The 918128-nt window shown below is 41.2% G+C and overlaps 6 protein-coding genes across 32 annotated transcripts; 4 read left to right on the top strand and 2 right to left on the bottom strand.

Moving 5' to 3' along the window:
• The first annotated feature begins 4133 nt into the window (after positions 1-4133).
• On the top strand, positions 4134-120951 carry SMARCAD1 (SWI/SNF-related, matrix-associated actin-dependent regulator of chromatin, subfamily a, containing DEAD/H box 1). 2 transcript variants are annotated; one of them, XM_040064983.2, is made up of 25 exons: positions 4134-4320; positions 80699-80790; positions 82794-82984; positions 89334-89505; positions 91368-91545; positions 94641-94701; positions 99182-99270; positions 101163-101252; positions 101880-101964; positions 103448-103839; positions 108314-108516; positions 109719-109809; positions 111018-111117; positions 112590-112649; positions 112855-112930; positions 113369-113504; positions 114533-114670; positions 114982-115077; positions 115504-115621; positions 115878-115999; positions 117123-117311; positions 118193-118311; positions 119185-119367; positions 119988-120097; positions 120403-120951. In XM_040064983.2, exons 2-25 carry the CDS (start codon positions 80783-80785, stop codon positions 120462-120464), a joined length of 3069 nt encoding a protein of 1022 aa, XP_039920917.1. In that variant the 5' UTR covers positions 4134-4320; positions 80699-80782; the 3' UTR covers positions 120465-120951. The 2 variants fall into 2 exon arrangements, with proteins under 2 accessions (XP_039920917.1, XP_039920918.1); XM_040064984.1 differs by lacking the exons at positions 4134-4320; positions 80699-80790 and adding an exon at positions 82426-82544 and having other exon boundaries at positions 120403-120950.
• Positions 120952-122832: 1881 nt separating this feature from the next.
• HPGDS (hematopoietic prostaglandin D synthase) lies at positions 122833-152805 on the bottom strand. 2 transcript variants are annotated; one of them, XM_040064843.1, is made up of 6 exons: positions 152673-152805; positions 139994-140134; positions 129543-129635; positions 127439-127548; positions 123844-123942; positions 122833-123188 (listed from the first exon to the last, which is right to left on the bottom strand). In XM_040064843.1, the coding sequence occupies exons 2-6, from the start codon at positions 140124-140126 to the stop codon at positions 123024-123026; spliced, it is 600 nt and encodes a 199-aa protein (XP_039920777.1). In that variant the 5' UTR covers positions 140127-140134; positions 152673-152805; the 3' UTR covers positions 122833-123023. The 2 variants fall into 2 exon arrangements, with proteins under 2 accessions (XP_039920777.1, XP_039920779.1); XM_040064845.1 differs by having other exon boundaries at positions 139994-140137; positions 152673-152793.
• Positions 152806-180713: 27908 nt separating this feature from the next.
• Positions 180714-215618, top strand: LOC120753041 (melanopsin-like). Of its 2 annotated transcripts, XM_040064931.1 has the most exons (11): positions 181944-181966; positions 194058-194138; positions 196151-196293; positions 198036-198169; positions 199654-199857; positions 200288-200459; positions 202269-202424; positions 203489-203596; positions 208950-209124; positions 211726-211875; positions 215232-215618. In XM_040064931.1, exons 2-11 carry the CDS (start codon positions 194103-194105, stop codon positions 215616-215618), a joined length of 1665 nt encoding a protein of 554 aa, XP_039920865.1. In that variant the 5' UTR covers positions 181944-181966; positions 194058-194102. The 2 variants fall into 2 exon arrangements, with proteins under 2 accessions (XP_058276716.1, XP_039920865.1); XM_058420733.1 differs by lacking the exons at positions 181944-181966; positions 194058-194138 and adding an exon at positions 180714-180806.
• A 30851-nt stretch (positions 215619-246469) lies between these two features.
• On the top strand, positions 246470-370442 carry PDLIM5 (PDZ and LIM domain 5). 10 transcript variants are annotated; one of them, XM_058420728.1, is made up of 14 exons: positions 246470-246595; positions 249468-249603; positions 288153-288304; positions 314453-314495; positions 315759-316153; positions 320741-320758; positions 321056-321228; positions 322272-322308; positions 341748-341911; positions 353611-353785; positions 360802-360982; positions 362006-362126; positions 366277-366392; positions 367022-370442. In XM_058420728.1, exons 2-14 carry the CDS (start codon positions 249508-249510, stop codon positions 367109-367111), a joined length of 1761 nt encoding a protein of 586 aa, XP_058276711.1. In that variant the 5' UTR covers positions 246470-246595; positions 249468-249507; the 3' UTR covers positions 367112-370442. The 10 variants fall into 10 exon arrangements, with proteins under 10 accessions (XP_058276711.1, XP_039920419.1, XP_039920428.1 ...); XM_040064493.2 differs by lacking the exon at positions 315759-316153 and adding an exon at positions 318773-318789 and having other exon boundaries at positions 246471-246595; XM_040064490.2 differs by having other exon boundaries at positions 246471-246595; positions 316047-316153.
• A 23518-nt stretch (positions 370443-393960) lies between these two features.
• On the top strand, positions 393961-632650 carry BMPR1B (bone morphogenetic protein receptor type 1B). 14 transcript variants are annotated; one of them, XM_040065499.2, is made up of 16 exons: positions 393961-394019; positions 394149-394254; positions 450702-450772; positions 492736-492797; positions 535272-535403; positions 578893-579032; positions 606360-606516; positions 614218-614320; positions 615287-615389; positions 621402-621498; positions 622335-622473; positions 626777-626969; positions 627417-627714; positions 629991-630166; positions 631408-631538; positions 632241-632650. In XM_040065499.2, exons 6-16 carry the CDS (start codon positions 579014-579016, stop codon positions 632364-632366), a joined length of 1542 nt encoding a protein of 513 aa, XP_039921433.1. In that variant the 5' UTR covers positions 393961-394019; positions 394149-394254; positions 450702-450772; positions 492736-492797; positions 535272-535403; positions 578893-579013; the 3' UTR covers positions 632367-632650. The 14 variants fall into 14 exon arrangements, with proteins under 14 accessions (XP_039921433.1, XP_058276719.1, XP_039921437.1 ...); XM_040065504.2 differs by lacking the exons at positions 393961-394019; positions 394149-394254 and adding exons at positions 404912-404982; positions 419749-419961; XM_040065505.2 differs by lacking the exons at positions 393961-394019; positions 394149-394254 and adding exons at positions 414079-414156; positions 419749-419961.
• Positions 632651-639373: 6723 nt separating this feature from the next.
• On the bottom strand, positions 639374-887846 carry UNC5C (unc-5 netrin receptor C). Of its 2 annotated transcripts, XM_040065349.2 has the most exons (17): positions 887681-887832; positions 730310-730531; positions 712662-712805; positions 699327-699430; positions 688176-688356; positions 685963-686130; positions 684591-684755; positions 671330-671386; positions 669679-669870; positions 668131-668475; positions 665164-665251; positions 655628-655796; positions 653549-653782; positions 648410-648559; positions 648018-648182; positions 644178-644356; positions 639374-643984 (listed from the first exon to the last, which is right to left on the bottom strand). In XM_040065349.2, exons 1-17 carry the CDS (start codon positions 887802-887804, stop codon positions 643819-643821), a joined length of 2853 nt encoding a protein of 950 aa, XP_039921283.1. In that variant the 5' UTR covers positions 887805-887832; the 3' UTR covers positions 639374-643818. The 2 variants fall into 2 exon arrangements, with proteins under 2 accessions (XP_039921283.1, XP_039921284.1); XM_040065350.2 differs by lacking the exon at positions 671330-671386 and having other exon boundaries at positions 887681-887846.
• Positions 887847-918128: the final 30282 nt, after the last annotated feature.

Below are 918128 nucleotides of genomic sequence, written 5' to 3'. Positions count from 1 at the left end.
CCTCCTCCTCGGCGGCCCCCCACCCCAGCCGAGCACAACAGCCAGCATTCAAGCCCCCTTCCCTCCCTCCCCTCGCACAACAGCAGCGCAGTGGCAGCCACGCCACCTCCCAGCAACCAGCAGCACGCGAGGGCACCGTCGGGGCACCTGAAAGAGTCAAAGCCAAAGAAAGGGAGACAAAGGAGAAGAAAAAGATACGCAGGAACGGCCCAGCGTGTCTGCTCCGACAGCGCGGAGAGGCAGGCGCCCACAGAGGGATGGGCGAGCCCACGCGGAGGCCGGCACGCACGGGCGTGCACACGCGTGGCCGCACGCACACACGTGCGCTCGCTCGCAGGTGTCCGAGCTGCTGCAGCGCCCACGGAGACGCGCGGGAATCCCCCTGCTCCGTGCGGGAGCGGAGGGAAGCTCCCCGGCAGCTTTGCTCCCCACAGCCCCGTGCCCTCGGGGAACATCTCCCGGCTTGTGTTCCTCCGTGTGCCCGACTCCCGCGGTCCCACCCCTGGCACTGCCACCCACGGGCACCGATGCCGGTACGCGGCAGGAGCCGACCTCGTGTCTGGTCTCCCACCGCCGCATGTGCCCGCGACGCGCCTGTCCGGGAGAGAAAAATCAGGGGAAAGTGGCAAGGGATCGGCTTGTGCGTGGGTGAGGCGGGGACCCTGCCGGCCCCGCGTGGGGAGCATCCTCTCCGCGGGCAAGCCACGCTGGAGCCAGAAGCTGCCGGCGCGCTCTGGGGGACGAGGGGACAAGTTTTCCGACCCTGGCCAAGTCATTGCTACGCTCGGGGCTGTGTGTCCGCCGGGGTCGGGGCTGGGGCGCACGACCGGCTGCCCTCCCGAAGCTGGGTTGGGGCCTCGGAAAGCCACATGCTCCTGTACGATGGGTGCGCTGCCACTGCCGCCGCTGGCCATTTCCAGGCTGCCCGGAGCGGGGCAGACAGAAAGGCCTCTTGTGAAGTGCTATCGAATGGCTCGGGATGCCTTCGGGAGCCCAGCCAAGGCGTGTCAAAGGCGGTTTGAGCGGTGAAGCATTTAAACGCTACAATGGGTGACTTTCTGGCGTGTGCTTTTCTCCTTCCCTTGCTTAGGCCCGGGAGGGGGGAGCAGGCCTTTTTACTGAGCTCCTCCGGGGGTGGATGCGACACCCCAGCCCCCCAGCCCGGTGCCGCCGCCGGGCTCTTCCCCGCGGGGCGCCAGCGGCGGAGCGGCCGCCTCTGCCCCGCCGGGCAGCGGGAAGAGCTCAGGTCTTCTGCTGCTCCGCGCAGCTTGTCGCTCCAGCTCGGTTTAACCGAGCCTGCTCGGGGTGGGGAGCTGCCGGCCCGTCGCACCCGCTGCAGCGCGGAGTGCAGCTGGGACTTGAGATGGGAGCTTGTGCAGCGCGGGGAGAGGCTCTCAATAGCGCCGGACTTGGGGCTGAGAAAGCAAATCCCCTCCGTTTCTGAGGAGATTTCCTTTCTGTATTTCATCCCGGGTTTTCCCCCGGTTTTGTTTTTGTTGTCGTTGGTTTTGTTTGGGTTTTTGGGGGGTGGGGGGGTTTTTTGTTTGTTTTTTTCTTCCCCCTCTTCCCCTGCGGTCCCCTCTCTGATCTCTCTCCCGGTGTCTTGCGGCGGCCACCCCTTTTCCCCTGCTGGACTCCGAGGCGCGCTGCCGCCGCCGGGGTGCCCCGGAGAGGCGGGCGGCGGCGCGCACCCGCGGCGGGCGAGCGGGGCTGCAGCACTTTTGTGGGGCGGTTAATCAATGGCACATCAGCGAGACAGCGCATCAGCCCATCTGCTTGATATATATTCAGAAGGGCTCCAGCCCTTTTGAAGTCTAATTTCTTCCCCGGGAGAACGCGCCGGATAATTTACCATCATTTCCCAGGCAGGGCGGCCGGCGGGTTAACCCTTTCCCCAAGCGCCGCCGCCGCGGGTTTTCCTCCCGAGCGAGCAGCTTTGAATGCCTCAGCGCCTCGCCACAAACTCGTAAAAGTGCCTCTTTAATGGTACGTGACTCGCTGAAACAGGACACCCGGCCCACCGGCGCGGTAACCCCCGCTCCGGCTTTTCAGATTGGTGTTTGAAAGACCTGCTCGGAACAAGCAAATCCCTCGACCCTACCGGGTCAGCTCGTATCATTTCAGCTCCAACCACCCACTGATATTCTGTGTTTCGACATCTTTGGCCTAAGGGTTTGGGTTTTTTTTTTTTTTGTTGTTCCCATCTGATGCTCAGAAACGCAGTTTTATCCAGAGGCAGGAGCCAGGACGGGGACAGAACAGCGCATCGTGTACGGGCTGCGGTGCAACACCGCTGCAAAATCCTCTGGCTCCGAGGGTGGCGGAGCCCGGCAGGTGCGGGGGGACGGACCCCGCGTCGCCCCCCAGCCTGCGGGACCGCGGCACGCGTGGGGGACGCGCGGGCAGCGTGGGACCCGTCACCGCTGCTGGGGCGGGACACGCCGGGAGGCGGCCCGTCCCTCTATCCCGTCCGGGGCCGGTGAGCCGAGGGGGTTTGCCGGGCCGCATCCAGCGCCCCAGCACATCTGTAAAGCCTTTGACAGGGTTCCCCACATGCCAGCGAAGCTTTTCGGAGTTCCGTCCCCGGCTAGGGGAAAGCGTTTGACTCTGCAAGTTTCTGAGCTTTTATTTGTTTTCTCTGCTCCCTTCCTCCCGCGAGGGCTCTGCCAAGACGGGAGATGCCCGTCCGGCTGACGTGCACTGACTGAACTCTGGTTCAGGGGACGGCTGGAATAAGCCGAGACCGTTGAGCGGCGGCACCTGCTTCCCATAAACCCCGAAAGCAAACCCCGGGGACCGGCCGGAGCCGCCGCAGTGCCCTCAGTCCCCACCTGCACCTCGCTTATCTACAGTCAACAGTTTTATCCTGCCCCAGAAAGGTTCCTGCTCGCTCCCGGCTCCGGGGCAGCATCCGCGACCAGCAGCTCCACCCCGGTCCCCCGCCGCTCCCCCGGCAGTCGGCGGACACCGGCCCCTCCTTTCCCCCCAGCTGGGGCCGCCCCTACTTCTCCTGGGAGCAGTGCGAGGAGATCAGCTTTTTCATTTATTTATTCGTTTATTAAATCCACCAGCCCAACTTCTGAAAGAGCTGTGCACGACAATGTCTCCGGCAACGTCTCTCCTCTGAAGTCTGCTTCAAAAAATGAGGAGTGTGGTGCATTTATTTATTGGGTTGTTTTGGAGTTTTTTAACAGAGAAAAAATAGTTCTTCTGCCTAAACATTTTGTGGCTGGAGAAGCTGGGAGAAGCCTTGCTGCTGGTTTCTACTGGAGCAGGAAAGGGCTGTACACAGGGCCAGAGCAAAGCGGGGAGGCAGGGGAAGCAAGGAACCCTGTCAGAGAGGGCAGTGGGCTCCTACCTATTCCATTTTGGAAAGCAATGGAAAGGGGCTGAGTACTTCCATACAGCTTGTCTGCTTTGGATTTCAGTTGCTGTGGGCAAAACTATCACTTTAGTGTTTGCTTTGTATTGGCCACAGATGATATTATTTTATTTTTCTCGTTCCAGCTCTAGTGCTGAACTTAGGGCCAGCGTTACATGAAGGTCCCCCAAAATGCCGACTGTCAACAAGCTGTGAGGATTTGTGGTGGCACTGTACAACCGTCCTACAGAAATGGTACAGCTGAGAGCTTGGCCAAGGCTCATATAGGAAGTACTCATAGTTCTCAGTCCCTGATCTTCTCCTCTGGCCTAGGGGGAAATTATCCTGTCTGCGTAGAAGTACTGAGGCCCAGAAATGTTAAATGACTTGCTACGGACAACAGGAGCCCATGGCCAAAAGTGAGGATGTGGGATGTGTGATGGATGTGTGCCACTGCTTTCTAACACAACACAACATGCTATTCCAGTTGCTTCCAAAGTATTTTCAGTTGCAAGGCTTTGCTCTAAGCAAAGGATGCCCAGCCAGGGGCTGGCTTTACACCTCCAGACATGTTTCACCGTGGTTTTTGATAGGGCCATCCTTTCCTGATGCCCCATGAAGCAGGTGCAGAGCAGTTTGTGTTGCCCAAGCTGTGGCTTGTTATCTAGGGTGGGTCAAGGGGAAGGGAGAGGTGCAATTTTCTGAAATAGGATAAAGCTGAGTGATATTTTGGGGAGGATGGTGATTGGCTGCAGGCTTCTGCAAGCAAGATGGTTCTCCTGGTTCATGGGTTGTACCCTTGTTTAAGCTTGAGTCTGCATGGTTTGTTCCTGCTGGAGCTTCCCCACTGGGATGGGTGAGACCATGGCTCTGAGGTAGTGTTCCAGGGTGTGTGAGACTCTAAGGCACAGTCTGATGTGCAGAACATGCAGTACCTACCAGCCTCAGTCTCCTCTCAGGTAGGAAGAATATATTTTCTTGTTCTTTTTTTTTCTGAAATTATCAGTGCTGCAATGTTTGTAGTGAAGATATGATGAATACAGCCTGAATTGCATTGTTATGTTTCATTGCTTACCAGAATGTTTTGCAAAAATACTCTCACAGCAAATTTTTGTGTGGTTCATCTCTGGTCATGGAAAGATTTCTGGATTAAATCGGTTATGCTCCTATTACTTGGCTACCAAGGCACTCAAGTAACCCTCTTCCCTGCTCTACTGTTTGGTGGCTTCCTCTTTGCATTGCAGAACATCCTGAAAGCTTTTTCTTTAAAAGGGCTTGAAAAGTGGAAGGCTGGTTCTGTGAGGATGGCAGCTAGGGAAGTGATGCTCTGAATTGCTGTTGGATTCCTAGGGTTTTCCTGTTGGGAAAGAGAGTGAAAGCTTGGGAGAATTGCTGGCTGTTTTTTTGGGGTTAGAAAGTAAGGGGGTTGTTTCACTTGGACTCTGCTGTTGCCTGTGATTGCTGACCCCATCCCTGACACCCTCAGGGGAACTGCAGTGAGTATTCAAAGGTGAAGGAGTGAGACGCCTTTTGAGAAAAGGCAGTTCTACTTGATATCCTTAGCTAATTCTGCAAAGGCTACAAGCTATCTTTGCAATGAAACAGCTTTTCAGCTGGGCTCTTCTAGGGGCTGTGAAGACTCTGTGCTATGGTTTTACTGGAAGTTTCTCAACCTTGGGCTGCCCCACCAGGGGCTGGGGCATGGTCCAGTGTAGCTGAAGCAGCTGCGAGGTTATTGCAGTGTGCTGGAAGTTCCTTGTACTGCTATGCACCTGCCTGGGGCTGCTATGGTGCTTGGTGACACCTCCATGACAGGCATTCCCTGTGATTCCAGCTCTTCTGGGGCATGAGCTTGTGGTGTCAGCTCCAGAGCACAACCTGCCTCAGGCACTCCAGTGCTGAAGGGTCCCTGTCTGTCTGTGCATGGGTGTTCAACTATAGAGGTGCGTGTAAGGGACATAAACCTTTGTGTATCTCAGGCTAAATGAGAATTTACCAAGCAATTCATAACTTTTCCGCTTTCCCACACCCTGCAGAAATGACATCTGGAAAGGGTATTTCTATATTTGATTTTTCCTTTTGTTTTTCTAAGTAACTGAGTAGCGTAAATAGAAGAGCATCTTCCAACAGAAAACAGTGGGTCTAAACTTACCTTAGAGATCCTATGGTCATAATTTCAAGTACTTTTAAACCAGGAACAAGGAAAACAGAAAAAAAAAAAATCTATATATAAAAAATTCCCTAGAATAGAAATAAGAGAAATGAAAAATGAGCATTCAAAGCCAGGTTTTTGGTCCTCCTGCTGTGTATTCCAAGGTTTTCAGCTGTTTCTGTGGCAGTTGGGTGCTTAGCAGAGAAGAAAAAATCAGACTCTTATTGGAATACTAAAGTGATATCTATGGGTGCATTTGGCAGTTGTACTTATTATCCTTGGACACCCTGACAATATTTGTGGAGCTGGTGTAGGGAGCTGACCTGCAGATTCCTGAAATAGCTGCTGGTGCAGGACCAGGGCTGCCCCAGGGGTCAGCAGGCCAAACAGAATAAGGCTCTCCAAAGTCTGCAGGAAACACTGGGGACAAATAAGTTGGTGTCTTCTTTTGGCAGACCCTGAATTTGTTTATTCAAATAAAAACCCAACAGATTATCAAAGAAAAGAGCCTTATTTTTTCCCCTTCATGAACTGATCTATTTTGGTGGATCTTCTTGATTTTTCCATACCTCACATCTGAGAAATGTAAAAACATCAAGCTTTAAGATGTTAATTCTACCTTTGCAGCTTTTTGAAAAATTGTTGAAAGTGCAGTGTCAGCAGATTTCAACTTTTCTCTTGCCTGGAAAAAAGTTAAGAATATATTCTTTTTTTTTTTTTTTTTTCTCTTTCATTTCTATCAAACAAAATCAAACCACTGCTTGCCAGCCTTTCCTGTTTGTCCTGATACCCAGTCTGTAGATATCACTCTTGCTGCTATCACATGAAATTCATTCTCTGTGAATGGCTCTAGATCAGTGACTGGTCTGTGGTGGAGCCCAGGGCATTTTCTTTAGGAGTCTCTGCAACTGCTGGAGGACTGGGCCATCAGCCTTTGGAAAGTATGGATTTCATGAGGGACAAAGTTCCCTACTGGTTTATTTTTTTTTCCCTCATATTTTATAATTCTGCCTAGAGGGAAAAAAAAAAAAAAAAAAAAGGCCAGCAAAATCAGTGCATTCAAACAGTTTCTGTGATTATACTACGGTACTAACATTGATACATTAGATAAGCTAAAAATAAATTCATGTAATAGAAAATATAGCATTAGAAGTTTGCCTAATTTCTGCTATTTTCATCTAACTATTCCCTTTGACAGTTCTTGCGTTGCACTTTTTGTTTTCCCCTTCATGCATTTCGAGGTTTGGAAAAAAAAAAAAAAAAGGCTGAATTAGTCTATGAGTTCTAATACCCCCACTGGAAGAGAATATCCTAAAGTTCCCATCAAATGTTTCTGGAAATTACTACTTTAAAAGGGATGTGTATATATATATATATTTTAAATACAATGGGTAAGGGTTTTGAGTGGCAGTTTAATGTTAACCTTTTAGAACATAGTACTGGATAGGAGAGAAGTGTGACAGATTTCCATCAGCACAACCCTTCTCTGCATTCAGGAAGGTCTCACCTCTTTAGAGAGGTACTGTGGTATGAAGTGAAATGTGATCTAAGTTGGATGATGGAAACAGTTTAAGTAAAAGAATAGACCACAGGAAAACTGACCAGAGGTTTCCCAAATGGAAAAGATGAGAGGAACAACAAAGCCAGGAGATAGTTAATTACCATATTGTGTATTTATTTGGAGCTATATTCACGCACAGAACTGGACAGGTTGCTTGGGAGAAACAGCTTCTCTCTTTGTCTTTGGAAAGACCAGGAAATCTGATGAGACATCAAAAGAAACGTGAGAGCATTGCTTAAATCTGCCTGCGCTGGCCATTACACACATTTCATGGTTGTGGGGTAAATGATGAAGAGGAGATGTGCTAACAGCAAATGTCATGACCTGCTTTGCAGGGGCTGTCCCTCTGAATACATACAGGCCCCCTTGTGCAGGAATCCTTCCTGTCTGATCCGGCAATAGCTGGCAAACCATGGAATCACAGGATGGTTTGGGTGGGAAGGCACCTTAGAGATCCTCTGGCTCCAGCTCCCCTCACACAGGCAGGGATACCAATGCTCCTTTGGTGGGCAGATCCTAATGCTTGTTTTCACACTGTCCCTCCGTGCTCAGCACTGGTGAGGCCCCACCTGGAGGGCTGTGTCCAGTTCTGGGCCCCTCACCACGAGGAGGACATTGAGATGCTGGAGCGTGTCCTCTGGAGAAGGGCAACGGAGCTGGGGAAGGGTCTGGAGAGTAATTCTGTGGTTACTGCCAGCAGCTGCTGTTCTGACTTGCATAACAATATTTTAGGGTTTTTGAAACTGAGAACACAGCTCTTGTGGGGTACTTTTGTGGTGTCACAGGTTTTACGGGTAAACCTTGTCTTTTAACATGTGCAGTGGAGTTCTGTCAGCTTGCGCTTATGTGAACAAGTATTTGTGCGTGTGAAAAGAAGAAAATAATTATTAAAAAAGGTATATCTAAAGAAGAAATTTACCTTCCTCACCCCCTCTTTTCCATTACTTGAGGTAGCTTTTCAGCAGGCATGACCACAAATGGTTTGCTGGTTATTACCCCAGAAGCAATGACACATTTCTGTCATCCTGGCCCCAATGTGTATTTTTGTACAACCATACCACCGTAAATACTTTTGCCTTAAGAAACAATGAACCTTGCCTTAAGAAACAGTGAACCTCGAGTAATATGTTACATTCCAGAGCATGGATATGCTTTTTCCAAGAGCACAGCTGTTGTGAAGCCCTCTCAGTACTCAGCTGGCCCCCAGCACAGCATGGAGGACCACAGAGTTGGGAGTGTAGATATTCAATATTCAATTCAATACTGTCCCCAAGACCACTTGATTTAGAACACTATTTTTAATTTTTCATGGAAAGTTCAGTGTTTCTATAAAACTCTTATTTAGCCACAATATCATATTCAGCCAGTTATATTTTTCAGGGCATTTTATAAGCATCACAAACTCCACACTATGCTGAAGAGAGGGAGCAACTTTATCAAATGTTCTGACAGCATTAGAAATGTGTTCTTGATATTCAAACACCAACAAATGAATTCACATCATTAATTAGGGAGATTATCAGGAAATATTAAAAAAAGGTCCATTGAAACTCTACCTAAGATAGATAGTATCCCAGATATTATCTAGATAATAATAGAAATACTATCTCATTATCCAGCTAAATACATTCAGATTTTTTTTATTCTATGAAGGATGTAAATAAATGTAATGAAATAATACCCACAGCAATGCACTTGTTGTCAAGTGTGTACACTAAGCACAAGTTTATGATAACTGAATGTAACAGTTTTTCTTTTGAAATTTAATTCCTTTTTCTTTACTGAAGTTGGGCCTTTAGCTCAAATTAGCGAGTTGGAATATTTTCTAAGTTTCTTCTCTCCTCTCAAACACTTAACATGGAGTCTCATCCTTCTCCCTGCATGTACTGCAGTGTCTCCAAATTCAGATTTCCCTGTAGCATCACATTATCTGGGGGAAAAAATAGGTGTTACTGATAACCATCCTTCAGGAGTAATGGGCAAAATCTGTAATAGGCAGTTCCTGTGCTGAGTATATTGTATACCTGAAAGGAAAAGCCATCAGGGTTCGTATTTCCCTTTCTGCAGGTAGAGCAGTTTGCCTAAAACAAAACGTATTTTGCCACAAAGCTTTTGCGTTGTACATAGAAGGACGGTGGGTTTTTTGGTTTTGTTTTTTTAAATAGCCTTTGAAGTTACCTGTGAGCTGCTGCCTCGATTAATTTAAAATTTTAAGCTTACGCGCCCTGCAATAAACGCTTTTATTAACTTTTTATTGCAACCGAACTTCGCGGCTCGGCGCTCGGAGGCAGGTGTTCCGAAGGATGCCCTGAATCAACACGGGGAAGCCCAACCTAAGCCAGACGCCGCCATAAAACCGCGTGAGGCGGAGCCCATAAAGCCGCGTCTGAGCCGCTCCCGGCTCCGGGGCCCTGCCTGGATCTCCTGCTCGGAGGATGTGGCCCTCCGGGGCTGGCGCTTCCCGGACCCGGGAGCGCCGCGCCGGCTGCTCCGCTGCGGGCGGGCGGCGGGCTCTGTCCATGGTACCTGCGGCCTCCCGGGCGGCTCCCGGCTCTGCCGGGGACCTCGGGGACTAGCGGTCGCTTTCCTTCTTTTTTTTTATTTCAGTTTTTCTCTTTTATTTTATTTTTTTTTTCCCTCGTACTATTTTTTTTTTTTTCGTTTTTCCACTCTACTCCTCTTCCCCCCTCCTTCGTTTAGTCCCTTCCTGGCAATACAGACTCCTTAAAAAAACAAAAAAACCCACCAAAACCGGCCCAATCAGACACCTCAGCGCAAACCTTTTCACCCTGTCCTGTTTAATGTGGCGTGGTTTTTCTAACACATCGTCCTTAGCTAAAAGTCTTCAGTGGTGTATGAAGCGTAGAAGCTTGGCTTGTTACACAGGTGACGCAGTGGTAATTTCTTCTGGGCTCTACAGATTTTTGTACTAGCATAAGGGAAAACGGGCAATATTGTTCCAGTCTGCATTTCAGTTTATGAGGTTTAATATGAAAAAGAAATATTGAAAAATTGTCTCAGAATGATATGTAAGTAGTTCTTGCAAAAGCTGTGCTAAGGATCAATCTCTAGTCATACAGCTATAGAACCATTAAGTTTGGAAAAGGCCTCTAAGGTCACCAAGTTCAGCTGTCAACCCAACACCACCACCATGTTCACCACTAAACCACGCTCTCAAGTGTTACAGCCACATATTTTTTTAGCACTTCTGGGGTGGTGACTCCACCACATCCCTGTGCAGTCTATTGACTTGGCAGCTCTTTGTGTAAATTTTTCCTTAATATCAAATCTAAACTTCCCCTGATGTAACTTGAGGTCATTTCCACTCATCACTGCCCTCAGTGTTGCTGCAGCTTCCTTTCAGTAGAGAGCAATAAGATCTCCCCCATCTCTCTCCTGTTCTCCTGACTAAACACCCCCAGCTCCCTCATATGACTTAACTCAGACCCTTCCCCAGGTCTGTTGCCCTTCCCTGGACACCTTCCAGCCCCTCAAAGTCTTTCTTGTGGTGAAAAGCCCAGAACTGTCTGACATGAACCAGCAGCTCTCTGCTGTAAGCTGACATCAGCTAGGGGACATTGGCAGGTGACACAAGTTGGGGCACAGATGTCTCCAGTGTCTCCCTCTCTGGCATGACAGTGTAGCCTGTTGCACTAACAGAGGTAAGCTGTGGCATTATTTCCTCTCTTCCTCCTTTCTTTAAAAGGATCTTATTCCTGTCAGTATGAAAAAAAGGATGCATTTGGCTGATGCAAAGTAATTTTTTCTTTTTTGGGGGGGGAATATCACCCATAATTTTTGCACAATCTGATCCTTCTTTAAACTTCTCAACATTAGAGAACTTGGTATTTTAAAAACTTATTTATTAGCTTAGTTTATCACAAGGAAGCAATCTCTCTCTGGAGCTCACAGTCTGTGGGCCTTCTCTGTGTTTGCACAGCCCAATTGGATTTATACAGGCAGGAGCCTCTCCCTGAATTGCCTCTGTGCAGGGAGAATCCCAGTAGTATGTGATTGGCAGGGAAAGATCCGTTTCCTTCTGAGATGGCTCTACCCCCAGGATGTTCATTTGTCCTCTGCTGCAGCAGGGCCTCCATCCCAGAGAGGCAAGAACCAAACAGGATGAAAGTCTTCACAGGCCAAATGTGCTTTCTGTAGGGGGAGGAAAAAATAAAAAGTGGGACAGAAACATGGAGGTTTATCACTGATGGGAATAGACAAACCCAGCTCCTGCATCCCTATAATCCATCTGAATTTGCAATTATATTCCAAAGCAGCGTGTTGATAAAGTTAGGTTGTTTTGCATAAGAGTTTAGTTTTGATAAAATGATCAAAATACTTTTAGCATGAAAAAAATCCCAACCAAAACAAACAGAAAACTAAGCAAAAATCCCCAAACAAAACCCAGCAGTACGGCATTTGAAAGCAGGTGTTTCATTTCTATGAAAGAAAAAATGGCAGAAGTGTGAGTCTTGAATCCACAGTGAAACAAGAACATTTTATTCTTCTAAGAACTGTAGTTCAAATTGTCTTCTCTTCCCTCAAACCACTACAGGAATTGGAAGTTGTGGGAGGATTCTTGTTTATTCTTCCCTGCTTTGCTCAGGCATGGCTCAAAAGGGAATCTGAGTATATTTTTTTTTTTTCATTGTTTGTATTATGATAAGATCCTCAGTGAGCAGGTGAGTGCTGGAACGACAAGGGTGTAGCTCTTTATTACTGTAAGTCATCTTTATGCTCATAAATAAGCCTTTAGAATTGGGCGAGATTGCTCAACTGTGCGAGAGTGTACAGGATGTGCCCATAAAGCAAACTAAGACAGGTCATCCAATGTAATTTAAACAAGGATCCTTTGCATGAAGCAAAACCCCTTGTTGTTGATGTTATAAGGCAGCATTAAAACACTCTCGGCGTGTTCTGTGTTGGTGCTTGATGTTTTGCTGTGCGATTCCAGCTTTGGTGGTTTCAAATGGACATCTTTAGGGCCTGGAATGCCCCTCTCACACAAACACAGCTGGAGGTCTACGGGTGTCTCGTTTAGGAGTCTGTGATCACTCGGATGAGGGTGGTAAGCCCTGGCTTTGAACGTCTGGCCGTCATTTGTGCTCTCCATGTATTAATGTATCCCGAGGCAGTTAGAGCGGGCGAAACCAACGGGATTGGTGCCTCTGGGTTCTCTTTCACACCCCACAAAAGCCTGCTTGCGGTGTGTTTTGACAGAACCTTGTAAAAGTTAATCTTTGCCATTTATGCTTTGAAAACTGGGTGATCTTCTAAGTCGTAAAACACAGGACGAAATAGATCCCTTGCCAGATACTTACTTAAATATCAGGGTACTTATTTCCAGGAGCACTTCTGTTGTTCAGGTCATGTGGAACAGATCCCTGCTTAAAAAAAATAAGAAAAAAATCCCCTCCTTCCGTTACAAATGTATTTAATTCCCATTTCTGTAGAAGACCCAACTGCTACATGGCCAGCACAGCAATTTCTTCTGTCATGGGAACTGCCCACTGAGAGGGTTGCTACTCCAACTCTGTGTGAAACTCCTACCAGAGGGCCCCAAAACAATGGTGTATGTGGTGGGTGTCTGCCCGCTGCTACGCAGCCAGAAGAGCTGTTTCAAAAGCATCCTACATGACTGAATACCTATTCACTTAGCAGCTGGAGGTGCAGGAGGGCAGGCAGAACTTGGCATGTGGTACTGAGCCCAGCCCATTCCTCGGCCCATTTTGAAAATTCAGGTAGCTGCGTGTGTGTGTGTGTGCAGTTTTCCAGTCTGAAAAGCTGCAGTAAGTAGTTCCTAGGAAAAGGTTTTAAATTTGATAACTGGAGAGCAATTTCACGTGGTATTGAGAGGTTTGAAAGGTTTAGTCCTTCTTGTACCAGGAGAGTACCAGGAGTGTAAAGTCAATGAAGCAGCTCAATATTTTTCCACCGTGGTGGGTTTGCATTCAGATTCTTTTGCATTTTGGCTCTAATTTTATCTAGGCTGGGGTTTTCTTGGAGTGAGTTCTGTTCCCTTTCAAAATGATGAAAACAAGGCTTTCTGAGTGGGCAATAAAAGCTGAGTACGCACTACAGGGCGTGTGCTCGACTGCCTTAACAATGTCTCTTGGCCAGGTGGCATAAAGCCATGTGAGCACAGCATAAATGTGTCTTGTTGCATTGCAGTGCTACTATAAAGTGTATTTTATGGCTGGAATAAAACACACAAGAAGAATTTCCTTTTGAACCTTTGTGCATAATTTTTGTCACAAAAAGAGAAGATAAAAATTACTTAATTTCTTGCTAGGTTCCTTTCATTTCTCAGATAATTTGGCAGTAGTGTGACTACAAAAAAAAAAAAAGCCTCAAACCCTGCATGAAACACGTAGGTGGATATAATTTTTCAAAATGTCTTCATATATTTCTTGTCTTGTTAGTAGAAATTATTTAACAGCTGAATCTAAGCATCCTTTGATAAAAGCCTCCCTTGAGGATTAGAGTATTAGATTTCTTGAAGGTGTTTTGTAAGTATTTAGTTTTTTAATGCTAAGAATATAAATGTTTAGCTCTTGGCTTTAAGTGGAGATTAAGGAACCATGTGTTTTCTTAGTACAAGGTCTTCCTACAGAAATATTTTGATTCCTTTATAAGTTAAGAAGTGTTTTACTCTTTAAGATATAGCCATGGTGATACCATAACTCCTTTCTTCTTCCCCAGTGCTTATCTCTCTCCTGATTCTCCATGCTTTTCTTGAGCATCTGGACTAGACCAGAGAAGCAGTGCTTGGACTAGACTGGAATAGTGCTTCTTATTCTGAAATCCTTCTAAAATCTTCCTTTCCTGTCCTTCATTTCAGGTAGCAGTTTCGTAGTTACCTCATTCCAACTATCTTTTGCATCCTCACATCTCATCCTAAGTTTTCATGTGTCCCTTGATGCCTTCCATGCAAAAATGTTCAGACTCTCTTCATCTGTTGTACACCTATGTCATCTTTTATTGACCCCTTTCATTTACCTGTGACTGCAGGAAGCTTTCTACCTTCTTCCTGCTCTTTCCTTTTCAACATTCCCACCAAATTGCTTTAAACTTTGCTTGTATTTCACAGCACTTGTCATCCTAAAACTGAAAGTCCTATTATGTGTTTGGCCTTAGTATCCTGCTGAGCTACGTTTGGAATTAACATCTTTGGTTTGGATGTGGAAGATCCGATTCAGAGCTGCTCTTCTGAGCATTGTGATACTGTCAGGAATGAGCCAACATCTCCTGGCTCTTAGCTGAACATCCTACCACTGCATGCTGGTTTCTGAAAGCCGAAATTGTCAGAAGTGGATGTTCCCTCCTAATGAGACACCAGCAATGGTACTTTGGCTGGTGATACCCTGAACATAGTGCCAATTGTTCATGTCCCACTGACTGCTCTCTTACGTTCTATCCTGCCCTGATAACCTCTTCAAGTGCCTCTCTGTCTAATATCTAATTTTAAGCAAGTAAAATTTTCAGAATTTTCTAATTAAAAAACTTGGTGAGAAAAAAATGTAGCTTTGCAGAGTGTTTTGCAAAATGTTCTGCAGAAAACCTCTCAGATTCAAGTAATGTTTCTTGAGATGTAGGTAGGTTTTCTCTCTGTCAGAAGTTCTGAGACTTGAAGGTCCTCTGCCCTTCAGAATTCAGCTGTGAGAAACAGAGACTCAGACCTTCCAGTGTGAATGGCTCTGGGGGATGCCACTAATTCCAGGATCATCATTACCCTGGGGGAGTGAAAGGCCCTGAAATCCTCTAGGGATGGGGTCTGCGGTTCTTGGATTTTCTTGAGGGAGCCTGAATGAAAAGTGGTTTGAAGCAGTGGCAGTGTCTGGTCCCAGCACGATGTGCCCTGAGCCTGTGACTTCACAGGCAGCTGCTGTCAGAAACTCATTTCTCACATTGCTCAGGCATCCTGCAAAATAGATTTCATTTCAGAAATCTGGAGGTGGCATGTTGAAAACCATGTCCCTCTCTGAATTCCCAGTGAATGTATGCTGGAACCAAATCAAGTCTCAAAGCAATGGTCTTCCAGCCAGCTTGACTAATTTCCGTCTCTCAAAAGGCAGAGGATTTACCACCAACTTGATAAAAGTGCTGCTAATGCCCAGAAATCTGATTCTGCCCTCTGCTGAAGCCATCGCAGATGATCGGGCCCCAAATTAGTTGGAATCAATTAATTGGAATCCTTTTTTATTTGTTAGCAGGCGTCAATTTGGCTTTCCCATGAAAAGCTGTAAATTCTAAATTACCAGTTTTAGCATTCATGTGCATTTTAATAATTCTTAGCTTTGTTTTTTGCATTTAATTAAGTTTATCATCACGTTCTTTTTGTCAGTAAGTTTACAGTAAGTGATGCGTTTTATTATATACACGTTAACATCTTTAACATGCTTTGTAGTTGTTTGCAGGAAATGTATCATTGGGAGAACTGTAAAGGTGTGTTGTCTTCACTTTTTGACCCACCAACAAAACGAATTATGTTTTTCTCTTCTGGTTCATAAATTCTCAGCTGAATGTGGGAAAAATATGAAGCTCACTAGCACACCTCTGTAACAAAAGCCCCCTTCAGCAGCTTTAAACTAGACTGGTGTGCACTCATTGCTAGCACAGGTATCTCAGTGCTCCTGGTTACAAGGTTTGGCTGCCTCTGACAAAAGAAATACATGCAACTTCATCTTGAAAAGAAAAAACAGATGCCAAATATTTGAGTTTCATGACATGCCTAGTCCAGATCACGTGAATTCTTTTTTTATTCTTATTTATTTTAGTTTATTGTTCACCGGTAATTTGGACAGCTTCAGCTTCCTTGTGCAGGTGTTGAGGGACACATCTGGGCCAGCTGAGCACGTGCAGCACGATGCCCACGTGTGCCTCTAGCAAAATGCTGCTAGAGCAAAAGTAATGGAAGCAAGAAAACAGTCAGGTCTCAGTTTAGATGCTGAGCTGGAAAATCAAATTAAAAATGAGTCTTCAGAAGTCAGGGCCATCACAGGAAAGTCCAGTGGAGCATCCCCTGACCCAGCTTTTGTCGCTGTGCAGGGAAGCGGAAGCTCACCCCCGCATGGAGGGCTGTGTGTGCCCATGAGATGGCTCTGCTTCATAGGCTTTGTGAGTCGTCACTCGCTGCTTGGGGCAAAGATCACGTTTTGACGTTTGTGCGTTGACTGACAAAATATGATAATACAAGTGATAAGTGGACGTGAGCGTTTTGCTGAGCCATGAGAGCTGGAGAATTCAAGTGGCATTGGCGGGTGCTGGGCAGATGCACTGAGGGACAGGGTGATGTAGGCTGGTGCTGGGAAATGGGAGAAGTGCTTCAGAAGGTGGGCAAGGAGTTTGCTGTGATTTTCTTGCTGCTCTAGAAGGGCTGTGAGTTTTTGATTTACTTCACGAAATAAGTCTAGATATATTTCATTTTGCTGTATAACGAATGCTACAAAAATGACCGACAAGTAGGTAAGTATTGTGGCTCAGGTTAATGTGAACTTTCACCTTGTTACACTTTTATTTGCTCCCATTTCTCTTCTTCAAACATGTAAGTGATACCAAGTTCTGTAAACCAAGCTGCTGGAATAAACTAGAAAATGGCATAGGCGAAATAGGGTGGGAGGGATTTGGCTGCAGGTTATCAACCATTAATTATTCATTTGGTAAACAATGAGGGTGAGTAAAAGCAGCCAGGGCAGGTAGGGAGGCAATTGTTATAAGATAACAGAGATAGGGGAAAATAAGGAAAAAATCCTTAGCAAACAAAACTGGATGTTATTCATAACTGTCACAAGCCCTCCTATACCATAAAAGAAAACACCAGTGAATTATTAATCGCCTCCATTAACGTAATTGTGCCAGTGTTTGACGACTGAGTAGGATCTGACGGATATGACTTGAAAAGACAGTTTTACAAAATATCAGTAGAAAAGGTATAACTTAGCAAAATAATTGAAAGCATTTTTTTAACTCAGACTTGAGTAAAAACATGTCACAAACCACAAAAGAGGAGGTTAAGACAAAACACGCTTAGTATTTTTCTTTTCTTCTTTCTAATGTCTGAGCTTGACAAAAGGAGGAAGTAGTGAGCTGAAAGAGAGATGTGGCCATATGAGTTTGTATTTCTTGCATTTTCCCTCCAGTGTGTCTGAGATTACTAACATGTTGTCAGTAGCTTGTGTACACTGCAGTCTTTTGTGGCATCCTATCAGTGAGTACTCATGCAGAAATTATTATGTTGGAGTTTTCTTGAAAAGCAGGAATGGGAAAAGCAAGGAACACTAGAAATAACATCGTATCTGCACAATCTACTCTTAGCCTAAAACCTCTAATCTAAACTCTCCAAGTTTATTAACTGAGTTAATATAACTGAGCATGCAGTTATACCTTAATCCAAGTGCTCTTTAATAAAAGCAAAGGTCTGGTTTTGCAGGGGAGGTTAATTGCTATAAACACCATGGAGCAACACTTATTGCCTGTATGCCCTACAAGTGAGGTGCTTTCCAGGAATCTGCTTTCTCGTGCACAACTCAGCCATTAGGGAGATTACATTTGGGGTGTCTTTTAGGGCTGCTGTTGCAGGTGGTGCCCAGCCTTGGCTGAGGCAGCTCCAAGGGCTGTCCAGCCTGGCTGTGCTGCTGCCTGCCTGGAAAAGGCAGGGGAGCTCTCCGGCTCCAGCCCCAGCTGGGTTCCCACATTTGCTTCCCAGGAGAAAGGTTTAGGGGAAGGGAGGCAATACTGCTTACCCTGCTGTGAAGTTGGGGTACGCTGCATGCAGCATGCTCAGGTCCCCTGTTTTATATAGTTATGGAAATCCACTGATTGCTGTGTGCCCAGCAATCCTCTTTCCTCTGAATTCTGTTTCCTCCAGGCATCATGCAGCTGCAAACACTTTTTCCTGGGTCCCTCCTGTCTGACAGGTCAGCCTCTGCAAGGAACTAGTGTGAAAAGAATGGTGGAAGTGTCCCTTCCACCCTGGCTCCCACCATCCCACAGAGAATACTCAGCATCTCTCCTGACAGCAAATGGGAGGTTTTCAGAGCAGCCAGCACATAACATGCCTTGAATGACTTACCTTGTTCTCCCAGAAGGGCTTGGCTTTGTGGGCTGCAAGTACACACTGCTGGGTCATATCCAGCCTCTCATCCAGCAGCACCCCCAAGTCCTTCTGGGCAGGGCTGCTCTTGAGCTGTTCATCCCTCATTTGGGGTTGCTCTGACCCAGGTGCAGCACCCTGATCTTGGTCTTGTTAAACCTCATGATATTCCCAGGCACCCACTTCTTGAGCTAGACCAGGTCCCTCGGGATGGCATCCCATCCTTCAAGTGTGGCAACTGTGCCACACAGCTTGGGGTCATCTTGGAATCAGCTGAGGGTGCACTGGACCCCTTTGTCTCTGTCATTAATGAAGATATTAAATAACACTTGTCCCAGTATGGACTCCTAAGAGGCACCACTTATCCCTGACGTCCATCAGGGTCCTGAGCCACTGACCACTACCCTTGGGATGGAACTGTCCAAGCAATTTCTTATCCATCTAACAATCCACTCATTAACCCCATCACTCTCCAATTTAGTGAAGGATGTTGTGGGGGACCCTGTCAAAGGCTTTACCGAAGTCTAGATAAATGGCATCTGCAGCCCTTCCCTTGTCTGTGGATGCGGTCGCCCCATGTAGGACATCTGTAGGGTTGGTCAGGCAAGACTTGCCCTTGGTGAAGCTGTGCTGGCTGTCCCAAATCACCTCCCTGTTCTCCGTGTGCCTCAACATACTCGTAGGAGGGTGTCTTCCGTGATATCCCCAGCACAGAGGTGAGGCTGACAGGGTGGGAGTTCCCAGACTCTCTCTTTCTATCCTGTTTTAGGATGGGTACAATGCTTCCCTTTTCCCAGTTACCAGTGATTTCACCTGACTTTCCTAGTATCATGTCAGGACTTTTCAGGTATCATGAGGAGAGTGGCCTAGCAAGTGCATCAGCCAATTCCCTCTGGGCTCTGGGATGCATCCCATCGAGTCCCACACGTGTATGTGCATTCAGGTTCCTCAAGTGGTCATGAACCTGGTCTTTATGTACATGGGGAGAGACTTTGCTCCTCACATCCCCATCCTGCTGTCCATCCACTCAAGAGGTGTGGGAAGAGAAGTTGGCACTGAAGACAGCCAAAAAACCTTGTTGAGTATCTCAGCCTTTCCCTCATACCTCGTTACCAATTTTCCAGCATTGTTTATCGGGGGATTAAGCCTTCCTTGACTTTCCTTTTCTGGTGAAATCTGGTTATGTCCCTACACAGCCTCTCTGGTTGATCCACATCACTCTTATTCGTGCTTTTCCACACAAATCCTCAAGTACAGAGTATGGAGGTAAGAAGCAAAGGTCCTGGGGGTTGACGTGGCAAGCAGTTGGCTGAAAGGGGAAGACTGCTCCCCACCTCCCTGAGCCCAGTCTCTTAAAGAGCCATGTGCTGTGTTTTTATTGCTTTCATGGCCCATCTCTGGGGTTTGGGGTGTTGGAAAACAGGGACAAGCTTGCAGAGTGGCCCTTAGTAACTGCTGGGAGTGTGTGTCCCCTCACACCTGTGGGACAAAACATACAGAGGAAGGTTGGGCCAAATGACAAGGCTGATTTCTGCCAGGCTATTCTGCTTTCCACTGTTTTGCTTGATCTCTGAAAGCAAATAACACCTTTAATAGGCACCAAATTTACCTCTGAAATTAATTACAAATTAAGTGGCATGCTATGGCATTTATGCCATGCATAAATGGCATTTAATGTGAGACAACAGCGATTTAACTATTGGGAAAGGCACAAATTACTTCCACACCCCAACGTTTTTAGCAGCTTAGCAGTTTTCAGTGTCCGCTTCTCCTATGTGTGTCTATAAATCAACTTCCTGTGTTCTTTTATTGCTCCTTAATTTTCACACCATATTAATTTTACTGCCAAAATTAAAGGTGGAGAGAGGACTGAGTTTAATGTTTCTTTTTGCATCTGTATCCCCGGACAAGTTTGTTACAGGCACGTTTTTCTACCTCTCAGCGGTGGTAGCTCAGTGCTAGCAAAAAGGGAGGGTGGATAATGTGACACGCATTTTACTTTCAGCAAGCTTGTTATACCAGCTCTGAATTTTTCATGAAGGCTTCAGTAACCTGTAGCCGAAGCTCGGGGGGTTTCCACCACAAAGAGGTGGATCGGCTTAGCTCTCACTTCCCATCTGGCACAGGGTGACAGGGACAGTCGGGGGCTGAAGGAAACCTGAAGAAGAAAAAAGTTCATGTGGGACATCCATTGTGATGCATGAAAAGCTAAACATGTGCCTCTTGTAGGGACGCAGCTTTGAAACACTTACTTATCTCTGGCTTCAGATTATATTTAGTCAGGGTGTTTTACTTCAGTCACCAGCACAGCTGTCCTGTCTGTAAATAATACTACAGATAGATTCCCTCAAACCTTTATTTTGCCAAGGCTGCACTTTCAACATCTCTCGACAGCTTGTGCCACAAATTCGGTGCCGGCTCCCTAGCTAAAGTGAGGTTTGAGTCAGTGACACAAAAGAATTGCTTGTCCATTTATTGGCATGGTTTTTTTAAAAATAATAGAAAGCAAAACCTAACCTAATGGAAGTGATTTTTAAAAAAAATTTCATTTTTTTAGTTAAAAGCAACCCCAAAGGGGTCTATTTAGATATAAAGTTCTGTCTATAAACACCGAGGAGAAAAAAACCCCAAACCTCTGCAGTTCTGCAGTATTCTAGCTGTTGAGTTCTGCAGTATTCTAGCTGTTGGCTCCCAGAAGCAATATAACTCCCATGTGTATGGGAGCTGAGCTGGTGCACCCCTCTGAAGGGCATTCTGCACTCAGTTATGTGCAAAAAACCAAATCATATATGAAATATTTTATAAAAAATATTAAAGGTGACGAGACAAATATTTCAGAAGTTACAGGGTGTCAGATTAACTTTTGTAATGAAAACACATTTCCTAAGATTTTACTGTTTTTAAAAGCTTGAGGGTTTTTTTGTGGTTTTTTTTGTTGTTGTTTTTGTTTGGTTTTGGGGGTTTTTTGTTTTGTTTTTGGTGTTTTTTTTTTGTTTTGTTTTTTGGTTTTTTTCCCTTTTGAATTGCATGACCACAGAGTGCAATTCTTCTGCACAAGATGCTATTACTGGTTCATTGGTAACTGCTGTTGTACTGACCTACTGAATGCATGGTTTCAATTTATGTTTTACTCTGTACACAAAACAGTTATTTATGTGTGTGTTTGTTTTGTTGGGGTTTTTTCCCTACATTGCTTGCCTTTTTTTTTTCTTTTTCTTTTTTTCCCCCCCTCTATCTCAAGTGCTTTCCAGATACTAGTTTAGCTCCAAGACTACCCTTTGGGATAAGGCAGTGGGATGTGTGTGTAGTTGGGTTTTTTTGAGAGGTGGAGGCAGGAAGAGAAGTAATGAGGTATGAAAGTCTGGACCAATTTGGGGTGTTTAGTTCAAGGTGTATTTATCCTCCTTTAGCAGGTACATAAGGTATCTACCACTACTTCAGCTCCAGCTGTTGCCACTGAGCTTTTCAGGAGCAGGATTTTCCAGGAGGGAGAGAAATGGCTTCTCAACTTGTGAAGAATTTGGACATGTTCCTTGCCTATGAGTGTTAGGCCCAGATTTAACAGGGGATGCATTGTTCATATTCTAGGAAGAAAATCATGTGATGCCTAATACTAAAACAGACACTAGGTAAAATCCTTGTCATTTTTTCATTTATAACACAAGGAGAAATGTCTCCCCAAAGACCTTAAATAGGTTGTTTTTTGTTAGTTTCAGACACGCAGTGTCATAGAAGATACTTTCACTTTCTTAGTGGAAATAGTTTGCGTCACATTGGGTTTAATTTCTGTTTGTGTTTTTGAGAGAGGAATAGCAAGTATATTGACCAGCCCTTCTGTTGGTCAGCGTCATGTGGTGTTGTGCAGAAACCTCTGGCAGAAATGTGGGTAAGACCTTCGGTCCGACACGGGACAGCCTCGCCTGTGGGAGATGGTGGGCAGCCAGACCCGTCCTAGGAAGCCTCTGCCCTTCCCTTCCAGGGTTTGGGTTTGGTTACACAGAGAGCTGCTCTCCTGCAGGTCTGTTTCTCACTGCGTGGTGGGAGAGCAGATTCCTGGGGAGCCTCTCTGAGCTGGGAGAGCAAGGGCAGCTCCAGGCACACCAGGGAGCCAGTGGCAGGATATTCCTGCAAGGGGGAGACAGCCGTGCTTCCAACACGCTTACGGTGTGAGTGTGTACACACCAACAAGGTGTTACTGAATATCAGGGGCAAACAACCCCCTGCCAGATAACAGACCCTAGTAAAATTATCAGTCGATCCTCAGATGTCAAGGCACGGGCTTCCCAAGAAAAGCCTTACCTGGCAGATAAAATGTGTTTGCACTCAGATTGCGAGCTGCTTGTTGTGGCTGTTTAGGTGGCAGGTTTAAGATAGGTGCTTAACGTGGAAACCCAAAGCTGCTAGAGGGAAAGGGTCTTTTTGCCCCAAATAGATTTTCTACCTGCCTCACACTGTCTCCTCTTTCTCTTCCATTTGCCAAATTGTACTGTCAAAGCCACCGCTAGGATTACACTCATTTCATGTAACTGGAAGCTTTTTTGAGCATTTGTGAAATGCCCTTTTAATTTTTTTTCCTCTTCTCTAGTAAGATGCTTCTGTCTGTATTTGATCATGGGAAATAACACAGCAGACACCACAGAAAACCCCAAAACAACCACAATTTTAAAGTTCAACCCAAAACCAGAAAGCCCAGACTTAAAAATCCCCAGAGTTAATTTTTTTTTTTCTTTTTTTTCTGAGCTGCATTTGTCAGTAAGATATTAAATAATCAGTGTCAGGTTCAGCTTTTGTCTCCAGGGGTCAGTGGATGTAACCTGCTCCCCGTAAATTCACAGTTTATGAGGCAGCAGTGATCTCTGCACAAGTGGGAGATGACTTTTGAACTCACGCAGCTTCAGACAGGAGGAACATTACACTTTATGAGCATGTTTAGGGGCTGTTAAGGCTGTTCAGAGGCTGAAAAGTCTTCCCTCATAAATAATGGAGCTGGCTTAAGGGGGATGACTCTGTTTATCTTTAGACAAACAAACCCGCCTTGCAAACACACCCCCTGTATCTTCTCCTTCTGGAGAAAAATAACAAGTGCAGTCGTAAATGTTATTTCCTTTGCTCTTTTCTTCAGGGAATTCATACAGCACTGGTGAGGAGAATGATAGCAATCTATACTAATGTTTTTCCTTTCCATGTTGCTCTGTAGTCCTAAATGAGAAATAACCCATAAAGGGGAAAGGAAATGCAAAGTACCTGAGATCAGAGTTTGCAGCTTATCCATGCTGACTGCGTGTGTTTCCTCCTGTAAGACCTGGGAGATTTCCTTTCCCCAAGGGCTGTGGGGGGCTGGTATGCACAGAGGATGCCCTGTGCTAAACTGCTTCTCTTGACTTTTTCCCAATCCTGCACAGACCCAGGCAGCCTAAGACACCTCTTGCAAAAAAGGCAAAGGATGGGGTTCTTGTTGTTCTGGAGGAGAAGACAGCTTGGGTCAGTAGAATCAGTGCTGTTTTTCCCTTGCCATTCTACCAAAGCAGCTCACCTGTCTTGTCTGCTCTGGTTTTTACCTGTATTTCATCTCCTGTTCAAGACTCTCAGAGCATGGGAAAGGTTATATCAGGTTAGAGGAAAGCAGGAAAAGCAGACTCACCTCTTTTGTCTCCTTTCAAATGCAGAGAGGAGCAGAAGAGTGAAGATTGTGCATTTATTTTGCTCTATTTGGGGGTTGAGGAAGAAGGTTGCAATATGTCCCTTGACATTTTCTGTGTAAGGGTGACTGCTGCAGGAAAAGAGAGTCAAAAATCTGAGCCCAGTTCTCACTGACTATACGGCATCCTCTCTTCCCAATTCCTTGAGTTGGTGCCTGAGCCTCTCTCAGGAGCGGGCTCTGAGCGACCAAGTGCAACATCATTTAAACCCACATGTGTGCTATGTGTTAGCTCTCTGAACAGCTGCTTTTTTCACTCTGAGCTTTCTTCCCTAATTATTTACAGACAGCCATGTTCATACTTAGGGGTGTTTTGGACTCTTTCTGTTAAAGCAAGCTGAGCTTTGAGTCCTGTTGTGTGCATTTGCTAACTGGAAAATTCAATGACACAAAAATTAAGTTTTCCCCTCAGCTCAAAACCAGCAGCTGAGTACAGCGTGAAGGAGTTCAAATGGTATTACTACAAGTACCCACCACCACCAAAGCCAGCTGAACAGGCAGCCTTACATAACCATAGTTAAGTTACTCTTTCTCTACACTGTTGTTAGCAGTCATATACATATTTAATGGGTTTTCATTATATCCTATAAATGCTGGCACTAGAATACTTTACCCAGGGCATTCTCTGAGTAAAAGAAAGGAGAAAATGATGGATGCATTTAGCACATGCGCCCACAACTTCATGATAAAAGCCAGCATTTCCCCATACAACACCTGTTGTTGTAGCTGGGTTAATTACTTTTCATTGTAATCAACTGCCTGAAATATTTATCACGGTGCCTGTAATTTCCCAAATCTGAAAGCAACACCCATAAAACCAACACAACTTTGACTCTAATATTTCAGGTATGGCATTTAGTGGGTTCAGCTTTGTTGTTGTTGTTGGGGTTTTTTGTTTATTTGTTTTGTTTGGATTCCTTGTAGGGTATAGTTCTTAATTCTCATCTTCCATTAATTCAAAACTTTCTGTTTAGTAAAAGTGAATCTTCTCTGATGTTACATCAAAATAGTGCTTCTTACATTAGTCTATCTACAGCATTACTGAATGTATAATAGCATAAAGCTCCTTTCTTTCTCAATTACATTGTCAGTCCCCTCCCTGTTCACTGTCTTCTCCTAAATTACAGGATCCATAAACCATACAGACCTGTGGTGTGTTCCTGATGAATAATGTAGACTCTGTTTTGTCTGAGATATGAGGTTTGTGGGTTTTGGGTTTTTGGTGTGGTTTTTTTTTTTTTTGGAAGAGGTTTGAGAAGGGGAAGAGGTGTGACTGGAGGAGCCCTGTGGCTAAGCTCTTGGGGGAGGTATGTGAAAACCTGTCCTGCAAGCCACCTGGCTGTATCTGCTTCTGTTCCTGCTGTAGGTGATGGAACAAGGTTTTTGTTGCCTTGCACAGAAGCAGGAATGGGTCTGGTAACGTCAAAGAGCAGCTAGTACTTTTCAACTTTTACTACTTCATACAGCAAAAGCTAAAGTAACATAACAATCATTGTCCCCAAATTGAGTTTCTTAGCAGTTTCAAAAAGCCATCTCAAAGTGTGTGTTGAATCAAAACTTGAGAGAATACCCAGTCATTGTACTCCAGACTTTGAGCAAGGGCAGCGATGTCCTCGCACTCAGCAAGTTCTGCAGTGCAGGGAGGTGGATGGTTTAACTTCAGCCTTCCCCTAAATGTAAATCCTTTATTCTTTGGAGACCCCAAGGACATTCATTCTTTCTATATAAAGCTGAGGACTGTTGTCATTGCCCTATACTCAGAAGTCACATTAACACAGAAATAACCAGCTACCTTTGCAAAGCTGGCAGAATTGGGAGCAAAGCAAGCCAGCAAGATTCTCCTATCCAAAGCTTTCCCTTTCCGTGGCTTGGAAGCATGGGTTGCAGTTAGAGCTAAGGGAGTATGTGTGAGAGAGACAAGGCAAGAACAGAAGGGGAAGCTACACTGTGGCCTCTCGGGAGATAATCCACTTCCTAACCCCAGTGCACCTGGAGGAAATCCTCAGCGCTTCAAAGGAAGCTGTGAGGTTAAATGGTCTTGGCACACGTAAATGATATTGATGTGAGTGGCTGATGGGGCACTTTAATAGGTGCTACTGCATCATTCAGTGTCTGACACGTTGGGTGTTTTCCTCCATAGTGTGTCTTTTGAGAATTATTCTCCTTGGAATCCTGCTGGGCAGCGTGTGAGTTAAACTGAGCCGTGCTGAAAACCGCCCACAGGCGCCAGCAGCAAGGCGTTCTGCTCACCTCTGATGCTTAGTGCTCTGCTCCAAAGCTCTTTCAGAGCACTAAATGGCAGCAATAGGCTTCTCTCTTCTGCTGCATTCGCCTGTGTGTGGTGCATGGGAGAGGGCAGGATCTTCTGGCTGGGCAGGAGTTGGGTGAGTTTTGGGGAACTGTGATGTAAACAGATTCTGCTGCACAGACCCTTGTCCTTCTGCACTTGTACAAGGCTTTGCTTCTCTGGAGCTTCTAAAGGAAGATGATAAGCCTGAATGATTGCTGGCTAGTTATCTCAAGCTTTTCTAGTTAGAATGAGCACATGAATGGTCTAGACGGAAACAGATAAGCTTTTTTGATGCCCTTCTGGCAGCAGAATGAACAAAATGGCACAAAATGTATCCTATTTGGAAGCTGATGGATGATCTGCTCTAACAAGAATATCCTCTCTAATTTATCCTGGTGAAGGAATCTTCCTGCCCCCCACCCTCTTACAGTAATTTCTAGTTTTCCTATTTGATAAAAGGTAGGAGTGGCAGAGTCCTTTGCAAGTCATACTCCAAGGAAGTACTCTAGTAATTGAGATAATTTTCAACCAAAATGAGTAGTCTTTTCAATACCTGATTGGATAAATAACCTGGTCTGATCTCCTAGCTGACCCTGATCTGGGTAGGAGGCTGGATTAGACACCTTTTGCTCTCCCTTTCAACCCAAATTACCCTGTGACCTGAAGTCACGGCGTTTGTAACCACACACTCAGCTGTTGGTGGTAAAAATGCAATGCGAAACAATGGTGTTAGCTCCTTACTATCACTTTTGTGATAACGTGTGTGACCTCACCGTGTGTGAGGTCTCCTACAGAGTCACTGCACCAAGCTGGTGGGAGCTGCAGTGGCTCCCAGATGACTCTGATTTTTGTCACTGACTCAACTGGTTTAGAAATCAGCTATTTTTTAATCTATGTTTTACTGCTTATTTCACTTCCTCCCACCCGCCCCTCCCCAAACTGGTAGCTGCTGAAAGTCATGTGCTGAAAATCTCTCAATTTAAATATCATCCCCCTTAGGGAAGGGGGGTGGAAAAAGCTCTACCAAATCATCTGCAGCTTTCTTGCAGGTTTTCTGTTTCCCCTACTTTTCAGGTGTAGCCTCAGATGCTTACAACTCTCCAGCTTGCTTGTTTGCTTTGGCAAAATTAGTCTGTGTGGCTATTAATTGTATTTTTTCAAGTCTAGCTCTCAGGTTAGAGGGAAGTGTGGTTGGTTGGCTGTTCAAGGCTTTAAACTCTAGGCAATTTAAAGAGGGAGTCGTGGCAGATGAGCTGTCCATCAACGAGATTGTTATTCGCAGGTCTAATGTCATATCCATGTATAACAAGATAGTGATTGACAGGAAAGTTTGTTTTGGAAGGAGCAAAGGTCAAGGTTTTGCTGACAGCTTAACAATGGAAATATTGCATCACCAGGGTATTTTATGGAGGGATACATACATCTACATAAATGTAACATATGATGGTGGAACACTGGTGCAAGATGAAGCTCTGAGCTAGGATGAAGTTTTAGAACACTCATAAAAAATAAGTTACTATCTGTGCTTTATCCATCCATCTTTTTGAGGAATGAACTCCAAGTATCTGTGGGCATGGCTAGTGCAATGAATTTGACCCACGTCATATGGAAGAGACTTCACTGCAGAGCGCTGTGGTTGAGTGGGCAAGATGTTAATTGACTTTGTCAGTGACATCCTTGGGGGACCTTGAACAAATGATTGCACCTGTGCATCACTTTCCCCTCCATTTAAAGGGGAGAAACCGTTTTGTCTGTCTTGAGTTTTAGGTATGAAAACTCCCTAGCCCCTCTTGGCTGTAAAAGAATTAGTTTAAAACCCCTGAAAGATACATAAAAGAGAACAATGGAAAAGACAGACATTCAGAATATTGGTCCTTCTGGAAGACCTTTCCCAATTAGTATCTTAGGGATTTTTTTTTCCCTTTGCACTTCTTTTTTGAATTTCTCTGCTGTATTTCTTTGGGTGAGCTCACTTCCTCTTGTCCCAGCCTGATTGTCAAATAACCATCCTTTCTTGACTTTACCGAAGAAAATTGTTTTTGCATTTAATGTACATTAAACTAAAGACTAAGAGAGTTTTTATTGCTGTCATGGTTGAGATTTGAGCTATTTTTTTTCTGCTTTCTCCTGTTCCACAGTATCCAAGACTCCCTTTCCCCAGTCTCTGCTCCAAAATAGGATTTTTTTTTTTTTTTTTTACTTTCTCCTTCTGCATTGCAACCTGTCAGTAGTGATCTTCAGTAGTGCCCGTGCCGTAAACCCGACAAGGCCCAACCAAATAAACGGCCAAAAATAAAAAAATCAAAGCAGCTCCCCAAAGACCTTCCTCAAACACGCAGCCTAAGTGTTTAGTTAACATTTGAATTAGGCACTGAAGGTTAACAAATTCAGGCCCTGCTGGAAGAAGCAGGTCACTGGGAGCTGTGGCTGAGATCTCTCCCTGCTGCCCTGTCCCTTTGTTCACATGAGGAGCTCACAAAAAAGTCCTCTCCTCCGCATCAGGCTTCTCTTCCTGGCTTCTCCACCATGGCTACCCATGCACTTCAACCACCCAGATCCTTACTCTGCCCCAGTGATGAGGGTCCTTTTCCATGGTGCACGGTAATCCTTGTCTTCTCCCATACCTGGGAAACGCCAGACCCTGGGCTAACCACATTTCCTTGTGCCATAAAACAGCTGGAGAAGGCAGGAAACCATGCCTCTATAAAAGACAAACAGTGATAATGCAATGAAGTAGCTTCCAGGTGGTATTACTCAAAGTAATTAATTACTTGAATAATGGATTAATTTGAATTTTTAAAACCTTAACCTCAGTACCAATAATTTTTTTAAACCTAAAAAACCAAAATTCATCTAATTAGGTTAAAATTAAAAAAAATATTACATTGCTAGCAGGAATGACAATTTTTGCACTGAGTAATTCAGCATTGTAAGACATTAATTTTCTACTAGCAGCTCTTTATTTCTCACTGTACTTGCAAGTACTAGCACTTCTGTGTAAGCAGAAAAAAGAAGAAAAAAAGCAGACAAGATGTACCTTCCATGCCTGATAGGTAATGATGAAATAAAGCTGGGCACAACTGTTATTCCCCTCCTCTTAGTGAGAAATGCTAATGATTTAGGGGTTTTAAAGTCTCATGTCTTCATTAATACTTCCCATAATATTTTATTTTATGGAATTCTGTGAAATTAAAATCTAAACCCACAAGGTCTGCACAACATCCTGCTCCACCGTAGTGGCTGGGGTACTTCAGCACTTCGGGTTCCTGTTGGGAATTCCCCTAGTGATGGAGCTGCCCCATCCCAAGCGTGCTGACCTGCAAATGCCGCCCAGTGAGGGCAGAAGGCTGCTTATGGGCTTTTGTGAGAGCAGCCCTCTCTCTGCAGAAATGCACTTGAGGAAGGAGAAGCAACACAAAACCTACCTCCACGTGAGGAATGAGGGTTCGCATTGGAATTCTTAGCAAGTGCACCTCCCAGGAGGCTCTGCTTGGCTCAGTAAGGCTTCCTTTAGCACCCTGAGCAACCAAACAGCATCTACCACGTACAGTTCTTCCATCTCCAAACAAGGTATTTTGTTTGGATTTTTTAAACCATATAAATAAGTAGTGGTTGGAATCTTATCTAATTTCATCTTTTTATGGGTGAACAAGGGGAAAACAATGCCAGTAAGGTTCCTTTCCAGCTGATTCACCCAAACTGACCTTTGAGATGACTGCATTTACCCACTGTAATTTCATGTTCTCCTCCGCCTGACTTCATAGGGCAACAGCACTACCTGTCTGAGGGGGAATATGGTCTTTGCATGCTGCTGTTCAGGGCACACTTGAGGACACAGAGAGATCCTAGTGACCAGCTCGTTCCCAAACCCCCTCTGGCACAGAGCTGTCACAGGTGCACTGTGTGGCCGTCCAGGTACCGGGCAGTGATGTCACATTCCAGCAGATTGCCAGCTTCCAGCACAACCCTCACAACCCTATGGCCCACAGGATTTGCCTGTTGGGTTGGCAAGTCTGCAACTGGTTGTCTTTCCAGCAGTCTATATTTTAGGCAGTGTTTGTTGATTCATGTGTCCAGCTCTGACTCTTAATCCAAGAGGGCACTTGCTGTGGGAGTCTGTTTTGAAAGCAGACATCCAGCAACTCTCAGGTGTGACAGTGGTCAGCAGAGGGATTGTCCTGCAGCTTCCTTCAGGTGTCTCAGTGCATGCTGGAGCACAAATGCTTCCCTTTGCTTGCTTTTCCATGTCCTGGCTCTGTTTTTATGACCGAGCTGCCAAGGCGGGCTGCAGAGCAGGCAGGTGCGTGATGCTGGGTGCAGGCATTGTCAATCAGGTTTTGAGCAACAAAACTCTCTTGTTTTAAAGATGTTTTCCTTAAACCCTGTAGAATTTGGTTTGTTTTGTTCTTTTGTTTGGGTTTTTGCCTTTTTTTTTTTAATGTTGTTCTACTCCAGTGCAGTACAGTCCTTTGTATAAGTGCTGATATCTTCCTACAACTATTCTTTATTCCCCTCCCCCTGTAAGAGCAGGAAAAGCTGGGCCAGTGCCGTTGTTAGGCTGCCCAGCTGCACCGGGGCTAGGGCAGCCCCACATCTGTCGTGTGCCAGGGGGATGCGCTGCCAGAAACCGGAGCTCAGCTCTCTGCCAAGAGGAGCAGGGCCAGCGCGCCGTGAGCCCGGGCGATTCTGTGAGCTCACACAGGCAGAGAAAGCTGACAGGCAGTTCTAATCCACTCTGCTGGTACCCGTGGATGACAGAGCATCAGTGCAGGAAGGGGGGAAAAAAAACCCCAAAACCCTAATAATTGACGTCACACACCGCACGGCAGGGTTGGTTCCTGAGAAAATGACAGGGAAGGGCTCAGATCCACCTGAGCATGTGCCTGTCAGCTCAGTGGTAGCAAATGTTGCTTGTATTTTATATTTATCTCCCCTCTGCAGAAGGAGGTGATATGCCCTGAAATGGAGATTATTACAGATAAACTGTACGAAGACACAAAATCCACACCAGGGGAGTAATATAAACATGTTTGGTGTGGGTTCTCTTTAATTTTGTCACAAAGGAGCAGGCATGAGCTTCACATCTATGTTTCTTAAGTGTTAATATGGGATTCACTTCCAGGAACTTCCTTGGATTAAGTTTGTTAGGCAATACTACATCAGCACTACGCTGGTGTCACTGCAGACATTTTTTGGTGACAAGCGAGGGGATGCAGTGGAAGGAATACAAAGGTCAAATGTAAGTGCTCTGGCTGAGTGACTGCCACTTACTATGTGTCTGCATTATCTCGGGCACTGTGGGCCCTGACCCAGCTGGCTTCAGCTATTAAACCATAATATTTAATAAAAATCACTGTAATCTGAGGTTTGCTGTGGCAGTGCCCACTGCCTGCTGGCACAAGCTTTGAAGGAGCGCAAGGGAAGGCTTTCTATCAAACACACTCGCACCCAAGTTCAAATTTACCATTTTTATCTTCAAAGCCCAACCCAAAGTAGGGAAGGGACTGCCTCACGCCTGGGAGATCATGACCTCCCATGACAGCTACATGCTTCCAAAACAATGGATCTGTCAGCCACAACAGAGAGACTTGGAAGTGTGGGAGACAAAGATCTCTAGGCAACTTGGCCCACGATTATGGAATGCCTGGAGGAGATCAAAACCACCACAAAACTTGCCACCTTCAAATCAAATTTAAAGACCATGGCTTTTTATTTGTGCTTCCCCCCAGTACACCATCCCCTCAGAGAAAAGAAGAAAGTCGGTGTAAAAACACGTGCTTGTAGGGGTGGGGAGGCAGGAGGTAAGATGGAAATGTGGATCTCTTTAGCTGTTTTCTTGCACAGGAGGTGCTTGGGGTCAGTGAGGAAGAGTCTGATGTAAATATGCGGACACCTGAGCATAGCTGGAGACGTTGTTGGAACTTATTACAGTGATACTTAGAGATGTCTGCTTCACAACGTTCATTACAGAGCCCTGTATCCAGATCCTTGTGAAATTTCCTTAGGGGACAGACACTAAGTGTAAGTTGAGACTGAAAATGGACCCAGTCCTGAAATACGTGCCTGGAAAAAGCTGACAACCAAGAGAATACCCCTAAGTCAGTTTAAGCCTCTGCTCCTAAGGGTGTATGTGGTTAAATAGGAACAGGCATGGGCCTTGCATCTACATTTCTGAATGCTTCCCAGGAGGCCCACTCTCATGGACACTTGACATTTCTCCTACATAAATTAAATTGAAGTGATGTCTATGCAATTTAGGATTAGAGGCTCCTCCCAGTGCTTCTCAATAGAAGTGCTGGCATTTTGTTGATATTAGTAAGCATTTCTAATAAGATATAGTGGGAAGAGCAACATTTTGTATGCAAGAAATAACATTATATGTATTGATGTTCGAGGAAATTAATTGTGGTGTTTTGGTTTTTTTTCCCTTTGTAGTAGAAGAATAAATAGAAAATTGTGATATACTTCAGCAACTGAATATCTTACTGGTCTGCCCAGTCCTTGATTTCCTATACAATTTTTTAATATTTAAAATGTGTATCCTTCTTCAACATATTTTGAGCAATGTATCTATGTTTCATAGGCCTTATTTATTTGGTGTTTTTTGACATTACCTGGAGACTCTATTTTGCTTGTATATTTAATGTATTCAGAAAATAGGTCCTGAGAGCCATCAGAACTATTTCATCCTATTATTTTTGTTTGCACCTTTTGATTAAACATTGTATTCACAGTATCATAGAATGGAATTATAGGATTGTTTAGTCTTGAAAAGATCGTTGAGATCACAAATGTAAACACAGTAAACAGATAGAGGTAGCTTATTGTTTTACTATGAACTACCTATTTACACTCATAGCAAGAATTAGTCATGTATATAACATCTGAGAGTGCACGTTTTATGCCAAACATCAACAGCTACCATGGCCATTTTCCTGTGGCAGCAGCAGTAGGAAGATCTTTGGTCACAGTCCTTTGCTTGACAGTGTATCTGTTATTTTGCTCTGAGCCCCGACCCCTTTAGTAGCCCTTTTCCCAAAAACTTGGCAGATGCATGAAAGTAGCTGGGGGATGAGCTGAAGCCTGAGAATGCAGAGACATTTTGTAGGCGGGTAAAGGAAAATACGGGCATCTCTTTGAATAAGAGACATTGACTGAAGATGGGTGTTCTGTACGTGAGATTAGGAGGAGGGTGTTGCAGATTCATAGTGAGAAAGGAGAGGAAAAGAAATCACCTTGTCTAGAGATCGATGGATCCCTCCCCTGGACCATCAATATCCACCTCCTGACTGTGCCAGCAGACTTGCTCTGGCCCCTTCTCCAGAGCTGCTGAGATGCCTTGAGTCATCCAGCGTGACCTGTGCCACCAGCTGCTCACTTCTCCGAGTAAAAGCATCCTCTCGTGTCTGCGCAGCTGTTTGTTCGCTCGTAGGAAATAAAGGCTGCTCAGGACTGAGTATTAACTAAAGTATTCAACTATACAGAGCCACAGATGCATCAAGGGAACAGCCTCATTCGCCTACAGATTTGCGTGTTCTTGGAGGTCCTTTAAGACACTACTAGCTAGCAGGAGTTTCATCCAGTTAAACGCTTCTTCAGGTCTATGCCATCAGGAACAATCTTTTCTACTGCAAAGTGTACTAACAGCACTGTGTACAATTGCACACAATTCACCGTTGCAAACAATTCAGTTTCAGAGGACTTGGTAGTAAATGCACGCGATGCACTGCAGAATGGGAGTAGCATTTCCCACAGCTGTGGGGCTTGAATTTCCAGCAAGACCATCATGCTTGAGGACACGGGAGGCAGAGGTGACTTAGTACATATTACTTCTACACTGACCCATGGGGATATCCCTTTCTGTCTTTCTGATAATTTTTTTTTCCCTTTGTCTTAGACTGCAGCTAAATTAGTATTTTTCTCAAAAAGAATTCTTAGGTACTGATAAAACTGATTTATTTTTTTTTTTAATAGCTGTGAATAGAAAATAATAGTGAATGTATGTCACAGAGGTGAACATACACTGTTCACAATTGCCACCAGCCACCACACTTATTTACCCTGCTCTCACCAGCAGTCTGCGGGGTGCTTTGCTCAACTGCAGACAAATCTCTGGATTTTCAGCCATTTAGAGGGAGCTAAACCACAAAAATCTGTTTTTAGTCACTGCTTTACATGACAGACCTCTTTAATCAAGGGCTTAACTGTGTGCAGATATCAAGCCTGAGAAACCTTTGCCTATAGAAAGACACCAGATTTTTTCCAACCTGCTCCTGATCTTTTGTATTCCTGTGGGTGATTCTGGATTGAGTTCACCAGCTGGGCTTTAATCGTTCTGTATCTGAATGATGGCATTTCTCTGTATGGTGGTGGCAGAAGCAGGTCTCCCTCTCCATACCAACAGCAATTCTTCCCTGTTAATCCCCTCCATGTGGCTAATCCCGCTCCAGGTGTAGGTGGTGGCCAGGCACCAGAGCTGGTGGACCCCTGGCAGATTGGCAGATTCTTTTTGCTCCTTTGCCTGTTTTGGCTGCACGGTGTTTTCTTCTTCCAGAGGAAACTAAATTCCTGCCAGGTCTGGAATGCCTACTTTGCATGATGACAGCCTTCTTTCCTTTTTATCTCTGAAGAGTCCCAGAGCAAGGGAATTGTTTGGATGTACAAAGCATTTCTTTTACAGGAGAGAAATGCTTTTGCTTGTAGGCTGTGATGCAGTTCAGCTTTCTGCAGTATTAGTTTCCACTCCTTTTGTTTTTCACTGTCAGCAAGTGTTACTGTGTATACTGCACCACATTTTCCTGTCTGTGACTAAGGATTTCTGTATTGGCCAAGGATGGAAATAATAGTAGAAAAAGGTCTTGGTGGCCGTGGGACTTGTCCTTTTGAAAAAGCCCACTCCCATGGCAACAAGGCCTATTAGAAGGTAGCAGTCTTGTCACCACAACTTTAAGTCCTAATAATTCAACCAAAAAGATAAAACGAAATGTGGCAACTTTATCTTGCTCAATCTCTTGCATAAAGTCATTTCTCAGAAACTTGATCAGTGGGAGAGACAACAAGTATTTAAAGGGGAGAGGCTTTGAGAGGGGAAAAACCCATTCACATCCGAGTTTTGAAAGATGAGTGAAAGATGGAAGAAAACATGATATTACAGCAATCTTTTTGCTTCTCTTGCAAAGCGAACAATTGACCCAAAGTTTAGGATTTTGAGATTTTTATGATTAATAGACCAGCTGGAGATTTGAAATTTACCTTCTATGTGAAATAACATTTGCCTTATGAAATAATTATTGATTGCAAACACTTCTGCCAACAAAGAAAGAAAGAAAATAGGAAAAAACAAATAGAAAAACTTTTGATAAAAGCAGTTACATCTTCTTCACAGATAATTTTTAAACGTGGTCTGTACTTAAAATCTACATTGGTCCTTACACACCAGCAACAGGATTTCCTGTGTCTGTTACCTGTCCTGGCTTCAGAATAATTGCATGAATGTAATCAACAGTGTGTGTTGGCTTTAGGAGCTGAGGAAAAATTTACCTATTAATTATAAGTGGCTCTTCCCTAAATTTTTATATGTAGTAAAGAAATGCCAGTTTCTGCCCCCGTCACAGTGACAGCTCCGGGTGTTACCATGGTTCAAGGTGGTTTGAGCTGAATGAAAGTCGGGATGGGGCGCTGCTTCCATGAAAGATATACTGGAGTTTCATTTTTGATGTGAAGCCCATCACAGGCTGCCTATAAAGTTGTTGGGAGTCAAGTGTGTGGGGTTGAACTCAGGGTATTTTGGGAATGAGGGTGGGACTTGCTTGTCCTGGAGAAGGTGGGGAAGAAACTGGCCACAGTGCCAGCAGGGACTCATCTGTGAGAGGCTGGCAGAGCCACTGTTTCACCAGAGCAGGCTGCTGTCCAGTTTAAACTGCTATAGATGGGAGGGCTGCAGGTCTTGTAGGCTGCTCGGTGTGCTGCAGTCACCCTGCAGAGCACAAAACAGGCTCGTGAGGCAGGAGCTGGGAAGCCAGGCAGAATAAGCCACACAGAGGAGTGGAATGGCAAGCACCGAGGCAGAGGTGCTTCACAAGGCTCTGTGCTTTCCTCCCCAAAGCAGCAGTAATGAAGCTCTGCTCTCGGCGCAGTCTGTAGCCCACACACTCTCTCTTTTGTGGTTTGGTTGATAAACCAAGGGACAAACCTGAGTGGTAATCCCGTGGGAGGGCTGTGCCTAATCTTTCAAAATGGCTGGGAGGTGCACATGAGCTCAAAGTGGGCTGGGGTGTCTTTTTCACTGTCTTAGAAAGGGAAAGAAATTGTGATCACTTAGGTAAATGAATTCTAACTTGTGTGCCTGATATGGAAAAGAATGTAGCAGGTAATAGAAATAATCATAAAGCCAAAAAGTTTTCCTTTTTTCTCTGAAGCTCTCCTTTTTGGTACTGGGCACATCCTTGCATGAGGCCAAGTTACTCTGGGACTGGATCTCCTTTCAGAGATAAGGGCAGAGTAATTTGTTTCCCTTTGATGGGAACATGGGTTAAAACATTCTTTGCCAGTACTAAGGTCTTTCTTTGTTCTTTTGTTGGTATAATCAGAAAAAGGACTAAAAGACCTTTTAGTCAATAATAAGAAACTGCCAGCTTCTGAAGTTCAATTTCTTTTCCCCTCTGAGGGGGTAATATCATGACACTATTTTGTGTTTTAATGGGCACAAATATCAGTGCCCTCGTGCAATGTGAGCCTAGGTTAAATCCTTTCCTAAATGAGCAGGTAACTTCAAACTTGGCTGTCCTAGTAATATGGATAAACTTCTACTTTCACTAGTTATTTCTGATCATTTATTCTGGATATTAATTATTGTATACCAAACTTCCACAAACCTGTTAATATCTGATTTTTGGTAAATTTGTGTCAGAGTACCGGATTTGATGTCCGCAACCGTTTATTCTAATGACTCGGGTGAAAACCTCTTAGTAGTCCTTGTGAGAAAATTCAGATTAACTTTTGCACTGGGGAATGGATTGCTTTAGCCCTAAGCAATATTGATGCTAGTATGACTTTAGAGGTTGTCTCCCTGAGTCAGGCTGCCGTGTGGGCCTGCAGAGGAACTTCTAACACTTTTTGATATGTGGTGTAGGGCTGGTTTTTTTTTTTTTCCTTTTTTGTACTTTGCTTTGCTGCTGTCAGTGTGTAGTGAACTGCTCCTTTGCATTGAAAGTCTTGTATGGTAAGGTTAAAAATGTGTTCGCTAGTGCAAAAAAGGAGGAAGATAAATAAGGGGCACGTGACTCCTGCTTCTGGTGGATTCTCTTTGAGCTGGTTTGGTAAAAGTTGAACTACCATATTTGGGCATGAGCTCGAAAGAACACCTAGTTTGAGTAGCTGTATATATTTCAGTGAATAAAAAAACTAAACTAATTTAGAGAAAATTTGTAGTAGTTTAAAAAGTTATTTGAAATAATGAAATTGAACTTGTAAAGGTGTAGGGTTGTTTTAAGAGACAGCTAAGGGAATGATGGAAAGACATGGCATCCTTGTTTTCTAGTCACTTCTAGCATCAAAAATTCTTTGTGCCTGGACTACATCTTTCCAGTCATAGGGTTTTCCCTAGAGAGTTTACCGTGTTTTTGTAATGTCATTTATCGTAGCAGAGCAGTGCAAGAGTTACCGTGTGTGAAAAGGAAAGCAGGTTTAGCAAGTCCAAGGCTTTTGTTGTTTTCCTGCCTTGCGCAGGGATGTAGAAAACAAAAGGACAACTGCTGTGCTTATTACAGTAAGGTAGGGCTGGTACCTGGTGAAATGATGCAGGTGGGGAAGAGCATTCTGGCCACCTCCTGCCCTTCCGTATGCCCCCCAGCCCCAGGGATAGTGCTGCTGTGTGTGCCCACCTCGTGTGTACAGTGTCCCACGGCACAATCCATGCGGCACCCTGTGGATGTCCCACCAGACATACACCCACGTGTGTCTGCTTGGGAAATCTCAGAAAGCCATAGCTCTCGGGACAGGAAAGAAAACCAAGATGTGAAGTGGAGTAACGAGAGCTCCTCCTGGCTGGGGCTCTTTTGTAAAACGACATATAAATCTGCATTGGAACTTTTGTGTAGTATTGAGTAGAGGTGGGGAACATGCTGACTCGCCGAAGGCTGTGCTATTTATAAACAGATAAGGAATCAGGGGTTTAGAAGGCTAGAAAAGTAGGGTTTTGCCACTCATAGCTATACAAGTAAAGGATTTTAGTGCGGATCTTTAAGTCAGTTGGGCAGCAGACGTGAACCAGACTCCTTCATCACAGCACTGCATGTCACCTTCCACCAAGTCCTCTGCTACTCCCTTATACATTATTCTTTTGTAGGCTTTGTTGTTGTTTTTCCAAACTCAACAGGAGATCACACAAATACAAACGCCCATGCACAAGGTATGACTTGAGTTACCGTCGCACCCTGGAGAGTAATACCCCTTGCTGGTTTTACATGTCCCTTCTCTGTGAGGATTTCCACGTGATGCTGCTGAAACAGAGCGACCAGGAGGCAGGAACAATGTCCCTCTATACGCTGCTGGGCCCGCATTGTTCCGCGCAGAGCCCGCTGATGAACGTGAGATGGCAAAGTCATCGTCATTAGGAGGAATTTAATAGCGAATCAAAGTTCGAGGGGAGAATAGGCTGATCTCAGCTTCAGCCTCCCTTGGGTCCTGCTGAAAGATTAGAGGGAAAGAGTAGGGCCTTGCTAAGTTGAATGTATCAGATTGTTTTTCAGCAATAGTTACGCCTGTTGTAAACCCATGAGAAACACCCAGTTTAACTCTTTGGAAAAAAGTGTCCCATGAAGTCTGGGGGAGAGGGAAAGGTCAAGTTTGATTTTATTTCTCTGCTGTTCATTGCAGAGAGAATAATTTCATGGTTCAGAAATTCTAGTTTGTATAAATCAGGCTATGATCTTCCTTAAGAGGTGACATCTCTACACTTCAGTGCGTGTAAGGGACCCAAAGGAGCCAGGCTCCAGGAAGACTGAGTACAGTTTTCCTTGTTTTCAGTGTGCTTTTTCCATTCCAAATGCTTTACCACTGGAAGATTTTGTTTAAATTCTTCATCAGTTTTCCACATCACTTCTCAAAGTGCTGTAGGTGGGGTGTCTGAGAGCTGTCACCACAGGGCAGAGAAGGAGTTAAAGCAGAGTGTGAGGAGGGGGAGTGACCCCAGGAAAATTCCCCTCCCAGCACCTGTACCTCAGGATCAGACAAAGCTAACAATGAGAAAGCAAAATGCGTTAGGTGATCTTCCTCCTGTGGTGCCTGAAATGTCACTGGGCACTGGCTCCTCGCCTCCTATTTCCAGCTTCCTTTCAGTCGAGGCTCTCAGTTAAAAGACAGATGATGGCACCTCTTTGTATCAGAGCCTGGTGATCAGCTGGGTTGTCCCAGAAGTTTTATTCTCTTGTTAATGCCTTGGGATGTGTTATGTAGCAGCGATAAAATCGCTACAAAGAAAGCTAAACATCAGCCAGAGAGATCTCCACATAGATAGAGATGTTTAAAAAAAAAAAAAGTCAACAAAATAGGCAAAACTGGACTTGGGGCCCCTTTTTCTCCTGGCCTGCCCAGGAGCTGACATCCCTGGGCTGTGCTGGGGGCTGTCTCCAAGCCTTCTTAGGGGGAAGCAGAAGCTCTTGAAGAACATTTTTGTTTGGGTTTTTTTTTCCTGGCAAGTGTGTTGTTTTTTGGTCAGGAAATAGACAGGATTAGAATACATTTGGGGTTTTGTGGATGCTTATCTTGGTTGAGTCTCTTTAGGCTGTTAGGTGCCAGTGCTTTGCAGTGTTGCTCTGTGTCGAGCAATGTTGATTTCTATTTTTTTTATTTGATACCAGGCATTTCTCTCAGTTCACATTATTGCAGAACCTAGAATTTTTGAGAATAGCCTTGAAACTTCTGCTTTCAAACATTATCTCCAAATGTCTAGCGATCTCGCTCTCCCTTAATCCTCCCTTCCAAGACATCTTACCTTCTGTTTTGTGACCAGAGGAAAGTCACCAAATGAGAAACTACAGCTTCAAGATTGTGCCTTTGCATTTAAATCCCTTGTTCTTGCTGGCAGAGAATTCCAGTATTTGAAATGGACAAGTTGCTGGTCTGAGTGAGGACAGTGTCCCCTTCTGTAGCACCAGTGGTCCACAGTGCCAAACCAGACAACCTCACTGCATTCAGCCTGGGACTTCCCTGCTCACTGGCTTCTCCATTTCCTGATGCCTGTAATTCTCCACTCCCCTACGAGTCTTTCCAGCAAGTCCAAAATCTCATTTTTTCAGCTCAGCATGTTAAAAAGCCAACCAACCAAACAAAAACCCAACAGAAACAATCAACAACTTTTTGTTTAAGCTTTTGTTCAAAATATTTTGAGGGTCTCGATGAAATTCAGCTTAGTTCACCCCAAGGTCTTTGGTACACTGCAGGTACACCTGCTGGCCCAGCCAGCACTGCTGGTACTGCATGGAGCATCTGCCTCAATGTCGGAGTGGATTTTAGCCCAAAATGTCTTCTAAAAACGGTTGCAGATCGTGTTCTCTGAGTCAAAGCCACAATCTCACAAAGGACCTTTAACTTAGAGAGTCAAAGCACACTCACCTGGGAAAAGGTTTTGAGCCAAGCATTTTAGAATAAGAGACCCAGGATACAAAGGGCGCCACAAAAAATTGCAACATTAGTAGGCAGAAAACTGTAGCGAACCATCCTGTCCAGAGAGGCATGACTTTGAATGCTGATCAAGGCTATTTTGTCTTGCTGACCGCTTGTAGTTTGGAGAGGTAGACTCATGGGAGTCTTACTAAACCACTGACTCACCATGACTGACCCCAGTGTATCGGCCTCTCACACTATGTGATTCTGAGCCAGCAAGCTTGAGTTTACTGATGTGTTTCAGGCTAATTAAGATTGGTTTTCTTTAGCATTTCTAATGAAATCCTACCTCCCCAGAAGTATGTGTGAGCACAAAAAGAGAGACCCCAAATGAAAACCGAAATGAAACAAGATGAGCTACACAATAGTGACAAACTATTTTCTTGCTTTGCTTTATTAACCAGTATAAATGTAGTGTGTCTCTCTTAAATAGCCCTAGGCAGCACAGGTTTTTTTGTGTGGGGGGTGGTTTGTTTGTTTGTTGGTTTGGTTTTGGGGTTTTTTTTTTTTTTTTTTTTTTTTTTTTTTTGTTTTTTTTTTGTGTTTTTTTTTTTTTTTTTTTGGGTTTTTTTGCTAATACAATGATGAGAAAAAAGAATGCTCCTTTTTTCCCTCAGAAGAAACAGTCTCTGCAGTTTGAGTGGTTTTCCAAATTGAATCCAAGCATTGAAAAGCAGTCAAATCATTTAGGGAGACATAAAGGTTTGGGGACAGTTGATGTTTAAATAAAATCTTCTGTAAGATGTTTATTTCTGGTATGCTACTTGACAACGCAAAATGAAAATATTCCATACAAAAATACAGTGATTCTCTGACAAAATTTTAAATCCCCATCCTACATGCACTGTCATTACCAAATATTTGAAAATTAAGCGAGAGGAAGTTTGAAGTTGATTGCCTCCTTTAAGAAATGTGATCTGCCTCCAGCATTTTTCTTGGTTTTATTTAAACCTCTGTGAGGAAATTGGGCAGCAGGAAGCCCTCGTCTCCCAAGCCATGTGATGAATGAGAGCAAGCATAGGGATATAGTGCCTTTGGAGTGGGATTGTCACACACACCTTCTCTAATGCAATTGCAAAAACTGCTACAGAAGTGGTCTTGGGGCTACTCTACTTGCCCCAGACAGTTCTTGGCAGTCTGAGACAGGAGCTGGGGAGTTGTTCTTGCTGGCTGCATGCGTGCAACCTGGGAAGACACTCAAGACCTGGGCCAGAGACTTGTGCTCTCAGAGATATTTTGTACTCGTGGCATCAGAGAGGAAAGGCTTCCTCCTCACCTGTATTGTGTGACCTGACATCAAGCTCGCAAAATTTGACTCACCCATTTAGGAAAGGTTCTCATAAAAAAGCAAGATGGGCAGACATAAAAGTAAGCAAACTTTCCACTGCGTGTGTGTTTGTGTATGCATTTGCATGTGTAGAAGCAGTATAGAAAAACACAGCTATATATTGTATAGGGTACTGATGGGTGATTACCTGGATTAGTGATTGCTGATGATTAGTATACTGATTACCAGGTTTTGTGGTGTGAAGCTGGTCTCCATAGCTATAGTAGCATTACAAGGAGTTAGGCTGGTGGCATTACATGTATATTATGTATTTTTAAAGCAAGAGCTGCCATGAAATACTTGGTATCAGAACTAGAAGCTTTTTTTTTCCTACACTGTTAGGGTTACTACTTATAGGATTCCAGGACTCACATGTGATCTCTCTTGCCTTCTCTGTCCCTTAAGTATGTTGTAAATTGAGATGGGGGAATAACTGCGGTCCCATCACGGCATTTGAGTTCTCAGTTCATGAAAAGTGCACTAGACATTGCCAGTAAATATTGTCCCTTAGAGTTTCAGAACAGAGAATAGAAATCTAAAAGAGTAAAAATGAAAATTTGTCCCGCTTGTTGCAGTGAAACCAGAGAGTTATAAAGGACCTCTGAACAATATTGAGTTTGGGGTAGCACAATCACATCACAAAAGATTTACCTTCACTCTGCAAACTCAATAGAGGGCAATAACAATCTATTACAAGCAGAGCACTACAACGTCAAAGGAATATTTAAAAGAACTAGACAGAACCTTTAAATCACAAAAATTGAGTTAGGTTGTCCCAGAGGAAACACCCTGGGGACAATTCCTAGCAGGATTTTCAAGAGGTGTTGTTCAATTACCAAAAGTTGCATCCGATGTGTATCTTAAACATAACCAGTAATCTGTCTGCTTCAAAAAACCTAGGGGACAGCAAGCAAAAGGCACCAGTCCTAAAGGAAAGATCAGAGTGGCAAAATGATAACAATTGCCATGTATATGCATGTCCACGTGTCCCCTAGCTCCAAATGAGGGATTCTGTTGTACAGCCTCCATCTGCACCAGCTGTGGAAGTAAGACATGAGATATCTATTACAGACACTGTTCCCTAAGTGGGCAAGTCAGCCTGCACAAGAAAGAGGTGGCATGCATGCCACATGTCCCTGGAAGTGTAATTACAGCAGTGACAAAACCAGCAGGTACAGAGAAGCATGGAGACAAGAAACATACCAGCACAATTCCAGCAGATGCTCCTTTTTCAGTTGCTCTTTACACTCGCCATACCTAAGGATTTACAAAACAGTTATAACTTGGTAAACTGTGGAAAGAAACTGTCATTGGTGTTGCATCAAGTATCCTTTTTTTCTGAAACATAACTTCCTAGATCCTCCTCTAGCTGCCTGCTCTGCACAGTGCAGCAGCTCATGGCTGCAGCTAAAGAGGCATTTCTGGCATTGCAGAGGGATGGAGTCATCTGAGTAGCAAGAGAAGCTGATCCTGGCTGTAGTGGCAGGGTTGGCCTCACGGATGATATAGGACATCGCAGGAGTCTTCTCAGGGCAGCCACAGCTGCCTGTGCCCTCCGAGGGCCAACATAGGGACAGCATGGAATGACCCAGGGCGGGATGATGAACCTGGCTCACAGTGTCCCTGGAGCAGTAATTCTTTCAGAAAAATCCCTCGGATCTTCTCTTCTGGGGTCTAAACCCCAGCTAATAACTAAGCCACTGACTATGCCCTTTAGAATCATTTGCTGTTAAGGTGGTGTTCCTCTATTACCCACTAAGTTCCTTTGGTGCATAAATGCAGATCCTGCTGCAGCCCTTGACCGAGGGCATAGATTAGGTTTTATTTAGCCTGCAAGGCAGTCATGCCACCACTCTTTACACTAGTTGCATACCACTTTTTCAATCAGTAATTATGAGAAATGAGACAAAGTTTATGCCTGTGACCCTCTTTTTCCAGATGCTGCAAGATGAGCACAAATGAGTGTGATCATAATATTGGTAAAACAGAAACCAGTAATGAATAAACTGTTAGTCTGCTGATGAGAAAACACTGTTATCAAGGAGACGGTAACCTCCATTACCTCCATATGGACAACTGCCAGATTAATTAGATGCTGATATTCTGCAAACATTCAGCAAAGAAAATCAAATTCAAGAAGGTGAGCGCAACAAAACAACCTTCTCCACCTGTGTCTCCCCAATACCTCTGCCCTAAGGTGTAACAGAGTATGTATAGAGCCATTAAGGAGGTAAAATAGAAATTACTGTGCACCCACAACTCAGGAGAATTTGATTCCAATTAATGGAAGGGGCAGTTTGGTACTTAAGGAAACTGCCTTCAAATCAAAGGTAATTCAGAGCAGGTCACAGGATTGGGTTAACTGCAAAAAGCCTCTTGCTTAAATCCCCAGGTGATACCTGACACACCCAAGCATTAACTTTTTAGATGGGAGTACAGAAGATAAGCTCAGAGTCACACAGTAGTCTCTTTGCATTTGGCCCAAGAGCCAGGCTTAAAAATACAAACAGGCTGTCCTGCACAGAGCGTGAAATACTTAGATGTCAGAATAGTATTGTTAGGGCTCTATCTGTATGCATAGCAACTATCGTGTGTGCAGCAGAGAACAGAGCTGCCTTCGTGAAGGCAGGCAGGAATAAAGACCCCATATCTGTTTTAACCAGTCCCAGGTGGATTTGGAAAAAAAAGAATCTTTAGAATTAAAATGTTATTGACCCCACTGACACGTGTATTATGTCTTTCAAGTCCAACAGTAAATATACAAAATGTTTATGTAAATATATATCTGTTTAGTGAAAGTATGAGTCACCAGAAGAAGCATTCCCTTAATAGTTGCTGAAAAACTTTGCCTTTTCAGGAGGGCATTGAGAGAGTTTTATTCACTTCCACTTTTTTCCATGCTCTTCAAAGGGACCATTGTAGGGCATTGGGCCACAAAATCCCGTGTCTTTACACGGTAATGCATAGGAGAGGGGTGGGCAGTGCAAGAAGTCGAGTTGTTCCCAGATGTCTGTGACAGAGCCAGGCACTGCTGTAATACATATGTTTAGGCACTACAACAAGTGTTTTCTGTCCTGAAAATAGCCTGGGTGCACCAGGAAAGGCCGCCTGTGATGCATATTCGTGTCTCCTGACCCGGGTGCTTTGGGTAAACAGAGATGGGTCTCTGCCTGTGCCCTGTCTCATGAGGCTGCAGGGATTTGTTGTATACAGTAACATAGGGAGTACCCATCAGGGAGGGGCAAAATTAGCTTGTAATTACCTCCCTGAGCTGGGCGCTGTTGTGCACGCTGACAGCGCTTGTGCACACATTCAGCCTGAAGCAGAAGCGGGGCGGATTTGTAGGTCGGTGGTCAAATTCCCTATTGCAGCAAATCAGTGTCTTCCCCTCTGTGAACTGGCTTCTGGAGCATGCCTCTCCCTAGATGGTCACTTCCATTTGTGAGACCATGTGAAGGCAAGAGGGATTCCAGGAACAGGCCCTGGAGAAAGCTTGGTGTATTTAAGGGAATGTATTTAAAGGAACATCAAGTGGAAAGGGAGACAACACTGATGGTTGCATTTATTTTGTTGTCATGCATGGAAATTTCCTTAAAAGGATCTGGGGGAAATAAAAAAAAAGAGCTATTCATTCAGAAGTGTAGTTCCATTAAATTCCTGAATGGAATGAGTTTGGTACTTACCTATTTATGGGAAGGCATCTGCTGTTAGATGGGGAGGAACAAAGAGAACTGCTTCAGCAGCAAGAAGGGAACATGGGAGTAGTCACAACGAAGTGCTATTAGAGAAGTCCGGAGCATGTCTGGCAGCACTCCCTCCCTAAGAGGTCTGGAACCTTCTGGAAAGTGACTCAGGAAAGATATGTACCAGCAGATGTGAAGGGATAGGTGATCTTGTTCAGAAAGAACTGTGGTCAAGACTAGGAACAAAAGTGAGAGAAATTACTTTAGGTGGACAAGGTCTACTCTAGTCTCTCTGTTCCTTCTTACCTTCAGCCTTGAGCTCTGTAGTGTTTAAAGCCAAGGATGTCTCTCCAGGAGATGTCCTGAGGATAGCCATAACTCTCAGGGAAGAAGTTAAAGTGTTTGATAGCTGATTTTGTAAATACAGGATTGGTTTGTGTGAAATGTCTGGGGGACTTATTCCAGTTCTGTGGTTTTGTTTTTCCTATTTGCATCTTTTCAATAATAAGTTATTGGGTAGAAGCAAGACAGCGAATCTGGATCCACTGAAAAACTGAAAACAGAAGAACTTAGTCTTTTTGTCTTCTAAGAATGCAATTTGTAAGTGCTGCAAAAAGATTGTGCAATCTATCTGTCTTCTGTTCTTGAAGCATTATTTCTGTGGACTCAGCTGCAGTTGGTCAGACCAGTATAACCAAGAACTGACAGGGAGAAGAACTAATGAGCTTTGTACTCCATCCTGAATCAAGGATACAGGGAAATGGTGAGGATTTACCAGTCCCCCAAAAGGAGCTGGCACCAAGTGGATTGACATAGGACAGTCCTAGGCTGCTGAGAAAGAAAGAAAGGAGAGGGGTATGACCACGGTGGCCAGTCACAATGTATTGGTCAGAAGAGAAATATCTCCCCTTCCACTTCCTAAATCTGTCTGTAGCTTCTGGCATCAGTAATTCTGAAGCACAACCTTTTTGTCCTCTAGAAGTAGGCTCCTTTCGAAACGACATGAAGTCAGAGACCCAACTGCAAGTAGGCTATTGAAGGGCAGTGTTTCTCCACCAATATCAAAAGAGTCCCTTCTTATCATGACTGTTGGCAGGAACTGCCTTCCCCTGGAAAATAAAGGGCATGTTAAAAATCCCTCCAGACCTTAGAGTGCAGTAGGTGGGGTAGGTCTTCCCCATCTATAAATTCTCATAGTGCTTTCGTTTTCACTTCTGTGATGCTAATAGTTTCCCTCTCTAATTTCTCAGATAATTAGCTTATCTCTTCCCTGCAGGTTGGGGGAATAAAAACATAGCTCCTGCTAGAGTTCTCTGATGTTTGGGCAGACATCTTGAGAACACAGATCAAACTGATAGTAGGCTATTTTATAGGGCCTTAAAAGCCACTAAGAAACTAGTAAGGCCCATTAGACTTTCTGTCATGCATATGATGAGAAAAATATACCAGCATAAAATTCACTTTATTGTCCTGCCACGACAGCAGCAGCTATTGTGCTGGGAAGCTTTTTGGACGGTAGCTCTACCTTAGTGTTTCTGCTCTGCTGGCTGGTGAGGTTTCGGGGACGGCATCCAAACAGAGAGGCTTTGTGATAGGCTATCAGTGACCCGTGAGCAGTATAACACACAACCCGCTGGTTTGACATGAAGGAGAAGCTCAACAAAAGCAGAGCGACCTCTTTCAGTTTCCCGTTTCAAGCCTTAACGTTGGCTTCCTTGCACAAAGATTGGCTCGAGGAGCTGGTACCACGATATATCCCAGTCTCTTTTCAACGTGAGCAGAGTCTGTCTGGTCTTCCTTAGGGGCATTGCTTAGGGCCTTTGCACATTCCTCTCTGATACCTTTCAATAGACAGGAGAAAACACTGCACTTTGACAGGGGTCCATATTCACTTTGTCTTGCAAATATTTCACATCGACTGAACTAGAAATTAATGGCAAATCACACTTTCTGTCTAAAGCACTATTTTACAATCTATAAGGAAAACAAACAGTTACTTGGTTTTTGTCTTCAATAAATTGCTAAACTATTATTTGCCTTTTAAGAATAACTGCTCTGCACTTGCAATTCATGTACTAGAGAACCTGGGACTCCTTATGGAGTGTCACAATCTGTGCCTGCAAGATGAATTCTCACAGATGTCTCCCAATGCTCCCTGTAAAAGGGGCTGCTGTTACCTAGGTCCAGCTGTGACACTACGGTGAGAAATTCAGAAGTCAGCATGGAGTTAGCTGCACCAGGTTTTGCCAGAGTGAAAAAACCTTCAGTTAGCCCTTCTCTTACTCCCCTAAATAAAGAGTGTGTCCTTAGAACTCTCTAGCCAAGCAAAACACTTGGGGATGCTAGATTCAACACATATATCTCTAAGGCGTGCTCAGAAAAACCTGATGGCACAGCCAGCGACTGGCAACTGCTTCTTATCCTTAATTGCTAATCTTCCCAATACATTTCCAGATTGTTGTGCAATTTCTCCCGCCCCTTCTCCTGCATTTACACCATTGTGGCAGAGGAGGCTTATATGAAGCTCCTTACAGAGCTATTTTGGTTTATTCCAGATGCTGTCTGAAGGTGATAGCCAATAGGTGATGTGTTTTTTTCCCCTTGCAACCTTGAGATGTTACCTTAGCCCTGCTCAGATCTTACCAGCCTGGTAACCTAGGACTCAGTCCGGCTTTCTGTGTGCGGCAATGTGAGCCACACTCAAATATACACTTCCATTATGTCTCTGAAATACACTTTAATGTGCTTTTTATTCGGTATCACTAATAGTGTTTCTGTATTGAGAGTGTTTTCTGCACTTAGTGAAGAATTCACAGCTTGATTGCATATATGAGCAAAGTGGGATATGCTTTTAGGAAGTTATTTTACAATTAATTTTGCGTAAGTTTGTGTTTAAAGATACTGGTTGTTTTGCTCCATGACAAACTGTTGGTTTGTTCTGTTTGAGCTTGGAAATAGAACAAGACCATATTTCTAGTAAAACTTACTGAAATTTGGGCTGCTACTCTTTAAAGGCAAATAAGTCCTATATGTACTTTGCTAGTCATCAGAGGCCAATTCATAGCAGTAGTCTTCAAGAGCATCTCTGAAAGATATTACTGTTTCAAATGACTGCCAACTCCCCCTGTTCTCAGACTAAACCACAGAAAACCACCAGCCCTTACTCACTGTTTTATTACTGTAGTTTTTATTTACAAATGCTAGCTCTGCATTGGTATTTTCCCCTAAAATCCAATAACAAAACCAGGGAAAAAAAGGAAAAAGGAACAGCACTCAGACTTCTCTGTTCAAAGCTGGATAATAAAGCTATCTGCTTGTCAGCCAGCAAGTGTCTGTGGGACAGATGTGGGAGTGTGTATCCTCTGTAGCCACTGCTCCCCAGCCCATTCTGTTTGTGAGACAGAGCTATGCATAATCCTGGGAATCCAGGTCCTTCTGGGTTCTGTCTGAGAGTTGCTGTTGCCTTCACATTCACTGCTTGTTTTCTTTCCAGTGTGCTTGGCTTGGTCAAACTGTTACCTGTGCACTGGCATTTTTCTCACTTGAGCAGAGATGAGTTCTGTAAGCGATGAAGCCAGCTCATAACAGAAACAAAACCGCTCTGACTTGGGTGATCAATCACACGAGTTAATCTACGCTTAAAAGCTGAGCTTCAGCTCTTGACTATACACTGGCCACAGTCTCTGACTTTAATTTACATTTCTTAGTTATAGAAATAGGAAACTTAACTTTGAAAATATTCTTGTTATTTCTTACACTGCTCCTGGGGTTTTAAGAGGTGCCCTTATTTATTTTACACACATGGGGTTTCTGATCTCTACAACATTGTTTTACTGTAAATTCTTAACAGTCCCCAATCAGTGTTTCAAGCAAATCAATAAAACACATAAACAGTCAAGGCAGAAGGTAAACCTGGTATCAAAAAATCCTAGTTTGTGTGCAAGCAATTTGAGGTAAATAGTTTTTGTTTCGATCAGAATTGTGTATTACTCTTAGTCCGTTTCAAATGTTGCTTTATTGTAATTTGCAATATTTCTGGTGGATTTTTTTTTTCCCAACACCCTGCAACTTTCCTTATGATTTAAAAGCAAACTTTTCTTTTTGATTCGAGCTGCTGGTAGAAGGCTCTGTCTCAGGGTGAGAATTAATGCCGACTGGCCCATCCCCTGCCAGGCTGCGCTGACTCCCTCCGCCGTCCCTGCAACCTCTCCCATGCTGCTAAGGTCCATGTCAGACAGGGCCCCCTGACATGTTCCCCTTTCAGTCACTGCTTTCTTCTGAGAGCTGTCACCACCCCCTGGAAAGCACATCCTCAGTGTAGACACAAGGCTCCTACCAGCCCCGGCGGCAGGCTGGAGATGTGAAAGTAAAATTTATGTCTGGTGGGACTTGGGTTGTGTTGGGTGTGTTCGAGTTTGGGGTTACTGCAGAGCAGGCTGTGCTTGCACTGAGTATGGGAATGGATCCTGCCTGAGGCACAAACTGCCAGCAGCGAGTCCTTCCTCCCCACACTGAGGCTGGGGCTCACAGAGTGATGTTTAAAAAGCCTTAAAAATAGGTTTTCCTGAATGCCAAGAGAGGCAGGATTGTCACCTGCAGTTATCCCATTTAATTGCTTTGCCTCAGTCTGTTATCAATGGCAAATGTGTTAAGATATTCCTTTTAAAGTTGTTACAAGGAATATTGAGTGTTAGCAGTCACGGCTGGGAAAAGCAGGAGGTCCTGGAGGGAGATCACACACACACACACACAGATATATATATATATATATATATATATGCATTTCTGTCCTTTGGCGTACAGTAATCTTTCATTGTTGTTTGTTACAAGTCACATAATCATATATATATATACATGAGTTTCTATCCCTTGGCATACGCTTTCCTTAACTGCTGTTGTTGGGCCCTTCTGTTGGTTTGTTTTTCTGTTTTGGGTTTTTTTTGTATGTTCTGACTATGGTCTTACCGCTGAAATTTCATGAGTACTGGGCACAGGTGCCCAGACACTGACAGTGGGGGGCTGCAGGGGCTCCACCTCCTGTGAGGTGAGGCCAGAGGCCGACCCATACGGGACACAGGTATTGCCAGACAGCTCAAATGGACCTACTGCAGGGAACAGCTGTGCTTCTGGGAAAATGTATTTAAGAAAGGGCAAAATGAGGAAAAAACAGCATAAGAAGCAGCTCTGATAGTTCTGGTACCTGGTCACTAGGTGTTAGCCATGACAATACTGTTTGCAAGTTATAGCAGTGCTGCAAAAAAATCGAAGTTCAGCAAGGTCCCTACAGAAGCAGAGTGAAAACAATTCCTCAGGTTGAGAAACTGTGACCTGTGATTTTATTTCTTCCTCACCTTGACCAGCTGGGTAGCTTTCTCATCCCGTTTTTTCTCCCTGAACTTTCCTCCAGACAGAGTGTAATGGCTTTATTTTTAAGATTGAACAACCTTTTCCAGTTGCTGTCATGGGAGTCTATTTAATTTCAAGCCTCACCACATGCTGTAAATGCAGGACTGCTGCCAATAAGCATGGAAGAACCTTGAATGAACTGAATGTGTCTTAACTTTATTAGAGTAATTCATATTTGGACCCTTTCCCTGCCCACACACCTCTCTGCCCACGTTTCCATTTCCTTGCCAAGTCATGTAAAGCTCTGATCTTTTTTCCCCACTAAATTTTCGGACTCCAAACAGAAAGCAATATAGAAGTTGTACCATTAGCCTGCATCATTCCTTCTCACCCTTTGACACTACAACTGAGTTTAGCCAAGTTAGACTTGGTGCAGAAGCTTTAATTTCCAGAACAAGGAGCCTTGCTTGTTTCCCTGTGAAATACTCTCTTTGTCAGCATCCACTTTTCCCACTGTGCCTTCCAGTGTCAACTCTCTGGCCATGATTCAAATCAATTCTTGCAAACATTTGTATGTGAGGTGAGCTTTGAGATTCCTATCGCTCTGGACCGAAGGTAACTTCATTATTTTGTCGGTGCATTTTTATTCTTGAACAAGAGGTGCAGCTGCTGTAGTTTCCCAAAGTGCCAATAAGATAGGATGCAGATGTGATGGATTCATACTTATCCACTAGAATTTAAGGAAAATTGTCTTGTATGGCAGGTTAATTCCAGTTTCAACCAACTACGTCAAATCCTACTGTGATAAAAATGGGTCAATTCTATGAACTTCCCCCCCCCCCCCCCCCCTTAATTTCAGTTTGGGCCCTGTGAGCCTACAGATTTAGTGATGCTTATAAAATGCATTTTCCTAAATTATTTTACTAGTAATAGGATCTCTTCTGAGAAGCAAAATAATGTACAAGTTTCAGTGAGCTGAGCTAAACACTGGTGAAAAATTTGGGTGGAGTTTGCCTTCTCTTTCTTGACCTGTGTGAAAATCACTAACTGATTTTTGTAGCTGTGAACAGTAAATCCTATTGATTTTTTTTCCTCTTTCTTGAGAAAACAAAGTTTCGATTTCCACTTGGTTCTAGTTCTCCCTCTAAGCTATACTCCTTAATTAGCCCTCTAGAAAACTGTCCTGTAGAGTTTTTCCTGCTGCCATTTGCATATCCGTTAATCTCAATACAAAAGTACTCCTACTCACACCCATGTGCTACCTCAGTGCCTCACATCTACTGGCATTTGGTCCAAAATGCCTCTCTGAATCTGATTCCTATCTCTGCACTGGGTTTTGTGCATGCTGAACTCTCTCCTGAGCGTATCTCCTGTACCTGCCACTGATGGAGTGTCACTGTCGGCCAAGGCAGGTCAGGGAGTGACCGCTCCTCCAACCTGTGCAGCTTGGCTCTGTCAGCCAAGTATCTTCTGTTTGCTGAATCACGTCCTTGTATTAAGAAGGCAGAAAAATGCAAAGCTCCAATTTATGTGGAGAGCATTTCCTCTGCCTCTGCACAGTGATGGCAGTGGTCGCACAGGGATCTCGAAGCACTTGAGCCGTGCAAATCACGCAGTGCCCATTCGTAACAGGGAGTATTAATTTTGTTAGCGTCTTGCTAAAAGGGTAAGTGGGATAAAATGTCATATTCAGGTCTGTGCTCCTTCTGTCTCAGGTACCAGATTTTGTCTAGTCAAAACCTAGAATTAAATTTCACATAGCTTAAAAAGAAAAATAAAAAAAACCTGCAGGTGGAAAATGCTGTCTGTGAAAGCAGGAACACATCCTCCAACTGGATGGCAAAGATCAACTGCTTAAAGTACTCTTAAGGTGAAAGTCATGAACTGTGGCTGTACTTACTGGTTATTGCACTAAACTGATTTTGAAGCACACTTCCTATGTTGTAATTCTGATGGATCAATTTCCTACACGAAATGCATAATTTTAATACAGTGTAGAACAAATTTGTTCATGTTTGAGGATACCAATTGTAAAGAGGCTTAAAGATTTCTGTTGTCTCTATCACCTGGCTGCTAAATATGACTAAGTGACATACTGAAAACAAGACTGACTGTAAATTTAACAATGCAGCATAAGGAATAGCTTTTGAAGACTGTTTAGTGTTAAAGAATAGGGTTTTTTTGCAGTCCAGAATGAGAGACATGAGAGACTGTCTCACAATACCAGCTCATAGTTATTTTTTTTTTTTATTTTTTTTTTTTTTTATTTTTTTTATTTTTTTTATTTTTTTTTTTTTTTTTTTTTTTTTACTACAAACAGGATATGGACATGTACATTTTAAAAACCAGGCATCTTTAGGGTAGGAATCAATCTGCTGGCAGGTAGAAATCCATACCCAAAACTGAGGAGGATTTCCTTAACTGAGAAAACAACTTAGCACAATAAAACCATCACAGGCAATGTATTTATTGGAAGAACAAAGACCATCATTTGACACAAAGGAAAGGGTCAAGGGGGAGAAGAGTGTGAGAAATGCTGCTCTTGAACAGTGAATTTCTTTCTGAAGCACTGTCCCAGGATATATCAGTTTTGTGCTTAAGATCTCAGTCTTATTTAGCTTTACAATTCTTGTTGAAATTCTAACAACAGAGCTGAATTGAGGCAGAGGGTATGATCTGCTTCAGGTTTCCTCAACTATTTCTCAAACTTGTGGTGCCTAATGCAGCTGTGGAAGGTGCATCTCACTGTGGCTTCAGAACTAGGGACAGAAATATGGCCTAAGAGTTTAAATCTACCGACATGTTCTTGGCTTAATGTGTAAGAGTTCTTTCTTCTGTTATGAGATCAGAAACTTTTAGACACAAAACAATCTGGCAACACCAGGAAGTGACACCAGTTGGGAGGTCATTCCCTACCAAATATGATGTTATCTCAAGGCAGCCAAGAGTCCTTAAGTGCACCCTGGTGCACTTAAGTGGCTGCTGTGGAGAGAAGCGCATTTTATGATAAAGAGCAGATTCTTATTTCTGTTACTGCCAAGAAAGTCCCACCGTTGACACTTTTGGCAGTGTTGTCCAAACACGCTCCGTGGCACAAACTGGTATAGAAACAATTGAGTCCTGCCTTGGACTCACACATTCCACATTGAGACCTTTCTTAAAGACTTATGGAAAACAGCTCTGTTTTAAAACATCTCTGACTACTTTAAACAGCCTGAGGGGAAAGGAGTTTTTCCCCCACAATGACAAAAGTTTATCAATTCTTTTGAGGAACAGGAGATTTTTTCCACTTCCCATGCACACAGCCTGGTAAGCACCAGCATGGATACCAGATACTGCTCTTTCAGCCTAGTTTTTAACTGTTGTTACTAATTAAACCCTTGTGATGTTGAAGGGTTAAACCCTTCATGCAGTTTTAAATCTATCATTTTCTCCCCCAAGGGTTTTAGCACAGGCATTCTTGGGAAATACCTGCCAGTCGCTATTTTTCAGGCTTTTGCAAATCAATACTATTTTTCTTCCTGGTTCCCCAAATAAACCGTTTGTTCCATGTTCATTCCTTGAATTGCAGTCAATTATACCAGATCAGGCACTTCTAACAGCTTCACTTTTTTTGGAATAATGGACTTTTTCTAGCTTTTTCTAGACTTTTCTGCCCTTTTTCTAAGGGTAGGAACAGGAAACTTTGTTGAAAGAGAAAATTAGGTGGGTTTTGAGATAACACTGAATCTCCTTTCACAACAGAGTTTCTGCCTGGAGTACTTCTTCACCTTCTTACCCTTCCCTCGTTCTTCCTTTAAGACCCTATCACAACATTTCAAAATTTTTCCCTCAGCATTTTTAGTTATGTTTAAAAGTAATCTTTAGCACCAGCAGCTTTTCACAACTTACAGACCCACGTGACGTGCTAGTTTTGACAATTGTTGTAATACGGCCCGGAGGAAATCTGTTTGGCTCATTCATTTAGACTACCCTATTCCACATATTGGAAGTCTCCTATTTCTTTGTGCTTCAAAGTTTTGAAATGGGGTTTGGTTACTGTTTCCTGATAGTCAGCTGTTTCCAGGGTAAAGAACTAATAAGAGTATTGCAGATTTTCTTGCACTCAACTCTGAAGGAGAGATGGATTAGGCAATGGCCACAACATAACAAAGCTTGTAATTTGATAACTGGAAGTAAAATCCAAAAAAGGAACAAAGGTACAGGAGGCTGAGGAAGTCCTGTTCTTAAAATGTAGGTGTTCAAGGAGTGGCTTCTGAACGAGGAATGACGGAGCAGGCTTAGACTTTTCAGCTCTCAACAGAGGGGATATAGTGGGAGGGGAGTAGAGATCAACAAAGCAAGGAGCAGCGTGGAGAGAATGGACAGGGATGTGCTGTTTGTTGTTCCATCTAACATAAAATCTAGGGTGCTCAGATCACGGAAAAACCAGGGTAAAAATGAGTGCAGGGAGATTTTCTTCACCCCATCTTGAAGCAGGTGTGTGGATCTCCTTGGTAAAGGATGTTGTGCATTTTAAAAAGTTTGCATGGGTCCAAGAGGAGAATGAAGAAATTTTCAAAAGACAGTTCCATTGTGGATTAGCAAATAAGACAAACCACATCACTCTCAAGAAATCTGAGCTGACAGTAGCCTGAGACAGTAGCTGGGAGGATCCTTTACTTTGCCCTTTTCTCAGTCAGACACCTGCTTCTGGCCACTGCCAGAGACATGGCCTGAAGGGCTCTTGGACTGAATCAGCACAGCCTTTTCTGTGCTCCTCAATCTGACCTGATATTGCTCACTGTGAGACTCCGCTGATTGTTCATACTTTGCTTTGAACCATGATAGAGGACTTCTTCTCTTTAGACCGTGGCTGAAGCAGGATTCCTATTCCACCCACTGAGTGCCAGTGAAAGACAGAGGCCTCTCTGACCCCCTTCAGGGGCACAGGCTCTCAGGGAAAGCTTGCTATTTTCATCCTCTATACTCACCCAATATGGCACAAGTATTAGCAAATAGCAAATGCCTCAGTATAGATTACTGCAGCATAACTGATCAACAAATATTTTACTTATGTGAAATGCCCTAAAAGAGGGAATGATTTTATTTGCCACCCAGATAAATTTCCAAGAGGCACGCAATGTTGAGTCTCAGAAAATTGCCTTCTTCATAAAAGGCAGAGCTGACAGATGCAGGTTCTGTGGCTTTAAATTACAAAACCTTGTAAAGACACACACATATATATATATATATATAAAAGAGAATGCAATGCTCTAAACCAAAAGCAAATAAAAATTCAATGGGCCTTCATATACTGCTTTTTGCACTCAGAAAGCAAGGTTTAATAAAATTCTTTAATTTTATGGCAGAAGACATGTCAAGTGCAGTTTACATTTCTCAGCCAATAATCATATTTTCTTGCAAGGGTCTGATACATTTATTTTTTAGAGACAGACACAACAAATAATAAGGGGTTTTTATTTGAGAAGAGAAACAAGCATTTTTATCAAGATGAAAGGGGTATAATAAATTTATGAGACCTCACATACAGCTATAATATAATAAATTAGGAGGATTAATGGAATTGTGGGCTACAGTAACCCTCACTAGTAGAATGCCTATTTTATGGAGCTTGATAATATAGTTTATCATTGACTCCATGGGAATTCCCACAATATATTAGCTGTGGTGTAACAATAAAGCACACACAGTAAGAGGCATGTCTCTTTTGACACACATTCTCTTCCCACACTTATTTTACCAGGGAAACAACTCCGGTGCAGTTTAATTAAACTGCAGTGCAATGAATTAGTCCAGGTCTTAGCCCCCTGACAGTGAGGAGCCTGGCATTACCACAGGGGGCTGTCCCCCCATGACACCAGAGACTGCAGAAAACCTGGGAAAAAAAGGGTAGGGTCTCTCAAGTGACACTGTCACTGTGCAAGGCCTTAGCTGTCAATCACAGGATCGGCAGAAAAAAACCTCAGACCCCTTCACATTCAACTTTATCCGCCTATGTTTGTTCACTTTTATCTGGCCTTTAGGAGGAGATCAGAAGGTGACGTGGAGAGGCGCTTAAAGACCTCCCCATTTATGAAGAAAGGTGGACTTTGGTGGTAGATAAAACCCTCCTGTCAGTGGATATTTAGCTGACAGGGCTTTTTTAGTTATCTCTGCGATTTCTTACAGTTTTCAGGAACAGGAAGGAATCAAAATCACTATTCTAGAGAAAAGCATTTTTTTTGTAATGGCTGGTGGCACAGCCCGGTGTCAAAATCTGAATCCAAGTGAGAGTGCTTAGGTTCCACAAGCAGACAGGAATCACAGTGCTTGCAGCCCACGGGATTCCTTGGTACTACACAGGCCACTGAACCGCCTGACTTTGGATGCAATTCTTTGAAAGAGATTATAGCTTCCTGGAAAATAAAAATTCACTCTGTATTTAGCCATCAGCGGGAACACAAAGGTGATGATAGCTTTTGGGAACTGCATGACTGGTCAGCTGCTGTCCCATTTTAAAAAAGGACGTCTGATTTTGTGGATGAGTTTACCAAAGTTGCCCTCATTATGTGACACCACAGGATGGTGTAATGGCCTGAGTTAAATCAACCGAAAACCAATCTGTCACCAAATTTCTGTTCCCCTGGAGGTGCTCCAGGGTGCAATGAAATCACTTTAGCTTGAAAACCAAAAGATCTTCGGTCTCCCAATAAGCCGTATTTTCTACTCCTTTAATAGATACTTTATATCTTGTATCTCTCACTAGTACATTGAAACAATCATAAGGCAACGTACTCTTCAAAGAAAAGAAGTTGATAACGATTTTTAAACAAAAAAAAAATTGAATTGTATAATTCTCATGATCTTGGAGGGGCATTTAATACAGACAGTGGTATTTCCCTTGAGCCAAATGCTGGAATGTATAGAAAGGTAATTCCCAATAAAACAGCAAAACGGTCGTCCATTATTTATAGATATGCTTGTATGGAACCTTTTATTAATTCATGAGAATATTTAGGAGTAGAAAGCCGGAATTTAATCTTTTAAAAATGCATTTTTGGTTGAGAGCACCTTGCTGGACTTAGCTTAACACTTTCTTTGAACACGCACACCACACCACAGAGAAATTCATTAGACAATGGCAATTAGATCTCTAATCATTTGGCACTGCTGGAATTGCTGCACTCTATTTAAATGCCAGACATGGTACCTTAGTGATTGGTTCATCCTGTCGCCACATTTCCATCGGCTACCGAGCCTGAGAAATGACAGTCACGTTAGATATCATGTAAAGCATCTGACCTTGCTCTCCCAGCACTTGATCTTTGCACTTCAGGCAGACATTTGTCATTGTCCTGCAGAGACAGGACTCAGGTGGTTCAGATTCACCACTGGTTTTCATGTTGTAAAGGCATTATAGCATTCCCTTAACTTTATCCTTCTGTCACAGGAGGAACAGAAATATGATTTTGTTGCCACCTGGCCAGGTAAATTTACTTAGTGGCGAGAGAGAGAAGGAGGTTCATGTGGGTCAAAAGAGTGGAAACTAGAGATGTTGAGTCTTGGAGGGCATACTCTTCAACTCAGACAAATTCCCAGTGCTTGTAACTGCTTTGCTGGTAGATTCAAAGACTTTTATTAATCAATATTCACTGCTTTGTTCTTTTAATGACACAGGGAATGCAGAGGTCAGAGATTTTCAAGTGGCATAAACATAGCAGATAACAGCCGCCGTAGCTGCCACACAATGGTCCCTCCGCTTCAAAAGAAAGAGAAAATCCCATCTGTAACTGGTAAACTTTGCATTGCAGCTCTTTCCATATTGAACATAACTGCTGTGATTGCAGTTATCCTCTCAGATATACACATGGGAATTCAGGAGGACTTCAGGCCCCGTGAAGAGTTTGATTCCCTGTGCTATTTGCCAAAAGGACCCAATAGAAAGCTCCTTTTTTATTGTGTTTGTGAGGAAGCTGGTTAGGACACTCTCAGATATTGGAGTTCTGACTTGTGGGTCTCTCTGTGTGGCAGAGGTGGGTTAAGGGTCTGAAAGTTGCAGTTAATGCCCATCTCTGTGGACAAGCTGACGGGCTGTCTAAAATGGTAGGGTAAGTTTGCAGCTAATTTCAGACTGCAAGTTTGAGGCAAACCTCTTAACACTTGAAAGCATAAATCCACAACTCAAATAGCTTTTAAAAATAAGGTCTGCAGGATTGTGTTGATTTCTATTAGGCATGGTAGTTTTTAGAGGGACTCACTGTGATTGTTCTTCAATCCTTGCTACTCAAAAGTGATTACTTTCACAGGTGGACAAGGAAAATGGCATTTACAGATATTAACTTGTCTGATTACTCACTCTTATTTTAATGTTTTCCATTGCCTCATTTTGCCTCAGTAGTTAAGCAAATTTGGCTGTGATTACAGAAAAATGCAGATAGATATAAAAGAATGCAAAGTTGCTGGGAACGTACTGCATAAATTAGACTGTACACAGTTTGTTTCTAATCCCTATTTGTACCCGTCTTTCATTTTTTAAAAATACTTATGTACTAATTACTAAGGTTACTGATCAGGAACTTGGTAGTGTTTAGTGGAAAATCCTAAGTCTTTATTGTTAGGTTTTACTTAACTATTTGGGGAGAGATAGGAGGCTTCTTCCATGGAATTCAGTCTCTCCACCTCCCACACTGGTGACACTTCACCACCACAGTTTGGGTTAAAACCAAGCTGCAGCTCCCTTATTGCTGCTACCAAGTTAAAAGGAGTAAGAAATTTTTTTCTTACACTGAGCTGAGTAAAAGAAGGGTAAAAAACCAACCCACAGCCGAGCTACAAAAAGGACAGGTTTGATCAAAGAGTTGTTAGGAAAGACAGTTTGATGCCAGACTTTTCTAACCACAACATTTCTTGCCTCTGTGGACCTGTTGATGGAATGACTGGTTCTAGCACGAGTTACCCAGTGCCAAACGTGCAGGTGACAGTCAAGGTCAGTGACGTGACCGCGGTGTCCAAGGCAAAGGGGACTTTTGTGGCTCACTCATCCTGTTGATGGAAGGAGCACCATGTTCTGTGGAAAACCCTCCTTCCCAGACCAATTCTGACTAGACCTAGTTTCTTCTTTAAAAACTTGACTGACGCTTTTCTCTAGTTTGAAATTGTACATTAAATACACTGGCACGTCTGGTCATGTAGCTTTCATTTATACAGTATTATTTTAGCAACACCGTGGTAGAGTAAACCTAGAATTTTACATGAAAGGGTCAAACCATCTGTCTTTTATGCTGCAGCTTCCATAATGATGCAACTTAAACCAGAAAAATCCATAAATTCCAGGGCAACAAAGGAATATTTTTCTCTCATTACATTTTGTGTGGACGAAATCTCGCTGTGCCTGAGTACCCTAAGGAATGGCTGAAACTCACAGCTTTGTGGCTTCTCTTCTCAATCGCTGCTTTCCTGGCTAGCAGGTGTTTTAAGAGGACACGTAAATAAATCTATTTGCAGCAAGTTTGTTAGCTGTGCTTATATAATTTTTAATGCCCGAGGACTTTGCGCAGCTGCAGTTGAGTTAGAAGGCCCCGTTGATTCCCTGTACCTGGGTCTGAGACTAAACGTAGTTGCTGCCCAGTAGCTGGGCCTCCTGCGGAGGATCTTGACATCAAAGAGACAAACTAGCTAAGTCATAATTAGCCCCAAGCTTGTTTGGTGTAAATTGTAAACAATATATCAAGTTGACTAATTGTAATGAGTCTGAGTAGCAGACACCGAGCCTTGGGGATTGGCGCGCCGCATTAGCTCGGGGTACGGCACCGTAGAGGGGAGCGGAGTGCGGTGGGCGCGCCGCGGATCCCGGCACTTGAACCCGGCGCTGCAAGGGGACATCCATCCATCACTGTCGGCCACGGGCAGGATCAGGTGCCCCGGCTTCTCCGGGTGTGCACGCACAGAGCCGCTCGGCCGCGGGATTTCTCACATTAATCTCCGCGGTTTGGGACGCTCCTTCTGAGGTAAAAAGGTTGAGAGCCACTAGACGGATCGTCAGGAAAGTCACAGGCTCTGCGTTCACCGTTTTGGGTGATCCAAGCTGTTGTTTGAAACAAGTAACTTTGGCAAGGAAAAAACTGAGCCCTTTCTTTCCTATTCTGCTTTAAAATGTTCTGGCACCCAATTACTGAAGCAGCCAATCTGTGGGAGGCTCACTAAATATTTATTATTTACTGGGAAGAATTGCCCTGTCATGGCACAAAAGCACTAAGATGGGTTGGAGAGATTCAATGCATTTTAACAAGAAACAAAACTCCTTGGAGTAGTAATTTTACCTGACACAGATTCTCTGTACTCCCCACCACCCCTGTTTTTCAAAGCTGCAAGTTCAAAGGCTGTGATAGGCAGAATAGGCCACACTGTTTGTGCTCTATCACACTATCAACACAATACAGGAATAGATCAAAGATTCCTAAAGGGTCAAGTTGTGGTTTTTTAGCTCATAGGAATACAGGAAAAACATGTATATTGTTGTGTGGTTTTGTATTTTCTTCATAAAGGAAGAAAAATTAATGTACTTGCAAACCAGCAAGCTATTAGAGGAAAAAAAAAAAAAATCCTTATGGTTTTTGGTGAGTTTTTAACAGCTCACATTTTTTTAGAAAGATATTTTTCTCTATTTATCCTCACTAAGAGAATTTTTCCCTGTTCCTCAATGAAATTTTCATTAGCAAGTATATTAGGAATGAAAAAAGGAAAATATTTTTGGAAACAAAGAGTGTATGAACATTTGATGCTGAACTATGGTTTGTGGAAGCAATTTAAGAAAACTGCAAAAACTGTTTCAGAATTCAACTGACATATGCACTGGGGCATAAAATATCTGTGTGAAAGAACTAAGGAAGGGTTCTGTCATGAATCAGTCTCAGCTCTGCCCTCTTACTTCATTGGAAAGTGCAAATGCTATTTCTGGCTTCCAGTAGCAGTGGAAATAGCTCTTTGTTGCCCTCCATGCAGGCACCAATCCTGAACAGGTCATCTTGAGATGCAATTCTGAGTAGACTTTCTCCCAAGGCCAGAAAGAAGCACACATGGAATACTTTCTTAGTCTCAAAGCAAAAAAAAAAAAAAGAGATGCTGTGCTCAGTCTCAAAAGAGGATCCGTCATGAAAAGGATAGACTCTTCCCTTTAAGGTACATTTAGTACAAGGTCAAGGAAGGTTGTTGGTTGCAGCCAGCTGCCTGGGGAAAAGTACGTGTGAGAGTCTTAGTTTGGCTACTCTCCTGAAGGACAGTGGTGTTTGTATCTGGCAAGATGGGATTTGTGAATTACTGTGCTTGTAGCATCTGTTCAAACTGCATAAAGCAGAATTTCAACTGTATAAATTATCCTTAGCCTGTAAAACCCCTTCCAATCACTCTACATTGTAAATACCTCTTCTCCCCTTTGACCCTTCATTAGTCTGATGTTGTTAACTGTTCGTAACTCATTCAGGTGTTCCTGGATTTCTCACAGATTCTTTTAATTCAGACACTGCAGCTAAAAATTCCTCGTATCACAGTGGCAAGCTTGGGGCTTTGGCACTTGATGAGATGGAGGAAGCTGCACCTCCCATAAGCTCTGGAATGACTGGCTTGTGAAGTGAGCAGAGTTTGCAGGCCAGCCCGCAAACACCAGGAAAACAAAACAGAACCAGTGTGTCTCCAGCTGACACTGTCTGTGTCCCTCAGTCTGTGAAATAAAAAAACAGTTTCTCCCAAGTGAGACTCACTGTCCCCTGGAATCTGAAACCCAACTGTGCCAGCTTGGCTGGTTTATTTTATTGGAATGGGAAGAACAGTGAGTCTTTGTCATAATGACAAAGGTAGAATATTTGCTTGTCACCAAATCCTGCCCAAGAAGAGAGCTCCACACACGTCACGCTGTACATTTCAGTTTGTGACAACAATAATATCCCAGCGCCCCAGGAGAGCTAGTCCCCATTTTAAAGGGATATGTGATATTAAACAGGGACGCGCCCAGCACCAGGTCAGAAGGACATCGGATACGTAGCTCGTGCCCCAGGCTTAACATGGTTCCGACACTCAGTAATATACACAACATTCTGGTTTGCAGGAACAGGTCTTAGAATTATCAACTACATTTGGTGTGCCACAGGATGATAAATAACCTTATCACCCCTGTGCTGAGCTGATGAACGATCAGCCGGGCTCTGCTGGGCACGCGCAAGTTGGTGCACTTTGGAATCGGCGTTTAATACCCGCGCTACGGAACCTGCTGTTTGACAACAGGGCGTGCTCCCCCGAGGCCAACCCCTGCAAGAGATGCGTAAAGCACTTAAGAAGATTGTTATTCCAAAGGGCCGTATCAGCTTACCCCTTTTTATTACATTGCTCCCCCCCTCCCCGGAGAGCTATCACAGGGATCCAGAAAGTCGAGCAATAAAAAGCCACACCTTCATTAAGACCACATAGCCTCACTTCGCGACTGCATCTTCTTTAGTTAGTACCTAAGTAGCGCCTTTAGTCACCTCAGAAAGGGAGTCAGGGGGTTTCCCTGTGGTCAATGCAGGAAGCTGAAGGAAAAGCTTCCCATTTTGGCCAACTGCTACTTTAATTGTACCCAGATAAAATTTCATTATAGAGTTTGTATATAAGATACCCATGGCCCAGCTATCTTACTGTATCTGTGTGGTTTTTTGCAACAGGTTTGGAGGAACTAGCATTTGAAGCAAAAAAAAAAAAAAGTTAATTTGTGGCCCATTAACCACATGATCTGAAATCTGTATTGTACATAACATGGTTTTATCCTGTGGCACAGCACAATCCCTTGGCTCTTGTTGTCTGTCTTGATTCAAAAGGATCTTCCTGTTTGTTTGGGGCATTTTATTATCCACTGATAATGTTATTTAGCGACACAACTCTTCTACCAAATCTTGAGATGATCAGTCATCCCTCATTTTAAATGGCTTTACCGGTGATGTGACTATTTTAAATTCTGTTACAGTCCTGTGGAAGTGGTCACTGTGGGTACATCTCATTTGCTTCTACCTCTTAGGGGCTCACATTTGCCAGTTTCAGTACTTGTGGTATTTTATCTAAAACATTTTGTGCCTCTCTTGTGAAAATGCAGGGAGTCAAGCTGATATACTTGGGACTGAATACTTAGACATGCACAAATTCTAGAGCTTAAATATGTGCACACTGATGTTCATTTCAGTCTTGGACCCATTCAAGACTTTGAAGCTACAAGTTGTGATAATACAACAATCAGTGAAGCAATTTTAAGAGTCAAGTGAAGATAAGTGGGCCACGTGCACTATTTCTTGTAATCACAGGAAATAGGATGCACATCAAACCAAAGTTTAGACATCCTCCTATAGCAGAATGAATCCCACTTTCTATACTTACAAAGTAAGTTAAACATTTTTGCAGCTGTATTCTTTAAACATCCCTTAAAATTTGTATTTACTTGGGAAGTACACATGTACAGCACTGCAGTAGGATCTCCCTGTGGAACCAGAGGGAAGACTCAGGATGGCAGCATCATTTATTCCCTACATGCACAAAGGAAGTTTAACTCTGTGGTAATTTTTGCATTAATGCTAAGATCCTAACCTGGCTTTCAAGACGAGCAGGAAGAATGAAAATTCCTGACATTTCCCTTTTGGTCCACTACTAATTTTTAGAAAAAAGTGATTATGATAGCTTTCTTGCTTCCTATTAATAATCGCTGTCGGATTCCCAGACAAAATACAAACTGAAATGCTAACATTTGAATTTTTGTCTCTGCGTTGAGCACAACATTTTGTCATAATCTGCTTTTCTACTCTCTCTTACAGTAATTTTGTTCTTTTCCTGGTCAGCTGCTTGCCTGGTCTTGGTGCTATATCCTTCAATTTAAAATGACATCTAAGCCTATCAGTGTGTCTTATCCTCAGCAGACATGACTGCAGGGGAAAAAACGTTTTTAGGACAAATTTATTCTCAGATGTATAGTTGTGCAAATTGGGGAGCAATTAGTGATCATCAGGCAGGTAAGAGTGGTGCTTTGGCCGTGAGTGACGTGATCTGTCCAGGCACGAGAGAATAGTGTTTTTCTGATGAAATATTCTTGTGATTATGCGATTTCCTCATAGCACCTCTGTGGTGTGAGAGGTGGTGCTCACACCTTGCTGGCTGTTGGTGCACGCTCCTGCTGTCATCCCTTCCTTGGAAGACTCTTGTTCCTCTCAACTTCTGTGATATCTTCTCCCAAAGTAGTTCCTGCAGTTTCTGTAGGGAAAAAACTTTTTATCATTTGGGTTCATCTAAGACCCTACAGACTAGGAGGAGTTATCACATCTAGGGGTCCCAGTTTGTAGATTTGCCACATGGTTGGGTAAGAAATGTTTTGTCAATAGCAATTTTCTTTGAACCCAGCCTTTACTTATTACAGGTGAAAATGCTAATAAAAATATTTCTTTAAAGAATAGTGACTAGCTGTTATATTTCCAGGTGTTCATAAAGTATACAGATGAAGGAAAACACAATATCTGCTTGGATTGAGACTGAATGTGAAATGATTATTTTTTTTCCCAGGTCTCAGTCAGCTCAGAAAACTAAGCTGACTTCCCTTACACACCCCCAAGCTCTCAGTGAAACCCTGGTGCAGAACAGAGGCTGGAAGCTTGTGGCCAGTTTTGGAGGCATAATAATTTTAAACCAACTATCTCAGCCCCTTATTTACTGATCTGTTTAATGTGCTACCTACTAGTCAGGTATTTGCTACTGCTGTGCTTAAGAGAAAGATCTGGCACTCCTTTGAGTCAATTAAATTTGGTTGTCACTGTTTTGGAGATGCAAAAGTTGTTTTGACAAAGCAGGTGCCATCTCTTCCCCCTGACTGATAGAGTTAACAAGTCTGATGTGGCAAGGGGTAAAACTTGGTTTTCATTACTTGCTTCGTATTGTTTCATATCGTAACATAGAGCTCATTATTAGGCCTTAACTAGCCCAGACATGACTTTCTGGTGTCAGCAGGCTTGGAGTGCAGCCTTTTTTCTGGCTTTGTCATATCAGTGATACAACCTGTAAAGCAAAGCTTTTGAAGCAGCAGTAAGAGGGGTAGCCTGGTTTTGGTGAGGGGAGGTTGAAGGAAAATTAAAAGTAAAACCGGAAAAAACCCTAACCCAGATTGGTAGTCCGATGAATGTTTTAAAACATAGATCAAAATCTGAATCTGTGTTCATACAACAGGACCAAACTTAGGATTAAAATGTACGTGAACCTCAACCAAACACTTGTACCCAGGGCTGGGCAATCATCACCAAGAGCGTCTGGGTAATGAGCAAAGAGGAACAGGGAATTCATGCAAGCTGAATTCATTCCTCTCTTCATCCTTGAAGGTAGTCTTGGGCAGCTTTGCCATTTTTATGTGGCATCTCCTAGATGGAAGCATGTGCTCTGCAGCAGACACCCACGGGGAGCCCGAGACGTCCAACCTTCATGCGTGCGTTAAATTAGGGAAGAGCTGGAACTGCTGCACACACGCTGGGTCATCAGCCTGTGCATGTGTAAAAGCCACTGGTGTGAAATTTGCATTCAGAGCAAGAGGCTCGCGCTGAGTGGGGCAGCCTGTAAAGACCTAGACAAAGGGCCAGAGTCTCTGCATCCCACCTGGAGAAAAACTCCAAGTGGAGACAGCAAGGGTCTCTGGGAAACATGGGCAGTCCTGCTGCTGCTACTGTTGGGGCAAGAATTTCTGTGATCCCATAGTGACAGACTGCTCCTAAAAAGGCGCTGTTTTGTTGGGGTTTTTTTCAAAATGAAAAAATGAAGTGTCCAGTTCTACCATTAGATTGTAGCTGGTGTGCTGCAGCTTCAGGGACAGAGGCTGAGGATACTCATGGCCTGGATCAAACTATGGAGCTTGATTCTTCAGCTGGGATGCAGAATGCACTGGCTCAAACAAGTTTTTTTGGATTTCCTCCCCCCCGCCCCCCCCCAATACAGAATGGATTTCATGGTGTAAAAATAAAAGTATGTAGTCTTTGCTGCATGCTTAGTCGACATACAACTCTTTAACGTTAAATTACCTAAACAAAATAAAATCAAGCTGGGTGCTTGCTCTGTCCTGAACAAAGCAAAGAAAGGGCAAGAGAGATTATTTTCTTCCTCTTTCACATGAACAAACCGTAATTATGAGAAACATTCAGGCAGCAAAATCATAAATAGCATATATGACTCTTCAATAACTTAGAAAAATAAACAAAGGTGGCTGACATCCTGTTCCTTTATGATGAACTCTATCGTAGAAGATAGTGGCTTTTTTTTTTTTTTTTCCAGTTTTCATTCCAATCATTTAATGAGATATAGTTTGTAAGAATGTGGTGTGCACATTCTTACAATGGTTTGTTTTTTGGTTTGCATGTGGAAATTGTGAAATGTGTTCACTCACTTACCCGTATTCCTTTATGAGTATGTGTGTGAGAGAAGGCGCACCTTACTGGGGACACTTTCAAATTCGTGGCTCTGATGCTCTGAGAAAGTATTAGTAGGCTTTGGTATTTACTATGTTGGACAAAGAGAGATAAGTACCATTAAGCTACAAAAAAAAAGTAAGATAAAGTATTAAAGCATCACAGACCTGGTAATTTTCTGATTGCAGGGACTCTCCAAAGAAGTATAAATTGAGGGAAAGATTTTTCTATCAAATGTGCTTAACTGTATAGGCACCAGCTTTTCCTGTGGCACGTTTACCTGCTGTGAAACTTTTTATCTTCAAATTAACAGCAAAAAATCCTTCTGTACTTTTTCTTTCCCAATTAAAAAAAAAAAAAGGCAAATATTTTTCAAGGACTGTGTTTTAAAATATCTGCTTCAAATCAGTACTCAAAAATATTTAGTCAGTTTCAACTTTGTCACTACGGGCTTTTACTGCAGATTAAGCAAATTTCCTGGACTAGTAAATATTAATTAATAAAAGACATATTTTCACAGCTTTGTCAACAAAGCACAAAAAGAATTAATGAAATTTACCAAATGAAAATGCAAAGAATTTGTGCATTTAACTACTCTAGCTTGATTCTAAGCTCTCCTTTCTAAATATATGTTAGGTCATGTTTCCCAAATGTATTCAGCCATGTGATATGTAGTACCAGCTCATTCATATCAGATGAAGTGTGACTGGAAATAAAGCTGGATCTTTTTAAGAGGACACAGTCCTTTGCTCCATATTTCCAAACCAAAATAGCCAAGTTCATTGTATTTTTTGCTACATTTCATCACTGCTCTTCTTCCTTCTAAGTGAAGACTAATGTAAAGACAATCACTAAAGAAGCAGCAATCATAATACCCTATACTAACTAAATTCACACTTACGGCTACCCACAGGAGAAATACATGACAGATCCATTGTTCTGTATTAGCAGGATATTGTCCCAGTATATGAACACATGCAAACTTTGAAGGCTTTGAATATTTAAGGCAAGACACTAGTGGCTCATCCCAGTGGGAACCACAGAAAAGGGGAACCTGATTAAATTTAATGTCATTGTCACTTTTTTTTCCATTGCTAAGAATTATATAGGTAGCCATAGCTACCACACTGTTCAGACACCATGACCACAATATTCTCCCTCAGAGGTTGGCGTCAAGGGCTGAATTATTCACTCCAAGAATGCGATTCATTACTAGATGTGATTCTCCCCGATTAAAAGATTTGTCAGTACATAAAATACATGTACATATTCTAGCAGCTTATTTTAAAATCGCTGTTATGCCCTTGCTAACCTCAAAAGACACCAATTTTTTATTGGTATAACTTAAGTCTGGAGCACATCTGCCCCACTGAGAAAGCTCTGAAGTGACTGCAGCTTTTTACTGTTTACTGTACAACAAATTATGAAGTTGAAAACTAAGGCAGGAGTATGTAGGAGGCTACTTACAGACAATGCAATTAGAATAAGGATTTTTTTTAAGCTAGTTTCTTAGAAACATTTGACTGCTTGAACTGTCCCCTTATCTATTGTTTATCCTGTCAGATGAAACCTCAAATAAATATTCTGCTTAACTGTGGAAAGCACATAACTCTGTTTCTCCACTGCTGTTCCTGTTGCTAACTCCCAACTTCCCTGGTCTTGCTTCACAGTGCTATTCCTAAGTTGGATAGACTAATTAGACTCATTTCCATCCCAAATAACTTCTGTGAGCATGCCTCATTTACCACTCACTGAGTTACATGAATAAAGAAATGTCTCTATCTGTGAGGATCTGCCCAGTGTAAAATGGCTGGTTCCTCTAGCATGGGTAAGGAATAACATTTTCTCCTGTATGTGATACTAGCACAGCACAGTTCATAATTTTTCCTTTATGCTCACAAGGAAAATCGAGCTCTTAAATAAATCCCCAGCTCATGGTGCCGGCAAAGTTTAACACCACAGCAATCCTTCCGCATGTGTCAATTGCTCTGACCGAAACCCAAAGTTTTGCGGAGTTTAGGGATGCCAGAGTGCTGAGCATGAGATGTGCAGGAGTAGTAACATTTATGCAACTTGATCTCAGTGGGGAAGCCGATGGCAGGCAAAGTGGCAGAGCGCCCTATTCTATTCCCCTAATTGTTTCCAGCAAGTAGTGTAGGGCAGGATTATCAGCAGGAGCTGGTAGGTGAGCAGAGATCTGCTTCACCCTGTGGTTTTCTCAAAGCCCTTGGTCTCTGCTCAGTCTGTAGGAGCTGCACAGGATGCTTACTGCAGATCCTGCTACATAGCTGCACAGGGCCCACAGAGGCAAAACCTGAGAGCAGAGAGAATAAACATGGATGCTGAATACTGAATGCTTATAAACCAGTCCATTTGCCAAAGCTGATTTTAATGAAGGAGCCAAAAAAAATTTTTTTTTTTAAATGAAACTGTGTTAGTTGCAGAGAGGTGAATATGTTATGCATTTATTATCATTTTCCAGTAGTGGTTTTTAAAATTAATTGCTCTGTTATGGTTTCCAGAAAGATTTCATATCCATTAGCCTATTTTGAATGCAAGAAAGGGGTTTCTGAATATTGCTAGTCATTTTTGAGTAGTGAATATTCTAAGTTAACAATAAGTAATTTAACTAATGCAGCTTCTAACTTGGCAGAGGTCTTTAATTAAATCAGGTATTCTCTCCTGCAATCAACTCTTTAAAACTAAGGTGCCTACTCAAGGCAGACAATCACTGATCTGAGCTAAGATGTCAGCAATTGTGTGGCCAGCAGGACAAGGGAAGGAGGAATCATCCCCCTGAACTAAGCACTGGTGATGCTGCACCTCAAATCCTGTGCTCAGTCCTGGGCCCTTCACTAGATTGAAGTGCTGGAGCCTGTCCAGACAAGGGCAATGGAGCTGGGGAAGGGTCTGGAGCACAAGTGTAGTGAGGAGTGGCTGAGGGAGCTGCGTTGTTTGGGGGTGACTGAGGGAGCTAGAGAAAAAGAAACTCAGGGGCGACCTCATCACTTTCTACAACTGCCTGAGAGAAGGCTGGAGCCAGGCTGGGTTTGATCTCTTGTCCGAAATAACAAGCAATAGGACAAGAGGAAATGGCCTCAGCTTGAACCAGGGGAGGCTTAGATTGGATATTAGGAAAAACAAACAAAAAACAAAACAAAAAAAAACTCTAACAGAAAGGTCTGTGAACAATAGGAATAGGCTGCCCACATAATAGAAAGTGTTGAAGTCACCATCCCTGGAGCTCTTTAAAAGACATGCAGATGTGGCACCTGTGGGCATGGTTTAGTGGTGGATATGGCAGTGCTGGGTTAATGGTTGGACTCAACACTCTTAGAAGTCTTTTCCAACCTAAATGACTCCGTGATTCTAAAGATGAACTAGAATTTATTAGGACCATCCCATTTACTAAGACCACAAGCACCACACCGCTTTGGTGTCTTCAGAAACTGGAACCAGTGGGACTTCCAACAGCCCTGCCATTTTCTTAGAGGTAACCCAAATCCCAACAGAAAAGCCTGAATTTGTGCCAGCATGTGGGGGCAGCACTGCCAGCAGCTGTTGACCTCCTGGAGGAGCAAGCGGTCCTGCTGCTGCTCTGGCTGGTCCATCACGAGTGATGGAGCGTGCCCTGCCCCAGGTACTGATGGAGAGCTACTGGCCCACCATCCCCCTCTCCCCCCATACACAGGGATGCTTGCACTCTGGAAGCCTCCCTCAACTACAGAAGTAAGATAATCAGAAAGTAAATATTGCCCCAATGTAGTTTTAAGTCAATATTTTGAGCTGCTGCCTGGCCTATTTGATGACAGCCAGAGGTTAGAGGTCACCTACCTGTTGATGATGGCAGCAGGAGCAGCACAGGAGGCAGCCAGCATTCTTCCTTGCCACTGTTCAGCTAGGTTTGTTTGCAGATTGAGTATGTCAATCACAGAACTCATCCCATTCTTTTCACCGGGAGCTTTCTGCTTGTGCAAAAAGGAGGGACTCAGAAAATGCCCAATTCTTCTTAGTGACAACTCCTATTTTAGTCCTTCTCGAAAACCTTCTGCCCCCCTTGAAAATTTGTGAGGGTTAACAGTGATAAACCAGGAGGAAGCCTGAGCAGGATCGGGATTTGGTGCTAAACATTAAAGCCTCTTGCCCCCAGCACTGGAGAGAAGGGGACCTCGGAGGCCATCGGGATGGAGCGCGTGGGAAGCCGGAGCCAGCGCTCTGCTCCGCAAAGGAAGCCTGGCATCTAGTGGACACTAGCTGTCGCATCACTTCTGCCTTTTTGGTTAGTAGGGCTGAAGGCTACCTATACACCACCCAAAAGCTCGTCCTGACCTTAGTTCGTGTGCCTGACCGCAAGCTGTAGTCAGCTTTTGTCCTAACTGTGGTTAAAAATTCATGGCTACTCTCAGTTCTGGTCAGCTGCCACTTAAAAAGTCGATCTCTATTATAAACAGCTCCTTTGTGGAATTTGCTGTTGTGACATAAATGCTATTTTCTGTGCATTTTTCCACCACAATGAATGTAAATGTGTGGGAAAAAAAAAATTAAATATATGTGAGGGAACCATGCTGAATCATGCTCAGAAGGAGAGATGCAAGATACAATATCCATAAAAGTAACTACATGAAGGACTTGCATTATCATTTAATCTCAAATATATATTTTATTAGTTGTTCCAACAAGATGCAACACCCCCTTAAACTTCTTTCCTTACATTCTGAAGGTAACTTGAATGCACATTACTCTCCTTGAGTACCAAGTCAACATTAAATGCATTATTTTTCTTTTTCTTTACTTTTCTGTTCTTATTCAGAGTTTATACTAGTTTATACTAGGCCAAGGGGTGAGTATATGTCATCCTGCTTGAAACAGATTTGTTTCTTTCACTTAGGGCAGTATTTTTCTGTGCTTATGCTAAGTCGTGTCTTGCTATGCAATCAGTCCTATTAGAAATAATATGATTATCTTTAAAATAAGGTACCATGCAGCATTAACAGGAGAGAACCCAATCCATATAATAACTATTTTACATTTGTTAATTAAGTAAAATCGTATTACGTTATGGCGTTCACAATAGTTTAGGAAAAAAACCTTAAAATTAATCATTTTCTCATAAATAATTCAGTAAGACAACTGATGGACCTAAATCCCTGAAGAAGCCTTAGTAAGCAAAAAAAGTTGCATCCTTAAGTTGATTCTGAGCAGTTTATAAATGTCGGTGGCAGTTTTCTCCCCCTGGTGGCCAGGAGAATGAGCTTGCTTTGGCTCCTAAATCAGCAACATCCCTGTTACTGCTCTCCCTCCTCACCAGCCTGACGAGGAGATTTCTGCCCAAAATGAAAATCGGTAGTGAGCCATTATTTAGCACACAAGTCATTCTTTGCCATTGGTAGGAGTGGCGAGAGAATTCTTCAGAGTGGTACTCAAGACATCAATGGAGCGGTAATTGAACTCATGACATGTAGATGATGGAGCTGCTTTGCTCTGGTTTAAAAAAAAAAAAAAAAAATCTGTGAAAATTAGATTGTTTAACCAAATAGTCCCAGAAAGGACAGAGGCCTAAGAATATGTATTTTATTATTCTTCATCTTTTAAAAGGAGAGAATGTATTTTAAAATCATTGGTTTGTAAAGCTCAGACAGAGGAGGCAAAAATGTTAACGGCTTCAAGAGTATCTGAAAACTGAGCTGTCAGCACACCAGAAAGAAAGGCACCACAGTACTTGCTAGGGAATACTTAGTAAATAGCTTATGCTGTGCAGGCAATATATATTGTGTTTATTTGTGCTTAATGTGCCATGCCAGTTGAGAGGCTCATTGGTTTTCATCCCAAATGGTTTATTCTATTTTAATTGAAAATATCAACAAAGCCTTAAAACGTGAAGCAAATCTTCAGAAATCCTTATTAACCATTCCCCTTGCCCTGCTCTTCAAAAAGAAGCAAACATAATCAGTGGGAAATTGAAAAAACTGAAGAGATTAATTTTGTGTGATGCCAAGCTCCTCTTCTGCTGGCTCTCACAGTGAAATAAGGGACCTTTTAAAAACGTGATGTATGGGAACAAACCAGAGATAAGACGGTATTTATATGGGGACATTTCCATCGGTTGGTAACTGCTTTGGACTGCTTGTCACCTTGATTTCCCTGCCTCTGAGGCCAGAGATGCATTGGCTGGGTGATCTCTGGGCTCTGCCCTTGGCTTTGCTGGGATTGCAGGAGGAGGAGGACAATGGTCCATTTCCATGCTGGCCACAGTTGTCAGTCTGTCTGTCTTTTTGATGTTCACCACAAAGTGTGGCTGGCAGCAGGGATAGCAGAACTCCTGCCCCAGCCCTTGGCAGACCAGTGGATCCCTGAGCTCAGCAACGGCTGCAGTCACTGCCAGAGGCTGGGACGTGTGTCCATGCAGCCATGGCCTGTCTTGCCTTTTGTCCCTGAGCTACAGATGGGCAGAAGCAGCACGTAGCTAAAGGCAGTGGCATCTATGTCTAGAACCTGCAGGTTGGTTCATCATAGCTTGAGATCCAGTCCTCCATTCAGCATTTCTCTTCCTTCTTTTTGTTCTTACCTTAAAAGAAGGAGCTGTGAATTTGGGGGGGGGAGGGTGGTTGGAGGGGGGGATTGGTTATTACAACCCCAATAATCTCATTACAACCCATATTGTAAATAGACTCAAACAGAAAAATGTTTTTTCTCATTTGACATACATACGTATTGACCAAAGAAAACTGCAATGTGTTAAAATCAACTGCATAGGCTTGCTCATGTGATATTTCCATCCCACACAGTAAAAATTAATTAAAGGGGTTAACTAAGGAAAGCTTCCATCTGCATGGCTTTCTGAGTTGTCCCACATTGTTCTTGTTAAACCTGGGTGCTTTAAGAAGACAGATTAGGGAGCTGGGAAAAGCAGGCTAAGGAAACAGAGAAAGAGAGATAAATAATAATTTTTAAAATGTAGTTGGAAGAGGCAGGAGATCATCCAGCTCTTTCTCTGCCTGAAGGCAGGATCAACTATAACTATGTCAGCTTTGACAGATGTTTGCCTGACTGGTTCTTGAAAGTTTCTAATGATGACGAATTCACGATCTCACCAGATGTTATACTCCAGTGTTTAATTATCTCTATTGGTTTGAAAGAATTTCTTAAGCTTAATTCAATCTCTACGTGTTCTGTTTCTCATGAAAATAGGGGACAGATGTTTGTCTACATCTTGCAATGTTTTTATGTGTACCTGCAGACATGTTCTCCTTGGTATTCTCTGCTTTATATTCAGCATATCCCATTTATTAAACTTTTCCTTAAAGGCCATGATCTCAAGAAATGAGAATAAATAGAGCTTGTTTCTGAACTATCTCCAATTCAGCCACAATCAAACAAGCTGCATATCCCAAACTGGACATAGTGCTCTTGCCTTACTGGGCATAACAGTCCTGCTCAAAGAAAACAGCGGTCATGGGGATGTATAGTTTTAGTACAACCAAACATGGCATTTCCATTCTTCATTGTGGTATGACCCATTATCATTCCAAGTTCCGCTTCTCCAGAAGTATGGTTATGTAGGCTATTTTTTTTTTCCTAAAATACATTTATCTATATTTATGCCACTCTTTATTTTTTTTCCTTTTTGATCCTGTATGAAGCAGTGATTTTTGCTGTTGAGTGAACATGCAATTATTTTCTAACAACTTCTCTAATTTGCAAGATCACTTTGAATTTTAATCTTAATTTCAGTGCAGGATTTCCAGCATGCTTACAGTCCTGTCTCAGTTTGGTGTAATCTGCATTGGCGTCCTGTGATCTGGATTGTAAATACAAGGATTGGACAAAAACCACAGGAATAGCCCCCCATATGATAAATTCTTCTATACTGGCCACTCACTGTTGGGCCAATAATCAGTTCTGGAGTTTGATCTAGATTGTGTCTCTATGGCTGATGGGAATACCATAGGATACCCCAAGTCATGGTTCAGTCATAATGACACGCTGCCAAAAGCCTTACTGAAGTCAACACAGATAACATTTGCTGTTTTCTCTGTATTCATGAACCTTTCTGCTCTGCTTTAAAATGAGCTGAATCAGCTTGATATTGCACATTTTCATAAACCCATGCTGGCTGGTGCTCCCTAGGTGTGTGTGTGTGGGGCAAGGGCGTGGGTGTGCATTAAGTGATTACAGCTTCTTGGCATTTTATTGGCATAGCAGTTCTCTCCCATTAAAAGTGTTTCAAGCTTGGTTGTGTCACAGCCCTGAAAGTTATATTTCACTTTACAGTAAATGTAAAATCTCACTACAGAAGTAGGATGGGAAATTGTCATCCCTTCCCCAAATGTGTGAAGCTTTTACTGTGTGCAAATAGTTAAATGCAGCCTAGTAACAGTAATCCTTTCTTGCACATCTTATAATAATATGACAGTGTTAAATTAAATAGCAGTTAAAAAAATGTCATGTAAATACCAGCTCACCTGTGTGATCTAAGTCCCAAAGATTTAAAGATAGCTTATTAGTGAGATTTTCAATTTGGAAATGAGAAGTTAAAAACATTTCTCTAATATCACGATATGTTTTTTAAAATGAGGCTTATTTTCCTTGAATGCAAAATAAAATTAAGCAAAGTGTATTGGTTTCGACTACAGAAACAGAAGTGAAAGAAGGAACACTGATCCTAGGAGTGGAAGTGGACCTGTACTTAATCTTTTTCTGTGTGCATTTGCAAAAACCAGCTCTAAATATCAAGATTCGAAGTAACAAATTATAGTAGCCTATAAAGAAACCCAAAGAAAGTATGAAAACAGCTCAAAGGATGATTTGAGTTTTCCCTCTTAGAAAAATAACTGGTCTATGTATTTTTAGGATCAGATGATTTTTTTAACCAGTGCACAAATGGATTTGTTTAGCACTCTGTTTGTAGTAAAATAAGGGTTTATCATTTTAAAAGCATGAATTAAACAAAAAGTAGTATAAAATAACACATACATGTATGTAATGAAAAATCATATATGCCTTGCTCCAGTTCCTTTGAGACTGAGAACAGTACATGACAGAACTCTGCTACTGCGTATGCAGTAATAACATGCTAAATGTTATTTGTTTAAGGTCAAATTCTGTTCTTGAAAGATACTCTTTCAGAAGTCCGGTTCAGCCCTTCTCTCTCAAGAGTAGCTGGGGAAAATAGCTGGATCAGGTTTTATAAATACAATTTGAAACAAACAAACAAACAAAACCCTGGTGCAAATATGTATTTGCTCCTGTGTATTTATTTATGCAAGCCACAGGACATTGTTTTGGTGAATGATAGGGACAGTTATATGAATGCTGGGCCAAAGAACTTGAATTTCCTCTTCATTTTCACTCTGTCGGCTTCTGTCTTATGTGACATGAAAAATGCGACACTATAGAAGAGTTACAGCAGCATAGCCTGATAGAACCTGCAAGCCAAAAAGTAAGTATGGAAGCACACACTGGAAATGTTTTTGTTTCAAGTAATTCAGGAGAACTAAAATACCTTTTGGCCTGCACTTTTGAGGTTATGCTCCCCTCAAAATGTTTCCTTGAAGCAAAAAAGTGATCTGTCTGTGATTTGCAAATAATATGGGAGGTCTCAGCTGCAGGTGACAAACCAAAATCCTTGATAATGATGCATGTTTATACAGTTCTGACACTTCTTTTTGTTCCAAAGGTCATATATTCAGCATTTCAGGCAAAACTGATTCTAATGAAGCTGTGTTTTTTCAAGTGTTTTTAACTCCTTATGTATTAAATAAACAGCAGCTACTGCTTTCCTTTCTAGAATAATTTTCTGACTCAATATAGATTCTAAGTGCTCAGGATTTGTTGAATGTCATCAAATCAGGGGTGTTGAGGGATGACATATTGGGCAGTAGGTGATGATCCACTTGCTATCATGAATGGATTAAAGGATCTAAAGATAGCCTGCAGTCCTGTGGTGAACTCTGCTGTGGAAGCAGAATGAAATGGGAAACTCCATGATGGTCCCAATGACACTGGTGTTCCAGCCTTAGGCAGATTTATCCACAGTTCAGCCAGTGCCTGCAAGTAATGTTCACCTGAAAGTTAAAACAAAAAACCCCAGCAGAAGTATTGGGGATGCATGGTTTCAGACAACTCACAGCCTTTTGAGAGCTAGCCAGACCTTTGATTGCAGTTGGCTTCATTTCTGAGAGAGCATTTGCCCAAATGAATTAAATGGGCAGCAAGCACAATGTCTGAAATGCTGCACTCAAATGTTTATCTCTTTTGTTTCTTAATCAAATATACATAAACTCAAAAAAAGAGCAACTAACTACTTCAGAGAAATAGAGAAAAATCAACTAAAATGGGTTTACTTTTTAACAAGTTATATATATATATATAAACTGAATCAGCTTGTATCTTTATATATATATATATAAAGAGACATATATACACCATAAGCTCAAAATTGAAATAACAGTACTGCAAATAAATTACCTCAAATAACCTCAGGTGAGGGGGGGAAAAAAAAAAGTAGAGATGTTCTAGAATGGTTCATGTTACTAGAAAACGTGAACCACAAATTCATGTGAGACAGTTTTAAAGTATCTTCATTAAAAAAAAAAAAAAAGGATACTTACATAAAGTAATACTAATATAAAACATGTCATACTATAAAACCAGTCTTATTCTCTTATTCCTTCCCAAAGAGTGGGATTTTTTAATTGTTTGCTGAGTAGGGGAGGAAAAAAAAAAAACCCACCACCTGTCTATGCAATGGAAAGCAAAAAGGAAAAAAAACCCTTGGATAAGAGAAAAGAGACAGTTTTAACCTGAGGCCTTACTCTGCCATCACTGTGCAGCTCACACAAGAAAATAGTTTGAATCTTCATATATTTAGGTATGGTGAGGTTGCTACAGCAACATCATGTGCTACATACAACTCTAGTTGCATTTTCAGAGGCGGCTGAATTTGTTTTAACATTTTAATAGATTTTAAAATTTTTATTTATTCTTTTTAAATTATTATTATTATTTAGGATCAGGTACAAACCCAGTGACATTTGACAACTGGTCTTGTTGTTCACACTTTATAGAAAAGCAGAAACACTTTCCACCAATCCTATACAATATTTGGCTGCAAGCCCTAACAGAAGTACTCCAGGGATTTTACACTACAGCACAACTTCGGTGGGTTCTCATGAGGCAGCTGAGGTAGACCTTCCCCTGACACAAAGGTGCTCAGAGTGGTAGGGCACAAAAAGAGCATGAATCTAAGGAACAACAGTTGCAACAACAGAGACTTGTAGAGGAATATAGGAATGGCTGTAGACACCTTGTGTCTTGGCTGATTATTTACTGGTGAACAACAATTTCACTGCCTTGCCAATTTGTAAAATGTAACACAGAGCGTGACTCTTTGTATTTCACCAGGTTTTAACTCCTATTATCAAACTCCTAAAACTGAATTTCCTCCTACCAAGGACAATGCAAACCCAATTTGGATCAATTTCAAAATGAGTAATTTTAAACTGATGGGTTTTTTCTCTTGGTTCTTTCGGTGTTCAAGCCACTATTATATATCACTGATCCACAAGCCTTCATAAAGTTCTCTGAAGGCCTACATACCATCTGGTATGTTCCTCTATCACTAGCATAGCAACAAAAGTGTGTCTTAAATAAAAATAAGTCAAATGCAACAGCTCTAATGTTGCATGTAAAGCAATTCTGTATATAAATAGATTCTTTTCAAATTTCTGCTGCCATTCTTAAAAAACCCTAAAATCTCACAAACCAGCCTTCAAAACAATAGCAGACAGCAATCTGTCAGTTTTCCAGTAAGCACGAGCTGTCTAACCAGTGTCATTATCACCTCAAAAAAGACATTTTGCCTGCCTTGCTTGCCAGGAATACACAATAGCTTGTTAACAATACTAATACCTACCAATTACTCAGTCTTTCCAAGTTCAAAGCACTGTAAAAACTGAAGTAATCTGCTGCAGCATTTTCTAGGTTCATGCTAATTCCTGTTAATGAAATGCTTTTAAAATCTGACATGTTCTGGAGTGTTCTATTTAATCCCCTTCGTTTTCACAGTTTTCTTATCTTGAACTTGCTTTTTCTCTCAAATTCTGGAATTTATGGTTTTTTTCTTATTAATTTTTCCCCAAGACTGCCTTTCCTGACTGCCTTGTTCAGTCACAAACACAGGCTGACCAGAGTGTATGCTCCCCTTTACACTTTCTCCAGTTTCATCTTTCTTTCTCAACTTTTCAAACTTGTTCAGCTGTGCAGCCTCACAGCCCATTTGTCTGCACATTTAACAGCACTGCTTGACTGTGTCCTCCGAGTCAGTTAAACAACTTGACATCAATTGACTCCACATTCATCACATGCACAGTCTGTCATCCTTTCCTCACGGAAAAAGTGGTCAAAGTCTTGCCAGAGTCCTTAACCTTTAGATGCTCAATGTGTTGCAATAAGTCAGTGTGAGGCAAGCACATCAGAGGTGCTAACAGAATAACTAATGCCTTGCAGAGAAGCTCAGGAAATTTGCCATGGTTATCAGGTCCCAAGAAGGGGCCCAATTCCCTGAGCTAAAGTACAAGTGTCCTCACTTTTTCCTCCTCTAACCCACACCCAGCTTTACTTCTGATGTAACTACAGGATTCTTTATTCCCATTTTTTGGGGGTAACTTGCCTTTTAAGTGGGTGGAATTTCAAGTTGGTATGAGTCTATGCTTGTGCTGACAGGCAAAGCTCTCTTTTCACACTGACCTGCACTTTGCATGAAAGCCCTTGATCTCTTGCCTTTTTATATGTCAATAGTGAGTTTAGCCCAGGCACTCCTTCTCCAGAACAATTTAGTCTTCCTCAGGGGATAACCTCAGATGATCTCTGAACTGCGCTGTTCAGACTCCAGCCAGTCTGCAAATCCACCTGTGCCTTGGCATCCACCTCTGGGGGCGAAATCTCTCTTCTGTTCCTTTTACACTGCCACTTATTTGTATTTGGGATTAGCAGAACGCCGTTTCCAACAAATTATTCAAATTGTAGATTAATATTTGATGTGAAGGCAAGACATGGTCACTGAAGTTTGATTTCCTCTGAATCTTTTTGCTTCTCAGGTGTTTGGCTACTGCAATTTAAAAGTCAAATAACTTTAGGGGTGAAGGAACATCCTGTGAGCCCAGAACTACAGAGCTGGAACAATGGATGGGTAAGTGGCTTATTTTTCTGGGGTTTTTTTTGTAAATTAGCATAATCTCTCCAGAATGTTTTTCTTAGCTGCTGCACCTGGCTCTCCACTATAATGCTTATTTATTTCTGCCAGGCCTTGAAGCACTTTAAATCACAGCTGGCTGGTATGCGAAAGGGCACATATGTAAAGGTAGTTTCGGTACCTCTTTGCCACTGCAACATTTAAGGCCACCATTTCAGCCCTTGGCAAGGTTCTCTGTGCAATACCAGGTAACCTCAGGTGCCTTTGCACACCCGGCTGCACGTGCTCTGCGACCACGCACCCACTGAAACCCAGCATGGCAGCAGGCCCTGACCCAAGACAGCAAAAGGAGGTGTTCTCCCACCTATTCTGCCAAAGGAATACAATGCTGGAGATATGTTGAGGAACATAAGCTGAAAACTGCCCTAAATCCACAGCTTTAGGTGGGATACCTGGACAAGCTTGAGAAGTGGGTCTATGGGAATCTCATGAAGTTTGACAAGGCCAAGTGCAACGTGCTACACCTGGGTCAGGGAAACCCCCAGGATCAATACAGGCTGGGGAATGAACAGATTGAGAGCAGCCCTGCTGAGAAGGACTTTGGGAGTGTGCTGGATGGAGGGGCTGGACATGATCTGGCAATGGGCACTGACTGCCCAGAAAGCCAGTTGTGTGCTGGGCTGCATCCAAAGCCGTGTGGGCAGCAGGGAAGGGAGGGGATTCTGCCCCTCTGCTCTGCTCTGGTGGGACCCCACCTGCAGAGCTGCATCAGCTCTGGGGGTCCAGCACAGGACAGACATGGATGAGCCTGATGGATCGGGTCCAGAGGAGGCTCACCAAGATGACCAGAGGGATGGAGCACCTTTCCTGTGAGAGAAGGCTGAAAGAATTGGGACTGTTTGGTGTGGAAGAGAAGATTTTGGGGTGACCTAGCTGTGGCCTTGTAGTACCTGAAGGGAGCCTACAAGAAAGATGGAGAGAGACTTACAAAGAGCATGTAGGTGGACAGGGCAAGGGAGAATGGCTCCAAACTTAAAGAGATGAGGTTCATATTAGATATTCAGAAGAAATTCTTTACTGTTTGAGTGGTGAGACAGGTTGCCCAGAGGAGTCCTGAATGCCCCATCCTGGGAAGCGTTCAAGGTTGGATGGGTTTTGAGCAGCCATATCTAGTAGAAGGTGTCTTTGCCCATGGCATGGGTGTTGGAACTAGGTGTCTTTAAGGACCCTTCCAACCCAAACTATTCCTCGATTGTATGACCCCGTATTTTAGCGTTCCAAATCTCCTACTGATGGCCTTTTCTCGTGGTTCTCGACCCAAACCTTTCAACTTGGAAGTGGGGAGCGAGGTGTGAACACGCGACGATTTAGAATCAAACCCGTCACTCGTGCGGTGCCTGGAGTCGGGACCCGCAAATGTGCGTGAACCCCAAGTCCCCCAAGCCCACAGGGAACCCGCACCCCCAGCGCACCCCCTGCCCCTGAGGGCAGCGCCTCCCGCCGCTCTCGAGGGAAAAGGCGCGAAAGCGCACGCGCCCGCGCGCTCCGGCTGGGCGACGCGATTGGCGGGCAGGGCCGTGACGTCATCACCGCGCGCCGGCAGCCTCGCGCACCGCTCCTGAGGGGAGCGAGTCCCGTTCCCGCTGCCCGGGCCTCATCCCGCCCTCCCGCCGGCCCGTACTCCTGTGCCGGGGGCCGGCCCGGCTCCTGCCGGCCGCCGCCGCTCCCTCCCGCCGCCCACTGTGTGACAGGTGCGTGTGGGGTCCGCCCTGGGGGCGTCGACCGCCGTGAGATGAGGAGGGGGGCCAGGGGAGCGCGAGGAAGAGGGGGAGTGGGTGGAAAGGCGGATGGATGGGCAGGCAGGAGCCTTCCAGCTGCCTGACAGCGTCCCCGGCCTCGCGTTTCTGTGGGAGCGCCGGCCGGTCCCTTCGCGCCAGCGTTTTCCTATCTGTATTAGACGGGCCCTGCCGGCTCTCTCCTCTTCCTGGCTTTTCCCACAGAAAGGGTAAGAATATGAGCCTCTACAATTTGGACCGGTTCCGCTTCGAGAGGAAGGGGAAGGGCGCGGAGCAGGAGTCACCGTCCCGGCCGGCGGCACCTGCCGCTGCTGCCGCTGGAGGGGATGAGGAGGAAGGTACGGATGACAGCAAGAGGCCGGACACTCCGGCTTCGGACGAGACAGAGAGAACCGGTGAGTCAGGTGTTTTGCGTGCCTTATAAGGGCAGTGTGAGTACTTAATTTCTAGAAATAAAGTAATTGTCTTTTGGTTTGGTGTTCATCGTTTTGGGTTTTCTCCCCTTTGCTCGTTTTACAAATGTGTTTTTCTGTGCACACGTTTCATGACAGTTTCCACAAAAGTATCCTCGTTTGTAGCAGAGTGTGTTCTAATTGAACCTGTGCATTTACAGACGAGTTGGTGACCTTCTGAAATGTTTTTATTTCAATTGATTAAATAAGCGTCAGATGTTGAAAGTATGTTATGTTTTCGTATTTATGAACTTTGTTGATGCTTATTTTAGTGGAAATAGGAAGAAATAGCTTTTATTTGTCTGATAGATGCAACACTATAGACTTAACTTTTTGAGTAGAGTCCCTGGCTAATGCATTGTGGAGCATCACAGATGGAATTGAAAAGAGAACAGTTTCTTTTCACTTGGGCCTGGTTTTGTAAAGAGCTGAGAGAATCTGGTACTCATTCTCAGAAGCTGTGACTGTGTTAATGGTTTTGTCGTACTGTTTGTTCTCTTTTGGGGCAGAAGCTTGGAGTTTTCATGGAAATGTCAAAAACTTGATTGTGTTGTGGTGTGTTGATTTCCTTTGGCTGAGACAGTAGGGATGTGCTGCAATGACTGAAATTGCTGTTGGCTGTGTAATCACATTCGTCAGTAGGTTTTTCCTGTTACTGAGGGAGTAAGATGTGAAGAACAGATGGTATCTCTTGCTGATCATTTGGTACTTCTCACACGCTATATAACTTCTGGTACAGGTGTCGAGTTACAGGTGTTACTGGAGAGATCAGACAGACTTTGACTATGTATTTATTCAGAAATGAAACAACAGTGTCTGTTGATGTTGTTTAACCACATGACTTTCTCTTGGTGCAAGGCAGTTTTTTACAGTACTGTATCTACGTGACAGCAGAGAACCTTTGGTGCACAAGGAAGAGTTCCTATTTTAAAGCTGAACCAAGTCAGAATTACAGGAGGTAGATATTTGAGCTTCCCTAAATTTTGGTTTAGTGCAGGCTGACCGTTTTTAACTGATTGGAGTGCTCTTGTGTTTACATTAGAAAACATTAAGCAGCAATCTGTGTTAAAAATAAAATACATAAAGCATGTAAGTTGCCAGTCTGGAATTGAGTAACCTATCCACTTGGAAAGAATGTTTTGGTGACAGGGAGAACTTTACAGGAGAAGCAAGGAGCTGTTAATTCTGGTTTCTGCCCGTGTGTCTTTGTAATGCTTGCATGGAAAGATGGGTACTCTGAAGAAGTGCACTTTGGAACAGGTGTTCCCTTCCTGCTTGTGGTCAATCATTGTCTTGTGCTGCGGAGGAATTACTGAGCGCACTGTGAATGTAGATGTGCAGTGATGGATGGTGTTGCTTGTTTTGTGGCTTATTGTTTTGGGGATTTATTTTATTTTAATGTTACATTTCTTTCTTTAGTCTGTCCGTGGGCTTTTTCAGTGTAAGCATGTGACTATACCGTAACTGCTAACAAATTTTAGCGCTTGTTTTTCGAAATGCTGGTTTCCCTTGACTTAAATTCTGCAGGGGTAGGTCTGCAGAGAAGGAATGTGATACCCAATTTAGAGGCATGAGTTTAGGTGCAGGGTAATAAAAAGAAAGGTGAAGGCCAGCCTAAAAAAATGTAACACAAGGCTAAGTAGTTTTGAGGAAAACTATTGGGAGATGGTGGTAACTAACAGTGAGACAGGGTGGAGTGCAAGAGCAGGTAAAACTACAGCAGGTGTCTGACTGAAGTAAGCATCCGTGGACACAGATGCTGGTGTAGAACTGGGGCACTAATTAACATTTGAAATTGAGCTGTGATTAGTAGTGCTCTGCATATGCATAACGCTTCATCTTTCACAGATGTTGTGTGTTTAAAAAGGATTGAGTGGTTTAGTGACTTTTTCTCCCGCTTATTTGCGCTTCAGCATTATGTAACCTGTTTAAAGAACTGATAACCTTTTAAGAAATGAAATCACATTTTCTGCATCTACAGAAACTGACAAAAAGTGAAACACTCAGATTTTGTCTGCCTGATATGAGGCACTTAAGTGTAATAGAGAAGACTAGATTTGATTAGCAGATGCCTGTCCTCCTGGTTTCCTAGTTACTGTCAGGAAGACAGAATTTTTCTTGGTTTGAGTCAAATAAAACAATCAGGGGTTTTTTTGTTCTTATTATTGCTGAACAGTCATGGAGAAGTCCCAAAGATGAGTTTTTGGCACTGTGTGCTCTCTGCTGCTAACTGCACCAGCAAGCCAGACTGTGGAGTTGTTCTGTACAAGAAGCCGGTTACACCAAGTTCACAAAAACAACTTGCCCTAATGCTCAGTGAATCATGTGAGGACAGCAATTACTCAGATGTCTTCTGAAGACAAGCAAAGTGATTAACAAAATACTGGTACAAGAAGTTGGGGAACGAAGAGGAGAGTGATCTTTATTTTGCTTATACAAACGAAAATGCTATTAAATAGCTAACGACTTGGGTTTTGTTCTGTTTCCTTTGGTATCGTGCAACCAGAGTGTATACCTAAAAAGAATTTTAAAAGGTGACTTTTTAAAAAATAGTTCAGCATAATTTCCAGGAGATTTCTTCAGATTTCCGTTTTATCAAGTGCGCTGAAGTACGTATCTAACAAAGTATAGTCTTGTCTAAATGTCATCCATCTGCAAAAAATGTAGTCAGATGCTGTCTCTTGTGTCTTGAGCCACCATTATCTTTTTTAGCTATTTCTTTAGTTTTTTTTCCCTAGAACAAACTAATGTTGGTAGGCTGTTCTGTACCCTGTTTATGTCTGTAGGTCGTGCTTCTTGTTCCTTTGTGTTGAACGTGCTTCCCTTATGCTTTTAATAACCAATTTGTGGTGTGTTGGCCGCAAGAATTGGTCATCTTTGTGCACTTGTCTGTGTTCAAAATTAGACAGACATGTTGTGACTTTGCGGGCAGGTAGGGAATAATTCTGAACTGCATTTACTGAGAGATAGAAACGAATTCTGGGGACAGTTACTAAACTATATACGGTAGATGTCTCTAAAAAGAGTCGGAAAAATACCCTGGAGTGGCTTACTACAGTTTTTCATGCAAATTAGTATTATTTACTGAATAGTTCTGTATCAATCTCTTAAGGAAAACAGTAAAGCATCATAATTTTCCCTTTGATGTCTTAATCTTCGTTTAGATGTACTTATCTAAATAGCTCGATGTACTAAGATAATGAGAATATTCTACGGAGTTGTAGAAATGGAGCAGAACTGTACCAGAACTGCACAAATTAGAATAATTGCCAACATGAATTTCAAAATGAGAATTATATTCAGGTCTCAAAAAGCATGCTTACAAAGCTTCCAAAAAGAATTGGAATAAAAGTTGTAAGAGATTGAACTAACCCTGTTATTGATGGCTGATTTTGTTTTGTGCTGTTTGAATACCTATCCTGAACGATTACACTTTGAGATTATAATGCTCAGAGCTCACTTGCAGAAGGACGGCTCTTTTTTTTGTTATGTCGTCATTTTCTTTAGAATCTGAGGAGGTCCTGTCTTTTGCTTATGTCTCAATTCATAGAGTGTAATTCTTCTTAGAGCATTTATGGAAAAAAGTGATGACTGCAGTACTTAGTGAAGTTTTCTGAGGGTTCATGAGAAGATATGTTGTAGTAATCATCATTTTAAAATGGCTGCTTTAAGAAGCACTTTAGAGTAATACTGACATTTAGGATTATTTTATCCAATGGAAAAACTTTCCTTTGAAAAGATAACACTTACTAGCTTGTAGACTTGAGCAGCATGTGCTTGATACTGCTTTCCAAAACTTGGAAGTGACTTTCTGTTTGACAGTGATTGTTGGACAATGTTAGTAAATGTGGTAAGCTTCTTAAGTATTGCCTCAGTTTTTGCTTTGCTTTTACCTCTAGTTTTCACTTGGGAGAGGAGAAGCTGACTTTCTCAGAGTGTGGTGTATGGTTTGTATAGGAGGAGGTTGTGTTCAGAATTACAGGGTAGTGTATTCTCTTTTTATGATAGCAAAAATAGGTTGTTGTTGGGTTTTGGCTTTGATGTTAATGTGTGCATGTAGGGATACTTATGAGTGCTCCTCTTTTTGGCCTCAGAGTCAAATACTGGTTTTAGGATTGCAGGCATTCCTTAATAGTTCTTTTGAATTGCCTGTAATCAGAAAATTCTTCCTCCAACGATTATATGTTGTGGCAATAACTTTGATCTGTTACGACTCTAGAAGGTTACAGTTGGCTCTAAATATGAGGACTCCTTACTACAGGTGTGATTTCTGCTTACCCCACTTAGCAGGGTACTCTGTTCAGTGGAAGAGGTGGAGGAAGGAGAGAAGACTGGGCTTTTTTTGGCAGGGGAGGATGCTTTTTTTTCCCAATATAACTCAGTATTTTATAAGTATGGGGGTTAGGAGCTGTTATGAAGACTGGACAGTAATTGCTAAATTAAATAAAAATAAAATGAGAAACCACTAAGTGAAACAGTAAATACTCTTTATTTAAATATAAGCCTTGCCTAAGGTTTATACTGTAAAGAATAAAATTACTTTTAAAACCATCATATATTTGTAACATTTCCTCGTGTTTTGTTTTAAAATTCAGTAAGGATGCCTCTTAGCAAAGTTGTCATGAGTACGTGTCAACTCTGTGTCACGCTGCTTTCAAGGGGAATATGTTTGGAATTTAGTCTAGCCTACAAGGCAAGGATCCGTGAAAACTGCCTTGATCTCTTCTGTTAATTCAGTATAGATGTGAAATTCTCATGTTTCTTACAGACCTGTTTTGATATTGAATCACATTATTTTAATGTGTTTTGTATTTCTATCCTATTATGATGGCCCTTGCCCTGATAACCCAACTTCATAATGTTCCCAAAGGTCTTTTTTGCTTCTCTCCTGTGTTCATCTAAAAACTTCATCAGTTTTCAGATGAAACAACTACATCAGGGGCAACACATCTCCTTCCTAAGTTGGACAGATAGAAGAAGGTACTGCTCCAGAAGCTTCCACTGCCAACATGCTAGTCTTGGATGCAGGGAGGTCTCTCTTGGAACAGTGTCCTGTTGCTTCAGAACTAATAATTTTTAGGCATTCCTAAATTTGCATGTGTATGGGCTTTTCAAAATAAGATTCATTTGCTAAGTGAGACTTTTGCCTCTTCTAAAAATCATTACCATAATCCTATGTTGTGTTTTGAAAGTGATTGAAAAGATTTAGATTTTAATAAGTCAGGTAGAATTAGATCTTTTATCACAGATGAAGGAACTAAATGCCGTGTAGCTCCTTTCTGCATTTGACTATCAGATGAATTTATTCTAGCTTCATCTGTGTTTGCTAGTAAATCATCTTTGCAAGCTGCTCTGGGAAACCTTGTGTGACTGTGGGACCTGTAGCTGCAAAGGGGTCTTGGTCCCAGCTCAGGGGCTGCCAGAGTGGCTCCTGGATGGTTGGACAGAAAACTTCTTTTACAACCTGAAGTCTCAAGTCTTTGATGATTGCTCTTTTGTACTGTCATTGAACCCTTGTTGATGTTTCTTCATAGACACTGAGTTAAATTCACCTCCATCCCTTTAGCCACTCCATTTTAAGTTGTTAAGCTCCATTTTAAAGTTGTTTTCTGTTCTCTTCTTTTTCTATATTGTACTCATTAACATTTGGTACCATCTTTTTTTTTTTTTTTTTTTTAGTTTCTTGGGTGCTTTTTCCTTTCAAAGCCTATGCAGCTTCCTGTGTCAGCAAATAGCTTGTACTTCTAGGATTTATCTTTTTTTTTCCCGTTCATTCAGTGCTGCCACAGTGAGTTATTTGAAATTTATTTTCCACAAGATTTCTTTCATACAGAAAATGCTCTCTGCAGCTGTCATGTGCTCTGCTCTGTGCAGCAAATTGTCTCTCTTCATAGAGAAAAGAGAGAAATATGCCTGTGTTTCTGTCCATGTTCTGATCACCCTGGAAGTAGTTCAGAGGACTTTCCTCATTATTCATTTATCTAAAAATAAGTGTTTGTTTGTTTATTTATTTCTAAGTAGTTACTAACCTAAAAACACGTGTTCTCTTAAACTTGTGGTATAAAAAATGTTTGCTTGATGGAAGGGGGCTGAAGATCTTCCAGGTAAGTTCCCACTTCAAGGAGTGCAGCTTACGAGAATTTTCTACGCGTGAGAATGTGAGTTGTGTTTAACTGTTGTGTCTCTGAAAGAAATCACAGCCACCTAAGTGCTGTGCTCTAAGTACAAATAAATACTTGAAGTCGTAAGTCATTGTCTCCTCTTTTTTCTCCTGTTGGAATGGTTTGCACAGAGTATTCCACTGTCCCAGAAACTCCTGAAGCCCAGAGAACAATGAAAGAGTCTTATTTCAAGCGCCATCGAGGGGTGCAGTTCTTTGATGTGTCTGACAGCGAGGATGAGGAGCCAGGAACCGTCGGTGCTGCCAAAGAAACACAGGCTCTGAGGGGAGAGGCGGCCGTAATGTACGCTTTGAGCCAGCTTTCTGCTTTCTCTCGCGTCTCTGCACCCTTGTGGGGTGTTCCAAGCTGAAACACTGAATTGAAAATCAGAGCCTAGGTTGAGTTTTGGTTTACTCCTTTGGGATTCAGCTGCTCCTAACTAAGCTTCACTGGTTTTCCAGGGAAGAGGCTAAAACATTTTCTCAGAGGAGTTCTGTGATATTGAAACATTTGGTGTTGGTTTATTTATGCATTTGTGCCTTTGCACTTCTGAGATACTTTTAGAGCAACTTGAAAACTTAACCACAAAACACTTGCTTTACTAATTTTAAACTGTTGGAGTCGTTTTTTGGGGGTTTTTTTGTATATGCAACTGTATTCAACAGGGAAGCATATAGAGCTGCATAGTATGAGTCCCAAGGTAAACTTAAGTATTAGTTGCATGGTGTGTTTCCTATGCATAGTAAAAACTATTTCATTCCTAAGTGATTTGGAAATTTATATTTTTGAATGTGCTGGGAGGGAAGAGTCACTGTGCAGGAGTCACGTGTGTGTGTGTGCTAAGAAGGCAGCGTTGAGAGAGCAGGTGAGACAAGATGTAGATAGATATCTGCAGGCATTTGGAATAGTTTAAAGGAACCCCTGCTAGTTATATGTCTGTGGTAATTTTGCCCTCTAGATGTTCTTGTGCTAAGTAAAACAAGATGCCTTAACCTGCTTTTTGATAGTCTAGTTGAATTAATGGGAAGAAAACTTTTGTGGGAATTTCAGCCTTAACAGGTGTAGTCACTCATCAGGTTTTCAGTCCTGGACAGAGCGTGGAGTTACTGGGTGTTTACAGCAGAAGTGAAATAATGCATTTTCCTGCTGCTGTTACCTGAAATTCTGATGTTTTGTTGTTTGGTTTGTTTTTTTTAGTGTTTCCCCCCCACAAAATTTCAACTTAAGGCAGCTACTTGAAAAGGAGAAAAAAAAAATTAGCACTTACAAGTGAGCTCCTGCTTCTGTCTGTGATTTAAGCTGTAGATTGTGCAAGGAGACAGAGGTCGCCAGCTGGTTGCATGCATCAAATTGGCTGGTGTGCAGTGCTGTGTAAATGTAGTTACTCTGCTTCAAGGATCAATCCCACCTGGAAGCAGTTCAAGCGGTTTTGTACCATGTGGAGCTGATGCTGATAAGGCACGCAGGACGCAACTTGCAGGGCCACTGCTTGCTATTCCTATACAGTGTTGTGATTGGTGGGAATGAGAGGTGCACAGCAAGGTGTCTCCTGGTGGGATTGATGAACACGAGGCTGCATCCTCTTGTACTCCTCAGTATTCCCTTGTAGCCACCTGGTGCCTCAGCGCCCAACATTTTGTCCCGGTGTGCTGGCCCGGGCGCTGATTGATGTGTACAGAACCCACGGAGCTCTGTCTCACAAGTGGCTGTTCTGGTCGAGCTGGCAAACAAATGGAGAGTGTGGCAGGAGTTAGCTGGGATCTGTCCAGACTTAGGAGCTCTGGCTTGTGCTGAATTATGGCTTTGCATAGAATCAGTCAATTCAATGTCTGTATTGTGGATTTTAGTGCATGTTACCTAGTTTGGGGGGGTTGTGGGGTTTTTTTGGGTAAGGTACAGAACAGAAAGCGCAAAGTTTAGAGTAGAAAACGCATCTTTCCTAAAGAAAGCAATGCACAAGTTTTGCTACCAGAGAGTCACTGTCTGGACTCTGTTGGAAAAAAGCAGAATCTAACACATACAGGTTGATTCAGTGTTACTGAATGCATCTAAATGCATTTTGTGCGATCCTGGTGGGTTTCATTTACGGTAATGTTCTGGTAGAGAAAAACATTCATAAGCAAAAATAAATGTGAATTCTTTTTTTCTTCCTCCATATGTTGTAGCTCTGAACCATCTGATGATGATGACCAGCCTGAAGAGGAAATGCCCCAGCTGGCACTTGTGAATGGTGGGAAGCAGCAGCCAGCTGTGAAGAAGGATGTAGAGGAAGATACCAGAGACTCTAAACTGCAAACAATGAAGGAACGTTTTCCCCAAAGAAGTGACCAAGAATTATTGAAAGTAATAATGCTCAGTTCTTTAATTTATTTGCTGATGATTTTATAGGCAGTTTTTCTAAGCTTCTGACTTCATCGCAGGGTACAGTTTTGTGGTGAGTTAATGCTGTCTAGATGCTAGGTGTCCACTAAAGCTGCTGACTTCATCGCAGGGTACAGTTTTGTGGTGAGTTAATGCTGTCTAGATGCTAGGTGTCCACTAAAGCTGCTCTGTCACTCTGTTTCTCAGCTGGACAGGGAAGAGAATAGAATGAAACACTCATGGATCATGATAAAGACATGGAGAGATTGCTTACCAGTTACTGTCATGGGTGAAACAGACTTGACTTGTGGATCAGATCTCATTTATTACCAGTCAGATCAGAGTAGGGCAATTAGAAATCAACCCAAATCTTAAAACACCTTCCACCCCCACCCCTATTTCAGGACCTCACTGTATTTGTAATTTTCTCTGTCTCTTTCCCCCCTACACCTGGCTGCCTGAGAATGGGATGTGGGGACTGCAGTCAGTTCATCAGCCCTCCTCAGTAGGAAGACTCCTCACACCCTTCCCTTGTTCCAGAGTTGGATCCCTTTACATGGCGTGCAGTCCTTTAGGAGCAAGCTGCTCCATTGTGGGTCCCTTCTACAGGGTCACCCATCCTGCCAGCAAACCTGCTTGGGCCCTTCTCTGTATGGGTCCTACCAGGAGCTTGCTTTCAGGGGGCTTCCACACTGTCACAGCCTCCTTTGGGCGTGCATCTGCTCTGCTGTGCTGCTCTCCACGGGCTGCAGGTTAGTCTTTGCTCCACCCTGCACCTCCATGGGCTGCAGGGACACAGCTGCCTCACCATGGGCTTCACCACTGGCTGCAGGGGAATCTCTGCTCCAGTGGCTGGAGCACCTCCAGCCCCACCTTCACTGATCCTGGTGTCTGAAGGGCTGTTTTTTCTCTCGTGAATTCTCCTTCCTCTCTCCTGCTGTGGGTTTGTTGTTCTTCCCCATTTCCCTACCTCCCTTCCTTCTTAACTGCTGCTGCCACTGTCACTGATGGACTTGGCCTTGGCCAGGAGCAGGGCTGTCTTGGAGCTGACTGGCACTGGGCTCTCCTGGATGTGAGGGAGGCTTCTGGTGGCTTCTCACAGAAGCCACTTGTGTAGCACCTGCCACTGTCAAACCTGGCCATGCAAACACAATGCAGCTCTTAACTGTTGTTTTGTTAATAGCAAATGGGTGAAAGTAACATTTTTGGGGAAGTACAGCTGTGTAACATGGGAGCTTGGATATCTATAACAATGAATGTATAGACACGCTCTTCAAATAACCACCTCTAGGTAGGTTCAACAACAGTGAACTCCAGTGTATGGAAAATTTTTCAAGTATTTCTTGTTCTGACATTTACGCTTAATTATGGCTCAGTTGATAACTGTTGGTAACTGCTGCTGTTGGAATGAGCTAACTGGTGAAACACAGAACGAGTGAAATCACTTCCATCTTCCAGTAGGTGAAACACTGTGCAAGCTTGCATTTATGATATGTAACATGCAAAGACTTCAGTACTTCCACTGAGGCAAAGGGGTTTGAACTAACTGTAATGTGTTCTGATTATGCTGATAAGTGAACATGAGAACTCTTGGCCATTGTCTGGTGTACACCACAAATCTACAGGTAACTCCTTGCAAGTGAGATATGGTAGCTCATTACAGTGAAATACCTTTGGTACAGTACAAGGTGGTTTTAGCAAGGTTACTTTTCGGTGCTACTATGTAACTAGGTTTTCACTAACTTTAATTTATAAGGCTGAATGCGTTTGAATTAATCTGTAAAGATTCCTGGTTGTTTAAATGGCATTGAAGAAATAAAGACATTTTACTGGTGCTCCTTGCTGGGTGTTTTGTTTCCCCGTGGATCATGCGTAGGCTCCCTTTATTTTGGGAAGAACAAAAGGGTTACAAGTAGCAATTTTTGAATTTTTCTCCTGAACACTGTAATTAAAATTGTTGTGTATGTCCAGAATGTATCTTTTTCAGTTTTTGGCTGCACAGAATTTACTTGATTCAAAGACTGATAAAAGTTCATTGTAGCTTAGTGACTTGCTAGAGATGCTGTGTGGTGTGTCTAACTGCTGCTTTGTGACTTAGCTATGGAGCAGCGTGTGAGGCTGATGGGTGTGTGTTTTTAGGAGAATGCAAGATAGCTCCTCTGTCAGCAGAACTTTGTAGAAAGTGGAGACTGTGCAGATTTTTTTCCACAGTTACATAGCTGCAACATTTTTGAAGGAGGGCAGAGGAATATCAGGCAAATCTGTTCCTTCATGAAGGATCTGGAGCAGGCTGTCCTGACCAACTTGACACAACTAATGAAGGTTATTAAGGAAAAAAATCATTATCCTTTTGAAAAGGAATTTGTGCCATTGTAGCAAAATTGTAAGATGCTGTTTCCAAATGTGGAGTGATACTTGGGAATCAGGATTCCTCATAACTTCATTTTTTGTGTGTTTTTTTTTCATATTTGTAACATTTAGGGCATTTGCTTTTGTTGCTGTTACCTCACTTGAAGAAAGCCTTCTAAAAGTCTCAACATGCAGTTTGTAAAACAGATCTATGTTGAGATTACATGTGCATGGAGAAATGATCTAGGACTGCAAGGATGTGTTGCTAAACCTTGAGGCACGTTATACATTTCATGCACTTGGAGGAAATGGACCAGTGCATCACAGTAGTATTCAGACACTTTTTGAGTTATAAATTAGGGGGTTTTATCTTGTTTTGTGATAGTAGCATTAAACAGTCTCTGAAAAAAAAAGCTTCTAAGTAAATCTGCAAGATATATTTGTGAAGTAGGGAAGAAATCGATAATAAATGACATTGTATTCAAGAAGTTTCCAGTATGTGTTTTAAAGTGTTTCCAAATGCAGCTTATGATCAGTGTAGCTAATTTGATACCTCTTGGTTTTGCTCCTGGATTTTATAATACATGTATATTTGGCGGGGGGGGGGGGGGGGGGGGGGGGGTGGTGGTTATAGTGTTTTTCAGTCACAGGTGATCCAGCATTGTCTTCCTCTGTTCACCTGGATTAAATTTCTCCACTTAGCAGTTGCCTTTTTTTTTGTTTTGCAGCTGATAGAATCAGCATGCACAGGGGATGAAGCAGTCGCTGCTGGTTTGAAGCTCAATAAAGGTATGTTTAACAAAAAAAAACCCAAAGAAATAAATCCAAACTTTAGAAGCTGTAGCTGATTCAATGAAATTGGTTGGGAGGCATTTAAAAAGTGGTAAAGCTTCTGCTAAAAGTTACACTATTGTTTGTTTATTGTAATAACACAAAACCCAATTTAGAGGCTTTGCAAGGAGAAAGATGGAAAGAGGATGTGGACCAAAATTCTGTAAATAGAACCAAAAAGGGGAAATTGTTCTGTGAAGCTCAGGATTGCTTTGCTTGTGGGTTCTTAAGTGATTCTGTTCTTGCTGGTTCCTTCTTTGTTCAGAACTTGAAGCAAATAGTGAGGGGTTAGCAGAAGTAATTGTAAATGTTCTAGGTGAGCAGTCTGGTATGGAAAAAAATATACTGGGTATGTAGCAGTAAGTAGATATTGTTTGTATCAAGGCCTAGCAGTTTTTTGTTCAGTTTGTTTTCAAGACCTGCTTGTAATTCTGAATTAGAACTGTTAGTCTTAAACATTAGACAGATCCCCCTGGTTCTCTAGCAAAACATAACCCAAACCATCCTTTTGAACCCTGAGAGCTTATTTTGGGGTGTCTGCTCTGCATCTCAGTTTATGCAGCCTCATACTGTTACCAAAACAAAGAAACAAAACAAAAAAACCCCAACTTATTTTGTGGGAGTGTGTTGTAAGTGTTAGATGCGTAAAAGGGTCATAATTCTTGGGCTTAAGGTTTGTTTCTTTACATCACCCAAGTCCAGGGTTAAGTCTTGTCATATATTTTTGATTTGTTGGAGTTGGTCAGGGAAGAGTGGAATGCTGATATTATGGAAAGCAGATCAACCATCTGTTTACAGTTCAGTTGTCCAAGGTTTTCCTGAGGGATCTTCGTAAAAATGATGGGAAAAGCTATTTATGATCACTCTTGATTATTTAGTTGTTCTGAGTAGTTCATGCATCTTTTCATGCAGGATCCTATGGATTTGGAGCAATATGTCTAGGATGAAGCGTATGCTGAGGGAGAACTGTTTTACTTCTGTTTTTAAAGTACAAAATGTTTTTGCTTATTTAATTCCCCCTGTTGTACTTATTGTGTTTTCATATAAAAGTGCTAAGGTTTTTAACAACATCCAAGAGGCTTTAAGAACATTCAGGCTAATTTGAGTGAAGGAATGTTTTTGTGTTGTTTGATGGTTTGGGTTTTTTTAACCAACCAAACCATTTTGAGTTTATCACTGTGTGCATGGTCAGATTCTGTAGATGGAAATTCTTGGATACTGGCAATAGGAAACAAGGCTGGCGTGTTTTGAGAAATACACCGAGTGCTGCTGTTCCTGGAAGACTGATTACTTTTCAAGGCTTTTGATAAATATTAATCCAATTTAAGCTACTGTATGTCCTTTAACTTTGTTGCAGTTCACGGTGCTTGAACTAAATCACTTTGATTTCTGGTATGTAGGCCCTGCCTTTTGGCCATTTTTATGTTCATTTAAGAATGTTGTTTCGCATCCTTTTAATATGAGCCACAGAAACGTCTTCTTGGCAGCAAAATTCTCACTAATCACAGCTGTTGTAGAAAATATTTAGTTAGGAGTAAGCATGCCTGACAGTGATGGTATAAATCACCTCATTTTGGACACATTTCTTAAAAATGGAGACATTACTGAACATCTGCTTTAACTGTGTCAATTTCAGGAATGCTTTACTTGTTATGAAATGATGACTGTGTGAGAGGTCAAGGCAAAGTTTTGCAAAGCACGGCTTTGTGAAAAAGTGTGACTGTGATATCCTTGAATTTTTCTGTCCTTTCAAAATGACAAAAAAATTGTATTTGTAGCTTGAATTCAGTGGTTGTATAGAGCTAAAACAAGAAACATTGCAGATTTTTTAAAGGCATAGAGATTAGATGTGACACATTGAAAATATGTGTCTAAGATGTGAAGCTGTAGTAATACCTGTTTCTTGTGGTTTGTTTGTGGTGTTGTTTTCTGTACGTCTTGAAAGCCACAAAAGTGGTGGGCATGCTTCTGAGCCGAAGCCTCGTGTAAATCTGTCTGGTATTCACTGCTTTTTGAGCAGTCAGAAATTACTGTTTTCTTTTATCAGGATGAGGGAAGTCACAGTAATAAAAGGGGTTGTTTTTGTTAGAGGTAGGAGTAAGTAATAGGGAAAATAATTACAGATGCTCCTCTAAAGTCTGAGATCTTGGAGCTGCTTTTCTCATTGCACATTAGTTATAAAATTTATGGGGAGAACAAGGATTCCTCTGGAATGGCTGGTGTGCCCTGCCTGCTCTCCAAGAATGATTCCTATCTAACAGTAAGAGTTTATTCATCCCTTCAGCTGTATACTCCCTTTAGCACAGGAAGGAAAAATTAAGTGTACTTTACAAAGTGGATGTCTTAAAAAAATTGGGATTTTGTCATTTGCAAATGTGGTGGGTTTCCAAAGACCACAGGTTGATTTTTAAGTAATTCTGTGTTTCTAGGTTCCTGAGACAATAGTTTTCCAGATCCTTTGTTTCAGTTCAATTGCCTCTAAAATTGCTCATGATGGGGCTTCCCTTCAAAGGCTGTTAAGTAGTCATCCCATGACCTAAAAGCAGGAAAATCTCTGAAATACTATTATATCCAGCCAGTGTATTTTTTTTTAGGGCAAAGAATTTTGCAGGGTCACTGTTAACATTCCGAATTATCTATCCTGAATACAATGTTAATTGAGCTTAAGAAATAAGCACAAGGCCTCCAATGACTTACATTGCTTGACCCAGCAGCAGCCTGGCTGCTCCTAGTTTAGATGTCAAGACAACGACACATTTCTCAGACTTAAGCTAGCAGCAGGCATTTTCCTGGCAATATTGTTTAAATTAGGTCTTGGGCAGAAAGGTCAAGGTCTGAATGCTGAAGGAGAACCTCCACTGACTTGTTCTCTGGGTGCTTTGATCTGTACCTCTTGTATTTATTGTGGCCTTCCAGTACAAGAAAGATGAAGGAGGACTATTTACAAGAGCATGTAGTGACAGAAAAAGGGAGAATGGCTTCAAATTGAGAGGGTAGGTTTAGACAGAAATCAGGAAGAAATTCTTTACTGTGAGGGTGGGAGGCACTGGACCGGGTTGTGGATGTTCCATCTTTGGCAGTGTTCAAGGCCGGGCTGGATGTGGCTCTGAGCAACCTGATCCTAGTGGAAGGTGTCCTTGACTACAGCAGTGGGTTGGAACCAAGTGATCTCTAATGTCCCTTCCAACCCAAATGATTCTATGATATTTTTACCTAAATATATATGAATACGTAGACTTTGACAAAAAATCTTAACAATATTTTCTGGTATTTCTTACTAGGTCCTTAATTTAAGGAAGAGTTGCTAGTACTTAACTTTCCTTTGGGATGTTTTACTAATTTTTTTTTCAATATTAATATGCCACTTCTCTGGTGTCAGAGTGAATGACTGTAGTAGAAAATTTATTTGGAGGTATTTCCACACAAAGTGTCTTCTTGTACAAAGATTTGGCTACTTAATGGTCCAGAGTTAAAACTATTTTGATCATCCAGACAGACTTCTGGATGGGAAAGTAAATGTGCTTTTTGTGTGTGGGATGAGGGTGTTATTCACTGGTCTCCCAGGGCAGGCTGGGAGATGCTGGTATTAGATACCAAAGCTCTGCAGGCACTTACTGTTCCAGAGAAGTTTTAACTTCCAGCACTATGCAAGTACTATTTCAAATCATGGACTAGGAATTTTCACAATAATTTGTTCTGATAATGCTGCTTTGAGCCAAGCTGGTGTGCAGAAATACTGGTAACATGTTCTTGCCTTCATGAGCTGTGCACAGCAGTGGTCTGGAAGTGCACCTGGCTGGGCAGGCCTTAATGCTAAGATGATAATCTCTTGATAATCACCAGGGCCCAAAGATAGTAAGGAAGTTATGGCTCATGTGGCCTATTTGTAACTGATAAGGTTATCACAGACTTCATATGCATAGTTTTCTTTGAGACATCTGGATTTAATGCTGAAAAGCATTTGGTAACTGCTCTGGTGTGCACCTGAGCCAGAAATCAGTCATCAGCACTTCCAGATTGGCACTGATGTACATATTCCAACACACAGCTGGGCTTCAGCCTGGAAGAAGTACCGGCTTGAATAAAACCAGACACAGATACACCTTTGTGCAACCTGGGTGTAATAACATCTGGCAATTATTAAAAGAAGAATAAAATGCTATTCCAGTTGTTATATATGAGAGGTAATTACCTGATTAATTACCAGACTGCTGAAGATAACTGAGAGATAAATAAACATGTACCTTCAAGCAGCTGCTTTGCTTCAAATCTCAGTGTATCTGTGGTGTGTAGTAGGAAACTGTTAGGGAGACTGGTAAACATTGTGCAGGTAACGAGTAGCTACTGCATTGCTGTAGTCATTAAAACATCCTACTTGTTTGGTGTCAATTTAATGAAAGGAATTAATACTTCTTTTCCATCTCAATTCTTTTTGAAGCTGCCTCTGGTAAAAGGAAACAAAGAGATTCTCCCACCAACTGCAAAACTAAAACTGAGCGAGTTGCAAAAAAGTCAAAAGCTAGTTACGTAAGTACTGTGCTTTTCTCTCTGTGCATTGTAAAATGAATGGAATTACCTCACTTGGTCAGTTACAGTGGTGTGTTTTATCAGAAAATTAAATCAAATCAGATCTTGCCATCTGGATGAGTTTTTTTGTACTTTTTTGTTGTTGGCATTGTGAATGGAATTGCCTACTTTGTTCTTTAGTGCTTGTGGATTTGTATCACAGCAGCCAGTTCACTGCTTTGGTGGAAGTAGTTGATGGCAGGTAGCAGTGTGTGAGGCTCTGAGTACCATTCCGGTTTTGTGAACATCAGTGGGAATTACAGGCTCTGGATCACTTTTTCTCCACAGGTCATTCCTTGTATTTCCTCATGCACATGAAGTTAATGTCTTTGGCTATATCTACTGCTATTCTTTTTTATAGATGTTGCTTATATGTTTGAAGCTATGACTTAGGGAAATCTTTAAAAATAATGAATAGGTTACATTTAAAGGAATGAGTACTTTGACCTCTGCTAATAAATGAAAACTATCTCATGATCCTGGTGCATTCAGGCTGGTATTTGGCAGATTTGCACTGTCATGAGGCCATCTCCCAGGCATCCCGGTAGACATTCTTGAAATCCACTTACGTAGAGAAAGGGAATATTACATAAATACATAAAATGGAGGCTGGATGGAGAGTGACTGTGTTGAAATTTAGGCTAATATTTTCCTCAGACAGAACCAAATGAAGAAAACGCAGTTTTTTATTAAAGCAACTCCTTTGTAGTTCCTTCTTCCTGAAAGAGAGACATGAACTGGGTTTGTTCCTCCTCACCAAGACCCTGGGTTTGGTCATGAAAGGAGACTTTAGTTAATTATTAACCAGCCAGCCTAGAAAACAATGCTCCACTGGACCTGGTTTTATAACCAGAAATCAGCTTGATTTCTGTTCTTAACAGTTTCATTACAGTTTAAGGGAGCAGGATTGAAAGAAAACAAACATGGAATATGGGGGTTTATGACTCATTATAGAGACCTATAGTGAGAACTTGCAGGGGTTTTTTCTTAGTCTTGCTTTTCCTTGTGGTTCCTATGACCAGAGCATACTTGGGCAGCTCTTCTGTGGACTGTAGCTGCTCTCTTAGTGACACCGTAGACTCACTGAGGAAGGAAAAAATGTTCTCTTATCAGAGTGCCTCTGGGTGATGTAGTTTGTGCTCCTTCAGCAATGTGAATGTTGATCTACCCTAGTGGTATTTCAGCTGCAGACAAGTAGTTCTGTAACCACTTTGCGTTCAAAGCTCTAGGAAGGAACTTGTGTAGTTCTTCACAAATCAGAGCACCTTGTGGCCCCTGGAAGTTTTGGCACTTGCTAACTTCCATTCTGCGGCTGCTAGTAGCTGTTAGTGAAGCTATTGTTGAAAAGTTTTACCAGTTTTTGATGTGACTCCATGATGCTGTGACATAATATTTGTGGATTTTTTTACCAAAGATCTTAATAAAACCACACCATTTGACATGTTTATAGGCTGTAGTGGGTTAAACACCGCATGCTTAATAAGCTCATCTGATCACCAACCCTGTCATCTTCTGCCTTAAATACCATCCAGATTTGCTAATAATTTTTGATTTTAAAGCAAAATAAACTAGACAGTTCTAAATTATTTATATATGGGTATATAACTTTGCCCTGTGTATGCTTATCAAGTAAAGAGTGAGTTTTTCATGACTGAAGACATTTTCTGTTTGTGAAAGTTTTGGTCTTTCTTTGATCATTGACTATGTATGAGGAATCAATTCAGCTTGAATTTGTCTTAAGTGCTTTTGTCATTTAGAGTAGCTCTTTAGGGATAAGCAATACTGATAAGGTTTTCTTCTGTTTCTGTAGTTGTAATTAATATTAAACCTAATAGGTACCTTTTTTAACACAGCTGGATGATTCAGAACCCAAAAGACGATGGGAGAGGCAAGAGATGCTTGTGAAGAAGTTGCAAGGTACATTTCCTGGATTGGATAAGGAGGTGAGCTGATGTCTCGCTATGGCACATCAGGTTTTGAGTTCTTAAGAAAACTGCAGCTGTTGATAGTCCATATGAAACAGTTCTTACGCTGGCAGCACTTACGGGAAGAGCCCAGGGTTCCGAAGGTGTTTTCTGTTCCTGCTTTTAGGATGTAGCTTGTCCTGAACTTAGAACTGTGGGATTTGGTTAGAATTACATGGAACTTCTCTTCTACATATCTGGCCCTATGACAAGCCTGGCATAGTCAAATTTGATGACTTATTGTAAAAATGCAGGGGAAAATGATCTTTCCCTCTCTCACTCTTCTCCCCAGACTGCTAAATATATTTTGCACTTTGTATTACTTTAGTACCTGGTGGTCCTCAGCAGCTGCTTGAGCCTTTTCAGCACTGTGCTTGAAGTTGTTGGAAGCAAAGCTTGTTCATGTGTATTCTTACACTTTTGAAAAGTGGAGTGCAGCTCTGCCTAAACTGAGCGTACAAAGAAACTGAAGTGTTTTCTTGTTTTGGTTTATTTTTATTTTGAATCATCTGAATTACAGGGGTTTTCTTTGCCTGATGTTATTAGGCTCAGAAATTTAGCTTGTGCTTATCTCACTGCAATAGAAAATGTCTTATTTTTCACTAGGAGCTTAGAGAGGTACTTGAGGAGCATAACTGGGTGTTTCATGATGCACTGGAGGCCCTGAAAATATTTGCAGACAACGAGGAAGGTAAAGACAGATTTATAATTCATTTTATACTAAACCAGACTTGTGATGCCAATAGTTTTGAATGTCCAGCAGTGACAGTCCTGACAGCACCATGCCTAGAAACTTGCGCTTATACGTTAAATTGGTATTACAGGGAGGGGAAAAAAAGGAATCTCAATTTTTTTTCTGTATTTTTATTTTTGCTGTCTAACTAGGGATAAAGATGCTTGCCCAGCTAATAACAGATAGGCAAAAAAAAGTTGTAATTACCTATGGGTGTCTCTTAAAATATATTTTGGTACATGTCAAAGCTAATACCTGCTCCCTTCCTGCTTGTTTAAAAGTTTAGTTTTTTAACTACACTATTTGTAAATTACTGGTTTCTAAACCAGTAATTGCAAGTAACTGCATAGGTAACAAGTGATATATGCTATTTTGTCCTTTTAAAGTGTATTCTAGGAGAGAAACTTATTAGAAACTTACAGGCCTTGAATTATGCAACCCATCTGTAAATACCAGAACTTTAGACATGGCAGGGAGTAACCCAGTGATTCCAAGTAAATCTGCAAGTTATAACTTAAGTCCTATTTAATGAGTTGATTACTTTTCAGTGTGCTGCACAGCTGTCAGATATGTACATGTTTTGCTATATCAGCTATTTAAGTGTTCTTGGGATAGTGTTCTTAATTGGATTCTTTACAAGTGGAGAGAGCTATCAGTGCTCAGGAAGTTGTGTCCTTACTGCTGCTTCAGAGAAGGCATGTGTCAGGATTGGACTCAGTCAGCAGCAAGCTGGGATTGGGCAGAAGAAAAACTTCTGCACTTCAAGTGCTCTCTTGCAATGAAGGAATCAAAACCCTAGAAGGCACTTCTGAAAATTTCTTGCTTGTGTTGTGTTAAATAACTTCTGTCTTATTTTAAGGCAGCTGAGTTATTTTGGTTGGAGATGACCTCATTCTTTGAACTTTTTTAACAAGTGCATGTTTTCATTGTCCCACCCCGAATACTTCGCTACAATGCATTACAATGGAAAAAATACTTAATTTTCTTGGTGAAAGAAGGCTTGTTTTCTCAGGTCAGCAGAATTAATATCTCTGCAGTCAGGTGCATGGGACAAGTATCTCATCTTAAGAATACATCAGAGTTCTTAACTCTTTGCTCTTACCTCAGAGCTTCTGCAGCTCACAAATATTACATTATGTTGATCATCTCTATTTTAAGATACTTAAAACCTTCTGCTATTTGAGCATTATACAAATGAGCTTTGATTATCTTATGCTCACAGTTGGAGCTATTTACATATTTTATCCAGATTTTTTTTTCTGTTCTCTTAGTAACACCTGCTGTTGAGTTCTTGTGTATTAAATACTAGAACTGTGATAGATCTATAGGTTTTATTAAATACTAGAACTGTGACAGATCTATAGGTTTTATTTTGGAAGAACAACTTGTGTTTTCATCAGCCCCATACACTGACTTGTTGCCTTCTGCATTGCATGCATAGATATGGAATTTCCTCCCAAAAGGAAAGTTGCTGACTGGACTGAAGCCTCCACTGAGAGCCAGAGACAGGAGAGTAAAGATACGGCAAAGCAGAATGCTTCTCAGAAAGAGCAGAATGGCTTTCAGAAAAAGGACAAAAGCAAAAGGAGCATTTGGAGCGCTGAAAGAGAAACAGAACACATGGAGGATGAGTCTGCTTCCGAAGATGGCGGAAGCTCCCTGGATGAGGACTACAGCAGTGGTGACGAAGTGATGGAGGATGGCTACAAAGCAAAAATCCTCAGCTTCCTGCAGGATGCTTCCCTGAGTGAACTGACTCTGATTCCCCAGTGCTCTCAGAAAAAGGCTCAGAAGATAATAGCGCTCCGGCCCTTTAACAGCTGGGAGGCTCTGGTAGGTCTGCATTCTTCCTTTCCTATCCCCAGCCTGCCTAGAGTCAAGGTGGCTTCAGCCTAGGGAGGCTTAGATGGGTGGCCTTATCCTCATTAAGCTAAAATGCTATGTTCCTCCTAAGCCAATAGCATTTCAAATAGTGTCATATGACCTGATTTTGAATGAATTAAGGGGTGATTTTTCTGGAAAACTCAAGCTGATTGGCTGACATTACTGTCACTCACGCTGTAGCACAGAAAGTTGGTTGATTTCACTGCAGAAGGAGAAATTAGAGCTTTCACTGTGGGAAGGAGGTGTTTGCTAGCCTGTTCCGAGCTCTTGTAGCTGAAAACCCATGCAGGAGGGAAGAAGAATGTGGCAGGACCTTTACTGCAAGGCACTTGTGTAGCAGCAGCTTCCAGGGTTGCTCCATGATTGAAGAAGCCAGCATGGATCTTTTCAGTTTCAGACAAGAAATGGTCGTTCTTTTTTTTTTTTTTTTTTTCCCCTTCTTTTGTGCATTTATTATACTGCAGCTTAGTGTCTAGCATGGTTTTGCTAGCTAAGCAATGCAGCCATTTGTAGTGGAGTGAGCTGCTATGTTTTTTATTAATGAAAGGTAAAGCATCAGAAGGCTAAGCCACAATCCACCAGGAAAGGGAAAACGGTATCTGTAGGTAAGTGCATTATCTACTGTCGCTTCGTTGTTACTTTCAGATGTTTGCCATGGCTTGTTTGTACACTTCACATTTCATACAGATTCGGTTAAATGCAAGTCCTCAGACCTGCTAAGAGCAATGTCCTGGTCAGAAATTTGAAGTGCATTACAGCAGATTGTCTTGATTTAATTTATTAGTACTTTGGATTTTAAAGCAATAACTGTGCACAGGCCTTTTTACAGAGGAATTCCTGTTTTTTCATCAGTGTGCATTCTGAACCCCCTCACTGATATATGCAAGAACTTCTTCAATATGTATGAAACAATAACACCTACTATTCAGTGCGTGAAATATAGTACCAGAAAACACTAAGGGATACGAAACAGAATTTTAAGGAAAACAAAATTATTTTTGTATGTTGTGTTGTAAGGGGAGGGGGGATACAAGAAGACGATACTTGAAAAAAATACAAGGTATGCTGCAAAAGAAATCCGTTTTGCCCCAAGCCTTTGGCTTCTCACAGAACATCTGTCATACAGCTATTACTTTCTAAACTTGTTGGATTTTGTCTGAGCTTAATTCTTTGCAGAAGTATTTGCTACAGGGCTCTTCTTTTCTCTGTGTAAAATATTTTACAGTGAAAAAAAAAGCTGCATGGGCCTGTTTGCGTTCAAAATCTGTCTTTCATGAGGATTGCTGCTGTCAGCAGCCACATGTTTATGTAGTATTGTGAATACTTGCCCAGAGTAGAAGTGGCTTGCAGGAGATTTTAGCAGATGTTTTGTATCAGTGTGGATTTAATTGTTTATAAAGATCCAGTAGCTCAGTAACCCAGTGTTTTTCCTACCAGTTAATAAGGGTGGTCAGAATATTGGAAAGAGCTGATTTAGTTAGAGTATTAAAGAAATCGGCCTAATTTTAAGTTCTCCATTTACTGTAATGGTGTCTTGTGTAACACAATGTGAAGTACTACAAGTTGTTGCCACGTGTTCATTATTAGAATTGAGGAAGATATTAAGACTCACAGTTTGAGATTTAAACTAAAGCCTACTTATTTGTAAAGAATGTTTTATTCCAGGAAAAGATAAATGAGAATGCCTTTTTTTTTTTTTTTCTGGATGGCTTTTTTAAGTTGGATTAAGCTATTTTGTTTCCAAGAGGATTTAAATTAATTTTATAAGCTCATAAGGTTAATAAGAGTACTTGGAAATACTTACTCTTTGAATTAAATATTTCAAGTGTTTAACTTGATCTAGTAATGCTTCAAACACAGAAAAACATTTAATAGACATGGTTCTCAAAATAAATGGAGAGAGCTGAAATTGCCCTCGCTCCCAAAGATTAATTCATTCGGTAGTTTAGAAATGCCTACCCTGTAGGTCAAGTACATTTTCCAGGAGCATAGTTTTATCCAGTCTTTAGTGCTGGACATGACTGGCTGGGAGAGCCTTCTCTTAAACATCAACTTGTATAAAGTGTACCCAGGTATGTCCTTGAGGCTTTAGGTGTCTGTCTCCTTGGAGAAGTGAACAAGGTCTGCAAGGACTGCTGGCCTCTCTCCAGAATATGTTGTCTGCACAGGGAAAGTGGTAGGTAACAAAAGAAATTGGGATGTGTTTTCTGAAAACACCTCTCTCAGTGATCATCATATTCAAAACCAAAAATTGCACAGATGCTTTGGAAGGGTGCACCCAGGTGCAAAGCCCAAGCATGGAGCTGAGGCCTAAGAAGGTGTGATGGGCAAATGGGAGATAATGAGGAGCAGCTCTGCACAGCTGGGAATGAGGGATTAGAATACAAGGGGAGCAGATCCGTAGTAGGCAAACTAAGGGATGGTCAGCAGGAAGCGTGGCTGTGAGAGCTACACGGAGAGGCAGGGACAAGCTCCAACTGCTAAAGCCCAACTTCTGGCCTGGCACAGGACCGTGTTTGTTACATACAAACTGCCGAATTCCAGAACCACCTTGCACCAAAACCAGCTGAAAGGAAGCAGCAAATGCATCAGGTTAGCAATGGGAAACTGCTTACAGTGGAACCTGGTGTTTGTTGATCGAGGCTGAGGCTGACTTTCACCCTTAGGCATTAAAGGGAAAGCCTTCATCATCTTGCAAGTGGTGTGAAGTAAGCCCAGACATAGTGTGCTGGTGTGCCAATTCCTAGTGTGCTGGGAGAGCTCACGGGTTCAGTTTCCATGATGGTCTTGCATTTTTGGGCTTCATTTGAAAAAAGCTGAACTTGGAAGTATATCAGAACCTCTAGAAAGCGAAGGCCACCTGTGGATCTGCTTTATGTTCTGAGCAGGGTAACACCCTGTGTTTCATATGCAAATCAGTGGCTAAAGTATTTCTTGTTGCAACTTGGACGTGGTTGTTAATGTGCTGACATGAAACAATACAATTTCTGTCAATAACAGATGGCTCAATTCTCCACACCTTTATTTATGGATTACGGAATTTCCATTCATGCCAACCAAAGCTTTAGTCATCAAAACAAATGTCGAAATTTTGTAGGCACCTATTAAAAACTGTGCTGTTTTTTATTTCTAAATAGAGATGTCTGTTCAGAAAACTTTGTTACAGGTGTTGACATGTGCAACTTAGCCTGGTCCAACCTATGAGTGTTGGTAAACTTTCTGGGGTTTGTTTAAAATGGAAAAAAACAAAAACATACCCCCAAACTGTAATTGCCTCACTCCATTTATGCTTGAAGTCTTTTTCTAATGAAAGCTACTTTTTAAATTCTATTTTAATTTAACCTGGTTAAACTCTTCACCTTAACAAAACTTGCTGTTACTCTGCAATGTGGCAATGTTGGCGAGTTACTTAACACATAATAGCTGGATCATACAACTCCTTTTTTATGGAAGGAATTCTTGGAGGATATATGCATATGAAATCTTGTGCTAAATTTTAACAGATCCCTAGTCTAAAATTCAGAAAAATCTATGTGAAAACTACTTCTGTTTTAATACAAGAATGATGAATCCAAAATACCTTGTATTTTTCAATTCTTTAAATCTATTAATGAACAAAAAAGTTGCCTGTTCTTTACAGTGAAATATACATAACTACTTGAGAAAATACTAATATGACCCCAGTTACTGCAGAAACGTATTTAATGATAGATTTTACACTTTCTGCATGGAATTTAGGAGAAATCAATGTGCCTGAAGGGCCTATTTTGCTACAACTTCAGGTTGCTTGTCTCTGACATGTAACATACTCATAATGTGATGAAGATCTGAAATTTAAGAGGAAGGAAATATGCAGTAGCTAGTGTGGACTTGAGGAAGCAAGTGGTGGAAGTAAGGCTTCCTTGTACTGGCAGACCTTGGTGACCCCTGGCACAGTGCCCAAATCCAGTTTGACTTACCTTCATGGCAGAGTTAGAACTGTAACCAAGTAATGTTGGGCCCCAGACACATCCATGACAAAGGGCATCTTAATGAAAATCAGTGGGGTTTTTTTCCCCTCCTTTTGGGGTTTTGTTCTGTTAGTGGGCCTGGCTTTCCAAGCTGGCTTTGCCCTGTATGTTGCCTCAGTTTCAAGCACTTGTATTTTGCATTAGAAAGTCTTCAGAGAATTTGTATCTCTTAAGGTTTCAAGTTTCATAATGTGAGGAGCTGCAGTGATGACCTTCAGTGCGGGTTCACAGTTTGCAGTGGGCCAAGTGTAAGGAGTATTTGGAGTTTTGAGAGAAGATTGGGATGCTGTTGTTGTCTCCTACTTGAGTTACTGCCTGCTGCAGCTGTGGATTTTCACTGCAGCTGCTATTACCAGTGTTCATAGACAATGATGATGATGATTGTTGTTGTTGTTATTGTTATTATTTTGCAGTTCACAAAAATGACGAAGACTTCTGGTTTGTCAGAAGATATAGTGTGGAACTGCAAGATACTGCTGAAGGAGAGGGATGTGGTTCTAAAGCTCATGAATAAATGTGAAGACATTTCCAATAAACTGACAAAGCAGGTAACCAGGATTACTAAAGATGGAGAATGTGGATGGAACATAGAGCAACCCTCCATTCTGAATCGCAGGTATGTCTCAATTTTATGATTTAGAAGGGTGTTGGACAATAAGGTGTACTTGAAGACTGGGATTTTCAGAACTGTAGTCTCTGAAAGTAGAGTAGCAGATTTTTGATACTTAGGAGCTCTCAGTGAGCTAGATAGTGATGTGCAGCAGTTGAGAGAATCTAACAGATTTTTTAAGTGTATCAGAAAAGCAGGATAAGAGCATAAAAAAATAAAACTTTTATTTCCTCCAATTTCTGTGGAATTTAACAGCCAACCTTAAACAATAGAATCATGAGTTGTCCATTTACCAAGCAAATGTGCTTCTATAATGGGGGACAGATTTCAGATAGGATTCAGTCTCAGAAATGCTGAGTTGGAACAAATATGAGCAAACTGGGCAGGTTTATCAGCTGGATGAAAGACCTTGGTCAGGAAGTTCAGATGTACTAAGTAATCTAAAACTCTGTCTCCAGTCGGCATGGCAGCAGGGATGTGTTGTGGGGAAGGATTTCTTTCAGAGGTAAATTGGTAAGGATCTCCAAATGGATATTAGGAGGAATGGAAATGGATATGGTGAAGGGCATTATCTTAACACTTAGGAAATGTAGGGGTGCAGTGGGAATGGCCAAAGTAGCAGCTTGAATTCCAATTGGATGCTGTTACAAGTAAATAGCAAAAGGATTCTCAGCTGTGTGAAAATAAAACCTGGGAGGAAGGAAGAAGTCTTTGAAGGAAGAATGTGAATGGCGCTTCTTCTTTGGAAAAGGTGCTGAACTGGGTCACTTGCTGTCAGTGTGTTTTGTGGGTTGTGTGTTTGGGTTTTTCTTTGGTGTTGACACACACAGTAATTGTTTGTGAGTAAAATTAGGGATGCCGCTGCAAAATGCCATTTAATTCATTGTGTATTTTAAAAATGAGTGGTTCTGTAGCTGCTTTTATCTGGTTGTATATCACTGATTGTAGAAGAGGAATATTTCTTGTGTTCTATTCACTGACTGACTCACTTTGACCATTTTAGATCTGTGAAAATGCGGATAAGCAACTCAGTTTGTGTACAGGTGACTGATTTAGAAAGCTTGTGTTTTTCACTGCCCAAAGAGGTCTGGAGTGCATTAAAATAAAGGCAGTGTTAAACCTGCCAGTTTGTGATTACACTAAGTGTAAAGCTGTGCTTCCTGGAGAAACAAATGAAAGGTGGTAATAAGCTTGATTGTTTTTTACAGTTTGAAACTAAAGCCATATCAGAAGATTGGTTTGAACTGGTTAGCACTGCTGTATAAGCACAGATTGAATGGCATCTTGGCTGACGAAATGGTAAGTGTGAAACTGCTTATTTAGGAATCGTTAAAACTTTGTAAGAAAGGCTTTATTAAATCCTTGCCTAGAAACCTCAAGCAGATTATAAGTAATCTTAAATTGCATACAGTTCTCCAAGATCTTAGAAGCTGCTGAACTCCTTTCCGTTTGAAAATCAAAGGTAGCCTAAGATTCACGGACACTGACAATTACAAATCACATGGTGTCTCCCAATGCAGCAGAACTGGTTTCTGCCACAACAGGTTATTTTCAAACCATTGACTTTAACAGCTCCTTGCACAAAAATATAATTCATTCTACTTGTCCCACATTTCATGTAGTGAGCTCCTATTTTCTCCATTTCTTCATCGGTTTCAAAACAGGCAGATGACAATACAGGAAAAACCAAGTGGGTAGAAACCTTCTCTGCTTCTCCACAAGCAGCATTTCCACCATCTCTTGTCATGACACTCCCCACCAATGATGAGCTGAGACGGAGAAGCTTATGGGTTTGAGGTTTAGTTAAATGCTGACACCACCCATAGTTGTACAACAGAAAAAAACTTACGCATGCAGCTGCTGCATTCTTGGTCTGTTGTTTTTAATCCTGGCTGCTGTTCATCTTTTGATGGACCATGAATGAAGGCACTGCTTTGCCTTGCTATGACTTAGGCAGTGTTTCTCAACTTCTGTATGTTTCCTGTTAGTAAGAACGTGTGTGTTTTGTGGTAGGTACAACTACATGCAAATTTTAAATTTGTGATGCAGAAAACAGGAAAAGTGAGTGTTGGTGGAAATGTAGGCTTGTCTTAAATCCGATTCCCATATTAAATTCCACTTCAGAAATATCTGCAATACCCTTTGTAGTACTGGCTCAAATGGAAATAAACATTTCGTTTCCAAGTAATCATTTTTCTGCGCCATTGGTTCAGGAAGGTACATTTTTGGATATTATTTGAGGAATGAACTTGAACTAAAATGAAAAACTTCATAAATTGAAGAGATGAATCTTTGTTCAAGTATTGAGCTGAAATGATAATGAAGTTTGACTGAGGTTGTACTTAAGAAGGAATTGACTTCTGTAAAATTGGTTAAACAGAACAAATTTTCTAATCAGATTTCTAATCTTTACTGGGCCATCACTACACTGTAATTGTCTTATGAGTTCAAAACACTTATGTCCCACAGATTGTAAATTTTGTTTAAATGGATTTCTTTTCTCTTAGGGCTTAGGAAAAACAATTCAAGCTATTGCATTTCTGGCTTACCTCTACCAAGAGGGCAATAAAGGTCCCCATTTGATAGTTGTGCCAGCTTCAACGTTAGGTAAGTTACAAGCTTCAAAAATGTTTTTGTTAGGAAAAAAGCAAACAATCATGGACATACTGTAAAGCAAAGATAATTAACGAAAGAAAATTTGGGTTTCTTACAGTGGTACTCAACTCTTTAAGTAATTTGAATTGGAATGTAGACCATACTGCAGGCATGCTTGTTCTGAATTAATTAGACTTAGCATGGAACTTTTTTAGATGATTTGTCTGCTTCAAAAAAAAATTAAGCTGCTTGTTACAATCTGGACTTGTGTTGCAAAGTAGTTTTTTTACTTATTGAATATTGGCTGAACTTCCTAGTCTTCAGGCTGTGCTTAGGGTTAGGTTTCATGACATTTTAAACATTCTCTATCTTTTTTCCTCTTTACTGCACAGCATCTGTCAAAGCAGATGAAAATCCTAAAATGATGAGGCTGTCTTTTATTTGTGTGTCCTGATTGTTTTATGGCCTCATTTGAAATTGGAAAGAGTATGGTGGAATCAAATGTCAGCAAAGCTGATGCAGTTGAGCAGAAAATGGGTCTTGATGGAGTTAAATTTGGATTTGTTGAATGACAGGGGGAAGTAACAAGTTGAATTTAGAAAGTAAATGCTGCATTTAATATAAAATACTTGTTTGGGCTTCAAAAATTTCTCTTGACGCATCAGTAAAGTTTCCAGTTGTTCAACTTAAGTTTGAAATTGTCGTTTTTAGCATGCTTTCAAATTCCATTGGAACCCACTTTTTAAAGCAACCCTTAATAATGCATATATTTCTTAAAACCTGAGGTGTTTGTAGACATGTGAATGAAGGTGCTTTTGTGAAGTCACTCCTAGAGTGAGAGTTGTAGAGGCGGGTCGGCAGTGCCTGGGCAGTGCAGTCTGCTGGCAGCTTTCCTGACATTTTTCCAGGGGTCTGGGTCCAATCCCTTCCCAAGTGGCATTTAGCAGAGCCCCCCTTCTGCTGTGGTTTGGGGTCAGTACTTGTGTTGGCTGTTAAGCAGCTTCCCCTTGGGCACAGCGCTGTTGCCTGTGGCCACTGTGCTGCTGCACACCTGGAGCTGCACAGCTGTGATGTCAGGCCTCTGCCTGCTCCCAGAGGCGCTGTCTCTCCTGGTGACATACTTCTGCAGGCTAGTACTGACAGATGAAGCGATTTGCTTTCTGGGGATTTAACTGTCTAGGGAAGAAACCGAGCTGCAAAGTTACACATTGTGTTTATTTCACACAGTGGTTACAGACCATGCAGGGCCTGTTCCTGCAGGAGTTTAAAGTGCAAGCTGGTTGAATTACTAAAAGCCCAGTTGGGGTTGGTTCAGTTTCTTACACATCAGTCTTACAGTTTTAAGACAGAATGTTTCTTAACCTTCAGGAGAATTTAAAGGGATTTGCATTAAAATCAGATGTTTGGTTTGATGCTGAGGTGTGAAACAGTAAGACATAATAAAGTATAAATGATTTGGATTTTGTTTTCATGTTGCCTTACAGATAACTGGATAAGAGAAGTTCATCTGTGGTGTCCTGAACTGAACGTCCTCTTTTACTATGGTGAGGAATCTAGTTAAGAAATTAATCCAAAGAGTACAGTTGCTTGCATGGCCAGTGTAAGAAAAGATGAATCGCTCATGGCAGTGTTGTTTTAAGACAGTTGTTTAAGGCACGGATTTGTCAATGAGTGATTTCTCTGCAGTGTCTTTAATTGTTACATGTATATAAATATATATAATTGTACTCATGTCGTTTCCTTCTTTAGGATCCCAAGAAGATAGGAAACATCTCAGGGTGGACATTCATAATAAAGTCATTGATTTCAATGTGATTGTGACTACGTAAGTACAGTTAAAACACTACAGACAGGGAGCTTTAGTGAGGTCCTGCTGACCTCTAGTGGTACAAGAAACCGGAGAATTATAGGAGTTGGGTTTCGGATAATGTTAACTATACCTTTATGATTGTGTTGGAGATACTGTGTCATAGGTGCTTTAGATGTATGTCTGTCAGCATGTGTATTACAGATAATATTACAATTGTAATAGACTTCAGGAGATTTTTAGGAAGTGTTACTGAGAGCATTGGCTCATCAAGTAAACTGAAATAATTTGCCAGTAACAAACTGTATTGTGGTTGGTTACTTCCAGGCAGTTTTACTGCCCCTCATGTACTTCCTGCATAACTCTTAATAATATTAGAGAATTTGATTTGATTGTGATAACAGTACATTCATTTTCAGAGGGAGACTAAGTGCAAGTGATATTTGTCTCTGACAGATACAACTCTGCAATCAGCAGCTCAGATGATCGAGGACTGTTCCGCAGGCTGAAGCTTAACTATGCAATTTTTGATGAAGGTCATATGCTCAAGAACATGAGCTCTATCCGCTACCAGCACCTCATGACAATTAATGTAAGAGGTTTAGTTATTGCTGAGTTAGAGGGGACAGCTCCTGTCTTTTCTGTCTTGTAGTTACAAGCAGGGGGGAAATGGAATATTAACTGTAAAGTTCAGATACACTTAACTTGAGATACTACAATATGCAAGTGGATTTAAGTGTTGGTGTGGTCTCAGGAGTGGATCCTGCACTATGATCTCTTTCAGGGACATAAGCTCCCAAAGAAACGTAATAAATTTGCTGTACAATCGTTACAGTGATGGTAGTGCTTGAGTTTCAGTATTAAGCAAATTCCCGGTTATATCCCATAGTAGTAATGATTTAAAAGATGCTATTCTGATTACTTGTGCTGAAACCTTGTAGTATTTAAGGACCTGCTCTGATACGGCTATGTAAGAAGAGCCAGCTTGAAAATATTTTTTTCTTGTTGTTTGCAGCCTGAGGAAGCAGAGTTTTGAAAAGTATTTGAGCTCAGCTCTTTCTTTGAATATCATGATCTAGCACTGGAGTATTTGTACAATAATAATAAACTTAAGATCACTTCCTACAACTTATTTTTCAAAATCATGTTTTCATCAATAGCCTTTTTAAAAAGCTGATCTTTAAGCAATAAAGCTTTCTTGTACTTGCAGTTCAAAACTTGTGCTTTAGTACTGTATGACATTAGAGAACTTGATATGGGAGCAACAGTGAACACAGTCATCAGGAGGAAGAAAAAATACCCCAAACAACAAAAAAACCCCAACAACAACAGCCAAAACAGAGCCCAAACAGAACAATCAAGAAGAAGCTTAATAGATCCAGGAATGGTTTTTTAATTGTCTTAAATTGGTGCCCAGTTCCCCACAGATCTGTAAACGGTTTTGTTGACTTAACAAGGAAATTAGTCCAGGATATTCCAAATATATAATAAGTTTAAATAGTTATAATTTAAACCAAGCTAATTTTCTCACTTACCCATACTGTGGATTTTTTTGCCAAAAATATTTTTTAACCTGTGTGACAAATGTTTCTCATTGCTCTTTCCACTTTGGACAAACAGGCCAAGAATCGCTTGCTGCTAACGGGGACTCCGGTTCAAAATAATCTGTTGGAATTGATGTCCCTCTTGAATTTTGTCATGCCCCATATGTTCAGCAGCAGCACCAGTGAAATTCGAAGGATGTTCTCTTCAAAAACAGTGAGTACCATGAATTCTCTTCTTGAAAATAACTTTTCTCTTTTTGCTATAAGAGTGCTGTTGCTGCATAACTTCTGTTTTATTGGTATCTTATGGAAACAGGTGATGTGATTATGAAAATCTAGAAAATGAAACAATTGAGTAAACTTTTTAAATTAAAATATCCTGTAACAGGGTGTCTTTGAATACTAATGGTCAGGTCAAGTGTGTCTGTTTTGGCTGGGTTTTTCATCAAGTTAGAGAAGTTAAGGTGGTGGTGTTACAGTTGAAAGCTTCAGACTGTAATTGAATTCTTTCAATGTTTTCCTTAGAAGAGTGCTGAAGAACAAAGCGTATATGAGAAGGAGAGAATTGCACATGCAAAGCAGATAATAAAACCATTCATCTTGAGAAGAGTAAAAGATGAGGTAACACTTTATCTTTAAAAATGATGGGTTTGTGTTATTAAAAAACCTGATAATCTCTGAGACGAGCGCTATAATATGAGGCCAAAATTGCTTACTGATCTTAAAGAAAGTTAATGGGCGCTTGTGGACTTCAGTGGTCTGAAGAGGGTAACACTGATTAGCAGGGGAGTAGATCCCAGGTATTGCATATAATATTATTTCATGCAATTCTGGAGTGTGCAGGCCGTGTTACTTGGTGGGGAGGTTGATGTATAATCCGGGTCGAGACCTGAGTTGAGTTGTTGCCCAAGTTAGTGAAGTTACAAGCAGTGAAAGAAGCTGGGATAAGGAGAATGCACAGAGTATCATAACAGCTATAAGACAGTGCAGAATTACTGATGGTTCACAACACTACAGGTTTTATCTGGTATTGTTTTGTTTTGTCAGGTCCTTAAACAGCTACCTCCCAAAAAAGATCTCGTTGAACTGTGTGCTATGTCTGAGAAACAGGAACAATTCTACTTGGCTCTCTTAAACAAGCTCAAGAAAACTATTGACAGTAATGGTATGTAAGGGCCTCGTTTCCTTTTGATGGATTTTTTTTTCATGCTGAGACATATGTTGAATGTGACTCTGGTCTTCACTTTGTAGAAATGTCTAGCGCTCATAAATTGTCTGTATCCCTTCTTTGAATATTTTTGAAGTTCAGTACTAGGTGAATTTTCAAACTGAGTTCTTGCAAACCAAGCTCTGCTGAGGGATAAAGGTGTTTCAGGTAGTTATTTTCGGTAGCGGTACCAAGATGCCTTCTTTGTTTGCAGAGAAAAGCTCCGATATGGGAAACGCAATGATGCAACTTAGAAAAATGGCCAATCACCCTCTTTTGCATCGTCAGTATTACACAAATGACAAGCTCAGGACGATGTCCACCCTTATGCTCAAGGTAAGGGGATGAGATTCAGAGGCAGTCCTTCATTTTTCAGAATTTCTAAGGCAAACTTGTTTGTTTTGTTGTCAGACTTCTGGTCAAAAATGTCTATGCCAAACTTAATTCATTGTTGCTGCTTTTTATTTCTCTGCATCTGTCCAGTGAGCTAATTAAGCTCTATAGGTATTTAACACTGATTTTTTTATCATTAGAATGGAGAGAACAGTTGTGGGTCTGCAGTCATCTCTTTTTCATAAGCTCCCCCTTAGCACCTCTTCCCCCCACCCCAGAATTAATTTAAAGCCCCAAAGTATTTATGGAAAAAAATCTTAGGTGGGCATTTGAGTTCAGTAGCTTTCTGAATAGCAAGAACTGAGTAGTTTAGGACTAAAATAGGGAAGGCATAAGTATTGATCTGTTAAGGATTTTTTTTTTTTTTAAATTTTATGAGGTTAATGCCTGATGAGCTTGGGGAAAATAGTCGTTTATTTCTAAAATTTAAGCAAAAAAGAAAAACTCTCAGTGTGCGGCAGGTGCTCTAAAATTGGAGTTGGCTTTGAATATTCTTCAGCTTTTTTTTAAAGTGAAACCAGACAAGAGTGGGAGGAAGCTAGAAGTGACCCATTGGTTTATGAAGGATTTTTGTCCCTTTTTATTCCTATACCATTGTACTCTCCAGATGGGGCTTTTTTTTTCCTCTTTTGTCCAGGCGTGATGTCCCTCTACCCACCCTACATCTTGGGCTGGGCTTTCCATGTCTTCTACCATCTATCCAAGGGTTGGACCTCCATTTTAGGGAATGTGTCTTCAGGGGAAGAGGTCTGATAAAGGGGTAAAATGTTGTAGGGCTTGATGGGAAGTAGGTAATTGCTGTGAAGGTTGAGCATTTCCTTTTTAAGTTTTTGGCAGTACGCACGCTTGTAAGAGCTAAACTGTGAAGTAACTATCCTCTCTTACAAACCTGAAGTGGAGAGTTCATCTTTTGTTGCTTGCATGAGCCTTGCTCTAGCATTTGTCCATGTCTAGGTGTGTTATCTTTTTTCTTTCAGAGATCATGGATGTTCCTGTGTGGTGGTTTTGCTTTCAGTTCTCTGGTGAGATTGTGTATTGCATTATTTCCCTTAATTTTTCCTAATAGGAACCCACACATTGTGATGCTAACCCTGACCTAATCTTTGAAGATATGACAGTAATGACAGATTTTGAACTGCATGCGCTTTGTAAGCAATATTCTCACATCAATAACTTCAAGTTGGACATGGATCAGATCCTGGATTCTGGAAAGTTTAGAGAGCTGGAACACATTCTCTCCGACCTTAAAGAGAAGGTATTGCAGATGGCTGAAGTTTTTCCCTGTCTACAGAGTGGCTCTAAATAAGTGGTTAAATTAATATCTGCCAGCTCTGTATGCAACCCAGTTGCTTTGCTGCAGAGTTTTATAATGTAATTCAGTGCATGTGCAGAATTGCAAAGCAACACTTACAGCTTTTAATGTGCAGTCCTGAGTATGCACATCACTTTAGAGACAGCTGAAATAAATTTTCCCAGTTTTCCAAGTTTCAGAGTGTTCATCCGAAGTTAGCTACCCTGTTAATATATGGGCTCTTGCATAATTTTGACAACTCATGGACTTGGACTTTCTCTTGGCGATTGAATAAGACTGTATTACATTCGAGTAATCGTGTGTGTTAAAGGAAAAAGGAAAAGTAAAAAGAGGTCCTTGGTTGAAGTCCTGCCCTGAGATTCAAACAGGTTTATTTTGCATGTGCCATAATGCTCCAGAGCATCCTGAATTTGGGTGCTGTGGATCTTAACTGTTTCACACAAAATAGGGCTACTCTTTGTATTATGTGAAATATTTAAATTTAAGTTCTGAATGAAAGTATTTTGATGTTTATGGATGAAGTAATCTGTCGTTTATGCATTTGGAATGTGATTTGTCTGAGCCACCAAAATACAAAGTTAAATTAAAATAATTAAATAAAATAATTAAAATATTAATGCAATGACAGACAGTGAGTTAATGCAGCAGAACTACTGGATATGGAATCTTCACTGAAAGTCAATCCTGACTTGGTGATTTTCAGCTTAGTATTTTATTTCAGAAAACAGGGATTCTGTGAAAGTAAAATATTTGCATCAGTAAAGAATTTTTGTAGTTCATAGTTGACATGTTTCAAAATTTTTGCTTTGCTTTGTCCTTTCCAGGGTGACAGAGTTGTGTTGTTTAGCCAGTTCACTATGATGTTAGACATCTTGGAAGTTTTCCTAAAACACTGGCAACATAGATATATTAGGCTGGATGGAAAAACACAGATTTCTGAGAGGTATGTGACTCTTGCTAAAAATGGGAGGGAGAAAGTGAATGTGTTGGAGAGGGAGAGGTGACTTCAGACGCTTACCTTTGTTTTCCAGTGTGCAGAAGTCTCTGCTCACTGGGCACTGATGATAGAAGGCGTTTAATGTTGAATTTCAGATCACCTTAGTAAGGGTGAGGTTGAAAGATGAGGTTTAGGTGGTGGGGTTACAGTCTTAGCTGTGGAAATGAAAAATGTTCAGCAGTTCCTGGTGTGTTTGGTTTGTGTATCAGCATGTAATAACACCTGTAGCTATTCCTTGGAGGTAGACTGTATCTCTTTTACAGTAGGCAGATACACCCCTTTGTTTCTCTAGGACAAACCATTCTGTCTGTCCCTGCAGCTGAAAATGTAATGCTTTTCTTGTGTTTGAGCTGAGCTGATTTTCTGTCTCAAGAATTTTTGAAGATTTTTTTTAGATGCGCTTTCCTTCATTTCAAAAAATTGTCATTCTTGCTGCGGTGTTGCTTCCCGTGTCAAGGGCTGTTCCTGCCCTTGCTTGTGCAGTTAGTACAGAAGATTGTCATGAAATGAAGTTCATCCCCTGCCTTCCGTGTTCCTCCGAGTATTTGTGTTCTGTGATGATCAAAAATCTTTTTCTAAGCCTGTTTTCACTCTTTGCTATCCATCTGTCACTCAGTGTGTTTCTCTGGTCACTGCAGAGGACTGTTGGTATCCTTTTTCCTGCTGCATAACGTCTGTACTTTGGAGCTGCTGTGTGGTGCCACTGTCCTCTCTTCCAAAAGATCATCCCAACTTCTGTGTTCAGCTCCGGAGCCAGTGTGGAGTGTTTTCCAAGGCCTGATGTCCAAGGCCTGATGCATGGTGTCTTGTGTTCTGCAGGATACATCTGATAGATGAGTTCAATACAGATATGGGTATATTTGTGTTCCTTCTGTCTACCAAAGCCGGTGGCTTGGGCATTAATCTGACCTCGGCCAATGTTGTTATCCTTCACGACATTGACTGCAACCCTTACAACGATAAGCAGGCAGAAGACCGGTGCCACAGAGTAGGTCAGACACGGTAAGACTTATTTTAATTACAGCGCTTGGGTTTTCTTGGAGGCAAGCTCTCAAAAGGAGGCTAAAAGGACAGTATTTATGGTGTGGGAGCTAGGAACTATGATTGTCTTAGTCCGTGTTGCTGGCAGAACAAACCTTTATTTACACTCTCCTCCTTTTCCTAGTTCATTATAACTCTCAAATTGTGTATAATTCACAAATTTCTGGTGCTAGTAACTGATCCAAGGTAGATCTGAAGTTTTTGGGACTGTCTGGACAAGCTGTTTGTTCTCTTCAGGAGACTTCAAAGTTTTTAAGCACCACCCTATTATAATGAGTGAAACCATAGAATGTGTGTAATTTCAACAGTATTTAACGCTAAAATGGAATATGGGGCAGTTTGACTTGTTTATATTAATGGAGATGTTTTTGATTGTCCAGACATTTGCGGTGGCTGGGAGTGCAGGAGAAAGCATGTTTTCTGGCACAGTTGTTCCAGAGAAAAATCTAGAACCTCTTTATCCTCTCATACATTTCCTCATCTTTGGTTTAAACCCCAGCCAGCTGAGCCGAGGCATAGCATCCTTCCCTTTTTCATTTATCCAAACTATGAAATTGGATTTTTTTTCTTGTGGTTTTCAGAGAAGTACAAGTCATAAAGCTCATCAGTAAGGGGACTATTGAAGAAACCATGCTCAAAATCAGCCAACAGAAATTGAAGTTAGAACAAGATATGACTGCAGCAGAATCAGGTAGGTGTCTTGCACATAATGAGGTCCACTTAAGTAAACGAAAGCTGCAATATGTTACACTGAAAAAAGAAGGTTCTTGATGCAGACAAGCCTTTTGTTGTTTGGGGTTTTTTTGTGTTAAGCTAGAAAGATGTATTTTTGCTGGTTGTTCTTTGATTTGACAGGAGGCACCCTCTGAGTCTGACCCAGAAATCAGTGACCAAATCCTACAAGCAGAGGATTTTTTAACTGTTTTGGGCACGTAGGCTTTTATCTATTTATGTGAAATATTTTAAGCTGTACTAATGCTTGTCTTTATTCCTCAGGAGAAGAAGGAACCATTCCAGCAGATATAGCCACGCTATTGAAAGCTTCTTTGGGTCTCTAAAATGTAAATATGTTAACAAAATTCAAGGAAGAAAGGTGATGGTGTACCCCAAGGACTCTTACTGTTGACCAGTTTTATGAACGTTTATAACTTTTTGTAGTTTCTTTGTTGTATTTCTCATGGTATTGAAAATTTTTAACACCAATAGCATTCTTTTGATGCTTAAAAGCATAAATGGCCCGAATGTGCCAACCTCAGATGCTGAATAAAGGTTTTACAGATCACTTTTGAAAATGGGGACCTAAGTAGTAATTGTTTTAACAAATCTGCTGCTGCTTGAAATTTGTCAGTATTTTTGTAATTATTTCTACCTCCAAATATATATATATATATATAAAAACTGTCTGTTTCACTGGATTCTGCGTGTAGATTTTTTTATATGTGCCTTATTTGACAATGCTCAAGTCTGTTTCTGCTTGTTTTGGTTCATTTGATGTTCCATACTGGTTTTGTATCAACTTGTTCCAATAAAATTCCATAGATTGACAAAGTGTTTTTGTGCTTGCGGTGATCTGGGGCAGGTGAGGGGATGATTATGTGCATGTTACAAATCAATTAGGCAGCTCTCAAACCAGCTGAAATGTTCCATTTGAACTGGCTTGGCTTTGTTCAGCAGTAGTTGATTACCAGTCTGTCATTATACTCTAATTACGGTGGTGTGAGGGTATTGATTATAAAAACAGAACTTCTGCCAAATGGTTTGGTCAAGTCTGTGAGTATTCTGGTCAATATGATTTCTGCAAATTCAAAATGGGTGGGAAATGGAAGATTTTCCAAAACTTGTTGTCCAAGCATGGACTAAACTGCTTGGCTTTTCCTAAAAGTATTCTGTGGCTATGCTGTCTGTTCCAAAATGCACAACTGAAATAAGGTGAAGATGTACTGTATTGTTTGAGAAGGAATATGGACAAGAAACAGTTTTCTGTGCTTCTTTGATTCCCCTGATTCTGTTGAACTAAATAGGGGGATTTAAGAGAGATCCACAGGTGTGTAATGCTACAGCTAATTAGGTTGTGTGTTTCTGTGGAGCTGGTGCTAACCCATTCTACCTGCGTGTTCTCACCTGCTTGGTTCACATGTGGGTTGAAACAAGATCCCTGCCCTTCAGGGTGGGTTGTGTAGTGTTCTGGATGTGTATGGGATCAGTTAATGAAGTCTGGAGGGGCAGTGGTTACCCCTGGGGTCAGTATCGCTCTTTGGGTGCTGTGAAGCTCATCTGTGTTTCCATCTTCCTTGTAATTGTTTCTACTCTTTCTTGGCTGCAATCAAGAGATTGCAGGGTCGCCGTCCTTGGAGATAACCAGAAACTATCTGGATGCAATCCTGGGCAGCTCGCTCAAAGTGGCCCTGTGTGAGCAGGGGCTTGGACCAGATAACCTCCGGAAGTCCCTTAACTATTACATGGTTCTGTTTTTCTGATTGGGAAAGACGTACAGAGGGGAAAAAAACCACAAAGGCGCTCTCTGAAGTCAGTTGCTGAAGAAGAGAGTTTTGGGAGCTAAAGAAGGCAAAGTGTGTGAAGAGACAGAGCAAAGCACGCAAGGAGTTGTAAAGCAGGTGAAGATAGGAATGAGTTAAAGTTGTTTCTTTCTGTTCTGACAGTATCTGACTTGTCTCTTAGGGGTTGTTTGGTGTCGCTCATGATTCAATGAAATTAAACTTGTGGTTGGAGGGGAAAATAAACATGAAGGGAAATACTCTCCCAGCAGTGGCAATTTCCAGATGAGAGTTGGTGCCCAAGTTTGTTGTGGTTTATCTGCTTACACCACACAATGGAGACCTCTCACAAGCACTTGTCTGCCCTTGAGTTTATGTAAACCACTTTTCATCCACAGCCATCCACACTGGCAGGATTTTCACCTGCCTTTTCTCCAGTCCTGGAAGAGCAAACCCTTCATTTGTTCTAAACCTGGTTGCCACCACTGACCCCCAGGTTGTGTCCTACTTACTGGCATAGATACTGAGCTGTTGAATGTTTTTGCAGCTGTTGTGTTTATGGAGAACTAGTTCGGGCAGCAGCTCAGCTGTGAAGCTGCTTTTTGGCTTGTTTTGAAGCTTTTTTTTTTGTTTGTTTATTTCAGGGGCATGGCATAAATCTTCAAGCTTCTCAAGTGCTTTTTTTCAGGCCCTTGAATTGTATTGACTAAATGGGCCTTTTTTTTTTTTTTTTTTTTTTTTTTTTGCATAGCGTCCCACACATTTGCCCTCTCCATTTAACTTGCTTTCCTCCAGGTTGAAATACACAAAACGTTGAGATTGCACCTCTGGGAAGATGCATTCCCCTTTTATCCCTTTGAGAGTGCACAAAACATTAATTGGTTTGATCAAGCACTGTGTTTGTAGAGGGGGAATGTGATTGAAACCACACTTCTGTGAATCAGTATTTATTACTCTACTAAATCAGTGTTTTAGATTCTCTTGCAAGTGGATATGAGTGGTGGATTTTGATTTGATACAGCGTAGTCATCTGAAGTTAATTTAAATGATTCAGAAGTTAATAACTTAGGATGCTTGTCATACTGAAAACTAAAGAAGCCTTTGTTTTTCTGAGCAGCTGATCTACATTACACTCTTCGGCCTTTTCTGGATCCAGGCTGCAATGGCTGGAAGTGCTTGCACTCTGTCCCTCAGAGCCAAAAGCCTGGGGTATTTGTCTGCCAGGTCGGGTTTACAGGACAGAAGTGTCGTACTGCACACATCCCAGTAGAAATCAGCCCACGTTACCTAGTGGAGATGGGACAGAAAGCAGTAAATTTTAGTAGGTAATCTCAAAACCCAGGATTAGTAATATTCTCAAAAACCTGTGAATTTATCTGTTTAAAGTTTTCATTTTGGGGTTTGGGGTTTTTTAAAGCCCTTTTATACAGGGCTAGTAGTTAGGTTGCAATGCAAGGCTTGACTTCAGTAAATACTGGTTACAATAAAGTCTTGGCTACAAATATTAGTTATGCTGCAATATTAGTCTTTCCTGCTGAAGCTGTGCTGCAGAAAACACTTTGGGGTAAAAAGGGTACTATGTTTTTATAGCAGTTTTTATCGTATTGCCTTATAAATAAGTCAGTGATGATAAAGAGGGTTCTGTGTAGTCATGAATTGGTGTTCACAAGTGTAAAGGCATTTAAAATGTTTTGTGTCAATATACTTATGAACTTAGAAAATGCAGATCCTAGTCCTGGTTTGCCTCACTTTTCTAATATTGTGGAAACCAATTTTCCCTTTGCAATAGAGTGACCAGTTGTGTATTGGTAAGAACAAAGTGCTAAAAGTGTGGGGAGAGTTGCTTCGTGGCCTGACATGAAACCCAGAAATTCAGCAGTAGTCTGTTACTTAATTTTTCTGGCAACCTGATGGCAATGGGAGAAACAAAAATGATACTTACAGAGTTCCCTACGAGCCACTTCTTATCCCCTAAGAAAGTATCCAAATCTTTCAGTAGCTCAGGTGCTTTGTTGGTGAGGATATCATCAAATGCTTTTTTCTGGTGGAAGAATGAAACACAGAGATGCACAGCAGTCAGCAAAACTGAATTTTTGTGGTTTTATGATTTATGAAAAAGAAAATGAAATATGAAAAAGACTAGGAACAGGTACCAAAACATGGCATTAATTGCTGAGCTGTGACTTAAGGCCACTTCCTCCCTTAATGAACGCCTGAGTGCTCCTTGATGGTGACGTGATGTCTGTAGTGATGCTGCTCCCCTTCCTGTGCTGACAGAGAGAGCACCCAGCCATGGCAAGACAGGAGCTCAGCCACAGATGTCTCATAGCAGTTTTTGGGGGACTCCTTTGAGTATTATCTTTTCTAGGATGCAGAGTCTCAGATTTCCAGAATCTCTTGCGTTCCATCTTTTCATGCTGTCAGTCAGATGCTGGTCAGTTATCCTTGCTTATCAGCAAAGATATGTGGATATGAGATGTGGACTTGGCTTTTGAGCTTTTGATGGGGTTGATTTATCTTTGAATTTTAATGGTCATGTTAATTTTGCTTTTTTGTCTCCACAGCAGTAAGATTTGAGGTGGCTAAAACGTGGTTTTTAAATCATGATCAAAAGGTTCAGGCCTTTGTGATTGTATGTTAATGGCTGAAGCATGAGGTTATGGTGGTGGTTCTATACTAGCTGTTCCCCATCACAGAAAGTCTTAAGGCTGCTTTTAAAAGGGCTGTTTCCTATGGCAAGGAAAACTGCTTCAGATTATCTCTTCCTACCTGCATGGAAACAAAATTAAGACTGCAGGCTCTTGTGATCATCTGGTTAACCCATGTAGCAGTTAACTCTAATTGGCCTAATTTTGGAGGAACACACTCAGGCTTGGGTGAATAAGCATTGGTGTACAGGAATGGAATTATTTCTACAGCTTTAACTGAGGTTATTGTGGGGGGGAAAAAAAAAAAAAAAATTAGAAGAGGCAGAAACCTAAATACAGGCTGAAATCAAATCAGTGTTTCTACAGACATGATGGAAGATTTGACGTAATTTTCTGTGTCGTTAAGAGCTTAGTAACTGAGTGAGATGACTGCAAATATCACCCAGGAGTTTGTAGTCCAGAAATCTCATATCTGTGCCCTGGGTTGTAGTATTTCCTTTCTTTTAGGTAAGTGATCGCCTCCCCACCGTTTTACTCTGCAAAGAAAAATCCCAAACTATTGTGTGATCATGAGGGTAACAACCTTCCCCAAGTACAGGAGTGTGCAACCAAGTTGTGAAGCTGGTGGAGACAACCAGGATCCCTCTTGTGGAGCGGCACAACCTGCTCGTCTCCGCCCTGGAGCTCTGCAGCGGTGGGTGCAAAGCTGTTGCAATGCCAGCTGTGTTTTGGGGAATGTGGGGTCAAGGGGGAGTCTGTTCCTCACATTGAGGGAACTTCCACAGGTGGCTTCCAGCTCTGCTCCCCTGCTTTGCTTTGCTTTCTCTTTGCCGTTGCCCAGATGGCATAACACACCTCTCACCATCCCCGGGGTGTGTGTTCCTGTGGGCCCTGGTCAGGCCTGGGGAGGTGTTTTGGCTTTAGTGTGTGTGACTGACTTAAATCTGGCCTGGTAAGAACAGATTGTGAGATTGCCACTGCGACCACAAGGTGGTGACTGCGGACCCGGGAGGAGAGAGGGCGTATAGGAGAAGGGAATCCAGGTCACCTCACCCCTGAAAAGTAACAGCTGTGTTAATTACCCAATACAGCCTCACCCCTGATGAGTAACAGCTGTATCCCATCAGGATGAGTGAGATAAAAGAGGGGGTTAGTTAGTAAGGAGAGGATCATCGTGCAGGAGGAACCTTGAGGAGCATGAAGGAGAAAATCGTGAAGCAGGATCCTGGGGAGAGAGAATCATTGGGAGGTCAGTCTGGGTCTGCAGCTAGAGCTGTTGTGGGAACCTGCAGTCACAGTCTAGCCAAGTAAAAGCCTCCCGTCAGAGTCTGCAAAATGACACACGTAGTCACAGTTTAGGAGGAAATAATCAGCAGTCAGAGGCTGCAAGGGAAACTTACAGCAGGAGCTTGCTGCAGCCAGAGTCAGTGCATGGTTGGAGTCAAGACGATTAAGCAGTAAAGAGGAATAAACCAGGACCCTTTTTATGCTGTGTTTAACAAGACGTCTGTGCCTCGGCTCATTTTAACCCTCCAATAAGAGGGCTGCTGTGACAAGGGAGGACAATGTTGGGAAAGCGAGATTCCTGACCATCCTTGGCACCAGCACATAACTTAAGCTTGAATACGTGCAGATGGGCACATAGGAGTTGGCTGTCAGCTCTTCCTGTTTAAATTAAACACTGCTGACACAATCTGGGTCCTTTTTTGGAGAAGTGCTTGGGTGCGAGCTGAGTCGCATGCAGCACAAACAGGAGCTTCCCCATGGAGGGGCAGTAGTGTTGCCTCTGCACCAACACATCAGCAGGAGTGTGGCTCTTCTGAAATGATTAAAACTCATGGGTCAACTTACCCTCCTCAAACTAGGAAACTTCAGGAAATCACGAGGAAGTGTAAGTAATTCACACTTTTAAGTAGTACACTGCCAAATTTCAGATTTTCCTCTGTAAGATTTCAGAGCACTTTCACATTGTTCCTTTATTTGTTATGGGTTTGGAGAGCACCATTTTTTACTCTGTGGTGTCTGTGATGATACCCCAAATAATCTGAAATGTTGCCTTTGAATAAATGGAAGGTGGCTGCACTGGCAGTTTATGGTGAGAGCTGTTATACCTCCGCTTCCCTAAGAGGGTCAGGTCATCTGCTTGGGTCAGAGCTGTGCAGAGCCTTTGTAAGGCTGGAGCGAACTCATCCATTGCCTTCTTCTCACAGCAACTGATCTGTGCGCTTCTTTTGGCATCCTGGTGAGAAGCACTGCCCGATGCCAAAAGAAAACCCCAAATGCTGTAGGACAGCCCGTGACTGTGTGTTCAAGTAGCCATGACAGGATAGCCTGGTGTCAGAAGCACTACAGAGGACCAAGGTGGGCTGTGCTACCTGCCCTGATTGGCAGTGCTGTCCTGCACCGCTCCGGTGACTGACAAGCAGTTGTCCTTGGCAGGATGTTATTGAACACTGAAATTTAACACCTAGAAGAAATCAAAATGCAGAAATGCTTAAGGTTGGGATGGGGTTCTTTATCTTATTGAGTTAGCAGAAAGATTTGAGCACAGGCTCCTTTCAACAAGAGAGAGGAATTCTGCAGCACCAGCTGGGGTGAAAGTGTCCTGTCTTTGCTCTTCTGCAGAGCAGTTTGCTGTAGGCACATCCTTGGTTCAAGCTGAATTAGTGAGGGGCAGCTCATGGCAGCCTCAGAGTTTCTATCAAGGGTGAAAACAGGTGAAGGAGGGGGTGGGATCGGCATCAAGGAAGAAGCAGAGAGCTCCACCAGCTCAGCTTTGCTGAGCTGATGGTCCCAGTGGCTGACACCCATCTGTGTTTCCAGAGCAGATGCTCAGATACAGGATCATAGCTTACATGCTATCTTTGTTTAATTTAGTGATTGACTTACTCTCACATCCTGGTTTTTCTCTGCCCAAGGGAACAGTGTCATGAAATCATCGATGGTGTCCACAATGGCATCAGCTAAAGCCTGTTCCACGGGTGTCTGGCCTGCCAGACCTGTGGGAAGCAAGCATATGAAGGGAAATTAGAGACAGCATCAGCAGGAATTTTTGATACCCTAAAGGTAAACTCTGTTAATATTTTCATAAAAGTACATGTTCTCCAGGTCTTTTGATGCTAACAATGTGGATTTGACTCCTTGCATCAAGATGCAATCTTATCTACCTTTCCTTTTTTCTTCTTCTGGCCTTGTACAGCCATCCAAGGTAGTAAGTTGTTGTATCCGTTACCTGAGTCCACAGCCTGAACTTTGTTTCTTTATCCTCTCTGCTTTCCACCACATGTTCAGTGAGGGTCAGCACAAATTTCTTTCCTTTAATCTTTGTGCATCCCAGTTTTCAATGTCGTTTTCCATGTCATGGTCTTTCCATTTTGCTCAACACGTTCTCCAAAAGTGCACGTATGGAAGTCAGCTTCTCTTTCCCTATATCCTGCCCACTCAGCCCCATTCAGAATATTTTTATGACATTCCACTTACTATTTAATCTTTCTTTGTAATCAGGGACCTCAGCCAAACATTGTCTTGCTTACAAATCTGCTTTTCTCCCCTGTAGTTCTTTGGTTTTCCTGCAGTTCTCTTAATGCCTCTACCTTTCCTCCCTAGCTGTCACTTCACAGGCCTGTGTTTATGCTTTCACCTCTGTGCAGGTTCAGATCACAAACTGCATGCCCTACCTCTGTCAGGTCGTCTCCCTTACTGAAACTTTGTGTTTTTGAAGGTGAGGGCTGTGCCCCTCCTCTTGGGCCTCAAGTTCCATGATCCTTCAGCTATGAGCTGTTGGTGTTGGGCACCTAAAAATGCCATTTTTTGATTTAAAGGACTAGTGACGTGTATGCAGGCTTGATGGCAGAACTCTAGCAAGTTTTCACTACGAAGTTGAAAAGATATTTTTCTCATCCCATGCATGCTCTTTTTTCCTGCTGTAGCTGACAGCATGACAAATTCTGGGAAGAGCACAGCATGGTCTGAGTGTGCTCCCCATCCCAAGTCTTTGTTGCTGGTGCAATTCAATTGAAAAAAGTCCAAACTTCAGACTGCAAAAGAATCATGGCACCAGATCAACCTCCCAACAGGAGCCAGGGAGGGAGGAATCTTGGGTGGAAGGCAGACTTTCCCTCTGTTTTCCATCACTGAGTTGGCTTTCCTCATTCTCCTCTCCTGCACAGAGTAGATTGTATCAAAGCTGGAGGAAATGGGAAGGAACAGAGTATTGCAGACACAGTTGAAAATGTGTTGCATTAGTGCCTTGAAGAATAACGCTGTGAACCTCTGCTTCCTTCCTCAGTTAGAAAATGGGAGATATTTTGAAAGGCAGGCTCCATCCGTTTGCTCACAGTGTAAAAAAGTAGGATTGCACTTGCTTCCCAGCCCCCTCTTCAGTTTACTGATGTCCAGCTTGCCATGGGCACATCTGCCTTCAGCCAGACCAATTTTGCAGATGGTGTTGAATGACAGCTCGTTGACCTAAAGCAAAGCCTGGCCACTCTCTTTGATTACTTGCATTACTAAGTCTCATATAATTTTATCTATCTGGTTGTGAACTTCCACAGCACATAAGTATTTAAAGATGCGAGTGATGTCAACATCTCCTCTAATCTCCCTGCTAGCCCAGAATTGTTGCCTAAATCTGCTTCAGAGTTCTCCTGCTGTGATAATCTCTAATGCTTTCAAAACCTCCTCCTCCTGGTCATTTCTCTGGTTAGCCTGGAAGCTCAAAGTTGAGCTTTAGGGGAAACTGTGCTGGCAGCCTTAGGGAAACCACAGGTATGACTTTCTGTCATGCAGGCACAGGTGGATAAAGTGTACTGGCTGGGGAAGTCAGCCCAAACCTCAGGCACTGGTTTCATTTTTTGCCATGCTGGTGTTGACTTCTGTGTGGTTAGGCTTCCGAAGCTGTTGGTTTGTTTCTGTTTTTACTGTGGATGTATTTTTACCTGAGCATTAAATGTGTGCTGAGCAAAGAGAAAGAAAATAGTCAAAGATCTATTACCTGCTTCTCTGGCAAGGTATCTTGCTATCGCCAGGCTCTGGTGGATGATAACTCCATCTACTTCCAGAACAGGGAGTTTGCCGAATGGGATAGCTTGGAGGAGAAAGTAAAAAAAGAAAAAACAACCAAAAGTTAAATCACAGCCGTTAACAGTGGGAGTCTGTGACAGATGTAGCTCTACCACTTAGAGGGTATGCAATGTTATAGCACTTAACAATTTCACACTGTTTCTGTGGAGAAATGCATGGACAAAAAGTAAGAAAAGCAAGGGTAAGGATGTAATCAGATGGCACTGCATGAAGGCAACTACAGCACAGAAACCAGGCACTGAATTTCCTATTTCCTGGCATCATGCTGTAGAGGCCGAATGTGTTCCTATACATCCAGAATTTTTTGTATAGAGAAACTTTTCAGGGGAATATTAGTTTTTCCTTCTCTCCCCTGCTCTTTTCCTCTCCAGGAAAGTGACTGCCAAGGTTAAGTACAGTACTACTGAAGATTTCATAGTGAACAATTCAGTTGGGCATGAAGCAAGAAATTGGGCAAAGATGGCAAGATATTTTTCATTTATGGTTGTTTTTAATCTTGAAACTGTGATTTAGAGAAGCATCTACATTTCAGAAATTATGTCATGGCAAGCCATTTCACTTGACAGTCATCACTGAGACAGTCTTTCACACTGAACTACAAATGCTAAAAAGATATTCAAATTTACCTGATGTGGCTTGCATTAAAAAAAATATGTATCAATTTAAAAAAAAAAATAAAAATAAAAAAAATCAGTTATGAGGAAGGAGCCTCCAGTCTTTAAATGTAGGGAAAGACAAACTAAGCAGGTGTTGTGGATATTTGTAAGGTAGTTTGAGCTAAGAACTCAGTCTTATTTTCCAGTTATTAATTTTGTAGTTACATGGAAACTTGGACTGCTGTTTTGCTGTGTTTTGGAGAAGCTGCTTGCATTATATGAAATGGAACTGGAGCCTTGTAGCTTAATCTGGGGAAAACAGTCATTTTTAGGGGAGTGAGAATCTGCTTGTGCGAACCTGGTGCTGTTCACTGAGGGAACTGTAAATCTGTGCATTTCCAAGGATGCTGTTTCCAAGTACATGATTGCAAGTGCTGATCACAGCTAAATGATTTGCATCCAATTTTCATCTGCATTACACTTTATATAATTAAGATTTATATCCATTTGAAGACAATCTTGTGATGTAAAAAGGAAAAGTGAGAACATTGGCCAATGGAAGCATGCAAAGTGCTTTCAAACCCAGGAGAACTGTCTTTACAGGGCAGCTGGAATGACACCTCTATTCCATGAGGATTTTTAGTTCTTACTGAAAAGGGGGCAATAATGAAACCTTATGTATTCATAACTGTTTAGCAAGGCAGCTTCATAAATGATGAACACTGCTCTGTGGTTTAGCGTGTAGTATGTGAATCACATTAAGTACTGGGTCCTAGATGTTAAATCTCAACCTGCAACATGAATTTTGCAGTTGCACAGGACATCCAGGACTCCTCTGTGCATTACACTTTATGTAATTAAGATTTATATCCAGTACACAGTACTCATGATACCTTTTTTTTTTTTTCCCCCTTACGTTCAGCACACTGGGAGAATTCATTATGTATTTGAATAGCAGGAGCAAGTGAATTCAATGAGCATTAGCTGCTTCACCCCAGGGAGAAGAAAGTGGGCTCTGCTGGTTGTTACTGAGGCAATAATAGACTTGTTGCACAGAAGACTTTGTTTATTATCCAGAGAGCAACAAGGTCCTGGCAAGTCCTTGTTCTGTTTCATTGAGGATCACTGAGAAGTGACAAGTTGTATCCCCTGAATGTTTAACAAGAAAACTCTCTGGTTATGAAAATGAGAAGAGCTTTGGTTCTGTGCTCTGGGTCGTTGGTGCAGAGGGCCCTGAGCATCACTGCCCCAAACCAGCAGAGATGTGTAACTATGTTTGCTCATGTAAAGGACATCTCTCAGGCCAGCAGGGGTAGAGGGGATGAGAGCAGGTGTGACTGCAGGATGTGCCACTGTGATCAGCCTGCAGCAAGCTCCACGTCCCCCCACACCACACAGGGATGTACAACAATGCCCGACAACAGGAAGCAGCCAGAGCAGGGGTAACAGCTCACCCCATGAAGGAGTTAAGCAGCCTCTTTTGGAGGCCCCAGTAGAAATGCCACGGAGTGATGTAGCTCTGGCAGGGTCAATGTGACTAAGCCGCTGTGTAGCAATAGCTGTCAAAACACACTGTCACTCACTGCTCAGGTTGGGAAACTGTGAGACTGGGATTGCTTCATCTAGGAACCCACAGATATTTTTTGCTGCTTTGTTTACATACAGGGGAAGATAATAAATCACAGCTTTGACTGATGTTTCACTTCATGGGTAGCTACAAGAAAAATTAAAGCCAGTTTGTTATTATGGATGCTTTTTTAGTTGTGGGTGGTTTTTTGTTTGTTTGTTTTGTTTCTGTTTTAAAGAAACCCTTGATCACAAGTAAAGGAGGGAAGCGTTTTTCTGAACAGTTAAGGAACGTGGATTATGGTGTCAAGGTCAGCTGACTGGCAGAGTGGTAGTCAGCTCTCATGCTCTGTTTCTCAGAAATCTGATAATTTCTGAATTCAAGGAAATTGCTATTCATTCCTTGAAAACATGAGTAATGTCTACAAAGGTCGTCCTCCTCAGTGCTGAGTTACTTTCTTGAAGACCTGGTTATTCTTTTCTGAAAATATGCAATTGAAAATGCATATTGAAAACTGAAAATATGCAAAGACAGCTTTGTTTTGTGTACATACAATTGCATGATTCTTAAGACCATTATAAAACTATTACAGGAGAGCAGAACTTTATTTTGTTTTCCCATAATGTCTAAAAGGATTTATGCTTTCATTTATAATGAGACTTGGGGTTTGTTAAGAGTCAGAAAATCTGTTGCTGAACCATGGACTCTTTAAAGGATTACAGATGGCAAATGTAGATGCTAGATGTTCCTTCCTTTCTTGTGTATTCAAAATGCTCTTTAATTTTTTTTCTTTTCAAGAACAAGGAAAAAATTGGAATTTAAGGTATTCCAGTTGACAGAGTGCATGCATTCAATTATACACTGATTTTGTTGATTATTGAGTAAATAAGCTATAAATGAGTGCAATTTTAAGAGGTTTGAAGAAAGTACACGTGTGCTGTGCAGCTAATTTTAAAAATCTGTTATTTCTTCTTGTGTGCAGGGCAGGCTATTCTTGAGCACCGGCAAGTAGAGCAGATATTCAGGCTGCTTTACAGTGGAAGAAAATAACAAAGACTAGTCAAGGGGCAGAAAATATTTATAATACATCTCCTCCCTGTCTGAGGATAAGGTATAATGGCTTACAAAGTTGTGTTTTCAGTCTGGAAAAATTTAGGAAAAAATAATCTTTCCCTTTGAAATGTTATTGTCTAAAATTCATGTAATGACCAAATTTTTTTGGAACCTGCTGCAAAGTATATTTTTGCTTTTATAATTTAGAATAAGAATTTTCTCAGAAGATTTTTTTTTTTTTAATATATTGAAGTTTGGCTGTTATAGGGAGGAATGCATTTTCTGTGAAACTTTGAGTCTTCCTTCTCCAGCTGGAGAAGAAGATGGATTTTTGTCACACAGCTCATCCTAAGGCAGGATGTGAGGAGCCTTCATACTGGATGGACACCATTTAATTGCTAGAGGTAAGGTTGGGCTTTGACAAATTGCCTCGATATGACCTCTAGAAACTTTGCTAGCTGCAGAAACCACACCTAGGCCATATTCTCAGGGGTTCCAAACTACAAGAGAAACCCATCTGCACATGGATTTAAGTAGTCTTACCCTTGGACTCATGACTATGGGCTTCTGTGGATTGCTTTGACCTCCTGCAGTGCTTTTGGTCCAGTTCTGCTCATTGTCATGTTCGAGGAGATGCTCAAATGCCCCGTGTGTATAAGCATGGTACTAAACCTGCTGAAGTTTTCTCAGTTTTGGTCAAAGGCATGGTTTGTGTGACTCTAGATGAGCAGGCAGGCTCCTACTTTAGATGAGCAAGTGAAAAGCTGCATGTGAGAGAGATGTTTGGGTAGAATCAAGGTTATGGGGGCAAGGCAAGAAACACCATCCATTGGGGAGCCATTAAGCCGAAGTAGTGCAGACTGGAAGGATGTGTGTGTCACTTTGCTGGCTTTTCTCTCACCCTCGTTGTTTTGGGGGCTGCTTTGTACTTAACGTCAGTTGAAACCCTTGTGTATCCATACAGATGTGCTTTCCTTGTGTTTTTTCCAAGCAAGGTTGTCTTACAATGTTTCCAACTCCCACTTGAGCAAATACATTTTGAGAAGGAAGAGCAGAAAAATCTATTGCTGTCATCATGCAAACAGCGTCATTTCTCAGGCATGCACAAAGTATTACCTCTCCCATTTATTTCCCGCTTGCTTTGCCGCTCATCTGAAGTACAAAGCGCTGTGAATGCTTGTGTTCCAAATTTAGATTGAAAGAGGAAAAGGCTTTTTAAAAAGCTTCCTTTTTGAATAACTAAACCCATAGTCTTCTTTAAATTGAACTTTTATCAGCAGGTTCTTGCTTTTCATGTTATGTTGGTTATTTACTGGCTTTTTGTATCACATGCTGGAATGAAATCAGCAGTCTACACTTCATGAAGAAAACCTTGACAGAGGACAAGTCCTCAGACTGATCTGCATCTGATCTATTCCCATTTTAGGGAGATCTGTAGTGTTTAGGAAATGGATTAATTCCTTTTCATACTGCTTTAATTTTGGTTGGCTTTTGTGACAAGAACGGTGGTGTTTGTACAGTTTCTGTTGGATGCAGAAATTATGTGTGTTAAAAGCTTGTTAAAAATGATGTTAAAAGTGTGTTAGGGGAAATGATGTGTGTTCAAAGCAAGCACATCCCTTTAATTAATTTTCACCCCATCAAGCCCCTAAGAGCTGTGATGATTGCTGGCATCCTGCTGTGCCTGTCGGTTCTCACTGGTGTTCTGGCCTTCCCTTTGAACACAAGCTCCTCACTCATCCTCCTGGCCATGACCTAGGGGAGGGTGCTTCTGTGGGACTGTTCCTCTGTGAGGGACAGGGAGGGGAAACACAACAGAGCTGAGCACAGTTTTGTCCTAGGCTGGTCAGCTGCTGTCCTGTGCTTCTCACAGCTCTTCTCCCCTATGCAGATACAGTTCTTAACTTCCTCCTCACCTCTTTCTTCCATTCTCACTGATCTTAACTTCTCCATTATTCTTCTCCTCACTTCTGTTCCATCCTTCCAACATGTTCCCCCATTTTCCCTGAGCTGGCCTGCTCATGACTCATCCTGCCCATGTTGTAATTTTCTATGGCTCTGATGCAATGCAGCCTGTATTTAAATGCGTGATCGTTGCTCAAAAGCTGAATAATTAATCATTTGGTAATTAGGCTTAGATTGGGTCCATAATAAGGCAGCAGTTTTAGTCAAATGTGGGGGGAAATAAATGTCACAGACCTGTTTCTTACAACAGTATCTGTGTCAAAATGAGTTCTCCTTTGCCTTGAAAACTTTTCCTATCCATTCATATTTAAATTGGATCATGAGAAACAAGTGAATACTTTGCATCTTCTAATAAGAACTATATTATCGCAGAGGGGCTGCTTGGGAAATGGTAGGTCCAGAGCTGGAGGTACCTAGAACCTGAATCTTTGAGAAAGGGATGGTGAGGAGGATGCTGTGATTTAATCTCAGCCCAGGTTCGGTTTTATTACAACACATATTCTCTTTGGAAGTCCTTGTCAAGCCCTACTTTTTACCCAGAGATAGCTATGTACACATTTTGGTAGAGTCTCATAGCAAAAAGTCACTCAGGAAGCAGGGCAACTGAACCCCTGAGGAATTTTTGTCTGCTGACAGGTGCTTCTCAAGACTCATTTGTTATCTTGGGAGTATTTTCAGAGCCATTAGTCTGTCAGGTTTCCTAAGGACCTTTCAAGCACCATTCTACACATCCTAAACTGTTTTGGGGATGTTTATGGCCATCAGTGCAGGGGAAGCATCCTTTGCTATAATGGTAATGTCTGTTATTGCCATTGCTTCAAATTGCTTGAAGGAGACACAGATCAAAAGCTGTTGCTGTCTGCCAGCCGAATATGGGCGGTGGTGGTAACTTAGTTCATCATTACAGTGGATTTTCTGCTGTATTATGACTTCTGTCAGTGCAATGATGCTTTTTGTGAGGAGCCCATTGTGTGGGAGTACAGATCTTGCACGAGCCAATTGTAGATGTTGGATAGATTGTCCTTTAAATGGGGCATGGTCAAGTCAGAGTGAATTCAAAGAGAAGTGTAAAGTGTGAGTTCCTTTACTCGTTAAAATAATTATTGACTTACATATAGTGAAGCATTATAGAAAGCTGCTGCTTGATATTTGTCGGATTTTTAAAATTCTGTGCTAAAGCAGAACGATGCTAATACTTATACAGTGGCTTCTTTAAATGTGTTTATATTCTAAATTGCAGTCCTTGCCCAAAATCATCAACTAAAAAATTTGCCAAAGATGATCTGATTAGCATCAGAAGGGAAAAAATAAATGTTGAGTTACAGAAATTTTAATTTCAGTGCATATAAGCCAAATAACAGAAGTTCTCATGTTCTAATAAGCCATCCTTTCATATACAACAAAAGCACCATTAGGTGTAAATAAAATCAAGTGGGACAGTATTTCCAGGAGGTAGAACTTACTTGCCTGAAGGTATGTTAGGATTGCAGCTTATTGGTGGCAGCCACATGAAAAGTGCCAAAAAATTCAACAAACCTCACCAGACTCTCCAGCTCAGGTCAAAAATTAAACTTGCCACAGCTGCCAGTCTACTTTCTAAATGGGCTTTTTGCACATTGATCTTTATGCACAGATTTTCCATTTTCCCATCATTTTTACAAAACTAAGTCTTTTCTTCAGAATAATGACATTAATTCCTGGTTTATATGGTATGAAGATTTGGATGACTTGGTATTTGTTGCAAAACCTTATTTCAATTTTGAGAAAAGAGCTGAAGCAAACCTGTCCTCTCAGATCTCATTCAGAGACTCGACTCCTTGTGCTCTTAAATAAACTGAAATTCTTCAATTTCTTCCTTGTTAACTCAAGAAACATGAAGTGTTCTCTTGTCCAAAATTCTTCCCCAAGTATTTTTTTGTTTGTTTATCTTGCTTCATCATACTTGAAGGTTTTAAAAAGAGAGACATCACGTTGTAGCTACAGACTGCAGTCAAAACTGGTTCCAGATATTTCATAGGAAAGTGGGTAAAGGCAAGCATGATATATGCAAGTGTGCATAGCAATTTGCCTGGTATGTCTCAATCCCACCTCAATATATAATTATGTAATTAGTTCAATTAATTGGACCAATTTTACTGATTTTTGAGGACTACAAAATAAGCTGCATGCTAAATTGTATTACTTTAACTGCTGTTACATCAAATGCAGCTGTAATTCCCTTTATCATTGCTAAACACCACCCTTTGGTTTTCACCAGGATGAGACTGATCAGAATCTGCTACTTTATTTTTCTTCTTTCTAAGGTAGACCCAGTTCAGGAAAAACAGGAGGCAAAACACTCCTTTATATAAAGGATCTGAATAAGGATACAAATGAGAGTTGTGCAGAAGAATTCTCAGCGGAGTGAGCTATGCTTTTGTATATGCAGTGGGTTGGATGGATCTCCTCATTTCACACTTACTTTTGAACACAGCAGCGGTTTAACTTTTTGGGTAAGAATCCTGTTACCTTTTGCCTGGTGCCTTTTCCTCCTCAAACTGTGTCTCTCTGGAGGGAGCTGAGGCACATTTTGAAAACACGGGATAGCGGAGAATGCAGGGCTTGTTTTCCATAGGGCAAATGCTGTATGCAACACTTAGAGTGTGAAGGCACACAAAGCCTGTACAAACCTACTCCCTCTCAATTTCTTGTGTTGAGTCACAGCCTGCAAACTCAGGGTTTAGGTGCCCTAGGGCAGATTGGGGCACTGGCTATTGGTCTTGTGGAACAGTTAAGGCTGTTTCTTCCAAAGCCTTGTTGCTACCTTTGATTCAATGTTTTTCCAAATGATTTGCCTAGGGGGGAACATTTTGTCTGGAAATACTGTGAGTAACCAGGAGAAATGCCTCACAAAGGAGGAGAAGGTAGTCATCAGGTGAGCTCCAGACAACTTCTTTAAGCGGCATTACATTTTTATGCATGCAAGAAACCTTTATTTTTAATTAGCAAACCTCTTAATTGTTGTCAGTAATGTGCATGTCAGTGGTGGCAGATGCCACCATTGTTTTGGTGCTAGAGCTAGGGTTCAGGGAGATTTGAAGAGCAAAGGTTTAGCCTGCTGCCATAAGATGTAACAGCACTTTCAGGTACACACTCAACTATTTCTGTGTATATTTTCCTGGTCAATTAGCAGGCTCTATTCCCGTTCTCCATCTACTGACTGGGTGTCTACAGATGCCTGAAATTCAAAGAACTCTTAGACCAGCGCAAATTTTGCACAGATGACTTCACAAATCTTAGAGGAGCAGCTCCCACATTTTACTAAACTTCTTATCTGCTGTGGAATTTCATCTAGGGCTGAGTTATAGAGGCTGCTATGAAAGGCCGTTATGCAGAGAAAATGAAATGCAGTAATTAACCCTCGGTTAGCCTGCCAGCAAACTTTCCAGAGCACAGAAAGAGAAACAAGTGTCCCAAGGTTAAAGACTTAGCGGGCATTTGTTAATACAGCAGTGTTACAAAGTGTGTAGCTTAGGATTTCTGGGGTGCCCCTGCTCCCAGTGTTTCTGTGGCGCCTCTGCTCCCAGTGTTTCTGTGGCAAGGGTGCTGCAGCTGCATATTTCACTGCAGTGAACAAGTCCTGTACACATAAAGCTCCACTGGGACGTTTGTGGAGTGAGCACTGAAGAAAAGCATAGGAAGAACTTGCATTGTCTCTTACACTGCTCAGACATTGGGATCATCAACAATATTCAAAGAGTGATGCAATGTTTTTACCTTGTCTGACAAATCTGCTCTTAGAACATCTTGTCCTAGACTATGAATGCCTCTGCACCCTTTAAGTGATTAATTATGCTTTGTCTTTCTAATTTGTCTTACTTAATCAGTATAGAAACTCCACATAAAAATATACTTTGCTTATACTCTCAACTTTGTTTCTGGACAAAAGTGAGTGTGCACATGTGTGTAATTAAGTGTGAAAAGCCTGTGCAGAGCTTACCACAGGTCATCTGAATTCTTAATCTCGCCTTTAGTTTCTACCCTGCTTCCCTGAGAACTGCAGAGAAAGAGAAATAAGCTAGACCACATGGTCAACTGGCTTAAGCTCTTATAAGGAAAAGGTTTCCAAAGTCAGTCAACCCTAGCTGGAAATATCCCTGTTCCACTGCTTCTTATTCTCTCTGTGGATTTTTGCCAGTGTTTTCTAGGCTCAAGCACCACTGAAGGCTTCAATTGCCACCTGGATTACAGCTGTGTTTGAGTGTTTATCACTCTAGTCACTGCAAACAGGAAAGAACAAACCTACAAAATTTGCACCCTAGAAAAATTCGGTAGCTTGCTGGCTGGGCTAATTAAATGGTGTGAAAGCTTATCAAGAAACATTGCTTCATTAGTAGAAGTCACCTTGTGGATCAGTTGCGTCTCTTCCCCAAACTAAAGGCATTATTCTTCATTCTGGATGTGAAAAGTCATAGCCCATGTAGCCATATACAAGTCTAATCTATGAAATGAAGGCATTGATTTCATACTCTGAGTCTTCAAACTCAAGATCTATTTCATATGAACTAAGGCTAATTTAAAGAACAGAGATAATGAACACCTTTAAAAGCTGAAAAGAGATTATTTAAACTAAAAGACATGAAATGAATGGGGTACAATAGCCTGAAGGGTTGGTGGGGCTTGCTCTTAGGAACATTTTTTTTCTAGTAACTCTTTTGATACTTTTCATTTTTTTCTTTGCTATATCAACTGACTTTGTTTTCTCATCAATTTTCCACTCTGAAAACCTTTCAGGTTGCAAAGAAGCGTCCTTCATTGCCCTTCTCTCCAATTTGGCTTTCTAAACCCAGGGTGAAGGCTGAGGTCTGGTCTTTGAGATCAAATTATCCAGAGAAGCTGAGATCAGCGTTCATTTGGTTATATTTAGGTACACAAAAGCTGTACTGAACTGATAAGGAGTGAAAGCCCAGCTGGATGAACCAGGATAAGGCATTTCACATTGTCTGAATGTTTGGATGAAGTCTCCTGAGAGAACACCAATGACATTTTGGCTGTCTCAACTTAAAACTCTCATAGGCTTAACTAAAGCCAGAAATTAAGCGTATTTCTACTCATGGAACATACAGATAGCTCTTAAATTGCTTTTCTTTCTGCCAGCATTTCGAGCCGAGCTTTGGCTATAAGAACCAAAGTGCTACTCACTTGGCTTGATTTTGGGCCAGTCTGCTGCTTCTATCCTGTGGTCTTCGTACTTCTTGCCCGAATAGGCAAAGAGGTAGCGGCTGATCTCTGCTCGTCCCCGCAGGTTGAAGTAGGAGAGCTTGTACTGCGGCATGCTGGGCCCTGCTGGGAGGGGGGACAGAGCTGCTTTAGAGAAAGTGAACTCCTCTTTTTACAAAACCACTCTGTGTGCTCGCTTTTGACAGGCGTGCTTGTACAACGCAAAGGAAATATTACACCAAGCTGTTGCACTTTGCAGTCGTTGCTTTGCTCACACCTTTTTGTTCTGCATTTGTCAGCCACAGCAGACATAAATGTGGGCAAAGAGAGCTGAACCTGCATTTCCTCCTTTTGTGTGTCTCTAGAAAGCTGGCTTGATTTTTTTTTTTTTTTTTTTCCCCAGAAGTATCAGGAACTTGCAGCTTTCACTTATTCCTCTTGTTATTCCAAACTCAAGCCATTTTTTATAAAGTGGTTTAGGGTTTTGGTTGTGGTGTTGTTGTTGTGGGGTTTGTTTTGTTTTGTTTTGTTTTGTTTTGTTTTTTCTCCAGAGTGAAAAATCTAAGATTGTATTCTGTACCAGAAGATAGTTGTTATCTTGAGCAGTAATTTTGTTCAGGCCTGCCCTGCTCAGCCCCTACTGCTTAATGAAGACCTTCATCCAAGATCAAATCATGAGAATTACCAAACTCTTGTGATTTTTGTGGGGTTTTTTGGGTGTTTTTTGTTTGTTTGTTTTGTTTTGTGTTTGTTTGGTTGGTTTTTTGCAGCAGTTATCACCCTAGTTGTGTAAGGATTTGCCCAAAATTATTTTAGAGGAAAAATTTACCATGGAAATCAGGCTACAGTGTTGTTTTGAGAAAATCATCATTGAATTTTCTGTTTTTGTACAGAAGTCAAAAGAACACTTGAAATTATTTTTTTAAGTTTTCATGTGGTTTAGTTTCTCCCCTTCAGTTAGGAGTCACGTTACAGGAAGGCTCAATTTGTTTCCCAGGGTAACAGGCAACAAAAGAAAGTATTTGAGAGTCTGATTGTATAGCAAGGATGGTACAGGAAAGGTAAACAGATAAGGTTGCTTTGAACCAAAGGTAAGCGTTTACACATAGCACTTTCATAAGAGAGCTCAGCAGAGATTGGAATGTGCTGGTGAAAGGATAGCGAAACAACCATCTGCTTCTTCACCCAAAGCAAAACCCGTTCTCATTTTTGCCTCGAAGCAGACTTTGCATTTACCATTCTTTTATATGCATCACATTCAGAGTGTTTGTAGGAAAGCCTCGAACACAGATCATCTCTCTTAGGACTGAAAGGGAACTCTTTTTCTCTTTTTTTAACGAGTAAGTGCTACCACATATGGAACAACCCTCTGGTAAGTCATCTTGCCTTGAAACCCTGTGCTTGAGGAGATACATCATAATCAGCTTTCACTTTGGATGGAGAAGATCTTCATTTAGAAACAGAAAAGCTCACACTGAAAAGAGCAAACTGCTTTTTCCACTTGTTCCTCTAAACTCAAAACATGTACCTTCTGTCTTCAGAGTAGCAAAAGCAAAAAGAAAACCCAAAACAAAAAAGCCATAGCAAATGAGCACATTAGGGGCTGCTTAATTAATTGTGGAAAGTATCTGCTGCCCTAAAGCACACAGCAGGCTCGGAAGTGAATTATTAGCGAATGGAAATTCACATTATTAGTGAATGGAGACTTTTCATGTCAGATGGCCTAGCAGAGAAGCAGGAGCAGAGGTGGAAAGAGTTACCAGCAGAGATATCTACAAGTGTTACAGAGACTCCATTACAATGATTACATCAAGTGTATTCCTTTGCACCGCATAAAGGAGAGAGGCTCCAGGTGAAATTAGTTGCATCAGGATGCGATTAGTTTTTTTCGATGTGTTAATTACTGGAAAACATGTTTTCTGCTGCTTAGCAAATGCAGCTCACAGATTACAGGTGCAACCACTTCTTTCTCTAAAGAGAGAAATGTTGACAATCCCAGCTTCTTCAAGTATGTTTTAGGTAAGTGGCAGAGGTTGGCTACTCCATTTTCAAATTTTGTACCCAGATCTATTACTTGGTATGCTCTGTGGCAGTATGATGAAACTATATAGTACTATATACTATGAATTTGGGTTATGTGTCTAGAAAATTAATGTAAGAAGAGGGAATGAGATTGCAGCAGGATTTTCCTCTCTGTTCCTCCTGTTTCTCATTTGGTGTGGTCGTTAGAGAACTAGGAATGGCATTTTTAAAAGAGCATGTATTATCTGAGATTCATGTCAGTGATTCAGGAGCCAAGGGGAAAAAAACCCCAGACCTTGAGTCTGTATTTTCAGTCCTTCAGAGACAAGCAAATGCTACTGGTTTAGTCTGATTTACTGATTTAGTGTCTATTTTGCTTCTTTAAGAATGTCCATAGAATTTTTTTCTATAAATATCTGCAGCAGTCCCAGTGCCCTGGGCTTGCTATACCACTCACACATGGCTCCTTTTTCCTGGCTGCCTCTAGCCCATTTAGCTCTATGTTAACCAATAGTTGCTGGCAGCTGGAAGACATTTAAAACCGTAAGAACAGTAGATTCTTAAGGTGCAGTCGTGAGGGAGTAGACATCTACATGGAGAGATGGCTGAGGCTTAAACATTCCAGTAGGTGGGCGTGTTGGAAGAGCCTAATTCATACAGTGGGAGCACTCTGTACACAAAGACGTGTCCGGTCAAGAGTAGTGAAGTGATGTAAAGAATTGGGAATTTTGGCTGATGATCAGCAAGTCTCTCTGCCCGTTGTAGTAGACAGTGGAATATTTTGGTCTGTCAAGGAAGCAGCGGAAACTATTGTTTGAGTTGTCTAAAGCAAAGCTAAACAAATTTCTAATGAGCACACCATAAGGAGTAATCAAGTATTTGTAGTGATGCTGCACTTTTAAGCTTATGATTTTTTTTCCCATCCATGAACAACAACAAAAAAAACCCCAAAACCAACTCCACGAGGAGTTTACCAAAAATACTTGACATTTTAAAAGCCTTTATAGGTTTACTGTAAGCATGCTTTAGTAAATGTTTGTAGGTTTTGTTTTTTATTTATATTTACTGTGAAATGTCAGGAGTAGTGCTTCCTAAACAATGGCAGATAAGTTTCTAAATGAAAGAAATGGTTGTGTTCAGAATAGCCTTTTGCCAAACATACAAAGTAAGCTGTTAGGGTTTTGTTTTTTTTTTTCCTTGTCCTTCTTTCCCTCATATCCCCAGTGTGTTTTATAAATAAGAGGATCATGAGGAACAAATTAAAACCATTTAAATCATCCAGAATTCCTGAATTATTGAAAAATGTAATTTCTAAGGGAAAAAGATCTATTTGGTGTTTTTGAGTTGGTTTTTGGGATTACGATGTCGGGGAGAATGTGGAGAGCAGGAAAATCTTTAAAATTATTTAAAGTTATTTCTCTCTCTCTCTCTCTTTTTTTTTTTTTTTTTTTTTTTTTTTTTTTTTTTTTTTTTTTTTTAGGTTAATCATGGCTTAAAAATACTGAAAGATGGTGGTGGTGGGTGGATCTCAGTGTCCAGACTTGCAGGTATTTAGCCACCTTCTTACTGCTATTGAATCTGTTCAGGTGAGTTCATTGCAGAGCCAGGTGTGCATAAAAGCAGGAGGGGATGATTTGCCTTTCGCCAATACACTTGCCATCTAAGCAGTGTTTTTTCCAATTTCTATTCTGTTTAATACAGTGCTGCGACAGCCCTGTACACCTGCCCTGTCCTACACTGACAGCACTTCTGGGAGGAAAGCTCATGTCTTTACAAACATAGGTGAAGGTATGGGTGTTAACATCTTTGATTTTAATGTCTCTACAAACTCTGGGCAGCAGGTTGGTTGCAGAGCCCAGACAGCTCGGCTCCTGAAACAGACAATGGTCTGCACAGGCCTGAGCTTCTGAACTTTGGGGTAAAGTAGTAGGTTCAAGGGCAGATATGGGGTAGGCAGTTTGGGAAGGCTGTGCCTTTCTAGTACCTCAGCCGATGGGGAAAGGAAGAGGGCAGTATGCGGCCAGGAAGTTTAGGACAAAAGGCGGCTCCACCCTCCAAAACCTCGAGAGAGAAAACCCCACGGGTGTGTGCCCCAGTGGACTCCCTCCCTTTATTCATTTATTTGAATAAAGTTGCAGGGCTCTTCTGTCTACTTGTTGGATGTAAACCTCTGGTATTTGTGGATTTTCCTGATGCTTCAGCCTCAGTTTTGTTGCATACAGCTATCAAAGCCATGAACTCAACAGCTTTAAATTCACTACTAAATTAGCTTTAATACTTTAAAGTTGTTGACCCGCTTAGCTGATTTTCCAGCTTTCCTCTGTGACTTTCTGAAAGCCAGCTTAACTGGCTTTAACATACCTTTAAACAGAGGATTAAGGGGTCTCATGATTAAATTCAACTTGGAGCCACTCAGTGACAAAATCAAACAGGAAATCTGAGAGAATGTCAAATATGTGTAAAGCTGGCATCCACCTTTATACTCATGAGTCAAAAAATCATGGTGGAGTTACAAGTGTCTAAAAAATTTATTATGGTTTTCAAAGTGTCTAAAAGCTTTATTACAGATTTCAAAGTGTCTAAAATTTTGTTACAGATTTCATATTTTAAACTTTGTGGCTTTATGGAGGTATTTCCTGATGAACTTGGGATGCTTTTATTCCAGTTGAAGCACGACTGAGCAATAAATTTGAAAACTTCAAGCAAGATTAGAGTTAGAAAACAGTGCCCAGGAAGGAACCAGCATTTTCTGGGAACTGAAATACTGAGTTTCAGATAGCAGTAGTACAGAAGAGAAAAAAGCACTGGGAGATTGGACATTGCTCAGGCTGATTTTCATGTGTGTACCCAGAGCATGCAGCCTCTGCTAGCCAGTGTTTGGTCCTGCATGCCCAGCCTCAGCAAAATTAAGCACCAAAACTTTGCTGGGGCTCTCTAGAGGAATAGTGTTTCATCTCTCTTTTGGAAAATCCAGCCCTCAGGATGATGCAAGAAAACATTCTTTAGGTTGGTAATAGGCACCGAAACCCGGATGCATGTGAGGCGTCAATTAACTTCTATTTATGCCTCAGCGGAGACCGCCACCATTTTAGGGTCTTTAAGAGGACAACGCCTTCAGAAAATGGCAGGAAGCTCTGGCACGGGGGGACTTCGCCTGGCAGTATGCCTGGACATTGTCCAGCTATTATGCTCTAAATCCATTTTCTGACACGGGGTGGAAAATTACCGTAGAGCTTTAACGTGTGCAGTGTGCAGGAGGCAGCCGGGACGCGTGAGGGGTGTGGAGACTGCCGCCATTTTAGGGTCTGTAAGCGGACAAGGCCTTTGGAAAATGGCGGGAAGCCGTGGATGTGGGGAGACTTCGCCTGGCTGTCAATCAGGGGAGAGAAACTTCTGCTGGGCTGCAGGTGGTGAAATTCCTGCTGCCCAGGAAAAATTCTCCCTGCCGAGGCAGCGCTGGATGGGACTATGGAGGAGCCTTAGCACATGAACAGAGTTACCTGCGCCATGAGCAGGGCCGGCTGTCTCAATTTCTAGGGGGAGGGAGGCTCACCTAGAGGTTCGGCTCGTTCTGCCCCTGCTCGGCCCTGCAGTCTACCCTGCCTCTGTTCCCTTTCGATCCACCAGTAGGAACACATCTTTCTTTTTTGATAAAGAGTTCTCTCATATAATAGTTCACACTTTTGTGCTTTATTGATGCTGAGAAATCTGTTAAAAAAAATCCCTCTGCTATTCTTTTGCAGTGGGACGTGACACTGGCAGATACTCAGTGTGTGAATTCAGAGAAAATATTTTAAAATAAGGCAGCAGATAATTACATTTTCCTGTATAAGGTTATTTGTATTTGAGATGACAGCAGAGAGCTGTCCCTGGGTTGAGGGTGAAGAGGGAGAAAAACCAGCTAAGCTGAGCTATGTGTTCACATGCATCCAAAGTCTGACAGAGGGCTTGTGATGCAAAGTCCCCTTGAACTGTACCTTGTGCTGCAAGAAATTGTTTTCTTCCTTAAGTTTTCATCCTTGTTAGAGGATGTAAAAAAATCCAGCTGTTCCCTCCAGGAAGCAAGACCAGTAGGGTTGAGGTAAGGTTCATCTGGGTGTTTCTAAAAATACGGACTTGAATTGTGTGCTTGGAAAAGATGATGCATTGCACTGTATTCATATTTATTCAACATGAGGGTTCTTCATTAATTTAGGAGTCGCTTATGGAAAACAGCACAATTAGTGCCTGACACAATGCTGCCCTGGCCATGGGCCTGCCATAACAGGGGAAACAGGAGGTCTTTATCTGCTAGCTGTCATTGTCCTCCCTTGAATTGCAACCAGAGCATGACAATGATTCAGGAGTGATGATTCAGTCAATATTTTATTGTAAGATTAAGCTTTTATAACAATTCAGGGTGCTTGAGTTGTTGGAGCTGATTATATATTCCATTTTCATTATTTTACAGGATGAAGGTATAACAACAAATCAGCTTCCACTCACATAAGCCTACAGGTATCTCGCTGCCAAGAAGAATCTTGCTTTGACGTTCAAATTGAAGTTTGTGTCCTCTCTAAGTACTATCCTATCCAAAGTCCAAAGGTGAGAAGCTTTGTGGATTTTTTTTTTTTTTTCCCCTACTGCTGTTTCCAAAGCATTTTCTGTTTCTTTATGAAATTTTTCTGCAAAGTTAACCTGAAAATCAAATAAGTTTTGAAACAGATACAAACCAACCTGATTTGGGTATCCTACGGGGTGGATGGGGCACTGCAATTTTTCCCAATTCTTATATTTACTCCTGTATTTCTGCCACGTGTGCAGTTTGAAGTCTTAAAATTAGTGTCAGCCGAATGTTTTCCACTAACGGTAACATTGGCATTTCAGAGGGAAGACTCTTCATTGTCTTCCTTTCTCCCAGTGACAGGACCAAGTTGTGCTAATGTCAGCTAGGATACTCAATTTAGAAAAGGAAAGGAGAGAAGCTGTCTGGGTCTCTATAGACAGACAAAAGAATCTTTGCACATTAAAGAAGAAATCTTTGTTAGGCTGTCATCTCAGGAGTGACCTGGCTTCTCCAAGTATGAAGCATGGATTTTTGGTTCTGTTCCTTAGGGGCTGGGGAGGGTTGTGTTACTTATGAAGTACAAAGAAAAATATTTAACCAGGAAAGAGACTTAGTCTGTATTGTTTCACCTGAGGAACATTAAGAATAGTAAGTTCAATTTTGCCCATCTTTACTTATTGTCCTCATATATGTGAATTTCTCATCCCTGTGACTGGAGAGCTGAGCATTAAAGCAGCTTTCTCCCTCCTCAGTTTTAAAATTACACTTTAGCTGTCCAAGTGAGTATTTCTGTCTTTATTTGTTTAAATTTTTACATTTCAGAGGAAGAAACCAGAGAGACAAGACTCAAATAGTTACTGTAAATGGCCAGTAAAGCAAAGCTTCCACAGCTGTAATTTTATAAACTGCACAAGGTAGGAAAGATAAAAAAAGTCCATGTACAGTATTTCTTTCTTTTTTATTTAACCAGCATAACAGTCAGTTTTGAGGAAAGGCATAATAGTTTACATTTTCCTGTTTGAGCAGTGCTGAGAAGACAGAAACCATCTGAGAAGCAGCCTTGCTCTGTCTGCTGGTGTGGTGCTGCTCTCCTCCTCATTACTGATCAAATTGGTTGTTGCAGGAATGCCTTCAACTTTTTTTCCTTGGGTGAAAAAATATTAGTGATTTAAGAGACACTTTCAGCCTTTGAAAACCAAGAACAGATTTGATGGTTTGTTTTTTTGTGTTGTTTGTTTGTTTTCTGCCAAAATATGCTTTTCTGAATTCTTTTTTTAACAAAGAAAATAAGAAGTTTTCTGCCCATCTTTTGGGGAAGGATTAAGGTAATATTGGCAGATTGATGGAAGACTGCAAGTCTTCCAATGGAAGATTTCCATAGCAGTCTGTGTTTTAACAGAAAATAAAATTTAAAACTCCAAGTAATTCTATTTCCTGTCAGCTTTCAGTCTGACATAAGCTCTCTTTCCGAAAATTGTTGGTCTCTTTTCCTACTCCGGTCCAGTTATAGAAAATAAATATTTGAATTTGATCTCTTATATTTCTAAGCCAGATAGCAATCCAGACTTTGGAGAGAAGAGAGAAAAAAATCTGTGCACCCTTTTCTGTTTGATACAAAAATCATCGGAAGTAAATGTTTATGGAATTTTATGTAATGTTGGATTTTGAAATAACAAATTCCAAATATAATGGATACTTCTTAGCATGATTTTCAAGGTTAGATACCTGGATCACTTAGAGCATAATATAGATTTAAAGTGGTTTTTTAGGAGGATTTTGCATGTGCATGCGCCTGGTGTGCTGCTTATTTGTAACCAGTGGGGGATATCAGCATCTGAAAATGAGAAAATATTTTAAAGTATTACTGTGAGAGTATTGAGTGGTACCAATGGTTGTAAGTATTTTAAGTGACCTGATGAGTAGAACTCTACTGCCTGAACAATACCTGATCTGTCAAAAAGTGGGCATAAAAAAAAAGGAGCTGTAGGAGGCCTGAAAGCAATTATCTCTCTGAGGAAGCTCCAGGCTTGTTTTGTTGACGTGTAAAATCAAAACTCAAAAAAAACCTTGAAGAACACAGGAGAAAAACTTTTTTTTTTCTTTTTTTTTTCTTTTTTTTTTTTTTTTTCTTTTTAATAGCCACAATGTATCAGTGAAAGAGGAAGATAAGAAAGATATGAAAGGGGTTTTTTTTAAAGTGGGAGTCCAGTGTGAGTGGGCAGTGAATGGGTGCCCACTGTCAAGACTTGCTGAAGGAGAATGCCAGACCCCACTGGGTTTCCTGGAGCTGAGCTTGGGATTGGCCCTCAGATATCAAACTGATCATAATTAATTCAGATATCTGAAGTTCACCCTGTTTGTCTGAACTGAAGTGAATGATGGAGCTCTCATGTGTCAGCAGGATTAAGGAGGTAGGGAAGTGGTGATGGACAGGGCTTTGCCCAGCCCACTCAGCAGTGTGTCCACAGTCTGCCTGGCTTGCCACACCCTCCCCTTTAGGGACTGAGCATCTGTGGTGACTGCTGTCTGTCTGATCCTCAAGCTTTGGATTTGTATCTATGTGGTCCCAGTTTTGTGTAGATAACTACTGAAATCGGTTTGTGCAGCCTCTTTTAGATTAACAATTGCACACCCAAGACCACAAAAACCACAAAATACTGGTAAATGCAATTGCAAGAGATCTTGGGAAAGATGCAAAGGAGTGGTTAGGATAATTTCTCAGGAAAAAACCACTTAAGTGGTTTTTATTTCCACATCGGATGTTTTAAGAATTCGCAGAAGCACTTTGTGGTAGAACAAAAGCCTAGATAATCTTAATGTTTGCCAACCCCATGTCATTTCTGTAAAAATCATGCCTTGCATCTCTGCACTCTTCAGATGAATCAGCGTGACCTCATAATATTCCTACAAAGCTCAGAGCTCAGTTGTGAGTGGTGTTGCTCTGTATTGTTTAGTTGGCTCCCCAAAGCCAGCTGCCTTTGCCAGGAAATCATGTCTATTTTCTGACCTCTCAAGCTTGTCCAGAACAGTAATTTGTATAACAACCGTCTTGCCACCTAATGTCTTTCCTTGGAGGTGAAAAAGTGGTCTTGTTTTCCTGTCCCAGCCATGTGTGGGTGTGAATGTGTGTATATGCGCACGGGGGAGTACAGGCACCAAATTCTTCCCCCTGCTTGTCTAAATTACTTTGCTCTTGACCTGTAGCATGCTGTAAATCTACTGTATAATTTGCCAAAAATACCCCAAAATTATAGGCATGAAAGAATTAGATAAGCTTTTAAGCACTGTGTGTAACCCCTGTAGCAGGTAGAGATTTGACTGGGAAAGGTTTTATTCACTTTGCAGAGTTCTCCAGTACCACCCATTACGTGTCCTGGTCACAAATTCCTGGTGTCCTCCTGCTCTGCCCTGCTGTACCTGGCACAGACCACTGTGACCGGCAGGCACCAGTACAGTGGTGTGGGGCACAGATCTCAAGTATTTTCAGATATTTTGAAATTACTTTCCTAGCCAGTGCCTGAGGAGACTCAGAACCTTGCTAGGGTTCTTCAGACATCGCCAGTCCCCTTGAGAGGACCAGCGGTTCCAAGTGTGGACCTAGAGCTCTGAGCAGCACACAGCTAGGAGCCTGGGGACCACCTAGATCTGGCCATAAGTGAGAAATATGCAGGAGTCTTGAGTTACAGCCACGAACTGCTCAGTGTGTAGAACCCTAACCTGTGTGTTCCTACAGTTAAGTAGAAAGCAGTTTGTGAGAGGCGGTTTGCAGCCGGTTTCTCATGGAAACCCTGGCTAGTCTGGTTCTGGGGCAGTCCCAATAGCTGCGTGCCTGGCGCTGAAAAATGGTCCTTTGGCTGAGACATAGTTACACATCACACATTCTTTTTCGTCACACCTCAACTAAACTAAGCTTGTGAGACAGCTTAAACCTTGGTTTGCTTTCCTTTGCATTTGCCACAAATACAAAACACTTTGCCTGGTATCACTGATCGTCTTTGTTTTCTCTCTTCTTCCATTCATGTTCATTCTTTACTAAGTCATTCCAGCAGTATTTTTAGTTATTTCTAAAGCCATTTCAGTTTTTCTCAGTTCATTGTTGTAGCCTGTTTTATGGGAGTTTTAGCAGATTACCTCGAGAACAGACAAGGTTCTTCAAAGTGCTGGCACTTTGAAATGTATATGTGGGATTTGGCTGATTTTTCTTTTTTTTTTTTTTCCCCTGTTCTTTTTCCTCATACTTTTTGGACTAACTGTCAAAAGGGTTAAAAAAAAAAAAAATCACCTTTTTGAGATTTGCAGCCTATATAGTAAGTCTCTAGCAGGTGTGAATAAGCATAGCTTTCTGCAGCAGGGCATGCCCCCTGCTAGCCCAACGCCAGCCACGTCAGTGGCTCCTGGGCTGTGTAATTACTTTCTGGTGAGATTTCGATCCAAGATGTTTTGAAAATAAGCACCAACTTTGACTGCTTCTGCTTTCCAGCTGCTCAGGAGAAGGTTGTGTGGGACAGACAGGAATGAGAAATGTCATCAGCAAACCCTTAGAGCAGCAGATCATGTTGGGCAGTGGCGCAGGAGCGTGCTGCGCTGGCTAACATGCTTGCTCGTGCATGAACCCAGAACTCTTTTAAGAATTACTTTGTGTGTATTTTCAGCTTAAAATTTGGAGAGCTTCTGTCTTATTTCTATACAAATAGATTTGACTGTCCCTGGGCATGTGTGTGTCTGCAGCAGGGAGTAATTTACACAATGTGGGCATTTTTAGGGAGAGGTGGATTCTATTTTGGATTAAATAAAACAGAAGATGGAACAAAAGTAAACTTTAAAAAGACCTCTGTGTCTTTTTTTTCTTTACAAGCATTGCAAGTTTTGAGTATAAAAGTACTAGTGTTTACAAACAGTTGTAATGAATACAGAAGCCCAGGAAAGATACTTTATAGCTACGGTTTGTTTGCTTGGATTGTCTGAAATGAACAGGGAACGAGAGACGGCTTTTAACAGAGGAAACGTGTGTGGGAGGATTATGTATATAGGAAAATGACAGCAGTTAGAATAAAAACAAAAAGTCCTCAATGGCTGTTTAGAGTATCATTTTGAAATTAAAAAAAAAAAAAAAACCCTAAAAAAAAAAAAAACAAAAAAAAAAAAAAAAAAAAAAAAACACCAAACAAACAAAAAAACCCCCACAAAACAAAAAACCAAACAAAAAAACTTTCAACTTTAAGGAGAAAAATGGAGTGAGTGGAAGCAGATGCAGGAGGTTTTTTCTCTATAGAATGACAGTGGGAATTAGAACCAGAGTATATTAATCCATCGGTTTAGAACACAGGAATTTAAAAAAAAAAAATTAGCAGAACAGTGCACAAAAATGACCTAAAATAATTGATTTGTGCTGCTTAAAATTAATCTAATTTCTCTGACATTAACCTAGATTAAGCTTGATTATGTAAGTGAAGGCATTTTAGCCAGCCTTCACATCTAAAGGAATGTGGGTTTGAAATGGATTTTCACTTACTGAGGACTCCCTGCGCAATGCCCAGAGCCTCCTCACCCCGATTTCTTTGCTGATGAGGTTGTCCTTTCTTTGGCAAGTACCCTGACACATAACCTGATTATCAAAGGAGCTCAGCACTGACTGACCAGCGAAAGGCACTGCTGAGGAACAGGGGCTTGCTTCTGCAACAGGCTGGTGATCTGCCTGTTTGCCTCTTGAAAAGCAGCTTGCAATTTTGAGTAAAGTCTTGTTTTAGCCATGCGTGTGATTGTGTAAATGCCCCAAGTGCAGCCGGCACAGTTTAAGGGTGCCTGTAAGTAGCAAAGAAGATGCACAGATGGAGTACTTGAGTTACACTTATAGCCACCGCATGGAGCTCCTCTCTGCCGGTAGCACCTCTCTGAGGGTCAGGCGGAATAAACCGAACAAATCTCGAAATTAAATACTCTCAGGACTCGCTCTACACGCAGCATAATTTGACGGATTAACCTCCCGCACAGCCACTGTAGCGGTAGCCTAGGGAGGGCAGAGTAGGATCAGGAGAAGCAAGGGGAAAGAGAGGAGCCAGGCTGCGGCGGTAGCAAAGCAGAAGCCGAACTCACTCCGGTGCGGTGATACGCGGTCCCTTCCTCGGTGCTCGGGAGTCCCTCTGAGTGCCGACCCCGAAAAGGCTGCCGAGCTCCGGCACGGGTTGTTAATATGCAAACCGCTCCCTCCCCATGACCGCCTGCATGACTCTCCTCCTCCCCCGTCTCGCACACACACCGTATCCGCATCACGCCTGATAACAAGCGAGTTTGCCGACTTGGGGCTAGCAGAGCATGCGGACTGCTGGAATTTCTTGGCTTGCGTTCAAAGCAAATTTAAAGTGATAAAGTGCCATTTGAATCTGTATCATAATAATAAAGACAGGTGCTGAGGAGTTGAGTCAGATGATCGATGTTTTTTCTAAATGCAGAATGTGTGGAACAAGCCAGGTAATGTCTTTCGTAGATTATTTCTAGCTAATGTGAAGTCCACAATATTTGATCTAGTTATAGAGCAATGCCTCAAATATCTGCAAATGGAGAGTCAGATATAAAACCAACAAAAACACCCCCAAACCCTCCACCACCAGTACCAAAAAAACCCCAGCTCCTAAGCTTTTTACATAAAGAACCAAGTGTGATTTAAGTTGGTGGTTTTGGTGGGAGGGTTTTCTTGCTATCAGTGAAGAAGGATTCGTGCAAACCATGTCCGTGAGTAATGCATATTAGTAGTTATGGCTGTCATGTTGCTGCTTCTCATCTGTAGTGGATGTTGTGCTTTTCTGTTTGCTTTTTACTTTCTCCTTTTCATTGTACTTCAGCCTTAGTAAAGTCCATTTGATGCTGCTCTGTTTTGCATGGGACCAGAATGCAACAAAATTGGAGCAAAGTTTTCTGATGCTGTAGTCTGAGGTGTACCACACAAATCTGCTCTGAGGCTTTCTTCACTTTGCATCAACAAACAATTGTGTGTGTGTTCCCTGCAGGTGCAGGGAGTGATGCTAAACAGAGCACTCTCTCCTGGCATGAGGAGGTGATGAATTGCATTCTTAACCATTTGCTGCAGGTCAGCTCATCTTCATGTAACCCGTTTTTCCCTGATGTCAAACAGCAGAGTTTTCACGAACCAACAGCTTTTACAGCTAAGAGAAAAGTTATGAAAAGAAGCCCAAAATGCCTTCTAATTGGGACTGATGTAGACTGAGCCATGAGCCAGATTGCTGAGGCTTACCTTGGTGGTGGCACTTCCATGCTTTTAGTTTTGCCTTGGCTGCAGATTTATGCTTTAATATTCCTTCTCTCCAGAATGTCACCTTGGAGGCGGTGGTTTCAAGTGTGTCCCAAAAAGTAAATTTTATATGCTCTAATACCATATTTCATCCATTTTTAATTGTTGACTTTTGATAAAGTAGCCTTTACAGGGTAAAACAGTTCCTTACAGTTGCAGAGAAGAGGTTTGAGATTTTTTTCTCATTTCATTAGCAGAAAACTGAAGGAATGTTTATGGTTGTAATACAAATGGAATTTGAATCAAACTTATTTTATGAACATTTGCAAATTTTAAGCAACTAGACCTATTTTTTTTAAAATTTGGAGCAGAGAGTGGAACACAGCAGCATATTGTGGGATCTGGTTCTCAACCTCCTCAAAGGGAAGCAGCAGGTATTATTTTCCAGGAAATGTTTTCAACACACAGGAGTTTACCCCTACCCTGGCAAGGTTACCAGTAAAAATACACGGTAAAGCATTAGTAAGCACACTGGCAATCTAACCTTTGCTTTCTCTGTGAGCCCATTAATGAGTTAAATCTGCACCTTCGCTCCAAGAGTTCCACTCATTGAGTTGGTATGAAATACAAGTACTCCTTTGTGCTACAATCATACCTTCAGTTACTGACAAGGTGCTGAAACCCCCCTTTTTCCCTTTGCTGTAGGAAATCTTTAATGTAGATCTGGGAGAAAAGATTTCCAACCTGTGACAGGAGTGTGCTGGGACCAAAATTTTCACTTCCTCTATTGAACAGGTAACTCAGTCCCTGTCCAGTGGGAGTGGCACTCAGGCCAAGCATCACGGGCAGGCATTATTCTGTCCCCTCAGTGCTGCTCTGAGCACCTCAGGGTCTGGCAGGAGTGTGGGTATGCAAACAGTGGGATTTGCAGGGACTACGCTCAGGAGAACCTATTACTCAAGCTGAGTACAGCTATTTACGTGATCAGGAAGCAGGCTCCCCTAAAGAAAAAGTAATTCTTCCTTTCTGCCAGATTTGGCTCAATGCATGGGAATTATCAAAAAAATTCCTCTGCTTTCAAAAATGGGAAGTGATTTGTGCATACAGTTTCAAAATAATGAAGTTAGTAATGCACTGACCTGATCTAACCTTGGTTTCATTTGCTGATGATTTCTTACAGATTAAGCTCCCCCTTTCTGTTGCCCTTTTGGCCTGCAACTGCTGGTGATGGCATGAAAAACTGGCTGAACTGCTTGATGAAACAGTCAGGCTAGGACTGTGCATCCATCTGTTACAGGAGGCTCTTTGCCTAAAACATCTTTCACCTCTGCCCAGCTTCTGAAAGCTTCAGGGATGGGAGAGCAAACTAGCCAAGATTGTGATGTGTTAAATAAAGCATGCATAAAACCTGGGTGCAGAGACTTGGATACATGTCCAGCACCTTTCTCGGGAATGGCAGCAGGGGCACTTTAATGGCAGGAGCTGCAGTCAGGTGTCTCAGGACTCTGCAGTTGACCTCTTGTCCATTTGCATTTTGGTCATGGAGCAATGTCCAGGTTTCTCATGGTCAGCTGAGCCCCGTGGACAACTCTGCAGGCATATACCTGGCAACTGTGTGGAGTCACAAGTCAGTGAATGGATGTTTTCTGTGTGTTTTATACAGGGAAGTGAGGACATTAAGTCAATGACGCATTTCCTTTCTTGGTCAGCATGGGAGCTCTCCTCGTGGTTTGAAAGCCCTAGATAAATGCAGAGGAACTCACATGGATTAAATTTAAATCCAAGATTTAGTTCAGCAGATGTCCCTTTCAGGGCATTCACAGGCCATTAGAGGATCAGTCACTGCAGGCAGATCTCCTGCCCCGTGACCTAAGAGTTGAGGGATCACTCTGCCTATTGACTTGTGGTCAGACCTTCCCCACTACTTCTGTCCCAGCTGCTGCCCCACCTTGTGCCTGGGAACTGATAGTTAAGCAGAAAGTTTGCATCTGATGAAGTTGCCTGTGTTCTGTTGCAGGTCTCTGTGGTGAGGTATCTTGCTTACTGCATGTGCCAGGAGAAACAGCCACGATTCCTGACATCTCGCTTTGGGAACAGTAAGAGGCCAGCTCCCCAGAGCTGAAATGGGAGTAAGTACATCACCACAGTGCAGCTTTTTCCCTGCTGGGAAGGAAATTCCAACCAGTTTTTATGGTGAGTCGACTTTTCCACTTCACACAATGTGGCCATCTTATCAAGACTAGTAACCTGCAGTTAGTGCTACTTGTGTGTTCAAGAGAATAAATCCACTCAAGTGAGGAGTTTCACTGTAAACTTAGATATAGTCATCGCGTTCACTTCCTTAGTAATTTCCTCACCTACCTCTACCTTATTTGTTTGTTTTTAAATTACAGTACTACGCTGCTATTAGAGGCTTGAGCAAAGTAACATTTAAGGTATAAGATTCAGGAAATGAATAATTACAAGTGTCATCATTTTTAAGCCACTTAAGGAGGGATCTTAGACCTGCAAAATACTAGACCTGCAAATGCAGCAAAGGCACTTGGACTTTTGTGTTTATGCATAATAGAGCTCAGCAATTTGCCTTCTCTTTTGGCAAGCAGTAAATTCAACTAGAAAAGTACACCTTCAGAAAGACCTAATGTTGGACTTCTGCAGCTTAAGTTTACAAATATTTTTAACTGAAGAAATGCTGTGGGAAATATTGAAAATACCAGTTGTTGTGGGTTTTTTTGTTGCATTTTGGTTTGGGGTTTTTTGGGTTGTGGTGGGTGTTTTTTTTGTTGTTTGTTTGTTTGTTTATGTTGTTGGTTTGGTGGTTTTTTGTTTTTTTTTTGTTTGTTTGTTTTTTGTTTTTGGTTTTTTTTAAGTTGATACTTCTAAAGTTTATTGGGAATAAATGTTTCTGTTGCCTTTTTTTTTTTTTTCTAATTTGAAATATAACAAAAAGGTTAGTGTCGCCATCCTTGTCAATATGAGCATGTTTCTACACATGCAGCTTGCTCTGCTCATGCATATTATTCCATTACATTTTTTATGATATTTTGTTAAAAATATATAGAAGACTCACAAACGCATTTATAAGAAACTATCCATTCCTAATCAAGTATCCTTCCAGTGTTACTGTAGCTCTAGTAAAAGGCCATGCTTAATGATCAATGAGATCATTATACAAGCAATAATGAGATTTGCTTTGGAAGCAGAGCAGCTTAGAGAAGCAATCAACTACAGACAAGCCTGCAATTTGGGGGGTTTAACTTCAGCTGATAACTTTTTTTTTCCCCTCTGCTCCTGGCAGCAGGGAACTTTTGTGTGTACAGTAAAAAGCACCAGGTGGAAGATTCATCTTCAAGTTACTTTGTGGAGACCCATAAGGAGCAGTCTGTTAGACACAGTTCTTCATGTCCAGGAATGGTCTTCTCAGCTCTATTCGTAAGTAGGAATGTTCACAGCTACAGGTGTTTTTTTATATGAAGGACCCTGATCCAAAGTCCAGTGAAGCTGGCATAAGGTCTTGTGGGCTCTCATCTCAGGCCATGTTTTTGCCATTGAGAATGGGGGCAGGATCATAATGGCTCATTTAGTTGGAGCATTTGGAATTACCTTTTCTAGTGAGTTTGTCTCAGCATTTCATGTAAGTAATGCTCAGTTCTGAGCTACCTGGCAGACAATTTGCTTCATCTTAGCACTTCTATTTGTAAGAAACTGGCCAAGGTTTAAAACCCAGTTACCCTATAGAATGCATTTTTCCTAGTAGCTTTGCTGCCTTAGCAGAGGATTAATGATGATCTTCCCAGCTCATAGTTATGTGCATACATGACAATTAAGTAAAAATTCTTGATAACTAGCCAGAGGGTTCATCTATTCAGAAGATGCAGTTCAGCACAGAGACACTGAATTGAGCTCCTTGGTATGTCAGCTGATGGCTGATCCCTACCCATTTGAGGTCTCTATACTGAAGCTTTGTTTCCCATTACATCCTGCAGAAACTTGCCATGGAAGTGAAAAACCGCATGGCCAAGTCAGAGCTGATCAGCTGCTTTTCCACTTTCAATTAATGTTTTGTTATCTTTGTTTGAAAGGGAAGAAAAAGTTAAGAAATAAATAACTGTACAAGTTGCAGAAGATAAGAGCTTTGTTCCTCATGTTCGTGTGGTCAGAGTATTGATGAAAGCTGGAGATGTTGTCTGCTCACACTGGATAGATAAATCATGAGGTTTCACCCCCTTATGGCCCCTTGCAATTGTATCACGTTGCATGAACAACTATGTTAAGGAATCAGATGTGCTTTATGAGCAGGAGAATAATCTGTGATTCACAGAAGTAGGTCAATGCAATTAGTGAAATGTTAAGACTCGTAATGTAATGTAACATGTGCTGTCTGCCTGATTCCATCCACATCAGTTTCGGCAGGGATAACATCAGACAAATGTGTTACTTAACGAGCAAATAAAAGCTTTTAAAGGGAAGCCTTCTCAAAAGGATAAAGCTCCTTCATCCCATGCACAAGTACTGGATGGTCCCACTAGGAAGCCCCCAAGGAGCCCTGAGCAGGCACAGGACCTGTTTACAGATATTCACTTAGAGGGATGAGGAAGGAGAAATCATTCACTTCAACATTTTGAAATTTGAGACTTCTTAAAAAGAAACCAATCTCTTAATGCCATCCTTTGATTCCACAAAACAAATCATTAGAGATCACAATTGCTTTCAAGGAAACTAAAGTGGATTAAAAAGAATGTGTTTTTAACACTTGGTTGGGTTTGGGTGTTTTTGGCTGATTGGTTTGGTTTTGTTTGTGATTTTTTTTTGTTTCAATTATTCTGGGGAGAATTTTTTCGGGGGTTTTATTGGGTTGTTGTTTTTTTTCTTTTCTGAATTATTGCTATAGGAGAAGTCTTCTGTTCCCAGAATATGTGAGGCTGATCTGTTAAAGTGAGTGAGACAAAAGGATCAATGTCTAACCCTTAATGTTGTTGCCCCATGGGTTCAGCGATGGCTTTCCAGCACCAGCTTCTCTAATCACAATGGAAACCAGCACTGGCAAATCCAACATAAATTCATTAAGGAAATGCTTGTATTTTTATCCAGATGACAGAACTTAACCAGTGTCACAGCCAGCCCATCTCTTGGTATGATGAAAGAGGTTAGAGGAAGTATAATATATATTAAAAAAAAACCTATTGAAAATACCAGATGACAAATTAACTTGTCTAGCTAAAACACTGGATTCTTTTGATTAAGGAGAAATTTTCAGGAAGAATTATCACCAATGGACTGAGGTAGTTCTTGGAGCTTATTACAGAGACAAGAAGAAGAATGGGTAAGTCTTTGTGCACCAGAAACAAATTTGAACTCAAAAACCAGGGAAGCTGGAGTGTGGAAGTCATTACAAGATTAACAGAATAGAAAATTGCCTTGAATTTATGAGCAAGAAAATGATTTACTTGTTCTTTGGTTCTTAAGGAGAAAGGGCCTCTGCATGTTCTGTTTCTAAAAATAAAAATAATCTCACATTTGGATTGCTAGCTGTTTTTCCTCCTCCCTAAATGAAACAATAGTTTGAGGTGCTTAAGCGGAAATTACTCAGGTGTTTTTTGTCTGAATTTCTACTAGCTATGGAAAAAGTCAACTAGGTAGGTAAGAGCGGTTTGGTCTCCTCTGTTCTTTGCTCCTTTCACCTCCCCTCTGGTGGTTTCTGAAGCTCTTACACAAGTGCAGCTCCACCCCCATGCTGTCAGATGATGTGACTGTGCCGTGCATGAGCCACACACAGCATAAGGTGACACTTCTGTCTAGCTGGGGCTCTCAGGGACTTCAGCTGACGTGTGCTGCCCTGCCCCATGGTGCAGTCTTGGAACTGACAGTATAATCCGTGGCCTCAGCCTTTCCTTCACCTTCTTTTCTGGGAGGGATGCTCTGTTCAGACCTCCAGGCATGTCTTTAAGGGTGCTTGCTTCCAGTGGCTTGAAGCTCAGGGTGCAATCCCTAGGTAACTGTGTGGTAGGCAGATGCACACTTAGTTTGCCCATCGAAAACAAAGAAGTATAGAGCTAGGGGCAGAGACCTGGAGGCCATTTCTAAAGCTATTTATAAATATTTCACTTTTTTATCTTTGTCTCCTTCTCTCTAGTAGATGCAGGCCCAGAGAACAAAGCAGTGTCTTTTGTTTAGTGGTTTAAAGTGCAGTGGAATGGGAAGGGACCTAGCATTCGGTTGATCTTAGATAGATGTAAAATATTAAAATAATTTAAAATTAACAGCAACCAGGCACAATTAAAATGAGAATCATCTGGGAGAAGTTCTTCAGGGAGAGCAACAGGGATTGCCTTTGGCTTCAGACTCTCCTCTTGCAGCACTGGAGAACGGAGGGTTGTTTGCCCTTTTCCTTTTTCTCAGGTGCCAAAGCACCTGAAATAGCCATGGCAACATGTTCTGGAAGGGTGATCTGGATCAAAATGCAGTTCCCAGCAGCAGCTGTGCTCCATGTTCCAACTCTGATAACCAGACAATATGAAAGAGCAGAGCAAAACGGCACTGTCTCTTCACATTTCTTCTGCAGAGACAAAATGGAAAACAACCCTGTCTTTTCTAGTAACATGCTCATTTTAGCTTTGGGGAGATATTTGAAGGTGTTAAGTGCCTGATACATTGGGTAGACAAGATGTGTCCATCAGCAGCAAGTAACCAGAGGTATTTACTCATAATGGTACAGTTTCCAAAGTGACAAGAGATAGCACCGAGCAGTGTCACAGCTGGAGGACGTCTCTTCAGGGTAAAATGAACTAATATAAAACCAGCTGAATCTGTTTTTCACTAGTGCAAAATTATTCATTAACTCTGGTGATTTGAAATTTAATTCATATGAAGACCAGAGTTTACTCTGCCAGGATTCCTGGATTTGGCTTCTTTTCTCCTCAGCATAAGAGAAAATAATGTGAAATGCCTCAAGTTTTCCAGAGATGGGACTCTCAAGGTCAACATCAGTACTTTTATTGCCTCATCAAGGGAAGTCCAAAATGATCAAGATTCCTGTCTGGTGAGGTGTTCCTAGGAGGTTTCTGGTTTTGAGTTCTTGGTACCCTGTCAATCATGATATTGTGAAAATGTTTATTTCTGCCCACCCTTCTCTTTCTAATGTTTTTTTCAGGAGATACAGATGGCATAACAGTCTCTGAGAGAGATCAAGACTTTCAAACAGTCACTGTTCCTTCAGTTATTTGTTCCTGTCCTTTTCTGCAGATTTTCAGGGATTAAAATTAGTAGAGAGCCTCCAGCTTTTGACAGATGCTGTCATATAACTGACTTCATCTATCTAGCAAGTGCTGACTGTGACACTGTAAAGGGTCTACACATATTTTGTCATTAAATTTATAGAATTTTTGTTGTTGATTTCAAAATACAGAATATCTTAGTGACAAACTGCAGTGGTATTTGCAGAGCAGTTCCCTCTTCTTGTTTGCTGTAAGTAGCATTGAATGACTTAGAGGATGAGAGAAGTACAATAGCACTTCAACAGAAAAGTTTCTGGGTTTGGGTGCAAGTGCTTTGCTAGCAGAAGGAAAAAAAAATTGGAAGTGCACTGAGTAAAAAGACCAAGTTCTGTCCTATTGTAGGCTTTGATATTTTTGTCAATGTCTAATGTAGAAGGGTAAAAAAAAATTTTGGATGTTGAAGTAAACATCCAAAACTTGTTTTGAACATATTTTGGACTATTCTATCTTTCCTCATAAAATTGTTGGAAGACATAAGTTGCTTGAACTACAAGTTTTTTGATATTTATCCAAAATATCTGCTGTAATCTTAAGGCTTTTGCAACACTATCTTTATCAGTAAGTGGGTTTTTTTAGCAAACAGATTGATTTTTTCTAAGAGTTTTAAGTGCCTGTGTTAAGTTGTCCTTTTCTCCATGATGGTGTTTTATGTTACTGTTTCTATAACTAAGATTATTTCTTACCTTGCAAATTGTTGTGATCTTGTGACCAATGATATTTTACTATGATAGTGATATTTTACTGCTGGCACGTCGTTTGTTATACTATTCTATGCCAAGCATCAAGACTGTGAGTGCACAGCAGCCCATGAGCAAAGGAGAGTTCCCCCCAGTCTCTATGTGTTAGATAATTGCTACACTTCTGCAGTGTTACCCTGGTTTTTCTGAGTTTTTTATTAGCCTTTTGATTTTCATAAATGGAGTCAGATCTTTTAGTTACTGTAGAATATTAGAGCAGTTTTTCTACCTTTCCCACAGAAGTAATATAAACAAACCCTTTGTTTTTCATTCTTTGTCCTTTGTTTGCATATTTCTAACCTGAAAACAATTGTAACTGACAATTCGTCTGGCCACTGAGGCTGAGGGGTGGAAACCCCAAAAAGCCAATCTTCTGCTAGACCCACAAATGTATAAAAGTAAAAGAATAAACAAAGGGGTCTCTTCTCTCCACCCTTTCAGCTGGAAGCTGGATCAGAAGAACCTCTGCAGAAATCTCTTGTCTTCGTGTGATTTCTTTGTGTTTCACGGTGACACTGCAGGGGTGAAATGAGAAAGTGATAAGAGATAAGCTGAGACAAGATAAGGTATCCATAGGTTTTCTGTTCTGTTGTGGAGCTTTTCTGGGAATCACGGTGAAACGATTCACTTGTCCAGACAATGCTCCCTTTTGTTTCCAGTGATTCAGAGGGCACCGGAAGAGAGGAGTTGTCAAGAGGAGCTGGCTGCGTGGCTGGGGTGGGGTTGAATATCAGATGTAGGTCTGCATCAGCCTGGTTTTGTACCTAAAGATAAAGCAGAGGTATTGGTCCAACCCAAAATATTACACTGTCGGTCTAACAGACTGCCTGCAGGCAGCTTTCTCACCTTTTTACCAATCTCATGACCTGTATGAATGAGTGATCAGGGAGTTTTTGCTCACCCAAGTAATCTCTTGAATTTGTTAGAAGCTACCCGAGCCATACTTGGGTAACTTTCACTAAACTTACTAACTTTTCACTTTTTAAACTCTGCTTGTGTACAGGCTTCCAGTAATACATTGCTTTTTTTTCCTCTAAAGAAATAGCGAAATCACTGTAGCATTCTGACTTTTTTTTTTTTTTAACCACAATATTAAAGAAATGAAAGTAGCTTTGTGTTCTTGATATATCATACCTTGCAAATTTTTGCAAAGGTGATGATTTAGTAGCTGAAGTAGAGGAAGTAGCTGAAATTAAAGATATAAATTAATTTCAGAAATTTGCTATAAAAGCAAGAGGAACTCTGTTGTCTGCCTACACGTTGTATGGTTGATCTCTTACCGTAATCAAGCATTATTCTGATTACAAAGGAGATGAGAAGAGCTCACAGATTATGAAATCCAGCTAGTGAGGTAAGGGTCCTTCTTTTCAGAGTTGTCTGTGGAGGCTTCTATCCGAAGTAGAAACTGAAAAATGACATTTCTCTTTCCAACCTGAGATGGATCCAATTACCTTCTGATAAAAAGGCCTTCAAGGACCCTACTTGAGACACTGCGCAGTGCTCTGGAGTAGAAGTACAGTAAGAGTTCACCTGAAAGTAGCTGTATGCGCATGTTCATGTTTGAAAGCAAGGTAAAATTTTGTCACCTTCAGAAAATCATTTGTTAGTTTAGTTACTCAGTGGCTCAGGAATGCATTTATTTGCATTCTTAGGGGGAAAAATAAAGGTAACAAATTTTAGTACACATTCTCAAAGTGTAGCACAGTTTATACTTTTTCACAAGATTGATTTTGCGTAGATCCTTCTACTCCTAAGCAGGGAACTGAACTGAAAGCAATCACAGGCAATGCAAGGATTATCTCTTCTGGCACAGCTAGTTACTGGAAAGAGGATTTGCCCTTTGTATGACTTCGGATGCAAATATTTCAGCTGACCACTAAAGCAGATGACATGTTTGTTCCATTGCTGAAGCTATCTCCAACTAGAGGGTAATCATTTGGAACTATTTGGAGTTACTTGTAGCCCAATAAATCTACAGACCACCCAAAAATTATGTTATTTGTGCAGGAACGTAGCAGTAATAAAATGACTTGATAGTGTTGCTGCTGCAGATTAGTGTTGATGGTAGTTTAGGTTGGAAAGGATCTCTTGAGATCCACTAGTCAAGCAACTCCACTTAAGCAGGGCAGCTCAGGGCTATGTCCAGTTGGGTTTTAATAGCTCCACGACCTGTTTCTGTCTTTTACCACCTTCTCAGTTTAAATGGTGTATCCTTGATGGAATACAGAAAATGGAACTTCATACGCCTCACTGTATATTCACTGTTTCTTCTCCAGGCTGAACACCTCTTTCATCCACATATGACAGATGTTCCAGTCCCTTAGATGCCTTTGTGACCTTGGGCTGGTCCCACTCCAGTAAGTCCACATCTTTCTCATGCTGGGTTGCCCAGAATTGTGACTGGAGCTGGCAAAGGTACTGGAAGCAAGAATCTTAAATGGTTTGTGGGCTTGTGCTGTTCTCTGGGCAAAGTTGAAATACCTAAGTAAATTACGCAAATGTAGGACTTATTCCAGGAAGGTGTTGTACAATGTCCCTTTCTGAATCTTTGATATGAGCTCTCAGCACTCAGCATAAGACTGTCGAATACTACACAACAGCAATGTGGAAACAATATGGCCTTTTCATGATTAAGTTAGACTTAAACCCACTTATTCCTACATTACATCCTTGCAGTGCCAAATGGTGATGTTAATTTTTCATAAATTGAGTAAAGAAGACAGTTCATCGATGTTAAAATCACTGACATTATGACTCATAGCTTTTTTTTCCTCCTCTTCCCTATTGGGGCACTGAAAGTGCCAAAGTCCTGAAAGTGGCCTTTTTTCTTGGTTTGAAATTGGTGACTCTCCTCCCAGTCACAGGATGGGAGAGTTATTTAGTGAGTCGTGAATCACTCTTTGATTCCAAAATAGTGAGGGCAGGAGCCTGGGAACAAAGTTTCACATTGTTATGGGTGATACACATGACAAAATGTGATTCTCAGCTTTATGAGCGCTGTATATATTCAGCCTGATGACAGTTCATGAAAGTGGTGTTGTAAGTAGATCTACCAGAAGAAATATTTTAACTTATTTCCAGAGACAAGTATTGATCAAGCAAAGAGAACAAAGAGTGCTGCATAAGTAATCCAGCTATGTTAGCGAATATACCTCAGAGAAATACTGGAAATTGATATTTTTAAAAATTTCTTCTAGTAGCACCTAGATTAAAAAAAAATAATAAAAAAGAAGCTTAGCAAATCCCTCCTAACTCAATGGAAACTATCAGCAATTAGGTGAGTCCAAGTGTTTACTTATCCTCATTCCAGAAGATTAATTTTCATCTTGCAGAAGCTAAGGACTTGCCAAATTGGCTTGTCTAGCCTCGGGTGTTCAGAATAAGACCAGTTCTTTAAGACTGTGTTTTCCAGTGGTTCCCAGCTGGCATTTACGACACTGTTCCTGCCTCCCACTACTGACAAACCACTCCTACGTGGTAGGTAGGGCTCTAGTCAACATGCCAAACATACCAGAACAGAGGCTGGATGTGAGCTGGTGTCCCTTGAAGGCGGGCTGGCAGCACTCAGGCGCTGCAGTGTGTACCTCACACTGACAGGGACGTATCTGCTGCGAGATGTTTTCCTCCGTGTGACCTCAGCTTACACGCTTGGGGTTTTCAGTGGTCTGACAGGTTGGATTAAGGCAATTTCTCTCAGGTTAGCAATGCAGGTAAACGAAGCTTCTGGGACCTTGAGAGAGCACTGGAGAACAGGGTAGTAGAGAAGAAACTACAAGAAATGTAGTGTTTATGTCAGGATCACTTTCATTTTATGTCACGAATGGATAGAAATGAGACCCTGGCCAACAGACACAGACTTATCAGGGACGATGTGAAACACTGTGGACTTCAGCTGCTTCTGTGTAAAAGGCAGAGGAATACCTAAAATATAAGATACTGCAAGCTGATTTGAGATTAATATTTCTGCCTTGAATACTTGTGTTCTGGGTAAATATTACTTGGCTTGTTGAAAGCCAGCCAGTCATCTGTTGCTCCAGCCATTTCCTTGATTGGCAGGAGCGTACTTGCCAGACTGGAGTCAGGTCCTTGGGGCTGGTCAGATTGAGTGGCAGGAGGTGTCCTGCCTGACAAAGGCGGTGGGATGCCTTTGTGAGTGCCCAAGTGTGGTTGGATGTGCTCTGTACGCAGACAGGGCTTTAAGACTCAAAAAACCAGTTTGTGTTTAGAAATCATTCCACAATCAAAAGCTGCCATTGTATCAAGTAAATAAGATAGTAATGTAAGAGGAGATCCAAATCTATTCTGAACTAAAAAGGGGGAAAGTAATTTTGTAGACAGCAAGCTATTTCATTCTGCCTCTTTTAAGTCCTGTTGAATGTTCTTTGAAAGAATTAGTGGTGGCTAGTGTCAAAAGAGGATACTGTGTTCTGGGTGAAGCTCAGCTCTGACTGCAACTTCTACAGCTTAGATATGAATGAAGAATGGTTTCAAAAGAGCTGCAAGACAGGCTTCTGTCAGTTATTGACACCTCAAAAGTAGGGCAAGGTTAATGTCATTGTGCCACTTCCAAAGAATATCTGTAAATCACAGAAGAGAACGTGACAGTTTATCAAGGAATAAGTGTAAGGAATATCGGATAAAACTATACATAATTAAATCCAAGATAAAAAATCAAATATTTGTTATAGGGGCACTTAATCAGGAAGTCTAAGGCAAACTACTCTTTGGAATATGTCCATGGCAACTGGGACAAACATTCTATATAAATGTAAAGCAGAAAAGCAGTTTTCCAGTCCACATCTCTTGCGAATACTCTCTGCAGGGGGAGAGATATATGCATTTTTTTGTAGGGTTGAATCTTAACAACTTCCTTCTCTCATTGCTAATGTTAGAATCCCATTTGTCTGAAACGAATGTTTCTAATTATATATTCATGGAGCTGCATTTCAAACTTAAATGCATCATGGCTAAGTGCTTTACTGAATCTAGATGTACATGAAAATCTTGATAGAATAAACTAAAAATAACTTCCTTAAAAATCAACTTCATTAGGAAACTCATGCTTGAGTGAATGATTCCATTTTCCATAAACATCCACTCACATTTACGAGTTGCTTGGGAAATTAAGTCATTGTAGCACAGCCACAAAAGAGTCTCATCGTGGCCTAACTTTTCCACACGTCCGGCATGTTGTAATGTCTGTACTCGTTAATTTGATGTTTCATGCTTAGTTTCAGTTTCCAAAATAGCTCACTGCACTGAAGATGCTTCTGCTTCCAGCTCTGAGGAGACTGAGCTCTTGTGCTGGGAAGTGCTTGTGCACTGGTAAAAGGTGGTGCTGAAGATGGGCTTGTGGATGGCGCTTGTCTCCTTGTCACAGGTTGTGAAGGCCCTGTGAAAGCAGGGCTTTTAGGCACTCAGGAAAGGCCCCCTGGCCAGTACAATTGATCACACTGCTTTGGATGGTCTGGTGAACTCACTCATGGCATCGGTTTGCATGTGCTCCATCTCTTAAAAATAATGCTGTTTTCCATTCTTTACTGTGTGTGGCTAATACAAAATATCCTGAGCACCTGCTACCTTTTGAATATCAACACAATATATTCCATAAGAAGAACATAAAATGACTAGGCAATGAAACACTTAATTGATCTTATAATGAAGCACGAAATCAAATAGACTTTGAGATAGAGTTGAGAGAAGCTGATGTCTGATCTGATTAAGATCAATGTTATTTTCTGCTTGTTAGAGCCCAGGGGCCACTGGTGCAGTCATTTGGTCTTAGCTTGGCGGTCATAGAACAGTTTGACAGGTTTGACTTAGTGGTATATGAGCGACAGCTCAGTCTTAGGAGGGTCATCAGTGCAACAGGGATGTGGTGGTTTTGTGGCCAGATCTATACAACGGGGAGGAAAATGGGACCACAGATAATTTGATGGGTTCTGTACCTTTTGATCACATGAGTTTTTGCTGAGCTGGAATAGGAATTCATTCTCCTTCTATGATTAAACCAACAAGCATACTTTGCAGAAATGTTAGGCATGAGTAGAATAACGAATTTTTGGGGGTTCAGTCATTAATGTGAACAGCAGGCCCAAAGGAATTCAAGATGTTCAGCTGCTTTTGCTCTGTGGTGTGGCTTGGTTTTGTTTTCTCCATGGTGCTTTCCATGCAATCACCAGCCTGGGAAAGATGAATTTAAGAGGACAAGACTTCTCTGCCAGGGGGGTGATTTGCATCCACCTGGCTCCCCATAGACTTATGCTTGCACAATCAGGATATAGGTGATAAATGTCTTTAAAAGACTTCTTTGATTTGTAGATCCGAAGGGACATCTCAGCTCCAGGAAACTGCAGTTGTATCATTGAGTAGTGGCCTGGGTAAGGAAATGTTCTTTACCTTAAAGTGTAAGCAGAAAATGTTAGTAGAAGAATTTCTAGGAGAATAATAATTACGCTCACCTGATGCATAGTACAGAAATCTCTCAGATTGAAGGGGACTATTGCGAGAGCTAAGCAGGATTTGGAATTTACCCCTGTACAAGGAAGTTGGGTGTTTGCATGCAGAGCATTGCTGATATAAAATCCTTATGTTTCAAGGGACAAATTCTCCTGGGGACCAAAGTTCTTAAAAATAAGGAAATTACCAGTGTAGAAGTATTTTCAATGTCAACAAGATATTTTCATACTTCAAAATTTGTAAAATGCACATGACTTGAATTACTGGAAAGGACTTTTTAACTTCTCTACTCACCTGGATTTTCCCATTTTCAGTGCCTTGGAGGGGCAGCCAAGGGAAAAAGCACTCTTTCAGAAAAAAAAAAAAAATCTTATAGCTATTCTTCCCTTACCAAATAATTTTCTAATGAATCACCTTCTTTTCTGTGGCTCCCACACATGAAGTGGTTCAGGCAGAGAAATATTTGTGATGTCATCCCTGGATGAGAATGGGAGTTGGTATATACCCTCTGGGTCAGAGGGAAAAGAAATTAAGTCATTTCAGACTGCTCAGGAAAATGGATTACACCAATTTCTGTACAAGCCAACCTAAAATAAAATTGGGTGGTGTTTTTTTTTTGTGTTTGTGGGTGTTTTTTTTTTTTGTTTTTTTTGTTTTTTTTTTTTTTTTTTAATATTCTAGTTTAATACAGTAAATTTCCCATAAAAAACTGTGCTTTCCTGGAAAATAAACAGCTCCTGGTTAGTTCTGTGTGATACATTGAAGAGGTATTCAGTCCTTTGCTGAGTTCTTGATTTTAGCAAAACTTTGAATGTTGATTATATTAATACATTTCTGCAATATCACACTGATTTTTTTTTTTTTTTTCATTGCATTGCTAACAAAGGTATAACCAAGAAGCAGAATAAAATGTTTTAAATTTTTAGCCACGATAGGAAATGTGAAAAAGAGCAACAGATTCAGTCAAGGAAATACCTGTGAGTACATTCTGGAACACCACTTGAGGGAGTCCTTAAGTGGGCAAGTCAAAGTGAAAAACTTTTCACACAAGCAAATATGGCCGCAAGAATGAATTAATTTAAATACTTTCTAGCATGTTAATACATGTATGGACACATTAAACTTATAGTGATCCTATCCTTGATTTACCAGCAGTGTTTTGATGTGAGGCTGGATGGCATTTTGGCACAGGGGGACAAGAATGTGGCACTGACACTGGGATGTGAACTACTGCAGGAGCCCTTCTGCTAAGGGAGGATATCTGTTAGCTAGCTAAGTATCGTTTCTGAAGGGTGGACCATTGGGTGAATAAAGTGTCAATTCTCTTGTGAAATGTCCCTCTGGAATAGTGGCACTATTTTAGGACCAAAATGTGGCAGATACTTTACTATGGTAGAAACCAGTGCTCCATAACTCATTGTCTCTTTGCTTTTCACAGGTCTATCAAATTTCATCAGTTCTCCATAGCCCAGTGAAATCATCACAGTTCCATTTTATTCAGCTAAGTCTATTCCTGTGTTGAGCTATGGGTGAGTACAAAGCAGTAGAGAGTGTAACACCACCTTATGAATGTAAAACCATTCCTGCTAGACCTTACAAACAAACAGCTCTAGCTTTGTCAGCATTTTCCTTGTTCTTTATACTAAGCAAGAATCCTGAGGGTTTGAAGCATCATGTAAATCTGTTAGCTAATACGGGCTATCATGTTTTGAGAAATCTGCCTTTTACTATAGTAGTAATATCCTAAAGTTTAACCAATTTTTTTGTTTAGTTAACATTAAAATTTTATGTATGGATACTTCTTCGGTTTAATCAAACTTACTTTAATTCTGCAAAAGGTAGAAAATAAATCTACATGGTAAACTTAGAGATTCCATAAACTTATGGAAAGTATTTGTCTCTTTTAGGAAATACTTTGCTTCCTATAAAATGTGAAGGACCTGCACTGGCTAGCATGCTCACCCTCAGAAATTCTGCTTCTCTCTGAGATCTACCAAAGGTCCTTTTCTCCAGACCAGTGAAGGTTTAGTAAAGTCTTTTTTAATTTCAGTTAACCTTAACCAAGAAATTTTTCTCAGTATAAGCATCCAAACCCCATTGTTTTGGAGACTAAATCTAAATCTCAGGCTAAGTTTCCAGTGTACATATTTCTCATACCGTAGAGCCAAAAGTTTTTTCAAAGATATTTTTGGAACAACATTTTAAAAAATAAAATTAGGAGTTTGCTGACATCTTTGTTGTTAAGGGTGCAGAGTTACCTCTTTTAAACAAAATTAATTATGAATCATTACATTTTCTTAATCAAAAACCAGTTCTACGTATTCAGAGTTTTGCCTGTAGTAAATCTTTTAATAAGACTGTAAACTGTAAAACCAGAGCAGTGGCTGTAATTGTTGCACCACAAACGAAAGGATAAAAGATGCCTTCAACTCGTCTTCTTTGATTTTATTTCCTCTTTTCAATTCTGCCTGAGATGCATCTTCCCTACATGATGAGGTGTATGACATTACTCAGAATTACCATGTCCAGAAAAATATGGTATCAATTCAACCTTATGTTTTCTGTCCAGAGGTGACCACTTAAATTAGGTGGCTGTAGAGAAACTATGGGATCAGATAAGAGGTTACAAAATTCTCAGGAAAAAGCAGGAGGCTTTCCAGGTAACATAAAGTCAGTGGTGATCAGGAAGCAGGGAAACAGAAATGCCAGAAAGTGGATATAGAAATCATTATATAAGCCAGATCTGTTAAGACTAATAATTAGTGTTACCAGTAAGTTATGCAGTTATCATCAGATCACAAGGAAATAGTGACAGCAAATTTAACAAGATGCTTATGCAGTTAATCCTTTGGTTGATGTTTTGTTTATAAAGTGCTACAATGGTAATGAACATGTCGTGCCTCCAGTGAGGCCTCTTAAGTGAAATGAAAGCAAGTCAGTACACGGCTAAAATTGAGGCTGCACGGTTTTGCCTGGTGCCACCCTGTGCATCATGCCATGTTCCCATTATACCAAATCAGGATCAGAGAGGTCTGAAGCAAGAGGCACTTAAAGAAGCAAGTAAAGGAAGAAGATAGAGCCTTAGCTGCAGAGGGCAGACTTTGGCCTCTTCAGGATGCTGATTCATGTGCTCAGATGACCAAGAAAGCCGATGGCATCCTGGCATGCATCAGGAGCTGTGTGGCCAGCAGGACCAGGGAAGTGATTCCTCCCGTGTTGTCAGTCCTGGTGAGGTCTCAAATCCTGTGTCCAGTTCAGGGTATCTCAGTTCAGGAAGAACATGGAGGTGCTGGAGCATGTCCCAGGAATGGCAATAAAGCTGGTGAAGGGTCTGGAGCACAAGTCCTGTGAGGAGTGGCTGAGGGAGCTGGGGGTGTTTAGCCTGGAGAGGAGGAGGCTCAAAGGTGTCTCCTTCACTCTGTACAGCTCCCTGAAAGGAGGGTGTAGGCAGGTGGTGATTGGTCTCTTCTCCTAGGGATCAGTGACAGGACAAGAGGACACAGTCTTCAGCTGTGACAGAGGAGGTTTAGGTGAGATACAAAGAAAAAAAATTCCTAACAGAAAGGGTGATTAAACATTGGAATGAGCTACCCAGGGAGACAGAGGGGTCACCATCCCTGGAAGTGTTTAAGGAATGACTGGATGTGGCACTAAGTGCCATGTTTTAATTGACTAAGTGGTGTTTGTTGGATTTGATAATCTCAAAGGTTTTTGTCCAGTCTAATTGATTCTGTGACTCGAAGCTCTGTGTTGGGCAGACATTTGAAAAGTAAGCAGAGTGAAGGATATAAAACAAGAAGGGCCCATTCTCTCCAAGTAAAGGGCAATTCCTGGTGATTTGTGCCCCAAAGTAACTCTCCTTAGAAAATACAATAAAGGTGGTTTTTTAATGCATGTGTGAAGATCAGTGTTATGAATCAACTTCTGTTCTCACTATCTAACACAAATAGATAAACCGAATGGAAGCTTGTGATATAACTGTAGAAATTGCTTCCATGACTTAAGAAAAGTGATTTGTTACTCAGGACCAAAGGCTGAAAGAGAAACTGACAGGAGGAATAATAAAACTGTATTTGTATCAACAGCTTTCATTGAAAAGCAACTTAATATTTCTCCTGTGTATTACACCAAATCTGAATTTGACATTATCCAGGTTTACAAGTTGGAGATGGACAAAGTGACTTATGGATTTAATTTTTTAATTTAATAGTAACAAAACAACTATGGTAAATCTTGTCATTTGAGCACAGGAATTTTTCCCTCCTTGACTTCTAAAGCTACACTGTGCCTGTGGTGCTGAATGAGGTCTGTCATCTGTTTCCTCAGCATTAGCTGCTGCTTCCTGGCAGAGCTTCAACACTGAACTCAAGGGTGTAGCTGGACAAGTACTGCAATTCTAAACATACCTGAAAGCTCACAAACCTAACCCTCTGTCTGACAGATTCTGCTATAGTCTGCTTTTATTCCTCTGAAGCAAATTGGATTGCTTGTAGTATTCCAGTTATAAAAGTGAATGGTCCCAGTCATTCCTTGAACGGCAATATGCCGTTCTGACTCACGGAGCTGGCAAGAGAGGATGGATGGTCTAGCTAGTTGAGGTTTTTTCCATCTCTGAATTTTTGGTTTCTCGTTGTTCTACTCCTTGGTTTTCATCTATAAATTAGTTGGATAAAAGCATAGCTGTTGCTGAAGTGTTTAAACTTCAAAGTCATGCGTCTTCTTGCCAGAGTGTAGCTGGCAACATTAGTTGCCAGTTCCTACTACAGAGTGTAGTAGGAACATTAGTTCCTATTCTTTGTGTCATTTGGGAAAAAGGTGGGGAGAATGCTTGGGACCATTGGGAAAAGCTTAACAAGAATAAGGAAACTCAAGAATTTATTTAATACCATTTATCTGTTGTAATATTCAGCTATATTTCATGAGTTTAACTGTAGCAAAGCTTACTTTACAATCTAACACTCTTTTACACTTCTGAAAGAGCAAAGAAAGGCTTTTTTTCTGTAGGCCAGCCTTCTGAGTTGAGCTGTTGGATGGAGAGTTCAAAATTGCAACTGCCAGAATAAATGATCAGTAATGGTACAGTTAACTTCAGCAATGAGGACTGTTCCCTATATTAGAAAATATTTTGAAACTGAAATTAATTTTTATCAAAGTTTGTGCATATGTGCACATACATGCAGACACTCCCAGAAATTGTGTGTGTGATCTGACCTGTCTATAGTTCTAATGCAAGTTCTAAAATTTTCTTCAGTATTTCTAAGTAAAATTGTGGTTAAAAAAGAAAATAAACAACAAAAGCCCCACCCTCCCGCCCCCAATTTAAAAAGTTTAGAAGAAACACAAAACCTCTTTCAGTCATACATGAAATGGTCCCTTAAATCGTCTTATGTAGTTTACTACATCCCCTGACAAAAATTTCCTTTTACCTTGCTGTTTTAATATCTTATTCTGTCTGATTCTCTCTCTGCCCTGCAGTTTTGAGCTTTGGGGAAAAGTATCCACTCCTGAAAGTCCCTAGAGCAGATAGCTGTTTTTACATTCTGTCTGTCCCTTATTCACTATATGTTTGGGGAAAAAAACATAATTTCAAAGCTTTCTTTGGTAATGAATTCTATACCAAGCAAAACTTTGTCTCCTTTTCAGGAAACGCATACATTTGTGTCATGGTTTCTGTGAGAAATGAGGGAAAGAAGCTCCTTGTGGGAGTACCTGTTGCAAAGGGAAGGAGGACACCAGGTGGTCGAAGAAGCCCAGACTCCTGAGTCCCACTCCAGCTTCTTTCGTGGTGCTCTTCAAGTGTCCTCATTTGTATGCCCTGATCTCAGTCAAATGGGTTTTGTCTGAAATGTTTCATTTTAGTGGAGTGCTGGATTTTTTTAATAATATTTGTTTTGCTGAAGAATGTAAGTGCATCCTGATGACTTCCGTACCAGATGGGAGAGGGATTACGGGAACTTGTGTGGCATTAGACCAAGAAAGCTGAGAAATTATCTGTCTGAAAGAGAGGGAATTTTAGACCAGAGAATGTTGGGTGAAGGGAAGAACAGGGTTTTTACTAATGGGTTTTTTGTTCTTTCTTCTCAAGAAAAACCCGGTGATTCTAAGTATGAAATCTTTCCCTGAGGTATGGCTTCCAAACAGTGTTTCCTTTTTTTTTTTTTTCCTGGAACAGAATTGAAATTTTTGAAGATAAAAAGTCAGAGAAGATCCCATTTGAAAGAAAGAATTTGGGTTTATTTTCCTTTACTGTTAGCAGCTGCATTTGAAAACGAGACTCAGATTCACATGTCAGATTGACATCCAGATGGTCTTAGTGATGATTTCTTTTTCTAGCAGAGATGAAATTCAAGTTTCTTCTCACCTCAGAACGCATGTACTATTATGCATCTAATTTGGTTACTGGAACACTATTGCTTCTGTTTTCTGAGGTGAGAATCAACAATTGTTTTTCTGTTTGTCACTGAGTCTCCAGGACATTTAAGTCAAGACTCAAGCTGAATTTTTAAACAAGTTTGTAGTTTAAATTTCATTCTTTCTTCAGCCAGTGTTTTAGGGCAATCTTATCTAAGAGCAATTCAAACCATAGGGTTATTTGGCCTGAAATGGCTGAAGAAATTGTGGGGCCTTTTGCATCACAGTACCTCCTGAGACCTTCTGAAACACTGCCATGTCATACCCATCATTTCAGTGGAACCTGGATTTTAATTCCCCTGGTTTAGGAGGTGGCTGGTGGGAATGGTTCACACTGAAGGTTCCTACAGGCCTGGAACAGGTGTCTGATCCAGAAAGGCTGAGGGCAGACCTGAGCTTGGAAAGGTCACACCACACGTGCTCCTCTCGCCCTGCTCTGCAAAGTGCCATGGTTGGAACAGGGCAGAGCATCACCTGGGGTGCACACAGAGCCCCTGTCACTGTGTCAGCAGGGACCATCAGGGCCGTGTTAGGGGCTGTGCTGGAGGCCCTGGAGCCAGCACTTAACAGGGCACAGCACTTTCTGCTAAGTGTTCAGGGCAGTAACATGGCTATTGCCTAATGTGTATTCCTTCTGGATTGTAACAGTTGTCCCTCTGACTCTTCAAGGACGTGTGGGTCATAGCTGCTTTACATCCAAGTATACTCTTCCATCCTCTGTCATACAGGAACTGAAGACCTATAAGGGCTTCCTTGTTTTGATGTCTCTTTTTAGAAGAGTGTCTGAAATAGGGACCCAGTACCAAATTTGGGATTCTTTTTTTTAAACCTCATTACCTGTCTAAGCATTGATAGGGCTCTGATTCATTCTGCTGCCAGGATGAAATTCTCCAGGCTGGCTTTTTACACGAAAGGATTTTGTTTTAAGCATTTAAAGTGTGAAAATGTTTCTGTTTATAGAAATAAGTCACCTTTGATCAGAAATGGAAAACTTCAATATAAAAGATAACAAAACCACAACAATAAAATCTGTGTGACTGTCACTGCCATGACTTTGACAGCAAAAGTTGTGACTTTTAGGGTTTTTCCATAAGCTGTTGGACAAAACTCTGTATTTGAATGAGGCCAGAGAAAAACTTGTGAGTTAATAAAAAATCTGACTATCTTCTGTGTGGAAAACACTGTTATCATGAAAAGTGTCTTTAAACTGAGCGTTGAAAGTGAAAGATTTATTGTGAGTAAGTTTACAGTATTGGTGTAGCAAAAGGTTGATCTGTGATTCCTGTTCCAGGACAGGTCCATTTCCATTCCGGTTCAAACAGCCTTTCCAGAGGTACATAGCAGTGCTAAGAGTGGTAACTAAGGGCCCAGATTCCTGTCCCTGGGGTGAGTGTCTCCCCAGAGCATTATGAAGTTGAATTCCTCCCTCAGGTCATTTGACAGTTTCATTTCTTGCCCTGCCATTTTGTGTCTCCAGCAGAGATAACATTTCTTGGCTGTGGCTTGATCCTCAGATGCTCCCTCTCCTTGGTAGGCAGGACCTTCAAAGGCCATGAAGATTATAAGCCATGGCTAAAAATCCTTTGCTGTATACCTGAGAAAATGAATGTCTTCAACTGAGAAATGAGGCTGGATGTGGATCTTGACTGGGTTGTTCTTTCCGTGGGAAGGACCCTGGGTAAGGGTGAGCATGGGATGAGAAGTTGTGTCTGAGTCCTGGTAACTCATTGCTGATGGTGAAATCAGGGAATAGGAGGGATATCAGCCTCTGTGAGGGAAGGGGCCTGGAGAAGGGGATAGGAATTATGCTGAAGCCCCTGTTCGTGCAGAGACCGCCACCTCAGGGACCTCCAGCTTCTCACTCTCAAGAATGAAAGCAAGCAAAACTTCTCTAGGCTTGGCAGAGGTGAAGGAGAAAGAAAATACATATGCCAAATTAACCATTGCCATTGGCATGTGCTCTGTTAGTAGGGGAGGAGAAGTAGAGTCAAGCTCATGCAGATTTACATTTTCGCTATGTAAAGTGAGCGATCTTGCATAAGATGTGTCCTAGGCACGCATTGCTGGGTCTTCTTTGTCCCTCAAGAGCAAACTAACAGAGGGATTTGCATCCTAATCCTGCAATTAAATCTATCTTGATGTTAACTGACTGCATCCCTATCCTAAAGCTTTGATTATACTGTAGAAGTTTAGTATTTAAAAAACTGATGATGACTAACCCTACCTGAGGATCACTTGACCAAGGAACCTCTTGAGAGTTTTTCTAAGCCCTAAAGTTTCTACAGTTTCATTCACACTCATCTGGCCTGACCCCTGCTAACACTTTTTTTTTCCTTCGCAATTAAGATATTTCAGCTGCCATGTGAAATATGTGAGACTTTTTAGACTTGTCAGAAGCTCAGCGGGATGGCATTGAGTGTTTGCACAGCAGCTTATAACAGTCCCAAGAATAATTCCTGGATCAGCCTTGTGGCTATTTTTAAACCAGTGAAAAATATGGACTGCTCAATAAATCCATTTTGCTCATTGGCATATGATTCTTTTCCCACCTTTCACTTCACTGTTGGTTATTCAACAGCTCAGAACACGTTTCCAAACATGCCTCTCTTTCATCCCAAAATGAGCATGTGCCTGTGGATTACCCATCAGACTTTGACAGTCTTTTGGTCAACAACGCATCTGGAAAGGGATTTCAATGTTATTTCTTTTCTTTTGAAAGTTAGAATGTGCCAGTTCAGTAGCCATGTGTTTAGCTTCCATTGAATTTTCTTCTTTCTTCCAGTTTTTGAGTTTTTTGATTATAGTTTTTTAATAAACATGCTGTACTCACCTTGTTTTTTACTCTTCAATGATCCTAGCCCCAGTAGCCGTAAGTGTATCATCAGTAGCCATTATTAGACAGAAATAGGACTAAGACCCCTGATGTGACTGTGAGGCAAGGGGAGTGTGAAACTTGCTCCCATCCCACTGAATCTGAAGCCTGGAGGAGGTTTTCAGTGCAATTCTGCTCCCTTTGCTATTATAGATCATCTGTAACTGAATTTAGCCTGCTTTGCTAACCATAGTGTCCAGAGACTTCCAAGGAGCTGGTCAGGCTGTTGTCAGACCCATGTGCCTTAGAAAGCAGCATATGAGAACAGTCTGGTGTGTGTGAAACACCTTTGACACGTTGTGTGTTTCTAGAAATACAGCTGCAATGAAAGAAAGACGACCTTGGTGAAGGCTTAGATCAAAGCTGTTTAAATCAATTAAAAGGTGGTTGGTTTAGATTACATATAAGAAGGAAGACTTTTGCAACTGGAACATGTTGCCCAAGGAGGTGATGAATCACCTGGAAACATTCAAGGAGCTCTGATCTAGTTGAAGGTGCTAATTGTGCAGGGGTTAGACTAAATGACCTCTAAAGGTCCCTTTAAACTTAAACTATCCTATGAGTCTGCATTTCTCAGTGTGTAGCATTCCTTGGTTGACCACCGGGTCTGTATTTGTGCCTGGATGTTTACAGTCAATCTCTGCTCTCGCTCTGTCTGGTGAATGTAACACTCAAGTGTTGCAAGGAGGGGGACTGTGGCATGTGAAGGCACCTCATGCTAGGCGGGTGCCCAGAGGAGCTGGGTCATGAGAAAGCCTGCCCTCGGCATGGCAGCTCTGCAAATTCAGTGATAAAGTCATCATCACCAGTGGTAACTGGAGAAATACTAGTAGACTTCTTCTAACCACTGATTAATCCAGGATTAAGCACTGGTTCCAGCTGTTGACAGTTTTCCTCTCCCTGTGGCTTTGCTGAGATGTGGTGTTTGTCACAATAGATCTAACCTGTTAAACAGAAACTGCTTTTTGCTCCAGCAGGGATGCCTTTAGTGACACATTAAATGATTCCAGTGTACGGAGAACAATGTCCTTCAATTTGTTCAATTTGCCAACTGCTTTGGGAGCCTGTGGGATGAAAGGTGGCATAGAAATGTAAAGTACTATTATTCCTCCTAAATCACTCTACTCCATTTTCCTAAGAAAACCCCCAACCAGCCACATATACTTCTTTCCTGCATTTTGTTCAATGTTTGGTTAGTTCCTTTAGATCTGCACACAGAACTGCTACCACTTAGTGCCTGGATCCTGACTGTGTCCCAGGCATTTATCTGACCTTTCTTAGGCAGTTATTTCCCTTACCTGTTTCTCCAGTTACTTGACCAATCTGTTTTATGTGACTAATTTTAAGACACTGATTTTCAGTGCTTTTATTTAAACATACAGTGAGTTTAAGCATGCAGGTGCACATCATAAAGCTCAGTGAGCCCATACACTTTGGCTGTGCTCACTCGATTGGTTTGCTGTATTTTCCCATGTCCTAGGGTTAATTACAAACAGCTGAAATAGAAAGGCCTAAGGAAGAACTAATCTTGATATGAGAGCAGGAAAGAGAGGTGTGGGATAGGAATTCAGTAATCCTCTAGCTGGAGGTTTCACTGTACCTAAACACTGTCACTCATGGAGCCAGCTTAAATTGTCAGTCAAGGACCTGTCAGTCTAAACAAGTCTGAAGCATGAAGAAGTTTGCTTTGGTTGGCATTTAACTTTTCCCTTGGCATCCAATTCTTAGCCTTTAATCAGAATATCTCACAGAAGACAGAGTTCAGTTTGATCCAGCTATGTGAAGTTTCAGCTCCGGCTTGCAGATGTGGGAGTGAACAGCATGAGCAAAGAAAGCAGTTCCTCAGAAAGGACATCTGAGCAATTTTTCAGGTTTCAGGAGCAGCATTTCCAGTATTTTACTTCCTTCTGTAAGGAAAAGAAAAAGGGAACCCCCCTGTGCCTGTTAGAGGGCAGATAATTTCTTGTGTGCTCTCTGCTGCCTTACAGAAATGTAAACCATGCTGGAGATAAAAACATTATTAGCCAACAAATTATAAATCAGCAGGTTCTAAAACTATCACTAATTTATAGAGTAGCTCCAATATTGTGTGTAGATTTTCCTCTGGAAGGCAATAGTTATGGAAAAAGTTGTAACCAAAAAATGTAACTGTAACAATAGCTAATGTATTTATCATTTGGTGGATTTGAACTTGGAGTATATACAGTAATGGAAAGTACTGAGGTTCCCTCCCAAACAGATCTACAGCCAGCAGATCACAGAGATCAGGTCAGCAGATCAACCTAAAAGGTGAAAGCATCAAGATGCCAACGTAATACTGACTGAAAGACAGCAGCTAACAGCTGAGCATCTTCAGAGCAGGGAAGCAGAACCTGACAGATCAAATGAGTGAATGAAAATAAGGTGGTTCAGCAGGGAATGAAACCCAAGGATGAAGTAATAATGACCAACAAACAGTACTGGTGTCTAAATTATGTATGACAATGATAACCATAATTTCAGTTTTATATTACAATGCATAACACCATATTGTGTTCTCACCAAATAGGTGGGTTTTTTTCTGTTCTGGCTGACTGTTCACTATATTCTAACATATTCATCGTGTCTTTGGGCTATTAAATGCCGAAGTAAACTTTGTTTTGAAATCTAGGCTTCCAGTCTAGAAGTTTCAGTGGTATTCTGCAGCATTTGCAGATCATCCACGTGGTATATGTTCACCATTCTTGTAAGTTTTACATCTGTAGTTCAGTTTCTACTATCTTAAAATCATCAGTTAAAAGGGTTAATCTGTGGGCAGAAATAGTTTTAAGATTCTCCTGAGGAGCTGTGACCATTGTCATGTCCTAGATGGAGGGGGCATGTAAGTTCCTTGAACTTTGTTTAAAGTAGTTTCTACCTCCTTTCTCTACTACGTTGAACTCCTTCTTCTCCAAACAAAACTCATTCTCACACATCCTTTTCATTCACACTTTTAAAAAAGGGAACACTGATACCAAATATGTGGAAAATACTAATGCATTGAAAATAAAAATGATATAGGAATATAAATCTAACTACTTTTCTGATTATGTTTTTTTTTTTTGTTTTTTGGGGTTTTTTTAAGGTCAGAGTGCAAGTGAGAGGCTCTTCAAGAGCATGCCTGCCATCATATCCCTGCCCTTTTTATCATGTTCCAGTGCCTCTGAAATGCTCAGCTTTACAACCATGCCACCAACAAGTTGCTGTGAGGTAAGAAATTCCTGTGATCCATTCACTGCTGCTCACTGAACTTTCTGTGGCTATTCAAGCACCTCTGTGACAGGAAATGCTGGAATGTTAAGGCATATTCTGCAAATGAAGTTTTGGTAGCTGCAGGTTGGGTTGCTGGGAAGCGGATCTGTTTTATACCCCGTTTCTCAACAGCCCTGCAAGAAACCCAGCGATGGCTTAGGCATGTTTGCTGCTCACTTGTGCAGCAGGGCAGAGCCACGCTAATCTGGCCAAGGGGCCTCGTGAGGATGGAGCATGGGGTGTGCAAGGGGAAAGCTAGAGCCAGGTTGGGCCAGCCAGTAGAGGCTGGGGGGAGAGGGGCGGCAGGGGTGCCCAGCTGCTGTTTCCAGCTATGTAAAGTGGGATTCTGGGGAAGGCAGAACCAGGCTCCTTCCAACATAAGCATAAGAGGCCAGGGGCAGGAGTTGCCCCAAGAGAAATCCCAGACAGCGCCCTCCATCCTAGGCTGCCCACTTGGGACTGCAGGGTAGCAGACACAGCCTTGGGTACCGACTCTCAAAGGATGCCCAGCCTCGGGGGCCGACTCCCAGAGGGTGCCCAGCCTCGGGGGCCGACTCCCAAAGGGTGCCCAGCCTCGGGGGCCGACTCCCAGAGGGTGCCCAGCCTCAGGTGCCCACTCCCAGAAGGTGCCCAGCCTCGGGGGTGGCGCCCACGAGGGCTCGGGGTGCTGCCAGGGTGGGCAGCAGAGACCGCCAGCTGGGCTGCCCTGGAAACCAGCTCCCCTGGGTGTCCATCCTTTTTAGAAATATATATATATGTACGTATGTATTATTTCTTAAATGGTGAGGTATTTGGGTGTGGATAGTGCTTGTTTATTTCTTAAATGGTGAGGTATTTGGGTGTGGATAGCGCTTGTTTATTTGTTTGTCTCAAGCCGTTTTTTGCACTTGTGAGAGCGGTGGTGTGGCCAGGGAGGCGACTGACGGGTCGCGGCTTGCTGGGGCCACGCTGTGCTTCGATCGCTGCCGGAGCTGGCAGCCCGGCAGCCCAGGAGGGCTTGCGAGAGGCTCTTTAAAGCCTGGGATTTCCAGCGCTCCTCAGGATGAGTCGCGGCTCGGCAGCCCTGCACAGAGCAGATGCGCGCAGGGGAGGGAAATGCTTTCGGCTGAACTCAAAAAGTACGTGCTAGGAAGAAGGCTTCAGGAAGTGGGAGATGGGCAGGGAGGAGGGAAGGGAGTGTTTCTCTTCTGCATTGTTTTCTAAGGAATATTTTAAATGAATTGCTTCTCCTCTAGAAGGAAAATGCAGCTGGAGTTGTTTTAATGTGAATTTTGATATTTATTTTCTCTGTGTGTGTGTGTATCTGACCTAACTCTCTCTAGAGCGAAATTTATTTCCATTGTGCTGTTTTGTTTAGATTTTTAGGATTGATTTGGGGTTTTGGCTGATGGGAGAACTGGTTGTGCAAGGGGTTGATGTAGCAGGAGGTTGCTCAAGATGGTATTTGTTGCATCATCAAGACCTGATTGATTAAACCTTATTTTGATTTCCATAATAGCAGGAACATTTTTATGAGAAAGGAAATATAAATGAAGTCCTAAAGCAGATTTCAGAGCTGTTATCCTTTTGTGGAGCTGATTAATAGAATGTAAAGTGACCTAAATGGAGTGCAGCAGAAAGGCTTGTCAATAGTTTATACATTAAGCTAGGATTATTTGAACACATTCATAATGAAAAGAGGATTTTCTTGTGCATTATAAATTAGTTATGATGATTTGAGGGAGAAGACTGAGATAGGTCAGCAAGCTAAACATAAAGAATTTGTGTACTTCTGTCCTCATACAGCCCCATCCCTGTATACCCTGAACTTATATCATTACAATTTTTTGTAGAGATTTTAGGATAGAAGATTTACTGCTAAATCTTTGCTAACTTGTGCAGACATAGTTTTATTAGCCAGCCCAGACCTGGCATTCAAAGAAGTCTACCACGAATATCTGTTTCTAATCTGAACAGTAGAAGAGAAAAGGTTATGAGAATGCTGTGGGAGAAACTCCAACCTGGGAGGGAAACTAGAATTTGTTTCATTTCAACAGGTCCTGGAATAAGTGAGACAAAAAGTTGGAGCAAGCTTTTTATAAAGTCCTTTTAAGTAATAAATAGTGAAAGTGAAAAGGAATTTGAGCATGTAACTCATAACTCCAAATTATTTACCAGTATTGTGTCCTGGCACTGCTAAAGGTCTTAATTTTCAGTTTGCCTTTTAAATTCCATCTTTACCACAGTGACCCTTTTTGCTGTTAAATTTTCTCTAAAGTTTCTGAGGAAATCCAAGTTTTGTTCCCTGTCGTTATGTACTCACCAAATTTTCAACCAGTTTACATCCTGTATTGCTTTTTCTTGCCACAAACTTAGCTGTGCAAAATCATGTGTATATGCAACCAAATTGATCGAGGGATCTGAACTTGAAATTTGGTTGACTTTGGCTGCCTTTGGAGGTTGCAAATCATCCCACCCAATGTTGTGTCCTGTGTTTCCAATGCCCTGAGGTACCAGCCTGGAGAGAGAGGGTGGCTGCTGAAGATGATCCACATAGTCCAGCAGTCCCTGGCTAAGCAATTGGGAAGCAGGACTCAGTGCACAAACAGGACCCAGAGTAGAGATGTGTGTCTGCACATTGTTGCAGGTAGTTAAGTGAGGCTGGTCACACTCCTAAACCCCCAGGGCATGACAAAGCAGTGATACTGCAAGAAGATGATTCAGCCTTTGGTGTCAATGTACCCGAGAATTTTTTGAAGTTTTGCAAACTTAATAGAAGATTGGAGTTGCAAGACATTGCAGCTGCAATACAAGTCAAACTCTCTCAGTCCTGAAAAGCAGGAAATCTTAGTGTATAGGTGCAAAGGAATATAAGTAGCTACTCATAATGCAACTGAGAGGAAGCACCAGGCTGACTTGCATAGATTGATTGCATGCTGCTAGACAGTCTTTATGAATTCTGTGATGACAACAGCCACCCTAGGAAATGTTTAAATAAACCGATATTGTTCAGACTTCACATGCAGCTTTGGTAGGCACTGGGACTTGAAAGCATGCTCAGCAGGTCAGCAGTCAGAAATGCCTGGTACAGATGGTGGTCAGCAGCTGAACGTGCGATGTGGCATATGTAGAATGCAGGGCATGGTTCATGGATGCAGTCCAGCTGGATCACTCCTCGGGCCTGGGCCAGCCTGCTGCAATGAGGTCTGAAGTTACCAGCTGATCTTGCTGAGACCAGACCAGGGAATGGTATCAGCAGCTTTGTTTGACAGCATTTGCAAAGTTCAAACATACCCTAAGCAGAAAGCCCAAGAACTAGGGAGATGGGCTGCTCTGATTCTTGCTGATCCCTCTGGACTGGCTGCCATCAGCAGAGCTGTGCTACCAGTGAAATGACTGACTAGGTGAAACCAAGACCTTGCTGGCTGCGTGGTGAAATGGGCAACATTTAAATTGCTCCAGCTAATTTAGACCTACTAAAGCAACAGGAAAGAGCTCACTTTGTGCTTTGCGAAGTTAGCAATGCGTAAAGAAGGACTTGCTCTCAAGTGAGAAGGAAACTTCTTTGGGTTTGAATTAAAAAAAGGACAAAGTACTTTCATTTAACTTTCTGCAACAATAATGTAGTGCTCAATAACTTACTTGCCTTTTGCTGAGAAAGAAAAATGTGCATAGTTCCTTATATACCTGATATCTTTTGCTGCAGCTTCTTTACTGAAACTCATGCAAGTACTCAAATGATGTAATTGACTTGACTCTGAGAGGGAAAGGGTCAGCATGGCTTAGAAACATGCAGCATTGTTGTCACCGTGCACCCGCTGGCACGAGCATTCCCTCCCTCCATGGTGCTGTGGAGACCATTGCACCTCAGCTGAGTGACAGCAAATGAAGGTGACTTCAGGAGCACCAGGGAGACTCAGTGGATCAGTGCTGGCACTTTGGAAAACTCCAGTGGCACCGCTGGAGCTAGGTGCCAGTCAGTTACTCCTCAAGCAGCTGGTGAGGGAAGGCAGCGCAGCTCAAATGCTGGAGGGCTGCAAGATATGCAGTGTTTGCCCTCCCTCCTCCTCAGCAGAGGAGGTAGCAGTCTGATGGTGTCCTGGGTAATCTTCAAAAAACTTAAATAACCCATTTGTAACAGAATCATTTTTCATTTAGAATAAATGGGTGTCAAAATGCTTTGCTCTCAATTACTAGCTCAGTGTTTGATCCAACAAAACTAACAGCAGTAAATTTCTGCTGAAGTTCAATGCAATTTTACAACTAATAGTAACTATTTGTATTCAGTGGGCTTTTACTCATGGAGAAAATGCGAATATCTCTCTTACCCCCACAGCTGTTGTGAGCAAATTGCTCCTTCAGCCATTTTTCCTTTGAGAGATGCTCTTTAATACTATGCCTTTTCAGAGTTGGGTGGACAGAGGAAGGTCCAGTGTCTCAAATCAAGTCTGGACAAGACTTGAGGTAGACACAGTGCTCTGTTAGACATCTGTTTGTTTTTGAGATTCTCTGGTGCATATTACATTGCTGGCATTTTTATATGCTTTTTAACATAATCTTTTAAACATAAAAGTTCTTTTCTTCAAATGGCCCTTTTCTTCTTAACTAAGAAAAGGATGCTGCCTTGTGCTGAGATTTTCTCTTCTGGTAGTTGATCCTGATTCCAACCTGATGTTGCAGAGGCAATGTAGGAGACACTTTAAATCGACCCCATATCCAGATATTATCATGAAAGTGAGAGGAAGACGTCGTTTCCTAACGTAGATGTGCTAAAATTTTTGTTAGTTTTTGTAGAGTCTAGATAAGTGGCCTGTAAAATTAAAAAAAGGGACTGCATTGAAATAACTGCATCATCCCTATTTTCAGTGAGTTACACAGTGGAGAGGGAAAGGGTGAAGGTTCCTTCATTGCTGTATCAAAATTGTCTCGATGCTTCTCCAAAGTAAGGGCACTTTCATTAAGATACTGTTTCTCCTCCCGGGATAATCACTGTCATGAGATAATTCTCTGAGAGATACAGACATTACTTATACTATACACATTTATTTCTGCCAAATGTGTCAATTTATGCTTTGTTGGTTTAGTGCTTTAGAAGTCTAAAAGTCTTTTGATTGCTGTAATTTCTCTCTAATTATGCTCATATTGCAAATTTTTATTAGTTTGCAAGTGTTGCTTCAATCTTTGAAATGTCTTCAGCGCTGCAGTAAATTTCTATTTGTAAATGGAGCAGCCAGTTTCACTTGCTCATTTGGAGACATTGGTCTCTCTTCCTTTAGCAATGCTAAATCCACAAGAAATGTAAGTTCTTCAACCTCCATGGCACTAGAAAAGCAATGATCTCCTTCCTGAATGAGTTTGTTTTACTCTTGTTTTAGAGAGTTAAGTTGTGCCCCTGCCAAAAGGTTTCATTTGGCAGTAAAGACTTGCCTTTTGCTGCAGAGATGTGTCTTCTTGAACGTATTTCACCCAGTAACTTCTTTTTCTTCCCAGTCATCTTGGTTATCTCCATTACCTGCAGTGGCTAGGTGCCTTATGCTGAATGTCTAATGAGAATCTGTCAGACTAAAATGCGTTAGGCCATTGAACTTAGCATTGTATCAGTGGTCCAGTTAGATTCTCTAAAAGTAATCATAAAGTACTTCAAAGGTAGATTTTTGTGATGCTTAGGCACCTAACAGTGCAGATAAACACCAGGGAGTAGTTTCAGCACCACAGGAAAACAGTAGGTGTTTTGCCAGCAGTCCAATCAATAGGTGTGAAGTGCCTAAGACCTCTGGAAATCATCCTTTTAATGTGGGATTTAAAGCCACTGTAGGAAAAAGAATTGCAAATTAAGTGGAGCACTTAACTGCAGCCTTCCCACACAAGAAATATGGTCTCTGCAGAGATTATCAGTTGAAAGTATCTAAAGTCTCGGGGTGTAAAATAGCACTTAGGTTCACTTGACTTTTTATGTCTTCAGTTTCCTGTGAAAGTAACAGAAGGTAGGTAGGAAGATTTTCAGTTTACTGAGACAGAATATGTGTCCTCAAGCAATTGAAATCATATTTCATTTCACTCATGGGGAATGAATATATTTCATATTCACTATATTTCATTTAACCCTTATTTATTAACTGTGTGTCCTGGAGGTTTTATTGCTGGCATTATGTAATATTTTATGTTGGAAGGGTGGCTGTCAAGTCCTACCACCTGCTCCAAGCAGGGCTCACTTCAACATTTTGACATTCTTTATGTTCATTTCCTGTGCACCTCTGGGAAATGTCTGGCTCTGCGTTCTGCACACCCCACCCTCCATGCATAGAGGAACATTAAATAGAAGCAAGCAGATATAATATGGAATAATCCTCAGTTTAGAGTGATCAGACAATTCTTTGGTCTAAACAGAAACTGAATGCTACAGTGTTTGTACTAATATCACAAATGTGCTTGAAGTTAGCAGCTTGAGAGTGTTCATTTGCTCTACTTCCCCTGTTCTTCCTCTTAAAAGCATTTGTTGCCAGACTCTGCCAGGTGTGAGACACAGGAGAGGGTGGGGCTCTGATCTGACTACTTTTAGCAGTTTTCATGTTCCCAAATGTACATGATAGAATGACACAAAGATCATCAAGAAGTTGGGTTGCCCTCCACCCTCACCCGTGTAAACCATGACCAAAATTTCTTTTTGAAATATGGAAATTACTGTAGTTGATGAAGAATGTCTCTGGTTTCAGGCCTTCAGCTAAGAATATTTCCTGCAGAAGAAAAAGTGAGTTTTTTACAGATAGTGGAAAGTAGGGAGGGAAATATTCAGTTCTTTATGCCTAGATAGTAAAAATTGTAAAAAATCTTCATTGTAATGTAGGTAAAGAAGTGTAATCCTACTATTATTATTATTTGTACTTTCTTCATAGATGACAGAAGAAGTCTAGAGCAGAGAATCCAGCAGGAACCAAATAAGCACAGTGGTGAAAATTATTAGCTGTTTATATTTTTAAAACTAGCATTAGAAACACTATATGGAATTAGTAAAAGTTATTAACATCTTGCCTTAGCTGATTTATTGGGATATGCTTTCATTTTCTAATCAACCCTTTGAAAAGCCAATGTCAGCTGATGGGATTTTTTTTCCCATGGTCCTTAAAAATAAGCACAGTATTTCATGGGATCTATTTCAACTGCAGGGTACTTTTCTCAAGAGCAGTTCCCACACACAGATCTTGCAGTAGTAGTGGAGTGGGTCTCCCCAAGAAGCTGAACAGTGGAATGAAAAGACTACTAACATCTAGACAAGGCCAGAGGTGGCTGGTGAAGGATGTGTTTTCAGCTATCAAGAGTAAGGAAGATTTTTTTTTTTTAATTAAAATATAAAAGTTCAGCTGTCCAGAAGCCAGAGCACATGTTAAAACCTCAGAGCAGAGCTCAGGAATCACTGGCGGAGGTCAGAATTTCAGTGTGTTGCCAACAGCTGTGGACAGGCAGACGTTTCTCCGTGTATTTCTGTTAAATCCAGTAATGTGAGCATCACGTGGGAGCTGAGCTCATGCTGCTGGGGCTGATGGAGTGGGAGAGGGCTTGTTCCAGGCAGACCGTGGGTGCCGTGGCATTGCCTTGGCAGCAGCCAGCAGTGGCAGCTGATGAAATGGCTTTTGACACATGGAGGCCAGGCTGGAGCAGGAGCATCCTGGCATGAGACATCTGTGGCTGATGAAATGGGAACAGCCATCCTCTGGTAGCCTGGGATGAGTGAAAGAGAGCAGGATGAGCTACAGGAGCTCAAAGGAGGCAGAGGAGGGAGAGCAGCTCAGGTGGAGAGCCCAAGTTATCCCCAAGGGGTTACAGAGCCAAGTCAGTTCAAAACACTCTCACCACTGGGTGGCAAACATACAAAAATGAGATTTCTTTTTTAGGTGAATTTGGTGTGATTATTAAAGAAATCCAATTACCAGCAGGATGCTCAGAAGGAGAAAAATAACATATTAAAGTATGCTGCAAAATAGGATGAAAAAAAATTCATTGTAGCTTCTCCCTGATGACTGCTAAATTTCTTATATTGAAGGACTTCACCAGCGTATCATGTCCCGACCACCCCATGTTTTTAACTAACGTGCTCCGAGGCTCTAAAATATATACATCCTGAGATTCCTGCCTACTGCTTTGTTGTTGCACTGTGCTAGCAGTCATCTGTTCCCTCATGGCCAAACAAATATGCACTGAACTGTGATAGTCCAGCTAATTTGGATGCAGTGTCAGCATTGATTAGATTTGTACGCTGTGCTGCTTGTCCGAGCGTGCACAGCTTGGTTGTGATTTGAGGTGCATTTGGACACAGCATCAGATAATTTTGACATCATCTATGGCCAAGGGGACAATATGGTGAGTGTCTCAGGGGTCACATTTGGGAACTGTCTGCGATGGCATGCAATCCTGTGAGAGGTGATAGGGGAAGGATGGACAGAGCCCCAACTCAATTGAGTGTTAGCAGCTTCTGGTAGTAGATAGAAATATGTTTGTTCTTCAAAAATTTGTAAGTCACGGTAGAATTTGGTTCTTTTGGGTTTCAGACTAGAACTGGATACATTTAAATACATAAAAAAAATTCTGTTGAGGAAAATGTTGTGAAGACCTTACTAATGTTACCTGTCTGGGTTATACAAGTACACTAATACTGGAACAGAAATGTTCCTGGGAAACAATGCCTTTGGTACCTTGGTTTAAAATTTTCAGGTCTTGAAATTAAAGTCCATTGCCTCAGGGTTTGATTCTAGTGGCATGGGTTCAGGAAAGGAAACCAAGCGCTAATTATTTGCTACATCTTCCCCCCAAAGCAAGGCTGGGCTCTGCAGGCACGCTCCATAGAAAAACTTGTAGAGCATTGGGTAATCCCTCACACTTGCTAATCCCTGACCAAGCCATGCAAAGAGCACTCAAGCTGGAACACAAATTTGTTTTTCAGCTGGGCTGATATTTGGGGTTGGAATTTTTTTTTTTTCCTTTTGTGCTCTGGCAAACAAATCTGTCTTTTATCTCTGATTTCAGCAGCATAGCTGAAGATGTACATAGAAAGCAGTGTCTCTGTGCTTTCCAGAAAAGGCTTTACATTTTAAAGTTCTTTTAGTCAGTCTCCAGAGGGATGAAAATATGCCCTTTGAGAGCTTTGTAACTAGCAGACAGATATTAAGACTTAAATTCTTTTGAGTTTCATTTTTTGCTACTGATTGCTATGGTATTATATTAAAATTGCCAAGCATAGATTTAATATAATATCATTAATTTAGAAAACATCTGAATTATTAATATCTATTGTATATACTGACTCATAAGGCTGGATCTGTAAAAATCTGAGTATGTCTACTTTAAGTATTTATCTGATTTATTCTTGTATTGAGAACTTGATGAGATTTTGATGGTTTTCTCTTTGGAGTTTTTTTGGGGGGGGGTGTTTGAGGTTTTTTTCTGCCATCCCCAGCCATGCCTCATTAGATTGCCTCCAAGAAGTTTAAGCACAGATATTAAGGGCCTGAAAGAAAGCACCTCATCAAAGCAGAGCCTGTGGTAAACATGATATCTTAAGGATCATAATGAGTCCTGAAATCCAGTGCCTTTTTTCAACTGGCCAGAAGCCCAGAGGCAAATTGCTGGAATGGAATCTACCAGATATGTACTTTATTGTAGGAAAAAATTCTCAAGGTTTTCCCAAAAATTTATGATGACAGTCTGGGTGAACACTTGCCTTAGTCTGGGGCAGATGCCTGGCTTTGCTACCTGTCCTGTGATGCACAGGCAGTTTCTGTTCTTCTTAGTCACTTTTGGATGGACTGCATGGAAGTCACATGCATTGAAGTCCATTTGCTAAACCAATTTTCATTTTGATTAAATACATGCTGTGAATGTGTGTTTGAGTGCCCCTGGCTTTGGCACGTGAACTGACTGGAACAAGTGTGGATGAGGACTGTCACCCAGAGGCTGATAAGGAAAGCAGCTTCTCCACATGTGGATGATCACGGTCTGACTTGACTTTCTGGGGGCCAAATTAATCTGACCTTACTGTGTGGTGTTGGAGCACAGTACTGTCAGCCAGAACAAGCAAAGTTGTTGTCTTGGGACTTTTTTAAAAGCCTCAAGATAGTAACAATATTTTCTAAAAATCTTCATTTTAAATATGTCATCTTTTGTAAAATATCTGAGGATCACTAGTTCTGCTATAGTCTCTGCACAGCAATCACCTTCTGTTTGCTACTTCGAGAGTTCCTACGTACAAGATATTTCATTAAGCCCCGAATTTTGTTGTAATTTCAAACCAGATGGTGTTTTATACTGAAATTACCTGGATTATATGGACTGTCAGTGAAATTATAAGGAATTTGGCAAGGAATTTGGTCTGCTAACCGGTACACTCAGATTTCTTCCATCTGCGCTAACATGAATTGTTTAGTATTTTTCTTTATTTTTCTTTATTTTCTTTATTTTTCTTTAAAATTTTGTCTATACCATTTTCTTTAAAATGGTATAGACAAGATTTTGAACAGCAAATCAAATTCTGTGTTGTGAATCCATGGAGCAGTTCAACACAGGGAGGCTGCTATGTTGTTAATTTATTCCCTTGTTAGTGCACATTAATCCCCCATGTAAGCAAGCCCTTCTTTAAGCTCATTTCAGTGGAAATCATTTCCACAAGATGAGCTTGCACCCATGAGCAAAACCAGAGGGTAAATAAAGCTTTGGATAATCTTGTATCCACCTAATGCCAATCATACAACCATTTCAGTCCGTTATTTTCTACCCCTACCCATTGAAGGAGACCTGCCCTTGCCCTCCTTTTTAAACATTGTTTTTCCTTCTTCATTAATTAATTAACATTGTCTTCTTTATAAATCTTAACATCTGAAAAGCAGATATAGATGGCTCTAATTATTTAGCCATCATTTTGTCACTAAAAATCAAATTACAAAAGCTTTCCTAGAATGACTTTTCTCATCTGTTTCATGTTTTTTATCTTTATTTTGGGGGAAATGTGGGAGAAAGTTTATTTTGATATATGGTGCCTGCTTCCTTTGCCAGACAGTTGAAGGACAACTGTTAATTGTTTACCCTCCATTTGCCTGCAGATCTGTTAGCTACCCTGTCAGGAAAGCCCTCCAAGCAGCCACAGAGGTGGCAGTGTTTTGATGTTGTAGTCACTTCATATTATAAGGGTAAGGCCACATCATAATCTGTGTGAGTTGTCAGGTCCTCCAACAGCTCACAGAGTCAAAATGCAAATGTTTGTAGCATTAATTCAGAAGGAGTCAAACAGAGTGAGCACAGGGTTGGCAAGCATGCCAGAAGCTGGCCCTGCTGCAATTACTGCATCTTCATGGGCTGCTTGTTTATATTTGGATTTTTGACCGAAACAATCAGGTCATTCTGGATGGTGCCTTTGAAACATTCACTCAGGAAATGGATTTGTCTTCAGCAGAGTGCTCAGGATTCTGTCCCAGAGCCAAAATATAGAGGGAAGCAAAGCAAGTCTGGGTGAAAAATGGACCAGTGAATTCATTTCAAGTAAGCACTTGAAAACTTGGTTCACCCATTAAATATTCAATGTATTCATTGCATAAAATATAATGCCTTCCTTGATTATCATTATGTTAAATCGCATCCTTAAAGAGAAGGAGCAAGACTGAAGCTTATACAGAACAGACTTTTCACTCTATATCACATGGCTGTGATGATGCTGAGCACCCGTAAATACAGTTGAGACAGGTGTGTTGAATCCAGGTCACCTGGACATCACTGTAGCAGTGTGAAACAGCTCTTTAAATTTTTTTAAGTTATCTCAGTTGCATTCTCAAAAGGTCTAATTTTGCACTTAATAAAATAAGAGTGATCAGGCTAAAGTATAAAGTCAAAGTGTTGCAGGGTACATCTCGGTGACACACGATGGATACGAAATCTGTGCTTTACTAAGTCTAAAAGGCAGGACCCTCCCCACAGTACAAACTAATGTTTTGCTGATTCATGGCAGCTGTCATTGACCATTTGATACATAATTTTGGTGCTAAGAGAGGCTATTATAGACATAACACAATAAGACTCATCAGTGAATGCAACCTGCTGTACATAGCTGGTGCCCTGCTTACCAAGTTATCTGGTAAGATTTGTGATAGTTATTTGAGTTTTCTTGGGTTATAAACACTCACAGTAACCTGGAATATCCTCCTATAATTTAATTTTATTCTTACTAATTGTGGGAAACTAAAAGTAGAAAAAGGAAACGCATGGAGTAGTAACAGCTTGAGAGAAGATCTGCAAAAACTAGCTTCTCCTTAAAGCTCATCACTAAGCTTGTAACTTCTTTTTAATATTTCTGGCCCTCATGTTTTTATGGTAAAATATTTACTTTGCAAGTATTTAGCTTGTTAATTAAATCTGCTAAAAGGCTAACTTCTCAGAATTGACACTGTGGGAAAAGAGAAAAAGCCTAAATATAATGACTATCCTAAAATCTTGATGGTGGTGCTACCTGTCTCCAGCTAGATGTTATGCCGTATGGAGGATGGGTCTGTATTTAAAAAGCAACATTTGTTTACCAGAGTAGATTTTAAATTCTCAACCTTAAGAATATTTGAATGTTTAAATTTAAAACTTTTCTATTGTGAAAATATGCCAAATCGGTGAGATAAATTATGTGAGTAAAATGAGGTATATATTCTCCTTGATTATCCTGCAGCTCTTTGTACTGGTTTAGCCTGTTTTATTTAGAAATTTTCCGCTAATTTCATGAAATTATTTTTTATCCAAGTTGAGGCTTTCTATTGAAATATATCTACAGACATACACACACACACAGATATGCATATTTTTCTTCTCAGATTCAGATGACAGTGTTATAAATGGCTTTTGGTCTTTGTCAGCTTGCCACATTTCTTACAGTTTGGATGCCTGCCACATCCTGCTCTCTCAGGGTAACACCAGCAGAGGGAATGAGTAGCTTTCCATTCAGGTCTGAAAGTTATCTGACTGCTATTACCGTCGGAGCAGAAGTGGCCATGGTATTTCTTGGACTCCCCTGGAGGCAAGATCCAAAATCTGTGTAATCTAAACATCCCTCACTCTAGCTTCTCATTGAGATTGAAGGCTCTGTGTAATCCCTGGTATTTATTGCCTTCCAGATTCTACTCTGTAAGCATCAATAGTTTATATTTCATCCAGTGTTGCCAGCAAACTGTAAGCTGAGTTTACAAATGTGTCATGTGAGATATTTTTCAGCTTTTGACACAGCTCACCAGCCGCAAATGAGTAAACGAGGCCAAAATGTCCAAGTCAGCTTCTCTTCAGCAGAGAGATAAGGTGAGACACCTTTGGGTGTGAAATTCGTAGTCCATTTCTCAAATGAATTTCTGCAGCACTGAATTCCCATATGTTGAAGTAAAGCATAAATCATAGACAAGTACTACTTGCCCTGAATTACATTTATATAATAGCCCTCTATATAATAAATCTCTAGGTAGAGGCAAATCCTTGGCATGTCTAACAGACAAGCCAAGTTCAGCTTCTTTGGTATGCGTTGCCAGAAATGTGGCAGGGTTATAATTCAGTGCACACACACTGCTAAGATTATTGGATTTGAGAGAGGAGGAGAGGCTTTACCACACTTAACTTGCATGGCCAGGCAGCACTGCTCTGAGAGCACAGTGCTGGCTCTGCCTATGCCACCAAACAGTCATGACTGCTTTCTTTGCTGGGCCACCTCACCGTGTTCTGCCTGCTCTTACATAATCTCTCACACCTTTCTCAAGGGTAAATGCTACACATGGTGACATTTTTTTATTGCTGCCTAAGCACTGGAAATAACAGTCACGGCCCCCTGGTGCAACCAGCACCAGCAAATGCCCTCTTCCATTTCTCCCTACTGTTACAGCAATGTGATCTCTGTATGGTGAAGTGCCGTATTGGCAGTAGCCATCCTCTCAAGGGTAGAGTCTTTCAGATGACTTGAGAAGGCTTGAAAGCATCTTCCTGCTTTGAAGCCATAACTTTTGTACTTTTTACTACATCACTTCAGTCCAGGGAGCTTTTGCTGTCAGTATTTCTACCCCAGACCCGCTGCTGTGTGAGTACTCAGGGTGTGTAATGCACGTCACCATGCCCTCCCTATTGCCAAATGCAACCTCCCCAGGGCATGCCCCAGGAGGGTCACAGAGCTGGGGGGATAATGTCCACAGCTAGGACTGTTATACAGGGAGGGAGCTCTACTGTGTGCACTTCACAGATGAGTGAGGAATATAAGGCAGAAAAGAGAACCAGCAGTATGGGAGATTAGGAGGTAGCAATGGGAAAGAAAGGATTTACTCATTATTTTAAAAATGGCTGCTTAAATACTACAAGTGGTTATCATCACATAGTTATCATATCAACCTGTTCTGTCACCCAGCTTCTCTCTCATAGGCCAAAATGAGCCTTATCACACATTCCACACATTGCTGAGCTGTGCAGTGGAGAAAGGGGGTGAAGTGAAGCAGGTGCCCAGCTGTGGCAAGGTGCCACACCTTTGACTCAGCTCTTCAGGTCTGATTACAAGTGTGAGACTTAGCTGCTTGTGACTTGGTGAATAAGAATCTCCACAGAACAATTTGGCCTCTTCTCATTGCTAATGCTAATGTGAGCTGAGTGGATTGGCTGTAGGCTGCCTTTCTGCTGAATGTAGCCAGTGACAAATCTGAATTTGATTAAAAAAAAAAAAAAAAATACAGAGGGAGCCTATTCATGAATGTGCTGAAGATACAGGGCAGTGGAAGAGGTTTCAAGACTATTTAACCTATGTTTTCTTACACAGGCAGTGTTAGTGCTGCTGTTATACCTCTCTTCTCCTCTCTTTTTCTTGCGGCATTCCCAGGTTTTGTAGCACTGAGTTAGTGGATGGTGAACCTGGAGAGACCTAGGGGATTGAATGTTTGCAAGTATGGGATTTGATATTATTGCTCCTAATAAAACCAAACTGTGACAGGTTATTTCTTGCTGTCAGTCTGTGTTGTCAGCCAGCGCTGTGCCCCAAAGTGTACCAGTTACCCAGAACAAAATTTATACTCTTGTTTCTTTGCCTTTTTCACATCATCATCAAAACTTCCTTAGTTGTCTTTTCCAGTCTGCTTTCTCTGTTGCTCTTTTCTTAAGATCAAGTCTGTCAAAATTATGAAAGTTATGTGAGGGAAACTTGATTACAGGGAACGTGAAAAGAACTCAGAAGTGTATATTTGATTTGTACAAGCTGTAGAAGTGAATTCCAACAGCCTGAGCCTGTGTCCCACAGACTAAGGGTCCCAAATGGGCTAAGCTTTCCTTTTCTTCTGTTTTCCACTCAGGGTTTGAATATGAGTACCCAGCCACACTCTGTGACCAAGGCAGAGATCCCTAGCCATGTTCTTTACACCGTAGGAACGTGTGTGCTCATTATTGGCTCCATTGGCATCATCGGAAACCTCCTAGTCCTCTACGCATTTTACAGGTACAGAAATTTCTTTTGTGGTTGATCTGAGTGGCCTTGAGTTTCACCTGTGCCCATGTGCAGATTTCTGCTTTGCTTTCCACTTGGATTAAACCTAATTGGAACAAATGTGGGGGGAAAGAGAGGAGAAGGCAACCCTACACACTTGGAAACACACCCATGTGCACCATTGACAACCTCAGCGTAAATTCCAGATGGTTTAAAGAAATAAAATGAGAAAATAATACCTTGTTCTACAAACAAATTCTAATTGAAAGTTTAAAGAATGGTTTAGTATTTCTAATGATAGGAATCACCGTCTCTCAGCTGCAGACTTCTTCACTTACCCTGCAGCATTTGCAGAAATACTTGACAAACAGTGACACGCTTCCCAGGAGCCCAGTGGTCCTGAAAGGACTAAGAAGGCAATCTGCTACATGAAGTGAGCTCATGCCACCAGTGTATTTCCTGCTTCAGGCAGATCATAGGATTTCTGTCAGTTTGTGTGCTCCCTGGGCAGAGCAATAGGCACCCAAAGCTATTGCAGCTAGACTATGCAAAAATCTCATGGAAAAAGAAACATCTGCCCTTTGTCCCACGCTATGATGATGGATTTCAAAATCATCCTCATTCACTACTTGCTGTCATTATGCATGGTGATGTAGTGGGGCCTTACGGTGCTAGAGACACCAGTGGAGTTATGAACCAAACATTAGTTTCCTATACTTAAATGTTTAAGACAAATAAATTAGTTATTTTGAATGACTGGCTTCTCATATGATTTAGAGGAATTGAATTCCCTGCAACGGTAGATACCTTCATGATTTTTTAAAATGCATCACAAGCTCTGTATTTGTCTTGAAATGTGTGTGGTTTAGCTGGTGCAATAAAAGCATTAAATTGTCAGAGTAGGAAAATCTGCACTGGCAGAGTAGCACCTGAGAATGTATGAATTCTGCACGCTCTCTTACCCTGTTTTTGCAGGCAGTTAAGAGACCCAAGAATTTGTTGAAATTGCAGCAGCACTGAGATGGCTTTCTCACATTCTTTTTCAGCATTTTTTTTATCAGCACGCGGAAAGAAATTTATGTTAGCTGCAAATATTGGTATTGCAAAGCACATCAGAAAAGATTCAGTGTTTTCCTTGGATAAGCTTTGCTTGCAGACCTCTGCTTTCACGCTGCTTGTTGTGGTGTTTGATGTTGCCTGTTCATCTGCAACTGAGAGGTTTCATTCTCTTATGAGATGTATATAAGCAAAAGCACTTTCTCCGAATCTCTGTGTGTGCTCTGCTCGTGCTGTAGCACTTTGCAAAGAGTCATTTAGTTGGTGGCCTGTCAACCACTTGAGACCGACTGTGTCAATACAACACCTCAGGTCAGCAGTTTTAAAAATATCGCCAGAAGCAGGTCCTTTGGCTCTGTAACTTTCTTCAGATCTTCATCATGTGCAGTGCTAGGCACAATCAATATTACAGCACTCCTAGGGAACTGCTCTTGTGAACAAATCCAAATTTATCAAGACAGCTGAAATTCTCCTTAGCTTGAAGAGGAAACAATCCATTTTATGGCTCCTGCTCTTTTCAATAGTTTTGAAATGACTACAGCTGTAGGTTCAGTAATTGACTGATGATTAGCAATTGATTCACTGCAAGTAACCATCGATTCCAACCTGGACAATATTTGTTTATGCTAGTGAACAAAGTTCTAAAGTTAACTTTCCACTTTGTCTTTTTAAAACTTTGTATTTCTCATGTTTTTAAGCAACAAGAAGCTGAGGACTCCCCAAAACTACTTTATAATGAATTTAGCTGTGAGTGACTTCCTGATGTCGGCTTCTCAGGCACCCATGTGCTTTGTCAACAGCTTGCACAGAGAATGGATACTTGGAGACATAGGTACTTTTCAACACTAATTCACGCCTTGCCAGCTTTACGCTGCCTGCAGCCTGTTTCAGCCACAACAGCCTTGGCTTGAGCCACGGTTAGAGCAGCACAAATCTCCTGAGTCACAGCCCCAGACATTGTCAGTCAGCGTGATGTCACACATTTTGTATTACAGCTGTGATTCTTTTATATTACATATTTTGGAAAGGAAGGAGTCAACATCCACAAGTAATCATGTTACCCTTTAGCTTATAAAGGAGGTGTTATGGCTGAAAATAGGCAGAAAAGTTTTAGTAAATTGTAAATAGTTCTTCTGTTTTGAGGGCTAGTTACTACTTTTATTTAGAAATGTATGTTGATATCCACTGGCATGCTTCTAGGAATCTCATATTTAATTGAGAGGTTTAAATATCAATAGTCGTTTGAGGACTTGGCAAATTCAAGCTCCTTTTATTCCAACTGCAAGAAAGAAAAGGTGATCCATGCTGAAATAATAGCTGAAACGTGGGTATAGCAAGAAGCTCAGAAGGCTCAATGCTGTTTGGTGCTCCTCATCATATCATGGATGAAAATTTGCACCCACTGGTGGCTGTACAATGGTGAAGCAAGCACAGAGACCATGTACTGTTCAGCGGCACAGAAGGGACTTTTCCTTAGTTTGAAGATATTTTTAGTCTTGCCCATCCTCTTAGATAAAATCAGTGCAAATTATCATGCTGTCACAAATGAAGCATTTGATCTGGATTGAGTGGGATTTGGTCCTTAGTTGCAAGTTTCTTGTACAGAATTTAGAATTCTGCTTTAGGGTTGGATCTGGTATTTTTGCTGCCTGTCATTCCTGGTGGGCTCCTGTCTATAACCAAATGGGGCAATGCAATATTTCAAAGACTGGATGATCTTTCCACACAGGTTGCTCCATTAAATTCAGCATAACATTTTCCATCTGGTAGTGCAGTGCCTGAATGCAGAGGGGGTCAAGAGGTCTGTTTCATGTAAAAAATGTCAGTTACTTTAAAAAGTACTGCCATTAAATATAGGAGTTGGAGCTATGCTTTACAGCTTGTCTCTTAGTCACCAAATTTAAACCACCTCTACATTTTTGAGCCACATAAACCAAAGTCATTTCTTGAACCACCCATCCATCATTAACAGACAGATGTCTGCTGCAGCATGTTAAGATCAATATATTGGGCAACAGTCCAGGAAAATATAACTTTAATTACATTGGATTTTCTTTGAGGCAGTTTTCCATTGACAAAACATTCCCAGTTGCAGCCTGCGGTGAAGTAGGACTAGTTTAAATGCATATATTTGTATTTTATTTTTATTTATGTTTTTTTAATTCAGTAACTATGAAAATGTGAAGCTAAGAAAATGCTTCTATTGAGAAAAAAGTCCTGAGCAAGGAAGAAAAAGGGAGATCTATTACTACAGGCTCTGGGAGAAAGCATGTCTCTTTTTGGGAAAACCCCTGACATTGCCATTTCCTTCTTCAGGCTGTAACTTGTATGCTTTCTGTGGGGCTCTCTTTGGGATAACCTCGATGATGACTCTGTTGGCTATCTCTGTTGACCGCTACCTGGTGATCACAAAGCCCCTGCAGTCCATCCAGTGGACTTCCAAGAGACGTACCGTGCAGATCATCGTCCTAGTGTGGCTCTACTCACTGGGATGGAGTGTGGCTCCGCTCCTCGGCTGGAGTAAGTTGTCCGCTCTCTCTCTCTCTCCTAGCATTCCCTGTGTGCTCTTTTTAGTCTTGCTTGGAGTGTAAAAAAATTAGTTTTGAGTTTTCTTATCAGTCCTTATCAGGCGAGGATGCCCTGCCATCACCCCATGGTTTGTGGTAGCACCATCTGCACCTACTGCACTGCACAAACCCTCTGCCCCACTAAACCCAGGGTGCATTCAAGCAGAACAACCTGCAGATGGAGTATTAGGTGTGTACCCGAGAGTTCTCTCCTCATAAACACTCACTTCCCAGACCACATATATGATGTGTAGTTTGGCTGGCAGAGCTCTTGATGACCATGGAATACAGGACAGGGTTTATTTTAGGCACGTAGTGGTGGGACCAGCACCTGCACTAACTTTGGGTGCACGTGTGAATAATGTGTTCCATGTATTCCATAGGTTCCTATGTGCCTGAGGGCTTGATGATATCCTGTACATGGGACTATGTGACCTACTCCCCCGCAAACAGAAGCTACACCATGATTTTATGCTGTTGTGTGTTTTTTATCCCCCTGGTAATAATATTCCACTGCTATTTATCGATGTTCCTGGCCATAAGGCGTACTGGCAGGTAAGAAATCTACTGAAAGAAGTACATATCCCTTTCCGTCCAATAGAAGATTTTCTCAGTTTCTTTAGCTGCAGAAAAGTCTGAATCAGAAATTAGTCTGCATTGAAATTGACAGCTGTAACAGGAGAAATAGATTTTTGCTGATTTAAAACTGGAATGGACATATGAATTTCAGAGTAGAAGTCACTTCTGGTGGTTCTAATCTTATTCCACTGTAGTAATTAATAGTACACCAGAAAATTGGATTGAGTTATTTGCATTTCAGATTTGCACTACAGGAAACAATGTCCTTGTGTATTCCAGAAGTTTTCAGCCTCAAAGGATAATTTAAAAAAAAACAAACATGTAGTGATGGGGGAATCATCTGCCTTTGAGCAGCTCTGTAAACATAACAGTCTTCATATTTTTTGACAGTTTTATTTAAGGCAGGCATCCCAAAAACGATTGTGTTCACTCAAGCATCACAACTACATGTAAAATATCTGACTATGCTTGCTCAGATGCTTTTTCCCCCAAAATCTTTGGTCTATATTTGAAATGAAAAATCAGCAGGGTGTTAGACCCATAAACTAACATCATTCTGTCAGTTATTTTTCTGCTAATGAGCACATGGCTTATCTTTGGTCTGATCCAACACCAGCTTGTGCTGTGAGTTCTTCCTGCTGCTCAACACTCATCAGTTCTGATGACTTTTCTCTGCTCCTGTGTGCAGGCATTTGTTGAAATCATTTGCCTTCATAAGCCTAAATTCTACTTTTATAAGTACATTTATATATGCCTAAAATGAAGTTCTTTCTGAAATCTATTTTTTGTCCTTTGTCTTGGCTTTTATTGCGTTTTGTGTATGTATACTTGATATCAAGTGAAGGAATGCATCCTTAAAATAGTGGTGTTTTGTACAACTGTGGAGCACAGGGGACACAAGCTTTTTTTATGCCTTTTGCAAGGCCAAGCTGGATGGAGCTTTGAGCACCCTGGGCATGGCAGGGATGTTGGATCTTGATGATCTTTAAGCTCCCTTCAAATCCAGGCCATTCTATGTTTCTATGATTCTATTCTATATTTACAGAGCACCAGCAGGGACTTTGTTACCCTGCAGGCTGATAATTAATGTCTTCAGCCTGAAATATATCTCCATTTAGCAACACTAATATGTAAAATGTATTGCTTCTATGCTAAAGTATATAAAATGCTTAACTACATAAAATGTTTTAAAATAAAATGTGGGGTGTTTGGTGTGAGAAGAGAATGATTTTTCATGACAAAAATGTTGAGACTCTCTGTTGTACCTCCTACTGAAAATACTTTTTAATAAATAAATCTGCAACTAAGTAAAAATGTCCTTGCAAGTGTTTGGGACAGGTTTCTCAAAGCTCTCAGGGTATTCCAGCATGCATTGCCTCATGAATTGGAATTTCTGCAAGCTGTTCCTTCCTTGAAAAGGAAAAGACATAAGACTTGATTTTCCAATCCAGCTGTGCCTTTTCTTGCTCCATCTCTAAAAGCAAGGAAGGGCAAGAGATACCAATTTCTGTATCTTTGCAACCTGAAACGCTCTTTGCATTCGGGATAAGGACACAGCAGTCCTGTCCTGTAGTCCCAGGGGTTCTGGCTCAGTCTCACAGGCAAACGTAACAGTTGCAACCATATTAATTACCTTCGAGGATTTCTAAATATCAGAGGGGAAAAGAAGAATTAGAGCGGTGAAATATGAAATTTACTTTATTTTGCATATTGCTGAGGACATGTTAGAGATGTTGCTTTCTCATTTTCCTGATGAAATATCTGTATTTTTTCCCCTGCTCACAGAGATGTTCAAAAGCTGGGGTCCTGCAGCCAGAAACCCTACCTCTCTCAGTCCATGAAGAATGAGTGGAAGCTGGCAAAAATTGCTTTTGTGGTCATCATTGTGTTTGTCTTGTCCTGGTCTCCATATGCTTGTGTCACCTTGATTGCCTGGGCAGGGTAAGTGGAAGACGAGTCCAATCCCCAAGCTGGGGTTATGCAGATACGATTATTACTATCATCCACATGAGGCACATCTCCTTGTTGAATGGGTCGTAAATAATTACTACATTAGAGGTGATATTGCGTTCTTCATGATATCCTTGTGAATAAAGGCAGAAAAGGGTTTATTTGTCTATGCATTCTGAAACTATTATCACTTTTTAATCTTAATATTTAGTACACGATATTTTCTGTCCCACACGATCCTTTCTTTGCATAAACTGGAGGAGTTGCCTCCTTTATCTCCTGTTATCCTCCTTCCTTCCATACACTCCTGTTCCTCCACCCATTCTCCACTCCAAAGGGACCTGGTGTTTTGTCAATGCATGTTCTACTCCTCAAGGCCAAGTTGGATGGGGCTTTGAGCAAGCTCATCTGGTGAAAGATGTCCTTGTCCATGGCAGAGAGGTTGGGCTTAGATGATCTTTAAAAGTGTCTTCCAACCCAAACCATTCCGTGATACCGTGATATTAACTGTGCTTATGCTGACATTGGTCACGCCTGACTGACTGTGGGAGCTTAAAGTCTAAAGGGAAATATTGGTTTCAAACCACTTCCAGTCCTCTCTCCCTGCTGCAGTGTTTGGAACTGAGTCACTGACACGCGTTACTGTGTAGCATACATGCTGCTGCTGCTGAAAGATTTTTAGGTTTGATTCTGTTTTCTGTCACCATTCATTTTTCCCAGATGGCCACAATGGGGATTCTTTTGCTGGGGTTTTGGGGGTGTTTTTTTTTGTCTATTGCCGAAACAGGGAAGGTGATTCTTTGTGTTCCTAGTCATCCTAAAATTACTTGCTGCGTGTCTTCGATCTTCTCTAAATGAATGAGACCAAGTACCTGCTGTCATATTCAAACCTTTCATCTCAGCAAAGAAATCCCTTGAATGAATCAACTTTACAGGTGTATTTCTTATAAAAAGATAACAGCACAAAATCAATTTAAAAGAGTAATATGTTTTAGTAATGTAGTATCCATGTAATCCATGGCATAGCTGTGTGTAATGTTTTTGTTTTGTTTTAGTCGAGGCAACAGCCTAACACCATATTCCAAATCTGTGCCAGCAGTTATTGCCAAAGCTTCTGCAATCTACAACCCCATCATATACGCAATAATTCACCCAAGATACAGGTACAGTAAATATATAGGTATGTGTATAACTGTGCATGCAAATGTGGATCTTTTACACGGAACAAACTACCCTCATTCCTTCCGCCTCTCCCCGTGCAGTGCATGTTCCTGCACTGACCAGGCTGTGATGGGCTCCAGGCAGTCAGACCCAGATGGTGCATGGCAGCTCCAGATATGGCCTTGGGAGTGACCAAAACAGTGTCCCTCCCTTCATCTTTCCTCTCCCTCAGAGCCCTGGTCTGCCTTGTGGAGCTGCACAACACCGTGACTGACAGGAGGAGATGCTGCTCAGGTCACTTCTCATCATATTAGAGACAGCCACTACAAGAGCACTCTCTAGATAAAAGGTCCCAACCAATGAGGCTCAAAAAAATCCCCTCCTTACCAATTTAAGCAGCTATATATGCTTATGTTCAAGGTTTGGTTTTCTGAAGCATTTTTTCACAAAAAATTTTGAAACACTGGCAGCAAAAAATACTTCACTATTTAAAGGGGATATACTTGTAACAGAACTGCTATCCAGAATACCTGTAGAATTTTTTGTAAGTGTTTCAAAGTGCAGCTACCGCAAAGTTATGCTGTGTCAGAAGTTCTGAGGAAACACAGGGATGCCATGGTGGGAAATGTGATAAATATATAAATACCACTAGATGGCAGGGTTAGTCATTGGTATGAGCCTTGTTTCACCCAAGAAGTGGAAAAGCTGGTAAATTCCATTGCCTGACGACTAGGACTTGGGAGCTGAAAACTGAGTTCATCGTTTAGGATGTCTGATGCATGACAGCGTGGTTGTAAGAAAAGTGAAGGTTTTTCAGAAGGCTGGTCAAAACACCCTCAAAAAGGGTGAAAACCTTTCACTCTATGATTCTATAGAATCATAGAATGGCTTGGGTTGGAAGAGACCTTAAGTGTCACTAAGTTCTCATCCCCTGCCATGGGCAGGGACACCTTCCACAAGACCAGGTTGCACAAAACACCATTCAGCCTGGCCTTGAGCACTTTCAGGGATGTTTGGGCAGCCTGTTTTCTGTGCCTCATCAGCATCACAATAAATTTCTTCCTAATATCCAGTCTAAACCTTCCCTCTTTCAGTTTAAAACAATTCCCCCTTGTCCTATCCCTGCATGCCCTTGTGAGAAGTACTTCTTCAGCTTTCCTGTAGCTCTCATTCAGGTACTGGGATGTGCTGTGAGGCCTGCCCAGAGCCTTCTCCTGGCTGAACAGCCCAACTCCCTCAGCCTATCTGCAGAGGAGAGATGCTCCAGCCCTTTGGTTATCTTCATGGCCCTCTCTGGACATGCTGCTACAGGTCCATGTCCTTCCTGTGCTGGGACCCCAGAGCAGAGCAGAACAGAGCAGAGCAGAGGGGCAGCATCCTCTCCCTCTCCCTGCTGGCCACATTGCTTTGGATGCAGGACATGATCCAGGACACGATTGGCTTGCTGGGCTGTGAGTGCACATTGCTGGGTCGTGTCCAGCCTCTCATCCACCAGCACCCCCAAGTCCTTCTGGGCAGGGCTGCTCTCAATCCATTCTCTGCCCAGCCGGTGTTTGTGCCTGGGATTGTCCTGACCCACGTGCAGCACCTCGCACTTGGCCTTGCTGAACCTCCTGGGGTCCCCAGGGCTCCCCTCTCCGGCCTGTCCAGGACCCTCTGGATGCCACCCCTCCCCTCCGGCGTGGCAGCCACACCACACAGCTCAGTGTCCTCACCAAACGTGCTGAGGGTGCTCCCGATCCCCCTGTCCATGTCCCCAACAGCGATGTTAAACAGGGCTGGCCCCAGCACCCACCCTGAGGTCACCACTCGTCACTGAGCTCCACCTGGACCCTGAGCCGCTGACCACAACTCTTTGAGTGTGAGCACCCAGCTGATTCCTTATCCACCCAGTGGTCCATCTGTCAAATCTGTTTCTCCATTTTTGAGATGTATTTTGTCTGAAAATATCTGCTATCATAACTAACACCTTTGTGCAACCTCCAAAAACCATCTGAGTTTTTCAGGCTGCAGAGCATTTTAGTTTAGAGTAGGAAAATGCCTTGTTTCAGATGAAATTTTGCATGGCTGGCTGATGTGTCTAGGACCCATTATTTGTTTCTGGACAAAAGTTATTGAGTTCAGTTTATCATTTTTGCAAGGACAGGTTGCCCAGAGAAGCTGTGGATGCTTCCCTGGAAGTGTTCAAGGCCAGGTTGGATAGTGCTTTGAGCAATCTGGTCTAGTGGAAGGTGTCCCTGCCCATGGCATCAGGCTTGGAACTAGATGGTCCTTAAGGTTCCATCAAGACCCTTTCCAACCCACACTGTCCTATGGCTCTGTGACAGGAACTGCTTTAGACATGGGCTTCTTAAGACTGTTAAGGAAAAGACTAGGGACCACAACAAGCTTTCAGACATTTTCTTAACAAGTATCTTGTTTTATTTTTTTCCCTGCTTTCTAATCTGTATTTCTAAATAAATCAACAAGAGAATTTTTTATGGACTTGTTGTGAAGACATTTCATACACTTGGGAGCAATCCAGTCAGGAAAAGAAGTAATGTTGGGTCCCTTGTGATGAATCAAGAATGCAGCTTCAAAACTGAAAAAACCCTACAGTACACTAATAAGTCAGTTGGTAAAAATATGTTGGCAAGACTAATTTTGCTTAAACAGTGAATAATGAATATATATGTTAAGGTTATTTCTTCTGGATAATTTCCAAATCCTCTAATTATTCACATTATGCCTTGAAAGTAATTTATTCAAGCACAGATAAATAAGCCAGTCTGTTCAGGCTAAAGGGTTAAGGGTTTGATAATTTGTCATTTTATATTAGAACTACTGAACCAAATTACATCTAAGTTATTTTCCAAGTCTTTCTAGAAAGAGGCATCCAGAAATCAGGATCAAAGGTGCTCAAATCACGCTCATTCCACTAGCAAAGCAAGATGCTTTTTTGCACAGATAAGTCCTGACACTGCATCTTAGCATCCCAACAAAACCAAGCTTTTTGTGGGGTTTCCTTCCCTTAAACAACAGAGAGGAAAAAAAAAAAAATACATTACAGTGAATGTAACTGAAAATGTAACAGTGACTTTTGTGCTAGCACTTAGCTTCTAAGAACTGGTTTTGCTAGTTTGTTATATTCCTTCTCATCTATCCATCCTCCTGCCCACCCATTCCCCACCAGCAGAAAGGAGTAGTCCCTAACAGGACTCACAGCAAGTAACTAATGTAGGTGAGGAATGTACTCAAAGTTTTAATTTGTGAAATGCTCTTTTGTGGGGAAGAAAGCTTTCACATCTTTAACAACTTGTGTGTTGTCTCAGTGTTCCACAATAGCACTAACACATTGCTGTGCTAGAGTTATTACAGGAACTCCCTTACATTTTGGAAGATTTTGGTTTTGGAATCACTCTTTCAGAGCAAACAGGAAATTCTGCATCTCCATGTGTCCAACTGGCTCCTGAGCACAGCAGAATTACAGAAAAAAATATTGGTTCAAAACTCCTACATCATAAATAATGAATATCACAAATAACTTTGAGTTGCAGTATTTTTTAAAAAGTTGGTTGCAATTACTATATATTTCACTTTAGGTGACTCTTTTTTTTTTTTTTTTTTTTTCAGATTATAGAAATATCATTAAATAAGTGCTTCAGTTTATGCCTTTTATTTCACACAATATTAAAACTCCCTTCAAAATCTGTACTTTCACCCCAACCAGCAAAATGTCCCTCAGTAGTCCTCCCAAATATTAGTAAAACAAAATCTGATCCCTCAAGACGTTCAGAAATGTTCATATGTTTTCCTTGAAAATTCACCATCAGACATTTATTTCCTGAATCTCCATCATTAGGAGACATCGGCACCAAATCCCATTTAATAAATGGGATGGTGTGTTTTACTCTAACTTGAATTTGTCAGAGGAAAGTAGTTCAGCTTCTTAGCTGGGGAAAAAAAACCTGGCAGCTGCTTTTCAGCACCAGACTGAGGTCTTCAGCCTGAAAGGAAATTTATGGGGGCTTGACATTTTCTCGTGTCCTGTAAACCCTTTCTCAGGACTTTTTATTTTGTGCACAACATTAATCATCTTTTTTTTACCCAGCCCCATGTGAGGAGCTTTCTGCTGCCAGCAGCTCAGTGAGCCCTGCCTGGACACCAACAGGTATCTTGGCAGGATCAGGAATGAGGTGCAGGCAGCTTTTTTCAGTCCTCATCTCCAGAGCAGACACAGAGCTGCTGTTCACTTGCCTTTGAAATTACAGAGGAAAGAGATGCAGAACTATTCAGAGTGGTCATGATGTCAAATGTTGAGGTTTGGTGGTGGTGGTTTTCTTTTTTTTTTGACTACAAGGGAGTGACCTCGTTTCATGATGCTGGAATCATGTCTCTGAAATTTTAACATGTGTGATCTTTTGTGAGAATAGAAATGATGATTTAAAGTGTACTGGATATTCAACAAAGCTGGTAACTACAGAAGCAGAAGATTTTAAAATACACATCTTCTTGACTTGCATCTCAGTGTAAAGTCAATGTACTGATCCATGGTCCCCTGCATCAGCTCCTTGCTGCCTCACTTATTGACTTGTTCACTTAGTTTTTTGCCCCTATTAGCTTCATCTGTTGGGCTAAAATAATGGATTGGGAAGTGCTGGGGAGATGTTACCACAAATGAAACGTTCTGACCAGTGTTTCCTGTGAGGAAAAAGGCAAGCTGGCGTTGCCCAAGGGAGGCTCTTGGACAGTTCTGCTCCATGCAGGGCAACGGTTTGGGTCAGGAGAAATAGACTCACAACCATGACTGAGATTATCCTTTAATTATTATTATTGTTTAAGATTATTATTTAAGGTAGATTTTGGGTCTAGACCATCCTTCTTCTCTATGCTTGTACGGTGTTAATTTTCAATAGGAGTTTACAGTGCATGCATAACCTGCTGACACACAAATATGTAACAATGTCTAATTCTTCTGGCCCTCTTCCTCTTCCCGTGTTTCCACTCATTCTGTGCCTTTGCACAGTGGAGACCGTTGTATCAACTAGCCTGATATTTTCTGGGTTAATATTTTAAAGGAACCATGTGCAGTCATGCTCTTCAAGATGTTTTCAATTCTTACCACTTACTTATGCAGCTTTTCTCTGTGTGTTTTGACACAAGGCCCGGAAGGACCTGTTATTGTCTTTTCAGCCTGTTGAGTTGTTTGCACCAGCTACCATGCTGTTTGCATGTAATCTTTAAACATCAAAACAGAAGCTGTGTTGTTGAGGTGATGGAAAGAGACAGCATTTTCACCACTTGAATTTCAAAACCACATCTTCAAGTTTGACAGGTTTGGCTTTGTTTTTTTTTTCTTCTCACATTTTTCCTCAGAAAAACTATCCACAAAGCTGTTCCCTGCTTGAGGTTCCTGATACGAATATCGAAGAATGACCTCCAGAGGGGATCCATAAATGAGTCATCGTTCAGGACCTCTCTCTGCAGCCACCACTCTCTTGTTGGCAGGACCAAGAGCACTTGTGTTTCCTCAGTTTCTACTGGAGAAGCTGTAAGTCTTTTCTTGTTTCCATTAAGGAGAATTTAACATTTCTCAGACTCTAAAAAAGCAATTCTATAAATACTTATTCAAAATTAGAGAACAGAAAATGGAAGGAGAGTGTAGCTAAATTTTTTTGGGTCATGTAAGGTCATTTCTGCAAAGCTGGAAGTTCTTGCATGGTGATTTACGATCAGAAAAAGCATTCAGGCCAGCATATTTGTGTGGTTCTGATGCCTGCTGGGACCAAGGATATTCAGATTAAGTCTTTAATGGGAACTAAAAAGAGCCATTGTCAGACACTCTCTGTGTCACCAGCTACTGGCAATGTTAGGTATCTCGCTGGTCTGGAGGACAAGAAAACAATCTTCCATCCAAAGTTTTATGACTTATTCAAAAGTTTTCTTGCTAATTTAAAAGAAGTCCATTTTCTGTAGCATGGGAAATTTTTAATTTCTTTACCTGGATTTTAACCATGACGAGGGAAAGGCTCCTGCCCCTTCAGCATGGCAGGGTGTTTTTAAGAACATACCCCAAGAGTCAGTATGACGGGTGACGGAGTGAGATAGAAACAAAAGAATCCCTTGAGACTCTTCACAGCCTCTCTCAGTCACAAGAAGCTGGCCTTGCCTGCAGAGGTGCTGGGAAGGTGGCTCCTCGGGGGGTGGCAGCCAAGGCAGAGTCTGGGCTGGGGCTGGCCCTCCTGAGTACCTGTGCTGCTCCCCCTCAATTTGGGCATCAGAAACGTCCCAGAGCGACAGCTGTCGCCAGTAACCTCTCACAAAATTACAAATCCTAGGTATACCTTTTATACCTTTAGGTATAAAAACCTAAATTTTCTCTCACTACTCTTTGTTTGATGCCAAATGATCAGCTGCATCATCCTGATCCCAAGAAGCTTTCTGCTCTTTGCTGTTGATCATTACTTGGTTTTGGTTTGTTCAGTGTTAGCAGGTTATTGCATGTATTTCCATGCAGGTGCTGCTTAAACAGGATAATGAGGGTAAGAGGCTTCAGCTTTTGGCACAGTTTTGGCTTAGGAGTCTCAGTTAAAAGCCCTTCTGTTAGCAGTGCACAGCACTGTGCTATGCTGAATTGATGCAGCCAAAGGCAATTGTCCTTGGGGTAACTGACAGCTCAGTGCAGCTGTAGAGGTTTTAGCTGAAACAGCAGCTGCTGAAATAAAAGCTAAGCTAGATGACTTTGGCATGACAGCAGGACCAACTGAAATTTTGGAATGCTCCAATAAAACATTGATGGGTAAGAAATGATACCAGGAACACTGTAAAAGATGCAGCTGTTGCCACCAACATTTTCCTCTGTGTGTTGTGTACACATTAGTGAAGGGAACAAACATACTTTTGAGTAATGTAGAGGACTGTTCCATTCAAGGAGTTTTTTTTAGACAAGTGAGAGGAAATAAACAGGTGGCCACACATAGGTGTATGAACAAGGTGATGCAGAGGAGTGATGCACTATCTTCCCACTTGTGTGAAGCCCTGTCTACCTGTCTGGCTTCTGTCTATCAGTATCTAAAAGCTGGTGGAAGTTGAAGTGGAATGACATCATCATTGATACTCAATCAAAAAGTTGCCACAAAGTAAGGGATGACAGATGGCCTCACTCCAAGCCTGTAAATGGAACATGACTTTTGCAATGTCCCATTTGTGCTTCATTACTGACATGCTCTTAGAGCAAAGCCCACCCACTGTCTCCTGTGCACTAATGGTGGTTTGTAGAATTGGTAAACTCATGCAGATTGAGCAGCCCTTGGTGTTCTGGATATTCTACTTGGATGTATGCAAACATGGGTTTGGTTCAGTCCATGCCCATAGTTTTGTATCAGCTGGTGGTCACATAGAAGGCCACAAGACATATTAAACAGATTGCATTGGCTCCCATCTTTAGAATTCAAATGCTCTGCAGGTATAAGTATAGCATAAGCAATTGTTACTGAGACACACAAAGCAGCCACACACAGACAAGAGGTTTTGCAGAGCAGAGGTTTCTCCGTTCAGCTCAAGGCTGAATCCAGGGCGGAGAGAGACCACTTTGTTTTATTTCTTACTTTTTATACATTTGTGGGTCTAGCAGAAGATTGGCTTTTAGAGTTTTCACCTCTCAAGCCAACTGGCCAGACCAGCCGTCAGTTACAATTGTTTTCAGGTTAGAAATATGCAAACAAAGGACAGAGAATGAAAAACAAAGGATTTGTTTATGTTACATCTGTGGGAAAAAGGTAGAACTGCTTTTAATATTGTACAATAACTAAAAAGATCTGACTCCATTTATGAAAATCAAAAGGCTATAAAAAACTCAGAAAAACCAGGGTAACAAGCAATGAGATAAAAAAGGTTGATAAACATCCTGGTGAAAAGAGTTTAAATAAATATCCATTATTTCCAAGTTGGTTTTATTTTTGGTCAGTGAGCAAAATAGTCCAGCGTAAGTGACAAGACTGAAAATAAAGCCTCTCCCCAAGTGTTTTGAGTGAGACTTTTGTTAGAATAGCTTTAGTTTTTTTGTGAATGTGTATGGGTTTTGTTAGAGTTTGAGAACTTACAAGAATTTGAGAAAGGATGCAACTGATATCCTTCATCAATTTGTGATTAGACCTGGAGCAATGTAGAGCTCGACCCTGTAGAGCCAGCCCAAGAGAAACTGAAGCCTCGCCGAAGTCATTCTTTCTCCACAAGTCTGAGACAGGAGAAGATAGACCTGCTCCCAAAGACCTGCAGCTGCGATGCAGCCACTGCTGAAAAGGTATGGAAAGAATCCTCAGCTGAGAACTCTACGTTTAGTTCTAATCCTGCTGGGGTACATCATCTCTGGAGTGATAATTCAGCCTTTATGCCCATCTATTTCATCTGTAGCCTTTATTTATACTGATTCCAACATCCTCTTTCTCCTTGCTGTTATTTTCTTTCTTTCTTTCTTTGCTTCTGTTTATGTGACAAATGAGAGTGCCAGTAACGCCTAATTAACTTTTCTCACTGATATTTGCCTTTTTTTGAAAAGCCAGCTCTTGCTTATAACTCTGAAGCTGCACTACGGCATAGTCAATAGCATCAGATGTAAGAAGATGAGTTCTTTGCTTCTTAACCTGTTTATCTACCCCAGTTTTGTTTCTTTCCATCATGGCCCTTGTGTCTGCACTATGGCAGTCTCCTTTTAGAGTAAAGTCAAGTCTGCAAAACAGAGTTTGACATGATAGAAGCCACCCTTTCCCTTCTTTTCAGTGTACATTAAAATGTTTTATTTTTGTTGAGGGGGAAGACAAGAAAGAAACTCCTATTTCTCCCTGAGGGTAGGAGAGTCTGGCAGCTGCCACCCTTCCCTCACTGAAAGAGGACATGGTGAGTACTCAGTGCATCCTTTGTGGATGCATCCCCCTCATTGGCCAAACCACTGAGGTTTGGTGTCCTGCTGTTGAGGAGCACCCTATTCCCTGATGAGAGCAGTAGGTCACCCATGAGTCAGCTTCTGCCAGAGTGTAACACCAGTTTCCAAATGAGTGCTTGGATGGGTGGCACAGCGCCAGGTATACAGCAGTGCTGCCCTTTTAGGGAAAGACGGAAGTGGCTTACAGTCCCCTGTCTGTGGCTGGACTGAGTAGCACCCCTTTTTTTGATGGAGGCACCCTTTCTTGGGGTTACTCAAGTGCATGTGGACAAGCACCCACACCCTGAGCAGCTACAGCATCTGCTTCTGTCCCCTGTGCTCCCTTCCAGATCTGATGGTAATTGTCTAGAGACAGCATAGCTTAAAGCAGGAGCTGCTCCGAAAATTTCCAGCCAACCAATGACCCAGTTCCTGCATGCCTCTCTCCTGTTTTCTTTCATGTATGTCATTAAGACAAAGTCCTTAGAAACCTTGGTCTTTTCTTGTAACTCTTGTGAGCAGCATTGGTGAAAAAACAGCAGCTTCAAATGTGGTGTCAGGTAACATGGGCTCAAATCTACTTCTTAGTTCTGCTGCCTTCTGTCAGCAGCCAGGTGTGTCCAAGGTATCAGGCAAGCGGCAAAGGCAGGTTGTAGGCAAATGGCAAAGGATATTGTCTGCAGATTCTGGAGAATCACTGCCTTTCAGTCTCACAAGGAAGGAGAAGGGAAGTAAATTTCAGGTGGTCTGCATAAACAGCTCAGTAATAAAATAAATATATCTGGTCAAGGAATTTAGCAACTGCATAGCCCACAAGAAGGCTCATGTGCTACACTTTGCCTTTGAAAGACATCTCTTGAATTACTTTGGTAAATAACACTTTAGACTTTCAGTGGCATTCAGTGAGCTATGAAGAGTTTATTTACATTGAATGTTCAAACCTTCATTTGCCTTTCTTACTGTTTTCAGCAAAGATTCCTGTGATTTGTAAAGGTCCTTTTTGTGTTCTTTGCAGCTAAATGAAATGCATCACTATTCATACTATCAGAATAAATATTTATTTCTCAAGCTCAGTAAGTGTTTCACAATGAGACACATTTATCCTCAAAAAAAACCCAAACCAAAACAAAAAAGCAACCCTCAACAAACCCTAAAGAAGCACCAATGCATTTTTTAAAAAAATATTTATTATAAGGTTTTAATAGAATTACTGGCTTGTCTTTGACTGAATTCCAATTAGAGCACTTCCAAAAACACTCCATTGTGGACAAGCCAGTTAGTGTCCCAGGCTTGGTGCATTCCAAAGCATAAAAATACATGTGACAGTTTTCTGTGCTGTCAAAAAGATATGATCCAGCCCCATGATTTACTTCAGTTATGATAGTAACAAACTTGATGTAGGCTGACACCTGGAAATTTAACATGGCGGTGAAGAGGCTTTTCTGGAAGTAATAAAATGTGGGTTTGGATACTTGATTTCAAAGGATAGTGGTTGAATATCCTCTCTGCATCCAGGTTTTGTTTCAAGGGAATTACCCAATCTGAAAACCATTAAAAAAACTTTTAAGTGGATGTTGTGCCCACTAAGCCACATCCAAAAGAAACCTATCCTTTGTTGTAGTGAAAACAGCACTTGAAACCGGGAGGAGTGGTTTTGGATTTTTTCATTCTGTTATTATCTTTGATATGGAAGAATGGACTTCTCTGTCACACTGATTTCAACCACTTTTTTTAACACAGTGTACTTCCCTCCACTTGGTAGGCAGAGCTGGAGAAATCATTATCATTCGGTATTTTGAGTGATTCCTGCTTGTGGAGTAGAATGTCACAAAACTATGGGAATTACATAGTAATGAAGTAAAACCTGCACTTTACTTCAAATTTTGGTTTTCCCCAGAAAGGTGAGATTTACAGCTTATCTCTTTATCTGACACAGTGATTTTATCACCTTAAATGCAATTTATTTAAGGAAGCCTAAAATGATTACTTATGCCTTCCCTTGCCTGTCTATTTGAATACTAACTGATGCTTTCAAAGCTTACTTAAAGCAACTGACTCTGAATTTGCACACTGTGCACAAGACTTAGGGAAAGAACATAGAGGCCTTGCCATCAGAGCTCAGTTAGAAATCAGAATTCTCTCAAAATAGGCAGTCAAGAAATTGTTTGCAAAGTGAATATTTATTGCTTCTTTCCTGGAGGAAGCACTTTCCCGTGTGTGAATACAAGGCCATCAACTTCCCTGAAGTAGTATCAGGAGCCATTTGGGGAGGGACAGAGATTGTCACAAGGCTGACAAAACTTTAGGAAAATAAAGAATGTAGTGTACTTCAGTCTAATCTGTGATATCTTCCATGAGAAGAGAGAGAAGTGCAAAAATCTAGTACCCTGATACCCTGAGATGTGTTAAAAATGAAGTGATACCGTTATTTAATGATGAAATAAGTCAGGTAATGGAATGAGCTTTTGTTTTCTTCTTCTTCTTCTTCTTCTTTTTTTTTTTTTCTTTTCTCTTTTTTTCTTTTTCTTTTCAGTCTCTGCTGATATTTGAGTACATCTTTTGCTCCATTTAACATTCTGCTTTCCAAGCAGTACATGTTAGCATCAAGTTAATGATTCAAGTGTTTAGAAAATTGGCCTGGTGGCTCAGATATTGACTAGTGGCAATGAATATTTCAAATACTACTTTCCACAGCCACATGGTGTCTGACAATGCCAAGTCTTATGTCTCCGCTCCAGGTTTCGCTCTCCTCCAGCTGTTTGGAGAAGGTGCTCGGGCAGCCTGTCCTACCCAGTCCCTCTGCAGCACTCGTGACCAGCTCCCTGAGAGCAACTTCTCTGCCTGTCAGATTGAACAGCAGCAGTGTCACCAGAGGAGATTTGAGTACTTCCCTCATGGCAACTCAAGGAAGTCAAGCGAACGGAGTTGCGGATTCTGTCTTTAGCAATGCAGTCCCTCGCATCATCATCATTCCTACCTCAGAGACCAATCTGTTTCGAGAAGAACTGGAAGAGGATGAGACTGAATTATTCCACTTTCATGACAAAAAGGGCAATCTGCTGGACCTGGAAGGGCTTAGCTCATCCATGGAGTTCCTTGAAGCTGTTGAGAAATTTCTATCTTAAGTTTGTCAAAAGAAAACTTTCCGGTAATTATTTTCTTGGCATCTTCTCTGCTTAATTATACCAAATAACTGAAGCCTTGTAGGTTAGATCATCAGATTTTTTTTTTTGTATGTTTATATGGTAGTCACTAGGCAGCCTTCAGATTTATCTTTGTCCAAACCAGCTCAGGCGTGGAAACAGGCTTTCTTTCAGATTGTGCCGCAGGAAATGAGCAGTGGAAGATCTGGCAGCACGATCGAGTGGCATTGGTCAAGGAGACCGCCTGATTTGTTACCACTGATGGGGGTGCCAGCAGAAGGGAAAATGACTGACTGAGAGCAGGATCAGCTGCTGAACGCTTCTGCTATCTGCACATGGAACAGCGTTCCTGTTTTGGCAGCTCTGCTCTGGACAGTGATGGGAAGCACCGCAAGGCCACACCTTCCACCAGCCCCAGCAGTAAGGCAGATGGCTACACAACCTCAACTAGAGTTTAATCAAATAATTCTCAGCACTGTTTTTGCTGTGGTTTGTTTTTTAAGTAGGCAGATTGCTAAACATAAAGAAAGAAACTGGTGTTTTTTCATTGGGAAGTGACTACTTCCCAGCTTCTAATCCTCTGAAGTTTAGTGCTAGAAATCTGGATTTTACCTCAGCATGGTCACCTAAATGTCAAAATGCAAGGTGCTATATGCTAAAACATGCACTACTGTAGAAGCATTCAGAGTTACAGTCCTGATTAAATACGTATGTATCCTAATGAGCCTGTGCGTGACAGGGTGAATGCTCACAGCTGGCTTGACTAGTCGTTGACAAAAATAAAGCCTTGGCTGCTGTATATCACTTGTCTGTTCAGAGGAGGTTCTTCTCATCTCCTCCACAACAAACCAGCAGATGACTTTTACAAGTCACTTACCAGAGGCCTTCAAAGAAGGTAAAACATCATCCCAGGAAAGAGAACCATACAGTACTGTGGTGTTTGCTACAGGACCTGCATTTATGTTGTTATCTGTGGTTACTAGTTGTGCTCATTTTATCTGTGCTTCACATTATGGCTCAGGCTCACAAGACTCTCTTAGCATTTAATTCCTAACTGCACTCTTCCTTTTTTTTACTCATTTTCCCATTCCTTTACATCTTCCCTTTCAGTCTCTGATTTTCAAGCATAGGTAACAAGTGGAACTACATTGTTCTTCACAGAATATCAATATATATTAGTAGAAATCAGGTCTCCCGTGGATAAAACAGTGCAAATATTTGGTCCAGGGAGACTAATAGCATTCAGACATTCAACAAGTGAGTGAAAGTTTATGTTCATAGTCTCAGTTTATTTCCTTGGCTGTATCCTAGATTGTGCAGAGACCACTGAGAGAATTTCCAGGTTTTGTGTATTGCACTGGCTGATCTCGGGAAGTAATTTCTCTTTGCCTGTTTTCCTGATGCAAAAACCAGATGGGAAGCATAGAAGTGCTTTTAATTACTTTTTTCATTACAAGAAAAAGCAACACAAATCTTGTTCGTAACAAGCTGGACAGGAATGCCACTAAAGAACAAATTAAAACCCAGAGCAGCACAGGAGAGAGGAGAATGCCTAGAGGAGAATGCCTCCAAACGTGCGCATTTGAGGCTCTGCAAGGTGCCAGACCTTTGAGAGGACTGGGACATTTTCTTTTGATATAGATTGTACCATTTTTAGAAGAAGGAGGAAAAAAAGGCACTGGTGGGTTGCAGAGGCGATTACCTAATGCAGTGCTGACACTCTTAATGCTGCTATTATTTGAGGTGCTTTGCTGGCTAGGGACCCTCATACTTTCTTACTGTGGAAAGCAGGGAGGAAGTCGAGGGTGGAGCCCCATCGTGCTTGTGGCTGCCCGAGTGTGGTGCTGGGGGACCAGGGCCCAGCCGGGGCAGCGCCAGGCTGCGGTCCCTGCAGCCAGGCTGCCAAAGCCTGTGCCCGCTGAGTGTCGAGTTTTCTGATGGGGCCAGGAATCATGCCAAGGTCATCTGCAATGAGCTCAGCAATTCCAAGGACAATTCCTCCATTTGAGGACTGGCACGGTGAGCAGGCAGTGCAGGACAGCTGCTGAGAACTGGGACAGGGACGTGCTCGCTTGCAGTTCCACAGTGCCAGATTTTCATCCACTGCATGATTTTGGCCACAATGAGTTATCAAATGTTAATTATGTATTATGTTCATGGGAAATGGGGCAGGCTTAGTCCTAAGATAAACACACTGACCTACCATCCTTTTTTTGGCTGAACCTCTCTCTCTCTCTTTTTTTTTTTTTATTTATTTTTTTGTTTTGTTTTGTTTTGGTTTTTTTTGGTTTTGTTTTGTTTTTTGTTTGGTTTGGTTTTTTTCTACACCAACTGTGCAGTCAGTGACCTTACTTTTTGCATTTAACATCCTCAGCTGCTGTATCTCTTTTCCTCTTGAGCCAGATGTTAGGAAGTAAGTGTTCTTTCAAGGCTTCCAAGCCTTAGACCTTACTTTTACTGCTCTCATTAATCCAAATAATAATAGAAAATGCATTTGGTGTTCCATGTTATAAAAACATGCCCTGGAGTAGACTTTGCGCTCAGATTATGACAGACTTATACTGGGAAGACTATAGGCAGGGTATTGCCAAAGGTTTTGGCAGGATGAAGAAGGGAAGAAGTCAAAATCAACTGCTTCCTCCATATCTGAAGTTTTGCATTTTACCTGTTAGCCTACCAGAAGGCTCTCCAGTGATCTCTTATATGTGTTTGGTACTACTACTGTGCTGGTACTGTGAGTGTGTCTCAGAAAATTAGTAGGCTTGAGGTATGTGCAAACAATGTTTCACTTTTATGCTGTTGGTGTCATACGCTGTTAGTACCATTGCTTCGGAAGCTGCTATCAAGATTACTGCTTATTTAAACTGATGAAGGCTGAAATACCAAATGGTATAATGGTAGAGAGATAAAACTTGAAGTTGTATGAAATATCAGATAGACTTACTGCAATCACTGTGAGACTTTTGCGGAAGCATCAGTCACAGAGTAGATTAGTCTGGAATACCACAATGCAGGAAAATTTTGCAAGCTTCTCTGTTGCCACATTAGAATAGATGGCACATAAGAATGTACACTGATTAATGTCGCTTCCCGTTTCACAAAGGAATGTATTGGTTCACTCAAATGGAATAAAAAATTCTTAGGAGTTAAACTGAATTATCCATTGTTTGTTTTTCTTATTTAACCATTATTTGTTTTTCTTATTTAACCATTCTTTTTGGAGCCAGGAGGAGAAATAAAAAAGCTGAGTCAAGGCTTTTGAAACCTGTGCTCTGATCCAGTTAACAGAAAAATACATATATGTATATATGACTTTATTTTCAAGTCATTTAGACTGCTCAGTGCAAGCACTCACCTGCTTGAGTGCATAACATCTAAATTTAGAGTTCACTGGTTTGGTAAAACCTGAAGTTGTGCAGCTACTTCTGAAATACAATGACTTCAGCTGGGATGTCAGGTTTCAGGTGAACAAAACTGAAAAAAATTAGCCAAAGTCAATACATCAAAACTCTAATAGCAGACTTTGATCTTTGTCCTAAATCTGAATGAAAGTTAATGAGTAATTGTTTGCTGCTGCTAAAACTCTGTATAGCAAAATTATAGGGTGTGTTCCAGTGTTCGTGAATAACAGAAAATCCATACCACAAGCGTCTTTTATCATAGACAATGGTATTTTTTATTAATTAAATCAATGGTCAGATAAAATTTTCAAATAAGAAAATTTACTTACTTGAATCGTAATGAATCTTGCAGCTTTGGGCTGGTATGAAACATGACCTAATACCACATTCTTCCAGAAAGCTCACTCAGTTCCCAAACATCCACCCATTTCCCTCCTTTCAGGGGACACACCTGAACAGGAAATTTTTGGCACCATCTAACCTTATTTGGTTTCAATCATGTTTTTTTGGGTGCATTTCAAACCTTTCTGTGTTTGATCCACTTTATTTGCAGAGACTTAGTTTCCTCTTCTGTGCTTAAACCAGATTGTAACTTTTCTCTCTAGTTTAAAAAAAAAAAAAAAAAAGCAGTAGAGTCGCACCACCCTTAAGGATGCCATTTCAGCCCTCGTGGCAGCAGCTGCAGCAGCAATCCTACCACCAGGACAACAGCAGAACCCTCACAGGAGGTCAAGAGCACACCAGGAAGGTAGGGATGACACGTACAGGCTGCAGAGTGACAGGTAGGGGCTGCGGGCTGAGGGTTACACAGCGGTAGGTCTGGGTACAGGCAGGGCAGGGTAGTTAGGGACCAGGGTCAGGGTCCAGGCTCCACAGCCAGGGGTCAAAAGCCAGGGGTCAAGGGTAAGGGTAAATGGTTGGAGGGTCAAGGGTCAAAGGTCAGGGCTCAGAGGGAAAAAGGTTGGGGGTCAGTGTTTGTGATGTGCAAAAATGGGAAAATATTTCATGGTAAATACACTCATTTTAAATTTCTTTACTTTCTCCCCAGCACTTATTTTTGGGGGGATTTTTTTGTTGTTGTTGTGACATCTGCCCTTTACTGCTTCTCTGTGCAGGTTATCCTTGATATTTTTTTTGTCTGGTTCTTTTACAGTATATGAAAGCAAAGCAAATAAGTGGGGAGATAAATACTTGAGTACATATCACACAGCAGACTCCTTTTTCATAGGCATAATCAAAACTGCCCACAGTGCTTGGGTTCAGCAAGTGCATGGACCAGGTGGCTGCAGGATGAAGACTGGCAAGGTGGAAGCAGCCGAGATGCATCCCCTGGTTTGTCTCAACACAAGCTGATGATTACTTCTTGCTCTGCACCTCCTTCATAGCCTCAGTCTATAATCTGTGTTCCATCTGCACCTTGAATGGACAAGTATTTTGTTGAAAAGTTTGGTGCTGGGATGCCTTTGTTGTACCTGTCTCTTTTACCCATGTATTAACACACACTGAGGCTTACTAAGAGTTCAAATATCTGTCCACATATTTTACTTGTTTTATGGTGTGTCTGCATTGCACTCTGGTTGTACCTGTTAGTGCTACAGGACATGAAAAGCTAATTGCAAAATGCAATGTCAGGTGTAAATCCATTGTTACTTATTCTCCCCTGGCACAGCACAAGGAGATGACTGCATGCCAGCAATCCTGGTGCCAGTATTTCATGGTAAAATACCCCGAGAGAAAATTCCTGTGGGGATTAGTGTGCTATGCAATATATTGACTTTTTTACTCTGAAGCATTTTTCCTCTGTATTCATAGTTACGTATCATGTAGGCATTTTTATTAAAAGGTCAGGGGCATTCTTCACCTTAAAGCAAAGCTCCAGAAGACCTTTGTCATCGTCAGGATCTTGTTCTGGACTGAATCAGCCAAAGAAATAGGCAATAAGAGGTGAGGAGACAGGCTGTTTCTGCTATCAGTGGTGCACGTTCCTTGGGGTGATGCATTCCAGCCATTTCCCTCCATGCCGAGGAGCAGGTCTGCTCTCCTGGAACAGCCAGACGTGTGCTAGTGGGTGACATATGAAATTGGTATATTCCAGACATCTATAGGGAACTCAGTGTGGGTAGATTTTCATGGGGACAGCAGAAGATGTCTCCCTAGAGTTTCTCCTTGCCAAATTTCTGGTTCCTTTCCACTGCAAACAGGTGGCAAATCTCTTCAAAGGAACAGATGGATGTATTTAACATTAACAACTAATTTTCCACAGGCGTGTTCTTGGAAACAAATGATCCCTATTTCCTGAGATGGAGAAAAAAGAAAAAAATGTCCAGCCCAGAGCAGACTACAAGTGTGGAAATTGTGAAACTGAACACGCCGGGGTTTGGTAAATGCAAAGCAAATGAAAACAGCAGCTTAGAGTGGAACTGTTGATCCACCAGAAGTAACAAAGGGCCAATTCCATCTACATAAAAGACATAGAAAAGCTGTATCCAAGCAATTAATACAACCAGGTCTTATTGCCCAACCCCAACTACAGACAATCCAACAGAAGTGAGCTCAGAGTCATCAGCAGCATTTTCATATTTACATCGCTGTGACCGTCTGGGCAACAGCATGTGGAGAAAATGGGAATGAAAAGTTTCTCTTACAGGACCAAACTTCATTCACCTTGTTAAATACAGCAGAAAAAAGATCGAGGGGGATGTGACTACTCTCTTTACACATCTGGGATGAAAAATAGGAAATTCAAGTGAAGTGGCCATCAGAGGCCAGTCTCAGGCACTGATTGCTTCAGTAGAATAATAATGAATTCCTTAAAAGTGCAAATACCCACAGAAACAAATATTGTTATTAAAAAATGTCTTGAGATGAGTTATTTGCTAGTGGTTTTAAACAGGCTGACATTGTTTTGAGTCTCAGTGCACGTGTGACTGTCAGGAGAGTGCAGAAAGCAGAAGTCTTGCTGAAGAAACACAGTAAATTTCCTGACAGTGCACAGCCATTGAACAAGGAACTGCTTCTGATTTGCTGGGGAGGAAAATTGCCAAGAGACCGGTAGGATCTCTGTTATCCTTTTTGTATATTTTAGTGGAAAAATTGCATGTCCCCTAAGGTATTTTGTAATGTGGAAATAACTTGAACTTCAGCTGCCTGGCAGGGCTGAGCCTGCACTGTGCTATATTTCCCTCCTCGCTGTGATGTTACCTAAAAGCCACACACTTTTCTGGGGCTGGGAATTGAGGTGGCGTGCCCTTTTCCTCCTGGCACCAAATTGTCTTTCTGTCACAGTACAGTCTAAAACCTTATTTTGCTGCATCAGAACCCAGCAGCAAGTGCTGAACTCCTAGACAAACCCCTGGGGCTCTCTCCTACATGTCTTGTCCCCCGCAGACTTCAGTCAACCAGACGTGTTGGTCTGCGAGGCCAAGACAAATGGGCAAGTGGGAAAAAGGCTTCCATGCTTTTTCAGGGTTTTACTATCTTGCCTGTTTTGGGAGTGACTGGAGTTGTTTTCTTCTCTCTCTCTTTTTTTTTTTCCTCATGGATGCTTTGGCATGCCTCCCTACTAGCATAGGATGCCTACTCAGAATGCCTTTGGTTTTGTGCTGGTCTGATTTATTTTCTCTATGTGATGATTGTTCCTGGAGCAGCTTCTGAGCGGTGCTGAGGGTGCCTAGCAGATGGTCCTTCACAACTGACTTGTTCTGCCATACTCTGGTGCTGCTGATGCTCCAAGGCATATGCTTTTGGGTGAAGCTCTTCCTCTCCAGCAAGAATTAACAACTAAAATTTCCAGAGGAGAAACTCCCAAGGCATGTTTCCATTTTGACTGATGTGCTCTTTCCAAACTTGTGTAAGGGTAGGTTTTAACCACCCTGCAAAGTCTGATGGCTTGAGTCTCTCTTCTTCACATGCTTCTGTTTCAGAAGGGGCTGTTGTGCACTTCTGGAACATTACTGCTGTTAAAATACTGAAAACTCCTATACCACAGGCTACAGAAAAATCAGCTGTTTCAATAACCTAAGCTAAAAAAAGGGAGAAAATCAGTCTGTAGGTGGGAATCAATGGAGATATCAAGGTAACAGGCAGGTGGTAAGGAAGTCCCCTCCGTTGTGCTCCTAAAATCTGGGCCTGGACTCCAATGGACACAGTTAAGGCTCAGGAAAAGAGATCACAAACACTCAAGCCAGACTCTTAACACTTTCATCAAACTGGATAAAAAAAGCAGAGGACTACCATGGTGGATTTTCATGAGTCTTGACCTTTTTTCAAGCTTGTCTCTCCAGCCTGAATAGATAGAAACAAGATTTTGTTGCGCAGAAGAATGAAACAAAAACAAAACAACCCAAACATACATACCCAGACCAAGGGTCCAGTTGAATCACTATCTTGTCTCCAGCAGTGACCAGCACTAAGTAACCACAAAGAGAAACAAAAGAGGTACCAATACTTTCCTGCTCTGCTCTCCCAGAACTGGTAATTCTCTGCCAGAAATGGTATTTAATACAATTTCACAGAGCTCTTTTTTTTCCATGGATTTATGAAATCACTCCGGGGACTCATGTGAAAGTCTAACTATGAATATATTCCACAGACTCAGCAGTTTAATTGTGATTTACACAAAACAGAGCCTTCCTTTGCTTGTAATTTCATTCGGTGCCCTCCAGTTGTTGTGGGGTGGGGGAGAATGGATGATCATTGCTTCCTGGGCAGCTTCCTTGGAGCCCCCCTGAGTCTGCAGCGTCTCCACTCATCATCTTCTCTACAGGTGAGTGTCTCATTCTGTCCTCCCGAATCCAGGAGCTCCATGCGCTTGGCACGGATACCCAGTGAAACCAGTGAGTACCTCGGGTGAATGGCAAAGCTGCTCTGGCTGCTCATCCCAGGAGGACATCCCGTGGTGTTTGCCCTTGCCCCAGACACCCTGGTCTGGACCTTTGGCTTCTTCTCTCCCACCCCTGCTCTTATGACAGCATTCCTCTGAAAATGTGCGAAAGTCTGAAGGACTTGGAGTAGAAATGTGATGTGTTTATAGTTACAGAGTATTCACAAAATATTTACAGACTATATTTAAGGAGCTGGCAAGCACTGTGAGGAATGGCTTATCAACAGGCTATCTCCCAGATCTTCTGAGAGGCAGGAAAACGTTAATTATCCTCATTTAAGGTAGACAGAGGCTGGGATGAAGTGTGAACAGACAGTAGCAGGGTTGTGGCAGTCTTCTTCTCACTCCAGCCCAAACCCAGACACTTCACGCTCCCTGAATGCAGGATGTGGTCAAAATCCCTGAAATATCTGGCTTTCAACTGTATGTATTACATCAGAAATACAAAACAATCCCCTAGATCCGAGCAATGCAATAACTGAAACTTTGGATCCCAACTGGGGTTCAAATTTTGCCACTTAATATTTCTATCTGTTTAATATAGTGAATTTCAATGACAGATTCAAATGCACAGCTGTAATTGTCACCCAAACATATGCCTGGGACCTTCTCCAGGAATCATGAATAGCAGGCACTGAATTAGTATTATCCTCACACCTTAATCTGGCATGCCTTATGGAAGTAACCAGAAATTAATATAAACATTGTATTTCTAAGGGCAGGGTTTCCAAGTCTCCTCTCTCAAAGAGTACAACTTTTTAAACAAGCAGTTTGGAAGAAATGTTGTCCACGTTTCTATTCCAGCCTGCAGGGTGTTTCCTTTTATGCTTAGTAACTGAAGTGTCTCGTCTCAGTATTATCAAACATTGGCAATGACAGTGAAAGTCCCTGAATCTTGTGAGTGTGCCACTTGGAAAAAAAAATTCCTATTATAAAAATACTCTTAGAAAATCAATATTATTCTTACTCTGCCTTTGAAGGGAAAGCCCACAGAGGCTCAGAGGGCTCTCCCAAACACAAGTGAGTGAGTCAGGTCTTTCCTCACACAGGCTGGAAGGAGAGAAAGGCAGGGGGAAGCTGCTCTATATTTAACTGCCTGAGACATGCAGACCTCATGGTGACGGGGAGCTGATAATTACATAAGAAGTCATACCAAGCTTTGCTATTTAGGTCTATCTGGCCTCTTCCTTATCTCAAGTGCCGTACTAGCAGTTCCCGCTCCGAACATCCGTAATCAAAATATAACGTGTTTTCCTGGAATCCGTGACGTGAAGTAACGGGCTATTTTACTGCGTCTCTTTTCCCCAGGCTGTTCTCTCTGGCTAATGATTACAGCTAGGCACTGCTGCCACGGCTATATTGGTATCACAGCATCTGCTGTAGCCCAACCAGAAAACCATGAGGTGAGTAAAAGCGTCTCACTTACCTCTGCTGGGGACCAGGACTTGTGTTTGAACAGACTTTCAAACATTGTGGTTATTCCCTCCACCCTGCTGCCACCGCCCCTATTGAGGAAAAGTGTTTTACACAGAGAATGCACCTATAAAAACCTTCCAGTCACTAACTTCAGCTCCTGGGTGCATTCTTCTGCTATGGCCCGAAATGCACCCACCTATGCATCAGGTGGCTGTCTGCAAAGGCAGGCAGGGAGGGCCTTGACTTTAGTTGTTTCTTTTCCACATCAAGGGTCTTTCAGGTATTTATTCAATTCCTCATGATTAATTTAGGGATTTTCGTCCAAATGCCTATGTACCACTGAGCCCCTCTCTTCACAGTGTTCATCCCAGGTTTCTCCATGCCTGCTTCATGGGTTTTTTTTGCCAGTAAAACCAGTTTTTCCCAGTTCCACTAGCAGCCAAAGAGGGAGGCAGTGGAAGCAAGGAGGTTGGTTTATAGGTAGCGGGCAAGGGAAGATGTAAAGCCCTTTAATGGCAATGTATCAGGAAAAACCACGTATGTTACTGCAATTTGAAGCAGTGGTATTTTTTTGCAAATATAATCTTTTATTCTCTTGCTGTTCCAAGGCCCTGAGAGGAAACAAGGCCATTAAAAAGGAGGCCGTGGCCTGCAGCTCCCGGAATGTCCTGTGCCATATGCCACAGGGGTGTTCTTGGATTTCAGGTGAGCAGAGCCTATATCCAGCTCCCGGGCACCAGGGTGAATGGAAACCCTTCTCCTCACATTATTAACACGGGGCTAGATTCCAGCTGTCTAAATGAAACCAATTGGTTGAGAGTTTGGGTAGAAACCAGAAATGCTGGCAGTAAAGGTTTCTGTCATATTACACATGAAAAGTGCAAGAATTTAAAAAAAAAAAAAAAGTGGATGAAAGGTCTCTCTATTTTTATGTAGCAGAGTGAAAGTATTGGGTATCTGTGGCAATATTTAGTCCAAAGGAAAGTGTAATTGAATCCAAGTGACATAATGAGAAAATGTCTGGCAAAGCCTGGTCCAGGGGAATAGTAGCAGGGATCATTGCCTTCTAAAATTTAATTTTCAAGATGAACGTGCAATGGAACTGAAAGCTATGGTATAGCTAAAAGCTATTGTATAGTAGAAGCACACCATTTTGTGGGCAGAGACAGAGGTGTTGGCATTTTAAAGCAGAAAATGTGTGGACCAAGAAGTGAGCGAGAATATTTTAGTGTTGTGGCTGAGAGTTGGAAGATTTGCCCAGAACAGGGCAGCGAACAGGAACACAGTAGGGAAGAAGCAAGTGCACATTGACGGGAGGCAGAATGAAAACTGCCTAAAACTGACACAGCAGCGTAACTTGGAAAATAATACACATTTTCTTTCAGTCTTTCAGACATTCTTCTGCTCAGCTTTGCTACCATGGCAGGTGTCTCAAGTTAAAATCAGGCAACACCTGAATGCTTTTGCTTCCCCTTATAAATTGGGGCTGTGGGGGGGATGCCTGCAAAGATAGAGGTCTGAGTCTGGCAGTGTTTTTTTCCTTTCCAAGATCCTAAAAGAAATAGACAGTGGAATGCTTCAGTGTGAACAAAATAAGATGGGTCGAGCAAGAAATCCTTCAAATATACTGGAAAGAAGAATTCAGAACAGGTAAATTTGAGGGAGTAGATAATGTGATTGCAGCCATCATCTCTGCAGCAGTCTAAGGACGTGTCTGCTAACGTGGCCTTTAAATGCTGCACGTTGATATCTATATGCTTGATGGATGCAAGGAGGGAGAATCTGTTGGAGGGACTGATTTCTCCCTGGTGCTCTGTCTGGCTGAGCAGCTTACTGTAGGTCATTTTACTGTGAGCTGGTGGTTGTTACAGCCCCACTGGCCCTGGCAGCCCGGGCAGAAAATGTAACTATTAATAATAGTTACTCATTTTCCCACTAATTGCTTTCAGTGTCTTTTGTGGGAGAGAATGCAACTTGCCATTGTTTCTGTTGAGAGTTACATGGGAGTTTATTAAGAGAAGAGCTATGTGCTAATTGAAGAGCAATTGGGCTTCTAAAACCAGGCATTTTTGAAGTGGTGCTTGTCTCTATTCCTAGTTTCACATGCTTTGACCTGCAATAGAAACACAAAGTGAGCACAAGCAAGGAAAAGCGAAAATCAAATTGCTGGTTTGGCACTGACTTATTTCAAAAGGCATCTCATTTTTAAAAAAAAAAAAAAAAATATATATATATATATATATACACACACACATACATATATCTATGAAAGCATTTTGCCCAAAGATAAACAATGGGGATTGCCAGAACCCCTTTATTTTCCATTTTTAACTGGTAAACATTGCTCCAAGACACACGCCCCCAATCCCATCTGTTACCTAAAGCTGAGAGATGGAGGAACTGGAGGTCAAAGTTTGAGTTCAGCTTCCTGTGAGAAAGCAGAGCAGAGATTCCTTAACAACATGTTAAAGCTTTGCTTTAAATGGATTGCCTTTCTCCCAGCTGCCATGAAATACTTCTAAAGGAAGTGTTTACATATTTAGATTAATTCTTTCTTGTTTTCCATGCTTCCTTGCTGAAGGTGACAGTTAACTGCATCTATGGCTTGACGGTTCTCCTTTTGTTCATTTTTCCTTTTGCTGTTTTTCAATGTTTTCCTAAACATAGCAAAATTTTGAAAAGATGCAGCATAACATAGCAAACTGATGGAAAATGATCTCTGGGTGTAGCAAGCTGAAGGGAGTGAGCAGAATGAAAGAGTAGAACAGGAAATCCAGACCTTTCTACTTTGATGGGAAAAAAAAAAAAAAAACCCAAAGTTGAAAATTCAGAACAGTTTTCGGCATTTAGGTGTCTTGTGAAAAAAAATTGAATAAAAGAAAAAAATAAATTAATTTTGTGGCCCATCTGTGTCCAGCTCTGGTCCTGGTCCCTGAAATCTTAGGCCCCCTCCGGGTTTGATCAAGAGCAAATTGAGAGACAGTCTTAAAATGATAGCCTTGCATGATTTGAGCAGCTGAACTGAGCTGCTTGGTTATGTTTTTACAATATTTTATATACAGCATTGAATACTCAATGGCTATTTGCCTAATGGAAAGGAAAATGGAGAACACATGGATCAGATTAATAGGGAAAAATTGGACTTTTTTTTCTTTTTTTTTTTTTCCTACTGGCTTGCTTTCACCTATTTTGATGGAATTATTAATGACTTATGTTACCATGCAATATATATAGCTAGTAGAATAATGCCTAGCGTAGGGCTAAAGTGAATGAACAATGGGCATTTCAAGTGTATGGCAGTTTTGGGCAGGGAGGTGAGCTAAAGAAAAAGAGGGAAAGAGTCACTAAAATTGTGCCTGAAGCTTACTTTTCTCTACAATAAGCAAAAAATAAGCAGTATAGTATCCCCTTTTCCTTCCTCTGCTATCTGAGAGGGGAGACCCTGGAGCCTCTCCTTTTTGGAGGAAGGCTTCAGGACATCTGGCTACCAAAGGGGAGCTGTACATTGCAGGGAAGGGAGCTCTGGAGGGAGGCATTTCTTCATTTAAGTGGCAAAAGTAGAAAAGCTACACTGAAGCCTTCAGCTTTTGTCTGCTCAGCTATGGAAAGACAGAGCTTGACTCATGTTGTTAATTGCCATTGACAGATAAACCAGAAAGGACCCAACCTAGCTGAGTTATTTGTATCCTTTTGTCCAGTTCTCTTGAACTGGAAATCAGTGAGATGCAATAAATAGAAAGCCGTGAGGTTATCATTCACAGAGCCACTTTTCCTAGTAGAACTGTGCTTTAAATCAGCAGGACTGTCAACCCTCTGACACGGCCAGGCTGTAAATACTCAGTCATCGCTTCATTTGGGGTGCAGGGGAGTGGTGAGAAAGGAATGACCAAAAGCCTTCCCAGAAATATGCCGCCCTGAGGATTCATTCGTTGAACAGAGGCCGTGCCAATGCTTTACTCTGCCAGCCTTGTACTTCTATTGAAATGTCTCTGCTGATTTATTCTCAGTATCTGCATTCCCATGTGTGAATTCTCTACCTTTCTCCATTTGGCTTCAGGATCTGTAGGCAGAGGCTGAATTTTAAAGGAGTCTGTGTGCAGTGGGACATAGCAAATGTAACTTTGCCCTCTTCCCTTTTCAGTTAGTGTTTAGTGCTCTTATTTAAAAACATGTTGGGTCTTTTTGGTTTTTTTTTTTTTTCCTTTTTTGCTTAAAGAAAATAATAAGAAGGTTTTAAAACTTTATCCACTGTCTGTACTCTGCAGGAATTAGTCTGGATACTGGCCTTTTGCAATACATGTGACTGGTCCTGATTGTTTGGGTTGGTATCTGAGGATTAAGAGATTTGGGAAAACTCATTCACTCTTTCATTCTTTCATGATCCTCTCAGATGCTTTGGCTGATTTTCTGCCTGCCCAAAATGGGGAAATGGAAACAAAGATGTGTGATTCTTTATACCATGCTCCTCACAGCCAGGAAAACCTTCCACTTGTCACTTGGCAGGAAACAGCAGGATTCCTGTACAACAGACTTGCCCCAATCCATATTTTTTTCCCAGCTCTGATTTTGGACTTCATATTGCATATATTGATGGTTGAGCCCTTTATATCAGCTGAAAAGCCTGGCACCAATTTCTTTTTCCCACTGTGCCATTGTAGAGATGCTAAATAGGCATAGCTGTGTCAGGAAACACAGTTCTGTATCTCGTGCTAAAAGCGGTCACTGCTAAATTCATTAGAGCTGCTTTTTCAAACGGGGAAAAAGAGAAGTTTCTGTTCTTAGGATCATTATACACCCACAGCCAGAAGCCCACTTCTTCTACTGAAGATCAGTATAAACCACTTCTTGCGCCTCCAGTGGCTTTTATTAGCAGAGCCGGTGGGAGGAGAAGCCCCCTGGTTATCCCTCAGAGGAGCCTTCTCTCCCGGGATACGGGAAAACACTAGGTGTCATCAGTGAGGTTTCCTTTCCCGGCAGCAACACACGCATTTGAGACGGTCGGTAGACGAGCTTCACGGGGTCTATCTTCCCAGAGTCCTGGTGCATTTTTATAGGAAAGCCAGGAAGAGTCTCTGAAATCCCTGTCTCAGAAAAGTCTAGGCAAGGCTTCAGGTTGTCCAGTAAAAGTCATGTCAGGATTAGGCTTGATTTTTAAGGCTATTTTTTAAAGTCCACTTTTATGAAGAGTGCAAACATTATTAAAATACCAAACGAAATGGGACTTTTCTTTTATTTGTCTTTTAGTTATCAGTTAGATCTTACTGAGGGTTTCTTTGTTTGTTCCACCACCACCACCCCCCCCCATCCCCCCGGCTCTTCACTGTTGCTTTTTCTCTGCTTCTTTGCACAAATCTCTCCCCGCAGTGTCCCTAAAATAAAATGGGAATCACTTTCTTGTTCAGGGAGGCTGTTTTCTGCTGTTGAGATGTGAACTGCAGTGTACCAGGTGCACAGGGTTCAAGACAAACTTTCCCCAAAGAGGCCGTGGAAGTCACTAAAATAATTATTTTAAAATTAAACAAAAAAGCCCCCCAAACATAAAAGTTACAAGGAGAACAGAGAAAAATGTAAGAGGCTGAAGCTGCTCCAACAACTTTCAAAGAGGTTTAAACTCCTCAGGCAGGGAAAAAAAAACCTGCTTTAGCCTCTGCTATGACTTCACCGTCCTCTACTGAGTCCTTCAAGCCTTGGAGAATAAAAGGGTCTTGTTTTGACCAAGAGGAGATAGCTACTTTTTTTTTTTTTTTTTTTTTTTTTTTTTTTTTTTTTTTTTTTTTTTTTTTTTTTAACTCTAGACAATGATTCTGTCTCCTTTTCTCTCCCTGCTGGTCATTTTCAGTGCCAAGGTTACAAGGATGGAGGTGGCAGCCAGAAAGAGGCAAACTCCAAAAACAGAGAATCTATTTTATCTATTTTCCACTTCTTTTCCTAGACATATGTGAATTATTAATATTAAAGAGAAGAGGTTTTTTTTCCAACATTTTTGGTGGCTAGAATTTTCTATATTCTTTTTTTGAGGTCTACTCTTGGAGCTGCTAGGAATGAGAGACTTTCATCTGTTTGTGTTTAGGGAATAAACTTGCCACAGATGCTCCCAATCTTCCATTCAGTTCTTGCAGGTGACAGCGGTAACGGCACTAGAGACTTGCAAATCCTGGCACCCACACAGGCTAGCCATAATTTCGGCTCATAAACCTCTATAACATCACATTTCACAGACGAGTGTGTGTTCTGGGCTAAAAGAAAACCCTTTTGCCTTCCTTGCCAGTTTTGGGAATACCTCAGACCCCTGCTATAAAAGAAGTGTGGCTCAAGTGGTAGCAGCTATAAAACTAAGATCTATATTTAAGATAAAATCTAATTTAGCACCTATGAAATTAAAGCAGACTCTCTTCACAGAGTCTAAAAAGTAGGTGTATGGCCAAGTCCAGATCCCCTTTGCTGACTGGTGCAAATCCTGGATTAGACAGGAAGAATACACTTATCCTTTGGGAAAAAAGAAAAAAAAAATCTAAAGAAACTATTCAGGAAATTGTAGTGCTTAAGGAATTAGCTGTAAGCAGAGAAGATGGTATCATCTGTGGGAGAAAATGCTGCCATAAATAGCAAAATAGGGCTCAAAGACTTGGAAATTATGAAATAGCTTTCTATTACCATTAAGTGGAGAAACAGTTTTTGAGTCAGCCCCGTGAAGAAAAGAACTGTCACGTAAAAAAGCGCTAGCTGACATGATCCTGTGTCACGCTCTGCAGTTAGGATCCACTTTCTGTGCCTTCTTCCTAACAAAAATGATTTCTAAACAGCATTTTTTCATTAAATCATAGAATCATCAAGGCTGGAAGAGACCTTTAGAAGCCCAACCATCCACCCAGCACTGCTACTGTGACCCCATAACCAGTAAACCATCACCCAGCACCAGGTGCCCCTCAAACACCTCCAGGGATGGTGACTCTACCACGTCCCTGGGCAAGGCAGCCTATTCCAATGCCTCACCACCCTCACAGTGAGAGAGTTTTATCTAATGCCTCCCAATCTGAGGAAGAAATAGACTTTTCTCCAGGCTGCTTCACCTTCCTGCTGGAATGGCTGTAGGTGGTACTGCTCAGCCACACACACTGCTGAGTGCTGGCTGTGCCTCACAAAGCCAGAGGGAAGGAGTGCAGTGTGGTCCTCAAAACACTGAGTAAACCTGGGAAGAAGGTCAGTGCTTCTGGAGGAGGCAATGGAAAAATCACACTTCATGTTTTGTCCTCTGTCAGAGCTGGTAATTTTTTCAGTTCTTTGTCCCTATCTGCCCCTGATCCAGCTCCCAAAATAGCCCTTAAGCAACAATGGGCCTTGCATGTCTGTCTTAAACCAAGAGATGCAGAAATACTATTGTGGACCTATAGGATGCATTAGCTCAGCCTTTTCTCAGCTGCATTTTTCTCCTTTAAACTCAGTTGAAATAATATTTCTTTCATAATTACTTAGTACTTAACTTATTTATTTCCATTTTTCTGAGCTCTCGATGTACAGGGATTTCAGGGCTGCCTCTCACTTAGCTGCCTCAGCTGCAGAACAACACACAGTGGAGTGAATCCAACAAATTCACCTAGAAACCCATGATGTCTTCTCCACAACCACATCTGGCACACAAGTAAGAAGCTTCATTTCTCTGATCCTCACCTGCTTCCCCATCTTCAGTCTGTTTCCCTCTCCCTCCATAAGTTGTTTCCATCCTTGTGAAACTGTTTGCTTTAGCATCTAAAAACAAAAGAAAAAAAGCCCAAAAGGCCTATGGCATGGTCCTTCTTCTTTCTTACAATTTTTCTAGTAAGCAATCCCTGCTTTTAAAATTGAAAGTGTTTCTTTTCAGTCCTTTGCCATTTCTCCTGCTGTGATACTCTGGAGTTGTTACTTTTGGAATGCCTTTACTCATCTGCAGAGTGATGAAAGCAGTTAGCTCTGTTTAAAGATGATCAAGATCCATTTTTGAGGAACAGCTATGGGAAAGGGAGGATAATTTCAATCCTTTTTATCACCAGATGAGCTTTTTTTTTTCACCTCTGTGGCTAGTGGCAAGACCTTGGGAAGGGAACATTGTTCTCTGGAGGAGGGTTCATAATGTCAGCAGAATAACTCCACCCTGTCCCTTTTGCATCTTACAGAGAATACCTTTCCTTGCTTTCACTCTAAGCCTTGGGGAATTTGTGGCTGCACACCTACACAGCCAAAACACAGTTTTGAGTGGAAGTGAAAGATGAGGACAAGCAAATAAATAGACACTCAGAGACTGCGACATGTTTTTTAAAGCACAAAGGGTCTACAGCCATCTTTCCATTAAACCCCCTTCATCACTGGGAGGGGGCTATTGTTAGAACAGGAGTACACAAAGCCTTCTGCACCCATTACATAAAGGCTGTGAGTAAATCCCGTTCAGTTCCTTGCTGGCTTGTGCCATTTCTCAGTAGAGCAGTTTGATTATTGCCATGCTGTGTTGGGTCTCTGACAGTCTACAGTGGGAGTAAAATGCTGCCCTTCAGATGTGGGATCTTTTGGCACTTGCTGTGGAGTTCTGTCCAAACGAACATGCAGGCAGCAAATGGAGACTCTCAGCCCCTGCCTACGTGGGAGCTTAGATCAAGGAGCAGTTGAAACTCCCCCCAGTTTGTGTATAAATAGAATCGTATATAAAATCCCAACACCATTAGCTTACACAAATTGTGTATGCCAATCATTCTAAAAATTCTTTCCAAGCAAGCAAATCCTCTATAAATCTAAGAGATAATCAAATACATGTCTTGCAGTCACTTTACACCTTTAGTGACCTCATCAAAACATGCCAGTGCTCTGCCAAAATCCATGACTCTGTCTGTAAATTTTAGCTGTTCCAGGAAGTTTGTGCACCTGATGCAATGTTACTTTTATTAAATCTCCTTCTTGTTTTAGTTCTTTCTTTTAATTTAGCCAGGGTCAAGAGGGGTGTGAGGCCACTGGAATTAAGTTGAATGTGAAGAATGATCGCTACTGGAATGATACATCCAGTATCTTGTCCTTTGCCAGAGAAATTGATACTTTCCAAAGACATGGGGAAGGGCAAAAAGCCATAAAATAATAATTTATTCCTGGTATTTCAAGTGTTTCAAGGCTTAAAGATTATGTTCAATATCACACATTTTCATGACAAAGTGATAATATAAAATTATTCATACATCTCCTTTATATTTGATTTCTTCTACAGCAAGGTGACTTACGTTGCACAGCCTTGTTTGCTACTTCCCTATTCCTCTCATACCACGAATCCTTTGTAAAAAGACTAAACACCATCCAGAAGCACCAGTGAGGTTGCCTTGTCCCAGCTGCTCTGGAGTTTGCTCCAAGATTTCAGCCTTGCAAGGCTGCCAACATCCACCCTTAATTTATTCCACCCTCTCTCTGGGGCAGGAAAAAACCCCCCTAAGGTTATTTATCATCAAAAAGAAGAAAACAGATTTTTGGCATTAGCACAGCCAATGGGACATCTAATACTCTCTGTTTCAAAATTTACTCTGAGTAGCTCTACAAGAAGCCCTCCTACAATCCCATGCATACCTTAACGCTTTTACAGATGTGCATTTCTTTGAGATTCCTAGTTTTTTGGTGGATTTTACCAACTTTTTTTTTTTTTTTTTTTTTTTTTTTTTTTTTTTTTTTTTTTTTTTTTTTAAGTCGTCCCCCTTTCTTGCAGTTTGTTTTATAGCTTACCAGGCAGTCCTAGATCTGATGCTTTCCTGCAGTCCAGCAAAGGGACTCTTGTATCCAGGAGAGCTGTGGAGTGAGTCTGACAGCACCGGGTTATTTTTTATCAGTATGCTTTATTTTGTCCTAGTTTTCATTCACATCTGTATTCACCTCCATCATAGGAAAAGCTTATTTGCAGTCCTGCATATTTCAGTGTTTGAAATAACTATAAATGCCTGCTGGGCTCACCATTTCCCCCACACATTTGCTCTTAAGTCAGACCTTACTAACAGGCTCTCAAGCGACTGACTACAACCCCTGGCTGCTGGAGATGCCCCCGGTTTTGGCAGTCGCAGTTAGGTGTGCCCACCTTGCTTCAGCCCCACTAGCTGGCACTTGCCATGAGAGCTGTCCCTGGCAACGCAGGGACCTGCCCCAGCCCCTGGAGTCGTTGTGCGCCTACCCAGGGATCAGTGCATTCCTGACTTCCTAGGGAATCACTGGGCAGGTCAGACAGAGCACTACACAGATGAACGGCCCAAATCCTTGCAGAAAGATGAGTGAAAGAGGGTGGAGGAAATTATGCAGAACTTCGGCTAGACAGACCCAAAAAAAAGAAAAAAAAAAAAAAAACCATAAACCCACGCCCTCTGTCTGGTGATCTTGATGACTGAGCAACAGTGGAAACGCTTTTATTTGCCAAAAGGAGCTTCCCTACTCCTTAAAAGGAGCTGCGCTCACTCATCCCTGTCTTTGTGGTCCTCTTAAGTACTCGCATCTCCAGTGCAAGGAATGAAAAGCTGGTCAAAATTCGTCACTGGAATGAAATGTGAGTTTCCTGCCGTCACTCATCCTTTCCCTCTTCCTTTCTATGCGAACAGATAAGGAGGTGGTTCTCTCCAGAAGGCTTTGTTTGCTCTGCGAGGCATTTCAAGCCGAGTGCCCGAGGCTGTAAGGTTAATGCTGAAGGACAGGGTGTATTGTTTCTCGAGTCAAGTTCTGATTTGCGCAAGAAGGGAAAAAGTAATTTCTCATGCTGTTTTCTTCTCTTGTAAGCAGAGATGGTTAGAAGCAATTTTTTGCAAAGGTTTTGGTGGGACATGGAAAATGTGCTCTGTTCTCTCTGTTTGCAATCAGCCCTTCTCGTATTTTTTCCCTTCTAACCAGCTATTTTGAAATAAGTCTGATTAGCATACTCCTAGCACATATTTTGGATTATGGCACTGTAAAATGTTTTATGGTGTGCATGTACTGCATACACGATGTATTATTTTTTTAAATCTATCATCAATTATTTTTTTCCTTTGGCACTTCCTGTCAGATAAACAGAGATAAGTGAATTTGGATATGAATTTTATGGGTGGAGAGGGAAGGAAAAGAGGAGGTGGAGGGGGAAGGAGCAAAGAGTCTCTGGGCTGCAGCCATGCTTTTGTTTGAAAACACAGATAATATGCCCAGTGACTGCTAATGTTAAAAATAGCATAATGGCAATAATCTATGAGGAGCCCTAAGTTATAGGTCGTGTAGCTATTAATGAAAAGCACCTATGGCTCCCGAGTGTCACTTGCCACATGATGGATTCATGTCTCAGTCCCAAAGGTTTGTGGGATGAGGGAAACCAGCCCACAGAGGCTAATCTGCTAATTTTATGTGTCTCTGTCTCCACAGAAAATTGTTATAATCCCCTGACTAGTCCAGTGAGAAACAAACTCAGGTTAGGTGAGCATTGCCGCCCTGTTAGCAGAGGCCTGGGAGCAGTCTGGGGTCGGGGTGAGAACAGGGTCCGTGCTTAGGATGTGGTTGTGCCCCATGGAGGGAGCTTTTCGAGATTTTTCCCCTGCTGGGCTAGGAGTGGTGGAAACCCTGCCCACAAAAGAGGTGGAAATAATTTTATAGCTGCTTGTACTTTCATTTCCCTGGATTATTCAGATACTGCAAGGATGAATGCAGTAACTCTTGCAAGTTACTCAGCTACTACGGTGTTGCAAGCTATATGAGGTAATAGAGAGATATTTCATTCATTTCCAGGGACCAGCTCACTGGCCTTTTTCCAGCAGCACTGTAAACTTGTAAAACTGATGGATCAGTTTCCCAAGGGTCTTTATTACCAAGACTTCTGACTTCTCAGCAACTGGAACAGCCTCGTAAACTATTCAGAACACGCAAGATGCTTAAAATAAGCTTGGAATTAGTGTTCCCCAGGGTTTTGTGCTGAACTTCTTTTCCCAAAGACTCTTTTCTGTCATATTTAGCACAGGAGAATTGGATGAGGCTCTCCTGGGGCTTATCTCTGTCAACAGGAAAAGGGCACTTCTAAATGAAGTTAATAGCTACTGCTCCCTTCCTCAGAGGCAAAATCCACTGCAATGACTAAGTTATGTCTCCAACCAGTTAAAATAAAATTTCAAACATTGGGATTACTTGAATTTGCTTCCAAAGGGGCTTAGCACAAGTATGTGTATAACTGAATTTCAAACATAGTTCTGCATGTGAATTAAACTCCACAAAGCTTTGACTTTTGCCATATAAAATATGAACGGGTGCGTGCCTCATGTTTCTCTCAACTGTCCTACTTTGATGTCCCTGTCCCCCTGTCATTAAGGCAATCAATTCCTGAGTGAAGCCATCTTCTGTTTGCCGACATCTGGAGCACAGACCAGGTACCTCATTATTACATAGGGGATACTGGATTCATTTTTTGTTTTCTTAAAGGTTGTCTTTAGAGAGAATCTGGTTTTGAAAGTTTAAACAATACTTAGACATCTAATGATAATATATATAGTGTATATATATATAATGTAGAACATGAAAATACATATTGAAGATATATGACAAAAGGCTGTATGGGTAACTTTTTTTTTTTCTTTTTCTTTTTTCCCCCCTACTATAAAGGGAAAAAAAATAAATTAAATTGCCCATGCATACTTCTGGATGATAAAAGCTGTGAGCTGTGCCCTTCCCCTTCAGTTTCAGGAAAATAAAAATAAAACAGGAGCAGAAGAACCACTTTGTTCCCCAGCCCTGCCCCCGGGTGTATAAATAGCAGGCCAGGCATCCCTGCTCCCAAGTGGCTGCTGGAGTTCCGCTCATTCCAGGCATCTTTGGACACCCTCTTATCAAAACAGAAAGGCTGACTTCACTCCTGCTCTCCCCTGATTGATTTCATGTTGGAAACAGGTAACACGACAGCTTCCATTGTCCTTGAATTAGCCACCTACTTCCAGAGGTCAAACAAACAGGCTGAAGGTCCCGAAACTCTACTTCAGCTAATTGCTGCCAAAATTCCTTCTCGGCAAAATAAGCAGGGGCTGGAGGAGTCCCGGGTGACAAATGTTCTCCAGAGAGACGGACAGAAACCATCCTGAGCAGGCTAACGAGGGGTATCGAGCTACAGGGCTGGGGAAGAGGCGAAATGCGAGACAAAGTCCAGTGCCAATTTTAAACCTAGGAGCCAGAGCCACAGAAAGTTTCTACTTGATTTTAATAGGCTTTGAAGTTTTGGTCAGGCTGAGGTGGAGCTGAGCAGTGGCATTAGGACGTGGCTGTCAGATTCAATCCTGGAGGCTCAGCTTTACACTGGGCACCAGCACTGCCCTTTACTTGCTGAAAGCTTTCTGGCATCAACGTTTCCTACCAGCTTTCTGCTTTTGTATTTTTAGAAACAATATGAGTTTAGACACAATAGGTGGTGGCTAGAACTTTTCACTCTTTTCCCTCTCGTTTTCACTGTTTTCTCCTTCAAGCTGTTTTCAAGCTGTTTCTTTGACTAGTCTCCAATATATTTTTCTGTCACTGAGCACAGACACTGCAGGTACTGCTGTGCAACCTGTGTCATGCATTTCTACATGCACACCGTGCCTAAAATGATTGATGTCACTGCTCTGCCACTCTCATGTATCCTTTCGAATGGAAGCTTTGAGAGTGAGAGGATTGTATCACTGTGGTTCTCGTGCAAAGAGAGGGAAAGTGCAGGCCTGTACCCAGCTAATAGGTTGCAGGCACTTCGTGTTCCTCCAAAGTACTGTCAGCTCCTGTTTAACTCTAGATTGATTGATGCGACTCCATGTCCCACCTGCAGCTGCACAGATGCTGTGGACAGGCAGCTCGTAGAGCCAATTGCATCAGGTCCCGCTTCCCTCGCAGCTGTTTATATATAGCCTGACCTCTACAGGAAGCGGCTGATACGTTTTTCCATACGTGGGTATCGTAAATAAGCTCAGAGACCAACAGAGATACCCACAGTTTTGATTTATCCATGTTAGGTGACCACCTTGCTCATAGGAAGCATGGATGAGAAACACTTCAACAGCAGCTTTTTCTTTCTTTTCCTCTTTCCTTAAGTTGTCTAAGAGAGTATTTCACTCTTGCTTTAACAGTCTTAAACACTAAAATACAGTTTTCTCCAACTTTCTCCTATCCTGTTTTGAAACAAACAGGGTTCTGACCAACCTGATTTAGTTGAAGATGTCCCTGTTCATTGCAGGGGGGTTGCACTAGATGACCTTTTAAGAGCTCTTCCCACCAAAACTAGTCTATGACTCTATGACACTAAGCGCTCAGCTTCTGCTGCCTTGCAAACACTGGCACAATAATGCTTTGCATTTAAGACATGGTGAAATATAATTAATTTAATAGTGGCTCTCTCTGTTTCCATCTCCACTCAGACCTCTTAGTAGCCTTTGACTCCTGTGGCTCTGGTCTGAACATCTCTCCAGCCAGAGCTTGCAGCACTCCTGTGCTTTCCTCCCAGCACGGCTTCTTGCTCTTGCCAAGGGCAGCCTGTGTCAGACTAACCTCACAGCTGTCCTGTCACCGAGGTTATAAACAAAGGCAGTGTGTCAGATTTCATTCATCTGGGCTTCAGGACAGCATCTGATGTCCTGCTTCAATCCTTACACGGCCAAAGCCATCATTTTTATGCCAGGTGAGCAAGGAATACTGCAGCAGGGAAGACTGCATCAAGAAGTATGAGGCAGAAAGGTAGTTAATAGAGTTTGTTTACATATTTGTATATAATTATATAAATATATGGTTGAAAGCTTTCCTGCTTAACGTTTTCACAGTAGACTAGGCACAAAGAGTACAAGTTTGCTAATGACGGTTGTGGGGGACAAAAGTTGGGAGGCCCTATCAGGAGGGAGGAAGATCTGAAAAATGTTATGGGAAGAACAACAATGTAATGGGGCTGAATTCAGAAGCATAGATAACAAAAGCACACATGTGGATATAATTTGTCAGTAAACTGAAAATGGAAGAGAAATAGGAAAAAAATTAATCAGCTGGGCAATTCTCCAGTACCTTTGGAGCACCGTCACAATTTTCTTTGGAGAGGGAAGTGTCATTCTGGGACATGTCAATCAAGATGATTCCAGTGGAAACACTAAATCCATGGCAGAAGATGACATCAGCAAGGTGTCCTTAGGACACTACATATGATTTTGATGTCTCATGCCCATGGAAAATACAAATCTGAACAGGTGTAAGGAAAGGCAACTGAGATCACCAGGAATGCCAGGATCTTTCCTTACAAATGGAGGCCAAGGCAACCTCGGCTTGTTCAGCCCAGGAAAACGAAGGTTGACAGGGGATATGGTTTCCCTCTAAAAATACCTAGGACTCAAACAGCAGTGAGGGAGAACTATTTAAACCCATATGTGACTAAACTTAGTCTGGAAACAAGATGCAGGTTGCTGGCCGTTAAAACAAACAGGGGCAAGAACAGTTTTCCGATGGGAACAGCTGGGACCAAAAAAGCACAAGCACTTCTAAGATGTAAATTCAGTTGGGAAGAAATGCTGTATCATTTCAAGAGGAAAAGGCTCAGGTTTGATGACTCCTGGATCCACCCAAAGAGGGCACAACTGTTTCTGACAGTGAGGGATGCTTCTGTGTACCTGCGGTCCCTTCTGTCCCTCTTGCTCATCTTGGTTTACGCACAGAATTTCGACCATAAAGATCAGCACAATGCAGGTTTCAGTCTTCTGGGTGTGACACCCAGATCTACGTGGCAGCCAACCTTGCAAAGTCAACAAGGAACTGGTGTTTTTGCAAACAAATCCTCGCAAAACAATTCGCACATAAATATGACGCTGTTGTGTACAAGTTCGGTTTAAATTCTTAAAATGCGTAAATACAAGCTTCTCTCATAGCTGTTCCTTTTTTTTATCCCCCACTGTTCTCCTCTGTCAGTAAAGTTTACCTGTATTTTATTTACTGTGGGAATAGCTATTAGTTGATATGATATTTTATGTGGGCAGCAATTAGAATAAGATCTCCTGGACATGTTCTCTGATCTTACTGCTCTCATACTGTTACGTACTCACATAGCCATACTGCTTTGTATTTCTCTGGGGAAAAAAATCCCCAAACAACTCTAGAGGTGGTCACAAAGGCCTAGAGAGGTTTCTCTGTATGCTCAGTTTTTTGTATGGCTTTACCTAAGCAGTTCTAAAATTTAGGGCAGCTAAGTCAACGCAGTAGGAAAGAGAAGTTCTTTTTTTTCCCTCAGTTTATTTTGAAACACTTGTAAACGTATTGTTAGAGCCGTTGATACAGTGGGGTGTCACTAGTTGGACTATGTTCATTTTTGTACTGGTTCAGTTGTGTGAATTGGCTGAAGGGCTTTGACTTGAGGATGATGTGGGGTTGTGGTGGTGGAGCCCCAAACGTCATCTGCTGAGTGCCCAGGCTGAAGAGCAGAACAGACCCTATAAAAAGCCTGTGCTTTTGTGAGTGAGTGGTGCTGGTGGGAATAAAGCTGTGCCCTCTGTCCAAAGCCCTGTGCCGGGCTGCTCCTGACCTGCCAGGCTCTTCGTGCTGCAGCTTGCACCCGCTCCCTCCCTGGCCAAGGAGATCTGACACACACAAGTCTACAGGCAAAGCTGCACCTCCTCCCATGGCATTAATTAATATAAATAACTGCAAGGACTCTGAAAGTTTGGCTGTTTACCTGCCAAACCCTACTTAATTGGTTCTCATGGTGGATCTCAAACAGAGCTCATCAAACAAAGACATCACTCAGCAAGCCCTTCCTGCACAGCTGGTGGACTGTAATTAAACCACACCAAGCCACAGGTTTCTGCATTAACATTCGCAAGGAATGGAATTAAGGAAAAGGAAATTAAGGCAGGCAGCTTGCTTCAAGAGATAAGAATAGAGATATCTGAGGGCATTACTCCCATAATTTGCTTGACTCTGTCAATAATGGTAAATATGAAGTATGATTTTTTTTTTCCCTCCCCTTTTTTTTTTTTCCCCATGTATTGCTCCATTTGAAGAGGCAGAAAGGGCTATGTCAGCCTGGGGTAGGGTAATCCAGTAGTTAGTTGTTAGTAGCTGTGAAGGAATTTGGAAGAACTGGTTTCAATTCTTTGACAGTTGATTTCTTGCATGTATAAATGTTTATTGCCTCTGGTCACCATCTGTAAAACGAGGCTAATGCCTCACAGCAGGGCTAAGGATGAAGCAGTTCAGGCTGTGACATTCTGCGAAGCTTCAGATTGATTTCAGTCCCTAAAATGGGCCACGTTTAATGTGATAAGAAGATAACCTTAAGCTTCTGAAAAGGTTAATTGTGTTTCCTGGCATGAAAAGGTTTAGTTGCAGTTTCATTGGTTCGGACTCACAAGGTAGAAATATTTAACCTGTGGCATGGGCTGTGGCATCCACAGAGGCGGTTCTTCTCTTACCTGAGGAGGAGGGAGCAAAACAGATATTCCTAGATTAGAACTAGGAATGACCAGGCTCCAACGTGCCTGCTCAGTCACTACAAAGGAGTCCAGTAATAACATATGTTTCCTTTGTTTACACGATTTACCAAGAGTCTAGATACACTGTAAATAAAGGAGTATTTTATTAGTAAATATTACTTTCTCTTTACAAAGAAAAGCATCAATAAAGGAAAACTAAAGAAGCCTTGATTAGCTAAAATAAAAAAAGAAATCAGGGTATCAAAAAGACTAATAAATCCATTTATAACATTAAGAGCTTCAAGGGCTAGAGTGGGAACACGAGCGCTGTTAACTTTTCAATCTGATGAAAACCGTGCACTTAAAAGCTGTCTTGATCACCGAGATGGGGAGCAAACTGCTGTCAGAGAGGACACAGCTACAGAAGAAGTAACAGAAGAAAACATGCTCAGTGAGAAAATGGGCTGATGACAAGTGTGAAGATGGTCAGCACAGCTGGGGGGAGAACAGGGCTCTAAGAGGAGAGGAAAAAGAAAGTGACAAGTAACAGAAAACTTGACCGTGAGGGGTATTTTTGGCTGACAAAGCTGTTCCAAAGTGAATTGGGTGGGTACAGCTGCCCAGCTGGCTGGATCCTGAACCTCCTGCCAGCCACTCTGCCCAACCGCATGGCTCCTCCCAGGCGAAGAATTCTCTGGGCTAACTGGACTTATTGTGGAGGACAGGATGTATGAGAGAGGATGCAATTCAGCACTGGGTATCTTTCCAAAACAGGGACAGGAAAAAGAAAAACAGAAGAAAAAAACCAAACCAAAACAAAAAAGCCCCACAAAATACCAAACAAAGAGAAAAATAAAACTTCTTCTGTGATACCACTTCTAGGTGGTTTGGGCTTCACTGTGACCAAAGTGTAACAGCCCTCCCTGTCAAAAGCTGACTGCAGCCCCTGCTTCTCAGAAACACATAGAAATTATCTAATTACTTGTATTCTTTAGCCACAGAGTCATCTGTGGAACTGGAAATAAGCTGTTATGCTCTAGATGATATTCACCTTAACTGTTTTAGAGAGAGGGTTACTTTGTGCTGAACACCAGTTATGCGCTGAGTGTAAATATTTACACTAGCTTTACCTTTGGAAGAAAAGCAAAAGTGAAAGTAGCAGGGCAGTAAAAAGTACAGCTTGTAGTTCAATGCCTTAGCACACAGAAAGGTAATGTTACATTAAGTGCTACTTAATTAAGAATAATTCAGCTGTGCATTGTTAATCTGTTCATAATTTATGGGCTGCTTTTTCAATTTACAAATACCTTTTTGTGCTTCACCACCACCGCAGGTGATATTCCCTGTCAGTTCTGCAGCGCCCATTACCTGGCACCTAAGGCATTTCATTAGCATTTAAACGAGACTTAAATGCCTGAGTAATTCTGAGATAGGCTGTATCTGCCTGGCTAGCTGACTACTGCTTTTAATTAATTTCCAGACTCCTTCCTTCCTTCCTTGTTCAGAGGGAAAAAATGCAAGCTCTGTCTAAAATCCGGTAGTGGTAGGAAGAACAGGCAGGCCACAGTTCTAGCTGCTGCCGAGGTTTCTTTCTCAACTTACTATCTCTAATTTTGCTATTCATCTTTAATGAAAAGCTTTTTCACAAAGAGGAGAATATTTGAAAAGTGACCAAGAATGGAGCGATCTCGAGCTAATGAGTTGCCTCTATTTCTATGCCCTGTCTCTGGAGGCAAAGGAAAACATTCATTTGTTACAAACTGATCACGCCACAGCGAAGTGATGACGGACTTAAAGACGAGACTGCCAGCTTTGAGCTGGGAGTGGCACCGGCCTCGCTGCAGTGGGTGGGTATGGTGCAGATTGCATGCAGGCTTGCCGGGGCTGAAACCTGCTGCAAACATTAAGCAGCAAAAGTCTCTCTGCACATTCTTCTTCAGTCACGATGAATTAATGTAATACTGTCCTGAGATGCTGCATGTGCAACAGGAAAAGCCGAAGGATTTGGGAGAACTGAAGTGGAAAAGGATGTTTTTCAGTAACGTGGCAATGTGCAAAATCAAGCAGGACCATAGGCTGTGTGCTCTGGTGAGCTGAGAGCAGATTGCTACCCAAGCAGTCAGCACAGGGACATGCTGACACTGGAGGTATCACGTGAGTCACACCAGGGAGTGGGGTCCTGGAGCTTTTCCTACTCTAATAAATAAAACAGCTTGAGAGTGACCTACAGCCCTTGTGACACAATGAAAAATCCCTGTGTTGGGTAATTTTTACCTCCGTGAATTAAACTCATGTGAAGTCTGTTTGCGTAACAGGGATTTTTTTGCCTGATTGGAGAGACTCAATAGGAAAAGAGCAGACTAAGGAAGGAAGATTTCTGAAACGGTGGTTTGGCTACGGTAGTAGGGGGTTTAGATGCTTTTCTTTTTGAGATGCTGTTCGAGGTGCATTTGTCCTATTTATGGCAAGTGAGAAGACACACAGCTCAGTGGGCCACTGTTAAAATACCCTTGTTAAGGTTCACTGAGCCAGGGCTCAGAGGATTGGACAGGCCCTGGTTTCATGCACACCCAGGCACCAAGGACACAGGTCTTCTAACCCAGCATCAGCTCCAACCCGAGGGCTCCAGTTTGGGCTAGCATGTCAGAGCAATGGGCACAGCAAGGCCAAAATCAGGCTCAAGGCTGTGCAGGTGACAGTGAAAGCAAGGGACAGTGCTCTGGGGCCAGAGGGGTGAGGCAGGGCTGTCCATTATGAGGACTGTGTGTTGTGCTGGATGGTGATAAAGAGGAATTTAAGGCTTTCTTCTGCACTCTTTCTCCACAGCAAATCCATGCTTTTGAGGGGCGTAGTGAAATCCTTTGAATCATACGGAAAATGGTACTGTTAACAAGATGCACATTTCCTTCACAGCCATTTCTACTTGTAATGACTTCTTGCTGCATGTGAAGCCTGGCAGGAACCACAAGCCTCACCAAACTGTGAGGTGCAGCTGAATGTGACTCCAAAGCGCTGATGTTTCATCTTTGCCCTGTTCCTGCCTCTCTCCAGGCAGCGACTGGTGCTGGCAGGCCCAGCAGCGCTCTCCGAGCCAGCCTGCCCCACTCCACAGATCCAGCTGCGTTCCCAGCTGGACAGTCTCTGTGTTAAAGAATTAGTCCTGGAACAATCTGATCAAGCATCACCTTAGAACCTGGTTCGTTTCATGCACCCAGTCCTACAGAGAGGCTGTGCCAGAGACCTTAATTTCTGGCGGATCCCTTCCAGTTTCGGAGTTGAACTTATGCATGGCTACTCTATACCCGTTTGTTCTTGCGCCAGCCTTCTCTGTTAGCTCCGACAGCTCTTCTGCCTCGCCGCCGTTCCCCCACTTTGATGTCCTCGGGGGGCAAGTACATCCATCCCTGCCATTCCTCACGCTACTCCACATCAAATCAACCAAACTCCCTCTTTCCGTAGGGTCTCCCGCTGCGCCTCAGGCTGCTCCCGCAGCTTTCCCTCATCCCTGCCCGGCACCGCAGCCCCTTCCCTCAGGCGGGCACACGGGGAGCGGCCCCTTCCCGCTCGCCCTTGCGCCTCGCAGGTGCGCCCGCAGCTGCGGGTGAGTAAATCAAAGCGGGGCGAAAGCGAGCTTTCAAAACAAAACGAACAACACAGCAAACCTGGGCACGGCGCGGGCTTTCCGGCCCCTGCCCCGCTCCCCGCTCCCCGCGGCGGCCGGGCAGGGCTGGGCCGGGCCGGGCCGGGCCAGGGGAGGAGCGGCGGGAGACGGAAGTGAAAACAAGAGCGGGGGGCCGGAGCTGCCGCCTCGCAGACGCGCCGCGGTGTCCTCGCCTCTCCGCGCTGTGCCGCACCGCGCCACGCCGCCGGGTGAGTGTGGGGGCGGCAGAAGGCGAACTGAAAAAAAAACAACCCACCCCAAACTGGGGGAATTAGGCAAAAAGTCAGTAGGTTGGGCGCGGTTTGTACAGCTCCTCGGTGCTTGTTTTCTTTTCGTTTAACTTGTGTAAGCGGGGCGCGCAGCTTGTCGTGGTGGCGGGGCGCCCGGCCGGGGTGCCGGGGTGCGGCGGGGGCGCGGCCCGGCCCGGCGCCGGGGCAGCGCCTCGGGGAGCCCGGGCTGCGGGACACCTGCGGGGCTCCTCGTCCTCAGCCCAGCGCTGCCGTGCGCCTAGGGCTGCTCGGGCGCGGGGCTCCGGTGCGCCCCGCTCCCCGGGCTTTGTGGCACCGAAGCACGGCGGGGCTGCACGCCCGGTGGCCCTGGAGCAGCTGGGGCTGTGGGAGCGCCTGGAGCCGAGACCGAGCGCTGCGGCGGGTTTGGGGGGGGGTTCTTGTCCCCAGCCTGCGGTGCCCGTGGGGCTCCTCGTCCCGGGGAGCGGGGCAAAGGGGAGTGCTGGCGCTGCCCGCACCGCTTCCTCCCGCACGGCCGCCCCGGGGCAGGAAGGTCCTGGAATCATTTATATACAAATTGATATACGAGTTCCTGGGTGCTGCGGGGCCGGCGGCTCTGTGTCGCCGGGGATTTGAAATTTCCCCTACCAGACGCAGGTCCGCCGAGCGTTTGATCGTCTGAAGGAAAGTTGCACAATTTCACCCTTAGCTGGTTGGTTTGCACAATGCTCCCCACGTGAAGCGAGATTGGTGATTTGCCGTGTTTTCTTTTAGCTGTTGCCCTGGCACATTTTAAGAAATTCGTTAAATGAAACTTGGAATGGGTCTTCTTTGGTTGCCGTTCCTTCCTGCGTATTTGTCAGGCTAGAGATGCAAGATATCCAGAACTAAAGGGGTGAGAAAGGAAAGATGGGTGATGCTGAGTGGGATGCATGGTATTTCAGCGTGCACTTTTTACCCTCATATTTCTAGTTGCTACAAACGAAAAAGAATGGTACCTTTTCTTGGGTCTGTAATTGTAACTAGCTGATGTTCAGTTAAAAAAAGAAAGAAAAAAAAATCTGCACAAGTACTTTCAGTTTCAATTGTCAGGTAAAGCCTTCTCACCTGTGTGAAACAACTTCACTGTGTGCTGGTCACTAGACCAGACTGGTTGCTTTTCTGCAGTCTCATAACTTACAGTGACCTGTCACTGCAGCGGATTTCATTTAGCGGGAGTTAAAAGAATATGTATTTTTATGCAGAAAGAAATCTGCGGCTACTTCAGATCCTCTTTTTAAAAGATTTCTGTGCACAGGGCAATTAAACAGCTTGGTTCTCGTTTTAGTGGTGAGCAAGCCTCCTAAGAATCCCAGCTCAAACTTGGCGGGGACTTTTCTTCCTCCTTAGCCACGGGGAGAGCTCTATCTTGTGTGTTTCCCCTTCTGTACATCGGTGCTTGTCGAGGTTTTTAAGGGTGGGTTGAGTCAGCGCCTGAGGTCAGAGCTGTCCCTTTGCTGGATGCCAGCAGGCAGTGGTGGGTTGGGAATGGCCCGGTTACCAAGGCACCTCTGGTACAAGCTCCAAATTCTGCTTCCTGATATATATATATATAATCTTGTACTGCCTAATGCCAGTAGCCCTGCTCTGGTTACCTGAGTGGCCGTCGGTGTGAAGAAAGTTCACTATTTGATTTAGAAGTAAGTCTGAGCAGTGGATCACCGCTGCTTTGGGAGGTGAACCCAAAAACGTGCGTTGTGGATGGCTCTCTTGGGGAGCGACATCCTTGCACCGGTGGGGGCTGTGCGACAGCTCTGCTCTCATGCTCCTTGTGGGTGGGCTGCACTTGGAAAAATCCACCGCCTCTGGGAAACTAACGCGGCCCCCCTGCAGTGTACGGGCAGCTAAAACCGGGCTTTGCAGAGTTCGGTGGGGTTTGCAGCCGCCGCCTGCTGCTCGGCTGAAGGTCCACCTTAAATGTCCCGATTTGAGTATGGAATCTGGCTGTGCCCCGGTGTAGTCTTACACCAGCCCGGCCTGGTGTGCTCCTGCCGGGCTTCAACTCTACAAAAATAGACGGCATCCACTACCTAAGATGTCATTGTAACATTACTTATCTGAGGTGGAATTGAAGCCCTTATCTTTGACGCTGAGGAGCACTTAAATATCTCAGTTGCCTTTTAAAGGTAATTTGTTGGCCACATTTGTGGAGAGGGGGACGCTTGGGTTTTGCTTCCTCAGCATTGAATTGTGACTGTGGATGTTTTGCTTTAGTTCACAGATTTCATTTTGAGGGTTGGTTTTAATACCTGTCTTGTTTGTGACGTTGTTCTGACGCTGTGAAACTATGCTATAAAAATAAAAAAAAGTCACAGGGATTTTATTTTCTTCTGATTAACTGCAAAGTTGTGATGCTTTGACATTGCTGTATTTAGAAATAAGCTTTGAGCTGATGACATGGCAGCATATGATATTAATTTTGCTAGAAATGAATGTGCCAGTAGTGCTAATGTCTTCCATACTTCGGTTTAAGGGATGCTATCAATTCATGCTTGTCTCAATATTGACTTTTTTTAAGCTGAGCTTTAATGTTGGATGGTTTAGCCCCCCCCCTGCCCCACACAGTGTTTTGTTAGTAAAAAGTAGTTGTCAAACATTTTGGCAGCAGCAGCAGTTCTCCAAGTTCTGTTTCTTCCTAAACTGTGGAGGGAAACAACATATAAGGAATAAAAGCACAAGTCACGACAGACCTGATGTGGGATTTTTGGCTCTTTTGGGGGCAGGGGAATACAGCCAAAGAAAGAAGACTTTCAAAATTGCAGACAGTGCCTTTTGTTTTTATCACCTTTAAATTAACTCTAATCCTCTTCTGCAGGCATCAGTTCTTTGGATTTGGTCCTTGAATACTAAACATCATGAGCAACTACAGCGTGTCTTTGGTCGGGCCGGCTCCCTGGGGTTTCAGGCTTCAAGGGGGCAAGGATTTCAATGTGCCTCTGTCTATCTCCCGAGTAAGTGCATTTGCTTCTTTTCCTGCATGTGTGTATGTGTTATGCTGTGGCCAACCCACAACCTTCAGACAAAGCCATTAATTACAGACCCTGGGGCTCAACTTGCCCTGTGGCATGGAGGACTGTTGGGGGTCAGGGGGGGAGGCATAGAGAGGGGAAAATAAATCTTTATTGTATGAAGGCTCTAAGAAAATTAGCTTAGGAAGGACTTGTTCATTTGAAATGGTTGTTTTATCAGCATTTGTTTATTCAAATAACAAAATAAATTACCCTCGAATTCCCTTCCCTGCTCCCATCCAGAAAACAGAGATGCAGAGGTTGTAGGCTGACAGGAAACAAGCAATTTACTTTGCTGGGCTGAGCCTGTGCCTTTCAAAAGGGAGGCAGTGGGGAAAAATCACTCTGTTACTCTTGTTTATTCAGCAGCTCTTAGCTGCTTGAGGATCTTGTGGTGTCTGCTATTACAAATCCTACCATTTGTAATAAAAAGGTACTTAAAAGACAGTAGTTGTAAATAGCATTTCTTCGATATGTGCCTGAATGAACATGCCAGTTTCTCATGAGTGTTTTATAGAGTATGTGCTCTGAACTGGTATTCAAAGGATTTGAGGAACTAAGTCAAAACAAATATGATCTTTGTACCCAGCACTGTCTAACTAGTTTCCTACTTTAAAACTGTGTTTTCAGGGAAGGCTTGTCTTTCAGTGTGGGCTGAGTTTCAAAGCCTTTTTTGGATGGCTGAAGCACTTTGCACATAAAATACAGGGATAAACTTTGCAGTATTAAATTTCTAGGATCACTGGAAATCTCTGGGTGAAGGGACTGGCTTTTGATGGCTCTCTACCCTGACACATTTAAATCTGATTAGCCATGTGGAATCGTTTATATACAAAGGGCCCCTCCTCTGTCAACAGCTCTCCTCTCCCTCCTCCTGCATTTTTGTGGAGTTTAGTGACAAAGATGAATTATTTTTTACACCTGTTGGGATGGCAGAATTGATACTGCCCTGGGAGATGGAGCAGGTTTCTATTTGGGTTTATGCATCATGGTGATATTTTTAGCTAATCTTAACTAGGGTTTCAAACCCTTCCAGTTCATTTAGTCTTGGCTTATCTTATCCATTGGTGGATTATGCTGGTGAAATTAAAGTATAGTTTGGCTCTGAAAAATTCTTTTTATATGGCTAAAATAGACTAGAGAGCTGTAGAAATGCCTGTGTACTGATTAGGACAGTTAATACTTGAGACAAGAAAGGGTTGAAGGGCAGTTTATTCCTGGATTTCAGGGACTTTAAAGCTGAACTGTAATTCAATTTCTTGTTCAGTAGCTGGTTACTTGTACACTAATGAGAAATTTGAACTGGGGATGTGGATGGCACTCTACAGATTTGATGGTACAAGGGCTTTCACGACAGGGATTTACAAAGGCACAGGATCGTTGTGCCTGATACTGACGAGGAGTTAGGCACCATAGGCAGTAAGTCATGCGAAACAACCAGCTTCAGGAAAGGGTAATACTTTTTTTGTAGAGGCCTCTGTTATCCTGGAGATCTAGAGGGCAGTCCTGCTGTAAGCAGGCTTCCCATCTAAAAGAGGAAACATATGTTGGAATTAGCCTAGACTACAGCTTTATTGCAGGAATCAAATGCGCTGTCGCACGGAGTAGCCTGGAGGAATTGGCCTGGAGAGCCACCTATAAAAGCCTCAGTTATGGGATTCCCTAATGACAAATGTCAGTGCCCACAGGAGCAGAACGTAATGAAAGACAGGGACTGGTGTGGTTTTGGAGCTTTAATTTGTGCATGGGTGGGGTAGCACAATCTCCGCTTCACCTCAGCACCGCTCCTCAGCTGCACCGTGTCTTCCTCCTTGCAGTTAAGAGTATGCAAGCATTTGAATGTGCGGTGCCTTTTTTTTTTTTTAATTCCCCTCCCCCACTTTGAATAATAATAATAAAAAAAATGCTTAGTTCTGGTATGCCAATCCAGCTTTGGCCCGATAGTTTTTACTGGAAGAATTCAACACCCGTGTTCCTGGTATGCTAGAACAGCGTGTACAGTTCACCCCCCAAGCCCTTCTTTTCCTGATGTAGCACAAATTCCTTCCTGTATCTGAAGGCTGCTAATTAAATTATTTTAGCAAAACAGTAATGAGACAGCATAATTATGTTCCTTGGCAAGGAGGAGTCTTTGGTTTTGTTTTTAATTTGTCCTCTAGATGGTGAAGATGAATGCTGGGCTGCTGAGGGCTAATTTCCTGCTTTAGTTTAAACTTCTTGAAATTAAGTTTAAGTAAAGTGTAGTTTATGAAACACAGAGAATACACTGGTTTCTTAAGCTGTTTATCTGAAAAGTTAATCTCTTCACTAAGGATTTGAACAAATTAAGATCTTACAGTTCCTTGAAGAAAGTTTTTAGTGAGTCACTTGAGTTTGTACAGGATGCGGTTTAAATGGGCATATTGCTTGTTGCCTCTGTAGGGTAAAATGAGCCTGGTTTGTGTCCTTCAGTTGAAATTCTTATGGTCAGCTAAGGTTAACATTTGTTCAGGAGTAGCATTTGATTTTTCCTAAATTAGTATATTGCAGACTAGTCAGAACTTCATAACCAACAGCAACAGTTATTGCAGGGTTATGTCAGTCACTTTATATAGCAGAGTGCTGTAAAGCTGCTGTGCTTAATTATACAGCTGTACACATTTTATGGGAAGTAATAAACGTGATGTTGGGGTTGCCATGATGTGTGTATACATACATGACATAGCACACATGTCTGTCCCACACAAACGCACGTGGAACTTTTTACATGAATTTGTGTCTGGCTGGACTTGAACAGGGTGGCTTTTCCCAGTCTTCCTCCCTGCCTGGTGAAGGCACTTGTCTGAGCCCTGCAGAGTGCCATTGCACGGGTCAGGAGTTTAACACCGGGAAGCTGATGTGGGGCGGGAGCGGCGGTGGGAGTGGGATGGGTGGTATGGTTCCCATGAAGCAAGGGCCCGTGGGAAGGAAGTTGCTCTGAAAGTAGTAAGGGATAAAGGGTGGGTTGAGGTTTAAGAGCCAAGTGCTAAAGTGGCTCAGGCTGCCACACGTAAGTGTACTAGAGGGCTTCCAGGTAGTTAATTCTGAGACGGTATTTGTGTAACAAGAGATTGCAAACGGTGAGCAGTTCACCTGCAGTGAAGAATACAGAAATTACTAGAGCCCAGGGGTGCAAATTTAGATTATTCTGAGTTGCTGTTCTTACTGTTTCCTCATGGTGGTTTACATTAATTAAAGAAGCAACTGTTGTGGTTATTCCTTCAAGACTTATACTAGGATGTAAAAATAAAATAAAAGGGAAGGCTGGCGGAGATGAGAAAAAGATTTGTTTGCGCAAGAGTTTATTCTCATTCAGTAGAAGAAATGCAGTTTTGGAAATAAAGTATTTCAGTATATTACTAGGTAGGATTTATGAAGTGGCTCTCGAGCGTGCTAAGTTCTATGTTAACAGAATTTGGGGTCGGTCATATCTGTAACATCATCTAAGTTATTTAGGTGCAACGCACTGGCTTTTAAAACTGCATACTTCTTTAGACTTTGAATTAACATTATATTTGCTTTACTTTTGGGGGAGTTGATTAGTTGTCCATGCTTCATTAACAAAACCAGAATAATCTCAGTAAGCATGACTAACGTTATAACTGTCAAAACTGCTGTGCTCTGCGGATTGAAATAAGTGATGTTTGGTATTGATGATGTATTCATTGTGCTGGGATGACCTGTGAGAGGCTTGGATACTTGTTCCAAATGTGTGCTTGACATGTTAGTAGCTTATTAAAATGTTTGTGATGTAGTCTCTAAAGGGTGCTTCTCTCTGTTTTATGGCAATATTTACTACTAGGAACAAGGAAATAATCAAGCGAAGCTATAGTTTGAAGGGTAATGTAGTCTGTAGGCAATATATAACCTCCTACCTAATGCAAATACATCAGATGTTTGCCTGTATTTAAAAGTTACTTTTGTGTTCAATCCTGGTGACAAGTTTGGCTATTGCCTTTCGGAAGATGTTTCGCTATTTGCTGTAGGAATTAAATGGAATACAGTCATGTTGAAATGCTTGAGCTGACTGACAGCTCTGTTTTTCTACTGCAGCTTCTTTCAGTGTGTTTCCCACACTGCCAGCTTCTTTCTGCTTCACTGATCAGTTTTCTTCCTCAAAATACCCGAAACAAACAAACACCACTCCTGCCTCAGAAATAACTGCTTGGTTTTGCAGTTTTTTCAGTTTTCATTATTTCAGCTGTTTCAAGGATGTTTTTCTGTGTTGAAGGTGCAAGGTTATAGTTGACAGAAGACTCATGATAATAAGTCTGTTGGCAAGAAGTACTGCACTCAAGGAGTAGCTGGCAGAGCAGCCCACCTGGGGATGAAGTGGGGAATACAAGTACAGCACATCAGCTGCTTGGTTTTTGTCTCACATGAGCATCCTAATTTTCTTGATGCTGGTGTTGGGAGGTCATTAATATGTGGGAAAACAGGGAGAAAACAATAAAGGAAAATGATGTTTTGAGTGGACCTGGAGCATGTCAACTTTGACTGGCTGGAGTCTGGCTGAGCCTCTTGCCCTTGCTTTTGTGTGAATTATTTTATTAAGCCGTATGTGTCATTTCCAGTAAAATCAAATTTTGCGTAAGTATGAAATAAGCTATTTTAATGGAGGGCTGGGGAAATTGTCTTTCAAGCAGGTATGTGAATAGGAGAGAAACATTAGAACCGCTGGTCGGGCCAGTGATAATTGTGTCAGTAACTTTATGCTTCATCCTGGAAGCTACTGAGAGCTCCTAAGTAAACCCCAGCTGTCAGCTGCTGGCATTGCTGTGCTGGGTTGGTTTGTTACGGAGTTGTGATGGTTTGCACAAAATGCAGCTGAAGATGCATTCCACTGCTGCGGCTGAGGTGGATTGGGAACTGGCCGAATGGCAGAGCTCAGGGCTGTGATCAATGGCACAGAGGCTAATTAGAGGCCTGCAGCCAGCTGTGTTCCCCAGGAGTCAGTCCTGGGTCCAGTCTCGTTAAACTTATTCATCAGTGAGCTGGATGAAGGGACAGTGTCCCCTAGCAAGTTTGCTGATGGAAGAAAACCGGGAAGAGTGGCTGACACACCAGCAGGCTGTGCTGCCGTTCAGCGAGGTCTGGTCAGGCTGGAACATCGGGCAGAGGGAGCATAATGAAGTTTGACAGAACACAAGTACAGGGTCCTGCACCAGGGGAAGAACAACCCTGTGCTTCAGCACAGGCTGAGGACTGATCTGCTGGAGAGCAGCTCTGCTGAGAAGGACCTGGAGGGCAACAAACTCCGTGAGCCAGCACAAGAAGACCTGCGGTAACCTGTGGTGCGTTAGGATGAGGAATGTGATTCTGCTCCTGTACTGAGACGTGGTGAGGCTGCATCTGGAGTGCTGTGTCCAGTTCTGGGCTCCTCACAGCCTCCTCGGGGTCCAACAAAGGGCTGTGAAGATGAACAGAGGACTTTTCTTGTTTGAGAAAAGTCCAAGAGAGTTGAACCTGGAGAAGATGTAGCCGTGCCCAGGACAAGGGACAAGAGACACAAACTGAAACACAGGAAGCTCCATCTGAATTTGAGGAAAAACTTCTTTATTTCAAGGGTGACAGAGTACTGGAACAGGCTGATGAGACAGGCTATGGAGTCTCCTTCTCTGGAAATACTCAAAACCCACCTGGACACAATCCTGTACTAGCTGTCATATGTTAGCCTGCTTTAGCAACAGGGTTGAACCAGACGCTCTCCAGACATCCCTACTAATCCCAACCTTTCTGTAATTCTGTAACTTCCTGGCACAGGTCAGAGGTGCTGTCAGACATCACAGCATCTACCTGCTGATGCTGCTCCTGGGGCAGCAAGTGCTGAATTTTACAGGAGCTATCGGTGGTTGTGAAATGAATGGGATTTGCCAAGATACCAAGCAAGAAGTGTTATTCTATTCTGTTTAATGTTGTTTGCAAGATGTGGTTTACTGAAAAATATACTGAGAATGACAAATGAGCTACTAGTGCCAAAGTCTACATCCTCTGTGCACCGAGTCCTGAAGGAGAAGAGGTTTTCCTTTGTATAATTACAAAGTTCCCAGCTGCACAAGTGGTTTAATATGAGCAAGTGTTCTGAAAGTCCTAAGAATTCTGGTTAGTGCTTCAGAGTTTGTGTGGTTGCAAGCAGCACTCTATAGAGAGCTCCTCAGTTTAACCTGAGGATGGAAAGAGATCTGTTGGTATGGCTGTAATTTCCTGGTTGCCTCCTTTCTCACTATGGTTTAACATCTTTGTGCTGAAAATTGGGAAAAGGGCTGTTTCCTCTGACCATTTGTTTTCCTTCCCTTGTCTATTCCGCTGTGCGGTTTAAAGAATGACAGACCAGCACTGGTGTGTGGGCTTGGGAAGAAGGGAGGGTGTGGGGGAGAAGAGGCATAAGGAAAGTGTCTGCATCTCGTTCTGTTTGTGACCTTATTAGTTAGACAGCCTCTTCAGACTGAGTAGGAAGCTAATTTTTTTAAAAAAACAGTTACTCTGCTGATGTCATTCCAGCAGAGGTGAAGCTGGCTGTACTGGGAGAAAAAGGAACCAAGGAGTTTGTAGCTGAAGGATGTCTCATGTGATGTGTGAGCACATTCCTTTTACTTTAAAAAATGCTGGTTCTTCTTTTTTCCATTATAAGTGACGGTTTAGTTACAGTATGAGGAATATAAGCTAAATACTTTGTGATGGAAAAACTAAAGTATTTCTTTGCAGTGTCTACTTCTCAAAGACATATGTAGTGGAAAAAATAAACTCTGATTAAATGTTCAGAGCAGATGCAAAATTGGCAGTCCTTCCAGAGGCCAAAAGACAGGAGCATTTATTGAATAGTAACTGCAAAATATTAGGCATGTTTTCTTTGCAAGTATCTTGCCCTGGAGGCCTGACAGCTTCTGTCGACTTCCCCACCATTTGGAGATGCTATTTTTAGTGTAACTGTTTTTCTCATTATTCATTGGCCGATGGCTATCAAAAGGCATTGTGAGAAGAGACATGGTGTTGAAAGGTTTGTTTGTTTGGTTTTGGTATGGAGCCAGGAGATAACATTGTTGGCTTTTCTTTTATTTACTTTTTTTTAAAAAAATTATTATTTGTTTTGACTTTTTAAGAATAGATTTCATATGTTAGCAATATTAAGGGAAAGTGTGAGAGAAAACTGTTTCTCATATGCCTAAGGCAGTGGAAATATGGGAAAGGTGATATTCTTCCTGCCAGTGGTCATAAAAAATGAAAATTGAGGCTGAGGTTAGTTTGAACAAATATGAGGAATAGAACCATTGAATCATTTAGGTTAGATAAGTCCTATAAGATTGTAGAGTCCAACCACTAACTCAGCACTGCCAAGTCCACCATTAAACCATGTCCTGAAGTGCCACATCTACGCATCTTTTAAATGTCTCCAGGGATGGTGACTCAACCACTTTCTTGGGAAGCCTGTTCCAGTGCTTAATAACCCCTTTGGTGAAGAATTTTCCTCATATCCGATGTAAACCTCCCTTGGCACAACTTGGGGCCATTTCCTCTTGTCCTGCTTGTTTGTTGGGGGAAGCTGACCCTCACCTTACTACAGCTTCCTTTCACAATAGCAGTAGAGAGCAATAAGGTCCCCCTGAGCTCCCTTTTCTCCAGGTTAAACACCCCCAGCTCCCCCTGCTGCTCCCCATGAGACTTGTGCTTCAGACCCTTCATCAGCTCTCTTGCCCTTTTCTGGACACTCTCCAGCACCTCAATGTCTTTCTTTTAATTAGGGGCCCAAAACAGAACACAGGATTCAAGGCGTGGCTGCACCAGTCATGGGTAGAGGGGTACTGTCCCTTCCCTGGTGGCCATGCTGTTTTTGACAGAAGCCAGGATGCCATTGGTCTTCTTGGCCACCTGGGCGCAGCTGGCTCATGTTCAGCACCCCCAGGTCCTTTTCCACTGGGCCATTTTCCAGCCACTCTGCCCCAAGCTTGTCGCACTTCCTGGAGTTGTCATCACCTGAGCGCAGGAACTTTTCCTTGTTGAACTTCATACAGTTGGCCTCAGCCCACTGTTCCATCGAGTTTGTTTGCTTCTACAGGTGGCTGTTACAAGGATAGAGACAAGAGGGATGGAGGCCACTGCTAAGGCCAGAGTTTGAATGACTCAAGTCTTCAGGGCAGTGACAGCACTGAAAATATGACAGAAGTACCTCTTCAGGTTCCCTTGCTATATTCCCAAGCTGAATTTGCAGAGAGTGGTATTATCTTTTCTTAGGAGAGTTGACATGTTTCTTAGGAGAGTTTCCCTCCCTCTTCCCATTTATTTGCTTCTTTCATTACTCATCTTACAGCACTGTCAGTTACTCGGGTGGTGTCCCCCATGCAGGAGCTTATCATCTTTTGTCACTTCAAAACACCAGTGCAGATTTGTGCAGCTTGGGCATGCTGTTCTAAGTAGAGAGGTAGTGTGGGACAAAATAGCATGCTGTAAGTTGATGATATCATGATACACACCCTTAAAGCAGATTGATAAGCGCTGCACCAAGAACTGTACTTTACACCAAAACTACTAAGTAACTAGCCACAGAGCACAGAGACTTGTAGACCAGAAAATTTCAAGTGGAATAGTCCATAGTATTTTACCACTATGGATTAGTATTACACAGGTTTTTTGATTTTTTTTTTTTTTTTTTCCCTCATTTTAAGTTACTCTTTTATTGGAAACTTCAACTTAAACAGTTAAGCTTAGTAGATGCAGGAGATAGCTGAAGGTATTTGAACGAATGAACTCTTGCAATTGCTGTCAGCTGTGCCTGTAGCAAAGCCCTAAAGTAAAATGTAATGCCTTGTGTGAAGTCCCATAGGCTAAAAAGTGGATCTTGCCAGGTCTCTAGTAGTCCTGTTGGAAAGGTCAAATGGTTTGCATGTTAACTGGATATGAAAGAAGTTTGACTTATCCTGGGCTATATTAAGGAATGATCTAACACAGTATCTAGTTTTTTCCCCGATAAGTAGTAGAACAATGTGAAGTACTTACCCTGGGAAGGCAACAGAAACTTTTATTTTGTGCTAATTATTTCATAGTTCTTTTGAAGACCTGACTAGTGATTTGGATGCTAAGCCTGGGTTAATGTAGAGTGCATGAATTTCAGGAGGGTAAGATTCCCTGTTTGTTTGTAATGGATTGTTTAGTTATTCCTGCACCCAAAATTTATTCAGGCTGTGGAGAAAATGATTGAAGTTTCTCTAAGTGTGATGCTATATTGGTAGCAATATTATTTGATATTTTTAAAAAGGAATTCTATAAAGCCAAGGCAAAATGCTGTTGTAAATACAAAAAAAAAAAAAAAAAAAAAAAAAAAAATCAGACATAAATAAAGGTGTAATTTTGTTATTAAAAAGATTATGTTACTTTGGTGCAAACCCTAGCTATAGAGCTATAGAACATTTTGTTTAGAACCCTTGGAAAAGAAAAGGAGCTTTGCTGTGCAAAAGCTCCCTCTGCCAAGCAGAGCAGCTCAATCTCAAAATTCAATGTGCATTATATATAACAAGCCAGGTGTAGTTTTGAGTCCAGTGTTTTCTACCTCTTCTCTTTGTGGTTCTAGCCTTCGCATTACATTGTGAAAGACACAGAGTGGCAGATTCATGGGCTTGTTTGTCTTCAATTTGCATGCATATCTGTGCAATACCTTCTGTGCTGTTCTAATTTTCTTTACCTAATGCCTTTAAAAGGAGGAACAAAATCAAAGAAAAGCAAACAAAAAAATTGGGGAGATTAACAAACCACAGAACTTGTAGAAGTAGGGTTGGGCTTGCTTTTATTAGACTGATAGGGAAGTTGAAGGCTTGTAAAGCTTTAAACGTCAAAGACATCTTGATAAAGTCATAAAATCACAGAATGGGTCAGGTTGGAAGGGATCACAGTGTGTCAGCTGGTCCGACCTCCCTGCTCGAGCAGGGTCATCCCAGAGCACATGGCAAAGGATTGTGTCCAGACAGCTCTCAAATATCTCCAGTGAGGGACACTCCACAGCCTCTCTGGACAGCCTGTTCCAGTGCTCCATCACCTGCACAGTAGAAAAGTCCTTCCTCACATTCCTGCTGACCTTCCTGTGCATCAGTTTCTGACATTGGTGAGGTCCCTTCTTGGTCATCTCTACTTGAGGCTGAACAGGCCCAGCTCCCCTCAGCCTTTCCTGGTTTGAGAGATGCTCCAGCCCCTTACTCATCTTTGTCACCCTCCATTGAGCCTGCCCCAGGAGCTCCATGTCTCTCTTGTCCTGAGGAGCCCAGAACTGAACGCAGCACTCCAGATGTGCCTCATCAGGACTGAGTAGGGGGACAGGATCACTCCCCTAGACCTGCTGTCCATGCACTTCCTAGTGCAGTTCAGGGTCCTCTTGACCCTCTTGGTTCCAGGGCACACTGCTGGCTCATGGATAGCCTGGTGTCCACCACTGCCCCCAGGTCCCTCTCCACAGAACTGCCCTCCAGCAGATCAGCCCCCAGCCTGTGCTGGTGCATGGGTTTATTCTTCTCCAGGCACAGGACCCTGCGCATGCCTTTGCTGAATTTCAGACAGTTCTTCTGTTGGCTTTCTGCAGCTGCTCATCAAATCACAGTTTTCAGTCTAGACCAAATGAGAGTGTTCTTTGCCCAGTGTCTAAGGCAGTATGCCAGCAATTGTTTAGAAATGAAAAGGCAACCCCCAAAATATATATTCAGGATATATTTAACGCTTGGGGATGATACACTAGTTCTTTGTGAGGGACTGATTGTTGGAGTCATGACTTGATCAAGTGTAATGTAAACAGTCATCAGGCTTGCAAAGGAAGCAGTAATGGTTGGAGAGCCTTGCATCCTACCTGGCTGCCTGAGTTCCTGTCTTCTTTAAATCTTTTCTTAATGCTGAGAGGTGTGAGGAAGGCCCCCCTCCCCAACTATTGGCACTCTTAAAAGTGGGAATAAGCTCACGTAGTACCAAATAGTCCTCTTGGATGTGAATTGGCCCCCATGCCTGTCAGTGCTACTCACTGGCTGGAGAGGGTTGGCAGAAGAAAGCCATTTTCGTGATGGAGCTTAAAGCCAACTCCACAGATGAAACTCTTCCTCCATCAGTGCCCTAAGCAGGGATAGTATGTGGGACTGGTGCAGCAGAGGTTCTCTCAGCCCAACAGGCTTGGCCACGGGAACTGGCTCTGCTGGCACAGTGGAGGCAGATACCTGGGGACAGTACAGCCTAGAAGTGCGGAAGCCAGACTTGCTTGGACGTGTCTGTCAGTGTACTAAGCTGTGAAAACTGCCACTGAATGCTTATTAAATAACAACTTCTGTCAGCTATGAATACATTCTATTCTCTCCACTTTCCAGCTGTCATATTTTGGCAGCTGACTAGAATCAAGAGTCATTGTAGCTGGGGCTTACATGAATCTCCTTTGAGAGCATAATTTGTAAATTAAATTAGTTTGGTATTGCGCGGATCGATTGTAATCCTGCTAAGAACCCAGGCCTTGGCACCGGAAAAACACTCACGGAAAGGTGAAATTGTGGGCATACAAGTTGTTTCCATAAGGTGACTCCTGCATAAGGCTCAGCCTGTGTTGATGTACATCACAGCTCAGTCAGTTTTGGCTCTTCAGGCTGTTGTTACTAGGAAGAAAGAAGCACAGACTTGCTTGGAGGAGACAACTGACCTTTCCCAGACAGCTTTCTACTTTGTCTCAAAGATGCATGAGGCAGTGATAGTTAGCCTAAGAGAACTGACTAGCAGACATGTTTGTATGGCATCCAGAGAGCTCAAATAGAAACAGGCCTTTGACCAGACAGTCAAACTCCATCAGTAAATCAAGTGCTTTAGTAGTGCTAACTCTTGCCCCGGAAATGTAGAGATGCTCCATCCCCTTCTCTCTTTGCAGTATGCGATTATTGTATAATTTTTAAGCTAGAGATTACTACTCTCAGAGCATGTCCTTTTTTTCTGTATTTTTACAAAATTTCTGAACTGCTGGTTAAATAGTTGAGCTTATGAGCAAACCACAGATGAGTAGGTTTTTTTGACTGAAAGAATAAATTTTGTGTAAATATCTAGAAATGCAATTCACTTTCAATGTGTAAGCCTAAAGACGGTTTCCATGTGGTGCGCACTTAAAGCTCGGAGGCTTGAATTCTTGCACTATCTCTCTGGATAAAAGTATCACCATTCCTCTTATGTCAGAGGGAATGTGATACCCACTGGCCAGTGGAGTAGCTCCTCTGTGCGAGTATTTTCTTCCCTTGACACATCTCCACTTCAGCTTTAAAATCTAGAAACTGCTGATCATTGAAACTTAAAATTACATTAATTTCTTTTGATACCTGAGCTGATGAAAACTGCTGCAGTTGCAGTTGACAGCCCAGATCAATTTATACCTCTGTCCTGAATGATGTGTGGTGAAATAACTGGAAATTGCTCACAGGAAACTCTGATTACAGTCGTCAAAGGAAGGATTTAGGGCAAACCAGTTGGTGTTGATACTCTTACCCTCCTACCGTTGTGGAAGGCCAAACTGGTGGGGTGTTCTGCTACTGTTTCCTCCCTGCAAATGTAAGGCACGCTTTTGGTGTTGGGATGGAGGCAGCTGGGTGCAATGACAGGATTTTGGATGCCATAGTCATTGACGTCAACTGGTTCCTGACCTCATCAACAGCATGGAGTGCCTCCAGTGCTTCTGCTAACTCTGAATGCCTCCCCTGTCACTCATTCACTCCATGCTTTTTTTTTTTTTTCCTTCTTAATTGCATGACCTAATTTTCCCATTCCTGCTTTCAACATTCTATTTCAGAATTCCGTTTCTCTAGCAAAGAACATATTCCCAGGGCACTAAATGATGTTTTGTAGAGATTTTCCTGTCCCGCTTTGCCCTGATCATGATTACCTAATCAGTCTCTATCCTGCAGCAGGGATTCATTCCCTTGAGAGAAAATCCTGTATGACTTGGAAGGGAACTGGCTATGGGAGATAAGGCCTCCCAAGAGGGAATTCCTCATGAAGAAAAATATTACCCAGAGTAAGGGGATAAAGATGAGCATCGTGGAATGTGTTACTGCTGTGCTTCTGGAGAAGCATGCACTTGAGAGGGGTAGCATGCAAATAGTTTAGACTTAAACGCAGTGGCATTTAAGTAATATTAGTGTCAATTCTGGGAAGCATTGTGCATAACAGTGGGCGTTATGAATTAGGAAACAACCTCACTTCAGTATTTAAGATAGCTAACCACTCAAACTGGATCAGAGTTGGTTTTCTAGTGCCAGTTTTTTCAGTTTCTGCTAAAGAGGTTTGATTCCTTTAGTTTGTTGGCTGTTTTAACAGAAAGAGGAAGGCAGTTTTGCAAGAACTCAATTTGTACTGCCTTTGAGTTTTGTCCTTCCTTTTCTTAGCCTGAGGACCTGTGTCTTACTGCTCAAGTAAGTCTCCCAGTTTTTGCTCTTAGTTATCATTTAAGAGAAATGCTGTTCAGAAACCATTATTACCTGTGGCACTAACAGGGTTTAGGCTTCATAAAACAAATGAAGGGATAGGAATAGAGGGAATAAGAACTAGGTACCAAAAAAAAAAAAAAAGAATCTCAAGCTAAAAACTTACAAAACTAGTGAATATGAAGTATGTTTGTCAGAGGTCTCCACGCGATGAGTGGTAAGAGCTTTGGACTCTGTAAAGCAGGTGGTATAAGTAGCTATAGGGATAGCTTGTCTCTGTTCTGAATTGCAGTAGTACTGCATTGCAAGTCTGTAACCATCCTTTTCCATCCCATGTTTCCATGCTGCGCCAGTCCTTGCCAGAGTGTAGTATGTTCTGGGTTTATTGTGCCCAGCACTGGGTTTCTGTTAAATCAGAAAAGCAGGACTGTATATAGGCAGTTCTTGCTTTATTGGTGCAGTTACAGGAAATGCTTCAGCATCAAGAAACAAGCACTCTTTTATGAGCACTGTGGATTCCTGAATAAACACTGTCAGCAGCACGTGCGTGCTTTGGGTTTCCAGCCCAAAAAGTGCTGCTGGCTTCTGGGGAAAATTCTGTAGCTGGTGTTTCGTGTGAAGTGGGGAAATGGGTCTAGAGATGTCTTCTGGCTTTGAGTTTCCTGACAGATTCTTGACCTTCCTGGGCATGACTCAACTATGTATTCCAATTTCTTGCTGCCTAGTGTGTGGGGCTGTCTTTTGGAGCCTGCCAGAAGATCCCTTCTATGCTTCCAACATCATGGCAATGCCAGTGGCTTCCTTCCCTCAGCCGCCTCAGGCTATTGCGATCCAGGAGAGCACAGGGGGGGGTTTAGGTGTCATTTCCCCATGAGGCTGTTACAATGTGATCGGGTTAAATGTTGTGAAGAAGGTAGCAGCTTCATTGGCTTGATTTCTTTTTCCATAATTGGAGCCTACAAGCAAAGTCTTGGTTGAAAAGCACGCAGAAGATACCAGTTTGGCCATCCCCCCATCCCTTTTCTTCGCACTGGGAGGAAGTGTGAAGGTTGTTGTTGAAAGGCTTGAATACAACGGAACCAAAATCTGTGTCATCAAAGGGACCTCACTGCAGCGCAGCAGATCTGAGTTTGTTTTACGAGTCATCCCATAAGGAGGAGGAAGCGATATGCACCAGTAACCTCATCTGGATGTTAATCAGGACCACACATAGCTGTCTTCAACCTCTTGCTGCCTTCCTGCGTGTTGAAGAGACATTCCTAAAGCAGCCCTTCCAAAATCGCTGCAGTCAAGATTATAGAGGAAATCAGTTACTGCAGTTCTTGAGTGTCAAATGAACTGTGAATTTTAGGGAGGGGGGCATTGCAGGGGGTTGCTTTTAAGCTCCCAGTCCTTTGTATCGGTGTGCTTGTATCAAAGTCTGACTTCAGTTTAAATCATCGAAATAATCCTTTGGTCTTGCATTGTAGATTTAAGAAAAGTAAGTTGGAAAACCCAGCAAAACCTCAGAGTGTATCTTGGCAATAAAATTGTGAGATTAAAAAACACTACTTATTTCTAGGGCCTGACTCATGGGTTTTGAATGTGTGAGGGTGGCAGTGCTGGCTGGTCAAGTAGCATTATAAATATTTCAGGACTTTTGGGCACAGAGCTGTGCCAAATATTTTTCTCATGTTTGGTTTTTTTTCCTAATTCCCGAAGCAAATTTTTGCAGATCTCTTATAATCTGGGTTGTGTGTGTAATTAAACAGACAACATGTCAAATATCCAAACTTCTGAAAATGGTGCATCAAATTCAAGTATTTAAATCAATTACACAGTGGCCAAAGTGTTGTTGACTGTCTACAAGCTGTTTTATTGGGACATAATGAAACAGCAGTTTTGTTATGTATGCAGTTTTGTGTCTATGTGGTAGAGGAAAGTGAATTATGGAACAGCTGGCTTGCTAGAGATCTTCAGAACTAAACAGTACATGGCCTGTGTGGTAGAATTTTACCCTGTTACAAAAATAAATTGGGCAAATTGGCTGATTATTAATGGTGGCTCCAGATTCTGGTGTCAGCATATGCAAAGCAAAAGTGGTGGTAGTGTGTGGAATAATTAAATAAGTCTTCCTGCCTTCCAGGAAGCCCATGGTGCCCCGAAACTCTTTCAGCCAAGTCATAAATGAATTATCCTCTGACAGATTGTGCTCTGGGGGAAGTATGTTTCTATTAGTCTTTACAAGGCATTGCAAGTTGCAGCAGGCCCCGGAGTGTTAAAAGGTGGAGGAGGCTTTCAGTGGACACGTGTGGGAATTTCTTGCTCAGGACTTTGTTAAGCACCGAGATGTGGGGTACGCAGGCAGAGAGGCAGCGTGTCCCCCACCATGCCATGGAGCCACTTGTGGCAGTGTGGGGAGGAGTGGGCGGTGCAAGCATTGGCCTCATGAATTTCTTGGGTGTGACTTCCCAGGAACACTGAACAAGGTCTCTCCAAGCTTTAAAATGAGAACTGACCTGGCAATTGCTCTTCTCCAAGTACTGAATGTGCAAATGTGAACAAGCTGTTCAGTGCAGTACGGAAATAATGAGGTTGAGAGCTGTGTGTTGAGAGCAGTGTGTGGGGGGGTCTCTTCTGCTTGCAGTGTATTCCAGATGAAAAAGATAGATGAATGTATACCTTTATTTCTGTAGTTTGTCTGTCAGAAGCATGTTGAGTCCAAACTTCCATGCTATGTGTATTGGCCCTTTAATGAAGAAAGTTCTGAGCTTCCGTTGTCTTTAAAGGATTCGGAGTTGCAGGTTGAGTCAGGTTGGAAGGGATCGCAGTGGGTCCAGCTTCCCTACTCAAACAGTTCTGGAGCACATGGCACAGGATTGCATCCTGTTCTTGAATATTTGTAGTGAGAGAGACTCCACACCATCTCTGGGCAATCTCCAGTGCTCAGTCACCAGCATAGTAAAAAAGTTCTCACTCATGTTCAGGAGCTGGAACATCCTGTGCATCAGTTTCTGCCTGTTGCTTCTTGTCCTATGGGTTGGCACCACTGGGAAGAGCCTGGCTCCATCCTCTTAGCACTCCACTTTTAGATACTTATATACATTGATGAGGTCCCCTCTCCTGGGGCAGTTTCACTGGTTTCTTCTGATCTGGGGGAGATGAGACTTTAGCTGGTAAAAATTCTGTGCTACTCCACAAAACTTCTTTGCTTGTTGTATTTGCTGTTCTTCTAATAAATACGTGTCATGTCGGAGAAGTCCTGGTAAATAGGAGATGGAGCATGGCAGGGAAGATTGTGAGGAAATGTTGGAATGAGTATATAGTGGATAATAGTAACCTGAATCTTTCTTGAGGGTGTGTAGGAAATATACTGCTTGATTTATAAATTTGTGATGCTTTTCAAAAGCACTACAACATAAAGATACTGGAAGTAGGTGTGGAAGAGGTCTAGATGATGTTGCATATATATCTGGGCTGAGCCCAGTCATTTCAAGCTGTGGGGATTGTAATGTATGCAAACTTTCATGACTTCTTTTGCAGAGAAGAAAGAATGTTGTTTACAATATGTGCCTTATGTCTCCATATGCTATTGTTTAAGTAACTGAGAGCAGAATGTAACAAATGTGTAAGCAAAATACACAGCTATTGCAGGGCAGAATTTCAATGCATTTATTTTGAAGCTGGATTTCACTGCAAGACCGGGCTCTGTATTGTAAGTTAGACTAACTCTTGGATTTTTAACTAACACACCATGGGAAAAAATTGCATTAATACAATCCCTGTAAGGGAAACTCTAGCCTTAATATCTTTTCTTTTCTTTATTTTGTTCACTCTTGATATAGAGGAATATGACAGCTGGCGTGATGCCTCCTTTTTGGATTGTGCCATTTAGCATTTCTGGCAGCTGGATATGTGTGGAAAGCTATATAGTGACCAATCTTTTTCTCATACCTTTTGTAGTCTGTTTTTCATCAGATAGAAAAATGTTAATACCTCCTGAACTTTCCCCCTTTGGCTCACCCAGACAGTAATTTACTTGAGCATTTCCTGTATGTTGTCTCTGGGTATGGAGCTCATGCTTTCCGTCTCTGCTGCGTTACAGATCTCCACCAGCGTGGTGCCTCATTCCCAAGCTTCTTGGGGTACTTCCTAGGACAGTCCAGACTTGCATACTGCAGCAAATTGGCAATGTGCAAACTTGTGGAAGAGAATTTATCCTAGTCTAAAATGAAACTTGAAAAAAAAAAAATCAGACTCATAGAATGGGTTGGTTTGAAAGGGACCTTAAAGATCATTTCGTTCCAATGCTCCTGCCCTGGGCAGTAATACCTTTTGCTAGACCAGACTGCTCAGAGTTCCATCCAACTTGGCCTTGAACATTTCCAAGGATGGGGCATCCCCCTCTTCTCTGGGCAACTTGTTCCAGTGTCTCGCCACCGTCACAGTGAAGGCTTTCTTCCTGGTATCTAATCTAAATATACCCTCTTCAATTTTAAATGCTTCACTTTTTGTATTTTTTGAAATACTGTTGATATTTCTTATATATCTTAGCAGTGTTTAATAAATTATCTGGTCAAACAGAAATCTGCCTGCAAAGAGTTACTGCTTAGAATTTCTTTTCTATTTCTTTCACGTGTTAAAATGTATTTTGGTATAGTAAATTAATATTTTCATAAGTGATGAATTGAACCTTGGTTTTTAAGAGAATTTTCCTTGCTTCTATTAATGCACTTTGGCTTTGGAAGCTTACAAACAAATGAAGAATATAGCATAGAGCTAATTTTGCTGTTGAGTGAATATTTTACATTTCTTCAGGGTGCATGAGAAATTTCGTGTTGTTTGTGAGCAAATTCCATTCACCTCTGCCCACTGTGCACTAATATATAAGAAGATGCTAAAATGTGGACACTCAAACATGTGGGTATTGGGATTCATATCATTGTTCTGGAGTGGTCACCTCCTGCCAGCACTCTCCAAAATCATCTTATATAATCTCCATAATCATCTTCTATGACTTTTCCTCTCCACTATTTTTTTTTTTCTTTTTTTCCTTTACATCAACTCTAAAATAAGAAGGTGGTATTTTCCTTGCAAATATGCCTTGCTTTTCCATTTCACTGCTGGTCTTGAATGCTGCTGAAACTCTAATTTGTTTTTCTTTTTCAATCCTTGTAAGACTTGTGGCTCTCCTGAGAACTCAAGTATTTTTTCATTGGGAAAAAAAAAAATGTAAATCTCAGATTATTTGAGACAGGCTACCAAAAAAAAAAGGCAGGAATCAAAACACAAATAGTTACACCCCTTTAGGGGAGGATGAGGTGATATCTCTCAATAAGCTCTTCCTCATCAGGAATTCCTGAAAAATTTACTTTGGTGCTCCTTAGAAAATATTTTGAGTTATTAATGGACTTTGAAACTTGATTTAATTTGTTATTTTCTTTAGTCAAGAACGTCTCAAAGCTCTCAAAAAGCCAAATTTGTAAATTGTTGCAAGGATTAAACAGACTCATGTTGACATAAGTAGGCTTTCACGTTTATTAGTTTTTAGTGCAGACAAAAAATGTGCATATATATGTCTCCCTGCCTGCTTTATTTTAGTGCTGCAGAACTCTGAGGAGGGAGATGTTGCAACACTAAGTTTTTTGTTCAAAGTACGATCTGATCTGCTGCCAGCAGGCACTGGAAAGCTGTTCTGCCAGGCCCAGCTTTTTATTGATGCATACCAGCCCTGACGCAGAGGTGGTAACAAATACCTGCTAGGGTCATGCCTTTGAACGTTTTTCAGCACAGCCCTATTACCAAAACCTTCAGGATCAGTGTGTATTTATACATTATAGCTGAGCGTTGCATTTCAGTTTGGGGTAGATTCAGTGTCTGCAAGCACCCACTACAGCTCTCCATCCAGGGTTAGAGACTGGCTCCCGTGAAAAGCAGGATCTGCGCTGGCACCTTCTGGGGAAGGTGTGGCTCGGGCTGTGTCCTGTAGGGCAGCTTCGTACATGCAATAGTTTGCTATGGCCTGACCATTCTCCCACTTGGCAGCGCTGCAAAATAAAATAAAATAAAAAGGTTTGCAAAATTGTGCTTGAATTTGCTGTCAAAGCCAACCTGATCTGTGTGTTTTCAAGCCCTGTCCGCCGCTGGGGTCTGAATCAAGAAGGGATGAACTTCACTGTCAAGATAGACAAGTGGCAGAGACAGAAAGGTCTCAAATTCTTTCCTCCCGTTCGTTGCATTTCACATACCTGCTGGAGGCTTACTCACCCTGTGAGGGAGCAGAGGTGTTCCAGCGCTTTGCTCGGGTTTTGCCTGGCCCTTTAGCGGGCGGTATGTGTGCAGGTACTGCCGCAGCCATGGCACAGCCTGTCCCTGTCCCTGTGGCTGTCCCTCCTGGCCCGTGTCCCGGTGCCACACACACACGCACACCCCGCGTGTGTGCTGCCGCCGCCGTGTCCCAGACCTGCGGGCACGGCACCGCCGCCCGCCCAGCCTCTGCTGACCCAGCCTTGCCCTGGGAAAACACCCAGGCCCTTCATTTTTTGCTAAGTACGCTTCAGGTGGATGCTTCTGAATGCTTTTCTTATTTCTGCATTAAAACGAGGCCTTTGTTGACACTTAAGCAGTGAAGACTGGAGCAGTAAATCAAATCGGGAGACCTTAGATCATAGTTAAACTCAGTTGCAAACTCAGCTTCTCTGTTCAGTGTGAGACCCTTTTCCAAGAACCTATGGCATTTTTTCACTGCCTTTCGGGTACTGCTGCGCGTCTGGATTTGGCAGAATCATTAACTGTCCCCTGTAATACTGAAAACCCTAAAGCTGTGGCACTGCTGTGCTTCACCAGAGAACTGGAGATGAAGCCAAAGGTTCATTATAAAGCATAGCTGTAACACAATCTATAGCAGAATATTAAAGTGACGTGCCGGCTGGATGTGCCGTGGTTTTAAATAACTTGCCTTCGTGTCCCCCGAGTACCAGATGAAAGTTTAGACCCTTGCTGGGCAGCCCACACCACACTTGGAGTACACTGTTCAACACGTAGGCTCTGGGGCACCAGTGTCTGTTTCGGAGACTTCTCTCTATCATTTTCTGTTCCATTTCTTTTTTAATTGGACTTGGGGATTTTTTTTTTTTTGTTGTTGTTGTTGTTGTTTTTTTTAGGGGGTAAGGGGTGTTTTGGATTGGGTTTTTTGTTGTCTTTTTATTTTTAAACCAAATTGAACTCGCAGCTCTGGAGACAAAGCTCTCACTTCCTAAATCACGTCCGTCTGGAGATAAATGGCTGTGAGCCGTTTAATTCCCGTTCCTTATCACCCTCATGCCTTTAGTAGCACTAAATTAGGATAAAATGATTTTATTTTTACTTCTAGATGATATATGTGAGGAAAACAGCATTTGACCAAGATTTTTGGGCAACTGTGCTAAAATTTGTTAATTGTTTAATTATGCAGAACTAAACCATCTGTCATTCCATCAATGTATCAAAAAGATTGTATTTGTTGGAAAAAGAAATAGAAATGTTTTTCATTGAGGGACAGGGTTGGCAAGCCTCTGTGACTAGTACTAATTTCTTCATGCGGTGTATCCCAGAAACTTAGATCAGCTTGCCTGGAATTGCCTTTGCAGTGATGTGTATTTATGTGATTTACACTGTGACTACAAATTCTTTTCCAGTCTTGGGGTGTTTCCTCTGGCATTACAAGTATGGGCTTTGTGGTTTGAAAGCTTCTTAGCTCTATCTCCAGTAACCTTGAGTAGGAAGGCTCAACCTAAAGCACTGACAGAAGTCTGAATTGCTTCAATCCTGCTGCTCCCCTGATCCCATGTACCAGCCTCAGCCCCTGCCTGGGCTACCGGCACTGCTCATCCATTCACGTGGTATGCTAAAAGAGCACAGAAATAGACTTTGTTTTCATTTTTGGTGGGTAGCACTATCAGCTTTTCGATTAGGGATACATGCTTCTTCAAATTTGGTTTTCAGGAGAACTACCCGTAACTGCAGGGTATTATGTTATTGAAGTGTCATGTTTAATGATATAAATTGGAAGTTAGAGCAATTCTTCTTTTGTTTTGGGGAGGTCTGTGTAATCCCGCCCCAGGGACATGAGTTTCCCCTCCTGTGCTGAGAAATGAACCATTGCTTGTTGCTGACCTGGCTTAGATTTGGTGATACAAAGGGGGCTGCTACACAGCGAATGCATATCTGATAGTAATGCTTCACTTCACAAATTATTTGCTTCTGATACCTTCATTTTCTGTATCTTTTGTGCACCTTTTTGTATGCAGGGCTCTGTGTTGCTGTCTCTCCTCCGGGCTGCAATGAACACATTTTGATGTGTTCGAACGTGACAGATGATTTTGTTCTTCATTGGATTACGCTTGCTCACTGTTGTTCCAACCTGCCTCCTCTGCTGCTAAGTTGCTACATCTGCCTTGTTCTCCTTAGGATGATGAAAACCAGCCTGCTTGTGTCTTCTCTGCAAAAGGGGGAGGAATGACAGCTATTTTATGTTCAGTGAGCGCTGTGGTTAGTGTTTAGGAAGTGCATGTGATGTTAACAGACAAGAAGGGAGGTCTGGTGTAACCTCAGGCAGGTTAATCATTCTACACATTGACATTTGAATGCAAACTTAAAGCTGCACCAGGAGTTTTATACATCTGGTTGGTATTTCTTATATTTATTTATTTTATACGTCTGGTTGGTATTTCTTATTATTTTGCTTGTATTGTAGCTAGTAGCTTGCACTAGCCTGGAAGAAGAAAGAAAGTTAATGTTCTGCTTTAAGTTTTGTTCTTGCAGAAAAACTGTATTGTTCTGTTTTTCTTTCCCCCTCCTCAATTTAATAGGAATGTGGAAGAAACTGTGCCTCTGGCCTGGTACGCATCTTGTGCTGTTGTCATTTTTATTTGAGTTTTCTATGCTTTCAGTTCTCAAAGGCTTGAGCTTCCTCCTTCCAGTTAAGTGCAGTGCATTGAAGGAACAAACTGGTTTTGCTTGGTCACCTGTAGGGCTTGGAATTTAATTTCTTCAGCCACTGATTTAGTCTTAAGCATGCTCTTCAATATGAGTCTTGGCTACAAAATATAATGCTGCCAGTGCTGGTCCTTCCCTTGGCACATTTAGTTTGTTTAGTTAGTGAGATAAACACTTCAGGAGCAGTGAAACGATTAGTGAAATTCATGTCAGTAAAAAGCTCCCATAAATAGGAGACAGGCCCTCTGGGTGCTCTGGGGTGGCAAAATATCCAGACACACTGAGAGCGGCTGTGCTCTTGGATTCTGGGCATGAAGGAGGGCCTGTCCCCTTGGGCTGGATGCTCTCCTGGGGGTGCCGACCGTGTCTGGGGGCAAGCGGGGTGATCACCTGGGACAGAGACCTTGGAGTCACCAGGTGATTGGTCCTAGTGGAGATGGGAATTGTGACTGACTCAAGGTGCAGTTGGCTGGTAACTGTCAGGCTGACAATTTTCCTTTTATTGCTGCAGAAGTGACTCCTTGTGTTAGCCGTAGTAGTGGAACAAACAGACGAGAGGGTGGGACTGACCCTGTTACTGTTGCTGCAGTCAATTAGCATCCCAGTAGGCGTGCCCAAGTGCCCATATCCATCATCCTGTGTTCATTCATTTGGAAACACTTGCAAGACACTGATTTTCTTCTTTCCCCTACCCACAAGTCCTAGTTTGGACGCTACTATTTCCCAGGCTTTGGGAACGAGTGTGACAACATGCTGCACTCAGTGTGTGGCCCTGGAGGAGAGCATGTTGACTTCTTTATTGGTGGGAACACTGAGCCTTTTGTACTGAGCTCCTTAGGAGTGCAGTTGTTAAAGCAGTCCCTGTGCTGCGGTAATGGTGTGAGGTAAAAGGCTTTTGGGGAGGTCTTGCATTGGGGGAGCCTTAAGTGCAAGATGAATTGCTTAGTATCAGATTTATAAGGGGGTGTTGTTACTGTTGCTATTATCTAGCCCAAACCTTGCATCGGCTAGAGCTCTTTGCAAAAATCCGCAGTTTGGCACCGTGGTCTCATCCAGGGTGTGAGGCTCAGGCTCACACCCTCCGTATTTCTGTAATGACTTACTCCCTCAGATAATTTCCCTGGAACAGATGGCAAGTTGCATGACTTTTTCTTGTAGTAAAGGAATGAATACTGCATTTCAGCCACGAATGCTCTGTCAGTTCATGCTCTTGAGTAAGATCCATATTGTAAGAAGGAACTTAAGTGTCTCCATTTGACCTAATAGCCCTGTCAGGGCACAGTTTTCCATATGTGTATGGAGAAGAAAACCGACAAAGCTGCACTAACCTGCTGCTCCCCTAACCCCATTTGTAAGTGAGCATGTTTCTGAGAAGATGTTTTACTTCCAAGGTCTCCAACTTTATTCATGTTTCTGCTTTTGTCATGCTTATTGCTCCCTCTTGACAGTGTGGTTTGGCTTTTGTTCTTCATCTCTGTACTCAAAAAGCACTGTAACACATCACCTCAGAGAGGCTTTATTGTATCAAAGGTGAAGTATTGGTCCTGTTGAACTTCTAAATAGTAACTTTGTTAGTGTGTTTTTCATTTTGGGTGAAGAAAAGGTTGTGCAACATGTTAATCTCCTCCTTCCATTCTCATGTTTGCATGGCTGTTGAGGTGGTGACTTGTAGCAGAGCGTACAGAGATCAGAATACTATGGTGTGCAAAAAGTTACTATAGCCCTCTCCAGTTAGTGCTCAAGAGGTTAGAGGACAATCTTATTGGAAAGCTGGAGGGAAAAGAAAAAAGGCATCTCCAACTACATTGCAAGCCTTTCTTTACAGGATTTATTTCTCACTGTAACCAACTGCATGATTCTTGCTGAAAGTAATGCAAGTTTAGCTTGCATGGGATTGTTCCAGGTCAGCTTGAAAGGCTTTATGTGAGTGAAACAAAACTTTAAAGTGAGAATTTAAGCATATTAAAATAATTTCAGTATCAAATTTAAATAGGGATAGGTCTTACATTTTTCGTAGCCATGTTGGTGCTAATTATCTGTGTGCTCTTGTTTTTATTCAAGGTATGAAAATCCTTTATTTTCAGCAGGCCTAAAAATATTTTTGTTGTTATAATTGTGTTAAGTTGCTGCTTAAATCTAACAGCTTAGAAGACAGGGAAAGCACCCTGTGCTCCCTGGAAAATCAAACCTTTTTGTGGATTAGTGGTACGGGCTGTAACTGAGCACTAGCAAGAGGCATGAAATGCTTCCAGACCATTCAGTGTCTGGAAGAGCCACTCAGGGACGTGTGCTGTAAATCTAGGACCTCCCTCTGGTAAGTTATGTAATTTTGGGATACCTGATGCCTTCTAATAGGTGGCCGGAGAGGAATGTCTGAAGCTGTTAATTTCAAGAAAGACATAATGGATGGCTGTGTGAAGAGCTCAGATCCTTCATTTTATTTCCTTTTAGAAAAGGGTTCAATAAAAAATTATGTCTTTATGAAGAGAAAGCTTTCCCCTACAATTGGTTTGTTAAATAGGCAGGAAATATGCAAACAGTGCATTTTCGGATCAGGCTGATGTGACTCCTTGATGTCACCCGCTCACATGACATGAGAACATTGCTTGCCAAAGGTCACTGGCTGCATGTTAAGTCTCACTTTCTGCTTCCATGTGTGTTGTTATTCCTGCCTTCCACCTGCAGAAGCAGGACTAGAGATGCTATTGCTGTTTGGTGATTGATAAAGCGTTCCTTTAATCATGGTCAGGGTGGGAAGCCATTGGACCCTTCTGTTTCAGGTGGTCAGCTCGAGTCTGTGATGGCCTCAGCATAACCCATCTTAGTCTGCCTGATGTTTGGGGAGGGAGGGAACAGACAGAACTGTGAGATTTCTGCCTTTTTTTTTTTATGTTCCCATAAACTAAAGGTGGAGCCTCAGTGATTTTGGAAACTGCATTCCCTGTCTCACCTCAATATATGGGGGTGGTTTTGCTTGGTTGGGTTCCTTTCCCTCAACCCAAGTTTTGCAGCTGGAAATCGATTTCTTTTGTCTTGTGAAGCTGTTTTGCAAACATTAATGCACCGCTGCTCAAGGCTTATGTCTCACTGATGTTAGTTATATGCTGGTGTGTATTAAATTGCGTGTTGGAATGTTTGTCACAGCTGATGGATGCATCCTGCTGTGGGGAAGGAGCACAGCAGCAGTTCCAGCTGGGGTGAGCCTCCAAGCAGGAAGCTGCATGAAGGCAGCGTAGCCCTGCCAGGACAGTTCTACTGCCCTGCTTTTCAACTTTCTTTGCTATTCCCAATTGCTTTTAGTTGGTAGGTGAAGAGATTTTCATTGCTTTAGAGAGGCATAATTTTTCTTGGATTTGGGCTGATGTGGAGAATCTCTTTTGAGGCTAAGCTTTCAGCAGTGAACATACAATATGATATATTCTGAATATCTTCTCATTTTGAAATTGTTTTTCTTCTGCCAAAGGATAAGTTGTCTTTCACACTACCAGCTTTCACCAGAGACTTACTCGTGAGTGGTCTACAGAGACTTGAGGAATACAAAACTGAGTAACAATCAGGGTAGTAGGGGAAGACAAAAAAAGCAAATTGTTATGGCTGTAATCAAAATATTGGTTAAAAAGAGCATTATTTATAGGGCCCAGAAATTTTGCTCTTTATTTTGTATAGTTGATACTGAATTCAAGAAAAGCAAGATGAAAAAAAAAAAGCAAGTACCCATGGTTATTTTTTTATAAAACTCTTCCAAAGTCTTATTTCCAGCAATTCTTTAAGTAATGTTTACTTTTAGAAATTACTTGAAATCAAGCAGTAGTCTTCCTACGGTAAAAGTTGTTGTTGCTGTGGAATAGTTAGTGAAAAAACCCAGAATTACATGCCTGGAAAGTTTTGTGGACTTAACGTGTGATCTGTATGATCGTGTTTTTCAAAAGCCTTCTCTGTGTGTGTTGGTCAGGCTTTTACTCTGTAGCTTTGAAGGCATTCAAGAGGCTGTATCTAGATCTCAGAGGCTGAGAAGAGTTTAAGTCATATGGAAACCTGTGACTCCTGGGTGAAAGATCAATATTTTGTACAATTGTCAGCAATAATAAGGACAGCATAAATCTAAATAAAACATCCCCTCAAACAAACAAAGAAACCCACACCAAAAAAATCCACAAAAGAACCAACGAATCAAAAATTAAACCCAAACCCACTGAACAAAAATAGCAGAAAACCCCCAAACCTGCAGGCTTTCCATACCATCTGTCTTGGATCAAGTTAGACAAATGAATGCATATTGTGTTTTGTTGTTTTACTTGGAATGGTTTCCTAGCTTTGCCTGTAACCACTAGTGTATATAGGATTTTCTTTTTTTTTTCCGAACACTAGCACAGTCTTGGTTTTAGTCCCAAAATTCAAGACTCTAAATGGTTTAAATATTTGTTTCCTTAGATGTGACAATGTTCATTGCGAACTCTGCTTTGGATCAGGAACATTTCTTCTTCTGTGCCTTAACTTTGAAATGTCCTGATTTTAGTTCGGTAGTGTGGATCTACATACATACAAATGAGAGGGAGGGAAAAAAAGAAAGTGCAAATTAAAAAAACAAAAAACAAAACAAAACAAAAAAACCCCAGCAGAATGCTGTTGTGGCTAACAGGCTTAAGCTTACAGGATTTCTCTGCAAGCCCAGACTTTGAATGGCCAGACACGTTCCACTGCACAGTGTGAAGCTGAGAGCAAGTGGTAGACTGTTGCAGGAAGCAAATTTGAAGGGTTGAGTTTTCTTCATTGTTTTTTCAGAGCTATTTGATAACTAGCTTTATTCATTGTTTAGTTGTGTGTGTGTAACTTCCAAATCTCCAGATGTCCAAGGAAGAAAAAAAACATGTTGCAGCATAACTCAGACTTTAGGTTACTATAATTTGTTACAGTGCAAACTCTCAGCAGCAAACTCAGAAGATGGCTAAAAAATAGCAGCAAGAAATTTTGTCAATGTTCTCAGCTGCAACAAGTACACAAGCATTTTTGTCTCTCGAGCTTTAGTAAGGAGGTTTTGCGTGGATTTATGTTTAGCCTTGCATGTCTGAAATGCATTTGGCAATTGAATGGTAAGGAAAATATACTTAACATGAGGGTCTTCATTTTGCACTCAGAAAGTTTGTCCTGAATAGCTCCCTCTTTGCTCTGGACCACTGTTTTTTGTTGTACACTGCCTGAAAAAAATGCTTTTCATGTGGTCTTCTCACACAGGTCTCTAGCACAGAGGATAAATGCTTTTCTTTTTATATAGACATGTGTGTAAAAATATTTATACATAAATATTTTCTGAAAGAATATATATGTATATCACTGTCTATAGAAACATATCCAGTGTTTTACATCCATAAAAAATATATACACAACCCCCCCGCACCTGGAACTGTATAAAAAACCCCTAAAACACATAAGAGTAATGTTTAAAGTCAAGCAGACAAAAATAGTGTATTGCACATGTGTGTACATATATATGTAAGTAATTTCAAAATAGAAAATTAAATTTGAAATTATTGTGTGTTCTCATGAGCTTTATTAGCTTATGATAAAGATTTGTGTGTCTTAGCTAAAAACAGCTGTATGAATTTATTAAATAGTATGCAACTGCTTTAAAATGTGTTTCTTGTTTTCGGTGGGCTTTTTATTGGACTCTTTTTGTGCAATATTTTATACTTGGGGTTTTAGCCAGTATTTGACTGGCTTAAAACAAATGACTGCTATAATATTCCCTTGATTTATAAAAGGCAAGATACACGCAAAGACTTACTAATGTCGTCTATTTTTGTTTTATTTCTTTGTGGTAGACGTTTGCATTTGACTAATCCTAAGGAGTTCTCTCTCCATTTCATGAAGGACACATTCATATAGAACTGTGCTTTCGTGAAGGTTTTGGCACTGTCTGCATATTAGCTATGATTGATTCATTTGTTACTTTCCATGCACTTCAGAGCATGCTTATGTGTCTGAAATAAGTTGTCATCTTTCACATGTGTAAGATTGCCTTTTTCTTCCATGTTAACAAAGGGAGGTGCTGTGAGCTTTGGTGTCTTTATACTTAAAATATGAATCCCCTATTGATGTAGCCTGGAGGAGTTTCTGCACTCTGATGCGTTTCTTCTGCATTTCCTCCATGGGTGCTGAGCTGCATGCTCAGAGAGCTGGCACAAGTGCAGTCCGGTCTCCAGCCTTTTCTTCTAGTTCTGTGGGTGTGGTGGCTCTTATTGCTGGGCTTGGGTTTCGCCTTGAAACGGTCTTGAACAGTTTTTGCAGAGTTGACACTTTGGGATGGCATTCCGGTGAGTTGTCCTCTCTGGACAGATGATTTCTGCCAATGACCAATTCTTGCAGTGTCTGAACTTGCCTCTATTTTCTCCTTACTTATATGGTTCAGCTTGACATTATCTCAGTTCTTTGAAGCAAACGGGTTGTTTTCTGCGTGTTTCTGCATGCCTGGATGCTGGATAGAGGAAAATGAAGCAATGACTGGTGTATCATGAGGGATTCAATTTCTAGTAGCATTTCTTGCCACTGGCTGCTATTTTTTGTCAGATCAGTTTTTTGGTTCACACTTCCTACTTCATTCTCTGCTTTGATTTCATCTTTAAAATTGGTTCATTAGTTGTGTTTCCTTCTCACTGCTGCCATGTACAAGGCTCCTTGTCCTGGGAAGGGTACTGAAAAGAAAAAAGAAATATATCTTTAAATTACACAGTATAATGCATTGTGCTATTTGTATTTCTAAATTGGATGTTCTGGCAAGCATGGGGAGATTGCATCACGTTTGATGCAGAAAAGGTACATCCCATTAAGTGGAGCTAAATCATAGACTGTGAAAACAAGATGACACATATTTGGCTACTAAGATTACTAAGGAGATGGATGTTCAGTTAATTGAACTAATTTTATCATCTGTAAAAGAATAAACATAACACTGTCTGGGAAGGGAGGACATACAACGTTTTATGCTCTGCAGACATTGTCGTATGTATGGCCTTTGCAGGATGGAAATTAACTTTTTCAGAAGTAGCTGAGCTCAGTCCCTTTTGTCACTTCACACTTAAGCTCTGTTAGAGAAAACTAACTCTGATTTGCTTTGTGTTTGTTTGGGATATTTGCCTCACCAATGTAACTTGGTAAATTTCTGAACTGTTTACTCCAAGTGAGAGAGGCTTGAAGCTTCTGTTCTGATACAAATCCAGCGGCTCCTAAGGTGTTGCCTGTTTGACAGTCCCAAGAAATCATGTGCTTTAATTGTGGAGTTAATTTGTGCTGGCTGTCCAAAATAACCCCCAACTCCCAAAAAGACTAACCACTACTGGAAGAGAGACGTGCAGCTTCCAAAAGCTAAAGCAACCATACAAATTTTGTGTTTTATTTCTAGCTACATTTTCATTCTGTTTTTTCTTTCTGTCTCTCTGAGAAATTAAGTAGGCAGTATTTTTTACCCACTGGCATATAGTTTCCCAGGGAGGAACCTGGATCAGTTCTGTAAACTCTCTGAACAGAAGAATAATTGTCAGAGAGAAGACAGCCAGTTAAAATAAATAGGGCTCTTAAGGCATGCTGGTAGCATGAGAACACAACTGAGCTCTTTGAGAGAATGCTTAGGGAAAGCTAAGCATTCTGTCAAGGATGATAGAGCCTTAAATATCTTCAGACATTCAGGCACATGACTGTAAATTGTTTTCCATCACTCAAGTGTTTCAAAAGTATTTTTCGAAAGTTTTTTGCAATTACCCATGTGCTTCCTGCAAATATGATTCTAGTCACAATGTCTGAATTATTTTGCCTTAGTCCTTTTGACAACTTTTTTGGCATCGTGACGTCATTTCTTCTCCAAATCAGAACAGTAGCTGCATTTTGTTATTCAAGAAGTTATTGCTCATCCTATCTTGGTGGCAATCTTTTTTTTTCATGTCTTTGTTTTCCTGAATGCGTCTAGAGGCTTGGAAAAGCAAGATCAGATGCTTAGTCTTGTTATATACCAAGAGAGATGCACTTGAATAGAATAGTTTCTTTATTTCTCTTTGATGTGAGTGTGACTTTTCACTCATTTTCATAATCCTTTGAATTCCAGTTGGCATTTCCACATTAACTTGTGTGTTAGTTCTTGGATAAGACGTTTAAGCTACATGCTAAATACATGAATTGTACCAGAATTTATTGCTGTATATGTAATGAGCTACTTCCTTTTCACACTAGCAAGGTCAAAAGCAGGGACCGTACTTTCTAATAACTGCTACCAGACTTGCAGCAATCACGAGATAGTGGCATTCTGTCAAAAATTAAAGCTGAAGGCACCTTTTCTGAAGTTGTTTTTCCTCCCTTACGTCCTGCAGAGTTGGATTGCTGTAAGGGAAGGTAGCAAAAGGTTATTGCTCACAGAAGAGCTGAGCTGCAAGGAAACCATGATCAGTCAAGCCATGACAAGTGAGAGATGGCACTGGTTAACAATCCTTCTGGCACTGGCATGTGGAAACTGTTCCTGCTTATTAGCAACCTCTTCTGGGGCAAGAGAGGGAAGCTGGGAGCTGCTGCTGGCATTTGTTTGGTGTCAGGTGATTGTAAAATAAAAGACCACATATTCAAAAGGCCTATACATGATGCAGTTACTCTGCTTTGTAGACCTAATGTGTATTTTTGGATCCTTATCTGCATAAACCCAATTGTGTGTAAGAGTGATTTAAGCTATGTGGTGCCCCTCCTCTTTTAAATAGTCAACATCCTCTCATGCTCCTCTGTAGATGTGTAGCTCCACATCTAGTGCATGCAAAGATGGGTAGAATGAGTGATTTGTGCGTGCAATACCTCATTGAAAGTGCCAAAACCAAGTTAGTTTGGTTTTATTTGGTGTCTGTTTGTTTGTTTTTGTGGGAGACAATAGGTAAATATTAAAAGTTGTGATACAGTCAAAGAAAAATTTTGAGGAAAAAAAGAGAGGGTTGAAACCATTTGGCTTTTTCCTAGAATCTAAGCCCACTGGTATGCTCAGCCATGTTTGTTTAGAGGGAAAACTCAAACTGTGTTAGTTTTTCTTTGACATAATTTCTGAATGTGGGACTATAGGGATACACAGCTCAATCATGTTAAAATATATGTTGTTGTCGGGGTTACTGCTGTCAGAGCTGAGAATGAAACATTAGAGATGGTTTTGTGGTTCTTTACTGGCAAAATAAATGGATGCCTGTGGGCTGTCCCCATTTTCCCGTGGGCTGTAATGAGTTGAAGGGCTGGTTTGGGTCTGCTTCAACTGAGTCACTGCTGCATCACAGCAATGGAGCTGTGTATGGAGGGAAAGGGAGGCAGCAGACCTGGAAGGACAGGCCAGGAGGCAAGGCCACCCCTCTCACCAGGACTGGGATGGGACCTGCTCTTGGGGTCCACAGCCAGACCAAGAAGAATGGTTTCTGTTTTGTCTTATACTTTTTTCCTTTACGCATTATCTTTAAGGGTTATTTAATGGTTGTGCTGTGCATGCCTTAAGGTACAGCTTTATATATCAGTCTGAAAACACCTTTAAAATTATAGGGAGAAAAAGGAGAGAAATGAAAATGTAGCAAGTGGGAATACAGCCACATGGACTGAAGCGAGGGCAGGGTTTCCTAGTGGTGATACATAGCAAAATCAGGCGTGTTTTCTGACCTAAGCTAACTTTGATCCTTGCTTTGTTTGGGGAAAAGCTTTAGCTTATTTGAAGGACTGCCTCATAACCCCTTTTTATAGCTGCTTGTGTCAGCGCTTTCCACAGCAAACCCCGCATTAGGGTTCTTATAACTCAGTATGAATTTGATCTGGACTTTAAAACTGGTATGTATGTTCTTGATTTGGAAGTGACTATCAAAGCTGGCTGGCTAATCTGTTGGCTATGCGAATAATATTGCTGTAGTAAAGGCTTGAGGAACACGATACAGCTCTCAGTTTCCATTGAATGCAAAGGAAGCTTATTTGCCACAAAGAGCAGGTGCTCTTAGGCTTTTTTTTTTTTTTTTTTTCTCTCATGCAGAAGTTTTAAGCTGGACTTCAAGTGTCCCAAACATGTCAGGTGTCTGGAGTGTAGGTTTTTGCTTCCCTCCTATCAGGGAAGCAGGTGAGGAAGGGCACTGGTGAGCCATCCCATTAGGTAGATCACACTGGAGCAGAGCGTTACCCTGTTTGTGCTTGTGATGGTCAGTGTTGGGGCTGAGGGTTCCATGCTCAGGCTCTGTGGGTTTTGAGGTCCTGGGGGAGCAAGAGTTGGGTCAGATGGATGATTTTTGTGGTGGAGTTGGTGCTGCTACAGAGCATTAGTGTGTCCCCCCTTGTATTTTGGAGTGAGCTCCTGTTCCTCTTTCCTTAATTCACCAAAGGAGCACTTTGTAGCTTACTTTGTGCTCTACATATGTTTATGAGGCTGGTGTTAAAATACTGATAGGTGATTCTTTGGTCAGGTGAAATGAAGCTAGGGATAAACGAAGAAATAACAGGTAACAAGTGTAAATATTAGCATAAAGTGTATTGTAGCAAGGAGATAAAGCCCTGTGGTTTGAAAAGGCAGAACAATGTTTGATAAGAGTTTGCCCCTTTGCTTATGTTGTGATTCTGCAAAGTTATTCTGTCATGTTTTTTCTCTAAATGAGTATGTTGAATTTTGGCTTTTTACTTATTTAAAACTTTATTATAGGGGAAAATGTCGGCTAAAAGAGAAGAAGGAGCAGTAGTGACACAAAGATCATTCTCTGGTTGCTTTCTGCTTTGATTATTCATGACTTTAAACTGAATTTCTTCAGCCAACTGTTGATGAAATGCTTGAGAGGTAAAAATCAAGCTGGCGGGATATCAGCTAGCTCAGGGAGTTTTAAATCAGGATCAATGAGTTACATTCTCAGAGCAAGATGGAGATGACATTAAATGATGCTTGTGCAATGGGAGAACACTTACTGTCAGAGTACGAAAGAGTTTCTTTGGGAAAGTCATTGTCGTGTACCATCATGCAATGTGGTTGCAGCCAGGACAGATTCAAGGCAAACCATTTGGAAAACATAAGACAGCCTCCATCTCTAGTCAAATAGACCTTTGTCCTATGAGTAACTGTAATTTAAGTAATTCATTTCTTACTGCATAAAAGCAAAATAATCACAGCTCAAATGAGAGTTGCTTCTCAAGTTTTATTCTTAGTCATGCGAGGAAAAAATAAGCGGTTAAATAAATAAGATGTTAAATAAAAATTAATTAGGCTGCAAGTTACGTTGATTCCGAGATAGATGTACGTGTGTGTGCACACATGCAATTGCCCTGGAAAGACTCTTTCAAAATATCAAATTAAAGCTTAAGAGTAAATATAAAAAAGTTGTTGGTTATTGCAAAATGAAATAGTGTGCTGGTTAAAATTTAGCTCAGTACAACTGTTGTATTCCAGGGTATTTTGGGCTGTTCGCATTTCAAAACCTGTGTTGTAGAACTATGCTGAGATGGCTTTTCATACCTTGATTTTGAAGTCTGTCCTGGATCAAGAACTGCTTTACTTTTGTTCTGTCCCCATTTGGAGCGTGGTTTTAGGCAATGTTTTCAGTTTTGGAATTCTGGTGTTAAAAACCATAAGAGCAACGATCTTTTTTTTTTTAAAATTTTTTCAAATTTTTTTTGCTAAACAAAACTGAAATCTAACATTAGATGGGTGATTTCACTCATGTTTTTTAAAAAGCCTCCTGAGCATCCCTGGTTGGCACAGGCTGGTTTTTGGCTTTCAGCCGTGTGGCTGAAAGGGGCAGAGGCTTCCTGCCGGGGGCTGCAGGAGTGAGTGGCCTCAGCAGGTGCCTGGTCGTGAAATGTCTCTCCTGCTTGCCTCCCCTTCAGTCTCCAAATGAGCTTTCCAGAGTGCAGAGATGTGGAGTTAAGTAGGAGGAAACATTCCTGGCTTGGCAGTTTTGTAGCTTTCAAGTCTGTGGTGTAACATCAAGGAAAAAAGTCTGCTTTTTTTGTAGCTCGAATTCATGGTTGACTTTAAAAACCTGCCTCATACTACAGATACAGAATTAAAACAGATCCACCAAGGATTTGAAGAAAACTTGTGGTGCCTAGAAGTTAGCTGGATTATTGGATAGCCCGTTTTGTAATTTTATTGCTATACTCTTCTCCATATACATCCTGTTGCATTGATTCCATATGGTGACACAGGCACATTTAATAAAGGTGTGTTCTAAGGATTACCTTTTTTCCAGATAATTCTGCATTTTATGGATGACTGACAGAGGATAACGTTCCTGTAAGTGTAAATATGTACTGTAAGAACAAAATCACTTGTACAGGACTGAAAAAAAAGAAAAAAGGCAATGAAGTAAATATTGATATGTAGGTGATAATGTATGTTTCAGAAGGTATTTATATGTCTTCTATATCTGTTGAATTTTTTTTTTCTAATTTTTTTTCCGTTGTGACGAGAAGTATGGGCCTCCTTTATCTTGGTTTTGTTTTGAATATCTGTGCAGCTTTGGTTCAAATATGTACACAGTTTGGCATATGTAATCTTCACTGTGTATACAGATTCATTATTTGTAATGGTAGTGCACAGTTCAGCACCTTAGAAGTGTCGAAACTGAGGCTCCCGGGCTCTACAGTCTGAAAAAGATCCTTAATTTTCTCAAGTGTTCTAATTCCTCCTGCTGTGTTCAGTGTAGATGTTTATTTTTATATTCTTGTGATAATATTCCTCTTGCACCGGTGGTAAAACTGCCCTTGTAGCTTCAGTTCCCCTTCAGTACACGTGCTTCAGAAGCCAGGGTACTCTCAGGGAATACTGAGATTTCCTAGAGGTATCAACCTCACCTCTCCTGCTTAGTGAGTCAGATCTCTTGTTCAGAATCAGTAGGTGTTACTTAGAAGTCTTATCCTCTGTGTCTAGATAAGGAGATTACTACCCTGGCATCCCTCTGTGTGTGCAGTTCTTCACACTCCTGTCCAGTAATTTGCTTGGATGTGTCTCTGACAGCCTCACCTATAAGGCATATTCAGTTCTCTGGTTGTACCCCAGGACCCATGGACACAGGGACTCATCACACTTCTCAGGACCTATTTTCAGGAAATTTCATCCTGGAGTTTTGCTGAAATGATTTTTACAGCCATCTCCCACGTGCACTTGCAGAGAGTTTCATCCCCCGTAGGCAGCAGTTTAAGAATGACCTCTTGAAAGTCAGGTGGTTGGTTGTGGGTTGTTGTGTGTTGGCCACTGTAATTAAACAGAAATGTTTGGCTTTTTTTAATTAATAAATTTGTTTTCATTTACATTCCTGGGGATGGCAAGGCCTCCCACCCCTCCATGAAAGTAGTTACCCTGAAGCTGGCTTTTGAAGTCTTAGTCCTGATCTGCGTGTAGGTTGCTCTTTTCCTTTTTTTTATCACAAATTACAACATGTCAGCATCTTGTGCATTTGCGCACGTTCTGAGGAAGCTAAATTTTATTCACTTGGGGAGTCCAATCACAAAGCACAGCGATCCATTTGACCTTTAGCTTTTAGCACCCTTACGTTCCTTTCCCTTTTCCAGACCTTGCTGGCAAATGTCAGCGTGCTATAACATATCGGTTTAGGGATCTGTTTATGGCAGGTCCCACCCCTCACCCAAAGGTTTGAGGCGCTTTCCTATAAATAGCTATGGTGGTCATAGCTTTCTATATGCTTGTGGGCTTCCCCGATTGGAGTTTTATAGTAATCCAGCCTCTTAGCTCACAATTTTGGTATGATCACCTCATTTTGGAGGACTTTTGGCTTTTTTGTTGAAGCCTTTTGTAAAAGGATTCACAAAACAACTTGCAGTTCTTATGACTTCAGCAAGTCAAATAGTTTTTTTGAAAAAGGATGTCTCCTTTTTCCTTTGCCTCTTTACTTGCTTGCTCTGTTAACTTTTCCTTGTTTGCACCCTCTGGTTTCAACTCTGGCTGAAATAGCTACATTGATTCATAATGCTGAGGGCATGGCTGCTATTTTGACGTGACAAGTCTTCCTTGATCTCAGGCCTCTTCTTTCACCAGGTTAACACCAAATGGGAGAATTTTTCTGATTTTCTCTGTTGTTTTTTAGCTGCTAAAGATTGCTACTGCAATCAGCAAGTACGGAATTGATGTTGAAAAATGCCAGCAGGAATGCACTGAATGTGAAAATTTTCGGGTTCAGTTTATGTGTTGTCAAATGAGTTTTCCATATGTTTTGCAACATTACACAATACTTTTTCTCAGTTCAAGTATTTGTCTTAGATGCCATCCAATACACGTTGCAGCTGTCATGTATTTCTTGTCACTTAGCTTTTAGGAACGTGACTTAACCATATCAGGTAGGCTGATGGCACACCTTCCACAGGTTTACCCTACACAAGTGCAGAGACTCATATTTCATGCATTATTACCTCTTCACCCACAGACAGTTTTCAAGATGTAGCCTCACTTCTCCTGTTGAAGTGAATGATGTAGAGATGGGTGACTATAATTTGTAAAGTAACAAGGAACTAAAACTTCTTGGTCCTGCAAGAACTAAAACAGGGGCTGCTAAAAAACAAAGGGGATGAAAACCTTTGGCCTACCTTTGAGAAGTCATAGAATCACAGAATTGTTAAAGTTGGAAAAGACCTCTAAGGGTCACCAAGTCTAACAGTCAAGGTAGCCAGTACCACTATGTTCACCACTAAACCATGTCCTCAGGTGCCTTATTCACACATATTTTGAACACTTCTAGGGATGGTGGTTCTACAGTTTCCCTGGGAAAGCCTGTTCCGGTGCTTGACAAGGCTTTGCATGAAGACGTTTTTTCCTAGTACCCAAACGAAACCTCCTGTAGTACAACTTGAGTTTAGTCTCATCCCATCAGTTGTTACTTGGGAGAAGAGACTGACCCCCATGTCACTCCACCCTCTTTTCAGACAGTTGTAGAGAGGGATGTGGTCTCCTCTGAGCCTCCTTTTCTCCAGGCTGGACACCAGCTCTCAAGTCACGGTCTAAAGCACCATTGTGGCTCAAGGTGAATTCCACTATTGGAAATAAAGAGAAAGTAATTTTACTGTTTGCAGCACTTCCCTAAAAGCATTGATTTCTTCAAGGAACAGACTCACACTTGCAGGCAGAGGACAGAGTTGTGAAGTTTTGCATGCACAGCAGCAGCAGCTGCATCTCTGCTGTAAGACGGGAAATGCTTCTGGAAACATAGAGGGATTGGCACCATCCAGGATTTTTTTTTAGCCCGCTATAAAATGATTAGTAGATTGAGGACCAGGTATATAAATCAGTGCATAGATCTTACCATGTGTTGCTTTAATTCCTGTTTATGTTCTTGAGCATGAAGGTAGTTGAAATTCAGTTGCATCAGATGAAAAGATTAATTTATTGTTCAGTTGGGAACAATAATGTGAAATTTACAGAGGCTTCTGTTGCAATATTGTTTCATTCAAGTGGACCAAAGGCAGTTGAACTGAACTTGGGCAGTGACCTTGATTAAAGAGTCAGACCTCTCAAGAGGCTTTTCTTATCCTGATCTGAATATACTGCAGGTCATTGGGGCCTGTAAACCTACTGAGAGAAAAACAAAGCCCTGCAACCAGCCTGTGTGTGATGTTGAACTTTTGACTTTCTAGTAGTTGCATCTGAGGAAAAGTCAGCTTCATTATTAACAGTCTTCCCTGCACATGACCAGTCCTTGACAAATAAATGAGCTTTGAAGAGATTTTTAAGTGGAAAATCTAGATTGGAAAAAGCTGGTTTACATTCTTTCTCTCTCCTCTTGTGAGAAAAATTTCATATATGAAGAGAAAGGTGGCTGGAACTTGGAGTGCAAGACGCTCTTTGAGTGCCTGTCCCTTGCTTGTGTCTCTTTGTGAATGTCCATAGCTTCCAGCCAGCAAAGTAGAAAGGGAGTCTGATTTTGAAAAACAGGCTATACTGTGCAATATTTTCCTGTCATTGAAGTGAAATAGGAATGGATACCTGCAGGTATTGCAGCAATTTTCACAGGATGCACAAATGAGAAAAGATTTTACTTTCCATGAAACAGCACTGAATAAAACATTGTGATTTTTGCATTCAGTATGAACATAAACCGTCCAAGTTTCTCATTAGCCATTCTTGCGATGTTTCAGCTTAATGATGGTGGCAAGGCAGCCCAAGCACACGTGGGAATTGGTGATGTGGTTCTCACCATTGATGGGATAAGCACGGACGGGATGACTCATCTAGAAGCACAAAACAAGATCAAGGCGTGTACGGGCAATTTGAACATGACTCTGCAAAGGTAAGAGAGCTTTTTCTTTATTTAAAGAGAATTGATCATCATCCTAACAGTAGTTAGGAGGATAAAAATGTATAAATGGTTTGGCAAAGTCCATGGAGTTAAATGGCAGTGATTGAAAGATATGCTGCCACAGCCTGCAATCTGTCTTGATTTACAGCATTTTAGAAAACTTAGTACATGTTAATTATGTGGCTTGACGAAGACTTTTTCCAGCCTTATTCTATTTCCTCTTCCTTGTGAGTTTCAGTTTTGATTAATCTGTTTAAAAGTAGGTCTTATTAATGCTTTTTTCCCCCTCCCCCAGCTGACTAGGAATATTTTTTTGGGTCAAGTCCTACAGTGCCATTCTTATTGGCTAACAGAATGATGGATTCAAATAGTTAACCCTTGAGTTAAATGGATGAAAACACTTCTGCTCAGAGTTGGTGAGATGTTTCCACCGTGTGATTTCCACCGTGGTGATAGCACTATGTCACTAAGTAACCGTCTCCCTTTGCTAATTGAAATTCCTGCTACAGAAGTGACAGCTTGGACCAGTCTCATTACTAAATCATAGAGTTTATTGAATGCCAGCATATCTCTAGTGTAGTCTGGGGCTGTGTTTTGGGAGTTGTTGCAGGAAGTTAGCAGGATGCTCACATATGGGTTATTGAACCTGAAGTAGAATGAGCAGCAACACAAGCAATAAATTCCTGCAATTCTCAAAAGCTTCCCAGGGCTAAATACTGTTTTTTGCTACAAGACTGCTATTTTGATTCAGTCATATGAGTGAACATATTGGAGAAGTTTGGCCTCTGAATCCATCACATAGGGAAAAGCATCTCTTCTTCTTTTCAAAGAAAACAGCAGCATTTGTACGCCATGATTGCAGTTTGTGCCTGCCTTCAGCAGTGCAATGTTCTTTGATGAGCATTGGTTGAGGTCTGTAACATATCTCTTCACCAGTTACTGACTGTTCTTTGTGGCAAATTATCCTTCCCTCACATGAAAGGACTACATCTTTCTGAAAGTTAATCAGTATTAGGGTAAAAAGGGATGTAGTGCATCCATCTCCAGGGTGGCAGTGTTTGTTCCCAGCCCTAAGTGGTGTTTATTTGAATGGTTATGTGAGTGCTTTCTTCTCTAAGAGGCTGCAGTTCAGCCCTGCTTGTTATTTCTTGTTTTTCCTGTTGTCCTGTGCATTGGTCCATAGGTACCCTGACTAAGGGATTCCCTTTGCTCAATCTGAGGAAAGGAGTATCTTGTGGTGTGGTTCATGCCTAGGGCATCTCCCTGAGTGAAACTTGTAAAAGCAGCGTTAAAAGTTTCTCGATGAAAGACAGGCATTATACCAGCTCATTAGAAGAACTACATGTTGTATCTAGTGTGTCATTTGCTTTTCTGACTTCCAAGGAAACGGGCAGGTCGCTTAGAAATGCACTTTCCAGGACCCACTGAGTCACTGCAGCAGGTGGGTGGGTTGGCCCACTTTCTCCTGTCACTATAATTGAATGGGCAGGGTTAATATCAGATATAGGAAAGTAATGGCAGGTGTGTCCCAATCAGGTAATAACTTGTCAGAGGCTGCTTCTGGTTGGGTGCAGAGATGAGTAGTTTGAAAATCAAATTAATCATGAGTTAGCCTGATTCCCTGCTGTTCTCACCCTTCCTCCCTAGTGTAGCATCTGACTCACCACTGTTGGCTACCTGACAGCTGAAGACTAAGTCAGGATCAGAGTAACAGAGATTAAAGGAATAGCCTTGGTCCTGGCATCTGGGGGTGTGACAGATGTCCTGTCTTGTGGCTCTGCTGCTTTGCAGTCTCATGGTCTCTGCTGTTTTGAATTCTGCCTGTATCCCAAGAAACCAAAGGTGTAGGCAGTGCTCTCCTGGTTCCTCTACCTGTGAAAATTTCATTGCCCTGCTGTTTAACAGATCTGCTTTGGTTGTTTATTTGTTCTTTATAGCCTGGAAGAAAATGCTTCTTGGAGTCAGACTGACTCATGCTAACTGGAGATGCTGGCTGCCCATGCAGAGGGAGCTTGAGAGCATAAATAGGGTGGCAGGATAAGCCATTCTAATATTGAGTGTTCTCCATAATTATATTCTTGTGTTTCTGCTTATTTTCCCAAAATGAAACAGAAGTAAATGAAATCTTTTAAGCTGTTACTGTTCACATGCAAGATTAAGGAGATACTGTCATTGTGAAGCAAAGCTGGCCTTCAAAATATGGATTGGTGCCATAGAATAGGAAATTCTAAGGCATATTTTATTTTGCTCTTACTGCTTTTCATTTATCTTTTGTTTTTACACTTCTGAGATTTTATCTACTTTCACACAGTCTGCTGATAGTTTGAACTACAATGAAAGGATGTTGAGGTTAGTTTTGAAAGAATCCATCAATTCTGAGATACTGCCCTGGTTTGCTGCTGCTTCAGAAGAACACAATGGTTAGATGGTTAGTGGCATCACTTTGAGGATGTACTCCAGCACCCCAGTTTGCACAGTGGTCAGGGCATGACACCACTTCGCCTTTTAAAAACTGCAAAGGAAACTTCTTTAGTCTACGGCAAAGGCAAGAGAGGAAATTCTTTGTTATCAGAGTCCTTATTATAAATATTTTAACTTGATAGTTAACCTATTTAGGTTTTCGCTTGGCTTCCTCTCTTCTTCATGTGCAAAATAGAAAAAATAAAATTAAGAGAAACTAAACAAGGGGCAAGAAGTAGCTTGTCTGGGAGGTCGGAAGGGATTTTTAAAGCACTGCCTTCAAAACCTTTACTTACAGATTTAAAGCAGTATATTTATGAAGGCAGATATGCATGTACCCCTTGTGAAAAACCAATTTAGATGTTTTGTAACTTGTAATTGAATGTTGGCAAAATATTTGAAGGGCAAACAAAAGCTTCCCTTTGTTCTGTGTAAGGCAATAATATCACAGTTTGTTTTTTTTTTTAAACATGGAATTGTTGTGTGCCCTGGAAAGGAACTGGAGGTGCAGCTGACACAATTCCCAAGTCCACTTTGCTTTGAGGTTGCTCAGATACAAATGGACAAAATTGTCCTTTGTCAGCCCTGTGTGCAGTAGTAGGTGCTTACCGTTTGCATGTGTTGGCAAGTATTTTCGGGCATACGTCTTTAAAATTAATAAGTTCTGTAAACAAGGCTCATTGTTTAGTATAAAAGTTATATATTTTTTTCTCTTCTGAAATGAAATGAGAATGTAGCTACGTTATTTGTGCATTGTTCATATTGTAGGACTCAAAAATATGGAGTGTATTTTTCTTCTGTTCTTTTTGTTTTGTAACTTGCGATTTTAACTTCTTGATAGATCTCCACCCCCCTCCAATTTTTGTTTCTATTCATCCCTCCCTTTCTGGGATCTTGCTCTTTTGCACCCCAATATTTTATTTTCATCTAAAGCCATTCCGGTTTCCCATGAGGACAGATGGAAACCAGATGCTTGCTTCTTGGATATATTTTCAAGTTCAGTAACTTAGCATGGACTTTTATAAATAAATCTCTAGGTTGCTGAACAGCTAAAAGCCACCACCTATTTTTAAAATATTATTTTTGGGGACTGTTTCTCCAGACATTTGCCTTAATGATTCTTTGGGAGTGAGAAGGATAAAGAATTGTGGATTTCTACAGATGAATGAGATCATGATACCTGTGAAACTTCTGGGAAAAGTCTCAGCAGTACAGGGTTAAAAGTAAAACAGAAAAGATAGAAAGTCTTGGCTTTGTTTTTCCTGTAATGACAGTGAACATATTTACCTCTCTATTTAGTAAAACAGATCTGCACAGGTATAGTTTGATTTGTAAAGGAATTTCTTTCACTCTGTCTACGAATTTACTAATTTAGGACAAAAGGCATTGAAGATTGCTTGGCTTGGCAAGCAAAGGAGGGTTCTCCAGGTTGTTTGCTCCTCTGTTGCTATATTGCAGTGCTTTTTTGGGGAGGTGATAGAAATTTTATGGGCACAGTAAGCTGGCAGTGAGCAGTTACTGCAGTTCTGATTCCAGCTTTTCAGTGGCGGAACACGGCTGCTACAAAGCAATGGATGAAATTTCAGTGATGGCCATGGGTTTGTTGGATTTTTTCCCCTAAACCTTTTTAAAGCATAGGGTTGCCCAAGTGTCACAGGTGAGGCTGGGGCCTCCTGGATGTTTTTGATGTCCTACAGGACTCCGAGACAAAATTTAGATGAGCCATAGGGCTGAGTTCTACAGTTTGTAAACTGGAAAGCCATGACATTTGTTTTAGCTGCCTGACTGAGTATGAATCTTTATCATACTGTCCTTCCATGTCTTTTTGGTTTTTATTTCAAGAAGCATGAAGTCTAGGCTTTTAGCTTAAGGGCAGCTGAAATTCTCATGATTTAAGATACGGTAACAAGAAAAAAAAAGTTATGGATCGTTTGAATTCTATTTTCTACGATAGTTTTTCAAGTTAACCAATTTGGAAAGGGTTTTCAGCAGTAAGACTAGCTTAGTGTGCCTTTTTCTTACTATTTTTTGTTTAATTTATAGACCTCACTTTAGATGATGGTTAAAACTCATGTTTTAGTTCTATGAGTCATAGGTTCCTTGGGTGGGTATTTTGTTTCCCTAAACCATATATGGATGAGCTTGAAGAAAACTATGATAAGAATGCATTCTGAAGTCTTATTTTTCTCCCAACTTTGGTCATCATCATTTCCCTTACATAGGTATTTTGACTTTAGCTTGGTTCTTCAGTGATTTGCTTTTTTAGAAAAACAGAAGCTTCATGCTTCACTGTCCTAGGCCAGTTGAACAGGGCCAATAATGGTTGCAAGACACCACAGCTTCTGAATAATTATTTCAAAACCTGAAAACTTTTTTTTTTTGCTGTAATTCTTTTTGTAATGCTAATTCTTTTATAACGTGTTTCAGGGATGTCAAAACCAAATGTTGGATGATTAAGGAAATAATTTCTTTTTAATTGAAAGAGTTGAGATGCAAAACATTTACAGAACTCAGTTGAGGTTGTATGGCTTGGAATATGTAAACAAATTATATATTGGTAGTTCAGATGCTATTCAAAACCTTTGGCAACTTATTCCCCAAGGCTAGTTTCTTACTTTCAGTCGTTAATACTAGTTTTCAGTAATTATGCCTGAAAATAAACCAGGTGAAAAATAGTGCCTTCCAAACAGACATTGCCTTTGCTTGTTTAGTCATGTCACTAAGCTTTGAGGTGGTAGCTGCTCCAGGTAGCTCACTCAGTGGAGCCTGGTGAAACTTTAAACAATCCTGAAGAGCTCTCTGTTATTGACCACAGCCTTTTTGTGCTGTGCATTGCAATGCAGTCAACTGAGTGGTCTTAAGTCCTCCTGTTTTATCTCGCTCTAGAATTAAATGATATTGGGTTAAAACATTGTCCAAAGAACTCAAAGCTAATGAATGATGCTGGGGCATTTTTTTCATCCAAAGGTTGTATAAATCTACGCACTTGTTGGAAGCAAGGTAGGAACGTTTTGCTCCTAATTTAGGAGCTGAACAGATTTAGCTAGCTAAGCCATGCGTTTGGAAAGCCTGCCTACACACTAAATTAATGGAAGGGTACAGCTCTTGCTTCCAGGTGAAATTCAGAGTCTCGTTGTATGTAGCACTTTGCTGCTCCTCAGGTAGCAATTAGATGAACCACAAAACATGCTGCAGCTAAGTGAATCCAACAAACTAAAGGCTTGCTTGGAAGTTCAAAGGAGAGTTGCTGGGATGAAAATGGAAGGTTGCATGGTTAAAAACAGAGTTCACTGACTTGCACAGGATGATACCTACCCATCTGCCAGGAAAATAGGTGGGACTTGAGGGTGAGTTAAGCAATGGTAATAACAGCCTTTCTCACACTGTGTACCTTAGAGTTTTGCCAGGAATCTTTAGAGCTGCAAAAGATTGGTAAAGGCTGTGCACTTTCTCAAGGTTGTTGCAGTAAGTAACATGGGAACATAAATACAGCAGTAAATAAGGATAGTGGACAATGGCAAATGCCAAAGGCAGATTGCTATTTACTGAACACCAAAATATTTCCTTCAAATTTCAGTTTAAAGATGTTTTTCACTTTTAATTTCAGGTACATTCCCGTCTGGCCCCCATGTAGTTAATGCCACCTCAGGAAGTTGAAAATCAAGCAAAGGGAGGTTAAAGAAAAAAACATTTCATGTGTTGGGGGCTTTTTTTTTTTTTTTTTTTTTTTTTTTTTTTTTTTTTTTTTTGGCATGTGTGTGTTTTTGTTTGTTTGTTTGTTTGTTTTCATTTTAATTTTAGTTTGTTTTCCTCCAGGGAAATGCACAATATTACCTCTGAGTTGCAGCAATTGCAGCCATTTTACCATTATGTTTTTGAGGTTTTGTCTACATAATTTTATCATGGTGGGTCAAACCAAGGGCAGTCAGATCAGGGGGTATTTAAAAACGTCACCTTCGTTTGTGTGAAAACAAGGAGGCCATCATCAAGAAACTGTCTCTCACAGACTGAGAGAGAGTAAGTTCAATTTGGGATAAGTTTTCAAATTCCTACTCTCATAGTCCAAGTCCTTGATAGAATAAAGGTTGGTAAGGTTGCTTGGGAGAGTAGCTCAGATGTTACAATCAGCAGAACCTGATAAAGGGCTGGGGAGGAGATAAATTGGGGCATCACTCTTTGGAGGATAGTGAGTGATTGCGGTGGAGGTTTGCACCTGAGAGACCATTGTGAAGATGGAGAGAGGAAGGTTTTGGATCCTAGCAGTTCCCATCTGTTTGCAGTGGATCAAGTGGAAACAGAAGTGCCTTAATTGGTCATCTTGCTTTTTTGCCTCAACCAGTGGGAAACATCTGTGCCATTGCTTTATACAAATTCTTGCATAGCACAGATATCTGACAAAACCAGCAAAAGGTAATTCTGAATTTGACTTTTCGTTTGTTTCTTAAAAATACTGCTTCTTTGCAGACAAGGAAGTAAAGTTGGGGGGTTTTTTTGGGGTTTTTTTTCCAGCATTTTTCTTTGAGTAATTTTGCTGACCCTATAGATGTTTGTTTTAAAGCCCGAAACCATGCATATCTTTCACATATGTTGAGATTTGCCAAAAAAAAAAAAAGCTTATCGCATGCTTTTGTTCTATAGGCAGCGTTCTTTAATTCCTATATTTAAGATCAATATGAAAATACTTATCTTCCATTATAGTTCTGCTATCGGAATTAAACCGCTCTGGTGTATAATTATGCTTTTAGAAAACAAAGACTAAACTGTTAAAGCAAAAAAATGAAGTGCAAAAACCATGGGTTTTAAAAGTGGCTTTACACAAGCAGATGGTTAGAAAGGTAATAGCTTTGGTTTGATGTTTAGGTGTACAGTAGTTTAGAAGCCTATTTTCACTCCATTATAAAACTAAAGTGAACCAAATCTGTATTCTGGTTTAGATCTGACACAATTGATTTCTGTCTGTGAAGACAGGAACAGTGAAGGTCTATTCGCATATATTTTTCCTGAAATAGCATAATTCAGTCGGAGCTATCTGGAAATTAGATAATCATACTTGATCTTGGCATGTGCTGGATGGACAGCGTGCCTCAGTATGCAGGGTGGGGATGGGCTTGCAGTGCTCTGCTTAATGGATGAAAGACATGATAATGATACATGACTGCTTGTGATTTAGAATAACTTTCAGAAATACCAATAGCTTTCTCCTGTCTTACAGAATTAAAAAATAAAATGAGTTGAGGAGTATCTTTGTGGACAGCAGGGAATTGCTTAATGAACTCCACATTGTTCAGTTCATATGCTCTTGCTGTAAGCAAGAAATAGCATTTGCAAACTGAAATTTAATACAAAAGACATCTAGGCTGAGCGAGGTCGTGGCTGGTGTTACTACAAGTCTGACTGTTATTTAGCAGCATTTTCCAGCTTGCAAACCCCTTTAAGTTAGTTTTGCTTTAGCTTGCTTTGTATTCTGCATGTTGCAAAGCCTTCTCATTGCTGTTGAACGGTGGAAGCAGAACGTGAGATATGCTTTCAAACATCTCCACATTAAAGAGATCTTTAGTAGCGTAGATGCTTCTGAGGAGTAGATTGAGTGTATTTCCCAAACATTAAATATATATATTTTAGGAATGTAGGAACACAACTAAGCTAACCTTCCTTATGGAAATCTTAAAAAAAACACTCTTTAAAGCCACAGGAGTTAATTTTGCTATCAATATCTCTGTGATGTACAATAAAGTTGCTGCTTAAGAGGTACAAGTGCCAACTTCCTACATGGAGGGAAAGGAGTCTCCGCTGACAGGGCAATGTGGTATTTATATGCCAGGTGCTTTATTCCACCATTGTCAAGAGCTGTTGTGACTGCCTGTATAAGTGCAGTTCAGGCACTTTTTACTTTTCATTATCTCTTCACACAGGAGATGCTGAAGGGCGTGTTGATTTCTGGGGGTGGGGAGGAAGGGGAATTGGTTTGGGGTTCAGTTTGGGTTTTGCTTCAGAAAACGGCAGAAATAGAGCTATGGAATAGTTTAGACTTGGAAGACTTATAGGAAAGCAGTGTTGTTTGCTCTTAGTGTGATTTCCTGGCTAAGTCCTGCTTTTTAGTTTTTCTGAGGAAAAGGTTCGTAGCTGTGTTTCAGGAAGCTCTTTCAGTTACTGCTTTCCTCCCATTTATAAATAATCCCCAGATGGGAGTGTAGGATTGTTTTTCTTTTTTTTTTATTTAATGAGTTGCAGAAAACCGTCAGAAAAGAGATATTCATAGGTTTTTGTTATGTTTTGTTTCATTTGAAGTGATTTTAATGAAGTACTGTTCTCCAGGAGGCCTTTGATGCAATTCGTGCTTTCATTTCCTTATTTTCTAATGGACTTCTGTGGTATTCATGGTGACAGTCACCAATATCCCATAAGCACTGCAGCATAATGAAGAAAAACAGTTTTTTGTTTCTCTAGTAATATTACCTGCTGTAGGCAGCAGCTGATTACAGCTATTTTAAAATGCTATATATTGCAAAATGTTTTCCTTTACCGATCTTACTGTGTCAGGTGGGGTTTTATTTGTCAGAACTGATGTAGTGGTTTAGCATAGGTTTTAAATTTTTAGTTCCATTTCTGTTTTTGCAGCAGACTTGGCTGTGTCTTAAAGTTTATTTTCCTAAAACTAGACATTTCCTTTTAAGCAAATAACCTTTATCTGCTTTGTGTCTAGTGAGATCTGATCTTACTTGATAGCCATCAATGCTCTGAGGACTTCAGTATCTTAGTATCTTCATACTAAGAAAAATAAAGTATCATGATGATAAATCAGGAGTAACTATTACCAGTCATTCTTGCTTAGTCCTTGTGAAATAAAGTTTGTCTTCCCCCTTCAAATATTCTACTGTTGTTGAGAGCCCCACAGGCAAACACTGCTTGTTGCAGTTCTTTTTAGCTTTTGTTAATGATGTGGATCTGCTTTCAAGTGTTAAATAATGTTTGGGGTTTGGAGTGCACACAGGTTTCATTTCCCAGAGTAAAGTTTCCTATGATGCAATAAAACTAGATGAAAGGTGGTGCACCTGAGTGTTCTGACGATGCACTGTAGAGTTTCACAGCCCAGTAAAACAGACCTGAGTTTTTCATCTTCTAATGCTGCTGTTAGTTCACTATTATTAGTGAAATCCAGCTTTGCCTGGTGATTGAATAGCAGAGAGCTGTGTATAGATTGGTGGTTGTTTTTTTGTTGTTGTTGTTTTGTTTTGTTTTGGTTTTTTTTAATATCCTCACTCCCTCCCATTTTCCAGCGGGGTGTGTTTTGGCCTGACACTGAAAAGGATGTGTTTTAGTGGACATGTTCTGGACTGAACACGCAGCCTGAAAAACAACAGGAGAATTAAAAACCGTAGGGATTGCTTTGTCAGTGTATTGTATCAGTGAACCTGTTAGTCTGGTATCCAGACCCGCTGTGGCTGCTTTCTGATGATTCAGCACGAGGGGGGAGTGAGAACTAAACCGTGCCTTTGTAACGCCTGCATGGTGAGAACCTGGGTGCTTACACAAGATATGTGGGTTTGATTATCATAAACACTTGTAACCAATAATTAAACTGGGGTCTTATAGGCATTGTTTCATGTATCTGTCAACATAACTCTCATCCCAGACAGGCTAACAACGTCAAAGTGTTCTTGTTGTATATAGATGAAAAATATTTTCTCACACTGATTTTTCTTTCCCCCAACTGCACTTTCCTTCAATTTTGGTGCACAGTGTATCCCCACTTTTACCTAATCCACAGTGAGTTGTTCAGGCAGAAAGTAAGACGGTTTTCTTTATTTATTTCTGTGCAACCCCTCTGCTTTTGGCAGGGTCTGCACCAGATCTGAGCCTTTGTCATCTTTGTGGTTTGAGACTTGAGGCAGGAAGTCTTCAGGACCCATCTGACTATTCAGTTTAGTCACAGCTGAATCCTTATTCCCACCAGGAAAAAAAAAAAAAAAAAAAAAAAAAAGGCCTTTGTCTCTTCAGTTGCTCATGTGCACATTCTTTCATTCATGGAGATGCAGCAATTTCTGGCCTTGAAAGGACTTTGGCTCCCTGCTGGGGCGGGGGCTCAGAGGACATGCTTTCCTCCTGACCTCATGGTGCTTCTGGTAGAGTCCTGTGTTGGAGCATCTGCCCGAAAAGCGTTCAGAAAGGAAAGTTTTTCTTCCTTCCTATTATGAGTAAGGAGGTTTGAGAGATCCTGTCTCAACTTCATAAAAATTGTGAACTGCCCTTTTAACCTCATGCTTTTGGTGTTTGTGCCACAATCCGCCTCTGCCTTGCACATGACCTGACACCATGGGCTGCTGCTGGAGATGTCTGATCCTTGCTCTCCCCAGCCTGGAGGCAACTAATCAATACAAGGGAGGTGGTCCTGCCAGTCTCAGGGAGCTCTGAGAAGTGGCAATTGGGATGTTAAGCAGGGAAACAATTTTCAGTAAGAATATTATGTTTCAAAGAATTTGGAATCTTTCAAGTAATGACAGTGTAGCTTTTAGCAGAAGTTGCGTATCTGCAGCACAGAGATGTTAGGGTTGGATCATACGTGCTGAATGAGATCTCTTCTGCAAGGATTAGAGTTGACAAAACCTTGCCTTTGCTTCTGGTCCATGGGAATTTACCAACAAAACAAGTAGCAATAAATTTATAGAGATAAAAGGGGAAAAAAAAAAAGTTATTGAAATATCTCAGGAACACTTTAGGTAATAATCTGTCCACTTAAAAATCTGAGCCGTTTTTCACACTTGCTTAAATTCTCAAAATGGAACTCATAGATACAGTGACCACTTGAACCAGAACTGAACCTGGATTGATTTACTTACTGATATCTACTTATCTTATAAATAAATTATTCTCTTTCTTGCTTATTTTTTCAGTTTATATTTAATTACACTTGTTGCTAACAGTGTTTGGTCCCTCCTTTGTGAAACATTGGTACGCGTTAAGCTTTAGCTTTTTTCCAGCATTCCTGTGGCTGTTTTAGCTGAGCAGAGATTGTTAACGTGAAATCTGCAAATCATTTCAGTCTCTCTCACATTTAAATTTACATCCGATTTATATGCTTTCGTATTTTGCAATCTTTGATATTCTTCTTAATGCCTTTATCTTCTAAGTTTATGATGTCTGCTGAGTATTTTCTCCCACGGTTTTGGCAAGCCTCAATTTCTTCACATTTCTAACTCTTGTGAAGATACAATTTGAATATGACTTGGAGAACCCCAATGAAACAAACAACAAAACCTCATGAAAATTTGATGTCGTTTTTATGTGGGTGTGGCTGAAGACAAAATCTACCAAAATAAATGTGCAGTGTGAGAGGTTATAAGCCATTGTCTGAGAGACACAAACTTTATAGAGAATTTATGTCAGCAGCTAAGACTGGTTTGAAATGTTTGATGTTGCTTTCTGTCTGGAATAAAGTCTTCACCAAACAGTTAAATGGGTTTTCTGACAGGCAGTTATTTTGGGGGGGGTTGCTTCTTTGGCCAAGTCTGTTGTTTCTGTTGTACCTGTGACTAATTGCTGCTCTGTGAGAGAAACCATCTTGGCAAAAGGGAACGGATTATAGAAGTAATGTGAGTTTCATTGTAGGGGGGAAGGACTTGTAACGCTCCATGTCTTTTGGAGGGAAAATGACCAAACCTAGGGTAGTTAGTCTTACTGGCTGTATGGTATCCCTTTTAGCTCCTAGGCTTCTATGCAAAAAATGGAATGTAGTATACATTCTTAAAATGTATTACAGAGTTTAGGAAGCCAAAGTTTTAATGAGGACAGTGACTTCAGAGGTAACTAATGCTGCTTGATTGCTAACAGATTATTTTTCCTTTATATAAAAGCTCCTCCACATGAGCAGACTAAAAGTCTCAGTGACACATGGAGTCACTAAAATACACGTACTGGGCTAAATATAATGCATAACAGGTTTTACAAAAAAGTGTAATATTTTCCGTTCAAGGTCTCTCAAGTACTGAAACTTTTAAGTTTGCCTGCCGTCAACACTGATCTTGGAGATCACTGACCAAAAGAGTTCCCAATTATCTCCAAGTCTTGGAAGGAAGGTGATGACTGGACAAGTTAGTCATTTTCCACAAAATCTTCTTAACTCATAAGTGACTGCTCCATTAACCTGATAATTAAGTGAATGTTATACTAATATTTTTTGTGTTGCATCTCTTGGAGCTACCTATAAAGGAGTAATGTTGAATAACTTTATGTAGAGAGTATGGTTGTGGGATTTTTATATCTTCTCCACTTGGTTAAAGGGTGCTGCCTGGAGATGACCTGGTGCAATTTGAGTAAGTTGGAGCAAAGCTAGATTGAAGTTTTCCCTTGTAGCAGGGCTGCTAGACTCAGGTGGCACAGTACTGTGAACAGGGGCTTACCTGGAGCTTGGGACAAAATTCAGTTTCAGCACAACTAAGGTAAACAACACTGTCAATAAAAAACAACAACAGAGAAAAAATCAGTATTAATTCTCAGTTACTGTATTGAGGATATTTTGGCAGGAAATGGAGCTAGGGAGAAGAGAATTAGATGTCTCATGTAAGTGGCACTTCCTAGCCACTCTTGTGAAAAGCTGTTAGGTTGGGTTTTATTTAGGATCCAGATAAATTTCAGAATATCTTATGTCAATTGATAAAATCTCTGAGTCTCTTTATTTTATTTATTTATTTATTTAGAAGGAAATGATCCTTACTTATATTAGCCACTAAAGCTAGCTATTTTTTTGGTATACACCATGTAGTTGTTGCTTACAAATCCTGTGGTTCGCAACACGTAGAGGTGAGTGGAGGTAGCATGCCAGTGCTGAAATTAGTACTATATCAATTCCGTATTATGGTTGATAATTTTAAAGCTGATGAGTGGTGCGGGGGGAAAGTTGGGAAAATCGTGAACTGGTTCAGTGGTTTAATCTCGTAGATTTATCTTGGTAAGAAGGATAACATAACTTACATGTCTGTTTCTTTTTATACTAGAATGGACAAATGTATTTTGGGATAAAATATGGTTATAAAGTTTTGAATTCCTCTTGATGTGGAGGAAAAAAGGGTTCTTTGTTTAATGAGAAGGACTTAAACTGCTATAAAAGATAATGGAGCTTGAGGCATTTATGGAGAAACAAAATATCTTGCAGGACTGGACCTGAACTGTTTCTGCTATCGACAAGTAATTAGCAGACAGAGCACATTGTTGATCAAGATCTGACTAAAGCACACTGTGGAACTATTCCTTGTGCTTGCCTTTTCTTTCTTTGCAGAAGAGAGATGAAAAAGGTTGTAAATTGCTCCTGGCTTTTTCTGAGGATGTACTCTTAAGTCAAAATTTTATTTTAAAATTGCACCTTTCATTTTGATCATTTTTTTGATCATTATAGTTTTCTTGGCTGAGATGGGTTTCTTTTTTGCCTCCCATGCATTAGCACTAGAGAAAGACTGTTAATAATAGCTGCATGCTATGGGTGAGGCTAAAAGGAAGTATGAGAGTGAGCTGGAATATTGCAAACATTAGATATTTACTCTTGACTACTCTCTTCATTGTATAATTCTCCCCAATGATTTTATCCATGAAAAATGTGAAGAATTCACCCAATTCTTCTCATGTTTCTGCTGTTTAGTTTTGTAATTTTTTTAAACTCTGTGGAAAATTTGTTTCATGATTAGTCACTGAATTAAATTACCTCTTGACATTTTCAGCATTTTTTTTCCTGCCTGTCTATCAGTCTGAGTGGGGTTTGTGATTCTTTTGTTTGTTTGCTTTAAGTTGCTCTTCCTAAAGAGAATCTGTCAGATATAGCTGCTACAGGTGTAGGTAAGTAAAAAAGGAAGTAAGATATACAGAGCATGTCATTAGCAGTCTCATGCTATTCTCTGCCTTAGGTCACTTAGATTGCCAATGGTCAGGTAGGGAGGCAAAAGGAAAAACTGGTAGAAATTGGCAGAAACAGGCAAAAATGAGCAGGACCCAGGTGATCAGATTTCTGTGATGGTGGATATGAAAGTATTTCAGTGTGGGATTAGAGAGCTCTTGTAGTCAGTCATTTCAAACTCTCTCTGCTTCTTGGACCAGTTGAGCCTGTAGGAAAGGGTTGGGCAGATGAGGACCAAGCCTGATGAGAGCTCTCCAAAACTCAGGCTTTGTGCATGTGACTGCTGGCTATGGGATATCACCTATGGAGACTCGAGGGTCACTGGCACTACTTTGTTGGTGTCCAAACCGTGGTAACCCAGGCTTTGTGTAAACACGCAGAATACTTTTCAGGACTGTGTAAAAAACGTTTCCTCATTTTTGCAAAAGACTGCGGAAATCTTAAGTCTTTCACCAGTCAGTAATTTATTTTTCTCCTTGTTCATGGATGTTTCCTCTTGAAGATAGCAGTTGGGCCAAGAAAAATTGTGCTGGTCACTGGTCTGCTTAACATAAGTGTGTTATCAAGAGATGTCTGTACAGTTGAGCTTTTCATCTTTGTCCAAAGAGATCACTCAAGGAGTGCCTAAAAATTCTTGTGGGAAGCAGCTAAGACCTATGATTTTTTTTTCCCCCCCATGAAAAAATGCCTTCGGGTAGTAGAACATGAAGTTGCACATCTCCTCATGGCTTGCCAAGACGATATCTTTTAGTAAAGCAGCATCCATATAAAAATAATTTGCATGATCAAACTAGCCACCAGCTGTTTTTAACTAATATTTTCTGAAGTCAATGGGCCAATTGACTTTCAAAGTTCTTCTATTTCAGGTAAATAATTAAAATGTTCTTCCCGTAACTGCTCTCAAATAGCAATTTTTTTTTCGTTAACATTGAAACTGTGTAGGTTCTTACATGTGAATTTGCCTTTCACGGTCTCAAGCAAAACCTTTTACCCATTTTTGGTTTAACCCATGCAAGCCATACAATTCCTTTCTGAAAGTTCAGGGGCTCCTTAGCTAGTATGTAAATTGTGATGCCATTGACCTTGCATATTGATTTTAAGCTGTGTCTGTAGTTATTTAGTGGAAGACTTAAAGAAACAATCTGAAGTTGGCCACAGTTTATCTTCACTTCTTAAAATAACGCAGATACCTCAGTGGCATGATCTTTGGTGACATTTTAATTCTATTGGCGCACTTTGAAATGGCCAGCTGGGACATCACAGGCAGACATCAGTTTTGAAGCCTTTCAGATACCATCTAAATGCCAAGCTTTTGAGTAGTAAAATAATGCATTTATATATAGATTAAACACACAGTAATCAGAAGTGCCTTGCAACACGTTAGTAATTGTGAACAGCTGCATCAGAGCAATGCAGCTGTTAAAACTCCTTCATGCCCCAGATTACATGTATTTGGTCCAAATTACTCATGGGTGTATCAATACGCTTTTGGGGGAATTCAGAGAATCATTTGGTATGCATTCATTTGCTGAAATCCGTCCTTGATTATATTTTATTAAGAGAGTGTATGATATAAGGAGGCTCATAGACATGTGCGAAAATAATCTAACCATTCTTGCAGAGCAAGCAAACAGCACTGTAACCGAGTTGTATGGTGTTTGTGTGTCTAATGTGCTGCAGTGCTGCTGCCTCCCTTCAGGCTTTAGCTGGATCTGCGAAACGCACAGTGCTGCCACAGAAATACCTTATCATAGAATGTCCGGGCTTGGAAAAGATCTTAAAGATCTGGCTTCAAGCCCCCTCCCCTGGGCATGAACACCTCTCATCTAGACCAGGTTACTTGGCGCCCTATCCAGCCTGGACTGGAGCACTTCCAGGGGTGGGGCATCCACAACTTCTCTGGGCAACCTGTTCCAGTGCTTCACCATCATCACTGGAAAGAATTTTTCCTCATACCCAGTCTAAAACTAGTCTCTTTCAGTTTAAGGACATTACCTTTGTAAACAGTTCCTCACCGTTTTTCTAGTAGGCTTCCTTCAGATATTGAAAGGCTGCAGTAAGGTCACTCTGGAGCCTTCACTTCTCCAGGTTGAATAACCCAACTCTCTCAGCCTTTCCTCATAAGAGAGGTGCTCCATCCCTCTGGTCATCTAGGTGACCCTCCTCTGGACCCGATCCATTAATCCCATGTCTGTCCTGTGCTGGACCCCCAGAGCTGATGCAGCTCTGCAGGTGGGCTCTCACCAGAGCAGAGGGGCAGAATCCCCTCCCTTCCCTGCTGCCCACACGGCTTTGGATGCAGCCCAGGACACGTTTGGCTTTCTGGGCTGCAGGCACGCTTTTCTGGGTCAGGTCCAGTCTAACATGGTAGCAAACCAGTTAGAAAATGGAGACAAGAATGCTGGGAGTGCTCAAGCCTCTGCTTTCATCCCAGTGTGCAGCTATAAAAACAATTTGTAGTAACAGCTAATGTTATTCTGTGCCTGTTGCTGCGGCCTGTTTTGCACCAGTGGGTGTTTGAGGACTGGAACACAAAGTTGGAGAAATTCTTTCACTGTGATGGAAACCAGTCTTGTCATCATTGTTGTCATCATGCTGCCTTGTGTCTTGTTTTTCCCTCAGGGTTTTTATTAGAGGAAGTTTTCAGCAGCCTCTGATTCAGCCGCAGAGAGTTATGTCCTACATAGGAGACCAAGAACAAAGCTGTCAAGGTCGCAAGCTAGGAAGTACAGGGGAAGCCTGTATTGGTGTGAGGAGCTTCGCTTTGGAAGTCTGATGTGCTTTGTGTGCACTGTAATTTCCTAAGGAATGCAATAACATAGATCTGGTTTTGACTGTGCTACTAATTTACAAAGACCCTGATTAAAAGCTTCCTGAGAATTGCATAACTGTACTGTTTCTAGTGCTCAGGGACACTGATCTTTTATTTTTGTTTCTTTTCTATACTAGTTATGTAAGGATAAGTGTTTTTAGAAAGATCTTAGAAACTCCATTAAACAAGGACTCTCAGCAGATGTTAGGCGAACTTTCTTACTGCTGCTTGGGCACCCAGTGCTAGGGTTAAGTCAAATGTCCATCAAATTCAACGGTTTAGTGGGACTGCCAGAAAGACAGTGAGCTTGAAGAAGCTTGACCCATGTACAAAAGTTTTCTGATCAAAAAGTTTTTGAAGTCCTGTTGCTTTACTTGTCAGAACCTGAAGTAGCCTTGAGATTTGGCAGTCGCTCGGCAGTAGTGCGTCAGCAGTGGTGCTTCCTGCTCTCCTGGCCAAGTCCAGATAAATAAATGGAAAAGCTTGCATTTTGGAAAGTTTAAACATTTCTTAAAATCTTACTCTCCTTACCTTTGAATTTGAAGAGCCTGTGAATATATTTGAGAGACTCTCTTGTCCCCTTTTTCAGAAAATGGGGGGGGGGGGGGGGGGGGGGGGGGCATATGTGGTGTCATCTGAACTGTGGGACATGCTTGATGGCATTTATTTAAAATCTTCAGAAAATTGACCTAACACTAGGATAACAGGAACCACATTAAAAATGGGAAAAGAATGATTTTCACTGTTTTCTCTATTATGGGTTCTTTGTGGGTCAAATCTAATAAACTATGGGTAGTTTACCTGACCTAAAGATGCCCAAGTTCATTTTATCTCAGCCAGCTGTGTAATCGGTGTCCTTTTTTCCTTCATAAACACTCATCTCATTATTTGGGTGCCATGAATGATGTTACTGGTCTCTATTTACACTTTTGTTTTCCAAATGCAGCCTGTGCCTCACACCTGTTGCTTTCCTTTGAAAAACACATCTCTCCAACAACATGCGTGGTTTATGATGCTAACTTGTAGGCATTCTTTAATTATAAAAGGATATGTGGTGATCTGTCAAGGGACAGTTGTCTCTAATGGATTAAAAGAAGCTTATATGGTTTAAATATGAGCTATGCCCTTCATATGCTGAAAATAGTTCAAGTTAGCTTGAACTGGCTACATAGTGTATTTAGTACCTATGCAGGTAACTGGTTATTTTCTTACACTCAGATAGTTAATTTTGCACCTCTGTATATGTGGAATGTAAAGAATAGGGGAAAAAAACCCCTCAGACAAGTAAGGGAACTGACAAGTGTTGTTAGATAAACTGTTCCCAAGCTTCAGCCCACAGGAAAAAATGAGACGCTGGTTAAATAAAACCCATCCTCTGCCATGCAAGTTCTCAGCTGTTGACAATCAAAATTTTAGTGTCCTGACTCATCAACTCTTGCCACCTTCCTCTAGTAAGCAGTAAAATTAGAATAAATTAATGATTGGCTATTTGGAAAATAAGTGTCTTCCTGAAAGATAGCGATAATGTCATGAAAGCATAACAGCATAAGAATGATGAGATGTTTGGTAATGCTGTGAAAAGCAGGCAGGTTTTCAGATATAAAGTATGTTCTAGACATCTGAAAAACTGCTAAATACAAATTGAGTAACACTGCTGAGAGTTAAACTAGGTATGTGTCTGTTACACCACCCCATATAAAAGTAAACGGTAGCTGCAGAGTTGAGTGTCCAAGTAAGAGCTGAATTTTACAGCTGCATTGTTTTAAGGGCCTTTTTTCCACACAATTTTTTTGAATAATTACTGCCTTTGAAAAATTCCAGGGTATTGTCAGTATAAAGTCATGTCTGTGGCACAAAACCCCTATGAGCTAATAAAAACACATACTGTGCCTGTCAAATATTACTCACTTACTTTGGCTATGAGGCAAGGCGAAAGTAATGTTTGCAGCATTGTGACGGATCTCAACAGGCTTTGTGACCATCAGATGGTTTCCATCAGTGATTAGTTGCCCACAAAAGCAACTTAATTGCTTCATATGCTGTAAGTGTGCTGTGACTGTTACCCCCTAAGGATTTTGAGCTAAGAATGAAAGGTTTTTGTGGTTTTTTTGTTGTTGTTGTTGATTTTTTTTTTTCCCCAAAAAGTAGATGGTGGGAAAGGATAACTTCATAGTTAGCTGGATCAGTTGGATTCAGATGGGCTTATTAATTTTTTTCTTCCTGCATGGTTGTTGCAAGTAGCAGAATAATTATGGGACTTTGCTTTACGTACCTTTGCCTAATAATTGCTTCTCTGGCCAATTTATTGACTACCAGAACAAACTGTTAAAGATCTCTGCTGCTTTGCAGTCTTTCTTGCTTAGCTTCTGCAGAAAACAAAGTAATTTCCAGCTGCAGCTCATACTGTGACTGTTGATCTTTGACTTCTCTTTCCCTTGAAGGTGTGGTGAAACCTGTTGGCCAGGTCAACTTGAGGTCTTAATGCAAACAGTTGAAAGGAAAGGAAAACATAAGGAAACCCCCAAACTGAAGTTGTTAGGTATCTAAAACTATAATAGCGTGTTGAAACATAAATAGCTTTCCTCAGCTTATTAGACCTGTAATACATGCTGCTAAGCCAGTGACCTTAAATATATAACCATATAAACAATACATGGAAATGATAAAGTGCAAGAAAAGCAAGGGTCTGTAGTGGAAAAGTTAACAGCTTCTGGCAAGTGAGTGCTCATTAAATTGATACAGTAATAATTCTGGCATGTGGTTTATGGTGCTTCAGCTCTGCTATCCACAGCCAGTGCCACCTGTGGTGGTTTTCCCTCTGGGGACAGCCTGTGGGAGCCCCCCAAACACATCTGCTGCAATGAGGGCTGGTTCAGGTGTGTGCTGGCTGCAGTGTCCATGTGGTGAAAAGGCCACTTGACAGCCTCTGTGGCTCTTTGCCAGTCGGGTCCTGTGCTCATGCACCTCGAGGATGACTATACATCCCTTGCTGCTGCTGGAGTGGCATGGGAGGGAGGAGAGAGGTGTCTGAGAGGCTGAGTGGGAAAGAAAATTGGCTGTTTTGCTGGTGGATCCCGCTGAGAAGGCAGACAAAAGCTTAATGTTATTCCTAACCTTAATGGGAAATAATGAACACGAGTTTATCCATTTAAATAGATTTATCATCATGTTTCTTTATTGGTGACTACTGCCATGTCCCTGGCTTTTCTGGAGCAGTTCCAGGCTCAGTAATTTTCCTGACAGCCATGCTGTTGTGGTATGCTCTTCCTATGCCTGCATATTGTAGTTAGGATAATGCACAGCTTGAAACACCACAGATGGAAACTCGGAAGCTGATTTATTGGGTTGCTCATGTTGTTCCTTGTATCACCTGAAGTGTGGAAGGAGCAGAAGGTGGTGGCACAGCTGGGATTTTGCCAGACTTCAGGACAATACTTTTGGAGTCTGGATGAGTGACACCACTTTCCATGCTGCTGACCTAGTGAAAGACAGGGCTCTTCTTTGCTGTGGCTGCCTGACACCTCAGAAACAGTTTCATACCGTTTGGTTAACTACGCTTCCACTGTCCTTCTCAGACTTCCTGAAAGTAACGAATGGGTGAGCTGCTTTGTAGAGAAGTGTGCTTAGCTCCCAGAAGAAGTAAAATATAATCTAACAGCTCTCTAAATTGCCAGCTTCTTCATTTGAGAAAAAATGCTCCTTCCTACACACATGCTTAAGGGGAAAAAAATAAAACAAAAGCCGTATCAACCAAATAAGGATATACTGGGGACTGGGGAGCTGTTTGTGGTGAATTTCCAGTTAAAATAGATATGACTACACTTTGGAGTTTATTTGGGCTATGTTTTAAACAAAGGAGGTAATTTAAACATTAGTCACCATATTGTGGAAAGCACTGGAAAAAATAATTGAGTGCTTAGTCTTGAGTCTTTTAAATTATTACTTAGATTTGATGACAGACTAAAGTCAATGTGAAGCTGAGCCAAGGATTTTGGAGGACTGACTAGATCTGTGAGTTACTAAGATGTATGCTTTTCTTTAAGACATCTGTTTTTAAAAGGTAGCTTGCTATCTAATAAGCACTGATAAAGAAAATCAAATGTATAAGTTATAGTTTATTAGAAGACCAGCTATAATTGTTTTATCTTGTCACTTGCACTTAGCTGTTATGTCAATACTATTACTTAGCAAGGCATCTTCAGGAAGGCTTAAAGAAAAGAAAAAAAATAGTTATAGAAGGCATAACTGATACAATTATCTTGATTATTTAGGCTCGCTGAGCTACCACTTGTATCTAGGCTGCTTTATCACTTTTCTAGGACAACTGGCAGCAATCTGCCATACAGGATTGTAAGGCATCAGCCAAACTTGGTACTGGGGATGCTTTACCCAGATGCTTTAAAGTTTGAGCTTTAATCAGGGGGGTCATGTGCAGCTGTGTACAGACATGCCCTCCTAGTCCAGGGCTAACCGTAACATGGGAACTCCAGGTTGCTAAACTTTCTGCCTTCGTAGAAGCTAAAAACATGTTTTTAAAATCCTCTGACAGACAGAAGGTAAGTGAGATAAATTCTGTGGTATTTTTTTCCTTAGCTTTTTGCTTGGCTTTTGGTTTTGCTGTAATAGAATAAAATATTATCTGCCTGCACTTAAATTCTCTTTACGAATGTATTGGTAGGGTTGCCACAGACCACAGGAATGGGACTATGAGGAGTAGTTGTCTTTGGGAGGTCTTAAAAACAACTAAACCTTTGTGGGTAGGAATACCAAAGCAGAGGTCAGCCTTTTCTTTCCTAAAATATCAGCACTGTTTATTTTAACACATCACGATGAAATCACAAACCTTATTTAAATTTAAGAGGAGAGACCTGAATTTGATTTGGCCAACTGTCAAGCAGCCAGTAAAGCAAGAACATAATTTTTCTTCCTTTTACCTGACCTAGTGCTTCATTGTACCCTGGTGTGCTGGGGGAGGCACACTATGAGGATGTGAAGGTATCTTATAGAGTATACCATATGTAAAAGGCTGTCAGACACATTCTATTAATTTACACCCTTTTAAACTTACTGAAAGTGTAGCATCTGTTGAGAGTGACTCACAAACTATCTCTGTTCTAGTGCCTAACCACCCTCTGGTGCAGCACTGACATTTCCGTTGTTTGATTGTAATTAACACTGTTTGTCATAATTTGGTATGTTCAACTAAATGTAAACTAGCATTATAAACTAGAACAAGGGAATGACTGATGAAATAAAATGTTGACAGCCATCTGTTAGCCACCACAATGACCAGAGTACAGATTTGAAAACATTGCTGTTTCTTAAGGCAAAAAAGGAGATTTTTTTTTTTTTTTTTTTTTTTCTTTTTTTTCCCACAGTGACTGCAGCAGATTCCAGTTTTCATTGAGTTGTGCTTAATGATGATTTTGCTACCTCTACTATTTTGTACTGGGCTGTGGACAGGTTTGCAATCTCGAGGCCACAGATGCTTGCCCTGGCAAGATTGCTGAAGTGCTGATGTACCAAATGTTGTTGCCTGGGGCAATGGTTGTGTGTGCTTCTGCAAAACTCTGGGAAACTGAGTTGTATGTTTTTGTATTAATGTATGCAAGGAAACCATTTCTGAAGGTGTATAAGGTGCAACAAAAAACAACCTTTACAATGTTCCCGTTCTTCTGTTGTGAGCTAGAGCGAAATAGGTAAGAAATTAACTACGTCTGTGGTGGAGTGAATGAATGGCTTGTGTTTAAGGAAAAAAGAAATATATTTGGATTGTTCTTTTTTCTGTGCTTTGAATTATGTCTACATTTGTTTTTATTCAGATAACCCCTAGTGAAAGTCATGGCTTGTTATATATGTTAAATGCTTTCCACTTGTTGTTTTTGTTCCATGAGTTGGGTAAATTACAAAAAGCAAATTTATTTAGCTTTCTCCCCTATCAATTGCTTGTTCTCTACAAGTAAAATTAAGCTAACCGACAGAACTGCTGACTATGATGGCAAGATGGTGAAAAAATCAGGTTTTTGGAAGCAAGATCTGACCAGTGACTTTACAGGGATGTAGCATCTGTTGCCAAAACTTGCCTCCTGGTGATTCACCAGCTAGGAAAAAGGAGTTAGTTTTGAAAATCGGAAGGGCAGGATGTGAGACAGGAAAGAAATCCCTCCTCTTTTCCATCCTTCTGTTAGAAAGGTTCAGTTCAGAACAGCAAATAAAATTCAGAGGATGTTTTCCATCATTGACTTCATTTGGTGGATGTGGCAGTGTTAGGTTTATTGTTGGGTTCAATCTTAAAGGCCTTTTTCAACCTAGATGGTTCTATTATTCACCGAAGGTGTTGCACCTTCTTGTTGTATTTCTCCAAAGAGTTTGAACAATCCTTCTGGTTACAGAAATATAAAAACAGCAAACACAGCAATTATGTTGATACCAGAGTTGTGTGTTCCCCTTGTTTATAGAAGGGCTCACATAAAGCACAGTTACCTTCCTGTGACTTCCCCTTTGAGTTTTTCATAATGCTTTTTAAGTTAGGGGCTTTAAATGGATGGGGGATGATGGGGCTTTAACTGGAGTTCAGGGGAGACAGCTCTGAATGTCCTTTGGATTCTAGGTTCAATGAAGACTTAGAGGTTTAGTGGCTGAGGGTGTGCTTCCATCGTGTTGATTATTGAGATAACAATGTTACCATTGGTGATCAGTCTTTGGAGATGGCGTATCAAATTCATGCAAAAGCATCAAGAACTGTAGTTTTAGCTTTAATAATGTATTCTTCTGCTTACTGGTAACTATTGAAGGGTTCTGTCAAATGGCTTGTGTCTTTTCTTTTTTTTTTTTTTTTTTTAAACTGGGTGAAATGCTTGGAAAGTGAATGAACAATAGAGGAATTACAAGAATGAATAGTTTTTGCTGGACCTACTGCTTACAGTGAAGAGTGGACTAATTCATTTTCCTAATAAGGCTGCTCTGGAAGTTGGAATGTTTTGAATTGCGTTAAATGCCATGAAAGTATTTATCAGAGAGGATTGTCTTGTGGTATGTTTAGCCAGCAAATTTGATCATGTTTGGTCAAAAGCTGTTTGGTAAAAAGCTGTTTACACAAGCTAAATATATAGCTGGGTATTTTTTCTTCCCTCCAATAAAAATGAATGACTTTGATATAGAAGCTGTGCAAAAAATTTGTGCACTTTTATTTTCAGTAATAGTTTGTTGGTAAGAAATTACTGTGGCTGCTGTTTTTGTTGTTTATAGTAATTCTTATGAAGTTTGATACAGTAACCATTTGCCAAGGTCTTTTGTGTGAGTTGTTTATAATAAGCCTAAATACTGAGCTCTTATGTCTTTGCTTTGTTTGTGTATTATTGAAAGTATTGCATAAACTAGCAGGCTGAACTGCTAGTTTTAAATCATTCAGAAAATACCATGCTTCAAGCCATCCTGCTTTTTGTAGTAACAGGACAAGTATGTAATCTCATTCTGAAAACCTTTATCATCAGTTATTCATACATTCAATGGGACCAAACCTGCATGAAATCCTAATATGTTTAATTGCTAGGTGACAAGTGAAGTGCTAACAGCTAAGGAATATGCACGATTCTGCGGTTTAATTACCTTTTGGCTGTGTGGTTCAGTGGTATCTATGAAAATACTGTGGAAAATGGCCCTGAAGGAAGAATTTTCTTAAATGTGTGCGTTGGATGTGTTTTGCTTTTCATCTTGAAGTGTGCATTTCCTTTTGCACTGTCTTGTCTAACCACCATGCATTTTTCACATTATGATCTTGGTGGCTCAGTTTGCTGGGTGAGCATTTTCCTTTTACAATATGGGATAAATCACAGATTTTTAGTCTGATTATGGTCTGAAGTCAACAAGGCCAAGTTAAACTGTTTTAAGTATGTCTGGGGCACACAGATTTATGTCCTTGGTTCAAGTATGTTTGTGGGGAAAATGTTATGTTGTCTGTCTGTTTAAAAGGAACATTGTGAACATTTTGGTTATCAAACTTACCCCCCCCCCCCCCCTTTTTTTTTTTTTCTTTTTTTTTCTTTTTTTTCTTTTTGTATGATATTTTTGAAGATGAATTTTGAAAAGTATGTCTTCCGGTCATCTGGTAATAGTGACGTGAAATAATTTTTGCTCACTGCTGCGTTGACAAGTATAGAGACAAAGTCATCAATTGCAAACTCAAATTTTATTGTTTTGTAAAAACCAAAGGAAAATAAATATGTTTCTTTTATGAGACTTAAACAAAAGCCCAGCATTAGTGAAGTATCTTTTTCTCAAGTGTGAAATATGGTAGTCGGCTTGAATAATTAACGCCTTCCTAATTCTTCCTGTTGGTCCAGCTTAATAGATGCTTAAAATATTTCAAGTTACTGTATTAAAAATGAACAAGTATACCTAAGATAGAGATGGTCTTAAAAAAAGAAAGAAAAGTTTCCATATGTATCGGCATTTTTTTCTCCCTTTTTGTTGCTGCAAATTGACAACTCTGCAATTAGGAGTGATTAATGATGCACCCCAGTGCTGTGGAGGGCCAGAGGTCAGGCTTTCATAGGCTGCACACTCTGTGGGAAAGGGGAGAAGGGACCTGTTCCCCAGAGCAGACAAAACCCTCTTTCTGTTGAGAATTGCTGTTGATGTGGACATAATGTGTCTAACCAATAATGTGTGTCAGCAGCCATGCACGAGTGGGGAAGGCCAAGTGCAGAACGTCATCTTCTCATGCTATGCCATTTTTCCTTTATTTTTTTCATTTTTTTGTTCCCTGCCAGCATGGCATCTGGATTATATATATTTCCCTTTTTTGTAAGGTAGATACTGAAAAAACAGTGTTGTAGATTTAACTTGAATACTTCTTGTTTGCTATAGAGGAAAGAAAAGTAAATATTTTATATATCTATGGGTGGATGTGGTGAGTAGAGCACGGAAATGCTTAAACATTAAAGAATTCATTTTTTACAATTATATTTATGTTTTTCTTTTCCAGAGTGTCTTCTATACAAAAACCTGATCATTTTCATGTGCCGAAGGTATGTTCATCATCGGAACCAAGAAATGTAGCATGTAGCACTAACTGATGCCCATCTGTCAAACCCTGTTGTTGATAAGCACTGGCATTCAAACTTCCAGTATAACATGCTTGTTTTCCATGTGTTACGTTAAGAGTATTGGAGCATTTGGATCTTTGGTTACTTTTTTTCCCCTCCTAAGAAAGAATGGGGAGACCTGGAAATGATTATCAAAAAAAAAAGGAAAATATGAATAAATGTTATTCTCCAACTCTTGGAACTTTTTGTTTTTAAAGATATTGCTGGTGTTTTCTCTCCGTAGCTAAGAGAGAAACAGAAGCAGGTAGAAATTTTTTGGTAGTGGTTTTCAAATTTTTTCTGTGGGGACTTGTTTATTTTAATGGACACTGAAATATTTCCTGGTATTTGAGAGAAGCTTATCCAAATATTACAATTTCAGAGAACAACTCCCCTCACTTTCCTTAAGGCCCTGGGGAATTATTTGTTCTTGAGCTCTTCTAATGTTTTATTTTATGCAACAGTTTCAAAACCCCCTTTCTGACAAAAATGCTGTTTGCAAACTTGAAAATACTTACAAATAGCCTGTACTTGAAAAGTCTCTCTAGTAGACATAATTAATGTGTAGTATATTACTGTTCTGCTGACCATGACCTTTAAAGGCCACAGTTTGGGAACCACAATGTTAAAACGTAGTTCCCAGCACAAAAACCCAACCAAACTAAAAAATCAGATTTCTTGAGTGTATTATCTGACATGGGTGTGTGGAGACACTGGGGAGCATCAATGTGCTCTCATTCTGCTCTTAAAGGTCTTAGCAACAGACCAGTGTGTGAACACTTGCACATTCCATTTGTGTATGGGGAACGTGCATATCTCAAATTGGGTTTGAGACACGGAATGTGGATTTTTCTAAAAAGCCCAAGTTTTTTCCACGTGAGTTACCCGGTGGGTTTTGCAGCAGAGCGGTTTTTCAGTTTCTTGTGGGTTTGATTTGTGGAGTGTCTGTTTTGGATACGCCGAGAGGAGCTAGCATTGTGGAATTTCATATTGATTGTGCATGTTGGGATCGTTCCCTCTCCTAAAACGCACGGCTCGGGTTGTTATCCCATACATTTCATGGCTGCAGTCTTGGTGTAAAGCTTGCTTCTGTGCTTCACGCTAGGTGGGCCATCTCCCCCGAGAGCAGCTAAAATCCCTGCTGAGGAATGTGCATGCGTTTGGCGTGGTTTTGTGTGTTTCTGTTTTGTTTTTCATCCCACGTAGGCAGAACCTACCGAAGTAGTTAAGCCCGTGCCCATTGCCTCTGCTGTCGCACCCAAAGTCACTGCCACGGCGAGCGTGGCTTTCAATAAGACACCGAGGCCGTTTGGAGCTGTAACCTCCTCCAAGGTCACCTCCATCCCATCACCGTCCTCCGCCTTCACGCCGGCGCAGGCGTCGGCCGCGTCCCCGTGTGCCATGCCCGGAGTGCATGCTAACGCCAAGCCTAACGCTGAGCCGTGGCCAGCTGTGCCGGGCGCTCCTAAACCTGCAGTTCCTGTCCCACGGCAGCACGGTGCCGCCCCGAGCGCCTCGGCCGCCGACGGCGCCCAGGACGCAGCCGAGGGGCCGCGACGAGGAGGCAGAGAGAACCAGGGGGAGAGTAAACAGCAAAATGGGTAGGTGGGACTTTTTTTTTTGCTGTGAGGGTCTTTCCTCACAGGAAAAAAGCCGGGCTTGTTTGAGGGCTAAGGGAAGCACAGCTTGAAGGAGTTGTTCGCTCCTCAGAAGTCGATCTCTCAGAAATGATTTTAAAAGTGACGCTTCAAAGGGCCCAGCTAGACTTTTGGTGATGGTTTTTCTCACGAGTGACATATCAGTTTACAGAGTGTCACGGCTAAATTGAACAAGGACCATGGAATGCTTTACACGATGTGTTCTATCACCACGTGTCCTGGACCTTACAACAAGCCTGGTATTAATTGCAATGTCCAATCTCACTGTGTATTTTGACACCCAATCCAGCAACTGAAAGCAGCAGGCACTCAAAAATGCAGAGCAGTCTGTCAAGAAGGGTCAGTGGGTGCTGTGATGGCCGGGAATGAGATGCTCTGGAAGACAAACCGTGACCCTGGCAGAAGGGGTGGAAAAGGGTCCCAGGAGGGAGGCAAATGGACAGATGCCTCATTAATTCTCTGCACAACACAGGAGAAGTTTTAAGTTGTTTTCTAGGAAGCTGATGGGGTTAAGCGGATTTTTTGCAGTGCTACAATAAAAATACCTCAACTTTTAATTTTACCTTCACCCTAAACAAGCAATGCAGGTTCAAAATGTGAGTAATTTCCTTATTCAAATAATTGTTTATGTTGAAGTGGGCATCAGAGAGTGAACATTTAAGGGTCTCTAAGGAGACCCTTTAAAAGGTCTTTATCTGGTGTAGCATCTGGACTAGTAAACAATAGATTAGTAAACTAAATTGAGTCCAGCAGCAGTCCTGGGAGCTCAGACCTGCAGCAGGATTTTGGCTGGGGATGCCTTGGGCTCTCCCAGAAATTCCCGGGCAGAGTTTGGGAGCTGTAGCACCTCAGGATCTGGTTCCCAGTGCGTGCTGTGCTAGGGAGAGAGGAGGAGGCTGGGCATGAGCCAGTTGACCTCTGTGACCAGCAGTTGAATTGGCTAATAAAAAGGGCAGGAGGGGAACTGTAGGTTTCTCTTCAGTCTTAAGAATGTGAAACCTGGGCTTAAAACCTAAAAGCGGTGGTTACTATTTCCCACCCCACAAAAGAAAAGAATTGGAAGAACAGGCCCTGTGCCTCTCTTCTCTGGTATCCACTTAGTGTAGAAAGTATATGAAAAACCCTATGGAAAGGTAAATATCCATGCCAACTAAAATACTGAATAAATTGCAGTTTCAGTTGAGTTTCTTATGGAGTAAAAAAAAAAAACAACCAAACATCTTTAGGTACTTATTCCCTTTATGTTGTTGTAGGAATATTTTCCATGTGTGGACTCATAATGCATGCAGCCTGTATGCATTATATATTGCGCTGTAGCTATGGTAACTTCCAGCCCTTTCTTAAACAGATGGCAGGAATACACTCTGCAAAAAGTGGATTGAAATGGAGAGATCCCAAGGGCTTGTTCACTGCTGGTGCAGTTGCTGAATACACTTTGGCAAACCCTCTCTTATCTTTCCAGGAATAGTGTTTTAACAAACAACTGCAAACGCAGTTCAAACGCAGCAATTAGTACTGAAAAAGAGGAACAATAGCAACAAAATTAAGTCTACTGGAAGGAAGTGCTGCAGGCACAGAGTAAGCACTTTACAATCAAGATAGGATGACTGGGTGAGAGCTACTACCTTACTAAGGAGTGCCCTACCTTACTAAGAGGATGAATAATACCATCAAAGAGGATGAATAATCACAGCTGAGAGGTGAAGGAATCCCCGTCTCACTATCAGCCTTGCAGATCTCGTTTGCAAAAGTTTGAAAACATTTCAGAGTTGTAAAAGTCTACTTTATTTTGCAGTCTCTCTTACAGTATTGTGTTTGGGCTGCCTAAGTGTCCTGCAGTCCTAAAACATAAAATCAAACAGACAAAACCCTCTAAGGTGTTTATATTGGTCTGCTGCTACACTACTTAATTTTACCTAGAAAAGTTAAGTTTATACAAGGATGCTTAAATGTCTCCCCATTTAAAATGGTATCAATGGCATCTATAAAATATCACAAACATTGAAGTTTGGAATAATTGATCAGTCTGAAATAAATTCCATTTTGCTTCTACGGCTTGTATGATGCATTTTCTCAAAACATGCATAAAACCAACTTGTACCTTGTTCATAGATGGCACTGCTTTAGCAAATGCAGTTCTTTAGACATGCGCCTTGTTTTACTCACAATTTCCTCCCTTCCTCTTGGCTTCTCTCAAAAAACATTCAGGATATAGACAATTTGATTTCAGGATGGGAAAGGAAGTTTAATTTCCCTTGTTTAGTTCTGCCTTAGAAAACAAGCAATTTCTCTAGCCTGTGTGCAGTTGCACTTTTATCGAGACCTTCTTGCCAGCTCTTGCATGAAGATGTGCCTGCTGCTTAAAACAGGTAAGATGTCCGTAGACTTCACTCAGTTTAAGTTCAGCTGGGCTAAAGTTTTCTCTTGTATCTTCTCTTGATGTTTAAAAGTTTGACTTATGTGATACATGGCTTTACCAGAGCTTGGATTTGGAAACTCCTGTACTCTCTTAATAAGCAAAGAATTAATTAACACATCGAATACTTTTTTCTTCCCTTGCAGATAGCAGCAGCGACAAAGTTAGTATCAACAGCACTGGACTTGAATCATGGTTATTTTTCCTATTGGAATAATCAGCATGTATTCTGGTTTTGCAAAATTACAGCTCTTACAGAGTTATGTATTTAAATTTTGCAAAACAGCTTCAGCTTTTCTTAGTGTAATACATTATGTTATCTGCATTGGACATGATGTGACTTTGCTTTTCACTGTGCTACATTTTGCAGCCCATTTTTATTCTACAAAACATTTGTGTGGTGTTTGTGTGTGCTGATAAATTCTTGGTGCGACCGGTTCATTGGTGTTGGTAATACAACTAGTAAGTGGTGAAATACAGTATAAAAATAAAATTGCTTTGAGAGCTGTGGAATGAAGGGCTGAATTCTGAATTCATACAGGAAAAGAAAACTAATGTCCATATACTCTGATCTGTGCATATTAGGATGACAAATGATTGAGGTTTTGGCTTCTCTCTCCTCCCCTTTGCTTCAAGGCTGAATCAGGAGAGAGCCTGTATCACTGAGTTTTCCTTTGTCTCTGGCACCACCTTGTTGCCTCAGTGAGTCATTACTAGTAGACTCCTAAGCCTTGAAAAGGAGACCAGTAAGACAAGAGAAGTCAGCGGGATTTTTTTCTTTATATCGCTTTCAACAAATGTGGAAGACTCCTTATTTCACTGGGGTAGTTGCTAGAATGCAGTAAACTGCATGTAAATAATCACATTTTCATGTATTTCCACACCGTTAATTACTGCTTTAATTTTCAGATTTCGTTTTTGCTATTAACTGTTTAAGATGCTTTACTTAATTTTTCTCTGTTCTCCATACTGAAATTGCCACTGCCTTTGTTTCTGTACCTCTTTCTGTGTTATTAACTTTGATATGTGATACATACTCCTCACTAATACTGTGTCTTTTGATATAATTTTGTACTATACCTTTCACATTCTTTCAAGTATTAAGTATTTTTTAAGCTTAAGTTTTTACTAATGCATTCTATTTAATGGACCGACCTAATTCTTACTTATTAACAGTTAACATTATTCCTCCCTCACTTTCCGCCTTTCTTCCCCAGAAATACTTTGAACCGTAAAAGTACAGTGAGGTAGTATCAAAAACAAAAATTACTTTTAAACTTTTTTGTTGGGTTTTGATTTTTAATACTTACTAAAAGTTTTATTTCGTAGGAGGTAAGTTTTCAGAGTTTTCCTCCTGTGAATTATATAATAATAAATATACAATTAGAGGGTCTTACAGATTAATGCTTTGGAATAGCAAATGTAGAATGTAGGAGTCATTTATGTAGTTTGAGTCTTCTGTTCCCTTTTCCCAAATTTCCTAAACTGACACATTCTTTACATCTCTTACTGGAATCAAAGCTTTTAGATTCTGTACTTTTCAAAGTCCTGCTAGTGGGAGGATTTATAATAGCCTGTAGGTTACTGTAGGGAAAGTTTCCTGATGGAACAATCACCCCACTGTTTTTCTTTTGAAGAGGGTACCTCCTCATTATGCCTCAGAAGATGGCCATCTATGCTTTCAGGTGGCCTGGTTGTGATCTAGGCTTTGCCAAGTGCAAAAGGCTTGGTGTGTACTGGGTGGTCCTTGTACGTTCACACATCCTGTGCTGTGCCCCTCGGGAGATAAAGGGAGAATTTGTCATGGGGTGCCTGATCTGAGCGAAGTGGACTACCATGCTCTACCAAAACAGATTCCCCTCTCGTCCCTATAGGGAAAACACCGTCAGTTTAATTAAAGGATGCGAGTTCTGTGTGCTGGTTTTAGTGGTAGAATGAGAATATGACTATTTGTTGGATTTTAGTGCCTTTCTCACAGAACTAATTCAGTAGAATAGTTATCTAAATTTCTGTTTCATTTCAGCTTTCTGACTTTATTTCTTCTTTTCTTTTTCTCCTTTTCCTGTTTATGCTGGGAAAACTTTCTCTTGCTGTTTTACTCTGTCGCCTCCAAGGAAAAACCCACCCAAACGGTAAAAGTTTAAACACGTAGACATCTTGATAATACTGTCTCTTACTGTTTGAAGTGTTCCACCACTGAAACAAGGAGAAATATTTCAGTGGGGTTAGAGTAATTGTAAAAGGTGTGTTTGGTTCAGAAAACTGCATCTGTGTTTAGCTGGGCCCCAACAGCTGCCATTCTGCGTCCCAATGCAGAAGCTGCCGTTAAATGCTGTGAAAAGTCACAGTTGCACCCGTGCCTTTGTAGCTGGCCGGAGCGAGGTGTTGTCTGCAGCCTTGCACTCACTGCCGTGTCTGTCCCTGGGCAGCCCCCCGCGGAAGCACATCGTGGATACCTACACGGAGTTCTACCACACGCCCACCCACAGCGACGCCAGCAAGAAGCGGCTGATTGAGGACACCGAGGACTGGCACCCCCGCACAGGCACCACCCAGTCCCGCTCCTTCCGCATCCTCGCCCAGATCACCGGCACTGATCACAGTGAGTGCCTCGCTGCACGTGCAGTAATGGCCAGTGCCCCTGCGCAGGCTGCTGCTTTTAAAGCTGGGCTCAGGGGAGACAGAGAAAGGGAAACGCTGCTGTAAAACCCTGCCGTCACTTAGTCGTTCAGGATATATGCATTGCTGGGCGTTATTGAGCTGCATTAAAACATTCTAGATAAATCCTAAAATTTCCATTTCTACTCCCAAAGATACTGATATTGACATTGAAAGAAACATATTCTTTTTCCCCCCATATCACCAAAATGGAGATATTCCTGATCAACTTTAGCGCTTCAGAAAAATTAGGTGTTTTCTAGCATATAGAAAGTCTTTGTCAGTCATGCAAAAGTATGTGATCTGCAATGATGTAATCAATCAGAAACATAAATCCATACTTTCTCAGTTTATTCCCAGGGTATGTTTCCACCTGCTGCTCCTGCTATGGTGTGATTACATATATTGATCGAATTGAACAGGTGATGTGGTGAAGATCATTGCCAGTCATATAATTTTATGTTAAAAAACCATGTCATTCAGTAAAGATGAATTTATCATGTTGATAAATGCTGTAAGAAGATTACGGTGGCTAGATTTGCCAGCCTTAAAATCAGGACTGGGAATTTACATTATCCCTTGTGTAGACCTCTAGAACCTTGGTGGGAAATAGCCTGGCTGCAAATAGACACTTGGATTATCACCTGATATAAACCCACTGGATGTTCATCCAAAAGAAATGCCTCTTAACTTCCATTCATCTTCACCTTCTCAAATCACCTTTCGCAATGCCAGCATGGAGAGTGGGCCAAGAGGAGGGGCAGAGACCCCCAGAGCCACCTTTCAGCAGTGTTACTAGCTGAAAAGAGGCTCTTGACATTCATAGATATAACTCACGTCCTTTGGGGTGTAGAGTCAAAGAATCCTAAAGAGCCTTGTTGTAATTTCATGCTGTAGTGAATGCATTGGCAGAGCAGAGAATCTCAGGGTTTTGTGGTACAGTGTCTTTAATGCCCTAGATAATAAAAACTTTCTGTTTTCCTTCAGTGAAAGAACCAGAAAATGAAGCTGGGAAGAAGACTAAGTGAGTTGATGTTTTACATTTTTATTACTTTAATACTTTGCATGTTTTAATTCTTAACTTGTAGTGTTTGGTGCACTTGTGTGACATCTGGGTGTTCTTAAAATGTTCCTTCCCTTTTTGTTTTTTACTTCAGCATGTAAAAATCAAGATCTTTTTCTGCATAGACAAAGCCCTTTTAAAAGCTGTTGGTGCGGTCCACTAGTAATGTTTGTGCAGGAGTTTGTGTAGAGGTTTTCTGTAAACTTGGATGGATTTGGTTGCCTGTATGAGGTCAGCTTGTGTTTTCCGAGTCTAATCAGGCATTTTTGATTTGTGAGTGTGAATCTGATGGCAAGACATAGGTGGGAAGTATTGCTGTTCTTGCTGCAAGTGAGGGTCAGCTGTCTCCTTGCTTTGGGATAAGCATTGTTCAAAAGGAGCACCAACCAGTGGCTAAATCTAATGGTTCTTGAAGTCAGTGAGACTTTCTTTACTGACTTTGACTAACACTGGATCCAACTTTTTGACAGAGAGGAAGACAATGCGATAGGGATAGTGCATGGAGTTTGCATGCTCACTTGTGAAACTGCATAAGACAAACTTTCTTTCTTTCTCTTTCTTTCTTTCTTTCTTATTTTTTTCTATCACTTCTTTCCACAGGGAAAAGGTTCCCATCCACGTCCTTAGCCCCAAATATACAAAATTACGTGACTGGCACCATGAAGTCTCAGCACGTGTTCTTAATGTCCAGTGATTTTACCCAAGTTGCAAAAGCAAAATACAAACACTTCCTTCCTTTCTTCTTTTCCATCTGCTTTGCAAAAAAAAAAAAAAAGAAAAAAAAAGAAAAAAGAAAACATATTTCAGTAGCCTTCTGCAAGAAAAATTCTAGCCTTTTCTATACTTTTCTAACACTTTCCTACTGATGTGTAAAAAATGGGATGAAAATGTTTTTGTGCTAATCATTAGTTGACAAAAAATACATATTTAAAAACTTGGGGGGCTGAATCTCCCAATGTGGGGGAGGAGATGGCTGTTGCAGTTCTTATTTTCTGCCTGAAAGAAGTAATTTGCATTGCTGAGTTTGAGTTCCTGTAGGCTGTTAGAAAGCAGAAGATTTTGAACAAATTAGTAAGAAATTGTGTTACCATGATTCTGGGGCTGGGGGAAGAAGATGAAGAGGGGATTCTATGCACTTATTCTAAATTATCACACCTACCAGGAAAGTTATCTTGGATTTCACTACATTTTCAGCAGGTCAATTTTAGAGTGGTTGTAAATGTTTTACAAAGTGCAGCAAGAAGACAGACTGCTTTTAAGCAAAGAAAAGAAAAATTAAAAAAAATAATGTTCCAATGTTTTGAATTGAAGTGAAAGCTCAATATAAAGATTTTGCTGCTTAGACTAGAAATATGTTCATGTTGTGGAAAACTTAAATAAGAATAATTGAGCAGAATGTTGCTGTGTAAGAGCTTCAACACATGTTCTAGCAGGGGCAAGATTACACAGTAGTATTTATTTATTAGAGTGAAGCTTATAGGCTTTCTTGCGTTTATGAAAGCTTCACAGCCTTATGGTTCTCCTGTAAAATAATGTATTATAGTAGCTACGCATCCATTAATTTATGCATTTTGAAGCTTGAAGAGTATTTTAATAAAAGTTGCTTTTATCTTAGCTCTGTCTGTTTTTCTTTTGAGTCTCTTGGACTCCTTGAATAGTTTTCTCATGCATGGGGCTGACATTTCATTGCACCTTCACAGCCTATATATAGGAAGAGAAACAATTAAATCCCAGCTGCATAGTAGAAACACTCTGAATTGTTTAAAACCATCCCAGTATTTTAGTTCCTGATTATCTTAAACATGGGGTATGCATTTCTGTTATTGAAATTGACACGAGACTTACAGGAGTGAATAAAATGTTTGACCCTTACGGGAGTAAGAAATTATATGAAGTAAAGCCCGCTTTCGGCTTTTGCAGCGCTTGTTGAACCAAAGTTTGAGACCTCAGACAAAGGTGATTGTGAAGCACATGTAAAAACCCAGTTTGTCACAACTGCTGATGAGAACCACTGCAATTTGTTTGGGTTTGTGCAGCTGACCTCCACACTCCTGTGATGGAATTAGTCCTGTGTACAGATGCTTCTGCAGAAGACTTGGCGGGGTTGTTTTTTTTCCTCTTGTACAATGTTGGAACTTGAGAGGACCTTTGGAACCATTTTAAGTTTGAGTTTTCTTTTCAGATGGTTTATTCTGCTATACAGTACAGCAGTAGCTTATGGTATTTGTGATTTTATCTTTAGGAAAAGACAAACAGAAAATGGAGACTTCAGGTAATAGATAAATTATCTAACACTAACAGTCACCAGTGTGGATGCCTAACACTGCACAGATTTGCCCTGGTAATGATGGTCTGAGGGGTATCACATCTTGCACACTTTTTGGGTTAACTCCTTAGGGACAGTAGGAGAAAACATGCACTTCAATAATTTCACTGAGGAGTGTTTTTATGAGAAGTGCCAATCAGTTTAATTTCCATGCCCCCCCATCACATAACTTGGCAGTGAGTAGCGTGTTACTAAACCCAAGTGTGTTACTGAATGCACATACACCAAATATAATAATTTGATAGAGTACTGCATATTAAAGTGGGAATGTGAAGTAGTGTATTGAAATTGTCCTGCTGGGTTTATATAATTTCTTTATGAACAGAACGAAATGGGAGCATTTCAGAGACCATCAATGCAATGAAAACTGTGAAAGGTTAGAAAGGTTATCACTTAGATTCTGTGTAAAGGTTTCTTTTAAGGGCAAAATAGTTTGACCTTCAGGTATTTTTATGTTCTGGAGACTGTCCCTAAGTAATGAGAATATTTTCATGTTGCTATTAAACTTACTGTTATGTTTATCTATCTTGCCAGCTTTTATCCTTTTGAAGGGTGAGTTGCTGTAGTGTGAAATAGAAGAATAAACCCTCTCTAAATAATCAAAAGAATAGAAACCACTGTTTTGAGTAAAATTAAACACAGTCATAGAGTCTGTCTTTTAAGGATATGAGAGTAGTTTGAGAAAGACTGCCAAATTATTAGTTTTCTATATATTCAATGTAAAAAACACCACTTGTTCCAAGTGTTTTATGAATGTGTAAAATGAATTTCATTTACTGCTTGAAAGATATCAACCTTTAACCCAATATCCCCATTGCATAGGACTTACTGGCATTAAATTTTGGACTTTTTATTACTGTTCCCAAAAATTGACCTCTTTTTCATTTGTATCTGACAAACATGCCCTATTTCATGTCTGATTCCCAGCATACATCTGATCTTTGAAAACATAAGGGTTTTTTTTAATATAAACTAATAAGCTTAAAGTTTAGAAATCTCCTTGAAATATTGATGTGACAATGGAATAAAAACTTCTTTTTCATCAGTGATCTTCAGTAAAATATCCCAATTTAATTATATTCAAGTTTTCAGGCAGGCATTGTCCGAGACAGATGTTCTGTGGTATTTATTTTTTATTTCTAACTGTAACACATTAGGGATTTTTGTTTGGGTAAAACAGATTCTTCTCTTCAGCAGCTGGAAGGACAGGAAATAAAAATAGAAAGACCTCATTGAAATGTGTAGATTGCAGCTTTTAAACCAGTTTTAAGTAAAACTTAGAAAGGCAATGTCTAGCCTTTGTATAAAGTTTGTGGCTTAGATTATTTCTATTTCTGCAGTACCCTATTTCCAAGGTTTTGGGTTGTTTTTTGAATGTTCACTTTTAACCCTCTCTTTCTGAGCAGCCAGGTCCAGATTTGGTTTTGCTTTAAATTGTAGAGTCAATTTGTTGTCCTGAGTGAGGATTTTCCAGATTTGTAGTTTAGTCAATCCAGAGGGACTGGAAAATATTTGTCCTACTCTTGGTTGGTCTTGAAACAATCTGTCATAAAATCATGTATTTATTTTTCTCTCCCACGTGTCATAAATATATGTAAAGTATACCTGCAGATCTACCTGATGGAGCAGGAACCCAGGATACCTGTATCAATTTGAATAAAAACTCCATAGCTACCCTGACTTTGGAGATGCCACCTGCACCAGAATTGCCATCCACACCTTTACCACCTTTGAGGTCTGCTCCCTGGTCATTCCTAAATCTGTTCAATAATTTTCAACACTTAAGGCTCCCTACTTTAATAAGTTACTTAATTCTCCATACTAACATAAGGAAAAACAGGCAGAAATGCCTGCCCCTGTGGCTAATTAAGTGTACTCAAAACTTACTGTTGTGGTTGCTCTATACCTTGCAGTTTACTTTTTTTTTGGTGTGATATGTCTGGCAGGTGCTTTTCTTCAAGTAGAATGTCTGGCAGGTGCTTTTCTTCAAGTAGAGCACTTTAAGGCAACATTTTTCTAAAGTTTTTTTTTTTTTTCTTATAATCACTGAATCACAGAAAGGATATGAAAAAAATATGGAGAAATATATAGTGTAATGTTCACAAAACTAACACAACCAAAGGGTTGTAGCAAAAAACAAAGCTTTGGCGTGAATCCCACTAGCACCTGTGTCACTTTGAGTATTTTCTGAAGTTGTTTTCCATCACATAATATAATCCCAAATATATGTGTTCCATCTTTGTAAGGGTCCAATAGTACTTAGCTTTCTGAGTTTTAAAGCAGCAGGACACTCTCAACCTTCACTGAAAGTGTGATACTTCTTTAGTATGTTTTGCATGATTTTATCCTCTTAATTGCATTTTACTGTAAATTTCATGGGGTTTTTGGAAGTTTTTTTGGGTTTGGGTTCTTTTTTTCTTCTCAGTTTACTAACACTTTCATGCACAGTGTTTCTGTTCTACTTTAATGTGGATTAAAAGTCTCTTTCTCTGTGTGTCTTCACTTGGTTTTATTACTGTGAATGGAGTGAAAACAATGCTAGACCTGCAGCTGCTCTTTTGCCGATAGCAGATTCCTGCCCTGGCAGTGTCTCCTCTCCCAGACTTTCTGAACATATTGCTGCACCAGCTCCAGAGAGGTAAATCATTCACAGGGGTTTTGATTCAGTTAACAAATTATCCTGGATTGTTAACTGAATCAAAATATCCAGGTTCTAGCCTGGATTTTTCTCTCTTGGGGGAGAGAAGGTTGTTTGTCTTTCACTTAAAATAAACTTCATTAGGCTGCTGTGACTAGGGATTTTCCTGGAAATGGGAAGAGGGGGAAGGAGAAAAATTAGATAAAAACAAGGAAATTCATGAACAGTCTGGTGGATATTAGTTAAAATAAGATACAATATGTATTGTGTTTGTACGCTGTCAATGGGTGTCCACCCTGTCCCTTGGATGGAGTAGCTTTTCAGTGGTCTCAACAGGTCAAAAGTTTGGATTTAGAAATATAAGAGTAATTTTCTAAAGTATGAGTAATTTCATTTGTAACACTGTTGTGCTGTGATGCAGTCACAGAAAACTAGGAGATTATCTGGCAAATATTCTGTCACTGGCCCTGGATAGTTTTACTGGCACTTACCTTGGCAAATTGCTGGTGCTTTGGAGGTCATCTATGAGTACTAGACAGCAACAGTAATTTTAGACAGAAGACAGCAAAAGTAGTTTGGAGGGTGATTGATTGTTACTGTTACTGAAGGTCCACCACCAATTTTCTGATGGTTTATCTTACATTGTGCAGGAGTTTTTGAGTTCCAGGTAGCATGCACAAGCACAAAGTCATAACATGAAACAAAGCTGTTCCTGTAAAAATGAGAATTAAATGTACAGTGCCTGGTCCTGCCAGGCCCTAGGCCGATATTCATGTTTGAATAAAGCATACAAGAACATACTGTTGCCTACACCTGTATGGGCTTTCTGCAGCAGGAAAACTAATACTAAGGTTTGGAAATGACGAGTTTTAAACTTTGAAAACAGTAGTCTCAACTAGCTGAGAGACAAGGAGAAATCTGACATCAAAATAAAAGTCTATTTTGGTATCTTTTGAGGACATTTTTGTTGTCGGGGAGAAGCAGGTATGTTCATGAGAACTTGAGCTTTGGCAGGAAGGGGATGGAGAATGATGGGCTGGTGGGTACCTTCATGGTGACGTTTGGTTTGAGCCAATACAGTAAAGAAGATTTGGTTGTGTCGTTTTCAGCAGCACAGCAGCAAATTCTCTTAAATCAACAAAGGTAAAAAATACACATAGAAGATACATGACAATGGTCCTGGTGGGTGGGTTGTGGTGGTTTTTGTTTGTTTGTTTGTTTGTTTGTTTGTTTGTTTTTTCTTTGTGGTGTGTTTTGTTTTTGTTTTTTGTGTTTTGTTTTGTTTTTTAAGCAGAAAACCTGGGCTGAAAAAGGCAGTGGAAAAAAGCACTACTTCAGTAATTGATTTTCATGTCTCCAGCATGATTACACCTACATGCCCAATCCATGGATGTGTTCAAGGCCAGGTTGGATGGAGCTCTGAGCAAAGCCTGGTGAAAGCTGTCCCTGCCCACAGCAGAAGGGTTGGAAGTAGACGACCTTTAAGGTCTCTTCCAATCTAGATCATTTTATGGTTCTGCTGAGCTGCCTTGCAGAGACCACTGCAGCCACTGTGTTCTGAGTACCAAGGAGTCTTCTCTAAATCCCAGCTCTGCATCTGAGTCCAGGCAAAGGAAATTTAAATCTAATTTCACTCAAAACCTATGGCTCTAGATTTTATTTGGCAAAATTAACCTAGCAAGAGAGTATCTTTAAAATGTGAAATCTGAAAAGCAGTTATGTTCATTGTGGTTCAGGATGTGAGCCAAAGTATTTTTACAAATACAGAAGTAGATGGTAAGAATTTTCTGCTCAAGAAAGTCAGAAATTGGAGCAGCTACTGCAGAGCTGTAAAGAGAAAGTTTAACATTGGGTGTGGAAAGGAGAACAAATTATTTGATACAGCTGTGTAGCTTGTATTCTCCCCTGAACTGAGAGGTCATCAGTGTAGCAACTACAGTTAATGTTTATATTTTGTTACTGAGCAGAGGCTGCTGGTTTTATAATGCTCTTTTGAGTGGGAAATACAACAAATCTGATCGTCAACCCCCTTTTTTAGTAAACTGGCACCTGTTGGAAATCTGCATAGAGCAATTCATGAATGCCATGCCAGGCTTTTAGTAAAGCAAAATTGGGCCATCCAAGAGTGAGTAGACTTGCTCTTGCTACTGATGCCTTGCGTTTGTTGTCAAGGACTGGCATGGGTCCTTATTTTCCGAATGGGCTCCATCTCTTCTTGGCTGATGCTCTAAATTGTACCACTCCCTACTAAACCATCAAGGAGGAGAAAGCTTGCTGTGAAATGTATGGAGGATCTGGATTTGATTTCTAGATTAAAGTTAAGTGAACTGCTTATAAGGTAGACTTCATAATGCTTTTTATTGTAGTTTTAGTCTTTATTGAAAGCCTTAAATTGTTGTATGTCTCTATAACCAACTACTGTAACTTATAGTGTATTATTACTCTGTTTAATATATGTGATGTCCTCCTGTAAATTTAACAGTAAAATATTTAAGAGCAATTAAAGCCTTTCCAGAAAGTTGCAAAAAGTCATCTTAAAAAAGCAACCCTGGCAGTGTTAGACCATGTAAACCACGGAATCTAGTGCTTCCAGAGAAAGTGTATAACTAATATAAAACAGATGCGATGCCAGCAGTCTTGGATTGGTCTTTAGATTGTATTTTATGTACATGCTTTTTACAGTCATGCAGATCCACTTTTATATTTTCTTTTAATGGAATTATTACTGATTTAAATAGAAAGACTTAGTAAGAAGTAATAATAGGTATTAGTCCTGATTTTTATTGTGCACTTTCTGATAAGTGAACAGCCAAGAACATTCTCTGCAGAAATTGTAGTCTGGGAAAAGAGGTCTCAGGCTGACCGTACTAAAACTGTCAGAGTTTTTATGGTTGTTTTGGTGTGATGACAAGCAAGAGGTAGTAAAATATGGGGGAAAAATATTGCTCTCCTGTGGTGAGCGCTACTTGTCCTTCTTTCTTTTATTATATAGTACTTTTTTTTGAGAACCTTTTGGAAGTCTTAGGCAAGTGTACTCCTCATCTTCCCTTCTAATCGTTCAGGTTTTAAATGCCAGCAGCCAAGTACCCTCAGTGTCTGAAGTGTCATCTCCTGAAGCTAGGTAGTTTCTTGTATACTGACTGTGCTCTTGTTCAAGTTTGCTGTCTTTCAAATAGCTACCCAGATAGTTTGGTTTTGTGGTTAAACAAGCACTCAAGCTTTAGCTGTAAAAAATGCCTCAAAAAAATTGTTTTCAGCATGGTCTGATTCCCAGGGCAAGAGTATTTGGTTCCTACAGAAGGAGGTAAAAAAGCCCTTACCTTCTACTCGCTTATTCTTCTTACAAAGGATGCAAGAATACCAGCTAGAGAGAGTCGTCCATTGCTGTTTTGTATTTTTAATCAAATGAGGAATTTCTTCTCTGTATATAGTCTCATTGTAATAACTCATTAAATTAACATCAACCAGGAAGATAACTGTGCCTGCTCCAGATGCAGCGAGCCCTTTGCTGGCGGATGAAGCCCCTCCTGTCCCCAAGACGTGTGCTGTGGCCACACAGACCACCGACTTCCTCCTGCCTGCTGACCCAGCTGAGGGGCTGCCTTCTCCAGCCCTGCACATGGGAACAGCCCTCGGGCTGCCTCCCGCCCTTGCCAGGTACATCCAAGCCAGCCGTGTTAGAAAGGTGCAGTCAGAAACTGTAATTCTGCACACATTGAATCACAGACTGGTTTGGTTTGGAAGGGACCTTAAGGATCATTTAGTTCAAATGCTCCTGCCATGGGCAGGGACACCTTTCACTAGAACAAAATGCTCAGGGCCCCATCCAACCTGGAAGTGAACGTTTCCAGGGTTGGGGTGTCCACAGCTGCTCTGGGCAACATTTTCCAGCGCCTCACCATCTTTGTAGTAAAGAATTCTTTCCTAATAACCTAATCTAAATTTCTCCTCTTCGTTTAAAGCCATATGGTTTAACCTGATTCTTTTTTTGATGATGATGCTGCCAAGATGGAGCAGCTTAAAAGTTTCCTGACATTCATAGTGCTCTGGCAATTTATGTAGTAATTAGAAATTCAAGTGGCTTTTAGGCAAAAGTTCTAAAAATAATTAAAAAATTAAAGCATCCTTTTGATGAAGGAGGAAAAGCATGGGTAGGAGATTAGGTTAGGTTTTGTTGGCAGAAGTTGGTGACATGAGGAGAATATAGTCATCCTTGCTAGAAAAACTGTTTTTAGATTGTCCAGTAGCCCAAAGCGTTGGAGGAGAATACAAGCTTTAACTTGTATAGTGATGACGCATTCAAAATATAAGTCTTTACCAATAGGGAGAGAAAGTCCTTTCCTCAGTAATTAACACTACAAAACACCTGAAAAAAACATACCCGTTTCGTTTGTTCATGGGTAAGGATGACTTCAGAAAAAAAAATTTAAATGAATTCCTGAGCTTTAGTTAGTATTGCCAGAGGTGTAATAAGTGTTTGATTAATGACTTCTCTTGCTGCTTTTGGGCAGGTATGAAGCATCTCTGCCTACTTGTGAAACAAATTCTTTCAATAAAATCTCAAGCTTTCAGTCTAAATCTTCTGTAAGTCATACAAGGTAAATATTTTAAGGTATATCTACAGCAGGCTTCTAGGTGTAAGCAAGGTATTCAGGCAGTGTTTTTTGCATTTAAATCTGGGAAGTTTTATATAGTTGTGTAGGTATTTGGGGCATTTTGTCCATCTTGTAGTTATTTAAAAAAATAAATAGCACTTTGGTGGATAATCTTGAAATTTTAAATAAGAGCACAAGTTAGAGATTAGAAATAGTAGGAGTTATTTTGGAGGCAGTCTGGTTTTTTTCACCTTTTTTTTTTTTTTTCCAAATTCACTTCCACCTGTAAAATAAGTAGAGAAATGAAAAGGGGTTTATATGCTGAATTTCGCAAGGGTTGCTAAAAGTGGACCTGCAGAAGTTATATCACCAAATATTTGAGTTTTCTATGTTTACTGTTTATTATGAAAAAGAAGACAAGGTAAATGATCTTCAGGGTTAATTCTGTCCGCACCATGGAGACTTAAATGGATCCATGTGGAGAGTGGCAGTCTGTGATGAGGAATTTGAAGTCTGACAGATGCTAAATGCTCACTTGATGAGGGGAAAGTTTTATTTGTGAGTGAAATCACAATTGCTGTTCTCTATATTAGTATTCAAGTCGCTCACACATTGCCTAATGTCTCTGTGAGCTGGAAACTTCTATAACTTTCCAGCGGTTAATGAGGTCTGGGTGTTGTACTGCATCTCTGTCAATCTTTCCTACTTTCTCTGTTTTCTTCTGTGTTGGCTCAAAGCTTCTGTGCTGCAGAAGTAATGCTGGAAGATCCTTCTGGAAATCTGCCGATCCTTGGACACTCTCTTCCTGCAGTTCTTTCTCCTTTCGAGCAGAGATCAAAAATTAAGAGCATTGCTGCTGCTGCAGTGTCTGCTGCTCTTGCTGTCCGGGCCAGGTAGACATCAACTTCAAAAGGAATGCTTTATAGGTTGGTTTAAGGAGGTTCCAGTTCACACAAGAATAATTGGTCCCTGGCAGGGTTGTGAAATCAGTCGGCTCTTTCACAATAGCGGGCAAGTCATTAGAATATGTCCAAAGCTCCCATGCCTTATTTATGGTTTAGCTGCTCTGAGCCTTGGTGAGTAATTCTACCATTCTGTTCCTCATGATACCTGTTTTACAGTTCAGTTAGTAAATTAACTGTAAATAACATTTGTGCTATGTGAGTGACAAAGAATAATCTGTAACTTTGAGGAACTTTTTGATGCTAGAAAACAATAGCTTGCTGAGTTCTATCTAAATCTTTATTGCTTTTTATAAAGGCTTGCTTAGAGCAAGTATTTTGGCAAGTTTTTCAATCATCCATTCACATCAGTAAAATATTTTTAATAGGCAATAATAGCCATATTTTTGTATTTCTAAATTACATAGATGTCCTAAGGTACTAATAAACTATGTATATTAGAAAGCATACACAAAATTAGAAATCTAAAAAAGATGAAAAAAAATTCTCACTGCTTTTTATTTTACTTTATTAATGGTAAAAATGTATGAAAAGCATGCTTCTCGCACCTTAGTGCGTTGTCTTGTGCCTCCCCAGAATTGTGCAGCCTCCACTTTGTGAGCTGCCTGTTTAGACGTAATTCCTGCATCGGTTGTCCTGGGTCCAGCTTCTCCAAACAGATTTTTCATAAGGGATGTTGGGTTGTCAGTGGTCCCAGCCATCTTGAACTTGGTGCGGTCACCTCGTTTGCTCATGGGGTCTTTTTACACACTTGCTAGACTCTACGAGCCTAGTGCCTACCGCTCGCTGCTGGATGCCCTGCTCATCACGCCTGTCGCTAAGCCTCCTCTGCAGGCCAGCGCACCTTCCAGGAAATCCACAAGTGCTCTGGAGTTGCCAAAGAGCAAGAGGTATTGTCCAGGTGTGGTTTGTGGTTGGCATTCACAGGGAACTGGCTGCTCCTTCAAAGCACATTTCTTTTGTCTGCATGCTTGTCCTGGTGCCTGTCCTGGTCTTTGACGTGAGGTCACCAGCTCCAGTCCCTGCTGGTTTCACGTCTTTGCACAGCTAATTTGCACCCTGGACCTGCTGATGGTGTTTGTGCAAGTCCACCCTACTAAAGCAGAGGTTTCCTCTCCTCACTGGCGTCAAGTGCCCTCTAATATGCATGGTGGTGCTTGTGTTGTGTCGTGAGGGAGGCAGTGTCACTCCACAGAGGCAGCTGGAGAAGAGACAAGAGATTCTGGCTTGAAACTCCTGTGTGGGTGAATTATTTGCCAGAGTTCCTTGAGCAACTAAGCATCACGTTAAGCTATTTTTTAAAGCTCACTTTGAATGTATGAAATCAAGTAACTGGCATGCAAGCCAGCAAATGACTGTTTTAAAAATTATTTGCTGTCTAGGCCCTTTGTTCCAGCGCTGATTCCATTCAGTGCACAGGACTGTTTGTTCTCCTTTCCTGACCGCAGCGACGTTAACGCTTGCTTCAGCGGAAAGCTGCTTTTATGACTTCAGCTGCACAGGCAGGAGTCTGCTTGGTTATTTTACAGGGCAGTGTGTGTTAAATTGTGCTAAGGAAGAAATAATCTGTGGGTTTTCTTATACCTATTTGTATTTTCACAAGAGTTAGACCCTTCTAGAGATAAGGCCCAATTATAAGTAGAGCTGAGATCCACTTGATGTAGAAACTTGTGTTGAGTAACAAGTACTAGTTCTTTTTCGTCTGTTTCATGGCTTCCAAGGTGACCTCGGTTTCTAGAGAAGGCTACAGTAGCCCTAACCTCAGGGAGGAGAAATAGTTAAGGGAATAAGGGAAAGGGGAAATAAGACGCCAACCACCTTTATTTGTATCAAAATTTCTAACTTGTAGCATATCCTCTTTAAAAAGATAAAAAAGCAACATTAACAGAATTGTGATGTAATGCGAGTTAAAATACCAATTTTATTTTTGCCACTGAATGATCTTACTAGAAAATCTTTTATGTATGCGTTGAAAGAGAAAATCTCTTGAGGAGTTCTGATACCTGTCTGGGCACTACAGGTGAAGCCCAGGCCATGCCATCAGCAAGACTCTACTATTCAGCTGTGGTGTTTTTTTGGTGATACTTTGGTAGAGTGAAAGCAAATTTTCTGACTTCCTTTTTTTTCCTTCACTCACTAATGTGCATTGTTTATGGCAAGTGAAGGTAGATTATTACATTAATGGAAACTTTCTCCTTCCTGAACCTGTAAGTGGCTTTCTGTTTGTCCATTGTTTTCTCACTGTATAGGGGGCAACTTTCCTGGTGTGCAAGATTTATTTTTGGAGATGCACTCAGTGTTGGGATTCCCAAAGGGTCTCCATTCAGTTTCTGTCCCTTACAAGTACATAGGGCTGTGTGTTGGAAAAGGCAGGACACAACAGAGAACTGGTTTCATTCTTCCACAGCTGAAGTCCAGTTTTGGAGGGGCTTAATCTGTTTTTCTCTTCCAACTGGCAGAGCTGGAGAGAGATGTGCCAGGGAGTCAGAAGGTACAGTGGGAGTAGAGAGACTATATAAGCCTGCCCAAAAGACCGTATCAGTATTGGTTATATCAAGATTCAGGTTGAACGGCTTGAAATAAACATCCATGGTTTTTAGGAGGTTTTAAAGGTAACCTTTAAATTTACAAAAAATGAATTTTCTCTTAAGCTGTTGCAATGGCCAGGTTATGCTGGTTATTTAGGTTGCTGCCACAAGCCTGTGGCATAAGGTGGTAAAGGAAGCAAATGATTTTTAGGCCGTTAGGGACGTCCCAATCAGGAAATTACCTAAAATTTTGGAACGTGATGTAGCAGTACAGCAGCAGCTCTGCATAAAACTGCACTTTTAAAGGATTTTTCCAGGAATAATCAGTGTTGCCCTGAAGATAGCATACAACAAATAAAGGTAATGATTTCTGGTTTCCATATTATCATCCTTAGTCCTGAGCTGCTGGCACTGGTAAAGAAGGAGATGTTACCAGTAGATGGAGCCGAAGAAATGAGGCTTTGCTCTGTCTTGTCCTGTTGAGAAAAGGACCACAGCCTTTGCCGTGTAGCTTGAGAAACATGTAGGAAAAGGAGATAAAAAAAGATAAATGCAGTGTCAGTAACTATGTATTGTTACTGAATTTCAACAAAGATCAAGCAAAACGAATCAACTATGTCAGAAAAAGAATAATTGATTTGAGAGAAATGCAGCCACTGAGTGCGAAGCTAGGTATTAAAATGTCTTTGCATTACAATCCATCTAGTGACGTGCTGTGATACATAAATGAATATAATGCCAAAAAGTTGTTTTAAATGGCAGCTCACTTCATCTCACAATAAAATAGTTGATAAGAAAGGAGAGCTGAAATCTTGCATCCTGTAACTAAAGATACAAGTATATGACAGAATGCAGTAGGCTAACTAGTTCAGGAGAAGATTTGGCTCAACCAAAAAAAGCCGAGTAAATAAACCACTTTGGAGTTTTCTGGCTCTTTTATATCTTTCATAACTTTCATGAAAATGTAATGAATCTATTTTACCAAGGTAGCTTAGGCTTCTTTGCATCATCTCTGGGGACAAACTCAGGAAGGTTGTAGCTCTAACAAAAACAGGGTGTTGATTCTGTTCTGCAGTAAGGTTCCTCCAGAAATATTTCCCTTTTAGCCCTCTTGCTTCACTGTATCTGCTTCAAAAAAGCTGGCTGTCTTAAACTGCTCTGTACTGAGTAGCTGCCAGAGTACTTGACCTTTTTCTGGCTTAGTAACTGGCCTGAAGTGGTGGTGAGCATCCACCAGTTTTCTTCCCCACCAGACTCATCTGTAATGGACTTTTTTGGGGGTGTATAACAGCTATGCAATCTTTCACTAAGCTAAGTGTTTCATCCTAATGGCAGCAGGGATAGCCTTGAGTTTATGGGGCTTGCATGTTTTTTAACAAGCAACACATATGCAGCACAGGAAATGATGTATTTAATATCTTGCATGACCAAGAATTGGAGCTCTGCCTTAAAATTAAATCTCAAGGTAGAAACACTGTGAAATTTTGGAAAACACTAGCAAGAATGGGTGTTGACAGGCCTTTTGTTTTTGGCATGGCTTTTGGTTTATCTTCCTGATACTGTGCTACATTCAGTTCCTTTAAAAAAAATGGTAGTCTGGCCTTGTGAGATGAGCACTGATGTTAACTCTGAGAGAATACTTACTCTGAGAGGTGCTTTGAGTCATTTCTGTGTATCGAGCACTGCCTACAGAGGGGTTACATCCTCCCTCCCCGTAATTTGATACAGAAATACCTCCACCCAGATAACTTTCTCTGCTCTTTCTTTCTGTTATTTTGCTTTTCTTCTTTCTTGCAAGATGCTGTTAGGTTAAGACAAAATGTAAACACTGACTGACACCATGAGCTTGTAGTAGGGATGGGAACAAAGTCAGCACACGGTGCTTCTTGTCTTCTGTTTCTCTATTGTTACACCAGAAGAACCTTGCAAAAAGCCATCTGTATTTCCCTTGTTCATGGAGTTTTTTCATCATTCTCATACCTACCTTTTTCTGGTTTCCTGTATATATTTTTTCAGCTCTTGTATACTTTGATACTGGACAAAATATAGCACATGATTTGTATGACAATTGAGTCCTGAGATCCAAGTCACAGAATTGCTGGCTATCTGGAGAAAGCATTTACAAACTGTCCCTTAGATACTACGTGACCTGTCCTGTCAGCAGATTTCCTCACACCACAGGGGACTTGTTCCTTACTTCCATAGTTGATCTGGACAACAGAACAAGTTTAACAAGCTTCTTAAGCTGTCATTTATACCCACAGAACTATTAGTAAAATCCTGATGCACCAGACTGAGCTCAGGGCTCAGCTGATAATTTTTACAGATGGGTAGCCAATATCTTGGGCTTGCATGAGGACAAAGTCCAACCAAATCCCTTGAACCTGCTTGGGAAAGTCCAAGTGACTTGGCCATTGTTATCACTTTAGTGCTCTTAGTTACATGACAGCAAGCTCAATTCCTTTTCAGTTATTTAGTAGGCTCACCTTTGGCTGATAACAACATCTCCATTATTAGCTTCCCTAAAGTTTGTGTGAAGAAATTCTGGGCAGTATTGCATAGGAGTTGCCATGGGAGGATGGAGGGAGGTTTAGGCATCTATAACTCCAGACCATGTGTTTCTCTTCTGTTTTGTTTTTTTGTTTGTTGGTTTGGTTTGGTTTGGTTTGGTTTTTTGGGGGAGTTGGTTGGGTTTTTTGTGACTTGGAGCCACTTCCTCCCTCACAGGCGGAGGAATTACTACTTGCTTTTTCTGGAGTTTTTTTCCCAGTTTCCACAGTGCTTTTGTTGACCAGGAGACAGGGTAAGTCTGAGGAGTCTTTTATGAGCTCTGAATAAAGTTTGCACTGGCACTGGAGCCCTGTGTGTCCCTCCAAGTCTCCTGATTGCCTCGCCATAAATTTGTTTGTTTTCCATACACGCACAAACTTTGATAAAATAAGGCTGCACTGTGTGGTAGGAGCTGTTCTCCATGGAATTTCAGTCATGTCTGTTAAGTATAAGCTAGCATATGTGAAAAACAGAGAGGTGTCTTTGGCTTTCTTCTTTGCCAGACATTTTTCTTGGGCTGTTTTTGCAATCTGTTTCCCTTGCAACACACTTCCAGAATTATTTTGATTAACCTTCCCATAGCTTATCAATCAAATTTCTCATGGGTTTTCAGGACACAAGACTGAGTCTGACAGACTCATGTTTCACCGTCCTTCATTCTTGCAGTGTTAAAACCCCATGCCCAAAGTTGACAGCAGAGCATTCACAGCTTGCAGGAAATGTTGGCTTGCAGGGATGAGCCTCTTGGTTGCCTTAGTTTTCATCATGGAAAACTTTTATTTTTGCTGTAAGTATTCATCAGATGGAGAAGGAACAGTTTAAGGGTTATGGAACAGTGTTAAAATGTTAATGCTAGAGGCAGAAGATAGGTGTGTCATTAATGCATTGTGTTCTGACACAACACACTTGTGACCAAGTGTTCTGACATTGAAATGTTCTTGACCTGAAGCTGACCTCTGAGCGTTAGCTGGGAAGTCTGAGAAAGTGCTCACACCGAACTTGGTAAATACATAAGGGTTATCATTCCTCCCTCAGCTTCCCAGTGACCACACTGTAAAGCAGGTGGGACCTCTCTTCCATAATATATATTTTTTCTTAAATTTCAGTATATTTTTTGTCTCTTGAAGTCCTGTATTTTCTAGATGGTGAAACTTGAGTCATCTTTGTACAATATCCTAATGAGCTTCAAAATGCTAGTGGGGCTAATTGTGGGCATTGTAGAGCCACTTGTAGAAGGTAAGTGCACTTCTGGGAAGATCCATCACTATATTTGTAAAGCTGGATAACAATACCTGGAGTTTGAGTGTTTCTCAGTGTAGGAAACCCTGAAGTAAAGTGTTGAGGAATTAACTTTGCAGCATGAATTTGAAGTTCAGCATTTAAGAGGTTGAGCCTCTTATGAGGGAGACACTGCAGTGCATCTTTGAAAGTGAGACAGATGGATCTGCATGGCATGTGCACTCGCAGCAAGCTGATTGGAGGCTGTAATTCCAGAAAAATGCGCATTATTTCATGCAACCTTCCATAGGTGGGCAATATTGCACAGTAGAGACTTGCCAAGCAGTAGCAACCTGCCTGTTAAATTAACAGCCTGTGGTGGTGGCTTGAGTTTATTCAATTTTTTCTTTAAGGAATCAGGCACACAATGAAAGGGTATCCAGGACCTATCAGAAGTTTTGCTCTGGGGCCAGCAACCTCCTCTCGGTCAGAGTTCAGGCTTTTCCCTTGGAAAGCTTCTTGCTTGAGGTTCCTGGTACATAAAATTCCACAGGTGATTAAAAAAAAAAACAAATCAGAGGTAGCATATTACCTGGGTTTATAATTGTCTTTAAGTTTGGGATCATTAGGATTTCACCTAATTTCTAAATGAAAGCCTGAGTGTCTCCAACATTCCGTTGCCTCAGGAACTGGCACACCACATCATTCACAAGCCTTAGAATTCAAGCACAAAAATGGCAGTGGTGGAGTTTCCAACCAGCATTGCAGTGAGGCTTGTGAGCCTCCATCAGAGTCTGCTTTCTTGCCATCTTCCCTCTGGAGGGTACCTTTTCTGCTTGTCTTAAATCCATTTTTGCTTGTGGAGTAGCCTCTGCTGTAGAAGATTGCTGCTGAGTCAGCAGGATTTTCTTATTTCTGACTGAAGGTTTGTATTATTTATGACTTATATTTCCAGACAAAGGCGGTAAAGAGGTGCTAGACTTGAAAAATTATTTGACAAGCAGTAATGAGCCTCTTGGATGGAGGACGAAGCTTACTTTTTTTAGCACCAACAGAGTTAACAAGGAATTCTTAAAATGGTAGTGGGGCTCTGGTCTGGAGTGAGTTTGATGGGTTACATGTCAAATATATTCAACAGTGCAGAAGGATATTTCTGTAACAATGGAGTTGCAGACATGCACTTTTTTCATTGTGGAAGCCAATCCTAGACTACCTTGTCATTTTCAACCACTGCTGCTACTTCTCATCAGAGGGTGCTTACCTATCCTTTTTCTTTCAGTCTGCATTAGCACTTTTATACCCTGTATCTCTACTGCCTCAAAATGTGCCTGTAATAAAGACTTGGAACATGAGTCTCAAAGGAATCGAACGTACCATCAATGCCTCCATTTGAGCTATACAGATGTCTTTAATACCCTTTCAACATTTGAAGATGTTGGAATGCAAGGTCTCACTTTGTGCTTCACTGGGCTTGTGCACGCTGCATAGAGCAAATCCACCAGAGCCGTTTCAGCACGGCTACTGCTGTTACCAAAAGCCTGCAATTGCCATAGCTGTCACTTATTAAACTGAGCAGTCAAATTTATTCCCCAAACTGTGAATGACTTTTTTTATCCCTTACACGGAAGAAGATTCTAAATAAATGAATTATTTACCTTGTAAATCTAGAGATGAAAAAAACCCCCAAAAAGCCTAAAAACAAACCCAAGGTTATGAACCTCTGTTTTGGCCTCACTGTGTGTTCAAGTTGTTGCATGTCATACGGGCAAGGCAATACTGTGCATGTGCAACACTTGTAAAGTAAAAATAGCTCATGGATTTTTACTTTACGAACTTGGCACAACCTGTAATTCTGGGAATGACCTTGGTGAAAATACACATGGCGCACATGTGCTGTAAATTTGTTTTTCTTCAATAGAGGAAAGAATTCAAGGCTTCTAGTGTGTTCTCGATGGGTTTCCAAATTGTGCAAAATATGTTTTTGGAATGGTGTTTCATGTATGTATTTGGCTGTATTTCACAATGTTGTTAATTTCCTGGTTTTGGTGTACTTTTGTTTTGCAAATAACCTTCATTAGTAATTACTCCTCTACTTTGAATATTATAAATAAAAATATTTATTTTCAGTTTCCCGAAGGCAAGTGAGAAATGAAAAATTTTCTTGCTAGCAGTGTAATTAGTGGCTACTTGCACTCCAGGTGAATTGTGATTAAGTTCAGTTTTAAAGAGCCAAAAGAGTTCTGCCAACCCTTAAAATATAAAAGCAGCTGTAAAGTGCTCTAAAGAGGCAATATAAAATATTGTGCATGTTGTTTAATGACTAAAGAAACTTACAACTCTTTTAAAATTAAAATTGTGAAGGGGTTTAGTTGACTATATTGACTTTTGGCAGACCTCACTCAAATGTCCAGTTCTTAGAAAGCAGCTTCAGTGTGTAACTACCACAGCATTGTTGGTGATGACAGACCAGTGGGTGCTGCATTGTTGCACCAGGGTGAGGGAATGTCACTCCGTATCTCCATTTCACAAGTTCTCCTGTTCTAGCAAGAGTCATTTATTTACTCTTCCCTCGTTTCTGAACAGTGATTCCCTGGAAGCTGCCCAGCCAGCCCCAGTGAGGAGCGTCCCTGCCTGCCAGGACAACATGGATGTGAGACCTGCTCCTGCCAGCACCGCCCCTGCCGCAGTCCTCAAGCCAACAGCACCCCTGGGCTCTGCCAAGGGCTGGCAGCCTCCAAACCAAGCAGGTAACTTCCAGAGAGGCTTTTTCTTGTTCACCTAAAGACCTTTGGATGGCTCAGGAAAAGACAAACTTCACCTTGGGTGTAAACACAGCAGGCTTCAAATGGCTGTTTGTGGGTTTTGAGTACAGGCCAGTTTGCTTGGAAAAGAGGAGAAGAGAAACCAATTTAGCCTCTTTAGTAAACCAGTAGCCCTTTGTAAGTAGCCTACGGTGCAATTGGTTTCACAAACAAGCAAAATCAGTTGCCTCACACCTCTATTAAAAGCATTTATACCAATCAATTATATGTATATACACCCCACAGTTTCATCTTGGTGCTTCACATGTGACTGTAGATTCAAGCATATTCCACACTGTTTCAAGTAGGAATATCGACATATGTTGATATTACCCATATACATGTGTTTTTCAAGTGATCTTTTCAGAAGTACTAATTAATTAATAAAAAAGGCTGAAGCATTAGAGTGTTTATGTATTTGACATCTGTAGGTTTTATTTGAGCAGGGTGCCAGATTACTACGTAGGTTTGTGTAAAAGTTCTTGTAAGGACAATTTACATAGCTACTACCTTAGAATGAATTTTGGTGATTCCTGAACCTTTGAACCCACATCAGAATGTCTTCTATCTGGAAAGCATTCTGCTTTCTTAATGAGCACTCCTATGTTATTAGATAATAGAGATACGTTTATATGTGTAACTGTGTACTTAGGTTTTTGTACTATTGCATGCAGTAGTTACTTTGGGTAATTTTTTTTAAGCTGAATAGGTCTTTGGTGCTGAATTATAAATGGTGTAGTAATTTCAAAGGATCTGGGAAATCTGTATTATTAACTAAGCTTTAACTTCAAATTTTTCTTGGTAATATAAGATGAATAGTCTTTATTCTCTTTCTGACAGGATCAATTATGCTAAATAGCTCTGTTTGGTTTTGTTCTCTGTAAGGGTTTTCCCACTTTAGAAGTGTATCCAGTCCTCAAATGGAACTATAGAGGCCCTGGCATAAAAATAAAGATATGGTGTTAATGCTGCGTGTTTTGTAATGGCTTTGGCACTTCTGATTGAATGACTGCTGTGGTTGGTAACAAGTTGATGTATTTTAGTTGGGTTGTGCAGTTCTGTGGGAAGCCTCAAGATGGCAATGCACTGTCATTGCTGTACTTTCCTGGCAAATAGTGAGTCTACTAATGAGGGCAAGGTAAAGACTTCTTAAAATTTAGATCAGTTTAATTCTAGGATTGTTTTCCTTCTCTGAGTTAGCTAGCATTAGAAGGGTAAAAAAACTCCTCAAAATGAACAGTAACAACAGAAGCCCCAACATTTTTGGTAGCGTGTGTGCTTAAGGCAAACTTCTGTGGGAATGTCATAATCCTGTATTTTTCTAAATGACTGGTTGTGCCTCACATTTGATGTAACTTTCTGTCTCACCAAGTGATGAATTATTTCACTTGCATAGAAGCCACCATCAATTTGGGGTTTCTGTAGTATGACACTCATTTTTAGTATGTTGGTAGATATTTCACTGCTAAATCCTACTAGTGTGTTCTCATATTAATAGGATTCAAATGTTTGAAATAGCCTTTTTTTTTTTCCTTAAGATTTTCATGAAGAAGAAAGATATAAAGAGATTAATTAAACTACACTTGATTCTGTAGTACTTTGAAAATCTATGCCTATGCTCTTGCATAATGTGAAAATCTCTTTTTTTTTTTTTTTTTTACATTAGAGATACCGAGTAGGCAGGTGAGAGGGAAAGCAAGGTGGAGAATTTTTGATTGTTATGTTCCGGAACAGCTTAAAGAAAGCTGAGAAAGTTCATACTGGTAGAGAAGATGGTGGAAAGAAATGGTCATGAGAAAGAGGCATTGAAGACTTAGAGTTTCCTAAAATTGGAAAGTACAAGGAAGATGATGCAGCAGGGTGAATGGCAACTGGCCAGGAGTTAACAGGGTGGGAGGAGGTATGACCTCCCAGGTGCCAGAGGAGCTTCGGTTAACATTTGCATCTTAGGAACACAGAGTCACCCACTGCCATGGGAAGCCAGTCTGTGCTTGTCACCTGTAGGTGGAACAGCAGTCAGACAGGTAAAACTGTTTCAATAATTGAATGTTTTGATAAAATTATTCAGATGTTGAAGAAAAAGAAAGACTATAAGTGTTCCAGAGAACGCTTGGACTTAGTTCTGCTGTTAGTTTGCAGTCTGTGGGCATAAAGTTTTCCTTAATGTAAAATTTCCAGTGCTCCACAGGCCAAATAAAATATGGTTTCATAGGCCATAGACCTGAAAAAATTTTAGACAAAAAAGCCCTTTGATTTCATAGCTGAAGTCTATCTTAGAAAGTAATTAGAAGGAAGATAGAATCTTACATAAATATATAGCAGTATGCTATTAATAGCAGAAATGTGTTGGGAGCACAGTTTTGTAACTCTGATACCACTCACCCTTCACCTGAATAATGCCCAAGTCGTTTCCAAAGCAAAACGGGCATGTCGTAGGATTTTGATTGTGTCTGGGCAAGCTGTAAGATGCTGATTGATGGTGTGGCATGAAGATTACCAGTGATTTTATTAAGTTGTCTGACAACAGAGATATGTCATTTGGGTAGACAACATCTTTTCAATTATTACCTGGAATCTCTCTTTGTTGTATAGGCCACCCAGAGAATGAGAATGAATATCAGTTTTTTGGGGGTTTTTTGTTTTTTTTTTTTTAATAGAACTATTATGGCTTTTGCTTTAGCTTCAGTGTAGGGTTATGGGTGATTTGTTGATTATTGTTGGTGCTTTGGGTTTTTTTTTTTTTGAGATTGTGCAGAGATGCCTGAAGGTGTAAGAGGGATTTTGTTGTAAGTGACGTATGAGCTATTTCATGAGCTGGCGACAAAATGCTCTAAAGTTAAATGGTTGAGATAGTGAACCTGGAGATGCTTCAGGGATTGGATTTCTCTCTACGGAAGTCAGTCATGATCTGAGCGGTTCTCACAGTGATAACACCTTTGGGCCTGAATTATCCTCACAGGCTGTGGGAGGCATTCATGTAGTACCCAACTATGCTAGTTGCCCGCTATGCTGGTAACAGAGATTTTAGTCCTCTTTGGAACAAAATCCTAGTATTACAGGATTCCTCGGTGGTTTGCTAGAGGAAATGAGAGGTGGCTGCCTCATGCTTTCTTTTAAGGCATGGGTAAGAAGCTCAATAACCTTCAATTTATTTTCAATTGTTGAAACAAGTAAAAACACGCTGTTACTGTGTGTTATGTGTACAGACTGCAATTTATAGCAGTTCTCACTTCATTTTTGTTGAGCTATGAAGCTCTACTCGCCTATCAGCGGCAGAAGATTTTTACAAGATTATATTAAATTCAAAGAATGAAATAACCCAGAGCATCCTGGCTACATTGCAGTGAGCTAATCTACTCTATTTGATAACTAACTGTGACTCTAACTTACGTAGCATTGCTCACCCCCATGAACCCCAAAGCATTTTCTAGTCCTGGGCAAGGACATGGTGCATGCCCAGGAATGGATTTCACCCACCACTGCCACGCAGCCACCTCATGGGTGAGGGATGACAGCTGCTTGTCAGCATGCCGTAACATTCCACAGCAACCTGAAAGGAAGTGAATAGCACCGTGGCAAATTGAAACTGCCGGGACAATTTCAGAAGGTGTAATCGCCCAGTAAGCACAGCTCCACCAACGGGAGTCAGTCCAGGAGACAAACTGTTCTCATGGGGAGTGTAGCAGGAACTGTGATGGTCAGAAGCGGTCAGGACTTCCAGTGTTACATTTCTCGCATGCAACTGCCTTCTCTTTCCTGACATCTCTCAAACGCTGTTGCTGAGAGGTGGGCTGCTGATGCACGGGGACCGTCGGGGCTATGTGCCAGGCACAGCACTGCCAGTCCCACACGCTGCCTTCCAGTACAGGAGCTGGGCAGGCAGCATCCTGCTTGCTTGCTGGGGTCCTGTGGGATGGCAGGGGGCCTGTGGGGAGCTGTTACAGCTGGTGGCCAGAAAGGCTGGTTTGCTTCTTGGAAAGGAGAGTTTCATTGCACTCGATGCCCTTTGTTCCTCCTAGGCTTTGCAGCTGAGTTAGAAGAATGGGATAGGGAAGGTTTGTGGTAGAAATGTTCAAAGCTCGTTATTGTAAGTGACCCTTTACTCAGATGTGCCAGTTTCTTATTCCCAGGGTCTTTCTCAGCCTGGTATCAGTGGGATATATAATCCCCTTCCAGCAGAGCTGCTAGGGAATGTCAGCATATTTTGCAATATGCACAACTGTCAGTTGCCTAATCCTGAGCAAGCACATGTGTTAAGCATATGATCCCTTCAGCAGAGGGAACACACTTAGAAACTGGCTGCAAGCACATAGAAAGTACTCCCTAGACAACTTTGTTTTAAAAATTCTGCTATTTCCTTGAAGCTGTTTTCTTGTACTTGGTAGCCTTGCATTTACCTCCTCTGGAGTTATCCATAGCTTTCTTGCTGCATTTTCTTGTTTATATCCCATTCCTGTAATAATATTAAAATTTTAAAAGGAAAAGAAAGTGCAAGCCTGTTCCTGGGCGTGACTTGATATGGTGCTCTACTGGTAGTTTGAGTCTTTCCTTCCTTGCTACTTATTTATGTAGAGGAAATGGGATAAAAACACAGACTATATCAAACTGTGGAGTTTGCCATCGGGACAAACAGGATGGGGCTGTGGAGAGGCAGACACTGAGATACAATGTGCTGCCCCAAAATGCTTGTACTGCCAGTAAGTCCTTAAGGGATCAAGTACCATAAAGGGATGGACTGCAGCACTTTTCATCCTTGTCACTTCTGGTTTTCTGTGTTTCATTTGTAATTGCTCCAGCCCCTATATCAATTCTGTTGATCTTACAGGCTATACAGGCTTGGTAAGTTAAGCTGATAGCTTTGGGAATACCTCTGCATGGAAAAAGCAACCAAGCTATTGTGTCACCATCACCATGTTCTAAAGCTCTGCAATTTTGTTTTTAGGACCCTCTCATACTAATTTATTTCCTTTTTAGAACAGGAATTTAAAAGGAGGACTAATTATGGGAGTTCAAGGAGCTACTTGGCCATGGAGGACCATGGTCTGACTATGAGGAAGAAACTGGGTTAACACTGCTAGTCATTAAGACAAATTCTTATGTTGATGGCAAGGCCCCTGTTAAAGATAGGTCCCAAAATAGAAACAGTTCCACTATTTTTCACTGAAGAAGATTGTTAAAGGTTGCTGCTCCATGATGTAGTCACCATTCATGGAAGCAGAGAGCCTTCTCCATAAAAGTGTTATGATTGATAGGTCAAAACACAAAACCTTTCTGATCCTGGTCTATGGACTGTAATTAATTTTTCATCTAATCTAAATTATTATATCATCACGTGACAGCAAACCACAAGAGTTTGTTCTTACAAGTTAATTAATGTGAAGTCACTTAGCCAAGCAAAACCCATTGTGAAACCAGAGTAATTTATAAATGTTAACCTTAACTTGATGGCAGTATGGAATTGTAACTCCTGTAGAGTTGGTGAAAAAAAAAGGGTGTGTTTCTAAAACTTGAATGTTCATCTTTAAGAAGGGTCAGATCATAGTAATGATGCAGAAATGTACCACCTGCTTTTTAGAGACAGAATGGCCTGGTGTACCTCAGTACAAGATCTGCTGAATAGAAATTCAGTTTTTCTGTTAAAAACATGACCTTAGACAATTTTCCCGTGTTTTGGTTTTGCCAAATTCACGTGCTGTTGCACTAAGTTGCGCACTTAAATGAATTGTTTGCATTAGTTGGACAGATGCGTGTTTCTTTCTGTATTCCTTTAGAGACGCGGAGGGTTTTGGCTCTATGGTTATTTCACACACATCAAGAGGGAACATTCACTGACCTCCAAAATTAGATATCCATCGTCTTTGATTTGTTAAAAAGTAACTTCTTCTTACAGACTGACTCACCAATGAGTTCCTCTCCATTAGCTAGCACCAGCTCCGAGCAGTGATGTGTCCTGTTCAGATGCACAGGTGTAGGACATCCAGGAATTATGTCTAATATTTGTTCAGCAAATGCAAAGCCAGTATTCCTCTGGTAAATGCATTCTTAATGGACTTCAGTGTCAAACATCAGCTTCATGAAACTGGCAGATAATCTACATGAGACTGGACAGACATGCCCTCTGCAGGCATAGACAAGCTGTCGAGTTCAGAATAGGAGCTAAAAGCAAGGGAGACAAAGTCTTATCTGCAGAAAGTTACCAAATGGGTTTCTATACTGCCAGAGAAATGCAACACTGTCATACAGGGCTTAGTTTTCTCTTTCTTCTTGAGTCGCTTTTTTGATAAAAGCAACGCCAGTTGTGCCAAATTTGTGATGGTATGTGATGTAACAAATCAGAAGGAGACAGGCTGAGTGAGCCAAAACCACCATACTCATTTTAATTAAGATGCTTTACAGCTAATTTACCCGGAACCTTTCCAGTCAAAAGGCTGGTTACTAACGCAGGAACTATTCCCTCTAGTTGCCGGGGTTGTTGAAATGTGGCCGAGGTGGCACCTGTTTTGATTTTCCACGGGTGCATACCATCTTTCACCCAGCATTTAAAGACATGATAATGGTTTAATCTGTTCTGTTCTGCCTTTAATCAGCAAAAGGAGTTGAGCTCTGACTGTGTTTCCAAGACTTGGTAAGAAACAAAAAAAACGACTATGGAATACAGGGGTTGAACTTTGCATTTGTTGGGGGGAGTTTTTTGGAGGTTTTGTTTTGTTTTTTTTCTCACCTTGTACTTGTCCTGTAGCAATCTGCACTGAACTTGTGTTATTTTGTGCGGGCCTGGGAGTGGATGGGGTTTTACATTTAGCCAGTGCAGTGAGCTGACAGCAGAGCTTTTCAGACACGTTGCTTCATCCGGCCATCTGTTGGGTTTTGAGGGAAGGAACAGGAAGATGTCTTACACTACAGATATATTGAGAAAAGTCAGAAAATTGGACGTATGAAGCTTTATATTTTCCATTTATAATACAGTAGTTTGATTGCAGTGTATAAATCACTGAGTTAGAACAGTTTAAAATGAAGTTCTGGCACTCCCACTGCTTCAAGTAGCATTGTTATTTATAGATATTACATGAAGGCTGATGTTATGTTTAAGTGAGCGTTAAACAGTTCAGGCTGTTGTATTGTTGCTACGCACCAGAGAACCTCTGTCAAAGTGACTTTGGCACTGCCGCGTATCCGCCTTTCTCCCTTTGTCTTCCAGACCTTTCAGCAGTGTTTGCAGTTATCCATGTGCTCAGCGACGGAACAACCTATTGTTAGACTAACAAGGGCAAAGTCACACTGGGATTTTTAAAAAAGAAGAAAAAAAAAAAGGCAGTTCTTTACCCTGCCTGAAAGATTGTTAAATATTAAACTAGCCATACCATGGAGTTTGGTGAAAGCAAACACTGTGGGTTTGCTAAACTTAAACCTAATAAAATAGAAAGTTGATAGTCAGGTACAGAGTGTCTTTGGTTTTAGAAAAAGAAAACCAGCTATGAAAATACATCAGTGTAAATCAGCAGTGCTTTAGAATGTTTAATTAAAAAGAGAGAAGTGAAGCCTACAAAACTCTAAAATTTGGCCACAGGCATCTTCTCATGACTTGCAAAGAACCCAAACCTCTCTGGTACTCAGATCAGAATAGCTCCTGCTGTAGTGTATAATTCTTATAAATTATTTCTTTTATTTATTAATTGTATTTATTTATTTTAGTTTTAAGTCTTCAGACCTCCCACGAAAGTTGCTGTGCTTTGTCCCATTTCAAGCAACAGAGGTGGCAACAGGAAAATATGGGATGAGATTGTGTCATCAGGAGGCTGATTTCCCATTACTAATCAGTCACCATTTGCAATTAAAAACGTACATGCACCTCAACACATCTTGGTTACTGGGGCATCAATCTCCCCAGTATTCCTTGAGAACATCGCTGCTGATGGTATGTGTAAAATAAAAAAAGCAAAGTATAAACCACAAACTACAGGAGAGCTCTGACTGGTTGCCAAGAGTTGAGAGCTTTTCACTTGGATTGGGTGTAAAGATTTGTACCTACTTTGGCATTCCTCGTGTGCCCTGGTAAAACCTTCACCTTGCAAGAAATAAACCACCTGCATCAGTTTTCTGGGCCTGATGTTTTTAAATCGAGTGGTTGTGTTTCAATCTGAAAGATTTCCAAGGGAATAGAGACAAGAAAGGAGGGAAAGAGAATACGTGAGCTCAGAGTATCCCCTTCCTCTCCGCAGTAAAAACATATTCTCCACTGGAGTGTTAAACTTGCTGTTGAAGTAGAAGGAATATATGGAAAATATCAGTGTTCTATCTAAACAAGAAAACAGGCTTAATATTTGAAATTCTCTAGTTACAAGAGAAGGAATATCGTTGGGAAAGGTACTGAGAATTCATACAGATTTAAGTAGGGAATTAATAGTGGGTTTTTTAAAAATCAAAAGCAGACCAACTAAACGAAAATGTCACCACCAACAAAAAAATGGTCCGTGGGTTGCAGTGGAACTAATGAACCTTTGGTGAAATTACTGAAGTGTTAAAGGTATGTTTGTGGCCTGTGGAAAGACAGAATTAGCAAATAAAAGCTATCCTCCTGCTGGTGTTCAGAAGGAAATGAGGGAGATAAAAGGCTGAGGCAAATCAAGCAGTGAGGAAGGGAGAATGATCTATGGTGAAAAAAAGAGAAATAAATCTAGAGAACTGTAGGAGGTTTACAAAGGAGCCAGTATATTAAATAAGGTATTTGATATAGATGTAGATATTACAGTACTTTAGTGGTGTATTATCTTTAATAAGGGTGTGGATCTGAAGGCAAAGGAAGCAGGCTGACTCCTCTTCTTTAGGAAGAAAATTCTGAACTGAAAGATGCTTGAGTCAACTTCAGAACAGGAGTAGAGGAGAATGAGACTGGGCAAGACCAACAAGGTCTTAATGTGATTACCAGCAAAGAGAAAGAGAATCCTTCAGAGAATGGACACAAGTTGGGAGCGTGGGCAGGGAGCTTCCTCAACACTAAATGGCCAGCTTGGTTATGCTCAGGTCACAGCTCTTGCTTGGCACAGTATTAATTTGTGTGGCTTCTATGATGTTTTGCATAAAAGAGAGTTTCTGTTCTAATATGATGGATTATCTCCTTCTCTCACTTTTTAGTGCTTTAAATAACTCGGAAATGACTGATCTAACAGCTTTGTGGAGTTGAAGGTTTGAAGGTTTATGTAGACAAATTCTCCTCCTGGCCAGTAGAAACTTTGAAGTTAGGTAGTGTTCAGAAAAGCATCATTCATAAAAACAGCAGTAATGAAAGCTGTAATGAGACCAAAGAAAAGGGATCGATTGTGATGTTTGTGCTTTTTTTTTTCCCCCCCTTAAGCAAGCAGAAAGACTTTTTTTAGCTACACAGTGCAAACAAGACAGCTGATATGTCTGAATAGGCTTTGGGATTCAGTAGATAATCCAAACAGAAATTAGCAATACACTAGAAGCTGTGCTGCAATTTGATTAATGGCAAAAGCAGTCTTCAAACAGATTTGGGTTTAGTCTGTATTCCTGTCTTCTCGTGAAATGGAATCTGAAAATTGAAAAGCCATGTGTGATGACAGAGGAGGAAAGTGCTATTAATCAACACCACTTTTGTTCGTGTCTTAAAAGCTGTTCTGCCACCTTTTTCATTTTTATCTCTTCCTAGGTTTTCATCTTAGCAGGCATTTATAATTTAAAGTGAGCTACAGTAGCAGTGACTTGTTCAAGATCAAGTGCCTCTATTCCTAAATTCTTTCCATTCAGGAATGTTGAATGCTTCAAGAATAAAGATGTTATTCTTTCAAGATATTGCAGATTCATTAATTAATTATACATGAAATATAGTCTTGTTTTAAAAAAGGAATAAAACTAGAAAAAAGTTATGAATTGTTCTGTTTTTTGCTACATCAGGTTCTGGATAGAATCCAAAAAGATGTCAGTCTTGAAATGATCTGACGTGAGAAATTTTGGTAAACCAGCCACTTAAACAAAACAAAAAGATATATATTTCTTCTTCATACACAGAAAGAGTAAGCAAAAGCAGGTACTGAACCCATATCAGCAGGTTAATACTAAGTCTAATTATATTACAAAAGGACTGGTGTTAAACAGGATTTCTCTTCCAGATACGTTATCTTAGCCTACATATGAGAAGGGGAAGGAGTTGCTAAAGTTCATGGTAATGTTTTGATTAAACTGTGTAGTGCTTGGCTATATTCTGTAAATAGCACAATATTGGCATTTATGTTGGATTTTCTGTGGATTCAGTGTTGCTTAAATCTATCTTCTCTGTGAATTACTATGGCACTTCTCTTGCAGCAGGGAATGCAATGTTTTGCCTGAGAAATACATGCAACTTTTCTGTAGGACAGAGGCTGATCAGCATTATGTTAATGGAGATGAAGAGAAAGAGTTTTTCATCTTTTCCCTGGAAGATATAAAAAACAAGAGAGGACAAATAGCACAGAGACTAACAGCTCCACAAACTAGATTTTTTTGCAAAGCTGTATACCAGTGCCTTGACCCTGGTCTTGGAGAGGTGCATCTCTGCAGCAGAAGCATCATCCTGCACTGTCCGATGTCTGGGTCATTGCTTGGTTGTTTGCCTCTGAGTTTCCACTTGGGTCTTAACTTCACTCTTTGATTTACAGGGTTTAGCAAGGTTGCACTAAAGCCAGGGCACCAAGTAACAGCTCCAGGTTTCTTTTTCCTGTGGTTGCAAATAAAAGGCTATGGAAATGTGGGCTCTTTTTATAATGCACTTGAAAAAGAAAGATACCTCCTCATGACAGGAATATCTGCTCCCATAAACCCATGTTGTTGAAGCTTGTACGTTACCAAGGTACATATATATCAATAGAAGGAAAAGAAAAGGAGAGGACTGTTTGTTTCTTCACTACCCTTACAACAGTATCATTTGTGCCTTTTGTTTTTGTAAATGCCTTTTTCAAACTCCATAAAAGCTTATGTCTGTTCTCCAACTCTAAAACCCTGAGTACACATGAAAGTGTGCAGCATATACATTTCTGAAAATGTCAGGGTTTTATTTGTGTCATACTTCTATAAGGAGGATGTGAACATGACCTTTGGAGTGCTTCAGATTGGCAGAATCCACTGATCTAGACCAGTGTTTAATTTTCAATGTAGAAACAAATTTTGCTTATACAGTACTTTAGTTTAAATTCCTACATGTGTTGTACTGAATGTATGTTCTTGTTTAACACGTTAGCAGTGATCTATGATCTATTGCACTCACTGTAAAATTTTTTGAGTAAGTATGTCATTTTCTCCTGCCTCTGTTCATACACTAATGTTTTTGGCTTCGGCTTTTGTATCTAAAACAAAATAATGCCTTTGCAGGTTGTATATTCTTTTACCTAACTTCTTCAACATGTTAAAATTTGTCTACTATGTCTCCAAGTTAGCCAAAACAATTCTGTGTTATTTCACAGACATTTCATAAAGTAGGTAGGACCTTCTTGGTAACTTGTTGGGGGAGGAGGGGAAAATGAATGCTTTTTAGTATGCTCTGGTATACACTGGACAATGATGTTAGGCAAATGTTGTTGGTTGCTTGTATTTCAAGTTAATTTACTTGGTACTGAAAGATGGTCCTCTAAATGCTTTTGGCGTTCTTTCCCCAGGTCCTGTCAGTGGGTGGACATCAAACAGTATTAAATCACCTGGAACAACTGCGCCGAGTGAAAAAGCTGCAACAACACCTCAGCTAAATGAGCAAGACACGCTGGTTCAGCGGGCGGAGCATATTCCAGCAGGGAAGCGCACTCCCATGTGTGCACACTGTAACCAGGTCATTAGGTGTGTATCTGCTTGCTGGGGACACTCTTTGGGGTGTGCAGAATTGGCTGTGCGGCCAGGCCCAGAGAGTGGAGATGAATGGAGCGAAATCCAGTTGGTGGCTGGTCACCAGGGTTGCTCCCCCGGCTCAGTATTGGAGCATGTCCTGCTTAATATCTTTATCAGTGATCCAGACTGGGTTCAAGGGCACATTTAGTCACACTTGCAGGTGATTAAATTGGGCAGGAGTGTTGGTCTGTTGGAGTGTGGGAAGGCCCTGCAGAGCGACAGGCTGGATCAGTGGGCCGAGGTCAGTTTTTTGAGGTTCGATAAGGCAAAGTCCTCTGTTTCACTTGGGCCACAACAATGCTAGGCATCACTACAGGCTGGGGCAGAGTGGCTGGGAAGCTGCCCAGAGGAAAAGGACCTGGGGGTGCTGGTGACAGCAGCTGCACATGAGCCAGCTGTGCCCAGGGGCCCAGAAGGCCAAGGGCATCCCGGCCTGGATCAGCAATGGTGTGGCCAGCAGGAGCAGGGCAGGGATTGTCCCCCTGTGCTCAGCATTGGTGGGGCCACACCTCGAGAGCTGTGTGCAGTTCTGGGCCCCTCACTACAAGAAGGACTTTGAGGGGCTGGGGAGTGTCCAGAGAAGGGCAGCGGAGCTGGGGAAGGGTCTGGAGCACAAGTGCTGTGAGGAGTGGCTGAGAGAGCTGGGAGTGTTTAGCCTGGAGAAAAGGAGGCTCAGGGAAGACCTTACTCCTCTCTACAACTACCTGAAAGGAGGTTGCAGTGATGTGGAGGCTGGTTCAGAGGAGTCATCAGGTTTATAGTCAGGTCAGTAGTCAAAAGTTCTTTTATCATTATGGAAATAATGTTCCTCAAGTGATAGGATATAGCTGCAAGATGTGTTGGGGAGGTTTACTTTGGATATTAGGAAAAAAATTTCCATGAGTAGGGTTGTCCAGCACTCGGACAGGCTGTCCAGGGAGGTCTTGGAGTCACCATCCTGGAGGTACTTAAAAGACATGTAGATGTGGCACTTACAAATTGCTTAGGGGTGAATTTGGTAGTGCTGAGTGAACAGTTGGACTTTATGATCTTATAGGTCTTTTCCAGCCTAAATGATTCTATGATTCTGTTCATCCTGCAGCCTCTCTCACAGCAGGGCTTTGTTTTGCTTTCGTGGATTTTGATTATTTAGTCACAGGTGGTTTAAGGCTTCTTTTCGGTAATGCAGAACACTGTTTTCATGCATGGTTTATCTAACAAAACTGAGAATGAAACTACTTTGGAGGAAAAGTATTGTGAACTGCTAACACAGTCTTACACTCCATTTTACAGAGGACCAGAAAGCTGGATGGAATGGAGAAAATGTAAGACCAAAGAAAAATTTGCAAGTTATATTTTATGTATACACCCATTCTGATAGAATTGGGACTATTAGCTAGTTGGAAACCAATCAGAGAGCATAGTCTTAGAAAGACTAATGTTGATTTATAAAGTGTAATTTCTAATGGAGAAGAAGAAAAATAGCATCCATAGAAGAAAGGAAAGTGATGTTTTAACAATTACTAGGACTGGATTGGTAATAATTTCCTGTGTTTCTGGATTTCAAGCTCTTTGATGGGCTCTGTGGCCTTTGGACATTAGGACATTTAGCTTTGGACAAAGCTATTGTCTTTGACCTGTATGAAATGGGTAGAAAACATTGAGCAACACAAACACAAGTTTGCCAATAGAGATTAAGTTAAATAAGTTCTGCTGATCCCATAAGATATCCTACCATTAGCCGGAATTTTGTATAGAGGGAGAATTGAATCTGGGTTGCATTGTTCAGTCAGTCATTTCTGACAATTAGTCATGATTGTCTTATTTAGGGTACTGTAATTGCTTGTATTGCCAGTGTGCAAATTATCCTCATTTTCATCCACCTTGCATTTTATTTCTTCCCCAAAATAGAAATCTCTTAGGATTATTGAAAGTACTGTATTCTTTGAAAGTGTTTTCTTCTTGCTTATTCAGTCATTTCTATTGTTGAACTACAGGGGGAAAGTAATGTCTTTAATTTTTTTTTTTTAATTTATTTATCTATATCCTATGTTTCCAGTGGACAATATAAGAGAGCCTGCATCTTAATTAAAGAAAAGAGACATTTTGATTAGAAAGTTTTGAAAAATTAGGGACTCTGTAAGCTGTATGATTTCCATTCATTATAACAGAAAATCAGCCTTTCCACCATGGGTTTTTGTAGCCTCTTGAGCCCTGGCTTGGATTCTACATCAGAACCAGCCAATGCAAATCACTCGATCTTTAGGGGTGAACTGAGTCCAGCTTCCATGAGATTTCTGTTGTTGTAGTTCACTGTCAGTTCTGTTAGCACTGGACTAATTTTAGAAAAATCTTTACTAATGGATCTGTGATGTTTTGGAAAAATTACTCCTACTTCCACTGGATACATCAAGGAAATAAAAATATATGAACCTAAACCCCTTGAAGCAATAGAAAATACTTACACACATTCCCAACACACGTGTACCTATGCATCTTAATCCAGGTGGGGTTTTTTTTGCTTCATTGCAAAATCAAAGATTAATATCAGAAAAGGCATACTTATTTGGGGATGAGATTCATCTGATTCCTTGAACAGTTTGGCCTATATAATAATTCTGTCTGTCTTTAGTAATCTATCCTTTTTGTTCTCTGGGATTTGGATTTGTGTCGAGTAAGTAACGTGAAAGAAACCATTCACTTTCTTTTTTGTACTGTTATTTCAGTTTTAAACCAAACACAAAGTGCACTATATGCATCTTTCATACAAGAGACTTCAATGCCTTTTACAGCAGTTGTTTATCAGGTTTTGCTGGTACTCTGTGCTGTGGGGTCTCAGTCCTGAGCAATTCCCCTCTCCTCTTGGCCTTTAAATCACTTTCTGTGACTCCCCACTCCTCGGTTTTGATCACAATTAAAAAAAGAGATGAGCTGCTGCCCTCTAAGTAGTGTAGAGTATTGGTCTGTGGACCAACATTTACTCCTTAGTGGATACGTGAGGACAAACTGCAGAGGCCCCACTTGACTGTACTTAAGCCATTGTCACCTCTTGTAAGTGACACCTTTTCATGAATAGTAATTGGTGCCCACATCTGACTTCTTTGTAATTTGCTGTTGGTGTTTAAATCCTTATATTTCTTCATATGTTAAATGCCTGCTCAAATATTAAAAGAAGGTGTTCTGAGATGAGTTGATGTACATTAATCAATGCCAAATATTCTTCGTGTTCACAGCATACAGTGGATGTGGAAGACTGCAATGGCATTTTGAGTTCAAGTTTTAGCATAATTACACATGCCCTCAGTGATAGCTTTACCCATGAAAAGGTAGGAGGAGGATCAAATGGCATTGCATTGTTACATCTGTTTTGAAGCCAAAATGCTTTTTAGAGTTGGTTACTTTACACTCAGGCATAGAATAACCATGGCTGGATGAGCCAAAACCTTTCTTAGAGACACCTTATAACTTTTTAATATATCTTCAATTATTCACACAGTGATTGTCTGAAGGTTCCATTTTTTTCCAAAGCTTCATTAAGCAAGCTTTTCTTTCTATGTTTAAAAGAAGCAAAGCTAGAGGCAAACCGAATTTCTCTTGAATTTCTCTTTCTACTTGCTGTGACGGTCTGGCAGACTTCTGGCATTTCCTGATGAAGACTTCTGGTTCCCAGACAGCCTTACCAAGTTCTGCACTGCAGAGTTGGCTCTTCCTTTGAAGTCCAAATGTGTTTTCTCTGGATTGCCTTTGAGAACATACTCTTTGGCATGTCTGCTGTGAATGATGATTTGGCTTTGTCACCTTTTCATAAAGCATAATTGTTTTTAAAGGCAAAAGGAAAAAGTACAAATGGTGCTTCCCTTCAGCACCTCCTATACACAAACTTTATACTGTGCCATTTCCAGGGGAGGAGAAGAAACTTCCGAGAATGTAGAACTGCTGCATGGTTAACTGTGAGGTGATTGGTCTTCCTAACAGATGTAGAAATCCTTTTTGATCTCTCTACCACCAAATTTCAGTTCTGGCTTGCTATCATAATACAAGCCACATGAGAAACTAAATTATTGGCATAGCAATGTAATACATCACGATCATACTGATGAAGTTATATTTAGTTATGAGTGTTAAGTCATTGAAACTGCTCTTATATTTCCTGTATGTTGCTTACTCCTCCTTTCAGTTTGCCCCAATATCATTGTCACGCACAGAACCCAAATGTTTGGGGTGACTACTAAAGTCATGTGCCTGATGATCCCTTTGGAGCATTAGATTCTGCAAACACTCTTGAAAACCAATCAGAATCTCTTTCCAAAAAATAATCAAATTACTAGTTCATTTTAATCTCTGAGTTCCGTTCATGTGGTCTAAGTGGTGGTGCCAGAAATTTGTTCAGAAATACTCAGCATGTCAAAGCAGCCTGGGGTTACATAGTTGGGTCATACCCAACTGTTGCCAGTTGGGTCATCCCATATCCCATCCATACAGCAGTAATGTGGGGTTTTAGCTCTACTTCTATAAATATGTTCTCGTTGACAGAGGCATATGGGATTTTTAATTGTTTTGTTTTTAAATAGGGAAATGTAGGATGAAGCCATCTACAGCCATCTTCCTACCATTACATTCCCCTAGCTACTTCTGTCACATTGCGTGAGTGTGGGCATCCTGCCCCCCTACTCAAACAGGGACTTTAAAGTCCTTTTCAAATTAATAGAGGAAATTAATACATTTCATTACTGGAAGCTATCATTTTGATGGCAAAATTATGCAGAGACTGGGAACACCTCCAAGTTCTGAATATCATGTTTTAGTGTATTTTACATGGCAGGTATTTTTTTTCTTTGCTTTTTTTTTTTTATTTCCATGTGCTTTGGGGCAGCTTTTAAGTTGCAGGTATCGTTAAGCCGCAGTATCAGCTTGACATGTTTAAACTGCGGCCTGATTGAAAGTAAAATTGTATTTAGAAAGTGTTCTTCTGGACATGTGTGCACAGGGAGCCAGTGCACTAATGGAACACCTCGTAGACATTGTGCAGGGCACAGCCCCAGCTGTCTGGGGGCTTTGGGAGAGGAACTCCATAGGTGCACTCTCAGGCTGTTCCCCGTCCGTCTGCGTCCCTGCGCACTGTCCTGAATGGATGACCTCAACATGTCAGGGCTGTAAACTCTGGAGAGCTAAATGCAGCAGATGTAAAAATTCCTTCTCCTCCTGTTGCTAGCATGCCTGCTTCCCATTGCAGAGCTGAGCCTGTCATTTCAGTGCAGATGGCCAGAAACTCAATCCTACCTGAAGCCGGGAGAGCGTCTTTAGTGTCAGCCCCGTGTTAATGAATCTGTTAAATTAGCCTGTGCTGACATGGTGCTCTGAGGGCACTTTGTTGTACATAAGGGCTTGTATTGTTTGATCAGTACATAACTGAGAGGGCACTGATGTAAAAAGGTGCTTGTAGAGCAGTGGGAGGGTATCGGGTTAGGTCAGTGTTTGCACTGCTCAGGCATCCACTGGGAGCGGGGCTGGAGAGCTGTGCTCAGCCCCAGCTCCCTCCTTAAAGAGCTACAAGCTTCTCTTTAAGGAGCCCCTTCTCACTGCCTTCCCTCAAATAAACAGGGGTGAATAGAAAAAAACTGGCCCAGATTAAATATGTTCATCATCTTACAAGGTCTTTGGGTTATCCTAAATCTTTGAGTCTGTCCTAAATCTGTTTGAGTCCTTTGTCTTTGACTTCTCATCCTGCTGAAAATACATAGTGTTGCCAGAAAAAATATAGAAGAGAAATTACAGTCTTTACACTCTGTCCTTGATGAAATTGCCCTCTATCCTCATCCCACTTGTATTTCCATTTTAGAGTCAACATAAGTAAATTTCAAGGCAGATTTGGGGCGGGGGGGGGGGGGATGTTTGGGTTTTTTCTTGTTTGTTTGGGTTTTTTTTCCTTATTGCTGTTGCTTTGTTCATATGAAAATTTTAGACAAAAATGTTCTTGTAGATGACTTGATTTCCAAAAAACTTTAGCAGCAGGTCGTCTTATTAGTACCTTCCAGGTTTTTTTCAGTATTAGATCAGAAAAAAAATTAAGCACTACTTGAAAAAATTACATCTTTATTAGTTTTGGAAAAACAGGAAATCTGGTGATGGAAGTTAACTTGAACCAGAAAGTTCATCTGAAACCTAAATTCTGGAAGGTTGAGTGTTGGCAAGACCTTGGAGGCACCTCTTTAAAGTAAATATGTTCACTAAAGAGATTAACATGCTGAATATATTTTCATATGAATATAAAGACAATGATATATACCTGGGACTCATGAGTTACAAACTGAGAATTTTTTATTGACTGAAAAATGGATAAATTTCTTTTCTATTAACTGTATTGAATTAACCAGACAAATGCTATTAAAAGTATAGTTATTTTACATTTGCAAATTATAGAGCAAGCTGTGTGTTTGGAAAAAAATTTACCTATTTTAATACAAAAAAATCCTCCTATAACTAGGATGGATTATCCTGTAAGAAACTTTTTAGATAGGGACAGTGATTGAATTTTTTTCTCAGAAGAAACTGATGTTATCTGCTCCTAGTGCTCCTGTATTTGTATTCTCAATATGAATGCAGATTGTAGGAGAGCTGATCACATCACTGAGTCAAATATCTCTTTGCAAGAGATAGAATTGGGAACATGGGAAACATCCTTCTTCTTCTTCACTTCCCTAGCAGACACTTCAGTGTTGTATTTAATATAGTTCTAAAATAAGATTTCGGAAATGCAGTGAAGTAAAAAGAATTAGTGTTTACTGTGGGCAGGCATTTATAGGAGAGAGTTTAACAGAGATGGATACAGTCAATACTTCTTAGAGCCTGTAGGAGGAAAAAGGGATGGAGAAGTGTGTGTTTGGAACACTGTAGTAATGACACAGAGCTATGGCAGATAAATCCATTTACAGCTTTTGCAGGTGCCAGCCTAGGTGCATTTGCTGACAGTATCTCTTCTTTCTAATCAGGGGACCCTTCTTGGTGGCTTTGGGAAAGTCATGGCATCCAGAGGAGTTTAACTGTGCCCACTGCAAAACCTCCATGGCATACATTGGATTTGTGGAAGAGAAAGGGATGCTGTATTGTGAGGTCTGCTATGAGAAGTTCTTTGCCCCTGAGTGTTCAAAGTGCCAGAGGAAGATCCTTGGGGTAGGTAACCCGCACGTGGCCTGGTTTTTGGTGGGAACAATAATCACTGTGTTCAGTGCTTCTCTGCAATGAAATTACATTTTACCTGGCCCAGTCTGCATTCTTTCAAATATACTCAACACACCTTTTCTGCTCTCATCACATACAAAATACACCTTTAGATCTTCTAATATTGAACCTTTTCAATCTCTTTGGGAAAAGGTGCTGTATTCTCCTTGGGTCGTCTAAGCTCAACTCCTGTTTTTGTGAAGGTGTTCTGTAGCTGTTGGGATTACCACATTTTCCTGAGCAAAATGCTTTAAATTGGCAGCTTTTTACAGAATGGGAAGAGGGAAGTGGGAGAGGGAAGTAAAAAGAAAAAAAATCCTCCTTAGGTGAACTGAGCACTGAAGAACACACTGCTTGCTAGATAAGAAGTACTGAAATATTCCCAGTGTTAATGTAGATGGAAAGACGTGTTATCCTGCTGGGCACTGATATTGCTCATTTGAGCAGCCAGCTGATCGGCTGCTGTTTCACTGCAGACAGCAATGTGTCTGCCTTCTTTTGTAACTGGGGTCATGCAGGGCTCTGGCAGCACAATTCTCAAGTCATATTTGGCACTATAGCATCTTCCAAAACAACACCGAACAGTCGTAATTTTCTGTGCGGTGTCTTCTGATTAACTCTTCACAGACTTCAAGAGAAGGCAGAGGTGCTGCTTTTCTTATTTCAGGGGACCATTATGGGTGAGATCCTGGTTAAAATTAAGAATTTAAACAAAAGAGTTGTTAAAATTTGTCCAACTCTATGCCAAACCTTCCAAAAACCCCAAAGGGTTGCTCATGAAAAATAAGGAGATGTACCATAAATAAAGCACCCCATTAAGTTTAACACTGCAGAACTTGTGTGCACAACCCATTTTCAAAGTAGCAGCAGGAAACGAAGTATTCTTGAAATGAATCAAGTGTGGAGGCTTGGCTACCACAATCTAGTCACCACATCGCAATCATGTGTTCCTAACACTTTTTCTAATCCCCACAGGAAGTAATAAATGCTTTGAAACAAACTTGGCACGTTTCCTGCTTCGTGTGTGTGGCCTGTCATAACCCCATCCGCAATAATGTCTTTCACTTAGAAGATGGTGATCCCTACTGTGAGACGGGTAAGAAGCAACACAACCAAAGTTTACTGCAGCTGCGCAGGAAAGCCAAACTCAGTAGCATTGGGGGAAAATAAATAATTCCCTTTCCTCAAGCTGCACGTTAGAAGTGCCCCAGCAATTTCATGTAGCTTTGCGATGTCAATTCAAAGCAGCAAATGCTGCTGTAGACACTTGAAGTTTGCAGCAGGAGTTGGTGAGGATTTCTTCATCAGCTCCAGCCAGCAGCAGGCTTCTTATCACTGGTATTACCTATTCCTGTTAAATCCTCAGCTGGAGTATCAGTGATACATCAAAGTGTTAGTTTTAGGGTGACTTTCTGGTTGGGTTTAAAATACTGTGAAGTTTATGTAAATCTCCTTATTTACCAAATGCAAGCAAGTGCTAGTGGAGTAATGTGTTTTTCTCTGAATAGCCTTATTCACAGCCTGAGGGGCTTCCAAGAGTGAGCAGTCTGTCCAGGTAGTTTTTTGCAGGATCAAGGATAAATAACCATCAGGGGAGAAATACAGTGGTACAATTACAGCACTTGAAAGCCTGATGAGCAATATTACATGAACAATGTGGCCTAGAAGTTCACAGCATTTCTGGTTTGGTTTTTAGCAGTTCCAGCTAATCATAACATTTTTTATAAAACCATAAAATGGTTTGGGTTGGAAAGGACCTTAGAGATCATCTGGTTCCACCCCCCCGTCTTGGGCAGGGATGCCTCCCACTAGACCATGTTGCTCAAAGCCCCATCCAGCTGGCCTTGAACATTTCCAGGAATGGGAAATCCACAGCTGGTCTGGGCAACCTGTTCAGTGCCTCACCACCTTCACAGTAAAAAAAGTCTTCCTATTATCCAATATAAACGTACTCTTTCAGCTTAAAGCTATTCCCCCTTGTACTGTTACTACCTGCCCTTGTAAAAAGTCCCTCTCCAGCTTTCCTCTAGGGCCCCATCAGGTACTGGAAGGTGCTGTAAGGTCCGCCTGGAGCCTTCTCGAGGCTGAACAACTGCAATTCTCTCAGCTTTTCCTCAAAGGAGAGGCACCCCATTCCTCGGCGCATCTCTGTGACCTTCTCTGGACTTGCTCCAGCAGGTCCGTATCCAGCCCATCTTGGAGCTCCATAGCTGATGCAGGACTTCCAGTGGGGTCTCAGGAGAGCAGAGTAGATGGTTCAGAATCCCTGCCTTGCCTGCTGGCCACTCCTCTTGTGGCGTAGCCCAGGATAGAGTTCTGGGTTGTGAGTGCACATTGGCTGAGCCTCTTGTCAATCTATTTTTATTAATATCGATAGTTTTGGTTTAAGTTGGTTTTCTGATTTACTTAAAATTTTCCATGTATCCCTCTGAGCTAGGAAAGAAGTAAACAATTTGTAAAACAATTTCCACGAAATGGCAAAGAGACAAAACTGTATCAAAACTATCTGTTTTCACAGTGCATGCTGTGTTGGAACTGTCAGTTTGGACCCTTGTTATGGTTTTCCTTCTACTCTTAGGAACATTGCAGTTTCACGAGATGTAGAAATGGATTGACCAGAAAAGATTTAGCATGAAATTCTAATGACCTCTTTGAAGCTAAGATTTCCTTCTAAGCTGATCCCAGAGTTGTTCACAGTGAATTCCATGGAGAGTGCTAGGTACTGTAAGCTTGAGGGAAGTAGGCCAATTTATCCAAAATTTCTCTTGTTAGAGCTGCTTTAATGAGATGTTGGCAGATACAAAAGGACACTGTAGGTTATTGCTAACTTGGTGACAAATGTAGGGTAGGGTGTTGCTCCTACTGAATTTGTGGAGCAGCAGAGGAAACGGGCATATGAGCAGCATCCTCCAGTGTGACAGCACGGTGAAATTTCATCCTGAAGCAATGTGAAGCCCCTAATCCTGGAACCATTTGATGATTCAAAAATAGTACTGGAGGAATCAATAACTCCCCTTTTGGTGGGAAGTTCGTGACAGGATTTGTTATATTAGGGTTCAGTTCTTGTTCCTGCCACCAAATGACCCAGGTGTGGTGCAGTGCATTGATTTGTGCTACTGTTACAACTTCTGTGCAAAATGTGCTTTTTTAATATTGGGGGAGGGGGGCTGTGGCAAGATGTCAAGTGTACTACATTTCTTGCAAAGTTTGTTTCTGAGATAGAAAGTTGCTAGTGAAAGTTAATGCAGACACAAGCTGTGAGGTGTTATTGGCAGTGATACTTTGTAATGGCTCTGGCTCACTAACTAGATGTTAATTTGAGTTATATTAATTTTTAAAAGACTCTCAGTCCAGCTGGAGTTATGAGTCTATGACTAATTTTAAAGAAATAAGGAGTAAATGTCATTGCCAACTTTCCTTCTTCCTAGTGCAAAGGAGAGTTCTAATTTTAAGTCTGTATTTGAAATGGTAACAGCATCAGCGATTAGTATTAAAGGGGGATTAATCTACAGAATGTTCTAGGTTTAGATGTTGAGGCTAAAATTAAAATAAAATTCTGGATATCTACAACTTTGAACTTTATTAAAATGCAGAGTTAGTAGCCTAGTTTTGAAAATGCTGTGTTCAGGAAGCACTGATATGTGACTATGTAAGAAGTCTGCCTTGGAAGGCTTCTGTGATATCGCAATTCAAGCATGCAAAAGAAAGCTGATGCCCTTATGCTGCCTTATCTCCTGCCCTTTCTTCAGAAGAAAAGCCAATAAACTTATCAACACAACCACAGGCCAACTTACAAAGGGTGTAACTGCTGGCACCAGGAAAATATCAGTGAGATTCTGTATGACCACAAATGCAAAGAGCCGAAAGAGTATGGTTATGAGACCGTGTCCTTTAGGGGTTTTGCACAGGTCTGATTTTTTTTGATATTTTATTTGATATTTTTATTGTCTTTCTTCTTAAACACTTAAAAATTCATTCCAGTAACATGGATTAATGGAGGTGATCAGTGAAGCAGTTTCTTGCCACTGGCAGCCATCAAGGGCTTTGCTACTCCAGAGCACTTGTGTTCTTCATCCTGTTGAGATGTCTCCTGTGATGATTCATTTTCAGGGAGGTCATCACAGAAAACACTGTCTTAGTAAACAAAACCAGGACTTTACTCTTGGGCCTTACACATCTGATGATCCTCTGTGGGCTGTGCTGCAGTAAGCATTAGAGCTTCAGCAGATCTGTATAGTCTAGGTGAGAAACAAAATCTACTTCTACCCCACTTCCCATCCTTTATCATTCTCCTTTGAAAATGACCCCTGGCATCTAATATCCAGGTCAGAAGCAGTGTTACTATGGTAGTAACACTCTCTTACTGGTAGATGGAGTCCAAAGCTTCATTATGGCTGTTACTTTTGACTGTAGTTCATCTTATGAAAATATAATGTTATATGACATGTTTGCCATGGTAGTGTGCTGTTCCCAAATTCTTTCAAGTTATAGCACTAATTCCACTGTTGTCTCTGCAGGAGTAAAACATTTGCTTCCTAGAATGGGGTGTTTGAGAGTTGAAATAAATGAAAAAGACCACACAACATGGGCTGGGGAATATGAATGTTTCAATGCCTTTTGTTTTAGTCCCTGCTCCCTGAGATTGCTGAGGAAGCTTCTTGTTCTTCATAATGAAAGGGAAGGGTTTGTTGCTTTGTTTTGGTGTTTTGTTTTGTTTTTTTTAAAGCCATGCAATGTACTTTAGTGACTAGAAAGGTATTCTGACTTGACCCAAATTTCTAGACTCTAATTAGGACAGAAGCCTAATGATTGCATGGTTTTGGGTAGTGCATCCTGGGGCAAAAATTTTGCCAGAATGCAGTTTGGAGTTCATTTCTCTCTGAGAAGGTCTGTAGTGTGAAAAGCTGGGGTGTGCTTTAAAAGCAGAGTTGGAGAGAACCGAAGGAACATGTAAAGTTCACATGGGTGCTCTCAAGGAGTGCATTTCCCCCTCTCCAGCACACTGTTGATCTCAAGGAAATGAAGCACCAGGAGGACAGAAGCATTGCCCACTTGAAAGGATGAGAAGAAGAACTGAATTAGCAAGAAGTCAACATCCCAGGCTTTCAATATAGGAGCTCTTTATTCAGTATACTCAAACAAACCTCAGCGAGCCCAAACCTATTGCCAATGAAAGAGCAAAGCTCTCAAAGGGTCAGTCCTGCTTTTCTGCATGTGCTTTAAAGGCTGTTTGTATCTCTTTGCAGATTACTATGCCCTCTTTGGTACGATGTGCCACGGCTGTGAATTCCCCATTGAAGCTGGAGACAGGTTTCTTGAAGCCCTGGGCCACACTTGGCATGACACTTGCTTTGTATGCTCCGTAAGTAAAGCTGCTCTGCCTTTAAACAAACCCTGGCAGCAGTGCTAACCTGACCCATGTGGGAGTTAGCAGCTCTAACCTCTCTCAATCCCCTGAGCCCAAACAAAAAGTGCTTTCCCAGTTATTTGGAAGGTGTGTTGCTGTTGTAAGCTTTTGGCACGGGTGTGAGCAAAGGTGTCCTGGATTGCAGCCCTGTGTCCCAGCATTTAACCCTTGACATTTACTTCCTCAGAGTAAGTTGAAGGTCATAAAGAATTGGGCTGTGTTTCCAAAGAAGCAAGAGTGCTTTTGACACAAGGACACTGTAGCCAAGGTATTGCTTGCTAAAATTGTATGACCAAAAAAACCAAACAGGGAAGTCCCAATCTTAATGATGGGGGGTTATTTTCCTAAATTCTGAATCCAACTCTGCTCCCAGTTAAACACCTGTTGTTTACGCCTGTAAGATTATGCTTACACAAACCACTGGTATTACTAAAAAGAGGATCCCTAAAAGAAAAGGTAATTCTTACTCTTTGAATAAATTTATGCATAGAATGGTCCCATGATCCGGCATTCTGAATAGTTATGCTGCAATTCATCCATCTGAATTGGGTGTTCTTCTTTTTTTTTTTTTAATCCCATTTCAGGTATGTAATGACAGCTTGGAGGGCCAGACTTTCTTCTCCAAGAAGGACAAGCCACTGTGCAAGAAACATGCCCATTCTGTCAACATCTGATACTTGGAGCTGATCTTGTGTAACAAATGTACTGAGCAGAAAGGTTAAAATGTCCATGTTCAATAATTGGGTAAAATTATTTATATACAATTTTTCTAAAATGGAAGAGAGATGTGGAAACTTGCAGAAGGGATTGTTCACTGATTTTTCAGAGCATTTATCATTTACAATTTTGCTTCATAAAATGAAAGGTATGAGGAATTGCACCCAAGCCAAACAATTAGAGTGTCTTTATCTCTATGCTTTGCACATTACTGTATTTCATGATTTTATGACCACATTTATCTCTGTTTCATTAAGTGAAAGTGAAGTATCTATAAAAGTAAATACCTGATATTAGAAGCCTCGGTCTTGCTGCTATTCAACAAATAAAAGGAGATTGGATTCAGCAATCCCGATCACTTTATTTCAGTGATGTTTTTAAAGTGTGTCCAGAAATGTTGTGGCTAAACTCCATTAAAAGGAATTCAAAGTAAAAAGAAGATTACACAAAATATATGGTTCCAAAACTTTTTTTTTTTTAATCTGATAGTTGTATACAGAAAGCCTCCTACAGAATTACATGTACCTATGCCTTTGCACTTAAATTTCTGATGGGTTTGCAAGGGTCAGAGGTTTTTACAAACCATCTAAGTGGCTATGCTCGTGAAAAAGAATAATTAGAAGATGCCACTTAAAAGAAAACGTAAGTGGGATATTTTTCTGTAACTCATGTGCTACCACCATGCTAGCCAAAACCCCCTGCTGCTGAGGGTGTGTTTGATAGGATGAAAATGTCAGATCAAATCTTAAGGGAACAGGGATTTCCGCTCTTCAGGTTTTAGGTAGTTTTAAGTGCCTTGGAAAGGGGAAATTGTGCTGAATCTGCAGGTAACTGTGTTTTGTATCCAGAATGTGTGATTCTGGTGTTGAATGTGGGAAGCTGCTGAAGTGCAGCTGAGGACATTGCTTTTTTCTTAGTACATTCTTTACCACGTAGCTCATGAATATGTATATTGGTGGTGTGCCAGGTAGCGTACTGAAAACTTAACTTTCCTGCTCAGCTGTTATGATTTTTATTAGTTTAGGTTTTATTTTTCTCTTCCAAATGTAGGGAGTGTATTGTTAAATGATATTGCATTGGTTTAAGCAGCTCAATACCTCTCAGATCTTGCAAGGGAGCAGAGAGACAATGCTGTCATTATGCATTTGCTGTGAGCCACATCTGCCAGTTCTGTGGCTTGATACGAATTTTGCATCCATGCAGAGAGGCAGGACAAGGCCAGTGCACCAACTCAGTGCTCCTTAGCCTCAAATCAGGGCTTAGCTGATTTAATTGGAGCAAGTGCAGGCAGCCAGGGAGGGAGGTGGTGCACCCTCTGTACAGGGTGAATTTGCTTCAGCAGAATTGCACAACAGAGAATTGGGCTCTCTCGGGACCAGAGGAGATTCCTGAAGGAAACTGAATTTACTTGCTGTTTGATTCAACTGGGGTGTCAGAGCTGAATTGTTAGTCTTTAGTGCTCTTTCTAGTAGACATTAAAAACAACCATTTACTGGTTTCATTGTTGTGGGGTGGGTGTTTTTTTTTTTTTTTACTGATTTGATGGATAGTTGCATCCATAAAACCATGGATAAAAAAGTCACCAAAATTTGCCATGGTTGAGTAAAGCAATTTTAATGAGGAACATCAACAAAAGAGGAGGAAAGAAAACCAAAATTGCTGTACTGAAATATGAAAAATATTTGGCTTTTTATTAATTCTGTGAGACAGGTTCACATTGTGGGGCTGTTTCACTTTATTTCCTGAAGTTGTTTTTATTCAATATTACCACGTTTCTTTTTTAACTTCCAGTGGTACAGAAGAAATTTGGTAAATTTGGTGAATGTTGGTAAATAAGAAGAAATTTGGTGGTACGGTATAAAGCTGTTTAAAATGTTTACAATCTTGTAGATGTACCCTTTTGTGAGTTTGGCTGAAAATCAGAAGGGTGGAAGCAGACTGGACAAGATACAGTAAAATATAAGCCAGGTTGCTTTTAAAATTAAGTGGAATGTGGAGAAATGAGACCTACGGACTAGGTTTCAGTGGAGCTTTATTGCACATGTGTGAGGAAAGAAGGAGGAAATGCACAGGAAAAGGCGTTCCATAATTTCTGCAATTCAAACCTTGCAGTTTGAACATAGGGTAAAAACGTCTCAGTTTGTCATTGTCCTTAAAATCCAATTAAATTTTGTTTAGCCTCATAATTTTAATTGGTGTTTTATTTTTTAATTCAGATGCTCTAGGGTTTGAAATTTTGCAGTTGTTAATGAATTTGAGGACAAAAGCCTGAAGGGCTCCAATAGAACTGCTTCATTTAACTGCTTTGCCTTTTAATTTCTGCTTTTATCTATTTGTTTAAAATTTTAAAGGAAGCATAGAGTCACTGATAGATAATGAATATTTAATGGCTTTACCAAATTATATAAATCAATTAAAAGGAACATAATTTTTTAATCGTTATTTTAATAAGTGAGATTTTAGTAGAGCACTTTATAATAATGCCATATATCTCACTGAATATTTATTACCTTTGTTGTTGTTGTTGTTGTTTAAAACTATTTCATCCTGGTATTATTTTGTTTTATTTGTAAGCCTGCCTTTACCTCTAGAATCTTTTGGGGTCTTGAGTGTATGTGTTTAAATATTCTTCTTTCTACATGCACACGTATGTACGTGCATTGAGAGACATAAGTATATAGGTGTGTTTGAATGCAGACTTGACATAGCAAAAAATCATTTGGGGATTTCATGAGATTCCCAACTGTTTTTCACACAACACACATGGAGCATTCATGTTATGAGGCAATGTTACAGAGTCAGGACAGAAATATTAGTAACCTAACTACTGTGGATCTTTGCATGCATTTTCAGTCAGTCATTGTTTTTTCTTCTAAAACTGTCTGTGAGAGGATTTGGCTTAACTCTGTTTGAAGGTAGAATGTCTTTATAAGTGAATAATTGATCCATGATGACAGTTTCAGTATGTTGTAATGAAATAATTCAGGATTACAAATAAATATAAATGCCTAGTACAACAACGCGATAAACTTAAAAGCAGTTGAGTTGTGGTTCAGTGTGTGTTGTGGTCTGTTAATTGTGTACCTATTTCTTCACAGAGCTACTTGCATCATCCAGTCATGTTTTATGCAAACATTGTTTTATGCTAAACTACCAGCTGTTAAATCCTGGTGATTTCTTTACTTGTGTTTAATAATCTTTGGCATTAAATTTTGGCTGTTCACATTTGCAAATTTAATTATAATTGAAAAACATAACAAGCAAATAAACCCTACTCAAAATGTGAAATTCTCTGTCTTCTGTTATTTTGTGGTTGTTGAATATTTTCTTTTCCTGAATCATAGCCAGTAAAGGTAAGCCATGATTGTACACGTGAATAGATTTTAGCTGCTCGTTCTTCAGTTTTTATTTTTTTAGCTTTGGTTTACAAGGAAGGATCAGGGAGTCCTGGTAACACCAAGGTGACCATGAGACAGTGATAACTCCTCTGAAGACCACCAGTCTCTTGGGGTCCATTAGGCAAAGTATTGCCAGCAGATGGAAGAAGTTATCCTTCTCTGCTCAGCCTTGGTGAGACCCCTCTGGAAAGCTGAGCCCAGTGCTGGTCTCACCAGTACCAGAGACGCAGCTGTACTGGAGTAAAGAGCAAGGAAAATGATGGGGGGCATGGAGCATTTGTCATAAAAGAAGAGGCTGAGAGAGCCTGGGACTGCTCAGCCAGGAGAAGAGGGGGCTCAGGGGAGACCTCATCCATGTGTACAAATACCTGGATAAGGGGAGTCAAGAAAACAGAGCCAGGCTTGGTATGTAGTCAGAGGCTAACTGTGAGGATGGTAAACATTGGCACGGGTTGCTCAGAGAGGTTGTGGAGTCTCTCTAGCTGGAGACACTCAAAACCCAACTGCATCCAGCCCTTGGACTGGTCAAGGTCCCTTCCAGCCTCAGAGAGTCTCTTATTCATCTTTTCTCAAGATGGATGGAAAGGTATAAATACTGTGTTGAATGCTGTAGAATATGTAACAGTGTAAAACTTACATTGGCCAAATGACTGTTTATTTCCTATCTTTTCTCCATTCTACTGCCCATCTAGAATACTTTGCACTGTTTCTGTGGAAGGCTTTAGTATTTTTCCTAAGTTGACAGCTGTCAAGGAAATGGCATGCATTGTCTGATACTGTACTTAGCCTTGGCATGCAGCAGTCTCTGTTTTCACCATGGGACACTTAACTGTCTGCCAATTCATGATAATACCAGTCTGCTAAGAATCCCCTTAGCTGAGCATCTCTTAAACAGGCCAATGGTTTGTTGTTTTCTACCTTTATTTACACAGGCAAAGGAAAACACTGCACACAGCTCTATAAAATTTAGAGGCAACTTTACAGAAAACTTGCCTCCCCTTCAGTGTTTAGGCTATGAGCGAGACAAACGCGAGTCTATTTGCAAACAGTACATTGAGCTCCAGAAGCCAAATTTTTAAAGGCATGAAGTCTGCATTTGACGTTTTAATGGCAAAGGTTTGGTTTCTATCAATCACAACGTCATGTAACGTTAAAATGCACCGACCAAAAAAAAAAAAAAAAAAAAAAAAGAGATCTGTCATTCATTCATTAAGATGCTGTAATCCAGTGTAAGATTTATAGGCTTAAAACTCAATGGTGTGTTTTCACAATAAATCCACTTTCACTGCGCAGCACAGAACAAATCTCTCTGTCACTCAAAATATTTGCTGGTCAAAATGCCCTATATGAGATCTTCAAAGAGTTTCTCACAAAATTGCATATAAATCCTTTTACCAGCAAAGGCTTAATTTAGGTTCAAGTTTTACTTTCTTGGGACATTGGTTAATATCTTGTGCTCAGACAAGATCTTGGTTATATCAGAAACACATAGGGCCTAATTTATTATTAGCAGTCTGGTGTTAATTAGGGGGAATTACCAGAAATAGTTTGCTTGATGGAAATTTATTATGGTATCACACTTTACTGATGGCGAAATAGGAGTCACTGAAAGAGTACAGCTCCTTCTCATAACCAGCTAATTAATAAGGTGCCAAAATTCCTCTGAGAAGGGTTTGGTCCTAACTATGGGAACCTCACAGAGCAAATGGTTCCTATGCAGTATTTAAAATTTAAAAGAGGAAAAGAGAGACGAGAAAAAGCTGCCCAGCAGAAGTCTCAAGGTGGTGTGGCTTTTTCTTGAATTTATGAAAGAAAATATTTAGCTGTGTTTCCAAGCTCATTAAAGAATGGCTTTTCTCAGACAGAAAAAACAACAGCTAATTTATAATCTCGTTTGGTATGCCTGAACTTGGCGTTCAGTTTTACTTGTGCATACTGCACACTACAGCTTGTAATTTTATGAATTGGGCTTATAATGAGCTTTTATATTACTCTTTATTGCTTTGCTTAATGGCCTTTTTCATTATCATTTGCCAGGAAAGTTGAGGTTGGCTTAAAGAGGAAACTGAAAAATGGCGCAGATCTCTGATAAGTCCCAATCTATTTTATGTATGGCAGTTTGGGGATAGAAAACCACCGTGTCGTTATAAGATCTCATGCAAGTTGTGTGAGAAAGGCATGCTATAATAAGATGGAATGAGAGCAAAAACATCTCTAAAGAAATTTAAAATCACCACACTAAAATTTATGCATGGCTGATTTGTTTTAAAAATACTTAAGATGATTGGGTATGCAGTTGTAATAAAGCACTTTTGTATTTGCACTGGAAATACCTTGAACTATTGAAAAATATCCAGCATTTTGGATATTCTTTACAAGCTTTCTCCTGTACTGTGAGACTAAGGATTGTGTCATTGTGCTCTGAGTAATAGTCACACTTTCCATAGATCAGAGTTGTTTCCTTTTCATTTCTCCTGCCTTTGCTTTGCTTTTTCTTACTGCTGGGCAGAGCTGTTGTTTGTTTTAAAATACTTCATTACAAGATAATCCTGTCAGGTGTGTCCCTTATTTCTCTTTGTGATGCATCAATGAAATGTCAAATGTTCCTTTGGTAAATGTAAACTTGCACTAAATTTTGGCATGCTTTTTGAAATGTCAAGTTTTCCCACCCAGAAGTTTCCACTGGAACAATAACTTGAGATACTAGACCAAAATGGTAATTATAGCCCACATAAAGTCTTTATTTCCCTTGAAATCCATCAAGCAAAAGGGAAACAGATGAAAATAAGTATAGGGCCAAAATCATGGATAACCCAAACAGGTACAACCTCACTGATTTCAACTTATTCCCCTCCAAGTTAAAAATGACTGGTATCAAAGCAACTTTAATTTTATGCTTACATTTGTCCAGAGAGCAAGCTCAGAATTAAGGATTTGGTCCTTGGTTTTATCAGGATTTTCTTTTACCTAGGATCCAGTCTTGGACTTACACTTGGCTTGAACAACCACAGTGAAGGCAATCTACCGTGTGACTTTTTCCCCCCCCCCCCACACTTGCTACCCACTGACAATCAGTAGAGGATTACTGGGAAATTCAGGCAAGGGTTACTTGGAGAAGAAAATAGGCTGGACTTTCTTTGAAATAAATCAATGTGTATAAGTGGAAGTGAAATGATGCTGCAATAAGGCTGCAAATTTGTCCAAATCTTGCCTTGCATATTATTTTTTGATGCTGCTTTTTCATTTTTTTCCAAGTGGGTGTCTGTGGTGCAAATCAGTTTCTGAGTGTGCTCTGATGAAGCCTATGATATGCTACCCCCCAAAAAAAAATCTTTTACAAGGTTGTAGAGCTTTGGCATAAGTTTCCTAATACCATATTCATCTTAAAGGCAGTTGCATGGCTGTAAGTAGGAAAATCTTGTATTTTTCTGCTCACTAGTAATTAGCATTGAAGGATTGTGGTGTCTTGTGGGAGCACTGCATCGCTATTTATACAACGTGGTGTATTACCATGAAACTGGGAATTATAATTTGGAATGTGATGGGAGTAATGTGGTGATCTTTGCTCTGCTATACAATGGGTGCAGGCAGTTAAATGAAAATCAATATATGGGAGCTGTGGATTGCCACCTGCATCCAGACCTCAGCTTCTTTCTTGGGTAGGTCCTGCCACTGGCAGGAGCTACAATCCAGGCCAGTCCATCCCAACAAATGCCCCTGCTTGCTTCCTCTCTGCCATTCATCCCCCCTAACTCCACCCAGCAGCACCCTGGTGACCTTGACCCTTCATTCTCCCACATCCAGAGACCCAAAAATACATCTCTGGAGTCTTATATATAGGTTAGGTTTTTTAAGTTAGTGTGCATTCAAGGATAATCACTGTAGAGGGCAAGTGCAAGCCTACTCTTATCAATATATGTGTCTAAGTTAATGTAATGACTTACTTATTTTTCAGGGAACATGTTGAGAGAAGACTCTTAATTTCTTCCTGGCAGGGGTTTGCCAAATCAACCGGCAACAAAATTGGTATTCAAATCAGGTTTTTTTGAACAGTAACAGTATTTGCTATTCTGTCCTTCATGTCTTGCCATGATGTAGATACAGTAAGGTCCGATCTTACTCCCGGAGGGGAGAAAAGGTGTGCTGCACAGCAGTTTTTAATTGTGCTTTCAGTCACTGTAAAGAGAGAAGGAAAAAGTGAGCTGCAGCAGAGGGCAGGACTCAGGGCACAGTGACAGGAGGGAAAAGGAGGTGACAGTAGGGAACAGTTTAGAAACAGGGCAAGAGCTTGTGTGAGTCAGGCTGCTTTGTCAGTTGTTGCTTGTCAGAGATTGATGAGCGCATGGTCTGAAAAAGTGGGATAATTTGGGCATGGAAAGATAAAACAGTAGGCAGGAGCTGAGGATTCTCCTAAGGGGAACCTAAGGGGCACACAGACCTTGCAGTCTCATGGGAAGGGACTTACCCCTCTTTATTCTACATTTATATTCATCACCAAACTGCATGCATTTTTTTTCTGCCAGCTTTTTCCTTTGAGCTCAAATAGCTTTTTTTTTTTTATCTTGATGATGTACATGAGCAGAAGCAAATCCTTTTTTGTCATCAGCTGATCTGGGGCTGCCTAGAGGCTGGAGTGAGATTTGTTTTACTTTACAGTGCTGGCTGTTGCTTCAAATTACACCATCCTATTCTGTGCTGTCTGTAGGTAGCAGCCCTATCTCAAATTCCCCCAGGGGTTTGCATCTCTGAACTTCTTCCAGCTCTTGGCATGGCCACCTCTGCTAAAGTCCACTTGGAGATTTTGCACAGCAGCTCTGTGGGGCCGTGAAAGCAGAATGCACCTCGAGCTGCTGCAGCCCTTGTGCTGTACCACAACTTGAGGGGGATGAAATGGACTGCAAAATCTGACCTAATCACTAACATTAAGTTTTTTGTGTATTGCTATGTGTAAAGTTGGAGCCTCTGTTCTCCAAATGCTGTTTAAAATGGTGTTCAGTGAGGCACTGAGTGCCAGAGCTAAACCAAGTCCCGGTACAAGGCGCATCCACCTGCTTTGGAAGCTGATGCATTTCCTGGAAGCTTTTTGGTGTGGCTCATGGATAAACAAATCCATTGCTTCTTTGGGCCAGTGGGTTATTGTCAGGACATAAAATCCCCCGGGCCCCATCCACACAGGGCCGGGGGGGTCCAGAGTCTTGACAGGTTATACAGATTTGCATAGATTTCATATCCTCCTCTGTGTCCACTGGATGTTATTAACTGCTTGAGGATCTGATCTCCCCTTTGTCATTTTGTCAGTGCTGCCTTGTTTGGAGTTCCTGTCCATCTGGCCCTGCCCCTTCCCTGGCCACGTGCCCCAGCTGTGGTTTGAAATGGCTCTGTGCTGCTGGGTACCACAGCTGGTTGATGGGGATGCTGGAAGAGTGAAATACCTCACCTTGTGCAGTCTCAGGCAACTATGCTTTGGCTAGGCTGGTGTCCTGGACCATGGACAGAGGAAGCATCCAGGAGCTTCTGCTTTCCTCTCTTTGTCCAAGTTTCCTTCACCTGGAGCCTGTCCAGCCCCAGCAGGCTCTCATGAGGTAGGATAGAGATAGGGCCCAGAAAAGCACATGGGATGAACTTGAAGAGCATTTTAATGCACCAGCATTTTCAGTGTTTGGGAGTGAAGGACACAGCTTAGCTCAGAGAAGTACATTTAATCATAGAGAAAATGGGACAAGAACCACACAAACAAGTATTTATCCATCAGTGTGCGCCCTGTTCCTCACCAAAGAACTTGGTCACCTGATTGTGTTACATGAGCCCAATGTGCTGCATGATAAAGACTGTTTTCTCTAATTTTTCATAGTTTGATGTTTATAAATAGTAACAAAAATAGAGTACATTTACTTTAGTTTTGATCCATCAGCTTTCTGGGAGCTTGTTCATCTGAGTTCCAGCATCCTTAAAAATTAGGATCTACATCTCAGCCAAAACATGCCATGCAGGCAGTGGGAATGCTATGGAAAACTGGAGCATGCAGTAACCAGAGGTTGTATGCAGAGGACTGAACTGGCACCATCTGCTACCTAACAGGATCTTACTTTTCAGCCTTACAGATGTCCTTCTAATGGCATATAATCCATACAGCAAAGACAAACGCTGCTTTGTTTGTATCAGTGTTCTTAGTCTGGTTCAAAGCTCAAACTGTTAGAGGCTTGAGGTGTAAAAGTACATCCAAGAGAACATCTGCAGCGAAGGCCAAGTACAGCAGTCAGTGACATGACCTGAGGAGTGTAAAATCTACAGGGCTTGTGTTTGTGCAGCTACAGAAATGAAGGCCTGTCATGGTTTAACCCTAGCCAGCAACTAAGTAGCATGCAGCTCCATGGAAAAGAGCAAGTAGAGATGGAGAAGGAATTGATGATCCTGGAGAAGAAGTTGTGCTGGCAATTCAAGCAAAACAAGATCAAAGAGGAGATTGCTTTCAGGTGAGGTAAGCTAAATATTTTGCTTTTTTCCTAATCTCCACCACCTCCCCCGAGCTTAGACGGAAGCATTTACTTCACTTTTGTCACAAGATAAATTAGCCAGAGATATTAAGCAAACTGTTTATTTTGTATTAAATCCAGTAAGTCTGGTTTTAATTTTCTTTCTTTTGTTATGGTTGTCATATGGATAATACACTGCATATGTATGCACAGAATAGAAAACCTTATGTTCTGCCTCAAAGTTGTAAAACACAAAGCACAGCCTGCAGCACTTCTCTCATTCTTGGTCACTGATTTCAGACAGAGCAACTCCATTACAGCACTCTGAGATTTGTGGCCTGGGATTTGGACAGGGAAATGCCTGCTGGAATAAGGCAGAGACTGCAGGTAGCACTGTACTTGTTATAAGGACAGTGTGCCTGGAGCCCAGCAAAGCCCTGAAGCACGTGCTTCCTCTTAAACATGTAAAGAAGTCTTGAAGATAACCACTGTATTAGGCTTTGACTTCAAGCAGTCTGTCACAGGTGTCTTAAAAATAATATTTGTAAGGTAAGTTTATCAATGTTTATATTCCTAACCAATTTTTTAAAATTATTGTTGCTTTGAAATTGACCAGGCTTCTTCTCTTGCGTGCAGATCCAGGCAATCTGCACATTTTCTAAGCTACTCACATTTGTCATTATGTGTAGAAGGTGGGTTTTATCAAAATGATTCATAACATTATTATTACACTGCATGGCTGAATTTGAGGACGGTAACAAATGTAAGTGATCATGAATCAGTGCAATTGCTTATGTGATTCTAGTTCCAGTGTAAATCTTCCCCTGAAACTTATGGCTGCCCGAGAGCCAGCAAATGGCAATTTTTGCTTCTGGACCACTGACATATTTAGTATTTGAAATGAATGTTTGCATAGCTCGGAAGAGCTGCACTCATCGGTACTGTGCTGCTTCCCAGGTCTGTATCTATGTGCCACACACCCTGTGGAGAAACAAAGCTGCCTACAAGTCAGCAGCAGTGACCTCGCCGTTCTTGTTGCATGGAGGTCTAAGATGTCAAATCTAAAACATGTCACTGATCCAGAGCTGAGCAGATTCAAGCCAAGGGAGTTTTATGCTGGAATTAGAGGAGGAAATAGATACTTCCAGATGATGTGAAATGAGGCCATCTGAAGCTGGTTAGGTTTGGTTCTGCTGCAGACACAGCAGTAGAGACAGGAACTGTGCGATTGCCACGGGGCTTGGCCTAGATGGCTGCAACTGCTGGTAACCATTGCATCTTTTTATGAGAAAGCAGCTGCTGTTTTTCTAGGGGATATCTTAAAACCCCTGGTGTTTTGTCAGAGTTTCCCCACTGGAGCTGGAGAGGTTTTTCCATGCGTGATGTCCTTGGCTTTGTTCACCGGTCTGCCCAGCTGGCAGGCGTGGTTTTCCTTCTGTGATGCCATGGAGGAGCCAAAGGCAGTGCCATGGAAAGGAGTACAACGGGACCAAGAGGCCAAGCAGCCACTTACCTGTCAGGAATTAGACCACCTCCATGCGGGAGAGTTGGCTTAACTTTTAAAACTCCGTGTGAGAATTGCACGGTGTGCTAGAAACCCGACACCTGCAGTTTTACAAGCGAGTCTCAGGTGTCCCCCCAATCCACTAGAGCACAGTAAGAAATAAAAGGTTTACAGAGAAACTTAATTCAGTGGCAAATTATTCTAACAAAACTGATATTCCTGAGCTTGCTGGGATAACTTGCCAACTGTGGCGTAAAATCTTTGCGATAAGTCATGGAAGGACGTGGGTATCTTCAACAAAACTAGGTTCTGTAGCTGTGGTTCCTAATTCATGACCACCCAAGGTAGGATCAGCCCCATCACGTTTATCATGCTTGTGTTTCTGACGCAGTTCAGGCTGCCAGTGCTGGTTTTTGTGGTGTTTGCTCCCAGCTTCCCTCCTCCCTGGGGAAAGCGTGAGGAAGACAGATACGGGTGCTTTGTAGAGGAGAAAGGAGACAGCGAATGTTTGCATCTTTGCACAGCTCATCTGAAGATACTGTCCAAGAACACCTCTTCAGAAATGAGATAATGTTACAGTGCCTCTGCACACAGAATACCTAGGAATAACTGAAGGGAATGTATTTAATTGTAAAGGCCAGAGACTGTGGGATTGAAAAGGGATTGGTATTTCTTTCTGAAGAGACTACATGTAAAATAGCTGTATAAATTATAAATAAAATTACATTATCTTACATTTGCTCAGAATTTGGAGCCTCTCTAATAGGTACCGTCTGTCTAACTTACAAACGTCAGAGCCCTTCCCAGCAACTTTCACCTGTACTCTATTTAATATATGGAACTTATGCATAGCCAGAATTACCCTTCCTAAATAAGTTTCAGCAGGAATTTACAGCCCTTGTCTTCTTTACAAGAATAGTTCACACTGGCACGAGTGGCATGAGTTTACCCAAGTGGACCAAGAAAAAGGGAAGTGCTGCCTCAGATCTCAATTTGATTATTTGCCCATCTGAGTAGTCCTTCTTTGAATATTGCCAAGGTAGGAAATATAAAGTGGCTTAAAAATGTCAACGTCTTTAATTAAAAAGTAAGCAAAACAGTGACATCTGAAACTAACATTACAGGGAGAAATAAAAATAGGAACAAAGCGTAGGTAAGGACTTTGATATGATTGGTCAGGTGCCAGTGGAGCCAAAACTCAGGCTCTGAGGGTATTCTGAGGAAAGCAGTTAAAGTGATGGCTGCACTGCCTGCTTGCTGGGTGCTAGGATTGTCAGCAGAGTATGGGGCTTTTTCTTCCAAAACCCTAACACTGGGAAGCTGGAATATGAGAGGCGGTTGGGATGTGTGCGGCATCTCCTGGAGTTCCCTCTGCCTGTCCTTGGGCAGAAAATGAGCCAAAAAGGAGCACATCCACTCTGTGCCACAGAGCAGCTGTGGCTGAAGCCAAGACCTCAGGAGAGATATTGCCGTAGTGTCCCCAGCCTTGGTGACCCTTAGGAGCCACGGGAGCAGGATGGATGGGAGCAGCCTGGCTGCGATTGCCGTTCCAGCAGCGAACACTTCGGTCCTGTTCTCTCGCCTCAGAGGCAAGGGCAGGAGCCACCCCCTCATCCCCTTCCCCACCAGTGCCTCCCCACCTTGCACCAGGGTGGCTATCCCTGCTCCAGGCCAAAGGAAATATGCCCCCAAAGGCAGGGAGGTTAGCTCATCTGTTGCTTATAGCCTGCAGTCTTTGTTCACTACGGCGACTAAATTGGGAGTTTTCTTGGAATACATGGCTATAAACGGTCATGGGAGTTCTTAGAAATATCATTTCAACTCCCTGTGCTCGTAACAGATGCCAGTGCATTCAGGCTCTGATCACACTTTGCAACCTTGTCCTCAGCTTGGAGGCACTCCATTCCCTCCCTTCCCACAGACAAAAGATGCTGGGCTGTGAAATGCAGGGGGCAGTGATCTGGCAGATGAATGAGGTTTGTCACACGCATTTCAACACTTGTCACATCTCCCAGGAGATGCTTGTTACCCAGCGTGCAGTGACTGCACTCGAATGCAGCACCGAAGGACAAATCTGCCCTTCGAGTACTCAGCCTGCAAACATCCTGTGCTGGTCCGAGGGAAAGGGTGACTTCTTTGTTCCTATAGAGTAAAATGGATTTGATGGGAGCCTTTCTGAAAGCAATCCAATTAACTGTGGGTCTTTGAGAGTAGACAAAGGGGAATTGAAAGGGATATCACACTTTATTATATTTTTTTTTTTTTAACTAGCAGTTTGCAGTCACTTTCTTTAGATATCCTCTTTCCTAGCTGATATTTCCTCTGATTTATTCTGCTGCAGAAGTGGATCATTTAAGTGCGTTTTATGTAAGTCCTCTTGGCCGTCTTACAGTTTCTCTGCATGTTTCAATATATTCCACTGTTAAAATTTTTAAAAGTAGGTGGGGAAAGAGGAAATTTCTGGTTAATATATAACAATTTCTGAAGTCAATGTGCCTGGACTCAATTTTTCAAGGCATTTTTCCAGAGATCTCATGATGCCAGAAAATAAAAATAGCCAACTAGCAGGACCTTTCCTAAAAACTCCTCTGCAATGCGGCAGAAGTTTTGTGACCCTCATCAGGTCCTTTTCTACTATCACTGGGGAGAAACAAAACACTATCACAAGCACACAGGGGGGAAAAAAAAAAAAGTGCTTATATAAAACTGCAGTAGATGATGAAGTTCTTGTGGCAGAAAGAGTTGGAGTTAATATGTGAACTTTTCTGTAAAATCAGAACAGTCATGGTTGACTAAATGGTCTAGCTGAGCTTTGCTTTTTAAAATAGTGGAAATGTCAGCTGAGCAGTTGTGTTCATTCACAGCAGGCCACAGGGAGAGCAGCAGGCTGGGCTCACACACCAGGCTGGTGCTATTATTATTGCTATTACATACTCTGTGGGCAAATAGAGGTATGTCACAAACCAGGGTATTCAGTCCCAGGGGTCTCAGATAAGTTGAGATGCAACTGTTGAGAGAAATATCTTGGATTTGTAAAAGCACTCTATTCATTTTCAAACATATATATTTTGGATCACAAGTACGAAAAGCCTCACACTGATAATTTTTATAAAGTTCAACTAATGAAAAACTAAATGTGTGAAAAATGAAAATAGAATGCGATGAGGATGTTTTTCCAGTTCTTTTTCATTCTCTTGCTTTTGTGGATATAGAGTAAAAGGATGTACATCTTAAAAGGGTGTGACTTATGGATTTGCCCATAAAATTAATTGCACTCTATTATCTTATTGGGATATTGTGTTGCTCAGAGAGGTTGTGTTGTCTCCATTCCTTAAAGTTTGTGAGTCCCAACTGAATCTCTGAATCCCTGAGCAACTTGGTGTGGCCTCGATTCTAGCAGGAGGCTAGGCCAGACACTTCAGCAGGTGCCTTCCAAACTGAAGTATCCTCTGATCCTATCAAGAAGACAAAGAATTACAATTTTAATTTCACACTTTTAGGTGAAATTTTGTGCATTTGTGTGCGAGAAACACTCTCCTTGATGGAAAACGAAGACTTAACTGGATTCATATATAGTTTTGCATGCTTTCCAGGAAATGTTGCTGAAAATACCATATCAAACCCCCTTCCATTTCATTAATAGCCTTCTATGATTTTAGGTGCGAATGAAAGTATTACAAAATGTGGAAATTACATGAATGACGAAACACAAGAGTGGTTAATGACTGAGTAGCTTGGCAAATTCATTAACAGGACAGTGTGAGCTGTATTAGCTTAGTAGCCTGAGCTGTGTGTATTAATGATAATACTCTGTGCAGGATCGGCATTATGAGCTCTTCAGTTATTGCTAAAGCAGAAGAGCCAATCTGCAGTAATTCCAGGTTCACCTCATTCATCCCACCTGTGATTTATGCCAGCTGCCAAATGCTATCTATGAAATTCTTACTCATGTCTATATTCTTATTCCTGGTTTGGCTGGTAAGAAACTATCTGTGCTGCTAATCCTTATTATACCCTTTTCTTCCCCTGTCAATTATTTTGTGTTGTTATTACCTACACGATTCCAGCAACATGCCTGGAGAAAAATGGATGTATAAGAGACCCAATCTGAAATCTTAGGCTCGTGCCATTTACAGTATTTCAAACTCTTCAGGAAAAGATTGTTTCAGTTGGCCCAAGCCGTTAGAATGAGCATAGGAGAGCCGCTTACTCTTGCCTCCATGTGTGTGTACATCTTGTTTCAACCCGACTCCAGCCCTACATAGCAATGTTCATGGAAAACTCCACGAAGGTCACGTGCCACATGTTAGCTTAGGAGCTGAAGGATGCATAAATTCAATGGCAAGAGAAAAATTAAATTAGGGTAAAGGGAAAAAATGACTATTTAGTGATTTAAAATCACTTAGACCTCAGCTGTTTTGGGTTTGAACACAAGAAAATGAAACTACATGGGCTTTATGTGAAATCTCTTCCATCTGTTTCAAACAGGAAGCCAAACTTTTTGTCGTGTGGTTAGATATGAATTTTTCAAACATGTTTTTCATAGATCCTTTCTGAGTTTATTGTGACGCCTTCCAGAGGTCACGGTACAAGTCACTGTAAATAGATTAAATTACCATTCCTGTACAAAGAGAGGAGTGTACACAGTCACTGGAGTAATCCCAGTCTGACTTCCCAACCTTTTGTGGCTGTTTCAAATAGCAAAGTGAAAATTTTCATCTGTGTTTCCTTTGTCTCTGGATTTTTCCAAGCAACTCATCAATTTCCTCTTCACCCGCAGAGTTACCTAAATCCTTTTATTTCAAGATAGTGATTTATTTTATAAAAGTCTCACTAAAAGGATCTGAACTAAGAGTGACTCCAGGAGATGCTTTCTGTATTTTGGATCCTTTAAATACAGCTGACTTGAGAATAACGTGACGGAAGAGTCCCTTGTCACCTTTCAAGAGGTTAAATCTGAGGGATTGCAATTTAGATGCAGCAGAGAGTTCAGCGCATTTTGGGTTGTTATTTTCATTTAGTAGAGCTTGTGAAATTCTGATAAAAGATAATCTTTACAAGGAAGATGTAAAGCACAGAAATTATCTCGGAAGCTTGAAAGAAAGTATCATTTGGATTCATACTGTTTTCCAGTAATTATTTAATGCACAGAGAGAGAGACTGTCCTGTCTCTTCTGGCCACATAAGGAGATACCAGAGCAAATGCAACCACAAGGTTTGAGGTGTGCATTACTGCAACTAGACGTATGTACAGTATGAAAACCCAAAGCACTGCAGTTCAGAAAGAGGCCCACAGGTTTAGGGATAAAACAGCATCTGGGATTGTCGTTAGCTCTAGACAAAGAGTTAACTTTTGAGAAGAATCTACAATAGGTGTCATTTTAATGGTTGGCCCTAGGATCAGGATCTTGCCTCATAAATTTGCTGCACAAGAGATAGATAAATACACATTGATACAGACACTAATACATGTAATATTCTTTTGGTCATAAATCGGTTCTGAAATAAGAAATACTTATTTCTAAGTTTGATCTGTCATTTGCATAACTGGAAAAAATTGATGTCCCAGGACATTTCAGCACTCAGAAGAAATTGGGCTTGGGACTGTGGGACACTTCTTTGCATCTGGGCAGAAACTTGCTCAGCTGCTAGAAGTAAAAATAATGGAGAAAAGGGAAAGGAATTTTTTTTTTTTTTTTAATTGGTGATTCAGGTTTCTTAAAGTAACATTACAATGTACTCTGAAGTTTTACATTTTAGAGAAAGTTAAAAGAATTACATTGTTGAATAGATAAGGGCAGAATGATAATTGATTGTATCATATTCCTGGCAAACTCTCACATGGGCTCTCATGCCCGTATCAAGTGTGCTTGTAGGTATAAATATATATATATGTTTACATAATGCGTACATGTGTATGTGCGTGCACTTGGGTTTCTGTAAGATGAAACGGTCCATATGCTCTTTCCTGGGTTATGCCCAGTACATTCATTTAATTATTCAGCGAGAACATATACTACCAAGTTCTTGGACCTTTTTCTTTTATTTCTTTTTCTTTGTAAAAGCTTTGATACTTTTTGGCACAGGCTCATGTAGTCAGTAGAGTGCATTTAATGGGTCAAAGGCATTTTTATTACCCTTTAAAATGTTTAACAGGGTTTCTGTAAAATTTCTCAACATGTTCTATTTGTTTATTTCTGTATATTTTTGGTATAAAGAGGCAACATTGTGGTGGAAGGTTTTATTACCTTGGCAGTGTCATCATTAAAGAAGTATCAATCTTTCCATTATGTGCCCAATATATTTAGGAGATTACATTCTGGAACTTAATTCCCAATGGGTGTCCTAATACAAATGACCCAGTAAGATGCCAATTGTGATATTCTTAAATCAAGTTTTAAAGAAATTGGCACTTTTAAATAGCTCAAAATCTGTTTTTCATATTTTTTTTTTCTCAAGTGCAATAAAAAAATACATCGCTTTTCTGTGAAGAGTAAAGGGATTGATCCATCACTTCCGGACATTATCTTGGTTGTAACAGGACATAGACTGAGATGAGACTAAAGCTCAGGCTCAGGAAATGCTATTTGCTGAATATCTTAGCCTTGCTTTTACCATTATGAGAGAAATGCAAGTGGACTGTTTGATAGGAAACAGATGAAAACTGAAGTGCATGTAATCTGGATTTTCTCATATGCTACACACAGGGAAAATAGTACATATTTTGAGTTGAAAATAACAGCAACGTATTAGTCACTAAAGTCATACATCGTTTTGTGTTTCTGTGTGCAACGCTGGTTACTGGATTTGATGTTTTTTAACTCTACCAATTAAATATTCTGATGTGTACTTGATTCAGTGCAGATTTTTGAGAAGGACCTATCAGGAAATGCACTGAAATGCTGGTCAGACATCACTATCTGGGTTTTCTAGGGGTAGTGGCCTTATTAATTCAGTGAACGTGAGCGTAGCAGACCACCTTCTAGACACCTGGTGGGTGGCAACACAAGCACTTTTTACTGCCTGAGTTCCAGTCTGTTGCACAGCTCCACAGAAAGAAATGGTTCATGGTTATAACAACTCAGAGTCAGATTTCGTTTCTGAGCTCTGCTGAGCTTTGCCTTTCAATAGGCAAGGGGGCAGCTACAGCAACAAGCTCCTCAGTATTTGGAATCTCTTTCTCATCACTATGGATATTTTGTAAGGACTTTTTTGTTTTGTTTTTTGGCAAAGAAGACATAGCAAGAGGCCAGCAGCAGAGTTACCCTGCAGGCTACAATCCCCCTCCCAAATAGTCCTGAGAAGCTGGAGCTCTGCAGATGGAGAAAACCAGCAGGTCTGTGGTTTGACCCTGACTCTTTCACCCCCTCTCCTACCATGTACAGAACACAGAGCTTCAAACAGATGCTAGATCAGAGCTCGAGTCCAATGCTACATCAGAGTAAAAAATACAGCAACTCTATTACAGAGCTCAGTAATTTCAAGTTTAGTGCTATTCCCCAGCTTGGAATAACACTTTAAAAAGGACCAGTGCTTGGAAAAATACCAGCATCAAAGATGTATTCACTACTGTCCTGGCCTTATTGACTGTGGTTCCTCTCTTTGGAACAAAGTGGTCAGTGTACAGCCGTTACATTTTAGATGCCTTCTGTTGCGCATAAAATATAATTCCAGAATTGTCAGGGCATGTTGTGAACATCGATGCAGAATATGTGAAATTTATGACCATGCCTCTAGGTATAGGCATAAATACACAATAGATAAATAAATACATACAGATAGATAAATTATAGATATATATAAATCTATAGGTAGATAAATGATAGATAAATAATAGATAAATAAATACATACAGATACCTACATACCTGAGAAGTTAGGAGTGACGGTAAAATGTGCTGGAGGCCACTTTCTTGTTCAGTTTGCTGAGTGAAGCATCACCTGTGCACCTGTCCTGGAAGAAACCGATGGAAAATAAGGAGGTTACAGTCAGTTATCCATGTTATATGATATCCTAAACTGATGGGAGATGAATAAGTGCAGCATCAACTCCTTCGGTCATTGCTCAGGATTTCCTGTTTATATCTTTGGTCACAGCACCCCTCTGGAGTGGCTTTCCCAAAGAACTAGCTTTCCCATAAAGCTGTGGGGCAGTGCACAGCCAAGAAACCTCTCAGAAGCTCTTCCTGCTTGTCACTGGTTTCCCTGTCTTGGGAATATCTATAATCCTGGCCCATCCTTGCACGCTTGGGATCCGCAGTAAGGAATATAACGGTTCATAAATCACAGCATATCAACTTTCGCTGAGTGTTCGAGAGCCAGTCTCAAAAGTCACGTGCTGCACATGAAGAGCCAGCCTGAGCTCGGACAAGGGAAAGAAGCAATCAGGTTCCTGCTGACATTTGGAATCTGCTGCCTCAGAGACCGTCATTTTTTAATGCATGACTGAGAGCCTTATTTCAATTAGGGGTCTGTGCCATTGGCTATCAGCTGTGATGTTGTGGAGTTTGCTGTGACAGGATACTCCCTTTTCCCAGACCAGAGTCTCCACTCAGTCTCTTGACAGTCTGCCAAGCTTTGCAACTGGAATGTGTGAAGTTCAGTTTCAAAACAGTTTCTTTCCATCATTCCTGCCTGTTTTGATCTAGTATGTGAAACAGGTTTCTACTTTTGTTATAGGATTCTTGTTCCTTCTTGCCAGATTCAAATTTATTATATAATCTAGCAGCATCGGATGACTGCCTAGGATGAGTACCAGATGCACCTCCTGAAATACAGAATTCCCTGCTGCAACCATGCACCAGTGACTCGATAGCCACCACTACATGACTGGATTTGTGGCAACAAAGGCATCAAGAATTTCATAAAACCAAAACCAGATGTAATGATCTCTGAAGAGGGTGTGATGCAGAGCTGGCCTGCCCCACCATAAAAATGATGGGGAAAACATTTGTCCTGGCACAACCACACTGTCATGGTAATCCTTTCCTGCCTAGGAGCAACTCAGGACTACCCTCTCTGAGGAGAGTCGTAGCTATTGTCAGCATTAGTCTGGTTTCTCCATTTACACACTGTTGTACTGCAGGCAGACCCTGCAGCTCCTCTTTAATCTACCAAGGGTGACACTAATCCAAGCTAATGGATGAGGTCCCTTCATCTGAGGAGGGGCTTTGAGGCCATGGCCTGGGTTTTCAATCCCACTGCTGGCAAAGTGAAAAAGAAGTTACAGGTAGTAATGCCCATGAGGTTGCCAACAGCTATACACTTCAGAAACTTGGAAAGAACTTCTGACAAAATTGGCACGACTGGCATTTTCCATCTTTTTTTTTTTTTTTTTGGTAATAATCTACAGCCATCCTCCAGCTACTGCTACCAGCAACAGTGCAGTGGAAAAGGCCATTAAACATCTTAGGAGCCTCCATTCAAAACTGCTCTGAAAAAGCTGGCCAAGCTGCAACTTGACTCTGAAGGTACCTGATGCCTCCAGGACCTTTCCTGCTCAGTGTAATGTTCTCCAGGTTCCCCAGGTGGTACCTTTGAAGATTTTACCCTCATCTTCACAGGACAAAGCAACCTAGCTGTTAGCATGGAAGTGAAACATGTCAATGCTATTTTCCCCTGAAGTCCTTAGCAGCAGTTGATCTTGGAGTCCTCAAAATGAAGTATAACAGTTGTCTGTACAAGCCTTTTCAAAGGCATATTTAAGTCTGAACGGACCGGGAGCTGGTTTTGCTAACAGTGTGGTACCTACTCCCATAAATAGTGATTCCCTCAGAAAAGGGGAAAAAAAACCAAATCCAAGACACAAAACATTAAAAGGCCCAACTACTGTTTTTTTCCTGTTGTAGGCATTCTTAGAAAATGCCTGCTACATACTGAAATGATTATGTTCCTCACAAAATGAAGTCACAGCTGCCTCTGCCTCTTGAAGCATAGCAGGAAGAAGAGAAAAAAGGCCTTCATTTTCATAAAACATCCTAGTCAGATTTTTCACCAAGTGAGAGGATATTTCTTCTGATACTGAAGATCAGAATGGTCCATCTCTGAAAAGCATCCTAGAGCTCATGCCATAGACCTTTGTTTAGTTTCAGTTTAATTTGTCTCCGAGCAAAATAAAAATAGCAGTAATAATTCTGTATTAATTGGCCCAGATGGGATGTGTGAAAATTCCTGGATTTTCATCTTGTTCTCCCAGATCACTAGTGTAGTCACAGCAACCGGGGGCCATGGGTGAGTCCTTCAATGCATAAGTAGGCCTAGAACTTCTTCCTGTCCACTCCAATCCATCTTCAATTATGGAATAGAGGAGTCCTACCTAAGGCGACCACCTTTTAAGTAAAGAATTATGAGTGGGATGAGACCGTCCTGAGCTTCTTCTTTCTGTTGAGTCTTAGGTACTTTCAGTCCAGCCTCAAACCCTGACAGCCCAAAGTCTCTGGCTCTGAGGTGAGGTACGGCTGTGAGCATTCTTGATACGAGCTGTGGGGCTTCAAAGACCAAAGCCCTTCACTGTGTCCCCAGTTATCTAGCTCAACTCAGAGGTCTGTCCCTGGATCACATCCTGGGACAGATATCCTTATGCCCCATGGATGTAACCATGGTGAGAAGAAAAGGTCTTTCTCCTGTCCACCCCTGTATTTCGCAAAGACGGGCATAAATTAAAAATGTTCATTAGCAGTTCCTTAAATGGATGTTAGTGTGTCACAGATCAACTACAGACAGACCACAGACCAATCCTCACTAAATTATTTGCAGGTTTCTCTTGTAGATCAACCATTGGCAAGAGGCTTTCCAAAACTGACTAATATATTGTATGCATTGTCTTGAGGATAATGAATGGATGCACATCTGTGCTTAATACTTTTCTGCCTTTCAGAAATTCCCCGCATTCCACAGATGTGAAATGAAATCCTTCAGATGGGAACAGTGCTTTTGAATTGTATTCACAGCTAGAGAGATTAATAACTTGATGACCACAAAGAAACCACTTAGCAAATAAAACTTCTTTGCCTTTTAGATTAATTAATGAAATTTAGTAATAGTGGTCACTGTATAAAATATGTGTTGGTCATTATTTGTCTGATGGAAAACTAGTATTGAGGGATCCAAATGCCGTACTGGTACACACTGCATTACAGTGTTGGATATTTATAGAGCAGCTATCAGGGTTTCGTAACTCCTTGCTGGTGATTCCCACTCTGCTTACTAGGGCAGCTCAGAGTTTCTGTTTCTCCAATTAACTCCAATTATTAAGATTGTTGAGAGCAAATAGAACAAGCCTGGGTTAGGAGACGGAGGGACAACGTGAGGCATGAATATTGTAAACTACACAAACTGCAGCCCGCTATTTCTTCACAATTGGAAAAGCAGGAGGAGGGATGTTGAATTCTGTGCTAGGAGTGAGTCACTTCTTGACTTGAGACAGAGGGAGGGCGCTTTGAATTTTTTCAAGGCCATATGCTAATACTTCTCATTAATAATTGAATTGATCTCAATCTCATTTCCAGGAAAGAGCTGCAGAGTGATGAAGTGGAGCAGAAAAAGGAATATGACACAAGACTTCCATGGCCTTGCTTGTGTTCACTACCATACATGAGTACGTACCATATATGACTGCAAGCAGGTCACCAGTTTTGGCCTACATTGAGGCTAATTTTTGGCACAGAGTAAGTCTACACACTCAAGGTGAAGATGTTTTCTTGCTGTGGTCTAAATATTTTTAGAAGGAATTGTTTAAGTCAAAGTATACCTTTGTGTACCTTTGATTGAGATAACGGATATGCAGTGTAGTTATTTACTACAGACTGTATGAACACCATCTCTCTCTTTCTCTCTCACTTCCTTTATATTATCCCACTGTGGAAGCCAAACCAAGAGATTTTACTACTAAAAGCTGGGTAGCAGAACAAGACCTCAGCAGCAGGTACTGAGGTCTCCTGGCACAATCCCCACTGGATTTCCAGATCTGGCAAATTACTACTTTATCTGGGTCAGAATTTTTCAATGTTTTTAATATTGTTAGGTTTTTTTCAGTCATAGTGAGGCGCTTTCCAGAAATTATGCATGTTTCAGATTAGTGCATATGAAATAGTTTTTTCTGTTGTCGTTTTGTGGTCCTCTAGAAGTAACTCTCCACCCTTCAGGGTTGAAAACTGCTTATCTGCATGCATATCTGCACTGGGTTGGGCGTGCTCTTTTTACCAGGGATAAACAATCTCAGAGAATGAATAAGCTGTCACAAGCAGCTTTGGAAATAAAGAGCAAAGTCATAGAAAGCACAGAGCTAAAAAGGTTCTTTTTGTCAATGCTCATATTCATGGTTCATAAAAATCTAATTCAGAATGTTAGTTTACACCGCTCAGCTCCCCCCAGAAAAATCCATTCCGACACTGTGCATTTGTCGTTTGTAAGCCAAATGCTGACAACCCCGGTATTATCCCATCTCACAGTCCAGGAAAAATCAACTTTTATCTTATGAAAAATTATTCTATGTATCTAAAATATTGCAATTTTTTTTTTTTTTTTTTTTTGGTGGAGTTGTGTTTGTGGTGCGTTGCTATATTAGTACAGCAATCTGTCCCTTGGTGGTTTCGTTTCGTGTTCCTCTTAAATAGGCACAAAGAAAATAAGAGCAATACATCCGAGGTTATGGAAAGACCAACTTCCAAATGATAGTGAATTAGAAGGAAGCTTCCTGCCGTATTTTTTTATTTGTTAGCATGTTTCTCTGTGAAAGACGAGAGCTCTTTTCTGCCTGAGTCCTGTGGTCACACATGCAGAGGGTCCCTAACTCAAGGAATTTATGTGGGTGGGAGGGGAATGGAGGCACATTAATGGATGTGCTTGGGCCAAGCAGCCACAGCTAGAGCTGGCTACTGCATCCCATTAGCCTCCTTGGAAAAGCAAAGCTTCTGGCCTTCCCTGAAGACATCACCTTTAACTCAATCCAAATATTTATTTAGGTTGATTTCCTTATCTGGAAGATGTGGGAAAAAGCCAAGGGGCTCCAGGGGAACCAAACATTAAAACGGCGCTTTTTTTTTTTTTTTTTTTCTCCCCAGAAAAGGACAAAATAAAATACTAGCTGTGCTATATTTTTTTTATTTTTTTTTTTTTTTTTTTTTTTTTTTTTTTTTTTTTCCCAAGTTATTGGTCCCTAAGAAGAGCCCTGTAAGCTGAACGAAGCATTTTGTCATGCTGGAATTATTGATATTCACTACAAGCAGAGAATAAAATGGGAATATTTCACAACCAGTGATGGACTACAAAATTACAAGGAAGGAAAATGCAGGTAGCTGATCTGGGGAAGGTGATCCACACTCTGTTCTTGCTCCCAAATTTGTCAAAAAATATGCCATAAAAGCTCCTTCAGACAGGCATGTAGGAACAGCTTTTGGCTTTGCTATTAGTCCAGCTTGTGTCAGGCCTGATGTCCCTGGGAGAGGTGTGAGGGTTTGAGGGGCACCAGCATACCTGTGTGGAGAAGAGTATTTCTTCCTCAGACCCTCAATCAAAACAAAGCTCTGAAGCCTGAAAGCCACAAGAGTCAAGACTGTAGGAAAAAAGTGCATTCTGTACCAAACAGAGTTTTCCCACCACAAAAGACAGCTCTTTGAACAGGCTGGAGAGACCCCTGGCCAGTCAGCAGCCCTGTACAGCTGCAAAACCTGTCTGAAATGTGTCCAGATGCTCCCTAATGAAGTCTCAGGCAATGTCCTCCAATAGTCCCCAAAGCAGAGGAACTGAAAGGAAGGAGTTTGAGAGGCAGGGTTGTAGCCCAAACTAAGCAAATAACTGTTTTGTTTGACATTCTGCCCAAGGCTCATAATTGAAATAAAAAGCTCTGACCTGTAAGAAACCCCGGGTGTGGTGGAAAGTGCTTCCTGGGCTGGGGGAAACAGGCGAGCCGCCCTGTCAGCTGCCTGGGGCATGGGTGAGCAAATACGTGTCCCCTGGCCGAAAAGTGATTATGATGGGAAGTATTTTGCATGGATTCATACTTAAATGATTTTCAGGATTACTCAGGTACTTTTGTTTTGAGGTTTCAGTAGAAACTTGTTCTTAAGGGCTGTGAGAATAATTCTATGATATCAAAATCACCGATGCTTTGGCACAAGCAAAGTTTCACTCAGAAGACTTAAATTTTCCCAGCCCCAAAAGCACAATCCAGCATGGCAGAGGCCATTGATGAGGGGACAAGTCATTTTCTGGAATGTGCAAGTCCTATTAAAACAAGATAACACAATGTGAAAGGCTCCAAAAACAAAGCTTCTCAATATGCTGTCAGTGTACTGTGTATGCAGCACAAGGCAGTGCATAGATGAGAGCAAAAATAGATGTATAGCCCTGGCTCAGAAAGTACATTTAAAACAACATAATTTATTATCTGAGCTGTGGCTGACAACAGTCTGTTCCCCTGTTTTGGCCAGATTTTAAAACTTCACTGAGCTCCAGTTCCCATCTCATCCTGATCTTGTCTCACTTCGGAGACTGTGGGAAATGCTCCAGGGTAGCTTACACTGGATGCAGAAGCAGCATCATTACAATTTGTAAAAGGGATTGTTTTAATCCAGGAAAAAAATGCAAACAAAAATGGTGAGCATCTGCTCCAAAGGATGAGTCCCAAACATTACATTACCACTACTGGGAACTGTGAAATGAGAGTCCACTTTAGTAGTCTTCAGCAGTACTTCTTTTCTGGTAAATGTTGCAGTGTTGGTAAATGGAGCGTATATTTATGGAACAGATTTGTTTTTGATGGGATCAGTGTAACTCTGATGAGGCTCATGTCTGCAAAAAGAGAATTTCACTGGGGTATTTGAAGATTATGAACAGTAGTATTTCATTATTAGGTGCCTTTATATATGTGCAAATTGGCAATATGACAGTCTTTTACTTAGTGAGCTGATACTGAGGGTGATCTCATTGTTTTCTCATGATTTAACAAGGAATTAGAATCCTGAACAGTGGTAAAATGCATTCGAAAGTATTTGACCTTGACCAAATCACAGCTTTCAGTTTAATTTTATTTTTCATTCCTTGCAGAGACTTGATAAACCAGATAAACTGGCCCTGAGTTTTGCTATAACTTACTGTTTGGTTCTATTTGGAATTTCTGTTGTGCCTTTGTGAGATACCCAAGCATAATTATGCCAGTTTACCCAGCACAGCCTGTTCCCTTCACTGCTCCAGTATAAAGTGTCCGTTGTTCCTAAATGTGGTAACCTTCAGAACGCTTTAAGAGAATACATTTTCTTGAAAAGAAAAAAGGGAGGAAGTCAACAGTGTCTTGTATTAAATTGTTTGTGCTCCAGTTATAGCTGGAGAAGCCTCCTGTGGAGTGTGTCCTCAGCTTTTCTCAGAAAGGGCAAGTCCAGGGAGATTACTTGTCCCTGGGACCTTGAGAGAGTTCAGCTTTTGATGTCTGCATTTCTTTTCTGTGCAGAATAATAAGTCAGAGAACAAGCTCCAGCCTTTCAAGCTCCCCACCTGTAACCAATATGATTATGTTAACGAGCCTTAATTGCCTGGAAAAGTCCCACATGGGGCTTCTCCACCCTCACATCCTACCCAGGTAACCAGTGAGGGTCAGGACTGAATGCCTCCTTCTTCTCTCCCAGCACAGCTTTTTCCAGCCCTGTCTCCTGCTGCTCGTGCTTGGAACCCCAGGTGTCGCTCACACAGATGTCGAGGGCCATCAAAGGACCAGCTCTTCCCAGTGTTCAGGTACTGTGTGGGGACAGGGTCCTGATGAGCAAATGTACAGCTGGTGCTGGCCCTCAGCTCCCCCTGAGCTGGGCAGCCCCTCCTGCTGTTCCCTGACACTGCAGCCCTGCATCCTTCACTCAGCTGGGGCGAGGAGGAGAGAGAGAATAATTGAACAGTAACAAAAAGGCAGTTTGTGCTCCAAAGCAATTTGGTGCCATCCCTGGATGGCATCCTTTCCTTCTGTTGTGCCAGACACCCTGCTCAGCTTTGTGTCATCTGCAAGCTTGTTGAGGGTGCACTTGATCTCTCTGTCTGTGTTGTTGATAAAGATATTAATGAGTGTCAGCCCCAAGACAGAGTCCTGAGGGACACTACTTGTCACCAGCCTCCACCTGGGTGTACAGCCATTGACCATCCAGCAAACACCTTCTCCACTGGATAGTCCATCCACCAAACACCTGTCTCTCCAATTCGGAGATGAGGTTGCCATGTGGGACTGTGCCAGAAGCCCCACAGAAATCTAGGCAGATGACACAGCTTGGCCTTCCCTCGTTGCCTGTTGCTGTCACTCCACTGTAGGAGGCTGCCAGATTTTTCACGTGTGATGTGCCCTTGGTGAAGCTGTGCTGGCTGTCTCTGGTGACATCCTTGTCCCATATGTGCCTTAGCATGGCTTCTATGAAGATCTGCTCCATGATCTTCCCAGACACAGAGGGAAGAACTCACCTGTCTGTAGTTCCCCAGGTCTTCCTTTTTTCCCTTTTTAAAAGTAGAAGTGTGCTTTCCTTTTAGAAGTGTGCTTTCCTTTTTTCAGTCGGGACCTTGCCTGAGTGCCATTACTCTTCAAACAAAATGGAGGGTGGCTGTTAACAGCATCAGCCAGTTCCCTGAAGTGGGAAGTTGGTGTAAGAATCTGGAAAGGGATTTGACCGTCCCTGTATTTTTGGTAAAACAGAATTCCTATTTCAAAGCACCCCAAAGGCAGTGGTTTGCATCACAGACATGGTTTTTGTGTGTTGACCCCCTGAGTAAAAATTAAATTAGCTTCCCAGAGTGCTCCACTTGTACAATCTTTCATTCAAGTCTTGCATCTTTGATTTTGCACCTAATGCACCTGGCAAACTCTGGTGGTTGCTCTTTATGTTTTCATAAGAGTACAGACTGTTAGATGTGTATTGTTGGCTAGGTTCTTCCTTGCTTGTTTTTTTTTTTTTGCAATTTTTTTTTTTTTGCAATTTTTTTATTATTTCCTTGCCATAAAGCCTTTTATTTTATTTTTTTTTCTTCACTACACAAAGACTTTTAAATTTACATTTTCTTTCATCTGGAATCTCAAGGCCTTTGATTCATATTTGCTCTTTGTTTTGATGTACGGAAAAAGCTTAAGACATACTTGGCTCTAATAGCTGTACAAATTCAAACCCTGGTAAGGAAGAGAAATATTTGAAACCAAGTCAATCCTGATTTATTTAAAGATTTAATTTGCCCACAGATTTCAAATAAAAAATAAAATCGTCATTTACGTTTTATTACTAGATCTTAAAATAATAAAATCAGCTGTAGTTTACATGCTTGTTGGGTGACATTGGGTGTTAAGGAGGAGAGAAATCTGAAGTTTCCTTCCAAAGGATTCTTGTGAAGTGACTTTGAAACATGGCTTAAAGGGTAATTGCTTTTCCATCATAAAATTTTTAAAGGAGAGCGATTTTCCAGGTGTTTGATAAACACTTTGTTAAATAATATGTCTAACATAAAAGGTTCAATGAAAACCTCTCTTTTCAGAAACTAAGCATTGCAAAGAGAGAGGAAAAAAACCCAGCTTCTCCTATGTTGTAGCACCTTAATCAGAAAAATGTAAGGGGCTGTAACCAGAGAGTTACAGGGGTCCAGCATTTACCCATTTTGACTGCATTCAGGGGGAAGTCAAGAGGCACTTGAAATTTTATGTCTAAAATATTAATGGATTAATTAATTTTTTCTTTCTTTAATGCAATTCACAAAAATAATCTCCAACTGCAAAAATGCACGAAGCTTTCCCCAGACTGGAAAGTAAAAAAACCAAACCCAAATATGCATATTTTTAAATGCTTTCTCTGTAATGTGTCGCTACCTTGAAACAGGACCTCACACAAGTAGCAGTGTTTCTAAGTTGTGATACTTATAAATACAAGAGAAATGCTGACACTTTAATCATAGAAGTCTTCAGCTAGCAGCTGTGGGATGTTGGCTTTCTTCCTTTCCAGGAATGGTTTGAGTTTTCTCTCCCTTGCTCAAAATATAAAATGAATCCAAAACTATGCTCTGTATTTACAACTGCACATTTCTGCCACCTCTAAACTTTCAAAGGCTTAATGCTGAAGACACAGATAAATGTTTTCCTAGATAGACTTGTGCAAAAAGGTGTGGGCGTTTTGTACAAAAGAAAACCAGATCCTCTGGCTTCAATGTAGAATGTAGAGTTAAAAAACTCTTTTCAGCCAACAGGACGAGTTTTCTTGTTTTCAGTATTCTCATCCTCAGAGCTTTACCTCTGGTGGTCAGTGCTTTCTGTGCTCAGTATAAATGTGTCTGCTGAGGAATATTCATGGAGCCCCTTGTGCTGCTTCCTTTCCATTTCAGTCCCCACGTGGGGCTCTAACGCTGCCCATAACCTCCCATCCATTACTTAAACCTTACTAGGGCCACTCCAGCACGAGAGCTCATGGGCTGAAAAGGGCTGAGTTGGAATGGATTTGTAGCCTGCATTTCCATGTTGTAAAACGCTTTCCAGAACTGGCAGGAGCTGATCCTCTACAGGATAATTTCTCTTTCACTTTGGGAACTGGAAGTAAAATACAGAGATCTCATACATGTTCTCTTTGTGACGGATGGCGATGAAAAGGACTGTCCCTGATGTGCTGCTGCTTTTTACTGCTTTGATTACAATAATAGCATTATGAAAAGGTTTAAAGGGGATTTCTGTTACTCTGATGCAAGAAAGGTTGCATTTCACTAGAAGCAGTTCCTCCTCTGTGTTATGCACCTGTGCATGCATGGTACTGCCTGAATGCTTGCAGGTAGCCTGGATGTGTTTATCAGTTCTGATAACCAAGCCTTTACAAACTTTTTATCTGCCTAAACATAATGGATTAAATGTCAGATTTAGCTGATACCACCATACTGGTAGCAGGAGAAGAGAGGAGAAACGTGTTTCTGTGGCACATTTCATTTTACCCAAAAGTCACGTGGAAGCTGCTAAATCAGTATTTACCGTGCAGAAATATGTGATGCTCAGGGCCTGGACGAAGCTGCCCACAGGGAAATAGTTGGTAAGAATGAAGGAGAGCAGGGGATGGAGGCAAATAGACTGACGAGCATGCAAGGAAGTTATTTGTTGCTGGAAAAATAATTCCTAGAGTGACAGCTCCTTCCCTCTTGCTCTGTTCTGCCTCCAGCACAGCATCAGGACGTGCAACGATACAACTAACTGTGGTCTCTATGCTTGGTTTTGGAGAGGTCTGTGTTCTGCTGATCTGCTGAAAAACATATTAGTTTAGCAAGTATCCATTACTATTGATGGCCAACATTTATGCCTATTTTTAACTTTTATCTGCTAAGACATATTTAGGGCTCTGAGGGACTTTTACTACTGCCACCTTGGCAGCATGAAAAGACCATTTTCAGTTTCACCACGTACTTATTATGAAATAAGACCTCTCCGTTATAGGTGGCTTTCTAGCTAAGTACAACACCGGGAATTTAAAAAAAAAAAAAAAAAAAAATCCCGCTTTATTTTCCACCAGACAAATATCCTGCTATTTTTTTGGCCTGGGTCTCAGAACACAGCAGAAAAACAGCTGTAATCCACTTTCCATGTAGTGTCTTCTTGCTTCTTAGAGAGTCTGGGTAATTTCACTGGTGGTTCTCCCATTTTTTATCTATGCCAACAATTATAACTTCTGGTATCCAATTACTCTGTGGTGCTGAATTTAGTGACATTTCTTTGCATGGCTTTTGGTAAAAGCAAGCTATTTGAGTTTACTCAGTTCGGCCTTTCAATAACGCACCCTAGGCCCAAGCAGTGCCCTGACAATATGGTTGGATGCGTGGTCCCATCTCCAGCAGCCTTTATAAAGGACATAATGACATGGGGAACTGTGCACCTGAGCTGCAATGCAGTCCAGGAGAGTGGTTGGGATAAAAGGTGCTGGTGGGAAGCTCAGGATCTCTCTCAGGAGAAGTCAGGGTGGGACAGAAAATGTTTCCCTGGTTCCTCTTGAAATTTATGGAATGACTGGGTTGACTGGACCAAGAGAAGATAGTGTTTCCAGCCTCTAGTTGAGAGCTTCAGTCAGAGTGCAAAGGGTCCTCTCTCAAATTATGTTTTTGTTTATTTGTATCTCTTACATCTCTTACGATTTTCAATATAGAATTACACTAAGTGGTGATTATTTTTTTTGTTTGCTTTTTTAATAGCATTTACCTCTGGGTTGTTCAGTTACAATTTTTTATAACTGAAAATTGGTTTTAAAGTTTTCTCTTTCCTCCTGATAGCATTACAAAAATTTAAGTGCTTTTATTATGTTATTTTTCTTTATTTTTGAAGAGAAGCTGTCATAGCAACATTTGGCCAAATGGCTGTCTTCTCAAAGTTTCAATATGTAGTCAGGCTGTGTAGGGGAGAATATGCAATGATGAATATTTGAAATCTGAGTAGTATGAAGGCATGGTAAAGCCAAGGGTGTGAACAGGATGTGGTGGCTGATTCCTGGATGCATAAACTGTTTTAAACATTTTCTTGCAAATTTCATTTTTTTTTAATAACAAACTGAAGACAAACTTTCCTTTCTTCTGGACATTGAACCCATTGGCTTTCACCTGATGTAGTGCTCTGTCATTAACTCATCAAAGGACTCACTCTTTGGAGCCTCATCAGGAGAAATCCAGTATACTGAACCTCTGGAAATCATCTCTGCAGTGCAAAAGAGCAGCAGTCTAAGGGATTGTGTGACATGGCAGGTCTTGAAAGCACAGCACATCAAGGAAGGAAGGAGTTCCATAACTTCAAGGGTATTTGGCTGTTATTTTTAGACTTATTTGACTTACAGATCTCTATGCAACAGTGATGTGTATGGGGAGAGTGAGTAAAATAGTACTGGAGATGGTTATAGTCTGATGTAACTCCAGTGTGATGACAATTCCCTGGCTCTTATTGGCTTTTTATCCCTGACATGCAATGTTCTACTTGTCATCTTTCTTTTGTTTTCCATGGCTTGTTTCTCCTTGCTTTCCACACCATACAACAGTGAGCAAATGAAAAGGATCCTTTTATGAGTTAATGAATGCCTTTTGTGGTTTTACATATTCCATTTTGGGTATAGGAGAAATGCATTGTATGGCCGAGCCTGGGGCTGGCAAAATGGGTACCTGCAAATAAAAGGGCACCTCATTTGAAATAAAGTGAGGCCCTCTTCCTTCCCACTGCAAGAATGAAACAGTCTCTCAGCATGGGACTTTGCCTTGGGTGGGTCCCTGGCGTAGAAATCCAGTTTTCTTAAACCCATTTTTCTGGCCAAGCCTGACATACTTAGAAAAGGCAAAACATGGCCAAAGGAAGATCCCAACAAAGAAACGTACCCTTTTCTCTGCAAACTCTGCAGATTTCATCAGGCTTTCACCAGGCAGTCATATGGCCTGCTGGATAAGAGTAAAATAGCTTAAACAGTTTTGTTCCAAGGACTTTTTATGGCTGCTTCAAGACTGAGCCCTGATCCTTGTTTTGATGTCTTAGGGAATACCGAGAACTTTTGCTGTCATTGTGCGAAAGGTCAAATTTTATGCCCTGTGACAACACAGCTGCATTCAGGGAAAACTGCTGTTGTTATTGCATTAAACTGGTCATTTTATGTGCTCCAGAATGTCCATATCTTTTCAAGGGTTTAAATCCAAGAGGAAATCCCACTAAGATCAAATAACATTACAGTATAGGAAGAATAAGTATATATGCACACCCTATATAGACATGACAAACAGTAAATATAAAAATCATACCTATTATCTGAGTCCTAAATTAAGGAATTTTAAGAGGAAGAAGAAGCATAAGATATACTTCATAATAATGAAATGAAATTATTATAAAAGAATAATGACAGACTAGCTTTTAATTAAAATAACACCCGTTGGATTAAGTTTCAAAGAAGCGATCAAAGAAAATACTGAGCAAAAAACGAAGTGCACAATAAGTGTTTAGCAGATAAAAAAATTTAAATTGTTTCAGAGAAGTATGAGATGTAAAAGGGAAAAAAATTGGGGATTATGTTGGGATTATACTGAAACTTGAGAAAAGGAGCAATGCTCCTGAACAAATAATATTACATTAAACTAATTAGAGTCTAGAATATGAAATTGTTAAAGTTTGCTATCTCAGCTGTTTCTTTAAACTGAAAAGGGGATTAATCCATATTGTAAAAATAGTTAGTGGTTCAGAGGGCAGAAACTATAAAATACTGCTGAAGTTTGGAGAAACAACAACAAAATCCACAAGGAAGTGCAGTCTGCGGTCCAAGTCCTTGGAAACCTTAGGCTTGCGAAGAGCTCTTTGTGCAAGTCCCTTTACTGGACTTGGGAGCAGTACTGCCATCAGCAAGGTGTACGTGGGTGCTTTGGGATGTACCCAAAATCCAGGATGTTTTGTCTGCAGATTAAAACAGAGTGGTTTAACTGCAGTTAAAAACATCACAGGAAACAGATTTATTTTCAGTTGGAGAGTATTCTTCCCCACTGCTGTTGTCCTAGAGACAGTATTCTGTTTTTTCTTCAAATTTACTCTGAAGATTTTTTGCACTGTAAACTTTTTATTTAGTAAAGATGCCTAGTGTTCAGTTCTGATGGCTTTCAAGCCCCATTTAAATCAATAGGGATTGTGAATGCCAGAAATTCATAAGAGGACTCCAGCACACTGAGAGCTTGTGGAGGATGTTATGGCTGACTGCTGGCTCCTCTTGCTGGTGAAAGATGCTGAGGCAGGCAGCCAGCCAGCTGCTCTCCCCAGGAGGGAGTTAGTCCCTGGATCTCAGTTTGGGAACGGCTGTCTTAAATAATTTTGTTCAAATATAGTGCCTTTAATGTTCTTTCCAATTCTCTGTCCCTCTCGCAATTACCATTTCACATGGGAAGCATGCACCCTTTCTTCTTGTTCCTTTCCTTTTATTGAGATGGGCTGTCAGTGTTTTATTCCCAGTGTATTACATACTTAAACACATATATGTACGAGTGTATCCTATGGCAGAGTGAGGTAACAAGAAGTGAATTTGATCCTAAGCTTCTAGGGTTTGCACAGCAAATATGAAACAAGACTGTGCTGCGTATCCACAGACTCAAGCTATGCTTATTTATAATATTTGAATCCAGTTTCAGCAATTAAAATGGGTTTTACATGTTTGGGGTTTTTTTATAAGTGTACTGCATCGTGTAGGTGATTCGTACATTATATTAGGTGATGGGCAGAAGCATTTTTTACATTGTGTAAGTGGTAATTATCTGCTTCCTTAGTAATTTTTTAGCTGGCTGATGAAGGTTTTCGGTATTCTGTTTGTCAGAGTTTAAGGGCTGATTTGAAAATCACAGCACGGCATTACAGACACTGTACTCCGGCAAACAGATGGTAGAGAGCCATCAGATGTAATCTGTGAGCAAACAAAGACAACTGAAGTTTGGTATAGACTTTTGAAAATGAGATGTAATTGTATTATGGAAGTGTAAGAATGCTGTGAAATAATCTTACCCTGCCTGTACAGTAAAGAACAAGCTCCTTTTAATCTGCCGTGATGATACCTTTGGTTTTTTTGCTGTATTACTGAAACTACCAGCTTTGGTGCAGCAGGAAAATCGTAATGTCTGATCAAGAGTTAGGAAAATAGGAATAAATGGGTTGCATGTGTGTGTTTTTTCCTTTGTGAAATACATAGGGCCACTGAATGACAAACAGACTGCATGAAGTTGTTTACCAAGGAGAAGAAACAAATAAAGCACAAAGCCATCAGGCTCTTCACAAAACAGAGAGAATACTACTGTTTTGGAAAGCTTGAGAGAGAATTTGCTTCTAAAATAGAAAGGATTATGTGCTTATGCTGTCTTTCCTAAACATAGACAAAAGGTGAAGAGATCACACAATATTTGTTTTCCCACTGGATGGTTTATTTGAATGTGTTTAGGGTGGGTGGGGGGGATCCTCCTCCACTGGCAACACGTGGCCTGAGAAGAAATTGCAGAGGAGTGCTCAACACTTAGAGGTCAGGAAGGTGAGAGCACGCCAAAAGCTTTGCTAGGAGGCTCAAACATTTTTGTGGTTTCATGTGTTTACCTTAGCAATGATAGAAGATTTAGACAATTACCCAGCAGTCTCAACAGTGTCATGTCGGGCAGCGCTACATCTCCTCCTCAGTAATGTCACTGGGAGCCTGAAATTCTGAGCATTTTAATTCAAGTGTGGTTATAATCAGGTCTGATACAATTAGGAGTTAAAGAATGGTGGCTGAAATGATCCAGTTAGAAGAGACTAACTGGAGCTTGTGGGAAGAATAGAGAAGCTGTGATGCCTTCATTAGAGCTCAGTCCAGGTCTGAATATTTTCTGTTGATGCTGGTTCATCATAGCTAAGAAGGGCATTCATTTTTGAAGGTTTGCTGTATGATTTCAAGGAAATTGGTAAAAAACTTTCCCCCTATTGCTGCACGCTGGCATTGGAGTCCTGCAGCACAAATCCTTGATTCTCAGATACTCAGTAAAGAGTTAATTAGTTTGGTGCCTCAAAGGAAACCACACTTTTCAGTTTCTCAGTGTGAAGCAAAGGTGTCCATAAGGCCTCTTTCTCATCGCCAACTGTTTCACTTTATGGCACTTTTAATACCGTTACACCTTCCTTTTGTTCCTTTCCTATTTGTTTTTATGTCTTCTTTTCCTTTTCATCCCTTTCTTTATTACTTCCTGAGGGTGTGTTTTTCTTTTCTCTTTGAGTTCTCTGTTTTCTAGGTTTTTCTTGTCAGCGCAGCAGCAGTAGATATTCAGCAGTTTTCTAGGAGAGCCAGTACTTCTGTTTGCCTTGGTGTTCTCTTTTTTGTCTGAAGGAGATAAATAGAAGAGGGAAGCTAATTGAAAAATGAAGTACCTCTGCTGAGAGGGAAACCTTGGGTGCACAATAGACAATATACCTGTGTTATAATGAGCTGTGGCTAGGATACAGGCCAAAAAAGCGTGGAGCATGAAGCGCACGAGGACAATTTGAATATACCGATTTCATGAAACAGTAGTGCAGAAATCTTGCTGGAACGAGCTTTCTTTCTACTTTTTCAGCATTTCCAAACTTGTCTTGGCTAGTAATAAGACTTCCACCATGTCAGTCTACTATTAACTGAGGTTGTTGTAAAGTGGAAAAAAGGCCCCATGCCTGCAGTAGCAGAGAGAGGATAGGTTTGGGCCTAAGAACAGGGAGACATGAAGCTGGAGATAGTTTGCCCTCTCCTCCGTCCGTGTCTCTGGCCCAAAATATTGGAGCAATATTCTGCAAATTAAACATTTTGAGTCAAAGGGGGCTAGACAAGCTCCTGTGTACGTGAATGTAGCATTAATCCACAAACCCACTTGAGCACTGAGGGGGTATGTTAACTTGAGTGTGAGAAACTGAAATTAAATGAGGTTATGCTGATGTCTGCGTGACTAGTGAGGGTGGCCCAGTAGATTTGCCATGTGAAACCGCTGGTGCTCAGGCCAAGCTGTTTGCACTGGCTGTGACCTTACCTTGTGCATGGGATGCCTGCTGGCCCCACAGTGCATTAGGTGCACTCCTAAGATGCATTTTTTGGCTTACTGTTTGCAGCCTGTGCACTGAGGTTGCTTCACCTCTGTTTTAAAGTGCACTCCTGATGCGCGCTAAATTGCTAACGTAATCATCCCTTGAACGTTCCCGTTTTAAATTTGCATTTCCCCCATCAGAACGTGTTATAATGGACTAAATTGTGGTCATAAACTTCTAATACGATAACTTAAACTGCTGATCTGTTATTTCCTTTCATCAAACAAGAAAAGAGGGAAGCAGTAATAAGATAATACTGAGGTTAAAACGCCTGGGCTGTGAGGTAGCACGGGATGGTACTCGCCTGCCTGTGGGACGTAGTACAACTTGCAGCAGGAGTATCCACATCGGGGCCGTGGTGCTGCCTACACTTAGTGATAAATTATTGCCGACATTCTAAACACTGTGCGACTCATAGATGAATCGGCGATTCATCTTTCAATCGCCTGTTCCCACGCTGTCCGTTTTATCTCGATTGTTAATTCAGCCCTGGCAGTAAATTGCTTCGCTTCTCTTAAATCTCCCCGTCCCGCCAGCCAAGCGCGGGGGCCCGGGGGCGGGTGTGTGTGGGAGGACGGGGCGGCCGGGCACCGGGCAGGTGATGGACGCGCGGCGCTGACCCGCCCGTGCCGCCCCGGCGCTCCGCAGCCCCGCCGGAGTGACCGGGGGAGCGGCGGCCGCGGGGGGGCGGGAGGAGGCGGAGGAGGCGGCGAATCCTCGTCCGGCTGGCCGGGTGTGCGAGCACTAGTGGGAGCTGGAGAGGGCGAGAGGAGGGGAGGAAGCCCCAAACCGCTCCGAGCCCGAGCAGAGCGGCTGCGAGCCGGGCGGGAAGGGGGCGTGCGGGGAGGAAGCGCTGGGAGCGGCGGCAGCGCCGGCAGAGGAGCAGCCCCGCGGAGCCTTCGCGGGCGGCGAGGACGGTGAGGAGCCGGAGCGGGTGCTGCGGCGCCGAGATGCTGCGGCGGGGCGGGCGGGCACCTGCGCGGTGGAGGCGGCCCGGGCTGCAGGGGTGTCCCGGGAATGCGAGTCCCGAGTGCGGCGGTGGCAGCGCCCCGAAGGCGTCCGGCGCCTTCCAGCCCCGCCGGGTGCTCGGGGAGCCGTGCCGTGCCGTGCCGGGCTCGGAGCGCTCGCCCCGGGGTGAGCGGGCACAGCCGGGAGCCTGCCGGGAGCGGGCTGCCGGAGCTGCTCGCCTCGGGCACACGCTGCGCCCGGCTGGGCACGGTCTCGTTACGCGTGCACGTCAGGAGCCGCGATCTGCGGCGCTCCCGAAGCGAACTTCTCAGTCAGAACGCCAGTTTGTCAAGGTACATCTCGTTTTGCGGCTGAGGACGATGGAGGGCTCCGCGAATCTTTGGGGAGCGGGAGTCCCTCGCGCAGCAGTGCTGTATTGTTTAGGCACAGACTGTGTCGCTTGTGATGGACTGACGTGAACTCTGATTTACCGGCCAGATTACAGCAGCCGATGTCTTCGGTGATGTTGTTCAGAAACGTGACGTTAAACCACTCGATTTAAGGACCTGCTGAATGTTAATTACAGGAAGTGTCACTGTTTAGGAGTCTCTTGTAGATAAAAACAGAGGTCTGTCTAAGCGTCCTCGGTCTGATGGTGCAAAAAGCAGTGCCTGAGGAGGAGTAAAAACAAGATAGGCGTGTAGGGATAATTCTCCTGAACGCTCTCTCAGCATGCAATGATTTGAAGCTTGGATGCTTTCTAAGGGGAAGCTGGTGTCTTTATGGCACTCACTGATTTTTCCTTTCCGTGAACTGCTCTGAGTGCCCCTTGACCCTGTGTAAACTTTTAACAATTGTGCTGTGAGAAGGAATTTCATAGCTTTAACTTTACACTGTGTCAAACCCCATAGCATTTTATTTTGAACGTTTGGTAGTACCTATGTCTTGACACAGAGTTAGTGCAGAATTGGTCTCTGTTCCTCTCTGTCCCGTTCATGCTTTTATAAACTTCCAGTGTGTTCTCGGATGTTTCCTTTTCAGGCCAAAATGCTCTCTTCTACTCTACTTAAAGTGTAGCTTAAGAGGAGGGAAATGAGCAGAGACACAGCTATTTTCTGAGAATGGACCATTTTGAATGACAGGCATGTTAAAGTTAGGATGTTAAGAGCTACAGTCTCTGGGAGTAACTCGTGGAAGCAGTGTACATTAGAGTGACAGAATGGCTACCGTGTGATTGCCTACAGAGGACAAAATCTCCTCTGTCTGAAGACTAGCATGGCTTTACAGTGCCAGCTAGTCCTCTTTTCTTTTACTGGCAGAGGCTGCATGTGCAGGGGGTGGGTTTCTTTCAGAAGTTTTTGAAAGCAAGCAAAAACCCAACCAGCATTTTATTATTAAAGTGATATGATAGATGTGTTTGTAAGAAGACTCTGGTTCTCGTGTTGAAATTTTGCATTGTTAGGAAACAGTTTTGCAGTTATTTCAAAATAAGGAATCCATCACTGTAAATACAACCTAAGGACCTTGACTCTCTTCCCAGAACCTACTGCCCTGCTTGGCTTCAGCTGAGCTGCTCTTGATTGACACTTGTGCAATCAGGGAAAAAAAGACCCTCAGGCCTTTGGGATAGCTCTATCTGTACTTACTGTGTGTGTAATCCTGACTTAGAGCAGTCCTTCCTGTGGGTCAGGGTAATGAATGCTCTGGCTTCAAGCTGGCACTTAAATACATGCTTAATTTTAATGATATGAGAGGGGGGTCCATTTTAATTGGTGCACTTGTGTAATTAAAGTGATGCATGTGCTGGGGCTTTCGCTGCAGCAAGACTGGAGCATTCATCTCTTGGCAGAATCGAGCCCTCAAGTTTTGAAACTCCCTTTGAAAGAGCCTTGATTGGTGATGATATAAATTGACAGATTCACAAAGGCTGTTCTCAGCGTCCAGGCTTTCTTGCCTTTTTCTGTCAGTCTTCCCTGCGTATTGTTTCCTACAAAATAAGGCCTTCAGTAGGTAAGACACAATATCTGTTTGCCAGGTGTAAGGAAACAATGAGAGGAAGTCTGATGCTCAGGTGGGAAACGATGTGTTACTACTTCCAGGAAATAAGATGAACTCTTTTTTTTTAAAAAAAAGAGAAGGTTTATGAGCTGCTCTGTGTCCTTTACTGCTGATTGCTTGATGCTGACTACAAAGTGCTTGTCCAGACTATAAATCCTGCGGGGAAGGGTTCTGCTTGGCTTTGTCTTACAAATGTGATACTTGATGCAGTGTGCTGGGGAGAGTGAAGGGCTGCCTGTGGGTCCAGCCTGTGCTGCTGCTAACAACAGCCATTCCAAGTAGTTTACAGCTTTCAAATGGTACATGGGCCAAGCCAGAAAAGTCTCTAAAAACTTGGAGCAGGTATTGTCTGCCAATCTCATGCAAGGACAGGATAGTATATAAACCAACATGGTTGTCTTGGTTGTCATTACTCTAACTTACGAAGTGGGTGAGGATTTAGAGATATATTAGTATGTTGACTTGTAAGTGCCAAAAAGTGCTGATCTTTGTGCTGTAAATACTGCAAATATGGAACAGAGACAAATTAGTAAGGTCTATTGGTAGTACCCCATAAAGCAAACTATAAAATATATCTTAGACTTATTGCCATTCAGATTTTTGTTCCTTTTCAGAAGATATGAGCTATTTTAAAATTGTCTCAAACAAACTGAAAATCTTGCTGCTGATAGGCAGAGTTTGGAGGAAACTGATTTGAAAACACTGCGGTATAGTCTAAGGTTCCATGTGTCAAGGTGTTTTTTTTCTCTAGTGCACGTTTCACATTGGCTTCTGGTGAGCTCTGTCCTCTTGCTGTTTTGTATTTGGTTGAGGTAGCAAAAATGTAATGAGGGTTGTAGGATACGTTTTGAAAAAGTAATGAAATTGTAACATTCTGATGATATCTGTGGGTTGCATTTCGCTGTATGTCAACAACCTTGTTCTTTTGAGAGCCCTAAAGGAGAAAAGATTTATCTATTACAGCATCTGTAAGTGCTGGACTCTTTTGTAATACGGAAATGATTTTGAGGTAACTGAAATACCTTATAATGTAGTGTTTGATTACATTATACCAGTTTTTTTCATGCATCACATTACTGAGTTTACTTTTCTCTGCTTAAAACATTGACACCTCATCAAGCTGTAAAAAAAAAAATTCCTGTGTGATCAATTATTCTTTATGATCAGCCCATGCCAGAGTGTGCGTTCACACCCAGGTGTGAGTGCTTACACAGTGCGCACAGAGAGGAGCATGTGTCTGTGTCTCTGCTAATGCAGGCAGTATGTTTTAACTGCTGTCATGCACAGACTGTGTTGCAGGATTGTGATAAGCAGACAGACCTTAAGGAACCTGTTTCCTTTGGTGTTGTGTCTCGAGGCTTGGGTTCCCAATTTGTTGCTGCTCCGGCCTTTCTCATACAGGATCACTCACGGAGGCTGTATGCTCAGCCCAGCTGCCTGCTTTTCTGCTGCTTGTCACAGTGAGTATCTCTTAGCCCTCCAAGTCTATGTCAGATTTGGTTATAATTGGCCAATGGACTCAAAACTTACTGGAGAGGGTCTGGCAGACATGTTTATCCACAGATAAGTAAGTCTAAACATTGCCTTGGGAAAGTAGGCTGAAGCAGTCATTTTCTGTTGGAGTCGGGATGCAAAGCAAGTCCTCGTCTGGTGGTACAATGGCCAGCAGGGAGGGCATTTGCATGGAAGTCACGGTCACAATTCCGAGCCTTACGTAATTGGTATTTTGGAGTCATCTCTGGCAGCTTGCAGGGCTGCAGAGGCAGGTCCACAGAGTTTGCAAACTCTGAATGTAATGAAGAGACTGGAGCAGCAATGTGGGCATGGGGAGAGCACCAGGTAGCGTAGGCTCACCCTTCACATGTTCCAGAAAGCTTTTCCAATACTGAATGAATTGTCGTATGCAGGGACCTGAATGACACAGGTCTCAGGAAGTTTCTTGCCCTGAAACTGACTATGTTACGCATTAAAATTAATTCAGTGCTGAAGTCAGAATGCGTTGCTACAAACCTCTGCTCTGTGATGCCATTAAGCAAAAGACTGCTGTTTTGCAGACCGGGATGAATAAAGGCACATAATTAAAAATGTTCGTTCTTTAAAGCTAACACTTACTTCCTTAACACAAAAATAACAGTTGCTGTTTTGCTGACACTAATAGTCTTTGGTGTTCAGAAAAATTTCACATCTAAAGCCTAAAATACAAAATAGATTGCATATAAGACATATTTGTAAAGTAGCCACTTAAAAGTTTTTAAAAGTTTAAGTTATTCGAGACCTATTCCCCGAAGCTACAAACGTATTTGTTCATGCATAACTTCACTAAGGAGTACTTATGTGAATGAAATTATGCACTTACAGGTTTGTAAAATGAAGACTGTAATTAGCTCTAGGTTAATTCCCCTGCTTCCTAATTAAAAACACACAGGTCAATTAAGGATCAAAGGAGACATTACCTTTGTGATTATCTTCCTTGGCAGAAATAGCTGTTCTGATAAATATTTAAATTTCACTATAATCTGACCTTTTGTCCAATTTGTTTTCCCTTATCCTTGTCAATTTTTGGCCAGGGGAAAAGTGTTGTATTTAAAACAGACCATGAAAAGTTGAAATGCTGACTCTCATAGTTAGGGTACATCTATCTTTTAGGGGAAAAAATGGTGGGTGAAAGAGTATATATATTTGCCTTGGATTTGGTAGTGCGTACATGAGCTGGATCTGGCTACTTTATTTTCCTCTCCTACATAAACAAATGCAGCTTTATTTGTAACTAGATAGTTTAATACAGTTTCCTCCATGTGTCTGACAATTTGTCTCTTCCCCAATCAGGTGTCGATGGAATGGCATGCAGAGGTGTGCGTTTGGAGTGTGGGTCAGAGAGTATACCCGTACTTCGTGCTAAATCTTTGCTGGTCAGATTTGCTTCAGAGCCCGTTGGGTGTAGGCTCTGTATGTATGTGAGAAGATTTGGACAAGGCAAAAAAAAATACTTGCTTCCATGCCAGATGTATTGCAAAGTCAGGACAGTGTAGTGGAGATAAGGTTAATTAGCTATTTGCATTTGCTACTGAAGTTGGATGAATAGGGGTTTTTTTCCCTAACAGGGAATTTCTCTTCAGGCGTAACTATCTGGTAGTTTGTTAAAATGAGTAGAGCAAGACTTTTATAGCCTGCAGAAATACAATTAAGTGTGTGCAGGCATCATAGACTTCTTTTATTTGTAGGCAAGTCTTGTGGGGTCTTGTCCTACCAGAAAATCAAAGCAGAGAAACCCTTCAAGCTGAGGAGGGTTGCACTGCTTCAAGGACATGCCGTAGGACGAGTCTTTGTCATCTCTGTACCTCTGCTTCTGTCCAGTGAGTTGCAGTCACAGGTACTCCTTTTAAAATATTTTGAGACCCTGGGTCAAGAATGAGATCAAGTCCAAGCTGCTGCTGTTGATGGACAGAATAAAACTAAAGTTACTCAGGAGATTGTTTCGCCTTTCGTAGTTGAAAATATTAATGTAAATTGTCTTTTTCCTTTATTCACAACCATGCCTGGGTAGACATTCAGGGCTTCTGCGTTCAGTGCCTTGCAACTATTACGAAATTGAAGCTTTGAATCTGTGTTGTGCTTAGGATTTAAAATACCGTCATGCTTTCTTTCTGAATGATGGTAACAAGGGCTTAGTCTTAAGATTGCCTTTGTGATTTTTGCATTCAGTCTGTCAAGCTTGGTGGTTTTCACAGGACATCCATCACTCTGACATGAAGTGAACTTCTTGTGGTAGGAAACATTCATAGAATCCTAGAACCGTGGAATCATTAAGGTTGGAAAAGACCATCAAGATCATCAAATCCAGCGGTCAGTGTAGCACCACCACCATGTTCACCACTAAACCGTGTCCTCAGGTGCCATATCCACGTTGTTTGAACACTTCCAGGGATGGTGATTCTACCACTTCCCTGGGTAATCTGTTCCAATGCTTGACAAACTTTTCCATGAAAAAAAACCCCACCAAATTGATACCTAATCTAAACCAGTCCTGGTGCAACTTGAGACCATTTGCTCTCATCCTGTCTCTTGTCACCTGGCTACACCCTCCTGTCAGGGAGTTGTAGAGCAGTAGGGTGCTCCCTGAGCTGCCTCTTCTCCAGGCTAAACACCCCCAGCTCCCTCAGCCACTCCTCACAGCACTTGTGCTCCAGCCCCTTCCCCAGCTCCGCTGCCCTTCTCTGGACACTCCCCAGCCCCTCAAAGTCCTTCTTGTGAGGGGCCCAGAACTGGACACAACACTTGAAGTGCTGCCTCACCAGTGCCCAGAACCAGGGGGGCAATCCCAGCCCTGCTCCTGCTGGCCACACTATTGCTGATCCAGGCCGGGATGCCCTTGGCCTTCTTGGCCCCCTGGGCGTACTGATGGCTCACGTTCAGCTGCTGTTGACCAACACCCAGGTCCCTTTCTGCCAGGCAGCTTTCCAGCCACTTTGCCCCAGCCTGTAGCACTTCATGGGACGGTTGTTACCCAAAGGCAGGACTTGGTACTTGGCTTTGTTGAACCTCATACAGTTGGCCTTAGCCCAGTGTTCCAGCCTGTCCAGATGCCTCTGCAGAGCCTTCTTACCCTCCAGTAGATCAGTATTCCCACCCAGCTTGGTGCTGTGCACAAACGTCTTGGAGTGCACTTGATCCCTTTGCCCTGGTCATCGCTAGTCACTGGCCTCCAGCTGGATTTAACTGCTTTCACCACAATTGCATAGTGTTGTCCTGGAGGCAGCTCATGGCTTGAGTGTGTGCATTCCTCATTGGACAGAAAACTGCTTGGAAAACGAAACCTTTTCCCTTATCCCAATAGGGTCACTTAGGCTTTCTTTCCACAGGTATTAATCTTCTTTTTTGAGTTTGTCTTGTTGTGGACATAATAACTTTATTAGAGTGAAAAAGCCACAGCAGCATTTTCCTCCAGAATTCTGGTATTAATTGGAAGTGGATGGTAAACCTTGCGCGCCTGTCTCGGAGTTAAATATTCCCATAGGGCATGTGAGTTCTGCTTGCCAACAGCTCGTGAGCAACAATAGCATCACAGAGATACACATTTGTATTTTATGGAAGGGACAGGTTTGTGCTTTTCCTGACAGCCATCACAACAGCAGGCAGGTTGACATTTATGCCTTGGAAGAGGAGGAGGAGCACATTTTAAACCTGAAGCTAATTGACTTTTCTCTGATAAACACATATGACAACTGTTTAGGCTTGTCTCTATTCCTTGTCTTCCACAACTAGGTCAGAGCCATAGAAAATACACCTCAAAGTAATTGTTTACAATAGGGGTTATGCAGTATTGTTGGGCTTTCAATGTAGTAGGGATGTGCAGAAATCAGTAGCTTACTCCAATTAAACCTGAAAAAAAAATAAAAATGAAGATAATCTTTATAACTTTATAACTCAGAAATCCATTGCCAGGGAGTAATCAAACTTCTCTATAACTGAATTATGTAATCTTTTAAGACTGCTTTTGAAAAAAAAAATCTCTCCTGACAAGAACCAATGTGATCTTAATGATACACATGCCTGTGTTTTGAATGTGTGGGATTTTCTTATGACTTGCTGTTTTTAAGGTTTTGCAGAAAAAAAGTATATTTGAAAATTAGTTTAATTGAAGACTAGCATAACCCCAAAACCAAAGCAACACAAAGAATGGTTTCTAATCCTCCGGACTGTGAACTTTATTCTTATCTTTTAAGGCTTGAATCGTAAGCTGTTAGATTTTGCGTGTACAAAATGCCATTGCTTTTACTGAACTTGGCACTTAACTTGTGCATAAACGTTTTTCTAGCTTTCTGCAAAAGAGTAGATTTCTGCGCACTTTGTGCATAACTCAATTTTTCTGATTCACCTTACCAGTTCAGACAACGTGACTTGGAATGGTATGAACAAATGAGAGCCTGTCAAAAGGGTTTGATCTATTTTTATACTGTCCTTCTGCTCTCAAATGCAGTACATATATTTGAAATTATTAATTCCAATGTAATTTCTTTCCTTAGCAGAATTTCAGCTGTTTTGATGAACCATCCTTGGCATTTCTTCTCTCTTACTGCATATTTTATAAAAACTAAAACACTGTGACTCTGCTTGCCTAGATGGATATATTCTCACAGGTTTAATCATTGATGCTAAATCTTTTTAGAAGTCGGTGGGGGCTTTGCATGCAGGCAGGAGTTGTCTTACATGTATTTAAATGCCTTTTGAAATGCTTGATTGGGATTTTTTTTTTATGCCAGTCATACTTAAATGCTGGCCTTGGCTTGAGATGAAAAGTAAACTGTAAATACTCTGATGGGCCAAAAGCAGTCCTGTGAAGGATAAACTAATGGCATGAAAGATGAGCTAAGCCTTTAGAAGTGTTTTGCCATAAAATTAATCCTAAATGGGCAGTTGCTTTGGTAATAGTTGGAGTGTTTGAGGAGCTGCTGTGCCTAGCTTCTCTTTTTATTCATCTTGCTGAAAGATAGGGTCCTCAGCACTCCCAGCAGGTGGGAATGTGCCTGGTCTGCGTCAGTGCAAAGGCACCTGCCTTGTTTTGTCTTTTGCTCCAGCTGTGAGGTGACATAACCTCACTCCCTGTCCTCAAGCAATGTGAGGCAATCCTCTGGTGAAGTGTGGATTAGCCTAGCTGGCTAGCACAGCAGTGAACAATTGAAGATGCTATCTGCCTCAGAAATTAATTCCTTTTCTCTGTGACTCCAGAAAAAGGTATACGCACAAATGGTGCCTAAGAGATGTCAAGGCTAGAGATGGAGAGGTTTAGATTTTTTGTTTGTTTGTTTTTGGTGTGTGCAACTAATAGCCTAAAGAATATTTTTTTTTCTTTTTTTCAATTTGAAAATAGCAGAAGGCAGTACCTAAGAGGCAGAATAGTGAAGATCCAAACAGTCATGGTGACAGAGGTCCTGCAAAGTTCCCTCAGCAGGCTGACAGCAGTGGTATAACATGAAGAGCTCAGCAGGTGGTGTGTTACTGGTGCTGAGATCCCCAGTGGACTGAGCACATGGGAACTTCAGTACGCTGAAACAAGTCCTTAATGTTGTCTGAGGGTACAGCCAAAGGTGAGTGCTGTCAGTGCAACCCTGGGGAGAAAAAGCTTGGAAAATGTCAGGACTCTTCCTGCTTCTCACATTAGTCAAGGAGAGGAGGGACGGGCTACTTCAGACTGCAGCTGTCTGTGTTTTCTACAAATGGTTAGAGATACTAGTGAGCACTGGAAATGATTATAATAAAATCCATGAAGGGTGTGCACAGTGATTCCTGTGTTCATTCCTGGTGACGCCAACTCCGGTGTTGATCATTTGCTTTCTAACAGATGCCGATCCAGTTAACTGTTCTCTGTAGAACAAGAATGAGCTAAGAATGGACTAACCTGTGGATTTTCCTTTTGTGGAAACTGGAAATTATCACAGAAGAGTTGCCAGCAACTTCAAACTACATCTTAAACTGCATGCAGTCTGTGAACTGTGTCATCAGATAGGGAGGAGTTGTGGGGAATGAATAATAAATACATGTCAGCAGTGGAGAAAGATTTTGCCCAGAGCAGCTTTTTCTGAATCTCATCACCCCTTCCATATTTTCCCAGAGATGTCTAAGGTGAAGTGTCAGTCCAATACAGTAATTTCTTCATGATGTTTCTTTAGTAAAAGTCTTAGAGAAATTACTTTTTCAAGTCAGATTAAAAAAACCCCAAAAACAATGTAGCTAGTTTGAATATTTTACTGTGATTTGTTGCATAAATACTCCGAGAGAAGTAATTTAAATTGAAAGAAATCATGAAAAACAAATACGTCTTGCAAAATACATTTTAAAATAATTCCATTTAAGTATGAGACTATCTTGTTAAAGGTGTTTCAAGTTATAACTCTTTAATTGACTACTAAGAATTAAATAAATGGGCTGCCTATTTCATGAATGAAATAATGAATTGAGGGAAGCTATTATACTATTTCTGTAACAAATGGAAATGTTATTTCCATTTAGGTGACTTTATCTCCCCTCCTTCCTGTGGCATTTCGGGTCTCTTCCAGCTGCTAACCTCTTTGGTGCATCTCCCCGGTTCCTTTTCTCTCGGTGATATTCCTTCCTGAACAAAAGCAGCTGGTTTCTGTGCTTGTTGTCAAATAAGCCAGTCTCAAAATTTTCAGCTGCACTTATTCTTTAGAAGATACCCCTTTGTGTACTTTAAAGACTTGTGATGTGTTAGCTTAGCAGTATTCATGGCACTTAATGATAATAATTTCCCATCCGATGATAAATGCCTGTTTATAGCAGCTATTTTCCACATTCATTAAGCAAGAAAGGTTAATCAACAGAGTGATAAATGTAACTTCTGTTTTTGCTTGACTGTACCATATACAAAGATTACAATCCTGTTCATCAGTGAATGCATGACCGATGTGCTTTAGACTGCATAAAAATATTGTTTGTCAAACAATAGAATATTCTTCTTCCAGACAATCTTGCTGAAATTGTCTTGCAGACTCTGTTTTCACAGTGTTGTGGCTTGACTCCTTCTGTCCTTCCTGCTCCTGAGTGCATTAGGTTATCATTGTGAGGAATGCCTCCTAATTCCTGCTCACGTGAGGCTCGCTCGAAACCCGTCCTTGCACTGGAGAAGTGAGCCAGAATCTATTTTCCATCTCTCAGCATGGTAGAACTCACAACAGTCCCACTTATGCGTGTTGTTTGAGGCCAAAGGAATGATATGTAAAAATAGTATGTTCTGCCTCTTTCTGAGGACTTCAGAGAAGCCTCATTTTGTTGTAGCATTCTTCTGGTAGTTGGAAATGGAGATAATCCCCCGTGGCACAGATAACAGTCTTGTGGGCTTTATCTCAGTCATTTTCCTTTTCTAATTGAGATCTTGAGGCACCTGTGCTTCCTTTGGATCTGATTTTGAAAGAAGGGCTTGGGCTGGATCCCCAGTTGCATCTCTGAATGCTTTTTACTGAGTTTTTCCGATTAGATGCAGATTCTGTGACTACTGCATTTTGCTGATCAGCTGGCACTTGCAAAGCCTGTGAATTGCAGCCATGTAAACTTCTTTCATTCCTCGAGCCATAACATTTCTTAAGTAGTGTTACCATACTAGATAGAAACCATTCTGGAAATGGTTTCCATGGGTGTTGTTCTCTGTCTCATCTCAAATGATTTTTTTAAAGTGATTTTTTTTTTTTTTTTTCTCCCCAAGCCCTTACTTTTTCTTCTTGACTGAAAGGATTTAAAATTTCTTTTAAATGTGTGGTCATGGCATGTTCTTGAAGAAAATTTGCTCTCAAAATAGTCTTTCTCGAAACCATAGTGTACTTTCTGTAGGTGGTCATCAACATATGCTGTGGGCCAGCTGACTAACTGGCTAACAAAATTCATAAGTTTATTATTTATTGAATTAATTTTTTTCCACTCAGTTTTTTTTTTTTTTTTGTCTTTTTGTTTGGTTTTTTTTTTTTTTTTTTTTTTTTCTTCCCCCCCCCCCCCAAATGGTATTGCTTGGTCTTTTTGCAGCCTGGGTAACTTCAGACCTTACTTTTTACCTTACTTGCCAGATGTGTCGTTAAATGTGGGAATGTCTCATCAGAAATTAATTTTTAATTTGGGAGTTCTGACACAAAACCTATGAGGTGCTGACTTCTTACCGTCCCGCAGAGAAGGTGAACCTGGAGGGGACAGGCACTGGGAGAAACAGATAAATGGAGGCTTTTCACCATGAATATTTAACAGAACTCCCAGTTAGATTGATCTTCAGCAGGACTTGTTTATTCAGATTTAAGATCTGACTCTGCAGTAACCAGAAAGTTGCCCCTGTGCTCGGGAGCAGGCAGAAGGGGTACTTGATGAGACAGAGCTGCAGATGTTACGCTCATGAGTTACATGGAAGGAATTGCAATTGATGATAGGAAAGGTCTGAAAAGAAAGCAACAGCTGATTTTGGTCAGTTCAAAATGACCCTGCCAAAAGAGGCAAATGATATCACAAACTGGAAGGTCATTGTTTTTTTATAGACTTTTAAAATATGTTTTTATCCAAAAAATACGCTGAGAAACTTGAATGATGATGGATAAACCACTTTAAACTCATGGGAAACAAGCATCCTTAGCTATTCAGAAATCTTCAAAACTGCTGACAGGAAGGAGATCTGGCTTTATCTTAATGGCTATGATCAAATACCTCACTGTTACAGTCAGGTAAGATTTTCCAGTGTCCTACTCTGCTTGACCAAAAAGTCTGGAAATACAGAAATTACAAAAGCTGACTTGACTATTTCACTGACCTTGAGAGTGTGCAGTGTCAATTGCCTTGTTATTTTTTGTTAATCAGCTTTTCCCAGCTGTGGTTCTTAGATCATCAGCTATGGAGATGAATTGCAATAGAATCAACAGCGTAAGAAAAATTAAGGGTGGCTTTTTTTGTTTGTTTTGTTTTGTCTTTTTTTAGGATATGCAAATTTTTGTAACCGTGGGTGGTTTCCCATTTTAAAACCAAACAAAATTTAGAGTCTGAATAATTCTAGTCACTCTTCTTGATTATGACCCAGAAATTCTTGGAGTACATCCTCTTTAACACTTTCCCACAGGTGGATAGGAGATTTTGCATAAAAAGAACTTATTGGATAAAGCAGTTATTATTTTATTATTCCACAGATGCACCATTTTGTTCTCAGAAAATTAGCTCCCTCTTCTGCTTTTTCCTCTTTTATCCTGGGATATATGAAACTCCACCTTTTTCTTCCCTCATAGAGGATACAAAGAGAAAATGTGGGGGACAAGCTGGTGTTTTTAAAGAGCATCTGTTAAAATCGGACACTTTTTCCATTCCTTGTAGCAGTTACTGGTTTTGCATGCGCAGATTACTTTTATGAGGTGTTTTGATTACTTCAGGACATTGTTTCGAAACATTAATGTCATCTTTTATTTAATCTGGTATGTAGTCAACCATTGATCTCCCATTATGGATCCAGTTCTTCAGCTCTTGGGAATTTTTTTGTTCAAATTCTCCAATTTTTTGTGTTTCTGTCATATCAGGGGCTAGGTTGGTGCTGCTCAGTGGTTCTCAGGCTTTCTGACTGTGTTCCAGTATTTAACAGCATAGCCTGTGTACAAGTAGAGCTCACATGGGAAGATGTTTTTGTCCTCTCTACAGAGTTCAGTTTGGCTGTATTAAAGTCTGCTGAATTTTAGCTGCAAAACGCAGCAGTTTGTGGATTACAGTTAGTTGAAGTACAATTTCCACTCATCAGCTATAAAATAATTTTAATTTTCACTGGTTACACTGTGGTTCTGTAGTTTAGCTGTACAAATGACATTTACTTTAGATCATAACACTGTTAATTTTTGTGCGTGATTTTAAGTACAATGTTGACAGAATTCCTCTCTTTTCTCCTCTGTGAGGTGGATCAGGATGAGTGTTTAAAAACAGTCTGAAAGCAAGGAAAGAAGACAGATAATGAAAACCAGAGCAATTCCACTAGCAATTTTTATTTTTTATTTTGATAACTGCTTTTCCATTTCATTCACCGAACACTTACCTGGAATGCAGTAACGTATTCAAGGATTTTTTTTTGTTTTGTTTTGTTGTGGGGTGTTGTGTGCTGCTCCCTCTGTGTTTCCTTGCTGCAGCTGTGACTGGTCACTTTCAGTTGATGTCACCACATGCGTGGAAGAGCTCATCTGCTGTCTCACATCCCTGCAGTTTTTCCATGGGCAAGGTGCTTTTGCAAGGAGAAGGTTCAGGTGGCCCCTTTATGTGTGTGCAGTTTAACGCCTGCTAAATACGTCGAGTTTGACACAGGTGACACAGTTTTACTCCATCTCAGAGAGCAGAGGTTGCATTCAATTTAGCTGTGTCCGTGTCACTGATGGTTCCAGCTCGGTAACACCCTTTGTGTACAGTTCTCCTGCCTCGGAGATTCTAACCCTTCTAAAAATGATGGTTCCTCTAGTGGACTAGCTGTTGAGATAGGGTTATTGAGGATGTGAAATGGTATCTCAGACAACTGGAGTGTAGTCAAAGCTAACTGTATTCAAATGCTGGCTTTGCTCCCTTTCAGTGGACTCCAGCTGTTCCAGTGGCCGCTGCTTTTTATCGTTGTGCTGGACTACAGAGTATTAGTGTTGAGACTACAGATGCTTTTATCTTGTATAAGTTTTCAAAGACTTTCCCTGCTGGCAGTTTACATCGCTCAACCTAGTCTCTTTTATGCTTTCTAAATGTAATATACATGGCAGCCACTAGCTAGAGAATCATATGTAGCAGCTGGTTACACTCTGTATTTCTTTCAAGATCTTGTGCGAAACTTCAAAGTTTACATCAACTTACAGGGAAAAAAAAAAAAAAAAAAAAGCCTGAGTATCAAAGGGAGAAATGAGCAGAGTACTCAATAAATGTTGGTGCTGGTCTGAGTGCTTCCATGTTGCCTTGAACACAGCTCGCTTATTTCTTTAGAACATGCCCTGATATTTACATTACCTTTCTCTAATTTTACTATTTTTATGAACTGCCTTTAATCTACTGAAGGAAACTAAGATGTTTTTATGATGTCATTGGGTTCTCATTAGTCAAACTTGCTTGTTTTTTTAAATGGGATCATAATTTCATTTGGCAAGCAAAAACTTTATCTTACCACCCTTTTACCTTTCTCTCTGTTTGCAAAGCCCAGGAAAGTCTTTGTCTGAACGTTACGTTTCAAAGCAAAACAAGAAACCCGTAGACAAAATAATTCAACTCCCACTTGCAAAGTTGATCGGAATGGCTGAGCACTGTGTGTGTAATGCTCCTGGAGAGTCCTTGGCTCCTTCAGCCTTGCAAGTCTCCCACGAGACCAGAAGCAGCCACAGGTGAAAGCAGCCACAGGCTCAGCACAATGGGTGAGTCACAGCTCCACTCCTGGGTGGTTTGAGAACACTGGTGAGGAATATTTGGCTGAAATAAAAATGACATCTTCTGGTTTAAGGGCTACAGAGGAGAGCAACTTTGGAAATAATTACAATGATTTATGAGCTATTAGTTAATGTGGTTCACCCATGAATTTGGAATTAGCACTCCTCTGAAGTCTCAAGAAATTAAGTGAGTTGTAATTCATTTGAAGACAGATTACTAAGTATAATAGTTTAGCTAGGAGCTAAGACTTTCACACCTTAACTGCCAGTGAAGTCCTTTTTATTCTCTTTCTTTTCTAATAGGTTTTCTAATAGCCCATTCTGACAGGGAAAGCTGTGTCTGGGCCTGTTCACTTGATTTTCTTCTTTCCATGTGACGTACTGGTTATGAGCCCCAGTTAACTTTAATTCTCTAGCACTTCTCCCCTAGTCAGTTCTGGGAAATGGACCCTCCTGAAGACGGTTCTGTTTGTCCTATCCTAAGATGAAGGTGTTTTAAAACAGAGCAATGAATACTTGGGAGCCCAGGGTCCTTTTCTTTGAGATATCAAAATAATACAAGGGCTTGTAGGTGAACATATATAGGAGATAAATTGCACCTTTTTAAAAGGAAATATTTATTTGAGCTCTCTAAGAGTGCCTTTCCTCTTTATTTCATTGTTGTTATTACTATTTTTATTATTATTTAGGTATGGTTTGAGGTGCAGATGTTAAAATACGCCTTTTTTAAAGTTTATGGACCCCAACATCAAAATAAGCTTTTGAAATAAATTCTTCTTCTCTTCCTACTTAGAAGCTGACTGCACCAGCAGAAGCTACCTAGGGGAGGGAGCTCCCTGTGCTCTGGGCTATTGTCTGAGCCTTTCCTGGCAGCAGATCAGTGAGACTTCCTGAGTCACTTTCCAGTTCTCTGCCTTTTCATCTCTTACACAATTCCTTTTGTAGAGGTAGCAAGTTTCTTCCTCTGAAGGCTGGATGCCTGCTTTCTGTTTCTCCTGTATGGAGGGTGTTTTCTGATGGTTTTTGTGAAGTTGTCAGGACATTTGTTTTCAATTCCAACCTGTACATCGTCACAACTGCCTCATGCTCAGGGCTTGGCGCTGCCGTAGCGCTCAGTGACTTGTGATTTGTAGTGACACTGAGTTGTGGGCAAAGCCCAGCTGGCAGCTCAGCCTCACACAGTCACTCACTCGCCAGACTGGGAGAAATTGGAAGGGCAAAACTGAGGAAGTGTGGGTTGCAGTAGGGGCAGTTTACCAGATAAAGGAAAAGCTGCACTGCTAAGCGAGGAATTTGTGCACTGTGGGCAGGTGGGTGTTCTGCCTGCTCCAGGAATTCAGAGCTTCACATGTAACAGGAAAACGAAATGCCATCACTCCAGACATCCCCTTTTTCTTCTTCTTCCCCCACCTTTTACTGCTGACCATGATGCTGTATGGTATGGAACATCCATTAGGGTCAGCTATCCCAGCTGTGTCCCTTCCCAGCCTTTTCTGCAGCACCATCCTGCATGCTGGCATGGCAGTGTGAGGAACAGAAAAGGCCTCAACATCAGTAAGCTCTGCTGAGCAATAGTGAAATCATCTCTCTGTTATTAACACTGTTTTCACCACAAATCCAACTCGCAGCATCTCATGAGGAGTTACTAACTCTGTCACAGCCAAAACCAGTATGTGTTTTCTCATCAGTAGGGTGGGAATATGTATTGGGCAGGTGGTGGGCTACTTAGTAGATAAGAGCAAGGACTCGCAAAATGAAAATGTGATCTGTTTTTCAAAAGCTGGTGTCCTCAGTACAGAGCCAAATCAGATTATTTGTGCCGTGATGTGTTTTCTCCTTTGCCTTCCCCCCGCCCCAGCAAGGTTAATTGCTCTGTCTGTACGTGGGTCCACATTATTGAAATTCCGAAGTTAGCAGTATGGGACTGGTGTTACGTGGTGTGGCAGTGACCCCTGACCATTGGAGTGGCTGTAGTGATGTTTTACAGCTTTTCCCTCCTGGCCAGTCAGTATTTTCCTCTAATTATAATCAGGAGCATGGGTCAGGAGCACCTTTCTTGAGATAAGGGGGCTCCTATGCTCGATGCTACTGAGGACAATTAAATGGTGCAACCTCTAAATACTTTAAAAGGTTCCTCCTGTTAAATTGTTATGAGTTGTTTCCATCTAGACAGGTCATTTGCCTCAGCAGGTTCAGAATTCTGGACACCTGACTTGTCACACCATGTATTTGCTTCCCTTTGCAACCCTCAGCTGCAGGGTCCAGCTTGCAAACTTTTGAGCATCCCTAAGGAGTGTGCCATCTGGTCCAACCCTCCCTGCTCAGGGAGGATAATCCCAGAGCATGTGGCACACGATTGCATCCAGATGGTTCTTGAATATCTCCATTGAGGGAAACTCTAAAACCTTGCCGGGCAATCTGCTCCACTGCTCTGTCACTGATGTTTAAAAACTCCTCATCTTTCTTGGTACTCCTACCAAAAAAAAAAAGTATTAACGTGTTATGGACTACTGTGATTAATGTTGAATATTTTGGGCAATGATGGTGGTGGGGGAGGATTCTTTCCCATGTTTTGCTTTGCCAGCCTTCTCTACTGTATTGCTGGAGCAGAGGAGATGCCCAGGTAGGCTTATTCCACTTGGAAAGTAAACGAGAGAGAGGCATGAGCAGAGAGCCAGGCATGGGTTGGTGAAGAAAGGTTTTTGGGAATAGTATTGTGGGGTTTGTAGTAGTGTGGTACTCCCAGCGTGTAATTCTGGTGTTGTGCACGTTTAGTTATGAAGACTGAGATGCCTCTCACAGAAAAGTGGCAGGTGGAGAGGGATTTCAGTGGGAAGTTGAGATGTAGTCTTTCTTTTCCCACAGTTTAAGTGTTTTTTCCACCCTCATATGGCATTACATTGTTTTTTTACCATCATTTTTTATTCCCTTCTAATACATCATTTTGAAGATTAAATCATAAGATTCTGGTGAGGCATCTTCCATCATATTTTCCTGTAGTGAACTGTAGAACAAATTATCCTGTAGTGAAGTAAAAGCTGAAATGAATGGCAGTAACTGTGTCTGAACCCAGCCTTGATTCACCATACCTGCTGTTACCCAAGTAAATGCATTATTCATAATTTACATGATACTTTCCTGAAGGCAATATACTTGAAAGAAACGTGTGCAATATAATGTCTCATTATTCCAGAGCTCTGAAAATGTCCTTTTATAATTCTCCTTAGCAGTACAGTTTATGTGATGTGGAAACTATTTTCTGACACGTGTGCCTAAGCAGTGAGCTCTTTGTTAGATCCAATTAGAATTTCTCCCTTGATACAGTGTGAGGCTCTAAACCAGTGTTATGCTTGGCCATGGACAAAATTAATCCAGTCAGCTGGGACTCCCTGCATCAACCTTCTGCGATCTCATGGTATGGAACCACTGATATGTGCTTTTCACATTCAGCAAATCCAAGATTCAGTGCAAGAGGCAGCAGCCACTCCACTTTCCTGGCGTAGCAAATGGTGTGTCAGCACATTTAAAAATTATTACATTAATATGAGCTACTGTACAATAACACTTTCCCCCACAGAGTGGTGTAACTCCTCTCCCACTGGTGAAGAGGGTTTCTCATTTATATTTTTTAATTTTTTTTTTGCGAGTGTGATAAACATGGTGCTTTGTTCATGAAGATAGTTAAATTGTATTTAAGAAAACCTGATATATTTTGTGTTTCTTCTGCACTGTAAATTGTGAAAAAAGGCCCAAACCTCAAATGTTTTGTCGATTGCCAATTATTTTGTTTGTTTTAGCGAGTGTTTGGTTTAGCTAAGTGTTACAAAGGATTGTTTGAGAAACTTAGCTTTAGGTTGTGTGTTAAGCGCTTCCATCGATTTCAGATGGAGTAAAATACTTTCAAGTGTCACAGATTGTTTTTTCCCCATGGAGCTCCTATACTAAAATCTCTGAATGGAGAGTTAGTTGCTGTTGATGATTTGCTAAAGCAAGAGTGGTAAATGTGATTTCTGGATTAAATCTAATCCAAATTTATGGTTCTTTCTGAGAGCTTGTATGAAGGCCAGTATTGTTTTGACTGGTTTTGATGCACCGAAATCTCTGTGAGCATCGAAACGACTCAACAGTTATTTGTGACATCTAAATGCTTTTAAACTGGACCTTTGCTTTTGCTGATGAACTGTGCTCTTCAGGCATTGTAGGTCCATGTTCCTCTGTGGCTGGAAGTGATGTGCTTCTCTTGGTGTTCTACTCAGCCTGACCCTTCTTGGTGTTCAGTGGCTTCTGCCAGTGCCTACCCAGGCTGGAGAGCCCTTTTTTACCTTGTTGATACTTCAGACCACTGCTGTGGAGTGAGGTTAGGTCCTGTCCTGTACTTGTCATGTCTTTGGGTTGAAAAGTGTTTAATCTCAAACTGCTTTTGTTCCAAAATCAGTGTGTGTAGGAAAGCTGAACCAAAGCTCATTCCCTGGGAAATAACCCATCGTAGAGTTGTTCCTCTTTGCTTCTAGTAGCTCCCAGAAGGAGCCACATGCTCTTCTACATCATATATAGGAAGCATGACCCCTACCTTGAAGGTAACTCTAAAAAAGCCCCAAATGCCACATACTAATTGTGATACAACAATTTATGAAATGCAGATAGACAGACACGTACTTAAATCATCTGGACAGCTAAGAGAGCGTTGGATTCTTGAAATATTTCTTCATGTATGAACAGTTGCAGATACTCTTCAGGTTTCCATCTTTTACAGTTAAGTGAGGATCTTAGAAAAAGAACATAACACATTTAGTTATCTATGTGTTAAGTGCAATTTATTGTAATTATTAGCTTAGTTTTAAGTGAGAATTTGAGGGCTAGCAAATCTTAAGTTAGCTCTGCAGCCACAGAGTGATGCAACCAAACTGTATCCTGGATGTATTTTGCATTATCTGGAGGAATTCAGCTGCAGAACAAGTTTTAGATTGCCCTGAGAAAAAGGAGTAAGTAGATGACTAAGAGTTTTACTGATATTAACAAATATTCCTGAGTGTAACTGGTATATGCAGGTTGGAAGTTGCAACTGATCAAGCAGATGCTAATTTATGTATCATGGGTTGTGCCTTTTTGTACATAAATGTTGATATCTTCTTTCTCAAGATGAATTGAATTGCACAGTGTTGTGGCAAATATGCCCATTTTATGAAACCTTTATGGTAACTTACTTCTTTTGAGATTATAAAAGATAGTTTCTTTTACTGTCAACTAAACAATATATTTTTATATACCTTAAAGTATAAAAAAGTCTTGAAAGCCATTATTTGAGTTTAAATGATTTTAACAAAACATTTTTTTTGCTAGACTTAAGTATTAATTTTTTATGAATCCATATTTTAGTATCATGTCACAGGAAATGGAAACTCACCAAGCAACATAATTTTTAGCCCTCTATCTGTTCCTAAATAGAAACTTTTATGAATCTCTGGAATGAAGGTAAAGTGGCATGGGCATCACTAAAGAATGTCATAATAATTCCTATTTTAAATAACCCTACCTGTTACAACTTTGTCGCTTGAAAGACCTGTTCATAAATAACACTGTGTTATTGGGAGAAATGCTTTGTCAGCTTTTTATTTTCCTGTACTAGATTTACATCTTCCAATTGGGGGAAAAAAAAAAAAAAATATGTCCTATCTTGATTATTGCCTGGTCACACTCTGCTGCCTTGCTGCAAGTTATTAACCTATTATTTTTTTCTCAAGTCATGTTGTTCTCTTGACTCTCTTGCTTCATTCATGCCCCTGCCAAGCCCCATCCGTTGCACATCCTGTAAAGCTTAGTGTGCTTACAGGTTTGCATGGGATATGGACAGTCTGTTCACTTTCCTCCCTCGTGCATGGCATCACCTTCTGTATAATAACTGTCTCTAAACCCAGTCCTGATAAAGCTTTTGGATCATTGTTAGCAGCTTTGAAAAATCATGCACATTGGCCATGTTACTACGTAGGCAGGGTGACTCTTTGAATATAATAAATGAAATATTTTGGGAATTGTCTTAAAGGTGTGCTTAGGAGAGGAAAAACAGGAAGGCATGCACGTCTTGGGAAGGAAGCTAGAAAGCACAATTCTTTAGGCATCATCTGCATAGTGTTGCACTTGAAGAGTCTTCGTGCAGGCAGAGGAGCATAAGCCCCTCCTTTTGGTAGGCTTGTAGGGAGGAGGGAGATGATGTTTCACATGAACCTTTCACTGCATTCACAATGTGCTTGACTCACTGTGTTGGACCTCACTTGTGACAGTGGTAAGGTGGTGGAGGTACTGGCAACAGATCTCCTGAAGAAAGGACCTACATCCAAGAGGAGGAGCATGGAGTCGTGAAATCAGAGTGTTCAAACTGGTCTGTTTGGGACTTACGGGAATAGCCAGGGTATTTGGAATGGATGGAATTCCCCTCAAGTAGTATATAAATTTACTGGCTGGTTAGCACCACTTTCTTCCCTTTTTCCTTTTTCTTGGGAAAAGCAAACACGCACTGGGAAAGTTAACGAGAAACCATTTGAAGGCCTTATTCTTCCAAAGAGGAAGGGAAGAATTAATAAATTTTTTGCTTTCTTTCACATTGATTTCCTTGATGTTTCATGTTCAGGAAAGAGTGCATTCCATAATACCTGCTTGAGCCCTGGTTGAGAATTAGCCTTCAACTTTCCACTCCTGGACATGTGTTTTTCCTTCAGTGTAACATGTTTAGCTTCATGCCATAACCCAGCCCAGCTCTGCTCAGGCAAGATGTTGTGTTCATGTTGGTGTTAAGCATCAGGCACCAGTTTACCTGGACAGTAAATATGCCGGTTTAGCTGTCCTGTAATGCTGCTCCACAGAGCCACTGGCACTTGTCAGACATGTTGTGCCTAAAGGATGATGCCTGAGGACTTTCCACGTGAAGTCAGTTAAATGAGTGTAATAGGGATCTTGCACACATCCTTGTGCAAGGACAGAACTTCGCAATCTTTGAAGTTTTCTGTTGTCTTTATTCTCTCTCTTCACATTTTGTGTTTTCTTGATCTCCTTTAAAAAAAAATAAATTAAACCTTGGGATTTTTTCCCCCCTGTCTTAATTGTTTTGACCCTCATGTTCTTTTATCTTGTTCATCCACTGACCATGTGTCCTTCCTAAAGTAGATTATTCCTAATGCTTGTCTCATTTCACGCCTGATGTTTGTTGGAGATGAATATACAGCTATTAGAAACTTCAAGTATGGAAGCACTTTCTCCCGCTTTGAGTATTGATCTGTAATTTCAGAAGTTTTTGTTTGGTTTTTTTTTTTAACTCTAGACATTATAGAGTTTTAAAAAAGAAGTCCAGTAAACCGTATCAGAGATACAGTATTTATGAGAACTGTATATTGAAAGATGCCTTTAAAAATCTGTTGTTTAAATTGCTTTTCCTTTTGGGGCAACTGCAAAAGTACTTAATAAGCTGGTTTTGAACAAGAGCTGGAAGGAAGTAAAAGAATTGCAAGTATTTTCTTACTTTCCATTTGCTATGAAGACAGTTTGTTGCTTTTCCAAGTCTGCTTTCAGTTCTGTTTAGTCCAAAATGGAGCCCAAGAAGTTTTCTATTGAAAGGGAAATTTTCTATGCTAATATGAAAAATTATTTACATCTTGTTTATCTATGCCAAGGACTGTTGTGCATATCCTAGCTATTTAAAACATCAGTGATATCAAAAACATCCCTAGAGCAGTTCAAGGCTGCACTTAAAACCATGCCAGTATTTTTGAGGACTGCAAATGGGGCATGTTTAGGAGAAGAAACCAAGGACACATTGGGTTGGTATCAGCTGTCAGGAACAGTAAGAAATATTTGAGTAACTTCCAAAAATGAAAAGCAGAGGGAAAAACAGGCAGAACTGTCTTGATTAAAACAGGTTGAGATGTGTATCAAACTGGGATATTGAGTATATTGAGGCTGGAAAGATTTTTCACTTTCTACTTATTTAAGGGATGTGCTCCTAGCCTTGTGGTCCAGGCAGGTTTTATGGAGCCTGGTCATAGATTCTAAATGCACCCTGGCCCTGACTTATGGACCAAGCTGTCCAAACCCAACCAGCTGGGCCAGGTGGGGAGTGCTGGTGGAGACAGAATCTGCCCCATGCTGACATGAGTCAAAGCTGACTGCAGAGGGATTGCTCAGCACCTGTGGAGATCAACCTGTCATCTTTAGAAGTGCCCAAATTTCACTTCAGGGGCCCAGTTTGAACACTGGGTTGGGTTATAAACCCAACAACCCAACTTGGGTTTATAAGTTCTGTTATAGTTGATTTTTTTTTGTGATGGGGAAGGTAGCTCAGTTTGGTTTGATTTTCTTTTTAGTTCAAGGGTTTTGTGTGGCCAGATATTCTAGTGCTGTCTTCCTTGCTTGAAGGAAGCAGCTTGCACCACAGGCAGACAAATTTGAGTCCTCTTTTGAGGTGATGGGGGGAGAGGCTTTTATTCCTGTTTGTTTCGTTCAGCTTAGTCATTCATTGGGACCTAACAAAACTCAGCACTGGATTCCAGTCAAAAGACTCTAAGAATTGTATGTCTGAATTCCTTTGGAATTTTTAATATTTGGGTGTCTGGTATTTAGATTTTGGCCTTCATATCCTGTTAATTTCAGTGGGGTTCAAATTCCCTGTAAGGAGGAATGTAAGTTCTTTGCAGATTTGCATGTAATCAGGAAGAAATGGTATCATTAAAATTCCAAATTCAGCAAATGGGAAACTTGAATCAACTGTCAGGTTCCTAGTCTGAGCAACCAGCTGTGGAAGTTCAAGCACAGCGAGCCAATTTTTTCTGGTGTCTTTTGTATTTTGCCACTTGTAGAGGGGTCATTCTCCCACCATTTGTTTTGCAGGGCCAGTTTTGCTCAATAATTTTTCACTGTTGGATGGTTGTTGTGGGAGGGCTTTTTTGTATTCTTTGAGAGAGGCTCTCCACTTCTGTAGCAGCCTGGAAGTTCTCTTCTGCCACTGGTTTGTAGCCAGTTTTCTGGAGCGGGAATGGCCAGACTTTCACGTGCTGTTCCTGACGTACAGTGACATTTCCACTTTCCTGTCTCTGCTGGTCACAAAGCTCCTGGTACTTTTTCACATAATTTTCCTTTGAGATGTCTGAATTATGTTGGCAGGCCACAGTTAATCTGTAAGCAATGAGTATGGTCAACAAGATATTTTCCCTCCATGAACTTTTCCAGTTGATAAATAGGTTCATTTCCTGGTGCTTCCATGCACATAACCTTCCATTTTATGCTACATGCTTACATATCTCAAAGTTATCCATTAAATTCTGTGTGATATTAGAAATGGTCCTTCTGTGTGTTGATTGTATCTCTTGACTTTGCATTAGAAGCTGTTTTTAATAGGATTTTTCTTGCATTGTTTTTTGGTTTTTTTTTTTGTTTTTTGTTTTTCCTTGCTAAGTTCACTGGTAAAAGTAATAAAGAAGATGACTTTCTGAACAAATGTTTCTGGAGGTACACTAATAATCTCCACATGGCACATGTTTTCCCTTTTTAAAGCTCTGTGAGCTACCCAGTCCGTTCACACTGCTAATATGTACTTCAAGTCTCCCCTCTGAGTTCACTAAAGAATTCCTTATGTCATGCGTAAGCTTTGTTGAAGGCTAGATAAATGATGTCTATAAGAGATGCTCACATTTTAGAAAAGAAAGAAGTTAGTCACACATTCTTCTCTCTCTCTCTCTCTTTTTTTTTTTTTTTTTTTTAAATGCAGATACATTTATTCCTGTTTACTTCAATTTCTTCAACATTTTTTATCCCCCTCTGAGTAATTGTGCTAAAGCCATGCATTCTTCTGGGATCAGAATAACTGGACTTTCTTTGCCCAGACTGCATTTTTTCTTTCTCATGTTATGGGTATTATATTTGTTATTTTCCAATCAGATGACACCACCCTCAGCATCAGAGACCTATTAAAATATATCCTTTCACACCTCCTGCTTCATGGGCTGGTGTTTCCAGAGCTCTGGAATGTAAATTATCTAGTCCTAACTTCAGTATATTAAATTCTATTGAATTTTGCTGTCACATTGGCTACATTTATTTACATGTCCTTTAACTAATTTCAGAGAAGAAAATGTAATTTTTTTTTTTTGCTTTATAAGTTTGTAAATTAAAACCACATATTTGGTAATTCACATTCTCCAGAAATCTTGAAAGCAGCCTGGTAAACCTTCTTTAAAACTGCTTGTAGAATTCACTGGCCTGTTAATTTTATCCCAGAAGCCATAAAAAGCACAAGCCAACTGACAGTCAAAGTAATGTACATTTCCCAGAAATTCAAAATTGTGGGGTGAAGAGTCATTTGGCACAAGAACGGCCATTTTCCTTCACGGCTTTCAACTAACTTTTGACTTTTGTTTAATCTGTCGCTTTTTGACGTTCCTTTAGTCTAGAAGGGAGAAAATGGATGCCTTGAAATCTTGCATGTGGAATTTTTCCTTTCATGTGTCTGATGTTCCATCCCATCAAAAATCTTACTGTCCTTCCAGATTCCTCTCTACCCCTCACATATTGCATCTCTGTGCTTCTATCTGTGTTTTGCTGTCATCTCCTTTATAGTCTTTCCAGCTTCCCGCAGAGTCTTCCAGTCCTTGTCTGACTTCCCAAGCTGCCTTTTTGTGCCATTCCTCAGTATTTTAGAAGTGGCTGCTTTACATAGTCAACCATCTGTGGTTTTAATTTTTCTCCTGAAAATCTGTCTTTTCCACAGGTAATCTGGTGGATGTAAATTAAAAAAAACCCAAACCCTTCTACATTGTACCTACTCATTCTATTAAACTCATTCTATTAAACAGTGTTTGTTCTTTGTCACGCAGGAACTGTGTCTGCCTGTACATATCAATACATTTATTCTCATCTTTTCCTTCAGGACCTGTGAATTGGTGCAGTTTCTGCTTTTCATGGCCTGGTGTTCTGGAGTCCCTGTTCAGTTTCTGGTAGTGCGTCATGTTACGTAGTGGGATTGGGAGTAGCAGAAAATGTGGAGTGTTATTGGTAAAGCAGCTGTCAAGCTGTGGATGTGAAGGAGTTGAGCATTCCAGTTTTGTATGGAGAGAGCCTTTGGTGTAAAAGGAGGAAATTGTGCATTAGGCATTCAGGAGGTCCCTGCCAGTGCTGCTTTCCTACGAAAAGCCACGGTCAGCCATCGCCTTGTCCAGAAATGTCCTCTTCAGGGTTATTCACGTTACTGGCAGCATTGATTGGAGCACTTTCTAAGTGTCAGCACCCAGTTTATGGCTGGCTCTCTTTCATGGGTGGACACAATGTGATTGAACACGTCCTTTTCGTTGCGAGACCACCCAGCTGCAACTCGGAGGGAGAGCCGTGGTCCTTGAGCATGTTTTTATATGCTGTATTGATATGTATTGGCTGCGAGAGTATCTGGTTACACTTTTGAGCACTCCCTAGCTGTTCCCTAATTGCTCCTGTTTTGCTCGTGGTTGTTAATGTGTAATCGTACTCGTATTATTTGAGCTGCCGGGAGCCTGTGCTCGGCGTTAAACGCGCAGCTGGTACAGCTGTGGCTGCTTCACCCCGCCACTGTGGAAGCTGCAGCCTCGCCGAGGAGCGGGCTTGCCAGAGCGCTGGCCTGTACAGCGGGTGGCTTTCATGGAGAGGCTGTGGAAAACCCTGCAGCACAGGGCTGCTCTAGCACAGCTCCCCGAGGTGTGAGTGCACTGCAGAGACCCTCTAATTCCCTCCTTGGCTGGGCGAGCGCTGTTTCTAATAAGGTTCAGGGAAAAGGTTTAGCAGGTGTAGAATGGAGTTACAATGCTCTGCATTGACTTTGGGGCTGTCCTTTGTGTTAACAGCTGTTTTCTGGTCTCCCTGTCATGCCCCCTTTTCCCCCCACCCCAAAGCAAGCATGCACTGGTTTAGAAAGCTCTGGTTGCCAATGGGGGGAAACTCACTCTGCAAGTTGTAAGAAACACCGAGAACTGGGTCTTTGCCTCCTGTAAATGGAGAGTTCATCATCTGACCTGGTATTGCTGCAACAAATTGGGCAGAAGTTACTGGGATGGGGCCAAACTCTTCTAGATGCACTCCTGCAATCTTCTTGCAGTGTGGCAAATTGCGTCATTACCGTATGTATCCTTTACATAAATGTACACTCTAAGTGCACCCAGCATGCTGTGTATATGGAGTGATAGTGTGTGTGCTAGACATTTAGTTTAATAAGAAATTGTTTGGGAAAAAAATAAGCAAGAAGGAAAACCAGGTCAGGATAATTCATTCCAGTGCAGGGTTGCTGCAGGACAGCTCTTAAACTGGAAGAAATCTGGCTTGGGTCCTTGCAGAGCCAGCTGTGGGGGTTTGGTCCACATAACAATAACTCAGGAGCTGCCAAAACTGTGAGTTCTGATTGGAGTACAGAAGTCTGTATTTCTACACCACCCCTCTCCCCTAGCAGGGTAGGTGGTGGCTGGGGAACTTTCAGAAGAAACTGGAATTGCAGAGGAAGGACAAATCTGTGTAGGATGGCAGGGTCTTTTGAGAAGTCGTTCTGATCAGCTGTATTTCTCCTCATATTGAGAGCTGACAGTACCAACATGCAAACTGCCTTTCAAAGCTGTGTAGGAGTTGTGGCCTAGACTCTGAAATCCCAAGCCTACTGTGGATCGCCAGTATTGGTTTGCCATAACAGGTTTTAGATTTACCGCTTTAGGCAGGTTATTTGCTTGGGGAGACTTCGGTTACTAAGCAAATTTTAAAAGAAGAACTAGCAGCTTTCTTCTAGTAAAGCTAGAGGGTTAAATTCTTCCTATAAGGTGGGCGATGTGATCATTAAAAAGAAATATTAGGCCAATAAAATCTGTCCACAGAGTATACTTGACGTCAGTTTTTTTCTAGAGATGTCTTTAGGTTTGTAAGTCTTTGTAAGCCAGAGTGAACTCCAAACCAAAGACCTGATCTGCCAGGGCACTTCTGTGGAGTCCCTGTTCCACAAGATCTTCCTGAGTTTTTGAGCTTATGTGTTTTGTGTGATGTATTGTCTTTCAGTGCTTAAATTGTGACTCAAGACGCTTCTTACTTCTGTGCTCTGAATATGAGCGCTACCTGACTTCTTGTTGCCTGTGAGATTGCTCTGCTCTACTTCAGAGTATTTACCCATGATGAGCACAAGTCTTGGATGTGACAATCTTTCCATTCTGTTCCGTCTTTTTCTCAGGAAAAGAATTTCACTGCAGTCATAAAAGTACACTGTTCCATTTTGCGGATACAAAGCACAGAAGCTTGCTTCTTTTATAGTGTTTTTTAATTCCAGAAAGCATGCTTACAACGTGAACCTTTTCATAGCAACAGCATGGCTTCTGTTTTCTCTATATTAAAAAAACCCAAATTATTTAAAAGCGTATGTGCGGTTTCTGTGGAAAGCTCTATCCTGTGTGTTAAAACACTGACTCCTCAGCTATGTGGCTCAGTTTCTTCTTCTTAGTTTGAAGGAACATGGTAACATAGCATAAAAATTCTTGTTGTTCATAAAGGAAAGAACAGCATGTTTACTAGATACGGAAAATTCCAAATGGAACATGTACAGAGGCAAAATACCATTTGGAGATTTGAGACGACTTTTTATGATTCTGACTTTTTTGTCGCAGAGCACATGACAACATCACCAGTACTTTCTTTTCCAGTGCATTATGGTAACTCATACTGAGAGAAGTCATGCAGGTAGAGGAGCACAAATTATTTACTTCTCTTCAATGCTTTCCTGAGAGACCAGAAGACAGTGCCGTGTAGGGTTGAAAACTTTCTAGCTCTAACATACTTCATAGTTGCAGGTAACGTCTGTTTCTGAGTTACTGTTTGTGCTCAAGGGAGAAGCCAGTTCTTTTCCTTTCTCCGTCTTTTAATAGCCCAGGGACTCTTGTTCCAGGTGACGACTGGCACTGGTTAGGGGCAGCAGCAGCATCAGCCAGCCTGTGCTGATATTCACTGCCTGACTGTGGGTAAGACTGACTGTGTGCAGCTCCCCTTAGAAGAAAGGTTACATCACAGGGTGTGCTGAGGTGAGGCAAGGGGCTGAAAGGCTGTAGCAGATTTTTTCAGGTTTTTTTTTTTCCCTGCTTCAGTTTTAATTTGTTAGCACACCTGCAGGTCTGGCATTTGTTCTCTTCTTTGCTTCTCCTCCTTTCAATATGTATAAATGGCTCACTGGAGGCAGAACGAACTCTAGTTTTATTTCCAGCAGACTTAACCCCATGCTGCTGCTCCCCAGTGCCCAAATCCTCACACCAAGAAGTGCACTCCATCCTTTTCTTTCTTTCTTTCTGGTAGGTAGTTCATGAGAGGGAATTGGTGAATACTGGTCCTGGAAATCTCTACAGAAAATAAGAATTTAACACATGTCTCATTTCAAAATTATTTATAATGTTTGAATATAGGGGTAGATATAAAGAGGTCGCAAGAGGAACATAGTTTATCGTTCCAGAGGGACAAAGGATGAAGAGCATGACATCTGGAAAGTTTGGTAATATGAATAAAACCAACTGGAAACAGATGGGTAATGAGGAGCTCATCTCCTACTACAAATCTTCCTGTTTTAAGAAAATGCTAAATCTGTTTTTAGTACCTGGCAGTATTTTAAAGAGGACTTTCTGTATCTCAGAGGAAGTTGATAATAAGGAAATAAAATTATTCTGTTCTCTGTGGGACCAGGATTTATTCACCCAGGTGAGCAAAGAGATTGAAGCCAACTTTTCCAAATTCAGCTATTGAACCTCCAGTCTTTAGAGAAAACTAGTTGTTATAAAGATGAAAAATACTCAGAAAACATACCATTTACATAACACAAAATCCGCTCTATCCTCTTGATTTGCGAGGCCCAGTTGTACAAATCATTACTCTTATAATAAATTTAAAATCATAATTGCTTTGGTAATTACTATTAGTATCCTATTTAGTCATGTAATTATTAGATTAAAATCCTTGTTCTTCAGAATGAGAACTGAAAATTAATACTAACGGCACCAGTGTAAATGTGAAATTAATATTAACTTTTTGAGGACTGTTTTAAATCGTATGATGTGGTATCTGGAAGTTACAACCAGAAGATGAGCTAATAGCAACAGCTAAATTATCCTTTTGCCTACCATAGAAGGTGCTTTCTTATCCAGAAATACTAATTGATGTAGTAAAAAAAAAAATAAAAAAATTAATGCCTTTGATTTATTTGCTTGATACCTAGTGTGCTTAATGCCTTGATATGTTCAGGAGTGTATTATGTATTATTTTAGCCGAAGTACACAATTTAAATTTCAATTTGTGACATTCACAAATGAAGGCATGGCAAAATCAAGGTTTTAAAAAATTAAGTACATATTTGTGTCTATTTATATGCGTGAGGCAGTTTCTCTGTGCATTTGCACAATGGAAGGAAACAAAAATTTGTGAAGCGTGAGGAATTATCAAAAATGGAATACAGTGATTTTCTGTTTGTGGGACTGAAATTTTCTGTATGTACATGTTGAGAAGTGGCCAAACCCAAACAAATTATTCTCAAACACTGAACACTTCAGCCTGACTTCAGTCATATATTTTTACCTGTTGTAACCACCTTCTTTGGTCCTAAGTTTATGCTTAATATATATTAATTGCTATGTAATGTCAGTGCCATCATAATTCCTTCAGTTCTGCTTCTTAAAAAAGTGTGTTATTAGCGTGGTGTGCCTGCTGTAGCTGCGCTGCCTGTCCACGTCCATCGGCCTGACTTTTTCATAGTGGAGTTTCACAAGTGTAATAAAAGATTTGGCTTAGATAAATTGATGTAGATCTGTACAGTGAGGTAACAGTGTAGCTGAAAAGTGCTCAGTAAATCAAACCATACATATTTAAGTACTTTGCAAAGAACATTATTATAGGAAATACTCTTAGAGGTGAGCAGGTCTCTTCTGAAAAATGAAATCTGAGAACACGACAGATGCTTGCTTTTATTAAATCCATAAAATCCTCTTATGAAATTTGGTTCTATAATTGCAGGTTGTACAGAAGAAATCTGGAAAACACCCATATGTTTTAAGATTCTAAATATTTTCCTACTGATCAAGGCATTTAAGATAAGCAGAGGTGAGCAGATCTAGCAAGTTTCTGTTTGCCTTCTCAACCTGGTGTGTTTTGGAAACACTAATACTTAACTGAGCTCTAGAGCCCAGAGACACTCTCAGCTTTGCATCAGGAGTGGCCACAGTAGCTTGGGATGCTGCAGGAGTTGGGGACAGAGCCCTGGCTTGTGTAGAGCCTGGCTGCAGAGGGCCCAGGGCTGTTTTGCACCCACTCCAAGGTCAAATGGCATTGTGGTGACAAGAGCTGGAGATTTTCTTGCTTTCTTGGAATTGTGTTTTGATGAAGACCATTGATTAGGGTTTGAGGTTTTGATCGTATAGGAAAAAAAATATTCCAAAGCACTAATAATTAGTGCAAGTGTTTAATTTGCTCATCCCATCCTTTCTTTCCTGTCAATAATGGGAATTAAAAGCTGTATAGCTAATTCCCAGGTGGTTCTTTTCTGCGTTTCATCTTGCACAAATAGGTCAAGCACTAGCCTGTGACAGTGGTGTTCTTAAGGAAGACAATTATGGGACATATTGGATAAGGGATTATAAAGTGGTGCTGATTAACACTTGTCCTGCTAGATAGGCCCCTTGTACAGAACAGCTGAAGTAACTTGTGACTTACAGAGCAAACCATGCCTCACTGTCAGCAGCACTGTCTTCTAGAAATGAACAGCCATCAGTTCTAACTCTGCCCTTCAACTGCAGCTGTAGCAAACCCATGGCCAATAGCTGCTCTAGTGGGCAGTGACTGAGCTGTGACAGACCATCTGTGACCAAAAAAACAGGGAACTTTATTCCCCTGCTGAAAGTAAAAATCACACTTCTTCACAGAGTATGCGCTGTTGGTGTGGCTCTTTCCTGTTTTAGCCCTGAGTGTTGAAATGTTATTGTAGGCTGACAGCTCATTTTGGGTGAGACGTTCCCTTGAACTTTCAAGGTGGGTAACCTGTTCCAGCAAAAGTAGGTGCTTGCTGAATCAGGGCCTTGGTTTCTTTCTACTCAGCAGTGTGGAGAGTTCATGAGTTGGTTTGCATTGGCACCTTTTCATTAGCAATGTTGTAAGGTTGTAAACAACAGGTGTGTGCTGTCATACGTTCCTTCAACAAAAAGAAAAATTTACATTTGACAATTAATGCATTTGCATACTGTTTTTGTTTTGATTGTTTCTTTCTAATTGACTGTCATTTCCCCAGTTTTAAGTATCAGCATAGTTCTGATACTCACATATATCACTTGAACACTATTTTTCTTTTGCAAATTTTATAGATGCCTTATGCTTTAAGAAAAAGTAGCACTGAATTTTATAAAGTCTTTACATGCTGAATAAGGTCTGTTGCTAGAGATGTCTGAATCCTCTCTGATTCCATATAAACATCTTCTTTTGTTTCTTTTTGCCGTGTGCCTTTTTCTTAAAAAATATATCTTATCTTTGGATGCATCAAGTGACTGATGTTTGAGAAGAGACATGTTTGGAATGCTTGAATAATTCGCATCATCTGCACTGACTTCAGCTCTTGCCCTGTAAACTTTCAGTATGACTCAGGAGTTCCTCTTGCACTGACAGAGAGGTAAAAAACAAGCAGTGAATGCTTGCAATGTACTCACCAGTGTTCACTAGCACTAATGTGGTTCTGTGTAAATGGAGCAGCTCACTGGTACTGTAATAGAAAGAGGAAGGGAAATATTGAGTCTACCGTGGGCAAATACGATGTTTTAAGCTGAGCTGCTTCTGGTGTTCCTGCCGTAAACCAACGGAACTTTACTCTTGCCAGCAAGCAAAATGTCGAAGCCCTGCTCTTTCACCAATTTTACCATCAAATTGAAGTATTACTAATGCAGAGAGTTGATTCCCATTTCCAATCTAGAGGGTCACTAAGATCATTGCATCACAGGGTAGTTTGGGTTGGAGGGAACATTGAAGACCATTGAGTTCCAACCCCTCTGCCACAGACAGGGACACCTTCCGCTAGATCGTGTTGCTCAGAGCCCCATCCAGCCTGGCCTTGAACGCTTCCACGACTGGGGCATCCACAGCTTCCCTAGGCAGCCTGTTCCAGGGATTGATACTGAGCAAGGAAGAAGGAAGGGAAATGGACTGAGAAAACAGACCTACGTTTGGGACAGGATCCTGTGCTGTGTTGGGATTACAGTGTACATGAATAGCTTTTTTGGCAAAAGAGAAGTAGGACAAGAAGGCCTGAATACCAGGTGTTAACAAAAGGATCAGTACCTTGTACAGAGCAGGAGCTGTGTGAGAACACTTAGACCTTGTGTAAAGATTGCCCCATAGTGCTGGAAGGTCAGGAAGGCCTTGGAGTTATCTGCTGTTTCCTCACACTGGAACTGGAGAAACGAGGTTTTGACGTTTCCATTCCCTCTTCATCCCCTAGATGTCATCAATACAAACTGGATTAAGTGGGGAACAACCAGAAAACTAGGTTTAGTGACAAAGAGGTATCTTACTGAATACGCAGTTTTATGCTTTACTTTGTTGAAGATGCTTGGGGAGTCCTTTCATGGTGCTCTCTGATCTTGCCATATGTCTGGACGTTGGAAAGTGAAAACATCTATGTCCAAAACATAAAACACATACTGGGCCTTGTTCTGTTGCCTGCCCTTGGTGCTTGCCACCTTTGGCAGATACCTGTACTAATCCTTCAGCTGTCTGTGTTGGTGAGTGAGATGTTAATAGAAGTCTGAAGAAAAATTGCCAAGGGAAGGAAAACATAGGAGGAAATCTAAAAATATGTCACAACCAGTTAGGGTGGTTTTGGGGTTTTATGGTAAAACTGTGAAATGTTTTTAAAAATAAATAATGGAAAAATATGTAAACCAAAATTCTTTCTCAGTATATAATATGGTCATTTTGCTTTGTATTTAAGTTCCAGCTTGATACTATAGTACCTTGATACTATAGTAGCTATTTATTATCTTTTGAAACTCCCCTTTTCATGTTTTTATACAGTCTTTTTATATGAAGTGCTACAAGGATTTACTAGATTTTTGCATCATCTGAAACAGGATGGTTACAGGAGCATTGCTGTTTGGCTTGGGGTATTTTTGTTTGTCTCTTTCTTTTTCCCCTTGGTCGCAGAGATGACTTGTTTTTTTAATATTGGGCAAAGCTATTCCAATTAATATATATGAGGTTTAAATTCATGCTGCATGAACAGCCTTAATTCTAGTATTTACTAATTTGAGAACTTAGAGCATTTTTGACACTAATATTCCTTTCTTGAGCTTTTCAGGTAGAATTTTTATTTTATTTTATTTTATTTTATTTTTTTATTTTTTTAATTTTAAACTAAAGCCTTGGAACTTGTTTGCCATGTTCCATTAATTGCACCTCTTGAAATAAATAGAGAAGATGATGTTTTCCAGAACGCAGACTTTGAATTGGTGCTTACAGACTTCATTATGAGCACCTCGTGTTGATGCTTTCACATCCAAAAGTCAAGAGACTATATCTGAGCAGAATTAAGGCCTTCTTTATTATGGCAAATAGCCTTTTATTTATGTGCTTTATAAATTGCCAGTAGCAAATTAATACAATTGACTGTGTTTGTTTACAATTAATATATACTGCATATAGCACTAATTACGCATATTTAATAGGAAGGAGGAGATTAATGGTCTCTGTAGATAAAAGTTACAAAATCCTCTTGAAGCATTTTATCTATCTGACTTGAATTCTTACCTGATTTTTTCTGATTTTTTCTAAGATTGCAAGGTTCTCTTTTTCAATGACTTCATCCTCAGATTTCTTCCCATCAACTGGCTCCTCCTCCTTTATATCAGGCTTGATAAAGACTCTTCTCAGCCTTTTCCCTCTGCATGCCTGGTAATTTAAATTTATGGAGTTTGGTTTGTTCTGTTTTTTTTGTTTCGTTGTGTTTTGTTGTTGTTGTTGCTGCTGCAGGTTTTTTTTTGTTTGTTTGTTTGTTTGATTTATTTTGTTTTTCTTCCGTAATGGCAGTTTAGATAAACAGGTACATGATGGCATGCGCAGTCTGTGGGCTCCATTTCCATCTTTGGATATCAGCTTCTGTTCCAAAAGCAAAAAAGCAAATAGGGGTTTTGTGTTTTCTGAAAACCATATTTAACTGTTAAACAAACAGGGGCTGCCCTTGAAGCCTGTGCCATTGCGGTGATCCCCTACAGAACACGGAGCAATTGACAGCTGTGACTGTGCTGTTGTGATTCTTCCTTTGAGTGAACTGGAAGAGGGGGCTCATAAATCAGTTTTAGCCCTTTATTATGGCTGAATAATAAGGCTTTATGGCTCAAATTGTGCATCTTGCAGATAATTTTTCCTTTTGTGAGATATGCTTTGGACAGAACCGAGTGTTAATAGTGATTAAAAAAAAAGTTATTGTTATAATTGGACTCAGCAGCTTCTTTGGGAGAAAATAAATGCTTTGTGTTGTAGGCTTTCCAGTTTTACCCACAGGCTAAGTCTTGTATATATAATTATGTTTTAGGAGACATTTTAAGTGCTAGTTGAACCTTTAACCTGCGTTTCCTCTGGAATAATTACAGGATGTGAAAATGGCCAAATGAAACGCTTACTCATAGAGATTAATAGAATTAGTTAAGCTACTGTTACCTTATGCTTGATTTATATTGTATGTGTAGGTCGAAACAGGCTGTAATGGCATGTGGGTGTTTTCCTATCTTTTTATACTTGCTTAAGTTTTGCCTTATGTTTATTACTTGCTATGTTATGTGAACTGCTTAAAAAGGCATTTTAGACCACTGGCAGGTAGTTGAATTTCAAAGGCTGGCTCTATTTAAAACAAAACAGTAGTGTTTGAACTTCTATCAATTTTTTTTCTGAAAATAACAGTAATAGAATTGATTCCATCACCTTCCAAGGAAACAAGTTGAGAAAGAAACCTCTGTGGATTACTAGTCCAGACATCAAATATATTTTGCAGACGTTTGAAACCAAGCCTGAGTCAGCCACAATGGAAGCAGGGAAAAATAAGAAAATTCATTTGTCTGTCTGCATTGCCAAAATTGCAGGAAAAGGTGTGAATAAAAAGTCTGCAAACATGAGGAGTGATATAGCAAAAGCAGAGCATTTAATCTTATTTAAAGATTCAAGTTTGGTGGTAATTCTAATATATTTTCAAGTAAAACATTCAATTAAAAGTGGTTTGCCTTTTAAAATTTGAGCTGGTGTGTTTCTTTAAAAAGAGTGATGCCCTGGTTTTGAGGCAACTTGAATTTCAGTCTTTGAGGAAATTGTTGAACAGTTACCTTCTTATTTTTAAGCAGCTAAGTCTTTAACAGAAAACTTAAATTTAGAATTAGAGAAAGGCCTGAAGTCAGCTTATCTTACTAGATAATGCTGTGGGAGTTACCAGGCAGGTTTATACCAGCCATCACTGGTGTTGAAGGACTTCTTGGTGGGCTCCTTTCAGTTAATGCTTTGCAGCCCCTGCCCCCATCCTGCAGCCTCTACCAGTTGAAGCATTTGGAGTTTTCACCCAGGTGAGGAGAAATTTGCAAAGTTGCTACCAAGGAGCAGGAGCTCACCATGGATCATGTAAAAATCCCAGCAGGTGCCACCCTGATAGATTCATTACTGGTTTTTCAGTTCAGCAGAAGAAAGAGAACAATCATCTCCCCATTTTAAGGCAGATAATGATACTCATCTGTGAAGCTCCTGGGAAGGTTAGGGGCAATGAACTTGAAACCTTTAAAAATCTGAGCCACAACTGGAGGAAACCTTTCTCATGCAAAGTTTTTAGTCAGCAACTTTGTTTTGAATCAAAGCTCACTTGAGTGAACCCATTTTACCACTCACCTAAGGTATCTTTAGTGAGCTATTTCACTGCTTTTAAATCCTGTTTTAACTTGGTTTAGAGTTAATGTTTGTTGCAGTGGTTACAGCAGGTAGTGAAAATGAGGTTTTTTTGTTTTTTTTTTAAGGTCAGTGAAGTATAAATGCAAAGGAGATTAAAAATCAACTATTAGATCAAGTTTTCCTTTATTCATATTCTATTTATGCTTATCTCTCTTTGATGACTTCCCTTTAATGTGTTATGCTAATGTAGAAAATTCAAGGTTTTCCTTATATACATTTCTGTATCATCCTGGGTAACAGGATTTCTCATCTCTTTCCTGAAAAACATACCCAGTAAGTCCATTTAGTGTGTATGAAAAATGAGAATCCTCTCTGCATACAGACAAGTTGTTTCTTTATAATAAGATTCCATTATTAATTATACCAAAATTTTTAAGGAAGAAATCTGTGTTTTTCCCCTTGTGTAGAATGGATGTATAATACAGGAATTACAGTATTTCACCACAGAATGCAAGCAGAAATCCTGGAGGAGGGCTGCTAGACATGGAGTCTGAATGCAAATGTTCTGTGATAAGTGTGGGTTATTTTTCTGAAGGGTGCATGTGCATGCATCGAGAAACACTGTGATGGCATGAAGAGAGTTTATGGGCACAGCTGTGTGTGTTGAGGCGTGGCCCTTCAGCTGGAAAATTATATACTAGGATATCTTCGCTTTTATCTTTGTGTCATAATGTCTTTTTTTACTGAAGTAATCTTTGAGGAGCTTTGAGAAACACAGAGGCTGTGGTTGATGGAAAAGCAACTTGGCAAATCATTAACGTCAACAAATGAAATAGAGAAGGGAGAGACTGGAGTATTGAGCTATTGACTGTTCTGTGTGTTTAACAAAGGCCATTAGAATGCCATGTTTAAAATAGTTGACTAAAACTTCAGAAGCATGACATTAGCATAGGCTTTGCTGCAAATACAGTATTTATATTGAAATGAGGAGAAGGGACTCATAAATCCTTAAACGTACAATTATCAAATGCTGGTCAGAGAGCTTCCAGCATTTATTGGAATGTCAGTGCTTTCTAAAATGTTTTTATACTTCCACCATATTTTCTAAAATGATGGAATGACTAAATATTAGCCACTTGTTGTGCTTTTGGGAACCATGAATTTCTGGAAAATATCCCTCTGCTGTCAAAGAAATGAAGTTCTGTTCTGGGGAATTCATCTGGAAAGAGCATTTCTTCGGGGGCAATGGGGACCATCTGTGGAATTCCAACTACGTGAAAACCTGGAGCAGAGATGGGCAAAAATACACCAGGATGCAGGCAGTTCTGGGGAGGTCACTGTGGTAACCTTGTTTAGAAAAAAGGTCTGCATACGTGGGCTGACCTTCTGACCCTTAATAATTCAAGAGTAATGTTATACATTCTTCATGCCTATGCAGCATTTCTGTGGCATAAGGCTTCTAATCGTTCCCAATCTTCATGTAATTTTCAAATGCATCTTTACACATAGTATATAGACACAGAAGTCCCGTGATTGTTATTCAGTATCCTGCCTATGTAGTTTGAAATCATTCAACTCAAAAGTAAACAAAAAGCAAAAGGAAACATGCTGCAAGATTCAAATTGCTTTTCTACTGCAGTGAGTTAGTAACTTGCTTTGTGCTGTAGTGAGGTGCATTTTTATGTTTGAACCATTTGGTTCACAAATGACTTTTTACTCCAGTCTTTTACTGCTGTTGTGAGATTTCATTAAGCAAGCAGTGTTTGTTTTCACGTGTGTGTTTGTTTGGTTTTGGCCATCTAGTCTGAAATTCCATTATGTGCCCAAGTTGCAATGGAAAGCGCCCCCTCTTTTTCTCTCCTTCCTTCAGAGCAATGAATTTTGTTCATAAATGGAGAAGATCTGGCTGTCATTCCTCTTGTAACTTACGCAGCAATGTGGTTATGCCCTTTCAGAAAGGGGGGATCTCTGCTGTGTCCCCCTCCCTCCACCCCCCCAATTCACTGTGTCTTATTTACTGTATGTGGCGATCTTTTTAATGGAAAATGCAGAGATTTGTATGGAGTCTGAAAACAGGAGAGAAAGGTTGATGTTCCTTGTTTAAAAGTCATAGCACATCATGTTGTAAATAAGGATTTAGAATTTACTCTGATTTTTATGCTGATATTTTGCTTTTCTTGTTTTTCACTGCCTCAGCCTGTAATGGACTGTAATTCTCACTTCCCTGGGTGTTTATCGCTATCTGTTTACATTGTTAGCTTTGTTTAAAAAGGGTAAAGAAACACTGAAGTTTTGTAACTCTTTTTGATATCCTTGTCCCACTGTAGTTATTTTTTTTTGCATTGGCATGATCATATGCAAGGATAATTTTAACACGTTGCACTCTTTTCATAATCCTCTTGCTTCAATGGAAGGTTTCAAATTTACCAAGAACACACCTAGAATTGAATGCTGAATTGGATAAATAATCTTCTGTTTTAATAGGCATTCCATGGTTGTGGCCTACTGTATCAGCACTGATTTAAAGATTAAGCTGAGAAGGTGGGTTCATTGGGACACCAGCCCTCTGTTTCTCGTGGCTGACACGTTATGAGGCAGTGCGTGCGTTCAGTAGGGAGAAGGGGGTTGGCTTGCCAGTTTCGACCACTGTCTTGGGGATCCTGCTTGCACAGCTGTGGGAGGTGGGGAATGTGTGGCCCTCGGTGTCTTTGGAAGGAGACCACCTGCAAGCTGCTTGTCCTTCGCCAGGTACTTGAATTGAGCAATCACTCTTGCATAAGCTCCCACTGCGGAAGAGTGCAGTTGACTAATGGGCACCTGCTGTTCCTCTGTGTGTCCTTCCTCACACGTGATTTTGTGTACTTGGGCTTTGTTAGTCCCCTCTGGGGACACTATTGAGTTGACATCAAGTATGTCAAATATACATTTGTGCATTTCTCATCAGCATCCTGTAGTTTTGTGTTCTGTCTTCTGCAGCATGCTTCAGGTAGCTATCAGTACAGATTTTAGGGAGCATGTCCTGCTCTCCTTTACAGCCTTTCATCACTAATGATAGCCCCCATCAGCTCCATGTGGAAAATGTAGCTACACAGGCCCAGCATTTTACCAGTAGTACCAGTTTGTGTGTAGAGAACAAAATAGATCTTTGGACCCAGTCTAGGCCTGAGGCTGGAACTGAATTTCCAGGTGGTAAGTGTAGGTGGAAGCCGCCAATGTAATCTTAATCTCAGGCCTCTGAAATGTGTTTTCTGACTCCCCCTTTAAACTCGTGTGCCTCAAAATAATACCGGTAGTTACTTTAAAGCACATACGTAGATGACTCATAATGTCAACACACATGATTTTTGTAGTGCATTTTCTCCTCTACTTTGGAGTTAAAAACAGCACTAGAGTGTCTCAAGTATTAAGTTCATGACTGGCTAGAATACAGTATTCTAATATTGACAAGTAATGGCTCAATAGAGCCATGTAAACTTAAGGGATATTTATGCTGTCACATTTTGTTTGTACTCAGACTGTTCAAAATCTTTAAAAGTTGACTTTGATTTAAGCAATTACATGTGTTTAATTGCCACGCTTCCTTTCCATTGGAGTAACTGGTAATGAGTACAGTGTTACTTGCATTTCTGCTGATACAGAGGCATTAAGATCCTCTGAAGTCGAGTGGATTATTAATTATATATTGAAGCTGCTTCTCAGACTTTTAAATGTCAAAAATTTTTGCATTTGAAAAACAAAGAGAAGCAAAAACCCTGAACAAACCAACAATTCTCCCCAAAACCTCAAAACCCCCAAACACTGACTATGTTACAATATCAAGCAATGTCGATCCTTGTCTTGGTTGTTTATGATTGTGCTGTAGCTCATTAATCCTGGGATAACTCTGACCTAGTTGCATGAATTATGAATTAAACTTTACTCCTTGAGCATCTGATTTGTGGTACTTGTGTGCCATGGAAACGGTGACAGCAAACACAGAAGCCAAATTCCTCATGTTCCTTATCTTTGCAGTGCCTTTGCAGGGACTTTTCCGACTGGAGGAGCAGAGCTTACACTTTTTGTACTAAGAAAATATTTGAACGTATTATTTCAAAAGTCACCCTGAAGTGTCTTTTTTTTGTTGGATTTCAGTTGAAAACACGTGGATCTTGTTTCATACTCTCTGTTTAGATAGGTGCTTGTCATTCTAAGAATGAGCAAAGAAGGCTCAGTGTGTGAATGCCTGAATGGCACGGAGCCATAGTGAGGGAGAGAATGTGGAAAAGCATGAGCAGGACAAGGGCTTCATTGCATAGATCACCTGTGGTATTTTTAGTGCCTGCATCTTGGAGATTCTCTCAGATGGCACTAATTTTCAGCACAATAAGCACAGAAAATAGGAAGTAATAAGGAATGCATTGAAATAGGTGAGCATTCAGTGGATAGCGAAACTCTGTTCTCTAACAATGTTGTAAGAAAGGGCCTTGTGTTTTTTCCTGATAAACACTGGCAGCCATAGAAAAGCTAGAAAACCTATGGAGAAGAGTTTATCCATGTCTGAATCATGTCCTTATAAGATTTAGCTCTTCACAGATGAAGATTCATGTCTATTCAATTCTGGGGTATTTTTGCTGGTTTTTGTTTGGGTTTTCTGCTTGTTTGGAGTGGGGGTTTTTTTTGTGTGTGTGTGTGTGGGGTGTTTAAAATTTATTTTTATTTTATTAAGAGCCTCTGATTGTCTCACCAATATGCCATTAGAAATCTGTAAACCTCAAATTGCTCCAGTCTTAGTAAAAGTGGTATCTTACGTGATCCTGTCATACGAAATCATGTAGTCTCGTAGGAGTGGAGGAATTGATTTATATTCAGATTAATTTTTTTTTTTTTTGTCTACTTGTAATTAGATTGATGTGCCTACTCACCATCTTGTCTGTACTGCAGTTCTAATTTTCCCTTATAAAACTGGTACATAGAGACAACTGCAAATGCATTGAATTGATTTCTTTCTGTCATAATGTTGGGTAATTTGAGAACTGAAGCCACTGTTGAAAACTGATGTCCAGAAGAATTATCTGGGTTTCAACAATCAAACCATATATTTCTATTTGTTATATTCACACATGTTACAAAAAGATACTAATTAAATTTTCTGTGCCTTTATTTTTTTTGTGTGTCTTGTGGAGGCTGCTTCAAGTGAAATCTTGTATTTCTCATGCTGTAACACTTTTCTGTAATTTATCTCCCTTAGAAACTTTTTGATGGCACCTATTAATTTTCTCAATGGATTTTAAATATTGCTGATTCTGAGTAATATATTTAATTAGCCCCAAACTTTCTATGTAATCATTCCAATCTGTGCTTCTCTCTCAGCTTTTGTCTATAAGGCTGACAAATGGCAGGAGGGGGAAAGGGCACTTTCCTGTCGGTGGCTGTGTGGAGCCTTTGGTCCTTGGCTTGTCAGAGCAGTTGTTCCTTCTGAAAGAGCTGTGAAAGAACAATGAAAATACTATTTAAGAAGTCAAAACAAATATTACTCGTAGCAAAAAGGAGAATTTTCTTATCTTACGAAACAGGACATGGTTCCTTTAGTGTTTCCCATCTTTTCATTGTAATAATATCAGTTTATTTGTGAAAACCTGGATTGTATCGGTCAGAGCGAAGTTCATCTTTCGGTGTCTCTTCTTGCAGGGTCAAGAGGAAAGATAAAGCAGCTCAAAATTACACAAGTGTTTTCTGTGCAGTTTAGAGTAAAGGCTAACTGAATCCTCTTCACACTTCTATGGGCATTGACATCCTTGGCCCTGGTACTGGTTATACACCAGTTATATATACTGGTTATACGGTTCTGAAGTCAGGCACATAGATGTCAAATTGCAGCTGTATTGGTCTGGTAAAGGACAAAATAAACTGTTACAGCTTAATATTTATTTATTTATTTATTTATTTATTTATTTATTTATTTATTTATTTAAACTCATTTTGGTCTTTTCTGGCTTTCTGAGAGTGAAATGAAGGAAGGTCTTTATATTTTTAACCCAGCCCATGGAGGTGACATCTGGTCAAATGCCAGCTAAACCATTTGTTTGCTAGGCAACCCCTCTAGATCACAGTTGGAAAAAATTAAGTCACTTAAGCAGAAAAGGAAGAAGCGTTCTCAAATAGGACAACATGCTTTTTGGAAGCTGGGAGCTTAAATGCAGTATTATGTATAAGCAGAAAGAGACCAGTCCTGTCAGTCTATAGGGAAATACATCACCATTTGTGTATCTAACATTAGCTTAGCATGGGAAAAATTTTCTTTTAAGGACTCCCTTAAAAATAAGACAGAATCATGTGCTTGAAGGCTATAAATGGAAATTGTTTCAAGCAGGAGAGGCTGTGCTGTGACTGTTGGGGACATTTCACCTGTGGAGTTTACCTACTTGAAACCAATCCTGGGTGTCTGCAGGATGGAGTTGAGAAAAAGAGCAAAAAGGTCTAGGAAAATGATTTCCAGAGATTTTAGAAATCAGGAAAATCATGTGAAAATATTGCTGTGATGTTTCTGCCTGTTGCTGAGCATGGCAAAATTGAGGAGGATATTAATTGTCCCTTTGTGGAAGCTGAAGGGAAGAAGCTGTCATTCTCTACTGCCAACCCCCTTTTTAAACTCCTTCAGAAAATAGACGGTGGAAATGTAACTACTTGCATAAATTGTAAAGCTCCCAATAAGATCCTTATCCCTCTTTTACTGTGTAGGAGGATGCAGTCAAGCAGATATGAATGACTTCAGACTGGACATGAGGAAAAGGCTTTTCATTGTCGGTCCCTGGCCCAGGCTGGATGCAAGGAGAATGCTGTGGCAGCTCCAGAGCTCTGTGAACGCTCAGAAGAGGCCAGGGGAGTTAGCAAACTAACTTAGGAAAATTTTTGACGCTGGTGAAAGTTGCTCTGTTAAAATAATTTGGGGATGAAATATTGATACAGAGTGGATTGAAAATACATTGTGAAACCAAACCTTTTGTACCTGTAACTCTGTGTAAACACCAGACAAACCTCTAGGATGTGTAAACACAATTTACCAGAGTATTTCAGAACACATGTGACCTTATGTGCACAAATTAATGCATGTGACAAAGCCGAATCCCTAATATTTGTATCCTTTGAAAACATTCAGCAATGCAGAGGAAGCTTTCAAAATCCCTCCAGTGAATCTTACTGAGTAAAGGCAGTAATTTTCTTCTGAGTTTGAATATATGTTGTATATTACAGATGCATGTGAATTTCCAAAATATCAAGGTTAGAGGTATTTTTGGGGTCACAGACTCACTATTAGCAGCTCTGTTAGTTAGAAACAAAACCAAATCAGCATGACTCACTTCAGTAGCGAGTACTTTATTCTGTTCACAGAATAAAACCAAAATTCATGGAGATTTTCTTTTATTCCAGCAAAAGGGAAATGGTAAAGTATACTGTGAAATAACGATATCATTACGATCTAGTTACAGATTTAAAATATAACATCTGATTAGTGCCTCTTAATTACCTGGGTATTTTCTTTAATAACAAACAACAAAAATTTTTCCTTTCAAACGTCAGGTTATTAAGACTGTAGAATGATAAACCTGCTGTAGGAACAAGGACATCTACTCGAACCAGCCCATTATCAGCAAGTCAGTTGTATTTATGCTCTTGTCAAATTTCTAGGTATTCTTGCAGTGAGAAGGAAATGATAATTATTTGGCTACTGTTTGGGAGAGGAATGAGCTTGAACCATTATGTAACTCTTGAATTGGTGTTGATATATGTAAAACTACTTCAGATAAGATAAGCAGTGACATTTATGGTTGGACTCGATGATCTTAAAGGTCTTTTACCAACCTAAATGATTCTATGACTGTAAAGATTTTGGGAAGCTGTCTAAACGAATAATTTCTGCTCCACATTCTATTGTAATGATGGAGTAGTTAATTAAAGAGCAAATACAATGAGGCTCTGGTCCTCCTTTTCTCCTTCTCTCTCTGCTCTTGTGCCTTTTGTTCAACACGTGACATTTCTCTTCCTTGCAACGCAAGCTTCAATATGCTCGTTCTCTAGCAACCTTCATCATCATCCTTCTGCAGCTGTTCCATCTTATTTTTCTCTTTTGTTTCTAGCTTCTGTGATTAATTTTCCGGCTTTGTCTTCAGTCCTCTGCAGCTGACTGAAGCTGCACTCGCTGAAGACTTCAGTAACGCTTTTATGGTTATACTGGAAAATAAATGAATCTCAGTTTCTCTCCTGTTTATGAGACTCTTGCCCTTACCCTAAGACTTCTAACTTCTGTTGCTGTAGAAATCCCATACTGCTTCCACAGAAAGGTTTGAGTTTGTGCATTTGTTGCAACAAGGAGAAGTCATGATCCTTTTTTAGAAGATACATAAATTATTAGGGGATCCAGAATTATTTTTAGTCGTGTGTAATCTCCTTCTTCTGGGGCGTAATCGTGTAATCTCCTTCTTCTGGGGCTTCCTTTAAGATGAAGAGGAAAGCTGTAGTCAGAGATTGTGTAGTGGGTTGCAATCTTGCCATTTAATCTTGGAAGTGGACCTAATATATAAAAGTGTAATTTTCCTTGTAAACCTGTATTGTTGAGTATTTTGCCGTCAGTGGGCTGCAGTTCATAAGAGCGTTTGCATGCTACTTCTTAAAACAAGGTAGAAAATATATAACTACTTATGTGCCATCAGTGGGCATTTTTCCAGATAGCATCATATTTTTGCCTGAGTATCATACAAGAATTGGAAGGTCTGTGTTAGTTTGTAATGATTTAAACCTTTTTTCAGAATATCACTAATCAGTAAAAAAATGTTCTTTGCCCACAGGGTGGAGTTCATTTCTTTTGTTCCTGAGAGCTGAATAGGAGAAAGGGACATTTCAGCTTTTCTTGATAAAGGTAAGACAGCATCTGTTGATAAGGATAAGACACTGTTCATTATTATGAGCTCATAGAAAGTTTGTCGATGGAGGGTTTGTTTATTTTCGGCTATTTTTCTCAACTTTTGTGCTTTGTAGTAAGTGCAGTGAGTGATAATGTAACTTGTATTGGGATTGGAATGTGTAACTCTAGCGCAGGTATCAGTAAAGGCTCTGAAGATAAGCCGGTACCTGTAGATCAGCATGACAAAGTGGATAGCAATTTGTTCTGCTGCTGGTACTTGTGGTATTTTCCATGTGCCACCAAACTGGCCTGCATAAGTGCACTCCGTTGTGCTTCCACAGACTCAGCAAGGGCTTTTAAAACTGGTAGAGTTTTCTCCATGGCAGTTGTCAAAGAAATGTCTAGCCTTGCCCGCTGCTACCTTCACTGCTCTGTATTGTTTTGTGAGAGTGCAGGGGTTGATGTGAGAAGGACCTCGAGATCTATTTTAATTGAGATCACACCTTCAAAATTAAGCAGCAAATAATTGTCATGCTTGTCAGAAGTATCAGATGGAGAAGGGGATAAAACTCTGGAAGTCTTATTAGGGACATGTCATCCTCAATGACTTTTCCTTCATGTTGTGCTGAAAGGTCTGACATTTTATAGATTTGTGTATTGAATTAAAGCCTGCAAGAAACATTTAGAAGTAGAGCGTGCAGCTTAGTGTTGAACTCTTAATTACAGTTTTTGATGCAGAAATCTACATAGGACTGTCTTTCCTTATTTCCATTTGGCAAATTTTGGTAAGTGGGAGTGGGTTTGATGTGACAACTGCTAGTTGTGGGGTTGGTCTGGTTCAGCAGTGAGCACCTGTGCAGCAGATTGACAATCCATGACCTTCATGCAGCGCAGGTAGAGAGCATAAGTGTGGTTCAATTTCTGGTCAAAGGAGCTGGAATTCATAGGTAGTCATTTCTAATTTGTCCTGTGACAGAGGCTGCAGTCTCTCATTGAAGGTGGTGATGTGTTGTAACCAAGCCAATCGCTGCCTGTTTGGTGACTGCCTCTGGAGATCCACTTTTGACTTGCTCAGCAACGCCTTTAACAGGATGCTAGAATAAAGGCTCCAGTTGTATGTTGATGCTTAGGCTATCAGGAACAGCACAGCACAAGTCTACTTCTTGAAAGTTGATTAGTTTGAAAAAAAAAAAAAGAGGAAAAGACAGCTCTAACAAAGGTGAAGAGAAATCAGAAGATTGACCAAAAATCAGTTTGGTGTGTTTGTGCTGATGTAGCTGATTTTGAGGTTTTCTCTGTAAGCATTATCCAACTTTATTGATCAGTAGCTTAAAGCAGTGCTATCATGCCACTATGTATGGATGCAGTTTTTATGAATTTACAAGTGCTTACTGTACTACGTATAGTCTACTACTTCAGGAGATGAGGAAGCTATAATCACCTTCATATCCTTATGATTGTATGGATATACAGACATTAGGAGCTACGTTACCTTCTTGCTTAGAAACACACAGTCAAAATATTTTTGGTATGGAAATACTCTTTCAAAATCTTTAATTTTGGAATTCAGGCTTTAGCTTTGATCTCTTATCCATTGATAAATAAAACAAATGCCTTTGGGTTCTGTAGAATCCTTCTGATCCTGGTGCTCCTTCTTCCCCCTTGTGACTTGTGAAGCCATTGCCCATCAGTTCAAATGCTTACATTTTGTGATTTTTGAATTTACTCAGCATTTATAATCTCAAAGGTTAAACTGTTGTCGAAGAATTCTCAATCAGTCATGAAAGGAGAAAAACAATTTCCTGCTGAAGTGATACATTTATTGAAGGACTTGTAGACTCCTAGTAAAGGAATGTGTTAAATTGCTAAAGATACAGGGTGAAAAATTGCTATTCTAGCATACATGAAAATGTATTAATAATAATTTACTGATAAATTAATATGGCCTGAGCTTAATCTCATTCTGGCAAAACCCATGTTGAAAGAAATGAGAATTTACTGTGCTAGGATCTAATTGAGTATGATTTCTTTTGTCCTTTCTTCCCCCCCCCCCCCCACCCCCCACGCTGGGGATCTCATGTAAAGTAATACATAAATCTAAAAAAGAACATAAATACTTAATGGTACCTACCTACAGTGTTAACTTGCTGGTTACAGTCAAATACTTTTCTTCCCATCCTGTTGAGAATCAGTTGCCTGTATAAAGCACAGTTCTTTGGTGAAACAGTGCACTCCTGTGTTTTCTGAACCTTGAGCAGATGTTATTGCTTCTTAGAGGTTGCTCCATGCTTCTTGTACATGCATTCAGCCTTGCTTAGATATAGATAGATAGATATAGGCTGGATTTGACTTGCTGCTTTTCTTTCTCTATTTAGAAAAAAAACAGTACTTTTGGAGTACCTGTGGTGTGTTCTTCCCATGGCTGCACAAACAAAGCAGCAGCACTTTGCTTGCTTTTGTTGCTTTGTGGGAGTGGAAGACCTTGGAGTTCACACTTGAAGTTACCAGTATCCAGCAGGATTTAAGGCTTGCATTTAATGACAGAAATTCCCAAACATAATCAGTGGCAGATTCCGTTTCTGGCTGCATGAATTGGTGATTGTGTGTAGCCGTGGGAGGAACTTGAGCTATACAGGCGGGATGAGCTAATAGTGCCATGGTAAGTTAGTTTTGCTTTTTAAGCTGTGATGCTTCTCCATATCATAACTGCTACTTCAGCCTAAATACTTCTGCAGTGGCTGCAGGCTTCACAAAGAAAAATAATGTTAGCTGTTCCCTGCTCCTGCCTGCAGTCTGCTCCAAAAGCAATGCCCTTGAGTATTAATTTAGCTTTATTTTCAGCATGATACGCTTCTGTATTATACACAGAAAGTTCAGGTCTATAAATTGGGTGTGAAAGTAGGATGAATGCTTTGAAAACCTGCTTAAAAACGTGCCAGCAAGGTGCCAGCTCAGGCTGGGAAAACTCAGGTCCTTGGGAATGGAAGGCCAGAAACTGCCCTTCAGCTTTTCCTACATCTTCTCTCCCAGTTATGAGGAGCGGTGTAATTTTTTTTCACCAGAACATAGTTCAAGCCAAAAGTCCCTCCCTGTTTGTTTTTTAGTTCTTTTCTCCTTGACCCTTACATCAAGAACCCCTTGGGACAGCAGCACTCTTCATGCTTGTCTGCTTTATGATCAAGCACATGTATGTTCTGATCAGTCTTCTCCCTGAACAGAGAGCTGTGTGAGAAAGCAAATGCTGTCCTCAGAAATAATATTTGCCTCCAAGGAGCTTGACCTGCTTTGTGATGTTTTTGGAAACAATGTGCAGGAATAAGCGTTATATTGTAAAAGAAGTGAGGAAAATAGCATTGCTATTTTCCTAAAATAAGAACAGAGCTTTAATACTGTTGAAATGTTTGGTTTGCCAGGGGAGCTTAACTTTCCAGGAAGTTGGATGCTGTCTTGACTTGTTTATTTTGGATATTTCCACTAATTGATTGTAATCAAATTATCCACATACGAAGCCAGGCCACTGAAATAGCCAGTAACTACAGTTGGAAAGATTTATTTTTATTCTTCCATTGAAGGAGGAGAATTGAGTGGTTTTTATGTTTCAGTAGTGTATAAAGCTGCAAGTGGATTCACAGAGCCAGTGAAATGTGTCTGGGAACCATCTTTCAATAACTCTTCTTGTGATTCAGTTCGTAGGTGCATGTTATAATTTTGAGCAAATATCAACCGGGCAAGGCTGATTTGTGTAGAAAATTATGCAAGGGGATATTTTGTTACCTTTCCTGTTCCATATTCTAACAATAACATCTGTTCTAGGTTACTGGTATGCCATTTTCAGCTTGGGAAGGCGACTACTCTAAAACCTCAGTGCTGGGGAGTACAACTCTTTCTCACATAGTGGCTCATTTTCTTTTGTATCTAAAAGGTAATCAGTCCAAAAGAGGGAGGCTGGGGGAGGAGTGGATGTTGCTGAATGGAGTGGAACGAGTTACTCATTCTTCAGAATAGCCAGAAGGTAAACTCAAGTGCACTCAAATCCACACTGGTAAAATACCCCATGTGTAGTTCAGGCTGTTAAATACAATGTTTACTATTGATGTTTTTATTGGATTGGAGAAAGAATTGGCCCCCGAGAACACACTAGGAAAAATGTGTCATGGAGGATGTTAAAACGTGGCAGTGTGAGGTGTAGTACTTTGCACCCTGCCACAGCCACCTAAATGTGTGTATACTATGCAGAGAATATACACATATATGGATATATTCAATGATACAGATGCATATATGAGTATTCTGGAACTAAATATTCATGTATTCGTATATAGGCATATATGTATATATGCACATGCATGTACATGCACACCTGTGTTAATACACGTGTGTATAGTAAGGACAAGCTCAGGTATTCCCAAACTGGAGCTGCAGCAAGTGTTGTGGAAGGCAGGAAGATGTGCAGGAAGCTTTTTTTGTTTTTGTAGGGGAGGAGGAGGGAGTGAAGGAGTTGATGGTATGATTTACTACTATACCTAGCTGGACTGAAGTTTGGGTCAGACTGGGAGTGAGATTCTGTTGAGATATATATTGCAGAGGGAGAAGAGGTAGAAAAAAACTATTCAAGTCTCTAACATAGAGGAAGGAGAATTTACAGTGCTTGAGAAACGCGGAACAAGTGTGGGCCCACAGACTCTTCATGGAAAACCTGCTGGTTAAAGTATTAGTTATGATGGGATTAAAAAAAGACTTTTCCACGTATTGATGAAAATAAGGTTAAACAGTGGTGGCAAGGCCAGAGTGATGTAGCCTTTGCAGCTTCAAGGGATAAAAAGCAGGATGTAAACATAGAAACTAAACCCACCTTATCTTGGTACAGAAAGTACAATTTGCGTCTCCCCTGGCCTTGGATAAAAAGGCAAACTGTGGGATGCCAAATAGAAGTTCTAGCCACTGATAGTGAAAACAAACCTATGGCATTAAATGAAATGAATAATTTTCACCACAAATGTACATCTTGTGGATTCATGGAGCTGTAAGTCCACTGTTGAAAAGGTGTTATGTGGCAAGTCCAGGGTAAAAGAGGAGGAAGCTGAACAATATTTCAATTTTCCAGAGTTGCCAGTTGCTGAGTGAGACTATTTTAGGTGAATCTTGGCATATTAGTATGAAAATACTGACTATATCAACCAGTATTATCTAGTAAAACAGCAGAAAACACTTCGGAAATAAGTTGGTTGTTGCAGTTCCCTGGAAGTTATTATCTGCTGCTGTGACTACCTAACACAGAAAAGTGTAACTTGCTGTGCCAGGGTAGTACAATAGGAGCATTGTGATAATGTGATAATTTCTCTTCCTGGAAAAACATAATTTAGATCACTGAAATCAGTGGGACTAAGGGACACAGCTAAAATATATCACGTGCTGCTCCCCTGAATAGTGTTAATTGGACCTTAAATATGTTCCTAGGTAATGTGGTTGGAACTGTAGCACATGTGTCCATCGTATTTGGGATGCTGTGATAGTCAGCAACCAAAGCTCTTTTATGTATTTTGGATGAACAACATATTGCAAACTACTGAAACCATACATGGAGATAGTGCATTTTGAAAATCACACGTGCCTGGAGTTGAATTACTCGTGTTATGAATTGCACAACCTTTTGGCACGCTGAATTAATGTCTCTGGAGACCTACAAAAAGAATACTTACTTGGAGAATTACAAGTCAAAACTAAAAGACTAAGCCTGCTGTAGAGATCAGACTGCTGTACTGAGAAAATCAAAGTCCACGTGTGTGATTTAAACCATGTTTGACATGCCAGGCTTTGGTTTCACCAGGAGACTCGCTATGCTGTTTGGCTGTGTTTTTAAAACCCACAAGTGTAAATTAGAACGAGCTAATTTTATAATTATTCCCAACAGACACACAAGTAATTTAGTCTCAAACATGTTTATTTTGTAAAGACACAATCATTCAAAAAAGAAGTGCTGAGAAACCACAAGTGGTTTGAGCAATAGAGGCTTAGAGCTTTGGCAAACACGCACATGTTTAAAATGTGGTAGCATTTGTTTAAAAGCCACTGAGTGTTCTGTCTCTTTCTTTCCAGCTTTATGACTGTCCTTGAAGAGTAATACTGATGAACTGGGGGTGCAAGAGTTGTTTTGTTTATGGTAGTATTAGTCATTAATTTAGTTTAAATTCCAGGAAAAACTTCAGTTGTTCAGCCTTGAGAAATGAAGAACAAAATCATGCTTGTTTCATGTGCTGCTAGAGGAAGTACTAATCCTGAGTCTGAATAGAAAAGGGGATTTAAAAGAAAAATAAAATTAATCCTAAAACTCAATTGATACTCATTCTGAAGAGACAGGGATACCCCTTCGTGGCCTGAAGAAGTGACTGCTCACAGGGAATAAATATGCCCTGGGGAAAGGGCACCCTATAACGTTAGCTTGAATAAAAGTCCTTAAAAAGGGAGCTAGAAATGGTGAAATTCTCAGCAGTTAATGAGCAAGTTCACATATGTCATGACTCTCACCAGGTCTCTGATTTTTTTTTTTTTCTTTTTTCTTTTTTTTCTTTTTTTCTTTTTTTTTTTTCCTTTTTTTGGTGCAACCAGGAGAAAAAATATTTGACAATTAGAGAAGTGCCCCACAGTCTTTGGGCCTTACCCAATCCATGATACAATGTTATAATTTTTGTAAAATAGTGTTAATAATAACAACACAATTTAGGGGTGGAAAATTGCTCTCAGAAACCCCGGACTTCCTGAGAGCAAGAAGTTTTATTGCACTAAGCTCACAAAGACTAGTTAGTCTTTTTGCTTCTTTTACTAGAAAGATTAAACAAACACCTTTAGAATGGCTGTAATGTGCTATCCAAGGTGAGTTGTAGCCTGCTTTGCTTCTTTAGGGTGTTGTTTAAATAAATCTGTATTTGCCTCTTTCTAAGCAGTACTTCGTGTTCTGTTGTTGACACAAGTATCAACTTTGCCGAGGGGAGGGGGAAAAGGGAGACCCTTATTTTATATAGACCAGATTTAAGGCTTTTTCTAAACTTTTTGTAAGATTTTTATATTACAGCGAGGTAACAACCAGACTTTTTACATTTCTTTTCCTAAATTGTTAGGAACACAAAACTAATCCTTCATCAGGCAATGTATCATGTTTTAGGTTCAGGTTGTCTTGCTTCTGCAAGAAGTTGTTTAGCTGCATCTGAAGCATAATGCTGCTGGAGTTAATATATGTCTATATTTCTGGATTTTCAAAAAGTCTTCAAAATTCAAGCACCAATTTTTCAATAAAGGTAACGTGACTTAGGACTATAACTTCTTGTAAGCTTTTAAAATTTCAAGCCCTGTGCAAAGTAGGATGGTGTGGTTGGGAAGTCAAAGTGATGTGAATTAAAAAAAAAAAAATTGTATTAAATGGTTCTTTTAGATGCCAGACCTTTCTGGCAATTTCCATAAAATTTCTAATATAAAGTAGGTGTGAGTGTTTTGTTAAAGAATAAGTAGCTAGAATATTTATTTTAGTCCTTCAGTCTTGAGAAATCACAGAGATTTAAGGAATTTTCAGGCTTTATAGAATATCTGAAAAATGCAGTTAGAACTTTCCACTGAATTCTAGATAACTTTTTATCATCACGTGGTTATTGATTTTGTTAAATATTACAGACTCATAGCTTCAGTGAAAAATCAGATTTTTAACTTAAGTGAAGGAATATTGCCCTCATGAGATGTTAGTGGCTCGAGGAGTAGAATTGTTATGAGTAGTTTTGTCAGATTTCTGAATGAATTCACTTTGTGCATGTCTTCTGCAGTATTTTAATACTGGTCACCAAGTTTCCAGCACAGTCTAAAACTGTAATTCCAAGCCGTTCTCTGTGGTAAATGTATAAGACATTGCACTCACCGCTTTCTGCTCCAATAGGTATGCTTCATATTTACATTTCCCATCAGAAAATGTGTATTTTCAATTGTTGAGTGCAGGTTTCAAGATTTGCCTCCAAAGCTGTAAAACTCTTTGCAGCAAGGGGTTATGTGTGGTACATCCTCATTTCTGCCCAGCCAAGGCCAGCAGAAAAGACACCTACTGATGGCAGTGGGTGGTTGAGCACCACTGGTTGCAATCTCCCCTAATATGTTACTGTTTTGGCAAAGCTGGTGTTGTTCTTCTTTTAGTTTGCATAATTGTGTGCTAGAAACGTGTTTTTGTAGTTTTAGTCATTAAAAAGTTCTGCCTTTCAGTTTTTACAGCAGTAACTATGATGCGCTGCTCTTCTGCGAATCTTTTAATGTAGATGCACTTTTGACACTTCCGTCTAAGATATGTTTTGATACTCAGACACTGAAATCCTCAAATGGCTTAATCTTCAAATTGGTATGTTATTTCAAGTAGTTACTAAAGTTGAGTAAATATGTTTGCTTCCTGTAATTTTTAATGCTCTAATATTTTTTTTTGCATATTTAATTTTCTGTACATTATTTGCAGCATGTGCTTTCCTATTTAATTTTGAATTGCTTTTTTTATGCCTCTAAGACATGTTGCACATTTTGAGGTTGGATGTTGGGCTTTTCTTCTGGGAATATCGATTTAGAGAAATGGGAATGAACGTTCAATATGGTCTTTGTATTCCTTTGTTATGAAAAGCAGATGGAATGGGTGATTCCTATTTTTTTACTTTAATGGCTTTCAGCTGCATTGAGCTAGTTATGTTTGTTATAAATATCATTCACCAGAAGAAAAAAGCTAAGCAATTAATATTGCAAAGCTGCAACAACAGAAAGTGTCGCTTTGAGAAAATAAGTTGAAAGAAACCGATTTCAGTCTCAAGGTTTCCACAGCAATGTTATTTTTGATTTTAAAGTATACATATCTAAAACACCAACAAACACATGAAACCTTTGAATGCTGTTATTCCACATACATCTCCAGCATTATTACACATTTGAAGAATTGCTCTGAATGCTGGTGCTACAAAAGAAAAGAGAGGACCTTAGCAAATGTGGTACTGTGTGGAAAGAGCCTCAGGGTAGTAAGTAGGCAATCTTTTTTTTTTTTTTTTTTTTTTTTTTTCATATAGATGTGAATTGTGAAAATTCCACTTTCCTTCTTTGCATGCCTTTTTTTCTTTCATCCTTCTGTGCTTTTAAAGTGCTTTCACAGATGTAAATATTGTCAGTGAGGCTTTGCATACAAAGACCACCTAGAGAACTCCTTTTATGAGGGTCACAGTATTGACTTGAAAAAAAGAAATTTTTTTGATACCTGAAAGCAAAATAGGTAAATAAAAACACCAGGTAGACATTTGACAGTTTCTAGCTCTGGGCATATATTTATACGTATGCACGCACACTGGGAATTTTTGAAAGAATGCAAAAAAATCCTAAACAAAAAGCAGCGGCAGATGTGGAGATTTAGGAAATTTTTTGCATAACTCCACAAATTATTGAATTACATTTGGTTTGAAATGCTGATATTCTGCAAATGAAGCTAAGAATATCCTCTGACATCCAGAAAGTCTAATTTAGAGGCACTTTTTTTTCTAGTTGCATTTAAGTTTATTTATAGGTATCACAGTACTGTAAAGTTCAGCAGTGCAAACCAAATTCACAGTAAAGCCCCTCCACCTGAATGCACACTAAGAACTTTATACTCAGTTTTCCTCCATTAGCGTACGTGTAGCTAAAAGCTACAATTAAAATGTCATCTGAGATAGGTGAGCAATGAATTTGTTTGAGACTGATCTGAGTCCAAAAGATTAAAAAAAAAAAAGAAAAAAGGATCCCACAATACTTCAGACATGATGCTTACCTCTCTTTGGCAGCCAAAATTACTCTTGAAGACCTCATTTAAAATGATAGAGATTTACAGCCCTTATGTGTATAATCAACGAAGGGTAATGAAAACATAATTGCAAGCAGTCATCACAAGCTCAGTTGTTCAGTTAAAAAACCCAGTTTATTATGAAGTGACATGGTAAAGTTGGCAGGATTTTGTCAAGCCTAAGCTAGAGCTGAATCAGCTGCAGGTAGGAGATAACAGGCCCAATCCATACCTCCCTGAACTGAATTGAAAGTGTCCCAACAGATCTAAGACTCTAAAATTTGCCAAAAGATTTTGATTGTGTGTGGTAAGATTTTTTTTTAAAAAAATTCAGTAATTATTAGGAACATTGTTCATTTACATATGTTTAAGTAAGAAAAAAGTAAGTTGTGGAAGTCACTGTGTTGATCCCAGATATTGGTGCCTGAGCCCTGGGTGTTTTGGAGAGTCCAAAAGTGCCTTTTACCTTGAGAGGCTGTGCTCATCAATACTTGTCACTACATCTGCGCCCTGCAGCCCAGCCAAGCCCTGTGGATTTGAACCAGGTCAGATGTGAGAATTTGCTCATGTATTTGTCAGCCTGGCAGAGCACACAATGGTGTATTTATAGCTGCCTTGTACCAGCTGCAGGAAGAAGGATGATACCTGATCTGGCATAAAATTACTTAAAAAAAAATTAAAATTTATTTATGTCAGCAGAATGGTTCGATACCTGTTCATGGTTTGCTTTTTTTCTTTTTGTCATGAGTTTCCACTGCTTTCTTGGGTACTGAGCATCCAGAAGCTGCAGTTACCATTTCATTGAACCACATTTATTAATACTGCATGTTTGCATATTTATAATTAATTAATATTTAATATTTGAGCTGTACAGAAGTAAATTGGGCTATTTTCTGGAAGCTAGTATTTGCCAGGGTATAATTTGTGGAGGGTATTTTTTTCCCTTTTACTGAGGGAGAATTTTCCATGAAAGGATGTTTTCTCCTCTCCCTTCCCCCAGTGTGCCCTCCCACACAAAACTTGTGGTTTCCCTTGCCATGACATAAACATTTTTCATAAACAGGATTCACACTATTAAGATAGACTTATGTAAGAGGAATTTATTCAGGCATAATACTTCTCTGCTTTATCAGCACAACTGGTGCCATGGTGAACCTGACTCGGGAATATGAGCGAGGTGAATGACAGAAATGCAATAAAACTTGCTGTTGGACAGGGAGCCATGGCCTTATTGGAGTAAATGCTTGTGGAACTGCACCATTAGAGCAGATGATAGAGCACTAGTATTTCACATGGGGAAATCTTGCCAACAAAGAGGGAAGAGTTGTGTCCTTTCAGATATTAGTTAATATTTCTAAAGTTTGGTCAACACGTGAGTTTTTGGTAGACAAGGAATTGTTAAAAGTTTGTTAAAGAGAAATTCAGGATTATAAAAGGCACAGTTCAGTTCTAAGAAATGGGACGATCACCTGGGAAGTGTGTTGGAAAAGGTAATTGTGGGGGGGAAAGGAAAATCGTGAGAAAAGGTTGTTTCAATCACAAGTGCATATGCGCACCTTCTGCTCTTCCATGTGTAATCACATTACAGTCCAGGATAAAGGGAAGAGAAAAACCTATGCAGATTTCTGTAAGTGATCCCTGCAACACGAGATGTGGGATGTGAAGAGCTCTGGTGAATGCCAGTCAGGTTTTTCTGGGTTAAAGAAGAAATTACATTTTCTCTTCTGTATTTTATAACACATTATCTACATTGTTTATGTCAATAAATATACTGAAAATAATCTGTCAGGAGCTGACATTTGCAGCCAACTGCAGAAGTGTCAGGAATTTCAGGGCACCATCTTTTTCTGCCTCTTAGCTTGCAGGTATTACTCAGGTAATGCTTTGCTTATATGTACCAGTTTGGCAGCACCCAACAGCCACTGGTGACAATTTTCATCAGAGAAATACAGGGCAAGTGTGCATATTTAAAAGGATTTATAGAGAAAATTTGTGTTGGTGGGAGCATTTCAATCATGCAGTATTTGCCCAAGAAGGGTTTTGCACTGCTGCTTTCTTAGAGTTTTGCTGACTGTTATCCGTGGGCAGGAGTCAGATTACTGGAGAGGTTCTTGCAGGGTCTGTTGACAGTACAGCCACAAGTAGGCAATATCAGTGCCCAGGCAGGAGAATTTGATGAATAAGATAAACCCCATATAAACTAACAAGCATATCCCTTGGCTGAATGAAAGAAGATGACGGTGTTAAGGTCACGTTAAAGCCCTGAATTGTTTAGGAAAGCTTATGTCTCCCAGCTGGGAAACATCACACAGACAGTTCAGGATACACCAAAGTTTTGGCTTAACAGAAACACAGAAAGCCAACTTAGGTAATTTTATCTGCTGTGTTCCCTTGGGCCAGGGCTTTGGAAAGGAGAGTAAGATCTGTCATTAGTCATCGTTGCCTCCTCGTGGGCTATTAATTTATTATGCTCTTTTATGTCTGCATGCATTTTTGTAGATAGTGCTTAGATTAAAGTTAAGTGTATGTATTTGTTAAAACAGATGGATTGGACTTTCTTTTGCCTCTCAGTAGGGCTGGTACCATTTGTACTCACGTTAAACATCTACACTTCTCTGCTGTCCGTGAAAGGTTTGGTAAACTTAGAAGCAAGACTAATGGTTGGTGAGAAGAACACGTTGTAGAAACTCTGAATCCAGTTTTTCTCACTTTTATTAACAAAGGAACAGCCCTTGTGTGCTGGATCACTTCAGTGAATTGGTGGGACTTCATATACCAGTCTCTGTACTTGCAAAGGGCTTCTGGGGATGCTTAAGTGCTCCTTCATCCCAGGGCTCTGTGTACACAGTCATGAAATGGTCGTGAGAGAGCTTTGTAAGAACTCCTGAAGGATCTTTCAAGGTAAAGTGTAAATTTAGCATTGTTGTTTTATTAAATAACCTTTCAGCTATTCCAGCTTTTGATCCTGCTTAGAGCAGTGCTATGTGTTGAGGTAAACGGGGACCGTGGAAACACAGTGCGATGCTGCATAATCAGCTTCTCCAAAATCCGTGAATGAAACTGTGCCCTGGTTGGAGGGAGCAGAGCTGGGATGCACACACAGGCACTTCCTGAGCAGAAGGGGGGCTCAGCTCTTACAAATGACATTAAGCACAAGCTACATAACTGTCAAAGTCTCAGGCAGGCCTGACTTGTCCTTAGATGAATCAAATACGTTCTGTGGCTGTTGCAGCTTGATGATGAGTATTTTCTGACTTCATTATGCCCTAGGCAGCTACTGTACTATTTTTAGAGTATTGGATTCAGTAAAAAATGAATTAAGAAGAAAAAGAATTGTGAGGATATCTCACTGTGAATTCTGGTATTCAGCAGCTCCAGGCAAGCAAGGGAATGACATAAAATTAGGATGCATGTTTAGTTTAGTGTTTTGGCAAGGTAAAGGGTAGGTTAACAAGGAAAAGATAGGATTAGATAAACTCCTGGTATAATTTCTCTTTTAGTTTCTCATTAGGTTTTGCCATTGGGTATAGTTAGCTGTGGCATGCCTTTATGCTTTGTGTTAAGAGGGCGTGTTGTAATTTGTATTCAGGCTTTGGAGTGAACAGACTTCTGGCAGAGGGGAGAGTTCTCTGGAGAGGATGGATCCTGAAAGGAGGGACCTCAGGAGAAATCAGACCTGTGGAAAACCTGGCCTGTTACTACAACATGACCTTTTCCATGCTGTGTCTTGTTTCCTGACTGTAACCCTTGAGATGCAAGGGTTTTTCTTGAGCTTACTTTATCCCCTTTAAATGTTGTTTCATCCATATATTGCCTGTCAGAAGCGTATGATGGAGGTTTTGCAGCTTAGCAGTTCCCCACTTATTCCTGTGGTACTTCCTTAAGGAAGGACAGGTTGCTGATAAAGAAATGAAGGTTTGGGAATGTGTCCCTGGAGATGAAAAGAGGGTGGGAACAGAGGCAGGAGTGCTTTGGCACTGCTGAAAGTCGTTGTATGGGTTACGTGAGTCAAACCATGTACTGGTGCAACAGTTTGGCCTTTCTATGAAAGATAATTCTGAGTTAACAGAGGTTTTTCACCCTTTCTTAGCTAAAAGAAAAGCTGATTTCAGGCCCAGTTATTTGCTCCTAAGCATGATTAGGCTTCCTTATCCAGGGCTTTGCTTTCTTCTGAGTGGGTTTTGGGTAAATGGGTTATCCCAGTGTTGCCAGCAAGGTTGTTCTGCAGCACAGTGCAGAGAGGAATGTAGTCTGTGTGTGATGGAGATAACTGTTTGCCCACTCATACTCCCTGTGGCATGCATGCTTCCATCGTGTCTCCCCCAGCTCCCTCTTTGTCGTTGTAGCTGGCTGAATGTTGGAAATGTGAGAGTTTGCACTGTTCATGAACAGATGGCCGAATTGCCAGTGGTTGCTCTTGCTGCTGTTCTGTTCTTCTCAGGTGCCTTTCAGAGAGTGTTCCCAGCTGAGAGCCAGCCTCGTGCTGCTGCGAGGGTAGTGCTCCAAAGCTGGAGAAACCTGAGAAGGAGACGCAGCCTTCCTGCGAGTAATAGATGGTTACTGTTTTAAATAAAGGCAGTGGGGGGGGGGAGAAGAAAAAAGGATTTCTATAAGGATTTTTATCTACCATGCAGTGCTGGGAGAGAAGGCAGGGTTTTCCTGAAGGGGAAAGGTGTGTGTCTGTGCTGTCTGAATGGAAAAGAGGTGGAAAGAGAGATGAAAAAGAGAAAAATGGATTGGAGCTTTTTCATATCCTACTTAATCACAGTCATATGTCAGGCTGCTTGTGAGGAGGAGGGAGGGGATGGCTTGTTGAAAAGTGTAGCGTGCTGGAATTCTGCGAGTGAGTTGTGTGGTGAGTCCTGTGGCTTACTGCTGCCCTGATGAATAGAGCCTTTCCAGAGCTGCCAAGCCCAAAGCAAATGTGGTCAGGGATTTATTATGAAATGTACCAAACCTTGGCATGGGGCTAATTGCATATAACAAGAAGCGTGCTGGAAACTCAGACCTGAAGGGTGACAAATGCAGAAAGTATTCTGTATCTGACTCTGCTGAAAGAGGTTTTGTGCAGGGGAATGTCTGCATGTCTGTGCTTTTTGCTAATGAGCTCCCAAACATAGCTGCATGTTTTCGTGTTATTGGTTTGGTTAACATAGATGTAGATTTCTTGTTTTGGTTATTTCTTTCACAGCCAACAAAGAAAGAATAATTGCTATATGGCTGTAATAGCTGAAGTTCTCAAAGGAAGTGGCTGGGTGCTGTCTACAAATTACCTGATGCACACTGAAAGAATGGAGTGGCAAGGTATGAGCTTGGATGCTAGCGAAATACTGGAGCTGAGAGTTTGAAAGTTGCGTATCAAAGTTTCAAGAGACAGCAAAAATTAAACTGTAGGCCTTGAAGAGAATGCTCTGTTCGTTGTTCTCAGTGGTTGAGTAACAAATTTGTACAGCAAGACTGGAGTTTCTTCAAGTTTGAAAGTTTCTTAGACCTGCTGAATCTGCATCCTTGTATGTGTAATTTTCATTATCATATTATACAACATGGACCTGCGCCACAGTGACATTTACTCCCGTGAAAAGCTTCTTGCTTCCTTTCAGTCCTTCTTCCTGTTCTTCTTGTATATCCATAGCTGCATTTTGAAATCATGTATTGGTCTTTAATGTCAGATGTAGTTCACCTTTTTCTGTGCCATGCCAAGACAGAGAGTACTGCTTCTGTCTTTGAAAGCCATCAAACTGTCCATATGAGTATATTTAAAAATCAGAGGCACTCCAAGGAAGGGCAGGAAAATAAAAACTGGGGAAAAACCCCACATGCAATCAAGAAAACCACAAACAAAAACCCACCCCGTGGGATGGATTCAGAACTTGATTGACTTGATGTTAAGTGATATAGAATCTAAACAGTAGTGTAACATACAAGAAATAGAAACAAATGCTACAAGATTTTATGCTAATATTCTCTTTTGTGAAAATGTAAAATTTTTTGTCAATTTGTTGACAATTTTTCTTTTTTGTTCCCCCCACCCTTTTTTTTTTTTTTTTTTTTTTTTTTTTTTAAGGGGAACAGCTTTTGGGTTTATGTTTCAGCCAAAAAACAAACATAAATCCATTCTGTTGCTTTTCTTCGTAGGGCATCTGCTTCACAGCATTTTTAAAACTTCCTCATATAATGATAGAGTCTGAAAAATTCATACTATCTCACTTAATTTTCTCCCTGTGGTGCCAGATTTGCCGTACAGTGAGGTATTAGGGAGAGGCAGACATGCAAAGTACTAGATCCCTTGGATAGCTTCTTGAAGGCTTGTAGAGCTTTCATCTCACTTTCCTGTTATGTTGATGGGTCAGGAAAAGAGAGATTTACAAACGAAGCAAAAGAAATCTCAAGCAAACAGAAAGTAAGTGCTCTGCACTCATTTGCTCTTGTTCCAACCAGTGTTTTAATATGGAGTGCTCAGGCTAAGGCACTTGGTTCAGTGATTGTGTTAGCCCATAGTAACTTGCTGTGCAGATACCAATACAGGTCAGATAGGGAGTGCAGAATCAAATGTTACAGAACTGTCCCAGTGTAGAAACTTTTTTGATTATGAGAGGGTCATAAGACCTACCAAAGTTTTTAGTATTTAAAACATGCAATAGGTACCCTGTAACTTTGTTAGATTTATTCCTCTCAAGAACTTTTCTTGCTGGCTTTAGCAGCATCACAGAAATGCCATTTTCACTCAGCTCTTCTTGAACCATTTCCTAAATCTTTGAAGCCCAAGTAAGACTTGTTTTCTTGGACATAGAAAATACACATGCTATATTTTACCTTCATTTTCCATGATAAATATCCAAGATTTTTATAGAAAGCTAGAAATAGTCTTGATATCAAAATGTCGGTGTAAGTTTGTGAAGATTCTGCCAGTTAGATTTGAACGCATAAAAAGTTGTTATTTGAAAGATATTGAGTAAAACAAAAGGAAGGGAAAGGATCACGGAGTCAGAGAATCTCTATGTATTTCCAGAGGGCTTCATCTTCCAGAGCAGAAGTTGTTGATGGCTACTATCACACTTCATCTGTGCAAGTTACAGTAGCTTTTGTGCCCGTTGCACCTTCTGCACATTAATAGCCTGATCATCCTCCTGTTGAAGCTTAGCAGGGAATTATGCTGGATTCCAGCAGAGCTGAAATGTGCTGTAAGTGAGGGATGGTGATGAAGGAAGAAAAACAAACGCAATGATAAATCATCTTCATTTACACAGGCATCATGGTTGCGCATCAGACCGTAAGTTCTTCTGATCTCTAAAGCGTTCCTTCTTGCTGCCTTTCTAGCAGTTGTTCAGAACAGACATGAGAGGATGCTAAGTCTCTCAGTCCCTTGCCTGCTTTCCCTAGAACAACAGTGGAAATGGGATATCCAGTGGGATATGAATTGATTTTTGGAATCAAGTTTTTAACTAAGTGGTAGCCAACCCCTCTCTTTTCCTTGCCTTAGCATAAGACACTTACGAAGGACTTATAAAAGCTGAGGTTTTTACTCTGGGGACATTGTCTAATTCTGGAGGCTTCTGCTGAGGAAATTATTTTCCTTCTCTGGAAAGAAGAGATTATTAGTTCTGGAACCTAATAAGCACTAAAAAAAGAGGCAGATACAAGTGATGCTGTGATCCAAGCCAAAAGAAATAGTGAGCAAGTGTGTTGTCATAGACTAACTATATGAGAAGAGTGGTTAATAAGTTTTTAACTTAGAGGCAGCATAAAACGCGTGAGATTCTTTTTAAGGTTCATCCAACCTTCCAACAATGTCATTTGACAAATTCGTGCCTATCAGGAGTAAGTGAAGGTGAACATAAAGACTGCAGTAAAGGTAAAATAGGTGTGTGGAGTAGATGGCTCTTGGGTTTATGCATGAGGCAAAATTAGGGGATGTTTTATGTCCTAGCACTAGCTCTGTTCCCTCAATAAGGCTGGAACATGCCTTTCTGGGATGATACTGTTGCTGCAAGTTCATGGGCACTACCGAATAGATATGTGACAGTTTGCACCAAAACCAGATAAGCTTGTCTGTGGCCCAGGATTTTTACCAAGGACAGGTTAGGAGGAAAGGGTAGGTGACTTAGCAGGCATTTTCCTATGCAAGAGTTCTGGAATTTTGCAGATACAACCATTCTTACTTCATAGCTTAATAATCATAAACATTAATTTCAGATGAAAAGTTAATAGCTTTTAAATTAAGCAACACAAGATTGTTCCTTGGAACTGTGTTAATGGACTAGAAGCATAAAAATAAACCTACTGTGAAGCTAAAAGCCCTGGAAAGGTGGTATCTGTTGCAAATACCTCCTAAAACCATGTTTTAATCTAAAAGCCAATTACCAATGTCTTCTGTGTGAATAATATATTCAGTAATAGACATATACGTGGGACCGTGGCTAGATAGGCCCATAGGCTGGGCCTGGATAGTGGTCAGGAATTGCTAATGTCTGTAGCATCTACCTGTAAAATGAGAGATCTTCTACCTGTGCAGCTGGATCCCAGGCTTCCAGTGAGTCTGGTATGAGCTGCTCAGGGACAAGAGGCAGCCAGCTTTGTAAGCGGTGCTGGAGAAAGTTTAATAAAAATAGCCTTGTGGATTTCATCTTATTCAAATCTGTGGATGGGATAAATAGTTTTAAACAGTAAGTGAACAAACCAAAAAACACAATGCCACATGATTGCTATTCTAGGACGTGAAAGAAGTGCATTTGTTTTCTGAAGTTTGGGTTAGAAAATCAGATATTTATTTTTGTGAGTTTAAATTTTGTTCAAGTGCATTACCCTAATGCTTTCTACCACTTTAATAGTGCATAAAATAGACAAAAACAAGCTACAAAAGTCAAGGCACGTGGAACATGACATTTTGCTTTGCTTCTCCCAGATGTGGAGGTGCTGTGAAGTTGTCACCTGGGGGGGTCAAGGGCCACATGCAGTGGCCTTAAGACATGTGGTGAAATTCCCTTGGGCTTCAGTGAGGCACACAAACAGTGCTTAAAATATCTGAATCATGTGGCTTATTATTCAGCACACTGTCATGTGTACTTAGAAATGTAAAGTACATTGTTGTAAGTGATACTTGAAACAGATTCCTTGCTCTGTGTGGGAGGTGCTGAGCCATCCATGAGCAGAAGCCACAGCAGATCTCGTCAGCTGGCTGAAGTCTTTTTGTGTTGATTAAATCTGCACTTCTAGCTCTCCTGGCTTAAGCAGAGTTGTGACAGGGTATGTAAAAACAGGGACTGCTTGTTGACCATGATTTTTCTTGTTGATCACTTTTGCTGATGCACTGCCTAGAGCAGCTGTCCGAGGACCTCCTTACTGAAATGTTTGGGAGTCTTTACAATATAAAGGGAAGCCATGGGCTCTGCCCTGAAGAGGTCCTAGGAATCACATTTCTTTACTCCCTCTGTAGGGCTGTGGGTGATGTGCGAGTATGCAAGTCACCTCAGACTACCAGGTTGGACTTGTCTCTGTTTTGTGAGGAAAAGTTGGGTGAAGTTCCATGACCTATCTTAGAATCAGTCAGATAAATGCTGGCTAATTCACTGCAGACATAATTCTAGCTAAAAATGGGGGTCGTTGGCTGGTTTTGCGTAGGTGCCAAGTGATGATGCTGTAGCAAAAACTGCCATGGCAGTAGAGTTGAATTTAGATGCAATTAACCATTTCTGCCTTCCTTCTCCAGCTAGGATAAATAGTTAGGGCTTGAAGCATGTGGCAATGGCAATTTACAGCCAGATGTTTAACCACTGCTGCTGAGGAGAATGGCAGGTTGTTACCGTGGGGGCTGGCTGGAGAGGGGCACACGGGGGTGGGAAGGAGGCCAGGGGTTAGAAATAACCTGCTGGTGGGGATCATTAGAGCCTTTATGTAAACATGGCTGGAATGAAAACAAGGTGGGTTGTTGTTTTTTTTTTCTTTCCTTTGGAGACCTGTATGGCATCCAAGCACAACATTGCAGGCTGAGCTGCATGCTCCCTTTCAGAAAGGAACCACAGTGCAGGAGATTGGGTCCACAAGGCTGATTCAGTGCTGGCTTTGTGCTCGCTGGCCACTCTCTCCATCAGTTGTATTTTTGCACTGTGACTATAAAGGGTGGCAAACCCCCCCCCAAAAAAAAAAAAAAAAAGGATAGTGATCATTGGGGGAGAAAATTCCTGGTATGATAGCAGTGAACTAGAGTGACAGTATTTATTTTTAATTGAAGTGATAGGGCCTTAGGTGTACTAGAAAGTAATAATAAGTATACTTGAGGTCTTCAGTGCTTTTCAATGAAAAAAAAAAAAACAAACCCTCTTAAACAGAACCATTCTCTCCTCTTAATCCTAAAATAAATTTAAATCAATGTTATTAGCCTGCTTTTGTTTTAGCAAGAGTCATATTTATTCATGTTCATGTTGAGCAGGAGTTTGAATGCTTATGTATCTTGTATAGAAAACCGTATAGCAGCATGCAATTTTAAGAATTTGAAGTTCTTTGACTTATGTAGTTATAGACTTTTTGTTTAAGGATGTTCGTCTTCATGGGCCAGCACCTTCAGAAATGTGTGCCACATGTAGGACAGTTGTTGCAGTAGTGCTGTCTGGTGCCAGCACGCACTTGTTACCAGGAAACCTTGCCCAGAAAGGCAGGAACTCCTGCAATTCACTGTACAAGACTTCAAGTCCCAGAACAGTGCAGGATCAGACTTGTTGTGCCATGTTGTTTAAGGTCATGGCAATCCTGGCCAGGGATTCTCTCTTTCTCTCTCACCTCTTCTGTTTTAACGTGGGTGAGGTTGCTGGTGGCCCTGGTACACAGCTTTGTCACACGTTCTTGTCCATGCACCTCGCACTGATCCCACCATTGTTTCAGATGGATATAACTCCTTATACAGGTGCTCCACGGACCTGGGAAGACTCAGTACAAGTTAGAGGTCTACACAAATGGATCAATCAGCCCTCATTTCATTGTCTTCATCTTTATGTGGTTTTCTCCCCCGCTTCCCCCCGCCCCACCCCCCCTTTTTTTTTTTTTTTTTTTTTTTTTTTTTTTTTTGTGTGTGTGTGTGTGTGTGTGGTTTGTGGTTTTTTTGTTTGTTTTTTTTTTTTTTTTTTTGTTTGTTTGTTTGTTTGTTTGTGGAGGGTGAAGGTAGGTAGAAGAAAGAGCAGCCTGAGAATCTGAGTCCTTTTAGAGGTAGTGGGGCAGGAGATGGATGCCACTCTTTGCTTTGCCTGACAAAGAGGAAGTCCGAAGAGGTTTAAACACAGAGGGCTTTGGCCAGTTCCCTCATCAGCGTTATGACCTGAGGGGCACACGGCGTGTTACACCTACTGCTCAGCCAGCAGACACTGAAGGGCTTCTCCCCACTGCAGAGCTGGGAGCTAAAGCAGCCTACAAAGTAGGGAAATGTGTTTTTCAATGGGAAAAACAAAACTCCAGAGGGTGAGGGGCCTTTGTTTTAAGCACTGTGTTTTCCTACGCTGAGGGTAGATAGGGAGTGAGGACCATAGTCATGGTCCATGCAGGAGAAGCGAAAAGGGACACCCTAATAAAGAGCCTCAGCTGTGGAACCAGAGGTATCTGAAGGGACCAAAGCCCCTTGTGTTTTTGCCCGTGTAGGTAGCTGAATTTCTAGTGTAGCTTCCTGAAGCATCTGCTCTAACACCCGTTCTAATGTTGCAACATATACAATACGTTAGTATGTTTTACAGAATATTAAACAGGTTAGTGAAAAAAAGAACATGTACCTTCTTTTTCCCCCACCAGTGAATCTAAGCAAATTATAATGATCAATGTCAATTAGAAACAGACCTTATTCCATTTAGTGTTTAAATACTAAATGGAGAGTATCACACAGAATTGTGATGTGCTAAGCACATACAGAAATTACTTGGGAAATGAAATGTGATATACAGCCTGTATTTCAAAGTACATGGGTTTACAAAATGCCACTGGTGACACTGCTCTACACTTTTAAGAAAGACTGACCTGTTGAAAAGGTTTAAAAAACACATATTTGGTTACCGTCTTTTCTAAGCAGTTATTAACAGTATTTTTGCTCATGTTTGAAAGAAACAGAATTTCAGCTGCCATAACCACATTAGGTCAGTAGCCAGTTTCTCAGGACTGCTGCTATTGGCATATGCTCTTGAAAGCTTATTAAGAAAGAAAAGAGCTTGATGCAATTATTACATTTAATGAACAAAATCTTCCTGGGATTTTGTGCGAACAGTAGATTGTTGAGAACTATATGAAATCTGTGAGTGATGTGAGAAACAGGTCGTATGGCCTAAAATCAGAGCCACTCTTACAGAATTAGTTTGCTTTTCCTCCAGAGATTAACACTTAGAAATTCTGGGCTAGATTTCAAGAAGAGTGAACTCTAACCTGAGCATTTTCCCTTCGTTTGTTTTTCTTAACCTGAAAACAGCTTTAAGAGTGTTTGCAATAAAATGCCAGGAAAAACAAAACGAAATTAAATAATCCATTTCCAAGCTTTGGGAACTACGCTTTTCAGTTTATAAAGAAAGCTAAAAATACCTCCTACACTCAACAGGCATTTGAAGGCTTGCTCAGGTTGAGCTTGTTCACTGTCAAATGTGCCCAGGTATTTTCTGCTTCAGATGCATGCCCTGTAGAGCTGCCCTTGCCCTCCCCAGTGAGTCTGTGCATGTGCAGCACTTGTGGAACCTGCTCTTGGGTTAGCAAATATTTTTGTTTGCTGTATAGGACGGGAGACCTCCAGGCTTCTGCTGTTCTCTCCTTCCATCTCCATCCAGGAAGAACATTTGACCCAGTGCAAGTGTGATTCATATTTACCACCCAAAGTGTTGGTTTTTTGGTTTTTTTTTTTCCCCTCTCAGGTATGGAGCATAAAACTAAAAGCACAAAGAATGTTACAGTAATAGCTACATGAGCAGGAAGTAAGGGAAGTCTCAGGAAGTGTACCTCAAAATGGTACATTGTGAAAATTTGGGCATTTGGACTCCCATTGAGCTGAAGGGTAATGGTGTGGTACCTGGGTGTGGCTTTGTAATGAGCTATGTGTGTGCATTTTAATATAAATATTCTTGGTTTATGCTTTGAAAGCTACACAAATCATTCCTAGGCCCAAGGTTAATGACCAGAAGTCAACTCCTGGTCCAGAGACATCCAGGCTCGGATGCTCAGGCAGTCAGTGGCTTTACATGTATTCCACCACACTTTTGCTGCAGTTTTAATGGAAGTTTTGGTTATTTTTTGGTGAAAGTAGCAGAACAGCAATTTTGAAGCTGTCAGTTTGCCATACATTTTAAACGTCTTCTTGGTTCCCCATCCTTCTGTCTCTCAACTGTTGTTGAGGCGGTGCACACAATTTGTATCTGATACCAAGTGTTTTGAGGTGCTGAAAATGCTGAGAAAAGGAATGTGTCTCAACATACTGCTGCTGCCCAAGGGCTAGGAAACACACATATGCAGGTTTTCAAGTGGCTCATTTTAGGTGTTTCTTGCGGAGAGATTCCTGTGCCTCTAAAGATTTACAACTTCCTGTTTATTTGTGTTGTCTTCTCTTGTCAATGCCAAGATGGATTTTTTATTTAAGGTGTGATTTTGTTCTATAATCAGCCTAAAGTGTCTGTTTATTTGTCTACAATACACCATCCTCTAGTGCATAAGAACTTGAAAAGTAAATTGAGTAGAAGATCGTCATACAAGCTGCACTGAGGTACATTTTTCTGCTTTTTATTGCCCTTGCTGAGAGGGTTCTGATTCTGGCATCCTGGACATACTGGATAGAAACTTTTCATAGAACTGTGAGCAACTGAAAAAAGTTGGATGGGATTGGAGGTTAGCATATCTTCAATTAGAAGAATCTGTTTGCTTTTTCTTTTTCTCTGTCTTAAAATATGTAATTCTTTTTAACCTTCATTTGTAGTATGAATCATACTGCACTCTGTGGAGAATCATGTTTGCTTCTTTGATAACAACCTGTAGCGGCATGAAGAGCATCTTTAGACCAGTAGGAGAGCAGGGTTCCATGCGCAGCAGCAGTTTAGATACTGAGGATAACACTGCTGGGTACTGGTCCACAGCCACTTTTTGGTGGCAAAGATTAGTTTCTGCCTCATTCCCTCCAATTGTGGGTGCTCATTCTTGCTACTGAGCCGCTCCAGTCTGGTGGCATGGAGCCGAGTGCTGGGTGATGGGCAGGAGGTGGGATGGGGCAGGATGTTCCTCAGTTCCATTTTTTCACTTCACACCTGGGAAGTGTCTGAGCAGTCCATACGGACTGCTCACAGATGTATCTGAAAGTCTTTTGGTGCACTTTTAGTTTAAAAGGTAGTAATTCTTCTAAACTGAAAAATGCAGCATTCTGAAAGTGAGGTAAGGTTCTGTCGGAAATTTGCCACCACCAGAGAATGGCAACTCAAAATGTCTCATTTTCCAGTGTTTTGAGTTAGTGACTTGTGTTGTAGCAGACACATGACCTCAAACACTTGCTTCAGGCACTTTTCTTTCTGCCTTGGTGTGTTACCTGATCATGTGGATGCAAACTGGGCATGAGACTTCCCATCTGGAAAGATCTGTGATGAAGGCGTGTAGGGACAATATTTACAAGTGGGGTAGTTAACACCGTGGGCACTGTGCCAGCTTTCCTGAACTGGGTTTTGGGTGGGAGAGATCCGTTTTTAACTTAGGACAATTGGAATACGGTTCTAGCATTTTTACCAACAGCAATTTTTACCAACTACTTTCCTTCGCTCCCAAATTTTGATTAAAAAAGGAATTTACATTAGAATTTAAACTGTGTCTGACCTCTTCTCTTTTAAAACTATTTAATTGGTTAGGTACAGGCAAAAATTTACTTGGTATCTTCTTTTTTAAACAATTATTTCGTTGGCAAGTGTGGTGCTTCTAGGAATGCTTCATGTGAGGTGACAGATGCTAAATGCAGCGGCTCTGAGACCCCTCTGTTCCAAAGAGGTTTATTTATTTTCAAGGAGGAGCAATTTTTTAATAGATTTAATAAGAGCAAGACTGCTTCAACATTGTGGGCTGTCTTGTTTGAGAAGGGTACTCGTTTATAATGAAGGAATAATTTCATGGATAGCTGCATCAATGGGCAGGTGATATACAACTTGAAAAGATAATCAGTACATGTTTAGCACATCACAATTAATGTTGCAGGACTTTAGACTATTATTGTCTCCCTAGAGGTAGTATTAATTAATAAGCTGAACCTAAGAACAAGGTCAGACATTATTTCCACTTGGAGAACGTGTTAGAATAAATTTATTTTTTTGTTAGAATTTTTCTTTTACTCATGTATCTTGGTAGGCATATTAAGTTAAAAGTGGCTTGTGAACAGCAAAGCATCTAAATCTTTTTTCCTTTTTTTTTTGTTGTGAGCAATTGGTTGTCTTTGGATGCTGATACTGGATACTGAACAGTTGGACTGCAGTAAAATTAAATATAAAAGGACACCCAGTTGCATTCTGTGTCAAGGTCAACTACTGCTGGTATTTCTCTTATTACAAGAACTGTTTTGCCACTTTTGTGTTACTTCTTCCCCATGCTTTAATTTCCCTGGACTTCACTGGTATTCATTCAGTATATTTGCTTAAGGGAAGATAATTCTTGCAGCATGTCTTTCACCTGCCCTCGTATTAAAGCCCAGTTTTGGCCTTTGGAACTTAAATCAAATGGATTGTATTCCCTAAAATGGGATAATTTCTGCTATCTTCTAAAGGATTCAGTAGATAAATAAATTCAAAGGCATTAGTAGAGTACAGTTCTGCCAAATGTTGAGCGCATTTTGGGGGGAACTCTGTGCCTTCAAATCTCTTGACATCTAGAACAATTAAACTGTTAAGCCTTTGCTGAACAGCATGCCGCAAGAATATATTTGTAATATACGTAGAAAGTGTATGGCTATTTAGCTACTTGCAGATAAGCAGAAAACCTTTTTTTTTTTTTTGATAGGGCTTCCCACTTGTAGCTGTTTTTAAAATAAGAAAAAAGAAATCTTGAATTTTTCTTTTTCTTTCACAAATTAAGAATGAATGGTCATTTGGTCTTTACAGAATGAAGATGCAAAAAAAAATTAGTAATAACAGGAATTAGTAATAACTTGTCCACATGAACAGACTTAGCAGACTTCTTGGTTTTCACTTGTGGTTGCTGTAATTTTTTCATTGTTTTCAGAGTTCCATAATACTTTGTTTTCCTACAGAAACATCTGTCCCCATATTTCATAAGTATGGCAGCTTTTACACTGGGAACCATTTATTTTGATGTCTACATCATACCCCAAGCATTTAAAATGATGAATTTTGCTAAAACAATATTTAGGAAACAGTTGCTCATGGCAGGAGGTCCTCTTTAACATGTGAATTATAAACTGGGAGGTCTCTTTTCTGCTCCAGTTTTTTTTTTTTTTTTTTTTTTTTTTTTTTTTTTTTTTTTTTCCCCCCAAACATAATTTAATAAGATTAGAAGGTGAAAATGAATTCTTTGTGCATTCCTGAAAGCACTGTCAAGGAGTGAAGTTTTCCAGAGTTTTGTCAGTGAGATGCATTCAATAATATGCTTTTTGTAAAGCATTTGTACAATATCCTCTTCAACTTTAGCGCTTCCTCACAAGAGATTTCAGCTTTGGATGTGTATTGTTTCTTATGATTTACGCCGCAGCGCATGAACTCTACCTGAAGGTCTAGCCCAGGGAAATCCTGTAGTGTGGGTAAGGTGAAAGTCACTTCCTTGTGTTGCTCATCTGATGGAGAAACAGTGACTGATTGGATGAGGTGGCTTTTGTAAGGCTCAGTTTGTGTGAGCTGCAGTGACAGTGAGTGAGCAAACCTCAGCTGGATACAGAGCACACTGAGACAACCGGTGAATGAAATTCTAGGCTGGAGCCTTGTTTTGTGAGATGATACAGGACAAGGACAGCTGCCTTTCAGGTATGTAATCATTGGGTCATCTTAGAGCTAAATTGGGGTGTTGTTTTAAGGAGTGCAACCGTAAAACAGAACTTTTGCTTGAGATCTTCAGCGCCAGTTTAACGTGTATTCGGAATTTATCATCAGTGCACACTGTGATTTTTTTTTCCCCTCTGGTTTTCCTTCAGTTGATTCTCCGCCAGCGCTACATTTCCCTGCTGCCAGTACTGTTATTATGTGATGCTTTATGCAGACTTTTGACCAAGTTCATGCAGAAAACCTTGACTATGTTTATAAAGAAACAGACTGACTGGGTTTTGCGTGAACCTTTAAGACTGTGTCTTAAAGTAGTCTGTGTAAAAAAAAAAAAAAAAAAAAAAAAAAAAAAAAGCAGGTTATTACTGAATTCAGGAACTGAAAAGAATTACTCCATCTGCTAAAAAGGGTAGTGGATGTGTAAAGTAATTACAAGCTCCTCATGTGTAGTGAACTGTCATATACCGAGGTAAAAGTGGACCATGAAGAAATGGCTATATATTCCTTGCTCAGTAAAAGTTATGCAATTATGACATGAAGGATTGAAGTGATGTAGTCACAGGCCACCCAAGTTGTTCAAAATCAAAACCATTTTTTAGGATACCTGCACAGGCAATGTTTTCTTCCAGCACTGGGATATACCAAGTGATACCACAGCTTGTCTGCGCTTATCAGGTTTTCATAAATGATTTTCTCATTCTTCATGAATTTATTCCTTATAGACTGTCTTCATTACTAGCTGCATCAGAGTTAGTAGTAGCTTATGTCTGTATCATACCAGCTGGAAGGGATTTGGCATTTTACTTTGTGCAGGGCAAAGGTCCCACATTTAAGTGCAGCTTCATTGACACTGCAGCATTTCTCTGTGTTTTGACAGTAGGTATTTATTTCAGTGGTTAGTGATGAGGATGTTACTTTTGTCCTAGAAGATTAAATTTTGGTGGAATTTTGAGAGCATTTCCAGCACAAACAGCAGCACAACGAGATTTGTTTTATTGAGACACTTGCCTGGCAAGCTGTCCTGTGTGTGACCCAACAGGCATTGTACAACCTTTGACAAGCCCTGGGTGGTTTTGATCGAAGGGGAAGCAGTGAAGCACCCCAGCAATTCTGCTCTGACCTTCCTGCTTAATCTGATTGAACAATTTGTTCCTACAGCTAAAGTCCACGAGCCATGCAATATTTTATTTCTGATCTTTTTCTGTCCAATACCAGCCCTTCTGCCAGTTTACACTGCCACCTGTCTTCCTGTCTGGTTTTGAGGTATTCCCCTGCTGTGATTTTTTTTTTTTTTCCTTATCAATACTGCTCCTTTCCAGTCTGTGACTATGTAAAGGAATTGAGTAAACTCTCATTTCAGTGCTTGCTCGTTTGCAAAGGTAATCCACTTTGCCTGAGACTTGCTTGCTTTTGCTGAGCATATGATTCAATTTGACTTCGGTATCTTCCCTGAGATCAATTGCTCATTTTAGCTGCTGCTTTTTCCCTAAGTGTCTTGGGGATTTTCGCTGTTGCTGATTTTTTTTTTTTTCTTCTTCTTCCTCTGGCTTCCTATCACTCATGTGCTACCAAAGCAAACTTGACATTCAAGTGGGGTAATGTTATCAGTTACATGTTGTACTGTACTGGGCACATTCTACTTCATTCTCCTCCGATCAGCACCAGCAAGTCAAGCAGTTGGTAAGTATTTCAGACATTGCTGTACATGAAAGAGAAGAGTGGTGCGCCTTTTTCTCATTTATTAGTATAAGTAAAACTTTTCACTGTTGAGGCAACATTAATGTTAGCCTTCTTTTGCAGAGATTAAAAATATGGCTGTTGCCTAAAGTTCTTAGCTTTTAACTTCAAGACCATTGGGGTTTTTCTTCTTCTGTTTGTTTGTTTGTTTGTCTCCTTTTTATTATTTGTACCATCAAAGCATGTAAGACTGAAGAGTTTGTTGAAAAAGTTGTCTGATCCTTCTGCATGTCAGAGACCATCATACTTCTTCCACTTAACCTGTATTAAGACAATAAATTATATGTGATTATTGAAAATTTGTACTTTGCCATTATATATATATGTACTGAAAAGCTTTTTGATACTTTAGCTCCTGATATCATGAATTGAGGAATTCAACATTCCTGGCCTTGGTAATTCAGAACACTGTGTAATCATCCTTTCTGGAACATCTCTCCGTAGCTGAGGGGGTTTTTTATGCCTTTATCAGTTGAAATAAGACTGGATTTTCTTCCAATGGAGGCACTTGGGAAACTGAAATAAAGTCTGCTGGTAGAACTTCTCTAAATTAAATAAATCGAGCTTTTATTTACTTAATGTAAGCTCTTGTTGTGTTCTCTCTGACTTTAAGTTGTCGTTTAAAGGTGGAAGACAAATTTCTAAGCTGATTTTGGTGTCAGTAAGGATATGCAGCAGCTTGCTTGATACTCATGTTGCTGGTAGAGCCTGGATCTATACTGGTGATGAATGGCAAATCAGCCAGTCTTTTGAACAGGTGCCTATTAGTTCTTTTTAGCATCAACTTTTTTGATCAGAATTTTGGATAGTAAAAAGTGAAATGGCACAGAAATATTGATGTTCTCAATTTGTAAACCTTAATTTAATCTGATAGATTTGCTACGCTCATCAGAGGATGAAACCAACTTTGTTTCCCTAGATCTATTTTATATAAATCCATGATGTTTGGCATTAATGTAATAACTGTTCATTGTTTCTGTATCAGTTGAATCCCCTGAAAATATTTCCTTTCCCTGCTTGAATCAGAGTTATGCCATGTGCTGTCAGCACCTGGTTATCCCCAGTGATACGTGACCAGGTGGTACTTCATTATCCTGTGGTAGCAATGTATTCTCTTGATTTTCTGGCACAGTGTACAATTAAAGACTGTCACTGTGTGATGAGAATGGCCACTTCTGTCTTTATGTAACCTGTGGGTTAGAAACTTAATGCCTTAATGCTGTTGTTAGATCATACCCATCTTGCAGTGTTGATAACCTCTGTGCCCAGTACCCTTGAAAAAGACTGTAGCATTACTAAACACGATCTTTTTCCTTATCTTTAGCTTCACTATTTTTAGATTTACCATAACTTGTCTAAGTCCCACAGAGAAATTGAGAGAATCAAGAGTGTTTGGTGTCCTTGCCCTGATGTCTAACACTTGTCCCTGTGTTTCCTGCACGGGAATGAAATCAGGCCCCTACATCCTGGCCTGTGTGTCCTCCTGGTCATCTGCATCTTGATCAGCTGGGGGAAGGAAGAAGCTGTAACATGAAACACCCTTCCTCCCTTCCACAGCCGATTAAACTTCTGTCCAATTTGCACACTCCTTTTCCCCCAAATACTCTAATTTTCCACACCTGTAGCAATCCTACAGAAGTCAGTGTAGTCAGTGAAGCTGATTCTCTCATTTTATTCTGTTCACTTCTAAAATCCTCTTTCATTTGACCTTCTGAACAGTCCTAGCAGCTGACCCAAGCCTTCTGCCAGTAACCAATATTGCCACAGGACCTGTAAGGCTTCAGCTGTGTCTCTCTTTTGCCAGGTGCCAGAAGATCAAATTCCTGATTTGCAAGCAGTCGGTAACACAGAGTAATTTAGAAGGGGTAGCCGTGGCTGTCAGGGAGTATCTTGGGAAACAGAAATTTTTACCAGGCTGTGTGGGAACAAAGTTCACGCGGGTACAGGTTTTGCGATTACAGAAAATGGCAATAGTCTATTTCAAGAAAAATTAAGGGTTTGCATATTTGAACACTTCCCAGTGTGTTTTCCTTTTGACAGCATGACAGTTTGTTAGTCCCCTTTTCTTCAGTGCTAAATTTCTAGGCATAGAAATTTTGCTTTCTGATGTAGCTTAAGGAGATCTTTGAAGTGAGGTACATTAGCATATAAACTTTGGAATCCTTTGGTTGTTCTTGGATTGAGATAATAAATGTTTGTTCAGGTGCCCTCTCTTAGGAAGTGAGCGTTTTCTCCCTTGTCTCAATACATTAACTATTGTGCTGTATTTTCATTAAAGCATCTGTCGTATTTTTCAAACCTGGGCTTATTTCTAATTTCTGTTCCTCCAAATTATACATTTTGAATGTTCTTTTGATCTTGCCTGCTTTAAGTCTGAGTGAAAGTGTTCCTTGCATGTATATGAATGTCTCCCTCCCTTGGGGAATTCCTCCCTGCCTGGCAGAGAACGTGGAACTGGATCAATCACCTGTCACTTAAGTGTTAAAGATTCCACGGGCTTTATCTCTTACCAGTTCTGATAAAATGCTTTCTCCAGTTGCATGTTAAGCATGCATGTTTGGTAGCTGGTGTCTAATGAGTCATGTTTTTGTAGGGCTGGTCACATGGGTAGTGAATCTGAAGCACTCTAAATACTGTGAATTTACTCTGTGATGATGAACTGTGCACTTGTTTGGTGTATATGAAATAAATTTGATATGTAGACTTTTTTGTTAGTAATTACACACAAGCCACCTGTGTAGTGATTTGTGCATTAAGTAAGGTGCAAGAGCTGTTCTTCAGGACAAATGGATATTTTATGTTGGTAGGGGAAAAAAAAAGTTTTGGAAAATGAGAACGAACTTAAAGTAGCTGGAATATATGTTAACCAGGAATTTTGTAAGCAGAAAGGGTGTGAATGGAATGATATGCCAGCAGAAAATTTAAATGTACATTTTCTTAGAGAATTTGCTAGGGAGAGATGATATTTCCTACATATTGTATGTGTGGTTTTATGTAAGATTTACTTTTGGGCTTTAATAAGGTTAAATAATGCTAGGAAATCAGTGTAAAAATGGTCCACAATAGGAAGTATGTAGTATGTGTGCACAGGCCGGAGGGACTCATAATTTGCGCTTTTTTTTGGTGTTTCTGCATTTAAGTACTCATTTGCAATGTTGCATTAATGTAGGGGTTTGGAGTGAATTATAAAAGGAGTAGATAACAGCTTGCTTTGGCTATAAAGCTGTACTGTCATTTTTTTGGCAGTAGGTAAAAAGGCTGATTAGGAGAATGTATTTCCTGTATTTTCCAAATATAAACCAAATAGTCATGAAAAAATCATTCACTGATTTCTGAAGACTTTTTTTTTTTTTTTTTTTTTTCCCCAGTGTGAAAATGTAGTTTGGGTGGAATACGTGTTAGTCCTTATGCACAAAACAAGCATCAAGAAAAGGTGACTGTATTAGTTTTTTTCCTCTGTACCCTCCTTCACTCTCTCCCTGGATTCTGATTTTTTTCTGGCTTTGGACAGATGAGATCCCCCCTAATGACCACATTAGTGTTTTTAATCCTTCAGAGCAGGAGTGAAAGCACAATTACTGTACATGAATATCAAAAAATACTTCAGTTCAAGCAGTGTTTTTAACGGTCCAGATTTCGCATAATTTTTAGAAATGGAGATACAATGTACAGCTGTGGGTCGTCCATCTTCTGATGGTAGATGCTTGCGATTTTTAAGGTCACCCCTTTGAATACTTAAATTGATGTTCCTATTTAGATGTGAAAGATCAGGGGTTTTCCACATCCAATGTGTAAGGACTGATTTCTGGTGGTGTTCTTCTCTTGACCCACTTAGAGCCACTGCTGTGTTCTCCTCCAGTGGTTGTAGTGACTTTGAGTAGTTTGGAGAAGCTGGGTAGAACTTCAGTAAACAGGAAAAAATATATTCTGGTGATAGTCACATTCTGCCAGCGATGCTGTGCTGATGAGTGTTATAAGAGAGCTTTGGATGACATGGTCAGTAAAGCATCATAAGCAGGGGCCTGCTTATCCATGGAAAGTGTTTTCTAATGAGGCTCCTTGAAGCAGAAGTTCCATGGTAGCCTCTTTTGCAGGCTGGTATCCCGATTATCCTGTGTAGCTGACTAGCACATCCCTGTACAGCAGAGCAGCTGCATCCCACACCACTGGGGCCCAGGAGCAAAGTGAGAGACAGAGCTGCTGGATTCACCCCCATTCGTACCTCTGAAGTGCTCTCCAGAATGGAGATCCTGCCATCCCCTCTCTTCGGGAATGGCAAATACTTGGCACTGCGGGCGACGCTGGCAGAAATCTCTGCAAAGATTTTACTTAAAGAGAAGGGTCATTACATTGGTTCGTGATGGAAGGAAGAAGAGGTAGAAACACCCTCAGTGTGATGCTCCTCCTTGAGACAGCCTCGGACTGGCTTCCACCCAGAGGGAGTTGAAATTGATAGTGCTTTATCTAAGAATAACTCATCACAGGGACAGTAAATGGTACTGTCCCAGCAGCAGGCATGTCTCCCTGTAAGATTCGTGTTGCACAGGCAGCTTGCTCGGCGCGCCTGCCTTCCTGCTGGGCTTTTAGCTGGATAACCATCTCACCTTGCCTCTGATGGTTTAATGCAGCAGAGCAGCAGGGAAAAAAGTGTTCTGTCATAATCATATCAATGTTTGCTCTTGGGGATGATGCAAACCTCTTTACAGAAAACAACATCCCAAAAGTTTGTGAGGTCTGGGGCCACAGGAGCCTGTGCAGTCAGGCCCTGGTGTCTTATGGGAGCTGAAATCTTTACACTGGTGTACACAGCTCCTTGAAACCTTTTCCAAGACAAGCCTGCTGTTTCTATTAAAGGATTTTATGGGGCTCCCTGTGCATCATATCTTGCACAGCTTACGATATTGGCTCTTAAAAGTGGCTTTGAATACAATGCCAAGGCCCCCCAGTAGCAGCTTTACAGGCTGCTGGCGAGCTGGGAAGCTGCAGTTGGCTGTCCCCGTGCTAGCCAAGCTCCCTCGCTGGCTTTTCCAGCTAAAATGATGAAGCATCTGTTCTGTCTAGTTTAATTAGATATGACTTCCTTCCTGAATACAGCAGGGAGCTCTGCAAAGTGCTACAAGCTCTTGTTCCAGAAATGCCTCCTTCGGAGGAAAAATGAGTTCTAATCTAACGCCAATGCCTAATCTTCCTCTGCACCTACACGGTGCCTGTGTAAAGGGCTTCCATGTGGTGCCTAAAAATGAAAACAAAAGCTTAATCATCAAGGTAGTTTCTGTTTCCTTTCAGGAATCCTGGCATAAAATTATTTGTTTCTTGTTTTCAGTTTTGCAAAGTTGCTAAAAACCCATGGCTCTAAATATTTCTGTGGGGAAATTTGACACTCATTATCTATACATCAGCGTGAATATGAGCACTGCAGAAGGGATCTCCTAAACTCAGTGCTTCTGGATTGTTAGATCTGGAATAACGCGTTCAGAACCTTTTTGATGTTGTATCAAAGACCCAGGTAGATGCTGCAGCCTGTAGCAGGTGATGGCAGCTCAGAGGCAGGGTGCTCGAAGGCAGCAGCCTTAATTCCACTGTGCCTGCCTGTAGAGACAATTTATATCCCAAGTTTTGTCCCAGGCACTTGCAGGATGCTGTTGAAGTGCAAGCTGACCTCTGGTAGCCTCAGAACAAATCCAGCTCATTTTAATGTGCACATAAGGGCAAGGGTGTCCTTCTCAAATGTTGCCACTTAGAAGAAACCTTTTACGAGGCACATAATGCAGCTTGGCCTGGTTTTGGGTGTAAGTTATTTCAGTGCAAGGGAAAAACAAGTGAGTAAAACCTCAGCATGTTATTGTATAATAATTTTAAAAGTGGTAGAAAGATGTATAACAACAGGCACTTAAAGCACAACATAGCTTGGGGTTTTTTAGCAGTGATGGGGTCTGAATAGTATGTATTCTTGTTCAGGATGCTAAACATTAAAATAGGGAAATAAAAATGAGGGCTATATAAGAACAATTTTTTTTTTCCCCCCTGAAGAAACACAGAATTAAAATTCATCTCCTTAGTAAACCACTCTTAAGGATTAGAGCGCTGAAGAAACAAACACTAGATAAGCTTTTAACATAACAACATCATCTGGCTTTTTTTAAAGGAAAAAGACACCTTACAGATTGTATGCAAGAAAGAAATATATGAGAGAAACTTTCTGAAGGAGGAGTTTGGTGCTCTGATTAACTTAGGTCGGAAGATGAAAAGTCTCAGGGAGATGGGAGAGGCTGAGTAGAACCAATTCTAGGTATAAACAGGCTTCATCCCTAAAGAATACTTGAAAATTATTAGTAGAGTTTTGAAGACTCTGCCAATGTAAATTCTTTTCAGTGTAATTAGTAAAGAAGGAAGGAAGTGTTCAGTTTTTTGATGCTCACAGTCTGCCAGTGTTGTATTTCTATTTCATAAGATTTTTCACCTTCACATTGCTGAGGTTAATATTTGGAGGGAGGAAAACACAGAAAATAAAAGTCAGCATTGAATGGGAAGCGATGAACTTAAGAATAGGGCTGCAATTCATGTGGATCCTTTCAAATGGAAAAAAAGTGGGAAAAGCCAGGCAGGACTCGGTGGTTGGATTTAGACCTGACACGGTGTTTTAAGTACTTTGCTCATCCCAAACTGGTCCATAATGGTTTCTGCTTTTGGTTCCTGCTTTATCTCCAGACCAGAAGAGCATATCATAGTGCACTTCAAGATGTGACTTCCCAAACCCAAAACACTTCAGCTGAGTCATAAAGCAGGGTGTCAGTTTTTCAAGATTGTTATATTTAGGCGAGATCCCAGAGAGGGAGGTGTAAAAGGCTGCTCCATGGTTGGATTGCAAAACCATTGGCTCCAGGTTCTTGTGAAGTCTATGTATGAATATGGCTGGAGCCTGAAATCTTGCAGCTTTGTCATGTCTTCATGTTTTCCGGCTTCTTTTTTACCCAAAGACTACAGGGAACACCAGCCAACACGTGGCTTGTGTTATTTTTAAATTAGTATTGTTAGGATTTTGCATGTTGACTAATGTGTTATTGCTGTGGCGTATCACAGAAACAAAATCCGGCCTTATTTTGACAGGGAAGTGTGTGTTACAATTTCCTTGTGATATACTGCACTGCCTTGTTAGTTTGGTATTTTCCATTAATGTGGAAGAGCAGAGTGGGATAAGGGAGCAGAAGAGATGTTCGTCTGCCATGAATTTTCCCCCTCCTTGAAAGGCCCTCATGTCCTCTACCAGTTAGTCGCCTTCCCTGTGCTGCGTGACGTGCTGCCCACGCAGAGTTTAGCTGGCGGTTCACACGCAATTTGTTCCCCTGTGAAATCCTTGCAAGCACAGCAGCTCCACCAGTCTTCCCAGGCTGCCCGGGGTCTCTTGATTGCCAGGCTTGAGGAACTGGACTGTGTTCTTCTGGATTAAGCCGGAATATGAAGATCCAGGCATTTTCAAGTAAGTGTGATCCTGCCTGTTTTCAGATTCAGAATTCTATTTGAAAGAGTTTATCTAGATTGCTTCATATTGTTATGGCGTTTTTTTGTCATGATTTCTGATGTGTCGGCAGTCAAATTTTATGTTCACTGCCACGCTTGCTGAGGTTTAATGATGCAGGTAATTTATGGGCTTTACTAGAGATGGAGATTTATGGAAGCAAAAATTTATGCAATTAGATACATTAGTGTATTGCTATTTAACTTTTAGAGTAATTAACTTCAGAAGTTATTTGAACAGTTGGTAAAAGTTTTACGATGGTATGGCTGTATTACGATTTTACAGTCAGTTTCACTTTTCACTGCATTGTTTTATTTGCTTGGCTGTTCACTTATTGGTCTGATTTTATTCAGTAGGAGCAGCAATGATTATAGACATTCATTTCCTATGAGGAGCTTATGTTACTCCTAATTAACTAACTCCTAACTCCTCAAAAATAATCTTGTAAAAATTCCTCTTTGAATAGGAAGTTTGAACAGCTGATCTTGATGGGGCATAGGGAGCAAACGTATTACTTAGAGGACAGGGTGCCAACCTTTTACTTCTGCGTCACAGCAGTGTCTCATGCAGAATAACCCTCAAGATGTGACCGAGGCTGCTCATGTTGTAGCATTAGACCAGAAGCACATACCATTGCCGCTCTGAGGCTGAGGTTTTAGATGGTATTTGGAGTTGTATTTCAGGGGACAGGTGGAAGTAATGATGACAATTAGAATGCCTTTGATGCCGCATTTAGCGAGTGCTCTTTTACTAAAGTGGGCAGATCAAACAACAGGAAGCAGTTCCCTCACTTGTAATACGACGCTTGGCTTTGCAGCCAGTGCTCTGTCCGAAAATTTGCCTCTCTTTAGCAGGGAGCAACTCAACTGTTGCTTTCCCTGCTGCCCTGTTTTCCCTGGTTTCCCTATTGGGTTTGCTCCTCTGAGCAAGCTTAATGCCGGAAGTACACATGGAACCAAGTTAGTTCTTTGTCACCTGGGGAACATTGACACAGATGAAGAGCCTGAAAGCCTCCTGCCCCTTCTAGGAAGCTTACACAGTGGCTGTGCTCAGAGCAAGCAAAGTGACTCCCCAAATTAGGGAATTCTGGCTATGAGTGAGGGGCTATTGCATTTTTGCCCCCATGAGTGTTTTTCCCCAAAACCCTGATAGTTCCACTATCAATGTAACCAGATGCCAGCGAGCGGCCCAGAGCTGCAGAATTTTGCCAAGCACATCTGTCAGACACAGCAGAAGTGTAACTTATGTTCATGCTGGCATTCATTGTCTCAGCTGACATTTAATAAAGACCATTCTAATCATTCTCCATTTAATTTGGTGTCTATTAAACACATCAGCTTCACAAAAACTGTTTGCTTGTAGCCAGCCTTGTCCAAGACACTGCAAAGTAAGGACATCCTGCTGGTCCAACTGCTTGACTGTTGTCTAGTTCTGCATGCTTTAAAACAGGGATCCACGTGGGAGATGTCCCTTGCTTCTGCCAACTTGTCATTTTCTGTCTTTTGCCACATTCTGTGCTGTAAATCTAGCTTACAAAAAGAGAGATGAGAGAGAATACTGATTCTGTAAACTGAACGGAAAGATTGGTTCCTTATTCAATACTTTATTTCTTTTGTGTTTCTTGCGACTAAGAAGACAATGGTAGAGGACATGGGAAATGTACCTGGGTTGTGTACATGCGGATGAGCTGGTGTTTGCAGTGACTTGGAGTTGTGAACATAAGATGGAATGTGCTAGTCAAGCGTGAGTCCAGCAGTTCTGTCTTTTTTTCATGCTTTTTGTATTGCAACTATGTTTAGCACATTATGTTTCGGTTGAGGTGCAGCTTTGGAGTTCTGTAATGTGACTTGTTATGTATTCAGAACAACAAGGGTCAGGTTTTTCTTTTTTTTTCTTTTTTTATTTTTTTCTTTCTCTTTCTTTTTTTTCTTTTCTGACATAGAAAGGCATCTGCCAATTAGTCTGAAACTTTCAGGGATCCCCTGCTGTTATTTCTCAGCCATGAACACCCTGTTAAAGTTTATTCAAAGTCAGTGCTCCATGTTGAGTTGCTGGAATACTGAATTGTTCTTTCCACTGGGACTTGCTTGATTAGAGTGAAGAGAGCACAGTGCCCTGCCAGCGTACCCAGTATACCAGTGACTTGTGGTTACAAGCATGAGGGAATAGCGCAGGGGCTACCAGCAAGTAGAAGCTTGGCACATCGCACTGTTCATGCATTTTCTGGTGGCTGCTTTTTTAAATCCTTCTGTCATCCGGGAGGATGTACGCAGGCATTTCACAAATAGTAACATGTAAATCCACCAAAGTGATTATTAGGCAGTGCATATTCATGTGACTGCTATAAAGCTTTGAATGCAGGGAGGTTGGACTAAATGACCTTTAAAAGGTCCCTTTGTACTCCAAATGGTCTGTGATTGTACAGTGTTAGGTGCACATATTTATAATATTTGAATAGTAGAAAATATATTCTGTGCTTTTTAATAGCTTTTAGCTGTTAAAATTCTCTGGTATTTTATATAGTATATTTTATATATTACAGGTATAATTTTTTCTATTTTCCATAGACATGTGGGTAAACATACTGCATGGGTGTTCCCCTGGAAAGAGCAAATATAAAGAAATTCCTTTAATTTATGTAGATAAATCAGTGTTTTCACATTAGTAGGTGGAAGGGAAAAGGCTAAAAATATTTTTTGCTCGTAAATTATATTGCAGTTAGCACAGCCACTTTTGCATGTGATCCCTTAATTTATGTGTGTGGCAGACTCAAAGGTGAGATGACCCAGATCTGATTGCAGTCTTGTATCAGTGTAAAGCAGATGGACAGCGGCAGCTCCCCAGGCAGCACAGTGCTCTTGTCGGTGGAAGTCAGCCTGAGATCAGAATCTGAAACATTTACATATTCTAGATAAGAAGGTGAAACTTAATATTTCGTGTTGCTAGTTTTGAAGGAGCTGTCTCAGCTGGGTTTCTGTTTGTTCTGCTTTCTACTGTCTCTTTTTCTTGTGCTGTGAAGTACAAGGAAAAACTAAGCCATGACATTATTGTACAATAAAAGGCTATCTGGTACCTAAGAATAGGAAACTTACTCTGCACGGTCCATCTATTACTAGTGGGACACACAGCTGGATCTCTGCAATAAATTACTGCACGGTACCTCAGGTACTCTCTGAGCAAGAAAAAATTCTGAACCGAGCTCACAACAGTTTTTTATTGTGGAGAGTTCTCCTCTCTGTTTGCAATAGGCAGCAAGTAAACTAATGTGATGAAATGTCCTCTTTGTCCTTTTCAGGATCCTGGTTTATAGCAATAAACTTGTGCCACATAGGCATTTTTTTCAGATGTTGCTGAATAAAAATAGCTTCAAATTGCCAAGAAGTGGCTGCTGGGTTATGAGCATCAATTTCTTAAATCTTTTTATCTAAATTAAAGCAAAATCAAGAGTCTTTGTTAAAACAGACAAAGGCACACAAATAAGCGTGTTAGGCTGTGGGGTTTTTTTTGTGGGGGTTTTTTTTGTTTTTTTTTAAAAAAAAAAAAAAAAAAAAAAAAAAAAAAAAAAAACAGTCTTTGCTTGGCTTTGGTGTGTATTCTCAACCTGAAGTCCAGAAGTACTAGATTTTCTTTCCAAACAGAAAGGTGCCTTCCGATTGTGGACAAGGAGTTAGACAAATCAGTTAGTCAGAATAAATAATAAAATCTTGTTTGGAGGCATAAGGCAAGGCTTCAGTCCAACAGTACTTGAAAGTTATGCAGACTTTAAAAGGAAGATAAGCCAATACAAAGGTACTACAACACATTGAGTTAGATGCCAGATTATAGTTCTTTTATGGTTGCAAGCAAATAACTGAAACTCTGGGCTTCTATTTCCCGTACACAAACACAATGAGATAGTGTTTCTTACTTTCAGGAGAGAAGTGAACATTGTTTCTCAAAAATGTCTTGTGTGTCATTTATTCCTATTGTATGGGGGTTGTGGGTGGGGGTTTAAGCTAGGCCGTTTATAAGCATTTTTTTGGAACTGTTTTCATGGCATGATAGAAAGAAACAAAGGTCTTTGCTTGAGTCTGAAATTGGAATTCTTGCATTGCACATTTGAGCAGCTTTAATCTGTCATTTACTTTAATGGAAAATTTGCATGGAAAATTTTAGTTATTTTATGGAGACACTTAAGAATTTTTAGGTTGATTAATCATATAGGTTATTTCTACGTTTAACTGCTGGCACTCCATTACTGTGGATCTTAATGTCATGCTACGTGGATTTTTCAAATTTCCATATAAACTATGTATTTTATATTGCAAATGGCTAGGATTTGGTTTTGTAGTGATGGACTCTATGACATCTTCCAAATGTGGGAATATATGTTTGTAAAGTATTACTGAACAAACTATTGTAATCTCCCTGTCTTCTTTCTGAATACATCCTCCACTTTTACCAGAGGTAACAAACACATTATGCCAAAATAATTCAAGCTAGTTGAGACCCACCTCCCTTTTCCAGCTTTGCATTTGATTTTGGTCATATTGAATTCGAAGCAGAAACTCTCTCAGTGAAGGAATGCAGTGCAAGAGCCTGAGTCCAGATGTTATGGTTTCCTCCCGTACCAACCTAAGCCTCTGAGGCAGATATCCCCTCTCCGAAAACGTGGCTTGGACAAAGTGCAAACGCCTCATTTCCTGAAATCTCATTGTTTAGGCCAACAAACAGGCAGGTCAACCTGCAGGTTGCAGAACTGAAACTGAACACCACCTCAGTTTCCCTGGATCAATGAAGTGTAATTTGAGGCTTGTGGTTGCCTGTCCGGCTTGGAAAACCGGCACAGAGAACAAAGGCTCAACAACTGTGGCCTTCAGATATTTGAGCAGTGAAATAATGTTGCTGCTGTTCTCTTCTGCTGGCCTTTGGCTCAGGGCTGTGCTGTTTAGGTAGGCTAGGCGTAAATTTTTTGTGATGGTTTTGCCAGCAATTTCTCCTGGAAGAGAGGCAGCTTATGCTGGCCCTAGGTAGGTTGGTTGAAGAAGAAAAACAAAACAACAAAACAAAACCCCAAACCAGGAAAGAAAAACTTACTTGAATTATGCAGATGTTCACATAGACTGTTTCTTACAACAAAACTTGGTCTGACTCTGTCAGTCTCTCTGTAAAATCAAGTCAGCAAAGAGCCCTTAGTGAACAATAAATGAAAAACTTGGCACAAGTATGGCGCTAGATGCAGATTAAAGAATAGTAGATGTAACTGGCTGTGATGCTATGGCATTTCCAGCAACTTGCATGAAAGGTTAGAGCCTGTAGACTCTGCCCTCCGTGCGAGATGGCGCACACAAATGTGGGCTGTCTTGACTGGAATGTTTTTGTAGTGTGGCTGCTGCTTTTTGGACAGGGAGCCTTTTTTGGTCAGTAGAAACTCCAGCTCACAGTATTTTGTTTAGCCGCAGTTCAGGGTGTTAATTTGTAATTAGGCTTTACTGGGATGTAATCAGATCCATACTTTTAGGGAGCATGGGGTTTTTTTGCATGTTTTTACTGAAGAGCTCATTAGAAGTTGATGGGAGTTGAGTGCATCTCAGCCCAGTCATGCACCTCTTCCTGAAGCACCTTAGTCAATTGATTGGGGTGTTTAGTGACAAGAAATACACTGTCAGCAGGACCTTAATTATTTAATCTATCTAACCACAGCATGAGTGTTATGAGTAATGCATGGAGGTAGATAAAATTCTTACATCTCCACGTCTGAGCAGGAACACTGGGAAAGGAAAAAGGAGTTTTTATGAGTAAGTATATACAATATTGTACAATTGCTGCTTGATATGTGCCACATAAGATATGTGCCACACCGTGATAGTAGTTAGAATTTTCCATCAGTTTGCTCAGGTGTCACTGAACTCTAATGCTTAGGTTAAATGTACAGTAGCATATGTAGTTGATATATTTTTCTGCTCTGTTGTAGATTATATCATCTTACTTGAACTGTGAGACAAGAATACTTCTTGAAAATTAAGAGTTCTACAGGTAAGAACTGAGTTAACTAATTTGCTTTTTATAGAGACCATTGTTGTTAACAAAAACCGTCATAAAATTAACACAGAAGTGTTCACATTTTCACGAAGTACACCATGAAAAGCTGAAGAAAAATCACTTGATATGCTCGCGGTAATACAAACAGGACATTTGAGAAAGACAGATGTCTTTCTCGAGTTTGAATGATGTTAGTATTTTGAATGCTTAGTACCTAGGATGCTTGTCAAGAAGGAATTTGTAAAGAATAGCCTTCTGACAGAAAAGTGGGAGCCAGCTGAGAAAGTGGCTGGAGATAATGGGCACACAGACACCAGGTGTTGGCAGCATGACTCTGGTGCAAGCTGATTGTCATTGTCTCATATTTTCAGATACCCATTGGGAAACCTAAACTTCATGTTCAGGAAATGTCCCTAGTCCCCCTGGGGGTATTGCTAAATAATAGCATGCCCGGCAAGTTAAGTTGTCATTCTTTGACTGATGATTACCCTGGGGTAAACAAGAGGTAGATCTGCAGAGCAAAAAGTCATCAGCTCTTTGTTTAAACAATCTGCTAAAACTCCTGCCTAGTGCTTGAGAAAAAAGGATTTGAGTCTTTTCAGGAGGATTGTTGAAAGATTAAATAATTACTCTGTTCATAATGGGAAAACTCCCACTTTGCTGGAGATGGTGTTGTAAAGCCTTAGAGTCAGAGCTGACATGAAAACAAAATGTGAGCGGTTTTACCTTATCACATACTGGGGGGAGTTGTGTGGTTTTTTTTCTTCTAATGCAGAGTGAGACAATGCAGGTAAGCAGTTCACTCGACCCCAAGAAAAGGACAGAGAAACACAGAAATTTGACAGATGGTTACAAAACCTATGATGTCCTTTAAGTCATGAACTGTCAATCCACTTTTCCAGGCCACTGAAAACTTTGTAAGCTGTTTGATCTACAGAGCCCTTGCCATCCTTTCAGTTTCTTCCTTTTTGTATACATCTGTTTCATCTTGGAGCTTATAAACACAACAAGAAGTTGTTGAAATTGGAGAATTAAACATTTTTTCCACATGCAGATAGCTTCCTGACTGCACCATATTCTGTTACCTTGCTTCAGTATCATAAAGATCCTGAAGTTGAGAAATTTTGTTGAAGTTCCTTTGGGTTTACATTCTTGGAACTTTTCCTAGAGCAATTTCACGACTTAATTTGCATTTGGTGTTAGAAAATTTATAAGACTCTGGTGCTTTGTTACTTATACCTAGATTTTGAAAGGAAAAAGAATGAATGCCTGTTAAGTTTAAAATAAAGTTGTAGCCTTTTCTTATAAAAATGTATGGGCTAACCTTGAAATCCCAGTAAGTTGCATGGAGGTATTAAAAAAATAAAAAGCTATTTTATCTTCCAAACATTATAAACTAAATAGATGAATTAAGTATATGCTTTTCTTTGTTAATCTTTGTTTATATAGGAACATGGTATATAAGAATTCTTAAGACTGTCAAAATGCTGTTAATTTTCTCTGTTCTGTCCCAAATCTTTGTCTTCCCATTCTTGCAGAAAATGAATCTTTTTATTATTAACTGTTCAAGCATGTTTTAAGCTGAGTTTTGAAATACTTCTTTTAACAAAGAACTTTATAAAATATTTTTTTGAAACGTTTTAAGGTTAGCAATCTATTTACTGTATTTGACTACGTGATAGCAAATCCTGCTCCTGCTTCTGTAGTATGCCACTAAATGGTTTATCTGTCTGAATCTGAAATGAGTACAAAGATGATAACTGAACCAATGTAATTGTGTGGATGTATGCATGCCTTTTCATTGTACATCTCCATAAATGTAAATGGATTTATTGCTTCACACTAAAGTCCTTTTGAAGGGTTTTGATTACTCTGCGCTCCTCTCTGGAGGAAGGCAATACCTTTGACATCTTATATGATGTTTCTAGTCAGTCCAATCATTTTGGGGAAAAAAAAAAATTGCCTTAGTAAATTAAACACAGAAAAACTCCATGAGTAGGTCCATGCTTTCTCCATGTAATTCCTGTACTAGTCCTTGCTTTTAGAATTATACCTGTGTAGTACATAGCATTTGAGCTGGCATATGCTGCATTATAAGCATCTGGCTGTAAAATGCTACAGAAGATTGTCCACTCTTCTAAAAGTAATTTTTTAACACTTAACCAATTCAAAACGAGCTTTGAAATTTTAGTGACTATGTAAATTCTGAATGCTCTTCCATGTGTGATGGTTGAAGTAGTTCCAGTGAGTTGTGCTGATTGTTTCTGCCACTGCTTTACCAATGTAAGAAATTGTTGTGATTCAAAGGCTGTATAGAAATATTTAATTTGTATACCTGCACTACCATTTATTACTGGGGGAAAAAAAAAAATCAATAATAAATTATAGAAACAAGCAATAATAATTCTAGTGTTTCATGCATTGCATACCTGAAAAACCCATTTGAGCTTGGTTTTACTTTGAGGACTTTAATTTAGTTATTGTTATTCCATGAATATTTTGTCTATGGAAAAAAGAAATAGTAATAATTAGCCATAACATTAAACCTAATAACTTAATCTGAAATAATTTTCCATTAGTTTCACATGGAACCAATGCACCTGAGAAGAGGGCATGGCATTATACAGAAAATTGTTGCTCTAGACCCTGGACTTGAAACCAATCAGCTTATTGAGCTGTTACTTGGGCCATAGTGAGTTGTCTTGGGGAGCCCAACCACCTGAAAACTATTACTTTCGGGGAGCAGGGACCAGGGAGAAAGAAGACAGAGGTAGCTCTCAAGTGGTTTAGCTGTGTAATCTGGTGTCATGAAAAAGGCAGCGATAGTCCAAGGGAAATAGAAGGAGAGTGAGGGTGGTGGGGTGGACAGAGGAGAGAAGAGTAGTCCTTTCACTGGCATCCTAATGTCCTCTAATCTCAGCTGTCTCATAAAACTTCTCTTTGCAATTTGGTGAGGAATTCTCCAGACTGATGAGCATGGCAGAATAAAGGGGTGAGTGTCTTACTCGTGAGAAGTCCCAAGAAACATGTCCATCCCACTAGTTCCTAGGGAAGATATGCCCCGAGACTTCCTCCAGCTCAGATCTCTTTTAAGACTTCTGTTCTTCCTCCTTCTGAATCCTTTTGGCAGATTCAATTTATGTCATGCTCTAGGGATTTAATTAATTTCCTCTTATTGGCTGAGTCTTGCAAACCCCTGCACTCAAGGTTGGCAAGTGTGCTGTTAAATCTCGGTAGAGATGAGTTCTGCTCCTGCACATTCAGCCTGTGGCATCTTTACTATCTGGGACCATCCACCCAAACTGTGTTTGTTTGATGAGTAAGTGGCACCAGAATGTGAAATCTATCCTATTAGCTGAGTGAATAAATTTACTCAGTATGGAACTTTTAAGTGATTTTTACCATATGCCTTAGGATCATAATTTAAATTAAATTTGCTCAAAATGGAAATCTAGATTCAAGCTGACATCATAACATATGACCTCCACTAGCAATGAAAATTGAAAACATGAGACAAGGACATTAATCACTGAATATTTTATAAACTGCCCTGAATGTTCATCTAAAATGTTAACGCTATTTTATTATATGCAATAACAGCTTAAAGTAAAAATTTATGAACACTGTGAGGTGCCTAAGATAAGGCATTCAGACTAATTTTATTGTACCCTGGCTCAAATCTTTTGAGTCTTTAGAGAAGTGCAGAGCCACTTGTATGCCTAACCTATTGCTTTTAGTGCACGCATAACCTCTTCCTTTTACTGGGACTGGAAACGTGAGCAGGATAGTGGGGATCAGAGTTGGCGGCCAGACTTGTGTAAACTCAAATTTGTTCATACGTACCCATTTGCAGGAGGAGGTGTTTAACGGCCTCTGTGTGGAAGTGTCTATGAAGTTTGGATCATTGTTTTCTGAGGTTTCAATTCTGCTTAGCAGTTTGAATTTTGCACTGGAGTTCTAATAGTAAGTTTTGATGTATTTTTTTTTCTTAATACATAGCTGTAGTTGTAATGTTGAATGTAGCTGAATATGGAGTATAATCAGTGCAGTAGAGCTTACTTATGCAAGACTGACCTGGGCTGTCATCAAACAGCCCATCATTTTCAGATGACCTGATGGAATTACCACTTAAAACCAAATCGTAGTTTCATTAATTTTTTTTGAGTCTTGATGTATTTTCATTGATTTGGGGTTTTTGTACTTGGTATTTTATAATTAGCAGGTACGAAATCTATTTGGTGGTCTGAAAAGGAAGAAATTTAAGGATGTATTTTTAAGTTGATCTCAGATTTATAATGCTTCATCTGTAATATATGCCCTTTACATGTGAACTCATCAGTGTAACCCAGAATCTTCAAAATTTGATGTCATACATAGTTGGCTTGGCGGGGTCTGGAAAACACAAGGTAAGCTGGATTATTAGTTTCCAAACTATTCACTGCTGCTTTTTTGCTGGGAGAGCTTCTTTGTTCCTATGTACCTTGAGCCAGTGATTTAAAAATAGATTTAAATGATTTTATAGGTGAAAGTGAGCTTAATTGACAGTGAGCTGGTTGTAGCTTTTGTATTTTGCTTTAGTGGGTAGTTCTAGTAGTAAACTAAATTTATTGAAGTAAATCTATGAAATTGCCTTAATTGCCTAATCTCAGTAATATTTTTAAGGAACTCCTCTATTTGTGTGTTTTTATTTTAATGTAAGGTACATAGTGCAGCTTGTATATGCATATTGTTTGGAGGCTTTGAATGGCTGGCCTGTCTGATCCATTTTAATAGATTCCAGCCTTTTTCCATGACATCATTATTATAACAGACTTCCTAGAAAATATGAACAGCTGCTGTGTATTTTTTTCCTGTGTTTGATATTAAAACTGTAGCAGCTATTCTGTTCTTTACAAATGACAGCAGTCGGCTTGTCCGATGTAAAACAAAATGAAAAAAAGTCCAAGTAAGGAGCTGTGATACTGTTAACAGGCCAGTAATGTAACAGGTCCCCATGTATGAATCATTTCATAATTCAATAAGGGATTACTTATGCTGCTGTCATACTGGTCAAAGGTTGGTCCCATTTCCTTCCCCCCTCCTCCTGAACTAAACTGTGCATCATTAAAGATGATGAAAACAGTATTGTGCTCAGCTTCCTGGCCCAGATGGCAATTTGCATGAAGAATTTTGCTGTATTTTTTCTCCTAATATTCTTATGCAGACTGTGCATAGAGGTTTTAAAGTTCTTTCCAGTTCAGGTCAAGCAGACTTATTCCTTGTTTCTCTGAGTATCTTGGCATTCAAGGATGGCTTAGAGGCCACTTAACATGGAGCCTGGAGTATTAAATAGAACTAGGAATTCATCAATCTCATTGTTACATGCAATTTTTTATCTTGCTCCATCTGTAAATACCGTGAATAGCTGAAAGGTGTCAAAGAGGGATGTGGCCCTTTAGATCATTATATTCCATGCTGTCTGAAATACCTCAGTTGGAGTTTAGTATCTTTTAGGCAACTTGTGCAAACCAACCATGATGTCTGGTACGTTTCATGCCTCAATATCTGCATTTGACACAACAAAAGCAGCAGGTATAAAGAAAACCTTTCCTTTCCGTGGCTCTGAATAGAAACACGCAACTCTGTGTGGCTGACTTAGAGACCAGACATTAATGCTATTATCTCAGTCCTGTGTCTTTTGGAGATCCTTCTTCCTCCATTTTCAAATGAGTCACCTGTGCAGTTTCTCCTGTGTGTGGGAGAAGAAAAGCAGGACTAAGTACTGTTCTTCTTTATGAGGCAGGGAGATGGTCTATGCACCAGGTGTGTGGCTGTGAGCTGATTGAAAAGTGCTCGAAGAAAATCAATACTAACCTTGCAATGAGAAGTTAGATGAGGAATGGCTGCAGTGCTCCTGTCTGTGGTGTTCATCAAATGGTGCCTGTTCTGCGGAGCATGTAGAGAAATAATCTCATGAACAAAATAACTAATACCTTTTGGTAATTATCAGTTACAAGCCCTTCTTCATCTCTTAAGGACTCCATGAGAGACTGCTTGACCTGTTCTCCATTAATGTCCTGAGGCAGTCTTGAAAGCACATGATACATAAATAATATTAATACAAATTACTATTAGCCCAGATGTGAGAACACGTGAAAGTTACCTTCTGTTTCATAACCACAGAAGGTCTATAAACTGAGTATATAATGTGTGATGCCTACAGAAAAAATCTGAGGTAACTCCTTCGAGTATTTGATGCGCCAAGGTACTGAATAACTAATGGTTGATATCTGAGGCTTCTGGGCTGTACCACACCCTGGATGGGAAGACACCTTCAAACCACACAAGCCCTTTTGAGGGTCAGCTCACACCAGGGTGGCATGGTTAACAAAAATGCAGTTTTAGTCCAATGTTAGACAATTTCTGAAGCTGATTTTTTTGGTCATCTCCTTCTTGTTTACATTGAAATGAGTTAGAAGTCTGATATTCAGTGGAACAAAATTTGTCCATCATTTTCACTTAGTTTATGCAGGTAATTATAAAGCAAGGTGAAGAAACAGCATGTTATGTACAAAGTATTTTGAGTCTGTAGTTCCTATGCTTTGAGGAAAAAGTCTTTCTCATTACCCTAAAATTCCCCAGTGTGAGGAAAACTGTAGGGATTTAGTCCAACTCATTTTAGCTTACTGTTTTTTCCTTTTTTTTGAAGCATGCAGAAATTAATTTCTTCCTTCCCCTTCTCTCAACCATAACATTTTCAAAATTATAGTCCTCTGGTATTGCATTTCTGGTCAGTCTGGCTTATTTCAGGTGTGCAATCAGGCCATGGATTGTTTTATTATTTAATTTCTGTAAATAAACTTATTTAAAAAATCATTTTTCCACTTCCTACCCCCAAAATAAGGCTTAAGAGAGTAATTGATATTTGCATAAGTATGTGTTAATAGGCTTTAAATATATGTCAGAGATAAATATTTGCCAGATCAGCTTATAAAAATTCTGCTTACAAAATAATTTTATTTTGTAGCTGTTATTTTTATTTTCAAAATGCAAAATGTCAACTATCCTGTAGAGGTGAAACACTTCTTGGTGAAAAACAAATTTGCAGTCATTAATACATATGAACTACAGTATATAAAATATCAAGTAATTTTATAATAATTACCACATCCATTCCGAGTTGTGTGACAAAGCAAAACTGTAGAGAAATTGCACTGAAATGAATGTGGTTAATCTATAGTTACACCACCGAGTCAAACAGTAATATGGATCATTCATTTGTTATTTGAATGCAAATAAATCTGTAATAAAAATTTCCACCTTTCTTCAGACATGTAATGGAAGATGTTTTGCATTTTGCTTCATAGACGTTGGAAATAAAACTTGGAATATGTCTTAGTAAAAGCATATGTTCACAAAATGTAATTCACTGAAAAATTATTTAGCTGTGGCTTTCTTACTGACACCCTTCTTACGGTGAATCTGCTCACCTGTGAGAGAGCAGTGAAGAGTAGTTAAATATGGCCTGTTTTATAATAAACAACAGTGTATCTTAAATTGAGAACTGATTTTTCTCATTTGCATTATAAATGCTTTCCAATTCGATTTGTGCTAAACTCAGTGGCAGACAGCGGAACAAAAAGTATGTCTTAATAAGCTGAACATGATCTTCCAGGTATTTGTGCATCTCCTAGGAGCAGTTCCTGCCCATGCAGCAGGTCAGACAGCTGCTTCATCTCTTCCACCAGAAGTACTCAGAACATCGCAGTACGTAAGACACAGAGACCTTCCTTGAGGCCCACAGTGCTTGAAAGGCTTCACTGGTTTCTGTGTTTTTCTCTCTGCTGTGTAAGTGCATATCCTCATGATAAACCCTTTAGGGTGCAGTTCTCATGTGAAAGTGTCACTTCCCAAGATGATGGGTAATAACAGGACTTGGAATGATTCTTGGGGTGGGGATTTTTTTTGGCCTTCATCGCCATCAGCTTTACACTGACCTATGTTGGCAATGAGTATAATCTATAATAAGCTGTTGCCTTTAAACATGGTAGCCTTTTCTCTGTGAAATGAGTTGATGCCTGTTAGACCAAATGCAGAAGTCTGTACTGCTAACCATCAGTACTAAAGTAATTGTAATAGTATTGCTGCTACAGCTGTGATATTCAAAGACTGATAAAGGGGGCAGGGTTTGCACAGGAGAGGTAATATCTTTTATTAGATGAACCAATATAGGTGGAAAAAAACAGATGCTTCAGACAAATAAATTCTCCTTCAGGACAGTGCAGGAAAGGCTTTCTGTGCCCAAAAGCTTGTCTGTTTTTTCCAACTGTATCAGTTGATCTAATAAAAGATATTGCGTCCCCCTGTAAACTTTGCTTAACTGAAACATGAGCATTTTTGTCAGCCCTTTTAACAGAAAAGCCTGCAGCAGCATGGGCACGGTGCTTTCCTGGATTTCATATGTTGTACTTCTACTCTTGCTTTACCTGCCCTGCACTTCTCAGACATAGGGCAGAAAGGGAGAATATGTTCAGTTAATAAGATTAATAGACACGGATTGACAAAGCTTATTGGAGCAGTTGGTTTATTCCTTTCCTTAGCTTTAGCTTAAACTTTTGATGGAAAGGAAATTTTGCCCTCTGTGGAGTCTGTTTTTTTTCTCCCCATTGGAGAGATGTGGGTCCTGTATCTCCTGTTAATGCTGATTTCCTGGTGCAAGTCAGCCTGTGTGTTGGAAGAGTTACAGAAGGGAAAATTGTTCCCTGGCCATTGCTCTGCTTTTCCGATGAGTCTGATTTTGTCATGTGCTTAGATCTGTAGTGATAATATTCGCCCAATGGCTGGTCATAAGTCCCTTGCTTAGGTTTCAAATGGGCTCTAGGGCTCTCCTTGCAGAAAATAGAAGACAAAAATATTCGGTGGCTTAACGGGAAGTGTGTCTAAAAGGATTTGCTGTAATGTAAAAACAAAAAGAGCAGTGTTTCCAGCTAGAGCACCAAACATCTTGGAGTCCACTGTGGAAAATGTTTATAGTGTTGTATAGTTTTATTAGCACAGATTGAAGGAAAACAGCTTTTTGAATGATTTTGGGGACTAGATTCAGTACCAGTGGACTACTGAATAGTGGTCAAAGAAAACCCCTCTCCACTGTGGGGTGAGAGCAGGGAATCTGTAAGGAGTACTCAGCTTTCTTGTACAATATGCAAGGAAAAATGCTGCTTTCAGACTCACTGAGGGTCCTACATGTGTTGAGGGGAATTGGGTTGCAATGCCAATAGGCTGTGTGGGTGCCCTTGGGCGTTGCAGATTATCAGGCTCACTCCCAAGTCCTTCCACAGGGACACTGTGAAAACAGTGGAGCTGTTGCCTTTCCACTCCTCCACCCCCAAGATGCCTTATATAAAACCTGTTTACTTGGGCTTGTTTTTAGCTGACATTCTCTTAGTTGTGTTTTGCTCAGCATCTCCTCGGTGTGGTGGGCAGTCTCCTGTCGCTGCACTGAATCATGCATGGTAACTACAGTGCCTTTACCCGTCTTGGAAGGATTTATCTCTTCTCAAGCAATAAATATTAAAGCACCAAAGTTCACTGGCAGGACCATCAATTTGTTTAATTGTCTTAGGCATCTTTGCTGCTTTTATCATGCTGTAGCAATGCCAACTGTTGCTGAGGGCTGTAGCTGCAGGGTGAGCCTCGGGCTGCCCTGGAGTCCCAAAACAGTTTGGCTTTTACGCCCCTGCAGCAGGAGAACAAATAGTTCTCTCTGCACATTGCAGAATGAGGTGTGAGTGAGCTGTCGTGTCATCTCAAGGAACTGGACCAGAGAGTGAGGCTGAAGCCAGGGCTTAAAAAATGTAGCCTGTGCCTAAGAGCCAGAGCAAAAAATAGTGGGGCTGGCATTCTTCCTGTTGTGTTCGGAGGCAGTGACTGATGAGGGCTTGGATTTGAACATGAAAAAAAGAGATGCCTCTGTGTTAAATCTACATGTAGACCAAAAATGAGCAAGGAAAGAAAGGTGTGAGGAAGAAGTGTGTTTTGTCAGATGCTGCCTTCGTGCCATGCATTGTGTCCCTTACTCTTCTGCCTCCAGAAGAAAGGTGTGTGTCTTCTTTGGTGTCACTTGGTGTGAGCTGGTCCACTTCCTCTTGTAGATCACTAAGTAACTTCAAAGTCTTTTAACCTTAGTGCATTTCACCTTCTGTCCCTCCAAAAGACTGATTTTTCTGAGTCCTCAAGTTTTGTGTGCTGAATTTCTCCCTTCCCACCAGCAAGTATTAGGATTTTTCTGGTTGTGCTGCCATGGGACTGCAATGAGTGACAGGATTGGGTTATCCTTGATATCAGCATTCTGGTAGAATGTGACAAGTTGGCCTGAAAAGAGCCCAAACCCCTAGTGTTCTGTAGCAAAGAGGAGGAGGACATCCTTCTGCTTTGAATTCAGCTGTGTTTTCATTGCTCTTCATCCTTGCAGGCAGCTGTTTCTTGATGGCTCTCGATGCGTCTTGCGTAGTTCTTATAAACAGCCATGAGCTGCTGCAGCTTGGCACACATCTACACAGCTGAAGAGGTATCCAAAAAATTGTTTACTTGCTTGCAAACATGAGAAGCCAGCTATGATGTTTACTGCCTGTTTGTGTTTGGAAGATCATTTTACAGCCAAAAGAAACCTAAAAAATCTGGAGACACTTTGGCATTTGGCTAGCTGAGTGGGTGGATAGGTTGTTTTCAATCCTTGATTAAAGCACAATGTGTTGGTACACAAGGGTGGAGAAGCAAACCAATGGAATTATAGTATGAAGCATTGCTTAGGAGCTGAAGTACTGAATATATATGGTGACATGCCAAAATATAAGGTGAAAGCTTGATATAAGCAAATGAATGGCACCTTTGGCCAAGAAAAGTCAAGGACAGAAACAGAAAACATGACCTGAATCAGCAGAGAGATGCTATGTGTAAGCTCCGTGTATGTGGGACAAATCAGCATCATCCAAATCTCTCTTTAAAAAGTTCTGAAACACACAGCTACCACCATGAAAGCTTAATGTGCAAGGTCTGCTGTAAATTACACTGCAGTGTAACACGTACAGGGACTCTGAATGCTGGAACTAGTGCCTCCCTGACATAATTTGAGGCATGTGTGGTAGCAATTCAAAGACATAAATTCTAATATATGTAACATGTAGTGTAGTCTTGTTGACTTTTGCAAAATCTAGGCCAATAATAACAAACAATATTTAATTTTTTTGGTGATTTAACTACCTCAGAAGCCAGTCTGTTGAATCTGAATAGCTTTGTGATGATAAATTAACGGCATCAAAAATTAAGGGACCATTGAGATTGACATGGAATCTGCTTGGTTTGTAAGTACACATTAGTTTTCATGGAACTACTTTGAAGGTTGTGAAGACTGAAATAAAATCCACTGGATTTGTTCTCTTTGATAAATGAAAGGTAAAATATACCTTATATTATTTTAACTTTTTCCGAGAAGTGCCTTGCAGCATTTATCTCTTGCCCTCATCTGTATCCTCTTGACAAATGTTTCATTTCTAGGTTTAGCGGATAGCTTAATTTCTCTACTTTAGCAAAATTCCTTACTTTTTTCTTCTCCATGTAAGTTAGTAGATAGGACTTGCCTTTAGTTGCTGTGAAATGGGAATTTTTGCGCATGTACAGTAATCCTATTTTTAATATTTGCCTTTTGCAAACTCTTGAATGATTTTTATAAGTTTTCCACTTCTCCTTGAGTCTTCTTCATCATGTGTCCTCACATCACTTCGTTCTATAGACACAGGAGACTCACTCTTTCACACAGCCATGCAGACCTTGTGCTTTGAAAAACGAACCCATTCTTTGTGCATGCTTCTCTTCTCTTGCCTGGGAATTAAATGCTTTAAATCTCTCTTCTCCCATGTTAATTCTGGCTAAGTTGATTTGTATTACTCTCTTTCTCTTAGTAAATCCATTAATTCCAAATTCTTCAGCAACCTCTGAAGAATCGTAGAGCTGCTTCTTCTGGGCAGTTTGCTTCTCTTCCTTCAGGGTGAGCAAATCTTTCTCTTCTTTTTCTGGTGATAATCCAGGAGGTACCTTCTCTCTGTTCTCTCATCTCTTTGTTTATTTTAGAGGAGATAGAAGTGTTTTTGTCTAATGCCAGTCCAGTTAGGCACATGTTATTTAACCAGTGACTGGGGAATCTGGAGATTCAAAACCTTCTGGCTCCAGTTGTGTTAAGTATCTGATATTTTTCCTTTGGGCTCCATGTCTTTCCTTCATTGGAAGGGGACATCATAACCCCAAACACCTTTCTATCACAAGATATTACAACTAAAATTATTTTCCTCTGTTTCAGCTTCTGGTTGCAGAAAACTCTAACTATAAGTTTAAGAAATGCTATCTTATTTTAAAAACACATGACTCCTTGTGTGCTGCATTTACTCCTTAGGGAAAAAAAACCCAAAACATTTCCAGACAAAACAGTTAAACCATAGATTGTTACCAGTATGTTTTCATTCAGAATTTCGCTTATTTGTAGCTAATCTTTCAGCTGTTTTATTTTTAGTTTAACGCATGACATGATGAAAGTTTATAGTCAGCAAATAAACTTACAATTTGTCATGGTCACTCAGAAGTTAAAAAGCTAGCCAGATGCTGGAATTTTCATTCTCTATTCTTGTGTTCTGCAGTAGCTAAAATACCAGCTGAGTGTCAGGCTTGGTTAACTGTCTTAATGCTTTTAAAGCACTCATGACTGCCAAGCAAAGTGTTTGCTCTTAGAATAAAGAGTAAAAAGGCAAAATGTTTCATGCTCTTGAAAGATTTATTTTTATTACTACATTATTTTTTCTGTTTTTTTGTTTGTTTGGTTTTTGTTTGTTTTGTTTTGTTTTCTGTTTAAAGATGCCACTACTCTTCTTCCCAGGTGATTTTTTTTTTTTTTTTTTTTTTTTTTTTTTTTTTTTTTTTTGTGCTGACACTGTCGTGTCCTCTTGGACCACAGTTGCAAGCTGAACATCTGGCTGAGCCATGTGTGTTTGCTGCAGGCGAGACATGTTTGCTGCAGGCGAGACAAGACACCCGGGTTTTTGTCAGAGGTTCTGTGAAGCTGATACATGGCACAACCGATGATGCCATGAATTATTTTACGGGCCCTCACTTTTGAGTGCCCAATTTCTTTTGACTCCTACAGCTCGAACATTTCTCAAATGCTGTGTGAGATATTTATACAATACTCCTCTGAGACTGGTTCCCCACCAGGATTTTGTGACTGCTATGAGCACCTCTAAGTCCATCCATTAGTAATGTTCAATTTCTATTGACCAGTTCCAGCCTAATTCTTGTGATGCTTGGAAGCACAAAGACACTACGTTTCTGCAATAAAGATTTCTAAATCGTGTGAAAAAGATAAAGAGGGCAACGTAGTGTGCCCCTTGAATTTTTTATATGTATGTATATATGTATATGTAAAGATGTATATAAGCGCTATATTAAAGTTTTGGATTTTCTTTAGTTTAGTGGCTTTTTAAGCCGCAGGAAAACTGCAGTATGAAAGTCGTACTTTCCTATTCTGCTGGCTTCCCGGATAGCTGAACAAAATTTGCTTCCTTGTGTTGACAAGGAAGTACAAAGAGGTAATCAGCTTTTAATCAGTTACATAATTACAGGGAGATAGAGATGTGTGATGGCTTCATTTTTTAGCCCCATTGGCCTTCTGGCTACATGTTGTTCAGCCTCGCTATATAGCCATAAAATCAGGTTTGCATCTATGTGAAATGGGACTCAGAATTGCTTTTCCTCTTTTTTTTTTTTTTTTTTTTTCTTTTTTTTTGTTTTTTGTTTTTTTTGCTTTTTTTTTTGTTTTTTTTTTTTTTTTTTTTTTGTTTTTTTTTCTTTTTTTTTTTTTTTTTTTTTTTTTTTTGCACTGTTTTAAGTTACTAACCAGTCACTAAAGGTTTGGGAGTGATATAGGCATTATGCGGTGAAATTTTAAATAAAAATTTGGTTTTCAAAGGAAATGGCCTATGACTTCTTGAACTTTGAAGTCTCATTTTTAATAATTTAACAGAACACATGGATTTGTGTTCATTACATTTTTTCACTTTGCAAAAAACATGTTGAGAAGAATGATGGAGAATGAGCCAAGACTGTGAATAATTGTGGAAATATTCATACCTGCCTGAGTAAATTATGACCTGTGGTCAACCAAACAATTTTGCTACACAGTGAAAATTTTTCCATTAATTTCCTAAGATGTTTCTTCTTTCTGCCTGTTTGTCAAATCCAGCATTTAGATCAGATGCATTTTCAATGTCTTTATATAGAGTATTTTGGATGATTCTTTTGTTGTCAGTGCACCTGCCATTTTCCATAGCTGTCTTCTTTTTCTAAAAAACCACCAATCTTAGGATTAAAAGGTTCTTTGGATTGCTGAACTAAATGATTCTGTTTATGTTTGACTAATGAGAGGAATTTTCACCGGTATGAGGTAAGTCTCAAATCAATAAAATTCATATAATCAGCACTGAAGAATAAGCAACATTGACCAAACAGTAACTCAGAGAATATAAAAGACTGAGGAAACAACAAAAATGTGAGCCATCAATGAGCCCTGGTGGCAAGGCGAGCCAACAGCTTCCTGGGCTGCACTGGGCCCTTTGCTGCCACCAGGTTGAGGAGGGGATCCTGCACTTCTGTTCAGCACTGCTGATTCACATCTGGAGCTCTTGGGCCAGTGCTGGGCTCCCTCCTATGGGAAACACATGGACATAGTGGAACCAGTCCAGGGAATGCACCATGAAGATGTTTAGGGGATTGGAGCACCTGTCTATGGGAAAGATTGAGAGCTGGGACTGTTCAGCTTGGAGAAGATGAGGCTCAGGGAGAACTGGTATGTACAAATATCTGAAAGGAGGGTGCAAGGAGGATGTAGCCAGGATCCTTTCAGTGGTGCACAGTTGATGGGAAGAGAGACAATGGGCTCAAGCTGAAATTCAGGAAATTCTGTTCAAACATGAGGGAGAGGGGGAACTTTTTACTGTGAGGGTGCTCAAACTCTGGCAAAAGTTGCTGAGAGAGGGTGTGGAGTTTCCACCCCTGTATATGTTAAAGATCTAACCAAAGCCCTCAGAAACCTTTTCAGCTGGCCCTGCAGGATGGGTGCATTAGATTCTCTCCAAGGTGCCTTAAAGCCTCTACTGTTTTGTTGTTATACAAAATACTAAATACAATTTGGAGTTTTGTCTTTAAGATAGCTATCTTATTTCTCATCAGAAGTGACCAAACAATTTATTGATTGGCTGATTTATTGATTTATTGGCTGATCTGAAAACACTATAAGTAATTATCCTTTTCCACAATAAAGAAATGTATTACCATTTTCAGACTTGAACTACAGTGATGAGAGTATGGAAACTTAGTTTAAAAAAAAAGCAGCCTTTCATTAATTAACACACTGTGCATTCCTGGATAATGTGAATACTTAAGAGTTATTGAGATGTCACTAAAAGCTGCCAGTACAGCTTTTGGAATGTTTCATCAGTTGCTTTCTCATGTTGTGTAGCATTTTGAATTACTTTTATATAAATGGCAGTCATCTTTTGGTTAGAAGTCATTCTTCTCAGAGGAGGGTCTGAGAATATAAAACAAAGAGCAGCAGTGTAATATAAAGCTGATCTGAAGCCTATTTCAAAATGGTAGTGTTATTTAATCTCTAATTTCCATGTGTTCTCTGTAAGTGGATCAATAACTAACTGTAGAGTGGGTCAGTCTCAGGTGGGACCTCATTCTGATTTCTTGTTGAGGATGGACTCAGTGTGCCCCATGCTCCTCCTGCATTTCCTTCTTGGCTTTTCAGAAGAAGGAAGCTTGACAGCATGGAAGGATCAAAACTTGCCATGAAGTCTTGGTACTATTGACATGATTTATCACAAGGTTACAGAAAAAGCTGCTGTTAGATTAGTGCAAACTTTGTGTGGTTCTATAGCTGTCAACAACAACAGAATCAGTGTGGGATTTTCTTTTTTGGATAACATAACCAAGGATAACATCTGTCCCAGTAGCACTAAATCTTAAATCAGGGGACTCTGATGCATTAGAATGTCTTGCAATGATGTTTACATTACTACATTCATTGTGTGAAGAAAAAGAAGGTGCATGAACATAGCTGGGGAAATGAGGACATCAAGTCACAGTGATCAAATCAAAGCTTCCACAATACTTGAGGCATGCCAGACTGCAGTTACTAGCTCTACTAGAAAATTAATTCTATTAGGACTGCAAGAAAGGAATCAATTGAATTTGTCTGAGAAACACTTAAGTAGTTAGTTTGCCTTTCCCCATGCATTTGGAGTAATTCTTATTCTTTTATGTTATATTTCTCCTCCAATGAACTCATCTTCTGACTGTCACACATATGCCTGCAATATGTATTATAGAAAGAATTTGACTCTAATCCAAATATTTAGTCTGATTCAAGCAAGCTCAATTCAGTGCATATTATTACCTCTGTTTTTCTTCTGCTATGAGTAGTGTAGCTGTCCAGCAGCTTGCATCCAGCTGTGAGGGCAGGCATGCAGCTGTTCGGCGAAGTCCAACATCAGAAATAAAATGAGACACCTAGGAGAGATGCGTTTGTAGATAAGTGGCATGATTTATTCTCCCAGTAAATGTAAACAAACCGTCAGCACCTCTGAGTCAGTGAGCTGCCCAATGGTGAAGTTCAAAAATAGCTGCACATGTTAAGTAATACAGGCTGAAATGGATGCAGGCTTCTCGACTTGTTGGCTGTTTGTTGTTGTTTGTTTTTTAGCCAAAGTGATAAAGTGAAGGCATGATGGACTGCAGAACCTAAGTAAACTCGCTGCTGTTAATGTTCAGTTCATTTGTGCTCACTTGTGCTGCAGTGACACTGCCATACAATGCCATAAAGAAACAGGTGCTATTAGAGATGTTTTCCCTTCATTATTCCTGCAGGTACTGTTTTACTGTGCTTGAGTACAAGCTCTGCACATGATCTTTTTCAGAAGCATTTTAGAAACTTTTGGATATCCTATTGTTTCAGGACTTTTAATGCTGAAACAGAAGATTACATATATGTGGTATTGTTGCTTTTGTTAGAGGAATGGATCAGTTAAGTATTAGCTCTGATATATGTCAGGCTTGCAAATTAACTATCATTAACTGCTGAGTCTGGTCAGTGCTTTTTTTAATTTAACTTTCCAATCATATGCTTTGAATATTTCTGTCTCTTCCTTCCCCGTTAATCTCTTCCTCCTGTACAATATGTTTCTAATCCACTTCTTAATTGTGTGGAATCCTTTTAAGCAATTTAAATTGTGATTGTTTTCCTTCTTGTAGCCATTAAGAGACAGTTATCTTGCACATGGTTTATTAAGTGTGGTCTTAAAAGCAGTGATTAATTAACAATGATTGAGGGCATAACTGAAAATATTTATACAGACTGACTTAAGGCAAAAGAACTTTTCAATGTGAATATTTTCTTATTCTAGATGAGATTAGGCTCATTTTAAGAACAAAAACGGGAAAAGGGGGGATGGTCAGTTGTATGCCTTTTGTGCTGACAACTTGCTGATGTTCTGCAACAAAGTGGGCTCTTCACCTTGTTTGTTGTCTTGAGCTTCAGGGCAGCATTTATTCCCTGTGAGAGCCAAGGCTGCTGGTTTTGCCCAAAGAAGACAAAAATTATTGGACTGTGTTTTTATAAAACTACACAAGTGTAGTTATAGTTCACCTCAATGCCTTCTTTCTTGAAAACTTCATTTTTAAGGGGTATGAATACCTGGTCCTACACAAAAAATTTATGGAAGGAGCAGAAATTTTGATGCAGCATTTGTTGATTGTGTTGCAATGAACAGAAAACTGAAACCACATTCTGCAAATTACCTGCTCTGTGATGTCTTTATGTTTTTAATGGTCTTCTCTTCAAAAGTCCTTTTACAGTATTGCTTCAGTTGGAAAGAACAAATAGGCTATTTATTAAGTGTGCAGTCAGCAGCATTTCAGCTAATAATGAATAAGTGCTTACAATAATCTATCAACAGTAAAGGATTTTTTTGAGTCATGTATGATCTTCCTGTCTGCTCCCTGGAGTCCAAAATATTTATTACTTGGAAACAAAGACCCTTAGAGTCAAAGGTAAGCAATGGCATGCTGAAGGAGCAAGAGCATGCCTGTAAACAGGAATATGGTGGAGAGTTAATAATGGACCTCTAGACGGGCCCCCTCTATATTCAGTCTTCTTTTCCTACCCCATCCCTTCTTCTAAGCTAGGAGGCAATTCCCTCTGGCCACATTCATGAACAGTGAGTTCATGCATAATAATATATTTTACGTGGGTGTTGTTTGGTTGTTGTGTTTTTTGTTGGTTGGTTGGTTTGGTGTTTTTTGGGTTTTTTTGTTTGTTTGTTTGTTTGGGTTTTGTGGTTGTTTTTTTTTGTTTTGTTGTGTGGTGTTGGTTTTTTTTTTTTTTTTTTTTTTTGGTTGTTGGTTGGTTTTTGTTTGTTAGTTTGTTTTGTTGGGGTTTTTTTCCCCCACCAAATAAATAGCATTTGGTTCTGCAGTTCAAGTGTATTGTTCATTACTCTGGGTAGATTCAATGCTCTGTGAGGTTGGACCCTTAAATGGTGCTTGGGTGTAAACTGTTCTTAAGCATGTGAGGCCCTTATGACAGCATGGCCCATCCGGGTCGGGTCGTAGAGCAGCAGTCCTTGAGAGAGTGGAGAGTGGCCTTTTTCATGTGGTAATTCTCCAGTTGTGACAGAATCGTGGATGGGTGTATCTAAGAAAATAACATAAATTAAAAATTAAATTGCCCTGTTTTCCATCAACTTCACAAGCATGTCATGGTTTAGGAGTAGTATTCTCCAGTTTAGTAGTCCCGCTGAAACGATGCTGCTGCTCCCTGCTCCTCCTCCTCCAAGTGAAAGCACAAAAGGCAAAGATCGTGGGTTGAAGTAAGAACAATTTGCTGGAACCAGCAATGAGATATGAAAACGAACAGTAACAGCAACAATATTAATAACAAAGGTGTGATACAAGAAAATGATTTACATGTAAAATAAACCAAAAATGGACCACTTTTCCCATCATGCTTTTTCCTCATGGAGGGAACACCCTCTTCCCTGTAAGTGAGAGTCTCTTACTCCTGCCCCTGTCAATGAGGTGAGGTGGTATCAAATAACATCCCAGCCTTGGCCATGCTCCCCTCCTCAATACTGGAAAAAATTAACCCTGCCCTGGCCAAAACTAGGACAGAGCAAAAGCAAATAATTGTTACAATGCAGGATTCATGAAACTCCAGCCAACTTGAAAAATCCAAATTTTGTTTTACTTTGAGTTGCCTACAGATAAATTCTTTAAAGCTGAGTAGATTTCACTTTGGTGAGTGAAGAGTATTAGAATGGCTCATAATGCAAGGATGAATGAAATATGATAGAGTTTCATTGTGAGTTTTGGCACTTGTGCAGTTTCAAATAGGCATTGTGAAGGAGGAGAAAGAAAATTTGCTGGTTTGTGGTTTCTTAAAATGTATTCCTTCTGGCATTTGAAATATTAATCTTTTTTCAGGTATGTTCGATTAAAACAATTTCACCGTCACCACTGTCAGCACTGAGATTATCTGCCTTGCACATGTAAATAAAAGTGAAGTCAGTGCTGCTGTTAAAAATGTAGCTTGTACTTGTCAAACCTGACAAGGAGGAGATAGGATGTTAGCTAAAGAGATCAGAGTGTATAATCATGAACAGACTAATCACTTAGGTCATGGGGGAGAAGAATCCAGAGCCCAGGAAACCCAGAATCACAGGAACCTGAAGTTCAGATTCCACAAAACTTGTTAGGTTTTCATTTTCCAGAAACAGAATAATGTGTGTAGCCATGTGCAATTTACTGCCTGCAGTCTATTTCCCCCCATATTATTTTGATGGAATCAAAAAGTTTGTTACTTGAAGGAATGTGGAGAATCCTGTGGTCTTTATAAATGAAGGGACCTCTTGTGATTTTAGTATTTCCTCTTCACTTTTAAAAGCCAGTTTTCTTCAGTGATAGTCATTGTTTGTTCTGTGTTTAATCTGAGGTGCTTGTTAAGGATGCTTTGAAAGTAACTGGTGATATTTTAGTTATGACTAAGCTCATAATTTTGAGCTTGGGAGGAAAATTTAGGGAAACATTTTTTGACGAAAGGTTACACTTCCATTACAGTTTGTAATGCAGGTGGAATTAAAACTTTTGAACATATGCTGCACTGAATTTCTAGAAAGGAGTTTGCCTCTATAGACCTCTATCCATATTCTAAGCAAATTTATTACACGGATTTGTATCAGGCACATAAATGATTCCCATGTGTGCGTACACGTGTATCTAAACACTTACAAGGGCGATTGTCTGCTTTCTTTTGCTGGATTAGGAGAAGATGTGCAAAAAACCAAGGACCTGCTCCAGAGTGGCCTTCCGTGGCAGCAACTCTTTTTCTTCTGTTAGCATGCATTCCTACAGGAATACATACAAAGGAATACATGTATTCCTAGAGGAATACATGGAGGAAAGTGTCATCTAAACTTAGAGCGTTGAAAATTATCTCTGCTAATTAGTGACTTCACACATTTGTTCTCCCACTGAAAGTCTGCAACAACTCATTCTGCCCTTCTGCCTTTTCTCCCCCACTTTCAGCATTTTCCCAGGTGTTTGTTCATATGGACAGCTTTTAAACCTGCATGAAATATTATGAAACAGTGACATCTATGAAAAATAAAACTGAAATAATTAACAGGATCAGTTTGCCTCTATTGCTCAGTCATTTAATCCTATAAATACTGGCATTATGGACTAGATTTTTTCAGTGAAAAAGAAAGGCCACTTGCTTTATTTTCACTGTAAGAGCTCACCATCCTCTGCATTATAATGAAACCAGCTCTTTGTGATAACAGATCTCCTAATTTTACCAGACAATCAAAGATGATGTGGTGCAGAGAAGTTATCAAAGGGGCAAGGTATCAGTAACAGTTTTTTTGACTCAACAATAAATGTCACCCTGGTGCTTAGATTATGTGGTTCAAGTTGTTTACTGACCTTTTATATGAAATAATTCAACAAGAAGGCATTCTGAACAAGTCATCTATAGGTGTGTCTCCTTTGCATTAGCTGTGTTGTGCTGTAGCTGTGTCTTCTATTGCTTATGGCATTTCTGAATAGGGAAACACAGTGATACAGCTGAGATTACTCTTGATTTACTCTCTGATTATACAACTAAATTAGTTTTAGATTTTAAAAATGAGTACTGCATATTTTGACTAACTTTGTTTTCAAAGATTGGTGTCTCAAATGAGTGTCAGCTGAGTGAGGAAATGGGAAACGTTATTATACTAAACAATCACTAGGGCATTGGCCTGCAGTTCATCAGTTTTAAGAGATGAGGAAGGAATTTTTGTTAAGTATAATGAGTTATCGTGCTGTAAAGTGTGCTAAAAACTATTCCTTACGCTTGACCTCAGGCCATAAAAGCTCAGGTATGCACTGGCATCTTTCCCCACAGTTCACTAAAAAGGTTTTTGACTAGACCTACAGACATCCTATCTCCTTTACTGAGAATTCTCCTCTGACTTCAGCCTTCCAAGATTTTGTAAGTTCTTATTAGTGACCCAAGTGTTGTCTTAACCCTGCTTTCCTTATTCATTAATGAAAACCAATGTCCATCCAATCCATCACAGCATTTGCACACCTGTAAGAATAATCCAGTGTCTTCAAATTATAACTTAATGTTTTTGAATTCTCTGGATTTCCTGAAAGCACACTGAAGCCATCTTCATCAGTGTCTGCACAGCTGACAGACTTTCCTGCCATGCCGAGTAGGCTGTGATGAAGACTGAAGACTCAAGCTTAGAATGACCACAATTTCACATACATTGCATTTGAAAATGTGCTGGCCTAGATGACAGATGTTGCTGTTCTTGTGTGGTTAATATAGGTTTGTCTAAGCTTTAGCTACATTATGAAAACCCTCAGAGGTGCTTATTTTCTTATTTTTCTTGGCTGGAGGAAAGGTAACACTACAGAACGCTATAGAATTTGCAGCTCCAGTCATCTGCTCAGCTCACTCAAGGTTTCATTTATTAAGAAGAGAAGACAAGAAAAATTTCTGAAGGGTTTCTGTCTCTCCTTAAAGGGGAGAGTAAGCCATCTTTTACAGGGTGTGACACACAATAGTTGATTCCAATATATACATCTTCAGTTAACTTCCTTCTTTAAACTAGGAAATATAATTACTGCCTATACAGATAAAACTTAGTTCTGTGATGTTTTTATAGGATGCCTTAAACTTCTAATTTTGGGTTAACTTCAGAGGTTGGGAGAAAAAAAAAAAATCCAGAGTCAGGAAGTAGAAACAGACTCAAACTAATTCAAATTATCTATCTTTTAATGATTAATTTACGTACAATACTGGGATGTTGGATGCTGGCAGTATGTTTCTGTAATGCAACAGCAGCCTTCAGATGGGTACTGACCACCAAACAACTGGAAGAAAATTATGGTCAAGGTCTACCATTATTAGTCTTGTACTTTACACTTCCTTGCCAGAGAGACTAAATTCTGAAACAAATCTTTCTTAAACAACATCGAAGTCAAATGATTTAAGTTCCTTGTGACTAATAATACTGGAGGTATCCTATGTGAAAACGGTCAGTAGAGAGGTAGAAAAACAAGTCTGCTGTTCGTAGGACTTTGGACGGCTTTGGGTCTGTCCCACAGGTTTCTTGAACTTGTGAGATGAACTCATAACCTACATTTGGCTTTTAGCATCCACTTTTTTCCCTGTTTGGCAGGAATAGTCAGGGAAGAAGTCTTCATTTAACTGAGGATAAAATTCACTTATTCATGATATGTAATAAAAACGCAGTGTGCATGAAGACACAGATGGAGATGTTCACAAAGTAATGAAATTTTGTATAAGGTGTTTGAGTGTTTGTTGAGGCACAATATGTTAAGGTAGTTTTCAAAAGATTTAAAAATAATCTTGCAGACCTTTAAAGCTATTTTGTGGTTTTAGAACTTTTGGCTTGATTCACTGTATCATAACTGATGTAATGAAAGAAAACAGAATAAGATGCTTTTAAAAATACACAGAATATTTGGAATATTTTTCAGTATTTAAATTGGTTTATAGTTGCAGAATCCAGGCTTCTGGGCACAATTTGGATTTTAGTGTCTGCTGCAATCTTTCAGTTTTATAACATTACTGGAAATAATTTTTCCTTATTGCTGGATGCATTCCTTTCTTTCTTTCCAAATAACTTGAATCTTTCACACTACTGGTTTTCTTTTTTTGAGTTACTCATTTAGCAGATTTTTCCTTTCTTTAAGTCAGACTAGGTGATTATGAAACTTTGCTATTATTCATCTTACTAAAAGGTCATTTTGGAGCTGTATTGGTCCATACTGTTCAATTACTGTTCTGTGTCCCATGGGGGTTATCTTACATAACTACAACAGCCTTGTAAAATTTATGATAGTGTTGGCATACTTCAAGTAAGCCTGTTACCTCTGATTACTATTACTGCTAGTTCTAGATTTAGGGCTAGCCAGATTGCATTTTAAGTCTGACCTTAAGTGATGTAGTAACAACTGTCTCATTACCAAATTGCAGTTGCTGGCTATGCAAAATGCAAGCAAAAAAAAGCAGCGGTAATAATGCAGTAATAAATTCACATTTTTCTTGAGCTATTCTTTTAAAAACTGCAGAGTCTGATTGAGCTAAACCTTGCACATGTTTAATTTTAGATGTCATGGTTGGTGCCATTGACTTCAGTGATCAAAGTAGGAAAGGGCCTACTAGTTTCCTAGTACGAAAGGACCTAAAAATGCACAGTTGGCATTTACTCCAAAGCTCTTCTGTTCCTGAAGATTTTGTTGAAGGATTTCAGAAACTTGGAAAACATTAGGGTGACCTAAATTAGTGTCTAATTCTTCTATATTATGCACACTTCAGCTGTGATATTTTAATGTAAGCTACTGTTTCTAAAACTGGGATCCTGCCTGTGAATTTTTAAGAGGACCTGTTGACATTTTGTTAAAAAACTAGGCTCTTTTTCTTGAATTTCTGATTAGCACTGCCCATTCTCCTTTGCCCTCCTCCAGGACTCATCCTCTGAGTGCTGTCAGACTTATCCAGCACACTAAATTCATGGGTTTTGTCAACACACTGTCCTTGTATCATTTCATATTGCAATGCTGGTCTTCTGTGCTGTCACCTGTGCTGTAAGTGCAATGCCAAACAAACACATGATTATAAACCCAGCCTTCACTAACAGCCATAATTGTGGTATCCTCCTCTCCTCCTCTTGTTTATGTGTATTCTTTTGCTTCTTTTTGTGTGGTACAGTAGTAATGGGGTATGGTAAAGTGACGCTGTAGATTTATGTACAAAAGTACAGGAATGTGCACGTTTCGTTAAAATTATGGGCTTCTCCTGAAAAAAAATTTAAAAAGCTGAGATAACTCCCTGTTTTAAAGATGTAGCTGTCCAAGAAAAAGTTTTTGACATTATACTACACATAAAGCTATGATAAATACTTCAATTTCTTGCTCACTTTTATGAAACCACTCTGGTTTCTTTTTTTTTTTTTTTTTTTTTTTTTTTTTTTTTTTTTTCAGGGATTTATTTGTGGCAACTTAAGAGTTTGATGGAGTGATACTATGAAACTGTCGTGTACATGATTGAGGATGAGAGCTATGTGTAGGAGCTTTGTGACTGAGAAACTTGTAATGAGCAAATTAGTTACACTTTGCATCTGGCACTTCACCAAGGCTTAGCAATTACCCATGTCATCCAAATATATTTTCATTTAAATACAAAAGGTTTCTGTGGCATCAGTGACAGGCTTCTAAACCAAGGTTTTATAAACAGTGTCAATTTAAACAAAGTCAGCTTCAGTAGTTGTGTGTACTAATGATCATCTTGGTTTTTCAAGCTGCGCAGTAAAGATAAATCATATGAAAGGAGAGGCTTAACCGTGTGCACAAGGTGCTAAAAGCACTTCCAAGAGCTGCTGTTGATGAAAATAGTGGAAGGAAAGCAGTAAGACTTAATGTAGATGCAGGAGATGATGTTTCTCTTTTGTTCCAAAGTTACTATTGCAACTTCTTCAACTTGGCAGAGCTGCAAAAGGATGAATAAGCACTGGCCACAGCCTCAGGGGTAGCCTCAAAGGTGTGCAGGTATGCTGGCCATGGGATTATTCCAGTCTGTGCATCTGATCACACATGCTTGATGGTCCTGTAAGCCCTGGAACAGACTGGGATTTATGTATAAATATTGTCCTGACAAGGAGAATTTCATGGTCATAAGTCTTCTTAAAAAGAAACGGATTTTAAGATAAGCTCCTGTAGCTCTTAGTGTTCACGCAGTTATGATATGGTTTACATGTTACTTGGGCAAACCTCCCAGTTATGCCATCCAATGCCTTCCAATGTATTGAGGAAAGGAAGGACATTTATCTGCCTTTGTGATGCTTGCTCACAGTGTACACTGTGGGCATGCAACAAATACATATTTTTTTTGTGCTGATCTTGCCCTCTTCTTTTCCATTTCCCTTATTTTTCTGTTTCAAGCCACCCATCTCATAATCGCCCCATTTCTCAGTGGGTTTACAGGGACGTAATTCTGTTTTATGTTTTTCTGATTTTTAAACTTTGAAACTTTTATTTATTGCAGGGCAGGATTTTGGGTTCCTGCCACCAGTGATGTCTCATGCTTACTGTCATACTGTGCATAGTTATTAAATATGAATTGGGATACCTAATACCTGATCACTGATAGAAGTTTTGAGACACAGCGTTAATATTTATTCTTCATCCCTCTGTGAGTACCTATACAATCTTAATGCTCCTGTGTGAATTCTGTCACAGACTCACACTCAAATTTATTAAATTTGAAGAACTTGTTTTATAGAAAACATTTTTTGCAGAATTTTTTGACATCCACATTTCCTGGGAACGAAATCCTATAATCATAGCTGGGTGTACACTGTAAAGGGAGCTGAAACAAAAGTGCTTCCTCCTTTCCTCCTCTTTCTTTCCTCCCCCATTTTTCCACCTGTTTGCAAAGAGCTGCCATCGCTTTTTTTTTTCCCCCCATACCAGCCTCATAATTACCCTTCTGTGCCCGATCTGGGCCTGCAGGAAAAGCCCCTAGCATCTGTAACGCTGGCAGCAGGCATGGTATTTCCAGGCAGGAGGCGTGGGGAGCCCGTCCATGGCTTTGTCTGAGCAGCTGAGAACTTCATCTGAGCCATGCCGCGGTGTACGTTAACACCGACCTGTGCCATCGGCAAGGAAAGCCCTGAGCAAGTGTTGGGGCTGGTATTTATAGACAGCTACGTAGCAGTCCAGGAGAGAGAGAGAGAGAGGGAGTGCGAGAAAAATCTTGGCTGCACTCAGGGCAATTTTATTTCAGGTTTCTGTTATTTAAGCAACATTAAATAAAACCCCCGTGCCTCTGTCTCCTCCCTGAATTGTAGCAGTCCTGCTTCACATGATGACCAGGTGGATGCTGCAGATTTGAAACAAGAGGGTAAGTAATGTGTTTAGTGTCACTTTTACTTCCAGCGTCCCAGCCAGCTCACTGCCCTTCGAGGACGCTGCACCAAGAGCTTGGTGTTGTGACTGAAGTGTGGTGCTGCCTTTATGTAAAGATGTTCTGCATGTGGGGCGTTTGTATACAGTTACAGAGGAGGGATGTGTGGTTTCTTCATTTAGCAACATGCTTGAAAAGGTCGGTCAGCATCGGAAAAGAAATACGCACTCTCTACTTCCACTACTGAGAATAGCATGGGTCGTTTAACATACTGTCTCATAGTAATGTCTAAGTTGTGGCTTAAAGCTTCTGTTTCTTGGTGTATAGCTGGTTGTACTTGCACGGCAAGATTGCTGCCCTATCTGCACTGCATTTAGCAGCAGAAAACAAGAAAAAAGTTTGGCTCAATCTTCTGTCTTTTGTTTGCATTTGCATTAGCAATCAGAGTCAATACTCAGTCTTTCTCTGAGGAGCAGGACAGTGGTTAATGGATGTTCTTACATACTTCACTTTAAAAAATGAATAATTTTTTAAAAGGTGGGGAGTTGAGTGGGTTATTAGGAGAGAAAAATTCCCCTTCCTTCATGAATTGGTCGAGGTGACATAGAACACGCACCCCTTCAGGACATTCCCTGATAACAGAGGGGAAATGATTGTTTACAGCAAACTGTTATAACCAAAGTGAAAGAGATTCTTCCTCTCCTACCTTCACACAGGCCGCTCCCTACAACTTTTGAAAAATGAACCTTTTTCCATTACTCACAGTATCTTTTTCAACAGCCTCCTCAATACATACAGGCTGCTGAGTTCATTAGTCTTCTTTGTTTGCATATTCTAGGGTGTAATTTTAAAAGCCAGGTTACCTAAAAAGGGGATAATTCTTCTAAAACTCTCTCCTGGCAGCAACATGTGAAATCTGTACAGTTCAACATTGATGTTTACTATGGTTAGTTCAGAGAAGATTAATGTGTTGCTTAAAGAACACAGCGTTTCCCTGAATGAAATTTATCAGTTGACAGCCCTGGAATTACTTCTTTAAGTTAAGAAAATATAGACTTTGGCACTGGTTGAAGATTTTTGGGGGTGAGTGGGAGGGTGGCTTGCAACTTCAGAGAGTGTTAGACACATACTGAATACGTGTTGAAAACAAAAGTCTGTTGATATAACTTTAAGCTTGAGGCTCAGACTAACAAATAAAAGGAAATGCAAGACAGAGCTCACGTTAGATCCTTAGCTGTACTTGTTAACACCAGTGTTTTGCACGCATGGGGTGGAAAACATAAGCACCTATCCACCCATATAAGAAGATTTAGCAAGTAAATGACAAGAACAGTGGTGTTCCAGATAAGTGAAGCAGTCTATACGAGAACTTGTAGAAAACCATTCCTGTATTTAAAGATCATGATGATTATTATTTCCGTTTTGTCACTTAGTTCACATTTTGGTTAAACACTGTTACCACTAGAAACATTAAAAAAAAATACATTGGGAAATGGGAGACAGAAATGTACATTAAATGGACAATTAACACTAATAAAGGTAATCTGCTGAGAAATCCTCTAATTACAGAGTTATTCCGGTACATGGACATTTAAAAAAATAAAAAAAAAACCCAAAAATTAACTGCCTTATAACTAATGAATTTCATAGAGGACAGCACTGTCACATCTCTTCAAGGTTTATAAATAAAAGATAAATGCAAGATGAAACTTCTTTTTTTTTTTCCTCTTCTTTACCCAAATTTATCTGTCCTTCTGTTTAAAGGTTATATGGATGTTCTTTGTCTCGTACCTTGGCCAAAATGCAACTAATAAGGAATAAGAGAAAGTAAAATTATTGAAAGGCAACTTAGCATAGTGTATTTGGACACAGCAAATTATAAGGCATCAGTTCACATTGTTGGAGTTTCAGTGTTGTGACTGTACATCCCTAGATGTTCACACCCTGGACAGGTTTTGCAATTATTGTATTTTACTACTACTGTTACTTTTGCTGCTATAGGCATAGAATTAATGCCCTGCATGGTCCTTACAGAGTATAAATTGTTCTCCAGTATCTGAGGTACTCTGTGTGCACATCATTACCCCTGGTAAATTGTGTCTTACCTGTTGGCAACAGGTAGAAAAGATCTCTCATTTAAAACCAGGGACCACAAACTGCGAGTGTGAACAGGTATTGTGGATCAGCTAATGCAGCATGGTATCCATCTGACCTTACAGTGAGATAGGTTATTTGCTTACCCATATAATTTAGCAAAATACTTTGTATTTTGCAAATCCAAGGGACATTCAAGGAAAGATATGGAGAATGAGCTCTGTAGGTAATTTTTGTTCTTTGTGATGGAGTTTTTTTGACCCTTCCTAAGCCCCACAGAGAGATGCTTTAATGGCATGTTAACCTACTGATCAGTGAACTCTGTGCTAATGGGTCATGCTGCAGGCAGAGATTTTCTCTCTGATTGCTGGGATTATCCATGGAAAGTCCAATTAACTGCTGGGGCTGGGGTGAGAAAAGTCACACGCTGCCTCTTCAGCATTGTGTCCGCAGGAGTTGTAACAGCATTGGGTGTTGCAGGGGTAATGCTGGGGCATTTTGACTGTTGTGGACATGCCTGGGAGGACTGCCAGTGGTTACCTGCTAGGATGGGAGGAACTCCCAGGGTGAGTGACGCTGTAGTCATCTTCCAGAGGTTTTAAAAAACAAATGGTTAGGACGGCTTCGGATGGCAGAGAACAGTAGGGTGAACACTTTTTCCTACGCCCCTTCTCCCATTAGTAATTGGAGCAGGAGCATAGACATAAAAATACATTAGTGGCCATGGCTGTGTTTCTTCAAAACCGTGTTGTGTTTGGGGTTGGATGTGGCTTATCTTTGGTTTTTCTGAGTGTCAAAAGTCAGCCTGCCTCTTTCTAAGTCATTCTGGATCTTGAAACTCATTGTACAATTTTGGCTTTAGGAAATGCATTTCCAGGGATGGTATAAAGCAAGATGCTTTCTTTCACGTTGCGCTGCCTTGCTATTTATCTTGCGCTCATGTTCTATTTGAGGAGTCCCATCAGAACTCAGTAACCAGGTTGACACAAAAGCTCTGCTTACATAGGGAAAATTAGATTGTGACATAGTTAAAAAAAAAAAAAAAAAAAAAAAAAGGCATGCATATATACATGCAAATGTAACTTCATAAAAATAGGTGCATGCCTTGGTTGAAGGTAGTCCTTTGGAGTCCTTACACTCCACAAATGACATAGGTGGTCCTTGAGGGGGTTGGTGACTTAATCAGGGCAGGGGGAGGGCTAGACATGATTTCTGACATTATTCCTAAAGATTGTGTGCCAGTGTAGGAACTTAGCTTATAACAAATCAGGTTTGAAGAAAATGTATTTTGGAAAGCTCTCTTGGATCTGGGAATGCTGTTACAGACTGGATCAGAATCACAAATACTATGACATTAACAAGCCAATACCTGATGCAGAGAGCCTATATGTGGGTTGTGAAGGGTTCAAGTTGAGTCTCATGAGTTTGACTGATTCAGGTCAGGGGTGTGGGGCTTCATTTCCTACGCTCTACCTGAGCACATCAAGCCCCTCCAACTGTGGCTATTTCTCTTTGTATATATGCTGAGATCCGATTGGAAGTGGCACTTCTGATGTCTGGGCTATTGACTCATTCTGTGTTTTGTGATCAGTCTTAAGAAATACTGATTTCCATGTGAAAATTCTACAATTCAGAGCAGGGTATTGGGTATTCTTTTTTTCCCCCCTCTGTTATTTTTGAGGAAATCCTTCTGAAATATCTTATTTTTGAGAGATTGAAGAGTAAAACTTATGTTTGGGTTTGGGGGGAAGGGGAGTGTTTGTTTGTTTTTCTTGGATTTGTTTGCTTGGGGTTTTTTGTTTCTTAATATTTCTTTCCATTCAGACATCATCTGGGGAAAACCCTTTTCCTAGTAATAAACACAAAAATATTTGTTTCCATCTTCAAGCTGGTTTCCTCTGCACTGTTTTGTCCTTTTTTAAATATCTGTGTTTCCCTGCAGAAATGGGAAGATTGGCATAAATTGATTTTTTTATGCCAGTGTTGCCTCACTTGCAATACTTTTCAGTGTTAGAGTAGCACCTTCCATTGTTTCAGTACCATAGCTTGCTGAGGATGACTTTGGGAGCTCTTCATGTTTTGTAATAAACTTGAGAGCAAATTATTTCCCTAGCCTGAAAAGCCTTCCTAATCAGAACTTTTGAACCCTGCCTGCAGGTGCCCTGTACAGTGATGTTACTGGCACACTGCCGTGAATTTTTAAAAACCGAGCTGGCATCAGAGTTTAGTCCTTGGATAGCTAACGAGTATTGGATTTTTCAGTTTGATTTGTGTTTGCAAATCACTACCAAGTGCTGCTTTGTATTGAATTTCACCTGTCACCGAGAAGAACCTTGGTTAAAGTGGTTACATTGACGATGTTATGTGTGGATATCATGAGAATATTTAACATCCAAGGGGAACACTACTTAGCCTGAGGGCAGGTGCACATTCAATAGCACGTACATTTCCAGAACACTGTATTTGTGGGCACCAAGTCCCTTGATCACTGACCTTTATCTTTTTCCCTGCACAGAGGAAGTCCACTTTTATTTGAGCAAGACTTAGTTGCTTAACTGGTGCTCATTTAGGCAAACCAAGAATGCAGAGAATTGTGTGTGGTTACTCGTTAATACTGGTTTAGAAATAGCATTTGCAGTGTGAACGGTCCTTTCAAGTTTATCTTAGTCTTTCACATGAAATGAGAGTACTTAGAGCATAAGAAAACTCAAGTTTTCATGCCATTAATTTTTTTTTTGTGTGTGTGTACTGCTCCTGCTTCCAATTTCCTTAAAGTTTTTAATATTTGTGTGAAAAAAATATAATGTCATTGCTAACACATCTCTGTGATTCGCAGTTAAAACTACTGAATACTGGTAGTCCTAGACAGGTTTTGAAATTCGATCTATGTTGAAATTCTCTTACTTTAGTAGTAACAAATGCACAGAACCTCCTTGCCTATACAGAAAGAAGGATTTGGGAAAAGAGCTGGAGCTTGTAATGTGCTTTTTAGTTTAGATGCCGTCTTTCATGTTGGAAAATAGAGGCAGACTTTAACATGGATGACCTCAACAAAATAGCAGTGCTTCAGACAGTGGTCGTGAAGAGGAAGGACCAGGTGCCTACTGTGTTCTAAAGTGTGGATTGAAAGTCTTCAGCCTGTTCCTGTGTCAAACTGGCACTCAAGAGAGTGCAGCAGAGAACAAAATACTCTGATTTTTCTTTATTCTTGTGACTTGCATTGTTACTTGGCCCAGGGGCTATATGTTTGAAATCTCTCACTTAAGGTCAGAATACCCCTTACTTACACTTTGCACTATGTGCCAGGGCACTGAAGTGGGACCATGGTTTCTATAAAAATTGAAATAAGCCAGTGAATCGTAGTTATTTACTGTATTTCATCCCACCTCAGAAAGCATAAGTATAAAGTGTGATTTTTAATTAACAAGCACATTGTCCCAGTGCTTTGACTTGGAAAATTACGTATCAGTATCTAGAGAGATTAGCAGACCATTCATTTCTCCCTCCAAGCAATAAATAATATCCTTCAACTTCCCAGGAATGTTTTTCTGCTTACTTTTAGCAGCATAGTATTGACTATGAAGTATTAATGATGAAGGTAAAATAAATGATAATTGAATAAAACTATGCCATTTGCAAAGCAAAACAAAACCCCCAACCCTTTCCAACACTGCATCTCCTTCATTTCATCACTACAATGGCTCACGATGACATCCACCAAGAGTTTTGCCTACTAACCTTGAAATGTATCTTTGTGTTTATTGTCAGGACCTTGCTGGCAAATTGAGCTTGACAATGAGATGGTGAAGGCAGGGGAAAGCAGGGTGACCTGGGACACGCAGTTCTGCTAAAACCTTTCAAGGTCCGTAGAGTGCCTTTTCCTTTCCAACGAATCAAATTACCAACTGGGCAGCTCGTTCACTTAGCTAATCATTAATGTGGGACCTGTGAATTATGGAGCTTGTAACCCTTTCTCTTGCTAATTAATTTTTTGTGTGTGCTAAAATACTCTTTCTCTTGGTGCTGTGAGAGTCTTTAGCGGAGGCAAGTGCACTGAGCCTGCTCTGGGTTGTCCCAGAGCTGGGTTGCCCAGCTCGCACCCGGAGCCCCGCTGTCACCTGGGCTTGGAGGAAACCAATTCTGCTGGCACCTGCTCGTGGCCAGCAGTCCTGGGAGCGATCTTTGCTGGTTGCAGTGGGTGGGCAGCTCGTTTCAACCCTATCAGCTGCCCCAGGGTCCTGGTGCCTGCAGAGGTGAGTGTGTGAGGTGAGATTCTAAGCTGTGCCCTTCACTTGAGATGATTTTCACTTAGAATAACCCCTTCCTCCTTGTGCTGAAAAGTGCAGGTCTTTTAAGTCTGATGCATGTGTAGTGTTGTAGTTCTGGTTGCTTTAGTTGATCTGTGGCCTTCAGCTATCTTGTGCCAGTAAGAGTGAGGCCAGCTTAAATTCCAGCTGAAGTTGGTCTCTATTCCTTCTTCATGCTGCTTGTCTCCTGCACAGTTTGTGCACCAGGTCACTGTGGGTTTGAGAATAGCTTTTAAGTCATGTTTCTCAGCATAACAGAATGAATTCAAAAGGGTTATTCTTGCATGTATGTTATAAGGATTTTATTTTATTTTATACCAGTTAGAAAAAAATATGTTTCTTATTTCCTTATAGTAGCACGGGCATTAAATGGCAGGTGCTGATTCCATTTCTGAAGCCACCGAGAGTAGCTGTGCATCTTTCACAAGGCAAAGAGTTTTTCTACAGCCCTTTCCAAGATTTTAAGGGAAGGAAATCTCATACCTGCTTTATGTGACTGGAAAAGGATTCTATTTCAAATAGTCACTTCCCCGGTTTTTAACAAGTCCAGCTAGGATGGTGTTCAAAAGGGAATTTGTTGTAAAGTGCATATATGGTCAGAAAATGAGTCTGTACAATTGCTGTCATCCTTCAGAGATCCAAAATCTGTCTTCCAAAATACTTCTGTTTTCCATAGTGCAAAACTAAATGGTGATGACTTTTTATCTGTTCTGTAGTGGTATGAGAAAAATGAGCTGGATTTTACTCTGGTTTGTTGATTGTCAACAAAACTGTTAATTGCTTCCTAATGTAAGCCAGAGAGCATGCTGCATGACTTCAGGTGTGGTTTGTAAGGCAGGGTGTTGGAAAAGCAACTTTTTGTTCTTTTGTTTGGTTTAAGCTTGTAGATTAAGAAAATGTACTTTGTAAGACAAACAGTGATTTTTCATGGCATCCCTTCAGTCAAACCACTTCTCATCCTATACTTGCACTACCCGGTCTTATTTCTTTCATGGAGTTTTTTTAATCTTTCTGACAGTTATCAAAATCCTTACTTTTTCTACCTTCAGAGCCCTTTAGAATAAAGTAATATCTGACACTTAAATAGCAATTTGCATCCTGAGAAGATTTTGAGTGTCTCCATTAATGCATCTTTCCTGAGGCAAACAGCAACGTGCATGTTTTTAAGATGAAAGCTGAGAGTGTGCTGAGTAACTTATTCTAAGCATGCAAGGAATTGGAACCATTTAATCTCAGAGTAAGTGACTTCAGCATGTAATTAACTTCCAGCTCGAAGGATATGAATGATTGGAAATTAATTATAAAAAAAGAAACATGAACTGTAGTGTCGTTATTCCACCTGCACTGAGTCAGTACTTTATAAAACATGCCGGGGAGGAGGGACTGACTCAGCCCTGAAGCTGGGCTACACATCTAGGAGATGTCTCAATAATATAACATTGAAATAAGCAGTATTTGCCATGAGCCATCTGCCTCTCTTCCTTGAATGAAGTAAAAATATCTCTTTTCAGTGCAGGTTTTCCATTAAATGTGGGGCATGATGTAAATGACAGAGGGGTTTGCTTTTCGCAGAGAGCCCACTGAAGTCAGCTGTAAAACTAACAGCAAGACAGCAAATCAAGGGATTAGTGGTCATGATGCAGTTCAGTGCGAAGGAGCCACTGAAACCCTTTGCTGATTTCCACGAGCAGTAATTTAATGGTTCAAAATGACGCAAGACATATCATGTCTTTGGTTTGTTTAACAGATTTTTTTCTTATCCAAAGTAGTTAGAAGGATGAATTATTAAAAAAATAAGCTCTGTTTTCTTTTAAAATGATGAATGAATTGAGTATGCAGTTTAAATCAGGCTTGACAGCAAATCATGATGTGGACATAATTCTGAGAAGCTTCTTTAAATAATCCTGATGATGATGGGTGTGCATAGTGCAGTTCATTAATGGCAAAAAAGGGGAGATTTTAGCATTAGGTGAATTTTTTTAAACCATGTTTGGTGTTTGTCTACAAACTATTGTTAAAAATTATGCCCAGCTAGCGAATACTGTATGTATAGTCATAGTATATTGAAAAAGTTCAACATCTAAACATGAGAGCTGCTTTATGCTTTCTTCTAAGCTGAAGCATAGCCACAGTGAAAAAAATACAAATACTGGAGATCTTCTGCAAAGGAAAAGAAAATAATTATAATGAGACTAATCAAGTTAGTTAATCTAAATAATACTGAATGTCAACATCAGTGAAAGTTTGTGCTTATTAAAAATGAATAAATACACTGAAGTACATGCTATATGAAAATATTATCTGGTATATTCACTCACAGTTATATTTCTCTTTGTCAAGGGGAGATCCTACTCCATAGGAAAGGAGATATTATAGAGATCATGTTGTTGGGGGGATTTCAGTAGCATCGGTCATGGAGGAGGATATTATTCCATATTAGTATGACTGGTAAAATTCGGGGCCCTGGTGGCTCACTTTAAAATACTGAGTTGCACAGGTCCTCAAAAGATTTATGAGAAATACCTACACTTCAGTTGTTGACAATATCATGGTTGCTTTATTTATTGTCCCTGTCATCTCTGTGCTTTTGGAAATATCACCTCTAATTGTTCTGAATCATTGCAGCAACACCTGCTGGCAAGCCCAGACCTGATATACTGGAAGCTTTCCCATTGTTGACGTCAGCCAACAAACCATTTGTGTCTTTAGCAGACGTTTTTAATTTCTTTTTCACATGGGATTTACTTAGATCTGTTCTCTTCCTCCACTAAAGGCTGGCCACATCTTTCAGGCTGTTTACCATCAGAAGCGATAGTGACTGGGTTATTGGCACCAAACTTATATGGATTTTACTTAGCCACAATGTTGATGTGTTTTGAGTTGTGTGAATTCACTTCTCCTCTCTTCTGTTTTTCAGAAGTATCACATGTCATATTTTTGGCCTTCTAATTTAATCAAAAAAGTCCTCTACATTGTCTGCCTTTAGATTGTAGGTCAGTCTGATGATGTTGGCTGGTTTTGGTCTTACTCTATTACTGTCTTGAAGCAGTGACTTCTGCTTCCACTTGCTTTTAATACCTAGAGTGCCTTGCTCTTTACTTGCTTACAGTCTGTATAATTTTGCAAATTTCTGATTTCTTCCTCACTGTTTCTTTCAGGGTTGTTTTTTAAAATTTAATCTTATACTATATGCTACAAAGGCTGTGGATCTCATTGAAAATCAAAACAGAACCAAAAAATATTAACAAAAAGTGAAATATATCCAGATGAGTGGCACTATAATGGAAAACAGTAACAGCACCACACTACCCCCCAAATAAACATTGCTCATAATATGTACTTTAAATCATTCTGTCCCTGGGGTGATGTGTCATCTAAGTAGGAACAAATAATATTGGCATTTGAGAAGATAGATCTGGATAAGTTAAAAAATTCATTTTACATGGGACTTTATAAGTGTGGGTAACTTTACACTTTACATGACTTGACACAGGTGTGTTAACAAATTGATATTTCATCAGTGTACAACATGGACATATACATTCAAAGTGTTTCTAGAGGTTTCAAGCTGGACTGTGATATACAGCAGCAATGACTTCTCTCTCTTTCCTGCCTTTGCCAAAAAATTACTCCGTTATTCTAAAAAAGGTGCTAACAAGCAGACTTCAGCTATCCCAGAATTCCCAAGGGGCCAAGCGAGCCATGCTGCTTTATAATGTGCAGCAAATAAAATGGTGTGCATTTTCTCAGTCTTTCTGCAGCGAAGGAAGAGTACTAAAATCAGTGTACTGTCCTTCAGTCACAGGTTTTGTTGGACACCTTGATAAAATGCAAATCTACAAAGTCCTGGATGTGGGCTCTTAATTCCCTATATCTTCTGCTGCCAACAGGGCTGACAAAGGCTCTCTACATTATTTCAAGATACTAACCTTACATAACTCTGTGCCATAAATTCTTCTTGCCTCTTTCACCTAGGCTGGTTGTTACCATTTAGTGCCGTATTGTAGATATTCCTTCTCTTAATGAAAATCCTCTAAAAGGTGTTTATTTTTCATCTAGGAGAGCTTTGTTCATTGTTAGATCATGTGCTTTGTACGTGATTTTTTTTTTTTTTTTTTTTTTTTTTTTTTTTTTTTTTTTTTTTTTTGCATAGGATGTTAGTCTTCTGTCTTGGAATAAATAGATAGATAGATAAGTAAATGAAGGCATTTCAGTGGTCCAAACTATATAACTCAATCTTAAATGTATATGCTCTACCAGCTTTCATACTGGATAACAGGTTTCTCCTATTCTGCCTATTGTCCTTAATTGTCCTAACCTGACAGTTCTGTACTGTGACTTTTAAAGCTGTGTGGCTGTTCGTTCCTTGACTCAAGTTGAAAGTAAATTCCATCTTGCCACTTCTGTTACGCTCAGGTCTCATCCTAATCAAGAGTTAAAATACTCTGCACATGACGCCCTGTACTGATATATTCCTTAGTACGGTATAATTTCAGTATCTACACTATTTCACTGTCTTAGCGTCAATTAAAGCTGTAAATTACACACTTCTTCATCATTCATTGCTCAGTGGTAAGTCACCAAGATGTTTGCATTGATACAACTGACAATTTACAGCCATTCTTCCTTTTGGAAGGTTCCAGTTGTAATCATCTCCAGGCTCCAATTTGTGCTGTACATGGCCATCTATGTGGGTTTTTGTACCCATTCCAACCACCTGGGTCCCATTATTCCCATTTGGTTCCCATTGCACTGACTTTGTCTTTGTTATGGAATTTATTTTAATTTTTGAACATGTATTATAAATGGTCTTGTATGGTCTGTATGTGGAAAGAAAAAATATTAACACCCCATGTTCTAAAAGTATAATTTAATTTCTGCATATTCTTACTTACTTGTTGTAATACCAGTCTATAGGAAGACAGTATCAAAGTGTAAGAATGCCCCTTGACAGAGTTTCTCCACAGAGTAAAGAATGTTTTTAAAAAATTTAAAAAAATGTTTTAAAATTCTAAAATCCACATAACTGTTTTTACAGAGTCATAGAAAAATGCCGAAAGAGATCTCCCAGGGTCATCTGGTTGTGTCCCTAGGCAGGATCCTTACATACTTAAGCCACTCTGGAGAGACAGTTTTCTGGACTTTTGTTAAGTGGATATTTTGTCAGCTTTACTGGTGTCTTTAGACTACATGGTGTGCAACAAGAATTTTTTTCTGTGTGGTGATGTCAGATGCTGAGGCTGAATTTACTATTCTTTCTCACTGGGAATTCTTCGAAATTTATGGAATTTTCCTTTCCTTAAGCTTTTATTTTCATTTTCTAAGCGCACATATATGTTTATGCATGTATATGTATGGATATGAAATATATTACCATACCTTTCATAGTTTAAGTGTTTGCATCATACCTCCCTTCAGAGATTAATGGCAGGTAGGCAGGCATAGATTATTACTTGTAAGCAAGGACAGTGATGGTGTTATGCAAAAACATGTAAAGAGCCTTAGACTTTTCTACGAGAATTACCAAAGACAGAAGAGAATTTGGATGAGGGAGTAAAGGTCTTTTCAATCCTAAAGAATTAGAATTTTTTACTGCATTTTAGTCCTGTGGGAGAAGAGAATCTACCTCCCGTGGCAAAGCAGAAGGTAAATGGCATCAGTGGCCAAGCTCCTCGTTTCACCTTTACTTTACTCCCCAGGCTAATGCCTTCTTCTCCCTGGTATTTTCTTTCCCTGATGCCAGAACCTACACATCAGATGCATTAAATAATCTGTGCACAGACCATCCAGCCCAAATTGGGGATTTTGTATTGCAGTCATGGATGCCTTTTTCGGGTTCTTTGTCATTGTTACAGGAAAATCCGCTTGTGAATGGACAGTTACAGCACCCCAACAGAAATAGGACCAAACCCCTGCTCCATGCCAGCTGTTCTGCTGTTGCATACTGCAATACCAGATGGCTCTGTGCCTATCTCAGAAGATCATGGAGAGGATACACAGTGACTGAGTAACTCCAGTATTTTTTGCTGGTTAACAAAGCAGCTGAGAGCTAGAAAGGGGTTCATTTCCACAGTCCTGCTGACTAGAGGCAAGTCCTTAAGCTGTTGGCATGTATTTCTTTCTATTATGTGCCTGTTGGGGTCAAGAAAGCAGAGAAGAAATATAGGTTTTTCCTTCCTTAAATTGAAAAGGCTTATATGTAGAAAGCTATGCCATAAATTCTAGAATTCTGTGAATTTTTAACTTGGTTGGAAGGTGAAAAGACAAAGGCACAGCTGAAAATGCTAGCTGATTAGTCTTGTGTATAAAATCCATTTAAGGGGCAATAGCAAACTTCTGTATAAAAATTAATTAGAACATAGCACAGTCAGTTGAGATCAAAGAGCGTACATTTATTGTGAAATATATGGTTGCTGGAGACAATTCATTTTTAATTTATTAGATTCCATAAATTGTTTTCTGATAGGTTAGAAACAGAGATCTATCAAACTTATTCACATAATGCTGGCTCTGGCAACTAGCTAAGTGAATTATTGTCTTGAAGTATATGCTTACCCTTTAATGGTAAGCAATGAAGCTACATGGAAGTTGTGCTAGTGTGTTTTTAGGATTACAAAAAGCACTTCTAGCATAGTAGAACAAGTTGATACTAGCAAAATAAAACTCCACACTTTTCCTGTAAGGAGTGACAGAGAAAATAAGCACTGATTCCGTCTTACTGGTGTGATGTCGCGTGTTTTTTCTGAGATACATATTTGAAAAGGTGGAACCTGAGGTGGCTACATCCAAGGTGATTTCGGGTTCTTGAAATGTGGATATGAATTTGTGGTGGAATTCCTCTGTAGTGCTATCTTCTACATAGTCCTTCATTTTTTGCCAGGGACAGAGCCAATCTATCCCATTCAGAGCATGACCACCCCTTCACCCACCTGGTTTAACTTTGCCTTCAGATTGCTCACATGGGTAGAATTTGGCCTCATCTTGCTGCTCCAGCAGCTGCCCCTGGTAAGGGAGACCCATAAGGCCTTGGTTATCTCTTGCTTTGTAGTGTTGTTCCATGAACTACTGGAAAAATCGGTAAAAGTCCATTTTGTTGCTCACCTTTTTTCCTTATTTATTTCTGCTTTCATCCACAATATGATATATGCTATGCTGAAATTAAGGATGTTTTAAAAATTAACAGTGTATATAGAATTAAAACTTCAGTGTCTGTCCGATCAGCTTATAGGTACAGGGACTGTAGGAGTATGGGAAAGAGGAAAGGAAGGTGAGCAGTATTCTCATGTTTGCAAACCCATGAATTAACTTCACATTTCACCTGCTGTTCTTTCAGTATAACTATACTTTTTAGTTTGACCTGTGCTCATTTTATCCCAGTGCAGGTTTGGATTCCTAAAAAATAACTATTCTCTGTGTCTGTGGAAACCAGTCTTATTTTTATGTATTACATAAAAAAGCAACCCTCATGTGTGTTTTTCCTTTTTCTGCATCCTGTTGTAATTAATTTTCAAGTACAGCTCTTTTTGAATTTCAGAGGTGGTCTGATAAAGCAGAACAAGATAGTTAAATTCAGAAGAATTCTAAAAGATCTGCTGTGTAAAGAGACCTGATGGCAGAAGGATGGAGAGTGCTTATATATTCTTAGAATTGCATTTAAGTACCCAGTACAGGACGTATGCCAAACTCTTCAGGAAAGCAACAGGATATTTTTGGTTTATTATTGTTTTAATATTTTGGGTCTTTTTAATGTTGTCAAAACATCTGCTGGAAATTTGAATATAATATGTTTGCTCCCCTCTCTTTAATTTACAGAAGGAGTGAGATTCTCAAAAAGAAATTGTGTTTTGGGTATGTCCAGGTGTGCGCCTGTAAATCCTGTGGAAGGTTGAACAGCGTCAGACCATTATTTTCTGAAAAAATAAGCTATTGCAAATTAGCAGGCATAAAGCCAAGTTATAATAGAATAATCTATTATAATTTGATGTAGATGGTGGATAGAATGGATAGATTGTAATTGAAGCTAAGTGAATAATTCCAGTAAATAATTTATTCAATGAATTTATCCTGTTTTCCTGCTCAGAGATTGTTTTTACTCCCCCCTCTCCCCTCCCTCCTTACATTTTTATAGCCCCTGGTGTTTTTTGGCTAACCAGAGCGGGGAGGGCTCTTTGTTTCCTGATGTGCTGGGCTGTGCTGGCCATGGTGGCAGTGCTGCCGTTTCATGCCTCCACATCCCCAGGAGTGCATGGCCGGAACCCCGTACTTGGGGGAAGTCTGGTGAGGCTCTGTGTGGGATGTGCCCATCACGGCAACAAGGCTTCCAGAGATGTGGGCATTCCTTCACGGCGGGAATTACTTATGTCATGGGCTTTGAGCTTCACAGATGGGTAGAATCTCCTCAGCAAAGACCTGCTCAAGACAGATAACAAGGGGCTTTCTTGAGGATGACAATCACGCTTCACTTGGGCTGTCGACATGTTAAGTTTTTGTGTGTGTGTGCGAGCATGTGCACAGTGGCGGGGAGGTTTGGGTTTGGTTTTCCAGGGCTTCCAGAAGAGAGTAGAAATGTTTGTGCCGTAAAAATTCCCTCCAAGAAAATGTCTCCAGTCCAAGGAATTTGTTTATTGAGCAGGAGCTGTGCTCCCAAAGTCTTGTGCATTTTTGTTTCTATTACTGTATGTGCTTGCATCCTGCTGGTTGATCGGGCTGGCCAACATGCCATGTCCTTATTTTGTCTTGTTCTGCCCTTTCTTCTAGGGTGGTTGTTTTGTTTTTTGGTTTTGGGTTTGTTTTTTTTTTCCCTAGCTTTTAAAACAGTGTCTCTGGGGTTTTGAGCTTTTAATCAAGCTTTGTCATTCCTCAGCAACTCATCCCTTCTTTGTCAGGAGTTTGGACAAAGATTATTAGATGCATGCACATTCAATAGAGTTATTTTTTCCTGGTTCCCTCAAGGATCCAAGCTAAGTCCTCCACTTTTCATTTAACATTATATGCAGATTTTTGTAACATTTCATCTCCTTGCTTTGAGTAGTAAAAGAGTTTCATGTCACAAAGACTAATGTTCCTAATTGATATTTGAAGTAGCACTGACTAAAATGAACTGAGCTATGGACATCTCAGAACTATTCTTATTCCAGACAGGTTGCAAACTTAAGTAGGCATCACTTCATCAGGACTGTGATGACCTCAGATTGCTCAGTGCTCAAGTAAATGAAGCTCTGACTGAGACAAAATTCAGCAGAGTGTGAACTTGTGATGTTTGATTTCGGAGCTCTGAGCCACCAGCCTGGGATATAAAATACAGCAGAACCTGTGTATAGTGGTGAGCATGTCCTACTGTGGTTTATGGATTTACCAAGTTCATCCTCACAGTTACTAGGTCTGACGATTTTGGTGTTACCAATCTGTTCTGTGTGTTATGTCTTTGCCTCTCGCGTTTTAACACAAAATTCCCTTAGACCGCAGAATCTGCCCTTCCATGACCTGTCTCACTTTCTTCCATAGCTCTAAGACATCGCCTGTACCTGTGGAAAAGGGCTTTAGTCCTACACTGCATTCTCAGCTCAGGCTTGGAGTGATACCACACAAGATTGTCCACCTTCTCTGTGCTGCTGTCATTAATACATCAAGTACCAGGTTTGATTTCTTAAGAAGGTTTGCATTTTTCTTTTGACAAAAGTGGAATTGTTTGCTTTTGTATAGATAATCCATATATTCTTCAAAGTGATGCTATTCCTCTTAAACAACTTCAAAACATTTGACTTAATATTAACTTGTAAAAGCAAATTATTTTAATGGTAGAATGTATGAACAATAGTTTAATCTGTTCAGCAGTCTAGTGTATTTTTTAATAGATTTCTATATTAATATTGGAGCAAAGACAGTAATTTCTGGTGCTTTTACAGCTGTGAAAACATGCCTATTGCAAAAAGAGACTAAACTGTACCAAAGGGTGAGCTGTGCCAGCAATATTTAATACTTCATTGTAGGTCCACTGTTTTAAACATCTGTCCCTCATTTAGTGTATTTTTAATGCAGAATTTTTAGTGTGGGCAAAAATGTTGCTTTTTATAGTAAAATGCTTTCTCTGCTACTGAAAAAAAAAAGCAACTTAGGGTTCTATGAGAAAAAGTATTTTTAATGATTTATAGGATTTGGGTCATTGGCCTTCAACTTCCATAAAACAGTAAGTCATTTTTATTGAAATGAACGCATTTCTGAGAACACAAATGTGGTTGATAAAGGAAGTTTCTGTGAAGTAAATATGGAAGCTGGAAAGGGAAAATTCTAGGCCCTGTACTGGGCTGCACATTATTTGTAAAAAGGAAATAATTGAGTTACGTGGGCCGAGGCAGGTGAGTGCAACAGACTCCTGCAGTAAAATGGAAGAAATAGGAAATGAACTTTGTGTGAAACTGAGATTATGGCCACCTTCTCTCGTTGTCACTGTTCTGCGGGCATCGTAGAATGTCCAGGTTGGAAGGGACCTTGGGAAGTCATCTGATTCCAATCCCATCGTCAGTGGTGTGAGATGAGAATGTTGGAAAAATGTCCTGGGGTCTTGCTGTGAGTGAACAGCCCATCAGCTTGAGAAAGGACTTGCTGAGGCTGCACCTCAAATCCTGTGTTCAGTTCTGGGCCCCTCACAACAAGAAGGACATTGAGGTGTTGGAGCGTGTCCAGAGGAGAATAGCAGAGCTGGTGAAGGGTCTGGGGTACAAAGCTGATGTGGAACAGATGAGGGAGCTGGGGGTGTTTGGCCTGGAGAAGGGGAGGCTCAGGGGGGACCTTATTGCTGCCCACAAATCCCTGACAGGAGGCTGTAGCCAGGTGGGGGTTGGGCTTTTCTCCCAGGTAGCAAGTGTTAGGACAAGGGGACACGGCTTCAAGCTGTACCAGGAGACATGTAGATTGGATACGGAAAAAAAATTCTTCACTGAAATGGTGGTCAAGCACTGGAATGGGCTGCCCAGAGAAGTGCTGGAATATACATCCCTGAAGGTGCTTAACAATGTACAGATGTGTTGCTTAGGGATGTAGTTCAGTGGTGGCCTTGGAAGTGCTGGATTAATGGCTGGACTCAATGATCTTATGAGTCTTTTCCAAACTAATGACTGTCTACAGAAGAGAGCAACATGCATACAGTGTAATTCTTCCACACTAGTGTAATATCCACTATCATTTTCTGGAAGAAAAGTGAGGAAATCTTCACAGTTTTTTTATACATGCAATAATTAAAATATCTTTGTCCTTACAGTTTGTTTAAAAAGTCCACATACACAAAAGCAGAAGAAAACACTGTGGCTATCATGTACTAAATTAAATTTCTAAATATGTGGCAAGTGCCCATGCCCATCCCATTTAAGCATTTATCAGAAATATATCCTAGATTAATTCCTCCCTTTCACAGGTACAAGACCACCCAGCTTATTTTAGAAAAGGATTTAAATTTTCATCTCTAACAGCACAAAAAAGGTCTATGGTTTGTCTGTTTGTTTGGCCTGAAGTATTAATGCTTGAACACCAATCAGCTTGTTCAGATGACATTTTCCTAGATCAGCCTGCTGGGATTGGTTGATGGATGGGGATGTTTTATCCTGCAAAGAGGGAAAAGAAACACTAGATTTGCTATTTTGCTCTGTAAAAGGAATAGTTCAGGAAGGGAACTGTACTGGGACTCGAGAGTTTAATGGTGAGACTCAATGACATCTTAGTTACCATGAAAAGTTTATAGGTCTTGTGTGGAAAGAGCACTTGAAACTATATCCACACATACATTTAACAGAGCTTCCATTTGTTCCTCTCTTATATCTCAGTATAATTTAATTGATGAAGATTAACACTGTCTCTTATGTGAAGGGCCTGTTTGAAAAAAGGAAAATCATTTAGCTCATATTAACTTTGCCTCAGCTGTACCTTCCTTTACCCACTTTGTACAGGTATATTACTATCTGAAAAAGGATTAAGAAATAAGCTAAGCTGGGAAACTCCAGAAAACAGAAAATGCTCTTTTTTACCCAGGAAATACTTCTTAGTTCTGTGTGGTCTTGTTGCACTGGCAGGGTTTTTTCAACAAAATATAACAGGACAGAAAAAAAAAAAAAAAAATCTTTCTGAATTTATATAAAGACATGAAATATATCAAATTCTTTTTTTTTTCCACTTTTTCCCCTTTTTTAAAAAAGAAAATATGTCTTCCATTTATACAAGTGCATGAGGTCAATATGAACTGTAGGGATTCGATGTCTTTTATGTTTTGGATTTGTCTTTTAAGCAGACCTGTTCTTACAGTTTTCAGTGATGTGGTATGTGAATTAGAATTATGTCCTTTTGTAGTGATGTTCCTGACTTCAGAACATGCCAGTTAAAAAATAAAAGACATTCAACAGTACACCTGATGCAGCTCCTAATGGCACTAGAAAAGGAAGCCAGGATATGTCCCTCTTAGTTTTCCATGAAATAAGAAAGTCCACAGGTGCAATGTATTTTAGAACACCCATTGTCAGCTAGATCACCAATCACTGGAAGTGATTAAAAAATAAGTATTGTTAACATAATTTGGGAAGACCAGATATTAACTAAGAATATAAACAATCTATTATTTTGTAATGTAACAGGCATACTTTCATGGCTGTAGAAGCAGGAAGTGTACCCAGAAAATAACACTTTAAAATTTGTCAAAGGCAAAAAAAAACCTGTTTTCTTTTGAATTTTTGATTTATGTATACTTACTAGAGTCCAATTAAAAAAAAAAAAAAAAAATTAGAGAAAAGTATACATGTGTGTTCCTGAGGATGGCTACTATGGACAATTTCTTCTTATAGGAATTCTTATAGATCCTGAGTCAGGATGAGGTCAAGAGCAAATCATCAAGAGCAGAATCCCAGTTCATAGAGGCATAGGCAGTTTTGGGGGACTGCTGAGGTAGAAACTATGAGACAGTTCCTGTTATTGGCAACCTGGTCCCCTCTGCCATGCCTCTGTCCTTGTGAGAATGCCAGGATTAGGCCTGCAGCTGTACAGACTTAGTCACTAATTAAGAGAACCTGATTTTACTGAAGTTACATCCAAGGTTAAAGCTCTGAGTGAAGTCAGTTGAGGCATTCAGAGGTACTGACTCAATTCTGGATGTCGTTAGGATCACCAAACTTGTCAATGGTAAGACTTGTATGCCTTTTCTTAGGGATATTTAAAATAAATAAAACCTTTCTGAATTATCTTCTTGTGTAGAACCAAAAAATAAAAAAAAGTTTTCCCATCCCTTGCCACTGTATGCATGGATAACTGGTTCACATAACTTTTCAAATACATTTTAGGAACAAAATAACCCTAAAATATCTAAGTACTAAAGGCTGCATTCGTACCAGGCTCAGCAATGTGTTTTCATTTGACTGTATTGTGAGATAACGTCTGTAAGGCAGCTCCAGCGTAATAAAAGGTGCTGATTTCATAGGAGATTGCAAATGACGAGCTCCGCATCAAATTTAGCTGCTCTTTGGAGATAAAAATGGAAGCACAGAAAACTAAGAGCCCAGTATAATTGGACAGCTTTCTGAACTGTTGCATTTCATATACATAATGTTAGTTTTCTAAGGTGAGAGCCAAAATAAATGTTTGGAGTTCGCTCTTAGTTCTGTGGTGCGGCAGAGATTGACGTGCGTTCGCGGTTGCATCATGGACCCTGGAAAAACCCCGCTCACCATTGGGAGGAATGCGCTTGGCACCGAGTCAAATGCACAGCGTGGAAGCATTCACCTAATTAGTGTTTTAACAGCTGCTTAAGGTTCGTTTCAATGGGAAGAAAATTATTGAGCACAATTTTATGTAATTAGTAGAGCATAAAACACGTGGTATGTCTAATTAAATGTTTAAAGCTATTGACATTACGTAGCTACTGTTGAGGTAAATGAAGTGGAAAATCGTTATGATTTTTTCGGTTGGTAAATTACTCCACAATATGCTCAAAGGCCCATTTGATAAGATGAACTCAATCCTAATGCAGAATGATGAGCACCGGGGCCTTTTCACACCCCGCAGGTATGTGGAGGTCTCACCAATTTAACTGGAGGAACTGGCTGGCATTTCAGGGCTTTCAAGTCTTGCCAGCATGTGCTCCACTCTTCAGAGCACACTGTGTTAAATGCAAGAATGTCCCGCTGCTTTGGTTCACAGCTCCTTTATCCAAATGGTGACAAACTGTGCATTGTAGAGCTGAAGTCCTCGCTTTCTGATCCCAAAACAATAAAGCCTTTGAGTAACGATCCAGCAGGCACTTAGAAAAGGAGTTTGGCATTGCAAGCGAATTTGCTTATAAAACATGTTGTATTTCACAGTTTGCATTGTTGAAGCATTTGGACTTCGTTTTGCAGTTCTCAAGATAGATATGGGAGTGCAATTATACATCATGCAACATCAGTAGTGTGATTAATTTAAATCCATTTGGACTACAGGTGCTTCACTCTATGCTTGTAGCACTCCTCATGTTTATTTACAGGAGTATTGAACAATGTTGACAGTAAAACCCAAACTTCTGAGATTAATTTTTCCCCATTTGTGTCAATACAGCTTTTGCCTAACTGATATTTAATGACGTGCTTTGTCATGTAAACCACCTTTTTCTTCCTATTTCAAATGCAATAGATAAGAAATAGCACAAAGGCAGGAGTGGGCTTTAATCACAGCTGTGACACTCAAATCCAGCAAAGACAACAGAAAACCACAGAATTTACCCTGAGATAACTGAGGATTCATCCACTCTTCTCGTAGTGAGTTACTTAACTCTACAAGCTCAATTTATCATTCTATATAATGTTCTGTCAATATAACTATAAAATGAGCATATGCATAGTGGAAAAGTAAATATTCCCTAGAAGAAATTATATTTCACAGGAAAAAAAAAATTAAAAGGGAGCAGTTACCTTTTTTTGCTTCCATAGCTTTGCATCTCATTGTTCATTTGTATTTATGGCCTCCAGGAGACCATGAAGTAAGGTTAAACTGTGATTACAGGTTTGCATAAGACATGCCAGCATTGCCTGCCCTGAAAGGCAGCAGATCACATCACTCTTCTGAGGAAGAATAGTTGAAAGTGTCATTGGTGTAACTGGAATTCTGCTCAGGGATTCGATGCCTTAAAACCTCTCTGGTATGGCATGAGAAGCGATCTACATTTTCCTGACCTCAAAACACAGTAAGAAGTCTGTTTTTTGTTTTGAGGAAGGTTTTCAATTTTAAGTGACTTTATGTGCTATTTAAATTTAGTGACATAATTTTTGAAAGTGACCTAGGAACTTCATGAACAGCAGGAGTGGTCATACTTCACAAAACCATGGGAAAGAGATCTGGATAAGCCTGCTGTGTCTTTTCAGTGTGGGCTTTTGGAAGGCTGTAGCAGCATCAGGGCTGCGTGTGAGGCTACGAGACTTCAGCTGTGAGCTGAAAGAGTTAATTTTCAAGTTCATCATGAGCTGTGTTTACTTATCCTTTCTTATTCCTTTGTGATAATTGGCACCTCCGATTCTCTGCTAATTAATTGGGCTGCAAGGGGCAGGTGGCGCCATTCTATTTTGATAATCCCTGTCAGCAATGTCTGTATAATCTCTTTGTTTAATTAAAATGAATTTGTAATAGAGGTGCATGAACTTGCAACAGTTTGGGTTTTTTTTTTTCCCTTCTCTTCCTTTCTCTCTCTCCCCCTCTCTCTTTCTCCCCCTCTCAGCCTCCCTCCCTCCTGGCTGTGCTTCACTTCACTTCAGTGGGTGTTCACTGCTGGGGGGCAGTTCTGCACTTGTGGAACCACCACAGTCCATGTGCTATTGTCACTCTGCAGTCTCTTTGGAAATGTCTTACTCCCCAAGACATAAGCCATCTATTTTGAAATGTCGTTGTTTTTGTTTGTTTGTTTGTTTGTTTTCCTTCTTCTTCTTCTTCTTCCCTTTAAAACAAAGAACATATCTGTAAAGAGATTTCAAAACTTTTTTCCTACTTTAAGTCAAAAACAGTCCAGAAGGGGCATTGAGGATTAAAATAATTTTAGTTAGAACCAAAATATTTAACCACTGAAACACGTTAATGTAATGCTTTATCAATTCATTGCTCATTTATCTTCATGGCCCTGACAAAAATTTCAAGCAAGCAAACAAAATTCAGTGCCAAAAGCATTGTTTATCTTAAGTCAGTTCAGGCAATATGAGCAAGGGTCAATTTTTTAACACTCTCCAACTGAGGACAGATTTCAGAATGAAGAGCTGGAAGTTTAAATTTCTGCTAAGACATAGACAGTTTCAATGCGTGTTTTATTATGATTATTGGAAAGTTTTCATGCCAACTGCAAATACAGAAGTGGATTGCAAGCCTTATCCTTGAGGAGGCTGCATGGCATTGAAGGTCCCCTCCTTCTCCAAGCGCTTCTCTGATGTTTTGTCTAGCTTCTCTTCACATTCCAGAGCGGAGGACAGAAAGTAGCAGGAGCCAGAACAAAACACAGGATTTGTTTTACAAACATTTTTAAGGGATAAGAATGTGAAGGATAGATGACGAAGGCTTCTTGTGCCACGGGGGACATTTCACATCAAGTGCTCATCTTGTCCAGTGGCTTGACAGCTCACTTCTGCTGGCTGCTGTTCAAGGGGAAAACTATATACTTCCCCCCCTTTTTTTTTTTTTCCTCTTACGCCTTTACAGGTTGAATGCTGGAGCCTAGCAGAAATCAGAATCTCAGTTTTGGCAGAACTTTAGCTGCTGATAGGTCACTGAAGGAGTCTGTCAAACTTCTGTAGTAATATGAATGCACACAATCCCTAGAATTGAAAAGGAGGGGAAATGGTTTATAGTAGTTTAATTCTATTATTATCCCTTCTGTGTTAAGATGAGGTCACTCAGTGATAGTGGCACTCGTGGCTCCTTTGTTTCTTTGAAAAGGGTGGCACAAAAGATCATTTCTTCAGTGGCATCTCTCTCAGCATTTCTGCAGATCCCCAAGGCTCTCCTGTTGCAGATATTTTTTCCCCTGCTGTATTGATTTGTTTACTTGCATTGTGTGCTGAAGCCACACATCCAGCTCATTTTCCTGTGGTGTGTTTACTAGTGCCACAGATAGGTGTGAGTATCCCTGTTGTACATCCAGGGAACTTGGAAACTGTGAGATGCCAGCAATGTAGGATGTGTTTCATCCTTTCCTACCCATTCCTAGCGTCCCCGAGGTCCTTCCTTTCCTCCTACTGAAAAAGCTGCTGGTGGTTCAGTGTGTCATATGTCAGTTAATGTCATACATCACTCAAGTCATCCATCTGGGATCCTCACACCCAAGAAGTCAGCTCGCATGCAGGAGATGAGGTCCTGAAATTACAGTGAAAAATGTCTCAGAAAGTTCCATTTGAAGGATTTTTTTTTTTTTTTTAATAGATGTCAGTGAGCTAGCATTTTCAATGGGAGATTGAAGGATAAGCTGGCAAACTTGTCAGCATTCCCCTGCAGTGCTCTGAATGGATGCCCAGAGCTGCCAGCATTTGTAACCTCATCATTAGCCTCCCAGTCATTGCTCTTTGTCAGATATTCCTATTGTCCACATTCAAATGGTCGCAGGAAACTGCTTTAATACAGTTAAGCAAAATGAAGTTTCTAATTCTCATCAAATTAGGGAGAAGTTTGTCAACTCAAAGACTGGCAGGGGGAAAAAAAAGGAATCAAGAAGTTCTTCTCTTCAAATCATCTGTGTTTTTAAGAGATTATCTAAAGCTGTGGCTTTATTATTAAAACAGAATGAAAACATTAAATGAACACAGTCATAAGCTGTCTTGCTGCTGTTTGCATCTTTGCCATATGGGTGCTTTGCAATGCCTACGTGGCAAGGGAGAGTTCTCTTTCCTGGCACTGGATGAACAGCACACTAGAAAGAACTTCTGCAACACAGCAAAAAGCAATTCCCAAACTTTTCAGAAACTGGAAAAGCATCCAAGAATTTGCCTGCATCACAGACATTCTTATACTTTTCTCTTACAAATTGTACCTTTAAGGTACAGGACTGCAGATGTTTAAAGCAGAAAAATATCTCCATGTACAGTAGCAGGGAAAAACAAAACAAAACAAACTGAAATCCTGAAAAGATCAAGAGTTCCAAAGGAATCTTTCCTCTAACTTGTTATTGAACATAACAACTAGGGATCAGCTCAGCAGCATCTATCCCTTACAGATGGTGTCTATTGCAAGTATGACTCCAGTGCATTTCCTTTTCCTGGTAATTAAGATACTGTTGTGTAAAGAAGTGACTTCAAAGTTGTGTCTGGGCCCCCGGCTCTTCTGGCTTATTAGCACATTTCCGGGGATAGTGATAGCTTCAAGGTTTTGCTGAGCTCTGTTTGTTTGTGAGTCCAAATGAAAACAATGGGAGAGCTGAAACAACTTCTGAGATGTGTGAAGAGCTTTCTTATTTGGAGAGTTAATTGGATTTCTGTCTGCCTGGCTTTAGGTGAAGGATTTCCAGACAGTTCCACGGTTTCTGTACAGATATCTCCTGATTGTGACTATAATGGATATGTGGTGTTAATTAACAGACTCACAATTCAAGCTATGGTACGGGGTTTTAGAGAAATGTCTGTAATATACACAAAATATAATAACTGATGTGACTCTGGCAGTACCTATATTCCTCTGAGTCTCAGGTTTCGTGGTTTAGTTCGGGTCCTTTTGGTTCCAGGTCTAGTTACTGCTAGATTGCCACAGGGAAGTATGAACATATTTGCTCCATATTACTCTGTAGACTAGAGGTAAAAACTCCTAAAATGCAGCATTTAATCTGTGACAATCCAGCTCTGAATGCAAATCATCTTATATAGGAATTTCTGTCCAAGTTTTAGTGTGGCAAGACCTGAGTGTCTCCCAAAGTGATCCTTCTCCCTCTGCTGAGTGTCAGCAATAACAGAATAGCAATTCACTTGCAAAGATTGTTTTGGAATCTTTGAAAGGATTGCATGCATGCTAGAAACTGAATAAAAATCACTCATGCCACAGAGGATTAAATGCCTTCTGAGAACGTGGAATTTCACATCTGAAACATGATTCTGTTCTTGCTCAGATGCCTTGAAATGGTAACTCCGTTTCTTTGGTTTATAGGTGTTTGCTGCAGAGAGTCCAGCTTTGCTGATGTGAAAGCAAAGAGCTAGTGCTGTCAAATGGTCCCGTTTAATTGCACTACTTATGTCTCGTAATTGTCAATAATAATTTTTAAATTGAGGCTCATAATGTACAAAGGATGCTGTGAATCATCCAGAACTTTTTTAGGAAGAAATTTTTCCTCTCTTGCCATCTAGAATGTAGGTATTAAAGAAAATCTGGTTTTTCCTGCCTCGTAAATTCAGCAGTTCAGAGGAAAAAAATGTATCAGCTGGATATCATATAGGAGATTGGTACTTGAACAAGTAAGTTGTAGGGTGAAGAAGACTAAGCAGTAGGAAAGAGTCATACAGTTGTATGGGGAATGAAGAAGCTGCATGAAAAATTCTACAACTCACTTTAGAACAATAAAAATTGATAACTTCTCCATTTATTAACAAAGTTGCTCATCACAGATACTGGCCCCAACTGATGGATATTAGGTAGCCAGTAAATGTGACAAATCACATTGTACATTGTTAATTTAGATGATTGCTTTTCCTCTCCACAGACAAATAATTGTTATTGGAGCTGGCAAATACAGTGGCACTCTAGATACTGTACTGTTGGCAAAAAACCCAATCTTCTTAACTGATAGCACGATGAATCCATTTTGCAGAGACTTCTACTGTAGAAACTCCACTCTTTCTTGCAAGATTGTCTTTGACCATTTGAATGTTAACATTCCTCTATATGTGGTGTCCAGTGCCAACTTCTGTGCCTTACATTTTCAGGCAAGGCCAATATTTCATGTTGATTTTTGCTTGGGGTTGATTCTTGATAGGTCATGGATGTGAAAACTCATGCCTTTTTGAATATCTGTGAAGATACTGAGTTGAATCTCTAATACTGCTAGCTACTGACTTTTATTTATCTATAATCTTTTTTATGATTTAAGACCTTTTTTAAGGTCTGACTGTCCTAAAGTCTTACTAGAGATTTAAACTGTTGAAGGTATTGTTAGGTGGTATTATTACCTGTTTCAGTAATGCTTTTGGAGAAAAAATACAAAAAAGTCCTCTCAGAGTTGCCAAGGCCTTTTTGGGTCCATTTATCAAGAATTAAGGCCAAGACTACCGAGTTAATGAATCAAGATGCTCAAGTGTGCAACACAGGAGCTTTTGAACAAGAGCTACACATTTTGGAGTTGTTTGGATCACGGAGGAATGAGTATTCGAAACTGCCAAGGTTTTGAATCCAAATTCTCAGTGTATATAGTTTTTGTCCTAGGAGTTATTTATTTAGTATACTTTTCTTTTCTTTTCTTTTCTTTTCTTTTCTTTTCTTTTCTTTTCTTTTCTTTTCTTTTCTTTTCTTTTCTTTTCTTTTCTTTTCTTTTCTTTTCTTTTCTTTTCTTTTCTTTTCTTTTCTTTTCTTTTCTGCTATAGGCAGAATGTCAGCACCAGGGTGTAACCAAGAAATTAAATATCCTTTGTTGCAGTAAAAACTTTTAAACATTATGGTGACTATGCTTTAATACTTTGATTCCTATTTTTAAATACTGCTTTTTAAAAGGTAAACAACTGCCTCTAAGGAAACATGGAAATAACATCTTGATTTGGTAACAGTTCTGGGGAGCAGCACTTCTTCGTTGTGCCTGACTTTAACAAGCTGAATATTTATTTATTTATTCATTTGGTTAGTTATTTAAAAGCAGAATTAGTTACTTCTGGGAGCTTATTGTATATATTAATGTTATTGTAGGATTATCCTCTGTGTGATATTTGGCTGGGATTTGAGGTCACAAACACTCTGGCCACTGAGAGTGACCACATTTGGCCACTGGATGGCTCGTCTTTCACACTGGCACACCACTGCAGGGCCTTTTGTTTCACTCTTCCCAAGCCAGCTCTTTCTGTTTGCCCCTAGCTTTGAGACAATATTTGCATCCTGTGCAAATAAATTTATTGCACCCATGCATAAAGCACCATCTCAGTCTATTATTTTAATAATTGTCACCTGAAGCAACATAATATCACTGGTTTCACGGCCTTTTAGTTCCAGGAGAAGGACTTGGGATACTAAAATTGCTACATGTCATTTCACCCGTTTTCAGCCTTACATTATAAACTTATCCAAACACAGAGGTGTCAAGGAAGCAGGTGGCACACCTTTCTCTACAAGCCTGTGTCCTAGCAGGGTTAGAGGGCTTTGCAACCCGACACCAATGATAAACACCTCACTCAGATCCTCCTTTACAGAGGAATTTGTGAGGATGGCTGAATATCTCTGGGGAACAAGAAGGAAAAGATGGGACTAAGCTGTTCATGTTGCTTCAGTCACTGAAGAGGCTCGTGGTAACTGTTCCATCTCTCTGGGGAGAACCCTTTGCAGAGGTTTTAAAGAGACCATGATCAGCCGTAAGGTGATACGTTAAAAGGACTACCAAAACCACCCACAGAAACCTGAAGCACTAAAGAGGCAATCACTGGAGACAGAAAATGCAGATGGCACAGCCATGGTATTGATTTGTTTTTCCTGGAACTACAAACTCATTATTCACTTAAAATTAGTGATCAGCAAGGGCTGAGTCACGCAGTTCGTTATCTAGACCCCAGTTTTCTCTCTCCTAAAAGTCTGTGTGCTCGTGGGCTTGATGTGGTGGTGAACTGAGCTCGCTTCCCTGCCACAGTTTCTTCTGGTGGGCTCTCAAAGAGGTGTGCATCCATCCTCTTGCTAAAGACAGAATCCCCATCACGGCAGAGAGGAAACAGTTGCAAAAATAGCGTGTCTTTTGGGTGTTTCTGCATGAAGGTGAGGCCTGTTGTGGCCAAAAAAATGCATTAGCATCTCTGTTTCAGGTTGGTTGGTGGCTGAAGCAGCTTTCTGGATCTGCGCAGAAGCACCTCCTGACTAATCAACAGACAAAAAACCAAAAACGCTGACATTGAAAAAAGCTGTCTTTCATCATGATCAGTCTGGCAAACACTTCCCCATGCCAGGATTCCACAGGAAACAAGAAAGTTTTTTATTACACACCATAGTATTTATGCATGAGCTCCTGGAGTAGAGACTGGTAAAGCTGGTTAGACCATAGCAAAGGCTTGTGGAGATTTGATGCGTGATCACCAATCAATATGTAAACTGAGTCAAGATCAGAAGAGTCTGTTAACTTTAGCAGGCTGTTTATCTAATGTTAAGTATAAGAAATAAAATTAGTAACAGAATTTCTATTATTGGCATCCTAGCTTCTATTTGGGGCTTACAGCACTGAAAATTACTAGTTTGACTGATAGACATCATAGATAATAACACTGAGCTAGCTCCCTTTCAGTGATGAACTGCAGATCCATAGATTCATAAAGTAGAGTACAGACAGATGCTTGCTGCTGGGACATATGTGCTGGTCTCAATCCATTACTGCTTATCTGCTGATGATTACTGCCTGAAGAGAGGTGGGAAGATCGCTGAGTGCTCCTCATCAGCTTTTGGTGTAAGCTCAGATATCTTGCTTTAAGCTGCTGTTGAAGGCTGTTTAAACTAAGCCCAGCTGACTTGTCTGTGAAATCGATGAGGGTCTCAGGCAGTTCACTCTAGTTTTGTACGGAGTGTTGTAAAGAGTGATAACATTTCAGAAGAGAGAAATGGATGTGATAGCTTTCTGTGTGACTTAAAAAGTAGCAAAATGCACCTTGAACAAGTTTCCCACCAGATCGAGATCAAGAAGATAGGAAGGGACATAGCTGTTAATGTTTGTACATGGAAAACCACCACTGACTTAAATCCCATACATCTTCCCAGTTCATAACTCTTTTTTAAAGTCATTTTAATCAACCCTTAGAGTTCCTAAAGACTGGAGTTGGTTGAAAATACACTGTATTTCCAATGTGCTTGCTTTTGCTAGCAGCACTTACAAAGTATGCAAATCTGTATAGCAGCTTCCTGTATTATTTCTGCTGCAGCTCCATAGAAGTAGAGAAGGAGCATCTTGGCAACTAAGAAAATAGCGAAGTTAAACAAAACAAATTATTTAAATGTATTCCCTGGATTTCAAACAGTGTTTCTTTAACACAGATCTGATTTTTTGAGCTGGGAGCAGGGCATGTTTTTCAAGAGATGCCAGAAATATCTGCTTATGGGATGTTGTGTGATACTGTGGCCAGTGTTTGTGAGAAAAAAAATGTAAGCACTTTAAAGATAAAATATTATGTGATGTCTTAAAAACTCCAGGGTGTTTAACTTCTAATGTTGCATGTTTAAGTTAATGGAGGTAAGAAAACATTGCTAAGTGGAGTGATAAATCAGTGGAACTGACCATCTTTACATAAAGTTCATCTTTTCTTCAGTTCTACTGTTTGATTCCACCCAATGATTTAAAAAGCAACAAACGCGTGAACATTTTACAAACAAGGTTGGGCTGTTTCTTAAATAGTGCCTGAACACACTGTTTCAGCTGTAAAAGTAGCTCAGAATTGCTTCTGCAGGTTTCTTGCTTTAAGGCTAGGGGCGTTATGTTCTTGTATTGTGTAGACTGCCTGCATGAGTTGCTGCAAAGTTCATTATACTGCTAAGGCTGTCAGTGGTATTTATGGATATTCATGTGCAGTGAACCCTTGAACCTGAGCAAGTCATCTGAGCGTGGCTTGTAGTTAGAGTTGTGTTTATGCTTAACATTGGTAGCAGTATTTAATTGCTCCCTGGGAAAAAATAATTGCAATTTGAACTCGGTTGTGTGGTAGACAAGGGATTGCAAAAATGCCAGGCCCACAGGAAGGATTGTCCTTCTTATACCAGTATTAATTATTAGACTTCTGTTTTCAACTCCCATTGCCAGAGTTTGGAAATGAACGTGGAACAAGTAGATTATTCAAACTGTGCCATGTCCCGCTCCCATTAAAACTAATAATGGCAAAAATTGCGTTATGAAATTAATCCTATTTCAAAAATATTTTCCAGGCATTTTTCATGTCAGCTGCAAATGGGACAAAGGGTGATGATGCCATTTTGCAATAGAGAAGAGTGGAGCTCTCGCCTTAGACTCATCTGAAGAATTTCTAATTCAAAGTATTGCAGTGTTATCCCTGCTAAAGTTTCAGTTCTCATGACCCAATATCAGATGGGAAAATCCCGTGTAACGCCTGGAATGCCAGCAGGACTGTTAGGGTCCTGAGGCGGGTGGAGCTATACATGTCCTCAGAGCTGCATTTTAGCGCTCTCCTGCCAGTGTGAAGGGAGTTTATATTTCTGTAACTCTAGTGGGGATTCCTTTGGCTTGACACAATCCTGGGAATGTCTTTCAAACCATGTACATACACCGAACAGATGGCTTTCATGGGAAGCAGGAACTACTGTTCACCATGTAAGCTTTTTTTTTTTTTTTTTTTTCCCCATTTCTTGGTAGCTTTCTAACTTGAAATAATCCTTCCACAGACACTGTGTAATGGGAACATCTTGATTCTCTTTTCCAGCCCTCCCTTATTTTCATTTTCCTGTCAAGCTCAAGGAAAAAAACATTTTTCACATATTCTAAGGGTAGAGGTGTTTTTATTTTTTGAGTTTTAAATTCAGTTACTACTGAATTTTAGCATTTGTAATGAAAGCTGAATTACTGAAGCCAAGCCTTAGTGGGGAATTTAACAATACAGTGTACTGTTCCTGTCCCCTCAGGCATCACTGCCACCTGACCAAAACTCAGGAATGTAGTTATTGACAGATATGTGGCTGCATATGGAAAATAATCTTTAGAATTTCATGCATTTTGTTTACAATTTGTTGAAATATGAACATTTTGTAGTACCATGTGGTAACATCAGCGACTGATACGTTGTGACAGAATGTAATATGAAGTGAACACATAAGGTAATTAAAGATCACGTTGAATTTAATTTTCATGCTCTTGCACTTAGGAGCTTGTCACCGTCAATGGACAATTATTAAATTGGCTGCCCCCTGCAAACATTGGCTCAGTAAATGTCTCTATGTTCTTATAACCATGAGTTCGTTTTTCGTTATCTTGTGGCCTTATAGAACATGAGCCTTTTTTGGGTACAGAATAACAATAAATAGACATACTTTTGCTTTTGCCATGAGTGGGTACACTCCTCTGCATTCATCAGTCTGGCAGAGTTTCTCATAGATTTTGTTAACATTTCTCTAACTTGCTAAAATAAGTAAGAACAAGCAACCAGATTATAGGAAAGAAGAAAACTTCTAAAATTTGGTGTGTAGGTATCTGTTTTAGTAAAAGTATTTGATCTTGAAAACATTTCCCAGTTACTACCAAGACAAAGAACAGAAGCTGTAGGTTAATATTAAGCTTGCCTGTACAATAATGAATTACAACCTAACATTAGAGAGAAAAAAACCCCAAACAAGTATAGTCTATTGTAATTCTTTAATTGAAAATGTATCATCACGGAATTGTTACTTGGATACCACTCGAATTCTCATGGAAATGTGTTTCCTTTCATTAGCAGGTCGATTTATTTGATGATATTGTGGAATTGCAGGTTAATTTTCATCTACTACCCTTGTGTCATATTGATACTGTCCAGCTCCATGTTTTAAATAAGCACGTGACTTCTAGTGTCTAGTTTTTATTTTCCACCTGAATATTTGCAAGTGCTGGGATGAACATTTTATCTACAGCCACGGAACTAAATTAGCACATTTTAAGGAGGTGCATCCAGAGAATATAACAAAAATAGATCAGCCAAAATGAGAACTGTTAGACCTGAGTGAATATAATAGGAATTGAGAGCATAAAACTGTAATACCTGTCTGAATCACTTCTCTTAAAGATAGTGGGGAGTTGTTGAAAAAAAGCAGCTGCTGTCGTGTAAGAATTTGGGAGTCTCCCGTCAATTTTCAGCTTTCATCAGAGTATGAGAATTACCACGGCTTGGTGGTGGTTTAAGGTCATTGAGAGACAGTGATGATGCCAGAGTTGCATCAGCACATGAGCTGACCGTGTTGCTGAATCATTTCAGCCAAACAAAATTTATCAGCACACTTCAGCCTGTCTTGTTTGGATGTTTTGGTGGAGGTGGTTGGAGTTGCACTGGAGGCTGGAAAAAGGAATTTCCAATGTGTTTGCTCTATGGATGGAGCTGGAGCCTGCAGGCCAGGGCAGTGCCCAGATGGGGCCCTGCAGCAGATAAGGTGGTGGCAAGATTTGCAGACTTTCAGTGCATGGGGATTTGCAACCAATTCTATCATAAATAAGGTGTTGTGATTATGTAGAAAGTCCTAATCAGTGAAGTCTCAGACATCAGAAGTTTCCTCAAGAGTCAATACACAGGTTTGTGCTGTTAATAATTGCTCCCTTCCACACTGAGATGTTGGGACAATTTTCAGCTTAAAAGCTGTGAACTGCAGTAGCAGCTCGGACTGCACACAGCCCATGGTTGTGCACTCTTAAGGGAGTAGGTTTTTGCAAGACAAATTCTGTATAACCCTTAAAAACTGTACTTAATGCCTATTCAGAGTACTAGCAGGGCAATCATAAAAAGTGACACATTTACGGCTTAAATAAGATGAACGGTGCTTTGATCCTGAAACGTTCTAGCATAACGCTCTGACGCTCAGCTTCGTTCTTCCTGACGGCATGAGATATCCAGCATTCCCCACTCAGTCCTTGCTCTTTCTCCTGTGACCCCCAGCAAGGGAGCGCCAGTCGCTGCTGCCTTGGGTGTGGAATGTGCCCACTAGAGGCCTGGTTTGTGATTACCAGCTAATTTTACGTGGGCCACCCTAGAAGCTGTTGGAGAAATAAATCACTGCAGAGCTGTCCTGGATTTGAGCCACTGAAAGGCCTATAAAAATATTTGTTACCCAGATACCTGAGCTGGCCAGCTTTTTCTACAGAACTTAAACTGTCTTGCACTTTCTGCGTTGCTCGTTTTGGGTGGTTTTAGTCGGGCAGGTTGAAAAAGTGGGTTTTGGCAGCTGGAGCAGGAAATTTGCATTTGCCATTTAAGTGCATGTAAATAGAGAAAAATCCTATTAAACTGCTGTTGCTGAGACCTTGTGCAGTGAAATGAAACCTGATACATTTTGATATAAGTAGTTGATGCTACAGAGGTTTCTCTAATGCAGCCTAAAAATTGTTCCCATCTTCTCTTAGAGTAGTTTAGGATGTCCCAGCTTTTCTTGCTGCCAGTGCCTCACTTCTATCTGCTTAGCACCCAAGGCTTCTCTTCTTCTTTCCTTAGAAAAGCCTTCAGAACAACCACAGCCCAGCTTGTAGGGTCTGATAGAAGGCATATCTACTAAACAGGCCACTTTGTCTTGCTTTTGTTTCACAATGTGCGTTCTTCCTGGGGAGGTTTGTCTCCCATTCTTGGGAACGGCAATAACGTCTGAGCAGCCAACCTGGTCATGGAGCCTCTCCCTGAGAGCACAACTCCTCTGCAGTGAGTACTTCCTAGGCTAGCAGAGAGAGGAACTTTGGACATTGAAACAGAATGATTTACAGGTAGAGGAGCTTGCTTAGCACATGGTTTGTTTTACATGCAAAAGATATTGGGGATTGCACTTCTTAATGTGATTTTTCAGCTGCAGAGAGAAAACAGCAAAGAGCTGCTGCATCTCTGGTTTTGTTCCAGCCCCTTGGTTGGGGCCAAGTTTTGATTCCCCTGCACCCTCCTCTGCAAGGAGGGCTTTGGGTGGCTATTTTTTTTTTTTTCTTTTAAATTTATTTTTTTATTTTTACACAGAGATTGCTTAAGCAGCCAATCCTTGTGCCACTCGCCCTGGTGAAGGAAATCCTGTATGAACTGGAAAGTGTTAGAAAGGATTTAATGAGATTATCATGAACTGTTACTTCACAAAAAAAATTCTTAAGCCCGCAAGCAGCTGTGCTCTGTAACTGGGGACAGGTGAAGGAATGGGAGGGGCTAAAGAAGCTGTTCTACTTATTTAAAGAGGCAGAGACAAAGGTGTTTTTGTTTTTTTTGGTTTTTTTTTTTTTTTTAATGTCTTAATATGCGTTTTAGCTAAACAAACAAACAAACAAACCCACAAAACTCCAAGGAAACAATATGGTCCTCCAAGAGGAGAATATTGTAGAAGTCTAGTGTCTTCAAATTTAGATTTATTTTTTGATAATATTGCAGAAGTAACTGATACTGAAATTTCTACTTGAAAATTCAGTTGCCCAGTGGACTACGCAAGCTCCTGCTTGCCTTCAAGCTCATCATATCAGTCAGAAGTGCCTCAGGTCGTGTTGTATGTACGTCACATTAGGGACTGCCTTGAAGTTTGACTTGTCTTGCATTGTAATACATAGAATTTAGTAGCAATGGAGTGAAGTTTGGTTGGTTTGGGGTATCTTTTCTTTATTTTGTTTTGGTTTTGGGTTATTGCGATAAATCTGTAAACACAGCTAAGGCTTAGGTTTCTGCCAAGTCCTGCTTGCTGGGCTCTTGATGACACTGAAGTCACAAAATGCATTTACTTTGTATGTGTTTGGTTGGCTTCTGTGGTCTTTGTGTGCCTGTAATGACGGGAAAGTGGCTGTGTGTTATGGAGGTGATCTCCCTGGAGAGCTGGGTACCTAAAACCAGTGTGCCACTGTGGTTCCTCAGGGTGACCTGCTTTGCAGCCAAACTTACAGAGCAATGTAATTGTAAACACAGGAACAAGTTTTTCTCAGGAAGAAAAGTTATTTCAACTGGAAATTGGTAGTGAGTGAAGAGATATGGGGGGAAAAAAATACCTTCAACAAGCATTACAGTAGGATTTATTTTGGCAGATGCCTATCTTGAATGTATAGGATACTTTCCAAATCCATCAGACATGCTTTTGGGCTGGGAGTGGACTAGAAAAATCTTTGTCCAATGTCTTTGTCCATTTATTGCTTGGGAGAATAGCTTGGAGGCTGAAATCCAAACTGTGCTGAAAGGAACTTCTGAAATATGAAATGATGTACTGATAAGATACTGTACCAAGAGGCTCTATCGTAACTTAACTGCTGAGAACACTTCGTGGTATAAAAGTTTTTGTTTGTTTTTTTTAATGCACTCATTAGTATTATTTTTCTCATTTATAAAACCCCAGAAAAAAATAGTGTGAAATGATTAAAAGAATTTATGAGGGTGATTACAGCTGTCTTCATGTATCCTTCCCCTCTGTACCCAATCATCCCACCAAACCATCCCATCTCTGTTGGGCTTCCTCTTCTGTCCTCTTGCAGCCTTGTATATTGAGGGAAAGGAGAAATGGAGATTTGGGAGGCACGCTGCTCCTGCCTCCAGGAAGGCAGTAACTTCTGAAAGTGGTTTTAGGTATGTTAGAGGAAAGAGTGACTTCAGGGAAAGAAAAAGGAATTATTTAAAGTAGTTTAAATCAGAAAGAATTGAGCTGAACTGTGAACGATTAGCTATACTTGATACAAGCATGAAGGTTAAATAAACTATTTTTGGCAAGTGCGCATTGTCAAATACAAAATCCTGGTATATTTCCAGACTGTTGATATGAATCTGAGTCCAAAAAGCATCCTTCTTTTCATCTTGAACAAGTCAAATTAATCTTCTTTCTGTAGTGAGAAAAGTGAGTAAGACATTTGACATAGAGCTGATTTCTGAAAGTGACTGTCAGTGAGTGTCACATTCCCCCAAGAACCCTGCATTTGCATGAGTACACCTCAGCTGACAAAAAGGTGCTGCACAAATAGGTGAGTGATGAAATATGAGATGAACCATCTCCTTGAGGAACAAGCAACTTAAAATTTGGGGGATGGTTAGAGAGGACTTCAATAAGAGGAGACAGAAAATGGAAAATAAAATAATACATATAAAAAGAAGTAGCAAATTGAATTCTTCCATTTAACCTTTTACATAATAAAAGACAGGAGACATCCCAATGAAATTAAAAAGCAATGCATTTAAAAATTAATAAAAAGCAAATACCTTTTACTGGAGACAGGAATATGGACAAACTGAGCTATTCCTCTGATCTGATGTGTCAGCGCAGAGATTGCTAAATTACATGACCTTTTGAGGAGGTCTTAAGTTTCTGTAGCCAGGTACAGTTCTGTTTTGCCACAGTCTGAGACACCTGGCCAGAAGCCAGCCCTGGCTCAGCAGCTGGGTGGGTGCAGGTGCTGTGGCAGTGCTAAATACTGTGAGGTGGCTGGGTGGCTCCCACTTGGTGAGGACAGCTTCCAGTTGGAGAACCATGTGCAGGTTCTCATTGCATAATCAGGCAGCATATGACAAAACCCTATAAATACTGGTTTCTGGTTTATTAGGTCAAACACATGTCCAAGCTCCATTAATTTTACTTTTATGATGTTGGTTCCTTACCCAAATATAGTCAGCCTAGCAAGGAGCTTTAGTAAAGCTAAAGGTACAGTCCTCCCTCACACATTTAGATTTTGATCTAGCTTGTCAGAGAAATGGGCTTTTATTCATACCATACAGTAACCCGTACTGTAGGTAATGACGTTTGAAACCAACAAATGAACATCTATGTGTATGTTTTTGTGTGTATGCTTATGCTATTAGAAACAAAAAATCATCAAAATATTACAAGTTTTAAAGGCTAGTTTTTAACCAAGGTGGGGGAGAGGGGGGGGAAGCCATGGAATCAATCTTATCAGTCTGGGTAGGCCTTCTTACAAGGATGAAAATTGTTTTGAAGTTTTGTGATCCGAATGCTTTGTAGCCAAAATCTTTCAAAGGAACACTTCAGTTAAGACCGAACACAACTTCATAGACTGGACGCTTGGACTTAAGCCTCAGCCCTTTCCTGATCCCCACATGTGATGAGATGGATGGTTTGCTGCTTGTATTTTAAAAAGGATCTGGTGCAACACATGATGCAGAGCCACAGAAGGTTCTCACTAGGAAATGTACCTCCCAAAGGCAGTGAGTGTCCATGCTATTGCTGTGAATGGCTTCAATATAATCCCAGTGAAACTGGCAGTGGATTTCTCCATGCTATCATCTTGGGTATTGTGCCTGAAAACCACATCTTTCTCAATATAGCTTTCCTGTGGTTTAATCCAAAGGTATTTTCACCTCACTTGGCAATGTGCTGCTCTTTTTTCTCAAGGGTCAGTCACTTCTGGTATATAAGAAATAAGAAATAAATGGCTCTAAACTGGAAGGAAAAACCTCAACCAACCATCTCTGGAAAAGCAGCAGAACCTCCCCATGGTAAGCTTCATCATACTGTGAACTGGTCTCCTAAACTTCAGCAACAAACCCTCCATTACTAAAAGCATATAAAACTGAAAAGAGAAAACACACTGAACTCTTCAGGGCATCTTGTCCAAGGCTTTGATTCATGAGTATTTGCATTTTTTTACCTGCTTCGAGTCACATGAGAAGAATGCCTTAGCTTGCTGTTTCTGCTGGAGCAGTAGAATAAAGTAAGTTTAAATGGCCTAAATAAGTTTCAGAGTTAAAAAGCGTGATCTAGCAAAGCAAAGCAAACAATACTTTGTTTTGAGAGTAGTAATTTCATGTAGTCTACACATATGGGGAATAAAAAGTGTTTGAGAGCTAGGTATGATGGCTTATTTGGGCAGTTTGTCTGTTTCCATGAAAGTCTGCAGACTGTAGGGTTAGTTTTATGTGTAAGGATGACACTCTATGAGAATTTAGACTTCACAAATTAAGAAAGGCCCCACTGGTAAATACATTCCAGAGAAGCGCGTGCATCACCTGCTCTTATTTCCTCCCAACTCTCATAATTTCAAATGAACATGCAGACAAAAGCAGGTGGTTTATAAAACCAGTTGTAGTTCTCGTGAAATTGGGAAACGTGTCAGTCATTACCACAGATGAAATGTTTCAGTCATCAGTGATGGTTATAGTTTAATTCTTTACAAAAGCACATGTTAATTTTTGGTAATAAGTATTTGTGTGTGGTGAGCAATAGATTTGTGAGTTCTTAAGGAAGTGATTTGATTTAAGGTATGTTTTGAAAATACTCTGGTTTTGGGAATGATTTTAAGAACCATACAGAGCAACTAAGAGAGTAAGAGTTTGGGTTGTTTGGCTTTTATTTAATGGGCCTGGCAAGCCTTTTGTTTACTTCCCCTCCTCCCGACAGTCTGCACACAGTCCACCCCAATTTGTTAAAGACGGATTGTTGCCTGTGGTAACTGCAGAGAATTTGTTGAAAAGAACACTTTTAGAAGACAATGGGCCCCAAATATACTGTGGCACAGCTTTAAACTTTATTAAGTCTGTCTTGGACTACCCTCTCTTCTCCTGAGTTAAGGGAAGAAAAGTTTGGCAGCCTCCACGCTGGGAGCGTGATTGATGCCCAGAACATCTGAGGGACTTTTGTGTCCACATGCTCTCCATGAGTGCATAATGTGTGAATACTCAAATAAGGTCAGCCCTTATCAGATGTAATCTAGGCCTGAAAGCAGATCAACAGTGACAGTCATACCCCATAAGTGAGAACACAAATCATCCTTGCGTGCTTTGGACAAGTTACGGGATTTTTCTCTCTTGCTCCCGCTTTACCCTTTCCAAATGAGGTGTGTGTATGTCAGAGGGGAGGGGAAACTTTGGCAGAACTCTGGGGGGGGGGGGAAAATAAATAAAAGAGAGACAAAACTCAGATGAATGCGTGCCTGGAATACTAGATGGTCCCCTCAGCTGGGCCACAGGGGCAAGGGGGCTGTGCAAGGCGGTGGCTGTCCCTGCAGAGGGGATGGGCTGTGCGGCTCCTCTCAGGCTGCTGGGGGAGCATCCCCACTGGTAAAGCAGGGCAAGAGGGAAGAAAATCGGGCAAAAGAGGTTCAATTCACATCTGCAGTATCTTTTAAGAGTCTTTTCAGAGATTTCTAAGCATGTCACAGCTTTTGTTGTCTGCCTGTCTCTGGGTTTGAATGCCTCAATTTTTCAAAGTGGACCAAAAGCATCTTTTTTTTTCTTTTTGAGTTTGTGCTCCATGGAGGGGGATGCTGTGTTTCACTACAAAGTGAAAAAAAATGTTAGAGAATAATGCCTTAAAGGATTCATTTCTGACAGCTTCCCTGGAGAACACATATGTAAGTGGGTTTCATCTGAAGGAAGACTCCCATTTGTAAATATTACTGTACTTTAAGTACTGCATTGCTTTTTATCTAGGAAAACAAAGACAGCAGCAATGAAATGTTGTTAATTTAGACTTTTTTGATTTGTGCTTCTGCTTAGAAAAGGATTCTAATGGGCAAAGAGCTTTTACAGAACACAAAATACATAGGGAAATAGCATAATTTGCAGGAAGAAATAAAAGATACCGTTACATCATTGACAACATTAACAACTATGGAAACAATGATGTCATCCTCTAAGATGGGAATTTGTTTTCCCACACTTCTGATGACTTGAAAAATTTCATTTTTAGAAACATAATGTCTGTATCAGGACAATAATTTGCAATACTTTTGCTTGCTTATGCACTCCTTATATGTAAGTGTGTAATACTGGTGTGTTCCCTGGGATTGAATGCAAGATCCATGAACGCTGACAGCCTGTCTACAAAGCTTGTAATTACAGCACGTAATTGCTTGCTTCATTGATTTATTTTGCTTTGTGCTTTAACATTAACAGGAGTGTCCAGCTCTTCATTGAAAAAGACACGATAAAAAAGATCCCTTAGTTGCAGCTCACACCTTGAACTCTGAGCAGGAAGACCTCTCTCTTCCCTTCCCTGTGCTGTCACCACTTTCCTCTGCTGAATGGGACAGTGTTTTTCACAGTAAGGTGTGAAACTCCAGAATACAAGACAGAAGATGAAACCTCTTCTGTCGTTAAGTTTGTTACAATGGTGTCCTGAGCTACCATATTGCATGTTTCCCCACCGCCTCATTTCTCTTGAAAAAGTGATCAAGGTGTGTCCTACAGTAATTTATGCTTTCTTTTTGGCCACTGTCCCAAAGAAGAATATCACCTGATGCCCATGTACTCAGTATGGATGTGCAAAGAACCACCTAAGTTATAGAAATACATCATTGGCTTTGAGTCTAAAAGTCTCTTCCTGCCACCCACCCCCTAACAAACACCTGTTGGGCACTCATTTTAAACACTTGCTTCAGTCTGCACAAGAAACTCCTTTCCTTGATGCATTGATTCTGCTGACATCCTAAAAGCATCTCGGTCGGATACTTTCAATGGCAGTCTTTCAGGTTCAGACATTTGCTACTCTGAATTCATCTAAGTCCTTTAAGGTCACACAACTGAGGCTTGTGGTGCCCATCCCAAGTGTCCAAAACATTGAAAATCTTCCATCTTGCAGTCAAAAAGGTCATAGCAGTGACATCCTGTTTGACATAGGAAAGATGGTCTTCTCTATAGTGTTCAATGTGTGATACGTGGCCATTTGGGATTTTTAATTTTACTAACAAATACTTTAAATGGTGTCAGCAAATGACAAAGCATTACTTTAACACATTTTTGTATGGGACTTTGGGAAGGAAAGCGTGCTAGCATGCTTTTTGAAGACCATGTGTAGGTTAAATAGGAATTTTAAAACTAAGGTAATTTTTCCCATGAAAACTGATCTGCATGGAGCAAATCTGTAATTAGGACTCCTTTTAGGAAATAAATCATTTAGACACTACTGTGTTACTTTCTTGCCATATATTGCCATGAGAACGTAAGAAAGACTGAAAAAATTATATTGACAGAATGATTATATTCGCATGAATGTATGTGTTGCAGTTGCATTGTCAGTTGGTGTAAGTAAACAGATAATCAGAGTTTTAAACAAAAGGATGAGGGAAAAAAAAAATCCACTAATTGCTAGAAAGCTAAGAGCAATGCTTATCAGATTTATGATACCTGGTCAAGGTCTGTTTTATGAGAGCTGTGACCAAATTACTCTCAGTCATATAAAAGTGAATTTTATTGTGTTATTACTAATTGTTGTTTGACAGCAGCTGCTAGGTGGCCACTTCAAAGATTTCCATTTTGCTAAGCATCATCAAAGATGATGATCTTTCCCAGAAGGTTTCAGGGGCATTACTTGTTTGAAGCAAGATACCATTTGAAGCATGGTAGTGGAATTTACCCTCTGAGATGCCAGGCTTCTATAAGCTACAGCAGTCCAGCATCAGTGCCAAACTGAACAAACATTGTCACAGGTGAACTGATCAATCACAAACACTACTTTTCCCATTCTTTTAGATAAAAATAGTAGTGCTGTCATTAATTATTACTATATATTGATACAGACTTTAATTGTAAATACCTAGCTTATCTGTGCTCAGGTTGGTTTTTTGTTGTTGTTTTTGTTTTGGTGGGGGTTTTTTGGTTTGTTTTTTTGTGTGTGGTTTTTTGTTTTGTTTGGAGTTTTTTGTTGTTGTATTGGGGGGTTTTTTTGTTTGTTTGTGGGTTTTTTTTGCTTAGTAGTTGGGAGCCTCTTTTTAGTATGGTATATCAGTACATCAGTCTGTAAATTTCCCCATTATATTGCTGTATTGTAAGGTGTTTTAAGGATCTCGCCTGTGTTTTGCTCAAGACCATAGACCACATAATTCTGCTGCTCGATGGCATAAGAGTTGCTTAAAACACTTGTTGCTGTCACAAGGGGCAGATGTGTAGATGGTCCAAAAGCCGTGTGGGTGTGGCACTAGGGGATGTGGTTTTAGGGGTGAACATGGTGGTGCTACTTGGACTTGATTATCTTAGAGGTCTCTTCAAACTTGAATTGAGTCTGTGGTTCTGTGGGTTTGCATTCGTTGATGACCTGCCGATGTAGAAGTCTATAAACCCTAGCCATAGATGAGGTGGCTTTGTTTCAGTGCTCCCGGCAGGAGAGCGACACAACTGCCGTGCATGCGTGACCACGAGGGGTGAGGTTAAATCCCCATGTGCGGTTGATTCACTTACAGGCTTACAGGGAAATCCTGCACTTCGCAAATATTGGAGCGGCTCATTTAGTCCTTGAATAATGACACCAGCTCAGAAGGTGTCTGTCGCAGCTGTCCGGGACAAGCTGCAGGGAGGGTGCCCGCTCTGAGAGCGCTCCGGGCAGGAGCGGAGGTCCCGGTTCCGCCTCTCTCCCGGCTGCCATCGGCCGCTGCCGGCGAGCGCGTTCTGCGCGGGGCAGGCTGGCGGTGCGGAGCGCTCCGCGGCCGCGGCGCCTTCCCGCGCACAGCAAGCGTTTGATGTGCGAAAGCCCGAAGGCGTTCGGGGGGGACGGCTCCGGCTCCCCTGCGGGGCCGGGGCTGCGCCGGGGCAGGGCGAGCCCCGGGGCGCCTCTCCCGGCAGCGGCGCCGCCTCCGCGCCGGCTGCCCCTTTGTGTCCGGCCGTGGGGGTGCGCCGCTGCCCCCCGAGCCCGCCGCCAGCCCTGCCCAGCCCTGCCCTGCCGGCGGGAGCCGCCGGGGGCGGGGGCGCGGCCGGGGCGGGCGGAGGAGCGGGGCCGCGGCTGTGGCCGGGAGCTGGCGCGGCGCCGGCCGCACGCCCGAGGTGAGCGGGGAGGGAGGCGCGGGCCGGGGGAGCGGGCGGCGGGAAGGTGCCCGCTCACGGGGAGAGGAGGGAAGGATTTTGGCCAACTCTGGGCGCGGCGGGGCGGGGGATGCTCCGGAGGCGCACGGCGTGCGGGGACGGCCGGCGGGATGGGGCGGCGGGAGCTGCTGCTCTCGCTGCTGGTCCCTTTTCCGAGAGCGCAGCTTGGGGCTGCTCGCACAGCTCAAAAGGAAAAGTTTTAAAGAAGCTGTGTTGTGTTAAATCCGCCCTTAGGAATCTTGAGCGTTTCAGGCTTATGCTTTTTCTAACTTTTGTCTGGTTACCCCTTTTAACAGAGAAGGCTTTTTTTAGTAGTAGCTATAGACTTAGGAAATGCTGGTTTCGTAGGAAGACTGATTTGTTCATGTTTAAGTCTTAGAAGGAAAGCATCACGCTAATTGAAAATGCCGTATTTACCCACCAAGATGCAAAAATTTGACATGGCTAATAGGAAAAGGAGGCACTAATTAGCAGTAAACAGAGATTGCACTAAGGCAGAATTTTGATTGACAGCAGAGTCATAGTAGCTTTATTCATTATAGAGATGAAAATAAGGAGTGTTTTAGAGGGCTTGAAACATGCTTAAAAACCTGCATTTGAAAACAAATTCTGGGTGCAGTAAATGAGCTGATGTGTTTTTGGGAGGTTTTTTGGGGAGTTTATAAATGTGTTTACAGTAGCGCTTCATTCATGTACTGATGATCTTTGGAAGGACTATGAAATTACTGTCATTGAAGACTTGTTTTTCTGTTAAGCTTGGTGTCTCTTGAAAAGTAGTAAATAATTTAATGAAACGGTCCTGGATGTTTTGTCTTGGATGTCTTCACTGCGGAGCAGTTAGCTAACAAGTCAATAATCACATCTGAAAGGAGGGGGAAAAAAAAAAAAAAAGGCATAACAATGAAGTTTTTTTCTTTCCCCCCATAAATTAGTCAGTTCTGTTAACTAACCAGCTAAACTCTTTGTGACTTCACCTACAGCCCTTCAGCATCAACCATGAGTTTTCCTGATGCTTGAAAAGGTTTTACTCTGGCTTCCTTAGTAAGATACACTAAAGCTAAGAAGCAGAAGAAACAGCAGTGCCGCTCGTGCAGTCCATTTGTGCTGGAAGCTTTCATGCGGTGGGAAGTGGGTGCAGTGTCCGTGGGAGCAGCTGGGCTTGGGGAGAGCGTGGTAGCTGGCAGAGCAGGAGTCTGAGCAGCAGCTGGTCTGCAGGAGTCCTAACCAAGTGTGACAGTCTGTGCAGTTCAGATTGAAGCTTGCGGTCCTTGGTCAGTCATTCTCTTCTTGAATCACAAAACTGCTGAACTTTGTTTTTAATCTAATGTTTGACTTTGTTTTCAGGCATCACTGCAGTAGCTGTGCATAAGGCTTAGGAGTGAAAATGCTGCACAGTTTGGCATGGGATTAACAAATTTTATGGACTTTGGGTGATATTGAAAAACCATTGAAACCATTAACTGGTCCTGTTCTTCCTAAGCGATGCTTGTGTGGCATGGAGGCTCTGGACAAACTGCAGTCACACCTGACTGACCAGTCCTGGAGATCTTCGCAGGGGCCCTCAGTATTCTGGCAGCACCCTCTGCTGCCGAAGTGGAGAGTGCAGCTGGGGCTGCATCAACTTCCCTGAAACCAGGAGTCAGAAATGTACCTGAGCCTTTTTAGGTTCTCTTTTCCCTTTTAAAATTTTGGTGGGTGGATGCTTTGACACTCTTATGATCTCTTCAAATCAAGGGGAGGTCCTAGAGCATCCTCTGGAGTTATCCATACCAAAATAATGTGCTCCTAAAGGTACTGAGAATCTTGGTGCAATGACTTTCAAGGAAGTAGTGTATATTCTGATTTAGGAGCATCTGCAAGGGGATTAGGCAGATCTGTGGAGGAAATGTAATAGGTTGCTGACAGATGTGCACAGAAAACTTAGGTTGCCAGAAGAGACCAAGATTTTTCCTTCTCTGCAGAATTTCAGGCACAAATACGAGCATGCAAAAATTATGTCAGAAGAAAAGATCCTCAGATATGGTGTCTTATGAACAGTGTAATTACAAGTGTCAGTAGGAGATTCCCAGTAATTTGAAACCTAGCTGCTTATGAGTTCCCTGTTTGCGTTTGAAATACATTTCCAACTTCCTGGCAGTTGGGAATCAAATATGTTTTTTGTTTTTGAGCACTTGTGCAAACTTCTTTAGGAAATGCAACTAGTGTCTTATTCAACACAGGATTTTTTCCCTCCCAAGGACTGTGTATTTCTTGTTTGGCAGCACTGCTCAGAGGGTGAGAGGCTTGTGCTGGGGAATCTTTGTCAGGGAGTGCCCAGTGGTTTCCCACAGGTGCTTTCAGCAGCTCCAGCCCCAAATCTTTCAGCAAATAAAGAAAGACAAAGTGATAGCAATTGAAGCTGAGTGCTTGAGGATAATTTAGGAACTAAATCTGTAGGGAAAAAACAGACAAACAAACAAACAAAACCCTTGTTCAGCTACACATTGTATAATTGTATTTATGTATTCATTTATTTTTAATTTAAAAAAAAAAAGAAGAAAAAATATCACGGTAACACTTTGCTACCTCCTAACCTTTGGGTTATGGGTCAGTTTCAAGGCCAGAAATTGTTATGAAAAGAGAGTTGAAAATGAAATTAAGAGGTCTTTTAAGTAATTCAGGCCATGCCTCAGGCCGAGAACAAGATTTTCTAAAGCTTTATTAATTCTAGCTTAAATTTGCTTAGTAGATATATCTATTCTTTATCCCCCTCAAAGCTTCTGCTTCCTTGCAGGATGATCCCAGTGAGGACATGAATTACTCACCTATGGAGTTTGCCCTTTGCCTGTACACATACCTGGGGAGATCCTGATGGTTCCACGTGGTCACTAAAATCAGATATGGTTAGATCATTAATGTAATGACTGATCTGCACTAGATGCCAAGAGTTTAGTTAATCCCCCGATACACATACATACTTTTACCAATATTTGGCTTCCCTTCAGTGATGAGGAGTCCACAGGTTTGGAGGAAATAATTTCCAGTGTCTCCTTATTTTCACCTCTAGAGAAATTAGTCTTAAGCGTAACCTGGTTGTCTTTGTGCTAGTTCAAGCCTGATTCTATTTGTCTTGTCTTGAGTACGTCTTGAGTTACTTTTGCACAACTTTGCTGTGTGTTTTTCAGTCTCTCTGTATGTTCCTCAAAATGCAGAACTCAGACCTGAGTGTCTCTTCATTTGTGCAAGCGCTTTTATGTGTGCATTGTTACAGTGGCTGAATATTGTGTTATACTGTCTTAATAGCACCCCAGCTTCTGCCAAACATTTCTCCAACTTCTTAAGAACATTTTTGAATGCTAGCCTCATCCTCCAGTTAACCAGATCCAGTGCGATCTTACTTGTCTTACGTCTGCAAGGCCTATGTTTTATCCTAGAGGGAGTTGAAATGTTTTTGACATGGTTTGTTTGTGACCAGTGCTGGCTGTTGCTCATGTCCGTTTGTTGGAGTATTTTTGGCTGAATTTAATCTTCTCTGAACTTGAGATCAAAGTGTAAGGAAGAAAAGCAGAGCAGTTCACTCAGACTGAACGGCAACTCTTGTGTTCAGACTTTCGGGCTGAGCACTATTTTCTGCTTCTATCCTGCATTGCAGACTTACTGAGGGTACTTTTTCAGACTGGAATTCAGACTTAAGGTGATTCTTTCTGAAGGAAATGTTCAAAAATTAGGTCAGAAAAGGTAATGTTTGTTTGAAAGCTGAATCATAAATAAAGTAGGCCAAAAGCTAATTTAACCGAGTGGTTATAAAAAAATGCTTACTTAAACTTGATCATGCAGCCTAGAGGGTTATATTGTCAAGGAAACTGGTGACAAAAGCTCTTCTTACCAACCCTGCCTCTTTGTTTTAAAAACTCTGTTTTATCCAATAATCTGAGCAAAGGTCATCTCAAGGGGAAAAAAAAAAAAAGATTCATAAGAGGCTGAGCTTTGGGGTAAAATCGTAGTTTTGTATCTGTCACTGCATAGCTGTATCAATCCTATACATGGAATGAAGTGTAAACCATAACTTACTGTAAAAACGGAGCTTTATGAAAATCCTGAGATTTTCCTGCCCATCTTACCCATATTGGGTGGAGGCAGGATGCAGATTTGGCAGCTTTTTCCACCTTCCCATACTACCACTGGTGGCATCCTGAGTGGTGCTGCAAATGAGCATCTTTTGAGTAGTCAGAAAGTCGCCTGTGATGCAAGCCTCGTCCTAAAGTGATGTGTGGAAATCATAGAGAAGTCTTTCTGAATGAAAGAGTGTAGCACTTGTGAAAAATAGGGGGGAGAAAGTATGGGAAAACTGAGCAGGATCCAGCTGTATCCTTGAGGAGAAGCTTATGCCTCTTGGTGTACCCCAGCCTTACTGTGGAGTGACATATCACTGTTTATGATTAATGGATCCAAAGCCACAGAGACTCTGACCAGAGGTAATTGTCAATTATTTTTGCAATCTGGTAAATGTATGCAGCTGATGCATCAAAACTTTTGGTATAATTATTTGTTGGACAGTTCTCTGCTTAAGGGATTTAGCAGGCAGTTCTGTACTTTGGTGTAATGCAAAAGAATTTCATGTTCACCTGCTGGTCTGGTTGCTGTCTGGAGAAGTGCCAAGCCTCCACATCCACCTCTGGCATTTGTGGCTCCTTGGTGCATTTTAACACTTGGAGACTTAAAGGAAAAAAAGGTGGGAATTAGGAGATAGGACCTGACATAGTTTAGCTTGTTGGAAGTTGAAGTATGGTCTGGGAAGCATGAGGAGAGGTAACTTTTGGGCTGTGTTACTTCAGAGGTAGCTGTCTGGTGTAGTTGTACAGCATGCATTTAAAGTAATAATTTTTCAGCTGTAAACTGATCCTAGTTACCATACAGGAAAATCCACTTAAGGTTTGAACCCAGCTGTTAAATGCATAACCACGTCTGTGTTCACGAGGTTCAGGCTGCAGCTGTTATATGGCATCCCCGGATATTAATCTCTCACTATTAATGAGCAGCAAAAGTAGCTTATGTTGAGCATTGCAGATGCTTGAAATCTCATCTCTTCAGCATCATACCTGGAAGGAAAACAGCAAATACCTGGGTCTTTCCTTCTTTCATTCCCTCCTTCTGTCATTTCCCTCTTTCATTCCCTTGTTTTTCTAGGAGATACAGTTCAACTCAAGACATAAGAAACATACTTTGCACCTCTTGTTCTGAACTGGAGTTTATCACCCATGCTCACCTGCCTGGCCTTGACAGAGATACTGGGTTTGAAGGCCTGACATGATTTGCAGTGTGGCAAACACTTCATTTGTGTGATTTTTCAATGCCTGTTTTTCCATGTTCATCACTAGAGATCAGAATAATTAAGTGGAATGAAACTAGATGCGCCATGTGTTAGCCCAAATTCCATGAAGTGTTTAAAAGACCTGTGTGATTTTAAACATAGATGGACTTTTTGAGACTCACAGGACTACTCTCTTCCTTGAGTAATAAGGAAGTGGAGACTTAATTCCATTAAAAAATGAACAGGGCTGGTGTGTCAGTTTGGTTATCCAGACTAAGGACAGTCTTGTCTTTTTACTAACCCCTATTTGCAGCGCTTCTATTTTTTAGCACTTGACACCGGAAACTGACTGTACAGAACATATTTTCCAATGCTTATGATGTTTGTCTGTGGAGTTGCTGTGATGTTGCAATGGCACTGGTCATCTATCAGCAGATTTTGGGCTGTTCCTTCAGACACAATGTATTCTTGTCAGAAGTCAAAACGTGCACACTAAGCAATTGTATTGTTCTTCCTGGGCTGAAATATGGCTTTGCATTGGCTTGGCAGTGTAAAAGGTACTCATTCCATAGCATATAAACATTCTTTGAAAAGGAAGTAGGATATTCATTGCTCCTCTTTTGAAAGAGAGTTTGGGAAATTGTGCTTGCTGGGCTTCTTCAAATAAACTCCTGATCTCCTTTGGGACAGCTCTGCAGTCCCAGCTCATCCGGTGGCCCTGTAATGTGCTCAGGAGGTGTTTAAGGAGCACAGAGGTGATGGGAAGTGTTAGATTTGTCTCTGTTCCTGCTTTGCTGAAGTTAATGACCTTCTGGTTTCTGTTTTAAAAACATTCAGTGAGCTGCACAGAGAAGTGCAGCCCCTTTTTTACTTATCCACAGTATAAATTTTGGCCTTTTGTACTAATTTTGCTTTGCTGAGAAGATCACATCTGTGTGTATTAAGTCATAGTTCTATATTCGAAAGGATATTTGTATCGAGCAGGATTTTGAGGTGATAGAGTGCCAAATGATCACAAAGATTAACTATTACTTTCTTTTTTTTTTTGTTTCGCTATTCCCCAAAGGAGAGAAAAGAGCATCTTGAAAGGGAATGCTATCCTTTCCAAGACAGTTGTTTTCCAGTGGATGAAATTTAGGAATGACTAGGAAGGGAAAACCTGATCATGTTCTGTAGCAGAGTTTATTGTGGTGAGATGGGCAAGACCAGGACCAAGCCAGAGGTGTAAGGTGTCTTTGGGGATTTTATGCAAGACATTTAATATTGTAAAATTGGAGCGTTTCTGTGGCTTCACTTAATTGTAAATGTTACCCTAATTTGTTGTTTCTGTTCTCTTTTACCACAATCATTTTTTTCCTCCACTTCTCTTTTGAGGAAGCCAATACAAGTGTGACGTTTTGGGGAACAAATTGCCTGATGATGTGTCAGGATGTAGGAATTTGCTCAAGTGTCCGACAGCATTCCCTTGAGTGTGAAGGAGAGCGAATTTGTTTGTCCCAGCAGTATTTGGTGTCCAGTATGCAGTATCGTTACCCAGAGCACTCAGTGGGATTTGAGCTTTTTCGCAGCCTTCGAAATACTGAATTTTGGTGGATAAGGAGTAAAACATAGTCATTCATTTGAGCATGTTGTTTATAAATGTTTGATCCGCTGGTGTCAGAGGCAGTATCTGTCATCCCTGTTTCTGGAATAAGTGGTGTGAATAAAAGCTGAGCAGTCTGCATGAAACATAAGCGCCTCGGGAGCTCCATGAATACCACCACTATAACCTAACTAAGCCGATTGGGTGAAAAATGTGGTTTCCTGTCTTCGCTTGAAAAATGCTTTTCAGGCTTACTGACATGCATGCTGCAAATTTAATTTTCATAAATATTTCATCTCTTTCTTATGCTCAGTTTAATCTATCAAAGCCACACGGTGCAGGAGACATCTGGGATTGTGCTCAAGCAGCTGGGTTTCATTTGCAGGACGTTTCCAGCAAATTTCTTTTTCTTCCCAAACACAGAATATCTTGGTGACTGTGCAGAGTACTGGGAAAATCAGCACGAGTGATAGAGCTTCAGAAACAGATGGGCTTAGTTTCTTCCTTTACCTGGGTTAGGTTCAATCTAAGGCTCTTCATGGGAAGCTTTGTTTTGTATCTGGTCAGCCTAAGCTATAAAAGAACTTTTTTTTTCCCTAACTGAAATACCTTGTGTACAGAGTGAACCTTTACAACAGCCAGCTACATTTTCCTTTAGTAGAAAAAGAATAGAAATTCTAGTCTGAAATGTGTGAAATTGACGGTATAGTTCTATATTGACATATGCTGTGATCAAGTGACATATATATTAAATAAGTTAATTATTGAGTACCTCTTCTAAAATCTGAATGCATATTAATTAGGACAATGTGACATTATACTAACCTCTTTTCTATTGCAACTAAGTGAAAACTCAGTCTTTTGTTTAAATTGGTGAATGTATTCTGTTTGATTAAGGGCCACCAGGTAGATTTTGTTGAATGAATGATGGCTGCCTGTGGGAAGTCACCAGCTGAAAATACAGCTATAGATGAAGAAACAACATTTTCACCTTCTGAATCTGTCATTACCAACTTCAGTTTTGCAAATAAATTTAGACTTTGGGAGGATTTTTTCAGATCAGTTTTCAAAGAGTGGGAACATCTCATAAACTTTATTATTTTTAAATGTAGTTTTCTGACTGTTCTCTTAGCACTTCAGTTGTTAGTAACTGCCTTAAGATGTACTTAATTTATTATTTTTGTTGCCTTATAAATTGGAAAATAAGTAGATACATATCAGAGGTCATCAGTAACAAGAGGGAAGGTAAAAGATTGTCTGAAGTTATTATGGCATTTGTAAAATTTTGTATCTGATTCTGTCCAGATCAGTTATTAACATGTCTTCTCTTTAAAGAAGAAGGGAAGATAAAAATTCCAGCTGTAGCTGTAAAGAAGAAAATTCTAGAAGTTTTTTTTTTTTTTTTTTTTCTGCAAAAAGGGATAGCCCAGCTGCAGTAGGCATTTTAGCTGGACAGTGAGGATTAAACTGTCTAGGGAGCGTCTTGTTCTTGTGGGAAAATTCGGGCATGGAATTGCTGCTCTGTATGAAATAGAGATGCTGGTATGTATAATGCTTTCTCCTTGGTAGTGGCTGTATTATGTATACAGAAATTCACATTTCTCGTAGATTACAGTTCCCATGCAAACCCAGATACTGAAGTGTAGTGATAATCCTGGCATTTTTCCTGGTCAGTTCTCTTTAAAACAGGGTTCTCCAAAATGTTTTGTGATTGATCCAGTATCTTTAGTAGATGCCAGGGATAACTGACACTATCATTGTAGGTGGTTATTAACAGTACTCTGCAGTGCTTTGGTTTTTTGGAGGGTTTTAATGCTTATCTTAGGCTGACTGTTTTCTGAGACAGAGGGAGATGCTGTGCTTTCTACAACCTGAGAAGGATTCAGCCTGGAATATCTGCTGTCATTGTACTTTGTTGATTTTTTTGTATTAAGCACCCTACTACTTAAGTTTCGCATAAATCTGTGGTCATGCGCTTCAGTCATGTACATGTTTTGTGTAATAAGGAAATAGTAACATCAAAGAAAAGCAGGCTAAATCTCCTAAAAATTGTATGAAAATCTAACCTTTTTATCCATGCTTCTTTCTCTTGGAACTTGGTTGTGCAGCCAGCTAGCTTCCTGCCACCAAAGAGCACTAGAATAAACCTAATGTTACAGCAAATATCTTAAGGTTATTTTAGAAAGAGAAATAAAGCCTAGCTGATGTAAAAGTAAGGGAAAATAAATTCTGTCTCTAAATCCCAATGGTTTTAATAGGTGGAAAAGCTCTTGTTTTTCTGCCACTTCTGTAAGCGATGTCTTGGCAGAGTCCTCTGTGTGTTCAGAGAGCAAGGAGGGAATTCAGTCTGGAGCTTTACAGCCTTGGGTGACAGCACCTACCGACAACCAACTCTGCCACCTGTGTGCTTTCATGTCCTGGCACTAAGATGACCTTGTTGGTACTGGGAGGCACCTCCCTGTTCTCAGTGGGCAGTTCTTAGATGAGTGTTACACTGGAGAAAGGCTGCAGCCCTGCCGTGGACATGCTGGGAAGTGGAGGACAAATAGAAAATATGAGAATTGCTGAAAAAATTCTCATGAATGGTGCACTGCTCCTACTCCAGGCAAGTTGTTGTACTAGTGGGCAAACACCTTCCACACTTGGATCAAGGAGCTAGAGGAGTGGTGTTATCCTGTGGTTAAGTTTGCACTGGCACTAGGTTAGGTTTAACACTTGTGTCTGCACCAGAAGGATTTTTCAGAGCTAAATAAAGGTGGTGGTGTAAATCTTTGTTTCATTTTTAAATAGATCCAAAAGATGTATAGAAATCTGTGATTCTGAAACTGTTGGCTAGAATGACAATATATTTCTTACTGTGTGACGGCATTAACGATTTTTATATTTTCAGTGTTTATTGGCATACTGTTTCTTCTACTTATACAATAAATAGACAGTATTAGGGGAAAATTCAGTTATCAGTAGTGTGAAAGAGAGCTCATCATTGTAAGCATTTGGTATAACCCTACCACTCCTCCTGCTCCAGTTTCTCTTGTCTGTTTAATATTTTAGTGTTAGTAACCAACCCTTTACTGAAGGAAATAATACAGCTCAATTTTCTGATAAAAACCTGTGTTTAGTTCACTAATGACCTTTCAAAGATACAAAGCTTTGTAGAATAATCCCACCTAGATGCTCATTTGATTTGTGGATCCAGATCCACAGAAGTTACAAGTTTGAACCAAGCAGTTGAACCAAGTTTGGCTCATTTCAGCGTGAGTTAGTCACAAAGCTACCCTTTGCATCTGGTCTGTTCTTTTGTTTTACCTTCTCTCCTGCAAAATGCAAATAATGCAGTCTGACTCCACAGAGCTGTTTATGAGGGACATTAATTGGGAGTAGCTGTCTCTGGTGGTGACAAAGGCCATAGAAATATTTGTAGATACATTATATAAACAGTAACAGACTGCTGCTGTTTCATGTGCCGTACCAAATGGCTGTACAAATATCTGAGTGACAGCCCACTTTGGCCATGAGGTACTGCCACGTTATGTTCCCATTGCTTTTCTCGGGGCAGCTTAATACAAAATAATGGAGAATAAATTTTTCCGTGCAGGATAGCAGAGAGTTTGTCACTATTTGCCTGACTCTCAGACAGGATCTTCAGTTGTGAAGGCATCCATGTTTTGGCCTCCTTGCAGGAAAAAAACGTAGGAGGAGGGATGTGGGAGAGGAAGGGTGTGTGTTCCAACCTCAGCACTCCAAAACTGAATCTGTTAATCTGGGCTGCTGCTCGACCAAACAATTCAGCCAAGCTCCTGATGCACTCAAAGTAATACATTTTAAGGAGAGAAAAGTGGCATTTAGAAGGAAAATTTATAGATCTTGAATGAGATCAGCTGTTAAGTTTCATATACCAAGTAAGTCACGCTACACATGCCCAAAACAGATGAAAATACCCTTTTTAGTGCTGCAATCAGGATGTCTGTGTTTATGTTGTACATGCAGCCTTTGAGTTCTGTACGTACGCATTGCTGTGCAGTCTTCAGTTGCATGGTAACAGATCAGCTTTTCCATTGGACCCCCCCTTTCTTCAGGATGAAGGATGAGCAGTGCTCACATAATGAGTCCCTATTTGTTACTTCATTTTGTGTGACCATCACCTGATTTACCTCATGCTATTCAAACCCTGCTGAGGCCATGATTATTCGCTTCCTCGCTATTTTTTTTCCTGAGACCCCTATCATTATAGTGTCATTCCTGTAACTTCAGTTTAGTTTTACAAATCACCAAGGTTACACAAAGGTCTATCTGTCCCCCATTTAGCAGCTGGAGCATTGAGGCAGAGGCAGAGTTCAGGCTAGAAGACACCCAGGCTGCATTTTCACATTTGGGTAAAACCAGCCTAATTTAGCGTGTGAGCAGCAGCGTACAACTCCTTGCTGTTGATTCCTCTCTCTACTTGTCCCTGGGACTTCGGCAGGTGCACAGTGGAGCAGATCACTGATGTGACTGCAAAATAATGCCACCAAAACAGAAGGAAACCAGATTTTTGGTTAGACCGTCTGTTTCAAAGGAAGCGTGTTTTGACAGGGCTAAATCCCCTTGTGACATCATTGTTTTACCTGGTTTTGAGGCACTCTGGGCTCCATCCTTTGGCATGCATTTGCTTGAGCTGTGAAGCACCTTTCTAGCATCAGTGATACCTGTGAGTGCTGCCTGTGTTGATCAGAGCTGAGTTTTTCAGGTTGAACACAGAGGCATTGAGAAAAGAATTGGGGACCGCTTGAGAAAAAAGTGGTTTAGATGTTTGTTCTGGTTTCAACCCCAGGTACTGCTGGGGGAAACAGGTCACAGCAAAGCGTCAAGTGGCATTGCTTGCAGGTCGTTCCTTCTCTTTTTCCTTTTTTAGTAGGTTTTTTGTTTTTTTTTTTTTTCTACCCATGGTTATTTACCTCACCTTTTTAAGTTTCTGGCAATAATTTAAAAAGGGTTCTACACACAGTGATAAATATCCTTTATTAAACTTGCAGAAGTAACACTAATTCAGCCATCTCCTTAGTAAGCAGGTGGATAGGTGAGTTGATTTTTTTTTTTTTTTTTTTAGTGTGCTTCTAACATATTGTGGTTTTATGGGTTATTGTTTAGACTTTGAAAAACATCAAGTGGAAAACAGAAGTCCTCTCATGTAGCACACCCTCCCATTGTGCCAAAGCATGATGCAGCGCAGTGACCATGCATAGCCATGTCACAAAACTTTTCCCTTGAGTGAACAAAGTGGCACAAATAATAGGTTGCAAATCTCCACGTGTCCAGCTCTTGGAAGGGACAGGATGTTTTGCTGGGGCCTTGGAGAAAGGTTTTTCCACAGAGGAGTTAGGAGATTCAGCAAATCAAAGTGCAGTTCCAAGCTGTAGAGAAACATCCAGCACCTCTTGTTTTCACCTGACTCAGTTTCCCCCAGCACACTCCCCTCCTTATGTGAGTTTATATAGTTCCCAGATCTCTCAGCTCAATTCTGCTGCTTGCCAGTTCCGTGTCCGATGCTTTTTCTCAGCTCTTCAGTCCAGCTTGGTCTATCTCTCAACCCATTTGGTTTCCTCATAGTTGCCAAATACTGGGACAAACAGCACCATCCAGTGTGCTGTTGCACAGCCTGCCGTAGCCTCTCACAGGCAGGAAGCAAGGCTGCTGGAAAAGTCCTGCTGAGCTGGCATATTCCTTTGGAGGTGACATTGTCAGGAAATCCAACTCCTCAGATCCCTGGGGTCCGAATTAGTACAGCTGAGTGGGGGTTACTGGTTTATTATTGGGCCAGGCTAAGTCAGGTCTTTGAAGGAAACAAATGCACTCCTTACTCAAACTTTTCTGCTTATGAGAAGAGATTCTGTTTAAGAAAAGCTTCATGGAATGTACTGTAATGCTTCAAATTAGATTTACTACAATTAAGTATCACAAAATACTTAATACAGTTTGGTTTGGAAGGGACCTTAAAGATCATCTAGTTCCAGCTGCCACCTCTGCTGTGGGCAGGGACGCCTTTCACTAGACCAGGTGGCTCAAACCCATCCAACCTGGCCTTGACCACTTCCATTCACGGGGCATCCACAGCTGCTCTGGCAACCTGTTTCCATTGCCTCACCGCCCATGTTGCTTCCCAATACTTTTGAAAGTCTCTAGGTTTGTGTGCCACTGATAAAAGTAAAGGTCTTAGGAGGGAAAAAAAATACCTGTTTATGAACACGTCGAACAATTTTTTCTTCGGACTCACCTTATTGGTATTTTAGGAGTAATGGAATCACATGGCAATGTGTGCATCCAATATTGCGATTTCAGTTTGAATCAAAGGTTTTTTTCTCATTTTTTGGAAATATTTCCAATAATGCTCAGTGTAGCACTGGAATGGCTTATGATTTGTAGCCTTTGGCATGTGATTCATCGCTCAGGTTACATTGGTAGTACCCTCCACACCGTTCATTTCAACAGGAGGGAGGAACTCGGAGTCTCACAGGATCAGATTGTTCTTTGGATGTTTTTTTGTATCCCTGTAATGCCTAATGCCACCTGGCAGAGATTTTTGACTTTGATATATATTGTCAAAGTGAAAAGGGATGTTTCTGCTGCTGTTAACTGTCAGCTGTTGGGGATGTTAACTCGGCTGTTCAGGGAGAGTGTCTGCTCTTCTCTGCCACTTTCATCTCTTGATTCTAAGAAAGGAATTTTTTACTTAGGCAAAACATAGCCTTTCCCTGTTGGCAGCTGGGAGAATAAGGATTAAGTTCTCTAAACAAAGCTCAGTGCCCTTGTCAGGTCTCTCTTTTCAGAAGGTCTCCGAAGCTATAGTAATCAAAAGGCAGGTTTCAGGCAGAGCATTCCTTCGAAACACCTGCTGGATGGAGCTGAACACAGTATCCTTGAAGCGTGTTGTGCTCTAACAGTGTGTGCTCTCTGGAAATTTCCCCTGAAATTCACTGGGCACAGACCATAAGGAAATACAAGACTCTTCTGCAACACTACAAGCAGTTGGTGTCTGTTTCCTTAACCTCCCTGAGAAGACGCGTGAAGGAACAACTTGCAATAGCATTTTTCTTCCCTGTTTCTAAACATTCTTTTGCCTGTTAGGGATCCAGGCTATAAGGAAAATGTTATTCATGTTAATAAAGAACAGGTATTATAAAACCCTGGCAGCTTGAGTCCGGCTGAGTTGACTGGTGGCTCTTGGTCTCCTCTCTTGTGCACGGCCCTTGTTGGCTTGACCGTGTATCATCTTCTTTCACACTACAGTGCAAATACTGCTTTTCCCCTTCCCCTATAAACTAACAATTCAGTTGCATTTACATGGTAATTCTCTGCTAAACACAATGTTTTCCAGCTGTGAAAGTTTTCCAGTAAGCAAAATCTTACTGCTCTGACAACCAAAACCCCAACTGGCAGAAGCTGCTATTTGCAAGAGAGCTCATACACTGAATAGGGAAAGACATGGTAAATTGTGTTATTTGTTACAGCTTCAGTTTGACTCATTTGAAAAATCAAGGCAATTTATAAAGTAGCTTTATATTTCAAAATATTGATTAGCCTTTTGGAAAAGAAAGAGAAAAAAAAGGCTTGTGTAAATGAAACTGAACATCTTCCTAGGGAAATAGCATTAAACAATTAAAGGTCTGGAGACAAATGTGATATGGATTTTCTTTTTCGAAAGAGATGTTTTCTAGCCTGCATTAAAAATAATCTCAAAGGAGATTAGGAAACATGGGTAGAGTCACAGAATGATTTTTAATGCTGCTTTGTTCTTCTGAGATTAAGGTATTATGATCAAAGAATCACGCTGCATTGTTCAAAGTGTGATAAAAATATGTTTTAATTTAACTTAAGCCTTGCTCCAGCTTCTGAGTCTCCAGATTGAAGAAAAACCAAAATACTGTAGTCTCCTTATTTCCAAAGATTCAGTGTCTCTTCAAAACAGTTTTCCCCAAGATCCTTAGCAGTTCTTTAGCTGTTGGGTTTTTTTGGGTTTTTTTGTTTTATTTTTTTTAACTTCTCTTTGGAGAGAACAGTCTGGGAGAGAGAGCTTGGAACTGGGTGGCCTTTAAGATCTTACGGTCCCTTGCAATTCAAACCATTTTACCATTTTACGATTTCAGACTATCACCAAGACTGATGCTACAACTGATCTAACCTCTGTTCATATTCTGATGTGAATATGATAATGGGAATAGTATTGTTGGAATCTTGGAATTCCAGGGATGGAATTATCTTGATAAGAACTCTGGGGAGGATAGGTCTTTTGGCTCGGTGAGCAATTAACAGTAATACGAGGTCTCAGTAATGCCATATGCCCGTGCATTTTATGAATGTTACATTGAAACAATTTGGGTTTAGGTTATTTTCTTTATTGTTCATTAGGCCAAGTTAGAATTTCAGTGTTATGAAATTAGAAAGTGGAATTATATTAAAAGATTTTTTTAATACTAAAAATTAGTACATATAGATTCAGTTTTTGAATGAGTTGAATTTGCATTTTGAGGTAAATTTGTAAAGTGTGAAAGACGGTAAGTCTGCAAAGAACTTTGAATTGTTTTAGCTGTCCCTCCACCTGAAGACACTGTACCTAGACCATTTCTGACACCCATTTGTTTAGTAATTTTCTATACCTTTGGGAAGAAATGTTTATTCTTGCACCTCTGTAAAGAATCTGTTTCCATTCTTTGTCAGGGTTTCAAAGAAAACTTGATCTTCTGGATATCTCAGTGTTCAAATTTCAGCCTTTGTTTCCTACTTTGTGCAAGTTACATGGAGCAGGGGTGCATTTCATCTGTCTTTGCAGAGGCATTTTACTTATTTCAGAGCTGTTACCACATGGCCCTTGTAGATTGAACAAATCCCACGATTGTAATCTGGCCTCCTAATTAATTGTTTTCAAAATGGTGAAGGTACTTTTTGTGGCATTCTGGATTTGTTTTTCACAAGTTTTTCTCCTCTGGGAGCGATGCTGCCCAGGGCACGACACTGCTCTTAAATTGAATTTCCTGAGCAGGAGGAGGCTTGTTTATCCTTTCTTACCCAGAACAGTCTGTTGATATCTCCTGATGCTGTAGCTGCTTTCTCATAAATTATTACACTGATGACTCACATTAAGTCAGTGACCTCCTGTCTGATGCTGCAGATTATTGACTAGCCGGTTGTTCTCCATGTTGCATTTGTGCGCCAGATTATGACAGTTCATTATTTGGACTTGTCCTTACTGAATTTGTGGTGTGTCAGAAATGGCTCATATGGATTTGTCATCAGTGCACATTGTTCCTGTTGTTAATAACTGCTGCTATTTTTACAGATGGTTTGTGAGCAGGTCGAAATTACAGAATGTAATAATATTGGTGGCAGCCCGTGAAAATACACCTTCAGTGCTGCCCGGGGAGGGAGCTGGAGTTGGCAGGTGGTAAGGAGGATGGGGAGAAACTGTCCTGCTGCTTCTTCTGCTAGGGAATTAGGAAGAAATTGTGTGGGAAGCTGGGACCACTGCTGCTCTTGTTCTGGTCGGTGTATCTGCCCCCATTCTCATGTGAGCAGTTCCAGCAAGCCTGAATTTCTATGGCTCTCATGTAGGCAGGCTTTCATGCCAGAGGGCCAGTGACTGCTTCCCCCATCAATGGACTGCTTCAGTCCTGAAGAAGTTCCCTGCAGACCTTTATTGCTGAAAGAGCAGTAACGTGAGGTTTTTTTTTTAAAAAGGCAGGTCGTGCTTGGCCGAGGAAGGAAGAGCATTGTTGGCAAGGAGACTTGGTGGTTCATCCAAACCTCAACTTTCATTTAAGCTGCTCAAAACGTGGAACAAGCATTAACTGCTGCAGTGATGCCTCCCCGACCGCATGGTGAGTGTGAAGTGATGCATTATTTGCTGTCTTGTTCACAGCTAGTTCAATGCTGAAGGTGGGAGCTTGAACTGTGAAACCCCTGAAGGACACTTTTGCATCAAGAAATGTCCATTCTAAATATTTGATTAGAGTATTTTTCCTTTATCTGTGAGGTATCCAGCGCTCAGCTGTGGGCAGAGAACAGCTCCACTTGGGGAGGCTGAACCCCCGCAGCAGCAGCTGCTGCTCTTTGCTGTGCATTCCTGGAGTCAGGTGCTGCTGCCACATCCCTGTTGTGCTCAGGGAGGTGCTGCCCCACTGGCACAGAGGGAGCCTGGCTATCTCACAGGATGTGGAGGGAGATCAGTGCCGTGCCTGCTTCGTGTCATCTGCAATTCCACATGTCAGTATTCTCGCTAACCTTTTCAAATAATGCCAACAATATATGATTGACATCTGAAACAACACATTTGTTCTTAGCAGCAAAGACTAGACCCAGAGTAACTTATTGTAAAGTTCTCTTTCCACCAGACAGCGATCTATATTGAAGCTTATTAAAGTCATGTGTTCAATTTTTTCATAATTGCCCCCATTCAAACTATGGCAGGCAGCCAGTAAAGCACTAAGTGGAAGTTTCTGTCAGTCCACCTGTCTATCTGTAGCTAACGAAGTGTGCCGGTTTTTGTCTTGTAGACGTTACACAATTCATTGTCAGAGGAACTTGTTATATATAGACTTAAAATAAATTAGTTCGAGACAAGGCCAAAGCCATTCAACTCTACTTCTTTGTATAGCGAGTCATGTATTTATTATACAGAGTGACACATTAATACTTTGTTTGGGTGGAGAGCTTATTCTTAAACAAGAACAGGCAATTCTGGTTCTTGGCCATATCCATCTGTTAAAAGTCCTAATTAAAAAAGACGACATCCTGTGTAGCATGGCTTTCATCAGGGGCACGCACCAATCTGGATTATGGGCTCTGCTACTTCCATTGATGGGTTAGTTGGAAGCTCTTCAGGGGATGAGCAAGGCTTGCCATGTTTTCAGGCCCTTGTCCTCTGTTAAAGCCCAATTTTCAGCAGAGGTTCCCTTTTGTTACGCTTCAAACCATAGGAGAACATCAGCAGTTGCCTCCCATTAGCCTTCTTGGAGAACTGGGAACATAATTTTACAGTCTTCCAGGAAATAAAATCTTCTAGGAAATAAAAGGAGGTTTTAAGTTTACCACTCCTGATCTCTACGAATAACAGGTATGCAGCTTATCAAACCTGTAATTAATTCACAGTTGGAAGAGCCTCCAGGATAGAAACTTGACTGCAGGAGAAGCAATGCTAACAAAGCAAAGGGAAAAAAACCCCAAAACTGTCCTGTTTTCTATCAGGGAAATTAATCTTGAAAATTTTCTTTGCCTGTGAGGAGATTGGCAAAGACAGCTGTTGCTTCATCCTGGAAAATGGCCCAAAAAAGGTCTGCATAGAAAGATCTTGCAGTGATTTCATTATAAGCAGTGAGTTTAGCAGCAGCTTTCTGGGTTTTCCTTTATTCTGCTGTAAGATTCAGGTGTGCTGGCACATATTCATAGAAGGAAATGAGCAAGCCAGCAGCTTGGCTTTCTGGCCATTTGCGGTGAAAAGCTTCTGGATGAGCTAAGACAATTGTTCAGTTGAGTGATTTCAGAGTAAGGCTGACGCCTTCATTTTGGTGATATCCAACCTGTCAGCACATGTTTTCCTTGTCCAGCCAGTTTGTGAGCAGCAGAGTACGGTGTCTGGTCAAGCCTGAGGGGGAATAAAACGTAGCCTCCCTTGGATAAACTTTAGGCTGCCCCTGATTGCTGTTACAGAGAACCTCTTATTAACAGCTCTCCTGGAGGAGTTTTTCTGATTAATTTTCCCTGATCACCTTCCTCAGAAAGGTTATGTTAACACAAGCTTCTCCCTGCAGAGTCTTGCCTCTTTTATGGCTTTTGATTAAGGATCTTCAGCAAATCTCAAAATTTTAAAGAATTTGTATACAAGGATGCAATTCACCTTCCTTTTAGGTATTGCTAGCTCTATTTTTGTTGCTGGGAAACTTGGGAAAGACAAGAAAGGAAAGGAAGGACGAGAGGAAAGGAAAATTGAGCCGGTTGCCTGTGGTTAAATTTTTGGGTTAATTCTTGCTGAGATGGGGTGTATGGCTCATGTCAGGTGACTGGGCATATGACCTGTCCTCTGCTTGATGGGTTTTCTGGTTCTAGGTGTTTTTGCAGGCTGGATTAACTTCTGTGACCTGTTTTTTCAGGGTGAACATAAATGTGACTCAGACAATGTTAGACCTAATCAGGATTAGCTCCTTTGTTATTTTGCCTACGAGGATGACTGAGGTGACAGTTTACTGTTTGATAGATAGGACAAAACACTGCAGGGTAAATTTACACACAATTAAATCCAGCTGCTTTTCCCAGCAACGCAGGAACTTGTCTTTTATTCCAGTATGCAGTGTGCACATTCAGGCAGCATGCAGAAGAGATGAGATATAATCTCCCATCTTTGCCCATGCAACAACATTCATGCTTCTTTGGAATATCTGTGTCTCAATATATGCACATTAAATGCATTGGGTGGTTGGAAAAAACATCCTGATATATTGATGATATATTAAATAATCTGAAGACTCTTGTAAAATTAAATACTAACATTTCTTCATTCTTTTCAGGACCTGGAGAATGGTCTTCTCTACAAAACAATGTAAAAGGGCCTTAGCAATGTATCTCATTTTAACTGAACAAGCATGATTTGTCTAGGGTTTTTCACACCACTGTACTATTGGGTTCTTTAATCATGATAGTGCTTCCTTAGATCACTGTGTTGTTTTATACCTTCTGGAGGAAATGCCAGAGCTTGGAGTTTCATTTTCAGCACCTCCCACAATATTTCTCACATACACTGAATGTATCTGCTTGCAAATGTGTCCGTCAGCGTCTATTCAGTGTATGAGAAACAGCACTGGACTTGAAGGCTGCACTTTTGTCAGCACTTAAAAGACTGAGATGAGAACTGGAGTCTCACTTGAAAAGAGACAGTGGAGACATGCATGGGCAGTTCAAAGCCCAAGCAATTAGACTCAGAAGATTGTCACCCCAAATTGTCATTGGTTCAAACATTTTTAAAATCATGAAATAATAGATATTATTTATTGTACAAAATCCCAGCAAAGGGCAGCATCCTGTCCTCACGCAAAAGTAGTCCCAGTGTATTGTGAGAAACAAAAGGCAGTGTTTTGACCGAGAGGATTTCACCTCTCTCTTTCTTCTGTTGAATAAAGGTGAACTTCTGGGAGGCAGAAAGGTGATAATGGAGAAGGAATTCACATAGCTGTTTTGCCTCTGATCTGTAGAGCATGGAAGTAAATCCTACTGCCAAACACTTGAAACTAACCCCCAACATAAAAAAATTGAATCCATTCTTTTCTGCACCTTCGCTGCTGTTTTTATACAGTTGGTAACAAGATGGTTGAAGTATAGACACAATCCAGCGTGAGCAAGTTTAATTTATAATGCCATTACAATGGGCATTTTACTTACAAACACCATTTTTTAGGTTATAGCTTCCATTTAAAGTTACATAAGTGAAGGTTAATATCTGAGCTGGTGAATAAAGAGGGGTTTCTTTTGTAGGTGGTTTTCGGCAAAGTTTAACTCTCATTCTAGTCATATTTTCTTTAGCCTTCTCGTATTATTCTACGGGGAACAACATGCATGCGGTCTTACCCTAGCAGGATGTACTAATGCAAAGTACAGGTCTCTATGGAGAATAAAGGCTGTTGCATGAGTTGGTCCCATTTTCAGGGACTAATATTTATGAAAAATAATACATTACACCATTCAAAGTGGACCTGTAGGTTCCCTTTGCAGCACTACTCACTGCAGCCGGTAGCAATTAATTAAGATTTGCCCCATAGATTTTACATGTTCTTTACGTAAATATTCGTTCTGTGTAACAGCAAGATATCCTACAGAATGTTGCTCATGACTGACATTTTGAACACTAACTGTTGAAAGACAGGGACAAAAATCTGGGCATCTGATACATTCTGATCTTGAAAAGGTATTTAATACTGTGGAAAATGTATTTCTGTTGGTTTAAGTAATGACCTTGCCAGGTGGGCTGAAAGCAGAGGAGACGGAGAAGGAGAGACAAGTTGTTGTTAACAGTGGTGTGCTATGTGAAGCATGCTGAAGTTACCCTTAAAAGTCCAAACTGGGGGTGAGGCTTGCTGCCAGAACTGGAGAGCTTTTTTAAGGCTGCCCTGTAGTTTAGCAGAGACGTACGCATTAGGACTGACATTTAACCAGTGCTAAATTTGTCTAATGTTTGATGCTGAGGCTTACGATTGTTTTACTATCAAATGCAGACTGTATTAGCTTGTAGCCATGTTGTACAGAGAGCCATGCAGGTTTTGAAAGACATCTTTAAACTTTCTCCTTCGATACTAAACTCAAGCAGCCCTGTGCTAATAGAAGTGAGGCTGTGGGGGGAGTGAAAATGAGCTGCCCTAAGAAGTTTGCGTGGTGTGTGAAACTGCAGCACAGCAGTGGGAGAGGAGACGTGATCCTTAGCCAGCCTTGTTTCTACATCCCACCTGTATGATACGTTAGTTATTTCCTTCTCTCTTCCTTGCTATCTCTTAATAAATAAGTGGAAAGAAGCGCAGTCAAGCCTGCATGCAATAGAATGTTTTGAAAAGGCTTGAATGATTTGCTCTGAGGTTTGCTGCTGAAGGAGAGCTACTACACAGTTCCCTTCCTCTCAAAATGCCACTTTTCTGTGATTCCGTGGGAAATATGTGGTCTGTCCTACATGATACTTTTTATCCGGCAGGGCTGGCCCCAGCTGTGGCTGAAACCCTTGTTTTCACCTCTGGGATTTCATCAGGGTGAAACTGCAGCCTCCTTACATTAAAAAGAAAAAAATTTAAAAAAAAGAAAAACAAACAAACAAACATACATAAACAGACTGTGGTTTGCATTAAGCCTTCTTAAAACCCAGAATTACTTCTAAATGAATCATTGATATCTTTGTGAGACCAAACCTCTGATGTAGATTTGTGGGATGGGATTTCTGCTGCCTGCTGCAACGAAGTCTCGAATACTGGGAGGATGGTGGAATGCTGTCTTGTTTTAGCTCGGACCCAGCAGATCACTTTATTTCCACATCTAAATAGGGATTTTGTGAGTTTTTATCATAATTGTAGATACTTGACTGTCTCAGTTTGTCACATGACTTCCTGTACATTTTCTAAGTGCTGACTCTCCAGCATTTCCACTTTTGGGAGAAAATACACTTTACTTGGCTTTGTCTTGCATTTCTTTTTAGTCTAATGTGTGACCTTAGCATCCTATTAACATGTATAAATAGAATAGGAAATTCCCAATTTTCTGTCATTATTCTTAGTTATTTTCCTAGAAAACTGGGAAGTGATATGATGGATAGAGCTGATTGAAAAGCTAAGACAATTAAAAAGCATAAGAAAATTAAGACTGGAAGAAAAATGTTTGGGTTGGAGCCCAGGGTGCTCACAAATTTGAGTTACGCTTGACTAATAGTTTCAATTAAATAAGTGCAGGGTTTTTGAAATCGTGTGAGTACAGCTTGTTCTCAGTAAAATGTAAATACTTTTCTTTCAAAATAACATTTCCATGTAAACACTGACCTAGCTCTAAGCAACAAACCCCAAAATACAATGATTTCAAGAAGGAGTAAATAATCTAAAAAATAAATTGTGTGTTCTGAACAATATGCGTTCAAAATTACAATTACAGGTTGGCTAGAACTGGAGGAAGCTTCAGTAACTTACTTAAGCTTATTTTCAATTTTTGTTTTTAGTAGTTGCCAAACATGAAAATTCCTTACACGATCATTCTCAAGGTTTGGCACCCCTGTTTTATTGAAAAAAACCCCCCAATAAACAAAGAAGAAACCCCAAAAATACATAATGACTGACAGAGGGACCATCCAGGGAGAATTATTACAGAGGTGAGAGTGAAAAAGAGAGAGGGAGAGAAAGTACACAGCCTCCATCTGAAACCAGTTCACCCACATTTTAACTGGGAGATTTTCAAGGTTGCTTGATACTTCCATTCGAACTCCTCAGCAGGATTGTCTTCTCCTCTCACTTGTGGCACAGCATTATCGGTGATACTGCGTTCTTCAGGGATAATGCACTTGCTGTGCTGCTTTTCAAAGCTATTCTCAAGTTAAACAGAGCATCTCCCCTGCCATAAATGCAGATCACTCCGTGGCTGTTCCCTCAAACAGAAACTCCCAGGCGTCTCCTTCCACGAGCGCCCTGCAGGAACGGGAAGCACTTGCCTTATAAACAAACATGGCCCAGGGAGGCTGGCCCGCCGGCTTGCAAAAATAGCGTACGCCCAGGCAGGGTAAATAGTTTACATCTCCTTCGGCCTCTGGGTTGTGTCACAGAGCTGCTGGTTGAAAGGAGAAAAATCTACTGTGGCCTGAAGCACACGCCTTTGGAACAGGAGGATGGAGAAGTTGTGCTTTAGTTAGCTTTTTGTAGAGAAAAAAGACCTTAAGCGGCGTCCTGCAGACCACAGCTGCCAAAAGAGCATCACCGCGTCTGGTTTTGGCAAGAGGCATCAAAACAGTACGCAGAGTTGAAGCGTTTCAGACATTGTGTCCTATTTTTCTTTGCAAGGCACATGCAGGAAAATATTTGCTTCTAATTCATGACTCTGATGAACACAAAGTGCAAAAAATTAAATGTATGCAAACAATGGGATTACAGTGTGTAACCTCTCCTTTGCTGCCTAAATGTAAGCTGGCTGCCCATAGGCAAAGAAGAGCGAAAGATGCTCTAGAAATGTTTAGGTATTTTGGGAGGATGGGTCCAGAAAATAATTGTTTATCATTGTGCTTGTGTTATGTGGGAGGAAACATTGGTGACTGGGTTTTGATTGCTTAAATTGGAGGAGAGAGAACACCTGCCCAAGTTCCACCAGCCCTAGTTTTTCTTTCTTTACAGCTTAAATTGGATTATTTAGGTTTCAGTTTTCGTCACTTGTTTTTCTTTAACAATAATCTCTACGCCTTGGGGAACTCCCAGCGCATGCAATTTGGGACTAGAAGATGAAGAGGTCCCTCAACCAATGGGCTGCAAAATTAGGAGTGGGGAAACACCTGCACATCCCTGCTGGCAGAGGAATTTTGACAGGGGTGTTCCTTTTGGCAAAAACTGCTCCCTAACTGGTGTTCCTGTGGAGGTGCAGTCCTTTGTTGATACCCTAATTGCTGCAGGGTGGGTTGAGGAGTTCATAAGGAGGGCTTGAGCACATTGCCCTCCATCTCTTCTCCTTGGACCTTTTGTTGAGATGAAGCTGAGTGTCAGCCTGTTAAAATCTTACGGCTGGCTGTATTGGGGAAAGGTTGGGTCCCACTGTCAGACAGCCCTGTGATGTCATCCTGAGGATTTTGGTCATCCTCTGCTGGGGAGAGTGGGAAGGAGTATTGAGCTGACTTTGTCCTAGAGAAGGGTGCAAGTGACAGAAAGGAGGCACTGGTGGGATGATCTGTGTCTGCTGTAGGGCAAATAAAACAGCAAATATTGACATACAGGAAAACTTTGAAATTCTTCAGGGATGCAGAGAAGATATTTCTCAGGGAAATTTTCTAGTTCCTCTGTTGTTTAACAGATTCTTCCCTGCTCCCCCCACATCTCTAAGATGTGTGATTTCTGACTGTTTTTGAATGGGATGCTTCCCCCACCCCCGTTCACATATTTTAGTTTGAAAGCTCTCTAAAAGAAGTGTACCAAAAAAAAAAAAAAAAAAAAAGGATCTGTTTTATTGAACTTCTTAGAACTTCTGTAAGTAGTACTACATATAGATGGAGTAACGTGGCTATGCTGGTTTCTAGTAAGCATGTTTGAAAAGCATGTTTTTTTTCACCTTTAATTTGGCAGTATTTTGAACTATTCTAATGCAATGATCTATATAAAGTACATCTGTTCCTTGCTAGAAGTGTGCTGAGCCTCATTTTGTCATGATTGTTACGGGCAGAAACTGAATTTACCTTTGGCAGAAGCAAATACTCCTGAGAGTCCTAAGAAGGAGAAACTTTGCTGGGGAAGGAAAAAGTGGTCTTAAAACACTTGATTAATATTATTGCTGCATCTGAAACCATTTTATATTAGTAAAGGGAACCAGAAATATGATGCTAGAATACTGTTGTTCCTAATAATCTCTTTCTGAATGGATGTGAGGTTTTTAAGACAAGGGTTTTGACTCCTTCCCAAGGTTCTCTAGTATTTCATGGGTTACAGAAAAATGAACGTGAGATCCCAAAGGGATCCTGTAAATCTGTTACAGTGCATGCTGGTCTTTATTTCATCTTAATTTTTTACATCATAACTCCATTTATTATAGGCAAGAAAAGGGGGATTACTTCACTACATAAATTTTTTAATTGACTTTCTCTAACTGACAGAGAAAGGAAGAGGAATTCTCTGCAGGTGACATCTTGCCTCGAAATGCTAAACCCACTGCAGGTGACAGCAAAAGTAAAAATGCTTGCAGTAAAGCATGGGATTTCATTCTATAACTTTAGGATTTTTAAAGGGATAAAAATTTTAGATTGTGCCCTGTACTAAAGCTGTACAAACAGTTTGCAGGAATCACTGATTCCTTCCTGAAACACAGAGAGCTTTGGATTTGAGTCTACTCAATTTGATAACTCACATCAACAATGCTATTGAGACTAAAACTGAAGAAGTAGGGTTGTTTCTATCCTGAGTGTATCACCTACTGAAACTGCAGCCAGCAGGATGTAGAATAAATTACAAAGTTCTAATTCTGTTGGTTTTGTATTTAACTCTTTTTTTTATCCTTTCTTTAAATGTAGCATTTTAGGTTTGTTGATTTATTGCAATGATTTTCATTTAAGAAATTGTATTGCTGAGTAAGAAAAATATGTAGTACAAGAAAATGTGTTGGGTTTTTTGTTTTTTTTTTTTTTCTCTCAGAGTGTATTTTAGACTTTTCTGAATGTGTAAGTTTGTTAACTTTATTCTTTCAAGTATCTGTGAAAAGGTTTGTTCTTGCTTGTTTTCAGTTTAGGTGGTTAACATTTAGTGGAGAAGCCGTGTTTAGCCTACCAATACCTCCTCCATTTTTAGGTTTGATGTGAGCTTCATGTTTTTCTCATGTACGGGGTCAAGGTTTTAAACTCCAGATCTAAGACAAAGATGACAGCGAGTACCCATGCCATTTCCTGCCTCTGACTTCTCTTGGTACAGCCCAGCCACTGGAATGCGTGCCTTGTGGCTCTGCTCCTGAGGAGGCTCCGGTTGGTGTTCCTGGGTTTGTGCCGCGTGTGTTCCGTATCACTTCTGTCAGTGGACAGAGTAGGTGTTACCAGTGTGGGGACCTGCAGTGTTCTAAAGAAATGGTTTTTGGGTGAGATTAGTTAACTTTAGTGTATTATATAGAAGAACATTCCTAAATCTGACGTATTTTCTGACGTGACGCATATTTAAGTGTTTACGTTGATTTTCTGCAGAATGTGTTACTAGATCTTTGAAACGTGTTTCTGTGAGCATGGTGGTGACTCGAGAAAAATGTGAATTCTGTGCTGGAGTAAATCTACTGCCATTTTTTGTAAGGGTTTTTCTACTGTCTGGACATACAGATCAATCTGGTTCTTTAACTCACAGAGATTGAGCTTCTGTCCAACAGTTTCAGTCCAAGGGGAAGCTACTTTGGAAAGGAAAGCAGTGTAGAAATATAAAAAAAAATACTACATGTAGAAAAAGTGTGAATGTCTATAATAATCACATTCATCTTTAAAAATGGCTTTTACCCTTTTCCTTCTTCATCTGACTGGAACTCAGTGATAATGGTTGTTTTATCTGGTATGGTCCCCACCCAGGAAAGGACTTCAGCAAATCATTCCTCTGTTCAGAAGTTGTGTAGGGAATTGATTTAGCAGTGGTGCATTAAAAGAACAACAGTAAGAAATACAAGCTGAGAGGGAGTAATTTCAGATAACTTTATGGGTAAATAATAATCCCTGTGCTTATTTACAGAATATCCAAATACTTTTCCTTATTTCTTAGTTAAGGTTGATCAAACCAATAGTCAGGATGTGTAGGATGGAAACAACCTCTTATTTGTCAGACTTGACCACCAACACATTCTTTAAGAATTCTGCTATTTTATGGAAGAAAGCTGACTTTTTAGATTCTTTTACCCTATATTTGGCATCTATTTCCTTTCATATTTTGATGGAAAATGTAGCACAATTCATGCATTTAGGTATGCTAACAGTATCTGTAGTGAGTCACAGTGCATTGCACTAATGAAGAAGTTTCATTTTACATCTTTACCTAGCTGTGAAATACACTATTTTATACAAATGAAAAGTTGAAAGCTTGGGAAAATATTTTTCTTTCTCTCTGAAACTACACAGCATCTCAGCTTGAAACACATATTTGCTGTAGGCCCCTTGTTCTTATGCCTTGGAGTATTTTTAGAGATTGACTGGGGCTGAAAGAAATGAAACTTAGTGGGATGACAATTTTCATCTCTTTTTAAATAGATTAAAAGAAGAAAAGAGAAAATATATATAATTTCAATATTTTAAATTCATATTGGTGAACATAGTTATATTCTTTTAAGTCTGAACAAGATCCACACTGTTATATTTTGTTGGCATTAATTTAAACTTCTTTTTGATTTTTTTCTGAAGTCAGGGTTTCTAATTCAATTTTAATGGGTTAACTGAAAAAAGAAATAAATGTTTTAAAAAAGGAGATAAATTAAATCTTTAAAACTCTGTGGAGGAATTAGGTTGAGAAAAAATGAGAAGAGTGATTTGAAGAGCAGAATAATAAAATATGGGAAACATTCTTTTATTAATATTATAATTAATAAATATTAATTTATTAACATTATCATTAGTAATTATTTTATTATTATGTGCCTTATATTATAATCAAATATATGTGAACAAAATGTTGCACCACGGCCTTGTGTTCTTTGTGCACGAAAAGAATGTTTACGAGGATCACAGCTTTCATACTTACATTGCTTATTTTGATATTATCATATTGAATAGTAGCGCTGTTTTCAATTTTCAAATTATTTCATTTCCACAGTGATTTGTTCAGGGGAACTAAGTCTGTGTTTCCTCAGTTTAGAGACCTAACTGGTCAACTATTTATTGATATATGTTGCATTTAGATAGAATGTGTATCTTATATACTTAATATATAAACTATATGTTTGCTTGTTTATATTTCTTTCAAAATATCCAATCTAGATGGAATTAAACTGGTAGAAAGACGATGGATGCATGGCTTGCCTTCTCCCAGTGCTTTTGCCTGCGTTTTCTTTTCCTGGTGTCCATGTTTCTGACAATCTCATGGGTGTTTGTACTTCGAACAGCAGGCAAAAGAATCACTGGGAAATACAGCACTGTTTGGACTGCTTTCTCCTCTGAACTAGCAACTCATTGTACAACTGGTTTTATCATTTCAGTTTATGTTTCATGTTATTATCATTTCATGTTAATAGAGCGCGTGGTTAGGATAGGCAGAAATCCTCTGCCTGCCTTTCCGTTCTGTATTTCAAGTCTCAGGGCATTCAGGATAATCTGGATGGAGCTTGGGAATAAGGAGTCTCTGCAGATGGCATTCTTCTGTCAGTCTTGTAATAAAATTTCTCATCTGCAAAACAGAAATGGTTTTAAAAGAACATAGCTGTTCACATCAGTGACTTGCAGATGGGCAAAGTGCATCATGGAGCATCTGGGATGAGGTGCCACAGGTATTCTTCTCTTAGGGAAGAGGACCCACTTTTGGTTTCAGCATGTCATAACCTCACTCTTAGGTTTTGTTACTTCACTGGGTGCCTGAATGCAGACTAGCTTTTTTTGGCTCTGCAGTGAAACTGGGTGATTTGTGGCATGTTCAAGTTTTTTAATTATTGTAGTGGCAAAGACAGTTCGTGTTAAAAGAGCCGGTGCGATGTCGCTGAAGGCAAAAGGATTTTTCCAGGGAAGAGCAAAAGGCCATTTAAGGAGTGTGAAGAATTGCAGGTTCTGAAAAACACCTGCTTTGGAATAGTCCTCTTAATTCACTTGGGTTTTCCTGATTGCTAGGAGGAGTCACTCATAGAGATCTATCAAATCCTGTTGGGAGAGTGATCTCCTTTTTTATTGGAACAAACACTCTGTCTCTCTCTTTTTCTTAATCCATATCATAGTCTTTAGGACATTACCACCATATGATGAAACTCAATATTTTTATTGAATGTATTGTGTAATGCCAGTCTACCTGAGTAGGAGAAATGATACTGGAGGGAACATAAAAGGAGTTTCTTTTCTCTTTAGATGGGTGTAGGAGAGTTCGATATTACCGGAAAAACTGCTTTGAACAATGCTGATAAAGAAGAGGCTTAATGAGGCTGGGGCTGTATGCGGAAAATTAGTCCGTATTAGGGTATTATTCCTTCAGGGAGCGTTTATAATGCCGGCAGGAATGTGGGAAGGGGGGGTGGATCAGATTCCGGCACAACCTTGCAAGCTTTCAGCTGCCGATGCTTGGTGCACCTGCATGTTCCCCTGTCTGACCTCAGATCTGGCTCGAAAATCTCTGGCATCTGGAAGTGTGAGGAAAGATCAGGTTTTTAATTTCTGTGTGTGGGGGAAATAAAAAAAAAAAAATGCATCCTTGTTTTTTTAATCTTAGAATGCCTTTTATTTTACATCTTTTTAAAGGATACTGGAAACTATTTTGTGGGGATGCTTTTCAGTGGTTTGAGGTTGAGGGGGGTTTTTAAGCTTGTATCTTAAAGATCTCATAGTGGTATGTCCAAATAGATGAATAATACTCAGTTAAAAAATCTGGTTAGTTGGCAAGACTCGAGAAATTAATTTCATACTCTTTTGCTTATCTCAGGAAGAATGTTCTCCTTTAGCAAGTGCAGATTCGAACATGACAGCTTAGGCATTTATCTCATTTGTGGTGGTCTGGAATAGCATCTCATTTTCAAATTGTAGCGATATGGAGATAAAATGTAAATACTGCTGTATGAAAATTGCCACTTCATAACCTTGTACATCATCACTGGTAGCTGCGGTAGGATCTTGCAAATTGTAAGTGCACGTAATTTACACTGCTTGGATTTAACTGTTTTGTAATTACACTTTGATTTGTATTTTTTTATCAGACATGGTGGGGTGGTTAAGCTGTGCTGCTTATGAAGTTCCATGTGAGTAATTCCGTGGTATAGAGTTGTGCTTATTAAATGCACGGATTTTCTCTTTCGGAGTTTAAAAGCTGTTCGATTTGGCATCTGTAGCTTATTTCTTGCAGTCTACTTAATTGAATAGCTTCTCTGTTTATCTTAAAATGCAGATAAATGGCTTTCAGTGCAGTGTTTATAGCTTAATAGTTCCTGAAATGAGAGTCAACATTATCTCCTAGACTCTAGTAGTCATAACTAATGATCCCTCTGCTTACACTGTAGAGCAAGCCAGGAGACACTGAACTCTGCAGAGAGCAAGGGCCCTGTGCAGTGGGAGGATAGTTTGTATGTGATGGCGCCTGCTAGACAAGGCTTTCATGGCTCAGTGGTGTTAATTGGGAACCAAAACTTGTCCCTGGCCACCTCTAACCTCCAACCTCCTATTACTGAACTGTTCTAGGAATATGGATACAAACCTGAGGGGGTGTTGACAGCAAACAGGATTCTCACTTCCCTCATCATTCAAGGTGAATAATATCAGACTGCTCTTATATTTGCTTCAGTTTTGCCCATCAGAACACATTTTGCAACACAAAGTCTTTGCAGAAATTTGGTATGTTTTAATGCTCGCTGGCAGGCAGCCTAACAAAGGCATTGTGTTGAGGCCTGGAAGAGGATGAGAAAATAATTAGGCAGCTGGCAATTACTGTATTTTGTTCTAGGCCTTTTTATATGACATTTAAATTATTTAATGAAAGAAAGATGGTTTTTTTAATATTTTCCTGACCTTTGGCTTAGTTGTGAATGGAGAGTGGTAGGCTTTCCTTTGTAATAGGGCTAAGTGCATGCTTAGGGAAGAGAGAAGGGAAAGAAAGAAAGAAAATGAAGTAGATTTACCACTCATCGGTAATGCTCTGTTATTATTACCTTCGGAAAAAAAAAAAATTCCTTGATGATCCATCAAATTTAAGTAATATGGGGAGTAGCAATATCTCACGGTGTTAAGGGTTAATATCCTTCTACATTCTGTCAGCTTGTCAATATGACCTTTTTCTGAGTTTTTTAACTTGCAAGAAGAGTATTTATTGGAAATCGCGGATGTAGGTGTTGTGAGGTGGATATCACCTCTGAAGTGTTTCAGCCAGCAGTGTTCTGGTTTCAAACAGGCCATCTAGCAGGAAGCTTTTGCTGGGTTTAGGTGAAGTTCAGCTAGTGATACACAAAAGAGTCTATGTCCCTAATTCCTATGTCTCCAAAGCCATCTGGTCCACTGTTTTGAGAGCTAATTAAATGTAAACGTTTAGGTGTGTGACTGGTTGTAAAAAGAACTGTATATGAAAGCTGTTCCTACTTAAAGACACTTACATCAGTCTTGTTTATGCTCCAGATTCCATGTTTTTCGTAGTTTTTCTGGGTGTTCACATTATCTTAGAAGTAGGTTTTGAGCTTTGTGTTGGCAGAACAGCAGGCTGGTACAGAGCACGGTCTGGGTAACACCACATGCACTGCAAAGGAAGGCCGCAGTGTGCAAAGAAAGAAAATTCAAAACACTCCTTACAACTCTGCAAATTATTTTGTTGGACATTGCCATGAATGAGCTCTAGGAGACACAAGGCAGAATGAGCAGGATGCTCTCAGAGAGTTAAAGATTGCTGCCAGGAGCACCAAGCAGTTTCTAGCACAGGACCATGATTCAACATTGTGTTGGCAGAAATTTAGGCACCGTCTGTCTTTTTCACTTGGTACGTGTGGTCTTAATAGAGTTACCGGTAGTTCTCTAAACTAGGGATGAATCAGGAGCAGACCAGAATACGGAGGAGAAAAAAATTAGCCATTGTCTCTGCTAGTATCAAGTAGCTTTGAAAAAGCCTGTGTAAGGCTCCAAAAAAGGAATTAAGAATTTGAAAAAAAAAAAAAAAGCAAATTTTTTGAAAGAGGAAATTGGAGGCAGCTTTTATATTTTGATGTTATGTTGTATAAAGTCTTGCTTCTTTTTACTCTGTGATCTAGTCAAATATGTAGATATCAAACTTGTTTCAGTCAGCATCTTGAAGAGTTAGCTCTTCTGTAGGAAATCAGTTGAAAGTTCATATAGTTATGGATTAGTTACGAGCATTTTCTCATAGGCATAAAGCTCCTATTTCTTTGGAAATAATCCCATTGGTAAACAGCAGCTGCAATAAACCTTCCACCAAGAAATTTGATACATGGTTCTGAGTATGCAGATATCTCCTTTTTTCATCACCAGTTTCCAAACATGGAATTAGATTAGGGAATGATCAAGCAGAAACTGAAGTATCATTTTGTAGAGGAGAGCATTTCAGTGCAAACGCTGTGTGTTGTGACTGTAATGTCTGATGTTTACAGCTTAATATCATAAAGAAACATTAGTAACAGCACCTGTTGGTCATCAGTAGTGCTCTCTTACATATATACATCTTATATGTGTTATGCACATATATATTCTGTTACATAGTTACATGCTACCACAGAAATGATAGATGTTATATGAAGGAGGTGTGGTATATTATGACCATATTATCTGGAATAAATCCTGATTACTAGGTTAATTTAACTAAATTGTTTCAAGTATCTGAAATAATAATCTAATCCATGTGGTTTTGTTGTTAAATATTATTGTTTTGTTTTGTATAAATATGTGTGGATCACAGTTACAGGGAATTTTTAACAGTGGTTGGTCAACTTGCACAGCAAATACCAGGATCATAAAATGCTCTGAAATGGCTATGTAATCTACCTTGAAATGAAATTCTTGCTGTTGTTCCATGATGGGACCAAATTTTGATGCTGTTTGATGCAGTTTATCAAGGTTCTTGTCTTTTTGTTTGGTTGGTTGGTTTTGGCTTTGTTTCGTTGTCTTTTTTTTTTTTAATCTTTGTTTTTGTTGGTTTGTTTGGGTGTGGTTTTGGGGGTTGTTTGGTTTTTGGTTTTATGGTTTTTTGTTGTTTTTTTTTTCCCTGTTGTTTCTTGGTTTTGGTTTTTCTCTTTTGGTTTTGTGGAGGTTTTCTGGGTTTCTTTGTGATGTGCTGTGATAAAGCCTATGTATCCTAGTAGCAACTTCGTGACCTCTTTGGTGGCTCTTTCTCTGAAAAAAAAACCCCGAACAAATCCCAAATTGCTGCTTGCATGCCATTTCTTTTCATAGTCTTTTCTCAGTTGGCATCATTTTTTTGTGCCATGAGAAACCTAAAACCCCATCAAAACCTTCTTGTGGTTGCTCTCATCGGCAAATACGTATTGAATTGGGTAAATGAGGGCCAGGCCACTGTGGCGTATCCTGTATCACGAGTAGTCACGCTTTAAAGGGAGGTGAGGAGCAGAAGGCTCCAACTTCAGTGTGCATTTTACATACTGAACTTGGAAGGCGTTGCTAACCATCTGGAAAGAGTTAGAAATTCTGCGTTGCTCAGGATCTTTGTTTTATTTGTACTTCCAGGATTTTCTTTTTCTTTACCTTTTTACTGTCACATCCTATGCAGCCCGAATACCCCTCTGCGCCCGGCTGAAATAGTAATTGTTTGCCAGCTTACAATCAAAGGGAGCACAGAGGGAAACAGCTGAGCCGTATTAAGCAGAGGCGGTCTGGACTACATTTCTCTACTGCTGAATAACACGCCGCAGGTGCAGGATTAGCCTGGCCTACGGTGCTGTGTTTGCTTAGCAGAGCCACCCTTTGCCTCCTCACATGACTCTCATCCTCGGGGAATCTGGCGGCGATGTAGCGAGCGTGCGGAAACTCCGTGTAAGTGGAAGGCTTTAGCTTTTCAGCTCACAAAGCACTTGTGCTTCCCCCCCCACCCTCGTCTTTCCCTTTTTCTGATTTTTTCCTTTCTTTTATTTCCTTTTTAATTTTTTTTTTTTTTTTAAGCCTGGTTTGATCAGAACACTTAAAAAACTGGGGAAAAAATAAATAAAACAGTGAAGTTCCATGGGTTCTTCAGAAAGGTTGGAAAGGGACTGAAGAAAAAGCAATCTTGCTGGTGTGCTGGCAAGATGTGGGGCAGCAGGGAGCCAGCTGCTTGCGGTGCACAGGGTCGTGTGTTTGCAGCTTTGGTTCCTTTGCAGGGACACACACACTCTCTGGAGATTTCCTATTCATTCACTTGGACTGGGGGTCAGAGTTAGTACAGTGTCAGGAGGCCAGTGCAAGCCTTTAGGTGCACTTCGGTTTAGATTTAAGGGGAAAGGTGGTAGATTTACAGAGAAAATACTGCAGATAAAACAAAAGATTTCCTGTTTTCCTTTTTGGTGAGGATTGAGGAAGAGATTTTTAGAAGAACTGGTACTTGGAAATCAGCCTGATCTTAAAATGATATTTCACTTTTTCTCCTTTACATTAACCTTTGGATTTGAAGTTAATTTAAAAATAAATGTTTTGGCAGTAATAGGCTAATTTTGGTGCCAGGTTTGTATTGTGGGCATGAATTTCAGTGCTGGGACTGGTTTTAGCCGTAGTGATCGTCATGCTTCTGTCTAACTTTGGTGATATATAGTGCCTGTGGATGTCAGTAATGCTTATTAAAATGCTGCATCTGTACATTTCAAGTACTAGTTAATTGGAAATACAGCCAAATAATAAAAACAAATGTACTTTTTCTTCTAATCATTGCTGTTCATATCTGGCTGGATACTGAGAAAAAATGTTTTACATTTGATGAGAATTGTAGAGAAATCTGTAGGGAATGAAAGAAAGGTGGTCATGCGTCTCTTGAAAACTTCTGGTCAAGGAGAAGAGCGCGTGGGATGTGAGCTCACCAAGGGTGTTTGCAGTGCACATTTCTTAGGTTTTGAGGTTGTGTATGAAGTGTAGCTGTGAAGATACTCCTGTATCACGTTGGGAGCAAAGCAAAGCAAGCAAACACAGGGGGGCTGAGGGCTGGTTCCTCCTCTTGCGGAGTCCCGAGTGGGTGGGCAAGCATGGAAGCCTGTTGGTGGGCACTGGTTGATGGGTTGGTGGCAGTGTCACTGGCATGGGTGGCACACACCCCCTTCCTGCCCAGACGTGAGCTCTGGAGCATTCAGAGAGGGAAATGCTTTCAAAAGGCTGCTCCAACACTTCTGGAAAACGGTAGCGCTTATGTCTCGGGTCAGAATTCATCACTGTTGTTCCATGTGTGCAATCAATTTCGGTTTGCAGCAGAGATGCGTTCCTCCCCATCTAAACGGATTTGTTTGTTTTCTGTCAAAGTGAGTAAGTCAGTGACACTTTCTGTTGCATTCGGCCGTGTTTGCAGAAGATAAGGCTTGTGCCTCAGCCCTCGTTCATCAGCACAAAGATCTTCTTCATCGCTTATGGTTTCCACACATGCAGTTCCAATGCCTGCGCAGCGTGTGTGGTGAGGCCAACAGTAGCAGCAGTCAGTTCAATGCAGTCCCTGCCTTGGCAGCTTAACAGGGCAGGAATTTATACTGTCACTTGTTCGGATGCTTAAAACTCTGCTTGGCCTGGTGACCTGTCAGGGTGGCATTTGCCTCCAGGCAGAAATATTCTTGGAGATTCTTGAGCCCTTCATTCAGCAACAGTTAGTTGCTGAGAGTGTTGGAAACACGCAGGATTTTGGGAAGCAGATGGCAATAATCCGTGAAAAATTATCAAAATACTAATTATTTTTTTCAGACACCAAATAATCTGTCCTTCTGGAAGATAGGCACTTGAGGAAAAGTTGGAAGGGGAGTTGGTAGGAAGCATCATCATCCCCACGATTTGAGAAGCATGATAAATTAATCAATAAACTGCATTTAAAGGAAGTTTTATATATATATGGCCCCAGAATTTGGGGGGAAAAAAAAATCAAACCAAAAAACATTAAAAATGCAACATGCCTATACCATAACAGCTACATGACAGTTCTGGTTTTGTGACTATCTAGCCTGTTTAATTTTTTCTTAGAAGAAGAGAAAAAGGGAATGATGCTAATGTAGCAGAAATTAGAAAGGAGTTGGTAATTTATGAAGTAGGTTGCTCTTTAGGCTGAGCTGGGGTTATGTCACATTTACTCCTGAACAGACAAACCCAGTCTGGGCACTTGCACCTCTGAATAGTGTTGGCACTGGTTTCTGCAAGCATGGCACATGCTAATTATATTTTAATATCCAGGTGCAGTCTTTGATCTTGAGGTGAAAATGGCTAGGTGGTATTTTTATCTTCCAGGCACTATTTTTGTCTCAGCCACATGGTGCTCTTGTGTTTCTTCTCTTTCGGAAAGGCAACGGGAGTGACAGTGATTTATTAAACATTTCTAAGAGAGCCATGAGGTCAAAGCTGTCTCTTGCTGTTTCTTTTAAATTCCATTGTCTGAATGCCTCAATCTCAATATCATCTGAAATGATAATAAGTAAAAATCCGCAGCTTGCCCAGTGCAATCTTTGCTGCTTTCCTAAAGATCAGATAGCAAAGCATGGGTTAGTAGCAATGGTATCACATTGCAAAGCTTCCCATCTGTGTATTCTTTCCCCTGTTGCTGCTGTTCAGTAGAGTTTTCAAGATCACTTGTAGTGACATTTGCATAATCTCCTGATGGTCACATTTGGTGTTTGCTGCTTGGAGCTGGAAGTATACGTGGTGATTTTCAGCTTAGAAACAGAAAAAAACCTACTGTAGGATGTTAACAATAATCTTCCTATATTTTTTTAAATATTTTTTTTAAACATAGAGTGTGGCGCAGACTGCTGTTTGTTAGTATCCAAATTGCCTTTTTGACATATTTGTGCCCTAATTTCTTCCCCCTGTTGTGAGTATAATTCAACCTTCGTGAATTCATGTTGACTACTCCTGATCCATTTTTTTGTCATTCATTTTGACAGAGATGGCCTCCAGAATGAGGTGCTCCGTCATTCTCCTTTCACAGAATATTCTGACTTGGAAGGCATCCTTAAGGATCATCAAGTCCAACTCTTGAGTGAATGTCCCATATGGGACCAAACCCAAGTGAGCTGATCTCAGGCATTAAGGTCAGGCTGACTGGCCAGTAGGTCCCTGGCTCCTCCCTTCTGCCCTTTTTGAAAACTGGGGTGACATTTGCTTTCTTCCAGTTCTCATGCGCCTCTATGGATTGCCACAACCTTTCAAAGATGATCATGAGTAGACTCATTCTGGTGTGTGCCATCTCTCTCACCATTCACAGATGCGTCCCATTGGGGCCTATGGACTTGTGGATATCAAATTTGTCTAGGTATTCACTAATCCAATCCTCCTTGACAAAGGGAATGTCTTCCTTAAAGCATTCCTTCTGGGTCAGAGATTCCTGAGGGACCGTATTGACACTGAAGACAGATGCAAAGGCAGCCTTCAGTATCTCTGTTTTCTCTGTGTCTCACATTGTACTTTGGATCTCACCTTAGTATTTATGAAGTATTTGAATTTAATTATTCCACATTGATAGCTCCAGTACCTTTGCTGTGTAAAATACAGCTCTTCAAAACAGATTAAAAATAAAGAAATTGTGGTGGTATCTTAATGAAAATTATGTGAACTACCTGCTCGTTCATCTTTGCAAATATTAAAGACTGACTTACATTTTAAAAGCTTTTATTTTGTCATTGAGCTTTTACACATTGAACCAAAGGACTGTAGAATGTAGAATTAGGCAAGATGTTTGACACAGTTGGGGAATATTTATTAATGGGGAATTACAGTGGATAGGGATAGACTTTAGTGATTCCAAGCTGACAGGATAAAACACTTTGCATGCACTTACCTTGGGAAATTTTAAAGTTGTCTTTTTTTCTGCTTTTTTATTATGTTGTGTTGGCGCATTGTCTCATGCTGTGAAAAACGTGCCAACCAATTCCCATTTTCTTCCAAATGAAAAGTATGTCAAAGACTAACTGTGGGCATCAGAAATGAGAGGAAAACAGACAGCAAATTTCATGTGCATTTTCCATGGGCTGTGTTACCAAAGAAGCCTTTGTGTTTGTAAGCTGTGAGTAGTATGGAATGGGTATTAGTTTGGAGGGACTTTTCTCAGTGGCTTTGTCACAGCTTGTTACATTACATGCTAAACTTTTTAGCCAATAATTCTGAAAAAGAAAGACATTGTTTAAAGTGCTGCCGGATGCTTGTAGCTGTAGTGGCGTTGAGCAGCAGTTCTGTGGATATGGACAGGAACAGGTTTTAAGAAAACTGCCTGGATGGGTTGTTTAAAAGTACATTTTATTTTAAACCTAATTTGCATTATGAATAGAAACAAAACCACCCCAAATTTTGAAATACACAGATGAGAAGGAACAACTTGTAGGTTTTCTGTATTTTGTTGTACAGGAAATCCAGCATAGGTGGGAAATGTAGGGTAAATCATACATAAGCCCTACAATGTTACAATTTTTGTAGTATGTCAGTTTATTACAGTGGATGTATATCACGGTACAACTGTTTTCAAACACAGGTTGATACCATTCTCTGTTTGGGCTCACTAGTGCAATATAGTCACACACTGAAAAACAAAGTGTACTGTTTTCCTTTTTCTGGTGTAATTAATGCCACATTCTGTTTACTGTGGTTTTGTATCAAAAATATGAAGATCTCAGTATCTGATATTTCCTTGAGTTTTATGGTAGCCTTGAATATCCAGCAAAGGGAAACTGTCATGATCCAGTTTTCCTCCTCTGTTACATAATTATCACCAATAAAAAAGTGTTTTACTGTTACCTCTTGACTATTTTACACTGTAGATCAGGCTGAATTAAGAGGTGTAACTTATTTCAAGTATTTTAGCTGTGCTGTGTTTTCATTGCTGACTATTTGCCAAAAAATATCCCATGGAAATTCTTTTATCTGGTAACTGTAAAGTACAGCGAGTGAGCAGTTACTTATTTTCCTTTCTCCTAAAACAATCATGTTGTATGGTGGTATAATCCTGGCCTGGTGGGAAGTCATCAGGCTGTGGTTTATGATAAGACATAGGAAACTAGCAGGGTGTTGCAAGATAGTTTTGTATTTTAATAAAAGTCTGTTTTGAGGAAAAGCATACTATGTAGATTAATGCAGGGCATAGATGAAGTCATTTTGTGGTTTAAAATTTCCATCTTAACTATTTTATCAAGTTGACTGATCTTCTTCTTGGGTTTGCATGGTTTTGTTTTCAATTACTGTTGAGACATTTTTGTATGAGTATCCTTAATTTCCAGTCCAAAGGAGCAGTTGAAACAGGTATTCCACGGCATGTAGAGCTTCTTAGGTGTGTGCCTTCTCTGAAGCAGTAAGCCTTGCTCCCAGTCAGAGGGTGCTGTGGCCACTGGGAAAACATGAATGGAAGGTACTGAACCAATCTGAGGCTTCAAATACCCTGTGTAGAAAGACAAGTAAGCACAAAACTGATTTTTTTTTTTTTTTCCCCGTAGCATCTGTGTGGAGAAGGAGCAAGTCTGACTTTTACTCCTTACAAACTCGTGCAAGGTCATGAGAGATTTTATTTTTTTCTCTGCATAGACGGCACATAAATCTCACAGCTGTGACACAGAAATCAATCTGTTAAGATAACTATTGCTAATTCTTCATCCTCCAGGAACAGGATGGCTTAAAATTCAAACCACAGAATACAGTGAAACAGAATAAAGAGCTTTTCACCTCCTGCATTACCAGACTTGTTGAATCGGAGCAGTGCCCAAAAGTCATTACCATCCAGTGGCTATGGGCCAGTGTGAAATGAGTTACTGGGCTTTATCCAGATTCTAGTGGAGAAATTTCTGTCCAAATCACATAACTATGGCTGCGGTTGGCAGGGGCTGAAGTTCTTATTGGCAGCCATGGCAGAGAGTTTGAGGGCTGAATGTACACTGAGAGACTGGCCCTCTAGATCAGATTTTTTTTTGGCACCTACACGAGCCAATGTAAAGCTTAAATATGTGATTTTCCTTTTTTGTGTGAGGTACCACTGCCTTCAGACCTGTCAAACCAACAAACAACAGCATTATTTAAAACCAAGTTAGAATTCATCCTCATAGTTACTTCATTTTCAATGTGAAGATCTGTGATCACTTCTCACACATTTAAAAAATTACAGCAGAACTCCCTGAAATGCCATGAAGGGGTTTGCCGCATGACAAAGTATTTTGCTGCAAATCTTAGTGCTGCTAGATGGAAGACTATATCCAAGAAGGATTAGTTTTGTTGACAGTGGAGGTTAGTAGAGATTTAAATTAGACATCGACGTTATCCTGTATGACCATGAGAGTGACTTTCATTTTACAGCGCTTTATTTTCATTGTTTTCCTTCTCCTGGATCCAGGATCTTTGTAGATCTTCCTGTAAAGGACCACAAAACATGGAGGGAGACACACATTAACACATGGGAAAAACAAAGCAGTAGCACGCTGCACTGAGTCCCCATTCTCAGGTAGCAATTCATGAGAGAGGCCATCACATCACAGTTTCCAGTGGTCCCAGTCCTAGAGAGGAAAATATTTCCCAAGAATAGCTCTCCAAAGAGACATCAAAGTCCTGGCAGCTGACTGCCAGTCCTTATGGTGGATGATGCTTTATAGGTGCAGGTGAATTTTAGTGGAAAAAGAGAGTTAAGCTGAGAAGCTCAGCTGAACTCGATGAATCTGTACCAGTCTGATGATGAACTTCAGGTGCTCAACTGCTTTGATGAATTCCCTATTGCAGTCAGTAAGTTTCTCAGCAGACTGAAATAACCTTATTTTTGATACCAGTGTTTCTCTGCTGTTCTCCCAAGCTGTGCTCAGTGCGTCAGGGGTAGGAAGCTGACCATGAGCAGATTGCAACAGAGTAGGCTACAGCAAAGAAGCATCCAAGCTTAAATAGCTCCAAATCTCCTGCTTTAAGGGCTCTAGGAGAGCTTTCAAAACCCAAAGGATTTCTAAACCCTAGACAGAGCCAGGTCTGCATGAGCAACATGTGCTTGTTACAGAACAGCAGCAAATGCAAGATGAGCAAGCTGTTCACCATCCAAAAGTGCTTTTCACACCTGAAATCAGGAGAAGCTTGTTGCCAAGCTGGAAAGTTCTCCCCACTTCTCTTGTGAGTTCCTTCCCACACGTTTCCTTTTGGGGAGGGCACTGCTGGAAAACCTTTTTGCGCTGCAGTCAAGGAGGCATAGAAGATAAGAGACCTTGATGAAACTCAGCTCTGAGTGGGAGGAGAAGGGTTCTTACATGCTCCACATCAGCTGGGTGAGACACCTGAATTTCAGAGGCAAAAGATCTGCCCATCATTTTAGCTAGCAGACAGGAAATAAAGGCATGAAAGGAGCAAGAGAATGGAGTGAGAAGAGTTTTACATTTTAGAAGACAGAAAAGAACCTGATTGAAAGTGTCTTATTCCTGCCTATTTTACTTTTGTTCAATTTAATATATTTGACACTGAACTGCAGTGATTTTATACTAGTTTTGACCCTGGGCATTAGGTGGAAGCAAAGTACTAGGCTACATTCCTAATTCCAGCTCATGGAAGGTGTAAATGTGAATGTCACCCTATCTGTCCTAAATTTTCCCAAAACCAACTACATCTCTAAACAGCCACTTACAATGTTTTGATGGTACTTCAGATTTTTGATTCCAGTTCAGCTACTTCCACATGTCTTGTTATATCTGAGAGTACAGCCAGGTCTAGGGGTGTAAGCTGTTGTTTATGGCATGTTTTGCAGCAGCTGTTCATGATCACATCGCCTCATATGTATTGGGGGACGACTGTCCTATGTGCTTCTTAGAAAAATGAATGATCTGTGCTTGTGTATATTATGAGGATGGTATTTAGCTGCCTAAATTTAACATGTTCAAGCACCATCAAGTGTGTAATTGAACTTCCTCCTTTTCTTGTTCTAGGTGTAAGAAGCTTTTGTCTTTATACCCCTTGTTGGGGAACATCCCTGCTAAAACTGCAGGTACCTTGTAGAAAGAGCTGTGAAAATTAGAGAGCAAACTGTTACACTCATGAGCTAGAAATTCACTTGGTTGCCTCATGAGCTTGAAGCCTGAAAATCCTTGCCAGGAACATTAGTAGTTGAACATTCCCCATTCTATGGTAACAAAGTAATACTGACAAAAATTGCTGATTGAAAGAGAATTTAGGTAATCCCTAATCTTGTGACCCAGGGAGCAAACATCTGTTGATTATTAATTTGTTGTACACAGGCTGCCTAATCTTATTAGGAGAAACAAACAACGGTGCATTGTTTTTCCCTTACTGTAAGCATCTACTTCATCCTAAGGTGCAGCTGCAAGTACACAACAACATATATACACAGTGCATCTCGAGTGAACTCACGCATTTAGTTCTGATTTTGCCAAATCTTAGTGAAAGCAGTATGGGACTGACTTGTGTCACGAATCCAGTTTGTGTCTTAGTGCTGGGCACAAGGGTTACAAGGCCATGATTTGTGTATGTTTTGTAACTGGTTGTCTGGTTTGGCTTTAGAAAGAGGTGAGATAATCAAGAAGCCGGTTGGTTTCAGTGGGATACAGAAGTACTGAGCAAAGGTCAGGCTGTGTGAGTTTTGAGTTTCATGGGAGTAATCGTCTGGTATGGTGAATGATTCGCTTTCACGTGTATCACCCTAAAATACACTAATATACCTCTTGTGCAAGGAATGTGCCAGGAGTGGAAGGGCTGTGCTGTTAAAAAGGCTAGCACTTCTCTAAAAGCAGAGTTCTTACGTGCAAAGCCCCACTTCTCCCAGAGCTAACAAGTTACAGCTTTTTTCTGACTTTACTGGGGATAAGCTTGCATTGTCTCTTGTTACACTGCAGAAAATTAAAGCCTGTCTGCCAGTTGTTCCCGGTGCCTATCCGTGCCTATCCTGTGCTACCAGAGCTGGCACAGGAAAAGAGGTATATGCAGCTTGGATGCATGATGTGCCCTGACCAGTCCCATGCTTCCAGGAGCCCAGACTGGGCTTTTTCAGTCCTCCTGGTAGAAGAGCCCCTTGCTTCCTCCAGCCTTTCATTGCTTTAGGGTTGTTCATCCTCACTCACACCGCAGTTGTCAATTGCAATCCAAGCCCTGAAGTGTAGCTGCATGTCCCCATCCCCTATGCCTGTTTACCCACCCTATCTCTCCACAGGGAGCTGAAAAGATAGATTTTTTTTTTTTTTTTTTGGTCAGCTGCACAATTTATCAGTCCTAATGATGGAGCTTTGGGAAAATTTTAGAGTAAAGGGCAATCAAAATAATAATAATACCAATTGTTTATAAAGACTTAACAGTAAATCAAGAACTTCCAGCCTGCTCTTCAGCTACTCTGTTGGAGGCAGCTGCTTGTAAATGACCCTGTGGTAAAACTTCTTGCAGGGAGCCAAAAGGAGAGTGAGGAACTGCCCGTTGAAGCTTTTCATGCTAATCTCATTTTTGTCTTTGAGGCTTAAAACTTTCACAAGGACTGAAAGCTGATATTTATGAGTAGAGCTGGGCGAAGGAGGTTGCTTAAACAGCTCCTAGCCTATCACCAACATCTCCAGCTGCACTCCACCAGCTCCATGGAGATTCAGTACTCTGATATTTTTGGAAATAATCACCTCCATATATTTCAGCATTGTTCATCTGAAACCACATTCTTCTTTTTTACTTTGTTTATAGACTTTTCTTTTACAGAAATGAGTTCTTTCCCTTGTTTTTCAGGCTGTGCTTTTGCAATTCAGTGACAGGGTGTGCTGTTGAATTGGAAAGAACATAAGTTTGTGTTAAGTCTTTGTTAAATTGTATGCCCATGTTCTGTTCTGCCTGGAGTACCATAAATCCCACTGATTTTTATGGGGTTCAGTGAATGCAGATCTGTGCCGAGTGCTGTAGAGATAAAGAAAGCTCAAAGGTGTAACCAAGGATTTGACCTGTATAATGCAATAGAAGAAAAGCTGTACTGTGCAATATATAATAGTAAAAGCAGGATATATCTCTTGGCAGTGGCAGAACTCGAACATCAGTACCTTTGATCTAATACCACCGAGGTCCAATAAGCCTCAGCTGTGGTGACCACTTCAAACTACAAAAAAACCACTCTGTGGTAAATGCTGATCTCAAATAACTTTCCTAAATTTTGATAGGCAGATGTAGTTTAAAGTCTTCATTTCAAGTCTTGCAGTACAGCCTAGAACTGTTGCTTTTTTTTCCTCCCTTACAGCCAGTTTTCTAGACAACATGCCCTTACGAAGTTCTGGCAAGCTGAGCATGGAGCCCAGAAGAGATGGTGAGAGTACGGCCCCTGCTCCTCCCCAGAAGAAGCTGTTCTGCCAGTGCCACCACCACTGCCCTGAGGACTCGGTCAACAACACCTGCAGGTTTGTGGGAGAGGTATCTGGTGATGATACCTGGGAAAACATGTGGTAGCTCAGTAATCCCAAGTTGGATGTCGCAGTTTTTGTTTAAGCAGTACTATGGGTTGTTTTTCACAGTGTCAAAAAATCAGAAGTAATTTTTACCTGGATATCAGCTGCATGGTTGTTGTTTTTTTTTTGTTGTGTTCTGTTGTGTTTTGTTAGGGCATACACGTATTTATCATTTTAGATAGTACTTGTTTTAATGCATTGCATGTGATATATTCTGAAGGTTGAACTTAGTTTTTAAAGGTGCATGCAGTTAATGAAAGGAGACCTAATGGAGATGTATTGAAATGTCAATAGATGCTTATAAATTTATAATAGCTCTCAATAGAATACTATTTAGAAGAACCCTGGTCTTTGAGTCTGCAGCAGCTGTATCTGTAGGTCCTTAAGGCTTCGGGTTTGTTTGGTTTGGTTTGGTTTGTTTTTTGTTGTTTGTTTGGTTGTTTTTTTTGTTTTGTGGGGGTTTTTTGTTTTATTTTGTTTCCATGTTAAAAGGGAAACTATCTTGAGGTGAAGTGTTGAGTATTTTGGTCAACTAGCTGTAGCCTTCTGTTTAATTTTGGGCTTAGAGTACTAGAGATTTCTCAGTTGGGTTGAATTCTGCTTCCTCAGGACCTTTTGGCTCCCTGGGGAAGAGGCAGATCCAGATGTGCTCTTGGAAGGCTCAGCACTGGTCTGTGTTGCACTGGCTGAAGCAAGCAGAGGTGACTGAGGGTACCTGTGGGGGTAGCAAGCTGCTGTTCCCCTACCCAAAAGCAGCTGTTGCTGGACGCATACAATCGCTGGGTAAAGGTTGGATCAACCTCTGTCTTGGCTTGGGGTGCAGGTACAGTTTGCTTTAGCAAAGTTGGGCTGAGCTCTTCATGTTCTATGTAAGGAATTGAAACTTCTCTGCCTGGCTGGAGCAGGTGATACTGGAGATACCAGCTATCAGCCAATAGCCTGGTGGAGCTGTGGGAGTCAGAGAAGCATCGAAGCAGGGCACAGATGTGAGCCCAGCTGGAGATGCAGTGCTCTTGGAGGTGAGATTGTCTGTCACTGTGTCAGCTCTTCAAGGCAGCACATTTAAAAGATAAAAGGAGAAGTCCTAAGGCTGCTGAAGATACCGATTGCTTTGTTGGAATTTTGAGGGTGGTTTTGCAGCCTGACTTAATCCATCTCAGCCTGCAGTTTCCTACTAAAATGTGTCAAAGTTTTGGTGGCAGCTGTAAATACCATTTCCCCTTTCTAACCTCTTCCTACAAGCCTGTGCTCCAGCCAGGAGTTAGACCTAGCTGCTCTCACGTGACAGTCAGTTTAAAAAGCTATAAAACCCCCACTCTGATACCAATTTGCAGATCCCCTGCAGTGTGAATCAACTGTTTCCAGTTCCTGCCCAGCAAGAGCCACAGCTCTTGTATGTGCTGTCTCACACATGCAGCAACAGGGAATTTGCAGATGACTTTTAAATCTGTGAATTAGGAAGCACAAAGGGATCAATGTTAAGGAACCAACTGAACAAGGTTTATCCCCCAGCTGGGTGAGCCTGCTGTTGTACGTCGCTTTGTAGGCATCATTGACATCAAGTATTTTTCATGGAACTATGAGTACATGTCCTGTTAGAATGGATTTGTGCATTTTTCCCTCACTGCAGTACTTTAAAGAAGCTCTCTTCAGAGTCTCCTTTATGGTGTCAAATGTCAAACTTTTTTTTTAGGTGTTAATACCCAAGGATAGGCAGTTAAGTGGTAATAAAACAAAATTGTAACCCCTTTTGTCTTCATAATCCTTGAAGACTTCAGGCTTGAATGTTCTGCTTTGCTGCCAGAATTATTTTTTCCAATTTAGACATCAAAATACTAATTGAAACTGGAATTTATCCATCAAATATTAATCACTTTTCTGTCCAGTCAGGAGCTTCCTGGAACAGTCAGGAGACTTGCTTTAGTTCAACTCTCTCCTGCCCTGTGCTGTCACCTGAGCAGTACCCACCTTGCCACTTGCCCAGTGAGCAACAGCATAAGTGAAGAAGGGAGGAGTTTGGAATAATATAAAACAAATGAAATTGATTTAAATGCACTGCCCTCGTGGCTTGTCAGCAGTAATCCTGTTCATGATAGTGATCATTGCTATGGCTCCCACTGCCGTGCTGTGAGAGCTGCAGTGAGCTGTGAAGGATTCAAACACCCCTTGTTTTCCCTGCATCTCTTTAACTGTTAGTGTAATAATTCCTTCTTTAAATTCCCTACTACATAGCTGGAATTGTGGCTTACAGAGGAAAGAAGATCCTGTGCCTGCTGTTGGGAAGTAGTGGTTTTTAGGTCTAGTTAGCTGGTTATTATGTATCTGGTTAGTTGGCTGAATAGAGACCGATTTTCAGAAGATTTGAGCACAGCCAGGTTAGCAGGGATTATTAGTTTAGCAGGGATTATTAGTTTCCTCTGAGTTTTGGGATCATCCTACTAGCGAGGCAGTAACTTTCATGTTCTATTCTGTGTGAGTGACTGTTGGCACAATTTTAAAGCTCTCAGGGAATCACTGAGCGTCACTATAAAGGAAATGTCCCCATTTTGAAGTTCAAGAAGTATTGATTGCAGTGTTTGTATGAAGAATAAATTGCCTTCTTTGGAGTAAGAGTAATTGCATTAATTATCTGCTTACCTCTAAAAGCCTTTTGGATTTTATATTTTTAAGAAAAACTCAAAAAGCAAACCTCTTGTCAGCTCTATCAGTGTGTTAAGCTTTGGGCTGTGCTTGGAACTTCCGAGTTTGCCAGCCCAACAGAAATGAGCCAGTGTGTTCTGGGGCACCCAAGGGCCTGGCAAAGCTCTGACACCCAAAAGTTCACTGAGTACATCCACAGCCAGGGCTTGGGCTCTGGAGAGCATCAGCCACTGTCCGTACCAGGGTTCTTAAAAGCAGTGAAGCATTTTATAAGCCCTAGAGCAAGAACCTCTGAAAGTTCAATGCAAAAGCATTTCCAGCTGTGTTTAAATTAAAACCCCCAGAATAGAATAGCTGGTCCTATTGCAATCACCATTAAAATTTTTCTCATAAAAAGCAGTCTGTCATCTCACATGAAGATTTTTATCTGCTACCACAGGTATTCAGCTTTAAAGTATATATCCGGCCCATAGTACCAGGGGTCTGAATATAAAAATATAAAAATGAGGACATCTGGTGGCCATTTAAAATCCTTTTCATAATTGTATTTGTAGGAATTTAAAAGCCAATATTCTTTAACCACATCTATATCAAATCCTCCAGCAGCCTACTGTGTTCCTATACAGAATTTCCCTTTCTTTATACTTCTCCAGTTTAAATCCAACAATACTTTAGAGAGCTAAGGATAACACTGGAGCTTAAAAGGCACAATGCTTTTCTGTCTAAGCAGAAAAGCCATAGCTCTAGTTAGAGTGTGCTTTTAAAAATGGGGCACTCCATGAGCACAGTGAAGTTTTGGAAGACCCATTACTGGGTGAGCTCATCAAGGGAGGGTTAATGCCAAGGTGTAGCAAAAAGGGGCCAAGCCAGGAGCTGAGGCTGATATCCTCACTCACCAGGAGCTCATTTCCCCGTGGATGTGTGAGCACAAGGAGCAGAGACAGCTCCTTCAATAGGCCTTCCCGTGGCTGGAGACCGGCACTCCTGTACCGCTGCTCAGGGGTTCTGTATGGGGGGAAAGAGGGGTCACAGGTGGGGCTACTCTGGGCATTTGGAAGATACTAGAGCACTCAAGGCCCTGACATTTAAAACCCTTGGACAAGGCTCACGATCCTCTCCTTGTAAAGGGTGTGTTAAACTGCTGCGTGTCGAAACTTTATTCTTCTTCCTGAACATCTGTGCGATTCATAAAAGGCTTTCAGTAAAGAAGGTCAAAGCTGCTTTGAACACAACCAGGGCCTTGTTTTACTGTTCAGTTTCAAATTTTCTCTGTTCAAAGGGAATGCACGGACAGTTGTGTCTAATCATAATTAATTGCATATTTTATAGCGCGGTGTTACGTCTAATTGGCTTTGACTGTAATGGGATTGCAGTAAAGGCAGAGGCTAATTAGGTGCCTTGTCGCACTCTATTTTCATGCACAAATAAATGCTGACAGTTTTAAAGATTGGGCTGATAAAGTTTAAGTTCCTGTGTGTTGCCCACTAGATTGTATTTCTGCCCAACTGTGTCTTTGGTTATCTAAAGCAATAAAATAATTAAGTTGCTTTTTCAGTGTTACCAAAGTTGATAACTCACTTGAGTGATGTTACTTTCATTCCCCTGTTCTCCAGATGATACGATTGAATTTTCCTTGTAATTTGGTATGTAGAAGAAAAAGGACTTCAACAGTGCCAAAGCACTGAGTTCAGACAGCTTTTGTTTTAATCAATACTTTAATTTTTAGGGAAAAGCTGAACGTTTTCTGAGAAAGGAACTATGGTGAGATCTTAAATGTTAGCCTTTCATTTTTTTTCATGTTTATTTTTAAATTTCCTCCTTTATACAAGAAATTTTTTTATAATTTAAAAAAGAGTGCAGAGACTTGTCATGTTGCTTTGGATGGAAGTGAAGTGAACAGCTCTTGCTGTTTCTGGTATCAAAATGAGGAATATAAAGAGGAGGAGTGGGAAAGGTAATAATATTTGTATGGACTCATTTGAAATCAAATTAAAGATAAGGGGTCTTTTCATCAAATTGTTACCTGTCTCTTTGTAATAGGCATTGAATGGTGGAAAGATGTTGCTTTTCAAAGTTGTGTATTGCCACCCCTGGCTGTGTCACACACAGAGCCGGATGGGAAGTCTCCATCAGGCAGGTTTTGGTAGCTGAGGAGTCACATCTTCTGTGAGAAATGGCTGCTGGCCAGTGGGGACATCTGTGTGAGCAGATGTGAAGCTGTTGGCCTTGGTTTCTCTCTTGCGGCGTTTAGGAAAGATCTGATTTAAGATCCCTGCTTTCTTTGTGGCAATCTGTAATCGTAGCAGCACCTTCTATATCAGTGCCTGTCAGTGTTTCACTATTAACTCCCTTCGTTGTCCTGGCATTTGACTCGGCTGTAAGAATTCACTTCTGGCAACTATGTGACATAAGAAATATCTGCTTATTAGTGGTCACATCCAGAGTGAATTTAATCACTCCCCTGCACCATACTCTAATAAGATGGTCCTTCAGTGGAGGAGGTTACTGAATGTGTACCCAGATGTATCCAGTAACAGCACGCTGAATTCCTTCTTTACACACCATTTGCAGAATCAAATGACACACAATTAGAATTCACAGGTGTTAAGAAAACAGCAGTTCTGTACTGCAATTTTTTTTCCTAGGGAGTGGAGAATAGGTTTTTCATACTGCTTTACAAGTATCGGTGATGTACAGATGTTTTTCTTTCTGTAGTCACCAAAAGAAACATAGAATTTGAGACCGTGCACACATCTCTGACTTGTTTCTTACTGGCTATAATAGTAAGAACAGTTTCATTTCTACCCTAGTCAGGTGTGAGGTGGGGTAATCAATAAAACAGCGGGGGTGTGTCCTGCCCTTTCCTTTCAGTGTGTGGTCCATCTGACGTCCTGTGAACCAGCAGAGCAGGTCAGAGGCAAAAGGGGGGAGGCAGGTAGGAGATCTTTCTTTTCAGAAGAGTCCCTTGTCCCTCTCACCCAAGCACCTCGGAAATTCTCAAAAAGATAATAAGTTCTTACATTGCATGAAAACTTTTTCTTGTGTGGATTTTTCTTAGAGCTAGAGACAAGCAGTACCAGTGTTTATTCTCCTCAGCAGTGCTATTTTTTTCTCTCACTTTTCCTTCATCATTCTAAAGTCTGTAAAAAGCATGATTTATTCTTATTTTTGGAGCTTTATAACTTGCTTTGCTCTATCCAAACTCATTTTTTCTTTTTAAATTTGGAGTAAAATTTTTAGAGGGACTAAAGTGTATGAGGAGCCTGAATTTAATTTTCAGAAGTGAGCTAAGAATCAGAGCCCCATATGACAAGTCAGAGAAAGAGAATTAAAACTGCTGACTTTGTTTCTTTTTTCCCTTTTGCAAACAATTTGACTTTTCCTTCCCCTGCTTTTCTTTGATGAACCAAGAGTTTAGGGTTTTTTTCTGGGGCCTGTGAGCTGTGGAGTCCTTTTTTGTGTTTCACTTGATAGCAATTTATTGTTCTGTTGCTCTGTCCCCTGGGTTAAACTTACTCATTACTTTGAATCAAAGGCACCATGCAAACAAAATCTAATCTAATATAATATTCCACTCTAATGGATTTCTTACTGTCTCTCTTGGCAATCCTATTGTTCCTATCTTTTCAGCTCAAGCAATGACATCAAGGTGGCTGTTGCCCAGAAGGGTTACTGTCTCCTTTGCCTCACTCCGATGTACAATGGCGAAGGAGGGTAGAAGTCATCGCTGGCTTCTCGGAGAAAGTAATTTGTAACGTGCAGTTGGTTACTTTTCAGATCCAGAAGTCAGTAACCCATGATAGATTATTATTTGAAGTAATAAGCTTACTGTGGCTAGACCCTGCCCCACTAATATAAAAATATGCCACAGACAATGTTTGACGTGATCCTATGCAGCATCTCTCGGTTGCGTAGCTAATACTTACAAATTGTGTTTGTCTCTTAAACGTGTAACTGCGGCTCTTGTTTCCTATATCTTCATTGCCTTTGCTGCTGGTGCTCTTTAGACTCTTGTTTCATTCAAGTAAGGAGAAAATCATCTGAAATTTTGCCATATTTAAGTTTTCTAATCTTTTTTTCTTTTTATTTCCTTGTTTTAACTGAGTTTGCTTCCTCTCTTCTGAAAAATACTCATTGCACGTAATAGCCAGTGTTGTTTTCCTGAGCAAATAAGAGAATATTTTATTTTTCTGTGACTTAAATGTCTTATATTAAAAACTTTTGTCTTTATTTTTGGATCTCCTTCCTGCAAATCAGTTAGGAAGACAGATTTTGTTTCTTACACATTACGTATCCCCCTCAGAGTGCTGAGAACTTAATGCACAGCAGTCTCAATAAAATGCAGCCACCCTTTCCGTGCCCTCCACTCCCTCTTTCCATAGCATTCAGGCATTTGACCTTCATCAAGGAAGGACATTTATCACCAGCACCATCTAGCCATCTGTTAGTATACTTGCCCTCCCTGGTGCGCATTCCTGTAAACGGAAGCGTTATGGATCATTTCAGGCTTATAACCCAAGTAAACATCTATGAAGGGTGTTGATAATAATTCAAGGACTCATACACGGAAGTGTTGCAGTTCATAATATGGTTAAAACAGGAATCTCAAATCACTCTTGGTAATATTTCACGTTGAGTATCTCAAAAGTGTTTCTTTCTTCGGGTCTCTAGCGTGGTGCAGATATCGGTGCCTTGCTCCCGCACTCAGGACAGACCTTGCGTAGTGCTGAAGCTTGCACTGAATGGGTTTCCAAAGTCTTAACCCACTACTGACTGCAGGCAGAGAACTGGGGTGTTTGCTCGTGAGGTTTAGGCTGCGAAATGTTGCAAAGGTAAGTGCACAGCTCTGAGGCAGAGCCCCCTTTGCGTGTGCAGGATCTGGCCCACAGCAGCCACAGTGTGTCCGTTTGTGAACGGCAGATTTGCCGGGCAGGGAGCAAAGTTTACGACAATATTCAGCAGCACGTTTTTCACTTCAGTGGCTTTTCCTGATTCATTCTTTCCAATCCGCAGCACCGATGGCTACTGCTTCACCATAATAGAGGAAGATGAGTCCGGTGGACATTTAGTCACCAAGGGATGTCTTGGATTAGAGGGCTCAGACTTCCAGTGTCGGGTGAGGAAGCATTTTCTTCCACTGTGTCACTTGCATTTTTGATTGTTTTCAATTAAAGTGCAGCCAACAGACATTGCTGCGTTCCTGTTTCTTGCTTCTGTTCACTTGGCAGATAGTTGGTCTGCATTGATTACTGAGGGAAGTGTATTTGTATACCCAAAAGGTGATAGTATAGTTCCTCCTAATAATAACAGCTCATGTTTTTGGCTTTGGCACTGCTGCTGCTAGTAACATTCCCACAGAGGAAGTTTGGATGTAGAGAATTGCAGTCTTAACTCCTCAAATCTCCATGCTAGCTAAAGTTAGTTAGGATATTATTTAATGGACTGCAGCACCATCTATGTCTCACATGCAGTTGCACTTTGGTTTGGGGTTTTTGGTGCCAGATGCTCCCTTCAAGTACAGTGATCACCTGATGGAAGACAAGTATCACTGCAGAAATGGAAGGGGTGTGGAAAATGGAGCAAGGTGGTTCTGAGGTGTTTGCCTTTTCTCATGTTAATCTTAAATGGTTTTAGATGAGTACAGGAATGGTCTAATCATTATGATTAATGGAAGGTATTTTATTCATCTTCCCACGAGACAGAAGCTGCCAGCTGAATTAGTCCACGCAGCAATTCCTGTATTATCCTGGCTAACTTGTTTTGGATACCTGTATTAAGTAATTTTTGGTCTAACTGATGGATGTATGTGACTTCACACATTCTGACTTGCATCATGAGAGGAAGTCAGCCCCTTCTGCAGCATTAAGGCACCAACAGGAATAAGTTAGGAGTGAATTAATATCTTAATTACCTGGATGAAATAATGCTGGATATGCTGGTTGGCAGAAATCCTTATTCCACACATCCTAGAAATCTGTAGTGGATTGCAGTCCAGCTAGCAAGTACATCTTTCGAGTGCCAGAATGATCGTGTGTATTTACAAGGCTGATGACTTGCCTTCTATCTAAATTGCTTGTTGCAGGACACTCCCATTCCACACCAAAGAAGATCTATTGAATGTTGCACAGGCCAAGATTACTGTAACAGACACCTTCACCCTACGCTGCCACCACTGAAAAATCGAGGTAAGAGGAAGAAAATTCAGTCCTAAGCTGATCTTCTCCTGCTCTTCATCCTTGTGCCTTAGGGGGAAATAGAACACAGATTGGAGCACCCCTTATCCAAAAGCGTGTGATTAGAGAGATAAATGGTGTTAAACAGTATCTCTCCATTCCTGTCAGTTGTGTGTGGAGTGGTGCTGATGCTTGCTGTTATTTCTGGGGCACACATGCAGCGAACACGAGATGCGTTAGAGTTGCATGATGCTGTCCTAACGCCGACCTGTTGAGCTATCAGAGATCATCTCAAAGACCTAGGCTGGTCGTGGCAGAGGATAATGCTTACTGTGTATTTTTTTAGTCTGATAATAAAATGGAATCCTCTCTCCAGTCCCTGTAACTGCATTACTGTCATTCATAACTCCACGCACAAATCGGTCAGTTCAAGTTGACACAAGTCTGTAAGTTCTTTTTTTTGCAAGACCTGATCATCCAGCACTAGGACAATAATGACTCACTAAACTGTATTTTTTATGTGAAAAATGTAGCTGAAAATATAATGTAGGGTAAGAACTCACACACACAAAAAAAAAAGTATTCGAGAGCAAATGGACATGTATTAACTTAGTAGATGGTGAGGCAAGGTTTTAGCCTCCGTGTTTGTTTAAACATCACTTTCTGAAAGCTAGTAAAACTATTTTTGTTTGGATACATTTTATAGAAGTGTATACCTAAGTAAGTGTAAATTCATCCATAATATGCTCTTGGCATTGGCAGGAATTGTGGTAGTCAGCATCGAGTCAGTTCGGAGCTGCAGAAGAATTTATAATCATGGCGTTCTGTGTTGAAGACCCAGATCGGTGCACAGATGCACTCTTAATTTCACCAACAGCAGATACTTACATGAATGCATGCTCAGAGAAAGCCTTCACTCATGTGAGCTGTTCCTTCAGGCCTGTGAAATTCTGCACAGATGGGCTGCAGAGTCACGCCTTTGGAGAGTAGTATGTAAATACTTCACTGTTTACTAGCAAGGCATTAAGGCAGTGAAACCTCATAAAATTCTGACTTCCAACAGAAGAGTTATGTACTACTTTGTTGGTTTATTTAATTTTAAAAAGTTCTTTGGACTGAGAGAGAAGCTTCAGAAAGCAGTCAATATTTGCTCACACTTACTTAGTCTTTCATTAAATACCAGTTTGGAAAACACTGCCATGATTTCTTCTTGCAACTGGCTGAGTTTATTCTACATTAGGACTACTTAAAAATATGGAATCTGTGCCTAACACTAGACATCCATCTTATTAAGATTTTAGTTACTTGGCAATGCTATCTGCTGCTTGTACAGAAAGCAATGAACCAAGATTTTGGTGGTGGCAGAAGCTGTCTGGATCGATGTTGGTTTTTTTTCTATGCATATATAGGGTAAATAAAGTATCACTTGGGAACCATGGTGGCAGACCCATTGAACATCAGAGAGAATATTTTTTAAAAGAAAAAATTCAGAGAGTTGGAGCAGGGTTCTAGCTTCTCTGTGTTGTGAAGTTGACTATTTTAGCGTGACAGGCGGAAGGTGGTGTAGTCACTCAACATACTCAGAAGACTTTGTTTTTTCTAAATTAGCTCTCATCCTGAGAGTGTTTTGTAGAAATGCATTTCAGGAACTGCTTCAATAAATGTGGCTGAACAGGGCTGAAGTCATCACCTTTACTAAAGCCTTAAGTTAATATGTCATTCTTGGTGCTGGGCCTGTTTCAATTTGTCGCTGCTGTTTCCTAGTTTGAAACCTCAGAAAAAAGGCATAGCTTGAACCACAGACCCTCACTGCAAATAGGTACAAATGCTGTGTACAAGTACATGCTGCTGCCAGTGCCCAGTACTGTGGCTGTGATCATTGTTTCTACTGGAAGCATTTGGATTAGACTGTGATTGTCTGAGTAAAGTTAGAACCGTCTATCAAATTTAGCAGAAACCGTAAGTACAGAGGAAAAGAGGTGAATTTAAAAAGCAAGCTTCTTGGAATAACCTTCTGGCCTTCAGGGTTCCATGAAAGATGTGTATACTCCTCCACATCTAAAAAACAAACAGAAATTTGGCTTCTGGTGAGCTCATGCCTGAGGTGACACCTCATGCGAAACAAAGTCTAGGGAGAGCGTGCAGTTGCAGGTCAGAGGCTGTTGAACTAAAGATTGACCTCTGCACCGAGGTAACAGCTACAAAGGCAAGTGACTAGTCTCCTCTAAGTGCTTTTCCAGGCCTGGCATGTGCTGCAAGGCAAGATTTATTCCACGCACTATCCATCTTCTCTCCCCCCTGGAAAGAAAGGAGGACCACATACATGAAAGTGAGAGCTAGAAAAATTAGCACTGGTCGAAGCAAGACTTGTTAAGTAAGATGGAAGAAACAACAGCAAAAGCTTAAGCTTGGAGCTCATCTTGGTACAGAACTAGCAGGATAAAATATCCCAGAGAAACCATTAAATCCTTGTGCCAGCTATACATCTGTCTTATTAAGGAAATGAAAATCATAATTGGGTCTGATATAACACCTCTGCTTTAAACAATAAAAGATATTCCTGGAAATCCCAGCAAAAGCACAGGCTGAGACCAGTCAAAAGGAGAAATATGTCTTTACTGATTTAGAGCCTATATAAGCAGAAGCGGTGGTGCCACCGTGTCTGGCTCCCTGCCTGTATAGCTAGTGATGAATGGGCAAGGGAATGATTGGAGGAATGATGGGGTTTGATGTGTGCACACAGCCTCCACGCCTCAGATTTCACTGCTGTTTTTCCTTGGATAACTGTAACATTCTGAACTGGGGGGACCTGGGGTGGGAGGAGAACCTCCTCGCCCTTTGATATGCTGACTTCTGAACCTTCTGGGTGGCATTTTCAATGTGCTCCTCAGCACGATCCCGCTGATGACAGTGAGTGAAACGAGTGGTGGAGGAGGGGGAAATGGCAGGAGAGTAAGAGAGGCAGCTTGGTCTCACCGAGCTCCCTGCTGTCGCCAGCCTGCACCACTGTTTTCCTACAACATGGAACTGTTAATGTGCTGTTTGCTGGGCTTCACTGTTATCAGCCGGCCAAGGTATGTGAAGAAGCTTCCCAAACCTACCGTGTGTTTGTTGTGCACTTCGCACTCGGTGCTCCCAGTGATCGCTCACCGCTGCCTCCGTGGAAGCTGCTGCTTATTCTCATAACCCTGCTGCTTGGCACCTTGCAGTTCCAAGTAACACAGCAGTAAAAAGCACAGCACTGGACTTCTTAAAGGACAGAGTACCTCCATCACGTAAGCGGGCACTGACCGGGACCCACCACAGTGTTCACCACAGAGCGCACAAGCAAGTCTCTAGGCAGACTCACAGCTGAACTGTCCCATCCCTCCTCCTGGTCAAATAGTGCTGGGAAAGGGACGTTTTTCCTGCTGCTCTGTGGGGATCTGCCTGGGCTGGAGGAGCGGGAGGAGAAATCAGCGTGGCTTGGTGCAGCAGAGCAGACATTGCTGGTGTAAGGATGGGGGCTTGCATTTAATCTTGTGTTGTCTGCACACACACACCAGCCGGTTTATGAAGTCCTCAAGTTAGCAAGCAAATGAAATCCTGCCAAAATGCTTTAAAAACGCAGAAGTGTTTGAAAGGTGGGACAGCTCATTTACCATCAGTATTGCCTCTCAAATAGCCAAATAAATAGAAAGGCGTATGGAAGTTACTCTCCCCTCCTGTGAGAGCCAGTTGCACGCCTGTGCTGTGCACAGGGAACCACCGATGAAGCTGTACCACTGTCGGTATGGGGGCATCACCCACCACAAGAGGGTCAGCTCTGCATCTGGTCAAAGTCTTGCCAGCTGCTCGCAGCAAGGAGATCAGGACACGCTCCTTTATGCCTTTCATGCTTTCCTTACCCTTGCTTCACATCATTGCATTTGGGTACCCAAAGAATTTTGCAGTGTTGGAGCCAGGAAGTTCACCTGAGAGCTACACAGCACTTCCAAAATGCCTCCTGGCCTGTGGGAAAGCCAAACTGCATTTATTTACTTTTCTGAATGGCAGAAGCCCATTAGAAACATTGAGCATGAGGTTTGGATCACTTAAACCCTAAAGATTATGGAAGTTTGATTCAAGATTTCAGCATGTTTATCATCCCTCTCCAAATGTACATGCTCGTACACACACAGACAGCATGAACTGTTTCTGCCAAAATGCACAGATTTCCATGGCTTTAACGTCTGGCAGACACAGGCGTAAGATCTGAATTGTTCCCTCTGCATCTGACATCAGCTTTCATTACTGCTGGGCACAGAAGCCCAGTTGCCATCGTGTTGTGCTCTGTGAAGTGGGAGAAGCCTTGCCGTGGATGGTTATCCGGGTTTCTCCCAGGTGTAGAACGCCGCTTTGTGTGGTCTCTGTGCCCTGCTTATTCACCTGATGGGCTGCGACGTCTGAAGCTGTTACAACCCACCCATTTTAGAGGGAGGTGGTGGCTGACACAGGCCGCTTACAAAGCACAAACCAGAGCCCTCGGCCCTGCCGAGCTGCCATCGCCTTCACGAGGGCTCTGGATTCCCCGGTGGGCTCTCGGTTTCGACCCACAGCCCACTTGGAGTGGCAGGTCAGGGATAAATCTGCTGTGGCAGGCAGAAGGATGGGCTGGAGTGTTTTCCTGATAGACATCGGTGTCAGTGTCCCCTTTCAGAGGCGTCAGCCACGTCCCGAATGTTTACATTGCTAGTGCTCCCAGAGCAGGTGATGGCAGGTTAAAACATGACCAGTGTGATCAGGAGGTGTGTGGGTAGGTAATCTCTGTTCGTAGGGGGAAGGGGAAGGAAAGAAATTGGGAGAGGAAAAAAAAAAAAGAAGAAAAAGAGAGAAACTGGATCTTTAAAATAAAAGAGTCTGAGGGTAAACTAAGAGTCCCTCAGGAATTTCCTGGTCTCATTCCCCTTGTGAATCTGAAACATAATAACATCGTTCCAGGACCAGTCAATAAGGATAGATTTCTTGAGTTCTCCGATGTGTCAGGCATTGGAGTGAAGGATGCAAGACAGCAAGGCTGGAAGAACTTCAGAAAACATGGCACTCATTTGCATTATCCCATTATTGGAAGGGTGTTTTGTGGATGTACATGCCAAAACACTATAATTTTGAGAGTTCAGGTGGCAGGAGAGGTTAAAAAAGAATAGAGCTGGATGTCTTTGTTTTTCAGCAGAAAAGCATGCATGAAGGTCAGATGCACTTGCCTGAGCTGAGAATACAAATTTGGAGATTAATGTTACACATTAAAGGAGAATACGAGTCTCCCATACAAAGGTTGGCTGAAGAATTTTAGCAGTTTTTATGCAACAGCATTTTCTACAAGTTACATGACACATTTTATTTTCAAAGTGTTTTGCAGAAAAGCTGCTGGAAGGATAGTTTTGCCCACCAGCTTAGGAAGGACTTGCTGGCACACAGGGCTGCTATAGAGCAAATGGAGAAGAAAATTCCTGCTCAGGTGTTTAAGACAGGGTCTAAGAGACAAATTGTTCTGTAATGCTGGAAATACGCTTTCAAGGCCTCTCGTGGCCTGCTTTCTTGTAGGTTAAATGGTCTTCTGTGTCTTCCCTTCTAGGATAAATGCAGTTTGGTGTTTTTTTTTTTTTTTTTTTAAATAGTATTAACTACTCAATAGGATGCTACTTAATCTGAGTGTGCAAAAAAGGCAGTAATTTTTGCATGTCCTGGCTGATGACTCAAGCTAAGACCCACAGCTACAGGTCTTGATTGATTTTTCATTCAGAGACAAACAGGGAACTGCAAATCAGGGTGAAGTTTTTCCTGAGTGAGGACTGAGAAGACAAATAGGCTTTGGAAGTGTCAGTTCTGTCCTGGTCAGTGAGGGTCCAAGAGGAAGCCCACAAAATGCCTGGGAAATCCAGGGGTATCCTGTACAGGAATTATGAGAAAAGAGTGGAAATGATCTTGTGCTCAATGCACTTGTGACACTGACTTCATACCATCTTCCTTTCTAAGTTTTCCACCTTTCTCATTTTTTAACCCCAGACTTTGCTGAAGGAAACATTCACCACAAGGCCCTGCTGATCTCAGTGACTGTTTGCAGCATCCTTCTGGTGCTTATCATCATATTCTTCTACTTCAGGTAAAAAAAGGGACTATTTTGGCAGCTTCTTACTGTTCCTCCCAACATTTATCTTTTTATAGATTTAGGAATTTGAAAAAAAAAAAAAAAAAAATAGAGGTGAACCTTAAAGAAAAGAAATAAGAAACTTTAATTTTATAATGAGAAAAAAAATTATATTCTATTCATGCTATTCGTAGGTATACCTGTGTGATGTATTTCATACAGAATCTTTTACTCAACACCCTAAAAAGCCTTTCAGGTAGAAGCACAGATTGTTCTTTACTGAGAAGGCCAAAGGACAAATTTTATAGGGAAATTTTTATAAGGGAAATATATCTAAGACTTCTAAATTTGTTTGTGTCATGAAAAGCTGATCATAAAAAAAGAAGACAATACAGGAATGTCGGTAAATGTGTCTAGAATCTTATCATATTCTACATATGTTATGTTTTAATAATTTGGCACACTCATTATATATTCCCAGATTCTGTGATGTTACCTCCTCTGGCTCCTAGAAATGCACTGCAGACAGTAAAATAAAGTTACTTACTTGGTTGGTGTTTTAGACATATTTGAGTTTCCGAAAGGAAAACATTTGGTTGCTTTGTAAATTTCCCCCAGACTGCATGGCCTTTGAGTGTTACTTTACTTAGAATTTCGATGCTGAAAACTGTCGCTAAAAATAAAATACAAATAAAATAAAAAATTTTGGCCAGCAAGCCCAGTGTATTCCTCAGGGAAGCAGAGAAAGCTGCTAGTCTGCAAATGAAAGAAACGTGAAGGACGCGTTCATCATTCATGGCACACGTGTTCGTTGTACCCAAAACTCGTTTCGTTTTCGTGTCAAACCTCAGATACAAGCGCCAAGAGACGAGGCCCCACTACAGCATCGGGCTGGAGCAGGATGAGACCTACATTCCCCCTGGGGAGTCCCTGAAGGACTTGATCGAGCAGTCCCAGAGCTCAGGGAGCGGTTCCGGGCTCCCTCTCCTGGTAAGCATGGAATATTATTTTAATGCACATTTCAAAGGCAAAAATGCGTAGGGGGAGAAGAGGCACAAAAATACATTTACGTGTCCTTAGTTGTTGTTTTAGGTTTGGGTTTTGTTTTTGGGAGATTTTTTTCTCCACCAGAAATGAGAAGGCGTCTTTAAACTGGAGAACAGCTGCTTTAGAAGCAAAGGACTTTCTTCATGTGAACTAAGCCAAAAAAGATTAGGGTTGTTTTCTACCTCAGTTCATTTCTCATTTTAGACACCACAGTACAGGCTAAGAGAGCTCATGGAAGCACATCAGGATTTACTCCAGTGTACAAGACAGCACCAGGCCCACTGACCTTGTTTTCTCCCTTTGTATGTGCAGGACACAGTAGGGTTTCAAACACTGACACATTGCCTTTTTCTGAAGGGAATTAAAACTTGTCAAACTTGGACCCTTTTTATTTATAGGCTTCACTTTGCATTCAGAAGTCAAGGGGGATTTTTTTTTTTTTTTTATTCTTGTAGTGTTGCAATCTCAGAGGTTAAAGGCACAGGGATGGAGTTCATGATTGTTTCTGAACGGACTCCGGGATTACCTTGCCTGCCGAAGAGGCAGAACGTTCTGTGGCAAGATAGTTCCGTTCACCAGGGGGTTTTGTTTCTGTGGATAATCACTGGTAGGAATGAACTGGTAAAAAACTAGGTTACTTATTTAAAATACGTGCCTCTGAGAAATTGGAATAGATTGCATTTTCATTTTTCAGAGCGGATATGTCCCTCCTGTCTTCCAAACCTATTAGTTTGCAGTGATGCTACTACTGTAGGTGTTGTGCAGTTTCCAAGTACTGTGTACTGTCTGTCTGGGTTTTGCCCACGCTTATTTTTTAAACACCCTAAAGAAGATGTTAAATGGGAAGTTTCATATTTCCTTAAAAATGAAGCAACAGGCTGAGTTTGTTCTTGGCTTTAGGAAAGCTCTGTCCTATCCAATACCAGTGTCCTTCTGGCACCCATGGAAGGGAGAGATCTTGTGTGCAGTTTAGGACCATTCCTAACGAGTTTCCAGTTGACTTAATTGTGAGGGATTCTTCCTTTTTTTGCTTTGGGTTTTGGGGGTTTTTTGTCTTTTTTGTTTTCCTTGGGCTTTGTTTTTTTCTTTTGTTTTGGGGTTTGTTGTTGGTTGGTTGGTTGGGGTTTCTGGTTTTTGTGGGGGTTTTTTGGTGGTTTTTGGTTTGGTTGGTTTTTGTTGTTTGGTTGGTTTGTTTGTTTGTTTTCTGTTTGGGTTTTGTTTTTTTTCAAAACACCTGCCACATCAAGGTCTTCATCTTCACTTGTTCCAATGGCAGAAAAAATGTAATAATTTAGAGCAAGTACAAGGAACTTGGCTGTACTTCTCTGACAGGATGTGTTTCCAGCATCCCATGTGGGTACCAGCTGCCCTGGGGCACCTCACAGCACTGCATGGCTCAGTCCTTCATCCCAGGATCCCAAAAAGCTGGAGCAGTGCTGGTTATGACTGCTTGTTCTTTATGCCTTCCTCTGTTCTAGGGAGCAGTTTGGAGCAGGGATCTGTGGTCTCTGTGGTGTCCCCAGGTCCGCTCTTGTAGTGGATGGGAAAACCAACTCCTGCTGCTTGGCTGCTGTAGGTGGCATCCCAGCTGGAGCACTGCTCAGCAGCTCTCAGAGCTGGGCCCCTGAGGCAGAAACCATCCAGTCTTGTGTCAGCCCACTTCCCTCAAGCTTGGAAACTTCGCAGCCACTGGACCAAGTGTTTTTCCTCCAGGAATTCTTCCCCTCCATCTCCCCTTGCTTAACAAAAAAACCCACATACAATTGTCTTTTAGAAGTAGTGGTTTTGGGCGGAAGAGAAGAAAATGGATCTTGCACTTGACAATAGATGTTTTCTGCATTTTCCAAACAGCTACAACCACTGTGAATTCACCAGAAATGCAGAGTGATACCTTTGGGCCCACGCCTGAAACAAGTGTATGGAAAGTGCCTGGCAATAATGCTCTGGTCTTTATTGTGCAAGGGCTGATTTTTAACCTTGTTCCTTATGCAAAGACTGAAACATCCAGGGTTATAATTTCAGGAAAGTAAGATGCAAATTAAATGCAGAATGTCACCTTATGCTAACTAGTCATGTTTTTCTTCTGTGTAGAACATTCATTCTAATGGGTACAAATATTATACCACAAACAAGCATTAGCCAATAATTTATCAGTGTGATGACATTCAGCAAGCGTTCTTTTTCCTGACCTGCCTGTACCTCTGACAGAAGAGTTTGCTGCAGGTCAAATGCTACCAAATGCTCTGTCTGAAGAAATTGCTGAACTACAATTTTGTCTCTACCTTCTCGCTCATTTTTTTCATAATTTCCCTTCCAATGAACATTGCTTTTCAAAGGACTGCATCCAAGCCATAGGTATGAATTCTCTGTTCAAAATATTAAATTTACAAAAGGTTGGTCTGTCTAAATTTTCATCTGCAGTAGCTGAACACGTTTAACTGAATGCCAGGAAAGTAGAAATAGTTTGTAATTGGATTGTTTCCACTCAGGAAGACGAAAGAAAAGGTCATGTAACCTTACCTGGCTGCTTACGGAGCTCAAGCAGCAAAATACACAGGTTTAAAAAGAAATAAGAAACCCTCATCCCCACTCAGTGTAAATAACTCACAGCACATCATTTAGCATGCTTATGAAATCAGTTCAGCCAACAATTTTGATTAACCTATTTGTTTTAGAAATCATAATTGGGTTTATAATTCAAGAAGGAGCTGAATTCCTTAAAATAAAATAGATTGTTCATAGGAAATCATTTGACCAGTTCTAGCAAGACAAAACCAGGTTAAGGCCTTTCACATAGTATTCTGCCGCCTGAAAACCCATAACAGAAATGTGTTTTTCATTTTCTTAATGTAATTTAATAAGGAACTTTTCATCATTAAGTATTGTAATTTTATGTACTTTATGATGCCATTACATATATATACACAAATTAAATTATTTGATGTAACTACATTATTACTCAGGATACATTTTTAAAATGGGCAAAATAGAAAGCAACAATGCTAAAATGACATTAGAAAATGTTACAGCAGAATTCCAATGTAATATAACTATTGTTCAATCACTATATGAGCGTATAAAAGATAAATCAATTTTAAAAATTAAGGCTAATCTCTGTTGTTGGCTTTCATTGATGTTAATCAAAAATAATGGCACTGAAGCTACCATCTTGAATGTCTAATAATATAGTTCAGGGCTGGATAAATGGAATTCTGTTTAAATGACAGAAGAAGAAAACTGGGATATTTGAAATAGCTTTGCATAAATGCCACTGTATGTTTTGCTTCTTAAAATTGTCCAGTATGAAACCCAGTGGATTACTTAAAGAATGAATGATGATAGACCTGACCTAGTAGGTTTTGTCTTTGGATGCACATTCATGCTGCCGTAGGGTTGTGGCAGTCCTGCCTGGCATTACCAAGCTGGTGGTTTCCGCTCGACCTCCCAAGCGTAACAGAGGAAGCAAATTATTTAAAAAACTCATTTTTTGCTCATTTCTGTCAGCCAAGATTGCAAAAATATTTTTGACTTTGTGAAATGAATATGATTTCATAGGGATTCAGTTAGAGCAGCTAGATTCACTTGCTGCAATAAACTACTGGAGGTCTATATCTGGATAGTGGAAAATGGAGCAAGAGGCCACAAATTTGAACTTGACCAGATTTGGCCAGTTGCTTGGGCCAGATGAAAAGCTCCTTGCATTGGCGGCAATATTCTTTCAAAATCTTACCAAATCCTACCAGACAAATACTCATTAGCTGTGGATTGAACTGGCGGCACTGAAGCACAAGAGGGTGACATTTGAATCTCCCGTTGTTTTAGGGTGAGGCAGAGGCAGCCACCAACACCACACCAGTGAGTTGTGCTGCAGCATCCGCTCGTGTTTTTATTTGTGAACTTCTGGAAAGACATGATCTGCAGACATGCTCGAACCTGATGAGATTATTAGTCTCCATTTGTCCAAGAGTTTTTGTGGCTGTGAAGGCTTGTTAAGTGTAGAGGCCATCCTTCACAAGGTCATCCTTGTGAAGAGCATCTCTGCAATGCTGCCGTGGGCACTGATCTTGCAATGCCCATGATTTTAGCCTTGGCTCACAGCACAGCCACTGACAAAGCTGGCACAGGCACTGGAAAGCTGTTCCACTCTCGTCTGGGCGGGCTGAGTGGGGAGCAGGCACAGGAGGAGGGAGGGGAATGCAGAGATTGCCGCTGAGCGAGGTGTAAGATCTGCCTTGGCGTTTCCCAGGTTCAAAGGACCATCGCAAAACAGATTCAAATGGTGAAGCAGATTGGAAAAGGTCGCTATGGAGAAGTCTGGATGGGAAAGTGGCGTGGCGAAAAGGTAGCAGTGAAAGTGTTTTTTACGACAGAGGAGGCCAGCTGGTTCAGAGAAACAGAAATCTACCAGACTGTCCTGATGAGACATGAAAATATTCTTGGTGAGTGAAGTAAAAGAGAATTATTTGATAGTGAACAGGTTTTTACGATTAGCAGTTCTGTATTTGCTGTTATCTGATGTCCTTTCCGATGTGCTTTGCTTCCTTCTGTGCTCTGCAATTAGCCACCCAGTGCATTTCAAAGGAAAGTTGCTTAAAGGATTACTGAAACAGAAATAAAAAATGATGGGGTTTGGGGGTTGTTATTCCAAACACATGTGTGTTTCAGCCACGGTTATATCCATATCTGGGCCTCTGAAAGTACATTAAAGGCTAGAGATGAGGCACAGTTGCATGAAGTAAGGTGAGAGGAATTAAATACATTATTAAAACAAAACTATTGAAATGGATGACAGTCCAGAGTTCTGAGCAGTCAAAAAAAACCCCCAAAAAACAATGTGATAAGTATTAATTTGAAAATATGCCTTTTTTTTTTTTTTTTTTTTTAAGGATTCATTGCTGCAGATATTAAAGGTACAGGATCTTGGACCCAGCTGTATCTTATCACTGACTACCATGAGAATGGCTCACTTTATGATTATCTAAAATCTACTACCTTGGACACAAAAGCCATGCTGAAACTGGCTTACTCCTCTGTCAGTGGCTTGTGCCACCTCCACACGGAGATCTTCAGTACTCAGGGCAAACCCGCTATTGCCCACCGTGACCTAAAGAGTAAGAACATCCTGGTGAAAAAGAATGGCACCTGCTGTATAGCAGATTTGGGCTTGGCTGTTAAATTTATCAGGTGAGTGGAAGTGAGGGGGCTGAGGAGGAGTTAATGCATCAGGTGCAGAAGTTTCCTTAGTTCTCGGCTGGGTGTGCACCCGCAGTGTGTGCGCCCACCTTGTGGGCTGTGCTCATCTGTGTGTGAGGTTACCTGTGTGGGGGAGAATGTCACGTCAGCACCTCATGCAGGTGTGTAAATAGTCGCTTTTTGATTATTTGAGCGCGTCAGCTGCGTTTGCAGAAAGGTTCAGTTTTCATCGCTCCGTCCCCCATAGCTACCCTGGTATTGCCGGCACAGAGTGAAAGGACGCAGCACTGACAGGTGGAAGTCACATCACTGAGCTTGTCACTGAAGCATTCAGCTTGTCTGATCCCATGAAAATTCACTCTCAACTTAGAGAGAAAAATACTAATAATGTGCACGAGTTACTAAGTAGGATTTATTGAAAAGGACCCCATTTGGGCCGCGTTTTGTTTCATTTCCTACAAATCAAATTGCCCAAGCACAGATTTGATTTTTGAAATGGCTTTTAAATTTGATTTTAAAAAATGGTTGTGTGTTTAAACAACTTAGAAAGGGCAGACGAGTAGAACTTACTCGCTCCTGGGATTCGTAAGGAGACAGTGCTCTCTGACAGCTCTGTTCAAAAGGAGCTGGAGCTCTCAGCGGTGGTCCTGGCAGGGGAGACGCGTGTTCCAAAGTTTCTGATTTTTCTGTACACAGAAATGCGTCCAGAATACATAGACTGAAGGTTTCCGTTTCGGAGGTCAGCTTTGAAACCGTGCACTCCCTGGAGTATTAAAAAATTTAGGAATTCTGAACAGATCTTGAATTGAAATTATACAGAGTGAAAGGAAAGGCAGTTTTTACGTGTTCTTACCGTTCACTTACCTACCCGTTTCCTTGTGTGGCCTTTCCTTTATGAGCCTGACCTTTCTTTAGGAGACAAGAAAGGAATATTTTTACTTAGAGGAACAGAGGCCTGGAAAACAACAACTTGAAAATACACTATTAAAAAGTTTCAGGGAAAGAAATTCACCCTTTGCAGGTGTACTTTGCCTGGCAAATACGGAGCAGCACTCTGCTCAGCTGTGAATGAAGAAGAGCTAGAAATTACCAAGTTCTTTTACAAAAGAAGGTGAAATATGGATTTTTCACACTCCAGATGGAATTTACGTTATGTACTTGGCTTGTTTTCATACTGAATCCTTCCTCAGACAGCATTTCTCATGCAGCAGCAGGGAACAGAAAATAGTTGGAAGGGGTGTGCTCTGCTGAAGCCAACTAATCAGCTAAAATTCTGATAAAATTCTTTGTGTTTCCGTTTCATTTGAAATAATGCAAGGTAGTGCAGGTCACTGGATTTATGTTACATTCTTGGTGGTGTACAGTAGTACCACCAGCATATGTATGAATGAATGACTCTGCAGGTGACTGGTTGTACCACAGACTCGGCTTTTCGTCGTATCAGTTGGTGCAAAAAAAAAATTGCTGTACATTAAGAAAACTACAGAAATACAATTATTCTGTGAGCTTCTGTTCTATCCATACATCTTGAAGGCGGGGAAAGGATTTTTAAGCAAACCAGAATTTATGCCATATATTAAACTTTTAAATATATTGAAACTGATGTAGCTGAATCTGAGTTAATATGGAAAACAAGAATCCATTCACATAATTAATGGGATTTTTTTTCCCGTGTGTTATCCCTTCTGGTCAATGTGTGAGGTGTGACACATTTGCTTGGACGTTTTTTATCTCTCTGTGTCTGCATATCTTGATGTGTAAAGGTTGGGAGGGATCAAACATAATGCATGCAAGAAAATAATGGTTAGATTCATCTTCCTTGCAGATCTGATTTGCTACAGCTAAAAGATACTGCCTCAGCTACTCAGTATCCCCCATTAATTACTGAGAGTGAAGCATTAGGTGGTGGAGTATGTTAAGAAAACAGCGTTTAATGAAGATTTGATTGTTATCACTAACATTAGAGCTCGGGCTAATGCTAATGAAATCTCACAAATGTTACAGCATCCCTGTTGAGTCCTATCTCCATTGTGGTTCTGCATTTGAATGCTTAACGTAGCCTCGGGCAGGTCAGCCTTTTAAGGAGAGTTGCCTTCACACTAAGAGCCTTTTCTTGCAAGAATTGTTCCATTAAGATTATGCATTACTTTTGACCTTGTTTGAGAGTGGATGTGGTGTGGATTTACTACTTCTTCCATCTAAATTGCTTTCTTTTCAAGCCGCTTTACTGCATGTTTGATGCCCTTTTTTTCTCCTTTTTCTTTTAGTGATACAAATGAGGTAGACATCCCTCCAAATACCCGTGTAGGAACAAAACGTTATATGCCTCCTGAGGTGCTGGATGAAAGCTTGAATAGAAAGCACTTTCAGTCCTACATCATGGCTGATATGTACAGTTTTGGACTCATCCTTTGGGAGATAGCAAGGAGATGTGTTTCAGGAGGTAAAGAGCTGGGAGATCACTTTTAATTCTGTCAGCGAACCTCAAAACTTCCATTACACCTTTTTCCCTGGGTAATTGTTTTTAGAGTCATAAAAAAGTGTGGGTAAACCATACAGGTAACTCTCTTAATATCTGTTCCCTTGTTGAAATTTATTTTAAAGCACCAGTCAATGCTATTTCAACAGCGGAGATTTAGACTGTGTTTTAATGGCTCGTTTGAAGGCAGAGGATGCCTGCACTGAGGAAGTGTGGAATTCATTTTGGGACCTTTTGCAAAGGCATCGCGTTTCTGCTGGACTGGGGATGTTAAGCTAACTTAGCAGAAAGAAAATAGTGATTTCTTAGTTCAGTTAAGAATTAAATGAAAAGAGGAGGACAAACAATTTGGGGTTTGCAGTGCTACTCTTTGAAATAAATAATCTGTTTAGAAGACAAGTATAGCAAAACACCAGAGGGAAGTGGCACTGTCATACCGGTGATGTGCTTCATTTCCCTCTTTCTGCGTGTAGAGCTCAGTGTAGCGCAGGAAGTGACAGGTGTTGTTCTCTCTCTTTTGCCAGTGAGAAAGTTAAATGCACAGAAATGACTTGGTAGCAGTTCTGAGCCAGTTTGGTGGTAGAGCATGTCCTCTTCGGTCTCTGCTGCCTTCAGCATCCTTATGGCTCTTTAACTCCTGCAGCATTGTGCTGAATGCTCAAAATAGAGGAGCTGAATGTTGCCGATGAGCAGCAGGATCCCTGAGTTTAAAAGCTGATGACGTGTATTGCAATGTTGTGAGGTGAAAACTGCAACGTTTTTGTCATTGTTGCTGTGCACAAGGAATGGTACCTTGCCACGTTCTGAAAGACACAGAAATGCCCTTTAGCATTTTCCAGGTCCACTGATCAGAGGGAGACCTAACTCAAGGTTAATTCTCTCCCAAGTTACTCTGATACAAGCCCTATGCTAATAGCTCTTTCTGTGAGAACTTACTGGAGATTGGTGGACTGGACAGCAGTGGTAGAAACTGTCTCACTTGGCAAGTTACTACACTTTTGGATTAAGAAACCTGGCCGGTCTTTACACAGCAGTGGTTCCACTGGAACTTGACTATGGAATGAACTTCTAGTGCAGGCAAGTCCTTTTTAGGGGAAGTACGCCCAACTTTAGGCAGCATGGCCAATCTGTTCTAAAATGAGAGGGGAAAAGGGGAGTGGCAGTTTTTTTTCTGCAAGTGACAGGCAACTAATTGCTTTTTTCAGGAATAGTTGAGGAATACCAGCTCCCATACCACGACCTCGTGCCCAGCGACCCCTCGTACGAGGACATGAGGGAGATCGTGTGCATCAAGAGACTACGCCCCTCGTTTCCCAACAGATGGAGCAGTGATGAGGTACCTATCATCCCTCTTAACATGCAGCCTGTGCTTTTAATCAGTTAGTGACTGAGACTGACCCCATTCTGCATCTTTTTGAGGGAGGAGGATATTTACCACTGGTAATTTGGGAATAGCAGCATGTAGATGAATACTCTGTGGGGAGATGAAAGATTTAGGTGGCATGAGATTTGTGATTGTGAGGGGAAAACAAAACTCTCTGGGCTGTTAGAAACAGCCCCTGTGAGAAGATCTACCCAAAACTCACCTTCCTCATCCTCTCCCTAGCCGAATCCCTCTGAGCCTTCAGACTGGAAGGAGTATTAGTTCCCAAAAGGGCTTTTGTGTGGTGGCACTCAGTGTTTGGTCTGCTACCACACGTGTCAAGGACTGGGGAGGCTTATTGCAATAGCTGCTCTTGATTAATTGAGTAAAATCCTTGGTAATCCCACCCCAGGCGTTCCAGCAGTAAAAGGTCGATTTGTTACTACACAGTGCTTGTGTATTACCAAAAACCCATTTATAAAAATCTACATTAATCTACATGAAACATGTTGGGCTGGTCTGGGCAGTGCTGGTGGTGTTCATGTGTAATGCCGTTCAGGGTCTGCACTGCCCTTAGAAAAGACCTTTTCCCTTCAGTTTTTCAGCATTGCCAACTACTGCAGTGTCCTCTTCCACTGACCCCGGTGGGACTTTCTCTCCCGCTTCTCTCCGCAGTGCCTACGGCAGATGGGGAAGCTGATGATGGAGTGCTGGGCTCACAGCCCTGGCTCCCGGCTCACAGCCCTGCGCGTCAAGAAAACGCTTGCCAAAATGTCAGAGTCCCAGGACATTAAACTCTGACTCTGCCAGAGGCAGCTCTGCTGGAGGCCCCTGGAAATGGACTTTCTTGTGTACCTTGAATGGAGGAGTCACGGTTAAGAGCAGCTGCGAGTTTTTGAGGAGACTATCCATTGCAAAAATCACCCAAAATTTTGACATGCGAGATCGAAGAAGCTTGTCTGCCCTTGTTTACATGGGGAAATACAGTTTTAGTAACTGGTTTAAGATTATGCATGTTGCTTTCCGTGAAAGCCACTTATTATTTTATTATTATTATTGTTATTATTATTATTTTGATTGTTTAAAAAGATACTGCTTTAAATTTTATGAAAATAAAACTTTTGGGTTAGAAGTAAAAAAGATGTATATTGTTACATTAAAAAAAAAAAAAAAGAAAAAAAAAAAAAAAGGAGGAAACTGCTGAAAATGAAAGCAAACAAACTTTTTCATTTCCAAAAAGGTTATTGCACTCCAGAATTTAAAAAAAAAAAAAAAAAAAAAAAAAAAAAAGTTGAGTGGGTCTGTGTAGCTCAGAGGAGCTGTAATGGAGCCTGCCTTAAAAGCCACCTATGTGTGGAGATAACTTTCCAAACTCTGCATGTGCAAGTGATTCTCAGAGTACAGAGATGGAGCCCAATTCCATCCCTGCCATCCCTGTTGGTGTGGGTGGCCTGTCCCAGGGAAGGTCATGCTTTGTTTAAGGTAGTTGGGAGCTGTATGAATATGACTTGTTTAAAGAAGATCTTCATGTTTCCAGGAGACCTGACGGGAATAGTACCGCAGTGATAAACAAGTCCCCTTTTTCTTGGCTTTTTTTTTTTTTTCCTTCCTTCCTTTTCTCCCACTGCAAAATAAAGTATTTTGTGTGTAAGTGGAAATCAAGTACCCATTTGAATCTGCTGGGTAATTTGAAACTCATAAACAACCACTGTTTAAGAGGAAATTCCTTGTGAGAAGGAATTCTTAATTTGTTCTTTCATTTGGGTCAAAGTGAGGGGTCCATCTACAACCACAGCTGAGCAAAAAAAAAAAAAAAAAATTCTCTATTCCTTTTTTTAAGGGAAAAGTGAGAAACCTCAAAAGTGCCTGTTTCTGGGGGTGGCAGTCATTTTTCCTTGAGTGTGAGGAGACCTGGTGGCTTGAGGCTGTAGTAGGCAGTGACAAGTGAGGGGTGGTGAGAGCTGGGAACGGTGGGCAGCAGTGAGTACCTGCCTCCAGCACTTCTGCTGTAGTGAGAGACACCACAAACCAAACAACTGGCTAAGGGTTTATCTGCATTACTACTTTGGGTGACCTTCCAGGAGCGTTGTGGTTCCCAGCAAAAGGAGCTGTCAGGGGAAAAAGGCAATGAGAAATTACTTTCTGTCTTTTCTCTGTTCCTCCTTCCTTGGGCTGCAGCAGTTGTAGCAATGCTAATGCTACAGAAGGGGAAATGAGAGGTGAAATACACCCTGGGAAGTGTTTTCTTTGGAGAGGGTCTGTTCTTCGTCAGATTACCAAAGCTGAGCTGCATGGGGCTTACTGGTTTACCCTTTTTTACTCTTGTTTTTTAAAATTTTCCTGCCTGCCTCTGTTGTTTTACTAGATGATGTTCAGCTTAATTTTGAAATAAGTCCTTACAAATGCTGCTTTGATTATGCTAAGCCTATTTCAGAACTGAAATAATTGCCATGCAAGATTTAGCCTCAGCACTTCTGTAATGTTTCTTTTTTCTTTTTTTTTTTTCCCCTTTTTGGACAAAACCGATTTATTTGTGGTAGGTAGGTGTATAATTGGGGTTTAGCTTAATGACTCCCTGAAGGTATTTCTAGCTGGAAAAATTACCATTTTATACTTCGGAGCTAACAGAGAAAAACGTGGTTCAAAAGAACCAGCCAGGCCTCCATGATGATAGCTGTTAAAAAGCTTAATCAGAAGTTTTTTGTTCATTAGAGTGCTTTTTCTACAGTTGAGTTTCCCTGCCCGTACCCAGATTTACCAAGCAATACAAAAAGAAAATCTCTGAGAGTTAATAATGCGCCGAATCCTGACCCCAGGAGGGGTGACAATGGTTTCCCTGTCCTTAAAAAATGTTTGTGAGGCTGAGAGCCGAGTTTGCTCCTCTCCTTGGCTGCCTTGGCTTTGAGATTTGTGGGCCAAAATGGGGACAGCCCAGCCTCTCTTCACCTTTTTGTCTTAGTGAATGAGCCATGTGTTTCTAGTCTCATTTCTTCCCATAAAAGCCAGCACACCCTGCAGAACTGAGATTTCTCAGCTCCACTTGGATGGGACTTGCAGGTCCCAGATCACATAGCAGGGATGCTTCTTTCCCACCTGTTTAGGTGTGTTTCACCCCCCACCCTCTTCAAATAGATTTTTTTTTTTTTTTTTTTTTTTTTTAATGAGCAGGGCTCTCTCCCCAGGAGTGTTTGGAGGGTGCATTGCCTGCTGGCAGCACCAGGTGTGCAGTGAATACCCCTGGCACCTGCCATGAGCGTGTTGCAAGAGAAAGGGCCAGTCACTGGTTTCCTGAGCAAATCTTACCTTTTTTTTTGGTCCAGAGGAAAAGGGTCCAAGATACTGGTTGATAGATCACATAAAGTGTGTATGTTAAATGTTCAAGTTTATGTGTTTATCTATATATATATATATGTATAAATATATATATATATATATATTCAGTTGCGAGTCTGGAATAGCTCCAGTATGTGGATTAAGAGTAAACTATTATGGATGAAAAAGCACTAAATAAAAACATAATATTTATTTATAAAAATGCATAAATGACGAATCACTGCAATGGTGCTGTATAGGAAAATAAACAAACAAACAAATAAATAAATAAATCTGAGGAGACACGCACTGGGAAAGCAAACAGCCTGCAGGTGTGTAACTAGTGCCTGCCTAGTTTCTCCCAAGACCAGATTTTGCCCTCAAATCTCCTATCCACTGTAATCTGTTGTGAAGGGCTATTCCTAAGGCCAAAAAACCAGCCTGAGGCAAGTGTGGAGGTCTTTTGTTCCAGCGCTGTGACATTCCAGTTGCTGCCTGCATGGGTGACTTTCTGTAACACTCAGCATGTCATTATTAAGGTTTCAGCACCTGCAGTGACTATAGGTTAGTATGTTTATTTTGCCAGGTGTGGCCTTTTGATATAATTTCCATAATTTGGTGGTTTCAAAACGACACATTGATGAGGGCTCGGAAGTCAGCGGTAAAGATAACTGTGGCTTTGGTGCCACAATTGGGTCTAGAAATCCACTTCTCAAATGGAAATCATTCCAGGAAATAATAGTTGAGTTTCTTACTGGCATAGGCGAGATGGCATAGGTAAGTGGGAGAAGAAAAAAAAAAAAAAGACGCCATTCTAGCAACTGCTGTACTTTCTCTAGCACAAAGTTATTTCTGTTAAAAAAAAGGTTGTCAATGTAGAGACTAAGATGTCATGACAGGTAAAAGAATTATAAAAGAAAGGCCTCATAAAATCAGGTCTGCTCTGCTAAATGGCCAAAGTTAGCTTTGTCACTTCTAAGTAATTTGCAAGTTCCCATGCAAGTTCCAAGTGTGAGAACTCGTTAGCACAACAACCTATTCCTGGGCGGAAAAACAAATGCACCTGAAATAAGAAGGGATTTGTCCCATGAGAATCAGTAAAGAAAATATGTAAACAATCCAGGAATAGAGAGATTTGATAGACAAGCAGAACACCTTTTACTAACCAATAGAATAATTGGCAAGAAAGCTATTAACCAATTAAAGTTGCACATGAGGTCTGTAAAAACTGTATAAAATGAGTTGTGAGAATAAAGAATTGGCTTTTCCCGCATGAAAATAATGGAGTCTTGACTAACTTATTACAATACTAAGACATTAATTTGTGTTCTTTTTTGAGACCCAGTGCCTTATTAAACCTGTAAGTACTGTAATTAGAAAACCTGGAGAAAAAACTGTGTTATGCTGTATTTTTTTCAAATTGTATATGGTTGTTTTAACATCTCCCCCCCTGCCCCCCCCCCAAAAAAAAATTTGTTTCCATCTCCCCATGAAAGACACTGCTATTTCTTTCTCATGTGCTTGAAAAGCACCATCTTTTTGTTTAATTTCCCTGGCTAGATTATTTTGACTGTGCCTCATTTTATTTATTTTATTAAGATTTTTTTTTTCCTATGAACAAACAAGTAAACAGCAATATGTTGCATATGTTTCCACTGGCACAAAAAAGCATCACTCCTTTCACAAGTCAGTGAAGAGAAAAATAGTAATTAAAATAGTGTTATCACTAATAGAGCAGTTGCTCATGTTTTGTGGCTGATTATGTAAATCTCTAGGAACTCGGCATTAGCATAATATTTTTTTAGACCCCCCCCCCTTCATTCTGCCACATCTTTATGAATATTTTTGACTACTATTTTTAATAGCACAAGAGGAACAGGAGCCATCTCCGCACAGACTGAAGCTAGAATTCCCAGCCCCATGCATTAGGTGAAAAAGTTTCAGCCTAAACACCCAGCATCAGCTGAAAATGGTATTGCTTAATGCTGAGACATGGGGGATGTACCTCTACATCCAGTGAGGCATTCACTTGTGAGGTATTCACTATTTCTAGTGAGGTATTTCTGTGGATTCGTATCCAAAGCTGCAGCACTATTCTCGTTCTGCGGTGCTGTGTTGCAGATCCAGCTCAGTGTTTCCTAATGTTTAATTGCCTTGCTGGTTATTTTCAGAGAAGTGTGTTAGTAACAGCGATTTTCCCTTAAGCTGCACAGCTTCTGCAGCCCTCCTCCTTTGCCCCAGACTGTCTCTGTGCTCAGTGGCATCGCAATTATTCTCCAGCAGCATTTCTACAGCCCCCTCAACCTGGCCACATCGAGGTGACAAAGCCCCATGCTTGCTGCACATTACCCCTGGCATGCCACTGAATCCCACAGTTCTTACGTGCAGAAACATTTCTTTTGAGGAGAACTCTTCTTTTTTTTTTTTTTTTTTTTTTTTTTTTTTTTTTTTTTTTTTTTTTTTTTTTCCCCCCCCTTAATAAAATAAAAGACTCCACTTCCGAGCTTCCAGGAACTAAACAATTGAACACAAGGCAGTGGTATTTTTTTTTTTTTTTTTCCAGTTGCTTATAAATATAATTTATTACCTGTTTAAAAATTCTTTCTTACACTTTGTACATGTCAGGCTGACAGAATAAATGCAGGCATTTACAAACAGAGGGAAGGAGAAAAAGGGAGGGGGGTAAGAGGCACACTCAGAACTAGTAAACCACACCTCCACTGTACAGCAATACAAATAATGCAATGGCTAGCACTTCTCCTGTAGTAAGTCAGTCTTTAGAAAAGGAATTGCATAGAAGATACAACAATAGGGAAACCAAAACCAAAAGAGTTTTCCAGATCTGAATAGCAAAGAAAACAAATCCCACAAACCCCGGCAGAGCTGTGACATGGGAAGAGAAGGGGAAATGTGATGCACCTGGGTCACACAGATGTTTGTTTTCCTACAGGCCCTCCTTTGCTTTGCTTTGGAAAGGTACTGAAGATACCTTTTTTCTTTTTTTTTTCCTCTTCAACAGTAACAGAACACATGTTAGCAAAAAGAGTCTAGCACACAGATGTGTGAAAACAGTAATGCCACAACTTCTCTGTCTCAGCCGTGTCACACACCCTGGGTTATTGGCTCTCAGCTCGGCTGTTTTTGCAAGGTACCTTGAAAAATCTGCAGGGAGAAGAGTGTTTTGCCTCTCCTTACTGATTTCGTTTACTTTCCGGACCAATTTTGCTTTTTCTTTGTATTGTGCTAGCTCTGAGATTTAGTGGCCAGCAGTAGCCAGAGCCAGCTGGCAGCGGCCAAAGAAGCTCTGGGGCCTGTGCAAGCTTTTCTCATCTCGGGGCTCTTGTGCCATCCCTGCTGTGGTAGGACCCTCCCGATTACATCCCCCTTCCTCACAGGCATCCCAAAGCCATGACATGGGATACTTTGGGAGCAGAGGGCAGGCCCAGGGTGCAGCACACATAGCAATTAATCTCTTTGTCAGCAGCTGAGGAGACTGGACCACCAATAAATACATTTAACCAGCACCACAGAAAACGTGAAATACCTGTTTGGGAAAGAGGTTTGTGGGAACTCTGGATTATCGTTTCTTTTTTTTTTTTTTTTTTGCACAATTTATCAAAGGACTTTCAGATAAGGGATTTTCAGATTTCAGGGAGCAGGAATCAAGTTTAAATGACAAATAAGTAAATAAACTAAATGCTCCTATTCAGGCAAGGAGCCTAACCTACCAAACTTGAGGCTCCATTTCTGTGGCCCTAGTTTAAGTCCAATTCCAGTTACTTGCCAGTTTTTACTTGTTGGCTTTTGACATACTGCCTATTTGACCTTGCAGTGATGAAACAGCACTGAATTTCTACCTTTACCTTCCTGTGCAAAAGTTGGTGCAGTAAGAGGATGCCCGTACCTAACATGAGAGCTGAAAGCCTCCAGCAGGTGGCAGGTGGCTTTGTTTTCTCCTCTTTTTCTGTATGTACACACACACTTACTTTGCCTTTCTGTCCCACTTCAAAGGATGCCTGAGATACGGACTTCAGCATTTAAAAGTCTGCAGTGCAGCTTGTTTTATGGACTCAAGGCTTCACACACAAGCTAGGAATGGATTGCAGTGGTGACCCCAAAGCCAGTAGCTCATTGGAGTCCTCGCGGGAGAAGGGCTAAAGGTTTGGTTTCCATTCACAAACCACTCGTGTCTTTGCACCACCAGATACTGATCAAGCCAGCCTGCAAACAGTGAGTCTCACCTTCATGGCCAGGTGAGAGTCAGAGTAATACCTGAACAGACTTATGAACACTCAGTAAGATTGTTTACAAAGTGCCCTGGAAAAAAGATTAAAAAAAAAAAAACAAACAACCAAGCCAAGCTCAACAAAATTATTGTGTTTAAAATTAATTTTAGAGCTGTGGTAACTACTTGGTAGAGCATACAAGGGTCTAAGAGCCCACCCACCCCTCCCTTCCCCACGCCCCCTGCCCCCAAAAGAAGAAGAAAAGGAGAACTGAAAAGAAACTATTGTAGGTAGCAATACAAGACATTAGGACACTGCCCACAATGACAGGCTTACAGCATGTAAATACATTTATTCTATATGTAAGCAACCAAAATAGCAGGAAACCCAAGGAACCAACATGTTTTGCTCTGTGGGTACTGCAGACTCCAACACATCTCACGAGCGTCTGCATTTCTGCCAGCGAGACAGAAAAAAAAGTCTTGGTCTCCCAGTAAAGCAAATCTTGACTGGAGACACCTTCACTGCTGCAAAATTTTCAAGATCCACTGAAGCAGCGCTTAGGTCTTGCACTGTTTAGCGAGACACAGTGGATCAGCTGTGATCATAAATTTTGAAAAAAAAAAAAAAAACCAAAACAACCCAACCGAACCCCAAACTTACCCTATACACTGACAGTCACCTTTACAAGAACACAACACAAGAAGAACTGAAGAAAAAAAATAAGGTGAAAAGGACTGCCTCCGATAAATGTTTCTTACTCGGAAATTAAAGGTTTTCCTTGACGTCAGTAGATATTTTATATATATTTATATAATATATATACTATTTATAGCGCTAGCGATCAACATGTAGTGAAGAGATGGTGTGAAGAGCAGCAAAATTGCTCCGGTAATGAGGTGAAGAACTAGGAGGAAAAGTGTTTAAAAAAATAGTAATAACCGGAGGATAAGAAGCCTGCAGCCTTTTGTTTCTTTGTTTGTTTTCTCTTAAAGCAGATGTGCTTACCTGACATAAAATCTTACAACAACTTCTGAGAGTCAGCTCTGCCTGCCAGATGTCTTTGTCAGAGCCACGGCACAGGAAGCTTTTGCCCCGTTCCATGGTGGATCCAGGGCTCAGCCCCACGAGATGGCACTGTGTTCATGCAATCCAGGCAGAGCCACTGCTGCTGGCTTTTCTCCCACCAAAAATAATATCCTGAGCCGATCTGGCTGCCCTTGCTTCCTTGCCCGCATCTCCGGCAGGATGGGGATGCTGCTGTGAATACCACCAGCCAGAGCCCTCTCCCACCGTCCCTGCCACTGCCACTCCCCCCAGAAAAAAAGGAAAATCTGAGCAAAATTAATGCAGGGAAGCGTGAGGTGAGGTGGGAGCTGCTGTTACAGCAGCGGCAAAGAATGGGCTCAGAGCTTCTGGGATGAGCTGTGGCTCTGTGGAGGAGCCTTCCCCTGCTTCTCCCTGCCCTGTCAGGGCTGAGGCACCCAAGGGACTGTGCTGGGAGCCTGCAGAGGCTGGAGAAACTGTCCAGCCCGTGATTGGGATTGCAGGTGGTTTCTGAGCAGTCAGGGTGGAAGAGCAGCAGCTTCACCACCCAGTGACAGTCGTGCTGCTGCCCAAGTCACGCACAGTGATGAAGGGTTACGTCCTTGACCTCCAGCCACCCCTGCAGATGCTCATCTTAATCAGAGTGTGCATTTTTCCTCGCAATAAATCCTCTTTACTGTGATGCTGCGAAAGGAAAATGCCCCAGAACACTGTGGAAAAAGTTGTTCATCTGCAAGTTGCTTCTCTTGCAGAAGGCATCAGAACGCAGGTCAGAGGGCTGGCCAAAGGAGCATCAACTCACAGCAGTACAGATAAATATGAGAGACTTTGTGGCCCTGATCCTGGTGAGAAGGGTGCACATGCTGCCCACCCAGGAAAAGCTGAGAGGTGAGGAGCACCAGCGGGCCTGGGGATCAACCAACACAGACTGAGCTGAAAAAACCTAAGGGTCAAAGAACAGTTCAATTCCTGCACCTGCCTCGGAAGAGCAGTCAAGGACACCTGGGAAAGGTGAAGAAGCACAAACTAAACACAACTGGTTACACCTAAAGGTGGCATGGGAGGGAGAAAAGCTGAGACCTACCTTTCAGAGCGATTTTAGCCCTCTCAGGTAAGTAAAAGGTGTGGAGAAAGGGCAGAGCTGGAAGCCCCAGTCCAACCCTTCAGAACTTGAAAGCAAAATTTCCATTAGCATTGCAGTGGGCTGCACCAGATGCCCAAGGTGAAGAAAAAGAGGGTTGTTCATTGAGAAGATGCCCATGGCATCTCCACATTAAGAGAAGGTGGGGCTTACACAAGCAAAATGCACACAGATGTTGAAAGTTACGATGCATGTCCTCTGGTCTCCAGTTTTGACTGAAATGCTGGTTTGCAAACTGCCTGGTTACTTCTTACATGGAAGGGAACTTTTTGTGCTCGCTGCCTGGTGGTCAATCAAAACCTAACTCACTGGTCAGGGAGCTGGGAAATTATAAGCAAAAAGTGACAAGGCTATGGAAATGTCAAATAGAAAAAGAGGTCAGATTAAATTTTCTTTTCATTTTGACCAACGACATTTTCAGTTACCTTCAAAGGTGCAATCTGGAAAGCCTTGGGGAAAGCAAAACCAAACCACAAAAGAGAACAAGCTAAGAAGTCTTGGGAAGCATATGGAATGGTAATTCATAGGTGGGCAGGGGCATGCACGTGTGCACAACAGCAATAACCAGGGCCTGGCTGGAAACCAGGAGTGAATGGGTTAGGGCAGAAAGCCTTTCTGTGCCTGACATAAATGACAGCCCAGTCAGGCTGGGCTGCAACTACTGCAATCCTACATGCTGCCACGTACCAAAGTCAGAATTTTCGCTGAACAGAACAAAATACGCTTGCAGTGACGACCGTTTTTGGTTTGCTCCTTTTGGAAAGTTCCCATCTCATCTGTTTTGTAAGGGCTGTAAGAGCGACAAGTGTTCCCTGGCCAGCCATCGAGGACCGCACCGCGGTGGCAGCGGTGGCGGCAGGAGCAGCAAAAGCAGCAAACTGCAGCACAAGGGATTTCAACTTTACCACTCCACTGCCCTGCACTGGCCCACGGAGCACACGCTTCCCTGGCTGCAGCAATGCCTGGGAATATCTGTGGAGATCCACCGAGGGCATCTCACACAGAAGTGACCCAACAGGTTGCTGGGCTGTCAGCAGCCCTGTCGCAGTAAGCATTACTGGAGGTGGTGGGTTTCAGGGAGACCTGCAGCTCTGTGGAAAGCTAACAGCAGCTACTGGCTCTTAGAATGCCACAAAACAAAGCAAAAACTATGGAGGCCCACCTTGGATGCACAAATCAGGTGGTGGATGCCTCCACATGCTTGCACTTTCGGTCAGGAACCAGTGGTCCCTATGGACTGGGAGGCCATGTCTGGTTCACAGATGCCTCAGGACAGGACTGCTTTCTGGAGCAACCTGGAGGCACCAGGGTGGTGCAAACCATGCCAGGGTGAGACACTTGGTGAGCAAAGATCAGAGGAGTGTCACCGTTCATGCTGCCCTGGCACTGGGCACGGGGCACAGCAATGCTAACACAAGGTGAGCAGCCCCTGCGGGCTGGCAGAGGACCTTGGAGGAGGAGCACGATGAGAGAGGGAAGGACAGACAGCATAGAGAGGGACACGTCTTAAAAGACCTTCAGAGAGGGGACAACAGGTTCCATAAAACCAGAAATTATTCATTCTGCTGCTGACAATATTAGAAATAAAGTGATAATGGTAATAACAATAGTCATTATAATCCTTGCACTAGATACTGATCAGTAAATAACTATCATAGCAACTTCTCCTTTTTTTTCTATTTTTCTGGGTTTCTCCCCCTCCCCTCCAACCACTCTGAATTGCATATCTGGCCCCTCATATAGCAAAGGGGTGGAAAGGGTGTGATTTGAAAATGAACTCAGATCCTTCATTCCCCACTGTCTTAAGAGCTATTCTCCACACAGGCTCAGTGGGACTGTCTTGGGGAAGAAAGGGAACATTTTGTGTGTTCCTGCTTATCAGCCAGAGTACCTGCTTTCCAGATGCACACCCTGATGTTCTTGGTTTGTTTTTGTTGTTTTTTTTTTTACAAGTAGGTCTAGGAAACAGAACAATGACAGGAGGATCACTGCGAGACAACCAATGTGCAGAATTGTAGCCAAAATCTGAATTCACCAGAAACCAATAAGCTGAAATAGCCACAACCAACTGTCCACAGCCTTGTCTACAATGGCTTTAAACAAAAAATATAAAGAGCCATGGACAGTTTCCTTACCCCTGTCCAGAATTTGATGTAAACAACATCCATAGAAACTGGGATTGTTAAGAAAGTTTATCCATATATCTGGATAGCAATAAAAAGCGTTTCCTAGGAAACTGTAAAAACCTGTACCAAGCAGTGTACAGCCAAGCCGAGAGGAACATTAGGTTGATTTATATTTTCAAGGTACAACTTTGCATGATCTCTTTCTGATCCTGTGATAATGTACAAGGAGAGCACGTGTGAAGGTCAGGGCTGTTTTTTTTTTTCCATTTGTTTGCTTGCTTTCTTCTCCGAAACGTCTCTTGTGTAACTCATTGGTCTGGGTTTTCATTTCAATCCTCGTTTGCAACAACAGGGCATTACCACTCCCTGCATCTGTCCTTCCTGGTCATGCCAAGGCTGCGTTAGTAATTGCCTTCCGCTGCCAAAGAAACAACCGTTTCGTGTCTTCCCATTTCTTCAAGAACTGCTGCCAGCATGCTCAGGTTGCCATCAGGGAAATTCTGGGCTTCCCAGAGATCCAGGATCACCCCAGTGGGACTTGATTTTGTAGCAAAATAATTTAAATACCTGCAATGAGCCAAAAGGAAACTCGTTTTGTTTTGAGCTGCATGGAAACCATCTAAATTCATACGATTTCAGCCCATCCCTGCTGTTGGTGCTGTCAAGGTGCTTTCAGTGGGACTTTCACCAGGATGTTTTTGCACATACCCTCCTCTCTAGGAGCTCCCTTGCCTGCCCACATATGGGTAGCCCTGCTCACCTGTCCAGTTTCAGCTTGTGGGCCAGCATGCGCCAGTCGTGGCCTCTGGTCTGCGGAGCATCCAGGCTGCTGCACAGCTTCTGCCTTATCGGGTGCGGGATGCTGAAAGCGCTGGGCCCCACGATGGTGGTGATGGTGCCCGCTGAGTCCAGGGGAGGAAAATCGACACCACTAGGTTCCTGAGATTGGAAAGACAGAACAAAAACAAGCCCCAACAATCAGTTTTGTTGCTGAGTGAAGAGAGGATTGTAGAACTACATCCTCTGAGACTCGGGGCTTTTACTTGCAGCCCTCTGCTAATCTAGTAAATGCTAACATAAATGTGTCAGTCCACTGGAAAACAGAAATATTTATAATCAGGTTTGGGTAGACAAAAGTGGGGGTTTTTTCCTCCTCTTTTTTTTGAGGGTGAATATTACTCTATCTGGACAAAATGGCCAGCTTAATTAATCACTTACTGGAAATAATGAAGGATCAGTCACTTGGAAACATTTCAGAGCAAGTTGCTACTACTAGAGCAGAACTGGGATTTCCTGGCATGACTGACAAGACCTCCTTCCCAGCATCTTCCCAAGCCCCTAGTGTCCCATCGAGCCAGAACCAGGCTCACACTACTGACATCCCTCTGGGAGTACACAATCCCTCTGATGCTGTGCAGACCACAGAGAGACAGTCAATATCACCCCAGGCACAAGTTGAGCCCCCATCTTTATGCAGCTTTGACTCTGAAATAGATGGAGAGCATGTGCTCAGGGCAGGGGGTGGGGTAGGTGGGTGGCAGGCATTTCCCCCTCTCCCCAAGACACGTGCTGTGCTCCAAGGCAGCGTGGCAGCAAGTGTTTCAAGGGAAAAGTCATCTCCAAAGCCATCTTGTCCCCTGCAGGTGTAATGTTGACGCTCTGATGTCCTTCCTGGACTGGAGGGTTCCCCATGACTCCACTGTTAATACCACTGGGAATAACAGCAGTTGGCTCTTCTGGGCAAGGATTTTGCCTTCTCCTTGGCCTGGATGGATTTAGTGCCCACAGGCTTGGTATCTGGTGGGACAGTGATAGCTGGTCAATTTGGATGGTTGGCTTTGTTTAGGAACAGCGAGGTCCTGCAGGGACCGCAATGGAAAAAACAGTAAACATGGCTGGTTCTGCCCTAATGCTGCTCAGGCTATTTCACAATCTGGTGTTCTTTTCTAGTATAAATGAGAGAGCTGCTTCTCCTCCCCCTCTGCCAGATCACAACCCCAGGCAGCCAGAAACACTTGTGCTAAAGACTTATCATTAAATGTCAATTTGTTTTCTCCTCTGTGAACTCTCCTGTTGCTTTGTGACTGTTGGGAAGGAGCTGTGATACCTGAAACAGTCTTCTTAAAGCCAGGCAGCTCCTGGCTGAAGCTGAAGCTGCAATCTGCAACCACAAACTCCCCAAGCATTTTGCTGAAGATGCTCACAGTCCTGTGCAATCTCTGGTTTACCCCCCAAATAATGTATTCAGAGATGGAAAGGGGAGCACCAGTGTCTGTGAGAAATGCACAGAATTAAACCTTCTGGCTCCACTCTTTTACCTCCACCAATTAATTCTCTTCCACTGTATAAATACGAGATTTTTTGGGGGTTTTTGTTAAAGACATGGCATTTTAGGCAATCAGCAATTTAGGCAATCAGCGAAATCTCTTACCAAGGAAGGTTTATGCTACCCTGTAATGTCCTCAATTAACATGTCGAATGTGGCATCTCCACCTGGGTGCCAAGGCCCTGGATCACAGACTGCCTGTCCCAACCCCAATGCCCAACAACCTGGCAGCAGGCACTGCCCAGGAGCCAGGAAAGTGACGTGCCAGATGCTGGTGCAGCCTGCAGGCTCACCCGCACTGGGAGGTTGGAAGTGGCAGTGGCATTGCAGACAAATAACCTTTTCTTTATACTCTGAGCCAAAGGACAGAAGTGCTGCCCTGCCTCTCAAGGTGGCCTGCAGCCCCAGGGGCTTCAGCACTGCTGCAGAAGGGGCCCAGGTATCTGTAGCATTGCTCTGTGGCTCTTTTGTGCGAGTATCAACAGCACAAGATAAAAACAGGGCCGCAAAAATGAATCATGGGAGACCTTTATCACAATTTTCCTCCTGCTTTGCAAATGTGCGTGTTTTGGCACTCACTGCATTTGAATTTTGAAGTCCCAGTGGCAGACACTGTACAAAGCCAGTATAAGACAGTTTAATCTGCAGAAGTTTTACATCCTTTGCAGGGGACTAAAAAGAAAGCCCATCAAGGGAGGATACAGGAAACTATGTTACTAAATTTTTATCACGGGGTGACAGTAGCAGAGAGACAGAGTCTGCAATAAAGAAAGATGCCAGCACAGTCCTGCAATGCCTAACCACTAGCTGGATACCACCAGCCTAACCTCAGAAGAAAATGTGAGGAACCAGAGCTGTGGTTTCCTGATGCCTGATCTGATGTCTTTATCACGCTTCTAGAGGCATACATTGGTTTCCAAGTTGCGGTTTTTACCCTTTCAGCAAATCTCTGAGTTATAGGATTTTTCCCTAGTTGACGCTATATTCCAGCTCTTAGCAGCCCAAAGTCCTCCTGTTCCTTGCTGGACTTTGGGCATATCACAAAATGTCAACAATAAGGAGCAATTTTGCAGGAGGCAGCCTTGATCACTGTAGTATTATTCACTCCCTCTATTCATCCTTGATGGATAGGATCATAGCACAAGACAAGAATATTATCCTGTTCCCTCTGAATCTATTACCAGGCCCTATTACACACAACCAGCTGAAGATGATTATAGTGTATACTTGCATTTCATTAAAGTTACTTTCAGTTCTTTCTCTTCTCTGTGAGGTTAAATTAGTGATTACCTCAATGTGGCACTTATTACAATAATTGTTTGTGATGCTTGTTTTACCATCTGTCCTTAATGCTGTGTAGTCCCCAGATGAATCTGTAACTTTACACCCACTAACCAAGCAGATGTTATGGGTAATGGTGCTCACTGTCAGAGCCCTGCAGCACAAGTAACTTTTGTCTCTGCTCTTGCAGCCCTTCCCCAAGCCAGCCAGCAGTAATTGCTGCCTGAGAGTCTGTTCCTCATAGCTGCCACAGGTACCAGGGGTAAAACCCACCAGCACATTCACTGAAGTCAATGCCACTTCACACCTGAATTTGTTGCTCCATCTCAGCCCCAAGCTTGACTGCCCCATGGAGCAAAATTTCTCCAGGCGCTACACGGTATTGGCAAAGATGTCCCCAAACTTATGATAGTATTTCTTCTGGAAAATGTCAGCCATCAAAAGAAAAATTGCGAAAGACAAAAGTCAGGATCTGTAGTAGTAGCAAAATACGAGGAGAAAAGTTTACTGCAACCAGACCATCTGGTACTTCCTATTGCACTGCAGCTATTTTGTGGGATCAGAGGGGAGCGGCTCATGGAACACACAGCACCAACATTTTCCTGTTCTGTTTTCTGTCTCTCTGGGGAACTGTCAGGCATGATGGGTCTCATGGACTGCCAAGGAAGCAGGACCATAAGAGCTTCATGAGATGTTTTAGGGAGTGGTAAGCAAAGAGCTCGTCCACACAGACACAGAAAGGCAGCACTAGTAGAGAGACCAAAGCTGCTCTCCCTCCACCCTTGAAGGAGGGATGCTTCCTTCCAGATGAGAGAAACTAAGGAAAAATGCAACAGGAGACACAAAGCAATGACTTAGTCTATTCTTTATGTCAATACCAGCAGTCAGGAGCAAAATAGGAGGCACTAAAGAGATAGCAATGGGAAAGGTTTTACCTTCTCAGCAGTCCCATGTTCCTGCAGCTGGATGGAAAAGTACACAAAGGTAATTTACCTCTGAGACGGAGCAGTTGAGCTGGAAGATCTGTCCTTCTCCTTCGACCTGCCGCACACACAGTTTGCACACCAGCTCCTGGGTATTCAGACTGAACCTTTCCAGTGTGAAGGTGCAGTGCAGGTTCCTCTGACATCCACTCCAGATGTGGTAAAAGGGAATTTCCTGCAGGAGGAAAGCAAAAATGTAGAGTCAGAGAGGGATGTGGGACCGATGCTATGTGACCAGAGACTGCAGGCTCCATGCTAATGTGACTGCAAATGGTCCAGGGGAAAAAAAATGTCCATGGAACTACAGCCTGATTCCTGGTGTTTTGTAAGCATACCTGTGTGTGACAGTATTTCTTTAAGCTTCAGTGCTAGCATCCAATAGGAATGTTTTGTTATGCTCACCTGGTATTTAGCCAGCAGCTTGCTCTTCCAGAGGGAATGGGCAATGTCATGAATGGACAGACGGAGGTTGTGGGTGCTTCCTTTGAAATGCAAAGCTTTAGGCTCTTCCAAAAGCTGTCCGCCCATCTGCTGCTCAAGCTGGAGGACCTCCTGCAGTATTGGGATAAAAAGAAGAAAGCAGTCAGGTTTCACCAAGACAGCACACTGGTCTTCTGAGTCCTCGAGACTGTGTGCTGTAGATGCTGTAACTTGTGTAATACAGGTTAAAAAAATACACAGGCATTGCACAGAACTGTGTGTCCCTGACAATTGGAACTGCATTAGTTGATCTGATTATAACCCTCTCGCCTCCTTCATCCAGCAGGAGACCAGCAGGGATGCAGGCACCTCTCCTCTGGGAGACAGTGTCCTCTCACATGTCCTATAAGCAGAAGCTCAATTCTGTGCTATTAAATGGAATGCAAAGACTTTGCACGCAGTCACTGTTTAAGTACAGAAACAGATCAATCGCCGTTGCTCATCAAACTGGACGCCTAATGGTAGCTTTACTATCTTGTTTTTGGAAACTCCTATTTGTGTAGGTCCTGCTGACACGGGACCTGTGTGTACCACTGGTCTGTCAGCTCACGTCCTCCTGATGAAGTGCCCCGTGACACAGCAGTACAGGAGATAACAGATACCTACCCTGACACTGTCCAGCAGGATGGCATGGAAACAGCACAAGACACTGTGATGGAGCACTTTGTTCCTATGAATACACAGCTTCAGGGCGACTGAAATATTGGTCATGTGATTAAAAGCTAGCAAGCCAAAAGTCTGGTCATTTTATGAAGCTAAAAATAAGCTTGTAATTGATAAGGCCACGGTGGAATGTTGCCTACAAACAGCCTAATTATGGACCACATGGAAGAAGCAAGTATAAAGGCGCCTCCATGAGCCCCCATTAGAAACCAACACAACCAATCTCAGCCACATTTAATTAAGAGTCAACCAGCCAACCAGTCTCATGTGGCCAAAGATAATCACATGCAGTGGAGCTGCTCAAGGAATACAGGGGCACACAAAACTGGGATTCTGCCCCAGGCCGAATAAAGGAGCCCCTGTTTTAGCTAAGCTGCTCCTGACCACATTAAGGGAGGTAGTAAGCATGTAAGAAAAGCATCTGGCAGGTCCTGAAGCTAAAATGTTCTTTTGTTGGCCATTAGAGGAAAAGAAACAAAATCAGGAAACCTTTCAGATTAAGGTTATGCCAATGAATCAGTTCCAGCTTCTTTCCAGTGCCACCTAATTACTTCATCAAGATGTCTAAAGAGCAATCGATAGTAATTATCTGATTACTATAGATCTTCATTATGTTCCAATTACCTCCCTGGAAGATCCAGAAGATGACTTGTGGAACCATGTGAGCTAATTGCAGATGCCACCTCTCAGGCACATGGGGCAAGGGTGCAAAGAAACTGCTCCTGCCCATGCTGCACCAGCTCTGGGAGCTGCAGTACTGTGGAGGAAAACTGCAGCGTGATGCTGCACCATCCCACCCACCAGATCTGTGTGTCTAGTTTCCACATCTCACTTCTGGTAGCCACCCTGGGCCACTGTAGCCCTTCCACATGCTCTAACTGGAGGATGCCAAGCAGCCCGTGCTTCTCCCATGCCATTCAGCTAATTAATTCAGTATTTATTTGGAGCCATGACTCGCACAGCCTTTCAAACACGCGGCTGGTTCCTGCCATACTGCCTTTTTTTAGAGCAGTGCTTATCCCAGCAGCTGGCTGGCTGGCACCTCTCTGTCCTCCTGAGCCAAAACCTGAGCTGCATATTGCTTGCCCCATGCTGAGGTGGCTGTGGTCACCCTGCCCACTCTCTCACCACCCAGGAGTTATTTCCTAGAAGAGGGAGCTGTGTAAGGCATTACTCCATCAGCCGCGACACCAGAACAGCTGCAACCTGGGCCTCCACATTAAAGGGGCACAAGCAAACAACAGTGTTCAGTCCAAGCTGTGCCCTTCTTCAATAAAAAGAAAAATACGCATTAAATAACAGAGAGAAAATCACAGGCCTGTTGTGCTCATTTTTGGGTGGTTTTTTTTTGGAGACAGCCACTGTGCAGCACAAGACAGGTTGGGGAATGTCACCCTGTTACAGCCTGAAGTCCTTCACATGCCCCTAAGTGAGGGAGGCAGCTGTTTCCATGTATCTGGCTGCTCAGCCCCTGTCATGCTGACACACACAGGTCACATACATCAATCTCAAAGCCACACATCAATAAAGAGAGCAAAGCAGGTGGATTTCTTTATAGTTATCATATTATTACTCTTTCTTTCTTTTCTTTTTCTTTTAACCTTGGGCATCCCCTTCAAAGTGCGAAAATTAGCCTTAAAAGAAGAGGCCAGCACTCACGGTCACATCATCCTCTCCCAAAAAGCATTTTTGTGAGCATCCCACCCAGGTGGCTCAGGGCCCTGTGGGGCAGAGGATGCTGCATGTGTGATCAGCACCGAGCCCACACTGCTCCATGGCCACCAGGAACCTCACTAAGCTGTTCCCACAATAACCCAGCCCTTATTGATGGCAAATCATTACACTTCCCTACTGTACTGCGGGTGCCGGCAGCTCAGCTGCGAGCGCTTACTCTGCATGATGAGAGGAAAAAGTCTGCTGGATAAACACTGCACTGTGCTTTATACTGCAACTACTCGTCTTCCTTTGGTGGCTGTTAAAATGTATTCAGCATATGGCACACTCATTCCTAGTTGTAAATAAGAACAGAATGCATTTGGTCGTCTATTAAAAAACACACACAATCCCCTACAAAGGCTCTTCCAAAGCTCAGGCAATGCAATATGGGACTATTGCTCTTCCCTACCCTTGCTGTGCTTTGCCCAGAGCAGCCAGCCTCAAGACAGGGAGATGTTGCAGCTGGTGCTTAACCTGCTGCTTACAACTTTTCTTTCCTCTCCGAAATACTGCTAACCTCAGGATCTGCTGGCCCAGCCCTGTCTGCACGCCTTGTCCCCACACCCACTGGTAGTTGCCCTATGAATGCCTTCCCTTTGGCAATACAGCGGTGCCAAGGATGTCCTCCCAGCACGGCAGGGGCTGCTGCAGTACCAGCTGCTGTGAAAGCATGTGCCAAATACCCCAACCTTTTTTCCTCCCTTCTAAATAGTCACAGATCGAATCTGCACAACGCTGTCACACAGGGAGGTTTAGCACACACTGGTTTGTATGTACTAGTTTGTACATGCCTGCTTATACACACTGGTCCCTAGCCAGCCCTTCCATCTACACCTATTTTACTCATCTACAGCTGGTCTACTAGGCTTCTTTTTCCTCAATCTTCTCCTTCCCCAGACCTTACACTTCCAAAGAAGTGCAGCTCATGCATTCATAAGAGTCTGTGGCCAGCAAGTACATGTCCTTGTCCTCCTGCAAACCACCAGCTAGCTGGGTCTTGAACCCCACAGGTGTCCCCCCAGTCTTGGGGTAGACAAGCAAAGGAGAAAGAAAATTAAAATGCATTAACTTGATGTAAACAAGCAGTAGGTAGTGAGTGGGATGGTGGCCTCCTGACTTTGCTCACCTTTCCCCAGTAAACTGCAGTCTTGCTTTGGCATCTAACTGCAGCAGGAGGCCAAGGACTGACCTGTTGCCCCCCCAGACTTTGGCTGCAGCTCCTCAGGTGAAGTTGCAGGTTCCCACGTGCGCCTCTCCTGATCCCTTCTGCTGTTGCACTGAATTGGATTAACTTTACCACACAACTCTCCCTACAGTCTATTAGAAACAGACCAACAGCTTCTGAGTAATTCCTAATTAGATTCCTCAGCTCTGACTGCATTAGCTGGCTGGCCAAGGCCCCTCCAACTCAGTTATTATTACCTCAGGCCTTGTCAGAACCATGGAAAATTGTATTATGCAGCACAGGCATAAAACCATCAGGACCTTTAAAGCTTGATTGCTATGAAAGATCCTTTTCATTGTTTTTTGGTTTTGTTTTTGTTTGGAAAAACAAAAGGGAAATCAGACCAGGGAAAATAGTTTGTTCTAAAAGGCTGGTAACACCAACGCAGTGACAGAGACCAAGCTCCCAGAGGACAAAACCATGCTGAAGTCACCACGTGCCTGCTTCAACCCTTAGACTTTGTTGCCCTTCTTACCTCTACAAGAACACCCCCCTCAGCAAAGCCTAGGCAGGCAGTATCAGAGAGTACCAGGGAGAACAACCAAGGGTGCTGCTCTCAGTGATGGAAGCCACTGTTCTGAAAAACACAACTCCCAGCCAGTGTACTTGGGTTTAAACCCCAATAATTCCCACCTAGACCTGGGGAAACAAAAGCATGTACAGCAGCAGGATGACTCTGCTTAGTCAGGCTTTGAAATCACTTTGCCACTAAGAAGTGAAGTTGCACTACTTACAACTAAAGGAAAATACCCACCTTTTAAGAAACTCACTTGTGCAGTTGGAGCTACATATTTCATGAGTGCATCTATTATAGATACCTTCTGTATAAGTACAGGTACTTATAAAGAGAAATAGCGAGCATGGCTACCTCTCTGCTCATCTGCATGTAGTGAGGGTGTGTTAGTGTGAACGCCAGAATTACTCAGGGAGAGCAAGGTTGTGCAGTTAGGGACAGCTTTGGTTTATTCCAGTTGCGAATTCCCAACACAAAAAGCTGCCCGTGAAGGGGTGTAATAAAGCAGTATGAAAGCAGGCAGTGATTAACGGGCCAGAAGCTTCTTTTATCATTATCAACTACTTACAAAGAAGCATTTATGTGTTTCCCCATCCCTGGGGATCTGGCACTTAGCATTAAAAATACATGAATAACGAATGAAGCCCTGTGTACCTTATGGCCTTTTAATAATGCAAAAACCTTCGGATTCAGGATATGATACAGGTAAACAAAGGAAAAAAGACTGGTGGGTGGAAAATAGTGTGAGATCCCTATGCAAAGGACAATTTATAGCCTGTGAAGGTTAAAGTGTAAAACAGCAGCTCGCTGTCAAGCTCTTCTAATCAGAAAAATAACCCAGGGAGCATGAACACATGGAGCAGAGGGTCCAGTCTCTGCTATGCCTGCAGTCCTGTGACAATTGGGGAGGGAGAGGGAGGGCAAGCAAGAGATGAAGAACCACCTTAAGAGCATCCTGCGTGTCATCGAGGCAGTAGACCCGGATGCTGTACTCCAGGGAAGAGCAGGACAGCGGTCCAAAGATGGCCAGTTTGAGACGTTTGGCTGCTGCCTTGGTGATCGACTGTCCCACCAAGGCATAGGTGCTGAGCGTTTCTGTCAGGATATGGCAGGCCTCTGGGTCCAGCTGGATGTAGCACGGGGTGGTGAAGTTTTCCTCTCCGACCACCACCACATCCTAAGGGAGAAAGAGACCAGGTTACAGCATGTGACCCCTCAGAGCTGCTCCCCTTTCAGGCAGCAATGCCCTTTTCAAGTCTGGATAATGCAAAAAGTTCTTGTGGTTTGTCTCTTAACTTAATCAAGGTCTAAAAGTCCCGCTTCCAGCTTTTCTCCTGCGCAAGCACAGGGAGCAGATTTCTCTTGGGTGCTGGTGATGATGTTGGAGGTTGAAAACTCTCTCTGTCCTCACTCCTCCTTTTAAAGCTCTGGGCAGAGTTAGGCAAATAATGAAAATATCACCAAGACTTTATTGAAAGAGATATTGCAGAACTAATCATCTGGTGACCATGATTTAGCATCGGTAGACTCAGGCATGCTGAATAAATAACTGCCCTTCACCTCCTAAGCACGACAATAAGGAGTTATAAAAACTCAAGGAAGGGAAGTAACCTCTGCGACGGCCAAATACCACATCTAGATGAAATATCACCTGCTGCTTCCTCAGAATAATCCTTTGTGACGAGACTGCAGGATGAGGGAAAAAAACCACTGCCTGAATGCAGACGACCTCCCCACCCTGGGCGTACAGGAAAACAGCTCCCCTGCTAGTTTCTCCATTCAACCCTGCGTGTAGCATCCTGCACACAACACAAGGTGCTTTGAATGGCTTTGAGAGGGAGCAGAAGCAAAACGTCAGCCCGCCTTGCTCTTGCAAAGCCACTACCTGCCACAGGATGCTCAGCACAACTCTTCATCCCTGCTGCCTGCAGCACAACGTGTACACACATGGCAGCTGAGAGGAGCGGGCTCAGCTGGCCTTAGGCATTAAGCTTGGCTCCCTTGGTCTCCGGAGAGGCAAATCTGCCACCTTTGCAGCAGTGGCACAATCTTTTTGGAGGGCAAGGTGCTGCTCCACGGCCACGCCAGCACCTGGCTCTGGCAGGAGGTGCTGCCCCCAGTGATGCTGCAGGGCTGTGCATGACTGTGTGTGCACGGGTGTGCATGAGGCTCAGCTTGGAGGAGCTGCTCCAGAACTGGCAGGAGGAAGAAGATCGCTGTGGCATGGCCAGGGGCCCCGCAGATGCCGCACGCACCCCGGGGTGTGTGCAGGGCTGGCAGAGCAACCTCTGCCTAGGGCAGGAGGAGGGTGGGGAGAATGAAGGGGTGCCAGGACCACACAGACACAAATAGGAAACTTGTGTGGTGCCACGAGTTGGGCTGTGGGGTGCGGATTAGCTGGCGAGACAGAGCTGGGTTTGCTGCACGCTCCCTCCCCGCAGGAGGAAGAGCCAGTGCCGCAGGCAGGAGGACAAAACAAGAGGCTTTCAAAGACAATGCTGGACATGGCACTTTTGCTGCTGTCAGCCCAACTGCCTTCAGAAGCCACCTTGACCTTATTAAACTTACCAGTAGGAGAGAAAGTGCCCTTGCCAAATTAATTATGAGACCAACTGGTGGCAGCAGGGACCTAGGAGCACAGGGCTGGAGAGGAGGGCTCTGTTAGGATGGCCCAGCCCTGCTGAAAGCATCACTTTATGCTCCAGTTATAGTGGGAAGATCCTTTTGCCACGCTGCCTTGGGACATTCTCCCGCTATACTGCTGGTGAGGAACCACCTCAGGCTCCCACCAAGGAAAACTGCTAGTACTAGGAGCTGCCAAAATGCCCCGAGACAGATCTCTGCATGGGCACTCAGCAGCTTAGACACCTCGCAGGGAAGGGCACTCCTGCCTGCCTGTGGCAGCCATGTGTCTCACATGGAAACCCCAAAATACAGGCATACAAGTTCAGAAAGGCAAATAAAAGACTAGCAGAGAGCCCTGGCTGCAGCCAGCACACAGGCTGGAGCTCTGGAGCCTCACCTCCCACGGTCCCTGGGCAGCCTGGTGCTTCAGCTGGATCTGCCAGTCCTCTGTGTTTGGCTCTGCGCAGTGGTGCATGGTTAAAATGACGGGCCGGGTGAGCAGGGCTCCTGGTGGGCCACAGCTCACCACTGGTGTCAGCAGGGTTTGGCTGTCTTCTACAGGTGGCCTGGCGAGGAGACAGAAAGATGGATATTAAATGAGCTGAAAAAGACAAGAAGGTGCATTTGGGTGTGTAAAAATAAAAAAATTCCTTCTCTTAAAATAAAAATGATTGTGCAAGCAAAATAGGTAGGCTTTGCTTTTCCTTCATTTTTTTTCCCAAATCCATATTTATTTCCTTTTTTGTCTGTTTTTGTGCCAAATATCCCTCATGTCAAAATGCAGGTTTAGGTGTCAGCAAATTATAGGCCATATTTGCTGAGTACACTCCACTCTGAAGGATCCTTGCAGATGGTGTGCAGAGGCTTCATTTCACCCACTGCCAAAATGTGGTCACTGCTGCATTTGGCAATTGTTCAGTAACACACAAAAATGAATGGTGGCTCTTGTAGGCACCGCTTGTGAGAATTATTTACTGTCAGGACAGAGAAAACTGACGAAGACAGGAAGACACTGAATTAACAAGCATGTAAGCATGACTAAAAGTGGTACACGGCACATCTGAGATGGGCAAGTTTGAGTTCTGAGTCATCACCAAACCACTGATATTCCATTTTACTTAAAAGGCATTCATATCTACTAGAATGGCTATTGCAAATATGCCTGCAGGGAGCAAGTGTCGCTGCTGCTGAGGGAGAAAGGATGAAGGGATGGTAAGGAGTAGCGCAAGGGTAAAACACACTTGCAAAGCCCAAGATTTCTAGTGACTATCCTGAGCTGTTCAGCTAGAAACACAGGTATTATCCAGCATGCTTACTGCCAGTGCTGCTAGGAACTGGTGTTACGGGAAATCATATGAACATTTAGGATACACAACGTACACTCTAGTTTGAAAATGATAGTGTGTGTGCATGTGTGTGTGTGTGCACGTGTGCAAGTGCAAACCATCCGAGACCAGCCGCTGAGGAGCTTAAAACAAGAGGAAGCATGAGTGACTTTAACTATCCCGACATCTGGTGTATGACAAATACAGCTGAATGTGCCTCATCAACCGCCTCCCTAAATAATAGAGGACAAATTCATGATCCAGAAACTAGCAAGTGGGAGATTAAAAGCGTTCAATGTGATCTGCACTTAAAATCCCGATCTGCCCACGGGACCACACGTGCTCTGCTCTGGCTGAGGGTTCAGTCCCATGCTGCATTTACAAATACAAGTACATCTGCATCAGTCTTAGAGAAATTAACTGAGACATCATTTCTGGGGGGTTTTTGCAAGTCTTTGTATTTACCAAGAGAAAAAAAAAAAAAAAAGTACCTGTAATCAGAGAATCCTAAAATATACTGAGTTGGAAAGGACAAGGATCATCGAACCCAACTCTTGGCCCTGTGCAGGATTATCCCAAAGAGTCACACCATGTGCCTGACAGCATTGTCCAAACACTTCTTGAACTTATTGAACTCTGTCAGGCTGGTGCTGTGCCCACTGCCCTGGGGAGCCTGTTCCAGTGCTCATACGCCCTCTAGGTGAAGAACCTTTTCCTGAAACCTAGACTAAACCTCTCCTGACACAACTTCAGGCCATTCCATTGGGTTCTGGTCACCACAGAGAAAAGATCAGTGCCTGCCCCTCCTCTTCCCCTCACAAGGAAGCTGTAACTGCAGTAAGGTCTCCCTTCAGTCTCCTTTTCTCCAGGTCAAACAGATGCAGTGACCTCAGCCAACCCTCACATGTCTTCCCTTCAAGACGCTTCACCATCTTTATTGCCCTCCTTTGGACACTCTCTAATAGCTTCACGTCTTTATTGTGGTAACCAAAACTGCTCTACAATATTCCAGGTGAAGCCAGGTAATCTTAGATAACATTTCAAGGAGGCCAAATGAGGACAGAAGCTATTTAGATATCAAATTTATCACACCTATTCTGGCTATTGCAAATATATGTCCATAGGACTAATCTAATTTTGTCCACCTTAATTCTCCCTGCCTATCCCATTAATCTCACAGGATGAAAGACAAACTTCTGAGAAATCCTTTTTCAAAACGGAATGAAGGCACTTTTGGAAATTACCCCTGGCTGTCACAAATGTTGCGGAGGTTTTTGTAACACTTGAGAAAAAAAAGGGTCTGGCATTGAAAAATTTTAATCTATGCAAATCAGTAAATCCAGATGATACGCATCTGTGGAAATTAACGGATGAGTTTACTAAATAACTTAACAATTGTTTCTGAAAATCCATGGACTGGAAACAAACAGCTGCGATATAGATGTCTTTCAGAAAGATGTATAGTATAACAATCTGGACAGCTATCACGTATTTGCCAGCTATTTTAGCCTAGCAAACAATACACAAAATAAATGAAACACTATCAGATAGAACACCCAGTCCAGCTCCTCTTGCATACACCGCAGGGAATCATTGGGTTCAGATTAAGAAGATGAGGTATCACTGTTTTGCAAGGCCAGACTGAATAAGTCATGGTACAGTTTTTCACTAAAACATTCCTTCATTTTCTCACTCATTTACATTGTTATTTTTTCACAAGCAGCAACAAGAAGCTTAAAAACCACTCAGAGTGTGGCAGTGGTTTTTAATGGTCATTGTGGGAATTGGTGGATATTTGAACACTCTCCTACGGTCTAATTCAAGAAATTTCAAGAAATATAGTATCTTACGAGAAAGATCTCTAAAAATTATAACATTTGCATGAAAATCAGATGTGACCAGCTATGGACCTAATCCTTTAGTTAACCTAACTTCATCTAAAAGTATGATCCACAGAAAAGAAAAGAAAGAAAATACAAGCTATCATGGGTTTTTTTGGACTGAATTTCAAAACAAGTGGTCAAAAAGAATTCAGGAGTGAATATATCATGATTGCCTTAAAGAAAAAAAAAAAAAAATACTGTGCCTTTTAGGTGAAAAAGGAGTTAAAACCAACAAGCACTGACGCCTGCAGTCAAAAAACCCCAAAAGGTCATTAAAATAATATGGTACTGATAAATCATACAGTCTGAAGTTGTCTCCAAGTAAAGTTAAATTTAGTCACTGCTTCATGCCAAAATTTTTTTAATTGTCAGATTTAGGACTCTGATGAAGGGCACCATTCTGTGCTGCAACATTTTATAGCCGATTAGAACAAGTACAAAAAAATTATGCAGAACACCAAGTCAGGATGTGTTGCAGACTGCGAAACTGAGACGGGTGATGGATGCAAGCATACAAAGGACATGTTAAAAATATCAAGGCTTAATATTTTTTTTTCCCTGTGTCCATAAACAGCATGTTTGTCACCAGACTTAGAAGATTTATTGCCAAGCAGATGAGGTATGCATGGTCCTGACCTGGGTATTTATGGTAGAGAATAGTCTGATTAGTGAAGAGCAGAAAAATGGGCCAGTTGTGGGGGTGCTTGACTTTACAGTCCCAAATTCCCAACTAGGCACACATCAGAGACAGGCACCACAAAATTACTGAACACCTGCTGGTCCTAGTGACTCTCCAACATCCACCTCACACAGATAAAACTGTATAAGCTGAGATATAATGAGTTGGAGAGAAGTTCTCCAGTGGTGTGAAGTGGGTCACTGTCACTGTCGAGGTGAAATCCCAGCTCTGTTAAAGTCTGTGCTAAACCTTTCTCTCACCACTGTGAGGCCAGGATTTCTACTCACGAAGTGGAAAACACAATAATTACATTTACAGGTGACCATTAATAAGGGACCACTGCAAGTAACAGTGATAGTCAGAAGACAAGGTAAAATTCTAGAGAGGGTAAAAATACGAGTAGGAAATAAAATCTTACTATTTGTTCAGTAGATGAGGCTGGAACAAAAGAAGTTCCAAAGAGTTACTTAGTAACATAGAAAGCAATGAAAGTGAACAACATTTCAGGTGATCTTGCTGCAACGCAGCAGGCATCAACATGTAACTGTGACACTGTGACAGTAGCAAATCTGGGTTTTGGCATTGTATGGGACAGGGCATGTCAGAGCACATCATGGTGATATTCCCTTTCCTCTCCAGCTCTAACAGGACTGCAGGTAGCAGCAGTGCGTTTAGGGACCACCACAAGATCTCAGAAATAAACACCTGAAACCCAGAGGAATGAGGCTAAAGAATGCAATAGCACAGAGATAAGAGAGGTGCCCAATGACGAATGACAGGAAAAAGGAACTAAAATCTCTCGACAAATCTTTTCTTGCTTCTCACTGTTTTCAATTTCCATTTTAAAACAAAGGGATTATGCCTTAGTATAGCTAATGAGAACAGAAACAGATGCAGTACACAAGATACATTATACAAGAGATATTAATCGTTCTCCTTCAAAGCATAAACCAACAGTAATTCACGGAATTAGTAAACAACAAATTCCCCTGAAGAAAAGTTATTGTGTAGTCACTCATTACAGGCAATTTTATTCCTTCTCCTGAAACAGGTGATGCAGCAGCAGCAAAGCCAGGATCCCAGCCTAGAGGTATGCGTGTTGTGACCAGCATTGAGATTTATGTGTTATAGACTGTGGGAGCTCCAGCACAAACAGAGACACAGGGAGCTTATAGAGCAGGAGAGTTAAACCTATGAGCAGAAATGATCAAAACTGTGGGTCATCTTTTAGGCTATTTTCCAAAAAGAACCCCAAACCCAACTCCCTACAAAAACCCCATCAACGTGGGCTTCACTTTAGGCTTGCAGCAGCCTCAGGACAACTCAGAGGAGACTGGGCGCTCAGCTGTATATCTCCAAAAACAAAGAGATGCTTTTGTTTTACAAAGATCTGAGACTAAAATTCAACTCACTGCTTAGCATGTCTATTAAAAGGCACTAACAGTAACTGAAAGGTCATCAGATATTTGTAGCTGCTTTCCCTCAGAGGTTATCAAGAACAGCCAACTTATATTTAAAAGCAAACAAACTTTTATTCACCATATCTGGTCCCTTCACAATCAAATTTGTGTTTTTAATGGGATTACTCATTTGAAACCATCTCTCTGTAATAAGCCAGACCATATTCATTAAGGTAGCTGTCAGACAGCAGATGTGAGCACAACTAGATAAATCTCTGCTCCTCAGTGGGACTACATTGTGCTTCCTGCCACGGTGCTCCAGGCAGCTCAGGAAGCACAGGACGGAGCAGAGAGAGAGGAATGGCTATCACATAGCAATGGAGGGCAACCCTTCTGCACAGCTTAGTCAAAAGATAGAGGGAAGATATTTTAGTTCTCTTTCCATTGCTGGGGCTTTATTTTTTAGTTCTTTCTGAAGTTTCAAACTTAATATTCTTGACAGACCCTGATTCTTCTGACAGTCTATTTTCAGAAGAAAATACTCTGAGAAGTTTGCCCTCCCCTTTTGCTCATGTTCTGGTCTTTTTCATGTTGAATTTTTCAATTATAGTGACTGGCACTTCAAGAAATTGTCTTCTGGAGTTGCAAAGTAATTTTATTTATGCAACTGAGATAAGGAAGGTGGAGAAATGAAATGTGGAAGACTTCAATTTTTTTTATTTCACATCACTAAGCTTAAGGTTTACTGGTGAAAAAGCAGCATTGCTCCTTGGATCACAATCATTGATCAGATGCTTGACTTTATATTAAACTCTGTGCATACATTATGAAGCCGCTGATACAAATCCTGGCAAGGCTCACCTGACCCCTTTTCTCTTTTAAGGTAGCTAATTTGAAAATTGCACATTTATGTGTGTCTTCCAGCAAGACCTTCAGGAGTGTTGCTTGCTCTGTTCTTCAGGGTTGTCAAATTTTGTGGGCACAGTGACCTCCGCTCTCATTTGGAACACCTCCTGTGTGATGGATTGTACAGGAGTGTCCTTCACAGAGCTGTATCTGTTCTGTGCAGCTCCTGCCTCTGATTAGAGCATGCAAGAGTAGCTCCACCTAATGCTGTGCGAGCTCAGCAGGGGTTCACACAGGAACACGGAAGCTGCCACACAAGATAAAACCAGTGGTCCATCAAGACCCAGACCCCATCTAGCACTGACCACCACCAGATGTTTTGGAAGGAAACACAGCTCCGCTAATTTAGCTCACAGCAAGATTTGTTTTTTAACCCGAGGCAGTCAAACAAATCCTGTAGGTTGGAGGTTTATACTCATGCTATTTAATCCTTAGGATTAAATTACAGATTAATTAAATAAATTACTTAATCTGTAAGATCCAGACTCTCACAGATGCTCATGGGAACAGGCTCTTGCCAGGTACTGGCCAAAATAATCTGCTGATTTTACAGGTGAAACCACTACTCAAGAAGTGACTCCTTGCAAATCTCAAAGTTGGTGACGCTTCCCCAGACTAAGGGAGAGAACATCTGCTCTGAAACGCTGAAAAAGACACCGAGATTTGAGACAGAAATCTGTCTGATAGCTGTAAAATATTCTCATTCGTCTCATATGTAACATATACATATATATGCATACATGTATATATGCATTTGCATGTGTACATATATGTGAACAAACACACACCCACATATAATTTTCCCCACTGTAGCTGCTTCATAAAGGATATGGATCTTTTCATGAGGTCAGCATACCAGCCAGGGGTCAGAGTGTGGGAGCTGCCTGCCATCCATCCTGCCCCAAAAAGACAGGAAGAATGAGGGTGAGCTTGCAGGACAGGAGCAGGGATAACACTCTCCTGGAGCATCGGTCCAGTAAAAGAGAAACCCCACTGTGCCACGAGTATGTTGACACACTTGGAGGAAACAACTGCCTACAAGTGGTGTTTTCTGCAAGCTATCAAACCCCCAATTCACTGCTAAAGGATAATGCTTTTAGGGTGACCTTCCTGCTCTCACATGCTTTGATGGATATGAAATGGAATAAACAGACTGTCTCAGAAAGCTCTCCTAACCAATCTGTGAGGCAGCACAAAGAGTGATATCACTGGGTTGTGAAGTCTCTCAAATTTCTGTACTATGAAAACAAAGGAAGGAAAAGAAAAAGGGAATTTGCAGGTGTCTGAGAGATAACATTTTCTGTTTCAGCTTCACTATTCAGAAGTAATTTCACAGTTCTACAAACAAAGTGTGAGCCAGATCTTAAACTGCCACAGATAGGTGAGCCAGGGTAGTGACCTTCTCTGCCGCTGCTCTGGTTCTGCTAGGGTAGCACTGTGGAGACCACATTCTCTTCTCAGTGCTAGTTGTAAAATCAAGGACAAGACTCTGCCTTAATTTCTGATAATAACATACATTTTACAATTCCCTCTGCGTCCCCTGCCAAACAACATCAACACATAACAGGAATTTTCAACCCATACACATTTGCAGAGTGCTCATGAAAATAAATAAATACAGGGTCTCACAGGGTTTGTTGAACACACTGGAGTTACTGCCTGGCCATGAAAGCAAATGTCTGCAGCTAGTCCTTACTGGGGACTATCACTCTCTGCTAGAGTGATGCAAGAGTGCAGTAGCTGATTTAAAAAATAATTACACCACATAGCAACTTGTGGTACCCATATGACTTCAATTATATGAAGCAACATCTGTGGCCCATGCAGTCAGAAAAAGAAGCTATGACATAGATGCAGCTCTGCTACAGAAATGAAGGGTCTGGTACCCAGTCCTGCAGCAGGAGAACATTACAGCTGGGTGCCACCCCCTCCCTTCTGTTCCTTGGCACCGGGGCAAAGGGGGCAGGTGAATATTCAGTTCTGAGTGAACTAGACAACACCCAATGAGCTCCATCTGAAATGTCCCAGAAGCTGCTTTCTAAGAGCATGAAGAGCCTGGTGTGCTTTCCGAAAAGCTGCCACAAATCAAATAAGCAGCTGGGCTCCGCGCACACAGAAAGTGGCGGCCACCACAATACAACGAGCCCTGCTGCCCCAAGGCAGACTGCCCTGCTCTCCTCTCCCAGGGAAAGAAATCTCTTCTAAAATCTTCATTGTAACAAGGATTCACACCATTCTGTTTACTTCTGCAGGTGTCCTTTGGCATACTTGCTCAGTTTGGCAGGCAGCATATTTCCCAGCACAGGTTAACCTATCCTTCCATCCTCTGTGTGGCTTGTTGAGTTACAGCTATCACAGAGCATGCAGAGGCGGCTTTATGATCCTTGAAGAAAATAAATTAAACAAGGATGTGACATTAGTTGTCCACAGCTGCATGAATAAAGTAAATAATAAAGGGACTCCCTCCATAACTGGTTGGAAAGGAAATAATTGCACATACAGCACCTTCTAGAAATTAGACAATTTTTTTAAGAATTAGATGTTTTGGAAAGGGAGATTCAGAAGCAAGCTGAATAACAGGAGATGCAATCTGATTTTTTTTTTTTTTTTCTTTCTTCAGCAAAGTCTTTGTTCAATACTGTTTGTAAACCTCTTTCACAGCCAAAAGTAGTAGGAATATAATCAATACTAGCTATGAACAGAGACATTTTTTTTCTGTAGCTGCAATTAGCTATTTTCAAAGAGCGGCTGATGAATAATGTATGCAAAAGGGTGGGTGGAAGGATTACTTAATTTTTCTTTAAGCAGATTATTTTAGCTTGGGTGAAAGACTACCAAGCTAAAGAATAGTGTTCAATATCACACAGTGTATAAACAGCTGTGGCTTAGCACATAATAAAAGCTATTAAGAGGCTGAGCCAAAAAACATATCTGGCTATGAGGAGGAGAAAGAGGCAAAGTACCGTGTAATGACTGCCTCAGCTTCACATTCTGCCTTTCTACACAAGTCCATTCTGCAGCCTAAGATCTCACCTTTCTCTTCATTAGGGTTTTCTAAATGGCTCCAAATGGTATTTTGGCCTTTTTGTATATAATTTCATTTTAATTTCAAGGCTGCCAGATCACATGTCAGTAGACATTAAGATCTAGAATATGAATTGGCCACACATTCAGGTAACAGGAGACAGCAGTGGTCATCCCAGCATCAGTTCTGGGTACCCTTGGTGTGTGGTGTCTGGGGCTAAGCAGCAAGGAGGTAGAGGACATCAAATGCTTTGGCTCCATCCTCTGCATGGACTAGCCCATGAAGGGTAGAATAAAAATTCACATTCACTCTAACAGGAGAGGAGATTTTCCAAGTCAGGCACCTGTCTCTCACCTTCACTGAGCTGATTTATCACCTTTCTCCTCTGCTCCCTTCTCCTTTGCAGCACAGGTCTTTACTGACCTTCACACCTTCTCTGCTGCACAAACTTATGCTGGCATATTTTCCTTGCTCCTCTACAATTCAGGATGCCCCCAGCCTGAGGGCTTGCTGCAGTGTGCAACATTCGGTTAGGAAAGCAAATGTCTGAGCTGGTTTTGTGGCAAAGTTTATCCTTGGCTTTGCTTGAGTTTACCTTCAAGTCAGCAAATAGCTTCAATGCAGTAGGCTTTGCTTAAGCACTAGTATCACAGGTCTTCACTTACTACATTTCCCCCCTCTATTAATGCACAAGGAAATAAAGGCAGCTTTTTACCTCATGTTCTCCTTCCTGTGAACTGTCAGATACATCTCATAGACTCTCCCTTGTGGAACAGCTCCTGCTGGGATCAGCAAACTTACTCCTGCAGAACAGAAGAGACACAAAAGATAAGATGGAGAAAAAAGAGGTGAGGGGGTCTGTGAAGAGGAGTGACAGCAGAGGCAGAAGATGAAGCCTGCAATGCAGATTTTCAGCCACTCTCAGCAGCAGACTGTAAATGACCTCAGCAAGATGGGAGAAAAAGCATTTACTGTAACCTTGGTGTCTTCAGTGTCCAGCTGCCTGTTCTTTTTCCTCTGCACTGAAAAACTGGAGTGGAAAATAGGATTTTCTTCCCTTTCATTTTATTTAAAGAGCAGACAGATGGTTACGCTGTTGCTTACCTTGTAAACTGATGGAAAAACAAACAACTCTGACTAAAATTTCCAACAGCTGTAATGGGACATCTCTCCCTAGGCAATTCTTACTCAATTAAGATTAGGAAAGAAAAGCAGTGAAGCACTGTCCCAGGAAGCAACAAGAACTACTTGTTTCCTGAAAGATGGCTTCTGTGTCTGCCATCCTGTCTTTTCATGCACTCAGTGCCCAGAGTGCCAGGGAGACAAAACTGGGCTTGGTTTTTGAATGTACCTAGTCCTGCATAGTGGCTCAAAACTGGGGTATCCAACCTCGAAAAAAGTGTGGGCAGATATGCTCGGTGTCATTTTCAGTGATGACTTGCTGCACACTTGATTAAGAACCACTCTTCTTACATTACTTCCATTTAAGAGATGCTCTGTCTCTACACAACAAACACGGCCCACGAACTGGCTATTTCACTCTGCTGGACACAGCCAGCTCTCTTTGTACGTGCCAATTAGCTGGAAATCAGTGGCAAGGATTTGCAGACATTTGTTACTCCATAGCTGAAAACAAACCTAGAGGAAGATGTTTTACATGTATGTTTTTACACTAGAGGCACTTTGTAGACACCTTGCACGGCTCTGCCTCTTTCCTTTAGCATACAGGGTTTGGTTACACTGGACACCTCCCACGTGTTGGCATGCAGGGCCTCAGTCCCACACGTACCTTTGAAGGAGAGGGGTAGCTAGGAAAGCATTTTCCACAAATGCCTTCTGGCACTTGTGTCTTTACAGGCCTGTCACAACCCAACCCGTGCATGTCTGCAGCTGTAACAGGGCAGGTGTACTACAAATGAAGGGCTTTGATCATCTCTTGAGGAGAACGTACCTCTAGAAGCAGCACAGAGGCATACGAGGTAGCAGCAGACAGATTATTTTATTTTACAGAATCATTACTTTAATCATTTTCCAAGGGATTGCAGCATCAAATGTTTTTTCTTTATAAATTGATATTAATATACGTGAATTAACAGTGACTAATAGACTTTGCTGATAATGTGCACCACTGTGGCATATGAAAACTGAGTATCAATATCTATTTTCAGCTGCTACTTAGAAAAATGTGAAATCCAAGACCGTATAGCACGGATTTTCAACATTGCTCATTAGTCAGCACCAGATTTATTGAAGTAGTTCAAATTCAGCTTTTGCTTAAATTTAATAGATATTTTTGCTTCCCATTGGACAGCAGCTCGGAGAGCAGGGCTATGGGTCCAAGCGCTTTTGGCTACTTCATGGGCAGTGTGGGTCTGCATTCTGGAAGGACCAAACCACCCAGGTCCTGGGCCACCTGGGCATTTTGCTTCCTCCATAACATCAACAAAAAAGAAATGATCCAGCAAAGGCACAGGGGACAAGGGCAGGCACTGTCTCCTTGGTGAGGGCGTTTGCTGTAAAATGGCCAAGCTGTGAGCTATAGTCTCACATGTACTGTGAACGTACCTGAATTCAGAATTCCAGTGAAACTGGGCAGGTGTGTTCCTGACCACAGCATACCCCTCATACTCCTCACATCAAATGCTTTATGTATTTGACTCATTCTCACTTTAGATGTCAATGCTGCTCTGCAATATCATGCTAAACCCATGGTGCTGAACTTCCTTAGGAAGAACATCAACGCTTCCTGTAGGAACCAAGCAGCATCATGGCTCTGCTAAAAGAACTGTCTGAAAGACCTGAACTCTCCCAAGACTGCCCAAGAGCTCCCTGTATGCCCTGAAATTGCCTGCTGGTGTGAAGGTGGCCCAAAGAGCCTGGAAACCTGACTTTGAGTTGTATGAGAAAGATTGAGCAGCACTTTGCATTACATCAACAGGCCCTCAATGCTCAGTTCCTCCCCTTCCTAGTTGTAAAGCAGGTCCACAATACATACAGGTAAATGGCCTCCCAAAAATAGTGTTCTGTTGTCCTACTTCAATTGCACATAGTCTGCAATGAATTGGAAATGGAGCAACCAATTTGTTTTTAAATTGATTTGTTCTTTTTTAATGTGATGACAAAATAGAGGCTTGCTGCACTGAAGTCCCTTTTCTAGAACTGCATGAAAAGAAAAGGTGATGCTGAATTTCACTTCACCCAGGGGAGCTCTGAAGTCTTGCATGTCTCAGAAAGTGGCTAAGAGCCCTGCAATATTCCATTTAGAATCAGAGAATCATTTAGGTTGGAAGAGACCTCTAAGATCATTGACTCCAGTCATTAACAGATCACAGTATTCACCACTAGATCACATTTCTATGTACTGCCTGTGAGAAGAGATAACCCCCACCTTGTTGCCGCCTCCTTTCAGGCTACACAGCCCCAGCTCCCTCACCTGCTGCTCCTAAGACCAGTGCTCTTGAAGTGAGGGGCCCAAGTCTTCCTCAAGCCTGTAGTGTTTAAAAGGTGGCCAGGACTTTGGGTAGAAAATATTCTAAGTACTTTGGTACATGCAAAAGAAGCAGGGAAAAAGCCCCATCTATTTGTTTTGATGAAAGAAAAGCCAGAGTCCCATGTACAGACTATCTTTCCCCATATGAAAACAAGCTAACACCGCGTAAACCCACAAAACAATTGCACTTACCCGAATTGGGAATTACCAGGTGGCCTCCTAAGGAGTTGAAGGTTCCAAATGCGGTGCACGATGGGTCAGTTTGCCGAGCAAGGCTCTGGTTCTTCATGTTCAGGGTCTCATTCTCCAGCAGAGACTGCGTAATCTGTGGGGACAGCTTGGAGGAGAAGTCAGAGAGGTCATCCTGGGGAGTGACTGCACCAGAGGTGTTATAAACCTTGATCTTCAGGTTGGGGAGTGGGTCCAGGATCGGCGAGTTGGTCATTGGGATTTTATCAGAGACATCATGCAAGGCATACACAGGACCCCTGTACATGGCTGCAGCAGAAGTGAGGTCTGGTGGCACTGCCAGGAGGTCTGCAGGGGAGATGAGAAGGAAGAACTGTATTATTTCTCTGTTCTGATGACTTTATTCTGAGCAACAGTTTGGGTTTGTATTTGCATTTTGTCTTTCATTCCAAATGTTCAGATACACGAAGTCCCTGAACCTTCATCTCCATTTCCATGAATCTCTCCAGCGAACTCCCAGGGCTCTTATTGTCCCAGCTGCTTTGCAATCTGATTGCTGTACAAAATTATAGCACATTTCTGCTCTGAAGAGTTTTCACTGGGAGTATTTTTCCAGGCTGTACTCAGATTTCAAATACGACATGCTTAGCTTCAGGGCAAGATGTTTTTATCGTTCAGTAGATCTAGTTTTAACTAACACCTCTCTAAATGCTATGAGATGATCATTAACCAATTTATCTAACTGGCCTAATGACAGTAATTCCTGAAATAAAAGACACAACAAGCCTATGAAGTCATCATGCCCATGACTCCCTACAGTGGCGAATTAGTACCTGCATCAGACTTTTCTAAGATTTGTTTTAAAAATTTCTCTGGCAAAGAAAACACTTCTGTTGATCTTACATTGTCATCTTAACTTTTGTAGTGTAGGTATTCTTCTGGGGTAGATTTTGGGGAAAAAAGAGGAACCCTTCAGCCTAAATAAGTGTCTTGATAAAGGCAGCACTACCTTTAGAGTGGTTTTTCCTGGCCAATGAAGTGAGGAAAAAGACCAAGCTGTTATGCACCAGTGATAAAAATACTCACTATTAAATGATGTTCTACCACAACTTCTACATTTTCTATTAAAAGCACAGTACTTCTCAAACTACAGGGCATAGGAAAAAAAAAGCTATTAGTGAAATAAAGGGGAGGGAGATGTGATAGAATTACTGTAGCATCACTCCTGTGATGCACCCTGCCTCCATTGTTTCTGTCAGAGCTTTGCCTTTGATTTCAACTTGAGCTGGACCTGTATTTCCATTAAAAGTGTCTTAGTTTCACTCTCACATTCATGGTCTCTTCCCAGAAGTTAAACTCACCTTCTTTATACTCTTGAGCACAGCTGACAAATGCCATCCCGTGTTTTGAGCTCTGGACAACCAGGGACAAATGAACATGATCTTCCTCCTCTTTGTCAAGCGTCAACAGGCATCCAGAGATCTCATGCATGCAGCCCAAGAGACCGTAACCCCGTAGCACCTCCCTGAATTGGACAAAATGCCAACTAACCTTGCCTTGCAGCCTTGATGTTGACAGGCTGAAATCCCCCATTTAGTGCCGAGGAGTCAATAATATCGGACTCAAAGTCCCGGTGGTTCTTGCGATAGACAAACAGGGCCACGACCACGGAAATAGCCAGGCACACGATCACGGCGATGACGATCCCCACGTAGAGAGCAACGTCATCCGAGTCAGGAGCAGCTGCAGGGAGAGAGGCAGGAACCTTTAAGAAATGTCCACCTTACAGGGACTTTCAAGAAAACACATTCGTATTATTCTCGTTTCCTGCAGATATTTACTGCCTATTTTATAGGCTAATTTAAAATCCATTTCCAACACCATATAGCAGGTCTATGCCCTTTTGATGGAAAACAGTCCTTGATTTCTCCATAACTTGTGTTCTAACTCTTCCCCTATCCACTTGTTCATCTATCTGATGCTCAGGCTGTGAACTACTAAGCAAAACATGTTATAGACTTAGTCTTATGAATCAAATTCACCCTATGAAATGAGATAGTATGTCTTAGCGATATAATGTCATAATATTGGTATTTAGAAGTTCACCTGATACCAAAACCACATGGATTTTTAAACTTCAGATGCCTTATTTTTGCTTTAAAGAAGTAAATGAAGCCCAAATTTGCATTTTCTGTGGAATACCTGGAATATCAGGACATATTTTTGGTTGATTTGTTTTTGGTTTTTTTGAAATGCAACCTGTCATTACTCCCTTCCATCCATCTGCCTTCAAAAATATAAACTAGTAAATTAGTAAAGCGGAGAATCAAGCATTGAATTCTCATCAATGGACTTAACACATACATACTAAGATAAAAGCTGAAGTAGGCACAAGAAAAAAATGTGGTAATTTACCAAAAGGAACCAAAATTTATTAGAGCTGTCTTGTGAGGAAATGGCTATGATATTTCTACTAACTTCTTATACCATATCTTCAGCACCAACTCCAAGCTAATCTCTAGCATCATTATCCACCAGATATTTCTTTCACAAAAGGTCTGAATATGTGCTCAAAAACTGATGTATTTCTATACAGTGAAGAATCCCATTTTTAGAAATAGCCTAATGAAAAAAGGAAGTGCAAAAACAAATCAGACTCTTTTAGTACCCCATTTTTGTTGGTTTGAAACACGCAAAATCACTTTTATTTTATCTGTTTTAGCCATTTAAGCCAAGCTGCCCTCCAGCTGCAGAGGTGAGAGCTGTCAGATGCAGAAAGGGACTGATCAATCTCTGACAGCTCCGGGCTACCAGACCTTCAATTTACCAAACTTGAAACATCCCTTTTTTAACCCAGCAGTTCAGGAAGCAGAACTGTTGAGTTCTGGCTCAACGACAAGTTACCCTTCCACCACACTCCGTCCAGTTGCTAAGGGAATTTTAATGAGAAGATGGCTCATTCTCTCCAGTTTCTGTCTCTGGGGCAGCATTTTCTCCCATTTCCCTCGTGCACAAGGGCCCTTATAATCCTGTGTCTGCTGCAAAGTGCTGCGCCTGTTGTCAAGCAAGCAGAATGTCACTTACCCTGCTGAACAGATCCCATTTTTGCCTAGTCACACTGAGCTTGCCTAACAGTAAAACCTGACCCAAGGAACAGCATCAAATTAGCATCCAGGAACATAAAATCAAACATTAAACTTACAAGAAAATCCATATTCATTCTGGGTTCTCTGTTCAGTTGAAATAGGATAAATGAAACCTTAAAAAGAAAGAAATTAAACAAAAATGGGAACAAAATCAAATGATGAGAACAAAAAAAATGAAGCATGAAAAATAGCTTAATTAAAAAAAAAAAAAAAAAGGAAAAGAAACTGATGGCACTTTAAAATTCTGATGCAGCACAGAATTATAATTTTGCATCCCCTGTCTCCTCCAGAGCCTTACTAAGAATTAATAAGCAGGCAGATTGAATTTCTAAGCCAAAATCGGTCTCGAGTCACTAACTTTGGAGTGCTTAAAGTCTTTCTTTTATTGAGCATAAACTGTAATGGATCTAATTTATTTCAGACATCTAGGGTCATTAGCATATGGAAAGTCTTTTTATCCTTATCCCTGCCATATGCTTTAATTCCCAGGACATGTTCGGTGAGGCTCTAAACAGTTTTTATATTTAATTATAATAGCTTGCTGTTGATCTAATAGAGCTAAAGGAGACCTGTTGTCACTGGTCAGAGGTTAAATACCGATCTGTGGAGCAGTCTATGCACAAAGCCCTCTCTCTGTGTTTCCTTGGAATTATTTTATCCTGTCCTTAATACATGTTCAATAGGAATTCCTTAGGGAGTAAAGAATTTGTCAGTAAACAGTAAACTGAGTGGTTTCTCTTTGAAATCATTACAAAATCAATAAGACCCCTGGGGTCAGAACATTATTTATTTGAAATCTTTGCAAGCACCATATATCGACAAAATCACAACACAATTTACAGCTTTATTTCAGGATGGATAAAGAAGAGATATCATCTCCTTTGTCTTTTCTTTCTGCAGTCCCCACAGATCAGCACACTGGAGCTGCTTAGATCATACATGAATCCTGTGAACTCACTAAGCATCTCTCATGAGGCAAATGAGTGAAGTGTTCCAAGTCCCATCCTTCTGGAAAGGCAAATGGTAAATCCCAACTAAGCAGGGGAGTCCCTGTCTGGGATGGGATTAAAGTCAGTGTAAGAAAGAGGGTACGGCTCCTCCGTCACCTTCCCTTAAGTTCCCCCAAAGGGAATTTCACCCCCTCCCCTTTGATGACACTGCAAGGAGCTCACACAGCTGGGGACTCCCTGCAGGTGAGACAAAACCAGAAAATGCACTCCTGGTGTGTGCCTAATGCACAGGACCACGTTACAGGCAGACCAGAGTAATAATCCCCAGCTCCCAGAATTGCTGAGCTTGGGTGCTCAGCATCTGTTGTGCTTTACACATACGTTGCTGCTTGGCTGTATTTTTTGTTAATGAAGACACAGTCTATCCCAATCACAGGCATAGACACACCTCCTTCCAAAATTTCCAGACATTAACTACTGCATAAATTCTACCTTACCTGAAATACCAGAGCAAAACCAGCTGATTTTTGATGATGATGTTTTTTTCTGGGACATCATGGCACAAACGATGCTGTCTGTAATCTCTGAAGCTTTACTACTTCACAGTAAGGATTCCAGCCATACCAGTATTTTAGGAAATGTTATGTTCTTACATTCATTTCCCTGGCTCTTTGAGGCAAGTTCACCTATGTGTACTCTCAACATGCATACTCAATCTTTTGTTAATAACTGCCTTCTCTTTCTACTGGTGTACTTGAGGTATTGGCCATGAAAAGTGTGGTGAGTAACTTCTGAGGGCTTGAGTGAGTGCTCAGCAAGTCTGGGCATGAATTTACAGTACCATTGCTATTACAAATTATCCCCCAGATGAGTGCTGAGGCTCATAATTTGGTAAACTAAATTTCAGCTATAGTCTTATGCCCAATATTTCCTTTGGCAAGATGTCTCTGGAGAGACCAAGAGGCAGGCAGAAGGAACTTAAAATGCCCAGGGACAACGTGGAGTTTAGGCTGGATGCATTTCTGAATGATATTTTTGCCTTGTGCTGATATCCACTGGGAGAGCTGAGGATGTCTCCTTGCACTTCATGTGCCCCAGGAGGTTCTCAGGGGAGATGGAATGGAGCAGCCCACGTGTCCTAGCTCTGCATCACCCATGGAGCTTGAGCTTGTGCAGAGCTGAAGAGGCTATTCCTCTCTCCTCACATTGCATCTGTGGTGGTCAGTTTTGCGTTAAAGGTTGTGCATCGCTCCCGCCACGTCTGAAGGGATCCAGCAACTGCCACTCAACAGGCACAAAAGATGGCACCACTCAGATTAGCTGTGATGTTACTGAAAGCATCCTTTCCTCACAGGAAAATGGAAATCCAGATTGAATCTTTTTCAGCAAAGTAACCAAGCACGATCCTCAAACACTCTAAAAGAAAGGTACCTCACTGCACCCTCTCCACAGACCCTGTTAGTCACAAAAACATATTCACGCCTTACAAGTTTCCACAGATTCTCTTACTGCTAACTATGGACAGCACTCCTGCACATCACACAGGAGTGATGCCAATTTTCTCCACAGAAAGGTTTTGTGCACCCATTCAAAGATACATCTATTGAAACAGGAGGAAGAGACAAGGATACTACAGGATGCTTCTGCCATTTGGGCAGGATGTTTTACAACAAAATTAGTTTTAAGCACGCCTTTCTCAATCCTCCAAAGAGGAGTGAGTGGGCATTGCAGGGGCAAGGAGAAGGCCTGCAGCCATGCACTGGTGATGGGTAGGAGGCAGACTTACTGCCACAACCTCAGCACAAGAGAATGGCATTTTCTATAGGAAGCTGGCTGTCACACTGGTCCCTCTGACTATGCCTTCGAACAATGAGAAAAGGACATTTTCATCAGGTAATGACACAAACCTGCTGGGACTAGTAACTGAAATTACGAAGAATGTCTTCCCTCCTCCCTTCGAAGTAATTGCAGTGACGAGAGATCTTTTGTGTGGGTTTTTTTTTCCCTTCCTCCTTGTATGAACAGCACTGCTTGGCAAATACCTAAGGGACTTCTACCAGGGTGATGAACATTTTTAATGAGTGTGAATTTAGAAAGGTGCTGGAGGGTTTGACTCTAGGAAGGCTGCTGACTCAGAACAGCTGGTTTCACAGTGAGATACTCTGAGAAAAGTAATTTAAGCTTCTTCCTACGGCTTGTTGGGAAATACATATTTTCAAGAGCGCTTCTGCTATTTTGTTGTGTAACTTAGCGTTGAATGAGTAAAGTAGCAATAATAATACTTTATGCTTGCATAGTGCCTGCTGTTTGAGGTTCTCAAAGGCTTACCAAAACGGGTGTTTGTTTCACTCATTGAACAAGTACCTCACCCTATGTCAAACCTGGAAAATCAGTGGGAGGCTCAGGTTAATGCACAGAAATTGAACCACAGTAATTGCATGGTAAAGGCACTCAGTAAAAAGCCTTTAGTTAAGCTAATATTTCTCCATGTATTCTACTTTATGGTCCAATTTAGGTTTGTAAATATGTTTTTTGTCCCTATGGAAGTGTTTCTATCAAGTGTCAAAACGTGGTGTGTCCTTTGTGTGGGTGGTGTGTGCTTTTTAAACTAAATTAATTACACTGGCACAAATCCTTTGAACAAATGCAGATGTACCATTTAAAAGGTGCTTTAAGTAGACATTGCCTATTTTGTTTCTAGGAAGCATGAGAAGAGCAACTTAATCACCTTTATAATGATGCAACACACTGAGAAAAGTGAAGAAGGGTGAAAATGTCAGATTGTACTTAAAAAATTAACCAATCCAATGCTGACATATAGAAAAGACTGCAGCAGGCTTTTTATCAATTTCCTTTAACTGAATTTAAGCATCAGTCACACTTGGCACTGATTTGGGAAACGGCGATCATTTAACTGAATAGATTATGAAGCTCATTTAATTAGTTTGGTGCAGTTTGTGATGGCAGATGATCCCCGAACACTGGAAGTCTAGCCTGAGCACTGGTCCCACATGCCTTCTCCTGACCTTCTGGGAACACGTTTGTGCCAGAGGCCCTGGGAGACAGAGCAGCTCTTCTGTCATTGAAGGGCCCTCAGTATATCTGCATGTGACTCTGACCAAAGAGTCACCAAAATGACTGCTCTAAGCTCTTCTTCCACTGGGAAAGAATCTACTCCTCAGCATATTCCTGGGCATTTATACACACACACATGGTGCTCAGCCTGGGAACTCAGGATCATGACCATGGGCGTTCTGAAATCCTGATTGTTTTTACCTAGAAAGCCATAGGAATATACTGCCTTGGCCTGTGAACTGGTATATTTTAAAGAGAATTTTTATCCCTGTGTTATAAAACTCTAGGTCACAGCTCCATGCAGAGGGAACTTTGTAATTGGCTCCCCCCTTTTTAGTCCATAATTGGTTTTGCTAGCTTTCTAGTCATGCTGATTTTGTTTTAATGAATATCAATTTTAGAGTGAATTGATCAGATTATGAAAATATTTTACTCTGCTGCTAGCAGAAATTAAAATATCTACATAAGAGAGAAAGAAAGTACCCAGTTTTAAATCTGTGTTTTTCCTGCCTCTTTCCAGCAACTGTATAGGTAAGACAGGTGAAGTAGCTGAAGATGACATTTCTGGCCACTTATTTACTAGGGTTTATACAGTTTAGGTCACATTTATGAAAATATTTACAATTACCCTGCAAAGAAATAGATTTCTAGCATTAGCTGCTGAGGTCACAGTTAATGATGTGTAGTTTGAGACTGGAGATCAGTGAGACCTGCACTTTCATTTAATAAAGTGAAGATTGCATAAAGCACATCATCACTGCTAGTTTCTTCTATGTATCATACTTTAATTGGGCACCACTTGCTTCTAATCTATAAACTCTCTTTACTTGCTCTGAAGAATTTCAAAAGGAGCTGAGGTCAAGTAACTCCAGGGTCTTTCTGAAAGCCTAGCCACATGACGTGCCTCGAGAGCATCCTGTTGCAAAAAACTCAACAGGTTGAGCGTCACATATTGCAACAGCAGGTCCCCCTCTTTTGGCTCCAAAATCAATGCCCTCAATTCACCTCTGAGAAAACAAGACTGCATTCTTACATGCAGATTGCTTAACATTTCAAGGAAGCAGTTCTTGGATGATTTAAAGTAGGTGTGTGGTATATAAAATGGGACATGAGTTTACTGAAATAACCCAGTAAATTTTTATTTTTTTTTTTTTTTTTTTTTTGCTGTGATATATACACATCAGATGAATTCCAGTATCTGATAACTCAAAGCCAGCAAGCTGGCAATTATTTTTTCATACCAGACCCAAACAATATGCAGCCAATTGCTTCTGTTCTCAATTCCCAATATGAAGTCTTCTTTCAGCATTAAGTCATATGATCCTCCTCATTGGGCCAGCTACAGTAGCTTGGAATTTTATTTAAAATCTTTGGGTTTTGCTGGAATTTTCTATAATGAGTCTCAGTCTCAGAAATTATCCTTGAAAGACTGAATAAAATTGGTTTAAGAACCCTAGTACCTTTTCTTCTTGTTAATTTCTAGTTCAATGGATCTCAATGAGTAAAAAAATCCTCAACTCCGCCCAAGTATATACAGCTGTTTCCAAATTCCAGGTTTCTAGAAATTCAGCCTATCTCCCTTTCCCTGTAAAATGCCATTCTTAATTCCACGTCAGCCCAATTTCAGGTTTTTTGTACTCATGGGAAGAGATATTAATCAATATTCTGAATTCCATTATACAGAGAGGGTTTTGAGACAAATAAGAAAGAAAAGTTATATGTCCCTGCAGTGTTTGCAGTGCTGTGGCTGTGATCTTGCACTACCAGTCCTGTTTCCTTCTACCTTGCCTCATTCACCATCATTCCTACAGCTATCACCAGCTTGCTTGAGTTTCTTCACTATTTTTAAAGGAAGTTCTAAATGATCAGTACAGTGTGCAAAGGCTCAAAGCTTTCAGAAAAGACTTTCAAGGGCTTTCAAAATATTAATGCAGATACATTGCAATGCTTTTGGCTTCCACCTAAGACCATCTAGGTTTTCATCTATGATGGCCAAACAAATATTCCCAGCGTACAAGAAAGAATTTTGGAGATTAAATTGGGCATTCGGGAATTTTAAATTGCTTTGTGCAAGTTCCACCGTCCAGAGGCTGAATGCTTCCATTATTTTCTTTTCTAGAAGGGGCAGAGTTAATGGTACAAGAGTAATCGTATAGTAAACCCCATATTCCGACAGTTTAGTGCCGAGGCTTCATGTTCACTTAACGTGTTGCTAATGAGATTGGAAAAGTATTAACAATAAAATTTGATTTCTACTTGCTGTTAATTGTTTCTCTCTCTTGCTATTTGGCAGGAAATATGTCACAAAACTAAGACGACGTGATATATTATACCTTACTTGTGGCGGTTAAAAATGAAAAACAAATCACGAACAAACAAACCACAAACACTCCCTCCAAACAAAAATAACAACACCCCAAACCAACAATAGAGTCCCTGGCACAGCAAAAATCTTTCAGACAGAATGTGCCCAGCTTCTTCCTACATTTTCTATTCTAAAGAAAGACCTTCATGTCTGTAGTAATGATGCTGAAGGTCAGATATGATATCAGGCATCCCAGAGATAATGCACAGCAATTTATTTTCCTTCTGAAGGAGTAATTACTGGCACATTCAGGGTGGGCTAATAAACAGGGAGCTTGAGATTTTGTGACTGATTATTTACTTGGGTATTATCTCAGATCTTTCCTGAGTGGGTAAGTTAAACGGGGACACTCTCTTGTTCTCTCCTTGAACAAGAATTCATGATATTCTATAATTAGGACTGCAATTATGTTTTCATTTTAAATTAGATCCTGACATTTTGTTAACTTTGATAGAAAGGTCTTGCCTGAGTTTAAACATGAATGACATCTATATGGGAATAAGGGAAGATGGAAGAGAAGGATAACTTAAAATTGATGTGGATTAGAAAATCCAGGTTTGACATTACGCAGTCTTCTGCAGTTAAGGACTTCGACCTTTTGATGAAGTCTTATGTCTTTAGTAGGACCTCACCACTGGGTTTGTTATGCGTGTTTGACAGCAAAAGTAAACACATGCCTTGCACTGCAATTTGCTAGATATGTATTTGCAAATTCCACTCTTGCAATGACTGAATGCTAGATAGACTTCTTGGGGTTCACTTTGGTGTAGTGGGACAAGAATGCTGAAATGAGGACAAGGAACACCACTGGAGAGAGGATATGGGGCAGACAGCTAGATGAAAGAAGGGACAATTAGAAGAGGATCTAGGAGAGGAATCAAAACTGTTAAGAATGCTGAACAAGAAGGGTCATGGAAAGCATACGTTATCCACATGGAGCAGATACAAAAATCTTCGGCAGGTTTGTATGCTCACACATAAGGTAACTTGTATTCCCCAGTTCATAACCTCAAAAATTCCAGACACTCCAGAATCAGCCGATCAGCTGAATGTTTGCTCCCCAAATTCTAGAAACTTCTTTCCCCAACGTAAGTTTCCATCTAAGCATGCTGCAAATAATTTTGTTAGTCCAGATTTAGAAATAGAGAGCACTGAGTTTTACTTCTGATTGTTCCACTTACCCCTTGGAGAGCCTTCAGGTAACTTTGCCCTGCCTGACACACTGACAGAAAAGCAAAAACCATGAAATATATCTGCCTTTGTATATGACAAGGATAAATGTACATTATTGTCTCTGCATGGGGTGGTTTTCTTCTACAATTAAATTGATATATTATTTAGACTTCTTAAGATTTGAATTCTTCTTTCTTCTATCTAAGTAACTTCTCCAGTTTTTTAATGTGTAGAGGAATAGGGAAGAATAAAAGAAAACCTAAGAGAATAAAGAAGAATGAAAAGTATAGATGCACAAGGTTGTCTTTTTTCTCCTCTCAGCATGGCTATAATATTTTTTTAAATTAGTGCAGATTTTTGAAAACAGCCTAGAGATCTTACATCACTTGCTTTCTTTAAAAATCATGTGGAGGTGGCGCTTTCTGAATTGACTGGGGTTAAGAGACAGGGACTTCAGTGCCCTGGGTTCTGCCTGTGGCTCTGCACTTCTACTTTCTCCCAACACTTTTATCTGCTTCAACCAGTTGGTTTTCTAGGCAAGAGCTCTCAGTTGCACAGGGCCCATCAGAGCGTGGATGCTTCTCAGCTGGGGATTTTTCATGTCACTACAAAAAACCAGAGTCATAACTCTGAGATGTGTGCATAAACTCCCTTGGCTGCCACACCATTGCAGAGTAGCTGGGTAGAAAACGGAATAACACATCCCTTTACTCATATCAAAAAACAGTATTATGGAAAACTTCCTATAGGAACAGATGAGATGCCTTCTTCAAATGAATGAACTCCCCCTGCTAGGCCAAAACAGGCCAGGTGGCTGTATCATTATGCTGGCAGACTGGATGTATTAGAAGCTCTCTCTTGACCCACATGTTCTTAATAAAAGTTTTATTTCAATTTTATTTCATTCCTCTGCACAACCAGGCTTCTGTTGCAGTCTCCCTTGAGAGAGTTCTGCTTACCTTCTGGAGTCTGGAAAGCATTCCCCTGCTCCTTGCACACTGATCTGCTCTGGTGGACCTGTGGTCCTCATCTAGCTGCTCTGCCCTGTAATTCTTCCCTGAATGCTTGCTTTCAAATCAAGCCAAAAAGGGAAACAAATAGTTATTCTATCAGAGTTTCTGACATGTTACATTAACCAAGCAGGACATGTGCAGCATATGTATGTTTTGGGAAGAAAGGGATGCTAGTATCAGGGTAACCTTGCTTTCTACTCAGGACCTGTGTATAAACAGAGACAAGAGTGAAAAAGGGCAACATTTCACTGTTTCATGCCCAAGCAGGATAAAATGCATCTTTTTCACTTGCTTAGGCACTATCATAGGGAGAGGGAACCTTATGAGCTTCATACTGCTTTTCAGATGAGGATTTCAGAGCATTCAGCAAATACAGATTTGCTGTCACCGTGTCACATCAATCCACTCTTGACTAGAAGGCAGCCTTTTCTAAGAAGGAATGGCATTACTACTCTGGTAATAACGTGTTCACCACAGTATTTTGTCTTTTCCTCCAGTGGTGCATCTGTTATTTGCATTTCCAAGTAGTTGGGCTGCATGCAGGGAGAAGACCAGCGTGACCTGAGAGTTATTCCAGAATATTGTCTGTAGCAACAGGTGAAGATATTTTGACTCTTTTCTTCCTTTTTTTTTTTTTTTTTTTAAATGACAGTAGCACATCTCAGTCTTTTCACTCTCAAGAAACAAAGAGAAATTCCATACTGGATCTGATGAACCTTGGCAATGTTTCACAGGTGGAAATTTTCTTTTTGTTCCTATTCAATGATAGATTTTTATTCCATATTGTAAGACTGCATAAAGTAAGAAATTTTACTCCACAGAGAAACAGTACTATTTGTGTAACTATATAACCCACAGTTCTCAAGCAACAACGTATGCTTCTGTATTATCTTGCTTGTTGCTATAAGACAGTTAGCTTTGTGTTTTGAAAAAGGAAATTAAAGCACAACATAGGCAGCCTTTTATGAAAAGCCACAGTGGTCGACTAAGGCGAAAAGCAAACAGAAAAAGGGGCACCGGTTGTCTCCCTCTGACTGAGCTAGTGCCAACCCTGCACATACCAGGCATGATTTCAAAAAAGCTTAAAAGACCAGCAGGCACCAACCTCATGCCTATGGACTTGCTGGACTTATCCATTCAGGACAGGGATAATACAGATCTGAGCACTGTCACTTCAGATCCTCCACAGAAAGGATATACGTGACATGCTGTGAGCGTGACAGCTGCATGTCACAACTCAGGTAATAAGCCTTCAACATAACCACACGGCACAGCTAACTCTCCTCATTGCTTGTCCACCTCTTCTTGACTATCAGCAGAATTTTACACATAATGCAATGCAGAAGCATCTATTTTGTATCACACAAGCGATCTCGCACTCATTCCAGACTGAGTCCAGCAAAATACTTCCCCTGGTACATTGCTTTAAAAATGTTTGTGACCTAGTGAAGGGAACTACTTGTACTGGAGTTTGAGGCAGCAGGAGAGTGCTTCGCTTTCCAATTCCCCGCACAGAACACCCACCCCAGCCATTAGGTGATACGAGTGAAGGGCTAATTGCAGTGCTTCAGTTTAGAGCAATCCCCTGGGAGATGCAGTGCATGCCTTTAAAAGTGTTGTTCCTTGCACTGAAGTGTTTACCACAGTACTCACACATTAAATGGGAAATAATGCAACTATGGAGGCAATAATGCAACCAGCGTGGGAGGTAACCAGCCAATTCTCCTTACACCTACAGCAGATTTTGTTCCAGAAGATTGTATTAATGCTATTATGGGAATTATGAAATTGTTATAATGGGAACTGCTAGACAATATTGTGTACTTGAAAACTTAAAATAGCAACGACTGCCCTAAATTTCCACTACATCTGCTTTTCCTCTTCAATTCAGCCTGCTGGCTCTCTGTGGGCTCTCTAGTTTAATGACTGTTCATCCCTTCATGTTAACGGAAAAACACTAACTACTGGATATGGGAGAGCGTGTGTACCAGCAAGACGATGAGTCTGGATAAATGCAACAGCAGAGTTGCATGAGAAATGCCACAGTTAGTGGTAAACACAAACTACAGCTTTGGGTGTAAAATACTGTAATTACAAGGGATGGAGAAAGCTCCACTGTTTTTATCCCCACAGAAATCAATAGTGGTGCAGACTTGTGCTCTTTGCTGGAGCAGGGGCAGCCTGATGAAAGAGCTTATTGATTTATCCAGCTGATGCTACTGAAGTGAATAATAGACTGGAAGAGAAAGGGCTTGTAAATTAGACTTATTCAATCCAGCATTTTCCAGGATATCTTTTGCACACAGCTATATAGAGATACATATTTACAAGTGAGTTTTTGTCAGAGCAACAGGCTAGTGACTCCTGGCAAGAGTGTCTGTCTTCTAATTCTTTGACCTCAGCTACACCATGGTGTTAAACTTCAACCTCTCACTAAAGACTGACAGTAAGGAGGAAGCACCAGGGTACCTAGGAACAGGATTTGACTGTGGTGCAGGTAAGAAGCTGGCCAACAGATCTCCCAGAGGGCAGTGGCCACAGAGGAAAGGTGGCTGAAGCTTCCTCTATGCCACAGACCCAATGGCATGAAGCCACTGGAAAAGACACTTGTGAATCTACGGGTGCCCAGGCTAGGAGAATTGTCAGTTCCAGGCCAGACCCTCAAAACCTCAAATAATGTGGAAAGAGGTATGTTGTTTTAGGAATGAAAGGAGTGCTCTGTGTCCTCCTGGCCCAGCAGGCAGATTTTCTATGAATCTAAATCCACATGGGCAAAAATGCAAGTGTTCAGATTGATTTTGCATAAACCGAGAAAGATAAATAAAGAAAAAGAGGGGGAAGGAGAGAGAGAGAGTAGCAGGCACACTGCCACGAAGTACAGCAAATCAATCTCCTCAGCAGTGATGGATCAGGGAGTGGGACTGGAAGTTTTACAGGTATATGAAACCCTGAGAGTATAAAGGCACCATTAAAACACTGCCATTAAATTCCAACACTGAAGGATTATCACGGCCCCTGGAGCTAAGCAGGTCATTATGTGACTGCATATTTTTCATTACCGTTTTTTATATACGTATATATGATGCAGAATAGGATTCACAACAGTTTCCCCCTCTCTCCTGCTGAAGACCTCTGCTTTATACTCAGCACTCACTTCCACAAATAAAACGCAATATACCATCAACAGATAAATGAGATCCCTACAGGGCTTTTATTCTGCTGTACTATTATACCTACTTTTCCACAAGATTTCTGCTTAAATGGCTCTCTTTATGCACATATACAAAGATGACATACACCTGTCTAAATATAATCTGATAGTGAAGAGCTCTTCTGTGTGGGGAAATGCATCCTTTCCTCCTAATTTGCCATAATGACTTATTAACACTGCTGGAACTCCAAGTGCATTCACTTCCCTACAATAAAAGTCACCAAGGTGTTATAGAGTAAGACATAGCTGATTTTTTTCCCTATCTTTAGAAATGAAAAAGTGAGGAGTTCTGAATGTTACCTTTCCAATTTCACCATAAAAACAAGTGTTTTGAGGGATTACAGCTTTACAGGCCACTGACATTGACTAGTATCTTTTAACTTGATGGAAATGCTTGTGTGTGCCATTTTGAAAGAGATATTTGTAAATCTGGGAAACCTCAAAGTAAATGGTCATGGTGTGCTATAGGGTAGGTCAGAGATCACTATTGACATGGTAGCTATTCTATATAGCACTTATTCAAAGACCAGACCAATTTATTAGCTGGTAGTGTCATTTTCTGTCATCATGAATATTTCAGTCAAAAGTAACCTCCCTCAGAGAATAAGAATTCTTTACTCCTTTTTTATGGTGGAACCCAAAGCATTTTATGATCTGGACACATAGGTACTGCAGGGGTACAGCCTCAACTCTTTGGACAACAGAGAGCTCAGGTTTGACAGAGAACTACTGCAGAAAGGTGGGATGAAGGAATAGGAAAGAGCTGTATGGAAGGATTCTGGCTCACGTTCTTCTGCTAATGAAACATGACAGGGAGCTTTGGTGCACCAGCAGACCAGAGAAGACCTCGTTTTTGAGAAGGGACAGAGTGTAGAGCTGGATAATTGTTCACCAGTGTATATCAGTTACACTTAAAACCTGCTTTTCTTTGCTTCTCTCTCTATTAGTCAGAAAGGCAGGACCGCTGTATGGTGGAATAGGCACAGATGGAATAGACTTCAGTGCTAGAGCTGATCTCCATGAGGCTGCAGCATGCTGGTGACCAGTTAGGGAGTTTGCACCAGCACTGCATTGATTCAGTGTACCTCTTTCTACCACAGGTCACCCAAAATTCAAAAAGGAGCATAACTACTACAAATAGAAACACATGCACTCACCATTCCTGACAGTAAGAAGCCAGAAGCAGATCTTACTCTTGAAAATGCTGGCTTTGCTCTAAATGCTCTACTTTTCCATTTGCAGTGCCGTAAGAGCCACTGCCAAGGTTCCCTGGACAGAGGCTGAGCCAGTAGAGAGAGGAGGGTTGTTTGGTGGGGTGGGCAGGCAGTAGAAGGCACTGTTATGACTCTTTCTAACTCTTCACTGTTTCATATTCCTCAGGCAAGAGGGGTGGAGTGTCCAGACTGGTTGAGAACCGGCCCCTAACTCATTTCTCCTACAAATGGCTCTGTGAATTGAGGTCATTGATGCTGCTCTGCAGTTATTTCAGGGTTTGCCACATACATCCCAGATCCTGGAGAGAGAACTTACCCTGCATGCAGAGCCCGTCCGTGCAGTTCTTGGACTGCAGCACCAGCCCCTCGCAGTCCTTGCCCCCATTCTTGGGAGCTGGGGCCGTGCACTCTCTCCGGCGCCAGTGGGTGCACTCCGTGCCACAGGTGGACCACTTGCTCCAGGATGTCCACTTGCCATCCACTGAGACAAGGAGAGGACACAGTTTGTTAGGGGCACACAAAAGTGAGACCAAGACAGAGCGACGCACACATCAGTGCAAGCCAGTCTGCAATTTCCAGCCATTCCTGGCAAGGCTGAGGGAGCATGAGCCTGTCCTTCTACTTCTGGCCTGCAAATGCACATTCACCCCCACATCTCCTTTCTCTCTGCCCCAGCCCCATTTCTGGTCTTTCCTCCCCTTTCTATAAACCTTCAACCAGTTTATCTGCGCTCAAAGCGTACAAGCAACAAGTCAGGAATCTGTGATTTAATTTGTGGGGGGAGGGGGGGCTGGTGGTGGCATGTTTTAACACAGAGGTTAGACTTGTCCAGAAATTCTTCCTTAATAGGAAGATATTTAATGTTAAATATTCTCTAGTACAAGAAATCTCTAGAGGCATCAATTTATTTCACGTGAACAGAACCAGGAATGTGTTTAGCAGCTTTTAAAATCCTGCAAATTATTTCAAAAGCACTAAAATGAGCAGCTGAAGAACAATATATAAAATTGTTCCAGTGACAGAGCTGGATTACCAAACTTCCTGTGCTGAAGATGGCCTTACTGCCATCGATTTGAGTGGGTCAATAGTAGGAGAGCATTGGACAGCGGGACAGATGGAAGAATTTTATCACAGAGAAGTCACCATTGCATATCCTGAAACAATTTTGTACTTTTCAGAAGTTTACATTTAAATAACTTCCAAAAGTATGGATACACATCTCTTTCCAATAAAAAATGCCTTTGTATTTGACAGTTGTATATGTCAGGTAAACATCTGCCTCAAATTTAATATCCACAGCCCAGATGCTTTACTTGCTGAGACAGCTGGACTGAACAGACATTGCAAATATATTTACATCACAGTTGCTTTCTATATTCAAATCCCAATTCTTTTTCAGAGCTTTCAACCTTTATCTCCTACATTTTAAAGCTCTGAATGTTTCCCAAATCCCCTGAATTATAAGAGCTGAGACCACAGTGCAAGCAGTGTGAGAAAGAAGGGCTGGAACCCGTGCTGCTTGATGTGCTGTGCTCAGTATTTTAACTACTTATGCACTACAATTGAATACTAATTCCCTGAAACGTTGGATTTATTAATAATAAAAAGGAAGCTTTTGCAACTAATAGTGTTCTTCTGAAACAACTGATGGCAGACAAGAGTACTTATGTGTGCTGTTCATACGGAACCTGGGCACAGAGTGGTGCAAGCTATTTTCTGGACGCTCTGGCCCTCGCAGAAGGCGCCGCCGTTGAGCGGGGCAGGGTTGGTGCAGGTCCTCGTGCGCTTCTGGAAGCCCCTCCCGCAGCGGCTGTTACACACAGACCACTCTGTCCAGGTGGACCAGCCTCCATTCACTGCAAAGAGAGAGAAAAAGAGCCTGCTCACACAGGCAGCCCCACCTGGGCAGCCCCAGCGCGCTTCTGGCTCTGTGTCGTGCGGCCTGCAACAGTGGCCACAAGAGACGGCACGAGAAACAGCACTGAACAGGCACGAACCCATGTCTCCAACACACCAGAAGTCATGGCACAAGCTGAAGAAATGCTGATGCTGAATGAAAAACACCACTTGATGACTATTAGGGTTGGCAGGTGACCTGCCTTATCCTGAAAACCAACCTGGCCCAGCCTTAAGCGCCTGGTGGAGTGTGTATGACCTAAATCCCTGCAGGTCCAGGGAGCTCTGGCAGCCAGAAGCCTGTGCTCTGAAAGCTGCACTGTTTTCCAGAGGGAGATCACCTGCACTCACGCCCAGATGCATCCATCACCTGTGCACACAAGAAACTAAGAGCCCCCATGCTTTCATTAGATAGCGAGAATTTTCTTTTCCTTTCTTTCAACTTGTCATGACTTCTGGACATCAGGACAACTTCACTCACCCCTCTGTGGACATAGCTGGTGCATATATAAATGTGCCAGCACTTCCTTGAGCTGTTCAGAATGAGCTAACACTAAATGCATTTCTTTCTGTTGTTCTTTCTTGGGAAGATATTTATCTCTGGGAATTTATTTATGCTGACTCTCCTCTTCACCCACAACAGTTTCTGGGAGAGATGGAGGGATGAAGAGGGAGTTGTGCTGCTCTACATAATAATGTCATTGTCAGGTATGGGTAATAACATATTAACTGCTTGGATTCCCTAAACCCAAATGTTTGCAATATGACACAACCCTTAAGCAACTCTGGCAGCAAAACCCATAAAAATGCCTGCTCCCTACGTCTCCTGAATTCACTTTTGAAAAAAAATCTGTATGTGTATGAGGAAGGGTTGTAGTAAGCCTACATCTTTATATTTCTGCATTCATCTCGGTTACAAAACATGGTGCTCTTGCATGGTCCGTCCCTCAATATCAAAAGCACTGCTAATCAACTCAATTCAGTCAGTTTTCTATAAAAACTGAAGTAAAAAGCCCTCATTGTAACTTCGGAGAAGCAACTGCTCACAATTAAATCTAACTGCTACCCTGAATATGAAATGAATATTAGGGATAATCATAGGGATTTTTTCCTACTTGTCTATCCTATAATTAAGCTGATTGTAAGAAACACCAGTTCAGTCAGCTGGCACATAATCAGAGCAGGTTTTGTTCTGGTGGATACCCCCACCTGGAAAGCATTTGGGGAAGTAACTGCAGGGGCAAGGGCTTGGACTGGTGAGGTAGAGCTGCAGCACAACACAGGCTGGAAGGGACCCTAGGAGGGAATCCCACCATTTTCCAGCTAAAGCACGGCCAGTCATATCAGACTGTGGATGCTAACACAGATTAATGCTATCCCATGCTTTATATTTCCCTGATGTTTAGTTTTAAGTTAGGCCGTGTGCCTATGAACTGCAGTCTCAGAATGCTTTCCTTCTTTGCTCTTGATGTCAGGGTGCATTTTGGAAATAGGCACCAAAAAAGAAGCTTATTTAAAGAGATATAAGAAGATGTTGGATTCTGATGAGCTCTGACACTCTCACCAGTCACTGGAAGCACAAACTCTCTATCAGTTTCACTCTTATTTCTGAAAAGGGTCACTAAGAACATGAACTGTGCTGGTTGTAAGCCATGCCATGTAAGACACTCCTGCTGGAGGATGTGCCCTGGTGGCTCCTTGCTGTATGCAGCTAGTGTGTGTTACAGCAAGGGGAACAGCTGCCTTCTCTCCGGTGAGGCTGTTCGTGTAGGGGGCTGTTTGTCCTTTAACACCATTGCCTGTCACCAACAAGACAAGCCACCAGACTTCTGAGGGATTTCAGCAGTGCCTGTTTGTGGCACAAGTCACCAGGCAGCACAGGCAGCCCAGCCCGGGCATTGACTGCAGCCAGAGCTGCCCAGGGGCATTGTGCATCCCCCTCCTGCCCCACCTCCTGCTCTGGGTGCGTGTCCATCCACGTGCAACCGCACAAGGCACCACCTACCATAGACTATCACAGTCGCTGTGGTGCTTTTCCTTTTGGCCACAATGTTTTTTGCAACACAGGTGTAATTGGCGGTGTCAGAAAGCCGGGCTTGCTTGATGATCAGGTTGTGATCGATGGTGATGTAAAAGTTTCGGTCTTCCACGGGATCAATCACCTCTTCATTCTTCAGCCACTCCACCTGCGGGTTTCAAAGAGCCAGAGGGGAGGCAGTGAGTCAGCACCAAGTCACACCAATATGGACAGACACAGTATCTGTGATTATGTTGCTCATCCCAGAAAACACTATGAACCAAGGCACGTGACAAAGGACTCACCTGACGAACACCTCCAACTGAAACAAAACACCGGGGCAGAAAACCAGGAGAATACTCTGCATGCCTACCCTTTCCTTCAGGTCCCCTCCTGCCCCACCCATCCACACAACAGCTGTCTTGCCTTGCCTTGAAAACATCAATTTTCAAAATCTGCCAGGTACTGTACAGTGGATCCGTGCTTTCAGAATGGAAGCAAGGCAAAAGGAAAGTGTGATACCTTAGGAGCATGTCTGCAAACAGAAAATCCTCCTACAACATCAGAAACCCTAAATCAGCACAGATCTCACCCACTGTTTTCTGTATCTCGCCTAACTAGGCAGTTAATAATGCAGTAACCTCGTAGGTACCTGGCCTGGGTCTGAAACCATGAGGCTCTATACTGGAGCAGGTAGCACTAACAAATCACAAACCCCAATAATTTTAAGTACACTTGCACTCACATGCACAAAGTCTGGCTTCAGTGAGAATGAAACAAAATAGAATCAGTTACCAAGGAAATAGGAAATCACGAGGACATCAGTGCTTATTTTTCCTCTTTATTTGTCTAAGCTATATTTTACTTTAATAAAGCATGATTTCCTTGGTTGCACAGAAAAATATTTTCATATGAGATTTTTAATCTAGACAATATTCTCTTTATTGCCTTCCTAAGAAAGCACCCTGTTATATCCCAGCTGACTGCTGTGAGCCACTCTAATGTAATTTGGCTGCAAATCTAGTAGCTCATTTTCATTTGAACTGAGTACGCTGAAGGACAGGACTGGGGCCCTGGATGGATCAAAGCTGGGCCTTTCACGTCACCGGATCACTTCAGCCTGCGCCCAGGATTTAATTAAAAGAAGAAAAACATAACCACAATCAACCCACCAGACTTGTGAGGTGCTAGCAGCCAAGTCCTTCCCTCACAAACACCACTTTTCTAAAGACATTTGAGGAACCACCCAAGTACTGACATACCCCAAAAGCTGCCCAAGACAGCTGTACAGACTTCCCCAAACCACGGTGAGAAAAAACACTGACTTCTCCTGGTGTTCAACACAGAGGGCTCAATTCACCCCCAGACAAAGGCAGTCAATGCTGCAAGACCAGTGCTGGCAGATGTGGGCTCGGATTATAGGTGCCCACCACTCACCGCCCACCTATAGCCCTGCCATAAGCAGCTCCATCTCCTCTACTCCAGTTTGGGTGGAGGCACTTCAGGTATGAGCTGCTTCCAAAGATTTACACCTTTAGTGAACGTAGAGCCACTGCTCCAAAGCAGGTTTGGTTTAAACCCCTCTCTTTCACAGCAGATGGGATGTGGGATGTGGCAGCCTCACAGCTGTTGATGCTGCAGAGCCTAAAGACAGTGGTGTAACAAGGGCTCTGGAAATGGATAGGTGTGTCTGCAAGCAACAGGGGAGGAAGAAAAAAACATAAAGCTTTGGAGGCTGTATTTCTGTCACCACCACAATCATGTCTCACCATGGAAGACACAAGCTCTTAGTCAATAATCTGTTATTCCCTGACAGAACAACTAAACTTGTTTTTCTGCCTTTCTTGAATCCTAACAGGTTTCAGGTATAATCAAGACAGACAGATCCCTGCTCAGTCAATGGCAATATTTAGCTCCCTCCTGACCTGCAGGCTGAGTCTGCACGAATTCTAGACTGAAAAACAAGCCAGAAGCTAATCTCCATCAGTGGTATGCTGCCTCTCACACAAAACCCATGTATTTCTTTGGTTTTAATGTTGCTATTTATTTCTGAGATAGTTATGCCAGGGCTGTAAAAGATGCTACAGACACTACCAGAACTGTGTACATCCCATTTTCAAATCTGTTTGCACTCTTCCTCTGCTTTGCACATTGAGGACATTGGGACACCAGTAAGGATGGGACTAGAGTCTACATTGTCTAAGGCTCGGTTTAAAATACTTCTGGTATGCCCACCCAACAATATACTCTAGCAGCCGTTGGCACCCTCAAGGCTCCATGCCCAAGCACGTGGTTCTCTTTTCTACTACTCTGCAACATTTTCTCTCTCTGCAAATATGCACATACACATTCAATCTGAGTCTCAAATGAGTAGACAAAATTAAAGCTGTAAGCATTGAATTCCCTGTCCTCCCTGCAAAACCACCAAAGATAATATGAAAAGAGAAGTTGCCAATACAAAAAAACCCCAAACCACCCCCCCCCCCCCAAAAAAAAAAAAACAACCCAACCAACCAACCAAAAACAAACAATCAAAAACCAAAGCAGCTCTGTATAATTCAGTATATTGCTTCTGGCTCTACACCAAAGCTCTTAGGGAAAAGATCCTTTTCACCTAAAGTCTCACAGAATTTGCTAACAGTAAAAGTTTGAAGAACAGGATATCTTTTTTTTTTTTTTCTGCCAGTACACCAGTACTTAGTGTGCATGTCTAAATGCCATCTCTTTTACAAAGTATCTGTTTAATATATCTAATTCAGTCTTCTGGCATCCAGGTTTTTACGGTGCCTGCTAACGTTGCAAACTTTAATGTCAAGTTTGAAGGAAGGAACTGATGGATGATTTGACAAGCAGTGGGAGTCTCCTTTCACACATATTTTAGCCATCAGGAGAGCAACACAAAAAAGAGAACATCCCTCTGGTGGCTGTGTTTTCTCCCTCAGTCCTTGCAGAAATGGGGACTAATTAAACACTCTACAGTAAGTGAGACTGTTGTTGATACATATTTTCAATTACTGTTGGACCCATTTTTTATGGTGTAGGTTACTGCAGTGCTCAGCGCTTCCAAACCTCAGGTTTGTTGTTTTTTGTGTTGTTGTGGTTGTTTGTTTTTTTTTTGTTTGTTTTTTTTGTGGGTGGGTTTTTTTTTTGGGGGGGGGGGGTTTGGTTTGGTTTTTTTGTTTTTTTTTGGTAACCAGAGCAGGTGGGAATAGGACTGTTCTGTCACGTAAGTAGGAAGAGATCAGGTGTCAAATACAGAAGAGAAGCAAGCAGAATGAGACAGTGTGATTTATGAGTGACAAGTATGCAAACTGTTATCACAGAAGTTAAAAGCAACAATCTCCTTTTATGCCGTGTCAGTCTCCAAGGTGCAGCCCCCTTGCTGAAGTAGACTGTTAATCCAGTCAGTGCAGAAACATATCCTGAATTTAATTCTGCAGCCTGAATAGCAGTTACTGGCAGCTAAGGCACTAGACACTTCTGTGCCAGAGACCTGTACTCCTGCAGGCAAGAGGACAGACGAGCAGCAGGATATAAATGGGCATTTCAAAGTGCACAAAAGCCTGAGTTCAAGGTCATACCAAATCCTCATGCCTCTATTTTTTCATCCCTCTGGAGATGTTCTAGAGTAGATGTTTGCTTTTGCCTAAATATTAAGGATGCATATTTACTGGCTATAATCAGAACAATTCTTGAACATGTACCTAGCTCTGTGTATTCAATTAAATCAGGCACATCCCTCCAGCTGTTATTGATAAATGTACTGATGGTCATGCATATATGGAGAAAAAGCATGAGATCACTTTTTTCCTTATCATAACAGCAATCATTTAATTGGCAAAAATTATGCCATGAAGGATGGGGTAAATGTACCCTCCGGGGGACAACAGCTACTGAAAATTACAATTACAACAACATAAATGTTTTTTTATCATATACCAAACCCCTAGAACAAAGCAAGCACAAAACCCCTTTTTTCTTGTTAGTTTTCTACACAAGAAGGTATTTTTGTTATATGTTTGCAAACTGACTAGCAAGAGAAGGACACTCAGTTGAGGCGTGAGAGTGATGAACAAAAACCTGACCAACAGAATCTGCCGATGCTGAGAAGCTGGAGCACACCTGGAGCCAGCTGCCTTTTGGTCAGAGCTCTTTAGCGCTCTGGATGCAACTTGCAGTTCCATGAGGCACACGAATCCTGCCAGCTGCACTGGAGCTGCACATCCAGGGCTGCTAATGGGCTGGCAAGCGAGCCTGAGCATGAGACTGAGCTGTCCCTGTGGCCACGGGGGAAGACACAATCCAAGGTGTCTGTAATTTAGAACAACATACCTTCTAGTGTCTTTTCTGTCATCCTGCTCCCTGGTGAGAGACAGATGTGTTGTCTCTAATCATTCACTGATTGGTATCGGGAGATACATTAACATAATTGGCACATTTGTTCTAATTAACAGAAGGAACCTGCCACATGCCACCCAACCAAAAAAAAGTGAGGCCATCAGCAAGAACAGAAAACTGTGATAACCACCTCAGCTCTACCTGGGAGCTGCCACAGGGTGTTTCCAGAAGCACCACACACAGACACTGAGACTTGCAAAGCCAGGCCAGGCTTCTGTGCAGACTAAATGAACACAGGGAACATAAATCACACAGGCGATTACACACGCAGGAAAACCTATTACAGAAGCTAATTGCTGATACAAATTTAGCCATACCAAGTTACCAGCATTCCTAGGCACTTAAATCTCTTGGTACACTTGCGTATGCGTGACTGTTTTAGAAACTGGTAGAGCAGAAACACATCTGCTCTGAAAGACACACGAGGATGGAAAAGGAATATGATCTCATTTAGATGCTGCCCTCTTGATCATAAGAGCTGTTCCCTACATGTCTGGCAACCTCAAGAGCTAAGTCAGCCGGGTCTGAGTTCTGGATCCCAGCTGCTCATTGCCTTCTCTGCACCAACCTGCCCTAGAGTCATCTTCAGAGCCAGGAGCACCTGCTGAAACCAGCAAGTCTTCTACCCTCCAGACACAGGCAAAGCCCGCCAGCGCAATTTTCCACAAGAAAAAAGATGCAAACATCTGGGAGCAGCAAGAGGCTTGCCTTGATGAAAGGCAATTTGTAATTTTGGGAGGCGAGAACATCGTACCCGTGCCTTCCCCATGCCTGGTTGACACAGCAGGGTTGCTTTCCATCTGGTTCCCCATCCATGCTGGATTGTGGCTGGTGTTCTCTGCAGCTGTGCCAACTGCTCCCAGTGGCACTGCTCGCCTTGCAGCGGTCCCTGCTGAGCTGGCATCACCTCCTATAGCCACAGGGAAACCTCAGCAACCTGATTTCACCTGGATTGTAACACACACACATTCCAGTAATAAAGCATTTGTGAAAGTAACTAACTACTGTTTTGGACACAGTATGAGATGTCTAAGTGAGACTGAGAAAACTCCAGCAGTTTTCATATGAGCCAGCAACAATTTTAGGTATCTTGAGACTTGAGTGTCTCTTTGAAGAATGTTATTTGATTTTGGATCTGGTTTCATCCCAGCAACTGTCTGCAGAAGAGGATGTTGCCTTCTATGCACAATTTACTGGAAAGATATTCCATACACATTTAAGATTGAAAATAAAAGGAAAAAGAAGTGATCTCCAAAGTGACTGAAATTACAGCTATAAGAGACTGCAAAACATAATGAGAATGAAACAGCAAATGCAAACCACCATGGTGTTTTGTTCAGTTGTTCTTACTGTGTTTCTGCTGCCAATAAGGAGAATTGTTGCTCCTGCTGTGGAAACGCTTCCTTAATTACACATATATCCAGCTTTCTGCTGGCAGGGTATATGTACAGATGCTGGATGTCTCCAGCCCCATTACAGCTGTGCTTTATGCACAACAGGGAAGTTAAGACTCAGAATAAACTTCTGAAGTGTACTGGTAGCAGCAGATGGAGAACTTTATTCCACAGAGTCTCAAATTCAAACATGGATCATGGCATTATTAAATGAAAAGCAAACCATCTGCTATGTGGCCATCAGAAGCTGCTGCTTTTCCCACCTAAGAGAGGAGCTTGAACTGGAGGCCCATAGCTCACATGTTGACTGGCACTTTTGGCACCACGTGGGCATGTGGACAGGCAGGTTGTGTTAGCTACAGCAGAATCCCAGAGCTGCTTTTGTCACAGAAAGCCAGCTGTAGAGAAGAGGATAAGCTAGCAGGGTTCATGTCAGTGCTCTTGTAGAAAATCTCCCATTATAATATTTCATAGAGCAACTAGAAGTCTGACTGTTCTCCACAGATCATCCTTGCCTGAACTGAACCATACAGCAGCTGGATTCACTTTGGAGCATGCTCTGCCCTCACTTCCATTGGCATCAGTGGAACTGCAACAGAAAGGAGAAGTACAGGGGTAGGTCCCATAGGAAAGTCAGGTCTCAAAAAAAGCAGTTCGGCAAAAAGACCTGAATTCTTTGGCATGGGTTTCTGCATTGTGGAAATGAACTGGTAGGAAATGTAAAAACAAGGTTGTCTAATAATCTAGTAGTCAGTGTACTTCTCAGGAAAGCACAAATCCAAATGCAAACCTGTCCTTCAAGCAGGAGGTTGTATCCTGTGTCTCACGCTTTGCAAGAGTGACTCGACCACCCACCAGTAGGCTGGGGGGTGAAATGTATGTTAAAGGGACAGAAATGTAGGGGAACAGGTGCTGACAACTGCAGGGTGCTTTATCCTGTACTTTTGGAGGACAGGCCTGCATGGCCAGACCTTACTCAATGACTCCCCAAAGCAAAGGAAGAGCAGCCCTCATTTATTTTGGGCTGTGCTCCTTTACACAAACCTGTTTCCCCCCCGACTCTTCCTCTCACTGACACCCAAAGGCAGTTCTGCTGTACGTCACAAGGCACCACAAAGGACACTGCCACTTTTCAGCAATTAGCATTCGTGACCACAAACTCCTCCACTTGTCTCTCTTGGAGCTCACTTTCCTGCTATGGATATAAAACACTGTCTCAGTGACACCTGCATGGAAATGCACACACATGAACTCCCAGTTAAGGGGTAACTACTGCAAAACATAAGAGGCTCTCAGGATACAATGCAAAGAGCAGTCATATATAATAATCAATTAGATGGGGCTACCTATTTGGAGAAGTCGCTGGCTTCCACCAGCCTTTGCCTGGGCAAGAGCAGCTGAATAAAGTTTTTGTCACAGTCATCTTGACTTGGCAAAACACCCTCTTCTGCCTCTTGACTCAGTGATCCTTCTCCCCTTGCTCTAGTTCCTAATTAAATCCATGAATGTGGATAAATATCACATCCAGTTTTAAACCCAGCTGGGTCACCAAACTGTACACTACACTCTGTTCTGCAATTAAATTACTCTGTGAAACACCTCAATTGAAATTAAAGAAGCAATTACCCCCCTGTTAAAGGCACCACAAATCACACATTTCAATGCAAAAGTTCATCTGGCAGCTTATGGCGTATTAACCAATCTTACATCTCATTTGTGTTTTGATCTATAACCTACCCAAATGAGCTAATTTGATGTGACTCAGTGTCTCTAACAATATTTTATCATGTGCAATACGATGCCGACTTCTTTCAAAGAACAAGTTAAATGAGCTAAGGGGTTAATTGCTAACAACTCAGCCATTACTGTTGGAGCGTCACAGAATGGGATCCTTCCTGCCTTCTCAGGTTAGGTTTAGAAAATCACACACAGAGAGCAGAGTGGAATTGAAATGGATGTTTCTGTTTGTGCTGGGGGCTGTAACTGTCTGATTTCCACAGAGCGTGAGGCTGGCGGGTCAGACTGCTGATCTCACCACCTTATCCTACTTCTCCCCACTGGGAAAAGCAGAAGGCAGAGAAGCACAGAGCTAGGGCAGGGTGCTGTTTGTTTTTATGTCCACTCATTTTTCTTTTTTTTCTTTTTTTCACAGCGGGAATATGTGAGTTTGCCCCTTCCCCCCTCAGCTACAAGTGGAAACCTCAGTGTAACTGCACCTGTGCTGGTCCTTCTGCTGCTTGCCTGGGCTGTGCACTGGAACAGCCCAAACATTCACCTGGGTGGTTCTGAACCTGTAGGTGTGTTCAGCTTGATACTGGCTATAAACCTGGGAGTGGGGAGGGACGCCATGGTGCACCTGACACCCACGCTGGTCGGGGCAGGTGGGCAGGGGTGTATGATGGCAGAGAAGCTGATCTGGTTTTTCAAGAGACCATGGAAACCCCTGGTTCCTTACATTGTCCCAAGTGAACAAGGAGATGTACTTTGATTTGACCTCAGACCCTGAGGCTGGTGTATTTCAACACATCTGTTTGTATTTGGATTTTGGCTTTCTCTTTTTTTTTTTTCATAGTGCCCATGACCTGAGCCTGCTCTAATGCTTGTCATGTACTAGTGGATCTGAGAGACTCATAAGTGTTGCTTTAAAAGCTTTGCCTGCCCGTTTCTCTCTTTGTCCTTTTGCCCTCTGGAGAAACCCTATGTTGCTATGTGGTTCAGCTTTTCAGTACTCCTAAGATCTGCTCTAGCATTGATCCATAAGAGCTTGACACAGTTAATTGCAATTAAATATGCTGGGACTGATAAGACTGAATTCCCGAGACACCGAAAAGAAGACAGAATTTATCCCCGAGCATGCTTGTTCTCACCGCTTTGAAACACCAGGGAAAAAAGAAAACAAACTAAACAGAGAATGAAGGGGGAGAACAGAATCAAAGAGAAAAAGCCACTGAAAGATGTTGGGACTGCGGACTCCAGCACTGCACCACATTACACTGAGGGCGCATTTTGTGCAGTCTCACAGTGTAAGCCTCTCTTCATCTTTTTTTGGTGTTAAATCCAGTGGTTCCTTCAGAAGCCAGTAAGTAAAAAAAACCCAAAAAACCTACAAACAAACAAACAAACAAACAAACAAACCCTAAACAAAACACAGTTTGCAGAGTATGAAGAATCTAAACACACGCTCACCAAAGCACCTGGAAATGCTGCTCACAGGTGCAGCGTATGCATTACCATACCCGGAATCAAAGCAGTGCTTCAACAAAATGGAAAACAGCCTCAGTCTGCTGCCTGCTTTCTCCCAAGCCCTTCTTATAGTTACCTGCACCATCATATCAGAAACTTCTCCGAACAAATAAATGAAGACTTAAACAAAGAACTCATTCATCTTTAAATTAAAATAATCATGTAATCCTTAAACCCACCAAGTTACCTTTCATCTTTCCTTTTTTTTCCCCTTAAATTTATCTTACTAGCTTCAGCAAGTGGCTGTAATAAAGTGTCACATTAAGGTATTCATATTCATTAGTGTTCAGGTCTTTGTTCTTTTAATAGTGTTGGAAAGAATCTACAAAGAGGCTGTATTAGGCGGCTGTCCAATCGGGGTGTTTGATCTCTTTCTGACTTCAAAAGTCAGAAGAGGAAAAAAAACCACATTGAGAACAGCTCTTTTGAATGTCAGATAGGGAGTATAAGATTTCTGAGCCTGCCAAGTGTTAATTGGTGTCTGCCCTGACCATGGTACAAATAAGATTCAGAGTCAGTCAATGCACCATCATGAAGAGCTATTGACAGAGTGAGCAGGATACTGGAAGGCAGGAAAAAGCACAACTGTTATGGCAGCAGCTCACAGAGGATTTTTTCAGAGATCACTTTCCACAAATCACATTAAATTATGCAGTTTGGGTCTCAGCCACACGATGGGATATAACAGACCTTTCTGAGGGAACAATCGGCCTGGCTGCTGAAATTCCAGTGGTGCTTGTAACACTGCATAAAAACGAACTACCTGTCAGCGTTAATCTCTGTTTCTAGCAAAGGTAATGAAGCTCCCCCGTACTACCCTGCACTGCCTGAACAACATATCCCACTGCAAAAACTCCTGTCATGGTACAACAAGAAGTTGATTTGATGCAAAGAAACATCAGAAAGGAAAATAAAAACCTGCTGCTAAGTTCCTGACGAAACCCAACTGATTAATATTACAGCTGTCAGCAAGCTGGCTCGGCAGACCTAAACACTCTTTGCAGTTTTGGAGATCTTAATGGGGAAAGAAAACGGCCTACGGAACAAGAAAATGGGAAAAGTCTTCTGTGCTAATTATTCTTTCTGATGTTTGTGGACACGTTTCTGCAATTCTGATTAAAGCTAAACTTGGGTTAGATGGGGAGGTAGCACTTTAAGCTTCATCTCCTGAGAAATCAGCCATCAGCACTGAATGACAACCACTTTGCTACTTAGCCACCACAGTCTGACTTATCCTAATGCAAATTGGCAACAGTTTCCTCCGTGCGTGGTAGAGGAAAACTGAAGAGAATTCAGATAGGGGAATTACCGTCATTAGCAATCATTTTTTCTCTTAACAGCCACAGTGGATTTAGGATTTCAGGGCCCTCCCTGTGACTCAGGGAAGCCCCTTCCCTGAGCTGCAAGTCTGAAGCTGGAGGCACCGCTGCACTTAGGGAAGCTGCTGCTCACTGCTGTTGTCAGGCACAGATTCTGCTGAATGGCAGGCTGGCTCCTGCAGGGGGGAAGGCTACCCACTCTGGGTTTGCTTAAAAGCCGGTAGGAAAAACAGCTAAGGCCCTGAAGATGGCTTATTAGGCAAATACATCCTCTACTCTCCCAAACCTCGTGCTGCTTTACCTGGGAGCCGGTACTGTATCATGGTGCATCCTCTCATGCAGAGTTGGCAGGGTGGCGCATACACCTGAGTGAAATATAGTCTGGCAAACTTTGAAAGGTGTCCCTCAGAATAAGTGAGGTGCTTTTGTTGTTGTTGTTGTTGTTGTTTTGTTTGTTTGTTTGTTTTTCTTTAAAACCAAAAGGAAAGATAGCAGGCTGGTATTAATATTTTCCCCCAGCCACGTGTTCTCTGGATGCCAGATAGAGTCGCGATTTTTCAAAGGGAAGAAAAAACTGAAACCAAACCACCTGCAGCTCTGCCCAGCACGGCACCACAACCCAAAGCCATTAATCAGGTCTCAATCAATCTTGTCCATGAGCAGCAGTCAGTCAGCTCTCCATTAGCACCCATTCATCATGCCCTGCTGCAAGTCACTGCACCATTAGCCACCCATCAGGTCTTACTTAGGATGTCCCAGTGCCAGATACTGCTGCTGTTGCTCACCTCAGCTACTGGGATGCCTTCAGGGGGACGGCACTGGAGCAGGACCTCTTGCTCCAGGGACACTTCTTTCCCTAAGGGCTCCTGCTCGAAAGTTTTCCGGAGATCTATGAAGGGAGAAGAAAAAAAATCATTAACATTGTTATCAGCTGGTCATTTAAATTACATTTGATTGCCACACTGGATAAATGCAAGAGACAAAGAAAACAGCAGTTCTGCTTGCTGTAAAACAAAGCATTAAAAAAGTCTGGGTCACGTTTTCACTTCATTCAAACATTAAGCAAAGATTTCATAGTGGATTTATTACTTATGTTGTGGTACAGCATGAGAACCCAGTGAGCAAACAAGCCTTCCTGTGGGAGGTAATGTCCAGACATTCAGAACTGGACACAAAGTGAAACAAGTCCCTTCCTCGATAATTTATGTTGGGTAAACTATACCAGTGACGTACTAAAGAGAGTGATGGAAAAGTAAAGAAATCTGTAAAACTACAGCACATAAACTGAGTTGCCTTAAACTCATAGATGAAAGCGCTCATGCTGTGATTTAATGTACTTTTAGCTCATAAGCATTAACTTCACAGCTTTAGCTAATTTGTCTACACCTCATCATTATCCCTATAGCACCAAGTTATTATTGTTATTAATAATAATAATGTAGTAATAATAATGATAATAATAATAAGTCCCTTTAAGGAGTTGAACCATGTTTGGACCCCTCCACAGCACCACAGAAATGTGGCAGACTGACAGGGCATCAAATGCACCTGCAAAGATCAGACCAGCTCATTGTACTGGACAGCTGTAAAGTCTGACTTTTTTGTACTCTTCTGTAATGTCTTTGCACTGATGGAAAAAGGGCTTGAGAAGTTCCCTCCCTATCACTGTGTCCGTGTTTCGGCCATGGACTGGCATTCTCTCCACCGTGCCAGGGAGGACCTGGCTTTGGAGAACTGAGCATTCAGCCCCTGTAGCCACTGGGGATATTTCTCCCTGCTGCCGGGTCCCTCTGCAAATGGATGAGAAACCATGCTCAAAGTTACATCAAAGAGTTGGCCTGACTTCAAAAACTTTACAACCCAGTTATTTTTGTTTTACTTCTTGTTCTGAAGTCAAACCATTTCTGAACATCAGCTCATGGTGAGGTCGCACAAATACTCGTGTCATAATGGCAACAACACACAGTCACATGGGAACAACTTAAAAGCCAGATATTTCATATTTTGCAGCCATAACCTATGACTGGGCTGGAAAACAGATCACTGAATTGAACTTGCTTACAAATAAACCACACTATCAGTTATTTTTCTTGTAGATTACCTCAAAGACCTGATTAAGAGCTGAACCACAAGGAACCGCATCAGGGCTACCAAAGGGCAAAACCTGCGGCAGGCAAATGCAGAGATGGAAAAGGAGATGGGGTGGCTGCAACCAAAATCAGCTCCTCTGATATCCTGAAACTTTGAATAGCATAAGACCTCTATCTCTTGCCCTGTATTGGGAAAATATGATTGTTCAACTACCTGGAATTAAGTATCAGTTCAATAGCACCATGAAAAAGCTTTGTCGTAGCTGGAGATGCTCATTTTAGCTTGATGCAGTGGCAAACTTCTGACATTCAAGCATTTCCCTGGTGAAACTGAGGCATCTCAGTCCTTCCTCATAGGCACGAGAGAAGCAGCCCCACACCTCACTGCTTTCCCACTAGCAGCATTCTTGCTCCCTCCAGCACACTGGACAGCGATACTGAAAGCCTCTCTGATGGGACAAGATTTATGGCCATTGTTTAAGGCACTGAATATAAGCTTTAGTGCATCCTACAGCAGCAGTGTAAGAAATTGCTGTCTCCAGCTCTCTGCTTGATTGGGATCACCATCTGTCAAAAGCAAGCACATGCCAGTGCCACTACCTCACTACAAACCTCACTATTCCAACCTTAGCTGTTGCTGAAGGGGGCTTTACCCTATAACACAGGATAACAGGGCAAAGAGGAGCAGCAAAAATCTGGACATGAACGTTTCTTAGTATGACATGCCAAGTTCCATCAGGCTGTGCCCGTCAGCATCCCTGTCACCCTGGAGTTATTCCAAGCCAGTGAGGCTCATTCATGTGACAGCAACCACAGCAAGTCTCTGATGTCTGCACAGAGCTCCCAAAACACTGGCAGCACCAGCAGCTGCATTCCACCCTCTCTGACAGGCTACCCAGCGAGCATTTGGGTTCTACGGCTCCATTTGAGTAAACCCTAAACCCTCCAGGTGCCCATGGGTGGGAGTCATTCCAAGGGCAAAATGCTGAGTTTTGGCTTGCTGCAGTTCTGCATGTTAAACATGGAAATGAACAGCTCTTTCAGGAGCTGGTAGGTTTCTTGGGAAGTTTCATTCCTCTTTGGGCTCAGGCTCCTCACCCATCTTGTGGGCTTGATAGGTATCCTGGGCACATAATGCCAGGATAATGCAGATTGCTTTAAATTGGAAAACAGCTGGGGTTATATTGCCAGCAGTACCCATAGGATCATACTATTGCTAGTTCCACAGGTATCTTCAGAAGAAAAGGATTACCTCTACATCAGGTACACCTTCGTGCATTTAGGTACATACACGTGCACAGCGCAGAAATTATTGTGCTCTAATATCATGGTTGAGGGAAAATGAGACAGTTACTGTGATAGTAATAGAAGCATATAAGCACAGTATTAAATAGCATATTAATAATAGCTTTCAGGTGTTCAGGCTAAAGACAGTAAAGGGAGATTAGATAATAATCTGAATATTTTTCTTGACATGTTGATTTACTGTCCTGCCTACCTTCCTGAAATATTTAACAGAGCTCTGGTTCTACACTGCCTCACGTGCACAATAATCACCTCTCCCATAAAGCACTTGCCTTTAAAAAAAAAATCACCAAGTTTTAGCGCATACAAAAGTAAATAGCGGTAATCTAGAAATGTGCAATAACAGTAAAATGTCCCCCTTTAGCCCCTTTGTCACCAACAGCTGGAACTGCTGGGTACGAAGAGCCCCTTTTCCCTGGGAACAGTTGCAGCGGCGCTGCCGCAGGTGAGATGAACTCGGTGGGACCCTGGTTCTCCTGGCTGCCCCCACCCACAGGGCCTTGCTGTGGGAGGATGCTCTAACGGCACCGTTGGGTTCAAGCATTTCAATGATCCACAAACTAAAAATACACTAAGTAGGGCCTTTGACATAATAGGCAGTAATGTTCTCAAAGGAGCCATTAGATACTATTGAGTAAATTATACTAATTTGGCAGGGGTGAATGTACATAATTGTGTATTTACAAGACCGGGAGCTCTTATATACTGTTGGTTCCCTCCCACGTATTCACAGCTTTATCCCACCGCCTCCCACAGCAGCTATGTCACCTGCAAAGGGCTCCAGATGGCAACAGTGCAGGGCACTTACGGTTAGTTGACCTAACCAAGAATAAGATTGGCTGTTGTGACCACACAAGGTGGGTTTTTAACTGATGAAGAAGTAGAGGGCCTGGACAAACATCTTCAACACCTGCTGTAACTATCATGAAACACCCTGCTTGGACAGCAGGGGGTTTTGAAATGACTGCTTTTTCTCTATGGCCCTTGCTATGATTTTTCTGGATAACAATGACATCCTCCTAATTCTTCAATCTTCACCTTCCTTTGCCATTTAACAATTATAGTCATCACGGAAACATCACACTGTCAGCTGGGAGTAGGCGAGCTAGCTAATGTACTGAGGGATTTTGGATCTCTCCCAAGCAGAGTATTTTCAATAGCACTTTTCAATTTCTCAAAGTGTCATTTAAGTTACAATTGCTTGTGAGTGAGGACAGAAGGGATTCATTTTCCCAGAGAATGGTAAGAGACTAATAAAATACATCCCAGTTAAAAAAGAGAAAAAGAAGCAGCTTTAACAATCTTCAGAAAATATGCCCAGAAAAGCAAATCAATAAAACATTTGATCCATTCTGTATCAGGACCTCTCTGTCTGTGAAGAGGCAGTGTGCTTTATTAGAGCCTCGGGTGGACAGCAGCCCTGTTACTGAGACGCTGAGAGAGCACCTGCCCTACCCTCACCTTCCATAGGGGGACAAGAGAGAAAGGCAGCTGTACTTTCTTTCCATTATTAGTTTGGTAATGTAGAATAGTCCTGTATTGCCAGTGTTACCAATATTCTCCCTCCCCTTATGCAGGTGATATTCCCAGTTGGAGAGAGCCAGGGTGGACAGTGGTGCTGAAGAGCCCATCTTGTCTTTGACCATCTCTGGCAAATCCCACCCAGCTGCAGGTGGGGATGTCACTGCCAGGCTCAGGTAACAGCCTGTACCCCCACAAGGCACTTCACCCCACCTCTACCTTCCCTTCAAGGCTGTCTTCATGAGAGAAACCAAAGGCAGCATTTCTGGTCTGCCACCCTGAGCCAGACTATTTTCCTTACTGAAGCATAGTCCTTAAATTCAGAGGGGGCTCTTGTGGCATATATTGCAGCATGTTTACAGCATACTTATGGTGAGACCTCTCTCCAAGACTCCTGAAATACTCCTGCACAACCCTCTCTGGTAAGGACATATGGCTGCCTAAGAGCTGCATGGAAATAAGAGAATTTTCATAAACACAAAACTGAAATAAAGTAATGGGAAACCGGTCTCTCAGGGTACACCATGTTGTTAACTTTACTTCTGAATTGCTTTTCGGACAAAGGAGCATTAGATCTAATTTTTGATGCACTGCTAAATTACTTCATTATATGTTTAATGCATTTTTATCTTACAAAACACTCAGAAGCTGAATTTTTGCCTGACAAAGGTAATAGATTATACAGGAAGTCATGACGTTTCCCCACTTCCTTTTCTACCTGTCAGCTTCCAAGAAAGAGCGAAGAACTACCCTATTATTTCTTTTTAATGAAATAAATTTTATCTCTTTGTTGTTCAGGGTTTTACTGTGATGCGTGGGTGGGTAAAACTATAAGGATATCTTTTATCATTTCTGAGAAATGTGATAAGAGGCAGACCAGGCGCTTCAACGTGGTGCTAATGCAGGGGTGACTAATGAATGAGCATGAAAAACGGACACTTGTCAGCCAGGAATTAGATGCAAACCAGACGAACAGAACAAGGCAGCATTACTGTCAGGGAAAGATGGATTTCTGCCCTTGGTAGACCTTTAAGACTCTCTTCTCCTTCTAGTAACTCCAACATCAACTTTCCTCCTATAACAAACAATATAAAATATGAGCAAGCTTTAAGAGCACAAAAAGAAAAAAACTCACTTTTTTTTTTTTTTTTCTATACAACTACGGTCATTGAGAGAAACATGTTCAGTGTGTGCTTTCAGAGAAACAAGTGTTTAATAATGTGAAAAGATCTCCACAAAAAGCATTTACTTCCATACAGAAGATAGCTTGCTTTACATAGGTAAGTATATACAGCCATCCATATAAAACCAAACATGTCACAAGAAAAAAAAAATACAATTCAAACTCTAGAGAAAAAGTGAGTATGGCTTGCTATAATTGCTATAATTTTAGCCGTTATTAGAGGATTGGTATGCAATCTGTAACCAGGATTTCAACCCTACCTCCCTCCCTTGAGAGTGTTCTCAAGAGGCAAGGTTCAAGTCTATTTTAATTTCATCAGGTTTAATAATAACCCCCAAACAGAAAAACAATTGCAGGAAAAGAGTGGTAAAATGCCACTGTTCTACAAAGTGAAAGAGAAGCCACATGCTTGTGAAAACACATCTCAGTGCATTTATTCCCAGACTTGGGTGACTGATTCTTAGCTTGAGAATCATGACTACTATTGGAAAACTGGTCTCTTCCTCTTCCATCGCTTTCCACAACGTGGATAGAGTTGAGACACTTTTTGCTTCAAGAAAAGCCATTAGAGACTGAATTGCAAATCTAAATGTAAGAAACCCTGCCCTGTCAGGCATACTCTGGCCTTGCTTTTCTGTTCACAGCTGAGTCTATGACCTTTGTGTGGGGATCAATCGCACTGGTGGGTAAGCAATGGAAAGGTTAGGTACAAAAAACGTTTTTTTTCCCGTTTTGTTTTTGTGTGGTTCCTGTTCTGTGTTATTAATTAGATCAAACCAGATTTCCAGTGAGACAGCCACAGGAGGGCCATCAGTCTGTAACCCAGGGGATCCTTCTGCAACCTCTATCAATGGCTTTCTCTGAGTGTGGTGTCTTGCCCTGCAGAGTCCCCTGCTGCACGCTGGGCATTGATCAAAGCCTCCTGCCCTCCTCCAGAGCACTGCTGCTCATGGAATGGCACTGCAGTGGGACAGGGCTGTGCTCTCAGCTAGCCCATGCTTCTGCGGCTGGAGCTGAACGCTGTGGAAATAAGTCAACACCTCAAAACTCTGTCTCAAGGCTCAATACACAACTCTGTGCTACTCTGTCCTTTTTCTGGGGGGGCTGTTTCACTTCTGGCCAGTCCTGCAGACAAATCTTGCAGCACCACAAGGCTGACACAGCCACCTTCTCAGTCTGGAGAGGAACACCACAGAGGGTGGAACTTCCACATTTCTAAAGATGCCTGGCAGCTCATGGCTTGAGCTGAGCTTGTCTGTAGCCCTCTGGTGACCCAGGCAGTAAGGCTGACACCCCACATAGCCAGGAAGCAGCATGAGCTTCCACAGCTGAACAGCTGAGGGGGACTGCAGCAGCTTCTTGGAATGCCCAGCTTGTTTTGGGGATGCAGGCTGTTTTATTCACTGACCTGAGCTAGAGAAGGAGGTGAAGAACATCCTTCACCTGGAGGCTACAATCTGCAAGACACTCTGCATGAGCCCAGGACTTTCTCTCCTCTTTTATTTCCTTTGTATTTTCAGCCTAAACAAATGGGAGGTGCAGACTGGCCAGCCCTCATTCTGTCAATAGCATCTTCAAGCATCTGGGGATAACACGATACCCCGATGACTCTAGAGACTCACTGCTCACAGACCTGCGAGAAAACCATTTTCTCCCCTCCTCTCTTTAGCTCCAAGCTAATTCAGCCAGATGCTCGTAAGACTAAACAGTCTTTTGCAACACAGCTTCCTTGTGGGCTGTGCTTATAATTAAGAATGACCCACTCAACACATTTGGTATTGAAACAACTGTAAAAAATACAAGTAAACTTTGTCAAGAATACACTGAGCAGACGGGTTCCCAGGTGAACACCAATCACACTGTTCTCCTCCTTTTCTATTTTTGCTTGACAGCTCAATATTTTGTTGTAAGCTTAACCTGAAAACCAACTTATAAATTAATTCTATTCATTATTTTATTCGGTGATTGAAGATGGACTCCTAAATTCTTGTTTTTCAAATAAATCTAAATGCAATGTTCAAATGACCTAACCTCAACAGGTGACTTTTTACATGACAGATGTGCTAAAGGCACTAAAGAAAGACATTAGAAACACCAGGTGTACATTGAAATTCATATGTAGAATAGAATTTACAAGACACTGAAGGACTAAAACTGAAAACTCTTTATGTAGGTGGTGTTTCGTTGTTGCTCTTCTGATACGCTAACCTAACTCACACAGCAGTCTGATCACTACTCAAATAAAAGCAAAACTCTCTTAACTTCCTGTCTGGATCCTTCAGCACTAAGGCCCTAATCAGACTGTACTGAAAGATGATAATTTATTAGGCATGACAGTGTAGGTAGGATATTTGCAAAGCTCCTACAGTGGGATGGAATTAATGTAAATTCCGTAAAGGAGTTTCCTTTTGTTTTTTAAGCAATGCTGACATTGAATCCACCATAATTTATAGAGCCTTGGCTCTTCAGTACAATGCAATGTAATTTCTATTTATTACTTTTGCAACTGCATTCTTAAATTTGGGAATGATTTTGCCTGTTAACCTGTGAAGTGATATAGAAGGGTGCTTTTCAGGAGCACAGAGAGGTGGGTAGGACTGAATATGCTAAATGCACAGCTAAACCTCCCTGCTGCCCTTTCTGTAATCTGCTGTTCTTCAGTAATCTCAGCTCAAGACCACATGCCTCAGCCATCCCTTTATTAACTCCACGCAGCGGATATTGATTAGTAGCAATTTAAATGGCACACAAGGAAGGAATGAATTACGGTCCCATCTCTGCTAACTCTCGTGTGCACTTGCCAAAGTACACAAACCACGTTTTTATGATATTTTCTAATCCTGGATATCCTGGGTATACCTTCCCATTAAAATTTTCAATTGTTGACCTTCCTAGCTCCCTCTGCTTATCTCAACATCCACCCAACTTTGCTCCTACGGCAAAGGGCTCTAATGCTTTAGTGGCTGCAGAGCGTGTCCTCACAGCTCTGGTTGGATCAGGTATGTGAAGAGAGGGAAGAAAGGCACAGCAGCCCTGTGCCATGGAGCACGGGCCCCAGCACTAAAAGGTGAGATAAACAAGTATCAGTAAAGAATATGTGATTCTCATATCTGCTTTTTTGCATAACTACAACCCCTTTGTAAGCGTGGATAAAACATCAGATGAACCAATCTATTTTTCTGTACTCCATTTATCTTATCAGTATACAGAATCTGACATGCATATATTAACTGCATGCCTTTGAAAAAAAAAATGTCTGGGAGAATAAAAGCTTTCAGATAAGTACATGGGAAACTAGTATAAAATTATAAAAAAGATTAACAAGCACAGTTCCTTACTATATCAGGGCTTTTTAAAATCCTTTTTCTTGTTTTTTTAAATTCTGATTTTAAGATAATGAATAAAGGAAAAGAAAAAAAACTATTCACATCCATTACATCAAAAAAGATCAGGTAGTAGAAATTACAGAAACAGCTTCTATTTTCTCATAGGTGTTCAACAAATCCAAAACCTGGGAGCAGGTTTAGGGCTTGAATCTTTACTATATTTTTTCAAGGAGAGCATGGGTTAATATCATGCAGTCAGTGAAGGTACAGCAACACACCAAAGTGGTGCAAATGAAAAGTGAGGTAGCTCTATGCACAGGGGCTCAAAGCAATTTGTCTTAGCCACCCCTTTATTATCTGATCTAAAAATTAGGTCAAGTCCTGCAGCTATTGTTTAGTCTTTATCAGATGTATGCTCCAGTGGGTTTTACTCTACTTTTGGTTACACAGGCTCAGATCTCATTCATTGTTTTAACAGGAATTTTGCCCTGTTAGGTTTTATCTGCTCAATGACATCAGCTCTGTTACAGAAAATTCACATTAAAACTTTATATTCGGTTACATTTTTCACAGCCAAAGGTAAATCCTCCTTTTTTTCTCCCTCCACAACAGCAATTTTTTTTTATTTGAGCAGGAAAACTGTATCAAAACATGACTTCCAAGGGTCCTCATAGGATTTGCCTAAAATAAATCAGAAATGTGAGAGTAAATAGGAAATGTGTTTTAGCGCTTTCCTAGGCAAATATCTCAGAAAATTTATTCTATCTTTCCAGCCCCACCAAGATACATACGTTAGGTGTCACTACTTCGCTGGCTTCTGATATATCTAAAATGGCAAGGTGAAAATTAATCTCAACAAATCTGCTGGTTTAAGAGGATGAAATCCTCAGCTCTGCTCTCATGGGGAGACCAATGCCCCAGGATGAATTCCATGAAACAGGAAAAACACGCCTTTGCAGAAACAGCTTGCACAGAAGGGAGTGATTTCCCAGCATACTCATGGTCCAGGAGCACAACAGTGATTTGCTATTAAATGCCCCGAACACTTAGGGAAGCTGGAATGTTGTCATTAAACTCAGACTCTTTTCCTGTCTATACTGCCAGCATGGGCATCCTTTGAAAACCAGCAGCATCTTTAGTCCATATTTATAGATCACTCCTTTCCTGAATAAGTGAAGCTCTTGGCCAAAGCAATGTTGCAATTGATTTTCAGAGAGAACTTTCATTGACCAGGTTGTTATGTACTTTCTGACACATGCCTGACCCTGTATTAAACAAACACTAGCTGCTTTTCCAGGACGCACATTTTTCACACTTTCAAATTACTTTTCAGTTAATTCTATTACACGCTCAGTGAACAGTGATGCTGGGTGCTATTTTTCTGTTTGTTTGTTTTAATGGAGTGCAGCTCCAGCCCTTGAGAGGACACAATAATTCCAGAATAAGACCTAAGGGCATAAGGGAGAAAAGACAGAAAGAAGATAAGGAGAGAAGGAGAAGGAAATGAACAGGGAGAGGGAGAAAGAGGGAGAGAGAGATGGGGGGCAGAGAGAGAGGGAAAGAGGAGAAAAGCTTTTCCTAATGTGCTAGATATGGCTGTATCCGTCAAGATAAAATCACCAGGTTTGGGTATTAAGATAAATAATTCCACTTAAGCAGCTTACATGCTTCATTGGCCCCTCACCTCTCCTAAAGGTGTCAGTGCTCATTCTTGTGCCAATTAAAAGCAAAGGCTGCAGTGGTGACAAATAAGCGGCTACAGCTACAGACTGATGTGGAGAGATGGACACTCCTGTCCCTCTTAAGATTTGGACATCCTTGATTTCCTGGATTAATGCATAGAATCTACATTGTATTCCAGCCTCATGGTACACTGTGTAACCATCAGAATACTTAACCAGCTGTGTTGAGAGTTTATTATGACTCAACTACTGTATTGCCAGCGCAGATTCAGTTTTAAAGAAGTCAAAGTTGTGAATACAGATGAGTGTTGGAGTGACTGAGTTTAAAACAGTGGTCTCACAGAACAAATGACATCAGAAAGTAAGGCATATTCCCCACATCATCTTCCTGAGTTCCCAAAAAAGTAGGTTGGAGTTACCTGACAAATTTATAGAAATCTGTGCATGGACAGTTTTGCAAAGAATGTGCTTTTGCTGCTGGTTTAAAATCTGGAGATTGAAGGAATCATACTTCAACCCTTAATCCCAAGGAGTCTAATTGACTTGCCTGCGTCACAGCTGTCCAAGAAGCCCAAATTCAGGGATATGAGGTTAAAAAAACTTCAGTAAAATACAAAGCCACATTTGAGTTACAAGCCTCTAAAACTCCCTGATGTTTATTTAATTAGACTTTTCTGGGGAAAATAAAAAAGCCACCGAGACTCTGGAAAAATCACTGAACTGATTGTTCCCTTATTTCCAAAATATAGTAAGAAAAATAAACAAACTGTATTATGAACACCTAGGAAAAAATGCCAGTTGATATAAAATTACTTTCATTGACACATAATGATTATGTGTTATATAGAAATCAGGTGCACAGGTATGCCAGGACACAAAAGTTACTTAGCTATCAAGTAAAATACACTTAAGTGTATATAAAATACTTCCAAAGTGCGTTAATTTAATGGTCATTTGTGAAGGGCTACCTGGCAGGACATAAGAATCTATGGAATGAGTTAACTGCAGAGTCACAATCTAAAAAACCTGTTCAAACATTGCTAAGCCTCTCTGAAGTGCTCACTGCTTGGAAGAAAAAAAGAATTGAAATCACTCTCTTTTGTTTTAGTACAAGAAAGGAAAATCCTCAAAGTTTTGAAAAGCTTCCTGCGACGGGAAAGCAATATGCACACATGTAATGGCATTTCTGATTTTGCAGGAAGACTGTCTTGTACAATAATTTAAATTCCCCTTAGCCCAAGGGAAATTCTCTGAGGGCCGGCCTATACTTAGAAGTACAGGTCCCTATTTCCTATTTTACTTGGACTAAAAGCATTCAAAAATGAGTATTTAAATAGCACCTCTGAGATTTGTATCTGGATATTTACACAGAAGGTACCTTCTCTTTGAGGATTTAACCAAGAAGTAGTTCTTCAAGAACAGAAGGAGAATCAAGCCCTTAATGGGGAGTTATAATGACAGAAAGTCCTTCCTCTAATGTGTCTGTGAAAAGGTTTATATGGCTGGAAGAATTCTCTTATCCCATTATAAATTGTTAGGCACAGTGCAGGAAATAAAAGTATGCTGCAAATCCAGCTTCCAATGACCTTTTCTCACAAAACGTGTTTTTGCTGAGGTGAAAGCGGTGGAAGAAAGGCAATTCTAGATGATATATTTTGTTCCTATTATACAGAACAGTATTTCATCATGTGAAAGAGAAATAGGAGTCCCCTGTGTGACTACTCTATTACAAAGAAAAGCACCTCTTTGAAAATTAATGAACATTAAATATTTGTACAGTCAAATGAAGATCTGTTTTCAGGGAACTGGTTGCCCTGTGTTCTTGGGGTCTAAGCTGGGAATGGTTCCAAATAAATGCTGAGGCTAGTAGCCATGAATAACAATGATGAAATATCAGGGTTGAGATGACCACTTTCAAACTCATATTACCAATCTGATCACATGATATGTTAAACACACACTTTTTTCTTTGCTAAGGAACAGCAGCTCTATTATCTTATTGTGGTGATATATATTTTCAGCTCTACAGAAAAGAGCCTGGGTGTTCTGGTGGACACCACGCTGACAATAAGCCAGAAATATAGCAAGTGTTGGCAAATAAGGCTAATGATGTCCTGGGCTGTGTTAGAGAAAATGTGATCCTATCCCTCAATTCAGTCCTTGTGAGGTCCCATCTGGAGTGCTGAGATCAGTTCTGGGCTCCCAAGTACAAGAGACATGAACATACTGGAGGCAGTCCAACAAAAGGCCACAAAGATGACAGCAGCATCTCTTCTACAAGAAAAAGCCAAGAGACCTGGAACTGCCCATCCTGGAGAGAAGAAGGCTCAGTGGAATCCCATCCACGTGTATAAACATAAGATGGGAGAGTGCAACAAAGACACGGCCAGGCTCATTTCCGTGGAACCCAAAGATGGGACCAGGGGCAGTGTAAAGAAGATGAAACACAGAAAGTTCACTCTGAACATCAGGCAATGCTTTCTCATTGTGCGAGCAGTGGCATAGGTTGCCTAGAGAGGTGGCAGGATCTCCTTTGTTGGAGATATTCAAAAGGAATTTGGAGATGGTCATGTTGGAGATATTCAAAAGGAATTTGGAGATGGTCAGGGTAATTGTCTTTATTTGGCCCTGCCTGAGCCAAGAGTTGGCTTGGATGACCGCCAAAGGTATTTCCCAGACTCAGCCACTCTGTGGTTCTGTGAAAAGAACAGCTATCACCTCTTTCCATAGCTCGCCTTATTAAGGTTCCTACTCATTAGCTTCAGGCAATTTATTGGGACATAAAACTGCTGTACTCAATAAATACTGGTTTTGATGCCACACGTAGGAGAATGAGGTTTAGCTCTTGAGAATAAACTGAAACTCTCGCGACTATTTCTGAGGGCCTCAGTTTCCATATGCATAAAATACAGAAGCTAAGTTGTTGCAAACTAAACATCTCCCTGAAATGGCAGAGATTGCAGTTCTCCTCCCCCAAACACCACCAGCCCAAGCTGCACACCCAAGCACTCACATGCAATGCGGACGTAGGCTTTCCGGCTCTTGGTGGTGCCTGCGGAGCTCCAGGCAACGCACTGGCACCAGTAATCCTCCGGCCCGAAGAGCTCCTCCACTTGCTGCCGGGAAATCTCGATGCTGACCTCCCGGACAATCAGACCTGCCAGGGTGCAAGGAACACTGGTCAGTGCTGGGCTTACTGATGGACAGAAAATGAGTGCAGTTGCAAGAAATCTGCTTGCAAAGTTGCTGGGAGACCTTACAGCTCTCTACAAATATCTACTCAGCAACACAGACTGTCGTAAGGATGGGAAGGGAAAGAAACTCCCACTTTATCTGCATAATGAGAGATGTAGGTGACTGAAAAACTAATTGCTGAGATTTTGACTTTTATCACATACAGCATGTATTTTAGACAAATTGGAGGAACGGCACCTCAGCTAATATAGCTTGTACCACATCTCTAGGGCAATTTACATCAAGGGACATTGCAGACCAGTTTTATTTTGACATATCATAAAACCACGTAATCATTCGATTTATGTGATTGAATTCCTTAGCCCTTTTGTACTTAATCTCTTTTTGCTAGACAGACAGAGCACAGGGAGCAGTCCTCTTCACTGTGACACTGAGCTGCCCAGAAAAATGGATTTTAGGACTGCAGAAAACATCCTGATACTTTGTAATGATAAGCACATTTGCTGCAGTATGGTTACTGCAAGCTGCAAGACGGGCACTGCTACTGTCATATATGCTGCAGATAACTGGGATACTTTTTAAGGGATTTCATAACACAGTGAAACACAATTCAGTGCCTGACAGTCTCTCTGGCCCTGCCCTCTATAACCCACCTCAGCACAACCCTCTCTCCCCCCAGCCCACAGCTGCACCCATGAGGACAGTGACCCACTTGCCATCCTTCCAAGCAGACCTAGATCAGCCCACACTTCCCACACAGTGCTCTCTCAGGGGAAGCTGTTTGGATTCTTCTAAGCGCAAAGAAATTCTGCGGTGTCTCAGACACCACTGTGAGGATCGCTGGCAAAATGTGTAGATGCTCTAATGACAACCACTGTGTTTCACACTGACACAACCCCCTTCTCTGCTTCGAAATGCACTCCCTAGTCAAAAGGCTCTTCATTACTGGGTGGGGGTGGGAGAAACTGTTTGTGCCTTTTCTCAGCATATTTGGTTTTTGCTGATGATGCCCAAATATTGACAAATTTCTAATGCACGTCTGCCGGTAGAGAACACCATTGCCATTTGAGAAATGCACTCTTGCAAACAGCCTTGAATATATAAATTCACACACAAATCTTTTGTACGTGAGTGAGATTGATTTTCTTTTTCTTTCCAGAACTTCCAGGAAACTGGACTGAATTATCCTTGGATCAGAGCATGCACGGTGTGTCCCCATCACCGAACACCAAAGGGCAGGTCCCTCTGCTGAGCACAGACTTGAGCCTGTGGAGGCCAGCTAATCCTTAGCCTCCTGCCACACAGTTTACAAGGGGATATTCATAATGTGAATGTTCCCAATTGTACAGCGTGGCATGTTCCTCAAGCGCTGGAAACCGGGCCAGCCCTTTGAATTGCCTCCAGCCTCACAGAGGCTCCATTCAGGGAGCCAACGATTAATTACTGTTTGCACACAGTTGTGCACTGTCACTGCAGCTGCGTGCTGCCTGCATCCCAAACTTGGGCGACAACCTAGCAGAAGAAAGGAATTAAGGCATGTAACACCACAGACTTCTCTGGTGGGAATGCCTTCTAATGCGATCCATTTTCCTGCTAGAGACTATCACAGCCGAGCTCCCTTTTTATTTCATTATCCTTGACATCTTTAGCCATTGAATAATCAGCTTCTTTGGGGGGAAACACTTAATACCTCTTCTCCTTGAAATGAAATACTCAAAATATGGCAACAGCACTCTAACGAATGGAAATCAAAGCAGTACATGGGCATTTGATATGCAGTGAATACTGTGTTATAGACTTATTCTGCTTTGATGAGCTAATTTGGCTCCAAGAGGGGTCTGAGGGATAGCTTTTGTCCTAGTGAGAAGATCATGAAGAGGGTGGGGAGGGAGCATGTACATTACATCTATAAAAATTGATATATTTTCACAGTGCAACTGCTGTTATCCTAAAGATTACTTCAATTCATTCCCACAGTTTTTACTGCACTAGCCCAGGGAGCTTTTGAAGGTTACAATATTATGTTTTTATAATAAGGCTGATTATGACAGAGCTTGATGGAGCAGTGAACTTTGTTACCCAAGGGCCAAAACAAGCCTGCTCATAATGACTGTACTAGTTAATAATGATTATGAAATAGCCTTAACATTCAGGACACAAATGCCATTTTCTGATTGTCTGTGGATGATACAAAACTGTACGACAAACAGCTGCTCGCTTTAAGTGCACCAGCAGAGCTTTTCATCTCTGACTTCCTGAGATGCTTTCTAATTCAAAATAACAAGCTACTTCTGGTTAAGTCTTCTGGGACAGCTGTGAAGTACTGACAGGTTTCAGGTTATTCAAAGTAATTTGGTCTTTAAGTAATATCAACAGTTGTGACATGACCAAAGAGATGCACATCTTCTTTCCATAGCAAATAAATACTACCTCTTTCTGCTCACAAGAAAAAAAACACCATTGTGTCTTGATCCCTAAGGTAATCTATTTTTCCTAGAGTTCAAAATGTTCCAAACCAGTTGGTAGTACCACAAGACCATATAGGATATAAGAGTCCATGGCCAGAACTCAGGCACTCTGTTCCACCACTGCTTCCCAGCACTGTGGCACATTATTGCACAAACAGCCACCCCGATTCAGGAGAAAACCCTCACCAGCTGAAACGCACCCACCCTCAGGCCCCGGGGCAAGCACAAGGAGACATGTTTTCCTTGTTGTACCAACTTGCAATCTTACTCCTTCTGCTAGCAACAGATTCCTCCAACATCACCCCAAACAGACTAGGCCATATTGCAAGAACTGCAGTTTGCTGAGATATCTCAGATAGCAACTGCCTTGTTACCAGCTGACACACTGCTGTACATCAGATTTCACAGAGGAGCTGGCACCCTCTGTGTGCTTTCATTCAGGAGTGTATTGCTTATCTGCCTCACGTGGGCACCAAGTGCAGAAAAATCCCTGCATGATTACTTCAAACAGAGAACTTCATCTTATCTCTGTTGGAACTGCTTCTGCTTCTACACCAAAGAACATTAGCTAGAATGGAAAAGAAAAAAAAAATGGAAAAATGAGAGAAATGCTGAAAAACCCATGTCTCAATATTTCCAGACAATGTGATGTGCTGCACCTCTTATTCAGGCAACTGTTAATCAAATTGCTTGATTATGGGCAAGTGCACAATCTCTGAGAGCAAAATTCGAAGTCTCTTTATAAAATGAGCCCCTGTATTTTGCCCAAATATACTTAGGACAAGACAAACTAAGAGATTAGCAATAATTTATGCATCATATATCCTACCTGGTACTGGCCAATTCTACTTTGTCACTGTGCTAAGTAACAAAACGTCATCTTTTCATCAAGAGTAAATCCTCTACCTTACCTTCTTCTTTAGAAATATATTGAATTTTTCAGTCTAGTTCTTCATACAGGTAAACCATATAGCAGGTGAAGAAACACAGCATAAATGTGGGGGTCTTTTGAACACTTGAGTAAGCTGCATATTTCCAGAATTACATAATAATCACTTAGATGGTGGAACAACCCACAAGAAGTCAGGATCTTCCTAATTTGAGCAACGCAATAACAAAGAGAGCTGAAGGGAAAGAACAGCAATGTGGGCAGCTAGAATGCTTGACAGGTTCCTTCTATAAATCCACAAAGAGCTGACCAAAGGGATACCCCCGACCATGTGATGACATGCTCAGCATACAAAGCTGAGAGAAGAATAAGGAAGATGTTCGGAGTGGAGGCATTTTTCCTGCCAAGTCATCTGGGATGGAGCCATGCCTTCCTGGGAACTCCTGCCTGCCTACCAAGCGTTGAATAAATTTTTTTTTTTTTTTTTTTTTTTTTTTTTGCTTGTGTGGTTTCTGGTTTACCTATTAAACTGCCTTTATCTCAACCCATAAACTTTTCCCCTCACCTTTACCCGCTCAGCCCCATCCCACCAGGGGTATGAGTGAGTGGCTGTGTGGGGCTCAGTCAGCAGCAGGACCTAAAGCACCACAATCAGTCTAAGATGTTCTTTTGCCCTAGCAGTTTTCTGTCCAGTTCAGGATGGAGGATAGCGACACAGAAGACTCATGACACTTGTCATAACTGGTCTGCAATTATGTCCCAGTCCAGTGAGTTAAGAAGTTGTCTATAAGTCACAATTTTTTCCTCCTTACTAGCACAGCTTATTCAATCATTCATTTCAATAAAATAAATGTATTTCTGGGACTAATACAACTCGGGCTCTGAAAAGAGGTAGGGAGGAACCAGAACTTTACTTCTTTCGGTATTTGCATGTTATGAGGGATTAATGGGCAGAGAAAGGCAGAGGATGGAAGAAACCTTTCTCAGTCTGCCTACTGCTAATAAGCATAGGGAGAGGCATTAGCTCATGGTGTATATCAAAATCCAAGTTACTACCCCTCATGGAGCAAAAGGAAGTGTGAAGGGGGAATCATGCCTTATATGCATGGTCTTTTATTATATCTGTATCCTAGAAACACAATCAAGCAAGACACACTTCATACACACAATCCCCGAGTGCCTAACTTAGCTGGCTATACAAACTCTGAGATTATCTGCTCTTCAGAGGCACAAATATTATGTTTTTTAATGTATGCAAATGTAATGCAATTGTAGATATTATGTCAGATTATTGATAAGTGCAGTTATAACTCATGGGTTCCATATTGCATCCACTGAAACAACAGGCAAATTTCCCAAAGATTTTAAAAGAAACAGATTTGTTGATTAGACTCAGCATTTCTTTCTAGGGAAACAAAAATGTCTCAAGGTTCTATAACCATATAAGACTGAACAAGACAATAAATGATCACCATAAACATCAGAAAACAGAAAATTATTATCAATTAATCAAATGCAATTATTCAGCCTGGAGTCAGTCTAGGTCACAGAGTTAATATCTGCACCTCACTGGGCATGATTCTTCCAAGAAACTGTTTTGATATATTTTGGCTGTCATAACTGTTTGCCATTTGATATTAATACCCAAGACCTGTGAAAATACTCCTCAGGACTTTGATAGAGCAATTTTGGTGAAAGTGCTACATTGGTATGTACTTGAACCCTCTGGCAGAACAGTAAACAAGAACTATTTAGTCGCAAGACTAAACTGCACTTACAAACTCTAAGAAACTGCATGGATACTTTGTTTATTTTCTCCTTAAGTAGTTCAAACAGTTTCTGTGCTTCTGTGCTTTCATTTGCCCAAAAGGCATTTCATTAATTAGTAATCACATACGCCAAAGAACACATTTCTCAAGGAGATGGAACTTTATGACCTACTGGTCTGGAAAAAGACATTGCAGTAATACCTGCATATAGATGGCAGGTATATCACAGACACCGCCAATAAGTATGGAAATACAGCCCATTTTCACAAAGGTAACTTGCAACCCTCTGCACATTCAGTTTTGGAAAGTCAGTTCTCAGACCATTCTCACAAACCTGGTATTTTGTTGGTTCTCTCCCCAGAGTGAATGGGGCCCCAAATCTCCCTTCCCACTGCTTGGTGGTGACACAGAGGGCAGGGACAGTGTTTCTGATTGATATAAAAGGGGCTTTGGGGAGCAAAACAGCTCTGCAGTAGGGGGGTTCCTCTGCACACCCATGAAACACATGCTGCTACAGAATCAGGTTATACTCCTCATATTCCTCATTCCTCTTAAGATTTCAAACGAAGCCTCACCAAAAAACCCACTTAAAGCAGTAGCATAGTTTTTGCCTCATGAAAGTGGCCAAGACCATAAGTCAAAGTGGTATGTAAACACATTTAATAAAAGGGAAGATTGATTTCTTTTTATGCAGTCCTTTGTCCTTTTACCTTTAATGGCAAAATATAAGTGACCAGAGCCAAGAATTATGATCTTTTTTTACTTAGGGATAGTCTGGAATGACCTGTCCGATTTATTTAATTGCTCATCACAGGTGCTATAAACAACCTGTGTCTGTTTGCTTTACTTGGTGAAGTAAATTTTTTACAAAGGTGAAAAAAAACCAAACATCAGTGCTATGCAGGAATATAAATTTATTTACCCTCTTGCAGAGATGGATATCTCAAAGTCAGAGAGTTATTCCACTCGAATATATCAGAGTGCTTAAGCTATAGAATTTGATGTATAAAATGAATAAATAGGCTATGCACAAGAAGAACAGCTTCAAATATTAAAGTTCTTGCTGAGAAAAATGCATTCTGTGCACCATAATGGGACTGAGATGATTGCAGAATGGCACACTTTGCCTATAGCTTATTTTCTATATAGAGTACCTGTAATCTTAACAACAGACAGATAGACAGATAGATATCCAGAGATAGTTTAAAAGAGTAAACAGCTTTTACACCCAGTAATCCTTCACACTGTGACTGCCTACACCCGGTTTTGTCTCAATATACTGCTTTTACGTAAATTGAGACTGGCTGGCAATATGAAATAACTGTGTGAAGACCACAAAAAAAATTTCCACAAATATTAACTTAAATATTTAAATTAAAGGCTTCCAGCTATTTTTGGTCTCTTCGTAACTTTCTCTTTGGGAAACAGATACATTCTGAACTCAAATCACAGGTGAAGGCAACAGCTTAATAAAGTCAAGACTGCTTCAAAACCCATGTCAAGTTTGCACTGGTTTGCATCACCTACCTATGTTATCTAATTACCACCTAATGGCATTGAGTTAAGCTAAAATCTCAGCTCCTCTAATATTTTTTAACTGACTGACTTACACAAAAATTACAAAGGACTGTCTTCAGAGGGATTTTACTTCGAACTGGAATTAAAGAACATTAATTCTGTTTGGGTTTTGCTTTCTTTCAGTGAAAACAAGTCAGTTTTGTTCTTTTCCCATTAACAACTGAAGGACCAAGTTGCATAAGATGCAGGGGATCCTATAAATAGGGGATCCCTATAAATACATATTTACATTTAACAATGGACATCATCATTTCTGAACTCACAGAGGCTGAAGTCTCGGAGCAGAAACAGATGTGACTCGAAGCATCTTAACCCAAAAGCCATCCTGACACTACCAAGAAACCCCGGGTGGCAATCCCCAAACAATTCCTTGCCTGGCTGGTGCTACTTGCAAGGAGTGGAAAGAAGACAGGTCACCCACAGGGAAAAATCAGGAGTATGAGCTCTTAGCAGCTCCAGCTCTTGGGTCATAGCCCAATCATCCCTTCCTTTGATTGAAGAACATGTAACTGAGAAAAGATGTTGGTTTAGTTTTTTTCAAGGGCCAGGAAAAAAAAAAACAAACATGCCAACAGTCCATGTTTTACTTAAAGCAGCAGTTGAGACTTCACAAAGAAGATCTGTGCACTTCTTATTTCTGGTTCAGAGGATTTACATGCTCTTTTTAATGATCTGGGCCTTCAGCAGTGGGTAATGCTTCCCAGTCCCCAGGTTAGTGCTCATGCAAAATTGAAACACTTTTGAGGCAGTTTAGAGCCTACAGATGAATCTCAATATGCAGGCAAAAAGAAAAAAAAAATGGTTGTTTAGCACTTCACAAGAAGCAGAGGAAATTATGAAAAAACAAACCAAAAAAAGAAATCTATTGAACTTCAAACATCTGGAAAAGGCAACCAAGAGCATCTGAATCTTGAACAGCGTGTTTACATTCCCTTTGCAAGGAAGGGGGGTGGGAAATGAACAATAAATGGGTTTGTGTGTAAATTTATATATAAAGAATATACATCAAGTTGCTTATTTTACTGACTTATGTAGACAGGTTACAGATATGTAATATGTACCCGCACATGTACATATGTACCACATCCACCCTGCATGGTTTTGAGAAGCAGAGACAACATGAAAATGCCTTATTTCTGTGAACTTGATGCAATGACACAGTTCAGTGGCTGGTGCAGCTATTGTGTGAACAAGGACAGTCTCAATGTGACACAAGGGGTCACTCGGGAGCCTCCTCAGCACTTGTTTTCCTATTTTTTTCAGTCTGCAATGCGCAGGAGCGGCAGGCTGGGGGAGAAGTTTAAGACCCCCATCATCTTTTGCCATTGTTCTGCATGCTGGGGATGGCATTTCACAGCTGACCCAGGTATCTTGAAAAAAAACCAACAACAACAACAAAAAAAACCTAAAAAGAAAAGAAGAAAAAGGCTAGCAGCTGCTTTCAAAGCAGCTTTGTCCACTGTGCTGTCAAGTGAAGTGACTTTCTCCAGACAGAGATGAAGCTCTGGGAATTTACTGTCTGCTCCCCCACCCAGCACGTTTTCAGGGTTGTGCCAGGGCAGCAGTCAAAACACCAGCTCCTGAACACCAGGAGGTTTTTCTTAGTTTGTAGTGAACAAAGGAATCATGGCAGGAAGGCGTGCAAAAAGGCAGCCTGGTGGTCACAGAAGTCCTTTGTGTGGACGTGTTTCTGGGTACAGCGCAGTTCATGACACTCGTCAGCTAGAGGGAGGCACCAGGGGTGCAAGCAAGTTTCTCTGAAGATCCCTGTGACTTTGACATGAGAAAAAGATCTTTTAAATTATGTAAGTAAATGCCATTAAAGTATTCCTGTCAGTCTAGATGCCTCCTTTTACTCTTTTTCTTCTAGGTACCCACCACTCTGAATTCCAATACTGGTTTCCACCTTAGTTGCAAATCAAAAGCACTAAACCTAACCCCCAAAGAAAACCTGATCTTCTTCTTGGCACTGCTGTTCCTCAGGGCTGGCAGTCCTTAGTCCTCTTCAGAGGAGGATGCAGCAACCAACCCAGGTGCAGCATCAGCACTCATTACAAAAACATTATTATACAAGCCCCTGGGAACCCAAAAAACTGCAATCAACCAACCAAGATCCACTCTGAATCAAAACCTTGGGGCAAAAAATAGAAGAGGCTGCAAGAGCCTAAAGATTTGTATTCAGGGAATAGAAGACACTGAAGAGTCTGACAAAAGACTCACTTTCTACAGTTACAATCAAAGTATGAAGGGGATGAGAAGTTATGAGGAACTGTAAAAGGCATTCCAACAAAACCTGAGGAGAAAGAGCAGTACGTAACCTTGCAGGTGAATGGCAGCTCTGCTGGTACTTACCGCATCATGCTGCTCATTTCTGTACAAATCGGGAATGCATGGGAATGACAAAATGAATACAGGCAGTGAACCTCTAAAGGCAGCACAAAATTAGATCCTGTACGGGTCAGAGCTGCGTGTGACAGGCACCTCTCTTTCCCTTCAACGCTAGCGATGATTTGGCACCCTACCTGCATAGCAAAAAAAACCCTCCCTAAAACTGATCTATGTGCAAAGCTTTGCTCCATACAAATGCTTTTATTTTCTTTCTTTCTTTCTTAAAAAAAAAAAAAAAAAAAAAAAAAAAAAAGATTTCTCCAACGTAGTTTCAAGGAATAGGAATTCTTCAGCCGATGATTTCTCTACCTTAATGAGCTAATAGAGGAAAACATAGAAAATGCCACTCAGGTAACTGAGACACAAGCTTAGATAGACATCAAGGGAGTCTGGGAAACACTTAAACGTTTAGCACAGTCATTACGACCCCAATGTCTCTAAAGAGTGTTTGACTACAATCAGATCATCTGTCTGCAACAGACTTGTTTGAAGAAAAAGTAAGGTATAATTTTGACCTTCCATTTCCCTGAGTATTTCCAGGTATTTTTGCAAAGAAACTACAGGTCTACTAGTCCTACTCATTCTCATATTTAATTAACTGAAAAAATTACACTTACAGGATTCCAGTGTTCCTGTCAAGGTGCTACTGATGGCAGCACTTTTGTTGACAGGATACAAGACTTTGGCTCTGCTCCTCTTTTCCACCGTGCTCTTCTTTTCTGCCATCACTGTATCCACGAAACAGCTGTTTTCCATTTAGGCTGTGGGTGCAGGATGGAGACTGAGCTTTGGGACTCACTTCCAAAGCAAGAACTCATTTGTGAGCCTTTCAGGCATCAGACCACCCTCGGCACAGGGGCTCCAGATCCCACACAAAGGCTCAAAAAGGAGCTGGGGCACATGGATGGAAATAGGAAGCATTGCTGTGCAAAGTTGTGGCTAGTCTGAAGCTGTGGTGGGTGGACTGAAGATGTCCTTTGGGGAATTAATGGGATTATGAGTGTGTAACAAAGGGTTTAATGAAGGAAAAACTTGGAGGAGAAAAGATGTAAGCCAGAAATACTCAGGGTGGGTGTCCTCAAATGCTTGAGATGAATGCACTAGGCATCCATATTCCTCCTCTAATTATTTTAAATAACTTTATTTCCTGTCTCAGATTTGTTTTTCTAGAAGCCCACAGGAAACCTCCAGGACAATTAGGCAAACAGCTGCAGATAGGAAGTTAATGCTGCAATAAGAAATGAATAAATATCCTAAAGCTTTTATCTTTTGGTGCCAAAGCACTTTGCAGAGGTAGATCACAGAGACACTGAGTGATTTGCACAGATACATGGTGAATATACAGAAAATCTGGAAGGGGCAAATGACCCTTCCCATGGGCCCATCATTACTCAGAGGAGGAGCGTGAGAGGGATTAACTTGCAGGAAGAGTAGCTCCCTCTGGGCCCCCTGTTAGCATGCCTGAGTACCCTGATGGATAGAGCAAGTCTGGAGGAACCTGCCCCAGCCAGCTTAGCAACAAGAGGGCAGAGGGTTCATGATGTCCACTGCTGCTGCCTGCCAAAGGTGGCTGGGCACAGACTCACAGGGAAAAAGCTGCTGGAAAGGACAGCAGTAGCAGAAGGACAGGCTGGTCTCAATGGCTATGAGCACAAAAAAAAGATGACTTGGTCTAAGAGCTGGAGCAGCCTTCCACAAAGGCTTAGAGGGACAAAACCCCTACATATAACAGTTTGATTAAATAAGAAATTATTGATATGTTAATGCACGTGTTGTAAGTGAATCCTACACTCAGTTAACTCAAAAACCCTCAAGTCTTTTACAGACCTCTAAACAAAAAGAGAATCTCTCTGGACTTTGGGAGAATCTTGGTATTGCCTGTAAGAATTGCTTCCAGGAGCAAATATCTGGTCTGATGGTCTTAATCTGTTTACAAAAGTTTATTTCCCTTCTTCACGTATGTCCTGACCTTAGCAACTTCTCCATTCACTTCAACAAAAATCCCCACTATTTTAAATGCATACCCTAGAAAAATGGTGATTCTTTGCCTGTGCGTTTCTTTGCAAGCTTCCAAAATAGCTATTTTTTCTATCCAAATATACTAATTACTCAAGATAAAAGTGCAAGCTTTGTCTGCTTGAAAACATCACCTGCAGCAGCTTTGTTGTTGGGTATTCCCTTGATCTGGCTGAGAGGAAACCATGCTCCCAGCAGCTGATTTTGAAGATGCAACCTGCGAGAAGAGAGAACTTCTCTTGCAGCAGTGATGGGCAGTGGACCCATCTTCCTCAGGAGAGCTGTCCATCAGGTCACAGGGAGTGACAGGCAGAAAGAAGATTGCCCAAGTGACAGCAAAAAATGTCTACAACTTAAATTTCAAGTAGGAAAAAACCCATGGGTTTCTTCCTATGTTTTTATGGGAGTAAAGAGCCTGTATTTCCCCAGAGAGTTCCAGTTCTTTTGAGAGACACAGTTATGTGCTTCTTTCTGCACCACCTGCAGCCTTTTAGACCATACATGTTTCACTTGCAGCAACCTTTCAGAGAGAGAGAAGACTTCAAATGATGGAAGAAAACAGAATATTACAGTAACAATTCTAACCCACATCTCAAAACTATTAATAGGAGCATTTGGGAAGAGATACTCAAGATACATTTTTAAATGCCCTTGAAACAAGCTGGATTAGGGCAGAGTACTGAAGGAGCAGAGCTGAAAATTGGCAATATGTTGCTGAGAAATAATTATTTTGTATATGGGTGCTTGATGCCTGTAATGGATTTGATCAAATGATAAACGGAAAATAAAATGACTTCTGACAATGGCGGAATGAAAGCCATCCTTATTTATGATGTGTGGCTACCCTTACTAACATAACCCCCAGGTATTCTGCCCCAGAGAATCAAAATATTGCAGGCTAAGTCTAACTGCAGCATCCAGTATCACTTGCTATATGTTAAGTAAAGTTAATAGGGACAATGGCCACATTTGCCGAGAAAAATAGCTTTTTCCTTATCTCTTGGATTCTTCAAAAATAATACAGAGAATTAGGATGCTACATCATGTCAAGATGCAAAAAGAAATTAAGTAAAAAAGATGTGCAGAGAAAGAAAATAGCTGCAAGGAAAGGAAGATCTCGGGGTAAAATAAATGAGTAATACATTATCCTTCCACATCTCTCCCTGAGCTCTGCTTACTTGGGGACTGGGGGCACTGGAAATTTGTATTTGGGCTGCCAAATTAAGTTCTTAAACACTGTTATTCAAAGACATGTAATACTAAGAAATAATGACTTTTGCTTTTCAAAAAAAATACTAAGACAAATGAATGCAACTTCTCAAAATGAGAGGCTGTGTAATGTCCTTTGCTGTATAATTAGGAGTCCCAACCTAAACAAGGACTTTTGCCATTAGAGCAACGTAGCCTTCTAATATGTGGTGTAAGAAACACCAAAATAAATGGCTTTCATGAGATGTACACACAGAGAGGAAGATGGAGTAACAGAACATTTTGTGCTGGAAGTGATTTTCCAGCCTCTCTACATGGTACCAGAAGCTCACAGTGACTGTGAAGGTTTTCCCACTGCTGTCTTGGCTGCAGGATCTTGTAAGAGCTGTTTTAAAGGCAAAAGGGCAGATGTCAATCCTTGATCTTTCTGTTGAGAGGGTGATCTATTAAAGACTTGGCTAGCTGAGTATCTACTCCCTCGACAGGCTGCCAAGCCCATTGCTTAAGGTAACAAACTCCTATTTGCCAGATCAATGCTGACCCTACGTCAAAAGCTCGGTTTCCTTTCATTGAATCTACAAGTCATCCAAAACCACTTTATTAATTGGGAAAGGTAATGGTGGGAGGTAAGCATCAGAATCTCAGTGGCGGCTATGTAAAGAAACTGAAAAAAAAGCAGTCAGATTTCTCTCTGCAAAGAGATGCATATTTGTCCGCTCCAAGTGCAGTTTGATAAACTCTCTTAACCAGACAAAAGGAGAGGGTCATCAGCAAACTCCCCAAGACCTCCTCTCCCTATGCATCCCAGCAAAAGAAGACAGACAGTGTAAGCAAATAATAATGCTGGGTGAATTGCCCAATATGTCTATTTAATTAGCACTTAAAGAATCACAAATGTTTTCTCCTTGCTTGAAGGAGAGAGAAGAATGTGTCCCTGGCATTGCAGAGGGCAAGTGGGGGTTTATAGACCATTTCACCTCAGTAGTCAAGCAGAAAATATTACAATGTATATCCAAATTGGAAAGAAAAGAAAAGAAAAGAAAAGAAAAGAAAAGAAAAGAAAAGAAAAGAAAAGAAAAGAAAAGAAAAGAAAAGAACAACAAAAAAAAACCCTCCAGATTTTTTTTCTGCTTTTCTCCTGTACATTCATCACTGGGATGTGGGGTTTGATATAGCAGCATTTAATCCCTCCAGGCAAATGAAAGGGGTGCAAGACAGTGATGTCCTATACATTCACAATTCTCCCCCCACTGCAGAACTGGTGTGTGGATCTTGGAAAATAGCTCTCCATAAAAGCATACACACAAAATAACATCACAGATTCACAGAATAGGATGAGTTTGAAGGGAGCTTTAAGGTCATCTAGTCCAAATGCCCTGCAATAAGCAGGGACATCTTCAACCAGATCAGGTTGCTCAGAGCCCCATCCAGCCTGCCCATGAAAGTTTCCAGGGATGGGGAACCCATCACACCTCTGAGCAACCTGGTTCAGCGTTTTGCCATTCTCACTGTAAAAAAAAAAACTTTTGCTACAGTCATTTTCAGGGGTACAGTAATTTGGAAAATGTGCACGACTTGCTCTAGCAATTATTGATGCTATTGAACTTCCTGGCCTGTAACAATGGGATTTTCTTGCCCCCAAATGCATCAGTTCTGCAGGGCTCCTTTTATTTTTGTTGCTGTTATCTTTTATGACAGTCAGCCATAAAATAAAATGTGTTCCCTCAAAAGAACTCTCATCTTTGTTTTTTTTAAAACCAGTGTTCTTATTCTTTTCCACATTAATGGGAAAATATTCCAGAGACATAAAGGCATAAAAAAAGACAATGCCCTGCCTTGTATTTCACACGCACAGGAAAATAAAGAGTCAAAGATGTGCACCAGACATTTCCAAAGCAGCCATTTGACTTCTTTATGAAAACGTTTAGCTTTTTGCATAAAGAAGAAAAATTCCAGTGAGTCTGAGGATTTAATAACAGAATGTAATGATCTTCTGTGTAAAGCCTCAGGTTTCTCAGACTTGATCAGTGTAAAATATTTCACAAGTCTCTCTCTTCAGGCTAATTTAATCAAATAAAGCGGTACTAGAACACCCTGTCACTATTACGGTTCTCATCCTCTCCAACCAGAAGGCAACAACTCCCACAGAGTCCCCATGCATGTTCTTTACAGCAATGCTTTACCCACTGTTTAAAAATATCCCACGGTGCAAAGTATATGTAACCATTACTTTTATTTTGTTCCTTCTCTCTTTCACCTTCTCTCTTTTCACCTTCTCTGTTTTCTTTTTCAAAGAAAAAAAATACAGAGAAAAATTATGTGAGTATTTTTCTCTCTTAAAAATTAACCTTCTTAATGCATTCAACATATCAATCTAATAGCTCTCTTCAATGAGAGATTGGCTGCATTCTAATTCTGTCCTGTGTGCCATTGCTATTGCTGTGCGGTTTCCTTTGGTCTTCTCAATGACAGAAACAAATTTGCCTTATAAGAAGAGTTAATCATCTCTACATAGATTTCATTCCTGGGCACAGGCTCAAAGTCCATGAACACATAATCTTTTGCAAATCAAAGCCTATTTCTCTCTTTCATGCATCATTTACAATCCCAAGATGATGTACTGCTAGCATCACACCTGTATTTTAGTTCGCTTTCTACCTGATTACTCGTCCTTTAGAAAGGAAAGCACAAGTGACCTTTACTCTTTTCCTCTCATATTTTATTGTCTGTTTGCCTTGTTTTTCTTTGCTTTGCTTGTCTATGTAAAGAATTGAGAGCCTGGTTCAAACCCAGCAGCAGAATATCTCCTTAGCACAGTCCTCTTTTCATAAGCAGGCGGAACAGACCTTAGGAAGAGTGAAATACCAGGAAAGAAGAAGGCACACAGTTCTCAGTTGCTGCAGTTACACGACTGACCCTGCAAAAACACCATGTAAGTGAGATCCCTTTGAGCCCCAGGTTACCTGTGGGAAGTCTAGACCTAATCTGGTTTGTGGGCAGTTTCTCTTGCCTCTGTAACCACGAGTCAGGAGGCAGCAGCAGCAGCGGTGTACATTTGGACCTAGAGGGATCCTTACATCACCCTCTGAGCAGCTCAGTCATTACTTCTGTGCCCTAGGTTACAACTGCACTAGCTAGGCAAAAATAGCAAAAGAAACCAAAATAATCTCAAAAGTGATAAGAGTCCAAAGGCTTTGCCAGTCCGACTGGTGCAGCTGCCAAGCTGATATCTCCTTCTCCTGGTGCCAGAATGAACCCTCACAGTTGCTGTCTCCTGCAATTTTTTTTCTGCAATTTAATCTGCAATGAATATATTTTCTGGAGCTTCCATTATTTTAAAGAAAATACTGTTTTACCACAGCCTTAATTAAATTCTTTACCCATTTTAATACCACTCATGTGCTATGAGCCCTGGATGCCAAATCTGCCTACAAGAAGGTGCACAAACACTGCAGCTGTGACATGCATTAACCAATATTCTGGCAACAACCAGGCTGACTGAGAAATTTGGATTTTGATGTCAGTTTCATTTTAACAAGCTATTAGTGCAACTAAGTTTGTGGCTCTTGTGCTGATAATCTGATGTGCACAGCTTTTGATACCCTCTTCCCCTCACTGAACTCCAGTAGATGATATTAATCTCTAATCGATAATGGTTCTCATCTGCATATAACTGGTGTTATTATGCAAAATATTTGTCCTCTGAAGTATTTTGATGTTTCTCTTTTAAAGATTTGCCTTTCACACTTGTAGAATGGAGATTCCTTTATAGCATCACCAAGTTTTCCCACAATGAGATTTTTGAGAAAAAAGAAATGAATATTTCACCTGTAGTGAAAAACTCAAATTTCTAAATGGTGATGCTCATGGAAACTTAAAAAATTAACCCAATCATAACTGTCCTTCTGTTTGCCCATCTTCATTCCCTTGGGCTCCCATGGAATGAAAAACCCTGAAGATGTATTAAGCAACATGAATTTTTTGTTTGTTTGCTTTGTTTTGTTTTTTGTTTCTCCTGAAGCCAACATGTAGAAAAGCCAATTTTTACAAATGAATACACAGGCCACAAGTCTAATACAGACTTTTTTTCTACAGCCTTTCTTCCTACACCAACCTTCTTTTTTTCAAGTGAAAGTACCAAGAAAAGCTTATGCTTTTGATCTCTGTGCAAATAAACGAGCTGAAACAAATAAAACTTGGTTCACAAGAGACTTCCAAGACATCTGGTGGAGTTATTTTTCTAAGTAATTAGATCAAGTGGTGGTGTAACTCCCAAATGAAAAGTACCTTCTCGCTTGGTATCCAGTTATTTCTCAGAGCCATCAAAACAGCAGTAAGTCCTGCTTCTCTCCTTCCTGCATGTGTCCCAGACTCTACAGATTACCAGTCTTCCCAAACACTGCTTTATTACTCAAGTTTTTAAAACAACCACCTTTACCCATCCCCCCCCCCCCCCCCCCCCCCCTTGTTTTTTTTTTCCTATGAGGATCCTCTTTTACTTCTATGCCAGTGGGATTTCTGGTATTGACTGAGGAAGGATACTAAGATACTGTAGCTCTCCTTCTTACAGGCTCTACTCTCTGCAGGCAGAGAAGTGCAATGAGTAACAGCCAGGTGCTTGCTCTGGATCAATAGCGCTCTAAAGTGTGCCCAGGTGTGCTTTCTCCTTCCTTCTTGCTGAAAACTGATTAAATTTCTCATTTTTTTTCTCATATCTCCCCAAGAAAACATCGTTCTAGTAACAACCCAATTGCTCCTTGACACTTTGGGGAGAATATGGTTCTCAGTCTGTGACAACAACACAGTGGAACCACTGTGAAATTTGTGACACTGGGGAAGTGAACTGGGAGTAGACCTGTCTGAAGAAAGGAATTTCATTTCATTTTTGCATGGTTCTCCTGGTTTTTTAGTTTCAGATTTGGTCAGGGTGCTCTACAGTCCTGTTCCACTAGCTGACCCGGATGCAGGCATCACCCCTGTGCTATGACAGGAACGTTTTATAACGCTGGACATAGAATTCACAGCTGAAGTAAAGAGAAATAGGAGTAAAGAAAAGCAGCTGCCATACAAAACAGCTGCTAGATTACAACACTGGGCTCGATATTAATGGTGTTCATTCTTATCCCTTCACAACATAACACAAACTCACCAGAGGTTTCATCTACCCTCTCGTCCACCACATGGTCCTTCTGATGAACCCACTCGCTGTTGCACTTAAAATAGATCTGTGTGGCTGGGCTTGCTTTGCAGTACAGATTCACAGGCTTGTTCTTCACAATGTAAGCCTCTTCGGGTTCAATGAGGAAGTGGGGCAATGGCTCTGGAGGATCAGATGGAAAAGTTTCTGGAAGCTCATGAAAAAAGTCGTCATCTGTAAAGGAGAAATGAAAGAACCAAAATTCAGCCGGCAGACACTTGCAAAGACTTCATGAAAATTGAAAAAAATGTGCATACTTTTTGAATAAAATGTTATCTTAGGAACATTCTTAAACTGAGGCTTAGATGCACTGCTGTTTCCAGACTGGAAGAAAATGCTCTTTACATCCTGAGCATTCTTTCCTCTCTGTCATGTGACAGAGATGTGCACATTCACAGTCTGGGATCAGTCCTTTGCTACCATCACTGGCAATACCAGCAATAAAGCTTTGTGTTAGTGCTTGGCAGAGTTGCCTGCAAAGCCATAAAGAGAAATAATAGAAACTTTCAGAGGCTTCAAGGTCACATTTTCAATAGAGACTTATCACAGTCTGTAATCAGGTGCGTGCAGTAGCTACTGCCAGCTGAGGCTGGTCCAAAGAGGAAACAGTACCTTTTGTTTCAGATGAGCAATTTGAAATCTGCTGAGGGCAAAAGACTAAATGCAAGTCCAGTCTGCACCTCCTTGTTCGTACTCTGGCTCTCCTGCTCAGACTGCTAATGAAGGTGCCAAGCGATGCTTTATTTACTCTGTCAGTAATACATTGGTCTGTGCAGTCCTTGCTAGCAAGAGGATGTGGGAGCTGGGACATGGGGCAGGGCAGCTGTGAAATGGTGACATTTTGGGCAAACACGGACACATGCTGTTGACATAAGGAGCCTCAGCACCTCTCTGGTGCTGCTGGTAAAGAATTAAGTCAAAGAAAGAAGTCTGGAGAAGGAAGAAAACAACCCATTACGCAGGAGGCAAGACTGAAAACACCAAACATGCATACTCCCCTTTCTCCCTCCCTGTTCACAAATCCTCTTTTACAACTCCTCTGCCCCTTTGTGCAGAGGAAGTCTTCCACATCAGAAAGCACCAAATTCAGGGGAGAATAACCTTCTCCCCATCTCCCTCCCCACCTGCCATCAGAGCACAGAAACATGCCAGGAGGCTCCAAGTAGTGAAGTGGTGGGAGGCACCAACTCCTGGCAGACCCACCAGCGGCGAGCTGGCAGCTCTGAGGGCCTCATTCAATCTCCCCTTTCTGCCTCTGACACAGTTATCATTACACCTGCTGGCAGATGCTGATCAATAAAACACCACAGAACATCCAACTAAAAATACTGGCTGGCTATCTCCTCCCTGCCAGTCTTCATGAAGATGAAATGTCAGACGGTTCCCTCCCTGAACCTGAGAATTCCCTGTGCGGGTCATGTCCAGAATTACAGATTCTTTCAGATATTGCTTTTCAGAAAGACAAGAAGGAACAGGGGCAGATGAAGGAGAGAGGGGAAGAAGGTGATATGGTACCCATCCATGCAGCTGTATGAAAGTAAACTGCATGTCTTTATCTGTGATGGGAATACCTTACAGAGCAAACCATTTTATGAATCTCCTAAACTGTTTATGAAGAAAACATGTGTTCACCATTTTTTTTTTATTCCCCACCCCCTTTCATATTAATTTAAAAATACTCCTGTCCTTCTTGATGTCCCATTTTGTAAGGAGTATTAGGCTTGATTCGCTACTGCATCACTCCCTGAGAGTTAATAGAAGTGAACTGGTTCAAAGATAGAAAAAAGGGCCAATAAATAAGGCCTGACATTCATCTAGAAAAGAGAAAATCTGTGACACACTATAACACTTCCATTTCCATCCCCAATTAATCATTTCCAGATACTCAAATTAAATTTAATTTTTTATCACTTTCCCATGCTTCCTTTTATTTCTGCAGTCTCCTTTTCACTCTGACCACACCAGCCTCCTTCTTCTGCAATCCTATTTCCTCTCCTCATTAGGTATTTCTTCCTTGCTCCATTTCACTCCCCATTTTTTCCAAAAAGAAAGACGAGTTACAGTAAGTTAATGGGAGTCCTCATTTGGTCTCATGACAATGAAACACGTCTGAACTGAATCAAGAGGCTTTTTGGCATTCCTCATCCCCTTCCATGCACACCTCTCCTCTTCTCCCCTCTCCCACATGCTGCTCTGTAGACATCCACGACACAGAAACATTAGAGATGAATCATTTCCCCTGAATTGCCACAGGACTGATCTTTTTCTTCTGGTCATTTAATTGCAAATCAGCAAGCAGACAGATGGAAACTAACAAAGCACACATATGTTTTATAATTAAACAAGTATTGCTTCACTAATTTCTGTTGACTGGAAGAACAAATGTATTTATTTTCACCACTAAATTTCTGTACATTATCAAAGGCAGTAATTACAATGCCTGACCAATTAACTGCACCTTATCAAAGATAAGTAGAAAGTCTAAAAGGAGGGATCAGCAAGCTGCAAAAAGAAAAAGGGAAGGTTTTCAAAATTACTTCTTTAATCAGCCTGGAAAGCAGGTGTGGGTTTTGCCTTTTCCTCCTGAAGGTAACTGCTTATAAAGTTTAGATATTTTTTGTGTGTACTCAAAGTACTGCCCAGTACATTATGATCTAGTCTCACATTTTGATTGTGGTGATAGCTGCTTCTCTCCACCAACGTGGCATCCCACAGTCAGGTACAAGCCTATTTTCTTACTGCCTTCTTGCTGTGATTCCTCCTTACGCTTCTTGAGCAATAATAAAGCTCAGCTTTATTTTTCCACACTCTTTCTCATTTCTATCAAGAGGCATCTGAACCACTCTTAAATGTTAGGGATATAGATGGAAACTATTCACAAACTGTCACACAAATAGTGCTCAAAGGCTTCCACATCCCTGGAAACTGGCATTTAAAACTGTCACTTTCAGAAAAAATTTAAGATAGTAGCTGAGAAAGATTTTTTTTTTTTCTTTTCTTTTTAAACTTGAGACTGCTCATTCAATCCCTGCCCTCGTACTGCTGCTGTTAATAGTAACAATGATGATTTTTTTATAAAGCAGTTTCTCAAGAGGAACATATAGAATATCATCATGACTGGCTTTAGCAGAAAAAATAGCAATCCTACTGCAAAGCTAGTCTACCTCCATTAGCACTGAGGGACCCTTGCTCCTGCTGTTCACCGCTGAAAGGTAACAGGTGGCTTAACCAACCTGTGTGAACCCCAGTGGGAAGTTGCTTGGTGCTTCCTGCATCCCCCAAAGAGATGGGGTCTGGTGCTGCAGGCAGGCAAAGCTCCCCTCCCCTCTCACCCAGGCCCTCCAGCTGAAATGGCAGGGTGGTGGTTTGCAGGTAGAGAGGGTGTGCAGCCCCAGCTCCCCCGTCAGGCTGTGACACTGCCAGGCTGTGTCACTTGCTTCTCGGGAACAGAACCTTCTGAGGAGGAAGAGCCTTAAACCCCCTCATGATGGCTTGCACATCGCACGAGGCACAGCTGTGTCACAGCTGTCAGCCAATCCAGCTGCTGATCTGGGACAGGGTTTTGAACCATCGACCTTAACACACATTTTGTAGCCAAGCCTTGTATTTAATTTTTTGAATTACAGCAATATGCTGTCATGCTTTCATTGTAAATACTCGCAGGAACATACAAGCATAATTATAATGTTAGTGTAATTTTATAGCAAAATATTCCTAAAAATCCGACACAGAAAATGTCAATACGGGACATTTGACTGTGTTGGGATTTTTTGCAGGTCTCTAGAGAACAAGACCTGGTAACACCAAACCAATCTAATGGATCTGTGTTTTCATAGGGACACAGTTTCCAACAATGGAATAAACACTTCCATCAGTTTCTCCTGACCAGCTCTACATAAACACAGGTCATTCCTCTCTCCGTACAAAAATCAAACTCTGCCTTGGACTTTTCAGTGATGATTTTGTTATCACCATGTGGCCTGCTGAGCCAGTTTCTGTAATTTGGATGGGGGTTGCCTCTCATGGTGTGCTCCATTGCTATATGAGGGGATAAATCTTGCCTGAGACTTTGATCTGCATCTTCCTGACCCTTATCACCGGTTATTTAAAATGCTCATCTCCTAGTGTTGCAACAAAAGCAACAAATTTTATAACTCTCTTATTTAACTCTCTTAACTAGTTAGACTTTTTTTTTTTTTTTTCTTTTGTCTGGAGGAAAAAAACTAATTAAACCATTTGGGAGCGACCTAGAAGTGTAGATACAAACAAACACTAAAAATACTTGATTTCCAATCATTATGTCAATGTCATCTGCAGCACGTTCCCCTCACAACCTGATCAAACGCAAACACAAGACACACATTGTTCTCCCCTGTTGTAACAAATCCCCTTCTGTGCTCAGTAACTTTGAGCTGCAAGTTTACTTCTGCAGTATGTCACATTCATCTTTATTTTCACATAATAAAGTGTACAGCCCATCTGTTGTTATTGACTGATTTATATTAGCAAGACAAAAGACCTGATTAATGGTACTGCTAAACTGGTTCCAGTCATGCAATTTATTCATATTAAGAAAATAAATTTTTTAAAGCCACTTCAATCTATAAACTTCATTTGGAATTTTTAGTTGCTGGCCCAAATACAGATACACTTTTTTATTTGCCTTCTGTAGTATCTGACAATTACGTTTTTAAAAGTAATGTCAAATGAAAATCTATAAGAACAGGGGAAATGCCACTGAAATCAGCATTGATACAATTTGGCATGGGCTGTCACATATAGGAATTTTAGCTTAATTTTAGTTCAGTTTTCTTTTAAGGTAAAACAAATCTTTGCCTAAGTCAGGAACCTTTTGATGCTAGGAAAGGTCTTTATTATTTTCATGCATTTGCCTGTAAAACTGTACATATTATAGCTCTCCATGCATAACACGTGAAAAGAGAGATTTAATGTTATATTTCCCCTTTTATGGATTAGTATCCCTGCTCTAATCTGTGGCAGGAAAATATTGTGCTCCACACACCAATCTATTCATCTCTAGATCACTAGTTTTATTGCTATATAGGAAGCTTTAATTCTCATCAGCCCAGCATATAACTCAGTATATATCTGAACTGCGAGACTTAAACTATTATTGCTGAGATGATAATATATTGGACCATTATCTCTTCATGCGAGACCTGAAGCAAATTCTTCTCAAATGGAATTTACTTCAGAATGATTCAAGAGCAATTTAAAATGAATGGCTGTGAAGTTAATTCTATTTGCATTTGGATGCCCATCACTCGCCAAGATCATCCCCTGAGTGCTGCAAGAAAGGCAGCTGGAGTTCACTGTATGGATGGGATTTCTGTTCAGGTTTTAATGTTATGATTAAAAAGCTTTCTAGAGCAACAAGTACTGTTTACTGTGAAATTAACAGCAGGTGCTAGCTCAGCCAGACAGCTTATCAGGATGGAGGCAAGGGTTTGGATTACAGTGCACACTCTTTCAGGAAAGGAAAATTGCTCGGCTGGAAGCCCTTTAGTCGAAGGGTTTTCTATCCTCCTAGGAAGGGCACGCAGTGCCACCAAACGGGAAGCAAAAAATACTGTATGCCACAGAGCCTGCCTCCACCTTAGAGGCCCATAACACCACGGAGCTATGAATCCAACATTAGTCCGAGCTGAATAAAAATTGGGAGAAAGCAGGAGTTTTTCTAAAAATCACTTATGAACAGTTTCCATACCAAAAGGCCCTCTCACTCCTGCCTCAGCTTTGGAGACCACACAGGGACAGAGAATGGGCACAGGAAAGCGTAACCTGTGCCCTGAAAGAGAAAGCACATTTTCCTGTCTTGGCCTGGGGTGAAGGAGAGTGGCTTTCTCAGCACTTACCCATTGTCAGCCCTGCCTCTGGCTGATTGCAAGGTGAGCATGCAATAAGGCAATCACTCCTTATTCTTCAGCCCTCAAAAGGGGAAGGTATCCCCAAACAGCCAAGGAAGACTGCAATTTTGCTGTTGCTAAATATATTTGGCCCACCTTGGAGGCCGGCATCTGCTTGCTTGTAGCTGAATTCACTGGCAGGCCTTTATCTGCCTAAAGATGAGGCTTGGTTTTGCGGCAGCCCACAAACCAGATCCTTGGTGAACTTTGCTGGACCTTCCTGGGAGCAAGGTCAAGGGAATTTCTGACTCAGATTTACTGAGCACCCATAAAATTAAATGCTCCTTTCATCAGGGAAGGCAGAGTGCATGCACAGTCTGGGAAAAGTGACATAGAAATCGATAGGACATGCAGTGTTCATCTTTTTTGGGTGACTTCAGTCCAAGAACAGAACAAATAAAGACCACAAAGAGGAATGAACTTTCCCTGCACCTGCAGCAGCTCAGTGAAGACTCTCCTAGCACATCTCAGCTTAACAACACATCCACAGGAGGTCAAACCCAAGCTTGGCTTGCACTTAACAAAGAACATATGCACTGAGTGGCTACATATGCGTCAGAAGTCTGCTGAGCAAACGTCTCCCCCTCAAACACAGGAACATCAAAGAAAAGCCAAACACATCCTTTCCTGTCCTTCTGTACCCCTAGGGAAAAAAAAAGGAACTTTCACAGCAGCACAGGAATCAAACTTGATCCATGGTCAGCCACAGGCATCAACCTGAAGTTCTTCCCCAAACCCAGACAATGACTATCTCAGACACCTGAAATACTGGATTACTGGCTCAACTAAAGAGTCCAGGAAGGAGTCCAGAAGTCCAGGTTTCTATTATTTGTATTTAACAAGCATGATTACTGTATTAGGTATGGCTTATTTATTTAGGATGGTCTGTATAGTATAGACTATATATACAGATCATCCTAAATAAAAAGCCGTACCTAATACAGTAATCGTGCTTGTTGTACCCACCACACCTGGGCTAGCGTTTCTCAGAAAGCTGTGATTAGCTGAAGGGGAGAAGAAAACACCATGCTTTCCTTTTTAACAGCAGTGCACAGTCTGCCATTACACTGGGGGACTGTTCAGGGTGGGAGCTGCAGCTCCAAAGCAGTGTGGTTTCACAGCCAAAGAAAGCAGCCAACTGAGTGGCTCCTGGTGCTCCCCCCTGGCAGCCCCAGGTGGAGTGGAGCCTCTTGTGCACTTCTCTCCATGCTCCTATTTTATGTGAATGCTGCATGCCCAAATATAAAGCCAAAGGCAGAGGAAGATGAAAGGATAAATGGTTATCACTCAGCCACAATGTGAACACTGTGCAACCATGTTGCCTCCAGCAATCAGTGTGTCTCCATCGCCCCTGCTCTGATAGTGCCATCTCCTTCTCTCAGGCCAGTGCTTGGAGCACATCTTGCCTGGCTTATCCTGGTAAACTGCACTGCTGTTAATCCACAGCTAATTCCAGCGGAGGCAAATATTATTTACATCAGAGTAAGGAAAAGGAGAATCACATCCAAACAAGGAAACCACTGAACCACCTTTATAAAGAGTTGCAAGTTATATCTTACTGTTGGGGAAAAACGCACTTTCCCCCAGTTTGTTTAATTCATAATTACGATTAAAGTTTCTGTTTCTTTGACATCAACCAGATGAGAGGAAAATTGAAAACAAAACTCTCAGTGCTCTGTGACACAGAGAATTTTTTAATATATCCCACTGCTAACTCAAGGCAAAACCTGAAGGCATATATGTAGACATGACATTTTAGGTTCTGCATCCAGAACATTACCATTGCCCTGAGACAAACTCTTTCAGACTACCAGCTGCTGCCTAAACATGCAAGAGATGGTGGAGGTACACATTAGCATTGGACTCAGAGAAGGAAAATGCCAGAAGATGGTACAACTTCATGCAAAGCAATTGAAAATACTTTCTGTCGTATATGAAGAGCGCCAAGCTGTTCTTTGAGCAACAAGGTCTATGACACTTGTCAATGTAGGAAACTTAACGCAGTAATCTGTAAGCACTATTTTCTATAAGGTCTGCCTAACCATGTAAATAGATGAAAAAGGCTGGAGGCAAATCATCAAGGAGTGAGGCTGACTTATGAGCATTGAGAGCATGAGTTGTAAAGTGAAGAGGCAAAGGCCTTTTTTCTTTGCTGCCCTGCCCCGAGTACCAGCAGTCACATCCCTCTTTGCAAAATATTAATTACTTCTGATGGAAACTCATTGTGCTTGTACAGAGCTACTGGATAAGGTTGGCTCAGTTACTGTGCCACAGCTCTCAAAAGTACAGCACTTGAAAATAAAATGCTTGACAAACAGCAGATGACATCAGTGACATTTTGTGGTGATTACCCTGTGGAAGTTTCCACCCTCTTTCCACTTCCAGGGCTGTTAAGAATTGGAACAGGCTGCTCAGGGAAGTGGTTGAGTCACCATCCCTGGAGATATTTAAAAGATGTATAGATGTGGCACTCAGAGACATGGCTTAGTGGTAGATTTGGCAGTGCTGGGTTAACAGCTGGACTATCTGATCTTAGAGGTCTTTCTGACCTAAACTATTCCATGAATGTATGATTTGTTTAAAACTAATAAAATTATTCATACTTGAAAAAAAGAAAAGAAAGAAGTGGGTTATAGACTGTCTCCAAACCTTTATCTCCTTACTCTGTCACATAACAAACTCTCAGAGTAACATGCAAGTGTTACTTTGCCAAGCACTCACACCGTATTGTAACTGTGAGCTACAGGCATTTAACCGGAAAGTTAACACAGCTCCTGTGAGATATGCTTGTGCTGGTAGAGTTCAAGCCTATTAGCGTTAGTTGTGTCTTCTCTGATACAGATGCAACATATGAACAGCAGAGAAACTTCAGGGTCAGCCTACAAGGTCTTGTGTCCTCCCTCTTAAGTATCGTTCATTTTGGGTTCTAGATTGTGACTGGTCTGTGTGATGGCATGGGATCCCCTCCCTAACCACCTGAAAAGCAAAGTCTAATTTGAAACATTTCAGCCCCAGCTGCCATTAGTAGTCATAATGGTTGACACAAGGTCAAAAATTATGAAACCTCTGAGGAGCATCATTTCCTCTTCAGTGTTAGGCTTCACTTCCCTTTGACACATTAGTCCTGAAGCAGCTCCAGGCTCTTGACCCCTTCTTTAACCCTGATAACTAATTAAAGATGGACAAGGCTTAGGCTAAAATACTTTTTGTTAAACCTATTCATTCTCAAGTCCCCTTCAGGCACTCTTTGTCACGCAGGACAGAGCCTGCCATATTTACATGAACATGAAAGAAGGTGCCTGTTACAATAACACAAAAAAAATCACCTTTTATAAGACCTGACAACCTTTGTGGTTAGATGGTAGAATGCATTTTACAGCACATAAAATATATTCTCAACACATACTGGAAACATGTTTCCTGGGTATAGTCCAAAGCATACAATTCAGGAAAAATCCAAGGATAATTAACTCTACACACATTTTTTAGAACTAGAAGTTCAGACTCGGGTCCTTTATCTAACTGCTCTGTCAACAGTCTAAACATGGTGTCCCAACCATGATAACCAAATGAAAAATTGATCCCACCTTTTCCCACGCTCTTAAGGCTCTATTATGTACTGGAAACAAAGAGAGCTCAGGCCAGAGTCAGCAGCCACAGGCAAATGGATTTTAGGGCCTGTGGTAAATCATATCACACAGCACAAGTTTGTTTAATAGAGAGAAATCTGTGTGCAATGCCTCGTTGATGGCTATGGCACAATGAAAGGAGCTCCATGCTGCTACTTGAGTGAGGATCTCTAACTGAACATGGCAATTTATAAATACTTTCTCTGCTTTTCATGTTGTTTATTTTAATAATTAAGCTTGCATCTTGTATCAATATATTAGGGTCAAAATTTCAATCTTTTGTTTCTAGCAAGAATGGTTATTTTTACCCTTACTTTTCTAATTATTATTTTCTAATTATTTCTAATTATTAAAACTGCAGCAGAGCTGTGCTCCCAGATTTTTAACACTTTCAATGAAAGCATTTTTGTCTCATCAAAAAGTCATGATCAAACATCTCAGTAAAACTGAGATCTAGTGGGATTTCATGGATCCTAATTTCACGGGCTATCTGAAGTATATAGTTAATCTAGATAGCGGTGTCACTCCATCTCAGAAAAACACAGGACACTTAATTATACCTAAAAAAATAGCTCAGTTGCCTGGCCACCTGGTTAAGGTGTTGAGCTGATAGAATATCTATCCAGGGAACAGATATTCTTCTGTAACCTTGGGGAAATCTAATCTGCCAGGTTCAGGGTCCCATCTGCCAAATGGACACAGGAGCACAATAGGTAGCACTCTCTGTTCAGTACCTTTAAACTGAGAAAACGGCTCTGCACTCAGATGCTTCCTTCAAAACTTTTCCCAAATGCATTCCAGTATCATTTGCTAAACAGCCAACAGCTGCAGAAAGGATCACAAAACAAATCTCTGTTTACAAAATGACCAGGAAACAAAGTCTGTCTCTGCTGGAGCTGATGTGAAGTTTGCCACTGCTCTCCCTTTGCATCAATGGAGCGGCTTGGCCTTGGGGGCTCTGAAGGGCACTCTCCATGGGCTAGAGAAATCTTGCTGTCCTGAGACTAACATTAATCCTCATGAATATCTACATACTCACTACTTCTTTTCATGGTTCTTAATGAAATTATTATTTGCCCGGTGCTGGTTACCTAATTTCATCCACAGCAAATTTTTCAAGAACCATAAATTATTTTATATGAGGCTGATTTATCCCAGCAGAAGTCCAAATTGAGTTAGAAATCCATTAGCTGAATTCTAACAGGGAGCTTCTGGGGAGAAGGGGAAAAGGAAATGGGGGGGACTTAGGAATCTGAACAACAGATGTGGAAAAGGAGAAAAATCCTTAAAAGAAGCAGAAAAAAGAATAGAAAATATAGATATCTTCTTATTGAATTAAACACTCAGTTTAGAGTGTTACAGTGACTAGTTATAGAGTCAGATGGAAAAACACAGATTATTGCCTAGGATCTGAAATATGGCTTGGACATTCATTTATTCATTTTGACTAGCAATTGGTTTTGTAAATACATGAGATTTTGTAAGCAGATGCAAAACTCTGTTCCACTTGAATATTACAGTTTCCATCATGAAAATACCAACAGATTGTGTCTACTATATATACTAATAAAGCTAATAATGAACTGTTCAGCCAAATCTTAATACAAAATAATCAAATGCATTCCCCCTTCTGAGAGAAAATGAAAGCAAAAAAAGGTTTATTTACTTTGGAAACATACAGGATAATTCATTCAGCTATCATCCTCCATTCAGAGCCTGCTTATTTGGGGGAGACACATGGACAGTGGGGAGCACATGAGCACACATTTATTTGCAGGTGAACATATCCTCTCCTCTTGCCACTCTACCCTCACCACTGCAAAGACACAGCAAAGGAAGGATGCTGGAAGGTGAATGCTCTGAGTTCATTGGTATTAACACCCACCCAATCCTTTTCTAAAGCTGGAAACTATGACGGACAAGGCCAATGGAGGGAAACTGCACTACAGTCCCTCTCACATTACAAAGCAGTCTACATCCACACAAGTTTTTCAGAAATTGGTTACAAACAGGAAATCTTCCCCTGCAGTGACTAATTTCATTCACACTCATTCTTAAGTCCCATTGATTTCTTACTCACAAGCTCTCTAACAATTAGAAAAAAATAAAAATCAAAGCAAAGCCTGAGAAAGCAGTCTCCTGGCTTTGGTTTGCCTCCCCAACTCAACCTTTAGCTCAAGTGTCTGTGAACTGTCACCCTTTCCAACATCAGGAGCACCCAGGACAGCTCAAACAGAAGTTGCTGTGGCCAGAGAGCAAATGTGCAGTGCCTGTGAGAAGCTGTGACACGTGCCATCAGACTTCTGCATCTCAGCAGGGAGAACTCCAGTACCTGCAAAGTGCATGGTCACCCTACCCTTTGCCTCCCAATCTTTTCAAGCTCACTCCATGGACACTAACAAGAAAAATGAGGGGGGGAAAAATAAAAGAAAGTCTTCTGAATATTCAGTAATCAAAGTTATTACTGGAAGTGACATCGAAAGTAGAGAAATCCCCAGAAAGTGATGCTAACAGATCCAGAACTGAAGCTTTATGGAAAGACAGTGTTCAGAGACCAGCAGCTCAAGTTTAACCCCTGAATCTATGGATCACACACTGACTTGCTTCCCTCCTTTATCTGTTTAGTTCCTTGTCTGCTACGTCCATTTTTAATGTAAGGTTCCTGCAGGAACTGTTATCTTCTGATAACATGATGCCAACAGAAAATGATGCTGGAAGTGGGGCTTCAGATCCCGCAACACAAAAGCCTTGATACCAAGTTACACTGCGTTTCTCACCAGTGCTGTGAATTGGTTTGGCCGAAATCAGAAGCACTCTGCAACTCACACCTCAGGTCAGATAATAACAGTATCGTGTTTCAGCAGCTGAAAGTACACAGCAGAACCAGGGAAAGGGCAGCTTGGAGCGTCTCTGGCTAGATGGCCTCTAGCAGCAGGGATAAGAAACACAGAGACATGCACTTCTGTCCTGCAGATGCCACAGGAGATGACACTGCACAGCATGCAGGACAAGAGCACTTAGCCAAACCAGCCCTTAGTTCTGCTTTGCCTGAACTGGGACACAGGGGCATCTCTACCTGTTGTTGACTCCCTTGGGTCTGAGGAAAGCAGTATCATTCAGTGATGGCTCAGATTATACCAAGAAATTGCATTTGTCTGTATCTCAGTCTAGTCCAAAGACTGTAAATCTCAGGTCTCAACTCCCTCAGCACAAGTAAGTGTACTGTCGATGCTAGAGCCTTGGCCCTAACAAGAAACAAACAGATTCCTTTGGTTTTGATTTTTAAAAGACAGATCTGCACTCAAAAAGACAGAGCAGTAGTGTTAATGAATGCATCTAAAACATAAAGAAACACTGGAGAGGAATAACAGAAATGCAATTAAGTTGGAGGCTTTGCTGGGCATGTTTTGTGTTGCCATATCATATTTATTTATTCAGCACTCCTCAGCAAGTCAGCTCAAAGCTAGGGAGCAATGAATCAGTGCTCTAATCTCCCTCCCCATCATCCCCAGCCTTTGTGAGGAAACTGATATCCAGCCCCAGCTGAATCTGTCAAGTTCTAATCATAAACACCATCACTACAGAAACACAGACCTAAGCTATCTGACTGATCTGAGCACAAGACATATGTATTTCAATTCCACTTTAGTTTTCTCATTTCTTTCTTCATCCCTTTCCTTAGGTTTTCTGTCATGTCTTTTCTTTCTCTCCCCATTTTTATCTTCTTTCTTGCCCCTAGGCATTTTCTGTTGTTGTTGTTGTGTTTGTTTGTTTGTTTGTTTTAATCCACATCCCTCCTATTTCTTTTTTGTTAGTTTGTTTTCAAGTACAGCAAACGTGACTGGTCAGGAATCTCCTTAAGTTGTTACAAATGGAAAAAGATTAATGACCAATGAGTGCAGATAGAGTGACTGGGGACAGAGGCCTCACAAAAGCCAACATCAAAACTAAATAGCTGTGCCTACTTTTAAACTCTCAGAATAATTAACAACATCTAATTTATCCACGTTCAAGCAAAATTCTCTCATCTGTGCAACAGTAATAACATTCTACCATAAAGGAAGAACTGTTCCTGCTTTATTTTGGTGTCTAACCAGAGACAACAGTTTAAAGTGGTTCTCCAGCTAGCTTAAACAGCTTTTTCTGCTCTTCATTTGGTGAAACTGCCTCGAATAGCACAAATTCATTTTGTAGTTAGGTAGCCTCCTCCAACAGGTTACTAATTTGTGACCAGGAAACCGCAGTAGTATTAAATCAAACTTATCTAAATATATAGTAGAAGGTCACATTCTGCAATTGCACTAGGCTTGGGGCAAAAGGGATAGAAAACACATAAAATTAATTGTCAGCCATAGTAAATGGATGTTTTCACCAAAAAGGTCATTTGCAGTGGTTACATTTTATTCTCCCAGCCATGTTTCCTTTTAAGTGGCAAAATCACAGCACATAAGCAAATCAATATCTAAAATAAAACAGCAGCTGTGCATTTGGGTAGCAATTTTATGGAAGAAACCTCAGAAGCTCGTTAGTAATACTTAAAGTGAGGGGTGTGTTTTGGTTGGCTTCCCACTGTACTCAGTGCTGATGCCAAAACACATTATAGTACAGCTGAAAACATGCATTGTATGAGCAAAACTGTCAGCATTTTGCTCACACTCACATGCTCGCTCACTCACACACACACAGATGAAAACAGGTATTGTCTGAGCAAGACCATCAGCATTTTGCCTCAGGAAGCTGGGCTCTAGCTTTCTATTAATGATAGACATCTCTATTAGCTGAATTGCTTCTTTCCCAAGCCTAATTCTGCTGTAACCACTCCTGGGAAATGTAGTAAACTGTCACTCTAGTGACACTAAACAGAGCACAGCACCTCCCACCACTGTAAATTAACCTGAATTTGCCTCCCCCCTTCAAAAAATGCCCAACTGCTACATTCATCTCTGCCAATATGCTGAACTCACAGTGCTCTGTATGATTTACTCACAGCAGAGCCTGGTTTTTAAGTGACTTGTTGTCTTCCAGGATCCTCCTTCTGATACAGGACGCTGATGCCCTGTCCAGGTGAGCAGAAACTCAAACAGATTGGAAATCAACAAGGAAAAGACTCCTTTAAAAAATCCAGGGAGCAAATGGGCCAAGGTACTGGGGACACACTCTGATGCTTCAGGGACAGCAAATTCCAAGCCTGTTTTTCCATCACCCCCATAGACATCAGCTCCTTTCAAGTTCTGAGGATCTCCAGCACAGCACCCCTCAAACCTGTGACCTGCAGGCTTGGAAAGCAGACATCCTGTGCTATTCCCAACACCTCTGTGCTTGCTACAACCACCACCACTGCCTGGTCCTGTGGACTGCAGAAACCTCCTGGCTTCATATTGCTCCAGCCTGCTACTCACAGGAGGAAAACTGCCAGTACCCCAAGAGCTTGCTTAATGTATGCAAAGGGTGCAGAAGGAGAGGGGACTGGGTAGCAGCAAGAGCAGAGAACAAGTTGCTGTACATGACAGTTCATTTCTGGATAGCTGAGGAGATTAATGCCTTCGCCTGCTGCTCGTGAATTACTGTCCCCAGCCATAGAGATGAAATGCTGTCATGTACTGCAACTTGCTCTTCACCGCTCAAGCGGAGAGAGCTCATGCAGTGACTGCTCTCCTGAACCCCAAGCCACAGCAGAGAATGTTTAATTAAGGGAAGAATAAATATGAAGCATGCATTGTATTTAAATAATGTACTGTACATGCTTCATCCCCGAACAACTGGAGGAAAAGTGTGAAAACTGATGATGCCGTGAACAATCTTAGCATGGATCACAGGAGTCAGCTATTAAATAGGTCTTCTCTTTGTTAAATGAATAATATCAAAGAATACTGTTCAAATCTGTCTTTATATTTGTCCCACTTTCCCTGGTTGTATTACTGCACTTATCATTTACCATTTTTAATATCTCCTACAAACCCAAAAATAACTGTTCCCCAGGTACTTTTTTGATATTTTTATTAGTAACATGAAGTAAATACTAGAGAAATTGCTAGGTTGATTGCTTCAACACGCCAAAATGAACACAGTTGAGGAGTTCTGCAAGTGCACAGTAAACCTGCTCACCTGGCAGAAAACCTATCTACTTCCTTGTCAGCAGTGGTCTCATGCATCTTGAAGACAATTTTTTTTCTCTCTCTCTCTCTTTCTTTTTTTTTTTTTTTTTTTTTTTTTTTTTTTTTTTTTTTTTTTTTTTTTTCTTCCCCAAAACACCCTGGAGACCTTTTCATTCAGACTCAGAACTGATTGAATCAGGAGTCAAGCCCACCTTTCAGAAACCTCAGTCTGGTCTTCACTCTTCTAAATTAGCCCTAGTCATCACTTAGACAAACTTTTCTGGGGATAGGCTTGTCACGTTGAGTTGAGATTTTTCTCATAGCCTAGGGAATTTAGAGTCAATTATTCCTTGAAAGCAGTTTGTCTAGCATACTAGACTGCTTTGAAAGACCAAACCTCTATGTCTGAAGCAATTTAACTCCTGGGGTCTCTGTTGAGGCTACAATTGGAGACCACTCTAGATGCTGAGACACATGCAATAGAAAAGAGTTCAGTAGAAAGCCAGCATGAGCACAAATTAGGGTCAAAACTCTCAGGTATCATTCAATTTCACAATAAGCAACGGTCAGACAAGAAATAAACAAAAAATTAAACCATACTGCTGTCTGTACCTCTTCCAAACAGGTCTTTTCCAGTTGTTTGTTTTCACCTACACTCTTCAAGTCAGAATACACCTCAGACTGTAACTCTGAACTTAATAAATGTCTGGCAATTAAGTTCATAAAACCACCTGAACATCTAGATCCAAGTGCATATACACTGATTTCCTCTACCGATAAACTACTGCAGGATACAAAAAATTTTGATTGGCACATCAGCATGGGGGGCAGGGGGGTATCTAAAAATATGTGGGTAGTATAGATACATAGATATCCTTATATCCAGCCATATATAGATAAAGAGATGCTTTTCTTTAGAAAAAATAACTAAATGCTTCCTCGAAAAACCTAAAAACTTGCACTAAAATGGGCATTCTTGAGCTTGTATTTGTAAGACTTGCAGCTGCTTCCACTAATGTCACATGAAAACTATTGCCTTCATCAAGCTCAGCATTGATCCCATTATTTGGTCCAATTTTCTCAAATTACTTACTTCTAGCCTTATTGTCTCATCAGCTATATTCAGTCATTTCTCTCCTACAGGGCTCCCTTATCTTATTTCTGGGACGACTCAGATTTCAACTGCTCAGAAATATAAAACAGTAAGTCTTCTACACTCTGTAAATACCCCTGCTTAGGTACACTAGCAATCTTACTGAGGCAGTGCAGAAGGCAAAGCATTTTAATTCAGGAACACCCATATGGATCTTGTTATGTTGTAGACAGAGAAAATAAAACCCTTGCCATCTCTTGTGGGTTTTTGTCATTTCTATGAAGAGAATTTGCAGCATCTTCTGTTTCCTCTAGAAGGATAATGCAGGTGCAACCATATCTTGGGACCTTTGAAGGCACAGGCCAAGAGATTTTATGCTTTTTAGGCCACTCCATTCACATACTCCTTTGCATAAAAACTCTAAGTACCACAACAGGGAAAATGTAAACTGAAGAAGCCATCAGATAGCTAACAGCTCTTCAGCCAAATCCATCTGCCTGAACTTGATCCTTGTAGGGAATAATACATCATCGTAATTATTATTGTATAGAATTCCTCCCCATATTCAATTTTCTGACCATGATTCTCCACAGAAGAAGTGACCCAATTGAATTAAAAGAAAAAAAAAAAAAAAAAAAAGGAGAGAGAGGGAATATGAAAGCTGGAGAAAATTAGCATGCAATAAGCCATTTTTCCTGTCAATTTTCTCATCTCCTTTTATTAACAGATTTGTTTTTGAAGCAATTATACACGTGCAATCCATTTGTGGCATCTCTTTACTTGCCTCCTGACATAACCATTATTAGGGCTGTCACAGCTGATCGGCTGACAGCTAGAGAAAGGCAGTTCTGCAGTGTCCCGGTACTGCCAGTCAATACCAGCTGAATAATAACAACACAGCCCGCGAGCTGCCTATTATTTTTTTTTCCAGTGGCTGTGTTGAGAACCCTCCCTGCAGAATTTTGGCAGAAGCAGGGAACAGCGAGGATGGTCTTTATGAGCTCCCTGAATCACGTGCCAACTGTGGATGCTGATATTTCACACACCCTCACAGGCAGGTGCCCGCCGTGAGTGGTGCTGAGCCCTCAGCACACCCCATTAAAGCCTGACCAGTACATGGTGTGTTTCACAAATGATTCAGGCAAATTCTCACAAATGTGTGGCACTGCTGGTCCTGTTGCTCCAGAGCAAGCTGAGTATGCCCTGAGGTCTTCAAAACTAAATGTAGCGCAGCTGCCTGGATGGATTTCCCCCCTGGTGAACAGGAAAAATTGGTGAAGCTGTCTATTAATATGAAGAACCTGTAAGAGCGGGGCCAGGAGTGCCAGCACTATTTTTGCAATCATACATCACTCTGGAACATTTGATTATCATTGCTGTGAAGCACACTGTGTGCTGACTGTACCAATTCTGTCAGGAAATTTGCAGGCATGCTGTATGACAGCTACCAACAGCTGTGTCCCACGCTGCAGTGACAACTCAATTCTTTGTGCAAGACCAGACAGTCATGTGGGAGCGAGACTTTGCACTCTATCGGCTTCCTCTGTGCTCTCAACATCCTAGGCTAGGACAACAGAAGGCATGCTCCTCCCAGGTGTGGGAAGGAAGATTTACATCTCACATGGGAACTAAGTCCAGCCCCCATACAACAAAATCCCAGTGGCAAAGTCCTGCGGGGAATGGTTTGTGACAGATGTGTACACAGGGCTTAAAAGGTCAATCCCAGCTGTTCTACAGACAACTTGAATAAGCACAGGCAAGCCATTCAGTCTGTATGATCATAGCAATAATCTTCATTCTTTCCACCCTTATTTTTCCCTTTACCATTTTCAAGTCCTGAAGGGACAAAGATGACTTTTCACTGGATTCATGCTGCATCTAGAACAGATCCACCTTATCCTTAAACTTAAAGCCATGGCTACACATCTACAAGAATCTTCCCCAAATCACAGATGCAACAAAGTATTTACACTTCTGGCAGGAAGACACTTGACTTTCCACTGATTATGCCTTTGATCAAAGAACCATTTTTTTCTCTGAGACAATGCAAATAAACTGAATAATATATGGGTTTATTTTAAAATGAACCCTTCAAGAAATTTGGCCTGTGGATGTCTAACTATTTTTTTCTCATTATTGAATAAAATGGATGCGTTATGTTTCCCTTTGAGTTTAATCTGGGTCTACAACATAATTTGAATTTTATTTGCAGGCACTGAGCCACTTTAATCTTCATGGCTGGGATAATACAAGTGATGAAAAAGTGACAGGTTTCCCTTCAGTACATTTTGTGCCAGTCCACATTGGATCCTGGATATTTAGCTTCCATTGCAATCTGCAGTACTGGATCTTCAAAAGTATTCATACTGGTGGTACCCAAGTTAACTACATGCAGTAGTGTGTCTAGATACTAGCCAGAAATAGCCAGAGACTCACTGAAATAGTACACAGAAGCTGGGCACATGGGAAGGGAGCAAACCTTCTAGCATTTTTCCAGTGATCCTTTTCAACCTTGAGCCTTTTTTTTTTTCCCTAGCATGAGCACATAATTGTACCATAAAGAATTTAATGTAGAATTGCCATATTATCAAATGCCCATAACTGCTCTGAAAGGGACAAAACAAATAATTTACTCACTGTTAGGTGGTGATTTTGAGAGAATTTTTCTCCCATTATTTACAACAGAACTAAGACTACAACTAATTTCTGAAAAAGATAAATTCACTTTTTTGAAAAAAATTAAGAAAATGGAAGGACACCATGGCACAGCTCTGTCACTGCTCTCTTGATACCAAAGGAGGATGTCAGAAGTCTGGAAAAAAGAAAAGCCAGCATTTACAGCTGTGAGGTGGGAGGCACTGGCAGAAAAAGGGGTACCACAGAGAGGGAGTGCAAGTTCCCATCAGAACCTGTGTGCTTCCAGGGTGATTCTAGAGGCATGGGAATGCAACATAATCACACAGCGAGAGAAGAGAAAAACCTAGAACTGCCCTTCAAGATGAGCTTAATTTAATCCAGGACCTGGAAGGTTAAATGTTTCACTTGTAATGATAGAGTTGTTAACCAAAGGTGGTGAGTGTTAAGCTTGTTTGGATAGTGAGCACTTCTCTACCTTGACAAGTATGGATATCTGAACTGAAATCTACATACTCATCATTTATAAACCTTGATTATGGATAATTGTACTGGTTTTCAATCCAAATGAGAGACAGCTACAAGTGCCATTGCCATTGTGTAATTTTAAAACAGCCTTTTCCTCCTGCAAGTGGTATTTCATAAAAAATAACACAAGTCCTATTCCAAAATATTGTTACACAATAGGGAGCACCCTTACTGACTTCCTCTGGTGTACTCAAAGGGCTTATCTCCTACTCCTCCAGCAGAAAAAGGCCAACAACCCAACTCCTGGCTCCTGAAGCCACTGCCTTGTACAAACTGATGTGCTATTCCAGCGCGTCAGAATGATCTGTCCTTCAGACTGCCGGGACTGAGGGATTTGGGCCAACACGCTGCGTGTACACGCACATGAGAGTGTTCTGTAGTTATGTACCCAGACATACAACTAATCCTCCCAGCAGAAGGCAAACCTTCATGTCCTTTGCCTGTGCAACCTTATGCAGACCTGGTACAACTGGTTGGGATTTCCAGTAGAACAGTCACTTCAATAATAATTAAAAGAAAAATAATGGGTTTGCAAATCCTGTTATTGAAGGAGTCTGGACTCAAGAATACACAAACGCCAGTTTTCTCCTCGTTCCAGGTGTCTCTGTGCTCTAAAGAGCAACTGGAGACTGCTAGCAATAGATGCTGACCATGGGGTTGCATGGAAGCACGAAAGCCTGGAAAGTTAAAACACCACACCTGCAGCACGAGCACTGTTTTAGTTCTGCCATTGCAATGAAGCCTGGATAAACAAGAAGAGTCATTCTCTGCCTGTTCTCTTAACCTGCTCATAGTTATCCATGAAGTCATGGATGACCTAGACCAAAGCTCTTTCTGATGGGCAGTGTACATCTCTACAGCATAGTCTTTGTGTAACAGCAGAGAATGAGATTGAATATGCAATAAAGTTATGCTTTTTGGAAAGGGAACTGCAGAATGAAGCAGGCAGAAGAAAAAAATTATCCTAGCCATTTTCTTTGCTGGACAAATTGGTAGTCTATCAAGAATAAAGTCAAAACTTCAATAAACTATCCATGCCTGAAATTTCTCAATCAAACAATACCTCTGAAAATATATAATACAAGCACTAAGCTGCTTTTCTCATCAAAGAAACAAGTACATGAAAGCACGAATCTTTGAAACTAAGAAAAAGTGACTACCCGCTGTGTCTCCATACAAAAATACTTGAGTTTTTCTCCTGCCACTCAAAAAGTATTTTTGCTTATTATATTAATTTTATTCTAAGAGTTAGATTTTATCAAAATGTTAAGAGATGAAACACTAGTTTTTCAATGCAACACATTAAACAGGCATTACCCTCACAGTCCCTCATAGCCTACAGCATCGGACAACATTTAGGAGATACTTGTTTCTAAGATCCTGTTATTCTGCCCTGTTTTACTCAGTCTCTCTTGCTGTTATGTAGATGCAATGAGGTATTGCTTTGGAATCAGGATGAATAAATGGCCCTTGGCAGAACCTCGTCTGAGCCATATTAAAAATGCTCCTTCATTCCTCAGTCTGCCAATAGCTGAGTTCCTCACCTGTCCCAAATCAATACTACGATATAGATTGTACAAACTTAGCTATCGACCGAGTGAGACTTCTATTTTACTGTGAAAAACTGAGAAGAGCTCAAGAGCAACCACATTAAAAAAGAGGAGTTAAAAACAAACAGATGACAAACCAAGCCTCTCAGGCTACAAACATTCCCTACATATTTTGATAAAATCTGTTGAATTCCCATCTCTTACATCTCAGAGCCTACATGTTACTGAGTCATAAGCCAAAAAATAATTCAATATCAAAAATAAACAGGAGTAAGCACAGGCTAGAGGTGTTCACTGATTCTCAGTTCTAGTTATTTTTACACGTGTTTACGAAATGTGTTAAATGTAAGTCAGCCTTTTTCTACTTAGAAAATTGCTAGACATTCTTTGGCTGAGACTTTTTTAGATTAAAAATAGGATGTGTTTGAGATAGTCAACAATTTCCCATCAGAGCCTCTGTAATCACTTGTGCCTGCACAAACATCCCTCCCTGCATCCTCTCATGATTTGATTCCAGAGACTCCAGTCAACAGAGAGACACATCGGCAGGATTTTGATCTGAAACTTGGAGAACACTATTGATTTCATACAGGAAAACAGCCTTAAATTACTACTGTAAGTTCCATCATTTCCGTGTTATGCTATTTGAAGGCTAAGGAAAGGGACATGTCTTCAGCTGTTTCAAGGGACACTTAGTCACGATCAGAGGAGCAAAACTTTTCAATACCAGCTGAAGATCTTGTCCCAAGAGGAGTATGGGTAAAACACACGCAATCTTGCCACAGTAATGAGGCAAGAAATCACACGTTTTTAGGGTGAGAACATTTGTGAAAGGAACTATGACAAGAAATCATTTCCACCTTTGTTCTGTAACAAAACATCTGCTTAGTTCCATGTGTTAAGATACAAAATCCATAAAATAAATGCTGCAGAAAACATGCCTACCTTTGCACACGCAGCCACAAACATTTGAACTTTTGGTGCCAACTTGCTTAGACACTTTTTTAAATTGATCTGTTTTCTGCCAACCTCTGCTTGCTATCTATTGAACAGTATATGCTACCTGCTACAGCTATATCCCAAATCCCGGAGCAGTCCAACCAAATAATCACATAAAACTTTCGCCACTTCGTCCCTGTTGTTTAGTGCTAATTTCTTTGTGCTTACTAAGAGAAATTGCTATTGACTGCTTTCATTAGGAAACTATTGACCCATATCCACTGGCACATCCTGGAGAAGAAATTCACTAAATGTACCCATATTTCATTCTCTGAACACCAAGGTAGAAGAGTCATGCTGAAGGATACGGTTTATTTAATCCAAAATTAAAATTTTATAGGCTACATTACCTAAAGTAAATTGCTTAATATATTCAGTTGAACAGCTGCTTTCTAAGTATTTGGCTGCCATGTTTTCAAAGCCTAAATTAAGCTAAACAATAGAACACTGTAGACTTCCAGGAGTTGAACTGTACTATGCCTACACTTAAGAGGCAGAATTTAGGTACAGCAAAGCAGTGATTTTCAATGCATTTCTTTAAACCAGCAGAAGACCACAGTCTTTTAATTTTGCTTTAGTAATAGCATTAACAATATATATTTTACATACTTATGAACTCTATAACAAAGAAAAGTGTAATGACTTAGCTACACTCACATTTGCCATTTGACAGCACTAATATAGAAACCCACCAGAGTACAGAGATCCAGTGCACCCTAAAGATTCTGGAAGCTGGAGCCAGCATCAGTTCATTTACTCTTGCTTCCAAGACAAATAGATCTTGCCATTTCAGAACCATTTGGCCACAGCGAGGCAATCCAGTCAGATTTCTCTGTGCACATCATTGTCCTACTTGTACTGAGAGCAACTTGGAACACGTGCTGTGTGGAAAGCATGTAAGGAAAAGCCCTGCCCAAGCCCTTTATTTTATGGGACAAAAATGTGACTGGGAGACAACTCCAACCCCTGAAGGGCACCGATGGAAAGTAACAATTCTGGACTTTGTATTATGTTTCAGGCTTAATTTTGGCAAATACGAAGTACCACTTCATAACACAGCAACATTGCCATAGAAAACACCAGGTTCATTTGCATCCCTACCATTGGTAACCTCTGTAAAATCCCTCCAAGCCAAGGAGGGATTCAAGCCAACAATGAAGGGATACAACATCAAATTCACTAACAGATGCCAGTGGCACATGACATCTGCTAAACCTTCACAACCAAACCCAAATGTAACTTCCAGAACTGTGTCAAAGATTTGTCATAATTTTGACCATTTACCTGCTTTCTGCTCACTGATCTGTTTCCCTGAGCACAAGCCAGGGCAGAAGCCAAGAATGCCTGCTCTAAGATGCTGAGCCACTTCCGTCAGCTCTGATAAGTTAATTTGTCCCTCTTTTAAACAAATGTAGAATGAAGAGTAGGAGAACACTATGTGTGGAGTAGAAAGCCATGCCATAAAACCTGAGAGGCATAGGAGAATTTATCCCACCTTTAATGAACTTCTTTGGAATCCATCCCCTCAAGAATGCTAATATTACCAAATATGCCAAGAGCTACAAATAATCAAGCCAGGTTTTTTACTAATTCACTTGGAATTGTGAAGTTCTTTTGTCAAAGTTACAGCAATCTGTAGCACAAAGCAGCCCATTTTCACACTGCACTGATATAGGCATTGGTATATAAAAATATGCACGGCAAAGTTATTTTATGTGCCAGAAATTATGTGCAACAGAAATTTTGATGTGATCACTAGAGGCTCATATCAGAAAATTAGTGAAATTTACCAGGAGCCTGATTATATACCTTATCCACAAATTAATCTCATTGAGATTTATTTTAGTATTCCAAACTTTTATACATGCATCTGTGTGGCTTTATTATTGATATAATTATTGTTTATTAGTACTGTTTTCATAGTGTTCAAATACTACAATTAAAGCAAAGCCCAAACATGCTGTACAAACACCTATTAAATCTCCCTGCACTGGCAAGCACAGGATCTAGGAAAACACAACGGAACATGGGAGAATAACAGAAGAATGAAAAAAGAGTGATTGCTGCCTCTTCTCCTTTCCAAACTGTTGTGCCACTTCCTTTGGCATGAAATCTTCGAAAGTTTAAGTACAGCACTTCTTACAATAAAATAAACCACTGACTTTCACTATGGCATAATTATTCTTGGCTTTCTCGTCACTACCATTATTAAGTGGCACAAAGCCTTCTGGGACAGTGAAAATGAGCGTTAGTGATCTCTGTACCAGCTCACTCGCATTACGATCTTTATTAATAACACCTTTCTTCCCAACATTCATTACATAAAGGCCTGTAGCTCTGCCTCCCCGCTCCTGGAGTCATTAATGACACAGTGCTGCAGGTTTGGACCTGCTCCCAAATGTCCCCAGCTAGAGCCTGCCGCACCAACGCCCTGCTCACACCATAGGTTGAGTGGAGGTGTGAATCCCTAAGCTCCACATGGCTTGGGCATTGCAGAAGTAAGCAATAAGCACGCTAACTTACTAATTGCTTTCCCAAAACTCAAAGAGACAAAACCATGCGAAGTTCAAATTCCCAAATGGCCAGGCAGCAGCCTGAAAAGCGCTGACTGAGCTAGAGGGGCTGTGGGACTGTTTCAGGCTTTCCGAAAGGAGATGAATAGAAGGCAGGGCCATTTATTAAGCTGATTCCATCCATTTATTAATCTGCCTCCTTCTCCTTGCAACCTTTCCTTGAAAAATGGCCACAATACAGTTCTACACTCACCAGACTGTGCTGGCAGGAGAGCAGTGAGGATTAAGCAATTAATGGTTACGTGTTTCTTTGAGACCCTTCTAGGAATGCTACTAGTGGCAATCAGAAGAATGATTACTGGCGTGTTATTTGCAATACTGATTTGTAAAAACCCATATAGATATAAACAGCCTAAGCAGAAGAGGTCCAGCTCTTGTGTAACTTCTGATAAGGGATTTGCAAGCTCCGGGAAACTGATTAAGAAAACCTTCACAGTGTACTCCATATTCACTGTTTTGTAAGATAAGACACCAAGAAAAAGGATTTATTTTCACCTTTTCAGGCATGTTTTAAAAAAGCTTCACACACTACATTTACGCATTTCCAAGGCTTGTCAGAAAGTTACGTTTGCTTACAGTAAAGTTTCTGCATTTTCTGCAAAACACACTGTCACTCTGGACATAACGACACTACAAGGGCAAACAAGAGAAAACAGCAGATGTTGTGCCTGTGCCCCTCTGCAAGAATTCCTGCCAGCTTGCTTTTCCTCCTCAAAATCTGCAGAAAAAGTTGGGGCTCTGATGTCACCTTGCCTGAACAGCTCTGGGCTTTTTATGCTGTCTGGTATTATTATCAGCAATACAATAAGCACAGCTACATCTTCATCTAATGCTATTCACTGCATGTACTTAGTGTCTGCCTGTATTATGCCATTATAAGCGGTGGTGGGAGAAAAGAGTAAGCAAGAGGAATAACAAACAGGATTTTCTTGGAATAATGTTTCTCAGCCTTAGACTGATAATGGGCTGGAGTCAAATATATTTCTGTCATCACTGGTACACAAAGCTGCCTAGCTTTGTCACATTTGTTTTACTAATTGAACAATCAATTATTAACGTAGATTAGTTTCACAGTCATAAACAGCACCACATACAGACACCTGCTTAATATGAGAGAGTCTCTGGTCCAATTTATACTTCCTCAAGCAATAGCCCCCGGTTTCCATTAATGCTCCTCTCTTGTACTGTTTCGGCTCCTTGGCCTTTGTCACCAAAAGCCATGCACCCTAACTCCAAACCCAGGGTCTCTCAGTGGGTGCACACTGAAAACCACAGAGAACCTGTCTGACACTTTAGAATGAAGCCCTGAGCTTCACCAGTGATCACCATGAATTTGATTTTACATTCATTTTTTACGCTGCAGCCGCCAGCAAATCTTCCTGAATTTCCCTCCCGCAGTGTCAGCCCCTCTGCCTGTCCTGGGAGAGGACAAGCCCTTGCTCCTTGGGAGCAGAGAGCCCACTGGCCCTGAGCTTCAGCCACTCAAGCAGGGCTGAAGGTCAAGCCCGGGGCAGTATTTGTGCCAAAGTGTAAAACCTCACTTCAAAGCTGAGCCCACAAGCTGTGTACATGTAAGCAGGCATCAGCCCACATGGATAATGATTTTCAAAGCAAGATCCTTCGGTTATCAGGACACAGTTTCTGAAAGACAAACCCCACTTTTTGTAACCTCACTGCAGTTTTGGTCCCACCTGGGGTGTGTGTGAGCAGGCAGGCAGAAAGGCAGGCATCACTCCCAACGTGCCCCAGGCACTTTCAGAGGTGCCTCAATAGAGGTGGGAAATGAAGGCAAGAGAGCTGGGCTGGGAATAAAGTAAATCCAGAGCCAAGTCCTCCCGCAGAATTGCTAAAGGCCATAAACATGAAGAACACAATCCCTATGCTGGGTTTGATGTGTTTGAGGCAGCCTGGCTTGGCAGTCTACGCTGAATGGAGCACTGGTGCACTATGTGAACCCCATTTCCAAACTTCTGAGCAGCTCTCATAAAAATAGGGCTCAGATGCACAAAGTGTACAAAGACACTGAATGAGAAGGAAAAACCTTAGGAAGTGAGGCCCAGTCCAGCAGTTTAATTTATTAAAGTGCAGGACATCAGCCCAATGAAACAGCATTTTGTCTCACTTAGACTGGGCTTTAAGTGACCGAAAGTAGTTAATCACTGCTTTAAGCATTCAAGCACTCATGCCAAGTGAGCTCACAAAAAACCAAAATAGTCTCTTCCTTACCTAGGTGAACATGCCTGGCTTCTCATCAGTGCTATCCAAATAAGTAACAGATGGTTAAATGCAGGATCAGCAAAATTTGCAACAAGTTATAAATTCATTTTGCCTCACACTTCTACAAATTAGTACAGGAATTTTTCTCTCAAAGTAACCTCTAACACGTGGTGGTGGGTTTTTGTTTGTTTGTTTGTTTTGTTTTGGGTTCTTTTGTTTGTCTGTTTGGTTGGTTGGTTGTTGTTTTCTTTTTTCCCCTGACACTTGTGTGTATGATCCACTGAAGCTCAGAATGGGAAAATTAAAATCAACCACTTTTTTTACATCTTCATAAAAAATATTGATTGCCAAAACAGGTAAGATAGAGTATTACAGAAAAGTACACCACTTTTAGTTGAAAGCTAAGAGCAGTTGTCTATAGTGCAGGGAAAATGAATTTTAACTGATTTAATGACAAAAGCAGCTAAAGCCAATTATTCATTTTCTATTTCACTTTTCCAACCCCTGACTCCTATAGAGGAATTCAAGTGTTTCCCATGCTTAAGCAGCTTTTGGTAACATGATTAGCAACATTCCTGCTTTTTTCTAGCCATATATACTTTAGACATGATTAAGTGTTCCAGAGTCTTAAATTATTAAGGATACAAAAAAGACAGACAGTGACAAGCAGGAAAAAAAGATAAGAAATGGATTACTCTCCAAGAAACCAAAAACTCCTCTAGAGACCCTGGGCCTTCAAGTTCATTTAACCATTAACGATCTTTACATTTCAAATCATATCTAGGAGGACAAGTGATAGGATTACACAGCTAAATCTATAAGCATTGATTTTGTCTCAGTCACAGATGCCCACTGTGCAGCATTGAAAAATCTGCTAAGATAAGGTTATGACACACAGCATGCAGCCTCAGTTTAGATAAAACTTTTTGTCTGTAAAAAAGTAACACCCTCTCTCCCAAAAACACTCCCCCAAGTGCCACTTTGCCTAAAAAATTAAATGATTCTAGAAGCAGGTGCAGACCCTGCCAAATATTGGTACTTCATTTAGAGGTTGTTAAACAACCTGTGTGAGTCACTGTTGTCAGAAAACACATATTTCAGTTGTTTGTAAAAATTACCATGTATCCCCAAGCTTTAAAATCACCATATTGTTTTGTACAAAACAAAAGATTTGTGCTGCCTATTGTGCTCCCAGCTCAAGCAATCCTATGAGTCATCAGTGCACCATTAGTTTTAAAGCAACATGTTTATATCATTTAGGCTTTTGGCTATTATGGAAAATAATATGTAGTTTCTCAAACAATGGAGTAATGAACTCAAAGCAGCTCAAAAGATACCACAAGTTCATTTCATTCTCCAGAACTATCTCCCAAAAAAAGTCCTGAAGAACCCTTGGTGAGAATGGTAAACATGGGAAGTGGACACATTGCGTCATTCCAACACAATTCCTTCCTTCGGGTCTCTGTGAGCTCCTTCAGCATAACCAAGAATTGTCATAGGAATGGTAATAAGGGAGTAGAGCAGGAAAGATGCTTCCCTAAAGATTTATGGTTGCAAACTTGGAATTCTCTCTGAGAACCTCCAAAGGTGCCTAGCAGACAACTCTAATTTAAACAAGTCCTGTTTTGATTTGAGGTGCAAAGTCAAATGCAGTGAGATGTAACTCCTACCATGTTCACTTAGAACTGCTGGTCCATAAACTTTTGCCCCATAAATGTACTAGAAAGGTGCAGAATTATGTCTTTTGATGCAGTTTAGGGTTGTGTTGGTTTCTTTATAATCTGTAAGGCACCATGTGCAATATGGTAACATATCATTACGCTACAAAACCTCCATCCAGCAGAGAAGAGTTACCAGAACAGAATTCTCCCTGGCCTGTTTTATTTAGTTCTCTAGTGCCTGTCCCTAACAGTACCTGTAAGTATGCAGGTAGTATGAACCTCTGCTATGTTACACAACCATGGTTTACCCAGCTCTGCTGAGAAAAGGTTGATACTATTTAATCACCAATCTTCTATCTGCTGGTACAAAGCAAATTTAAGAAAACTGGGATGAAAATTTAAGAACTGCTGAGATGCATGAGGAAGATCTTAGGATCAAATGTTTTGGTTGTGAGTCTCCAACAGTACGTATTGTGTGTCTCCTGTGCAGGGGGTGCTAAGTGAGAGGACACTTGGACAGCAAACAGAACATGGCCTGGTCTTTTCCTGGCAAACCTGCAGCTAAAATCACAACCAGTTTGCATATTGCTGTTGTGACATTTCCCCTCACCCTTCCTCCCTCTTCCAGCCATGGTGGTTGGGACCTGTACATCTGTCTCTCCTAGCCCTTTACTCCTGTCCCACCTGCGTGTTCCTTGGCTTCTGACCTTGAAACAAAGTGGTATTGAGGGGACAGACACTGAACAGTGCAAAGCCACAGAGGAGCAACCTTCACATCCAGATCCCATGAGACATCCATTGCCCAGATTTACTGACTTGCAAACAGGCATTCAAACCCGAGAGATCAAACCCACGCTGGAATAGGAAAAGCTAGATTTTTAATTTAGCCCTTTAGAGCCCACACCTCACCCATGGTGTCAGTAATATAAACCAAACAAAATTGTTAGGTCTCACTTGTAGAAATCACAGAACCAAACTGAGTGAAACAAACACTTATTTATAACCTCAGAAATGGGTCATCTCTGCAAAAGGAGCAGGTGCCTGTTAACATGCAGGCATATTTTTGGGGGTGTGTGGGAAGACAGGACTTAGGTTTTACATTTTTTCAAACTAAGTTTAGAGGGAATGGTTATTTTCAGTGTCTTTACATACTCTGAACTGAAATTTTAAGCAGCAAATTCAAGATCTTACAGAGTGCCACGAGGTCTGACAGACATATGCTGCACATAATGTGATTACATATGATCTTTGATAATCTACAGTTATTTTAGTAAAATCTGAGTTCCCTGTAATATTGGACTAAGCATGATGATATCAAAATATCCAGTGTCTGAAGATGCATGAGTTGATTCAAGAAATTACTCAATGATAATGACACAGATTTCCAAATTTTATTTGGAAAGATCTCTCGTAACTTTTTCTGAAGTTCTGATACGCTGATATACACATCCAAGTGGAAATAGGCAGAAAGTAAGATGGAATTTTAAGATATGCACCGATTCTGCACATGGACAACAACCCACATTTGGGTTAAGAATTAAAAACACTTTGCATACTTAAACCTGGACAGCTTCCTAGAAGTTACAACCTGGCTACAGTGATCCAAAAGGGACATGAGTGAATGAAAGCTGCATTAAACCATAAGAAGTCAACACCCAGGAGAAAAGTTAGATGACCAAAGGTGTTAGAGTATTCCCAAAAGTCACTGGATCAGCAAACTGGAGTGGTCAGGATGTCTGAGCTCACTGTCTCAGAAATGTAATATAAAGCAATACATAACTTTGTTACAAGAGACTTTAAAAATAAGTGTGTGCATATCTACAGGCATAACAAGACAAATTCTGGTATCAATTTGCCCAGGTATAAATCTAAATCAGACCTATCGACTTCTGTAGAAAAGACATTGAAGTTTTATCAATGCAAAGTAAAGATTTTTTTAAACACAATTAATCACAAAAGATTTGTGCTTGATAAAGAAAATACAGGAATAGGCAAGAAAGTATGTCTTTAGAACTTTAGGACCTAAAGAAAAATTTCAAATGTCTGCAAAAAGTTGCTGAAGAAGAGTAGGAAAAGATGAACTCATTTCCAACCTCTGTAAGCTCCTAAACTGACGCTTTTCAAAATGCTTATTATCTCTATTCTTGAAGAAGTATCTTTTTAAAAAGCCTCAGCAGCTAAAACCCACAAAATTGCAGTGGTAGAGCACTAAATTTAAAGTACAGGGAAAGGCTATGTAACACATACAAAGACATTTGAAATAATTCAGGGAATGCTACTGTATGAAAACTGCATTTTCCCCCCTTCACCTCCCCCCTTTCAGATAATAATGTTTGAGTTTGTCTTTGTAGGATTTTCCCAGTAGTTTTAGGAGATAAGTGCTTCTCTACTGAGTAGAGATCATGTGCTTTATAAAAGAGAAATAGCTATATTAAGACCTGGATAATCCCAATCCCTATCCCTTGTAAAATCATAGTTCTACTTTGTATTTTAAATCCCTCAGGAAGTTCAGATTAATGCCTCAACAGTACATGAATAACACTGTCTACTCCGCTTACAGGTCACTCTAAGCTACTTGAATATTCCAACATCTGGACAAGCCAAGCACCGATTAACCCGGTCAGGCCACGTACACACACTCCGTCTCATCACTCTTTCTTTTACTAAACCTTGGCAAGATCCCCTTTGCACGGCTGCATGGACCTGGCAGAGTTTTCCCAATATCTGTCATCCTGCCACCTTGCATTAATGAATATGTTGAGACCACAAATCAGCAAAGCATTTTACCTGTTTCCTTATCTCCTCAGCCTCTCCTCATTTGTTTTAAAAAAAGCCTACAACATTGGATGCATAAAGAAAAACCAGCCAAGCACAGGTTTACTTGAATAAACACGCCAAGTGACTGTCCTGCTGGCAGCAGCGTTTGACAGATCCTTTCGGCAATGGGATGAGTAGCCAGGCTGCTCTTTGATTGGGAAATTTTTCTCCTGTTTAGCCCCTGCTTCAGCAGTGCTTGGCTGGTGCCAAACCAAGGGTGAGCAGCTCCTGCAGGGTGTGCTGCAGGTGACAGGTGAGCTGTCAAATGCTGCCTCGTCCAAATGGTGCTGCCACCGCACTCTCCACAACGAGGAAACAATTTAATGTCGTGTCGCGCGGTGTCTTCCAGCCCCAAGCACGGTTAGTCCGCAAATATCACAACCTGATTAACTTACTAGGGCTGTTCAAACACTGCCTTGAATTGCTTGTCAAATATTCTCCAAAATTTCTATTCACTCTCTTGCCAGCAGGGTATGATAATGGGATATAAACACTGAGTGTAACATGTATCAAAGAACAGAGTGCAGCATCCAACCTGGGCTGCAGGTAGTTTGATAATTAGACAATAAAAAGAAACCTAATGTAAAAACCTACTACTTTGTCTGGTTCTTCCTTTGGGGATAAAAGGTGCAGATGCAACATCATTACTCTGAGAAGAAACATCTTTCAACTGCCAGACATATCACAAGTAGCAATGAAAGCAGGGTACAGATTGGCCAAAAATGTGTGCTGGGTCACAGGCCACAGACCCCATGTAAGAGCAATTCAAGGGGGAATGAGCTCAGCAGCAGCCACCTGCAGTCTTGACCAACGTTCAGTGACTGCCTTAGAATCAGAGACCCGGAATGCCTTAGGTTGGAAATGACCCCCAAGATCATCAAGTCCACCTCTTCAACCAACACTGTCAAAGCCACCACTAAACTATGTCCCCATGTACCACATGTACACATTTTCCAAGGATGATGACTCCACTTTTCCCTGGGCAGTATGTTATGATGCTTGACAACCCTTTCAGAGGAGAAATTTTTCCTCGTATTCAGTTTAAACCTCTCCTGGTATAACTCAAGGCTGCGTCCTCTTGCCCTGTTGCTTGTTATCTGGGAGAAAAGACCAACTCCCACCTGTATACCCCTGGTTTTGGGTACTTGTAGAAGACCCTGAGAGCCAACAGGCAGCTGATAGATAGAATACATATTTTCTTACGTAGAAAATATGTGGTAAGTTATTATCTATACGGCTAGGTTTATTACATCTATTTGAAGTTATTCCATTAACTATTCTGTTCATTTATTAGCTTAATGTATTTACAGAAAATGCTATGATAAGCTCTTTGTTACCAACTTGAATTTTGATTACTTATAATCACAATGAATATTAGATTAAAACAGGAAAAAAAACCCCATCTCTTTCCAATTGCAAACTGTTTTGCCTCTTTTTGCAGAGCCACCTTTGCACAGCTTGGGCAGACAGCTACAGAAGTTCTCAGTGTGTCATGTAGGTGCAAAAAGCTCCATCAAAGAAGACTTAAAAGTAAGAACTCTGTGCGTGCCAGTGACATAATGGCTTCATCTCTAGCTGACCTAGCTCCAATCCTTACCCCGTTCACAAAGCCCATGGGCTTCCACTCACAGCCCCTGTCTGGCAGTCCTCTGTGGCTTAGAATGAGTGACAGTGGCAGCAGGGTGATAGAGGGTTGGCTTTTCTAGCATGCCCTCAAACCACCTTTTTTTTCCTACTATATTTTGTTCATTTGTGTTTTCATTATTTGAAGATTAGCTAAAAAACTTCAAACTTTCTAAGATTAATGGTTGACTTCTACCAAATAAATATGAAACCTGCCAACGATTGTGAGGCAGTTCAACAGCTGAACAAAACTCACGAGAGCACTGCCTTACTACACAGTGAAAAACAGTGCCAATACTTAACATACAGTAAGCAAAGGTGAATACTTTTCAAGGAAGCCTGCAAATGGTTGGGTGACCTATTTTTAAACAAACATGGCAGACTTACCTATGATGTTACCCAAAAGCATGCTCTGAGAAACAAGCAGGCTTGATAAACAGCAGATTTAAAAGGAGTAAAATAATAGGATAGCAAAACCCATCAGTTCTGAACCCTTGGGTTTGGGTTTTTTAAATGTGCAATTGTGCACAATACTATTGTGCACTGATTTTGTAGCTATAAAGACCACCTCTTGATTAAAAGCTCAATGCACTATTCATTATAGTATTTTAGTGGATTAGTTATATAAACCCAGGTTTCAAACAGACGTCTGCTGTATAATATTCTGGCAATCTCAGCAAACCACAGACTGTATCAGTGCAGCCTGGATGTATGTAAAGTGGTTTTGTTTACCTGCAGCTGCCCTTGTGTCCTTGCCAGAAGCACCAGCCACTCAAGATGGGCTTTGGCAATTCCTGGCTTCCAGCTCCATCGTTTCCAGCAAGTAGGTAAACTTTTCCCAGAGCAAGAGTAGTGCACACTTCACCTGCTCAGATGCACTGCTTTCCTGTCCTCCTGGTGTTAAGCTGATCCTTTTGACTGGGGCATGGTGTTGGACCGACAGCAGAATGGACAAAAAACTCAATCTGGCCTGGGACTGGAGTGAATCCCAAGAAAAAGCTCACTGATTGGTAAAGAAGGGAGATGAGGAACATTAACAGGCTATGTAAGGAGCTTTGTGCTGCTGGTACTCTGGTTTAGGACCCTGGTGACAAAGAAAGGTCTTCCTTCTCCTCTGCTTGTCCATCTGGCAGCTTCTGCAAGCACTTAAAATTCATGTCCATTTTTTTTTAATGTATTAATTCCCTTTATTTATTAAATTACATCTTATAATGCAACATATGGGGAGCAATCTGCAGATGGGAGGGTGAGGAGAGCACAGTATTTTACTCAGTGTGTGTACTTAATGGAGTTCAAAAAAGAGTGATATTTTTGCATCTGGGGAAGGAGGACACAAGAACAGGCACTTTAGGATACATCAATGCAAGAGCTGATAGATTTCAAAATAACAGCAACAGAGAAATTTAATGCTGTGCTGCTCAAGCTGCTGAGTTAGAGGACACTTTATCACACTGAAATATATACAAATAGAAATACAAAGCAGATATGCTACTATGCCAGGACATTTTATTTTTTGCCAGAGCTGGTAGCTCCAACTCATTTTGTGGGCAACACAGTGGCTTTAATTCTTTTTAGTTGTCCATGACCAATCCCACCAAGTTACAAAAAAACACTCCAAGAAAGCATTTCCCCCACAGGTGTTGGATCAGCTACTAGAACAACCCTGTTAGCAAATGCTTGCCCCGCTTGAACAGTGGCATTGGAGAAGCAGGATTTCAAGATGAAGGAAACCGCGATATGTGTTTGAGTTGGCGTCAGGAGTCAGCAAAAGAAGAAAAGCAATATGTCACCACTCTTCTAATGTGGAAATCAGAGTTTAGATATGAAACAATCGTGAATGACACCTTTGGCATGAGCTCCGTTCCCCTTCCACACCTTCTGCGCACTCTCCATACCAGAGAGGTTTAATTACAAAGCTGAGCAAGTCCTGTGCAAAGGCACAGGATGCTCCACAAAAGCACATTCCACTGGCAGCTGTTGATAACAGAAACTTCATTTCCAGCAGACCAAAGTCTTCCAATATTGCAGGAAAATAGCTAATAAACTGAAACAGATGTTGCATGGCCTGATAAGGGAGGAAGCTTGCTGTTTTCCCTTGAGCAAAGACAAACTGACAGCCAAGTTTTAGAGTGTGTGAGAGCAAAAACTATGTGATACATTGGCACTGTCAGCTCTCACTGGGCCGGGGGAGTGTAAATCCCACCCCAACAAGCTGGGCCATCTCCTGTGTTGCACAATGTTGGAACCAGAGCAGTGTGGGTGCGAATCAACCTTCCCATCTGTCTTCTCCTTCACTTTGGCTATCCCTAGCCATGGCTGGCCTTCTGGAGCCATCTCAGGTTCACCACCTTGTGTCACTCCAGCATGCCACCAAGACAACAGGCCCTGGCCAACTTTAAACTGCACAGACTTTGCTCAAGTACTCAGTCATTTTCCCTCAGTCATTTTCCCTCAAAGACTCTTTGCTCTGAAGGCCTCTGTATTGTGCCTTACAGTAACTTCTGCCACCGATATTATTAACTAAACGGAGATTTTGTGAGACTCAGCTTACTTGGTACAGCTGCTGAAAGGACAAAAAAGTACAGACCTGAAATATCTAATTTGCAGGACACAAAAATGGCAGATGGATATACTGATTGCTTGATTTCAACAAAATAAAAACAAGATACTGTGAATATTATTTGGTCTAGAAAAAGCAGCCACTTAGCACCACCTCTTACATGCCACAGGGAGAGTTGTAACCATGAGCACAGCATCAGATCAGTATCAGGATAATGCTGGAGAACTGGCACAGGGAGAGCCAACAGGCAGTTGACAGATAGAAGACATATTTTCTTACATAGAAAATATGTGGTAAGTTATTATCTATACAGCTAGGTTTATTACATCCATTTGAAATTATTCCATTAACTTCCATTAACTATTATGTTCATTTATTATCTTGACATATTTACATAAGATGCTATGATAAGCTCTTTGTTACCCACTTGAATTTTGATTACTTTTAATCACAATGAATATTAGATTAATACAGGAAATTTTCAAATGGGGCAGGTTCTCTGAAATCTGCCCCGTTTGAAAGAGCAACAATTCACCAATTAGGATGCTGTTTACAAAACAGCAATGAAGTCCTTAAACCCTCAAACTGATAGTTCTGAATCCCTCTTATCAGTGTGAGGGACTAGTTGGAAGTGGAAGCTGCATCCTTTTCAACCTTCTCTCTCTGCCTGTGTTTAACAAGAACAGACAGCTGAAAACACCCTGAAAGTCAAGGAGAATTGTTGCACTTATTCAATAGCCAACCCATTGTTGAGTCCCTCTTCCCAAGCGTGACTTAATCTTTCCTATCAGAGCTATCTTTAGGGATATCCTTTCACCCATACGGACATAAAATGTGTCTGTAGCTCTGGACAGACTCTATGTACCCTTTCCCAACCTCTGCTTTTTCCTCCCATTGAACATTATTTTTTCCTGTTAGTTTCTTTCCCCCAGCCAATAGTTCATTACTCTTTTAAGGGAGTAAGAACTTAATTTGTCAATATTACAAAGGTGAGAATTTAAGATCAGATAATACTGGGAAAACAATAATGAGAACTAAAGGAAAGGGAAAGCAATTGGAAATATTACTTGCTGAAGTTATTTAGTTAGCAGAGCATAAACACATGGAATGTTTGTTGCATGAAATATGTTTTGGTCTCATTCTCTCTCTTTGTTTTATTTAACTCCTGTGGCTTGTGACATTCATTCCTTTTGCACTCCCATTTCCTACTCATTCCTTTCCATTCCTGCCTTTTGTACTCCATTCCACTCACTGGTGTGGGACATATACCAGAGCCTTGGACTGAGAAAGTGATTGTAGGAAGCTGGTGTAAATTATGTGCTGAGGTGGTTTTTTTTTTTTTTTTTTTTTCTTTTTCTCTTGTAACTTAGAATGAAAAGCTTTCTGAATTCAGCCTTTGCTCCTACTATAGTTCCTCTGGTCAGAACACAAATGCATTCTCAGTACCACTGTTTGGATAACAGTGCTACAGGGTCCTGAATAGAAAATCTGTAAAACATTGGTTTGAAAACCATCCTCAATAAATCATCTTTTTGTTGCTTTACAAATTAATCACTTGCTGTAGTTTGCAATGTGATTAAACAGATTTTTTCAACTATTTAAGCACACAGACTTCCTGCACTGCAGAAAGCCATGACTTTTCATGGCAACGATCCTCAACAAGTACTGAGGAAACGAAGGGATCCCTAAAAATTTTACTATGTTTTCCTGTCTTATCTGTTTATTAATACCAGAAGGAAGAAACAATCCTATGTCTCTGTCCCTTATATAAGGACAAAGCTATTTCCTCTCATCACTCTCATTTGATGAAGGACAAGATAGTTTAAGTAACCCAATGTTTTACATAAAGGCCACCTCATGTTGGAAATTATATACATCACATCATCAGGGATCCAAACCTACTGCAATGCACATTATACTCACTGTGAAGTCAGCAGTCAGTCACTAATGTCAGAAAAGAAGTGCAGGCCTTCAGAAGGTATAAAAATGAAGAGGGCTGGAACTGATTTGCCACCAAAATCTAATTGACTAATTTTTCCTTCCCTAGTACCGTGAGACAGGGTTTCTGCTGAGTCCACACTGCTGAGTTTAAATGCTAACTACCCATTTGCTTTTCAAAAAGGGATTTTTTATTACAGCTGCTATTCCAGTTGAAGTGATTTCTAATTTTTTTTTAAGTCACAATAAACATGAGCTGGTTTCATTAGAGAACTTATTAGGAATTTATTGAAAACAGAATTCCACTCTGGAGAACCACAGAAAGAGCATTAGAAGGAATAACTTTGTTCCCAGTGGAGGTAAATTCTTTTCTCAAAAAAAAAAAGGAAAAAAAAAAGAAAAAAAAAAAAAGAGTCAGACCCATTATTATTTTGTTTCCCATCCTGCCATGTCCTAGACTCTGTCAGTAAGTTATGGATGGGTCTGTGATATCAAAGTTTAAGGCCTTGAAGGAACAAAGGTGCCAGAGTAACAGACATCAATATTGTTTTAACTGGCACATGACTTTATGGGAAATTTCATTTCAAAAAAGCATATCTGTAAGTTATGAAGACATTTATGTGGGATCAGTATCATAAACGCTACTTTTCTAAACAGCCATGGAATGAAAAGGCTCCATTTGTCCTCTTCATGGCCAACATATGCTAAGTGAACACCTATTACATTGAAATGTTACAGTAACTCCTCTCTTAACCTTGAAAAGATCCTAGAACTGGTTTATAAGAACAGCAAAAAGAAGAATAAGTTAAAAATTTGAAGGTCAACGTTTGAACAAAACCTGCATTTAGAAATATTTTTCCCCTCTCAAATTCATTAGAGGTCACTTGATTTTTTCCTAGAAGCTCCAGTGGATGTTCTTTTAATATTTTGAGGCACCTCCATATATGTTTATTGGCTATTATTTCATCTGACAAACTTTTCTAACCCATTACCTTAACACATCTTAACAATAAATAGGTGAAAACCTTGTACCTGGCAAATGCACCTTTCTAAATATGTTCCACATGATTGTATTTTTCTATGTCATGTTTATTTCAGTTTCAGGACTCAAAATAGAGCTTTTCTGATGTTTTATTATGGACAGCTGTTCTGTAAATTACAAAGGATTTTATGGACTATAAGAAGTGATTCACAGACAATCTGCTTTCTTAAGATAATTTAGTAAAGGTCTTTCATCTAGGCCTTGAGGCTTGCAGGAAGACTTTTGAATTTAAACAAGACTAAAGTTAAGATAATAGCCTTCCATTATGAAACCTGTTCCTGGCAAGTTATACTCAGAAGAAGGACTGAAGCAGTATGTCTTTGTTCAGGATAAAGGTATCTTCGGGATTTTTTTGCCTTTCAACTTATGTCACATAGCTAATCACAGTGATAAGATAAATAACAATATAATATGTTATTCCTCTCTAGAAGCATTATTTATGTCTTTGTTAATAAATAGTTACTGGCATTTGGTGAATTTTTCTTTTAAGTCAGAAATCGATATTTGAAACTGTGATCAATGTGAGTTGCCCAAGAAGCATTCACTTAGCAAATGGAAGCACTTTTTATTCAACATTCAGTTGCTCAGAATGAACATTTTTCATGTTTCTTTCATAGCCAGAAAATTACTTACTTAAAGACAGGGGAAAAAATAAAAATCTCACAAAGAACCATTTCAAAAAATATTTCGTTTAACCTCCATAAATTCTGCCCTTTACCCCTGCCCCACGAAACAAAAGCTGATACTGTCAGCAACAGGGAATGGCACAACACAACAGTGTCTGTCAGACTGTTGCAAGGATACCTCCTCTGTATCACTTTGTACAGCAACCCCAAACCTGATGCCTTTTAATTTGAGAAAAATGTGATGGCTTTTAATTGCTAAAAACCCCCAAAGTTGCTGTTTACCTGCCACTTCAGAGCCAAAGCAATACCTCCAAAAGGCAATCAGCACTGTATCTGTGAGCAGTAAGTCATTAGTCATCCCTGGAGCCTCTTTCACTGTACGACAAAAGCTTCAGAGTGGTAGAGAAACAGTGCGATCCTTGTGAAGTTAAGCTCCCAAATACGCAGAGACCTCATGATCTCACCATTTGGAACTACATCTGCAGTGAAACAGCCTTGGTGGGAGAATGTCAAGTGGTGTGATGGGAGAGATGCTGCACTTTCCTCAGATAGAAAACAGGATGGAACAATGATCTCATCTAGGATGGAAAGTCCTTTGTGTCTGACCTAAGCAGAGAGCGTAAATTAATAGTTACTTTTCACAGTTACTTCAGTGTATCCCATCCTACCTACATTCTGTGTCTAAAGGCTCAAACATCAATGCTCCAGAGAGGTTTAAAGACCGAGCAAGACCCTCCTCAAGTCTACTTGCACACGACTTGTAAGGAAAGACAAAAACACTCGGTTTATGGCTCCTGTAAGAGAGATCTTTTTTCAATCAATGATTGTATCTTTCCACTATTTTTATCTGCTGTGAAAATAAACCTGCTGAGCTGAGAGTGAGGAACAGGGAGTGCACTGTGCGCACGCAGTTAAAAGCAACCGCATGGCGCTGGGAACCCTGAAGAAACAAAAAATAGAATACGAACCAAAGAATAACCACACTCTCCTCCATTCGCAACACCTAAAACAACAGGCTGTGAAAATGGTTTCATTAAAAAATAACAAGCACATGCTCACCAGGGGATAGATCAGGGCAAACTGAATAAAAAATTCTTCAATCATTGCTGAAGTAGGTCAACCAGAATTAATTCAAAGGGCAAACATTCAAACTGAGCCTGCCACCCCCCACCTCACCCCACCTCCCTGCAGCATGTCTTTCTGCCTGCCCTTTGACAAGGCCAAGTGGAGACCCAGGCTGACTTATTACTTCATTTCGTACAACGCACTCACTGCAGTGGGTCTCGTTCTCTCCTCAGTGTAAACCGATAGGCCACAGATTTCCTCCACATTTACACCAGTGTGAAACAGAACACAGCAGAGCCTGGTGTTACGTAGGAACAAAAAATACCGAGAAGTGTGGCTCCCCAGCTCAGAAGACCTGTCCTAAGGACACGTTCCTCATGGAAATATTTGCCAAAGAGACATTCAAGCTGGCCAAGAAGCCAGAAAAATGTGCAGAAAGTAAACACCCTGGAGACAGGAGTCAGATGAAGAAGTCTATGTGTTAACCAGCTGCAAAACACGAAAACTTGGGCTGTCCAGCCAGGTTCCATACCCTGCCCTGTGCTGTGATGTCTTAGGGGAGCACATCAGCTGGATCAGGGCATTGTTCTCGTGAGCTGACCTTCTGTCAGCATGAATGAGCTCTGATATATTGTACGATATTAAGTGACTTAATGGCTTTCAGCTATAAGGGCTTTGCATACAGAAGAGCTGGTCTAGCACTAGATGTTCCTCAAAACTTACTTATGTTGCAGCAATGGATTTTTATGAATCATTTTTTGGCTTTAAATCCCTTCTCTCTTCTCCCAGATGAGCTGTCATTTCATTTACAGTAGGAGACAATGATCCAGGTCATGATGAAAGAAAAGCTTTTTTTTCCTTAGTTGATGTTAATAAAATATATTAACCTCCCCTTCTCCACCCCCTCAGCCTTTTCAAACCTAACCCCATGATTGGGGTTTGAAACGCAGGTGAGAAAGGTTAACTCTGGGAGGGTGCAGCCTCTTAACTGTTTTATTCAACATCCTATCTAATGAAAGAACTGTCACACATTTCCTCTTTTCCCTCCCACTGTCCTAAAAAGCCAATTAACCCTATCTCTAGTAGATAGCATCCTGGTAGTACAACAAAGCTACACCACTTTTTTCCTGCACTGCCAGTGATGACCCAGCCAGCTCAGGGGCTGTGCCCGGATTCCCAGCCTGAGGAGGGCACCGCCCCAGGCGGAAAGGAATTGCGGCAGTTTGGGCAACTACCAGGCTCCCCCAGGCATGAAAGGGAGCTGCTGCTCTGCTATCTCTGCAAATATCAGTCAAGAGGCAAGAGGAATAACACAAAGCTTTGGTGCACTTGGCGCTTCCCCCAGAAAGCACTTAAGGGAACTGGGGTGCTTATAATACCTGTTTCAGATTGCCTGTAAGTTAAATGCAACCAAGACTAAAAAAGTTAGAGGTTTTCTTCTTTGGGACAGAGATCCCTCCTTATACACCCCACTTAAATCACAAAAGCTAGATTCTACTTCCACTGGTATCAATAAGGATTTTGCCCTTCATTTTAGTGAGAGCATTATCAGCTCCTCAAGAAAATCAATGCCCTATAAAGCAGTGCAGACATGAGATTGGGTTGCTAGTGGCCCTCCACCAGGAGACACACTGGGGCCGTCCTTTCTGCCGTACTCTTCTGTGAAGCCAACGTCAACAGATAAGGAAGCAACTCTGCGCCGTCTCCTGCACGGCGGCTCCGTGCAATCATCCAGAGCACAACTTCCAAGAGACGCATTTGAAAACCTCACTGTACTACTCAAAACACGAGGCTGAAAGAAGTCTGCCAGTGTTCTCCTTATGAACAGAGCCCTCACAACCAGCTTTTCCCTCCTGTTCCTGCCAAGAGGGTGAGCCAAGGCCCAGCGTGCGTCCCAGCAGTGCAAAGCACCGCACTCCTCTACCCTGTCCTGCCAGGGGAGGCTGCACCATGGCAGCCACACAATTTCCATCTCGCACATCCTTGTGCCTCATAGCCGCAGTCATTCCGGTGCTGCACAGAGCCTGCAGAGCCCCCAGCAAAATTCAGCACTTAGGAAAAATTGGAGTCAAACTTCGCCCATGCGCTCGGAAAACAATGACTGACATTATGGTGTCCATTGAATATCTAAGCCTGATCTTGAGGGAATAGAGGACGTATTTAAATGAGTTAATCTGTGAAAGGCAGGGAATGTGGATCCCTTTATTGTGCTATTACAAAAAGATTATTATCAAAAACATTATCCTAAACTCTCATTTATATTTAAGAGCAATTTTACTATTAATTGTCTGTGGTCCCCTTAGTCCGTAATTCAGCATGTCTAAGCCTATTTCAGTTTTATAAAACTGGCATCTTTATTACAGCCTTGGGCTACAATTTTCCAACGAGAATTGTCTAAATGCCAGGTTTTTTTCCTTTTTCTGTGTAAAATGCTGTTCTCTATTACCTGTGATCAAGCTCCCAGGAGGCAGGAGTGGAATTTGTATTGCAAAGTATCTATAAATTGAGGCAAATCATCAACCTCTCTCACATAGGCTTTCTGACAACCTAACTAATATGGGAAGGGTCTTTCCCACCTCTTCCCATGGACAGAAATGCTCCCCTTCCAAAGGCCCAAAAGAACATTTATCTCCCCTCCAACCCTGAAAATTATGATGAAGATGAAAATTTGACATTATTTCTCTCCTTTCTGCTATCTTGACTTCTTTCCTATATTATTCTCTTCAAGAGTTTTTGCAGCACCTCTTATCAGAGTCCTTTCCTTTTGTTCCTGCAACTTCAGCCCACAAACTCATTTTTGGCATGCCATATAATCCATGTCCTCCTTGTTCAGATCTCTATTAGGAAACGAGACAACACACCACGGCTGTTAATTTAAAATAAAAGAGTGAAACCATTACCCTTTTGCCCCGTGCTTTCTCTTGCCAGTTACATGTATCTCAAAGACTTCACCGTACTGGTTTTAAACCACACAAAAATGGAGCATCTGGACTTGTCTTAATGAGAAAATGTTTGGTCTATACTTTCTCAGTAGAATTGCCTTTATAATTGGTAGCAATGATTTCAGAAGTAAGTACTTGTTCTGCCAACAGCACATTCCATGAGGAAATGAGGGAGCTGGGGAAGGAGGCTTTCCTTCTGAGGAAAAGTTGTCTTTTGTCTAATTAGAAGAAAAATCACAGCGGAATAAAGTCCCGTTCTGCTGACCTCTCAAATTCTTCAAACACTGTGTGTTAAAACACATCCTCTTTTGAAATTCCAGACTGTGAAATATTTGTATCTAGAGATGAGCTCTGCCATGTCAGGCACGAAGCCCTCGTTCCTGCTCCTCTAGGATGGCTTGATATGAATTTCTTGGCAAACATTAGAAGCTTCATCCTCACTGCACTGAATTATCAATCCAGCTCTTAAAACAGGCAAACTTCCTGTTCAGCTGAATGCGGGGAATTTGGAAGAGACACCCATGAATCTTTTGTGAAAAGTCCAGCCTTTCCTTCTGATTCTTGTGGAGAAAACCAGATCTCAGCCTGTTTTCAAGAAACAGTTTCTAGATGTTTTCTTTGCAAAGCTGGGCTTGAGAATGTCAGTGATGCCCATTCCTTGCTGGAACTGAAAGGAGTACGAGTAGGACTTTATTGCTACCCTGACTAGAGAAGATAAAGTAGACTTTTCCCTTATCGCATACTTTGAAGTGAAATGGATCAATTCGTTTGGGGTTTATTACAAGCACCTCCTTCAGAAACATTCTCCAAGTCATTAGTTGCAGCCTGTGCATAGGGAGGGAGACAAATCGATTTCCTAGCATCGCTTCAGGTCTTCATTGCTGAAGCTCTTTTCACACTTCTAACTACCATTCCTGTCATCCTTGGTGAGCCTTCCCTCACTCTTATCTCTGCTATCTTTTCCCTTTTTTTTTCAGAATAAAATGAACAGAAGTAAATCCTTTAATGAAAGTGAAAAGGTATAACAGACAACATTATCTCCTCTTTAACAACGTGCAACATTTTGGTAATCCACTCATCATCTTTCTCTGACGCAGACATCTTTAGCCATCCCTATCTTAAGTGCTGCTTGGCTCTGTAAGGTAAATTGTGCTCACTACATATTTTGTCTGGGATGGGAAAAGGCAGCTGTCTGGAAGTCTGAACCAAGGTAAGTGATTCATTCCATAAAAACACCAGGAGACACAGCTACCATTACTGTACAGGCAGTGAAAAGTCACACAGCACTTGTCTGATGCTATTGTGAGCGGCTCTCACCTCAGACATGCACAGGACACTTCTCTTCCAGCCACGGGACTGAGTTTATTCTAGAAGACCTTTGGTGTGCTCGTGGGTAGAAGGGACAGGTCACCTCCCATCTCTGTCTCCTCTTCGGGTGGCTAGATTTAGTCCCAAATAAGTGCTTATCAAGTTGATTTTTGCATGAATTCCATTGCACCTGCCTATCCTGAAGTACATTGCCCAGGTTTCTAGCTTTCTGAGGAATTTTTAATGTACAGCAAGGCAGCACAAACAAGTTCTTGTGTGCTGGCAGTCACCTTTTTTCTCACAACCTCAATATGTTCAATGACACTCCCTTTAGGTCTGAACCCTGTGGCTACATCATAATAAAAACCTCCTCCTGTGCTGAGGCATAGATATCAGTCTTTTTTTCCTATCTGTGGTCTAGGTAATCTAATTCCTTCTCTTAATCTCTGAACAGATCTAACTTTACTCTCACCCTCTTGTTAACAAATTTCATTAACAGACTGTGTGGAAAGATCAATAACAAGATATTCTAAAAAATACTTAGTTGTATCTATGTTCTAACACCATATGGGTTTTTTTTTTTTTTTGTATTGTTTAAAATATTTTTGTTAAACCTGTCAAAGATGGTAGGTTATCAAAAGAAATAGTATGTTAATTTATTAGAACAGAATAGATATATTTTCCTACCATGGAAGATCAAGTTTGCTGGTCACAATACAATTCTTGTTGCTATTCTTGTCTTTTAAAAAAATCTTTTCAATTGGCAAGCATTCTCATTTGATAGATGAGGTTGTTTTCAGTGACAATCTATACATATTTTTATAGTAATTCTGCTCTGTGTTTTTTTGAAACCTCAGATGAATGCCATCTGGTCCGAAAGATTTACTGACATTTAATTTCCTGAGTTTTTCCATTTCACACACATGAATACATATATATAGATATATATATATAGAGAGGAGTTTTTTAAAAATATCTGTCAAAAGGAACACCGCACCTTTCCTCTCTGGAATTCCCCTGTTCCAAATTTATCCATTATACTCAGTAGCAAAGACCAAGGAAAAGAAAATATTGAAAAGAATATGCAACATTCTTTTCAATGATTAGGTGCCTAATATCTTCAGGGACCTGCACAATTCTGTGGCTCCATGTTCCTGATGCAGTTCAGCTTTCTATTTCCCTTTGCCTACACAGATCTTCTCAATTCTCATTAAATGGGTGCTGATGAGCATACCATAAGCTTACAAATTGATCTTAAGATGAATTTCCATCTTTAACACAGCTTTCAAGGCTGAGGTCAATTATATATGTAATGCAACTTTGCTTCTTTTGCTTTAGATGATATGCCCAATGCAAGAAGAAGTTTAAAGTATTTTTAGATATCCTGCATATGTGTGAACACATAGTAGGAAATCTTGCAGTCTTTTTAAGTACCATATCTTTCTACTAACACTACACCAAGAAAGTCACTTTCATTACAGTATTAATTACTTATGCATATTTTATTACATAGTATGAATTAATTATACTGCCATCACCATACAAAGGGTTTAAATCACTTGCCTAAATGTAGATATCTCATGTAATTTGAGATGCTCTCTCTTACAACTCATGCCTACACTGGGTTGGCAACAGTTAATAACTTAGAGAGAAAATACTTTGTTCTACATAATACTTTGAATACCTTTTTTTAAGCAGTAAGATTTACCCATTAAGAAGGAGATGATTAGTACAGAAACTTTCTGGATGTATTCAACAGACCGAAGCAGCATCTTAGTTTTTTGCTGGTTTTGTTTCCTCTGTTACCAATCCATGCAATAAATGGTCCCCATTGGAAGAAACCTTTAACCTCAAAAAAAAGCTGATTTTTTTTCTGTCTCTGGAATTTATTCCACAAAATGTGTTTCTCACCACCATCACTGCCACATGTTATAGTAAATCTGAACTAGAAACTAAATGAGACCTTCACGGAGGCACTAGCTCTAGACAGACTCATGAGACCCTTCAAAAATCAGGAGGTAAGAAAAATATTTTTAAAAACAACTCTGAAATTAGTACACTTTCATCTCACACAGACTCACACATCTTTCTGATACAAATATCACACCCCTGCCTTTAGGAAAATGACACTGGAGCATGCCCTAATTCCAGTAATGCTTTAGCACTAACAGGGATTTTTCATGTGTCTATCAAACCCTCAAAATTCACCTTGATGTAGGTAGGTATTTTATCTTACTCAAGGCTAGAATTCTCTCGATCTTTAGGTCTTTGTAATTTGATTCATTTCCGACTTGGTGACTCTGGTGATGCCACAAGACACAGACATGTGCACAGGCATTTTGAGGACAGGACTCTTGATAAAAGTCATAATTAGTGCCCCAAGCCAAGAAAGGGATTTATGGAAGGAAAAGCTGCAGCAAAGGACCAAAATTAAACCTTCAGAATGACTCTGCTCTGAAAGTCATATTGTAGACAGTTTTTTAATGAGATTGCTAGGTTGAATTAATTTTCAACTCTTATCTGACTTTGATCTCAAATAACAAGAGGTCATCAAGATAAATGCTGCGCATGCTTTAAATGACATAATGATGCTATTAGGAAAACCTGAGGGATTAAAAACTAGCCTATTTATTCCCATAAACAGTCCCACTGAGGTTCATGAGACCAACTGGATGCACAAATTAACCAACATTATATGAGGGAGAAAAAAAATCAAAAAATCACCCTCCATTGCAGCTGCCATTTCTATAATTTTGTTTCATTCCCCCAAACCAATAACCAATGAGTAACATTATATTCTACTTCTACTTTCTATTAGGATCAAGATCTTAACTCACAGGTCCTGTATGAACATCTATGTAAGGTTACAGCACTGTTAAACGAGCTCTCAGAAGTGTAAGGCAAGTCTTAGTGTTTGCTCAAAAAGTCCTTTTTACCCTGTCCTGTTGTGGGGCTCCGCTGAACTGGCAGCTCAGAGCTGCTTCATCTCTGCCTGCACAGGAGCCTCCATGAGGACCTAGTGCTTGCTGCTGGCTTGCAGCTCTTGCCGTGCCCCCATGAACTCTGGTTTTATGCTAAGGAAGTCTGAGGATGCCACCAGGGTGTCCTCCCAGATCTCAGAGCTGTTCAGTACTTCTAAAGCTTAGCTGCCTCTGATTAAATCTACCCAGAAACCAGAGAAGCAAATTCAAAGCTCACATCGTTTAGAGTGTAATGTGGCTTCTTTATAAGAGCAGTAACTTTAAATTGCGCACTTCCTCAACAATTTAGCTTTAAATCCCAGTGTTAAGAAGACAGCACTTACTTTTAAGCGTGCTAAAAACAAAGATCCCTGCTCTGTTCAGTAAAACAATACAGGAGATCTGAGCACTGCCACCAAAGCCAGCACTCCTCCTGCGAGGAGATCTCCACAGGTAAATACAACCAGAATGCAGCAGTGCTAGCCACGGCCATGGTCCCCGAAAGGGATATTTTGGGAATTCACTGCCTGCACTGTTAACAGCAGTGGGGACTCTGCAGATGGCTGGAAACCACCGCCCTTCCAAGCACGGCAGCATCCCTGATGCCACAGTTCAGGACGGTGCTTAACACCGCCGTGTCGGCTGTGCAGTCCTGTTAACGCGCCTCATCTGGGCTCCCAGCGGAGATAAACCACGGTATCCAGCTGCAGTAATTCTTCTGGTGTAGACAGAGGCTGATTATCTGCAGTGATCATTACTGCAAGGTACTGAGATTCCCAGCAAAGCATCCCTATAAAGCACCGTATTGTCTGCAGCAAAGGTAGGAGAATTGAAAGAATCCTGCAACACATAAAGCCGTCAACCACTTTGATTCATTTGCTTCCACCTAGACTCTACATAAATTCCAACAGCAGAAATTTGCACAAGACTGGTGCGCTAACACATCCATTTTTGTTCACAGCAAATGGAAATACTACAAATACCAACAAAATCTAAAAATTCCCAGAGAGCAAGAGCATCAAGCAAATTGCCTGCTTCACTGGGAGAGCAAATCATCTGTTTTCAAATGGTAACAATTACCAATAGAGCTGTGCTTAGGAGTCTAGATGCTAAACTGAAGTAGGGAGCAAGTTAAATCAGCCTGTCACCAAAGTGCAGTGACATAGGAAGGTGGCATACAGGAAAGGAATACCACGTATGTGCTTTTCCTGGGGTGAAGATTTCTGGGGAAAGAAAGCAAACAGGAAGGACTTTACAAGTGATAAAATACCAGCTCTCTCCAGTATTTGTAATCTGAATGAAGACCAGGCACTCTTTTGTGTTTACCTCTCAAAGCACCACCATCTCCTTCCATCTCTCCCAAGCAGGCTATTAAGGTTAACAGAAATATCTATACATAAGGAAATAAATAGAGAGAAATGAAGATGCATTATATGTCAAAAAGTGAATTGGGAACATCCATATTAGAAAAGAAACACATGAATGAATAACGTTTTTGCAGGACACCTGGAGACACACATCACCCCTGGGATGCAGAAAACACAGCTGGTTGCATAAAGACTGGTGAGAATGACAAACCAGCTTCTTGGGGATTTTGATGGTCAATGTTTGGGGTCAGGAACAGAACAGGGAAAGAATTTCAAGTCAAGATAAGGATTTAGTTATTGATGTCTTAATACTTTCCTGTCCTCCCCCCTCCTTTTATTTTCTCAAAGAAAGAACTACCACTGAGCATAGCGCCATTTAATATAATGAGCAGCAGCAAGGATGGATTTGTTCTCTCAGCCTCAGGGATGTCCCACACTGACAGTGCCTGACTGCTGCTTTTGCAGCGCCTGACACGAGGCATAAAAGCTCTGGCAACAGCTTTTCATCCAGCTACACCATGACATCGGCTATCCTTCTTGGCTGTGTTCTCAGGGAAGCCAAAGTCTGAAACTGAACCAAAAACAAAAAAAAAACCTACAAAGAAGATGGTATTTTATTAAAAAGGTGTGATTTCCAGGCATTGCTCATGTTTAGGTGACTGCACATTGACAAATGCTTCAGAATAGAGAGAAGCTCATGGAAAACACCCCCTCCCTCATGAGGGAAAGCGTAGGGAGGGCAATGGGTGCAGCACTGCAAAGCTAAGACAGAAGCAAGCCCCAGCCAGGGCAGGGGTATCAAGCACAGGGAGCACTGTGTAGCTGGCAGCTCAGAGGTACAGGACAGTACCCAAATGGGCTCCTTCTGACCTTTTTCTGCTCACTCCCTCTCACACTGTCTCTGCCCAGGGGCGAGCTGCCAGCTGCCATCTCCTCCTGGCTCCCCTGGGTCCACTAATGGTCCTCAGCCAGGGGAATAATGTGATTTGTCAGGAAAGGGACAAATGCTGCAATAACAATCACCACTAAAACTCCGGCAGTGGTGCAGGGTAATTGTCCCTGCAAGACACCCTCAGCAGAGCTAAGCTGGGGAAGGCCTAGTAGCGAAAGGCGTTATTTGCCCGTCCTTTATTGAAAATTTCAAGAAAACCAAATGTTGCCGTCCCTAGAGACTTCAGCAAGGAAACTAAGTGACAGGGAAGATAAATGCTTCCTACTGCCAGTTGACATACCCCACACAGAAATGTAGAGAATATTTTTATAACTTTGTGCTTTAAATGCCTTTATTAGAGAAACAAGATTTATGCTTCTGGCTCAGAGGGAGGGCAAGAGAAACTTAAACTGTAGAAGTAGTTATGTACACATGGATGCCTGTATGTGCATATCACATCAGGCAATAGGAAGGGAAGAGGATTAAAGATAATCTGCTTCTGAATAGAAAGGCCCTCCCTGCTGTTCTAAATTTTCTTGACTTTTGTTCTTGTTAGAGCCTCTAAAGTAAAGTAAAGTTCAATGCAATATCCTATGATCAAAGTCATAGCCTCAAACAGGAACCAGCCTAGGTTTTTTGGGTTGTTTTTTTTTTTTTTTTTTTTTTTTTTTTTTTTTTTTTTTTTTTTTTTTTTTTTAATCATAAATAAAGTCACTAGAGGACACAAAAAGGAGGTATGATGCTTCAAGTAGTTGTGTGCATGTGTATTGTAAGCAAAAGTCTAAAATCACTGTCTGTATTAAAAGAAACACAAAAAGGATTATTTTCAACAGGGATGAGCCTCTGATGCCAACTTCAGACCAACAGAACTACTTTAACTACGCAGTTACCCTTGGACTGGTAAAGGGAAGGGAGTAAGGGTCAATGACATTCACTCTGCCTATTAGTTTATACTTAATGTTAAGTATAATCACTGCCAAGGAGATGACTTAAAATAATGGAAAGGAAAAGCATTATCCAAATCCAGTATTCCATAATAAACCCCCCTGAAATGTGCAGACCATGCAAAGATGAATGCAGGGAGAGGAATAATTTTATAGAAGGAAGCATTTTTAAATCCCTACTTTATGATGTTTTATAGTATCAGTAAAAACACAATAAGGATGAAGCGAACTACTCATCTTTCTAAAACCTTGCATATGCCTCACATCTACCTTTAAATCCTATGGGGTTTCAAGTCTGTTTATTTGTTTAAAGGTGTTTTTTATATCCTTGCTGGCACACAGGCAGAAATAGCTGAGCTTCTCTCCCCTCAGCAGCTTGACAAATGAGCATCTGTTAAATGAAAAAAAACCTACCTGTAACACAGGGCAGGCTCTCTGTCCTATATTCCAAGAGGCTTCCCACCCACGTTGTAACAAATACACACTCACTGTGTCATTATCAGACCAGACTGGAGGAGATGCTGCAATCTTCAAAAACAAGCCCTTGAGACAGACTTGCCTGTACTTCAGTGATCTGCTGGGAGAAAGGGGCAAGGGGAAGTGGGGCAACATGGGCAGCAAACTGGAGGAGAAACGGTGCTCCAGAATCAGGTCTCAACTCCCTCCTGGCTCTCATCTAAGTGTAAAAGTGCCATTGAAATCTGCAGTTGGTGAAAGTTGTGGCACTTTCCCCTTTCCTATGGCCATTTACTTTTTCCACATTGAAATGCAGATGGTTCTCCCACTCACGGAATATCAGTCAAATGCTCACACTATGGACTTTCTCCCAAAGATGATCTTAGCATAGTCCCTGGATTCAGAAACCCAGTTCAGTGAATATTACAAGACTAATTTCCATGTTTTTACTTTGCAGGAGATAAACAAGTTTTACACTGTGGATTATATTCAGATGAAGCAACAATGTGGGGTTCCTTGGGGATTGAAAAGATAATGTAGGCCCATATACGAAAGTCAGCATTTGGAGTTCCCTGAACATTTGGCTGTACATGGCTGTGGCTCCTCTCTGCATCAGCCTATAAGCAGAAAAGAACTGTAGGCTATTTGCTGATTTCTCTGCACTGTATACATGAAATACACTAACCCAGATTTACCCAGACCCCTGTACAGAGACAAATTTGGCACAAGATTAGCCAAGATTGCATCAAAGCTTTCTGAAAGCCTCGTAAATCAGAGAAAACTATTCTTCAGACTAGGGCTTCCTTCTGAGCTGACAATGAAACCAGAAAAAGAGGCAGTTTCACATTTAATTATGAAATCAATCTGCCTTCTTCATAGTTTCATCCTCCCTTTTCATAGTTTCTGGAGAATGAATCTCAGAGCACTTGCTATCTTGTCAATTATACTCTGTTGCCATAAGCAAAATCCAGTCAATGATGGGATTTCTCCCACTCTCCAGCATCCTTAAAGATCAAATCATTCAGCTCAGGCATACTGAGCAGCCTGTAACATTTACTACAGGCTTAAGTGAAGACTATGATGAAAATGCAAAGACTTACTATCTCTAGTTATGCAAAGGAACCAAAGCACCTGTTCCTAAAACTGGAAGGCAACTTGACCTTCCCATCCTGTATTTCTGCACAGAAGTTTCAGAAAACTTCTACCATTGCCCACTGCTCAACTAAACAAGCATTTTTGTTTAAGGGCCTTGGACAAATCCCCTGTTGCTGTTTTCCAGTAGCAGGAATCAAGAGTCTGGCTTAAGGAATTGCAGAAACTGATATAGTTTCCTGTAACTATGCATGGAATTAGGGTTTCATTTGTCAGCATTCCTTCCATTTGCCTCATGAATACTGTAAAGACACTGATTTCTTGCACTTCTTCACTTCAATGTACCAAGTTAGAAGACACTATACCTTTAAGCACAATCAGATATTACATTCACTCAGTATGTACTCTTCTATTTAGACACAAACTCCATTTGATGCAAATATGTTCTCTTTAAGGTTTCTTCCAGAACTTACTGGGTTGATATTACTTACACTTTTTTCCCTGCTAAGATTTGGAACTGTTCACAGTCAGATCAATCCATAGATAAAGAGCAAAGAGATCAAATGTGATTTCTTTTACCAAGGAGTAAAGTCTGTATGAATAATATATCTCAGACATTTGGGTGACCAAAAGAATTAAACAGATTGTATAGCAGCATGAAGATAAAATTAATTGGGTCTCTTTGCACGGTATCTGTTATGAAAGCAGTTAAACTAGTTTTGTATATTTTGGATGAGTTAAAGAAATGTCACTTTCATGATTCTTTTTTACCCTCTCCTTTCAATCAGCATCCTTTTATTTTCATTTTCATACACCTCCTAAGTGCATCCTGCTGTATTCACAGTTCAGCATGATGGGTTTCATATTTAGCGGAAAATGAACAATTCGTACCCTGAAGATTCCAATTATTCGGCTCACTCAGAGATTCATCTTTGGAGTATCAATGAGGGGAACAAAAAGTGAAGCCAGGAAAAAAGAGATAGTATTGGGGTTTTTTCCCCTATAAAGTGTTGTTTCAGAGAAAGGGGTTACTGGAAATCAGCGGCTTGACAACCAAAAAGAAACAAGCTAAGAGCAAAAGGTTGTTGAAAGAGATCTGCAATTACACACATTTGCATCATTATCCGGACGGATTTATTGCAGTTCTAATTCTGCCAGATATGTTTGAAGAGAAAAAATAATATTGAAAGGAGGTCGTGCTTCTCCTCCACACTGAACAAATGACTGTGTTTTTTCAGAATATGAGAAAACCTGCAATGTCACCCTTCTTTGTCCTTGTGATCTTTTGGTGAGGAATATAAATTTAACTCTGTGTCTACAAGGGAAGGACTTCCTCCAGCAACTTGAGCCAACTTTTAATCTTTGAATTTTGAAATCTTAAGTGCACCTGTTAAATCACAGTCAGATGCAAACCTGGCCAGAGGGTGTGCCCAGCTCCTATGGGACACTTAACTCCCACTCACAGACCTGGAGACTTTGAAATGTTAATTGTAGGACAGTTCAAGGCTCTGCATTCCTGGGCTTTCTGCCAATGGTTCATCAGAAATGAAATATCAGATGTTCATATTTACTGCATAAAGAGTTAAGGGCAGAGTGCTCTTATTGGGAAAGCTCGGACTCAGAGTTTGATGAACTGATTGATCTCTCCAAGGTTCAAAGAATTCACAATTTCCTTTCCTCTTTCAAATACACACTGCTCCTGGGTTCAGATGTTTTCAGATTCAGGATGGACTTGACTGCAAGGTACAGCCCAGTGCCACCTGTATGTCAGGTGTGTACAAAGCACTCTGTTCTCAGCTACACCGTGCTAGTACTTCCAGAGGAGCACACTGGCAGCTTTGGGTGAAGCAAAAGAGAGGAAACAACCCAGCTGACATGAGATAATAATGACCATGCAATATCCCAGACAAGGAAACATTAGGTTCTGCAGAAGTCCCACTGGTGTATTTTCCAGGCCTTGCACCAAATCCCCACCTCTACCTACTAGAGTCTGAAACAGAACCAGAAACAAAATGGTCAAGACACCAGAGGACAAGCTAGTTCTATAATTACATGAGTGTATGTGAAACATGTAACAAGGTGAACTCTTACATAGGAGATACAGCTGAACAAAAATTGGTTCCCCAAAGCCTTTTTTTTTTTTTTTCCTATTCAAATAAATGTCTGGTGAGCTTTGGCATCTTGGTGACACTCTACTGATCCTGTAAATTGCCTAAAATTCCTCTACATCTACAAGAACATCATCACAGGAGTAAAATGAGGAGAGGAGAAACAGACAGGAAAGTCAGCTGTTAAAGTTCCCATCTGGCCACTCATCTGATAACAAAATCCCAGGTATTCTCTAACCGAAAGAGTTCCCTTTCTAACCCTCCACAGTGCAGACATGCCATCAGCTTCAGAAAACAGATGAGTTATTCCAGTTCACGATTTCATGATGCAGATAGATAGGAGAATTTTGCAGCAGTGGTATACACTAAATACATGTTAATCTTTGTCATGTTATTCAAGTTACAGGGGAGCATCGATGGTCGGCGAACAACAACAAATAAGATTGCAATGACAACAGTTGCATAGAGAAAATTCTGCTTCCTTCTGAAAGGGTTATTATGTGAATTACTTGGATTGGTCTTAGTTCAGTGCAATAACCTGGTGGGAGAAAAGGACGGGAAACATAATGAAGAAGAAAGAAATTTGAGAGCCAACAATCAAAGGTCTGAAACGTACATTTGGACAAAGGTATCATGCAAGGGAACAGAGTGTACTCACAGCCCGCTGAGGCCTGTCTTTTACTACAATAACAGGGACATCATTTACTAAACAAACAGCAGCTGCCTGTAGATCTCTGACACCTGACCATTTAGGCGGGTCAAAAAACCTTCACCAAACACAGTCATCCCTTAGCATTAAAAGGCAAGAGCAGACCTTTCAACTCTAGGAATCAAGAGAAAAAATAATACAGCTTGTTCCTCTCAAAGATGCGGGAAATAATTTTTGGACAAGCATTTATTTTCTTCCTGAGCATGGATCATCAATCAGTCAGAGCTGTGTGCAGCAGGGAAGGGAACACATCTTCTTTCACCTGGGAAAGAGGATGGCTGTTTTTAAAATAAGCACACACACAGCATGCTGCCTTAGTTTCCTCAACTGGCAGTGGAACACTGACTCTCCAGGAAGTTTTCCTTTGGATGAAAAGATGGACAGAAAAACCATGAAGCACTGGAAAGCATGTTTTTCCTTGGTTGGTTTCCCATTCTTTTCCACACATTTTCATTACCTATGCAGTGTGGATCATCGAGCAGTTCCATAGCCCAACCCAAAGCAAGTAATCACTCAAAGCAGTAAAATGTCCAGGCTTGCAGGATGGCACTGCTGCATTTCGGCTGCTTCCTACCAACCAGATGGGACATCAGTGATTATCGGCATTTGTCCCAAAGCACTCTTAGCAAAAGCACCAGAATCACATCTTCAATATTTCTGAGTGAAACAGATCATCTCAGCAAGTCAAAGGAACTGGAGATTACCTCCTTCTCTCCTTCTCTTTGCAGAGCTGCCTTGATGGCAACATGTACTGAGAGAAGAGTTTACAGAAATTCTGTAATCCCCTCCACCTGTCATTAAAACATGCCATCCCTGACAGAAGTTGATTGCTTTCTAAAGAAACTTCATGCTAAGTGGATAGAAGAGTTGTGAACCACAATGCTTGATCTTGGAGCACATTCTATACCCCACCCCCAGTGAAAATGGAGTGCTAACGTCCCTGCAGTCACTCATCACCACCCGTAAATCTGCACCTGCTTTCCAGAGCTGTCATTTATTTGGGAAGGAGATCCTAAAGCTTCTGTTTGCAACTGCTTAAGGTTCAACTGGAGAGCAACCTTGAAAGAGAAGAGCATCACAGTTTAAACAATAACAGGAGGACATTTTCCCACTGATTTATTCTCTTCTGCTTTGCTAAACTTGACTACTTTTATTAGCCAAAAAACTTACCCCAACTTAGACCATAGACTTTCCCACTTAACTCCCAGTAAGGTCATTTCTTTGCCATTACGTTGCATTCCCAAACTACTGCACTGCCACAAACACAGCAATGTTTTGGGTGCTTACAGACCTTTGATGCTATAACCCAGCCTGCACAAGGAGAGAGAAATCCAGGCAGAACACTAGGGACCAGTGCAAGAGCTGTATTCTTTCTTCCCTGAATTTTGGGAGTCACTGAAAACATAGTCCTTCAGTCTGCAAGCAAGGTCCACTCAACATGTTTATAACATGTTTTTAAAGTTTTTTAGTTTTTAAAGTTTATCAGTGCAGACCTGACCACTTCTCTAGGCAACTTACTCTGTGCGTAATTATTTATCTCATTTGAAAGATTTTCAGGAGCTCTACCTGAATCTCCTTTCCTTTAATCTCAGCCCACTCAGCCTTGTCCTATGAGAACACTGAAAGATGTTTGATCCCTTCTTTGTATTATTTTTTTTCATCTGTTCAAACACAAATATCTTACATCATCACTGGCGTGAAAATTAATGAAAGCAGTTGAATTTTTTAAAATCTGCTAAATATAAGCAGTTCCTAATGAAAAAAAAAAAAAAAAAAAAAAAAAAAAAGAGACATCGTTTTAAGTATAAAATTATATGCTATTCAAGCAAAAATTTTATGTCCAAAGATTAACTGCTTAAGGTATGAGACCCATGGGACCCATACCATCCCCGTCATCTTATCATCTTTTCATTTCAGACTCACATTGCAAGGGATAGAAATGTACAGGACATGCTGAGGTTTAAGAACAGTCAAGTACAAGTGCCATAAGCAGTACACCAGTGTGAGGTAAGCAGAAAAAAGCAGGATGATTTCTTGCTCTAGACAGCTATCTGTAATATAGACACAATTCACATTTTGAGAGAATGGCCATGTGAACCATCAAATAGAAGATTAAAAATCCACAAACTATTGTTTGGAGGTGATGGTGGCAATTGTTTTGGAGGTTACGTAGCATAGCTACAATAACTGGCAATACATTTGTTTCACAAACAACTATCATGGGAGATAGTAGCTCCTTTTAATATCACACTCTGAGCTTACATACAGTATCCCTGTCTCAGACTGCGTATTCTCAGTGCAAATAATATTTCCTGCAGGTTATTCTACACAGCCAGTCATAAGCACAACCATGGTCATGACAGCAGCTCCTGAAATATTAAAATAACTCCTGTGAACCTTACTTTACTCTGTAACCTGAACTTGAGACTCAGCTTAAACTGCAGACAGATGTAACAATTTTCCTTCTCCTAGTCCATTTTGTCAGGTTAAAAACTTGATGAGCCTCAGATGCTGAAGCTGTGTGGCAGTGAAAGGCCATGCACCTTCAAAGAAGCAGCTTTGTTGCACAGGCTCATTTTCAGCCTGCTTGTTCTCTAGCTATTCTTTCACTCAGCTCTCAATTGGGATATTCAAAGTAAAAGCAAAGCCAGGACTCTAAGGCATTTTATAAACTCTCAGGCCAAAAGCTTGACACATCTCTGTGTCATCTCATGACTAAGCAGAATTCCCTAATTTCATGTGCCTGGAGGTCTAATAGACTTGATGTCATGTGTTTGTCTTCTGCAAAATTATTCTACTTCTGGACTTTCTTTTACTGACTTCTTTCTGGCTGCAATCCCTATCAACAGTCAAATTCCACTCTTTTTGCCTGGAAATATTCCCACACAAAACTGTTTGCCAGAGATGTGGTTGAAAATGACAGTCATTTACCTGATGTCACTTCTTCTGGGAGCTCTGAACCTTCACCTGTCAGAATTAAGCCCCTTCTCTCTGGTCCCTTCGGAAACTTTCTGATGGTGCTCTGAGCCACAGGGCTCTCCTTTCACTCACATCACCTCCAGGGACAGCTGAGATCTGTGGCAGACCATCAGCCCCTCGGTACCTGCTGTCCCCTAATGGCGCTGGACACAGCCCAGCAGCACTCAGGGATGCTGAGCATATTCCAGTCTGCTGCTACTTGCTTCTGCAGTGCACATACATGCAGAAGAAAAGTCCTTTTATCCACCTTCAAGCATTTCATTTTCTCCCCAAACCCACACCAGCCTTTACCCCTCAACTCAATCACTAGCACTTTCTTTTTAAAATAAACTTCACAGAGTCATCCTTGCTCTCCCATGACCCCTGTCTCTGCCAGCCTTCCCATCTGGTACCTTTCTGGCTGTTCAGTCCCGTCAAGAAACCCTTGCTCACACAGGTTCATTGGCCAAAAAAATGAAGGAGTGAATAAATAAATGATTTAAAGAAATTTGGGCAGTCAGAAAACTGTGCCCTGCCCTCCGATGTTTGCCAGCATCCACTTAACTTTTCCCTACAGTAAAATGGCCTGGGGTAAAACAGGGCAGTTTTAAGAATAGAGAAGATGCGGAAGGGTCACGGTGTGAGTTTACCAGTAACATGGAAAGTTAATATTTCCTTTTCATCAGGACTAGTTTCTGCAACTAAGGATTGCTGAAGAATAGTTCTCTAATGGCAGGGATAGAAACGATGTGAATGCTAGAGACTTTGGCAGAGATATTTCACCTTAATTTATTTAGAAGTAAAAAAAAATCAGAAAGCCATTCACTGGAGCTTAGTGATATGGACACATTGAAAGGAAAATATTCATGGCTGGGGACTGCTGACATGTCTGATCTCCCTAAATTACTCACTTGGAGGCATTTTAGTTTGCTTGTTTATTTTGTAAAGTACAGGTGTATCAAAAACACACGTAGTCAGAAATAAAACCAAAAAGAAAAAAAATATTTTACAAGTTCCTATTCGAAGACACTCATATGATCCCCAACCAGAAGGCAGGGCAGACCTCTTTATAAAAAGTTAACATGATAGGAGGGCTGACAAAAATTGGAATACAGCCTAAGCAATTAGTAGACTGTCAGTAACTGGAATTAAGTACTCAACATCAGCTGCTACAAAAATGTGCTGTGGAGAACACTCTTCCATTGCCAAGGACATGAATGGGATAACTGTACAGCTTTTCCATCTCTAGCTGCTATGATCCGATGGCAGAATAATCCACAGGCAATTGAATGCCTGCAATTCAACAATTAAATACCTGGATCAATATTTAATTCACAACTCTCTTACCTTTTCTTTAAATCCGCTTCAAGCATATTAATACTCTGAAGACATTAAGAGGCTTTTATCCCTGGGTGAGTGCATCTGAAGCAGAAAGCTGCCTGCATGGTCTCAGGTTGTGGTATATTGACTCGCGCTTTTTGTTTTCATCTATATTGTGATAAGCAGTCACTAAAATCACAGTAAGAAAAAGAACACGTGAGCTTGCTCCTGAGACACATCCTAAACTTCACTACAAGTGCTCTGTCACTTTGTCTGAGCCACTCCTGAGCTGCCTGCTGAGCAAGTGGTAAGCAGCACTTGCCCACCTTGCAGGTGGCAGCAGCACTTGTTCCACCTTGCTGTGAGGCTGAGGGAAGGTGGAACTGCAGCTGCTCCTGGCGAAGTGGCCCAGGAAGAGAGAAGAGGGCTAAGAGCCAGACAGGAACTGGTATTCCCAAGCCTGTGAGGCTTTTGGGGCAGCATGCATGGCGGCAGGCCAGCCTCAGCCTAAAGGACCACAGCACACCGCGCCGCAGAGGCAGTTTTGCCATTGGCAGGTGCTGGGAACCACATGCTGCTTTCTTTCAAAGGCACATCCAAAGATTGCCAGTGTCCTTGTGGGAGCCCGGGAAAACTTTTATCTTCACCTTTGCTGAGCAGACACGCTCTTTGCTCAAACCACTCCCAGGAGCATCCCAGCACCATGTCCCTGCCTGTGTCAGGCAGTGCTGTGCAAACACGCAATGAGGTGGTCACAAACAACAGCTTGTCCTGCTCACGTCTTGGCTGCACGTCTGTCTGCAGCACTGCCTACTTACCTGCTAGGGAAGCACAGAGAGGACTATTTCAACCACTTCTGTATTTGTTGCTTCCCAAGCCGACCTCCTGGTAAGGATGTGCAGCACAGCTTCATGGGCTTGGGAAGCCGCAGTCAGGGCTGTGCACACCCACATGCTCAGCTGCTCTCGTGGCGGTACCAAGACAGCCCCTGGGGCAGCCTGCCCAACACTACATGGACAAGGCCCCAGATAACAGCCAGCAAGAAACAAAAATAAGTTCATGACCCTGCTTAAGACAACAGAGCTCACAGCCAGGCGCCAAGCTGAGGCACCAGGAGCCTGTAATCGAAACATGCCATGTGAAGAGAGGCACACATGAAACATTAATTTTCTACATTGCCCATACTAGCTGGGTAATAAAAAGTTCATCCTCATGGCCTGCTCTGGCCCCTGTTAATGTTTGCATCATTGTTCCTGAGGTTTGGGGGAGGAACAGAGCATAACAGACAGGAAAAAGCCTCCTTTGGAAATGACAGCACTAATGGAGCTTATCTCTACCAAGAGTAATTCAATCCAAAATGATGAAGGCGAGGGGTGTAGCAGCCAGTTAAGAAAACATTCTGTAAAATAAAATCCCTTCTAACTTCAATTAGACCCTCACCGTTTTTTTTTCCTCCCCCTGCTTTCTCCCTTTTTTTACACTCTCTCCCACTCACCCTGACTTCCAAAGTGAACGGCCTTGCAGCAAGGCCAGGATTTTGTCCGAAAAAAGCACCCCATCAGTTGTGGATTTCACAATGGAGACGTATCTGACCGTGTCAACTGACACACAACTTATGACATTTCAATTAGCCCACACGAAGGCCCCGTGTTCCTATGATAAAGCCTGAATATCTCTCTGTCCCCCAGGGTCTCAGCAGAGAATGCCATCTGGCTTCACTTTCTGCATGTTAATACAGCGAGTTCCTTAATTACTTTCATAGCAAGGACAAGTGGCAGTTTTCCGAGTTGGACGTTTTTCCCCAGTGCTGCAGAAAGAGGAAAAAAAAAATCCCTATCATGAGGAGAAGCGTAGGCAGAAAGATGATCCAGGTGACTAAAGTCCCATGATTAGGTTGGACAGTTTTTAAGAAATTCAGCTCTTGAAGTTACTACTGCAAAAGGAGCTGATCCCCTCAGCTGGGAGGCAGCAAAGTAAAGCCCTATCTGCTCACTGCACATTTCCAAGGACTGAGAAGTACTGCCGGAAACTACAAAGAATTGTGATTTTTTTGTTTTTAAGATGCAAAAGCAGCTGCTGCTGAGCATCACAGACGAGGCAGATCATACGTACAGCATGATGTCCAACAGAATTCGAGTAACTAGGTATTTCTGGTAGCACTTAGTCAAAATTTATCTGTCTGCTTCAATAACTTCTCTGGTTGGAATTAGCATTGGCACAGCCAAGAACTCCAATAAGAAACACTATGTCTGTATCTCTATCTTAATATAGAAGCATTATTGGTTTCTTGGAGGGCAGGTTCCTTTTGGGATAAACTCACAAAAAAAGAAACAAGCAGCCTCAGCACATACCCTGAAGTGTTCAGCAAAGGGCACCCTCTGTGCCCGGCTGCTCTCACCAGATAAGGCATTTGCATACGTGACAGCCAGGTACTTGTTACTACAAGAGGATTTATAATGGAATTTCAGGGGATTATAAACTGTAATAACCTCGTAACCAAGAATTTCAGTGTAATCTGTATAAAACAAAGCATCACATAATAGAGGAACGGCCTTGTTTTCATTAAAAGACAGGGAGCACTGGAAAAAATACTGTTTGCTTGACACCTTCCAGTGAAGGCACTCAGAGAAAACCTCTCATATTTTAGCAGGATTTAAGAGCTAGAGGTACATCACTCTTGTTGTGTGACAGGCTCGTGAAGTCAACAAGCACACATGTAGGAGCAGGATGGAACAAGAAAATGTCAAAAAGAAGCTGCAAAAAGCTCAGCCTCCACAAAGGATGCTCTGAAGTGCTTTTGCTTCAAAGGGGCATCCCAACCTCCTTCCTGGCATCCCAAGGGAGAAGGACAGCCCTGGGGGATGTAGAGTGCGCTCCCCCTCTCCTTCTGACTTACTGCTTAGCTACCCTTTCATTCCACCTATACCAGACACAGAGCTGCCAAGAGAAACAAACCAACTGAACCTTCTCACTTTGGTCACTTAGGAGAGTGAAAGATGGAAAAAGGCATGGGAAATCAAAGACAAAATTCTGTTCAAGGTCCTCTGTATTTTTATGAGATTGTCCTGACATGCCCAAGTCACAGTTTCAGGATGTTGCCTAGAGCACTGAAGGTTAGAAATCACTAATACCAACTGCCATCCAGTAGCTGTGGGTCTAAGAGGAACTCAAATTGCTGCCACACACCTGTAAGCTTCTTGGGAAAGACAGCCATGTTCCAGGCTCTCTTTTACCCCACAAATCCCATTCCTTTCCCACGGAAACTGCCCTCCCCTCCCACGGCTATCCAAGAGCAAATGAATTGCAGGCAAGGGCTGACTGCCTCAGGTAGCTCAGGGATGTTTTTGTCCCAGTAGCAGCATGAAAAGTCCCTCCATTTAAAATACATTTAGGAAATAGGGGCATAAAAAGCACGTAATTGTTATCATTCAGATATGCCCTACATCTATGAGTTTTTCAACATTTTCTCCAGCAAAGGAAAATCAGAAACTTATTTTTCAGCATGAAAGCAAAGTTTTAGAGTGCAACTGCTGCTCTAGTTATTAGTAAGATATTACAACCTGGCATCTTCCCAGCATGTATGTTTTCAGCAAGAAATAAACCCAAAATGGCCCCCTCCTAGATAAACCCAAATTTTCTTCAAAGAGAAACATCATTAAGTCTACTTAATTACTTGCCTGCATAAACATACAGACATATAGATACATGTAAGGGCAGACAATAGTTGGAAACTAAATAGTAACTGACTTGCAGAAAAGAAAAAAACAACACATTAGTAGCTTGAGAAAAAGACCACTCCTGAGCTGAGAAGACAGAATGAAGTCACCATTCTGTCTTGTCACTCACCCAATGGCTCTTACTGCTCTTGGGTTTTCAGCCACACAGAGTGGCAGATGCAGAACCAAAGCCTGATCTCAGAACAAAGCCTCTCACCAGCATACGTGGGAATCTGCAGCTTTGCACTGGGGCTCCTGGAGTTTTGTTTCTGCCACTGCATTTGTTATCTGCATTTATCTCCTCATACAGGCAATCTTTGGCATTACTAAGCACAACAGAGCCTAGCCTGCCTGCAGCCTGTATGTTAACCCAAATACTCCAAAACAGATTCCTGTAGCCAGCCCACAGGAACACATCTAAAGATTTACAAATTCCAGGTCTACATCTGTATGCTTAAAGCCACTTTACTAGTTACTTGAAACAACTTCATATTCCTCAGCGGGAAACAAGCTCAGCAAATGCAGGAACACAGAACTTTCTTTCTGTTCACATTAAACTGTAGGGGTTTAAAAAAATACATTTACACAAGACTTCATTTAGCAGGATTTCAAAGACTCTCTGAAGGCAAATAAACAGAGAGGCCCAGAGGAGACAGCAGCCACTGGCTTCTGAGCCTCAGCGCCAGGAGAGCAGACAGCTTCTCTGCAAAGCTCTTTGTGAGCCCCTGAAGCTCATATACTCCCACCAGAGGTCAAGTGGGAAAGCCCAGCAATTCTTCCCCCTGTGACAAATCTGTTCCATTATTCCTCTCCCAGGAAGCCACCTCTTAGGTAGCCAGGATTCAGGCTGCTCACAGATCTTTAGCTCCAAACCAGCTCTCTCTTTCACCAGCCACCCTATCAGTTCCTCGCAACAGCTTCTGAAAATCCAGCTAAAAGCTCTGATCTCCCTTGCTCTGTTTATTTAAGGCAGTGCCACTGAATTGGCTGCGGGGAGGAGCAAGCTTCCAGGTGGTGGAGACTCTGGCAGTCACTGCCTGGTTTCTCTGGTTCAAGGAGAGCTGCACCCTGCCTGCTCCCCCAGCGTCTCTTCCGAGGTGCCCCAGGGACAGCGCTTTCCCCATGGAGTATCCTGACCTTATCTTGCCCTGCATTCCTGAACACTGATGCTCGACTCCCCCTGAGATGTTCTTTGCATTTTACTTGAGTCTGCCAAGAGCCTGATGATTTCCAGTGCAGGCTGCCAACCTCAGGAAGAGATTAAGTCTTTCTATGTCTTAAGCCTAGCCTATAAGCACATCTCCAGGTGTCTTTTGTTATCAGACTGCCAGGCATCTTCAAATGAAGGGGAGCAAATAAGACACACACACAGACACAACTATGTATGGAAGGGAAAAGAAACATTTTCAGGTACCAAGGTGGTGCACAAAGCTGGGAGAGAATGGAGGAAGGCAGTGTCCATCCTACTGGGATTGTGAGATGTACTTAAGAAATGTAAATAAATGCAGTTATTCCCCTCCCAAATTAGATTCAAATGAAGACAGCTTAGAAATGCCAAAGACCCTTGAGGTTAGTTTTGCAATCTGTACTTGTACTTCCTCTACTATTTTTTATTCTTCCCCCCCTGCCACCCCTTGGATTTTATTAGCTGCAGTGCACCCTAAAGAGAGTCTCAGAAATTCCTAACATCCTCTGGAGTCTTTCCAGTCATTAGAGGAGCCTGCCTTCATCTGCCTTCATTATGAATTGATCTGAGTATGACTGTGAATGTAAACAGCATTGTAACTGCACCCCGAGTCCACAGCTAGTCAGAAAGATAAAAGAAATTTCTCCCTTTTAAAAACTGCTGGTTTATCCCAAAGAAACATGCACATTCCTTCTGTATCAGAACTCTCAGTTCACATGTTTTTCCCCCCACAATATTAAGCACACATATATAGAGTTATGTTGTTTTAGTATGTAATATATTACATTTGGCCTTTTGCCCACAGGGGAACAGAACGGGGCATTTGTAATTAGAAAAGGCATTCTCTGTCTGACTATATCTTATCTCTGCTCTCTCTTCTGTCTCCTGCGTGGAAAAACAGACATCACAGTGGTTGGTCAAAGCAACATTTTTTTCCACTGGAACATGACCAAGCCCATACTGAAACTGCAGAAGCCAACTAAATGTCTCTGATTTACAGATTAATTAGGGAACCCTGTCTCCTGAATAGAGAGGGCAAGGAAAAACAAGCATCAGAAAAGGGGAAATGTTTGCACAGAAAATATATGAGGATTGTAAATCATCAAATGCTGGGAACCCACTACAATTACCTGCTATTCTCAACTGAGCACCGCAACTGTGTTGGTTCTACCGAGAAGTAATGCTTCAAAAGACCAAACAGCCTCTGCCTTTTTGCTCACAATCAATTTGATGTTCGCAGAAGCACTTTATAAACTAAGTTACAAAATTAGCATTGAGCCTTTAACAGGCTCTCAGTAAAACTGTCTTCATTTTGTATAATCCAATCTGCTATTCACTGTGATACCTTGAGGACCATAAAATTGATAAAATAGAATTTCTTAGCCTAAATTGTAGTGTAAAAGCTTTAATGGGGTTCATGGAGAAGGGCCAGCTGTGGAACCAGACACCAAACTCCACCGTGCCCAGTTAATACCTGACCAATCTGCAAATCACCAGGAAAATGCAACTCTGCCTCAGAAGAAAAATTGGAGCCAGAATAAATGGATGGAGCAAGTCGTCAGGCTGGATCAGCCTTTGCTGGAGAGGAGGTGTATTTTGATGGAAATAATGGGAGCTGTGGTAAAAGCAACTGCGTGCATAGGCTCCATCAGGAAGAAAATCAGTGCTTATCCATCAGCTGGGAGGCTCTGCAGTTTTAAAGCCCTGGGGACAACAGAGGTCTTCTCCAGGAGGACTTCCCACAAGGATTCCTCTCTCCAGAGAAATGTAGCAGAGGGCAAAGGGAGGAAATACAGTAAAAGCCTTCCTATTTTCTTTATTTCTCTTCTGACTTTAATTTCATAACACAGCAACAGTAGTTCTGTCATTTTGTCCATTGCAGCCAGGCAAGCACAGGTAATTTACTGCTTGGTTTAACTTGGTAAATAAGTGCTAAACCATCAGGACAAGAGGCACTTAATAAATGCATGGAAGAGATTAAAATAATTCAGAATGAGGATGCAAAGGCAGGCAGAAAGAGTTATGGCTCTTTGTGTGAACACCACTGCTCCGCAGAGCTGGTCTCAACTGGCATCCTACCATGACAAGTATTCCTCTCATTGTCTCCACAACACCACAGCCTCACCCCTGCCTTGTCCATCCTTTTCTCTATGGGAAGCACTCCTGCCATATGCCAGATATGAGATTTTCCAGCCCCATGTGAGAGAATGCAGACATAGTGAGAGCATCCTCACAGCTCTCCCTCAGGTGTGTCCCAATGTGACAATGAAACTTGTGTCACTGTAAATACACTTTCAGTATTTACTCATCTGCATCCTGCATGGATGAGAAAAGCCTGCAGCATAAAATCCTGGCACTGGGGCTTTGTTGGGGTGCCCATTCCTGGGGCCTGGGGCTGCCAGCATCAGGCTGCCCCCAGCACTTGCCCACAGACACAAGCATTTTACCAGCAGCTAAACAAATTGGGAAATTTACACAGCAGGAAAGGTATAAAGCTCTGAATTGTGTAGGAGGCACAGTTTTCAGCTATCAAAACTAGCATACCTGTGGCAGGTAGCAGGAACCTTAATGCAAAGCAGCAATGTTCCCTGTGAGGGAGGTGCGCTCCCTGGCCTCCCCTCAAACCCCAAACTGCTCACTGAACGTCCTCCAAGGGCAGCAGGGATTTTATCTGCCACTATCAGATAACAGAAAACACCATTTAGCTGACTGTAGCCCATGGAGACACTGAGGGAATTCGGATTCAAGAGGTCCCAGCCCTTGGATTCACAGAGACCAAGCACTTGAGCAGGGCTGTGTCTCCATATGGGTTTTCTGCTCTAGAGGCTAGTCCTGGCCCCCTCCTAGGTAACCCCAAACACTGGCTGACCACTAATGAAGCCTGATGTGCTCCAGCATCACAGGATGCAGTGTGCAGGCAAGCAAAGTGTAACAAGTTGCAAATGCCAATAATGGTTCATCACCAGACCTTTCCCCTGCAAAAAAAAGTCGTGACAAAATGTCATTGCTGAACTCAAGGGGACATTTTGGATGCACTGTGCCGTTGCCATATTCTTTTAGCCTTCTGATTGTTTGCATTTTTATTGTGAAGTCTTCTCATGGATTGTAACATAAACAAAGTGATTGTTTTCACATTCCTCCTTGGAGGAGGGACAATTGATGGACATCTAGTTTGACCAGCTGGGTGGAGAAGTGTCAACCTTATTCTCCAATCTCTGGTCATTGTCCAGAATCTATATAAGTGAGGCCAAGAAAATAAACTTCCCTTCTTTTTGCTCTGATCTTGACTGAGTAATTACTATTCTTGTCATGTCCTCTAGTGACACTGTGTCGCACAAAAAATTTAGATTTGTAAGCAAGCACGATTGAAATAGGAGTTCCTTATATCTGAAGCTTAGATTCAGAAACTTTCTTAGGAAAAAAGAGAGCATACCAGGGAGAAATTTTTGCTATTCATAATTTCTCAGTTAAGAGGAATGGATTTACATGGATGGATGGCTAGATGGATGGATGGGTGGCTAGACAGATACAGACAGATATGTATTATTTATTATCTTATTATGTTATAATATATACAACTACTTTTTAAACATGATGGTCATTATTACGGCCACAGGCTTGTTTAGATGTCTCTTAAATATGAAAAAAAACAACCCAACACTTTTTCCCCCCAAATATGTCTCACAGTATATCACATCTGAACCAGAAGTGACAGGAAGTGACATGGGAAAATGTCTTTTTAGGCAAACTTAGCTTCCTTTGAAGTGTCTATAACTCTGAATCCAAATCCCTAGTCTTAATTGGATTTTGCTTTCTTCTAAGGATTATTTAAAAATTCAGTACAAAGACATCAGATCGGCAGTGCTGTCATTATAAACTTAAACTAGTGAGGCACCAGAACAAGAAAGCCATCTTGGGAGTTAACACAACTTCAGCTGAATTCTTTGTATTTGCCATTTATTTTTCTGATTCACATTAATAAATGAGACAGATGCAAGCATCATATTTCTGAGAAGTATCCTGCTGATAACTGCAACAGCCTTATTGTATTTTACCAAGCAAACTGATTAAAACATAAAATTCCTAGGGCTAAAATTTTACATGTGAGATTTTACTTTTATTTTTTCTATACTGAAATGCATCTTCATAGGTAATTCAGCAATCCTGTAGTTCAAAAGATGCATTATCTAAAAAATGGATCTTTATTAAAGATTTATTGATCTGCACTCTAGTTAAAAATAAAGAAAAACTTTCAGCCATCATTAAATGGTAGATCAGTGAGTCCCCCAGCCTGTAATACATTTTCTGACAATTTTCTTTTAGGCAGATTTACAAGTAAGAAAAGAAGTTTCCCAAAAGAGATGAGCTACGTACAGCTTTACAAACCAGGGAGCTTGATCTTGTAAACACAGCTGATATGGACAGTCATGACTTGAGCTGGAAGGATAAAATGGAAATAGAATAGTCTCCTGGGCAGGAGCTTGGAAGAACAAACCAAAGGGGAAGAAAGGGGTTGCTCAAGTGCACAGGGACCCTAATCTAGAGACTCCTGTGTGTCACAGAGACACACAAAGCAGTCACATGCAGACGAGATTTCGCAAGGCAGAGGTCCTTCCGATCCCAGCTCACAGCTGAAAACCGAGAGAGGAAGCACCCCCTTGTTTATTCTTTTACTTTTTATACATTTGTGGGTCTAGCAGAAGATTGGCTTTTTGGGGTTTCCACCCCTCAGCCTCAGTGGCCAGACGAATTGTCAGTTACAATTGTTTTCACGTTAGAAGTATGCAAACAAAGGACAGAGAATGAAAAACAAAGGATTTGTTTATATTACTTCTGTGGGAAAAGTAGAAAACTGCTCTAATATTCTACAGTAACTAAAAGATCTGACTCCATTTATGAAAATCAAAAGGCTAATAAAGAAACTCAGAAAAACCAGGGTAACATCTGTGCGTCTTTCCCAGTCCATCAGCATGGGTGATCACATTGCTCCGCCCTGGGACAGGGAAGGGAGCAGGATGATCAGAGGAGATCCCACAGGCAGGGGTTAAGTTCTGCGAAGTTACGCCACCAGCAAACTGCAGTGATGCAGAATGAGGTATTCTGCATTTCTGCCACTATGACTGTTGGCAGAGCCCAGACATCTCACTTGGCCCGTGTCCAGCTCTCTGCATGGCCACCACCCACCACATGTTTGTCCAGTACTCCAGTTTCTGAAGACAGGCTTTTGAGTACTGCAGCAGATGACAGACATCTGGCTCTCCAGAAGTACCTCCAAAGGGGGGAGGAATCTATCTTTCTCTTTGGACTTGGTGGTACTCGGGTAATTTACTGCTTCCAGATTTACTAGATATGAAGGAGCGTTTGGGTGGTTTTACTATTGTATAAAATTGACAGCTGATCCAGATCGTGCCAAGGTACCCGTGAGAGCATCTGGGCACAAACAGGAACCATGGTCCCTCCAGCCCCCCAGGGTGACACATCCCTCACATCAGAGAGGGCTCTATATGCAAAGTGCAAGGGCAGCTCACCCACACACAGAAGCAGAGGACGGCATTACAAAACACAGAGCAGCATTAAAAGTGCATCAGAAACTTTGCAACAAGGATATTCCAAGTGCCACAGCAGAAGTTTCATTTCCAAAAGCATTCCTGAGAAGAGGAGGTCATAGCTCCCAGGTACTTCCACCATCAGGTTGCAGATGGCTGCAGTTCAAGTGCTCCCAGATTGCAGGCTGCAGTACTGCACACCAGCCATGAGAACTTAGAGTGCCTGGCTGCACACTCCCTTTGAGCATTTCAACTTAAAACCCAGCAACAGAAAGAAGTGCAGAATTTCCTATGCAGCTTTACTAATTAAAATCACTTTACGGATACTCATCCCAAACCATTTCCTCACAGTTTGCCACCTCACCAATTTCAGAGAAAAGAAAAGAAGTGCTCTTCCTTCAGACGTTTAGTGGCACAGCTCAATTTTGCTGTCTTAATGACTTTAAAAGGGCCCTGCCTCTGGGCAATGTTTGGTCTTAAGGTCCAAAATCTGCAAAAAAATTACATACCTTCTTAAATTTATGCAGCCTAGGTGAAATCCTAACTGGCTGTAAGAAGCCAAGATCTTATCTTCCTAAGATTTTCTTTAACATCAACGGACTATTCAGCCAGTAAAGCAGAGCATGTGCAGGATCAGCCCATAACTTGGATTATGCCTGTCCCACCTTGTTGAAAGAAAGCAGACATGCATGGGCTTTCCAAAGCAGCTACAGGAAAACCTGTAACTGGAGCAGCCTTAGTGTTTTACACTAACATAACATTGCATGTCCTTGTTAAGGGGTCATATTTTATAATTAAGCTCTCACTGGTGTTAGGGGACTCGGGATAGTAACACACTTACTATATTAGTGCCTGAAAGCACATTGTAAAGGAACTTATTTCCCAATTAGTGTCAGAAGCAGCCATCTGAATACAGGCACTTACACTCACTTGAAGCAGTGGAGGTTTTAAGCTGTTTTTTACTGCTTATATATGTGTATGCCTGTGCATACACACACAGAGAGAACCCTGTCCTTTCCTCTGACCCCTGGATTATACGATACACAGACACCATCCAAAGAAGGTCTCTGAGGATGAAGAAAGGGCCTTGAGGGGAAGCCTTATGAGGAGTTGCTGAGGTCACTTGACTTGTTCAGCCTGGAGAAGAGGAGACTGAAGAGACCTCATCACAGTCTGCATCTCCCTCATGAGAGGAAGTGGAAGGGCAGACGTTGATCTCTCCCCTGGTGACCTGTAATAAACTCAAGAAATGAAGCTCACAAGCATGAGTGTGTGCCAGGAGAGGATTTGGTTAAATATGAGGTTAGATATTATGAAAAGGTTCTTCACCCAGAGGGTGTTAGGGCACTGGAACAGGCTCCTCTGGGAAGTCACAGCAGCAGCCTGACAGAGTTCAAGAAGCACTTGGACAACACTCTCAGGTACATGGTGGGATTCTTGAGGTTGTCCTGCGCAGGGCCAGGAGTTGGACTTGATGATCCTTGTGGGTCCTCTCCAACTCGTGACAGTCTGTAATTCTATGTTTCTATTTGGCAATAGCAGCATGAATTCAGATCTGACTGAAGCTTTAAATTGATTTCCTCAGCTCTTTAGGTTCCAGTCAGACCATAGCTTAACTTCAAAATAACCAGCAAAATGCTGCATACATCAGAAGAGCATTGCTTTGGGACTTTATCTTGCATAATTTTACTGTGAAATAGTCTCAAAGTTTTCAGTATTTCAACTGAGAGCTAAGATGCACCTGTCTGAATACAAACCTTCCAAATTAATATCATACAGATGGAGATACAAAGAGCATTTTCCCCAATACAAGAGTTAATGGTTACAGTCATAAATCTTGTCTCATGGATTAAGCCCAGAGGATCAAATGCAGAGATTTATTACTTCATTTATTACTCCATCTGAGTTAATCACTTTCAGGAAATGGTTCATTCAGTGAAACTAGAATGCTTTTTTTATAATCAGGTCATGGATTTCTCAGACATACTTGTTATTTTTTATGACTGTTTTATAACATTTATAGTGCCGAGTGGGGCTGCACATACAGCAAACCTACCAATGCCCCATAAAGGGTATGGGTTCAGGTTTGGAGCCTACCCCTACTTTCATCATTTGTTAGACTGCATTTCTTCCTGGCTCCAAATTTTTTTTTTCCAGATCCAGCACAGTTTCCTTCACCTCCTTTCACTAAAAGCAGTGAGTTTCTTCTGCCCCCAGCACCTCCAGTCTTTCCTGAAGCGCAGGCATTGGTGGCCTGTGGTTTAGCAGTCTTCGCAGGCCTGCGTAAAGGCAGTCTGCAGACTAAGCCATAGCAGAAAGCAGATCTGGAGCCTAGGCCCTCCCCAGTTTATAGCATATTAGATAATAAAAGGAATCAGCACTATTAGAAAACAGCTGCTGCTCTCTCTGTCCACAGGTCCAGATCCCAGAGATGTCTGAATGCCAAACCCTGCCAAAACCTACATTTCACGGATCTTCCAAACTCAACGGGGAAAACCAAACCTGCACAAGGCTTGTAGGTCTTGGAGTGCATTTCTTTTTCAGTGGATAAAGACTTGATAATAGGAAGCCTCTCCCCACAGGAAAGGTGTAATTAGCTTTTCTGTCCCAGTACATTTAGCAGTGGCGCTAAAGAAGGTGGATGTAATCACAGGAACGCTCCTTAGACACACTAAAGCAGCAGCAGTGATGAGATCTAATGTAATGCCGGAGGATGCCAAAACAGAAGCAAACTGCACATCCAGAGGAACTCAGCTAAATTGTTTTCCAGGCTCAAAATAAATGAAAACAGACTGGCATTTTCCTTATCAGGGACCAAAAATTTAATGTGATTAATTCTTCAATTTAGCTGTAGTTTATTGGTGCATTAGAGATAACAACAAGGCTGTGGGTAAAATCCAGCTCACTCCCGCTCCTGACTATTAATAATGTGCACAGATCTTTTTCACTCCCTGAAACCAAAACAAACCAAATTACAAAAAAACCCAACAAAACAATAAAGGAGCTCTGCTTTATGGAAAATGCATTTAATGTATTTGCCCTCTTCTTCCCAGAGAACATCTCTTCAACACTTTTGTTAGCACTGCACGTAAATAAGATTTATCTTGCTATTCAGCATGACTTTTCCCTCTCGTTTTTAAAAAAGGAAAATCTTGTATATGTAAAGTTACAGAAATGCAGCACAGAAAATATGAGAGCGTAACAAGCATAGATACACTCACATAGATTACATGGAAAGACCCCAGAATAGTTTTCAATTTTTCATACTGGTATCTTGCATTACTCAGAGCCTAGATAAGACAGTCATAACGGAGCCCCCCTCACTCTGGGTATTGCACAGAGATGTAGCAAGGGACAATGCAAAAACCACAGGAATACTAGGCCATCCTATACGTGTATCTGCTGCATGAGTTGTGGCCAAGGGTGAGGACAAATGCTACAACACTCAGCAGTGAAAAGAAGTCATCAGATTAGGCCTGGGAGAATATTCAGGGGATTAGGTTTTCTGTATATTGCCAGCTCAGCTGCAAGAATTTCTACCAGAATATCCCAGTATTGGTGGGTAATGTTTTTCTTTGCCTTTTCCCACTTCTCTCATTTGTGAAACATTATTATATATTCACTCACATGCATTTGCTTCCCTTGTTTTCTGAGACACCTTTATGAACAGGCACAAAAAGGACAAAAAAAGCCTCCAGATGTGCATCGGGCTCAGAGCAAAATATCCTCCTGTCTCCTTTTCATCACCTTATTTATACGGATTCCTTGTCATGATCTGCAGGTAAATAATTATGGTTAAAGCAGATGTTCACACAAGGTAGAAGGGAATAACCCCCTGCTACTACACCATGGAGGGCAGAGCAGCAATACCTCTTTTACAAGCAGAAGCAGAGAGTACAAATTAAGTGCTCTGAGGATAATGTGCTCTTTAGGAAACACAAAAGCTTTGCTTTGTCTTGGATCCAGGAGTACTGCATCAAATCAAGCTTAACTAAGGCTCTCTCAATCCACACAAAGCCTCAGGGGACCTCGGGAGCTCAAAACAGCAACACGTCAGAAGAAAACCACACGGAAATTACAACAGTACCAACCTCCAAACTCCAGCAGCTTTCCAGAGTCCTGCCAGGCAGAGCAATGGGACCGTGTCTGCTGCGGTTTAGTCTTTAACTACTGAAGAGACATTGGTTTGGTTTTCCTTCTTTTGCCTCCCTCAAAATACTGAGGGGACCAGCACTGAAAAAAGGGTTGATCATTTTCTGTAGCCACAGCACATAACACAGGAACATGTTAACCCCATAAAGATTGTATAATAACAAGCCATAGAATATCTGATGAAGAATCAACAGTGGTAGCTGCGATGACCCACCAGAGCCTTCCTTAAGTATTACACATTTGGCCATCACCTAAAAAGGAAAGTAGCTAATCAACAAGAATGAATGCATTTTTGCAGGAAAGAAGTATATTTTAAAGGTCTCTAAAATGGTAAAAAGAGTGAGCAACAGCAAAATACTGACTTACCATCAAATTTTTCATAATATCAACAGGATCCTACTGTTATGCTACCTGGTTTTAATTGCCTCATCCTTTTACACTAATTTTCTATGTGCTCAGAGAAATTTGATAGCATGGAACAAAAAAATTCAGCAAGAGGGAAGGGAACCGTAAACTCGGGATACCTGCCAGCTTGCCTAACCCTCCAGAGAACTTCATAAAGGCAAGGAAAAAAAAGTTATATTGCATTTGACAGTTCTAGGGAAAAAAAATCACACCTTTCTGGACCACAGCACTAGATGCATAAGAAATGTACTGGTTCTCATATGAAAGGAAATCTTGTTTGTAGTCCCCCGTGTTACAGCATCTCTTAGCTTTGCTTGCTCTGGACCAGGACAGGTTCCCAAGATCCTGTGACTGCTATCATCTCCAGCCAATGTTGAGCAGAGCACTCTCTCCATGAAGTTGCTTGTCTACCTAAAAAATCCACAACTTCCCATAAAGAGAATTGAGAGAAAGAAAAGTGGGGCAAGAGCAGGAGGGATTAACTCCTTCTCCAGGTCCCTGAGTAGTACATCATTGTGTCAGAAGCTGATGGGCACTGCTGACAGGTTGCTCCCTTGCAGAAGCTCCAGAGGATTTGAAAGCAGTTTGTGGAGGGAAGGTGACAGTTTGGAAAGTGAAGCACCAAGTCTGTCAATCATGAAGACAAAGAATCCAGACAAAAAAAGACAGAACTGCTGTCTCATTCCCAGTTTGCTGGGATTTTATTGTGTTTTGGCAGAAGAAAGAGCCTGTAGAAAACACAGCATAGCATGAAATTTCCAGAAGTCTTTTGTCATTCTGCTGCAGCTTTCTCCCTTTCCTTGTGAAAGGCATTTAAGGAAAAAAAAAATATTTACTAAATGAATTGTGCACGATTCTCATTTATCTTTTCAATATTGTTTAACTTCCATTTCTTTCTTAATTTTTCCTTGATCATAATGAACCCATTGGGAACCAGTTCTGAGAAGGAGATTATTTTAAAATCTAATCACAGCAGAAATTATTTGTACTAAATATTTCTATAGAATGGCTCAGGTCACCTATTAAGTTAACCCATGCAGACACCCCTTAATAAGGTGTGCTCTTCATTATCATCCCTAGAGATACAGAATGCACCATCAAAGCCCTGTGCCATCCAATACTGTGGAGTAAGACCTTTTTTTTGCAGTAGGACTGCGATTGTACAAAGCCAACATAAAATCAATACAGCTGACTAATGAAGGATCCTTCTGCTTATGTAGCCAGACCCTGAAGCTGCTAAAAGCCATCAGCATAGGGCTTACATCAGCTGCTCTGGGATCCCTTCTAGGGATGAGCAAAGATGCCAATGGGACAGAAGGTACAGGATTTCCCCTTGAATCAACAGTGGTCACCTAATTTCCTTTTGAACAAAGTGCCGATACAACATGGAGCAGTCTCCAGAGCCCTGGCAGGGACAGACCAGCACAGGAACTGAGGGACACAAGGTGCCACAGTCCAGGTTTGACCCCCAGCATGAACCTGGCGGAGATTTTATATTTCCAAAGCAAAAAAAAACCAAACCAGAACAAAAAATAATTACAAACCTGACACACTGATTGGAAAGGGTTTACTAACTGCAGCACTCTGGCTTAAATCTCAAAGTCCCTGAGTTTCTTAGCAATTTGGAAGGATTAATTCTGCCTACTACATATTCTGGACTGTCCTAAGAACTGCTGTTAGCAAGTGGGTTTGGCTAATCTTTTGATTAATCTCTTTTCAACAGGGGGAATTGGTTTTGCCACTCAATTACTATACAGCAGGCTAAATTCTGTTCTCATCATTCGACTTATAAATCTCCCAGTCCTTTTTTTTTTTTTCCCCTTGCTTTTCTAAAAACATGCTATCAATAAATAATAGAGAAAAAAAACCTAATTCATACTCAAATTCTTAGAATACAAAACCCATGCAGATGACAGCATATAGGTCACCAGCTGTAGTGCAGCATAATACAGAATCTGCAGACATTCTGTTAGACAATTTCAGCAATGAGGAATACACGATAGCATAAACAATTTCACACAATGATCACAAAATGAACCTGCCCTTCCATTGCCCTCCTATTCTTCTGCTGTTGTTTCAGATTCGCCTCCTTATTACAAGAAAATATGCCTCCTGGTTTTATTAGACAGCATCTGAGGGATTGCTCTGTGTGACAGACAGCAGAGAGAAAAGCAAGATGTAAATGTGATTCAAGACACAAAACAGGCCTTATCTCATGAAGTCCCACACAACGAGCACTGAGGACGCCACACTCTTGTGTTACTTGCTACATAACTGTGAATCTTTTATTCACTCTAAACACAGTTACCTGCTCTTACCCAAAAGCTTCCTGTCCCAATTCAGATGTAAATTCCAAGATTTTTTGCTTAAATATTCAAAACAGAGAAGAGAAACAAGAATGGTGCAGCATAAATCCCAGAAATGTTGCACAGAGTATGGACGCAAGGGAAATTCTGAGCAATGACGCCAGCACAAATCCCTCTGTGGCACAAGGATCCTCTTCAAGAATGACACATGGCCAACTGAGCTTCTGCTTTTAAGGTCAAGCCTGAAAAAAATCAACCCTGTGAATGGCACGAAACCCTTCAAGCCAGTATCAGTGGCATTACCTGAGAAAAGCCCTCCTGTAAGCAACCAGAGAGTCAGCCCAATTGATCTGTCTTGAAAATAAAGGTATAAATGCAGCTTGTCTAAATTTGAGTTGATGGCCCTAGGGAAAGCAGATATTTCAAACCAGATGCTTAGACCATTAGACCATCTGCTTTAGAAGTGTATGAAAAGCCAACTGCTACAATGGAATTACATCTCTCTCTCATTTTCTCCCTAAATCAATAGGTCTTGTTACACAAAGTATTTATATTGAGCATTTTACTATTTCAGCTCCTTCTGCACTTGTAGGTCCTAAGGATCTCCCCCCTCAGTGGACTGTGAGGAGTTGGCTCCCACCAGGCAATGGTATATCTTCTTTCAAATTATAAAAACAGACTAATATTTATTAAGGAGTATTCACTTATAAAAATATGTAACTAGTTTGTGCAAAATCACATCAAAACATTGTCAAAATAATTTGTTATGTAAATGGATTTCACACGTAACACTGCTTTCTTCCCTTTATCAAATGAAAACAGTCTGTGTCTTGACCTTGAATTTTGTAGATATGTTAGAATTTTTTGCTAAGTAACTTGGAAGAATTAGTTATTTAAAGCATACAGGATTGGGTTTTTCCTTTCTAATTCAATGATTGAGGTACTTTCACAAAAATGAACAATAGAAATTAAGGAATAACATGTAGCAGGTAGGAAAAAACACACCATTAGTGTTAAAAATCATAAGCTGTAGTATTTGGGAACCCATGGGTCACCTGGGGTCATTCCTGGGATTTTGCGGCTGGGTCTCACAGCACAAAGAGCCACTCACCACCTCAATCAGTGCTTTTGTTTTACTTCTCTCTCTCTCAAGCATTAGGCAATTAGCCTAAAATCTAATAGCAAAATCAAAAAGGAAATAAATAAATTAAATGACTTAATGATCAATCAGAACCTTCTAACTTGTGGTTGCCCAGGTCAGTCCTTCCAGACTTTGTGCAGCTGTAATAAAGACCTAACCAAAACAAGGCCTTTTCATGTGTTGCTCTGAAAGCCACTGGAAAAAGGGGGAAATATCAATCAGATATCGAAGCATGAATAGCCCTATTTATACTTCATGTGAGTAATAAGTACATGGAATTGAAATAGGATGTCTCAGCGGCCCTGTGGTCCACGAGAGGAGGCAGAGTTTTATTGAATCAGAGATCTGGAGTTTATTTCCTCCTGCTGCAGCGTCATGGTTGTCATTAAACCGACTGCCTCTGTTCTCCCTGCCTTGGTCACTGCATGTGGGTAACAAGGAAAGCCATGGTACAGGCAGGTGTTCATCAAGAACAAAATCAGGCAGCAGAACATCTTAAAATACTAAGAACTCAGTCTAACCCATTTCGACCCTTCTGAGGCAAGAGAGACACATGGCTGCAGCATAACAGCCTGACTGTTCACACAGCATTGGGCATCAGCTTCCAGACAGGACCCAGTATTTAATGGGATGCCAGAACTGAATGTGACTGGGTCTTCCAGGACCCAGCATTTAATGGGATGCCAGAACTGAACGTGCCTGTATGCCAAGCTTCTCATATATGAGCAACCTAGCAACATCCCCAAAAAATCAGGCTGCTGAAATGGTTGAATATTGCTTCTCGCTATTTCAGGCATTTGTTCCTTGAGCTAATTGAATCCATGGGCACTAGATCACATCCAAACTTAACTTTTCACAACTGTTCATGAGCATACTTTATAATTCGATTTTTTTTCACCCCAAAGTGAAAAATATTTATCATGGTAGTCAAGAAAATACTCTTTAAATTTTAAAAACCCTAAAACATTTGGGTTGAAAAACGTGTGTAACTTTAAAAAGAAAGTTACTTCCTTCCCCATGCCCTATTTGCAGTAGGCTTGGCATGAAACAGAAACTGGGAGCAAACACAGTGAGTAAATAACAAAATCTGACTACATCCAGTTTTCTTCTCTTTCACTTAAAATGTTGTTGGGATTAGAGGAAACATTTGCTCCTTGTACTTAGTCAGGATTTCTTCTGTGTATTAAGTCAATTACATCTTAATAGGGTGATTCCCTTGTTCTTTATTTAAAACAGAGCAAGCAAAAAGTTGGAATACAAATAGTGCAAAAAGGCTGGACTTTATATGTTATGTGCAGCCATATGGCATGCAGGGCTGCTTATTTAAATAATACAGATTTTGAATTTAAAAAAAAACAACAACTCAATAACTTTGACAACAGTCAAATGAGAACTGCTGAAGGGAAGTTATTTATTATCCTGGAAGCGTACCCACTCCTCAAAGTGGCACATCTATCTCCTGCATCCCAGTTTCAACCAGCTACCACTAGTGGTGTTCCCTGCATCCCAGCACATGTCTGTGGAGAAGAGGAACAGGACCAGCATGGGGGTGGGCGGCGCTTTTCCATTGTGTTAAATTAGTTCAGCACGCTATAGACATAATTAGCTAGGATGCCTCAGCCTTGTTTACAAACAAGTTCTTTCAAGGTTTTATTTTACCAATTTGTGAAGTGGTGAGTAATATTGAAATTTCCTAAGCATTTCCATTTTCATAACGGCATCACAGTTGAGCAGTTTCCAAATTAGTAACAGTTATGTCACAACTACTCTACTGAGAAAGCATGTTTACTTTTCGTTAAAAAATGAAGAACCAAGTCATGGATAAATTGCACATCTGCACCAGCTGAAGTTGTCTGCAGATCCATGGCTAGCACCTAGGTGCCCTAAGTCCAAGGTTAATCTATTATCTACAAAACTCACAGCCCATTACAGTAACAAACAACGACAAAATGGTGGTTTGCATTAATATTTCAACATTTCTGGTTGTGGGTAGGACAGCAGAAACAATGCACATGGTACAGAGTAAGGCATCCATGATATGTAGTTGACTGTGACTGCACTTAGGGGCTGCTACAATTCAGGCCAACTGGAGGCATTAAAACTGCACCAGTGCCTTACAATGCAGGGTGCTTGAGTCTGCTTGTTACAAGACTCACCTCTGAGGGAAGAGATGCAAGACCTTGCTGATTATCTCATTCAAACATGCAGAGTGCATAAAGAAAGCCACAATCCCTTTTGTACATCTGGAAATATCTTTCAGCAGTGCACTCCTACTCCCAACCTTAGCATTTGCACAGAAGAGGCTAAGGAGAAAGAAAGGAGTCCTCCAAAGCACTCAAGAAATTTCTGGGTCAATGGGAATCACAGCAGCACCCAGTCCTAAGTGTTTTAACTGATGTAAGAACACGAGAAATTAATAAAGCCAAACTGCAAGAACCAATTTCATCTAATACTGCTTGTAATCAGTACCAAGAAGATGCAGAAAGTCGACAGACAGAGTTTGGTGAAAGGCCAGGAGGTTAATTTGTCATTTGCATAAGTCATTTAGAAGAAGAAACTATTTAAAATTATGTATCCATGACACATTACACATGAATAGATGAAGAGTAATCTTGAATGATAGTTTAGTGTGCATGTGCAGAGGCGGGGGAAGGAAGCTGCCTTGATAAAAGAGCATAATTTGCAAGCATTAGAGCAGGGGGATGAAACTGCCCAGGTTACAGACTTACAAGAAGTGAAGGAAAGCAATTTGAAGATGCTGCTTCATGGCAGTCATTTTGTTTCATCCCTATACTTGAAGAGAAGAAGGAACAAGTAGCCTTGCATGTACAAAATTTCATTGCAGCAGTGGTCCTGATGGGGCTATACTACCAGTCAGGACAGCTCATCTTTCTCCAGACTGTTTTATGCCATTGTCTTTTAAAACATCGCTGCTGGAGCAGTGTTTCTATCCTGAGGAGGTGTAAAAAGAGAGCTGATTTGCCCAACGGTTGAACGTGATGGGAGGGCAGGGGAGATGGGAAGGGGAGACACACACACTTCATTTTCCCTGAAGAGCAGTGTGAGATTTCCAATCCTCAGCTTTAACACATAAAATATTAAGAACCAATTTTCAGCTGCACCTCTGTCACTTCCATTATCATTCTACACGTCCAGAGGTGATAATGGACTCAGTAAATTGCAGCCTCTTTCCATCCCAGACCACAAGGGCTTTCACCTGGGGACAAGTCTGCACAAGGGGTGGCCCAGATATATGCTAATGGCATCTAGCAGCAAGGCGCTAGGGAAGACAACAGGATGTGTTCAACAAAACAAGGTACCCTATAACAAAGGCAGGAAAACAGATGCCCAGGAACAAAGGAAAATCAAAAAGGAGAGAGCTTGATCCCCAAAGTTATGCATGTATTGCTATCTTCACAGACTTTGACGGCAAATACACTGGGCAAACTTCTTTTCATTCAGACACATCCTATCTGAGCTGCTCACTGCTGTGGTTCAGCCACAGTGCCAAATGGTACTGAGAGCAATGATTTTTTAATTACATTGTGACAGCAATATGGACTGTGGCATGGCTGATGACAGAGCTGCAACTGGTATTCAGCACATCCACTGAGCTCACAGGCATGTCTCAGAGCCAGGCAAACAAAAGCCACCTACAACAAAATACTGCTGCTGCCAGCTGCAGCCTTTGTATGCTCCCAGCTCCGCTTCAGATCCTGGGACATCACACTTCTGGTGACACACACTGAACTGGATGGGAAATCACCCAAAAAGTTGGTGATTTTTAAATAATGACAGTGTAAAAGAGCCTCCACGGATCATAAGCATAAAAGGTATCAGTTTCTTTCCCATGGATGGAACGAACCCAAATCTGAAATCCAGCAAGCAGATGGAAAGCGTCCAGTTGGTATTAACAAAATTGGGATCGGGCCCAAAACACTGCAGGGCTCTCCAGTTTTAACAAGCAGCCTTCAAGGAATGGACTGCAAACATTGCAAGCCAGACTGCAAGGATGTTGGTCAGTACTGGGAGACCCGGAGTGATTACCTCCATCGGGGCTGAACAACCTGACTTGCTAAGGTCGTGGGGACAGCATTCCTCCTGCCCAGGTGCCATGAACATCGCACTTTATTTCCCTGAACTGTGACATCTGTTAAAGCTTCCATCCTGCCACACAGCTGAAGAAGGCAAAGTGCACTGTGCTACTACATGCTGTATTTCAGTAGGTACTATTTAATTATGTTTTTCCCCCAGCAAAGCATTGTTCATGTATAACAGGAAGACAAGGGCACCTGGAACACAGCTAGCACACAAACATGTTATTTGGTTCCCCACTCCCTCAGATGCAAAAACAAGCTTTACAGTTTAGATCAACACAAGTGGAAAAAATCTGGACTGCTAAATTCTGAGAGTTCCAGAAGTTGCATCTTACCTAGATTTGAATGTCACGGCACCACAGCTCACTAATGTCACTTAGTGGATATGCAGCCCAACCCAGAGAGCTACACAGCCCACTAACAGCAGCAAAGAATTATAATTTACTTGCTTCCAAACTATCCCACTCAGGCATTGCATCCTTTTACACACTTATCAGCGTGTCAGCACTTAACAATATTCAAACATTTTTGTCTGCTAAGCTGTGCGTTGACTTCACCTGCACTTGTCCTGCACGTGCTAACAGGTATATCATGCACAGCATGATATTATTTTAGGAAGTCAAACAGCAACATTTGATCCAAGTTGTAAGCTGGCCACAATTAGCTCTCATAAGAATTACAATTTTGAAAGTTCATGAGGTTGGATTACTCCAGCTGCATTTCAACAAGTACTAATTTTGCATGTGCCAGTCTCCTCACAAAAATTTCATTTCTATGAATTTTTAATGATGCAAAGCAATTTTTTCAAGGTCACTGAGAGACCGAGCAGTTATTCATACATTAAATTTGCGCACAGTTTCTTGGCAGCTTTGCAAGAAAGCGAGCAAGGATGGTGTGTGGTGGCAGTTGGGGGAGGAAAGAATGATGGGGTAAAAGAGCAGAAAGAAAGATAAAGAAAAATGAGGCAACAAGCTTGACAGAGAACTAATTTTGAAAACAAACTCATGGAGTTTATTTTGGTCCTGAAAGGAGTGACACTTGTGCTTTGGGCACATGTGCAAACACTTAAATGCCCTTCTTAGCACTTTAATTCTTTTGAATAAAAAGGAGAGTGGGGAGTCATTAGACATTTCATTTTATTTTGGTTTTTTTTAAAACTCCATTTACGTCACAGCAGATTTTCCACTAACCTAAATGTGACAGTATCGAAATAACTGCTTTACCTCATTAACCAGTTCTGTGAAAAAGCTGGCATGACATTGATGGAAATTAACAATTCAAATGGTTCTGGCAGCCACGAGAGCGCCCGCTTCCAAATATTTCACCTCCTAACGTCACCAAAATCTTACAGGAGCTTAGTGCCTGACAGCTATGTAGCACTGCCACCCTCTAAGCTGTTTGGGACAGACAGCACAGAGAGTTTTTTTCATATTCATCAACTATTTAATTTTTCAGACTTCAAGCTGCAATTGTTTAACAGAGCAAGCAATTCCCAGGAAGAGTGGGTAGATCCCTCACCTCGCTGCTGCCAGTGTTTGCTGGGGTGACCCACACCAGAACGTGCATGGACAAAATGAATCTAGGAACACTGTAGGTGAAGCTTGGCACCTTGGGGAGATAATTCAGCCTAGCCTGAGGTCCCGATTCACCTCAATAAAGTCACTTGTGTCCCCAAGCCTCCGTGGTCAACCTGGGCAGCGGCAGTTGGCCCAGTGCAAGAATGCATGTTGTCTCCCCAGCTGGCTTGTGTGTTTTCCAGCGGTGGCTGAACACCCCGCGCTGCCTATTAAATCTGATCAGCTGGACAGCTTTCCCTATCAAGGAAAGGCTGCTGCGGGCAGTGCGTTCCTCATCACCCCTGTCATTCCTCATTTGGCTGAGCAGAGGAGACGCCCCGCCGGCAGCAGCGACTCAGGCAGCGGGAGAGCTCCAGGAAAACCGCCCGGAGGAATCTTTGGCCTGCGCACACATTTCCGATTCACCTGCATTTAATGCCATTAATATTTCAGCAGCTGCAGTGCCAGGGTCAAACTGAAATTTTGCACTCTCTGTTTCACTCGGAAATGTCAGCCTCAGATCTTCTGATGGATTTTTTTTTTTTTTTTTTTTGGTCTTTTGAACACTGGTAGAATAAAAACAATAAAAGCAAGTAGCAAAAAAAAGTTTACAAAATGTCAGATTTCACATTTCCACAGCCTGTAATTTAAATATAGCTTTGTACAAAACTTGGCCTTTCTATCTGTCTAAGGCTTAAGGTAACATGGAATACAAAGGGTCCAGCAGCAACACTGGAATCTCTCTTCCCCAGAAAAATCTGTGGCAACACAGGGAGTAAGCACACAAACTGCTCTGTACCCAGTGCAGAGGAATGCCCACATCCCCTGCAGTCTTGCTGTAGGCCTGAGACCAGCAAGCCAACAACTCTGGTGTGGCGCTGATCCTGAGAAGTACTGGAGATGGGAGGTTCTGGACAGTTCCTGAGGTGCAGGGACAGTGTAATATAGGAACAGCACAAAGAGCAGAAGCTAGAACAGAAAGCACCTGCAGACCATCTACGGGAACATCTGAAAACATAAAAACACTCTGTGGAGAACATTGTAAGAACAGTTGGAATATGGACCTGATCCTGAAGCATGGATATAGGCCAACTTTCATTCAGATAACACATCACGTGTCACCATTCAAGTCACTGTACCCTGCACGCTGTCCCTGCCCAGTGCAGGACCAGAGCCCTCATTCATGCAAGGAACTCCAAGGTGAAAAAACAACTCAGTGCCTGTTTCTGTTCACCTTTGCTGAATACCAGCAGACCTGCTGCTGCAGAAAGCTGTCAACAAACATGTGAGTTGTATCCACACACGTTCATTCACACAACTAGAACATATACGCTAAAGTATATAAAGAAACTGGTCATCTCATATATATATATATGTACATATACACAAGCTGTAGATTCACGCTCCCTTTCTTTAAGAGATACAGGTTTTAAACCTTCATTTCCTTAGAGATTTTCACATTTTCATTCATCTGTGAAACTTGATCCCTTTTTGTTAATGCTATTTACCTAGGTGGGGAAAAAAAAAACAAACACAAAAAACCCCAAACAAACAACAAAAAGCACCACCTTATTTTTTTCTTAAAAATTGAAATTAAAAAAAAAAAAAAAGCCCTAAAAGGAGCCTCTTAGGTTCCTAACACCTTTGACACATTGTGAAGACACAATCAATAAAGAAAACCAAGCCCAACCACAGTGTTGTGGTTTAACCCCAACTGGCAATAAATCTTCGCACCGATGCTAAGTCAGCTCTTCCCTGGTGGGATGGGAGAGGGAACTGGAAGGGTAAAAAGTGAGAAAACTCCTTAGCTGAGACAAAGACAGATTAAGAGGTAAGGTGATTGAAAGCCACACATGCAGGCAAAGCAGAACAGGGAAATAACCCACCACTTCCCATCAGTTACTAGCTACTGTGAAGAAAATTATCTCCCCCCCCATCCCAACTGGCACAGACATGCCAAAGATTCACTGGCCATATAGCGTCTCTCACGGACCACGTGGGCTGAAGTGCCTCCTTGCCTTCAGCCAGGAAATACTCCACAGAAAAATGCCATCCTACCTTCAGTTACATACAAGACTCATGGTTTCAAAGGGATGCACAGCTTGGAAAGCTCTGCTCCAAAGGCATGGCTCTTTTTCAACACCCGTCCTTGCAGCTTGGCTGTTGTGAAATGCGTCAAGCCACAGCTGCAGGAGGACGGAGTCATGGCTGCATCTGGGCTCTAGTTCCCACATTATTCCCAACGGTGCAAACTTCTCTGATCATTAGGAACTCTGGGGAACTTCTAGAGGAGTCAGCAAGTCACAAGAAACCTCAGCAAAATTAGTTCAGACAAATAAGTGCTTAATGAACTTGGGTGCCTGAAGAGAATTTTGGTTTTTCAATATAAATTCAGTTATTTTGATGGTTTTGCTGTTTTGTTTTTAGTGAGCTCACTCTCAAAAAAGCAGTTTGAAGCAAAAAACACCTGCTGATGTTTTTCATCCATATGTTGTTTTTTCTGCAGTGACTTACCAGCAGCTCATCAAACCTGACTATACTCTGTTCCTTTCTCTCCTTCAGCATATGGGAAATTCACTGCTTCCTGACCGTCACTTAGAAATGTGCTTTCCACTTATGGTCTGTAGAAGTTACTGAGCTGTTAAGTGTTTAAATACCTCTCCTCCCTTTCTTCCTCCCTCCTGCAGATGAAAAAAAACAAAAGAACAAAAAACAAACAAACAAAAAAAAAACCCAACAAAAAAAAACAGCAGACAAAAGAGGGCCAAAATGGACCTCTAATTTCTCTGAAGACTGATGAGTCATAGTGGATAGGTCAGCTATAAATTTAACAAGATTCCCAGGAGCACCCTTATGTTCCCTCTAGTACTAGGTGTACCAGAAGTATTATTAAAAATTAAAACGTTGGCTGTTAGTTTTAATGAAAGAAAATTAAATCAATAAATATTATTAATTATATTCCCAAAATAGTCCTGTGAGCTAAAAAATTAAAATTTAAGTGTTCTATGCAAAGAATAAACACTAAAATTCTAGTTGATTAGGAGAGGTTTGCTTTTCATTGCAAACTGTGAGTGAGATAGAACTGAAGACATGTGTCTCTCCATCCAAGGTTGGGCACCGAAACAGACACTCAAGTGTTATTTTCCCATTTTGAAAAGTGGAAAATAACCCTTTTTTGCAGTGTAAAACATACAAATGAAAGAGGCACTATAAGGATCTAATGATCAATCTCAAAATTGTTTCTCTCCCTCAAGATTCCCCTTTATTTGAAACTTGGTCTAACCTGGTCTCCAGCATTGACAAAACTGCCGTGCAAGTCCCACATATCATAAATCACAAGTGCACAGCTTCTGTGCCAGCTGACCCTGTGAAATGCCACAGCAAATCTGATCAGAAGAGATTTTAGCCACACAGGTACAAATGCTACCTTGTAAACCACCAAGAACAAATTACTCAGAAGAGGGTAACTCCTGATTCTCTGTCCCTGTTTGTTGCTCTGTCAGGGTGGGGAGAACAGCTGCCTAATGGGAGATTCATTCATTTTTATTTTCTCAGCTGATTGCCCATCAATTGCTTAATGATTTTTATGATATATATACTACATATCTTAGAAATAAACTGGCTATCGAATTAATGAGGAATACAATCATGATGTTAAAAATGCTTAATATTAGAGTTTATATAAACAGCAAAGCACGTGAAGATTATCAGCACCAGAAGGATTTTCTACACATCTAACTTGTTTTTAAAGTCTCAGAATGTGCTGGGGTTTGTTTTCCTTCTTGATGAAGGCAGGACAGGCAGCTTTCTACTTGTCTGTGGTCATTTCCTACTCAATTTTAGTGTCATAGCATTCCATCTGTACTTTGAATGCTTATGCAGAATTCCAGTAATCAGCAGTGATAATTCATGATCTGTGTAATGTGAAGAGATAGGTTAGATTAAATTCACATCTAATATCCCCTTAAAAGTGGAACTGCAATCATTTTGTGTCTTCCTGTGGGTACTTAGTTCTGAAGCAATGATAATCTGTCTACAGAAGAACTTTCCCAAACTAACTTTCCGTAAGACGAATTATGGCTCCACATTTTTTTCCTCCCCTTATTATACCAGTCCTAATCTTGCAAGCTGGTAAATGGAGATGCCCTGTCCTGTTTTTGCAGAGCTTTTCAGAGCTCAGCGTGAGGGCAGGGCTCTGTCAGCCTGCAGACATCCATTTGCAAGATCTCGCACTTAAGAAATAACACATTTTCCCTTCCTCATTTGCATAACCATTTGCCACATTTTATTTTGACGCACAGTCCACGGTTTCAAAGCTAAGGGACATACAGCTCTGTTTAGAACAAAACTCATGCCATTGCCATACCATTTACATTTTTAGCTTCCCATTGCGCTGGGAAGGGCAGACTGAGCAGCTGCAGAGATGAAGTCTGGATCAGCCCCATGTGCTTGGAGGAGTGTTTTGCTGGAACCACCTGGCAGGTAGCACCTAGGAGAGAGTTTAAGCACCCCTGACCTAGGAGGGAGTTTAAGCCCTTTTGTGAAAAATGAGCAAAATGCGAAGATCTCAAAGTACAGCTGCATCAGGACTATAGGTAGCTGCCATCTGCATCCAGCTCATTTGAGTACAAAGAAACCCTTCTCTATTGCACAGATGGGGCCAAAAGATACAAGGGAAACAGGTGCAGGACTGGATATTTATTCAAGCATTTTCACACATGTTTGTTTTTGAGTGACCCAGCTTCATTTTAAAGCCTTTTTCTTTCAGGAGTAACCCACAAAGAGAGCCCTTGGGCCTGAGCAGGACATCCATGGAGGTGGTATCCTTCTGAAACCCAAGTAACACAAGTGCTCATGCACTGGCTTGCCCTTCCCCACGCCCCTGCAGATGCTGCAGGGAAGGATGTGCCACGACAGGAACTCCACTTGCTCATCAACAAGCTTCTCTTGGCATTATTATTTTCTTGCCTGATGCTTTCCTGAGCTGCAACTTCACATTCAAAATAAAGCATTAATTAATCTCTCTTGGTTTTTCTACTTCATGATGTAAAATATTCTAATTTCTCAGACATTCTAGAAGAAAATTTGAATTCTGCCTTCTTTTGGTTGTTCAAAAGGCTGAGGCCTTTAATTGTAACTCATTGTGTTTTGGGGTTCTTTAATTAAAATTTATTTCCCAAAGGATCATGTTTGCATGACAGCATGGAGCAGTGAATGTCAGCAGCAACCAGTGTGGCAACACCTCTGTTTGGTTCCCCTTCTTTACATTACAACAAGAATATTTTACTTACATGTTTTTAAAAGCTCCACATGAAGAAACTGGTACAAAATGTTGGCAAGTGCTGGAAATAATGGGCCTAAATATCTCTTTCTGCGGGCAATGATTATAAATACATGATGGCATTAGAACATCAAGTGTGAAATCCTGACAGAGCCAAGACTAAAGGAAGCTTTGCCTTCAGGAGGCGATGCCCACACCTAAGGGCATTCAAAGGGATGTGTCTGGCCCCAGTGGGACTCCCACAGATGGGTCTGAGGGAGTTGCAGAAAATGGGGGCTAAATTCATTTAAAGTAGTCAAGCAGTAAGCAAATGCCTTGTACACATCAGCCAGGTGCACATATGCAATTACAGAGTTTTGGCTTCTTGGAACAATTGGCATTGCAGGGGTTAATAATTGCCCTTGAACCCCTGGGACATGGACTTGAAAAGTTCCAGGGTTCAAGTGCGATGCCATAAACAAGGTGCTAAATAATAAAAGAGCAGCCTTGTACAAGGCTCCCCCTGGCAGGGGATGAGCCCACCAGAAGCTCCACCTGGGCTGACGGGCCAGACCACGATGCCGGCAGCATAATTTCTACAGGGTGTCAGAAAATGCATTACTACTAAGTGCCACCACTCTGAATGAAATCTGTATGGGTCAACTGCAGGTTAAGCTAACAAAACAATTAAAAATTTAAAATCCAACAATCACAGAGCCCTCCCCCCCAAGCACTCAAGAAGGAGCAATGGGTGGTTTCTCATGTAGACAAAGAAACTAGTCACCACCTTGGTTTCAGTTTTCCAAGTGACAGCGAGATGTTTGCCCTAAATGTGTTTCACCAGCTTACTGCCTTGAAAACAGGTTCAAGATCTTCCCTTTGTTAGTGAGGACATCAATAGAATGTTTGAAAACAAGGCCTACATATAAATGGTCACGGTGAACATGACTGAAGTCTATCAGAGGCAAGACCCAGTAGAAGAACTCTCACTTTCTCTGCTACTATTTCTATATGATATAGAAAGCATGGGAGGACTTGGAACAATTTGGTGATCAGTGTATAGCCATGCTGTATATTTGTGAGCAAATGGTGATCTTGCGGGCAGCTTTAGGAAATGGATGGGAGAGACATTTTTTGTGAGAAGGCCATGGGCAGCTGGACATCTTACAGCCTCCCTAAAGAAAGGTTTTGCTTTGAGCAGCAAGAACAGGGGAAGTGTTGACAAGCCACAGGGAGATGTTTCAAAAGAAGACATGGTTGGGGGGAAGATGATGCTTCTAAGTGAGGTGTGGCTCAGCCTAAGGCATGAGGAACTACAAAAGTCCAAGACCTCAGTTAGGGCAGGAAGAGAAAACAGCATAACCAGGTTCAGATTCTGGCAAAATATCTTCTTTCTTATTGAACACCTTCCCTAAGCCGTACTTTAACTTTCTTGTGAGCACAGCAATAGTCTTTTCTCCATTACATCACAGAATGAAATAATTGTGAAGCTGGGGGACATGCTGGTTTCATATTCAGTAGAGCAGGCTCTTCCAGATCAACATAAAATAAGGCAACTATGAAATATATTTCATCACTCAGCAAGTTTCAAAGTATTTTATGCAACCTCAAAATGTGTTCTGTCTGGCATGTTTACATATATCACTCCATACAGGCTTATTAGCAACAAATTTTGCTGCATTTTAACTTTGAACCTTGCACTTTCCCCTCTTAAAGCTAAAAGGAAAGTTACCCATATGGATCCTGCTAATGGGTTTTACAAATGATTGTACTGCTCCTAAGACTTCTGTGTATTTTTTAAACATTCATATTTGCAATGAAAAACTATTCATATTCAAGATTAAGCTAAACCTATATGTATGTATGTAGTCTAATGAAAAGGCTTCAACCAACTCCTAAAAATATACATTTACATAAATAAAGTTACAGTGGGAATAAATTATTTCATGAGATCACTCCTTGACTTCAGGAGCTACTGAATATTTTTGTACTTATATTTGTAGCAATGTCTTTCTTTAAAAAGCAGATAAAATGAAATAAACATCAGAGCAGAGGAATGGAAATCCAAGCAGCAAAGTACTGTGCTGCTCCACAAGGATGTTTCCTTTGTGGATGCAAACCAGGAAGGGAGACCCATCAGAAACAGAAGTCTGAATCTGTTCAGATTTATATCAGAATTAGTTGTTAAAGTAGAAATAGGAGAAGGTCCCTGCCTTATAACAATTTGAATGAAATGCAGAAAACTAAATGTATTTGTTGAAGTTTGTAACTTTTTCCAAACTGAGTAATATACAAAATAATAAAAAGGGCTGAAATATGACCCAGGTCCACCTCAAAAAAAGGCAAAATTAGTATCATTGCCTTCTCCTTTCAAAACCTGTTACAACACATATTTTCTTCATCCAAATAACAATTCAACTAACAGACTACACCACCAGTTCAGGTTCTACTTAACCATTAATTAAACTTCCTAGCTTAATATTTTTCCTTCATTTTTCTGTGCTGCCCATCCTGCTTCCATTGGGTGACACGAAGGGAACTGCTCATTAGTGAGTAGAATTACACAATGTCCAGACAGTGTTTTCAGCTAACAAAAACACACGTGCACACAGAAAAATTAAAAATATCCGCTGTACAATGCTTCTGCAGGGCTGACAGCAAATAGTATTTTTTCTATAAATATGGGCAAACTCCAAATTTTGCATTCCCCTGTACACTTGGTTTTTTTAAAAAATTAAAATCATTCCAACATCTCTCTATTCATCCATCAACCCATCCATCCGTCCATCTACCCATGTCTAACTCCCCCCACCCCCCTTTTCTTTTCATAAACAGCTCTGCTAATTAACTCCCACATTGCGGCAATCTTTCCATTACACGAAAAGGAGAGAGAGATTGAATTTATCTATACATGATGAACAAATGCCCTGGAGAAGCTCTTGCAATCTAACATGTCAATGTAGATGAACTCCTCGGGATTTCTTTTCTTTGTTTTATCATCCAATAACAGCAAAAATAACACACAGAAGAATCCCAGTACTTAGGCTAGATAGCTAATCAACGACTGGAAAGACATTCAAGGTTGCACTGCATTTATCCTTTCTGAACAATAAAATTCAGGGATGACTGCTCCTGGGTTTGAGGTCAAATTACTATAACAATTAGGCTCATCAGTGCATTTTTAATATTAAGGAATGAAGACAGAAAACGGATATCTATCTGATTAAAGAAAATAAAGGACTAATTGAGAAGAATAGCGAGTCCATTATTTCTCAAATCTATGGGAAAGGGCTAAACCTCACAAATGGAGACAGCATTAACCCTCACTACAAGGGAAACGAGTAAGAATGCACATCTTCCTAAAGAAGTGTGGGACAAGCCGCGTCCCAGCACGCGCACGGCATTGCACCGCTCTGTGCCTCCACATCCCAGTGTGGGACACGCGCCTGTCACCACAGCTTTCAGAAGTCATTTATTACCCTGACACCTCTCATTTAGTATCAGCTCTGTGCTCATCGTCACAATGAGTCATTAATGTCACAGTCTTCACTTACACCTTTCTCGTTTTTCTTTCCCAGTTCTGTTTGGGTGCAGGCTCTCAGGACGCAGTTACGCGGCAGTCAGAGCAGTGGGCACTTTGTCTCTGGACTGAGTGGGAGACCTGAGCTGTCAAAATAGGAAATTAAACCCCCATTCGATGGGGTTTTGAAACCATTTCCAACCTTGTGATGTGTCAAAAGCTGATTAGCACGGTGTGTCACACACCACCTTTCACACACCACCTTCTTTTGTGAAGCACAGTGCAAAAATGCTAAGAATGTTTTTTGGTTTTTTACATAGAAAAATATACCAATATTTTAGGACTACATAAAAAATTTAAAAAAAAAAAAAAATCAGAAAACCAATTATTTCAAGCCTCAAACTTTGATGCAAAACCAAACAGAAAGAAGTCAAATCAGGAGAGCTACATAAAAATCACAGTTGCCTTCTCTTCCCTCATCTTTCCATATTTTCAGTAAGCAAGAACCCATTCTGTTTTATAGGTCTGGATCTCCCTGCACTCCTGAACAGGTCCTAGCAAACACCATTTCAGCTCCAAAAGCCACAGAAACGAAAAGACTGTGGCTTTACTTGCATACTTCATTAAAAATTGTTTGCAGTGAATATTGTTTGTAAAAACATCATAACATGCAAAAACAAACATGCAAAAAAAGAAAAAAAACCCAAACAAACAAACGAAAAAACCCACACAACCAAAAAACCCCAGTTATTTAACCTGAAACAAACTAACAGTGGTGGTTTTGCTTACAGAAAGAAAATAAGAAACTCGTTCTCTTCAGTGGAGAAGGAAATTCGTTGTAGGATGAAAATAATCTACTTGCATGCAAACAGATACACCTTCTTAATCAATAAAAAAAAATAATCAGCTCTGCATCTCACAAACCAATCCTCTCTTTTTGAATGCAATATTTCAAAGCTATTTATGTATAATGCAGCTGCCAAAATATTTTAAGTGGTTTTAATACTGATGGGTAAAGCAATCAGAAGCTTTTCAAATAAATTATAAAAACTTTGGATTTCTAACGACGTTGAACAGACAGCTAACAAACGAATGTTCCCAGAGGCAACTTCGTGCCTGCATTTTACCATAATCACAACAGGACACTCCTCTAGTGAAAAAAGGCACCAAGAGTTATCAATATGCACTTTGTGAGATGCTTGGTTCGTTTTATCCTGTGCAGCACCATTTCACAGGACACCAGATTAATCCAGAGCACCGCCTGTTTTGAGCAGCATGATGCAAATATAAATTCACCTTTCAATCACTTCTGTGGGTTAATGACACTGAGTAATAGCACATTAGCAAAGTGCCACTCCAGACACCAGTCAGGCATGCCAAACAGATAATCTGACAAATGTTTCAGATTCATTTTCCATGAACAGAAACAGTGTTCGGGCTTATTAACTAGCAAATCTGCATACAGTGCAGTGCAGAGCACAGAGGCTCCATTAAAAGTAGCAATCTATCTCATTAATGTAACATATAAGGGTATTTGGCTTCTTCTATTGTAAAATGAAAAAAAAAAAAAAAAAAAAAAAGGAAAAAAACCCCCCTTGTGCTCCCTAATGTTATAGAATATTTGCACTAATTCATATACCCCAGTTAAGTTTTCAATAGAGAGGAATTCCCAAACTGGTTAAGAGAAAAATTATGTTTTCAGTTACTATCATTTTCAAGAGTGTAAATAGTTCAGTTAGCCTCCCCAAACTACTCTCTATACTCACTTCATTTCCCCCTCTTCTATTAAATGCTTCCCTTGCAAAACTGATGGATCCGTATCTGGCTGTCACATCTGTTACTACATCTCTGCTTTTACAGATGTTATTTGAGCATGTGGAGGAGTAGAGTTACAGTGGCTGATTGCTCACTTAGTCCAAAATCAATAGGAGATGAACAGGATTTGTCTTCTTATCTCCATCCTATTGATAACCAAATGGGGAAAAGGGCAACTAAAAAACAGTTCCCCAAAATGTTCATTCACAGTTGTAAATAAAATTACTTGAGTGCTTTCAAAGCCATTAAATATCGATCTTACCAGAATGTTAGAAAACAACAACATTGCTAAAACAATACATTAAAACCAAACTTCCTAGCAGGTTTATCCAAACACAATTCTAACGTACTGAAAACCCTATTAAAAGCCCCATTCGTATGCAGAAAGCAGAAGTAATGCTGGGATATCCATATGTCAGCTCAGTTTGTAATTTTTTTAACAGCTGGGATTTGAAAAACTATCTACATACATTTCCTATGTTGGCTAAACTTTGCCCAGCTGGTTTGTTCCAGTTCTTCGCATCTTGATGCAGTACCAGTGGTTTAATCTGACTGGGGAGAGGAGGAGCTGGGGAGGGACACAACAATGATTTTTGTTTTGCCCTAAGTGTAATAACGCATAACTTCTAGCCACAGAATTAACTTCTTCACAGTGTTCTGCCTCTAGGACGAGGAGTCACAGTTTATCACTATTTATAACAAAGGCAGGTGGAAAATTAGCTTTCTGTCCTTTTGTTGGTCACCCTGAGCTTTCATCTGAGCTTTTGTTTGAAAACACGGCTGCAGGTGATTACTCCAGTGGGCCACCAGCCTAGTCAGCCATGTTTCAATTTTCTTTAATGCTGAATTTGGAGTTTCAAAGCTGCAATCTGCCATTGTGAATTTCCCCTTCTGTGCTGTGCCTCCATTTCAGGGTGTCAGAGGACATGGGGGCATGTTCTTGCTCTTGGCCTCAGATTAAGGTAGCCCCGGTCTATTTTTCCTTTTTAATCTTTTGTTTCATTTTGCATCCGCTTTACAGTGCCCTGCAGGGAAGTGAAGAGGATGTGCCATGGTGGTATGACACTGTCAGGCTTTCTCCAAAGTACTTCAGGCAGGATTTCAGGTTGATATTGCTGGATAATCAAGTACTTTGCTTTGTTGTTACTTGTATCGAACAGCTCACACACTATTTCCTTTAGAAATACCTCAAGTGCCCATATTAGTTACAATTCTTAAATAACCTAGGTTTTAACGGCACTGCAGGGTATTTAACAACAAAATACTGCTGCAATTATGGGGTGGCAAATAAACATGTTATTGATTAGCCTAGAATTTGTGATGAAAATCACAATCGGGAGATTAAATCACCACCACATTTGTGAAGACCCTGGGAGATTACAGGCAAGTCTTAATTTTGCAGTCTGCCTCTTCTGTGGAATCAGAGTTAAAATGCTCCCTTTTCCCCAGACTTTTTGTCTGCTCAGACAAAGCAAGCTCCTTTCTGCTGGAACTGCTATGGTGCGTGCACTCTTGTGCCAGTGCCTTAGGCACTAGACTGCTATAGAGCAAATCTGCTGCTATGAAATATTAAATTATAGTATGAACAAAGGATTTAAGTTACTACTGGCTTAGGATTTAGCTCAACATGCAGTGGATTCCTTTAATTTGTAGTTCACGGTATTTCTCGTATTGGTATCTACAAGACAGTCAAACCCTTGATTTTCCTTGAATCATGCACATTGTTTTACATACATTACAGTCCGCAGAGACTCGGCGACAGAGAGAGCAATTAAGAAAGCAAACAAACTGTACTAATCAACCATATAAGGAAGAAAAGCAGAAATGTCACCACCAGCCTTCAAACATATGGCTCTCCAAGGCCCTCCTTGTGCCGTGCAACTTCCACTGCTCCATCAGGCACAGATGCCTGCTTATTTTGGAGCAGAATCTGCTTAGAAAACATCTCCTGGTCAGCATGATTTCATGCCTCATTAGCATTGTCCTGATCCAAGTAATGGAAATAAAAGTCCTGGAAGCCAGGACTGGGTACACTTGCAGAAGCTGCTTGCCTATCAAATGCCTAAGGAAGGCCATGAAAACTGAAAAGAGAATAACTCAGCAAGTGGTAGCTGGGTTAAGGATAAAGATAGCTGTCAAAAGGAGGGAGATTAGAGTAGGCACCAGCGGCACTCAGAGCTTAAGAGAGTGTTGTCTCCATTACCTGGGGATGGGGAAAACAGATCACTGTTTGCCTGGATACACTGAAAATTTTTGATTTTTTTTTACAAACTGCATTGGGGAAGTGCTATGGGTAAGAAAAATCAACTCTTAATGCCTTCTAAAGCTTTGTAACTCAGATCATGTCAGGAAGGTTACAGCACTACCCTGAAACACTAATGTGGGCACAGGCAAGATGGAAAAATCTGGTGAAATGGGTAATAGGGAGCAAAGGGAAGATGGGGATCACATAGAAATCCTGTAAGTCAGCTTTGCTGCCAAGGAAGTGCTCATTGGTCAGACAGAAGTAATTCGTTACTTTATTTGGTAACATATCCAGAAAAACACTCACCAATCTCACTTATGTTGCCTCTATTAGTAATTTTCAGACTTCCATATCAAGTATCTACAGTCAAAGAATTTTTTTTTTTTAAGTAACCTTCTGTAGGTTATGTTTTTTATATGAAATAGAAGCAAAATTGATATTTAAAAGTAGAGGAGAGTTTTAGAGACAAAGTTCCCATTAGGGGTACTGGATTTGTAAAATGTGGGTCTCTGGCACACAAGACAACACTTGAGTGAACAAGCCAACGACTTGCTATTGAAATCCACAGTGTTTTAAGACACTCTGTCACACAAGACAGACTGCAAACAATTTTCTATGGTGCATAATGTAAAAACAAAGTGAAAGAATGTGAAGAAAATGAATGAGAAAAATGTTATTTCAGGCTTCCTTTATCCAATCAGCTAAGTACCACTTGAAAACTAGCTATCTTTATTGCATTGTAATTAAACTTTGGGTCCGTTGATTACAGCAGAATTTAGTTGAGGTTTTCAAGTTGCCAGCCACAGAGATGTTAAAACAGAAGAAAAAATCAGTGCTGTAGTCAGCATCCTGTTTTAGCCATATTCACTAGCTATTATCAATAATAAAATGCTTGATTTTCAGCTCCTCTTTCCTTCTCCCTTACCGAAACCACTTGAGTTTGTGCAGAAAGGTCCCACTGACTCCAAACAGTATCTTACTTATTTGGCAAACATTTGTACAGATTAACCATGACACAAACGGCATCTCAAATAGTGGATGAGGTGGAAACTATTTTGAGAAGGAATGAGCTTGGTTATGTATTCAGACCCCAAAAGGAGTATTTTGAACCTGGAGGCGTGAACGAAAACCAAAATGAGGAAGATTAACAAGTAAACCTGCAGCAAGCACTACTCCCTGAGAAGGATTCCTGTGCCTTGCACAAGAACAACCCATCTTCAGGTGATCCCAACACTCACCACAGCCAACAGCTGCCAGCCCCCTGCAAGCAACCCTCTTCCCTTGTCTCTCCTTCAGGATTCCTCATCAGAAAGCAAGAGTCCAGCTCTCTCTCTGATACGCCAGATCATCCCCTATCAAGCAAGTCTGGCTCCATCAAGCTTAAGAAGTCATCACTCTTACAGCAAACACATAACTCACCCCCACCATTTCCTCTCTTGTTTGGCAGCTGACCTCCCACAGAGGCGTCTGAAAGGGGCATTAATGTTTTTTGTCAGCTCATTTTGTTTAGCAGCTATCAAAATCAAATCAATGCCTCCTTCATTGTCTTGGCTTTTTCCTTTGCAGGTTTTTTTTTCTGTACTTCACCTCATCATCGCTGTGGGCTTTGGGCCCTGATTTATCATCCGGTTCACAAGGCTCTTGCTTCATGGGAGCAATAACGAAAAGTGTAATTCCAGCAAGTTTGCTTTTCAGCGTGTTCTTGCTGAAGGCAATAGCTTTATCCGTGCTGCTCTTGAACATAACTCAGACCCCAGTGTTCCCAGAAGAAAAACAGATGAAGGACTTGGAAAAAAAAAAAAAAAAAAAAAATCTTTTGCCCTTCCCTAATTCACCTTTCCTTTTTTGTCCCTGTACCTGCCAGCTCCTGCTGCAACTGTGGCTGGCTGCATAGGCTGCTGCAATCCTGCCAGCTGAAGAGGAGGGACTCCACTCTGTGGGTCCTCACACAGGAGAAGGGCAGAGCAAGGTGGTGAGAGCAAGCTCTCCTGAGACAATACAGAGGGCTGGTCCCTCCCTGACCCAGGCTGGGAATGCTCCCGCATCCCAGCTACATCCTTTGGTCTGGCGACTGGCTGACCCAGAAAATGCTAAGAGTGAGTCTGGCAGAAGCATATTGGAAGGAAGAAAAAAACAAACAACAAAAAAGGTCATATAATAAACTGATTCAAGAAAATCATATTTTATGCTCACCAAAGACAAAGTTTATGAAATAACTAATATTGAATTACTCACTGGGCTCTCATTCTACAGCTCTAATGCAAGTTCTGTCCTGCTGTAGCATACAGACCACAGTCCTTCATTCTCAGAGGTACTAAAAATCTTTACTTCTGTATAGGTGATTATAGATCTTGTTTACACATAAAATTTCATGCTTTTATAAAAGTAAATTCCAAAGCAAATGTAACTCTTCAAAGCCATTATTACCCAGAGGTTTATTGCCAGGCTTGTTAATTCTCTCAGCCAGCACCAGGTCCAGCCAATCTGCCTCAATCTTGACACTTCTTCAGAGGCTGGTGAGATTTATTTCACTGCCTGACGCTCGAGCAAAGTACACTTTCCTTTAGTTTCTGTACACATTTTACTATGCAGCAAACTCGCTCCTCTGTTCTTTCTTGCACCTTCTCTCCTGTTTCCACCTCACACACCTGTCTGACTCGCGACCAGCAAGGGTGTTTTATTTACAAGTGTCTTCAGGGTGATGCTTGCTTTTTTCTACCTCGTGACAGCAAGTGCAATTAAGCCCCGATCTTTACATGCGGCCTCTAAGAACCACAGTAATGGAAAGAATAAATCATTATGAATAATGCTGTCACAGGGAAACTCATATTCTCTTCCCACTTACCCCAAGGCCCCCAGCAGGGTGTGTGGGTGAGGGAAGCACTCTTTGATGCTGGAACCTGTGTGGCAGCACCATTTTGACATTCTTTCAGCAGAACGTGGGATATAACAAAACTGACAGAGAAACAGCAGCACAGCATGCCAGTATGGATATTACCGGAGTCCTTTGAATACCTCTACAATTTAGGAATGAAAAATACCAAGTATTTCTTTTGGGTGGTGCAACAATTGCACTGGGACACTGAGGGAAGACTGAGACATTGAAACATTTTAAGGCTTAAGAGAATCCTGAGTTTCCTTTCTAAAGCTTGAGGAACAGTGCAACATTTTCTTCCCTCCTACCACACTTTTTTCTTTTTGACAAACCAGATACTCTAAAGAAAATCAGTCAAATGGTTTAAAACAAACCAACCTTCCCAATGCATACAGTCTTGCATGGGCAGATTTCTGCACAAACAACTATGGAAGAAACATAGCAGTAGATAAACAAGATCAATCTACCCCCAAGCTGTTTCTCTGCAATGGAGTTCTGTTTCAAATGAATCCAGTCAGCTCAAAACAGTTTGCAATATCTGACATTTGTAATTCTGCCTCCTTCCATCAAAGCAGGCATTTCAATTGTGCAACATTTATATCCCACTTATATTCAGTACTATCTTATTAATGAAGTATTTCTGGTGGAAGTTCTTACGGGAAGAAGCTAAAATTCATTAAGTCACTGCCACTAGCCCACATTAGGGAAAGCCAGATATCTTCAGGGAAAAGAATTTTCCCAAGACAGAAGATATAAAAAATTATCTTTCAATTCTATCTAAATGGAGCACATAAATGCATACCTAAGAAGACAAGAGAGGCAGGGGGAATGTAAATCAGAAAATAATAATTTCAGTGAATGTACTAACAATAAGAGGAAGACTTTTATCCTAAAGCACTTGGTTGTATAATACACAGTATTCAGCCATCAAAGAGGTTCAGGAGGGTTTAACCAGACCAGACGGCCTCAAACACAAGTATTAGTACATTTCTTAACATCATCGGTTGCTTAATGTTGCATCGCCGGCATGATGTTTGTTTTGCATATTAGGGCTTTTCCTCAGAGTGCAGAGTCGCAGCAGATTTTTGAGATCATGGGAGGGCACGTGAGCAAATGAGCCAGGCAGATGAGCCGGCCTTCTGGTGGCTCCTGTACCTCTTCCACGCGTCTGCTTTCCACCCACTGCTTGGAGAACAGCACAGTGCTTAGCAAGGAGCGGCAATTAGCATGGGGTTATCAAAGAACTCAAACCAGAAAGTTTTACCTTCTGGATCACTTAATTTATCAAGCAAGTAAAGCTGAATCTTGCTGTCGTGTATATCTCTGAGTGTTTCCTCAGTGATTTCTAGTTTGATTTACTGAACCTTTCCTGTTCCCTCTGTACATGCTCTGCACAGGAGACAGAAATGATGCTTCGGAGTGAGTAATTGAGGTTGGAGAGAATAAGATGTGTAAAGTGACATCACCAAGACAAACACCACAGGCTAAACCCTTGACAGGAACTCTGCTGGGAAGAGGCAGGCAGAGGCCAGCCAAGGGCTCTACCATCTTCATGTCATCTTAGACTTCTTACCTCTTTTTTAAAACTGTTCTAGGATGATTCTAGCTTTAATAAATTTTAAAACAATCTGGTTTACACTGGATAAGATACGCGGTTATGCCAAAATTCCCTAAGACATATATTCAGGACACTCTCAGAGGGACAGGGAGTTTCTCCACTCAAGAGGAGAATTTTCCCTTTCACTAAGATCAATACCCAGAAGCCAGCTGCCTGGGGCTGCTAGCCCAGCAACTACAGCAACCCTCCCAGTTTGCTTCTTCCTCTCCAGTCACAACTGTGAGCACAGTGAGACTGCCCAAGACCTGTACAAGTATGTGGGATGGGACGCACAGTGATCCCAAACTAATTAGTCAGGGAAACATCTTTATTTATGCAATCACTAAATCCTTTAGAAGGTTTTAGATTTCACATACCTTAGGAAACTGAAGTTTTAATTGCGTCTAAAAGTCCAGCTCCTACAAATGTGGTGTTGTGTTGAGCAGACCATGACTTGACTGGAGACTAAAATCACATGGAGACTTAGATGATGTATTGAAATGTATTCCCCATGCATTTATCTCAGCTTGGATAATGAAACTAAGCTGTTTAGCCTCATTACCCATGAAATACCCTTAAGAAACAATTGTGCCACATTACAGTGAGCAGAGTTGACTTTCCTTTCCACACTCTTTATCTGCTCTGGCCTGTCTTCTTCTCTTTGTCTATCCTTCCTGTCATCTCTGAGTAGACCCCACAGCATGTATATTCTAGTATAAACAGCAAATGATAATAATTTACCAGTAACAAGTTTTACTTTTCAACTCCATGCTGCAGCAGCATTTTTACCCTATCACTTCCTTTAAACATTAAAACTAAAAAACCTGTAAAAATACAGACAAACAAAAGCCCAAGAATCTTTATCTCTCTCAAAACCAAAATGCTGGGAGCACATCTTTAGCCTACACAAAGTGTGGTTTATTTCAGGAGTAACCTGTTACCAACAATGAGATAAAGGCACTTACACCACAATAGTTCTGAGCCCACAGGAAGAACACCCTGACTTCTTTGCACTGCTGGTTACAGGGTCCTTTCACTGTTGTCTTATGATCAGCCCAAGGAGGAGACTCCCAGTGATTGCAAGATATCTTAAAATGGCCAGAAACGCTGACAGCTTGCTTTCTTTCCTTCTTAGCTCAGCACATAACATCAGTCATATGGAAGTAATTTAAAACAGATAAAATCCCATATGGAATTTACTGATATTTTCTTTAGGTGATTTTATATAACAGGTTTTACTTTTTACTATACAGTGCATCCACCTTGCAGCTGCAACTGAACAAAAATGAGGGCTCAACTAGTGGACCGAAAAATGTAAACCAGAAATCAGCACTTGAACATTCTCCACTGCTGTCATGCCTAATGCAGAATGAACAAACTTGAGCATATTAATCACTGAGGAGCTGAGGGAATGTAAGGCTTCGGGGTCTGCTTAGCACTTTGCAAGTCCTTTGTGGGCCCTTTCTGGTTTTCTCCCAGCATTCATTTCACAGGCAGATAATGGAAGGCTTCCACCTTGGACAGAGGAATATGTGAATGAGTCACAGGGCACCCAAAGGGATGAGGTCGCCCCAAGCATCACCTCTGAGCTGCAGATCAGTGCAGCAGGCAGAGAAGAAGTAACATTATCATATAAACCCAGTGGCTGTGATTCATCTCAATCCCAAAGCAAGCTTGTCAGATCCTAAACGTTAAACTTCCTTGTCATTACTTTTGTTTAAGTCATGTAGAACCGGTTACTTCATTTCACCACTTGTTGAGGGAAGGAATGAATGTAATGTCTATTGTTTAAAATGCAGTGGAAGCCAAAATACAAGCAGCAGTTTTAACCTTCAACAATTACTTGAGCTTACAGGAGAGTGCTCACATTTTACATCTACTAGCTGAATGACTTGAGAAAAATTATTTACTAGATATGAAGAGTTAAGGTGAAAGGACTTTCTGCTGGCCTGAAAACAACACCTAATAGCTAATCCTTTTACAATAAATCATGAACAAGATAAACTGGATGTATCTTCTTGTTCATAGATTGCACTGAAGATGTAAGTAGCTATTGATGTTATATAGTAAGAACAAAACCAGATTAAAAAACAAAAAAAAACAAAACAAAAAAAAAAGCCCCAGAGTTTTATATGCTGTCGAGTGATAAATGACTGGCAAAAAGAAAAACTTAGGAAGGGGAGGGGGGGTGGGAATTGGTAATTTTATACTTTCAGCTCATTTCTGTCATCTACAAAAAATACTGAACCTTTTACAAAGGTAAGAGTCTCAAAAACCTTCCGTATGTATTTATGTGAAATCTAACTCAAAAGCATGAGTTTTTAAGAGAGAAAGAAATGCCATCCTTTCTCCAGCCTACAGCAGGAAAGCGGATGACTGCTGACACAAATCATCACACAGAAAAATGTGATGCCACAACCTCTTTCTGTAGATATACCAAACACAAAGGTTATCCGATATGCAGTCTAATTTGAACTGGAATTTAGAGATGAGCGAATTACAATAAAAATTCCACAGTAATCAAGTAATGACATATGCAATTACCTCAAGGCAGTAGGTGATAGCATTAACATAAGGGGACGAATTTGCCGACCCTTGAGATACAGACATAGCTCCCATGTCTGGTGCTAAGTAACTGGGGGTCTCAGGGCCTCTGAAGCAGATCTGGCCCTTTCATGTAGACATTTGTCTATGATTGCAAACACTTCACATACGAGTTCAGAGACGTCGGCACATTTTATTGAGGACGTAGGCAATTAATTCTGATTTACTATAAAACAGGCATACCTCTGTTCTGTCCATACCTTAAGTGCCACACTTTATGCAGAAGGTCACTACACACAAATGTAACCATTTATGGATCAGGGATTGCCATGGTGCACTGGATGATGCCATTCTTTCAAATAACCATACATCTGCTGAGGTACACCACACTGCCACATGACGGATTTAGGGAGTAAGAAGTACAGACATTTGGGGAAATCTATTCAAGTAAACTAGAAATGAGACAGATATATGGGCAGATATGTGCCGAATTTGTTTTTAGAAAAATGGAGTCCAAGTACTTCATCATCCATGCTTGCTAGACAATTCAGGAACATTTTTAATTACAGTCTCAGGTGGAGATATGATGCAAAGATTGCCTGCAGTGAAGTTCATGGGACAGTCCTGATTTTTATGAGGAGTATATCACATCCCAAAAATTTAGTCTAAAGCTTTGTAACCATTCCTAACTAGTTTGTGTCTCCTGGAATCCTGAAACTTTGCAATGGACTAACTTGACCTAACGCTGCAACTTATCCAAAATGTGTAAATTTATGGGAAAGGTGTCTTGTCATATAATGACATAAAATCATGACAGGACGCGCCTTCATCACACATCAACACAACATGCCACGAAACTACAGTGAGATGAAGTTATTCTGCGCAGTACAACAAATACGATTCTCTCTGGTAAAAAACCAAAGAGAAAAACTGTGAGTTATGTCAACTGTAGTGACAAAACAGCCTGTAATACGAATCCCTTGGAGTCAGGCCAAAACAAACAACCAGCAGAGACAAGATCACACACTCAGAGATGTAAGAGTGGCAAGCGGGTACTGCTCGGAGCTCTTCTCAGAAGCAAACGTTCTTCACATGCATTTTTTTGGTGTTAATTTTTTTGCCATTGATACAGTGCTGAGGCCAAGTAAAGTAACTCTGAATATTACACACCGTATACTTTAACTACTTAGAGCCCTGCTTTATTATTTCTTCTTTTCAAAACCATGCCAATGCATCCTTAACATGAACTGCCAACTTTTGCAAACAAGACAGTTAAGAGAACGGCAGCCCTCTGAAAACTCGGCCAAGTCTGGAACAAAAGCAGCTATTTAAACAGTGAACATTGAAAAGTCTGTTAAATCATCTGATTTGTGTAACCTGAGCCACGCTATGTGAGGTGTTTCCTCCCCACCAGCCAACTCTGACTGCCAAAGGGGTGAAGAGAACAGGGTTCCTTAGAAATATCAGCCTCTGTTTATCAAAGAGCTTTGTAAAATTATTAAAATAACATTTCTGCTACAGTGGCTGCCCTTAGAAACTTGCCAAATGCTTCTGATAACTGAATAGGTACCTCAGTAGTCCCAGTATTCCAAGAATTTCCTACCGTAAGCAGCAGGAAGCACAAGTTAATGCTCCGGCACTGCAGCATCTAATACCACGCTGGCAATCTTACATGGAGCACACACTGTAGGTTCCCAAACCAGCATATTCACCCTTAAGAAAGCAAGATGTACTTATCAGCTGGGTTATTCACTCCATGGCAGAATTCCTGAAGCCTTCTTAAGGCCTGAATTCCTGCCTTATGTACCCTAGATCTCCCTCTTTCCCTGGCTCCAGTGGGCTTCCACCAGTAGCAGCGCCACAGTCTTCCCATTGTGGCTGCTGGGACAGCACAGAGCAGGGGTGCAAGGTCAGGGTGCATGAACCTTCCCTTCCCACATGAATCCTTCCCTCCACCAGAGTATCATTACGCCCTCTCAAATCCTGCTACTGATTTTTGCAGAAATATTATTTGGAGCAATAACTTATGCTGTTCCCTACCCTCTTTCTGTTGACATGGGCTATTTAAATAAAAAAAATACAAAGTTTTTGGAGAGGCAAACAAAAGCACAAGTACCTACATCTCACATCTTTGGGAACACAGAATGTTTTTAGAGGAGGAAATTGCAATGATGGACAGGTCATGAGATTATTTTGGTGAAATGATGCATATGGATGGTTCCATCAGAGATGATGGTAATTCTGCCATCACTAGTACTAGTAAGTTCAGGGCTTCACACTGATCATTCATGACATATTTGAGATTACAAATACCTACTTTCTATCTACTCACTTTTTACCATTTTGCTTACTTGTTCTTCATTAACACACTGTTATGGTAAAGCAAACTTACAGCTTGGGGAACTAACCACATTGAGTAGCTTTAGACTGACTTTGTATGTGCTCCCCAAAGTTTCTCTTAGAGCTGTTAACATGTTCTGGAGCTGACCTCCTCCCCTCTCTGACATCTGTACAGCTCCAGGAGATTCTTGTTCATAATTAAAAGCGACAGTGCTCCTTTTGGTTAAAATTAACAGAGGTGAGACTTAACAGAAACTGCCTACTCAAGGAGTCAAAACACTCTCCATTATCAGACTCTAAATTATTAACTTGCCTTAGTTTTATAATGATTAATTATTTAAATTCAGCTCCTTGTCAACATATTCATCCTAGAACTGATTAGCAGTGTCTCCTGGTATATTGGCTGTGCTCTAAACAGTGACCTTTCAGCAGTATTTCATGTCTCAAAAGGATTGTTGTAGTGGCACATCTTACTCAAGATAATAAAAGGAGCAGAAGAAGAAACAACCACCACACTGGAAATTTAAGGCAAATCCTATCCCTCCCTTTTATCTCAAGCATCCAACTGAGTTAAAGGGAGAAAACAAGAATCAAAGGTAGCTGACTTGCATTCTGCAGCAGGAGGAGGAAGGGGTTTCTACTATTTATTTTTTTATCATAACTTTTTATTTTTGATTAATTGCCTCAGTATTCTTCCCTTAAGACTCAAGATTTTGAGAGATTGCTCAGTCACAGCTTGCTGCTGAATTGCAGCAAGGTTTGCCTCTAGTCGAGAGGCTGCAGTTCAAAGTATTCACTTTCAGTGTGGCATTCTTGGCACTAAAAACAAAAGACTTTGTTATTTGAGGATTTGTTTTTCTTTTAAATAGCAACAACTACAATTCTTTGTAGTGTCCTGCATATTTAACACTTATTGGAAAAGTCAGCTGAATACCACAGATTGTAATCAACATCTTTCACAGATGCCAGGATTTTTTTCTTTCCCTTTGAATGCTCAGAGCTTTGCAAGTCATTAGTCCATTAGTACAAAGTTAAAGTACGCCAATCAATGTCATTTAAAGCTGTAGGTCATCTCGGGTTTTCGTAAACAATCTTAAGGCTAATGACAGCTACCTACCCTTCTGCTCTCCTTCTCATTTCATCTTCAGCTTTCTTTGAAACATTAGATTTGGCATTTGCAAAGAAATAAACCCTCTGCAGGTGCTGCTTTTTAACCATGATAAAATAGAAATTACTTCCCAAAAATCAGTATGAGACTTAAGGAAAAGGCAGGATATTGTGGCCTAGGTTTATTCTTACACTTTCTAACATCCTTCGGTTCACTAGAGTGATCTGAAAGAATCTCTACCAGAAAAAGAAAACTGTTACTGTTTGGCTTTAAAGATGCTTTATTCAAACGTCAGAAAAAGTCTTGAGCTCAGGTTACAAGACCTGGCAAGAGTAAATTCAGGTCTGAGCTCTGGTCAGACCCCCCCGCCCAGCCTCAGGCATATCACTTAATCTCTCAAAATGTCTCCATTTCTCCTTCTAAATTAAAACAAACCAGATTGCCTGATATTTTTCCCCTACCTTTTTTTTTTTCCCCCCCCCCTCAAGATAGCACACTGGTGCAGGCCATTATAGTAAGCTGGCAGGGAGTTAAATATCTCTTGTGTGTCTTCCATCAACTTACTGTGTTCTGCCTACCTACAAGGAAAGGCCCTTTTGGGAAATAAAACTGCTGAAATCTGAAGCCCAGATTTCCACGAGCAATGAAAGGGTTGTTTGCAAAATCTGCTGTCATCCTTGCACTGTCAGGGAAAGCATTTCAAGTGAAATGCTATCAGTCTATCAGAAGTCAGGTAGATGCGAGGGAATTCCAGCAAAAGGATGGATGAACTTCCTTGTGGAAATGTGGGTGCAAGGCATCATGACAGTGGAAAGAGTCAGACACCAGGGCCAGGGTGAAGGAGAGCTAAAAAAAGCTGTGCTCCATGGAAAGAAGGAATGAGAAGGGAAAACTTTACATCCCTTTCATTTCTGCTCAGCAGCTATCAATGCAATTCTTCATAACACCTGCTTTTATTGAAAGGTGAGGTGGTGTTATCAGACACATGGCGAGACCCAGGAATTGAGTTCTCCACTCAGGAGCACCTCCTGACCCACAAAGCACTGCAGTGACCCCTGGTAACAGCTTCCCAGAGCCAGAAATGTGTACTCAGAAATTGTCCTTGGCAAGATCAGTGGGAGACACAAGGACTCTCTTTAGCACTGGGTCTGAAGGACCATGCAAGGACACCAGGCTTTGTTGCAAAAAGCCATCACTGTTCTCAGCTTTGGCAATGAAAAGATCCTCAGAGAAGGGAGGAAGAGAAGACTGAGCACCAATCTGACAGACTGGAGACTCTACTCTGTTCTGGCCAAGCATTCAGACCAATGGGTCCTGAGCAATTCATTTTTCCATGAATTACAGCTTTGTAATTGTAAATGCCATTTTTAATAGCTTCTAGCCCTATTAAAGGTTCTCATCCCATCTTTACAACAGAAGAATGTCCCTGTTGGTTTCATTGTTAATTCCAGAAAAGTCCTTCAAAAGCAATATAAGGAAGGGAGCAGGTTTTGCTGTGGAGAGGGAGATTCACTCCCAGAGCCTTTGCTGCAACATGTGTCACCTGTGTCCAGCCTCTCAGTGTGCTGCCTACTTACTTCCTCGAGGCCTTAACTCTAACAGCTCTCTGCTGGATCACTCCATCTTCACCAGAAAAAGTGAGTCCACTAAATGCCGTTCTCCTTCCTAACACACACCAACCCCCCCTGCTAATATTAAAGTAAAATATTTCTTAAATACCATGGGTTTGCTTTGTCTAATACCCCATCAGACCACCAAGTCACCCTAAGTAAAATGAATGTTGCGCATGAAGTTAGTCCAGATCATTCAGCAGGGCAAGGAAACATGCAGCTCTGCAGACTGAGCATGCACTAGGTTCAAACTGGGTTTGCAAGCAAGGTGACTGCCAATTTTCTTTTTTTTTTTTTTGGTCTCTTTTCTCATTCTGGCCCTCTTCCCTCCAGTACAAGGAATAATTTTAAATTATCTCGCACCAAAAACCCAGAAACCTCAAAGGCTCCCAAGCGCTCTTCAGCCTCCAATGGGCTCACTCAGTCCTCACTCCCAGTTCACACCTTTTGGAGCTCCTCCACAAACCCTTTTCCCAGTGTTTGTGAAGGGCTAAGGCTGACCCTTTAGGAGGACCACCCTGCAGTGGCAGAGCTAAAAAGCCCTGACAGGCAAGAGAGAAGGTAGCTGATGGCAAATTGTTGCCATCAAAAGCCCCCACCTATGGTTCCAATAGCCAAATTATCCGGTATCCACCATTAACCGAAGTTACAATAGCCTTCGCATCGCCTGGGCAACAACACACGATATATATCAGCAGCAACACCAATTCTCAAGCTGCTCCATCCTCCTCCCCAGCTGTCCGTGGCCCAGCTCTCTACAGACAGCAGCTCCCTGGCAATGGGAATTGAGCGCTGACACTGCGAACCTTCTCATTACTTGCAGTGTATTGCTGGTTTGTGAAATACAGATTAAGCATAGAGTCACGCTGTGCCCTACATCAGGCTAGCGTTGTTACGTGTTTATTAGGGAAGTGATTTAAAAGGGAGATCGTGCAGTGAATTACCAATCCTGCGCAACCTACTAAGAAAGTGGGTGATGAAACAACATAATCGTCATACATCAGCTTCCCATTACTTGATTTAGGGTAATTTGTATTCTCCGCTTCTGTGCAAACAGAATGTCACTTACTGCACTGTCAAACTTTATTTTAAGAGTTAAAAGGTGGGTTCATTATTCATAATGCTAACAATCAGGAGTAACTAAAATGTTCCATATGCCAGAAATCAAACCCTGATAGCATGGAATTGGTTACAGGAGATTTAAACCAAATTAAAGCTCTGACAACTTTACTTTTAGAATGGGAAAGCATAAGAAAGAAGAGTTGCACAAGGACTAATCCAATGCATCTGCTCCTGCAGGCTGTTTTTGTGTTTCAAATACATATTGAAAGACAGAAAAGTTAATTATTTCTCTGGGCTGGGACAGATCGTGTGTGAGATGATGAGCAAGTGAGATGGCAAGCACATGCTGGTGTGTGTCCCAGAGAAAGTCAGATGGTCCTGCTTTTGTCCTTTTCCCTCAGCTGGGGTAGGACACCTGCTAACATCCATAGCTAACTGTCACCCAGGGCTCTTGTGGTTCTCCAATTCCAGACCTCCGGTCAGGAAGTGTTTTGAAGACCAGTAAACCACTCAGCCCTGGTCTTCTCTTCATAAATAATTTCTCATGGCCATTGAGGAAGACTAGAGCTGGCTTTCAGCTTCATTATGGTTACTTGAGAGCACTCTCTGGTCTGGCATCTTCACAGACAGCTTATTCCTCTGTGGGAAATCCTAGTGGGCTATGGGGAGTGGTGAAAGAGAGCCGTCAGCAGTGACTGCTTGCCTAGCTGGAAGCCACACTCCTGCACTTTTCATGCAATCAATCATGAAGGAAAGGTCAACAGACAGCTTTCAAATAACCGATCCATTTAACTACTGACATTGATCTGGGCCAGAGAAGTGGAGTTGGTGTGGGGAGAGGGGGGAAGGGAGAGTTCAGTGGTCAATCAGTGGAAATCTAAGCCCCTTTCAGTGTAATGGGAAGCCTAAACACAGTCCTAAGCTTTCTGCTTTAAATCTCACAGCCATTTGTTTAAGGGACTATAGGATCTTTACACAGTTGTCTTATAAAGTAAACAAGAAAAACAAACAAACAAACAAAAAAACCCCCCACCTGCATAAAATTAAATATGTGAACCAGAAAAGATCCATATTTCACTGTATAATGCTGCTCCAGTAAGTTCAATGTGTGGGATAGAGGAATAACAGGGAGAGCCCCTGGCATGGTCCCAGGGCCAACAAAACACCAGCTGTTTTGCTTTGGTGAGAAAGATGTTCTTCCTCCCATTCGAAGCATATCCTTCAGTGCAACCCAAGGCATACAGTCACCAGCCTTCATGGAGACCAATTAATTACCTTCCAGCTAAAAGCAAAAAAACCCAAAACAAACAAACAAAAACCCAACAACAAAAACCCCACACAGACACAAAAAAAAGCCAAACAAAAAAACCCAAAACACCAAAACAACAACAACAACAAAAAACCAACCAACCAAACAGAAAAACACCTACACTACAATTGCCAGATAAGAGCTTTCCTACTCTGAACCCTCTTGTGAGAAGCCAACATCTTGCAATAAATCTCACAGAGCAATAGGTAGCTGACAAATCACTGTCCAGGCTCACTTCCAGCTAACTCTGGTCCATACCCTGTCAGTAGAATCCTACAGCCACCAAACAATATCCTGTGCAGGGTGGATTTAATTCTCACTGCATAGATGCCACAGAGCACAATGCGAGCGTGTACCCAGGAGAGAAAGAAAGCAGATTTGTTGTTCTCACTTAATGCCATCATGGCAGAAGGATGGCCATTCCTGCATCCCAAGCTGTGCTCCCAGAACTCTTTCCACAATACTTGACATGAACCACATCATCTGCATCAAGGATACATGCATTCCAACAGCACCTACAGCCACTTGAAAGGGCCTTTTAGTGACAGTACACTGAAATTTATCTAAACCTGGGCTGATTTCTGTCTTTTACCGGATCAAGCACTTCATCTTTCTGTACTTCAAATCCCCATCAATAAAGTGGAAGGACTATCTCTTGTGGGCATGTAGTAGAATAAATATATGTATTATGATATGCTCAGTGATAAGGATAATGAAGCATAAAAGACAGACAGCCTGACCAAGAGAACTGAAGTCAGTGGAAGGATTCCCTCAGTATTAATTGGGCTTTGGTTTTAGTCTCCATTTAAAGGGAACAAAGCACACAAGGATTTGCTTAGTTCCTAAGGTGGAGGTACAGAACAATTCTCTGAATCCCATAAGCGCTGTTTCTCAATCAAGTGTGCTAAGAAAAGATTCTCTGCATGAGACACTACTACAGAAAAAATATGACACGAAATCCTGCGCGTGCTTATGTATGTGTGACAAGGGAAATGATATTAAATACAAAGGAAAAAATAGAATTAGATATCAAAAACAGGATTAAACCATAAAAATCTGTCCAGTATGTATGGAGAATCTAGTTTGTAAGATAATCTTTCCTATAAAAGGCAGAATATTAAAGTAAATAACTCAGAAAAACCCAGGAGAATCTGAGCTTTCAGTAACCAGCCAGATGGAGAATGCAATATAGGCAAGAACACTGCATGCCACATTTCATATATCTAAGAAAAAAAAATAAAAAGAAAGCTATTTCTGGGGAACATTATTGCTCCTCATGGTTTCCTCAATTATTTCTTCATTCTGCTTCTCCCCATGTGCATCACCACTATTAGTAGAGTCAGCCATTTGCACTGAAAAATACAATTTTGTTGTGGCACTAATCACACATTTCCTGCCCTCTCCATGGCATGGATAAGCCCCAGCTCTAACTCCCTGCCGCACTGCACTCTGTAAATACCTTTCTTGCACAGAGCAAGGAAGCCAACTCAAAGCTACATATCAGTCTGAATAAGCTTCTCAGCTTTCATTCTGTCCAAATAGAATTTCATTCTGTCTGTTAGCCTGTCCTTCTCCAAGGGAGTCTGTGCAGACAGGCTGGAAATGCTGGAAAAGACAGCAGTCAAGACAGTCCACAAGCCACAGCACCGCATCCTGCCCCACGTCACAGAACTCTGGCTGCCTCCACCAACTAACACTGATTTACCAATCACCTGCATTTCTGAATATCCAAAGCAATACATGTCCTGAAAAATGAGCTCCATCGACTTTCAAAACAGTCCCCAGCTTTACTGTCTTGGTCTTTGAAGAAAGAGCACAAGGACCTAGATTTTGGGAAGTACTAAGATGTGCCATAGTATGCTGCCACTCCTTACAAGCACACAAGCAATAAGCAAGGGATTAGAGCTACTCAATTTTGTACTATTTAAAAGAAATTATTTATTCTATTTTATTTAAATTCTCTTCCCTTTTTTTTTTTTTTTTTTTTTTGTGGTAAACAGGTTCTGAGGCTTAATTAAGCCTACAGGCTGGAGGAACACAGAATAAAACTGTTAAAAGAGGATAATGCAAGAGGATTCACAACTCCACAGTACAAACTGTCTAACACCCAATTAAAAACAGACATAGGGCAAACCAAGCAGGAAAATGGTACCCCAGGAAAAAAAAGCCCTAGGAAATTTTAGTTTATTAATTTAAAGGAATTCTGTTTTCTAAACACCCATGAGGATCTAGACTGGGTATCTAAACATCTTTGAAGACTGCAGTCCTGGCTTTCTCCAGCCAGCTTGCATCCACCTCTCTCTGAAAAGCCCCACTAGAATCAGTGGTTTAATTCTGGATCTCCTTTGATCTTGTGTTAATTATTTACATGTTTAGTCAGTGTGAGCTGATCTTGAGCATCACAGTGCAAGCACCTTCAGAAACTCCCACCTGATCTATTACGTGACTGAGACAAGAATCATTCAGCTCCAGCAGGAAATCTAATCATCAGCTTTTATGTAATGATAATATCTGCTACATTATCTCATAGGGACAGAATTCTGTTTGGGGTTGCTTCTTTTAGGCTGATATGTCACAGTCAAGGAAGAACATGGACACAGGGAGGCTGGTATAGGAATAAAATAGGAAACAGTAGGATAAACATGTTCAGAAAAAAAAAAAACCAAATAGGCACATATTTTACTGAAATAGACCCATGTTTCTCTTAAAACAGTTTAAAAAAATGCACAGTTGTTTAATGAGAAATGTGAAATCAAGCTTTAGCGATCCCCAGCTCTTCAGCTGGATAAGCAACAACTTGCCCTTATTTTGATTAAGGAGAGCTATTACATATTTTTCCTGAAGCTATTATTCTGCTAGGAGCATGTTGTAATTTGCAAGTTTCTCAAAAAATCTTCCTTTAATGAAATGAATAGGAAATTAATGCTACCGGGCAGAAGGCTTTTAGCTAATAGTTTCTAACACCTCTCTCTGCGATATTGGAAAGCAATTTTCATTTACCAGCTATCTAAAGGTGCAAACAACCTGTAGTTTCATTGACAGCACTTCGATCCTCTTGTCTGCGGTTGTCAGACATTTTTGGTTTGGGGAGAGCACACAGCAACTGTAAAGTCTTCTCCCTAGATACACTGACACACAGTATGAGCCTGGACCCAAAGTGACAAGCATTTCAGAAAACAGCATTCCATTTAAAGCACAAATGGATCTAAGATATATATATTCCTGTTCCAAATACAATCAAGAGAAGTTGGATTTAAAACTCCCACTGGTTCCTATGCATCGATGGAGATGTTAGGTATGATCATGGTAAGAGAAAAATACAGAATAATCACAGAACAGTGGAAGGGTCTACCCAGATTGAAACCCAGGACAGCAGGCATGTTGCACAGAAACAGAAAGGTAAGAGAAGTAACGTCTTTACATTGGTCCAAAGCAGTGCCGTGGGAAAAAGGGCAAGACTAATTTAAAGATTGAAACAAGAACTTATAAACCCACCTTCAATCAGCCTTAGGAGCAATTAACTAACCTGTGCTACTCTCACCCAGTTTTATTATTCAGGAGTTTTAACAAAGTCCCCAGCCCACCAGAGGACTTGAGAACCCCTACAAACACTCACATGACTACAGCTAGGTACTGGGCGAGTGAGTGGGGTCCCAGGGCTCTAAGAAAACACCAGTTTGTACCAGGCTCCTAAAATTTCATCTTTGAGTGGCAGCTGTAGAAGTGGCAGTGAGAGAGTGAGGTAACCACCAGGAATGGTATCAGACACTAAAGAAAAGGTGTACCAGTGATGCAGGGGTGCAACATCTGCTGCTGTCGAATCGACACTACAGCGCCACAGAGCCACATCACCGCGTCTGCTGCCTTCTCTTTCCACAGGAGTGTGGGACACCCCTTGGCAGGCACACTCTGGACCCAGTGCTTTCCTCACACTTATGTCATCCTAACTGAGCCGCTTCAAGTCTCAAAATACCTTGAGTGATATCAGTGCTCTCCCTTTCTATCCAATGAATGGTGGTGCAGAAGAAAGAGCATCGCCATCGATGCCAACTGGCACTGGTGCTCAGGCACGCCCAGAAACACTGACCCTGCACACTTTGGATTGCAGAAAAAAAGACATGTCCCTCCCATTAGGGAGAGTTAGGTTGGGAAGGACACAGGGAATACTCTGTGCTTCACTCCTCTTAATTCTTCTCTCAGAAGCCCTACTTTGAAGCACTTTTGAATTACATGCCTGACACTGACTTTGAACAAGCTCTCAAAGTGATGCATGTCCCCTTAACTGACTTTTTATTTGGAAGTACATTATTATATGGCCTTCTAGAGAGATGGAGTTGTCAACCACATGAATGACAACCCATGCCAGAAGACCAGCTCACATACTCCCTCTTTCTCGCTGTGACTTGCAGAAACCTTAAAACTGAAACAAATGCAAATAATTAATCATCACTTGCACATTATCTTAGTTAGAGCAGATGCAGGAATAAATAGACAATTGATGATCTTTCTTCACTAGGAAACAGGCAAATCCTTTTAAAGGAGATGAGATACAAAATTCTGTCATGTCTGGGCACAGCTGAAAACCAGGGCTGGCTTTTCCCAGCTCCAAGCTTGCTACAGCTTTCCAAATGTGGTATTTGCTATCAATCTCTAAAAAAGACAATCTTAAAAGGTAACAGTTTCCTACACTATGTTATCCATTATTCACTCTTTAATTACATTAGTAAACAATCGATCAGAGACCTTAAATATTAGCTTGACTTTTTGGTTAAGAAGCCAGAAATTTCTGAGACCTAAGAGAGGATGGAAAGATCGTGTGTGAAATTTAATCACAAAATAAGGAGAGTTCTGATGCAGAGCAGCAGACAGGCTGCACACATCATTGCCAGGATACCCACAGACCAGCTACCACACTTAGGCAATTGTTTCACATCAAGGAAAAGAAAAGGCGTGGGGGCGAAGACCAGGCCCCGGGCCTTGGATCTCTGTGCTTAGAGCCATAATTAGGGAAACTCAGGTCATGCTTCCTTTCTTCCTCGCTATCACTTTGGACCAAAGGATCCTCCTTCTGCTCTTCATTTCTGCGCACTTCACAAAGGAGACCTCAGGGGGCAGGGGATGGTTTCTTACAAAGCAGCCTTATCTTTGCGATCAGAGCAGGCTCCTGCAAGAGGTCGGGTTTGCAGGGAGGGGAAGGACTGGAAGCTGGACTCCTTGGCAGTGCTCAGATCATTATAGTTCCCATTTAAAGAAACCTCACACTTTTCCCAAAACCGGGAGGAAAAAAAAAAAGCAAGCATCCTGACCAGCTCTTGGAAAGGCAGGGTCCATTCCCAAGGAACTCCCCATATCACAAGGGTGCTTAACTTCAGATGCAAGCCTCACCTGGGCAGTGCCACTGAGGCCAGCAGAGCCAGTCTCTTGGGACAGGAAGAACACTCATTGACTTCAGAGGGAAGGACAGACCTGCACAAGACGTGTTTGCTGTTATAAAATACAGCTGACCCTGACACCAGTGTCACCAGAGTCCAATGGCCCGGTGGATGAGAAATGGAACTCCTCGAAACAGTAGCTGCAAGAAAAATTAGGAATTCCATTTCCCTGCTCCCCCCCTTTTTTTTTTTTAAAGCACCCAGTAAACTTGGAACTTAAATGTAAAAACAGACTTCTCCATTGCCTTATAGATGTGTACAAACTCATCACCCAAGGGAAGTCTACTATATCCACAATATCCACTCTCCCTTGAATTTATTTCACCGTCCCCTTACTTGCATCTGTTTCTGTGTTTTCAGGACCTCCTCCTCTCTGTTCACAATAAACAAGTTACTCTCTTTGTCTCTCTGCAGCTCACATATTGTTTTTAATAGCTTTGCTTGACAACTTATTCCATATGTTTGCTTCCCTCTGAGTAATAGTTCTGCCTGAATTTCCTTTCAGTCTTAATTTCCTAATAATTAGATCGACTGCAGAGCTCACTCTTTAAAAAAAACCCTGAAACTCAAACCAACAACCAATACAACACACAGCACCAGGAGAATAGATTACTAGTGGTCTACTTCATTATCACTTTCAGTCTCTCTTCTGTTAATGTTCTTGTTAGAGAAAAGCAGAGAAAAAAAATAAAATAGGTTTCTGGCCATCTACAGTTTTGTGTGGAAGAAAACTGTTGCCCATTCTCAAAAAAAACCCCCAAAAATCAAACCCCCCCAAAAAACCCAACATCCATGTAAATATAATATGGCTCTTTTATTGTCCCTGAGGTCTATTTCAGGGCTTCAAGTAATAACACCAGGTCTTTGGATCTATATTATTCCATCTTAATGAAGCCAGTAAATACCTGTATGCTAGCCTAACATTTTTAAGGCTTTTTTTCCTGCAATGAATATTAAATTCTGGCTCATTCTGAATGAAGAACACCACAGTTAAAATGTGGTCTAGTTAGTGTGGTTTAGTGTCTCTTTTCATATCCACCTCTTTCATGATGATATTTTATCCTGCAGAAAAGGGTTTTTCTTTTGCATTTACCACTTTTTCATGAAAGCTGGGTGTTTGGTTTTTTTTTTCATTAAAACAGAAAAACTCCATGAAGAATTTGGCCTGTAAGACCAAAATTCCACCAGTTCTGTTTGTACTTGATTACAGTGGTAGACCCAAACAACCACGGCTACAGCGAACCCTTTAACCCCATTAATTTACAAGAACGTCAGCAAGAACATCTCTGAAAACTAACCATGCTACTTTTCCAAATTAGCCACACACATCCCCCCCCCCCCCCCCCCCCCCCCCCCCCCCCCCAGTGCTACATGTGAGCCCAGGATCGCAGTCCGCCATCTGTGCAATTCAGAACAGATCCAGGAGAGCCCATACTTGCTCCTGTGGTTATCTTACCTATGCTCCTACTCCCAGGAGACAGGAAAGCTCATCAGATGCTGAACTCACAGAGCTCTCTTCAGACAAGCACTTACAGCTTTAAGGAAAAGAAAACGCTACTCTATCTTCTCATTATTTCCCTCCTATTCCTCCCAACACATAAGCCTAGAGTGAATAGTAACCAGCCCAGCATCTTCTGGATCAAAAACCTGTGTTTATGTATTTGAAAATTCACACAAACATTTATGCTAAAGAAAATTAAAAGCATATAAGACCTATACCTTTTTTTCCTTCTCATCAGTGCTGCCTCTCAATGGCTTGAGTAAAAGTTTTCCTTTTTTTATTCCTTTAACTTTCTTCAGACAAATTACACGAATTTCCTACCAAGTCTTCTCCAGCAGACCCTCAACGATCAAAGAACACAGCTGTTGTACTTCTCCTTTTTTTTTTTCTTTTTTTTTTTTTAAGAAAGAAAAATAACATTTTTCTCAGATGATTGAGTGCATTTATTTCCTTTCAGGGTGGTAGAACAGTATACCCAGAAGGACAATCTTGTGAACTTACCATTAAAAAAAAAACCCTAGCCCTCTCCACACTCTTGGAAAAGTCGTGCACACAGGTGTGAAAATGGGAAACATACATGGCCAAAAAGTACTTCACTACCCACAAAAAACAGGAGTAAGCAACAATGGGTTCTACTCAGCCAAACAGAGCACAGTGGCCTTGGCATCAATACCAGCTTTAGTTCAGCCTTGAAAACTTTGTGTGCAGTAGCTGGGGGATAGTTCAGAACTGATTTTTTCTTTTTCGCCACAGTGCCTGGATTACTTTCAGAAAACAGGCTCCCTGGCACTAAATGCTTGCCACAGCCCCTCACTTACTGTAAAAACAGAAGGAAAAGAGCTGCTGCACAAATCTGCCATCACACAACTTGTCATTCCTTCACTTCTTCCATTCTCAAGCCTGCGCAGAACAGTTCCCACTTATGCCTGGATACATTTCTATTGCTCCTAGATGAAATGCATCTTTGCAAAGCTCACTTTGTTAGCAGTGCTCCCTAAATGCCAGAGCACATGTTAACCATTGTCAGCCCCTTTGCCTTTTGAAATGTCTTTGCACAGGGCATCTTTCAAAACTAAAGATCTGGACACTTAATCTGCGGCAGGGTCAAAAAAAACCAAGCTTCTCCATAGCCAGTGATAAGCACCAGGGTTTATTTCTTTTTTGCTTGAACTCGCAGTAATGAACTTGAGTGTTTTAGAAGTAACATGAGACAAAGGTGTTGCCAAAAGTCAGTGATGAAGTTACTGAAATCTGACTCGTAACCATTTGCTGGCTCCAAGCCACCCCCGACCAAGCGGCGCGAGTGATCGGCAGAGGCCCGGGGAGCACCGCAGGACCACGCACACGCGGGGGGGTGGGCAGACAAGAGGCCAATTCAGAGCAACTGGAAGGCATCCCAGAAAAACAAGCAATGGAAATGTTTCAGTCGCCAAGCCGGGACTTCACTGAGCCTCTTAAAGAGGGAGTGGATAAAACCAGCTCGAGGCACAGGGCTGGCACTAGCCCTGCCACCTGGAAGCGTGCCCCCAGTAGTACAGCACACCTCCTCCTCAGGGCATCTTCTCCCGTGGCCATTTCAGCGAGCAGACCACATGCAGGGCCATGAAACATCAGGCTGCCCAGCTGCAAGCCTCTTCTGCTAGTATTTCATATTTTGGGTGTACTCCTGGGAAAGCGCTTGCTCATTTCACTCCATTGGAAGCCAAGCAGCCTCGCTGCCTCAAGAATAATTTATTGTCATTAATAATAATACACTGATATAGAACTTTTCATCCCAAAGGATGAAGAAAGCAATTTAGAATCTCCAAGCAATTTTCAGAGTGGAATAGTTTGTGCTTTAAGGCACATGCAGCAGTGACACTTCAGCGTCCCTGGCTGTGCCTGTGCCATCATGCACAGAGGAAATGTGCCATGCCACAGACTCGGGTGACATCCTCCTGGTGCACAGGGAGAGAAAACAGTGGCAATGGGTGAGTTAAACATGGCAGGGGGTACAAAACCATCTACACTACTGCATTCAATGGGATGAAGCCACTGGGGCCACGACCCCCCTTTCTCTGGGCAGAGGAAACAACCCTCCCTGCCTGAATCGGTGCAAAAAGGAAGTGGTGATGGACCAAGTAATGGAGTTTTCAGAGAGGAAAGTAGGGTAAAAGAAGACCAGAGAGAGACTAGGGGTTACTTTACTCATGCTTCCTTTGCTGTCCAAAAGTAAGATGCACTGTTTGCACTAGTAGTTAAAACATCAGTGTGCCCTTAATGCTTTTGTATCTCTCAGACTGGAAAAGAAAGTACGCAGCAACAAGAACTACTCTTTGGTCATGATTTCCCACTGCAACCTGAGTGCCAAGCTCTTCTTGCACAGCAAACTCTGACTTCAAAAAATAAAGTAGACAAAAATATAAAGCTGCACAAATATTTACAAGTTTGTGCAGAGTTAGGGTAAGGCATTTCTCCTGCAAAACTCCTGAATCTTCCTTCCCTTAACACTTAATGCATAATCCGGAGAGATAAACACATAACTTCTGCTTCACGACTACCCAGACAGAAGGGCAACGCATTCCTCCAGGGAGCAGCAGCTGCAGACAGAATTTTGCTCCATAGGTCACTAATTCAAAGGTAACCTAGTTTACTAGGGACTCAGTTCTATTAGTGTCTGCTGCTGCTGCTTGGTGGCTTACAAGAAAAACAGTCTTTCAACCTCATATGAGTACTTTGCATGTACAAGTCTCCAGCTTATACAGACATTGTAAAACCTCCAGCTGCAGACAGGAGGGCAAGGGTCAGTGTAGTGAAGAAGGTCTCCTTTCCCTACTGTTCCAGCTGATCTGTGTGAATCGGGACTGGAAGGTGGGATCTCCATCCTCCTGGCATGACCTTCACACACTTCTTCCAATCTCCCTCTGAGCACTCTTTCCTTATTTTTTCATTTACCCAAACCTCTTTGGCTCTCCACTTTAACAATGGAAGCACACTTGCAGATCTCCAGTCTTAAAAAGCTCCAAAAAAATCAACCAACTCTGTTCGCACATCCCATTGTGAACTACAATGGAATACTACTGCTACTCCCTTCTCCACATCACACCTCTCAGCTCATTGGGAACACAGTGCAGTTGAAACAAGATTAGAAGATGAGCACAGATGGACAAATCCCCATGGCTACCCAAGGATGCTAGATTTCATTACTAAGAAGCAGTGCTAAAAATAGGTCTGAGTACAAGCATTGTCAGTACTGAGACTTCTATCACTGCTAGACTTGGGAATTTGTTTATGACTTTTTCCAGTGAACAGAGAGCCTTAAAAACACATTTCAGTAATCTTGAGGGGTGGGAAGAAAGAAAATAAAGGGGGAGAAAAAAGGAACCCATATCAAATATTTATGGAGCCATGAATCTGTTTACCTGGAGGGTAGGTAGGAGAAACAAGTATGCCATGCATCAGGTTGTATTCCGGAATGGAAAATTTTACTGTTCTTTGCATACTATCCAGCTCACATCCATGAATTCTTTCATAAGACCACACTGAAATTTTCATTAAGCATTTGGGGATTTAAGGAATCATTTGTGTGTGTAAAATCAATATTAACTTGTATTGTTCACTTGCAACTTACTCTAATAGCATTATACAAAATGTTTTCAAGTGCACTGAATGAGTGATGATGGTATAAACCAGTTTTAGGGAAACTTTTATTGCAGTAAGTGCAGGGTTGTTATTTTATTCTTAAACAGCCTTTACCAGCATCAAAGGGATGTAATTGATGCAATGATTTCAAATGTTGATGGCTGCTGACATATGATTTTACAAACATGCAGAGAGAAATTAGGATAGGCCAGGCTATTACCGCTACAAATAAACTTTTAAGCTATTTAGGAAAACATTAAAGGAAAGCAGAAAACTCAGAGGACCTAGCAGCTGACTCCCATGGCTACTGCTGAAGAGGCAGTGATAGCGCAGCACAGCAAAAGCACACCTGCTGCAGGATGAGCGTGTCGGAAAAGCCAACAGTCTCCCCACGCCCAAATCATTACAGTAAAGCCTGTAAACCCAGGATCCTGCCTGCATGGAATGGCCACAAAGCTCACAAGGAACTTTTGGATTCTGAGCACCAGCTTCCTTGGAAGCTGAGGCACTTCACCTTTGCCTTGCTGAACCATGGGCCTGTGGTTTCCTCCCTGCACGTGACCCCCTAAAGTTTCTGAACAGTGAGTCTTGCTCTGCTATGAGTGCTCTGTGTGACGTTTCACATGAGTCCAAGCTGGGACCTCTTGCCATAAAAGAGGGACAGGCAGTGACATTTCCTGTGCCTTTCACAGGCACTTTCACCAACTGCTTCCTTTAAGGGTGCAAAGCCTTGAGCACTTGGCAGTATTGCATCCAAAGCATAGTATCAACACGGCGCCAATAAGGAAATCCTATTTTCACTGCAGTAGGATGTAAATTACTTTGTAAATTTGTGCATTCCTCCTTATTGTATATCGGTCTATAAATATAAACCTTTGTGTGCATATACGTGTACATACATTTAACACGTCCAGGAACATCTGGAACAAGCAGAAGAAATGAGTGCCTTTCTCTGATGAGGGACTGACATATCACTTCTACAACAGCTCCATCAGGAGCCATGCTAAGAACTCTCCTCTGCTTTTAAGTCTCCCCTTCCGGGCTAACCAGTCAACAGGGATGCTGAGTGTCCTCTACCCAATGCTCCTCAAAACTTTTCCTAATGCAGTCCTTTATGCCTATGAAAACAGCTTTTAAAAACTTTATTATTTTTGATTAAGTCACACTTCATATGCTACAGAAATGTGCTTGGATTTGTTATTTTTTTTTTTTTTTCAAAGAAAAGGGCATAGAGTTTTTAGATTGGTTTATGGTATATGCTCCCAAACTATGTATTATCCATACAATTAATGATATATAGTTTGACTTTGTTTATAAATCTAGGCTTCTCAGAGATCTTCCTCAAAGGAATAAATAAAACTCACTCTCCAAATTATTAACAAATAATATCTACAGCAGACAGATTTTCAAATTGCTCTAAATTGCATGGCAACGTTGATTTGAATGTGGTTACAGCAATTTACATCACTGCAAGATCTGACTGAAATGAATATTTCAGGCAGATCAGTAGTACTGGTACAGGCTGTTCCCATTTGTATATTTAATAGCTGAAGTTAAGTGTAAATTTGCAAATAATAAATGTGCTCATGACCATATCTATACACACAGGTTTCTCTCTAAATTTCTAACGAGGCCTGAAGCACAATAACAAACTAGCCTGAATATTCAAGCCAGTGTGTAAGAGCAGAAATCCCCCCACACTCAGGAACACAGTTGCTTCCAGGCAAAGCAAAGCCAGAGGGGTGGGGAGAAAGAGCAGATTTGGGGAGGGCACCACACAAATTACAGTATGTTTTGGGAGCACCATATCCTCCTGCTGCAGAAGTTTTCTTGTGGTCCAGCGCTGGCTGCAGTGGGGGTAGGAGGGGTTGGCACTGGGACAACGATAAGACAGGATGAAAAAGACAAGTTTTCACACTGTCTGTACACATACACCCTCAAAATATTTTTCTGATATTAGTCGTATGGGAAGATTTTTCAAAGACCTGCTACTTGTAAGAGCAAACCACCCAATATTTCAGACCACAAAATCCCAATTGCACAGACGGGCAGTTAATTCTTGCAACCTTTTCAGTTAAGTAAAATTTCATCTCATTAGCAGAAAATTCAATCAAAGCATGTACTCATGTTTAAGTGGACAGCAAGGGATTGTGCAGAATTCATTGCTGCTCCGCCATCCCTGAATTCAGTACATCACTCTAGCAGTCACATCCACACTCACAGGCGCTCTTAGCCCACGTCCAAAGCGTACGTGCAAAACCAACACAATCAAGACTTCGGGCATTACTACGTCTTCCAGGTTTTTTAAACCTCTGATGCACCGAACGCAAGGGACTGACAGCCATAGCTGCAATCGTCATTTCTGACCGTCGCGGAGGCGGTTTCACGGGGATTTAGCGGAAGCAGCACGACGCTGCGGAGCTCTGGAGCGTTTCCCAGCGGCGAAGCTGCGCTGGGAGGCGCAGCCCCGCGGAGCTCCCCGGTCCCCCCGCGCCGCCCAGCGCGGCCGCCAGAGGGCGCGGGCTCCGCTGCCTCCGCCCGGCGCGGCCCAGCCCAGCGAGGGACGCGCGGCGCCGCCGGGCAGCAGGGCCCGCTCCCCGCACGGCCTGGGCGCCCCGCCTCCGCCCGCAAAGCCCGCTCCCGGCGCCGCCAACCCGGCTCGGGCAGCTGGGAGAGCAGCCCGAGCGTCCCCGTAACTCAGCTGGCCTCTGCGCGGGCAGGGATGTGCGGGATTGACAAAGCGGAGAAGCGGCTGTGTCGGGGTCAGGGACAGTTAAGAATTAAGGTCTGCGCTCGCCTGCCCATCAGTTGAGTGATTGGGAGCTGCTGGAGAGGTTTAGTCATTCCTGCGGGGGATAAAGGACACGGATACTCTGCCTGGGGATATTGATTGAGGACGACACAAACAGTAGCTGAGGTACTTTCTCAGCGACACAGAAGTTGATGATTTAGTGATTCACAGAAGAAAATCTGCCTTGCCACCTTTGGTGATTGTTTGCAATGCAGATAGCGCCACGTGAAGTGACCTTGTCAAATTAGCAGAAGCCCGGAGCGCAGTACAGCAGGTAACTCGCTGGCAAACCGCAGACCTGAGGTTATCAATATGTGAATCTCTGCACATGCACACGCACTCAGTGTTTCATCCTGACTGAGCACAATTTCTAGGAGCTCTTTCTAGGACAGAGTAGCTCAGAGCTGGATTTCTGTTCAGTTAATCCCATCCTCTGGCAAAAAATCCCGAGAACTCCAACTCTTACTTTCTAACACGCAAGAAAACTAAAACCCACTCCACTTCTTTTCCTCTACATAGCACAAAAGCAAAACTAAGAGACAAAACATTAGAACAATCCTTCCAGGGATCCACAGGAAAAGAAAAACTGCCTGACTACTGGGGAACCACAGTGCTGTAAGCAGAGCACAGGTGCTCCCTAGTTCACTTGCAAGCCACAAGCACAGCAAAGCCAAGCCAATCTAAATGTGAAGCAAGCTCTCAGAAAAAGTAAGGAATGGGCTCAGCTGCCAGATTACAGGCCTCAAGAGACTCTTAATGGGCTACAGAGGCTGTCACCTGCAGGCTACTGTTTGGCTCAAATTCACACTGGCTGAAAGTTTTCACCAGATGATGACTTGCTGGTGGTCTGTCTAGAATTAGCCAGAGCCTTCCTATTCTCTTAATTGTTCTTCTAACTCACACTAACTTTACCTTTGTGTCTGATTTATGCTTTCTCCTAACGTACATTGGGATTTTTTTTTTTAACATTTCATGCCTCTCCAGTAGATTCAAAAACCACTGGTGTGAAGAGAATACATTTGAAACTGTCATTTAACTTTGCTCAAAAAGCCAATGGCCTGCATATTCAAAGGCACAGGTCTCAGTACTGCTACAAGAAAAACTATGTGAAAACTTTTGTTCTTCCTGTTTAGAAACAGCTGGGGTTTGCCGCTGATGTGGAACATGTTACCCATCACGTGGTAAAACTCTACGTAGGCAAAGCAGAGCAGTTTTATGAGAAGTGTGGCTGAGCATCTTGCCTCCAACTTGTCGGGGGAGGGAGGAATATAACTTAATATAAATGTGTCCACAGGGATTTGTAGCTTTTCCATTACAGTATTCAACATGAACAATATATTTCATGGCATCCATGTTTTTACAGACCATTGTGATGGAACCACTCTGTTCCTCTCAAAGCTAATAGAAAATTCACAGTATAGATCAGTTCACTATATCCTTAAATATACACATATTTCAGACCCATATATACCCACTGCACCTCCCTTGAGAAATACACTGATATATGAGGATGTCTAGATAACAAGCTGGAGTGGGAGTCACACATTTTCCCCTGAACACTTTCAATTATTTGCATTTAACTCATTGGTGTGACTCCTGTTTAATTTCTGTGGCATTATACCTGTGCAAAACTATAGCACCACTGGGGATAAATCAGGACCAAGACTTAATGTCCCATCCTGGTTTCATGAGGCATTAATTAAGGTACCTCAGGAGCACTGGGCACTCAAACGCTTCTTTTTTTCTTAACTAATTAAAGAAAATACTTTAGAAAATACTAAACCCACAACTTCTTTGATGTGGGTTACTCATACCTTCCTCCCTTCCCCCCCAAAAATGCTCAGCATTAAGCATGTAAATCATCTCGAACATTACCAACCTAAGGGGAAGTGACAGATGACTGTGACTGCCATTAAATGTTTATTGCATCCCTGCCATGTAATGCAATTAGATGGCAAGGAACATGTAATGTGTATTGCTCTGGTGGGAGAATGGGGAAATTATTGAATTTTCTCTCTTAATCTATTTATATCTTGCAGTGGGGGCATTAGGTAGATTAAGCTAGGGACAGTGGCCCCATTCAGTATGCTAAGTAGTGTTTGTCACTCATTGCATTATATGGCAGTGACAGCCACCAGAGTCCCACACATTGCAATAACACTGAATCAGAGGGGAAATGGCTCAAGAAGTCTTCTGCTAACAAAGTGCTCTCTTAGCATCCATTCTTAAATGCTTCTCTTTCTCTCAAATAAGGGGCAAAAATCCCCATCCTTGCCCAAGCCCCCTCAAAAAAAAAAAAAAAAAAAAAAAAAAAAGGAGGGAAAAGAAATTATTAACTCTGGTTTTTTCTTCCTTCCTAGGGACTGGTGCTACAGGAGTTCAGCCTACGTGACGTGTTGCTTTAGTAAAACACTACTGTGCTTCCTCGGCTGTGCTTTATATGCAAGTGGTTCTTCAGCCTCTACTGAGACTGAAAACTTCAAAGCCTAATAATTAAGCTTCACCGTGGCTTCTAGAGGTATAGCAGAAAAAAAGCTCTGAAAAGGATCTTCCTGTTAAAGTGGGGCCATGAAGTCATTAGAAGGCACAACTACAAAACCACAAATGAAAGCAAGATTTAACATACCATTCCAGCATTTCTATTAATACACACTCCTTGGCATTCAAAAACTATACATTATCTCTGCAAACTCCAGCTCAGACCCTATGTTTTCCTCAAGCATTTCCTACATTGGCTTTGCAGCCTGGCATCTGCAGCAGGCTCTGTTGGGGCAGAGGGGAGCTTACATGGCTGTGGCTCCTGCCACACCACAGCCCCAGGATCACATCCTGCTCTGTGGCAGTCCTGATGCCGAAGTCTCAGTATGGATCTATCAGCAGGTGTTTTTTTCCAAAAGTTAATGAATCCTTCGAACATCTGATCTCTAAACTGTCCTCACATTTTGCTAATTTGGTCCTCCTCAGCAGATTTCTAGTGTTTCCTGATTCCAGCATAGCACTGGTCGTTAATGACAGGCTAAGTGGCCAGCTGTGGCTCCTTAATACCTCACATAATTGCTGCTCTAACATCCTTCTCCTCCAAGCCTTGCATGTGTGTCTGAAGTAATGGATAGATAGCCCTAGAAACCAACAGCCTTTGTTCATCCAAACAGATCATACATGGTCAGGAGCAATATAAGGCTTCTCTGAGACATCCTGCTGATGCACTTTACACTGGCAGCACAATTTCAAGTGTAGCTTTCTCAGAGGGTTAACTCAGCACTTGCTCTCTGTGTTTGAGCTCTGGATTAGCCCAGCACAGCCCCAGAGCCTATGTGCTCTTCCCTGAGGCTGTCTCTCCTCACCTTGCTCTATGTGGGCAGGAGCATGCCTGGGGTTTCTGAAGCCCTGTTCCACTGATCTTCATGCTGCAATCAGCTCTGCTCTTCTGACAAAGTTTCGCAGAAAGCTGTGGAAGGACGTGGCCATCTGCCTGGGCCCAGAGCAGAAGGCACTGGAAGACTTCTCATCCTTATGCGACAGCCCGTGTCCTCTACAGACCCATCCTAGGGGAAATGAAGCCGAACCCCTGCGCAAAGCCATGGCTGCCAACCCAAGGTCTCAGAACAAACAGTGTAATTTATTTTGTTAACTGCCTCAGACAGCTTTAGCTGCAGTCCTACCACTCTGTAACCCCATCACCCTTGTGCCAGGCATGGTGCTGCAGTCACAGCCTTGCCTAGCACCCAACAGCACTGAACCAGCTCCAAAGGGCGTGGGGCTTCACATTTGGTGACAGAGAACTTGCAGCCCTGCTAGCACTGACTGCGGCGACACCTCAAGTGCTGCAAGTCTCAAGTTGCTGCTCTCACTGATTGCTAATGCTTGGGGTGACACTTGGAGCTGCTGCCACCTCCTTCAGTACCAAAAGCCAAACAGCAGAGGAAAGTCTAGGCAGAGAAAGTTACACCTTTGTTGGGCAGGCTGGTGACGTTATTATATTACTTCTCTTGTGGCTGCCATATATGATATTTCAGGGGGATTCGAGTCACTCTGCTTTAGCAACAGATCTTGGCAGGAACTTGGAAAACAATGAGGATATTCTGAACTCACCTGCTTGGACCAAGAAACTTAGGAGCCATAACTAAACTGGGCTTCCACTCAAAATTTACATTTATATGTTAAAAACCTAACAGGAGCAAAGCCCTTCCATGAAGCCTTTGTGCACCTCTCCAAGATCACAGAGGTGGAAAGATTCTTTCCTGAGAGTGGGCAATTATCAGGTGGGACTGAAAGTGCCCGGCAAAATCTGAACCATTCTGCTGCTTCCCAAAGGCTTTGGAGCAATTTGGTTTTCACGCCTTTTGCTTTGTCAGATGAAATATTTGGATTGCTCCATCTAATGATGGGTATATATTCACAATGAAAATCCCAGTCCTTCTCACAGTGTTGTTTTTGACACTGAACACAGGAGTGCTAAAAGTTTCTGACTGACACCTTTTCATTAAGAGGAGAAAAAACTGCACACATCTATCAAATCTCTAGATGCAATAATGTAATATGATTATTGCTAAAAATAAGATCAATTCATGGTACAAAAATCAATTCTAGCAATTTCCAGTGCTAGATATATTGCTTTTATGTCCTTTTGTGTACAGTACTTCAACTAAGTGAAAGCTAGCACTCAAAAGCTCAGCTTTTCAAGACACTAATGTAAAAAGAAAAAAAAAAAAATCTTCTCAATCTGCTGAAGCGGACCAAATAGAGCCCTCCTGAAAAAAACCATGCAATATCATGCAGTAGAGCTACATTTGTTGATATGTGGGCAGAAGCCTTTCCATGCAGAAAGGCTCACTCTCTCCTATTTCCCAGCACTACAGTAACCTGCTGGCAGATAACTAAGCTGTAAAACAACGGCGAAACCTGTATTTTGTTGAATCAAGACAAAGGAAACTCAGTCTGTCTGCCTCTCTGATTTGGGAGATCAGTAGTATTACAAAGGGAAGGTTTTATTACCACATGTAAACCTGACTTGGAAAAACAATGCCTGGAATAATACTCCTGTGGAGCCAGGGAAACACCACTTTGAATTGGCAGGTCGTTGCATTTTGGTATTTTTTTGGCACTGCAGAGCCTCTGCAAACCCGTCATGCTATCTGAATAATCTTTTGGTATTTGATAATACAGTACTAAAGGCACAAGTGAACAAAAGGCAGCCAGGGAATTATTTGTGAATTATATGATATTGGTATTCAGTAATTAAGCCTTAGAATTAGTTGGGAGAGGAGAGCATTAGACTTCAAAATTGCTCTACTGAGTACAATATTTGTCTTCTGTGTCAAACACATTTATTCAACTGAGTCATGCAGATCTGCTTCCAAGCTTTGAGACTTAATGCCTAGTGAAGAGCTTGAAAATGACTGATTCCAGCATTTGCCATACGCTTACAGCTGAATCCCCAGCCTCTTTTCATTCCCAAACTTCAGCAGGCAGGGAAGGTTGTAAGAATTCTATCCTTACTCTTTAGGTATTCTTTAGTGTATCCTGGTTTGTGTAATCTCACGTAAAAAATACCTATTTCCCTGACTCCTTGTTTGACAGGAAGCTTCTGTAGGTAAATGTTTCCTACACAGCCAATCTTGTTTTTACTGAAGCCAGTTTATAAAAATCCCACAAACTTCACACAGAGCTGTCAGACATTTACAGTAAATGTTTGTCCAAGACTGCTAAAATGAAGTGGTTCACCACCTTATAAAGGAGGTATACATTAGAGTATAGATTTAACTGAAAATTAGAGAAATTATGGGCAACAAAGAGAGGAATTTCATTGTAAAACTGATGCAAGTGACTATAAAACATCTGGAAGATGTTAGAGACTCCATTGGCTAAAATCACAGAGCATGCTGTCTATCCTCTGAGAGCTGCTTCTCCACGACTCAAAGGGGAAAGACAACCTCCAGCGAGACAGCAGATGAGTTGTTGCTCAGAGGCTCAGAGTAAGCTGGCAGTCCTCACACAAGCACTGATAAAATACCAGAGGGAGGCTCTGGCTGTGTTGGCTCTCCAAGGGGGAGTCAGCCAGCCTAAGCTCCTCTCTGATGGGTCTGAGCATCACCACTGACAGTCACTTGAGAAACACGGCCCAAGAGCTGAAACACTCCACAGCCTCCATCACTTATCGCTACTGCAGATACTCTGAGCAGGAAGGAGCCCCTCGCTCCTTCTGACTTACCCTCTTTCTTTACCACCGCCCTCCCCCACTTGCAGAAAGAAAAGCTTTGTTTGAAGTCTCACAGATTTTACTGATTCCCTTTTTTTTTTTTTTTTTCCCCTCCCTTAGAGAGATTTTAAATGTTCAGGTATTTTTGTCTAAACAAATATTTGCAAATATAAAAGAATACTTTGCACTCAGGTAAAATGCATAATGAGATGATAGAGGCAGAATGAAGTGGTACAAAGTGCTACAACTAGACTGGGAGACTACACTAACATGTTTCAGTTGCTTTTGTCCCTACTCTCCTCTGGTATTCTCCTGGGCACTCAGCAGTGCAGATTCAAACAAGCTGAAAATCAGCCCTTCCCATCCTGTTCTGAAAAGCAAACAGTACTCTGCCATTTAAACAGATGTTTTGGTTGTGGGTTTTACTAATAATAGGAGTGTGTTATGGAAAAGTCCTGTACAGGCTGGCTCACTTGTAGCTTCCCTTAGGTGTTCTCTGAAAAGGTAACGGCAAAGTGAAGTCTTATCCCTGACAATGCTAATGGAGGTCTTTCCACAGGCTGCTGGGGAGACAGGGTTTGGCACCCACTGTGTCCATCCTCCACTTCACACCATACCATCCCCCCACTGCTTCATGTACCAGACCCACTTCACAAGACTTCTCAATTATACCTGCCCCAGGCTACTACCGATGCTCCTTTTAACTTGTTTCCCAAGACAAATCTAACTTTTATGTGCAGTGAAGTCAAAGGTGAGAACAAAGCTGTTGAGATTTATGTTTCTTGAAACCAAATAACTCAAAGGTGAATTTCAAAATAACCACAGCAATCCTGATTGGTGCTGAAAAACAGTAGCAAGAAAATAAAGTAGTGACAATACATGAATTATCATGTTCTTTACAAGTTATATATGCCCCTATTTCTTTCTTAGTTTTATTTACAATCCAGTCTGAGTATTATCCATCTATGTTTGCTGGTTTTGCCAGTATTCACGGATCTATCTTTGTGGAAAATTTTTATGTACACTTTACTCCCAAAGTCTTTGTGTTGGCAATATACCATTTCACCTGGCAAGGCATACAAAATATTAAGAGCCTTTCCTGCTTCCCAGTGCAAGAAAATAGTAAATCATAAGTATGCTGCTGACACCCCTAGATATGCAATATCTCTTAAATACAAATTTTCAGACAAATGATCACTCATACCACAGCCCAGTGGACTTTAAAGAATAGCAAATAATTTCAATGCTACCTTATGCAGATGCTGAAACAGTGGTGAGGATGACCAAAGGAATCACAGAAATTAAATCTTGTGACACACTGACAAATACACTAATCCTCATGAACCACCTCTGTTTGCTCTGGAGATAAAAAACATTACAACTAATGACAGAATCAACCTTATCAACAGCGTCCAGAGAAGCAACTAAATATTTGGATAGCTGTTGGGACAGCTTCTGAAAATAGTCTGCAGAATTCAGCCAGAATCTTTTTAACACAGGTTTCTGAGGGTGGTTTTTTTTTTAAGATAGGCTGGTCTCATGTGCAGAGCCACCGCCAGAGGTAAACCTGCTGCTGTGACTACCCTTCAAAATGATGTGCAGAGAAAAAATATGGCAGGGAAAAGCATGGAAATTAACTGAGGGTTTGAGAAACTCCAAAAATGATCACATTTAAACCCAGAATATTGGGGAGAAGTGAGGGGCAGAAGGAGGTAGGGAGCAAGACAGAGATAAAACTCCTGAAAATTATTTCACATAGTCATAGGAAGAAGAAAAAGTTGGAAGGAAACTCTGAGGTTTTGCCGGAGAAAATTTAACATGCTTTAACATATTTCTGCTTTCATTTGTATTATGTTCAGGAAAGAGTGAGAACAGACAGCTACAAGGGACGCTGTCTAAATACAAAGCAGAGAGCAAACCCTAGCAGCATGTCTTAAAAAAGGAAGGAAACATGCCAGTTCTCAATTACATGCTTTCATTGGTCAAGCCCACATACAAAATAGTTTACACAACGCCCCAAAGTTGCCTGCATGTATTTTTGTAATGAGAGAGCAAGCCAACAGCAGAATTATTTTTGCTGGGAGACTCAAAATGACTGGAGAGCTTTGCCTCCCAGATCTGGCTTCCATGCCACTCTTTACTTGTTAATGAAGCCTTGACTATCAGCACACACAAATGAAGAATTTCCAGAACTCATAAAAAGCAGCAGGTTTTTTTCTTGCATCGGGGCTGATGCCAAGAAAACTGGCAAATATTAGATTAATTCAACTACACATGCAAATATAACTAACAAAATGGCTGCAAGAGATTAAGACAGACAAACGCACTGGTATATCCTGGTACACCCTCTCTGCGTATTCTGGAGTATGTTTTGGATACTCAGGTTGTTGGAAGACTTCATTTAATATTCCAGATTACAAACCAGTAGCAAGTGTGGTTCATTGCTCACCACAACAGACATCCTGGCTGTTCTGCTGCTTCTTTCATACCTTCCCTTGAAACAAAGCTGCACTTGTTAGGAACATTTTTAAACATTTTCCACAGAATAAAAAGATAACCTGGATTGGGAGGGACCTTAGAGACCATCTATTTCCAACCCCCCTGCCATGGGCAGGGACATATCTTACAAGCCCTTTGGTTGCTCAAAGCCCTATCCAGTCTATCTTGAAAGTTTCAGGCATGGGGCACCTACAACTGCTCTGGGCAACCTGTTTCAATGACTCACCACCCTCACAGTAAGAGATTTCTTCATAATATAAATCAGTTTAAAGTCATTACTCTTTGTCCTAGCCTTTCACATGCCCTTGTGAAAATACCCTCTCCATCTCTCTTGTAGGCTTCCTCCAGGTACTGGAGAAAGGCCACAATTAGGTCAGCCCTGAGCCTTGTATTTCCCAGGCTGAACAAACCCCAATTCTCTCAGGTGCTCCATCCCTCTGATCAACTCAGTTTCCTTGCTCGGGACTCATTCCAACAGGTCCTCGTCCTTTCTGTGACTGAGTTCCAAGATATTATTAATACGTAATTGATTGACTATTGCAACACTTCAAAATATCCCACAGAAAGACAAAGACTGGATATGGAAAGCACAGTGTCTCCATGTCACTAAAAGTGGGCAGCTGTATTAAATACATTATTCCAGTTTCCCAGCTCAAGCATTTTCTCTACCATGTATAAAGTAGGTGAAGCAGATTTATTTGCAGTATAATATACTGCACCATATATTAAATGACTGAAGCAGACTTATTATGTGTTGGATTTCAAAATAGCCTTTTAAAGAGTATTTTCAATAATCCCAGTATCAAAGCAAGATTTAGCAAACTGTATAATAAAATATATTTAAGGAAAGAACAAAACATTTAACTATTTTCCCTACCCTGCGTAAATGAATAGCATTTCTGAATTTAATTCATACATAGGCAAAGGACCCATGCAAAATCTCACTGACACTGAATTCCAGCTGAAATGTTTTGACAAAGACATAAGTGGTATGTTAAAAATTATAGTATTACACCAAAGAGAATGGAATGTCCTCAGAACAACATAAAATAACGCAGCTCCATTTTCCTGTTTTTATCAGCAGTTTAAACTCTTCAATAATCTGACCTTGAATGCAACAGACAAGTAAAAGGCTGTTCTGAACATTTTAACCCTAAGAACGTTTTGCACACAGAGTAAGACTGTGTCTCCATATAGAACTCCTAGTCAGGATACTGTAAGGGCAGTCAGAGAGTGGACAGACCAAGCTGAGTGTAACTCTATCATTCTTCTCCTTTTGTTTTGTTCAGTACTTAGTACAGCATTTGGAAGAGATGACCTAATATCCAAATGTTATATAGCTTTCTGGTTTGGAAGAAATGGGGAGAAGTATAAGAAGGAACTCATCCTGTGCCAGGCAAAACCAATACCAGAAAAAGTAAACACAAAGAAAAGTCATGAAAGTTTTTATACATCACATCACTAATTTTTGAATTCAGTGTTCAGTGAATACCAGAGGATAAGCTTCGATTGGAGACCCCTGCCAGTTGTTTGTGCACAAACAGCAGAAAAACACTATGTACTAAACACACAACTGTATCTTGGCCCAAAGCAAGCCCTATTTCTCCAGCCAGCAGTTTCAGAAGTGTCTAGCACAGGATATCCTTGCAGTGAAAATTGCAATGTAATTCACTTTACTGTGACACTGAGAACCAGCCCTCCACACCTGAACAGCAAAATAAAGTTGTGACCTGTGAGCCATACTAAGAGAGAACTGACTTGGTTCTGCAGAGCAGGGATTTTTGGCTTGTGTGACCTTCTGTAAAAGGTGCAGGGCTCAGATGTCCTCTCCCAGGAGCATCATGCAGCTCATTAGAGAAAAGGCCTGCTACAGTTGAGACAGAAATTAGTAGCTGAGGCAGTTCCTACAGGATTTGATCAGCAGGGTGTCTTGTGGACTGCGCATAACTCACATTGTTACAAGAAGCTTTCAAAATGCCACACAGGGGAAAGGAAAAAGGGGGAAGGATTCATGCATGGGCACGATGCTTTTGACCAAAATGCCCAGAGCCTGAAACGCTGCCAGAAAGCCGAGGATACTTTAAAAGCTACTGCAACAAAGTCACATTTTGTAGCTATATAGTGGTCTGAAACAAGACTGAACTCTTGTCCTGCATTCCTAAAAAGCAAGCAGGGCTTTTTTGTCCATTTGTCTAAAATATGTTGCGTTCCTGGCTGAAGTTGTGGGGAGTTCATTTTCCTTCCCAGACGAGTCAAATGAGTGTGAGTGCTTAGGACATATCTTATCCAGGCTGTAACCCCTTGCTCCTGAACTTGGGAGGAATCCGACTTGCCTCTTCAAGCGTGTTTGGTGCCGGAACTGCTGAACCCTAGTGGTGTTTTTGTGCAGGAAATCATCATGCCTGGAATTCCAAAACCCACGTGGACCCAAAGGTATATTACAAGGTAGTAACAAAGATATCCTCTAATTCAATAGCAGGCAGAAATCTCATTCAGCCCAGAGAAGTCACCGGTTCTACCCTGGGGTCCAGAGAAGCCCTCTGCATCGAAGGAACGATAAAAACAGCCAGGCTTGTAACAAAGGTCATCACTTCTTAACTTCTGTAAAGCAGTAAATGCCAAACTGCAGGTAAAAGGTTATGAATGTTAATGGATTTACAGACCGATGGGAAGTGCTGAGTGGCAGGAGACAGTGGAGTCAAGGGGGAAGGCGCAACCCATCCAGAGAGCAGGGCCAAGGCTTTCAGAAACAGTTCATGATTTTGCCCAACTCTACCATGGGATCAAAGCACAATGCACGTTAGAGAAGCCACACAAACTTCTTTAAGAGGAGCACCCTCAGGTCAGTAGTTATTTTTCCCCTTTTACACATCATAAATCACTCTGCTGGGCAAACCAGGGAAGCCAGACAGAGGGGCTAGGCAGGAACACATGGCAAAGGCCTCATGACAGCTCTTCTTTTCCTGACAGACACATCAGCAGCACCTGGGACAGACATTTGGCACAGGTGTGCTCACCTGCAGGCACGCAGAACTCCGTGTGTGCAGCTCAGGGACAAAGGAGGCTGAGTCGGTCACCAGGACAGCAATCCCAGCCATGCCCAGGCAGCCAAATGACTCCTCATCAGACTGCTGCATGTTCCTACCTTAAACTGGAGCTCTGAGGCACTGATAGCTTTGTTTGCACTCATTCTTTCTGTCAGCTGGGCTGTGCAGAAGCATTTACAGACATCTCAGCATTGTCTCGCCTGCTGTCCAGCCTGGCCACCAAAGCCATCGCACGCTCCCAAGCTGACTCACAGGAAGAAAAAGTAGGCTTTTCTGGAGCACATACTATGTTTGCAAAGGATTGCTTAATCCCAACGCTTTCTCTTCATGTTTGTATCCATCCATTTGTCTTTTCTGTCTCTCTGTCAAGCCAGGTCTCTCTTGGTCTTTTTTTTTCCCACTGTTTTCTGTTACAAACCTGGGAGTGTTTGTTTTCCTGAATACCTACTGCCTGGAAATGCAGTTGAAGACAGTGTATACAACTGTGCTTCCTCCTTACATTATTACTGGAGTGCTGCATTCCAAAAATTTCTTGGCATCCTATATCCCTAAATCTTCTTTTGGTCACTAAATAAAAGAATTCTGCAGATTATATGAAGTGGATAGAAACTAAATATTAGCAGCCAACAAAATGCTTTTAACTTTCAAATATATAAATCTGTTTATATGTTGACATGTGCAAATGCAAAGAAGTTTAACCATAATGTTCCATTAAAAGGAAAATAACCAAACCCCTATTCTTTGTGTTATTTACACATGAAAACAAAAGGTAACATGTTTGCCTGTCCCTTTTGGATTCACCTACATCCTGCAAAGCATTCTAGACATTTCAGGTAACCCTGCAGATTTTGTACAACATCTCAGAAGGTTACTCTGGCTCTTTCCCGAGGGTGCTCCCACACAGAGAGACTCAGTCAATGGAATTTGTAGGTATATCTTCCAAAGGAAGAAATGAAGAGACACCAACGTACTGCAGGTATCCACTGTCCTCCAGTCCAGACACAATTTCATAACCAACAGAGCCTGAATGGCCACTACTCAAAACATAAACCAGAAAATAGAACACATACTATGACTTATAAAATACATAAAGGAGAACAGCCCTGTACCTGTTTCCTGCACTGAGAAAGGCAGCAACATCCAGCCCTCAGTTTCACGGCACCTAATAAAAGCACAAGAGCTGAGCCAAAGAGCAGTTCTGTATTTTGGGATGTGACTCTTTACAGACTGATTTTGTAGTGTTCTGAAGCAGACAGGAGCTCCAACCTGGGAAGGAAAGCCATTGACACTCTGGGCACAGAAAGTCTTGATGTGCTATCCAATGCCCTCCAGCAGCTCCAGAGCACCCACCCATCTCCAGCTGATTCTGCCTTCTTCAAATACAACTGGTGCCTGACACAGGGGTGAAGAGAGGGCACTTCTCTTGAGTAAGCGCACCAAGACCATGAGGGATTCCCAGCTGTGCAGATTTGAACGATGCAGTATTGCAGCACGGCTGCTTCGTATGAAACCCAGCAGAGCCTTCCCCTGAGCGCAGCCCCCATGGGGCACAGGGGCAGTGGCACAAATGAATCTTCTCACTTTTGCAGCTAAAAGTGCTGGAAATGCACTGGGGAAGACCTGTGCATATAGTGAGGAGCAAAGGTGGCTTTTATGAAGGGTGTGAGTAATAGAAAATCTGTGTAGGGGCGCCATTAGAGTCACTGAACCTCACACATGTGGGCAAGTAGGCTGAATTAAACCACACATGGCACGGAGCAAATCAGGCAGGACTGGTCCTCAGAGACACTGGCAGAGCTGGACCAATGGCTCAGCACAACAGGGCTTCTCCAAATGGGCATTAGGAGCCCCACTCCTAATTTCATCTGTATCTTGCTGACTGCCGCTGAGGATGAGTGGCAAAGCTGAACTGGGCCAGCAGCATTTAAGCTGGAAACAAATCAGACCGTAGTGCAAAAATCCAGCACCCAGTTCCTACATTCTCCAGAGCCTTTTCATGGAAACAAACACCACCATCAGCCATTTTCATACCACAAATTACTTCCATGTTTTCCGTGAGCCTACCAGAGGGGAATTCCTGTGTCTGCTCACTCCCCAGTCCTGCTTCCCCCTCCTCTGGTTTCCATCTAAAATGGAGATAATTATACTTGCCTCTCTCCAATATGTTTTTCCTACTGCAAATAAAAATGCATAACATTCACTCAAAGGCATCTGAGCTTTCACTATGCAAAGGCACCCTTTCTCAGGGGGCAGGAGCTTTGTATTTCATAGCCAAGATGGCCTTCATTAATTTCTGTGGCATAAAAAGAAAATATTTTAAGAAATTAATGGAACAATGCACTGAAAAGTCATCCTGAATTTTATTATGCATAGTTTTTAGGTTAGTGGATATTTTTTAAATCCAATGTGTCATATTTAATGTTCTACCAAGCCAAATCCATAGATACCCCCAGTTTTCTCTATTTTTTTCCTCTGCTAGCTTAATACACTGGGTCAAGTGTGACTACTGTTTATTTTAACTTTGCAAAATTGATCCCAGCTTCATATTTTTGAGACAGATTGGTCCACTTTGGTACATTTCCAGAATAAATCCCGCCTGTTCTTTTAAAGTGAGACAGACTTTTGACATACCACCATTGTGACTGTGGAAGGCATTTCTGGCACACGTATTGAGTGATTGACTTCTGTGCATGTTTTCATAGTGATAAATATGTGGGACCATTAGGCAGGAAAACAAAGTGTTCCCCCCAAAAAATCTCTGCTAAGCACATTTCAGAGAGAATGGGTTAGTACAGATACATCATGCTCTCTTTTCTGTGCTAAGAGGTATTTAATTCCGCAAAATTCATTCCCTCCCACATAATTTAAGCCACCAAAATGGCTTAAATTCTACTTTCCCTTTTCTGCACATGCAAAAAGAACTGGCAATCTTAACAAGGTTAACTACACAATCTTGTTTGGCTTCTATAGATTTTATTAATGCCTCATAAAAGAGAATCAATAGAACTCCTTGCATGTCAATACAAAAAATGACCTTTCGATTTACTCTTTAAAATACAAAAAAAGAGAATCTTAATCAATAGACATGGTCAGAATTTCTCTGATAAGATCTCCTGCAACAGGGAGACTAGATCAAGAGTTCTTCAGAAAAGTTGTGTTTCTGGTCTGAACTCCTTCCCAAAGATCTGGTGTTGATCCTATAGGGAAACTTTGTCGGGACTACTCATTTGAGGCTACACAGAACCTTGCAAGGCTGCATATTAGAAGTGTGGGATTACTCACACACTGAAGCACAGATCCTTGTATAAGTGTCATCACAATTCAAAGGTTAATAGGACTGCTCATAAGGGAAAGGATTTATACAGAACAGTGCCTTTAATCCCACTCTTGCTTCAAGTTTTCCTTCGACATGTTTCCTTGTGCATGAAAGTCCACAATGCTTAAACTGACTTTTTCAGTTCCTTTTATGTAATTTACAGCGTAGCATACCCAGCAACCACACCAAAATGACATTTTCCTAAAGCATCCCAGCAGGAGAGCTGGTAACAAATAGCACTGTCCTGGCACCAGTGTCAGCACTAAAAACAAAGGTCTGATCCACAGTCTTTTCACAGATACTTTCCATCTATTTTGCTCCAAATTCCTCATTCACACAGCTTGTGGGATCCCACTTTACACTGCCTTTGGGTTTTACAGTATCCTCTCACATTCAAATGTAATAATGGCCCACTGATATCTTTTTAATGGCTAGATGGACCAATTCATAAAATTGTTCTAAGTCCTCCCTCCCACTTCTGCAAGTTTTCTCAGGTGGATAAGGAACAATCTCACATTAAAATCAAATGAACAATCTAAACCAAGCAACAACATCAAGAGATAACCTGGTGACAACAGTAAATATTTTCCTTCTTTTAAAGTTGCTTCATGTACATCCTAGCCACAATATAGTAGATAGTTCATATAGATGATGACACATTTACTTAAAAATCTACCAAATCTTAAGTTCATGTGACTTTTTTCGTTTTCAACAAGTTTTTCCTCCTTGGCTGCCTTAGGTCATCCTGAAGAGTCTTTCAGAATGAACTGAGGATCCTGAGGTCATTCTGAAGCAGGGAAGCCCAAAGCCACATTCAGTACATTCGATTGTGAACAACTAGCAGTGTGGGATGATTGTGGGGCCACTCACAGTCACCAGGCCAGACCAGTCCTCTGGTCTCCTGCTGGTATCCTAACAAAACGGAGCGGCAACTCCTTTATCATTGCCTTCTTCTTCTTCTTGACTCAAGTATCCATGCGCAACATACCTGACCTTTAAACAGGCTGCCTCCATGCGTTTGTATCTGTCTCGTGGTTTTAAAGTGGTATGGTAAATACATACTACTCTGCTTCTGCCTTTCTCCAGCCTCAAATCCCACAGGTTTGTTCCCATCCCAAGTTTTCATGCAAGAGAAAAGAATGTTTAGTCTATTTGTATTTTGGGGGAAAGAGGATGCTTGAACTTCTTTACACAGTGCAGTATTTGTCTTACCACCCGGGAAAATAATAAAGCCCGTAGTGTATTCAAAACTCTAAACTCTACAAAGAAATGTATATTTTCCACTGTTACTAATACTTGAAATCATTAATCCTGACAGGCTCATTTTTTCATGTTTTAATTTCCATTGCCTACTTTGAGAGAAGACAAGGAGGGTAATCAAGTTTTATTTCTGTTTCTATAAATGCCCTCCAAGATGATCAAAAGTGATTGGTCATTGCCATAGCAAGGAAGATGGTCTTGATGGTACACAGAAAATTCATCTCAGGTTTTGTTCAGAAGTAGGTTGATGTTCTGAGAACAAAAAACTGCAGAGAGTTGGGGCAATGTGAACATACAGACTCTTCATTTTAATTACTAAGTCTTTGAAGAGGCTTTGTATCAGTGGGATAGTGGGCGATTGCAAAAACTTCCAAAAATTTTTTTTTTTAATAAAAAGCTTCAAACAACCTATAGTCATAAACCAGCATTTTAACGAATAACTGCCCTTCCAGATGCCTATCTTTTCTTCAGGCACTCCTAAGTGGGACAAGATCTTGTAAAGATACAAACATTTTCCTCCTCATTTCAGTGGTAAATAATCTCTCTCTTTGTTAACATTGGGACTGTTCTCTGATGTACTTTGCAGCATCTGCTCCCTTTTCTCCCCAGTTCTTTTAAAAGCATTGTTAGAGTCATGGAAATTTTTTCTGTCCAAACAGACCAGATAGAAATCTCTCCTCCAGGATAGAATCTTGCAGAAACCCTGACTGTTAACAGCTCTCAGCTGGAGCAGAACCGAGGCACTGAACTCGGGGAAGCTGAGCTGGTTTACACAAAATGAGAGGTTCAGCTGCAAGCGTATTTTGTGAAGACCAGCTCTTCTACTTAGTTCACCATTCTGAGCATAATCAAAAGTTTCAAAACCTAGAGCCTGTAGGCTGAAATTTATTGGGAACAGATGGGGCTAAACAGCACACACCATTTACCTGTGTACCTAAATAACATAGTATATATTTATAAGCATAAATAAACAGCTGGTCCCCATTTCCTCACTAATGAAAACACCCTTGGCCTTCCTGAACTCCAGACCTACATTGCCACAACAACTTGGTTTTCGCACACACAAATCATACCTGTTGGCCTGAGTCATGAAAACCTGGTGTTGCACAAATTTTCATTAACAATTTTGGCTCTGTTCTGGTTTCAGTGGGATAGAAATAGTTTTTATCTTAGTAGCAGTTATGGCACTTTATTTTGTATTTAGGACGAGACTAATGGTGGCAACAACAAAGGTGTTGCAAAGTAGTGTTTATACTGAGTCAATGAATTTTCAGCTTCTCACTCCACCCTGCCAGCAAGGAGGCTGGGGGTGCACAAGAAGTTGGGAGGGACACAACCAGGCCAGCTGACCCCAAAAGGTTTATTCCGTACCATACCTGTTATGATCAGTATATGAGTGAGGGGGAAAACCAGACAGGGGCTGCTGCACAGGAACTGGCTGGGCATCACTGGGCAAGTGAACAATTGCACTGTGAATCACTTGTTTTGCATATTCTAATTATTTTATTGCTGTTATTAATATTACTGTTATTTTCTCTTCCTTTTCTGTCTTATTAAACCACCTTTATCTCAAGCCATGAATTTTACTTCCCCCCCCCCCCCCCAATTCTCTTCCCCCATCCCACGGTCTGGGGATAGAGTGAGCCAGTGGCTGTGCAGTGCTCACTACCTGCTGTGTTGAACCACAACAGGCACCTACAGGAAGGCTCATGCTGTCAATTAAATTATGGCAGCAGCTGAAATCTAAAGGTCACATCATCTAATATGAATCAACACAGCATTTGATAAACAGCACAAGTCAGAAGAACTAACTTCTGAAGGTTGTTGCCAGGTAAAAGGCTGAACTCTTGCAGGTAAGCATGTCCCCCCGGATGATATTTCATGGGCAGGAAAACACTTCCTGAGCAAGATACTTGCATGAAGTTTTAAGCTGGGTTTGTGGGAAGGAAACACGTAGGCTTACATAAGCTGTTTCAGTCCAGAAATTCCTTGTGGTTAGTTAATTATATATACTAATAACTTCCCAATGACAGTGTCTGGATGCAGCCTGCACATGCACACAACGAAGCAATTTAACATTGTTCACCCACTACAGTGCTCTCAAGCAAAGACTCACTCTTCAGTGCAAGTTCTCATACTATAGAAAATTAACAATTGGGACTTCAGCTTTCCAGAATTAAAGTACTGCATTCAGGAACCCCTGTGATCTCTCTAGAGAGAGTGACTCGCTAAATACTTTGTAGCAACACCTTTTCAAATCATATCCAGGGATCCCTAGGTGCCTGTAGAATGATGATAGGGACAGCTAATACTCATCACAAGTATCACCATGTAATTTTACACAGATCAAAATACATTGATGTGTCTTAAAATATTGACCAGCTAAAAGCAAGGCCAAGGAGCTCCCTTTACATAAACAGGCTTTATGTATCTCCCAAGGATGCAGGGGAAAAAAATAAGAACTGCTGTGATATATCCTGATGTTATTTCCTAACTCATAACAATTGTACGTTGTGGTTTTTATTTTGGGGAGTGGGATCCTAAGCTTGAGAGGTTCATAGCTCAGAGGGGGCAGCATTCCTGAGGAGCGTGGTAGTGTTTTGGAGATTAATGTTTTTTTTTCAGAGAGTACAAGGGCCAAAACATTTGAAAATTTATGTCAACTATAACAGGGGAATCCAACTACAGAATGAATTCCCAAAGTGGCTGTTTTTCAAATCTGCCTTTCTAAATAATACTTCAGTTACTTTATTTCTTATTTTATTTTAGAAGTTAATGAAAATTTCCAAGTAAACAAAAATTGCAAAATGTTGTCCTTTGCACAACTACTTTTTAAGGTCTTTGCTTGGTGGAGGGTAAAATGACTTTAGAGATAATCATAAGCCTTTTCCTGAACCTCTGAGGCACTTTTCTGAACTGGACATACCACGCACAGAGTTTGAGCTCTCAAAGATGATTTAGTAGTCTCATGCAACCCCCAAATATCCTGCAGTAGTCCAATAATAAGTCACATTTTCTTCCTTCTCTTTAAATACCAGCTCAAAACCTTCCCAGAAAGAGGGGGCCCAGTACATAACAGAGAATCATAGGTCCCCCAGCAGTCCATTACAAACCTGGCTCCTGGTCATCTTTTGGTGGCTTTTGGCCACCTGAATTCACAGCATGACCAGCTGCCTCTTAGTGCCTTATGCACACCTTTCAGGTTTAGTATACAATACACAGACATCCAGATAAAAATAGTAAAACTTTGAGAAAGACAAGAGTATTGGCACTGCAACGCCTTTTCCAATGAAAAATATTCATGGTTGTATTGAAGCAATTGTCCCGTGTCAATGTGAATGGCGTCATTTTGTTAGCTCCAGCATAATTTAATTACATAATTTTCCCAGCTCGTGAATGTGTATATATTTACATTTCTTTTTACAATAAAAAACAAAGATTATTTTTTAAAATTACTTTCAGGCAAAGTAGTGCAAGAGATTAGGAAGGAACATATGGTAAAAGTCATTTTTGACCTATGTTTTATCCTCAAAACCCAAAAGTGGATTCAGTATTAAAATCAAAGCACTCTAAGTATATTATGAAATATTTACAGCTGTTATTACTGCCTGATTTATGTGTGCCAGAGACCAGATTATTCAGGCTGGTTTCACAAGCAATATGTCAGTAAACAGGATTTTGTTTGGTAATTATATTAAACATGTCCATATAAGCTTTGAATTAATTATAAACTGTATTTTACTGTACTTGATAAAAGCACTAAGCAGCAAGAACTAACGATGGCAAAGAGGTCTCCTCTCATTTTCAATAAAGCTTTCCATGTGAAAATCTGTCAGCATGAAAAAGTTGCTGCTTGTAATTAAAACCAGGCTTCAGTTCAGTACTATGTTTACATGTTATGTTCCAGAAGGGGGAAAAATGCAATTAAATTACTCTCCTTAAACCCTGTGGTTCGCAAACACACAATCTGCTCTGGGCGCGCTACTGATGTCAGCTCCTTCAGCGAGGAAGGCACAAACAGTCAGGCTTGGCCTCGTGAACACGTTTGAGAGTTTTGCACTACTAATGGTGTGTGGTGAGAGTGCAAGGGAGCCCTCGAGATACATTCACGGGATGTTTGCAGTGGGTTTGTCTGCCCACATCAGGCATTTTAGCTGCGATCCTGTCGGTACTTGCACAAGGCTTTGCTAATGGACAGATAATGATAGAGCAGAGGCAGAGGGGGTCACAGCAGTACTTCACCAGACTTGGGAGCATGTCAGTGAGCGACTAATTACCCCTCTGCTCCAGCTCTCACATTAACTTACAGGCAAGTCACCCCTTGCCTGTGTCCACAGTGGCTTTACAGCACAAGGTCTGTCCTCACTGCAGACTTCAAAGTGGCTTCTCTGAATTAGACCCTCTGCCAAACCAGGTGCTAAACTGTGCTTCTGCAGGTGTCCTGGGACCTCAGCCTGCTGGTTGCTCCTGAAGATGAGCAGTAAGTTCCTCACCTGTAACACTTCTCAATACCAAGCACACACACTATTTTATCACCACACTTTTCAACCCTTTTTTTGATACACAGAGATGGGGGAATGCTATTTGCTGTGCCACTGGTTAACTAGAGTTTCAGACCATAGGATGCAAACACTATCTTGACACATTTAAAGCTGTAATGAGACATATTTCCTAAACAGCCAGGAAACAACCTCCTTCCATGGCAACCCAGTGCTCCGTATGAGAAAGCATCTTACAGACCTCAGTATAAACTTTTCTCAAACAAGGTCATATTATATTTAATGACAAGAAAAACAAGCAGATAAGCAGCTCTGTGCTTATCCTCTATTACAGAAGCCTGTAGACTAGATTTGTTAATCTAGCTTTAATTCAGAAACCTGACACTCCCTGCTTTTCTTGTACCCATTTTTGTTTCTCGTTAATGCAACCAGATGGTGACTTCAGTTTGATTACAGTTCTGCCTACTTTAATGTGAACTCTTCATCCTACTACTATCAGATGACATTTGCTTTTCTTAATGTACATAGTTTTAGGAAAAGTACAGAAGTGCTATTGCTGTGTTACATGAAAAATTCCAATATACATTTAGCTGACATAGCATCAGCTGGTGTTTAAACTTGGCTTAGCTAATGGACTTTTAATGTCAGTGGGGTTGTGTGCAGTTACTGGCTATTAGCAGGAATGGGCCCTTTCTATAAAAATCACTTTTCCTCAAGTGTGTTGTTTGAACATTCCTTCCCCTGATTTAGTGACTGTCACCAAATACAAAACAAATGCAAGGATGCTGGAATCTACTGTTATCTTTAAAACCAACTTAACCTCAGCTTGGCCTCCACACATGAAATATGTTCTGCAGTGGTACTAGTGAATACAAAACTTCAAAGACAAAAGACCAAATTTTCCTTGCCTTGCTGCAGTGAGTAAATCCCAAGCAATCCAGTGAAAATAATCAGACAGAAAGTAATTTTGATCACAATACTATTATCTGTCGATTTGCCTAAACAAAAAAGGCAATGAAACCAAGTATCGGTAAAATAAGCTGACCAGTAAAACAAAGCAGGTTAGTAGTCCACACAAAGTCACTTTGCCACCTAAATTCATTTTCTTTGCAAACGTTTCTCATAAATGCAAATTTAAAACTTTATTCTTGAGACCACAAAATGATAGAAATCTTTATAAAGTAAGTATTTAAATTTGGCATTTTTTCCTTTTTTTGAGATTTGGAAGGTTTTATATAATAGCCATGTTTACTACAAGGAACTAATATATAACTTTGGGGTGCTGGAAGGAAAGAAAAGATTAATATAGAAGTATTTCAGGACAAGTAGCTGAGTAGTTTCGCATTTTCCAGTGCTCATGAAAATCATATGGCACTTCTCATTCTACTGCCTGCACGAGGATAACAACTGCTTTTGTTACCAGCTACCAGTCTGTACTCCTAACCTAAAACTTCTAAGGCCATGCTTTTAGTGGCAGAGGTCTTTAGTTGAAAAATGACTGCTAAGGCAGGAAATTGCCACACATTTATGTGTAATAGATATTTATGTGGATATCTTCCTACAGTTGGTGACATTTGGCTGTCAGTGCTCTTATCTAAAATATCGTAACAAAAAGCTGAGCAAAAAAAAACATCTACCTGAAAGAATCTTGCCAACTTGCTTTCAAGTGAGGCACTGTGTTAATCTCTCTACAGGACAGAGTCACATTGCCACATGGACGGGGAATGGAAAGCCTCAAAGTTATTCAAATTATCCAGCTGGAAAAAAAATTACCAAAGCAAAAAAAGAAACAACCTCATGAAAAAGCTTGCCACCAAGTAAGATGAGATCAAGGTTTGTTCATCCTAGAGCCTCACTCTACAGTGTCAACACATTTTTAACACAGAAGCAGATCAGCTTCTGGCATGTGCTGGCTCTGAAGTTAATGGAGCTACATTTGGTGGTGGTCATCACCTGACCTCCTACCATAAGTCTATCCTTGGTACAAACATTAGGCACTTAGAAAAGTAACAAAACAAAAGGAAACTAATTGTGAAACTGACAGGTCCCAGAACCAAACTTTCTATCTACAAACCTTTTAGTTACTTAGGAAGTAAGACATTAGGCTCTTCCTATTTGCTCCAGTACAGCTATCTTGCATGACGAGGAGAAGGAAAACCTGCACTCCTATTCTTGCCAGCAGAGATCTGCTGCATAAGAAGATTGCTGCATTTTGTTTGAGCAAGAGTCTGAAAAAGTTACCTTCGTCTTCAAAAACTGGTGAGGTAGCAGAAAGGAAGTCCCTCAAGCTAGGTTTGAAATGTCTACATGAAAAGAATTTGTAATGGGGACTATGATTTGTCAAAAAATAGTGCAGCCTTGGGGCCAAAAACCTCTGAGCAAGAAATACAAGTATTTCATGAGACAATTCAGCAAGATTTTCTGCGAACAGCACTTGTAGAAGGGCAGAGTCTTCCCCATTTAATTACAGATCCAGTCCTTAACCAGACAGAATTCTAGTTTCCACAATGAACCCTGATTTTCAGATTAAGTGGCCAAGAGTAACAGAGGAAACTTTATTTCTTCCTAGCTGAAAGCACCACAGAGTTTTATCCTATTAACAGAGGTTCATGCAGCAGAGATTTCTCTATAGTCTCATCTGAGTGCAGACAGGAAATTTCAGTCTGGACACTTCACTGTTTTCCTGCTAGCCCCAGCTATTCACTGTTAGTCACAGCCACTCATTTTTTGTATGTGCAGAGCTGCAGAGCAACCAGACAGACACACAAAGTTGTGGGAAAAGAGAAAGGTGAGAAGGATACATCTGTGCTGACTCCATGAGCAAATGGCAAAACTTAGAGACACGCTAATGAAAGAGCAAATTCATTCAGAGTAAGGCAGTGTGCACATCTGTACTTGGAATTACTCCTGGTGAGTGCCCACACTTCAGTCAGTGTAGGTAAATACAGTGCCCATGAGAACAGAATTAATCTCGCCTGCTATTCTGTCCCGCTTTTACTCCTTGATTTCAGTATAGCTGAACTGCAATTAACCTCATTCAGTGAGACTGTACTTTATTTTCACTCACTATGCAAACTTCCCAGTATAAACACATGTGTTTGGAGTGGATAAGACAAGCAACGTATTTAAACAATAGATATTATCCATATCATAAAAGTGCAGCAATTCATATTCTGGCCATTATTTTAGCAAATTGATGACTGGGATATAGTTCTCCAAGAAGCTCTGAATTACTGATAATCCTGTGGTGATCCCTTTTCACTGTCTCATGTGTAAGGAACTAAAATCAAGCAAAGAAACACCTGGGGAACAACTATCAGTTCAAACAAGCTTCCAAAACAGCTGCAATAAAATCAACTTCTTCTGACAGATCATTCCAGGCTTACTTGCACATTTCCTTGTATCTAGCTGATGAAATTCAAGATTTCCCAAACGATTGCATCCAGCACTCAGGGGACCAAGAAAAACGCAAGCTTTCCTTTTTCTCAAAGGATACACCACTAATCCACTGAGATTAACATTTCAACCTCTCACTCAATATAAGACTAAGAAATAAAGCTACTTTACTTCTTGAAAATAACTAAAATGGGATTGGCAGGAGCTACCTAACAAGAAAATGCTCAGCTGTTGCCAGGACAGTGAAATCTATCTGAGCTCCTTAGCATAATTGTTGAAAATGTTCCTGCAACAAGAGAAAAGAGATACTGATTTAATTGCCTAGGCAACCTCAGAGCTTTTATAACTCATAAGGCAACTGGATCCCTAGAGCATAAGTCATTCAATCAGATGAATGAAGTACAGTTGAATAACATAGTCCTGAATCGCAAATTAAACCCAAATGAAAGAAAACAGCCCAGGACAGTGATCCTTTTTCCATTTACAACAGTGCTGCAGTCACGCGCTGGATCTGCTCTTCCTCCTTCCAAATTTGAGATAACACTGTGGAATGCACTGGGCAAAGCAAATCCTTCCAAACCGCCTGCCACCAGAAAGTCAGAGTTTCTAGGAAGCATCCCTGTTCCTGAGAAACAGCATATACTGTTGCCTGTTCCTTTGTTCTGGTTCTGGCCGGCACATGGTTAATTTTTGCAGCAGCCAGGAGGAGGCACGGCTAGGACCCAGAGATTGTACTACACCAGCTCGCTTCATTTTCCAGGGGTGAGGTGAAGGGCTCTTGTCCAAGTCTGGGTAGTGTGGCAGAGGGAACGGGTCAGGCATTGCTGTGGTCAGGGAGTTTCCATGTGAATCATTCGCCTCTTTCTCGGACCTTCTGTCATCCGTATTGTTGTTGTACATTTTCTCATCTAACTGCTGTTCCCAGTAAATTGTTCTTAGCTCAACCCATGATCTGTACATTGTGTGCGTCCAATTCACCATCCCACCTCAGGGGACGGGAGAAGGCAGGAGGGAGAGAGCGAGCAGCACAAGATTTGGAGGGTCCCAGTGGGAGAGACGAAACTGAGGAGTACCATTCCTAACCTATGACATCCTTTTACACATATTTCTAGATTACAGCAGATATAAAGAAACCATCAGTGAGACTCAAGAAGTTCAACATTGAGAAGGTACCTGAGAGCCTTCTCGACGTAGCATTCATTCCCTCTTTCTTCAGACAAGAACGGACTTGGAGCACCAGAGTCCTGGCTACTCAGAAAACTTGAGCTCAGGTTTTGGTTTCCCTTACTCATTTGCTCTGCATGTTTAGGCAGTTCCCCCACGCCTCTCCACCAAACAGTGATAAATACAGCAAGCTTCCAAATCCAGCAAAATAGAGATTGAATAACCAAGGCAATGTTGCAAATAAAAACTTCCCATTGTCTCTAGCAATGAAAGCATATGGCAAAGCTTTCCTAAAGACACAACTGCACACATTCCCCACAGAAGGTATCACCAACTGAGACAAGCAGGCACAGCTTTTTGGGCATCTCTCCTGTCCTGCCCGTGTAGGACTCACAACAAAGGAAAGTGAGAATTTGAGGAGGTGCTGAGGTGCTGCAGCGTCACATACTGACAAGGGAGATGTCCCTGCCTTGACAGGACTGCCGTGCAAACTAGAGCCACATCACTTGTATTCAGGGAGCAGCAAAGATACTCACCTAAATTCAGCACTGCCTGACACTCCCTGGTGGAAATAAGGGCATGTCTGGCACCACTGAGAATCTGGGTCTCCATCTCAATCTGTATCACGGTAAAATCAGTGATTTACCAAAAAACAAACAACAAACCAAACCAAAAACAAGACAGCAAGATCTAGAGAGCACTGTAAATAAATGCCTTAGCCAGTGCTAATCAGGATTGTAAACAAAGTCTAACAGTGAGGTTTTTTCATTAGACTGGTTGAAATACGTGGAAAAATGTAAACAGAAATGAAAACCATTGTTGTCAGAAGGCTTCACAATTTTTTAATTCCTTCATTTTCACTGAAAATCTAACACATTTTCAGAGAGCAAAAATACAAATAGCTTGGACAGTAGGGTAAATATTCAGGGTTTTATTGACCTTTTCTCTAAAAAACCTGAATCTTTTCTGGTTTGATTAAAATCTCTCCCTTTTTTTCCAATCTCCCCTGAGCAAATAAACAAAAAGAAATCTTTTTTTTTTTTTCTCTTTTGTTTCCCCCTAGATTTTCCATGTTGATAAAAAGGGTATTTTCTAAGTGAGACTGTTTTTGCATGAAGCTCTTTCTCCCCAGCCCAAACTTTTAGATGACGTCCCAGGCTATAAAGGGACTCTCCCAAATCCTGGCGTTGGATGACTTGGGAGGAAATCCCATATTTCCTGCTTAACGTCCATGTGCTTTGGGATGGAGTCATAAAAGCAAACAGGAAGTTGTTCTAGTGATGACTGCCTAGGGAGAAAGCTATACACAAACATCTCTGAGGTTACCGAAGGCTGGGAAAACCTCTGGCAGCTCCTGCCCGCTGCTCCCACTCACTGCACCTTACTTGTGTGCGTGTTGTTTGTACGAGCAGAGCCAGCCTTGAGAAAAACAACTGGAACACAGCTACAGTTTGGGGCTTTCCTTTAGCTCCTCCAGCTAGTGTGCACACAGTTTTCTGCTATGTCCTCACATCAGAAAGATAAATCTAAATACAATAACCACAATGGATCTCCTGCAAAATATTTAACCAAACCTATCATGAACCCAACAACAACACTCAATAAATCATCTCACCACCACTGCAGTGGAGTACCTACAGATGACCCTTGTTAAACTGAACACAGGGGAATGAAGTATGCTCAAAATCAAGGGGAATTTTGTTGCTCCTATTTATTCTGTGTAAAATTCTTTATAACCACTTCCCTTTTTAGCATAATTTCAAATGCTTGCTTGCAAATGATGCAAATTAAGTGTTTCTTTGACTACAGTTTGCCTCCCGGAAGACTTAATAACATTTCCTTCAGATTGCCTCTTGGATAATGCTGTGATGGGAAGATCCAGGGTGCCTGCTCCTGAGACGGGACTCTGCTGAGCACACACAATAGAGCACTTGAAACACCACCATTCCTTCAGTCCCTGGAAGCAGCCAGCACTGAACTGTGCCTCTGCACGGCATTATCCCGACGCTGTGCTGATGGAGGTTATGGCCAACTGGAAAACCACAGCTCCTCTCTTACTCCTTTCCTCTGATTCGCCACTTGTACTTGAGAAGCTGTTTTGTACCTCTGAGCCGAACGCGCAGCAGAGCCGGCTAATGCAAATGACAGGCGCTGTGATTGCTGCTTCACTGGCACCGGTGCCAAGATCGCTGCCTGCTAGACTTGAATACCTCCACTGGGTGGCTAACAAGATGTGCAGTTCACAAACCAGCACAGCCCTCTCCCCACCCTAAAGGGAGGAAAGACAATGCCATTTTTTCCTAAAGGGACATATAGACAGTTATGTGTAATATATTGCATAGGCAGAGCATCCGTGATTACACTTTTATTTCAAAGATAGCCTCCAGTAACATGCTTTCAATGACAAACCAAAAGTCTGAGACTCACACTGAGCCTGATCCCCTTTGACTAAATCACAGCAAACTGTCCACTAGGCTGAGCAATGCAAATTCACCCAGGAACTCCCCTTTGAACCAGCAATTCAAACATATTTTTCTGATGAGCTGAAAAAGTAATTTTCTTGCCTTTTTGTAGAAAAATTATCCAGAACAGGTTCCTTGAAAGTTCAATGATGTAAAATCCAGAAAGAACCAGAAATCAATAAATACAGCCATACACTATAAAATAGGATACTAAAAACAAGATTGTTCTGCTGGTAGCATGACATAAATGTAGCTTTGCTTTTCAAAGTATAACTCTCATTTTTATTCTACTTATACACAAAATTCCAACCATGTACTGTACAAAAATAGTCAGCGGTTGTCCTTCTCAGCCTGAGCTTCTCTTACTTTCCATAGGAACTGATTTGTTTTATATCCTGCTCAACTGAACTGGGTAGACTGTGCCTCAAAACACCTCCTTTCTATTTGCATAAAAATCAAGATATTTACCTAGAAACATCTAATAAATAGAGCCCACATTTTTGTGGTTGATGAGATGGCCATGACACTCAGAGTGCTTTGGTTCACAGAAGGCTTCAAGCATCAGCACTTTCTTATCTAGAAGTCTCTCATGGGCAGCTCCACACAGCTCTGGCTCTTTCTCTCCTTCCTGTCCTTCCTTCTGCAGTTCCAGCTCACTCCTTCCTGTCCCTAGCATGGCCACCTAACCCTGTCTGTCCCTCATACAAGGTCTTACCCTTTCTGCCCCCCACACAAGCTCCTGTCCCTTCCTCCTCACAGCATGAGCAGCAACCTCCAACTGACTCCCTTCCAGGTAACTCACTCTGTATCACACCCATAGCTGGGAGGGCGAGGCTGTTCCCACTCCTTGGTAACTAACACAGCTGCAATGTATTGGGGGCAGGAATGCCTCCAGCACTATCTCTGTCTACAGACTACAATCTGTCTCCCCACACATTTTCTCCTTTCCTATTGCACAGACCAGCTATGGAACTGATTTTTCTGGCCTTGGAACAGAGTTGTATTCCTGTTTTCAGATATACTGTATTTGGAAAATTAAATTAGGAAAATCTTTTTTATTTGGTTAGGGCTGTTTCCTGTTTCTGAATTTGGATGTCACATACAAAGCTAGTCCCAAAATATAGTGAATAACTGGGGTTTAAGACCATTACTAAAGAATAATGAAGTTTTGTGGTGAATGATCCATGTGAAGTGATTAAGTGCAAACATGCACAACAACTGTGGAAATGTTTAGATGCACTCTAGCATTCTTACTGTACAGAGGGATAAATGGCACTGACAGTAATGCTGAAGAGCCATCAGGAAGAACCTGTATGTGATCTATATATTTTTTTCCATAACTCTTTGCAACCAGCTGCTAGAGCCTGGACTCAGAGGAAGAAGAGCTCAGATTCTAACTCCCATGTTCCCAGGGAGGAATCTCTCCTCTATGCACAGATTCATCCACTTAATTTTAATCCTGCTTAAACTGCACCTCTGCCAGCAAAGGAAACACAGTGGCTGCTTTGCTTTCAGCAAAGAATACTGCAGCACTAAAATGCTACTCAGAACCACTATGGGCTACCACATCCAGCTCAACCTTGTCAGCATCATTGAAATCTACCACAGTGCACCGCTTTAAAACAGATTAATGTTCCAAAGGGCCTTATCCATTCACAACAAAATACTACTTGGCTCTTGCTTTATTAATACAAATACTACACCCACATGATCAAGTATGAGAGGTCCACTGATACATCAAGATAATTAAGTCCTTTCCCCTCCTTTTTTCAACAAGATGTGTTTAGGTATTTAATTAGGAAATGCATCCCCAAAAGGTTAGTACATTCACATGTTATATTTCACTTTTTCCGCACTAAGCATTTTCAAACTGCTGCTGTTGCGAATACAGACTATGCTGGGGCAAGACAAATATCTGCACATATGGCTCTTTTACAGTTTTCTTTTTAAATTATCACTTTGATTTAATTAGGTTTGAGGGGTTAAGCATGAAAAATGCACTCTTTTATTGTCAAGGAACAAATGAAACACAACCTCATTAATACGTAGCCCATTTAGCTTTTCTACCATCTTTTACACCATCGTTATTAACCCCAAAAAGCTGTCTGAACCATGCTTGTCACTACAGATAGATAGCCTGACCCTCCCTTTCGTCCCACCTACACAACAAAAAAGGTGGGAGCCAGAGGATAAGTGGATAACAGCTTGGAAGGCAGTGAGTGTGGGGGCTGTAGGGGAGCACAACAGCTGAACCCCAGTCTCTGCTGAATGAAGAGCCAGAGTAAAAGTTGCTCTTACACTGAGATACCCAGCAGGGCACAGTTTGGGGCATTTGAATTCTCATTCTGACATAGCTTATCATAGAGGTATATAGTAAATGCAGTGAATGCCAGACCACAGTTGATTCTGGCTTGATAATCCCTCTGGCCCCATTTGCATCGCTCTGAGAATTAAGGGCTGTCTCTACCATTGCAGCCATTTCCTGTTCTCTCCTGATAATAGCGGAAAAATACTTAGACAGCTTCAGATAAGAAGATAAGAAATACTCATAAAACAAAAAGTGTATTTAGGTCTGCTGAGAAGCTCACAGCAGGACGCCGGGACGCAGCGATAATGAATCTGCCAGGGAGTGAGGGGGGGCTGGTCCACCAAGCCCCCGGTTGATAAATTCATCTTCCACGAGGCAATGGAAAAGGAAAGTACGAAAGCACAAGTCTCAGCAATGCTCATGGCTTTCTCAGCCTGCTTCAAAAGCTAAAGATAGTTGGGGAATTGAGATGAAACATATATGTTTTTGAAATGGATATATAGAATAGAGGGAAAACTTTGCCCGGTGCTATATGATGAGAAAACTTCCTGAAGAGGGCATAGTTAAACTGTTGATTCATTGCCTCACTGAAGCACCGTGTACACACACACACATATGAAAATCCCCACTGCACACACCAATCAGAAAATCCCTCAGCTCTGGGAAAAATGCCAAAGCCAGGTCTGCACCCAAATTCTCTGCCTGGTCCTAGCAATAAAAATAAAAGTATACACAGGGGAAAAAAAAGTCCAAGACAAAGAGCTATATCCCAACCAGATTCCCTAGATTTTTCACTCTGCTGTGAAAGTTTATCACACAGCACACGTCGGGAAGTGTTGCTGAAGAGCTCTCCATCCCTTTCTGGGTAGGTGAGCACACCTGAGCTCCATGGCAGGTCCCACATGTGCATTGCCCTTTGCAGCGTAGGAACAGGGGGCCTGGCTCCTCTGCCCTCGTGGAGTTTCTGTCACACAGCATCGTGTCACAGAGGGTAAGTGTGGAAAGGAGAAACCATCCGGGAGCGTGAGGTATGAGCACTCTGGAACAGCCGAATGCGGGGGGTCCTCTCTTCCCTGCTCAGGCCATCTGTCATGCGAAACTCCCGTGTCCTGCCAGCAGAGCAGGCAGGATCCTTTCCACTCCAGGTTCAACTGTCTGAGGGGAGCTTTCTTCTCCAACACCCCCTGACAGGATATATCTGCATCAACAGACTGATATATACCCCCCGACATGTAGGTCTGCATGCTATTAAAACCTCTAAATACGAAATATCAAACCTATCTTATCTTGAACATGAAACCAACCAGTGAAAGAAAATGATATGGAAGACACAGATGAAATGTGCCACGATGCATAAGGGATTTTTGTACTCTCGTTCTCTGCTACTCCCTTTTCATGGTCAGATTTCTGATCTTCCTGTGAGATAAATGAGCAAGGGAACGTGACTCTGCGGGGATGGAGTAAGTATCAGCAGGAAATGGATTAGCACTGTTACATGTACAGACATGGTGTTCAGTGCAGCCAGCCCACCAGCAGCAAACCTACAGCTCCGTGCCTGGGAGAGCCCACAGAAAGCCTGCCGGGCCACCAGGAATGTGAACAACCAGCACTGCTCTCCTGTCAGAAAGGCCACAGAGGAGTGCACTTTGTAATGGCTGGTTGAGAACATAGGGTCAGATCTGTGTAGTTTTCACAACTGCCTCTCCACAGACATGATGTGGGGAAAATCAAGCATTCATACACTTGCATTATGCTAGCAACTTAAATCAAAAGTCTGGTAAATGCCATTACTTCTTGGTTACATACATATGGAAAATAAACAAACAAAGAAGCTTCTAAAATTCCTTTTCTCTTGTTAATCGTGTAACTGGCATTTCCAACTGCTTTAAGCAACCCGCACATCTTTGCTGTATGTAGCTCTGCCCACATGCAGTAGCAACCTCTCTCTTTCTCTCTCCCGTGTGTTCCACAAAAGCAACTCATTACCACATTAGGTCTAACTCCTGGAAAGAAAGGAGAGAAGCACCGAGAAAGTTTGTCCAACATCAGCTCGCAGGAGAAAACGCCTCCTGCTGTGGCTGTCAGCCGGGTGGGTGCCACGCTGAGCCAGGGCTCTTTGTGATGCTCTCAGACACCCCTAAACACGCACTGAGAAGCAATACATTGCCACTTAGAAAGGCGAATTTATACAAGGGCTACAGGGAAGGCAGTTAGAGACGTACTCCAGAATCCCCGACACGGGAGAGGAAACAAAATCTCAAAACATAAACACAGAAAGACGGTGACTCCCTTCGGGTGTATCGTGTTTTAGGCAGGAAAAGGAGGGCGTGGGGAGCCTTGGGGGGTTCAAGACTGACTGTCGGTCGCAGAGCTTCAGGGTACGGCTTCGCCGCTGCGGAGGGACACCCGCCCCGCACCTGCCTTTCCCACGCACCTTGGCAGCCCTCCGGGGCGCACCGGTGCCGCTCTCCCGCCCCGGAGGGCTGCCGGCGGGGCTCCTCCACCCCAACTTCCCCTCCGCTCCCCGTGCCCAGCTGAGGGACGGGGTGCAGGCAAACGCCTGTCCCGGCCAGGCTCGGCACCTACAGACCCGACCCGGCCGGTATGACCAGACCCCCCCAGACCCCTGCGTGCGGGGGGCTGCACTGTTTGCACAGACAAACACGGTAAAAAAGATAATCACGACATAAATTCGCATTTCTAACCGGCACACGGAGGATGCCCCAACCCCTCTCCATCCATCCGTGCATCCATCCACCTCCTTACCTTGCGCCGCGGAGCCGGGGCGGCTGGCCCCCAGGACGGCCAGGGCGGGGAGCACCACGGTCTGCAGCAGGTATCCCAGTCCCAGCCCGCAGCGGGCCGCTGTCCCCTCCAGCCCCTTCCCCATGGCCGGGGCAGCGGGGGAGCGTCGCGGAGCCGCGGAGCTTTTCCTGCGCCGCCTCTGCCGGCCCCGTCCCACCTCCGGGCGCTCAGGCTGCGCTCGGGCCGGGCGGGCAGAGGCGCTGCATGGCCCCGCGGAGGGGCGCGGAGCCGGCGGAGCGCTGCTTTCTTCCCGCGGGCGGCTCGGCGCGGCTGCCTCCACCCCGGGGGTGGGCGGGGGCCGGGGCTGGGGAGAGGGGGCTGCGCCGGCCGCCTGCGATAGAATGCGAGCCGGAGCGAGGAGCGGACCCAGAGGGAAGGGGGCGGGGGAGGCTAGGAGCCACCCGCCGCAGAACCGGCCCCTTTCGCCTCCTCCGCCCGCGCCCCCTGCGCGCACACCCGCGGGCGCGGGCGCACGCAGATGTCGGTGCGCACACGTGCGCGCCCGCACACGCACCGACACACGCTCACACCCCCGCCCGGCCCACCTGGGCAGGACAGCCGGGAGCCAGGGCTGCGCCGGCCGGACCCCGCTACGCCCGTGGCTCCCGCATCCCCAGGCCGTCGCCGTGGGCCCGGCACCCCCGCACACAGCTCCGGGACTCTGGGAGATCAGGAGCATCTTTAGGGAATCATCAAATGCAGGATCGGGGAGCCCCGTGCCGGACGGGGGGCACCGGTCTGCTCCCGCAAGCAGCAGGGCAGGGGGAGAGATCGCACCAGGAGAGCTGTTGGAGAACCCACCACCCCTGGGGAGCATCTCCCCGTTTGCCCTCCAGGGCCTCTCTCTTAAGGCTGGGGTCACTCCCTTCCAGCCCTTACCCTTCCACCCATCCTGCATCCTCGAAAAGCTCCCCTGGCCTCTGACTTCACCTCGTGCCCACCAAACCTCACTGAGAAGGACAGCAGTGCCCACACCTCAGGTTCACTGCTCAGCCAGGGCTTGGTCGAGTTTTACTGCTTGCTTTCTATGGCTTGTGGGGGTTGGTTTGTTTGTTTTGTTGTTGGGTTTGGGGTTTTTTTTTGTATGCTTGTTTTACCTTTGGTTGGTTGCTTTTTGGTTTGGGGGGGCTTATGTTTGGTTTTGGGTTTTCTTTTCTAAGTTGTCCTTCCAACTTTTCAGTGCGGAGGCGGGCTGTCACGAACAGACCCCGCACCTCTCACACCACCAGTGCCGATGCCAGGGCTGTAGCCCCGGAGCCCTCCCCACACCACGGTGCTCCAGAGAGCGTTGCCTTCTCCAGCACAGAAGTTCCCCCAAGCCGGGCTGCGGGCGAGGCAAGGAGCAGCCTGTTCCTGCGAGGCGTGGCTGGGATCTTCCCAGTCATTCTGGCTTTGCCTTCCCCTCCCTGCCTCTTCCACGCAGGAAAACAGCCTGGCTAATGCTGCAGGAGGGTTTCCCTGGGGCCGCTGGAGCTCTCTGCCTCCAGGGAGGCTCTCTCCCACCTGCCCCTGGCTTTAATGTCCTTCCCAGGGAATTACCCAGACTGTTCCCATCCTAGGGTCTGGCAGGGCAGTTTTTTTCTCCTCGACAGCAGCTGACATAAAGCTACAATGTGACAGGAAAGCAGAGTCCTGGGTTTTGCGGTTCTGCTTTGGTTTTTTTGGTTGGTTGGGTTTTCGTGTTGGGTGGTGGTTTTTTTGTTTTTGTTTTTTTCCCCCTGGGTTTGTTGTTTTATTTTGTTCTGTTTTGTACAGGCTAAGAGCATGGAAAAGGGGCAGATTTTGTTCTGGACATGCCTGGGAGATGCCCTAAGTAGGCTGTGTTTCAAGCCCAATGGGATGGATTTTACTGAATATCTCTCAATGATTCTCTCCAACTGGAGCACTCCACCTCTCCATCTCCTCGCTGTTCTACATCTTTTAAGGGGGCGAGTCCCATCTGCTTCAAACAATACAGCACAGGCTAGGAAATACTAAGGCTCCTCCAAAATCTGTGATTTAAGTTTCTGAGGCTGTGTAAGTGGTGGAAAGGAAAATCTCAACTTTTAACCATATTCAAAGGAGAATGTGAGTCCTGAGCAGGACCTTTTTTGATTGCAGATGCTCCCCACAGCAATCCATGACTTCATGCTCCCTAGCTCAAATAGTAGAGCAGAATGGGGCCCCATGTATGATATCTATTTGCCAGTTTTGTCCAATATCTGTGAATTGTGAGCATCTCTCTTTTTTTGGGTACTTACTGTTTCCCCTCTTCCAGGAAAAATTTTCAGAGGCAGGAAGAGAGACCCCTGAAAGCTGCCCCATGTAGAAGATGCATTTGTTGCAGCACCAGCTGATGAGCACACCTCTTGCCACAAGGGAAGGGAAGAGGGAGGGCTTGCTTCTTCATTAATCAGAGTTAATTTATTTTTGATGTTTTGGGGTCTCCCAGGAGTAATACCTATAGTTCCAGGCTTAGTTTCTAGTTAGTAGCTCAATGACCTCATTAAATAGGTCTATCCCAATTTCAAGATGATTTCCCTGCAGCCCTGTGCAGGGATCCCTGGTGGCTGCCAACCTGTCAGCCTCTCTGCCTTGGAGTAGGTGCAAGGGGGAGCATTGCTGGTTTACAGCTGTGACAGACGTGATGGCACAGGGACCACAAGCTCTCAGCTTGGGAAGTAAGTTAAGTCTTTTTTCCAGGAGCCAAGGTGTGGTGGACAGTGGAGGAGCAAAGGTTCTGCAGCCTGAGGTGTTCATGGAAGTGAATATGCCTTGGCCTGGAAAAGATGGCTCAAGCAACAGCAACCAATAACTAGATAGTGGTCTTATCTGGAAAACATTCTTTCAAATCTTTCCATGCTCCATTATGTGTAAGAAAGGGCACCCAAGGATGCTTCATGTTTCTGCATCACTGAGCTTTCTCAAAAATCCAATATACCCTGACAAATGACACTTGTGTCTGGGCCATCCCTAAGGCCACCGCAGTGGATTTTCCCTATTCAGGAGCAAGTCTGTCCAAAGGCTCTTTAGTTTTCTCCATATGAGATAAACAGAATTATTATCCCATCTTAATAAATTTCAGATTTGACATGGAGATAAAGGATTGAGGTAATTCAGAGTTTTGGGACTAGAAAGTGCAAATTGCCTAGGTTTATTCTAAAAGCTTTTTTGTTTGTTTGTTTGTTTCCCTGATAGAACCCGGCTGGGAAGGTATTTTCCATCTGTCTGAAAAGTCTGTGACTTAAAAGTACCTGTAATGAAAGTCTGTCACTTTGTCACATTTAATGTCCTAAAAATCACTCCATACACTTCATAAACTCATCTGAAGCAAGCATCAATCTCCAATTTTCATACTCAGACAGAAATATCAAGTGTAAAAGAATCTGCACTGGAAAGTGGCTTTAGCAGCCTAACAGGTGTTACCTTAGTTTTTCAGGTAAATTAAAGAAATCTCAGCTCTAAATTAGATACCCCAATAGGTGATTATAAAATCTAGAGTAACATTTAAAAAGTTGTTGTGTAACTTGTGTACTGGTGAAGTTGACTTTAGTGTATTTTGTTGCTCAAGCATCTGGAGTTGCACTAAAAAATCACACAGCCAATTAGGTTGTGACCTAATGTGACCTCTCAGGTCATTGAGTCTAATCCTTTACTTTTCACCAACTTGTCAACTAGACCAAGGCACTAAGTGTCATGTTCAGTCATTTCTTGAGCACCTCCAAGGATGATGATTCCACCATCTCCCTGCGCAGTCCATTCCAATGTTTAAAAACCCTTTCCATTAAGAGATTTTTATTGATGTTCAACCTAGTCAAAACTGGTTCCAAGTGGTACAAACCAAATCAAACTGGATCCAGCTCATTCAAACCAGATCAAATTGGTTCCACCTGGTTGAAACCAGTTTCCAATGACTCACGTGTCCCAATCCTCACTGCAAAAAGTTTCGAAGTTTGATCGATGACTTTGGAGCAGAGATACTCAGGTCTCCTGTGTTATGTGGGGTGTCAGCAATGCCCGTTTGAACAAGGAGAAGCATTATTCTGTGCATTAATAATCACCCATAAGAATCCGCTGAGCAGTCCTCTCACTGAGCATTGTGTTCCTTGGCAAGTGCTATCAGCTCTGGCCAACTGACCCGAGGATGCATTTTCCACACAAATGTCAGTGAGGGGTGTGGATTCAGGCTACCCACCAGGAGATTACGATAGTCAGGAGGCTCTCAGCTACTGTGACACCCCTAAGCACAGCGCGGTGTGGTTGAGAGAGGGCTGTATCTTGCGCCTTCCTGCACAAGCCGTTTGCAGTTCAGGGGAGCATGTGGCACACGCACCTGCTTTTGGCTGTGCCATTCCCCCAGGCTCTGCCATGCTGCGCTCATTTTATGACAGAGCCCAGCACAACGCAATCCAAAAAGCAGGTGTGTGACAAGCCTCTCACTTCAGTGACATGCCTGCCCCAAGCTATCAAGTACTGCAGTTTGCTCTCACAGTTTAGATAGGCAATTACCTCCTCTGTGGTTGCTGTGTGTGATACTGGGGATCAGCAGATGAAACTACCCTTCTGATATCTTACATTTCAAGAGCAGCACAGTCTCATTTCCAGTAAAAACTTCTGAGTGGTTTTTTTCACGCTGGGAACGACTATTTGCGGTGGAATTGTGGTCCAAGGAAAATTTCTTTCATACCTACCGAAATTTAATAAAACGACTGATTGTGTTTCATCTTCCAAAATCACTACTTTGTCTGCTTACTTATGGAACCAGATTTTCCAAAGTTCATCCTTACTTATGCACTGTAGTAGTGTGCTAAATTTTCAGTCTTGGCATTACGCTAGCAAGTCCGTGGATCAGCATATATGTCAATAATGCCCACTTAAGCTGTTTAAACAGTGTTTCACCTCATAATAAACTATCACTACAGAACAGTGCTGAATCACCTATCACAATATGGTATCCTGCTCCTGATACATTATGAGGTGCACAGCTCTCATTTGTTTAATAAATTTATGGCAATTAACAACTTTGTTGTACTCACCATTCTTTTGAACACCTTGGCTTTCCACAACATTTGAAGAGGACCTTCTTGAACTATTTATACTAAAGGGAGGGTCAAATTCTGTCCCTATATGTATGCTGGATACTGTGCATTACATCCTGTTGTATCCTGCTGTCCATAACACCCTGTTGTCATTTGTGCAAGAGGATACTGCTGGAGCTGGGGACTTGCGTGCCTAGGGAATAATGGGGGAAAAAAAAAAAAAAAAAAAAAAAAAAAATCAAAGGTGTTGAAGTCTCACTTTCAGGGACATCATATTTTTGAATGGCAATGGGGCTTAGGCTCCTTGCCCGTTTTTGAAATGTGTGTCCTCCTGCTACTGCCAAATCATGCAGCCAAAGAGCTTTTCCTTTGTTTTGAGTTGTCTGTAAACAGATTACAATTTTCTTATTTATTTATTTATCCTCTCTTCACAATTTTTGGGAATATCTTCTCTGAGCAGTTCCTGATCTGTAGCTCATTCACGAACAGTTCATCACGAGCATTTGAAGCGTGGCGCTCAAACGATGTTCCTCATTCCGATCGCATGATACAGTATCAAAATGCTTCCCACAAATATTCTATAACAACGACAACAAAGTTTAACCATTTCGTCTCCGCCTGCCTGAAAAATCACTGCAGAAATACCGAGGGCGAGGCGGGCTGTCAGCCCGTGCGCGCCGGGAGCCGAAGCGAGCGGTGCCGCGGCTGTCGGTGCGCGGCAGCCCCGATGGCCGAGCGAGTGCGGCGCCTCCCAGCAGAGGGAGATGTGAGACACCGGCTCCGGCCGCAGCTCCGCGCCGGATCGGTGGGTCATGGATGTTTTAGGAACACGCCAGAGTCCCACGGCTTCTCATTATCTAAGCATTTTATCTGAGAACAAACCTCTTTTAGGCCCGTCTCTGATAGTGCAGCATTCCGCACCAGGTTTCCTCGGTTTCTCCCCTCGGCTGAGGTGAAGGACACGAATAACTTGAAATATTTCAGTCTGTTGCACAACAGCGCTATATTCTTCTCTCCCTCTCCGCTCGGTTATTTATTTTTGTAGCATTGTAGCTACATATCTGCCTCTGAGTTGAATATTAATGTGACTGAGGGGTGTCTGTCTCTGCCCCGGGACCATCTGATTCTAAGTCAATTGAGTTCCTCTTTTATTTACCAAGTACTCATTACTGATTGTCCCATTCAGGGTACAATGCCTCGAAATTTCTTTACAAGTCACAAGAACCCTCCCTGTGATGTCTCAATACCACCTCACTGCCCACCTCTGCCTTTGTGGTCTTTCCCTACCTTAGATACCACGAGAAAATAACATAACTGCTTTTAGGATCTTTGTTTCAAATTCTCTCTGTAGGTGTATATTCTGGGTTGCTCTTACCACATGTGTTATTTTATGGATTTTCTTCCCCGAGGCACTTTGCAGAAAGCAACATTAGAAATCATTTTAATTACAGTATTTATTAAACCACTTCTTAGGGGAGGAAACTGATAGCATGCGAAAAGGAATGTTTAAGAAGAATAATAAAACACACTGGCAAAATATGTTTAAGAAGATGCAGGTTCTATAAAGAAATCAAATTTCAAAAAAAAATTAGCTGTTGACATAGTGTTTTGGTGCTCTACAATAATATCAACTTACATACAGAGCTGTGCAGCATTCATTTATCTTCTAGATTTAAAAAAAAAAAAAAAGGCATCATTTTAATTGTTACGGATTTTTTGTATATTCAACACGTTGGCAGTTTCATGTATGAACTATTTTGTGAAAACTGATCACATTCAGCAGACTATGGGAGTTTGAATACCTGGCAGTGTCCCCAGCCTTCCCATTTCTGCCTACTTTGTGAGGAAAACCAGTTACAACAAAAACAGATAGCCTCACTTTGTGTGTTTGGTTTTTTGGCATGTTTTTTCTTTTTTTTTTCCTTTTTCATTTTGAATCCTGACAAACTACTCGGTTGTACAGTGGGTTTGAAATGCAACTCTCGTTAGATACTCCCCAGTAGGTCCCCTACTGTACCTTCCCAGAATGCATGAACGGATTTACTCCTGCCAACGTGTAACCCAATAATCTTTTTTTTAAACCAACAGAAAGAAGCTTTCATAGGAAAACCCTAAATTTTCTGAGCAGTGTGTGACAGTAAGAGGAAATCTGTTGTAGCTGCCTGTAATGGAAGCCCAGTTGTGTGTTTTCAGTCTTTTTTCACCTGGCCTCTTAGTGGCAGGGCAATTAGAGCTCAAATGTACAGAGAAAACTTATCCCAGTCCAGTAATCAAAGCAAACATTATATAGATTTTGACTGCTTCAACAAGAATGAAGTCTTTGTTAACTGAAGTAGCTTTATTGATTCGAATGAGGAGATGTATTTATTCTGTTTTGTGAAGTGCTCCAAGCTGTGTGTGCATTTAATCCTTATGAATTCAGAGATGAAGGACTGAAAAAGTTCTATATCAAGCTCTAGAAGAGAAACTGTATCATTCCCAGAATATTTATTCTAATGTTTTTTTCCAAAGGCTGTTTTAATACTTGTAGTTATCATTATCATCTTATAAAGGACCTTAATGTTTCACAAACGGCGTGATTTGTTTAAGTCACATAATTAACAACATTCTTGACTGTTTAGCAATAATTAGTTTGTTTTCATAGAAATACTCTGTTTCATGTCTCTGTACAGAGGTTGAAAATGATGGAATAGCAAAAATGTTCAGTCTCACAGCTGAGGATGAAACATTTAGGAAAATAAAATCACCCACAATGACAACATGTGATCCTGTTCTAAGTATGACCTTTAGCTCCTTAAAACACATGTACTTTGATGCTCGAAAGTAGCTCAGATTTGCATTACTACAGCAGTTTAAATGGACTGCCTTTAGATATCTTTGTCTGAAGACATTACTAGGAATTCAGCTGTGCATTTGCTCATGGACAACTCAGATAACATCAAGCAAAACATTAAAAATAAAGAGAAGGCTCCCCTTGCTTTCGAAGTCTAACCAGGATAATATGCATTTTTTGTAATGCAATGAAAAAAGAAAGTTTTTGTTTTGTCCCAAGTAGAGGCAGCTATTCCAGGTCTGCTCTTATTTCAAATAAATTTCTGCAGAAATTTACAGAAACAAGCTCAGCCCCTTTTGGAATAAGTCCTCTAAAACTGAAAAACTTTGTGCTCTTTCACCAATAGGACTCTACTGTAAAGAAAATAATAAGAGCCTTACTTTGGTCAGAGAGCAGCGCAGGTTATCTGCAGCTGTCTACTTTATTACCACTTCAATTCGAGACCTACATTTTTATTCATTGTTTCTCTTATGAGTAACATTTTGAAAAGTAATATCAAATAAATGGACTTGCGGCTGTGGCCCCCACAGAATGCTTTTTTTATTAGATGCCTCAGTTGTTCTGTGTTCGAGGATGATTAAAGTAGCTTGAACAGAGTTTCATAGTTACACAGTTCATAGTTCATTTTATTCCATGTGCATTCACAAATTAGTTGATGGTAATCTATTAATAAAAACTTAATATTCTGCATTATACTTTATAGAATGTTGCAGGGCTCTCTCTCTCTCTCTTTTTTTTTTTTTTTTTTTTTTTTTTTTTTTTTTTTTTTTTTTTTTTTTTTTTAAGCTGGAACCATTCACATATTCCCTTCAGAATATGATGAGATACAGATTACAATACTGGCTTGATAATGGCCAAGACTTCCTTCCTCTTTGAGTAACATAAACTCTATGATGAGAAGTGAGACTTTACCTTCATAACTAACATACTAGTCATTATTTAGTCTTGAGATTATTAAAACCAGTTCTAAAATGTGGAACAAGAATTTACCACTGAAAAACAGTGTATCTGTTTTCTCACTCCCAACAAATCAGTACCAGCAATCACGTTATCTGCAAGATTAACATCCCTAAAAGCTCCTCCCTCTCCAGACCACAAAAAAGGGAAGAACTCGATTTTTACAATGTTAGACCACAACAGATGTGCCAGGGGACTCATTGATTTCTCTGGAGTTAAATTGTTCCAAGTAACAATACCAGCTCACTTAACGATCCCCTTGAAAAGCAAGTTTTAATGATAAAGTGACCAAGATAGAAGGCATAGGCTGGAAGAGAGGAGACACAGGAGTGGGACAAGACAGCACATTACAGACAGTCTCAACATTCACAGGAGTGCCATTAAATTCATTAATGACTGGAGACATCTGATGCTTTCTGCTTGCTCTACATGTTCTCAAATGTGTCCTGGAAGAGGAAGGCCTAAACTGGAATTACAAAAGAGTAGCATTATGGAGGCTGCTGGCTGACTTTTTATCCTTTTAATTTTTTAGCAGATAAGGAAGATTTGGTTACTTTAGAAGAAAAATGAAGAACCGATCACAGTTTACAAGGATGAGCATGTGGGAGGACTGCAGGGGATGGAACACTGTAAAAGGAACAGGACATAATAAATAAGCAGCAAGATCCTTTCTTAGAAGACTCAGATAAACAGTATGATCATAACTAGGACAAGATTCACAATTACAAGTCAAGAAAATATTTTGTGATTCTTGTTTCTCCCCACACCCCTAATATTTCAGAGATTGTCAAAGCCCCAAAATGCCTCCAGGAGCACAGAACAAAGTAGGTCACTTATCTTTAGCCATTTTTCCTCCTTTTTTTGTTGTTGTTTTTGTTTTAGTTGGTTTTGTTTTGGGTTTTTGTTTGTTTGTTTGCTTGTTTTTTTGTTTTGGTTTGGTCTTTTTCCTCCCCAAAAGGTATTTATTTTTCACTTAAATTTACTTTTATTAGCAAATGCCTTTGATCTTTCTCTGCAAGGCAAAAATTCTTACAGTGATGCCAGGACATCACTAGTTTGCACGGCAGTACGTTCTGTAAGCTGGGCTACCTTTGAGCATGTGATAGAATGCAATTCTGTGATGTTTTCTAGCTAGCCAGACCTCTGTGCATGCTGGAACTCTAAATAAATTAAAAAAAAAAAAAAAAAAAAAAAAAAAAAAAAAAAAAAAAAAGGAGTTTAGAGCATGTGAAGGAGACACTGTATAGTCTAATCCCATTCTGGCTTGGATCCAGACCTTTTATTACCCTTTTAAGGACATTCTTCTGCCCTAGGAGTGCCATGTGTCCATAATGTTTATAGGAGAATTAAGATTACCAGTGATAGTGGTCTTAGGATCAAGAGGCAAGTCTACATTCAATAGCGTGTTTATACTCCCAGCTGGTTTTCCCAGAATAAGTACACACATCAACAATTCCATAATGCATGAGTAAGATCTGTTTATTCCTTACCACAGCTTCAGCATTAATCATTTGCTCTTCTCCAAACCAGTAAAACTCTGTGCTGTGGAAAAGTACTAAACAATGTGTAGTGCCTTGGACCAGGATCAGGCTCAGACCAAGTCCAGCTTTAACAATACAGTTTTGCACGTGGTCATTACACTGCATTTCAGCTCTCTGCTCCCAGTTAAAGGAATAATTTCAGTTTTCCATTCAGCTGTGCCCTGCTCTCAACCAGTAATTATGGAGAATAGATGTTTTAAGACATCCAAATGTAACCAAAAACAAATTTTTGAGAACAGGAGATCATTTATGTGGCACTTTTTGCCAAAATTATAGGAAAAAAAAAAATTAAGCCATGAAGATCCCTAACGTTTTGCAGTGCTGTAGAAAGCTGCAAGGCCAAAGCTAATGGGGCTTCCTTGGGTACTGGATTGGTTACAAAATTATTCTCTGCTGATGAGTGGCATATTTAAGAAAGCTGTGTCAGTCTGCGGATTATCATAGAAAGAAAAAGACATTTTTAGATCACTGCATCAGGTGGATTCATTTGGAAGCACTGATAAATAGACACAGCTGGCAGCAGAACTAGCAGCCGAGCTGTCCTTTATTTCCTGTCTACTATGAAGTATTAATAATCAGGTGAAGTTGATTCATATTAAGAAACAAACTGAAAGCAACTGGAAGGGGAAATAAAAAAGAATAGAACTAATATTTGTCTAGAGCTGCCTAAAATCCACAGAAACCACGAGAAATCTTCTCTTAGCTTTGTCTGCTACTGCCTTCTTGAGAACTTCAGCAAACACGGCTCCGTGAGCTAACTTCTTCCACAGCTACTGAGGTGTTACCGTACCTTTTATAGCTACTAAGGATTGCATGCCCATTAGCAGATTGGTGCAACTACACAGCCATTGCTGCAGATCGCTGTGGGTGGGTGTGTTCCTTCAAACTCAGGGCCACAAGACTCAGTATGGTTTTCACCTCTCACTATAGCACTCTTCATCCGGACCACCTAACTCCCTGTGGTTTTCAGTTCGGCTGGTCTGCACACAGAGATGCTGTTTTCCCCACGTACAATATTTGTGTCCTTCCACATTTAACCCCGATAGAATCAGTGCTACAGGTGAACATTAAGCCAGAGAATGATTCCTTTAATTACATCTGCTACTGACACAAATGTTCTTTATATCCAGAATCCCCTGCTAGTCCTTTTATGAACTACTGTGTACCTCTGGCAGGAAAGCAGGTGTTCACAGGCTTAAGGAATTCCGTATTAATTTTATTGATGGTAATTCTGTTAGTTGTGCACACTGAGGCTCCTTCTGACACATGGACTGGCTTGGCTAATGGATTCTGTAAACAGAGCATATATTCAAGAGGAATTCTCCAGGGAATTGAAAAATGAGCCATTATCCTTATATAGACATTAGGAAAAAAACCCAAAGCAAAGCAAAAGAGCCCTCCAAAACTTAATAAAACAATATTTGTAAAGTGTGGTTCAGCCTGGATGGTGCAATATCTAGAAATCTTGCTTGAATGTTTGTAATCCAGTCTAGTGACAGACAAGTTTACTGTGAGCATGTAAACCATTAGTAGATGGCAGCTGCCACAGACTGAGAAACACTGACCTAGAGGATTGCTGGTAGCCTAATCGACCTCACTGCAGAAACCAGTGCCAAGTGATGGCAAAGGAAACTACCCAGTTGAGCAAATCCCAGCACACATCAAAAATTGCGGCAATTTATTTTCATACCGATTACAGAGTAAGATCTGATGTACTCATATGAAAGATCTCCAGGGAAAGTCCAATTCCTTTCAGAGAGGAGCTCACACACAAATGCTTGCTGCAGTTTCAACCAAAACTTTGTGGGTTGCCTCCAGAGAAAGCCAAGGGACAGAAGTACCTGTTGGCTGCTGTAAAGTGTCAGTAGGCATGACATAAAGAGGATTAACAATGTCAAAAGTTTGGGAATTTGAGGATTAACATTTTTGGTCTAAAGCCACAAGGTTTTGTGCTTCTGGGTTCTTCAGGTCATGCTTAGTCTGGATGTGTCTTAGCCAGCCATTTAAATTGAACTCATTTATCCCTTGAAAAGGCAGAAAGGTTGGAAGTTGATCTCACTGCCTGAAGGAGTGATAAGTTAGCCCGTGTCTCAAGCACATGTTAGGAATGGCAATTAAAACCTAATTAAAACCTACCAGCACTGGATGCTAATCCAAATAAACAACAAGCAAATTAGTTGTGCAGAATTTTAGCTGCAGAAGTAGACACTTAGTAGATACTGCACAAGTTAATCACTGTTGCAGCAGCAAATAGACTAGACTGTAAATACATCAAAAACACACTTAAGATTTCTTCTGCCAAATGAATTATTGTCAGACCAGACATTAAGACTAGTGCTGAGGCCAGGGCAGCTTCTTTAGGCCTTAGTGTCTGGTCTGATTTCTGGTTAATTAGGGCTGAGAAGCTGAAAAGTTTGCAGCTCTGTTTTTCTTTAACTGCTCTGACGAGTTGAATTAGGAGAAACCTCAGGCTGTCAGTTTTCTATATCTAATAATCATCCAATAAAAATTACAGAGGCTGAAAGCCTCCAAGTTGTCAACTCAGACTTGTTACTTGTCATCTGGAGAGCCAAAAGAAGTGAGGATCCAGAAACTCTAAGCATTAAAGGTAAATTTCATTTTTTATCTAACCATTCTATTTCAAACTGTGTCCCAAATAAGGCAATTATAGGCCTCTTCATTCAGTACTCTTAATTTACTACCGTTTTCCTAATAAACACTTTCATTAATTTGAGCAGCACTAGCTCCTGATCCTGTATCTACCAGGCACTTCAGAAATGTGACTAGTGCTATTCATGTGTGCACATCCTGCGATGTGCCTAAGTCCAAGATCCTGAAAGTTCAGCATCTAAATATCTTTTGAGATTATGGCCTACATCAAGCAGAATTGAATTTGTGATACATTTTAGCATAATGCTACCAGAAACTACACAAATAATTGTAATAATCCCTAACCTAGCTGTTATAATCCCTAACCTAGCTGTTATGGAGGGCAACCATGTTAGAATTCTAAGAAACAGAAACACATGGAAATATTTGGAGTATGTCACCCAACACTATATATTGCATGTTCTAATTGCAAGGAAGCTGGGACTGCAGTGCAAAACAGCAACACTTGTGAATTTGGAACTGCCATTACCGTCACATTTTTTTAAGTACTACATTTATACACATTTTAATGGTACTCGAAATAGAATGCCAGACCTTTGTAGCTTTACTTGTTCTATAAAAAAGAATCTGAAGTCAAAGTCTAGAACCAAAGTCAAGAAAAAAAAAAGAGATGAACAAAGAATGGAAAAAAGAGGAAAAGTCTATGTGATGCCTTTCCTGGAAGCTATTCAGTGGAAATAGTAACAATAAACCTATTCTAGAAATAAAAGCATGTAATCCACTGCTCCATAAGGAATCTTTTAATTACTGTAAAACACGTGAAGTACTACCTTTCAATAGTTAAGCATAAAACAAAGCTTTTCTCTTCATCTTCAAAACCAGAAATCTGAAAACTGCACTAAATACAAATCCAGAGAGTTTCATTGATCCAATTCTGTACAGATTTTTAAGTCACCCTTTAAAACTCTGCTTGATTACTATTTTCATGCAAGTCTTATAGTAGAGACCTGGGCTTTCACACAAACATGTATTTCCGAACTTTCTGACAGCTACTTACTGTATTATGAAGGAAAAGGAAAATGAGACAATTTGTCCCAAAGATGTTTGGATACCTTCTTCCTTATAATTCCACACATCAGTAAAAGAAGAAAAGGAAAAAACAAAGTCCTCTTTTTTGCGTATGTCAAATTGTAGAGCCCTTGTTAATATTCACGGCCTCTCCTCTATCCCACCTTGAACAGCTCCAACTTCAACTGAAAGGATGAGTCTAGAGCTTTAACAGAGACCTTTATCTTGGCACTAACTTAAATTCTGCTTCTCCAAAATGGTAAGAGTAAATTTGCATACACTGAACTTATAACATTAAAAAGATATACTTTCTCTTCCAAAAACACTACAGTCCCTCTCTCGGAGCTTATTACAACTTAATTCAACTCAGCCACGACTGGGCCAAAGCTGTAGAATGAGGTCTGCATACACTAGAGAGAGGCATGCTGAACTGCAGACATGGTAGAAATGAACTGGAATTTGAACTGCATTTCAACTTGTTGGCAATGTCAGCTTTTTAATCACTCCTGTAAATGCAGCTGTTCAACACGTGAGGCCTAGAAATGATACGCCACTATTGGATAATTCTTATTAATTCAAACTTTTATGTCACTGCTGCACTTCTGCTGAGCCACGCTGAGTTAGCCTATCAGTTTAATCAGGGTGCAGGCAAGCTGCATCCTTGGGAAGTACATGGAGAAGTTACTTTTGTTTTCAGAACTTCTGAAAGGAGTTCCAAGATACTGACTGCAGTGTCTTGCCTCACATCCCTGCCTCGAAGATTAACATTTTGCCAGTAATAATCATCCGAGCTCTTACTCCTTAATTTAATTTGAAGGAAGTGACATATATAAAATTAAAATGTAAAATTAAATAGTTCAAAGGAAGGGACTTTATCTCTCACTCACACAGTTAATGAAAGACGTGTATTATGAAAGGTGTCTGTACAAATGTCTAACTGAAAAATGTAAATTAAAGTTTTGGTCTCAGACATTGGAGCAACTTCAGAACAGTGCTGACTCTGTAAAAATATTCAGTGATGCTAAGATCTTTCTAGGTTAACACCAGGAGAGTAAAATTGTTTGAAATTCATTGGCATAAGAATTGGACTTGAATTTCTTTAAGCAAAAACAGATTCCTTGCTTTATTGCAACTCAGACGTCTTATGGCAATTGTGTCACATGAAGAGCTACAGAGATTTGCACTGTAGTTGTGCTGCTTGTGAAGACAGTTTGTAAGGATATATGGACATGGGGAAATTTGTGAGTAGTAGTGTATTTATCCTATATCCATGCAGAGAAACATTAAGATTAGTGGGGCTGAACTCAGCTTCAGGATCTGTCACATACACACTTTTTCATGGGCCTAGAATGCAGAAAACTGGGGAAAAGCTCTGTAGCAATTGCAAAAATATTGTGTAAGCTTTACCATTTTCCTATGGCATGGACATAACAGTGTCTTCAACGATCTAGAAATTATTGTTGTGATGACTGACTTACTCAGTTGAGAAATATACTGAATTTTCCTGGGGGAAGAGGCAGGACAAAATACTATTCTAGCTCAATTATTTTATATGGAATGCAACACGTCATGTAATCACAACATGTATTAGGCATTGCATAATTACATTTTTTTCTCTAGTATCATCAAGGCAGTGTAATAGCTGAAGTACAAGACTGCCACGAGCTGAATAAAAATACACCCAAGTTCTGAAACATTTAAAATTTTAGCTGAATGGATCCTGCCCAGGATCCATATCCTGCTGCCAGATCTGGATATGACTTCTGCACAGACATTAACCATCTCTTCCCTTTGGTAGAAAGGATTCACAGTACGAGGGTGCAGCAACAAGCTGTCTGCTAATCCCGTTTCCCTGGAGGCTCTGCTGGCGTGCTCAGCACTTAAAGTAAGTTAGATAAGTGCTTATATATCACAGAGACAGGCATTATAAATATCCTGCTTGGCTGCGTGCATATGGAGCTGCATTAAGTCCAGGGCAACGTGAATCTGGAGGCAAAACACTAGTTGCAGTTTCACTTGTTAACCACACATGAAATGACCTTCCCAACTATCCAGCTAAAATGCCAGATGTCCAAAGATGCCGAGCTGACCTCTCTCTGCCAGCAGCTACCTGGGAAGCACCGATGTTGTCAGCAGATCTGCAGAGCAGAAGTGGCTGAGTGCCTGCTCTCTGTACTCTCAAGCGACATCAACAAAGACCTCAAGTTGGTGGCCTTGGGGACAGCCAGGACTTCTTTGCTGCTTGTCTTCCCAACAGCATCAGTGGGAGCTCAAGGCACTTTGAGTCTCCTGGTTCTTTGCCCAGCCCAGCTGCCAACAGAAGTCTCATGCCACGTGATATTTTGGAACCAGCCTCTGAGTTTTGCTTCTATCGTGACCCGAAGTTGAGCCACAGGTGAAGAAATTTTCATCTCTGAGTAATCGCACTGTCTGCATCAAAATGATTAAGCAAGCAATACATTCAGAGCTTTGCATATGAGATAAATTAAAGCTTTTTGTTCAATGGCATTGAATGCATTTGAGTTAAAAAGGGTGTGTAGTGTCCCTTCAGTAACCCTGCCTTGTCATCATGATACACCACCCTTTACTCCTAGGGCTCAGAAAGATTAAGAGAAGCATTTACATCTTGCATTAATGAAGCAACAGATTATGGGGTTGTGCACTCTGTTTCTGTTTGCTTATTTTTATTTATTTACTTATTTATTTATTTTACAATCTAAGTGAATCAAAGTTCCAGTGAGCTGAAGAGGATGATCTCAGCTGATGTCTGGAAGTAATTTTATGACTGCCTAATAAGTCAGAAATGACAAAACCTACTTCTTTTCCCCCCACGGCACTGAGACCACCAGTCGCTGTATTTCCTGCCATTCTCTATGCTGTTTGTACTCAAGAGGTTTCTTTTCAAGGAGAAAACTGTTTACATCCATGACTAAAACAAGACATATTGTACAGAGGAGGATATTTGGTTACAGAAGAAAAAGACTGGAAGAAGGGGAGAGAAAATAAAAACAATAAGGAGTGACTTAAGCCTTCAAACATTCTCCTCTTCTTTTTTTTTTTTTTTTTTTTTTTTTCTTCTTCAATACTGCTTTGAGGTTTGTTTTGGAACAATTTCTCAGCAGAAGTCTTGGGGTTTCTCACAGATGAGAGTCCTTATTTCCCAAAATTGTTTTTATTATCTGGTTGCAGAAAGGAACACATTTACTTTGTCAAACAGAAGGCACCTGTAACCCCACCATCATTAGAGAAGTTCACAGTGACTCTCAGCAATCTTTGTATGGGGAAACTTTGCTGAAATTGACATTTTAACAGCAAAGCCTGGTGGCAAGAAGGGGAAACCTGATCTCTCCTATTTAATCCAAACCTTCCGTGAACACCGCAGATAACACTGAATTTCAGGATTACCTCCAGGTCTCTCTCTTGAGGGTGAACACATAATTATGATAAATGACACTTTCTCATTGTACTGCTATAGCTAAAGGTAAACGCGATGAGTCAGATCTCAAAATAAACAATTACTGAACTCCTTTCAGAGCCATTAAAGCATCTCTCTCCCTTTCCTAACATGTGCTGTCTGCTGTCTTCTGCTTGTGTGACAGGTGATCTGCAGCCACCATTGGCGTTTGCATGGTGACCCCCAAACTTGTACTTAGGATTGCATACAGCTCAAAGACAAGCTGCCGTGCAAACAGAGAGGAGGCTGGATGCAACAGTTCAAGCAGCCAGCCCTGTGCTTGCTATAATGCTTTACTCCCTGCCCCCTGCTACAGACAGAGGTTACATATTACACACCCAAATCAAGTCAGTCTTCTGTGGCTGCACACCACATCATTTCTGTGGATTCTCTGCTTTTTGGATTGCAGAGGCTGTTTGTATACTCTATAATACAACAAAGGCTGGGTCTCAGGTAGAATCTGTAGGTGATATTGCAACAAACTTAGCAGGGAAGTCATATTTTCTGTTGTCCTTTGTCTTTTTACAAGGGCATTAGGCACTCTGAGGTTGGCCAGTTAGGATTATTACTTTTTGACTGGCAGGGTCCAAATTACGTCTCATCTGATTAACTCCTTTTATAGTTTATTTGCAGGTGCCGGTGAATGGAGTGGGGCTGCCTGTAAGCAGTTCTTCACTGTGACAAACTTAGAGAGATCAAGTGGCTTGCCAAACATTTTTTTTCCAGGATGCCCGCTGCATACAATCTGTCTTTTTGGCATCTACAAGCCTTACGATCTGCATGCCCTCCCGTCATCTGCTATTTGGTTATTGTCTTGTTTAAAGAAAGGGTTTTGGAACTTAAATGTCAACAGGTGTGACAGAGTGTATGAAGGCATGCTGTACAGAAACATGACTAATTATAATCTTTTTTTCGCTTAAATTTTTATCCCGTTAACAATTGAAGTTAAAAATAACGTGCATACAGGGCACTGTGACTTTAGAAAAAGTTCTCTAATTAATAAAGCTTCTAATTAATGGAGTCTTGCAATCTGTGTTGGTCATAAGTCATCCCAACTCGTACACATCTTGCTGTTTACCGCAAATCTGGTATCAAGCTGATCTGTCAGGCATTTCGTACGTGGCGTTTCTGGAATAGGGGCAAGGGTCTGACCAGCATCTAACCCACATAAGCAGCTTCTGAACAGATGGGACTGGAGACCTGGCAGCTGAAATACCCAGTCTGTTCATCGACTGTGGGCACAGAGCATAGCCTGTCCAGACAGATTTTTGCACCTTGACTTAGAATGCCTATGGCAAAGGTGTCGTACAAGGAGATCTGTGAGCATTTTAGAGCTCTGAATCCAAAATATCATGGATGTTGAAATGCCAAATGGTAGAGAGTATTAGTGCCTCATTAAAGTGCTCCACAGCACATATTTCTGCAGAGCAGTGTTCCACAAAGAGAGAAACAATTTTTTGGCTCTTCTGTTGCTTTAGAGGTAAAGAGCTAGCAGAGGAGGTGGGAGCACATAACCTCACTATGTCATATGGCAACAAAGGATACACACTATCTTTCCCTCTTGTTTCTCCTTACAGACACACAGGAAAAGAAAGTTCATGGGTTGCGCTTGATCACATACAGATGCTTAGATTGAGGGGAAAGAAAACCGCATGGACTCCCATTCATGTATCTCAGAAAAATTTACCAAAGGATGAAGAAATGGACTGCCCTTCATACAAAGGACATGATCCAGAATACCTACCTTGTATTGCAAAGTGCTGATTTGTGCTTATCTTTAAGCATCTGTAGCACCTTGCCCTGTGCAGCTTTATTAGGATAAATAAGGGAAATATGTCTACGGGCAGAAGATGGAGAGAAGCAAGGCAAAGAAATACCTACGTTTTTATGATTATTTGCCCGAGATGGATTCTTCTCCTTGCCCTACCATCAGTCTTATAGTCACTAGCTACTTTGTTGCACTCAGGGTCAGAGCAATTGTATTTGTCTATACTTGTTTGCGGGAGCATCAGTGAGGTAAAGCGAAGTATGAAATGTCAGGAATACCAGTGTTGTAATTCCACTCTCGTTGCTTCACATTCAGATTTTCCTGAGTTCCAGATACTGACTTTCTCTTTCTAACTGTGTCATTGCCTCCCATACTCAACTTATCCCAGGCAGTGCCATTAGGGTAATGCAGAGGCTGAGCACAGAATCTTTCTGCATTATGCCAAAAAAAAAAAAACAACAAACCAAAAACCACCACCAAAAAACAAACAAACAAACAAACAAACAACAACAACAAAAAAAACCCCCACACCCAAATAGGTCTGTGTAAAAAAACTTGTGATGAATTTGCAAAGCCTCCTGTAAAAGCCTAAGGACTTTGCACTCTGTAAATATTTAAAACAAATATCTCCCAATACATAAATACACTCATTTCCTGCTGATAAACCCAGACACATCAGCAGGGGTGGAGGGAAGGCAGTTACCTGCATTCAGATAATGTTTAGCATATCTCTAAATGCAACGAAAATTCTTTGTATTAATTCTTCCTTTTCACTTATCCGTTTCATCATCATATAGCATTTCAAAAATCCAGGAGATGTAATCCAGCTCCTAACCTGAGCTAATGGGAACTGTGTCTAATTAAAAATTCGTCAGTGTAAAAATGTTTTGTTCACAGCAAAAGAAAAAAAACCTACAAAACACAACCCTTAAAAATTCCATCCTAAACTATTGCTACTTTTCTTTCTTGTGCATGATCTGTGCAATTAGACAGTAATTTACCTCAATTAAACAACACTGCATAAGTGCAAGATAAGTCTTGTTTACACTAAACAGTCTGGGAAGATGAAAAGTGTTGTCTAACATGGGAGTCAGCTCATCCAATACCAAAAAGCAACAACTCAGGGGCAATAAGGTAGGTCCCAAACAGCTCAGTCTAGTATTACACAGCAGCAGAGAATGAATAATAATAATAATAAAATGGTATCAAGTACTATCTATCAAGGAAAAGCTACACAGGCCGAATGTTTCTGTGTAATACACAGTGCATCTGGGTCATAAAAGTCTTCAAACAATTAGGCCTCATTTTTCTGTCTCAGATGTGCAGAGCCTGCTCTCATTCTGTTTGCCTGCTCTGATTCAGATGTAAGTTGGATTCAGGGAGCACTCAGCAAGTGCTGCAATCGTGTCTGAGGCACTTGGGCTCCTCTCAATACTCTGCTGAGCAACTGAACCCTGGCTCTGCTCTTCCAACCTAATGCCATCTCTGAAAGGACACAAGGACAGCAAACACAGAGATCTAGCTCCAGCATTCTGAAACCTGGCACAGTCCCAGAGCTCCAGGAGCTGCTTCACTGCTCTCTCCCAAAATCTGCCAGATGGTGGGTGAAAGCCCAGAGAGCGTGCAGACTGTTGTCTTTGCAATTTTATTGTTTAGATCCACCGCAGAACTCAAGTAGGTATGTTGTTTGCTTACCAGTGCTTGTTTGCATTGCTGCATTTCTACCATTCCTGCTTGGGGAACAGCCTTCCTCTCCCCGCTTCCAGAACAATGCCTTGCAGGGAAACACTTACTGATACACTCGGGAGAGCTCCTGCTGCCTTTGCGTGGGAACGAGCACCGATTGCATGTGGAGATAGAGTCAGGTTAGATTTCCGCTTTCTAAGTTCAAGTAAACTTCTCTAATTTATTTGGTAAAGTGGAATTAACTTTACATTTAAAATAGGTCCTGTCCCCACAAACTCAGAATAGCAGGAAAACAGTCCTTGAGTTTTAAAGGCTTTAACCTTTGCAGATCTGGACAAGCTGCTTCTTTTCCCCCTGTAGGAGCCAAGAATGGCACAACTGGAGCTGAGTCAGGAAAACTGGATGCTTACAAAGATAGGTGTACAGATCTATGACATTTTCTGTCTGCCCTTACCGGTGCAAGAAGGTTTTTTTTTCTATTTTTGTCCTTTGCCTTGCTTCCTTTGCTCCAGAGCATGATCTTCCTGTTCAAGCAGTGCTACAGATTACCTTACTTTGGTACCGTATTGATCTCTACCTACAGCTGACATCATGCAAGAGTTGCCTGGGTTTGGTTTTTTTTTAATGAAAGTTAAAAGATTTTTAATGGTGTTTTTGCCACGAGACACAAATGAAGCCTCAAACCAGTGAGCCTTGTTTAAGCATACAGTGACAGGGTCATGCTATTTCTTTGACTCTTCAGGCCAATTTATTCCATTTAAATTAACACTACATCAACAAGTCCTTGGCTTCTCTGCGGTCACCAAGGCTGCCAGTAGTGATGATGACATTTGCAAATGCAACCTTGCCTGCTGTGAGCTGCTGGATTGGAAGCTGCTAGACATTTGAATCCAATGTTAAGCAGAACTGTGGTGATGTTTTGGGAGTGAATTTGTTACAAGTTTCCTATTTGTCTTCATTTCAGGGGTACTGCATTACTTCAACAGCCTGAATCACACCATGAAACTTGTCTTGTTACACTGTACAGAGTACATATTATCTGCTTGCATGGCCTATAGGGTCTGGCACCTTAATCTATTCCCATTTCTAGATTCGTAGTCGTTCCTCATTCTTTACCCTTTATCCACATTTGATTCTCACTTCTCTTGTCTGCTCCCATAGATGTAGAAATGAAGAGAATTTATTTGGTTTCCCTTTCCCTAGGATGAACCTGAGGAACATACCTTCCCACCTCTTTCAGTCACCAGACTGAGATATATGGCTCTTCCATAAGCAGGTGATGCACTGTGATGACATATGCTCAGCTACAAGTAACCGTGAAGTATGCATGGTAAAATAATTTACTCAGTATTTCATATGAATCGAAGCAGATTCTGTTCAAACAGAGCAATATCCTGCCAATTGTATGGAGAAGCAGGCAGAGGCAAGCCTAGAAAAGCCCTTTTTTTCCCCCAGATCTTTGCATAAGCTTTCTACATTTTTGATTTGAAAGTAACCATAGGAGTTAGCATTTACATACACAGGGCTCACCTCCACTCTGAGCTCAGTGTGGCCATTTAATACCTATCCTAACCAACTGCAGCAGAGCACCTGAAAGAGGCAGAACGCTGCCCCTGCTTCCTGGAAGCACACTGCAAAGGAGATGGAGCCTCACCACGCTCTGCCGTGGTCACTGAGGTGTCTGATCCGTCAAAGGACTGGAGGAGCATTGTCAGTGCAAGGGACTGAGAGAAAGGAAAAAAGACTGAAGCATTCAGTTGTTATAAAGAAGCACTTTCATGTATTTTTGCTTCAGTGGTAGAGGATAGCCTGATGAGTGGGAAAAGGAGTGCAATATGTAGACATCGGTGATAGTAGCACAGGGAAAAAAAGGAAATTGTGCGATGGGAAGACACAAACCAGCAAACTGGAATGGATTTTTTCTACTCTAAAAAGAGAAGGGCTTCCACACATACCTGCTAATTAATAGGACACTTTTCACTGACAATATCAACAGGAAGTGCAAATCCTAACTAGTTTGGTTTCCTTTATACAAGGTTTTAGTCACTGAGTGAACAGTAGGTAGGTGTACTGTAGAAAAAGCTATGATAAATTCTAAATTTTCATGCCAACACAGCTTCTGCCTCCACTTCTTTGCTGACAAATCCTCACCATGCAAGAAGTAGGAAAATTAATGGAAGAGATTCAGAGCGGAAGACAAAACATGAAGGCAGAGATTCTGCTGCTGCTTTTCTTGAACTTCTCACAGGGATGCTCCTGCTCTTTTCTGAACATCTTGCCAATTGATATTAATTTCCAGTTGTTTGGGTGTGTTTCCCCAGGGTAGGTGGCAGAAGTCATGGTCATTTTTAACAGCCTATATAAAGGGAAGTTCATGTGCTCCAGTGGGGTGATGGTTACCTGGCATTATGCAAACAGAGAAATTTAGGCTTTATCAAACACTGTGGGAATTCTAAACTAGGCAGCAGTGGGGCTGAGCCCTAGTCAACCGAAAAAATTTCCTGATCCTAGAGAACATGCCTGGAAACAGTACTTGAAGGTCAGCTGGTGGAAAGGCTGCATGTAATCAGCTAAATCTCATAACCAAACCAGCAAGAAGAGGTAGAAATTCCTCTGTGGCCACCTAGACAGTCTATTGAATTGCAAAAGCTGATAACAATATTAAAGAAATGGTGGGTAAAAAGATAAGAGGGAAATATCCATATTTCAAATAGTTGAGGTTTTTCCTTTCTGATTACTGACAAAGTTGGTTGGAAAAGTCCAATGTTTCTATTTTAAAATAAGAGTATAAGAGAAACGCATTTCCTGTGCATCTTCTTTTGTCCTTGTGTGACTTCATAAAAGAATTAATTGTCACTCTGTGCTTTATCTGGGAAGAGGGAAGGTTTTGATTTGGAACAACATTGCAAGGAGCACACAGAAGCAGAAGCAGAAGCAGGCATGGGTCTTTGGTACTTGGACAGAAAGATCAGTCACTTTTGGATCCGAGGCGCTGGCATACCATTGAAACAATCTGTTGAGGCAAAGAATAAAAGGACTGCACAGTGGATATCAGGACTATGTACTGCCTGTAACACGTTGCCTACTGCTCAAGGTTACAAGCTTAATGTACACAAAATAAGGTCAATCACAGCAGCATCTGATGCATTCAATGTATTTTTGGATGTGTGTGACTTCTCAATTTCACACCTGCGCAGCAGGACTTGATTCCTATGTTGCAATTGCTTCTGACTCAGTAGGCATTACAAATAATCAGTGCTCCTTGATTTCTCCACCTCTCTTCCTGAGGAATCTGTTACCTACATTTGGTTTCATGCCAGAACAAAAGCAACTAATTCCATTTTTAACCCCGAAGCTGTTTAATCATTTCTCTCCTCTTCCACCCTTTTCCCTCACTGTGAGAGGGTAATGACCCATTTTTGAACTGGTCTGTAACAAAGCCGCTTCACTGTACAATTTACTAGTTTACAACTATTCCAAAAGCTCTACTGGATTCACAGAGAGAAAATAACCTTTAAAACAGGTTGTAGAATAGCAAGAACAGTCAGTCAACTTTGCAGCCACGCTAATAGTTTTTCCTAAATTTCCTGCATTTGGGGTCTGAAAAAGGGGGTCTCTGCTCTATTTCTTTAGGCAACACAAAACACACTGAAGATATTTCAGTTCTGCCCGCACCATGCTCATACGCAGACTGCCCAGCACACTGGCACAGCTGGGTGAAGATGCCTCCCTGCAGAACTATCCCCTCTTCCCCATGAACAAGTGGGGTGTACTCAATTATCCAGCTTCACAATAAATTCACCATAGGTACCAAAACACACACAGGATACAATTACTGTGGCTTACCCTACTCACCTAACTTACAGCTCTGTTGGTCACTATAGATATTAGTTCAGCTCATAATTGCCAGCCTGCTTGTTGTAGAACCCTGGAAACGAAGCTCTATGGGAAGCAACATACCCAGGGAGGATAAATCTTTGAATAAGAATGTTCTCATAGTCAGAGAAAGAATAGGCAGAGTAAGGAGAGGTGAGATCTAGGACCAAAAATCTGATGATTCCTCTTGCTTTTATTGGTGCAGACAAAGGTGGAAACACATCACAGCTTCTCACAGGCTTGTGGGCTGCACTTGTTTTAGTTCTCCCTCCAGCAGTACAGGCAGCTAAAGCTTGAAGGGTAGAAGTCCCTTACAGATAAACAGCAGGGCCAACTACCAGGATCAGCACGGCTGTACATCTAACTGGAATATGCATGGCTGCTCCTTAAAGCAAGGTTCAGGAATGTTTGCCTTGGAAACTATGATGCTTCAGCTTCTGTTCCTTAGCAAAGTCCTGGAAGAGTGGTCACTGGGGAAACTGCCAGCTAGCAGAAGAGCCCTACCTTGCAGAAGAGGGAGCCCATTAGCACACTGCTATAGTGGGCGTAATGGGGTGGGACTGGTGTGGGTTTAGACAGTGTATGTATATGTATAACATACGTTGTCAAAAAATCCTCTTGTTCTACACTGATGCAAATTCCTTGCTCCCAGTGTTCCCAAAGCCAGAGACACAGATTAAACAGATCACTGAGTTTGTGTGAAACTGTTTATATAAACAGGGTCAATGGAGTTATGAATTGTTGTCTTGTGGCTTTCAGAATGGGGACATTTATAGAGATGTTCCAAACATTTGTGACTGATATACAAGAGAACAAAGTGAACATTGCTGGGTTTAAGTCACAAATTTCACTTTATGAGTGACAAACAGGTGTTTACCAAGGATTGTATGTGCTGAAATTAGTCTGCATTTCCCTTGCTAAGAAAGATCACAGGTATTTCAAGAACAGAGGACTAGATACCTGGTCAAATACCATAGTCCTATTTCCACTTTGACTCTCATTCACAATGTTTTGGTTTTTTCCATTGCAGCTGTGTATCAGGTGCTAGCTCTGCTGAAAAAACTTCAGTCCCTTTCAGGTTATCTGTAAAAAGAGCTCAATTAATTGAAGAATGGCACTAATAGCAGTAGCCTTGACCGTGTTTGTAGCAGTTGCTAGTCTATACATTTCGTACCCTCTTTCAAAGTACTTCATAAATTAATAAAATGAAAACACTTGAAATATTGTAAGTGATATATAAAATAATGGAGAAAAAACATACAAATATTTCTCATAAAACTGCTTAAAATGGATTCTATTCATTTTATTAATAAGGATTCCAATCTACAGCTGACAAACATTCCAGGGAAAGAGAAATAAATTAATCAACCTTTCCCTTTTACAAAGATCAAAACAAACCACGTTGCTTTATCCCGTGTATAGACAGAAACAAGGGATCATTTTTTTGAAGTGGTTACTAAAAGATATCTACCTACCCCTCCCATAGGTTTTGCAACTGTAAGGAGCCCAGGTGACTCAAACAACGTTTATCAATCCTTTTCCTGAGCTGCTGCTGGTGCATTCGAGCAGCTCAATTGTGTTCAGTCAAGGTGATTGTGTTCATTCTGCAGCACCTCCTTGACCTGCAGGATATTTCATTTTTCTGCAATGCACTGCAGCGGCTGCATGGGTGAGACACGTCCCTTTGGCTTGCCGTTTGTCTGGCAAGCTTATGTTTCCACAGGCATGTCAACACCTCCTTGGATATTAGCACAACTATAAATGTTAGTTTATGCTAATAAGTGAGACGTTGAAAAACAAAGGAAAGGTCAGAAACTGTAGTTTTATATTAAGTGTGATTTCCCAAGACAAAATAAACCCGATTCACTGCACATGCTTACACTTTTCCAAGAGATATATTTATAGCTGGGAATATGTACTTTGGCTAACCCTATTGTAAGAACAGGGAAGGGAGGAGAGGAGGCTGTTGTGTGTTTTTTTGTTTTTGTTTTTTTTTTTTGTTTTTTTTTTTTTTTTTTTTTTTTGTTTTTTTTTTTTTTTTTTACTTTTAAAGTAAAAGAGGGGGGTTAATTGGTTCTGCTAGCTGAAGGGCTATGTGCCAGGCAGTGGGAGCATGCATTGTAATAGAAGAGCTACAGAGACAAATGAGCCAGTCCACAGGATGAAAAAATCCACCTAATGCCTTGGGAGAAAGAGGGGAAAAAAACACCAAGGCACAAATAAAATAAAATAAGGTAAAATTAAATAAAATATAAGTAAGAAGTGTCTGTTTACTACAGGCACAGTGACTTGAATCAGCATCACATGCAAATAATAAATAACTCTTTGCTTAGAAGGGTAAAGAACGTATTTTTTCTGTGCTGTAATTGCTAGAAGAGGTGGTCAAGTTGAGACTGAAGTATTGCTTGCTCGTTGTCATCATATTTACCCTTTCTGGCCCAGAGACTCTAGAGCCCAAAGTAGCTAAAGGGATCCCATCATTAAAGAATAAATCTCACTTATTTTGTCCCTTTAAACCAGGGATGAATTATTTGTGTGAGCCAAGCAGCAGTAAAAGCAAGCAGGGACAGACCTCATAGACCTTGAAGGAAAATCACTGAAGAAAAGGACAGTTACTCCATGGCCATGTTTCACAGACATTGGCCATGACAAGCATATACATAAATTTATCACAAAATATTTACAGAAGGAAGGAGAGATCTTGACAGAGAAAAGAAACTCTACTTAATTTTCTTGTTTATCCATTTTTTTTTTTCTGCTTAATTGCAAGGTGCAAAATTATCTTTAATTTTCTTATTTCTTCTTATTCTGTGTAGTTCGCTGTCCCTTTGTCCTTTCTTTCTTTTCTCCTTTGCAGAAACTACAGTTCTTCAAGAGACCTGCTTTGGAGAATCTCTTGTACTTACCCATTACTCTTCACTTAAGGTCACACATCCGTTTCCAACAATGATTGATGATAGTACCTGGTATCATCCCAAGCTGCACAAAAGCCAACGAGAGCACCTGTAGTAGCCCATCCTCAGGAAAAGTGTCAGATTCCACTTACTGCACTGACAAAACTGCTGTTAAAATAATAATAGTTTCTCTGAGGTTTTCATTTCTATTCACAGCATTATAAAAGCTCAGGAAGTGGTACTTTCTCTGTGGTACAGGTGGAATTTCAGGAAAACTTACAGAAGGAACAATATGAGCCAGCACTGGTGTGTGACAGCAATTTCTTCCAGACCTCGCTGGAGCCAGAATGCACAGAGATTCAAAGGTGTTTCATTCAATAGGAATTAAGACCATGATCAGATTTCAGGATCTGGAAGAAGCAAGATTGATATGGATGTCTGAAAGATATTTTGGTCTGACTCCACACAGACCTAAGTTACTTGGGGTTTTATGTCCCAATTTCAAATATGATCTTAATGTAACTGCTTAGGATCACACCTTCTCCATGATTCTTATAGGAATGTCCACTCAGATGGGCAAGAGTTTGCAATTTGGACCAGACATAGTCCTTTCCTTCTAATAGATCTTTTACTTTATTGGATGTCAGAGCTCATGAGCTTAATATTCTTCCCTGTAATTGCTAAAATTGTTAAAATTTTGCTTTCTGCCCTACAAAGTGTGAAACAGTTTAAAAAGGTGTATCACTAATGCTAATGGTAGATTTGAAAACTCTGCTGTGCAAATTCCACAGTCAGCTGCTGTGGTCAGTCTTCTTTTCGTGTGCCTCTTTTCAATTGTACTTGGGGAAGTAAATCTACATTTCCTTTCGTAGTTCGGCTGTAAAATTTTACTTAATAACTAAGATAAAGTTATGACATTGTTTCCACTGGGACTGAACCTACATATAACTGAGAGAAACTCAAAGAAGATTAGCAAGGAGTCCTTTTTCTTTCATTTCTTATTAATAGAACAGCAAACCATGAAGCACTGAAATTTCCGAAGTGAAATTACTGTTATGTTTCACAGGCAGTGAATGCATAAGTTTTTCAAGTGCTTGGCACATGTAAGAATACTTTTTTTTTTTTTTTTTGGAAGGTTCATCTATTAAAAGGCAAATCTTAGAAATTGTCCATCCGATCAAGCTCAGTGCATTACTATGTGAGTTTCCAGGTTTCATAAAAAAGGATGGACACTGTGAAGATTAGATGCTTCTTTTCCTTCATAGAATATATTGGGCATTAATATACACAGTACTCACATAATATTACTACAATCTTGACTTAATAGCCATGTGCAAAAAATATCTTCTGTGTTAACATTGGAATTATTTTGCTTCCAGCATATCATTTTTATTCTTCTGGAAGGGGTAGCTGTTGTGCAAAATTTTCTGTTACTCTCTCCAGTAAAAGGCCATGTTAACATCTGCTGAATGACCTAGTTTCCAAATTTTTCAATTTCCCCCTCACCTCAATGAAGATCATGTGCACTTGTATTTATGTTAACATAATCATTTCTGTTTCTCACTCTTGTCATTACAAAGCACTGGCAGGATATTTTATGGAAAAGCATGCAAGGTGCAGATTTCTGGTTAGTTTGCTTTTAAATTTTCAAATGGAAACTGGAATAGTTTTATTTCTTTATGTATTGTTGATTTGAGGTATTTTACAGAATGATGGGAAGAACAGCATGTCAAACAGAATAATTCATTAAGAACTAGGCAGGACAGTGGAAAAACACCATTTTGATTCTACCAGTTTTAAAAGATAATGTGTGTAGAAGAGAAATTAAAAACATAGATATTATTGAATGAAGAATTAAACCATTTTCCTTCTAAAAAAAATTCAAAAAGTTCCAATAAAAGATTCACACTTTTTCTTTTGTCTTAGTTCTTTTTATGAAACAATTCAGTAAAGCTTAATGGAATACACATCCCTGCAATTTACATTTTTCACCAAAAGAATTGCTTCAGCTAAAAACTGACATGGCTCTGAACAAAAGAAATTGAATACATTCTATTTTGCCCTTACTGTGATTTGTTTGCTTCTCTGAAAAGAGAAGTCTTTCTGAATCTTACCATTTGCCCAGGTGAATTCAGGATAGTTAAAATGGAAATATTCTGATAATAAATAAAAAAAAAAAAGTCTGGGGAAAAAATACTACCAAGAATTGTTGCAATCATCTGAGAATACTTTTGTATGCATGGTTGAAAAAGTGTGTATTTTTATTAGTTTAACTACTGGGATGACCAAAAAACTGTAACTTCTCATTCACTTTTATGGGAACATAAAAGTTAATGATAAAACTTCATAGAAACCTAGCTTCATTGATGTGTCTGTTTTCAAAGCAAATGAAATATCAGCCATAAAATGTGATTCCATAACCTCTTTTCAAAAAATGTTTAAAATTTTATTTTTATTTATATGACTTAGATTAAAAAAAAAGGAAAAAAGAAAAGAAAATTATTTTATTTAGATTTTCTTTTCATTGGAGAGATATTTTAAATCTCCACTGAGACTTTCTGTTAGTATAAATAATGAAATTATTTGAACAATAATTTTTTAAGGATTCTTACAGTTCTGTCTTATAACTAGAAGTTTTTGAACCTTTATTGTCAGTTTGAAATTGCTCATTGACATTTTAACTTCAACAGTATAAATTGTTTGA

This window comes from Hirundo rustica, chromosome 5 (assembly GCF_015227805.2).
Source record: "Hirundo rustica isolate bHirRus1 chromosome 5, bHirRus1.pri.v3, whole genome shotgun sequence".
In the NCBI taxonomy this organism is placed as follows: domain Eukaryota; kingdom Metazoa; phylum Chordata; class Aves; order Passeriformes; family Hirundinidae; genus Hirundo; species Hirundo rustica.
Note: the sequence above shows the minus strand (reverse complement) of the source record. Positions and strands in the feature narration are given on the sequence as shown.

Coding starts and splice junctions, on each gene's coding strand:
- SMARCAD1 (XM_040064983.2), top strand. Junction 82,985..89,333: donor GGACGAGACAGAGAGAACCG/GTGAGTCAGGTG, acceptor TGGTTTGCACAG/AGTATTCCACTGTCCCAGAA. Junction 119,368..119,987: donor CACAGAGTAGGTCAGACACG/GTAAGACTTATT, acceptor TGTGGTTTTCAG/AGAAGTACAAGTCATAAAGC.
- HPGDS (XM_040064843.1), bottom strand. CDS start 140,126: ATGCCGCAGTACAAGCTCTCCTACTTCAACCTGCGGGGACGAGCAGAG. Junction 129,636..139,993: donor CTGGCCCAAAATCAAGCCAA/GTGAGTAGCACT, acceptor TTCTCCTCCAAG/CTATCCCATTCGGCAAACTC. Junction 123,189..123,843: donor AGTGGCTCGTAGGGAACTCT/GTAAGTATCATT, acceptor CATCTCCACTAG/GTAACGTGGGCTGATTTCTA.
- LOC120753041 (XM_058420733.1), top strand. CDS start 180,714: ATGCCTGCCATCATATCCCTGCCCTTTTTATCATGTTCCAGTGCCTCT. Junction 180,807..196,150: donor CACCAACAAGTTGCTGTGAG/GTAAGAAATTCC, acceptor TTTTCCACTCAG/GGTTTGAATATGAGTACCCA. Junction 203,597..208,949: donor ATAATTCACCCAAGATACAG/GTACAGTAAATA, acceptor ATTTTTCCTCAG/AAAAACTATCCACAAAGCTG.
- PDLIM5 (XM_058420728.1), top strand. CDS start 249,508: ATGAGCAACTACAGCGTGTCTTTGGTCGGGCCGGCTCCCTGGGGTTTC. Junction 314,496..315,758: donor ATCATTTTCATGTGCCGAAG/GTATGTTCATCA, acceptor CATCCCACGTAG/GCAGAACCTACCGAAGTAGT. Junction 321,229..322,271: donor GATCACCGGCACTGATCACA/GTGAGTGCCTCG, acceptor GTTTTCCTTCAG/TGAAAGAACCAGAAAATGAA.
- BMPR1B (XM_058420736.1), top strand. Junction 621,499..622,334: donor ATCATATTCTTCTACTTCAG/GTAAAAAAAGGG, acceptor GTCAAACCTCAG/ATACAAGCGCCAAGAGACGA. Junction 631,539..632,240: donor ACAGATGGAGCAGTGATGAG/GTACCTATCATC, acceptor TTCTCTCCGCAG/TGCCTACGGCAGATGGGGAA.
- UNC5C (XM_040065349.2), bottom strand. CDS start 887,804: ATGGGGAAGGGGCTGGAGGGGACAGCGGCCCGCTGCGGGCTGGGACTG. Junction 655,797..665,163: donor CACAGGAAGGAGAACATGAG/GTAAAAAGCTGC, acceptor TCTCCTCGCCAG/GCCACCTGTAGAAGACAGCC. Junction 644,357..648,017: donor TCAACTGCTCCGTCTCAGAG/GTAAATTACCTT, acceptor TTCCAATCTCAG/GAACCTAGTGGTGTCGATTT.